The following is a 1,153,433-nucleotide window of genomic DNA, read 5'->3' on the forward strand; positions in this document are numbered from 1 at the left end:
TTAGGTCTTAAAACCTTTTACGAGTTTTTTAAATTTAATACTCACTACAGTGTTTTTAAATATGTGTTGGATTTGTGATTGGTGCAAGGGGTCTTTCTTTCACCCGTACACACACTACCTGGTGTCATGCATAAATGTGGCATCCTGAGTGCCTCCTTAGAACACCCTTAACCTGTGGAAAATTTGAAGAGAACTGAATCTACTGTCTGTAACCTGAGAAGAGCCCTGAAAGATTAGACCTGCACTCTCTTGTATCCAGAACAAATATGGAGATTCCAAGGGTCATAAAGATGACCGACTGTTCAGCCTATAGGGACAAAACAAGTTACAGGAGACTTTTCTTGCAACTGTCCAGCTGACCAGTTTCAACTAGACCTGCCCTGGAGCCTGCTGTTGGCCTTTACTTCAGTGAGTCCTGACCCCCATGTGCTGTTCCTGAGGTCCTGGAAACCTTGCCTAGGTGTTGGTGGATTTCATCTACCACCACTGAAAACCGGGGACCTTTCTGGCTCCAAGACCTCAGAAGGACAGGGACAAACCTACCAGGCTGATCTGCCCAAGATGCGTTGCATCTGGGGTGAAGATTGAGGTTTTCCCCACTCTGATCTTTATTGAGATGGCAAATCCTCATTGGCTGGACCACATGCAGAAGGTATCTAACCTTGTGGATCCCTCATCAACTACAGTCTGCAGCCTTGCCCCGCTGGAGAAATCTGAGCTACAGACCAAGGGAGAATGAAGAAATCTTGAGCGGCCAAAGGTGCAAGAAGTACCCGACTGGTGATGGACCATCCTGGTGCGTGCAATTCAAGTTTCTCCTATTTGGAGCCTTCCCACTAAATAACCAATGGCTTCACCAGGTCCTGTCTGACAGACTAATAGTCCCCTAGCTTTATAGGGTCTTTCTACTGGGCTTGGCCCATGAAATCTCCTTAGCTGCACACCTGAGGCAAGTAAAGACATGGGAGAGGTTAGGTAACCACTTACACTGCACCAGTTAACCGAAAAAGTGAAGGGCCCTTTTGCTTCTGTACAACCCTTCAAGCCAGTGGCAAGACAAGAGGACAGCCTAAGCTTCCACTTATTCCACTGCCATTATTGGTGACACCTTTTGAAAGGGTGCCTGATAGTAGTGGATCATGCATTAGATGCTGTGAAGCAGTGCCCCTGAAGATGGTGAATGAGCCTATGAGGCCAGACCCTGCTTGACATTTTCACCAAAGTAGGGTTTCCAAGGAGGTCCTTCCAGACATTAGACATTGACACAAACTTTATGTCTGCATACTCAAAAGCCATATGGAATGAGTGTGGGGTAACCTACAAGTTCTCCACACCAAATCACCCAAAACCAATGGTATTGTTGAGAAGATCAACAAGATCCTTAAAGGCATGATAGTGGACCTATCAGAGCCCAGAAGATTTAAGTTGGATATCTTTTTACCATGCCTGATATTTGCCTTCAGGGTGGTTCCACAGAAAGGAGTAGATTTCAGACGCTTTGATCTTCCTAATGGGTTCCTTGTGAGCTGTCCTGTGAGCCTTGTGAGAGAAGGGATAGCAAAAAATCACAAGGAACACAAGCAGGACATTGTGGGTTATGTATGTGACCTGAGATCATTGGACGGTCAAGTAAATGAAGAAAACTGGAGGTCAGCCAAGAGCTGAGCAAACAATAGTATGCTTAGATGCGACATTCATGAAGTACCAACCTGACCAGAGGTACTGGTGGTTACTACTCGTTATCAGGGCCCTCCAAGACAATGGGACTGGGCTCTATTTTGTACTGGAAAAGGTAGGTGTGGTTACCTATCTAGTGGACCTGGGCACCCCCAAACACTCACATTGAATTATACATGCCAGTCAACTGAAACCTCACTTTGACAGGGCTAACATGGTCATGTTGATGTTGAGAGCTGGGTGAGGTAGAAAGAGAGTGAGTCCCTTCCTGACCAGCAGTCCAACAATGAGAAAGATGGCTTAGTAGAGTTGTACTCTCTCCCACCCTAACCCAACAGCAGGAAAATTAATGTCACCAGTTTAGCAAGTTTGCTGGGCTTTTACTCCTGGTACATAAACACACCCAGTGGTGTGTATATCACATGGCATTCGGGGATGGGGACCCCAGGGCCTGAAGGAGGAATAGGTGGGTGCATGCCACCTCCACCCTGTTAAATGGAATGAGCTGCCTTCATGGCTTATGGCCCACCCTGGGGTGGGTTTGTTTTTTGTTGGTGCAGGATCCCAACTTAAAAAAAAAGAAATTGCAGCAGATTCGCTGGTCCACAATAAATTCACATTAAAATAAAATAAAAAAATGTGTTTACTGGCCCAGGGACACCTCAGCAGTCCTACAGGGTAGAATATCCCTACTCTGCCCCCATATCTTTATTAACCTTGAGTTCACAACTAGGGGCTCAGATCCTGAGACCTAAAATTGCTGCCACTGTAACTTTGTTGATGTAGCGTCATCCATTCAGAAACTCGTGGCTCAGAAGGTCCTCCAGGTGTGAAATATGCAAAGGTTATGAGCCTTAGTTTCTCAGACATTTTTTAATGTATTTACACCAAATTAAAAAAAAAAATACTTTCTGGGCCAAGGTCTAACTTTTTGCTGAATTTCTTTGTAGTTCCGTTCAGCACTTTTCACTGTTAAATTTTCTTATGGAAAAATGTTTTTAGACAGCCCCCCCATTTTTGTGCCCTCCGCTTGAACAGATTCCCCTGAAACATTCGGGGAAGGAGCAGTGGAATATTTTATCAATATTCATCAAAATGCTCAAAAGATATCATATAAATATATATATATTTTACAGGGACGTTATGGTTAGGAAATAGAATTAAAAAACATAGAAATTAATAATAAAAAAATAAAAAAAGGTTACAGGGACGTTATAGTTAGGCTTCCATTTTAATGTGCCATACTGTAGAAATTCACCTGTTATAGTTATAGTTATCTAAAGTAACTATAACTTGTGCCCATTGTTTTTTTCGGAGAATTTCTATGTTTTTTTAACGTAAAGTAATTTTCAATACCATATGTTAATCTAACCTGCGGCCAGGCCCTGCGGCCAAACTAACACCCTAACCACCCAAACCCATGCTGCGCACGGCCCTTATGCCATGAGCAGCAGGAGTTGCCCACTGCCTGTGTCTATGGGTGTGAGAATAGCTGTGAGAGGGTGTATCTGGGGGTAGGAGTTGGTGCGAGAGTGTCTGTCATGGTGTGAGAGTGGATACATCAGTGTCTTATGGGGTGCATCAGTTTCTTTATGAGTCTGTAAGTGTGTATGTGAGGGTTTCAGTGGGCCTGTGCGTGGGTACACGAGGGTCTGAGTAGGTCTGTGAGTGGGTGTGTGAGTGTCTCGGTAGGTCTGTGAGTGGGTATGTGAGTGTCTGAGTGGGCCGTGGGTTGGTGCACGAGGGTCTGACTGAGTCTGTGAGTGAGTGTATGAGTGTGAGTGGGTCTGTGAGTGGGTGCATGAGTATGAGTGGGTCTGTGAGTGGGTGCATAAGGGTCTGAGTAGGTCTGTGAGTGGATGAAAGAGAAATTGGAGAGAGAGAGAGAGAGAGAGAAAGAGAGTGAGAGAGATAGAGAGTTTTTTAGACTTTGATGGATGACATACTGAGAATGAGATATTTCTGGACAAATTGAAAGAAAACATTTATTTAACAATTAAAAAGAGTGAGATCACCTTTCAGTGAACCTTTAACTTTTACAGAAATTAAAGTAGGGAAATGACAACAGACACACCTGGATTAGAACCCTCAACTTTTAGCGTGAGGGGCTGTGAGGTTAACTATTACACCAGAGGTGACTACTTACTGTAGTTGTTGCATGGATAAACCATTGCAATGACTATCTCTCTCTCTCTCTTCCATCCCATTAGGGGATGGAAGAGAGATAGTGACAAGACCGTGGAGGAAGCCTCAAGGTCCCCGCGGTTCTAGCTGGCTCCCCACATTCTGTGGGAGCCGGCATTGCTCCCACAAGCAGGGAGCTGCTTTAAGTAGCCGCTACCTGAATGTGGAGCCAATGTTTTCATCTGTCTTCCCTACATGCATATTTGCATGCAGGGAAGGTAGATGAAAACTCCGCTTTCTCCAAGGGGGAGACTGTTTGACAGCTCGCTCTTGCAGAAAGTGGATATTCTGCCCCCAGGACATAGCAGGAGCCCGCCCTGGGGGGTGGTGGTCCCCAGGACCAGAAGTGGCTGGGTGGTCCCTCTCCAACAAGCATAGCCCTGGGGAGGTGATGGTCCCTGGGGCTGTGGAGGTGTGAAACAGACCCCTGTCAGTCTTTTTATTATAGCCCCAGAGTGATGGTGGCCCCCGAAGCTGCAGAAGGGCCACACGGCCCACCCGCACTCTATTTAAATAGAGCCCCAGGGAGGTGGTGGTCTCCGGGGCTGCCAGGGGGCTGCACAGCCCCCCTGCACTCTATTTAAATATAGCCCCTGGAGGTGGTGGTCCCCCGGGGCTGGGCGGGGGCACTCCGCCCCCCACATCCATTTTGATTTTAGCCCCAGGGAGGTGATGGTCCCTGGGGCAGGGGGGGCAGAGGACCACCCACACATAATTTTATTTGCCCCAGGGAAGCGGCAGTCCCTGGGGCAGTGAAAGGTCAAGACTTGGCCCACCAGGGAGCTACAGTTAAACAAGTGCGGGAGCCCATGCTTGTTTTTTTTTTTGTATTTTCACTGGATCCATTGATCCGCCACGAATCACGGTGACATTTAAAAAAAATGTTTTTTAGCTCTGGGGGAGCAGCACCAGAGTTAAGGGTTCAGGATAACTCTACAATGGCCCCTTCTTTATTTTTATATTTTTTTTTACACTTTTTTCTCTGACCCAGCTGATGGCACTTTCCAACATGGCTGCCAAAACTTCCTTGTTGAAGTGTTCACATCCATTCAGATCTCATCCCGAGATCGGGAGGGTTTGCAGCGCCTTTGCGTCCTTATATATACACATTTGGATTTTCTTTAATTTCTCTAAAGCTACTAAACAGATTTACACCTAATAACAACAAAAGGACTCTTTCTGGGCCAAGAGCTACCTTTCTGCCAAATTTGGTGTAATTCCATCCAGTGGTTCGGGCGCTATCGGCGTTCGAAATCCCTATGGAAAAATGAATGGGGAAAACACGTTTTGGGACCCCTCCTTTTTCTCCCCCCACCCCATATAAACTAGGTCCTAACTATACTTACCTACTTACCTAGTGGTGAATTGCCATATACATTACATGAACCTTTATGAATTTAAACTTAACTATGAACTTCATATTCAAATGTTATAATCATAAACATTAAAAAATGGTTGTAAAATCCTTGACATTGAATAAAGTATCTTCAGCAATAATTACTCGAGCCGTCTAAGACATCTGACAAGGCTGATTCCTTTAAGTTATGCCACATGACTCTCTAGGCATATTTTGTTTGCTCAAAAAAGATGTTCCCCCAGAGAAGTGCTGAATTGCTGACATAGGCTGTATAGATGGTTACTAGCAAAATGGCAATCAAAGAGCAAAATGAAAGAAGCAGAGTATAGTGTCATTTTAAAATGGTGGAATGCACTATACTGATGTGCTTAAACTGATGATGTTAATGAACAGAAGGTAAATACAGTTGGATCAAATTTGTCTAAAATATTTTTTTGTAATCTGAAATTTATTTTAGAAATAGTTCAAAAAATGTTAGAGTTGATGTACAGTGCTTATACAAAGGAAGTAAAAGCAAAATTTAAGAAATGTATCAGTGTGCAGACCATAATTTTGAAAACAAGACAAATACATAAGTAACTATTCTAAGGCACCCGTAGCATTGGTGGCATTTGCAGAGAAATTCAAAAGAATCCACAGAATCTTCTACGTTTTTCAAACGATTACCCTGATTCTCTTCCTGGCAGATCAACAGCTTTCCTTCAGAAACTAAATTCAGTGAGATGAGGAGGTATTTGAAAGTCATGTGTGAGACATCAACAAACAGTCACACCTAGACTCAAAGTGCATCTCGTAACAGTCAATTTAGTATACTTAGCCTGAAACTATATAGAGAAACCCCTCGTCTTAAGAGTGTGATTACCCAATGTAAATGTAGCTTTTTTTGGGAAACCACAAATGAAGGGCATGACTGAGAATGTTTTAAAGAAAAAAAGAAATGAGAAAATACCTGAACAGATAACCCCTGCATCATTGCTATGGAGACAGTTATGTATGTTCCATCCTTTGTTGGGACAGTCCCACAGGTGAGCTTCTTGTCCTCTGCAGAGTACATCATCTAGAAGAATGCTTCCAGTTCCTTGACCAAAAAAGGCCGCTCCAGGCGAAGACAGGACAATTCCACAGCCCAGCTGTCTGCAAACAACTTGTGAATTTGCTGTACTCCAGAAATCATCACACACGGTACCCCAGACTCCGCCATAGAAAACTTCTATTCGACCTTCACACTTCTGTCCTCCATTAACTAGGCGTAAGTCCATACTTGTAGTATCTCTGGGAACTAGAGAGACAAATACATTGCGCAATACCATAAATTACACAAGGCCTTGCAAAGCTGTAAGACATCTTATGTCTTGTTAATAATATTTGCCTGGTATCAAAAACAAAGTTATATTGAACAGTTGAGTTGTAATGAGAAACGTTTGTACATCTTGTAGTGAATTTATAGAACAATTGACAGTGCTTGGCTATTATCCATGTGCTACAGTCATTTAGTAAATAGCCTCAATAGTTCGTCAATGTGTGCTGTATGGTGGATAAAATTTATATTTTTGTCGAATTTCATAAATGCTAAGAGCATTATCAGTACAAATAACAACATCTTTTTGGAAGAGGCTTAGTATTCTACTAAAATCATCTCATTGTCTATGGTGAGTACCTTTTTGTTTTTATAATACCAACATATCTTTTATCAAATAAAAATGATGTAGGTATTCAGCTTTAAAGCTGTATCATAGATATAATGTGGTATTTCAGAAAAGTAAAGAAGTGGACATACCTTGATGGACAGAATAACCTGGGGGTAACATGAAATGGACACATGCAGACTTATATTTAAGGGAAAAGCCCTGTGTTACTTACTTAAAAAGACACACTGTACAATAAAATTAAGCAACCTGTGCAACAAAGACTTATTCCCAGATCAGTTTTACAAGAGTCCCAGATCAGCCTTACAAACTCTACTAGGTCAAGAAGACCAGCACATAATAAGACATAGGGACATTGAAGAGGTAAGTACGAAAATCCTTCTGGTAGTCCCCATTTTTGGGCAAAATTCAGATTAGGGGCCTAATTAAGAGTTTGGCGGAAATGCCCTTGTTGAAACAGCGTCACATTCCCCGGTCTCCTAGTTGGCGGTCCATCTGCTGAATTACGATGTTGGTGGGTGGGTGAACGAGAGACCACAACAGTCCCACTGCCTCCACCAACCATTCCCTGACTGGTTCGACCACAGCATGGGGACAGCAGCTGTCAGAGGGCAGTACAGACAAGGTTCCTCCCTTCCAAGTTATGAAGCACTTTTCTGCTTGGCCAACTGTGGTGGGAAGACCACCTGCTTCAAGATGGGCAGAATCGAAGGAAATGGGGCGCAAGCTCACCTATTTCCTGCTTTTCCCTACAGTCTCTGACATGGACCCCTTCCTCCAGGGCCCCCCTTCACAGCAGAAACTTGACCCTGAAACAACAACCCTGTGGGGGCCAATATACAGGTAAGAACATTTTACACTTTTCTACAAGTGACTGGACTGGGCACATATGATCCGGACTTCAGCAATGGAAAAGTGCTCATACAGGATATTTTTCCACATGTGTCATGCATATGTGTACATTTTACAATTTTTAAGTCAAAATGCACACACCTGCATCGACACTAATCGAAAAATGTTTCCTAAATTGCTGACTGCATCCTGCACCGGGTCACCGCTGTCAGAAACAACGCTGCTGGGCCGGTGGTCATATCTAAATACGGTGGGTGAAAGACCGCTGACTCTACAGTGTCATTGAGACTGCTGCCGCCAAGGAATGGCGGTGTGACCGCCAAGCTCATAATCAGGCCCGAAGTCTTATTTATTGTACCCGATGAATAACAATCCTAACAGTCATATCTGATGGGGTACAACACATTTTGCAAGCTGGAGCGAGACTGGCATATTTCAGTTCTTTGTTGTTGCACATAATGGAAGATCTATGTGGGCTTTTTTGAGAATTCAAGAACATAGCCAGAAAAAAACTGCCCAAAGAAGAAATGGTAAGAAAAATTAGATTATAATTTGAGTTTGCACAGTTGCTCAACTACTGAATGCATGGCGATCTTAAGACACATATTTTTGGATTTGCTGTTTAAAACATTGTTTGTAAATATGTGTTTGATTTGTGATAGGTTAAAGAAGACTCAGAAACATGTGTTTGGTCTGTCTTCAGGCAAAGCAATAAATGAAAATAATTTAGGGTAACTAAACATTGACATGTTTATCTACATCAGGATGCACAAGTTAGCAGAGGTAGAGGTACCAGTGGAAACATGTACGCAGTTGTTTAGGGACGAGCCAAGAGTCATCCCCACCCACTAGCTGACGCCAAGCATAAATCTAGCATCCCCAGTACCCTCCTTAGAACACTACTGGACATGAGGTAAATCAGAAGAGGATTGAATCTGCTGTCTGTAACCTGAGAAGATCCCTGAAAAGACTGGAATTGCACTCTTCTCTATCCAGGACAAATAAGTAGACTCCAAAAGTCCTAAGACTGACCTCCATTTCAAGTTACAAGGAAACAGCAAGCTACAAGAGGCCTTTCTCGCAACTGCCCAAGTGACCAATTCCAACTGAGCCTGCAATGGACCCTGGTGTTGGCCTCTACTGGAGTGACTTCTGACCTCCAAGTGCTTTTTCATGAGGTTCTGGTATCCTTGCCTGGGCCTGTGTCATGTCCATCTATGAACTCTATCTATCTACTAGCATCAATAAAAACCTTGGACTTTCTGGTGCCATAAACCGCATGGAGGACAATGGCAAATGTGTCAGGTGGATTCAACCAAGGTGGGTTGCAGCAGAAAATTCAGGTTTGCCCCTCTCTGAGCTTTTTCACAATGACAATCCTCTTCAGCTGGACCTCGTGAAAAAGATACCTGGCCTCCTGCATCCTCACTGGCTTTACCCTGCAGCCTTGTCCTGCTTCAAAAAGAGACAAAGTGTGAATCAAGAAATCTTGACTGGGCAAAGGCACTCAAAGTATGTGGCTGGCAAGGGGCCATTTTTCTGGGTGAAATTCAAGTTTCTCTTGCTCAGAGCTTTGCCACAAAAAATACAATGGATTCACCAGGACCTCATCCGATGGCATGACAGTCAACCAGTTCTATAGGACATTTCTACTGGACTTGGCCCATGAGATCCCCTTAGCTGCACACCTAGGACAAGTGACGACATGGTCAAAATTAATTAACCACTTCTACAGGCCCCAGATATCTGAGAAAGATATGGAGTTGTTTTGTTCCTGCACAACCTGTCAAGCCACTGGCAAGACAAGAGGTCAGCCCAACACCCCCTTTATCGACTGTCAGAGGTGGGGATATCTTTTGAAAGGGTGCATGGTAGTAGATAATAATGCCACTAGATAGCCTAAAGCAGTGAATATGAAGTTGATGACTGCACCTGTGCTCCTGAGGGTCCTGCATTACATTTTCATCAGGGTAGGGATCCCTAAGGAGGTTCTTCCAGACAGAGACAGAAATGTCATGTGTGCCAACCCAACTTCTTGTTTCCTTACCCAGCAGCAGAAAAAGGAATATCACCAGTTGTTTGAAAAGCTTGCTTGACATTTTTCCCTGGCACTTAAACCCACCCAGTGGTGTGTTCATGATATTGAAAGTCCAAACCAAAATCTACAGGTTGCCCGATAAAGTGAGGCCAGAATCAATGAGGGAGTAGCAAGATGATGGCTCTAGAAGTCATTGAGACTTCAGGTAGCTCTTGGTCCAGTTCCATGGTAGAGGTACCTAAGATCAGCCATCAAGGAGGGCCCCCAGAACTCAGGTTCTGTGTGGATTACAGGGGCCTTCATATAGTCATTAAAACTGATGCACAACCCAGTCTAAAACTGGATTGAGTCATATGCTGGAACTGCACTATTTTCTTTTTCCCTGGGGGATAAATAGTTGGGATTAAGTGTTTGTGTCATTTGAGTGGCAGCATAAATGTACCTTAGACCACAATATCAATATTTGGCTATTATAATTTTCTCCTTTCTTGCATGCTGATTGATGTAAAGGGGTTAAATGTGTGGCAGGCTGACGCCAGAGTGATTCATAGTGATGCAAAGGACTTTTTATTCAAAGGGTTGCAGTACTAAACAGTTGACAGGGCCATGTATTATGTGGGCCAATAAAGTTTAGGTCAGCACATGAGGTTGCCTTTGTTACAGGCTAATAGAGATTGCTCGGACACCTTGCATGAGCACACACTTTCGTTTTAAATTCTTTGCCATTTTTTTCTAGCCTTTTTTCAATCTGTGAAAATTCAGGTTTCCCCCACTATGAGTTTCTTTGCAACTGCAAATCCTCTCCATCTGGACCTCAGGTAGAAGGTATCTGGCCTCCTGGATCCCTCGCCAGCTACAACCTGCAGCCTTTTCCTGCTGATTAAATCAGAGCTACAAAAAGCGACTAAGTCCCAATTTTAAGAAAAGTGACGCTCCATTTTATGGAATGCCACTTTTCTCGCGCCCCTGTAACGCCACCTTGTGTGCGTCATATTAAACATGCGGCGCAGAATGGCTCAGGTTAGGGACAATAGCTTCAAAATTGTTGCCGCTGTTGTTGTACGTTGTAGGATTAGCACAAAAAATGTTGGTGCTAAACCTGCAAAATACATGGAGGCCCATTATAAATAATGGTGTGCCTCCTTTTAACGCCTGCTCTGTGCAGGTGTTAAAAAATGCCACAAAAAATGGTGCACTGGAATTTCATAGATTTCACTTCAGTATGTTTGTGGTCCCCCTAATGGGGAAAAGCACTCCTTGCATACATTCTGCATGGTGCAGGCATGATGTGGCAAAAGAGGATACGAAGTGGCACAATGCAAGCGTTTCGCCGCTTTGTAAATATGGCGTGGCAAATTTGGCCTCATTGAGCCACATTAGTGTCATGAAAAATGACGCTAATGTGGCAAAAAGATGCACTAGACCCACATACATTTGGGCCTAAACGTTTACTGGACAAAGGCACTAATAGCACTATAGAACTTTTCTGCTCAACTCGGCCCATGAGATGTCCTTGTCTATTGGCCCCAGATATCTGAGAAAGTAAATGAGTTACTTTGTTCCTGCACAACCATACAAGCCACTGGAAAGACAGGGTGACTGCCTAAGGCCTCATTAATCCACTGCAAGAGGTAAGGACACTTTTTGAAAGGGTGAATGATGGTAGCTGATCATGCCTGAAGCAGTGCCTCTGAGTACAATGACTGCTCCCGGGCTCCCTAAGCCCTGCTTACCATTTTCAAAGTACGGGTCCACAAAGAGGTCCTTTCAGACAGGGACAGAACTTCATCTTTACCTATTTGAAGGCCAGGGGGGATGAGTGTGGGGTAAACCTACAAGTTCCCCAGACCATACACCCCCAAATGAATAGGCGTGTTGAGAGGTACAATAAGACACTTAAAAGCATGATTAAAGACCTGTCAGAGCCCATGAGATGTAAGCTGAACGCCCTGTTACCATGCCTGCTATTTGACTACAGGGAGGTACCTAAGAAGGGAATGGGTTTCAGCCACTTTGAACTTCTTCATGAGCACCCTGTGAGTTGTGTTTTGAGTCTTGTGAGATAATAATGGGAAAACGTTTCAAGGAACCCAAGAAGGAAATAGTGGCCTATGTACTGGACCTGAGATCCTAGAATGGTTGAGTATGTGAAGAAAGCTGGAGGCCAGTCAAGATCTGATCAGACTATGGGGTGATTAGAAGGTGACATTGTTAAAGTCCCAACCTTGCTAAAAGTTGTAGGTGGTTACCATTGGCTCCCAGGGCCCTCCTAGAGAATAGGACTGGGCCCTAAATTGTAGTGGAGAAGGTACATGTGGTTACCTATCTAGCAGAGCTGGGCACCCCAGACACCCTCATTGAATGATACATGCTAACCATCCAAATCCCCACTTTGACAGGGCTGACATGACCATGTTGATTGAGGGAAAAAGAGAGTGAGTCCCTTCCAGACCTCCTGTCCCGCAATGAGAAAGCTTGCTCAGGAAAGCTTTACTTTTTTGTACTCTAACCCAACAGGACGATAAGGAAACTCATAAGTTGACTAGCAAGTTTGCTGGGTTTTTTCCCTGGCATGTAGGCAGACCAAGTGATGTGTCCATGACATCGACATTTATGACAGTTTGCCTGTCAAATTCAAAATCTACAGGTTGTCAAATAAAGTGAAGGCCAGCTTCAATGAGGAAGTAGTCAATGTGGTGTCCCTAGGTTCATTAACCCTTCCAGTAGCCCTTGGTCCAGTTCAACCCTCAAGGACGGACATTAGAACTCTGGTTCAGCAAAGAATGTAGGGTGCTTAATGCAGTTACCAAACTTGACCATCAGCCCCAACCAAACCCAACACTGGGTCTAGCTATATGGTGGAACTGCAGTGCTTTCTCTTTCCATCGGAGATAATTTGTGAAATTTTTGATTTAAGTGTTTGTGTCATGTGGGGTGTGGAATGAATTGCGCTTGGTTACTACAGTTATATCCTCTCTTACACGCTGATTGCTGTAAAGGGTTTTAATGTGTGACAAGCTGACACCAGAACACTTCACAGTGGCGGTAGAGGCTAAAGGCTTTTAATTCAAAGGATTGCAGAGCTAATCAGGCAACGTACACCAATCCATGTATTAGGTGGGCAAATAAAATTTTGGACAGCACATGAGGTTGCCCTTAACACTGGCTTCTAGACATGGTTCTGACACCTTTCTTAGGCACATACGTTTTTTTTTCTACCATATTACTTTTGTAGCCTTTTTCAATGTCTGAGTATTCATATTCAATAATGATTTATTAAAATATGCCATGCTTTTTTCATGGGGTACATCTGTGCCTCATAATAGCCTTTATTTGACTAACTGACAATCGTTCATTGTTGTAAACGGTTCCATATATAATGTTAACAAAGTAACTTTTTATTTTAGGAACACAAATCAAATGTTTTGAAATTTGGTAAGCTTATTTATTTAGGACACAAGTAATCCGTCATTATACTCAAAGTCAGAGGAATGTATCATTAGTAGTCTAAGGAAAGTCACTTTGTATTCCAAAGATGGCAACATTCAATACATTTAAAATGTACTAGTGATTACCGCTAATGTGTGGCTTTCTTTACCTGGCTGTGTGGTTGTTGATACTGGTTCTGGCGCTGTAGTTGATGTAATTACCCCTAGAAGGGAAATATAATATTTTTAATATTGTAGATACTATAGAAGCTTGTCAAACTAATGAATATGAAAATGTCAAAACATTTTGAGCATTATAGGGCTTGCCTTTGACTATGGGGAAATGTTCAGCCATCTCAGCATCCAAGGTGCAGTATTTATTAGGGTGCTTCTGAAGGGATGTGTTTGCCATAATATAACAAATTATCTTTTGTGGAAGTTAATGAACTATCTATATGTCCCCTTGGGGTTTTGTTAAGTTTGTTATATGCTTTTAACAGCAGAATGGAGAGACAATAGTGAATTTCTCTAACACAAAATACGTCAATCTGTATTCAGTCTATCAAATCAATACACACTTAGGGTTAGCCATCAGTTTCTAAAGTGAATCCAATCTGTTAATTTTCAGGTCACCTGCTTTGTGTTGTTGATATTTCTTGTTCCATTGTTCATGGCTGGGCTGTCATGATACCCCCTACATTGTAGGCACAGCTGCTTAGATCTTTCAGGCACCAAGATTTAATATTCATGCGCCATCACTTCGAAGAAAAGTTAACTGGTAGGTGATTTTGACCCTTATCTCTAATGAGTTATACTGTTTAGGCACAGTGTGGTAAGAGGCAGTTAACCTGTCAGAGAACATGTCATTTACAAGGGGTATTTGTACAATAGAGCCCTACCCTGGTTCCTAAAAACAATAGTCTCACACCATATTTGGTATTTCAAAGCTAGAGGGCCCAATGCTGCACCGCTGGCTCCCTGCAAATGACCTCATAGGAGGCAAAGAAGTCAGCAGTCATTTTTGCTTTAAAAAAAAAAAAAAATAGGGTGCCACAGTGCCAACAGATAGGATTCAATAATTTTTTTAAAACTATTTTGGGTTGCGGTGGGAGCCCCAGGGCAACCATTCCCCGCTGGCTACCTGCAAGCCAGTAAATGTCAATTTTTCAAAAATAATACTTTGGTGCCCATGTCCCCACCCAAGCACCCTACAGCATGTTTAACTTTGGGGACTACAAGGGGAGCCGCAAGACTCCACAGATCCACCAGCTCCCCTACCTCTAACAATAACGGGTGCAGGAGCCAGCATTCTTTCTACTCAGTGATGCAGTTTTCTTTTGCTTTGCTGGGGTGGCAGCAATTCTTTGTTTCCCTGCCCACAAGAGAGCTACAGAGAAAGAAAATGTGTTCCCAACCCTGAAGGAACAGCTTCCTGCTCCATCTGGGTGTCAGCACATTAAACATCCTTACATGAACTCTCATGGCCAAGGAATCTCTGGGGTCCCTGGGTCACCACACAAGAGCCGGCATCAGAGATGGGATCTCTGGGGACTTACAATAGCTGACACCCTCCCCCTTAATCTTAATTTGTGTCCCAGGTACAGGGGCCAATGGACCTTAATAAGGCTTGAGGATAGAGGCTGTGTCCCTCTTTAATTTAATAGCTGTCTGAAGAAATGAGGGCCAAACGGGCCTCAGGGAGGCATGGGTGGGCCAACACCACCTCCATCCCATAAAGTAGGATTCGCTGCTCTCGTGGCTCCTGAGACACTTTGAGGGGGCTTCATTTTTTGTTGGGGCGGGGCACAATATTTGGAAAAAAGATCTTGAAGCAGATTCATGGATCTACCACAAATTCCCAGGAAAATTTGAAAAAACATATGCTATTGGCCCGGGGACCCTTTACCAGTGCCACAGGGGTAGGTTATCTGTCTTGTGCCCCCTATATATTTTTTTTCTTAATTTCACGACTAGGGACTTTTGGGCCAATTATGAGATTGGTGGACAGGAACACCCATCTGCCAAACTCCTAACGGGATGACCGCTGCCATACTGAAGACCTTCCCACTGGCTCTATCAACTTTCCCACTAGGCTGATGGGTAGGAACCAAGTGTGCATTTTGAGTGTGCTGGGCAAGGGGACCACTGCACTGCCATGCCACAGGCATGTGCAGTGCTGGGGCCCACCTGTGGTCCCCTGCACTTGGTCTCTGCCAGCCATTTCATGGTGATAGAACTGCCATCAAAAGGCTGGCGGAGAGCAAGGTTGTAATCAGCAGGGTGGCGCTGAGCTCAGCACCTCCCTGGCTGAATACAATCTGCACCACTGTCAGCCCGTTGGGATGTGAGATCCTGGTGGGGACGGCAGTAGATTGGCGGGTCTGGTGGCCAACCTTGTAACCTGGTGGTCAGACCACCACAGCCGTGGCAGTCTGACAGCCACCACAAATATGGAGGTCCTAGGACCGCCAGACCCGTAAGCAGGCCCTTAGTCCCTGAGACTTAAAATGGCTGCTGCTATAACTTTGTTGATGTGGTGTCATCCAATCAGAATCTGGTGGCTCTGCGGGTCCTACAGGTTGTAAATATATAATGTTTTTGAGCCTTAGTTTCTCACAAATTACTGAACTGATTTAATCCAAGTCTATAAAAAAGACACCTTCTGGACCGAGTGCTAGCTTTCTGCCAAATTTGTTGTAATTGTGTTCAGCAGTTTTCACTGTTCAATTTTCCTATTGAAAAATGAATGGGAAAAAAACATTTTGGGGCTCTCCATTTTCTCGGCCAACAGTTGGCGGATCACCAAAACACTTTCCAGAAAGGAGCAGAAGTGGCTGAAATTTTTTGCTTTGGAATATTTCATGACTGTTTATCAGTTGGTGCCAAAAATATAGTTTATAAATATATATACTACGTAGTGGCAGTTGCCACTAGGTAGTAATAGTTAGGACCATGCTTCCATAGAAATAGCGTTTCTTGACTTGTCTATCTCTTTGGCACCATTTGACTAATCTTCACAAAATTTTCCCAAAAAATGTCCACAGTGATTCTTGTTGAGGACGGAAAGTTTCATGTTGATCTGTGGAGCGGGGGCTGACAAAAAGAGGGGGATCAAAAAGTTTGCGTTTCCCATGTTAATTCCCTTAGGACCTTTGAATTCAACTACAGCCCGAACTACCAGAAGGAAGTACACCAACATTAGCAGAAAGCTAGCTTTCGGTAACCAGATTGTGCCTTTGGTTATTTGGTGTAAATCCGTGCAGTAGTTTACAAGAAATGAAGGAAAATCCAAATTTGTGTACATCTAGACGCAAATAGATTGTGAATATTCACAGTTTTGCGAATGCACGCACAAATAGAAGCACTGTATTTGGCTGGCCACAACCTGACTAGAAGGTTGTGGCTGCCATTTCATATTAAAGTAGAGGGTCCCTGGGGATGAAATCTAAAATGCTGAGTAGAATAAGGGGTCAGGGTTGAGGTATCCTGACCTCAGGATTGTGATGCAGGGGCGTGCTACGGTCAAATTATGGGTTTAAAATAAATTTTCTTCACCATGCGAGATATGCACCAATATTCTCGAATATCCTCGCATATTCGAAGATATTTAACAATATGCAAAAAAAATGTAAAAACAAATTCAGACCTATTCATACACTAACTCATTCACTTATACATGCACTCGGAGACTCATGGGCCCACACACACCCCCACTCAGACCCACTCATAGAGTCACACACCCACTTTCAGACCCACTCAGACACTCACGCAAGCACTCACCCATCCCCCATCCATTGACAGGGTTTAGTGGTTAGAAGGGCTTGATTGCAGGGCCTGGCAACTGGCAAGACCCTGGGTCAACCTCAGTTGCGCACGAACATGGGCCACGCGCTTTGGAGTTTGGATTAATGTATAGTAATTAAAATTACTTTATGTAATAAAACTATGTAATTCACTGGAAAAAAACAAAGGTGTCAAAAACTATTGAAATTCAGCAGTTATAGTTAGAGTTATTTCAGTTAACTATGGCATCCTAAGGTAACTATAACTCGCGCCTTTGCCACAGCTAATTATTCGACACATTATATCATTAATTACATCTTCCATGGCATCTTTGACATTATCACTGCAACATTTGCCATAAAATTATTGATAAGAAAACTGCGCATGGTGAGAGCATGAGTTATACTCACCTTAGGGCTTGAGTGAATTCATAACGTCCCTATAACCTTTGGTTTTGTCAGTGAATATATTTTTACATATGTATATATATATATATATATATATATATATATATATATATATATATATATATATATATATATATATATATACATATATATATATATATATATATATATATATATGTATATGTATATATATAACCAAAAATGAAGAAAGAACTCTGGCTAGTTCCCAAGGTTAGGTGGAGAGTATCTCCAGTAAGGAGCATCTTGCAAACCAGCGACAGCTTAGATTTGCTCACCTCAAATGTATGTTTATCTAGAAATGTTTTTAAGCATAGGATCAGCACAGTGCTATTCATGCCGAGCTAGATAGGGACAAAGTCTTTTGCTGTTTGTACAGCAAAGTCTTTAAGCATGAGTGTCAAACTAGCAGAGCTGTAAAATGACAAAAGCCATTTACCACTCCAGGCACAATATTACAGCTTTGGACTGGTAAAATACCATCTCAGCCAACCTAGAATAAGTAAAAGCAACCCCTGACACATTGTTCCTTCTCATTAGAGCTCTTCAGAGGGGTTTAGCTTAAGCCAGACACAAGGGAGCGCCCAGTATAAGTCAAAATAAAACCCTTTTAGGGTTAGAGTGACTCATAAATTATGCAAAAAAGGAGAACTCTGAAACATTCATGAAATTGAAAAAACTAATAACATATAAAACCTTACATTCAAATCATCTGCATTTAAAAACTGATGTAAGGCTGAATCCTGTCAGAGCATGCAACAGTGTGTGAGGGCACCCCAGCACTAGCAAAGGTGTCCCCATGACCTCCAGGACCATTTTCCCAGACTTCGTGACTGCAGGGGCACCATTTTACATGTGTACTGGACATATGTACCTATGACCTATGTCCAGCTACATAATGGTAAATCCGAACATAGGCATGTTTGGTATCAAACATGTTGGAATCATACCCCAATGCTTTTGTAAGCATTGGTTGTATGATTCCATGCACTCTGGGGGCTCCTTAGAGGGGCCCTAGTATTGCCATTGCAGCCTTCTGAGGTTTTCCAGGCAGCCCCAACTGCTGCCACCTTTCAGACAGGTCTCTGCCCTCCTGTTGCTTGAGCAGCACAAGCCCAGGAAGGCAGAACAAATGATTTCCTTTGGGAGAGGTGTGTCACACTCTCTGCCTTTGGAAATAGGTGTTACAGGCTTGGGAGGGGTAGTCTCCCAAGGCCTCTGGAAATGCTTTGAAGGGCACAGATGGTGCCCTCCTTGCATAATCCAGTCTACACCGGTTCAGGGACCTCCAGTCCCTGCTCTGGTGTGAAACTGGATGAAGGAAAGGGGAGTGATCACTCCCGTGTCCATCACTACCCCAGGGGCGGTGCTCAGAGCTCCTCCAGAGGGTCCCTGTGTTTTGCCATCTTGGATTATAAGTTGGCAGGGCCCTCTCGGAACATCTGACTGGCCAGTGCCAGTAGGTGACATCAGAGCCCTCCCCTGATAGGTGCTTACCTGTGTAGCTGACCAATCCCCTTTACAGAGCTATTTAGGGTCTCTATCTTGGGTGGTTCTCTTCAGATTCGGATAGCAAGACTCCAGCAGGAATCCTCTGCATCCTTTACTTCACCTTCTCACTGATGAAACTGCATCTGGACTATCCAGGAACTCTACAAACTGAAACAAAGAAGCAATGAATACTTCTGCAACATTGTATCTTCAGCTCCTGCCAGCAACTGCAACTGTTTCCAGGTTGTGCATCCTCAGAGGACAGTCTGTCTTCAGCCTGCACCAGAAGAATAAAGGCATCTCGCTTAGAGTGAAGGAGTCACTCCTTTGCTTCAGCAGGCACCCCTGTGCAGTGACGACCGGTGGCGTGGGTCCCCTTTCCTGACGAAGTGCGTGGATCCAGCAACACAGGTGGAGGCTGAAGTGGTCCTGATGGTCCTGATGTCCAATTGTCCGACTTTTGTGGAGGTAAGAGCTTTCGCCCCTGCAAGACAGTAACCCCTATGCACTAGGTGTTTTGCAGTTGCCAAGGCTTGTTGGCATCCTTCTACAAAGTTCTTCTTGCACCATGCAGCTCTGGCCCCCAGGACTCCTTCATGCGATGCACAGCCTCCTGAATGGTTCTCCGAGGGCTTGGGATCCCTTTGTGTAGTGCTGCATGGGCCTCCTTTGGCACCTTCCTTGCCCCCCGTACTGTGGGACTCCTGTGCATGCTGCCTGGCCTTCTGAGGGCTCTCTGAGTTGCTCGAGCCCCCTCTGACTCCCCCTCCTGGGTAGAGTCCACCAGGTCCCTCCTGGTCCCAACCAGCGCCATTTTCTGCTAACCAAGAGTTTTGCGTGTGCCAAGGCTTGTTGGCAGAATCCAGCAACGCAAATCAGACTGCATTTATCCATCCGGTGTGGGACATCTTCTGCACCAACCAGGAACCACATCTGTCTTCTTGGGTGCAATACTGACTGTTGTTCCCCACTGGTGGTTCTTCTTTTGCACATTCATCCGGGTTAGCATCGGCTCCTGTTCTCCCTAGACTCTTCAGTGCTTCTTGGACTTCCTCCACATGTCTTCAGGTCCAGGAATCCATCATTGGTGTCTTGCTGTCTCTTTTGGTTGGTGCATAATCTTCTTTCTCGTGTTCTTGTGTATTCTTGGAAAGTTACTGTGATTTACTCCTGTTTTCCTGGGCTCTGAGGTGGGTTCTATTACTTACCTTTGGTGTGTTCTAATACTCCCAGCGACCCTCTACACACTACACTTGCCTAGGTGGGAAACCGACTTTCACATTCCACTTTCTTAGTATATGGTTGGTGTTCCCCCAGGCACATTTCTAACTATTGTGATTTTCACAATTTGCACTGTTTTCAAACTGTTTTTACAGCTATTTCTGCATACTACTGTATATAATTTGTGTATTACCTACCTCCCAAGGGGGTATAGTCTCCATGGTATTTTTGGCATTTGTGTTACCAAAATACTGAGTATTTTCTTTCATGTGTATGAGTACTGTGTGACTACAGTGGTATTGCATGAGATTTGCATGTCTCCTAGGCCTTGGCTGTTCATCCACACTACCCCTAGAGAGCCTGGCTTCTAGACACTGTCTACATTTCACTAATCAGGGATAACTGGACCTGGTATAAGGTGTAAGTATCTTAGGTACCCACTACAAACCAGGCCAGCCTCCTACACACACTACATGACTCTCTTGGCAGAACCCTACTAAAGTCCTTCATTTTTTGCTTGATCAAAGAGGATGCTGACCTAGAGAAGTCCTGAACTGCAGGCTGAGCCTGAATGCTTACTAGCAAAATGACAAGCACTGAGCAAAACGAAAGTTTTGAATAGAGGAATGCACATATTTAGAAGCTTAAACCTATGATAGTAATTACCAGAATGTGACTACACTTGGACCAGCTACGATTAACAATATTCTTTCTGTAATCTGAGATGTATTGTACAAATATTTCAAAGATAATGTTAGAGTTGATGTGCAGTGTTTATAAAAGGCGAGTAACAGTAATATGTGATAAATGTACTATTGAGTGACCATAAATTTGAATGAAAAGCCAAATACGTTAGTTACTGTTCTAAGACAAACATTGCATTGGCTGCACCAATAGAGAAATTTTCAAGAGCCACAAAAGCCCCACATTTTAATTAACGTTACACAGATTCTCATCCTAGCTGATCAAGTCCTCCTTTGAAATCTAAACTTAGAGAGATAAGGAGGTAGTTGGAGGACATCAGAAGCTTTGCATGGTCCCCTCAGGATGTCCAGGATGGTGGGCACCTGCCCAGTCGGACCTTAATCTCTCCTGCTCTCATCTCCTTACACTGGCTGCTGGTTAGGAAGTGGATCTTATTTAAATCCCTTGTTTTGGTTCATATGGCAGTATTTCAAGCCACCTCAGGCTATCTTGCTAGGACGTTTGTGCCCATTTCTAGAGTGCTGCTTTCAGCATCTGCTGTGCTGTCACTTGTTAACCGTGTTAAGCGGCTGAGTAAGGGTGATTAATCCTTTTCATTCCTTGCTGCTAAAACATGGTACACGCTTCCATGCAATCTTCAGATGATTCCTCTTGAGGATGCCTTCAGAAGGTGAATGAAAATTTGGCTTTTCTTTTCTAGGGATTAGGAGTTCAGTGCTTTAGTGCATTTCATTATGCTTTTAGAGCTGGGATACTCTCTGAGAAGCTGTGCGCTCTGCAAATCCCCTGCATTCATTCATGTATGGGAGTTCGACAGGTGCTCACACTGAGACTGCCAGGGTAACTGTTGATAAGTCTACTCAGCCAGAACCTAAAAAAAGAAACCCCTGCTCCTAAAATTAAGGTTAGCCAAAGTGAATTTACCTATTGTGGGAAACTACAAATGAAAGGCATGATTGGGAATGTTGTAAACAAAAAACAAAATAGAAAATACCTGAACAGATAACGCCTGCATCATTGCTGTGGAGACAGTTATGTCTGTTCCATCCTTTGTTGGGACAGTCCCACAGGTGAACTTCTTGTCCTCTGCAAAGTACATCGTCTAGAAGAATGCTTCCGATTCCCTGACCAAAAAAGGCCCCTCCAGGAGAAGCCAGGACAGTTCCACAGCCCAGCTGTCTGCAAACAACTTGTGAATTTGCTGTACTCCAGAAATCATCACACACAGTCCCCCACACTCCTTCATAGTAAACTTCAATGCGGCCTGCACACCTCTGTCCTCCATTAACCAGGCGTAAGTCCACACTTTCAGTATCTCTGGGACCTACAAGGCCAAACATAATGTACAATACTATGAGATAGAGAAGGTCATGAAAAACTGCAGATCATTTCTTTATTTTTTGGATTGCTAATCCTGGTAATGCTTGCGCAAAGATATTACCTCCCCATGCAGTTACCCCTCCCTGCCGTGATTGTGGCCCTGGTCCATGATAACTGGTCACATTCTTTACTCAGGAAGGAATGCTGTAATTGTTTTATTGCACCTAAAGAAATGTATAAAACACCACTCAGATTGATTGTGCACTGAGAGACAGTCACGAGACCCCATTTCTATCACTGCTCTCCCAGCCGTAATGTTTCATTAAAGAAACTGTTCCTGTTTTGCCAAACACCTCTTGTCTTCTGTTTTTTTAAGATAAATTCACATTTGAGCAACACCAGAAATAAGTGTCCAAAGATAAAATAAGGAAGGACAAGAAAACTATAACAGTAGATTAAACAGTTGTCCAAATATTAGATGCCTTTAGGTCTTAAAACCTTTTACGAGTTTTTTAAATTTAACAATCACTACAGTGTTTGTAAATATGTGTTGGATTTGTGATTGGTGCAAGGGGTCTTTCTTCTGGCAAAGTAATGAATGAGAGTTATTTAGGGTAACTAAAGATTGACATATTAGGATGCATGAGGTGTGGAAGGAGCCAGGAGTCACCCGTACACACACTACCTGGTGTCATGCATAAATGTGGCATCCGGAGTGCCTCCTTAGAACACCCTTAACCTGTGGAAAATTGGAAGAGAACTGAATCTGCTGTCTGTAACCTGAGAAGAGCCCTGAAAGATTGGACCTGCACTCTCTTGTATCCAGAACAAATATGGAGATTCCAAGGGTCATAAAGATGACCGACTGTTCAGCCTATAGGGACAAAACAAGTTACAGGAGACTTTTCTTGCAACTGCCCAGCTGACCAGTTTCAACTAGACCTGCCCTGCTGTTGGCCTTTACTTCAGTGAGTCCTGACCCCCATGTGCTGTTCCTGAGGTCCTGGAAACCTTGCCTAGGTGTTGGTGGATTTCATCTACCACCACTGAAAACCGGGGACCTTTCTGGCTCCAAGACCTCAGAAGGACAGGGACAAACCTACCAGGCTGATCTGCCCAAGATGCGTTGCATCTGGGGTGAAGATGGAGGTTTTCCCCACTCTGAGCTTTATTGAGATGGCAAATCCTCATTGGCTGGACCACATGCAGAAGGTATCTAACCTTGTGGATCCCTCATCAACTACAGCCTGCAGCCTTGCCCCGCTGGAGAAATCTGAGCTACAGACCAAGGGAGAATGAAGAAATCTTGAGCGGCCAAAGGTGCAAGAAGTACCCGACTGGTGATGGACCATCCTGGTGCGTGCAATTCAGGTTTCTCCCATTTGGAGCCTTCCCACTAAATAACCAATGGCTTCACCAGGTCCTGTCTGACAGACTAATAGTCCCCTAGCTTTATAGGGTCTTTCTACTGGGCTTGGCCCATGAAATCCCCTTAGCTGCACACCTGAGGCAAGTAAAGACATGGGAGAGGTTAGGTAACCACTTACACTGCACCAGTTAACTGAAAAAGTGAAGGGCCCTTTTGCTTCTGTACAACCTTTCAAGCCAGTGGCAAGACAAGAGGACAGCCTAAGCTTCCACTTATTCCACTGCCATTATTGGTGACACCTTTTGAAAGGGTGCCTGATAGTAATGGATCATGCCACTAGATGCTGTGAAGCAGTGCCCCTGAAGATGGTGAATGAGCCTATGAGGCCAGACCCTGCTTGACATTTTCACCAAAGTAGGGTTTCCAAGGAGGTCCTTCCAGACATTAGACATTGACACAAACTTTATGTCTGCATACTCAAAAGCCATATGGAATGAGTGTGGGGTAACCTACAAGTTCTCCACACCAAATCACCCAAAACCAATGGTATTGTTGAGAAGATCAACAAGATCCTTAAAGGCATGATAGTGGACCTATCAGAGCCCAGAAGATTTAAGTTGGATGTCTTTTTACCATGCCTGATATTTGCCTTCAGGGTGGTTCCACAGAAAGGAGTAGATTTCAGACGCTTTGATCTTCCTAATGGGTTCCTTGTGAGCTGTCCTGTGAGCCTTGTGAGAGAAGGGATAGGAAACAATCACAAGGAACCCGAGCAGGACATTGTGGGTCATGTATGTGACCTGAGATCATTGGACGGTCAAGTAAATGAAGAAAACTGGAGGTCAGCCAAGAGCTGAGCAAACAATAGTATGCTTAGATGCGACATTCATGAAGTACCAACCTGACCAGAGGTACTGGTGGTTACTACTCGTTCTCAGGGCCCTCCAAGACAATGGGACTGGGCTCTATTTTGTACTGGAAAAGGTAGGTGTGGTTACCTATCTAGTGGACCTGGGCACCCCCAAACACTCACATTGAATTATACATGCCAGTCAACTGAAACCTCACTTTGACAGGGCTAACATGGTCATGTTGATGTTGAGAGCTGGGTGAGGTAGAAAGAGAGTGAGTCCCTTCCTGACCAGCAGTCCCACAATGAGAAAGATGGCTTAGTAGAGTTGTACTCTCTCCCACCCTAACCCAACAGCAGGAAAATTAATGTCACCAGTTTAGCAAGTTTGCTGGGCTTTTACTCCTGGTACATAAACACACCCAGTGGTGTGTATATCACATGGCATTCGGGGATGGGGACCCCAGGGCCTGAGGGAGGAATAGGTGGGTGCATACCACCTCCACCCTGTTAAATGGAATGAGCTGCCTTCATGGCTTATGGCCCACCCTGGGGTGGGTTTGTTTTTTGTTGGTGCAGGATCCCAACTTTAAAAAAAAGAAATTGCAGCAGATTCGCTGGTCCACAATAAATTCACATTAAAATAAAATAAAAAAAATGTGTTTACTGGCCCAGGGACACCTCAGCAGTCCTACAGGGTAGAATATCCCTACTCTTCCCCCATATCTTTATTAACCTTGAGTTCACAACTAGGGGCTCAGATCCTGAGACCTAAAATTGCTGCCACTGTAACTTTGTTGATGTAGCGTCATCCATTCAGAAACTCGTGGCTCAGAAGGTCCTCCAGGTGTGAAATATGCAAAGGTTATGAGCCTTAGTTTCTCAGAAATTATTTAATGTATTTACACCAAATTAAAAAAAAAAATACTTTCTGGGCCAAGGTCTAACTTTTTGCTGAATTTCTTTGTAGTTCCGTTCAGCACTTTTCACTGTTAAATTTTCTAATGGAAAAATGTTTTTAGACAGCCCCCCCATTTTTGTGCCCTCCGCTTGAACAGATTCCCCTGAAACATTCGGGGAAGGAGCAGTGGAATATTTTATCAATATTCATCAAAATGCTCAAAAGATATCATATAAATATATATATATTTTACAGGGACGTTATGGTTAGGAAATAGAATTAAAAAACATAGAAATTAATAATAAAAAAATAAAAAAAGGTTACAGGGACGTTATAGTTAGGCTTCCATTTTAATGTGCCATACTGTAGAAATTCACCTGTTATAGTTATAGTTATCTAAAGTAACTATAACTTGTGCCCATTGTTTTTTTCGGAGAATTTCTATGTTTTTTTAACGTAAAGTAATTTTCAATACCATATGTTAATCTAACCTGCGGCCAGGCCCTGCGGCCAAACTAACACCCTAACCACCCAAACCCATGCTGCGCACGGCCCTTATGCCATGAGCAGCAGGAGTTGCCCACTGCCTGTGTCTATGGGTGTGAGAATAGCTGTGAGAGGGTGTATCTGGGGGTAGGAGTTGGTGCGAGAGTGTCTGTCATGGTGTGAGAGTGGATACATCAGTGTCTTATGGGGTGCATCAGTTTCTTTATGAGTCTGTAAGTGTGTATGTGAGGGTTTCAGTGGGCCTGTGCGTGGGTACACGAGGGTCTGAGTAGGTCTGTGAGTGGGTGTGTGAGTGTCTCGGTAGGTCTGTGAGTGGGTATGTGAGTGTCTGAGTGGGCCGTGGGTTGGTGCACGAGGGTCTGACTGAGTCTGTGAGTGAGTGTATGAGTGTGAGTGGGTCTGTGAGTGGGTGCATGAGTATGAGTGGGTCTGTGAGTGGGTGCATAAGGGTCTGAGTAGGTCTGTGAGTGGATGAAAGAGAAATTGGAGAGAGAGAGAGAGAGAGAGAAAGAGAGTGAGAGAGATAGAGAGTTTTTTAGACTTTGATGGATGACATACTGAGAATGAGATATTTCTGGACAAATTGAAAGAAAACATTTATTTAACAATTAAAAAGAGTGAGATCACCTTTCAGTGAACCTTTAACTTTTACAGAAATTAAAGTAGGGAAATGACAACAGACACACCTGGATTAGAACCCTCAACTTTTAGCGTGAGGGGCTGTGAGGTTAACTATTACACCAGAGGTGACTACTTACTGTAGTTGTTGCATGGATAAACCATTGCAATGACTATCTCTCTCTCTCTCTTCCATCCCATTAGGGGATGGAAGAGAGATAGTGACAAGACCGTGGAGGAAGCCTCAAGGTCCCCGCGGTTCTAGCTGGCTCCCCACATTCTGTGGGAGCCGGCATTGCTCCCACAAGCAGGGAGCTGCTTTAAGTAGCCGCTACCTGAATGTGGAGCCAATGTTTTCATCTGTCTTCCCTACATGCATATTTGCATGCAGGGAAGGTAGATGAAAACTCCGCTTTCTCCAAGGGGGAGACTGTTTGACAGCTCGCTCTTGCAGAAAGTGGATATTCTGCCCCCAGGACATAGCAGGAGCCCGCCCTGGGGGGTGGTGGTCCCCAGGACCAGAAGTGGCTGGGTGGTCCCTCTCCAACAAGCATAGCCCTGGGGAGGTGATGGTCCCTGGGGCTGTGGAGGTGTGAAACAGACCCCTGTCAGTCTTTTTATTATAGCCCCAGAGTGATGGTGGCCCCCGAAGCTGCAGAAGGGCCACACGGCCCACCCGCACTCTATTTAAATAGAGCCCCAGGGAGGTGGTGGTCTCCGGGGCTGCCAGGGGGCTGCACAGCCCCCCTGCACTCTATTTAAATATAGCCCCTGGAGGTGGTGGTCCCCCGGGGCTGGGCGGGGGCACTCCGCCCCCCACATCCATTTTGATTTTAGCCCCAGGGAGGTGATGGTCCCTGGGGCAGGGGGGGCAGAGGACCACCCACACATAATTTTATTTGCCCCAGGGAAGCGGCAGTCCCTGGGGCAGTGAAAGGTCAAGACTTGGCCCACCAGGGAGCTACAGTTAAACAAGTGCGGGAGCCCATGCTTGTTTTTTTTTTTGTATTTTCACTGGATCCATTGATCCGCCACGAATCACGGTGACATTTAAAAAAAATGTTTTTTAGCTCTGGGGGAGCAGCACCAGAGTTAAGGGTTCAGGATAACTCTACAATGGCCCCTTCTTTATTTTTATATTTTTTTTTACACTTTTTTCTCTGACCCAGCTGATGGCACTTTCCAACATGGCTGCCAAAACTTCCTTGTTGAAGTGTTCACATCCATTCAGATCTCATCCCGAGATCGGGAGGGTTTGCAGCGCCTTTGCGTCCTTATATATACACATTTGGATTTTCTTTAATTTCTCTAAAGCTACTAAACAGATTTACACCTAATAACAACAAAAGGACTCTTTCTGGGCCAAGAGCTACCTTTCTGCCAAATTTGGTGTAATTCCATCCAGTGGTTCGGGCGCTATCGGCGTTCGAAATCCCTATGGAAAAATGAATGGGGAAAACACGTTTTGGGACCCCTCCTTTTTCTCCCCCCACCCCATATAAACTAGGTCCTAACTATACTTACCTGCTTACCTAGTGGTGAATTGCCATATACATTACATGAACCTTTATGAATTTAAACTTAACTATGAACTTCATATTCAAATGTTATAATCATAAACATTAAAAAATGGTTGTAAAATCCTTGACATTGAATAAAGTATCTTCAGCAATAATTACTCGAGCCGTCTAAGACATCTGACAAGGCTGATTCCTTTAAGTTATGCCACATGACTCTCTAGGCATATTTTGTTTGCTCAAAAAAGATGTTCCCCCAGAGAAGTGCTGAATTGCTGACATAGGCTGTATAGATGGTTACTAGCAAAATGGCAATCAAAGAGCAAAATGAAAGAAGCAGAGTATAGTGTCATTTTAAAATGGTGGAATGCACTATACTGATGTGCTTAAACTGATGATGTTAATGAACAGAAGGTAAATACAGTTGGATCAAATTTGTCTAAAATATTTTTTTGTAATCTGAAATTTATTTTAGAAATAGTTCAAAAAATGTTAGAGTTGATGTACAGTGCTTATACAAAGGAAGTAAAAGCAAAATTTAAGAAATGTATCAGTGTGCAGACCATAATTTTGAAAACAAGACAAATACATAAGTAACTATTCTAAGGCACCCGTAGCATTGGTGGCATTTGCAGAGAAATTCAAAAGAATCCACAGAATCTTCTACGTTTTTCAAACGATTACCCTGATTCTCTTCCTGGCAGATCAACAGCTTTCCTTCAGAAACTAAATTCAGTGAGATGAGGAGGTATTTGAAAGTCATGTGTGAGACATCAACAAACAGTCACACCTAGACTCAAAGTGCATCTCGTAACAGTCAATTTAGTATACTTAGCCTGAAACTATATAGAGAAACCCCTCGTCTTAAGAGTGTGATTACCCAATGTAAATGTAGCTTTTTTTGGGAAACCACAAATGAAGGGCATGACTGAGAATGTTTTAAAGAAAAAAAGAAATGAGAAAATACCTGAACAGATAACCCCTGCATCATTGCTATGGAGACAGTTATGTATGTTCCATCCTTTGTTGGGACAGTCCCACAGGTGAGCTTCTTGTCCTCTGCAGAGTACATCATCTAGAAGAATGCTTCCAGTTCCTTGACCAAAAAAGGCCGCTCCAGGCGAAGACAGGACAATTCCACAGCCCAGCTGTCTGCAAACAACTTGTGAATTTGCTGTACTCCAGAAATCATCACACACGGTACCCCAGACTCCGCCATAGAAAACTTCTATTCGACCTTCACACTTCTGTCCTCCATTAACTAGGCGTAAGTCCATACTTGTAGTATCTCTGGGAACTAGAGAGACAAATACATTGCGCAATACCATAAATTACACAAGGCCTTGCAAAGCTGTAAGACATCTTATGTCTTGTTAATAATATTTGCCTGGTATCAAAAACAAAGTTATATTGAACAGTTGAGTTGTAATGAGAAACGTTTGTACATCTTGTAGTGAATTTATAGAACAATTGACAGTGCTTGGCTATTATCCATGTGCTACAGTCATTTAGTAAATAGCCTCAATAGTTCGTCAATGTGTGCTGTATGGTGGATAAAATTTATATTTTTGTCGAATTTCATAAATGCTAAGAGCATTATCAGTACAAATAACAACATCTTTTTGGAAGAGGCTTAGTATTCTACTAAAATCATCTCATTGCCTATGGTGAGTACCTTTTTGTTTTTATAATACCAACATATCTTTTATCAAATAAAAATGATGTAGGTATTCAGCTTTAAAGCTGTATCATAGATATAATGTGGTATTTCAGAAAAGTAAAGAAGTGGACATACCTTGATGGACAGAATAACCTGGGGGTAACATGAAATGGACACATGCAGACTTATATTTAAGGGAAAAGCCCTGTGTTACTTACTTAAAAAGACACACTGTACAATAAAATTAAGCAACCTGTGCAACAAAGACTTATTCCCAGATCAGTTTTACAAGAGTCCCAGATCAGCCTTACAAACTCTACTAGGTCAAGAAGACCAGCACATAATAAGACATAGGGACATTGAAGAGGTAAGTACGAAAATCCTTCTGGTAGTCCCCATTTTTGGGCAAAATTCAGATTAGGGGCCTAATTAAGAGTTTGGCGGAAATGCCCTTGTTGAAACAGCGTCACATTCCCCGGTCTCCTAGTTGGCGGTCCATCTGCTGAATTACGATGTTGGTGGGTGGGTGAACGAGAGACCACAACAGTCCCACTGCCTCCACCAACCATTCCCTGACTGGTTCGACCACAGCATGGGGACAGCAGCTGTCAGAGGGCAGTACAGACAAGGTTCCTCCCTTCCAAGTTATGAAGCACTTTTCTGCTTGGCCAACTGTGGTGGGAAGACCACCTGCTTCAAGATGGGCAGAATCGAAGGAAATGGGGCGCAAGCTCACCTATTTCCTGCTTTTCCCTACAGTCTCTGACATGGACCCCTTCCTCCAGGGCCCCCCTTCACAGCAGAAACTTGACCCTGAAACAACAACCCTGTGGGGGCCAATATACAGGTAAGAACATTTTACACTTTTCTACAAGTGACTGGACTGGGCACATATGATCCGGACTTCAGCAATGGAAAAGTGCTCATACAGGATATTTTTCCACATGTGTCATGCATATGTGTACATTTTACAATTTTTAAGTCAAAATGCACACACCTGCATCGACACTAATCGAAAAATGTTTCCTAAATTGCTGACTGCATCCTGCACCGGGTCACCGCTGTCAGAAACAACGCTGCTGGGCCGGTGGTCACATCTAAATACGGTGGGTGAAAGACCGCTGACTCTACAGTGTCATTGAGACTGCTGCCGCCAAGGAATGGCGGTGTGACCGCCAAGCTCATAATCAGGCCCGAAGTCTTATTTATTGTACCCGATGAATAACAATCCTAACAGTCATATCTGATGGGGTACAACACATTTTGCAAGCTGGAGCGAGACTGGCATATTTCAGTTCTTTGTTGTTGCACATAATGGAAGATCTATGTGGGCTTTTTTGAGAATTCAAGAACATAGCCAGAAAAAAACTGCCCAAAGAAGAAATGGTAAGAAAAATTAGATTATAATTTGAGTTTGCACAGTTGCTCAACTACTGAATGCATGGCGATCTTAAGACACATATTTTTGGATTTGCTGTTTAAAACATTGTTTGTAAATATGTGTTTGATTTGTGATAGGTTAAAGAAGACTCAGAAACATGTGTTTGGTCTGTCTTCAGGCAAAGCAATAAATGAAAATAATTTAGGGTAACTAAACATTGACATGTTTATCTACATCAGGATGCACAAGTTAGCAGAGGTAGAGGTACCAGTGGAAACATGTACGCAGTTGTTTAGGGACGAGCCAAGAGTCATCCCCACCCACTAGCTGACGCCAAGCATAAATCTAGCATCCCCAGTACCCTCCTTAGAACACTACTGGACATGAGGTAAATCAGAAGAGGATTGAATCTGCTGTCTGTAACCTGAGAAGATCCCTGAAAAGACTGGAATTGCACTCTTCTCTATCCAGGACAAATAAGTAGACTCCAAAAGTCCTAAGACTGACCTCCAGTTCAAGTTACAAGGAAACAGCAAGCTACAAGAGGCCTTTCTCGCAACTGCCCAAGTGACCAATTCCAACTGAGCCTGCAATGGACCCTGGTGTTGGCCTCTACTGGAGTGACTTCTGACCTCCAAGTGCTTTTTCATGAGGTTCTGGTATCCTTGCCTGGGCCTGTGTCATGTCCATCTATGAACTCTATCTATCTACTAGCATCAATAAAAACCTTGGACTTTCTGGTGCCATAAACCGCATGGAGGACAATGGCAAATGTGTCAGGTGGATTCAACCAAGGTGGGTTGCAGCAGAAAATTCAGGTTTGCCCCTCTCTGAGCTTTTTCACAATGACAATCCTCTTCAGCTGGACCTCGTGAAAAAGATACCTGGCCTCCTGCATCCTCACTGGCTTTACCCTGCAGCCTTGTCCTGCTTCAAAAAGAGACAAAGTGTGAATCAAGAAATCTTGACTGGGCAAAGGCACTCAAAGTATGTGGCTGGCAAGGGGCCATTTTTCTGGGTGAAATTCAAGTTTCTCTTGCTCAGAGCTTTGCCACAAAAAATACAATGGATTCACCAGGACCTCATCCGATGGCATGACAGTCAACCAGTTCTATAGGACATTTCTACTGGACTTGGCCCATGAGATCCCCTTAGCTGCACACCTAGGACAAGTGACGACATGGTCAAAATTAATTAACCACTTCTACAGGCCCCAGATATCTGAGAAAGATATGGAGTTGTTTTGTTCCTGCACAACCTGTCAAGCCACTGGCAAGACAAGAGGTCAGCCCAACACCCCCTTTATCGACTGTCAGAGGTGGGGATATCTTTTGAAAGGGTGCATGGTAGTAGATAATAATGCCACTAGATAGCCTAAAGCAGTGAATATGAAGTTGATGACTGCACCTGTGCTCCTGAGGGTCCTGCATTACATTTTCATCAGGGTAGGGATCCCTAAGGAGGTTCTTCCAGACAGAGACAGAAATGGCATGTGTGCCAACCCAACTTCTTGTTTCCTTACCCAGCAGCAGAAAAAGGAATATCACCAGTTGTTTGAAAAGCTTGCTTGACATTTTTCCCTGGCACTTAAACCCACCCAGTGGTGTGTTCATGATATTGAAAGTCCAAACCAAAATCTACAGGTTGCCCGATAAAGTGAGGCCAGAATCAATGAGGGAGTAGCAAGATGATGGCTCTAGAAGTCATTGAGACTTCAGGTAGCTCTTGGTCCAGTTCCATGGTAGAGGTACCTAAGATCAGCCATCAAGGAGGGCCCCCAGAACTCAGGTTCTGTGTGGATTACAGGGGCCTTCATATAGTCATTAAAACTGATGCACAACCCAGTCTAAAACTGGATTGAGTCATATGCTGGAACTGCACTATTTTCTTTTTCCCTGGGGGATAAATAGTTGGGATTAAGTGTTTGTGTCATTTGAGTGGCAGCATAAATGTACCTTAGACCACAATATCAATATTTGGCTATTATAATTTTCTCCTTTCTTGCATGCTGATTGATGTAAAGGGGTTAAATGTGTGGCAGGCTGACGCCAGAGTGATTCATAGTGATGCAAAGGACTTTTTATTCAAAGGGTTGCAGTACTAAACAGTTGACAGGGCCATGTATTATGTGGGCCAATAAAGTTTAGGTCAGCACATGAGGTTGCCTTTGTTACAGGCTAATAGAGATTGCTCGGACACCTTGCATGAGCACACACTTTCGTTTTAAATTCTTTGCCATTTTTTTCTAGCCTTTTTTCAATCTGTGAAAATTCAGGTTTCCCCCACTATGAGTTTCTTTGCAACTGCAAATCCTCTCCATCTGGACCTCAGGTAGAAGGTATCTGGCCTCCTGGATCCCTCGCCAGCTACAACCTGCAGCCTTTTCCTGCTGATTAAATCAGAGCTACAAAAAGCGACTAAGTCCCAATTTTAAGAAAAGTGACGCTCCATTTTATGGAATGCCACTTTTCTCGCGCCCCTGTAACGCCACCTTGTGTGCGTCATATTAAACATGCGGCGCAGAATGGCTCAGGTTAGGGACAATAGCTTCAAAATTGTTGCCGCTGTTGTTGTACGTTGTAGGATTAGCACAAAAAATGTTGGTGCTAAACCTGCAAAATACATGGAGGCCCATTATAAATAATGGTGTGCCTCCTTTTAACGCCTGCTCTGTGCAGGTGTTAAAAAATGCCACAAAAAATGGTGCACTGGAATTTCATAGATTTCACTTCAGTATGTTTGTGGTCCCCCTAATGGGGAAAAGCACTCCTTGCATACATTCTGCATGGTGCAGGCATGATGTGGCAAAAGAGGATACGAAGTGGCACAATGCAAGCGTTTCGCCGCTTTGTAAATATGGCGTGGCAAATTTGGCCTCATTGAGCCACATTAGTGTCATGAAAAATGACGCTAATGTGGCAAAAAGATGCACTAGACCCACATACATTTGGGCCTAAACGTTTACTGGACAAAGGCACTAATAGCACTATAGAACTTTTCTGCTCAACTCGGCCCATGAGATGTCCTTGTCTATTGGCCCCAGATATCTGAGAAAGTAAATGAGTTACTTTGTTCCTGCACAACCATACAAGCCACTGGAAAGACAGGGTGACTGCCTAAGGCCTCATTAATCCACTGCAAGAGGTAAGGACACTTTTTGAAAGGGTGAATGATGGTAGCTGATCATGCCTGAAGCAGTGCCTCTGAGCACAATGACTGCTCCCGGGCTCCCTAAGCCCTGCTTACCATTTTCAAAGTACGGGTCCACAAAGAGGTCCTTTCAGACAGGGACAGAACTTCATCTTTACCTATTTGAAGGCCAGGGGGGATGAGTGTGGGGTAAACCTACAAGTTCCCCAGACCATACACCCCCAAATGAATAGGCGTGTTGAGAGGTACAATAAGACACTTAAAAGCATGATTAAAGACCTGTCAGAGCCCATGAGATGTAAGCTGAACGCCCTGTTACCATGCCTGCTATTTGACTACAGGGAGGTACCTAAGAAGGGAATGGGTTTCAGCCACTTTGAACTTCTTCATGAGCACCCTGTGAGTTGTGTTTTGAGTCTTGTGAGATAATAATGGGAAAACGTTTCAAGGAACCCAAGAAGGAAATAGTGGCCTATGTACTGGACCTGAGATCCTAGAATGGTTGAGTATGTGAAGAAAGCTGGAGGCCAGTCAAGATCTGATCAGACTATGGGGTGATTAGAAGGTGACATTGTTAAAGTCCCAACCTTGCTAAAAGTTGTAGGTGGTTACCATTGGCTCCCAGGGCCCTCCTAGAGAATAGGACTGGGCCCTAAATTGTAGTGGAGAAGGTACATGTGGTTACCTATCTAGCAGAGCTGGGCACCCCAGACACCCTCATTGAATGATACATGCTAACCATCCAAATCCCCACTTTGACAGGGCTGACATGACCATGTTGATTGAGGGAAAAAGAGAGTGAGTCCCTTCCAGACCTCCTGTCCCGCAATGAGAAAGCTTGCTCAGGAAAGCTTTACTTTTTTGTACTCTAACCCAACAGGACGATAAGGAAACTCATAAGTTGACTAGCAAGTTTGCTGGGTTTTTTCCCTGGCATGTAGGCAGACCAAGTGATGTGTCCATGACATCGACATTTATGACAGTTTGCCTGTCAAATTCAAAATCTACAGGTTGTCAAATAAAGTGAAGGCCAGCTTCAATGAGGAAGTAGTCAATGTGGTGTCCCTAGGTTCATTAACCCTTCCAGTAGCCCTTGGTCCAGTTCAACCCTCAAGGACGGACATTAGAACTCTGGTTCAGCAAAGAATGTAGGGTGCTTAATGCAGTTACCAAACTTGACCATCAGCCCCAACCAAACCCAACACTGGGTCTAGCTATATGGTGGAACTGCAGTGCTTTCTCTTTCCATCGGAGATAATTTGTGAAATTTTTGATTTAAGTGTTTGTGTCATGTGGGGTGTGGAATGAATTGCGCTTGGTTACTACAGTTATATCCTCTCTTACACGCTGATTGCTGTAAAGGGTTTTAATGTGTGACAAGCTGACACCAGAACACTTCACAGTGGCGGTAGAGGCTAAAGGCTTTTAATTCAAAGGATTGCAGAGCTAATCAGGCAACGTACACCAATCCATGTATTAGGTGGGCAAATAAAATTTTGGACAGCACATGAGCATGAGGTTGCCCTTAACACTGGCTTCTAGACATGGTTCTGACACCTTTCTTAGGCACATACGTTTTTTTTTCTACCATATTACTTTTGTAGCCTTTTTCAATGTCTGAGTATTCATATTCAATAATTATTTATTAAAATATGCCATGCTTTTTTCATGGGGTACATCTGTGCCTCATAATAGCCTTTATTTGACTAACTGACAATCGTTCATTGTTGTAAACGGTTCCATATATAATGTTAACAAAGTAACTTTTTATTTTAGGAACACAAATCAAATGTTTTGAAATTTGGTAAGCTTATTTATTTAGGACACAAGTAATCCGTCATTATACTCAAAGTCAGAGGAATGTATCATTAGTAGTCTAAGGAAAGTCACTTTGTATTCCAAAGATGGCAACATTCAATACATTTAAAATGTACTAGTGATTACCGCTAATGTGTGGCTTTCTTTACCTGGCTGTGTGGTTGTTGATACTGGTTCTGGCGCTGTAGTTGATGTAATTACCCCTAGAAGGGAAATATAATATTTTTAATATTGTAGATACTATAGAAGCTTGTCAAACTAATGAATATGAAAATGTCAAAACATTTTGAGCATTATAGGGCTTGCCTTTGACTATGGGGAAATGTTCAGCCATCTCAGCATCCAAGGTGCAGTATTTATTAGGGTGCTTCTGAAGGGATGTGTTTGCCATAATATAACAAATTATATTTTGTGGAAGTTAATGAACTATCTATATGTCCCCTTGGGGTTTTGTTAAGTTTGTTATATGCTTTTAACAGCAGAATGGAGAGACAATAGTGAATTTCTCTAACACAAAATACGTCAATCTGTATTCAGTCTATCAAATCAATCTCATTAAAGTACACACTTAGGGTTAGCCATCAGTTTCTAAAGTGAATCCAATCTGTTAATTTTCAGGTCACCTGCTTTGTGTTGTTGATATTTCTTGTTCCATTGTTCATGGCTGGGCTGTCATGATACCCCCTACATTGTAGGCACAGCTGCTTAGATCTTTCAGGCACCAAGATTTAATATTCATGCGCCATCACTTCGAAGAAAAGTTAACTGGTAGGTGATTTTGACCCTTATCTCTAATGAGTTATACTGTTTAGGCACAGTGTGGTAAGAGGCAGTTAACCTGTCAGAGAACATTTCATTTACAAGGGGTATTTGTACAATAGAGCCCTACCCTGGTTCCTAAAAACAATAGTCTCACACCATATTTGGTATTTCAAAGCTAGAGGGCCCAATGCTGCACCGCTGGCTCCCTGCAAATGACCTCATAGGAGGCAAAGAAGTCAGCAGTCATTTTTGCTTTAAAAAAAAAAAAAAATAGGGTGCCACAGTGCCAACAGATAGGATTCAATAATTTTTTTTAAACTATTTTGGGTTGCGGTGGGAGCCCCAGGGCAACCATTCCCCGCTGGCTACCTGCAAGCCAGTAAATGTCAATTTTTCAAAAATAATACTTTGGTGCCCATGTCCCCACCCAAGCACCCTACAGCATGTTTAACTTTGGGGACTACAAGGGGAGCCGCAAGACTCCACAGATCCACCAGCTCCCCTACCTCTAACAATAACGGGTGCAGGAGCCAGCATTCTTTCTACTCAGTGATGCAGTTTTCTTTTGCTTTGCTGGGGTGGCAGCAATTCTTTGTTTCCCTGCCCACAAGAGAGCTACAGAGAAAGAAAATGTGTTCCCAACCCTGAAGGAACAGCTTCCTGCTCCATCTGGGTGTCAGCACATTAAACATCCTTACATGAACTCTCATGGCCAAGGAATCTCTGGGGTCCCTGGGTCACCACACAAGAGCCGGCATCAGAGATGGGATCTCTGGGGACATACAATAGCTGACACCCTCCCCCTTAATCTTAATTTGTGTCCCAGGTACAGGGGCCATGGGACCTTAATAAGGCTTGAGGATAGAGGCTGTGTCCCTCTTTAATTTAATAGCTGTCTGAAGAAATGAGGGCCAAACGGGCCTCAGGGAGGCATGGGTGGGCCAACACCACCTCCATCCCATAAAGTAGGATTCGCTGCTCTCGTGGCTCCTGAGACACTTTGAGGGGGCTTCATTTTTTGTTGGGGCGGGGCACAATATTTGGAAAAAAGATCTTGAAGCAGATTCATGGATCTACCACAAATTCCCAGGAAAATTTGAAAAAACATGCTATTGGCCCGGGGACCCTTTACCAGTGCCACAGGGGTAGGTTATCTGTCTTGTGCCCCCTATATATTTTTTTTCTTAATTTCACGACTAGGGACTTTTGGGCCAATTATGAGATTGGTGGACAGGAACACCCATCTGCCAAACTCCTAACGGGATGACCGCTGCCATACTGAAGACCTTCCCACTGGCTCTATCAACTTTCCCACTAGGCTGATGGGTAGGAACCAAGTGTGCATTTTGAGTGTGCTGGGCAAGGGGACCACTGCACTGCCATGCCACAGGCATGTGCAGTGCTGGGGCCCACCTGTGGTCCCCTGCACTTGGTCTCTGCCAGCCATTTCATGGTGATAGAACTGCCATCAAAAGGCTGGCGGAGAGCAAGGTTGTAATCAGCAGGGTGGCGCTGAGCTCAGCACCACCCTGGCTGAATACAATCTGCACCACTGTCAGCCCGTTGGGATGTGAGATCCTGATGGGGACGGCAGTAGATTGGCGGGTCTGGTGGCCAACCTTGTAACCTGGTGGTCAGACCACCACAGCCGTGGCAGTCTGACAGCCACCACAAATATGGAGGTCCTAGGACCGCCAGACCCGTAAGCAGGCCCTTAGTCCCTGAGACTTAAAATGGCTGCTGCTATAACTTTGTTGATGTGGTGTCATCCAATCAGAATCTGGTGGCTCTGCGGGTCCTACAGGTTGTAAATATATAATGTTTTTGAGCCTTAGTTTCTCACAAATTACTGAACTGATTTAATCCAAGTCTATAAAAAAGACACCTTCTGGACCGAGTGCTAGCTTTCTGCCAAATTTGTTGTAATTGTGTTCAGCAGTTTTCACTGTTCAATTTTCCTATTGAAAAATGAATGGGAAAAAAACATTTTGGGGCTCTCCATTTTCTCGGCCAACAGTTGGCGGATCACCAAAACACTTTCCAGAAAGGAGCAGAAGTGGCTGAAATTTTTTGCTTTGGAATATTTCATGACTGTTTATCAGTTGGTGCCAAAAATATAGTTTATAAATATATATACTACGTAGTGGCAGTTGCCACTAGGTAGTAATAGTTAGGACCATGCTTCCATAGAAATAGCGTTTCTTGACTTGTCTATCTCTTTGGCACCATTTGACTAATCTTCACAAAATTTTCCCAAAAAATGTCCACAGTGATTCTTGTTGAGGACGGAAAGTTTCATGTTGATCTGTGGAGCGGGGGCTGACAAAAAGAGGGGGATCAAAAAGTTTGCGTTTCCCATGTTAATTCCCTTAGGACCTTTGAATTCAACTACAGCCCGAACTACCAGAAGGAAGTACACCAACATTAGCAGAAAGCTAGCTTTCGGTAACCAGATTGTGCCTTTGGTTATTTGGTGTAAATCCGTGCAGTAGTTTACAAGAAATGAAGGAAAATCCAAATTTGTGTACATCTAGACGCAAATAGATTGTGAATATTCACAGTTTTGCGAATGCACGCACAAATAGAAGCACTGTATTTGGCTGGCCACAACCTGACTAGAAGGTTGTGGCTGCCATTTCATATTAAAGTAGAGGGTCCCTGGGGATGAAATCTAAAATGCTGAGTAGAATAAGGGGTCAGGGTTGAGGTATCCTGACCTCAGGATTGTGATGCAGGGGCGTGCTACGGTCAAATTATGGGTTTAAAATAAATTTTCTTCACCATGCGAGATATGCACCAATATTCTCGAATATCCTCGCATATTCGAAGATATTTAACAATATGCAAAAAAAATGTAAAAACAAATTCAGACCTATTCATACACTAACTCATTCACTTATACATGCACTCGGAGACTCATGGGCCCACACACACCCCCACTCAGACCCACTCATAGAGTCACACACCCACTTTCAGACCCACTCAGACACTCACGCAAGCACTCACCCATCCCCCATCCATTGACAGGGTTTAGTGGTTAGAAGGGCTTGATTGCAGGGCCTGGCAACTGGCAAGACCCTGGGTCAACCTCAGTTGCGCACGAACATGGGCCACGCGCTTTGGAGTTTGGATTAATGTATAGTAATTAAAATTACTTTATGTAAAAAAACTATGTAATTCACTGGAAAAAAACAAAGGTGTCAAAAACTATTGAAATTCAGCAGTTATAGTTAGAGTTATTTCAGTTAACTATGGCATCCTAAGGTAACTATAACTCGCGCCTTTGCCACAGCTAATTATTCGACACATTATATCATTAATTACATCTTCCATGGCATCTTTGACATTATCACTGCAACATTTGCCATAAAATTATTGATAAGAAAACTGCGCATGGTGAGAGCATGAGTTATACTCACCTTAGGGCTTGAGTGAATTCATAACGTCCCTATAACCTTTGGTTTTGTCAGTGAATATATTTTTACATATGTATATATATATATATATATATATATATATATATATATATACATATATATATATATATATATGTATATGTATATATATAACCAAAAATGAAGAAAGAACTCTGGCTAGTTCCCAAGGTTAGGTGGAGAGTATCTCCAGTAAGGAGCATCTTGCAAACCAGCGACAGCTTAGATTTGCTCACCTCAAATGTATGTTTATCTAGAAATGTTTTTAAGCATAGGATCAGCACAGTGCTATTCATGCCGAGCTAGATAGGGACAAAGTCTTTTGCTGTTTGTACAGCAAAGTCTTTAAGCATGAGTGTCAAACTAGCAGAGCTGTAAAATGACAAAAGCCATTTACCACTCCAGGCACAATATTACAGCTTTGGACTGGTAAAATACCATCTCAGCCAACCTAGAATAAGTAAAAGCAACCCCTGACACATTGTTCCTTCTCATTAGAGCTCTTCAGAGGGGTTTAGCTTAAGCCAGACACAAGGGAGCGCCCAGTATAAGTCAAAATAAAACCCTTTTAGGGTTAGAGTGACTCATAAATTATGCAAAAAAGGAGAACTCTGAAACCTTCATGAAATTGAAAAAACTAATAACATATAAAACCTTACATTCAAATCATCTGCATTTAAAAACTGATGTAAGGCTGAATCCTGTCAGAGCATGCAACAGTGTGTGAGGGCACCCCAGCACTAGCAAAGGTGTCCCCATGACCTCCAGGACCATTTTCCCAGACTTCGTGACTGCAGGGGCACCATTTTACATGTGTACTGGACATAGGTCACTACCTATGTCCAGCTACATAATGGTAAATCCGAACATAGGCATGTTTGGTATCAAACATGTTGGAATCATAGCCCAATGCTTTTGTAAGCATTGGTTGTATGATTCCATGCACTCTGGGGGCTCCTTAGAGGGGCCCTAGTATTGCCATTGCAGCCTTCTGAGGTTTTCCAGGCAGCCCCAACTGCTGCCACCTTTCAGACAGGTCTCTGCCCTCCTGTTGCTTGAGCAGCACAAGCCCAGGAAGGCAGAACAAATGATTTCCTTTGGGAGAGGTGTGTCACACTCTCTGCCTTTGGAAATAGGTGTTACAGGCTTGGGAGGGGTAGTCTCCCAAGGCCTCTGGAAATGCTTTGAAGGGCACAGATGGTGCCCTCCTTGCATAATCCAGTCTACACCGGTTCAGGGACCTCCAGTCCCTGCTCTGGTGTGAAACTGGATGAAGGAAAGGGGAGTGATCACTCCCGTGTCCATCACTACCCCAGGGGCGGTGCTCAGAGCTCCTCCAGAGGGTCCCTGTGTTTTGCCATCTTGGATTATAAGTTGGCAGGGCCCTCTCGGAACATCTGACTGGCCAGTGCCAGTAGGTGACATCAGAGCCCTCCCCTGATAGGTGCTTACCTGTGTAGCTGACCAATCCCCTTTACAGAGCTATTTAGGGTCTCTATCTTGGGTGGTTCTCTTCAGATTCGGATAGCAAGACTCCAGCAGGAATCCTCTGCATCCTTTACTTCACCTTCTCACTGATGAAACTGCATCTGGACTATCCAGGAACTCTACAAACTGAAACAAAGAAGCAATGAATACTTCTGCAACATTGTATCTTCAGCTCCTGCCAGCAACTGCAACTGTTTCCAGGTTGTGCATCCTCAGAGGACAGTCTGTCTTCAGCCTGCACCAGAAGAATAAAGGCATCTCGCTTAGAGTGAAGGAGTCACTCCTTTGCTTCAGCAGGCACCCCTGTGCAGTGACGACCGGTGGCGTGGGTCCCCTTTCCTGACGAAGTGCGTGGATCCAGCAACACAGGTGGAGGCTGAAGTGGTCCTGATGGTCCTGATGTCCAATTGTCCGACTTTTGTGGAGGTAAGAGCTTTCGCCCCTGCAAGACAGTAACCCCTATGCACTAGGTGTTTTGCAGTTGCCAAGGCTTGTTGGCATCCTTCTACAAAGTTCTTCTTGCACCATGCAGCTCTGGCCCCCAGGACTCCTTCATGCGATGCACAGCCTCCTGAATGGTTCTCCGAGGGCTTGGGATCCCTTTGTGTAGTGCTGCATGGGCCTCCTTTGGCACCTTCCTTGCCCCCCGTACTGTGGGACTCCTGTGCATGCTGCCTGGCCTTCTGAGGGCTCTCTGAGTTGCTCGAGCCCCCTCTGACTCCCCCTCCTGGGTAGAGTCCACCAGGTCCCTCCTGGTCCCAACCAGCGCCATTTTCTGCTAACCAAGAGTTTTGCGTGTGCCAAGGCTTGTTGGCAGAATCCAGCAACGCAAATCAGACTGCATTTATCCATCCGGTGTGGGACATCTTCTGCACCAACCAGGAACCACATCTGTCTTCTTGGGTGCAATACTGACTGTTGTTCCCCACTGGTGGTTCTTCTTTTGCACATTCATCCGGGTTAGCATCGGCTCCTGTTCTCCCTGGACTCTTCAGTGCTTCTTGGACTTCCTCCACATGTCTTCAGGTCCAGGAATCCATCATTGGTGTCTTGCTGTCTCTTTTGGTTGGTGCATAATCTTCTTTCTCGTGTTCTTGTGTATTCTTGGAAAGTTACTGTGATTTACTCCTGTTTTCCTGGGCTCTGAGGTGGGTTCTATTACTTACCTTTGGTGTGTTCTAATACTCCCAGCGACCCTCTACACACTACACTTGCCTAGGTGGGAAACCGACTTTCACATTCCACTTTCTTAGTATATGGTTGGTGTTCCCCCAGGCACATTTCTAACTATTGTGATTTTCACAATTTGCACTGTTTTCAAACTGTTTTTACAGCTATTTCTGCATACTACTGTATATAATTTGTGTATTACCTACCTCCCAAGGGGGTATAGTCTCCATGGTATTTTTGGCATTTGTGTTACCAAAATACTGAGTATTTTCTTTCATGTGTATGAGTACTGTGTGACTACAGTGGTATTGCATGAGATTTGCATGTCTCCTAGGCCTTGGCTGTTCATCCACACTACCCCTAGAGAGCCTGGCTTCTAGACACTGTCTACATTTCACTAATCAGGGATAACTGGACCTGGTATAAGGTGTAAGTATCTTAGGTACCCACTACAAACCAGGCCAGCCTCCTACACACACTACATGACTCTCTTGGCAGAACCCTACTAAAGTCCTTCATTTTTTGCTTGATCAAAGAGGATGCTGACCTAGAGAAGTCCTGAACTGCAGGCTGAGCCTGAATGCTTACTAGCAAAATGACAAGCACTGAGCAAAACGAAAGTTTTGAATAGAGGAATGCACATATTTAGAAGCTTAAACCTATGATAGTAATTACCAGAATGTGACTACATTTGGACCAGCTACGATTAACAATATTCTTTCTGTAATCTGAGATGTATTGTACAAATATTTCAAAGATAATGTTAGAGTTGATGTGCAGTGTTTATAAAAGGCGAGTAACAGTAATATGTGATAAATGTACTATTGAGTGACCATAAATTTGAATGAAAAGCCAAATACGTTAGTTACTGTTCTAAGACAAACATTGCATTGGCTGCACCAATAGAGACATTTTCAAGAGCCACAAAAGCCCCACATTTTAATTAACGTTACACAGATTCTCATCCTAGCTGATCAAGTCCTCCTTTGAAATCTAAACTTAGAGAGATAAGGAGGTAGTTGGAGGACATCAGAAGCTTTGCATGGTCCCCTCAGGATGTCCAGGATGGTGGGCACCTGCCCAGTCGGACCTTAATCTCTCCTGCTCTCATCTCCTTACACTGGCTGCTGGTTAGGAAGTGGATCTTATTTAAATCCCTTGTTTTGGTTCATATGGCAGTATTTCAAGCCACCTCAGGCTATCTTGCTAGGACGTTTGTGCCCATTTCTAGAGTGCTGCTTTCAGCATCTGCTGTGCTGTCACTTGTTAACCGTGTTAAGCGGCTGAGTAAGGGTGATTAATCCTTTTCATTCCTTGCTGCTAAAACATGGTACACGCTTCCATGCAATCTTCAGATGATTCCTCTTGAGGATGCCTTCAGAAGGTGAATGAAAATTTGGCTTTTCTTTTCTAGGGATTAGGAGTTCAGTGCTTTAGTGCATTTCATTATGCTTTTAGAGCTGGGATACTCTCTGAGAAGCTGTGCGCTCTGCAAATCCCCTGCATTCATTCATGTATGGGAGTTCGACAGGTGCTCACACTGAGACTGCCAGGGTAACTGTTGATAAGTCTACTCAGCCAGAACCTAAAAAAAGAAACCCCTGCTCCTAAAATTAAGGTTAGCCAAAGTGAATTTACCTATTGTGGGAAACTACAAATGAAAGGCATGATTGGGAATGTTGTAAACAAAAAACAAAATAGAAAATACCTGAACAGATAACGCCTGCATCATTGCTGTGGAGACAGTTATGTCTGTTCCATCCTTTGTTGGGACAGTCCCACAGGTGAACTTCTTGTCCTCTGCAAAGTACATCGTCTAGAAGAATGCTTCCGATTCCCTGACCAAAAAAGGCCCCTCCAGGAGAAGCCAGGACAGTTCCACAGCCCAGCTGTCTGCAAACAACTTGTGAATTTGCTGTACTCCAGAAATCATCACACACAGTCCCCCACACTCCTTCATAGTAAACTTCAATGCGGCCTGCACACCTCTGTCCTCCATTAACCAGGTGTAAGTCCACACTTTCAGTATCTCTGGGACCTACAAGGCCAAACATAATGTACAATACTATGAGATAGAGAAGGTCATGAAAAACTGCAGATCATTTCTTTATTTTTTGGATTGCTAATCCTGGTAATGCTTGCGCAAAGATATTACCTCCCCATGCAGTTACCCCTCCCTGCCGTGATTGTGGCCCTGGTCCATGATAACTGGTCACATTCTTTACTCAGGAAGGAATGCTGTAATTGTTTTATTGCACCTAAAGAAATGTATAAAACACCACTCAGATTGATTGTGCACTGAGAGACAGTCACGAGACCCCATTTCTATCACTGCTCTCCCAGCCGTAATGTTTCATTAAAGAAACTGTTCCTGTTTTGCCAAACACCTCTTGTCTTCTGTTTTTTTAAGATAAATTCACATTTGAGCAACACCAGAAATAAGTGTCCAAAGATAAAATAAGGAAGGACAAGAAAACTATGACAGTAGATTAAACAGTTGTCCAAATATTAGATGCCTTTAGGTCTTAAAACCTTTTACGAGTTTTTTAAATTTAACAATCACTACAGTGTTTGTAAATATGTGTTGGATTTGTGATTGGTGCAAGGGGTCTTTCTTCTGGCAAAGTAATGAATGAGAGTTATTTAGGGTAACTAAAGATTGACATATTAGGATGCATGAGGTTTGGAAGGAGCCAGGAGTCACCCGTACACACACTACCTGGTGTCATGCATAAATGTGGCATCCGGAGTGCCTCCTTAGAACACCCTTAACCTGTGGAAAATTGGAAGAGAACTGAATCTGCTGTCTGTAACCTGAGAAGAGCCCTGAAAGATTGGACCTGCACTCTCTTGTATCCAGAACAAATATGGAGATTCCAAGGGTCATAAAGATGACCGACTGTTCAGCCTATAGGGACAAAACAAGTTACAGGAGACTTTTCTTGCAACTGCCCAGCTGACCAGTTTCAACTAGACCTGCCCTGCTGTTGGCCTTTACTTCAGTGAGTCCTGACCCCCATGTGCTGTTCCTGAGGTCCTGGAAACCTTGCTTAGGTGTTGGTGGATTTCATCTACCACCACTGAAAACCGGGGACCTTTCTGGCTCCAAGACCTCGGAAGGACAGGGACAAACCTACCAGGCTGATCTGCCCAAGATGCGTTGCATCTGGGGTGAAGATGGAGGTTTTCCCCACTCTGAGCTTTATTGAGATGGCAAATCCTCATTGGCTGGACCATATGCAGAAGGTATCTAACCTTGTGGATCCCTCATCAACTACAGCCTGCAGCCTTGCCCCGCTGGAGAAATCTGAGCTACAGACCAAGGGAGAATGAAGAAATCTTGAGCGGCCAAAGGTGCAAGAAGTACCCGACTGGTGATGGACCATCCTGGTGCGTGCAATTCAGGTTTCTCCCATTTGGAGCCTTCCCACTAAATAACCAATGGCTTCACCAGGTCCTGTCTGACAGACTAATAGTCCCCTAGCTTTATAGGGTCTTTCTACTGGGCTTGGCCCATGAAATCCCCTTAGCTGCACACCTGAGGCAAGTAAAGACATGGGAGAGGTTAGGTAACCACTTACACTGCACCAGTTAACTGAAAAAGTGAAGGGCCCTTTTGCTTCTGTACAACCTTTCAAGCCAGTGGCAAGACAAGAGGACAGCCTAAGCTTCCACTTATTCCACTGCCATTATTGGTGACACCTTTTGAAAGGGTGCCTGATAGTAATGGATCATGCCACTAGATGCTGTGAAGCAGTGCCCCTGAAGATGGTGAATGAGCCTATGAGGCCAGACCCTGCTTGACATTTTCACCAAAGTAGGGTTTCCAAGGAGGTCCTTCCAGACATTAGACATTGACACAAACTTTATGTCTGCATACTCAAAAGCCATATGGAATGAGTGTGGGGTAACCTACAAGTTCTCCACACCAAATCACCCAAAACCAATGGTATTGTTGAGAAGATCAACAAGATCCTTAAAGGCATGATAGTGGACCTATCAGAGCCCAGAAGATTTAAGTTGGATGTCTTTTTACCATGCCTGATATTTGCCTTCAGGGTGGTTCCACAGAAAGGAGTAGATTTCAGACGCTTTGATCTTCCTAATGGGTTCCTTGTGAGCTGTCCTGTGAGCCTTGTGAGAGAAGGGATAGGAAAAAATCACAAGGAACCCGAGCAGGACATTGTGGGTCATGTATGTGACCTGAGATCATTGGACGGTCAAGTAAATGAAGAAAACTGGAGGTCAGCCAAGAGCTGAGCAAACAATAGTATGCGTAGATGCGACATTCATGAAGTACCAACCTGACCAGAGGTACTGGTGGTTACTACTCGTTCTCAGGGCCCTCCAAGACAATGGGACTGGGCTCTATTTTGTACTGGAAAAGGTAGGTGTGGTTACCTATCTAGTGGACCTGGGCACCCCCAAACACTCACATTGAATTATACATGCCAGTCAACTGAAACCTCACTTTGACACGGCTAACATGGTCATGTTGATGTTGAGAGCTGGGTGAGGTAGAAAGAGAGTGAGTCCCTTCCTGACCAGCAGTCCCACAATGAGAAAGATGGCTTAGTAGAGTTGTACTCTCTCCCACCCTAACCCAACAGCAGGAAAATTAATGTCACCAGTTTAGCAAGTTTGCTGGGCTTTTACTCCTGGTACATAAACACACCCAGTGGTGTGTATATCACATGGCATTCGGGGATGGGGACCCCAGGGCCTGAGGGAGGAATAGGTGGGTGCATACCACCTCCACCCTGTTAAATGGAATGAGCTGCCTTCATGGCTTATGGCCCACCCTGGGGTGGGTTTGTTTTTTGTTGGTGCAGGATCCCAACTTTAAAAAAAAGAAATTGCAGCAGATTCGCTGGTCCACAATAAATTCACATTAAAATAAAATAAAAAAATGTGTTTACTGGCCCAGGGACACCTCAGCAGTCCTACAGGGTAGAATATCCCTACTCTTCCCCCATATCTTTATTAACCTTGAGTTCACAACTAGGGGCTCAGATCCTGAGACCTAAAATTGCTGCCACTGTAACTTTGTTGATGTAGCGTCATCCATTCAGAAACTCGTGGCTCAGAAGGTCCTCCAGGTGTGAAATATGCAAAGGTTATGAGCCTTAGTTTCTCAGACATTTTTTTATGTATTTACACCAAATTAAAAAAAAAAACACTTTCTGGGCCAAGGTCTAACTTTTTGCTGAATTTCTTTGTAGTTCCGTTCAGCACTTTTCACTGTTAAATTTTCTTATGGAAAAATGTTTTTAGACAGCCCCCCCATTTTTGTGCCCTCGGCTTGAACAGATTCCCCTGAAACATTCGGGGAAGGAGCAGTGGAATATTTTATCAATATTCATCAAAATGCTCAAAAGATATCATATAAATATATATATATTTTACAGGGACGTTATAGTTAGGAAATAGAATTAAAAAACTTAGAAATTAATAATAAAAAAAAAAAAAAAGGTTACAGAGACGTTATAGTTAGGCTTCCATTTTAATGTACCATACTGTAGAAATTCACCTGTTATAGTTATAGTTATCTAAAGTAACTATAACTTGTGCCCATTGTTTTTTTCAGAGAATTTCTATGTTTTTTTAACGTAAAGTAATTTTCAATACCATATGTTAATCCAACCTGCGGCCAGGCCCTGCGGCCAAACTAACACCCTAACCACCCAAACCCATGCTGCGCACGGCCCTTATGCCATGAGCAGCAGGAGTTGCCCACTGCCTGTGTCTCTGGGTGTGAGAATAGCTGTGAGAGGGTGTATCTGGGGGTAGGAGTTGGTGCGAGAGTGTCTGTCATGGTGTGAGAGTGGATACATCATTGTCTTATGGGGTGCATCAGTTTCTTTGTGAGTCTGTGAGTGTGTATGTGAGGGTTTCAGTGGGTCTGTGAGTGGGTACACGAGGGTCTGAGTAGGTCTGTGAGTGGGTGTGTGAGTGTCTTGGCAGGTCTGTGAGTGGGTATGTGAGTGTCTGAGTGGGCCGTGGGTTGGTGCACGAGGGTCTGACTGGGTCTGTGAGTGAGTGTATGAGTGTGAGTGGGTCTGTGAGTGGGTGCATGAGTATGAGTGGGTCTGTGAGTGGGTGCATAAGGGTCTGAGTAGGTCTGTGAGTGGATGAAAGAGAAATTGGAGAGAGAGAGAGAGAGAAAGAGAGAGAGAGAGATAGAGAGTTTTTTATGCTTTGATGGATGACATACTGAGAATGAGATATTTCTGGACAAATTGAAAGAAAACATGTATTTAACAATTAAAAAGAGTGAGATCACCTTTCAGTGAACCTTTAACTTTTACAGAAATTAAAGTAGGGAAATGACAACAGACACACCTGGATTAGAACCCTCAACTTTTAGCGTGAGGGGCTGTGAGGTTAACCATTACACCACAGGTGACTACTTACTGTAGTTGTTGCATGGATAAACCATTGCAATGACTATCTCTCTCTCTCTCTTCCATCCCATTAGGGGATGGAAGAGAGAGAGTGACAAGACCGTGGAGGAAGCCTCAAGGTCCCCGCGGTTCTAGCTGGCTCCCCACATTCTGTGGGAGCCGGCATTGCTCCCACAAGCAGGGAGCTGCTTTAAGTAGCAGCTACCTGAATGTGGAGCCAATGTTTTCATCTGTCTTCTCCACATGCATATTTGCATGCAGGGAAGGTAGATGAAAACTCCGCTTTCTCCAAGGGGGAGACTGTTTGACAGCTCGCTCTTGCAGAAAGTGGGTATTGTGCCCCCAGGACATAGCAGGAGCCCGTCCTGGGGGGTGGTGGTCCCCAGGACCATAAGTGGCTGGGTGGTCCCTCTCCAACAAGCATAGCCCTGGGGAGGTGATGGTCCCTGGGGCTGTGGAGGTGTGAAACAGACCCCTATCAGTCTTTTTATTATAGCCCCAGAGTGATGGTGGCCCCCGAAGCTGCAGAAGGGCCACACGGCCCACCCGCACTCTATTTAAATAGAGCCCCAGGGAGGTGCTGGTCTCCGGGGCTGCCAGGGGGCTGCAAAGCCCCCCTGCACTCTATTTAAATATAGCCCCTGGAGGTGGTGGTCCCCCGGGGCTGGGCGGGGGCACTTCGCCCCCCACATCCATTTTGATTTTAGCCCCGGGGAGGTCATGGTCCCTGGGGCAGGGGTGGCAGAGGACCACTACACATAATTTTATTTGCCCCAGGGAAGCGGCAGTCCCTGGGGCAGTGAAAGGTCAAGAATTGGCCCACCAGGGAGCTACAGTTAAACAAGTGCGGGAGCCCATGCTTGTTTTTTTTTTGTATTTTCACTGGATCCATTGATCCTCCACGAATCACGGTGACATTCAAAAAAATGTTTTTTAGCTCCGGGGGGGCAGCACAAGAGTTAAGGGGTCAGGGTAACTCTACAATGGCCCCTTCTTTATTTTTATATTTTTTTTTACACCTTTTTCTCTGACTCAGCTGATGGCACTTTCCAACATGGCTGCCAAAACTTCCTTGTTGAAGTGTTCACATCCATTCAGATCTCATCCCAAGATCGGGAGGGTTTGCAGCTCCTTTGCGTCCTTATATATACACATTTGGATTTTCTTTAATTTCTCTAAAGCTACTACACAGATTTACACCTAATAACAACAAAAGGGCTCTTTCTGGGCCAAGAGCTACCTTTCTGCCAAATTTGGTGTAATTCCATCCAGTGGTTCGGGCGCTATCAGCGTTCGAAATCCCTATGGAAAAATGAATGGGGAAAACACGTTTTGGGACCCCTCCTTTTTCTCCCCCCCACCCCCTGACAGATCAACCTGAAACTTTCCAGACAGCAGCTGATGTGAGCCTGAAAGTTTTGGGGGAAAAGTTTGTGAATATTCATCAAGTGGCACCAAAATTATTAGCAAAACTATAAATGCGTTTTCTATATAAACTAGGTCCTAACTATACTTACCTACTTACCGAGTGGTGAATTGCAATATACATTACATGAACCTTTATGAATTTAAACTTAACTATGAACTTCATATTCAAATGGTATAATCATAAACATTAAAAAATTGTGGTAAAATCCTTGACATTGAATAAAGTATCTTCAGCAATAATTACTCGAGCCGTCTAAGACATCTGACAAGGCTGATTCCTTTAAAGTATGCCACATGACTCTCTAGGCATATTTTGTTTGCTCAAAAAAGATGTTCCCCCAGAGAAGTGCTGAATTGCTGACATAGGCTGTATAGATGGTTACTAGCAAAATGGCAATCAAAGAGCAAAATGAAAGAAGCAGAGTATAGTGTCATTTTAAAATAGTGGAATGCACTATAATGATGTGCTTAAACTGATGATGTTAATGAGCAGAAGGTGAATACATTTGGATCAAATTTGTCTAAAATATGTTTTTGTAATCTGAAATTTATTTTAGAAATAGTTCAAAACATGTTAGAGTTGATGTACAGTGCTTATACAAAGGAAGTAAAAGCAAAATTTAATAAATGTATCAGTGTGCAGACCATAATTTTGAAAACAATACAAATACATAAGTTACTATTCTAAGGCACCCGTAGCATTGGTGGCATTTGCAGAGAAATTCAAAAAAATCCACAGAATCTTCTACGTTTTTCAAACGATTACCCTGATTCTCTTCCTGGCAGCTCAACAGCTTTCCTTCAGAAACTAAATTCAGTGAGATGAGGAGGTAGTTGAAAGTCATGTGTGGGACATCAACAAACAGTCACACCGAGACTCAAAGTGCATCTCGTAACAGTCAATTTAGTATACTTAGCCTGAAACTATATAGAGAAACCCCTCGTCTTAAGAGTGTGATTACCCAATGTAAATGTAGCTTTTTTTGGGAAACCACAAATGAAGGGAATGACTGAGAATGTTTTAAAGAAAAAAAGAAATGAGAAAATACCTGAACAGATAACCCCTGCATCATTGCTATGGAGACAGTTATGTATGTTCCATCCTTTGTTGGGACAGTCCCACAGGTGAGCTTCTTGTCCTCTGCAGAGTACATCATCTAGAAGAATGCTTCCAGTTCCTTGACCAAAAAAAGCCGCTCCAGGCGAAGACAGGACAATTCCACAGCCCAGCTGTCTGCAAACAACTTGTGAATTTGCTGTACTCCAGAAATCATCACACACAGTACCCCAGACTCCGCCATAGAAAACTTCTATTCGACCTTCACACTTCTGTCCTCCATTAACCAGGCGTAAGTCCATACTTGTAGTATCTCTGGGAACTAGAGAGACAAATATATTGCGCAATACCATAAGTTAAACAAGGCCTTGCAAAGCTGTAAGACATCTTATGTCTTGTTAATAATATTTGCCTGGTATTAAAAACAAAGTTATATAGAACAGTTGAGTTGTAATGAGAAACGTTTGTACATCTTGTAGTGAATTTATAGAACAATTGACAGTGTTTGGCTATTATCCATGTGCTACAGTCATTTAGTAAATAGCCTCAATAGTTCGTCAATGTGTGCTGTATGGTGGATAAAATTTATATTTTTGTCGAATTTCATAAATGCTAAGAGCATTATCAGTACAAATAACAAAATCTTTTTGGAAGAGGCTTAGTATTCTACTAAAATCCTCTCATTGTCTATGATGAGTACCTTTTTGTTTTTATAATACCAACATATCTTTTATCAAATAAAAATGATGTAGGTATTCAGCTTTAAAGCTGTATCATAGATATAATGTGGTATTTCAGAAAAGTAAAGAAGTGGACATACCTTGATGGACAGAATAACCTGGGGGTAACATGAAATGGACACATGCAGACTTATATTTAAGGGAAAAGCCCTGTGTTACTTGCTTAAAAAAACACACTGTACAATGAAATTAAGCAACCTGTGCAACAAAGACTTATTCCCAGATCAGTTTTACAAACTCTACTAGGTCAAGAAGACCAGCACATAATAAGACATAGAGACGTTGAAGAGGTAAGCACGAAAATCGTTCTGTAGTCCCCATTTTGGAGCAAAATTCAGATTAGGGGCCTAATTAAGAGTTTGGCGGAAATGCCCTTGTTGAAACAGCGTCACATTCCCCGGTCTCCTAGTTGGCGGTCCATCCGCTGAATTACGATGTTGGTGGGTGGGTGAACGAGAGACCACGAGAGTCCCACTGCCTCCACCAACCATTCCCTGACTGGTTCGACCACAGCATGGGGAACAGCAGCTGTCAGAGGGCAGTACAGACAAGGTTCCTCCCTTCCAAGTTATGAAGCACTTTTCTGCTTGGCCAACTGTGGTGGGAAGACCACCTGCTTCAAGATGGGCAGAATCGAAGGAAATGGGGCGCAAGCTCACCTATTTCCTGCTTTTCCCTACAGTCTCTGACATGGACCCCTTCCTCCAGGGCCCCCCTTCACAGCAGAAACTTGACCCTGAAAAAACAACCCTGTGGGGGCCAATATACAGGTAAGAACATTTTACACTTTTGTACAAGTGACTGGACTGGGCACATATGGTCCGGACTTCAGCAATGGAAAAGTACTCATACAGGATATTTTTCCACAGGTGTCATGCATATGTGTACATTATACAATTTTTAAGTCAAAATGCACACACCTGCATTGACACTAATCGAAAAATGTTTCCTAAATTGCTGACTGCATCCTGCACCGGGTCACCGCTGTCAGAAACACCGCTGCTGGGCCGGCGGTCACATCTAAATACGGTGGGTGAAAGACCGCCGACTCCACAGTGTCATTGAGACTGCTGCCGCCAAGGAATGGCGGTGTGACCGCCAAGCTCATGATCAGGCCCTAAGTCTTATTTATTGTACCCGATGAATAACAATCCTAACAGTCATATCTGATGGAGTACAACACATTTTGCAAGCTGGAGCGAGACTGGCATATTTCAGTTCTTTGTTGTTGCACATAATGGAAGATCTATGTGGGCTTTTTTGAGAATTCAAGAACATAGCCAGAAAAAAACTGCCCAAAGAAGAAATGGTAAGAAAAATTAGATTATAATTTGAGTTTGCACAGTTGCTCAACTACTGAATGCATGGCGATCTTAAGACACATATTTTTGGATTTGCTGTTTAAACATTGTTTGTAAATATGTGTTTGATTTGTGATAGGTTAAAGAAGACTCAGAAACATGTGTTTGGTCTGTCTACATCAGGATGCACAAGTTAGCAGAGGTAGAGGTACCAGTGGAAACATGTACGCAGTTGTTTAGGGAGGAGCCAAGATTCATCCCCACCCACTAGCTGTTGCCAAGCATAAATCTAGCATCCCCAGTACCCTCCTTAGAACACTACTGGACATGAGGTAAATCAGAAGAGGATTGAATCTGCTGTCTGTAACCTGAGAAGATCCCTGAAAGACTGGCCTTGCACTCTTCTCTATCCAGGACAAATAAGTAGACTCCAAAAGTCCTAAGACTGACCTCCAGTTCAAGTTACAAGGACACAGCAAGCTACAAGAGGCCTTTCTCGCAACTGCCCAAGTGACCAATTCCAACTGAGCCTGCAATGGACCCTGGTGTTGGCCTCTACTGGAGTGACTTCTGACCTCCAAGTGCTTTTTCCTGAGCTTCTGGTATCCTTGCCTGGGCCTGTGTCATGTCCATCTATGAACTCTATCTACCTACTACCATCAATACAAACATTGGACTTTCAGGTGCCATAAACCTCATGGAGGACAATGGCAAATGTGTCAGGTGGTTTCAACCAAGGTGGGTTGCAGCTGAAAATTCAGGTTTGCCCCTCTCTGAGCTTTTTCACAATGACAATCCTCTTCAGCTGGACCTCGTGAAAAAGATACCTGGCCTCCTGCATCCTCACTGGCTTTACTCTGCAGCCTTGTCCTGCTTCAAAAAGAGACAAAGTGTGAATCAAGAAATCTTGACTGGGCAAAGGCACTCAAAGTATGTGGCTGGCAAGGGACCATTTTTCTGGGTGAAATTCAAGTTTCTCTTGCTCAGAGCTTTGCCACAAAAAATACAATGGATTCACCAGGGCCTCATCCGATGGCATGACAGTCAACCAGTTCTATAGGACATTTCTACTGGACTTGGCCCATGAGATCCCCTTAGCTGCACACCTAGGACAAGTGACGACATGGTCAAAATGAATTAACCACTTCTACAGGCCCCAGATATCTGAGAAAGATATGGAGTTGTTTTGTTCCTGCACAACCTGTCAAGCCACTGGCAAGACAAGAGGTCAGCCCAACACCCCCTTTATCGACTGTCAGAGGTGGGGATATCTTTTGAAAGGGTGCATGGTAGTAGATAATAATGCCACTAGATAGCCTAAAGCAATGAATATGAAGTTGACGACTGCACCTGTGCTCCTGAGGGTCCTGCATTACATTTTCATCAGGGTAGGGATCCCTAAGAAGGTTCTTCCAGACAGAGACAGAAATGTCATGTGTGCCAACCCAACTTCTTGTTTCCTTACCCAGCAGCAGAAAAAGGAATATCACCAGTTGTTTGAAAAGCTTGCTTGACATTTTTCCCCGGCACTTAAACCCACCCAGTGGTTGTTCATGATATTGAAAGTCCAAACCAAAATCTACAGGTTGCCCGATAAAGTGAGGCCAGAATCAATGAGGGAGTAGCAAGATGATGGCTCTAGAAGTCATTGAGACTTCAGGTAGCTCTTGGTCCAGTTCCATGGTAGAGGTACCTAAGATCAGCCATCAAGGAGGGCCCCCAGAACTCAGGTTCTGTGTGGATTACAGGGGCCTTCATATAGTCATTAAAACTGATGCACAACCCAGTCTAAAACTGGATTGAGTCATATGCTGGAACTGCACTATTTTCTTTTTCCCTGGGGGATAAATAGTTGGGATTAAGTGTTTGTGTCATTTGAGTGGCAGCATAAATGTACCTTAGACCACAATATCAATATTTGGCTATTATAATTTTCTCCTTTCTTGCATGCTGATTGATGTAAAGGGGTTAAATGTGTGGCAGGCTGACGCCAGAGTGATTCATAGTGATGCAAAGGACTTTTTATTCAAAGGGTTGCAGTACTAAACAGTTGACAGGGCCATGTATTATGTGGGCCAATAAAGTTTAGGTCAGCACGTGAGGTTGCCTTTGTTACAGGCTACTAGAGATTGCTCAGAACCCTTGCATGAGCACACACTTTCGTTTTAAATTCTTTGCAATTTTTTTCTAGCCTTTTTTCAATCTGTGAAAATTCAGGTTTCCCCCACTATGAGTTTCTTTGCAACTGCAAATCCTCTCCATCTGGACCTCAGGTAGAAGGTATCTGGCCTCCTGGAACCCTCGCCAGCTACAACCTGCAGCCTTTTCCTGCTGATTAAATCAGAGCTACAAAAAGCTTCTAAGTCCCAATTTTACGAAAAGTGACGCTCCATTTTATGGAATGCCACTTTTCTCGCGCCCCTGTAACGCCACCTTGTGTGTGTCATATTAAACATGCGGCGCAGAATGGCTCAGGTTAGGGACAATAGCTTCAAAATTGTTGCCGCTGTTGTTGTACGTTGCAGGATTAGCACTAAAAATGTTGGTGCTAAACCTGCAAAATACATGGAGGCCCATTATAAATAATGGTGTGCCTCCTTTTAACGCCTGCTCTGTGCAGGTGTTAAAAAATGCCACAAAAAATGGTGCACTGGAATCTCATAGATTTCACTTCACCATGTTTGTGGTCCCCCTAATGGGGAAACGCCCTCCTTGCATACATTCTGCATGGTGCAGGCATGATGTGGCAAAAGAGGATTCGAAGTGGCGCAATGCAAGCGTTTCGCCGCATTGTAAATATGGCGTGGCAAATTTGGCCTCATTGAGCCACATTAGTGTCATGAAAAATGACGCTAATGTGGCACAAAGATGCACTAGACCCACATAAATTTGGGCCCAAACGTTTACTGGACAAAGGCACTAATAGTATCTGGGTAGCAAGGGACCATCCTTTGAAGCGTAAATTCATATTTCTCCTCCTTGGGGCTTTCCCACCAAAAAAACAAGGGCTTTACCAGGACCTCATTCAATAGCAAGACACTAAAGCAGCACTATAGAACTTTTCTGCTCAACTCGGCCCATGAGATGTCCTTGTCTATTGGCCCCAGATATCTGAGAAAGTAAATGAGTTACTTTGTTCCTGCACAACCATACAAGCCACTGGAAAGACAGTGTGACTGCCTAAGGCCTCCTTAATCCACTGCAAGAGGTAAGGACACTTTTTGAAAGGGTGAATGATGGTAGCTGATCATGCCTGAAGCAGTGCCTCTGAGCACAATGACTGCTCCCGGGCTCCCTAAGCCCTGCTTACCATTTTCAAAGTACGGGTCCGCAAAGAGGTCCTTTCAGACAGGGACAGAACTTCATCTTTGCCTATTTGAAGGCAAGGGGGGATGAGTGTGGGGTAACCTTCAAGTTCCTCAGACCATACACTAATAGTATCTGGGTAGCAAGGGACCATCCTTTGATGCGTAAATTCATATTTCTCCTCCTTGGGGCTTTCCCACCAAAAAAACAAGGGCTTTACCAGGATCTCATTCAATAGCAAGACACTAAAGCAGCACTATAGAACTTTTCTGCTCAACTCGGCCCATGAGATGTCCTTGTCTATTGGCCCCAGATATCTGAGAAAGTAAATGAGTTACTTTGTTCCTGCACAACCATACAAGCCACTGGAAAGACAGGGTGACTGCCTAAGGCCTCCTTAATCCACTGCAAGAGGTATGGACACTTTTTGAAAGGGTGAATGATGGTAGCTGATCATGCCTGAAGCAGTGCCTCTGAGCACAATGACTGCTCCCGGGCTCCCTAAGCCCTGCTTACCATTTTCAAAGTACTGGTCCGCAAAGAGGTCCTTTCAGACAGGGACAGAACTTCATCTTTGCCTATTTGAAGGCCAGGGGGGATGAGTGTGGGTTAACCTACAAGTTCCCCAGACCATACACCCCCAAATGAATAGGCGTGTTGAGAGGTACAATAAGACACTTAAAAGCATGATTAAAGACCTGTCAGAGCCCATGAGATGTAAGCTGAACACCCTGTTACCATGCCTTCTATTTGCCTACAGGGAGGTACCTAAGAAGGGAATGGGTTTCAGCCACTTTGAACTTCTTCATGAGCACCCTGTGAGTTGTGTTTTGAGTCTTGTGAGATAATAATGGGAAAACGTTTCAAGGAACCCAAGAAGGAAATAGTGGCCTATGTACTGGACCTGAGATCCTAGAATGGTTGAGTATGTGAAGAAAGCTGGAGGCCAGTCAAGATCTGATCAGACTATGGGGTGATTAGAAGGTGACATTGTTAATGTCCCAACCTTGCTAAAAGTTGTAGGTGGTTACCATTGGCTCCCAGGGCCCTCCTAGAGAATAGGACTGGGCCCTAAATTGTAGTGGAGAAGGTACATGTGGTTACCTATCTAGCAGAGCTGGGCACCCCAGACACCCTCATTGAATGATACATGCTAACCATCCGAATCCCCACTTTGACAGGGCTGACATGACCATGTTGATTGAGGGAAAAAGAGAGTGAGGGGGTCATTCCAAGCTTGGCGGGCGGCGGGAGCCAGACCGCGGCAGTCATTCTGGGTTTCCCACTGGGCTGGCGGGCGACCGCCAAAAGGCCGCCCGCCAGCCCAGTGGGAAACACCCTTCCACGAGGAAGCCGGCTCCGAATGGAGCCGGCAGAGTGGAAGGGGTGCGACGGGTGCAGTAGCACCCGTCGCGAATTTCAGTGTCTGCTAAGCAGACACTGAAATTCTAAGTGGGGCCCTCTTACGGGGGCCCCTGCAGTGCCCATGCCTTTGGCATGGGCACTGCAGGGGCCCCCAGGGGCCCCACGACACCCCATACCGCCATCCTGTTCCTGGCGGCCGAAACCGCCAGGAACAGGATGGCGGTATGGGGGTCGGAATCCCCATGGCGGCGCAGCAAGCTGCGCCGCCATGGAGGATTCCCCTGGGAAGCGGAAAGCCGGCGGTACACCGCCGACTTTACGTTTCTGGCCACGGCTGTACCGCCGCGGTCAGAATGCCCAAAGGAGCACTGCCAGCCTGTTGGCGGTGCTCCCGCGGACCACGGCCCTGGCGGTTTTTACCGCCAGGGTCAGAATGACCGCCTGAGTCCCTTCCAGACCTCCTGTCCCGCAATGAGAAAGCTTGCTCAGGAAAGCTTTACTTTTTTGTACTCTATCCCAACAGGACGATAAGGAAACTCATAAGTTGACTAGCAAGTTTGCTGGGCTTTTTCCCTGGCATGTAGACAGACCAAGTGATGTGTCCATGACATCGACATTTATGACAGTTTGCCTGTCAAATTCAAAATCTACAGGCTGCCAAATAAAGTGAAGGCCAGCTTCAATGAGGAAGTAGTCAATGTGGTGTCCCTAGGTTCATTAACCCTTCCAGTAGCCCTTGGTCCAGTTCAACCCTCAAGGACGGACATTAGAACTCTGGTTCAGCAAAGAATGTAGGGTGCTTAATGCAGTTACCAAACTTGACCAACAGCCCCAACCAAACCCAACACTGGGTCTAGCTATATGGTGGAACTGCAGTGCTTTCTCTTTCCATCGGAGATAATTTGTGAAATTTTTGATTTAAGTGTTTGTGTCATGTGGGGTGTGGAATGAATTGCGCTTGGTTACTACAATTATATCCTCTCTTACACGCTGATTGCTGTAAAGGGTTTTAATGTGTGACAAGCTGACACCAGAACACTTCACAGTGGCGGTAGAGGCTAAAGGATTTTAATTCAAAGGACTGCAGAGCTAATCAGGCAACGTACACCAATCCATGTATTAGGTGGGCAAATAAAATTTTGGACAGCACATGAGGTTGCCCTTAACACTGGCTTCTAGACATGGTTCTGACACCTTTCTTAAGCACAAATCAAATGTTTTGAAATTTGGTAAGTTTATTTATTTAGGACACAAGTAATCCGTCATTATACTCAAAGTCAGAGGAATGTATCTTTAGTAGTCTAAGGAAAGTCACTTTGTATTCCAAAGATGGCAACATTCAATACATTTAAAATGTACTAGTGATTACCACTAATGTGTGGCTTTCTTTACCTGGCTGTGTGGTTGTTGATACTGGTTCTGGCGCTGTAGTTGATGTAATTACCCCTAGATGGGAAATATAATATTTTTAATATTGTAGATACTACAGAAGCTTGTCAAACTAATGAATATGAAAATGTCAAAACATTTTGAGCATTATAGGGCTTGCCTTTGACTATGGGGAAATGTTCAGCCATCTCAGCATCCAAGGTGCAGTATTTATTAGGGTGCTTCTGAAGGTATGTGTTTGCCATAATATAACAAATTATCATTTGTGGAAGTTAATGAACTAGCTATATGTCCCCTTGGGGTTTTGTTAAGTTTGTTATATGTTTTTAACAGCAGAATGGAGAGACAATAGCGAATTTCTCTAACACAAAATACGTCAATCTGTATTCAGTCTATCAAATCAATCTCATTAAAGTACACACTTAGGGTTAGCCATCAGTTTCTAAAGTGAATCCAATCTGTTAATTTTCAGGTCACCTGCTTTGTGTTGTTGATATTTCTTGTTCCATTGTTCATGGCTGGGCTGTCATGATACCCCCTACATTGTAGGCACAGCTGCTTAGATCTTTCAGGCACCAAGACTTAATATTCATGCGCCATCACTTCGAAGAAAAGTTAACTGGTAGGTGATTTTGACTCTTATCTCTAATGAGTTATACTGTTTAGGCACAGTGTGGTAAGAGGCAGTCAACCTGTCAGAGAACATTTCATTTACAAGGGGTATTTGTACAATAGAGCCCTACCCTGGTTCCTAGAAACAATAGTCTCACACCATATTTGGTATTTCAAAACTAGAGGGCCCAATGCTGCACCGCTGGCTCCCTGCAAATGACCTCATAGGCTGCAAAGAAGTCAGCAGTCATTTTTGCTTTAAAAAAATAAATAAATAGGGTGCCCCAGTGCCAACTAATAGGATTCAAGAACATTTTTTTTACTATTTTGGGTTGCGGTGGGAGCCCCAGGGCAACCATTCCCCGCTGGCTACCTGCAAGCCAGTAAATGTCAATTTTTCAAAAATAATACTTTGGTGCCCATGTCCCCACCCAAGCACCCTACAGCATGTTTAACTTTGGGGACTACAAGGGGAGCCGCAAGACTCCACAGATCCACCAGCTCCCCTACCTCTAACAATAACGGGTGCAGGAGCCAGCATTCTTTCTACTCAGTGATGCAGTTTTCTTTTGCTTTGCTGGGGTGGCAGCAATTCTTTGTTTCCCTGCCCACAAGAGAGCTACAGAGAAAGAAAATGTGTTCCCAACCCTGAAGGAACAGCTTCCTGCTCCATCTGGGTGTCAGCACATTAAACATCCTTACATGAACTCTCATGGCCAAGGAATCTCTGGGGTCCCTGGGTCACCACACAAGAGCCGGCATCAGAGATGGGATCTCTGGGGACATACAATAGCTGACACCCTCCCCCTTAATCTTAATTTGTGTCCCAGGTACAGGGGCCATGGGACCTTAATAAGGCTTGAGGATAGAGGCTGTGCCCCTCTATAATTTAATAGCTGCCTGAAGAAATGAGGGCCACCAGGGCCTCAGGGAGGCATGGGTGGGCCAACACCACCTCCATCCCATAAAGAAGGATTCGCTGCTCTCGTGGCTCCTGAGACACTTTGAGGGGGCTTCATTTTTTGTTGGGGCGGGGCACAATATTTGGAAAAAAGATATTGAAGCAGATTCATGGATCTACCACAAATTCCCATGAAAATTTGAAAAAACATATGCTATTGGCCCGGGGACCCCTTACCAGTCCCACAGGGGTAGGGTATCTGTCTTGTGCCCCCTATATATTGTTTATCTTAATTTCACGACTAGGGACTTTAGGGCCAATTATGAGATTTCTGGACAGGAACACCCATCTGCCAAACTCCTAACGGGATGACCGCTGCCATACTGAAGACGTTCCCACTGGCTCTATCAACTTTCCCACTAGGCTGATGGGTAGGAACCAAGTGTGCATTTTGAGTGTGCTGGGCAAGGGGACCACTGCACTGCCATGCCACAGGCATGTGCAGTTCTGGGGCCCACCTGTGGTCCCCTGCACATGTTCTCTGCCAGCCATTTCATGGTGATAGAACTGCCATCAAAAGGCTGGCGGAGAGCAAGGTTGTAATCAGCAGGGTGGCGCTGAGCTCAGCACCACCCTGGCTGAATACAATCTGCACCACGGTCAGCCCGTTGGGATGTGAGATCATGGTGGGGACGGCAGTAGATTGGCAGGTCTGGTGGCCAACCTTGTAACCTGGTGGTCAGACCACCACAGCCGTGGCAGTCTGACAGCCACCACAAATATGGAGGTCCTAGGACCGCCAGACCCGTAAGCAGGCCCTTAGTCCCTGAGACTTAAAATGGCTGCTGCCATAACTTTGTTGATGTGGTGTCATCCAATCAGAATCTGGTGGCTCTGCGGCTCCTACAGGTTGTAAATATATAATGTTTTTGAGCCTTAGTTTCTCAAAAATTACTGAACTGATTTAATCAAAGTCTATAAAAAAGACACCTTCCGGACCGAGTGCTAGCTTTCTGCCAAATTTGTTGTAATTGTGTTCAGCAGTTTTCACTTTTCAATTTTCCTATTGAAAAATGAATGGGAAAAAAACATTTTGGGGCTCTCCATTTTCTCGGCCAACAGTTGGTGGATCACCAAAACACTTTCCAGAAAGGAGCAGAAGTGGCTGAAATTTTTTGCTTTGGAATATTTCATGACTGTTTATCAGTTGGTGTCAAAAATATAGTTTATAAATATATATATTACGTAGTGGCAGTTGCCACTAGGTAGTAATAGTTAGGACCATGTTTCCATAGAAATAGCGTTTCTTGACTTGTCTATCTCTTTGGCACCATTTGACTAATCTTCACAAACTTTTCCCAAAAAATGTCCACAGTGATTCTTGTTGAGGACGGAAAGTTTCATGTTGATCTGTGGAGCGGGGGCTGACAAAAAGAGGGAGATCGAAAAGTTTGCGTTTCCCATGTTAATTCCCTTAGGACCTTTGAATTCAACTACAGCCCGAACTACCAGAAGGAAGTACACCAACATTAGCAGAGAGCTAGCTTTCGGTATGCAGATTGTGCCTTTGGTTATTTGGTGTAAATCCGTTCAGTAGTTTATAAGAAATGAAGGAAAATCCAAATTTGTGTACATCTAGACGCAATTAGATTGTGAATATTCACAGTTTTGTGAATGCACGCACAAATAGAAGCACTGTATTTGGCTGGCCACAACCTGACTAGAAGGTTGTGGCTGCCATTTTATATTAAAGTAGAGGGTCCCTGGGGATGAAATCTGAAATGCTGAGTAGAATAAGGGGTCAGGGTTGAGGTATCTTGACCTCAGGATTGTGATGCAGGGGCGTGCTACGGTCAAATTATGGGTTTAAAATAAATTTTCTTCACCATGCAAGATATGCCCCAATATTCTCGAATATCCTCGCATATTCGAAGATATTTGACAATATGCAAAAAAAATGTAAAAACAAATTCAGACCTATTCGTACACTAACTCATTCACTTATACATGCACTCGGAGACTCATGGGCCCACACCCCCCCCACTCAGACCCACTCATAGAGTCACACACCCACTTTCAGACCCACTCAGACACTCACGCAAGCACTCACCCATCCATTGACACGGTTTAGTGGTTAGAAGGGCTTGATTGCAGGGCCTGGCAACTGGCAAGACCCTGGGTCAACCTCAGGTGCGCACGAACATGGGCCACGCGCTTTGGAGTTTGGATTAATGTATAGTAATTAAAATTACTTTATGTAAAAAAACTATGTAATTCACTGGAAAAAAACAAAGGTGTCAAAAACTATTGAAATTCAGCAGTTATAGTTAGAGTTATTTCAGTTAACTATGGCATCCTAAGGTAACTATAACTCGCGCCTTTGCCACAGCTAATTATTCCACACATTATATCAATAATTACATCTTCCATGGCATCTTTGACATTATCACTGCAACATTTGCCATAAAATTATTGATAAGAAAACTGCGCATGGTGAGAGCATGAGTTATACTCACCTTAGGGCTTGAGTGAATTCATAACGTCCCTATAACCTTTGGTTTTGTCAGTGAATATATTTTTACATATGTATATATATATATATATATGTATATATATAAGCAAAAATGAAGAAAGAACTCTGGGTAGTTCCCAAGGTTAGGTGGAGAGTATCTCCTGTAAGGAGCATCTTGCAAACCAGCAACAGCTTAGATTTGCTCACCTCAAATGTATGTTTATCTAGAAATGTTTTTAAGCATAGGATCAGCACAGTGCTATCCATGCCGAGCTAGATAGGGACAAAGTCTTTTGCTGCTTGTGCAGCAAAGTCTTTAAGCATGAGTGTCAAACTAGCAGAGCTGTAAAATGACAAAAGCCATTTACCACTCCAGGCACAATATTACAGCTTTGGACTGGTAAAATACAATCTCAGCCAACCTAGAATAAGTAAAAGCAACGCCTGACACATTGTTTCTTCTCATTAGAGCTCTTCAGAGGGGCTTAGCTTAAGCCAGACACAAGGGAGCGCCCAGTATAAGTCAAAACAAAACCCTTTCAGGGTTAGAGTGACGCATAAATTATGCAAAAAAGGAGAACTCTGAAACCTTCATGAAATTGAAAAAACTAATAACATATAAAACCTTGCATTCAAATCATCTGCATTTAAAAACTGATGTAAGGCTGAATCCTGTCAGAGCATGCAACAGTGTGTGAGGGCACCCCAGCACTAGCAAAGGTGTCCCCATGACCTCCAGGACCATTTTCCCAGACTTCGTGACTGCAGGGGCACCATTTTACATGTGTACTGGACATAGGTCACTACCTATGTCCAGCTACATAATGGTAAATCCGAACATAGGCATGTTTGGTATCAAACATGTTGGAATCATAGCCCAATGCTTTTGTAAGCATTGGTTGTATGATTCCATGCACTCTGGGGGCTCCTTAGAGGGGCCCTAGTATTGCCATTGCAGCCTTCTGAGGTTTTCCAGGCAGCCCCAACTGCTGCAACCTTTCCGACAGGTCTCTGCCCTCCTGTTGCTTGAGCAGCACAAGCCCAGGAAGGCAGAACAAATGATTTCCTTTGGGAGAGGTGTGTCACACCCTCGGCCTTTGGAAATAGGTGTTACAGGCTTGGGAGGGGTAGTCCCCCAAGGCCTCTGGAAATGCTTTGAAGGGCACAGATGGTGCCCTCCTTGCATAATCCAGTCTACACCGGTTCAGGGACCTCCAGTCCCTGCTCTGGTGTGAAACTGGATGAAGGAAAGGGGAGTGATCACTCCCCTGTCCATCACTACCCCAGGGGCGGTGCTCAGAGCTCCTCCAGAGGGTCCCTGGGTTTTGCCATCTTGGATTACAAGTTGGCAGGGCCCTCTCGGAACATCTGAGTGGCCAGTGCCAGCAGGTGACATCAGAGCCCTCCCCTGATAGGTGCTTACCTGTGTAGCTGACCAATCCCCTTTACAGAGCTATTTAAGGTCTCTATATTGGGTGGTTCTCTTCAGATTTGGATTTCAAGACTCCAGCAGGAATCCACTGCATCCTTTACTTCACCTTCTCACTGATGAAACTGCATCTGGACTATCCAGGAACTCTACAAACTGAAACAAAGAAGCAATGAATACTTCTGCAACATTGTCTCTTCAGCTCCTGCCAGCAACTGCAACTGTTTCCAGGTGGATGGGGCTGTGTTAACCCATCCCCTTTAATTAAATGGTATCCGTGGGGGGTGGGGTCACCAAAGAGGCTTGGTGGGAGGGCTGTGTGGCTCACTCTCCTTTATTTATATATCAGGCCAGGGATGAGGCTCAGGGAGTCCACATATCTCATCCCCTATGAAATAGATTGCTCCGGCCCCCCATCCCTCAGAATCTGACCCACCCCTGTTTTTTGTTTTTTTTAAATAGTGCTAGAGCTCACACTTTAAATTTGCTTATAAACTGCAAATTTATGGTTAAAAAAAAATGTTTAAATTGTTTTTTCCCTACCGCCCCTTATATCTTTTTTAACCTTAACTTCATGATTAAGGCCTCAGTCCCTGTATCCTCAAATGGCTACTGCCACATCTTTGTTGATGGAGCAGCCAATCAGATCTGGAGCATAAAATGTACAATGTTTTTGAGCCTTAATTCCTCTAAAACTCCTGAACAGGTTTACACCAAATCACTAAGAGCACCCTTTCTGGATGCAGTTCCAGCTTTCTGCCAAACCTGGTGTATTTATGTTCAGCAATTTTTGGGTTATCACTGTTCAATTTTCTTATACAAAAATGAATAAGAAAACATGTTTAGGACCTTCCTCTTTTCAGTCCCCGATGAGAGTTAACTTCCAGGAAGGAGCTGAAGTGGATGAGCCTTTTTTTTAAAGATTCATCAAAAGGCACCAAGGTTATAAGGAATGCAAAAATGCTTTTCCAATGAAAATACAGACCTAAATATAACTACCCAGTGGGGACCGCCACCGACTAGATTATATATATTGTACATTGTTAGACCTGACAGGTTAGGGTGGTTATCCCCCGACTTTTTGCCTGCCTCCCTCCACGTTTCTGACATTGTTTTTGTTGGTTTTAGGACTTTGTGCACTTTACCACTGCTGCCCAGTCTTAAAGTGCATATGCTCTCTCCCTTAAATATAGTAACCTTGGTTCATCCACAATTGTCATCTTTGATTTGCTTATAAGCCCCTAGTAAAGTGCACTACATGTGCCCCGGGCCTGTAAATTAAATGCTACTAATGGGCCTGCAGCACTGATTGTGCTGCCCACATAATGATCCCCGTAACCATGTCTCAGGCCTGCCATTGCAAGGCCTGTGTGTACAGTTTCACTGCCACTTCGACTTGGCATTTAAAAGTACTTGCCAAGCCTTAAACTCGCCTTTTTCTACATATAAGTCACCCCTAAGGTAGGTCCTAGGTAACCCATAGGCCAGGGTGCTATATAAATAAAAGGCAGGACTTGTACATATGTGTTTTATATGTCCTGGTAGTGAAAAACTCCTAAATTAGTTTTCCACTACTGTGTGGCCTGCTCCTTTCATAGACTAGAATTAGGACTGCCCTCATATACTTTTTGAGTGGTAGAGTCTGATCTGAAAGGAGTAAACAGGGCACATTAGTATGGCCAGAATGGTGATAGAAAATCCTGCTTATTGGTGGGATTGGGTTTTATGTTACTATTTTAGAAATGCCACTTTTAGAAAATGAGCATTTCTCTGCACTTAAAACTATCTATGTCTTACAGCCTGTCTCCAATCCACGTCTGGGCTGGGCTGGTTGACAGATCCCTTATGCATTTCACCCAGACAACCACAAACACAGGACACTCAGTCACATCTGCATTCATCTGCATACTGAATAAGTCTTCCTGGGCTGGAAGGGTGGAGGGCCTGACACTTACATTTCAAAGGGCAGTGGCTTGCCCTCACACAAAGGACTGATAACCCCCCACAGGGACCCTGGCAGACAGGACTGCGCTGAAAGGGGAACTTGTGTACTTCAAAACTACTCTTTGAAGTATCCCTCACTTCAAAGGCATTTTGGGTATATAAACTGGGTCTCTGACCCCACCAACTCAGACACTTCTGGACTTCCACTTGTACTCTGTCAGAGGAACTGCCTGGCTGCCCAAAAGACTCATTGGGACTGCTTTGCTGAGAAGGACTGCTACCTGCTAGTTGCCCTGCTGCCCTGCTGGCTTCTGACTCTGCTGGAAGGACTCTGTCTTCCTCCTGAATTGCTCTCCAAGGGCTTGGATTGAACTTGCCTCCTGTTTCTGAAATCTCAGGGTCAACAAAGACTTCACCTTCTCAAGAAACTCCTTGTGTGTCAAAAATTGATGCAAAGCCACCATCGCCGCTGGGAAATCACCGCACCGCTGACCAGAATGAAGCAGCACCGACTTACTGACTGGGAATTAGAGGCAGTGCTTGCTTTGTGACGGAAAATTTGACACATCGCCTACCGGATTGATGCAGCGCCTGCCCCTTCTTCCAGCACATCAAGGATTTTCAGCACATCGTCCCTGGGTGTCAAAATATCCCTGCATCGCACCGAGAAACCAAGACTGCACGATGAAAAAATGACACAAACCCTTGGAACATAGAAAGAAATGATGCACCATCTGTGCCGCGCTGGAAAATCTGACACACCACCTTGTTTTTCCACGCATCTCCTCCTCTGCGGTCTCCATGCATTGTTTTTAGACGCATCCCATGTAGTGTGTGTAACAAAGGAACAACTGTTAATTTCTAATAATTGAGACTCTTTTAAATCTTCTAAAAGTGATATTTTAACTTGTGCTTATTGTTTTTTTTCATTTTTACCATATTTTATTCAGATAACTTATCTATTTTTTTGAACCTATGCGGTGTACCTTTGTGGTGTTATCACTTTGTTATTGTATGATTTATTGCATGTTAGAAATGGGGTCTCTGGTTGACAGTCAGGTTACCCCCTGTTCAAGCAAGGACCCTCACTCTAGTTAGGATAAAAGAGAATCACCCTCAGCTAACCCCTGCTTACCCCCTTGGTAGCTTGGCAGAGCAGTAGGCTTAACCTCAGAGTGCTGGGCGTAAAGTATTTGTACCAACACACACAGTAACTTAATGAAAACACTACAAAATGACACAACACTAGTTTAGAAAAATAGGAAATATTTATCTAGACAAAACAAGACCAAAACGACAAAAATCCAACATACACAAGTCAAGTTATGATTTTTTAAAGGTTTAAAATAAAAAGAGTCTTTAGGTAGTTGTAACACCACACTAGCGCGGCTAGCGTGAAAATGTACCTGGTTTGCGTCAAAAATAACCCCGCACGGGCGATGTGCGTCGAAAGTAACCCTGCACGGTTATATGCGTCGAAAACAGCTCGGCACGGCGAGGCGCGTCGAAAAAGCCAGCCACGCGACGGTCCGAAAGTCCCGCGGCGCTGGTTGCGATCTCTCAGCCTTCGTCAGCGATGCTGCGCGTCGTTTCTCCTGCTCCGGGCGTCGATTCTCCGGTCGCGTTTCCTGCGGCGTCGTTTCTCAGCTGCGGAACCGGCGTCGCGTCGTTTTCTCAGCCGCGATCGGATTCGCGTCGATCTTTTCTCCGCACGGCACTCGGTGCGTGTATTTTTGTCCTTAGGCTGCCAGCCTCTCCTTTCAGGGTCCCAGGAACTGGAAGGGCACCACAGAGCAGAGTAGGGGTCTCTCCAGAGACTCCAGGTGCTGGCAGGAAGAAGTCTTTGCTATCCCTGAGACTTCAACAACAGGAGGCAAGCTCTACATCAAGCCCTTGGAGATTTCTTCTTCAAGATGGAAGGCACACAAAGTCCAGTCTTTGCCCTCTTACTCTGGCAGAAGCAGCACTGCAGGAAAGCTCCACAAAGCACAGTCACAGGCAGGGCAGCACTTGTTCCTCAGCGATCAGCTCTTCTCCAGGCAGAGGTTCCTCTTGATTCCAGAAGTGTTTCTAAAGTTTGTAAGTTTGGGTGCCCTTCTTATACCCATTTTAGTCTTTGAAGTCACCTTTCTTCAAAGGGGACTCACACCTTCTTGTGAAATCCTGCCTTGCCCAGGCAAGGCCTCAGACACACACCAGGGGGCTGGAGACAGCATTGTCAGAGGCAGGCACAGTCCTTTCAGATGAGAGTGACCACTCCACCCCTCCCTCCTAGCAGAGATGGCTAATCAGGAAATGCAGATCACCCCCCAGCTCCCTTTGTGTCACTGTCTGGTGTGAGGTGAAAAACAACCCAACTGTCAAACTGACCCAGACAGGGAATCCACAAACCAGGCAGAGTCACAGAATGGTTTAAGCAAGAACATGCTCACTTTCTAAAAGTGGCATTTCCAAACGCACAATCTCAAAATCAACTTTACTAAAAGATGTATTTTTAAATTGTGAGTTCAGGGATCCCAAACTCCACATGTCCATCTACTCTCTAGGGGAATCTACACTTTAATCATATTTAAAGGTAGCCCCCATATTATCCTATGAGAGAGACAGACCTTGCAACAGTGAAAACGAAATTGGCAGTATTTCACTGTCAGGACATATAAACCACATTACTATATGTCCTACCTTATCCATACACTGCACCCTGCCCTTGGGGCTACCTAGGGCCTACCTTAGGGGTGCCTTACATGTAAGGAAAGGGAAGGTTTAGGCCTGGCAAGTGGGTACACTTGCCAAGTCGAATTTACAGTGTAAAAATACACATACAGACACTGCAGTGGCAGGTCTGAGACATGATTACAGAGCTACTTATGTGGGTGGCACAACCAGTGCTGCAGGCCCACTAGTAGCATTTGATTTACAGGCCCTGGCACCTCTAGTGCACCTTACTAGGGACTTACTAGTAATTCAAATATGCCAATCATGGATAAACCACTTACATACAATTTAAACAGGAGAGCATATGCACTTTAGCACTGGTTAGCAGTGGTAAAGTGCTCAGAGTTGAAAAGCCAACAGCAACATGTCAGAAAAAAATAGGAGGCAGGAGGCGAAAAAAGACTGGGGATGACCCTGCATAAGCAAAAGTCCAACACGACCCCCTACCAGCCTAAAGCCAGGGGAGAACAATCAATACCTTGATGTACTTCCCTGATTGGGGCGATAGAACAGGGACCCAGGCCCACAACAGCAGGGGCATGTTCCAGTTCTACGCCTTCCTGACTCCAGTTGGATCCCTCTGTCCATACTCTCAGGGCCCACTAAGCTAACCCATGGGGAACCCTTCTCCACATCTACAGACACCATCTGTGCAACACCTAACTTTACTTTGCTCACAGATGTATTGCAATGGGCAGATAGTACCACCAGGGCCAACACAGTGGTGTTGCCCACTCCACCCCCGGGGTGTGACTCTCGTCCTCCCCCCCCCAGGGGCAACTCTGTCCACCAGGACAGCAAGCCACAGTGGCCCCAGACAACTGTCAGGGATGAGAGCCCGACCTCAGGCCTCTCTAACCACTGTGACTGTGGAGAGTGGGGGGTGGTAGCCCCAGGTGCCTGGCACCCTTTGACCACTCTCTCTTCCACCAGGTCAGGGATGTTAACCTGACCCTGGTCCTCCCCTCTGGGGCTCTGTACCCTCCCTGCAGAAGCGGCACCCCCAGAGTCAAAAACTGTCAGGGTGCTTGTAGAAGCAGTCCTGCACAATTCTTCCATCAGTGCAGGGATGTTAACCTGCAACTGATCCTCCAACCTGGGGTCTGTACCTTCAGGTTGGACCAGGGCCAGGGGTGAGGCTTCCCTCCCCCTGCCCTCTCTTCTGGGGTCCTGAACCACCCAACTAGGAGCGGCCCCCCCAGAAGACAACATGGTAGGGGCACTGTTAGCAGTAGCCCCTTCCTCCAGGTCAGGGGGGACACCCTTAACCTGGCCTCCCAATCCAGGGCCTGTACCCACAGACTGGATCACTGCCTGGCAAACCAGGACTTCTTGGGGGGCATACCTACCCCCTACCAGGTCAGAGTTTACCCTCTGCACCTGGTCATCCAACCCAGGGTCACCACCCTGCGGTTGAACCACTGCCTGGCACACCAGGACTTCCTTGGGAGCACACTTACCCCCCACCAGGTCAGAGTTTACCCCCTGAACCTGATCATTCAACCCAGAGTCACCACCCTGCGGTTGAACCATTGCCTGGCACACCAGGGCTTCCAGGGGGGCACACTTACCCCCCTCAAGAGACACACTGTCCCGAAGGGCCACACAAGAGTCTGGCTGGCGCAGGTCTCCTGACCTCTGCCCATCTGACAGAGTCTGGATTCCCCCCAACCCAGAAATGGTCTCACCAAGGTCATTCATGGGGGGCTCTGCTCTCAGAGCTGACCCCTGACCCTCCAGGTTCTCCACTGGGGTCCGCAACCCCCTCTCAACCCTCGGTCTGGACTTCTGCACCCCCTCACTAGGAGTGGTACTGCCAGACACCAGAACTGGTGGGACGCTGGCTACAGCCGCCCCCCCAAGTTCTCCTGACACTGTGGGGTCTCCCTCAACAGATGGCCCTATGGTACAGGCTAGGCTCCCCTCCTGGTGTTCCCGCAGGGAACCCTCCAGGACCTGGGACCGGATCTCGGGCACCTTGGGCCTCAACCCATCCCCATTCCCTCTCCTCTGAGACTGGACATGGGGTCCCTCACCCATCCCACTACACTGGGACCTACCTGGGACACTACAATCCTTCCCTACCTCACCTGGTTGGGAACTACCTAGACCACTCCTCTCAGGAGCACCCCCAAATGCCTCTTCAGACTCTCTGGTACTCACCCAGAAGTCTGCCTCCATTGTAAGCTCCCTGGGGTCAGAGAACTCACACTCCACCTGGTGTTGGCATAGCTCTGGAAAATAAGGACTAGGCATATGCTCTCCAGCAATTACATCACTCAGCCCCTCACATGAATTAACCAAAGTACCCTTCACCCAACCATCCAGTGACTCTGCTTTGAAAAAGCACCCCACATCACCCTCCTGAGACTGGTGAGACAGTACCTGACTGTCCCTGACACTCAACCCACACTCTTCTGGGATGTTTTCACACTCCATAACCAGGACTTCTACCTGGGGGGAACCCCTCTCCCTGTCATTCTCAACTAGAGTCAGTAGAGTGTCCCTCCCACCAGTAGGAATATGACTCCCCATGCCAGTTCCCCAATCCACCTCAGGGACCCTGTGCATCACTGGAGCTACCTCATACCCCTGAACCTCCTGGCGTGTGTTAACTCCCTCCTTCAAGTAGGGCACCACCTCTCTGGGCATGTGCACTTCTGCAGCATCACTGGATATACAATTGTTGCTGCCACCATTCCAGCTGGACTCAGCCCTCATGACTTCCAGCTCTTTCAATTTAAGCTCGTAAGCATAAATCATTTTTTTAATCTCTAAGTTCCTCCTCCTTTCTTCCAGGACTAAGGCTCTCTTCTCCTCAGCCCTCTTAAGCTCTGCATCTAGCTCTTCCAGACTCCGGATTCGAGCTAGGAGCCAATCATCTCTTTCTGTTCCCTCCTCAGGGCCACTGCCCTCCTCTTTGGAGTAGTCCTCCTCCTCAGAGTAGTTATCCTCCTCAGACTCATTTGGTGGTGTTGCCTGACAACGTTTCAATTCATACTGAAACAGGGCTGACTCAAGATCCTCCCTTCTGGATTTCTTGTTCACAGCCAGTCCCCTTTCCATGCAGAATGCTTTAAGCTGCCACTTTTTATACATAAATAGGTGCCAGAAATTGACTTCCATTCTGCAAAGGCTTCACAACCAAAAAAACAAAGTCCAAAAATATTAGCAATACTTCCAGGAGGACATCAGAGAACAAAAAGCAGAATCACAAGACAAGTAGTATGTGGTCACGTAGTGGTCTGAGCTCAAAACAGTAGTGTACACTTAATCACTGTATGTCAAGTACAAATACAAGTCCAAATCCCGACCGCTGGTCACCAATGTTAGAAATGGGGTCTCTGGTTGACAGTCAGGTTACCCCCTGTTCAAGCAAGGACCCTCACTCTAGTTAGGATAAAAGAGAATCACCCTCAGCTAACCCCTGCTTACCCCCTTGGTAGCTTGGCAGAGCAGTAGGCTTAACCTCAGAGTGCTGGGCGTAAAGTATTTGTACCAACACACACAGTAACTTAATGAAAACACTACAAAATGACACAACACTAGTTTAGAAAAATAGGAAATATTTATCTAGACAAAACAAGACCAAAACGACAAAAATCCAACATACACAAGTCAAGTTATGATTTTTTAAAGGTTTAAAATAAAAAGAGTCTTTAGGTAGTTGTAACACCACACTAGCGCGGCTAGCGTGAAAATGTACCTGGTTTGCGTCAAAAATAACCCCGCACGGGCGATGTGCGTCGAAAGTAACCCTGCACGGTTATATGCGTCGAAAACAGCTCGGCACGGCGAGGCGCGTCGAAAAAGCCAGCCACGCGACGGTCCGAAAGTCCCGCGGCGCTGGTTGCGATCTCTCAGCCTTCGTCAGCGATGCTGCGCGTCGTTTCTCCTGCTCCGGGCGTCGATTCTCCGGTCGCGTTTCCTGCGGCGTCGTTTCTCAGCTGCGGAACCGGCGTCGCGTCGTTTTCTCAGCCGCGATCGGATTCGCGTCGATCTTTTCTCCGCACGGCACTCGGTGCGTGTATTTTTGTCCTTAGGCTGCCAGCCTCTCCTTTCAGGGTCCCAGGAACTGGAAGGGCACCACAGAGCAGAGTAGGGGTCTCTCCAGAGACTCCAGGTGCTGGCAGGAAGAAGTCTTTGCTATCCCTGAGACTTCAACAACAGGAGGCAAGCTCTACATCAAGCCCTTGGAGATTTCTTCTTCAAGATGGAAGGCACACAAAGTCCAGTCTTTGCCCTCTTACTCTGGCAGAAGCAGCACTGCAGGAAAGCTCCACAAAGCACAGTCACAGGCAGGGCAGCACTTGTTCCTCAGCGATCAGCTCTTCTCCAGGCAGAGGTTCCTCTTGATTCCAGAAGTGTTTCTAAAGTTTGTAAGTTTGGGTGCCCTTCTTATACCCATTTTAGTCTTTGAAGTCACCTTTCTTCAAAGGGGACTCACACCTTCTTGTGAAATCCTGCCTTGCCCAGGCAAGGCCTCAGACACACACCAGGGGGCTGGAGACAGCATTGTCAGAGGCAGGCACAGTCCTTTCAGATGAGAGTGACCACTCCACCCCTCCCTCCTAGCAGAGATGGCTAATCAGGAAATGCAGATCACCCCCCAGCTCCCTTTGTGTCACTGTCTGGTGTGAGGTGAAAAACAACCCAACTGTCAAACTGACCCAGACAGGGAATCCACAAACCAGGCAGAGTCACAGAATGGTTTAAGCAAGAACATGCTCACTTTCTAAAAGTGGCATTTCCAAACGCACAATCTCAAAATCAACTTTACTAAAAGATGTATTTTTAAATTGTGAGTTCAGGGATCCCAAACTCCACATGTCCATCTACTCTCTAGGGGAATCTACACTTTAATCATATTTAAAGGTAGCCCCCATATTATCCTATGAGAGAGACAGACCTTGCAACAGTGAAAACGAAATTGGCAGTATTTCACTGTCAGGACATATAAACCACATTACTATATGTCCTACCTTATCCATACACTGCACCCTGCCCTTGGGGCTACCTAGGGCCTACCTTAGGGGTGCCTTACATGTAAGGAAAGGGAAGGTTTAGGCCTGGCAAGTGGGTACACTTGCCAAGTCGAATTTACAGTGTAAAAATACACATACAGACACTGCAGTGGCAGGTCTGAGACATGATTACAGAGCTACTTATGTGGGTGGCACAACCAGTGCTGCAGGCCCACTAGTAGCATTTGATTTACAGGCCCTGGCACCTCTAGTGCACCTTACTAGGGACTTACTAGTAATTCAAATATGCCAATCATGGATAAACCACTTACATACAATTTAAACAGGAGAGCATATGCACTTTAGCACTGGTTAGCAGTGGTAAAGTGCTCAGAGTTGAAAAGCCAACAGCAACATGTCAGAAAAAAATAGGAGGCAGGAGGCGAAAAAAGACTGGGGATGACCCTGCATAAGCAAAAGTCCAACATTGCACAAATCCTTTACACATTGCCTTCTAAGTTAAGCTTGACTGCTCAGTGTCAAGCTACCAGAGGGTGAGCACAGGTTTAATTGGGATTGTGTTGTGACTTACCCTGACTAGGATTGTGGTCCCTATTTGGACAAGTTCTATACTTCTGCCAACTAGAAACACCATTTCTAACATACATGAACTTCAAAAATGTGAACAAACTGATTTATAAAAATTTACACACAAATGTTATAATCTTCCGTGTTTAAAAAACTGATTTAAAATCCAACAACATTGAATGAAGTATCTTCAGCAATATTCACTCATGGGAATCTAATAAGGCTGCTTCATTTATAAGCACACTGTAGGAAAGTACCCTCTGTTTGGCATGGTTATCCCCATTTTCTACCTGATGTCAGTGTGTTTGTGTTCACTGGGATCCTGCTAACAAGGACCCCAGTGATTATGCTCTCTTTCCTCTAAATGTTGTCACTGCATACTGGTGACCCAATATTGCACCCAAAATTGGCATACTGGTGCATATAAGTCCCTTGTATATGGTAGATAGGTACCCAGGACATTGGGGTTCCAGGGGATCCCTGTGGGCTGCAGCATTTTTTTTGCCACCCTTAGGGAGCCCATGCGAAGGCTTCTGCAGGACTGCCATTGCAGCCCGAGGGAGAAGGTGCATGCACCCTTTCACTGCGATTTACACTGAGCCGGTCACTTATAAGTTACCCCTATAGCAGGCCCTTCAGCCCGGATGGCAGGGGGCAGAGTACCAGTGTGTGAGGGCACCCCAGCACTAGCAAAGGTGTCCCCATGACCTCCAGGACCATTTTCCCAGACTTCGTGACTGCAGGGGCACCAGTTTACGTGTGTACTGGACATAGGTCACTACCTATGTCCAGCTACATAATGGTAACTCCGAACAGAGGCATGTTTGGTATCAAACATGTTGGAATCATACCCCAATGCTTTTGTAAGCATTGGTTGTATGATTCCATGCACTCTGGGGGCTCCTTAGAGGGGCCCTAGTATTGCCATTGCAGCCTTCTGAGGTTTTCCAGGCAGCCCCAACTGCTCCCACCTTTCAGACAGGTCTCTGCCCTCCTGTTGCTTGAGCAGCACAAGCCCAGGAAGGCAGAACAAATGATTTCCTTTGGGAGAGGTGTGTCACACCCTCTGCCTTTTGGAAATAGGTGTTACAGGCTTGGGAGGGGTAGTCTCCCAAGGCCTCTGGAAATGCTTTGAAGGGCACAGATGGTGCCCTCCTTGCATAATCCAGTCTACACCGGGTCAGGGACCTCCAGTCCCTGCTCTGGTGTGAAACTGGATGAAGGAAAGGGGAGTGATCACACCCGTGTCCATCACTACCCCAGGGGCGGTGCTCAGAGCTCCTCCAGAGGGTCCCTGTGTTTTGCCATCTTGGATTATAAGTTGGCAGGGCCCTTCTCGGAACATCTGACTGGCCAGTGCCAGGAGGTGACATCAGAGCCCTCCCCTGATAGGTGCTTACCTGTGTAGCTGACCAATCCCCTTTACAGAGCTATTTAGGGTCTCTATCTTGGGTGGTTCTCTTCAGATTCGGATTGCAAGACTCCAGCAGGAATCCTCTGCATCCTTTACTTCACCTTCTCACTGATGAAACTGCATCTGGACTATCCAGGAACTCTACAAACTGAAACAAAGAAGCAATGAATACTTCTGCAACATTGTATCTTCAGCTCCTGCCAGCAACTGCAACTGTTTCCAGGTTGTGCATCCTCAGAGGACAGTCCGTCTTCAGCCTGCACCAGAAGAATAAAGGCATCTCGCTTAGAGTGAAGGAGTCACTCCTTTGCTTCAGCAGGCACCCCTGTGCAGTGACGACCAGTGGCGTGGGTCCCCTTTCCTGACGAAGTGCGTGGATCCAGCAACACAGGTGGAGGCTGAAGTGGTCCTGATGGTCCTGATGTCCAATTGTCCAACTTTTGTGGAGGTAAGAGCTTTCGCCCCTGCAAGACAGTAACCCCTATGCACTAAGTGTTTTGCAGTTGCCAAGGCTTGTTGGCATCCTTCTACAAAGTTCTTCATGCACCATGCAGCTCTGGCCCCCAGGACTCCTTCATGCGATGCACAGCCTCCTGAATGGTTCTCCGAGGGCTTGGGATCCCTTTGTGTAGTGCTGCATGGGCCTCCTTTGGCACCTTCCTTGCCCCCGTACTGTGGGACTCCTGTGCATGCTGCCTGGCCTTCTGAGGGCTCTCTGAGTTGCTCGAGCCCCCTCTGACTCCCCCTTCTGGGTAGAGTCCACCAGGTCCCTCCTGGTCCCAGCCAGCGCCATTTTCTGCTAACCAAGAGTTTTGCGTGTGCCAAGGCTTGTTGGCAGAATCCAGCAACGCAAATCAGACTGCATTTATCCATCCGGTGTGCGACATCTTCTGCACCAACCAGGAACCACATCTGTCTTCTTGGGTGCAATACTGACTGTTGTTCCCCACTGGTGGTTCTTCTTTTGCACATTCATCCGGGTTAGCATCGGCTCCTGTTCTCCCTGGACTCTTCAGTGCTTCTTGACCTTCTTCCACATGTCTTCAGGTCCAGGAATCCATCATTGGTGTCTTGCTGTCTCTTTTGGTTGGTGCATAATCTTCTTTCTCGTGTTCTTGTGTATTCTAGGAAAGTTACTGTGATTTACTCCTGTTTTCCTGGGCTCTGAGGTGGGTTCTATTACTTACCTTTGGTGTGTTCTAATACTCCCAGCGACCCTCTATACACTACACTTGCCCAGGTGGGAAACCGACTTTCACATTCCACTTTCTTAGTATATGGTTGGTGTTCCCCCAGGCACATTTCTAACTATTGTGATTTTCACTATTTGCACTGTTTTCAAACTGTTTTTACAGCTATTTCTGCATACTACTGTATATAATTTGTGTATTAATTACCTCCTAAGGGGGTATAGTCTCCATGGTATTTTTGGCATTTGTGTCACCAAAATAATGTACCTTTATTTTTGTAACACTGAGTATTTTCTTTCATGTGTATGAGTACTGTGTGACTACAGTGGTATTGCATGAGATTTGCATGTCTCCTAGGCCTTGGCTGTTCATCCACACTACCCCTAGAGAGCCTGGCTTCTAGACACTGTCTACATTTCACTAATCAGGGATAACTGGACCTGGTATAAGGTGTAAGTATCTTAGGTACCCACTACAAACCAGGCCAGCCACCTACACACACTACATGACTCTCTTGGCAGAACCCTACTAAAGTCCTTCATTTTTTGCTTGATCAAAGAGGATGCTGACCTAGAGAAGTCCTGAACTGCAGGCTGATCCTGAATGCTTACTAGCAAAATGACAAGCACTGAGCAAAACGAAAGTTTTGAATAGTGGAATGCACATATTTAGAAGCTTAAACCTATGATAGTAATTACCAGAATGTGACTACATTTGGACCAGTTACGATTAACAATATTCTTTCTGTAATCTGAGATGTATTTTACAAATATTTCAAAGATAATGTTAGAGTTGATGTGCAGTGTTTATAAAAGGCGAGTAACAGTAATATGTGATAAATGTATCATTGAGTGACCATAAATTTGAATGAAAAGCCAAATACGTTAGTTACTGTTCTAAGACAAACATTGCATTGGCTGCACCTATAGAGAAATTTTCAAGAGCCACAAAAGCCCCACATTTTAATTAACGTTACACAGATTCTCATCCTAGCTGATCAAGTCCTCCTTTGAAATCTAAACTTAGAGAGATGAGGAGGTAGTTGGAGGACATCAGAAGCTTTGCATGGTCCCCTCAGGATGTCCAGGATGGTGGGCACCTGCCCAGTCGGACCTTAATCTCTCCTGCTCTCAACTCCTTACACTGGCTGCTGGTTTGGAAGTGGATCTTATTTAAATCCCTTGTTTTGGTTCATATGGCAGTATTTCAAGCCACCTCAGGCTATCTTGCTAGGACGTTTGTGCCCATTTCTAGAGTACTGCTTTCAGCATCTGCCGTGCTGTCACTTGTTAACCGTGTTAAGCGGCTGAGTAAGGGTGATTAATCCTTTTCATTCCTTGCTGCTAAAACATGGTACACGCTTCCATGCAATCTTCAGAGGATTCCTCTTGAGGATGCCTTCAGAAGGAGAATGAAAACTTGGCTTTTCTTTTCTAGGGATTAGGAGTTTTGTGCTTTAGTGCATTTCATTATGCTTTTAGAGCCGGGATACTCTCTTAGAAGCTGTGCGCTCTGCAAATCCCCTGCATTCATTCATGTATGGGAGTTCGACAGGTGCTCACACTGATTCTGCCAGGATAACTGTTGATAAGTCTACTCAGCCAGAACCTAAAAAAAGGAACCCCTGCTCCTAAAATTAAGGTTATCCAAAGTGAATTTACCTATTGTGGGAAACTACAAATGAAAGGCATGATTGGGAATGTTGTAAACAAAAAACAAAATAGAAAATACCTGAACAGATAACGCCTGCATCATTGCTGTGGAGACAGTTATGTTTGTTCCATCCTTTGTTGGGACAGTCCCACAGGTGAACTTCTTGTCCTCTGCAAAGTACATCGTCTAGGAGAATGCTTCCGATTCCCTGACCAAAAAAGGCCCCTCCAGGAGAAGCCAGGACAGTTCCACAGCCCAGCTGTCTGCAAACAACTTGTGAATTTGCTGTACTCCAGAAATCATCACACACAGTCCCCCACACTCCTTCATAGTAAACTTCAATGCGGCCTGCACACCTCTGTCCTCCATTAACAAGGCGTAAGTCCACACTTTCAGTATCTCTGGGACCTACAAGGCCAAACATAAAGTACAATACTATGAGATAGAGAAGGTCATGAAAAACTGCAGATCATTTCTTTATTTTTTGGATTGCTAATCCTGGTAATGCTTGCGCAAAGATATTACCTCCCCATGCAGTTACCCCTCTCTGCCGCGATTGTGGCCCTGGTCCATGATAACTGGTCACATTCTTTACTCAGGAAGGAATGCTGTAATTGTTTTATTGCACCTAAAGAAATGTATAAAACACCACTCAGATTGATTGTGCACTGAGAGACAGTCACGAGACCCCATTTCTATCACTGCTCTCCCAGCCGTAATGTTTCATTAAAGAAACTGTTCCTGTTTTGCCAAACACCTCTTGCCTTCTGTTTTTTTAATAAAAAATTCACATTTGAGCAACACCAGAAATAAGTGTCCAAAGATAAAATAAGGAAGGACAAGAAAACTATAACAGTAGATTGAACAGTTGTCCAAATATTAGATGCCTTTAGGTCTTAAAACCTTTTACGAGTTTTTTAAATTTAATAATCACTACAGTGTTTGTAAATATGTGTTGGATTTGTGATTGGTGCAAGGGGTCTTTCTTCTGGCAAAGTAATGAATGAGAGTTATTTAGGGTAACTAAAGATTGACATATTAGGATGCATGAGGTTTGGAAGGAGCCAGGAGTCACCCGCACACACACTACCTGGTGTCATGCATAAATGTGGCATCCGGAGTGCCTCCTTAGAACACCCTTAACCTGTGGAAAATTGGAAGAGAACTGAATCTGCTGTCTGTAACCTGAGAAGAGCCCTGAAAGATTGGACCTGCACTCTCTTGTATCCAGAACAAATATGGAGATTCCAAGGGTCATAAAGATGACCAACTGTTCAGCCTATAGGGACAAAACAAGTTACAGGAGACTTTTCTTGCAACTGCCCAGCTGACCAGTTTCAACTAGACCTGCCCTGGAGCCTGCTGTTGGCCTTTACTTCAGTGAGTCCTGACCCCCATGTGCTGTTCCTGAGGTCCTGGAAACCTTGCCTAGGTGTTGGTGGATTTCATCTACCACCACTGAAAACCGGGGACCTTTCTGGCTCCAAGACCTCAGAAGGACAGGGACAAACCTACCAGGCTGATCTGCCCAAGATGCGTTGCATCTGGGGTGAAGATTGAGGTTTTCCCCACTCTGAGCTTTATTGAGATGGCAAATCCTCATTGGCTGGACCACATGCAGAAGGTATCTAACCTTGTGGATCCCTCAACAACTACAGCCTGCAGCCTTCCCCGCTGGAAAAATCTGAGCTACAGACCAAGGGAGAATGAAGAAATCTTGAGCGGCCAAAGGTGCAAGAAATACCCGACTGGTGATGGACCATCCTGGTGCGTGCAATTCAGGTTTCTCCTATTTGGAGCCTTCCCACTAAATAACCAATGGCTTCACCAGGTCCTGTCTGACAGACTAATAGTCCCCTAGCTTTATAGGGTCTTTCTACTGGGCTTGGCCCATGAAATCCCCTTAGCTGCACACCTGAGGCAAGTAAAGACATGGGAGAGGTTAGGTAACCACTTACACTGCACCAGTTAACTGAAAAAGTGAAGGGCCCTTTTGCTTCTGTACAACCTTTCAAGCCAGTGGCAAGACAAGAGGGCAGCCTAAGCTTCCACTTATTCCACTGCCATTATTGGTGACACCTTTTGAAAGGGTGCCTGATAGTAGTGGATCATGCCACTAGATGCTGTGAAGCAGTGCCCCTGAAGATGGTGAATGAGCCTATGAGGCCAGACCCTGCTTGACATTTTCACCAAAGTAGGGTTTCCAAGGAGGTCCTTCCAGACATTAGACATTGACACAAACTTTATGTCTGAATACTCAAAAGCCATATGGAATGAGTGTGGGGTAACCTACAAGTTCTCCACACCAAATCACCCAAAACCAATGGTCTTGTTGAGAAGATCAACAAGATCCTTAAAGGCATGATAGTGGACCTATCAGAGCCCAGAAGATTTAAGTTGGATGTCTTTTTACCATGCCTGATATTTGCCTTCCTGGTGGTTCCACAGAAAGGAGTAGATTTCAGACGCTTTGATCTTCTTAATGGGTTCCTTGTGAGCTGTCCTGTGAGCCTTGTGAGAGAAGGGATAGGAAAAAATCACAAGGAACCCAAGCAGGACATTGTGGGTCATGTATGTGACCTGAGATCATTGGACGGTCAAGTAAATGAAGAAAACTGGAGGTCAGCCAAGAGCTGAGCAAACAATAGTATGCTTAGATGCGACATTCATGAAGTACCAACCTGACCAGAGGTACTGGTGGTTACTACTCGTTCTCAGGGCCCTCCAAGACAATGGGACTGGGCTCTATTTTGTACTGGAAAAGGTAGGTGTGGTTACCTATCTAGTGGACCTGGGCACCCCCAAACACTCACATTGAATTATACATGCCAGTCAACTGAAACCTCACTTTGACAGGGCTAACATGGTCATGTTGATGTTGAGAGCTGGGTGAGGTAGAAAGAGAGTGAGTCCCTTCCTGACCAGCAGTCCCACAATGAGAAAGATGGCTTAGTAGAGTTGTACTCTCTCCCACCCTAACCCAACAGCAGGAAAATTAATGTCACCAGTTTAGCAAGTTTGCTGGGCTTTTACTCCTGGTACATAAACACACCCAGTGGTGTGTATATCACATGGCATTTGGGGATGGGGACCCCAGGGCCTGAGGGAGGAATAGGTGGGTGCATGCCACCTCCACCCTGTTAAATGGAATGAGCTGCCTTCATGGCTTATGGGCCACCCTGGGGTGGGTTTGTTTTTTGTTGGTGCAGGATCCCAACTTTAAAAAAAAGAAATTGCAGCAGATTCGCTGGTCCACAATAAATTCACATTAAAATAAAATAAAAAAATGTGTTTACTGGCCCAGGGACACCTCAGCAGTCCTACATGGTAGAATATCCCTACTCTGCCCCCATATCTTTATTAACCTTGACTTCACAACTAGGGGCTCAGATCCTGAGACCTAAAATTGCTGCCACTGTAACTTTGTTGATGTAGCGTCATCCATTCAGAAACTCGTGGCTCAGAAGGTCCTCCAGGTGTGAAATATGCAAAGGTTATGAGCCTTAGTTTCTCAGAAATATTTTAAAGTATTTACACCAAATTAAAAAAAAAACACTTTCTGGGCCAAGGTCTAACTTTTTGCTGAATTTCTTTGTAGTTCCGTTCAGCACTTTTCACTGTTAAATTTTCTTATGGAAAAATGTTTTTAGACAGCCCCACCATTTTTGTGCCCTCGGCTTGAACAGATTCCCCTGAAACATTCGGGGAAGGAGCAGTGGAATATTTTATCAATATTCATCAAAATGCTCAAAAGATATCATATAAATATATATATATTTTACAGGGAAGTCATAGTTAGGAAATAGAATTAAAAAACATAGAAATTAATAATAATTAAAAAAAAAAGGTTACAGGGACGTTATAGTTAGGCTTCCATTTTAATGTACCATACTGTAGAAATTCACCTGTTATAGTTATCTAAAGTAACTATAACTTGTGCCCATTGTTTTTTTCAGAGAATTTCTATGTTTTTTTAACGTAAAGTAATTTTCAATACCATATGTTAATCCAACCTGCGGCCAGGCCCTGCTGCCAAACTAACACCCTAACCACCCAAACCCATGCTGCGCACGGCCCTTATGCCATGAGCAGCAGGAGTTGCCCACTGCCTGTGTCTCTGGGTGTGAGAATAGCTGTGAGAGGGTGTATCTGGGGGTAGGAGTTGGTGCGAGAGTGTCTGTCATGGTGTGAGAGTGGATACATCAGTGTCTTATGGGGTGCATCAGTTTCTTTGTGAGTCTGTGAGTGTGTATGTGAGGGTTTCAGTGGGTCTGTGAGTGGGTACACGAGGGTCTGAGTAGGTCTGTGAGTGGGTGTGTGAGTGTCTTGGTAGGTCTGTGAGTGGGTATGTGAGTGTCTGAGTGGGCCGTGGGTTGGTGCACGAGGGTCTGACTGGGTCTGTGAGTGAGTGTATGAGTGTGAGTGGGTCTGTGAGTGGTTGCATGAGTATGAGTGGGTCTGTGAGTGGGTGCATAAGGGTCTGAGTAGGTCTGTGAGTGGATGAAAGAGAAATTGGAGAGAGAGAGAGAGAAAGAGAGTGAGAGAGATAGAGAGTTTTTTAGGCTTTGATGGATGACATACTGAGAATGAGATATTTCTGGACAAATTGAAAGAAAACATGTATTTAACAATTAAAAAGAGTGAGATCACCTTTCAGTGAACCTTTAACTTTTACAGAAATTAAAGTAGGGAAATGACAACAGACACACCTGGATTAGAACCCTCAACTTTTAGCGTGAGGGGCTGTGAGGTTAACCATTACACCACAGGTGACTACTTACTGTAGTTGTTGCATGGATAAACCATTGCAATGACTATCTCTCTCTCTCTCTTCCATCCCATTAGGGGATGGAAGAGAGAGAGTGACAAGACCGTGGAGGAAGCCTCAAGGTCCCCGCGGTTCTAGCTGGCTCCCCACATTCTGTGGGAGCCGGCATTGCTCCCACAAGCAGGGAGCTGCTTTAAGTAGCAGCTACCTGAATGTGGAGCCAATGTTTTCATCTGTCTTCTCTACATGCATATTTGCATGCAGGGAAGGTAGATGAAAACTCCGCTTTCTCCAAGGGGGAGACTGTTTGACAGCTCGCTCTTGCAGAAAGTGGGTATTCTGCCCCCAGGACATAGCAGGAGCCCGCCCTGGGGGGTGGTGGTCCCCAGGACCATAAGTGGCTGGGTGGTCCCTCTCCAACAAGCATAGCCCTGGGGAGGTGATGGTCCCTGGGGCTGTGGAGGTGTGAAACAGACCCCTATCAGTCTTTTTATTATAGCCCCAGAGTGATGGTGGCCCCCGAAGCTGCAGAAGGGCCACACGGCCCACCTTCACTCTATTTAAATAGAGCCCCAGGGAGGTGGTGGTCTCCGGGGCTGCCAGGGGGCTGCACAGCCCCCCTGCACTCTATTTAAATATAGCCCCTGTGAGGTGGTGGTCCCCCGGGGCTGGGCGGGGGCACTCCGCCCCCCCACATCCATTTTGATTTTAGCCCTGGGGAGGTGATGGTCCCTGGGGCAGGGGGGGGCAGAGGACCACTACACATAATTTTATTTGCCCCAGGGAAGCGGCAGTCCCTGGGGCAGTGAAAGGTCAAGAATTGGCCCACCAGGGAGCTACAGTTAAACAAGAGCGGGAGCCCATTTTTTTTTTTTTGTATTTTCACTGGATCCATTGATCCGCCACGAATCACGGTGACATTTAAAAAAAATGTTTTTTAGCTCCGGGGGGGCAGCACCAGAGTTAAGGGGTCAGGGTAACTCTACAATGGCCCCTTCTTTATTTTTATATTTTTTTTTACACCTTTTTCTCTGACTCAGCTAATGGCACTTTCCAACATGGCTGCCAAAACTTCCTTGTTGAAGTGTTCACATCCATTCAGATCTCATCCCGAGATCGGGAGGGTTTGCAGGGCCTTTGCGTCCTTATATATACACATTTGGATTTTCTTTAATTTCTCTAAAGCTACTAAACAGATTTACACCTAATAACAACGAAAGGGCTCTTTCTGGGCCAAGAGCTACCTTTCTGCCAAATTTGGTGTAATTCCATCCAGTGGTTCGGGCGCTATCAGCGTTCGAAATCCCTATGGAAAAATGAATGGGGAAAACACGTTTTGGGACCCCTCCTTTTTCTCCCCCCCATCCATTGACAGATCTACCTGAAACTTTCCAGACAGCAGCTGATGTGAGCCTGAAAGTTTTGGGGGAAAAGTTTGTGCATATTCATCAAGTGGCACCAAAATTATTAGCAAAACAATAAATGCGTTTTCTATATAAACTAGGTCCTAACTATACTTACCTACTTACCTAGTGGTGAATTGCCATGTACATTACATGAACCTTTATGAATTTAAACTTAACTATGAACCTCATATTCAAATGTTATAATCATAAACATAAAAAAATTGTTGTAAAATCCTTGACATTGAATAAAGTATCTTCAGCAATAATTACTCGAGCCGTCTAAGACATCTGACAAGGTTGATTCCTTTAAGGTATGCCACATGACTCTCTAGGCATATTTTGTTTGCTCAAAAATGATGTTCCCCCAGAGAAGTGCTGAATTGCTGACATAGGCTGTATAGATGGTTACTAGCAAAATGGCAATCGAAGAGCAAAATGAAAGAAGCAGAGTATAGTGTCATTTTAAAATAGTCGAATGCACTATAATGATGTGCTTAAACTGATGATGTTAATGAACAGAAGGTGAATACATTTGGATCAAATTTGTCTAAAATATGTTTTTGTAATCTGAAATTTATTTTAGAAATAGTTCAAAAAATGTTAGAGTTGATGTACAGTGCTTATACAAAGGAAGTAAAAGCTAAATTTAATAAATGTATCAGTGTGCAGACCATAATTTTGAAAACAATACAAATACATAAGTTACTATTCTAAGGCACCCGTAGCATTGGTGGCATTTGCAGAGAAATTCAAAAGAATCCACAGAATCTTCTACGTTTTTCAAATGATTACCCTGATTCTCTTCCTGGCAGATCAACAGCTTTCCTTCAGAAACTAAATTCAGTGAGATGAGGAGGTAGTTGAAAGTCATGTGTGGGACATCAACAAACAGTCATACCTAGACTCAAAGTGCATCTCGTAACAGTCAATTTAGTATACTTAGCCTGAAACTATATAGAGAAACCCCTCGTCTTAAGAGTGTGATTACCCAATGTAAATGTAGCTTTTTTTGGGAAACCACAAATGAAGGGCATGACTGAGAATGTTTTAAAGAAAAAAAGAAATGAGAAAATACCTGAACAGATAACCCCTGCATCATTGCTATGGAGACAGTTATGTATGTTCCATCCTTTGTTGGGACAGTCCCACAGGTGAGCTTCTTGTCCTCTGCAGAGTACATCATCTAGAAGAATGCTTCCAGTTCCTTGACCAAAAAAGGCCGCTCCAGGCGAAGACAGGACAATTCCACAGCCCAGCTGTCTGCAAACAACTTGTGAATTTGCTGTACTCCAGAAATCATCACACACGGTACCCCAGACTCCGCCATAGAAAACTTCTATTCGACCTTCACACTTCTGTTCTCCATTAACCAGGCGTAAGTCCATACTTGTAGTATCTCTGGGAACTAGAGAGAGAAATATATTGCGCAATACCATCAGTTAAACAAGGCCTTGCAAAGCTGTAAGACAACTTGGGGTTCATTCTGACCCTGGCGGTCATTGACCGCCAGGGTCAACGACCACGAGAGCACCGCCAACAGGCTGGCGGTGCTCTCAAGGGCATTCTGACTGCGGCGGTTTGGCCGCGGTCAGAAAGGGAAAACCGGCGGTCTCCCGCCGGTTTTCCGCTGCCCTCAGGAATCCTCCATGGCGGCGCAGCTTGCTGCGCCGCCATGGGGATTCCGACACCCCATACCGCCATCCTGTTCCTGGCGGTTCGCCCGCCAGGAACAGTATGGCGGTATGGGGTGTCGTGGGGCCCCTGGGGGCCCCTGCAGTGCCCATGCCAATGGCATGGGCACTGCAGGGGCCCCCGTAAGAGGGCCCCACAAAGAATTTCAGTGTCTGCTTAGCAGACACTGAAATTTGCGACGGGTGCAACTGCACCTGTCGAACCTTCCCACTCCGCCAGCTCCATTCGGAGCCGGCTTCCTCGTGGGAAGGGGTTTCCCGCTGGGCTGGCGGGCGGCCTTCTGGCGGTCGCCCGCCAGCCCAGCGGGAAAGCCAGAATGGCCTCCGCGGTCTTTCGACCGCGGAGCGGCCATATGGCGGTTCCCTCCAGGCGGGCGGCGACTGCCGCCCGCCGGCCTCAGAATGAGGCCCCTTATGTCTTGTTAATAATATTTGCCTGGTATCAAAAACAAAGTTATATTGAACAGTTGAGTTGTAATGAGAAACGTTTGTACATCTTGTAGTGAATTTATAGAACAATTGACAGTGCTTGGCTATTATCCATGTGCTACAGTCATTTAGTAAATAGCCTCAATAGTTCGTCAATGTGTGCTGTATGGTGGATAAAATTTATATTTTTGTCGAATTTCATAAATGCTAAGAGCATTATCAGTACAAATAACAAAATCATTTTGGAAGAGGCTTAGTATTCTACTAAAATCATCTCATTGTCTATGGTGAGTACCTTTTTGTTTTTATAATACCAACATACCTTTTATCAAATCAAAATGATGTAGGTATTCAGCTTTAAAGCTGTATCATAGATATAATGTGGTATTTCAGAAAAGTAAAGAAGTGGACATACCTTGATGGACAGAATAACCTGGGGGTAACATGAAATGGACACATGCAGACTTATATTTAAGGGACAAACCCTGTGTTACTTGCTTAAAAAGACACACTGTACAATAAAATTAAGCAACCTGTTTAACAAAGAATTATTCCCAGATCAGTTTTACAAGAGTCCCAGATCAGCCTTACAAACTCTACTAGGTCAAGAAGACCAGCACATAATAAGACATAGAGACGTTGAAGAGGTAAGCACGAAAATCCTTCCGGTAGTCCCCATTTTTGAGCAAAATTCAGATTAGGGGCCTAATTAAGAGTTTGGCGGAAATGCCCTTGTTGAAACAGCGTCACATTCCCCGGTCTCCTAGTTGGCGGTCCATCCGCTGAATTACGATGTTGGTGGGTGGGTGAACAAGAGACCACGAGAGTCCCACTGCCTCCACCAACCATTCCCTGACTGGTTCGACCACAGCATGGGGAACAGCAGCTGTCAGAGGGCAGTACAGACAAGGTTCCTCCCTTCCAAGTTATGAAGCACTTTTCTGCTTGGCCAACTGTGGTGGGAAGACCACCTGCTTCAAGATGGGCAGAATCGAAGGAAATGGGGCGCCAGCTCACCTATTTCCTGCTTTTCCCTACAGTCTCTGACATGGCCCCCTTCCTCCAGGGCCCCCCTTCACAGCAGAAACTTGACCCTGAAAAAACAACCCTGTGGGGGCCAATATACAGGTAAGAACATTTTACACTTTTCTACAAGTGACTGGACTGGGCACATATGGTCCGGACTTCAGCAATGTAAAAGTACTCATACAGAATATTTTTCCACATGTGTCATGCATATGTGTACATTTTACAATTTTTAAGTCAAAATGCACACACCTGCATTGACACTAGTCGAAAAATGTTTCCTATATTGCTGACTGCATCCTGCACCGGGTCACCGCTGTCAGAAACACCGCTGGTGGGCTGGTGGTCACATCTAAATATGGTGGGTGAAAGATCGCTGACTCCACAGTGTCATTGAGACTGCTGCCGCCAAGGAATGGCGGTGTGACCGCCAAGCTTATAATCAGGCCCTAAGTCTTATTTATTGTACCCGATGAATAACAATCCTAACAGTCATATCTGATGGAGTACAACACATTTTGCAAGCTGGAGCGAGACTGGCATATTTCAGTTCTTTGTTGTAGAACATAATGGAAGATCTATGTGGGCTTTTTTGAGAATTCAAGAACATAGCCAGAAAAAAACTGCCCAAAGAAGAAATGGTAAGAAAAATTAGATTATAATTTGAGTTTGCACAGTTGCTCAACTACTAAATGCATGGCGATCTTAAGACACATATTTTTGGATTTGCTGTTTAAAACATTGTTTGTAAATATGTGTTTGATTTGTGATAGGTTAAAGAAGACTCAGAAACATGTGTTTGGTCTGTCTTCAGGCAAAGCAATGAATGAAAATAATTTAGGGTAACTAAACATTGACATGTTTATCTACATCAGGATGCACAAGTTAGCAGAGGTAGAGGTATCAGTGGAAACATGTACGCAGTTGTTTAGGGAGGAGCCAAGAGTCATCCCCACCCACTAGCTGTTGCCAAGCATAAATCTAGCATCCCCAGTAACCTCCTTAGAACACTACTGGACATGAGGTAAATCAAAAGAGGATTGAATCTGCTGTCTGTAACCTGAGAAGATCGCTGAAAGACTGGACTTGCACTCTTCTCTATCCAGGACAAATAAGTAGACTCCAAAAGTCCTAAGACTGACCTCCAGTTCAAGTTACAAGGACACAGCAAGCTACAAGAGGCCTTTCTCGCAACTGCCCAAGTGACCAATTCCAACTGAGCCTGCAATGGACCCTGGTGTTGGCCTCTACTGGAGTGACTTCTGACCTCCAAGTGATTTTTCCTGAGGTTCTAGTATCCTTGCCTGGGCCTGTGTCATGTCCATCTATGAACTCTATCTACCTACTACCATCAATAAAAACCTTGGACTTTCTGGTGCCATAAACCTCATGGAGGACAATGGCAAATGTGTCAGGTGGATTCAACCAAGGTGGGTTGCAGCTGAAAATTCAGGTTTGCCCCTCTCTGAGCTTTTTCACAATGACAATCCTCTTCAGCTGGACCTTGTGAAGAAGATACCTGGCCTCCTGCATCCTCACTGGCTTTACTCTGCAGCCTTGTCCTGCTTCAAAAAGAGACAAAGTGTGAATCAAGAAATCTTGACTGGGCAAAGGCACTCAAAGTATGTGGCTGGCAAGGGACCATTTTTCTGGGTGAAATTCAAGTTTCTCTTGCTCAGAGCTTTGCCACAAAAAATACAATGGATTCACCAGGCCATCATCCGATGGCATGACAGTCAACCAGTTCTATAGGACATTTCTACTGGACTTGGCCCATGAGGTCCCCTTAGCTGCACACCTAGGACAAGTGACGACATGGTCAAAATTAATTAACACTTCTACAGGCCCCAGATATCTGAGAAAGATATGGAGTTGTTTTGTTCCTGCACAACCTGTCAAGCCACTGGCAAGACAAGAGGTCAGCCCAACACCCCCTTTATCGACTGTCAGAGGTGGGGATATCTTTTGAAAGGGTGCATGGTAGTAGATAATAATGCCACTAGATAGCCTAAAGCAGTGAATATGAAGTTGATGACTGCACCTGTGCTCCTGAGGGTCCTGCATTACATTTTCATCAGGGTAGGGATCCCTTAGGAGGTTCTTCCAGACAGAGACAGAAATGTCATGTGTGCCAACCCAACTTCTTGTTTCCTTACCCAGCAGCAGAAAAAGGAATATCACCAGTTGTTTGAAAAGCTTGCTTGACATTTTTCCCCGGCACTTAAACCCACCCAGTGGTGTGTTCATGATATTGAAAGTCCAAATCAAAATCTACAGGTTGCCCGATAAAGTGAGGCCAGAATCAATGAGGGAGTAGCAAGATGATGGCTCTAGAAGTCATTGAGACTTCAGGTAGCTCTTGGTCCAGTTCCATGGTAGAGGTACCTAAGATCAGCCATCAAGGAGGGCCCCCAGAACTCAGGTTCTGTGTGGATTACAGGGGCCTTCATATAGTCATTAAAACTGATGCACAACCCAGTCTAAAACTGGATTGAGTCATATGCTGGAACTGCACTATTTTCTTTTTCCCTGGGGGATAAATAGTTGGGATTAAGTGTTTGTGTCATTTGAGTGGCAGCATAAATGTACCTTAGACCACAATATCAATATTTGGCTATTATAATTTTCTCCTTTCTTGCATGCTGATTGATGTAAAGGGGTTAAATGTGTGGCAGGCTGACGCCAGAGTGATTCATAGTGATGCAAAGGACTTTTTATTCAAAGGGTTGCAGTAATAAACAGTTGACAGGGCCATGTATTATGTGGGCCAATAAAGTTTAGGTCAGCACGTGAGGTTGCCTTTGTTACAGGCTACTAGAGATTGCTCGGACACCTTGCATGAGCACACACTTTCGTTTTAAATTCTTTGCCATTTTTTTCTAGCCTTTTTTCAATCTGTGAAAATTCAGGTTTCCCCCATTATGAGTTTCTTTGCAACTGCAAATCCTCTCCATCTGGACCTCAGGTAGAAGGTATCTGGCCTCCTGGAACCCTCGCCAGCTACAACCTGCAGCCTTTTCCTGCTGATTAAATCAGAGCTACAAAAAGCGACTAAGTCCCAATTTTAAGAAAAGTGACGCTCCATTTTATGGAATGCCACTTTTCTCGCGCCCCTGTAACGCCACCTTGTGTGCGTCATATTAAACATGCAGTGCAGAATGGCTCAGGTTAGGGACAATAGCTTCAAAATTGTTGCCGCAGTTGTTGTACGTTGCAGGATTAGCACTAAAAATGTTGGTGCTAAACCTGCAAAATACATGGAGGCCCATTATAAATAATGGTGTGCCCCCTTTTAACGCCTGCTCTGTGCAGGTGTTAAAAAATGCCACAAAAAATGGTGCACTGGAATCTCATAGATTTCACTTCACCATGTTTGTGGTCCCCCTAATGGGGAAACACCCTCCTTGCATACATTCTGCACGGTGCAGGCATGATGTGGCAAAAGAGGATTCGAAGTGGCGCAATGCAAGCGTTTCGCCGCTTTGTAAATATGGCGTGGCAAATTTGGCCTCATTGAGCCACATTAGTGTCATGAAAAATGACGCTAATATGGCACAAAGATGCACTAGACCCACATAAATTTGGGCCCAAACGTTTACTGGACAAAGGCACTAATAGTATCTGGGTAGCAAGGGACCATCCTTTGATGCGTAAATTCATATTTCTCCTCCTTGGGGCTTTCCCACCAAAGAAACAAGGGCTTTACCAGGACCTCATTCAATAGCAAGACACAAAAGCAGCACTATAGAACTTTTCTGCTCAACTCGGCCCATGAGATGTCCTTGTCTATGGGCCCCAGATATCTGAGAAAGTAAATGAGTTACTTTGTTCCTGCACAACCATACAAGCCACTGGAAAGACAGGGTGACTGCCTAAGGCCTCCTTAATCCACTGCAAGAGGTAAGGACACTTTTTGAAAGGGTAAATGATGGTAGCTGATCATGCCTGAAGCAGTGCCTCTGAGCACAATGACTGCTCCCGGGCTCCCTAAGCCCTGCTTACCATTTTCAAAGTACGGGTCCGCAAAGAGGTCCTTTCAGACAGGGACAGAACTTCATCTTTGCCTATTTGAAGGCCAGGGGGGATGAGTGTGGGGTAACCTACAAGTTCCCCAGACCATACACCCCCAAATGAATAGGCGTGGTGGGAGGTACAATAAGACACTTAAAAGCATGATTAAAGACCTGTCATAGCCCATGAGATGTAAGCTGAACACCCTGTTAGCATGCCTTCTATTTGCCTACAGGGAGTTACCTAAAAAGGGAATGGGTTTCAGCCACTTTGAACTTCTTCATGAGCACCCTGTGAGTTGTGTTTTGAGTCTTGTGAGATAATAATGGGAAAACGTTTTAAGGAACCCAAGAAGGAAATAGTGGCCTATGTACTGGACCTGAGATCCTAGAATGGTTGAGTATGTGAAGAAAGCTGGAGGCCAGTCAAGATCTGATCAGACTATGGGGTGATTAGAAGGTGACATTGTTAATATCCCAACCTTGCTAAAAGTTGTAGGTGGTTACCATTGGCTCCCAGGGCCCTCCTAGAGAATAGGACTGGGCCCTAAATTGTAGTGGAGAAGGTACATGTGGTTACCTATCTAGCAGAGCTGGGCACCCCAGACACCCTCATTGAATGATACATGCTAACCATCCGAATCCCCACTTTGACAGGGCTGACATGACCATGTTGATTGAGGGAAAAAGAGAGTGAGTCCCTTCCAGACCTCCTGTCCCGCAATGAGAAAGCTTGCTCAGGAAAGCTTTACTTTTTTGTACTCTAACCCAACAGGATAATAAGGAAACTCATAAGTTGACTAGCAAGTGTGCTGTGTTTTTTCCCTAGCATGTAGACAGACCAAGTGATGTGTCCATGACATCGACATTTATGACAGTTTGCCTGTCAAATTCAAAATCTACAGGCTGCCAAATAAAGTGAAGGCCAGCTTCAATGAGGAAGTAGTCAATGTGGTGTCCCTAGGTTCATTAACCCTTCCAGTAGCCCTTGGTCCAGGACATTAGAACTCTGGTTCAGCAAAGAATGTAGGGTGCTTAATGCAGTTACCAAACTTGACCATCAGCCCCAACCAAACCCAACACTGGGTCTAGCTATATGGTGGAACTGCAGTGCTTTCTCTTTCCATCGGAGATAATTTGTGAAATTTTTGATTTAAGTGTTTGTGTCATGTGGGGTGTGGAATGAATTGCTCTTGGTTACTACAATTATATCCTCTCTTACACGCTGATTGCTGTAAAGGGTTTTAATGTGTGACAAGCTGACACCAGAACACCTCATAGTGGCGGTAGAGGCTAAAGGCTTTTAATTCAAAGTACTGCAGAGCTAATCAGGCAACGTACACCAATCCATGGACAAATACAATTTTGGACAGCACATGAGGTTGCCCTTAACACTGGCTTCTAGACATGGTTCTGACACCTTTCTTAAGCACATACGTTTTTTTTTTCTACCATATTACTTTTGTAGCCTTTTTCAATGTCCGAGTATTCATATTCAATAATTATTTATTAAAATATGCCATGCTTTTTTCATGGGGTACATCTGTGCCTCATAATAGCCTTTATTTGACTAACTGACAATCGTTCATTGTTGTAAACGGTTCCATATATAATGTTAACAAAGTAACTTTTTATTTTAGGAACACAAATCAAATGTTTTGAAATTTGGTTAGCTTATTTATTTAGGACACAAGTAATCCATCATTATACTCAAAGTCAGAGGAATGTATCATTAGTAGTCTAAGGAAAGTCACTTTGTATTCCAAAGATGGCAACATTCAATACATTTAAAATGTACTAGTGATTACCACTAATGTGTGGCTTTCTTTACCTGGCTGTGTGGTTGTTGATACTGGTTCTGGCGCTGTAGTTGATGTAATTACCCCTAGAAGGGAAATATAATATTTTTTATATTGTAGATACTACAGAAGCTTGTCAAACTAATGAATATGAAAATGTCAAAACATTTTAAGCATTATAGGGCTTGCCTTTGACTATGGGGAAATGTTCAGCCATCCCAGCATCCAAGGTGCAGTATTTATTAGGGTGCTTCTGAAGGGATGTGTTTGCCATAATATAACAAATTATCTTTTGTGGAAGTTAATGAACTAGCTATATGTCCCCTTGGGGTTTTGTTAAGTTTGTTATATGCTTTTAACAGCAGAATGGAGAGACAATAGCGAATTTCTCTAACACAAAATACGTCAATCTGTATTCAGTCTATCAAATCAATCTCATTAAAGTACACACTTAGGGTTAGCCATCAGTTTCTAAAGTGAATCCAATCTGTTAATTTTCAGGTCACCTGCTTTGTGTTGTTGATATTTCTTGTTCCATTGTTCATGGCTGGGCTGTCATGATACCCCCTACATTGTAGGCACAGCTGCTTAGATCTTTCAGGCACCAAGACTTAATATTCATGCTCCATCACTTCGAAGAAAAGTTAACTGGTAGGTGATTTTGACTCTTATCTCTAATGAGTTATACTGTTTAGGCACAGTGTGGTAAGAGGCAGTCAACCTGTCAGAGAACATTTCATTTACAAGGGGTATTTGTACAATAGAGCCCTACCCTGGTTCCTAGAAACAATAGTCTCACACCATATTTGGTATTTCAAAACTACAGGGCCCAATGCTGCACCGCTGGCTCCCTGCAAATGACCTCATAGGCTGCAAAGAAGTCAACAGTCATTTTTGCTTTAAAAAAAAAAAAAATAGGGTGCCCCAGTGCCAACTGATAGGATTCAAGAACATTTTATTTACTATTTTGGGTTGCGGTGGGAGCCCCAGGGCAACCATTCCCCGCTGGCTACCTGCAAGCCAGTAAATGTCAATTTTTCAAAAATAATACTTTGGTGCCAATGTCCCCACCCAAGCACCCTACAGCATGTTTAACTTTGGGGACTACAAGGGGAGCCGCAAGACTCCACAGATCCACCAGCTCCCCTACCTCTCACAATAACGGGTGCAGGAGCCAGCATTCTTTCTACTCAGTGATGCAGTTTTCTTTTGCTTTGCTGGGGTGGCAGCAATTCTTTGTTTCCCTGCCCACAAGAGAGCTACAGAGAAAGAAAATGTGTTCCCAACCCTGAAGGAACAGCTTCCTGCTCCATCTGGGTGTCAGCACATTAAACATCCTTACATGAACTCTCATGGCCAAGGAATCTCTGGGGTCCCTGGGTCACCACACAAGAGCCGGCATCAGAGATGGGATCTCTGGGGACATAAAATAGCTGACACCCTTCCCCTTAATCTTAATTTGTGTCCCAGGTACAGGGGCCATGGGACCTTAATAAGGCTTGAGGATAGAGGCTGTGCCCCTCTATAATTTAATAGCTGTCTGAAGAAATGAGGGCCACGGGGCCTCAGGGAGGCATGGGTGGGCCAACACCACCTCCATCCCATAAAGTAGGATTCGCTGCTCTCGTGGCTCCTAAGACACTTTGAGGGGGCTTCATTTTTTGTTGGGGCGGGGCACAATATTTGGAAAAATGACATTAAAGCAGATTCATGGATCTACCACAAATTCCCATGAAAATTTGAAAAAACATATGCTATTTGCCTGGGGACCCCTTACCAGTCCCACAGGGGTAGGGTATCTGTCTTGTGCCCCCTATATATTGTTTATCTTAATTTCACGACTAGGGACTTTGGGGCCAATTATGAGATTTGTGGACAGGAACACCCATCTGCCAAACTCCTAACGGGATGACCGCTGCCATACTGAAGACCTTCCCACTGGCTCTATCAACTTTCCCACTAGGCTGATGGGTAGAAACCAAGTGTGCATTTTGAGTGTGCTGGGCAAGGGGACCACTGCACTGCCATGCCACAGGCATGTGCAGTTCTGGGGCCCACCTGTGGTCCCCTGCACTTGTTCTCTGCCAGCCATTTCATGGTGATAGAACTGCCATCAAAAGGCTGGCGGAGAGCAAGGTTGTAATCAGCAGGGTGGCGCTGAGCTCAGCACCACGCTGGCTGAATACAATCTGCACCACTGTCAGCCCGTTGGGATGTGAGATCCTGGTGGGGACAGCAGTAGATTGGCGGGTCTGGTGGCCAACCTTGTAACCTGGTGGTCAGACCACCACAGCCGTGGCAGTCTGACAGCCACCACAAATATGGAGGTCCTAGGACCACCAGACCCGTAAGCAGGCCCTTAGTCCCTGAGACTTAAAATGGCTGCTGCTATAACTTTGTTGATGTGGTGTCATCCAATCAGAATCTGGTGGCTCTGCGGGTCCTACAGGTTTGTAAATATATAACGTTTTTGAGCCTTAGTTTCTCAAAAATTACTGAACTGATTTAATCCAAGTCTATAAAAAAGACACCTTCTGGACCGAGTTCTAGCTTTCTGCCAAATTTGTTGTAATTGTGTTCAGCAGTTTTCACTGTTCAATTTTCCTATTGAAAAATGAATGGGAAAAAAACATTTTGGGGCTCTCCATTTTCTCGGCCAACAGTTGGCGGATCACCAAAACACTTTCCAGAAAGGAGCAGAAGTGGCTGAAATTTTTTGCTTTGGAATATTTCATGACTGTTTATCAGTTGGTGCCAAAACTATAGTTTATAAATATATATATTACGTAGTGGCAGTTGCCACTAGGTAGTAATAGTTAGGACCATGTTTCCATAGAAATAGCGTTTCTTGACTTGTCTATCTCTTTGGCACCATTTGACTAATCTTCACAAAATTTTCCCAAAAAATGTCCACAGTGATTCTTGTTGAGGACGGAAAGTTTCATGTTGATCTGTGGAGCGGGGGCTGACAAAAAGAGGGGGATCAAAAAGTTTGCGTTTCCCATGTTAATTCCCTTAGGACCTTTGAATTCAACTACAGCCCAAACTACCAGAAGGAAGTACACCAACATTAGCAGAGAGCTAGCTTTCGGTATGCAGATTGTGCCTTTGGATATTTAGTGTAAATCCGTTCAGTAGTTTATAAGAAATGAAGGAAAATCCAAATTTGTGTACATCTAGATGCAATTAGATTGTGAATATTCACAGTTTTGCGAATGCACGCACAAATAGAAGCACTGTATTTGGCTGGCCACAACCTGACTAGAAGGTTGTGGCTGCCATTTTATATTAAAGTAGAGGGTCCATGGGGATGAAATCTGAAATGCTGAGTAGAATAAGGGGTCAGGGTTGAGGTATCCTGACCTCAGGATTGTGATGCAGGGGCGTGCTACGGTCAAATTATGGGTTTAAAATAATTTTTCTTCACCATGCGAGATATGCACCAATATTCTCGAATATCCTCGCATATTCGAAGATATTTGACAATATGCAAAAAAAATGTAAAAACAAATTCAGACCTATTCATACACTAACTCATTCACTTATACATGCACTCGGAGACTCATGGGCCCACACACACCCCCACTCAGACCCACTCATAGAGTCACACACCCACTTTCAGACCCACTCAGACACTCACGCAAGCACTCACCCATCCATTGACAGGGTTTAGTGGTTAGAAGGGCTTGATTGCAGGGCCTGGCAACTGGCAAGACCCTGGGTCAACCTCAGTTGCGCACGAACATGGGCCACGCGCTTTGGAGTTTGGATTAATGTATAGTAATTAAAATTACTTTATGTAAAAAAACTATGTAATTCACTGGAAAAAAACAAAGGTGTCAAAAACTATTGAAATTCAGCAGTTATAGTTAGAGTTATTTCAGTAAACTATGGCTTGCATCCTAAGGTAACTATAACTCGCGCCTTTGCCACAGCTAATTATTCCACACATTATATCATTAATTACATCTTCCATGGCATCTTTGACATTATCACTGCAACATTTGCCATAAAATTATTGATAAGAAAACTGTGCATGGTGAGAGCATGAGTTATACTCACCTTAGGGCTTGAGTGTATTCATAACGTCCCTATAACCTTTGGTTTTGTCAGTGAATATATTTTTACATATGTATGTATATATATATATATATACATATACATATATATATGTATATGTATATATATAAGCAAAAATTAAGAAAGAACTCTGGGTAGTTCCCAAGGTTAGGTGGAGAGTATCTCCAGTAAGGAGCATCTTGCAAACCAGCGACACCTTAGATTTGCTCACCTCAAATGTATGTTTATCTAGAAATGTTTTTAAGCATAGGATCAGCACAGTGCTATCCATGCCGAGCTAGATAGGGCCAAAGTATTTTGCTGTTTGTACAGCAAAGTCTTTAAGCATGAGTGTCAAACTAGCAGAGCTGTAAAATGACAAAAGCCATTTACCACTCCAGGCACAATATTACAGCTTTGGACTGGTAAAATACCATCTCAGCCAACCTAGAATAAGTAAAAGCAACCCCTGATACATTGTTCCTTCTCATTAGAGCTCTTCAGAGGGGTTTAGCTTAAGCCAGAGACAAGGGAGCACCCAGTATAAGTCAAAACAAAACCCTTTCAGGGTTAGAGTGACTCATAAATTATGCAAAAAAGGAGAACTCTGAAACCTTCATGAAATTGAAAAAACTAATAACATATAAAACCTAACATTCAAATCATCTGCATTTAAAAACTGATGTAAGGCTGAATCCTGTCAGAGCATGAAACAGTGTGTGAGGGCACCCCAGCACTAGCAAAGGTGTCCCCATGACCTCCAGGACCATTTTCCCAGACTTCGTGACTGCAGGGGCACCATTTTACATGTGTACTGGACATAGGTCACTACCTATGTCCAGCTACATAATGGTAACTCCGAACATAGGCATGTTTGGTATTAAACATGTTGGAATCATACCCCAATGCTTTTGTAAGCACTGGTTGTATGATTCCATGCACTCTGGGTGCTCCTTAGAGGGGCCCTAGTATTGCCATTGCAGCCTTCTGAGGTTTTCCAGGCAGCCCCAACTGCTGCCACCTTTCAGGCAGGTCTCTGCCCTCCTGTTGCTTGAGCAGCACAAGCCCAGGAAGGCAGAACAAATGATTTCCTTTGGGAAAGGTGTGTCACACCCTCTGCCTTTGGAAATAGGTGTTACAGGCTTGGGAGGGGTAGTCTCCCAAGGCCTCTGGAAATGCTTTGAAGGGCACAGATGGTGCCCTCCTTGCATAATCCAGTCTGCACCGGTTCAGGGACCTCCAGTCCCTGCTCTGGTGTGAAACTGGATGAAGGAAAGGGGAGTGATCACTCCCCTGTCCATCACTACCCCAGGGGCGGTGCTCAGAGCTCCTCCAGAGGGTCCCTGGGTTTTGCCATCTTGGATTACAAGTTGGCAGGGCCCTCTCGGAACATCTGAGTGGCCAGTGCCAGCAGGTGACATCAGAGCCCTCCCCTGATAGGTGCTTACCTGTGTAGCTGACCAATCCCCTTTACAGAGCTATTTAGGGTCTCTATCTTGGGTGGTTCTCTTCAGATTCGGATTGCAAGACTCCAGCAGGAATCCACTGCATCCTTTACTTCACCTTCTCACTGATGAAACTGCATCTGGACTATCCAGGAACTCTACAAACTGAAACAAAGAAGCAATGAATACTTCTGCAACATTGTATCCTCAGCTCCTGCCAGCAACTGCAACTGTTTCCAGGTGGATGGGGCTGTGTTAACCCATCCCCTTTAATTAAATAGTATCTGTGGGGGATGGGGTCACCAAAGAGGCTTGGGGGGAGGGCTGTGTGGCTCCCTCTCCTTTATTTATATATCAGGCCCAGGGATGAGGCTCGGGGAGTCCACATATCTCATCCCCTATGAAATAGATTGCTCCGGCCCCCCATCCCTCAGAATCTGACCCACCCCTGTTTTTTTTTTTTTTTGTAAATAGTGCTAGAGCTCACACTTTAAATTTGCTTATAAACTGCAAATTTATGGTAAAAAAAAAATGTTTACATTGTTTTTTCCCTACCGCCCCTTATATCTTTTTTAATCTTAACTTCATGATTAAGGCCTCAGTCCCTGTATCCTCAAATGGCTACTGCCACATCTTTGTTGATGGAGCAGCCAATCAGATCTGGAGCATAAAATGTACAATGTTTTTGAGCCTTAATTCCTCTAAAACTACTGAACAGATTTACACCAAATCACTAAGAGCACCCTTTCTGGATGCAGTTCCAGCTTTCTGTCGAACCTGGTGTATTTATGTTCAGCAATTTTTGGGTTATCACTGTTCAATTTTCTTATACAAAAATGAATAGGAAAACATGTTTAGGACCTTCCTCTTTTCAGTCCCCGATGAGAGTTAACTTCCAGGAAGGAGCTGAAGTGGATGAGCCTTTTTTTTTAAGATTCATCAAAAGGCACCAAGGTTATAAGGAATCCAAAAATGCTTTTCCTATGAAAATACAGACCTAAATATAACGACCCAGTGGGGACCGCCACCGACTAGATTATATATATTGTACATTGTTAGACCTGACAGGTTAGGGTGGTTATCCCCCAACTTTTTGCCTGCCTCCCTCCACGTTTCTGACATTGTTTTTGTTGGTTTTAGGACTTTGTGCACTTTACCACTGCTGCCCAGTCTTAAAGTGCATATGCTCTCTCCCTTAAATATAGTAACATTGGTTCATCCACAATTGTCATCTTTGATTTGCTTATAAGCTCCTAGTAAAGTGCACTACATGTGCCCCAGGCCTGTAAATTAAATGCTACTAATGGGCCTGCAGCACTGATTGTGCTGCCCACATAATGATCCCCGTAACCATGTCTCAGGCCTGCCATTGCAAGGCCTGTGTGTACAGTTTCACTGCCACTTCGACTTGGCATTTAAAAGTACTTGCCAAGCCTTAAACTCGCCTTTTACTACATATAAGTCACCCCTAAGATAGGTCCTAGGTAACCCATAGGCCAGGGTGCTATATAAATAAAAGGCAGGACTTGTACATATGTGTTTTATATGTCCTGGTAGTGAAAAACTCCTAAATTAGTTTTCCACTACTGTGTGGCCTGCTCCTTTCATAGACTAGAATTAGGACTGCCCTCATATACTTTTTGAGTGGTAGAGTCTGATCTGAAAGGAGTAAACAGGGCACATTAGTATGGCCAGAATGGTGATAGAAAATCCTGCTTATTGGTGGGATTGGGTTTTATGTTACTATTTTAGAAATGCCACTTTTAGAAAATGAGCATTTCTCTGCACTTAAAACTATCTATGTCTTACAGCCTGTCTCCAATCCACGTCTGGGCTGGGCTGGTTGACAGATCCCTTATGCATTTCACCCAGACAACCACAAACACAGGACACTCAGTCACATCTGCATTCATCTGCATACTGAATGAGTCTTCCTGGGCTGGAAGGGTGGAGGGCCTGGCACTTACATTTCAAAGGGCAGTGGCTTGCCCTCACACAAAGGACTGATAACCCCCCACAGGGACCCTGGCAGACAGGACTGCGCTGAAAGGGGAACTTGTGTACTTCAAAACTACTCTTTGAAGTATCCCTCACTTCAAAGGCATTTTGGGTATATAAACTGGGTCTCTGACCCCACCAACTCAGACACTTCTGGACTTCCACTTGTACTCTGTCAGAGGAACTGCCTGGCTGCCCAAAAGACTCATTGGGACTGCTTTGCTGAGAAGGACTGCTGCCTGCTTGTTGCCCTGCTGCCCGGCTGGCTTCTGACTCTGCTGGAAGGACTCTGTCTTCCTCCTGAATTGCTCTCCAAGGGCTTGGATTGAACTTGCCTCCTGTTTCTGAAATCTCAGGGTCAACAAAGACTTCACCTTCTCAAGAAACTCCTTGTGTGTCAAAAATTGATGCAAAGCCAGCTCGCCGCTGGGAAATCACCGCACCGCTGACCAGAACGAAGCAGCACCGACTTACTGACTGGGAATTAGACGCAGTGCTTGCTTTGTGACGGAAAATTTGACACATCGCCTACCGGATTGATGCAGCGCCTACCCCTTCTTCCAGCACATCAAGGATTTTCAGTACATCGTCCCTGGGTGTCAAAATATCCCTGCATCGCAGCGAGAAACCAAGACTGCACGATGAAAAAATTACACAAACCCTTGGAACATAGAAAGAAATGATGCATCATCTGTGCCGCGCTGGAAAATCTGACATACCACCTTGTTTTTCCACGCATCTTCTCCTCTGCGGTCTCCATGCATTGTTTTTAGACGCATCCCAGGTAGTGTGTGTAACAAAGGAACAACTGTTAATTTCTAAGAATTGAGACTCTTTTAAACCTTCTAAAAGTGATATTTTAACTTGTGCTTATTGTTTTTTTTCATTTTTACCGTATTTTATTCAGATAACTTATCTATTTTTTTGAACCTATGCGGTGTATCTTTGTGGTGTTATCACTTTTTTATTGTATGATTTACTGCACAAATCCTTTACACATTGCCTTCTGAGTTAAGCTTGACTGCTCAGTGTCAAGCTACCAGAGGGTGAGCACAGGTTTAATTGGGATTGTGTTGTGACTTACCCTGACTAGGATTGTGGTCCCTATTTGGACAAGTTCTATACTTCTGCCAACTAGAAACACAATTTCTAACATACATGAACTTCAAAAACAAACTGATTTATAAAAATTTACACACAAATGTTATAATCTTCCGTGTTCAAAAACTGATTTAAAATCCAACAACATTGAATGAAGTATCTTCAGCAATATTCACTCATGGGCATCTAATAAGGCTGCTTCATTTAGAAGCACACTGTAGGAAAGTACCCTCTGTTTGGCATGGTTATCACAATTTTCTACCTGATGTCAGTGTGTTTGACTGTGTTCACTGGGATCCTGCTAACAAGGACCCCAGTGATTATGCTCTCTTTCCTCTAAATGTTGTCACTGCATACTGGTGAACCAATATTTCAACGAAAATTGGCATACTGGTGCATATAAGTCCCTTGTATATGGTAGATAGGTACCCAGGACATTGGGGTTCCAGGGGATCCCTGTGGGCTGTAGCATTTCTTTTGCCACCCTTAGGGAGCCCATGCGAAGGCTTATGCAGGACTGCCATTGCAGCCTGAGGGAGAAGGTGCATGCACCCTTTCACTGCTATTTACACTGCAGCCGGTCACTTATAAGTTACCCCTATAGCAGGCCCTTCAACCCGGAGGGCAGGGGGCAGAGTACCAGTGTGTGAGGGCACCCCAGCACTAGCAAAGGTGTCCCCATGACCTCCAGGACCATTTTCCCAGACTTCGTGACTGCAGGGGCACCATTTTACGTGTGTACTGGACATAGGTCACTACCTATGTCCAGCTACATAATGGTAACTCCGAACATAGGCATGTTTGGTATCAAACATGTTGGAATCATACCCCAATGCTTTTGTAAGCATTGGTTGTATGATTCCATGCACTCTGGGGGCTCCTTGGAGGGGCCCTACTATTGCCATTGCAGCCTTCTGAGGTTTTCCAGGCAGCCCCAACTGCTGCCACCTTTCAGACAGGTCTCTGCCCTCCTGTTGCTTGAGCAGCACAAGCCCAGGAAGGCAGAACAAATGATTTCCTTTGGGAGAGGTGTGTCACACCCTCTGCCTTTGGAAATAGGTGTTACAGGCTTGGGAGGGGTAGTCTCCCAAGAACTCTGGAAATGCTTTGAAGGGCACAGATGGTGCCCTCCTTGCATAATCCAGTCTACACCGGTTCAGGGACCTCCAGTCCCTGCTCTGGTGTGAAACTGGATGAAGGAAAGGGGAGTGATCACTCCCCTGTCCATCACTACCCCATGGGCGGTGCTCAGAGCTCCTCCAGAGGGTCCCTGGGTTTTGCCATCTTGGATTACAAGTTGGCAGGGCCCTCTCGGAACATCTGAGTGGCCAGTGCCAGCAGGTGACATCAGAGCCCTCCCCTGATAGGCGTTTACCTGTGTAGCTGACCAATCCCCTTTACAGAGCTATTTAGGGTCTCTATCTTGGGTGGTTCTCTTCAGATTCGGATTGCAAGACTCCAGCAGGAATCCTCTGCATCCTTTACTTCACCTTCTCACTGATGAAACTGCATCTGGACTATCCAGGAACTCTACAAACTGAAACAAAGAAGCAATGAATACTTCTGCAACATTGTATCTTCAGCTCCTGCCAGCAACTGCAACTGTTTCCAGGTTGTGCATCCTCAGAGGACAGTCTGTCTTCAGCCTGCACCAGAAGAATAAAGGCATCTCGCTTAGAGTGAAGGAGTCACTCCTTTGCTTCAGCAGGCACCCCTCTGCAGCGACGACCGGTGGCGTGGGTCCCCTTTCCTGACGAAGTGCGTGGATCCAGCAACACAGGTGGAGGCTGAAGTGTTCCTGATGGTCCTGATGTCCAATTGTCCAACTTTTGTGGAGGTAAGAGCTTTCGCCCCTGCAAGACAGTAACCCCTATGCACTAGGTGTTTTGCAGTTGACAAGGCTTGTTAGCATCCTTCTACAAAGTTCTTCATGCACCATGCAGCTCTGGCCCCCAGGAATCCTTCATGCGATGCACAGCCTCCTGAATGGTTCTCCGAGGGCTTGGGATCCCTTTGTGTAGTGCTGCATGGGCCTCCTTTGGCACCTTCCTTGCCCCCTGTACTGTGGGACTCCTGTGCATGCTGCCTGGCCTTCTGAGGGCTCTCTGAGTTGCTCGAGCCCCCTCTGGCTCCCCCTCCTGGGTAGAGTCCACCAGGTCCCTCCTGGTCCCAGCCAGTGCCATTTTCTGCTAACCAAGAGTTTTGCGTGTGCCAAGGCTTGTTGGCAGAATCCAGCGACGCAAATCAGACTGCATTTATCCATCCGGTGTGGGACATCTTCTGCACCAACCAGGAACCGCATCTGTCTTCTTGGGTGCAATACTGACTGTTGTTCCCCACTGGTGGTTCTTCTTTTGCACATTCATCCGGGTTAGCATGGGCTCCTGTTCTCCCTGGACTCTTCAGTGCTTCTTGGACTCCCTCCACATGTCTTCAGGTCCAGGAATCCATCATTGGTGTCTTGCTGTCTCTTTTGGTTGGTGCATAATCTTCTTTCTCGTGTTCTTGTGTATTCTAGGAAAGTTACTGTGATTTACTTCTGTTTTCCTGGGCTCTGAGGTGGGTTCTATTACTTACCTTTGGTGTGTTCTAATACTCCCAGCGACCCTCTACACACTACACTTGCCTAGGTGGGAAACCGACTTTCACATTCCACTTTCTTAGTATATGGTTGGTGTTCCCCCAGGCACATTTCTAACTATTGTGATTTTCACTATTTGCACTGTTTTCAAACTGTTTTTACAGCTGTTTCTGCATACTACTGTATATAATTTGTGTATTACTTACCTCCTAAGGGGGTATAGTCTCCATGGTATTTTTGGCATTTGTGTCACCAAAATAATGTACCTTTATTTTTGTAACACTGAGTATTTTCTTTCATGTGTTTGAGTACTGTGTGACTACAGTGGTATTGCATGAGATTTGCATGTCTCCTAGACCTTGGCTGATCATCCACACTACCCCTAGAGAGCCTGGCTTCTAGACACTGTCTACATTTCACTAATCAGGGATAACTGGACCTGGTATAAGGTGTAAGTATCTTAGGTACCCACTACAAACCAGGCCAGCCTCCTACACACACTACATGACTCTCTTGGCAGAACCCTACTAAAGTCCTTCATTTTTTGCTTGATCAAAGAGGATGCTGACCTAGAGAAGTCCTGAACTGCAGGCTGATCCTGAATGCTTACTTGCAAAATGACAAGCACTGAGCAAAACGAAAGTTTTGAATAGTGGAATGCACATATTTAGAAGCTTAAACCTATGATAGTAATTACCAGAATGTGACTACATTTGGACCAGCTACGATTAACAATATTCTTTCTGTAATCTGAGATGTATTTTACAAATATTTCAAAGAAAATGTTAGAGTTGATGTGCAGTGTTTATAAAAGGCAAGTAACAGTAATATGTGATCAATGTATCATTGAGTGACCATAAATTTGAATGAAAAGCCAAATACGTTAGTTACTGTTCTAAGACAAACATTGCATTGGCTGCACCAATAGAGAAATTTTCAAGAGCCAAAAAAGCCCCACATTTTAATTAACGTTACACAGATTCTCATCCTAGCTGATCAAGTCCTCCTTTGAAATCTAAACTTAGAGAGATGAGGAGGTAGTTGGAGGACATCCGAAGCTTTGCATGGTCCCCTCAGGATGTCCAGGATGGTGGGAACCTGCCCAGTCGGACCTTAATCTCTCCTGCTCTCAACTCCTTACACTGGCTGCTGGTTAGGAAGTGGATCTTATTTAAATCCCTTGTTTTGGTTCATATGGCAGTATTTCAAGCCACCTCAGGCTATCTTGCTAGGACGTTTGTGCCCATTTCTAGAGTGCTGCTTTCAGCATCTGCCGTGCTGTCGCTTGTTAACCGTGTTAAGCGGCTGAGTAAGGGTGATAAATCCTTTTCATTCCTTGCTGCTACAACATGATACACGCTTCCATGCAATCTTCAGAGGATTCCTCCTGAGGATGCCTTCAGAAGGAGAATGAAAACTTGGCTTTTCTTTTCTAGGGATTAGGAGTTCTGTGCTTTAGTGCATTTCATTATGCTTTTAGAGCCGGGATACTCTCTGAGAAGCTGTGCGCTCTGCAAATCCCCTGCATTCATTCATGTATGGGAGTTCGACAGGTGCTCACACTGAGACTGCCAGGGTAACTGTTGATAAGTCTACTCAGCCAGAACCTAAAAAAAGAAACCCCTGCTCCTAAAATTAAGGTTAGCCAAAGTGAATTTACCTATTGTGGGAAACTACAAATGAAAGGCATGATTGGGAATGTTGTAAACAAAAAACAAAATAGAAAATACCTGAACAGATAACGCCTGCATCATTGCTGTGGAGACAGTTATGTCTGTTCCATCCTTTGTTGGGACAGTCCCACAGGTGAACTTCTTGTCCTCTGCAAAGTACATCGTCTAGAAGAATGCTTCCGATTCCCTGACCAAAAAAGGCCCCTCCAGGAGAAGCCAGGACAGTTCCACAGCCCAGCTGTCTGCAAACAACTTGTGAATTTGCTGTACTCCAGAAATCATCACACACAGTCCCCCACACTCCTTCATAGTAAACTTCAATGCGGCCTGCACACCTCTGTCCTCCATTAACCAGGCGTAAGTCCACACTTTCAGTATCTCTGGGACCTACAAGGCCAAACATAAAGTACAATACTATGAGATAGAGAAGGTCATGAAAAACTGCAGATCATTTCTTTATTTTTTGGATTGCTAATCCTGGTAATGCTTGCGCAAAGATATTACCTCCCCATGCAGTTACCCCTCCCTGCCGTGATTGTGGCCCTGGTCCATGATAACTGGTCACATTCTTTACTCAGGAAGGAATCCTGTTATTGTTTTATTGCACCTAAAGAAATGTATAAAACACAACTCAGATTGATTGTGCACTGAGAGACAGTCACGAGATCCCATTTCTATCACTGCTCTCCCAGCCGTAATGTTTCATTAAAGAAACTGTTCCTGTTTTGCCAAACACCTCTTGTCTTCTGTTTTTTTAAGATAAATTCACATTTGAGCAACACCAGAAATAAGTGTCCAAAGATAAAATAAGGAAGGACAAGAAAACTATAACAGTAGATTGAACAGTTGTCCAAATATTAGATGCCTTTAGGTCTTAAAACCTTTTACGAGTTTTTTAAATTTAATAATCACTACAGTGTTTGTAAATATGTGTTGGATTTGTGATTGGTGCAAGGGGTCTTTCTTCTGGCAAAGTAATGAATGAGAGTTATTTAGGGTAACTAAAGATTGACATATTAGGATGCATGAGGTTTGGAAGGAGCCAGGAGTCACCCGCACACACACTACCTGGTGTCATGCATAAATGTGGCATCCTGAGTGCCTCCTTAGAACACCCTTAACCTGTGGAAAATTGGAATAGAACTGAATCTGCTGTCTGTAACCTTAGAAGAGCCCTGAAAGATTGGACCTGCACTCTCTTGTATCCAGAACAAATATGGAGATTCCAAGGGTCAAAAAGATGACAGACTGTTCAGCCTATAGGGACAAATCAAGTTACAGGAGACTTTTCTTGCAACTGCCCAGCTGACCAGTTTCAACTAGACCTGCCCTGGAGCCTGCTGTTGGCCTTTACTTCAGTGAGTCCTGACCCCCATGTGCTGTTCCTGAGGTCCTGGAAACCTTGCCTAGGTGTTGGTGGATTTCATCTACCACCACTGAAAACCGGGGACCTTTCTGGCTCCAAGACCTCAGAAGGACAGGGACAAACCTACCAGGCTGATCTGCCCAAGATGCGTTGCATCTGGGGTGAAGATTGAGGTTTTCCCCACTCTGAGCTTTATTGAGATGGCAAATCCTCATTGGCTGGACCACATGCAGAAGGTATCTAACCTTGTGGATCCCTCATCAACTACAGCCTGCAGCCTTGCCCCGCTGGAGAAATCTGAGCTACAGACCAAGGGAGAATGCAGAAATCTTGAGCGGCCAAAGGTGCAAGAAGTACCCGACTGGTGATGGACCATCCTGGTGCGTGCAACTCAAGTTTCTCCTATTTGGAGCCTTCCCACTAAATAACCAATGGCTTCACTAGGTCCTGTCTGACAGACTAATAGTCCCCTAGCTTTATAGGGTCTTTCTACTGGCCTAGCCCATGAAATCCCCTTAGCTGCACACCTGAGGCAAGTAAAGACATGGGAGAGGTTAGGTAACCACTTACACTGCACCAGTTAACTGAAAAAGTGAAGGGCCCTTTTGCTTCTGTACAACCTTTCAAGTCAGTGGCAAGACAAGAGGACAGCCTAAGCTTCCACTTATTCCACTGCCATTATTGGTGACACCTTTTGAAAGGGTGCCTGATAGTAGTGGATCATGCCACTAGATGCTGTGAAGCAGTGCCCCTGAAGATGGTGAATGAGCCTATGAGGCCAGACCCTGCTTGACATTTTCACCAAAGTAGGGTTTCCAATGAGGTCCTTCCAGACATTAGACATTGACACAAACTTTATGTCTGCATACTCAAAAGCCATATGGAATGAGTGTGGGGTAACCTACAAGTTCTCCACACCAAATCACCCAAAACCAATGGTCTTGTTGAGAAGATCAACAAGATCCTTAAAGGCATGATAGTGGACCTATCAGAGCCCAGAAGATTTAAGTTGGATGTCTTTTTACCATGCCTGATATTTGCCTTCAGGGTGGTTCCACAGAAAGGAGTAGATTTCAGACGCTTTGATCTTCCTAATGGGTTCCTTGTGAGCTGTCCTGTGAGCCTTGTGAGAGAAGGGATAGGAAAAAATCACAAGGAACCCAAGCAGGACATTGTGGGTTATGTATGTGACCTGAGATCATTGGAAGGTCAAGTAAATGAAGAAAACTGGAGGTCAGCCAAGAGCTGAGCAAACAATAGTATGCTTAGATGCGACATTCATGAAGTACCAACCTGACCAGAGGTACTGGTGGTTACTACTTGTTCTCAGGGCCCTCCAAGACAATGGGACTGGGCTCTATTTCGTACTGGAAAAGGTAGGTGTGGTTACCTATCTAGTGGACCTGGGCACCCCCAAACACTCACATTGAATTATACATGCCAGTCAACTGAAACCTCACTTTGACAGGGCTAACATGGTCATGTTGATGTTGAGAGCTGGGTGAGGTAGAAAGAGAGTGAGTCCCTTCCTGACCTGCAGTCCCACAATGAGAAAGATGACTTAGTAGAGTTGTACTCTCTCCCACCCTAACCCAACAGCAGAAAAATTAATGTCACCAGTTTAGCAAGTTTGCTGGGCTTTTACTCCTGGTAAATAAACACACCCAGTGGTGTGTATATCACATGGCATTCGGGGATGGGGACCCCAGGGCCTGAGGGAGGAATAGGTGGGTGCATGCCACCTCCACCCTGTTAAATGGAATGAGCTGCGTTCATGGCTTATGGCCCGCCCTGGGGTGGGTTTGTTTTTTGTTGGGGCAGGATCCCAATTTAAAAAAAAAGAAATTGCAGCAGATTCGCTGGTCCACAATAAATTCACATTAAAATTAAATAAAAAAATTTGTTTACTGGCCCAGGGACACCTCAGCAGTCCTACAGGGTAGAATATCCCTACTCTGCCCCCATATCTTTATTAACCTTGAGTTCACAACTAGGGGCTCAGATCCTGAGACCTAAAATTGCTGCCACTGTAGCTTTGTTGAGGTAGCGTCATCCATTCAGAAACTCGTGGCTCAGAAGGTCCTCCAGGTGTGAAATATGCAAAGGTTATGATCCTTAGTTTCTCAGAAATTATTCAATGTATTTACACCAAATTAAAAAGAAAACACTTTCTGGGCCAAGGTCTAACTTTTTGCTGAATTTCTTTGTAGTTCCGTTCAGCACTTTTCACTGTTAAATTTTCTTATGGAAAAATGTTTTTAGACAGCCCCCCATTTTTGTGCCCTCCGCTTGAACAGATTCCCCTGAAACATTCGGGGAAGGAGCAGTGGAATATTTTATCAATATTTATCAAAATGCTCAAAAGATATCATATAAATATATATATATTTTACAGGGACGTTATAGTTAGGAAATAGAATTAAAAAACATAGAAATTAATTGAAAAAAAAAAAAGGTTACAGGGACGTTATAGTTAGGCTTCCATTTTAATGTACCATACTGTAGAAATTCACCTGTTATAGTTATAGTTATCTAAAGTAACTATAACTTGTGCCCATTGTTTTTTTCAGAGAATTTCTATGTTTTTTTAACATAAAGTAATTTTCAATACCATATGTTAATCCAACCTGCGGCCAGGCCCTGCGGCCAAACTAACACCCTAACCACCCAAACCCATGCTGCGCACAGCCCTTATGCCATGAGCAGCAGGAGTTGCCCACTGCCTGTGTCTCTGGGTGTGAGAGAGTTGGTGCAAGAGTGTCTGTCATGGTGTGAGAGTGGATACATCAGTGTCTTATGGGGTGCATCAGTTTCTTTGAGAGTCTGTGAGTGTGTATGTGAGGGTTTCAGTTGGTCTGTGAGTGGGTACACGAGGGTCTGAGTAGGTCTGTGAGTGGGTGTGTGAGTGTCTCGGTAGGTCTGTGAGTGGGTATGTGAGTGTCTGAGTGGGCCGTGGGTCGGTGCACGAGAGTCTGACTGGGTCTGTGAGTGAGTGTATGAGTGTGAGTGGGTCTGTGAGTGGGTGCATGAGTATGAGTGGGTCTGTGAGTGGGTGCATAAGGGTCTGAGTAGATCTGTGAGTGGATGAAAGAGAAATTGGAGAGAGAGAGAGAGAGAGAGAGAAAGAGAGTGAGAGAGATAGAGAGTTTTTTAGGCTTTGATGGATGACATACTGAGAATGAGATATTTCTGGACAAATTGAAAGAAAACATTTATTTAACAATTAAAAAGAGTGAGATCACCTTTCAGTGAACCTTTAACTTTTACAGAAATTAAAGTAGGGAAATGACAACAGACACACCTGGATTAGAACCCTCAACTTTTAGCGTGAGGGGCTGTGAGGTTAAGCATTACACCACAGGTGACTACTTACTGTAATTGTTGCATGGATAAACCATTACAATGACTATCTCTCTCTCTCTCTTCCATCCCATTAGGGGATGGAAGAGAGAGAGTGACAAGACCGTGGAGGGAGCCTCAAGGTCCCCGCGGTTCTAGCTGGCTCCCCACATTCTGTGGGAGCCGGCATTGCTCCCACAAGCAGGGAACTGCTTTAAGTAGCAGCTACCTGAATTTGGAGCCAATGTTTTCATCTGTCTTCCCTACATGCATATTTGCATGCAGGGAAGGTAGATGAAAACTCCGCTTTCTCCAAGGGGGAGACTGTTTGACAGCTCGCTCTTGCAGAAAGTGGGTATTCTGCCCCCAGGACATAGCAGGAGCCCGCCCTGGGGGGTGGTGGTCCCCAGGACCATAAGTGGCTGGGTGGTCCCTCTCCAACAAGCATAGCCCTGGGGAGGTGATGGTCCCTGGGGCTGTGGAGGTGTGAAACAGACCCCTATCAGTCTTTTTATTATAGCCCCAGAGTGATGGTGGCCCCCGAAGCTGCAGAAGGGCCACACGGCCCACCCGCACTCTATTTAAATAGAGCCATAGGGAGGTGGTGGTCTCCGGGGCTGCCAGGGGGCTGCACAGTCCCCCTGCACTCTATTTAAATATAGCCCCTGGGAGGTGATGGTCCCCCGGGGCTGGGCGGGGGCACTCCACCCCCCATATCCATTTTGATTTTAGCCCCGGGGAGGTGATGGTCCCTGGGGCAGTGGGGGGGCAGAGGACCACCCACACATAATTTTATTTGCCCCAGGGAAACAGCAGTCCCTGGGGCAGTGAAAGGTCAAGACTTGGCCCACCAGGGAGCTACAGTTAAACAAGTGCGGGAGCCCATGCTTGTTTTTTTGGGGGGTATTTTCACTGGATCCATTGATCCGCCACGAATCACGGTGACATTTAAAAAAAATGTTTTTTAGCTCTGGGGGGGGGGGGGGCAGCACCAGAATTAAAGGGTCAGGGTAACTCTACAATGGCCCCTTCTTTATTTTTATATTTTTTTTTACACTTTTTTCTCTGACTCAGCTGATGGCACTTTCCAACATGGCTGCCAAAACTTCCTTGTTGAAGTGTTCACATCCATTCAGATCTCATCCCGAGATCGGGATGGTTTGCAGCGCCTTTGCGTCCTTATATATACACATTTGGATTTTCTTTAATTTCTCTAAAGCTACTAAACAGATTTAGACCTAATAACAACAAAAGGGCTCTTTCTGGGCCAAGAGCTACCTTTCTGCCAAATTTGGTGTAATTCCATCCAGTGGTTCTGGCGCTATCGGCGTTCGAAATCCCTGTGGAAAAATGAATGGGGAGAACACGTTTTGGGACCCCTCCTTTTTCTCCCCCCCGCCCCCTGACAGATCTACCTGAAACTTTCCAGACAGCAGCTGATGTGAGCCTGAAAGTTTTGGGGGAAAAGTTTGTGAATATTCATCAAGTGGCACCAAAATTATTAGCAAAACAATAAATGCGTTTTCTATATAAACTAGGTCCTAACTATACTTACCTACTTACCTAGTGGTGAATTGCCATATACATTCCATGAACCTTTATGAATTTAAACTTAACTATGAACCTCATATTCAAATGTTATAATCATAAACGTAAAAAAATTGTTGTAAAATCCTTGACATTGAATAAAGTATCTTCAGCAATAATTACTCGAGCCGTCTAAGACATCTGACAAGGCTGATTCCTTTAAGGTATGCCACATGACTCTCTAGGCATATTTTGTTTGCTCAAAAAAGATGTTCCCCCAGAGAAGTGCTGAATTGCTGACATAGGCTGTATAGATGGTTACTAGCAAAATGGCAATCAAAGAGCAAAATGAAAGAAGCAGAGTATAGTGTCATTTTAAAATAATGGAATGCACTATACTGATGTGCTTAAACTGATGATGTTAATGAACAGAAGGTGAATACATTTGGATCAAATTTGTCTAAAATATGTTTTTGTAATCTGAAATTTATTTTAGAAATAGTTCAAAAAATGTTAGAGTTGATGTACAGTGCTTATACAAAGGAAGTAAAAGCAAAATTTAAGAAATGTATCAGTGTGCAGACCATAATTTTGAAAACAAGACAAATACATAAGTTACTATTCTAAGGCACCCGTAGCATTGGTGGCATTTGCAGAGAAATTCAAAAGAATCCACAGAATCTTCTACGTTTTTCAAATGATTACCCTGATTCTCTTCCTGGCAGATCGACAGCTTTCCTTCAGAAACTAAATTCAGTGAGATGAGGAGGTAGTTGAAAGTCATGTGTGGGACATCAACAAACAGTCACACCTAGACTCAAAGTGCATCTCGTAACAGTCAATTTAGTATACTTAGCCTGAAACTATATAGAGAAACCCCTCGTCTTAAGAGTGTGATTACCCAATGTAAATGTAGCTTTTTTTGGGAAACCACAAATAAAGGGCATGGCTGAGAATGTTTTAAAGAAAAAAAGAAATGAGAAAATACCTGAACAGATAACCCCTGCATCATTGCTATGGAGACAGTTATGTATGTTCCATCCTTTGTTGGGACAGTCCCACAGGTGAGCTTCTTGTCCTCTGCAGAGTACATCATCTAGAAGAATGCTTCCAGTTCCTTGACCAAAAAAGGCCGCTCCAGGCGAAGACAGGACAATTCCACAACCCAGCTGTCTGCAAACAACTTGTGAATTTGCTGTACTCCAGAAATCATCACACACGGTACCCCAGACTCCGCCATAGAAAACTTCTATTCGACCGGCACACTTCTGTCCTCCATTAACCAGGCGTAAGTCCATACTTGTAGTATTTCTGGGAACTAGAGAGACAAATATATTGCGCAATACCATAAGTTAAACAAGGCCTTGCAAAGCTGTAAGACATCTTATGTCTTGTTAATATTATTTGCCTGGTATCAAAAACAAAGTTATATTGAACAGTTGAGTTGTAATGAGAAACGTTTGTATATCTTGTAGTGAATTTATAGAACAATTGACAGTGCTTGGCTATTATCCATGTGCTACAGTCATTTAGTAAATAGCCTCAATAGTTCGTCAATGTGTGCTGTATGGTGGATAAAATTTATATTTTTGTCGAATTTCATAAATGCTAAGAGCATTATCAGTACAAATAACAAAATCTTTTTGGAAGAGGCTTAGTATTCTACTAAAATCATCTCATTGCCTATGGTGAGTACCTTTTTGTTTTTATAATACCAACATATCTTTTATCAAATAAAAATGATGTAGGTATTCAGCTTTAAAGCTGTATCATAGATATAATGTGGTATTTCGGAAAAGTAAAGAAGTGGACATACCTTGATGGACAGAATAACCTGGGGGTAACATGAAATGGACACATGAAGACTTATATTTAAGGGAAAAGCCCTGTGTTACTTGCTTAAAAAGACACACTGTACAATAAAATTAAGCAACCTGTGCAACAAAGACTTATTCCCAGATCAGTTTTACAAGAGTCCCAGATCAGCCTTACAAACTTTACTAGGTCAAGAAGAGCAGCACATAATAAGACATAGAGACGTTGAAGAGGTAAGCACGAAAATCCTTCTGGTAGTCCCCATTTTTGGGCAAAATTCAGATTAGGGGCCTAATTAAGAGTTTGGCGGAAATGCCCTTGTTGAAACAGCGTCACATTCCCCGGTATCCTAGTTGGCGGTCCATCCGCTGAATTACGATTTTGGTGGGTGGGTGAACGAGAGACCACGAGAGTCCCACTGCCTCCACCAACCATTCCCTGACTGGTTCGACCACAGTATGGGGAACAGCAGCTGTCAGAGGGCAGTACAGACAAGGTTCCTCCCTTCCATGTTATGAAGCACTTTTCTGCTTGGCCAACTATGGTGGGAAGACCACCTGCTTCAAGATGGGCAGAATCGAAGGAAATGGGGCGCAAGCTCACCTATTTCCTGCTTTTCCCTACAGTCTCTGACATGGACCCCTTCCTCCAGGGCCCCCCTTCACAGCAGAAACTTGACCCTGAAAAAACAACCATGTGGGGGCCAATATACAGGTAAGAACATTTTACACTTTTCTACAAGTGACTGGACTGGGCACATATGGTCCAGACTTCAGCAATGGAAAAGTACTCATACAGGATATTTTTCCACATGTGTCATGCATATGTCTACTTTTTAAAATTTTTAAGTCAAAATGCACACACCTGCATTGACACTAATCGAAAAATGTTTCCTAAATTGCTGACTGCATCCTGCACCGGGTCACCGCTGTCAGAAACACCGCTGCTGGGCCGGCGGTCACATCTAAATACGGTGGGTGAAAGACCGCTGACTCCACAGTGTCATTGAGACTGCTGCCGCCAAGGAATGGCGGTGTGACCGCCAAGCTCATAATCAGGCCCTAAGTCTTATTTATTGTACCCGATGAATAACAATCCTAACAGTCATATCTGATGGGGTACAACACATTTTACAAGCTGGAGCGAGACTGGCATATTTAAGTTCTTTGTTGTTGCACATAATGGAAGATCTATGTGGGCTTTTTTGAGAATTCAAGAACATAGCCAGAAAAAAACTGCCCAAAGAAGAAATGGTAAGAAAAATTAGATTATAATTTGAGTTTGCACAGTTGCTCAACTACTGAATGCATGGCGATCTTAAGACACATATTTTTGGATTTGCTGTTTAAAACATTGTTTGTAAATATGTGTTTGATTTGTGATAGGTTAAAGAAGACACAGAAACATGTGTTTGGTCTGTCTTCAGGCAAAGCAATGAATGAAAATAATTTAGGGTAACTAAACATTGACATGTTTATCTACATCAGGATGCACAAGTTAGCAGAGGTAGAGGTACCAGTGGAAACATGTACGCAGTTGTTTAGGGAGGAGCCAAGAGTCATCCCCACCCACTAGCTGTTGCCAAGCATAAATCTAGCATCCCCAGTACCCTCCTTAGAACACTACTGGACATGAGGTAAATCAGAAGAGGATTGAATCTGCTGTCTGTAACCTCAGAAGATCCCTGAAAGACTGGACTTGCACTCTTCTCTATCCAGGACAAATAAGTAGACTCCAAAAATCCTAAGACTGACCTCCAGTTCAAGTTACAAGGACACAGCAAGCTACAAGAGGCCTTTCTCGCAACTGCCCAAGTGACCAATTCCAACTGAGCCTGCAATGGACCCTGGTGTTGGCCTCTACTGGAGTGACTTCTGACCTCCAAGTGCTTTTTCCTGAGGTTCTGGTATCCTTGCCTGGGCCTGTGTCATGTCCATCTATGAACTCTATCTACCTACTACCATCAATAAAAACCTTGGACTTTCTGGTGCCATAAACCTCATGGAGGACAATGGCAAATGTGTCAGGTGGATTCAACCAAGGTGGGTTGCAGCTAAAAATTCAGGTTTGCCCCTCTCTGAGCTTTTTCACAATGACAATCCTCTTCAGCTGGACCTTGTGAAGAAGATACCTGGCCTCCTGCATCCTCACTGGCTTTACCCTGCAGCCTTGTCCTGCTTCAAAAAGAGACAAAGTGTGAATCAAGAAATCTTGACTGGGCAAAGGCACTCAAAGTATGTGGCTGGCAAGGGACCATTTTTCTGGGTGAAATTCAAGTTTCTCTTGCTCAGAGCTTTGCCACAAAAAATACAATGGATTCAGCAGGACCTCATCCGATGGCATGACAGTCAACCAGTTCTATAGGACATTTATACTGGACTTGGCCCATGAGATCCCCTTAGCTGCACACCTAGGACAAGTGACGACATGGTCAAAATTAATTGACCACTTCTACAGGCCCCAGATATCTGAGAAAGATATGGAGTTGTTTTGTTCCTGCACAACCTGTCAAGCCACTGGCAAGACAAGAGGTCAGCCCAACACCCCCTTTATCGACTGTCAGAGGTGGGGATATCTTTTGAAAGGGTGCATGGTAGTAGATAATAATGCCACTATATAGCCTAAAGCAGTGAATATGAAGTTGATGACTGCACCTGTGCTCCTGAGGGTCCTGCATTACATTTTCATCAGGGTAGGGATCCCTAAGGAGGTTCTTCCAGACAGAGACAGAAATGGCATGTGTGCCAACCCAACTTCTTGTTTCCTTACCCAGCAGCAGAAAAAGGAATATCACCAGTTGTTTGAAAAGCTTGCTTGACATTTTTCCCCGGTACTTAAACCCACCCAGTGGTGTGTTAATGATATTGAAAGTCCAAATCAAAATCTACAGGTTGCCTGATAAAGTGAGGCCAGAATCAATGAGGGAGTAGCAAGATGATGGCTCTAGAAGTCATTGAGACTTCAGGTAGCTCTTGGTCCAGTTCCATGGTAGAGGTACCTAAGATCAGCCATCAAGGAGGGCCCCCAGAACTCAGGTTCTGTGTGGATTACAGAGGCCTTCATATAGTCATTAAAACTGATGCACAACCCAGTCTAAAACTGGATTGAGTCACATGCTGGAACTGCACTATTTTCTTTTTCCCTGGGGGATAAATAGTTGGGATTAAGTGTTTGTGTCATTTGAGTGGCAGCATAAATGTACCTTAGACCACAATATCAATATTTGGCTATTATAATTTTCTCCTTTCTTGCATGCTGATTGATGTAAAGGGGTTAAATGTGTGGCAGGCTGACGCCAGAGTGATTTATAGTGATGCAAAGGACTTTTTATTCAAAGGGTTGCAGTACTAAACAGTTGACAGGGCCATGTATTATGTGGGCCAATAAAGTTTAGGTCAGCACGTGAGGTTGCCTTTGTTACAGGCTACTAGAGATTGCTCGGACACCTTGCATGAGCACACACTTTCGTTTCAAATTCTTTGCCATTTTTTTCTAGCCTTTTTCAATCTGTGAAAATTGAGGTTTCCCCCACTATGAGTTTCTTTGCAACTGCAAATCCTCTCCATCTGGACCTCAGGTAGAAGGTATCTGGCCTCCTGGAACCCTCGCCAGCTACAACCTGCAGCCTTTTCCTGCTGATTAAATCAGAGCTACAAAAAGCGACTAAGTCCCAATTTTAAGAAAAGTGACGCTCCATTTTATGGAATGCCACTTTTCTCGCGCCCCTGTAACGCCACCTTGTGTGCGTCATATTAAACATGCGGCGCAGAATGGCTCAGGTTAGGGACAATAGCTTCAAAATTGTTGCCGCTGTTGTTGTACGTTGCAGGATTAGCACTAAAAATGTTGGTGCTAAACCTGCAAAATACATGGAGGCCCATTATAAGTAATGGTGTGCCTCCTTTTAACGCCTGCTCTGTGCAGGTGTTAAAAAATGCCACAAAAAATGGTGCACTGGAATCTCATAGATTTCACTTCACCATGTTTGTGGTCCCCCTAATGGGGAAACGCCCTCCTTGCATACATTCTGCATGGTGCAGGCATGATGTGGCAAAATAGGATACGAAGTGGCGCAATGCAAGCGTTTCGCCGCTTTGTAAATATGACGTGGCAAATTTGGCCTCATTGAGCCACATTAGTGTCATGAAAAATGACGCTAATGTGGCACAAAGATGCACTAGACCCACATAAATTTGGGCCCAAACGTTTACTGGACAAAGGCACTAATAGTATCTGGGTAGAAAGGGACCATCCTTTGATGCGTAAATTCATAATTCTCATCCTTGGGGCTTTCCCACCAAAAAAACAAGGGCTTTACCAGGACCTCATTCAATAGCAAGACACTAAAGCAGCACTATAGAACTTTTCTGCTCAACTCGGCCCATGAGATGTCCTTGTCTATTGGCCCCAGATATCTGAGAAAGTAAATGAGTTACTTTGTTCCTGCACAACCATACAAGCCACTGGAAAGACAGGGTGACTGCCTAAGGCCTCCTTAATCCACTGCAAGAGGTAAGGACACTTTTTGAAAGGGTGAATGATGGTAGCTGATCATGCCTGAAGCAGTGCCTCTGAGCACAATGACTGCTCTCGGGCTCCCTAAGCCCTGCTTACCATTTTCAAAGTACGGGTCCGCAAAGAGGTCCTTTCAGACAGGGACAGAACTTCATCTTTGCCTATTTGAAGGCCAGGGGGGATGAGTGTGGGGTAACCCACAAGTTCCCCAGACTATACACCCCCAAATGAATAGGCGTGTTGAGAGGTACAATAAGACACTTAAAAGCATGATTAAAGACCTGTCAGAGCCCATGAGATGTAAGCTGAACACCCTGTTACCATGCCTGCTATTTGCCTACAGGGAGGTACCTAAGAAGGGAATGGGTTTCAGCCACTTTGAACTTCTTCATGAGCACCCTGTGAGTTGTGTTTTGAGTCTTGTGAGATAATAATGGGAAAACGTTTCAAGGAACCCAAGAAGGAAATAGTGGCCTATGTACTGGACCTGAGATCCTAGAATGGTTGAGTATGTGAAGAAAGCTGGAGGCCAGTCAAGATCTTATCAGACTATGGGGTGATTAGAAGGTGACATTGTTAAAGTCCCAACCTTGCTAAAAGTTGTAGGTGGTTACCATTGGCTCCCAGGGCCCTCCTAGAGAATAGGACTGGGCCCTAAATTGTAGTGGAGAAGGTACATGTGGTTACCTATCTAGCAGAGCTGGGCACCCCAGACACCCTCATTGAATGATACATGCTAACCATCCGAATCCCCACTTTGACAGGGCTGACATGACCATGTTGATTGAGGGAAAAAGAGAGTGAGTCCCTTCCAGACCTCCTGTCCCGCAATGAGAAAGCTTGCTCAGGAAAGCTTTACTTTTTTGTACTCTAACCCAACAGGACGATAAGGAAACTCATAAGTTGACTAGCAAGTTTGCTGGGTTTTTTCCCTGGCATGTAGACAGACCAAGTGATGTGTCCATGACATCGACATTTATGACAGTTTGCCTGTCAAATTCAAAATCTACAGGCTGCCAAATAAAGTGAAGGCCAGCTTCAATGAGGAAGTAGTCAATGTGGTGTCCCTAGGTTCATTAACCCTTCCAGTAGCCCTTGGTCCAGTTCAACCCTCAAGGACGGACATTAGAACTCTGGTTCAGCAAAGAATGTAGGGTGCTTAATGCAGTTACCAAACTTGACCAACAGCCCCAACCAAACCCAACACTGGGTCTAGCTATATGGTGGAACTGCAGTGCTTTCTCTTTCCATCGGAGATAATTTGTGAAATTTTTGATTTAAGTATTTGTGTCATGTGGGGTGTGGAATGAATTGAGCTTGGTTACTACAATTATATACTCTCTTACACGCTGATTGCTGTAAAGGGTTTTAATGTGTGACAAGCGGACACCAGAACACTTCATAGTGGCGATAGAGGCTAAAGGCTTTTAATTCAAAGGACTGCAGAGCTAATCAGGCAACGTACACCAACACATGTATTAGGTGGACAAATACAATTTTGGACAGCACATGAGGTTGCCCTTAACACTGGCTTCTAGACATGGTTCTGACACCTTTCTTAAGCACATAAGTTTTTTTTTTCTACCATATTACTTTTGTAGCCTTTTTCAATGTCTGGGTATTCATATTCAATAATTATTTATTAAAATATGCCATGCTTTTTTCATGGGGTACATCTGTGCCTCATAATAGCCTTTATTTTGACTAACTGACAATCGTTCATTGTTGTAAACGGTTCCATTTATAATGTTAACAAAGTAACTTTTTATTTTAGGAACACAAATTGAATGTTTTGAAATTTGGTAACCTTATTTGTTTAGGACACAAGTAATCCATCATTATACTCAAAGTCAGAGGAATGTATCATCAGTAGTCTAAGGAAAGTCACTTTGTATTCCAAAGATGGCAACATTCAATACATTTAAAATGTACTAGTGATTACCACTAATGTGTGGCTTTCTTTACCTGGCTGTGTGGTTGTTGATACTGGTGCTGGCGCTGTAGTTGATGTAATTACCCCTAGAAGGGAAATATAATATTTTTAATATTGTAGATAGTACAGAAGCTTGTCAAACTAATGAATATGAAAATGTCAAAACATTTTGAGCATTATAGGGCTTGCCTTTGACTATGGGGAAATGTTCAGCCATCCCAGCATCCAAGGTGCAGTATTTATTAGAGTGCTTCTGAAGGGATGTGTTTGCCATAATATAACAAATAACTTTTGTGGAAGTTAATGAACTAGCAATATGTCCCCTTGGGGTTTTGTTAAGTTTGTTATATGCTTTTAACAGCAGAATGGAGAGACAATAGCGAATTTCTCTAACACAAAATACGTCAATCTGTATTCAGTCTATCAAATCAATCTCATTAAAGTACACACTTAGGGTTAGCCATCAGTTTCTAAAGTGAATCCAATCTGTTAATTTTCAGGTCACCTGCTTTGTGTTGTTGATATTTCTTGTTCCATTGTTCATGGCTGGGCTGTCATGATACCCCCTACATTGTAGGCACAGCTGCTTAGATCTTTCAGGCACCAAGACTTAATATTCATGCGCCATCACTTTGAAGAAAAGTTAACTGATAGGTGATTTTGACTCTTATCTCTAATGAGTTATACTGTTTAGGCACAGTGTGGTAAGAGGCAGTCAACCTGTCAGAGAACATTTCATTTACAAGGGGTATTTGTACAATAGAGCCCTACCCTGGTTCCTAGAAACAATAGTCTCACACCATATTTGGTATTTCAAAACTAGAGGGCCCAATGCTGCACCGCTAGCTCCCTGCAAATGACCTCATAGGCTGCAAAGAAGTCAGCAGTCATTTTTGCTTTAAAAAAATAAATAAATCGGGTGCCCCAGTGCCAACTGATAAGATTCAAGAACATTTTTTTAACTATTTTGGGTTGCGGTGGGAGCCCCAGGGCAACCATTCCCCGCTGGCTACCTGCAAGCCAGTAAATGTCAATTTTTAAAAAATAATACTTTGGTGCCTATGTCCCCACCCAAGCACCCTACAGCATGTTTAACTTTGGGGACTACAAGGGGAGCCGCAAGACTCCGCAGATCCACCAGCTCCCCCACCTCTAACAATAACGGGTGCAGGAGCCAGCATTCTTTCTACTCAGTGATGCAGTTTTCTTTTGCTTTGCTGGGGTGGCAGCAATTCTTTGTTTCCCTGCCCACAAGAGAGCTACAGAGAAAGAAAATGTGTTCCTAACCCTGAAGGAACAGCTTCCTGCTCCATCTGGATGTCAGCACATTAAACATCCTTACATGAACTCTCATGGCCAAGGAATCTCTGGGGTCCCTGGGTCCCTACGCAAGAGCCGGCATCAGAGATGGGATCTCTGGGGACATACAATGGCTGACACCTTCCCCCTTAATTTTAATTTGTGTCCCAGGTACAGGGGCCATGGGACCTTAATAAGGCTTGAGGATAGAGGCTGTGCCCCTCTATAATTTAATAGCTGTCTGAAGAAATGAGGGCCACCAGGGCCTCAGGGAGGCATGGGTGGGCCAACACCACCTCCATCCCATAAAGTAGGATTCGCTGCTCTCGTGGCTCGTGAGACACTTTGAGGGGGCTTCATTTTTTGTTGGGGCGGGGCACAATATTTGGAAAAAAGATCTTGAAACAGATTCATGGATCTACCACAAATTCCCAGGAAAATTTGAAAAAACATATGCTATTGGCCCGGGGACCCCTTACCAGTCCCACAGGGGTAGGGTATCTGTCTTGTGCCCCTATATATTGTTTATCTTAATTTCACGACTAGGGACTTTGGGGCCAATTATGAGATTGGTGGACAGGAACACCCATCTGCCAAACTCCTAACGGGATGACCGCTGCCATACTGAAGACCTTCCCACTGGCTCTATCAACATTCCCACTAGGCTGATGGGTAGGAACCAAGTGTGCATTTTGAGTGTGCTGGGCAAGGGGACCACTGCACTGCCATGCCACAGGCATGGGCAGTGCTGTGGCCCACCTGTGGTCCCCTGCACTTGTTCTCTGCCAGACATTTCATGGTGATAGAACTGCCATCAAAAGGCTGGCGGAGAGCAAGGTTGTAATCAGCAGGGTGGCGCTGAGCTCAGCACCACCCTGGCTGAATACAATCTGCACCACTGTCAGCCAGTTGGGATGTGAGATCCTGGTGGGGACGGCAGTAGATTGGCGGGTCTGGTGGCCAACTTTGTAACCTGGTGGTCAGACCACCACAGCTGTGGCAGTCTGACAGCCACCACAAATATGGAGGTCCTAGGACCGCCAGACCCGTAAGCAGGCCCTTAGTCCCTGAGACTTAAAATGGCTGCTGCTATAACTTTGTTGATGTGGTGTCATCCAATCAGAATCTGGTGGCTCTGCGGGTCCTACAGGTTTGTAAATATATAACGTTTTTGAGCCTTAGTTTCTCAAAAATTACTGAACTGATTTAATCCAAGTCTCTAAAAAAGACACCTTCTGGACCGAGTTCTAGCTTTCTGCCAAATTTGTTGTAATTGTGTTCAGCAGTTTTCACTGTTCATTTTTCCTATTGAAAAATGAATGGGAAAAAAACATTTTGGGGCTCTCCATTTTCTCGGCCAACAGTTGGCGGATCACCAAAACACTTTCCAGAAAGGAGCAGAAGTGGCTGAAATTTTTTGCTTTGGAATATTTCATGACTGTTTATCAGTTGGTGGCAAAAATATAGTTTATAAATATATATATATTACGTAGAGGCAGTTGCCACTAGGTAGTAATAGTTAGGACCATGTTTCCATAGAAATAGCGTTTCTTGACTTGTCTATCTCTTTGGCACCATTTGACTAATCTTCACAAACTTTTCCCAAAAAATGTCCACAGTGATTCTTGTTGAGGACGGAAAGTTTCATGTTGATCTGTGGAGCGGGGGCTGACAAAAAGAAAGTGATCGAAAAGTTTGTGTTTCCCATGTTAATTCCCGTAGGACCTTTGAATTCAACTACAGCCCGAACTACCAGAAGGAAGTACACCAACATTAGCAGATACTAGCTTTCGGTATGCAGATTGTGCCTTTGGTTATTTGGTGTAAATCCGTTCAGTAGTTTACAAGAAATGAAGGAAAATCCAAATTTGTGTACATCTAGACGCAATTAGATTGTGAATATTCACAGTTTTGCGAATGCACGCACAAATAGAAGCACTGTATTTGGCTAGCCACAACCTGACTAGAAGGTTGTGGCTGGCATTTTATATTAAAGTAGAGGGTCCCTGGGGATGAAATCTGAAATGCTGAGTAGAATAATGGGTCAGGGTTGAGGTATCCTGACCTCAGGATTGTGATACAGGGGCGTGCTACGGTCAAATCATGGGTTTAAAATAATTTTTCTTCACCATGCGAGATATGCATCAATATTCTCGAATATCCTCGCATATTCCAAGATATTTGACAATATGCAAAAAAAATGTAAAAACAAATTCAGATCTTTTCATACACTAACTCATTCACTTATACGTGCACTCGGAGACTCATGGGCCCACCCCCACTCAGACCCACTCATAGAGTCACACACCCACTTTCAGACCCACTCAGACACTCACGCAAGCACTCACCCATCCATTGACAGGGTTTAGTGGTTAGAAGGGCTTGATTGCAGGGCCCGGCAACTGGCAAGACCCTGGGTCAACCTCAGTTGCGCATGAACATGGGCCACATGCTTTGGAGTTTGGATTAATGTATAGTAATTAAAATTACTTTATGTAAAAAAACTATGTAATTCACTGGAAAAAACCAAAGGTGTCAAAAACTATTGAAATTCAGCAGTTATAGTTAGAGTTATTTCAGTTAACTATGGCTTGCATCCTAAGGTAACTATAACTCGCGCCTTTGCCACAGCGAATTATTCCACACATTATATCTTTAATTACATTTTCTATGGCATCTTTGACATTATCACAGCAACATTTGCCATAAAATTATTGATAAGAAAACTGCGCATGTTGAGAGCATGAGTTATACTCACCTTAGGGCTTGAGTGAATTCATAACGTCCCTATAACCTTTGGTTTTGTCAGTGAATATATTTTTACATATGTATATATATATATATATATATGTATATATATATATATATATATATATATATATATATATATATATATATATATATATGTATATATATAAGCAAAAATGAAGAAAGAACTCTGGGTAGTTCCCAAGGTTAGGTGGAGAGTATCTCCAGTAAGGAGCATCTTGCAAACCAGCGACACCTTAGATTTGCTCACCTCAAATGTATGTTTATCTAGAAATGTTTCTAGGCATAGGATCAGCACAGTGCTATTCATGCCGAGCTAGATAGGGACAAAGTATTTTGCTGTTTGTACAGCAAAGTCTTTAAGCATGAGTGTCAAACTAGCAGAGCTGTAAAATGACAAAAGCCATTTACCACTCCAGGCACAATATTACAGCTTTGGACTGGTAAAATACCATCTCAGCCAACCTAGAATAAGTAAAAGCAACCCCTGACACATTGTTCCTTCTCATTAGAGCTCTTCAGAGGGGTTTAGCTTAAGCCAGACACAAGGAAGCGCCCAGTATAAGTCAAAACAAAACCCTTTCAGGGTTAGAGTGACGCATAAATTATGCAAAAAAGGAGAACTCTGAAACCTTCATGAAATTGAAAAAACTAATAACATATAAAACCTTACATTCTAATCATCTGCATTTAAAAACTGATGTAAGGCTGAATCCTGTCAGAGCATGCAACAGTGTGTGAGGGCACCCCAGCACTAGCAAATGTGTCCCCATGACCTCCAGGACCATTTTCCCAGACTTCGTGACTGCAGGGGCATCATTTTACGTGTGTACTGGACATAGGTCACTACCTATGTCCAGCTACATAATGGTAACTCCGAACATAGGCATGTTTGGTATCAAACATGTTGGAATCATACCCCAATGCTTTTGTAAGCATTGGTTGTATGATTCCATGCACTCTGGGGGCTCCTTAGAGGGGCCCTAGTATTGCCATTGCAGCCTTCTGAGGTTTTCCAGGCAGCCCCAACTGCTGCCACCTTTCAGACAGGTCTCTGCCCTCCTGTTGCTTGAGCAGTACAAGCCCAGGAAGGCAGAACAAATGATTTCCTTTGGGAAAGGTGTGTCACACCCTCTGCCTTTGGAAATAGGTGTTACAGGCTTGGGAGGGGTAGTCTCCCAAGGCCTCTGGAAATGCTTTGAAGGGCACAGATGGTGCCCTCCTTGCATAATCCAGTCTGCACCGGTTCAGGGACCTCCAGTCCCTGCTCTGGTGTGAAACTGGATGAAGGAAAGGGGAGTGATCACTCCCCTGTCCATCACTACCCCAGGGGCGGTGCTCAGAGCTCCTCCAGAGGGTCCCTGGGTTTTGCCATCTTGGATTACAAGTTGGCAGGGCCCTCTCGGAACATCTGAGTGGCCAGTGCCAGCAGGTGACATCAGAGCCCTCCCCTGATAGGTGCTTACCTGTGTAGCTGACCAATCCCCTTTACAGAGCTATTTAGGGTCTCTATCTTGGGTGGTTCTCTTCAGATTCGGATTGCAAGACTCCAGCAGGAATCCACTGCATCCTTTACTTCACCTTCTCTTTTTTTTTTTTTTTTTTTTTTTCGGATGGAGGGGGTTACATAAGAGAAAAAAAGAGGAAGACATAATATATCCGTGCAAAGAAAGCAGAGTAAACAAAACAACGGGAGAAAGAAGACCTTAAAAAAAATACAACAGTTATATATATCACATATCGAAACAATTAACATTTTTTTTTAAACTGTATCTTGATATTCCAACCATCTAGTCAGTGGTGCTCACATTCGTTCTCCTCTATGTCTCTTCTTATGACCCTTTAACTTATAAAGACTTAATTCAGTATTATAGATGGTAAGTAATCTAGAGTGCCAACCCTCAAACGTGGGGGGTTCTTTTTTGAGCCAATCTGTAGCAATACATAAGCGGTATATTGCCATAGACAAAAATAAAAATCGCCTTATTTTATACAGTGCCGGTTCCATACTTTCAGGTGAGTCCACGACTCCCAATACTACCAGCATAACAGTAACTCGAATATTGCAATGTGTGATCATCTTAAGGAATACCTCTATCTCATTTAATATTCCCTGCAACATTGGGCATACAAAAAACATATGCGTTATCTCAGCTTCAACTTCCCCACATCGATTGCAGCTTCCAGAGGATATTCCCCACTTTTTCAGTTTTGCTGGAGTATAATATAAGTCCATCAGTGTTTTGTAATGCTGGGTTTTCAAATTAGCTGATAGAAATGTTGTCTCAGCCATGGCTAGGGATTGGTTCACCCACTCTCCAGCCACCCCCAATCGTGCAATCCATGGCTCATTCTGTTGTGCCATATTATCTACTTGTAACTCTGTTAGTAGCTTATATAGCTTACCAATCTTTGCCCCATTTTTTACAGCCTCAACTACCGGGATCTCCGACAACTGTACCCTACCGTACTTCTGAGACTGTAAAAAATTTCGTATTTGCAAAAATTTGAAAAAATGGGTCTTAGGTAAGCCAAATTGAGACTGCAACTCCGTAAATGATTTACAACCGGATTTACAATACAAGTCTCCGACTTTATTTATTCCCCTAGAACGCCAAAAATCTAGTATGGGATCCCTAAAGATATGATTTGGGATAGCTGAGAATTTCACTGGTGTATAAGCCGTAATCTTTCCCAGTCCCATACTCCGTTTTATCTGAGCCCAAACCTTAAAGGCGGACAAAAAAGGCTTAAATCTTACTTTTTTGAAGTAACTTGGTTCCTCAAATTTTGATAACCAACCACTTGCCTCCCCACCCGCCATCATAGTATAAATAGGGGTTGATTTTACTTCTTCATTACCCTTAAACCTTCCCCTTATAAGTTCATCCATATGTTGAAGACAACAGGCGTAGTAATACAGTGTAAAATTAGGGACTGACCACCCGCCTCGATCTTTGGGAAGTGTCATATACTTCATTGCCCTTCTCGTTTTTGCATATCCCCATCAAAAATTATTCCCCATCTTTTTCAATCTTTTAAGCCATTTTTTATCAACCTCAAGGGGAATAGCCCGAAATAAATATAGGATTTTTGGCAGAACCATCATTTTCAATACATTACAACGACCCTCTAGCGATAAGCGCAAATTATGCATTCGGTCTAAATCCCTCTTTATTCTATTTAATAGTGGGATAAAATTGATTTCCACCAACCGATTAACCACTGATGTAATCTTCACCCCCAAATATACTGCTTCAGATACCAATCGTCTATCTACTAGTGAAACGTGCCCAGAACATACTATTTGTGTTTTATCTGAATTCAGCTTATATCCGGAGTATCTTCCAAACTCTCTTGCCTCTATTTCTATTGCCTTAATAGCTTCCTCCGTATTGCTTGTCACTATAGCTACATCATCAGCATATGCAAAAGCCTTATATGTTTCTCCATGATATAATAGAGGTTGAATATTTTTACATTCTTCTAATCTCAGCAAGAAAGAATCAATATATAGCGCAAAGAGCAAGGGGGAGCATGGGCACCCTTGTCTAGTCCCCCTAGAGATTAAGATAATATCTGAATCCAAACCAGCAATGCTTATTCTAGCTTTTGGGGCTACATATAAAGTTTTTATAGCTGTAATATATCCGCTCCCTATACCTTTCCAGCGCATAACTTCCCATAGAAACTTCCACGATACACGATCAAATGCCTTCTCGGCATCCAAAAGTAATAATCCTAGATTTGTTTGATATAGTTCTGCAAGATCAAACATGGCTATTATTCTTCTTATATGATCTATTGTATCTCTACCCGGAATAAACCCATGTTGTTGTTTTCTAACCAGCCTGACTATCACATTTGCCAATCTACTGGCCAAAATCTTTGCATAAATCTTTCCATCTACGTTTAGCAAGGATATGGGTCTATATGAACTGGGGAACTCTGTTGATTTATCCTTTTTTTTTAGCACTATAATACTTGCACATTCCCATGATAGAGGTGCCTGACCTGCCTGTGCTATACAAAAAATGCTATGCATATCCTTTTTAATGTCTATCAGGAAGGTCTTGTAAAATTCAAGTGGTATTGCATCCGGCCCAGCAGCTTTCCCTGTTGCCAGGGAGCTTACTGCCTCAATTATCTCATCAATACAAATTGGTGCATCTAATGTAATTTGTTCTTCAGAAGAGAGCCTTACACTTTTTAATTCCCCCAGAAATTCACTAACCTCTTTTTGTAGCTGTTCAGAATACACTATATCTTCACTATACAACTCCTGATAGTAATCCTTAAAGACCTCTAGAATTCCTTCTAACTCTGTATGTTTCCGCCCATTACCATCAATTATACTCAAAACGTTCTGTTTAACTGCCTTTTGTCTGACCCGTCTAGCTAGGACTTTTCCTGTGGATTCACCATATTCATAGCACTCCAATCGGTGACTTTGATAGATGGCTGCCACTATTTTATTCAAATAAGCATTTATTTTAGCCTTAAGAATCGCCATTTGGGTCTGAGTGAGAGTAATGTCTTCTCTACCAGTAATTTTACTAGCTAATTCCCTCTCTTTTATTATTAATCTTTCTTGAAGTTCTACAATTTCCTTCCCCTAATTTTCTGTATTCCCAAACTATAGCTAAGAGTTTCACCTCTCACTGCAGCTTTAAATGAGTCCCATACCGTCCCCGGATCTGCCGTATCCCTATTAATATAAAAAAAGTGGTGAATCCACTCTTTCATATGGGATATATATCCTGGGTCAACCAACAATTTCCTATCAAATGTCCATACACGACGCGGATTAGATGGTCCCTTAATTGTTATGGAAAATATTAATGGATTATGATCTGATAAGAATCTGGGTTTGCATTCTATTTCAGCCCCATGAATTAAGTTTTGTGATACAAAAAAATAATCCAACCTTACCAATTTGGCATGTGGGAACGAGTAATAGGTATACCCTGGATCTAAAGTTTTAATATTTTCCCAGACATCTCTCAACCCATGCTCCCTTACTAACCTCCTTAGAGCTTTCCATACTTTAGGCTTTCGTCCCTGATATAAACTCTGAGTGCCCATGCTCCTACTACCTACCTCTAAGTGTATATTTAAATCGCCACAAATGATTATTGGTAAGGGCCATCCAACTAGTTCCATATTCAACGTATCCAGAGGCTCAGCCTCGTCCAAGACTGATCCATATATAGTGCAGAGGGTAAATTTAAATGTATTCACGGATAATTCTAAGAGAGCCCACCGCCCATCATTACTTGCTCGAGATCTACAAACTTGTACATTGTTATTTCTGGCAAGTATCGTCACCCCACGTGTCGATACCTCCTGTCTGGTACAAACAAGAGGCGTCAACCCAAGCTCTCGTATGAGCTCTCGCTTACTCCATGCAATGTGTGTTTCCTGCAAACAATATAAATCTGATTTAATTAGTTTAAGACCAGCTGCCACTCTTTTCCTTTTCTGAGGGCTATTTAGACCGCAAATGTTAAATGTACAAATCCTTAATCTATTTGCCATATCACTCAGTTTGATATACTAATCTCACGTCAATACTTTCTCCCTTAAAGGAACCATCTTGTTGATATTGAATCCTATACATCCTCTTCTTTTGATATGTCTTCATTAAATTGTTCTGAACGTTTCTGCCTATATTAGTACCCCACTCACTCCCCACCACCCCTCTCCCCCTCTCCCATCCTCCCACCCCTTGCACCCCAATCCTACTACCAACTACCCCCCCCACCCCCCTGCAACCCTTACCCCTACCCTTACACCCAATTTATAGAGAGTATGGGATCTCACTGTCCCTAATGATGGTAAAGCTTCCGCTCCGACCATCCCTACCCAGTGCGTGATTTTTTTTTTCTTTTTTTTTCCCTTTTTACCTTTTCTCCCTTTCTTTGCCTTTATCTCTCTCTATCTAACCCTGTTTTAGCCAACTACAAAAAATGTTCCCTTTTTTTTTTTTTTTCCTAAAGTGGGGATTAATCCTAAAAGGCTTCTTTCTTACCCCTGGCTTGACTTCTCAGGGCTTAACTCCTAACCCTCTCTACTTTACCCCCACCCCTATGCCCCAATCCAGAAAACCTATTTTAGGAAACCGGACTGTTAAGTCCACCCAAAAAGGCCCTTGCTTTCTCCTCTGTCGTGAAGTAGTGAGTCCTGTTATCCATTACTACTTTCAGTTTAGCCGGATTTAATAAAAAAACCTGTGCCCTCTTACTTTGAAGTGGCTGAATTAACTGCCGGAGCCTCCACCTTTTTTCAACAGTATTATGGCAATAGTCTGGTCTCACAAAAAACTCACATCCCTTAGCCTTACTTCTAGCATTGGGTCGAGCTCGATCGTATATAGCCTGCCTTGCCTGATAATTAAGCAAAGAAATTAATATTACTCTAGGTCTACCACTTCCTCCTTCTGAGTTTGGTCCTATTTTGCTAAAAGGAAATCGATGGGCTCTTTGAACCTCTTTGTCCCAATCCCACTGGTGTAAATCCGGAAAAGCTTCCTTAAAAAGTGCGACCATAAAGCTATGTGTGTCTGATACTTCAAGTCCTTCTGGTACACCCAGGACGCGCAAATTATTCCTCCTCATTCTGTCCTCTAAATCTGTCAATTTCCACTGAGTGTCCTCAAGTTGTTTCTCCATCACTTCTCGAGATTACTGGTGGGCTCCAGCCTCATCCTCCAGACGCGAGATCCGGGTCTCTGCTTCTTCCATCCGTGTAGTAAACTCTGAACATGTCTTGGCTACTCGACGAATTTGGATTTGCATCTTGCGGCAAGCCATTTGAGTCCTACGGCTCTCTAATTTAGATTCCTCTCGGTGTTCCATAATGCTTTGATATATGGTTTCCAGTGACACAGGATTAGCCTGTTTTTCACCATCATCATATAGAGTTAAATCATCTTTGGAATACTCCCACTGAAGCCCCTGAAGACCCTTATTGTCCAATGGGTTAGTGGAGTGCTTATTAAGTCCTACTTGCTCACTTCTCTTCCTCTGTTTTTTCCTAACGGTAGCACTCCTGCTACTCTCCTGTAATTCCATTCCCAGTGCCAAGGAGGATACCTCAGATTCAAATTCAGAAGAAGTTTTATCCGCCTCCAAATCCAGCTGCTCATTACTTGACCAACTTGAATGATCTGATAGTGAGAAAAACTTGTCTCCTTGTATTATCTCATTATCACGTAATTCCACCGGCCTCCGCTCCACCTGTGATAATGTCCTATCGCTTTGTGCGCCCTCCCTCTGCTCCCTCTGCTCCTTCTGCTCCATCTGACTCCCGGTGACTTGTAAAGTTGCCACATCAACAACATCACTCTGCCCACCTTCATACGGGGGGGGCCATCTATAGCCGCTATCTCCTCGGTTACCAGAGGATCGGCCTCCTCCACGGCGGCGGGGGGGGTATCTGTACCCCCCACCAGTATGTCCTTCCCTTTCTCAAAATACCTGTCCAGTGAAGCACTCTTGTTTTTGGAGACAACCTTCTCACCTAAGCCTTGTTTTATATCCGTACCCCCCCCCTGCCGAGCTGACAGGCTTACTCTTACCGGCTTGCCTCGTCCAGACAGAGTCACATTTTTCACTCCCTTAGGTGGCATTTTTACTTATTTTTTTTGTTTTTTGATACAAAATGCGTTATTGTAATATACGCCCAGTGTCAAATATTTGTAATAGAATAAAGAAACTCTGACCGTTTTTTGAGTCCACGTCGAAAATTGCCCCCAATTGGCACCCGTGAGCTCAGACCTGTAGTTGTCTCCAGGTAGGAACAGGAGCAGTCCAGACCGCATCCCGGGGAGGCACTTTTGCAATCCTTTTAGCCTACGTCAACAAATCCTAGTAGTTTTGCTTCTCCCAGAGAGGAAAAAAGCCCCGCAGAAAACCAGGAGCCAAGTAGCCTAAAACAATCCTCGCTTGAAGAGCAGTCCTTCAAAAAACGATACCATCCGCAATATTTCCCCTGTGCCGTCCCTCCTGACAGCCCTGGGACAGTCGTCCCCTAAAAGAGAGAAGGAGCAGGTAAAGCAACGCGAGTCAACACAATGCCGCTACAATGTCGCTAAATTGTTTCCTGTAAGCGCGGCTGCCGAAGGAGGCTCTGACCCACGGGAGAGCTGCCGCAGCACTGGGAGGTTTCCCTGGTCGGAGCAGACGATTTGCGGCTGCGTTACGCGGCCGCCATCTTGCTCTCCGTAATCACCCGTAGTGATATTTTAACTTGTGCTTATTGTTTTTTTTCATTTTTACCGTATTTTATTCAGATAACTTATCTATTTTTTTGAACCTATGCGGTGTATCTTTGTGGTGTTATCACTTTGTTATTGTATGATTTATTGCACAAATCCTTTACACATTGCCTTCTGAGTTAAACTTGACTGCTCAGTGTCAAGCTACCAGAGGGTGAGCACAGGTTTAATTGGGATTGTGTTGTGACTTACCCTGAGTAGGATTGTGGTCCCTATTTGGACAAGTTCTATACTTCTGCCAACTAGAAACACCATTTCTAACATACATGAACTTCAAAAATGTGAACAAACTGATTTATAAAAATTTACACACAAATGTTATAATCTTCTGTGTTTAAAAACTGATTTAAAATCCAACAACATTGAATGAAGTATCTTCAGCAATATTCACTCATGGGCACCTAATAAGGCTGCTTCATTTAGAAGCACACTGTAGGAAAGTAACCTCTGTTTGGCATGGTTATGCCCATTTTCTACCTGATGTCAGTGTGTTTGACTGTGTTCACTGGGATCCTGCTAACAAGGACCCCAGTGATTATGCTCTCTTTCCTCTAAATGTTGTCACTGCATACTGGTGACCCAATATTTCACCCAAAATTGGCATACTGGTGCATATAAGTCCCTTGTATATGGTAGATAGGTACCCAGGACATTGGGGTTCCAGGGGATCCCTATGGGCTGCAGCATTTCTTTTGCCACCCTTAGGGAGCCCATGCGAAGGCTTCTGCAGGACTGCCATTGCAGCCTGAGGGAGAAGGTGCATGCACCCTTTCACTGCTATTTACACTGCAGCCGGTCACTTATAAGTTACCCCTATAACAGGCCCTTCAGCCCGGAGGGCAGGGGGCAGAGTACCAGTGTGTGAGGGCACCCCAGCACTAGCAAAGGTGTCCCCATGACCTCCAGGACCATTTTCCCAGACTTCGTGACTGCAGGGGCACCATTTTATGTGTGTACTGGACATAGGTCACTACCTATGTCCAGCTACATAATGGTAACTCCGAACATAGGCGTGTTTGGTATCAAACATGTTGGAATCATACCCCAATGCTTTTGTAAGCATTGGTTGTATGATTCCATGCACTCTGGGGGCTTCTTAGAGGAGCACTAGTCTTGCCATTGCAGCCTTCTGAGGTTTTCCAGGCAGCCCCAACTGGTGCCACCTTTCAGACAGGTCTCTGCCCTCCTGTTGCTTGAGCAGCACAAGCCCAGGAAGGCAGAACAAATGATTTCCTTTGGGAGAGGTGTGTCACACCCTCTGCCTTTGGAAATAGGTGTTACAGGCTTGGGAGGGGTAGTCTCCCAAGGCCTCTGGAAATGCTTTGAAGGGCACAGATGGTGCCCTCCTTGCATAATCCAGTCTACACCGGTTCAGGGACCTCCAGTCCCTGCTCTGGTGTGAAACTGGATGAAGGAAAGGGGAGTGATCACTCCCCTGTCCATCACTACCCCAGGGGCGGTGCTCAGAGCTCCTCCAGAGGGTCCCTGGGTTTTGCCATCTTGGATTACAAGTTGGCAGGACCCTCTCGGAACATCTGAGTGGCCAGTGCCAGCAGGTGACATCAGAGCCCTCCCCTGATAGGTGCTTACCTGTGTTGCTGACCAATCCCATTTATAGAGCTATTTAGGGTCTCTATCTTGGGTGGTTCTCTTCAGATTCGGATTGCAAGACTCCAGCAGGAATCCTCTGCATCCTTTACTTCACCTTCTCACTGATGAAACTGCATCTGGACTATCCAGGAACTCTACAAACTGAAACAAAGAAGCAATGAATACTTCTGCAACATTGTATCTTCAGCTCCTGCCAGCAACTGCAACTGTTTCCAGGTTGTGCATCCTCAGAGGACAGTCTGTCTTCAGCCTGCACCAGAAGAATAAAGGCATCTCGCTTAGAGTGAAGGAGTCACTCCTTTGCTTCAGCAGGCACCCCTCTGCAGCGACGACCGGTGGCGTGGGTCCCCTTTCTTGACGAAGTGCGTGGATCCAGCAACACAGGTGGAGGCTGAAGTGGTCCTGATGGTCCTGATGTCCAATTGTCCAACTTTTGTGGAGGTAAGAGCTTTCGCCCCTGCAAGACAGTAACCCCTATGCACTAGGTGTTTTGCAGTTGCCAAGGCTTGTTAGCATCCTTCTACAAAGTTCTTCATGCACCATGCAGCTCTGGCCCCCAGGACTCCTTCATGCGATGCACAGCCTCCTGAATGGTTCTCCGAGGGCTTGGGATCTCTTTGTGTAGTGCTGCATGGGCTTCCTTTGGCACCTTCCTTGCCCCCGTACTGTGGGACTCCTGTGCATGCTGCCTGGCCTTCCGAGGGCTCTCTGAGTTGCTCGAGCCCCCTCTGACTCCCCCTCCTGGGTAGAGTCCACCAGGTCCCTCCTGGTCCCAGCCAGCGCCATTTTCTGCTAACCAAGAGTTTTGCGTGTGCCAAGGCTTGTTGGCAGAATCCAGCAACGCAAATCAGACTGCATTTATTCATCCGGTGTGGGACATCTTCTGCACCAACCAGGAACCGCATCTGTCTTCTTGGGTGCAATACTGACTGTTGTTCCCCACTGGTGGTTCTTCTTTTGCACATTCATCCGGGTTAGCATGGGCTCCTGTTCTCCCTGGACTCTTCAGTGCTTCTTGGACTTCCTCCACATGTCTTCAGGTCCAGGAATCCATCATTGGTGTCTTGCTGTCTCTTTTGGTTGGTGCATAATCTTCTTTCTCGTGTTCTTGTGTATTCTAGGAAAGTTACTGTGATTTACTCCTTTTCCTGGGCTCTGAGGTGGGTTCTATTACTTACCTTTGGTGTGTTCTAATACTCCCAGCGACCCTCTACACACTACACTTGCCTAGGTGGGAAACCGACTTTCACATTCCACTTTCTTAGTATATGGTTGGTGTTCCCCCAGGCACATTTCTAACTATTGTGATTTTCACTATTTGCACTGTTTTCAAACTGTTTTTACAGCTATTTCTGCATACTACTGTATATAATTTGAGTATTACTTACCTCCTAAGGGGGTATAGTCTCCATGGTATTTTTGGCATTTGTGTCACCAAAATAATGTACCTTTATTTTTGTAACACTGAGTATTTTCTTTCATGTGTATGAGTACTGTGTGACTACAGTGGTATTGCATGAGATTTGCATGTCTCCTAGGCCTTGGCTGTTCATCCACACTACCCCTAGAGAGCCTGGCTTCTAGACACTGTCTACATTTCACTAATCAGGGATAACTGGACCTGGTATAAGGTGTAAGTATCTTAGGTACCCACTACAAACCAGGCCAGCCTCCTACACACACTACATGACTCTCTTGGCAGAACCCTACTAAAGTCCTTCATTTTTTGCTTGATCAAAGAGGATGCTGACCTAGAGAAGTCCTGAACTGCAGGCTGATCCTGAATGCTTACTAGCAAAATGACAAGCACTGAGCAAAACGAAAGTTTTAAATGGTGGAATGCACATATTTAGAAGGTTAAACCTATGATAGTAATTACCAGAATGTGACTACATTTGGACCAGCTACGATTAACAATATTCTTTCTGTAATCTGAGATGTATTTTACAAATATTTCAAAGATAATTTTAGAGTTGATGTGAAGTGTTTATAAAAGGCAAGTAACAGTAATATGTGATAAATGTATCATTGAGTGACCATAAATTTGAATGAAAAGCCAAATACGTTAGTTACTGTTCTAAGACAAACATTGCATTGGCTGCACCAATAGAGAAATTTTCAAGAGCCAAAAAAGCCCCACATTTTAATTAACGTTACACAGATTCTCATCCTAGCTGATCAAGTCCTCCTTTGAAATCTAAACTTAGAGAGATGAGGAGGTAGTTGGAGGACATCCGAAGCTTTGCATGGTCCCCTCAGGATGTCCAGGATGGTGGGAACCTGCCCAGTCGGACCTTAATCTCTCCTGCTCTCAACTCCTTACACTGGCTGCTGGTTAGGAAGTGGATCTTATTTAAATCCCTTGTTTTGGTTCATATGGCAGTATTTCAAGCCACCTCAGGCTATCTTGCTAGGACGTTTGTGCCCATTTCTAGAGTGCTGCTTTCAGCATCTGCCGTGCTGTCGCTTGTTAACCGTGTTAAGCGGCTGAGTAAGGGTGATACATCCTTTTCATTCCTTGCTGCTAAAACATGGTACACGCTTCCATGCAATCTTCAGAGGATTCCTCTTGAGGATGCCTTCAGAAGGAGAATGAAAACTTGGCTTTTCTTTTCTAGGGATTAGGAGTTCTGTGCTTTAGTGCATTTCATTATGCTTTTAGAGCCGGGATACTCTCTGAGAAGCTGTGCGCTCTGCAAATCCCCTGCATTCATTCATGTATGGGAGTTCGACAGGTGCTCACAATGATTCTGCCAGGATAACTGTTGATAAGTCTACTCAGCCAGAACCTAAAAAAAGAAACCCCTGCTCCTAAAATTAAGGTTATCCAAAGTGAATTTACCTATTGTGGGAAACTACAAATGAAAGGCATGATTGGGAATGTTGTAAACAAAAAACAAAATAGAAAATACCTGAACAGATAACGCCTGCATCATTTCTGTGGAGACAGTTATGTTTGTTCCATCCTTTGTTGGGACAGTCCCACAGGTGAACTTCTTGTCCTCTGCAAAGTACATCGTCTAGGAGAATGCTTCCGATTCCCTGACCAAAAAAGGCCCCTCCAGGAGAAGCCAGGACAGTTCCACAGCCCAGCTGTCTGCAAACAACTTGTGAATTTGCTGTACTCCAGAAATCATCACACACAGTCCCCCACACTCCTTCATAGTAAACTTCAATGCGGCCTGCACACCTCTGTCCTCCATTAACCAGGCGTAAGTCCACACTTTCAGTATCTCTGGGACCTACAAGGCCAAACATAATGTACAATACTATGAGATAGAGAAGGTCATGAAAAACTGCAGATCATTTCTTTATTTTTTGGATTGCTAATCCTGGTAATGCTTGCGCAAAGATATTACCTCCCCATGCAGTTACCCCTCCCTGCCGCGATTGTGGCCCTGGTCCATGATAACTGGTCACATTCTTTACTCAGGAAGGAATGTTGTAATTGTTTTATTGCACCTAAGGAAATGTATAAAACCCACTCAGATTGATTGTGCACTGAGAGACAGTCACAAGACCCCATTTCTATCACTGCTCTCCCAGCCGTAATGCTTCATTAAAGAAACTGTTTCTGTTTTGCCAAACACCTCTTGCCTTCTGTTTTTTTAAGATAAATTCACATTTGAGCAACACCAGAAATAAGTGTCCAAAGATAAAATAAGGAAGGACAAGAAAACTATAACAGTAGATTGAACAGTTGTCCAAATATTAGATGCCTTTAGGTCTTAAAACCTTTTACGAGTTTTTTAAATTTAATAATCACTACAGTGTTTGTAAATATGTGTTGGATTTGTGATTGGTGCAAGGGGTCTTTCTTCTGGCAAAGTAATGAATGAGAGTTATTTAGGGTAACTAAAGATTGACATATTAGGATGCATGAGGTTTGGAAGGAGCCAGGAGTCACCCGCACACACACTACCTGGTGTCATGCATAAATGTGGCATCCTGAGTGCCTCCTTAGAACACCCTTAACCTGTGGAAAATTGGAAGAGAACTGAATCTGCTGTCTGTAACCTGAGAAGAGCCCTGAAAGATTGGACCTGCACTCTCTTGTATCCAGAACAAATATGGAGATTCCAAGGGTCATAAAGATGACCGACTGTTCAGCCTATAGGGACAAAACAAGTTACAGGAGACTTTTCTTGCAACTGCCCAGCTGACCAGTTTCAACTAGACCTGCCCTGCTGTTGGCCTTTACTTCAGTGAGTCCTGACCCCCATGTGCTGTTCCTGAGGTCCTGGAAACCTTGCCTAGGTGTTGCTGGATTTAATCTACCACCACTGAAAACCGGGGACCTTTCTGGCTCCAAGACCTCAGAAGGACAGGGACAAACCTACCAGGCTGATCTGCCCAAGATGCATTGCATCTGGGGTGAAGATTGAGGTTTTCCCCACTCTGAGCTTTATTGAGATGGCAAATCCTCATTGGCTGGACCACATGCAGAAGGTATCTAACCTTGTGGATCCCTCATCAACTACAGCCTGCAGCCTTGCCCCGCTGGAGAAATCTGAGCTACAGACCAAGGGAGAATGAAGAAATCTTGAGCGGCCAAAGGTGAAAGAAGTACCCGACTGGTGATGGACCATCCTGTTGCGTGCAATTCAAGTTTCTCCTATTTGGAGCCTTCCCACTAAATAACCAATGGCTCCACCAGGTCCTGTCTGACAGACTAATAGTCCCCTAGCTTTATAGGGTCTTTCTACTGGGCTTGGCCCATGAAATCCCCTTAGCTGCACACCTGAGGCAAGTAAAGACATGGGAGAAGTTAGGTAACCACTTACACTGCACCAGTTAACTGAAAAAGTGAAGGGCCCTTTTGCTTCTGTACAACCTTTCAAGCCAGTGGCAAGACAAGAGGACAGCCTAAGCTTCCACTTATTCAACTGCCATTATTGGTGACACCTTTTGAAAGGGTGCCTGATAGTAGTGGATCATGCCACTAGATGCTGTGAAGCAGTGCCCCTGAAGATGGTGAATGAGCCTATGAGGCCAGACCCTGCTTGACATTTTCACCAAAGTAGGGTTTCCAAGGAGGTCCTTCCAGACATTAGACATTGACACAAACTTTATGTCTGCATACTCAAAAGCCATATGGAATGAGTGTGGGGTAACCTACAAGTTCTCCACACCAAATCACCCAAAACCAATGGTCTTGTTGAGAAGATCAACAAGATCCTTAAAGGCATGATAGTGGACCTATCAGAGCCCAGAAGATTTAAGTTGGATGTCTTTTTACCATGCCTGATATTTGCCTTCAGGGTGGTTCCACAGAAAGGATTAGATCTTCCTAATGGGTTCCTTGTGAGCTGTCCTGTGAGCCTTGTGAGAGAAGTCATAGGAAAAAATCACAAGGAACCCAAGCAGGACATTGTGGGTTATGTATGTGACCTGAGATCATTGGACGGTCAAGTAAATGAAGAAAACTGGAGGTCAGCCAAGAGCTGAGCAAACAATAGTATGCTTAGATGCGACATTCATGAAGTACCAACCTGACCAGAGGTACTGGTGGTTACTACTCGTTCTCAGGGCCCTCCAAGACAATGGGACTGGGCTCTATTTTGTACTGGAAAAGGTAGGTGTGGTTACCTATCTAGTGGATCTGGGCACCCCCAAACACTCACATTGAATTATACATGCCAGTCAACTGAAACCTCAATTTGACAGGGCTAACATGGTCATGTTGATGTTGAGAGCTGGGTGAGGTAGAAAGAGAGTGAGTCCCTTCCTGACCAGCAGTCCCACAATGAGAAAGATGGCTTAGTAGAGTTGTACTCTCTCCCACCCTAACCCAACAACAGGAAAATTAATGTCACCAGTTTAGAAAGTTTGCTGGGCTTTTACTCCTGGTACATAAACACACCCAGTGGTGTGTATATCACATGGCATTCGGGGATGGGGACCCCAGGGCCTGAGGGAGGAATAGGTGGGTGCATGCCACCTCCCCCCTGTTAAATGGAATGAGCTGCCTTCATGGCTTATGGCCCACCCTGGGGTGGGTTTGTTTTTTGTTGGGGCAGGATCCCAACTTAAAAAAAAAGAAATTGCAGCAGATTCGCTGTTCCACAATAAATTCACATTAAAATAAAATAAAAAAAAATGTTTACTGGCCCAGGGACACCTCAGCAGTCCTACAGGGTAGAATATCCCTACTCTGCCCCCATATCTTTATTAACCTTGAGTTCACAACTAGGGGCTCAGATCCTGAGACCTAAAATTGCTGCCACTGTAGCTTTGTTGAGGTAGCGTCATCCATTCAGAAACTCGTGGCTCAGAAGGTCCTCCAGGTGTGAAATATGCAAAGGTTATGATCCTTAGTTTCTCAGAAATTATTCAATGTATTTACACCAAATTAAAAAGAAAACACTTTCTGGGCCAAGGTCTAACTTTTTGCTGAATTTCTTTGTAGTTCCGTTCAGCACTTTTCACTGTTAAATTTTCTTATGGAAAAATGTTTTTAGACAGCCCCCCATTTTTGTGCCCTCCGCTTGAACAGATTCCCCTGAAACATTCGGGGAAGGAGCAGTGGAATATTTTATCAATATTTATCAAAATGCTCAAAAGATATCATATAAATATATATATATTTTACAGGGACGTTATAGTTAGGAAATAGAATTAAAAAACATAGAAATTAATTGAAAAAAAAAAAAGGTTACAGGGACGTTATAGTTAGGCTTCCATTTTAATGTACCATACTGTAGAAATTCACCTGTTATAGTTATAGTTATCTAAAGTAACTATAACTTGTGCCCATTGTTTTTTTCAGATAATTTCTATGTTTTTTTAACGTAAAGTAATTTTCAATACCATATGTTAATCCAACCTGCGGCCAGGCCCTGCGACCAAACTAACACCCTAACCACCCAAACCCATGCTGCGCACGGCCCTTATGCCATGAGCAACAGGAGTTGCCCACTGCCTGTGTCTCTGGGTGTGAGAATAGCTGTGAGAGGGTGTATCTGGGGGTAGGAGTTGGTGCGAGAGTGTCTGTCATGTTGTGAGAGTGGATACATCAGTGTCTTATGGGGTGCATCAGTTTCTTTGTGAGTCTGTGAGTGTGTATGTGAGGGTTTCAGTGGGTCTGTGAGTGGGTACACGAGGGTCTGAGTAGGTCTGTGAGTGGGTGTGTGAGTGTCTCGGTAGGTCTGTGAGTGGGTATGTGAGTGTCTGAGTGGGCCGTGGGTTGGTGCACGAGGGTCTGACTGGGTCTGTGAATGAGTGTATGAGTGTGAGTGGGTCTGTGAGTGGGTGCATGAGTATGAGTGGGTCTCTGAGTGGGTGCATAAGGGTCTGAGTAGGTCTGTGAGTGGATGAAAGAGGAATTGGATAGAGAGAGAGAGAGAAAGAGAGTGAGAGAGATAGAGAGTTTTTTAGGCTTTGATGGATGACATACTGAGAATGAGATATTTCTGGACAAATTGAAAGAAAACATTTATTTAACAATTAAAAAGAGTGAGATCACCTTTCACTTTTACAGAAATTAAAGTAGGGAAATTACAACAGACACACCTGGATTAGAACCCTCAACTTTTAGCGTGAGGGGCTGTGAGGTTAACCATTACACCACAGGTGACTACTTACCGTAGTTGTTGCATGGATAAACCATTGCAATGACTATCTCTCTCTCTCTTCCATCCCATTAGGGGATGGAAGAGAGAGTGACAAGACCGTGGAGGGAGCCTCAAGGTCCCTGCGGTTCTAGCTGGTTCCCCACATTCTGTGGGAGCCGGCATTGCTCCCACAAGCAGGGAGGTGCTTTAAGTAGCAGCTACCTGAATGAGGAGCCAATGTTTTCATCTGTCTTCCCTACATGCATATTTGCATGCAGGGAAGGTAGATGAAAACTCAGCTTTCTCCAAGGGGGAGACTGTTTGACAGCTCGCTCTTGCAGAAAGTGGGTATTCTGCCCCGAGGACATAGCAGGAGCTTGCCCTGGGGGGTGGTGGTCCTGGGGCTGTGGAGGTGTGAAACAGACCTCTATCAGTCTTTTTATTATAGCCCCAGAGTGATGGTGGCCCCCGAAGCAGCAGAAGGGCTACACGGCACACCCGCACTCTATTTAAATAGAGCCCCAGGGAGGTGGTGGTCTCCGGGGCTGCTAGGGGGCTGCACAGCCGCCCTGCACTCTATTTAAATATAGCCCCTGGGAGGTGGTGGTCCCCCGGGGCTGGGCGGGGGCACTCCGCCCCCCACATCCATTTTGATTTTAGCCCCGGGGAGCTGATGGTCCCTGGGGCAGTGGGGGGCAGAGGACCACCCACACATAATTTTATTTGCCCCAGGGAAGCGGCAGTCCCTGGGGCAATGAAAGGTCAAGACTTGGCCCACCAGGGAGCTACAGTTAAACAAGTGCGGGAGCCCATGCTTGTTTTTTTTTGGGGTATTTTCACTGGATCCATTGATCCGCCACGAATCACGGTGACATTTAAAAAAAATGTTTTTTAGCTCTGGGTGGGGGCAGCACCAGAGTTAAGGGGTCAGGGTAACTCTATAATGGCCCCTTCTTTATTTTTATATTTTTTTTTACACTTTTTTCTCTGACTCAGCTGATGGCACTTTCCAACATGGCTGCCAAAACTTCCTTGTTGAAGTGTTCACATCCATTCAGATCTCATCCCGAGATCGAGAGGGTTTGCAGCGCCTTTGCATCCTTATATATACACATTTGGATTTTCTTTAATTTCTCTAAAGCTACTAAACAGATTTACACCTAATAACAACAAAAGGGCTCTTTCTGGGCCAAGAGCTACCTTTCTGCCAAATTTGGTGTAATTCCATCCAGTGGTTCTGGCTCTATCGGCATTCGAAATCCCTATGGAAAAATGAATGGGTAAAACACGTTTTGGGACCCCTCCTTTTTCTCCCCCCCGCCCCCTGACAGATCTACCTGAAACTTTCCAGACAGCAGCTGATGTGAGCCTGAAAGTTTTGGGGGAAAAGTTTGTGAATATTCATCAAGTGACACCAAAATTATTAGCAAAACAATAGATGCGTTTTCTATATAAACTAGGTCCTAACTGTACTTACCTACTTACCTAGTGGTGATTTGCCATATACATTACATGAACCTTTATGAATTTAAACTTAACTATGAACCTCATATTCAAATGTTATAATCATAAACATTAAAAAATTGTTGTAAAATCCTTGACATTGAATAAAGCAATAATTACTCGAGCCGTCTAAGACATCTGACAAGGCTGATTCCTTTAAGGTATGCCACATGACTCTCTAGGCATATTTAGTTTGCTCAAAAAAGATGTTCCCCCAGAGAAGTGCTGAATTGCTGACATAGGCTGTATAGATGGTTACTAGCAAAATGGCAATAAAAGAGCAAAATGAAAGAAGCAGAGTATAGTTTCATTTTTAAATAGTGGAATGCACTATACTGATGTGCTTAAACTGATGATGTTAATGAACAGAAGGTGAATACATTTGGATCAAATTTGTCTAAAATATGTTTTTGTAATCTGAAATTTATTTTAGAAATAGTTCAAAAAATGTTAGAGTGGATGTACAGTGCTTATACAAAGGAAGTAAAAGCAAAATTTAATAAATGTATCAGTGTGCACACCATAATTTTGAAAACAAGACAAATACATAAGTTACTATTCTAAGGCACCCGTAGCATTGGTGGCATTTGCAGAGAAATTCAAAAGAATCCACAGAATCTTCTACGTTTTTCAAACGATTACCCTGATTCTCTTCCTGGCAGATCAACAGCTTTCCTTCAGAAACTAAATTCAGTGAGATGAGGAGGTAGTTGAAAGTCATGTGTGGGACATCAACAAACAGTCACACCTAGACTCAAAGTGCATCTCGTAACAGTCAATTTAGTATACTTAGCCTGAAACTATATAGAGAAACCCCTCGTCTTAAGAGTGCGATTACCCAAAGTAAATGTAGCTTTTTTGGGGAAACCACAAATGAAGGGCATGACTGAGAATGTTTTAAAGAAAAAAAGAAATGAGAAAATACCTGAACAGATAACCCCTGCATCATTGCTATGGAGACAGTTATGTATGTTCCATCCTTTGTTGGGACAGTCCCACAGGTGAGCTTCTTGTCCTCTGCAGAGTACATCATCTAGAAGAATGCTTCCAGTTCCTTGACCAAAAAAGGCCGCTCCAGGCGAAGACAGGACAATTCCACAGCTCAGCTGTCTGCAAACAACTTGTGAATTTGCTGTACTCCAGAAATCATCACACACGGTACCCCAGACTCCGCCATAGAAAACTTCTATTCGACCGGCACACTTCTGTCCTCCATTAACCAGGCGTAAGTCCATACTTGTAGTATCTCTGGGAACTAGAGAGACAAATATATTGCGCAATACCATAAGTTAAACAAGGCCTTGCAAAGCTGTAAGACATCTTATGTCTTGTTAATAATATTTGCCTTGTATCAAAAACAAAGTTATATTGAACAGTTGAGTTGTAATAAGAAACGTTTGTACATCTTGTAGTGAATTTATAGAACAATTGACAGTGTTTGGCTATTATCCATGTGCTACAGTCATTTAGTAAATAGCCTCAATAGTTCGTCAATGTGTGCTGTATGGTGGATAAAATTTATATTTTTGTCGAATTTCATAAATGCTAAGAGCATTATCAGTACAAATAACAACATCTTTTTGGAAGAGGCTTAGTATTCTACTAAAATCATCTCATTGTCTATAGTGAGTACCTTTTTGTTTTTATAATACCAACATATCTTTTATCAAATAAAAATGATGTAGGTATTCAGCTTTAAAGCTGTATCATAGATATAATGTGGTATTTCAGAAAAGTAAAGAAGTGGACATACCTTGATGGACAGAATAACCTGGGGGTAACATGAAATGGACACATGCAGACTTATATTTAAGGGAAAAGCCCTGTGTTACTTGCTTAAAAAGACACACTGTACAATAAAATTAAGCAACCTGTGCAACAAAGACTTATTCCCAGATCAGTTTTACAAGAGTCCCAGATCAGCCTTACAAACTCTACTAGGTCAAGAAGACCAGCACATAATAAGACATAGAGACGTTGAAGAGGTAAGCACGAAAATCCTTCTGGTAGTCCCCATTTTGGGGCAAAATTCAGATTAGGGGCCTAATTAAGAGTTTGGCGGAAATGCCCTTGTTGAAACAGCGTCACATTCCCCGGTCTCCTAGTTGGCGGTCCATCCGCTGAATTACGATGTTGGTGGGTGGGTGGGTGAACGAGAGACCACGAGAGTCCCACTGCCTCCACCAACCATTCCCTGACTGGTTCGACCACAGCATGGGGAACAGCAGCTGTCAGAGGGCAGTACAGACAAGGTTCCTCCCTTCCAAGTTATGAAGCACTTTTCTGCTTGGCCAACTGTGTTGGGAAGACCACCTGCTTCAAGATGGGCAGAATCGAAGGAAATGGGGCGCAAGCTCACCTATTTCCTGCTTTTCCCTACAGTCTCTGACATGGACCCCTTCCTCCAGGGCCCCCCTTCACAGCAGAAACTTGACCCTGAAAAAACAACCCTGTGGGGGCCAATATACAGGTAAGAACATTTTACACTTTTCTACAAGTGACTGGACTGGGCACATATGGTCCAGACTTCAGCAATGGAAAAGTACTCATACAGGATATTTTTCCACATGTCATGCATAGGTGTACATTTTACAATTTTTAAGTCAAAATGCACACACCTGCATTGACACTAATCGAAAAATGTTTCCTAAATTGCTGACTGCATCCTGCACCGGGTCACCGTTGTCAGAAACACCGCTGCTGGGCCGGCGGTCACATCTAAATACGGTGGGTGAAAGACCGCTGACTCCACAGTGTCATTGAGACTGCTGCCGACAAGGAATGGCGGTGTGACTGCCAAGCTCATAATCAGGCCCGAAGTCTTATTTATTGTACCCGATGAATAACAATCCTAACAGTCATATCTGATGGGGTACAACACATTTTGCAAGCTGGATTGAGAATGGCATATTTCAGGTCTTTGTTGTTGCACATAATGGAAGATCTATGTGGGCTTTTTTGAGAATTCAAGAACATAGCCAGAAAAAAACTGCCCAAAGAAGAAATGGTAAGAAAAATTAGATTATAATTTGAGTTTGCACAGTTGCTCAACTACTGAATGCATGGCGATCTTAAGACACATATTTTTGGATTTGCTGTTTAAAACATTGTTTGTAAATATGTGTTTGATTTGTGATAGGTTAAAGAAGACTCAGAAACATGTGTTTGGTCTGTCTTCAGGCAAAGCAATGAATGAAAATAATTTAGGGTAACTAAACATTGACATGTTTATCTACATCAGGATGCACAAGTTAGCAGAGGTAGAGGTACCAGTGGAAACATGTACGCAGTTGTTTAGGGAGGAGCCAAGAGTCATCCCCACCCACTAGCTGTTGCCAAGCATAAATCTAGCATCCCCAGTACCCTCCTTAGAACACTACTGGACATGAGGTAAATCAGAAGAGGATTGAATCTGCTGTCTGTAACCTCAGAAGATCCCTGAAAGACTGGACTTGCACTCTTCTCTATCCAGGACAAATAAGTAGACTCCAAAAGTCCTAAGACTGACCTCCAGTTCAAGTTACAAGGACACAGCAAGCTACAAGAGGCCTTTCTCGCAACTGCCCAAGTGACCAATTCCAACTGAGCCTGCAATGGACCCTGGTGTTGGCCTCTACTGGAGTGACTTCTGACCTCCAAGTGCTTTTTCCTGAGGTTCTGGTATCCTTGCCTGGGCCTGTGTCATGTCCATCTATGAACTCTATCTATCTACTACCATCAATAAAAACCTTGGACTTTCTGGTGCCATAAACCTCATGGAGGACAATGGCAAATGTGTCAGGTGGATTCAACTAAGGTGGGTTGCAGCTGAAAATTCAGGTTTGCCCCTCTCTGAGCTTTTTCACAATGACAATCCTCTTCAGCTGGACCAGGTGAAGAAGATACCTGGCCTCCTGCATCCTCACTGGCTTTACCCTGCAGCCTTGTCCTGCTTCAAAAAGAGACAAAGTGTGAATCAAGAAATCTTGACTGGGCAAAGGCACTCAAAGTATGTGGCTGGCATGGGACCATTTTTCTGGGTGAAATTCAAGTTTCTCTTGCTCAGAGCTTTGCCACAAAAAATACAATGGATTCACCAGGACCTCATCCGATGGCATGACAGTCAACCAGTTCTATAGGACATTTCTACTGGACTTGGCCCATGAGATCCCCTTAGCTGCACACCTAGGACAAGTGACGACATGGTCAAAATGAATTAACCACTTCTACAGGCCCCAGATATCTGAGAAAGATATGGAGTTGTTTTGATCCTGCACAACCTGTCAAGCCACTGGCAAGACAAGAGGTCAGCCCAACACCCCCTTTATCGACTGTCAGAGGTGGGGATATCTTTTGAAAGGGTGCATGGTAGTAGATAATAATACCACTAGATAGCCTAAAGCAGTGAATATGAAGTTGATGACTGCACCTGTGCTCCTGAGGGTCCTGCATTACATTTTCATCAGGGTAGGGATCCCTAAGGAGGTTCTTCCAGACAGAGACAGAAATGTCATGTGTGCCAACCCAACTTCTTGTTTCCTTACCCAGCAGCAGAAAAAGGAATATCACCAGTTGTTTGAAAAGCTTGCTTGACATTTTTCCCCGGCACTTAAACCCACCCAGTGGTGTGTTCATGATATTGAAAGTCCAAATCAAAATCTACAGGTTGCCCGATAAAGTGAGGCCAGAATCAATGAGGGAGTAGCAAGATGATGGCTCTAGAAGTCATTGAGACTTCAGGTAGCTCTTGGTCCAGTTCCATGGTAGAGGTACCTAAGATCAGCCATCAAGGAGGGCCCCCAGAACTCAGGTTCTGTTTGGATTACAGGGGCCTTCATATAGTCATTAAAACTGATGCACAACCCAGTCTAAAACTGGATTGAGTCATATGCTGGAACTGCACTATTTTATTTTTCCCTGGGGGATAAATAGTTGGGATTAAGTGTTTGTGTCATTTGAGTGGCAGCATAAATGTACCTTAGACCACAATATCAATATTTGGCTATTATAATTTTCTCCTTTCTTGCATGCTGATTGATGTAAAGGGGTTAAATGTGTGGCAGGCTGATGCCAGAGTGATTCATAGTGATGCAAAGGACTTTTTATTCAAAGGGTTGCAGTACTAAACAGTTGACAGGGCCATGTATTATGTGGGCCAATAAAGTTTAGGTCAGCATGTGAGGTTGCCTTTGTTACAGGCTACTAGAGATTGCTCGGACACCTTGCATGAGCACACACTTTCGTTTTAAATTCTTTGCCATTTTTTTCTAGCCTTTTTCAATCTGTGAAAATTCAGGTTTCTCCCACTATGAGTTTCTTTCAACTGCAAATCCTCTCCATCTGGACCTCAGGTAGAAGGTATCTGGCCTCCTGGATCCCTCGCCAGCTACAACCTGCAGCCTTTTCCTGCTGATTAAATCAGAGCTACAAAAAGCGACTAAGTCCCAATTTTAAGAAAAGTGACGCTCCATTTTATGGAATGCCACTTTTCTTGCGCCCCTGTGACGCCACCTTGTGTGCGTCATATTAAACATGCAGCGCAGAATGGCTCAGGTTAGGGACAATAGTTTCAAAATTGTTGCCGCTGTTGTTGTACGTTGCAGGATTAGCACTAAAAATGTTGGTGCTAAACCTGCAAAATACATGGAGGCCCATTATAAATAATGGTGTGCCTCCTTTTAATGCCTGCTATGTGCAGGTGTTAAAAAATGCCACAAAAAATGGTGCACTGGAATCTCAGAGATTTCACTTCACCATGTTTGTGGTCCCCCTAATGGGGAAACGCCCTCCTTGCATACATTCTGCATGGTGCAGGCATGATGTGGCAAAAGAGGATACGAAGTGGCGCAATGCAAGCGTTTCGCCGCTTTGTAAATATGGCGTGGCAAATTTGGCCTCATTGAGCCACATTAGTGTCATGAAAAATGACGCTAATGTGGCACAAAGATGCACTAGACCCACATAAATTTGGGCCCAAACGTTTACTGGACAAAGGCACTAATAGTATCTGGGTAGCAAGGGACTATCCTTTGATGCGTAAATTCATATTTCTCCTCCTTGGGGCTTTCCCACCAAAAAAACAAGGGCTTTACCAGGACCTCATTCAATAGCAAGACACTAAAGCAGCACTATAGAACTTTTATGCTCAACTCGGCCCATGAGATGTCCTTGTCTATTGGCCCCAGATATCTGAGAAAGTAAATGAGTTACTTTGTTCCTGCACAACCATACAAGCCACTGGAAAGACAGGGTGACTGCCTAAGGCCTCCTTAATCCACTGCAAGAGGTAAGGACACTTTTTGAAAGGGTGAATGATGGTAGCTGATCATGCCTGAAGCAGTGCCTCTGAGCACAATGACTGCTCCCGGGCTCCCCAAGCCCTGCTTACCATTTTCAAAGTACGGGTCTGCAAAGAGGTCCTTTCAGACAGGGACAGAACTTCATCTTTGCCTATTTGAAGGCCAGGGGGGATGAGTGTGGGGTAACCTACAAGTTCCCCAGACCTTACACCCCCAAATGAATAGGCGTGTTGAGAGGTACAATAAGACACTTAAAAGCATGATTAAAGACCTGTCAGAGCCCATGAGATGTAAGCTGAACACCCTGTTACCATGCCTGCTATTTGCCTACAGGGAGGTACCTAATAAGGGAATGGGTTTTAGCCACTTTGAACTTCTTCATGAGCACCCTGTGAGTTGTGTTTTGAGTCTTGTGAGATAATAATGGGAAAACGTTTCAAGGAACCCAAGAAGGAAATAGTGGCCTATGTACTGGACCTGAGATCCTAGAATGGTTGAGTATGTGAAGAAAGCTGGAGGCCAGTCAACATCTGATCAGACTATGGGGTGATTAGAAGGTGACATTGTTAAAGTCCCAACCTTGCTAAAAGTTGTAGGTGGTTACCATTGGCTCCCAGGGCCCTCCTAGAGAATAGGACTGGGCCCTAAATTGTAGTGGAGAAGGTACATGTGGTTACCTATCTAGCAGAGCTGGGCACCCCAGACACCCTCATTGAATGATACATGCTAACCATCCGAATCCCCACTTTGACAGGGCTGACATGACCATGTTGATTGAGGGAAAAAGAGAGTGAGTCCCTTCCAGACCTCCTGTCCCGCAATGAGAAAGCTTGCTCAGGAAAGCTTTACTTTTTTGTACTCTAACCCAACAGGACGATAAGGAAACTCATAAGTTGACTAGCAAGTTTGCTGGGTTTTTTCCCTGGCATGTAGACAGACCAAGTGATGTGTCCATGACATCGACATTTATGACAGTTTGCCTGTCAAATTCAAAATCTACAGGCTGCCAAATAAAGTGAAGGCCAGCTTCAATGAGGAAGTAGTCAATGTGGTGTCCCTAGGTTCATTAACCCTTCCAGTAGCCCTTGGTCCAGTTCAACCCTCAAGGACAGACATTAGAGCTCTGGTTCAGCAAAGAATGTAGGGTGCTTAATGCAGTTACCAAACTTGACCATCAGCCCCAACCAAACCCAACACTGGGTCTAGCTATATGGTGGAACTGCAGTGCTTTCTCTTTCCATCGGAGATAATTTGTGAAATTCTTGATTTAAGTGTTTGTGTCATGTGGGGTGTGGAATGAATTGCGCTTGGTTACTACAATTATATCCTCTCTTACACGCTGATTGCTGTAAAGGATTTTAATGTGTGACATGCTGATACCAGAACACTTCATAGTTGTGGTAGAGGCTAAAGGCTTTTAATTCAAAGGACTGCAAAGCTAATCAGGCAACGTACACCAATCCATGTATTAGGTGGACAAATACAATTTTGGACAGCACATGAGGTTGCCCTTAACACTGGCTTCTAGACATGGTTCTGACACCTTTCTTAAGCACATAAGTTTTTTTTTCCTACCATATTACTTTTGTAGCCTTTTTCAATGTCTGAGTATTCATATTCAATAATTATTTATTAAAATATGCCATGCTTTTTTCATGGGGTACATCTGTGCCTCATAATAGCCTTTATTTGACTAACTGACAATCGTTCATTGTTGTAAACGGTTCCATATATAATGTTAACAAAGTAACTTTTTATTTTAGGAACACAAATCAAATGTTTTGAAATTTGGTAAGCTTATTTATTTAGGACACAAGTAATCCATCATTATACTCAAAGTCAGAGGAAGGTATCATTAGTAGTCTAAGGAAAGTCACTTTGTATTCCAAAGATGGCAATATTCAATACATTTAAAATGTACTAGTGATTACCACTAATGTGTGGCTTTCTTTACCTGGCTGTGTGGTTGTTGATACTGGTTCTGGCGCTGTAGTTGATGTAATTACCCCTAGAAGGGAAATATAATATTTTTAATATTGTAGATACTACAGAAGCTTGTCAAACTAATAAATATGAACATGTCAAAACATTTTGAGCATTATAGGGCTTGCCTTTGACTATGGGGAAATGTTCAGCCATCTCAGCATCCAAGGTGCAGTATTTATTAGGGTGCTTCTGAAGGGATGTGTTTACCATAATATAACAAATTATCTTTTGTGGAAGTTAATGAACTAGCTATATGTCCCCTTGGGGTTTTGTTAAGTTTGTTATATGCTTTTAACAGCAGAATGGAGAGACAATAGTGAATTTCTCTAACACAAAATACGTCAATCTGTATTCAGTCTATCAAATCAATCTCATTAAAGTACACACTTAGGGTTAGCCATCAGTTTCTAAAGTGAATCCAATCTGTTAATTTTCAGGTCACCTGCTTTGTGTTGTTGATATTTCTTGTTCCATTGTTCATGGCTGGGCTGTCATGATACCCCCTACATTGTAGGCACAGCTGCTTATATCTTTCAGGCACCAAGACTTAATATTCATGCGCCATCACTTCGAAGAAAAGTTAACTGGTAGGTGATTTTGACTCTTATCTCTAATGAGTTATACTGTTTAGGCACAGTGTGGTAAGAGTCAGTCAACCTGTCAGAGAACATTTCATTTACAAGGGGTATTTGTACAATAGAGCCCTACCCTGGTTCCTAAAAGCAATAGTCTCACACCATATTTGGTATTTCAAAACTAGAGGGCCCAATGCTGCACCGCTGGCTCCCTGCAAATGACCTCATAGGCTGCAAAGAAGTCAGCAGTCATTTTTGCTTTAAAAACAAAAAAAAACTAGGTTGCCCCAGTGCCAACTGATAGGATTCAAGAACATTTTTTTTACTATTTTGGGTTGCGGCGGGAGCCCCATGGCAACCATTCCCCGCTGGGTACCTGCAAGCCAGTAAATGTCAATTTTTCAAAAATAATACTTTGGTGCCCATGTCCCCACCCAAGCACCCTACAGCATGTTTAACTCTGGGGACTACAAGGGGAGCCGCAAGACTCCACAGATCCACCAGCTCCCCTGGCATGGGTGGCCAACACCACCTCCATCCCATAAAGTAGGATTCGCTGCTCTCGTGGCTCCTGAGACACTTTGAGGGGGCTTCATTTTTTGTTGAGGTGGGGCACAATATTTGGAAAAAAGATCTTGAAGCAGATTCATGGATCTACCACAAATTCCCAGGAAAATTTGAAAAAACATATGCTATTGGCCCGGGGACCCCTTACCAGTCCCACAGGGGTAAGGTATCTGTCTTGTGCCCCCTATATATTGTTTATCTTAATTTCACGACTAGGGACTTTGGGGCCAATTATGAGATTGGTGGACAGGACCATCCATCTGCCAAACTCCTAACGGGATGACCGCTGCCATACTGAAGACCTTCCCACTGGCTCTATCAACATTCCCACTAGGCTGATGGGTAGGAACCAAGTGTGCATTTTGAGTGTGCTGGGCAAGGGGACCACTGCACTGCCATGCCACAGGCATGTGCAGTGCTGTGGCCCACCTGTGGTCCCCTGCACTTGTTCTCTGCCAGCCATTTCATGGTGATAGAACTGCCATCAAAAGGCTGGCGGAGAGCAAGGTTGTAATCAGCAGGGTGGCGCTGAGCTCAGCACCACCCTGACTGAATACAATCTGCACCACTGTCAGCCCATTGGGATGTGAGATCCTGGTGGGGACGGCAGTAGATTGGCGGGTCTGGTGGCCAACCTTGTAACCTGGTGGTCAGACCACCACAGCCGTGGCAGTCTGACAGCCACCACAAATATGGAGGTCCTAGGACCGCCAGACCCGTAAGCAGGCCCTTAGTCCCTGAGACTTAAAATGGCTGCTGCTATAACTTTGTTGATGTGGTGTCATCCAATCAGAATCTGGTGGCTCTGCGGGTCCTACAGGTTTGTAAATATATAACGTTTTTGAGCCTTAGTTTCTCAAAAATTACTGAACTGATTTAATCCAAGTCTATAAAAAAGACACCTTCTGGACCGAGTTCTAGCTTTCTGCCAAATTTGTTGTAATTGTGTTCAGCAGTTTTCACTGTTCAATTTTCCTATTGAAAAATGAATGGGAAAAAAACATTTTGGGGCTCTCCATTTTCTTGGCCAACAGTTGGTGGATCACCAAAACACTTTCCAGAAAGGAGCAGAAGTGGCTGAAATTTTTTGCTTTGGAATATTTCATGACTGTTTATCAGTTGGTGCCAAAAATATAGTTTATAAATATATATATTAGGTAGTGGCAGTTGCCACTAGGTAGTAATAGTTAGGACCATGTTTCCATAGAAATAGCGTTTCTTGACTTGTCTATCTCTTTGGCACCATTTGACTAATCTTCACAAAATTTTCCCAAAAAATGTCCACAGTGATTCTTGTTGAGGACGGAAAGTTTCATGTTGATCTGTGGAGCGGGGGCTGACAAAAAGAGGGGGATCGAAAAGTTTGCGTTTCCCATGTTAATTCCCTTAGGACCTTTGAATTCAACTACAGCCCGAACTACCAGAAGGAAGTACACCAACATTAGCAGAAAGCTAGCTTTCGGTATGCAGATTGTGCCTTTGGTTTTTTGGTGTAAATCCATTCAGTAGTTTACAAGAAATGAAGGAAAATTCAAATTTGTGTACATCTAGACGCAATTAGATTGTGAATATTCACAGTTTTGCGAATGCACGCACAAATAGAAGCACTGTATTTGGCTGGCCACAACCTGACTAGAAGGTTGTGGCTGCCATTTTATATTAAAGTAGAGGGTCCCTGCTGATGAAATCTGAAATGCTGAGTAGAATAAGGGGTCAGGGTTGAGGTATCCTGACCTCAGGATTGTGATACAGGGGCGGTGCTACGGTCAAATTATGGGTTTAAAATTATTTTTCTTCACCATGCGAGATATTCACCAATATTCTTAACTATCCTCGCATATACGAAGATATTTGACAATATGCAAAAAAAATGTAAAAACAAATTCAGACCTATTCATACACTAACTCATTCACTTATACATGCACTCGGAGACTCATGGGCCCACACACACCCCCACTCAGACCCACTCATAGAGTCACACACCCACTTTCAGACCCACTCAGACACTCACGCAAGCACTCACCCCTCCATTGACAGGGTTTAGTGGTTAGAAGGGCTTGATTGCAGGGCCTGGCAACTGGCAAGACCCTGGGTCAACCTCAGTTGCACACGAACATGGGCCACGCGCTTTGGAGTTTGGATTAATGTATAGTAATTAAAATTACTTTATGTAAAAAAACTATGTAATTCACTGGAAAAAACCAAAGGTGTCAAAAACTATTGAAATTCAGCAGTTATAGTTAGAGTTATTTCAGTTAACTATGGCTTGCATCCTAAGGTAACTATAACTCGCGCCTTTGCCACAGCTAATTATTCCACACATTATATCATTAATTACATCTTCCATGGCATCTTTGACATTATCACTGCAACATTTGCCATAAAATTATTGATAAGAAAACTGCGCATGGTGAGAGCATGAGTTATACTCACCTTAGGGCTTGAGTGAATTCATAACGTCCCTATAACCTTTGGTGTTGTCAGTGAATATATTTTTACATATGTATATATATATATATATATTTATATATATATACACACACATATATATATATATAAAAGTATATGTATATATATAAGCAAAAATGAAGAAAGAACTCTGGGCAGTTCCCAAGGTTAGGTGGAGAGTATCTCCAGTAAGGAGCATCTTGCAAACCGGCGACACCTTAGATTTGCTCACCTCAAATGTATGTTTATCTAGAAATGTTTTTAAGCATAGGATCAGCACAGTGCTATCCATGCCGAGCTAGATAGGGACAAAGTATTTTGCTGTTTGTACAGCAAAGTCTTTAAGCATGAGTGTCAAACTAGCAGAGCTGTAAAATTACAAAAGCCATTTACCACTCCAGGCACAATATTACAGCTTTGGACTGGAAAAATACCATCTCAGCCAACCTAGAATAAGTAAAAGCAACCCCTGACACATTGGGGGTCATTCTAAGTTTGGCGGGCGGCGCTTGCCGCCCGCCAAACGGGAACCGCCAATTGGCCGCTCCGCGGTCAGAAGACCGCTGGGGCCATTCAGACTTTCCCGCTGGGCCAGCGGGCGCCCGCCAAGGGAACGCCTGCCGGCCCAGCTGGAAAGGGCCTGCAACACTGAAGCCGGCTCCGAATGGAGCCGGCGGTGTTGCAGGTGTGCGACGGGTGCAGTTGCACCTGTCGCGCTTTTCACTGTCTGCTATGCAGACAGTGAAAAGCATGCTGGGGCCCTGTGAGGGGGCCCCTGCACTGCCCATGCCAGTGGCATGGGCAGTGCATGGGCCCCCAGGGGCCCCAGGACACCCGTTCCCGCCATCCTGTTCCTGGCGGTGAAAACCGCCAGAAACAGGCTGGCGGGAAGAGGGTCGGAATCCCCATGGCGGCGCTGCTTGCAGCACCGCCATGGAGGATTCGCCCAGCCGGGGCTAATCCGGCGGGAAACCGCCGGACCCGGTTTTCCGACCGCGGCTTTACAGCCGCGGTTGGAATGGGCACTGAAGCACCGCCAGCCTGTTGGCGGTGCTTCCGTTGCCCGCGGCCCTGGCGGTCTTTGACCGCAAGGGTCAGAATCAGGGCCATTGTTCCTTCTCATTAGAGCTCTTCAGAGGGGTTTAGCTTAAGCCAGACACAAGGGAGCGCCCAGTATAAGTCAAAACAAAACCCTTTCAGGGTTAGAGTGACGCATAAATTATGCAAAAAAGGAGAACTCTCAAACCTTCATGAAATTGAAAAAACTAATAACATATAAAACCTTGCATTCAAATCATCTGCATTTAAAAACTGATGTAAGGCTGAATCCTGTCAGAGCATGCAAAATGACTTTTCAGTCATCATCCACATAATTGCAGCATGTTTATGTTTGCTGATAGTAGATGCTGCCCAAAGAAGTGCTGAATTGCTGACTAAGCCGGAACAGATGGTTACTAGCAAAATGGCAAGCAAAGACAAAAATGGATGTAGTACAGTTTAGTGTCAGTTTTAAATAGTGGAATGCACCTATTGATGTGAAACATGTGATGGTAATTAACAGAAGGTGACTACATTTGTGTCAGATGTGTTTAGAGATATTTTTGTAATATGAGATTTATTTTAAAATTAGTTGAAAGAAAATGCTAGAGCTGATGTGCAGAATTTATACAAAGGTCAGGAAAAGCAATCTTTAATCAATGTATCAGTGAGTGGAACATAATTCTGGAAACATTTTGGAAAAAAGAGACGATTACATTAGTTACTGTTACTGTTACTTAGTTACTGTTGGTGGCATTAGCAGAGCAATTCAAAAGAATCCACAGACGCGTAAACGTTTTACAAAGTATTACACCTATTCTCATCCTGGCTGATAAACAGAGTTTTCGTTCAGAAACTAATTTCAGGTAGATGAGATAGTTGGAGGTCAGGTGTGGGAGAACGACAGATACTCACTAGACTCAAAACGTATCATGTAACACTCAATAGGCCTACTCAGCCAAAACCGAAAAAGAGAAATCCCTACTCTCAAGAGTGAGACTAGCCAAGGTGAATTTAGCTATTGTGTTAAAAACTACAAAAACGGGAGTGACCGAGAATGTTATAAGTAAATAAGAAATCAGAAAGTACCTGAACAGATAACCCCTGCATCATTGCTATGGAGACAGTTATGTCTGTTCCATCCTTTGTTGGGACACTCCCACAGGTGAGCTTCTTGTCCTCTGCAGAGTACATCATCTAGAAGAATGTTTCCGATTCCCTGACCAAAAAAGGCACCTCCAGGAGAAGTCAGGACAGTTCCACAGCCAAGCTGTCTGCAAACAACTTGTGAATTTGCTGTACTCCAGAAATCATCACACACGGTCCCCCATACTTCTCCATAGTAAACTTCTATGCGGCCAGCACACCTCTGTCCTCCATTAACCAGGCGTAAGTCCACACTTGCAGAATCTCTGGGAGCTAGAGAGAAGAATGTATTGTGCAATACTATAGGTTAAAGAAGGTCATGGAACACTGCAAAAATGTTTTTATCTGGTGAATAATCATTGCCTGCCTGAAATCAAAAACAAGTTATATTGAATAATTGCATTGTAGTGAGAAACGTTTGTATGTTTTGTAGTAGTGAACAATTGACTGTGCTTGGCTGTTAGCCATGTGTTACAATCATTTAGTAAAGTTTGATCAGAGTGCAAGGGAGCCTCAATAGTTCATCAATTTGTGATGCACTGTACCAAAATTAGAATTTCATAAATACTTACAGCATTATCAATACAAATTCCAGAATCGTAATGTGGTATTCAAGAAAAGTAAAGAAGTGTAAATACCTTGATGGATACAATAATCTGGGGGTACATGAAAAGCGCACATGCAGAGTTATTACTATACTCATAGTTACTCCCATGTATAACATTCTTTAAGAGATTGTACAAGTTTAAAATGATTGTGTAAACCTGCATACTTCACTTCAAAATGTATAACAACAAATTTAAGAGAAAAGTCTTGTGTTTAGTGGTTGTAAAAGCACACTGTACACTATAATTAAGCTGCCCATGCAACAACTTCCTTCCAGGTCACTTTTAGGGGGGAGGGGGAGTTAAGCTTTACAAAATTTACCAGGGCAAAAAAATCAGTACATAATAAGACATAAGGACTTTGAGGAGGTAAGCACCAAAATCCTCATGGTAATCCCAATATCTTGGGCAATTATCAGAGTTGGGGCCAGATATAGCAACCGTTTTGCATGGCGCAAACTGCGAAATTCGCAGTTTGCACCATGCAATACGGGCATCGCAATGCACATTACCATTTTGCGAGTCGGTACCGACTCGCAAAATGGGAATGCGACTTGCAAATAGGAAGGGGTGTTCCCTTCCTATTTGCGATCCGCACCGCGATGCAGAATTGCTTTGTGACTGCGAACGCGGTCGCAAAGCAATTCGCAGTTAGCACCCATGTCAAGTGGGTGTTAACTCATTCGCAAAAGGGAAGGGGTCCCGTAGGGACCCCTTCCCCTTTGGGGATGTCTCTAGAAATATTTTTTCAGAGCAGGCAGTGGTCCAATGGACCACTGCCTACTCTGAAAAAATGAAACCAAATGGTTTCATTTTTTCTTTTGTATTGAAACTCGTTTTCCTTTAAGGAAAACGGGCTGCAATACAAAAAAAAAACTGCTCTATTAAAAAAAAAGCAGTCACAGACATGGAGGTCTGCTGTCTCCAGCAGGCCACCATGCCTGTGAGTGCAGGGAATCGCAAGGGGGTTGCAAATTGCGACCCACCTCATTAATATTAATGAGGTGGGTCTTTGCGACCCCTTTGCGATTCTCAGAAGATGTCATGGACACCATTCTGCATATGATTTTGCGAATCGCAAATTGCGAGTCGCACCGACTCGCAATTTCCAAGTCGCAAAATCATATCTTACTACATCTGGCCCTAGGTCTTTTTTATTTAATGCACCACTGAGTAACAATCCTAGCTCTGTCATATCTGATGGAGTACAACAAATATTGCAAACTGAAGCATGGGAGGTATATTTGAGTTATTGTGATCACGAAAGATCTATGTGGGCATTTGAAAATGTCCAAAGAAGAAATGGTAAGAACAATGAGATTATAACATGAGCTTGCACAGTTTCTCAAATACTGAATGCATTGAGATCTTTGGACAAAGTTCATTGGACTTACTGTTCACTACAGTGTTTGTAAATATGTTTTGGTTTTGTGATAGGTTAAAGGGGACTCAGAAAAATATTATGGTCTGTCTTCTAGCAAAGCATTTTATGAGAATTATTTAGGGCAACTGAACTTTGACATCTTCAGCTATATCAACACGCATAAGAAAGGACTGGCAGAATTACCTGTGGAAACATTTACCCTAATGGTTAGGGAGGAGTCAGGATTCATACCCACCCACTAGCTTTTGTCATGCATTAATGCAGCATCCCCAGTACTCTCCTTAGAACACTACTAGACATAAGGTAAATCAGAAGAGGACTGAGGGGGTCATTCTAACCCTGGCGGTCGGCGACCGCCAGGGCTAAAATGACGGAAGCACCGCCAACAGGCTGGCGGTGCTTCCTTGGCCATTCTGACCGCGGCGGTAAAGCGGCGGTCAGAAAAGGGCAACTGGCGGTTTCCCGCCGGTTTCCCGCCGGTTTCCCGCCGGTTTACCCCTGGCCCAGGGAATCCTCCATGGCGGCGCTGCTTGCAGCGCCGCCATGGGGATTCCGACCCCCTTATCGCCATCCTGTTCCTGGCGGTTTTCACCGCCAGGAACAGGATGGTGGTAACGGGTGTCGTGGGGCCCCTGGGGTCCCACTAAGATTTTCAGTGTCTGCAAAGCAGACACTGAAAATAGCGACGGGTGCCACCGCACCCGTCGCACCCCTTCGACTCCACCGGCTCCATTCGGAGCCGGCATCCTCGTAGAAGGGGGTTTCCCGCTGGGCCGGCGGGCAGCCTTCTGGCGGTCGCCCGCCGGCCAAGCGGGAAAGCCAGAATGGCAGCCACGGTCTTTTGACCGCGGTGCGGTCATTCGGCGGTTCCCGCCAATGTAGGAATGACCCCCTGAATCTGCTGTCTATAACCTGAGAAAACCACTTAAAGACTGGACCTGCATTATTCTCCATCTACGACACATAGGTAGACCCCAAGATTTAGAAGGCTGACCTCCAGTTCAAGCTAGAAAGACACAACAAATAGCCTTTTACCTGTCTGCTCAGCTCGTCAGTTCAAACTGAACGTGCCCTGGGCCCTGCTGTTGGCCTCCACTGGAGTGAGTTTTGACTTCCAGGTACTGTTCCTGAGGTTCTGGAATTCAAATGTCTTTTGCTCTGAGCTTTCCAACCAAAAAGCCAATGGTTACAGAGGGACCTCATCCGATGATGGCATGACAGATCACCAGCCCTTTCCACTGGATTTGGCCCATGAGATCCCTTTGACATCATACCTAGGTCTAGTGAAGACATGGCAAAAGTTAATTAACCACTTCTACTGGCCCCAGAGATCTGAGAAAATTAAGGAGTTCTTTTGCTCATGCATAACCTGCTAAGCTACTTGCAAGACAGGAGGACAGCCTAAGGCCCCCTTAATCCACTGCAAGAGGTAAGGACACTTTTCGAAAGGGCGAATGATAGTAGTATATTATACATGAAGCAGTGCAGTGCAATGACTGCACCTGTGCTCCACTGGCTCTGCATGGCATTTCCACCAAAGTAGAGCCCTGATTTATACGTTTTTTGCGCCACAATACCTCCGATTTTTTAAGCAAAACCGGCGCAAACTTACAAAATACAATTGTATTTGGTAAGTTTGCGCCGCTTTTGAATTAATAAATAACAGTAATGCGGTGCAAAAAAGTATAAATCAGGGCCTAGGTGTCTGCAAAGAGGTCCTTTCAGACAGGGACAAAAACTTCATCTTTGCCTATTTGGAGGTCATGTGGGATGAGTGTGGGGTAACTTACAGGCTCTCCACACCATACCACTCCCAAACAAATAGGCTTGTTGAGAGAGCAGAACAAGACACTTAAAAGCATGATTATAGATCTGTTGGAGCTCATGAGATGTAAGTTGAACGTTCTGTTACCATGCCTGCTATTTGCCTACAGGGAGGCACCACGGAAGGGAGTGGGTTTCAGCCACTTTGAACTTATTCATGAGCACCCTGTGAGATGTCCTTTTATTCATGTGATAGAATTAATGGGAAAACATCTCAGGCAACCCAAGCAGGAAATAGTGGACTATGTATTGGACCTGAGATCCTAGGATGGCCGAGTATATGAAGAAATCTGGAGGCCAGTCAAAAGCTGATAAAAAAATGGGGTAATTAGAAAATTACATTGTTGAAGTCCCAACCTGACCAAAGGTGTTGGTGGTTATCATTGGCTCCTCCAAGAGAATATGAAATTGTTTGATTAAGTGTCTGTGTCACGTGGAGTGCGGAATGAATCAAGTTTGGCTATTCCAGTTATATACTCTCTTGCTTGCTGATTGCTGTAAAGAGTTTTAATGCGTGGCAAGCTGGTGCCAGAGCCCTTCATAATGGCGGTAGAGGCTTTTTATTCAAATTACTGCACTGCTAAACAGGCGATGCACATCAATCCATGTGTTATGTGGGCAAATAACGTTTTGGTCACCACATGAGGTAGCCCTTGATACATGCTGCTAGTTTTTGTTCCGATACCTTTCATAAGCACACAGGTAGTTTTTTTAATGTTCTCCCATCTTACTTCGGTAGCCTTTTCCAATGCCTGAGTATTCATATTCAATAATTATTTATTAAAATAAGCCATTTTATTTCATGGGTTATATCTATGCCTAATACTTGTATTTAGTTGACTAACTGACAAAGCTGTTAATGTTGTAAACGGTTCCAAACATAATTGTTGGAAACTGCATTATTAGTAAAGGTAGGTAAATACCTACACTTAGCAATAGGCCACTAACCCCCACTATGTCCAATCAGTTCTCAATAAATTAATCCCCAGTCAACCCTTGATAGCTTGGCAATAAGCGACAAGGCTTAATTTGAGAGACAGGTGTGTAAAGCATTTAAAACACAAAACAGTAAATAAGTAAAACATAAAACATAATAAAAACCCAGCACCAATTTATAAAAATAGATTATGGCCCTCATTACAACCCTGGCGGTAAATCCCGCTTTCCGCCGTGCAGAAGACCACCAACATACTGCTGCGGCCGCGGAATTCTGTGACAGGTATTACGACCCACAGCTCGGAATCTGCCACAATACAGACACCCACACAAGTCCGCCACACCAAAGGTCAGTGATAAACTGGCGATACTAAAACCGACACCGTCACGCCAACAGGAATACGCCCACACTATCACGACCCACAAATCAACGCAGCGGTCTTTCAACCGCGGAAATCCATTGGCGGTACACACCACCGCGCTCAAAATACACAAACATTTACAAAACACAACCACATTGGACAATTCAAAATACACACACCTGATACACATACATACACCACACCCACACACCCAATCCAATATAAAGCACACACCCACATCACCCACAAACCCTTACAACCAGAAATTTTAAAGAAGGCCAGAGAGAGAGACTACCTCAAAACAACACTAGCATCCACAGACACACAACACCATCACTTACACAACATCAACACACCTCAAACAACACACACCAACACATCCCTCACACATCACAACAGACACCACCTCACACATCACCCACACCACATCATGGCACCTCAACGACACCACAGGTTCTCTGAGGAGGAGCTCAGGGTCATGGTGGAGGAAATCGTACGGGTAGAGCCACAGCTATTCGGATCACAGGTGCAGTAGACGTCCATTGCAAGGAAGATGGTGCTATGGCGCAGAATTGTCAACAGGGTTAACGCAGTGGGACAGCATCCAAGAATACGGGATGACATCTGGAAGAGATGGAACGACGGAAGGTACGTTCCGTGGTATCCAGACACCAGATTGCTGTACAGAGGACTGGCAATGGACCCCCACCTCCTTCCCCACAACTAACAACATGGGAGGAGCAAGTATCCTGAGGGCCTCGCAGGAGTAGCAGGAGGACTGGACTCTGGTAAGACATATCATACCGCCACCCTTACCCTCACACCCATCACCCCAACGACCCACAGATACCCTACTAACACAACTCACACAACCCAAAACCAAGCCCTGCATGTAACACCAATGCATGGACACCCATCACCAAAGTATGTCCAGTACAGAGACTCACTCATGCCCCAAAATCACACAAGGACCAAGTCACTAATGCAAGCACAGGAGTAGAGGGTCACACACCCATTGCACAAGATGGCACACAAAGATACAATAACTATGCATTTACACCCCAACAGGACCCCTACACAACATCACCGGACAGGAGGGGCCAGACATATCCAGTCCCTCCACAGAAGAGACCCACAGTGATGACAGCAGCTCTGCACGCCTGGATCAAGATGACCAGCCCGGCCCATCAGGGACCTCAGGACAGTCTGTTCCCCTGACACTGTCACAAACCACCACTGAACCTCCCCCCTCAGGAAACACCAGCACAGCACCCACCCAGCGGGCCCATCCCTCTGACCCCAGGACACGTCAATCAGCAGTGTGTCCACCACTACAGGGAACCCAGGCAACCCCACTAACACAGGACGATCAGAGACCTGTGGGCAGTGGGCGCACAGTTCAGGGGGACAGAGGCACAGGACAACAGGGAAGCTGGGAGGACTGCTGTGCGACGGGGGAACCCACTCTCCACGAAGCACTCTACAACATCATAGGAGCTTACCACCATTCCCAGGAGACCATGAGCACGGTACTGGCCAAGTTTCAGGAGACCCAGCAGCTGCAGGAGGAACACTACCTGGGGATCAGGGAGGACTAGAAGTCCATCAACACCACCCTGGTCACCATTGCAGGGGTGCTGGCAGACCTTCACAACACCAGGAGGGACACAGTGGCACACCAACAGGCCCCTGAAACTAACCTGGACAATGAACAGCCCTCCACCTCCGCCGGCGCTAGTGGACAGGAGGCACCGCCACAGGAACAACGGCCACCAGAACCACCCCCCCTGTGGATGGAGAACCATCCCACATACGGTCCCTGAGATCCAGGAACAAGACAGAGAACATTGCAAGACCCCCGCCAGGAAATAAGACCCCCCTGAATGTCACCCTTCTGTCCCACTTTGACACCCTGTCCACCTAAAACTGCCATTGCTCCACTTCCTATGCCCCATTGGACAATGCACCTGTGAAACAAATAGACTGGACTCTGCCATGGACATTCCTCCACCATCACCCCAGCCCATTTTAAAAACCCCTCCACTTATTTGCACAGAAATAAACACACTAGAATCACAAAACAATCTGGAGTCAGTCTGTGCTTTCACAAATGTGTAATTGCAGTATCTATGGAATATAGCAATGTCAATTTACTTGTTCACATACCAATGTAACACAGCTGTAGGCCAAAAGTAAACAAAGCAGAGGGCACAAAGTGGGACCCAGATCTGTGAAATGGAAAGTCAAAGTGACAAGTCAATGTCCATACACTGAGTGAAAATGACAGACTTATGCTAGCTCCAACAATAGTATGAGATGTGGGAAGCAGTGACATCTTCTTACCTGTGTCTCACTGGAAGTATTGCAAGATGATGTTGTTTCAGTTGTCTATATCCTCTTCTTCTGCCTCCTCTTCTTCACTGCCCACAGGCTCCACAACTGCCACAAGACCACCATCTGGCCCATCCTCCTGCAGAAAAGGCACCTGCCGTCGCAAAGCCAGGTTGTGCAGCATACAGCAGGCCACGATTATCTGGCACACCTTCTTCGGTGAGTAGTATAGGGAACCACCTTTCAGATTGAGGCAACGGAATTTGGCCTTCAGGACGCCAATGGTGTGTTCTATTATCCTCCTTGTTCGCCCATGTGCCTCATTGTAACATTCACAACAGAGTCACCTGTAAATGTCGAGAGACAATTGTTAGACACACACTAACCCTTAGGGACAACCCCATACCCAGACACCTATGTCAACTGTATTGGGACCTTGGCCTCACCTATTAGCCACACACGGTGCCTCAGGAAATGGCCCATCACATAAGGGATGCTGCTATTCCTCAAAATGTAAGAGTCATGCACAGAGCCAGGATACTTGGCATTCACATGGGAGATGTTCTGGTCTGCCAAACACACCATCTGCACATTCATCAAATGGTAGCTTTTCCGGTTTCTGTACACCTGTTCTTTCCTGTGGGGGGACAAATGCCACATGTGTACCATCATTGGCACCAATGATGTTAGGGATATATCCCAGGGCATAGAAGTCACCTTTCACTGTGGGCAAATCCTCCACCCGAGGGAAAATGATGTAGCTAAGCATGTGTTTCAGCAGGGCAGATAACACTCTGGACAACACGTTAGAGAACATTGGCTGGGACATCCTTGATGCCATGGCCACTGTTGTTTTAAAAGACCCACTGGCCAGGAAATGGAGTACAGACAGGACCTGCATTAGGGGCCATATGTACGAACACAGAATGGGCAAAACTGCTTGCTACATCTGGCCAGAGAAGGGGTATCCCTGTGGGATGGCGGATAGCTGACATCAGGTCTGGCTCCGACTGGGCACACAGTTCCTGGATTGTTGCACGATGAAGTCTGTATGTGATTATGACGTGTCTCTCTTCCATTGTCGACAGGTCCACCAGGGGTCTGTACACCGGAGGATGCCGCCATCTCATCACCTGCCCCAGCAGACGTGCCCTTGGAGGAGAACAGCTAGCAGAGAGTCATCCAACACTGAGGTATCACAATGTTTTTTATTGTAGAAACATTAGTAATCCACAATGTGCTGGTATCTGTCTGTATTCCCGGCCTAGATAGGTGTGACGCAGTTTTCATCCATCCCATGTGGCCCCCTGAAATTGCGGCTGTCTGACCTGTAAGGTGGGACAATGGGATATGAGGTAATTGCGCTGGCGTTGTACACCATCGCGGTGGGCGGTCGAAGACCGCGGTGCAATTCTGCATTGGTTAACATAGGGCCCTATGGGTCCCAAGAGCCAATGATGATGTACGCCGGCGGTGACGGTACGCACTGCCGCGGACGTGACCGCCATTTTCTGTCTGTTCACTCACTTGATACCTGACCTTCAACATGAGAGGACCTACACTGCAAGCACTGCTGTGACCTGTGTCTGGAAGCGACAATGGCTACAGTGTCTGGGGAAAGGGCCCCTGCCTTCACTTTGGAGGAGTTGGAGAAACTAGTGGATGGGGTCCTCCCAAACTGTACGGTCCTTCAGACAAACAGGTGAGTACACTGTGAGCATGGGCAATGCCTGCTTTGAGTGGTGTGGATGGAAGATACATGGAGGGGGGCTGAGGCCTGCATGTGCAGATGGTGAGTGTATGTGCGTCAGGGCATGGGTGGGAACTGATGGGCAATGAGTATGATGGTCCAGATGGGTGAGTAATTTCCTTTCCCCCTGTACCATTCCTCTAGGTCAGTGCCCACCAGAAGAAGGGTATTTGGCGTACCATCGCCAAGGACGTCCGGACCCTGGGTGTCTACCACAAACGGAGTACCCACTTCCGTAAAAGATGGGAGGACCTGTGCCGCTGGAGCAATAAGATGGCGAAGGCCCATCTGGGGATGGCCTCCCAACGTGGAAGGGGTGCCTGTCGCACCATGACCCCCCTGATGTCCTGGATCCTGGCGGTGGCCTGTCCGGAATTGGATGGCCACTTGAGGGCATCACAGCAGCCAAAAGGGGGTGAGTACACTCTCATTCAGCTCACTCTGCATGCATTACGAGGTGTCTGGGTGGGGGAGGTGGGCAGTGGGTTCCCCTAGGCCAGGGCGAACTTGGTAGGCAAGGTCCCTTGTGAGGCAGGCTATGTGGCACACCAACCCCAGTAGTGGTAAGAGCCATCTATACCTAGCAAGGCTCCTGTGACTTCCAGGTGTGCAGCAATTGGGCTTAGGCCTCGTACCCCATGGTCAGGTGAATTTTCTACGAACTGTTAGTGCATGGCGTAGTGCTGAGGGCTGCTCCCTGTGTGTTGTGCCCGCCAATGGTAGTGGTGTTGCATGCACTGAACATGTTTTTCTTCTGTCTTTCCCCCCCCTTTTTGTGGTCTCCCTGTTCTTTTGTGCAATAGCATCATCAGGTAGAGGAGCATTGGCACTGGAGCAGGAGGGAGTTTCAACCCACTTGGCCCTGGAGGGTGAAGCAACGGAGTCTGAAACCACCAGTGGGACGGAGGGCGAGGCGAGCTCCACGGCGGGGACAGGAGCATACACCAGTGACAGCGACTCCTCCTCTGATGGGAGCTCCCTGGCGGTGGCGGGCACCTCTGTGCCCACCGCATCAACAGGTATAGCCGCCACCCCCCCTACCAGCACCGCCCTCCCAGCAGCCCCTCAGCGTGTGTCCCGTGCCCGCTCACCCAGGAGGGTGGGCATCTCCTTCGCCCCAGGCACCTCAGGCCTTGCCCCAGTCAGCCCTGCTGCCCTCAGTGAGGAGGCTATTGACCTCCTGAGATCCCTCACTATTGGGCAATTTTCCATTTTGAATGCCATCCAGGGTGTTGAGAGGCATTTGCAACAAACAAATGCATACCTGGAGGGCATTCATTCTGGGCAGGCAGCCCAACAGAGAGCATTTCAGGCTCTGGCCTCAGCACTGATGGCAGCCATTGTCCCTGTGTCCAGCCTCCCCCCTCCAACCTCCTCCACCCAGACCCAATCCCCTGTACCTCAGCCTTTCCCAAGCCACACAATCAGACCAGCATGCACACTCATCAACACACAAGAGAGGACATGGCAAACATAAGCACCACACATCCCACAGGTACTCACACAAGCACCATCCCCATGCAGACACAGCAACATCCACTGACGCCACTGTGCCCCCCTCTTCCATCCCTGTCTCGTCTCCACTCACACCTGCATGCACTACATCTTCAGCCACTACCTCTATCACCAGCATGGCCATTACCACACACCGCTCACGTGCCATCACCACCCCCACTACCATGCACACGTCCCCTGTGTCCTCTCCCTGTGTGTCTGTGAGCCCTCCTCCCAAAGTACACAAACGCAGGCACACACCCACCCAACAGCCATTCACCTCACAACAGCCTCCGGCCCATGCACCTTCACCCAAATTCAGCAGACGTACACCTCCCACAACCACTACCTCTTCCTCCACTCCCAAACCCCCTCCATCTTCCCGTCCCAGTGTGTCTAAAAAACTCTTTTAGCTAACATTGACCTCTTCCCTACACCCCCGTCCTTCCCCTACGGCCAGGCTTTCCAGGTCCCAGCCCAGCACCTCAGCCACCAAATCCCCAGGCACAGTGGTGCCAGCAACTGCAGGGTCATCGAGTGCGCCACCCATCAGAGCTGCCAGTGTGCCATGTAGCGAGGGCAAGGACATTCCGCCACCTGCCAAGGTGAAAAAGGTGCCCACATCCCAGAGGGAGAAGCCGCACCTACCAGCCACCAAGGGCTCAACAAAAACAAAAGGGGATAGTGGCAAGACAACTGCGGCACCATCAAAGGTGGGTAAGGGACAAAAGCACAAGAGCAGGTCAGGAGAGAGCACGGTGTCACACCTTCTGTCCATGACCACACCAACCTGTACGGCGGCGAACACCGCAAGCTGCCCCGCCACCTGCACCGCCACCTGCACAGCCACCGGCACGTCTACAGCCTCAGCGACAATCCCCAGCCTCTTCCCCAGTGGGCAGTCATCCAAGGCTGCAGGAGACTTCCTGCTGTGTCCCTCAGCAGGTGCTGACCCATGCACCACCGCCAGCACCGCTGCCACAGACAACGCCGCAAGCACCGCCACCAGCCCCGCGACGAGCTCGGTCAGTGGCACCACCGCTGACATGGCTACCATCCCCAGTGGTCAGTAGTCTGAGGCTGGAGGAGACTTCCTGGACCAGGGCCAGCTTCCATGAGGCATGACTTCCATCACTGTTTGCACCTGCAGGTGGAATGCGAAGCTGCAGGAGTGTGGGGTATGTCACTGCCTCCATGGCATATCATGCTACCTGTACCTCGACAATCTCGTGGCACAAACACCCATGTGAGGGAATTGTACCGGCCACACTGCATGTGGAGCACTCTGGGCACCATGCCCCCTCCAGAACCAGTGGAGAGTTACATCCACTACCTCAGTCCTTGGCAGGATGAAGCACTCTGGGCACCATGCCCCCTCCAGAACCAGTGGAGATTGACATCCACTACCTCAGTCCTTGGCAGGATGAAGCACTCTGGGCACCATGCCCCCTCCAGAACCAGTGGAGATTGACATCCGCTACCTCAGTCCTTGGCAGGATGAAGCACTCGGGGCACCAGGCCCCTTCCAGAACCAGTGGAGATTGACACCAACTAACTCAGTCCTTGGCAGGATAAAGCACTCTGGGCACCATGCCCCCTCCAGAACCAGTGGAGATTGACATCCATTACCTCAGTCCTTGGCAGGATGAAGCACTCTGGGCACCAGGCCCCCTCCTGAACCAGTGGAGATTGCCATCCACTTGATAGACTGTGGCTTTGCACTCCCCAGGATAAAGCAGTGGGCAAACCACCCACTGGAGAGACTTGAGAGACTGTGGCTTTGCACTCCCCAGGATACAGCAATGGGCATGGAGCCCCCTCGTGCAGCAGTGGCGTTGTGTGTTCATCTGGCTGAGGAGCCCCCCTCCCCCTGAGGTGCCTGTATATTTTCGACCTGATGCCCCAGCAGTGTTCTCTCCATTAACAGTCAGGTATCTAGTGTGGGCTTCGCCCATGCATTTTGGGCCCAGTGGTCCACGGACAATCATTAGTACACTATCCGGACTTGTGTAGTTGGTGTACATATTCGTATATATTGAATTTAGATTTTTGACTATCAGATCTTTCATGATTACACTTGTTACAATCATTTCCTTTTGTCCTTGCGTTGTTCCAGGGGGTGAGGGGGTGTATATGTAATGTTGCTGCATGTATTTGTGTGTATGGTGTTGTGGGTGAGGGTATTGCGTATTGCATGTGTGTGTCACTCTATTTTCCCTCCCCTCTCCCCTGTGTTGTAAGTGCAGTACTCACCATGGTCTTCGACGGCGTCTGTCCTGCTCCTGATAGTGCAGGAGGAAGAGCAGCATAGGGTTCGGGCTCCATGGCGTCCTGGTTCCTCGTTGGGTGTTGAGAGGTGAGTGGTTTCCCTTCTGTGTACTGTTTCCGCTGTGCTTTTGATAGCATTGGTTCCGCCCGGAAAAGGTGGCGGATAGGCCTCTTGTAATACAGTGGTGGTACTTTGTCCTCTGCCTGTCTGTTGGCGGTTACCGCCGCGGTGTTTGTTTCTACCGCCGTGGCGGTCTGAGTGTTAAAGTGGCTGTCTATGTTGGCGGTTTCCGCCATGGTCGTGATTCAATTTTTTTTCCGCCGGCCTGTTGGCGGTATTACCGCTGCTTTAACACCGACCGCCAGGGTTGTAATGAGGGCCTATATTCTTATCTCTCAAAAGACACCACAACGATGAAAATCGGAGAAGGGGAGCCAGAGATATGAATTTTTAAAGAATTAACGTTTTTTGTGTGCATGGAAGCAACTAGTGCTCAAAGTGTTAAAAAAGGTTACACTGGACAGGGACAAAGTCCAGAGTTCAGGCCAACCACAATGTAACACTGTTACACTTATTTTCAGAAGTGTTTCTTGATACAGGAACGTGGTCCACAGCACCAGCCAAGGGTTCGGAGGCTCTGGTTTGCCTCTTGGGGTCTGGGACTACAACTCCCACAATGCACCTCTTCAACTTGTGGAGTTGCTCCAAATGTCTCCAAACTTATGGATCTTCTTCAAGAGGTCCTTTTTGGGTCCTTGAAGTGTCCACAACTTGATCAAAGATTCCGAAAGCTCTGAGTTGCTCCTTGGGAATTGGGACTACAGTTCCCAGAATGCACCTGGTCAGAATCCTGAAATGGCTACTGGACGCTGGTCAGCTGGGCTCTTCTTGCAGAACTTGATGCAGGGGACTCTGGGAAGCTCCTTTGTACCTGTAGCTTACAGAGAGTCCACTCCTGGAGTTGTAGAAGCAAGGGAAAGTCCTTTTGTTGTTGAAGCCCAAAGTGTGCAGGTGATGCAGTCCTTGTGAGTGCAGTGTCCAGGTGCAGACTAGGGGGCCAGCAGAGCAGTCCTTCTTCCCCTGTATCTTCTTCCTCAGGGATCTGAGGTGTGGGTGCAGCTCATATTTATCCTTGCTCCTGGGGTGAAAATCAGGGAGATCCAACTGTCCAATCACAAACAAGCCAATTCCCCCTTGGATGACCACTTCTTTGGAAGTGTGACAAAAATCAATCTCAGGGAGCAACATTCTTCAAAAATCCAACATGGCTGAAACCACTTTTTGGAGGTTAGATCTGGACGAGCCACCCACTGGTGTGGCTAAAAGTCCTAAACACACTCTTCTCCCTCCCTCTCACAATCTAATCGAGAGGACACCTAATTGTCTTGGGTGGCAGGGAATGGGGGTGACAAATGCCCTTCCCTGCCTTCAAAGACCAGTTTGGCTGCTCTCCCCCATCCTGTTTTAACATCTGCTTAGGTAGATCTCCTCCCCCGGGCACAACCTTTGTGTTCAGCTAAGGCCACTTCACACGTCATCAAGGCAGCCTTGCCAGGCTGCCAAAGGATGTCCAATCAGAGAAAGGCACTACAGAGCTTAAGCTGGCAACATTCACATAGAGTTTTAAAATTCTTTAACTAAACTAGTTATATTAAATCCAACAGTGGTACGTTTTGGGATTTAATATAACAATTAAATGGATACCAAAACCATGATGTCTGCCTCTTATGGGGACTTTGTTAATTAAAATAAAGTCTCCCCGTTTTAGCTCATGGAGGCCATTCACTACAATGAGGGAAAAACAAATGTAGCTATTTTACCTCACCAGGGCTTATAAAACAATTTTTATAAGCTCACTGCTAATAGTTACATGGCACCCAATCCTAGGCGCACTTAGGGCACACCTTAGGGGTGACTTATATGTCACAGTAGGTTAGTTTAAGACTTTGGAAGTACTTTTAATTCTAAAGTTGAATTTGCATATAAATGTATATTAAAAGCAAACAGCAAGGCAGGCCTGCCTTTAAAATGACACTGGGCACCTCAGTAGTGCACCTATGGGTGCATTACTGATGCTGTGGTCCTTAAACCTACATGCCCACCATATACTAGGGACTTATAGGTAGGTTGATACTGCCAATTATAATTAGCCTAATTTGCTTAATCATTTTAAACATTCACAGGCCCTGGGACTGGATAGCAGTATCCAGGGCAACATCAGAGTCAGGAAAACACCAGCAAAAAGTGAAAAATGAAAAATGGGGACATAAAGTAAGGGGACCTCTGCAATCAGTAGTTTTCTCACAGTAATGCTGAAAACGTAATTGTTTATTTTAAGAACACAAATGAAATGTTTTAAAGTTTGGTAAGCTTATTTAATTAGGACAAAAGTAATCTATAATTACACTCAACGTCAGAGAAATGCATCATCAGTAGTCTCAGGAAAGACGATTTCCAAAGATAGCTATATTAAATACATTTAAAATGTACTAGTGATTACCATTAGTGTGTGGCTTCTTTTACCTGGCTGTGTGGTTGTTGATACTGGTTCTGGCATTGAAGTTGATGTAATTACCCCTAGAAGAGAAACACAATATTTTTAATATTGTAGATATTCCAGATTCAAACATTTTGAGCATTATATGGACTGCTTTTTCAGCATCCAAGGTGCAGTATTTATTAGGGTGTTTCTGACAGGATGTGTTTGTCAAAATATAACATATTGGGGGTGATTCTCACCCTGGCGGGCGGCGGAGGCCGCCCGCCAGAGTTCCCCCCTCCAAAATACCGCTCCGCGGTCGAAAGACCGCTGAGGGTATTTTGGCTTTTGCACTGGGCTGGCGGGCGACTGCCAAAAGGCCGCCCGCCAGCCCAGTGCAAACCACCCTTCCCACGAGGACGCCGGCTCAGAATTGAGCCGGCGGAGTGGGAAGGTGCGACAGGTGCAGTGGCACCCGTCGCGTATTTCAGTGTCTGCAAAGCAGACACTGAAATACAAAGTGGGGCCCTCTTACGTGGGGCCCTCTTACGGGCATGGGCACTGCAGGGGCCCCACGACAACCCATACCGCCATCCTGTTCCTGGCGGGAAAACCGCCAGGAACAGGATGGCGGTGTGGGCTGTCAGAATCCCCATGGCGGCTCAGCGAGCTGCGCCGCCATGGAGGATTCTAATGGGCAGCGGAAAACCGGCGGGAGACCGCCGGTTTTTTCCGCATCTGACCGCGGCCAAACCGCCGCGGTCAGAATGCCCTGCGGGGCACCGCCAGCCTGTTGGCGATGCTCCCGCCAACCCTGGCCCCGGCGGTCCATGACCGCCGGGGTCAGAATGACCCCCATTATCTTTTGTGGACTTTAATGAGCTAACTATGGCCCTGATTCTTACCAGGAACAGGATGGCGGTATGGGGTGTCAGAATCCCCATGGCGGCGCAGCGAGCTGCGCCGCCATGGAGGATTCTTATGGGCAGCGGAAAACCGGCGGGAGACCGCCGGTTTTCCTCTTCTGACCGCGGCCAAAGCGCCGCGGTCAGAATGCCCTGCGGGGCACCACCAGCCTGTTGGCGGTGCTCCCGCCAACGGGTCAGAATGACCCCCTATACTGTATGTCCACTTGGGAATTCCTTAAGCTTGTTATATGCCTTTAACAACAGAATGTAGAGAAGATAGCGATTTTCACCAACACAAAAGACATCAATCTGTATACAGTCCATCAAATAATCTGATTAAAGTATACACCTGGGGTTAGCTGTCAGTTTCTAAAGTGAATCTAATCTGTTTATTTTGAGGTCACCTGCTTTGTGTTGTTGATATTTATTGATCCAACGTTCATGGCTGGGTTAACATGATACCCTCTACATTGTAGGCACACCCGCCTAGATCTGTCAGGCACCAAGAGTTAATATTCATACCCTCGTCTCTTATGAGAAATGAAAACTGGCAGGTGACTTTCACTCATATCTCTAATGAGTTATACTGTTAAGGCAGAGTGTGTGTTAAAGAGTCATTCAACCTGCCAGAGACCATGTCATCTACAGGGGATATTTGTAAAATAGAGCCCTACCATGGTTCCTGACAACAATGGTCTCACACCATAACTGGTATTTCACAACCCGAGGGCCCCTGCGGACCGCTGCCTTCCTGCAAATGGCCTCATAGGTTGTAGAGAAGTCGGCAGTCAATTTTTGCCTTTTTTTTTTAAAGAAAAAAACAGAGGCACCCCATAGCTAACTCGTAGCATTCAAGAACATAATTTTTACAGTTTTTGGCTGTGTAGGGAGCCCACGACCCCCTTGTCCCGCTGGCTGCCTGCAAGCCAAGAAATTTAAATTTCTAAAAAAATAATGCTGTGGTACACCAGTGCCCGCCAGCGGTACACCTAAAGCAAGTTCAACATTTGGGACTGCATGGGGAGCCGCAAGGCTCCACAGATCCACCAGCTCCCCTAACTGCACCAATAACAGGTGCAGCAGGAGATGGCATTGTTTCCACCTAGCTGAGGTAGTCTTCTTTTGCTTCCTCTGGGGTGGCAGCAATCCTAAGTATCCCTGTCCACGAGCTACAGGGAAAAACATTTGTGCTCCCAATCCTGAAGAAGCAGCTTTCTGCTCCAGCTGGGTGTGAGCACATTTAACTTCCTTACAATGCACTGTAATGGGCAAGGAATCTGTAGGGTCCAGGGGTGGGGGTCCCCAGGACACCATAAAAGAGGCCAGCACCGATGATATGTTTAAAGATATTTTTGTAATCTGAGATTTATTTTAGAAATAGCTCAAGGAAAATTATAGAGTTATGTACAGTATTTATACAAAGGCAAGTAAATGCAATCTTCAATAAATGTATCAGTGAGTTAAACATTATGTTAAAAAAAGACAAATACATTAGTTACTGCTCTAAGGAAGCGGAGCATTGGTGACATTTGCAGAGAAATTCAAGAGTACAAAGAAGCTTCAAAGTTTTTCAAAGCTTTACACTGATTCTTATCCTTGCTGATCAACAGAGTCTTCCTTCAGAAGGTAAATTCAGAGAGATGAGGAGGTAGTTGGAGGTCATGTGTTGGAGATTGACAGGTACTCACACCTAGACTCAAAGCACATCAACTAACAGTCAATAAGCCTACTCAGCCAGAACCTAAAAAGAGAAATCCCTACGCTTACTCTCACAAGAGAGACTAGCCAAAATGAATTTAACTCTTGTGGGACACTACAAATGAGGGAGTGACTGAGAATGTTATAAGTAAAAAACAGAAATCAGAAAATACCTGAACAGATAACCCCTGCATCATTGCTATGGAGACAGTTATGTCTGTTCCATCCTTTGTTGGGACAGTCCCACAGGTGAGCTTCTTGTCCTCTGCAGAGTACATCATCTAGAAGAATGCTTCCAATTCCCTGACCAAAAAAGGTACCTCCAGGAGAAGCCAGGACAGTTCCACAGCCCAGCTGTCTGCAAACAACTTGTGAATTTGCTGTACTCCAGAAATCATCACACACAGTCCCCCATACTCCTCCATAGTAAACTTCTATGCGGCCAGCACATCTCTGTCCTCCATTAACCAGGCGTAAATCCACACTTGCAGTATCTCTGGGAGCTAGAGAGAAGAATACATTGGGCAATACTATAAGTTAAAGAAGGTCATGGAACACTGCAAAAATGTTTTTATCTTGTGAATAATAATTGCCAAGAATCAAAAATAAGTTATGTTGAATAGTTGGATTATAGTGAGAAACTTTTGTATGTTTTGTATTAGTGAATTTATAGAACAATTGAAGGTGCTTGGCTATTAGCCATGTGTTACAATCATTTAGTAAAGTTTGAACATAGTGCAAGGGAGCCTCAATAGTTCAGCAATTTGTGTTGCACGGTGTCAAAATGATATTTCTCTTAGAATTTCATTAATACTAACAGCATTATCAATACAAATTCCAGAATTGTTTTGGAAGAGGCCTGCTATCCTACTGATATCATCTCATTGCCTATGGTTAGGATATTTGCTTTCATAATGCCAAGTATCCTTTTATCAAAGAAAAATGATTTAGGTAATCAGCTTTGAAGCTCCATCATAGATGTAATGTGGTATTCAAGAAAAGCAAAGAAGTGGAAATACCTTGATGGATAGAATAATCTGTGGGTAATATGAAAAGCACACATGCAGAGTTAATACTATATGTATAGTTACTCCCATGTACAAAATACTTAAGCAAAGTGTACACGTCTGAAATGATTGTGTAAACCTGCATAATTCACTTCAAAATGGACAGCAATAAATTTAACAGAAAAGTCTTGTGTTACGTGGTTAACAAGATACACTGTACAATAAAATTAAGCTGCTCATGCAACAAAGACTTACTCCCAGATCACTTTTTGTATGTCAAGCCTTACAAAATTTACAAGGGCAAAAAACAGTACATAATAGGCCATAAAGACTTTGACGAGGTAAGCACCGGAATTATCATGGTAGTCCCAATATCTTGGGCAATATTCAGACTATGTATTTTTTATTTATTGTACCACTTGAATAATAATCATAGCACATCTGATAGAGTACAACAAACACTGCAAACTGAAACAAGGGAGGTATATTTGAGGTATTTGTTGTTACATATAATGAAAGATCTATGTGGGCATTTGAAGTAATCAAGAACTAAAACAGTCCAAAGAAGAAATGGTAAGAAAAATTAGATTTTAACATGAGCTTGCACAGTTTCTCAAATACTGAATGCATTGAGATCTTTGGACAAATTTATTGGACTTACTGTTCCCTACAGTGTTTGTAAATATGTTTTGGATTTGTGATAGGTTAAAGGGGACTCAGAAACATATTTTGGACTGTCTTCTGGCAAAGCAATGAATGAGAATTATTAAGGGCAACTGAACATTGACATCTTTATCTATATTAGGATGCATGAGAAGGAACTGACAGAATTACCTTTGGAAACATTTACCCTATTGGTTAGGGAGGAGCCATGAGTCATCCCCACCCGCTAGCTGTTGTCAGGCATAAATGCGGCATCCTCAGTAATCTCCTTAGAACACTACTGGACATGAGGTAAATTAGATAAGGTGTGAGTCTGTGGTCTGTAACCTGAGAAGACTGCTTAAAGACTGGACCTGCACTTTTCTCTATCTAGGACAAATAAGTAGACCCCAAGATTCATAAGGCTGAACTCCAGTTCAAGCTAGTAGGACACAACAAGCTACAAGAGGCATTTCCCATGTTTGTCCACCTGACCAGATCAAACTGCACATGCCCTGGACCCTGCTGTTGTCTCTTAGTGGAGTGAGTTTTGACCCCCAACTGCTGTTCCTGAGGTTATTGAATTCAAATTTCTCTCGCTCAGATCATTCTATCCAAAAACACAATGTTTTCAGAGGCACAGTCAACCAGGTCTATAGGCTCTTTCTACTGGACGTGGCCCATGAGATTCGCTTGACTTCACACCCAGGGTAAGTGAAGACATGGTCAAAGTTAATGAACTACTTCTACATGACACAGAGATCTGAGAAAGTTAAGGAATTATTTTGCCCATGCACAACCTGTCAAGCCACTGGCAAGACAGGAGGTCAGTCTAATGCCCCCTTAATCCACTGCCAGATGTGGGGACATCTTCTGAAAGGGTGCATGGTAATATTTGATCATATCAGTAGATAGCCTGAAGCAGTGCCTCTGAAAATGATGACTGAACCTCTTCTTCTGCTTGACAGTTTCATCAAGGTAGGGTTCCCCAAGGAGGTGCTTTCAGAGACAGAAATTTCATGTGTGCCAACCCAACTTCATGCTTGCTTACCATACAGCAGAAAATGGAATTTCACCAGTTATTTGGCAAGTTCGCTACACATTTTCTCGGGTACTTAAGCAGACCAAGTGCTGTGTCCATGAAATTGACAGTCATGGTAATCTGCTTGACAAAATCAAAATCTACATGCTACCAGACAAAGTGAGGGCAGCATTAATGAGGGAGTAGGAAGATGTTGTCCTTTGAGCTCATTGAGCCTTCAAGTAGCTTTTGGTCCAAATCCATGATACTGGTACCTAAGGTCAGCCATCAAAGAGGGACCCTAGAATTCAGGGTCTGTCTGGATTACAGGGTTCTTAATAAAGGTCATTAAAACTGATGCCCGCCCTAACCCAGTCCAACACTGGAGTGAGCCATATGCTGGAATGGCACTGTTTTCTCTTTCCCTGGGGAATAAATAGTTCCGATTAAGGGTTTGCGTCATGTGGTGTGCAGCAAAGCTTGAATTCTGACCAAAATGTCATTATTTGGCTATTACAATTATCTCCTTTCTAGCAGGCTGATTGATGTAAAAGGGTTAAATGTGTGGCAAGCTGACGCCAGAACGATTTCTATTGGTGCAAAGGGCATTTTATTCAAAGGATTGCAGTGCTAAAAGGTTGACAGGGCCATGTATTTTGTTTACCAATACATTTTAGGTCCGCACATGAGGTTGCACTTGTTACAGGCTCCTAGAGATTGTTCTGACACCTTTTATAAGCACGCACTATGGTTTTAAATTATTTACCATCTTTCTTTTCTAGCCCTTTTACAATTTGTGAAAAGTCAGGTTTTCCCCACTCCGAGCTTCTTCGTAATGGCAAATGCTCACCATCTGGACCCTGTGGAGAAGGAACCTGGCCTCCTGGACCCCTGGTCAGGTACAGCCTGAATCCTTTTCCTGCTGCATAAATCAGAGCTACAAAAAGAGACTAAGGTCCTCCTTAAGAGTTCGCCCACCAAACTCTTTTGGATAGAAAACCGCCACTCCGTCTTTCTGCCCGCTGGACCTATTACGAGTTTTCAGTGGCATTTCCACCGCTGGCACAGTGGGAAAAAGGCCACAACATTGACGCTGGCTCGATTACAGCACCTGTAGTGCTTTTCAATGCCTGTTATTCAGGCAGTGAAAAGCGCAACGGGTCTGTCCATGGGGGGCCCTGCACTGCGCATGCCAAGTTGATCAAACAATGGGGTGATTAGGAGGCAACATTGTTGAAGTTTCAACCCATCCAAAAGGTTCTCATTGGCTCCTAGGGCCCTCGAAGAGAATAGGCCTGTGCCTTATATTGTACTGGAGAAGGTAGATGTGTTCATCTATTTAGCTCATCTGGGCACCACCAGACACCCCCATTGAATAATACATGCTAATCACCTGAATCCTCACTTTGACAGAGATGACATGACTATATTGGTTGAGACAGATGGGGGGAGGGAGAAGGAGAGTGAGTCCCTTCCTGACCTCCCGTCCTACAATGAGAAAGCTGGCTCAGTAAAGCTTTACTGTCTTGTACTCTGACCTAACAGGAGGATAAGGAAACTCACCAGTTGTTTGGCAAGTTTGCTAGGTTTTTTTCCCTGGCATGTAGACAGACCCAGTGCTGTATCCAGGACATTGACATTCATGAAAGTTTGCCTGTCAAAATCAAAATCTACAGGCTACTCAATAACACAAAGACCAGCAGTATTGAAGAAGTAGTCAAAGTTTTGTCCCTGGGTTCGTTAACCCTTCCAGAAGCTCTTGGTCCAGTTCCATGGTACAGGTACCTAAGGTCAACCCTCAAGAAAGGACATCAGAACTCAGGTACAGTGTAGAATACATAATGCATGTATTAGAACTGACCATCATCATAATCCAACACAACAGTGGATCATGTCATATGCTGGAACTGTAGTGTTTTCTGTTTCAAAAGGAGATAAATTGTTGAATTGTTTGATTTAAGTGTTTGTGTCATGTCGGATGCTGCATGAATTGAGTTAGATTACTACAATTATATCCTCCTTTGTACGCTGGTTATGTAAATGGTTTTACTGTGTGGCAAGCTGACACCAGAACCCTTCATAGTGGCGCTAGAGACTAGAGACGTTTTATTCAAAGAACTGCAGTGCCAAACAGGCAACTCACATCAATCCATGTATTATGTGTTCAAACAAAGTTTTGGCCAGCACATGAGGTTGCCCTTGATACTGGCTGCTAGATATTTTTCTGACACCTTCCTTAAGCACATAAATTGATTTTTTAATTTTCTACAATCTTACTTTTGTGGCCTTTTGTCAGTCTCTGAGAATTCATATTCAACATTTATACATTTATTCGTTATTTTATGCCATGCTTATTTCATGGGGTATATCTGTGCCTAAAACAAGCATTTTAATTACAAACTGACAAAGTACTTAATTATTGTAAACATTTCCAAACATAATGCTAAAAAAGTAATAGTTCATATTAAGAACACAAATCAAATGTTTTGAAGTTTGGTGAGCTCATTTATTTAGGACAAAAGTAATCTATCATTATACTCAAAGTCAAGGAAATGGATCACCAGTAGTCTCAGGAGAGGTGTTTTGTTTTCCAAGGATGGCTATATTAAATACATTTAAAAATGTACTAGTGATTACCACTAGTGTGTGGCTTCTTTTACCTGGCAGTGTGGTTGTTGATTCTGGTTGTGGCATTATAGTTGATGTAACTACTCCTAGAAGAGAAACATAACATTTTTAATATTGTATATACTCCAGATGCTTGTCAAGCTAAAGAATATCAAACTGTCAAAACATTTTGAGCAATATAGGGATTGTCTTTGACTGTGGAGAAATGTTCAGCCATCTCAGAGTGCAAGGGCGCCTCAGTAGTTCAGCAATGTGTGTTGCATGGTGCACACAATGATATTCTTCTTAGAATTTCATAAATACTAACAGCATTATTAGTACAAATTCCAGAATCATTTTGGAAGAGGCTTACTATCCTACTGAAACATCCTATTGTCTATTTTTAGGAAAGAAATGTTTTTCAAAATACCAAATGTCATTTTTATTGAATACAAATGATTTAGGTATTCAGCTTTAAAGCTGCATCATACATGTAATGTGGTATTCCACAGAGGTAAAGAAATGGAAATACCTTGATGGACAGAATAATCTGGGGTAACATGAAAACGACACATGTAAATTTATTAATATATTTAAAGTTACGCCCACGTACAAAATCTTAAGGAGATTGTACAAGTTTGAAATGAGTGTGTAAACCTGCACGCTTCACTTTAAAAAGTACAACAATAAATTTAGGATAAAGGGCCCATGTTACATGGTCAAAAAACACACTGTACAATAATATTCAGCAGCCCATGCAACAAAGACTTATTCTCGGGTCACTTTTGGCAGGTCAAGCCTTTCAAAATTTACCAGGGCAAAAAAAAACAAGTACCTAAAGGTACATAGAGATTTTAAGGAGGCAAGCACAAAAATTCTATTGGTAGTCCCAATATCTTGAGCAATAATCGCAATAATCAGACTAGGTCTTTCTTATTGTACCAGATGAAAAACAATCCTAGCTCTGATAAGGCTGATTCCGTTAGGAGCATGCAACATGACTTTCCAGGCATCACCCACATAATTTCAGAATGTTTATGCTTGTTCAAAATAGATGGTGCCCCAGGGAAGTGCGAAAATTGCAGATTTTAGCATGAACAGATGTTTACTAGCAAAATGTCAAGCAAAGACAAAAATGAATGCAGTACCTTGTAGTGTCAATTTTAAAAAGTGGCATGCATCTATTGATGTGCAACTTATGATGCTAATCAACAGAAGGTGACTACATTTGTGTTAGATATGTTTAAAGATATTTTTGTAATCTGAGATTTATTTTAGAAATAGCTCAAGGAAAATGATAGAGTTATGTACAGTATTTATACAAAGGCAAGTAAAAGCAATCTTTAATAAATGTATCAGTGAGTGAAACATAATGTTAAAAAAAGACAAATACATTAGTTACTGCTCTAAGGAAGCGGAGCATTGGTGAAATTTGCAGAGAAATTCAAGAGTACAAAGAAGCTTCAAAGTTTTTCAAAGCGTTACACTGATTCTTATCCTTGCTGATCAACAGAGTCTTCCTTCAGAAAGTAAATTCAGAGAGATGAGGAGGTATTTGGAGGTCATGTGTTGGAGATTGACAGTACTCACACCTACACTCAAAGCACATCAACTAACAGTCAATAAGCCTACTCAGCCAGAACCTAAAAAGAGAAATCCCTACTCTTACTCTCACAAGAGAGACTAGCCAATATGAATTTAACTCTTGTGGGACACTACAAATGAGGGAGTGACTGAGAATGTTATAAGTAAAAAACAGAAATCAGAAAATACCTGAACAGATAACCCCTGCATCATTGCTATGGAGACAGTTATGTCTGTTCCATCCTTTGTTGGGACAATCCCACAGGTGAGCTTCTTGTCCTCTGCAGAGTACATCATCTAGAAGAATGCTTCCAATTCCCTGACCAAAAAAGGTACCTCCAGGAGAAGCCAGGACAGTTCCACAGCCCAGCTGTCTGCAAACAACTTGTGAATTTGCTGTACTCCAGAAATCATCACACACAGTCCCCCATACTCCTCCATAGTAAACTTCTATGCGGCCAGCACATCTCTGTCCTCCATTAACCAGGCGTAAATCCACACTTGCAGTATCTCTGGGAGCTAGAGAGAAGAATACATTGTGCAATACTATAAGTTAAAGAAGGTCATGGAACACTGCAAAAATGTTTTTATCTTGTGAATAATAATTGCCAAGAATCAAAAATAAGTTATGTTGAATAGTTGGATTATAGTGAGAAACTTTTGTATGTTTTGTATTAGTGAATTTATAGAACAATTGAAGGTGCTTGGCTATTAGCCATGTGTTACAATCATTTAGTAAAGTTTGAATAGAGTGCAAGGGAGCCTCAATAGTTCAGCAATTTGTGTTGCACGGTGTCAAAATGATATTTCTGTTAGAATTTCATAAATACTAACAGCATTATCAATACAAATTCCAGAATTGTTTTGGAAGAGGCTTGCTATCCTACTGATATCATCTCATTGCCTATGGTTAGGATATTTGCTTTCATAATGCCAAGTATCCTTTTATCAAAGAAAAATTATTTAGGTAATCAGCTTTGAAGCTCCATCATAGATGTAATGTGGTATTCAAGAGAAGTAAAGAAGTGGAAATACCTTGATGGATAGAATATTCTGTGGGTAACATGAAAAGCACACATGCAGAGTCATTACTATATTTATAGTTACTCCCATGTACAAAATACTTAAGCAAAGTGTACACGTTTGAAATGATTGTGTAAACCTGCATAATTCACTTCAAAATGGACAGCAATAAATTTAAGAGAAACGTCTTGTGTTACGTGGTTAACAAGATACACTGTACAATAAAATTAAGCTGCCCATGCAACAAAGACTTACTCCCAGATCACTTTTTGTATATCAAGCCTTACAAAATTTACAAGGGCAAAAAACAGTACATAATAAGCCATAAAGACTTTGAGGAGGTAAGCACCGGAATTGTCATGGTAGTCCCAATATCTTGGGCAATATTTAGACTATGTATTTTTTATTTATTGTACTTCTTGAATAATAATCATAGCACATCTGATAGCGTACAACGGACACTGCAAACTGAAGCAAGGGAGGTATATTTGAGGTATTTGTTGTTATATATAATGAAAGATCTATGTGGGCATTTGAAGTAATCAAGAACTAAAACAGTCCAAAGAAGAAATGGTAAGAAAAATTAGATTTTAACATGAGCTTGCACAGTTTCTCAAATACTGAATGCATTGAGATCTTCGGACAAATTTATTGGACTTACTGTTCCCTACAGTGTTTGTAAATATGTTTTGGAATTTTGATAGGTTAAAGGGGACTCAGAAACATATTTTGGTCTGTCTTCTGGCAAAGCAATGAATGAGAATTATTAAGGGCAACTGAACATTGACATCTTTATCTATATTAGGATGCATGAGAAGGAACTGACAGAATTACCTTTGGAAACATTTACCCTATTGGTTAGGGAGGAGCCATGAGTCATCTCCACCCGCTAGCTGTTGTCAGGCATAAATGTGGCATCCTCAGTAATCTCCTTAGAACACTACTGGACATGAGGTAAATTAGATGAGGTGTGAGTCTGTGGTCTGTAACCTGAGAAGACTACTTAAAGACTGGGCCTGCACTTTTCTCTATCTAGGAAAAATAAGTAGACCCCAAGATTCATAAGGCTGAACTCCAGTTCAAGCTAGTAGGACACAACAAGCTACAAGAGGCATTTCCCATGTTTGTCCACCTGACCAGATCAAACTGCACATGCCCTGGACCCTGCTGTTGTCTCTTAGTGGAGTGAGTTTTGACCTCCAACTGCTGTTCCTGAGGTTATTGAATTCAAATTTCTCTCGCTCAGAGCTTTCTGTCCAAAAACACAATGGTTTCAGAGGCACAGTCAACCAGGTCTATAGGCTCTTTCTACTGTACGTGGCCCATGAGATTCCCTTGACTTCACACCCAGGGTAAGTGAAGACATGCCCAAAGTTAATGAACTACTTCTACATGACACAGAGATCTGAGAAAGTTAAGGAATTATTATTCCCATGCACAACCTGTCAAGCCACTGGCAAGACAGGAGGTCAGCCTAATGCCCCCTTAATCCCCTGCCAGATGTGGGGACATTTTCTGAAAGGGTGCATGGTATTTCTGATCATATCAGTAGATAGCCTGAAGCAGTGCCTCTGAAAATGATGACTGAACCTCTTCTTCTGAGGGCCAATCTTGGCAGTTTCATCAAGGTCGGGTTCCCCAAGGAGGTGCTTTCAGAGACAGAAATTTCATGTGTGCCAACCCAACTTCATGCTTGCTTACCAAACAGCAGAAAATGGAATGTCACCAGTTGTTTGGCAAGTTTGCTGCACATTTTCTCGGGTACTTAAGCAGACCAAGTGCTGTGTCCATGAAATTGACAGTCATGGCAATCTGCGTGACAAAATCAAAATCTACATGCTACCAGACAAAGTGAGGGCAGCATTAATGAGGGAGTAGGAATATGTTGTCCTTGGAGCTCATTAAACCTTCAAGAAGCTTTTGGTCCAAATCCATGATACTGGTACCTAAGGTCAGCCATCAAAGAGGGGACCCCAGAATTCAGGTTCTGTGTGGATTACAGGGTTCTTAATAAAGGTCATTAAAACTGATGCCCGCCCTAACCCATTCCAACACTGGATAGAGCCATATGCTGGAATGGCACTATTTTCTCTTTCCCTGGGGAATAAATAGTTCCGATTAACGGTTTGCGTCATGTGGTGTGCAGCATAGCTTGAATTCTGACCAAAATGTCAATATTTGGCTATTACAATTATCTCCTTTCTAGCAGGCTGATTGATGTAAAAGGGTTAAATGTGTGGCTAGCTGATTGCTGCAAAGGGCATTTTATTCAAAGGATTGCAGTGCTAAAAGGTTGACAGGGCCATGTATTTTGTGAACCAATAAATGTTATGTCCGCACATGAGGTTGCCCTTGTTACAGGCTCCTAGAGATTGTTCTGACACCTTTTATAAGCACGCACTATGGTTTTAAATTATTTACCATCTTTCTTTTCTAGCCCTTTTACAATTTGTGAAAATTAAGGTTTTCCCCAATCTGCGCTTCTTCCTAATGGCAAATGCTCACCATCTGGACCCTGTGGAGAAGGAACCTGGCCTCCTGGACCCCTGGCCAGGTACAGCCTGAATCATTTTCCTGCTGAAGAAATCGGAGCTACAAAAAGAGACTAAGGTCCTCCTTAAGAGGTCGCCCACAAAACTCTTTTGGATAGAAAACCGCCACTCCGGCTTTCTGCCCGCTGACCCTAATACAAGTTTTCTGTGGCATTTCCACCCGCTGGCCCAGTGGGAAACAGGCCACAACATTGACGCCGGCTCGATTGCAGCGCCCGTAGCACTTTTCAATGCCTGTAATTCAGGCAGTGAAAAGCGCAACGGTCCTATCCTTGGGGGGCAGTGCACTGCGCATGCAAAGTTGATCAAACAATGGGGTTATTAGGAGGCAACATTGTTGAAGTTCCAACCCATCCAAAAGGTTCTCATTGGCTCCTAGGGCCCTCGAAGAGAATAGGCCTGTGCCTTATATTGTACTGGAGAAGGTAGATGTGTTTATCTATTTAGCTCATCTGGGCACCACCAGCCACCCCCATTGAATAATACATGCTAATCACCTGAATCCTCACTTTGACAGAGCTGACATGACTATATTGGTTGAGACAGATGGGTGGAGGGAGAAGGAGAGTGAGTCCCTTCCTGACCTCCCGTCCTACAATGAGAAAGCTGGCTCAGTAAAGCTTTACTGTCTTGTACTCTGACCTAACAGGAGGATAAGGAAACTCACCAGTTGTTTGGCAAGTTTGCTAGGTTTTTTTCCCTGGCATGTAGACAGACCCAGTGCTTTATCCAGGACATTGACATTCATGAAAGTTTGCCTGTCAAAATCAAAATCTACAGGCTACTCAATAACACAAAGACCAGCAGTATTGAAGAAGTAGTCAAAGTTTTGTCCCTGGGTTCGTTAACCCTTCCAGAAGCCCTTGGTCCAGTTCCATGGTACAGGTACCTAAGGTCAACCCTCAAGAAAGGACATCAGAACTCAGGTACAGTGTAGAATACATAATGCATGTATTAGAACTGACCATCATCATAATCCAACACAACAGTGGATCATGTCATATGCTGGAACTGTAGTGTTTTCTGTTTCAAAAGGAGATAAATTGTTGAATTGTTTGATTTAAGTGTTTGTGTCATGTCGGATGCTGCATGAATTGAGTTAGATTACTACAATTATATCCTCCTTTGTACGCTGGTTATGTAAATGGTTTTACTGTGTGGCAAGCTGACACCAGAACCCTTCATAGTGGCGCTAGAGACTAGAGACGTTTTATTCAAAGAACTGCAGTGCCAAACAGGCAACTCACATCAATCCATGTATTATGTGTTCAAACAAAGTTTTGGCCAGCACATGAGGTTGCCCTTGATACTGGCTGCTAGATATTTTATTGACACCTTCTTTAAGCACATAAATTGATTTTTTTAATTTTCTACAATCTTACTTTTGTGGCCTTTTGTCAGTCTCTGAGTATTCATATTCAACATTTATACATTTATTCGTTATTTTATGCCATGCTTATTTCATGGGGTATATCTGTGCCTAAAACAATCATTTTAATTACAAACTGACAAAGTACTTAATTATTGTAAACATTTCCAAACATAATGCTAAAAAAGTAATAGTTCATATTAAGAACACAAATCAAATGTTTTGAAGTTTGGTGAGTTCATTTATTTAGGACAAAAGTAATCTATCATTATACTCAAAGTCAAGGAAATGGATCACCAGTAGTCTCAGGAGATGTGTTTTGTTTTCCAAGGATGGCTATATTAAATACATTTAAAAATGTACTAGTGATTACCACTAGTGTGTGGCTTCTTTTACCTGGCTGTGTGGTTGTTGATTCTGGTTGTGGCATTATAGTTGATGTAACTACTCCTAGAAGAGAAACATAACATTTTTAATATTGTATATACTCCAGATGCTTGTCAAGCTAAAGAATATCAAACTGTCAAAACATTTTGAGCATTATAGGGATTGTCTTTGACTGTGGAGAAATGTTCAGCCATCTCAGAGTGCAAGGGCGCCTCAGTAGTTCAGCAATGTGTTGCATGGTGCACACAATGATATTCTTCTTAGAATTTCATAAATACTAACAGCATTTTTAGTAGAAATTCAAGAATCATTTTGGAAGAGGCTTACTATCCTACTGAAACATCCTATTGTCTTTTTTTAGGAAAGAAATGTTTTTCAAAATACCAAATGTAATTTTTATTGAATACAAATGATTTAGGTATTCAGCTTTAAAGCTGCATCATACATGTAATGTGGTATTCCACAGAGGTAAAGAGATGGAAATACCTTGATGGACAGAATAATCTGGGGTAACATGAAAAGGACACATGTAAATTTATTACTATATTTAAAGTTACGCCCACGTACAAAATCTTAAGGAGATTGTCCAAGTTTGAAATGAGTGTGTAAACCTGCACGCTTCACTTTAAAAAGTACAACAATAAATTTAGGATAAAGGGCCCATGTTATATGGTCAAAAAACACACTTTACAATAATATTAAGCAGCCCATGCAACAAAGACTTACTCTCGGGTCACTTTTGGCAGGTCAAGCCTTTCAAAATTTACCAGGGCAAAAGAAAACAAGTACCTAAAGGTACATAGAGATTTTAAGGAGGCAAGCACCAAAATTCTATTGGTAGTCCCAATATCTTGAGCAATAATCGCAATAATCAGACTAGGTCTTTCTTATTGTACCAGATGAAAAACAATCCTAGCTCTGATAAGGCTGATTCCGTTAGGAGCATGCAACATGACTTTCCAGGCATCACCCACATAATTGCAGCATGTTTATGCTTGTTCAAAATAGATGGTGCCCCAGGGAAGTGCTGAAATTGCAGATTTGAGCATGAACAGATGTTTACTAGCAAAATGTCAAGCAAAGACAAAAATGAATGCAGTACCTTGTAGTGTCAATTTTAAAAAGTGGCATGCACCTATTGATGTGCAACTTATGATGCTAATCAACAGAAGGTGACTACATTTGTGTCAGATATGTTTAAAGATATTTTTGTAATTTGAGATTTATTTTAGAAATAGCTCAAGGAAAATGATAGAGTTATGTACAGTATTTATACAAAGGCAAGTAAAAGCAATCTTTAATAAATGTATCAGTGAGTGAAACAGAATGTTAAAAAAAGACAAATACATTAGTTACTGCTCTAAGGAAGCGGAGCATTGGTGAAATTTGCAGAGAAATTCAAGAGTACAAAGAAGCTTCAAAGTTTTTCAAAGCGTTACACTGATTCTTATCCTTGCTGATCAACAGAGTCTTCCTTCAGAAAGTAAATTCAGAGAGATGAGGAGGTATTTGGAGGTCATGTGTTGGAGATTGACAGGTACTCACACCTACACTCAAAGCACATCAACTAACAGTCAATAAGCCTACTCAGCCAGAACCTAAAAAGAGAAATCCCTACTCTTACTCTCACAAGAGAGACTAGCCAATATGAATGTAACTCTTGTGGGACACTACAAATGAGGGAGTGACTGAGAATGTTATAAGTAAAAAACAGAAATCAGAAAATACCTGAACAGATAACCCCTGCATCATTGCTATGGAGACAGTTATGTCTGTTCCATCCTTTGTTGGGACAATCCCACAGGTGAGCTTCTTGTCCTCTGCAGAGTACATCATCTAGAAGAATGCTTCCAATTCCCTGACCAAAAAAGGTACTTCCAGGAGAAGCCAGGACAGTTCCACAGCCCAGCTGTCTGCAAACAACTTGTGAATTTGCTGTACTCCAGAAATCATCACACACAGTCCCCCATACTCCTCCATAGTAAACTTCTATGCGGCCAGCACATCTCTGTCCTCCATTAACCAGGCGTAAATCCAAACTTGCAGTATCTCTGGGAGCTAGAGAGAAGAATACATTGTGCAATACTATAAGTTAAAGAAGGTCATGGAACACTGCAAAAATGTTTTTATCTTGTGAATAATAATTGCCAAGAATCAAAAATAAGTTATGTTGAATAGTTGGATTATAGTGAGAAACTTTTGTATGTGTTGTATTAGTGAATTTATAGAACAATTGAAGGTGCTTGGCTATTAGCCATGTGTTACAATCATTTAGTAAAGTTTGAATAGAGTGCAAGGGAGCCTCAATAGTTCAGCACTTTGTGTTGCATGGTGTCAAAATGATATTTCTCTTAGAATTTCATAAATACTAACAGCATTATCAATACAAATTCCAGAATTGTTTTGGAAGAGGCTTGCTATCCTACTGATATCATCTCCTTGCCTATGGTTAGGATATTTGCTTTCATAATGCCAAGTATCCTTTTATCAAAGAAAAATGATTTAGGTAATCAGCTTTGAAGCTCCATCATAGATGTAATGTGGTATTCAAGAAAAGTAAAGAAGTGGAAATACCTTGATGGATAGAGTATTCTGTGGGTAACATGAAAAGCACACATGCAGAGTCATTACTATATTGATAGTTACTCCCATGTACAAAATACTTAAGCAAAGTGTACACGTTTGAAATGATTGTGTAAACCTGCATAATTTACTTCAAAATGGACAGCAATAAATTTAAGAGAAAAGTCTTGTGTTACGTGGTTAACAAGATACACTGTACAATAAAATTAAGCTGCCCATGCAACAAAGACTTACTCCCAGATCACTTTTTGTATATCAAGCCTTACAAAATTTACAAGGGCAAAAAACAGTACATAATAGGCCATAAAGACTTTGAGGAGGTAAGCACCGGAATTGTCATGGTAGTCCCAATATCTTGGGCAATATTCAGACTATGTATTTTTTATTTATTGTACTTCTTGAATAATAATCATAGCACATCTGATAGAGTACAACACACACTGCAAACTGAAGCAAGTGAGGTATATTTGAGGTATTTGTTGTTATATATAATGAAAGATCTAAGTGGGCATTTGAAGTAATCAAGAACTAAAACAGTCCAAAGAAGAAATGGTAAGAAAAATTAGATTTTAACATGAGCTTGCACAGTTTCTCAAATACTGAATGCATTGAGATATTCGTACAAATGTATTGGACTTACTGTTCCCTACAGTGTTTGTAAATATGTTTTGGAATTTTGATAGGTTAAAGGGGACTCAGAAACATATTTTGGTCTGTCTTCTGGCAAAGCAATGAATGAGAATTATTAAGGGTAACTGAACATTGACATCCTTATCTATATTAGGATGCATGAGAAGGAACTGACATAATTACCTTTGGAAACTGGACATGAGGTAAATTAGATGAGGTGTGAGTCTGTGGTCTGTAACCTGAGAAGACTGCTTAAAGACTGGACCTGCACTTTTCTCTATCTAGGACAAATAAGTAGACCCCAAGATTCATAAGGCTGAACTCCAGTTCAAGCTAGTAGGACACAACAAGCTACAAGAGGCATTTCCCATGTTTGTCCACCTGACCAAATCAAACTGCACATGCCCTGGACCCTGCTGTTGTCTCTTAGTGGAGTGAGTTTTGACCTCCAACTGCTGTTCCTGAGGTTATTGAATTCAAATTTCTCTCGCTCAGAGCTTTCTGTCCAAAAACACAATGGTTTCAGAGGCACAGTCAACCAGATCTATAGGCTCTTTCTACTGTACGTGGCCCATGAGATTCCCTTGACTTCAAACCCAGGGTAAGTGAAGACATGCCCAAAGTTAATGAACTACTTCTACATGACACAGAGATCTGAGAAAGTTAAGGAATTATTTTGCCCATGCGCAACCTGTCAAGCCACTGGCAAGACAGGAGGTCAGCCTAATGCCCCCTTAATCCCCTGTCAGATGTGGGGACATTTTTTGAAAGGGTGCATGGTATTTTTGATCATATCAGTAGATAGCCTGAAGCAGTGCCTCTGAAAATGATGACTAAACCTCTTCTTCTGAGGGCCAATCTTGGCAGTTTCATCAAGGTCGGGTTCCCCAAGGAGGTGCTTTCAGAGACAGAAATTTCATGTGTGCCAACCCAACTTCATGCTTGCTTACCAGACAGCAGAAAATGGAATATCACGAGTTGTTTGGCAAGTTTGCTGCACATTTTCTCGGGTACTTAAGCAGACCAAGTGCTGTGTCCATGAAATTGACAGTCATGGCAATCTGCTTGACAAAATCAAAATCTACATGCTACCAGACAAAGTGAGGACAGCATTAATGAGGGAGTAGGAAGATGTTGTCCTTGGAGCTCATTGAGCCTTCAAGAAGCTTTTGCTCCAAATCCATGATACTGGTACCTAAGGTCAGCCATCAAAGAGGGACCCCAGAATTCAGGTTCTGTGTGGATTACAGGGTTCTTAATAAAGGTCATTAAAACTGATGCCCGCCCTAACCCATTCCAACACTGGATAGAGCCATATGCTGGAATAGCACTATTTTCTCTTTCCCTGGGGAATAAATAGTTCCGATTAACGGTTTGTGTCATGTGGTGTGCAGCATAGCTTGAATTCTGACCAAAATGTCAATATTTGGCTATTACAATTATCTCCTTTCTAGCAGGCTGATTGATGTAAAAGGGTTAAATGTGTGGCTAGCTGACGCCAGAACAATTCAGATTGCTGCAAAGGGCATTTTATTCAAAGGATTGCAGTGCTAAAAGGTTGACAGGGCCATGTATTTTGTGAACCAATAAATGTTATGTCCGCACATGAGGTTGCCCTTGTTACAGGCTCCTAGAGATTGTTCTGACACCTTTTATAAGCACGCACTATGGTTTTAAATTATTTACCATCTTTCTTTTCTAGCCCTTTTACAATTTGTGAAAATTCAGGTTTTCCCCACTCTGCGCTTCTTCGTAATGGCAAATTCTCACCATCTGGACCCTGTGGAGAAGGAACCTGGCCTCCTGGACCCCTGGCCAGGTACAGCCTGAATCATTTTCCTGCTGAAGAAATCAGAGCTACAAAAAGAGACTAAGGTCCTCCTTAAGAGGTCGCCCACAAAACTCTTTTGGATAGAAAACCGCCACTCCGGCTTTCTGCCCGCTGACCCTATTACAAGTTTTCTGTGGCATTTCCACCCACTGGCCCAGTGGAAAACAGGCCACAACATTGACGCCGGCTCGATTACAGCGCCCGTAGCACTTTTCAATGCCTGTAATTCAGGCAGTGAAAAGCGCAACGGTCCTGTCCTTGGGGGGCAGTGCACTGCGCATGCAAAGTTGATCAAACAATGGGGTGATTAGGAGGTGACATTGTTGAAGTTCCAACCCGTTCAAAAGGTTATCATTGGCTCTTTGGGCCCTCGAAGAGAATAGGCTTGTGCCTTATATAGTACTGAAGAAGGTAGATGTGCTTATCTATTTAGCTTATCTGGGCACCACCAGACACCCTCATTGAATGATACATGCTAATCGCCTGAATCCTCACTTTGACAGAGATAACATGACTATATTGATCGAGACAGATGGGGAGAGGGAGAAGGAGAGTGAGTCCCTTCCTGACCTCCCGTCCTACAATGAGAAATCTGGCTCAGTAAAGCTTTACTGTCTTGTACTCTGACCTAACAGGAGGATAAGGAAACTCACCAATTGTTTGGCAAGTTTGCTAGGTTTTTTTCCCTGGCATGTAGACAGACCCAGTGGTGTATCCAGGACATTGACATTCATGACACAGCACTTAAAAATACGCAAGTAAGAGCCCATTAGATGTAGGTTTGACATCCTGTTAACATGCCTGCTATTTCCCAACAGAGAGGTGTAACAGAAGGCAGTGGGTTTGGGCTGCTTCAAACTTCTTCGTGGGCAACCCATGAGAAGTCCTTTGAGTCTTGTGAGAGAATTGATGGAAAACATTTCAAGGAACCCAAGCAGGAAATAGTGAACTATGTACTGGCCCTGAAATCCTATGATGGTTGAGTAAATGAAGAAAGCTGATGGCCAGTCAAGAGCTGATCAAGCAATGGGATGATTGGAAGGTGACATTGTTGAGGTCCCAACCTGACCAAAAAGTAAAGGTGGTTATCATTGGCTCCCAGTACCCCCCAAGAGAATAGAGCTGGGTCCTTTATTGTACTGGAGAAGTTAGGCGTGGTTATCTATCTAGCAGACCTGGGTACCCCCAGGCACCCACATTGAATGATACATGCCAATCACCTGAATCCCTACTTTGACAGGGCTGACATGACCATGTTGATCATGACAGATGGGGGGAGGGAAAGCGAGACAGCGAGTCCCTCCCCCATCTCTTGTCCCACAATGACAAAGCTAGCTTAGTGAAGCTTTACTCTCTCCAAACCTGCTCCAAAAGGAGGATAAAGAAAATCACCAGATGTTTAGCAAGTTTGCTGGGCATTCTTCCTTGGTATGTAGACAGACCTAGTGGTGTGTCCATGGCATTGACATTCATGACAATTTTCCTATCAAACTTTGCAGGCTACCAAATTATGTGAAGGCAAGCATCAATGAGGAAGTAGTCAATATGTTGCACCTGTGATCATTAACCCTTCCAGTAGCCCTTGGTCCAGCTCCATGGTACAGGTACCTAAGGTCAACCCTCAAGGAAGGGCTTCAGAACTCAGATTCAGTGTGGAATACAGGGGACTTCATGCAGTTATTAGACTGACCATCACCCCAATCCAACCAAACACTGGATCATGCCATATTGAGGAACTGCAGTGTTTTCTCTTTCCTTGGGAGATAAATTGTTAAATTGTTCAATTAAAGTGTTTGCGTCATGTGGGGTACGGTCTGAATTGAGTTTGGCTATTGCAATTATATCCTCTCTTGCACGCTGATTGCTATAAAGGGTTTTAATATGAACCCTTCGTAGTGGTGCTAAAAGCTAGAGGCTTTTCATTCAATGGACTGCAGTGCTAAACAGGCGATACACATCAATCTATGTACTATGTGGGCAACTAAAGTTTTGGACAGCACATGAGGTTACCCTTGATATAGGCTGCTAGATATTGTTCTGACACCTTTATTAAGCACATACGTGTTTGGTTTTTTTTTTCTACAATTTTACTTTTGTTGCCTTTTTTCAATGTTTAGGTTTTCATATACAAAAATTATTTATTAAATTATGCCATTCTTATTTCATGGAGTATGTCTGTGCCCAATACTAGCATTTAATTGACAAACTGACAAAAGTCATTCATTGCTGTAAACAGTTCCAAACATAATGCTAAAAAAGTAATTGTTCAGTTTAAGAACATAAATATCAAATGTTTTGAAGTTAGGTAACCTAATTTATTAAGGACAAAAGTAAAGCATCATTATACTGAAAGTTAGAGAATTGCATCATCAATAGCCTCAGGAGAGGTGTTTTGTTTTCCAAAGATGGCTATATTAAATACATTTAAAATGTACTAGTGTGTACCACTAGTGTGTGGTTTCTTTTACCTGGCTGTGTGGTTGTTGGTACTGGTTGTGACATTGTAGTTGATGTGATGCCTCCTAGAAGAAAAACACAATATTTTAATATCATAGATACTCCAGATGCTTGTCAAACCAAAGAATATCAAAATGTCAAAACATTTTGAGCATTATAGGGCTTGCCTTTGACTGTGGGGAATCATTTAGCCATGCCAACAACCCAGGTGCAGTATTAAATAGAATGCTTCTGAAGGGATGTGTTTGCCATAATAAACAAATGATCTTTTGTGGAGTTTAATAAGTTAACTATATGTCCTCCCGGGATGTCCTTAAGGTTGTTATATGCTTTTGAGAGCAGAATGTAGAGACTAAATGAATTTCACCAACACAAAAGACGTCAATATGTATGGAGTCTATCTAATTAATCTAATTAAAGTACACACTTGGGGTTAGCCATCAGTTTCTAAAGTGAATCCAATCTGTTAATTTTCAGGTCACCTGCTTTATGTTGTTGTTATTTATTGATCCATTGTTCATTGCTGGGTTGTCATGATGCCCTGTACATTGTAGGCACACCTGCTTTGATCTCTCAGCGCCAAGAGTTAATATTCATACCCTACTGTCTGAGGAGAAAGGAAAGAACACTGGCAGGTAACTTTTACTCTAATATCTAACGAGTTATACTGTTTTGGCACAGTGTATTAAGAGTCAGTCAATGCGTCAGAGAACATCTCATATGCAGAGGTTATTTTTAATACAGATCCCTACCCTGGTTCCTGAAAACAATGGTTCCACACCATCATTGTCATTTTACATCTAAGGGCCCCTGCGGCCCTGCCGCCTCCCTGCATGCGACCAGGTTGACTGCAAAGAAGTTGGCAGTCATTTATTGACTTTTGTTAGAATAAAACTGGGGTGTCCTATTGCCAACTGATTGCATTCAAGGAGATTTTTTTTACTGTTTTGGGTTGTGGAAGGAGCTCCGGTGCCCCCATTCTCCCTGCAAGCCAGGAAACTGACATTTAAAAAAAAAGAATACTGTGGTGCCCCACTGCCCACTTGAGGCACACTACAGCATGCTGAATGTTGGGGACCGCAAGGGGAGCCTCAAGGCCCCTACTGACCCAATGGCTCATCTACCTGCTTAAAAAATGGGTATGGTAGGAGCCAGCATTGTTTCCACTCAGCTCAAGCAGTTTTCCTTTGCTTCCGCTGGGGTGGCAGCAATTCAAAGTTTTTCTGCCCACGAGAGAGCTGCAGTGCAAACATTCGTGCTCCCAAACCCGCAGGAGCAACTTTCTGCTCCAACTAGGTGTTAGCACATTAAACTTCCTTACATGCACTTTCATGAGCAACACATCTACGGGGTGCTGGGAATAGAGGTCCCGGGGACACCACAAAAGAGCCAGCACCAGAGATGGGGTCTCTGGGGTCGTACAACGGCTGGCACCCTCTGCCTTAATTTTAAGGTGTGACCTGGGGAACAGGAACCCTGGGAGCTAAATAAGACTGGGGGAGGGAGGCTGTGCCCCCTCTTTATTTTAACAGCTGCCAGAGGGGATAAGGACCCTAGGGCCTCAGAGAAGCATAGGTAGGCGAGCATCACCTCCACCCTACAAAATAGAATGCACTGCTCTTGCGGCTGCTGAGCCACTCTGGGTTGGCTTGTTTCTTTTGGCGCAGGAGCCCAATATTAAAAAAAAAGATTTTTCAGCAGATTTGTGGATTCACCACAAATTCTCAGGAAAATGTATAAAAACATATGGTTTAGGCCCAGGGACCCCTTAGCAATCCTAGAGAGGTAGGGTTTCACTCTTGTGCACCCCATATATTTTTAATCTTAATTTCACAACTAGGGCCCTAGTCCCCATGACCTAAAATTGCAGCTGCCATATCTTTGTTGATGTGGTGTCAACCAATCAGAATCTGGTGGCTCTTCAAGTCCTCCCCGTTGGAAATATAGAATGTTTTTGAGCCTTAGTTTCTCAAACATTATTGAACTGATTTACACCCAATCTAAAAAAAGACACTTTCTGTACAATATTTAGCTTTCTGCCAAATTTATTGGAATTCCAAACAGTTTCTCAGCCAATGCTTGATAGATCACCACAAAAATTTCCAGGAAGGAACGGAAGTGGATGAGAATTTTTGTTTTTGAATATTTTGTAAATGTTCATCAAGTGGCGCCAAAAATATAATTTATATATATATATATATATATATATATATACACCTAAAACTCCAAAGGTTACAGGGACGTTATAGGTAGGTTCGCAATTTACTCGTACAAAACCACAGAAATTCAGCAGTTATAGTTAGAGTTATTGCAACTAACTATAACCTGTGCTACTGCCAATCACAGTTTTTTCTACAATAATTTCACTGCTAATGTTTCATTTATATTTTTGATGACGTTATAGAAGTTGCCGTAAGTTCTATGATATCTGGGGTAATTAAAAGTGCATATATATATATATTTTATCTAGTGGCGATTGCCACTAGGTAGTTATAGTTAAGACCTTGATCTTATAGTAAAAGCATTTTTTGCTTTGCTAATAACTTTTTCGCTGTTTGATGAATCTTCAGCTGCAGTTGGGAAAATTTCTGATTGATCCTTCAAGCGGGGGCTGAGAAGAAGGGGAGTCCAAAATGCGTTTTCCCCATTAATTTTTCCAATGGGATTTTAAATAGTGATAGCGCCTGAACCACTGGACGGAATTGCACCAAATTTGGCAGAAAGGTAGCTCTTGGTCCAGAAATAAGCCTTTGCACTATTTGGTGTAAATCTGTTCAGTAGTTTTCAAGAAATTAAAGAAAATCCAAATTTGTATATATAGGGACGTGAAGACTTCGCAAACCTTCTCGATCTCGTGCTGACAGCACTTCAACAAGGAGGTTTTGGTAGCCATCTTGGGACTCAGTCTCAGCCGAGTTGCAAAAAAAATGTAAACAAAAAGCAAATGGGCCAGGGTGGCATCACCCTGACGCCTTAGCTCTGGTGCTGGGGTCCCAGAGGGTCACCCCCAGAGCTAAAAAGCATTTTTTTAAAAATGTTCACCGTAAGTGCTGGCTGATCCACAGATCCGGTTAAAAAAAAAAAAAAAAACAAGCGCAGGCTCCCATGCTTGCTTTAACTACAGCCCCTGGGTGGGCCAGGTCCTGGGGTCATTTATATTTTGAATGCGGTGGGGCACTCCAGTCCCCCCCACAGCTCCTCAGACCACCACCTCACTGGGGTTAATGTTTTTTAAATTGTGGGGGTCCACCTGGCCCTCCCGCAGCCCTGGGGACCGCCATGTCCTCAGGACTCTAATCAAATTAAATGCTGGGTGGTGCCTGGCCCCCCTACAGCCTTCAAGACCACCACCTCCCTGGGGTACTTTTTTCAAATTAAATGCAGGGGTCCTCTTTACCCCCCACAGTCCCGGGGACCGCCACATCCCCGGGGCACTCATTACAAATCAAATGCTGGGGGGTTGACCGGCCCCCCCGCAGCCCCGGGGACCACCACCTTCCCGGGGTACATATGCAAATCAAATGTGGGAGTTGCTCTGCCCCCCTCACAGCCTCAGGAACCACTACATCCCTGGGGCAAATATGAAAAAAGAAGGATGGGGGTTCGAAGCCCCAGGCACTGCCACCTCCCTGTGGCAAAATGCAGAGAAGGAGCGTGATCATGTAGCCCACCTTGAGGAGCCACAGATGGCCCTGGGGACCCCACCTCCCATGGCCGGCCTGCTATATCCCAGGGTTCGCACCCCTGGGACATAGCTGTCTGCTTTTGCTTGGTGGGGCGTCAAACAGCTCTCACTTTCAGAAAGTGGAGTTTTCACCTACCTTTCCTGCACACAAATATGTGTGTGGGGAAGAAAGATGAAAACATTGCTCCCACAAGCAAAGAGCGGATCTAATAAAACAGCTCTGTGCTTGGGGGAGCAATGCCGGCTCCTGCAGGATGCAGAGAGCCAGCTAGGACCACAGGAGCCTTGAGGCTTCCGCTGTGGTCCTGTCACTCTCTCTCTTTCTCCTCCATCCCATAGTAAAGTTACCTGTGGCATAATTGTTAAGGTCACAGACCTTCACACTGAAAGTTGAGGTATCTAGTCCAGGTGGGTCTGCGGTCATTTTTCTACTTTATTTTTTTTGGATGCTTCAAAAGTGTAAGATTCATAATGAAAGGTGACCTCACTCTTTTTAATTGGTGAATACATTTTTATTTTCAATTTGCCAGGAAATATCTCATTCACCAAATTCTAAAAAACTTTCTATTTCTCTCTTTCTCTCTCTCTTTGTCTCAGTTTCTCTTTTTCAATCTCTTACATCCACTCACAAGCCCACTCAGACCCTCACGTACCCACTCACAGATCTACTCAGACTCTCACACACCCACGCACAGACCCACTGAAACCCTCACGCACCCATTCACAGACCCACACAGAAACTGACACACCCACCAAGAGACTCATGCACCCACTCTCACAGCCAGACAGACCCTCTGACAGCCCCACTCGCCCTCAGAGACACCCTCTCACACCTATTATCAAACCCAGAGAGACAGCCGCGTGGGTTTGTGTGATTAGGGGTTTGGCTGCAGGGTCTGGCTGCAGGTTGTTGGATTAACGTACAGTAATGAAAATTACTTTCCAATAAAAAACATGGAAATTCACTCCAAAAACTAAGGCTCATATTTAAAAGGCTGTAGTGCCACCAGAACGTCACTTTTAGTGACGCTCCAGTGGTGCTGTGCACTGCGCCAAATTTACAAGGTGGCATTAAGCCACTTTTTGTGGCTTAACACCACCTTGAAAATATGGCCCCTTCACCTACAGCACATTGCGTGGAAGTGGAGTGCAGGGATTCCACAGCAACACCCATTGCATTTTGACACTGTCCTAGCTTTACGAGATTTCGTAAACCTGAGGCAGCGCAAAGATCTGAGGCCCCCAGGGGTGGCGTTAACATGGTGCAACAAGGAAAAATGCTTTCATTTCTCCTTGTTTTTTGCTCTTTCCATGTGTGCTGCATTCTGGAGAACACATAGACAGAGCAAATCGCCATTGAAGATTGTTTTAGTGCAGGAAGGTGTCCCTTCCTGCACAAAAACAATCTCCCCACAACGCAGACTTCCTTCCTCCATGGCTCAAGGGTGGCTGCGTTGGCGCACGGTAGCTAATTTAGTGTCACCCCAGGGAAAAACACAGGGCTGCATCATGTTCTAGTAAACATGGCGCATCCCTGTGTTTTAAAAGTGACGCAGTGTGGCGCTGCCAACTTTGGTGCAGTGGCCGCACTGCGCCACTTCTTGTAAATATGCTCCTAAAGGTTACAGGAATGTTATAATTAGGAAACAGAAATTCACTTAAGAAACATAGGTTACAGAAATGTTATAGTTAGGTTCACATTTTAAACAGACCAAACCTTTGAAATTCACCAGTTTTAGTTATAGTTATCGCAAGTAAATAAACTTGTGCCCTAAGGTAACTATAACTCACGCCCTTGCCATGCACTGCTTATTACCCCACAAATTACAGCACTCATGACCTCTTTGATAACATCATTGATAATGTCACTCTAACATCTGTAGTAAAATTATTGATCAGAAAACTGTGCATGGTGGGGGACTGAGTTTTTCAAAGCGTTACACTGATTCTTCTCCTGCCGATCAATAGACCCTTCCTTCAGAAACTAAACTCAGTAAGATGAGGAGGTAGTTGGAGGTCACGTGTGGGAGACTGACAGATATTCACACTTAGACTTAAAGCACATTACATAACAGTCAAACAGTCTACTCAGCCAGAACCTAAAAGGAGAAATCCATACTTTTAAGAGTGAGATTGGGCACGGTGAATTCAGCTATTTTGGGAAACTACTATGGAGGGCGTGACTGAGAATGTTACCAATAAAAAGGAAATCAGAAAATACCTGTGCAGATAACCCCCGCATCATTGCTATGTAGACAGTTATGTCTGTTCCATCCTTTGTTGGGACAGTCCCAAAGGTGAGCTTCCTGTCCTCTGCAGAATACATCGTCTAGAAGAATGCTTCCAGTTCCCTGACCAAAAAAGGCCCCTCCAGGAGAAGCCAGGACAGTTCCACAGCCCAGCTGTCTGCAAACAACTTGTGAATTTGCTGTACTCCAGAAATCATCACACACGGTCCCCCAGATTCCTCCATAGTAAACTTCTATGCGGCCAGCACACCTCTGTCCTCCATTAACCAGGCGTAAGTCCACACTTGCAGTATCTCTGGGACCTAGAGAGACAGAAAAATATATTGTGCATTACTACAAGGTTAAAGAAGGTCATTCAAAACTGCAAAACATAATTTTATCTTGTTAATAATTACTGTCTGGTATCAAAAGCAAAGTTAAAAGGAATAGATGGTTTATAATGAGAAAATGTAGTACATTTTGTAGTAGTGAATCTGCAGAATAATTGACTTTACTTGGCTATCAACATATGCTACAATCATTTAGTAAAGTTTGATCAGAGTGCAAGGAAGCACCAATAGTTCATCTCATGGTACATAAAATTAATGTTTTTGTCAGAATTTCATAAACACTAGGAGCATTATCAATAGAAATTCCAGAATAGTTTTGGAAGAAGCTTGTTATCCTACTAAAATCATCTCATTGTCTGTGTGAAGGACTTTTTTTTGTTTCATAATGCAAAATATACTTCGATTTAGGTATTCAGCTATAAAGGTGTATTATAGATGTAATGTGGTATTCCAGAAAAGTAAAGAAGAGAAAATACCTTGATAGACAGAATATCCATGTGGTAACGTGAAATGAACATATGCAGAGTTATTACTATGTTCTAAGTTAAGACTATGTACAAAATTCTAAAGGTGATTGTACAAACAAAATAATTTTGTAAATCAGCAAGTGTCACTTCAAAATATACAACAATATATTTAAGAGAATGCTCCTGTGCCATGTGGTTAAAAAGACACACTGTACAATACCATTATGGAGCCCATGCAAAAAAGACACACTCCCAGATCAGTTTTGGCAGGTCAAGCCTTACAAAATTTAACAGGGCCAAAAGAAGAACACACAATAGGACATAGAGACTTTGAAGAGGTAAGAAATGGTAGTTCCCATATCTTGGGCAAAATTCTGACTAGGGGCCAGATGTAGCAAAGTATTTGCACGTCGCAAACGGTGCAAATGCCTCTTTGCTATGCAGAAATGCATATTGCGAGTCGGTACCGACTCGCAATATGCATTTCCGACTCGCAAATAGGAAGGGGTGTTCCCTTCCTATTTGCGAGTCTGAGTGGTATGCAATACCATTTGCGACTGCGTACGCCGTCGCAAATGGCATCGCAGTTACCATCCACTTCAAGTGGATGGTAACACACTCGCAAATTGGAAGGGGTCCCCATGGGACCCCTTCCAGTTTGTGACTGGACCCACAAATATTTCTCCCTGCCCTGAAAAAATACCGAAACTAAAGTTTTTTTTTTTTTTTTAAGTGCAGCTCGTTTTCCTGTAAGGAAAACGGGCTACACTTAAAAAAAAAAAAACTGCTTTATTTAAAAAGCAGTCACGAACATGGAGGTCTGCTGACGACAGCAGGCCTCCATGTTTGCGAGTGCCTATACTCGCTATGGGGACGCAATTTGCGACCCACTTCATGAATATTCATGAGGTGGGTCATTGCGACCCCATAGCGAGTTGCAGTCGGTGTCTGAGACACCGTACTGCATACCAATTTGCGAGGTGCAAAGTGCGAGTCGCATGGACTCGCACTTTGCACCTCACAAATTTTAAATTTGCTACATCTGGCCCCAGGTCTTTATATTGTACCTGAGGAATAACAATTCTAGCTCTGTTATATCTGGTGGGGAGCAACAAATATAGAGAAAGTTTTTTGGGATTTACTGCTCACTACAATTTTTGTAAATATGTGTTGGATTTGTGATAGGTTAAAGTGGACCCAGAAGCATGTTTTTGTTTGTCTTCCGGCAAAGAAATGAATGAAAATCATTTATGGCAACTGAACATTGGCATGTTTAACTATATTAGCATGCATGAGTAAGGACGGGAAGTTACCTGTGGAAACATTTACCTTATTGGTTAGGGAGGAGACAGTAGTCAACCCCACACGCTAGCTGTTGTCACACATAAATGTGGCATCCCCAGGACACTCCTTAAAACACTACTGGGTATGAAGTAAATTAAAAGGACACTAAGGCGGTCATTACAACCCTGGCGGACGGTGATAAAGCGGCGGTAAGACCGCCAACAGGCCGGCGGATTTTTTTTTGCTATTACGACCGTGGCGGAAACCGCCTACAAAGACAGCCACTTTAACACTCCGACCGCCACGGCGGTACAAACAAACAGCTTGGCAGTCACCGCCAACAGACAGGCGGAGGACAATGTACCGCCCACAGTATCACAACAGGCCAATCCGCCACCTTTTCTGGGGCGGATTCACCGCGGATAAAAACACGGCGGAAACAGGAATACCGATGGAAAAACGCTCACCTCTACACACCCCACGAGGAACGAGGACGCCATGGATCCGGAACTCCAAATTCTACCTGCAATAGTCTTCCTGCTCCTCTATGAGGAGCACGAACGCTGGCGGCGAAGACCACGGTGAGTACTGCACCTACGACACAGGGGAGGGGGAGGGAAAAAACAGGGACATACACAGGCAACACCCCACCCTCACCCACTACAACACACACACTAATGCATATCAATACATCACAGTTACACCCCCCATGCCCCCCGGAAGAATGCAAAGACAATAGAAAATTAGTGTAACCATTGTAATATATTAAAAGCAAGTAGGCAGAAATGTATATATACACCATGTACAAAATATATACCAAGCATAGTAGTCCAGGTAGTGCTCTAATAAAGTCAGTGGAACACTGAGACCACACGGTATGGGCGAGGCCCACACAAGATCCCCGACCATGACGGAGAGAGCACTGCAGGGGCATCAGAGAACAACTAAACAGGCACCTCAGGGGGAGGGAAAGGGGGGGCACCTCAGCCGGTTGAGTGCACAACACCAAATCCACGAGGGGGCCACATGCCCACTGTTCCATTCCTGGGGAGTGCAAAGCCACAGTCTCTCAAGTCTCTTCAGTGGGTGGTTTGCCCACTGTTTAATCCTGGTGAGTGCAAATCCACAGTCTCTCAAGTCTCTACAGTGGGTGGTTTGCCCACTGTTCAATCCTGGGGAGTGCAAAGCCACAGTCTCTCAAGTGGATGACAGTCTCCACTGGTTCTGGAGGGGGCATGGTGCCCAGAGTGCTTCCTCCTGCTAAGTACAGAGGTAGTGGATGGCAATATCCACTGGTTCTGGAGGGGGCTTTGGGCCCAGAGTGCTTCATCCTGCTAAGGACAGAGGTAGTGGATGGCAATTTTCCACTGGTTCTGGAGGGGGCTTTGTGCCCAGAGTGCTTCATCCTACTAAGGACAGAGGTAGTGGATGGCAATATACACTGATTCTGGAGGGGGCTCTGTGCCCAGAGTGCTTCATCCTGCCAAGGACAGAGGTAGTGGATGTGATACTCCACTGGTTCTGGAGGGGGCTTTGTGCCCAGAGTGCTTCATCCTGCTAAGGACAGAGGTAGTGGATGACAGTCTCCACTGGTTCTAGAGGGGGCTGTGCCCTGTGCAGCAGTGCTTGAGACGGCGGTGCCCTGTTCAGCGGTGCTTGAGACGGCGGAGCCCTGTGCAGCGGTGCTTGAGGCGGCGGTCTCCATTGCAGGGACTCAGCTGCTGGCTGTCCTTCATGGCCCAGCGGGGCTTTTGCTGGCGGTCCTTCATGGCCCAGCGGGGCTTTTGCTGGCAGTTCTTCATGGCGCAGCAGGGCTTGTGCTGGCGGTGGCCTTCTGGGCAGCTGGGCCTGTGATGGCGGTGGCCTCCTGGGCAGCTGGGCCTGTGCTGGTGGTGGTCTCCTGGGCAGCTGGGCCTGTGCTGGCGGTCCTGTCCTGGGCAGGTGGGCTTGTGCTGGCGGTGGCCTCCTGGGCAGGTGGGCTGGTGCTGGCGGTCCTGTCCTGGGGAGCTGGGCTGGTGCTGGCGGTCCTGTCCTGGGCAGCTGGGCTGGTGCTGGCGGGCCTGTCCTGGGCAGCTGGGCTGGTGCTGGAGGTCCTGTCCTGGGCAGCTGGGCTGGTGCTGGCGGGCCTGTCTTGGGCAGGTGGGCTGGTGCTGGCGGTCCTGTCCTGGGCAGCTGGGCTAGTGCTGGCGGGCCTGTCCTGGGCAGGTGGGCTGGTGCTGGCGGTCCTGTCCTGGGCAGCTGGGCTGGTGCTGGCGGGCCTGTCCTGGGCAGGTGGGCTGGTGCTGGCGGTCCTGTCCTGGGCAGCTGGGCTTGTGCTGGCGTTCCTGTCCTAGGCAGCTGGGCTGGTGCTGGAGGTGGCCTCCTGGGCAGCAGGGATGATGGCGGTCTTCTCCGCCGTGCTGCTCTTCCCAGACTTGCCGGGTTTCTTGTGGCCCTTCCCCACCTTGGAAGGTGTCACAGCTGACTCCACACTCCCACCGGGACCCCTGGGAGCGGCTTTGGTGGCTGGAGTCTTCCCCCTCTCCCACCGGGCACTGGCCAACTTCTGATGCTTCACAGGTGGGGGTCTGTCTGTGCTGTGGCTCCGTGCCACACTGGCTCCCCTGGTGGCCGGTGCACTCCAGATTCCGGTGGCTACAGGCACCACTGGTCCCGGAAATGTTGTGGCTGAGGTGCTAGTTCGAGACCTATGAGACGGACGGGGTGGGGGAGGTGTGGGAAAGAGGTCAAGGTTGGACAGGAAAAGTTTTTTTGACACACTGGGACGGGTAGCTGGAGGCGGTTTGGGAGTGGAGGAAGAGGTGGTGGTTGTAGGAGGTGTTCGTTTGCTGACTTTGGGTGAAGGTGCATGCGCTGGAGGCTGTCATGAGGTGGATGGCTGTTGGGTGGGTGTGTGCCTGCGTTTGTGTATCTTGGGAGGTGGCATCACAGACACACTGGGAGAGGACACAGGGGACGTGTGAATGGTAGTGGGGGTGGTGACTGCACGTGAGCGGGGTGTGGTGGTGGGTGTGCTGGAGAGGGACGTAGTGGCCGTAAAGATAGTGCATGCAGGTGTGAGTGTAGACGAGACAGGGAGGGAGGAGGGAGACGAGGAGGAGGGGGACACAGTGGAGGGAGTGGATGTTGGTGTGTCTGCATGTGTGTGATGCTTGCGTGAGTGCCTGTGGGATGTGTGGTGCTTATGTTTGCCTGAGATTCCCTTGTGTGTTGACGTGTGTGCATGCTGGTCTGTAGGTGTGCTTGGTATAGGCTGAGGTACAGGGGATTGGGTCGGGGTGGAGGAAGTTGGAGGGGGGAGGCTAGACACAGGGACAATGGCTGCCATCAGTGCTGAGGCCAGAGTCTGAAAAGCTCGCTGAAGGGCCGCCTGACCAGAATGTATGCCCTCCAGGAATGCATTTGTTTGTTGCAATTGCCTTTCTACACCCTGGATGGCATTCAAAATGGTAGACTGCCCAACAGTGAGGGACCTGAGGAGGTCAATGGCCTCCTCACTGAGGGCAGCAGGGGTGACTGGGGCAGGGCCTGAGGTGCCTGGGTCGAAGGTGATGCCCACCCTCTCGGGTGAGCGGGCACGGGGCGAAGGCTGAGGGGCTGCTGGGAGGGCTGTGCTGGAAGGGGTGGTGGCGGCTGTACCTGTAGATGGGGGTGGCACAGATGTTGCCGCCACCACAAAGGAGCTCCCATCAGAGGACGAGTCCGTGCCACTGGTCTCAGCTCCTGTCCCCGCCGTGGAGCTCCCCTCGCAGTCCGTCCCAACGGTGAAGTCCGAGTCTGTAGTGTGGCCGTCCATGGCCATGTGGGATGCAGCCCCCTGGTGCTCCGGTGCCACTGCTCCTCCGCCTGATGATGCTTATGCACACAAGAACAGGGAGTCCACAAAAAGGGGGGGGGGCGACAGAAGAAAGACATGTTGAGTGCATGCATTACCGCTACCGTTGGCGGACACGACAGACACAGAAGCCCCCTGCACTACGCCGCGCTCTTGGGCTCCACTGTTCAATTCCTGGGAAATGGCCTACAAGGCTATGGACGACATCTGCACACATAGATGACACAGGGGCATGACTAGGTGTACTTGGCACTCTACAGAGGTGGGGTGGGGTGCCACATGGCCTGCCTTACGGAGGGACCTTGAATACGGAACTCGCCCTGGCCTAGGGAAACCCACAGCCCAAATCCCCCACCCAGACCCCTCCACTGCGCGCAAAGTCAGCAGAATGAGAGTGTACTCACCCCCTTGTGGCTGCTGTGATGCCCTCAAGCGCCCATCCAACTCCAGGTAGGCCACCGGCAGGATCCTGAACATCGGGGGGTCATGGTGTGACGGGCACCCCTCCCACGTTGGGAGGCCATCCCCAGCTGACCCTCCGCCGTCTTCTTGCTCCAGCGGCGAATGTCCTCCCATCTTTTCCAGCAGTGGGTGCTCCGTCTCCGCCCAGGGTCCGGACGTCCTTGGCGATGGCACGCCAAATATCTTTTTTCTGGTGGGCGCTGACCTACATGAAATGTACAGGGGGAAGAGTAAGTTATTACCAACTGCACTGTCAAAGTGATTGGCCCCCATCCCTACCCTTGCCATGTGGCACATGCATTCACCATCGTTTCATGCACGCCGCACTCTCCCCCCTTCCTTCTTACATCCAGCCTTCTGCACACAGGCATAGCCCATACATCATGCTCCCTGTGTACTTACCTGTTTGTCTGGAGGACCGTAGAGCAGCGTGTACTGGGGGAGGACCTCATCCACGAGTTTCTCCAACTCCTCCGATGTGAAGGCATGGGCCCTTTCCCCAGACACTCGAGCCATTGTCTCTTCCAGACCGAGGTCACAGCAGCACTTGCAGTGTAGGTCCTCTCCTGTCGAAGATCAGGTATCGAGTGATTCAACAGATAGAAAATGGTGGTCACGTCTGCGGCGGTGCATACCGTCACTGCTGGCGTACATCGTCATTGGCTCCTGGGACCCATAGGGTCCAATGTTAACCTATGCAGAATTGCGCCACGGTCTTCGACCGCCTACCGCGACGGTGTACAACGCCAGCGCAGTTACCTCACATCCCATTGTCCCACTTTACAGGTCAGGCAGCTGCCATTTCAAGGGCCCACATGGCTTCATTTTCAACTGTGTCACACATACCTAGGCCTAGACTCAACACACATACAGGCCACTTTTTGTGTATGAATGGTGTTCTGTGTAAACTGTGGGTACGTACCTCTGAGTTGTTTGACTCTGTGCTCTCTGTTGTCCTTCATAGGCACCGTCCGCTGGGACATGTGAGGAGATGGCGGCATCCTCCGGTGTACCGACCGTTGGTGGACCTGTCGACAATGGAGGAAAGACATGTGAATATCACATACAGGCTTGACCGTGCCACAATCCAGGAATTGTGTACCCAGTTGGAGCCAGACCTGAAGTCAGCAATCCACCATCCCACAGGAATCCCCCCTCAAGTGCAGGTGCTGTCAGTGCTCCATTTCCTTGCAAGTGGGTCATTTCAAACAACAGTGGCCATAGCATCATGGATGTGCAAGCCTATGTTTTCCAACGTGTTGTCTGCCCTTCTGAAACACATGCGGAGCTACATAGTTTTCCCTCAGGTGGAGGATTTGCCTACAGTGAAAGGTGATTTCTATGCCCTGGCACATATCCCCAACATCAAAGGTACCATTGATGGGACCCATGTGGCTTTGGTACCCCCCCACAGGAGTGAACAGGTGTACAGAAACCGGAAGAGTTATCATTCAATGAATGTACAGATGGTATATTTGGCAGACCAGTACATCTCCCATGTGAATGCCATGTTCCCTGGCTCAGTGCATGATGCCTACATCCTGCGGTATAGCAGCATCCCTTATGTGATGGGTCAACTCAAGAGGCACTGTGTGTGGCTATTAGGTGAGCACCTGGAAGCAAGACAGTGGGAATGGTTGTCCCCACAGGTTAGTGCGTGTCTAACAGTTGTCCCTCGCCATTTGCAGGTGACTCTGGTTACCCCAGTGAGGAATCCCAGGACAAGGGCAGAGGAACGCTACAATGAGGCCCATGGGTGAACTAGGAGGGTGATCGAGCGGACCTTCGGCCTCCTGAAGGCCAGGTTCCGGTGCCTCCATATGACAGGTGGATTCCTATTCTACTCACCAAAGAAGGTGTGCCAGATCATCGTGGCCTGCTGTATGCTTCACAACTTGGCTTTGCGACGACAGGTGCCTTTTCTGCAGGAGGATGGTCCAGATGCCGGTGTCGTGGCAGCTGTGGAGCCTGTGGACCTTGAAGAGGAGGAAGCAGAGGAAGAAGACATGAACAACTGGGACTCAGTGATCCAGCAATATTTCCAGTGAGACCCGGGTAAGAGTACAGACCTGCCTACTACATGTACTTATACACTACTGCCTCTCTACTGTCTTTTGTTTTCACCCAGTGTATGGTCACTGAGTTGTCACTTTCCCTTACGATTTCACAGATGTGGCTCCCAATGTGTGACATCTGCTTAGATTCCTCATGGACTAGAGCTGTGTGACATAGGTATGTTGACATTACAATTGAAAGAGCATTTTGTCACTGTAATTGCTAATCCACTATTTCGAAATCACAGACAGACTCCAGATTGTTTTGTGCTTTAAGTGTGTTTATTTAAGTGCTCAATATTGGAGGGGGTAGTCAAATGGTGAGGGGTGATGGCGGAGGAATGTCCATGGCAGAGTCCAGTCTTTTAGTCTCACAGGTGCATTGCCCATGTGGGCATAGGAAGTGGAGCTGGGGCAGTTTAAGTATGGACAGGGTGACAAAGTGGGACAGTAGGATGACAATCAGGGTGGTCTCATTTCTTGGTGGGGGTCTTGGCATCGTGCTCTGTCTTGTTCCTGGATCTCAGGGACCGTTTGCAGGGTGGTTCTCCCTCTGCAGGGGGTGGGGTGCTGGTGTGGTGGTCCTGTGGCGGGGCGTCCTGTCCACTAGCGCCGGCGGAGGTGGTGGGCAGTTCATCGTCCATGCTAGTGTCAGATGCCCCTTGTAGTGCCACAGTGTCCCTCCTGGTGTTGAGTACTTCCTTCAGCACCCCTACGATGGTGCCCAGGGTGGAATTGATGGTTCTGAGTTCCTCCCTGAAGCCCATATACTGTTCCTCCTGCAGGCGCAGGGTCTCCTGAAACTTGGCCAGTACCGTTGCCATCGTCTCCTGGGAGTGGTGGTAGGCTCCTATGATGGAGGAGAGGGCCTCGTGGAGAGTGGGTTCCCTTGCCCTGTCCGCCCCCTGTCGCACAGCAGCCCTCCCAGTTCCCCTGTGTTCCTGGGCCCCCGTCCCCTGGACCGTGTGCCTACTGCCACTGCCCCCAGGTCCCTGTTGTTGTTGGGGTGGTGGGTTAGCCTGGGTTCCCTGTAGTGGTGGACACACTGCTGATTGACGTGTCCTGGAGATGGAGGTATGGGCCCGCTTGGTGGGTGCTGTGCTGGTGTTTCCAGAGGGGGGAAGCTCTGTAGTGGCCTGTGACTGTGTGATGGGAACCGACTGTCCGATGTCCCTGATGGGCCGGGCTGGTCATCTAGATCCAGTTGGACAGAGCTGCTGTCATCACTGTGGGCCATTTCTGTTGGTGGTGTGGACATGTGTGGACCCTCCTGTCCGGTGACGTTGGGTAGGGGTCCTGCAGGGGTATAAAAGGATGTTTATTACATTTGTGTGTGGCACGGTGTGCAATGGGTGGGTGACCGTGTACCCCAGTGCTAGCATTCCTGTGTGGGACCTTATGTGATGATGGTTTAGGGGGGTGTATGGGTATGTGTAGTGGGCATGCTTTAGTGATGGGTGTCCATGCTTTGTTGTTGCATGCAGGGCTTGGTGTTGGGATTGGTGGTTTGTGATGTTGGGACATATGTGAGGAGTTGGAGTGCTGGGGGTGAGGGTGAGGGTGGGGGTATGTGCTGGCATGCAGGTAGGGTGGGGGATGTAATAGTTAAGATTTGTCTTACCAGAGCCCATTCCTCCACCTACTCCTGCGAGGCCCTCAGGATGCAGAATCGCCAAGACCTGCTCCTCCCATGTTGTTAGTTGTGGGGGAGGAGGTGGGGGTCCGCCGCCAGTCCACTGAACCGCCAGGTGGTGTCTTGAGACCACGGAACGCACCTTCCCCCGTAGGTCATTCCACCTCTTCCTGATGTCATTCCGATTTCTTGGGTGCTGTCCCACTGCGTTGACCCTGTCCACTATTCTTCGCCATAGCTCCATCTTCCTTGCAATTGAGGTGTGCTGCACCTGTCATCCGAATAGCTGTGGCTCTACCCGGACGATTTCCTCCACCATGACCCTGAGCTCCTCCTCCAAGAACCTGGGGTGTCTTTGCCGTGTCATGGGGGTGGTGTAGGTGATGTGTGGGGTGGAGTGTGGGGTGATAAGTGTGCTGAAATGTAGTGGGGTGTTGTGTGAGGTGCGTGGAAGTTCTGTGGGCGATGGTGTTGTGTGCCTGTGGATGCTGTTGTTCTTGCTGGTGCTGTCTCTCTCTGGCTTTCGTTCGTGATTTGTTGTAGTAAGGGTTTGTGGGTGATGTGGGTGTGTGTTTTATATTGTATTGGGTGTGTGGAGTGGTGTGTGTATGTGTATCAGGTGTGTGTATTTCGATTTGTCCAATGTGGCTGTGTTTTGTTAATATGTGTGTATTTTGAGCGCAGCGGTGTGTAGCGCCAATGGAATACCACGGTTGAAAGACCGCTGAGTGGATTCGTGTGTCATGATAGTGTGGGCATATTTCTGTTGGCGTGACGGTGGAGGTTTTGTTTTCACCAGTTTATCACTGACCTTTGGTGTGGCGGACTTGTGTGGGTGTCTAGATTTTGGCGTATTCAGAACTGTGGGTCATAATAGCTGTGGCGGAATTCCGCGGCGGTGTGTTGGCGGTCTTCTGCACGGCGGTAAGCGGCTTTTACCGCCAATGTTGTAATGAGGGCCTAAATCTGCTGTCTGTAACCTGAGATGACCCCTTAAAGACTGGACCTGCATTCTCTTCTATCCAGGCCAAATAAGTAACAGCAAGCTACAAGAGGCCTTTCTCGGAACTGTCCAGCTGACCAGTTCAAACTGAGTCTGCCCTGGACCCTGCTGTTGGCTTCTACTGGAGTGAGTTCTGACCTCCAAGTTCTTTTCCTGAGGTTCTGGAGTCCTGGCCTGGGCATGGCTCAAGTCCTTCTAACACCAATGAAAACCCGGGACTTGAAAACTTTCTGGCTCCATAAACCTCCTGGAGGTCAGAGACAAACCTGCCAGCTGGATTCAACCAAGGTTTTCCCCAGTCTGAGCTTTTGGACTATGGACAATTCTCTTCAGCTGGACCTCGTAGAGAAGGCACCTGGCCTTGTGGATCCCTCACAGGCTTTAGCCTGCTGCCTTGTCTTGCTGAAGAAATCCAAGCTTCAAAAAGAGACTAAGGGCCTGATTTAGATCTTGGCGGGAGTCCTGTCATCCAGCGTGATGGAGGTTCCAAGTACTCGATCAAGTTGATGGAGTTCCGACTGCCGTATTTAGATGTATTGCGGTCGAGCATTTGAATGCCGGTGTGGCGAATTCCTATGCTAGCTAACATTACTCCATCACCGTTAGGAAGGCAGGTTACTTCTGACCATATTTAGGTTTCATAGTTGTACTGGTGTTGTTCTGGAGGTGGTGTCCTGATGGAGGGTGCCCCTTGCAAGAGGTGGCCCATACCTGTGGCTATGGAATGGATGCTAGTAGCACATTCCTGAGGTACTGTGGCCACATGGGTCCACCTGCATACCACACTACACAACACACTACACAAAACACTCCAATCACACCATTTACATTTGCCATTCCAACACAACACAACAATTACCATCAAGAAAACACAATGTAATACATTGCAAAACACAGTATACACACACTATTGAAAGCACACTCACATACATCACAACCATACCAACAAATACAATGATACAATCATCTAAATAGAAACACACTTACACCCACACAAAAGCACACCTACACACATGACAACACAAGCCAAACAACCACACTCAGCTGAATATTACACACCAGCAAAACATCACACAACCAGACATCAGACCACATGCAACTGCCAAACTCACAGATACAACCACGTCACCCACTCCAGCCCCCCCTACCTAAAGCTGTCAATTCACTTACCACCCTCCTACCCTTATTCCACCTACCCAATTTTTTAGCTACCTTGCTTAGACCACTATCATGCATACTCCCACTCCTCTGAAATAAAGGCCTTCAGGTGCCTGAGATGTGCCCAATAGATGCCCCTTACTGAGGAGGAGGTTAGCCCTGGACAATAGGCAGAAGAAAAGTTAAGGGCAACCAAGCCTAGGCAAAGTACATCTACACACCATTCTCCAGACAGAGGAAATGGGGTGTTTCTAATAGGTAATGGCGCTCACAGATATGCACAATGTTTTCAACACGTAAGTGTGTGAATGCGGTGCACCTGGAAAGGGGAGAACCATCCGACTCCCCCAAAATTGCAACCCAAAGATTGACAAATATATAGACTCAAGTTCAAGTCACAAGCCTAAAATAATATACAGTCCTTGAAACGTTTTAAGAGATTCTATGCTCTTTAATTTATTCTTGGGAAGTTCTTTCTCCTCTGATGTTTCACAGTTCCAGCCAATTCTCAGCCAACACATGTTTCGTCATTTGGGAGTATCTCCATAACTTCATAAGGGCTGAAAATAGCATAAACAACTGCCATTGTAATAATATATAAATAGGTATTTTGTTATACCTTCACCTCATCAACCAGAGATTGTGCTATGTTGTGCACTTTTCTTCTTGTTAGTAGAAACCCATACACAATTGCAACCACAAAGATAATCTTGTGACAATGGGAAATCAACATAATGCTAGAGCTACAAAGTTTGCTAAACCTTATTCTGCATGATAGAGAATATACTACTGATAAATGAGAAAAGTTAATTGTGTAAAAATTACTTGTTGGATCAAAAATAGAACCAATCCAACAGAAATGAATGAGCCCGAGTGATTTCAGTTCCACAGATAGAAAATAGCATGCAGCATGTATAAACATTAATTTCATGTGCAAGTGAGACCCAAAACAGACAAGGACTGATTTAAGAGGACCTAGCGCCACCTTAGCGCTGCCACAGTGTAATTGTTTTAATGCTAAGGTGGCGCTAAAGTGGCTTTTTACATGTGCCATATTTACAAAGTGGCACAATGCACCTGGCTTAATGTATGCGAGGGGGATACTCCCTCATTAGGAGGGCCGAAAAAATGGCGCAAGGGAATCTCTCATTTTTTTCTGCGCTTTTAACGCCTGCTCAGAGCAGGTGTTAAAAGGGGGCATGCCATTGAATACAAAGGGCCCCTATGTACTTTGCAGGAGTACTGCCAACATTTTAGTGTTGCTCCTGCAGAGAACATCAATAGTGTCAGGAATTCTGACGCTATTGCCCCAAACCCTATGCCATGGTGCGCCATATTGGGTGCAGCGCCACTTTTCTTAAATCAGCCCCTCAGTTCTCAGTAGCATACTTGCCTATCACATGCGTAAGTCCTAAAATACTGATGTCTCTGTCGGTCTGCAATAATCAAAGTGTAATTCAAAATACACCATATTCTTGATGAGTACATGAGTGATCATACTGAATAAAGATAGTGCTCATGACTAAAACACGTATGTGACACTCACCGGTAATGTCTCAGTAATCAAAGTCTTCTAAAAATGTTATGTCCAGAATTATAAGCAACACCAATGCTTCAAGTCGGTGCAACATTCATAACTGTAACCTCAAAGGAAGAAATGTTGTAAAATGTGAGAAGTTAATCTTATTAAAATTATTTGCTACCCCAATGTGGTCCTAGACAAATTCCCTACCACGGACTCCAGTAGTTAATTTACTGTATGTGTCTCCAACCCGACTACATTGCAGAACTTGAGAGAGCGAGTACACTCTGTCGGTGTTCTACATGGGCACCATGTTTAGAGCGTAAATAACTAAATGCTGATAGAGACTAAACTCTTACATTGGGCTTCAGCTAGCTGCAGTATTTGAATGTGCATGAGATTCTAACAGACTAAAGTTGTTTCTAAAAATTATGTGATTGTCTGTTCAAAATTCTTCCCTCTACTGCTGAATTAAAGAAGATCCCGATCTGCATCAGAATGAGATCAATCTATTAAGTGCTCCAAAACAATAACTGTTTCATATTTTTTGGTAGTAGGAAAGATGTACCATACTATCCCTAAACAACAGACCACCAGAAGATTGGCTAATCAAAGGTTAAAATGTTTTTTTTTCAAATGGAATATTAACAATTAGTGAACACTACAGGGTTGTGAGACAGGAAGATGAGAGATATCCGATAGTGACACATATCAAAGAGTGCCCTGCATAGGGGTTGAACAAGAACTTGAGATTTTCTGCCATTCAACATGTGAAAAAAAGACCCCTGTGGGGGTAACAGAGAGTTGTATCTGTGGAGGAGAGAGTCTATCTGGATTATACAGCTAGGTAGGAGAGGGTCTTAACACTGATCAAGAATTAGAATACTTTTTAGGGAACTAGATGCATTATATATGTCTATGATTTACCTATTCTTGAACAACTTCAATAATCTCTGATTTCAGATCCATTTTATGGTATTGTATACTGTGTATTTTTCCTGTTTCCATTGTGTGAATCCAATTTTCTACTAACCGAGTACTGATAATCCTTTGTCAAACATCACTTTTTCCTGTTTTATTTTGGTCCCACACAAATGAGAGAACAGCATGTATATGACGTTGTTATATATCTGTAATTATAGCAAGTACCTATCTACATTTTCACATAAGTATAACTTGGTGCATCTATCTGTTTTAGATATTGATTATTGACAATATTATTCCTCGGACTGCTAAGTAAAACTCAATCTATGTACTTTTTAAATCACACAAATGGAGGTTCCATACGGACATCCATGAATATTTTATGGGATATTATTATTAATATAATTTTGACCAGTTCAATCTGACAATTTATGACTCGATACATGGACACATTGGTGGGCAAATAATAAAAATATTTTCATACGCTATATACTTGCAGTTCAACAGGGATAGCATGGTACATCTTTCCTACTACCACGTGAATATGAAACAGTTGTTGTTTTGGAGCACTTCGTAGTGTGATCTCTTTCTGATGCAGATCCACATCTTATTCTTTAATACAGAAGTAGAGGGTAGAATTTTGAACCAGCAAACACCTAATTCTTTGAAACAAGGGTAGTCTGTTAGATTCTGATGCTTCTCCAAATATGGCAGCTACCTGAAGCCCAATGTAAGAGTTTAGTCCGTTGTCTCTATCAGCATTTAGCTATATTCACGCTAACTATGGCGCTGGTGTAGAACGCTGACAGTGTACTCGCTCTGACATTATGCGATGTAGTCGGGTTGGAGATGAATGCAGTAAGTTCACTATTGGAGTCTGTGGTCGGAGTTTTTTCTAGGATTGCATTGGGGTAACACATCATTTTTTTTGCATTAACTTCTCATATTTTACAGTATTTCTTCCTTTGGGGGTTACATTTATGACTTTTGCGCCGACTTTGAAACATTACTGTTGCTCATAATTCTGGACATGAAACATTTTGAAGACTTTGATTACCGAGACATTATCACTGAGTGTCATATACATTTTTTACTCATGAGCACTATCTGTTGTGATTCCCTCATCCGGGTCTAGTTCTTGTGTTGTGTGGAGCCAGCTACCCCAGGGGTGCTGGCTCAATCATGTTAGGTTAAATAATGAATGTAGTCAACTGCATAGAATTGCCATTGCTAAGTTTAATCAAGGCTTGTTACTTTTTGCTGTTAATGTGCACACTTGCCAAAGCCAAGGATTGTTTATTCTGCTTTATTCTGCTCCCACGAGGCCAGTTTGTAAACACCTGAGCCTCTGCACGTTTCTCGACAGCTGCTGTTCTAGTTGCTAGGCAACTCCCTCATGCTCTTCTGTGAGCCATGTGCTGCACTTTGCTTCTTCCAGGAGAGACTATAAATAGCCTCACACAAGTCAGGCAGTGCTTGGCTTTGTTTCCTGTTTCTGCGAGTTGAGGTCAAGAGGGTCAGCCAACTCCTCAAAGCTTCTTCACGATTGCCCGGTAATCAGGGAAAGGACTAAGCTGAGGTCAAGAGCCAGCCCAGCTGGGAATTCTCCAAGGCTTTCTCGCTATTGCCAGCAACCAGGATCCAGGTCTTCTTCCAGTCAAGCTAAGTGACAAAATAAAAGGCACTCACAGGAATTTGAATGCTTTTCAAAAGCTTTTGAACTAATCCTTTGTGAATTTTAAAAAAAAGACTTTGGTGACTTTCATTTCAGAAAGAGAGATATTTAAGGTGGTTAGCAAGAATGCCTAAAAGATGTTTTGCCTTGATTATTTTTATTTTTAATCCTATTCAACCGCTTGTTGTCTTTTCATTGTGAACTGTGAAAGAAAGCGACACACCTATAACCTGCTGTAAGAATATAACCTTCATTAATGTTTGTGTGTGTGCCTCTTCTCACTAACAAAATCCCAAATTCCTACAAATCATTTTCAGCATTGATCCATACTCAACGTCAGTGATTGTCACCAAAAAGAACATGGGGCAATCATGTTTTGAAAGTCTTCTGAGCTTTATTGTTCAACCAGTGCTTATGCATATTTGCTTCTGGGAAGAAAATATTCCTGTTTTATGTGTTTTAGTTAATTTGCATGTTTAGTGAGTTCAAGAGTGATTACTTAACACAATATAAGACAGAGAGAAGTCCCAGGCAATAGTGGCACATTCCTGCCAGCCCTATGGAGTGGAGAAAAAGTACAAGGAAGTGAGATGAGTGACAGGGGATTATCTGGGGGCTTGAGTGAGTGCGTGAGCATTAGTTGCTTAGTGGGCAGCACGTCACTCATACCTGTCCCTTTCCCATATAGAACCTGACTCCTCAAAAATGCAGTGACACCGATCAGCTGCACCCTCAAGTGTAGGAGCCAGGCTGGACCAGGCAGCAGTGGTAGTATCTCTCTCACTCTCTGTCATCCATAACCCCCTCCCTTTGGGGACACCTGCTGGGATTCCCATGTTAAGATCGACAGTGCCAAGAGGTGTCCTGGGAGGTCAGGGGAACAGTCATTGCCCCTGCAGACAACCTGTTTTTCAGGTGAGTGGTTGAGCTTAAACACTATCTTTACTGAGTACTGATCAAGAATATGGTGTAATTTGAAACAGAAATTTGACTTTATAGAGATTTGATTATTGCGGACTGACATAGACATTGGTATTTGAGGAGCTACACATGTCACAGGCAAATAGACGCCTGAGAACTGTGTGTTTTGGGTCGCACTTGCACATTAAATTAATGTTTATACTTGGTGCATACTATTTTCCTTGTGTGAGACTTAAATCACCCGGGCTCATGTACTCATCAAGAATATGGTGCATTTTGAAAACAGGAATTTGATTTTACGAAGCTTTCATTATTGAGGACTGACAGTGGCATCGGTTTTTCCAGGAATAAATCAAAGAGCAAAGAATCTCTCAAAACGTTTCAAAGATTGTGTATTATTTTAGGTGTGTGCCTTGGACTTGAGTCTATATAATTGCCAAAGTATTGTACATTGAGAGAAGTAGTACATGAATGGATACTTGGGTTCAACCTTCACAAAGTATGTTTCACTTTGCACATTAGTGTTCAAGTCATTGTGTCAATGGATTGTAAGTAATGTAATAGTGAGATACATATTCTGACTGACATCCTTTACTAGAAAGAAAACATTGAAGGTTGAGACATTAACATTGCTGACAATTGTGAGGTAAATTGGGATTTGGTGCAAGTACTCATGTAGGTAAAGAATACTTACACTAACAAGAAAATATAAAAATATTGAATATCAACAAGTGTTTGCACAGGTGTGTGACATAACTTACTGACACATTTAGTGCAAACACATATGCATTACACAGGTATTCCAATGCACACGTCCCGAACTACTGTTTAGTGACAAGTCAATGTTAATGGGTAATATGGACTGCTCAGGTGTAGGGGTTTCCCCCAACATTTGCCTTGGCAGGAAGGCACTTCGTGACTGGCTTGACAGAAACACTGGCTGGAGTCCCACCGCCAGTTGCTATTTCCAATGGGACCATCAACATGGGTATAGATTTCTGGAGCAGTCGGTGGGACTCAGGCGGTCTTTCTTCCATGGTCCCACTGACGTCTAAATAAAGTCAGATGTGAAATAATGTGGCGGGTAGATTATCTGACAGAAAACCCATCTAAATCAGGCCTTAAGTGTGAATGAAGAAATCTTGAATAGGTGAAGTCACTAAAAGTATCTGACTGGTGAGGAACCACATTCAAAATTCTCTTGCTTACAGCTTTACCATCAAGAAACCAATGGCTTTACCAGACCTCATTCCATGGCATGACAGTCAACTAGCCCAAAAGGACCTTTCTACTGGACTTGACCCATGAAATCCCCTTGCTGCACACATAAGCAAAGTGAAGACATGGGCAAAGTTAGGTAACCACTTATTATGGCTTCAGATGTCTGAGAAAATTAAGGTTTGTCCTGCACAACCTGTCAAGCCACTGGCAAGACAGGAGGTCAGCCTAGGGCTCCCTTAATCCACTGCCAGAGGTGGGACATCTTTTGAAAGTCTGAAGCAGTGCCTTAAAAAATGATGACTATACCTTTGCCGCTGGGGGCCCTGCTCAGCATTATCATCAGAGTAGGGTTTCCCAAGGAGGTCCTTTCAGAGAGAGAAACTTTGTTTGCCTTCCCAGCTTCAGGTTTGCCTACCCTGCAGCAGAAAAAGGAATATCACCAGTTGTTTTACAAGTTAGTTGGACTTTTTCCCTGGCACTTAAACAGACTCAGTGGTGTGCCCATGACATTGACAGTCATGGCAGTTCGGCTGTCTCAATCAAAACCTACAGACTACCAGATAAAAAATGAGGGCCAACATTAATGAGGAAGTAGCCATGATCTTGTCCCTGGAGGTCCTTGAGCCTTCAAGTAGCCCTTGGTCCAGTTCCACGATACAGATACCGAAGGTCAACCCTCAAGAATGGACCCCAGAGCTCAGGTTCTGTGTGGATTACAGGGGCTTTAATGCAGTCAGTAAAAGTGACAATCGCCCTAACCCAGTCTAACACTAGATTGAGCTATATTCTGGAACCACACAGTTTCTTTTTTCATTGGGGATTAATAGCTTGGATTAAAAGTTTGTATCTTGTAGGGGCATAGCATAAATTGACCTCTGCCCAAAATGTTAATATTAGGCTATTACAATTATCTCCTCTTTGGCACACTGATTGATGTAAAGGGGTTTAATATGTGGCAAGATGACACCAGAACTATTCATAGTGGTGCTCAGGGCTTTTATTCAAAGGGTTGCAGTGCTAAACAGGTGACAGACATTAAACCATGTTTTTTGTGGGCAAATAAAGTTTTGGTCAGCACATGAGGTTGTCATTGTTACAGGCTTCAAGAGATTGTTCTGACATCTTTCTTAATCACACACTTTGGTTTTACATTTTCTACCTTCTATCTTTTTTAGCCCTCTTTCAGTCTTTGAAAATTCAGGTTTTCCCCACTCTGAGCATTTTTGCAATTGCAAATCCTCTTTAGCTGGACCTTGAGGAGAAGGGACCGGGCTTTCTGGAGTCCTTGCCAGCAACAGCCTGCAGCCTTGACCTGCGGAGTAATCTGTGCTAACTAAGGAAGATATCTTGACCAGGCAAATGAGCTAAAATTATGTGGCTAGCAAGGGACCCTCCTTGGGTGGGAAATTAAAATTTCTCCTATTCCATGCTTTCCCACTAAAAAAACAATGGTTTCACCAGGCCCTCATCCAATGGCATGACAGTCAACCAGCTCTATAGGACCTTTATATTGTTGTACTTGGCTTCTGAGATCCCCTTGGCTGCCTACCTAGTGCAGGTAATAACATAAACAAAGTTAGTTAACCACTTCTACTGGCCACAGATATCTGAGAAAGTGAGGGAGTTCCTTTGCTTGCTACTGTACAATCAGTCAAGCCACTGGCAAGACAAGAGGTCAGCCAAAGGGCCCCAGAGGGGAAGATACATTTTGAAAGCGTGCATGGTAGAAATAGATCATACCTAAAGTAGTTCCTCTGAGAACGATAACTTTACCTGTGCTTCCCGGGCCCTGCTTAGCATTTTCACCAGACCAGGGTCCCTTCAGATAGGAACAGAAACTTAAACTTTGCCTACTTGAAGGCCATGTGGGATGACTGTGGGGTAACATACAAGTTCTCCACACTACACTACCCCCCCAAACAAATAGACTTGTTGGGATGTTCAATGAGACCTTTAAAAAGATGATTTTAGACCTGTCAGAGCACAAGAAATCTAAGCTAGACATCCTATTACCATGCCTGCTATTTGCCTACAGGGAGTTGCAACAGAAGGAAGTGGGTTTCAGCCCCTTTGCAGTTCTTCATGGACACCCTGTGAGATGACCCTTGAGTCTTGTGAGAGAAAGGATGAGTAAATATCTCAAGAAACCTAGGCAGGACATAGTGGACAATGTACTTGACCTGTGACCATTCGGTGGTCAAGTATATGAAGAGAGCTGGAAGCCAGTCAAGAGCTGATCAAACAATGGTATGATTAGTATGTGACATTGATGAAGTACCAACCTGGCCAAAAGGTGTGGGTGGTTGCCATTAGCTCCCAGGGCCCTCCGAGACAAAAGGACTGCGCCCTATACTGTACTGAAGAAAGTAGGCATGGTTACCCATCTAGTTGACTTTGGCACCCCCATTGAAAGATACAAACCTACCACCTAAATCCTCACTTTGACAAGGCTGACATGATCATGTTGATGGTGACAGATGAGGAGAGGGAGAAAGAAAGTGAGTCCTTTCCTGACCTCCTGTCCCATAATGTGAAAGATGACGCAGTAGAGTTTTACTGTCTCCTACGCTAACCCAACAGCAGGAAATGGAATATCACCAGTTTTGAAATTTTGCTTTGATTTTTTTCCTGGCATGTAGACACTCCCAGTGATGTGTCCATGACATTGACATTCATGGCAGCTTGCCTGTCGAAATCAAAATTTACAGGCTACCCGATAAAGTGAGGGATAGTATCAATGAGGAAGTAGTCATGATGTTGTCCCGAGGGATCAATGACCATTCCAGTAGCCTTTTGTCCAGTTCCATGGTATAAGTGCCTAATTCAGTCCTCAAGAAGGGACCTCAGAACTCAGATTCTGTGTGGATTACTGGGGTCTTAATGCAGTTGTTAAAACTGACGCTCACTCAACCCAACCCAAAACTATATCAAGCCATATGTTGGAACTGCAAAGTTTTCTCTTCCCTGTGGGATAAATAGTTAAATAGTTCGATTAAAGTGTTTGTGTCATGTGGAGTGCGGCATGAATTGACTTTGGCTATTACAATTATATTCTCTCTTGCATGCTGAATGATGTAAAGGGGTTTAATGTGGGGCAAACTAACACCAGAACCCTTCATAGTGAATGTAGAGGCTTTTTATTCAAAGGGCTGCAGTGCTAAACAGGTGACACACATCAATTCATGTTTTATGTGGGCATATAAAGATTTGGTCAGCTGCTAGAGATTGTTCTGGAATCCTTCTTAAGCACACATGTTGGTTCTTTATTTTCTATCATCTTACTTTTGTAGCCCTTTTTTAGTCTGTCTGAGTGTTCATATTAAATATTTATTTATTAATGTATGTCATGTTTATTAAATGGGGTGAGTCTGAGCTTAATACTAGCATTCAATTGAAAAACTGACAAAGTCGTTCATTGTTATAAACGGTTCCAAACATAATGCTAAAACAATAATTGTTTATTCTAACAACAAAAATTAAATGCTTTGAAGTGTGGTAAGCTAGTTTATGAAGGAAAAAAGTATCTATTGTTATAATCAAAGTCAGAGAAATGCATCATCAATAGTGTCAGGAGAGGCATTTTGTATTGAAAAGATGGATATATTAAATACATATAAAATTTAGCTGGTATTACCACAAGAGTGTGGCTTCCTTTACCTGGCTGTGTGGTTGTTAATACTGGTTCTGGTATGGTAGTTGATGTAATTAACCCTAGAAGAGAAACACAATATTTTTTATATTGTCAATAGTACAGATGCTTGTCAAACTAAAGAATATCAAAATGTCAAAACAATTTGAGCATTATAGGGCTTGCATTTTACAGTGGGGACATGTGCAGTCATCTCATCATCCAAGGTACAGCATTCATTAGGGTGCTTCTGAAGGGATGTGTTTGCCACATTATAACAAATTTCCTTTTGTGGGGGGTTAATGAGTTAACTATGCATCCACACAAGGTTTCCCTAAGTGTGTTATACACTTTTAGCAGCAGAATGTAGAGACTATAGTGAATTTGATCAAAATGCAGTACTTCAATCTGTATGCAGTCTACCAAAGTAATCTGATTAAAGCATACACTTGAGGCTAGCCATCAGTTTCTAAAGTGACTCCTGTCTATTAATTTTTAGGTCACCTGCTTTGTGTTATTGATGTTTATTGATTCATTGTTTATGGCATACACTCTTAGATCTCTCAGGCCACAAGAGAAACTATTCTTACTGTTGGAAATGGTCCTTTCTGCAAGGTCATCCCCAAAGTTTTGCCTTCTCCTAATCTTCAGATCCTGTTATTGTTGGTTTTAAGACTCTGGGCACTTTATCACTGCTAAATAATCCTAAAGTGCATGTGTGTGCTTGGTCCTCTAAACATGGGATAATTGTGTGTCCCATGTTTACCTTATTTTATTTACTTATAAGAACCTAGTAAAGTGCACTATATGTGCACAGGACCTGTAAGTTAAACACTACTAGTGGACCTGCAGCACTGATTGTGACACCCACAACAGTAGCCCTTCAAACATGTCTAAGGCCTGCCACTGCAGGGCCTGTGTATGCAGTTTTAAACTGCCATTTCGACCTGCCAAGTGTACCCACTATTCAGGCCCAAACCTTCCTTTTTATTACATGTCAGTCATCCCTGAGGTATGCCCTAGTTAGTCCCAAGGGCAGGGTGGAGTTTATTTAAAAATACATGCACTTTTAAGTTTAACATGTACAGAGAGTGAATCATTCTTTAATTCATTTTTTCAGTATTGCAAGGGCAGTCTCCCATAGGGTAGGATTTAGTAGACTACCTTGAAACATCTTTGAAGTGTAATTTCTAATTCGGAAGAGAAAAGTATATGGAGTTTGGTGTCCCTGGACTCACAATTTAAAATCACAATTTATGATAAATTCTAAAGTATAAAAGTGCCAATTTTAGAAAAATTGCATTTTCTTATGCTAACCATTCTTTGCCTCTACCTTTCCCTCAATACATGTCTGGGGTAGAAAACAGCTGGGCTTTGTGCATTCCCTATAGGCAGGCACACTCAAAGGGAATTAAGTGTGACTTGATGAGCCTTAATGGACCACTATCTGTCTTGATGGGGGGCAGAGCTTAGCACTGCCTTGTGTGCACCTGACTAGACTTGTCCTGTCCACCCACAATAGGGCTTAACAACCCAATATTTTCAATCCAGCCAGTTTAGAGCCAGGAAAGGGGAGACAGGCCATCTGCACATTTCAAAGGAAGGCCTGAAAGTTTCTCCCACCTTTCAGAGCCGGGGCACCAAAATTGGACCCCAAACCCCAACAACTCAGATTCTACTGGAACCAAGGACACTCTGCCAGGAAGACTGCCACTCTGCAACTGCATTGCTGTGTTGGCATACTGTTGATGTTGTAGGAGGGACTGCCATTTTGCTACTTGCTCTGCTGTTTTGGCCTACTGCTGTTGCTGTAGGAGGGGTTGCCACTTTGCTCTTTGCTCTTTGCTCTTCTTTGTTGGCCTGAGGTTTCTGTCCTGCAATGAGAAGGACTGGACTTGTTCTCTAAGGGCCACATGTACGAGATATAGGTTTTGCGACTCGCAAATTGCGAGTCAGAGCGACTCGCAAAACCTCATGCTCAACAGTGTCAATGACACTGTTTGCGATTCGCAAGGGGGTCGCAAATGACCTACCTCATGAATATGAGGGGCCGCCCTCACAGGGATGGTGGCCTGCTGGAGACAGCAGACCACCATGTCTGTGACTGCTTTTTAATAAAAAAAATTAAATGCAGCCCGTTTTTCTTAAAGGAAAACGAGATGCATTTCAAAAACAAAAAATGAACTTTTCTTTTAATTTTTTCAGAGCTGGCAGTGGTCCATTGGACCACTGCCTGCTCTGAAAAAATGTTTTCGCTGCCATCCACGAAGGGGGCCCCTTCCCGTTTGCGAATGGGTTATCACCAGTTTGAAACTGGTGCTAACTGCGATTGTTTTGCGACCGCATTCGCTGTCACAAAACAATCATACACAGGACTGCAACTCGCAATTAGGAAGGGAACACCCCTTCCTAATTGTGACTCGCAAACCCTTTTTGCAATTCGGTAAATAGTTTAACGAATTGCAAAAATGGGTCTGTACATCACAAAGTGCATTTTGCACATCGCAAACGGCCCGATTCGCCATTTGCGATGTGCAAAATGCTACGTACTTGTGGCTCTAAGTCCTTACAACCAAGAATCTCCAAGGGATTGTTGGCTTGCCCCTGTTCATCTGCAGTCTCAGGGTCATCAAAGTCACCTGCAACAGCACCTGGACTCTACCATCCATGAGTCTACCCTGCTAAGTGGTGCCACCCCAGTCCTTGGCCCTTTGGAAGTAGTCCTAAGGTGCTCTGCCTTTTGTAGTTTTTATCGGAACTGTCCCAAAGCAATCCCAAAGCCTGCAAAGCCTCGCAGTACAGCTTGTCTGAACTGACACGGAAGACGCAAAGCCTCGCAAAACAACACTGCACAGACCGTGCAGTAGGATTTAAGGTACTGGGTTTGGCAGGCCCAAGTGGGTCCCTGTAGATGGCTCATGCTCCATCGCTATTGGCCTGAACTTGGGACTTTGTCCCGGTCCAGGGCGATCAGATAGCCCCATGTTGGCAATTTGAGCTTCTATGCACTTTTTTCACCTAAATCTTCAAAATTGCATATTTTAGGATTTCCGCATTGGATTTTTGTTGTTTTGGTCTTGTTTCAATCAGATAAATATTATCAGTTTTTTAAACTGGTGTTGAGCCTTTTTGTGGTGTCTTTCACTGTGTTACTGTAAATAAGTGTTGCACAAATACTTTACAAATTGCCTTCTAAGTTAAGCTTGCCTGCTCTGTGCCAAGCTTCCAGAAGGTGAGCACAGGTTAATTTAGGTTGTGTACCTGACTTACCTGGACTAGGAGTGTGGTCCCTACTTGGACAGGGGACATACCTCTGCTAACTTCTAACACATACTCTACCCTCTCAGGTGAAAAGAAAACAGGCAGGTGAGTATCACGCTTTGCCCCATTGGCTCCCTACAAACAGGAGCTGGTCATTTTTTTAAAATAATACTGGGGTGCCCCAGTGCCCACCCAAGGCACCCCACAGCTTGTTGTACACTCGGGACTGCAAGGGGAGCCCCAAGGTCCCCACAGAACCACTGGCTTCCCTACCTGAACCAATAATGGGTGTGGCAGGAGCCAGCATTGTTTCTACCCTGCTGGAAAAATTTTCTTTTGCTTCTGCTGGGATGGTAGCAGTCCTACGTTTCCCTGAGTGAACTATAGGGAAAGTATTTGGTGCTCTCACACTGCAGGAGCAACTTTCTGCTCCCACTGGTTGGGAGAACATTAGACTTCTTTACATGCACTCCTGTGGGCAGGGAATCTGCAGTGTTCCAGGGGTTGGGGGTCACCAGGGCACCACAAAAGAGCCAGCACCAGAGATGTGGTCTCTGGGACAATACAATGGCTTGCACCCTCCCCCTTAATTTTTATTTGTGTCCCCGGGGTCTCATTAAGGCTTGGGGAAGGAGGCAATGCCATCTGTTTAACTTAATAGGGACTGTGTTGGATGAAACCCGAGTGCTACCTTCACGCTATGGAATAGAATGTGCTGCCCTTCCTGCTCCTAGACCACCATGGGATGGGTTTGTTTTTTTGTTGGTGCCAGAGCCCAACCTTTTTAAAAACATTTTGGGGTGCATTCACTGGTTAACCACAAATTCACTGTAAAATAAAAAAAAACATATGTGTTTGACCTGGGGAACCCCCAGCAGTCTTATGGGGGTAAGGTATCCCTACTATGCCCCTCATACCTTTTTTAACCTTGATTTCACGACAAGGAACTCTGTACCTGAGACCTCAAATTACTGCTACCATATCTTTGTTGATGGGGAGCCATCCCATCAGAATCTGGTGCCTTTGTGTGTGTGTAAAATATACACATTTTTTGAGTCTTAGGTTCTCAAAAATTACTGGATGGATTTACACCAAATCACAAAAACCATGCTTTCTGGACCAATACTTAGCTTTCTGCCAAATTTTTTGCAATTCCGTTAAGCGGTTTTTGCTGTTCAATTTTCCAATGGAAAAATGAATGGGGAAAAAATCTTTTGAGACCCATTTTCTCAGCCCGCTTTAACCCCAAAACTGTCCAGGAAGGAGCAGAGGTGGATGAGACTTTTTCTAAATAGTTCGTGAATATTCATCAAATGGCGCCAAAGACTCACTCACTTCCTTTTGCATCCACTCACAGACCCACTCAGACAGTACACACCCACTCAAAGACCCAGTCAGACACTCACAGACCAAGTCACACACTATTGCACCAAACCCAATGACACTTATACATCCACTCACAGTCCCACCCAGACTGTTATGCTCCCACTCACAGACCGACTCAGACTCTCAAGTACCCACTCATAGACCCACACAGACACTCAGAAACCCACTGACAGATTCAGTCACACACTCATGCACCCAGTCATGGACCCACTCAAACTTATACACCTACTCAGAGACCAACTGAGACCCTCATGCACATGCTCACAGACCCAATCAGACCCTAATGCACCCACTCACAGACCCACACAGACACTGATGGACCCACTCTCACACCAAGACAGACAATCTCACCCCCAGATATACCCTTCCACACCTATTCTCACACCCAGAGAGACAGGCCCTGGCCAACTCCCACTGCGCACAGGCAAAGGGCCGTGTGCAGCATGGGGTTGGGTGGTTAGGGGTGTTGGCGGCAGGGCCGGGACACAGACTGCCAATCACTGCCATGCATGGCCAAAGGCCGTGTGCAGCGGTGGTTAAATAGCGTACAGTACTGAAAATTACTTTACATTAAAAAAACACAGAAAGTCACTAAAAAACAATGGTTACAGGGATGTTATAGTTAGGAAATAGAATTAAAAGAAACAAATACATTCACTTAAAAAAACTAAAGCTAAAGAACTGTTATAGCTAGGCTAACATTCCTGCATTTTCCTGTAGGGTTTTGAGACACACCTACAGTCTGAATCCCTGAAAAGAATTGCACCAAATTTGGCAGGAAGCTAGATCCTGGTGCGCAGATTAAGCCTGGTGTGATTCGGTGTCAATCCGTTCAGTAGTTTCTGAAATATTAAAGGTTACAAATTATAGATAACTAGGGATGGGGAGGATCCACAGGTCCAACGGTCCCATGCTGATATCTGATTGGCTGCCAACACTTAAACAAGAGAGTGTTGGCAACCATTTTGGGACTCAGCATCAGCCGAGTCCCACAAAAAAAGATAAAAAAAGAAAAGGGGCCTGAGCCTCTAGCCTTGGTGCAGGGATTCCCCAGGGACCCCTGCACCAGGGCTAAAAAACATTTAAAAAAGGAAACATCTTGGAAAAATCCATTGATTGGGCTGTAAATGTATTTGGTCTCCGGGTGGGCCAGTCCTGGGGGCATTAGGGTGTAAAAGAAGGAGGTGGGTGCACGGGCCCCCCTCCTAGGGCTTTCAGAAGTCCCAGGGACTGCCACCTCCCGAGGCCACATGTGTGGTAAACTGTGCGGGGGCCATGCGCCCCCCTGGCAGCCCCAGGGACTCCTACCTCACCAGGGCATATAGATTGTAAACTGTGCAGGGGCAGTGTGGCCCGCAGCCCCGAAGACTGCCACTTCACATGGGCACACAGATTATGAACTGTGAGGAGGGCACACAGCCCCTCTGCAGCCCCAGGGACCACCACCTCCCTGGGGCAATCTGTGTTAAATGTATGTGGGGCACCCGGGTAACCCTCCTTGTCCTGGAGACCGCCACCTCCCCAGTGCAATGCATAGAATGTATATCGGGTCTGTGCAGCCCCCCACCAGGCCCTGGGGATCACCACCTCCAAGGGAAAATACAATAAAAGGTCCCCTCTTGTAGCCATTTATGGCCCTGAGGACCACCACACGCCCAAGGCCAACTACTGATACTTGCTGTTGTGTAGACCCTCTGGAGGTAGCTATTTGCTTTTGCTTGGTGGGAGCTGACAGGAGTGCAGTGTCAGTTTTAAATAGTGGAATGCACATGTTGATGTGCTTAAAAATCTGATGCAAATTAACAGAAGGTGACTACATTTGGATCAGATACGTTTAAAGATATGTTTTGTAATCTGAGATTTATTTTACAAATAGTTCAAAGAAAATGTTGCAGTTGATGTACAGTGTTTATACAAAGACAAGTAAAAACAATCTTTAATAAATGTATGGGTGAGTGGCACAAGTGGGTGGTATCTTCCAACCATCCTTCTCGGCCATCCTTCCAAAGGTTCTGGACTCAATCTTCCGCCTCACACTCCACCACATCCAGCTCCCCAACACCCACCAACTGCAGCAGGAGATCAAGCAAGGTTTCTACCAAATAGCTGGGTTTCCACATGTGCTGGGTGCAATGGACTGCACCCATGTCCAACTTGTGCCACCTGCTGCAATGAAGCACCTCTATAGGAACCGCAAGCACACCCATTTCATAAATATGCAGGCCATGGTGGACCACTGTGGACTCTTCACAAACATCCTAGCCAAATATCCCAGCAGCACCCATGATACCTACATAATCCAGCACTCCATCATCAACGAGCGGTTCCAGGATGGGCAATATGGAAATGGGCCCCTTGTAGGTAAGCCACCATACGACTTATTACACAGACAACACACCAAACTTGTAGGACAAACTATAGCTACACCACACTAAACACACATGGACAGGGGAACACAAATGTACAGACAACAACACACATGCCACACAACACACTACACCACATTCATTGCACATCACACACACACATGCAGCCATATGTACATAATACAGGCACAACCTGAATGACACACCACATGAGGACAGGTGGAGCTATGTCCCCTTTGCATACAGAAGCTGGGCCCAAACTACTACAAGTGCCCACAGGTTGACAACTAAATACAGATCCCTCACAAAAAACACCTAACAAGGAATAGGTCAGCTATGTGAATGGCATTGGCCATGTCAACGTAAAGAAAGTTACATATAGGCACAGTGTTGCCATCACCAACTACATATCACCAAAACATACCAGATGTACCCATTGGGTTTGCCTTCACCTATCTGGTGCATTGTGCTGCACACATAGGAATACAACATCACCAACCATGAAAGACCATGTGTAGGGATGGACACCTCACAGTACAACTACAATCTAACCATGGAATTCCAAAACTCCCTAACATGATACCAGGGTACCAACAGGGGACTTGTTCAGCTGGACTACTGAAAATGTACTTGGAGAGGCCAGAGATGCATGTGAATGATGAGACATGGAACTTAGCAGGACTGGTCATGCGATGCAGGGCATTGCAGAAAACCACATCATTCCCTCTCCTGTCACACAGGTGTCTGAAAACTCGTGCATGCATCACAAAACATACCATACAACTGTGCCACACTTTGCCCATGATCCACATCCACATCCATATGGCAGCCAGTGATTGGCAACAACAACACTTTGCGCAAGGGAGCTTTTCCAAGAGAAAAGGGGTGGGATTCACATGCTACACACAGGGCAGAGCACCTGTGTCATGGCACACAACACACAAAATAGGTTCAAAGTCCCAGACTTCTGCAGGTCTAAGGTGAAGAGACTGAGGGCCACATGTCAGGTAAGTGGTGCAGCATCAACAACAGCACCTCTGTAATTGTGCCCCTTTGCCACACCCTACTGCCACCATGTGGGTGCCGTATACAATATACAGCGCACCATAGCGCAGAGTAGGTTCAATAGTGTCAAGATAATGGATGGCATTGATGGACTGTGTAGGAGTACTGACAACATACCTGACCATTTTGTGCACGGTACATAGGGACCCATTCAAATAAATGGTGAGCCCTCTCCTAACGCCTGCTCTGTGCAAGTGTTTAAAGTATCTGTGAAAAATCATGCCTAGGAACCTTGGAGAATCCTCTGCACCAATTTTGCTAGTACTCCTATTGTGTGAATATCCCCCTTGTACACATGATACCTGTCACTGAGTTTCGCACTGCATGTGTAGTGCCACATGGAAACATAGTGGCCTGAGTTTGGTTACACTTTTCCTTTTTTGGAATCAACTGATATTTCCTCCTAAGGCTGGTTGATTACCTGACTGTTCCCTTGTCATCAAAAAGCCAATTTCCACTTTGCATGTGTAGCATATCCATGTATGGTGCTAAAGATGCCAAGTGCAACCAAACTGACAGGGTTCCCAACATCAGTGTCATGACATCCGCCATAGTGTGCCATATGTTATACATGGCACACACATGATGGAGGTATGTGATGGTGAATATGGGATTGAAAACTGGCAAACATCTGAGTGGTTGCCTGCTTCTTCACATAGATCAACTACAAGAATCAAAGCTTTAGCGAATGGACAGTTTCCTGTACCACTATATTGTTAAAAATATGTGTCTGAAACATGGACATATGTCTGCCACCCAAATCTGTGCATATAATTGTGTGATGACTATGAACCACATATGTGAGAAACAGGTGCAGTGCATTGCTGTGCCAACATCAGCAGAACTGTGCTGTGATGGATTTTAAACACAGGCCTGCCCTGTATTTCCTGGAGTATGGGGCAGGCCTGTCTCTGCGCCTGTATCGCCACATAACTCACCAGCCAGAGTCAACCAGGCATACTTTGACCAAAGAGTGCAGGCCACATAGTAGTACCAAAACATCCATTATGTTAGATTGTAAATGTGCAGTAAGGGACGCCTACCTGCACATAAGCAAACATTCATGGCATTTGACTTCTTCTGCGTGTGCCTTCAAATGGCGCACACATAGTAGAAGCAAGAAACAAGGAGGTATTAAAGCATTCCTCACCTCTTTGCCATGCTAACACCACCCCAGGGGTGTTGTTACTCTTTTGGCACCAGCAGTCAGCACAATGTCTTGTCAATCTGGGGCAGTGTCAAAAGCTATGTATGTTACAATGGGACAGCCACTGAAACAACCATTGCATGCCCTTGCGACGCAGAATACTGTGTCATGCTGCCCCATATGTACATGGAGGCGTTACACTACAAAAAGCAGCATAACAGTTCCTTGCACATATGGTGCTTTGAAAATCACCACAAGAGCATCACAGAAAGAGACGCTCTCTGTGGCGACAGGGCCTATTTAATCTGGCCCTTTGTCTTTCAAACAGAAATGTAATGGTTGGCAGCTGTTCATTCCTAACACAACATTGACTAGCTTACTCAGCTAAACAATTGAATGTGTAACAGTTTTCCATGCTCATAAATTCTCAAAAATCACAATGTTATGTGTTCCTGTCATGTCTTGCAGGTGGACCTCCACCCTACACAACTGAAGAGGTGTCCCAGTTTGAAGACCCCGATGCAGCCAGTAAGTGTCATCTTGTGCGTCACATGTGTCATTCCGGGGTTTTTGTGTGAGAGGGTATGATGCGTGCAATGCAATGTTAAAATGGCATGTGTGACCAATAAGATAACATCATCTGAGTTTGGGTATTGACATCATGTCTGATGCAATGTTGAGGATGTAGATTAAGTTGATTGTTTCACAAGTGCCGACGTGTTCTGCTATGGAATTGTGGGTGTTGGTTAAAGGAAAGCATGCCCACATACACAGTGATGTCAGTCAAGATATGTGTCAGAGGTGCTGTTTATCTGATTGGCATGCCTGTTGCCAATATATTTGTCACAGCACATGTTACAGCACTGTGTGCCACATGTTGCTTTAATTTACTGAGGACATGGTACAAAAGATGTACATGTGTTGTGGTCTGTAGAGGGCTTATCAAGGAGACACTTGTACCACCGGTGCCTCACTACTCTTCTGAAATAAAGTGAGGCAGTGGCCATGAAAGGAGCCTTATTGTGGTGGGCATTTGAGTACACACGGAGATTTCAGCTCTGCTCCAGATGGATGTGGGACATATCTACGGTTTGTAGCAAACAAGATGTGTGCAGATTAACCTATATGATCTCCCCTCACGGTAATTGTGAGTGTGCTTCTATTGTGTGTATAGAATGTGGATAGTGAGTGTTTACCTGGTACTTAGGAGATGTAAAACATGCATGTCCACAGGTAGTTCAATAATAAGGAAAACTGTTGCTGCACTCAGTGCAGTACCTCTCTTCCTGTGCCCCTTAGGGCACCCCTACCACGAACATGTCTGCGCTGCATAAGAAATTTTGCAAACCATGCCACAGGGTAGGGTGCAATATGTACACGATCTGTAAACAATATAGATGTACTGTTCAGGCTTAGGGCAAACGACATTGGCACTAACCCTGAACTGTAGATAGAAGCTCACTGTAGGCAATGGTGTGCCCCCTTGTAACACCTGCTCTGAGCAGGTGTCAAATGAAGGAAACATAAATGATGCATTAGAATCTCTTAGAATTCCCAGTGCCATTTTTCCTGCCCCCCTACCGGGTGAATCCCACCTTCTATCCATGATGCCTGGCCAAGGCATAATTTAGCACAAGGGGGTTCAAAGTGATGGAATGCATGCTGTGCACCACTTTGTGACTGTGGCACAGGGATTTGGGACTTGTTGGACCACTTGATCCTGACAAGTATGATGATGAAAATCTGGTGCAAGGAGGCACTAGTCCAACATATTGACAATAGGTAGGAATTGAGACAATGACACTCCATAGCAGATAAGTCAACAATGGTTGAGTATAGAGAGCACATTGCCAGCTGTCACAACACTGTGGCATGATCTTAAGCACAGAACTAAGAAGGATACTGTCCATGTGGCACAGACTAGTGCTACAGGGTGGTTTCACTTGTGAATGTTATTCCTTCCACATCTTCATGCTCTGATGTGTGTGGTGTCTTTTGTGCCATGGGTGGTCCTGTTGTTGAAGTTTAGGGGGGGCACTCGCACATCAGGGGATAAAGATGTGGAATCAAAGGTCCCGGCAGCTGCCATTTGTGGCAACACCGCAGCTACATCACGGTGGTAGGCAGCCGTGTTTTCCCTGAGGGAGGACTCTTCCCGCTGTATGGACTACAGGGCATTTTGTATCACCCCCCCCAGCTTGTTATCTATCATGCTGCTGTCACTTTTGGAGGGCAATTGTTGAGGCCTCTGCCTCAAGACAGCAGCTATGACGGCCAGGGGCTGCTGGAGTCCACGTAGCTGGGAGTGGGTGCATCTGGTGGCAGCTGAATTCTCCTTATTTGGACTGAGGCACCTCCGCCCTCCCTCTATGCTGCCTGCCATGGTCTCCATCCCCACCCGCACATGCTTGGCCAGCTCCCACTAGACTCCTACCACTGTCCTCTGAAAGGTGATGTCTGGGTCCTCAGAGTCTAGGGCTGTGGCAGGGCTGGTTGGTGCTGTGTGTGGTAGTTGGGTGGTTCATATGGAAACCCTGCAACGCTGTGTGTCATCCCTGTGACTGGAGGTGGTGTCTGGAGGGAACCATCTTGGAGAGTCTCTTCATTGATGGTCGGCAGCTGGTCAAACATGTCATCTGTAAAATCCAGGACAGGCAGGTCAGCAGGAGGTAAGGCATCATCCTCTGCAATGGGATAGTGAAATGTCAATCTATGACTGTAGTGGCTGTTGACATGGATCGTCATTTACTTGCTACTGGTTGCTCAGTGACATGTTACAGACCCCAGGTTGTGGTTGTTTATTATGTGTTGCATCGTGCCATGAATGATGGCACTAGTGCAGCAAAGCACAGGTAGGTCCATTGCTTACAATGCTTGTGTAACTTTGTCATCTGCCTTTAGCTGGCCCCACACATGTGCTAGTTGGATGGCACAGTGCAAGCCTTATGGATTGTCAGCCCCATTAGTTCGTCCCTCCCTACATTAGGGATATTTCCTTGCATAAAGCATATCTGCCACAGCCATATGTTGGTGTAAGGATGTACAATATAGATCAATGCAAGCATTGTGAGAGTTTGTTAATGTAGCACAAGGGGAATGGACAGCCTGGATCGACATTGGCAACTATTTGTATGATGATACTGTTGCATTACGGACTAGTGACATTGTGCCCGTAGTGCAACATTGATGCCACGTGCGCCTGTTCTTATACATGAAGGTGTTCCTATATGCACAATGCCAACCATACCCACAACACAGGCAAACTTGTTACATGGTGAAATTGAAGCTACTTGTACTGCAGCACAAAGATGATAACAGACATGCCCCAAATGTTGCATATGTTCACTTTTGTGCCCATTCCCAAATGGTGCATGGAGGTGTGTGAGAGGGCCACCCTGTGCGGGTTGTATAGGACATGTTGCACACTGAGGCCCTTATTTTTTCAAAAGTGGTGCAGCTGCAAAATTGCTGCACTACGCTGCGCCACTTTTAAAATGCAAAGATGTGCTGTATTTACAGGAATACAGTGCACCCCTGTGTTTCCCACTGCTAAGAATTAAGCTCCCTGCACCAATGCAGGCATCCTTGCATCATAGGGGATAACTTGTTTATATGCAGGAAGGTGTCCCTTCCTGCACATAAACAATCTATTATGGTGAATGACACGAGGAGGAAGGAAAGCATTTTACCTTGTTGCGCCATCTTAACACCACCCCTCGGGTGGTGTTGACTTTAGTCACAGCCTCTGGTTAACATGTAGTCTTGGATCTGGGGCAACAACAATATGCATTGTGTGTTGCTGTGGCAGAGCCACACTGATTGCATGCCCCTTCCAGGCAAAGTTCTGCGTGTGTAGGGGCCATATTTACAAGGTGGTCTTAAGCCACTTGTGTCTATGTCAGCGTTCACAGTGCCACCAGAGCATCACTAAACGTGAGGCTCCGGTGGCGATGGGGCCTTTTGATTCTGGCCCCATGTGTCCAGATGTGACCCTTTAGCATGCATTCAGTGTGTGCTGTTCCTCACCCTTGTGCCATTTGTAAAATTCCAGATAGTCCCCACCTGCAACTTACCATGCAATTGTGGTAGTTCTTGGTATTCTACACTGTCCTGCGATTTCAGTGACCAGAACCACCAGGATGGCCATTGCCACCATCTCCTCCAGCTCATCCAGGTCCTCATAGGGTCCAGGACTTCCGCCTCCAGTCTGCAGTGCTGCCTTTCGGTTCCTGGCCAGTTTCTTCTTAGTTCAGTGCTTGCAATCATGCCAGCACGTCTTACAATCAGTGACAGTCCTCTTCACCTCTGCCACGCTGTTGACTTTATCGGCTATTGCCTGCCATATAGCCTCTCTCCTACCTATTGGCAATTTGGAGGTGACAAAGAGCTGGTGTTGGTGCTCCATCACCTCTCTGACCAAGATGTCATTCTCCTCAATGAACCAACACTTCCACTTCCTCTTCTCCTGGGTTGTACTTTACCTTATTGGGATCTCTCTGGGGTCTCTCCTGGCCTGCATTCTCCATCTTGTCTCCCAAGTTTTTTCTCTTGCTTGTGCTTTTTTTAATGGTAATGCTGTTAAATATGGCACTAACACGTTTAGCGTAAAAAAACGTGCCGCTAACCCTGCTACCGCCACTTTTGCAGCATTAGTGTAATTTTTACTTATGGCATGTCGCAAAGGTTAGCATCATTTATTTTTTACACTAAACATTCCTTAGCACCAATGTGCGTCATTTTATAAATATGGCGCACAGATGGCACTAAGGAATGGCATTAGCTGCTGGTAATGTTTTTGATGCACAACTGCGCTAGCACAGTTGTGCATCATTTTTCATAAACATGGGCCTAAATTCAGTGAGAGAAGGAGGAAGTTGTTGGTCATAGCTGGGAGATCGACAGACACGTAGACTCTGAATGCCGCAAATAACAGTTGATAAGTCTCCTCAGGCTGAACCTATAAAGAGAAACCCCTACTCTAAAGAGTGTGATTATCCAATGTAAACATAGCTATTTTGGGAAGCTACAAATAAATGGTGTGACTGAGAATGTTATAAACAAAAAAGAAATCAGAAAGTACTTGGCAGATAACACCTGCATCATTGCTGTGGAGACAGTTATGTCTGTTCCATCCTTTGTTTGGACAGTCCCACAGGTGAGCTTCTTGTCCTCTGCAGAGTACATCATCTAGAAGAATGTTTCCAGTTACTTGACCCAAAAAGGCCCCTCCAGGAGAAGCCAGGACAGTTCCACGGCCCACCTGTCCACAAACAAATTGTTAATTCGCTGTCTGTTTTGTAGTAGTGAATTTATAGATCGAGTGACAATGCTTGTCTATTAGCCATATACTGCAATAACATTCCTAGCTCTGTCATATTTGATGGAGCGCAACAAATATCACAACTTGACCTGAAACAGGCGTAATTGAGGCGTTTGTTGTTGCACATAACAAAGAATCTATGTGGGATCTTGAAGAAATTATGAAAATAGCCAGAAAGGAGTGTCCAAAGAAGAAATAGGAAATAAAATGAGTATATAACACATGATTGAAAAGTTGTTCAAATACTGGATGCCTTCAGATCTTAAACTAACGTTTTTGGACTTGCTGGTCACTAATGTTTGTAAATATGTGTTGGATTTACTAGTGCTACACGTGGACTGCGAAACGTGAGTTTGGTATGTCTTCTAGCAAGGCTATCAATGCGAATTATTTAGGGTAACTAAAAATGGACGCGTTTAGCTTTATTTGAATGCATGTGTAAGTACTGTCTGACAGAAGACTTAAAAATGTGGTTGCTTAGACCAGTGAAGTTCAAAGACGAAACTCTGTAGACATGGGGAATCTATGATAGAGACTTGGGAGGAGGAAATGGCACTTTGGGTGAGCACACAGCAGTCAGAAAAACAAACAAATGCATGCATACGCCTAGTACCACATGGACATTAGCAGTGTTGGCTTCCCGTCCACAGAACAGCTACCATAATGCAAGCAGAAGTGGAAGAGATTATCACACACACACACACACACATGCAGACATACACGCAACATGTATCACTTGAGCATCAACAGTGCAATCTTCCCCAAATACAATGAACTGCTATCCCAAAACATTCTTCCCTAATACAGATATAGTGGCCATCATGACTAAGGGGGTCATTGCGACCCTGGCGGCCGGCGGAACACTGGCGGTAATACCACCAAAAGGCTGGCAGTGTTCCACCAGTGTATTATGACTGTGGTGCATTAGCCACGGCCATACCGCCGGCCCCTCCACTATACCACGCGGCTTCCGCTTGGCGGTCATAATCCCCAACCGCCAGCCTGTCCATGGCAGTAAACACTGCCATGGAAAGGCTGGCGGTAAGGGGGACTCTTATGCCATGCACTTGGCAAGGGCAGTGCATGGACCCCCATCTCTCATTTCACTGCACCTGCTGCACATCAACATTGCCACCGGCTCTACTATGAGTTGGCTTCAATGTTGATGTGACTTTTCCGCTGGGCCAGTGGACAGAAACACTGTTTCCATCCGCTGGCCCAGCGGAAAAGTCATAACAGGGGGCCGGCCATACCGCCAGCACTGGCGGTATGTTGGCTCCTGCGGCTTTGGCGGTCTTTTTCAAAGACACCCGAAGTCGCAATGAGGGCCTAAGTGTTAGAATTTGTTTTAGACAGCCCAGGGAGAGTGAAAGACCCACACTTGTGACAGAGATCATTTGTGTGAAATGCTACAAATAAAGGACACTTTTAAGAATGTTATGCACAGTAAAAATAAACCGCATATTACCTGAACAGATAACTCCTGCATCATTAACATGGAAGCAATTATTTCTACCCCATCCTCTGTTAGGGCAGTCCCACAGATGAGCTTCTTCTCCTCTGCAGAGCACATCATCTAGAAGGATACTTCCTGTGCCTTGGCCAAAAAAGGCCCCTCCGGGTGAAGCAACAACAGTTCCACATCCCAGCTGTCTGCACACAACTTGTGAATTTGGTAAACTCCAGAAGTCATCACACACTGTCCCCCAAGATCCTCTGTAATAAACCTCAATGCGGCCAGCACACCTCTTCCCTCCATTTACCAGACGCAAATCTGGGATTTCAGTAGCTTGAGGAGCTGTAGAGACAAACATGGAATGAAAGTTTAATAAGGTTTAAAACTTTATGTAATACCACAGATACAAATGCAACAGCATATCAGTAACTTTTGCTGCTATTGCTTTGAGCTGTCAATATTCATTGCTTGATATCCATTAAAAAGTAATGTTTTGTTGTAAAGATGAAGTTTCAGAAAATTAATTTCACAAACTATGGGTGCAGTTTCATGACTCCACATCCCCTATACATATGTGTGCAGAGTTCTCTGCTCTGACTGCGTAGTCTCTGAGCGTGGAGATCTCCTCTTAAGTATAGGGAGTGTGGTGTCATAAAACTATGTGAATACTGAAAAATAGCAAAATTACTAATAAGTGTCGGTTTACCTTTGATTAAGGGCCTGATTCTAACTTTGGAGGACGGTGTTAAACCGTCCCAAAAGTGGCGGATATACCACCTACCGTATTACGAGTCCATTATATCCTATGGAACTCGTAATACGGTAGGTGGTATATCCGCCACTTTTGGGACGGTTTAACACCGTCCTCCAAAGTTAGAATCAGGCCCTAAGTTCTTTATGTTGTCCGTGAGATGGACCCTGGGAGTATTATAGTGGGGTAAAACAGACTCTGCTTTTCTTCTTTTTCAAAGACAACATGAACTGCTAGGTTTATTCTGCCTCATCACATAGGGTGACATAGCCACTTCGGCTGCTACTTCTTCTTCCCTACACTTCAGCATTGGAGTTCAGTCCCTAAACTACATTACTTTGAAAAAATGGTGTTCCTGAGTCGTTAGTACGAGACTGCAAGACAGCAGGTATCTTTAAACAGATGTATAAATGCATGGGTGAGCACGGCATTACGAATGTTTTCACATGTTACTATTTTCATTTGTTAAGTGAATTCAAATGTGAATTCTTACATCATTAATATCCACTGGGCATCCAGTTGTAAGGATATTTCTATCAGCTAGATAAATATGGAACTATATTAGCTGCAACACAGATGGAATAATCAAAACATAAATATGGGTAAATGAAGTCAAATCAATAAAAAAACATACACAATGCAACTAGTGGTCCTAACTAAAGGGCTGCCACTTTTACCAAATGTGGGGAAATGCACAGCCCTCTCGTCATCTACTGTGCTGCCTTCTCCAAGTAACACCAATGTTCAATGAATTCATCACTAAGTGGATCAAACTTGAAGACAAATACAGTTGTTGTTTATTAATGCACATTCCCATTCATTAGAGCAGAGTCATTAGCAAAAAAGTTCAATAGAATGTCCAAAACGCTCTGCTCTGTGTTTTTCAAAGTGATGCATTTATTCACACCCTGGCTGATAAACAGCCATCCTTTAATGCTAATTTCAGTGAGAAAAATGTAGCTGAAGGACACGTGGGGGTGACTTGACAGATGCTCACACCCAGAAAAACACCACCAAAAAATAGTTGACATTTCAAATTAGTCAGAACTGAGATTGTAATACCCATACACTTAATCGTGAGCCATTGCAGAATGTTGTGCATAATTTTAGAGTGAGAAACCAGGACTTTGCAGTGTCTCCCCACATTTTGCTCTCATTTTGACTACTAGATACTGGTTTCTGGACTCTGATAGTGCCTTGAGCTCTGCTAACCAGACCCAGGGCCTGTGCTCTGATAAAAAGTGCATGGTAATTAGACGGGACGTGCTCTCACACGGACTCTGCGCCCTGCGCCTCCAGCCATAGCATCAACGTTGCCGGGGGAACAGGGCTTCCCTTCCGGCTCTTCCACTTTTTCTGGGCGGCCATAAAAGAGATGAGCCCCCGCGGGCCGTGCTCTCACACGGACTCTGCGTCCTGCGCCTCCAGCCACAGCATCAACGTTGCTGGGGGAACGGGGCTTCCCTTCCGGCTATTCCACTTCTTCTGGGCGGCCATAAAAGAGACGCGGGAAACATCCTTTTTTACGAATTTTTTTTAACGAAAGTCGTGGTTAACGAAAGCGCAACAACGCTTTTTTTAACCACAACTCCGTTATTTTGTGCCTTAACTACGTAGTTCTGAACAACGAACATGCGTAGTTAAGGTACAAAGAAGGGAGTTGGCAAAGGAGGACAACACAGGTGACAAGGGGTCGACTAAGGTAAGTGGTGGGTTTAGGTTTTGGGGAGGGGGTGGGGGGTCAGGGGGTTTTAGGTTTTGGGGTGGGGTTGGGGGGGGTGGGGCATTTTCTGTTTTGGGGGGGGGGGTGGGGGTTAGGGGGTTTTAGGTTTTGGGGCAGGGTTGGGGGGTGGGGCGTTTTTGGTTTTGGGGAGGGGAGGGGGTGGAGGTTAGGGGTGTTAGAAATGGGGTTTTTGGTTGGCAGTTAGGTTGCCCTCTGTCCAAGCAAGAACCCTCACTCTAGTCAGGGTAAGTCACACACAATCCAAAATCAGCCTGTGCTCACCCTCCGGTAGCTTGGCACGAGCAGTCAGGCTTAACTTAGAAGGCAATGTGTAAAGCATTTGTGCAATAAATCATACAACACCATAGCATAACACCACAAAAATACACCACACAGTATTTAGAAAAATATATAATATTTATCTGGGTATCTTCAGGTCAAAACGATCAAAGTTGCAATATGAATTTGTAAAGATATCACTGAAAAGTGATATTAAGGGTCTTTAAGTCTTTAAAAAGCAATAAAGTGTCTTTCAAGCACAGAGTACCTGGTTTCTGGTGGGAAATCTCCTCAGAGGGCCACAGGAGAAGAGATGCGGGGAAAAAGGGGTGTGTGCGTCGATTTCCTCTCAGCACACACAGACTTGCGTCGTTCTTTTCCACGCGGGGAAGTCGGGCGTCGTTTTCCGGCGAGCAGACAGTCGCTTTTTGTGGATCGCGGGGATTACCAGATGTCCCGGGTCTGTGCGTGGATTCTCCTGCTTATTTTCCGGCTGCCCGTCGTTCTGCGGGGCTGCGCGTCGAAGTTTCGATCTCACGGTAGGCGTCGCGTCGATTTCTCCTTGGAAGTCGGGCGGCGTTGTCCTTGCGAGGCCGTGCGTCGAAATTTTGGTCTCACGGCAGGCGTCGCGTCGATTTCTCCTTGGAAGTCGGGCGGCGTTGTCCTTGCGAGGCCGTGCGTCAAAGTTTCGCACTCACGGTAGGCGTCGCGTCGATTTCTCCTGGAAAGTCGGGCGGCTTTGTCCTTGCGAGGTTGTGCGTCGAAGTCTCGATCGTCCCGAGGGCGTCGCGTCGATCAGCGTCGGTGTGCAGCGTTTTTCTCGCCGCGAAACAAGCTGTGCGTCGAAATTTTCGGCGCACGGAGCGTCCAAGTGAAAGGAAGAAGTCTTTTTGGTCCTGAGACTTCAAGGAACAGGAGGCAAGCTCTATCCAAGCCCTTGGAGAGCACTTTCACAGCCAGACAAGAGTTCAGCAAGGCAGCAGGGCAACAGCAAGACAGCAGTCCTTTGTAGAAAGCAGACAGGTGAGTCCTTTGAGCAGCCAGGCAGTTCTTCTTGGCAGGATGTAGTTTCTGGTTCAGGTTTCTTCTCCAGCAAGTGTCTGATGAGGTAGGGCAGAGGCCCTGTTTTATACTAAGTTGTGCCTTTGAAGTGGGGGTGACTTCAAAGAGTGTCTAAGAAATGCACCAAGCCCCCTTTCAGTTCAATCCTGTCTGCCAGAGTCCCAGTAGGGGGTGTGGCAGTCCTTTGTGTGAGGGCAGGCCCTCCACCCTCCCAGCCCAGGAAGACCCATTCAAAATGCAGATGTATGCAAGTGAGGCTGAGTACCCTGTGTTTGAGGTGTGTCTGAGTGAATGCACAAGGAGCTGTCAACTAAACCTAGCCAGACGTGGATTGAAGGGCACAACAAGTTTTTAGTGCAAAGAAATGCTCACTTTCTAAAAGTGGCATTTCTAGAATAGTAATATTAAATCCGACTTCACCAGTCAGCAGGATTTTATATTACCATTCTGGCCATACTAAATATGACCTTCCTGCTCCTTTCAGATCAGCAGCTGCCACTTCAACAGTGTATGAGGGCAGCCCCAATGTTAGCCTATGAAGGGAGCAGGCCTCACAGTAGTGTAAAAACGAATTAAGGAGTTTTACACTACCAGGACATATAACTACACAGGTACATGTCCTGCCTTTTACCTACACAGCACCCTGCTCTAGGGGTTACCTAGGGCACACATTAGGGATGACTTATATGTAGAAAAAGGGGAGTTCTAGGCTTGGCAAGTACTTTTAAATGCCAAGTCGAAGTGGCAGTGAAACTGCACACACAGGCCTTGCAATGGCAGGCCTGAGACAAGGTTAAGGGGCTACTGAGGTGGGTGGCACAACCAGTGCTGCAGGCCCACTAGTAGCATTTAATCTACATGCCCTAGGCACATGTAGTGCACTCTACTAGGGACTTACAGGTAAATGTCCCTGTCAAAAAGCCAGGTCCAACATGACCCCCTACCAGCCTAAAGCCAGGGGAGAACAATCACTATCCTGATGTACTTCCCTGTTTGAGGCGACAGAACAAGGACCCAGGCCCACAACAGCAGGGGCATGCTCCAGTTCTTCACCTTCCTGACTCCAATTGGATCCCTCTGTCCATACTCTCAGGGCCCACTAAGCCCATCCATGGGGAACCTTTCTCCTTTCCTGCGGATCCCATCTGTGCAGCACCTAACCTTACATTGCTCACAGATGTATCCCAGGAGCAGGATAGTACCACCAGGACCGACACCGTGGTGTTGCCCATTCTATCCCCGGGGTGTGACACTTGTCCCCTCCCCAGGGATAACTCTGTCCACCCGGACAGCAAGCCACTGTGGTTACTGACAGTTGTCAGGGATGAGAGCCAGGCCCCAGGCCTCTCAAAGCTCTCCCACCACTGTGGCTGTGGAGAGTGGGGGGCGGTAGCCCCAGGTGCTGGGCACCCTTTAACCACTCTCCCTTCCACCAGGTCAGGGATGACAGCCTGAACCTGGTCCTCCCCTCTGGGGCTCTGTACCCTCCCTCCTGGAGCGGTACCCCCAGAGTCCACCATGGTCAGGGTGCTTATAGAAGTCGCCCTGTACCATTCCTCCACCAGTGCAGGGCTGTTAACCTGCAACTGGCCCTCCAACCTGGGGTCTGTACCTTCAGGTTGGACTAGGGCCCGGGGTGAGGTTTCCCTCCCCCTGCCCTCCCTTCTGGGGTCCAGCACCCTCCAACTAGGAGTGGCCTCCTCAGAAGATAATAGGGTAGGGGCACTGTTATCAGTAGCCCCTCTCTCCAGGTCCGGGGGGACACCCTGAACCTGGTCTTCCAGCCCAGGGTCTGTACCCTCAGACTGGATCACTGCCTGGCAAACCAGGACTTTCTGGGAGGCACACCTACCCCCCACCAGGTCAGAGTTTAACCTCTGCACCTGACCATTCAACTCAGAGTCGCCACCCTGAAGTTGAACAATTGCCTGGCACGCCAGGACTTCCTGGAGGGCACACTGACCCTCCACCAGGTCAGAGTTTAACCTCTGCACCTGGCCATTCAACTCAGAGTCACCACCCTGAAGTTGAACAATTGCCTGGCACACCAGGACTTCCTGGAGGGCACACTGACCCTCCACCAGGTCAGAGTTTAACCTCTGAACTGGGCCATTCAACTCAGAGTCACCACCCTGAAGTTAAACAATTGCCTGGCGCACCAGGACTTTCTGGGAGGCACACCTACCTCCCACCAGGTCAGAGTTTAACCTCTGAGCCTGGTTCCCCAACCCAGGGTCACCACCCTGAGGTTGGACAATTGCCTGGCACAGCAGGGCTTCTTGGGAGGCACACCTACCTCCCACCAGGTCAGAGTTTAACCTCTGAACCTGGTTATCCAACCCAGAGTCAGCACTCTGAGGTTGAACAATTGCCTGGCACGCCAGGACTTTCTGGAGGGCACACTGACCCTCCACCAGGTCAGAGTTTAACCTCTGAACTGGGCCATTCAACTCAGAGTCACCACCCTGAAGTTGAACAATCGCCTGGCACGCCAGGACTTCCTGGAGGGCACACTGACCCTCCACCAGGTCAGAGTTTAACCTCTGAACCTGGTTCTCCAACCTAGGGTCACCATCCTGAGGTTGGACAACTGCCTGGTACACCAGGGCTTTCTGGGGGGCACACCTACCCCCCACCAGGTCAGAGGTTAACCTCTGAACCTGGATATCCAACCCAGAGTCACCACCCTGAGGTTGAACCATTGCCTGGCAGGCCAGGACTTTCAGGGAGGCACACCTACCTCCCACCAGGTCAGAGTTTAACCTCTGAGCCTGGTTCTCCAACCCAGGGTCACCACCCTGAGGTTGGGCAATTGCCTGGCACCCCAGGACTTTCTGGGAGGCACACCTACCTCCCACCAGGTCAGAGTTTAACCTCTGAACCTGGCCATCCAACCCAGAGTCGACACCCTGAGGTTGGACAACTGCCTGGCACGCCAGGACTTTCTGGGGGGCACATCTACCCCCCACCAGGTCAAAGTTTAACCTCTGAACCCGGTTATCCAACCCAGAGTCACCACCCTGAGGTTGAATCTTTGCCTGGCATGCCAGGACTTCCTGGGGGGCACTCTCACCCCCCACAAGGACACGCCGTCCCCAAGGGCCACACAAGAGTCTGGTTGGCGCAGGTCTCCCGACCTCTGCCCATCCGGCAGAGTCTGGGTTTCCCCCAAACCAGAAACGGTCTCACCTGGGTCATTCCTGGGGGGCTCTGCTCTCAGAGCTGACCCCTGACTTTCAAGATCCTCCACTGGGGTCTGCCACCCCCTCTCAACCCTATGTCTGGACTTCTGCACCCCCTCACTAGGAGTGGTACTGCCAGACACCAGAACTGTTGGGATGCTGTCTACAGTCATCCCCCCAAGTTCTTCTGACACTGCGGGGCTTCCCTCAAAAGGTGGCCCTACGGTACAGGTTAGGCTCTGTGACCTACCTGGGACACTACAATCCTCTCCCACCTCACTTGGTCGGGAACCACTTAGACCACTCCCTTCAGGAGCACCCCCAAATGCCTCTTCAGACTCTCTGGTACTCACCCAAAAGTCTGCCTCCACTGTAAGTTCCCTGGGGTCAGAGAACTCACACTCCACCTGGTGTTGGCGTAGCTCTGGAAAATAAGGACCCGACATATGCTCTCCAGCAATTACATCACTCTGCCCTTCACATGTATTAACCACAGTACCCTTCACCCAACCACCCAGTAACTCAACCTTGGAAAAGCACTCTACTTCACCCTCCTGAGACTGGTGAGACAGTATCTGTCTGTTCCTGACACTCAACCCAAACTCTTCTGGGATGTCTCTACACTCTATATCCAGGACGTCCACCAGGGGGGAACCCTTTTCTCTGTCACTCTCTGCTAGAGTCAGTAAAGTGTCCCTCCCCCCAGTAGGAATATGGCTCCCTGTGCCAGTTCCCCAATCCTTCTCAGGGACCCTGTGCATAACGGGAACTACCTCATACCCTTGAACTGCCTGGGGTGTGTCAACTCCCTTCTTCAAGTTGGGCACCACATCTCTGGGCTTGTGCCCTTCTTCAGTAGTACTAGATGCAAGATTTTTGCTGCCACCATCTGAACTGGACTCAGCCCTTCCGGCCTCCAGTTCCAGCTCTTTACAGCTCAGCTCTTGAGCTGCAATCTTTTCTTCTTCCAGGGCTAAGAGACTTGCTGCCTCAGCCCTTTCAAGAAACTCATGTAGCTCTTCCATCCACCGTGCTTGAGCTATGAGCCATTCATCTCTCACTGGGTCTCTTTCCTCGTCTGAGTAGTCTTCCTCCTCATGTGAGCAGTCTTCCTCCCCATGTGAGTAGTCCTCCTCCTCATCTGAGGGGTACTTAGTCATTTGGTTTCTTGCTGCCTCTCTCTCTGCCCATCTTTCTTCCCCCCAGACTATGTAGGCATGTAGCAACTCCGCCTTAGTAGATCTCCTTGCTACAGGAAGGCCCCATTTTCTGCAAAGCGTCCTTAGGTCAGCCTTAGTGAGGTGGTCAGTACGAACAAAGAATGAGTAGGTAAGCAATCCCATTCTGATAGGATCTTACCAGCAGAAACCAAAATCCAAAGTCCAAAATATCAATAGTATATCCAGGAGGACATCAGAGAACCAAAAGCAAAAAAGATGAAAAATCAAGTTGACCTTCCACTGTGGGTAGGTAGTGAAATACTTAGCTACTGTATGTCACTGCACAAACACAAGTCCTATCCCACCGCTGCCACCAATGTTAGAAATGGGGTTTTTGGTTGGCAGTTAGGTTGCCCTCTGTCCAAGCAAGAACCCTCACTCTAGTCAGGGTAAGTCACACACAATCCAAAATCAGCCTGTGCTCACCCTCCGGTAGCTTGGCACGAGCAGTCAGGCTTAACTTAGAAGGCAATGTGTAAAGCATTTGTGCAATAAATCATACAACACCATAGCACAGCACCACAAAAATACACCACACAGTATTTAGAAAAATAAATAATATTTATCTGGGTATCTTCAGGTCAAAACGATCAAAGTTGCAATATGAATTTGTAAAGATATCACTGAAAAGTGATATTAAGGGTCTTTAAGTCTTTAAAAAGCAATAAAGTGTCTTTCAAGCACAGAGTACCTGGTTTCTGGTGGGAAATCTCCTCAGAGGGCCACAGGAGAAGAGATGCGGGGAAAAAGGGGTGTGTGCGTCGATTTCCTCTCAGCACACACAGACTTGCGTCGTTCTTTTCCACGCGGGGAAGTCGGGCGTCGTTTTCCGGCGCGCAGACAGTCTCTTTTTGTGGATCGCGGGGATTACCAGATGTCCCGGGTCTGTGCGTGGATTCTCCTGCTTATTTTCCGGCTGCGCGTCGTTCTGCGGGGCTGCGCGTCGAAGTTTCGATCTCACGGTAGGCGTCGCGTCGATTTCTCCTTGGAAGTCGGGCGGCGTTGTCCTTGCGAGGCCGTGCGTCGAAATTTTGGTCTCACGGCAGGCGTCGCGTCGATTTCTCCTTGGAAGTCGGGCGGCGTTGTCCTTGCGAGGCCGTGCGTCAAAGTTTCGCACTCACGGTAGGCGTCGCGTCGATTTCTCCTGGAAAGTCGGGCGGCTTTGTCCTTGCGAGGTTGTGCGTCGAAGTCTCGATCGTCCCGAGGGCGTCGCGTCGATCAGCGTCGGTGTGCGGCGTTTTTCTCGCCGCGAAACAAGCTGTGCGTCGAAATTTTCGGCGCACGGATCGTCCAAGTGAAAGGAAGAAGTCTTTTTGGTCCTGAGACTTCAAGGAACAGGAGGCAAGCTCTATCCAAGCCCTTGGAGAGCACTTTCACAGCCAGACAAGAGTTCAGCAAGGCAGCAGGGCAACAGCAAGACAGCAGTCCTTTGTAGAAAGCAGACAGGTGAGTCCTTTGAGCAGCCAGGCAGTTCTTCTTGGCAGGATGTAGTTTCTGGTTCAGGTTTCTTCTCCAGCAAGTGTCTGATGAGGTAGGGCAGAGGCCCTGTTTTATACTAAGTTGTGCCTTTGAAGTGGGGGTGACTTCAAAGAGTGTCTAAGAAATGCACCAAACCCCCTTTCAGTTCAATCCTGTCTGCCAGAGTCCCAGTAGGGGGTGTGGCAGTCCTTTGTGTGAGGGCAGGCCCTCCACCCTCCCAGCCCAGGAAGACCCATTCAAAATGCAGATGTATGCAAGTGAGGCTGAGTACCCTGTGGTTGGGGTGTGTCTGAGTGAATGCACAAGGAGCTGTCAACTAAACCTAGCCAGACGTGGATTGAAGGGCACAACAAGTTTTTAGTGCAAAGAAATGCTCACTTTCTAAAAGTGGCATTTCTAGAATAGTAATATTAAATCCGACTTCACCAGTCAGCAGGATTTTATATTACCATTCTGGCCATACTAAATATGACCTTCCTGCTCCTTTCAGATCAGCAGCTGCCACTTCAACAGTGTATGAGGGCAGCCCCAATGTTAGCCTATGAAGGGAGCAGGCCTCACAGTAGTGTAAAAACGAATTTAGGAGTTTTACACTACCAGGACATATAACTACACAGGTACATGTCCTGCCTTTTACCTACACAGCACCCTGCTCTAGGGGTTACCTAGGGCACACATTAGGGATGACTTATATGTAGAAAAAGGGGAGTTCTAGGCTTGGCAAGTACTTTTAAATGCCAAGTCGAAGTGGCAGTGAAACTGCACACACAGGCCTTGCAATGGCAGGCCTGAGACAAGGTTAAGGGGCTACTGAGGTGGGTGGCACAACCAGTGCTGCAGGCCCACTAGTAGCATTTAATCTACATGCCCTAGGCACATGTAGTGCACTCTACTAGGGACTTACAGGTAAATTAAATAGTCAATCATGGATAAACCAATCAATAGTACAATTTACACAGAGAGCATATGCACTTTAGCACTGGTTAGCAGTGGTAAAGTGCTCAGAGGTCAAAAGCCAACAACAACAGGTCAGAAAAAATAGGAGGAAGGAGGCAAAAAGTTTGGGGATGTCCCTGTCAAAAAGCCAGGTCCAACAAGGGGGTTTTAGGTTTTGGGGTGGGGTTGGGGGTTGGGGCGTTTTTGGTTTTCGGGAGGGGTGGGGGTTAGGGGGTTTTAGGTTTTGGGGTGGGGTTGGGGGTTGGGGCGTTTTTGGTTTTGGGGAGGGGTGGGGGTTAGGGGGTTTTAGGTTTTGGGGTGGGGTTGGGGGGATGGGGTGAGGGATGTAGGGTGAATGGTGCCTATTAGTAATCCTTTTATTAGGAATGCCTTTACAACTAAATATCGTTGTTCAGGCATTCGTGGTAAAATCATTAGCAGTAAGAACAAAGTCGGTGTTCCGACCTCGTTGTTAAGGCACTAGTTGTTTTCAAAGTCGGTGTTCCGTCGTACAATCAGAGACGCGGCCCCCGCGGGACACGCTCTCACACGGACTCTGCGCCCTGCGCCTCCAGCCACAGCGTCAACATTGCCGGGGGAACAGGGTTTCCCTTCCGGCTCTTCCACTTCTTCTGGGCGGCCATAAAAGAGACGCGCCCCCCGCGGGACGTGCTCTCACACGGACTCTGCGCCCTGCGCCTCCAGCCACAGCATCAACATTGCCGGGGGACTGGGCTTCCCTTCCGGCTCTTCCACTTCTTCTGGGCGGCCATAAAAGAGACACGCCCCCTGCGGGACGCGCTCTCACACGGACTCTGCGCCCTGCGCCTCCAGCCACAGCGTCAACATTGCCGGGGGAACAGGGTTTCCCTTCCAGCTCTTCCACTTCTTCTGGGCGGCCATAAAAGAGATGAGCCCCCGCGGGACGTGCTCTCACACGGACTCTGCGCCCTGCGCCTCCAGCCACAGCATCAACGTTGCCGGGGGACGGGGCTTCCCTTCCGGCTCTTCCACTTCTTCTGGGCGGCCATAAAAGAGACGCGGGAAACATCCTTTTTTACGACTTTTTTTTTACGAAAGTCGTGGTTAACGAAAGCGCAACAATGCTTTTTTTAACCACGACTCAGTTATTTTGTGCCTTAACTACGTAGTTCTGAACAACGAACATGCGTGGTTAAGGTACAAAGAAGGGAGTTGGTGAAGGAGGACAACACAGGTGACAAGGGGTTCGTCTAAGGTAAGTGGTGGGTTTAGGTTTTGGGGAGGGGGTGGGGGGTCAGGGGGTTTTAGGTTTTGGGGTGGGGTTGGGGGGGTGGGGCGTTTTTGGTTTTGGGGAGGGCGTGGGGGTGGGGGTTAGGGGGTTTTAGGTTATGGGGCAGGGTTGGGGGGTGGGGCGTTTTTGGTTTTGGGGAGGGGAGGGGGTGGAGGTTAGGGGGTTTTAGGTTTTGGGGTGGGGTTGGGGGGTGGGGCGTTTTTGGTTTTGGGGAGGGGGTGGGGGGTTAGGGGGTTGTAGGTTTTGGGGTGGGGTTGGGGGGTGGGGCGTTTTTGGTTTTGGGGAGGGGTGGGGTTAGGGGTTTTTAGGTTTTGGGGTGGGGTTGGGGGGGTGGGGTGAGGGATGTAGGGTGAATGGTGCCTATTAGTAATGCTTTTATTAGGAATGCCTTTACAACTAAATATCGTTGTTCAGGCATTCGTGGTAAAATCATTAGTAGTAAGAACAAAGTCGGTGTTCCGACCTCGTTGTTAAGGCACTAGTTGTTTTCAAAGTCGGTGTTCCGTCGTACAATCAGAGACGCACCCCCCGCGGGACGCGCTCTCACACGGACTCTGCGCCCTGCGCCTCCAGCCACAGCGTCAACATTGCCGGGGGAACAGGGTTTCCCTTCCGGCTCTTCCACTTCTTCTGGGCGGCCATAAAAGAGACGCGCCCCCCCGCGGGACGTGCTCTCACACGGACTCTGCGCCCTGCGCCTCCAGCCACAGCATCAACGTTGCCGGGGGACAGGGCTTCCCTTCCGGCTCTTCCACTTCTTCTGGGCGGCCATAAAAGAGACACGCCCCCTGCGGGACGCGCTCTCACACGGACTCTGCGCCCTGCGCCTCCAGCCACAGCGTCAACATTGCCGGGGGAACAGGGTTTCCCTTCCAGCTCTTCCACTTCTTCTGGGCGGCCATAAAAGAGACGCGCCCCCTGCGGGACGTGCTCTCACACGGACTCTGCGCCCTGCGCCTCCAGCCACAGCATCAACGTTGCCGGGGGACGGGGCTTCCCTTCCGGCTCTTCCACTTCTGGGCGGCCATAAAATAGACGCCCCCCGCAGGACGTGCTCTCACACGGACTCTGCGCCCTGCGCCTCCAGCCACAGCGTCAACGTTGCCAGGGGAACAGGGCTTCCCTTCCGGCTCTTCCACTTCTTCTGGGCGGCCATAAAAGAGACGCGCCCCCGCGGGACGCGCTCTCACATGGGATCTGCGCCCTGCGCCTCCAGCCACAGCGTCAACGTTGCCTGGGGAACGGGGCTTCCCTTCCGGCTCTTCCACTTCTTCTGGGCGGCCATAAAAGAGACGCGCCCCCCACGGAACGCGCTCTCACATGGACTCTGCGCCCTGCGCCTCCAGCCACAGCGTCAACGTTGCCGGGGGAACGGGGCTTCCCTTCCGGCTCTTCCACTTCTTCTGGGCGGCCATAAAAGAGACGCGCCCCCCGCGGGACGTGCTCTCACACGGACTCTGCGCCCTGCGCCTCCAGCCACAGCATCAACGTTGCCGGGGGACGGGGCTTCCCTTCCGGCTCTTCCACTTCTTCTGGGCGGCCATAAAAGAGACGCCCCCCGCAGGACGTGCTCTCACACGGACTCTGCGCCCTGCGCCTCCAGCCACAGCGTCAACGTTGCCGGGGGAACAGGGCTTCCCTTCCGGCTCTTCCACTTCTTCTGGGCGGCCATAAAAGAGACGCGCCCCCGCGGGACGCGCTCTCACATGGGATCTGCGCCCTGCGCCTCCAGCCACAGCGTCAACGTTGCCTGGGGAACGGGGCTTCCCTTCCGGCTCTTCCACTTCTTCTGGGCGGCCATAAAAGAGACGCGCCCCCCACGGAACGCGCTCTCACATGGACTCTGCGCCCTGCGCCTCCAGCCACAGCGTCAACGTTGCCGGGGGAACGGGGCTTCCCTTCCGGCTCTTCCACTTCTTCTGGGCGGCCATAAAAGAGACGCGCCCCCCGCGGGACGTGCTCTCACACGGACTCTGCGCCCTGCGCCTCCAGCCACAGCATCAACGTTGCCGGGGGACGGGGCTTCCCTTCCGGCTCTTCCACTTCTTCTGGGCGGCCATAAAAGAGACGCCCCCCGCAGGACGTGCTCTCACACGGACTCTGCGCCCTGCGCCTCCAGCCACAGCGTCAACGTTGCCGGGGGAACAGGGCTTCCCTTCCGGCTCTTCCACTTCTTCTGGGCGGCCATAAAAGAGACGCGCCCCCGCGGGACGCGCTCTCACATGGGCTCTGCGCCCTGCGCCTCCAGCCACAGCGTCAACGTTGCCTGGGGAACGGGGCTTCCCTTCCGGCTCTTCCACTTCTTCTGGGCGGCCATAAAAGAGACGCGCCCCCCACGGGACGCGCTCTCACATGGACTCTGCGCCCTGCGCCTCCAGCCACAGCGTCAACATTGCCGGGGGAACGGGCTTCCCTTCCGGCTCTTCCACTTCTTCTGGGCGGCCATAAAAGAGACGCGCCCCCCGCGGGACTCGGGATGCGCCTGGGCGTGCGCCCGGGCGAAGACCGGGGGCGAAGACGGGCCCGTCTTCGCCCGTCATCGCCCGATTGAGGCCAGGACGGGGCCAGTCCCTTTGAAGGAAGTTTCTAACCTCATCTCAAGTAAGACTATTATTATCTATCTACCCTAAATTTTGGCTTTACTGTCAACTAAAACTATGGGGAAAAGGAAAGCGGTTGACCCACCGGCACCTTTGGACGATATTAAAAAACAGAAAAAGCGTCCCAGGAAACTAGCTAACAAGATCTCTCGAGGTGGCCCGAAACCACTCGATGAGATAGATCTATTATTTGAGGAGGTGGAGGCTATCCTCAATAGCGAATTAGTTACTCATGATTCTTTGCCCCAGAAGAAGTCCTCGTTCCAACCCAAAAGGATCCAAGAGTTTTTTAACAAGAGGAAGAAGGGCCAACCCGTTGACTTTGGGAAATCGATCAATAGTGCGGAAAATCTGCCTAATGCTAATGCCACTACTCACCCAACTCAACAGGGACTTGTGGCCTATAGCAGCATCACTAATTTTACACAAACTCAGGAGACATCTCACACAGAGGAAATAGAACATATACCCTTCCCATTGAGCCCCGAGATCCGGCTGGTCCCCAACTTACCATGAAGAAATCGCTACGAGCTTTTGGCCGAGGAGGGCGATCTGATTGAGGCCCATGATCATCCCACGGCCTAGACAGCTAGCGAAGCTGCCATCCTCCTTCCTACTAATGTTACCTGCTCTGAATCACCTGCTAATGAAGTTAATTTGCCTCTAATCCTCCATAGAGTAGATGAAGTTAGGAATTTGGTATTACAGCTAACCAAATTCATTCAGGGGAAAATGGCTCAATTACCGAGATGCAAATGCCAAGAGCCAGAGGCAGTTGGGGAAGGTGGAACCTTGGCGGCCAAACCAATTCCATCTAACATCAATGCACATGGGGGACCAACCAACTATTCCCAAAGTATTGGTCCTTATATGGGTGCCGCTGAGATCAATCTAATTCCCCATACAGTCAAAACTAAAAGCAAAAACACAGGATGTAATAGTAACATCTCTGACGGAACAATGGTGGCGAATGGTGGCGATGTTATTGATAGCCCCCTCGCCCCATGGAATAGCCATTTATTCAAGAGGCACAATACCACTACCAATATCCTAGCTAAGATCGACTGTCCTCCCTCCAGTACCAATAGGTTGCCCGCCAACTCCCTGACTAACAATCCAATCTTCACTATTCCCTCCCAAGGAGCATATAGCGCCACAGATATACCACTAAAACGTACAGGCCCTAGGCACGGAGGCAACACTCTTTTTTTAACCAATGTTCCGAAGCTGCCACCTAGGTCTGTTGAGGACCAAGAGTCCCGGACTAATAAGGTTATCCATTGGCTACGTTATCGACAGGAATGTCTTTCAGTCATACGTTCGAACATCCTAAAAACTGAAAGATGGAGCCCCCCCTGGGTCAAACTCTATTGTAATTTCAATTGTGTTTTGGGATAAAATCATGGCAGACCAACTCATTGATTTTGCTGCACGCGTGTGCCAGCGCAAGGGGCAAATAAGAGGAGGCATTATGTTAGTCTCCAAACTAGTTGACACAAAGCAGGCCTCTGTGTCTGGTCATATTGCCCACACCAACAGGAGGGACCCCAGGGAACAAGGTGGACTTTTGCACCATGGTTCTGCATGACTGCATTTTGCCAAGAAAGTTTCTACTGGGGACAATCTAGAGGAACCTCAAACAAATAGTTTTGATAAGATCATTACTAACGAGTCGATCAATAAGGATCCTTCCTCTATAACTTATGATATTGAAACAGATACTATTGGTTTATCCATATTGACTTGGAATTTAGCTGGCCTTGAGAGGAAACTGGACGATACAGATTGGATTACTTATATAAAGTCCCAAGATGTGTGTTTTTTCCAAGAAACCGGGGCTGAGGGTTGAACTAGTATAGACGGGTTCCTTTCCTTCAACATCCCTGCACAGCCTTCAGAGAAAGCAACAGGTCTCGCAAAAGGGGGACTTTTAATTCTTTTAAACACAAAACTCCAATGTGATTATAAGGTTTTAAAATTTGATTGCCCGGATTTGATGGGTTTACAAATTTCCTTCCAACAAAATTTTATTGTAACTCTTATCAATGTATACGCCCGATCTGTTTCACGTGGATCAGAATCACAAATTTTAACTTTACTCTCTGATTTCCTAGATACTATACAAACTAATTCTTATTTAATTATTGCTGGGGATGTAAATTGCACCTTTGAACCCTCTGTGCTCTTTAGTGATTTAACTGTGGAGGAGGACGAACAAAGGGAATGGTGACATCCCTTGCCCACGTTCTCGAGTTGCAGTCCAGCTAGCCTCACTATGTCTAAAGTTTGGCCTCAGGGCCTGTAGTGGTCGCACTCCTTCTGATCTAAACCTTGCACCTACATTTCAACGAGGTTCTCTGACTAGTGTTATTGATTACTTCCTAGTGGATGTACGACTTTGCCCGTTATTGAGAGATATGAGGGTAGACTCCAGATGCGAGAGCGATTACTATCCCCTGTTACTTACCCTCTCTGGGAATATTTTTGGTAGAACCCTGAATACGCAATACACAAGGGTCCCTTCCCCTATCTTAAACAATGCCTACACGAAGATAGGGTGGCCAAAAGTGTTGTCTAATCCTTATCTGTTACGCGAGATCTACCAAATATTTTCTGACAGTTTGTCAGTTTATGAAGATTTTGATCGTAAGGCTATTCCACTCCTTGGTATTCATGAAAATATGATTGTCAAACTCCAAAGTATATTTTACAAAAAGGTTATGGTAAGCCTGCGATGTGGGGTCTCGACCAACAATAGATGGTTCAACGATTCATGTATGAGGGCCAAGTCTGGCCTAAAAAAGGCTATTAAGGATGGGACCCCGGGGGCAATTCAACAAGCTAGATGTATGTATAAGAAGACAATTTCCCAATCTAAGAAATCCTGGGAAGATTCTATTTGGCAGGAGCTGCTGGATGCCGCAAAAACAAATAATAGCACCCTTTTCTGGGAACTGCTGACAAAACATGAGAGAGGGGATAGGTCTAATCTCAGGAACCATATTCAACCTGAATGCTGGGTGGAGCACTTCTCTCTCCTTTATGAGGGAACTACCACTCCTGGGGCTCCTGACAGTGACAATGTGGGACTAGATCCCCCCACTCTGCCAGATGCTAACCTTGCTACTTCTTCCCCCGACGGGAGTCTATATGATCCCGTGGGTTACATTTGTTTCTCTTTAGAAGAAACAGCCGACGCTATCACCTCCTTGAAACTTGGTAAAGCCCCAGGACCAGATAAAATCCCAGGCGATCTCTACAGATCCGAGCCATCCATATGGACCTGGTAAATTAACCTGTTGTCGAACAAAATCACAGAAGGAGGTCAGATTCCTGGGACTTGGAAGGGTGCCGAAATTATCCCTGTTTACAAAAAGGGTAACGCAAATCTTCCAACCAACTATAGACCAATTAGTCTAATCGATAATCTGCAAAAAATCTTCGCCAAACAACTTCTAGGTAGATTATCGACTTGGGTTATGGAACAACAGATTCTTTCACTGCTACAGGCGAGGTTTCGGCCTAAAATAAGTACGGTAGACAAGGCCTTTAGGTTGGCAGTGCTACACTGGAAATATGTAGTCCTGGCAAAGCAAACCTTATATGTAGCGTTTGTTGATTTGCGCTCCGCCTTCGATTAGGTCCCAAGAGAAAGGCTGTGGGAAGTGCTACACAAAATAGGGGTACCAGCTAATATAACCCACTTATTGAAATGCATGCATGAGGACACATACGCGCAAGTGAGGTGGGGCAATCAAGGAGAGTTGACTAACGAATTCCCCATCAAAAGGGGTGTCCGACAGGGTTGTGTGCTAGCACCATTCCTGTTCTCCCTATTTATTAACGAGGTGGCGCAAGAATTAAGGGCATGTCAGAATGATGCTCCTACTTTAGTCGACCAGAAAATCCCCATCCTCCTTTTTGCATATGACTTCCCACTCATCTCAAAAACCCCTATGGGTTTACAAATCCTTGTGGACAAATTCAATCTGTTCTGTCGGAACTCTGGTCTAGAGTTGAACTTGAATAAAACCAAATTGATGGTGCTTCGCTCTGGCCCTCAGAAGAAATGCACTATAAGGCTAGATGGCGTTATTTTGGATCAGGTTAGATCCATCGATTACCTGGGTGTGAGGCTTACCGATTCACTCCATTGGGAGGAACAGGTTAGCAAGAGTGCTGGGCTCTTGCAACATCGGACAGCATCCATATTGCGCCTTTATAGGAGCACGACGGCCAAAGCTGCATCCCCAGCAATAAAGATCTATGTGGCCAAGGCGCAAGGTGCTGCTGCCTATGGTGCAGAGATTTGGGGCATCTCTGATAGTAGTAGAATAACCAAAATTGAGAATAGCTTTGCACGGGCCCTATGTGCTTGTCCCATTAGCACCCCATGAATCCCTTTGTTTCTAGACTTGGGGCTAAAGCGAATGGCCGACCTAATTATTTTACGACCTTTGTTGTATTGGGTGAGGCTATGGATAGTCCCCGAATTGGTTGTATATAAGTCCTCACTTCTAGAATTGTTAAAATGCTCTAATTCTACCTCCATCCCATGGATCAAACACGTATCTAGCTGGCTTTGCACATTGGGAGACTTATGGGAGAATCCCCACCAACTTGAGAAGTCCCACGTAAAAGTATTGAAGGGTGCTTATTGGTCTTATATACGGAACAATTACATTTCTTACAAATGTAATGGTCGTCTAACTAATCTTTTTATTGATTTTAAATGGTACCCAGAGTTCGAACTATACCTAGATATAATACCTGACCTACTAGGCAAAGGACTGTATGCCAGATTCCGTTTTGGAACATTACCATTGATGACCTTGACGAGCAGATGGGGATCCAATACCACTTCTGACATTTGCCCTGTGTGTGGCAATTCCCCTGAAACAGTAGAACATGTTATGTTTTTTTGTCCTGCTTATTTAGTTCCAAGGTCTAAATGGATCCGTAAAATTTGCCGGGAATTGAAGATAAGAAAATGTGACCAAGCCCTGAGGATTTTAAAAAGTCACAATTCCAATGTGTCAATTTGTGCAGTAAGCAAGTTTTTAGTAGCGGCTTGGCGTATACGTAATTTTTCTTAATTGATTTTAAGTCTGGATAACCAGGGATTTTATTGATTTTATTACTTTTAGATTTGGTTCATGGTAGATTTGTATTGTTGTATTCATGATGACTGCTTATCTTTGTATTGTATTGCTTTGATGGTCTGCTGACCGAATAAAGCTGGTGTACCACAAAATTACAATTGGTACTGACAACCAACCTGTGAGTCCCTAGCATATGGTAGGGCATGTAGGATTAGAGGGCCAGTAGAGTTAATGCACTTAAGTGTGCACTGCTGTGATGCCTGCTGTCATTTTAAAGGCGGCTGCTTTTATACTTTTGTATAGGCAGGCTGAGCCAAGCTGTCTTAATGAGGTGTGAAGTGGCCTGCAGTGAGACAAAAGGACATCTGGTGGATGGAGATCTGCAAGCTGCAGAGCAAAAGGCAGGAAAGGGGTTGGGTAGCCAAACTGGTCTTCAAAGAAAGAATGACTGTTAGGATAGGGCACAGGCTCACTCCCACTTCCTTCACTCCCAGACGGATTGTACCTGAATTACCAGAGGGGCTGGAAGGGGAGTGTTAGGGAAATGTAGCCACACCAGTAGGATGGATTAGCCACATCTTAATCTCCAGGAGAAAGCTTCTCCATTTTGGTCTTTGAAGAATTAATGCTTTCTGGGACAAGAATATGTCACACTTTGGAGGAAGCTGTCATGCTTCTGGGTGTTACCCTGCACCCCATTGGTCAGTGGTAGCCCTCCCACGTGTCACCTAGGAACACTGGATAAATAAGGAAGAGTGGCCCAGCAACAGATCTGAAACTACAAGGAGAAGAAGGACTGCTCTGGTGGAAACCTGGTCTGCATCCCAAAGGACTGCACTCATAAGGACTGCACTTTCTGCACACTCTGGGCTTCACAAAAGAGGGCTTGGCCTAGCTTCTAAAGGATTGTGGAGTGGACTCCCTGTGAGTGACAGGTATAAAGGAGCTACCAAGAGTCAGCTGCATCATCTCCTACCAGAAAAGCCCAGTTGGACAGCGTTCAGTTGACTTTTAAGGATTTGACCAGGTACATTGTGAGAATTGTAGTCCCAAAGCCCCAAGGAGCAAATCAGAGATTCTAGAACCTTGGACTCGTGTTGTGGATCCCCAAAGACCCAAAAGAAACAACTGGAAAAGAAGGACTGTCCAACTGGACCCTTGGACTGCACAATAGAGGGCTGCACTCATAAGGACTGCACCTGCTGCACTCACAAAGCTTTACAACAAATGGACTTTGTCTATTTTAAAGGGGAAGGAGTGGACTCCCTGATCAGCAACAGGTAGAAGGGTTCTGGAAAGGCTACCTGCAACAACAACAACAAGCACAGCTCCAGCTGACAAGCTTGACCTGGATTTTTTAGATTCACCAAGTGCATTGTGGGAGTTGTAGTCGCGGACCCCGACATGCAAACCAGAGCTTCTGAACTCTTGCTGGTGCTGTGGACCACTTTCCTGCATCACAAAACAGTTCTGGAAATAAGTGAAAAAGTGTTACATTGCAGGCGGCTCAAACTCTTGACTTTGATCCAGTCCAGTGCAACCTTTTTAACCCTTTGAGCACTATTTGCTTCTAAGCGTTAGTTTTACTTTTAATATTTAAACATTCATATCTCTGGTTCCCTACATTGGTTATTTGTCATTTTGGTGTCATTTTACCCATAAAAATATTTCCCATATTTATAAATGGTGTTGGATATTGATTGCATGTTGTGTCTTACTTATTTAATGTATTGGTGTTTTTGAATGCTTTACACACCTGTCTCCTAAGTTAAGCCTGCCTGCTCGTTGCCAGGTACCAATGGGTGAGCAAGAGATTAATTTATTGACACCTTGACTGAACCTTATATTGTGATTGTGGCCTTATTACTAGTGGTGGATACCTACCAACCCCTACTAATGAACCTCCTTCCAACATTCAGAAATCAGAAAATACATGACCTGATAACCCCAGCAGTATTGTAATGGAGACAATTATGTATATTACATCCTTTGTCGGCACCCTTCAACAGGTGAGCTTCTTGTTCTCTGTAGAACACCCGGCGTGGAATAACGCTTCTAATTCTATATCCGAAAAATGCCCCTACACAAGAGGCCAGGGCAATTCCACTGCACAGATTTCTGCACAATACTTGTGAATTCGCTGTACTCCAGAAATCATCACACATTGTCCCCATTGTACCTCCATAAGAAATCACTGTGCTGTCTGTACAGCTTTGCCCTTCATTAACCAGTAGTAAGTAACACTGTGATTATCTTGGAGAACATGAGCAAAACATATGGGGCCCCATTTACAAATGTAATTTTACATGTGTAGATTTATTCACATATGAATTTACTACTAGACTAGGAGAAACGTTGTTACTTTTTGCAATTCACAATTTCAAAGTGTAACATTGCTCCAAGGTGAAGTCTTACATGTCTCCGTCCCTTGATGGAGCCTCCTTCACCAGAATGCTTGTTTTTTACACGATGAAAAAGGGCTCCACCCTCTATGCAAACCTATCCCACATAGATCGATTCTTAGAAATCTTTACCGGTTGCAAAAATACTTGTCTCAATTTGCAACCAGATAGTTGTACATCTGAACCTAAGTGCTGGAATTTTGAGAAATCTCTGTGCCTCAATAAAAAGCACATTTTGTAGGATTATGTCTGAGATTACATTACTGGTGGAACTGTTGTGTTGGGTTTGGGGGTACGTGGTTTAGATATGGAAACATGATAAATACAGAAAATGGTGTAGTGTAGAATTAAAAAATCAGTGTCAATGTAAATTATCATTTTTGGCTTTGTGCACTGAAGGATGTTTACAAGTCAGCAATAGTGCAAACACACACACACACATTCACACACACACTGCTTACACATGGACTTCTGAGTGGAGGCTGTGTCTAAAAGTAATCCCAGTTTGCTGGTATTCAACTTCAACACTCAATAAATCCTTGCCCAGTCAGTCCTTTTCCTTTTAGAAAGAGAAAACACTCAACTAAATACGAAGGAGGGGAAATTCACAACAAGCCTGCCTAATTCACATAATTGTGGGTATTTTGCTTTATGCTTCTTATGCAAAATTCCTCAAGCTAAGCCATTATACTCAATTAGACACTATGGGGGTTATTCTAACTTTGGAGGAGGTGTTAATCCGTCCCAAAAGTGACGGAAAAGTGACGGATTTACCACCATCCGTATTACGAGTCCATTATATCCTATGGAACTCGTAATACGGCTGGTGGTATATCCGTCACTTTACCGTCACTTTTGGGACGGATTAACACTCCTTCAAAGTTAGAATAACCCCCTATTTGTGGTAAAAACATATCACTAATGTGCAGAAACAACAGAATGAGGGTGGCTGTTGTTTGCTGTACTTTTTTATATGCATCCTTGCGTCAAAAACTGAAGCAAGGATTAATTTCCTGATTAAATATAGCATCAAATGACTGTTTTGTATTTCACATATTTATGCTCAATTTCTTATACTTTGGCTGTAATTTTGTGTAATTATGTGAAGACAAATTATGCAAATTTCACACATCAGTATTAAATATTATGCAATAAATTACAAGTATACACATCAGGTAGACTAAATTTCTTTAGTGACACCCTCATATCAACTCACACCCATAGTAGGTCCTGAACTTCATATCCACAATATCCTCTACCTATACCAGAGCAACTTAACAATATAAGGGGGAGTCATTTTAAAGAAACCAAGACTATTTCCTTTATCAGGGGCTTGCATACTCGCTCTGGGATCGGCCGGACGACTTTCCCGGCTCCACTTTTTGACACGATTTTGTGGCTTGAGGCTTATCAGGGACGCCTTCAGTCTCCATGGTCACTATTGGAGACTCCTTGCACCTTAAGTTCAGGAGACACTACCACTAACTGACTCCTCAAGAACTACACCTATTTGCCTAATCGTAGGCTCCCCAACTTTTCCTAGCTGGACGGATGATCTAGTCTTGTTGAAGTCACCTGAGTGACGAAACAAGAACGCGTCATCTGTTTTGAGGCGAACTGTGCCTCCAAATAAAGACACCTTCTCCAACGGACTTGGGACATTTACGCATTCCTTTTTCAATTTCAATGTCCTACCAGGGATACAAATCCTCTGTATTTTGATTAGATTGTACAGTGGTGTGCTGTGGTCACATTGTGTTCATCCTTTATCAGGGTGTTAAGGTGCTGTCACATTAGTGAAAGCAGCCACGTTTTAATATTATACCACCATTAAAAAATGTGGACTATAATAATATTCAAATGCATTCCACGTAATGATAAACAGTATTTTAGTAAAACATTCTGAATTTAAAAAATGTGTATCAGAGTCTTCCTTTTACTTGTATTTCTAGAATTATACTGCCACTGGAATCACAGGGCCAACCACAAGAGATTACCACGCTGCAGAACCCAAGATCAAAAGTTCAAGCTCAAGCTCAGGGAGTGCTCAAAACAGTAATAAACCTTTCCTTGGGTCATAGTTTTGATAGCCCTAGAGACATAGGGTGAGGAAGTTATAAAATTTGCTCCTAAACTATGCCCACATTGGTGGTGCCAGTGTGCTCCGAAGGGCACTACAAAACTAAAGGAAACAGGAGAAGCAAATTAGCACCCTCAAAGAGCATTAAGGGGCACGCCAAGGCAGCTTTCATAAATATGAGATGAATACCTCATGCCACTCTATTTTTCTGTAGTGGCCTTGTGTTGCCAGTTGATCTCCATTTCAGTTCCAGGAGCCCGAGACTACCAGGGACCCGGTGCTGCATAAAACACAGTCAGTCCACTCCTGCACTGCCCTGCTGGCTCCATGTACATCCAACATACTCTAATGCTGGCACAGGAGTGGCATGTGCATTATTTTTCCACATCTACGTGGGCAGGTTGTGGAGTTGCTGAGCCTCTGCCGCTCCCCACACTCGTAGGCATGAGGAGTGGGAGGTGGTGCACTGAGATGGTAAGGGCACAGAGGTGCTGAACTTGATCTCCTCTCCTGTCCCAGGGGATTGGATCCAAGGACAATATGTCCTAGCAGCAGTGTGGGGAGAGGCCCTTGAGCCAAAGGTTGGCCCCACACAAACCCCCTTCCCAGGAAACTTAAATTACAAAGATGCTTTCTCCCTGGGTTTCTGCAACCACACAGCAGAGTGGTATTCTCCCATTTTGCCTTTTACTAAGGGCAAATCTTTTTAAATCGGCATATCAAAGGCCCCATAGGGCCAATTTTGGTAATTTCTAATATCTTGCTTGTTTTTCTTCTGGTGGCCAGCCCTACTATTTTCTGCAGATCTTGTGGGGCTGGATTTTCTGGTTCCTTGCACCAGACTTCTTCTCTGCTTGGCTGATGGTCTTATTCTCCTGATGGTAGGGTCATCTTGTGCAACCTCTCTGCAGCCAGCCAGAAAAACACCCTCCCTGCTGCTCTCACCTGTCCCTAGATCCTCATGGCTTCCTGAATGGCTCCAGTGTGGTTTTTAAGTGGGGGTTGAACATTTTAGAGACCAGACATTTCTGGCCAATCCTACAATGCCATATCATCCCTCCACCCTTTTCCTAAGCTCCCTTTAAAGCATCAGTACTGCCCCTAGATGACACGCCTGCCTGATTCCAAACCACCATAGCTTCAAAGGTGAGCACCTCATGTGTTGGTTCCAAAGATCTAGGCTTCCTCCTTTGGGCCTGGGCTGTCCCAGAACAGGTGCAGTGCTAATCATTCAATGCAGATTTCCTTCCCTCTTCTTTCCGTTCCAAGGATCTGAGTCAAGCACTGTTAATCGCCCTTTTGTGTGGGAATGCTGGGGAGCAGAGTAATCAGATGGGCCCATTAGGGTGAACGAAGTCCTGCAATATGATAACGAGGCTATCCGGAGAAATATGACAAGTCCTGAAGAGGTATATGTGGGATAGTGGGGATTGCAAAATCAAACTCAGGGTGCATCAGCCATCTGCAGTAGCAGCCTTATCATAAAGGGTAGACACTGCCAGGTAACAGGCCACGTTCAGTCCAATTATTGTGAATTTACCATGAGTGAGACTCAAGTAGTAAGATTCACTCACAGTAAAAGGGCAAAAACTAGGAAGTCAAAAGCTAATTGCAGGAGAATTAAGATATTTTTGGGTGGAACTCACTTGCTACATTTGGCACACACATGCAATCTCACTCGCTCGCTTAAGCTCATTTTCATCAAAGCCATATCAGAGGTATCAATACGCTCTTTAAATGCTAAATATAATTCAATAAATATAACAAGAAAAGCATGTGAATCAGGACTGCAAGCTTCCAAAGGAAGATAACTTGTTTCACTGTCAAAACATAAAACATGTAAAATACACGTAGAAAAAGTACATGCTTCCCACAAAACAGAAAGCAGGTATCTTATTGGGACAATGACTACAAGCAAACCTAACAGACAAAACTGGCACCACATGAGTGTTAGCAGTGCAATACACTGACACACACACACACACATGCACACACACACACATGAATGCACACACACACACACACACATGTATTTAGGGTGTGTGGCCAAGCTCAGGAAGGAGTAGCATGCACTCCAGTGCTGATCTCCATTACCAACACAGAATTGCCCATAATGCAGTTGGTTGTGCCCCCCTGGCTCAATTGAATTCTACTCACTAAGTGCCTGTTTAAATCGGGCCTTTTGTCTGAAAAGGTGACAAATAGCAGCAGTTATGTAAGAACTGGAAGGCCAGGAGTGCATGTCAGAGCACTGACACCTGCACTGTGGTGCTGCTGGGGTTGACCCACTGAATAACAAGATCATCCAGACCCGGGCGAGTATGTTGATAAGATGTTGGTGTGGCCGTAGGCTGGAAATGGAGCTGCGTTGCTGTTGGAGCCTGGCTTACGAACAAAAGTGTGCTGTGTCAGGACTCTGAAGCAACACCGGTGGGGCCAATGGGTTACCAGACACTGCCTCGAAGTCAGCTATGTTTTGTGGCTGGTGCTGAAATCACAGGAGGTAGCAGAGCTGGAGATTTGCTCAGCCTGAAGGACCACAAGCTATGGGTGAACAAGCGGCTTGGGCAGCCTCAGGTCGAGCCTTCAGACAGGTGGCAGATTAGTACCCCCACGCACCTCATGCCTTGGAGTCACTGCTGAGTGACCTGGAGCAAAGGTGGAGCCCATCCCACCTTGATGTGGTAATGACTTGACCTTGGTGCCTCGTTTTGTGACTGGCACTGGTGAATCAGCTTGAGATAAAGGGATGTGGACAGCTAGTGCATGCCATGTAGTGTGACCCTCTGGGTGTGCTGGACTGACCTCCATCTTCTCCTGGCTGTCTAATCTATCTTTTTTTACCCTTAGGGCAGGATTGAATCCCACCTCGCCTCTGCATAAAAACCTAATGCTGGACTTGAAGATCGGTCACACAGATGGGTAGTGGACATTGTTTGACCCCCAAGGAACTGCATGCCTTTTTTTAATCACTGTACCCCGGAAATGGGGATCTGGCCCTTGGAGACTGAGTGTGGTATATCTGCTGTCAGATTGAGGTATGATAGGACTACTTATTGACTTTATATGAAATTGTACTCTCAGATACAGTAGTTCCTCCTGCCAACCTGCTTCTTTACTGTGTGCCCCCTTTCCTCTCACGCACATTATTATAGGTATGTGACATCACTTCATACAAAGCCATTTAAAAGTTTAGTGTTCGTCCTTCATTGGTTACAGATGCTTACAGGAAGGGTCATATTTACAAGAAAGTTGCACGTCACTAGTGATGCGCCACTTTTCCTGTGGCCCCCTTGCATCCCTTAATGCCACCATGGTAGCACCATATTTACAATACTTCACTCTATGGCCCATATTAGGGGCAATAGCATCATTTTTTGAAGCTATTGAAACGCTATACTGGATTAGTGTAAAAGAAAAATGACATAATCCAGTATAGTGTTAAGAGGCCCATTGAAATCAATGGGAGGCTCATTTTAAAAATGACGCTAGAAATGGTGCAATGAAATCTTGCAGATTCCATTGCGCCATTTTTAGTGACCTTCTAATGAGGGAATGCCCCTTTTGCATACATCATGCATATATTATGCATGATGTGGCACAAAGGGCTTACACGGTGGCGCAAACCTAGTTTGCGCCACCTTGTAGATATGGGGCTATGGTAGTGGCCCGTTAACGTCTCATTTGCAAAAATTGTGCCACAAATGTGGGGCTAAGGGGCACAAGGAACTTGTAAATCTGGCCCCAAATGTTTAACAGTTTTTACTTTTCCAAAAACAAACACCCAAAGAGGGAGATTTTTTTTTTTATTAAAAACTAACGTCCCCAATACCATGGAAATTTTGTCCCATTGTGTAGGGGGAATATTTTCATTTTACTGACAGTATACTGTCATTAATAAAAAGCCATCCGACCTCCCACTCTAAATAGGGTGAACTGTCATATCTTACCTCCGATGGCCTGTACTCACACAGGCTGGTGGAGGAGTGAATTTTACTCTATCGGTATAAACTTGGTGGTCTGCCAGACTCAAAATTGGGCAGGTGGACAGAGCATTTGCAAGACAAGGTACTTTGTCACCATTGCAAATAAGTACCCTTTCCTCCAAACTTTAAAATGGGTCTTTTGTGACAAAGGGTGACAAACAACAACAGTTACATAAAAACTGGAAGGACAGGTGGGCATGCAAAAGAACATGCTAAATACTGGAAAGAGGCATTCTGACTGTGGAAATATTTCATTATTGTTTCAAAATGTATAGGCTTTCCAATAAAAGAAGTGTAAAAATGTAAATTAGCACTTGTATAGCGCACTACTCACCCGTTAGGGTCTCAAGGTGCTGTACTCATACCGCTATGGAACCCCTCCTGGCTTTTTCCCTGTGAGGCACCCACTCCTGAGCACCCCCAGGGTGAAGCCAGGCATCCAAGCGCTGTTGGGGCTGTTCTGGAGATTAAGCAAGCTATTGCCCAGAGTTGCAGAGTGGGACCCATGAATTAGATTAGGCACCGAGGCGAGAATTATCTGGTCAAGGGGACTTGAGCCCAAGACCTGCCGAAGCGGGACTTGAACCCTGGTCTTGAGCCAGATCTCTGCTTCAGGGTCTGCCGCTCTAACCATTGAGCCACACTTCTCCACTCCAAGTGTAGTTGATTGGATTCTGTAAGTGCTTAGCCATGTCAAACAGTGGATGGGAAAACATGCAGCATGGAATGGCCTTTTGGTATTCCCCCCACATTATTAGCATGATGGTTGGTTACATTCTGGAACATTAATGAGAGAAATTCCAAATGTGGTGGTTGCCAATGGTCCTTCCTATGCGAAGGACACCTTCTCTTCATATTAAAATGAAAAACCTGATTTCTGTCTCTGACTAGTACTTTTCACCAGCATTGTTACCAGGCATCCAGTAATGAACCGATTGGTGTAACGAGTGTTTAGTTGTCACTGTTACCGATTATGCTGTAGGTGACAGTTTTGGGGTGAAACTTGCTTTGGGACACCATCGTTTGGGAGCAGAGTGAGGATAAGTTTTTCATCCTTCTGTGTGAAGAATTGTTTGTTCTCGTGTCCAGTACCCATCTGTGTGACTGATCTTCAAGTCCAGATATCTGGTTTTGCAATGAATCGGTGTGTGTGTCTTGCTTTAGTATCATATACTGTTGGAAAGTGGATTGTTAGCAAGGGTAGGTAAGTACCTACACTTCACAATAGGCCACTAACCCCCACTTAGGTCCAGTTAGGTCTCAATAAATTAATCCCCGCTCAACCCTTGGTAGCTTGGCAACAAGCGACAAGACTTAACTTGGGATACAGTTGTCTAAAGCATTTAAAAATCACAAAACAGTAAATAGGTAAAACACCAAACACAATAAAAATCCAACACCAACTTATAAAACATAGAGTGTAGTTTTATCTTCAAAATGACACCAACATAATTCAAATCAGATAAGGGGAACCTGAGATATGAATTTGTAAAGAATTAATGTTTTCTAGTGCATAGAAAGTAAAAGTGCCAATATGGTCATCTAGCCGTACTAGACCGGGGCAAAGTCAAAATTGAGGCCAACGGTGATGGAGCACTGCTTGGCTACAGCAAGCTGGAGGCTTTGGTCAAAAGCTTACCTTCGGACTAGTCTTTTTCTTGAACATTTTCTTCAGCGAGACAAAGTCATTAATTCGTTCCGACCTCCCTGGAGCCCTCTTCGCATACGCGTCGCAGGAGACCTCAGTGAAGAATTCTACCTTCAGACTTAGATGATTTTTTAGGACGGAAATCTTCATCTGGGCCAAAGCTGAATCTTGATCCAACATTCCTGCAGCCCTCCTCGGATATACTGCGCGGGTAGTCCTGGTCAACTTTGTACGTTCAGACTTTGTCACTTTTTGGGGGCTTTTTTCTTCCAACGGGGGTTGACCCGGCACAGAAGCCGATTTTGATGCAAGATTGTTGGATCACCTTTCCAGGAGCCCTCAGTGAAATCCTGGAAGTCTGGGGCTCCAGAGCTTTTGAGTGGGACAAACCTGCAAGTCAAGCCGGGTTGCGGTTGAGGTAAGCCGGATTGATTCACCACAGCAGTTCAGTCCCTTTGTGGAGATTTTTTCCAAAAGTTCCCTATACTTCTCCAAACTTCTGGATCTTCTTCCAGAAGGTCTTAGAAGGTGTTTTAGGAGTCAACAACTCACCACAAGGTTCCAGAGGCTCTGAGTTGCTTCTCGAGGGTTAGGACTCCAACTCCCAGAATGCACCTGGTTAAAATCCCAAAATAAGCACTAGCCACTGGTCAGCTGGTCAGTTCCTTCAGGTTGTGATGCAAGGGACTCTGCTTAGCTATTTTTCACTTGTAGCAAGCAGGGAGTCCCTTCTTGAACCAGTTGAAGACAGGCAAAGTCCTTTTAGCGGTGAAGAGCAAGTGTGCAGCTGGTGCAGTCCTTCACAGTGCAGTGTCCAGGTGCAGGTCAGGGGTCCAGCAGGGCAGTCCTTCTTCTTCTGATGTTGTTCCTTTTAGGGAGCTGAGGTGTGGGTGCCACTCTGCCACATTTATCCTTGCTCCTTGGGTGGAAACAGGGGTAGCGAACTGTCCAATCAAAGGCAGGCCACTACCCCTTTGGATTAAAACTTCTTGGGAAGTGTGGCAAAAATCAATGCCCAGAAGCAACATTCCTTAAAAACCCAAAATGGCAGAAACTTAATTTTGGAGGTTAGGTCTGGTTGGTCCCACCCACTGGTGTGGCTAAAAATCCTTAGTACACCCCTCTCCTGCCCTCTCCTAATCTAATCAAGAGGGCACCAGATTGTTTGGGTTTTCAGGAAATGGGGGAGGTCCTGAGCTGCTCCAAATGTCCTTCCCTCTTCTGAAGACCAGTTTGGCTGCTCTCCCCATATCCTGTTCACCATCTGCTGTGGCAGATCTCTTCCCCCGGGCTCTTCCTTTGTGTTCAGCCCAGGCTACTTCACACCTCATCAAGGCAGCCTTGCCAGGCTGCCAGAGGCTGGCCAATCAGAGAAGGGCACTACAGAGCTGAAACTGGTAACTTCTAACAATCTTTCCCTGAACTAGTTATATTAAGTCCAAACAATGGCAAGCTGTTCCATTTATTGTAACAGTCAATTTGAGACCTAACATGCCATATCTAGCTCCTATGGAGACTTTATGAATTTGAATATGGTCTCCTCATTTTAGCCTGTGGTGCCTATTCACTACAATGAGGGAAACATTAATTTGGCTATTTTTCCTCACCAGGGCTTATAAAATATATTTTGTAAGGTCCCTGCTTATAGTTACACTGCCCACAACCCTGGGGCACCTAGGGCACACCTTAGGGGTGACTTATACTAAATATAAGGTAGTTTAAGACTTTTAAAGTAATTCTAAAGTCAAATTTGCATGTAACTTTATCTTAAAAGCAGCCAGCATTTGATTAATGTATGGTTAGAGGTCAGATGGGTTTGCAGACCCTCTGAAAAGGTGCCAAAGACCCCAGGTGTCCGCGACTCACAGGTTTAGAACTGCTAAATTGTATGACAGGGTAGTCACACCACGCTCTAAGTAAAGATTATCTTTTAGGCCATCTATTCTTGCTGTTGTGTGATTTGATGATTCTTGATGATCAACAAGTGAACAATTTGTCATGCAGCAGACAATCATTGTTCATTTACTCCAAGAGCATCACTGAATTCGTCTTTTCGCACAAAATTGGTTATTATGATTGATGGAGCTTTAATATGTGGTTCAACTTTGACTTATTGATAATATTTTTGAAAGTATGTTTTACTTCAAAATAGCTGTTAAACAAAGCATAAATCTGAATGTAATTGTATGAAATGTATTGTTTTTAAGCCACTCAAGCAGATCATACAGTTAAATAAATACACGCAAAAAAGCTGAATTTTAGATTACAGTGAATTAAATGGGAAGAAAAGCTGAGTCAGAAAGGGACACACATCAGACCGTTCCTAGCAGCACCGTCAGGCAGTCCAATCAAATAATCACTGACCTGACCCTCAGCACTAAACAGTGAGGTTGATACAACCTGGACACAGAGAGAGGCATGCCAATACATCTAGAGAGAATAAAACAATGTTGTCCTGCTGGCTTGAAAAAGAGGAATACTAGACAAAGTAGAGCAGACCATTCAGGGACCATACTTTGGGGTAGTTTCCATTGGATTCCCTGGGCATCTGTTCGTCATGTGACTGAAATTGGGAGCCAGTTCAACAACACTAAAAAAGAGAGGCTCATGGTACTTGAATAAAATGATGCCCTGCCTTCATCTGTATAGAACACAGGGCAAAGCAACAATCCAGGAGAAAGAGACAGACTATGATTTGTGTCCCTTTTCTTCCAACTTTGTGCAGCCCATCAATCAAGTGACCCTGAAATCAGTCCATGGGCTGCCTGTGCTACTGAAAGGCAAGAATAACTTCACCTGATCACAGAAAGGACTTTCCTCAAGAAAGCAAAAAAAAGTACCAAGAAAAAGTAAAGCACCAATCAAAAGTCACTGCTTGTGGCTGACTAGAACCTAGACGTGATTTCAGGATAACTGCAATGGAGTGGAAGTTAAACAGACCAAGCGGTATGTCCTGGTTTTTATCTTTTGACTTAGGTGCCATGAACACAGTAATTTGAGCATGTGGATTTTGCAGTCAGTCCCTCTGTCTACCATAAGGGTCAACTCAAACCCTTGCACTAGGACAACAATATTAATGGAGACCAAAAATAAAGGGAAAATGGTTAAGGAGTGAGCGAGCGATACAATCCTGTAGGCTTGTGTTTGGAAAAGCCAGTGTGGATTTCAGGGGCACAGTGACTCAAGGCAAAGCTATGAACGTCAAGGTCTCCACCTTCAGGTAAGAGAACACAACTTACTAAAGGCTGGATACAAAAGGAAAAAAACATCTTTAAAGATGGCAGAGTGTGAGACTTACCTGGTGCAAGCAGAGAGAACACTGTAACTAGCACCTCGGTTACTGCAAGTCACACTCACGAGCTGAAATTGAAGTGCCAATGCTGCCTTTGGAGTGAGGAGGCATGGACAAGCAGACAAACAGGTAGGGAAACAAGAGGACTGAAGGGGACCAAGGCCCTCATTACAACTTTGACGGGCGGCGGAGGCCAAAGTTGCGCCGCAGGAATACCGCACCGCGGTCTGAAGACCGCGGCCGGCATTCTGAGTTTCCCGCTGGGCAGGCGGGCGGCCGCCTTAAGGCCGCCCGCCAGCCCAGCGGGAAACAACCTTCCCACGAGGACGCCGGCTCGGAATCGAGCCGGCGGAGTGGGAAGGTGCGACGGGTGCTACTGCACCCGTCGCGTATTTCACTGTCTGCTATGCAGACAGTGAAATACAAGCGGGGCCCTCTTACGGGGGCCCCTGCAGTGCCCATGCCATTGGCATGGGCACTGCAGGGGCCCCCAGGGGCCCCGCGACACCCCCTACCGCCATCCTGTTCCTGGCGGGCGAACCGCCAGGAACAGGATGGCGGTAGGGGGTGTCAGAATCCCCAAGGCGGCGCAGCATGCTGCGCCGCCTTGGAGGATTCTGACGGGCAGCGGAAAACCGGCGGGAGACCGCCGGTTTTCCTGCACTGACCGCGGCCAAAGCGCCACGGTCAGAATGCCCTAAGGGGCACCGCCAGGCTGTCGGCGGTGCTCCCGCCAACCGCGAGCCTGGCGGTCACAGACCGCCAGGCTCGTAATGAGGGCCCAAATGAGTTTGAATGCAATATGGATCTCCTGTGCGCATTTCAGGTAGCACTAAAACCGAGGAAGCATAAGGCACCATCCCTGAAAGACGCATTACTAAATCGCTCCGTTTTACATCCGGTATGGCTTTTATATTACAGGAAGCAGTACTGCTTTGCTTGATGTGCTTAGAGGGTTGATCGCCTGATTCAGTTGTTCTAGAAGGAATGTGCACTGTTCACAAGCAACTTTATAATCATCTTGAATCTTACTGATTGTGTGTGATCTTTCCTGCAGGGAATCAGCCTTATAATCCATTTTATGGGACCTGGCAATCTGTCAGTAATTTGATCATGGCAATATAGAGTCCAATCTCCCCATATCCCTCTAAATATTTGACTCAAACCTTTGCACTAGGTCAAGGGTGTTAATGAAGACACAAACGAAAAAGAAAAGAAGGTGAAGCAGGGCAGACACACACACTCATGCAAGCTGGTGTGGGAGCGTGAATTTTCTAATATGTTTATTGATGATTTTCTTACTATGATGTGTGATAAATTAACATGTAAAACAAGAGACTTTTGAAAATGTTCTGTTTTCTGTTCATAGCTGAGCAAGATTTTAACCAGATGCTGTGGTTATTTTCTATAATTCAAAGCTTTCATAAAAGTGTCTTCGAAGTTTGTGTAGATGTACTCACAGCTACCCCTAGTGGGTTGCTGCGTTATGTCTTACAAGGTCATGTTTTAACCAAGCATTGCATAAGTTGAAATGTTCTCTTGTTCAGAATGTTGCTAATATCTGGTCCTCGAGGATGGAAGTGAGTTGAAACTGTAAAAGTTTCTTCCTGAGACAAAATATTTGAAAGGGAAAGAAACAATGGAGCTACAGACGAGACAGAAGAGGAAACGCTACTTTTGAAAATGTTATAGTTAACGTAGATTTGTTATGTTTTAGGTCACCAATTTAGTTGTTGATTGGCTAAAATGAAACCATCCCGCAGATTGACCAATCAGAAGCTTATTAGGATTTGGTATTACAACTTGGGTTGAATTCTCTGGGAAGAGTGAGTTAGGAGATGTGATGAGTGCGGAGGAGAGCAGATGAGAGTTAGCAGACTTGAGTGGGTGTAGCTGTCGTTAGGCCCAAATCTTCTGATGACATAACTGATGGTGTCCCCTGACTGAAGCAAGCTATTTGCTGTTTCTACTTTTATTCTAGGTAATGTATGTCATTGTAATTTAAATTGTGTCTCTTTTGCTTTCCAGGCGCCAGCTGCAACTTATGACTTAATTGCTGCATATTAATAATATTCTTTACCATTAACTGAGTTAACGAGTTTTTCTAAATTTGTGTTACTAAATTCTTTTCACATGAAGCCCAACATGTTGATGCTAATTTGTGGTTAGTATTTTGAGCTCAGTTGATGCTGATTTAATGTATACTTTACTATTATTACCAGTTTTTGCATTATTGATTATTTTAGAGATATTTTGTTTAATTGTTTTAATCAAATTGAGATATATAACACACTTTAATCAACCGCTATTGATCTTATATGCTTATCATTTGTGTTTGAGAGTTATTTTCATGACATTAGTGTCAGAGTCACCAGATCCTCGGGGTCTGTGCACGTTCCCAACACGTCCACCACTGAACAGCTCCAAGACTCTGATAGATAAATCACAGAGACTGAGAGAGTCCAAGAGGGGAAGAGGGGATTAGGAAGGGAACAGCCTGGAAGGAGACCTGTAGTAAGAAAAAGGTTAGAACACACAATATGAAAATTATATCTCCTGAAATCAATACTAGACTATGACTCTAAGCCTAGTCACTCTGAAAACATGAACAATCTAAGAGTTAAGTTGAAAATGACTAAGTTTCAAGACGGCCAGATACCTGTAGGGGAATCAAGATGAATTAAATGAAAACTTTCTTATTCAGGTACTTTCCTTTACATGAGAATCAGAAAAAACATTCTGACTAAATTTTAAACTAGTCATATAAATCCTATTTTGAGAATGTATACTAGGATCATACAATATTGCATCTAGAAACTCTGGCCTTCTGTGTACTCTTAAAATTTTTCAACACAAATTGCGCATATTGCAGATATATATATATATATATATATAGTAAACACCATAAAAGGATTGTGCACCATGAATAACACAATATGGATTCAGGAAACAAATCACATAACTTGTTAACTCGAATATTACATAATAAATATCTTAGAATAGTAGCATACAATAAACAACATGAATTAAACTCGAGGAGAGAATCGTGCGTCTTGCCAATTCGAGTGTTACCATGTAAAAAACCAAGAAATGGTAGCACACAATGAATATCAAAGTCAAATCATCATTAATCGAATCGCGCGTCTTGCCGATTCGTAAAACACGATGTAAATGTCAAGGAATAACAGCTCACAATCAATAACAAGATCAAAGTACAATGAAGCGAATCGCACTTCTTTTGCCGATTCTTAAGCCACCATGTAAAATGTCAAGAAATGGTATGGCGCAATGAACAACAAAGTTAAATGCTCATGAAACGAGTTGTGCGTCTTGCCAATTCGTAAAACATCATATAAATGTCAAGAAATAGTAGCGCGCAATGGACAACAATGTTTAAACACCATAAAACGAATTGTGCGTCTTGCCTATTCTTAAGCCACCATGTAAATGTCAAGAAATGGTAGCGCGCAATGAATAACAAAGTCAAACCTTTATGAAATAAATCTCGCGGCTTGCCTATTTATAAACTACCATGTAAATGTCAAGAAATGGTAGCGCGTAAGTAATCTGTTACTCATTTAAGAATTTAAACCAAGAATAGTGAAATTCTAAATAACGGTGTCGGGACAGTCCAACCACCGTCTTACCGCCTGGAACAATGATCACCAATGAAGGATTAGGGCAGAAGACTGGAAGATCCAAATAGGCCGCCGGGACAGGAGCTCAGGAAGAAGCTGCTGCTCTGCACCGGTACCTCTGAATAGTGAGCACTGGGAGTTGGGCTGGCTCTCTTTTATAGAGTCTTGGCCCAGCCCAGAACCACGCCCAGGCATGTTGCAGGGAAAGTCTCTGGAAGGCCCTGGAAAGGGGCCACACCCTAACACACACTGAAAATCTGCAGCAATACATTGCAAAGGAACAGTATTTGTAAGCATATCAAAAATAAGTTTTCAGGATTGAACTCTGCAATGCAAAAGGTTAAACCACAACATATCAGCACAATGCATAAATTATTTTGTTTTGAGAGTGCTGGGTTTTTGCATTTTTGTTGCCAATAGAGCGCGTATTGCTCTGGTGTTGACAGTACTCCCCTCTCCTAGACACGCTCTAGGGCCTGGTTTGCTTGGATTAAGATGATGAAAGCGTCTCACAAGTACTGGAGCATGAACATCAGATGCGGAAACCCATGAGTTACTTTCAGGACCATAACCTTTCCATGAGATTAAGTACCATAGATTACGCCCTCTCAGTTTAGAATCCAACCCTTTCTTGACTTCATATTCTTCTTCCCCTTGTACTAGAACAGGAGCTGGATGAGGGTGGACCTTTTGGACTGCCTTTTTCAAGAGGGAAGTGTGGAACACTGGATGAATCCATAAGGATCTGGGCAATTGTAGTTTATAGGTCACCGGATTGATTTGCTGAAGGACAGTATAAGGACCTATGAATTTAGGGTTAAACATGTGCTTCTTCTTGAAGTCTATATGTTTTGTGGAAAGCCACACTTTGTCACCTGGTTGATATTGCGGTCCCTCACAATGTTTCTTGTCATAATGCATTTTATATTTTTGTTTGGCTTTTTCTAAATGCTGTTGAATCAGTTTCTGGGTTTGATGTAAATGCTGAATGGTTTCTGACACAGCTGGAGTAAGAGAACTTTCTTGAGGAATTGTGATGGGCAAGATGTCAGGATGATAGCCAAATAAACCAAAAAAGGATGTAACGCCAATAGAAGTGTGGAATGAGTTATTGTAAGCTAACTCAGATAACCAGAGCATAGATGTCCAAGAATGAAGTGCTTTTTCAGCATAGGCACGTAGGTATTGTTTCAAAGTCTGATTTAGTCTCTCCGTTTGACCATCTGTTTGAGGATGGTGACTAGTAGATAGCGTAGATGTCACTTGGAGTGTTTTACACCATGTCTTCCAGCAATTGGAGGAAAATTGTGACCCCCGATCGGAGAGGATAACCTTTGGCAGTCCATGAAAGCGAACCACTCTGTTCAGTAAAATAGTTGCCAATTCACTAGAATGGGGCAATTTTTTACAGGCGATGAAACGTCCATATTTCGTGAGACTATCTACTACCACCAGAATTACCGAATGCTGTTGAACCACTGGCAGCCCGGTAATAAAGTCTAAAGAAATGTGCTCCCATGGACGACTTGGGGTTGGAAGTGGATGTAACAACCCTTTTGGTTTCGAATGACTTGTTTTAATGCGAGCACAAACTTCACAGTTGTTTACCATTGCTTTTACATCTTTTGTTAGGGTAGGCCACCAAAAATAGCGTTGGATCAGTTCAAGAGTTTTAGGAGTACCTGCTGTAGGTATGACATGCAACCAATGAAACACTATCTTGCGAAGTTTGGTAGTGGGTACGAACAAACGAGCGTCATGAAAGGGTAAACCTTGCTTGATTGACCTTTTGGGATCTGCTTGGGTCCATGTTTGCCATTTTTCAACAGTGAAAGAGTTGCAAATTTCTTCAAAGAAATCTTCAGTTTTTATGATACATAGAACCTTGTCAGGAGCAATGATAGCTCTGGAGGCTTGAAATGCAGGCAACGTGGTAGACTCTTGACGGGACAAGGCGTCAGCCTTGCGATTATCTTTACCAGGCCGGAAGGTTACTACAAAATCAAATTCGGCAAAAAAAGTATCCAGCGTAATTGCCGAGGGGTAAAAAGTCTGGCGGAACTCATGAATTGAAGATTACGATGATCAGTATATACTGTAACAGTGTATTTGGCACCCAACAAATTATGTCTCCATTCTTTAAAGGCGTCATGAATCGCCAGAAGCTCTTTTTCAGCAATGACATAGTTCTGTTTGGCTTCGTTCAACTTCTGAGACATATTAGCTACAGGATAAAGTTGACCAGTGTCTTTATTTCGTTGTGATAAGACGGCTCCTATTGCTACATCTGAAGCATCAGCTTCCACTATGAAAGGTTGATTCGCATCAGGATGCGTCAAGACTGGGGCAGTGGAGAAAGCTTCCTTCAAAGTCGAGAAGGCTTGATCAGCTTCTTGGGACCATACAAACTTTTCTTTCTTTCTTAGTAGCTTAGTGATTGGAGCCACTGTCTGGGAGAAATGATTTATGAACCTCCGGTAAAAATTTGCAAACCCCAGGAAACATTGTACATCACGAACAGTCTTTGGGGTGGGCCAATCAAATACGGCTTTTACTTTCTTTTCTGCCATCACCATACCTTGAGGGGTAAGAATATCCCCTAAAAACTCAACTGTGGTAACATGAAACTCACACTTGGTTAGTTTGCAATATAAATGGTGTTTTCGAAGGGCTGCAAGAATTTTCTTGACATTTTTGGACATGTTTGTTTCCATTGTCTGGGTAGATCAAAATGTCATCGATGTAGACTATGGCAAATATGTCGAGGTACTCTCTAACAACGTCATTCAAGAAAAATTGAAATGCTGCTGGAGCATTACACAGACCAAAAGGTATGACGTGTATTCAAAAAGGCCATATCTTGTCTTGAACGCTGTTTTCCATTCGTCACCCTCTCTCATTCTGACCAAATGATAACCACCTCGAAGGTCAAGCTTCGTGTAGATTTTTGCTTTCTTTACTTGTTCCAAAAAGACCGGAATTAGGGGCAAAGGATATTTATTCTTGATGGTTACTTTGTTCAAACCCCTATAGTCGATGCAAGTTCGAAGTTCTCCATTAGCTTTTGGAACAAAAAACAAAGGCGAAGCTGCAGGAGACTTAGAGGGGCGAATGAAGCCATTCTCCAAAAATTGATCTAGGTATTTTCGTAAATGTTGATTTTCATATTCTGACAGGGCATATACACGACAGTTGGGAAGTATCGCACCTGGGGCTAGATCAATTTGACAGTCATAAGATCTATGAGGAGGTAGAGTCTCTGCTCCTTTCTCATCAAGTACATCTTTGTAAGATGCATACTGTTTGGGCAGCTGAATTTCTTTCTCCGCGGCAGTAGCTATGTAGGAGTTGCAAACATTTGGTACTTGAATCTTTTGGAGACATTGTTCGTTACATAGTGCAGATGAGAACACGATTTTTCGTTCTGCCCAATTGATCTCCGGATTGTGATGAGTTAACGATGGCAAGCCGAGGATAATCCCATATTGGGGAGCATGGATCACGTCAAAGATGATTTTCTCTTTATGTTTCTTTCTTTGAATCTTATCTTCACAAATCATCGACAAGGGGATAGTCTGAAGAGTTACCGGACCTCCAGTCAAGAGTTTTCCATCGACTGCCTGGATGATTTCTGGAGGTCTTCTTTTCAATACATGGGATCCCCCATGCACGAACCAATTGGACATCAACAAAATTCCCAGTAGCCCCAGAATCGACTAGAGCTTTTTTGAAATAGATCTTTTTCTTGACCTGAACTCTTATTTCCAGTTTAAGATGTCTAGATTGTGAAGGGTCCACGGTGACACCCAAGAGCAACCCTTCTCTGCATCTCGGGTGTTTTAGTTTTCCAACTCGACTGGTGCATTGGCTGCGACCTTCTGAACTGGACCTTGCTTGTTCTTTGGTTTGATTGGACAATATTTGGCAAAATGACCTTTTCGCCCACAATAAAGACATTGTCCATTTTTTCTGCGGAGGTCCTTTTCATCTTTGGTCAAAGGTCTTCTGATGGTTCCAATTTCCATCGGTTCCGGCGTTCTTTCTTTCGGAGTTCTTGAGTCTCTGTTATCATGAATGCGCCATGAATATTTTTCAATCTTTTTGCGCGTTCCTTTACGTTCTGCTAAACGATGATCAAGTCTCAAGAGAAGATTTATTAATTCTTGACAGTCTGTAGGTTGTGGATCGATTTGCGCTAAGATATCTTTTAATTCCTCTTTGAGTCCCTTGTAAAACAAGACCGCTTGTGTTTCTTCAAGCCAGGATGTTCGGCAACCAGCCGGTTAAAGTTGGCTAAATACGACGCTAGGTCTTGATTTCCTTGGCGTAAATCTAATAATTCACGATCTGCTGACTGTGTTACAGTTCTACGATCAAAAACTCTCTCAAATTCACGAACAAAATTTCTTCAGTTATACAACAATGGACTATTTCTACGCACAAGAGGAATTGCCCAAGTAGCTGCATCCCCAGACAGATATGATAACAAGAAAGCTACTTTGGACTGGGCATCGGGAAAAATATTTGGTCTGCAGGTGAAGTGTAGTTCCACTTGAACCAGGAAAGATTGCGCTTTCAAAGGGTCACCTGAGAAACGTTCTGGGGGAGCTAAAGGAATTGCAGAAGGAACATTTAGGGAAATCGGATTACTTCCAGAAGCCTGAGAAGAAGTACCTGGCCAAGACACACCTGTGGGACTTCCTTCTTCTCTACCTTATCTTGCAACTGACTCACTCTCTCTGCTAAGCTAGTTGTCAATTCTTTGGATGATACCACCTCTGCTTGGAACTGGGTGATAGCCTTGACTAACTCGTCTAGCGTGGCCATGCTGAGAACATACACAAGCCAGGAGGATAATAATTTGTGAGCTCAGTATTCTGTCGGAGTCACCAGATCCTCGGGGTCTGTGCACGTTCCCAACACGTCCACCACTGAACAGCTCCAAGACTCTGATAGATAAACCACAGAGACTGAGAGAGTCCAAGAGGGGAAGAGGGGATTAGGAAGGGAACAGCTGGGAAGGAGACCTGTAGTAAGAAAAAGGTTAGAACACACAATATGAAAAATATATCTCCTGAAATCAATACTAGACTATGACTCTAAGCCTAGTCACTCTGAAAACATGAACAATCTAAGAGTTAAGTTTAAAATGACTAAGTTTCAAGATGGCCGGATACCTGTAGGGGAATCAAGATGAACTAAATGAAAACTTTCTTATTCAGGTACTTTCCTTTACATGAGAATCAGAAAAAACATTCTGGCTAAATTTTAAACCAGTCATATAAATCCTGTTTTGAGAATGTATACTAGGATCATACAATATTGCATCTAGAAACTCTGGACTTCTGTGTACTCTTAAAATGTTTCAACACAAATTGCGCATATTGCAGAGATATATATATATATATATATATATATATATATATATAGTAAACACCATAAAAGGATTGTGCACCATGAATAACACAATATGGATTCAGGAAACAAATCACATAACTTGTCAACTCGAATATTACATAATAAATATCTTAGAATAGTAGCATACAATAAACAACATGAATTAAACTCGAGGAGAGAATCGTGCGTCTTGCCAATTCGAGTGTTACCATGTAAAATACCAAGAAATGGTAGCACACAATGAATATCAAAGTCAAATCATCATACATCGAATTGCGCGTCTTGCCGATTCGTAAAACACGATGTAAATGTCAAGGAATAACAGTTGACAATAAATAACAAGATCAAAGTACAATGAAACGAATCGCACTTCTTTTGCCGATTCTTAAGCCACCGTGTAAAATGTCAAGAAATGGTAGCGCGCAATGAACAACAAAGTTAAATGCTCATGAAACGAGTTGTGCGTCTTGCCAATTCGTAAAACATCATGTAAATGTCAAGAAATAGTAGCCCGCAATGGACAACAATGTTTAAACACCATAAAACGAATCGTGCGTCTTGCCGATTCTTAAGCCACCATGTAAATGTCAAGAAATGGTAGCGCGCAATGAATAACAAAGTCAAACCTTTATGAAATAAATCGCGCATCTTGCCTATTTGTAAACTACCATATAAATGTCAAGAAATGTTAGCACTCAAGTAATCTGTTACTCATTTTTCATCAAGAATATGAAAATATTAAATAACGGTGTTGGGACAGTCCAAACTACAGTTTGGGAAAAGTCTGGAAAAGGGATTGAAGCTGTGGGAAATTGGTTTAGCAAAGTGGGGAGAAATGTTATTATAACAATAGAAAAATGGTTGTCAATAATGGTATTTTGTTCAATTGGAATTTGGGGAACATGTAAAGTGATAAAATGTGTTAAAAGAAGAAAATTGGAAAAGAATAGAAGACATTTTGAAATACAAATGAATACATTTTACAAAGGGAAGAAAAGAAGAAAAAGAAATAATTTGAGAATGAACGAAACAAAATTTTGAAATCAATGACAATAAACAAATTTATCATGGATTGATGTGATGACATGAATAGTCTTCAGAGGAGGGATTGTGAGAGTGTGAATTTTCTAATATGTTTATTAATGATTTTCTTACTAAGATGTGTGATAAATTAACGAGTAAAACAAGTGACTTTTGAAAATGTTTGTTTTCTGTTCTTAGCTGAGCAAGATTTTAACCAGATGCTATGGTTATTTTCCATAATTCCAAGCATTGTATAAGTTGAAATGTTCTATTGTTTGAGAATGTTACTAATATCTGGTCCTCGAGGATGGAAGTGAGTTAAAACGGTAAACGTTTCTTCCTGAGACAAGATATTTGAAAGGCGATGAAACAATGAAGCTACAGACGAGACGGAAGAGGAAATGTTACTTTAGAAGAAAATATTATAGTTAGCGTAGATTTGTTATGTTTTAGGTCATCAATTTAGTTGTTGATTGGCCAAAATGAAACCACCCCGTAGATTGACCAATTATAAGCTTATCAGGATTTAGTATGACAACCTGGGTAGAATTCTCTGGGAAGACTGGGTTAGGAGCTGTGATGAGTGCAGAGGAGAGCAGATGAGAGTTAGCAGAATTGAGTGGGTGTAGTTGTCGTTAGGCCCAAATCTTCTGATGACATAACTGATGGTGTCCCCTGACTGAAGCAAGCTATTTGCTCTTTCTACTTTTCTTCTGAGTAATGTATGTCATTGTAATATAAATTGTGTCTCTTTTGCTTTCCAGGTACCAGCTGCAACTTATGACTTAATTGCTGCATATTAATAATATTCTTTACCATTAACGGAGTTGAAGAGTTTTTCTAAATTTGTGTTACTAAATTCTTTTCACATAAAGCCCAACATGTTGATGCTAATTTGTGGTTAGTGAGGGAACTCATTTTGAAATGCTCATGACATTTTGAAATCACTTGATGCTGAACTAATGTATACCTTACCATTATTTTGCATGATTGATAAGTGTGATTCTTTTGGAGATAATTTGTTTAATTGTTTTAATCAAATTGAGATATATCAGATGCTTTAATCAACCACTATTGATCTTATATGCTTATCATTTCTGTTTGAGAGTTATTTTCGTGACATTAGCATTGTTAATATAGGGAAATAAATCCATGAATTCTTCTTAATAAACTGATGTAGTTATTGACTGGAGATTTATATTATTGATTGTTATTGTCCTTCGTTAATGCTCACGTCGTTCATTGATGACATCCCCTCATCCTCTAGTGCAGAATCCACTATTCAGTGTAAATAATAGGGCTGCAGCACTGGTTTTCAGATAACATAGGGGCTCATTTACAAGAAATGATGCCAAATTGTGCTAGCGCAGTTGTGCGTCAAACATTTTACTGCCGGCTAACATCAGATTCTAATGTCATGTTGCACCATATTTACAAAACGGCGCACCATGGTGTTAGGATTTGGTTAGCAAAATAAAAATGACGCTAACCTTTGCACCTGGTTGTAAAGGAAAATTATGCTAGTGCTGCAAAACTGACATTAGGCTAATTTTCAGCCCGTATTTGATGCTAATCAGCCTAGCGTCACGTTTGCGCTAAAAGCATTAATAAAACTGTTGCAAGACGCTGTTTCAAAGGAGACATAGAAAACACCACAAAAGGCCCAGAAATAGAGACCTCAGGTCTAACCCAGGTACCAGCCAGGATATCCAGGCCGATACCCAGAAGATGAAGCAGAAGTGTAGGTTCAGTGAGGAGGAGCATTTTGATCAGAGAGGTGACACACCAAAAAACAACAGCTATTGGTCATCTCCAAATTGCCATTAGGGAAGAGATGGCAATATGGCAGTCCATAGTTGACAAAGTCAACAATGTGGCAGAGGTGAAGAGGACAGTTTTCGACTGTAAGAATTGCTGGCACAATTGCAAATGCAGAACAAAGGAGAAACTGGCCTGCAATCCCAAGGCAGCGCTGCAAAAGTGGGAGGTGGAAGTCTGGCATACCAGGAGGATCTCAATGACCTGGAGGAGATGGTGGCAGCTGTCATCCCTGAGGAGTCGTTCACAGGGGTCCAAGGACACAACAGTGCAGCACATGACGAACAACCACAGGGTAAGTCGGACTGAGGGGCAATATGGGAAATGTGTTATGTCAATAAGGGGAGGCAGCCATGTTCCTGCACCAAAATGTTCTGTATGCAGGCTACAGTCTTGGATGCTTGCATGTTTATAGTCAAACAGCAAACAGATGTCGGGGCTCAATAAGTCCCTTGCACTGCTTGTGCCTCACTTCTCCACATCTAAAAGGGAGGCACTGGCGGCATCGGGGGTTTAGATAGGAGCTCTGTAAGGTGCACTGACATACCACATCCCAGGACAAAACCAGCACCTCACTTACCAAGTTGTGTGAAGTGCTGCATCGTTGCAGCTGTACCCCACTTTGGGCCCCTTGTACAGGGCACTACCAGAACACTGTCCCATGGGAGTGCAATTCACATTGATACTTTGGTGATGCAGTGCGGCAATCTATACTCACAAGGCCGCACAAAGCCAACTTGTATGGCTTGTCATGGCTTTGGAAATATGGACACCTTTTACAAAGAACACTGTGTGAAAAACACATTCCATGGGTGTTGCTTGGGGTGCAACCATGCAACACCCATGGAAAACAATGAAACCTGACACATACCCAGATGAACATAGCAAGTAATGTGTTATATTTCTACATCACCCCAGGGGTGTTGTAAGAATAACACAACAGGGAGAAATGTCTTCAATACTCCTCTTGTGGTACAATTCCTATGCAGAATGCAGCACACAAAGGAAGATGAGAATACCCCTTGGGGTAGTTACTGTGCAGGAATGTCTCCCTTCATGCACCTAAAAGTTAATCCTCACAATGTAGGAATCCTCGCACCATGGTCCCAGGGTGTCTGCATTGGCTCTAGCCAGCATTATGAGTACCACTGCAGGTGGAGAGGACAGAAATGCACCCTATATTGCACACATGGTGCATCTCTGCCCTTGCCTGGTGGCACAGGGCAGTGCTGCAAGGTACCTGCTGCACCGCCCTGCACCACTGGCCATGGACTTGAGGTTCTTAGTGCCTCATATAGGGGGATATTACGCAGGGCAGCCCACACAACCAGCTTGCTGTGCTGCACTGTGTCATGTAGAAAGTGCAGGCATGTGTGCCATTAACCAAAATGCAAAACATACTGTACTTTTTTCCATGATAGTGTACTCACTGCTTTCTAGCACCAACACAAGCACACTTGCACCATGTTGTAGGCATTCCTGCATTGCAAGGATGGTTGTCCATGTGCTAAAAGGGACACTTTTCTGAACTTGAACACTCAGGCAGAATGCAGCACATCTTGAAACAGGAAAAATGGGTACTACAATGCAGAATCTCACTGTTGCACCACTTCAAATTCACTACTCATGTGGTTTACAGATCTGATGCATGTCCAGATAACTAATGACCTCATTATGAACTTAGAGGTAAACACCGCCGACCGACGTGGCGACGACGAACAGAAGACCGCCATTGGCAGAGAACAGAAACCAGCCAAATAATGATGCAAAAATCTGAATCGGACAAAAATCACCCTGCCACCAGTCACCGCCAGGACCATTTCAGCGGAAATACTGGATCTACCAACCTGCCACCGCCGAGCACACAAACACCCCGCCCTTCAAATAATGAAGCACAAATCACTGCGGCGGTCAGTGGAAGCCGAATGACCATTGGCGGTGCAGACCGCCACGGGCGGCAAGTGGACCCAACAGCAAGAAATTCATACATTCATACATACATAAGTTTGAAACCCACACACCTGACACACATCCACAACACTATAAAACACTCACAGAACACACACCATAATCCTTTGCAACGAAAGTAGGCCAACTAATACAGAGAACACCAGAAGCAGACACCGAACGCCACAATCCATGATACTTACACCCAACCACACAAGAGCACCCTCACCTTCATCCACACAAGACACCATTCACAACACTCACCAGGGCACCCCCCCAAACACCAATGCTTCACAGAAAGGGAGCCAAGGACCATGGTGGACGAGATCCTGAAGGTTGAGCCACAACTATTCGAGGCACAGGTCCAGCACACACCCATCGCCAGGAAGATGGAGCTATGGCAGACAATAGTCAATAGGGTCAATGCAGTGGGACATCCACGTGCCAGGGATGACATCCGCAAGAGGTGGATCGACCTGCGTGGGAAGGTCAGGTCCATGGCATACAGGCACCACATTGCAGTCCAGAAGACTGGGGGAGGACCTCTACCAACACCACCCGACTACACTGACTGGGAGGAAAAGGTACTGGCCATCCTGCACCCTGAGGGACTCACTGGACTCACTGGAGGAATGGATTCGGGTAAGTCATCTACAATTACCCCATATCCATCACACCTGGAATGCATGCACCACCCCACCCCTCCAACTACCACCAGGACCACAACCCCACCCAGGCCACAAGCACTTAATCCAGTCCCCTGAATGCACACAAACCCACATCCCTCCCCCTGTGCACAGCCACCCACCCCTGCAAGGAAACACAATGGTCTACAGCAGCCACAACGCACCTCCACATCGTAAGCAAAAAGCAATGCTAACCTCACAAAAGCATCCTGCATGGCCCCAAAGTGTGCAAGCTGCACAAAACCGCCCAGGCCTGTGCACCCAATCCAATCCTGCTAATGTAACAGACATGTTCATTCCTCCCAACAGGTACCACCACCCATGCCACCCTGACGGACAGGACAAAGAGTGGCAGTGCCCCACAGGGAGACAGAGGCATCTCCCAGGACACTGGGGATGGAACCCTGGACACTGACGATCACCCTGACCCCTCACACAGTCCTGGACTGTCGCCATCCAGCAGCCCCACCCAGGATACCACTGACACCCCTACCACCCAGCCAACAACATCAGCCCAGGGCAACCGTCCCCACACCTGTATATCCAGGCCACAGACTGGTGGAACACAAGTACAGAGGCCACAGTCACCCCTACCAACAGGCAGGAAGACGATGGCCCCAGTACAAGTGGCACCGCCAGACCTGTGCAGGGGACTCAGGGGGCTAGGCCTAGGTGCAGCATGCAGCAGGCCTCCACTATTCTACATACCTTTTCAGGCCAGGGAACTGCCAGAGATATGTAGACAATGAAATCTAGCCTTCAGGAGACCTATTGTGCGCTCTATAACCCTCCTAGTACTTCCATGGGCCTCATTGTAATTCCTCTCTGCATCTGTTCCATGATTCCTCACTGGTGTCAGGAGCCAACGCAAGTTGGGATAGCCAGAATCACCAAGAAAAAAGTGCAAAACAGGACTTTCATTGACAACCCTCAGAGGCAGACAGCCGGACTGTCTGCTATGTGGCAATAAGTGTCAGAAGCACCTACCTATGATCCACCCTCTGTCCTCTTGTAGTTGTTCCATCTTGTGTGGCACACTACTGTTCCTCAGCACAAAGGAACCATGGACTGAACCAGGGAACATGGCATTCACATGTGAGATGTACTGGTTTGCAGTACACACCAACTGAATATTCATGGAATGAAAGTTCTTCCTGTTTCTGAACACCTGTTCACTGACTCTTGGGGGGATGATAACTATGTGGGTGTCATCAATGGCACCTATCACATGTGGTATGTTGGCAAAGGCATAGAAGTCCGACTTGATGGCAGGGAGGTCAGCACTTTGGGGAAACCTCATATGGGACTGTAGGTGTGGTACAAATGCATTCAGGAATCTTGACAGTATAATGCTAAACATTGGCTGTGAAAAACCTGCACCCATGCCCACTGTCACTTGAAATTTGCTCTTGGCCAGGAAATGGAGTGCAGAGAGCACCTGCACTTCAGTAGGGATGGCATGCTGATTACGATTTGCCGGTGTCAGTGCAGGATCCAGTATTGCACAAAGTTCAAAAATAGTTGCACGAGTGAGTCTGTAATTGATAATGTCAATGTGTCCTGCCTCTGGTCATGGAAAAGGCACGTGTTGCAGGGGAAAGGGCCCCAGCCTTTACCCAAGAGGAATTGGAGAGGCTTGTGGATGGAGTCCTGCCCCTGTACGCCAAGCTCTACGGTCGGCCAGAGGTACAGGTGAGTAGGAGGATTGGGGGCCATGGATGTGTGTAGTGGTGGGTGTTGGCTGCATACATGTGTGCACTTGTGACACTGTGTGGTCCAGAGTTCCTGACATGCTGCTCATGTGTGTGCTGTTAAGCGGTTTGAAATGACCATCCCATGGTGGACGTGTTGCCCGCTGTATATGAGTGGCCAGTGTATGACCTCAGTGTTACTTTTCTGTGTGTCCCTTATAGGTAAGCGCCCACCAGAAGAGGGGACTTTGGCATGCCATCGCCAAGGAAGTGCGGACCCTGGGGGTCTACAACCGGTGGAGCACCCACTGCAGGAAGAGGTGAGAGGACCTGTCGGCCCTGGGCGAATAAGATCCGCGAGGCCCAGCTGGGGAAGTCCTCCCAACGGGGAAGGGGTGCCCGTCGGGCACTGACCCCCCTTATGCAAAGCATCCTGGCGGTGGCGTACCTGGACATGAATGGGCGCTTGAAGGCTGCACAGCAGTCATAAGGGGGTGAGTACACATACCATATTTTGGCTCCTTGATGGATGTGTGTGTGTGCATTCCTATTTATGCTGTCTAGTTGCAGGGACTATGACTGATGTCCATCTACATAATGGCCCCAGTGGGGAGTAGGGGTGTTTGGGTCAAGTCTACAATACGTCAGGTGCTTAAGTTAGTTGGGGAATGGCTGTAGAGCAGGGTTCTGGCCACTAGCCAGGGGCATAGCCATGTGTATAGCGTTAGGTGCTGCCTGTTGGAGGGTTTTCTGGGTGGGTATATGTGTGAACCACTAATGTACCTCCATTCAGCTATTCACAATTTCTCCCCATCCCTGTTCTCTTGTGTTGTCTGTGTATATCAGCATCATCTGGCGAGGGAGCTGAGGCACCGGCGAGTGGGGATTCAGCGGCCCACGGATCCTCAGAGGCAGAGTCGTCCGACGCCAAGGGGACCAGTGGGTTGGACGGCGAGGGGAGTACCATGGGGAGGCAACTACCACTGGAGACAGTGACTCTGATACCTCCTCTGATGGGAGCTCCCTGGCGGTGGCGGACCCTAGTAGGCCCACACCTACTGTGTCATCTTCCGCCACCCCTATACCATCACAGCCCTCTGAGTTGCTCCCCATCGAGTTACCCGTGCCCGCTCACCCAGAAGGGGAGGCGTCTCCTTCGCTCCAGGCACCTCCTCCCCTGCCCCAGTCAGCCCTTCTGCCCTCACGGAGGAGACTATTGACCTCCTGAGAACCATCTCTGTAGGGCAGACAACCATCATCAATGCCATCCAGGGGCTAGCATCAGAGATGCAGCAGACCAGTGCTTATCTGGATGGCATTCACAGTGCTGTGTCTGGCCTACAGAGATCTTTTCAGGCTCTGGCCTCCTCTTGGACGGCAGCCAGTGTCCCTGGTCATTCCGTCCCCCCTCCAACCACCTCTACTCCTTCCAGCACCCCACTCCCTTCACCCGTCCAAAGCACACATTCTGATACGCAGGCACACACCTCAAAACAGAAGAAGCACACTTCAGAACAAAAGCACCACACCTCCCACCACAAGCATACACACAGCCAACATACACATGCACACACACCAACATCCACTTCCCCCAGTGTGTCCTCCTCTTCCACCTCCCTGTCTGTCCCCAGTACATGCACACCCACAGACACTGCACCCTCATTCAATGTTGCTGACCCTATTCCTGCAGTCACCACAATAGCACACATCCATTCATGCACCCCAGACACCACACCTGCACTCACCACAACGACTTTAGTTGGCACATGCAGCACACTCACCAGACTTGCAGACACCCAGACAACATCCATTTACACTGGCAGCCTGTCTTATCCCACTGTGTCCACCCCCCCTCCTCCCAAGACACTCAAACGCACCAAAACACACACCCATCACACATCCGCCACACCTCAGCATACTGTCCAGTCACCTGCACCCACATCACGCACACCTACACCTCTTACGACCACTCCCTCTACCTCCACTCCCACACCTTCCTCCAGGTCCACCCCAATTGCACCTAAGAAACGTTTCCTCTCCCATGTTGACCTATTCCAACCCACTGGCCCACCCTGTCTCGTCCCTAAATGTGCTCACCTCCTTGCCCTGTCCACTCCTCCCACGTCACAGCCCGCCCCTGTCCGCCCTTCACATTCCCGTGCCCCTTCCCCAGAGAGGAAGAAGCCCCGTGCTGAACCTGGTCCATCTGCCACCCCCGATCCAAACCCACTCCCCCACCTTCCAAGGGCAAAACCAAACCCCCTCCACCTGCCAATCATAAATCCCCACCCCCACCACCCCTTGCCCCTTTTCCCTGAGGTGCCTGGATGACCCATTGTTGCCCCTATGAGGTGGAGTACCGTAGCACTTGTGAGAGTCAAGTTAAGGCCATTGTGGCCCATTGGACTTATTTTACTATGCACTAGCCATTGGCCTTCTATGCACTACTGTCGCTCAGTGAGCATAATAAAGGTTAATGTGTGGACTGTGTTGTTAGAGGCACACTCTGAAGCTGTGGTCTCTCGTTTCAATGTTTGTGAGTGTGGGGCACATGTATGTACTTTGGGCAGGTTGAATTTGCCTTGTGTCAGTTAAGTACCTCTTGCTGTGGGGTGTATGGCTTGTGCTGCTTTGAAGGGTTGTGGGATTGTTGCAGGGTCGGTGGAGTGGGGGGGTATGTAACTGTGCCCTTTCTTCCCTTGTTTCGTAGGTTGCTGTACTTACCGTCATCGTCTTCGTCAGCGGTCTCGGTCGTGAAGGTATATGGCAAGGAGCAGGGCTGGCATGATCTGCAAATCTCTCTCCATGTCTGCTTTGGCGTGTTGTGTGGGCCTCCGGTGAGTGTTTCCTTATATTTGGTTCGTTTCTGCTTGGCTTTGCGTGGCGGTGGTTCCCGCCCCGGAACTGATGGCGGTCTAGTGCTTCATTATTTGATTGGCGGGTAGGGCCTTTCTGTCGGCCTGTGGGTGGGCTCTGCCGTCGTTGTCAGCACTCCTCTCCTGGCGGTGAGTGGTTTTTAGGATGCCTGTGTTTCAGTTGGTTCATAATTTGGCAGTTCGGACCGCAAGTTTGTTACCGCTACCGCCAGCGGTGCAGTGTTTACCGCCGTGTTCATAATGAGGGCCTAAATCTGTGAATGTGTAACATTGCTTAAGGTATCTAAGGGTGTTTTGGGGGAAGAAACACACCAATACCCCTGGGACTCAACTTTAATGTAGTGTAAGGTTTGAAAAGCTTACACATTTACAAGGCCATCAACAATAACACAAGTTGGCGTATTGTGGGCTGGTAAAGTAGTGGCCTGCACACTGTGTCACTGCTGCATCAAAGTCACTGAGACTTCGGTAGTGCAGTGTGCTGGGGCTTTGGAAATGAGGCACTTACAATGCTCATTTGGAAATTCAGACTGTAAAGAGGAACAATCATGTCAACACTTCGCAGAGCTCAACATTGACTTACCCCCATTTCAGCTGCCTGTCCTGGAATTCTCCAATGATGTAGATGAGCAGCTGCAAACTATCAATGACGAGACCCTCTAGGAAATCCTGGGTGCCATACAGGTACCAACTCTGGTTGCGGGGAGGCTAAGCAGCCTTACGGGGGTTCCAGATGATCCACCCAACAGCCAACAAATACCTTGTGCCAGCTCAACCCCAGCTGTAGACTCGCAGGACCCAACATTCACATTCCAAAAAACTGCAATAGGAGTCCAGCAAGAGTTGGCAGACATGGTGCAACTGGGAATGGAGACTGTGGTGGATACCCTAGAGGCGGTCCAGAGGTGCCTCAGTCCGAAAAGGACAACTCGGCATCCACATGAGGAACCCACTCTCCACTCCATGGGCTCAAGCAGACCCTGTCCGACATCGCTGGTGTCATGAGGCAGATGCAAAGGCAAATGCCCAGCCAAAGTGGCACTAGTGTGATTGACAATGGCTGGGGGCAATGCAACAGGCCTTTATGTCCATAAGCAAAAGCTGGACTCCCTCATTATCAACTTGGGTGACTACCACCATGACGTGACTGCATTGTTGCAGACCCTGCAGTCCCTCCTTGCTGCTGTGTTGCCTCATGTGTTTCCACAGATGAGAGCTGCTGGAGACACAGCATCCACATTTTTAGCACCTGATGTGTGTGTGCCTCCCTCTACTGCAGCACCCACAACACTCCTGTCATGGGAGGTACCACATACATCAGAGGATAAAGATGTGGAAGGAATATCTTTGCAAGAAAAACTGGACAGTAGCTTTCCTCTGTGGCACATGGTGTCAACACCAGGACAGTAAGCGCTCTACGGGCAGCATAATACAGAATGACAAACCTTATGCAATGTAATAATTCATGCATTGTGTGCTGATATTGCATCCTTACTTTTTGCATTACAGGGATTTATCTTGAAATGTCATTAATGATGTTTGTAATATATTATTCATTTCCAAGCTTGTTCATTTGCAAAGCCTTTCTTGCAGCCTGGCTAGGGTGTGTCATGTGGGGCGGGGCTTGGGTCTATTTAAGGAACCCAGGCCAGCTCCACGTGCTCACTATTCAGAGGTCCCAGTGCAGAGCAGAAGCATTTTCCAGGGCTCCTGTTCCGGAGGCCTACTTGGACATTTCCTGGCCCTGTCCTCATTCTCTTGCTGATCTTCAAGCAGGGCGGTAAGGCGGAGTTCGGGAAAGACCTCGACTCCGTTTTCTAGAAACTTTTGAGTTTTTGGCTTTGTGATTTACCGTGTGTGCGGTTTACTCTTGGCACTTAACCCTTGCAGTTCGGATCGGCAGAGTGCGCAATCATTTTCAGGCATTTGAATCTTGATGGTTGAATCGGCAACAGTGAGCGCGATTCATTCTTGGCAATTAACCCTTGCAGTTTGGATCAGCAGAGTGCGCGATCATTTTCAGCCATTTGAATCTTGATGGTTGAATCGGCAACAGTGTGCTCGATTCATTCTTGGCAATTAACCCTTGCAGTTCAGATCGTCAGAGTGCGCGATCATTTCCGGGCATTTGAATCTTGATGGTTGAATTGACAACAGTGTCCGCGATTCATTCTTGGCTCAAATCGGCAGAGCGCGCGATCATTTCAGGAACTTGAGGCTTGATGCGCAGTCTGGCAATAAGGTGCCCAATTACTTCTGGGCAATTGAATCTTGTAATGTTGTTTGCAGCTAATGGCCACACATCTCTGTACATGTTATGCTGTGTAATGATGTACTCAGACTCTTAGTCAACGGCATGGGACAAGCAATGACATTGATTGGCAAACAAGCAAATGACCATTGATTTGTTGGACACTGTGGTACACATACAGATGTACTGTCCTCAGTGATACACATGCTAGTTGTCATACATGTAAGTGCAAAAGATGTGGATTTTTTTAGCTGTCAGCATTGTAATGCAGCTTTTACTCATTGATTTGACATATATCTTACAGTGAACAAATGTTGCAGCTCCTGACAAATATTTACAGTCCTTGGCATACAGTGTTGCCCTGATGCTTCATATAGTGATTCCTATCCATCTGTTTTGCTTTTGGTAGAACGGTTCAATGGCAGATATGTGTGTTTTAAGTCAAACATGTTGGAGGCAAAACAAACATTACACACCACACATTTCTGAACTTAGTGCATTGTGTCTGGTAGTTAGTGGATCAAAACAGTATTCACACAGGATGATCAGCTCTTTGGGTCTACTCATGGTTTCCCTGATATGTATTATCTTTAGAGATAGGACTGAGACATACACTCCAAGACATATTTACATGGGAATATTTAATTACTTGTTTGGCAGTCATGCCTTACTCCACATTTATTTATGTGGAGAAATGCTGGACAATTTGAGCATGTCACTGTGCACCCGCAACAATATTTTGTATTTTGGCATGATCTGCTTATTCATCCACCTCCTCTTCACAGGAAGCCTCCTGCTCCTCATCCTAGGAGGCGTTTGTGTTCACACAGATGTTGTGTAGTATGGAACCTGCTAGGATCATCTTGCACACTAATGATGGTGAATACAGCAGTCACTCACCTGATACATCCAGACAATGGAACCAGGATTTAACAGGCCAAATGTCCTCTAAATAATGGTATTCGTCCTGCTATGTGTCTGGGTATAGGCCCTCTCCTCATCTGTTTGTGGATGAGCAATAAGGGACACCACACATGGCTGAATGCCATAACCTTGGTCAGCTGAAATGTTGAAAAAAAAAAATGAATGCCAATGAATTGGTACTTTGTATTTGTAAACATCCTGTCCATGTGTGTCATGTGAATTGGTATTGTCATGTGTGTCAGGCAAGTATGACAACATGATATGTGATCCATACCAATATAGTGCAGTTTCCAGGGACTCACTCACTGTATTCAGGGTCAAATGCAGTACCTAGGCTGATAGATCATAACAATAAACGTACTGTTGTCATATTTGGATATGATTGGATGCTGTCTGATTTCCATTGATCTAATCCCTTCAATGTTTTGCCATTACATGTGTGGTGCAACAGATTTTGCAGGGGATTCTTTATTGATGGTCCAACCTAGGTTGTTGGTGACATGTCAGACATGCTTGACACAAATATATGTATGAGTTGCTGCTCCTCCTCAGATGTTGGAGATACCCTAAATTACATTTGCCCATGTCTTTGTTTGCCCCACGTTGTCCATGACATTAGACATGATGCCATCCAGACAGTGTGTCCTCACGCATCCCAAATGGGTGTCCTGATGTGACAGCTGGCATTTCCCAAACCATGCTTGCATGTCAAAATGTGTTTACATTGTGTACATATGTGAGGTATTTGTGTACAAACTGTACCCACAACACATGTATCCAGTAGATTTGGGGGTGTTAATCTGCAGTCCAGCTACACCACTTCCTGCACTGTACTATGGTGGTCATTCTGACCCTGGCGGTCTTTGACCGCCAGGGCGGAGGACCGCGGGAGCACCGCCGACAGGCCGGCGGTGCTCCAATGGGGATTCCGACCGCGGCGGTAAAGCCGCGGTCGGACCGGCACCACTGGCGGGCTCCCGCCAGTGTACCGCCGCCCCATAGAATCCTCCACGGCGGCGCAGCTTGCTGCACCGCCGCGGGGATTCTGACCCCCCCTACCGCCATCCAGATCCCGGCGGTCCGACCGCCGGGATCCGGATGGCGGTAGGGGGGGTCGCGGGGCCCCTGGGGGCCCCTGCAGTGCCCATGCCACTGGCATGGGCATTGCAGGGGCCCCCGTAAGAGGGCCCCTACATGTATTTCACTGTCTGCCGCGCAGACAGTGAAATACGCGACGGGTGCAACTGCACCCGTCGCACAGCTTCCACTCCGCCGGCTCGATTCCGAGCCGGCTTCATAGTGGAAGCCTCTTTCCCGCTGGGCTGGCGGGCGGTCTGAAGGCGACCGCCCGCCAGCCCAGCGGGAAAGTCAGAATTACCGCCGCGGTCTTTCGACCGCGGAACGGTAATCTGACGGCGGGACTTTGGCGGGCGGCCTCCGCCGCCCGCCAAGGTCAGAATGAGGGCCTATGTCTCTTGGAAGGGGAACTGGTAGACAATATTTGCAGACTCATGCAAATTTCTGGTCCATACAAGTGAAATAGCACACAAGTTGCCTAGGAAGTACACATTGACATTTGTATCAGGGGCGGTAGGTGTACCTCTTAGCTTTCAGGATATATATTGTTTATGCATAAGCACCTCCCAGCCAAGGCTGCTGCCTCAATAGCATGAAAAGCGATGTCTGTGTGTACCACTGGACTTCACACATGTGAGGTGTGGGTTATTTGAGATAGCTTTGGTCATTTGTACAGTTACATGTGACTTGACCATGGCTGGTTGCTTGTCATCTGGCACCTAGGGCCTCATTTACATGCCCCAATACACAGGGCAGCACAACACATGCTTTGCTGTGCTGCCATGCACCACTGTGATATGGTATTGTCCATTCTGAAAGCACTGGTTGATGATTGTATTTCTGAAGATTAATAAGTCATGGACGCTGCCCGGGTACTTGGCCAGCACATTGATGATTAATTTTTGATGATCCACGATGAACTGCACATTTATAGAGTGTGTGTGCTTCTGCTTGCGGTACAAATGTTCTGTTGCAGCAGGTGGTACAAGTTTCACATGGGTGCAGTCCATGGCTCCGGGGACATGTGGGAACCCATCAATTGGGTAGAAGCCCTGTTTGATTCCCTGCTGCAATTGCTGGTTATTAGGGGAAAGGATGCATTGTATTATGAGGCAGATGATTGCATTCAAAGCAGAGGGCAAGTATGCAGACAGAGAGGGCTGCAATACTCCACCCACTTGTGCTGCTGTGGTCTGGAATGTTACAGATGCAAGTAGGTAATGCACAGCCAGGAGCTTGGTCAGCGGTGAGATGTTGGTGAACTGCTTAATGGTTGGCTGCAGATGTGGTCCAATGAGGTGGAACAGTTGTATGATGAATTCCTTGTGCAGCTGGTAGAAGGTGATGTCCTCCTCCTCCCAGAGGCCAATCAGGGATGCCCGCTGGTGATAGACATACTCCCTTCTCCCATGCTGCCTCTGTGGTCTGGGAGGTGTTAACTGTGGTGGTGCTGGATGTTGTGGTGGTCTTGTTGGAGGTTATGCTATTCTCCTTGGTGTCCCAAGTTGTAAGAGGAATAGGTCCATGTTGTCCTCCAAGTTGCAAGGGTGTTTTGTGAGTGTTCTCTTTATGTATCTGTGCCTGGGAGTAATTTTAACACCTGGTCTGAACAGGCATTAAAATGTTGATGCGAGTCAGATTTCCCATGACTTTTCCTAGGTGCACATCATTTTTTGACATGCTTGTGAATACAGATCAAGCAGGCTAGCGTCATGTTTTAGGAGGGAATGCCTACCTTGCACATTATTGTCAGTATCTGACTCAGTCAGATCCAACACTAATGAAAAATGATGCTAACACAGGAAAAGTGATGCTGGAGGCCTCTAGTGCCACTTTGTAAATTTAGTGTTGATTTTGCGCCACCTGAGCGTAATAAACATTATGCTTAGGTGGCCCAAATTCCTTGTAAATTAGGCCACTATACTGCATTCCAGGAACACAGCATCTCAAGGTCGGACTATGACCGTGAAGGTTTTCACCTGCAGATGAGAGAAAACAAATTACTAAAAATTTGATACAATAGGGCAGGAATTATACATAAATGTAACAGAGACTGAAACATACTTGATGCAAGCACACAAGACACTGTCACTTGCTCCCCAGCGTACCTTGAATCCCACGCAGGAGCCGAAAATGAAATGCCCATGCTGCATAGAGTGGGAGGACACCAGTACAAGGAGGCAAACTGACAAGAAAGTAACAACGCAGGTAACCACAAACCTCGGGCACAGAAACTAAATGACAGAAAAGCACCAAACAATGGAGAAAAAAAACAAAGGTGAATGGATGGAACAAGCCACATGCAAACTATAGAGAATAGCAAAGTGTCACAATAACTTCTGTTGCCAGGTCTACATATCTGGTTTGTCACTATTTACCTAGAAGTGTGCCTGATAGTGCTGATCCTATCATGGCATGTGAGTTTTGAAATTGTAATTTTATGGGTAAAATTGCAAATTTTCCACTTTCTTTGCTCTTGTAATTTGGAGGACGAAATATTTATCCAATTTCCCATCCTCCAAACTCTTAATAATGCCATAGTCTCGGAAATAGGAATCAAGGTCCAAGACCGTAGCCAGCAAGAGTCCATCAAAATCAAGTACTTTATTATTAAGGTCAAACAGAAACCATTTGTTTTAGCTCCAAAAGCTCAAAGAGGTCATAACTGGATTTTGATGCTGCAGAGGTTGTTCATTATTAGGATATACTTGCTGACACACCCATTCAAATTTTTACTTTGGTACTTAGTTGCTTTTTTTGGAAGTCAAAATCTTCTAGAATCTGCTACTGGGCAAAGGTGGATATCTTAACTACGTGTACCCATGGAAATAGGTTTCAGAGTTACAAAAAGCTCAGAGTAGATTAAATCTGGTTTTCACGTTCCCCTAGGGTGTGACCTTTTGGGCAAATATTAGCACCCTGACGTGGTCAATCAGAGGTGAAAAAAATGACTACGTCTGACTACTGGTAAAGTATCCTTTTGTAAGAACCTAGATCCTCAGAGTAGGCTTCCAGGCGTTTGGTCTCTTCCCAGGTTGATCTCCTGCATGTTCCAGTCTTCTCTGGTTAGTTGGGCCCTCTAGGAGTCAGGAGTCCTTCTTCTATTTGTGTCCTTGATGCAGATAATCAGAAGGCCAACAATGTAACTCTTGGAGACTAGTTTGGTTTATTGGCTGAGTTCTCTTCTTCCAGCAGGAGTCATGAATCTGCAGTCCTTTTTCAGCAGGGACTTCTTTAGGTGAAATGTTCTCAAGTCTAAAATTATTGTGATGAGGTGGTTGTTTCAGTGATAGACTCATTTGGTATATTACAAAGCGCTACCCAGCTCCCACTTCCTTTTGTAGAGCTTTTTCTTTGCCTTCCTGTAAAATTATGAAGGAGTGTCTGTTGCAATATGGCAGTAGACCATGGCCAATAAGCAACACTGTCTTCAGCTCCTTGGCCACGCCCCTATTTAGATGAGGTCTCGTCCTGACTGACAGGGTCTTACTGTTTTTTTTTACCTATTGTGAGTGGAGCCACGCTGTTTGGGAAGGTCTTGGGAATGTATAGGAGACTCACTTATAGTGTAATGGTCTGTCACAGATGTTCGCCTCCCCCCCATCCACCTTTGACCCTTGACATAATTGGCTACTCCTTTCATGCCCCTTCAGGGCATTGCCACTCAGGGTGTTGTCCGCACTGGCATAATAGGAGTCTTGCTGTCCGTGACTCTGGCTGTCACAACTGTGCTACTGAGTTGTTTCACACTCATCACAGCACAATCAATATGGTTCCCATGTGGGAACCACAAAAACGGAGACAGTATGCCCATGTGAGTAGTAGCTTATAGCTATCTTCAATGATCTATAAAGGATCTGAGGATACCAGCGTTCAAGGCTTTACAACAGTATTCTTGGACGCAGAGCGTTGAGGATCTACTGCAGGATTTGAGGATTTCACTTGGCTTTCCTCCCTAATGAGGAGAGACCTTAGGGTCTACTCTTTACTGATAATCCTCTGCTTGGGCTCAGCTATTCATCTTTGTTCCTTGGCTCTCATGTCAAAATTATCTTTAAGCTTGAAGTAGGAATCATCTTCCCAGTAGTTTTCTGTTTGAGATGTGTTAGAAATGGGGTCTCTAGTTGGCAGAGGTATACAGTCTTGTCCAAGTAGGAACCACAATCCTAGTCCGGGTAAGTCACACACAATCCAAATTATCCTGTAGTCATCCTCTGGTAGCTTTGCACTGAGCAGTCAGGATTAACTTAGAAGGCAATGTGTAAAGTATTTGTGCAATAAATCATAGAGTAACACAGTGAAAACATACAAAAATACACCACACAGGTTTAGAAAAATAGATAATATTTATCGTGATAGAATAAGGTCGAAATGACAAAGATCCAATAAGCACAAGTTGAGATATCACTTTTGAATTTTTTTTAAAAGACTTAGGCCCTCATTGAGACACTGGGGGTAAATCCTGATTACCAACACACTGATGGCTGCCAACTTACCGCACGTGGTAGATATCTGTTCACCATATTATGACACACACACACCAATCTGACAGAATACAGCCACATACACAAATCCGTCAGACCAAAGATCAGTGCTAAAGTGGCAGTCCCAAAAACCACACCGTTACGCCAACAGAGCAACGCCCATTTCATTGTGACCCACAAATCACCATGGCGGATATTCAACGGCGGTAAACCATTGGCGGTACATACCGCCACGCTCACAATGGACACCCACAGACAAAACAACACCACATTGGACAATTCAAACACACATCTGACACCCATACACACACCACACCCACACACCTACACCATTATAAAACACACACCCACATAACCCACAACCGCTTACAGATGCAAATCATAGCCACCAGACTGACACCAACACCACTGCGACAACTAGAGCCACATACCACTTACACCCATGCACCCCTCACACACTCCACATCACACACCCCAACACATTACCCAACACACCCATACCAATACATATCACACAACACCCATGGCACCACAAAGACACGCCCGTTTCACTGAGGAGGAGTTAAGGGTCATGGTGGAGGAAATCATCATGGTAGAGCCACAGCTGTTTGGAGCACAGGTGCAGCAAGTATCAATAGCCAGGAAGATGGAGTTATGGTGGAGAATCGTGGGCAGGGTCAACAGTATGGGACAGCACCCAAGAACAAGGGACAACCTCAGGAAGAGGTGGAACGACCTACGGGGGAAGGTACGTTCCATAGCAGCAAGTCACCAGCTTGCTATACAGAGGACTGGCGGTGGACCCCCACCTTCTCCCCCACAACTCATAGCATGAGAGGAGCAAGTCTCGGCAATACTGCATCCTGAGGGCCTGACTGGAGTTGGAGGAGGACTGACTCTGGTAAGTCAACTTTTAACAATTAAAACACCCCATACCTGCATGCCATCATACCCTCACTTCCATCACTCCACTCCATCCCACACACTCCACCATCGCATCGCACAAATCCTGATGCCAAACCCTGCATGCTGTACCAATGCATGGACACCCCTCACAGCGCTGCATGGACACTCATCACTAAAGCATGCACAGCATAGGATCACTAACCATCCCACCATACACCAACATACACAAGTACAAGCTGGCAGGGCAACACCAACCATAGAGGAAAAGCCAGGTATGTACAATATGTCATGCACATGAAGCATAATACAACATTTACATCCCCACAGGTACCCCAGCCAATGTCACTGGAGAGGAGGTGCCATCACTATCCAGTCGCCCAACAGAAGAGGCCCACAGTGATGACAGTATCCCTGGTCTTCAGGATCTGGATGATCTACCTGGCTCATCAGGGACCACTGGACAGCCGGTCACCCAAGTCCACTCACAGACCACCACAGAGCCTCCCCCATCAGGAACCAACATCACAGCAGCCACCCAGCATCCCAAACCTCTGTCCCCTGGACACATCAATCAGCAGTGTGCCCACCTGTACAGGGACCCCAAGGTACACCGCACACACAAGACAATCGGGGACCTGGGGTCAATGGCAGTAGGCACACCGTTCAGGGGACAGAGGCACAGGCCAACAGTGACACTGGGAGGACTGCTGTGCGCCAGGGTGAGGACAGGAGCAGGGAACTGACTCTCCAGTCAGCACTCTCTGAGATCCTGGGAGCCTACCAGCATTCCCAGGACACGATGGGACAGATCCTAGACAACATGTAGGAGAACAGGCAGCTGCAGGAGGGACAGTATCAGGGGATCAGGGAGGACTTGCAGGCCATCAACAACAACACCCTGATCTCCATAGCAGAGGTGCTGGCAGACAGGGCCAACATTATGAGGGAAGCAGTGTCACACCAGCGGGCCCCTGCCACTAGCCAATCATCTGAACAGCCCTCCACTTCACTGCCACTAGTGGCCACGAGGCCCCGCCACAGGACCAACAGGCCACCAGCACCACTCCCCCTGCAGAAGGTAAACCACCCCGCAAACATTCCCTGCGATCCAGACAGAAGCCAGAGACACTTGCCAAGGCCCCCTCCAGGAAATGAGACTCTCCTGATTGTCCCCCTTGTGTCCCACTTAGTCACCTTGTCCACCTTGAACTGCCATTGCTCCCCTTCCTATGTCCCTTTGGACAATACACCTGTGCTACGAACAGACTGGACCAATACCCTGGACTTTCCTTCATCATCACCCCATCTCATTGTACTTTCCCATCTATATATTAGCACTACAATAAACACCCTTTGATAAAAATCGACTTCAAGTATGCCATTTATTTCAAATATGTATTGATTGAAACAGCTACAACCATTGCATGTGAACTGTACATAGAAATGAGCATAGAATTAATGACCTGTAGCTGGCTGTTGTGATCACACCAGGAGTATTCGTCAAATCACCGACATCTGCAAACTGAATATCCAGAGGTAACACTAAGGGGCATATTTATACTCCGTTTGCGCCGGAATTGCGTCGTTTTTTTGACGCAATTTCGACGCAAAACTAACTCCATATTTATACTTTGGCGTTAGACGCGTCTAGCGCCAAAGTCCGTGGAGTTAGCGTCATTTTTTAGCGTGGACACCTACTTTGCGTTAATTATATGCAAGGTAGGCGTTCCCGTCTAAAAAATCGACTCGAGGCATGTGCGTCGGATTTATACTCCCGGGCAAAAATCACGCCCGGGAGTGGGCGGGTCAAAAAAAATGACATACGGCTGCTTTTGCGCCGTTTTATAGCGCCTGCAAAAGGCAGGCGTTAAGGGACCTGTGGGCTCTGAAGGAGCCCAGAGGTGCCCTCCCATGCCCCCAGGGACACCCCCTGTCACCCTTGCCCACCCCAGGAGGACACCCAAGGCTGGAGGGACCCATCCCATGGACATTAAGGTAAGTTCAGGTAAGTATATATATTTTTTTTTTTGTGGCATAGGGGGGCCTGATTTGTGCCCCCCTACATGCCACTATGCCCAATGACCATGCCCAGGGGACATAAGTCCCCTGGGCATGGCCATTGGGCAAGGGGGCATGACTCCTGTCTTTGCTAAGACAGGAGTCATTTCTATGGGGGTTGGGAGTCGTAAAAAATGGCGCAAATCGGGTTGAGCGAAAAAATTGCCTCAACCTGACTTGTCCCTTTTCTTGACGCCCAAGCCCCATATCCCCCTACGCCGGCGCTGCCTGGTGTACGTCGTTTTTTTTAACGCACACCAGACGGCGCCGGCCGCTAACGCCGGCTAACGTCATTCAATAAATACGGCGCCCGCATGGCGCTTCAGAATGGCGTTAGCCGGCGCTAATTTTTTTGACGCAAAACTGCATTGGCGCAGTTTTGCGTCAAAAAGTATAAATATGGGCCCAAGGTAAGTTCAGGTAAGTATTTTTTTTTTTTTTTTTTTGTGGCATAGGGGGGCCTGATTTGTGCCCCCCTACATGCCACTATGCCCAATGACCATGCCCAGGGGACATAAGTCCCCTGGGCATGGCCATTGGGCAAGGGGGCATGACTCCTGTCTTTGCTAAGACAGGAGTCATTTCTATGGGGGTTGGGAGTCGTAAAAAATGGCGCAAATCGGGTTGAGGCGAAAAAATTGCCTCAACCTGACTTGCCCCATTTCTTGACGCCCAAGCCCCATATCCCCCTACGCCGGCGCTGCCTGGTGTACGTCGTTTTTTTTAACGCACACCAGACGGCGCCGGCGGCTAACGCCGGCTAACGTCATTCAATAAATACGGCGCCCGCATGGCGCTTCAGAATGGCGTTAGCCGGCGCTAATTTGCATTGGCGCAGTTTTGCGTCAAAAAGTATAAATATGGGCCCAAGGTAAGTTCAGGTAAGTATTTTTTTTTTTTTTTTTTTGTGGCATAGGGGGGCCTGATTTGTGCCCCCCTACATGCCACTATGCCCAATGACCATGCCCAGGGGACATAAGTCCCCTGGGCATGGCCATTGGGCAAGGGGGCATGACTCCTGTCTTTGCTAAGACAGGAGTCATTTCTATGGGGGTTGGGAGTCGTAAAAAATGGCGCAAATCGGGTTGAGGCGAAAAAATTGCCTCAACCTGACTTGCCCCATTTCTTGACGCCCAAGCCCCATATCCCCCTACGCCGGCGCTGCCTGGTGTACGTCGTTTTTTTTAACGCACACCAGACGGCGCCGGCGGCTAACGCCGGCTAACGTCATTCAATAAATACGGCGCCCGCATGGCGCTTCAGAATGGCGTTAGCCGGCGCTAATTTTTTTGATGCAAAACTGCGTTGGCGCAGTTTTGCGTCAAAAAGTATAAATATGGGCCCAAGGTAAGTTCAGGTAAGTATTTTTTTTTTTTTTTGTGGCATAGGGGGGCCTGATTTGTGCCCCCCTACATGCCACTATGCCCAATGACCAGGCCCAGGGGACATAAGTCCCCTGGGCTTGGCCATTGGGCAAGGGGGCATGACTCCTGTCTTTGCTAAGACAGGAGTCATTTCTATGGGGGTTGGGAGTCGTAAAAAATGGCGCAAATCGGGTTGAGGCGAAAAAATTGCCTCAACCTGACTTGCCCCATTTCTTGACGCCCAAGCCCCATATCCCCCTACGCCGGCGCTGCCTGGTGTACGTCGTTTTTTTTAACGCACACCAGACGGCACCGGCGGCTAACGCCGGCTAACGTCATTCAATAAATACGGCGCCCGCATGGCGCTTCAGAATGGCGTTAGCCGGCGCTAATTTTTTTTGACGCAAAACTGCGTTGGCGCAGTTTTGCGTCAAAAAGTATAAATATGGGCCTAAGTGGGCAAAGAAGTGGGAAATACCAGCATGCCAGTGCCGCACAGAATAGACCAAAGCCATTGAAATGTAAAGTTGCACTGTCTCACATGTGTGCCATTGGTAGTACTGACGGATCACAGATGTTCTGTTGTCCACATCCTCATCCTCTGCCTCCTCATCCTCACTGTCCACAAGGTCCACTGCTGCCACAGGGGCATCTCCAGTCTCCTCCTCCTGCAGAAAAGGTTCACGGTGTCTGAGGGCCAGGTTGTGCAACATGCAGCATGCCACTACTACCTGACAGACCTTCTTGGGTGAGTAGCACAGAGATCCACTTTTAGATGGGAGCACCGGAACCTGGCCAATTGGGGACACAGCTCTGTGATTGTGGTCCTGTCCACTCTGTAGGTGAGTATTATGTGCCTGTCCTCCAGTGTAGCCAAGTCCAGCAGGGGTCTGTACATGTGGGTATGTCTCCTTCCGCTGCTGCAGGTATCTAAGGGACAAAAGAGTGAGGAGGCTGTCACAAACTGAACAATGGAGCCACAACAGCAGTCCGCAATATGCAAACATGTAATGGGACAGTGTAATTTGTCAAGTATGTGACTATTCATTCTGTGACGCAGCATTAATTCATAGGCCTGTTCCCCCTTTCCGCTAAAATGGCATCCGCCGGTCCTGTGTGGAGTGACAGGTGGAAGTGAGGTAATGCTGCCGACGTTGTACGCCGTGGCGGTAGGCGGTTGCGAACCGCCGTGCAACTCCTCATTGGTTATAATTGTGCCCTCTGGGGCACCGTGGACAATGGTGATCTACGCTGGCAGTGACGGGATGCACCACCGCAGACGTGACTGCCATTTTCTATCATAGTCATCACTTGTTTCCTGACCTTCCATAGGAGAGGACCTACACTACATGTGCTGCTGTGAACTGTGTCTGGAACCTACCATGACCCGTGTGACCGGGGAAATGGCCAAAACCTTCAGTTCTGAGGAGTTGGAGCGACCAGTGGATGGGGTCCTACCCCAGTACTGACTGCTGCATGGGCCTCCAGACCAACAGGTGAGTACACTGTGGGCATGATGCATGTGGCATGAATGCATGGAGTTGTGTGTAAAGGCATCATGCAAGGGGGGTGGGTGGATGTCCTCTTGGTGGTATACACGTTGTGTGCTGGGCTATGTTGTGCCAATGGTGATGGAAACGGGTATGGTGAGCCATTTGTGTTACTGACTAGATGTTTGTCTAATGGTGTTCTCCTGTCTGTATTGCCTCTGCATTTCAGCGCCAATCTAAAGAAGGGTATATGGTGTGCCATCGCCAAGGGGGTGCAGACCCTGGGGGTCTATGGCAGGCGGAGCACCCAATGTTGCAAACAGTGGGAGGGCCTGAGACGCTGGGCACAGAAAACAGCGGAGGTCCAGCAGGGGATGGCCTCCCAACGAGGAAGGGTTGCTCGTTGGACCCTGCCCCCCCGATGGCCCGCATACTGGCCTATCCTGAGCTGGATGGGCACTTGAGGGCATCACAGCAGCCACAATGGGGTGAGTTCAGTGGCCATCATCGAAGCTCACGGCTAGAGGCAGGCGGAGCACCCAATGTCGCAAATGGTGGGAGGGCCTGAGACGCTGGGCACAGAAAACAGCGGAGGCCCAGCAGGGGATGGCCTCCCAATGAGGAAGGGTTGCTCGTTGGACCCTGCCTCCCCTGATGGCCCGCATACTGGCCTATCCTGAGCTGGATGGGCACTTGAGGGCATCACAGCAGCCACAAGGGGGTGAGTTCAGTGGCCATCATCGAAGCTCACGGCTAGAGGGTTGGTATCCGGGTGGTGGTTGTGTGTCAGTGGGTGCCCCTAGGCTAAGCCAGACATAGCAGCGTAGGTCCTCTGGTGGCTTAGGTTCTCAAGGGGAAATACTGCTTTCCTAGCTTGTTAGCATTCACTAATGGTCAGGGCTGCATGGGTCCCAGATGTGCTGCAGCTGTCAGTGTGTACCCCTCCACATTCCTTGTTGAGTATTCATTTCACTGGTAGTGCAATGCATAGTGCGTAGGCCTGTTCCTTGTGTGTGACTGTGCTGTGTACGCCATCGGTGGAGTTGGTGCAGTCATTGACCCAGTGTATCCTTTGTCTCTCTCCCCCTCTTTATTGTGTTCTCATCCTGTCCTTATGTGCATTAGCATTATCTGGCGGAGGAGCAGAGGCACCAGCGACAGATGGATCTGCATTCCACAGGACCCTGGAGGCATAGTCCACCAATGCTGAGGGCACGAGTGGGACGGAGGGCGAGGGGAGCACCATGACAGATACTGGAAGGGACAATACAGACTCAGATACCTCCTCCGATGGGAGCTCCCTGGTAGTGGCGGACACCTCTGTGACCACCCCAGCTGCAGGTACAGCCGCCACCCCTGTCCAGCACCGCCTTCCCAGCTGTCCCTCAGCGAGTTGCCCGTGCCCGCTCACCGAGGAGGGTGGGCATCTCCTTCGCCCCAGACACCTCAGGCCCTGCCACATTGAGCCCTGCTGCCCTGATTGAGGAGGCTATTGACCTCCTGAGATCCATCTATGTAGGGCAGTCAACCATTGTGAATGAAATCCAGGGGCTGGCAGCCTAGATGCAGCAATCTAATGCATCCCTTGAGGGCATTCACAGTGGATTGGCGGCCCCACAGAGATCGATCCATGCTCTGGCCTCCTCACTGAAAGCAGCCATTGCCCCTGTTTCTGCCGTCCTCCCTCCAACTTCCACTTCCCAGTCCCATTCTCCTCAACCCCAACCCATCCCAAGCACACAGGCAGACAAGCATGCACACAAGACAACACCCAAGAGTGTCACAGGGAAACACAAGCACCACACTTCATCCCACAGGGACTCACACAAACACCATCCAGTTGCAGACACAACAACATCCACTATTTCCACAGTCAACCCCTCCTCCTCCTCCACCCCCACCCAGTTACGTCCACACTCACACCTGCATGCACTACATCATCATCCACTACTAGCACCATCACCACACCAAGCAAAACACACACCTCACTGGCAGATACCTCCACAACATCCATGCACACGTCCCCTGTGTCCTCTCCCACCATGTCTGTCCCCCCTCCTAAAGTACGCAAGCACTCAGACACCCAACAGCCATCCACCTCACAACAGCATACAGCCCATGCACCTGCACCCAAATCCAGCAAACAACTCCAACAAACACTCCCTCATCCTCCTCTCCCATTACTCCTCCCTCTTTCCGCCCCAATGTCCCTAAAAAGCTTTTCCTTTCCCAGATTGACCTCTTTCATACCTCTCCCCCCGTCCTACATGTATGGGCAGGGTAGCAAGGACCCAGCAGCACCTCAGCCAAACAGTCCACGGGCCCAGTGTTAGCAGCACCTACTCGTGGTGGAAAGGATTCAAGGCCACAAATACTGAAGGGGAAGGAGCCTGCACCAGCCACAAAGAAGGGGAAGGAGCTTGCACCAGCCACAAAGAAGAGGAAGGAGCCTGTGCCAGCCACAAAGAAGGGGAAGGAGCCTGCACCAGCCACAGAGGAGGGAAAGGAGCCTGCACCAGCCACAAAGGAGGAGAAGGATCCTGCACCAGCAGCTGTCACAGAGCCCCCACACTAGCCATGGTTGTGCAGCTATCGGAGGGTGCAGGGGCTGAGCAGGAGCCTCCCACAACCACCACCACAGTGCAGCCATTGGAGGGTGCAGGATCTGAGCAGGAGCCTCCCACAACCACCTCCACACTACAGCCATCAGACGGTGCAGGGGCTGAGCAGGAGCCTCGCACAACCACCACCACAGTGCAGCCATTATCGCTGGCGGACACCACATAGTCCAGCCTCCATGGGCTGCTGTGCAGTCTGCCCCCACCAGAGCCAGTGGGCAAGTCACCCACTTGAAAGACTGTGGTCTTGCACTCCCCGGGACCAAGCACAGGGCATGTTGCCCCTTCCAGAACCGGTGGGCAAGACACCCACTTGTGAGACTGTGGCCCGCACTCCCCAGGACCAACCACAAGGCATGTTGCCCCCTCCAGAACCACTGGGCAAGACACCCACTCCAGGGACTGTGGCCTCGCACTCCCCAGGACCAAGCCTAGGGCATGTTCCCCCCTCCAGAACCACTGGGCAAGTCACCCACTTGAGAGACTGTGGCCTTGCACTCCCCAGGACGAAGCACAGGGCATGTTGCCCCCTCCAGAACCAGTGGTCTTGTTTCCACATCCGTCTGAGGTGCCCCCTCTCCCCCTGAGGTCCCTGCCTATTTGCCAACTGATGTCCCTGCAGTATTTTCTCCGTATTGGGGCAAGAATCGAGTGGGGCCTTGGACTTTGCCCTGTGGCCATGTGGGCCCTGTGAACTATGGACTGGGCAGTGTCCCTTGTTTTGTATATGTGTACATATCTATTTCATTGCCAAATCGACGTATTAATTTTGATGTTGATCTTATTACAATCACTTTAGTCAATTCCTGTTGTCCTTGCATTATTCTACCGATTATCGGGGAAAATGTGTTTTTCGTGTGCATATGGGTGTGTGTATGGTGAGTGTGTGTTGGGTGTGTGTTGTGAGTGTGTGTGTCACTCTCATTTTCCTCTCACTCTTCCTTGTGTGCTAGGTGTCTGTACGTTGGTGTTCCTAGTGGAGCATGACGTAGAAGATATTGGGAAAACTTGCAGTTCTGGTTCTATGGCGGCGTGATTTTTCCCTGTGTCTCTAATGGTGAGTCCTTTGACGTTTGTGCTCTGTTTCTGCCAGGCTTTTGATGGCATTGGTACAGCCCCGGAGAAGGTGGCAGATTAAAGGGCCAAAATATGGTAGGCGGTACTTTGTCTTCCACCTGGCTGTAGGCGGATACCGCCGTGGTGCCTGTTGTTTCCACCCTGGCGGTCGGTGTGGATAATTGGCTGTCTTTTGGAGATATCACTGCCATGGTCATAATTTGGCAGTAGTTACCGCCAGCCTGTTGGTGGTAATACCGCCACTTTATCACCGTCCACCAGGGTCATAATGAGGGCCTTAATCCTTAGAAATAAACAGTTGTCTCTTTGTTACACACAGATCCTGGAGTGCGTCAAAAATAATGACTCACGGAGACTGCAGAGGAGGAGATGCGTGGAAAAATAAGGTGTGCATTGTGTTTTCTGATGTGGCACAGATGATGTGTTGTTTCTTTCCACGCTGCAAGGGCCTTGTGTCATTTTGTGGAGCGCAGTCTAGGTTCCTCACAGCAATGAGGGGATATTTTGATGCCCAGGGACAATGAGGGAAAATCCTTGATGTGGTGGAAGAAGGCACGGACGCTGCATTGATCTGGTAGGCAATGCGTCAAATTGTCCGCCACAAGGCAGGCGCTCCGTAGAATCTTCAGTCGGGAAGTTTGGGCTGCGACGTTCCGGTCGACTGTGTGGTAATTTCTCGGTCGCAATGCTCGGTTTGCGTTGATTTGGGCAGGTGGTGCGTTGATTTTCAGTGCACAATGAATTTCCTGAAGAGATGAAGGGGGTCATTCAGACCTTGGCGGACGGCGGAGGCCGTCCGCCAAGGTACCGCCGACAAATGACCGCACCGCGGTCAAAAGACCGCGGCGGCCATTCAAACATTTCCGCTGGGCCGGCGGGCGCTCTCCAAAAGAGCGCCCGCCGGCCCAGCAGAAATGCCCCTGCAACGAGGACGCCGGCTCAGAATTGAGCCGGCGTAGTTGCAGGGGTGTGACGGGTGCAGTTGCACCCGTCGCGTATTTCAGTGTCTGCAAAGCAGACACTGAAATACTTTGTGGGGCCCTCTTACGGGGGCCCCTGCAGTGCCCATGCCATTGGCATGGGCTCTGCAGTGGCCCCCAGGGACCCCACGGCACCCCCTACCGCCATCCTGTTCATGGCGGGTTTCCCGCCATGAACAGGATGGCGGTAGGGGGTGTCTGAATCCCCATGGCGGCGGAGCGCGCTCCGCCGCCATGGAGGATTAAATGGGGCAGCGGTAAACTGGCGGGAGACCGCCGGTTTACCCTTTCTGACCGCGGCTGAACCGCCGCGGTCAGAATGCCCTTGGGAGCACCGCCAGCCTGTTGGCGGTGCTCCCGTGGTCGGTGACCCTGGCGGTCACCGGCCGCCAGGGTCAGAATGACCCCCGAAGTCTTTTTGGCCCTAAGACTTCAGAAGACAGGAGGCAAGCTAAATCCAAGCCATTGGAGGGCACTTTTGGGGAAGGCAGAGTCCTTCTCAGCAAAGTCAGAGGCCGGCAGGGCAGCAGGGCAACAGCAGGGCAGCGGTCATTCTCAGCAAAGCAGTCCAGATGAGTCCTTTGCCAGCCAAGCAGTTCCTCGTGACAGGATGCAGAAGTGTCTGAGTTGGTGGGGTCAGGGACCCAGTTTATATAGGAAAAAATGCCTTTGAAGTGAGGAAGGCTTCAGAGAGTGGTTTTGAAGTGCACAAGTTCCTCTTTCAGTCCAGTCCTGTCTGCCAGGGTCCTAGTGGGGGAATGATCAGTCTATTGTGTGAGGGCAGGCCACTGGCCTTTGTAATGTAAGAGTCATGCCCTCCACCCTTCCAGTCCAAGAAGACACATTTAGTATGCAGATGAATGCAAATGAGACTGAGGCCATCATTACAACCCTGGCGGTCGGTGTTAAAGCGGCGGTAATACTGCCAATAGGCCGGCGGTTAAAAAAATGGAATCATGGCCATGGCGGAAGCTGCCAACATAGACAGCCACTTTAACACTCCGACCGCCACGGCGGTAGAAACAAACAACGCGGCGGTAACCGGCAACAGACAGGCGGAACACAATGTACCGCCCACTGTATTACAACAGGCCTATCCGCCACCTTTTCCAGGGCGGTACCAACGCCATCAAAAGCATGGCGGAAACAGTCTTTGGAATGGAAACCACTCACCTCTCAACACCCAACGAGGAACCAGGCCTCCATGGAGCCCGAGTTACAGGTCCTGCCCATGTTGGTTTACCTCCTCTTCTACCAGGAGCAGCAAAGACACCAGCAACAACCAGAGTGAGTACTGCACCTAGCACACATGGATGGGGGTGGAAAGAGACAGTGACACACACACACACGCAACACGCAACACCCCCACCCCCACCCTCACCCACAACAACATACACACAAATACATGCAGCAACATGACATTTACACCCCGTCACCCCCTGGAAGAACGCAAGGACAAAATGAAATTATTGTAACAAGTGTAATCATCGGAAAATCAGATAGACCAAGATAACTTTAAATCATCAGTATATACAAATATGTACATCAACTACACAAGTCTGGATGGTATTGCAATCATTGTCCGTGGACCAGCGGTCCCAAAATGCATGGGCGAAGCCCACACATGATGCCTGACTCGAAACGGAGAGAACACTGCTGGGGCATCAGATCGAAAATAAACAGGCACCTCAGGGGGAGGGGGGCCACCTCAGCCGGATGAACGGACGACGCCACTGCTCCAATAGGGGGCTCCATGCCCACAGTTTGGTCCTGGGGAGTGCAAAGCCACAGTCTCTCAAGTCTCTCAAGTGGGTGGTTTGCCCACTGTTTGGTCCTGAGGAGTGCAAAGCCACAGTCTCTCAAGTCTCTCAAGTGGGTGGGTTGCCCACTGCGTTATCCTGGGGAGTGCAAAGCCACAGTCTCTCAAGTCTCACAAGTGGGTGGTTTGCCCACTGTTTGGTCCTGGGGAGTGCAAAGCCACAGTCTCTCAAGTCTCTCAAGTGGGTGGGTTGCCTACTGCGTTATCCTGGGGAGGTCAAAGCCACAGTCTCTCAAGTCTCTCAAGTGGGTGGGTTGCCCACTGCTTTATCCTGAGGAGTGCAAAGCCACAGTCTCTCAAGTCTCTCAAGTGGGTGTGTTGCCTACTGATTGGTCCTGGGGAGTGCAAGGCCACAGTTTCTCTAGTGGATGTTTTTCTCCACTGGTTCTGGAGGGGGTTTTGTGCCCAGAGTGCTTCATCCTGCCAAGAACTGTGTGAGTGGATGCTTTTCTCCACTGGTTCTGGAGGGGGCTTGGTGCCCAGAGTGCTTCATCCTGCCAAGGATTGGGGTTGTGGATGCTTTTCTCCACTGGTTCTGGAGGGGGCTTGGTGCCCAGAGTGCTTCATCCTGCCAAGGACTGTGAGAGTGGATGTTTTTCTCCACTGGTTCTGGAGGGGGCTTGGTGCCCAGAGTGCTTCATCCTGCCAAGGATTGGGGTTGTGGGTGCTTTTCTCCACTGGTTCTGGAGGGGGCTTGTTGCCCAGAGTGCTTCATCCTGCCAAGGACTGTGTGAGTGGATGTTTTTCTCCACTGATTCTGGAGCGGACTTGGTGCCCAGAGTGCTTCACATGCAGTGTGGCAGGTCACAGTCCCTCACCAGGATCTGGTACATCAGGGGGGTCATGGTGCAACGGGTACCCCTTCCATGTTGGGAGGCCATCCCCAGCTGGGCCTCCGCCGTCTTCTTGCTCCAGCGGCTCAGGTCCTCCCATCTTTTATGGCAGTGGGTGCTCCGTCTATGGTAGACCCCCAGGGTCCGCACTCCCTTGCCGATGGCACGCCAAATACCCTTCTTCTGGTGGGCGCTGACCTAGAGGAATAGTGAAGTAAAAATGGATGTTACTCCCCAGTACAGTTCTTCTCACTCATTGGCCACAAACCTCCCACCCTGGCCCAGAAAAACCTACACTCACCATCCTCCCATGCTGGCCTGTGCCCCCGTCTCTTCCATCCACGACACTCCATACAATCATGTGCCATCCACCATGCACACACTTTGCTCACCTATTTGTCTGGAGGACCGTAGAGTAGCGTGTACTGGGGAGGACCCCATCCACCAGTTTGTCCAACTCCTCCGCAGTGAAGGCAGGGACCCTTTCCCCAGACACTGTAGCCATTGTCGCTTCCAGCCACAGCAGCAGCACTTGCAGTGTAGGTCCTCTCCTGTTCAAGGTCAGGTATCAAGTGAGGGAACTGATAGAAAATGGCGGTCACGTCCACAGCGGTGCTTACCGTCACCGTCGGCGTACATCATCATTGGCTCTTGGAACCCATAGGGCCCAATGATAACCAATGCTGAATTGCGGAGCGGTCTTTGACCGCCTACCGCTAAGCTGCACAACGCCAGCGCAGTTACCTCATTTCCCCTTGTCCCTCCTTACAGGTCAGGCAGCCGCCATTTCAGGTGGCCACATGGCAGGGCAACTAACTGCGTCACAACAATTTTGACCAGGAATACAGACAGAGAAAGGCACACAAAGATTATTTCATGATTGTGCTAAACAGCCTTGTGAAACCTATATGGTGTATGACCCTCTGCTCACCTTTCCCCTCCATAGGGCACGTCCCCTGGGGCAGGTGATGAGATTGCGGCATCCTCCAGTGTACAGACCACTGGTGGACCTGTTGACAATGGAAGACAGACACATCATTATCACTTACAGACTTGATCGTACCACAATCCAGGAACTGTGTGCCCAGTTGGAGCCAGACCTGATGTCAGCTATCCGCCATCCCACAGGAATACCCCCTCTAGTGCAGGTCCTGTCAGTGCTCCATTTCCTGGCAAGTGGCTCCTTTCAAACAACAGTGGCCATGGCATCTGGATGTCACAGCCAATGTTCTCTAACGTGTTGCCCAGAGTGTTATCTACCCTCCTGAAACACATGCGAAGCTACATCGTGTTCCCTCAGGTGGAGGATTTACCCACAGTGAAAGGTGACTTCTATGCCCTGGGACATATCCCCAACATTATTGGTGCCATTGATGGTACACATGTGGCATTTGTCCCCCCGCAGGAATGAACAGGTGTACAGAAACCGGAAAAGCTACCATTCTATGAATGTGCAGATGGTGTGTTTGGCAGACCAGTACATCTCCCATGTGAATGCCAAGTATCCTGCCTCTGTGTATGATGCTTACATTTTGAGGAATAGCAGCATCCCTTATGTGATGGGACAACTCCAGAGGCACCGAGTGTGGCTAATAGGTGAGCCCAAGGTCCCTACACAGTTTAAATAGGTGTCTGGGTATGGGAGAGTCCCTAATGGTTGGAGGATGTCTAACAGTTGTCCCTCGATATTTTCAGGTGACTCTGGTTACCCCAACCTGTCATGGCTACTGACCCCAGTGAGGAATCCCAGGACAAGGGCAGAGGAAAGCTACAATGAGGCACATGGGCGAACTAGGAGGACAATAGAGCGCACATTCAGCCTCCTGAAGGCCAGATTCCAGTGCCTCCATCTGACAGGTGGCTCCCTATACTACTCACCGAAGAAGGTGTGCCAGATCATCGTGGCATGTTGTATGTTGCACAACCTGGCTTTGTGACGCCAGGTGCCTTTTCTGCAGGAGGATGGGACTGATGCTGGTCTTGTGGCAGCTGTGGAGCCTGTGGACAGTGAAGAAGAGGAGGCAGAAGAAGAATATATAGACAACCGAAACAACATCATCATGCAATACTTCCAGTGAGACACAGGTAAGAGGATGGCACTGCTTCTCACATCTCATACTACTGTAGGAAATAGCATAAATCTGCATTTTTACCTCTGTGTATGGACCCTGACATGTCACTTTGGCTTTCCATTTCACAGATCTGGGTCCCACTTTATGCCCTCTGCTATGTTTGCTGCTGCCCAACAACTGTGTAACCATGGTATGTGAACATGAACAGTGACATTGCTGTATTTCCGAAAGGTTGCAATTACACATTTGTAAAAGTACAGACTGACTCCAGATTGATTTGTGATTCAAGGGTGTTTATGTCTGTGCTAATAAGTGGAGGGGTGTGTGCAATGGGCTGGGATGATGGTGGAGGAATGTCCATGGTAGAGTTCAGTTTCTTGGTCTCACAGGTGCATTGTCCAAGGGGGGCATAGGAAGGAGAGCAATGGCAGTTTTAGGTGGACAGGATGACAAAGTGGGACAGAAGGGTGACAATCAGGAGAGTGCTATTTCCTGGCGGGGTCTTGGCAATGTTCTCTGTCTTGTTCCTGGATCTCAGGGACCGTTTGTGGGGTGGTTCTCCTTCTGCAGTGGGTGGGTGCTGGTGGCCTGTTGTTCCTGTGGCGGGGCCTCCTGCCCACTAGCGCCGGCAGAGGTGGAGGGCTGTTCATCGTCCAGGCTAGTGTCAGGGGCCCGTTTGTGTGCCACTGTGTCCCTCATGGTGTTGGCCAGGTCTGCCAGCACCCCTGCAATGGTGACCAGGGTGGTGTTGATGGACTTCAAATCCTCCCTGATCCCCAGGCAGTGTTCCTCCTGAAGCCACTGGGTGTCCTGAAACGTGGCCAGTACCATGCCCATGGTCTCCTGGGAATGGTGGTATGCTCCCATAATGATGGAGAGTGCCTCATGGAGAGTGGGTTCCATGGGCCTGCCCTCCCCCTCTCACACAGCAGTCCTCCCAGCTTCTCTGTTATCCTGTGCCTCTGTCCCCTGAACCAGGTCCCTGATTGTCTTGGGTTGGTGGGTTTGCCACTGACCCCAGGTCCCTGATTGTCTTGGGTTGGTGGGTTTGCCTAGGGTCCCTGTAGTGGTGGACACACTGCTGATTGAAGTGTCCTGGGGACAGGGGGATGGGCCCGCTGGGTGGGTGCTGTGGTGGTGTCTCCTGAGGGGGGAGGCTCTGTGGTGGCTTGTGACTGTGGCAGGGGAACCGACTGTCCAGAGGTCCTATTTTGGGCTGGGCTGGTCATCCAGATTCAGGCGTGCAGAGCTGCTGTTGTCACTGTGGGCCTCTTCTGTGGGGGGACTGGATATGTCTGGCACCTCCTGCCCAGTGACGCTGGGTATGGGTCCTGTTGGGGTGTAAATGCATAGTTATAGTATCTGTGTGTGCCATCTTGTGCATTGTGTGCGTTACCCTCTACTCCTGTGCTTGCCTTGTTGTGTTTGCCATTGTGTGATTAGTGTTTTGAGGTCTGTGTGGGTTTCTGTACTGGACATGCTTTGGCAACGGGTGTCCATTCTTTGGTGTTGCATCCAGGGCTTGGTATTGGGATGGCTGGGTTGTGATAGTGGGGCAAATGTGAGGTGTTGGAGTGATGGGGGTATGGGGGAGGTTGGGGGTATGTGATACATGCAGGTGGGCGGTGGGATATGGTAATTAAGATTTGACTTACCAGAGTCCAGTCCTCCTGCTACTCCTGCGAGACCCTCAGGATGCAGTATTGCAAAGACTTGCTCCTCCCATGTTGTTAGTTGTGGGGGAGGAGGTGGGGGTCCACTGCCAGTCCTCTGTACAGCAATCTGGTGTCTGGATACCACGGAATGCGCCTTCCCCCATAGGTCATTCCACCTCTCCCTGATGTCATCCCGTGTTCTTGGATGCTGTCCCACTGCGTTGACCCTGTCGACGATTCTCCGCCATAGCTCCATCTTCCTAGCAATGGAGGTGTGCTGCACCTGTGATCTGAAAAAGCTGTGGCTCTACCCGGATGATTTCCTCCACCATGACCCTGAGCTCCTCCTCAGAAAACCTGGGGTGTCTTTGAGGTGCCATGATGTGGTGTGGGTGATGTGTGAGGTGATGTTTGTTGTGCTGTGTGAAATGTTGTGTTGGTGTGTGTTCTTTGAGGTCCGTGGATGTTGTATGAGTGATGGTGTGGTGTGCTTGTGGATGCTGGTGTAGTGTTGGCTATTGTCTCTCTGAGCTTCTTCCCAAAAATGTTGTTGGAAGGGGTTGTGGGTAATGTAGGTGTGTGTTTTATAGTGGTGTGGGGGTGTGGTGTGTGTGTATGTGTATCAGGTGTGAGTATTTAGAATTGTCCAATGTGTGTGTATTTTGAGCGCGGCGGTGTGTACTGTCAATGGATTACCGTGGTTGAAAGACCGCTGCGTTGATTCGTGGGTCGTGATAGTGTGGGTGTATTCTTGTTGGCGTGACGGTGTGTGTTTTGGTATCGCCAGTTTATCACTGACCTTTGGTGTGGCGGACTAGTGTGGGTGTCTGTATAGTGGCGGATTACGAGATGTGGGTCGTAATACCTGTAGCGGATTTCTGCTGTGGCCACAGTATGTTGGCGGCCTTCAGCACAGCGGTAAGCGGGATTAACCGCCAAGGTTGTAATTAGGATCTGAGTGTTCTGGATTTTTGGTTGTCCTGGTGAAATGCACAAGGGACCTGACAGCCAGCACAGACCAGACATTGATTGGAGACAGGCTGTAAGGCACAGATGGATTTAAGTGCAGAGAAATGTTCACTTTCTAAGCATGATTAAGGGGCTACTTAAGTGGGTTGCACAATCAGTGCTACAGACCCACTATTAACATTTAATTTACAGGCCCTGGGCACATGGAGTGTAATTTACTAGGGATTTATACGTAAATCAAATATGCCAATTGGGGATGAACCAATGTTATCATGTTTAAGGGAAAGAGCATATGCACTTTAGCACTCGTAAAGTGGTAAAGTGCACAGAGTCCTAAAACCAGCAGAAAACTGTGTCAGAAAAGTGGAGCGAGGTAGGCAAAAAGTTGGAGGATGACCACCCTAAGGCTGTCAGGTCTAACAAGATGATTTTTCAAAAGTATTTCTGCTATGTCACCTGAAAGACTCTTCTCGCATCCTTGAAATTATTCAACACCTCCTTGTGCTATTTTCAGAGGCCTATGGTTAGTGTTACCTAGGGAGAGTTATATATCACTTGTTTGGATTGATGGACTCCTGTTAAGCCACAATACCGTCCACTGCATCTAAATACTGGGATTCTGTCATGCCCTGAAAGGTCTGCTGTAACAACTGTCTCTTGAACCTTTGCTGTTTTACATGCAGACTGTGTGCGAACCTTTGCTTTTGATCGGAGCTGGAATGGGAAAGTCCTAGACATTGTTAAGGATGTATACCCCTGTCCTGCGCGCCTAACTGTACTGTTGTCTGGATCCCTAATGCTGATTTTTTGTCATAGGCAAACATGGATCATGCTTGTGCAACATGACACAGGCTTGTCTCAGGGATTAACCAGTGCGGTGGTGGTAGCATACAGGGTAGTGATCAGCAGTAGTCAGTGGTCCTTCTTACCCTGTATCACTGGAGTGAGGCTACAGACTCACTCACCATTCTAAAAGTACAGCTGCTGTGTGCTTAACTTGTTCTTGACATACATCAGGTTGGTACAGAGTGTTCTGCAGCACACGACTCAATGCATTTCGTGAGAGATGTAGTGCTGTGCAGTGCGTATGTGAAGAAAGCATGAGCTGGGTATGTGTGTTCTTGTGTGAAGTACAATACATAAAGGGTGAAGTGTTGTGCAGTGCCCATGTTGTAAATGTGCGTGCTGGCAGTGTGTTGTTGCAAATAGTATACCATGGTACAATACAGAAAAGCTATAGTTCCGAACAGTGCATGCAGACTGAATGTGTGTGTTGAACACGTGTGCCTGTACCAGTACAAAGCATGGAGGTAACAGCGCTGGACAATTAGTATTGCTGTAGAAGTACAGTGAGTGCAAGTGTCCCTGGAATGGAACATTAGATGGAGGACCTTGGGTTCTATTTTGGGAAGCCCAGGCCTGCCAGGTGAAAACATGAGGGATAGAGAAATTCCAAAGAAAGATGTGTGTATTGCTGCATTCCTGTGAGCTGGGTTGGTCACACACTGGAGGAGAGAAGGTAGAGACTCCCAATTTACACATTAAAAAGTGTTCTTTAATTAAGTGATATATTATAAGAAAGGGACCTGTACAGATCCTAGCAAGGAGATGGGACTGATGAGGGAATCATAAACAGTAGGGGTGGGAGTCTGGGATTACCATTTTGATGCACATATCACTCTGGCTGACATACAGGTGTGAACGCTGGTCAGTATTATGAAAAAGAGAAGTGTCTACTTCAAAAGAACAAGAGCCCCAAAAAGTGACTTCAAAGACCTTGATCCTAAATTACATTTTGGTTTGGACTATAAGAACTATAAGAAGGGGAGTTTGAGACCCCAAAACATTTTCATCTGCCAAGCAGCCAAGTGGGCTGTGTGAGAAGCAGGAGCTCTGCAAGACTTCTGCCTGTCCTGTGAACAGGACGGGGGTTACAGGCCAGCCAGTTTCCCTCCTAGGTGAGGGGACATCACCCCGGAAAGCCAAGACCATCTGTCCTGGAACCTGGAGCACCAGTTCCTGTTTGCTTGCCAAGACCAGTGAGGAAGAGGAGAGCTTTGGAGGGAGTGAGGCTGAGTGGGAAGTCCTGTTGAGAAGACTGTCTGAGCGAGGTGTGAAGGTATTGCTATGCGCCGTTCTGTCATTGCCTGTGTGCTTTGTTGGTTTGGCAACTCCAATATTCCAGCAGAAGGCTGCTGTGGACTGAGCCATGAGATAGTGCTGTGCAGGACTGGGCAAAACCAAACCCTTGCTTTGCAGTGACCCTGTATGCCAGGAGGTACCACCTTTAAAGTTGCTACTGTGAAAGCGCTGAGACACATTCGCTGTGGTGGAGTCATGTGCACCAGAGGACCTGCACCAATACTATAAATTACTGCAGCAACCCCTAATGCCAGGAGGGCCTGAGGGTACCAACACTGCCAAGAAGTTTTGGGCCTTAATCTGAGGAAAAGACTGAAGCTGCGTTCAGTGGGTCAAGCCTGCACAGGGAACAAACTGCTACTGACAGGCCCCTGAGGACTGTCAAGGATGCCACGGATGATGTCACACACTTGCTGGACTACAGTCGAGAGCTGAAGAAAGGATTACCCTCATCCCCACTGGAGAAGGTTGAATTACCGCATCCTTATGAGCTGGGAGCTGCTTTCATAACTGGAGAACTCGTGCAGCGTCTCATGGGCTGCCAGTAGTCTGACTTCTCCAAGCAGTATCAGAACTTGTCTGTATTCAAGCTAAAGGCACTCAATATAACACTGAATGCTTCCATGCTGCAGGAGTGGGCAAGACTTGAACCGGGTATGTTGGTCCTCAGAGGACTCACTGCTAACAGTGCTGCATCACCATTGACACTTTGAACTAATTTCTGAATAGTCAACGGTGATGAATGGGGAATAGTCATGAACATGTTATAAGGAGAAGGATGACAGGTATTTGTCTGACAACTACTAAAACCCTAAACTAGGAGATTGTGATGTTGCCTCTGAATGCTGTTATTCTTTTGCATGTGCAGAGTTAGAAAAAAATACTTATTTTTCTTAAAAAAACAAACATTTGACTAGACATTAATATATTGTTCGTACTGTTTGCACTTTGAGTTATGAGTCATATTCACTTACCTGTATCTAGAGTCCCCCTGCAACAGAGCACTTAACTGCTCGTCCACAGCTACCACTGAGAGTCAAGTGCAGAAGAGGTACTTGACCCAGTTGCTCAGGATCCATAGGAGGTCAACCCTGGGACACCAGGAGTGAAACGTCTCAACCATCACAGTTGGGCTCAGTAGGACCTGTATGGCCTGTGGCCCTCTGAAAAGGGTTCTGACATCCACCGTCTCAAGTTGTGGAGCATTAACACCTAATGTAGGACATCAGAATAAGGCCACTCTCATGACCATTCTTTTAGCTCTAGCAAGAGACAGGTACTTTGACATTAGCGGGTTCAGTATTTATCATGGTCCATGTTAGTCATGACAGCCTTATGGTTGTCTTCCCCCAATCATTTTGCCTGTTTGCCTTACATTTTTGCTATATCTTTTTGCTGGCCTAAGTACTCAGAGCACTTTAACACTGCTGACCAGTACTAAAGTGCATGTGCTTCTCCCCTAAACATGGTAACATTAGTGTATACACAATTGGCACATTTAATTTACTTATAAGTCCCTTGTAAAGTGGTATACCATATACCCAGGGCCTGAAAAATAAATGCTACTAGTGTGCCTGCCGTACTAATTGTGCCATCCACTTCCACAGTCCTTAAACATATCTCAGGCCTACCATTGCAGAGTCTGTGTTTGCGGATTTTCTGCCACGTCGACTTTTAAAACCCCTTGCCAAGCCTTAAAAAACACCATTATTATATGTCAGTCACCCCTAAGGTAGGCCCTAGATAGTCCATAGGGCAGGGCGCCATGTAAAGAAAGAGGTAGGACATGTACTTTTAGGTTTTACATGTTCTAGTAATGGAAAGTCAATTTTCACTACTGTGAGTCCTACTCTTCTCATAGGGCAGCATTGGGAATTCCTTAATATAGCTTATTATACTTTTAATCTGTAATTCCTGATCGTAAGGGTGTAGCTTTGTCATGGTTGATATCTTTGGAATGGTAATCATAAATCTTCTTTACTGGTAAAATTGGATTTAACTATGTCGGGGATGCCACTGTTAGAAAGTAAAAAGAACAGATGATGGACGGAATGCTGAACAATGCAAACATTCACCCCCAGTCACTTTTAGAAAGTGGGCATATTTCTGTTCTTATTGCTCTGTGTGCCTTTCAGCCTGTTTCCACTACATGTCTGGGGTAGATGATAGCTACACTTTGTTCATTCCCTCTAGACAGCCACAAACACAGGCCGGTTAGGTGTGTCTGAACACTCATTTGCATTTATCTGCATTTTGATGGGCCTTTCTGTGCAGGAAATGTGGAGGGGAGCTGACACACTTGCATAGGGAAGTACCTGTCCCCACACAAAGGGCTGATTACCCCCTACTGGTGTTCTGGAGCCAGGGCTGGGGTAAAAGAAGGATGTGTGCACTTCATGGAGCTGCTTTGAGATCACCCCCACTTCAAAGGCACATTTGGGTATAAGTACTGAGGCTCTGACCCTACTGAGACAAGACACTACTGGACTTGGGAAGAACTCTACTGGAGAAAAGCCTGCTGTGCTATAAAGATTGCCACTTTGCTTGGACTGACTGAGGGATTGTTTTTCTGCTTTGCTGAGCTCCCCTGCTGCTTGCCTATCTCTGCTCTGCTGAGGGCAAAGGCTGGACCCATCTCACTTGAACCCTGAGTTTCTGAAGTCTGAAGGACACAAAAGACTTCTTGCAACTCTCCTAGTGCTGCTGAACTCTGCTGTCTGGGAGTCCTACCCTTGTCTGAGGTGACCATTCAATCCTGGGCCTCAGAAATGGGTCCTACAGCTTTTTTCTGCAAAACACAATACATCGTACCCACTGTGCTGTTCGGAACTTACGCATCACCCTTTGACCCCGGTGCAGAGGCTGATCGTTGACAGCTGAACCACAGCCTGCGCAGCCTGGCAACACCATTCTACACGGCTTGACAATGGCATATTGCCTATATTCCAACGGAGGCTGATGATTACGCAGTGACCTGACTATGTTGAAAAGATTGACACATCCGGCCCTCGATGTCAACGCTTTGTTCAAAGGTAATTTTTCAGCAGACCATGTGTAGGTTCTGTAGCCAGCCTAGGACTTTGGATTTGCACTGGTCCCCTGTGACCTCAAGTATCCTCTTGACCGCTAGGGACTTCTAAGCACTATTTTAAGTTTATGCTTACAAAATTAATATCTCGACTTCTACTGATTGGATGTTTGTTGCTGTGGTCCTGTTCTAATCCGATAAATATCCTCTATTTTTCCAAACCTGTTTGGGGTATTTTTGTGGTGTTTTCATTGTGTCACTGTATGTGCGTGTGTTGCATAAATACTTTACACATTGCATCTTAATTTAAGCCTACCTGCTCTGTGCCAAGCTACCAGATGGTTAGCACAGGTTAATTTAGAGTATGTATTTGAGTTACCCTTATTAGGACTGTGGTCTCTACTTGGAAGGGTACATACTTCTCTCAACTAGAGACCCAATTTCAAATAGTCCATCATCTAGTAGAGTAAATCTTGTATGTCTTTCATTTCTCGTAGAATGGTACCATTCACATGAAATCCAGGCATACAAACAAACTGTGTACACTTTAAATTGAGGTAAGAGCTGAGAGTAACAGTAACCTTATGCTCTGTTTAGTTTAGAAAAGTTGACACTAATGAGAGACTGCAGAAAATCCAAGAGAACCACCATCTGACAAAAGAAGGTGTGTGACTACAAGCCAACAATGTATTTTGTGTACAATCTGCCATATCCATATTCCCCTTTCACCCTTTTTGCCATCAATATTAAAAGAGACTGCTAGGTTCTATAACATTCCTGCAGCAGCACTCAAATCTACGCTCAGTAGTATGGTGAGTTGTGTCTGACACCCTGGCACCTCCAAGTAAAAGAGAGGGAATGATGAAGCTGTCCTTTGATATGCTGACCTTTCATGTTCATTCAAAGATAGCTAATCCTTGTTATGTGATCAGCAGTTAGAACCCATCTGCACTTCCTGGGCTCAAAGGCAGGCTACTGTCCTCTGAGCTAGAGTCAGTAACTCTTCCAGACAATGGTATGAAGTCTACCTTTGAAGGGGTGAGTGCAATTTAGTTTTAGGAAAGTTTTGACACAGGTTTTAAAAGGTTACTTTTCCATATACATTTTCAAAAATCCGATTCCACCATTAAATCAGATCTTACAAATACAGTAAGAAATAACTTTGAAGCATGTTTCTAGCATTTTCCCAGGTAGAGATAGAAAATTAAGATTTGACTCATATCCCGCAGAGTGAAATATCTTTTAGGTTTTAGTTCAATGTGAGAGCACATTAACCCTAATATATTGTGTGCTATATTTCTAGATGTTACCATCCTGCCCTGTGGGCCTACTAGATACACTTTCAAGGAGACAAATGAATATATAAACATAGGTACTTTTTCCTGCCATGTGTACCTGCAGTGAATTTAAATTGCAGCCAAGTCAAAGCATAAAGATGCTTCAGGCAGACATCTATTTTTTTCATATATGTGGGCATTGTAAATAAACAGTGCTGCCCACATGTGATATTTAACTTCAACTCCCCAGGTGTATTTTCTGTGCCATCTACAATGGTCTTAAAAGACAGTTAAATACACCAATTGGGTAAAAGCATTTTTACCAATTCCATTTTAGGGCTAGCGCACACACACTTTAGTACTGATTAGAGGGTCACATGGAAGAGAGTTCTAATACCAGCAAAAATTGGGTCCTGAAAAGAAGAAAAATCAGGGGTAACCATATACAAAAGTTGAATTTGCTACATGGTCCATCATACAATTCAGCAATCCTAGAAATGAAAATCTCACAGTGGTGAGGTCCTTCACTCTATAGTGGCAGAACTCAAAAGCATTTCCACATCCATTGGACAAGCAATCAGACTGGATGAGGAAAAGCTGTCCTCCTACAAATCACACTTTGGGATACTTCCCATTTCACTCTCATTTTCTCATATGATGTTGAAATCTCTTCATGATCTGTCACATAGCTCTTAAAAGTGGGAGGAACACCACTAGAATATAGAGAGACCACCACCATATAAGTACAGAATACAGAACCTTTATTTCATCCTAGGGCCAAATACACAGAGCAGACTACAGTGAACTGTCCACACAGTGATCATGCTTTGGGGACCTTGCCATACAGCTCCCTGAAGCTTTACTAGTCAAGTGACCCTGAGAGGAGTCAGTGAGCTGGGCTCAGGTCCCTGAAAAGTAAGAATCATAATACCTGAGCATCAGTTGGAAAATAGGCAGGCACCTTGGGGGGGCACCTCAGCCGGAAGCGGAAACAAGACCACTGGTTCTGGAGGGGGCAACATGCCCTGTGCTTGGTTCTGGGGAGTGATAGGCCACAGTCTCTCAAGGAGGTGACTTGCCCACTGGTTCTGGAGGAGGCAACATGGCCCGTGCTTGGTCCTGGGGAGTGATAGGCCACAGTCTCGCAGGTGGGTGTCTTGCCCACTGGTTCTGCAGGGGGCAACATGCCCTGTGCTTGGTCCTGGTGAGTGATGGGCTACAGTCTTTCAAGTGGGTGACTTGCCCACTGGTTCTGGAGGGGGCAACATGCCCATTGCTCTTGGTCCTGGTGAGTGATAGGCCACAGTCTCGCAGGTGGGTGTCTTGCCCACTGGTTCTGGAGGGGGCAACATGACCTGTGCTTGGTCCTGGTGAGTGATAGGCTACAGTGTTTCACGTGGGTGACTTGCCCACTGGTTCTGGAGGGGGTAACATGCCCTGTGCTTGGTCCTGGGGAGTGATAGGCCACAGTCTCTCAGGTGGGTGTCTTGCCCACTGGTTCTAGAGGGGACAGACCACACAGCAGCCCATGGTGGCTGATCACACAGCGTCCGCTGGCAGTGACGGCTGCACTGTAGAGGTGCTGGTGGTGGTGGTGGGTGGCTCCTGCACAGCCCCTGCACCCTCGGATGGCTGCACTGTGGTGGAGCTGGTGGTGGTGGTGGGAGGCTCCTGCACAGCCCCTGCACCCTCGGATGGCTGCACTGTGGTGGCGCTGGTGGTGGAGATGGGAGGCTCCTGCACAGCCCCGACACCCACGGATGGCTGCATTGTGGTGGCACTGGTGGTTGTTGTGGGAGGCTCCTGCACAGCCCTTGTACCCTCTGATGTCTGCACAACCAAGGTTGGTGGTAGGGGCTCCATGACAGCTGCTGGTGCAGGCTCCTTGCCCTTCTTGCCTGCTGGTGCAGGCTCCTTACCCTTTCGTGTGGCAGGTGCAGGCTCCTTCCCCTTCTTGCCTGCTGGTGCAGGCACCTTGCCCTTCTTGGCTGCTGGTGCAGGCTCCATCCCCTTTTGGATGGCAGGTGCTGGCTCCTTCCCCTTCTTACCTGTTGTTGCAGGCTCCTTGCCCTTCTTGCCTGCTGGTGCAGACTCCTTCCCCTTTCAGATAGCAGGTGCAGGCTCCTTCCCCTTCAGTATATGTGGCCTGGAATCCTTTCCACCACGAGTAGATGCAGATGGAACTGGGCCTGGGGACTGTTTGGCTGAGGTGCTTGGCTGGGTTCTTCCTACCCTGGCCATACATGCAGGATGGGGGGTAGGGGTAGGGAAGAGGTCAATGGTGGAAAGGAAAAGCTTTTTAAGGACATTGGGGTGGGAAGAGAGAGAAGTAATGGGAGTGGAGGATGAGGGAGTGGTTGTTGGAGGTGTCTGTCTGCTGGATTTGGGTGCAGGTGCATGGGCTGTATGCTCTTGTAAGGTGCATGGCTGTTGGGTGTCTGTGTGCTTGAGTTTGTGCACTTTAGGAGGGGGACAGACACAGTGGGAGAGGACTCAGGGGACGTATGAATGGCTGTTGTGGAGGTGTCTGCCAGTGAGGTGTGTGTTCTGCTTGCTGTGGTGATGATGCCGTTAGTGGATGATGATGTAGTGCATGCAGGTGTGAGTGTGGACGTAACTGGGTAGGAGATGGAGGAGGAGGAAGAGGGGGAGACAGTGGAAATAGTGGATGTTGTTGTGTCTGCAAGTGGATGGTGTTTGTGTGAGTGCCTGTGGGATGAAGTGAGGTGCTTGTGTTTGCCTGTGACACTCTTGGGTGTTGTCTTGTACGCATGCTTATCTGGCTATGTGCTTGGGATGGGTTGGGGTTGAGGAGAAAAGGACTGGGAAGTGGTAGTTGGAGGGGGGATGGTAGAAACAGGGACAATGGCTGCCATCAGAGAGGAGGGCAGAGCCTGGATCGATCTCTGTTGGGCCGCAAATCCTGTGTGAATGCCCTCCAGGAATGCATTAGATTGTTGCATCTGGGCTGCCAGCCCCTGGATGGCATTCACAATGGTTGACTGCCCTACCAAGATGGATCTTAGGAGGTCAATAGCCTCCTCACCCAGTGCAGCAGGGCTCACTGGGGCAGCGCCTGAGGTGCCTGGGGCAAAGGAGATGCCCACCCACCTGGGTAAGCGGGCACAGGCAACTCGGTGAGGGGATGCTGGGAGGGCAGTGCTGGTACAGGGGTGGTGGCTGCACCTGCAGCTGGGGTGGTCACAGAAGTGTCCGCAACACCAGGGAGCTTCCATCGGAGGAGGTATCTGAGTCTGAAATGTCCCCTCTAGTTTCCGCCATGGTGCTCCCCTCGCCCTCCGTCCCACTAGTGCCCTCAGCGTCAGTGGACTCTGCCTCCTGGGTCCTGTGGGATGCAGCTCCCTCCGTCGCCGGTGTCTCTGCTCCTCTGCCAGATTATGCTAATGCACATAAGAAAAGGATGAGAAAACAAGAAAGAGGGGGAGAGAGACAAAGGATACACTGGGTCAATGGCTGCACCAACACCACCATTGGCGTACACAGCACCCTCATACACAGGGAACAGGCCTACACACTATGCATTGCACCACCACTGATATTGCTAGCCACCAAGACATGAGGAGGGGCACACACCGCAAACTGCAGCCCACCTGGGACCCACTCAGCCCTGACCAGTAGTGAATGCTTACAAGCTATGTAGGAAGGATTATTCATTCAGAACCCTAGCCACAAGAGGACCTACGCTGCTGTCAGGCCTGGCCTGACCCACTAACACACATCCACCACCCGGATACCACCACACCAGCCATAAGTTGTAATGTTAGCCACTGTACTCACCCCCTTTTGGCTGCTGTGATGCCCTCAAGTGCCCATCTAGCTCTGGATAGGCCACCGCCAGTATGCGGGCCATCAGGGGGGTCAGCGTCCGACGGGCACCCCTTCCTCATTGGGAGGCCATCTCCAGCTCGGCATCCGCTGTCTTCCGTGCCCAGCATCTCAGGTTCTCCCACTGTTTGCGACAGTGGGTGCTCCGCCTGCCATAGACCCCCAGGGTCCACACGTCCTTGGCGATGGCATACCATATCCCCTTTTTTGATGAGTGCTGACCTGCAGAGGCAAGACAGACAGGAAGACACCATTAGACAAACAGTCCACCATACCCGTTTATAGCACTATTGGTACACACATAGCCCAGCACCCAATGTGTACCCAGCCAGGAGGACATCCCTCCCGTCTTACATGGAGCCATCCCACACATCTCCATGCATCCTTCCCACATGCATTGTGCCCAAGGTGTACTTACCTGTTGGTCTGGAGGCCCATACAGCAGTCTATACTGGGGTAGGACCCCATCCACCAGTCTCTCCAACTCCTCCGAAGTGAAGGGTGGGGCCCTTTCCCCGGTCACACCGGCCATGGTAGGTTCCAGGCACAGGTCACAGCAGCACATGCAGTGTAGGTCCTCTCCAATGGAAGGTCAGGTAGCAAGTGAGGAATCAGACAGAAAATGGCGATCACATCCGCGGCTGTGCATACCGTCACCACCGGTGTAGATCACCATTGGCCACTGTAACCCATACGGGCCAATATTATCCAAAGAGGAATCACGACCGCCTCCCAGCCACGGCACACAACGTCAGTGGAATTACCTCACTTCCACCTGTCCCTCCACACAGGACAGGCGGACGCCATTTCATGGGGGGGGCAGCCCTATGGAATCATGCTGCATCACTGGAGAAATAGGCACATACTGGACAAATCACAATGACCCATTACATGTTTACAGAATGCTAACTACTGTTGTGGCTCCAATGTTCAGTTTGCCTCCTCACTCTTGTGTCCCTTAGATACCTATCGCTGCAGATGAATAGAAGATGGAGACATACCCCCGTGTACAGACCCCTGATGGACTTGGCTACACTCGAGGACAGGCACATTATACTCACCTATACACTGGACACGGCCACACTCACAGAGCTGTATGCCCAGTTGGAACCTGACCTGATCTCCGCTATCCGTTACCCCACTGGGATCCCCCCTCTTGTGCAAGTGCTATCTGTATTCCATTTCCTGGCTATTGGTTCTTTCCAAGTGACAGTGGGCTTGGCAGCAGCAATGTCACAGCTAATGTTCTTGTGCTGACAATAGTGTTGTCTGCCTTGATAAAACACATGTGCAGCTACATTGTTTTCCTCCATGTTGAGGATCTGGCCACTTTGAAGGAGGACTTTTATGTAGTGGGACATATCCCCAACATAATTGGGGTGATTGATAGTACACAGATTGCATTTGTCCCCCCACCTAGCCAGAATGAACAGGTGTTCAGGAATCGTAAGACTTTCAACTCCATGAAAGTTCAGATGGTGTGCTTGGCGGACCAGTACATCTCCCACGTCAATGCTAAGTATCCTGGGTCAGTGCATGATGCCTTTGTCCTGAGGAATAGCAGCATGGGGAATAGCAACAAGGGCAGAAGAACGTTTTAATGAGGCACATGGGCGAACCAGAAGGATTATTTAGAGATCCCTGTGCTACTCACGCAAGAAGATCTGCCAGATAGTAGTGGCATGCTGCATGTTGCACAAACTGGCCCTCAGGCACCTTGTACCTTTTCTGCAGGTGGAGAAGACTGGAGATGCCCCTGTGGCAGCAGTAGACCCTGTGGACAATGAGGATGAGGAGGCAGAGGATAAGGATGAGGACAACAGAACATCTGTGATCCGTCAATACTTCCAATGACACACAGGTAAGACAGTGTGACTTTACATTTCAATGACTGGTTGTAATCTGTGTGGCAATGGAATGCTGATATGTCCCACTTCTATTCCCACTTACTGTTCCCTCTGGCAATTCATTTTGCAGATTTTGGTGATTTGACAAATACTCCTGGTGTGATCACTACAGCCAGCTACAGGTCATTAATCTATGCTCATTCTATGTACAGTTAATTTGCAATGTGTGTACCTGTTTAAAAAAAATACATTTTTGAAATACAGGACATACTCCAAATAGGTTTTTGTCAAAGGGTGTTTATTGAAGTGCTGACATATAGGTGGAAAGTGCAATGGGATGGGGTGATGATGGAGGAAAGTCCAGGGTATTGTTCCAGTCTGTTTGTAGCACAGGTGCATTGTACAGGGGGGCATAGGAAGGGGAGCAATGGCAGTTCAAGGTGGACAGGGTGACTGAGTGGGACACAAGGGGGACAATCAGGAGAGTCTCATTTCCTGGCGGGAGTCTTGGCATGTGTATCTGGCTTCTGTCTGGATCTCAGGGAACGTTTGCGGGGTGGTTCACCTTCTGCAGGGGGAGGGGTGCTGGTGGCCTGTGAGTCCTGTAGCGGGGCCTCCTGGCCATTAGCGGAGGTGGAAGGCTGTTCAGATGTCTGGCTAGTGGCAGGGGCCCGCTGGTGTGAGACTGCCTCCATCATAATGTTGGCCATGTCTTCCAGTACCCCTGCTATGAAGAGCAGGGTGTTGTTGATGGCATGCAAGTCCTCCCTGATCCCCTGGTACTGTCCCTCCTGCAGTCGCCTGTTCTCCTGCACGTTGTCCAGGATCTGGCCCATCATGTCCTGGGAATGTTGGTAGGCTCCCAGGATCTCGGAGAGTGCCTCCTGGAGAGTCGGTTCCCTGAGCCTGTCCTCCCCCAGGCACACAACACTCCTCCCAGTTTCCCTGTTGGCCTGTGCCTCTGTCCCCTGAACTGTGTGCCCACTGCTACTGACCCCAGGTCCCTGATTGTCCTGTGTGCGAGGTGTGGCCTGGGGTCCCTTTAGAGGTGGACACACTGCTGATTGACGTGTCCTGGGGACAGAGGTGTGGCTACGCTGGGTGGGTGCTGTGGTGTTGGATCCTGATGCTGGAGGCTCTGTGGTGGTGTGTGACTGGGCTTGGGTAACCGGCTATCCAGTGATCCCTGATGGGCCAGGTAGATCGTCCAGATCCTGAATTCCAGAGTTACTGTCATCACTGTGGACATCTTCTGTTGGGGGCCTGGATAGTGCTGGCACCTCCTCTCCGGTGACATTGGCTGGGGTACCTGTGGGGATGTAAATTATGTGTTATGGTTTTCATGTCTGTCATATTGTACATCCGTGGCTTCCCCTATATGGTTGGATTTGCCCTGCCAGTTTTCACTTTTGTTAGTGTATTGTGGGCATGTTAGTTTCCCTATGCTGTGCATGCTTTAATGATGAGTGTCCATGCAGGGCTGTGAGGGGTGTCCATGCATTGGTACAGCATGCAGGGCTTGGCATTGGGATAAGTGAGATGTGATGGTGGAGTGTGTGGGATAGGGTGGAGTGATGGGAGTGAGGGTGAGGGTATGTGATGGCATGCAGGTAGCGGGGTGATAATAGTAGAGAGTTGACTTACCAGAGTCCAGTTCTCCTCCGACTCCGGCCAGGCCCTCAGGATGCAGTATTGCCAAGACTTGCTCCTCTCATGCTGTGAGTTGTGGGAGAGGAGGTGGGGGGTCCATAACCAGTCCTCTGGATAGCGAGCTGGTATCTTGCTGCTATGGAACGTACCTTCCCCCGTAGGTCGTTCCACCTCTTCCTGATGTCATCCCTAGTTCTGGGGTGCTGTCCTACGGCGTTGACTCTGTCCACGATTCTCCACCATAGCTCCATCTTCCTGGCTATTGATATCTGCTTCACCTGTGCTCCAAATAGCTGTGGTTCTACCCTGACAATTTCCTCCACCATGACCCTTAGCTCCTCCTCTGTGAAATAGGGGTGTCTTTGTGGTGCCATGGGTGTTATGTGAGGTGTGTTGGTGAGGGTGTGTTGGGTAATGTGTTGGAGTGTGTGATGTGGAGCGCATGAGTGGTGTACAGGTGTGAGTAGTGTGTGGCTCTAGTTGTGTCAGTGGTCTTAGGGGGTGATTCTAACCCTGGCGGTCGGTGTTAAAGCGGCGGCCAACCCGCCAACAGGCTGGCGGTAAAAAATATGGGATTCTGACCCTGGCGGGAACCGCCAACACAGACAGCCACCTTAACACTCCGACCGCCACGGCGGTACAAATAAACAGCGCGACGGTCACCGCCAACAGACAGGCGGCAGACAATGTACCGCCCACACTATTCCAACTCACCAATCCGCCACCTTTTCCGGGGCGGGAGCACCGCCGATAAGAACACAGCGGAAACAGACTACGGACGGGAAAACGCTCACCACTACGCACTCCAGGAGGAAGGAGGACAGCATGGAACCCGAATTAAACATCCTACCTGCTCTCGTCTACCTTCTCATCTACCACGAGTACGAAGTCCGGAGCAGACGACAACGGTGAGTACTGCACCTATGACACACGGGAGGGGGAGGACGAAAGGTTACGGCCACACACATATGCGACCCCCCCCCCACCCCAACTACGTACTCACCAATGCAGCGCACCAAGTCACAGTGACACCACCCAAACACCCCTGAAAAATGCTAGGACATAATCATATTTGGAATAAATATTTATGTACCAAAAAGCTCCAGAAAATTAGCGTACAACCATGAAAGATATCCACAACAAAACTAATTACACACACATCAGTGTATAACTGAAGTACCAAGTCCTGCACAACCTACGATTTCAGCATGTCCGTGGGCCAAAGTCTTGCGAAACAAGGGCAAAGCCCACACAGGAGACCTGAGTCCTTTGGAGAGAACACTGCAGGGGCATCAGATGTAAAAACTACAGGCACCTCAGGGGGAAGGGAAGGGGGGGGCACCACAGCCACATGAGTCCACGACGCCAGATCCTGGGGAGTGCAAAGCCACAGTCTCTCAAGTCTCTGCAGTGGGTGGATCGCCCACTGGACCATCCTGGGGAGTGCAAAGCCACAGTCTCTCAATGTCTCTACAGTGGGTGGGCTGCCCACTGGGCCATCCTGGGGAGTGCAAAGCCACAGTCTCCCAATGTCTCTACAGTGGGTGGGCTGCCCACTGGGCCATCCTGGGGAGTGCAAAGCCACAGTCTCTCAATGTCTCTACAGTGGGTGGGCTGCCCACTGGGCCATCCTGGGGAGTGCAAAGCCACAGTCTCCCAATGTCTCTACAGTGGGTGGGCTGCCCACTGGGCCATCCTGGGGAGTGCAAAGCCACAGTCTCTCAAGTCTCTGCAGTGGGTGGATCGCCCACTGGACCATCCTGGGGAGTGCAAAGCCACAGTCTCTCAATGTCTCTACAGTGGGTGGGCTGCCCACTGGGCCATCCTGGGGAGTGCAAAGCCACAGTCTCCCAATGTCTCTACAGTGGGTGGGCTGCCCACTGGGCCATCCTGGGGAGTGCAAAGTCACAGTCTCTCAATGTCTCTACAGTGGGTGGGCTGCCCACTGGGCCATCCTGGGGAGTGCAAAGCCACAGTCTCCCAATGTCTCTACAGTGGGTGGGCTGCCCACTGGGGCCATCCTGGGGAGTGCAAAGCCACAGTCTCTCAATGTCTCTACAGTGGGTGGGCTGCCCACTGGGCCATCCTGGGGAGTGCAAAGCCACAGTCCATCAGGTGGATGACAGTCTCCACTGGTCAAGGAGGAGGCATGGTGGCACAGTGAACCATAAACGGTGCTTGCGACGGCGGTGCCCAGCGGAGCGGTGCTTGAGAGGAAGGGCCCAGCGGAGCGGTGCTTGAGAAGAAGGGCCCAGCGGAGCGGTGCTTGACAGGAAGGGCCCAGCGGAGCGGTGCTTGATAAGAAGGGCCCAGCGGAGCGGTGCTTGAGAGGAAGGGCCCAGCGGAGCGGTGCTTGAGAGGAAGGGCCCAGCGGAGCGGTGCCTGAGAAGAAGGGCCCAGCGGAGCGGTGCTTGAGAAGAAGGGCCCAGCGGAGCGGTGCTTGAGAGGAAGGGCCCAGCGGAGCGGTGCTTGAGACGGCGGGGCCCAGCGGAGCGGTGCTTGAGACGGCGGGGCCCAGCGGAGCGGTGCTTGAGAGGAAGGGCCCAGCGGAGCGGTGCCTGAGAAGAAGGGCCCAGCGGAGCGGTGCTTGAGAGGAAGGGCCCAGCGGAGCGGTGCTTGAGAAGAAGGGCCCAGCGGAGCGGTGCTTGAGAGGAAGGGCCCAGCGGAGCGGTGCTTGAGACGGCGGGGCCCAGCGGAGCGGTGCTTGAGACGGCGGGGCCCAGCGGAGCGGTGCTTGAGACGGCGGGGCCCAGCGGAGCGGTGCTTGAGAGGAAGGGCCCAGCGGAGCGGTGCCTGAGAAGAAGGGCCCAGCGGAGCGGTGCTTGAGAGGAAGGGCCCAGCGGAGCGGTGCTTGAGAAGAAGGGCCCAGCGGAGCGGTGCTTGAGAGGAAGGGCCCAGCGGAGCGGTGCTTGAGAGGAAGGGCCCAGCGGAGCGGTGCTTGAGACGGCGGGGCCCAGCGGAGCGGTGCTTGAGAGGAAGGGCCCAGCGGAGCGGTGCCTGAGAAGAAGGGCCCAGCGGAGCGGTGCTTGAGAGGAAGGGCCCAGCGGAGCGGTGCTTGAGAAGAAGGGCCCAGCGGAGCGGTGCTTGAGACGGCGGGGCCCAGCGGAGCGGTGCTTGAGAGGAAGGGCCCAGCGGAGCGGTGCTTGAGACGGCGGGGCCCTGTTCAGCGGTGCTCTTCTGCACCGCGGGCCCTGTTCAGCGGTGCTCTTCTGCACCGCGGGCCCTGTTCAGCGGTGCTCTTCTGCACCGCGGGCCCTGTTCAGCGGTGCTCTTCTGCACCGCGGGCCCTGTTCAGCGGTGCTCTTCTCCACCGCGGGCCCTGTTCAGCGGTGCCTATCTCCACGGCGGGGCCCTGTTCAGCGGTGCCTATCTCCACGGCGGGCCCTGTTCAGCGGTGCTCTTCTGCACCGCGGGCCCTGTTCAGCGGTGCTCTTCTCCACCGCGGGCCCTGTTCAGCGGTGCTCTTCTCCACCGCGGGCCCTGTTCAGCGGTGCCTATCTCCACGGCGGGCCCTGTTCAGCGGTGCTCTTCTGCACCGCGGGCCCTGTTCAGCGGTGCTCTTCTCCACTGCGGGCCCTGTTCAGCGGTGCCTATCTCCACGGCGGGGCCCTGTTCAGCGGTGCCTATCTCCACGGTGGGCCCTGTTCAGCGGTGCTCTTCTGCACCGCGGGCCCTGTTCAGCGGTGCTCTTCTCCACCGCGGGCCCTGTTCAGCGGTGCTCATCCAGCAGGTCAAGGGAGCCAGACCTGGCCTCGACTCCCTGCTCAGTCGCCCTCGGACCGTGACGTTTCTGGACCCTTCGGGGACGGACTCCTGGCCTCCTTAGTGTCCTCCTTCCCAGCTGGGATGTGGCATGTGGGGTCCACCTTCTCCGCGCTCCTGCTGCCCTTCCGCTCCTTTGATGGGGCTCTCGGGCCCTTGCCTCCCCCAGATGGTGTGGGTGGTGAAGTGGCCGCACATTGCTCCTTGGGGGCAGCCCTGTCGGTCCTCGCACGGCGGTCCTTGGTTTGGCGGGTCCTCTTGCCGGGGGGGGGCTGGACGTGTCCTTGCTGCAGCTCGATGTGTCACTGCTGGCAAAGGGTGGGCTCCAGAACCCAGGCACAACAGTGACACCCGAAGCTGGGCTGGTGGTGGCTGCGGTGCTCTTGGAACTCCTTGAAGATGGATGGGGGAGGTCATCGGGGGGAAAGAGGTTAAGGTTAGCCAGGAAAAGTTTTTTAGGGCCAAGGTAAAGGGTAGGAGGAGTGGAGATGGAAGTGGAGGTAGAGGAGGTGGTTGTAGGAGAGTCAGGTGTGCTGTCATTGGGTGAAGGTGCTGGTGCTGTAGGCTGTCGTGAGGTGGATGGCTGTTGGGTGGGTGGCTGCCTGCGTTTGTGTGTCTTGGAAGAGGGGGTGACAGACACAGTGGGAGAGGACACAGGGGACGTATACATGGCAGTGGGGGTGGTGACTGCACGAGTGTGGACTGTACTGGAGGGTGAGGTGGTGATGGAAGCACTGGCTGATGTTGGGGTGCATGCAGGTGTGAGTGTAGACGTCACAGGGAGGGAGGAGGGAGACGAGGAGGAGGGGGACACAGGGGTGGCAGTGGCTGTTGGCATGTCTGCATCTGGGTGTTGCTCGGGTGAGTGTTTGCGGGATCTGTGGTGCTTGTGTTTGGATGAGCTGCTCTTGGGTGTTGAGGTGTGTGCAGGCTGGTCTGATGGTGTGGATGGGATAGGCTGAGGAACAGGAGACAGAGACAGGCTGGAGGCAGTCAGAAGAGGGAGGCTGGAAACAGGGACAATGGCTGCCGTCAGTGCTGAGGCCAGAGCAGTGAACGCTCGTTGATGGGCAGCCTGACCCGAATGAATGCCCTCCAGGTACGCATTGCTCTGTTGCACCTCCCTTTGCACACCCTGGATGGCATTCAAAAGGGTCGTCTGCCCAACAATGAGCGTCCTTACCAGGTCAATGAGCTCCGCACTGAGGGCAGCAGGGGCAACAGGGGCAGGGGCTGAGGTGCCTGGGGCGAAGGAGACGCGCGCCTTCCTGGGCGAACTGGAACGGAGCGAAGGCTGAGGGGCTGCTGGGAGGGCGGGGCTGGTGCGCTGGGTGGCGGCTGTACCTGTAGAGGCGGGGGGCACGGATGTTGCCGCCACCCCTAGGGAGCTCCCATCCGAGGACGTGTCGCTTTCGCTGCTCTCACCAGCGGTCCCCGTCGTGGTGCTCCCCTCGCCCTCCGGATCACTGGTGCCCTCGGTGTCTGTTCCTGGGCCCACCGGGGCCTTGTGTCCTGCAGCTCCCTCGTGCTCCGATGCCATATCTCCTCCGCCTGATGATGCTAATGCACACATGCACAAGAAGATGAAGAGAAAGGGTGGGGGGAGAAAAAAGAAGACCAGGTTGAGTGCATGCAATGTCAACACCGTTGGCGGAGAGGACAGACACAGGTGCCTAATGCACTAAGCCGCGCATTCGGGGTACACTACTCAGTACTACTGACTAGGACAACAGGCCAAGAGACGTCAAACGCGCACATGGGAGATGCTGGAACTTCAATGGCTGTACTTGTCACCCTACAGAGGTGGGGGCCGGGGGCACAGGGCCATGCCTAAGGGAGAGGACTACACTACAGAAAGCGCCCTGGCCTAATGTCACCCACAGCCCTCCTCCCCCACCCAGACGCCTCCACTGTGCAGAAAGATAGGAGAATGTGCTGATACTCACCCCCTTGTGTCTGCTGTGATGTCTTAAAGCGCCCATCCAATTCAGGGTAGGCCACCGCCAGGATCCGGGACATCAGGGGGGTCATGGTGCGACTGGCACCCCTCATAGGTTGGGAGGCCATCCCCAGCAGTGTTTCTGCGGTCTTCCTTGTCCCGCGGCGGATGTCCTCCCACCTCTTGCGGCAGTGGGTGCCCCGTCTGTTGTGGACCCCCAAGGTCCGGACTTCCTTGGCGATGGCACGCCAAATGTCGATCTTCTGATGGGCGCTGACCTATTAGACATGTACAGGGTGGAAAGGAGGAACTCATCAATGACCTGCATGTTAGATGTAATTGGCCCCCCCCCACCCACTTTGCCATATGGCACATGCTCTCATCTGTCGGGCGTTGCACTCCTCATTCGCCCCCCACCCCACCAACTTACATCCACCCCAATCCACACAGGCATAGCCCATTCCATTAGCACCCGGTGTACTCACTTGTTGGTCTGGAGGACCGTAGAGTAGCGCATACTGGGGGAGGACCCCATCCACGAGCTTGTCCAACTCTTCAGACGTGAAGGCAGGGGCCCTTTCCCCAGGCGCAGCAGCCATTGTATCTTCCAGACCGAGGTCACAGCAGCACTTGCAGTATAGGTCCTCTCCTGTGGATGATCAGGTCTCGAGTGATTAAGCAGATAGAAAATGGCGGTCACGTTCACGGCGGTGCGTCCCGCGGCGGTGCGTACCGCGACCGCCGGCGCACTTCGTTATTGGCTGCTGAAACCCATAGGCTTCAATGTTAACCAATGCGGCTTTGCGCCGCGGTCTGCGACCGCCTACCGCCATGGTGTGCCCCGCCAGCGCATTGACCTCACATCCCATTGTCCCACTTCACAGGTCAGGCAGCCGCCATTTCAAGGGCCCACATGGCTTAATTTTGACTGCGACACACAGGCCTAGGCCTTGCATTGCCACACATACACGCCTTTCAACCCATTGCCATTCTTTAACTGTGCAAGCTGTCTGTACGTACCTGTGGTTTGCCTGACTCTGTGCTCCATGTTGTCCTTCCTAGGCACCGTCCGCTGGGACTTGCGATGAGAAGGAGGAATCCTCGCGTGTACCGACCGCTGGTGGACCTGTCGACAATGGAAGAACGCCATATAATACTTCGATACAGACTTGACCGTGCCACTATCCATGAACTGTGTGCCCAGCTGGAGCCAGCCCTGATGTCCCCCATCCGCCAACCCACAGGGATTCCCCCTCTGGTGCAGGTTTTGTCAGTCCTCCATTTTTTGGCCAGTGGGTCATTCCAGACCACAGTGGCCATGTCATCTGGAATGTCTCAGCCTATGTTTTCTAAGATTTTGAGCAGAGTGTTGTCTGCCCTGATGAAACTCATGCGGAGCTACATCATTTTCCCCGAGGAGGGTGACTTGCCTACAGTGAAGGGTGATTTCTATGCCCTTGGACACATCCCCAACATCATTGGTGCCATTGATGGGACCCATGTGGCTTTGGTACCCCCAAAAGACGATGAGCAGGTGTTCCGAAACAGAAAAGATTATCATTCGATGAATGTCCAGGTGGTCTGTTTGGCTGACCAGTACATCTCCCATGTAAATGCCAAGTTCCCTGGGTCAGTGCATGACGCGTATGTGATGCGAAATAGCAGCATCCCCTATGTGATGGAGCAGCTACAGAGACAACGTGTGTGGCTAATAGGTGACTCTGGTTACCCCAACCTGCCGTGGCTACTGACCCCAGTAAGGAATCCCCGGACAAGGGCATAGGAACGCTACAATGAGGCCCATGGGCGTACTAGGAGGGTGATTGAGCGAACCTTTGGACTCCTGAAGGCCAGGTTTAGGTGCCTGCATATGACTGGTGGATCCCTAATGTACTCACCAAAGAAGGTGTGCCATATCATCGTGGCCTGCTGTATGCTTCACAACCTGGCTTTGCGACGCCAGGTGCCTTTCCTGCAGGAGGATGGTCCAGATGGTGGTGTTGTGGAAGCCGTGGAGCCTGTGGAGAGTGAAGAGGAGGAAGACTCAGAGGACGACACAGACAATAGGGATAGAGTGATACAACAGTATTTCCAGTGACACCCAGGTAAGATTCACCCACGCCATTTCCCAATTGCTTCTAGCCTCCTGCATCTGTACTTTCTGTAGTTCCCCACAGATGTTTTTCAGTAATTTTTGCCTTTCCCTTCCCTTCTCAGTGCTGTCTGACTCAGTACCTGACTTCTGCTTGGTTCGCCCATGAAATACAGCGTATTGACATTGGTATGTTGTCATGACTAATTGACAGAACAGAAATTGAACAGTGATATGTAATACATTTGTTAATAAGACAGCATGACTCAAAACAGAATATTGTGCAAAATGTGATTTATTTACAGTGCTAGATATCGGTACATGTGATTCTAAGGGTGATGGGTGGGGGTGGAGGAATATCCATGGCAGAGTCCAGTTCTCAGTCTCACAGGTGCATTGTTCTTTTGCCTGGGGAAGGATGGAGCATAGGCAGTTCATGGTTGGACAGGGTGGCAATGTGGGACAGTGGGAAGAGTTCAGGGGGTATGTCCTGCTGGCGGGGGTCTTGACATCCTACTCTGTCTTTTTCTTTGGTCTCAGGCTCCTCTTACGGGGTGGTTGTTCTTCAGCAGGAGGTGGGGTTCTGGGGGGCTGTCGAGGTGTTGGGACCTCCTGTCCACTAGCGCCGGCGGAGGTGGTAGGCTGTTCCTGGTCCGGCCTAGTGACAGGGGCCCTGTGTGGTGCACCATGGTCCCGCAACGCGTCCTCTATCCTGTGGAGGGCCAGGACGATGGTCCCCATTGCGGTCCCGATGATTCTCAGCTCCTCCCTGAACCCCATGTAGCGTTCTTCCTGCTGTGCCTGGACCTCAGTGAACCTGGCCAGTACCGTCGCCATCGTTTCTTGGGAGTGGTGGTAGGCTGCCATGATGGTGGTGAGGGCCTCTTGGAGAGTGGGTTCCCTGGGCCTCTCCTCCCCCCCCTGTCGCACAGCAGCCCTCCGAGCTGCCCGGTTTCCCCCGGCCTCTGTCCCCTGGCCGGTGTGCCCGCTCCCACTGCCCCCAGGTCCCTGTTGTTGTTGGGGTGTTGGGTTAGCCTGGGTGCCCTGTAGTGGCGGACACACCGCTGATTGAGCTGTCCTAGAGACAGAGGCATGGGCCCGCTGGGTGGGAGCTGTGCTGGTGTCGGCAGAGGGGGTCGGGTCTGGTGTGGCCTGTAGCTGCCTGAGGGGAACCGACTGCCCAGAGGTCCCCGATGGTCCGGGCTGGTCATCAGGTTCACTGTCGACAGAGCTGCTATCCTCAGTGTGGGCCTGTTCCGGTGGTGGGATGGACAGTTCTGGACCCTCCTGGCTGGTGTGTTGTCGTTCGGGTCCTGCATGGGGTAAGAGAGTTTGGTTATTGTTTCTGTGTGTGCAATAGCGTGCCCTTGTTCCCCAGTGCAGGCATTCCCTTGAGGGAGGTGTTGTGAGGGTATTTAGTGGGGGGGAGGGGTTGGTGCAGTGGTCATGCATAGGTGATGGGTGCCCATGATTTGTGTTATCATGCAGGAGTTGGTGTTGGGATGGGTGGGTTGTGCTGGTGAGACATTGTCAGGGAGGATATGTGCTGGGGGGTTGGGGGTGAGGGTGGGGGTGTGGGTTGGCATGCTGGTGGGGTGGGGGGGATATAGTAGTTGAGATGGGACTTACCAGAGTCCATTCCTCCGGCTACTCCAGCGAGGCCCTGAGGATGCAGGATGTTCAAGACCTCTTGCTCCCACGATGTAAATTCGGGAGGGGTGGGTGGGGGTCCGCCGCCAGTCTTCTGGACCGCGATGTTGTGCCTGGAGACCATCGATCGGACCTTCCCCCGTAGGTCGTTCCATCTTTTGCGGATGTCCTCCCTATTCCTGGGATGCTGTCCCACCGCGTTGACCCTGTCCACGATCCGCTGCCATAGCTCCGCCTTCCTGGCTATACTGGTGTGCTGCACCTGCGAGCCGAAGAGCTGGGGTTCCACTCTTAGGATTTCCTCCACCATGACCCGGAGTTCTTGGTCCGAAAAGCGTGGGTGCCTTTGGGGTGCCATGGGGTGGTGTGGGTGAGGTGTGGGGTGGTGTATGTGATGAGGAGTATGTTGGTGTGTGGTCCTTTGTGCTACTATGTGGTGTGTGTGATGGTGTAGTGTACCTCAGTGTGTCTTGCTAGGGATTGTCTGCTGTGTCTCTCTCTCCTTCTCTCAGTAATTCTGGTCGCAGGAGTTTGTGGGTGATGTGGCTGTGTGTTTTATAGTTGGTTGATTGTGTGGGAGTGGTGTGTGTATGTGTATCAGGTGTGTGTATTTCAAATTGTCCAATGTGGCTGTGTTTTGGTGATGTGTGTGTATTCTGACCGCGGCGGTGTGTAGCGCCAATGGAATACCGCGTTTGAATGACCGCCGTGTGGATTCGTGGGTCGTAATGGCATGGGCGTATTTCTGTTGGCGTGACGGTGGAGGTTTGGTCATCTCCAGTTTATCGCTGCCCGCCGATGTGGCGGGCTGCAGTGGAGGACGGATTTTTGGAGGTTTGGCCGTTGTGGGTCAGAATGACCGTGGCGGTTGACCGCGGCCGCGGCGGTGTTATGGCGGTTTTATGACCGGCGGTAAGGGCATTTTACCGCCGAGGTCAGAATCACCCCCTTAGTGTCTCTCTGTTGGCAATGAATTGTAATCGTAAAGGGTGGTGGGTGATGTGGGTGTGTATTTTACAGTAGTGTGGGTGCGGTGTGTGTATGGGTGTCAGGTGTGTGTTGTTTGAATTGTCCAATGTGGTGTCGTTTTGTATGTGGGTGTCCATTGTGAGCGCGGCATTATGTACTGTCAATAGTTTACTGCCGTTGAATGCCCGCTGTAGTGATTTGTGGGTCATAATGTGATGGGTGTTGTTCTGCTGCCGTAATGGTGTGGGTTCTGATACCTCCAGTTTATCATTGACCTTTGGTCGGGCGGATTTGTGTATGTGCCTGAATTCTGTCGGATTGGTGTGTGTATGTCATAATTTGGTGAACGGATATCTGCCACTGCGGCGGTAAGTTGGCGGCTGTCAGTGTGGCGGTAAGCGGCATTTCCCATCAATGTCATAATGAGGGCCTTTGTTATTAGTACTATCTGGATGCCAGCATCCTGGTTAGTCTCACAGTCCTGAAATTGGTCTGTGAGTTAACTCTGTAGTACTAAAAAAGTGAGAACTATCCCAATTGGACCAAGAATCAGATCAGCTAAAGGTAAACATGTCACGTCATTATAATTTGGGATCCTTCCTCTCCATCTCCCCATAGCCCTATGTGAGATGGTCAGTGAGTCAGCCCTGCAGTCTTAAATAGTGAGGATCATGCCACCTGTTTAACATTACATGAGTTCACAGGTACCCTCAACAATATCATAGCAGATCTTTTACTAATTTGCTGAGTAAAGGAATAAACTGGTTATGCGTCACAGTGTAATACTTTGAGAGCTTTCCATTCAACTCCCTGTAGCACTGACAGTTAAATTACCTTGAAGTAGGATTATGAGCTGGCTCTATTTCCTGAAATAGTGAGGAATGTGACAATGGAATGATCCTGAACCCCACTGTGGCAGAACCCAAAGATACTAACCTAGCATCCAGAACAGCGCAAACATGTCATGTAGTGGGATTACTGTGGGATCCTTCCCATTAAGCTCCCACTAGCTTGCAGTAACATGTCTGTGTACTTGCTCTGCATGAATGCCCCTACCAGTGAAAACTGGGGCTTAGGTCACCTCATTTTAGAAACATCCCAATCTAATTTAGAGAAGAACACTAGTACGCTTTCCCATCTATGTGGCAAAGAAACATTCCTGTTGAGAGGGAGCAGGCTGCGTAGCAGCCACGCTTTCTGATCCTGCTGATCTATCTCCCACAGGTGCTGTGAACCTGAAGTTGATCCATGAGGCGGCCTCATGGCACAAGAAAGGCATGATCACACTGCATGAGCTCACATAGGGCCCTGTCCCTTGGGCATGAACAGAAGATTTTTCCCCGTTCACACTACAACAAAAAAGACTGGAAACAAAGGAGTCTGTCAGACAGCAACCATACTTTGGGAGCATTCTAATCCATCTTCCAACTACTCTGCTGATCACTGGACCCTCTTAGATCTTCCTTCCAGGTAGCCATCTCCGGTGTCATTATAAAATTCTGAAGTTGTTACCTATTAAGACTTAGCAGGTTCTTAGACTAAAACTGATGATCAAACACCATTACTCACCTACTAAAATGTGAATAAAAAAGCACCACATGATTCTTGGAAAGAGCAGAGTTACTTAAATAGTGATGTTTATAATAAATGCATTTTGAAAGGAAATACCATTCAAACAAATGTGGAACACCTATTACCTGGTAGTGTGGTTTGTGATGTTGGTGGTGGCATCGTAGGTAAAGTGATTGGCCCTAGAATAGAAAAAAAACATCAAACATATTACACATGTTTTTCTAATAATGCATAAAATGTCAAGAACATGTTGTACATCTTTAGCATGTCACTTTTACTAACAGTAACACAATTTACAACCATATCATCACTCAAGGTACTGTCCTCAGTAGTGTGCTTCAGAAGGGAGGTTGTTACCATATGACCACCATTGTTTTCTTTGATGGAAATAAGACAAATTAACTGTAGATAGATCTAGTTGTTCCAGTTTTGCAATTTACTCTAAATATCATCTTGAACATTGCTCAAAGAGCTATTTAAAAACTTTAACTAACAATAAGATTTTTTTTAATGATACTCTTTTTATTTGCAATATGTTTATCTCTGAGTACTTACTGCTAAAGACATTGCTTAAAGCATTGTCGCTATTTTAACATTTGCTTCCATCAGAAACACATGGTAATTGTCCTCCTTCCCATTTTTGCATACACAACTACTACCCGGTTGCTGCTGATTGTACCTCCCCTATACATGTGAAAAAACAGCACCAACACAGACAAATATTGTTTTCTCAGAGGTGATAGGTGGTTTATTAATAAGAATGGATGGTGGCCCTCCACAAGTGTTAAGGTCACTATCTTGTGAGGTCCAGTAAAGGTTTCAATAGTTTAAATCTGAGGACAACCAATGGAAGCTAAGGGGCAGAGAAGACAGGCTTAATGTATGAAAATGTGTACATCATTTAGAAGTAACAAAACATTCTTGTGAAAGACACAATATAATGCAAATACTACTCTAATTTATAAAAATAGAAAATAATTTAATGACCAAAATGACACCAAAATGACAATTTGATTTCTAAACTTTTTAAATAAAAATAGTGCCAACAAGCATTAAGCATCAATGTGCATTAACTGGTTATGATAGACTGGGACCCAGATGTCATTTGAGGCCAACCGCAATGGAGAGCAGGTTGAATACACAACTCAAGTTTGATCCAGTCAGAGATTTTACCTCCGGACTCAGGTGGTCATTATGAACATGGTGGTAAACACCGCTCCGTGGGCGGTGGCGGTAACTATTGCCAACAGGCTGGCGGTCTGGACCGCCATATAATGATGCACAGTAGAATCCGCCAGTGGGCCAGCCACCAACCAGCAGTATGGGAGAGCCGCCGTTGACATCGGTAGGCCTTTTCAGGGCCATTTGCAGCCCTGTTCCGCTGCAGGTATTTTGATGTCAAGGACCGCCATGTGTGCCGCGGCGGTCATCACCGCCAGGTAAAGCATGGCGGTCCCCATTGTAAGTATAGGGGGGACTGGGAGGCAACACCATAGGCACCTCCCATTCCCACATTTATCACACCTATGACTCAAACCTCGTCCCCCGCCACTAATCGCATGCCCCCACACACTTACACAGCAAATTAAACATTTTTCATTTTTACCGACATGGTTCTACAACACCCACCCAGACACCCCATTTGATCACCCAGACACCACAGATACACTCTTTGAATTCCTCCAGTGGGGCAAGGTTGCAAGCTGTAGCCAAAATGGCCTCCACAAGGCCAGGTACTTTCTCCACAAGGTCCTGCAGAAACGGATTTGCTGGTGTGGAAAAGCTCCAAGTGGGAAAAACCTGAAACTTCAGCACAGTGGCAATGCACCTTGGTGGGATCTACTTAGCAGGTTTTTTCATGTTCTCAGAAGGTCTTAGGATCCAAAAAGGTTTCTAAGTCCCAGATTTTTCAGGATGTTAGGAGGAGTACACATTGACATGGTCAATGGCCCCTGTGCCATAGGTACTGCATTCGGGGGCCAAGACTCACTCCAGCAGAAGACAACAGCCAGTTCCAGGGCAGGTCCAGATGGAACTGACCACCTGGGCTCTTCAGGCAAAGGACTCTTCCAGCTTGTTGTGGCCCTGGAGCTTAACAGATGTTCGGCCCATTGACCCTTGGAGTCCATTTCCTTGTCCTGGATACAAGTGAGAGCAGCTCCAGCATTCCAGGGCTCCTCACAGGTCTCAAACTGCAGGTGCATTCCTTCTTTTGTTCTTCAACAGGTCCAGAGTGTTCTGAGGAGAGTACTGGTAATACGACATTTGGGTGACTCACAGCTCCTCCTTAACCAATGGGATAACATTTCCCAGGGTTACCCTACCCACCTTTGCAGCAATTATTCAATGCCGTACTGTAACCACCACTTTGACCCTCTCTGCCCAAATCCTAGAAGGGGAATCCTCTCCTACACTTGTGCTGATCCTTTGTTCCTATGTCAGGGCTGGCTTGCAATCCATCAGGGAGGCTAGCAATCTGTCGGGGTCCCAGCAGGGAACTAGCTGAGAGAGACTGTACATTGGGTTTGTCTGAGGTCTCTGAAGGTAATACAAACAATAGAGCACCAAAAGGCTGGAAGGGAAACAGGACAGGAGCAGAGGACTGAAGCAGGGTGGCACAGTCTATGACTTGGGCACTGGAAGTCTGCAGGGAAAACACAAGTACACACAACAGGAATGATAGTTTGTCTGCTCCTTGTAAATGATCACTCGGTGAAGTTAAAAGATCTTACACCAAAGCAAGGAGCAGATTAAACTCACAAAGCTCTGGGAGGCACCCAGCAACACCTATGGAGAAGGTGTGTTGCGTGGTTCTTTTTGGCAAAGGCACAAGCCTTGGAATCTAATTGGCACCCTTCGAAGTAATAAAAATACAGATAACAAGACAGAACAGGGAACAGAACAAGGAACTCCAAAAACAGAAATCAGGGTCAGGAACAGGACTGGATTTCTGAGAACAAGGCTCATAAAGTTCTGCACTCTAACGAGGCAAGACAGATATATACAGACAAACAGGCACACTGAGAACAAGGCAAGGAGTCTGCATATAACAGGGCATATCAAGAAGAGTGCAGACAGGAGACTATGCATTATGGCTAACACTGGAACAGAGATGCAGGAAAACTATGGACAGAAACGGATAGTACAAATAGCCAAAAATTGGACACTGGGTTCAGAGAAAAAGGGAAACAGAATCAAGGATAAACCTGTAGTAACAACAGGAAAACAGAGCACAAGTAGGCACAACAGGAGTCAGTTGCATACCAGAGCATTCTGTGCTCAAAGAGCTGAAATACCTCAGGGCTGAGGGGAGGAGCACAAGTGCAGGAAGAAAGCCAGTGCGGTGACTTAACCAGGTGCAGGGAGGCAGGGAGCCACCAATGAAGGGAAGGCTGTATTGAGGTTTGTAGGAAGGAAGATAAAGAAACCAGGAGAAACAAGACAGGGAACAGGAAAACCTGGAATTGAGTCTGGATTGGATCAAACATAGAGACGGGCTCAGAATGCAGACATAAAGGGCTTAAAATAACTGTAGGAACCAGGAACAACTCTAGCAAACAAGAAACCGCCACCAGGACATAATCTAGGAAGGGTATGAAGACAGAGGAAAATACAAGGAGCATGATGCATCAGGACAATAGAGTGGAAAGTGAGATTGGAATACAACGTGTATCTGGCAAGGCAAGGTGTAGAGGTCTATAATCTCATATTCAGTGATAAAGGCAGGAGTACAGAGGGCCTTTGTGAGTGCTGTCCAGTGTCAGGGTGGCAGGGTGACACCCTTGGGGTGTGGTAAGGGAAATGAGCTAAACCTCCTTTGTGGTTACCTCAAATCAGTTCTGTGGTGCCGCTCCTTCCCACTGGGAATAAACCTTGTCTGACTGGAGGAAGACTGAAAGTAGCCTGGCCAGGTGTTAGGTAACATTTGCTTTTGACAAAGGAGGCCACTTTGAAGTCAATCAAATTTCTGGGCACAGCCTAAATGATCATCCATGAAGAGTAACAGAAACAATTTCCATCACCAGGCCTTTGTCTCTTCTCTGGGAGCAGCTTTCACACATCATTCAGAGCTTTGGCACTCGGGGCTGCAGCTAGAGGCAAATGCAATTATCCACCAGAGGCTGTAGGCATCAATATTTGTTTCAATTCCATCTTCACCAGTGAATTGGGCTTTTAATAAATATCACAAAGAGTCCAAGAATATCATTTCAAAGTGTATCCTAGCTGGAGATAGCATGCTTAAACTTAATAGTACATCCTAGTGTTTCTCTGAGGAACAGCCTGCTACTGTGAAAGTAGTTTTTGGATGATAGTCACTCTGAGGTCAAGTTTAATATTAATGCTCTAAATGTCCAACTTTTAAAAACCATGCACCCTGTCTTAATTTTAAATACCATGCACACTGTTGTATGGGTTATAAGACCTGATTATAGGTGACGTATTATTATTATATAAAATGAAGGTCAAATGAGCTCACTTTGTCAGGTGGAGTTGCAGTTAAACTGCTGCAGTCAGGCTCAGGAGCGGCTCCTCCATAAGTGTGGAGGAGCGTCGCCCCCCGCCGGCTGTCTCGGGCTGGCCAAACACACATGCGCCCAGGGCTCTCTCCAGCCCAGCAACAGAGTTGCTGGGCTGCAGAGAGCCTGCACAGGCTCCTAGTCTGCCTGGAAGGGCCCAGGCTGGGTGTTCCCAGCCAATCCTGCTTTGAGCAGTGTCAGTATTGGCCACAGAACAGACTGGGAGCCTCTGCCTGCATTTAAATACTATTGCTTCTCCCCCACCCCGCACGCCGCCGTGTTCCACCCCCAAGAATCCTGCAAGCCACAATTGGTCAGGCTACCATGACAGGCCTGAAGTCCTGTTGCAGGAGGCTGGCCTGGTTTCTATTGGGTACCTTGGGTACTTACACCTCTTACCAGGTCCATTTATACCTTACTAGTGAAATGTAGTAGTATTCTAACAGCTTAGGCTGATAAAGGTAGCTATAGCAGAGCAGCTTAGGCTGAACTAGGAGACATGCAAAGCTCCTGAAACACCACTTATAGTTACACAGTACTTTACACAAGTAAAGACAATTCTCAGTGTTACCAAGGTAGTTTATTTGGGTGACACAAGGCCAAAAATATCTTAGAGGCAATACTCCTTCTGGAGGTAACTAATATACACAATATATACACTAAACACCAAAATAAGGTAAGTAATTAGACATTGGATAGTGCAAACAATAGAAAATGCTATGGAATGCAATGGGAGAAAATAGGTCTAGGGGCAACACAAACCATATACTAAGAAAATGGAATGTGAATCATAAATTCCCCCCTAGACAAAGGTAGTGTGTAGAGAATTGCTGGGAGAGTAAGAATACCACAAAGGTGTGTAAAATACCTCACCCCAGAGCCCAGGAAAGTAGGAGTAAAGTACTGCAAGTTTCCTTAGGACACACTACAAGTCGTGATTAGAGTTATTGCAAGAACCAAGCAAGACTGCAAACAACAACTGGTGGATTCCTGGACCTGAAGACCTGCAAACAGAGGAGATCAAGTCCAGAAGTCAGAAGAAGTTCCAGGAAGGACAGGAGCCCTTGCCAACCTAGAAGAGGGTGCAAAGAAGAGTCCCTGGTTGGACAAAGACTGCAGAAATGCACCAAAGGAAGATGGCTGCAGGTTCCTGCATGATGCAATGGATGTCCCACAAAGAATTGTTGGATGCAGGCGAGTTTAAGTGCTGGATTTGTCAAACAAGCCTTGGTCTAAGCAAAGTCGCATTTTGCGTCTAAGTGGCGCTGCCTGGGTCCAGGACGGACCTGGGGGCCTCTACTCAGTCTGAGGAGGCAGAGGGGGCTCCCAGCACTGGAGGGAACCCACGGATGACCAGGCAGCACCCATGGAGGTCCCAGGACATGGGGACAAAGAAGGTGCAAATTGCTTTTGGTGCAACACCCCAAAAGAAGGTCCCACGCCGCCGGAGGACAACTCAGCGAGTTAAGCATCACAAGATAGAGTGCTGGGGACCTGGGCCAGGCTGTGTACAAAGGATTCTTGCAAATAGTGCACAGAGGCCTCAGGAGGTGAAGATGACATGGTGCACAGGGGTACTGTCGCAGTCAGGGAAGGCAAGCTCTTACCTCCTCCAAATTTGGACAGCAGAACCTTAGGACAGTCTGTGTCGAAGGGGTTTACCACCTGTGTTCCAAGGAGCACGCTCGTCGTTAGGAGAAGAGTCCAAGAGAACAGGTTGTTGACTTAGAAGGTGCCTGCAAGAGCAGGGAAGTGACTCCATCACTCCACTGGAGATTTAGTCAGTCCTTCTGGTGCAGGGTGAAAACAGGGAGTCCCCAGAACGTGCACACCATGGAAACTGTTGCAGTTGCTGGCTGGGGCTGAAGTTGCAGAGGAAAAGTAGCCCTTCTGGATACTTTGTTGCTGTTACAATGGTTCCTGGAGCAGTCTGCGGTCGATCCGAGGTCAGAGGATAAAGTAGTAGTTGCAGAGGTTTCCTGATGGAAATTTGCAAGCAGAATCTGAAGAGAAACCCACAGGAGAGATCCTAAATAGTCCTGAGAGGGGGATTGGCTACCTTCTCAAGTATGGACCTATCAGGAGGGGTCTCTGACATCACCTGCTGGCACTGGCCACTCAGAGGCCTCCAGAGTGTCCCCACACCTTGGAAAATAAGATGGCTGAAGGATGGGACACACTGGTGGAGCTCTGGACACCACCCATGGGGTGGTAATGGACAGGGGAGTGGTCACCCCCCTTTCCTTTGTCCAGTTTCATGCCAGAGCAGGGACTGGGGGACCCTGAACCAGTGTAGGCTGGCTTATGCAAGGGGGTCACCATCTGTGCCCTTCAAAGCAATTCCAGAGGCTGAGGGAGGCTACCCCTTACCAGCCTGCAACACCTATTTCCAAATGGAGAGGGTGTAACACTCTCCTCCCAAAGGAAATGCTTTGTTCTGCCTTCCTGGGACCGAGCTACTCAAACCACAGGAGGGCAGAACCTTCTCTGTGAGGTGGCAGCAGCTGTAGCTGCAGTGCAAGCCTCAGAGAGCTGGTTTGGCAGTACTGGGGGTCCATGGTGGAGCCCCCAGGGTACATGGAATTGGCTTCCCAATACCAGATTTGGAATGGGGGACAATTCCATGACCTCAGACACCTTACATGGCCATTTTCGGGGTTACCATTGTGAAGCTACATGTAGGTATTGACCTATATGTAGTGCACGCGTGTAATGGCATCCCGGCACTCACAAAGTATGGGGAATTGGCCCTGGACTGCATGGCGGCACCTTTGTTAGTGTAAGGGTGCCCTCACACTTAGTAACTTTGCACCTAGCCTTCATTAAATGAAGGTTAGACATATAGGTGATTTATAAGTTACTTAAGTACAGTGAAAAATGGCTGTGAAATAGTGGTGCACCATTTCACGCAGGCTGCAATGGCAGTCCTGTGAAAGAGTTTGCCTGAGCTCCTTATGGGTGGCAAAAGAAATGCTGTAGCCCATAAGGATCTCCTGGAACCCCAGTGCCCTGGGTACCTAGGTACCATATACTAGGGACGTATAAAGAGGGTGTGCCAAATGAAATTGGTAAATGAAGTCACTAGCCAATAGTGACAAATTTAAAAGCAAAGGCAGCATAAGCACTGAGTTTCTGGTTAGCAGAGCCTAAGTGACACAGTCAAGCACTACTGACAACACACACATTAGGCCACAAACTATGAGCACTAGAGTCCTGATCAGCAGGATCCCAGTGAGACAGGCAAAAACATACTAACATACAGGTAAAAATGGGGGTAACATGCCAAGAAAGATGGTACTTTCCTACACCTGTTTACACTATCACTGTAGGGGGTGCCACCATAGGTACTGCAATCCACTAGTGTCATTTAACCCGTAAGAGTCTCAAGGTGCTGAAAGGGGGGGTGGATCTGCGGTTTAGTTGAAGAGCCAGGTCTTGAGGTCCTTCCTGAAATGCAGCAGTAATGATGATTGCCTGAGGTGCAAAGGCAGGGAGTTCTAGGTCTTTGAAGCAAGGTACGAGAAGGATCTTCCTCCAGCCATGGTCTTGCGGATCCATGGGATGGTGGACAGGGCCAGTTGGGCGGAGCGGAGATGTCTGGTGGGAGTGTTGAAGGAGAGCGTTGTGGAGGGCTTTGTGGCCATGCATGAGGAGCTTAAAGGTAATTCTTTTGTTGATGGGTAGCCAGTGAAGTTCTCTCAAGTGGCCTATGAAATTGGGCATTGGATGTTCAGGATGAGTCTGGCAGAGGTGTTCTGGATGTTCTGCAGTTTCTTTAGGAGTTTCTGGGTGGTGCCGTGTGGAGTGCGTAGCTGTAGTTGAATCTGTTGCTGACGAGCTCATGGGTGACCGCTTTCCTGGATTCGGTGGGGATCCACTTGAAGATCTTATGAAGCCTGGAGGGGAGTGTGGAAGCAGGAGGATAAAGCAGGTTGATTTGGCAGTTCATTAAGAGCAAGGAGTCCAGGATGATGCTGAGGTTTTGTGCATGATCCGTGGGTGTGGGGTTCTGACTTCCGAGTGCTGCTGGGCACCAGGAGATGGAGGGGCCCAGGATGAGGACTTCGGCCTTAACTGAGTTAAGCTTGATGCAACTGACCTTCATCCAGGTGACGACTACCCTCATCCCGTTGTGGAAATTGCTCTTGGTGGCTGTGAGTTCGCCACTATTTTTCACTTTTATCTAATTTCCTGTATTTGGTTTTGTATTTTAGCTCTCTCAGATGCATATATCATTGTATTTCATCCTGATGATGAACCCCTGATTTTCTTACTTGGGTCATAACTTCCATATCTAATAATAAGTTGCACCAATAAGAGTTTGGACTCAGTGTTCATGTACAGTTTAGACCCTTTGTCAAAATAACCTTTTGCCACTTATTTCACTTGTGCTTTGGGGTCAAAATGTGTTTGTTTAGTGACTGCATCTTTATTGTATATGCTGTACTTTTCACTGCACTCAGAACTACGTTGATAATGTTCTGCTCATATTCACGTGCCTAGAAAACAATTGCTTTATAATATAAATATAAAATAAAGTATTGTATTGCTGTGTGTGGTGGGTGTCCCTTATAGTTGTAAATAAATTATGATGAACACATGCACTGCATGAATTTTAACATGAATTTTTTGGGGAAACAATTGTGGTTTTACAAATATATGCTAATGCTCTTCTCAATATTTTGGTCCAGCTGTCCTTATATATAGTTGTTGGGAGACTGCGTCAGGTGGGTTCTGATGCCTGCTCTGTGACACTGGCTTGGGTAAGCCCCCATTGTGAAATGCCCGATGTGAGTCACCAATGCTCATGACATCACAACATTTACACCAATAAATAAGAGGACTTAAGGTGCTGAATCCAAGATGGCGGCCGGATTTCCCGGCTGATCGCCACTACCGCTCTAGCCCATCTCCAGATCACACGCGGCTCCCATTCACCCGCGAAAGCCGCGGATGCCGCGGACGCTGTGCACCTGCAGCACGGACCGCTGCGGGCGCTTCACGGCTTTCTGGCGGCCCCTGCTAGGATCGGGCCGCGTCGGCAAGCACCAGAGGGCCCCGCAAGAAGATGCGAGCGCGGCGCTCACCCTAGACCCGCGCTCCTGTTCCTCTCGACCGAGCGCGACCCCCACCGTTTCTTGCCAACATTGGCTGGCTTGTGGGGTGTGTGGGATGCCCTGATGGCGCCGAGGTTAAGCAGGACCCCTCGCTCCTTGCGGGCACGGCGGAACCAAGATCCAGGAGGAACCAGAAAGGACAAAAAACTACCGGCTCCCGGATTGAAGGAGCACAGCAATCCTCAAGTGAAAGGGGCCCTGCATAGAACAACCGACATGGAAAAAGACACCAGGTACTCTGTTCCAACAATGTTTACTAGCGCGATGCGGCTTAAGCAAAGTTCCACGGAAAAGGCAGTATGTGATTCGCAATCTAACGTGCCAGGAGTCAATGATGAGCAGGTACCTGTTGCATCTACATTTCTTGAAGTATTCACTCCTATATGCAATGCAGGGGGGAGGGAGCTACCCAGTTGAGAGACTGATAGTACAAGTCCAGGAAAGAGCGGGGAGGTGGTGCCCCCCCCCCCAATGTGGTGTGAGAAATTATCTGAGCAGGAACTCAAATTTAAATCAGGGGCCTCAGGAATCGAATCCAGAGAAATGTGAAAAACAACCTTGTACGTTAAGCTGCAAGTTAAACTCGCAACAAGCTGAGGGTATGGCCAAGTCCCCAACGACATATGAGACTACCCCCCCAGCTCCAGTCCAGAGGGGGAAAGAGGCGAAACCAGTAAACATTGATCAGGGGCCATTAGATACAGCAGAAAACTTTTTTTCTCTCTCCGATCAGTCTAGAGACTCAGACTTAGACGAAGAAATCCCTTTAACAGACTCAGATATTGAGAGTAGCTCTGCAGCAAGTATCTGGGTATCCAATTACTCAACATGTAGAAGAAAATCAGTCGAGCAAACTGATGTTAGGAGTAGTTCAGGGGCCAAGCTTAGGAGAGACCCGCTTAAGCCTCAAGAGGAGGATGGTGAAATGCAGTGGGACTATACGGCCACCCAACAGGCCTTTTCGAAAAGTGATTTGGCCTGCAGTACTCTAGTACACCCTTCCATGGGTGGCCCTGCAGAGCCTCTCTCGTTGGATCTTATCTACAGGACACTGGTTCAGAATCATGAACAGGCACAGAGGGAGAGCAGGAAAATGAAAGCAGCAAACAGACAGTTACAATTATCCATTAAAAAAGTGGGCAAATCTTGCCAGGATATTGGTGCACGCATCGCCACCATGGAGACTCGAACTGAGGAGCTGGAAATCGAAGTTAAAGCAGCAACAGCACAGACGATGACACAAGGACAGCAGATCTCGGATATTCAATGGAAACTGGAAGATGAGGAAAACCGCCAGCGGCGGAATAACTTGAGGATTTTGGGTATAGCAGAGGACCTTGAGGGGCAGGACACTAGGGCCTACATAGCTTTACTTTTTAAGAAAGCATTCCCAGACCTGATTGGGTGGGATTGGGAAAAGGAGATTCAGAGAGCACACCGTTTTCCGTTAATGAGGAAAAAACAAGCCTTGACCTCTGCCGGTAGAGACCAGAGCTATCCACGGGCTATTATAGTGTATTTTGGTAATTTTTTATTGAGACAGGCTGTGTTTGAACAAGCTTGCCCCAATTCAAAGGTGACGGTGGAAGGTGTATCATTCTTTAGTAGGCCAGACTTTGCACATGCCACTGTAGAGAGACGGTGGCGACTCAGGCAGATGATTGCTCAATTCCAAGAGTTGGGGGCGGAAGCCTACTTGTTATGCCCTGCACGTCTAAAAGTTGTCTATAAAACAACTATAAGATTTTTTCTCTCAGAAATTAAAGCAGGGGAACATGTACAGCAACTGAAAACTGGTCAAGTGCAGGGGGTACGGGAGAAGGGGGGGGAAGGTTTGCCGTAAATAGCCGTTTATATGTAAATGTATGTAAATGTATGTGATACTGATTGGGGGTAGGTAAACTCCCCCCGCACTTCGCTCTCTACTCTCCCATTTTTTTTTCTTTCATGTATCTCTTTTTGGCCCTTTTTTTTTTTCTCATTGAATTGTTTATTGGTCAAGGGTTTCGATCGGGAGGGTGAAGAAGAGGGGCCGCGGGTAAGGATTGGTAATAGATGAGTGAAGGTTTTTCTACGTATGGGTGGGCTAACGGGAGCGGGACTGGCAAATACCATCTTACAGGCTCAGGAGCCTGGCGATTCCATTTGTAGGGGTGAGGGTTGGGGGCGGGTTAAAGGAGGGTGGGGGGGTCACAGGGACAAAAAGGATAATGGGACACACAGCAGGGGGAGTGGGGATAGCTCTCATCAGTGGAAAAAGGGACAGGGTGTGAAAGCAGCAAATTTGAATGGGGCATACAGGGGAGCCAGAAGGACCAACATCCATGAAAATAGGACAGTTAAGTGAAATACGTATTGCCACAGTGAATGTTTGTGGGCTCAATAATAACAAAAAACGGCAGCTTGTAGGAGAGGTTTTCAAGTCATGGAATGTCGATATTATTTGTATGCAGGAAACACATATCCCAGTTACACAAAAGCAACTAATGGAATTTTATGGTTGGAAGCTAGCGGTTTTCACACGACAATATACAACCACTAGAGGGGTCGCGATATTAACTCGGATCAGTACTTTGGTTATACATAAACAATTCGCTGATAAACTCGGCAGGCTGGTTCTGTTGGAATGTTCGGCTAAGGGGCTAAGGTTCACTCTATGTTCTATTTATGGATCCAACACAGATGATCCAGAGATACTGGATTGGCTTAATTTAGAACTTGCGACCTGGGCAACACCTATCATAATGTGTGGAGATTTCAATATACATTTAGATAATAAAGAACCCATTCAGGAACAAACACTCTACCTGGGTAGAAAGAATAAAGTTTTTAGGGCACTTCAATCATTGGCCATTAATCATGGCTTGATCGACGTCTGGCAGCTGTTTTGCCCGCAGGACTCAGGGTTCACCATTTTCTCTGCCCCGCATAAGAAATTAGTCAGGTTAGATTACTTTTTTGTGACAGCCTTTCTACAAAACCAAATAAGGATCAACAGACTTCCTAGAATCATATCAGACCATAACTCACTGGTTTTGGCTTTAGAGATTGGGAGAAGGGGCCCGCAGCATAGATCTTGGACATTTGATAGGGCACTATTAGCCGATCCAGGGTATATCCAAAAAATGAAGGAATGGATCCCAGAATTCTTTAAGATAAATCAGGACTCTGCTTCTTGCCAGACAGTTTGGGATACATTCAAAGCTGCTGTCAGAGGAGAAACCCTGAGCTATGGGTTAAGAAAGGAGAAAATACGCATGGATCAGTTAAAATTAGTTCAGACAAAGCTGGTTAAAGCAGAGCAGCGACTAGAGGAAGTGATCCGCAGCGGAGCATAGATCGCAGACATTCTGTGTGAGGGGAATATCATTAAGGCAGAAGCCACTAAGATTTTTATGGATAAGGCTGCTGCAAATTTTTTTGCATATCGCCAGAAATGCTATGAGTATAGCGGGAAAGTGGGCCAACAGCTGGCCTTAAGAATAAGACAAAAGCAGGTATTTGGGAACATTAAAAGTTTAGTGAATGAAGAGGGGTGGATGGTACACAATGGTCCAGAGATTATAGAAGTTTTTAGATGATTCTATCAAAAATTATATACCCAGGAAGAACAGCCCCAAGAAGAGGAAGGGATCAATGCTACAGGCAATGAGATATCAGATCAGTTAAGAGAGGAAGATAAGGCAGCTTTAGAAGTACCTATGACATTGGAAGAATTGGAGATAGCAACTCGCGCCTTGGCTAGCGGGAAGGTGGCAGGGGGGGATTTAATTCCACTGGAATTCTACAAAGTTTTTTTTGTGGAGATATGTAAACAGTTGCTTAATTTATTTATTGAAGTTCAAGCAGGGGCTCCTCAACCGGCTTCCTGGGGGGAGGCTAAGATAGTAGTCTTTTTGAAAAAGGACAAGGAACCCACGCAGCCTGGTTCATATCGCCCAATTTCTCTAATTAACAGCGATGCCAAAATTTATGCTAAAATACTTGCCAGTCGCCTGAGTTTGGTAATCTCAGGTTTAGTATCTCCATGGCAGCATGGCTTCATCCCGGGGAAGAGCACGGCAGACCATATAAGACGAGTCATCACGCTACTTGATGTTAGTGCAACAGCCAAGCTTCCCATGGCAGTAATCTTGCTAGATGCAGAAAAAGCTTTCGATCGGGTTCACTGGCCCTTTTTATGGTCTGTCTTGCGTAAAAATAACATTGGTCCCGGGTTTGTTAAAGCAATTCAACAGCTTTACCACAAACCAACGTCTACGATACAAGTTGCCGGGCTAAAGTCGACCTCAATCAGTATCCAGAGAGGTACGTGACAAGGGTGCCCGTGTTCACCACTGCTTTTTGCGCTATATATTGACCCCTTGATCAGGAGAATGATCAGGAATGATCGGATCATTCCAGTCTCATTGAAAGGAGGGTGTACTAAGATTTAGCATATGCAGATGACATTGCGGTGGTGACCACGGACCCCAGGACTGCTATATTGGAAATAGAGCAGGAAGCCCTGCAGTTTGGGAAAAGATCTGGCTATTTGCTGAACAAAAGTAAATGCCAAATGTTGGTGAACGACTCAATAGATTTTAAGGATGAGCGGGCGCTCACACAGGTACAATATTTAGGTGTTAAACTCACAGTAAACCTTGACGAAGTTGTGAAAATAAACATGGGCCCGATTTTAACAAAGACTAGGAAAGATCTTGCTCGCATTAACAATCTACATTTGTCACTTATGGGACTTTGCAACTTGATAAAAATGGTCTTTCTACCCAAAATACTCTATCTCTTTAGAACAATCCCCCTAGAGATTGGGCAAGACTGGTTCAAACTAATAGAGGGATTGGTTAATAGTTTCATTTGGTCCTATACAAAGCCGCGCCGGGCTTTCCACTATATGACTCTTCCTAGAGAGAAAGGGGGGTGGGCACTTCCCAACTTTAAACTTTATTATCTGGCAGCAGTGCTTCAGTATGCACAGACACTTTATGTCACAGATAGATCCGGGCAAGATACTCTCCCTTCAATATATACCCTGATTTTGGGCAAAGAAGCAGATGCAGTCTTTCTGCGGATTCTGGAACCCAGCTACTACAAAAAGATTAAATTTAAGGTAATCTATGCTGCATTTAAGGCGTGGACCCAGGTTAAGCGCAAGATAGGTATAGGACGAATCTGCTACTACACTCCCTTGTGGACTACTCCCACGTTTCCGGCGATATTTAAAGACCACTATTGTTTGAGGTGGAGTAACCGGGGTATTCATAAAGTCCGGGACCTTTTTCATTCTGGCAGCCACTTCAACTCATTTGAGGAATTGAGTGTGGAATTTGCGCTGGAAAAAACTGACTTTTTTAAATTCTTACAGATTAGAGCTTTTCTACTAACTAGTATGACCCAAGGTTGGCACATAGACAAGATTAAACTAATGGAAGTTTCACGACACCCCACTAGCTGCGGCATTAAAAACCTGTATCCGTTGCTTTTAAATACTATATTGGACTACCGGGTTTTACTTGTTAAAAAATGGGAAGGACGGGTTGTAGCTAAAGAGATAGAGGTTTGTGAATCTATGGAAATGGCACGGACTGTTTTATTGTCTGCGAGCCCGCAAGCTCAACATTTTATGGTATTGTATAATTTATATTATACACCTGCTAAGATTGCGAGCTGGGGTAAAACAATGGGAATCATGTGTCCACGATGTGGTTGCCCGAATGCAGATCTCTGTCATATGTTTTTTCAATGTGTAAAACTGGAAAGTCTGATTACCGGGATATCCGTAATATTGAAGAAAATCTTGAAACAGACTATCTATCTGACACCTCAAATGGTTTTGCTGGGAGTTGATCATTCAGTCTGTAATAGTCGAGATAGATATTTCCTGTTCATAGCAATGTCGGTATTTCGCAGTTGCATAGCATCTCTGTGGCGTGATGTAGATCCCCCACGATTTAATCAATGGTTTTCACGACTTTTATCTATGTATCACTTGGAGAATAGTCTGTATGAACTAAAAGGAGCAGCGGCCGGTAAAAGACTCACTAGAGTTTGGGCACCCTTTTCTGCATGGCTCTTGGGGCCTCGAGAATATGTTAATTAAATAAGTAATCTTATATGAGATCTTTAAAAGCAGAAACTATGACTATTGATTTAGAATAGAATGCATGTTTCCCCTTTATGACATCATTGATGTACTTACGACTTTTTTTATTTTATTTTTGTTTCTCTTCTTTTATGTTGCAAACATGTAACCCGCTGTGTGTTCTAAATAAAAAAATAAAAAATAAAAAATAAAAATAAGAGGACTTATAAACAAAACATCAGTATGTAACAACATATTTCCAAACCAAATAATGTTCAATACCCACAGTGATGTAAGTGATAATGTCAATGATTAGATACTGTATATTGGTACCAGTGATAATATTAACGATCATTTGAGTTGTCATACGTTACATGATGGGTGAGAAAATAAGCATCCCGTTTGGGGTGCCAATTAAGGTTGCATGGCCAGAACACGAGTTATGGTTCTCTCAGCTAACCAAAACTCCCCTTTTCTCTCTTTCAGCTTGACTCTCCAGTGGAAGGCTAGGCTGAAGATCCATCAGTTAAGTGAGGAATACATCGTTTTCTCCTGTTTGAATGGTCATTCTTCCCACACTCTGTTCAGACAGTCTATTTAGGATGTGTCCTGGTCTTTCAAATAAACTGTCATGACAAAGGGGTATGAAGAAGACTCAAGTCACTTTATTTTCTAACTGTTCATAATGCCAATGATTGGATGCAAGCTCTGGTTTCATAACACAAAGTACTTTTGTTTTTAAACGTCAAGCTTACAATGGAGGATATTTACATATCTTAGCATGTGTTAAAGACATGCTTCAATCAAGTCTGTAAGAGCTTTCATTCACGCATGCATTCGGTCTAATATTCGATTTTTTTTTAAACTGTTCTCACTACCCTCTCTCCAGTGCTATGAAGGGTATGACCTCCTGCAGAGCAATTTACGTTTTCAAAATGTGCCTGACTTAGGATACCATGGGCCTCTCCCAGTTCGAGACCACATCATGGTGCTTCTTTTGTTGATACCTTATTGATGCCCTGTGTCCCAGTGTGGTACCTGACCTGGCCTGTCCCTGAGCAAGAGCACATGCAGCATCTGTGTCAGGAAATCTTTTTCCACGTCTTCTTAGACTTAGGGGCTACAGTTCAGAAATAAATGTTGCCTCCTCTTCACATGGTCCCTCATACTTAACATCACTCTGTGAAACAGTGCTACCATATTTTGTCTTCTTTTGGATACTTACCTATGGGGTTTGTGGCATCATTGAAAGTAATCAATTATTGGTATTTATTTCCAGGGGTTTTACAATTATGTACATCTTGATCATAGTATGTAGGAGTCTGCAGTGCGTATTATTTACTTAGCGATATAATCACTTCAATGAGCTAGAATCATGCCAATGACAAGCCTTCAGATCTTCCTTTGCTGATGGATAGCTTTTATTACTTTGGGACCAATCCAGGGATCACAATATGGATTTTTCAAGGCACCTTAAACTATCTTGCCGCATTTCTTTACAGCGGTGCTAGCAGTTCAGTGTTTATAGTTAGATTGGTAAACCCAAAGAAGCTAATTTTGATATGCTAGTAACCGTTTGTGTCAGCTACATGACACTTAACAATTATGCATGCAACTTTTATTTGATCTCTGGGGAGATTACGACACACCTAATTCCCATACGACCTTCAAAACAAGGATGTCGCGTAACTTGCAATTGCTCTTCATGACAGTATGGAGGGTCCAGAGGGAAGTAAGAAGGGGAAGTAAGAAGGCACCGCCTAGTCTTCCCCCTGAAAACTTTGTGACATTAGAATAGGCTGGAAAGGATAGGTGGGTTCATGGTCAGGGACGGGAAGTATAGATACAATATAAGGAGTCAGGAGAGGTGGGAACAGCTTCTTCCTGACTCCTCACTGCGCTACCGGGGTGGCGTGCAAGTTTGCGGAAGTTTTGGTGGAGTGTGTTTGTTGCGGCAGCTTTTTCCTGACCATCATGTTACAGCCTCAATATGAGCAAAGCAAAACAGGCGGAGACAGTCAGGAGTGCTCGGCGCACATGGGGGTGGCAGGTTGCGCTGACCTTTCAGGCTTGGTGTCCTTGACCAGGCCTGGGTTGAGATCTGCCACCCAACAAGTGCGGCATCTGGTGACATTGCAGCCACTACTGAAGCCTGTTCCCCTCCGCAGAGCAAAGCATGAAGTAAGTGAGGCAGGGTGAGGCAGATTCACGTCACCTGTGGTGATCCTGAAGAGGACACCGAGGAGGTGGCAAAGTCTCCCTGCATTGCTCAGGCAGGCCTCATCGGAGAGTGATCTGCTTTTAAAACACGTGGAGACGTGGTCAACAGGAGAATGCATATGCACTTAAGGAGGCTGCAGGGGGGCCGGGAGAAGTCAGGCTCCTACTGCATTGGATTTTACTTCCAAGCAGGCCCCGGGGCAATGGGTCAATGGAAGAGCCTGGGAAAAACCTGTCAGGAAAGAGAAAAAAGGGGGGAAAACCATGGCACTAGTGAGGAGATGGCAGGGGCAGTGGGGCACATTTCAGGCAGGTGGAGGATGCAGGAAGGTTGGAGAGACTAGCGGGCCTGGGCCCTTCCATTGGTTCCACTGAGATCTCACACAGGCAGGAAGGGTTGGGGGGTGTTACCAGATGACAGGAGGTTGACATGGAAGCTCATATTAAAGAGCAAAGGAAGGTCATAGAAGAAACAGAGGAGCGCTGGCAACGCTTGTGCAGGGATAGAGAGGTGGCAGCAGAGCAGGGACATCAGGTGAAAAAGGTGAGGGGTTTGGCACATCTTGGGGACACTGGGGTCATGCTCGGAAACCTTATTGACAGGGGGCGATGATTGTTGATGCCTGATGAGTGCCAAGTGGGGCTCGAGGACACAAGAAATCATGTGGCTCGAGCCGGACTGTTGACAGAGAGACCTTGCCAGCAGGTGGGGCTGGGAGGCAGTTGGTGTCACCAATTGGGTACACTATGGCCCCTGGACTTTAGTCTGAAGACATATGGGGGTCTCGGCTGCTCTCCCTACACTGTTGCCTCGTTTACATAACACTTGTGTTGAAACATCCACAGTGGTAGACAGGGCTGTGCCTGTTGTGATGGGCGGTGAGGTGTCAGGTTAGACTATGAATGACATGAATGCAGGTGACGATGAGTTGGAGCTGGATTATTATGAAGGAAATGATGAGCGGGAGGAATGTGAATTGTGTGATGACTATGAGGTGAGCTTGCCAGGGGCGATGGCCTCTAAGGGCCAGATGTAGCAAAGTGTTTGCGCCTCGCAAACAGCAAAAAACGCCGTTTGCGAGGCGCAAAAGCCTCTTTGCTATGCAGAAATGCATTTTGCGAGTCGGATTCTACTCGCAAAATGCATTTCCGACTCGCAAATAGGTAGGGGTGTTCCCTTCCTATTTGCGACTCGCAATGCTATTCAATTTCATTTGCGACCGCAAAAGCGGTCGCAAATGAAATCGCAGTTACCATCCACTTGAAGTGGATGGTAACCCAGTCTCAAACGGGAAGGGATCCTGATGGACCACTGCCTGCTCTTAAAAATACTGAAACAAAAGGTTTCGTTTTTTTTTCTAAGTGCAGCTCGTTTTCCTTTAAGCAGCAGGCCACCATCCCCGTGAGTGCCCATACTCGCAATGGGGTTGCAAAATGCGACCCACCTCAATAATATTAATGAGGTGGGTCTTTGCGACCCCATTGTGAGTTGCAGAAGGTGTCTGAGACACCTTTCTGCATACCAAATTGCGAGTTGCAATTTGCGAGTCGCACGGACTCGCAAATTGCAAGTCGCAATTTGGGTTTTTCCTACATCTGGCCCTAAGTGAGGTGATGAAACGTACTTGTGTGGAAGCCTGATGTCAGTGTGTTTGACTGTGTTCACTTGGATCCTGCTAATCAGGAACCCAGTGATTATGCTCTCTATTCTCTAGATTTTGTCATTGCATACAGGTAACCCAGTATTTCACCCTAAATTGGCATACTGGTCCCCCCTTATAAGTCCCTAGTATATGGTACCTAGGTACCCAGGGCATTGGGGTTCCAGGGGATCTTTATGGGCTGCAGCATTTCTTTTGCCACCCAAAGGGAGCCAATGCAAAGGCTTCTACAGGACTGCCATTGCAGCGTGTCTGAAATGGTGCATGCACCCTTTCACTGCCATTTACACTGCACCAGGTCGCACCTAGTGGTCAGGTCACTAGAGTTAGCAAAGTTAGGGAAAGATCTCAGTTTCTGAGGGGCCCCATGGTTCCACTCCAGGTGATGACTCCATTGATAGGGATCTCAGGAAACTGAGACTGGAGGAAGCCAAGCTGAGGCTGCAACAGCAACAGCTAGCCCTAGTTAGGGAGGCCTTGGCTGTGGAAAAGGAAAGGGTGGGGTTGGGGTTAGTTCCCCATGGTGGAAACAGCAGTTTCAGGAGTTATGGAGTTAGAGAGAACATCTTTGACTCCAATAATCTGCACAAAAGTGTTCCCCCATACAAGGTGGGGAGGACAACTACAAGTGGTTTGCTGCACTTGAGAGGGCCTGTAAAGTTCAGAGGGTCGCTCAAGGGCAGTGGGCTGCTATTCTATGGTTGTCCTTTTCTAACTAGGGGAGGGATAGACTTCTCACTGTCATAGAAGAAGATGCAGAGAACTATGGTATTCTTAAAACTGCACTCTTGGATGAATTTGACTTAACCACTGAATAATACAGAATTAAGTTCTGAGAAACCAGAAAAGAGTCTTCACAAGATTGGATAGACTTTGTGGACTGTTCTGGGAATGCTTTGGAAGGTTGGTTACGTGACAGCAAAGTGTCTGACTATTAGGGCTTATATAATCTAATTTTGAGAGAGCATATTTTGAATAACTGTGGGTCTGATTGGTTACACTAATACTTGGTAGACTCAGATCTGACCTCTCCCCAATAATTGGGAAAGAAGGCAGACAAATGGGTCAAAAGAAGGGTGAGCAGGAAGGCTCATGCAGGGGTTGACAAGGACAAGAAGAAGGATGGCAAGTCACATGACAAAGGTAGGGACAAAGATAAAAACAAGTCTTCATCAGGCCCACAAAAATCCTTGGGGGGTCTAAATCCTCTTCTAACCAACAGAATAAAAAGCCTTGGTGTTATATGTGTAAAAACAAAGGCCATTGGGCAGGTGACAGTACTTGTCCAAAGAAAAACAACAAAGCTCTCACCACTACAACCCCCACTGCTTCCACTAGTGCCCCCACTAAAAGCAGTGGTGGTGGGAAAAACAACACTACAAATAGCCAGTCCAAGGGTGTAGCAGGGCTCACACTGGGTAATTTAGTGGGAGTTGGGTTAGTTAGGGAAACCACTGATGCTGTTTTAGTCTCTGATGGTGTTATTGACCTTGCCACCCTTGTTGCTTGTCCCCTTCATCATTATCACACAAAAGCTTTATTTGGTCATTAACCATCAAAGCATCACATTACATTTCCAATAAATACAGGTTTAAATCCTAAACAACCCCTAATTAAAACAGTGACTAATAAATACTTTTAAATACTACTCATATAACCCCACCAAACAATCGTCACAGGGTCCCATTTAAAAAGCAATTACGTTTATGCCACGCTGCGACTAAAAACTTACTAACTGCAAAAATTAAAACATTAGAGCAGGAACTTTTTAAAACCCTAATGCTATGTTACATTTCCTCAACCCCATCTCTCGACAGATTTTATGTATCCATTTTGACCGGTGAAAGGAATAGGCAGGGCAAAAAAACATGAAGTACTCTACTGTTCCAGGGGCACCACCACATGCTGGGCATGTATAAGCAGTAACAATTGGCCCCCATCTACATGTTAATGACTTCAAAGGCAGAGTCCCAAAGCGAAATCTTGCATATAAACCTTTCCCTAATAAATCAGGAATTATATCTAGATAGGGTTCTTATTGTGAATACCACTTAAAATCTATAAAAATGTTAGTTAGTTAGCCATAAGAATTTCGACAAATGTAATTGTTCCTAACAAAAGCCCAGTATGCAGATTTCAAAACAGTTTTGTGGGATTTCTCTAATTTGTGGGGGAATCTCCCAATAATCTCTCAACCCCAAGGTTAGAAACCAGTTGGACACATGCCTGACCCAGGGAATAGTAATAGCATTTGGTCTCTTTAATAAATTGAGTAAGGAGAACTTGTATATTTCCAATTCAGGGACAGTCCAAATCCTTACCCAATATAACAGAGGTCTTAAAGCTATTAAATCAGCTACTCGTTTTAACCCTAAATCAAGGAACATTGGGATCAGTGGTGTGCTGCGAGGGCCCACAATCAGCGCCCTCGCAAAGATGTTTTCTCCCACAGTTAATCTGTTACAATTCGAGGATCCCCATATCTCCGCACCATAGGCAGCAGCTCCCTGCGCCTTGGCCACATAGATCTTAATGGCTGGAGATACAGCTTTTATGGTCGTGCTTTTATAAAAACGTAGGATAGATGCTGCTCTGTGTTGCAGGAGCCCCACGCTTTTACTAATCTGATCCTCCCAAAGTAATTTGCTAGTTAACCTCACTCCTATATAATCAATTAAGCTAACCTTGCTCAAAGGAGCACCATCCAATTTAATGGTACAATTCTTGCTGGTGCCAGAACTAAACACCATCGTTTTGTCTTATTAAAATTCAATTCCAAGCCATAATCTCTACAAAATAAGAGTTTGTAGGTCCATAGGTGTCTTAGAAATAACAAGTGAATCATCAGCAAAGAGAAGAATGGGAATTTTCTGTGCATTCAAACAAGGGGCATCATTCTGGCAAGATGTCAGAACCTCTACCACTTCATTAATAAATAATGTGAACAAGAGCGGGGCCATCACAATAGGGATTTTTTCAGTCAGCTCGCCTTGATTACCCCATCTTACTTGCGCATAAGTGTCCTTGTGCAGGCACATAAGTAGTTGGATTATATTAACTGGGGTCCCTTCCACCCGGAGGCAGCCCTTTTGCACCTTCATCGGGGTTTAGTGGGCTCCTGCCCCCCCTGGAAACTTGCGTGACTCCTGGACTTGGTCCCCTTCCTTTGCAGGTCCTCAGGTCCAGGAATCTGTCTTCAGTGCTTTGCAGTCAGTTGTTGCCTTTGCAGAATCCCCTATCTCAACTTTACTGTCTTTCTGGGTAGTAGGGTAACTTTACTCCTACTTTTTAGGGTCTTGGGGTGGGGTATCTTGGGCACCCTTAGTGTTTTCTTACACTCCCAGTGACCCTCTACACACTACACTAGGCCTGGGGTCCATTCATGGTTTGCATTCCACTTTTGGAGTATATGGTTTGTGTTGCCCCTAGGCCTATTGTCTCCTATTGCATTCTATTGTGTTCTACAGTGTTTGCACTACTTTTCTAACTGTTTACTTCCCTGATTTGGTTTGTGTGTATATTTTGTGTATTTTACTTACCTCCTAAGGGAGCATATCCTCTGAGATACTTTTGGCATATTGTCACTAAAATAAAGTACCTTTATTTTTAGTAACTCTGAGTATTGAGTTTCTTATGATATAGTGCTATATGATATAAGTGGTATAGTAGGAGCTTTGCATGTCTCCTAGTTCAGCCTAAACTGCTCTGCTATAGCTACCTCTATCAGCCTAAGCTGATAGAACACTACTAATCTACTAATAAGGGATAACTTGACCTGGCACAAGGTGTAAGTACCATAAGGTACCCACTAAAAGCCAGGCCAGCCTCCTACATTGGTAGTGCAGCGGTGGGATAAGTACTTGTAACTACTTTACCACTTTGTCATTGCTGCTGTTCATAGGAAAAACATATACCAAATACTTCAGAATATACACGGTTAACCTAAACAGTTTAACTTTCCTTCTTTAAACTTTCTAAAAAGTTTTAGAAAAGTTTTAAAAGGTTTTGAAACGTTTGAAAAAGTTTTTCTCTTTTCTTTAAAAGTTTCTAAACTTTTTTTTCTCTCTGTCCTAAACCCTTTCTATCATGTCTGCAGTAGAACTTACTCCCACAGTTGTCCAGGCAACATATGGGAATCTAAGCTTTAAAAGTTTGAGGGGTCTCTGCATTGAAAGAGGTTCAGCCATTGGTAAGAATCCTACAAAAGATCGTCTCCTTAGCCTTCTCCTAGAAAGTGACCAGAACCAGTCTGGCCTATCCCAGGATCAGGAGGGAGAGGAGGGGGTTACCTTGCAAGACTCAGAGGAGTCCCCTGAGGATGCTGAGGAGGGTTCTTCGAAGGACCTGTCAGCTAGCAGGCCATCTAGTGACACTGGTAGTGGGAGAGGGTCACACACTAGTAGGGCACTTTTCACTCCTAAAGGCCAGGTTACTGTAGTCCAGTCAGTTAGGGACAGGTCTCACTCTGCCAATTCCCAAGTCTCCCACCCTGAGGATAACCTAATAGAAAGGGAACTCAGAAAGCTGAGGTTGGAAGAGGCCAGGCTGAAGCTTAAACAGCAGCAGCTGGCCTTAGACAGGGAATCTCTGGATGTGGAAAAGGAAAGGCAAAGGTTGAGGTTAGTTCCCCATGGTGTCAGCAGCGGTGTTTTTGATAGCAATCCTGTTAGAGAAAAACACCAAGGCTCCCACTACCACAACCCCAACTGCAACCTCTAGTGCCCCTAGTAATAGCAGTGGTGGTGGGAAGTCTTCTACGAATGGCCAATCCAAGGGTGTAGCTGGGCTCACCATTGGTAGTGTAGTTGGGGTTGGTCTTGTTAGGGAGACCACAGAGGCTGTTTTAGTCTCTGATGGTGGCATTGACTTTGCCACCGTGGTTGCTTGTCCCCTTAATATGGGTAAGTACAAGCAACTACCCCTAATTAATGGTGTTGAGGTTGAGGCCTACAGGGACACAGGAGCCAGTGTAACTATGGTTATAGAGAAACTGGTTCACCCTGATCAAAACCTACTTGGTCAGCAGTACCAAGTGACTGATGCTCACAATAACACACTTAGCCACCCCATGGCTGTTGTGAATCTCAAACAGCAGAATGGGGATGTCAGTGATAGCCATAAGGTGTATTGGGAAGACAACCTCCTGTATACTGAGTCAAGGGACCCTAAACCTGGAGCTGCCAGGAGATTGGTCATCCCTCTGCAGTACAGGGAGTTTCTTCTTACCTTGGCACATGACCTTCCTTTGGCTGGGCATTTGGGCCACAGTAAAACTTGGGACAGGCTAGTTCCTCTGTTTCACTGGCCTCATATGTCAGAGGACACCAAAGAGTTTTGTCGTTCTTGTGTGACCTGCCAAGCCAGTGGCAAGACTGGTGGCACACCAAAGGCCCCCTTAATTTCACTTCCTGTGGTTGAGGTGCCCTTTGAAAGGGTAGGGGTTGACATAGTTGGCCCCCTTGACCCTCCAACAGCTTCAGGCAATAGGTTTATCCTTGTGGTAGTGGACCATGCCACTAGGTATCCTGAAGCAATCCCCTTAAGGACCACTACAGCTCCTGCAGTGGCAAAGGCCCTCCTGGGAATCTTTTCCAGAGTGGGCTTCCCTAAGGAAGTGGTATCAGACAGAAGTAGTAACTTTATGTCTGCATACCTCAAAGCCATGTGGAAGGAGTGTGGTGGTACATACAAGTTCACACCTCCTTATCATCCACAATGAAATGGTCTGGTTGAGAGGTGTAATAAAACTCTCAAAGGTATGATAATGGGACTCCCTGAAAAACGTAGAAGGAGATGGGATGTCCTGTTACCTTGCCTCCTTTTTGCTTACAGGGAGGTACCCAAAAAGGAGTGGGCTTTAGCCCCTTTGATCTCCTCTTTGGGCACCCTGTGAGAGGTCCCCTTGCACTTGTTAAGGAGGGTTGGGAACAACCTTTAAAAGCTCCTAAACAGGACATTGTGGACTATGTGCTTGGCCTAAGATCAAGAATGGCTGAGTACATGAAAAAGGCCAGTAAAAGCCTTCAGGCCAGCCAGGAGCTGCAAAAGCAATGGCATGACCAGAAGGCTGTCCTGACCCAGTACCATCCAGGACAGAAGGTGTGGGTATTGGAGCCTGTGGCCCCAAGAACACTCCAGGACAAATGGAGTGGACCCCATCTAATTGTTGAGAAAAAGGGTGAGGTTACCTACTTGATAGACCTGGGCACTGCCAGGAGTCCCCTTAGGGTGCTCCATGTCAACCATTGGCTCAGTGGAGGGGGTAGTACTTGCAGATTGCCTTACTGCTGAGCAGAAGGACAACTGTGTAAATCTCTTAAGTCAGTTTTCTGAACTCTTCTCCCTAATATGGACTTAGGAGTGATTGAGCCTTCAGAAAGCCCATGGGCTAGCCCAGTGGTGCTTGTCCCAAAACCTCACAGTAAGGATGGTAAAAGAGAGATGAGGTTTTGTGTTGACTATAGGGGACTCAGCCAAGTAACCAAGACAGAACCCTAAACCCAGGGCAGATGACCTAATAGATACACTGGCTTCTGCCAAGTATCAAAGCACTTTTGATTTAACTGCAGGGTATTGGCAGATTAAATTATCAGGAGATTCTAAACCCAAAACTGCATTTTCAACCATTGGAGGGCACTATCAATTCACTGTGATGCCCTTTGGTCTGAAGAATGCACCTGCCACTTTTCAAAGGTTGGTGAACACAGTCCTGCAAGGGTTGAAAGCTTTTAGTGCAGCATATCTAGATGATATTGCTGTCTTCAGCTGCACCTGGGATAACCACCTGGTGGAATGTTTTGGAGGTCCTGCAAAAGCCAGGACTCACTATCAAGGCTTCAAAGAGCCAGATAGGGCAGGGGAAGGTGGTTTAACTGGGACACCTGGTAGGTAGAGAACAAATTGAACCACTACAGGGGAAGATCCAGACTATTTTAGACTCGTCTCCCCCTACAACACAGACCCAGGTCAGGGCCTTTCTTGGTCTCACTGGGTATTACAGGAGGTTCATTAGGAAATATGGCTCCATTGTTGCCCCTCTTAATGACTTCACCTCAAAAAAGATGCCTAAAAAGGTATTGTGGACAGCTAGCTGTCAGAAAGCTTTTGAGGAGCTAAGTGTACTGCACCTGTCCTAAAAAGCCCAAACTACTCAAAGAGGTTTATTGTCCAAACTGATGCTTCAACGGTAGGGGTTGGGGCTGTGCTATCACAACTAAATTTAGAGTGCCATGATCAACCTGTTGCTGTTGTTAGTAGAAGGCTGACCCCAAGAGAAAAGTGTTGGTCAGCCATAGAGAGGGAGGCCTTTGCTGTGGTCTGGGCCTTGAAGAAGTTGAGACCATACCTATTTAGGACTCACTTCACTGTTGAAACAGACCACAAACCTCTCTTATGGTTAAAACAAATGAAAGGTGAAAACCCCAAATTGTGGAGGTGGTGCATTTTCCTACAGGGAATGGACTTTACAGTGGAACATAGACTGGGAGTAACCACTCCAATGCAGATGGACTCTTCAGATATTTCCACTTAGACAATGAACATTCACCCTGGCAAGGTTAGCCTTATTGTCTCTCGTTTGGTGGGGGGGGGGGTGTAGGAAAGTACCCTCTTTTTGGCATGTTACCCCCAATTTCTGCCTGATGTCGGTGGGTTTGACTGTGTTTACTGGGATCCTGCTAACCAGGACCTAGTGATTATGCTCTCCCTCCTCTGAATTTTGTCACTGCGTACTGGTACCCCAGTATTTCACCCACAATTGGCATACTGGTTCCCCCTTATAAGTCCCTAGTATATGGTACCTAGGTACCCATGGGATTGGGGTTACAGGGGATCACTATGGGCTGCAGCAATTATTTTGCCACACATAGAAAGCCCATGCCAAAGCTTCTACAGGACTGCCATTGCAGCCTGTGTGAAAAGGTGCCTGCACCCTTTCACTGCCATTTACACTGCGCCAGGTCACTTATAAGTCACCCATTTTGCAAGCCTTCCAGCTCTGAAGGCTGGGTGCAGAGTACCTGTGTGTGAGGGCACCTTTGCAGTAGCAGAGGTGCTCCCATGAACTCCAGGACCATTTTCCCAGACTTTGTGAGTGCGGGAAGCCATTTTACACGTGCACTGGACATAGGTCACTACCTACGTACAGCTTCAGAATGGTAACTTCGAATATGGCCATGTTTGGTATCAACCACGCTGGAATCACACCCCAAGGCTTTTGCAAGCATTGCTTGAATTATTCCATGCACTCTGGGGGCTCCTTGGAGGACCCCCAGTACTGCCATTACAGTCTTCTGAGGTTTTCCAGGCAGTCCCTGCTGCTGCCACCTCATAGACAGGTTTCTGCCCTCTTGTTGCTCAAGCAGCTTGAGCCCAGGAAGGAAGGCCAAAGCATTTCCTTTGAGAGAGGGGTGTTACACCCTCTCCCTTTGGATATAGGTATTACAGGCATGGGAAGGGTAGTCTCCCAGAGCCTCTGGAAATGCTTTGAAGGGCACAGATGGTACCCTCCTTGCATAATCCAGTCTACACTGGTTCAGGGACCCCCCGTCCCTGCTCTGGAGCGAAACTGGACAAAGAAAAGGAGAGTGACCACTCCCCTGTCCACCACCACCCCAGGGGTGGTGCTCAGAGCTTCTCCTGAGGGTCCCTGGGTTTTGCCATCTTGGATTCCGAGGTGGCAGGTAACTCTGGGAGCATCTGAGTGGCCAGTGCCAGCAGGTGACCTCAGAGGCCTCCCGTGATAGGTGCTTACCTGTGTAGCTGACCAATCCCCCTTTCTGGGCTATTTAGGGTCTCTCTCTAGGGTGGTTCTTTAGATTCAGATTGCAAGACTCCAGCTGGAATCCTCTGCATCCTTTACTTCCCCTTCTTACAGAAGAACCTGCATCTGGACCCTCCAGGAACTCTACAAACTACAACAAAGAAGCAAAGATGACTTCTGCAACATTGTATCTTCAGCTTCTGACAACAACATCAACTGTTTCCAGGTTGTGTATCCTCAGAGGACAGTCAGTCTTCAGGCTGCACCTTGGAGAACAAAGGAATCTCCCTTGAAGTGAAGGAGTCACTTCCCTGCTTCAGCAGGTACCCCTCTGCAGCGACGACCGGTGGCTTGGGTCCCTTCTCCTGACAAAGTTCGTGGATCCAGCATCATGGGTGGTTGACTGAAGTGGTCCCACCGGTCCTGGCATCCAACTATCCAATGTTGGTGGAGATAAGAGCTTGCCTCCCCACGCAAGACCGTACCGCCGTGCACCACGTGTTTTGCAGTTGCCAAGACTTGTTGGCATCTTTCCACGAACTTCTTCATGCACCGTGCAGCAACGGCCCCCAGCATTCCTTCTTGCACAGCCTCCTGCATGGTTCTTGGCGGCATGGAATCCATTTGTGTAGTGCTGCATCGGCCTCCTTTTGCACCTTCTTTATCCCCATGCTGTGGGACTCCTGTGTGTGCTACCTGGTCTTCTGAGGGTTTTCCGAGTTGCTGAGAGCCCCCTCTGTCTCCACCTCCTGGGTAAAGCCCACCAGGTCCCTCCTAGTCCTGGGCAGGGCCATTTTCCGCTAACCGTGAGCTTTGCATGTGCCAAGGCTTGTTGGTGGAATCCAGCGACGCAAACCAGACTGAAATCATCCATCTGGCGTGGGACATCTTGTGCACCAACCAAGAACCTGCATCTGTCTTGTTGGGTGCAATACTAACTGTTGTTCTTCTTTTTCACATTCATCTGAAATGGGGATGGATGAGACAGTGCAGGACACCAAAGATGGTGGGGGGTCATAAGAAATGGCAGCCATACATGGGCCTTGCCATGCCCCTCGGGTCTCATGTGTTTGACAAGGCAAAGGACATAATATGGGAGCAGGAGTATGTAGAACTTTTCAAGCATTTGCATAGGGACATTCGGGCTGGCCCGGCGGCCCAGGGTACCCATTACTATGGTGAACTGGACGTCAGTGTTCTTGATTTATGCTAGCATCTATTGTGAAAAGTATGCTGACAGAGCCATTGCGTTGTTTGAGTACATAGATATTATAAGGAAAGCTCAGATGCATTTTGAGGGTTTTGTTTGGCTCAGCTACAATGAGGAGTTCGGAGCCAGGGTAAGTTTGAACCTGGACAAACAATGTAGTTATTTTGACTCAGAGTTATGGATGCAGTGGATGTCTTCTACACAATCAATGAGCTTGACCCATATGGCAGGTGGCCTCCCCATCATAATTAAGCTTTTTTGAACCCCACCCTTCTCAACAAGGGGTGGGAGGTGAGCCAAGGCCCGCAGATAACAATGCCAGGGCTTGCTGGAACTTTAACAAAGGTTTCTGCTCCAGACATCGATGCAAGTTTGAACACAAGTGTTCTGAATGTGGGGGTAGGCATCCCATTATGCAGTGCTTCCTGCTGGTCAGCCCTGCTGTACAATGGAAGGCCACTAAAGGGAGAGGTTAGCAAGGCCCTTCTTGGCAAAAAGGCTCCTACGTCAATTGGGTTGAGAGGTTTACCGCTATGGCTAGCACAATACCCAGACAGAGAGTCAGTGTTGAAATTGGAGTGGGATTTCTGGGAGGGTTTTTGGGCTGGTTACCATGTCCCCAGGGGATGGAGGTAATCTGACAAGTTGGGGTCAGCCACGGCAGCCCAGGATATAGTGGCAGTCAAGTTGAAGAAGGAACTTGTGGAAGGGAGAGTTGTAGGTCTAAGCTATGACTTGCCATTGAATGACCCCGCTGTGGGTGGTACCTAAGAAGTTGAAAGAGGAATTCTGTTTGATCCACCACCTGTCATGGCGTGAGGGTGCTTCTGTGAATGACTTTACTGCAGTCTATGACACTAAGGTGATGTATGCTTTGGTAAACAATGGTATGAGGTTGGTCAGGTGATAGGGACAAGGGGCAGCATTGTTGAAATGTGACATGAAGTTGGCATTTCGACTACTGCCATTACACCTGGATAATTTTCCTTTAATGGGCATGCAATTTTGGGATGCCATTTATTGCCCATGGGTTGTGTTATTTCTTGTGCATTGTTTGAATCATTCAGCACTTTCATACAGTGGGTATTTACTAAGCAGAGTGGGCACCAAGAGGTGTCTTATTATCAGGTTGATGTCCTCTTGGTTGGCAGGGTGGGGTCAGATGAGTGCCACAGGGCCCTGAAGCATTTTGAGTTTCTGGAGCTAGGCATTTCCTATGAAATATGCCTGGAGCAGGGTCATTTGGGGTTTTGGTTGAGAAAATCAAAGACTGATCAGACAGGAAGGGGCAAGTGGATATGGTTGCAGGAAGGGGGACGAGACGAGGCATGTCTGGTGAGCGAATGGCTCAGATTTTGGAGTTGGCCAGAGTGCAGACGAGGGGCAATGAACACATTCCACAAAGTCATAATCGCTGACAATCGCGAGAGCCATCTACCAGTGGCTCTGGTTCCCATTGTTGGGGGGGGGGTTTCTGGTACTCTGATAGTAGCTGTGAGTCCTGCCATTCCTGTAATGCAATGACCTAGAGCATACTATGTGGAGGGAGGTAGAGCTCAGGTCTCACTTGGAGATAAAGGGTTTGCCTGAGTGAGTCTGTATGAGCACACGGTCCATGGCTGCCCGGGAGGGGAGTCAAGGGTGTCTGAAGTCTGGAAGAGTGGCCCAGACAGCTGCCAAGGAGAGGGGAAGAGGTCTGGGAAACTGGTCCCATAAGTTCCCACGGTGGAGGTTTATAGGGTCCCTGAGAAGGAGGCCCCTGAGCCAACTGTGGAGGACATTGATACCCTAGGTGACGTACCTGAGCTTGCTGGATGGCAAGATGGGGGTGGGTCCACTCTTGAAGGCTTGAGGCGACAGGCCTCAGACCATGCAGCAGGTGAGCCTCTGTGGATCACCTGATATCCTATTCAATTAACCTAAGTCTTCAGGTACTGGGGCAGCACATGTGCTGGTTGTCCCCCAGTGTTACTGGGCCTTCCTACTGGGTTTGGCTCACGACATACCCCTGGCAGGATATTTAGGGCAAGACAAAACTTTTGCCATGCTTGTCACCCACTTTTATTGGCATTGAAGAAGACAGCCTCAGATACATTCTGCAGGTCCTGTCCCACATGCCAGGCCAGTGGGAAGTCAGGGAAAAATCTCAAGGCTCCCCTGATCCCACTTCCCATCATTGGCACCCCCTTTGAGAGGGTGGGCATTGACGCCATTGGTAAATTGGATCCCAATACAGCCCTAGGCAACAGGTTTATCCTGGTCGTGGTAGACCATGCCACACGCTACCAAGAGGCCGTCCCTCTGAGGATGGTGACTGCACCTGTGGTGACCAGAACTTTGATGGGGATCTTTACACGTGTGGAATTACCCAAAGAGATAATGTCTGACAGAGACACTAAACTCATATATGCATGCATGAAGTCCATGTGTAACATAAAAGTTCACCACACCCTATTACCCTCAATCCAGTGGTCTAGTTAGAGATTCAACAAGACCTTGAAGGGCATGATTGGAGGTCTACCTGGGGCCATGAGGTGCAAGTAGGACATCCTCTTGCCATGCCTTCTCTTTGCTTATAGAGAGGTGCCCCATAAGGGGGTAGGGTTTAGTCCCTTTCATCTTCTCTATGGCTACCCTGTTAGGGGGCCTTTACGCTTTGTCAGGGAGGGGTGGGAGAAAGCTCCCAGGAAACCCCACCAGGATGTGGTCATCTACGTGCTGGCCCTCCTCAACCAGATGCACCTCTTCTGGAAAAAGGCCAAAAGCAACCTTGAGCCCTGTCAAAAGGAGACGAAACGCTTGTATGACCAGAAGGCCTCTCTGGTGGAGTTTCAACTTGGTGACAAAGTATGGGTCATAGAACCAGTAGAGCACAGGGCTCTCTAGAACCGCTGGACTGGCCCCTACAAAGTAAAGGAACATAAGGGTGCTCCATGTAAATAGACTAAAGCTTCACTTTGAGAGGTCTGAAGTCAGCATGCTCCTAGTGGCAGATGAGGGTATGGAGGAGGAGAGCGAATCTCTCCCTGACCTCCTCTCTGCACAAGAAAGTGATGGGTTAGCGGAGGATGTCAACCTCTCTGACTCCTTACCAGTTACCAGTTACTGGGACAGTTTTCCTCCTTGTTTTCCCTCACCCCTGGACTCACACATCTGTGCATTCATGACATTGACACAGGAGACAGCCCCCCTGTAAAAAACAAAATTTACAGGTTGTCAGACATGGTGAAGGCCAGCATCAAGGAGGAAGTTTTCAAGATGCTAGCTTTAGGGGTAATTGAAAGCTCTAACAGTCCCTGGGCCCGCCCAGTGGTATTGGTACCCAAGGCTGCCCCACCGGGCACCAAACCAGAATGTCAGATCTGTGTGGCCTCTGAGGTCTCAATTCTGATACAAAGACTGATGCACACCCATCCCCAGAGCTGTTGAGCTAATTGGCAGGCTAGGTGCTGCCACATCACTCAGTACCATTAATTTGACATCAGGGCATTGGCAGATTGCCTTGACTGAGGGGTCAAAAGAAAGGTCAAACTTCTCAACACCAGACAGACATTACCAATTCCGGGTGATGCCCTTTGGCTAGAAGAATGCCCCTGCTACCTTCCAATGGTTGGTCAGCAGGGTCCTGGCTAGGAAAGAGGCATTCTGAAAATCTTGATTTCCACACTGGAGTGCATTTTAAGGATCATATACTCTTGCATTCATGTTTTTTAGGTATATTTGCTGTAAAGGGAGAGCAGCAGTGGGAAAAATATTTATGAAAAAGTGAGGTTCAAGGTTGGGGACACCAAAGTGAATTGGGTCTAAGGTTTGATCCAAATTAACCTATTTATGGTCTTTATCAGAGAGCAAGGTTTGTGCTGATTATCCAAAGTGTTCACAAAAAATATGCTACTTGAAAGATTTTGAGCACAGAATTAAATTGAAGGATGGTTAATTCTTGGGACTCAGGAAGTGTCACAGATGCCTCACTTAAAAAAAATTATATTAGAAGCAGAACTGAAAATAAGTTTTTAGGTCTAGATGTATTAAAAAAAAAGAATATTCTGAATGGATAGCTGCATTAATTTTGGCTAGAAAAGTGGAGCGAGGTGCTTTGCATTTGTTTGACCTTAACAGATACGTACTCTAGAATAAATGTAAAAATATTGACTGTCAGGTATTACCAGTATGACTGAACTGTTGAGAACTATTGGGGATGGTTTATACTTTAGTGTCCTCAGGTTATTACTGAATTCCATTTTCCAAAAAAGTACTTGAAGGCTGACCAAATTTGTTATGTTTTCAGGACAATGCTGAGTGCTATGTGGATCAGCACAATAACATTTTGCAGAGTATATTGGAGAGATTGAGGCAGGCAAACCTTACGCCAAAGAAGGACAAGTTGCAAGATATGGTGAATGTTGGTAATAATTTACCCATACTATCCAAGGACAGTGTAACATCAAAGATTGACCTGGTGGAGGCTGTTATAAAAACTCTGTCCCTGGAAAATAGGGAAGAGCTGACATCCTTACTAGGGTTATTGAAATGCTGTTTCAAATTCATCTATGGCTTTGCCTGTATAGTAGTTCCCTTGAGGGCTCACCTGAAGAAGAAAATGTATATAGTTTGCTCTCATAGTTGTTAAGATATCTACAAGACCCCTGTACATGGCTAATTTAACACTTCTAAACACACTACCATTATATCTGAAATTAATAGCAAAGGTCTCAAGCACCCTTATCTCAGGATGAGAGAGGAAAGAAAAAGTAATAAACCTGGCTTTAGTGGTCTTGAAGGGTGTTATGCAAAATTGGTCTGTTGCGTAACAAGAAGCAAAATCATGTATTGGGCTCTATGTTAATTAGACTTTTATCTATGACAAAATTCTATTTAAAGTGGGCACAGATAACAAACCTTTAATCCTTTCTGTTACCACTAATGGAACAGAACTAACGGCCAGATGTACAAAGGCTTTTACGCGTCGCAAACAGTGATAATCTCTGTTTGCAAGGCACAAAACCCACATCGCGATGCCCATTCCCATTTTGTGAGTCTGTAACCTGGTTACCGACTCGCAAAATGGGACTGCGAGTCGCAAATAGGAAGGGGTGTTCCCCTTCCTATTTGCAAGCTGCATCGCGATGTAGGATTGCTTTGTGACCGCGAACGCGTTCGCAAAGCAATCACAGTTTCCACCAGTGTCACACGGTGGTAACCCATTCACAAAAGAGAAGGGGTCCCCATGGGACCCCTTCCCCTTTGTGAATGGCCTTGAAAACATTTTTTCAGAGCAGGCAGTGGTCCTATGGACCACTGCCTGCTCTGAAAAAATGAAACTGAAACGTTAAATTTTTCATTTTGTAATGGATCTCGTTTTCCTTTAAGGAAAACGGGCTGCATTACAAAAAAAAAAATCTGCAGCAGGCCACCATCCCTGTGAGTGCTGCGACTCGCAAGGGGGTCGCAAATTGCGATCCACCTCATTAATATTTGCGAGTCGCAATGCCGGAATTTTGTACATCTGGCCCTAAATGCAGTAAATATTCTGGCACTAAGATCTTACATTTTTATGAATGAAATGTGCTTTTATAAAAAAACAGCAAGTGAGTAATGGTGGTTTATTTAAACGTTCTTATGTTCTGTAAATGTGACAGGAAATTGTGAAATTAGGCGCATACAAATACATTCATGATAGTTAAATGCCTTGGCTTGAGCATACAATTATTCGGTGTTAATAATACACAAAGGTTCTAGAAATTTAGCGACTGCAAGGATGCTTAGCCACCCTTTGTTAAAGGTTTTTTAAAAATGTTCAAAAAGTTCTCAAGCTCAGCCTTGCTTATTGTTAATTTTAGCAATGTTCAACAAGCTGCCTGCCTAAATCTTGTTTAATAATTATGTAAACACGCTTCAACAGGCCCTCTGATCAAACTTTATAAAAACCTTATGTATCAGGCCAGAGATTAGAGAAGAGCCTTTGCATCATCGATAATGGACAAGAAAGGCATGGCCTCAGCACCAATTTCAATCGAAGGTTGCTGTGTGGTAGGATGCCTTTACAGGAGAGTTGTAGGCTATGCCCTTATCCACGGCTTTTGACCAAGATAGTGGGCTTGCTATGCAGACAGAACAATAAGGAAATATTGTTTGGAAAACAGGTATACAAAGGTGAATCACCTTTGAAACTCAGAATTAGGCAGTTGATTTATTAATCTTCTGAAACCAGCATACCACCTAAATATAGCACAGAGGGTATTAGAACTATATACAATCCACGAACGATGCTAGAGTTTTTCCTGTTGCCCTCATTATTTATAAATTGCTTAGTAGCATGACTGTTTATTTGGTTACGATTCAGTTCATACACACTGAGTCACAATTTTAAAATAAACATAATTTGTTTCCTAGGGCCACATGTAGCAAGGCTTTTGCGCCTCGCAAACAGCGAAAATCGCTGTTTGCGAGGCGCAAAAGCCACAATGGGAATGCGAGTCGTAAATAGGAAGGGGTGTTCCCCTTCCTATTTGCGAGTCGCATCGCGATGCAGAATTGCTTTGTGACTGCGAACGTGGTCGCAAAGCAATTCACAGTTACCACCAGTGTCACACTGGTGGTAACCCATTCGCAAAAGGGAAGGCTTTGTGAATGGCCCTGAAAACATTTTTTCAGAGCAAGCAGTGGTCCTATGGACCACTGCTTGCTCTGAAAAAATTAAACTGACACGTTTCATTTTTTCGTTTGTAATGCAACTGATTTTCCTTTAAGGAAAACGGGCTGCATTACACACAAACAAAAAAACTGCCTTATTTAAAAGCAGTCACAGACATGGTGGTCTGCTGGCTCCAGCAGGCCACCATCCCTGTGAGTGCTGAGACTCGCAAGGGGGTCGCAAATTGCGACCCACCTCATTAACATTAATGAGGTGGGCCATTGTGGCCCCCTTGCGACTCGCAGATGGTGTCAGGGACACCATCCTGCATCTGGCTTTGCGACTCCCAAATTGCGAGTCGCAAAGCCGGAATTTCCTACATCTGGCCCCTAGTGCTTTCTGAGTGTCTTATTCCTTTATAAATTATGGTTTGGGTATCCTACAATTGTCTCTGACATATCTATGGGGTTGATTGCTACCAGCAACATTTTTATGCAAACATTGCTCAGTGGTTTGCGTATGGTTTGCACTCTAAATGGATTCCTGATTCGGGTCAGCAGATTGAGCCCTTGGTGCCAGAGGGTCAGAAAACCAAACCTTGCGACTTCTGGAGGATCTAGAGTCCATGGGCCGCAGGCCCTGCCTTAACCTAGATCGTTGAGTAGTTTAGATGGCACTTTAGGAAAGATGGGAAATGCCACCAACTTAGCTTACTTCAATCCCAGTCTCTAGATGGACATCATGGCGGATGCCATCCTGTTTGGACTGGGAGTCATCCTAGCCTAACATCACTAAGGAGAGGAAGGACATCGAATTGTAGCAAATGCAAGCCTAAGCCTGACTAACACAGAAAGGGATTACTCTCAACCCAAAAGAGAAAGCTTGGCAGTTGTATGGACATGCAAACTATTTCATGGTACTGACAGACTACCAAGCCCTGCTGACCATCTACAGGAATCCATGAGCAACAATGCCTCTCAGGATGGAATGCTGGGACTTGCGCCTTCATGAATACAATTGCACCTAGTACTGGTACACCATTATCCACATAGTAGGAAGAGCAGAAAATCTGTCCAACTACATGTGCAGACATTCCATTGTCTCCACAAAAAAATGGCCATCACCAGTAGAGGAGTATCTACACTTTGTGATAGACCCAACTTGGCCACCACTGGTGCCGCTAGAACCCATTACTGAGGCCACCCTCGTAGATGCCATGATCCAGGAGGTAAAAAGGCACTTAGGCTATCATAAGTGGAGACACATGGAGAAGCAGGCATTCCCAGTGGGAGTGGATTCCAAAAAAGTGGTCTTGTTCTGACATGTCGAGAAGGAGCTGTCTGTGGTGCATTGTGGGCTGCGGAAAGGAATCGTAAGTCTGGCACATGAAGTACACTGAGGTAAAGTAACAACCAAGCAAGCTCTATGAGAACAAGTCTGATTCTCCTCGCTAGACCAGATCATGGAGAGAACACTGAAAGAGGGTCATTACTGTCAGGTCATAGATCAGAGAAAACAAACATCTCTTCTACAGATGTCAGCACTTTCAGAGGTGCTAAGTTGCAGTTGAGTTCTTTGGTCCGCTGGAATCTGAAAAATGCATTATTGTCACCATGGATGGATATTCCAAATTCACTAAACTTGGCTAGAGACATACACCTGAGCTGAGGTCCGCATCCTCATCCTAGATGAAGGATCTGCAGCATGGGGAATACCAGAGGTAGTCAAGACAGACACAGTGACCTGGACTTTGTGACATTTGCAACCCACTTAAACTTAAAACATCGCAGGATCACACCACTGTGGTCCTTGGCCAATGGGATGGTGAGGAGGTTCACGGCCACCCTGGAAAGAACTGTCCAACAAGCTGAGCAAGATTGATGTGAGGTGCAGGCTGCCCTGAATGAAGTACTGAAAGCCTATCAAAATACCCCACATAGTACAACCAGGAAATATCCAGCAACCATCATGCTAGGAAGAGTGGTACACACAAGAATACCCAACAGGAAGAAAGGGGCAGTGGCACTGAATTGAGACAGAGAGCTGAAAGAACAAAAAGAAATGGGCTACACACCAAAAGGACAAGATGAAGGAATATGCAGCCCATCGTCCGAGGGCAAGCGTTTCAGATCACAGAGAAGGAGCATGGGTTCTGGTCAAACAAGAGCAGAAAAAGAAACAAGATGCCCTATATGCAAGCAAACCTCTGAGAGTCATAGCTAGAAAAGGAATCATGATCATCGCTGATGCTGATGACTGGAAAGTGACTCAAAACATATCCTGCTTCCAGTGGTACCATTGGGTAAGAGGGACGGTGGATGAAAAAGAACCAGTCAGCACCTCTGAGGAAGAAAATGAAAGGGCCAGATTGACCAAGGGACTTGTGGCTGTTAAACCCCGCCTAAGACAGTCACAGAGACAGGGAAATCACTGAAAACTGGTGCCACACATTGAAAAAATATGAGAAATGAGCCCACAGACATCTTGAAGACAAGAGGGAAAGAGAGAGCTTCCGCAAGTGAGGGCAAGCTGTACAGCTGAGAGGGAGGATCAGGGCAGGGCAGTAGGACCCTGAGGGACGGGATGACCAGTGGTCAGATGTCCACCCTGGGGAGGGGGACCAAGGACAGGAAGAGGGGGAGCAACAGGAGTAAAAGGGAGTGAGAGCCAGGCAGGAGCAGGGAGTTGACATCCTTCCATCAAGTAAACAAAATAAAGAAGTTCTCCCATCCTGCTCTGTGCCGTGTTGTCTCAATGTCTGAGGATCCAACACTGTCCACCCTCTCTGATATGATCAACTCCAGGTCCCCACTTACATATAATTGGCATATACACTCCACAAGTGTCACAGAGGTATTTCTGTATTTTTTCTCTGAATGGCAGTAGTCTGAAACACTACATTAAATGTGAAAAAAAGAAAACGGCTCAGCTACTTCCCAGCTCTTATAGAATCAGGCTAAAGTAAAATTGTAACTTAACTCCCTCATTACAACTAGATCAGAGCAAAATGTCTATCACACCAGCAAAATCTCACATAATTTTGGTAATTTCACATCCTGCTTGAACATGAAATTCCTGAAATTATGCCATGCTGTGAAGTTACCTGACATTTGTGCAAAAACAAATTAGAGCATGCACAAAAGAACAACGTGATCGACCAGAAGATGAACAGCTGCTTTCCAAAGATATACTGGGATACGCTTCACGCTAAATACAGTATCAACTGCCTGTTTTTCATGTCAAGTATTCAGGTGTACTTTTTGTAATTTCTTTTAGATTTTCTCTGATTACACAAAAGCAAATTAGGCAAACTTCACACACCCTTAATTATGACCTAGACTCAGTTTGCCCTGCTTTGGCTAAGGAGAAAGCTCCATGAGCAGGGGAAAACATGGGCAGGCAACTAGTGGTACAGTTACAAAAGATAGAAATGATGTCTGCCATTTTGGCAATTTGATCCTCTCAGGGAATCCTATTAACTCACTCAAATAATTTTCAACTCTTTTTGCTCACCTTTATGACCTTAAACACAAGCACAACTCCTGCCTGAAGAGAAGTTCATGGCAGAAATTGTACTGTTGTACCAAAGTCATCCTTTTTGCCCTGGTCACCCCCACACTTTTTGGACAGATACTGGTGGTTACTGACTCTTGGCTGTGCCCTGGATACTGCTTACCAGTCCCAGGGCCAGTGCTCTGTTTAAAGTGGATATGCAAATTCGGCTAATTATACTTGGCAGTATCAACATACCTATAAATCCCTAGTAAATGGTAGGGCATGTAGGTGTAGGAACCCAAACATAGGTGGTCCACCCACCGGTGCACTGCTGAGGTACTCAGTGTCATTTTAAAGGCAGGCCTGTCTTGCTGGCTGCTTTTAAACTAAAACGTTAAATGCAAATTCAAATTTGGAATTAAAAGTACTTCCAAAGTCTTAAACTATCTTATTTTTACATATAAGTCACCCTAAGGTGTGCCCTAAGTGCCACTAGGGCTAGATGCTATGTAACTATAAGCAGGAACCTTATAAAAAGTGTTTTTTAAACCCTGTTGAGGAAAAATAGCCAGATTTGTTTTTCCCTCACTGTAGTGAATGGGCTCCATAGACTAAAATGGGGAGACATTATTTTAAATAATAAAGTAGGAACTAGATATTTCAAGTTTGGTATCAAACTGATTGTTATAATAAATGTAACAACTTGCCATTGTTGAATTTAACATAACTAGTTCAGGGAAAGAGTTTTAGAACTCTACCTGATAGATGCCAACATCAACTCTGTAGCGCCCTCCTTTGATTGGCCAGTGTCTGACAGCCTGGCCAGACTGCCTTTACGAGGCATGAAGTGACCTGTGCTGAAGACAAAGAATGTGTCTGGGGGAGGAGAACTGCCTCAGCAAATGGGGAAAACAGGATGGGGTGAGAGCAGCCAAACTGGATTTCAAAGGAGGGAAGAACATTTGGAGCAGCTCAGAACCTCACCCATTTCCTGCAAACCCAGACAACCAGGTGCCATCTTGATTGGAATAGGAGAGGGCAGGAAAGGGGTGTGTTAAAGATGTTTAGCCACAACAGTGGGTGGACTCAGCCAGCCCTAACCTCCAAAATTCAGTTTCAACCATTTTGGATTTTTAAGAATGTTGCTCCCTGGGATTTATTTATGCCACACTTCCCAGGAAGTGGTCATCCAAGAGGGTGGTGGCCTGCCTGTAATGAGACAGTTGCCCCCCGCTTTTCACCGCAGGAGCAAGGATACATGTGGAAGAGCTGCACACACACCTCAGATGCCTAGAAAGAACAACATCGGAGGAAGAAAGACTGCCCTGCTGGACCCCTGTCCTGCACCTGGACACTGCACTCTGAAGGACTGCACCAGCTGCACACTTGGGCTTCACCACAAAAGGACTTTGTCTGGCTTCAACTGATTCAAGAAGGGACTCCCTGCTTGCTACAGGTGAAAAATAGCTAACCAGAGTCCCCTGCATCAAGGAGCAATGCAGAGCTTCTGGAACCTTGGGGAGAAGTGTGGACTCCTAAAAGACCTTCAAAGACCTTGTGGAAGAAGATCCAGAAGGTTGGAGAAGATTACTTTGGTAAAAAGCTCCATAAAGGCACCGACCAGAAGTCGTGAGTCAAGCCTGCTTACATCGACCGCAACCCGGCCTGAGTTGCAGGTTTGACCCGCTGAAAAGCTGCGGAGCCCCAGACTTCCAGTATTTCATGAGGGGCTCCTAGAAAGGCAATCCAATGATGGTGGGTCAAAATCGGCTTGCTGTGACTTGTCGTCTGACATCAGAGAGAAAAAGCTCCAAAAAAGTGACAAAGTCCGAACATAAAAAGTTGACCGGGACCTCCCACGCAGAGTTTCAAAGGAGGTCTCCTGGGATCAAGATTCAGCTTCAGCCCGGACAAAGATTTCAGTCCTGAAAAATTGTCTAAGTCTTAACATAAAATCCTTCACTGAGGTCTCCTATGATGCGCATCTGAAGAGGGCTCCAGGAAGGTCAGATCAGATTGGTGACTTCGTCCCACTGAAGAAAATCTTCAAGAAAAACATTTGACCAAGGACTCCCACTTGCTATAGTCGAGCAGGGCTCCATCGCGATTGGCCTTAAACTTTGACTTTGCCCCGGTCAAGGTGCGACCAGATAACCCGAGTGGCGCTTTCAGTTTCTATGCACTACAAAACATTCATTTGTTAAAAATCCATATCTCTGGTTCCACTTATCCGATTTTATTCATTTTGGTGTCAAATTAAAGGTAAGAACATTTCCTATTTCTATAAATTGGTTTTGGATTTTTAAACTGTTTCATGTGTTTTATGTTATTACTGTTTTGCGATATTTAAATGCTTTACACACTTTGGGCCTGATTACAACCTTGGTGGATGGGACAATCTGTCACAAAAGTGACGGCTATCCTGTCCGTCGTATTACAAGTTCCATTATATCCTATGGAACTTGTAAAATGGCGGGCGGGATATCCGTCACTTTTGTGATGTAGTAGCCCACCTGCCAAGGTCAGAATCAGGCCCTTTGTCTCCAAATTTGAGCCTTGCTGCTCGTTGCCAAGCTACCAAGGGTAGATCTGGGGTTAATTTTTTTAGATCTAACTTGACCTAGTGGGGTTAGTGGCCTAGTTGTAAGTGTAGGTACTTACCTGCCCTTACCAATAATCCACTTTCCAACAACTGTGAAGTCTGAAGGCGGAACAGGGAACATTTCTGGATGGTAGCATCACAGAAGAAGTGATAGGGAAAGTTATACATGACGAGTACTGCAAAGACATCAGGTTCCGATAATTTCCTGATTGAGTTCTATAACATTAACACATTTTGCAGTTGTTGCGCAAAGTGCTCCTTGGAACTGAACATTCAGAACACTTATACCTGGAGTTCAAATGGGCAGTCATATCACTGATTTTGAAACCCTGCAAGGAATCCCTTCAAAAGTTTTGGTATCAGTTTATTGCATTGTTGATTACCAAAATTGCAAACCTTTTGCTTGTCAATAGACCTAGGGCCTCATTACGAGTCTGGCGGTCTTAAAACCTCCAGACTTGCAGGGATGGTCAGACTGCCGCAATCCTGGTGGTCTGACCACCAAATTTCGACCCTGGCAGTCGGGCAGCCACCACTGCCATGAACATGGTTCCCGATGGGGGGCGGTGGTTGGAGTCATAGTCAGGCACTATGGTTCTGAGTTCAGCATCGCTGTGCTGATCACAAGCCCTCTTTCTGCCAGCCTTTCCATGGCGGGGACCCCCATGAAAATACTGGTGGGAAGCTAGTGCTTGGGCCCCACAGGGGGACCCCTGCACTGTCCACGACCATGTCGTGAGCAGTGCAGGCCCCCCTGCCCAGCATGCTCAGGATGCACACTGTCTGCTATGGAAGACAGTGTGTATTCCGAGGGTGCTAGGAGCACCCTCCATGCAATGGCATTGACTTCGGCTCCATGAGGAACTGAGGCCAATTCCGCTGCACTGTTTACACTGGGCTGACCAGTGGAAACCTCCAATTTCAAAGGTTTCCTCCGGTCAGCCTAGTGGAAACCTTGCAATCAGGCTGGGGGGGAACTGGCAGCTCTGCTCTACTCTTCATAGGGCTGGTGGCTGACGGTGGACCCGCCAACCTCGTAATGAGGCCCTTAGTCTGCTGATTAGCTCTCTAATGTTGGCTATGCCATCTTACTTTGTGACTGGTGGAACTCCAGGAGACAATATGAGATTGCTTTTTTATATTATTTGGGAGGTTCATGAAGACCATGATAACAAGGTGACCCTAACATTACACTGAAAAATCATTTGACTGGTTATAGTGGGAATACCCTTTCAGAGCCTTGGAATGAGTGAGTTTAGGTTTAGATGTTATAAGCAAGTTTGTTGACTATACAAGGTCTTCCCAGCCCAAATTGCCTGTGATAACTTTATTTCTCAGGTGTTCCCAGTTCGTAGAGGAACTACTATGCTTGCCTACTGTCACCCTCGTAAGTTCTCTTGGCCCTTGAACCATTGGCCACTAAGATCTGTCAAATACCTTCTGTGAAGGGCATTATCTCACCAGCAGCACCAGAAAAGTAGATTCTCTTATATGCAGATATCTTGTTGAAACTTTTGGACCCCAGAACATCCACTCCCAGTTCTATATGCTTAATAGAGCAATTTTCTCTTTTTTTCTGAGTATCATTTTAATTGTGGTAAGATTGAAGTATTGCTAGTGTCCCAAACCAGACTGCAATTGCCCCTGTTCCCATTCTTTTCACTATGTGCTGTGCGATCTACAATATTTGGATATCCTAATCAAACAAGACCTGAGAAATATGATGCACAACATCATCAAAAATTTGTTGTCAAAAACTTTGTATTACTTTTTCAAAATGGCAGCATCTACTGTTGTCCTTCTGGTTCAGGTAGGTAAACTGACAATAGTAGACACCAAGGTTTAATTATGTCTGTGAGATGCTTCCCTATCCAGTTTGATCTCCACCTTATTGGACAATGACTGTCATTAAAAAGTAAATTTGGAATGTAGCAAGGCCGAAACTTAAACCATCTAAATTGTATGTGACCATAGCAAAATGTGGCCTCCTCTTGCCACAGATGAGATCAGGCATACCGACGGTCCTACATTTTGTATCAGTTACCAACTTGTCAGAACAAGAACAAGTGTGCTCTCATTGGGAACTAATTGCTGTCTGCCAAAGGTGAGCTAGACCTGATGTATAGCAATCCCTTCAATTTGTCCCATCTTGCAAATCCCAGGTTATGTTGTGGTATGTGGATTTGTGTAGCCCAGCTTATCACCTGTGAGGGTATCCAAGTGCTGCAGCAGGACTATGGACCTGGAGGTGCTCTTAAATGAATAGCCAGTTCTTGCAGACGTTCAGAAGTGGTGTGGCAGACGTGAGGTGTAGAGGAAGTTTATTCCAGTTTTTGGCGGCAATGAAGGAGTATTCATGCCCTCCTGTCTTGCTTCTGTGGATGCAGGCAATTGGTGCGAGGGAGAGTGAGGAGGAGAGTGGATGTCTGGGGGGTTGGTAGAGGCAGAGTTGACCACTGAGGTAAGTTGGTCTTGTGCTATGGAGGGCTTTGTAGGTATGGATGAGTAGCTTGAAATGTCAATTTCTGGACAGGTAGCCAGTATAGTTTGATGAGTTAGGGAGTGATGTGAGTGGTTTGGGGGGGGGCATCTAGGATGAGTCTGGTGGCAGTGCTTTGGATGGTTTGTGTTCTCTCCGTGAGATGTTAGAGATGACTATGGAGAGTGCGTTGCTGTAGTTGAGTCTGATGGTGACGAGAACCTGGGTAACCGTGTGCCTTGTGTTTGTGGGAAGCCATTTGAAAAGCTTGCAAAGCATTCTCAGGATGTGGCAGAAAGAGGATACAAATTGATGGTGCCGATTTACTCTGGGAGGACATAGTTGTCTGCAACCTAGCTGACATTTTGAGTGGAGCCCTTCAAAAATAATTTGGTGACCTTTGAGTTGAATTTATCTTGCATCTCTCACTAGTGCATGTGGGCTAGAGTAGGGCTTTCTTCTACTCCCTTCCCACTTCTCCCAACCAAACGTATTCCAGGGTTTTGGAACTAAACTTAGGGGATGGATTTCCTTGTCGCTACAGTACTAGAAATGACACAATTTTCTCAAAACTAGTATCAGTAGCACCAGCACTTAAGAATGAGTGGCAGGAAACACCTGTGTTAGAATTTTATCATTTGTAGTCTGTAATGATACATGAGTAACACGGGCTACCCGTGTGATGGATTTCTCACCCATCGTCGCTGGGTGTCAAAGCCATCGTGACCCTGTGTGGATCTGAGGCGCCCTGTCTGGAAATCGATGCATCTCTCTCCTGTGAGGGAGAGAAATGACGCATTGCTTACCCGACTGGAAATGACACACGGCTTCACTTGCGAGTAAGAAATCAACGATTCGCAGACATTTCCTATGAACACTCGCCCGTGCAGCTTTATTTTTGATGCAAACTAGGTACTTTGTGTAAAATCAACATTTCCATTGTTTTCTATGGTGTAAGACTCTTCTTTCATATCCTGACTTCTGTATGTTGGATGTTTGTCGTTTTGGTCTTCTTTGATTGAGATAAATATTACCAGTTTTTCTATACTGGTGTGGTGTCCATTTTATAGTGTTTTCACTGTATTACTGTGTGTGTTGGTACAAATACTTTACATATTGCCTTTGAGTAAGCGTGACTACTTGTGCCAAGCTACCAAGGGGATGAGCGGGTGTTGTCTTAGGAATGTAACTCCCTTACCCTGACTAGAGTGAGGGTCCCTGTTTGGACAGAGTGCAAACTGACTGCCAACCAGAGACCCCATGTCTAACAAAAACCCTGAACAATAACCACCCCCTACCTTCCCCTGAAATGTGACTAGGACGCATTTCCCTACATTTTATCTACTTGGGACACAAAAATTTACAAGCAGGCCTGTTCCAAGCCAACTAAGGATCTTCCTGATCCTCTGAGCAAAAGAACAAGGTTGGAATCGCACAGATATAGCGAAGCATTTCAATATGCAACAATCAAAGACATAAGTTAACTGTGGAAACAGTGTATGAGAGCAAGTGACCAGAGAGCCTAAACATGATCATTTTTTACATGGGTTTGAATTGAACGCAAAATGTGTAAGGCCTATTCGCGGTAAGACTGTAAAGAGGGACCTGTCAGTATTAAACATTATAACCAGCTCAGAAATTCTCTCGTACCAACAGCACCCTTTTGATCATTTATGCTACTGGGAGCAGTGTGTCAGTACTAGATAATCATAGATAATCATAGAGTGAGAAAGGTACTTTATAAGCAATGTAACATGGTATGCAACATTATTGGACAGTAACACTGGTGGACCTTAACACTAAATTTGTTATGCGTTAAGTCATTATAACAGTCATTATATTGTTGTGATCTAGTTTGCGTACGGATGAGTCAAACATACAATTAGGATATGTTCCTTTCACAGTGCCATCACAACACCATCAGTCTGGATGGTGAGCATGAGGTTTACAAAAATGAGGTAACAAGATACCTCCACAGTGGAATCAAACAATCAACATGGAAATAGGTCATATTATCACTTCATGTTACCATATCCAATGTGAATGAAGAGTCCAGGAATGTTTGAAAGTCAGTAGGGTCCATAAAGATCATTGCTTTTCCCCTAACGATGATGATAAACATCCTGACCCACAAATACAAAGGAGATAGCATGCTCTTTTAGTGTATGACTCAGTGCTAAGAAGCCTTTTCTGAATATCATTGCCATGGAGCAGACTCCGGGTTAGCAGAGTTGGACTGTGGTTTGTCCATTGGGACTCTGTGAGCTCTCTCTATTTTAAAGTCCTTATGGAACGAGATCACAAGGGCACATGGTATCCAAGCTTTAAGAAATTCAACACAAGAGTTCAAATCACTTTCCACATTGTCACTGAGGCCGAATATCGGTAAATTGCCTCTACAGTTACAGTCCTCAAGTTCTGATATTTATATTGCAAGCATTTTTACTATATTGGCAGTTGCCTCAGGCCGTTTTTTCCCCTGATGCAGATGAGTCCTCCAACACACCAGTCTTGGATTCTGCTTCAGTTATTTCTGCCCACTAGGCTCTTGAAGTCACTGCCTAGTGCTTGTATGTCTTGGTGCATGGCATCAGTGTTAAATTTGGTGTCTTGAACTAAGTCATGTATGACCTCAAGTCTTTGCAGGATAATATCCACACTTGAACAGGACCCATTTTCAGTTTTACAGGTAGGTCCGGTAGGAGTGGTTCTGCTTTGGCCCTTTTTAATGTTGCTTTGGTTTCCTTGATGTCTCTGATGTCTTTTGCATCCCTGTGTCTGTGATCTGCCATTTTGGAGCGCCTTTGGGGTGGTGACCGTGTAAACACTACAGAAGGACAGACTCTGGGAGAAAAAAAAATGTGTTGAGTTCAAGTCATCATGGAGAAGAGCTAGTATAATATACCACATCTTAAAGTTGACACCTGCTGTTGAGGAAGTCAGATCAATACTGACAGGCACAGGTATAGAAGGTGTGTCATACGTCCTCCTTGGTAAAGGTGATGTTCAACCATCATTTTCCATTCCAGTGCAGATGGCTGTTGGGTGTCAGGCTGCTAAAGGGCACGGGGATCTGGGTTGTTACAAGTGCTGGTAAATGTGGGCCTTTGCTGTGTTGTAGGCCACGCTTAGCACCTAGGCTGAGCACCCTTATTCTAGCATTAGACCAGTAGCCAGTGCTTTTTACACTTAGACACATTTTATTCATTTCATATTTATTAGCAAAACCAGCATTTAACTTGTTTTTATAATTTAATCAGCTGCTTCTTTTTAAGAAGACATAGGTGTTCATGCTGAACATTTAGGCACATATAGTGCACTTTACCAAGGACTTATAGGTAAATTAAATATGCAAAATGGGCAGGGGCCAATGTTACCATAGTTAGGGGAGAGAGCACAAGCACTAATGCACTGGTTACCAGTGGTAATGGTGCACAGAATCCTAAAGCAGGCAAAAATGAAGTCAGAACAACAGGAGGTTAAAAGGCAAAAAGTCAGGGGGAACCACCCCAGGGATGGCAGGTCTAACAAGGACTCATTGATCATTTATTACAGCCGGCTACCCCTATACCTGGAAATATGCCACAGGGCTCCACCTTCTCAAGAAACACTCAGCAGACGCAAAGACGCTAGCCAATGATCAGCTATTTCCCTTCTACCCTATCCGGCAAAAGTCATGGAAAAGATAGTAAACAAATGCCTAACAACCCATCTCACTTGACAACCACTACCATGACTCCACTCAATCTCTATTCAGACCCAATCATAGTATGAAGTCCGTCCTCATTGCCTCCATGGACAACATCTGGATTATGTTGGGCAGAGGTGACACCGTGGCCCTCCTCCACTAGATGTTTTCTAAGCACTTGGCACCATCTCCCACCCCACCCTTATCCAAGAACTACACAAAACCAGCTCTTTTGGTTCTGTTCTTTACTGGATTTGCTCTCCCTTCAGAGAGGCCGCACTCAGTCAGTCTGTCTACCTACACCTCAGATGCTGGTAATCTCATATGTGAAGTTCCACATGGATTATCACTCAGCCCGCCATGTTCAGTGCCTACATGACCCCATTCACCAGCATCATCCATGCCCATGGAATCAACATTATATTCTACGCTGACAACACCCAGTCTATGCTCTCCCTCTTCAACAGGAGGCCAAATACCCAAACACATTTCTCTACTTGCATGATGGAAGTCGCAAGATGGATGAAAAACAAATGCCTTGAGCTCAACACAGAGACGATGTAAGTAGTAATCTTCTTCAAAGACACTTCACTCTTTAACCCCACATGGTTGCTAGCCAAACTCGGAACCAAATCCTCCCCGGATCTCCGAGCAAAGAAACAAAGAATAGTAATCAACAACTAACTCACCATGACCAGCCAAGTGAATGTAGTCTTCGAATCCAGCTTCCACACACTGAAGGTGCTCAAGAAAACCCTTCAAAGGCTCCTCAGCAATACTTGCAGAGCTGTCACTCAGCCCCATCTGCAGCAAGCTGGACTATGGAAACACACTCTATAGTGGAATCAAAGCTCAAATGATCAGAAGACTCTGGACCATTCAATGCTCAACAGCCAGACTTGCCCTCAACCTACCAATCTGCACTTGCATCACCCTGCACCTCAAAGAGCCCCACTGGCTTCAAATCCTCAAACAAGCACTTTTCAAATTCCTCCTGCACACACACAATTGGCCCCACATTCCTCAACAAGAACATAAACTTTCAGAAACCTACCAGACACCTCAACTGAGCCAGATGTCTACTCGCATACACCCCATGTGCTTTTCGAATATGCAGAACCACATCCAGCAGCTATGCCTTTTCCTATCTCATTCTTAAAGCCTGGTATGACGTGCCCATGCATTTCAGAGCCTTCTACTCAGCGGGTCATTATTTCTGCAAGAATCTGAAGACCGGGATCTTCATCTAGCCCTGACCCTCGCTCAACCCATACAGTTTCTGCTTCAGCACCATGATAGCATCCCAGGTGATGTGTGCAGTATACAAACATCACATGCCATAACATAACATATTATCAGTCTCTTAGTATTGTGGCTTTAAGTGTAGCAGTTTTATTCTTTTTACTACTTTATTTATAATCTCTTTGTATTTACGCATTAAGGTTCAGTTCAATTTTCTTTCATTTTGATTGCCTAACAATGTAGTTATTGGTAAGGTTTTGGCCATATATGGAAGACACTTTTTATGCGTGTTAAGTTATGCATGTATTTTTTTGATTGTATTTTGTTTTATATTATTATTGAATATTACTTTATTGATTGTTGGGATTTTATGTAGCAATCATTTAATGTTCTGTAACTTTGAAATTGATGTCTTGCATGTGTTTCATTTGCTCAATTGTGTTGTAGCAATTGTTGTTTTCAATATTTGTCTGCTCTTTATTGTTTCCTTTCTATATTTTTATTCCCAATATTTTAGATCTCAACACTGTTGTACTTTGAATTTAGCTTTAAGAATATTTACATTCAGATGTTTTAAATTTGTGCAAATTTTTTTTGGATCACCCTAACTTTTGAAGTTGATATTATGTCATACAGATGCTTTCTGATGAAGATTCATAGCTCTACCCGAAGACAGTGAGTGGAGAGCATCCTGAGAAGAACATTTGAAAAAAAGCCCACCACAAACAGGTTATGACGTGTGTAAATTGTGTATGATAGTTGCACCAAACAAATAAAGTACCTAGAAGCCTGCCTGTCCACTGAGAAAGGGAAGGAGTCTGCCTGGCTTTGCAGGATGAGACACTGTCCAGGAAGAGAAGCCCGGAATGTCCCCATGAATGTGGGTCATCCAGAGAAAACTGAAGATCTGAGATCGAGACGTGTGTGACCCAAACTGGAGAGGGTTCACCTGTCTCTCAAGACTGAGTCCATTCTGCTGCTGTGTCTATGGCAACCCTAGTTCCATTGGTGTGGTCGGGCTGCAAATGCCTGTTTCAGCCAGGTAGGGCTTCATATGACTATGTCCCCAGAGGAGCTGGAGGACAGGAGAGATGAGAGAAAGTTGAAACTGAAGCTGGCTGAGCTCCAATTAGGCAAGGAGGAGATGAAGATGATGTTGGCTCAGGAGCTGAGTCTGATAGAGATGGACATCAAAGCCAGGAGGGCTGAGTCCAGCCAAGATGGTGGCTGCAATTATTCAGTGCCCTCTGACAGGAAGGTCCACATACCCAAGGGTCTGGTCTGTTTTTTGTGGTTGGAGATGACATAGACAAATGGTCTGAGGCCTATTAGATTACTCTACAGATGCACATGGTCCCTGAGGAGGATTTGAGCGGTAGTCTGTGAAGGCACATTCCAAGTAAGGGGAGGGGTACTCTACTGGCTTTAAAAGGGAGATACAGGATGACGTATTCCCCCACGAAGGAGGCCCTAATCAGACAGTTTGGTCTGACCCCAGAGACGTACAGACAAAAGTTCAAGGACAGTCAGAAGCTATCCCAACAGACTAGGTGGGTTGTGTAGATGTCTTTTGCAAGACACTTGATGGTTGGGTGAAGGGCAGTGAGGTAAAAGATTACCAGGGGCTGTACAGTTTGCTTGCAAAAGAGCACCTGCTCAGTTTTTGTTTTACAGATCTGTGCCAATACCTTGTTGAGAGTAAGCAAACTGACACCAAAGAGCTCGCTAAGGAGCTGGACTGCTGGGTCAGCACCATAAGAAGGTATCCTGGGGGATTACCACAAGGGTGGGCAGTGACCTGATCACTGCACCACCATGGAACACCTTCACTTCCTGGTCCACTCTAACCACAACTTCTCCATCTGTGGCACCCTGGTGTACAGGCCACTTGGCCCCTGCCCAGCTTTCAAGATGGTGTCGTAGACATCGCTACCCCCCAGGCCCTTGTGTCAGTCAACTACCTCCTCCTCGGCAACCTGAATTTCCACCTCGAGGACCGCACTGACCCAAACACCACCGCTCTACTTGACAACCTTGCCACCCTCAGCATCAGACAGCTGGTCTCCACACCCACACACATTGTAGGACACACACTGGACCGCATCTTCACCTCAAGCAACCGGATCACCATCAAGACCATCTCCACCCCAGACTGGACCGACCACCGCTACATACACTTCACAATCACCGCTCCCAGCAGCAGCACCCGCACCTTCATGACCCCCCACAGGAAATGGAATGAAATCACCAACGAGCAACTCACCTCATAGCTTGCCAAATCCCTACCTCTCCCCTCTGACGACACCAACACAGCAGCACGCAATCTCAACACATAGATCACCGAATGTGCCAACACTCTAGCTCCTCTCCGACTGACATAGGCCAAACACGTACCTAAGAAGACCAGCTGGTTCACCACCGAACTCCAAGAATCAAAGCGTACCCGCAGATGTTTAGAGAAAAAATGGAGGAACAGCCAATCCAGCAAAGACCTCGCCTCATTCAAGCCACAACCACAGTCCACTGATGAAAAATCAAGAATGCAAGTAAGGACGCACTCCGGCAGTGTATCAACTCCTCTGCACACAACTCAAAGGAACTCTTTTCAGCCATCAATGAGTTCATAGATCTACCCTCCGAAGCCACAGCATCCCCCGTCACAGGACCTCTGCAACAAACTCACCTCCTTTTTTAATGACAAGATCCAGGACATCTACGAAAGCTTCCTGTCACCTGGCACCGGACCCTTCAACCATCCCAACCCCCCAGATCCCGCCCCCACCATTCACGACTCACCACAGTGGAAACAGTCAACATAATGAACCGCACCCACTCCGGAGCCCCCTCGCACCGCTGCCCGCACCACATGTACATCAGAGCCAGTGCATCCATCGCCCCCTAGCTTTGTAATACAATCAAAGGCTCCATCATGATAGGCTCCTTCCCTGATGACTGGAAACATGCCAAAATACGCCCTCTCTCAAGGAAACCTTCGGCCGACCCATCAGAACTAAAGAATTTCTGGCCCATCTCGCTGCTACCCTACCCCGCCAAAGACTAGAGAAATCAATAAATGCACAACTATGGAATTTCATTGAGGCCAGCAACTCTGTAGACAGCACCCAGTCCAGCTTCCGCAGCAATCTCACCACAGAGACAGCACTCCTGGCGGCTACTGACGACATCTGATTACTCCTAGACTGCAGCCACACCCCAACACTCATACTCCTCGACTTCTCAGCAGCTTTCGACAAGGTCTCCCACAGTACTCTGTGCACCAAACTCCATTACATAGGAATCCACAGAAGAGCCCTGGAATGGATCCACTCCTTCCTCTCCAGGAGAACGCAGAGGGTCAGACTCCCGCTCTACACCTCCAGACCCACAGGAGTCAACTGCGGAGTCCCCCAAGGATCCTCACTGAGTCCCACACTGTTCAACGTATACATGGCCCCTCTTGCTGCCATCGTCAGAAGCCACGGTATGAACATCGTGTCATATGCTGATGACACATAGCTCATCATTTCCCTCACCGAAGACCTGGACACAACCAAAAGGAACTTTCACGCAGGAATGGAAGCCGTCATCACCTGGATGGGAGAAAGCTGCCTCAAGCTGAACTTGACAAGACTGAGCTCACCATCTTCGGAAACATCACCTCAACTTGGGACGACACATGGTGGCCCACCTCCCTCAGCGCCCCCCCAGCGCCAACCGAGCACACCTGCAAATTAGGAATCATCCTCGACTCCTCCCTATCCATGACCTGCCAGGTAAACTCTGTCACCTCCTCCTGCTGGCATACACTCCGCAAACTCCAGAAGATCTTCAGGTGGATCCTAGCAGACTGTCGCAGGACAGTAACCCACGTCTTAGTCACAATCAAGCTCGACTACAGCAACGTCTCTACGCCGGCACCTTAACTAGGAACATCAAAAAATGCAAACGCAGTCGCCAGACTCATTCTGGACGTCTCTCACTGAGAACACATCTACCAACACATGAGGACCCTCCACTGGCTACCGGTGGAGAGGCAAATCACCTTCAAGCTTCTCACCCACATGTACAAGGCCATACACAATGCAGGACCAGGCTACCTGAACCACCGCGTCTCCATCCACACCCCTGTCAGATCCCTCCACCCTGTCCAGATGGCCCTAGCCACTGTCCCTCTCATCCGCAAAAACACCACCGGAGGACAATCTTTTACTTACGCTGCAGTGAAGAGCTGGAACAGCCTCCCCTTGCACCTCAGACAAAGCCCATGGCTCACCATCTTCAGGAAGAACCTCAAGACGTGGCTCTTTGGATGAGACCCTCCCCTCCCCCCCAGTGCCTTGACACCCTCACAGGTGAGTTGCTGTGCTTTACAAATACTGATTGATTGATTGATTGATTGATTGACCTCACCAAAATAGGGAGGGGGAGATAAAAAGAGTAAGGAATTCTCTAAATGGCCCTAACTAGTTCTGGGGGTCAGCGTTCCTTTCCCCCACTAAGAAGAAAAGGGAGTGTTTTCCTCACAGTAAGTCTGCATAGAAATCTTCTTTGAAGTGCTATGAGTGTCAGCAAGAAGGGCACTATAAAGGAGATGCCAAGTGTACCAAGCGGGCCCAACTCCCACCCATGGCAGCCACAGGGGTTGGTTAGTGTAGCGCTTGGGAAGGGTTATTGCCTGTGAGAGTTCTTTGGCGAGTGTAGAGGTTACCTTAGTGTCCCTGGGTGACAGAGATATGGTGCAGAAAACCCACATACCTGATAATACAAGGAAGTACAGTCAGTGGGTCACCATCAATGGGCAGAGGGTCGAGTCTTCAAAAGACATAGGAGCTAGCATGACAACCATCAGGTGTCATCATACCAGACAGCCCCTAATGTGTTCCACCAAGTTGTTGCTGCTGACCGTAAAAGCCATTACCCAGTAGCTGTAGTTCCCTTTGAATAGGGGGGGGGGGTCCTCTGGTCTGGTTAAGGTAGCTGTGAATCCATCCATGCCTCTGGATTATCTTTTGGGCAATGACCTGGTGCATACCATATAGAAAGGTGTGGGTGTGCCTGATCACACAGTCTATGGCAGCCCCAGAGGGTGATCAGAAGGACCTGGAGCCTGGAAGAATGACCCAGGGTCCCACCAGGAAAAGGAAGGACAAGAGGTGTGGGGAGCCTGCTCTTGAAATTCCCACGGTTCAAGAGGGGGTTGAATCTGAGGTGGAGGTCCTGATACCTACAACTGAGGAAGTGGCCAAACTGAGGAACCTGCCTTATTTGTCTACCTGGCAGTAGGAAGTGGTCCCACCAGGGAGGAGTTCTGGAAGATGCAGAAGGGGTGCCCTACTCTTGTGGGTCTTTGGCAGCAGGCTGAGGCCCAGGCAGAGGGATATGCCTCTTGCAAGCACCTGATTTAATGGGAGAAAGATCTCCTGTATAGTGAGCCAAGGCTCCTGTGCCTGGTGCAATACATGTGTTGGTGGTCCCCCAGTGCTACATGACCTTCCTGCTGGGTATGGCTTTCGATGTGCCACTGAGAGGTCATTTAAGGGAAGAAAAGACCTTTGACAGGCTTGTCATCCATTTTTTAAAAACTCAAATAAGGAAGGCCTCTACTGCATATTGCAGGTCCTATCCTAACTGTCAGGAGCGTGTCAAGTTAAGGGGGAAAAGCAAGGCCCCTGGAACATTTTCCTGTCATTAGCACCCCTTCTGAACATGTGAGCATTGACATTGTGAGGCCTCTTGTTCCCAAGACAGCCATGGGCAACAGGTTTATTCCAGTTTTGGTGAACCCTGACGCCCGATACCCAGATGCTATCCCTCTGAGTACAGTGACTGTGTCCACCATCGGCCATGGCACTGATGGGGATCGTTACCCATGTGGGTTTCCCCAAGCAAGTGGTATCTGACAGGGAAACAAACTTCATGTCTAACTACATGAAGGACATGTCAAAAAAGTGTGGGGTAACTGTCCAAGTTCTTCACTCCTTACAATCCCCAAACCAATGGGTTAGTTGAGAGATTCATTTGAACCCTCAAAGGCAAGATCACCGTCATACCCAAACCCATGAGGCAAAAGTGGGACATCCTCTTGCCATACCTGCTATTCTCTTACAGGGCAGTACTGCAGAAGTGGGTTGCTTACAGCCCCTTTGAACTCCTGTATGGGCACCATGTGGGAGGGCCCCTTGGTTTGGTAAAGGAGGGTTGGGAACAGACCTCCCCAGGATGTGATCAATTACATGCTGGCCCTCCGCCACCAGACAGCGTGCTTCAGGAAGCTCGCCCAAGAGAACCTAGAAGCGAGCCAGGAAGACCTAAAATGCTGACCAGAATGTCATTATGGTGTAGTTTCAGACTAGCCAAAAAGTGTGGGTAATGAAACCCAGTGGGCCTTGTGCTCTGCAAGCCCACTGGTCTGGAGCCTATGAGGTAAAAGAGCAGTAGAGTGATGCCACCTACTTGGTGGACCTCAAAAATCCTGGAAACCCTTTGAGGGTCCTGCATGTGAACCACCTCCAACACAATGCTGAGAGGTCTGGTTTATCATACTCCTGGTATCTGCTGATGAGATGGAAGAGGAGAGTGAACCTCCTCCTGGCCTCCCAACTTCAAAAGAGCAAGATAGGTCATTGGAGGGTGTCATCCTCTCCCCTACAGTGACCCTAGATAAGAAGAGAGATTCCCACCATTTGCTGAGGAAGTTTTGCCCTCTTTTCTCACTTACCCTAGGGCTCACTACATGATGTAACCATGATATTGACACTGGGGACGGCTCACCTATGAAAAACAAAACATACAGGTTTGGAGCTGCCAAGTTTCTCAGCACCTTTGACCCACCCTCTGGCAGATAGCCTTGACTGATGGAGCAAAAGAGAGATCTACATTTGCTGCACTAGAAGGGCATTTGAGTTCCAGGTCATGCCCTTTGGGTTAAAAAAAACGCTACTGTCCCCTTCCTTAGTTTGTTAAAGCAGGTCCTAGCTAGACTGGAAAACTATCTAGATGACATTTTGGTTTTATTTATAGGTGAGAGGGCCACCTGTGCCACCTGAAAAAGTGCTGAAGAGGGCAGGCCTAACAATCAAGGTCAGTAAGTGCCAGATAGAGCACGGTTCAATGGTCTACTTGGTTCACCAAATAGGAGGTGGCAAAGTGCAGCCCCTCCAGGCCAATTTGAAACCATTCTGGCTTAGTAACCCCACAAGACTCAGACAGAAATGAGAGCCTTCATAGGCCTCCCAGGTTGTTACAGGACATTCATCAAGGGCTGGGGCATCAATATGGCCCCCTTGACAAAGATGACTTCCAAAAAGCAGCAATGTCTGGTAGTTTGGACAGAGGCATACCAGACAGCTTTTGACACCCTGAAGGAGGCCAGTGGCACGGCACCTGTGTTCTGGGCCACAGATGTCTCCCAGGAATTTGTGGTGTAGACAGGTGCCTCAGAACATGGCATAGGGGGTGTGCTCCTACAGCTAACTGAAGATCAACCTGTTTCCTTTATTAGTAGGAGGTTACTCCTCAGGGAACAGAGATGGAATGCAATTGAAAGGGAAGCCTTTGCTGTGATCTGGCCGCTAAAGAAGCATAGGCCATCCCTGGGTTCAGACAGACCACAGACCCCTAAGATGGTTAATACAAACGAGGGGTGAGAATCCCAAACTGTTGATGTAGTTCACCTCCCTAGAGGGAATAGATTTTATGGTGGAACACCGTCCTAGAACACCGTCCTAGAACAGACAATGCCAATGCTGATGATTTTTCCAGGTTCTTCCGCCTTAGTGAAGAGAACTCCCTAGGGGTTGGGTAGCTCTCCTCACTTTCATCCTGGGGACACGTGTTAGACCTGGCATCCTTGGCATGGTTTCTTATGAATTATTGCCTTCTTGTTTTTCTGACTTCATTTTTGCTGGATTTAGGATTCTGTGCATTTTACCACTGCAAAGCAAACTAGTGCTAAAGTGCAGGTGCTCTGTACACTAAAGCATGATGATATTGACTTATCTACAATTTACATATATAATGTACTTGTAAGACCCTAGTAAAGTGTACTACATGTGCCCAGGGCCTGTAAATTAAGTGCCACTAGATGGCCTGCAGCACTGATTGTGACACCCACTGCAGAAGCCCTTCAAATATGTCTCATGCTTTTCACTGCAGAGCCTGTGTGTGCAGCATAAACTGGCATTTCGACCTGTCAAGTGCACCCACTTGACAGGCCCAAGTGTTCCTTTTTATTTCATGTCAGTCACCCTGAAGGTAGGCCCTATTTAGCCCCAGGGGCAGCATGCAGTGTGGACATGTACTTTTAAATTTAACATGTCCTGGTAGTTAAAAACTGTTACATTTGTTTTTCACTACTGCAAGACCTATCTCTCCCATGGAGGATCACACTGGGACACAGCAGGAGGCAGCCCTGGGGGGTGGTAGTCCCCAGTGCCATTATTGGCTCCTCAAATGTGGGGGGGCGCGTGGCTCCCCTCCACCATGAACTAGACCGGGGAGGGTGGGTGGGGGTCCCCAGAGCTGGGCATCCGTGATGGACCCCCTTTCTATTTTAAATTCAGCCCCAGGGAGGTGGCAGTCCCCTGGGCTGCAGGGGACCCCTCACCCCCACACATTCATTTTAATTAAAGCCCCAGGGAGGTGGCAGTCCCCAGGGCTATGGGGTGCACACCCGCCCCCTTGCATTCAATGTAATAATCGCCCCGGGGAGGTGGCGGTGCCCAGGGCTTCACCAAGCCCAAGAGGGGGGCCAATGTGCCCTCCTCCTTATTTTTGACATGCCCCAGGGACCTAGCCCACTTGGTGGCTTTATTAAAAACAATACCGGGAGCCCACGCTAGGTTTTTATTATTATTTTTGCCATGAATTTGCGATGTTGTCAGAACTTCACAGCACAATTTTTTTTAAATGTGCTTTTTTGACCTTGTGGGGCCCTCTGGGACCCCAGCACCAGACCTAAGGGGACAGAGTGTATCTACCCTGGCCCCTTTTCTTTTTTTCACTTTTTTCTGGGACTTGACTGTAGCTGAGTCCCAAGATGGTGGCCAACACTTCCTGGTTTGAAGTGTTGGCAGCCAATCAGCTGCAACTCTCTGCATGAGCTCTTATTATTTGCAAAGTCGTCAGAGATGATCCGCTGCCCTAGATATACAAATTTATTTTCCTTTTAATATCTTAAAAACTACTGAACTGATTTTCACCACATAACCAAAAGCACAATCTGTGGAACTAAATCTAGATTTCTGCCAATTTTGGTGTAATTTCATCCAGCAGTTTGGGCTGTAGTCATATTCAAAGCTCCAATAGAAATTAACATGGGAAATGCATATTTGTTTGACCACCCCACCCCCTTTTTTCTCACCCTTCGCTTAATGGATCACCCTAAAACTTCCCATGCACAACAACAATCACTGGCACAATTTTTTTTGGAACATTTCTTGAAGATTCATGCCAAAGATCCTAACTATAGCTACCCAGTGGTGACAGCCACTTGGTAATATAAATTAAGCCTGGGTGGAGCTCATGGAGTTTTACAAAAAACTCTGTGGACTTTCGCCCATGGGCTGCTAGGTCACCCCCAGTCCTAAACATACCGCTCCCACAACTTCACTCCACCAGACGTGAGTGCTCTTTCTTGACAGTATGTAAATGTTGGCCTTTTGATGAAGGTCTGGAGTCTTTGACAAGCCAGTTACCTGTAGGATACAAGATGTGTGCCACAGCACGAACGTCAAGGCATGTTCCGGGCACACATCAACTCCATCTATAGAGCTGCATTATCTTGAATGCTGTGCACACATTATTGAAGGACACTGACAATGTCATTCTGAAAAAGCTTCACCAAGGTAGCCATTGACTTACTCAGAATTTCAGTGTGGCCACTACAAATCAATACACAAGTGTTTTGCAGGAGGATGATTTCAAAACAATCAATATCATGTGATGTTTCATAACTGAAACACTGCAACTTCACAGTTAATATTAATTCAAAATGCAAAAGAAGCAATAAAACTGATGATCTGTTGATAACTGTAAAGTCTGGAGCGGCAGAGATTGTAGTTTTTTAGGTAAAGCGTAAGCGTTCGACCTCGTGTATACTTTTATTATACTTCTTTTGGCTCAAAGCATTTTCATTTATTGTTTGCAATGTCCTTTAAAAGTTCTTGCTTGCTAGTGGTCAGTTCTGCCTTTTTCTCCCTCCTTTTTCTGTTTCGGAGGAGTGACCAACTACTGTATTATTCCACTTTGGTTTCTTTATGTGTTGCTGTGAAGGACTAGTTTTGTTAATTCTTTGGTGCTCCCTTTTCACTGTGGTTGTTTTGGGTTGGTAGCTGCCTGCGTTTTATTGCAGCATTCCGTTCCTCCCATCTCCTCCCATGTGGTTTACATTTGTTTTGACTTTATTGCAGTGCTGTCCTCCTATACCTCTGGCTCCTAAAATAAGCTTATTTTACAAAAGAAACACCCGGTGAATTAGCTCACTGTTCACAAAAGCCACGATATGCCCTTTCTGGTAGAACGTAGCTAAACCTAGAAGCAATGATGTAATACTTGCTTAGCCTTGCATCGCATCTCAAGTCTCTCTCCAGGGCCCCTCCCTGCCAGCACTCATGACATAGCACACAGGGCATTGCTTATCTTCTTTATTGGGGCCATAAATCTTCTCTGGCTGCTATGCTCATTGAAATGCTAGGCAAGAATGCTTTCAAGACTTTTCATTCTGTTAAAATTGAAAATGAATATGTTTCCAGCTTTATTTTCTAATTTCTGTTCAGACGTTTACACAACACGAGGTAGTACAGTCATCTTCTTGTTCTCCTCAAGGGCTTAAGATTTCTGATGTCAGTAGCTGCCAGTGACCAGCAAAACATGGAAGGAAAAGATGAAATTATGAGACAGGGTTGACCAATTTATGTGGCAAGAAAAGTCCAGTTATTCATTTATTTTCTTACCAAAAGTCTACAGCACAAGCTGCAGCTGTAAGGCTCTTGTCGGGATAGATCAGGGCTATGCCTCACGCAGAGGAGGCAAGTTTTCAATATTTTAAGAAGTTTCTTCCCCCTTGAAAACCGAGTGCATTTTGGCCTCTTATCAAATCAGCAGCAGTATTGAGGAAGAAAGTCTCCCAGCAGTTTATTATTTATCGCTTTTTACAGCCTTTCCTCTTTTGCATTTACATATGTGTTCTGTTTAAAAAAACAAAGAAAAGACACCCTTGGGGTCTTCTGAGTCACGTGGACTAAAGAAATTGTGTCTCACTCACAGTTGCCACTGCTTCTTTGGAAGAAATGCAGAAGTTTTGGTGTGTTTGTATGTGCTGAACTTTTAAGTTAACCCCATCTGAGCAAATCTGAGGCATCCTTCTTCTAGAAGACATGCCCCTGGAAAACCCTGCTTCGATTAGGCACCTGCTAACCAGAAGTTCACCAAACCTGCAGCAGAAATCTATTTTGCATGCTTACTTGTTTATAGCAGACGTCGGGGTGAGGCTGAGTTGGGAATGTTATCAATGTAGTTTGCGTTGTGATTTGTATGCTACGAAAGCTAAACCCGAGAGAGAGAATATGTGCAGTGAATATATTAAAATACAGACAGAATATATTAAGATGCAAACGTGAAAGGCACGTCTCTGCAAGAACAGAAATATGTGTAGGTCAGTTAGAATAGAGTCACAGATGGCTTTTGAACGGCTGTAAGGAGCGGTAAGGTATAGTGCATATACCCTTGAGTATGCACTAAATAAATAATGCTATCAACAAAGTATTCAGTGACCACAGTACAAACATTTGTAGTTGTATTTCTATTTCTTAATATGCAGTTCACACTTACCTAACTTCATGTTCTCCACTAGTCATGTGGCATACTACATTATGATTATTGATACTGACTGGACAACAGTTAAGTTCACTTTTTCAGAAGTCTGTTAGTTGAACTGCATTGGGAAGGATCTGCTTTGGGAAGGACCTAGGGCCAGATGTAGGAAAGGATTTGCAACTCGCAAACGGCAAAAACTGCTGTTTGCGAGTTGCAAATCGCATTTTCCTATGCAGAAATGCATTCTGCGAGTCGGACCGACTCGCAAAATGCATTACAGAATCGCAAATAGGAAGGGGTGTTCCCTTCCTATTTGCGATTCCTAGTGGTATGCAATACCATTTGCGACCGCATATGCGGTCGCAAATGGTGTTGCAGTTACCATCCACTTCAAGTGGATGGTAACCCACTCGCAAATTGGAAGGGGTCCCAATGGGACCCCTTCCAGTTTGTGACTGGACCCAAAAAAAAATTTTCAGGGCAGGGAGTGGTCCAAGGGACATGATGTTGAATGCGAGGTTAATGTACCTGTTGCTCTCACTTTTCGTTAGATCATTTAAGTCGCCAAGTGAACACCATAAATGGCTCTTGGTGATTGCACTAGAAGATAATATTTCAGTCGTAGTTTTTCACAGATTATTTAAGTACAGTGCTACCAGCTGAAACCCTGCAACAGAGTTTGTCATACGTAAATATCAGTGTCAAGGAATCTGTTTATAGATATACATATAAATAACCCAGTGGCAGTCGCCACTAGGTAGTTAGGACCTAGTTTCTAACCTTCACGAAATTTTCCCAAAAGAATACAACGCTCACTTCAGCATCTGTCTGGAACGTTTTGGGGTGATCAATTCAGCGAAGGCATAGAAAAGGGTGGGCTCAAAATGATATTTCTGCATGCATTTTTCCATAGGGATTTTGAACAGGAATAGCACCCAAATCTTCATCCAGAAAGTTACCTTTTTAGGTCGAGTGCACAAGCTCTTTGACCTGTTGTAATCTATCTGTGGACTTTTAACCAAGTCCACTGCCCGCCCATCGCTATCACTCGTTCCTGGGCTTGTCTTTCAAAAATCCTTTGTTATCACTGTTAAATGCTTTACCTTTGTTCCTCCTTGGGGCGGTTTTGTAACCATATTGGACACTGACCCTGTTTCATGGATAATTGCACTTTTGCCAATACATTTGATTGCAAGCAAACTTATTATTTCCTTTTATGTCTCTCATTCGTGCTCATGGCTGCCGTGGTGCTTTGAATCGCCTCGCTTATGTCAGCTGTTTTACTTTTCATTTTCGATTTATGTGGCAAGAAAAGTCCATTTAGGAATTTACAACACTAATAGCTCTAACTGGAGCAAATGCGAGACCCATTGCATTACAAATGCTTATTTAGAAAGCAGCCCACTAATATAACTGACAACTTTCGTTTTGCATAATGTGAAGTATTTGAAGACGGAGCCAAGATAAAATAATAATAAACACCTTTGGCCACAAGATAGTGCTGATCCACAAACAAAAAACAAAAACCCTCCAATTGAGAGTGGGCGGGAGCGTACCTTTCGTCCTACTCCTTCTCTGCTCAAAGCATTTTTCCTGCAGTTTATGCTCTTCTTAATTGCTTTTCTTATATGAAATGCTTAATAACCTAGCCCCATGGATAATTTAAAAGTGATATGTTGCTCCGTGGGGTCTGATCAGTGGCACGGCAAGATGCTGCAGCTGGACTGAGTTCTGCCACACCCTTTCTTCACCAATCTCTACCAGCACAACACATTGCATAATCAACTCTGAAAAGCCGAAAGGGATGGGTCAGAGAGCCACAAATTGGAATCCTCTTCTGAATCTTCTGGTTAAGGGACAGAAGTAGACATAAGACACATTGTGGCCGCTTCACTAACATATTTTTTTTTGCAGGTCAAATAGCATCACTGCACAAGTGGGCAAATGTACCTACAAATGAGGGCATCTTAAACGTCAGCCTGGGTCTTGCAGTGCTAAACATACCTCATGATCTGCCAGAAATCGATCAAGGAAGGGTCCCTTCACTTTTTTTCAACCAATCTTAACCTTACCATAAGAATACTAAAAGCCTTAAAGTAGGTCTTCAACGCACCCAAATGCACCCGCTCAAACAAACATATTTATACTTTTTGACGCAAATCAGCACCAGGGCAGATTTGCGTCAAAAACTTTACCGCCGGCTAACGCCATTCCAACGTGCCAGCCGGGTGCCTTATTTATGGAATGATGTTAGCCAGCGCTGCGGCCTGGCTTGCGTCAAAATAAATTACTCAAACCAGGCAGCGGAGGCGCAGGAAAGAACGGGGGTTGTGCGTCAAAGAATGGTGCAAGTCAGGTTAGAGTCAAAAATATTGGCTCCAACCTGACCTGTGCCATTTTTTGATGCACAACCCTCATGGAAATGACTCCTGTCTTAGCAAGGACGGGAGTCATGGCCCCCTGCCCAATGGCCATGCCCAGGGGACTTCTGTCCCCTGGGCATGGCCATTGGGCACAGTGGCAGTTAGGGGGGCCCCCCTATGCCACTCTAAAAAAATAAAAAATTATACTTACCTGCACTCACCATGGATTGGTCCTCCCATCCATGGATGTCCTCCAGGGGTGGGCTAGGGTGGCAGGGGGTCCTGGGTGCAGGGGAGGGCACCTGTGGACTGCTTCCATGGTCTCCCACCATGGAAAAGAGCCTACAGGTCCCTTAACGCCTGCCCTGACCCAGGCGTTAATTTTTTACGCAAATTGGGGTTTACGTCATTTTCCAACTCCGCCTCCCAGCCGTGTGCCATTTTTGCCTAGTTGGATAAATATGGCGCATGGGTGTTTAAGTCATTTTTTGGACGGGAACGCCTACCTTGCATGTCATAAACGCAAGGCGTTTTCAGGCATCCAGAAAATGATGCACACTGATACATTTTGACGTTGGCGGGGTCTAACGTCAAAGTATAAATATGGTGCTAGGTTTGCGCCAAATTTGCATAAAAAATGACACAAATCCGGCGCAAGCAGAGTATAAATATGCCTCTTAATTCCATCTTAAAAATCCCCCCAAATGACAGTAGCGTACTGTAGGAGGCTGGCCTGGCTTATAGTGGGTACCTGATGGTACTTACACATTGTGCTAGGTCCAGTTATCTCTTATTAGTAGATTAGTAGTGTTCTAGCAGCTTAGTGTGATAGAGGTAGCTATAGCAGAGCAGTTTAGGCTGAACTAGGAGACATGCAAAGCTCCTACTATAGCACTTATATCATATAGCACTATATCATAAGAATCACAATACTCAGAGTTACTAAAAACAAAGGTACTTTATTTTAGTGACAATGTGGCAAAAATATCTCAGAGGATATACTCCCTTAGGAGGTAAGTAAAATACACAAAATATACACACAAACCAATATCAGTTAAGTAAATAGTTAGAAAAGTAGTGCAAACACTGTAGAATACAATAGGATGCAATAGGCCTACGGGCAACACAAACCATATACTAAGAAAGTGGAATGCGAACCACTTAGGGACCCCAGACCTAGTGTAGTGTGTAGAGGGTCGCCTGGAGTGTAAGAAAACACTAAGGGTGTCCAAGATAGCCCACCCCAAGACCCTGAAACGTAGGAGTAAAGTTACCCTACTTCCCCAGAAACACACTAAAGTCGTGATAGGAGATTCTGCAAGGACAACAACTGACTGCAAAGCACTGAAGACGGATTCCTGGACCTGAGGACCTGTAAAGGGAGGGGACCAAGTCCAAGAGTCACGAAAGTGTCCAGGGGGGGCAGGAGCCCACTAAATCCCGGATGAATGTGCAAAATGGCTGCCTCTGGGTGGAAGAAGCTGAGGATTCTGCAACAACAGAAAATGCCAGGAACTTCTCCTTTGCACAGAAAATGTCCCACGTTGTGCTGGAGGATGCAGAGTTTTTTCCACACAGAAGGACCGCAAGCAAGCCTTGCTAGCTGCAAAGGTCATGGTTAAAAAATATGGGTGCTGCCTGGGCCCAGGAAGGACCAGGAGGTCGCCCCTTGGAGGAGGAGACAGAGGGGGTACTCAGCAGGACAGACAGCCAATGCAGAAGCAGGCAGCACCCACAGAAGCACTTGAACTGGGGTTCAAGAAAACTGAGCACAGTGGTCATCTCAACACTACAAAGGAGGGTCCCACGAAGCCGGTGGTCAACTCAGCAAGTTGAGCAATGCAGGACGGAGTGCTGGGGACCTGGGCTGTGCTGTGTATGAAGGATTCCTTGCAAAAGTGCACAGAAGCCCTAGCAGCTCCAGATCACACAGCACACAGGATTACTGTCTGACGTGGAGAGGCAAGGGCTTACTGTCACCAAATTTGGACAGATGGACCACTGGCCTGTCGGGGTCACTTGGATCCAGCTCCTGCGTTCCAAGGACCACGCTCGTCAAGATGAGAGGGGACCCAGAGGACCGGTGATGCAGAAGTTTGGTGCCTGCATTAGCAGGCGGAAGATTCCGTCAACCCACAGGAGATTTCTTCCTGGCTTCCAGTGCAGGGTGAAGGCAGACAGCCCTCAGAGCATGCACCACCAGGAAGCAGTTGAGAAAGCTGGCAAGATTAGGCGCTACAATGTTGCTGGTAGTCGTCTTGCTACTTTGTTGCGGTTTTGCAGGCGTCCTGGAGCAGTCAGCAGTCGATCCTTGGCAGAAGTTGAAGAGGGAGATACAGAGGAACTCTGTTGAGCTCTTGCATTCGTTATCTGACGAGAAATCCACAGGAGAGAGACCCTAAATAGCCCTCAAAGGAGGATTGGCCACCTAACCAGGTAAGCACCTATCAGGAGGGGTCTCTGACATCACCTGCTGGCACTAGCCACTCAGAGGCCTCCACTGTGCCCTCATACCTCTGCATTCAAGATGGCAGAGGTCTGGTACACACTGGAGGAGCTCTGGGCACCACCCCAGGGGTGGTGATGGACAGGGGAGTTGTCACTCCCCTTTCCTTTGTCCAGTTTTGCACCAGAGTAGGGGCTGGGAGATCCCTGAACCGGTGTAGACTGGTTCATGCAAGGAGGGCACCATCTGTGCCCTTCAAAGCATTCCCAGAGGCCAGGAGAGGCTACTCCTCTCAGGCTCTTAACACCTATTTCCAAAGGGAGAGGGTGTAACACCCTCTCTCAGAGGAAATCCTTTGCACCTAACCTTCACTAGGTAAGGGTTCGACATATAGGTGACTTATAAGTTACTTAAATGCGGTGTAAAATGGCTGATAAATAACGTGGACGTTATTTCACTCAGGCTGCAGTGGTAGTCCTGTGTAAGAATTGTCTGAGCTCCCTATGGGTGGCAAAAGAAATGCTGCAACCCATAGAGATCTCCCGGAACCCCCAATACCCTGGGTACCTAGGTACCATATACTAGGGAATTATAAGGGTGTTCCAGTGTACCAATCCGAATTGGAAAAATGGTCACTAGCCTACTGTGACTATTTTAAAGACATTGATAGCATAAGCACTGAGGTTCTGGTTAGCAGAGCCTCAGTGATACAATTAGGCACCACACAGGGAACACACTCAGGCCACAAACTATGAGGACTGGGGTCCTGGCTAGCAGGATCCCAGTGAGACAGACAAAAACAAATGGACACACAAGTAAAAATGGGGGTAACATGCCAGACAAGATGGTACTTTCCTATACGTACCTGATCGCATTATACATATATCCAAGCTACCCAGCATGTAACTCGGGTCATTGTATTGTAGCCCTTTTACATGGAAGATATAAACTAAGCTCATGCCACACATACTTGCCATCCCATCCGAAAGTTCATCCTACGTATATATTTAAACCAATCTAACCCCTCCATCAGCACCTCTTTGCCACCCCACAAGTGACCCCACTTACTCAGCTGTGGTGCTGCCATTCATTGACAGTAGAACCGTCTGGCATTTGGTTCAGCTGAAATGGCCCAGGCTTCTTCTTTGGCATTTTGTTACGGCAACAGGGCATTCTCTTTCACCCGTCAAACAAGACCCATTCGCTAGAAGAAGCAATTTCCTCTACCCTCAAGTACCCTGCAGCGATGGGACAGAAAAAGTAAGGCAGCTCTTTCAATACAATTTTTGAGCCCAGCAAAGTGGCCATTCGCACAGCCTGGGTGTACCCATCCGATCTTAAGCAATTCCTGGTGCTGCACAGACGTCTTGATGAAGGAGAGAGGTGTGGTACTTCGGTTCAGACCTTGACTTTACAAAAGAGGTACTATGCCTATGTGTGCTTCTATCCCCTATGAACCAGATGGGAGATTCCTAAATATGACCCCTTCCTTCTGTCCAGAGACCTCAAACATCCAATTACCTTTACTTTTATTTAATCTCTAATCAACTTTATGTGAGAAAACAAAGGGAGGCTATAAGAAACTGAAAGTTGGTTTTACAGTGCCTGACAGGGTAAGGGTGGTGATAGGTGGATCTTAGTGGCTGTATTTCACACTAAGCTATATGTCAGGTGAGACAAAATGACCTGCCCTGAATAAGACGACCTGCTTATCCCCGACGTGCGCCAGAAGAAACCTCAATGCTGCTCCAGAAGGCATGGCCAAGCCACTTGCATGCTGGCATGTTGACAGGTTCTCCTCCTTGTCAATTGAGTGCGCTGGTAAACTTGCCTCTGCCAGCGGTTGCAAAGTTTTGCCTAACTCTGCTCTTAGAGCGGAATGGCAAAACTGTGTGAACTCTTTGGCGGAGTGCAGTTTACCACCCACCCTTAATACATATATGTATATTATGTGTATGTATGTATACGTGTGTGTCTGTGTGTGTGTATATATAAATATATATACACATATATATATATATATATATTACTTGTGCAAAAAACATAGACATTCAGCAGTTACAGCTAGAGTTCCTTCAAGTAACTATAACTCACGCCCCCAGGTAACTATAACCTGATCCCTTGCCATGCACAGTTTTTTTATCGACTGCTACTAGGTTATAGCTATATCTCTCTCTCTCTCTCTCTTTATATATATATACATATATAAAATAGATAGATAGATAGATAGATAGATAGATAGATAGATAGATAGATAGATAGATAGATAGATAGATAGATAGATAGATAGATAGATAGATAGAAAAGTCCTTCTTTTTGCCCTGGTCACCTCCAAATCTTTTGGATAGATACTGGTGGTTACTGATTCTTGGCTGTGCCCTGGGAACTGCTTACCAGTCCCAGGGCCAGTGCTCTGTCTAAAACAGATATGCAAATTAGGCTAATTATAATTGGCAGTATCAACCTACCTATAAATCCCTAGTATATGGTAGGCATGTAGGTTTAGGGACTAATAGGTAGTGCATCCATAGGTGCACTGCCGAGGTGCCCAATGTCATTTTAAAGGAAGGCCTGCCTTGCTGACTGCTTTTAAACTAAAGTTATATGCAAATTCGACTTTAGAATTAAAAGTACTTCCAAAGTCTTAAACTACCTTATTTTTACATATGAGTCACCCCTAAGGTGTGTCCTAAGTGCCCCTAGGGCTGGGTGCTATGTAACTATAAGCAGGGACCTTATATAAATTGTTTTATAAACCCTTGTGCGGTAAAATAGTCAAATTTGTTTTTCCCTCGTTGTAGTGAATGGGCTCCATTCGACTAAAATGGGGAGACTTTATTTTAATTATTAGAGTCCCAATAAGAGCCAGATATTTCGTGTTTGGTATCAAACTGATTGTTATAATAATTGCAAAAACTTGCCATTGTTGAATTTGATATTACTAGTTCACAGAAAGAGTTTTAGAGCTATTCCTGAAAGTTGCCAACTTCAGCTCTGTAGTGCCCTTCTCTGATTGGCCAGCATCTGACAGCCTGGCCAGGCTGCTTTGATGAGGTGTGAAGTGGCCTGGATTGAAGACAAAGAATGTGCCTGGGGGAGGAGATGTGTCTCAGAATGCTGGAACAGGATGGGGAGAGCAGCCAAACTGGTCTTCAAAGGAGGTATGGACATTTGGAATAGCCGAGGACTTCCCCCATTTCCTGCAAATCCGGACAACCAGGTGCCCTCTTGATTAGATTAGGAGAGGGCAGGAAAGGGGTGTGTTAAGGATTTTTAGCCACACCATTTTGGATTTCCGTCCTGAAAAATCATGTAGGTCAAACGTAGAATTCTTCACTGAGGTCTCCTGCGACGTGTATTGGAAGAGTGCTCCAGAGAGGTCAAATCGGATTGGTGTAAACTTTTGACCAAGGCCTTCTGCTTGCTGCAGCCGAGCAGGTCTCCATCACGGTTGGCCTTAAACTCTCACTTTGCCCCGCTCGAGGTGCAACCAGATATTCTGAGTGGTGTTTTTTGTTTATATGCTCTAAAAAAACATTAATTCTTAAAACAACATTTCTGTGGTTCCCCTTACCCAATTTTATTTGTTTTGGTGTCAAATTAAAGATAGAAATATTTCCTATTTTTAAAAAATGGTCTTAGATTTTTACACTGTTTTCTGTGTTTTATTTTATTATTGCTTTGTGATACTTGAATGCTTTACACATCTTTGTCTCCTAAGTTAAGTCTTGTTGCTCGTTGCCAAGTTACCAAGAGCTGAGCTGGGGTTAATTTATTGAGACTTAACTGAACCTAGTGGGGGTTAGTGGCATATTGCTAAGTGTAGGTCCTTACCTGCCCCTACCAATAATCCACTTTCCAGCCATAGAAATTCACCAGTTGTAGTTAGAGTTACCTCAAGTAACTATAACTTGTGCACTAAGGTAAATATGACTTGTGCCCTCACCATGCACAGCTACATGATCAATAATTTTACTGCAGATGTTACGGTGACTTTATCAATGATGTTATCAAAGATGTCATGAGTGACGTAATTTGCGGGGTAATTAGCAGTGCATGGTGAGGGTACGCATTGTAGTTACCTTAGGGCATATAACGTCCCTGTAACCTTTGTTTTTTTCAGTGAATTTCTATGGCCAACCAGGGGGATAGGGATAAGTAGCCGTCCTTGCACTCTGCACGACCTTCGCTTGTGAGCAGCGGAGAGTAGCACAAGAGCTGGCCTGCAGCCAGACCTTGTGGCCAACCCCCATAACCACCAAACTCCAAGTTGTGCATGGCCCTTGGGCCGTGCACAGCAGGAGTTGGTCACAGCCTCTCTGGGTGTGAGAATAGGTCAGAAAGGGTGTATCTGGGGTTGAGAGTGGTTGCGAGATTGTGGGTGAGGGAGCGTACATCAGTGTTTTAGTGGGTGTCTCAGTGCGTGCACGGGTCTGTCAGTGGGCCTGGAATTGGCTGTTGGAGAATCTGAGTGGGTCTGCGAGTCGGCGCGTAATTGCCTGAGTGGGTGTGTGAGTAGGTGCGTGAGGGTCTGACTGGGTCTGTGAGTGAGTGCATGAGGGTCTGAGTGAGTCTGTGAGTGGGTGCGTGAGTGTCTGAGTGGGTCTGTGAGTGGGTGCGTCAGGGTCTGAGTGGGTGTGTGAGTGGGAGAAAGAAATTGAGAGACAGAGAGAGAGAGAGAGAGAGAAAGAGAGGGAGATTTTTTAGCCTTTGATGTATGATACACTTAGAATGAGATATTTCTGCACAATTTGAAAAGAAAAATATATTTATCATTTAAAAAGAGTAAGATCACCTTTCCGTATGAGCCATAAACATTTGTCGATTTTTTAATAAATTCAATGAGGGAAATGACCACAAACACACCTGGTCTCAAACCCTCACTGCTCAATGGGAGGTTTGCGACCTCCACACTTGAGCTATTCAGGTTCTTTTTTTCATATATTTATTTAGCCCTTTATGTGCTATTTAGCTCTTAATGGCCTATCTGGGACTGCAGGAGCCGCCTCAAGGCCTCCCCCGTATTCCCTGAGTATATTCATTTATTTATGGTGTGACATGCCCTTATGGGCTATTTGGGACCGCGGGGGGGTGCTGCGCCTGAATATATTGTTTTCATTTATTTTGTAATATGCTCTTAGAGGCTATCTCGGACCGCAGGGGAGCCTCAAGGCCTCCCCCATGGTCCAACTGCTCCTGCAAGCAGGCAGCTGCTTTTGACGGCAGCTGTCTGGTTGCTGGAGCAATGCTTTCATCTCTGTTCCCTGCACGCACATACACCACATTTGGCAGAAAGCTAGCTCTTGGTCCAGAAGGCACCTTATTTGTAATTTAGTGTAAGCCCATTCAGTAATTTTCTAGGTATTAAATGAAAGCCAAATTTGTATATACAGGGATGGCAATCCTCCTCGGGTCCTCCTCAAATCCAGGGGAAAAGCAATGTCCTGATTGGCTGGCCACAGTTTGACAGAAATATTAACTAGTGCATTAGAAAAGCCATGGATATTCACTGTAAAAAATATAGACTACAGGGGTGTTTTCCCATACAAAACCATAGAAAGTCAGCAGTAATAGTTTTGCTTATAGTTATACTGATCTGAAGAAACTGCAAAGTAACATTATATTCTTAAATATAAGAATAACTATAACTGCTGAATTTCTATGGTTTTGCATGAATAAAACTTCAACCTAACTATAGCATCTCTGTAGCCTGTAGTTTTTTCATAAATGACATTTTTCCATCCACCTCATTAGCTAGGACTGTCTTACTGTCCTCCGAAGAGGTTTAATTAAGCCCAAACTAGGCTAGAAGTCTTCAAATTCTTTAGAAAACGTAAGCTGAGGAAACAAAGGGGGTCATTCCCCCCTCCAGAATACTGCACCGCGGTCGGAAGACCGCTGCGGTTATTCTGGGTTTCCCACTGGGCTGGCGGGCGACTGCCAAAAGGCCGCCCGCCAGCCCAGTGGGAAACACCCTTCCCACGAGGAAGCCAGCTCCGAATGGAGCCGGCGGAGTGGGAAGGTGCGACGGGTGCAGTTGCACCCGTCACGAATTTCATTGTCTGCAAAGCAGACACTGAAATTCTTTGTGGGGCCCTCTTACGGGGGCCCCTGCAGTGCCCATGCCATTGGCATGGGCACTGCAGGGGCCCCCAGGGGCCCCACGACACCACATACCGCCATCCTGTTCCTGGCGGGCGAACCGCCAGGAACAGGATGGCGGTATGGGGTGTCTGAATCCCCATGGCGGCTGGCGGTTTTCCTCTTCTGACCGCGACCAAACCGCCGCGGTCAGAATGCCCTGCGGGGCACCGCCAGCTTGTTGGCGGTGCTCCCGCCGACCCTGGCCCCGGCGGTCCTTGACCGCCGGGGTCAGAATGACCCCCAAAATCTGTTACGGTATGGTAGTATTTGTACTTCTGGAACAGTTGTGAAATACCCAACTGATATTTTAATGGAAGAGGACTTGGAAACCTTACTTATGCTACTAGGTCTATAACAAGTAAAGGAGATCACACAGAGATTCTTTACGTCTTGAACAAGTGGGGACTCCACAATACAGTGGAAGGAGCATTTCTAAACCAAAATTCTAGTATCTTCTCCAGACCTCACATGATTCAGTGGACACTTTTCATGATATTTTAATTATTGAGTTAAAAAACCACTAAGATCCAAACAACTATAGGAACAACAGCTTTCTGCAAGGGCAGTGCTGAGTGCTAGAGAATTTGACGGATGATGACACCATTGAAAGAAAACCATTGGATAAAGGGGACAACATTGTTCTTTTGACAAAAAAATATTACCAACAGGAAGCCTTGCACCAGCGAAGCAACAAGGCATGTTATGAACCCATTAAAAAATGTATACCTCAGGAGTGTTCACAACTACTATGATATGTTGGTAGTCTGAAAGGATAAGGGAATGTTGGACAGTGAAGAATATTTATTCTTAAAATGTGAATACACACAGATACGATGCCAATCTTTTACCATCTTCCCAAAATCCACAGCATGCCACTATCCCACCGGGATGCCCCATAATGTCAACAAAATCAAGCCTACTTGAACATATGTAAATTTACATTGATTATTTGTTTTCTTTTGTTTAATTGCCTAAGCCCCTATATTAGGAATCCAAAAAACGTTTGACACACGTACAAGACATTGTTTAGGAAGAGGATTTCCTTATGACTCTATAAGAATATTGATCATTCTGAAGGCATCAAAGTTGTGGATTTTTTCTTGAAAGGCAGGGTGCTGAAATATTATGAGCACAATAGGATGTTGTTACAAATTATTGAATTCTGCCTTACAGTAAAAGTTTCCTTTTTTGCAGGCCAGCTATACAAACAGATATATGGGACAGCTATGTGCACCTGCTTCTCCCCCAGTCATGCGAACCTTAGCTTGGGGTGGTTGGAGAAGCAGGTGGACTGGTCAGAAGACAATGATTTATGGACAGACAAAGTAGCCTTGTGGGTGAGATATATCAAAGATCTCCTTCTAATTTGGAAAGGGTATGTGACATCAGCAAAGGAGTATGTAGCGAGACTTAATGGTGGCACATATAATCTCTATTATACATATCAGATAAACCAACAGGAAGTCACCTTCTTATACTTAAGAGTATTTGTTGTAGCAGACAGGATATGTACATCAACATACAGGAAACTGACACCAGGCAATTCCCTGCTTCATGCATGAAGCAATCATCCACGCAAATGAAAGTGGAGCATTCCCTAAGGGGAGCTCCTCAGTATGAAACTCAAATGTACAAGGGATGAGGATTAAAATCTAGCTTCAGAGAAAACATATCCTCATGCAGCCGATATCCCTGCAGGGTTTTATTGTTTGCCAAAACCAGAGTAGATCCCATGGAAATGAAAAAGCTACTCCATGACAAACAGGTGCAAAGTGCAGTTTCTGAGTTGAGACTAATTACTGACTTCTCTGATTTCTCCAATAATGTTGCAGATACCACCCATATTATGCAAAAAAACTGGCATGTCCTTAAATTGGACAATATCTTGGGCCCAACTGTGCCCTGTTATCCATCATTTACATAGAAGAGAAGGAGTACTTCTTTGAAAGACACATTGGTAGACAGCCATTTCAGTATGCAAGTGACGACTAGGAATAAAAATCTAGGAGGCTTCTTCCCATGCACAAAATGTAAGGCCCTCAAGTTCATTCACAAAGTAAGGGAATACTTTTTCACAGGACAATTAAAATCCGTCAAAAAGGCCTACATTGTCCTGCAACACAGATCACACAGTCTATTGCTTGGCTTGCCCCTGTGGAAAACAATATATTGTTAGCACAATACATTCCACCAAACAACGTATCTTGGAACACATGCAGGCAGTGAATTACAGGAACCCCTCTTATCAGGTAGCCAGACATTATAAGCTATATCATGAGAGTAATAGAGAACTAATCAGCTTCTTTTGTCTGGATCATGTCCCTAGAGGATAATTGAATCCTGCAACTAAGACTCTTGGAATCCAAGTATATTAATAATCTACAAACTAGAGTGCCGAGGGGCCTGAGCAGTGACGAGGAGCTAGCCACACATTTGGGGGAGTGAAAATGTGGATTTGAGGTACTTAACCTCAACCAGAGCACAATTATGCCATGTACGGTGAGAATTATGAAATGATTCACAACAGCATAATCTTCTCAGAAGCATCTTATGTCACAAGATAGTATTATGATTGGCTATTCGAGGTGGAATATGTTTTATTTTATTTTTCTTTGTTGGGGAGGCGCCCCGTACGAGTAGTGGACTGAAATGAATTTTTGTTTTATAACAAAGAAATGGATTAGGATTAAATATTGTTATTTACAGAATGTTAGCCATGGTATGAAGAAAAAGTTATATTATGTGAATATTTGTATTTTACTGTTTGAAAGCACATGTCCATCTCAATTAGAATTGCAACTATACTTGGCATAGATTTGGCATGCAATAAGCCAGATGCCACCATAATGAATTGTGATAGACACAGTCCTCTTTTTGTTTTGTCACTTACGAGGGTACTAACTGCCAATTAAATGTCATCAAGTAATTTAAATCATGTCTGTTTCACTGTTTTTGCAAACATTGATGAAGGCGCATAGCGGAAGTTGTTTGTTTGCTTTTAGATAAATAAATCTTACTGTCTCAATAGGTTATGACCCTGTGAGTGCTTGTTACTTCTTTGGCACCACACACACACCCACACACACACACACATATGTATATAAACAGATGAATCCTTCAGCGATGTAACACCAAAAGGAAAAGCCACACTCAACATGTCATCATCTTTTTAAAAAACATTTATTTGGCTACGTGTTTCAACCCAAAAGGGTCTTCGTCATGGCCTAAATTTGAATATATATATATATATATTTATATATATATATATATATATATATATATATATATATATATATATTACCTAGTGGCAGTTGACACTAGGTAGTTGTAATTAGGGCCTCTTTTCCATAGATAATAACTGTAGCGCAGTTTGATGAATCTTCACAAAATTTTCGAAACTTTTACTTTGGTCAGTTCAGCTGCTGTCTTGAAAGTTTTGGGCGATCCGTCAAGCAGGGGGTGAGAAAAAGAAAAAGGGGGGCCAAAACACTTTTTCCTCATTCTACATCAATGGAATATTTCAAAATTTGAACACGACTACAGCCCGAAACACTGAACGGAATTACACCACATTTGGCAGAAAGCTAGCTCTTGGTCAACAAAGCACACTTTTTGTGATTTGGTGTAAATCCATTCAGTAGTCTCGGAGATATTTGAGTTTTTAAAATATAGATAAATAGGAAAGCAGATCCTCCGTGGGTCCGGACCTGCCGATCCCGGTCCGGATCCGTGAATCCAGAGGAAAAGCAAGGTCCTGATTGGCTGGCAGCAATCTGACCGAAAAGTGTAGCTGACATTTTGTTTGCTGCATTACCTCGGGGTGAGAAAAGAAGAATGCAAAAACACATAAGGGGTCATGACACATATATCCTGACCCCATAGGACACAGCCTTGTGGGCAAATATTTTTTGGGTCCGATCTGCGGATTCAGAGGTGGATCCACTGGTGGATCCAGAAAAAAATTGAAAAAAAGAAAAACCCACTGCATCCAACCTCATGCTTCGCACGGTCAAAGGCCATACACAGCTTCAGTTTGTGTGCATGCAGGAGGGTTTGACGCTGGACCTTGCCAACCTATGGCCAACCGCCACCACTCATGGGCTTTGGCTATGCGCGACCCTGGTTATATTTACGTCTGTGCATGATAAAAAAAACAATGAAATTCCCTGAAAAAAAGCAAAGGTTACGGGGACGGTATAGGTAGGTTCGGAATCTCCTCGCACAAAACCATATCAATTCAGCAGTTATAGTTATGGTTAACTCAAGTAACTATAACTCATATCACCTTTACCTTCGCCATGCACAGCTAATTACTCCACATATTACATCACTGATGACATCTATAGCATCACCGATATTACTGCAAAATTTGCAATAAAATTATTGATGAGAAAACTGTGCATGACGGGAGGAAGTTACATTAGGGCTCTGCTACTGATTGCTTATGAATTGTAGGTGGAAGACACGTTCATTAATGTGCAAACCATATATTAATGATACATTCTCCATTGTCCATTTCATATGAAATAAAGAAAACAAGTTTAGTTGTGGGAAGGCAGATGGGCGAAGAAAAGAGACAAGAGGAAGAGTGATTGCATAGATCAGCCAGCAAGAGCATCACCGGACACCGGTACGGTAAAGATGTTACCAATGAGAGAGACTGCCGGAGGGGTTCTCGTCCATGTACCATGGACTAGAGGTGATATTCTGTTGTTTACGAATGATTTTCCCAGGCTGAGGGAGAAGCCAATAGAGTGGTATCAGCAGACGGACAGGTTTGTGAAACTTGCGAAATGTCTTTGGGAAGACCTGAATTCTCTCTTTGAGATCATAGTTCCAGCTGATTTGTGGCTTGAGTGCAAAAGGAGCGTTGATTGGCCGACTGAGGAACCGGCAAGGGACAGAATCAATGGAGCGCCATCTCCTGAGGTGATGAAGTATTACTATAAGGTGATTGAGTTTTTGAAAACAAGAGTTTCGTCGAAGAATATTGATTGGCAAAGGATTGCATGCCTATTATGAGAGGTTGTTGAAGGCATTTAAGCACTACAGCGGTACAGAGGTTGTTGAGGCGAAGGACATGAATCACCTTGTGTTTAGGTTTGTGGAAGGGTTGAGACCTGAATTTGGCCAGATGATTAAGAGTCACTTGATTTGCTGGCAAGCAAAGCCGATTGATGAGGTGTTGCAGTATGCGAAATACTGTAGTGATGAGATTGAGTTAAAGCAGAGAATGTTGTAGGAAAAAGCAATGGTGATGCAAATTAAGGCAGCACAGTCAGGTTGTCTACAGCAGATGGTGCAACAGTTGCAAGGAAACAGGATGTTTCAGGCGTAAGTGAGAGGTAGAGGTCAAGGAGGTTTTGTGAACAGAAGTCCAGATTTGAACACTGTAGTAGTTCAAAACGATGCTCAGGGAATGAAGAAGATGTTGCCTTGTCATGCTTGCGGGGTCGTTGGACACGGGAAGCGGGAGTGCCCGATGATGGTGCAGGAGGGTGTTGTTCAACAAAGCAATGGTGTCAGTTCACTCGAAAATGTGAGAGGACCGAGACTGAGACGTCCAAATCCGAATTTCCAGAAAAAAGTGAATCTAATGCAAGGGTTTCAATCCATGCAGCAGGTGCAGATGCCGCGTATACAGCTGATGCAGTTACAACAAATGCAACAGCAGGTTCCCATGGTACCTAGACAACAAATGCAAGTTCCTTTAGTGCCAATGGAACATCAACAGGTGATGCTTCCTCAACAGGTCACAGGTCAAAGAATGAGTCGGATGAGAGTTCAGACAATGAGGAGTGTAGGCTTGCAGCATCTTTAGAGGTAGATCAGAAAGGACCCTATGTTCAGGGGAAGGTAATGCGCCACAAGGTTTCATTCTTGGTTGACACAGGAACTACACGCTCTACAGTCAGAAGCGCAGAGGTTCCTAAACTGCCCATTTCCGGGCAGACAGTTAAGGTAGTGGGAGTAGCAAACCAACTCCTGACTAACCCGATCACAGATCCGGTTCAGGTTGAGCTTGGCACTTTCCAAGGATTGCACAGATTTGTGGTTTGTGATTCAAGTCCTGTGTCCTTACTGGGAAGAGACTTACTGTGCAAGACGAGGTGTTCAATCACCTCTTCCAATGAGGGAATTGAGGTCCAGACAAACAGCGATGATGAAGGGGAGAAACAGGCTTCAGAGCCTGAAATTGAGACCACAGACGAGGAATATCCTCTGATTAATTTCTTTCCGATGTTGGCTGATGTCCCGACAGACTTGCAGGGAACAGTCCAAGAGAAGGTGTGGGACTTGACAGGGAAAGAAGTAGGACTGATAAAAGGAGTAGAGCCAGTTAAAGTCAGTGTGTGAAGCCAAATGCTGCGTTCCCCCAGATACCGCAGTATCATATGGCACAAGATGTCCTTATAAAGGTGGCGCAATTAATAGCAGATTTTGTGAAACAGGGAGTCTTGAAAGAAGTGATGAGCAGTTAATTTAATTCACCAATAATGGGACTGAGAAAGCCTTCTGGGAAGGTTCGGATTGTCCAAGATTTGAGGAAGATCAATGACATAGTGGTGAAATTCTGCCCAGTGGTGCCAAATCCAGCTGTGATTATGTTTCAGATTCCATGCGATGCAGAATGGTTCACAGTAATTGATCTGTCCCAAGCGTTCTTTTCTGTGCCTCTTCATGAGGACAGCCAATTTCTCTTCAGTTTTAATTCCTGGACAAGGTTTACAGTTGGTGCCGAATTCCTCAAGGGTTTTTGGAATCACCTTCTATATTCAATCAGATATTGAAGAAGGATTTGGAGTCATTGAAGCTGCCTTTTCAATCGACACTAGTGCAGTACATTGATGATTTGTTCATCACATCCAAAACAAGGGATGAGTTTAAGTATGATTCAATTGCCTTACTGAATCACTTGTGGAAGAACGGGCACAAGGTGTCCCCAAAGAAATTGCAATATTGTCAGAAAGAGGTGAAGTACTTGGGTCATCAAATTGAAAAAGGGTCGAGAAAGTTATCCAGGGAGAGTGACTGCACTGTTACAGATAAATCCCCCAACAACACGGAGAGATGTTAGGATGTTTCTAGGAATGGTGGGTTACTGTTGTCAGTGGATCCCGAATTTCTCAGTCATCTCCAAGCCATTGGTGAGACTTACGGTCAAAGAGGGGCCGGATGCCATAGTTTTGGGAGAGAAGGAAATGAAACTGTTTACTGAGTTAAGAGAGAGTATGTGCAGGGCTCCAGCTTTAGGTATGCCTGATTACATGAAGCCTTTTGTTCTGTTTTGTCATGAACGTGATGCATGTTCTTTGTCTGTCCTGACACAGGTCCATGGAGGTATAAACCGACCAGTAGCATATTTTTCAGCTACTTTGGACCCAGTTGCAGCAGCCTTACCGGTTTGTCTGCGTGCAGTACCAGCAGTTAGACAAAGCCTCACACAGTGTGAAGGCATAGTGATGGGACATCCTATAACAGTCATGGTCCCTCACTCAGTTGAAATCCTGTTGACCCGTACTAAAACGCAGCACATGTCAAATGCAAGATTGACTAAATATGAAACGATGATATTGGGGTCACCAAATGTAACGTTAAAAAGATGTACAGTGTTGAACCCGGCAACTTTGCTTCCTAGTGAAAATACAGAGGTTGAAAATGTGGAAGATGTAGAACATGATTGTCTTGAGGTAACAGAGATGTGCACCAAACCGAGGCCTGATATTAAAGATACCTAATTGGAAGAAAATGACCAAATTATCTTTGTCGATGGCTCATGTTTGAAAGACTCAGTAGGAGTGCTGAGAGCCGGATATGCTGTATGCACGATTTCTGGCATCCTGGAAGCGTCTTGGCTTCAAGGAGTGTATTCCGCTCAGGTAGCTGAACTGGTTGCTCTTACTGGAGTTTGCCATGTCTCTGCTCAAATGAGAATGACTATCTATACTGATAGTCGATACGGATCCGGAATTGTCCATGATTTTGGCCAATTGTGGTCACAGAGGGGTTATTTGATCTCTTCTGGTTCACCAGTGAAAGATGGTGAGAGAATTAAGGAGTTGTTGCATGTGATTCAGTTACCCCAAGAAATTGCAGTGGTGAAATGCAGTGCACACCTGAAGTCACAAGACTTTGAACTATATATTCAAATATATATCGTTTAAGGATCAATGGGAATTGTTGCCTGAAAAAGAAAATGAGATATGCACAGGTTACGCATTAAGGGTGATTGACAAACTAGAAGAATTGAGATTACTGCAGGGTCGTGCCCGCAAAGATGAGAAGCGTTCTTGGGTTAGGGGGAAAGAGACAGTGGTGAATTTGAGCCACATTAGGAGAGCTGGAGGTCCATTTAGCAGAATGCAATTGGATTTTATTGAGATGCCTGTGTGTGGAGGTTTGAGATATGCGTTGGTGGTCATGTGTATCTTTAGTCATTGGATTGAAGCGTATCCTACACGCATGAATGACAGCCTCACAGTAGCGAAGCTGCTGCTTGGAGAATTGATACCGGGTTTCAGTTTTCCGATCTCTTTAGAATCAGATAGGGGAAGTCACTTCAACAACGAGGTCGGTAGGCTACTGTGTGCAGCGTTGAACATTGAGCAGAAGCTGCATTGTAGTTACCGCCCTAAATCATCAGGGCTATTGAAACAGATGAATGGTACCCTGAAGTCGAGAATGGCGAAAATGTGTGCAGCCACAAATTTGAAATGGCCTGATGCATTGCCTTTGGTGTTAATGTCAATGAGAAATACACCTAACAAGAAAACAGGACTGTCCCCTCATGAGATTCTCATGGGTCGAGCTATGAGACTGCCCACAGTGCCTGCGAATGCTCTTGTGAATATCACAGATGATGGGTTATTGGTAAGGGCAGGTAAGTAACTACACTTAGCAATAGGCCACTAACCTTCACTAAAGTACAGTTAGGTCTCAGTAAATTAAACTTAGCTCAACCCTTGGTAGCTTGGCAACGAGCGACAAGGCTTAATTTAGGAGACAAAGTGTAAAGCATTCAAATATCACAAAACAGTAATTAAATAAAACACGGGAAACAGTTTAAAAATCCAAAATCAATTTATAAAAAATAGATTATATTTGTATCTTTAAATTGACACCAAAACGAATACAATCGGATAAGGGGAACCTGAGATATAAATTTTGAAAGAATTAATGCTTTCCAGCGCATAGAAGCAACTAGCCCTCAAAGGATTAAAAAAGGTCACACTGGAAAGGAAAAAAGTCCAGAGTTCAGGCCACCCACGAGGTAACACTGTCACACTTACTTTCAGAAGTGTTTGATTCGGGAAAGTGGTCTACAGCACCAGCCAAGGGTTCAGAGGCTCTGGTGTGCCTCTTGGGGTCTGGGACTACAAATCCCACAATGCACCTCTTCAACTTATGGAGTTGCTTCAAACGTCTCCAAACTTCTGGATCTTCTTCCAGAGGTACTTTTTGTGTCCTTGAAGTATCCACAATTTGATCCAAGGTTCCAGAAGCTCTGAGTTGCTCCTTAGTAGTTGGGACTACAATTCCCAGAATTCACCTGGTCAGAATCCTCAAACGGCCACTGGACGTTGGTCAGCTGGGCTCTACTTGCAGGACTTGATGCAGGGGACTCTGGGCAGCTCCTTTGTACCTGTAGCAAACAGTGAGTCCCTTCTTGAAGCAGTAGAAGACAGGTAAAGTCCTTTTAGTGGTGAAGCCCAAGTGTGCAGCTGGTGCAGTCCTCCAGAGTGCAGAGTCCAGGTGCAGGTCAGGGGTCCAGCAGGGCAGTCCTTCTTCTCCTGGAGTTCCTCCTTGTTGGAATCTGATAGGGATCTAAGGTGTGGGTGCAGGTCTGCCTGTTTTATCCTTGCTCCTGGGTGAAAAACAGGGGGGTCCTGGTTCTCCAATTAGGTGCAGGGTCCTTCCCCCTGTGATGAACACTTCCTGGGAAGTATGGCAAAAATCAATCCCAGGGAGCAACATTCCTCAAAAAAACATCATAGCGGAAAGTGATTTTTAGAGGTTACATCTGGCTGAGCCACAAATCCTAAACACACCCCTCTCCTGCCCTCTGCTAATCTAATCAAGGGGGCACCTAGTTGTCTGGGTTTGCAGGATGTAGGGGTGTTGCTGGATTGCTCCAAATATCCTTCTATGCCTTTGAAGACCAGTTTGGCAGCACTCCCCTTCCTGCCTCACCATCTGCTGAGGGGAGATTACCTCCCACAGGCACATCTCTTTGTGTGAAGCCAGGCCACTTCACACCTCATCAAGGCAGCCTGGCCAGGCTGCCAGAGGCTGGCCAATCGGAGCACAGCAGCAAAAACACTGCAGGGCTGAAGTTGGCAACTTTTCAGGTAAAGTTTAAAACTCTTTACCTGAACAAGTTATATTAAATCCAACAACTGGAAGTTGTGGGATTTATTATAACAATTAATTTGATACCAAACTCTTGGTATCTATTATTTAAGGGGACTTTTAAAATTAAAATAAAGTCTCCCCTTTCTAGCCTATGGAGGCCATTCACTACAATGAGGGAAAAAACAATTTGGCTGTTTTACCTCACCAGGGCTTATAAAACCCTTTTTATAAGGTCTCTGCTTATAGTTACATGGCACCCAGCCCCATGGTCACATAGGGCACACCTTAGGGGTGACTTATATGTAAAAATAAGGTAGTTTAAGACTTTGGAACTACTTTTAATTCCAAAGTCGTATTTGCATGTAACTTTAATTTAAATGCAGCCAGCAAGGCAGGCCTGCCTTTAAAATGACACTGGGCACCTCAGCAGTGCACCTATGGGGGCACTACCTATGCTGGGGTCCCTAAACCTCCATGCCGTACCATAAACTAGGGACTTATAGGTAGGTTAACTTTGCCAATTATAATTAACCTAATTTGCAGATCCACTTTACACAGAGCACTGGCCCTGGGACTGGTAAGCAGTACCCAGAGCACAGCCAAGAGTCAGCAACCACCAGTACCTGTCTAAAATTTGTGGGGGTGACCAGGGCAAAAAGGAGGGCTTTCCTACAATATGGTTTTGGACTACTGCAAGGGTCTGGCTGATGTGGTCCGCTCTTTTTCTCACCAGGTGGAAGCTACCACCCTGTCACCGATAAATGATCCAGGACACAACTTGAGAGCTGGTGACTGGCTTGTCAACAAGAAACACGTAAGGAAGACGTGTTTGGAGCCACGTTGGAAGGGACCATATCAAGTGATACTGACGACGACACTGTGAAGTGTGCGTGAATTCCGAACTGGATCCATGCCAGTCACACAAAAAAGGTGACGTGTCCAACTGATGAGGAAGTTGAGTTGTTGAAAGTACCAACAGCAGACAAGGAAGTCTCAGGGCCGGAGAGTGATCGAAGGGGAACTGAGACAGAGGGAGAGCCCGTTGAGGACGGCTTGGTCACTCCAGTAAGAGACGAAGGAGGAGAGATCTGGAGGGGTGACAGTGAGCCTATCTCAACTGAGGCTGCAGGACAGCCAAATCAGAGGGAGGTTCTCCCAGAAGTAGACGATTATGGGAATGAACTAGAGCATTTGACAGACCCAGAAGGTGAAGGAGTTGAGGTGGAAGAGAGTCGGAGTGTCGAAACTCCTCCTGAGCAGGTTGCAGGTCCATCAAGAGAAAACACCATAGAGCCAAGAGAGAGCGAAGGGTTGCCACAGGAAAGATCAAAGACCAGAGAGATACTGAAAAGAGACAAGTGGCCAGAGTTGCAAGTGAAAAGGGGAGAAGTGGTTGTCGAAGATGCAAAAGAGGAAGAAGTTTATACAACAAGGAGAAAAGATCTAAGTGAAGGAGAGTTGCAAGGTGATCACAAGTTGAAAAGAAAAAGAGTAGCAAACAGAAGGTACGCAGGTCCTGAATGGGCGTATGCAACGAAGGCTGAATGGCAACAAGAGTTCTTGGCGTTTTGCTTTGATCTAGAGATTCCAGGTCAATATTTTGGCTGAAGAGACTGAATTTGGTGTAAAGATCGAATTAAAGTTAAAAATTGAGAAAAGGGACTGAGAATTCACCGGATGAGACTTTAAAAACCTGAATTGACTTTTGAGAACTGATTTTGACAAGCTGCTGACCGGAGTTGACAAAGGATCCTGGGAGTGAAACTGTAGCTGTAAATAATTGCTGAAAGTAGATTTGCTTGTTTTGACTTTGCTGCAAGAAAAAGAAAAAAAAGAAGGAGAGAAGAAATGTATTCTGACCATCCTCTGTTGTTGTTTGAATTAACCATCCTCCACTTTCTGATTCTTTATAGATCATGGCTAACACTAGGCAGGATAATAGAGGGAGTAGGCGTTGTAAATATTTGAATGTTGGTTTGGGTTTTGTGTGTGTGATATTTATTATGGTTGTGATTGTGGGCATGACACTAATGGATAAGAGTGGAACTAACAATGCTACAATTCCTGAGACTACCACTACACTAACAGCTTGGGAGAGGTTTGAGCTGGATACGAGATATTTGCACGAGGGAACTAATGCAAAAGGGGAACTATCTACTGACGTTTTCTATCGCTTGCTGAGTGAGTATGTTGACACAATGGATGCAAAGGATTGCTTTGTGTGTACACAGATTCCTGTTTCGGTACAAGAGGGGTTACCTATCATAGCTTGCCATTAACTTATGGGATAAGTTGTAGTGTGTTACTAACAAGATTCTATAACCAGGAAGAGATTCAATACTTCTATTCAAATCATGACCTTGTGTTTTCTTATGTGCCTATAATAGAGGATTTGAGTGGGGTAGCTAGGTACTATAGTATAAAGTTAGTTAAAGGATTCTTTGAGTCGACATTGACGATTAGTACATCTTATGCATATCGCAATAATTTGACATGCTTGCTTACACTTGTAGAGACAGGCTTTTTAGACCACACGGAGGATAGAAGAAGGGTATTAAGGGGTAAATTAGAAAAAGGATTGCAGCAGCGGGCTTTTGCTAGTAGTGAAGGTTATGGTGCAATTAGGGAACAAGGAAAGCTAGCTTTAGATGCATTACACGTAGGGAAGCTTTGCATATCTAGGCGAAATCATCCTATGACAATGTATTTGTGGAATGAGTGAATGTTTCAGAGTAAATGGACGTTTATGTTAAATGGACAGGATCCAGCGATCCCAGGGATCTATTACATTTGTGGACTTAATGCTTATTACCGTCTTCCAAAGGGATGGTATGGGACATGTTATTTGGGGATAGTTTTCCCAAAGATATATCAACTTGATGATTTGAAAAGGTTTCCGAAATTGTCTGAATTACATTGTACTAGACAGAAGAGAGAGACTGCTGCTGGTGTAGTGGGAGACATATTTGGGGTGATAATTCCCTCAGTGGGAGTTATCTTGAACTCCATAAAAATTCAAAAGTTGTCTCCTATTGTGGATAGCATGTTGACAAACTTTTTAGGGGCTATACTCCTGATGGATACGGAACATACTGCGGAGAGGGCTTGCTTTAGACATTCTGTTAGCGAAAAACGGTGGAGTTTATAGGATGCTTAATGAGCATCATTGTTGCGCATATATACCGGACAATAGTAATGAGATTAGAAGTATGCTTACTAACTTGACTAGGGATAGTGCAGACTTGGAGGAATTGAAGGAACCAGGTGTTTGGGAAAAAGGTTGGAAAAGGATTTGCTTCAGTAGGAAATTGGCTTAGCAACATTTGGCATGGAATATTGTCTAAAATAGTACAGACGATATTGATCGTTATAGCTTGCCTATTTGGATTGTGGGTGGCATGTAAAATTAGCAAAAGAATAAAATTGAAGATGGCGAAAAATAATAAGATGAGGGAAGAAAAACTAAGGGAAAAATTGTATAGGGAAAAATCAAAGGGGGAGCCAATAAGGGAAGAGATTGAGTTAACAGAATTTTAGGATGTAATTTTTTTTATGGAAGGTTTTGTGTGATGACAAGAGTCATCAGAGGAGGGATTGTTGGAGTGTGTATTTTAAAACAATATTAACATGAAAAGCTTGCAATGTATTGTGATGAAGCTGCATAGAAAATGTGTTAACATAGAAAATAATGCACACGTTTGAAATGTGCCCATGGGGAGTGGCTACCAATGTATACGAAGACTAAGACTAATGAAAAGCTTGTTAATTCTGAATTATTATGCAATAATGTTTTTAATTTGTATCAGTATATCGTAATTATTAGAGTTATGTGTTAAGAGTTTGCTTTCTTAAATTAGAGAGCCTTAGCTTAGCGAGGGTCTGGGCCTAGCTGCCTGGCCTCATATTAAACTGCATTTTCTAACGTGTAATGTGCTGTTTTTCTGAAGGACACGAAGCTGTACTTTTCCAGAAGTTGTGTGGGTGTAGCAGTAGTAAATTATTTCTCATGAGAACCGACTCATTCTTATGAACTAACATGAGCATGGCCCTTTGCCCATGGGCCCTGGGGAAAGAAGGTGGCCACTTTGGGTACTACCTAGCTTTCTCAGATGATGCAGTCAAGGCCTCATTCACTAGGTTCCACTTTACATTTATTGTAATTCAGACCCATATGAAGGTGGCACTCACTAGTGGCCAGATGTATGAAATTGTGGGTTTGCGATTTCCTAATAGCGAATTTTAGATGTACAACAGTGTGTTTAACACTGTTAGCGATTCGCAGTGGGTCGCAAATGGACCTGCCTCATCAATATTCATGAGGGATGTTGCAATTTGTGACCCACTGTCGATGGGTACAATCACAATGATGGTGTTCAGCTGGAGTTAGCAGACCAACATGTCTGTTATTGCTTATTACATACAGCATTTATTTGTAATGCAGCCTGGTTTCCTCAAAGGAAAATGGGATGCATTACAAAAAGAAAACTACTTGCTCCTAAAAAAATTTTTGCAAACCCCCTTGGGGACTCCTTCCCATTTGTGAATGGGCACCATCAACATGAAGTTGGAGGTAACTGCAAATGTTTTGTGACCTCACTCCCGGTTGCAAAACATTCCTACATCCCCTGCATTTCTCTATTAGGAAGGAACATCCTTGATAGACCGCTTCCTAATACTGACTTGCAAACCTATTTTGTAATTACTGAATCGCAAAATAGCATTTGTACATCCAAAAATGCTTTTTTCTCTTTGCAAATGACCTGATTCTGCAAATCAGGACATTTGAACACAGAAAAAAACTTAGTACATCTGTCCCTAAATTCACATAGTCGTATCACATCTAAAGGGTGACATACTTAACTAGGCTTCCTTACCAAGTCCAAAATCCCAGCGTTTTAACGAATTAAACATTAACTATTCTTTGAGCCTATTTTGGGGTTCACTGGCAGGCTACTCCATTGCAAATGCAATGAAGTACCTTGTCTGGCGAACTCTCGGCCCACACTCCTTTTTTTAGAGATGAGTGGACCATAAGCTTTCTGTGGACAGAGCCCTCATTGACTCTACAGATAGAAAGCTTCCTCCATTGGCCCGGCACTGTAGGAGCCATCAAATAAAGGGCATTGTAGTTACTGCCAGGAAAAACCTGGAGGTGAGGGACAGAAAAAGAAATAATTAACACCTCGCCCTTGGTGATGAGTTTTGCGTTGTTCACAAAAAAACTCCCCAAAAGAAAACATGTTAAAACTTTGATGAACAGCCATCAAAACCAACAATGCCCATCCACCAAATGTTTTGTACAATGCAGAACCACCTTGGCAGTGGTTCCTTTCAACGTATAGTTATGACCACTGGGCCACTGGCCATCTCTAAATTTTGTGGACGGTAGCCAAACGGACAAAGTACTGTCTGTCAAATTCTAAATTGGACACTTAGGGGGTTATTCTAACTTTGGAGGAGGTGTAATCCGTCCCAAAAGTGACGGAAAAGTGACGGATTTACCACCAGCCGTATTACGAGTCCATTATATCCTATGGAACTCGTAATACGGCTGGTGGTATATCCGTCACTTTACCGTCACTTTTGGGACGGATTAACACTCCTCCAAAGTTAGAATAACCCCCTTATTGACTAGTGTTGGTCCGTGTCTATCTTTTTAAAACATGCATTGTTCTCATCCTAGATTTATAAGAATATCCGTTTTAGTAGCTATTTTGGGTTGAAACTACATATTTGAATATGTTTTGTTTCATAGGACATGGTGGAAACAGTAGATAATTTTTCACTGGTGAAATATCAAGTGACTGCACTCTTGTAATTTTCTCAAAAGAAGGGAAGGGAACAGCTATGGCCTGTCCTTTAGGGCTGAGGGCCATGCCCCTCAAGTGTTGTCCCTCCAGAAGAGTGTCTGTGAGGCTGAGCAAAGGTCAGCCTGACAGACACTCTTCATTTTTTGGTAAGGCAGCCAGGCGCTAAACAATCATTATTTTTACAGGCTCCTGGCTGCCTGACCTGAATTTTGCTAGGCTGAGGAGGTCACAGCTCCTATGGATGTGACCTCATCAACTCAAAAAAGTTCCTCAAGACCCTCCCCCTCAGTGATGAGGGATAGTGTCAATCAGTGCCTTGAACCTGGGTGCTTCATCTTTGATCCCTTAAGCGCCCATGGCTGAGTATCAACCAGTGACACATTGTCACAGAGTGGGGTGGGGTCAGCAGTCTCACTGACTACATCCCACTCTGTGACAAGGTTGGGACTGCTACCTTCCCTCACTGGCTGATCTAAGGTGAACCAATAAAGGAAGGCAGCAGTCTCAAACCTCCTAGGAGCTCCGAGGCTGACCTGCAGGTATGTGTACTTTTTTAAATGAATGTTTGGTGCACAGACACATAGGTACGTGTATGTTTGAATAGTTGGTAATGAGTGCTGTGAATGGATGTGTGTCTGTGCGGATGTATGAATGAATGAGTGTGAGTGTAAGTGTGTATGTGGGAGTGTGTGCCCTGTCCACCCTGTTTCCTCCTAACATTTCCGACCACCACTAGGACGGAACAGACACCGAGATGCCAAAGGTCTGTGCATTCTATAGATAGAGGTCAGCCTTCCTAAGTGGAGGCTGTGGTATTTCCAGCCAACTCTTAGTCCAAGACAATGGAAAGGGACGCTTTTAGCTGTAATGCTGCGTATTGGTACCAATATCCTTCTGATATCATGAACAGAAGTATATTATCTGCCAAGGTGGCTGAGCCATTCCATTGTAGCAGGCAGATCTCTGTGGTGAATGTAGCTTTCATTAACAAAGATGAATGGTAGATATGAAGCAATTAAAACACATACTGCAAAAAGAGAAGTGACTGAGCAAAACATTGAAGCAATGTACAACCTCTCTAAATAATTAGGGAACACTGTTTTCCATAGCTTTCTCCCACAGCTGTGAATAAATCAGCTACCCCCTGTCTTCCCTTAATCCTGTTTTAACTCTTTCTTTTATATTATATATCTGAAAAACTCAAAATACCTGAGCAGATAACTCCGACATCTTTACTATGATCACAGTTATTTACATTCCATCCTCTGTTGGGACAGTCCCAGAGATGAGCTTCTTGTCCTCTGCAGAGCACATCATCTAGAAGAATGCTTCCAGTACCCTGACCAAAAAAGGCTCCTCCAGGGTTAGCAATGACTGTTCCACAGCCCAGCTGTCTGCACACAATTTGTGAATTCGCTGTACTCCAGAAATCATTACACACAGTCCCCCAAGCTCCTCCGTAATAAACCTCAATGCGGCCGGCACATCTATCTGCACTGTTCATTAGACGTATGTCCAGACCTTGAGGACCTTAAGAGACAAAAAAAGTCCACTGTTTGAAGTTGCTAAAATTAATTACAGCTATACATTTTCAAATTACAACATTGAAGCATTAATATCTCAACGTTAAAGTAAAGAGTAAAGAGGTTTCACTTCAGATGTGTATATATTGTGTTAAAAGTACTAGAAACTGTTAAGCAAGTAGATAATACTCTATTGTTACCAATTAAATTTGAGGGATAACAAATAAAAATAATGTTTCAAATGTATTTTTCAGAAAAATGAACCTGAAACAACTGTTAACATTCAGTATCACTATAAGCATTCATTTTTATCCTTGGTTTTAAAAATAGACTTAGCCTTTTATTGAAAACAATGGTGGTGAGGTGGCAGATTGTGGAACTTTCCAAAAAAACTCAAAATGTTACAATATTTTGGCTGTTCTCTCTGTTCAACCCACCATCCCTAAGTACCTTTAGAAATCCTAACATGTGGGAAAAAGGGCTCAAATTTGGTCTTACATTTTATGGAAAAAAGATTAATGAAGGCTTAAGCGTTAAGTGTTCCAAACATCACAGAAAAAGCTCAGCACTGAGGTATCAGTTTTAGTGGAACATTCCACTGAAATATGTAGAGCAAACAAATCAGGAAAGTAAGACTTGGTATTATGTATGAACTAGATAAAATGGTGGAAAATCTTTATTTTCACAATTAACACTGAGTGATTGGATGAATATGAACTTGCACAAAGAGTTGTTGATGGGTGGTACACTTCTGAGCAAGCATCAATGATTACCTAGAAACGGTGTAAAACATCATGAAATTAGTAGTGAAGCTTAATCCCTTAGCTGCTGGGCCTTTCCCCCCCAGTGCTGAGCCCTTTTTTGGCTATTTGGGGTAGTTCGCGTTTAGGCCTTCATAGCTTTTTGTACACATAAGCTAACCACGCCAAATTTGCGTCCTTTTTTTCCAACATCCTAGGGATTCTAATGGTACACAGAGTTTGTGGTTTCCCCTGGAGGAGACCAAGAAAATAGCCAAAATACAAAATGGGAAAAAAGGGCTGCCGAAGAAGGCTTGTGGTTTTTGCCCTGAAAATGCCATCAACAAAGGGTTTCTGGTGCTGAAATCACTATCTTCCCACCTTTCAGGAACGGGCAGACTTGAATCAGAAAACCACATTTTTCAACACAAATTTGGCATTTTACTGGGACATACCGCATTTTTACTATTTTTGGTGCTTTCAGCCTCCTTCCAGTTAGTGACCGGAATGGGTGTGAAACCAATGCTGGATCCCGGAATGCTAAACATTTCTGAAAACTAGACAAAATTCTGAATTCAGCAAGGGGTCATTTGTGTAGATCCTGCAGAAAATAACAGCTGAAATAAAAAAATATTGAAATTGAGCTGAAAACAACAGCCATTTTTCTTTATGTTTTACTCTGTAACTTTTTCCTGCGATGTCAGATTTCCAAAAGCAATATACCGTTTTGTCTGCTGGACTCTTCTGGTTGCGGGGATATAAAGGGCTTGTAGGTTCATCAAGAAGCCTAGGTACCCAGAGCCAATAAATGAGCTGCACCCTGCAGTTGGTTTTCATTCTATACTGGGTATACAGCAATTCATTTGCTGAAATATGAAGAGTGAAAAATAGGTATCAAGAAAACCTTTGCATTTCCAAAATGGGCTAAAGATAAGGTTTTGAGGAGCAGTAGTTATTTGCATATCTCTGAATTCCGGGATGCCCATACTAGTATGTGAATTGCAGGGCATTTCTCAAATAGAAGTCTTTTTTACACACTCTCTTATATTTGGAAGAAAAATTTTTAGAGAAAGATAAGGGGCAATAACACTTGTTTTGCTATTCTATGTTCCCCCAAGTCTCCCGATAAAAATGATACCTCACTTGTGTGGGTAGGCCTAGCGCCCGCGACAGGAAATGCCCCAAAACACAACGTGGACACATCACATTTTTTGACAGAATACAGAGCTGTTTTTTGCAAAGTGCCTACCTGTAGATTTTGGCCTCTAGCTCAGTCGGCACATAAGGAAACCTACCAAACCCGTGCATTTTTTTAAACTAGAGACCTAGATAAATCCAAGAGGGGGTGACTTTTGGGGCTCTGACCAGGTTCTGTTACCCAGAATCCTTTGCAAACCTCAAAAAGTGCCTAAAAAAACAAGTTTTCCTCACATTTCGGTGACAGAAAGTTCTGGAATCTGAGAGGAGCCACACATTTCCTTCCACCCAGCGTTCCCCCAAGTCTCCCGATAAAAATGATACCTCACTTGTGTGGGTAGGCCTAGCGCCCGCGACAGGAAATGCCCCAAAACACAACTTGGACACATCAAATTTTTTGACAGAATACAGAGCTGTTTTTTGCAAAGTGCCTACCTGTAGATTTTGGACTCTAGCTCAGCCGGCACATAGGGAAACCTACCAAACCTGTGCATTTTTGAAAACTAGAGACCTAGGGGAATCCAAGATGGGGTGACTTGTGGGGCTCTGACCAGGTTCTGTTACCCAGAATCCTTTGCAAACCTCAAAATGTGGCTAAAATAACATGTTTTCCTCACATTTCGGTGACAGAAAGTTCTGGAATCTGAGAGGAGCCACAAATTTCCTTCCACCCAGCGTTCCCCCAAGTCTCCCAATAAATATGATACCTCACTTGTGTGGGTAGGCCTGGTGCCCACGACAGGAATAGATCACACAACGGTAAATGTTGGTCCTTACGTGAGGCAGCTTTTGACCCTGGGGTGATCCATTCCTGACGCAGGCACTAGGTGTAGGCACTCAAGTGGGGTAGTGTTTTTATAAGGACAGGTGAGGAGTCACTGGGTGGTAGGAATTTTGTGGATCCCAGCATATTCTGTAGTTTGTGTGACAGAAATGCGAGAAAAATAGAGTTTTTATTCAACATTTCAGCTTTGCAGGGTATTCTGGGTAAGAAAACTTTGGGGAATCCCCACAGGTCACACCTCTGTGGACTCCCCCGAATGTCTAGTTTCCAGAAATGTTTGGGTTTAGTGTGTTTCTCTATATGGCTGCCGAATCTAGGACCAAAAACACAGGTGCCTGGCTTACAAAACCAGTTTGTTTTGCCATAGATAATTTTGATGTCTCCACAATACGATTTGGGTGGTGGAATTTGGGGCTGAACTAAATTGGGGAGCTCCCAAGAGAGCACTCTCTCTCCCTCTGCTTGCCGCCGCATTCACCTGCTCTCTGGGTTGGGCTAACCCACTATTACCCAGTTGCACAAACAGCTTGCGAAGGGACAGCAGGACTGTCCTCATCACCTCCCTCATAATGTACTGGAAGAGGAGTTATCGAATGGGACTCCTCCGACTGAAAAATCACTTCCAGAGTCTGCGCCATTGTCCTATCCCTCAGATGCTGTCTCAGTATCTGATGTCTCAGTCTCTGATCCTATGTCAGAGCGGTCTGTTGCTCTAAAACACTAGCCTACAGTTACAGTCACAAAATCGATGGTGTGTGTGAGATACGTGCAACAGTAGAGGCCACCTTACCTGCGCTTCTTCCCTCAATCAGCACGTTCTTTCAAGACACTCAAAAAACACCTTGTCACATACAATCATTATTGGTGCTCCCACTTCCTCCTCCTAGGATTCCCTCATTACCACCCAGCAAAAGTGCCCTTCATCTCGCCATAGCCGCCCTCCACCCAGCACATACATTTCATTGGTATTATAGCGCAGGTAATGGCTGACTTTACTAATGTACTCAGCTATTTACATAAAATACAGATTTGCTCTTTGCAGTAGGCATTTAAACCTTCTGCGCTTCTTTATGGCACTAAAACTGCCACTAGACAAGTCTGACCCTTTTCCCTCCAGGGAACCCCACACATATTGACAAAAGTGATATATATATGACAGCCAACCACCTGAAACTCAACTCAAGCAAAACCGAAATAATCCTCTTTGGCCCACACAAAAACACCTGGGACCCCTCATGGTGGCCCACCACGCTAGGCCCTGCACCCACCCCCGCCAACCACGCACGCAACCTCGGCATCATCCTAGACTCCTCCCTCTCGATGACCCAACAAATCAACGCTCTCACCTCCTCATGCTTCAACACACTCCATATACTGAAAAAAACATTCAAATGGATCCCCACAGAGACCAGAAAAACTGTCACTCATGCACTCATCAGCAGCAGACTTGATTACGGAAACGCCCTCTATGCCGGCACCACTCTAAAACTCAAGCACAAACTACACACATCCAGAACTCAGCAGCACGACTCATCCTCGACCTCCCCGGACACGAACACATCTCTCCACACCTCAGATCCCTCCACTGGCTCCCCATTGACAAAAGGATCACCTTCAAGATCCTCATCCTCGCACACAAATCACTCCACAACACAGGCCCTGCCTACCTCAACGAGAGTCACCTTCCACACCCCTACACGAAACCTCCACTCAGCTGACCTCTCTCTCGCCTCTGTCCCCCGCATCAAACACACCACCACCGGGGGCAGATCCTTCTCCTACCTTGACCCCAAAACCTGGAACGCCCTCCCAACTCACCTTCGCAAGACCCAAAACCTACTTCTTTTCAGGAAGGGCCTCAAAACCTGGCTTTTCGAACAGTGAACCTCCCAGCCCCTTTCCCTTCCCCCGCACCCCCTCCAGCGCCTTGAGACCCTCACGGGTGAGTAGCACGCTTTATAAATCTCTTTGATTGATTGATATATATAGATCTATATATATATATATCTACATAGATATATCTATAGATATATCCATGTACATAGATATATCAACATAGATATATCTATATATATATATATCTATATTTAGTTCTATATTTTTTTAGTTGTTGTATGGTTCCTTGTGGGCCAAAATGGCCCCCAGGGAAACCCTACAACATCTAAAAAAAAAATATTGCCCCAACAGGGGGTCACCCTGCCCACGGGCGACCCCCTGTCTTTTTATTTTATTCATTTTTTTTTTTTTTCAAATAACATTTCCCCGGGGGGCACCTACCTTTTTTTTTTTTTTTTTAAATATGCCCCCGGGGGGGGGGGGGGGCGGTCCCTTTTCTGAGGGGGCTGACCACCCCAAGTGAAATCCCAGGCATCTAGTGGTGTTTCCTGGCCCCGATCGCAGCACAGCTGCGATCGGGGGCCAGGAAACACTTTCAGGAAGGCCTCGTAAGAAAGGGGAGACTCTCCCCTTTCTTACGAGGCCTTCTCGAACGTGGGGAAGGCCGTTTTCCCCATTGAAGCGGGAAGCGGCCGCAAGGCTGCTTCCTGCTTTGATTGGGAAAACACCTTTGTAACGTCAACGCACCTCGCGGTGCGCTGATGTCACAAAGGGGCGGGTGGGGGGTGGGGGGAGACACGGAAGCTTCCGTGTCTCCCGGGGAATGGAAAAAATAAAAATAAATCCTTCCTGGTGTCGGCCACTGGTCGTGACCCGCACCAGGGATGGAGTGTGGGCGTCGGCCAGTGGCCGACGCCCGCACTGAAAAGGTTAATGGTGCAAATTTGAACATACACTAGAGGTTGCTGAGTGATGGTTCACGTCTGAGCAGGCACTAAGCAATAACAAATGATGGTACAAATATGATCATGCACTAAGCATTTATGAGGAATAGCACAAATATGAATATACACAGAGAAATACTAAAACAAATAGTACAAATAGGAATCTGCGTTAGGGTAAGTGAGTGATGGGGAAAATATGGACATGCAGTCAGAATTATGTTATTTTTCTAAATAACGGTGCACATCATAATGTATTTTAAGGATTAGCAAGTGATGTAGTAAATCTGATCATATCTCTAAGAAGTAATGATTAAAAGGAAACTGAGTGGGGGTTCACATCTGGGCAGACACAAAGGTTTTTGATTGACAGTGTAAATGTCAACATGCATTCACAATGGTGCAAATCTGGACATATGCTATGGCACCAGCACAGGCATGGAATAATACAACATTGCATCTAAATGGTGAGCCAGAACTAATAAAGTTTAGAAAGCTGCTAAAATCTTGATTGATCAGCGCGTTTAAAATCTATACAATTACTGAAGAATATTGAGCATTGGTTAAATCTGAACATGCACGATAAATGTGGGGCAAATCTGAGCTTGAAGTAGGATTACTGAGCAATGGTACAAATGTGTACATTTGCATGCAGGCAAATGCGTGAGTGATGGTGAAACTCTAAGCAAGTGGTTGAAATTTCAGAGTGATTGTCTCTATCTGATGAAGGTATGATTACTGAAAGATGGTGAAAACCTGAACATGCAAAACGTGCTACTGAGTGAAAGGATCCATGCTCTAATGGCTAAGAACTGATGGCACACAGCTGTACACCCACTTAAAATTGCAGCTGTGATGGCACAAATTCGAGTATATGCCAACAGTTACTGAGTAATGGTGCAAGCCTGAGAATACTTATAGGAGTAAAGACTGATGGTATAAGCTGAACATGCTCTAAGGGTTACTATGTAATGGTGCACATTTGTGCATGCACTAAGGTATATTGAATCATGGCACAAATATGAGCATACACTAAAAACTAATAAGTGATGGTGCAAATGTAAGCATGCACTGAGAAGTACTGAGTAATGGTGCAACTCAAGATTGATGGGCAATGGAGCATATTTGAACATGCACTAATGGTTGATAAGTGATGTTGCAAATGTTCACATACAGTGAGGATTTCTGAATAAAGGGGAAATGTGAGTGGACGCTCACGATTTCTGAATGGTACTTAATATCCATGAAGGATCATTGCATCATAGCGTAATCTGACAGACACTCAAGATTTCTAAATGATACGGTATCTCTGAAATTGTATTCAGAATACATGAGTATAGTGCTAACCAAAACATACAGTGCGGAGTCATGTTCGTGATGGTAAACCGTTACAGACAATTTGTGGGTAGATATGTCAAGGACGTCATATATCTTCTGTGTTTTATAGAGGTTGTTATTAGGTATTGTTAGCTTCATGGTCACTGCAGTAACTTTTACAGCAGCTTTTACAAAATCTGTGAAGCCTCCCCAAACTCCCAGGTGACATTATCCAGTCTCCAGGCACTCCGGAACCCCGAAGCTAATACTGAAGAGACGTGAGGACAAGAAGCTGACTGAAAAAAAAACCAAGAAATAGCTGCTGCACCTTTCAAAATGTACATCGTTTAATTATTTGTGAACCAATTCCTAAGCTATTTATTTAATTGTGTCTGACTTTATTTTGTATTGACAAACAAGGATGTGTATATTGTATTTCTCCATATGTGGAATCTGATTGCACATGTCTGCCTACCGCCGTGCTGACGGCCACCAACATACTGTGACTGCGGCGATATATTGCTACGGGTATTATGACCCACACAGAGAAATCCGACACTATACAGACACCCACACAAGCCCGCCAGACCAAAGGTCAGTGATAAAGCAGCAGTACCAAATCCCACAACGTTATGCCAACAGGAATACGCCCACAGTATCAGGACCCACGAATCACTGCGGCGGTCTTTCAACCGCAGTAAACCATTGGCGTTACATACCGCTGCGCTCATAATACACACACACTTACAAAACTCCACCACATTGGACAATTCAAACTACACACACCTGACACAAATACACCCACCACACCCACACCACTACAAAACACACACCCACATTACTCACAACCCTTTTAAAGAAACAAAAGATAGCTAACAGAGAGAGAGAGACAAGCCAGGAGCACCCACTCAATCTGAGCCACAGAACACCATCACCCATACACCATCCACATACCTCACAGCACACACCACAACACATCACCCCACACATCCTCACACATACCAGTCACACCACATACATGGTACCCCAAAGACACCCCAGGTTTTCAGAGGAGGAGCTAAGGGTCATGGTGAAGGAAATCATCCGGGTAGAGCCACAGCTATTTGGATCACAGGTGCAGCAGATGTCCATTGCAAGGAAGATGGAGCTATGGCGGAGAGTCGTGGATAGGGTCAATGCCGTGGGACAGCACCCCAGAACAAGGGATGACATCATGAAGAGGTGGAACAACCTACAGGGGAAGGTGCGTTCCGTGGTTGCAAGACACCAGGTAGCCATACAGAGGACTGGCGGTGGACTCACACCTCCTCCCCCACAACTAACAACATGGGATGAGCAAGTCTTGGCAATAATGCATCCTGAGAGCCTCGCAGGAGTAGCAGGAGGATTGGACTCTGGCAAGTCAAATCTTTACTACTGTATCTCCCACCCTACCTGCATGGCATCACAAACTTATACCCCTACCATCACCCCCATCACTTCACCACCTCACAAATACCCCACTATCACAACTCACCCATCCCAATACCAAGCTCTGCATGCAACACCTATGCATGGACACCCATCACAGACCTGCATGGACACCCATCACTAAAGCATGCCCATTAGAGAGAATCACCCAGCCCACAAAATCACCACACACATAAGGCAAAGCTGACAGGGCAATCACAACCATACAGGGAAAAACACCTATGCACAAGATGGCACACGCAGATACAATAACACTGCATATACATCCCCACAGTACCGACCACTCAACGTCATCAGAGAGGAGGTGGCACCAACATCCAGTCCCCCCACAGAAGAGGCCCACGTGATGACAACAGCTCTGCACGCCAGGATCATGATGACCAACCTGGCTCATCAGGGACCTCTAGACAGTCGGGTACCCAGGCACAGTCCCATACCACCACAGACCCTCCCCCCTCAGGAAACACCAGCACATCACCCACCCAGCGGACCCATACCACTGTCCCCAGGACACGTCAATCAGCAGTGTGTCCACCACTACTGGGACCACAGGCAACCCCACAAACCCAAGACAATCAGGTACCTGGGGTCAGTGACAGTGGGCACACGGTTCAGAGGACAGATGCACAGGACAACAGGCAAGCTGGGAGGATGGCTGTGTGAAAGGGGAAGGACAGCCCCATGGAACCCACTCTCCACAAGGCACATGCAGAGATCCTGGGAGCATTCCACCATTCCCAGGAGAGCTTGGGCCAGATACTGGCCAAGTTGCAGGAGACCCAGCGGCTGCAGAAGGAACAGTACCTGGGGATCAAGGAGGACCTCAAACACATCCACACCATCCTGGTCACCATTGCAGGGGTGCTGGCTGGCATGGCCAACACCATGAGGGAGGCAGTGGCACACCAACGGTCCCCTGACACTAGCCACACACGAAGAATAGCCAGCGCTAGTGGACAGGAGGCCCCGCCACTGGAACAACAGGCCACCAGCACCCCACCCCATATGCAGAAGAACCACCCCGCAAATGGTCCCTGCGATCCAGGCAGAAGCCAGGGAACATTGCCAAGACCCCGCCTGGAAATAAGACTCTCATGATTGTCACCCTTGTGTGCAACTATGTTACCCATTCCACCTTGAACTGCCATTGCTCCCCTTCCTATGCCCCATTGGACAATGCACCTGTGATACAAAGAGACTGGACTCTGGACATTCCTCCACCATCACCCCAGCCCATTGCACACCTCCCTCAACCTCTTAGCACTTAAATAAACACCCTTGGAACAAATAAAAGTCTGGAGTTTGTCAATTGATTAAAAAATGTATTAGTTTAACAATCTGTAAACATTGCAATTCATATGTACAGTTATATATACATTGGTATGACCTGTAGTGGGCAGCAGTAAACACACCAGGAGCCAGAGTTGGGCACAGAGATCTGAAAATAGAGATGCCAAAGGGTACAGTAAGTGGCCATAGACATAGGGAAATCATGCTGCCATGTCCAACACAAAACTGCAATGTAAAGTGAAGTTATAGTGTCTTGCCTGTGTGTCACTGGAAGTACTGCTGTATGGGAGAACGTCAGTCGTCCACATCTTCAACCTCTGCCTCCTCTTCCTCACTGTCCACAGGCTCCACCGCTGCACAAGACCATCTCCAGGGTCATCCTCCTGCAGAAAAGGCACCTGGCATCTCAAGGCCAGGTTGTGCAACATGCAAAATGCAACAATGATCTGGCACACCTTCTTGGGTGAGTAGTACAGGGATCCACCAGTCAGATGGAGGCACAGGAACCTGGCCTTCAGGAGGCCAAAGGTTCTTTCAATTATCCGCTTTGTTCGCCCATGTGCCTCATTGTAACATTCATCTGCCCTTGTCCTGGCATTCCTCACTGGGGTCAGTAGCCATGAGAGGTTTGGGTAACCAGAGTCACCTGCAAATATCGAGGGATACCTGTTAGCCACACACTCACCCTTAGGGACAACCCCATACCCATACAACAATATATACTGGGTGTGGACCTTGGGCTCCCCTATTAGCCACACCCGGTGCCTCTGGAGTTGAGCCATCACATATAGGATGCGGCTGTTCCTCAAGATAAAGGCGTCATGCACAGAGTCAGGATACTTGCCATTCACATGGGAGGTGTACTGGTCCACCAAACACACCATCTGCACATTCAGAGAGTGATAGCTTTTTCTATTCCTGAATAATTGTTCATTTTTCCGGGGGGAGTACAAATGCTACATCGGTACCATCAATGGCACCAATGATGTTTGGGATATGTCCCAGGGCATAAAAGGCAGCCTTCACTGTGGCTAAATCCTCCACCTGGAAGAATACGATGTAGCTGCGCATGTGTTTCTGCACTTGTTCATTCCTCCGGGGGTGTCAAATGCTATATGTGTATCATCAGTGGCACCAATGATGTTGAGAATATGTCCCAGGGCATAGAAGTCAGCTTTCACTGTGGCCAAATCCTCCACCTGGGGGAATACGATGTAGCTGCCTGCGCATGTGTTTCAGCAGGACAGACAACACTCTGGTCAACATGATGGAGAACATTGGCTGAGACATCCCTGATGCCATGGCTACTGCTGTTTGGAAGGAACCACATGCCAGGAAATGGAGCACTGACAGGACCTGCACTAGAGGGGGGATACCTGTGGGGTGGCGGATAGCTGAAATCAGGTCTGGCTTCAATTGGGCACACAGTTCTTGGATTGTGGCCCAAACAAGTCTGTAGGTTAGGATAATGTGTCTGTCCTCCATTGTTGCCAGGTCCACCAAGGGTCTGTACACTGGAGGATGTCTCCATCTTATATTCATCCTCAGCGGTTGAAGTCTAGGGAGGAAAACGGTGAGCAGAGGGTCATATTCACACATCTATTGAAATAATGATGCATATCTTCATTTACAGAACCAGCATGTGAATCCGATTGTCAGTTGATGTGCCAATGTCTGCTGTGATGCAGTTAGGTGCCATGGCCTGTGGCCCCCTGAAATGGCGGCTGCCTGACCTGTGAGGAGGGACAAGTGGAAATGAGGTAATTCCGCTGGCGTTGTGCGCCGTTCCGGTCAGTGGTCGACGACCGTTGCGCAACTTCACATTGGTTAACATTAGGCCCTATGGGTTCCGCGTCGCCGCGGACGTGACCGCCATTTTCTCTCTGTTCACTCACTTGCTACCTGACCTTCAGCAGGAGAGGACCTACACTGCAAGTGCTGCTGTGACCTGTGTCTGGAAGCGGCAATGGTTCATGTGTCTGGGGAAAGGGCCCCTACCTTCACTTCGGAGGAGTTGGAGAGACTGGTAGATGGGGTCCTACCCCAGTACACTTTACTCTATGGTCCTCCAGACAAACGGGTGAGTACACTGTGAGCATGATGAGTGGGCCATGAATGTATGGGGTGCTGTGTGTGTAAGCCACATGTATGTGGGGGCTGCAGTGTCCTGGGCAGTGTGCTGCATGCATGGTGGTCAATGAATGTGCATTAAGGGATGGGAGGAATATGTTGGGCCATGAGTATGACAGTCTGGACAGTATGACTAATCCCTTTTCTGCTGTATTTTTCCTGCAGATCAGCACCCATCAGAAAAAGGGTATTTGGCATGCCATCACCAAGGAGGTGTGGACCCTGGGGGTCTTTGACAGGCAGAGCACCCACTGCCACAAACGGTGGGAGGACCTGCGCCGCTGGGCAAAGAAGATGGCCGAGCTGGGGCTGGCCTCTCAGCAAGGAAGGGTTTCCCTTTGTGCCCTGACCCCCCTGATGCTCTGCATCCTGGTGGTGGCCTATCTTGAGTTGGATTGGTGCTTGAGGGTATCACAGCAGCCACAAGGGGGTGAAATTCAGAATCATGACTTTGCGCGTGTTAAGGTTTTACCTGGGTGGGGATGTAGACTGTGGGTGCACCTAGGCCAGGTCGAACATGGCAGGGTAGGTCCCTTTTTGGGCAGGCTCTGAAGCACTCCATCCTCAATGGTGTTAGTGGGCATCTCCTACTGGTCAGGGCCCTGTTTGTTTCAGGTGTGCAGCTGATGGCGTTATGCTATGTACCCCATGGGCTGGTGACTATCTTTGTAACTGGTAGTGCATGGCCTAGTGCATAGGGCTGCTCCCTGTGTTTTCTGTAAGTCAACGGTAGTGTTGTAGCTGGCATTGAACAAGTGTATCCTCTGTCTCTCCCCCCCTTTTTGTTTTGTCACCCTGTCCTTGTGTGCATTAGCATCATCTGGCAGAGGAGTAGAGGCACCGACGATGGAGGGTGTTGCATCCCACATGGGCCTGGAGGCCGAATCCACCAAGAGTGAGGGCACCAGTGGGATGGAGGGTAAGGGGAGCACCACGATGGAGACAGGAGGGAACACTACAGCCAGCCACTCCTCCTCCGGTGGAAGCTCCCTGGTAGTGGCGGACACCTCTGTGCTCACCCCAACAACAGGTACAGCCGCCACCCCCCCTACCAGCACCGCCCTCCCAGCAGCCCCTCAGCGTGTTTCCTGTGTCTGCTCACCCAGGAGGGTGGGCATCTCCTTCGGCCCAGGCACCTCAGGCACTGCCACAGTCAGCCCTGCTGCCCTCAGTGAGGAGGCTATTGACCTCCTGAGATCCCTCACTGTTGGGTAGTCAACCATACTGAGTGCCATCCAGTGTGTCAAGAGGCATTTGCAACAAACAAATGCATACCTGGAGGGTATTCACTCTGGCGTGGCAGCCCAACAGAGAGCATTTCAGGCTCTGGCATCCACACTGATGGCAGCTATTGTCCCTGTATTCAGCCTCCCCATCCAACTTCCTCTACCCAGTCCCAATCCCCTCAACCCCAGCCTATCCCAAGCACACCTTCAGAATAGCATTCACCCAAATCAAAACACAGAAGTGGCTCCGGCAAACACAAGCACCACACCTCATCTCACAGGCACTCACACAAGCACCATCCCCATGCAGACACACCAACATCCACTGCCTCCACTGTGTCCCCCTCCTCCTCATCATCCACCTCCCTCCCAGTTGCGTCTCCACTCAGACCTGCATGCCCTACATCCTCATCCACTACCTCCATGACCAGCACGCCCATCACTACACACCCCTCACTGGCAGTTACCACCCCCATCCATGCACATGTCCCCTGTGTCCTCTCCCACTGTGTCTGTGACCCCTCCTCCCAAAGTACACAAACGCAAGCACACACCCACCCAACAGCCATTCACCTCCCAAACACAGCAGACTGACACTTCCTACAACCACTCCTTCTTCCTCCACTCCAAAACCTTCACCCTCTTCCCACCCCAATGTCCCTAAGAAGCTCTTCCCAGCAAACATTGACCTCTTCCCTACCCCTCCCCCCGTCCTTCACCTCGGGCCAGGGTGGCCAAAATCCAGCTGCGTACCTCAGCCACCAAATCCACGTCCGCTGTGGTGTCTGCATCTGTCAGAGGCTCAAAGGGGGCACCCGTCTACCCAGCCAGTGTGCCACCAACTCCGGCCAAGGGCAAGAACATTCCTCCACCTGGCAAGGTGAAGAAGGGGACAGAATTTAGCAAGGGGAAGGAGCCACAACCACCTAGCAAGCCCACCTCAAAGACTCCAGCTGCCGGACCCAAGGTGACATCACCATCTGCCAAGGGCAGGAAAGGGCACAAAACACCAGCCAAGGCACGTCAGCCGTCCGAGCCTGCAGGTGAAGGCCTGGTGGCTACCATCACAACCACCAGCACTGGCACCTGCACCACGGCCAGCACAGCCACCTGCACCACCGCAAGCACCGCCGCAAGCACCACTACTGTCAGCAGCAGCAGGCCCAGTGAGCAGCCGTCCAAGGCTGCAGGAGAAGGGCTGGAGCCTCCCCCCACCACTGGCAGAACCGGCACCTGCACCGCGGCCAGCACCGCCACCTGCACCGCCGCAAGCACCGCTGCAAGCACTGCCACCTGCACCGCTGATAGTAGCACCACTGCCAGCAGCAGCCGCCCCAGTGGGCAGCCGTCCGAGGCTGCAGGAGAAGGGCTGGAGCCTCCCCCACCACTGGCAGCACCACCACCAGCATCAGCACTACCAACACTGTGCAGCCATAGCCGCCGGTGGATGGACTGTAGCCCTCCCTCCATGGACTATCATGCATCCTGGTCACTGCAAATCTTGTGGCTCTGACACCCGGGTGAGGGACTGTGACTTGGCACCCCCCATGTGCTGCATCAGTGGGCCCCCAGCCCCCTCCAGAACCAGTTGAGAAAGGCATCCACTCAACCTATCCTTGGCAGGATGAAGCACACTGGGCACCAATCCCCCTCCAGAACCAGCGGAGAAAGGCATACACTCACCCTTTCCTTGGCAGGATGAAGCACACTGGGCGCAAAGCACCCTCCAGAACCAGTGGAGCATGTCACCCACTTGAGAGACTGTGGCTCTGCACTCCCCAGGACCAGGCAGTGGGCAAACCACCCACTTGAGAGACTTGAGAGACTGTGACTTTGCACTCCCTAGGACCAAGCAGTGGGCAAACCACCCACTTGAGAGACCTGAGAGACTGTGGCTTTGCACTCCCCAGGACCAAACAGTGGGCATGGATCCCCCTCCAGAGCAGTGGCGTAGTACCATCTTCCGGCTGAGGTGACCCCCTTCTCCTTCCCCCTGAGGTGCCTGTGTGTTTTCAACCTGATGCCCCTGCAGTGTTCTCTCCATTTTGAGGCAGGATTCAAGTGTAGGCTTGGCAAATGTGTTATAGCCCAATGGGCCACGGACTATTTTTATGTGGACATTGTCCCTCGTTTTGAATATATTGTATAATAATAATAATAATAGCTTTATTCGGTCTTTGAGGCCATCAAAGCATAAAAATACATAAATAGCAAGATTTAAAAAACATACAATAAAAAGATGCAGACTAGCTTGATAACTTAAAAAATATATACATAGATTAAAACATAACAAGAAAAGAATACATCCCTTTTCTTTATACCTTCTAATTTCTACATCCTAAGGTAGATAATAACATGGAATAAAATATTTATTTCAGTGAACAATGTCATATACGCCAAGCGGTCGCAAGGAACTTGCTAACCGCATGGATAAAAATCAGTCTTTAAAATCCTAATAGCTATAAAACACTGCCTCAAGCCCAGATCTCGGCAGGTTGCACGGATCCATTTTGACCTTGGGGTCGTATAAGCAGGGCAAACAAAATGAAATGCTCAATGGTTTCAGTGCAATTAAGACAAGCTGGGCAAAGATCAGTAGATGAGGACACACTCCAATTTTTGGTTAGAGATAACAGCGGGAGGCTTCCAAAGTGGAAGCGTGCATAGAGACCCTTCCCCAGTAAGTCAGGAATCCAATCAAGATATTGTTCATCCTGGGGATACCACTTAAAGTCAGTAAATAAATTGGTCTACCTGCCCTGGGATGTACAACTGACCAGGTTACATTTTATGTGGGACCAATATACTGTCTTCAAGAGGTTCTTATCAGATCTCTCCAAATTGTGTGGCTCTTCCCAAGACCTTCGTAGACCCGGAGTACGGAACCAGTTGGATACGTGCGTAACCCAGGGTATGGTGGCCGCTCCTGGCCTCCTTAGTATGTCAAGTACTGAATCTCTATATACAATAAGTTCCGGGACAGTCCAAGGGAGTCATTCTGACCCTGGCGGTCCATGACCGCCATGGCGGAGGGCGGCGGAAGCACCGCCAACAGGCTGGCGGTGCTTCCTGGGCGATTCTGACCGCAGCGGTAAAGCCGCGGTCAGAAAAGGGGAGCCGCCGGATCCCGCCGGTTTCCCGCTGGCCCAGGGTATCTGCCATGGCGGCGTTGCTTGCAGCACCGCCATGGGGATTCCGACCGCCTTCCCGCCAGCCTGTTTCTGGCAGTGTCCACTGCCAGAACCAGGATGGCGGGAACAGGGGCCGTGGGGCCCCTGGGGGCCCCTGCACCGCCCATGCCACTGGCATGGGCAGTGCAGGGGCCCCCTAACAGGGCCCCACAAAGATTTTCACTGTCTGTTTCGCCACTGCACCCGTCGCACCCCTGCAACTCCGCCGGCTCCATTCCGAGCCGGCTTCATTGTTGAAGGGGCTTTCCCGCTGGGCCGGCCGGCGGTCTTCTGGCGGTCGCCCGCCGTCCCCGCGGGAAAGCCAGAATGGCTGCCGCAGTCTTTTGACCACGGCCACGGTCAGATTGACCGCCCAAATCCTTACCCAGTATAACAAAGGTCTTAAGGCTATGAAGTCAGCTATGCGGTTAAAACCTAAGTCCAAAAACATGGGGATCAAAGGAGTACTCTGGGGACACGCAAGTAGGGCCCTGGCAAAGTTGTTTTCTCCTACTGCTAGTCTTTTGCTCTCAAAGAAGCCCCATAATTCAGCACCATAGACGGCAGCACCGTGTGCCTTTGCCAGATAGATTTTGATAGCTGGAGATACAGCTTTTAGATAAAGAATTCTTATAAAAGCGCAGGATAGCAGCCGCTCTATGCTGAAGAAGCCCCACACTTTTGCTGATTTGTTCCTCCAACTGCAAGTTACTTGAGATCCTCACACCCAAGTAGTCTATGATCTTAACTCTACTTAATAGGGCCCCATCCAGATTGATGGTGCATCTTCGACTAGAGCCGGAGGTAAACACCATAAATTTTGTTTTGTTAACATTCAGTTCCAATCCATGATCATCGCAAAAGAATCTAACCACAAGGATTTGGAGGCCCATAGGGGTCTTGGAGATAAGAAGAGAATCATCAGCATACAACAGTATTGGGATCTTCTGCTCATTCAGAGTGGGAGGGTCATTAGAATATAAGGACAGGATTTGTACCACTTTATTGATAAATAGCGTAAATAGTGTAGGAGCCGAGACACAGCCCTGGCGTACTCCCCTCCATATGGGGATCTTGTCTGTCAATTCTCCTTGGTCGCCCCACCTCACTTGTGCATATGTATTATCATGTAGCAGTTGTAATAGAAGAACTAGATTGGTGGGGACGCCCATCTGGTGTAGTGCTTCCCAAAGCTTTTCTCTGGAAACCAAATCCAAAGCAGATCTGAGGTCCACGAAGACAACATAAAGGGGTTGTTTAGCGAGGACCACATATTTCCAATACAGGAGAATCAATCTAAAGCCCTGATCTATCGTGCTAGTTTTAGAGCGAAAGGCCACTTGCAGCATAGAAAGGGCATGATGTTCTTGAACCCAGCTAGTTAACCTCTCTAGCAGTTGTTTGGCAACACAATTCTGCAAATTATCAATCAAACTAATAGGTCTGTAGTTGGCAGTGGAATTTGCATCGCCCTTTTTAAAAATGGGGATTATTTCAGCACCCTTCCAGGTGCTTGGGATTGCACCACCAGCAGTGATTCTATTTGAAATCAAATTGATATACCAGGACCAGATAGTTAATTCTGATTTATATAAATCACCTGGTATCTTATCAGGCCCAGGCGCTTTTCCAGATTTTAATGAGTTAATTGCGGTTTTGGTTTCCTCTAAGGGGAAGACAAGTGGTTCAGGGCAGTCACCCAGGCTGTCCAGCCGTAGGGTAATTGAATCATGTGCTGGAGGGTAGCCAGCTAAAGGGTTATGAGGGGCAGCATAGAGTTGGGCAAAATGATCTACCCAAATCTCAGGTTGAATATGGTTCCTTATACGCCTCCTGCCCCCTCCTTGCCCTCTAAACAATAATTCCCAAAACATCACATTATTGTTGTTTTCCGTGGCAAGAATCAAACCCTGCCATATCGAGTCTTCCCATAACTTTTTTGGTAATGTTTGAGCCTTCTTATATGATCGCCTAGCTGGTTGAATCTCTGCTAGGGAGCCTGTCTTAATAGCATCTTTTAATTCAGATTTGGCCCTGCTGCAGTCCTCATTGAACCATCCTCTGTCACCCTTGGGAAGGTCATCACCCACTTTGGCTCTAATCTTTTTATAGAAGAACCTCTGCAATCCCTTCAACATTCCTTGATGAATGTCCAAAATAAGGATGTTATCAATTTCATGTTCCTCATAGATTGTCAGCTCATCTATAAACAAGTTATAAATCCCAGCCATCAAATGCGAACTAGATAGGACCTTGGGCCAGGAGACCCTAGTATAGTTATTATTCAATAATGGAGAGGGAACCACTGTACGTTGTGTATTCAGGGTTCTCCTAAAAGCATTTCCCGTCCATAGATAGTAACAAGGGGTTGTCATCACTTTCACATCGGGATTCTACCTTCATGTCCTTTAATAGAGGCCATAACCTAACATCAAGTAAAAAATAATCTATTACGCTTGAGGACATCCCACGTTTGAAGGTAGGTACCAAATTAAAATCTGAGGGCGTACGTCCATTACAAGCCCATAGACCATACTTTAAACATAGCATAGCTAGTCGGAGGCTTACATGAGAACGAGTGCACGGGTAATTGTTCGTTAGTTGTGGGATTTCCCATGTCTCATCTTCCTCATCTGTTAATCCAGTGACCATATGGTCAGGTCCAGTTTAAATCTCCTGCTATTATTAAGTAGAATGGGGGATTTAAGGAGTCAAGAAATTCTGTCAGCTGTATCAAAGTTTGAGACTCAAGCCCCCTTGGAGCAGATCTAGCATATACATTAACAACAATAATTTTAAATTCCCGATGTAAAGTAAATTGAACTGCCATTAAATCCACAGAATCTGTTTTTAGCAAAAGATGTTCGCATTACAAATTCTTATTAATAAGCATTAGTAAGCCCCCTTTGGAACGGCCTTGAGCCACCTCCGGTAGCTGAGCTGGAATATTATATGAAAAAAACCAGTCAATAAAAATTTGCCTATCAGCCCAGGTCTCTTGGAACAAACAAATATGAAAATTATCAATAAAAGTAGCCCAGTCTGAGTCCCCCAGCTTCTTACGAAGACCAGCTACATTCCATGTTAAAATTAAAAGCTCGGGGTTGGCTAGGTCATTGCCATTAACGGGGCTGGGTTCCTCTTCCATACAATTGTCCCCAGTAATAACACCAGACCACACATACCGATTGCTATTTAGTCAATCAATAGCATCCAGGGAGTGAAAGGAGTTGTGATCCACAGAGAGTTCACATTCCAGGGCCGGGGCTAGCTCACTAGTGTTTCTTTCTGTACAAATGCAGGGTGGTTTTAAAGAAAGGTTAATGCCATCCCCTTTTTTGACCTGCAGATCACGTGTTTGGATTATGAACTCCATGAGGTGGTCCACCATAGCTTTTTTAATAAAGCAAACAGAGATATAATCATGATTTAGCCCTGGTTGACTATGTCTTCCTACCTCAAGGATATCTGAGCGAATAACCAAAAGACAATCGCATCTAAAGCGTAACCAATGGATGACCTTATTAGTTAAAGACTCATGATCCTCGAAGGAACCAGGTAGCAGTTTGGGAACATTAATCAAAAAACAGTACTGGCTCTACTTATTTGGCTCGAGTGTTGTGTCTGTCGTACCTGCAGTGGAATACCAGTCGGGGGATACCTGAACCAATGGGGATCCTATGGGGGCCAGCTGCTCCACGTAACCCACAAGGTGTAACAGCCCCCTCAAGTGCGTCTTCTGCGGGGCTGGGCCGTTTCGCAGTGTAAACACCCCCCCGGGCAGTCCAAATATTGAAAGCTCCAGTACACTTCTGGTGTAACAATGCAAATTCAGACTGATTGCTCTCAACGTGGGGCGGGAGTGAATCTATTGGAAAGGGATTCGTAACTACCCTAGGGGGAGGAATAACTGGTTTTAGTCCTGGCTTGGGCACAGTTTTTCTCCTACCCATTCCCATTCCCACCTTCTTTTTTGTTGTCTGGCAGCTACAACCACATTTTGACACCAAATTCTCTCTCATCAGCCCCATTAAAGATACAACCAAAGTCTTTACTTCGTCCACCTTTCGTTAAACAAGGTGCTAAATTGACATCCTCATGCAAAATTTGCGCACCGTCAGAAGCGAGCACATTATTTTGCTAACTAATATTCTCAATGGCATCTCCATGCAGAACATGTGTTACACAGGCAGGCGAATCTCCCTCTCCCTCCAATAGCCCAAATCGGTTAGTACATGGGATATTAGGAATCACTACAATCTCTGGGCTTAGTGGGGGGGATTAGCCATAGTACCATTGGAAGGAGAATCCGAATGGCTGAGTGGAACATCAGAAATACTGCAAGAAGTTGCTAGTGTCATATGCACAGTTTCACCCATAGGGGCAAGAGAAACCTCACTTGGAGAGGTCAAAAACGAGGAGTGTGTTGTTCGTATTTTCTTCTTCCTAATGAAGATTTCTGGTATTTTCCCCGTCCCTAGAATTTTACTCTTTTTTGTAGGTGGATGAGAATTGCTTTTCAAAATTTCATCAACCTCCTTAAATAGCAAGTCAATTTGGTCCAGAGGATTAATTCCTTTACTATTTGCGGGACATCCACGGCTTCGCGTTTTCCCATCGCAAGATACTAACAAGATACTAACAATATACAGGTCACAAATCCAGAAATAATAAAGATTGCACGGTGCACTTATTCTTGTATAAGGAAAGTAATAAGGTTTGTCAAGCCTCTGACGCTTAAAAAGAAGCCTAACACCACCCAAACGGCTTAATTATTTTAAATAGGGTGGCCAGCACTCAAAATGACGCTTTAACAGCACAAGACAAAAGGGCCCAATAACGTACCTTAGGGCCCAGAGGGGGGGCCCAGCCCAGCCTCAGACGGCCTCTGACGGGCGCAGATGCTGCCCGCGCACGTCCCGCAAGCGGGAGCGCGAGCAAACCTTTAAAGGGGCTCTCAGGCCCTGCCCCCTCTCTGGCGGTCCTCTGGATGCAAAATCACACTTCCCGCTAAGCGGGAGCGCGAGAAGTTCTTTGAAGGGGCTCTCGGGCCCTGCCCCCTCTCTGGCGGTCCTCTAGATGCAAAATCGCGCTTCCCGCGAAGCGGGAGCGCAAGAAGTTCTTTGAAGGGGCTCTCAGGCCCTGCCCCCTCTCGGGCGGTCCTCTAGGTGCAGAATATATTGTATATATTGTACATACTGTTTATTTATTTATGAACGTATTTCTCAAATTTTTTATTATTACACTCATTTGACTCCATTCCTTTTGTCCTTGCGTTATTCCTGAGAGTTACGGGGTGTATGTAATGTTGTAACATATGTTTGTGTGTATAGTGTTGGGGGTGAGGGTGGGGGTGGGGTGTTGCATGTTGCATGTGTGTGTCACTCTCTTTTTCCTCCCCCCCTCCTCTGTACTAGGTGCAGTACTCACAGTGATGGTCGTCGCCAGCGTTGGTACTCCTGGTATATGAGAAGATACACCAGCATGGGTAACACCTGTAGTTTGGGCTCCATGGCATCCTGGTTCTTCCTTGAGTGTCGAGGGGTGAGTGGTTTCCATTCAAAGTACTGTTTCTGCTGTGCTTTAGATGGCGTTGGTACCGCCCTGGAAAAGCTGGCGGATGGGCTGGTTGTAATGGGGCGGGTGGTACATTGTCTTCTGCTTGTCTGTTGGCGGTTACCGATGCAATGTTTGTTGCTACCGCCGTGGCTGTCGGAGTGTTAAAGTGGCGGTATGTGTTGGCGGTTTCGGCAGTGGTCATGATTCCATTTTTGTACCAATTTAATAAAGCCCAAACGACTTTGTCAACCAATATCCATCATCTCTCAGGCCAAAAACAGTGTTAACTAGCTAATATGTACAAAAAGTGCCTTTTCCTTATTAAGGCCCCAGGGATATCGACTATTGAGCCGAATAATGTACTCAGATTCCAACTGTCTCAGTTTCCTCTCTATCGCCACCCCTTGGTGTACATGGCACCCTATCTATTCCAAAAAATGTAATTTTGTTTATCATTCCTGCATGCTCCAAATTGCAATGACGAGCCACCGGGTAAGTCACATCATTATTTGTGATGGCTCGCCAATGTTCCAGAATCTGTTTCTTTATTGGAAAGATAGTACTGCCCACATATTGTAGCCCACATGGGCAAACAATCACATAAATTGCAAAGTCCGAATTGCACCTAAGGATTTTTTGGAGTCTCTCTTTTTTCCCTGTTGGTAACGCATAGGCCCATATTTATACTTTTTGATGCAAACCAGCGCCATTTTACATTTACATTCCTATGCGCCAGGCGGGTGCCTTATTTAAGGATTGACATTAGCCGGAGCTGCGGGCTGGTCAGAGTAAAAAAAAATGACTCTAACCAGGCAGCGCCAGCGTAGGGAAAAATCGGGGTTGTGCGTCAAAAAATGGTACAAGTCCGGTTAGTGTAAAAAATCATGACTCTAACCGGACTTGAGCCATTTTTGGCCATGATGAAGACACTTTTGTGTTGAAACGCGTTGCCATTTTAGGATTACTTACATATTTTTTCTTTGTGTATCAGTTTGCTCTTTGGAACAATATAATATTTTGTTCAAATAAAGCTTCATGCTTGAGGAGTGGACATTTGGGGTGCGACTCTCTATTTTTCTGCTGTTTAATGAAGTGGCAGAAATCTTCTTTGCATACATATATATATATATATATATATATATATATATATATAAAAAACGAGATGTCCTCAATGAAAGCGCGCTCCCAACTGGTTAAAATGAGGGTTTTTGAAAACAAAGCCAGCAACTCACGGTGAGTCCTTGAAGCATTTTCATTCTTTCTGGCCTTTAGAAATAAAGTCATCTCTGATCTCTGGACACGTGTTTCAGGGTTGATCCCATCATCAGCAGAGAAAATGTAAAAAGTATTCCACCCTTGTGGGTGCAGCCAGTGCTGGATGTAATTCAGACTCTCTTTAAGAGCACCGAGTGCGAGGCTCTTCAGCTAGTTTGATTAATTGCAGGCACCTGATGAATCCATTAAAATACCAGTCCTGCCCCTGTGGGCCTCTGTAATGGCAAGTGCACACTGGTTATAGTAGTCCTGCAAAGTCGTATTCCCCCAGTGGGTTGCTGGAGCCAAGCACGAAAAAATGAAAAACAAAGTGCATAACCTATGTAGGCAAGTTCACAGTAAAATTGTCGGTTTTGCTAAAAATATCCCAACCATGTTGTTCAAATGTGACCATGAATCTAGTCACAACGACCTGCTCCGATGTGCAGTGGGCGCTTTCCCGGCTGGAGAAGCCGGTTATAAACAGCAAAAACAAGATGTCCTCAATGAAAGCGCGCTCCCAACTGGTTATAATGAGGGTTTTTGAAAACAAAGCCAGCAACTCACGGTGAGTCCTTGAAGCATTTTCATTCTTTCTGGCCTTTAGAAATAAAGTCATCTCTGATCTCTGGACACGTGTTTCAGGGTTGATCCCATCATCAGCAGAGAAAATGTAAAAAGTATTCCACCCTCGTGGGTGCAGCCAGTGCTGGATGTAATTCAGACTCTCTTTAAGAGCACCGAGTGCGAGGCTCTTCAGCTAGTTTGATTAATTGCAGGCACCTGATGAATCCATTAAAATACCAGTCCTGCCCCTGTGGGCCTCTGTAATGGCAAGTGCACACTGGTTATAGTAGTCCTGCAAAGTCGTATTCCCCCAGTGGGTTGCTAGAGCCAAGCACGAAAAAATGAAAAACAAAGTGCATAACCTATGTAGGCAAGTTCACAGTAAAATTGTCGGTTTTGCTAAAAATATCCCAACCATGTTGTTCAAATGTGACCATGAATCTAGTCACAACGACCTGCTCCGATGTGCAGTGGGCGCTTTCCCGGCTGGACAAGCCGGTTATAAACAGCAAAAACGAGATGTCCTCAAAGAAAGCGTGCTCCCAACTGGTTATAATGAGGGTTTTTGAAAACAAAGCCAGTAACTCACGGTGAGTCCTTGAAGCATTTTCATTCTTTCTGGCCTTTAGAAATAAAGTCATCTCTGATCTCTGGACACGTGTTTCAGGGTTGATCCCATCATCAGCAGAGAAAATGTAAAAAGTATTCCACCCTCGTGGGTGCAGCCAGTCCTGGATGTAATTCAGACTCTCTTTAAGAGCACCGAGTGCGAGGCTCTTCAGCTAATTTGATTAATTGCAGGCACCTGATGAATCCATTAAAATACCAGTCCTGCCCCTGTGGGCCTCTGTAATGGCAAGTGCACACTGGTTATAGTAGTCCTGCAAAGTCGTATTCCCCCAGTGGGTTGCTAGAGCCAAGCACGAAAAAATGAAAAACAAAGTGCATAACCTATGTAGGCAAGTTCACAGTAAAATTGTCGGTTTTGCTAAAAATATCCCAACCATGTTGTTCAAATGTGACCATGAATCTAGTCACAACGACCTGCTCCGATGTGCAGTGGGCGCTTTCCCGGCTGGACAAGCCGGTTATAAACAGCAAAAACGAGATGTCCTCAAAGAAAGCGTGCTCCCAACTGGTTATAATGAGGGTTTTTGAAAACAAAGCCAGCAACTCAAGGTGAGTCCTTGAAGCATTTTCATTCTTTCTGGCCTTTAGAAATAAAGTCATCTCTGGACACGTGTTTCAGGGTTGATCCCATCATCAGCAGAGAAAATGTAAAAAGTATTCCACCACCGTGGGTGCAGCCAGTGCTGGATGTAATTCAGACTCTCTTTAAGAGCACCGAGTGCGAGGCTCTTCAGCTAGTTTGATTAATTGCAGGCACCTGATGAATCCATTAAAATACCAGTCCTGCCCCTGTGGGCCTCTGTAATGGCAAGTGCACACTGGTTATAGTAGTCCTGCAAAGTCGTATTCCCCCAGTGGGTTGCTAGAGCCAAGCACGAAAAAATGAAAAACAAAGTGCATAACCTATGTAGGCAAGTTCACAGTAAAATTGTCGGTTTTGCTAAAAATATCCCAACCATGTTGTTCAAATGTGACCATGAATCTAGTCACAATGACCTGCTCCGATGTGCAGTGGGTGCTCTTAAAGAGAGTCTGAATTACATCCCGCACTGGCTGCACCCACGAGGGTGGAATACTTTTTACATTTTCTCTGCTGATGATGGGATCAACCCTGAAACACGTGTCCAGAGATCAGAGTTGACTTTATTTCTAAGGGCCAGAAAGAATGAAAATGCTTCAAGGACTCACCTTGAGTTGCTGGCTTTGTTTTCAAAAACCCTTATTATAACCAGTTGGGAGCGCGCTTTCATTGAGGACATCTCGTTTTTGCTGTTTATAACCGGCTTGTCCAGCCGGGAAAGCGCCCACTGCACATCGGAGCAGGTCGTTGTGACTAGATTCATGGTCACATTTGAACAACATGGTTGGGATATTTTTAGCAAAACCGACAATTTTACTGTGAACTTGCCTACATAGGTTATGCACTTTGTTTTTCATTTTTTCGTGCATGGCTCTAGCAACCCACTGGGGGAATACGACTTTGCAGGACTACTATAACCAGTGTGCACTTGCCATTACAGAGGCCCACAGGGGCAGGACTGGTATTTTAATGGATTCATCAGGTGCCTGCAATTAATCAAACTAGCTGAAGAGCCTCGCACTCGGTGCTTTTAAAGAGAGTCTGAAATACATCCAGCACTGGCTGCACCCACGAGGGTGGAATACTTTTTACATTTTCTCTGCTGATGATGGGATCAACCCTGAAACACGTGTCCAGAGTTCAGAGATGACTTTATTTCTAAGGGCCAGAAAGAATGAAAATGCTTCAAGGACTCACCGTGAGTTGCTGGCTTTGTTTTCAAAAACCCTTATTATAACCAGTTGGGAGCGCGCTTTCATTGAGGACATCTCGTTTTTGCTATATATATATATATTACCTACTGCCATCTCCACTAGGTAGTTATGGTTAGGGCCATGTTTCCATAGAAAAAGCATTTTCTGACTTGCCTATATCTTTGTCACCATTTGACGAATCTTCACAAAATATGTAAGAGCAAATACATTTGTATATCTCTGGCCACGAATATTTTGGGAAATTCTCAAATTTTCATCAATACATGTGCAACAAGAAGCGTTGCAATTGATTAGACTGCAGCCTGACTAGAAAGTTGCGACCACCATTTTATTTCACGTGACACGGTCCCCGTGGGTGAAAATTCTGATTGAAAGTGGCATGAGGAAACAGGGTGAAGGCACCCTGACCCCAGAGGTGTGATATAGGGGTTGTTTTAGAGGCAAATATAAGTTTAATAAGTTTCAAATCATTTAGCATTACGGTGTGTGATATTCGTGAAAATTAGCAATTTTTCATGAATTTCTGTGAATTATTTGCAAACTTTTCATGATTATGGAAAAATTTGAAAGAAAAAACACAGACTCATTCATACACACATTAATTCACTCATATATGCACTCAGAGGCTCAGGCACCCACTCACACACCCATTCAGACACTCATGCACCCACTCAAATCTGCTCATAGACTCAGACACTCACTTTCACACCCACTCAGACACTCATGCACCCACTCAAATCCACTCATGGACTCACACACTCACTTTCAGACCCACTCAGACGCACACACCCACTCACACATCCACTGACAGAGACAGGCCCTGTGGGCAACCTGCACTGTGTATGGCCAAAAGCCATGCGTGACGTGAGATTGGGCTGTTATAAGGGCTTGGATGCAAGGACAGGCCTTGAGAACAAACACCGCCGTGCACGGCCAAAGTCCGTGGACAGGGGGGGTGGAATAACGTGTAGGAATTAAAATTAATTTACATTAAAAAAAAAACATAGCAATGTCCTGAAAAAAACAAAGGTTGCAGGGACATTATAGTTAGGTTCTGAATTTACTGGTACAAAACCATCGAAATTCAGCAGTTATACTTAGAGTACTTTCAAGTGCACAAAGGTAACTATAACTTGATACTTCACCATGCACAGCTAATTACTCCACATATTATGTCATTGATGAGATCTTGTATAGATCTTTTGATATCACTGCAACATTTGCAATAATATTATTGATAAGAAAACTGTGCATGGCAAGGGCATGTGTTATAGTTACCTTAGGGCTCAAGTTCTAGTTACTTAAAAGAACTCTGGCTATAACTGCTGAATTTCTAAGGTTTTGTACGGGTAAATTCCTAACTATAACATCCCGTAACCTTTGTTTTTTTCAGTGAATATATGTAATATATATATATAGTCACTACGTAGTTATAGTTATGACCTAGTTACTATATAAAAAGTGTTTTTTTACTTGCCTATATCTTTGGCACCCATTGGCGAATCTTCACAAAACCTTACAAAACAATTTGCCAGTCTGACAGCTTTCTAACAGCAGGACCTGTCAACCTGTCAAACAAGATGGCGCCTTAGTAAGACGCAGACACGGCAAACAAGTGTAGTTTTTCTATTCTGGATCAACAATTAGTATATGGACCATATGCAACATTATGTGCTGCTTTATTTGACTATTACAAAGACCATACACAACATGATGTGCTGCTTCATTTGAATATTACAATGCCTTGAGGAAGCCCTAGGTGGACTCAACATAGAGGGCGAAACACGTGTCGGCTGTTCTTTGGTCCACAATCTCCAATTTTCCTGAATATTTTGGAATCAATTAATAAAGGCTGCACTCAGTCTGTAACTTGTCAAGTCTTTTCTTACAACTTCATAAAAACTCTCCTACAAAATAATTTATGAACTATACGGCTACTTGACTACTGAAAAGACTGCATTAAGAATTATTCTCTTTAAAGCATAACTTATGTCGGTTCTCATTCTCAACAAGTTCTGGACTTTTACTCTCCGAGGGGGAATCCGGTCCATACACCCTGTTTGAGTTCCCACCACTGAATTCTTAAACTCTTATGGGGCATTTACAAAGGAAGGTAATCTGGACCTTCACTTTCTAGGGTTAAACCTGTCAAACAGGTTCTGCTGTCAAAAAGAAGACTTTTCATGAAACATTTGCTCCAGCCAGCACGCAGCTACTACTTAAAGCAGCTGCCTTCGTGCTGGAGCAATGGGACCGCGGGAGATGCCTTGAGGCTCCTCCCACGGTCCCAGATAGACTGTTAAGGGGAGATAATAAAAAACATTTTAGAAAATCCTGGGACTGTGGGGGAGGCCGTGAGGCTTCTCCCCTGCAGTCCCAGATAGTCCATTGTGGGCTAAAAAAAGAAATAGCTTAAATCTGAAGGTCATAAACCTTCACATTGAGCATTGAGCGTTCAAATCCAGGTGTGCCCCTGGTTGTTTACCTTCTTTATTTTTTAATTTTATTTCAATGTTTCGGGCTCATACTGAAAAGTGAGCTTAATGTTTTAAAATGACAAACTTTTTTTTCAAATTGCACAGAAATATCTTGTTTTAAGTATATCATACATCAAGGCACAGTCCCACACACACTGATGCACCCACTAAAACACTGATGTATGCACTCTTACACCCAGACACACACTGTCACAGCCACTCTCACCCCCTGATACACTCTCTCACACCTGTTCTCACACCCAGAGAGGCTGTGGCCTTCTCTTGCCATGCACAGCATGGGGTTGGGTGTTTGGGGGTCTGGCTGCAGGGTCTGGCTGCAGGCCAGGTCTTGAGGACTACCTCTGCAGCGCATGGGCGAAGGCTGTGCACTGTGCAAGATTGGGTGCTTATAGGAGGGTTGGGCTCAGGGTATGGTCACAGGCCAGGCTCTGCGGGCAACTGCCACCGCACACAGCCTTTGGTTGGATCAATGTATAGTGGTGAAAAACACTATACATTTAAAAAAACATAGAAATTTACTGAAAAAAACAAAGGGCATGTTCATCAGCCCCTAGCGCCACCTTGCATCTCAATTGCATCATTTTTTTAAGCTAATGTGGACCAACGAGACCAGAATCCTTGCGCCACATTTACCAAGTGGCTCAATGCATGCATTATACCACTTTGTAACCCTTTGCACTACATTATGCCTGCACCAGCACCATTTTTTACAGTGCTTAGAGCAGGGGGTTCCATTATTTTTAATGGGCCCCTATGTACTCTGCAGAAGTAGCACCAATATTTTGGCGCTATTCCTGCAAAGTACATCAATAGCGTCTTGAAAAATGATACTATTGCCCCTAACCTGCACCACTGTGCCCCAGATTTTAAATATGGCACACACATGGTGGCAGTAGGGGGGCAGAAAAGGGCGCAAGAAAATCGATGATGCACACAATGCAGTGCCACTTTTCTTAAATATGCCCCCAAAGGTTACAGGAACGTTATAGTTAGGCTCACATTTTAATTTTAAACGTACAAACCATAGAAATTCACCAATTACAGTTAGATTATAGTTACCTCAAGTAACTTTAACTCGTACCCTGAGGTAACTATAGCTTGCGCCTTCGCCATGCTCTACTAACTACTCCACAAATTTCTGCACTCATGACATCTTTGATAACATCATTGATAATATCAATGTAATATATGTAGTAAAAATGTTGACAAAAAAACTGTGCATGGCAGGCCCACTCCATCGTTGCCCTCCTGCTTAGCCTATGCACTTAGCTAGCTACATCTACCCTCCTTGCCCCTGCCTTCCAAGTTATAGTTTCCTTGGGGCAAAAGTTATACTTACTTGGAATAACTCTAACAGCTAAATTGCTATGGTTTGTTGCGTGCAAAATCGTAACCTAACCATAATGTCACTGTAACCTTTATTCAGTAAATTCCTAAGGTTTTCTTTTTTAAAATTCCCTAATTATAACTTCGCTATAAGCTTTGTTTTTTAAGTGAATTTCCAGGGTTTTGTTAACATTAAGTAACATGCCCATTGTAGAGCACATTGTGCTGCCCCCACACAAGCTGGCTGCTCCTGCCCCCGCTTTCCAACTATTGTCCAAGTCCATGCCCCTGCTCCCTCAATAGTGCCCTCTGTGGCCGTTGGTCTTCCACTAGCCTTCCTACCTACCCTGAACAGTTAGCTTGCTGTCCCATCCACCTCCTCTGTACCTTCTGTTGTCCGAGTCCATGTACCAGCCCCCTCCCTTCTGCCCTGCATGGTCTGCTGTGCTGCCACTGCCCTCCATTTAGCTTGATGTCCCTCCCCACTCCTCCTGCCCTTCAATGCCCAGTTCTATCCCTCATCATTGCCCTCCTGTTCAGCCTGTGTGCTAAGCTTGATGCCCATACTTCCTTGTCCCTGCACTCTGATTTTTGTGTGCTTGCCCTTGCTCCCTCCTTTGTCCTTACCATGTTTAATGGACCTGCCACTGCCCCTCCAATCTACTATGAATGTTCTGTTGAGCTGGTGCTGTCCCTCCCACCTGGCTTACATGGTCAGAGGACTGTTGCCTGCCCCTGCCTCCTCCACCGTGTCTGTCCAAGTTCCCTGCCCCTATCTCCTCCTTCCTGTCCTCCAATGTCCATTTTGCTGCCATTCCCTTCTGCACTCCATGCTCTTTTGTGCTGCAACTGCTCCTCCTGCCTACCACAGTGGTCTGTTTTGAAGCTCCTTCTCTGCCCTCTCTTGCCTGTGTCCAGCCTCTACCCATCACTTCTGTCCTCCATGGTCCTTTGTGCATGGCTGTGCCTTCTCCCTATTGCCCACCATGGCCGCTGTGCTGCCACTAACCCTCTGGCTTGCCATGGATGGCCTTTTGATCTGCCACAGCCCCTCCCACCTGTCCTGTGTGGTCAGGTTGCTGCTCCTCACCCCCTCCTACCTTTTCTCCATTGTCTGTGTGTATGCCATTATAGTCTCACTGTTGCACTCCATGCTGTGTTGTGTGTCCAGAGCCCACCCCGTCTGCCTTCCATGGTCAGCTTGCTGCTCCAGCCCTACCCCCTTACCCCCCTGCCCTCCGTTTTCCATGTGCAAACCCCTATCTGCTTCTTCCTGCCTTGTCTGGTCCATTGTTGTGCCACTGATCCCTCCCTGCTGCCCTACAGGGTCTGCTTTGCTGCAACCGCCCTGTAGGAAAGTAGCCTCTTTCTAGCATGGTTACCCCAGCTTTTGGCCTGTTTGTGAGTGTGTGTCAGTGTGTTTTTAATGTGTCACTGGGATCCTGCTAGCCAGCACCCCAGTGCTCATAGATAAAAACCCATATATCAGTGTGTTTTTTGCCTGTCTCACTGGGATCCTGCTAGCTAGGACCCCAGTGCTCATAGTTTGTGGCCTAATGCATAAGCCTGTGTAGTGCCTAACTCTGTCAGTGACTACATTTACCAATTTCAATTGGCACACTGGACCCCCCTTATAAATCCCTAGTATATGGTACCTAGGTACTCAGGGCATTGGGGTTCCAGGAGATCCATATGGGCTGCAGCATTTCTTTTGTCACTAATAAGGAGCTCAGACAAACCCTTGCAAAGGCCTGCCATTGCAGCCTGCATGAAATAACGCGTCATTTCACAGCCATTTTCACTGCACTTAAGTAACTTATAAATCACATATATGTCTAACCTTCACTTGCTGAAGGTTAGGTGCAAAGTTACTAAGTGTGAGGGCACCCTTGCACTAGCAAAAGTGCCCCCACATAGTTCAGGGCCATTTCCCCAGACTTTGTGAGTGCGGGGATGCCATTACACGCATGCACTACAATACCTATATGTAGCTTCACAATGGTAACTCCGAATACGGCCATGTAACATGTCTAAGATCCTGGAATTGTTCCCCCATTCCAAATTTGGTATTGGGGAGCCAATTCCATGCATCCTGGGGGCACCACCATGGACCCCCAGTACTTCCAAACCAGCTGTCTGAGGCTTGCACTGCAGCTACAGCTGCTGCCATCTCACAGACAAGGTTTTGCCCTCCTGGGGTCAGGGCAGCCCAGTCCTAGGAATGCAGAACAAAGCATTTCCTCTGAGAGCAGGGTGTTACACCCTCTCCCTTTGGAAATAGGCGTTACAGGTTGGGGAGGGGTAGCCTCCCCCAGCCTCTGGGAATGCTTTGAAGGGCACAGATGGTGCCCTCCTTGCATAAACCAGTTTTCACCAGTTCAGGGACCCCTTCTCCCCTGCTCTGGCGGGAAACTGGACAAAGGAAAGGGGAGTGACCACTCCCCCGTCCATCACCACCCCAGGGTTGGTGCCCAGGGCTCCTCCAGTGTGTCCCAGACTTCGGCCATCTTGATTTGCAAGGTGTGGGAGCACTCTGGAGGGCTCTGAGTGGCCAGTGCCAGCAGGTGACATCAGAGCCCCCTCCTGATAGGTCCATACCTGATAAGGTAGCCAATCCCCTTCTCAGGGCTATTTAGGGTCTCTCCTCTGGGTTCTCTTCAGATTTTGCTTGCAAGTTTCCTTCAGGAATCCTCTGCAACAACTTCAGACTCTTCTGACCTTGGATCAACCACAGCCTGCTCCAAAAAACACTGTAACTGCAAAAGAGTGTCTACAAGAGACACTTTTCTTCAGCAACCTCAGCTCCAAGTCAGCAACTGCAACAGTTTCCATGGTGTGCATGCTCCGGGGACTCCCTGTCTTCATCCTGCACCAGAAGGACCGAAGAAATCTCCCATGGAGTGACAGAGTCACTCCCCTGCTCCAAGCAGGCACCTTCCAAGGCGACGGCCGGCACCCTGGGATTCCTCTCACGGCGACGAGCGTGCACAGAGGGTGGACATCATCGACATAGACTGTCCTGAGGTCCTGCTGATACAATTTGGAGGATGTAAGACCTTGCGTTCGCTGAGAACGACGGTACCCCTGTGTATTGTGTCTTCTTAGCCTCCTGAGGTATCTGTGTACTCTTTGCAAAATTCCTTCAGCACAGCCTGGCCCAGGTCCCCAGCACTCCACCCTGCAATGCTGAACTCGCTGAGTTGTTCTCCGGCGGCGTGGGACATTCTTTTGTTGTGCTGCATCAACTGCATTTTGCACCTCTTTCGAACCTAGATCCTGCAGCTTCTGGGGATGCTGGCTGGCATCCTAAGGACTCTCTAAAGTGCTGAGAGACCCCTTTTTGTCCTCACACAGAGTTGAGGCCCCAGGTCCCTCCTGAGTCCATCCAGCGCCATTTTGATGAAACATGCACTTTTGTCGTAACCAAGGCTTGTGGCGCCTTCCAACACGGAATCTTGTCTGCAACGATCTTCACACCGTGGGACATCTTTTGCATCATGGAGCAATCCACTGGCATCTTCCTAGGGTGCATTTCTGCAGTCTTCTACTAACTGGTTACTCTTCTTTTGCACCCTCTTCTGGTTTGGCTGCTGCAAAATCCCAAAAACGAGGTGCAGTGTGTCCTATGGAAACTTGCAGTACTTTACTCCTGCTTTTCTGGGCTCTGGGTGGGGTAATTTACTTACCTTCACTGTATTTTTACTCTTCCAGCGATTCTGCACACACCACACTTGTCTAGGAGGGAATTCATAATTCACATTCCACTTTTTTAGTGTATGGTTTGTGTTGCCTCTAGACCTATTTTCTCCCATTGCATTCTAAAGGATTTCCTACTGTTTGCATTTTTCTATGACTATTTATTTACTTGTCTAATTTTGGTGTCTAGTGTATATATTGTGTATAATACTTACCTCCAGAAGGAGTATTGTCTCTAAGATATTGTTGGTACTGTGTCACCCAAATAAATACCTTTATTTTTGGTAACACTGAGTATTGTCTTTACTTGTGTATAAGTACTGTGTAAAACTAAGTGGTATTGCATGAACTTTGTATGGCTCCTAGTTCAGCCTAAGCTGCTCTTTTATAGCTACCTCTATCAGCCTAAGCTGCTAGAACGCTACTACTTCACTAATAAGGGAAAACTGGACCTGATATAAGGTGTAAGTACCCAGGGTACCCACTATAAACCAGGCCAGCCTCCTACATGCCTCCTGTCTGTCTGGCATGGTCAGCTTGCTGCCCCTGCCTCTTTCACCTCTGCTCTCTGTTGTCCATGTGCATGGCCCTATCCCCTTCCTATTAATTTTCATGGTCCGTTGTGGTGCACTGCCATCCTGCTTGCCCAGTGTGGTGTATTGTGCTGCTGCAACCCCTGTCACCTGCTCTCTAAGGTCAGTGTTGTGCCCTTGCCCATTTCCCTCCTGTCCTCTGTTTCCCAGCTCCATGTCCCTACCCTATTCCTCCTGCTCTCAGTGTTTTATTGTACCATACTTGCCAAATTTTTTAACTTAGTACGAAGGAGATTTTGAAAAAAAAATCTGGGGAATTGATTTCCCTATTGACTTACATTGAACAATAGATTTTAGGCAGGAGATATATAAAATAAAGCCTTTTGGGGCTTAAACACATTGGGAATCTCCTGCCTGAATTGGGTATCTTAGCGTATATATTTGTAATGTCACTGCCTCTTCCTTCTGCCCTCAATGGTCTGTTTTATTGCCACAGTCTCTCTTGCATGTCCTGTATTGTTGGATTGTTGTCCCTTTCCCCTTTCCCTTGTCCTCCATGGTCCCTTGTGCTGCCACTGCCCCTCCTGCCTGCCCAGCATGGTCAATTTGTTGCCTCAGCACCCTCCTCACTGTCCTCAGTTATTTGAGTCCATGCCCCTGACATCTGCTTTGCCATGGTACTTCAATGACCAACTAGATAGCTAATATTGTTTATTTATTACAAAAGTGTGGCACGTCTGACGCCATCTTGATGTAATTAAAACTGTAATATCTAAAGCATTTTCTTTAGGAATTATAAGAATGGGAGGGATTTATTCCCATAAAAAGTATGGTTAATGCACTAAATATCTAAACAAAGGGCATATTTTCTGAGTTCTCAAATAGCCACACAGCACTTTTAAATTATTTGCTATCTTGATTTTTTAGCCAGTTGATGACTTGATTATTTGTTGAACTTAGGGGAGGGAATGTGGTGTTATGGCCATAGCTGCAGACTTTGCAAATGGGGAACCAGGTTCGAGCTTCAGTGTCAGCTTGACACCCTGTGATTTTCGGCAAATCACTTAATTTCCCCATACGTGAGCCCAAAAGGAATGTGTTCATGTGTAATGTAAATGATGCCCATGTAAAGCACTCCAATACCTTCGGGTGAAGTCTGCGCTATATAAAACTGCAAAAAAAACAAATTAAGGCCCTCATTATGACATTGGTGGTAAATCCCGCTTACCGCCATGCCAACTGCCGGCAACATAACGCCGCCGCCGCAGACAACCGACAACCATATTATGACACACCAATCTGTCACTATACAGACACATACACAAGTCCGCCAGCCCAAAGGTCAGTGATAAACTGGCCGTATCCAAACCCACATCGTTATGCCAGCAGAACGGTGCCCACAACATTATGACCCACAAATCACTAAGGTGGACATTCAATGGCGGTAAACCATTGGCGGTGCATACCGCTGCCTCAAAATACACACACAATAACAAAACAACACCACATTGGACAATTAAAACTACACACACCTGACACCCATACACACACCACACCCACACACCCACACCTCTATAAAACACACACCCCCATTGCCCACAACCCTTTACGAATACAACTGCCACAAGATAGACACCACAACCACAGACAAGACCAGAGACACCCACGCACCTCACAACACACGCCCCAACACATCACCCTACTCACCCTCACCCACACCACTCACAACACACCCATGGCACCACAATGACACCCCAGATTATCTGAGGAGGAGCTGAGGGTCACGGTGGAGGATATCCTCTGTGTAGAGCCTCAGCTATTTGGATCACAGGTGCAGCAGATATCCATTGCTAGGACGACAGGGTCAACACCGTGGGACAGCACCCCAGAACTAGGGATGACATCAGGAAGAGGTGGAACGGCCTAAAGAGGAGGGTCGCAGTACAGAGGACCCTCACCTCCTCCCCCACAACTAACAACATGGGAGGAGCAATTCTTGGCAATCGTGCATCCTGAGGGCCTGGCAGGAGTAGGAGGAGGACTGAACTCTGGTAAGTCAACTCTATACTACTATCACCACCCCTTACCTGCATGGTATCACATACCCTCGCCCTCATCCTAACTCCCATCACTCTACCAATTCCCACACACACCACCATCACATCACACTTATCCCAATGCCAAGCCCTGCATGCAACACCAATGCATGGACACCCCTCACAGACCTGCATGGACACCTATCACCACTGCATGCACACTAGAGACAATCACCTAGCCCTCCAAATAACAGTTCACTCAAGGCAAAGCTGCCAGATCAATAACAACCATAGAGGGCAACTGTAGGAGGCTGGACTGGCTTGTAGTGAGTACCAAGGGGTACTTACACCTTGCACCAGGCCCAGGTATCCCTTATTAGTGTATAGGTTGTCTAGCAGCTTAGGCTGATAGATAATGGTAGCTTAGCAGAGCAGCTTAGGCTGAACTAGGAGACGAGTGCAGGTCCTACAGTACCACTAGTGTCATATGCACAATATCATAAGAAAACACAATACACAGATATACTAAAAATAAAGGTACTTTATTTTTATGACAATATGCCAAAAGTATCTCAGTGAGTACCCTCAGTATGAGGATAGCAAATATACACAAGATATATGTACACAATACCAAAAATATGCAGTATAGTATTAGAAAACAGTGCAAACAGTGTATAGTTACAATAGGATGCAATGGGGACATATAGGGATAGGGGCAACACAAACCATATACTCCAAAAGTGGAATGCGAACCACGAATGGACCCCAAACCTATGTGACCTTGTAGAGGGTCGCTGGGACTGTAAGAAAACAGTTAGGGTTAGAAAAATAGCCCACCCCAAGACCCTGAAAAGTGAGTGCAAAGTGCACTAAAGTTCCCCAAAGGACATAGAAGTCGTGATAGGGGAATTCTGCAGGAAAAACACAAATCAGCAATGCAACAACGATGGATTTCCAAATGAGGGTACCTGTGGAACAAGGGGACCAAGTCCAAAAGTCACAAGCAAGTCGGAGATGGGCAGATGCCCAGGAAATGCCAGCTGTGGGTGCAAAGAAGCTGCTACTGGACAGTAGAAGCTGAGGATTCTGAAGGAACGACAAGGGCTAGAAACTTCCCCTTTGGAGGATGGATCTCCCACGCCGTGGAGAGTTGTACAGATGTGTTTTCCTGAAGAAAGACCACAAACAAGCCTTGCTAGCTGCAAGTCGTGTGGTTAGCATTTTTGGATGCTGCTGTGGCCCAGGAGGGACCAGGATGTCGCCAATTGCGTCAGGGGACAGAGGGGTTGCCCAGCAAGACAAGGAGCCCTCTCAGAAGCAGGCAGCACCCACAGAAGTGCCAGAACAGGCACTACAAAGAGGAGTGAAATGGTGCTCACCCAAAGTTGCACAAAGGAGTCCCACGCCGCCGGAGGACAACTCAGGAGGTCATGCAATGCAGGTTAGAGTGCCGTGGACCCAGGCTTGGCTGTGCACAAAGGATTTCCACCGGAAGTGCACAGAGGCTGGAGTAGCTGCAAAAGTTGTGGTTCCGAGCAATGCAGTCTGGCGTGGGGAGGCAAGGACTTACCTCCACCAAATTTGGACTGAAGAGTCACTGGACTGTGGGAGTCACTTGGACAGAGTTGCTTGATTCAAGGGACCTCGCTCGTCGTGCTGTGAGGAGACCCAGGGTACCGGTGATGCAGTTCTTTGGTGCCTGCGGTAGCAGGGGGAAGATTCCGTCAACCCACGGGAGATTTCTTCTGAGCTTCTAGTGCAGAGAGGAGGCAGACTACCCCCACAGCATGCACCACCAGGAAAACAGTCGAGAAGGTGGCAGGATCAGCGTTACAGAGTTGCAGTAGTCGTCTTCGCTACTTTGTTGCAGTTTTGCAGGCTTCCAGCGCGGTCAGAAGTCGATTTCTTGGCAGAAAGTGAAGAGAGAGATGCAGAGGAACTCGGATGAGCTCTTGCATTCGTTATCTAAGGAAATCCCCAAAGCAGAGACCCTAAATAGCCAGAAAAGAGGGTTTGGCTACTTAGGAGAGAAGATAGGCTAGCAACACCTGAAGGAGCCTATCAGAATGAGTCTCTGACGTCACCTGCTGGCCCTGGCCACTCAGAGCAGTCCAGTGTGCCAGCAGCACCTCTGTTTCCAAGATGGCAGAGGTCTGGAGCACACTGGAGGAGCTCTGGGCACCTCCACTGGGAGGTGCAGGTCAGGGGAGTGGTCACTCCCCTTTCCTTTGTCCAGTTTCGCGCCAGAGCAGGGCTGAGGGGTCCCTGAACCGGTGTAGACTGGCTTATGCAGAAATGGGCACCATCTGTGCACATGAAAGCATTTCCAGAGGCTGGGGTAGGCTACTCCTCCCCAGCCCTGACACCTTTTTCCAAAGGGAGAGGGTGTAACACCCTCTCTCTGAGGAAGTCCTTTGTTCTGCCATCCTGGGCCAAGCCTGGCTGGACCCCAGGAGGGCAGAAACCTGTCTGAGGGGTTGGCAGCAGCAGCAGCTGCAGTGAAACCCCGGGAAAGGTAGTTTGGCAGTACCCAGGTCTGAGCTACAGACCCGTGGGATCATGGGATTGTGCCAATAATGCCAGGATGGCATAGAGGGGGCAATTCCATGATCATAGACATGTTACATGGCCATATTCGGAGTTACCATTGTGAAGCTACACATAGGTATTGACCTATGTGTAGTGCACGCGTGTAATGGTGTCCCCGCACTCACAAAGTCCGGGGAATTTGCCCTGAACAATGTGGGGGCACCTTGGCTAGTGCCAGGGTGCCCACACACTAAGTAACTTTGCACCTAACCTTTACCAGGTAAAGGTTAGACATATAGGTGACTTATAAGTTACATAAGTGCAGTGGTAAATGGCTGTGAAATAACGTGGACATTATTTCACTCAGGCTGCAGTGGCAGGCCTGTGTAAGAATTGTCAGAGCTCCCTATGGGTGGCAAAAGAAATGCTGCAGCCCATAGGGATCTCCTGGAACCCCAATACCATATACTAGGGAATTATAAGGGTGTTCCAGTATGCCAATGTAAATTGGTGAAATTGGTCACTAGCCTGTTAGTGACAATTTGAAAGAAATGAGAGAGCATAACCACTGAGATTCTGGATAGCAGAGCCTCAGTGAGACAGTTAGTCATAACACAGGTAACACATTCAGGGCACACTTATGAGCACTGGGGCCCGGGCTGGCAGGGTCCCAGTGACACATACAACTAAAACAACATTTATACAGTGAAAAATGGAGGTAACATGCCAGGCAAGATGGTACTTTCCTACAGCAACACACTCATGCACAATATGTCACACGCAGAAATAATAACACTGCAATTACATCCCCACAGGTATCCCAGCCAATGTCACAGCAGAAGAGGTGCCAGCAACATCCAGTCCCCCCCCAGAAGAAGTCCACAGTGATGACAAGAGCTCTGGTCGCATGGATCTGGATGACTAACCTTGCCCATCAGGGACCTCTGGACAGTCGGTTACCCAGGCACAGTCACACACCACCACAGAGACTCCCCCATCAGGAAACACCACCACATCACCCACCCAGCGGGCCCATACCTCTGTCCCCAGGACACGTCAATCAGCAGTGTGTCCACCACTACAGGGACCCCAGGGCACACCACAAACCCACGACAATCAGGGACCTGGAGTCAGTGGACAAACCGTTCAGGGGACAGAGGCACAGGACAACAGCGAAATTGGGAGGACTGCTGTACGACAGGGGGAGGACAAGCCCAGGGAACTGACCCTCCAGGAGACACTCAGTGAGATCCTGGGAGCATACCAATATTCTCAGGATATGCTGGGCCAGATCGTGGCCAAGTTGCAGGAGAACATGCGGCTGCAGGTGGGACAGTACCTGGGGATCAGGGAGGACTTGAAGGACATCAACACCACCCTAGTCTCCATTGCAGGGGTGCTGGCAGACATGGCCAACACCATAAGGGAGGCAGTGGCCACCACCAGGCCCCTGACACTAGCCAAACCGCTGAACATCCCTCCACCCCCACTGCTGCTAGTGGACAGGAGGCCCCGCCACAGGAACAACAGGCCACTAGCACCCCTCCCCCTGCAGACGGAGAACAACCCGCAAACTTTCCCTGCGATCGAGGCAGAAGCCAGAGACTGTTGCCAAGACCCCGCCAGGAAATAAGACTCTCCTGATTGTTACCCTCGTGTCCCACTCTCTCACTGTGTCCACCTTGAACTGCCATTGCTCCCCTTCCTATGCCCCCCTGGACAATGCACCTGTGCTACCAATAAACTAGACTCTACCATGGGCTTTCCTCTATCATCACCCCAGCCCATTGCACTTCCCTTTCTGCTTCTTGGCACCTAAATAAACACCCTTTGGAAGAAAAAAAACAAGTATGGAGAGTGTCAAATGATTCAAGTATGTATTCATTTAACAAGGTTTAAACATTTCAATTCAACTGTAGAGTAATGTTTAAATTGGAAAGACCTGTAGTTGGCAGCACTGAACACACCAGGAGCAATAGTGGGGCACCAACATCTGCAAAAAGAGATGTCAAAGGGTACAGTGAGTGGGCATAGAAGTAGGAATACACAGCCTGCCAGTGACACTGTCACACATCAAACCGTCAATTATATGTATATCAACACTGTCTTACCTGTGTCTCATTGTAAGTATTGGCGTATAATTGCACTTCTGTTGTCCTCATCCTCATCCTCTGCCTCCTCAGCTTCACTGTCCACAGGATCCACTGCTGCCACACGGCCATCTCCAGCCTCCATCTCCTGCAGAAAAGACACCTGGCGATGCAAGACAAGATTGTGCAACATACAGCGTGCCATGATGATCTGGCAGACCTTCTTGGGTGAGTAACACAGGGATCCACCTGTTAGATGGAGGCAATGAAACCTGGCCTTTAGGAGGCTGAATGTCCTCTCTATAATCCTTCTATTTCACCCATGTACCTCATTGTAACGTTCCCCAGCCCTTGTCCTGGGATTCCTCACAGGGGTCAGTAGCCATGATAGGTTGGGGTAACCAGAGTCACCTACAAATATCGAGGGACAACTGTTAGCCACACACTAACCTTTAGGGCACACACCATACCCATACACCAACATCTACTGTTTCGGGACCAGGGCTCACCTATTAGCCACACCCTGTGCCTCTGGAGTTGGGACATCACATTTGGGTTGCTGCTATTACTCAGGATAACAGCATCATGCACAGACCCAGGATACTTTGCATTTACGTGGGAGATGTACTGGTCTACCAGGCACACCATCTGCACATCCATGGAGTGAAAGCTCTTTCGATTTCTGAACACCCGTTCATTTCGCCGGGGGAGGGGGGAGGGACAAATGCAAAATGTGTTCCATCAATAGCACCAATAATGCTGGGGATATGTCCCATTGCATAGAAGTCAACTTTCACTGTGGCCAAATCCTCCACCTGGGGGAAAACAATGTAGCTGCACATGTGTTTAATCAGGGCAGACAACACTCTGGTCAGCAGGTTTGAGAAAATTGGCTGTGACATTCCTGCTGCCAAGCACACTGTCACTTGGAAAGAGCCAGTTGCCAGAAAATAGAGCACTGATAGGACTTGCACAAGAGGGGGATCCCAGTGAGGTGACTGATAGCAGAGGTTAGGTCAGGCTCCAATTGGGCACACAGCTCTGTGATTGTGGCCCTGTCAAGTCTATAGGTGAGGATAATGTGCCTGTCCTCCATTGTTGCCAAGTACACCAGCGGCCTGCACACAGGGGGTGTCTCTATCTCGTATACATCCTCAGCGGTTCCAATCTAGGGGGTAAAGGGGTGAGCAGCTGGTCATTATCTCTACATTCCAAACACTACAGTTCAATGCATATTGTGATTGTAACATTATTTTGTTTGAGATGTCCAAATGGTGCACTTGTGTACTGTGACACAGTTACGATCCATGGCCTGCACCCCCCCTGTAATGGCGTTCACCTGTTCTGTATGAGGGACAGGTGGAAATTGGGTAATTCTGCTGACATTGTGTGGTGTTGCCGGAGGTGGACGGTAACCGCCGTGCAACTCCTCATTGGTTATCATTGGGCCCTATGGGGTACAGAGGCAAATGGTGATGTACGCCGGCGGTGACGGTACGCACCGCCGCGGACATGACCGCCATTTTCTATCTGTTCAATCACTTGCTGCCTGACCTTCAACAGGAGAGGACCTACACTGCAAGTGCTGCTGTGACTTGTGTCTGGAACTGACCATGGCTCATATCACTGGGGAAAGGGCATCTGCCTTCACCTCAGCAGAGTTGGAGAGACTAGTGGATGAGGTCCTACCCCAGTACTGTCTGCTGTATGAGCCTCCAGACCAACAAGTGAGTACACTGTGAGCACGATGCATGGGACATGAATGCATGGAGTGCTGTGTGTGATGGCCTCATGTGGGGGGGGTTGGTAGATGGGCCCTGGGCAGCGTACAGCATGTATGCTGGGCCATGTCTGTGTTAATGGGGATGGGAAGGGGTATGATGGGCAAAGAGTGTCACAGGCAGGACGGTGTGACTAATACCTTTCCCTGTGTCTATTTCCCTGCAGGTCAGCGGCCATCAAAAGAAGGATATATGGTGTTCCAAGGACGTGCGGACCCTGGGGGTCTGCGGCAGGCGGAGCACCCACTATCGCAAATGGTGGGAGGACCTGAGACGCTGGGCATGGAAGATGGCGGAGCCCACCTGGGGATGGCCTCCCTACAAGGAAGGAGTGCCCATTAAACCCTAACCCCTCTGATGGCCCGCATACTGGTGGTGACCTATCCGGAGCTAGAGTGGTGCTTGGGGCATCACAGCAGCAACAAGGGGGTGAGTACAGTGCCCATCATTACAACATATGCCTGAAGGGGTGGTATCCGGTTGCGGGGTGTGGGCCCTGTGGGATCCCTCAGGCCAGTCCTGGCATTGAAGGGTAGGTCTCCTGTAGGGAAGGGTTCTTATGTGAAAGTACACCTACCAAGCTAGTAGGCATCCACTACTGGGCAGGGGTCTGTGGGTCTCAGGCATGATGCAATTTGTGTTAGGTGTCCCTATCCATGGGCTGGTGACTAGCATTGTGACTGGTAGTGCATTGCCTAGTGCATAGGGCTGTTCTCTGTGTGTGAGTGTACTCCAACGGTGGTGTTGTTGGCACCAATGACCAAGTGTATCCTTTGTCTCTTCCCCCCTGTTTTTGTTTTGTCACCCTAACCTTATGTGCATTAGCATCATCTGGTGGAGGAGCAGGGGCACCGGCGATGGAGGGAGCTGCATCCCACAGGACCCAGGAGGCCGAATCCACTGACGGTGAGGGCACCAGCGGGACAGAGGGTGAGGGGAGCACCACGGCGGAGACAGGAGGGGACAGTTCTGACACAGATACCTCCTCCGATGGAAGATCCCTGGTGGTGGCGGACACCTCTGTGCCCACCCCAGCTACAGGTACAGCTACCACCCCCGTACCAGCAATGCCCTCCCAGCAGCCCCTCAGTGAGTTTCCCGTGCCCGCTCACCCAGGAGGGTGGGCATCTCCTTTCCCCCTAGGCACCTCAGGCCCTGCCCCAGTTAGCCCTGCTGCCCTGAGTGAGGAGGCTATTGACCTCCTGCGATCCATCTCTGTTGGGCAGTCAACCATTGTGAATGCCATCCAGGGACTAGCAGCCCAAATACAACAGACAAATTCATTCCTGGAAGGCATTCACACTGGCTTGGCGTCCCAACATAGATCAAACCAGGCTGTGGCCTCCTCTCTGTCGACAGCCATTGTCCCTGTTTCCACCCTCCCCCTCCAACTTCCTCTTCCCAATCCCATCTCCCTGAACCCCAACCTAACCCAAGCACACAGTCAGACCAGCATGCACCCAGAACAACACACAAGAGTGGACATGGCAAACACAAGCACCACACTTCATCCCACAGGCACTCACACCAACACCATCCAGGAGCAGACATACCAACATCCACTGCCTCCACTGTGGCCCCCTCCTCCTCGTCGTCCACCTCCCTTCCAGTTGCGTCTCCACTCACACCTGCATGCACTACATCCTCATCCTCTACCACCATCACCAGCACACCTATCAGTACACGCCCCTCGCTGGCAGTCACCCCCCCCACATCCATGCACACGTCCCCTGTGTCCTCTCCCACTGTGTCTGTGCCCCCTCTTCCCAAAGTACACAAACGCAAGCACTCAGACACCCAACAGCCAACCACCTCACAACAGCATCCAGCGCATGCACCTGCACCCAAACACAGCAGACCAACACCTCCTACAACCACTCCCTCTTCCTCCACTCCCAAACCATCTCCCTCTTCCCGCCCCAATGTTCCTAAGAAGCTTTTTCTCACCAACATTGACCTCTTCCCCACCCCTCTCCCCACGTCCCTCATGTCAGGCCAGGGTGGTCAATACCCAGGCAAGCACCTCAGCCACCCAGTCCACGGGCAAAGTAGTGTTCACAGATACTCCAGAAGGGAGAGGATCCTGGGCACCAGGCAGCCAAACTGAAAGGGTGCCTGCACCTAGAGCTGCAAGGAAGGGCAAGGAGGCACCCCCAGCTGCTAAGGGGAAGGGCAAGGAAGCACCCCCAGCTGCTAAAGGGAAGGGGAAGGAGGCACCCCAGCTGCCAAAAGGAAGGGCAAGGAGCAATCCCCAGCTGCTGCCAAGAGGATCAAGGGGCCATCCCCAGCTGCTAGCAGGAAGGGCAAGGGGCCTGCACCAGCAGGTAGATAGGACAAGAGGCCTGGTGCTGGGACTCAGTCGGAGCCCCCACCACCAAGCATGGTGGTGCAGCTGTCTGAGGCTGCAGGGGAAGGGCTTGAGCCTCCCCCACCACTGCCAGCACCGCTACTAGCACCACTGCCAGCAGCAGCAGCCCCAGTGGGCAGCCGTCCGAGGCTACAGGGGAAGCGCTGGAGCCTCCACCCACCACTGCCAGCACCTCCACCAGCACTGCCACCAGCACTGCCACCAGCACTGCCACTAGCACCACTGCCAGCAGCAGCAGCCCCGGTGGGTAGCCATCCAAGGCTGCAGGGGAAGGGCTGGAGCCTCTCCCCACCACCACCACCAGCACCGCCAGCAGCACCACTGCTGGCAGCAACAGCCTCAGTGGGCAGTCGTCCGAGGCTGCAGGGGAAGGGCTGGAGCCTCCCCCAACCACTACTAGCACCGCAACCAGCGCCACCACCAGCGCCACCACCAGCACCACTGCCAGCAGCAGCAGCCCCAGTGGGCAGCCGTCTGAGGCTGTAGGGAAGGGCTGGAGCCTCCCCCCACCACTGCCAGCACCGCCACCAGCAACACTGCCAGCAGCAGCTACCCCAGTGGGCAGCTGTCCGAGGCTGCAGGGGAAGGGCTGGAGCCTCCCCACACCACTGCCAGCTCCACTATTAACAGCACCTCTGCCACCACTAAGCAGCCGTCACGCCGACGGACAGAGTGTAGTCCTGCGTCCATGGGCTGTTGTGTGGGCTGGCCCGTGCAAGTCCTGTGGGTCTGACACCCAGGTGAGAGCCTGTGACCTTGCACTCCCCAAGATCTGTATCACAGGGCACAATGCCCCCTCCAGAACCAGGGGAAGAAGCCACCCACTCACCCCATCCTCCACAGGATGAAGCTCACTGTGCACAATGCACCCTCCAGAACCAATGGAAGAAGTCACCTACGTGAGAGACTGTGGCCTTGCACTCCCCAGAACCAAGCACAGGGCATGTTGTCCCCTTCAGAGCATGTGGGCAAGTCACCCGCTTGAGAGACTGTGGCCTTGCACTCCCCAGGCCAGAGCAAAGGGCATGTTGCCCCCTCCAGGACCAGTGGCGTTTTACCATCTTCCGGCTGAGGTGCCCCCCCCATTCCCTGTCCCCCTGAGGTGCCTGGCTATTTTCGACCTGATGCTCCTGCAGTGTTCTCTCTGTGTTGTTGCAGGAGTAAGGTGGGGCCTTGGACTATGTGTTGCGGCCCTGTGGTCGACGGACATTGAGGACTGGGCAGTGTCCCCACATTTGTAAATATTTATACGCTTTTTGATTTGGATGTAAGTGTTTATACAATTTTATCTTATGACACTCACTTTAATCAATTCCTTTTGTCCTTGCATTATTCATGAGGGGTACTGTTATGTAATGTTACTGCATCTGTTTGTGTGTGGGGGGTGGGGGTGTTGCATGTGTGTGTGTCACTCTCTTTTTCCTCCTCCCCTCTCCTGTGTGCTAGGCAACAGTACTCACCGTAGTCGTCTTCGCCGGCGTTGGTGTCCGTAATGGAGCAGAAGGTAGAAGAGCATGAGGAACACAAGCAACTCGAGCTCCATGGCATTGTGGTTCTTCCCTGAGTCTCCACAGGTTAGTCCTTTGACTTCTGAAATCTGTTTCCGCCAGACTTTTGATGACGTTGGTACTGCCCCAGAAAAGGTGGTGGATTGGTGTCTCATAATACAGTGGGCGGAACATTGTCGTCCACCTGGCTGTAGGCAGTTACCGCTGTGGTGCCTGTTGATTTCGCCCTTGTGGTCGGTGTGTTAAAGTGGCTGCCTGTCTGAGTGGTTTCTGCCGTTGTCATAGTTTCATATTTATTACCGCCGGCCTGTTGGTGGTATTACCGCCACTTCATCACCGACCGCCAGGGTTCACACTTCTGTCATTGGGCTATTGTAGAAAAGTACTATCATTCTTGCCATGTTACCCCCATTTTCTGCCTGATTGTCAGTGTGTTTTGACTGTGTCACTGGGATCCTGCTAGTCAGGACCCCAGTGCTTTTGGTTTGTGGCCTGCTTGTAAGTGTACTTGCACTGTTTTCTAAATTGTCATTAGAGTCCTGCTAATCAGAACACCAGTGCTCATGCTCTCTCTGTTTCTAAATTAGTCACTATAGTCTAGTGACTCCATATTTCACTCCAGATTGGCATACTGGACACCCCTTATACGTCCCTAGTATATGGCACCTAGGTACCCAGGGCATTGGGGTTCCAGGAGATCCTTATGGGCTGCAGCATTTCTTTTGCCACCCATAAGGAGCTCATACAAACACTTCTTCAGGATTGCCATTGCAGCCTGAGTGAAATAGTGTGAGCACTATTTCACAGCCATTTTCACTGCACCAGGTACATTATAAGTCACCTACATATCTAACCTTCAGACCCTGAAGGTTAGGTGCATAGTACCTGTGTGTGAGGGCACCCCTGCACTAGCAAAGGTCCCTCCATGTCATCCAGTCCCATTTTTCCAGACTTCGTGAGTATGGGCACGTCATTATAAGTGTGCATTACATATGGGTCAATACATATATGTAGCTTCACAATTGTACCCAGAATATGGCCATGTGAGGTGTCTAATAACTGGGAATTGTACCCCAATGCTGATTCCAGTATTGGCTGCACAATCCCTTGCACTCTGGTGGCTCCACCAAGGCCTCCCAGTACTGCCATACCAGCCTTTTGAAGTTTCCACTGCAGCCCCAGCTGCTGTCACCTCACAGACAGGCGTCTGCCCTCCCGGGGCTTGAGCAGCTCAATCACAGAAAGGCAGAACAAAGCATTTCCTTTAGGAGAGGGGTGTTACACCCTCTCCCTTTGGAAATAGGTGTTACAGCCATGGGAGGGGTATCCTCCCAGGGCCTCTGGAAATGCTTTGAAGGGCACAGATGGTGCCCTCTTTGAATAATCCAGTCTACACCAGTTCAAGTATCCCCAGTCCCTGCTCTGGCGTGAAACTGGACAAAGGAATGGGGAGTGACCACTCCCCTGTCCATCACCACCCCATGGGTGGTGCCCAGAGCTCCTCCAGAGTGTCCCTGGGTTTTACCATCTTGTTTTCAGGATGGTCAGGGAGCTCTGGGAACATCTGAGTGGCCAGTGCCAGCAGGTGACGTCAGAGACCCCTCCTGATAGGTGCTTACCTGGTTAGGTGACCAATCCCCCCCTCAGAGCTATTTAGGGTCTCTCCTCTGGGTGTTTCCTCAGATTCAGATTGAAAGACTCCAGCAGGACTCCTCTGCATCCTTCGCTTCACCTTCTACCATCGGATCAACCACAGAACTGCTCCAGGAACTCTAAAACTTGTAACAAAGTATCCAAGATGGCTACTGCAACTCTGTAACTCCAGCTCCTGCCAGCAACTGCAACAGTTTCCAGGTCGTACACACTCTGAGGACTGCCTGTCTTCATCCTACACCAGAAGGACCAAAGGAATCTCAGTGGAGTGATGGAGTCACTTCCCTGCTTCAGCAGGCACTTCTCTGCAGCAACGACAGGTACTCTGGGTCCCCTCTCTTGATGACAAGCGTTGATCCTGAAACACAGGTAGTGGACCAAACCGACCCCGACTGTCCAAAGGTCCAACTGTCCAAATTTGCTGGAGTTAAGAGCTTGCCTCCCCGTACCAGACAGTACCCCTGTGCACCGTGTGTTTTGCAGCTCTAAGGGCTTCTGTGTGCTTCTCTAAGAAATCCTTCATGAACAGCCTACCCCAGCACTCTGTCCTGTGACACTCAGCTCACTGAGTTGTTCTCCGCTAGCGTGGGATCCTTTTGTGCAATGCTGCGATGACCACAATTTACAACTTTTTTGTCCCCGCGTCCTGGGACTCCTATGGGTGCTGCCTTGTCTTCTGAGGGCTCTCTGAAGTGCTGAAAACCCCTTCTGTCTCCTCAGTATGAGTTGAAACCTCCAGGTCCCTCCGGGGGTCTGGCAGCACCTTTTCCTGCCAAATGCATCTCTTGCGTGAACCAAGGCTTGTTGGTGGAGTCCAACTACAAAAACCAACCTGCATTCATCTCTTCGATGTGGGACATCTCTTGCACCAAGCAGGAACCCACAGCTGTCTTCTTTGGTGCATCTCTGACTTTTTCTTCTAACTGGTGGTTTCACTTTTGCACCTTCATCCGGGTTAGCAGGAGCTCCTGTTCTTCCTGGACTCTTCAGCTGTTCTTGGACTTGGTCTCCTCTCTCCACAGGTCTTCAGGTCCAGGAATCCATTGTTGGTGTCTTGCAGTCTTGCTTGGTTTTTGCATTATTCTTTATCAAGACTTCTAGTGTGTTCCGATGAAATTTGCTGTACTTTACTCCTGTCTTCCTGGGCTCTGAGGTGGGGTACTTTACTTACTTCTGGTGTTTTCTGGTGTTTTTGTAACACTCCCAGTGTCCATCTACACATTACTATTGCCTAGGTGGGAAACCAACATTTTCATTCCACTATTTTTGTATATGGTTTGTGTTCCCCCAGGTCCATTGTAACCTATCGTGAGTTTCACTATTTGCACTATTTTATGACTGTTTACTTACCTGATTTTGGTTACTAGTGTATATTTGGTGTATAGTACTTACCACCATGGGAGTATAGCCTATAAGATATATTTGGCATTGTGTCACTGAAATAAAGTACGTTTATTTTCTGGTAACACTGAGTATTGTCTTTTATGTGTGTTAGTACTGTGTCACTACAGTGGTATTGCAAGAGCTTTGCATGTCTCCTAGTTCAGCCTTGGCTGCTCTGCCTACAGCTACCTCTAGACAGCCTGGCTTCTAGACACTGACTACATTTCACTAATAAGGGATAACTGGACCTGGTATAAGGTGATAATACCTATGTTACCCACTACAAACCAGGCCAGCCTCCCACAGCTATACATAGACTACATTTGAGTGATATTTGTCCATCATTTGTGCTCTTATTTCTCTGGTGGCCATCTTTGGAGATTTCTTTGTTATAAATCTCACTAATCACCTCATTTCCTGCAGTATCCTCAGTAGAAAATGCTTTCAGCTTTCCACTTCAATTCCATCAAGATGGCAGTCAGATGTGCCACACTTTTTGCATACATTCAGAATGTGCATGTTTCATTCAAAATCCCAGAATGTTTTCTTGCAATAGAAGAGGAAGATCTCTGAGAACTCCCTTAAAACATGTCCTAATTTTCCTTTCTACAGCAGTACCCATAATTTCCATGACAAAATGAAACCCCTCCTTTTGTTGCTTTCTAAATTAAATGTTTTAAGTTTTACCAGTTTGATTCAATCAAGACGGCTTCAAGTTTGCCACACTTTTGTCATAAGTAAGACAGGTAGTGCTGTAATCATTTAGAATACTCTTAAAGGCTGCAGTAGAACACAAGGGAATTAACTGACAGGCTGCTCCTGCTGAAGTACAACAGGAAGATATTGGAGGACTCCAGTGGCAGCTACAGCAAACCTCAAGGGGATGGGGTGGGTAGGGGAATAAAATAAATAATTTAAAAAACATACCTTTTGCCATTGCTACTTCCTGCTGCATCACTCCTCTTCCCTCAATGGTGTCCCAAAAGTCCCTGGGGTACCAGCACAGGTGTCCCAGCAATCCAAGTGCTGCTTTTATGCTAAAACTAGCATTAAAGCAGTATCAGGATTGGTCTGAGCGGCTTGGACTGCCACTCAGATACAACCATGGGATCTTTAGAGTTTCTCCAGCCCAGCTGTTTAACACTGCCAGGCTGGAGAAACCTAAATGTGCATGTGTGTTTGGCCGGCCTCAGATGGCCGGCCAAATACACAAGCACACTTAGGTGCACTCTCTTTTCCTCCTCCTCCACCTCCCACCTCCCGTGGCCCAGCCCACCCCTCCCTCCACATGCTGCTGGCTGAGCCAGCAAGTAAAAGATAAAACGATAATGATATATCGTATTATCTTTTAGCTCATCACTTAGCAAGGGGAGCGACACTCCTTTTCCATTGTGAAGTAGCTGCCTCTGGAGGACTCACTTAAAACATGTCCTAATTTTTCTTTCTACACCACTTACTATAATTTCTATGATAGAATGAACTCTCTCATTTTGTTCATTTCTAAATTAAATATTTTACATTTCACCAGTTTGATTCAATCAAGATTGCTTTAGGTGAGCCACACTTTTGTCATAAGTAAGACTGTTAGTGCTCTAGTAGAACACAAGGGCATTAACTGACAGGGGGCAAGCATTGTTGGGGCCTGGGGGCTGTGAAACTTGTTGGACTACAGTACCCAGGAGCCCTTGCCCTCAGAGGCCACATACCATCATTCTTCACGCCCAGAGGCTAATTTAAGCACAGCTGTTGCCTGCTGCACAAGTACGCGTTGTTGGGGCCTGGGGCTGTGGAACCCTTGCCCTCAGAGGCTGCCCACCATCAATCTTTGCTCCCGGAGGAGAATTTAAGCACAGCTGTTGGCCTGCTGCATGGGATGCACATGGGATGTGCCCTTGGCCCGTGCATGGGCAAAGACTGGGCCAAGAGCAGGCCAATCTGTGCCCATCCACGCCTAGACGAGGCTGGGCCCTCCCTCTTGGCCTGGCAACAGATCATTGGAGCAGGTAAGAATGACATTTGGGACGCTGACTTTAAGACTGTAGCTGTTTTGGGCAAAAGGAAGGCGAGTGCTGTTACAGGGAAAAAGAGGGCTTCTGTTTCTATTGCCTCTTACTTAGCTGCTGCTATGAGTGCTTAGGTGACGGAATTGTATTGGTGGAAGAAAGGATGGGGCAGTGAAAGAATTCATTCCCACTTCATCTAATGTGGCAAATGGCCATGGTGCCCATTCAGACGGCACTGGAGTTCTGACCGACAATGCCCAGAGAGGTACCAGGGATGAGACTAGGACCAGTACAATACGACGTACCAACTGTTGTGTGAGTAACGAAGAGGAGGGAATTGTAACTGATACACTGGCTCACCAAGTGATGCCTTCCTCAGATAAAAATGCAATGTCTGACTATAGCGTCTCTCCTTCCACCAAAAGGAAGAAAGCAGGCTTGCGTCCTGCACGTGCTGTTCCTGCTGCTGCCAAACTTGGAAACAAGATTTCTGAATCTGGAAAGACCTTAAATGTGATGGACTGTGTTCAAACTATAGGCCAATGCGAATCTAATATCGCTACGAGAGCACCAATGGGGGTTACTGCTGATTTAGTGGGAGCTCTATCGAAAGTATTGGAACCAGTGCCAGGTTTGACCATGTCTATAGGAGTAAACTCTGGGAGATGTTGATAAATTCAGGATCAGGAACAGTGCACTTAATTGCGTAGATGCATACTAATGTCAGAGCAAAGGTTAGGTATGGTCGTAATGGGGAGTGACCTCCTATATAAAGATTGGGAAGTAGGTTAGACAGGGCTGTGTGTTGGCCCCCTTTCCTTTTTAGCTTTTACATTAATGGCCTGGAGGATTTTCTAAAGGTTGATTCTGATCCTCCTAAGATAGGGACACGTCAGCAGCCTATGTTATTATATGCTGATGAATGTGTCCTTATGGCACAAACTGACATGGGAATCCAGAAACTGATAGATAACTTTGCCAATTTCATGGGTAAACACGAATAAGGTGAAATTGTATGTAATGATGACCAAAAAGCAGAATTCCATCTTTCATATTAGGGATACCCGACTTTCTCCTATTTAGGGGTACCCTTTGATAATAGCAGTGTATTGGTTCCTATAAAAACGGTTCAGCCAATGCAGCAAAAGTAGGCAGTTGTATCGCTGTAAAGGTTTGCTTCCAGAATTGGATCTTTACAACATGATGCATTTAAAATTATTTACAAAGCTAGGCCAATCCAAATAGTCACAATGCGCAGGAGTGTGAGGAGTGGGGGGTATACGGACATGGGTTCATTTCAGGTTATAGAGGATATAATTAAACTGGCCCCTGTAGTACTATGGTTGTTAGTCTGGGCAAGAACGGAAGCAGCTTTGACTCAATCTCTGATTCAAAACTGTTTGACCCTCGATGGGATTAACAACAGTAAATGGCTCATGTTAGAAAAATGCCTCCTTGTGTTGACTGATCCAATCTATTTACTAAGCCCCATGCAACCACCCCAAACATAAACTACTTCTTTGCCCCGGGGAGGTGGCGGTACGCGCCTGACCCCACTCAATCATTTAAAAAATGCCCCTGGGACGTGGTCCACCTGGTGGCTTAAAATGGATGAAACACAGAAGCCTGCTCTTTAAAAAAAAAAAAAAAACATTTACACTGGATCTGCAGATCTGCTGTGAATCGCAGCAAAACATTTAAAGTAAAATACCTTTTAGACCTGGGGGTCTCTCTGAGACCCCACCACCAAAACTAAAGGGTCAGGGTGTCTGCACCCTGGGCCCTTTTCTTAATTTTCAAATTTTTTTCTGGGACTCGGCTGCCGAGTCCCAAGATGGCTGTCAACACTTCCTGGTTGAAGTGTTGGTAGCCAATCAGATCTCAGCACAAGATTGGGAGAGTTACGAATCCTTCACGTCCCGATATATGCAAATGTGTTTTCTCCTTACTTTCTCATAAACCATCAAACACATTTCCACCAAAACAAAAAAGGTCCCTTTCTGGACCAGGACCTACCTTTCTGCCAAATTTGGTGTAATTCCATCCAATAGTTTTGGCACTATTGCTGTGTAAAATCCCTATGGAAAAATGAATGGGGAAAAAGTGTTTTGAGACCCCCCTTTCTCAGCTCTTCCTGGAGGGATCACCCCAAAACGTTGTGCCCAAAATGACTGGCAGTTTTTGGAAAGTTTTGTGAAGCTTCATCATGCGGCACAAAGGGTATAGGCAAGTAAAAAATGCTTTTTATATAGAACCGTGTCCTAACTATAACTCACTTGTGGAGGTCGCCACTAGGTAGTTGTTAGAAAGTGGATTATTGGTAAGGGCAGTAAGGACCTACACTTAGCAAGAGGCCACTAACCCCCACTAGCTCCTGTGAAGTCTCATTAAATTAATCCCCACTCAACCCTTGGTAGCTTGGCAATGAGTGATAAGGCTTAATTTAGGAGACATGTGTAAAGCATAAATCATGAAACAGTAAATAAATAAAACACAAAACACAATGAAAATTCAACACCAATTTATAAGAAATAGAGTATATTTTTATCTTTAAAATGACACCAAAACTATTTAAATTAGATAAGGGGAACCAGAGATATGATTTTTTTAAAGAATTTATGTTTTCTAGCACTTATAAACTAAAGGTGCAAATCTGGTCATCTGGTTGCACTAGTCCGAGGCAAAGTCAAAGTTTGAGGCTGACTACAATGGAGCCCTGCTCAACTACAGCAAGCGGGAGGCCCCAGTCAAAGGTTTACCTTTGGACTGAGTCTTTTTCTTGAAGATTTTCTTCAGTAACTAATCCGATCTGACCTCCGTGGAGCCCTCTTCGGATACGTGTCGCATCAGACTTTGGTGAAGAATTCTACCTATGAAAATGCTGCGTGGGAAGTCAAGTTCAACCTTTTACGTTCAGACTTTGTCACTTTTTTTGAGCTTTTTCCCTCAGACGGGGGTCGTCCCTCAACAGTAAGTCAATTTAAAAGTAAGGTAATTGAATCACCTTTGCAGGAGCCCCCTGTGAAATCCTGGAAGTCTGGGGCTACAGAGTTTTTTAGTGGAACAATCCTGCAAGTCAGGCCGGGACACAGTTGAGGTAAGCCAGATTGGCTCACCACAGCAGGTCGTCCCCTTAGGGAGCTTTTTTTCCAAAAGTTCTCCAAACATCTCCAAATTTCTGGATCTTCTTCCAGAAGGTCTTTGAAAGTCCTTCAGGAGCTCATAACTCAACCCCAGGTTCCAGAAGCTGTGAGTTGCTCCTTGAGGGTTAGGTTTCCAAATCTCAGAATGCACCTAGTTCAAAGCCAAAAATGACCACTAGCCACTGGTCAGCTGGCGAGTTCCTTCAGGTTTTGATGCAGGGGACTCTGTTTAGCTATTTGTCACTTGTGGCGAGCAGGAAATCCCTTCTTGAATCAGTTGAAGCCAGGCAAAGTCCTTCCAGTGGTGAAGCCCAAGTGTGCAGCTGGTGCAGGCCTTCAGAGTGCAGTGTCCAGGTGCAGGTCATGGGTCCAGCAGGGCAGTCCTTCTCCTTCTGATATTGTTCCTTGTAGGAGTCTGGGGTGTGTGTGTAGCTCTGCTAGATTTATCATGGCTCCTGCGGTAAAAAGCAGGTGGGGCAACTGTCAATCACAGGCAGGCAACTACCCTCTTGGATGACCACTTCCTGGGAAGTGAGGCAAAAATCAATCTCAGGGAGCAACATTCTTTAAAAATCCAAAATGCCAGAACCTGAATTATGGAGGCTAGGTCTGGCTGAACCCACCCACTGGTGTAACAAATTTCCTTAACACACCCCTCTACTGCCCTCTCCTAATCTAATCAAGAGGGCCCGTCATTGTCTGGGTTTGCAGTAATTGGGGGAGGTCTAGAGCTGCCCTAAATGTCCTTTCCTGCTTTGAAGACCAGTTTGGCTGCTCTCCCACCATCCTGTCACAGCATCTGCTGAGGCGGATCTCCTCCCCAGGCACTTTCTTTGTGTTCAGCCCAGGCCACTTCACACCTCATCAAGGCAGCCTGGCCAGGCTTCCGTGGCTGACCAATCAGAGAACGGCACTTCAGAGCTGAAACTGGTAACTTTTAGGAAGAGTTCTAAAACTCTTTCCCTGAACTAGTTTTATTAAATCCAACAATGGCAAGTTGTTGCATCTATTATAACAATTAGTTTGAGACCACACTTAACATATCTAACTCCTTTATAGACTTTAATAATTAAAATAAAGTCTCCCCATTTAAGCCTATGGAGCCTATTTAAAGTCCAAAAATGTGGCTCCTTTTCCTCACCAGGGCTTACATAACATATTTTATAGGTCCCTGCTTATAGTTACATTGCACCCAACCCTGGGAGCACATACTTATAGGGAAAAATAAGGTAGTTCAAGACTTAGGTAGTAATTTTAGGGGCATATTTATACTCTGTGTGTGCCAAATGTGCGTCAAAAAGTTTGAGGCACATTCAGCGCAAACCTTGCCCCATATTTATACAATAAAGGCCAACCCTGCGAACGTCAACATTCTTTGTGTGCGTCATTTTCTGGGTGTGGGAAACCGCCTTGCGTTAATGACATGCAAGGTAGGCATTCCCCAACCAAAAAATGACTCTAAGGCCTGTGCGCCTTATTTATACTCCTGTGTCATTTTGACGCACAGGAGGTGGCGGGCCTTAAAAAACGGCGCACAGCCTGATGTGCGCTATTTTTAACGCCTGGGTGAGGGCAGGTGTTAAGGGACATGTGGGCCCACTTCCATGGTCTCTGACCATGGAAGCAGTCCAGAGGTGCCCTTCCCTGTCCCCAGGGACACCCCCTACCACCCTCGCCCACCCCTGGAGGACACCCATGGATGGGGGGACCCATCCCAGGTAAGTACAGGTAAGTATAATTTTTTTTAAGTGGCATAGGGGGGCCTTACTTGGGCCCCCCTACATGCCACTGTGCCCAATGGACCTGGGCATGGCCATTGGGCAAGGGGGCATGACTCCAGTCTTTGCTAAGACACAACCCCTATTTTTCCCTACGCCGGCGCTGCCTGGTTTGAGTCATTTTTTTTACTCTGACCAGCCGGCAGCGCTAACGTCATTCCTTAAATAATGCGCCTGCCTGGCACGTAGGAATGGCGTTAGCCGGCGTTACATTTTTTTAAGCAAGCCAGCGCTGGTTTGCGTAAAAAAGTATAAATATGGGCCTTTATTCCAAAGTTGAACTTGCATGTTACTTTAATTTAAAAGCAGTCAGCAAGTCCGTCCTGTCTTTAAAGTGACCCTGGGCACCTCAGCATTGTACCTATGGGGGCACTACTTATGCTGGGGTCCCGAAACCTACATGCCCTACTATATGCTAGGGACTTATAGGTACTGCCAATTATGATTAGCCCAGTTTGCATACTCAATTTAATCAGAGCGTAGGCCCTGGGACTGGTTAGCAGTACCCAGGGCACCCTCAGATTCAGAAAAACACCTGCAAAAAGTGAAAAATGGGGGCAAAATTTAGGGGACTTCTGCAGTCAGCCCAGTTTTCTCACAGTAGTTATAGTTAGGACCATTTTTTTTCATAGATGGAGTGTTTTTTTTGTTTTGCCAATAACTTTGGTGGTGTTTGATAAATCTTTACGAATTTTTCAAAACTCATACTTTGGTCAGTTCAGCTGTTGTCTTGAAAGTTTTGGGGTGTTCCATCAAGCGGCGGCTGAGAAAAAGGGGGGTCCCAAAACACTTTACCCCCTTTCTACATCAATGGGATTTTTCAAATTTTAGAACACGACTACAGCCCAAACCACCAAATGGAATTACACCAAATTTGGCAGAAAGCTAGCGCTTGGTCCGAAAAACACTTTTTCTCTTTTTCTGAGAAATTAGAGTTTAAAAAATATAGATATATAGGGCCACGGATCCTCGGCAAATTGGATTCACAAATCTGGATTCGGATCTGCAGAAAAGGAGGAAAACCAAGGCCCTGATTGCCTGGCTGCAACCTTACAGAAAAGTTAAGTCTGCCATTTCATTTGTCGCATTGCCCGAGGGTGGGAATACATGAGCGCTAAAACACATATGGGGTCAGGATACAGGTATCCTGACCCCATAGGACACATAGAGGGTTCCAGGGACCCGTTGCGGGCAAAAAAGTGCCCAAATATTTTTTTTGGTCCGATCTGCACGTAGACAGGTGGATCCAGAGACAAATTAAAAAGAAAACAACACCCACTGCATCCAACCAAAGGCTGTGCGCCACTTGGATTGGAGTGCATGCAGGAAAATTGGCCACCGGACCTGGTTATAGGTGCTGGTTATACTTACGTGTCTGTGTGCCAAAACAAATATAGAAATTCACTGAAAAAAAAGAAAGGTTACAGGGAAGTTATAGTTAGGTTCTGTATTTCCTCACACAACACCATAGAAATTCAGCAGTTATAGTTAAGCTTAACTCAACTAACTATAACTCACGCCCTAAGGTAACTATAAGTAGCACCCCTGCCATGCACAGTTTTCTCATCAATAATTTTATTACAAATGTTACAGTAATAATACCAATGATTCCATAAAAGAGGTCATCAATGATGTAATATGTGGAGTAATTAGCTCTGCATGACAAAGGGGCAAGTTATAGGTACTTGAGTTAACCATAACTATAACTGCTGAATTTCTATAGTTTTGCCTTTGATTTTTTAAGTCAAAATATATATATATATTTCTCTCAAAAAATCAAAGGCTATACTTTGTGCCTCCGCCATACACAGTTTTTACTTCAATAATATGGGCACTGCTAATGTTTCACTGATATTTCTATTGACGTTATAAAAGTTGGCATGAGTGCTGTAATATCTGGGGTGACTAGCAGTGCATGGTGAGGGCGCGAGTTATTGTTATCTTAGGACACAAGTTATAGTTACTTGAAATAACTCTAACTGTAACTGCTGACTTTCTATGATTCAACCTCCCTGTTGTTTGTATTAGTGTTATCTTTATAGCTAAACAAGAGACTTCAAGCTCCATGTGTCCTGCATGTTCCAACCTGGTTCTGCCCTGCTTCTCTCTTAGTCTCCAGGTATTCTCTATAATTTAACCCATTCTCTAGACAGCCTTTATCCCTTCAAATAGCATGTACCCCAATTAGGTTGCCTTATCCTGAAATCAGCTATTGTCCTTGATGGATTGTCCCAAACTTGATAGATTCTTGACATTTGTCCGTCCACTCTAAATAGAGTGGGCAGACAAATGGCAAAACCTTTGATGCCCCTTACTTTGTTGAGCCTTCGGATGTGTGTGTCAGCAGCACAGATGGAGTAGTCTCCACCATCAAAATGCTCTAGGTCTGTCTAATATTAAATGAGTCAAACAGACCTTCAATGAGGTGGAGAGGGTACTCTGTAACCATTACAACCGAGTGTCCTCTCCTCCAAATTATAAATCGGATCCTAAGACTTCTCCATGTCTGTATGTTTTACAGCGCTGCATATGTTCTATATAGTTGACCTAAGAAGATGTACATGGTAATAGTCACCAAAATAATAAGGAATGGTTCCGACCTAGTACAGTGCAAGTTAGAATTGAATTATGGCATGGTGCATATAAGCCAACAATGGAGTGTGTTTCCTAAAACAAGCAGCCACTATGCCCTGCTCCTTGTACTTACCAGACCTAGGATATGTTTTTTTATAGAATCCGCACCAAAATGCTAATCATATGGCATGCTTTCTCACTTCATCATTGGGTCCTAACCAGATGAGGTACTCACCATCAGGTGGAATCAACCTCACAGTAGATGGGAGCACTTTCATGTTCTCTATATTCTTGGTGGGGTTTGGAGGCAGAAAATATCTTCAGGGAATCCTTAACAAACTCTTTCATAAAATGGGCCCTGTGATGTGGTTAAAACCATAACGTGACACAAAGAGGAATTTACTGAGTCACTTTCTATTCAAGGTTGACATATTTCATCTGCTTTGCACGATGCACAGATTACCCAACAATACTATACAGAGTGAGTTGAACGAAACTGGAGATTATCCACTTCAAGAATGCTAATAAAGGAGAAGGAACACAGAAACATAATTACTTTTGTATTGGAATAAGGGAAGTTTGAGCAATGAAACATGTACACTACACTACACACTCTAAAATGGTGAGATCTCTAACCTTAGAGATACAATCATCTATAAGTCAGAATACGTGACCTAGTGTGACTTAAAGCCCCTGTACCAGCTAGTGTTCAAAATATCCTGCAAGAATCTCATCATCCAAGTGTATTCACACGGTATATCACTCATCCACACACAAGGAGCATAAACACATGAATGTAAACATTCTGTCTTCTAGTTGGATGGGTACATGCATGGCAATAGAGATCCAGGCATCATCGGAGCAAATGCCAGGGTGTGCTAGGATCAAAGGTCACACACTTTAAAAAAATGGGAGAGATAGCACCACATTACTAGCAGAAAAGAATAAAATACCAGCAAATTATCCTTAGGTCAGGATGGTTACTTACTGCACCAGTGCTCAGTGGAGACATCCCAACTTAGCTCTGTGGACTGCATCTTCTAAATGTGGTTGAAAAGCACCAGAAGCCAGTCCTTAAATAGTTCAGTCTGTGCTCTGATGATCAGTTCTACCTGGAATCATTTGAGAAATATGTCATAGGTTTAACTGCTAACTGTATTCATGTTTCTGTCCGTATTTCTAAGTTCAGGGCAGCTGTGTCATTTTGTGAACCAGTAAATTGTGATGAGGACCACAAGGCCTTCAGCCAGCTTATGAAGCATGTGTACCAGGAGGAAGATGCCATTGATGATGAACCTTTTTAACATGAGAAGAGTTAGGTGGAGGCAGGGTTGATCTGAGCATCCTTTTTGATTAAGGTGCACAGGGTTTGTGTTGCAGAAAGGGTTCCATGCACCGTGGCTAGCTCAAAAAGCAAAGTAACAGTCTATGAGGAGGTATTTTTGACCATGTGAATAAAGCAAAGTGCTTAAAGCACAGGAGTGACGTCTTCATGGTTTCAAGGATGTGGTAGAAGTCTTAAATCTGTATTCTAAATAGGTTGTAGTCTAGATAAAGAGAATGGAACCCCAAAGCAAAGTACAATCACATAATCTACCCCATAGAGTAATAAACGGATGATAGCCTGAACACTATGTGGGAACCAGGGTATGGGATGATGAGCTGCATGGGTCTCATGCAGCAGAAGTTAATTTTGGTAACCTGGATAAACAATGTAGAAAAGAGCATCTGGAGTCTATAATCACCCCAGTGGTTCTTCATCTTTCTTGCAGCAGTTGGCAGATGTCCCATTTCTTTGGCTATTTTGCACTTGGGTGCAGTGCTGTAACAAAACTTGATGGACCCCCTGCAAGGTAACTGGAGGAGGTGCTCTCCCCCCTGGACCCAGTCAAGGGGCTGCTGGCCAATGCCAATGTACTGCGCTGAGAGCGGGCCCCCTGGGACTCAGGCTCCCCTCCACCGCAAGGGTGGTGGAGGGGAGCCTCCACCCAAGCAGTTACACCACTGCTTGGGTACCCACTACCCAAGCAGTTACACCACTGCTTGGGTAGTGCTTGGACTAAGTTTCATCAGTAATTGATATCTGTTGGTTGAGTGCTGGTAAAAAAGAGCTGATGGCAGAGGAATCTAGGGACAGATGTATATCCACTTCATTTTTCTAGTCTCTAATTACGAATTTTTGAGAGTCGCAATTAGAGACTAGCAAAATGAAATGTTGAAATTTGTCTCAGACACATTTACGAATCCTAATAGGGTCATAAAGACCTACCTCATCAATATTCATGAGGTAGATAGCAATTTGCGACACCATTGGAAAAGTCCACACTCACAGGGATGGTGGCCTGCTGGGGACAGCAGACCATCATGTCTGTGTCTGCTTTTGAATAAAGCATTTTATTTTAAATGCAGCCCATTTTCCTTAAAGGAAAATTAGATGCATTTCAAACAAAAAATGAAGTTTTCTTTTGATTTTTTCCAGAATTAAAGATTTTTTCCAGTCGCAAACGACCTAATGGAATGTTTACGACTGGAAAAATGCTTTGTATATCTGGCCCTTGGGTTTGAATGCTTCTTTGAATTTAAATTAAAAAGGGGACGGCTACTATTCTTTCCGAACTGCATGCAGAGGCACGCAGTTTTTCCTAACTTTTTTGCCGAGAAGTGACATTCTATTATGTCTGTTCCTGAGACATTTCTATCTTGAACATTACTACTGAGTCCCAGTGCTTTCCTGACTGAACAGATGTCCAATTGACGAAGACTGTTGCAGCTTGCTGAACCATACTGAGGCAAGGCAAAAGACTATGGGGGTCATTCCGACGGGCCGGGGACGGAGGAAGCACCGCCAACAGGCTGGTGGTGCTTCAGGGGCAATTCGCCGCGGTCAGAAAAGGGAAACCGGCGGTTTCCCACCGGTTTTCCCCTGCCCCAGGGAATCCTCCACGGCAGCGCTGCAAGCAGCGCCGCCATGGGGATTCCGACCCCCTTCCCGCCATCCTGTTTCTGGCGGTTTTCACCGCCAGAAACAGGATGGCGGGAACGGGTGTCGTGGGGCCCCTGGGGGCCCCTGCAGTGCCCATGCCACTGGCATGGGCACTGCAGGGGCCCCCTAACAGGGCCCCATTAAGATTTTCAGTGTCTGCAAAGCAGACACTGAAAATCGCGACGGGTGCAACTGCACCCGTCGCACACCAGCAACTCCGCCGGCTCCATTCGGAGCCGGCTTCATCGTTGCTGGGGCTTTCCCGCTGGGCGGGCGGCCTTTTGGCGGTCGCCCGCCAGCCCAGCGGGAAAGTCAAAATGACCGCCGCGTTCATTTGACCGCGGTACGGTCTTTTGGCGGTCACCGCCTGGCGGGCAGCACCCGCCGCCCGCCGGGTTAGGAATGACCCCCTATGTTACTGATTGCCATGTCTATTTGCTTTTGTCTTTAGGTACCAACCTCTAATTTTGCCATAGTTAGATGTTTTTCCAAATTTGTGTTGACTTAATTGTTTTGCATGAAGCCCAAACATGCTATTATATCCAAAAGGTTAGTTAGGATACTCACTGAGAATGCTTGTTAAATATTAAGAACAGTTGAGGTATTCTTTTTGCTGAGGCTAAATGTATGCTATTTCTACTGCGCAGTTATTCTTGCTATTGGTTTGTACTGTAACTGGAATGTGTGGTGATCCATACTTTGATTAAATTGAGATTCTTTAGAATATTCGGTCAACCATCATTGTTTCTGTGTGTGTACCTTTTGGTTTTGAGACTAAGGGCCAGATGTAGCAAACGTTTGCGAGTCGCAAATGGCCCGAATCGCAATTTGCGACCCCGCAAAATCGGAAATGGGATGCAAAAATCCCATTTCCGACTCGCAAAATGCAACGTGAGCCATCACCGACTTGCAAAAATAGCGACCCCATTTTGCGACCCGCAAATAGGAAGTCGCAATTTGCGAGTCGCAAACCATATGCAATAGCCACTCGCAAATTGCGACTAGTCGCAAAAAGCCCATTTTGCACTTCCAATTTACCACTAACTCAGAGCAGGCGGTAACCATTACCAAAGTATAAAAGGAGACCCAGAAGGCATCTGGGTTACTCAAGATGGCGGAGATATATGTGATAGGAATGAGGAGGAGAGCCCACGCCGCACAGCAGAGGAGGAGGTGGAGCCAGAGACAGGAGAAGATATACAGAACCAGGCAGACACTTTTCCAACAAACTGAGGAGGAGATTTATGATAAATATAGACTCAGCAGTGCAGCTATACTAGATTTAATAGAATTAATCAAACCACAGCTACAACGCCAGACTCTGCGCGGCTGCACCATCCCTACGCATGTGCAAGTGCTTTGCTCACTGCACCTCTTGGCCTCGGGTAGCTATCAGGGGGTCATTGCCGTGGCAGGTGGGGTATCCCAAAGTTCACTCTCACAATTCTTCAGGGCATTCCTAGATGCCTTTCTCACACACATGTCCAGATACATATACCTACCCAGGAATGAGGCAGAAATCAACAGCACCAAGTTGGAATTCTACAGGATTGCCAACTTCCCCCATGTCATAGGGTGTGTAGACGGGACACATATACAAATATGCCCTCCTGCAAATCTGGAATATCTGTTCCGCAATAGGAAGTGTACCCACTCACTCAACATCCAGGTGGTATGTGATGCCCATTATGTTATCACTGACATGGTTGCCAAATTCCCAGGGAGTACACATGACTCTTACATTTTCAGGCACAGTGGGATACACCAACGCCTAGAACGTGGGGAGTTTGGAGACAGACATTTCTTAGGTATTGCTGAATACACCCTGAAGCCATACACACAGGTCAATGTGTAACCCATCTATGCCCAGCTAACATTGTACATTTTGTGCCACACAGGTGACAGTGCATATGCACTGTGACCATGGATCCTTACCCCGTACTTAACACCCAGCAATGTGACAGAGAGGCGATACAACAGTGCACATAAGAGGACCAGAAATATCATAGAACAGACCTTTGGACTGCTGAAAGCTAGATTCAGATGCCTCCACAGAAGTGGAGGTGCCCTCCAGTATATCCCAATAACAGCATTCAAGATTGTTGTTGCACGCGCTATCCTGCACAACATTGCCACCAGGCGTGGGCTACCTCTCACCCCAGAAGACCCAGATTCGGAGGATGAAGAGCAAGAGCTACCACATCGCCATCATGGGGATAGAAGCATTGCAAATGAAGGCAGACTGAGATGGGAACACATTGCAAACCAATACTTTGGAAGGTACGTGCTAACTGTCACACACAAAGAGTCCAGGTGTGAAGTGGAACTAACAAGTGTTTTAATTTGTGCAACAAAAAATTAACTATATACAATGACAACAGTTCAGGGGCTGTAACAGTCCTCCTGGCATGAGGACACATTGACCTCATGTGCCCCAACCCCAGGACAGTGTGGAGCTCATATCCGACGCCGGCCTCGGCCAGAATGGCTGGTACCCGGGGTGTCAGCAGTGCCCTGCCTTGCGCTTCCACTGCGCAACACACTGGTGTCACTGGCAGAGACACTGCTGAGGGTGGATCCCTCCTCGCTGTCTTGCGGCGTGTCAGCCGCGTCGCTGGCCACCTGCTGTGTCTCCATAATATCGACAGCGTGGCTGAGACGGCCCAGTCCACGTGTCACATCACTGGCAAAGTGGCCCATGTCAACTTGGAGGCTGACCGTGCGCCTAGAAAGGCCAGTAGTGTTCACAGCCAGCCTGACTATTGATGCAGACATGCGGTCCAGCCGGTTAAGTAGCTGCCTGTCACGACGCTGTGCACCCTCTGTCTCAGTTAGGAGTCCGGCCACAAGTTGTCTCATAGAGAGTGCAAGGTCGCCCACATGTGTGTTCATTTGTTGCAACTCCGTGTGTACAAGCTGCATGCGTCTGCCTTGGTTTCGCTCCATGTGCTGCAATGCCCCTGTAATTCTCCTAATCTCCTGTGTTTGCAGGCGCTGACCCCATAGGAGTGCGGCCTCAGCACGTGACATGGAGGCGTCCCCTGACTCTGCCTGCCGCTCTGATGTTACATTTACATGTCGCCTGCGACGCAGTGGAGGCTCCGTGTCTTCTACAGTGGCACTGTGGCTGGGACCACGTGCTGGATCACACACCAGTATGGAAACTGGTGTATCATGAGGGGACTGAGGGTTGATGGTGCAGGTCTCAGTGGTGGCTGGTCCTGATTCATCTGTTAGCTGCTGGCTGACCAGTGGCCCCTGGATGCTTTGGCTGGTGTGGTTGTCTTGTGGGAGACCTGTGGGACATAGGGAACACACTGTCAGTATCTACTATCTGTTATATGCTTCCTAATAAACTGTTGCCTATCAACTGCCTACTTGACTACATTGCCCATAATGCACCATTCTGGTAGTTGCTACTCTGAAATGGAGCTATTTTGGTTGTGCATGCTACTGTGTACAAGGTGGGTGGGGGTATGGCATAATTGAGGGTACATGCATGTCTCATGGTAGTCACCGGTTGATGGTCATGGCTCTGATGTATCCAGATCTCCCATCCCGCACACTGCCTCTGGCTCCAGGGTCTCCTCAACTCTTTCCTCCAGGGGTGTGGGTGGTGGTATTGTGGACGGTCCCCCTCCAGTGCCCCTCATCTCCCGGAGCCGCTCTGCCACCCTCTCCTTGGTCCGGGAGCGCAGGTCATACCACCTTTTTTGAGTTCTTCGATACTCCGGTGGCTGACACCCAGGGAGTTCCCTTTGTCTTGGATGTCCATCCATATTTTTCTCTTTTCCACCTCTGGCATGGTGAGAGCTGCCCTCCCAAATAGTTGGTCATGGTACTGGCAGGACTCCTCTGTCAGCACCTCCAGCTCTTTCTCTGCAAATTTAAGTTTGCGCTTCCTTGGTGTCTCAGCCATGGTAGCTGCTGTTCCCTCTGTTTGCAGCTCTGCTGTTAAAATGGGTGTGGTCCTCCCTCCTCCCAGGTGTATTTGTAAACTTCCTGGCTGTGATGTCATCATCATGAGCCAGGAAGTGTTTTCCAGAGTGTTCTGCAGCACCTGCATTAAATTTGCAGCACAGTCGCAATTTGCGACACCCACTCGCAAATTGTGTCTTCGTTTTTAGCGCGGTTGCAAAAAGCGACCTCGCAAACAGCAGACTCGCAATCTGCGGTGCGACTTCATTTGCAAGTCGCAAATTGAAGTTGCGTTTTCTTCTTGGATACCATTTAGCGAGTCGGAAATTGCGAGTCGCTACGACTCGCAATTTCCAACTCACAAAATTTTTCCTACCTACATCTGGCCCTAAGGCGGTCATTACAACATTGGCAGTAAAAGCTGCTTACCGCCGTGCAGAAGACCACCAACACACCGCCGCAGCCACGGAATTCTGCCACAGATACTATGACCCACAGCACGGAACCCGACAAAATTCAGACACCCACACAAGTCCGCTACACCAAAGGTCAGTGATAAACTGGCGAAAACAAAACCTCCACTGTCACGCCAACAGAAATACGCCCACACTATCATAACCAACGAAACCACGCGGCGGTCTTTCAACCGCGGTATTCCATTGGCAGTACACACTGCTGCGCTTAAAAAACACTCATATACAAAACACAGCCACATTGGACAAATCAAAATACACACACCTGATACACACACCAATACACACACCCAATACAATATAAAACACACACCCACGTCACCCAGAAACCCCTATGACCACAATTACTGAGAGAAGGCCAGAGAGAGAAACCACCATCAACAATACTAGCATCCACCGGCACACAACACCATCACCCACATAACTTCTACGCACCTCACACTACACACCACTACTTATCAGCACACTTATCACCCACACACCACCCCACACATCACCTACACCACCCCATGGCACGGCAAAGACACCCCAGGTTCTCGGAGGAGGAACTCAGGGTCATGGTGGAGGAAATCGTCCGGGTATAGCCACAGCTATTCGGAGCACAGGTGCAGCACACCTCCAGTGCAAGGAAGATGGAGCTATGGCGAAGAATAGTGGACAGGGTCAACGCAGTGGGACAGCACCCAAGAAAGGACATCAGGAAGAGGTGGAACGACCTACGGGGGAAGGTGCGTTCTGTGGTATCAAGACACCACCTTGCGGTTCAGCGGACTGGCGGCGGACCCCCATCTCCTCCCCAACAACTAACAACATGGGAGGAGCAGGTCTTGGCGATTCTGCATCCTGAGGGCCTCGCAGGAATAGGTGGAGGAATGGACTCTGGTAAGTCAAATCTTAACCATTACATCCCCCACCCTACCGGCATGCCAGCACATACCCCCACCCGCACCCTCACCCCATTGCTCTAACTCCTCACAAATGTCCAAACATCACAAACCACACATCCCAAACCCAAGCCCTGCATGCAACAACAAAGCATAGACAGCCATCACTAAAGCATGCCCACTGCACATACCCATACACCCCCCTAAACCACCATCACACAAGGTCCCACACAGGAATGCAAGCACTGGGGTACACGGTCACCCACCCATTGCACACCATGGCAAACACAGATGTAATAAACATCCTTTCATACCCCTGCAGGACCCCTACCCAACGTCACCGGACAGGAGGGTCCACACATGTCCACACCACCAACAGAAGAGGCCCACAGTGATGACAGCACCTCTGTCCAACTGGATATAGATGACCAGCCCAGCCCATCGGGGACCTCGGGACAGTCGGTTCCCCTCACCCAGTCACAGCCCACCACAGACCTTCCCCCCTCTGGAAACACCAGCACAGCACCCACCCAGCGGGCCCATACCTCCGTCTACAGGACAGGTCAATCAGCAGTGTGTCTACCACTACAGGGAACCCAGGCTAACCCACCACCCCCACAACAACAGGGACCTGGGGGCAGTGGCAGTGGGCACACGGTCCGGGGGGTGGAGACCCAGGAACACAGGGGAACTGGGAGGGCTGCTGTGTGACAGGGGGCGGACAGGCCCAGTGAACCCACTCTCCACGAGGCCCTCTCCAACATCATGGGAGCCTACCACCACACCCAGGAGACGATGGCAACAGTACTGGCCAAGTTTCAGGAGACCCAGCGCCTGCAGGAGGAACAGTATGTGGGCTTCAGGGAGGAACTCAGAGCCATCAATTCCACCCTGGGCATCATCGTAGGGGTGCTGAAGGAAGTACTCAACACCAGGAGGGACACTGTGGCACTACAAGGGGCCCCTGACACTAGCCTGGACGATGAACTGCCCACCACCTCCGCCGGCGCTAGTGGATAGGAGGCACCGCCACAGGACCACCACACCAGCACCCCACCCCCTGCAGAGGGAGAACCACCTCGCAAAAAGTCGCTGAGATCCAGGACAAAGACAGAGAACGATGCCAAGACCCCTGCCAAGAAATGAGACCACCCTGAATGTCATCCTATTGTCCCACTTTGTCACCCTGTCCATCCTTAAACTGCCCCAGCTCCACTTCTTATCCCCATTAGGGCAATGCACCTGTGGGACTTATAGACTGGACTCTGCCATGGACATTCCTCCGCCATCACCCCTCACCATTTTGCTACCCCCTCCAATATTGAACACTAAAATAAACACCCTTAAATCACACAACAATAAGGAGTCAGTCTGTGATCTGGGAATACTGAATTTAGCAATTACTGTGGCAAAAAGCTCTTTCATTTGTAATGTCAACATACCTATGTCACACAGCTGTAGTCCATGAGGAATCAAAGCAGATGTCACACATTGTGACCCACATCTGTGAAATCGTAAGAGAAAGTGACAACTCAATGACCATACACTGGGTGAAAACGACAGACAGTTGAGAGGTAGTAGTGTTAAAGTACATGTAGTAGGCAGGTTTGTATTCTTACCTGTGTTTCACTGGAAATATTGCTAGATCACTGAGTCCCTGTTGTCCATGTCTTCTTCTTCTGCTTCCTCATCTTCACTGTCCACAGGCTCCACAGCTGCAACAACACCGACATCTGGACCATCCTCCTGCAGAAAAGGCACCTGTCGTCGCAAAGCCAAGTTGTGAAGCATACAGCTGGCCATGATGATCTGGCACACCTTCTTTGGTGAGTAGAATAGGGAACCACCTGTCATGTGGAGGCACCTGAACCTGGCCTTCAGGAGGCCGAAGGTCCGCTCAATCACCCTCCTAGTTTGTCCATGGGCCTCATTCTAGCGTGCCTCTGCCATTGTCCTGGGATTCCTCACTGGGGTCAGTAGCCATGACAGGTTGGGGTAACCAGAGTCACCTGCAAATGGCGAGGGACAACTGTTAGACACACACTAACCTGTAGGGATATCCCCAGACCCAGACAACCATTCCCACTGTCTTGCTTTCAGGTGCTCACCTAATAGCCACACATCACATAAGGGATGCTGCTATTCCGCAGGATGTAAGCGTCATGCACTGAGCCAGGGAACTTGGCATTCACATGGGAGATGTACTGGTCAGCCAAACATACCATCTGTACATTTATAGAATGATAACTCTTCTGGTTTCTGTACACCTGTTCACTCCTGTGGGGGGGGGACCAAAGCCACATGTGTCCCATCAATGGCACCTATGATGTTGGGGATATGTCCCAGGGCATAGAAATCACCTTTCACTGTAGGCAACTCCTCCACCTGAGGGAAAACGATGTAGCTCCGCATGTGTTTCAGCAGGGCAGACAACACTCTGGACAACACGTTGGAAAACATAGGCTAGGACATACCTGAGGCTTTGGCCACTGTTGTTTGAAATGACCCACTTGCAAGGAATTGGAGCACTGACAGCACCTGCACTTGAGGGGGGATTGCTGTGGGATGGCGGATAGCTGACATCAGGTCTGGCTCCAACTGGGTACACAGTTCCTGGATTGTGGCACGGTCAAGCCTGTAGGTGATGATCACATGTCTTTCCTCCATTGTCGACAGGTCCACCAACGGTCGGTACACCGGAGGATGCCGCCATCTCCTCACATGTCCCAGCGGATGGTGCCTATGAAGGACAACAGCGAGCACAGAGTCAAACAACTCAGAGGTGCGTACCCACAGCTTACACAGAACACCAATCATAATCAAAAAAGTGCCCTGTATGTGTGTTGAGTCTAGGCCTAGGTATGTGTGACGCAGTTAAAAATGAAGCCATGTGGGCCCCTGAAATGGCGGCTGCCTGACCTGTAAATTGGGACAATGGGATGTGAGGTAACTGTGCTGGCGTTGTACACCGTCGCGGTAGGCGGTCGAAGACCACGGCGCAATGCTGCATTGGTTAACATTGGACCCTATGGGTCCCAGGAGCCAATGACGATGTACGCCGGCGGTGATGGTACGCACTGCCACGGACGTGACCGCCATTTTCTATCTGTTCAATCACTCGATACCTAATCTTCAACAGGAGAGGACCTACACTGCAAGTGCTGCTGTGACCTCGGTCTGGAAGAGACAATGGCTCGAGTGTCTGGGGAAAGGGCCCCTGCCTTCACATCGGAGGAGTTGGAGAAACTCGTGGATGGGGTCCTCCCCCAGTACACACTACTCTACGGTCCACCAGACAAACAGGTAAGTACACTGGGAGCATGCTCTGTGGGCTATGCATGTGTGGAGAGGGGTGGATGTAAGAAAGAAGGGGGGGAGTGCGGCATGCATGAAACGACGGTGAGTGCATGTGCCACATGGCAAGGGTAGGGATGGGGGCCAATGACTGTGACAGTGCAGTTGGTAATAAGTTTCTCTTCCCCCTGTACAAATCATGTAGGTCAGCGCCCACCAGAAAAAAGATATTTGGCGTGCCATCGCCAAGGACGTCCTGACCCTGGGGGTCTACCACAGACAGAGCACCCACTGCCGGAAAAGATGGGAGGACATTCGCCGCTGGAGCAAGAAGACAGCGGAGGCTGAGCTAGGTATGGCCTCCTAACGTGGGAGGGGTGCCCATCACACCATGACTCCCCTGATGTTCAGGATCCTGGCGGTGGCATACCCGGAGTTGGATGGGCGCTTGAGGGCATCACAGCAGCCACAAGGGGGTGAGTACACTCTCATCCTGCTGATTTTGTGCCCAGTGGAGGGGTCTGGGTGGGGGAGGTGGACTGTGGGTTTCCCTAGGCCAAGGCGAGTTCCGTACGCAAGGTCCCTCCGTAAGGCAGGCCATGTGGCACCCCACCCCACCTCCATAGAGTGCCAAGTACACCTAGTCATGCCCCTGTGTCATCCATGTGTGCAGATGACATCCATAGCCTAGTAGGCCATTTCCCAGGAATTGAACAGTGGAGCCCAAGAGTGCGGCGTAGTGCAGGGGGCTTCTGTGTCTGTCGTGTCCGCCAACGGTAGCGGTAATGCATGCACTCAACATGTCTTTGTTCTGTCATCGTCCCCCTTTTTGTGGTCTCCCTGTTCTTGTGTGCATAAGCGTCATCAGGCGGAGGGGCAGTGGCACCGGAGCACAAGGGGGCTGCATCCCACATGGCCATGGAGGGCCACACTACAGACTCAGACTTCACCAGTGGGACGGAGGGCGAGGGGAGCTCCACGGCGGGGACAGGAGCTGGGACCAGCGACACAGACTCGTCCTCTGATGGGAGCTCCCTTGTGGTGGCGGCAACATCTGTGGCCCCCCCATCTAAAGGTACCCCCCCTACCAGCACCGCCATCCCAGCAGCTCCTCAGTCTTTGCCCCGTGCCCGCTCACCCGGGAGGGTGGGCATCACCTTCGCCCCAGGCACCTCAGGCCCTGCCCCAGTCACCCCTGGTGCCCTCAGTGAGAAGGCCATTGACCTCCTCAGGTCCCTCACTGTTGGGCAGTCTACCATTTCGAATGCCATCCAGGGTGTCGAAAGGCAGTTGCAACAAACCAATGCATTCCTGTAGGGCATTCTTTCTGATCAGGCGGCCCTTCAGCGAGCTTTTCAGACTCTGGCCTCAGCACTGATGGCAGCCATTGTCCCTGTGTCTAGCCTCCCCCCTCCAACTTCCCCCACCCAGACCCAATCCCCTGTACCCCACCCTATCCCAAGCACACCTCTAGACCAGCATGCACACATGTCAACACACACGGGAAGCTCAGGCAAACATAAGCACCACACATCCCACAGGCACTCATGCAAGCATCACACACATGCAGACACACCAACATCCACTGCCTCCACTGTGTCCCCCTCCTCCTCGTCTCCCTCGTCCCTCCCAGTCTCGTCTCCACTCACACCTGCATGCACTACACCTACAGCCACTATTGCCATCACCAGCAAACCCACCACCACACCCTGCTCACGTGCAGTCACCACCCCCACTACCATTCACACGTCCCGTGTGTCCTTTCCCAGTGTGTCTGTGACGTAACCTCCCAAGATACACAAATGCAGGCACACACCCACCCAACAGCCATCCACCTCACGACAGCCTCCAGTGCATGCACCTTCACCCAAAGTCAGCAAACTAACACCTCCTACAACCACAACCTCTTCCTCCACTCCCAAACCCCCTCCTGCTACCCGTCCCAGTGTCTCCCAAAAACCTTTCCTGTCCAACCTTGACCTCTTTCCCACACCTCCCCCACCCCGTCCACCTCCTAGGTCCCGAACTTGTACCTCAGCCACAACATCTCCGGCACCAGTGGTGCCTGTAGTCACCGTAATATGGAGTGGCTCGGCCACCAGGGCAGCCAGTGTGGCACGGAGCCACATCACAGACAGTACCACACCTGTGAAACATCAGAAGTTGGCCAGTGCCCAGCGGGAGAGGGGGAAGACTCCATCCACCAAAGCCGCTCACAGGGGTCCCGGTGGGAGTGTGGAGTCAGCTGCGACACCTTCCAAGGTGGGGAAGGGCCGCAGGAAAGTCTGGGAAGAGCAGCATGGCGGAGAAGACCGCCATCATCCCCGCTGCCCAGGAGGCCACAGCCATCATCCCCGCTGACCAGGAGGCCACAGCCATCATCCCCGCTGGGCTAGAGAGAACTGCCAGCACAAGCCCCGCTGGACTAGGGCGGACCGCCAGCACAAGCCCCGCTGGGACAGAGAGGTCCGCCAGCACAAGCCCCGCTGGGACAGAGAGGACCGGCAGCACAAGCCCCGCTGGGCTAGAGAGGACCGCCAGCACAAGCCTCGCTGGGCTAGAGAGGACCGCCAGCACAAGCCCCGCTGGGACAGAGAGGACCGCCAGCACAAGCCCCGCTTGGACAGAGATGACCACCAGCACAAGCCCCGTTGGGACAGAGAGGACCACCAGCAGCTGAGTCACTGCACTGCTGAACAGGGCACCGCTGTCTCAAGCACCGCTTAACAGGGCACCGCCGCCTCAAGCACTGCTGAACAGGGCACCACCGCCTCAAGCACCGCTGAACAGGGCACCGCCGCCTCAAGCACTGCTGAACAGGGCACCGCTGTCTCAACCACCGCTGAACAGGGCACCGCTGTCTCAAGCACCGCTGAACAGGGCACCGCCATCTCAAGCACCGCTGAACAGGGTACCGCCGCCTGAAGCAACGCTGAACAGGGCACCGCCGCCTCAAGCACCGTTGAACAGGGCACCGCCATCTCAAGCACCGCTGAACAGGGCACCGCCACCTCAAGCAACGCTGGCCCATGAGCGCCAAGGGCACTGACGCTATTGAGTCCGTCACGGGCAGAATGAAGCACTCTGGACACCATGCCCCCTTCAGAACCAGTGAAGAGAATACATCCACTACCTCTGTCCTTAGCAGGATGAAGCACTCTGGGCACCATGCCCCCTCCAGAACCAGTGGGGACTGTTATCCACTTGAGAGACTGTGGCTTTGCACTCCCCAGGATATGACATTGGGCAACCCACCCACTGTAGAGACTTGATAGACTGTGGCTTTGCACTCCCCAGGATTTGGCAGTGGGCAACCCACCCACTGTAGAGACTTGAGAGACTGTGGCTTTGCACTCCCCAGGATATGGCAGTGGGCAACCCACCCACTTGGGAGACTTGAGAGACTGTGGCTTTGCACTCCCCAGGATTGAACAGTGGGCAACCCACCCACTGTAGAGACTTGAGAGACTGTGGCTTTGCACTCCCCAGGATTGAACAGTGGGCAACCCACTCACTGCATAGACTTGAGAGACTGTGGCTTTGCACTCCCCAGGATATGGCAGTGGGCATGTGGCCCTCTCGTGGATTTGGCGTTGTGCACTCAACCTGCTGAGGTTCCCCCCTTTCCCTCCCCCTGAGGTACCTGTTTTCTTTCTCTCTGATGCCCCTGCAGTGTTCTCTCCGTCATGGTCGGGGATCTTGTGTGGGCCTCGTCCATACTGTGTGGGCCCAGTGTTCCACGGACTTAATTGGAGCACTACCTGGACTACTATGCTTGGTGTATATTTTGTTAATGGTGTATTTATATATATTTGTGCGTACTTGATTTTAATATATTACAATGGTTCCACTAATTTCCTTTTGTCTTTGCATTCTTCCGGGGGGTTTGGGGGTGTGACTATCATGTATTAATATGTATTAGTGTGTGTTGTAGTGGGTGAAGGTAGGGGTGGGGGTGTTGTGTGTGTGTGTCCCTGTTTTTTGCCTCCCCCCTCCCCTGTGTCGTAGGTGCAGTACTCACCGTGGACTTCGCAGCCAGCGTTCGTGCTCCTGGTAGAGGAGCAGGAAGACTATTGCAGGGAGAATTTGGAGTTCTGGATCCATGGTGGCCTAGTTCCTCATGGGGTGTGTAGAGGTGAGCGCTTTCCCTTCGGAATCCTGTTTCTGCCGTGTTTTTATCCGCGGTGAATCCGCCCCGGAAAAGGTGGCTGATTGGCCTGTTGTGATACTGTGGGCGGTACTTTGTCCTCCATCTGTCTGTTGGCGGTGACCGCCAAGCTGTTTGTTTGTACCGCCGTGGCAGTCGGAGTGCTAAAGTGGCTGTCTTTGTTGGCGGTTTCCGCCACAGTCGTAATTGCTAAATTTTTACAGCTGGCCTGTTGGCGGTCTTACCGCTGCTTTAACACCGACCACCAGGGTTGTAATGACCACCTAAGTTATGTGATATTAGCTTTGTTAATATAGGGAAATAAACATTCTAACTTTTACATAAAGGTGTGGTTATTCATGGCCAAAGGGGTCATGGTGTGTGGAGATTACTGATTCCCAAGATTACTGATTGGTATTGTTATTGTTATTGACTGGTATCGAAACTGAGTCTTATGGTGGGAACTGCTCTAAGCACAGTCAAAAGGTCCATCAAACCTATAACACGTCCCCTTATAAAGTAACAATAAGAAACCAAATAAGGTCAGATGCGCTAACACCACCTCCTCTTCTTATAGTGATGACATTTTTTTAATCAGCAAAAAAGGGATTTGTTTAGACGGGTTTGTTTACTGTGTCATAGCAATGTACACTGAAATCAGTATAAATAGCAAGGAGGAGAAAATGTGTTCCCAAACCAATACATTTCTCTTATCTTTTGCTTGCCACATCAATAAATGAAATGTAACACTGCTGAGTGACCTAGTTCACAAAGTTCTACATTCATAAGTATGTGTATGATATTTTACTAGAACAAGCCTAGCCAATAGATTGCAGAATACTGTACTAAGATATATATACAGCCAAGAAGTGATAGGAGAGAGGTGCTGTCTGGGAGCCGATGTGCATAGTTTCAGCATTTAGTTGGAGCGGCTGTAAGCAGTCCTGGTGGATATGGAAATTTTGTTCCAGATCCCAGTGCTCAGATGGAAAGGGATTGCTCCCTTTCCTTTTTACACTTTTTAGATTCCATGTTTATGGTGTCTTCACTGGGGGTATTCCCTGAGCCAGTGATGATGGTGATTTTGTCTACAAGATAAGCAAGAGTGCTGGTTGTGATAGTTTTGTAAATGCAGCTAGTTTTGAAGGTGATGAATGCATGGGAGGAGAGCCAATGGAGTTCCATCAGGATGAGGGTGTTGTTAATATATTCCTTGAAGCTCTGGATGAGATGTGCAGCAACATTTGTAATGACAATGGGATGGGGCCATGAAGCGGGGTTCCCACCATCTAAATTAAAGAATACAAGGGCATGAACATCAGTTCTGAAGTCTCCTTCTGGGATAATTAGTTTCACTTTCTCCAGACAGGAGAAATGTTAGCAGACCTTTTGTATTCTGGCAATATGTACCTTGACTGTGAGGCTTTACCTAGGGTGATTCCAAGTGACTTGCTTGTTTTTGAAAGTTGGGGTAAAAAGCAATCATGTTTAATTTCATTGAGTCAGAAGTGTACTATTTCTTGCTTTTTGTTCTTGATAAATAACAGGAATTTTGTCCTTGTGGTTGAGCTTTATATAGTCTCTGAACATTCAGGTTCAGGTGAAATGAAATCTGTTTTTGATGTCTGGAGCATAAACTTTCCAGTAGACTTCAGTATTGTTGGCATAAAGGTGAATGTTAATGCTGGTTTTCTCTGCGTAGAGTACCAAGTGGCTTCTTATAGTGGCTGAAGGTGATTGGGACTGTAAGGAATTCTTGGGAACTCTGCAGAGACTGAGAAGATTGTGGGAATTGAAGGTGTCAATGGGAATAAACTGGTTTTAGATAAAAGGTTAAAAGACGAACCAGTGAAGAACTTTGTCAATAAATCCCATTTGATGTTCCAGGTTGTGGAATAGTGTGAGATGGGAGACTATTTCAAAGATAGCTGATATATCTAAACATAGCAGGAGGCAGGCGTCTCTATGGCCTGCCTATACTCTGTGTCTACCCAGAATTAAAACACAACATTATTCTACATAATATATTCAATGAGTATTCAGAGCTATTATCAATTTATTAGTAAGGTCATTGTAATATTAATATGTTCTGTGATTCAAATTGTATTCATAAAGTGCACTTTCATAAATGCACACTTCTATTAGATTGGACCGAAGAACAATCAAACACTTCCCTATTTAAATATGAACTGAGTGACTCACTTTCTGAAAACGATACCACACTTTCTTTAGGCTGTGTCCTACAGGTGAGTCAAAGACAGGGATGCATTCACCCTGCTTCTAAGATTATGGAAATAAGATGTGTTGTTTTCTATTCCCTCTCTTTTGTTGTGAACAACATTTTAGAACTCTTTAACCAAATTTTTCTTCTATACTTGAGTATTTTGTTTACACATTTAACAAATATTTTGTATATTTTATATTTTAACACACTATGCTGATTGCTTTCATGTTTACCTTGTGCACTGAGATTTGTCTGTGGCACATCTAGGTCCCTAAATAAAGTTTTTGAATGAAAATAATTTGACATTGACTGCATGGGTCAGTTAAGTCTGGAGAAGCTTCATTTAGGTATCTCAATTGTTACTGTAACCTGACACTTTGGGCCTGACTATGACATTGGCGATCCGAGGACCGCCAATGCCATGGCAGCTGTTGGACCGCATCGGTTGTGGTGGATCTGACTGCCACAATACAATGTTGCCAGGCAGACCCACCAACCTCCCGCTGTCCCGACCAGAATCACAGATCCTGACGGGTTGATGGCAGTGCAGGTTGCAATCAGCCAGAATGTCGCTGAAGTCAGCGTCACCCTGCTGATTACAACCTTGTTCTCAGCCAGCCGTTTCATGTTGGTTTAACCACCATGAAAAGGCTGTTGAAGAACAAGTTCAGGGGGCCACAGTGGGGCCCCTGCACTCCCCATGCCCCTGCCCATAGCATGGGCAGTGCAGGGGTCCACCAGCCCAGTACCCTAAAAATGCACACTCCCTCTATCCAGACAGTGCACATTTCTAGGGTGCTGGTTCTCCCTGCATGCAGCAGCATTGCCGCCAGCTCTATTATGGCCCAGCAACAATACTGCCACCACTTTCCCGCTGAGCTGACCGGCAGAAGATTTGTTTTCCACCAGTCAGCCTAGCAGGAAAGTCATAATGGGGCCGGTGGGGTGGTCACTCCATTGGGAGTTTGGCGGACAGGTTTTTTATTCGGTCCGCCAAACTCATAATAGGGACAATTGTCCTGAGGAAGACCTTGTGGGTCCTGTGTACTACTCTGACACTGGGAGACGGAAACAATGAAACATGGACCACTACCAGTTATTTGGAATGAACTTTTAAACAGGTCTACATGAAAAGGACTCTGAGCGAGGTTACAAAAATCCTTGTGGTTATGTAAAGTGGTTGCCATGCTGCTAGAGGTCACAAATTGAACCTAAGGGATTTTTTTAGCAGCAGACCATTACAATAACTTGGTATTTCTTTCAAATTAATACACGTTTTTTTTATCTGCTTGAAGTAATGACGTGAGTGTGCACAATGTTATGATATGGTGTAGGATTTCCACTCCACTCACAAATGGGAGGCTAGGTATACACACACTTTAGCTCCTCACTGTTCTAGAAGATTAGGTAGATGAGCATACAGGTTCTGATGAAATGCCAATTGTTTGTTTTTTGGACACACTTAAGCATGAAACATGTTGACCAGTAGCTAATATTCATGCACAGTTACTTGATCTTACACAAGAGTAAAAGCCCTTGCACTTAAGAGACTTGGACCATTATGGCCCTCATTACAACACTGGCGGTAAATGCCGCCTACCGCAGTGCTAACGGCCGCAAAGATACTGTGACCGTTGCGGTATACCGCTATAGGTATTATGACCCACACATAGAAATATGCCACTATACAGACACACACACAAGTCCGCCAGACCAAAGGTCAGTGATAAAGTGTCTGTACTAAAACCCACACCATTACGCTAACAGAAATGCGGCCACAGTATCAGGACCCTCGAATCACCATGGAGGTCTTTCAACCACAGTAAACCATTGGCGGTACACACCACTGCGCTCAAAATACACACACACTAACAAAACTACACTACATTGGACAATTCAAAGTATACACACCTGACACACATCCACACACCACCTCCACACACCCAGACCACTATAAAACACACATTCACATTACCCACAACCCTTTCAACGAAAAAAAAAGATTGCCAACTGAGAGAGAGACAAGCCAGGAGCACCCATTCAATCTGAGCCACAGAACACCAACACCCATACACCATCCACGCACCTCACAGCACACACCCCAACACAGCACCCCACACACCCTCACACATACCACTCACAGCACATCCATGGCACCCCAAAGACACTCCAGGTTTTGAGAGGAGGAGCTAAGGGTCATGGTGGAGGAAATCATCCTGGTAGAGCCACAGCTATTCGGATCACAGGTGCAGCAGACGGCCATTGCAAGGAAGACGGACCTATGGTGGAGAGTCGTGGACAGGGTCAACGCCGTGGGACAGCACCCCAGAACAAGAGATGACGGAAGAGGTGGAATGACCTACGGGGGAAGGTGCATTCTGTGATTGCAAGACACCAGGAAGCTGTACAGAGGACAGGCGGTGGACCCCCACCTCCTCCCCCACAACTAACAACATGGGAGGAGCAAGTCCTGGTGATCATCCATCCTGAGGGCCTCGCAGGAGTAGCAGGAGGACTGGACTCTGGTAAGTCAAATCTTTACTATTATATTCCCCACCCTACCTGCATGCCATCACAAACTCCTACCCCTACCTTCACCCCTATCACTCCACCTCCTCACATATACCCCACTATCACAATTCACCCATCACAAAACCAAGCCCCGCATGCCACACCAATGCATGGACACCCATCACAGACCTGCATAGACACCCATCACTAAAGCATGCACATTATAGAGAATCACCTAGCCCACAAAATCATAACTCACACAAGGCAAAGCTGGCAGGGCAATCACAACCATACAGGGAAACACACCCATGCACAAGATGGCACATGCAGATACAATAACACTGCATTTACATCCCCACAGGACCCCCACTCAGCGTCATCAGGGAGGAGGTGCCACCAACATCCAGTCCCCCCACAGAAGAGGCCCACATTACTGACAGCAGCTCTGCACGCTTGGATCACGATGACTAACCTCTGTCCCCAGGACACGTCAATCAGCAGCGTGTCCACCACTACAGGGACCCCAGGCAACCACCACAAACCCAAGACAATCAGGGACCTGGGGTCAGTGGCAGTGGGCACACGGTTCTGGGGACAGAGGCACAGGACAACAGGAAAACTGGGAGGTCTGCAGTGCTCCGGGGGAGGACAGGCCCAGGGAACCCACGCTCCATGAGGCACTTGCAGGGATCCTGGGAGCATACCAACATTCCCAGGAGACCTTGGGCCAGAGACTGGCCAAGTTGCAGGAGACCCAGAGGCTGCAGGAGGGACAGTACCTGGGGATCAGGGAGGACCTCAAACACATCCACACCATCCTGGTCACCATTGCAGGAGTGCTGGCTGACATGGCCAAAACCATGAAGGAGGCAGTGGCAGACCAACGGGTGCCTGACACTAGCCACACCGATGAACAGCCCTCCACCTCCGCCGGCGCTAGTGGACAGGAAGCCCCGCCACAGGACTAACAGGCCACCAGCACCCCACCCTCTGCAGAAGGAGAACCACCACACAAAAGGTCCTGCGATCCAGGCAGAAGTCAGGGAACATTGCCAAGACCCCCACCAGCAAATAGGACTCCCCTGAATGTCACCCTGGTATCCCACTCTGTCACCTTGTCCACCTTGAACTTACATTGCGCCACTTCCTATGCCCCTGGGACAATGCACCTGTGATGCAAAGAGACTGGACTCTATCTGGACATTCCTCTACCATCACCCCAGCCCATTGCACATCCCCCGCCACCTCTTAGCACTTAAATAAACACCCTTGGAACAAATACAACTATGGAGTCTGTCAATTGATTGAATTCTGTATTAGTTCAACAAGCTGTAAACATTTCAAATCATATGTGCAGTAATATATACATTGGTATGACCTGCAGTTGCAAGCACTAAACACACCAGGAGCCAGAGTGGGCCACAGAGATCTGAAAATAGAGATGCCAAAGGGTACAGTAAGTTGCCATAGACATAGGGAAATCAGGCTGCCATGTCTAACACAAAACTGCAATATAAAGTGAAGTTACAGTGTCTTACATGTGTGCCACTGGAAGTACTGTTGTATGAGTGAGCTTCTGTTGTCCACATCTTCTTCCTCTGCCTCCTCTTCCTCACTGTCCACAGGCTCCACTGCTGCCACAAGACCATCTCCAGGCTCATCTTCCTGCAGGAAAGGCACCGGGCATCTCAAGGCCAGGTTTTGCAACATGCAACATGCAACGATGATCTGGCACACCTTCTTGGGTGAGTAGTACAGGGACCCACCTGTCAGACGGAGGCACCGGAACCTGGCCTTCAGGAGGCCAAATGTTCTTTCAAGGATCCTTCTTGTTCGCCTATGTGCCTCATTGTAAAGTTCCTCTGCCCTTGTCCTGGGATTCCTCACTGGGGTCAGTAGCCATGAGAGGTTGGGGTAACCAGAGTCGCCTGCAAATATTCAAGGGATACCTGTTAGACATACACTCACCCTTAGGGACAACCCCACACACATATACCTACATCAACTGGGTGGGGACCATGGGCTTACATATTAGCCACACCCGGTGTCTCTGGAGTTGAGACATCACATATGGAATACTGCTATTCCTCAAGATAAAGGAATCATGCCCAGAGACCGGAAACTTGGCATTCACATGGGAGATGTACTGGTCCACCAAACACACCATCTGCACATTCAGAGAGTGAAAGCTTTTTCTGTTCCTGAACACTTGTTCATTCCTCCAGGGGGGAGGGTGTGTGAAATGCTATATGTGTATCATCAATGGCACCAATGATGTTGGGAGTATGTCCCAGGGCATAGAAGTCAGCTTTCACTGTGGCCAAATCCTCCACCTGGGGGAATACGATGTATCTGCCTGCGCATGTGTTTCAGCAGGGCAGACGACACTCTGGTCAACATGTTTGAGAACATAGGCTGTGACATCCCTGATGCCATGGCCACTGTCGCTTGGAAGGAACCACTTGCCAGGAAATGGAGCACTGACAGGAACTGCACTAGAGGGGGGATACCTATGGGCTGGCGGATAGCTGAAATTAGGTCTGGCTCCAATTGGACACACAGTTCTTGGATTGTGGCCCTATCAAGTCTGTAGGTTACGATAATGTCTGTCCTCCATTGTCGCCAGGTCCACCAGGGGTCCACCAGGGGTCTGTACATGGGAGGATGTCTCCATCTCATATTCCTCCTCAGCAGTTGAAGTCTAGGGAGAAAAACGGTGAGCAGAGGGACATATTCACACATCTATTGAATTAATGATGCTTCTCTTCCTTTACAGAAACAATATGTGAATTCGAGAGTCAGTTGATGTGCCAATGTCTGCTGTGACGCAGTTAGGTGCCATGCCCTGTGCCCTCCTGAAATGGCGGCTGCCTGACCTCTGTGGAGAGACAAGTGGAAATGAGGTGATTCCGCTGGAGTTGTGTGCCATAGCGGTTGGCGGTCGATGATCACCGTGCAACTTCGCATTGGTTATCATTGGGCTCTATGGGTTCCAGGAGCCAATGGCGATGTACGCCGGCGGTGACGGTATGCACCGCCGCGGATGTGACTGCCATTTTATATCTGTTCACTCACTTGCTACCTGACCTTCAACAGGAGAGGACCTACACTGCAGGTGCTGCTGTGACCTGTGTCTGGAAGCAAAAATGGCTCAAGTGTCTGGGGAAAGGGCGCCTGCCTTCCCTTCGGAGGAGTGGATGGGGCCCTACCCCAGTACACTTTACTCTATGGTCCTGCAGACAAACAGGTGAGTACACTGTTAGCGTAATGCGTGGGCCATGAATGTATGGAGTGCTGTGTGTGTCAACCTCATGAAGGGGGGGGCTGAGGGGACCTGGATGTATGGTGGTCAATGTCTGTGTGTAAGGGAATGGGTGGGAGTATAGTAGGTCATGAATATGACGGTCCGGATGGTATGACTAATCCTTTTTCTGCTGTCTTTTCCTTGCAGGTCAGCGCCTTCAGAAAAGGGTATTTGGCATGCCATCGCCAAGGAGGTACAGGCCCTGGGGGTCTTTGACAGGCGGAGCACCCACTGCTGCAAACGGTGGGAGGACCTGCGCTGCTGGGCAAGGAAGACAGCATAGGCCCAGCTGGGGCTGGCATCCCAACGAGGAAGGGGTTCCCTATCTGGAGTTGAATGGGCGCTTGAAGGCATCACAGCAGCCACAAGGAGTTGAGTACAGATTCAGATTCCTGACTTTGCGTGTGGTAAGGTTTTACCTGGGTGGGGGATGTGGGCTGTGGGTGCCCCTAGGCCAGGAGCGAACATGGCAGTGTAGGTTTCTTGTTGGTCAGATTCTGAAGCACTCCAACCCCAATAGTGTTAGTGCCCATCTACTACTGGGCAGGGTCCTGTGGGTTTCAGGTATGCAGCTAATGGCTTTAGGCATTGTACCCCATGGGCTGGTGACTAGCTGTGTAACTGATAGTGTTTGGCCTAGTACATAGGGCTGCTCCCTGTGTGTTGTGTACACCAACGGTAGTGGTGTTGCTGGAATTGACCAAGTGTATCCTCTGTCTCTCCCCGCCTTTTTGTCACCCTGTCCTTGTGTGCATTAGCATCATCTGGCGGAGGAGCAGAGGCACCGGAGTGAGCTGCATCCCACATGGGCCTGGAGGCCGAATCCACCAACGGTGAGGGCACCAGTGGGACGGAGGGCGAGGGGAGCACCATGACGGAGACAGGAGGGGACACTACAGACGGTGACTCCTCCTCTGATGGAAGCTCCCTGGCGGTGGCGGACACCGCTGTGCCCACCCCAACAACAGGTACAACCGCCACCCCTGTACCAGCACTGCCCTCCCAGCAGCCCCTCAGCGTGTTTCCCGTGCCCGCTCACCCAGAAGGGTGGGCATCTCCTTCGCCCCAGGCACCTCAGGCCCTGCCCCAGTCAGTCATGCTACCCTCAGTAAGGAGGCTATTGACCTCCTGAGATCCCTCACTGTTGGGCAGTGAACCATACTGAATGCCATGCAGGGTGTCGAGAGGCATTTGCAACAAACAAATGCATACCTGGAGGGCATTCACTCTGGCGTGATCGCCTAACAGAGAGCATTTCAGGCTCTGGCCTCTGCATTGATGGCAGCCATTGTCCCTGTCTCCGGCCTCTCTCCTCCAACTTCCTCTACCCAGTCCCAATCCCCTCAACCCCAGCCTATCCCAAGCACACCTTCAGACCAGCAATCACCCAAATCAACACACAGAAGTCGCTCCGGCAAACACAGGCCCCACACTTCATCTGACAGGTACTCACACAGGCACCATCCCCATGCAGAAACACCAACATCCACTGCCTCCACTGTGTCCCCCTCCTCCTCATCATCCACCTCCCTCCCAGTAGTGTCTCCACTCACACCTGCATGCACTACATCCTCATACACAACCTTCATCACCAGCACGCCTATCACTACACACCCCTCACTGGCAGTCACAACCCCTACATCCATGCACATGTCCCCTGTGTCTTCTCCCACTGTGTCTGTGACCCCTCCTCCCAAAGTATACAAACGCAAACACACACCCTCTCAACAGCCATCCACCTCACAACAGCATCTAGCTCATGCACCTGTACCCAAACACAGCAGACTGACACCTCCTATAACCACTTCCTCTTCCTCCACTCCCAAACCTTCACCCTTTTCCTGCCCCAATGTCCCTGAGAAGCTTTTCCTAGCCAACATTGACCTGTTCCCTATCCCTCCTCCCCCCGTTCTTCACCTCGGGCAGGGTAGCCAGAACCCAGCCCAGCACCTCAGCTACCAAGTCCACGTCCGCTGTGGTTTCTGCAGCTGTCAGAGGCTGTAAGGGGGCACCCGTCATGCCAGCCAGTGTGCCACCAACCCCTGCCATGGCCAAGAAGATTCCGTCACCTGGCAAGGTCATGAAGGGGACAGCATCCAGCAAGGAGAAGGAGCCACAACCACCCAGCAAGGCCATGTCAAAGACCCCAGCTGGCAGACCCAAGGTGACACCAACATCTGCCAAGGGCAGGAAGGAGCACAGAACACCAGCCAAGGCTCTTCAGCTGTCCGAGCCTGCAGGTGAAGGCCTGGTGGCTACCAGCACAACCGCCAGCACCGCCACCTGCACCGTGGCCAGCACCACCACCTGCACCACCGCAAGCACCGGCACCTGCACCGCCGCCAGCACCACTACTGTCAGCAGCATCAGCCCCAGTGGGCAGCTGTCCGAGGCTGCAGGAGAAGGGCTGGAGCCTCCACTCACCACTGGCAGCACCGGCACCTGCACCGCGGGCAGCACCAGCACCGCAGCAAGCACCGCCGCAAGCACCGCCACGTGCACCGCTGAAAGTAGCACTACTGTCAGCAGCAGCAGCCCAAGTGGGCAACTGTCTGAGGCTGCAAGGGAAGGGCTGGAGCCCCCCCTAACAAATGGCAGCACCGGCAACTGCACCGCGGCCAGCACCGACACCAGCACCACTGCAAGCAAGGCCACCAGCACCCCTGACAGTAGCACCACTGCCAGCAGCAGCAGCCCCAGTTGGCAGGCATCCAAGGCTGCAGGGGAACGGCTGGAGCCTCCCCCCACCACTGGCAGCACCCCCACCAGCACCGGCACTACCACCACTGCAGCCATAGCCTCGGATGGACTGTAGTCCTGCCTCCATGGAGTATCATGCATCCTGGCCACTGCAAATCTCGTGGCTCTGACACACAGGTGAACGGCTGTGACCTGGCACCCCCCAAGTGCTGCATCACTGGGCACGTAGCCCCCTCCAGAACCAGTGGAAGAAGGCATCCACTCACCCTATCTTTGGCAGGATGAAGCACACTAGGCACAAAGCCCCCTCCAGAACCAGTGGAAGAAGGCATCCACTCACCCTATCCTTGGCAGGATGGAGCGCACTGGGCACAAAGCCCCCTCCAGAACCAGTGGAAGTAGGGCATCCACTCACCCTATCCTTGGCAGGATGAAGCATACTGGGCACAAAGCCCCCTCCAGAACCAGTGTAAGTACCACCCACTTGAGAGACTGTGGCTTTCCACTCCCCAGGAGCAAGCAGTGGGCAAACCACCCACTTGAGAGACTGTGGCCTTGCACTCCCCAGGAGCAAGCAGTGGGCAAACCACCCACTTGAGAGACTGTGGCCTTGTACTCCCCAGGACAAAGCAGTGGGCATGGAGACCCCTCCAGGAGTAGTGGCGTTGTCCCATCTTCCGGTTGAGGTGCACCCCCTTTCCCCGTCCCCCTGAGGTGCCTGTGTGTTTTCGAACTGATGCCCCTGCATTGTTATCTCCATATTGAGGAAGGAGTCAAGTGTGGGCTTGACCTATGTGTTGTGGCCCAATGGGCCACAGACATTTTGAATGGACATTGTCCCGCCTTTTGTAAATATTGTATATTTTGTAAATACTGTTTTTGAGTTCTAAACATATTTATAACTATTTCTAATATAATACTTATTTGACTCAATTCCTTTTGTCCTTGCGTTATTCCTGAGGGTTACAGCGTGTATATGTAATGTTATTGCATCTGTTTGTGTGTATGGATTTGGGGGTGAGGGTGGGGGTGGGGGGGTTTGCGTGTTGCATGTGTGTGTCACTCTCTTTTTCCTCCCCCTTCCCCTGTGTGCTAGGTGCAGTACTCACTGTGGTCGTCGTCGCCGGCGTTGGTACTCCTGACATATGAGCAGATACACCAGCATGGGAAAGACGTGAAGCTCGGGCTCCGTGGTTCCTGCTTCTTCTTTGAGTGTCGAGAGGAGAGTTGATTCCCTTCAGAACACTGTTTCCGCCGTGCTTTTTATGGCGTTGGTACCGTCCCAGAAAAGGTGGTGGATCGGCCTTTCATAATGCAGTGGGCGGTACATTGTCTTCTGCCTGGCTGTTGGCGGTTACCACTGCGGTGCTTGTTGCTACATCCGTGGCGGTCGGAGTGTTAAAGTGGCTGTCTGTGTTGGCGGTTTCCACCGTGGTCATGATTCCATTTTTTTTTACTGCCAGCCTGTTGGCGGTGTTACTGCCGCTTTACCACCGACCTCCAGGGTTGCAATGAGGGCCTATATCCCAGAGCCTCTGACTCTGTTTTTATTTCAAAACAGACTTGAAACCTTTTTCACTCCAACGTGGGAAAAACGACTTTAACTCACCAGGGCTTATAAAACATATTTTATAAGGTCCCTGATTAAAGTTACACTGAACCCAAACCTAGGGGCACCTAGGGCACACCTTAGGCGTGACTTAGATGTAAAAATAAGGTAGTTTAAGACTTTGAAAGTACTTTTAATTCCAAAGTCGAATTTGCATGGAACTTTAATTTAAAAGCAGCCAGCAAGCCAGGCCTGCCTTTAAAATGTCCCTGGGCACCTCAGCAGTGTAGGTATGGGGGCTGTACCTATGCTGGAGTCCCTAACCCTACATGCCCTACCGTATACTAGGGACTTATAGGTAGGCTGGTACTGCCAATTATAATTAGCCTAATTGGCATACTCATTTTAATCAGAGCACAGACCCTGGGACTAGTTAGCAGTACCCAGGGTACCATCAAAGTCAGGAAAACACCGGCAAAAAGTAAAAAATGGGGTCAAAAACGTAGGGGGCTTCTGCAATCAGCCCAGTTGTCTCACCGTATTTATAGTTAGGACCATATTTTCTGCAGATGGAGCGTTTTTTTTTGTTTTGACAATAACTTTGGTGCTGTTTGGTAAATCTTCATGAAATTTTCAAAACTCATACTTTGATCAGTTCAGCTACCGTCTTAAAAGTTTTAGGTTGATCCATCAACCGTGAAAAATGGTGGTCCCAAAACACTTTTCCCCATTCTACATAATTGGGATTTTTCAAACTTTTCAACACGACTACAGCCCAAACTACTGAACGGACATACTCCAAATTTGACAGAAAGCTAGTGCTTGGTCCATAAAGCACACTTTTTCTCTTTTTCTGAGATATTTGAGTTAAAAAAATTAAATAATGATATAAAGGGCCACGGATCCTTCACGAATTTGGATTCACAAATCTGGATTCAGACCTGCACTTAAGGAGGAAAGCAAGGCCCTGATTGCCTGGCCACAACCTGATAGAAACGTTGAGTCCTCCAATTTGTTTGTTGCATTCCCCGGGGGTGGGAATAGATAAGTGCTAGAACACATAGGGGGTCAGGATACAGGTATCCTGACCCCATAGAACACATAGAGGGACAAGTGACCCCTCAAGGGCAAAAAATTGCCCAAGTCTTTTTTTGGTCCGAGCCATAGATCTGGATTTCCATGGTTGGATCCGTGGATCCAGAGAAGAATGAAAAAAAAAAAAAACACCTACTGCATCCAACCAAACGCCGTGCGCAGCTTTGGTTTGAGGGCATGCAGGAAAGTTGGGTGGTGAGCCTGGCCATAGGTGTTTGTCATATTTACATGTATGCGTGCTAAAAAAAAAATCACTGAAAAAATCAAAGGTTACAGGGAAGGTATAGTTTCCTCACACAAAACCATAGAAATTAAGCAGTTATAGTTATGGTTAACTCAAGTAACTACAACTCACTCCCTAAGGTAACTATAATTTGCACACCTGCCATGCAGAGTTTTCTCTTTAATAATATTATTGCAAATTTTACAGTAATAATACCAATGATGACATAAAAGATGCCACCAATTATGTAATATGTGGAGTAATTAGCTGTGCATGGCGAAGGCGCAAGTTATAGTTACTTGAGTTAACCATAACTATAACTGCTGAATTTCTATGGTTTTGCCTTTGATTTTTTTATGTCAATATACATATATATATATATATACATATATATATATATTCTCTTAAAAATCAAAGGCAAAACCATAGAAATTCTGCAGTTATAGTTAGAGTTATTTCAAGTAACTATAACTAGTACCCTAAGGTAACTATAACTTGCGCCTCCACCATACACAGTTTTTTCTTCAATAATTTGAAGACTTCTAAGGCCAGATGTATCAAGCTTTTTTGCATTCGCAAACGGTGAGAATTGCAACATTCGGCCATTTGCAAATGCAGAAATGCCTTTTGCAATGTATGAAAGGCATTTGCAGTGAAATTTTAAGGAATCGCTAAAATGGCGATTCCTTAAAATTGCGACCCCATTTAGAGAATCGCAAATTGCGACTCTCTAAATTGGAAATCGCAAATAGAGAATTCCTATTTGCGATTTGGAAAGAACAGGTATCAAGCATTTACTAAATGTGAATTGGGCATTTAGAAAATGCAATTACTAATTAAATTTGGTGGTAACCATGTGCAAATTTTAAAAATGAATTATAAATGTATTTTTAAAATTGACATGTAGTGCACACATGCCCTTAAGGCATGTGTGTGCTTCACATGTCCTTAAAAATGTTTTGGGGTGCAGCAGATGGGGCCCTAGGCCCCCAGCACCCTGGGATTAGCATTTCCTAATTTGAGAATTCCTAACTGGAATTCGCAATTTGGGAAATGCAAAAACATTCACAGCTACAGACCCATAGGTGCGAATAGGGTCAGATTCTCTATTTGCGATTCAGTAATAGAATTTGTGAATTTCAAGAAATCGCTATTACTGAATCACAAAACTCATACATACCACTTTGCATTTCTTAAATAGAGTTTTCTTAAAATTTGCTATTTAAGAAATGCAATTCGGCTTCTTGATACATCTGGCTCCTAATGTTTTACTGTTATTTTTATTGACGTTATAAAAGTTGTCATGAGTACTGTAATATCTATGGTGACTAGCAGTGCATGGTGAGGGCGCAAGTTATGGTTACCTTAGGACATGAGTTATAGTTACTTAAAATAACTCTAACTACAACTGCTGATTGTCTATGGTTCAACCTTCCTGTTGTTTGTATTTGTGTTGTCTTTATAGTTAATCCGGACACTTCAAGTCCATATGTCTTGCCTGTTCCAACCTGGTTCTGGCCTGTTTCTCTTCCAGCCTCCAGGTATTCTCTATAATTTAACCCATTCTCTAGACAGCCTTTATCCCGTCAAAGAGCCAGCACCCTAATTGTGTTGCCTTGTCGTGAAATCAGACTTGATGGATTGTCCCAAACTAGATAGGTTCCCGTCATTTGATCATCCACTCTAAATAGGGTGGGCAGACAAATTGCAAAACCTTTGATGCCCCTCAGTTTGTTGGGCCTATGAATGTGTGTGTCGGCAGCAGAGATGGAGTAGTCTCCACCATCGAAATGCTCTATGTCTGTCTGACCTTAAGTGAGTCAGACAGAACTTCAATGAGGTGGAGTGGGTACTCTGTCACCATTGCAACTGAGTGCCCTCTCCTCCAAACTATAAACTGAAACCTAAGTCTTCTCCATATCTGTATATTTTATAGCGCTCGTATAGTTGACCTAAGAAGATGTATATGTCAATAGTCACCAAAATAATAAGGAATGGTTCCGACTTAGAACAGTGCAAGTCAGAATTGCATTATGGTATGGTGCATATAAGCCAACAATGGAGTGTGTCTCCTAAAACAAGCAGTCATTAAGTCCTGCTTTTTTCAGTACTTACCAGATACATAAAATGTTTTGTTATAGAATCCTCACCCAAATGCTAATCATATGGCATGCTTCCTCACTTCCTCATGGGGTCCTAGCCTGGTGAGGTACTCACCATCAGGTGGGATCACCCTCACAAGAGTTGGGAGCACTTTGATGGTCTCTATATTCTTGGTGGGGTTTTTTGGGCAGAAGAGGTTAAACATATCTCCAGGGAATCCTAAACCAATTCTTTAAGGGGCCCTGTGATATGGTTAAAACCATAACATGACACAAAGAGGAATTTACTGAGTCATTATGTCTATACATGGTTGACATATTTAATCTGCTTTGCACAATGCACAGATTACCCAACTGTACTATACAGTGTGAGTTGATCGAAACTGGAGATTATACACTTTAAGGATTTTAATAAAGGAGAAGGAACAGAGCCACAGAATTGCTTCTGTATTGGAGTATGGGTAGCTTAAACAATTAAACCTGTGCACTGCACTACACACTCTGAGATCTCTATCCTATGAGATACAATCATCTATAAGCCAGAATACGTGACCTAGTGTGACTTAATGTACCTGTAACAGTTAGTGTTCACAATACCATGCAGGAGCCTCATTATCCAAGTGTATTGACACAGTGCATCACACATCCACACACAAGGAGAGTAAACACATAAATGTAAAGATTGCGACTTCTAGTTGGAGGGGTACATGCGTGGCAACAGAGGTCATCCAGGCATCATAGGAGCAAAAACCAGGGTGTGCTAGGATCAAAGGTCACACACTGTAAAAACATGGGAGAGATAAAGAAGAAAGAAAGCCCAACAAATGGTCCTTGGGTCAGGAGGATTACTTACTGCACCAGTGCTCAGCGTGGACATCCGAACCTAGCTCTGGGGACTGCATCTCCTAAATGTGGTTGAAAAGCACCTCAATCTAGTCCTTAAATAGTGCAATATGTGCTCTCATGATCAGTTCTACCTGGAATCATTTGACAAAAATGCCCCCCAGGCTGTGTGAATCACGGTGGCCATCTTATCATAGGTTTAACTGCTAACTGTATTCATGTTCTTGTCCATATTTTCAAGTTCAGGTGCAGCATTAATTGCTACTGATAGATAAAGTTCATTGCCCAATTCTCCCAAACTTAACACAGAGATGGATCACTAATAGCGATTGCCAAAATGCAGAGGGGAAAGCCATATTTATACATGCAAACAAGAAGGCACTGTTTAAGGTTAGACTGCTGTATTTACTGGAATAATGAGTGGGAATGCAGCAGCCATCTTGAAATTCTAGGCAAACCAAACGTTGTGCCAGATCTTGATCAGGAAGCAGGAGTTTAGGCTTCTCTGTGATTAAGTCACAGATATACAAGCTTTCAATTGCAACAAAAATAGAGTTCATGACAGTTTCTTTTTCAGATTTGATCAGGAGATTTTATGTGGCGGTTCTATTTGACACGTTTGGAAGCTGGACTAAAGAAGCTTTAGCAGGATAGCACTGAAATGTTGTAGGAATGAATGCCACTTGTAGCCAATTAGACTGTGAGCAGGCTGGTAGGGCAGCTGTGTCATTTTGTGAACCAGTAAATTGTGATGAGGACCACAAGGCCTCCAGCCAGCACATTAAGCATGTGTACTAGAAGGGAGGTGGCATTGATGATGAACCTTTTCCACATAGGAAGAGATAAGTGGAGGCACGGTTGATCTGAGCATCATTTTCCATGCACTGTGGCTAGCTCAAAAAGCAAAGTAGCAGTCTTTGAGGAGGTACTTTTGACCATGGGAATAAACTAAAGTGCTTAAAGCACAGGAGTGATGTGATCATGAATTTGGTAGAAGTCTTAAATCTGTGATCTAAATAGGTTGTAGTCTGCATAAAAAGAAAGGACCCCCAAAGCAAAGTACAATTACATAAACTAGCCTATTGAGTAATAAAGGGATGATAGCCTGAACACTATGTGGAAACCAGGGTATGGGATGATGAGCTGCATGGTTCTCATGCAGCAGAAGTTAATTTTGCTAACCTGTGAAACAATGTAGAAAAAAACATCTGGAGTCTATAATCACCCCAGGGGTTATTCATCTTGCTTGCAGCTGTTGGCAGATGTCTCATTTCTTTGGGTATTTTGCACTCGGGTGCAGTGGTGTAACAAAACTTGACGGACCCCTGCAAAGTACCCGGAGGGGGCGCCCTCCACCCTGGACCTAGTCAGGGGCTTGCTGGCTATGCACAATGTACTGTGCTGAGAGGGGGCCCCTAAAGCTCGGGGCACCTCTGCACCGCGAGGGCTGAGGGGGCCTTTGTTACGCCAGTGCTTTGCTGGTGCATTATAGGAGGCTGGCCTGGCTTATAGTGGGTACCAAGGGGTACTTACACTCTGTACCAGGTCCAGTTATTCCTTATTAGTGTAGAAGAGGTGTTTCTAGCAGCTTAGGCTGATAGAAGGTAGCTATAGCAGAGCAGCTTAGGCTGAACTAGGAGACATGCAAAGCTCCTACTATACCACTGGTGTCATATGCACAATATAATAAGAAAACACAATACACAGATATACTAAAAATAAAGGTACTTTATTTTTATGACAGTATGCCAAAAGTATCTCAGTGAGTACCCTCAGTATGAGGATGCCAAATATACACAAGATATATGTACACAATACCAAAAATATGCAGTAATAGCAAAAGGAAGTAATGCAAGCAGTGTAAAGTTACAATAGATTGCAATAGGGGCAACACAAACCATACACTCCAAAAGTGGAATGCGAACCACGAATGGACCCCAAACATATGTGAGCTTGTAGAGGGTCGCTGGGACTGTAAGAAAACAGTGAGGGTTAGAAAAATAGCCCACCCCAAGACCCTGTAAGGTAGGTGTAAAGTGCACCTACAACCCCCAGAGAGCACAGAAGTCGTGATAGGGGGATTCTGCTAGGAAAACCAACACCAGCAATGCAACAACAGTGGATTTCCAGAACTGAGTACCTGTAAGACAAGGGGACCAAGTCCAAGAGTTGCGACAGTGTCGAGAGTGGGCAGGAGCCCAGGAAATACCAGCTGAGGGTGCAAGGAAGCTGCCACCGGATGGAAGAAGCTTGGTGTTTTGCAAGAACGAAGAGGACTAGGAACTTCCCCTTTGGAGGATGGATGTCCCACATCGTGAAGAAGCTTGCAGAGGTGTGCCCATGCAGAAAGACCACAAACAAGCCTTGCTAGCTGCAAGGGTCACGGGTAGGGTTTTTGGATGCTGCTGTGGCCCAGGAGGGACCAGTATGTCGCCACTTGGATGAGGAGACAGAGGGGGCGCCCAGCAAGTCAGGGAGCCCTCACAGAAGCAGGCAGCACCCACAGAAGTACCGGAACAGGCACTTAGAAGAGGAGTGAACTGGAGTCCACCCGAAGTCACAAAAGGGAGTCCCACAACGCCGGAGGACAACTCAGAAGGTTGTGCACTGCAGGTTAGAGTGTCAGGGACCAAGGCTTGGCTGTGCACAAAGTAAATCCTGGAAGAGTGCACAGGAGGCGGAGCAGCTGCTAATCATGCGATAGCCAGCAATGCAGTCTAGCGTGGGAAGGCAAGGACTTACCTCCACCAAACTTGGACTAAAGAGTTACTGGACTGTGGCAGTCACTTGGACAGAGTTGCTGAGTTCCAGGGACCACGCTCGTCGTGCTGAGAGGGGACCCAGAGGACAGGTGATGCAGTCTTTTGTTGCCTGCGGTTAAAGGGGGAAGATTCCGTCGACCCACGGGAGATTTCTTCAGAGCTCCTTGTGCAAGAAGGTGGCAGGCTACCCCCAGAGCATGCAGCACCAGGAAACAGGCGAGAAAGCCGGCAGAATGAAGCGATACAAGGTTTCAGTAGTCGTCTTTGCTACTTTGTTGCGGTTTTGCAGGCGTCCTGAGCAGTCAGCGGTCGATCCTTTGGCAGAAGGTGAAGAGGGAGATGCAGAGGAACTCTGGTGAGCTCTTGCATTTGGTATCTGAAGAATTCCCCAAAGCAGAGACCCTAAATAGCCAGAAAAGGAGGTTTGGCTACCTTGGAACGAGGATAGGGTAGTAAGAAAGGTAAGAGCCTATCAGAAGGTGTCTCTGACGTCACCTGCTAGCCCTGGCCACTCAGAGCAGTCCAGTGTGCCAGCACACCTCAGAATCCAAGATGGCAGAGGTCTGGGGCACACTGGAGGAGCTCTGGGCACCTCCCCTGGGAGGTGCAGGTCAGGGGAGTGGTCACTCCCCTTTCCTTTTTCCAGTTTCACGCCAGAGCAGGGCTGGGGGATCCCTGAACCGATGTAGACTGGCTTATGCAGAGATGGGCACCATCTGTGCCCATCAAAGCATTTCCAGAGGCTGGGGGAGGCTACTCCTCCCCAGCCCTGACACCTTTTTCCAAAGGGAGAGGGTGTAACACCCTCTCTCTGAGGAAGTCCTTTGTTCTGCCTTCCTGGGCCAGGTCTGGCTGGACCCCAGGAGGGCAGAAACCTGTCTGAGGGGTTGGCAGCAGCTGCAGTGAAACCCCCGGAAAGGCAGTTTGGCAGTACCCGGGTTCTGTGCTAGAGACCCGGGGGATCATGGAATTGTCTCCTGGGGTGACAATTCCATGATCTTTGACATGTTACATGGCCATGTTCGGAGTTACCATTGTGACGCTATACATAGGTAGTGACCTATGTATAGTGCACGCGTGTATTGGTGTCCCCGCACTCACAAAGTCTGGGGAATTTGCCCTGAATGATGTGGGGGCACCTTGGCTAGTGCCAGGGTGCCCACACACTAAGTAACTTTGCACCCAACCTTCACCAGGTGAAGGTTAGACATATAGGTGACTTATAAGTTACTTAAGTGCAGTGGTAAATGGCTGTGAAATAACATGGACGTTATTTCACTCAGGCTACACTGGCAGGCCTGTGTAAGAATTGTCAGATCTCCCTATGGGTGGCAAAATAAATGCCGCAGCCCATAGGGATCTCCTAGAACCCCAATACCCTGGGTACCTCAGTACCATATACTAGAGAATTTTAAGGGTGTTCCAGTATGCCAATGTGAATTGGTGAAATTGGTCACTAGCCTGTTAGTGACAATTTGGAAAGCAGAGAGAGCATAACCACTGAGGTTCTGGTTAGCAGAGCCTCAGTGAGACAGTTAGTCATCACACAGGCAACACATACAGGGCACACTTATGAGCACTGGGGCCCTGGCTGGCAGGGTCCCAGTGACACATGCACTAAAACAACATATATACAGTGAAATATGGGGGTAACATGCCAGGCAAGATGGTACTTTCCTACATGCATGGGCTAGGTGTTGTCAGTAATTGATATCTGTTGGTCGAGTGCTGGTAAACAAGAGCTGACAGCAGAGGAATCTAGGGTCAGATGTATGTCCATATCATTTTGCTAGAATCTCACTATGACTTGTTGTGAGTCGCAATTAGTGACTTGCATAATAACATGTACAAATTTGTCTCAGATACACTCAGAGATTTCCAATGGGGTCACAAAGACTTACCTCATGAACATTCATGAGGTAGGTAGCAATTTGCGACCCCATTGGGGAATGCCTCACTCATAGGGATGTACAGCAGACCACCATGTCTGTGTTTGCTTTTAAATAAATCTTTTTTTTTTTTTAATGCTGCCTGTTTTCCATAAAGGAAAATGGGATTCATTTCAAACAAAAACATGAAAAGTTTTCTTGTCACTTTTTCAGGGTAGGCAGTGGTCAGTGAGGCCACTACCTATTCTGAAAAAAGATTTACCCTTTCATTCACAAAGGGTTAGGGTTCAAGTTGGTGGTAACTGCAAATGGTTTGCGACCGCATTCACGGTCATACATGCCAGTGCAATTAGGTATTAGGAAGGGATACCCTAAACACACTGCTTTTAATACCTAATTGCAAATTGTGATTTGGTACAAAAGCTACTGAGTCACATTTTGCTTTGGTACTAAGAAAAATATTTTTTACGGCTGCAAAAGGCCCAATGCTTGCAACCGGAAAAATGCTGTGTACATCTGGCCCTTAGATCTGGATGCTTTTTTGAGTTTAAGGATTATTTCGGTCTTATCAGGGCAGCTTTTGCATAAGACATTACATGGATAGATGTTATTGAACCCCAAAATCCACAATGAAAGGCGAAAACAGGAAAGGAGGGAAAGCAGGAAAGGAGGGAGGCTAATTACTTGATATCGCCTTGTAATATATGATGCAATCCAGTGCAGTCTCCCTTTTACATTATAGCAACCATGCCTTTACCTACCCTCTCATGTGGGGACAGTCAGTAAATAAAAAGTAATGCTGACTGAAAGAAAGACAGTTTAAAGCACATGCTATCATGACCCAATAATACAAGTAATGCATCTGACCCTAATGCATTTTATTTTTAAATCAAATAAGCATAAAATAATTAGTGATTCCCTTGAAAGTGAAGGGAGTCTGCATTCTGTCAACAGAGGTTGACTTTTAAAACTAAACTGTGCAATACATACGAATAATTTGACAAGGACATTTGTTTAAAGGAAAGGGATTTGTTTAGAAGGGTTTGTTTACTGTGTCATAGCAATGTTTGCTAAAATCAGTAGAAACAGCAAGGAGGAGAGAGTCCCACGTAGTTGGTATGTAAAATGTGTTCCCATACTAAGATATTGCTCTTATATTTTGCTTCCCATATCAAAAACTGAGAAGTAACACTGCCGACTGACTTAGTTCGCAAAGTTCTACATTCGTAAGAATGTGTATGATATTTGACTAGAACAAGCCTACCCAAAAGATTGCAGAGCATTGTACCAGGTCATATATACAATTAAGAAGTGATAGGAGAGAGAGGTGCTGTCCGGGAGCGGATGTACATGGTTTCTGCATTGGGTTGGAGTGGCTTTGGGCAGTCCTGGGGGATATGGAAATGTTGTTCGACATCCCAGGTGCACAGGTGGAAAGGGATTGCTCCGTTTTCTTTTTACACTTTTTAGGTTCCATTGTTTTGGTGTCTTCACTGGAGGTATTCCGTTAGCCAGTGCGGATGGTGATCTTGTCCACAAGATAAGCAGGAGTGCTGGTTGTGATACTTTTGTAAATATAGCTGGTTTTGAAGACGATGCATACGTGGCAGGAGAGCCAATGGAGTTCCATCAGGATGAGTGTGTTGTTATTATATTCCTTGAAGCTCTGGATGAGAGATGTGCAGCAACATTTGAAATGCCAATGGGATGGGGCCATGAAACGTGGGTTACCATCATCTACATGAAAGAACACAAGGACATGAACATCAGTTCTGAAGTCTCCTTCTGGGATAAATAGTTTCACTTTCTTTAGACAGGAGAGATGTCACCAGACATTTTTGTTCTGGCAATATATACCTTGAGTGAGTGTGAGGCTTTATCTAGGATGATTCCAAGTGACTTGCGCTTTCTTGAAAGTTGGGGTCAAAAGCAATCATGTTTAATTTCATTGAGTCAGGAGTGTACTATTTCTAGCTTCTTGTTCGTGATAAATAACAGGAATTTTATATTTGTGGTTGAGCTTTACGTGTTCTCTGAACACGCAGGTCTAGATAAGTGCAGTCTGCTTTTGATGTCTGGAGAATACACTTTCCAGTAGACTTCAGTATTGTTGGCATAATGGGTGAATGTTAATGCTGGTTTCCATGCGTAGAGTACTAAGTGGCTTCTTAAAGTGGCTGAAGGTGATTGGGACAGTAAGGAATTTAGGGTAACTCTGCAGAGACTGAGAAGACTGTGGACCTTGGAGGTGGCAATGGGAATAAACTGGTTTTGGATAAAAGGTTAAAAGAGGAACCACTGAAGAACGTTGCCAATAAATCCCATTTGAGGCTCCAGGGTGGCTGTGGATAAGGGTGAGGTGGCAGACTATTTCAAAGATACCTGAGAGGTCTAAACATAGCAGGAGGCAGGTGTCCCTATGGCCTGCAATACTCTGTGTCTACCCAGAATAAAAATACAGCATTATTCTATATAATATATTCAATGAGTATTCAGAGCTATGATCCATTCATCACTATTGCCATTGTAATATAAATATGTTCTATAATTCAAATTGTATTCATAAACTGCCCTTTCATAAATGCACACTTCTATTAGATTCGACCTAACAATCTATCACTTCCCTATTTAAGTATGAACTGAGTGACTCACTTCCTCACAGCGATGACCACGCTCTATTAAGGCTGTTTCCAACAGGTGAGTCAAAGACAGAGATGCATTCTCCCTCCTCCTCAGGTTAATCGAAATAAGCTGTGTTGTTTTGTATTCCCTCGCTTTTGTTCTGGACAACGCTTTTAGATCTCTTTAACTTAAGCTTTCTTCTAGACCTGTGTATTTTGTCAATTGTATTATTTAACAAATATTTTAAGTATTTAAACAAACATTTTGTATATTTTATATTTTAACACACTATGCGAATTGCCTTCATGTTTACCTTGTGCACTGGGATTTGCCTGCGGCACATCTAGGTCCCTCATTAAAGTTCTTGGTTGAAAAGATGTTGACATTTACTGCATGGGTCAGTTAAGTCTGGAGAAGCTTCAACTAGGTGTCTCAACTGTTACTGTAACCTGACACGTTGGCCCTGGCTATGACCGGCAATGCCATAGTGGCTGTTGGGCCCCCCTGTTTGTGGCAGTCTGACCTCCCCATTACGAGGATGGCAGACAGAGCTGCAATCTCCCGCCGTCCCCACCAGGATCACAGATCCTGATGGGCTGATGTCAGTGCAGGCTGCAATCAGCCAAACCACCATGGGCAGTGCAGGGGTCCCACTGCCCAGCACCTTCGAAATGGGCACTGTTGTGCAAGGCTGCCTGCATTGCAGATATGATTGTTTATTGTTTATTGTTTATTGTTATGGCACCCCTTCCTGCCCATAAACAATCATTAATGTTCAGTTTCTTACCTGTGATCTTCATTACCCCAATTAGGAATCCTCCTCATCACAGTCTTAATAAACAAGCTTTGAACCTCACTGACAACAGTAGCACAGAAGTTGCTTCTTAATTTTTACACACTCTTTGTTTTATATATCATATCCATTCCCCTCACCTCCTCCTATATGTTCCCAAGCAGTGCCTACCAAGGAGCAAACAGGAGGGAGGGAGGGAAGAGGACTGGGACGAGGAGGATCCCTATTCGAGGTAATGAAGATTACCAGTAAGTAACTGAATATTAGCCTCTCATGTGATCCTCATTGCCCCAGTTCTAACAAACGAGGAAGTAACCAAGCAGAAATAAATAAGCAAGCTCCAAAAAATCCAGGATCCGATAAGCCCCAGTGTTTACCATAGGACCAGAGGGTAGATTGTTTCTGGGAAGAGTGAATTTCCTGAGCCACTTCTGAGGAACACCCCAACCGAAACAAGCCTACCCATTCAATAGCCAGGCCGTCAGACACAACTGTGACATCAACTGGCAAGAGGACGTGAAGGGGAGAGGAACTACAAGGAAGAATCTGAAACTGGCCTCTGGCCAGAGTGTGAAGTAGAGATAACCAATGGTGGCAGGGCCAGTAAGGGGCAATGAGAATCACAATCATCTGTTCCATCTGGATCTTCTGCAGCACCTTCGGCAAGAGAGGAATCAGAGGAAATGCATACAACAACCCCTGAGGCCAAGGAATTGAGACACCACCCAAGACGGCACCCCAGACCCACTCGATGGCATCAGTCATCAAAAGAATTGGGGAAGGGAGCTGAAACAGAACCACTCTTTCCAGATGGTCCCTGACCAACCACCATAACAGAGCATGGAAAACCTGAGCTGAGAGAGGAATCAAGACTGTGTAATCCCTGGAACTGGGAGCCCATTACCTGCGAATGTGAATCACAATTGGCTTCAAATGAAACCTTGCCCAAGGAACCACTGCAGTGGAAGCTACCAACAGTCATTGCACCCTCAACTAATCTCTTGCAGAACAGTGAGAGTGAGAAAGCAAGTCCGTCACACCCCCTTAGAGACACTGGATTCTGGCCTTCTGAAGAAAAACCACCCCCAGTTGAGTGTCTAGGGGAGCAGCAATGAACATCTTCAACTAAGTCTTCAGAAGGTTCACCAGCAGATTGAAGTCATCCAAGGCCCTGAGCACTTGATCTACATCCCGTTGAGTTATCAAAAGAGATGGAGTAGTCAATAACCAGTCATCCAAATACAGATACAGCACAATAACTTGTAAATGCAAAAAAGCAGCAAAAGGGGCCAACATCTTTGTGAAGACTCTGAGCGAGGTTGCCAGTCCAAAAGGAAGGACCTGAAATTGAAAATGCTGTCTGAAGACCATGAATCACATGAATGATTGACTCTCTACATGAACCAACATGTGAAAATAGGCATTTTGTAGGCCCAGTGTCGCTAGATATTCCCCATTCATGAGGACAGGAATGACTGATTGGAGGAACACCATCCAAAAATGTTTGACCAATATGAACTTGTTCAGAGAATGGAGATTGAGAATGGGCCAAAAAGACCTATCTGATTTTGGAACCAAAAACAGAGTTGATTAAAACCCCAAACTCTGTTGAGCGGCCAGCACTAGAACAATCGCCTGTTTCTTTAGGAGTATGTCAATCCCCACCTGAAGACTCTGGATCTGACTGGGATCCTCTGGAGAAGGAATAGACCTCGAAACGAAGAGGGATGAGAACAGCCCTTGAATGTCATCCAATTGTCATGTTCTACTACAGAAAGGGCTCACTCTTCTGTCACAGCCTGTGTCCACTTTGGAAGAAAGTCTCTAAGGTGACCACCCACTGTCATATAGTCATTTGGACTGTTGAGTGACGTAGCATTGGAGGTCGAGGGTTGGGATTTATTATAGAAGATGACCCCCCCAACCACTGGCCTGACCTTGAAAGGGATAGCAGTCATTGCCCTACAAAACCCCCTTACAGACCCCAAACTGGTTCTTGTCTGTCACTGGTTTAAAAGACCGTAAGATCTTCTTTTCCTCTGTTGCTTTTTCAACCATCTCATTGAATCCTGTACCAAATAACTTTTAACCCAAAAATGGTAATTTACAACCCAAAGAGTGTTGACCAGCGTCCAACTTTCAGGACTTCAACCATAATGACCTCTGACCTGCAATGGAAGCAGCAGACATCTCAGCCCAAAGACCATCAAAGACCGCATCAGAATAAATCTGTGGCAACAGCTCCATGTGTGCAAACAGATCAGAGGGGTCATCCGGAGCCTGGAGTCAAAATACAGCAGACATAGAACGAGGAACAAACAGGGAGAAATAATGTTATTTCTCCCCATTACACCATTATATGCCACCCCTGAGGTGGTGTAGGAATTTGACGCATTCCCAGACTTGTAAACCTGGGAAAGCGTTAGATTCCATCAAATTCCATGGATGTTGCATGGTAACACCCATGGGATGCTTCTTTCAAGCAGTGTAATGATGAAAGGGTCCATATTTGCAAGGCTATGAAAAGCCACTCAAGCTGGCATTGCGTGGATGGTAAATATGGGCTGGCACACTAAGCCACCAGAGCATCAAACAAAATGATGCTCTAGTGGAGCAGTGTGCTGCTAAATCCTCGTAGATGAGGCCCTGTGTTTTTAGTTAGAATTTTAGGGATTCTGAGTTTTGAGTATAAGTAGGTATGATACTACACTTGATGGTCAGAGCATTCCATAATGTTTTTACTGCAATATTTATTATGTATATCAAACATATTTCCAAATTCAAACTGTGCTTCTATGCTGTAGGATAGTGGAATGTTATGTGGTGTAGGGGTTAGTCCACACTATGTAATACCCTCACAATACCCCAAACCTGGTCCTTGGATTCACGTTAGTAATTCCCTTGCTCAGTCCTGGAAGTGTGGAAAAGAGCAGTCAGGCTTCACTTAGAGGAACATGAGTTAAGCATTTTAGAGTACCAACCAGGGGGATAAGTAAGTGACACGACTCACAAGAAGTCCAATACCAATTTATAAACATAGAATTTATTTTTTATATTAATTTAGATGAGCAGATTTGCATAAGTATACCTTGAGTAATGGATTTTAGAATCAAAATTAAATTACAGCACAAATGGCATTTTAAAGTTGCATTGAAGTCAATGTAGAAAAACTACTAGTGACAAAAATCCACTTAGAAGTTGAGTTACGTGGAACCCTTGCAGGGTTTTGCGGGTCCTAGGATTAGGGCACAATGGTGTGTTCAGTTTTACCTGGCCTGTGGCATCTGGGTGCAGAGTTGTCCTGGTTGTCCGTGAGGCAAAGCGGGAAACATGCTGGTACTGATTTGACCACTTACCCAACGTTGCAGAAAAGGAGATGCAAAAACTCAGCTGTGGCTAGTTTGGTGCTGTTGGATGCAGGTTAAACTGTGTGCCCTGCAGTTGTAGTGAAGGTAGTGGGGGGTTAGTTACTGGACTGGCAACCAACAAGCCGTGGCAGCAGTTAAGGTGCTGAAAAGCTTTGGGAACTTCACAAGGTCCATGGGAGTGACATAACGGCCTGAAACTTTGGCGCAGGTGAGACAACTCTTAGAAGACACTAGACGGCCTGGATTTGGGTGAATCCATGGAAAACCCAATGGCCGGTGAATCTTCGGATCCTGTGAATGTTTTTACCTGTAGTTTGCAGAGGCTAAGGCCACTAGTCCAAGGAAGACTGAGGGTGCTTCTGGCGTCCACAGGGTTCCCTTTGGTTGGGGCGCTGTTTTTTAGCCAATGATGAGGGTCATTCATGCAGTCTGTTTGCCTCAGGGACAAAGTATCCCTCTTTTGCTTTGCTGCAGTGGGCAGAGTCCAGTTGTCAGTGACACAGGGCTTCTGTTGGTCCTTCTTCAAAGTTTGTTGATCACATCTGAGGTCCTGTTGTCAGGGGTGTCCCTTAAATTCTAAATTTAGTGGAGTTAGGGGTGTGGTGGCTAATAGGTAGTGAGCTTCTAGAGCTATTCTGCCCCTGAGGTGACCACATCTGGTGGGTTGGGTCACATTTTGCTACCCAGAATCACTAAGATGGCAGAAATCAAAATTTAGTGCACATTCAAGGCTGCTTATCCTGGAGGTGAGATCAGCCTTCTGAGGGTGTGTATTGTCCTGCACATCTAATTTCCCACCTGACCACAAGCAAATGTGCCTGGGGGCAGAGCTGGTTCCTCTTTTGAGAGACAGCACAGATTGCTATCAGGGGCAGTGAAGCCTTTGGAGCTCACCGCCCAGATATGCCTATTCACTAGCTCATTTGGGAAGTAGGAGGTGTGACCTCCTTCCTGCCTCAGCCTTTGTCTCTGTCCCACACTACCTGGCAGGAGGTCAGAACCCTGTCTTAGTGGCAGCAGGTTATAGGAAAAGCAAAGACTGACCGTCCAGAGCACAAAGAAGTTGGGGCAAATAGGTGGTTAACCTCTAAGGTGCCACCTGGGTACAAATTCATGTCAGGTGAGAGAAGGCACATTGTATGACACCAAATTTGACATATCTAGGCAGTACCATTATGGAGCTAGCAATCCGGGTCTGCCCGGGTGCAAGCCCCATGCCATCCTATGGGCCGGCTATCACTTATAATGTACTTTAATGGTAAAGACACTATAGAGACATATAAGCTGTGCTCACATGCATGCACCTTAAATATAATGCACCCTGCCTCCCGGGCTGAAGAGGCTTTCCTTAGGGCTGTCTGACTTAAATGTAAGGCAGTGCATTGGAATGTGCTTCTCATGGTAAGGGCACAGTCAAACTTGATCAGTTTGCGTCTGCAATGGCAGGCCTGCTATCAATAGATTGCATAGGTCACTCAGGGTGGCACAAACGTGTGCTGCAGCCCCAGGACCCCTTTACCGCCTATGCCCGAGGTCCCCTGGGTACCATTTACTAAGGACTTATAAGGGGGTATGGCTTTTTCCAATCATAGAATTACCAAGTCAACAAATCAGTTTAGGGAGGGAGCATGTGCACTGAGGCCTGGTTAGCAGGCCCCAGTGCACTAACAGAGTCATAACCATCAGCATTGGGGCAAAATGTGGGGGGGGTGACCATACACAAAGGGACACTTTCCTATATGACCCCCCAGATGAAAGGGATGAGCAACTAACCTACACCCTGGTAGTTCTCATTGTCTAAGTGAAAGAACCTGGAAAGGCCATCTGCATTTGCATCTTCAGTCCTTGGTCTGTGTTCCACTGTAAAGTCCATACCCTGTAGGGAAATAAACCACCACAACAGGTTGGGGTCTTCCCCTCTCATCTGCATCAGCAATCTGGAGGGTCTGTGCTCTGTTTGAACCTTGAAGTGAGTCCCAAACAAGTATGGTCTCAGGTTCTTCAGGTACCAAACTACAGCAACGGCTTACCTCTCAATGGCACTCCAATTCTTCTCTCTAGGGAGGAGTTGCCTGCTGATATGTGCAACTTATTGATCCTGACCCTCATCATTTGTTTGTGCTAACACTGCCCCAATTCTATGTTCACAAGTTTCTGGTTGGGTAATGAACTATTTGGCATAGTCAGGTGCTTTGAGAACAGGTACTGAGCACATAGCCTATTTCAAGGTGTCAAAGGCCTTTTGGTATCATGTGGTCCAGATGATCTTCTTAGGTGGCTTTTTGGAGGTAGGTTCAGTAAGTGGGGCCAAAATGGTCCCATAATTCTTCATAGACCTCCTATAGTTCCCACTCAAGCCAAAGAAGGCCCTGACTTTAGTTTATGTTTTAAGAGGCTCCCAGTCCAGAATAGTCTGAATCTTGGGTTGGAGAGGCTGTACTTGACCTTCACCTACAAGCTCGCCCAGGTGCACAACAGAACTCTGCCCTATCTGGCACTTACTGGCCTTGATAGTTAAGGCCTGCCTGCTGCAAGGCTTGTAATGCTTCCTTCGGGTGGATCATGTGATCCCCCCAGGTGGAGCTAAAAACAACAATATCATCTAGGTTTGCTGCACTAAAGTCTTCCAGGCGACAAAAAGCTTTGGGAACTTCACATGGTCTGGGTGAGTGACATAGTGGTCTGAAACTTCAGGGCAGGAGAGACCACAAATTGTAAAAGACACTGGACCACATAGATTAGTCCAAGGGAGACTAAGGGTGCTTCTGGCATCCACAGGGGTCTCTCTGGTCTGGGGTGCAATGTATTTTCCAAGGAGGAGGGCAGTTCCCAGTTAGTTGCCTCATGGATAGAGTATCCCCTTTTGCTTTGGTGCAGTGGGCAACGTCCAGTTGTCAGTGACACAGGGCTCCTCTTGGTCCTTTGTTGAAGTTAGTCAATCATATCTGAAGTTCTGGTGTCAGGGGTGTTCCTTAATTCCTGGCCTTAAGAGAGTTAGCAGTGTGGAGACTAGTGGCCATCAGGCAGATATCTCCTACATCTAATCTGCCACTGATGTCACCTCATAGGGTGGGGTGGGACACATTTAGCTACCCAGAAATCAAAATTTAGTGCACAGACCAGGCAGCTCACCCTAGAGGTCTGGTCCGTCTGGTGGGCGAGTGCACTGTACTATATATCTAATTTTCCGCCTCACCATGAGCAAATGTGCCTGGGGGAGGGGGCAGGGATGTTTTCTCCTCTGGGGACAGCACAGATGACCATCACGGGTGTTGAAGTCTTTGAAGCTCACTGCCCTGATGTGCCTATTTACTAGCCCAGTTGGGGGCCGGACATGTGACCTCCTTCCTGCCTCAGCCTTTGTCTCTGACTCCTGGGAGTGTACACACTACTTGGCAGGACATCAAAACACTGTCTTGGCAGCAGTAGGCACAGGAAGAGAGCGGGAGGACCAGCAGGAGCACAAAGAAATTAGGGCAAACAGGTGGGTAACCTCTAAAGTGACAGCTGGGTACATGTCAGCAGTTCCCTGACACCAGATTCATGCCAGGTGAGAGAAGGCACATTGTCTGACACTAAACTTGACATATCTAGGTGGTACCATAATGGAGTTGGCAACCCCGGTCTGCCCAGCTGCAAGTCCCATGTTAACCTATGGGCCAGCTATCACTGATAGTGTACTTTAATGGTAAAGACTCTATAGAGACACTTATGCTTGTGCTTACATAATGAACCCTGTCTTTTGGGCTGCTGAGGCCTTCTTCAGGGTAGTTTACTTATCTATAAGGCAGTGCATTGGACTGTGCCACTCATGGTGAGGTTCAGTCGAACTCAAGCAGTTTGCACTGCTCCTGAAGTCCACAATGGCATGCCTGTTATCAGTAGATTGCATGGGTCACTCAAGGTGGGCACAAGTTTTTACTCTGTGACTTATAAGGGGGTAAAGCCATTTCCAATCAGAGAACTTCCAAGTTGACAAATCAATTTAGGGAGAGAGAATGAACACTGGGACCTGGTTAGCAGGCTCCAGTTCACTAACAGAGTAATAACCATCAGTGTTGGGGATAACACATGGAGTTTAACCATACACAAAGGGGTATTTTCCTATATATGTGAGCACCCAGTGTCTGGAATTTAAACATATGTATGAGAAATTAAGAAAGGTGAAAAAAGGCCTGATTGCTAAGAAAGAAGAGGAGGAAATTACACTTGCCCAGGGAACTAGAAAGAGGAATCAATTCAGGAAAAAGTACTAAAGGAAACTCTTGTGAGAAAGAGCCTCTTTTGACATTTTTAGGCCTTTTTTCAGTTATTTGAAATGGTTTCAAAATTGTTAGTGCCCAGCACCCCTGCTAACCAGTTTACTTGGGCCAAATCTCTTTCCCAAAACTGTTGGGAACACCTTAAGCTGCCAATCTAAGTTCCTAGTAAATGGTACTTAGGTACCCAGGGCATGAGGTACTGAGAGTAGGCCTCTGACAGCAGCAGCCCAGGTGGTGCCACCATCAGGGACATATGCATCATAGTGCTCCCAGCACTGTCATTGCAAGCTGAGTGTCCTGGTGCAATCCTAAAATGCAGAACTTACATGGCACACATCCTCTGTGACCTGTCCACTACTTTCTGCAGGCAATATCAGTAAGCAACCCTCTGGCCGGCCTTTCATTCCTAAGGCAGGGTGTACTATGATGCATGTGTAGGCTTAGATGCATGAGCAATATGTCCCTACTGTGTCTTTGTCAAACTTGAGACATAGTAAGTGAACAGAGCATCTATTTTAAATGCATGTGATGGGTACTGGTCAGTAAGAGTTTTACAGCTACATGTTGGCCACTCTGAACCCTGGGTTGTTTGGTATCCAAAGTGGTACAAGTACTGGAATTATTGCAAAAGGTACCCAGGGGTCACCTGGCCAGTCACAACCAGCTTGCCACCACCAGACAAGATTCTGGAACCCTAGGGTGAGAGCCTTTGCTTTCTGGATTCAGAAAACAAAACCCATCCTGGGCAGAGGTGTTACACCTCTTCCTCCACGAATGTGCACTGCCCTGTCAGAGCTTCAAAGGGCTTGCCACACTTGAAACTTGACCCCCAGCCCTGCTGCTTGTATCAGGTGGCTGCCCCCATTGCAAACCTCCACTTTTGGTGAGAGCAACAATGGGAAAATGCACAAACGACATGAGGAGTGGCCACCACCAGCCCACACCATCCCTAATGTGTTTCATGTGAGGTGACCCCTCCATTTTATTTTCTTCCATCTTGCATGATAGGAAAATAGCCAATCATGGATAGTAAAGTGATCTCTGCCACAGGTAGTGGTCACATGGTGTGTGTAGCCACCAAAAGGCAGATGGCCCATTGGTCACTACTAGGAACTCCCCTAAATGCCCACTAAATGCAGAGTTTAGTGGGCACTCCTAGACCTACAGATCAGATTCCAAGGACTCAAGAGGCCAGCAACAAAGAAAACCCAAGGCTCGAGAACTTCAATCCTGCTGCACAAACAAAAAGGCACCAAACCCTACCTGCTGCAACCAGGACTTGACATTTGCCAGCTAGGGATTGCATAGACATCGGACAGACTCTACAAAACCCCAGAGGACCTCCACCCTTCTACAAAATCACCAAAGATCTCACTCTAGAGTGAAGGCATCACTTCCTGCAACAAAGAAGCAAAGACCAGTGAACTCCAATTCTCTGACCGGTCACTGACACAGAATCAGACCCAGCAGCCAGACCTAATTCTACCCAATGGCCTCAGAGGGCAAAGCCTGCAAGAATGCCAAGCTTGGTGGCACTGAATCCTCCAGTGGCTGAACCATGCAATAGCCCGAGGTACTGGACCCCCAATGTCAGACACCCAGAAGAAAAGTCCACTCCAAAATCTCTGAGGACCAGAAGCAAGCTCTGGTTGAGTGACTTCAGGTCACATAGCCTCCCCGAGTGGTCCTGCTGACCTGCAATCCACCATCAAAGTGACCTGCTTCCTGGTTCCAAGGGTGCCTTTGTGCACAGCTCTTGGCTCACCTATCTGCTTGTCAGGTTTACAAACCCAGATATGGCCCAGTAAAAAACTTCTGAGTTAATCATTTGCCTTTCCAGGGACCAACGCTTGTTTACAGAGACCAATGCTTGTTTGCACATACCAATGTTTGTTGGAACTAATGCTTGTTAGAGACCAATGTTTGTTTGGGAACACGTGTTGCAAAAGCCTCCAGCATCCCTATGATTCAGACTGGGTGTGGCTCCCTATAACTCAGACTGGGTGTGGCTGGATGCAGCAGTTATTTGAACCACACCGGGCCTGAGTGAATTGCTTGTTGTAAAGGTCATAGCCTGCAGAGAAGGAATCTCTGCTGCTCTGCTTTTGATCTTCATGTTCTGTTCTGTCCAGCATCTTGGAGGCCACTTGTGGAAGAAGATGAGACAGAGGGAATTAACACCTAAAAAGGCGGTTCCGTGCTGCATTTATTGCTAAAACTTGATACTTGCTGACTTGAAACTTGATAGGTGAATGTTTCAGGATGCAATGCACCTAAAAGGGCACATCTTTGGGTTTTAAGATCATTGGGATGTCCGTTGCTTGTCATGCTATAACACGTATTGTAGCTGCTTGCATTATACCACAGAAAGGAGCTTCTATTGAACAGTTAATATGACAATTATATACCGTGAATACATTTATTATCGCTGAGTTTAATGTGGTATTACTATTGTTGTTAGCGATACGGCCGACTGTGAATACAGTTATTATCGCTGAGTTCAAAGTGGCATATGCATTATTTCAAATTGTTGCTGGTGATGTAGAACATTCTGTGTTTGGCTATAAATGGAAGTTGAAGCTTATCTTTGCCATGTGAAAATTATGCTGTAATGTAACAGTGATAAACTGGTTGTTCATGAAGTTAAACGCTATTCATTAACCCTATGTTAATAATACAACATAAAACGTGATCCTTGATATTATTCCTATGTTTTCAGTGTGATTTAAACTCTGAATTGCATTCTTTGCAATACTAGCACAGTACAATGATTAACCCATGAATAGCTGAAGAATCTAATTCCCTGAGAGATTGTTTTTTATAAATGTCTGAGTCCAGTGAGTCAGCATCTTGGGAAATCTCATCAAAGTGAAACATGCAAGATATCCACTGGACATCAAGGAACACCTAGGTAGGCTTAATTGAGGTGGCGAGGGACTAATCTGGGATCACAGCGGGAGCAGGTATAGACAGTTTAGGAGGTTTAAGGCTCTTTTTTAATTACAGGTAATCCACATTGTTTCAGAAAATTCCTAGCGAGAGGGAGAGTCATCAAAAGCGGGAAAGGGGACCCCAACACATACATCTAGCTTCCACATCATAGTTTAACAGTAGAGTATACATGGGTTATGAGATATTAGTTATTTGACTGATGTGCAATTTATCATAGGAAGGGCCTACTCTTCAAGAACCATCACTAGGCATCCGGATCCAGCCTTGTGACATCAGTGTCTCTCGCCTTCTCTCATCCACCCCATTTTATCTGGGACATTGCGGTACCAATCATGTGTATTTAAGTGGGAGGCACACAAAGTTTAGGTGGAATTGGGAACAAGCAGCAAACTGGGTCAACATTGTATCTCCACAGGACAAACTTGTTAGTGCTTGACCACACAGCAAGCCCACATTTAAATTCCCACCCAGACACAATGGAGACTCAAGAGGTTTCCCTAGCTGATTTGGCACACATGCTAGGGAGTATGGAACGTGAAACCCAGGTGTTGTCACAGTGGTTAGATGCACTTCAGCCCACGCTTGCAGCCGACATGCCTCTTTGAAGTAAACCTGCTTCTTTGGAGCAAGGCCAGAACTATTTCAAGTGGGGCTGCTTGAGAACAATCACCAAATAATGCCTCAGTAATTCAGGTCACTACACCATTTCCGGTACCATTAGCTCCCCCAGAGCCCTAGGTAGGGGATCATGCTTGCTATATTTTTACATCAATGACACCTTCATTTTTTATGTTGACCAACCTCTTTTCCCGATGAGCAGTCTAAAGTGGTATTGTCTCGTATTTGCCCAGCACTGCTACTTCATGGTCTATTCCGTTAGTGGAACAGGATGATCCGTTATTGTATGACTATCAAGCCTTGAAAACAGGAATAACAAAATGGCTTGATAAGCATACATTTACTCAAGCAGTAGAGTTGGAACTGCACAATCTAAAGCACGGTAATAGGAATTTGTTGACATACATAACTGCCTTTAACAGACTAGTGGCTGAAGCTGATTGGCCAACAGAGAAGAGGAGGTCCTTGTTTTGTAGAGGGTCAAAAGATAAACGTAAGGATCTTTTAACTGAAGTAGTTAATCCACCCAGCTCTTGCAAAGAGCTAATTGAATTAGTGATCAAATTGGATTACCGGTTGTCAGAGAGATGGAGTGACAAGGGTCGCACTGGCCACAGATTGTTGGTGATTAGAGTTAAGAAACAAAACACTAACAAAGGCACTAATGAAGGGGAACCGGTGAAATTCAGTACTGTTAGAGGTGCACTTACTAAATAAGAATGATAGGAAAGACCTGACCAAAAGTTGTGTACGTATTGTGGAAAAAAAGGTAACTATTTGAAGGATTGTACTGTTAAGCCAAAGAAACAGTCCGTAGGGGCCGAAAGCTCTGGAAATGAAAGTTTGAGGCAAACTAGAACACAGGACTACTGTGGAGTCTAGTTTTCTGGGTATGAAAAGACCAGAAGTCTCCCACTTTTTGTCTCAAATTAGCTCCCAGAAAGATTTCCATCACTTATATATGTATCTGCACAGACGGAATGGCTATCTTCAGACCTTCCAGTTCTACTCAATCTCCTGGTAGATTCAGGGGCCTTTGGGAATTTCAGGAATAATGCCTTTGCAAAACAATTTGGGATACCATTTCTGCCTTAAACTAGTACAAAGGTAGTTAGAACTATTGGAGGTAGCCCTTTGGCGTCAGGCCACCGTTACCAAACCTGCTTGTGAGTTAACAATGTGCTTATACACCAATCATCATGAAATCAGACAATTCAATTTGATATGTGCCCCATGATTCAAAGTAATATTAGGAATTCCATGGCTACAAAAATATAATTTCACCATAAACTGGGTTACACAAAGTGTTACCTTGCAGTCTCATTTCTGTAAAGACCACTGTTGGGCAGAGGCCCTACCAGATAAAGGTATTGCTTTAAGCCCAAATAATGCAGAAAAGGAGAACATGAGTTACCTTCAGTATACCAAGATTTTGCAGATTACTTTGATAAAGGGAAGACATTATATTGCCAAAGCATCGTCCCTTTGACTGTTGGATTGATTTACAACCAGGTTCAAAAATTCCTTGTAGTAGAATTTACACTGTAACAGAAAGGGAAAATTTACATTTGCGTCAATACTTAGATGAGATGCTGGCCAAGGGTTTTATAAGACCCTCTAGGTCCCCAGCTTCATTGTCACTATTTTTCATTCCTGAGAACGGAGGGGAACTTTGGGTTTGTATTGATTATAGAGCCCTGAACAAGATTACGAGCAAAAACAGTTATCCATTACATATGATTTCAACCTGTATCGATCAAGTAAAAAATGCACACATATACACAAAATTGGATTTGCGAGGGGCATACCATCTTGTGAGAGTCCGGGAGGGTGAGGAGGCTTTCAGGACCAAATTTGGTTTATATGAGTACCTCGTCATGCCTTTCAGACTCTACAATGCCCCTGCTGCCTTCCAATTCATCAATGAGGCACTACTTGATTATATTGCTCAGTGTGATCTATTCAAACTCCTACAAAGAACATGTGGCTCATTTCAAGGCCCTTTTACAAGCCTTGTGACAAAATTATCTCTTGGCTAAACTAGAAAAGTGTAGTTTCCATGGTCAAGAAGTAGAATTCCTCGGGTATATCTTAACTACAAACCGGGTACAAATGGACTCCAGGAAGGATGAAGCCATTGCTCAGTGGAAGGCTTCACAAAGTGTCAAAGAAGTACAAGGCTTCCTAGGGTTTGCCAACTTCTATAGATATTTTGTTGATCTCTTTTCCACCATTGTAGCTCCCATCACAAAGTTACTTTATAAAGATATAAAGTTTCAGTGGAGAGAAAAGGCAGATAAGGCTTTTTATTAAATTGAAAGTCAAGTTTAGTACCACCCACATCTTTTATCATAGAAAAGACCAGCTCTTCAAGAACCATCACTACGCGTCCGGATCCAGCCCTGCGACTCCAGTGTCTCTCTCCTTCTCTCATCCATCCCCTTTCCCCCCGGACATTGAATGCCAATCAGGTTTATTTAAGTGGAAAGTATGAAAAGGTTAGGTGGAATTGGGAACAAGCAGCTTGGTCAACATTGTGTCTCCGGGGGACAAACAGGTTAGTGCTTGACACTGCTCTGCACCTGGCCTCCTGGAACCTGCACCTGAGTACCAGCTATGCTCTAAGGATCCCCCACCCCTTGCAACCTCTACACTCTGAGGGAACCTACGGGACTCACCTTGAAGTCCGCCTGTGCAGTGCTTTTCCAAGTCCTGCACAAGCTCCATGGATGTTTCAGCAGCTGCTCCAGCCGGAACTGGGAGCTGCCCAAGCTTCCCTGGCAGGTCTACAGGACATCTTGATGGCCTTTACCAAGGAAAGGAGACATTGATAAATGCATTGCATGATTTTATATGCAGTTTAGAAGTTTTCTTCTGTTGATTCCTGTGGTGTGTAATTACACAAAAAAGACTATTTTTGCTATCCTTTGAAAAATCATAAATTAGAAAAGTACTTACCCGATATTGATGATTTTGGACTTCAACATTTGATAAAAACAAACATGAAGTATTTTTGTAAATTCATCTTGAATTATTCTTTTGAGTGTGTGTTCACATTATAGATACTGTGAGTACAACAAATGCTTAGAACTTCTCAAAGATTGGCCTCACTTCTCGAACAAACTACCATAAATATTAGAGCATTAGGTTGTCCAGTTTTTAGCTCTGTAAACCAAGGTGGGGTTGCTTGGACTCTCTGCACAGTGGACATCATTTTTGTACACAATATAGAGAGCCAGCCTCCTACAATTCTAGAGCTTGAAAAGGCAATCCTAGATTAGGATACTTCGGCAGATTCCAAACAAGCCCTAGAAAATCTTGAAAGAACAATTTCAGATTTTCAAAAATTTGAACACCAAAAGAAATCAACTAAAGTCTCTAGAGATATAAAAAATTACACCAAAGAGAAGACCTACCCTTATCTATTAGACAAATACTTTACTACTACATCACAGGGTCCACAGAGAAACTACACAGACTCATGGGGCAGATTGAAAAAACAACTCTTGGTCCCCTTTTCGGAATCTTTTGCTGAGTCAGAGAATTCCAGTCCAGGAGCAGGTCTGAGTACATCAGCACAAGCACAGCAAACACCTTATTTTTTAGCAAGAACTGTCAGAACAGGAGTACAGAGGGAGAGACAGGAACAAGAACTTCTTCCCCCTTGGAAAACATCAAATGAGACAGAGGTTAATACTAGTGTGTCAAATACGTTTTCATTATCCTAATGAGGCTACTGGATTTGGACGGCAGAATCACATAGGTTGTGGGGTACTAAGTACAATTCAACACCATCTGACTCCTGTCGGCCTCACCTGGATATTTTCTGGCTAACTAGCAGTGCCTCATCTCTGCCCAAAACCAGGGATGATTGTGGCAACCAGCGCATGACAAGAAAGACTTCGCAGGGGAATCGTGGCTGATCAGATGTCACCACTTTCTCTCAGTTACATTAGTCTCACATAAGCAAAGACAAACCGAGGCAGAATTTAGTTCAATAAGGGTTTATTAAAGTAACTGCATCTTGGATAAAATGGCATGTATTGCAATAACTGGGGTGATAAAATGCACTAAAAGTGAAAGGGTGACAAGGAGTGTGAAACACAAAAACAGTCCCACCATACTGTCACTAGGAGTGATGTATTTCTTTCCTACCTAAGCTACGTTAGAGCACAGCATAATAAGCCCTAATCCGCCCTTTAGGTTTCCCCACTGGGAAGACATCATCCCTCATATCTGAGCAAGGAAGCCTGTAGTCTAGAGAGACACCATCCTCATCTAGGCCAGGGATCCGGTAGTCTAAGCAAGCAACTGTAGCGAAGGTAATTAGCAATCAGCATGTAGTCGTGGTCATCTGGTTGGAATCTCTCTCTAACGTATAAGGGACAAAGGAGCGTTTTTATAATAAAACTGTTGATATTCTAAGAAAAGGTCCCCAGGTAGGATATGTATGTTTCTGTGAATGTTGGAGTCACAGCGTACCACTGCATCCTGAGGAAAGCACAAAGTGCAATGCTAAGAACGTGATGCTTTCCTAGGCGAAGAAACAAATAGATAAGAGAAAATAAAGCAACACCACAAATGTGGTTAATACTAGAAAATAAAGCAATGCTGAATAAAATGTAACTGGGCTAAAGTGCACAATGGCAGGCCTGGTTTGCTAAAATAATGGGGGTTATTACAACTTTGGAGGAGGTGTTAATCTGTCCCAAATGTGACGGATATACCACCAGCCGTATTACGAGTTCCATCGGATATAATGGACTCGTAATATGGCTGGTGGAATATTCGTCACTTTACCCTCACTTTTGGGACGGATTAACACATCCTCCAAAGTTGTAATAACCCCCAATGTGTCTAAAATATGGCTAAAATAGCTATACAACAAGTGTTGGCCCTACCACTAACCATTCAACCTATTGACATATCGACCTATCCCACTAAGATACCAATCTTTAACCTCTCACAACACCACAGCAATAGAAACATCCCTATTAAGTAAAGTTCTCTCTTTTGTCATCACTGAAAAACCAGATGCGTTCACAACCTATGCTGACATTTTACGATTTACAAAATAATGAAATACTTTTTCTTGAATAAGGAAAAAATGCTGAAGCAATGCACCCCTGATTTGCGCCCAAAATCGACCTTCCAACCTTCTTCCAACTTGATGCCCTCTTAAATCACCAGCTTTGAAAAGCTGGTTGTGGGAAAGCTGGGCTGATTGCAGAAACCCCCACACTTTTGTGCCCCCATTTTTCACTCATACTAGTGTTTGTCTGACTCTTATGGTACCTTGGGCACTGCTAAACAATCTCCGGGCCTGTGCTCTGATTAAATTTCTATAGGCACATTAGGCTAATTATAATTGGATGTACCAACCTACCTACAAGTCCCTAATATATGTACGTGCAAGGGCCCCAGCATAGATTGTACATCCATAGGTGCACTGCTGTGGTGCCCAGTGTCATGTTTATAGCAGGCTGCTTTTAAGTTAAAGTTAACTCCAAATTCGAATTTCTTATTAAAGGTACTTACAAACACCTGAACCACCTTATTTTTACATAAATGTCACCCCTAAGTATGCTCTAAATGTCCCCAGAGTTGGGTGCAGTGTAACTATAAGCAGGGACTTTATAAAAGATGTATTATAGGCCCTGGTGAGGGGAAATAGTCAGATTTGTTTTTCCCCATTGTAATGGGCTAACATGGGGGATACTTTATTTTTAAAATAATAAAATCTCATTTTCCATAAAAAGGAGCAACATATAGCAAGTCTGGTACCAAATTAAAAGTTATAATAAATCCAAAATCTTGCCACCGTTAAATTCAATATAACCTGAACAGGGAAAGAGTTTAAGACCTCCTCTTAAAGTTACCAACTTCAGCCCTGTAATGCCCTTCTCTGTTTGGTCAGCCTATGGCAGCCTGAGCCAGGCTGCCTTAGTGAGGTGTGAAGTGGCCTGGGCTCAAACAAAGGAAGCATCTGGTGGGAGGACAGCAGCCAAACTAGACTTCAAAGGAGGGAAGATCATCTGGGACACCAACAGAACCTCCCCCATTTCTGGCAGCCCCTGGCAACTAGGTGCCCCCTGATTATATCAAGAGAGGGATGGAAAGGGGGCTGTGAAGGGGAACTTAGCCACACCAGTGGGTGAACTCAGCCAAAACTAAACTCTAAGATTGAATTTTTGCCACCTTGGATTTTGGAGGAATGTTGATACCTGGGACTGATTTTTGCCACACTTTCCAGGAAGTTGTCACTCAAGACGGTGGTGGCCTGCACATGATTGCACAGGAGCCCCCTCCTGCTTGCCACCCCAGGAGCAAGGATAAATATGGCAGAGCTGCACCCAACCTCAAATCCCTACAAGGAACAAAACAAGAACTGCCCTGCTGGACCCCCAGCCTGCATCTAGACATTGCACTTAGAAGGACTGCACCAGCTGCACACTTTGGGCTTTCTCAAGAAAATGATTTTGCCTGGCTTCTACTACTCCAAGAAGGTACTCTCTGTAAGCAACAGGTAGAAAAGATCTTATCAGAGTCCCCTGCAGCAAGACCTGTGAAAATAACCAGTTGACCAATGACCAGTGGTCATTTAAGTATTTTAACAGGGTACATTCTGGGAGCCAAAGCCTAACCCCCAAGGAGCAGCTCAGAGCTTCTGGAACCTTTGGGTGAGTTGTGGACACTCAAAGGACCTCAAAAGTACTTTCGCTACGAAGACCGAGAAGTTAGAAGATTGGAGCAACTTTGGAAAAAAGCTCAATAAGTGGATTGACCCGACGAAATTGACTAAGTGTGAAGATAAAACTTCAATCGAGGCCTCCCGCTCAGTGTAGTCGAGCAGGGCACCATCACGGACACCCTGAACTTTTGACTTTTTCCAGGTCGAGTGCGACCAAATGTACACAGTGGCTCTTTTGATTTCTAAGTGCTAAAAAACATTGAATCTTTCAAAAATCATATCTCCAGTTCCCTTTATTGGATTTTTGTCCTTTTGGTGTAATTTAAAAAAATAAAAATATAGGCCCTCATTATGACCTTGGCGGGCGGTGACCGCCGGGCGGGCGCCAATGCAGCTGCACTCCCGCCGCGGTCATTATGAGATCCCCGCTGGGCTGGCGGGCAGAAACCTGGTTTCTGCCCGCCGGCCCAGCGGGGATCTCGGCCTGCAACACAGGAGCCGGCGGTGTTGCGGCCGTGCGACGGGTGCGGTTGCACCCGTCGTGCTTTCACTGTCTTGCATAGCAGACAGTGAAAAGCTGCATGGGGCCCCATCAGGGGGCCCCTGCACTGCCCATGTCAGTGGCATGGACAGTGCAGGGGCAACCTGGGGCCCCGCGACTCCCCATACCGCCAAACTTTTCCTGGCGGTTCAAACCATCAGGAAAAGGCTGGCGGTCGGGGACTCTTAATCCCCTGGACACAGGCGGATTATCACCGCCGGGGCAAATGTGGCAGGAAACCGTCGTCTTGGATACCCAAGATTGCACCGCCAGCCTGTTGGCGGTGCAATCGCCAACCGCCAGGGTTGTAATGACTCCCATAATCTATTTTTATTATTTGATTGGAGGATTTTTATTGTGCCATTAGCCTTGAGTACATGCAGCGCTGCCCTGGGGGATTACAACCACCAGGAACAATGTGGCGGAAAACCGCCGGTCCCGGTGGTGCGACCGCCTCACTTCCGCCGCGTTCGTAGTTCCCGAGTTTATACCGCCAGCCTGTTGGTGGTACAAACTCCAGAATAATGAGGCCCTAAATGTGAAGGCACCCTTGCACTAGCAAAGGTGCCCCCACATTGTTCAGGGCCATTTCCCCAGACTTTGTGAGTGCAGGGATGCCAATACACGTGTGCACTACATATAGGTCAATACCTATATGTAGCTTGACCATGGTAACCCCGAATATGGGCATGCAACCTGTCTAAGATCATGGAATTGTCTCCCCATTCCAAATCTGATATTGGGGAGCCAATTCCATGCATCCAGGGGGCTCCACCATGGACCCCGAGTACTGCCAAACCAGCTCTCGGAGGCTTGCACTGCAGCTACAGCTACAGCTGCTGCCACCTCACAGACAGGGTTCTATCCCCCCCCCCGGGGTCTGGGCAACCCAGTCCCAAGAAGGAAGAACAAAGCATTTCCTCTAAGAGCAGGGTGTTACACCCTCTCCCTTTGGAAATAGGTGTTACAGACTGGGGAGGGGTAGCCTTCCCCAGCCTCTGGAAATGCTTTGAAGGGCACAGATGGTGCCCTCCTTGCATAAACCAGTCTACACCGGTTCAGGGACCCTTTCTCCCCTGCTCTGGCGGGAAACTGGACAAAGGAAAGGGGAGTGACCACTTCCCTGTCCATTACCACCCCAGAGTTGGTGCCCAGAGCTCCTTCAGTGTGTCCCACACTTCAGCCATCTTGCTTTGCAAGGTGTAGGGGCCCTCTGGAGGGCTCTGAGTGGCCAGTGCCAGCAGGTGAAGTCAGAGACCCTTCCTGATAGGCCCATACTTGATAAGGTAGCTAATCCCCCTCTCAGGGCTATTTAGGGTCTCTCCTGTGGGTTCTCTTCAGATTTAGTATATGGTTTGTATTGTACCTAGACCTATTTTCTCCCATTGCATTCTATAGGATCTCCTACTGTTTGCATTGTCCTATGACTATTTACTTGTCTAATTTTGGTGTCTAGTGTATCTTATTGTGTATAATACTTACCTCCAGAAGGAGTATTGCCTCTAAGATATTTTTGGTACTGTGTCACCCAAATAAATACCTTTATTTTTGGTAACACTGAGTATTGTCTTTACTTGTGTATAAGTACTGTGTAACTAAAAGTGGTATTGCATGAGCTTTGCATGTCTTCTAGTTCAGCCTAAGCTGCTCTGCTATAGCTACCTCTATCAGCCTAATCTGCTAGAACACTACTACATTAACTAACAAGGGATAACTGGAGCTGGTGTAAGGTGTAAGTACCCAAGGTGCTCACTACAAACCAGGCCAGCCTCCTACAATCATCAGTTTAGCTGACAGTTGTTTCCTGAATAGGTCGGCGTTGCAAGGCCAGAGTCGTAAGAATTTTAGGATAATATTAACATCCCATAATTGCGTATATTTTGGTTGTGGAGGATTAGCCAAACAGATTCCTCTCATCACCCTAATTACCAGAGGATGTTCTCCTACCGGCGTGCCTTCTAAGAATGTGTGGCCTGCCAAAATGGCTGACCAATAATTATTGACCGAGAAGTAGCTGAAACCTTCAGAAGCCATCTCTGCTAGGAAATTGACTATAGAAGTAATGGAGGACCCCAAGGGTTCCAGACTCTGTGTGTTGCACCAACTGAGCCATTGATGCCAAGCCGAAGCATAACGTTTGTGAGTGGAATTCGATCATGATGCAGAAATTAAGGCAACAGATTGTTCCAAAAGCTCTGGCAGATACAGCGTTGCCAGAAATGCGCCAGGCCATGAGTTGCAGTCTGTTCTGATCCGGAAGAGGATGGAACACATCTGCCGGATCTAACAAGAGTTCTGGAATCAAGGGAATGAGAACTGGGAGATCCCTGGACATCTCCAGAAGGATAGGAAACCAGGTTGAGCCCCCCCAAAAAGGAGAAATCAATATCAACTCTGCCCTCTGATGTAGGGTCTGAGTTGTGACTGTCTGTATCATTATGAAGGGAGGAAAGGCATATAGAAGAGGTCCCTTCACTACTGGAGGAAAGCATCCATAGCTAGAGCCATGGGATCTGTTTCCAAGAGAAAAAACAAGGGAGTTGGTAAGTAAGACGAGATGCAAAGAAATCTATTTGACATCGGCCCCATCTTAGTTGAAGGGCTTGGAACACTGAATGGTGGAGTTTCCACTCACTGGGGTCTCTGAGATATCTGGAGTTCCAGTCTGCTACTGTGTTAAGTTGACCCTGAAGGTACTCTGCTGTCAACTAAATCTGATTCTTGAAGGCAATAATGCCATAGGGATTTTGCTATTTCCGCTGGTACTCGCGATCTTGTCCCGCCTAGCTTGTTGACATAACAGACCACTGAAATGCTGTCCATATGTAAAGGAACCCAACAATTTGAGCATGGAGCCAATGCTTTTATGGCAAGGGAGCCTGCTAACAGCTCTAAGCAATTTATGTAAAGAAGGGACTCTTCTCGTGACCAGCGGCCTCCTGTGGAGAGGGAATTGCACCTTGCTCCCCAGCCTTACTTGCTGGCGTTCGACTCTAATATGACGTCCGGACAAGAGCCGAAGATAGCTCTACCATTCCACACTGAAATGTGGTCCAGCGGCCATTGGAGTTCGCTTTGAGTCTCTGGGGTGGGATCGATAAGCTCTGTGTAAGATAGGCCTTTATGGAGATGAAGGATCTTTAGACGTTGAAGTGCCCTGTAATAAAGAGGTGCTGGAAAGATTGCCTGTATAGAAGATGCTAGCAGGCCTACTATCCTGGCTAGGACCCTGAGGGGGATTTTGTCCTTGAGGAGGGTGAACCTGATCACCTTCTGGATTGAGTGTAATTTCCGGATTGGAAGTGAGAGGGAGAGGAAGAGGAGACGATCTGGAAACCCAGAAATTCTATCTGACAAGACGGTGTCAGAGTCGATTTCCTTGAATTGATCAGAAAACCCAGATCTTGGAGTAAGCAAATGGTCCATTCTAGATGTTGTACCAGTGTCTGGGCATCCTGGGCCATGAGCAAAATGTCGTCCAAGCAGAGTATCATCTGAACTCTTTTTGAAAGTAGGTGCTCCGCCACTGGACGCATATCATTGGTGAAGCACCCAGGAGCGGAAGAAAGACCGAAAGGGAGAACCTTGAAATGGAATCATTGACCCTCCCAACTGAATTGAAGGAACCTCCTGTGGAGAGGAAAAATTGGAATTGTGAGATAGGCATCTTTGAGGTCCAAATGAACCATCCAGTCGCCTTCCATGAGAATGTCTCTGAAAAGATGGATCCCCTCCATCGTGAAGTGGCGATAGAGGATCCAGCTGTTAAACTCTTTCAGGTTGATTACTAAGTGAGACCCTCAGTCTCTTTTGTTTATCATAAAGATGTTGCTGCAAAACCCTGAGGAATCTGGCCGGACTGGAGCAATTACATTTTTGATCAATAACTGGTGTATCTCCTGCTGGATAAATGCCTGACTGGGAAGAATTGAGTGACTTTGGTAGGGTTACTGTAGTAAAGTATCATCTTGCCTGGCATGTTACCCCCATTTTTACATGTATGTCAGTTTGTTTTTGCCTGTCTCACTAGGATCCTGCTAGCCAGGACCCCAGTGCTCATAGTTTGCGGCCTTAATGTGTGTACCTATGTAGTGACTAACTGTGTCACCGAGGCTCTGCTAATCAGAACCTCAGTGCAAATGCTCTCTCTGGTTTTAAATTTGTCACTATAGGCTAGTGACCACTCTTAACAATTTCAATTGGCACACTGAACACCGTTATAATTCCGTAGTATATGGTACCTAGGTACCCAGGGTATTGGGGTTCCAGGAGATCCCTATGGGCTGTAGCATTTCTTTTGCCACCCATAGGGAGCTCAGACAAACCTTTACACATGACTGCCACTGCAGCCTGAGTGAAATAATACACGTTATTTCACAGCCATTTTCACTGCACTTTAGTAAATTATAAGTCACCTATATGTCTAACCTTCACTTGCTGGAGGTTAGGCACAAAGTTACTAATTGTGAGGGCACCCTTGCACGAGCAAAGGTGCCCCCACATAGTTCAGGGCCATTTCCCCGGACTTTGTGAGTGCGGGGATTCCATTACATGCGTACACTACATATAGGTCAATACCTATATGTAGCTTCACAATGGTAACTCTGAATATGGCCATGTAACATGTCTAAGATCATGGGATTGTCCCCCCATGACAAATCATGTATTGGGGTGCCAATTCCATGCATCCCTGGGGCTCCACTATGGACCCCGGGTACTGTCAAACCAGCTCTCTGGGGTTTTCTCTGCAGCCACCGCTGCTGCCACCCCACAGACTGTGTTCTGCCCTCCTGGGGTCTGGGCATCCCAGTCCCAGGAAGGCAGAACAAAGAATTTCCTCTGAGAGAGGGTGTTACACCCTCTCCCTTTGGAAATAGGTGTTAAAGGCTGGGGAGGGGTAGCCTCTCCCAGCCTCTGGAAATGCTTTGCATAAGCCAGGCTACACCGATTTAGGGAACCCCCAGTCCCTGTTCTGCCACGAAACTGGATAAAGGAAAGGGGAGTGACCACCCCCATGTCCATCACCACCCTAGGGGTGGTGCCCAGAGCTCCTCCAGTGTGTCCCAGATCTCTGCCATCTTGGATCCAGAGGTGTGAGGGCACTCTGGAGGCCTCTGAGTGGCCAGTGCCAGCACGTGATGTCAGAGACCCCTCCTGATAGGTGCTTACCTGACTAGGTGGCCAATCCTCCTCTGAGGGCTATTTAGGGTCTCTCCAGTGGGCTTTTCCTCAGATAACGACTTGCAAGAATTCACCAGAGTTCCTCTGCACCTCTCTCTTCGACTTCTGCCAAGGATCGACCACTGACTGCTCTCTGACGCCTGCAAAACTGCAACAAAGTAGTAAGAAGACTACCAGTGACATTGTAGCGCCTAATCCTGCCGGCTTTCTCGACTGTTTCCTGGTGGTGCATGCTTTGGGGGCTGCCTGCCTTCGTCCTGCACTGGAAGCCACTGTGGGTCAACTGAATCTTCCCCCTACTTCAGAAGGCACCAAACTTCAGTGTCACCGGTACTCTGGGACCCCTCTCATCCTGGCGAGCGTGGCCCCTGGAACACAAGTGGTGGACCCAAGTGACCAAGACTGTCCAGCGGTCCAGCTGTTCAAATTTGGAGAAGGTACGTCCTTGCCTCCCCTCTCCAGACAGTAATCCTGTGCACCGTGTGAACTGCAGCTACAAGGGATTCTGTGCACATTTCCACAAAATCCTGCATGTGCAGCCAAGCCTAAGTCCCAGAACTCTGTCCTGCGATGCTCAGCTCCCTGAGTTGATCTCTGGCTTCGTGGGACCCTCTTTTGAAGTGTTGAGATGACCGCCATGTTCAGACTTCTTGAACCCATGTTCAAGGACTTCTGTGGGTGCTACCTGCTTGTGCATGGGCTCTCTACGTTGCTGATGGCCCCCTCTGTCTCCTTTCCTAAGTGGCAACATACTGGTTATTCCTGGGTCCTGGCAACACCCTTTTTCTTCAACTGTGACTCTTGCAGCTAGCAAGGTTTGTTTGTGGTATTTGCCAAGGAAACAACTCTGCATCCTCCAGCACTCCGTGGGACATCTTCTGCACAAAGGAAAGGTTCCTAGCATCTTTCGTTGTTGCGGAATCTTCAGCTTCTTCCATCCAGAGGCAGCCATTTTACACCATCATCCAGGGTTTAGTGGGCTCCTGCCTCCCACGGACACTTTCGCGACTCTTGGACTTAGTCCCCTTCCTTTGCAGGTCCTCAGTTTCAGGAATCTGTCTTCAGTGGTTTGCAGTCTTTTGTGGTCTTTGCAAAATCCTCTATCACAACTTTAGAGTGTTTCTGGGGAAATAGTAGTAATTTACTCCTACTTTCCAGGATCTTGGGGTGGGGTATCTTGGACACCCTTAGTGTTTTCTTACACTCCCAGTGACCCTCTACACACTCCAGTAGCCTAGGGGTCCATTCATGGTTCGCATCCCACTTTCTTAGTATATGGTTTGTGTTGCCCGAGGCCTATTGCATCCTATTATATTCTAAAGTGTTTGCACTACTTTCTGACTGTGTTACTTACCTGATTTTGGTTTGTGTGTATATTGTGCTTACCTCCTAAGGGAGTGTATCCTCTGAGATATTTTTACCACATTGTCACTAAAATAAATGACCTTTATTTTTAGTAACTCTGAGTATTGTCTTTCTAATGATACAGTACCTATATGATATAAATGGTATAGTAGGAGCTTTGCATGTCTCCTAGTTCAGCCTAAGCTGTTCTGCTATAGTTACATCTATCAGCCTAAGCTGCTACAACACTACTAATCTACTAATAAGGGATAACTGGACCTGGCACAAGGTGTAAGCACCATTACTACCCACAATAAGCCAGGCCAGCCTCCTACAGTTACCCACAGAGGAACCCCAAAAAATTCCAAATGGAAGCCTGCCACTGTCTCTAGAACCCATGTTTCTAAGGTCAGTAGTGCCCAGTTGTGGAGAAAAAATCTGGTTCTGTCCCCCAATTTCACAGTTGAAGGGGAGATCAAACTTACCTTGCAAATTGGGGCTAGTGTTGTAGTTATTCTGGTAGCCGCCTCCTGACGCGCGTGCGACTTGCCAGTGACCTGGCAGGGTAAAAGGTGTCTCTGGATTGAGATTGATATGCTCTGACCACAGGGGCGTACCCTGGTTGAGAGCTGCGAGTGGTGGAGTGGCCAGACAGATGCCCTCTACTTCTGCTGGCCCTTGCAAAAAGGCTGTTTCGGAACACCTTGTTCATGGATGTCTGGGCCTTGTCGAGAGCCGTAAACATGTGGACAAACTTACCCAAGTCCTTGACAAACTTGTCTCCAAAAAGAAGACGATTGGCTAGAGGTCCCAGCTCAGTGTTAGCAAGATCCTCTAATTTGGGATCTATAGGCAACAAAATTTACCTTCTCCGCTCTATTGATATGGCGCATTTGCATTACCGAGAATGCATAAAGCATGCTGAGCCCAATATGCAAGGATATCAGGGTCTATGGCAGAGCCGGTCTCTTTTGCGTGAACCACCAAATCTAAGATCTTGCATATTCAGCCTGCAAGGTCGAAGACTTTGTCCTGACAGGACCTCCAAGATCTTTTGAATCCCTTCTTTGGGTCCTTCGTAGAGTGTTTTATAAAAGTAGTTAGATTAGAGTCCAATAAAGGAGTCATGGCCAGCTTGTCAGGGATATCAGGTCGAGGGCATTCTGACCGAAGGCGGTTTCTAACGTCTAGGGCCTTCTGTAGTCGCGTATAGCCGTAGTCAGTTACTGGGGGAAAGGGAGTCGAGTCTGAGGAACTGGGGTGGATAATTGCATCTGGATCAAAGTTAAGGGATGCCATGGGGTCTACATTGTCAAAGGGGGGCAGATCTTCGGATGAATGGCAATGACGTTTTTGTGGCTGTGAGTCGTCGTCCGATTCGGACCTAATGGAATATGAGTTGTCTGTGGCTTCATCAGGGGAAGGAAAAAAGAGGGCCTGGCCGCTGTTGGAGGGTTGCGCTGAGTCCTGGTTGTCCGCTGTCTATGACTGAGAAAGTCAGGCCTGGGCACCTGCGAAAGGCCATTCAGGGCCCTGAGGACATCTTTCCCCCTTACATGTCCTTACACGTAGTGATAAGCATGGGGTTGGGCGGTCCATAGGGTGGGCCATCAGGGCATACCTCTTGAGCTGTAGAGCCATCAGTTGTAGGGCAGCAGTCAAGGCCTTATTAACCGATTGTGCAACTGAAGCATATAGGGCATGTACGATGTCCTCTGCAAGGAGTAGGTCCTCCCCTTCTTGGGAGAAAGAGGCATCTTCGTGGCTCTGCCTGTCACTCATTTTTGTGTTTCTCAGTCCTGAATCAAGAGAAAAAAGTGGGGTTTTGCTTTGTACAGCAAGTATTATAGGGGGAGAAATCCCAGACAAAAAATAGGCTGTACTTGAAAGGTACACTTAACAGGTAGAGAAGCTCCTGCTTCTAAACCCTTTAATTCTGGTATTCAGTCTATTTACCCTCAGGAAAAAATTCCTGTTGTAGCCTGATAACAGCTCTGGCACACGGGCATGAGCGGAACGCTCTGCTCTACTGCACACAGCATGTGGAAGATGCCTTTAACCTGCTGACTCAAGTGGCGTAGGTTCGCTTTCCAGAATTCGAATCTGGAAACTGACCAGCGATGGGAAGCGAGCCAAGAAGAGGACTACCGTCCTCAAGTCTTCCGACGTGGTCCCCTGTGCCTCCCCGCACCCCCACTGTCACCGCCGGAGTGAAGAGGCTTGCCTGTGTACCCGCCGCTGTTACTCCAGTCAGCATCAATTGAAGAGATCGTTCCTGAATATCAAGGGTGTTCCAATGCACCACACGTCTATGGAAAATAAATTAGCTAGGGGTAACAAATACACTAACTGAATAGTACAGCGCCGCCTAGAGTAAGCGCGTCAGCTCTAGGGTGACCACCCGTCCGGAAATTTCACGGACTGTCCGTAATTTCGTCCTGCTGTCCGTTGTCCGTGATGAAAGCTTTAACGGACTGCATTTGTCCGTAATTTTAGCCTTTCACCTAAAGGGTAACGGAGGCAGGGTGAAACTACGGGCAGAGGAGTTTCCCCAGCCGGGCTGGAAGGCAGGGGGTCTCCTGTGCTCTGAGGGAGGGAGGGGCAGACAGATAAGAAAAGGCCTTCTTGCCAGGGGGTCTCCATCCCTAAAGACATGCAAATGTGGTCAACTGGTAAATCTGCAAATACAAAGGGGCTTGAAAACCTGCATTGACTTTACTAAAAGGACTCACTTGAAGTTTTCTGGTGGCAAAGATATTTCTTTCAGAGAGGTATTGTAATGGTGTTCCAAGGTGAGCTGTGGAGTGTGTGGTTTAATGGAGTGTTATACATTTTTCTATCACTAGGTATAAACTGTATTTTATTCAAATCTGTATTTGAGAAGCACTTTTTTTTAATTTAACCAAAATGTATTTGCGCATTTTGTAGCAGCCTTTATTATGATGTAATTGTATTTTTCACAGTTCTTTCAGGTACCTCGGTACCTCATAGTACTAACAAACATTGCAAAGCCAATAGGTCTCATCTACGAAAGAATTATTGGCTTTGCTAATGTGTTTTAGCCATTAGCCATGTTATACACCAGAGTAGCTGCTGTTCAGCATGGCTTAAAGCTAGTGGCATATGGGTGTGGAGTGGAGTAGAGTAGCATAGGAGCAGTGGCGTAGAGCCCAGTGGTGCAAAGTACAGGGCAGTGGGGTACCTTGCAGTTGTTTTGAGTGCGTTAGCGTAGAGTGCAGTGGTTTAGAGTGCAGTGGCATGGGACACAGTAGAGTGGCATAGAGTGCAGTGGAGTAGAGTGGCATACAATAGAGTAGCAGAGAGAGCAGTAGTGTAGAGTGGTGCAGTGGCATAGATTGCAGAGTAGACTCACACTGCAGGGAGTGCAGTGGTGTACTGTAGAGTGGTGCAGAGTAGGGCAAAGTGCTGTAGAGTGGAGTGATGCAGAACAGAGTGGCATAGAGTTCAGTGGCATAGAATGCAGTAGTACATAGTACATTGGTGTATGGTACGGTGGTGGAGAGTGCAACACTGCAGAGTAGAGTGTCAGTGCAGTGATGTAGAGTGGAGTAGAGTGGCACAGAGCACTGCGTAGAGTGCAGTGGTACAGAGTAGAGGGCAGTGGCGTACAGTGCAGTTATTTAGAGTGCCATTGGCGCAGAGTGCAGTGAGACTACAGACAAGTTATGGGTACATCACATCCTGTCATTAAGTGTGAGACTGTCACCCACATCATCTGCCCTGCCTCTTTAAAAAAAAATAGGTTGAAAGTCCATGGGCGGTTGGGGTAAGCCAGATGTTTTTGTTCAATTTGTTTAAACTAGCATAAGGTTAATTACCTTAATGTTTCCCAAACTGTTTGCCAGGGGTTTTGAAATGTTCAGAAACATAATCAAAATGTTGCTGTTACTTTCTCTTCAGGAAAGATCGGGTAGATTTGGGTAGGGGTGATGGCCTTGCCGTGAAGGGCATTAATTTACTACTGAACAAGAACGTAATGTGACACCTGAATGTAGCACACCAGGAGGCAATCACAAAAGGTCCACAGTGAATAAATAGTGCTATGTTAAAAAAGAGTAAATAAATGCACTGACAACATACTGAGGCATGGCCTCTCTTGCGTGTGTCTGTAAAACTGACGTTTGTTCTTGAATTTTTGTCCTGAATTTTGACCCTTTGTCCTGAATTTTTGTCCTGAATTTTGACCCTTTGTCCTGAATTTTTTACAGCCCTGTCCAGAATATGCCTCATTGCCAGGTGGTCACCCTAGTCAGCTCATGAGTTCAAAAGTGTGCAAATACTGTTGGAAAAATGTGAAGACATTTCCGATGCAGCAGCAAAGAAAGAGGAAGAGTCATGGTGGTTGCCGTGTTTCTATTACTGTGTATGCTGTGATTGGCACTGAGACTGTGATGTCATATTGTTGGGTGATGTCATATTGTTGGGAAATGTAATTTTTTTTCGAAAGTTTGATTTTATTGGCTTTTGTGAGTTTGACAGTAATAAACAGCAAAGAAAGAGAAGCATAATCCAAAGCTTCCGGTCCTGACTTAGAATGGAATCACTCCATTGAACCCATGGAGTCAGATTCGTAATCGAACTCCAGAACTATAGCCGACTGCTTGCTCTGTAACGATGTGTACTGCATGCTATTCACTGGCCCTCACTAACTCGCTAGGCTGTTTGGTCATGGGAACATATATTATTAGGTTAGTGTTTCTCAATCTTGGGCACCTGCTTTGTTGGTGATCCCAAGTCTGCATTCACTAAATTGCTGCCTTCCTTTTCAGCAACAGTACCTAGCAGCCCTTGAGGGTCTGCCGTGGCTACCCCGAGTTTGTCCTTTCCTGGTCGTACGGCTGTCCATGACTTCAGTGTTACCATTGAATTGAACTGATGGAGTGAGAATTCTTTCACGTTGCTTAAGATGGGAATTACCTATTTTGCTCGCTACGGCTCTGATATAATTATACCATTTAACCATAACACCATCGGGCAATTTGCCATTGTGAATAACTCCCACCAGTTGGGGACCAAGATTCCCTTTCTAGCATCCACCGACATGCCCTCGCTCTCCCACTGTTTACGTGAACCACCAGAGAGCCAGTTTTGACAATTATTTAGGTGACATAATCAACCAATGTTGTTTACTACGTTCAGGTATTTTAATTTAGTTATTAATAATGTGTATTATTCGCTGTGAGTAATTCACTGCTCCCTTTGTCCAAACGGGATGATTTACACACCCTCTTCCCAGTTCTGAAAAGGGTGTTTTTTCCTGGATTAACTCCTTCTAGCTCCCTAGGTAATGGTTTACATGTACCGATAGACAGCAAGTTCTGACAATTGTTTAGGCAACATAATGAACCAATGTTGTTTACTATGCTCGGGCGATTTGATTTATTTATTGATGTGTATTTATTTGCTTTGAGTAATCCAATTTACCCTTGTCCAATGGGGCCAATTTACATGCCCTCATCCTCCTTCCAGTTCTGAAGTGGGTATTTTTTTTCCTCAATTGATTTTTCTTTTAGCTTCAGAGGCAAGTGTAAATTCTTCTCCTTCTTTCTTAGCTCCCAAGCCCTTTTTTCAAATTTCTTTGATTCTTTGATTTCTTTGATTCTTATACAGATGTTTATAAATTCCAGATACTGGGTGCTCACTCCCTATCCCGATGATGACCTTACATTGCCAGAGGTAGAAACGCCATCAACATTAAAACTTATATAGGTGGTCATTACAACCCTGGCGGTCGGTTTTAAAGAGGCAGTAAAACCGCCAACAGGCCGGCGGAAAAAAAATGGATTTAAGACCGTGGCGGAAACTGCCAACACAGACAGCCACTTTACCACTCCGACCGCCACGGTGGAACAAACAAACACCGCGGCAGTAACCACCAACAGACAGGCGAAGACAATGTACTGCCCACATTATTACAAGCCACCAATCTGCCACCTCTTCCGGGGCGGATACACCGCAAAGAAAAACACGGCGGAAACAGGACTTGGAAGGGAAAACGCTCACCTCTACACATCCCACGAGGAACCAGGACGCCATAGAACCGGAACTTCAGATTCTTCCAGCCCTTATCTTCCTGCTCCTCTACCAGGAGCACGAACGCCGGAGGGAAAGACCACAGTGAGTACTGCACCTATGACACAGGGGAGGGGTGCGGGAAAAAACAGTAACACACACACGCAACATGCAACAACCCCACCCCCACCCTCACCCACAACAACACACACACTAATACATCATGATACATCACAGTTACACCCCCCAACCTCCCATGGAAGAATGCAAGGACAAAAGGAAATGAGTCGAATGATTGTAATATATACAACTACAGTAATAAAAAATATATACATATATTAAGATATTCACACTATAAACAAATATATACACCAAGAATCCAAGTCCAAGGTATTCCACTATCTTAGTCCGTGGACCATTGGGCCCAAAAGGCATGGGCGTGGCCCACACTCAATACCCGAACAAGATGAAGAGAACACTGCTGGGGCATCAGATAGAAATAAAACAGGCACCACAGGGGGAATGTAAGGGAAGGGGGGGCACCTCAGCCGGATGTGTGCACGACGCCAGATACACGAGGGGGCTCCATGCCCACTGTTCAATCCTGGGGAGTGCAGAGGCACAGTCTCTCAAGTCTCTACAGTGGGTGGGTTGCCCACTGCTATATCCTGGGGAGTGCAAAGCCACAGTCTTTCAAGTCTCTACAGTGGGTGGGTTTCCCACTGCTATATCATGGGGAGTGCAAAGCCACAGTCTCTCAAGTGGATGACATTCTCCACTGGTTTCTGGAGGGGGCTTTCTGCCCAGAGTGCTTCATCCTGCCAAGGACTGGGGTAGTGGATGCTGTTCTTCACTGGTTCTGGAGGGGGATTTGTGCCCAGAGTGCTTCATCCTGCCAAGGACTGAGGTAGTGGATGTGATACTCCACTGGTTCTGGAGGGGGCTTTGTGCCCGGAGTGCTTCATCCTGCCAAGGACTGGGGTAGTGGTTGCTGTTCTCCACTGGTTCTGGAGGGGGCTTTGTGCCCAGAGTGCTTCATCCTGCCAAGGACTGGATGCTGTTCTCCACTGGTTCTGGAGGGGGCTTTGTGCCCAGAGTGCTTCCTCCTGCCAAGGACTGAATGTGATACTCCATTGGTTCTGGAGGGGGCTTTGTGCCCAGAGTGCTTCATCCTGCCAAGGACTGGGGTAGTGGATACTGTTCTCCACTGGTTCTGGAGGGGGCTTTGTGCCACGAGTGCTTTATCCTGCCAAGGACTGGGGTAGTGGATGTGATACTCCACTGGTTCTGGAGGGGGATTTGTGCCCAGAGTGCTTCATCCTGCCAAGGACTGGGGTAGTGGATGCTGTTCTCCACTGGTTCTGGAGGGGGCTTTGTGCCCAGAGTGCTTCATCCTGCCAAGGACTGGGGTAGTGGATGTGATACTCCACTGGTTCTGGAGGGGGCTTTGTGCCCAGAGTGCTTCATCCTGCCACGGACTGGGGTAGTGGTTGCTGTTCTCCACTGGTTCTGGAGGGGGATTTGTGGCCAGAGTGCTTCATCCTGCCCGTGGCGGCCTCAGTAGGGTCAGAATCATTAGCGCTCACTGGCCTGCGGTGCTGCTGGCGGCGGTGTCCTGGGCAGCGGGGATGGTGGCGGGTGGTGTCCAGTTCAGCGGTGCTGCTGGCGGTGGTGTCCTGGGCCGCGCTGCTGCTGGCGGTGGTGTCCTGGGCAGCGGGGCTGGTGGCGGCGGTGTCCTGGACAGCGGTGCTGCTGGCGGCGGTGTCCTGGGCAGTGGGGCTGGTGGCGGTCTTGTCCGCCGTGCAGATCTTCCCAGACTTGCCGGTTTTACAGTGCCTCTTCCCCACCTTGGATGGTGGCGCAGCTGTCGCCACACCCCCAACTGCACCCCTAGGAGCGGCTTTGTTGACTGATTTCTTTCCCCTCTCCTGCCGGGCACTGGCCAACTTTTTATGATTTACAGGTGGGGGACTGTCCGTGCTCTGGCTCCTTGCCACACTGCCTGCCCTGCTGCCTGGCGCACTCCAGAAGCCGGTTACTACTGGCACCACTGGTCCCGCAGATGTTGTGGCTGAGGTGCTGGGTTTGGACCTGGAGAGCCGGGCCCTAGGAGACTGAAGGGGTGGGGGAGGTGAGAGAAAGAGGTCAAGGTTGGACAGGAAAAGTTTCTTAGCAACACTGGGATGGGTAGATGGAGGGGGTTTGGGAGTGGAGGAAGAGGTAGTGGTTGTAGGAGGTGTACTTTTGGTGACTTTGGGTGAAGGTGCATGGGCTGGAGGCTGTCGTGAGGTGGATGGCTGTTGGGTGGGTGTGTGGCTGCGTTTGTGTACCTTGGGAGGTGGCCTCACAGACACTGGGAGAGGACACAGGGGATGTGTGAATGGTAGTGGGGGTGGTGAGCGGGGTGTGGTGGTGGGTGTGCTGATGATGGAGGTAGTGGCTGAGGATGTAGTGCATGCAGGTGTGAGTGGAGACGAGACAAGGAGGGAGGAGGGAGATGAGGAGGAGGGGGACACAGTGGAGGCAGTGGATGTTGGTGTGTCTGCATGTGTGTGATGCTTGCATGAGTGCCTGTGGGATGTGTGGTGCTTATGTTTGCCAGAGCTTCCCTTGTGTGTTGAGGTGTGTGCATGCTGGTCTGATGGTGTGCTTGGGATAGGCTGAGGTACAGGGGTTTGGGTCTGGGGGGAGGAAGTTGGAGGTGGGAGGCTAGAGGCGGGGACAATAGCTGCGATCAGTGCTGAGGCCAGAGTCTGAAAAGCTCGCTGATGGGCTGCCTGACCAGAGTGAATGCCCTCCAGGTATGCATTGGTTTGTTGCAACTCCCTCTCTACATCCTGGATGGCATTCAAAATGGTGACTGCCCAACAGTGAGGGACCTGAGGAGGTCAATGGCCTCCTCACTGAGGGCAGCGGGGTGACAGGGGCAGGGGCTGAGGTGCCTGGGGCGAAGGAGATGCCCACCCTCCTGGGTGAGAGGGCACGGGGCAAACTCTGAGAGGCTGCTGGGAGGGCGGTGCTGGTGGGGGGGTGGCGGCCGTACCTTTAGATGCGGGAGGCACAGATGGGCCCGCCACCGCAAGGGAGCTCCCATCAGAGGAGGAGTCCGTATCGCTGGTGTCAGCTCCTGTCCCCGCCATGGAGCTCCCCTCGCCCTCCGTCCCACTGGTAAATTCAGACTCCGTAGTGTCGCCCTCCAGGGCCATGTGGGATGCAGCTCCATCCTGGTCCCGTGCCACTGCACCTCTGCCTGATGATGCTAATGCACACAAGAACAGGGAGACCACAAAAAGGGGGGGGGGACAGAAGAAAGACATGTTGAGTGCATGCAATACCGCTACCGTTGGCGGACACTACAGACACAGAAGCCCCCTGCACTACGCCGCGCACTTGGAGTTCCCTATTCAATCCCAGGGAAATGGGTTACAAGGCTATGCCCGATTGCTGCACACATGGATGTCTCAGGAGTCTGACTAGGTGTAGTTGGCACTGTACACAGGTGGGGTGGGGTGCCACAGGGCCTGCCTTGAGAGGGGTCCTTGTCAACTAAACTCGCCCTGGCCCAGGGGAACCCACAGCCCACCTGCCCCACCCAGACACCTCCAATGCGCGCTGAATCAGCAGAATGACAGTGTACTCACCCCCTTGTGGCTGCTTTGATGCCCTCAAGCACCCATCCAACTCCGGATACGCCACCGCCAGGATCCTGAACATCAGGGGGGTCATGGTGCGACGGGCACCCCTCCCACGTTGGGAGGCCATCCCCAGCTGGGCCTCTGCCGTCTTTTTGCTCCAGTGGCGAACGTCCTCCCATCTTTTCTGGCAGTGGGTGCTCCATCTGTGGTAGTCCCCCAGGGTCTGGACTTCCTTGGCGATGGCACGCCAAATGTCCTTCTTCTGATGGGCGCTACAGGAATAGTACAGGGGAAAAAGAGAAGTTATTACCGTCCGCACCGTCACAGTCATTGGCCCGCATCCCTACCCTTGCCATGACGCACATGCACTCACCGTCGTTTCATGCACGCCTCATTCTCACCCCCCCATCTTTCATCCACACCACTCCACACTGGCATTGCCAATACTGCATGCTCACAGTGTACTTACCTGTTTGTCTGGAGGACCTTAGAGTAGCGTGTAGTGGGGGAGGACCCCATCCATGAGTTTCTCCAACTCCTCCGTGCTGAAGGCAGGGGCCCTTTCCCCAGACACACGAGGCATTGTCTCTTCCAGACTGAGGTCACAGCAGCACTTGCAGTGTAGGTCCTCTCAAGTCGAAGATCAGGTATCAAGTGATTGAACAGAGAGAAAATGGCGGTCACGTCCACGGCAGTGCGTACCGTCACTGCCGGCGTACATCGTCATTGGCTCCTGGGATCCATAGGGTCCAATGTTAACCAATGCAGGATTGCGCCACGGTCTTCGACCGCCTACCACGACGGTGTACAACGCTAGTGCAGTTACCTCATATCCCATTGTCCCACTGTACAGGTCAGGCAGCCGCCATTTCATGGGCCCACATGGCATTATTTTGGACTGCGTCACACATATCTATGCCTTGCCTAAACACTCATACAGGGATATGTCGATTTGCTAATATTTCTGAGAATGCTGTGTTTATGTACCTCAGAGTTGGTTGACTCTCTGCTCGCTGTTCTCCTCCATAGGCACTGTCCTCTGGGGCACGTGAGGAGATGGCGGCATCCTCCGGTGTACAAACTGCTGGTGGACCTGTCGACAATGGAGGAGTGACATGTGATCGTCACCTACAGACTTGATCGTGCCACAGTCCAAGAACTGTGTGCCTAGTTGGAGCCAGACCTGATGTCAGCTATCTGCCATCCCACAGGAATGCCCCCTCAAGTGCAGGTGCTTTCAGTACTCCATTTCCTAGCAAGAGGGTCATTTCAAACTACAGTGGCCATTGCATCAGGGATGTTCCATCCTATGTTTTCCAACGTGTTGTCCAGAGTGTTGTCTGCCCTGCTGAAACACACGCGGAGCTACATCGTTTTCCCTCAGGTGGAGGATTTGCCTACAGTGAAAGGTGATTTCTATGCCCTGGGACATATCCCCAACATCATAAGTGCCATTGATGGGACACATGTGGCCTTGGTCCCCCCCGCAGGAGTGAACTGGTGTACAGAAACCGGAAGAGTTACAATTCGATGAATGTGCAGATGGTGTGTTTGGCAGACCAGTACATCTCCCATGTGAACGCCAAATTCCCTGGCTCAGCGCATGACGCTTACATTTTGAGAAATAGCAGCATCACTTATGTGATAGGGCAACTCCAGAGGCACTGTGTGTGGCTATTAGGTGAGGACATGGGCCCTATAAAGTGTAACTAGGTGTCTGGGTCAGGGGTTGCCCCTAAGGGTTAGTTTGTGTCTAACAGTTGTCCCTCGACATTTGCAGGTGACTCTGGCTACCTCAACCTGGCATGGCTACTGACCCCTGTAAGAAATCCCAGGACAAGGGCAGAGGAACGCTACAATGAGGCCCATGGGCGAACTAGGAGGGTTATAGAGAGGACCTTCTGCCTCCTGAAGGCCAGGTTCTGGTGCCTCCATATGACAGGTGGTTCCCTATTCTTCTCACCAAAGAAGGTTTGCCAAATCCTCGTGGCCTGCTGTATGCTTCACAACTTGGCTTTGCGACGACAGGTGCATTTTCTGCAGGAGGATGGTCCAGATGGAGGTGTTGTGGCAGCTGTGGAGCCTGTGGACAGTGAAGACGAGGAAGCAGAAGAAGAGAACATAGACAACAGGAACACGGTGATCCTGCAATACTTTCAGTGAGACACAGGTAAGAAGACAACACAGCCTGCTACATCTGATTTAATTCTACTACCTCTCATCTGTCTGTCATTTTCACCCAGTGTATGGTCACTGAGTTGTCACTTTCCCTTACGATTTCACAGATGTGGGTCCCACAGTGTGACATCTGCTTTGTTTCCGCATGGACTAGTGCTGTGTGGCATAGGTATGTTGACATTACATTTGATATAACATTTTGCCACTGTTATTGCAAATACACATTTTCGAAAGCACAGACTGACTCCAGATTGTTTTTTGATTTAAGAGTGTTTACTTAAGTGCTCAATAGTGGAGGGGGTTGTAAAATGGTCAGGGGTGATGGTGGAGGAATGTCCATGGCAGAGTCCAGTCTATTAGTCTCACAAGTGCATTGTCCAAAAGGGGGAGCTGGGGCAGTTTAAGTATGGACAGGGTGACAAAGTAGGACAGAAGGATGACAATCAGGGTGGTCTCATTTCTTGGTGGGGGTCTTTGCATTGTTCTCTGTCTTTGTCCTGGATCTCAGGGACCGTTTGCCGGGTGGTTCTCCATCTGCAGGTGGTGGGGTGCTGGTGTGGTGGTCCTGTGGCGGTGCCTCCTGTCCACTAGCGCCGGCAGAGGTGGTGGGCAGTTCATCATCCAGGCTAGTGTCAGGGGCCCCTTGTTGTGCCACAATGTCCCTCCTGGTGTTGACGAGTTCCTTCAGCACCCCTACAATGGTGCCCAGGGTGGAATTGATGGATTTGAGTTCCTCCCTGAAGCCCAAATACTGTTCCTCCTGCAGCCGCTGGGTCTCCTGAAACTTGGCCAGTACCGTTGCCATTGTCTCCTGGGAATGGTGGTAGGCTCCAATGATGTTGGAGAGGGCCTCGTGGAGAGTGGGTTTCCTGGGCCTGTCCTCCCCCTGTTGCACAGCAGCCCTCCCAGTTCCCCTGTGTTCCTGGGCCTCTGTCCCCTGAACCGTGTGCCCACTACCACTTCCCCCAGGTCCCTGGTGTTGTTGGGGTGGGTGGTTATCCTGGGTTCCCTGTAGTGGTGGACACACTGCTGATTGACGTGTCCTGGGGACAGAGGTATGGGCCCACTGGATGGGTGCTGCGCTGGTGTTTCCAGAGGGGGCAAGCTCTGTAGTGGCCTGTGCCAGTGTGAGGGGAACCGACTGTCCCGAGGTCCCAGATGGGCCGGGCTGGTAATCTAGATCCAGTTGGACAGAGCTGCTGTCATCACTGTGGGCCTCTTCTGTGAGTGGAGTAGACATATCTGGACCCTCGTGTCCGGTGACGTTGGGTAGGGGTCCTGCAGAGGTGTAAAGGCATGATTATTGCATCTGTGTGTGCCATGGTGTGCAATGGGTGGGTGACAGTGTACCCAAGTGCTTACATTCCTTTGTAGGACCTTGTGTGATGATGGTTTAAGGGGGTGTATGGGTATGTGTAGTGGCCATGCATTGGTGATGGGTGTCCATGCTTTGGTGTTACATGCAGGGTTTGAGTTTGGGATGTGTGGTTTGTGATATTGGGACATACATGAGTAGTTGGAGTGATGGGGGTGCGGACGAGGGTGGGGGTATGTGATAGCATGCAGGTGGGTAGGGGATGTAATACTTAAGATTTGACTTACCAGAGTCTATTCCTCCAGCTACTCCTGCGAGGCCCTCAGGATGCAGTATAGCCAAGACCTGCTCCTCCCATGTTTTTAGTTGTGGGGGAGGAGGTGGGGGTCCGCCGCCAGTCCTCTGAACTGCAATCTGGTGTCTTGAGACCACGGAACGCACCTTCCCCCGTAGGTCGTTCCACCTCTTCCTGATGTCATTCTGTGTTCTAGGATGCTGTCCCACTGCGTTAACCCTGTCCACGATTCTTCGCCATAGCTCCATCTTCCTAGCTATGGTGGTGTGCTGCACCTGTGATCTCAATAGCTGTGGTTCTACCTGGATGATTTCCTCCACCATGACCCTGAGCTCCTCCTCAGAGAACGTGGGGTGTCTTTGCGGTGCCATGGGGTGGTGTGGGTGATGTGTGGGGTGGTGTGTTGTAATGTGTGGGGTGATATTTAGATGTGTGTTGTGTGAGTGATGGTGTTGAGTGCCTGTGGATGCTAGTTTGTAGATGGTGGTGTCTCTCTCTGGCCCTCAGTCGCAGTTGTGGTTGTAAGTGTTTGTGGGTGATGTGGGTGATGTGGGTGTGTATTTTATATGGTATTGGATGTGTGAGAGTGGTGTGTGTATGTGTATCAGGTGTGTGTATTTGGAATTGTCCAATGTGGTTGTGTTTTGTAAGAGTGTGTGTATTTTGAGTGCGGAGGTGTGTACCGCCAATGGAATACCGCGGTTGAAAGACCACCGCGTGGATTCGTGGGTCATGATAGTGTGATCGTATTCCTGTTGACGTGACAGTGGAGGCTTTGTTATCGCCAGTTTATCACTGACTTTTGGTGTGGTGGACTTGTGTGGGTGTCTGGATTTTGGAGGATTCCGAGCTGTGGGTCATAATGACTGTGCGGAATTCTGTGGCCACGGTGGTGTGTTGGCGGTCTTCTGCACGGCGGTAAGCAGCTTTTACCGCCAATGTTGTAATGACCCCCATAGACTGTTTAGATTGTGTAAAATAACTTTTAAGTCATATGTCTTTTTATGTGTTATGTATGCATCCCTTTTCCACCTAAGTGTGAGCACTGGAGCTTTACTGTAATAACTGAAATCAAGATTAAAGTTTGGAAAGTATGCAATGAATAAATTGATTAATTTTTATTGAGGCAGTTGTCTTTCTTGACTCTGTTAGATTTGTAGTACACTCTTAATACATTCATGCTTTCAGCTCATATCTAACACAAGTTGGGTACTGTTTTTATTGGGAAGAGTGTGAAGTGCTGGGTGGTAGAGATTTTGTGGATCCCCGTGCATTCTACAACTTTCATCACAGAAATGAGAACAAAATGGATGATTATAGACACGAGATTTTCAGGGCATTCTGGGGAAGAAAACAGAGTGGGATTCATGTAAGTCACATTACCCTAGATGCTGATTTGTTCTAGTTTACAGAAATGTCTGGGTTTAGTAAATTTCCCTGGGTGGAGGGTTAGCCCGAGCCAAAATACTGTTGCTAGCCACATCGCAAACATGGCCTAAGGTGCTCTGCTCAACTACATAAAGTGAGTGCTGTTTTTTAGAAGTAGTGTGAGAATGCTAAGTGGTAGGAATCTTTGTTGATTCCTACAAGAGCTTTCTGTCAACAAAATGTGTGGAAAATGTATGATTTTAGCCAAGGTTTGAGGGTTTTCAGGGCATTCTAAGTGGGAAAACAGAGTGGGGTCCACACAAGTTAAACAATCTTGTTTTTTCTTAGTGGTTTAGTTTTCAGAATTGTCTGGAATTAGCACGTTTTCTTCTGTGGTGGCTGAGCCCCACGCCCAAATACAATTGTTTCCCACATCACTAAAATGGACTCAGATTTAATGGCAAAAATAAAAGTGCACTCAAATTGGACTCCTTGTTTTCAAACCGTATTGCTTGTTGATTGATTTTATGCAGTGCTGCATGCACTAAAGGAGCATTCTCCATCATAGAGTACGCTAATGTAATCCAATAACCTCTTCTCTGAAAGTGGGTAAGCCCTTTAGTGTTCTGTTTCTGTGCTATTTTAGGACCTTAAGTGGCGTCCTTGTAATACAACAAATCCTCTTCCCAAATATTGTTCCTAAACAACTTTCAGCAAAAGATGTTATGTTTTATTAGAAGTGGTAATGGACATGGCTCTGGACATCCCAAAACATTGGAGGCACTACATTTCTCATATTACTTCTTCCTGACAGTGCTGTTAATATCGTCTTTGATGGAGCAGTCCATTCACCTAATTTTCCAGGGATCTGAAAGTTATGCCACTTCAAACCATCAATACAAATAAAACAACATGAATGGTGGTAAGAGCAGCGTGACAACTAAAAATCATCATTTGAAGTCAATGGAGTAAGGTTTGAAAAAGATAAAATGCTTGATTACTGCACACACACATGCTTTGATGAGAAGATGACCTGGTGGCATAAGCAGCTAATAGCGAGACCATATTAAGCCAGAACTCTGGAACAATTATTTGTTTTACCATAACTTCAGGAGGTGATACCTTGAATCATCTATTAAAGCTGTGGAAGCAAAAACAATTCCCCCAGAACCCTATGGGGAGGAAATATGAGGATAAAGAACAGTAAAGAACCCACAAGTAGTAGTAAATAAACTCCTCCAACGGATGCTACATCTAGGGCCTGGAACCCGATGATGGCTCTAAAGGGCGAACTGAGGCCCTCAATATTTTGAAAGACCGCCGAAGCAGCAGGCACCATCATACCACCAGTGCTGGCGGTATGATTGCCGCCATATTAGGACTTTTCTGCTGGGCCAGCGGATGAAAACAGCATTTCCATCTGCTGGCCCAGTGGAAAACTCTCCACAACATTGAAGCCGGCTTGTAATCGAGCTGGCAGCAATGTTGAGGTGCGTCTGGTGCAGCAGCACCCGTCGCTCATTTCACTGCCCGTAATTCGTGAAATGCGCGATGGGCTGTGCATGGAGGCCCCAGCACTGCCCATGCCAAGTACATGGGCAGTGCAGGGGCCCCCCACCCCCCCATTTTGCCAGCCTTTCCATGGCGGTGTTTACCACCATGGAAAGGCTGGCAGATGGGGTCTCATAATCCCAGCGCTGCCCTGGAGGATTACAACCACCGGGACCGCCAGGCTGCAGGCTGGCTGCAGCCTGGCGGTTTCGGTAGTATGACCGTGGCGGATCAGCCAGGGTTATAATGGGGCAGTCGGACTGCTCTGTCTGCTGCGGTCCAACCGCCATCGTGAGGCTGGTGGTCTTCAGACCGCCAGCCTCGTAATGAGGGCCTGAGTCTTTTGGGCATCGAATCAGCTTTTCTAATTAAATCTACATTGTACTTGGCTAGGCTGTGAACAAATAAGCTCTTGTTTCTCAATAAAGCTGGTCTCTTGTGTTTGTTTAGCAATGCAGGGACAACTCAAGCTCTTATGGCTGGCCCACGTCGCCATGATCTTGTGGTGAATCCTAGTTTGTTTTAGCGGGATAACAGGAGTTAGCTTAGCCGTAGGCTTGTAAACTCGTGCCCCCGTCACCCAGTGACTTTTAACCTACTTAGCTTGCTCTGTCTTAGTCCATTTAATTATTTATTTCCTTTAAGATGGCGGCCTTGTTTATAGTTAGGCCACTTGTTATGGGTTCTATTATCAGTGTCACTGGGCCAAGGCGTCAAGATCAAGCACAAAAGACAAACATACAGTAGGCATTCACACTTAGAGATTTTCCCTCTCTATACTTTCTACGGATTGTTGATATTAATTGCCATCCCAAGCATGCCTGTTATCTATTGTTATGAATAACACTTATGTCAGGGGACCTGTAAATCTGTATAAATACAACACACTTTTAGACAGATAATGAGAGGGATTCCGACCAGAGGGCATTGCCACCATCGCTGATACCGATGCTAAAGTCATCTTGACGCTGACCCAGTCTTCGTGTCCCTGCGGAGTCTGAGATAGAGACCTCATTCCAAGGTAACGAGGGTTGGGGGCTCCTCTCATGGACACGGCTTTGGCAGATTAGGTTTAAAGAACCCAGCTCTCCTTTTATAGGTAGGAGGTTAGACTTACTCTCCTTAGGGTATTAGGGCTTATTCCATTTCTTTTACATATACATATATTTCTTTCATATATTGCATAATGGTGGGGTCTTTATAACAATGACTCTCCTCTTCACAATACTGTTGCTTGGTATATTCATTATCCTAATCATTGCAGTTCATGCAACTTATCGCAAATTGCAGTTATGTTGAATAAAAACTATTATAAATTCACTGCATCTGTGTTCTTGCCTTTGTTTGTATGAGACATAATAAATCTGTGAGAAAAGGGTAATTTCCGTTTAACCACGACAACCCTGAGAGATCTTACTTTGAGTCCATGCATAAGCGACTGCTACAAATCACCTTTTACTATTGTGTTTCTGGTGAGGTACTGCTAGTAAGCTGGTAAGGTTTGGACAACAGTTACAACTAGTTGTAGGAAGGAACTTAGGGGGTCATTCTGACCCTGGCGGTCATTGACCGCCAGGGCCAACGACCGCGGGAGCACCGCCAACAGGCTGGCGGTGCTCCCAAGGGCATTCTGACCGCGGCGGTACAGCCGCGGTCAGAAACGGAAAAGCGGCGGTGTACCGCCGGTTTTCCGCTGCCCTGGGGAATCCTCCATGGCGGCGCAGCTTGCTGCGCCGCCATGGGATTCCGACCCCCATACCGCCATCCTGTTCCTGGCGGTTTTGGCCACCAGGAACAGGATGGAGGTAAGGGGTGTCGTGGGGCCCCTGGGGGCCCCTGCAGTGCCCATGCCAATGGCATGGGCACTGCAGGGGCCCCCATAACAGGGCCCCACCTTGATTTTCAGTGTCTGCCATGCAGTCACTGAAAATCGCGACGGGTGCTACTGCACCCGTCGCACCCCTTCCACTCCGCCGGCTCCATTCGGAGCCGGCATCCTCATGGAAGGGTGTTTCCCGCTGGGCTGGCGGGCGGCCTTCTGGCGGTCGCCCGCCAGCCCAGCGGGAAACCCAGTATACCCGCGGCGGTCTTTTGACCGCGCAGCGGTATTCTGGCGGCTCTCACCGGCCCTGCGGTTACCACGGCCGGCGGGAGTCAGAATGACCCCCTTAGTCACCTACAAACGAAAGTACTGTCATCCTGAGACCAGCAGTCTTGCTCAGAGCAAGAGTCCAAACTACGACATGGCGCCACCAACGATGGTGTTTAGGCACTAATTTACGGATACCCTGACTATCACTGTCTCACAGACAACAGGTACCCTCAGTACCATTATACGGAGACGTCCGTGGTCTTTGGGAGAATCCTCCTCAGCCGAATGGGTAACCCCTAATTAGGCTGTAGGTTGTTCGAGCTCGAACTCACAAAAGGAAAAAACTTCCCCTATTTTGGTGTTCCGTTTCTCTAAACAACTATGGCTAATACCATAGACATTCCTGCAAATGCTAGACATGCACTTACACAACATTTATTGGCGCATGGCCTTACAGAAGAGGGCGGAGAGGTTATTTTGATTATAGAAGCAACTGAAGCATACCAAACTGAAACATTTTACTGTTGGGTTGCCTTTCCTGGGGCTGACCAACGAACGCACACATTTCACACATATGACATTGCGGACGTTCCAGTACGATATGAAGCATACCAGTATCATGAAATATCGCTCACATATCAAGAGCATCAAAACTGGTTTGAAGGCGCCCTACCACATGTATTACGACGAGTGAGGCTAGGTCCTTTAAGTAATGAAGGGCCTACATGGCCCATGTTTGCCACATATACACTTCACCCGGACATACAGAATATGCTGGTTGTAGATTTAAGAATATTATATAATGAATTAGTGGCATTATATAGACGACTAGTTCAGTTCGTAATGCGAACATTGAACACTACACCAGCGCGTCCAGCACCGCCAGCCGCTGGGGGATATCAATTGGCTACTGGGATTAATCCACAAACAGTACATACCATCATGGGTAAAGTGCCCTCGGAACGGGAAAAAATACCGTTCTGGATTGCTCAGAAAACAAATCAGCTAGAAGCTGTGTTCCCCCATACGGGCCACAGGAAAAACATAGATTGCTCACTATGTGCTTGCCATTTGGGATGGTTTCCTCGGTGGATGATTGTGCCACTTGGGGTACAGTCTTCGCTGCCGTTTATACTACCACACATGGGACCCCTACACTTGCCAATTTACCTGAAGAGTTAAAACAAATACAAAATGAGCATGGGGCTGCACCGGCCCTGGATCTGGGGATGAAATTAATGCGTAACTTTGACGCTGTCTCCTCGATAATATTAAGTAATATTAAAGGGGAAGCAGTAGCACTGGCAATACGCCAACGTCTCCGAGAAACTCCACATGTGGAACAGGAGAGGCAGCTACCGAAAATAATATCAGATACCTGTACTAGTATAGGACGGGATGGATTGGGGGCCAAGCCTAAAAAATTGGACATACCAAGTACTACCCATAAGGAAGGTACAAAGCAAGCACAAGAGGGCTGTAAGAAGTGCTGGGACAAACAAAAAGATTTCAAAGACAGGAGAAATAAAAGAGCTGATTCTCCACATCCGGAGTACTCCGAAAGGAGGTATAATCTCAGAAATAGGGATAACATTAGAACTCCAGACAGATATACTGATTCACGTCCTTCTCGTTCCTTTCAGGACGCACCGGATAGATGTAGCGAGAGAGGGGGCCGACAAGATCGACGTCCAGAATACGTGAAAGAAAAGAAAGACTCACCGCAGTCTACCATTAAAAAAGAAGAAAAGACTGCTCAACAAAAGCCACAATTTAAAAAGAAGAAAGTGGCAGCACTGACTATTAAAAATGCCAGTAATATTGAGAACGCTGTTGAGGAACAAGAGGTGGGCAGTGACTCTGTTGGACAGCGCGGCAGAGGTCACGATATGTCGCCAGAGTCTGAAAGATCATCTGAATGCGACAGCAACTAGCGATTACATCGCAGTTGAAACGGCGGATGGCCGCGTTCTCCCGCCTGATCGGGTTTATGATTTAACAATTCAAATAGAGGGAGACGTGGAACGAATTATTAGTGTAATATTCTGGGATGAACTAACAAGTGATATCCTGTTGGCCGAGAGAGATTGGCCACCTGAACATGTCCGCAAGCTCCTGCATGGGGAAGATGTCATTTTGCCTTCTTTCTCCGATCTTGTTCCAGAGGCTGACAAAAAAGTTTATGCTGCTGAATGGGCTTTAGCGCAGGCACCTGCATTATACCGTAATCATGTAGGTTGGGACAAGGACTCTCCTTGTCATGTTATTCCCGTCCGATCTACACCTCACCCGCAGCCGCAATACCCTGTTAAACATGAAGCGAAAGCTCCGGTGACGGAGATACTGTCACAACTTGAATACCAGGGAGTAATAGAGCCCTGTACATCGGCAATGAATAATCCGCTATTTCCCGTTGCGAAACCTGATCATTCATATAGAATAGTGGTGGATTACAGACACTTGAATAGTCATACACGTACATTTGCTATACAAAATTCGCACAGCACAGCGCTGATTAATAATATAGTGCGTAAAAAATACAAAACTACTTTGGATATCTCAAATGGATTTTTCTGCCAGAATTTAGCACATGAAAGTAGGGACTTAAGTGCATTCTCCTTAGGCTCTCAGAAACGCTTTTGTCGTTTACCACAAGGCTATAAAAACAGCCCATGGCTGTTTTCGGCCCGTGTAACATCAATATTGCAGGAGCTAGATCCCGAGGCATTGTCGTATGTAGACGATATCTATCTCACAGATGATACCCTTGAAATTCATCTTGCAAGAGTCGATCGGATAATTGTGGGATTTGCTGCCTTCGGATATAAATTTAATTTTAGGAAAAGCAAGATAGCTTATCTTAGTGTATTGTTCCTGGGATATGAACTATCAAATGAGGGAACGAGCCTGGCCCCGCACTTTCTAGAAAAATTTGCTCAGCTACAGCCTCCAAACACGCTTAAGAAATGACAGTCATTACTGGGTTTCTTTAATTTTGGCAGAACCTACATTCCAGATTATGCTGAACGCATCAAACCACTATATGACCTAATACAACCAAATTTTTCTAGCAGGCGATGGACAATTGAACACACACACATCCTTAGGGATATTCAACGTGACATGCTGGAAGCTAGACACTTATTCACACGTGATAACAAAACAAACTTGGTCATCAGAGTAATAGCTGGTGCCCTTGGATTTACATATGTCACCTTTAATGAGGGTGACACAGTGCCTATTGCATACAAATCACATTTATACTCCAATGCAGAGAAACGTTTTGCTCCTACTGAAAAAATTCTGACAGCAGTTCAGATGGCCGTCATAAAGGAGAGACCGCTTGCCCAGGGGAAACGCATAATTGTTGTCTCCCCTGTGCCGGCCTTAGAGGCTGTCACTAAAGCAAGCGTTCCAAACGCTAAAGCATTACATCCACGCTGGATTCAATGGGCAACGTCTCTGACCGCCACTGATGTTGATTATGTGTTTGATCCAAGACTTCAGACACAAGAATTTCTCCAGTATGAACAGGAGTACCCCGCTCCCATACACATATTGCCAATTGACAGTTATGATACGATCATTTATACTGACGGTTCGGCACAACCGGCTGTGGGTACTAAACATCAATACTCAGCAGCTTGCGCAGCTGTGTGCGGGACAATGGAAGACGGGGTTTTCCATCCTCATAATACCTACACTCAGACCTTAGGGGACTGCACAGCCCAGTAGGCCGAGCTTAAGGCTCTACTTCTAGCGCTCAAACATTCAGAGCCAGGAACACTGACATTAATTGTCTGTGATTCATATTACTGCGTCCAGTCGTACAATGAATACCTCAATCATTGGAAACTGAACGAGTTTAGAGATTCTAAAGGGAACACCATTAAACACAAAATGTTGTGGGGAAGGGTGGCTGATCTTAAGGATAAGCTGCCATGTGTCCATGTAGTTCATACATTGGGGCACCAGCGTGTAGGAATACATGTTGCCGGTAATACATTGGCTGATGAGGCGGCCAAAGCAACAGTAGCTACGGCTTCTGTAGCTGCAGTGACTCGTTCTCGGACGAGGTTGGATAATAAAATATTGCTTGCCGTTAAAGCATCGGTTGCAGGCAAGACCCTTCTGAAAGGATACCCTACGAAATATACCTATCATGTCAGTGCACAGAATGTTGCTTTTGCAACAATTCCTGATGTTGGTGATCGAGTGATCCCAAATGAAGACCAAAGATTGGAGCTGATTACAGCTGCACATGAGGGTGTCGCTTCTGCACATGCTGTATACAGGCCACTATCACCATTTTACAACAACGATACTGGTGGCCTGGTCTATGCAGACGGACTAAACAGTATGTCCTTTGCTGTGACATTTGTCAGCAAATTAAGGGTTCTAATATCAAACGCCCTCCGCAGACATCTCTCTTAGTGTCAGACAAGCCACTTCATTGTGTGTACCTGGATCATTGTGGTCCCTTACAACCTGATGGTGCATACAAATACATTTTAGTGGCTGTTGATTCCTGTTCTAGATTCCTGTGGGTATGGCCACAGCGGTCGGCTGACGCCCGGACTGTTATAAAAGATTTGCTGATCTCTATCGGTACATATGCGGTTGCAGCATTCCATTCGGACCAGGGCCCTGCATTTGCCTCTAAGGCTTTCAGGGACACCATGAGGACGATGGGTGTTGAACTCCATTACTCCTCACCATACCATCCAGAGGGAAATTCGGTTGTGGAGAGGCGGAATCGTGATCTAAAGCAGTCCTTAACAGCTCGAGTTTTAGGTTCAGGCCGCAGTTGGTTACATCACCTATATGGGGTCCAGAGAGCACTGAATAATCTGCCAAGACGGTCCTTGGGGGGTAAGTCTCCATATGAGGTTCTCTTTGGGACACCTATGTATGTCCCCGATCTTGATGCCCCTGGTATGGTGGCAGCAGAAACACCATTTGACATAAAAGAACGTCTCGCTGTTTTACAGGAGCTTCAACAATTCTGTGATGAGAAATCATCTGCAAGTGCTGCCACCTTGGGAATAAGGGACTTGGTGAAAACTTCGACTGGCTGGATTCCTAACGTTGGGGATCTGGTTCGTGAGAAGATTGCTGTGAAAAAAGAGTTTGGTCCGTCATACAGAGCACCTGTACCGGTCTTGGGAATAAAAGGCACCAGGACTGTCATCCTTCCACCATTGTCTGGTTCTAAATCAAACAGGTTCATCTCCATTGATGACATCAAATTACACCATGTGGCCAATTCTTCACAGTAGACCAGGAGGTCCCTTGGGTAGTTCCCGATCCCCTCTCACTACCCAACAGGACATCCCTCTACATAGTAGGATGACTATCGCTACTACTGATTATGCAACTATGTCAGCTGCTGTTCCGGACACTTCCTCGACCATGGGGAGGGCAGAAAATGAACTTTTGTTGGTTCCAGTAACAACTTCAGAGAACCCCCCGATTCAGGATTTGGCTGTATTTTACACGAACACTTCCACCACTAATAACGTTGTCTATCAAGAACTTCCAACAACAGTGGATGGGAATTTGATGGGTCCTGTATTTGCGGAGACTTCCTCTGGCTATTTTGTAGACATTGATGATTTTTCTTCAGATTCATCCTCAACTGTGACTGACACACTTTCGAGAGGTAGCAAATTCTATCGATGGCTTCAAAAGAACTATTTGATATATCCTTGGAACTATCTCTGGTTCTGTTTGACATTTATTGCATTATTTTTTTGGATTGGTTTTGTGACTGTTTTCTTTTTACTTATTAATGGTCACTATATCGCTGACCGCTCCTCTGTGGAGCCTGTTGATGTAATTTTGACACCACACCATTCATCACATAAGGTCCGACGTGATTTGTCCCCTGTCAATATTACAGCTATTCCGATTCCTGGTGGAATTGTATGGGACAAAGTTCAGTTCGATATATACGGGCCCACAGAGATAATTCAAATACCATACGTGTTCAAGATTTCTATGTCTGATGTTATTACACCTAATGTTGTTTCTGATGATTGGGATGTCCAAACAGTTGATTCGATGCTGACTGAAATGAAGGACTACTCCGCTTTTGGAAGTGATGATGTATATGATTACTCAATGAATTATGGGGAAATGTTCTGCTATAACAATTGGGGACATCACTACCTACACCGTGCAACTAGATATAGGGCTCTCTTTAACTACACCCAATGGGAACACTGTTCTACGCCGCAGGTGGGGAGTCCAAAGTTTTACAGTGACAAATTCACATACTTTTCTGGGCATGATACAAAGAATGCTGAATCGTATTACTTTAAATTACCTCCAGCGCAATTTAGGAAACTTTTGTTAACAGATACAAAATTGATTTATTCAGATCCCTTTGTTTCCCGACTATCAATTGAGGGTTACGAATATTGGAAGAACACTGTCGATTTGAAGAGTGTATGGGGAACACAAGATTGGCAAATACAGGGTAGGGAGGCTTTGTTTCGCGCTTGCTTAATTCCTGTGCAAATGATTTTTTTAAATGGTACTGTGGAGCAGACATCATGTCTGGGGTTAGCAAAAATTAAAGATCTAAACACGCCCAATATCCCTACTCCGACAAAATTGAGAGATTGGCAACACTTTCTTAATATTTCAGAGGATAGGCTAGATGCATTGGTTAAGGCTGGTGCTTATAATTCTTCACTTTCCCGTCCCGGGGGATGGTGGTATGGCCCACCGACACTGATGAATGTCAGAAGTGTTTTTGAACTCATCAGGGGTTTTTTCCATTCATAGGCCAGACCCTCGCTTTCTATCGGGTCAACATAGTGGTATAATAACAACATACAGTGTGGGTAAGCTGTGCCAGCAATGGGTGCAGACAAACACTTTAACAGCGGTGAAACAACACTTGAACACTCTTTCTGACAGCATAGATCTACAAGATTTCCTATTAGGTCCTAAGAAACAACGTTCAAAACGGTTTTTATATGCTATGTATAATGAAATTTGGAAGCTTTCTCAAATTGAGGCTGCTGCACGTTTAAGGCAACTTGATAAGGAAAATTTGGAAAAAAGATTGGCTGTTGTCGACAATGGCATGAACACGCTATCGAATCGGATTTATTCACTGTCGAATATAGTGTCATCTGCTATTGATATCACTCAGACTGATTTATCTTGGTTATATCATGGGCAAACACAGCTGCGTTCCATCATGCAGCTGGGTTGGGCATTACAGACACTGAGAAGTGGCCACATTCCATGGAAATATATTAATGGAAGTGAACTGTTCGCTGCTTTTAATTTTTCCAGGGAACAAGAGACAATGGCTAAAAGGGAGGCTCGTTTCATCTTGCTTCAAGTAGAGAAATTAGATAAGTTGCCCTTCACGGTTGAAGAAAGTCCTTCAACTATTTGGCTCTTACACGGCATAATTAATTTACCGTTTTCGACCTTTCGTTTCACAAGCTGCCTAAAACATCTTGCAGTGGGACGATATGAACGGCTAGGAGATAGCTTTATTAAGGAAGAGTGGGAGTTGCCCTTTGAGTATCGATGTCTGAACGGTGAACAGGAGGTCTTTCTTAGCGGAAGTGAATGTGAGACTACTGTTCGTCATTCCATGATATGCAAACAGGTGTCTCTTCACGGTCTTTGCAATGCAGGGGTCGCGAATTTGGCCTGTTTTCTGAAGGGTACTCCCGTCCCCTTGATTCGTTCAGTGTTTCATGTACTTTCCAATGGAAGTTATGTTCTACTGAGCGATGACAGCTGTTGCGGCTTACGACCTGGAATTGCCTACGCAATCTCAGTCACGAAGGTCGTTTCGTGTTGTGGCCATGTTTTGTTTCCCCCCACACGAGAGATACAAGTATCAGAAATGTGGCCCCACATTGATACTATTAATGTGAACTATGACAAGTTGAGCAGACTGAAGGCGCTATTGTTTCAAAAACAGGTCGCCTTGACATCAGCAAAAGAGACGTATGCTCTCCAGATTGCGAGATCATCAGCCGAGATACAATCGCTTTTAAATACCGATTTCACCAAACACTTTGGAGAGTTGGTATCCAGAATATTCAATGCTTCGAGCACTACTGGGATTGTTCATTTCTTTAAGGCTGTCGGGTCTGGTTTTGTGTCCATCTTCCAGACTGTCTTCGGAGTCATCCCATCAGCCATCCATTCTCTCTTTTACAGTGTGTTTGGTGGCTTTCCAATTATTTTGGCTTTAATTGGCGGACTACTACTGCTATTTTTTCTGATTCGCGGTGGTTGTTTTTTTCCAGCGACACAGAGCAATGGAGCCACTCCCGTCAACACCGCTGTGCCGTGAACGCATGGTTCGGATCTTCGGTACACCTTTGCTGGTGGAACTAGAATTTGACTGGTCATTGTCATTCCGGCCTCTACTATGGTGTGTACAACCGGTGTTCTGCTGCATATGGTGTCTCTTTGAACATCTGCCTATGGTCTGTCTTGCTGTAGCACCTACATCTCCTGTGGACCAAGAACTGCTGATGTCCCCAATGAGGGTTCATACACGGTCATGCCCCTTGACACTACGGTTGCTCCGCGAGGCCACCTATGAGCCATCTGTTATACAATCTAACATGGATGAGGACGCTGCAGCAAGTGTCGATACACCGATGAATATGGCTCACTTTTGCTCTGTGGATCCGTTTGTCCGTCCAGCTCTCAATTTCACATCAGACGATGTTGACTCTTTTTTAAGATCGTTGAATGGTGACTTCGATGACATTCTTCAAGATCCTGCGTATAGCACATAATTTGATCAAATTTGCTTACCAGTTCCCGGTTCCAAAATTTGCAATTATATTAAACGTTTGATTTACTTGTCATGGTCGATATTAAAATATCTATTTGTTAATTGGCTTTTTTAGTTCAGTAGCAGCTTTTTTAGCATTTTGGATTTCTTTCCCTTCATCATACCTGTTACGGCAATGGGGAGGGTGTGGTGAATCCTAGTTTGTTTTAGCGGGATAACAGGAGTTAGCTTAGCCGTAGGCTTGTAAACTCGTGCCCCCGTCACCCAGTGACTTTTAACCTACTTAGCTTGCTCTGTCTTAGTCCATTTAATTATTTATTTCCTTTAAGATGGCGGCCTTGTTTATAGTTAGGCCACTTGTTATGGGTTCTATTATCAGTGTCACTGCGCCAAGGCGTCAAGATCAAGCACAAAAGACAAACATACAGTAGGCATTCACACTTAGGGATTTTCCCTCTCTATACTTTCGAGGGATTGTTGATATTAATTGCCGTCCCAAGCATGCCTGTTATCTATTGTTATGAATAACACTTATGTCAGGGGACCTTGTAAATCTGTATAAATACAACACACTTTTAGACAGATAATCAGAGGGATTCCGACCAGAGGGCATCGCCACCATCGCTGATACAGATGCTAAAGTCATCTTGACGCTGACCCAGTCTTCGTGTCCCTGCGGAGTCTGAGATAGAGACCTCATTCCAAGGTAACAAGGGTTGGGGGCTCCTCTCATGGACACGGCTTTGGCAGATTAGGTTTAAAGAACCCAGCTCTCCTTTTATAGGTAGGAGGTTAGACTTACTCTCCTTAGGGTATTAGGGCTTCTTCCATTTCTTTTACATATACATATATTTCTTGAATATATTGCATAATGGTGGGGGTCTTTATAACAATGACTCTCCTCTTCACAATACTGTTGCTTGGTATATTCATTATCCTAATCATTGCAGTTCATGCAACTTATCGCAAATTGCAGTTATGTTGAATAAAAACTATTATAACTTCACTGCATCTGTGTTATTGCCTTTGTTTGTATGAGACATAATAAATCTGTGAGAAAAGGGTAATTTCCGTTTAACCACGACAACCCTGAGAGATCTTACTTTGAGTCCATGCGTAAGCGACTGCTACAAATCACCTTTTACTATTGTGTTTCTGGTGAGGTACTGCTAGTAAGCCGGTAAGGTTTGGACAACAGTTACAACTAGTTGTAGGAAGGAACTTAGTCACCTACAAACGAAAGTACTGTCTTCCTGAGACCAGCAGTCTTGCTCAGAGCAAGAGTCCAAACTACGACAATCTTAGAGTACATAGGATGTATAGAATTCTAGACCAATCCAATTTAAATGTCCTCTAAGTGCGTCATGGTCATGAAGACGCTTAGCACTGCATATTTAAGGACCTAGGGGGCACAGTTGGTAAGCCTCCTACTTCAGTCACATTTTTTATGTGAGCCCTTGTTATCATTTGAACCATACCTAAGTCCCTATTCCTGGACGGAAAACAGATGTTATATTTAAAATTGAGAATTGGAACCTTGCCAGCCCTGTCAGGAGCCTGTTTTGCACGTTTTGCTCTTATGTTAACACATAGTTGAACTACAAAGGGAAATTCTTCAGTCTCTATTCAGTCACACAATATCAGATATGCCGAGTGGCATCGTTGTTATATCTCAGTTCAGATATGAAATGTGTGTAAAGAAAGTGACCCTTCACATATTTCATAACCAGATATTGAATAGATGGCATGTCTGCTGACTACCGGGACAAACACAAGAGTGGAAGGGACATTGATTGGCCTAATTCTGAATTGGGGGAAACGTATTTTGAGATTCTTATATGTATTTTGTTTTAAGCTTCTGTTAAGTCATGATTTTTACTTTTTGTAGGGCTTTGGGGTGAAACAAGATATTTAAAAAGGTGAAACAAGGGGCCTCATTTACAAGACCTGTGGCGCAGGGAGGAGCAGCACGTGTCTTGCCGCCACGCTGGGAGAGGGCAGAAATGTGCTGTATCCACAGGATACAGTGCATTTCTGTTGTCTCCCCTTCCACTGGTGCACAAATTGCTGCCTAGCACCAAACACAGGCACCCTTGCATCATGGTGCAGGGATGGCTGGGCTGTAGGGATGATTATTTTGTGCAGGAAGGATAACCTTCCTGCACAAAAACAATCACAAGAGGTGTTTTCTTTCTTTCTGTGTGTGCTGCAAAATGCACCACACATAGAAATTGGAAAAAATGGTGCAAAATAAAGATATTGCTCCCCGTTGTGTCATTCTTTTTCATAGTAATCTGATGCATTCCCCGACTTGTAAATCTGGGAATGCGTCAGATTCTTTCCTGTTCCATGGGTGTTGGTAGGAACACCCCAAGCAACACCCATGGAACCCCTTCTTTTCATGCAGTGTTATGCGTGTATGGGGTCCATACTTACAAGACCATGACAAGGTGGCTTTGCATGGCTTTGTAAATATGGGCTGGCACACTGTGCCACTAGAGCGTCAAAGAAAATAATGCTCTGGTGGCACAGTGTGCTGCTAGGGCGTCGTAAATGAGGCCCCCTACTTCTAGATCAGAGAGCATTCATCCCCATCAAATTACGATTATATCCTCATAAAAACAAAACAAAAACCATACTAGGAATGGAAGATTGTGTTTAAAAGGGAATTTTGGAATACATAACAAAGTTCTAAGAAGAATGAATGTTTTCTGTCTCAGGATCCAATTATCAGGTTGTGATGTTGATAATGTTGTACTCGTGCCAACCACCCCTAAAATAAATGTTTAATATTGTTCTCAGTGTTCCAGCATTTTCTAAAAAGAAATATAATAGCTTAAAGGATTCCTCATGGTGTAAATAGAGAATATTGATTATTTGAAGCTACCTATGATTGCTGACACTTACCCTGTTCTTCCTTCTGAAATTTCTTGAATCAGGAAGGTGATTTTTGAGAATGGTTTATTGTAACCATCCACCCATGTGAGCTTTGTGCCTGTCAGATTTCTGTAAGCTGAAGAAAATATCTCCTCCGAGATGTCAAATGACTAAAATAGCATGAGCACCTGAAAGGTCTGTGTAATTTCAGAAAGAATGTCACTGTCAGACTATGCTGGACTTGGCCACAGATAAAACTCTGTTGTTGCAGTGGAGTATTAATAACATGCACTGCATCGGACATGTGTGTGACAATGTGGAAGTTGCAGCCCATTATTTCAAAATATGCTTGAGTTATCTAACTACCCACCACAACACTGGCTCAAACTCACTTGCTGTCGGTAACATGGGGAATGTATTACGAAATTAGTTAACAACTCCATTTGGTTCCCTTTTTGACCCTCTAGTTAAGGGGCCTGTCCTATTAGGTTCTGTATCTTTATAGAAATATTTGCTATCCAATGAATGAGCACAAAGTCCTCTATAATTTAATGTATAATTCCACTGTTTGAGACTTTCTCTCTGGATCCTGTGAGGTACGTTAAACCTGAAAGAGAGCTTTCCTGTCAGACGACTTCCCTTATTAGACATGTATACCCCAAAGTATAACTTCAATGTGGGAGTCCTGAGTATGTATGGGATTTATAACCTCAGGCATAGGCCTCCAAAGGCAGGAGCTTTTGATATATGTGTAACCAGATGGATAGTTTTGTTTGATACCTTAGCCTACACGATCTCTGGTACCTGTGTGATTTATAACACTTTGTATTTTCTTTGTTCTAGCATAACATATCTGTGCCAGTTGTCAGCAATATGATGAGAGAAGTTTCTGACCTAGAACAGTGTGGGTCAGAAGTGCATTGCGGTATGGTGTAACCAGCACTTGAACAAGACTTAGGAGTCTAGGCTTCCCTGTGATTGTCATGCATGTACAGAATGTCTGTTTCAATAACATGGGCGTTAAAGACTCCTTCTTTCTCAGACGCGGTGGGAGGAGTTTCTGGGGTGGTGGTATTTCATACAGGTTTGGAAGCTGGACTTAAGAGACAAAGTTGTAGGGATGAATTGAAATTCTGTGGCAGGACCAGAGGTAAGGATGAGGCTGTCTCTCTTTGCTTTTTATTAGCCAGCAGCCTTTAACAACATGGAAGAACATCAACATTATTATAAAACTACAAGTCCCATGAATCCTTAAGAAGCAGTCCTCCAGTCCACAAACAGTATCTCCATTTAAGATCTCCTCTGAACGTTTCTTCCTCTGCTTTCTTCGCTGCTACAATAGCCGCAAGATAAGTGGATAATATTTATGGGGTCCCACCCTCCTCCTTGGCAGCCCTCACTCACTCGATGTACCTCAAAGGTTTTTCTACAACTGCGTAATGGGTCTGAGTTCCCAATGGTCCAACATTACCAGGAACAACAACACACATCAGAAGATCTCAGATGGCAAGTAATTGAGAAGGTTGTTCCGTCCCCTGGAGGTGGTGATAATACATTGAGTTTACAAAGACTGGAATGTAAATGGATAGATGAGTGTGATTTTATAAGGAAAGCTTTGAACACCAGGGAAGGCTGTAGAAAGTATATTACGTTATTGAATTAATCACTTTTTCAAACTATTGTAACGTTGTACTTTATACAAAGATATGTTTCTCTGTTGCTTATTCTTTAACTATATCTGGAGCTCTATATGTATCATTATTGTATTTTTTCCAACACCTGACACTGCTTTCCATCATAAGCCGGACTGGTATATCATTCTTTAGTTACTTAGACAATATGATTTGGCTGCCACATGAATAACAATAAGTCGTGCCTCTAATGTCACTACTTCATAAGTCATTCTTTAATCCAGAGACAGTAGTGGATTGGTTGTTTACGTCTGGTGTTTTATACATTGGTCACCTTGTGTTTAGCTAAAGTGTGTTAACCAGTTCTCACGAGCTATTGGCATACAGGGCTCTATTTTTGTATGGAACATTCCTTCTCACGACTGTTTCTCTCTAATTCTGCTTTTTCATATTGAGTCAGACATCACAATAAGTAGCAGTCAGCTTACCCACTCTGTTGGGTCAATATTGTTTATGCATAGCAGTATTGTTAATGTTTTAAACACAGGGAGCAGTGTCCATCCTTTTACGAGTTTTGTATTTTTAATGCTAGGCAATGCTGTAGGCGTTATTGATAATCCGTGTAGTACTGCCTCTCGATTAGCTCAATGAACTCAGGCTATACTTCTGAGTCTTGGCCTCTAGGGTTTGATTCCTAGTATGGAAAATGTGTGTATATTTATAGACATTCATAAAAAAAAGTTTTTTCAGTTCTTCAATATGTGCTCACTAATATATGTATAAAGTTCTCAGCCTCCTCCCTCCTTCCTTGGATATAATTCATTTATAGCCCCTATTTACCTAACCGCACACTGACTGGAATGTGCGTAGCTCGTAGATTTTGTTCAGCTGTGACGAAATTGCCCTCAGGCGAGTGAAAATGTCACCCTTGCTCCCATCAGTGTTTGAATAAGGAGAAGAGCCACAATGCTTTTCCTCATTTCCCTGATTGGGAGGTGTTGGAGTGTAACTTTATAATCAATATTAACATAAAAAGCTTGAAATATAATGTATAATGAAGCCACATAGAAAATGTGTTAGAAGAAAAATAATGTACATGTTTGAAATGTGCCCACGGGGAGTGGCCACCAATGTAAACGATGATTAATGAAACTGACTAATAATGAATTAACAGTGTACTAATGTATGATTTTGTATTAGCATTAAGAGTTCTGTATTAGGGTTATGTTAAATTACTCACTAGACCTTAGTTAGCAAGGGTCTGGGCCTAACTGTCTGGTCTCATATTAACTGTGTTTTCTAACGTGCGATGTGTTGCTTTCCTGAAAGACACAAATCTGTACTTTTCCAGAAGCTAGAGATATGTGTGTAGCCGTAGTAAATTCTTTCTCATGGGACCCGACTTGCTCAAGGAGACGTTCTTGCCGAATGCAACAGTGTAATTCGCAACAGGTGCAAGGTCGCCTGGACTAGGGGAAGACAATGGAACTACTTAACTTTTCTTACCTGACATTCCATCCGTTGAAGACGTCAATCACAGGAGCCAATCAACTGTATGAGAACTGTCTTAGGTGATAATTCTAGTAAGGTGCGGATGGATTATTGGACAGAGATAACGATGCACCAAATATTGCCCAATGGGAAATTAGAGACTTGTTCGACAACTTTGATATAACGGCGTGACCTGAAGAGAAATCAGCCATTACGGAGCTATTCTTCGCCATTCTTCATCACTCTTTGCCATTCTGAGATACTTTGGCCCATATTTATACTTTTTTTGCGCTGCATTTGCGTTGTTTTTTGACACAAAAACGGCGCAAGCTTACAAAATACAATGGTATTGTGTAAGTTTGAGCCGCTTTTGCATAAAAAACAACGCAAATGCGGCGCTAAAAAAGTATAAATATGGGCCTTTGTCTTTAGCTGTCTTATACTTTAAACCATCCTCATCCCACCCCTTGCCTGATATGCACTTCTCCTCCTTATGAGGGAAGAGTTTTCTTGCTATGCTCTACTGAGACTTACCTGCCTGCCCTGGCTGATGGCGAATCGACTGATGTCCTGAGGACAAAGACTGATCCTGCATGCTGACTCATTCGGATGGGTAACTATCTGATGATAAATTGTAATTGTCTGTTTGCCTTTTGTTTCTAGGTACCAACTGCTCTTTTGATAGAGGCCATAGCTAGATGTTTTCAAAATTCATGTTGCTGAATTTTTTTGCATGAAGCCCAACATGCTGATGCTAATTAGGGGTTAGTTAAGGAGTTCACTAATATCCAATGCAAATAGACAAATGACTGAATTCTTGCTTTGTTGAATAATGTACTAATGATTCTCTGCTAAAGTTGATTCATGTTAACGTCATGCTTTGTTCTAATGTTCATGACCTATGCTTGGATAAAGTCTTCCTCGAGTTGCCAAGTTATAGTGGTATTGATGTGCTTATTGATATTGCGACTAATGAATATGATACTAGGGTGTAACTAATAGGGAATAAATATCCTAAACCTTACTAGATTTGTGTGGTTATTCATGGCTGAAAGGTCATGGGGTGTTTGATTCTTATTAAATGTTATTGATTAATTTGATTCATTAGTGTTGGACCTGGCTTTTTGACAGGGTCAACCCCAAACTTTTTGCCTCCTTCCCCCTATTTTGTCTGACCTGTTGTTGTTGGCTTTTGACCTCTGGGCACTTTACCACTGCTAACCAGTGCTAAAGTGCATATGCTCTCTGTGTAAATTGTACTATTGATTGGTTTATCCATGATTGGCTATTTAATTTACTTATACGTCCCTAGTAGAGTGCAGTATATGTGCCTAGGGCCTGTAGATTAAATGCTAGTAGTGGGCCTGCAGCACTGGTTGTGCCACCCACTTCAGTAGCCCCTTAACCTTGTCTCAGGCCTGCCATTGCAAGACCTGTGTGTGCAGTTTCACTGCCACTTCGACTTGGCATTTAAAAGTACTTGCCAAGCCTAGAACTCCCCTTTTTCTACATATAAGTCACCCCTAATGTGTGCCCTAGGTAGCCCCTGGATCAGGGTGCTGTGTGGGTAAAAGGCAGGACATGTACCTGTGTAGTTATATGTTCTGGTAGTGTAAAACTCCTAAATTTGTTTTTACAATACTGTGAGGCCTGCCCCCTTCATAGGATAACATTGGGGCTGCCCTGATAAACTGTTGAAGTGGCAGCTGCTGATCTGAAAGGAGCAGGAAGGTCATATTTAGTATGGCCCGAATGGTAATGGCCTGCTGCGTTTCTGAACTCTTGTCTGGCTGTAAAAGTGCTCTCCAAAGGCTTGGATAGAGCTTTCCTCCTGTTCCCTGAAGTCTCAGGACAAAAAAGACTTCTCTTTTTCACTTGGATGCTTCGTGCACCGAAATGTTCGATGCACAGCTTGTTCCGCGGTGAGAAAAAATGCCGCACACCGACGCTGATCGACGCAACGCCTTCGGGACGACCGGAACTTCGGTGCACGGCCTCGCAAGGACTACGCCGTCCGACTTTCAGAGGAGAAATCGACGCAACGCCTGCCGTGAGAGCGAAACTTCGACACACAGCCCCGCAGAATGACGCGCAGCCAGAAAACAAGCAGGAGAATCCACGCACAGACCCGGGACATCTGGTAATCCCCGTGACCCATAGAAAGAGACTGTCCGCGTGCCGAAAAATGACGCATGACTTCCCCGCGTGAAAAATAACGACGCAAGTCTGTGTGTGCTGGGGAGAAATCAACGCACACACCATTTTTCCACGTATCTCTTCTTCTGCTGCCCTTTGCGGAGATTTTCCACCAGAAACCAGGTACTTTGTGCTTGAAAGAGACTTTGTTTGCTTTTTAAAGACTTAAGACACTTTATATCACTTTTTAGTGATATCTTTACAAATTCATATTGCAGCTTTGATCGTTTTGACCTGCAAATACCCAGATAAATATTAGATATTTTCTAAACACCGTGTGGTGTATTTTTGTGGTGTTATATTATGGTATTGCACAAATGCTTTACACATTGCCTTCTAAGTTAAGCCTGACTGCTCGTGCCAAGCTACCAGAGGGTGGGCACAGGCTGATTTTGGATTGTGTGTGACTTACCCTGCCTAGAGTGAGAGTTCTTGCTTGGACAGAGGGCAACCTGACTGCCAACCAAAAACCCAATTTCTAACAATTAGTTATTGTGAATATTGATGAGATTATTGATCTATTGATTGAAATACTAAACGGATATCTCGTTCTGGGAAGTCTCCAAACGTGGTCAAAAGATTCATTGGCCTAAAACGAGTCCCCTTGTAAGTTAAATTACCAAGGTTTGGACGCGTTATCAGTTCTGGTAGCAGAGGACGGTTACGGCCCTTTGGGGCCCTAGGATGGGGGACCATTGTTTGAAAATGTTTTGAGATAATGCAAATTGGAGAGATGATGTGCCCCTAAGTCCATAATGGCTTTCCCGGAATCTCTGAGCTTGCCGAAGTGAGTTGGGTATGTTCTTGGCGTTCTAGTGATAGTGTGAATGACGTAGGGTTTGCGCTTGCACAGCTTATGCATACTGCAGCTGAATTGTGAGGTTTGTGAGAAATTTTAGGTCAGATGATGATTTAGTAGGAGTGTGCGTACTCCGCAGTATGAGAGTAGGGAAGTCGGTGAACTTCATGTGAGTGTGGCACTTTGTGCTAAACAATTGTCCACATGGTTGTTGGTGATGTACGGACCCTGCATGGTCTAAGACTCCAGAGGATATTGATGGTTTATGTTGTAATTTGCACGGTTTAATAGGTCAATAGGGTGTGGTTGACAAGTCAAGTTTGAGTCAAAGTGAGTGAATGAAATCTTCATTGGAGATTTGGTGAGTTCTAAAGTGCACTAGGACAACCCATTGACAAGTTGAGAGTAGAATTTGCGGGTCAAATTTTGCTTGCGAGTGCGGGATCTGATAAGGAGAGAGTAGCGGCCGAGGCTAAGCAAAATCTCTGTAAAGTTCTGAAGCAATTGTGTTACCCTTCCTGCAGTAAACCGTCAAATTTGAGTTTGTTAGTGGTCGCAATACATTGCATTAGTTTTGTGCAAATAGAGAGTGAGGAAGACAAGCCGCAAGACTTTGTCAGCCGCAGTGTGTGAGTGTGACATCATTGGAGCCACGCTGGGATAGGTCAGTTAGTAAGAAGGGACGTGCACGAATTGGCAGCCGTCCAAGAGAGGCAATTGGTTGAGAAGGTGGGCAAAGAGAGTTCTGGGAATTAAAGTCACTTTCTGATTCAATTGTTAACAAAATAAAAGACGCAAAAATGAACTTTTTCAAGGCTCTAAGGAGCTCTTTGAGGGGAAATGTGTACATTACCACTAGTGTGGGGGAGCCTACACTGCCAGAGGATATTCCGGCTTATGCCGTAATGGAGGAGAGGGGAGTCGCGCCATGTCTTTGGCTAAAGCAATGGTGCAAAATGACAGAGAAAGAAGGGTTTTTGGCGTTTCCAGAGCACGGAACGTTCAATATAGTGATTTTGGAAAATTAGCGGAGGGTGTTATATGAGCATAAGCCACCCACGAGGCCAGCACAGTTTGAGGCATTAGCAATTTGGGAACTGATGGCCATATGACAACGGCAACAGAAGTTTGAGAGGAGGATGAGGAAAGCAGAGAATACATTAGCAGAATCTAGGTGCGAAAGCGCACAGAGGGTTTGGAGAAGAGAAATAGTAGAGGGAGTTAGGATGTTTCCAGCAATAACTCAAGAAGGCGGAACCCAAGGATGGAAAGCCACTTGTAAGACGGATAAGGGTTCTAGCAAAGAAAAGGAGACTAAGAAGTTCTGGGCAGAGGCAGATGACTCAGATGATGATGAGTTCCTTCATCAGTTGCTACATGATCGACCACTGCCGTATGCCTTAGATGATAATAGACCAAGTACTAGTGCAGGTCCTCTAAACTCGACGCAGAACCAGGGGACAACAAACACGTACTGGTTAATACTGTTGCCACACCAGTTCCGATACAGAATAGTGTTAGTGTGTCTACTGCCCCAGAGATGCAGACACAACTGCAGCCACCACCGGTTCAGAGACTTTACCCTGATGTTCCAGTACTAGAGGCTACTACGAATTTGATGGCGCCAACAGATCCGGCATATACGAGACCAAAGCTAATACAGATTGAGCCAACTCCACTTTTACTGCCTCAGGCACAGCAACAGATGGTTCCGAATTACACCTCAGTCACAGGCTTGCAGTTAGCCACAGCACCGATAATGAATCAGAACATGGGAGCTAATGCTCCACAGGTTTTGGGAAGCAGGCAGTCGCCAGCCGCCAGATCATTACCTATCACAGTTGGTCCACCAGTGCCATTATATGCACAGGTGAGGCCTAGTGTATGCGATCAGGGAGTAATGACCCAAGAGGTGACAAGAGGATGGTTCATAGAGAGCCCTCAAGGCAATTGACAGATCTAGATCCCTGTTAGACTTTAGTCCGATTGGGGTTCCTCCAGATACCATGAGACAGTCAGGTTTGGGGCTGCTGACTCCGTAGATCTCAAGTGCGAATGTACCGCAAACTATGATAATGCAGGCTGGAGATATCTCATTGCAAGGCTTAACTGCGCAACAACTGAATGAGTGGTTAGTGGTTAGACAAGTTAAATTCACCACAGACCACTCCTGCGACAGCAGAGCGGTCGGAGAAAGAGGAGTACCTGAATTTTGTGAGGTTGGGCATGGAAGCAGCTGAACTAGTTGAAGGAAGCATGGGCGTGAACAGGCTAGAGTCATATACTGAAACAGAATTGAGGTATCTGTGCCCAAAGATAACTAAAGAAGTGAGCAAGGTGCACCAGAAATTGGCAAACCTGGTAGATAAATACGGCATAGACTTAGACAATACTAAACATCTGAAGAGGAGTTACAGGTTAGATTTTGAGCCTAAGGATTTTGATCACATGAGGTCTACTCGGATGAAGGCACACCTTAAAGAAATACTGCAGAGTGCACAAGTTTGGGGAGCCTTAGAGAAGTGAGAAGGCAGATGGGCAAAGAAAAGAGATAAAAGGAAAAGTGATTGCCCGGAGCAGCAGCAGGCGAAACCAGGGCCGGATACCGGTACAATAAAGATGTTACCCATGAGAGAGACGGCTGGAAGGGTTCTTGTCCATATACCATGATCGAGAGGTGACATTCTGTCATTCACGAATGACTTTCCCAGGCTGAGGGAGAAGCCAATAGAGTGGTACCAGCAGACAGATAGGTTTGTGAAGCTTGTGAAGTGTCTTTGGGAAGACCTGAATACCCTGTTTAAGATTATAGTTCCAGCTGACTTGTGGCTTGAGTGCAAGAGAAATGTGGAATTTGCCAACAGCGGAACCGGCAAGGGACAGAGCCACAGGAGTACCGTCTCCTGAGGTTATGAGGTACTACTATAAGGTGATTGAGTTCTTGAAGCAGAAGGTGCCGCCGCAAAATATTGAATGGCAAAAGATTGATCAAACGGCACAAGAGGCCAAAGAGTCGATACATGCCTACTATGAGAGGTTGTTGAAGGCGTTCAAGCACTCCAGTGGTACAGAGGTCATAGAGGCGAAGGACATGAATCACCTTGTGTTCAGGTTTGTTGAAGGGTTGAGACCCGAGATTAGTCAGATGATTAAGAATCATTTGATCTGTTGGCAAGTGAAGCCGATTGATGAGGTGTTGCAGTATGCGAAATACTGTAGTAACGAAATTGAGTTGAAGCAGAGAAAGTTAAAGGAGAAGGTGATGGTAATGCAAATTAAGGCAGCACAAGCAGCTATGCAGGGAAATGGTTTACAGCAGATGGTGCAACAGTTGCAAGGAAACGGGATGTTTCAGGCGCAAGTGAGAGGCAGAGGTCGAGGAGGTTTTGTGAACCGTGGTCCAGATTTGAATAAGGTAGTGGTACAAAATGATGTGCAGGGGATGAAGAAGGTGTTACCCTGTCATGCTTGCGGGGGCGTTGGACATTGGAAGCGGGAGGGTGTTGTTCAACAAAGCAATGATGTCAATGCATTCCAAAATGTTAAAGGGACAAGAGTGAGAGGTCAAAATCCGAACTTTCCGAATAACATGGTTCAGATGCAGGGTCCTCAACTCATGCAACAAGTGCAGATGCCACGTGTACAACCAGTGCAGATGCAGCAAGTGCAACAGCAGGTTCCTTTGGTACCTAGACAGCAAAGGCAGTCGCCCTTAGCACCAATGGGACAGCAACAGGTGTTGCTTCCTCAACAGGTCACAGCTCATTCAAGGAATGAGTCAAAATAACGCAGTACAACAGCTCCCATTGTGTGGTGAGAATCGAATAAACGATGAATGGTCGGATGACAGTTCAGATGGCAAAGCGTGTAGGCTTGCAGCATCCCTAGAAGTAGATCAAAGAGGGCCCTATGTGCAAGGGAAGGTAATGGGTTACAAAGTCTCATTTTTGGTTGACACAGGAGCTACACGCTCTACAGTCAGAAGTGCAGAGGTTCCGAAGTTGCCTCTTTCAGGACATACAGTTAAGGTAGTAGGAGTGGGGAATCAGCTCTTGACTAACCCGATCACTGATCTGGTTCAGGCTGAGATTGGCACCTTTCAGGGGTTGCACAGGTTCGTAGTTTGTGATTTGAGTCCCGTGTCCATACTGGGAAGAGACTTACTGTGCAAGAGAAGATGTTCTATCACCTGTTCCAATAAGGGAATTGAAGTGCAGACAAACAGTGATGATGAAGAGGATGATGGTCAAATTTCAGATCCTGAAACGGAGACGACAGATGAGGAGTATCCTCTGGTTAACTTCTTCCCAATGTTCACAGTGACTGATTTGCCAGCAGACTTGCAGGGCACAGTCAGAGAGAAAGTGTGGGACTTGACAGGAAAGGATGTGGGACTGATGAAAGGAGTAGAACCAGTCAAAGTTAGTGTGAAGCCGAATGCTGTGTTCCCCCAAGTACCGCAGTACCGTATGGCGCAAGATGTCCTTATACAGGTAACACCGATAATTGCAGACTTTGTGAAGCAAGGAGTTTTGAAAGAAGTGATGAACAGTCCATGTATTTCACCAATAATGGGTCAGAGAAAGCCTTGTGGGAAAGTTTGAATTGTCCAAGACTTGAGAAAGATTAACGACATAGTGGTGAAATGTTGCCCAGTGGTGCCAAATCCAGCTGTGATCATGTTCCAGGTTCCATGCGATGCAGAGTGGTTCACAGTAGTAGATTTGTCCCAAGCGTTCTTTTTTGTGCCTCTTCATGAGGACAGCCAATTTCTTTTTAGTTTCAAATTCTTGGTCAAGGTCTACAGTTGGTGTCGAGATCCTCAAGGGTTTTTGGAATCACCTTCCATCTTCAATCAGATACTGAAGAAGGATTTGGAGTCATTGGAATTACCTTTTCAATCAACTCTAGTGCAGTACATTGACGATTTGTTGATTGCATCCAAAACCAGAGATGAATGCAAGTACGATTAGATTGCCTTACTGAACCACTTGGGAAAGAATGGGCATAAGGTGTCCCCCAAGAAGCTGCAGTATTGTCAGAAAGAGGGGAAATACTTAGGTCATGTAATTGAGAAAGGGTCGAGGAAGTTATCCAGGGAAAGAGTGACTGCCGTATTGCAGATGAATCCCCCTCCAACACGGAGAGACGTTAGGATGTTTCTGGGAATGGTGGGATACTGTTGCCAGTGGATACCGAATTTCTCTGTCATCTCCAAGCCATTGGTCAGACTGACGGTTAAGGATGGGCCAGATGTCCTAACACTGACAGAAAAGGAAATTAAGGCGTTTGCTGAGCTGAGGGAGTGTATGTGCAGGGCTCCAGCTTTACGTAAGCCTGATTACACGAAGCCTTTTGATCTGTTTTGTCATGAACGTGATGCATGCTCTTTGTCTGTCTTGACATAGGTCCATGGAGGTGCAAACCGACCAGATGCATATTTTTCAGCTACTTTGTAACCAGTTGCAGCAGCCCTACCGGGTTGTCTGCGTGCAGTAGCAGCAGTTGGTCAAAGCCTTGCACAATGTGAAGGCATAGTAATGGGACATCCTTTAACAGTTATCGTCCCACACTCAGTTGAGATCTTGTTAACCCGTACCAAAACGCAACACATGACAAATGCAGGACAGACAAAATATGAAACGATCATATTGGGGTCACCAAATGTAACGTTGAAAAGATGTATAGTGCTGAACCCGGCAACTTTGCTTCCAAATGAAAACACAGAAGTTGAGGATGCTGATGATGTAGAACATGATTGTCTAGAGGTAACAGAAATGTGCACCAAACCGAGACCTGATATTAAAGATAACCAATTGGAAGAAAATGACAAAATTATCTTTGTTGATGGTTCATGCTTGAGAGACTCAGTAGGAGTGCTCAGAGTCGGATATGCTGTATGTGCAATCACTGGTATCCTGGAAGGGTTTTGGCTTGAGAGAGTATATTCTGCTGAAGTGGCAGAATTGGTTGCTCTTACTAGAGCTTGCCATGCTGCTGCCGAATTTAGAGTAACTATCTATACTGATAGCAGAGACGGATTTGGAATTGTTCATGATTTTGGACAGCTATGGTCACAGAAGGGTTTTCTGACCTCTTCTGGTTCTCCAGTGAAAAATGGTGAAAGAATTAAGGAATTGTTGCACGCGATTCAGTTACCTCATTAAATTGCCATGGTAAAATGCAGCGCTCATCTGAAATCACAAGACTTTGTGTCAATGGGAAACGGATATGCGGATCAAGTCAAAAGGTTTTGTGCATTGAACTGTATATCTTTCAAGGATCAGTGGGAATTGTTACCTGAAACAGAAAATGAGACATACACAGATTACACATTAAGGGTGGTTGACACATTGGAGGAATTGAAATTGTTGTAGGGACGTGCCAGCAGAGATGAGAAACGTTCTTGGGTTAGGATGCAATGTGTACAAAGACCAGATGATTTGGGGGTTTCAGACGAGGGGAAAATAGTTTTGCCGAACAGTCTACTGTCACAGTTTGCAAGGTTTTACCATGGGCAAGCACATATTGGGAGAGATGCTATGATCAGGTTGTTCAAAATCGACTGGTTTAACCCAAAGTTCAGACAAGCCGCAGACGTGATTTGTCACAGGTGCATCATCTGTCAGCAGGTAAATGCGGGGAAAGGGACAGTGGTGAATTTGAGCCACATTGGGAGAGCAGGAGGTCCATTTAGCAGAATGCAATTGGACTTTATTGAGATGCCTGTGTGTGGGGGTCTGAGATTAGTGTTGGTGATTGTGTGTATCTTTAGTCACTGGATTGAAGCTTACCCTACATGCAGAAATGACAGTCTCACAGTAGCGAAGCTGTTGCTTAGGGAATTGATTCCACGTTTCGGGTTTCCGATCTCTTTAGAATCAGGTAGAGGAAGTCACTTCAACAATGAGGTGGTTAAGCTATTGTGTGCAGCATTGAACATTGAGCAGAAGTTGCATTGTAGTTACCGCCCTGAAGCATCAGGAGTAGTGGAGCAGATGAATGGTACCCAGAAGTCGAGAATGGCAAAAATGTGTGCAGCTACAAATTTGAAATGGCCTGATGCATGGCCTTTGGTGTTAATGTCAATGAGAAACACGCCCAACAAGAAAACAGGACTGTCTCCTCACGATATTCTCATAGGCCGAGCTATGAGACTGCCCGCAGTGCCTGCAAATGGTCTTGTGAATATCACGGATGATATGGTGTTGGACTACTGCAAGGGTCTGGCTGACGTGGTCCACTCTTTCTCTCACCAGGTGGAGACCACCACACTGCCACCGATAAGTGATCCAGGTCACAACCTGAAAGCTAGCGACTGGGTTGTCATCAAGAAACATGTGAGGAAGTCGTGTTTGTAACCACGTTAGAAGGGGCCATATCAAGTAATACTAACAACTACTACTGCTGTGAAATGTTCATGAATTCCAAACTGGATTCATGCCAGTCACGCGAAAAATGTGACGTGTCCAACTGATGAGGAAATCGAGTTGGAGAGTAATCAAAGGTGGACTGAGACATAAGGAGGGCCCGTTGAGGACGGCCTAGTCACTCCAATAAGAGACGAAGGAGAAGAGACCCAGAGGGGTGACGGTGAGCCTATCTCAACTGAGGCGTCAGGAAGACCGAGTCAGAAGGAGGTTCTCCCAGAAGCAGACACATACGGACAATAATTTGAACCCCTGACAGACCCAGAAGGCGAAGGAGTTGAGGCGGAAGAGAGTCAGAGTGTCCAGACTCCTCCTGAGCAAATTGCAGGTCCATCAAGAGAAAACACCAGAGAGTCAGAGGAGGGCGACGAGCTGTCACAAGGAAGATCAAAGACCAGATAGACACTGAAAGGAGATAAGTGGTCAGAATTGCAAGTGACAAAAGAAGGAGTGGTTGTTGATGATGCGATAGAGGAAGAAGCTGATACAACCAGGAAAGAAGATCTGAGTGAAGAAGAGTTGCAAGGTGATCGCAAGTTGAAAAGAAAGAGGGTAGCAAACAGAAGGTACGCAGGTCCTGAATGGGCATATGCAACGTCAGCTGAGTGGCAACAGGAGTTCTTGGCGTTCTGTTTTGATCAAGAAGTTCCAGGTCAGTACATTGGCACCTGAGTCTGGCCATATACAGAGATTGTGTTGATGCGAAAAATGAGCTGGAGAAAACGGAGAAAAGAGACTGATAAATTACCGGATGTGACACTGTTAACCTGAATTGACTTTTGAGAACTGATTTTGACAAGCTGCCCGGAATTGACAAGGATCCTGGGAGTGAATGCGAGAGCTGTAAATCATTGCTGAAGAAAGACTTTTGCTTGCTTTAACTTGCTAGAAAAAATAAAATCCTTAACCATCCTCTGTTGGGTGTTGTTTGAACTTATAATACTTCGCTTTCTGATTCTTTACAGATCATGGCTAACACTAGAGATGATAATAGGGGAAGTAGGCATTGTAAATGTTTGGGAGTTGGTTTGGGTGTTGTGTGTGTGATATTCATTATAGTTCTGATTGTGGGAATGCCATTGGTGGATAAGAGTGAAACTAACAATGCTACAATTCCTGAGACCGCTGCTACACTAACAGCTTGGGAGAGGTTTGAGCAGGACACAAGATATTTGCATGAGGGAACTAACACAAAAGGGGAACTATCAACTAATGTTTTCTATCGCTTGCTGAGTGAGTATGTTGACACTATGGATGCGAAAGATATTTATGTGTGTACACAAATTCCTGTTTCAGTGCAAGAGGAAGTTAACTACCATAGTTTGCCTTTGCCGTATGGGATAAGCTGTAGTTTGTTACTAACACGATTCTATAACTAGCAAGAGATTCATTACTTTTATTCAAATAACGACCTTGTGTTTTCTTATGTGCCTATCATAGAGGACTTAAATTGTGTTGCAAAATACTATAACATAAAATTAGTTAAGGGGTTCTTTGAAGCGACATTAACAATTAGTACATCCTATGCACACTGCAATAATCTGACATGTTTGCTTACACCTGTAGAGAAAAGCTTTCTAGATCACACGGAAGATAGAAGGAGGGCATTGAAGGGGAAATTGGAGAAAGGCTTGCAACAGCGAGCTTTTGTAAATAGTGAGAGCTATAATGCAATTAGGGAACAAGGGAAATTAGCTTTAGATGCACTACATGTAGGCAAGCTTTGCATAACGCGACCAAAGTCATATTATGACAATGTGTTTGTGGGAACGAGTAAATGTAAGCATGTGTTTTTGTTTCAAAGTAAATGGACGTTCATGTTAAATGGACAGGATCCAGCGATCCCTGGGATCTATTATCTATGTGGACTTATTGCTTATTACCGTCTTCCAAAGGAATGGTGTGGGACATGGTATTTGGGGATAGTTTTCCCAAAGATATATCAATTAGAGGACTTGAAAAAGTTTCAGAAGTTGTCTGAATTACATCGTACTAGACAAAGGAGAGAGACTGCTGCTGGTGTGGTAGGAGACATATTTGGGGCAATTATTCCTTCAGTGGGAGTTATTTTGAATTCTATAAAGATTCGAAAGTTGTTTACTATTGCGGATAACATGCTGAAAAATATCACAGGGGCTATACTCCTGATGGATACTGAACTTGCTGCGGAGAGGGCTATGACTCTTCAAAACAGGCTTGCTTTAGACATTCTTTTAGTGAAAAATGACAGAGTTTGTAAAATGCTTAATGAGCTACATTGTTGTGCCTTTATACCTGATAATAGTAATGAGATTAGAAGTATGCTTACTAACCTAACAAGAGATAGTACATATTTGAAGGAGCTGAAAGAACCTGGAGTTTGGGAAAAGGTTGGAAAGAGACTTGCTAAAGTGGGAAGTTAGTTTAGTAATATTTGGCATGGGATATTGGGAAAAATAATACAGGGAATATTGATTGTTTTAGCTTGCTTATTTGTCTTATGGCTGTCATGCAAAATTAGTAAAAGGATTACATTGAAAATGGCGAAAAATAATAAGAGGCTGGAAGAAAAGAAAAGGGAGAAAATGTTCAGAGCAAAATTAAAAGGGGCAAAGTTAAGAGAAGAAATTGAGATGAGAGAATTCTAAGATGCAAATTGTAAAGAAAGGGTTTGTGTGATGACAAGAGTCATCAGAGGAGGGATTGTTGGAGTGTAACTTTATAATCAATATTAATATGAAAAGCTTGCAATATAATGTATAATGAAGCCACATAGAAAATGTGTTAGAAGAAAAATAATGTACGTGTTTGAAATGTTCCCATGGGGAGTGGCCACCAATGTAAATGATGATTAATGAAACTGACTAATAATGAATTACTAATTTATGATTTTGTATTAGCATTCAGAGTTATGTATTAGGGTTATGTTAAATTACTCACTAGGCCTTAGTTAGCAAGGGTCTGGGCCTAGCTGCCTGGTCTCATATTAACTGTGTTTTCTAACATGCGATGTGCTGCTTTCCTGAAGGACACAAAGCTGTACTTTTCCAGAAGCTAGAGATATGTGTGTAGCCGTAGTAAATTCTTTCTCATGGGACCCGACTTGCTCAAGGAGATATTCTTGCCGAATGCAAGAGTGTAATTCGCAACAGGTGCAAGGTCGCCGGACTAGGGGAAGACAATGGAACTACTGACTGGATTGACAAGTGTAACTTTTCTTACCTGACATTCCATTCGTTGAAGACGTCAATCACAGGAGCCAATCAACTGCATGAGAACTGTCTTAGGTGATAATTCTAGTAAGGTGTGCAATGGATTATTGGACAGAGATAACGATGCACCAAATATTGCCCAATGGGAAACTAGAGACTTGTTGGACAACTTTGATATAACGGCGTGACCTGAAGACAAATCAGCCATTTCGGAGCTATTCTTCGCCGTTCTTCATCACCCTTTGCCATTCTGAGATACTTTGTCTTTAGCTGTCTTATACTTTAAACCATCCTCATCCCACCCCTTGCCTGATATGCACTTCTCCTCCTTATGAGGGAAGAGTTTTCTTGCTAAGCTCTACTGAAACCTACCTGCCTGCCCTGGCTGATGGCGAATCAACTGATGTCCTGAGGACAAAGACTGATCCTGCATGCTGACTCATTCGGATGGGTAACTATCTGATGATAAATTGTAATTGTCTGTTTGCCTTTTGTTTCTAGGTACCAACTGCTCTTTTGATAGAGGCCATAGTTAGATGTTTTCCAAATTCATGTTGCTGAATTGTTTTGCATGAAGCCCAACATGCTGATGCTAATTAGGGGTTAGTTAAGGAGTTCACTAATATCGGATGCAAATAGACAAATGACTGAATTCTTGCTTTGTTAAATAATGTACTAATGATACTCTGCTAAAGTTGATTCATGTTAACGTCGTGCTTTGTTCTAATGTTCATGACCTACGCTTTGATAAAGTCTTCCTCGAGTTGCCAAGTTATAGTGGTATTGATGTGCTTATTGATATTGCGACTAATGAATATGATACTAGAGTGTAACTAAAAGGGAATAAATATCCTAAACCTTACTAGATTTGTGTGGTTATTCATGGCTGAAAGGTCATGGGGTGTTTGATTCTTATTAAATGTTATTGATTAATTTGATTCATTAGTTATTTTGAATATTGATGAGGTTAATGATCTATTGATTGAAATGCTAAACGGATATCTCATTCTGGGAAGTCTCCAAACGTGGTCAAAAGAATCATTGGCCTTTGAGTCCTCTTATAAGTTAAATTACCAAGGTTTGGACGCGTTATCAGAGGCACAGCTAGCAAAGCGGAACCCATTTCAGTTATGGAGGGGACACATTTTTAAGCAAAAGGTAACGAGCCTCCTGAGCCCTCTTCAATGTATTCCTTCCTGTTTTAAAAAAAAAAAAACTTCTAAGTATTTGGCTGATACTTGGCTTTCTGGTCATTGCATGCTAATTGAGAACTAAATAGAAACTGACATAATATTAAAGCATTTGGGTAAGCATTGCCACAGTGTGAGAAAGACTCTCTTCCATTTTGTATATATACATATCTGTCCTGATTATAGCTATATATATTTTTTCAGACGTTTTTGGTACAAAGCCAAAATGTGGTCATGTATCCATTTTTAATTAAGATTCTAAGGACAACCTTTCCAAATTTCCAATTTGTTTTTTTATTTTCCACGATATTCATGGCACTGCTTTAATTCTACATTTCTTTTCATATTAGTTCCCCAGGTCACTGTTTGTCCTGATGAGACCCTGGTACCCTTCTTTAGAGATGAAACATCGTTGACAATTTAAAAAGACAGGCTTTACCATTTATGTTTTTAATGAACAAAATGTACTCTATGGATAAATGTTTTGGGATTTTTAAATAGGCTGTTTTTGTAAGATACACCAGAGATTGGAGGAAGACCAGCAATTTCTAGATTGTTTGCTTGTTCTTTATTAAGCGGTGTTCTTATGTCACTTGGGGTGCACCTTTCTTTCACTATTATGTTTATTTATCACAAGATAGATAGTTCATGCCATGATAATGCTTTACAGTAATAAAAATAACGTTTTGCTATATAGTTGCATACTGGTTGTAGTGTATCTATCCAAGAAACTTACAACAGAGACTTACTACAGATTATTAACTGCTCATATGTTAACAGTTGACTGATTTAGTCAGTGTGCAAAAATGTATGCCTAAAACATAAAAATATTTTCAAATGAGTTTCATGTGAGTGTGTGCCTCATTAATAACTGTACACAGCAGTTCACATGACCATTCTGGGTAGCTCTTGGTATTGTTTTTTTGTTGAGTCCCCTTTAGCCATGGATGACGAGGGTGGTGGGGAATCCATTAGGTCTTGGCGACCGTCCACTTTTTCTTCCTCCTTATCAGAGGAGTTTAAGCTGAACCAGGACCAGGTAGCCCCACATTTGGATATACTGGACCTGGATAAGATATTGCACCCATGCTCTACGCAGTGGTCCCCGACCCCAAAAGTGGCATCATATGCGGTGAGTCACCTAAGGAAGGCATTGGATAAGGAGGTGTGGAATTGCCCATGGGCATAATGTCCCAGTCCCTCACTGGATGGGAAGGTTGCCCTCACCCAGGATATCGATGCCAAGATGGCCACCATTTTGGCAAAATTTGTGAAGGACATCAAAAAAGGGATAGATCAGTTCTGGCTCTCATGCCAGGACAAATTGTTACATATTGCCGGCCCCTTAACAAAAATATTAGACATGGGAGAAGATGCCAGGGCTTCAGGCACCCTTATTTCCCACGAGGCCTTATCCTGCTATGTTCAATGAGCCTTAATTTTTTGGGGGAACACAAATTGTGCTATCTTCACCAAGAGGTTTCGATCTCTTTTAATCTAGATCAACCCCAAGCACTTTCAATTCCCTATATAAAATGCAGAAGACATCCTTTAGAGGAATTTTCATGCCCTGTGTTTTTGCCAGCGCCAATCATGTTAGGGGGTGCTCAACCTGCCTGGTCACATACCAAGCCCTCCAATGGACCGGGACTACGATGAGGGCAGTGGCATGACTCAACCTATTTTGGGAACTTCTATCCACCAGAGGCTACCCATGCCAGAGAGGCTCCAGAGAAGGCTCCAGGAACGGTGCCTTCACTGTCTTTTCCAAAGGAGGGTTCCCTGCAGGGTTCAAACTGTTGGGCAGGCTGGCTACTTTTGTTTACAGTTGGGATCTCTCCTAGTTCAGGTGCATGGGTGCTTCAGACGGTAAAAGGTTTCCACATAGAGTTTTATGGCTCCCCTTTTCAGGTTCAGTGGCCAAGCCTCACCACAAATGACACTGTGGGACACAGAGATCTCACAACTCTTGGAGAAAGGGGTGTTTGTCTTAACTTGGCTACATCCTTTCGGGTTCCTCGGCAATCTCTTCCTGGTGGAAAAGAGGGACGGAGGACAATGTCCAGTGATAAACCATTTGAAGGAGTTCAACAAATGGTTGATTTTCTGCCACATCAAAATGAAAGGGATTTGTCTCCTCAGGGATCTCCTACAGGTGAACGACTGGATGGTGCATCTGGATTTAAAGGATATCTATCTCACAATTCCCTTCTTTCCTCCCTACAGATGTTTCCTTCAATTTCAGTGGAGAGGTCAAATTTTCGAGTGCACTTTTCTCTCTTTTGGTCTATCCTCCGCTCTGTGGTGTTTCACCAACATCTTCAGGCTCAGGGGACCAGAATGCTTGTTTATCTAGATGACATTTTGATATTATGCAAGTGCCCAAAGAGGTTATTGGGATATCTTCAAGAGACCATCTCCCTACTGGAATCACTCAGGTTTGTGATCAACAAGAAGAAATGTTCCCTTATACCTTCCCAGACTCTTTAATTTGTGGGTTTTGTTGTGCACTGGGTCCAGGCCATGTTGAGGCTGCCCTTACGGAATTTAACCAAGATCAAATACGAGCTGAGAAGGACTCTGGCCAAACCCAATACATCCATGAGACAAATTGCATGTATAGTGGGACATCTAGCCTCATCCTTTCAGGCTATATTCCCGGGCCCCCTGCACAATCGTGCCCTTCAAAGACTCAAGATTTCTCACCTTCAGAAGGTTCTTACATACTCTCAATTGGTTCCACTCTCAGAAGAGGGCAAGGAGGAACTAAGATGGTGGACATCTCACATGGACATTTGGAATGGGCAGGCCATTTTTTACTCCCAACCAGACCTGATCATCGAATCAGATGCCATTGGCTTGATTTGGAGGGCCTGCTACAGGGACTACTTCACAGGAGGAAACAGGTCATCCGCAGAAAAATGTCTCCATGTAAATTACTTGGAACTCATGGTGGTGTCCTTTGCAATGAAATGTTGGACCATGGTCCAATACTGAGGCCTCCTAAAGATGGACAATATAGCAGCACCTCAGAGAAAAGAAATTGAAGACCCTTTTGGATTTGGCCCATGACTTTTGCTCGTATTGCCTGGGCAATCAGATCTCAGTGACGACGGAACACCTACCGGGGAAGTCAAACCAAGTGGCAGATTACAACTCTCAACACTGGTGGGATGTCAGCCAAAGGCATCTACACCGGTGAGTGTTTCAGGAGATACAATCTCTATGGGGCCCAGTCACAATGGATCTATTTGCCTTGTGACTGGATCACCAGCTAGACAGATATTGCAGTTGGAAACCAGATCCCTCGGCAACAGTGAAGGACACATTTCCCCAAGACTGGAGCCTGGAGAAGGGGTATGCCTTTCCCCCTTTTGCCATGATCATGATGCTGTCAGCTAAATTTCGAAGGCAGTTCTGATGGAACTTTCTTGGTATTCTCCAATCTGTCTTCCCTCTTTCTGGCTCTCCTTCAAGATCCCCTAGGGAATATCCACCACCTATTGCTGGAAGCTCTCTCCACCTCATGGCCTGGAGGATTACATGGGATGCTGAAAAATCCAGTGCATTTCGTGACAGGCTGCATCTCTTCTGGCAAAATCATGGGCAGACAGTACCACCAAGCGATACCACTCAGCTTCGACTAGATGGCTGAGCTAGTATTGTCAATAGCACCTTCATCCGGATGGCCTAGCCTATAGATCCATCAATAGTTTTTGTTCTGTCATTTCCGCATGCCACATCCTGTTGGATGGTTGCTTCTCAGAGGTATCATGTTGTCCCTCCCTCTGGGCCCTAGGTACTCTACTCTTTGGGATGTAAACAAAGTGTTACATTTATTCAGATCTTGGTTGGCCAACAAGTATTCGTCAGGGAAACAGATGTCAGCAAAGTTGGCTACCCTGCTGTGCCTTGTGTCTTGCCGTCAGGTATATGACCTAAGTGTATTAGATGTAACAGATAGGGTATTCACTTCAGCGTGGGTGATGTTTAACATCTCCAGGCAGACAAAGTGTAACTCTGGAATTATCTTTTATCCAATGTTTCCTCCGACTCCAATGTTATGTGTTGTCAGAGTCCTGAAGGCTTATGAATCCATGACAGAGGACTTCCACCCTCTGGGAGAGTGTCAATTATTATTTGCTCTCACTAAACCTCATAAGGTGGCATCCCTTCCCATCACTGCATGATGGGTCAGGTGGGTCATGCAGTAGGCTGGAATTGACACCTGGTGTTTGGAGCCCACTCCATGAGAGGGGACAGGGCCTCAAAGGCCTTCTCTTGGCGTGCCAGAGTAGAGGATATCCTTAACTCTGTGGACTGATCCTCTGTCTCTACCGTTAAACGATTTTATTTTTAATCAGTCCCAAATCTGGCAACATTGGTAGTAGAAAAGCTTTAAACCAGCCTAATTCTCGCCTCCTGTCGTGCTATAGAACGAAAAATGTCCTAGCTATTGTAACAGAAAGTTTAAATTCTATTAGGGACACGGAGGATAGGAATAGTTCCGTCCCTGAGTCAGGCCTCTAACCTGAACAATTCAGGGATTTGGCTTCTCAGTTTGTTCACTTGGGACCTTGAGTTAAATGCAAGTACACATTACTTTAGGGGGATTAACTCTAAAGGGTTTAAGTTTTGTGGGTGAAATACTGGGTTACCAGAATGCAGTGACATAATTTAGAGGAGAGGGAGCATAATCACTGGGGTCCTGGTTAGCAGGATCCCAGAGAACACAGACAAGCACGCTGACATAAGGCAGAAAATGGGGCTAATCATGGGAGAAAGAGGGTATTTTCCTACACAACCCCCAGCAAGGTTCAATCAGGCTAACCTTGTCCAGATGAGCCTTCATTGTCTAAGTGGAAATATCTGTAGAGTCCATCTGCATTGTAGTGCTTACTCCCAGGTTTATGTTCCACTGTAAAGTCCATCCCCTTTAGAGAAATGGATCACCTCAACAATTTAGGGTTTTCTCCTTTCATTTGCTTGACCCATAAGAGAGGTTTATGGTCTGTCTGAACTATGAAGTGAGTCCCAAAGAGGTATGGTTTCAACTTCTTGAAGGCCCAGACCACAGCAAAGGCCTCCCTCTCTATGGCTGACCAACACTTTTCTCTAGGGGTCAACCTTCTGCTGATAAAAGCTACAGGTTGATCCTGGCACTCTGTATTCAGTTGTGATAACACTGCCCCAGCCCCTAAATCTGAAGCATCAGTCTGAACTATAAAGTTCTTGGAGTAGTTTGGGCTTTCTAAGACAGGTGCAGTGCCTGCTTTAGCTCCTCAAAAGCTTTCTGACAGCTAGCTGTCCATAATACCTTCTTAGGCATTTTCTTAGAGGTGAGGTCATTAAAAGAGGCAAACATGGAGCCATAATTCTTAATGAACCTCTGTAATACCCAGTGAAACCAAGAAAGGCTCTGACCTGGGTTTGGGTTGTAGGGGAAGCCCAGTCTAAAATAGTCTGGATATTCCCCTGTAGTGGTTCAATCTGCTTGCCACCTACTAGGTGTCCCAGATAAACCACCTTCCCCTGCCCTATCTGGCACTTTGAGGCCTTGATAGTGAGGCCTGCCTTTTGCAGGGCCTCGATAACTTTCCACATGTGGACCAGGTGGTCATCCCAGGTAGAGCTGAAGACAGCGATATCATCTAGATATGCTGCACTAAAAGCTTCCAGAACTTGGAGGACTGTGTTCACCAACCTCTGAAAAGTGGAATGTGCATTCTTCAAACCAAAGGACAAAACAGTAAACTGATAATGCCCTCCAGTGATACAGAAACCTGTCTTTGGTTTAGCATCTTCTGGTAGTTTGATCTGCCAATGCCCTGCAGTCAAATCAAAAGTGCTGAGATACTTGGCAGATGCCAGTGTATCAATAAGCTCATCTGTGCTGCATATAGGATGAGCATCAGTCTTTGTGACTGTGTTGAGCCCTCTGTAACATACACAGAACCTCATCTCCATTTCCAATTCTGAGAGTGAGGTTTGGGTACAAGCACCACTGGGCTGGCCCAGGGGCTATCGGAGTGCTCAATCACTCCTAAGTCAAGCATTTTCTGAACCTCAGATTTAATGCAGTTTCCAACATGGTCGGGCCGTCAATACATCTTACTTTTGACAGATAAATTGTCTCCGGTATCAATGGGGTGCTCACACCAAGTAGTCTGACCAGGTGTCAGAGAAAAGAGTTAAAAAAACTGACCCAAAAGGTTCCGGCAGTCCTCCTTCTGAACTTCAGAAAGGCAGTCTGCTAAGATAACTCCTTCCACTGAGCCATCAGCTGCAGTGTTGGAGAAGAGATCAGTCAGAGGGTCACTCTCTTCTTTCTGTCTCTCATCAGTGTCCATGAGCAGGGTTAAGTAAGTCTTGTCATAAGAGGCTTCAGACGGTTCACATGAAGTACTCTAAAAAGACTTCTAGGAGTGCCTAGGTCAACTAAATAAGTGACCTCGCCCTTCCTTTCCACTATGATGTGTGGTCCACTCCATTTGTCCTGGTGTGTTCTGGGTGCCACAGGCTCCAGTACCCACTCCTTCTGTCCTAGTTGGTACACTGTCAGGACAGCTGTCTGGTCATGCCATTGTTTCTGTAACTCTCAGCTTGCCTGAAGGTTTTTAGTGGACTTTATCATGTACTCAGCATTCTTGATCTAAGGCCAAGCACATAATCCACTATCTCTTGGTTAGGGGGCTTCAAGGGTTGTTCCCACCCCTGTTTCACAAGAGCTAAAGGACCCCTAACAGGGTGACCAAGGAGGAGTTCAAAGGGGCTATGGACCACTTCTTTCTGGGGTACCACCCTATAAGCAAAAAGGAGGAATGGTAAAAGGACATCCCATCTCCTTCTCAGTTTTTCAGAGAGTCCCATAATCAAACCTTTGAGGGTTTTGTTAAACCTCTCAACCAACCCATTTGTTTGGGGGTGATAAGGTGAGGTGAACTTGTAGGTTACACCACACTATTTCCACATTGCTTTCAGGTATGCAGACATGAAGTTGCTACCTCAGTCTGATATCACTTCTTTTGGACACCCACCCTTGAAAAGATTCCCAGGCGGGGTTTGGCCACTGCAGGAGCTGTAGTGGTTCTCAGAGGTATTGCTTCTGGTTATCTAGTGGCATGGTCCACTACCACTAAAATTAACCTATTGCCAGAAGCAGTAGGAGGGCCAAGGGGGCCAACAATGTCAACTTTTACCCTTTCAAATGGCACCCCAACCATTGGCAATGGGACCAAGGGGGCCTTTTGGCTTGGCAAGTGACACAGGAGCGACAAAACTCCTTTGTCTCTTCTGACAAGTGAGGCCAGTGAAAGTGAGAGACCAGTCTGTCCCAGGTCTTACTTTGCCCCAGATGTCCAGCAAGGGGAATTTTATGAGCTAAGGTCAACAGAAATTCTCTATACTGCAAGGGAGTGACCAGTCTCCTGGTGGCACCAAGTTTTGGGTTCCTTGCCTCAGTGTATAAGAGATTGTTTTCCCAATACACCCTATGGGTGTTACTCACAACCACTGCCTCTTGTTTGACAGCTTGCTGTCTAAAAACCCTCAAGTTTGGGACAGGTCTGCTGAGCCACACGTATCTTCTCCCTGGCGGGCCCCACTGCACCCAAAAGCTCATCTGTGTCAAATTGTAGCTCCTCGGGTATAGTTTTGTCCAGGGAGTTGACTCCTCCTCCTCCTCCTCAAAGGGGGAATCATCAGTGGAGGGAGGGATAGTGGATCATTTCTTACCCTTTCTACCCCTACTTTTAGGAAGCTCATAGTCTATTGTTCCAGGATCCAAGTTTCCCTGTCCTCTTTGCTCCTTGGCCTGGGCCCATGTCAAAGCAAAGAAATGCCCAGGAATTTCCAGCATGGCAGTATGGCCCTCCAAGTCCACTTCAGCCCAAGCTGAAGAATCCAAGTTATTTCCTAGTGGATATTCTACAGTTAGGTCTGGGGATACCACAACTTCCTTTGAGCCAGTAATCCCCCCCCCCCCAGTTGAGATAAACAACAGCCATGGGGTGGCTTACAGTTCTGCAGTGCTGTTATGAGTAGGTGTTGCTTAGGGGCCACCATTTTTTCGGTCACCATTGTGACACTGGCACCTGTGTCCCTGGAGGCCCCATCCTGAACGCCATTTATTACGCGTTGTTGCTTGTACTTATCCATCTTAAGGGGACAAGTACAAAAGTGGAAAGGTCAATGCCACCATCAGAGACTAAAACAGCCTCAGTGGTTTCCCTAACTTAACCAACCCCACTAGACTTCCCAGAGTGAGCCCTGCCTCACCCTTGGATTGGCTATTGGTAGAGTTATGTTTCCCACAACCACTGCTATTGCTAGGAGCACACATTGAAGCAGTGGGGGTTGTGAGCATGGGAGCCTTGGAGTTTTTCTTTGGACAAGTACTATCACCTGCCCAATGGCCTTTGTTCTTACACATATAACACCAAGGCTTTTTATTCTGATGGTTGGAAGAGGATTTAGACCCACCCCCAGAGGACTTATGTGGGCCTGATGAAGACTCTGTGTTTTTATCTTTGTCCCCACCCTGGTTATGAGATTTATCATCCTTCTGCTTGTCCTTGTCACCCCCTGTATGAGTGTTTCTGCTCACCCTTGTTTTGACCAATTTGTCTGTCTTCTTTCCCAACTCTTGGGGAGAGGTCAGATCTGAGTCTACCAATTATTGGTGCAACAAGTCAGACACACAGTTATTCAAAATATGCTCTCGGAAAATTAGATTGATTAAGCTCTCATAATCAGAAACTTTGCTGCCATGTAACCAGCATTCTAAAGCCTTAACAGAACAGCCCACAAAGTTCTGGTTTCTCTGAACTTAATCCTGTATTGTTCAGTGGTTAAGCCAAATCCATCCAAGAGTGTAGTTTTAAGAATACCATAGTTGTCTGAGTCTACTTCCCTGACAGCGAGAAGTCTATCCCTCCCGTTGTCAGAAAAAGACAACCATAGAATAGCAGGTAACTGCCTTTGAGGGACCCTCTGAACTTTGCAGCCCCTCTCAAGTACAGCAAACCACTTGTAAATGTCATCCCTCAACTTGCACGGGGGACAATTCTATGCAGGTTTCTAAAATCAATGGTGTCCTCCCTGATCCCATAACTCATGAAACTGCTGCTGCTGCCACCATGGGGTACTATCTCCAACCTTTGTTTTTCCCTTCCCACAGCCAGCCAAGGCCTCCCTATGTAGGGCTAACTGCTGCTCCTGCAGCCTCAGCCTGGCCTCGTACAGTCTCAGTTTCCTGAGCTCCCTATCTATGGAGTCATCACTTGGAGTTGAACCACGGGATCCCTCAGACACTGAGGTGATATGGGAATTGGGCAGAGGTAGACCTTTCCCTAACTTTTGTGATCCTAGTGACTTGACCTCTGCGTGTGAAGGGAGCCCTATCTGAATGGCTACCCCCCCCCACTACCAGCTGCACTGCTGAGTCTAATAGGTGAAAGGTCTTTGGAAGAGCCCTCCTCTGAACCTGAAGGATGATTTTCTGAGTCTAAGGGGTTAGAGTCTCCCTCTACTGACCCCTCCTCCTGGCTATCAGCATGTTTATGATCACCCTGAAGGAGAAGGCTCAAAAGAAAATTCTTATTGTGGTTCTTCCCTGCATCTAGTTTTCTGTCTGAGCAAAACCCCTTCAACTCTTTGAAGGTCATGCCCTCATAAGGAGCACCTGTGACCTCAGAGCTCAGCCCAGCAGTAGACATGATGTGAGCGTGTGTTAGTGTAGGAAGCCTAACCTACCTAACCTCTAGTCTCTTGGAAAGGAAAACAAGAGACTAGAACCCTATACTAGGTATATATGTATAGCTCTAGGTATAGAGTATTATTTCCTGTGGAAAGCACTGGTGACAGAGTGATAAGGCTATTGCAATTACTTATCCCACTGATGCACTACCAATGTAGGAGGCTGGCCTGGTTTGTAGTGGGTACCTAAGGTACTTAACCTTATACCAGGTCCAGTTATCCCTTATTAGTGAAATGTAGACAGTATCTAGAAGCCGAGCTCTCTAGGGGTAGTGTGGATGAGCAGCCAAGGCCTAACTAGGAAACATGCAAAGCTCATGAAATACCACTGTAGTCACACACTACTCACATGCATTAAAGAAAATGTTCAGTGTTACAAAAAAAAAGGTATCTTATTTTGGTAAAACAAATGCCACAAATACCATAGGCACCGTAGACAGTATACTGCCTTAGGAGGTAGGTAATACAACAATTATATACACTAGTATGCAGAAATAGCTCTAAAAACGGCTAGAAAACAGTGCAAATAGTAAAAATCACAATAGTTAGAAATGGGCCTAGGGAAAACACAAACCATATACTAAGAAAGTGGAATGCAGAAGTCGGTTTCCCACCTGGGTAAGTGTAGTGAGTAGAGGGTCACTGGGAGTGTTAGAAAACATCAAAGGAAAGTAATAGAACCCACCCCAGAGCCCAGGAAAGCAGGAGTAAATCACAGTAACTTTCCTAGAACACACAAGAACATGAGAAAGAAAATATTGCAAGAACCAGAAGAGACTGCAGGACACCAATGATGGATTCCTGGACCTGAAGACCTGTGTAAGAAGGGGACCAAGTCCAAAAAGCACAGAAGAGTCCAGGAAGAACAGGAGCCCCTGATAACCTGGATGAAGGTGCAAAAGAAGGATCACGGGTGAAGAAGAACAGTCGGTACTGCACCCAAGAGGACGGATGCAGGTTCCTGGTTGGAGCAGATGATGTCCCACACCGGATGGATGATTGCAGTCTGGTTTGCACCATTGGATTCCGCCAACAAGCCATGGCACACATAAAGCTTGAGGTTAGCGGAAAATGGCATTGCCAGGGACCAAGAGGGACCTGGTGGACTCTACCCAGGTGGGGGACTCAGAGGGGGCTTTCAGCAACTCAGAGAGCCCTCAGAAGACCAGGCGGCATGCACAAGAGTCCCACAGCATGGGGACAAAGGAGGTGCAAAAGGAGGCTCCTGTAGCACTACAACAAAGGGTCCCATGTTGCCAGAGAACCACTCAGGAAGCTGTGCATCATAGGATAGAGCACTGGTGGCCGGAGCTACACGGTGCATGAAGAACTTTGTGGAAGGATGCCAACAAGCCTTGGAAACTGCAAAACACATAGTGCACAGGAGTACTGTCTTTTGTGGGGAATCAAGCTCTTACCGTCACCAAAGTTGGACTGTTGAACTTCAGGACCATCAGGACCACTTCAGTCAAGCACTGGTTATTCTGCATCCACACAACTTGTCAGGAGAGGGGACCCACGCTACTGGTCGTCGTTGCAGAGGGGTGCCTGCTGAAGCACGGGAGTGACTCCTTCACTCCAAGGGAGATTCCTTCATTCTCCTGGTGCAGGCTGAAGACAGGCTGCCCTCTGAGGAGGCACAATCTGGAAACAGTTGCAGTTGATGGCAGGACCTGAAGATACAAAGTTGCAGAAGTCGTCTTTGCATCTTTGTTGGAGTTTGTAGAGTTCCTGGAGGGTTCAGATGCAGTTTCTTCCGTGAGAAGGTGAAGTAAAGGATGCAGAGGGTTCCTGCTGGAGTCTTGCAATACGAATCTGAACAAGCACTCAAGAGAGAGACCCTAACTAGCCCTGGAAGGAGGATTGGTCAGCTACACAGGTAAGCACCTATCAGTGGAGGGCTCTGACATCACCTGCTGGCACTGGCCACTCAGATGCTCCCAGAGTTCCCTGCCAACTTGGAATCCAAGATGGACAAACCCAGGGACCCTCTGGGGGAGCTCTGAGCACCACCCCTGGGGTAGTGATGGACAGGGGAGTAGTCACTCCCCTTTCCTTTGTCCAGTTTCGTGTCAGAGCAGAGACTGGCAGTTCGTGAACCGGTGTAGACTGGATTATGCAAGGAGGGCACCATCGGTGCCCTTCAAAGCATTTCCAGAGGCTGGGAGAGGCTACCCCTCCAAAGCCTATAACACCTATTTCCGAAGAGAGAGGGTGTAACGCCCCTCTCCCAAAGAAAATCCTTTGTTCTGTCTTCTTGGGCTTGAGCTGCTCAAGCAACAGGAGGGCAGAAACCTGTCTGAGAGGTGGCAGCAGCTGGGGCTGCCTGGAAAAACTCAGAAGTCGGGAATGGCAATACTGGGGGTCCTCTAAGGAGCCCCCAGAGTGCATAGAGTCATACAACCAATGCTTGCAAAAGGATTAGGGTATGCTTCCAACATGTTTGATACCAAACATGCCTATGTTCGGAGTTACAATTATGTAGCTGGACATAGGTATTCACCTATGTCCAGTACACGTGAAAAATGGCGTCCTAGCAATCACGAATTCAGAGTGCATGGAATCATACAACCAATGCTTTCAATAGCATTGGGGTATAATTCTAACCTGTTTGATACCAGACATGCCTATGTTCAGAGTTACCATCATGTAGCTGGACGTAAATAGTGAACTATGTCCAGTACACACGTAAAATGATGTCTCCGCACTCACAAGGTCTGGGAAAATGGTCCTGGAGGTTGTGGGGGCACCTCTGCTAGTGCAGGGGTGCCCTCACACACAGGTACTCTGCATCCTGCCCTCAGGGCTGGAGGGCCTGCTCTAGGGGTGACTTATAAGTGACCTGGTGTAGAGTAAATGGCAGTGAAAGGGTGCATGTACTTTTTCACACAGGCAGTAATGGCAGTCCTATAGAAGCCTTTGTATGGGCTCCTTATGGGGGCAGAAGAAATGCTGCAGTCCATAGGGATCCGCTGGAACCAATGCACCATATACTAGCGACTAATAAGGGGGCACCTGTATGCCAATTTTGGGGTAAATACTGGGTTACCAGTATGCAGTGACAAAATTTGGAGGAGAGAGAGCATAATCACTGGGGTCCTGGTTACCAGGATCCCAGTGAACACAGGTAAGCACACTGACATCATGCAGAAAATAGGGGTAACCATGGCAAAAAGAGGGTACTTTCCTACAGAGTCACAGATTGGTTTAAGCAAGAAAATGCCCACTTTCTAAAAGTGGCATTTTCCAACATGCAATTTGGAAACCAACTTTAACAAAAGATGTATTTTAAAATTGTGAGTTCAGAGACCCCAAAAAGGACTGCACTTAAAAGTTATTTAAAGGTAGCCCCCATGTTAACCTACGAGAGAGATAGGCCTTGCAACAGAGGACACTGAATTTGACAGTATTTCACTGTTAGAACATGTAAAGCACATCAATGCATGTCCCACCTTTAACATACACTACACCCTGCCCCTGGGGCAACCTAGGGCCTACCTTAGGGTTGTCTTACAAGTACAAAAAGGGAGGATTTGGGCCTGGGAAGTCAGTACATTTGCCAGGTCAAATTGGCAGTGCAAGACTGCACCCACAGACACTGCAGTGGCATGTCTATGTTTACAGGGCTACTCATGTGAGTGGTACAATCAGTGCTGCAGGCCCACTAATAGCATTTGATTTACAGTCCCTGGCTACCTCCTGTACACTTTACTAGGGACTTACTAGGAAATCAAATACGCCAATCATTGAAAAACCAATTACACATACAATTTAAACAGGGAGCACTTGCACTTCAGCACTGGTCAGCAGTGGTAAAGTGCATAGAATACCAAAAACAGCAAAAACAAAGTCCAGCACACAGTTAAAACATGGGACACAGAGGCAAAAAAGATAGGGGAGAAAACGCCAAGAATGCCAGGTCTAACAAGGACTAACACTAGTGGATGTTCAAATTTGCAGCATTAATCTTTACTCTCAAATTCATATTCACTTTTGCACCATTTTAAGTAACTCATAGTGCATGCTTAGACTTGCACCAGCACTCAGTATCTCCTAGCGCATATAATGCTTTGTGCCATCATTCAGGAATCCTGCAGGTTCAGATTCACCTGACTACTCCCTATTACCTGTGAAAAATAACCATTCCTATCTTTTCATCTAGTTCACTCATAGCATTGACTCTTGCTTTCATGTTATTTGCTTTACACATTTGGGTAAAATGTCTCGTTACTCCGCAGTCCCCACAGATTCAGACAACATGACAGTTTTCAACACTAGTCTTACGTTTTAATGATCTACATCTGTAATAAGCATTCACTAAAGAAATTTCCTATTGGCCAAATCGTTTAGATTAAATTCCTCTACTTCCTACGATAACCCCTTAACTGTTGAACCTTCCCATCTCTCGTGGTGAGCATTTGTTTTTACGTTTGGGACACTTTACACTGAAGCATACATCATCTTTTTTTCCACTGAAGGTCAGACCAAATTTTCATCCCTTTCCCCACATTTTAGGATTTCTAAAATGCCTCAGGACAACCAAACCAGGAGCAAAATGACTGCCGTATTTTCCCTCCCAGGTGCCAATTCTGACCTCTAACCTCCCCAGTAGGGAAAATATCAAAACTGATTGTATGCTTCCTGGGGAAGATGGGGTGCCAACTCATGTTGGGGGGCTGATGACCAAAATATAAACATCCCTGGCATTCAGTGATTATTCAGGCTCATGGATCGATGCATGCCCATGAGCCACAAGCATGAATTACTTTGAGGGAGGAATAGCTTTAAACTAGATAATCTCCCTTTTCCAGTTATACTCCTCACGGTTAGATATTCAACAAAGTGATGCCATTGATGGGAGACTAGGTAGTGGGGACTTATTTAAAAGCTGCTCTGTATCAAAAACCTTAAAGATTTAAATTGGAGCAAGCCTCCAGAGCAAGTACTGGTGGCTCCCCCTCTCAAACCTCAGTGGATGAACCAGAAGGAGAGCGTTGGATGTTAACAGTTTTTCCACCACACAATGAAGGTCAAATCTTTTAATTCTTACTTCATATGTAGAACATACTGCGCATGTGGTCCTCTGTGCTTTTATTGAGTTTGCTTGACTTTTCCACATGAAATAGCTATGCTATTTGCAATTGCAATTGCTTCAGAAATTGATCAGCTCTTACACATTAGAAGTTTCTGCAGAAGGGCACGGCTGGAGAAATACTCAATACCTTCCTTCAAATGGGGTCCCAAATCAAAATGTCACTTTGTTTGCAGATGGTCATTATGACAACAATTTAACCAGTTTATCTATGTATACATGTGACAAGACCTTAGCTCAGATCCCTATTGGTCCATCCATCATCCTTGGAGAGTGTGTAAGGTGAAATCTCTACATATGAACAAGCAGTAGGTCATGACTGCCAGATATGTGTCATTTGGCACTTGATGGGAAGCATATTTAGCTTCACATTATTTTGTCTCTCATTATTTATTCATATATTTATTTGTTAATGTGTTAACATTTATATTAGCATTTCTAAAGTTACAATAAACATGCCAAGAGAGCATATCAGATAAAGAGATTTATTCTAGGCCAGAGTACACTAACTAGGACAGGACAGAAACATGCAGTCAGAACAGGAACACGGTATACAAGATTAGGAATCTGCATGTGTGAAACAAGGCTGGGTGTGTGCAGACTGAACTAGGAACAAAGCAAATACTAGAACCAAGAGGCAAGATAAACCAGAGACAGATAACTGACACAAATAACTAATCTGAACAGGAACATGGAATAAAACATATATGAAAGCATTAATAAAAAGGCAAGCCTGGAATATTTTAGCTGGATCAAACAGAGTGCAAAGAGACATAAAAGCAAGGTCAGGTGTCGGACTTACCAAGCAGAAATAGCAGGATGTTGAAGGGAGGATCACAGGTGCAGAGAAAGCTAGGTTCAAGGAATGAGAACACCACCAAAGAAGAGAAGGCAGAACTGGGACTTGGGAAGTGAAAGAGCATAAATACCAGGAGGCACAAGGTAGGACAGCGGAAAGCAAGGTATGGAGTATTGGTCAGAGCCAAGAGAGGGAAAGTTCAGAACAAATATATATTTACTGAGTTTGGGGGCTGTAGCAATGATTCACCTCCAGCTTCAATATGTGCACGTGGAGAGACACACAGCGACCTCTAGTGCACATGGCAAGCTGGTCAGAGAGAGGCATCACCCCGACCCAACATGCACACTTGGGTCCTAACTCTGACGGTGTAAGTCTGTCAATAATATTGTTAAACCACACCTCCTCAGGCCCGCACTGGCTTCTCCAGGAGTCATGACTCCCCTCAGGCCTCAGTACTGCAACAGGCCATGCCAGGCAGAACAATAGATAACACTTAAATAATGTATTAGTAGTCAACTGAATTCACGTTTAATTGTGAAGTAATTGTAATTATAATTGGGGAGCCAGCGGGGGCCACAATATCAGCAGGGCAATGCCTTAATTCCCTAATGGAGGCACTGCCCCTTTTTAAATGAAGGCTGAGATAGACTTTGATGAATGGCATGCATTGGTATGATCTTGGTGAGCCCAAACATCCATTGTGAAAGATGAAACAAGGCATGGGTTGAGGGAGGGATGTTACTTGATATCCCTTTGTAATGGCTAATATTCTTGGGTGGGGACAGTCAATAATTAAAAAGTAATTCTGACTTCCTGAACAGAAAGTCTGAAGCACATGTTACTTTCATAACGTATTTAATTTTCAACCAGATATGTTTAAATAAAAGTAATTTGTCTAACCTTAATCCATTTCGATTGTTAATCAAATAAGCATGACATATTTAGTGATTCCCTTGAAAGTCACTAGAATGGGGAGTGGTGTTTTAAAACTAAACTGTGGAATATATTGAGACCAAGGATTAAAAATGTGAGGTTCCGGTTACCTGGTTTTGTCGGCAATAATGTTGTACTTACTCCAATCACCCCTGAAATATAAGAAAAAAAGTTGATGGTATTATGCACAGTGCACTTTGATTTTCTAAGAAGCAATCAAATCAAACAGTTTATAAAATTTCTTGCAGTTTGACACATGCATGTTACTAGCGCTAATCCTTCTGCCATAGGAATATTTATGCTGTCACCTGCTATGCTCATAACTATGAGATTTGTTAATTCAAAAATGTGATTTATTTTGAATGGTCTGGTTGCTCTGTCCTAGAAAGCTTTATTGACATGAATAGAATCAGCCAGGAGGAGGGAGACTTACATAGTCTATATGTAAAATGTGTGCCCATTCTATAATGTTTTTCTTACTTTTTGTTTACTGTATCAATAAATAGGTCATAGCACTGCATAGTGATCCAGTTGACAAGTACATACGTAATTAAGTCCGTATATGGCATTAGTATAGCGCACACCTAGCCAAAAGACAACAGACTATTGTACATGGTGATAGGCAAGCATACAGTCAACAAGTGATAGGTGAAGTACCTGCGTTCTGGGAGCAGAAGTATACAATTACAGCATTGGGATGAGTGTGGCTCTTCATCATTTTCCTAAACTGTAGTAGTGTTTGGGTGGCCCTGATGTTTATGGGATGTGGTTTCAGAGCCGGAATGTACAAGTACAAAAGGCCTGCTCCCTTTCTTTTTAACCCTTCGTAGGCTCCAGCTTGGTGGCTTTTTGGCTGTGGGAGTGCTGAGAGACACTAGAGATGGTGAGTTGGCCTAAAGTTAAGCAGGAGTGCTGTTTGTGACGGTTGCTAAATGATGCAGATGGTATTGAATATGGTGCATGCTGGAAAGGAAAGCCAATGGATTTCCACTAGGATGGGGTGATTTGATCATATTCCTTTAAGCCCTGGTTGAGACGTGCAGCAGCTTCAAGGGTGTGCATAATGGGAAACAATGTGGGGTGTGGGAAATCATGGAGGAGAGAATTACCACCATCCAGATGCAAGAGTATGAGGGCTTGAACATCAGTTCTGAAGTTTCTTTTTTTCAATAAGTAGGTTCACTTCTTTAGAAGAGAGAGAGGCAGGATTGGTCGTTTATGCTGGGTATGTACCTTGAGTGTAAAGTTAGGATCCACATTGAATCCAAGTGGGCTGAGATTCTCTGAAAGTTGGGCTCTGAACCTATTGAAGTTCATATCATTGTGTCAGTATTGCACCATTTCTTGCTTGCTGTTCTTGGCAAATAGCAGGAATTTTGTATTGGTAGGGTTGAGTTTCAGGTAGGCATTGTATATCCAAGTTTAGAGAAAGCGCAGACATAGTTTGATATCTGGAGCAGGCAGAGTTTGACTTCTGCATTTTCATGCATTTTGATGTTATCTGTGACTAGAGCCCCAAGGGGCTACTTGTAGAGGCTGATGGTAGTAAGGTACAATATGGAACCCAGGGGTACTCTGCAAGAGATAGGAAGCTTTTAGGACATGGAGGTGGCCATGTGAATAAACTAGCATTGGTTGAAAATTTAGGAGAATCAGTGAAGAACATTGTCAGTGAGTCCCATTTGAGACTCCAATGTGTGTATGAGAGTAGAATGGTTGACTGTGCCGAAGGTAGGTGAGATGCCTAGTAATAGCAGGAGACCGGTTTCTCTATTGTCTGAAGAAACTTTGTTTCTTTCCAGAGTAGAAAAACAACTTTATTCTACCTAATATATACAATTAGTTTTCAGCTGTATTACGCATTTATTTTTATGACCCTCTCAGTGTTTTACCAATACGTTCTGTGATTCAAATTGTATTCACAAAATGCAACATAATAAATATACAATTGTGTTTGAGTTGACCTAACAACAAGCACTCGCTTTCCCATTTAAATTCCACCTGAGAGTCTCTCTTCCTGACATTGATGACCACACTTTGTTCAAGCTGTGTCCTTTAAGCGGGTGAAATACTGGGACATAGCTGCACTGCTCCCAGAGGTGGTTGGGCTGTTTTCATTTACTGGATGTTTGATATCATCATTCTTGTAGATTTAAATTGAGCATTCAGGTGGTTTTCTTAACCAAGTATACCACTTTCTCTTTACTTATTGAGGTTCAGCTATTTTTGGATGCTAGACCCTCAGTTCTAGATTATTGTTTGTTATATGCCTTCCTATTGACATTTATAGGCCAGATCTATGACCGTGAGTTTTGCGACTCTCAATTTGTAACTCATTTGGGAGGCGCAAATTGTGAATCGCAAAACCAAATGCACAACAGTTGTAACTCACACTGTTTGCGATTCCCAATGGGGTCGCAAATGACCTACCTCATCAATATTCAAGAGGTCAATTGCACTCACAGAGATGGTGGCCTGCTGCATTTGTTTGCTATTTTTGGTAATTTGCATTTTATATACTACCCAAGATTTAGAAAACCAGTTGAACTCTTTTTTCTAGTTATACGTAGATAGTCTTCAGAAGGAACCACAATCCAGGAATAAAAATCATCTTTAAAGTTTCAAAATTTTAGCAACAAGGTCCCAACTGCAGCAAGTAAGCATAATAATTGCCTAGCAAACACTCTCGGGACCATGAGCAACTTCACTCTGTGAGCGCAATATGGCCCCCGTTATTTCTAATTCTTGTGAGAGTATTGTGCTTCATGGGATACGTAGTTTCCCTTTTCGTAATGCAGGTGTCTTTCACAGTTCAGAGATGTGTCACATCTTTCCAAGGCAATGCACAATCTGTGTAAATAGAACCAGCCTTTCCTGCTTCTCAAGGCAAATATTGTCATGCAGCTCAGAGTATCACACCTTAGAGCAAAACCAGCCAAGGAGATAGTTGCAGTCACAGATCATGACAATCAGGTAAGTAAAGAGCAAAACAAAGTTGACTATTTTCACAAGCAGACAGACCTCTCCAGACTCCGCCTCAAGACCACCACTCTTTTTTGTAAATCAGTTGGAGGTGCTTCACCACATGTCTAGGCCTTACTATGGGTTTTAAGTTGCCTCCGAAATTAATTTAGAGTCTAAGAACTGGTTAGCAGGTTACATTAGGCCTGTACTCCCTGATATCAGGCTCTCTAAAGTATATTGGAGACCATGGTTAACAAATGAAAGTGAAAGAAAATAAAAATGAGGTATTGGTTACAATAATAAGGCTGGTAGAGATTTGAAATATGTTGAACTGAACCAGACCCAAGGTGCTCAAACTGTAACATACATTTATTAAATAATACATACCAACAGTATTCAACTCTCATCTTGGAAGAGGATATCCTTGGAGAGTATTTTTTTGATGATCACTGAGATCACCAACACCATACTCTGATATATCCAGAGCAGATGACAAATTCTAGATGATTTAAAGTGTGTTGTTTTCATTTTTGTTTGATGTTTCATGGTTTTTGTTCAGTCTTTTTGGGGTTATTTGTATACACTGAAATTGTCTTTTTATATGTTCAGACTATTTCCATGGCCCCTAAACAAATTTGTATATCAGAATTGGGATATATTTTCTAAACTTTAACGTTCATTAATGTCTTGGTTGTGACAATGTTTCCTTGATGAAAGTTGAGACTGCTGGAAAAGAACGGATATTGTCACATGTCTAACATGGGAACATTGACCTCTGATTAATGTTTTTTACTTCAGTAGTGGTGGGATGTGGAGTGTCATATGTGGCCTCTCTAATGTCAAACATATGGGACTGAATATTGAGATTGTGATGAAGAAAACCCATTTGCCAGTCAAGCACTTTTGTAGAGACTTCACAAATTCCCCAGATTATATCTGTATGCCAAGGCTGCTTGCTTGGTAGATATTGTGCCGTCATAGATTAACGATATATTTGAGGAAGCAACTCATTTGATAAGTTGATGGAACATTATAAACCAGACTGTCCACAGCAACACTTACCAGATAAGAGGAATTCCCAGGAAGACAAGCAGAACCTGGAACTCTAACTTTTACTGACTTAAGGTTAAGGTTCATTATTGACTATTTTGTGGCGATTGCTGAAACAGAACTGGATCAAAAGTTAAAGGTGGTCCAGACTGAAGGCTGTGAATGGCCTAGGATACTGGACTACATTAAAATGATGTTTAACTATACTAGTTGTGTCCCCCCCCCATTTTAGGTACATCCATTAGTGTTATCTCCTTCCAGTTGTACTGCACAAACTGCAGGTGAGAGAATGAAGAGTACCAGAGAGTTGTTCATCTAAAAATATAATTCAAGCAATGTGGGGGCTATTCACAAGGGTGAACTCATGGGTGAGTTCGTCTACATGTGTACATTTACTTTTACATTTCTGGTGACTATATTACTTTAGGCCAATGGTCCTCAAACTTTTGACTTGTATGAATCTTCATTTAATCATTTCTGGATTTCCATGACCTCCATTGAATCGTTATCGGACTATGGGGAAACTCACTGAGTCATTATTTGAAGCTAAGGGCCCTGGCCTAATCAATTTTAATGATTTGAACCGCAAACCAATAGACAAAAATACAAACACAAGCATTCAGCTAACAAATGAAATTATGAAATATTGTATTTAATTCACAATAGAAAAAACAGCATTTTAATATCAGTGGGAAGGTTAGAGATTTTTTAAATTCAACTGAGGCCATCCTTTGTGGATATTATATTCTGTTTGATGCATTTGCACTGTATCCACAAATCAATTTGAGGATACCAACCTAACTTTTAGCCTGCAATTACAAAACTTCTTCACATATACAGAACATTTAAAAATGTTCAATGTTACTTCCCTTCAGCACATTTGTCTATCTATTATTATCTAACTTTTCATTTAGTCACAGACTTCCTTAGTAGGTATTGTGGACCTCCAGGGGTCCCTTGACCACAGGTTAAGGAACACTGCTTCAAGCTATTCACCAGTGTATGTTTACTGCAAACTGTAAGCTTACTTGTCTCAACTGTCTGAACTTATGGGGTGAAAACTAATTTACAAGTGTAATCTTACTACTATTACCTTTTCACATTTCAGCGGATATCTCAGGCACCAAGGCAGGGAAAAGTTCAAATGTTTATTGAAGTTTAAAAAAAATGTGTGCAAATACATTTGCATGACAAAAATTCACGTACATTATTTTTAAATATTTATATGTAGAACAAAATAAAAAAAGTGCTACAGCACTATTAACTCAAGTTCAAATTAAATAATTATTTTTAATTTATTAAATTTCATTCAACATTTTTTTTGTAAAACTGAAATAGAAAAATCTAACCTAAGGTAAAACAAATATGCTTATTTTTTTCATTGTAAAAAATATTTGACTTTTTTTTTAAATACAGTTAATTAATTGTATTGCTTTTTAAATTAAAAGTTACACCAATTTGTATATTTAAACTGTGTTATTTAATATACTTTATGATAAATTGCTGACTACATGTTATTCATAAGTGATTAGTTTAACATTCAATTACACATACGTATATTTAAAAAAATTAGTTCCTATGGGGTTTTATTTTAAACCCTTTTCTTCATAATTTTCTATGGGAGGGTTTTACAGTATCAATAGATGGCCATGCAGTGTGCTTGAACTTCTACTGTTATGGGTCCATTTTGGTAGTAATTGTAGAAGTACAGCTTGTAAATAACAATGGGCTTACTGTTTTGTGATTAGGTGGATGTCCCTCCTTAAACCCATCCCTTGTTCTTCCCAAATCAGACTGTGCTTCTCCTTTTCCCCACCCCTTAGTTGTAAGTATTGCCTGTTTTTCAGCAAAAGTGGTGCCACCCCAGTCCTTGACCCTTGAAAGAGGATCCAAAGGTGCGATGCCAGCCAACTTGTTGTTCCAGCAGAACTGCAGCAGCATGACACATTGCATTGCTAGACTTCACATCGGAACAACTGTGTCATGTATCACTGATGCAGGAATTTGCACCACAGCTTAAAGGCCTTGGAGACCCTGCTGCATGAAGCATTTCCATGTAGGACATCAGATCACCACAACAGCTCTTTGGATTCACTGTTGTGTGATGCATCTCCCCACACAGACCTTGCATTGCTACCACATCTCCTCAGCACTGCTGCTGCACGGTGCATAGCCACATAAGGAGCACCTCACATTTCCTCTGTTGCACTACACAGCCTTGATGCTGGAATTCACAATGCTCTGATACCAGGATACTTCTGTTCAAAGGGCCTAACTTGGTCCTTTACCCGGCCAAACTCCATCACAGTCAGCCTGAACTTGTGACTTTCTACTGGTATGTCACAACCAGATAAAAACAGTTGGCGCTTTGTACTTCTAGGCACTATTTTGTACCTAAACGTTGCATATCCCCAGTTCTACTGCTTGGATTTTTGTCCTTGTAGTCTCAAGTCATGTATATCATTTTACTCTATTTTTATAGAGCGCTGTGGGATTTTTCATGAGTTGTGTTTTCACTTTACTATTGTTTCAAGCTCTGCATAAATACTTTACACATTGCCTCTTAAATTCAGCCTTACTGCTTTGTGCCTAGCTCCCAGCGGATTAAGCACAGGTTAATTTGGGTTTTACTTGTGACTTTACTCTGACAGAAATTGTGGCTGCTGCTTGAGGAGGGCTTCATAAGACTCAAGCAGTAGCCCAATTTCTACTACCTCTCAAGAGTTACACCAACAGTGATAAGCTAAAGAAACAGGGAGCTGTCATATGTAAAGTTGGGAAGTGAATTTCCTAGATCTCTAGTACAGATAGCCGCTAAATGAAGATGCAATCAGCTAAGGCATCAGGAGTGTCCCTTGATCATTGAGATGCAGTATTGAACAGATCCTACATCTTACTATTAGTTATTAAGAGTTGATACCAGTGCAATGAACTGAAGTATTGAGCAGTTGAACCAGTTTCTGCTAGGACCTCTTGGTTCATCAATGGAAACCAGTGGCGTAACAAAGGCCCCTGCAGTACCTGCGGTGTGGACGGGTCCAACCTCTGTGGGCCCCCTCACCAAAGCACCCTGGCCTGAGAACTGATGAGGGAGTGTGGAGGGGGCCCCTCCATGTTCTTTGCAAGGGGGCCCTCTCCAGCTTTGTTTTGCCATTGATGGAAACTTGACTGAAGCAGCCAAAATATCCATAATATATGTGCAACAAATAGCCAAACTCTGCCATTAGGTACTTGGGCACTCCCAAAACTGTTTGTGAGTTCCTAAAAAATTGCATATTCACTCACACATAGGAATACTTTTTGGCCCTCATTACAACCTTGGTTGGCGGCAGAGGCCGCCCGCCAGGCGGCCACCAATGCGGGCGCTCTCCCGCAGGGTCTATTATGAGCTCCCTGCTGGACCGGTGGGTGGAAACCTGGTTTCCGTCCGCCAGCCCAGCGGGGATCTCGGCTGCAACACGGGAGCCGGCTCCAGATGGAGCCGGCGGTGCTGCGGCTGTGCGACGGGTGCAGGTGCACCCGTTGCGCTTTTCACTGTCTGCATAGCAGACAGTGAAAAGCTCCATGGTGCCCTGGCAGGGGGCCCCTCCACAGGGGCCCCAGGGGCCCCATGACTCCCCTTTCCACCAGACTTTTCATGGCGGTTCTTACCACCATGAAAGGCTGGCGTGAGGGGGACTCGTAATCCCCTGGGCAGCGCTGCCCTGGGTGGTTTCAAACCGCCAGGACCAATGTGGCAGGAAACCGTTGGTCCCGGCGGTGCGACCACGGCGTTTCCGCCGTGGTCGTAACTCCCCTGGAAGCACCGACAGCCTGTTGGCGGTGCTTCCTCCAAAACAGGGTTGTAATGACCCCCTTAGTGTTTGAAAGACATCCTTTTCACAATGTAATTGCCCAAATAGTTTTCTGTTTCAGAATCACATTGGGCCAAATTCTCAAACATCGATGTGTGTGTTATATGCAGTTAGATTTCTGTATGAAAAATATTTTCTTACATGAGCACTCCTATGTAGAACCGTCACACTTTTCTGGAATTATTGACAGATGGCCACATGTACTTCACAAAATCCCAGGCTTTGCAACCGCAAAACTCATTTTTGATGTATACTGACCCCGTTCTGTGACTCAGAAACGTTTTTGCAAATCACAAAATGAGGTTTCTGACTACAATTTGGTGGAGGCTTGTAAAAAGAGTTCATTCATAGTTGAATGATGGTACGGTATGTAGCAATGTATGCAACCATAATTTCAATCTCAAACCATTCATCAGTTACCAACTACCAAGTGGGGTGATAACTAACTTGGAAAGAGATGAACTCTCCTTTGAACTCATGCAATTTTTTGGATTGAGGGTGGGAGCTTTGGGAGGAGTTGACAGTACTCCCAGAGGCCATTGCCTTCTCTTACTGAATGTTTCCAAATTGACAATGTTTTATTCCAAAGCAGCCACTGTTTCCTAATAAATTTGGGATGCTATAAAAAAAGATTTCCATGTTGAATTGCTATCAAAGGGAAGGCAGTCTGCTGTTCCGTACAGGTCACAATGCTCGTGATTGCAGTCAATCTAATGGTGTTTGCAAATTGTGAGCTGACTAATGTAGGTTATTTAGGTGGGGTTTTTTGTTAACCCCAATAAATCCTTATTTTGAGAACATATCTATATATACATAAGTACGCAGACATCAGAACCCTCCTTAAGAAACCCTCCTTTGATCCAAGCTAATTTAAAAATTATCAACCAACCTCTCTGCTTCTTTACCCTGCCATAGAACTTGAGAAGGTCATTAACCAGCAGCTCAGGGGGTACCTGGAAAAAACAACTTGCTTGCTGTCTCCAATCAGGATTCCAGACCAACCACAGTATGGATACCCCACTGATCACAGCTACAGATGACATCAGAACCCTTCTCAACCACAGGGAGATTGCAGCCCTGATCGTCCTACACCACTCAGCTGCATTCAAATCCATATCCCACCACAACCTCCCCAACAGACAATACATTGGCATTCAGGGGAAGGCCCTCAAGTGGATCACCTCCTTCCATACAGAATGTATGCAGAGCTTCCGGCTGCCTCCCTTCACCTCTGAACCCAAGAACATCTGTGGCATACCCCCAGGATTATTCCTCAGCCCTACTTTGTTCAACACTTACATGACCCACCTCGCGAACATCATCAGATCCCATGGTTTCAACACTATATCCTATGCAGATGACACACAACTCATCCTCTCACTCACCAAAGACCCCACTATCACCAGAAACAATTTCTGCGATGCATGACCAGTGTCGCCAAATGGATTAGAGCTAGTTGCCTCAAACTCAACTTTGACAAGACAGAACTGCTGACGTTCAAGAGACCACAGCGGGTAGCCTTTGGAGCTCAGACCTATACCCGCTTGTTACGGGGTGCGTTAGGTGATATGAAGGACTCTGAGACTCGAGTATGTGCAGGTGATAATTTATTTAAGAGCTCTTTACAATATTAAATTGGTGTCTTGGTGCGTTTCTCTTCTGTAATGTCTCTCTTGTTGTTCCTCCCAGGTTCCCTTCTTGACCAGCGATGATTCCCTGGTGGACTCCCAAGTGTACCGGAAAAAAGGAACGAAAGGGAAGGTAAGTCAGGGTGTATGAATAGCTCTTTCTTAAGAGTGAGACTGGAAGAGAGAGCGAGGGGGAGAAAGAGAGAGAGAGAGAGAGAGGGAGAGAGAGAGAACCGGTTGTGTGTGAAAATGGAGGAAATCAGGTGCAGTTCACTCAAACACTCTTCTGTGCTCCCCAAGAAGTGTCTTGTATCTCCAAACTTCCTAACGCCTAAATTATGGTTTAGTGCTCGTTTTCCTGTCCTTCCTGGACCTCTCGTTTGCCCCAGCCACTCCCCTCTCAAGTCCTCTCAGCTGTTCCCCTCTCAACTCTTCCCACGCTCCTCCCCTCCGTCCCCGTTTTCGGTATTTCTTTTACTCAGTTCTTTAAACAAGGACCGTACCTTGTTCAGCCACACCCCTCCTGGGACGTGATGGTGAGTGTGCGTCTCCTCGCTGCTGTCTTTCCTCACAGGACCCGTTTTCTTGGTGGGAACGTCAGAGTTCCCAGCCCTTCCTTCTCTGTGTTGTCCTCGGGCGTCCGTCTGTTCCTCGATTCTCCTGGCGTCTTCCTTCGCATCCTCACTCTCCTCCTCCTCCTCACGGAGTCTGTCGTTCACCTTTACCATGTCCGGAACCCGGAAATCCGGGTGCATGGCGCAGGGGTCCGCCCCCTTGCTGCCATGGGAACGGCAGACGCTTCCTCCGACGTCACGTACAGCTCCAGTCGGAGGAGTCCATAGCCGCGTTAGCCGATAACCTGCTACACCGCTCAAACAGACCACGCGTGCAAGATCGGCATCATCGTCGACAGTGATCTTACCATGAAGCAGCAAATCAATAGAGTCACCTCCTCCTGCTTCCACACCATCTGCATGCTCCACAGAATATTCAGATGGATCCCAGTAAACATCAGAAAGACTGTCACTCAGATCCTCGTCACCTGTTGCCTCGACTATGGCAACACACTCTACTCCAGCATCTCCACCCTACTCCTGAAAAGTCTCCAGACCATAGAGAACACTGCAGCCAGATTCAACCTGGACCTCCCAAATGAACCCACATCACACAACCTCAGAATCCTCCACTGGCTCGCCATCCAGAAGGAATGCCAGTTCAAGATCCTGACGCAAACCTACAAAGCCTTAAACGATCAAAGAATGGCTTACATCAACCTCCGACTGTGTGAAAAAAGGCCTCTTTTTGACATGGTGAGCCCCCACTTTTTGCCTTATGTTTGATGTAGCCTAAAGGTTGCAGTGTCCAGGGCCCCTCCTAACTAGGTTCCCTGGGCCTGAGCTCTTTCCCTAAAACTGTTGTGATGCATTGGCACTATTGGATACACCCTTAACTACCACTATAAGTCCCTAGTAAATGGGTACCTATGTGCTCAGGGTATGGGGTACTATGGGTAGGCTTCTGAGGGTAGGAGCACTGATTGTGCCACCCTTTAAGTCCATGAATCCAGATGCACCCAGCACTGCCATTGCAGGCTGAGTGTCCTGGTGCATACCTAAAACACAAACTCGACATGGCACACTGCCTGTATGCCCAGTCCACCTTACACTGCATTTACTATTGGTATGACAACTTTCTGCCATGCCTTACAGCCCTAAGGCATGGTGCTCCATATTATATGTGAGGGCATAGCTGCATGAGCAATATGACCTCACTGTGTCCTTGCCAAACCTAAGACACAGTGAGTGAACAGAGCAGCCATTTTAATACATGGGCTGGACACTGATCAAACATGAGTTTCCCAGCTACATTGGTCATTCTGAACCTGAGTTGTTTGATATCAAACAACTCATAATGATAAATCCAAACTGCTAAGGTGTTGCCAGTGAGGTGGACCCTCCATTTCATTTTCCTCCATCTTCAATGGAAGGAAAATAGGCAATTAGGTTTATTAATTTTACCATTCCCACAGGAAGTGGTCACTATAGTTGGTGTAGCCACCCAAAGGTAAGTGCCCCATTGGACACTACCAGGTTCTCCGTAAAATGCCCACTAAATTCAGTATTTAGTAGGTATCCCTCAAACAAGAAATCAGATTGAAAGGACACAAAGAAGACCAGCACCAGGAAGAACCAAGGCACGAGAACTATAGACGTGCTGCACAAAGAGAAGTTGCCAAACCCTGCCTGCTGCACCCAGGACCTGACAATTGCTGCTGCCGAGAAGCTGGACACTGGACTGACCTTAAGAAACCCAGAGGACCTCCAGGCTTCACCAATTGCCCAAGAACTCCCTCCAGAGTGGAGGTATCACTCTGCAAAAAAACAAGAACCAGCAACACAATGAGGGTCACTTCACTGACCGGCTAATATCTTCTGAACTAGAGCTGCAGCTGGACCTGGCAGAACACTGATGACCACCAGGATAAACCCCCCAAGTGTGAAGAGTTTAGTTTCACTTCGCCCTCCAGTGGCTGAGTCTTGCCAAAATCCTGGGTAGAGGTCAGCTGACATCAGACAACAGGAAAACCAGCTCCCCCAGAGCTGAAGAAGGATCAGGATGAAGCCCCAGTTGAGGAATTCAGGAAAACCCTGGAGCTCCCACCAGAGCGCCCCCGTTTTCCTTTAAGCGATGGACAAAGAGACCTACTTCCAGATCCAAAGGGCACCTTTGCGCACAGCCTCTGCCTCACCATTTCGCTCGTCACCCAGCTGCCCTGTGCCCTGCAACAAAGAACCAACTGTGCCCCAAGGGTCCTTTACCCCTTGCAACCTCAACATTCCAAGGAGACCCCAAAGAACTACCTTTAACTTGACCAGAGCAGATCTTTTTCAAGTGGTCCCACTCAGTGGCCCTGCACCACCTCCCAGAGACATTTCACCACTGCTCCCGCCAGAACCAGGACCTGCCCGAACTCCTCCAGCTGGTACAGGGTACCCACTGACGACCTCGACCAACGCGCAAAAGCAAAACTTGGTAAAACAACTTTGTGATTTACTGTGAATTGTTCCTATTGATTCTTGTGGTGCGTATTTACGCGCAGAAAGACTGCATTTATTCATACTTAAACAATTCATATCTTAAAAAGTAAGTAACCAATTTTGATAATCTTGGTCTTAAAATTTATATGAAAATGTAAAGTATTTTTATAAATTGGATTCGAGTTATTCCTTCGAATGTGTGAGTTGCATGATTGATACTGTGAGTACAACAAATGCTTTGCACTTCTCTAAGATTAGCCTAACTGCTCAACCAAGCTACATCAGAAATTAGACCATAAGATGATCTCATTTTTACCTCTGGAAGCAAATGTGTGGTTGCATGAACCCCCTGCACAATGTGCCTAGTTTTGCACACTACTTAGAGGGCCAGCCTCCTACAGACTGAAATTCCATCAACCCACCAGACTTCTGTGTTCCACCTCCCTAACTCTTGTACACACCTCCTGCATCCGTCACAGCTGTGGCTGTTCCTTCTCCTACATTGCTGCCAAGACCTGTAAAAACCTTTTTGACTAAGACCTCACACCCCAGAGCCCAGATAAGCCCCGGGGTGACATTGCTGTGCTCTAAAAATACTGATTGATTGGCAGGTACTGCACAAAATAAAATGGTGTTGCACACTTTCTGGTCACGTTTTCTGTGTAGGAAGTTAGTACATCTAGCCCAATATTCTTTGCGAATACCTACAAAGTCAAATATTTGTTCCAAATACAAGTAACCATAACAAAATATTCTTTCCACATTTGACTGTGGAAATAACTTTCCCAACTAGCATTAACTCAATTCTCAAATATTGTTTGCATAATTACAATGAAGGTGGATAACAATATGACATGTTAGGGGTGTTCCTTCCAAACTGAAAGGTGGTATTGTATGTAGCAATGGTTTGCAACTACAGATCTAGTCACAAGCTGTTGATCAGATACTGACTCCCAAGAGGGGATGTAACTGATTTATAAAGGGAAAAGTCCCAATGTAAGTTATTTGGGATTCAGGGTGGCAGCTTTTGGGTAATTTGGCATTATCACAGTGGCCACTGCCTGCTCTCACTGATGTTTTTCAAATGGAATGTGTTATTTCCCAATGCGGTCCCTGTTTTCTTAAGGAGTTAGAGATGCTTTAAAAAATGTGTATTCCAGTTTGGAATGTTATTACATGGATGTAATTTGCAGATCACCATCCCTTTGATTGTAGCCAATCACAAGGGGGTTTGCGAATTGTAACCTTACTAATGCAACTTAATTGTGGAGGTTGTTCTGTGAACACCTGCCATTTCTTATTTGGAGAACCAACCTATGCATACACTGGCTAGTTAACAAAATAAAATGCTGCTCATAGACTGATGGTGGTAACTTTCTGATCACTTTTTGCGAGGAGGAGGTAAGTACATCAGGCCCAATATTCTTTGTGAATTCCTAAAAAGTCATAAATATGCCCCAAATACAGGAGTAATCATATATATTGAAAAACATACTTTACACAATTGTTCAAACAACAATTTGCGCTCAATTCTCAATTGATTTTGTGTACTTAATTGCAACCAAGATGGACAACAATGTCAATATTAAGGTAAAATGGTGTCTCTGATTCATAGAATCTTCATTGACGTGACTGAACTCTTAAAAATTACATTCATTCATCTCAAAAGTCTGCCTGAAGGTGACATTTTAATATGAGCAACTTTCCACAATTTGACTGGAACTCACTTTTTTACAGAACACATCATTAAACACTAACATGCTCATATTTCTGGACAGTCATCAACACATAGGTGGTCATTACAACCCTGGCGTTGGGTGTTTAAGCAGCGGTAAGACCGCCAACAGGCCGGCGGGAAAAAAAATGGAATTACGACCGTGGCGGAAACCGCCAACAAAGACAGCCACTTTAACACTCCGACCGCCACGGCGGTACAAACAAACAGCATGGCGGTCACCGCCAACAGACAGGCGTAGGACAATGTACTGCCCACAGTATCACAACCTACAAATCCGCAACCTTTTCCGGGGCGGATTCACCGCGAACAAAAACACAGTGGAAACAGGACTACGAAGGGAAAACGCTCACCTCTACACACCCCACGAGGAACCAGGACGCCATGGAACCAGAGGTGCAAATTTTCCCTGACCTGATCTTCTTGCTCCTCTACCAGGAGCACGAATGCCGGCGGTGAAGACCACGGTGAGTACTGCACCTACGACACAGGGGGGGGGAAACAGTGACATACACATGCAACACGCAACACCCTCACCCGCACCCTCACCCACTACAACACACACACTAATACATATTGAAACATCACAGTTACACCCCTTAAACCCCCCCAGAGGAATGCAAAGACAAAAGGAAATGAGTGTAACCATTGTAATATATTAAAATCCAGTACGCAAAATATATATACACTATTAACAAATATATACACCAAGAATAGTAGTCCAGGTATTTCCCCATTGAAGTCCATGGAACACTAGGCCCACACAGCATGGGCGAGCCCCACACTCATTACCCGAACATGACGGAGAGAACACTGCAGGGGCATCAGATAGCAATAAAACAGGCACCTGCGGGGGAAGGGAAAGTGGGGGCACCTCAGCCGGTTGAGTGCACAACGCCAAATCCATGAGGGGGCCACATGCTTACTGTTCAATCCTGGGGAGTGCAAAGCCATAGTCTCTCAAGTCTCTACAGTGGGTGGTTTGCCCACTGTTCAATCCTGGGGAGTGCAAAGCTACAGTCTCACAAGTCTTTTCAGTGGGTGGGTTGCCCACTGCTGCATCCTGAGGAGTGCAAAGCCACAGTCTCTCAAGTCTCTACAGTGGGTGGGTTGCCCACTGTTCAATCCAGGGGAGTGTAAAGCCACAGTCTCACAAGTGGATAACATTCTCCACTGGTTTCTGGTGGGGGCTTTGTGCCCAGAGTGCTTCATCCTGCCAAGGACTGAGGTAGTGGATGCCTTTCTCCACTGGTTCTGGAGGGAGCTTTGTGCCCAGAGTGCTTCATCCTGCCAAGGACTGAGGTAGTGGATGTAAATCTCCTCTGGTTCTGGAGGGGGCTTTGTGCCCAGAGTGCTTCATCCTGCCAAGGACTGAGGTAGTGGATGCCTTTCTCCAATGGTTCTGGAGGGCGCTTTGTTCCCAGAGTGCTTCATCCTGCTCGTGGCGGACACAGTAGCGTCAGTGCCCTTGGCGCTCATGGGCGAGTGGTGCTTGTGGTGGCGGTGTCCTGTTCAGCGGTGCTTGTGGTGGTGGTGTCCTTGGCAGCGGTGCTTGTGGCGGCGGTGTCCTGTTCAGCGGTGCTTGTGGCGGCGGGGTCCTTGGCAGCGACTCAGCAGCTGGGGGTCCTTTCGGGCCCAGCGGGGCTGGTGATGGCGGTCCTTTCTGGCCCAGCGGGGCTGGTGATAGCGGTCCTTTCTGGCCTAGTGGTGCTGGCGGTCCTTTCTGGCCCAGTGGTGCTGGTGCTGGCGGTCCTTTCTGGCCCAGCGGGGCTGATGGCGGTCCTGTCTGGCCCAGCGGTGCTGATGCTGGTGGTCCTTTCTGGCCCAGCGGGGCTGGTGATGGCGGACCTGTCTGGCCCAGCGTTGCTGGTGCTGGCGGTCCTTTCTGGCCCAGCAGTGCTGGTGCTGGCGGTCCTGTCTGGCCCAGCGGGGCTGATGGCTGTCCTGTCTGGTCCAGCGGGGCTGATGGCGGTCCTGTCTGGCCCAGCGGGGCTGATGGCGCTCCTGTCTGGTGCAGCAGGGCTGATGGCGGTGGCCCCCTGGGCAGTGGGGATGATGACGGTGGCCTCCTGGGCAGCAGGGATGATGGCGGTGGCCTCCTGGGCAGCGGGAATGATGGCGGTCTTCTCCGCCGTGCTGCTCTTCCCAGACTTGCTGAGTTTCTTGTGCCCCTTCCCCACCTTGGAAGGTGTCGCAGCGGACTCCACACTTCCACCTGTACCCCTGGGAGCGGCTTTGGTGGCTGGAGTCTTCCCCCTCTCCTGCTGGGAATGGCCAACCTTTGATGCTTAACAGGTGGGGGACTGTCCGTGCTGTGGCTCCTTGCCACACTGGCTGCCCTGCTGCCTGGTGCACTCCAGAATCCGGTGACTACTGGCACCACTGGTCCCGGAGATGTTGTGGATGAGGTGCTAGGTTGGGAACTGGAGAGTCGGGCCCTAGGAGACTGACGGGGTGTGGGAGGTGAGGGAAAGAGGTCAAGGGTGGACAGGAAAAGTTTCTTGGGAACACTGGGATGGGTAGCTGGAGGGGGTTTGGGAGTGGAGGAAGAGGATGTGGTTTTAGGAGGTGTTCGTTTGGTGACTTTGGGTGAAAGTGCATGTGCTGGAGGATGTCGTGAGGTGGATGGCTGTTGGGCGGGTGTGTGCCTGCGTTTGTGTATCTTGGGAGGAGGTGTCACAGACACACTGGGTGAGGACACAGGGGACTTGTGAATGGTAGTTAGGGTGGTGACTGCATGTGAGCGGGGTGTGGTGGTGTGTGTGCTGGTGATGGAAGTAGTGGCTGTAGATGAAGTGCATCCAGATGTGAGTGGAGACGAGACTGGGAGGGAGGAGGGACACGAGGAGGAGGGGGACACAGTGGAGGCAGTAGATGTTGGTGTGTCTGCATGTGTGTGATGCTTGCGTGAGTGCCTGTGGGATATGTGGTGCTTATGTTTGCAAGAGCTTCCCTTGTGTGTTGACGTGTGTGCATGCTGGTCTGATGGTGTGCTTGGGGTAGGCTGAGGTACAGGGGTGTGGGTCTGGGTGGAGGTAGTTGGAGGGGGGAGGCTAGAGACAGGGACAATAGCTGCCATCAGTGCTGAGGCCAGAGTCTGAAAAGCTCGCTGAAGGGCTGCCTGACCAGAATGAATGCCCTCCAGGAATGCATTTGTTTGTTGCAACTGCCTCTCTACACTCTGGATGGCATTCAAAATGGTAGACTGCCCAACAGTGAGGGACCTGAGGAGGTCAATGGCCTCCTCACTGAGGGCAGCAGGGGTGACTGGGGCAGGGCCTGTGGTGCCTGGGCCGAAGGTGATGCCCACCCTCCTGGGTGAGCGGCCACGGGGCAAAGGCTGAGGGGCTGCTAGGAGGGCGGTGCTGGTAGGGGGATGGCGGCTGTACCTGTAGATGCGAGGGGCACAGATGTGGCCGCCACCACAAGGGAGCTCCCATCAGAGGACGAGTCCATATCACTGGTCTCAGCTCAGGTCCCCGCCGTGGAGCTCCCCTCGCCCTCCGTCCCACTGGTGAATTCCGAGTCCGTAGCCTCGCCCTCCAGGGCCATGTGGGATGCAGCTCCCTCCTGCTCCGGTGCCACTGCTCCTCCGCCTGATGATGCTAATACACACAAGAACAGGGAGACCACAGAAAGAGGGGTGACGACAGAAGAAAGACATGTTGAGTGCATGCATTACCGCTACCGTTGGCGGACACGACAGACACAGAAGCCCCCTGCACTACGGCGCACACTTGGGGTCCACTGTTCAATCCCTGGGACATGGCCTACAAGGCTATGGCTGACATCTGCACACATGGATGCCACAGGAGCCTGACTAGGCATAGTTGACACTGTACACAGGTGGGGTGGGGTGGGGTGCCACAGGGTCTGCCAGAAGAAGGGGACCTAACTAGCACACTCTCCCTGGCCTAGGGAAACCCACTGCCCACCTCCCCCACCCAGACACCTCCACTGCGCAATAAATCAGCTGAATGGGAGTGTACTCACCCCCTTGTGGCTGCTGTGATGCCCTCAGGTGCCCATCCAACTACGGGTACCCCACCGCCAGGATCCTGAACATCAGGGGGGTCATGGTGCGACGGGCACCCCTCCTACGTTGGGAGGCCATCCCCAGCTGGGCCTCCGCCGTCTTCTTGCTCCAGCGGCGAATGTCCTCCCATCTCTTACGGCAGTGGGTGCTCTGTCTGTGATAGACCCCCAGGATCCGGAAGTCCTTGGCGATGGCACGCCAAACATCCTTCTTCTGGTGGGCGCTGACCTACATGAATTGTACAGGGGAAAAAGAAAAGTTATTACCTACTGCACCGTCACAATCATTGTCCCCCATCCCTACCCTTGCCATGTGGCACATGCACTCTCCGTTGTTTCATGCACGCCTTAACCGCCCCCCCCCATCTTTCATCCACCCCACTCCACACAGGCATAGCCCATACAGCATGCTCCCAGTGTACTTACCTGTTTGTCTGGAGGACCGTAGAGTAGCTTGTACTGGGGAAGGACCCCATCCACGAGTTTCTCCATCTCCACCGATGTGAAGGCAGGGGCCCTTTCCCCAGACGCACGAGCCATTGTCTCTTCCAGACTGAGGTCACAGCAGCACTTGAAGTGTAGGTCCTCTCCTGTCGAAGGTATCGAGTGTTTGAACAGATAGAAAAACGCAGTCACGTCTGCAGCAGTGCGTACAATCACCTCCGGTGTACATTGTCATTGGCTCCTGGGACCTTTAGGGTCCAATGTCAACCAATGCAGAATTGCGCCGCGATCTTTGACCGCCTCCAGTGACAATGTACAACGCCATTGCAGTTACCTCACATCCCATTGTCCCACTTTACAGGTCAGGCAGCCGCCATTTCAGGGGCCCACATGGCTTAATTTTTAACTGCGTCACACATACCTAGGCCTTGCCTTAACACTCATACATGCTAATTTCGAATTATGATTCATGTTCTGTGTAAGCTGTGTGTACGTACCTCTGTGTTGGTTGACTCAGTGCTTGCTGTTGTCCTTCATAGGCACCGTCCGCTGGGACATGTGAGGAGATGGCGGCATCCTCCGGTGTACAGACCACTGGTGGACCTGTCGACAATGGAGGAAAGACATGTGATCATCACCAACAGTCTTGATCGTACCACAATCCTGGAAATGTGTGCCCAGTTGGAGCCAGGCCTGATGTCAGCTATCCGCCATCCCACAGGAATCCCCCCTCTAGTGCAGGTGCTGTCAGTACTCCATTTCCTTGCAAGTGGGTCATTTCAAACAACAGTGGCCATAGCATCAGGGATGTCCCAGCCTATGTTTTCCAACATGTTGTCCAGAGTGTTGTCTGCCCTGCTGAAACAGAAATGCGGAGCTACATCGTTTTCCCTCAGGTGGAGGATTTGCCTGCAGTGAAAGGTGATTTCTATGCCCTGGGACATATCCCCAACATCATAGGTGCCATTGATGGGACACTTGTGGCTTTGGTACCCCCGCAGGAGTGAACAGGTGTACAGAAACCAGAAGAGTTACCATTCCATGAATGTGCAGATGGTATGTTTGGCATCCTGCGGAATAGCAGCATCCCTTATGTGATGGGGCAACTCCAGTGGCACCGTGTGTGGCTATTAGGTGAGCACCTGGAAGCAAGTCAGTGGGAATGTTTAGGTGCGTCTGGGGATATCCCAAAGGTTAGTGTGTGTCTAACAGTTGTCCGTCGCCATTTGCAGGTGACTCTGGTTTCCACAATCTGTCATGGCTACTGACCCCAGTGAGGAATCCCAGGACAAGGGCAGAGGAACGCTACAATGAGGCCCATGGGCGAACTCGGCGGATTACAGAGCGGACCTTCGGCCTCCTGAAGGCCAGGTTCAGGTGCCTCTATATGACAGGTGGATCCCTATTCTACTCACCAAAGAAGGTGTGCCAGATCATCGTGGCCTGCTGTATGCTTCACAACTTAGCTTTGCGACAACAGGTTCCTTTTCTGCGGGAGGATGGTCCAGATGGAGGTGTTGTGGCAGCTGTGGAGCCTGTGGACAGTGAAGACGAGGCAGCAGAAGAAGAGGATATCGACAACAGGAACTCTGTGATCCTGCAATGCTTCCAGTGAGACACAGGTAACAATACAAATCTGCCTACTACATGTACTTTAAAACTACTACCTCTCTACTCTACTGTCTGTCGTTTTCACCCAGTGTATGGTCACTGAGTTGTCACTTTCCCTTACGATTTCACAGATGTGGGTCCCACTGTGTGACATCTGCTTTGTTTCCTCATGGACTAGAGCTGTGTGACATAGGTATGTTGACATTACAATTGAAAGAGCATTTTGACACTGTAATTGCTAATACATTAATTCGAAATCACGGACAGAAACCAGAAGAGTTACCATTCCATGAATGTGCAGATGGTGTGTTTGGCATCCTGCGGAATAGCAGCATCCCTTATGTGATGGGGCAACTCCAGTGGCACCGTGTGTGGCTATTAGGTGAGCACCTGGAAGCAAGTCAGTGGGAATGTTTAGGTGGGTCTGGGGATATCCCAAAGGTTAGTGTGTGTCTAACAGTTGTCCGTCGCCATTTGCAGGTGACTCTGGTTTCCACAACCTGTCATGGCTACTGACCCCAGTGAGGAATCCCAGGACAAGGGCAGAGGAACGCTACAATGAGGCCCATGGGCGAACTCGGCGGATTACAGAGCGGACCTTCGGCCTCCTGAAGGCCAGGTTCAGGTGCCTCCATATGACAGGTGGATCCCTATTCTACTCACCAAAGAGGGTGTGCCAGATCATCGTGGCCTGCTGTATGCTTCAAAACTTAGCTTTGCGACAACAGGTTCCTTTTCTGCGGGAGGATGGTCCAGATGGAGGTGTTGTGGTAGCTGTGGAGCCTGTGGACAGTGAAGACGAGGCAGCAGAAGAAGAGGACATCGACAACAGGAACTCTGTGATCCTGCAATGCTTCCAGTGAGACACAGGTAACAATACAAATCTGCCTACTACATGTACTTTAAAACTACTACCTCTCTACTCTACTGTCTGTCGTTTTCACCCAGTGTATGGTCACTGAGTTGTCACTTTCCCTTACGATTTCACAGATGTGGGTCCCACTGTGTGACATCTGCTTTGTTTCCTCATGGACTAGAGCTGTGTGACATAGGTATGTTGACATTACAATTGAAAGAGCAGTTTGACACTGTAATTGCTAATACATTAATTCGAAATCACGGACAGACTCCAGATTGTTTTGTGCTTTAAGGGTGTTTATTTAAGTGCTCAATATTGGAGGGTGCTGTAAAATTGTGAGGGGTGATGGTGGAGGAATGTCCATGGCAGAGTCCAGTTTATTAGTCTCACAGGTGCATTGCCCAAATGGGCATAGGAAGTGGAGCTGGGGCAGTTTGAGGATGGACAGGGTGACAAGGTGGGACAAAAGGATGACATTCAGGGAGGTCTTGTTTCTTGGCGGGGGTCATGGCATTGTTCTCTGTCTTTGTCCTGGATCTCAGGGACCTTTTGCGGGGTGGTTCTCCCTCTGCAGGGGGTGGGGTGCTGGTGTGGTGGTCCTGTGGCGGTGCCACAGCACCGACGGAGGTGATGGGCAGTTCATCGTCCAGGTTAGTATCATGGGCCCCTTGTTGTGCCACAGTGTCCCTTCTGGTGTTGAGGACTTCCTTCAGAACCCCTACGATGGTGCCCAGGGTAGAATTGATGGATCTGAGTTCCTCCCTGAAACCCAAATACTGTTCCTCCTGCAGCCGCTGGGTCTCCTGAAACTTGGCCAGCACCGTTGCCATTGTCTCCTGGGAATGGTGGTAGGCTCCCATGAGGTTGGAGAGGGCCTCGTGGAGAGTGGGTTCCCTGGGCCTGTCCTCCCCCTGTCGCACAGCAGCCATCCAAGTTCCCCTGTGTTCCTGGGCCTCCGTCCCCTCGACAGTGTGCCCACTGCCACCGCCCCCAGGCCCTTGTTGTTGTTGGGGTGGTGGGTCAGCCTGGGTTCCCTGTAGTGGTGGACACACTGCTGCTTGACATGTCGTGGGGACAGAGGTATGGGCCCGCTGTGTGGGTGCTGTGCTGGTGTTTCCAGAGGGGGGAAGCTCTGTGGTAGCCTGTGCCAGTGTGAGGGGAACCGACTGTCCCGAAGTCCCAGATGGGCCGGGCTGGTCATCTAGATCCAGTTGGACAGAGCTGCTGTCATCACTGTGGGCCTCTTCTGTTGGTGGTGTGGACATGTGTGGACCCTCCTGCCCGGTGACGTTGGGTAGGGGTCCTGCAGGGGTATAAAAGGATGTTTATTGCATCTGTGTGTGCCATGGTGTGCAATGGGTGGGTGACTGTGTACCCCATTGCTTGCATTCCTGTGTGGGACCTTGTGTGATGGTGGTTTAGGGGGTGTATGGGTATGTGCAGTGGCCATGCACTGGTGATGGGTGTCCATGCTTTGTTGTTGCATGCAGGGCTTGGTGTTGGGATGTATGGTTTGTGATATTGGGACATTTGTGAGGAGTTGGAGTGATGGGGTGAGGGCGACAGTGGGGGTATGTGATAGCATGCAGGTAGGGTGGGGGATGTAATAGTTAAGAATTGACTTACCAGAGTCCATTCCGCCATCTACTCCTGCGAGGCCCTCAGGATGCAGAATCGCCAAGACTTGCTCCTCCCATGTTGTTAGTTGTGGGGGAGGAGGTGGGGGTCCGCTGCCAGTCCGCTGAACCGCAAGGTGGTGTCTTGATACCACAGAACGCACCTTCCCCCGTAGGTCATTCCACCTCTTCCTGATGTCATCCCTATTTCTTGGGTGCTGTCTCACTGCGTTGACCCTGTCCACTATTCTTCGCCATAGTTCCATCTTCCTAGCTATGGAGGTGTGCTGCACCTGTGCTCCTAATAGCTGTGGCTCTACCCGGATGATTTCCTCCACTGTGACCGTGAGCTCCTCCTCAGAGAACCTGGGGTGTCTTTGCCGTGCCATGGGGTGGTGTGGGTGATGTGTGGGGTGGTGTGTGTTGTGATAAGTGGGGTGATATTTAGTGGTGTGTTGCGTGAGGTGCGTGGAGGTTATGTGGGTGATGGTATTATGTGCCTGTGGATTCTTGGTAGTAGTTTGTAGTGTCTCTCTCTGGCCTTCTTTCTGTATTGTGGTCGTAGGGGTTTGTGGGTGTGTGTTTTATATTGTATTGGGTGTGTGGGAGTGGTGTGTGTATGTGTATCAGGTTTGTGTATTTCGATTTGTCCAATGTAGTTGTGTTTTGTAAATAGGGTGTATTTTGAGCGCGCCGGTGCGTACCGCCAATGGAATACCGCAGTTGAAAGACCGCTGCGTGGATTCGTGGGTCGTGATAGTGTGGGCGTATTTCTGTTGGCGTGACGGTGGAGGTTTTGTTTTCGCCAGTTTATCACTGACCTTTGGTGTGGCGGACTTCTGTGGGTGTCTCAATTTTGGTGGATCCAGAGCAATGGGTCGTAATTGCTGTGGCAGAATTCCGCGGTCGCGGCGGTGTGTTGGCGGTCTTCTGCATGACGGCTTTTACCGCCAATGTTGTAATGAGGGCCATAGTTTCCCACAACAAAAACTTTCAGAAATTAACTTCTGTCAAGGGGAGGTGTAAATAAATCTTTGGAAGGCAATTCGAAACCACAACATTGAACAGATATGAGAACATTTGAGAGGGTGTGTTGACTGGGAGAAATATTTTCCCTTTATATGAATACATTTTATGAAAATATCTCCCTTAGGAAGTATTATTCTTGGATTACAGTTCCCCTGCAAAACTGTACACATCTTATCTTTCCATATGTTAAAATATTTATTGCATTTGACACTTAAGGTAATCTGCAGCAGTGACAAATTTGCAGGAGCACTCCAGTCTTCCTAAATACTCAAAAATTTGCTGCACTGATGAGGGTAACACAATAGGAGAGCATCACTAGTATTTTTTCTTTAAATATATTATGTTACTTGGCCTCAATGGGCCACATGTATGAAGAATGTTTGCCGTCGCAAATGGCCTGATGCTTTTCCAAATGTACAATCACCGAAAACTGCTATTCTCCAGAATCAAAGTTTGAGTGTGGAAATCGCTATTTGCAAGGGGCGTGTTTCGGGCATCCCCTCAAAATAGTGATTTTCAGTGTCATGTATCAAGATTTTGCAACCTAAATGTGGTCTAAAAATATTGATATTGTACCACCATCTCAAAGTTGGTGGTAATGGATTTGCAAATTGGAAGAATTCCCCTTTGTGAATGTTTGAAAAACATTTTTAAGAGCAGCAAGTGGTTCCACAGACCACTCCCTGCTCTTAAAAATGAAACTTCAAAGTTTAATTATTTTATTTTTAAACACATCTTGTTTCCCTTGAAGTAAAATGGGCTGTGATAAAAACAATTGCTTTATTGAAAAGCAATCACAGACATTTTGGTCTACTGACCATAGCAAGCCACCACCCCTTTGATGGCACCAATTCCTAATGCGTCGCAAGTTGTGACCTACCTCATGAATATTCATGAGGTAAGTCAATCTGCTACCCACTAGTAGTCGCAAGTATGAAACAAAAAAAATCACACATAAGGAATAACGATTTACAAATAGCAATTAGGATAAAATAGCTATTTGCAAAACTCTAATCCTTCTCTTTGTGCATCTGGCCCAATGTTACTTCATTTTTGTGAAATGAAGAGGGTGCATGCAGACACTCTCCATTTTCTTAGTTGAACTTTTATGGATTTTATGTTTGGAATGCCAGGAGATATGATACTGTACTTGACGCAGGGCATTATGTAGGCGGTCATTATGACCCTGGCGACTTTTTGACTGCCACGGTTAACGTGGCGGTATCACCTGAGACAGGCTGCCGGTGATGACCGTCAAATTATGACCATGGTGGAGATTCCTCCCATAGACAGCCAATGTACTACCCCAATCGCCAGTACGGTGGGAACACCAAACACGGCGGTAGCCACCTACAGGCAGGAGGAACTCAAGGATGCGCCCACCATATTATGACATAGCACAACACCACCATTTCTGGGGCACTGGCAACGACACCAAAAGCCTGGCCTAAACACATCATTTGAAAGGAGACACTCACCTCCAGGGACACACAGGAGTCCGCGGCCGCCATGGAACCAGAACTGCAAGTCTTCCCAATGCCTAACCCGCCATGGCTGTCCTGGAGCACAAACGTCGACGAAGACAATGACGGTGAGTGCAACCGCCTAGCACACAAGGGAAGAAGGGGGGAGAGTGACACACATGCACAACACACACCATATACCCAGCAAACAACCAGCACCAAATGCAGATGAAAATAACAGTAACAGAACCCCCTAGAAAGAAACCCAGGACACATACACATTTCCAACCACTGAATTCCTGTTGTATGAATATGTAAAATGCGAAACAAGCTCAACTGCAGAAATGAATACATGCAGGCCCAAATGCCAGTCCAACGTTACAAATACCCACAGGGCAAAGTCCAAGCCCCAACCTGACTCCTGACAACAATTGGACTCCACTGTTCTGGGGCAACATGTTGGATATGGGTGGGCACCTCAGGGGGTGGGTGGGTTGAGGGGGCACTCATTGGGAGGGGGCTTCCTACCAACTGGTTCTGGCGGGGGCTGCCTGCCCACTCGTTCTGGAGGGGGCTTCCTACACACTGGTTCTGTTGGGGCCTTCCTGCCAACTGGTTTTGGAGGGGGCTGCCTGCCCACTGGTTGTTGATGGTGCTCTGGTTCCGAGTGGGGGCTCCTTGGCCATGGTTTCAAGTGGGCCTCCTTGGCCTGGTATTTGGGTGTGGCTTCCTTTGCCTTGGATTTTTGTTAGGTCTCCTTGGCCTGCCCATACTGGGGTAGGGCCCTGTCCACGAGGCACTCCAACTCCTCTAACGTGAAGGCTGGGGCCCTTTCCCCTGTTGCACAAGCCATGGCAGGTTCCTGACACAGGTCACAGCAGCACACGCAGTGGAGATGTCGTCCTGTGGAAAGTCATGAATCAAGTGAAGTGGTAAAAAGGAAATGGTGATCACATCTGCAGCGGTGAACACTGTCACAGCCGGCGTTGATCATCATTGGTTCCCATGCTCCATTGAGTGCCAAGTTAGACAACGAGGAATTGCACAGTGGTGCAGACCGCCTTCCGCCGTGACGCGAATGCCAGAGGAATGAGGTCACCTCTACCTGTCCATGAATACAGGACAGGCGGGTGCTATTTTCTAATGCTAGTACACATGTACAGATTAATAAGTGCCTCATTGTAGTCGAATGTACTCACATTTCCACTGTCCAACATACAAGCATGCTCTGTGCGCACTGCTGTAGTGTGTTCATGGTTCATGTTGTCACTCCTTTCTTACATTTGGGTCCCTTAGGTACCAACCACTGTGGAGGAATAGGAGGAGGCACACACCGGTGTACAGAACCTTTGTGGACCTGGCTACACCGGAGGACCGGCACATCATACTCACCTATCGTCTGGACAGGGCCACAATCAGAGTTGTGTGAACAACTGGAGCCTGATCTGCTACCTGCTATTTGTAGTAAAACAGCATTCCCCCCTCTTGTGAAGGTACTCTAAGTGCTCCATTTCCTGGCAACTGTTTATTTCTAGGTGACAGTGGCTTGGATGCAGGGATGTCACAGCCAATGTTCTCTATTGTGCTTGCAAGGGTTTTGTCTGCCTTGCTCAAGCACGTGCAGCTACTTTGCATTCCCCCAGGTAGAGGAATTGCCCACTGTGAAGGCTGGATTCTATGCAATGGGACATATACCACATGTTATTGGGGCCATTGACAGGACCCATATTGCCCTAGTCCCCCCCCCAGGGCCAATGATCAAGTGTATAGGAATCTGAAGAGTTTCCACTCACTCAGTGTCCAGAAGGTGTGCCTGGCTGACTAGTACTACTCCATGTCACTGCCAAGTATTCAGCGTCGGTACATGATGCCTTTGTCCTGAGGAATAGCAGTGTTCCACAGCTGATGGCACAACTACAGAGGCACAGTGTGGCTAATAAGTGAGCCTGAGTCCCCACCTAATGTATGTGAGTGTATGCCTTGAGGAGTCATAGCCCATGCCATTGTGCAGGGCTAATGTGTGTCTCTTACGTCTTACAGGTGATTCGGCTACCCAAACCTGTCATGGCTCATGACCCCTGTTATGAATCCAAGAACAGGGCCTGAAAATAGGTACAATTATGCTCACGGTCTCCTGAAGGCTAGGTTCACGTGCCTCCATCAGACAGGTGGATCCATATGCTACTTCCCTGAGCCTGGGAAGGTTTGCAGATTTGTTGTTGTGTGTTGCATGTTGCACAATTTGGCCCTCAGACAGCATGTACCCCATCTGCAGGAGGAGGGGGTGACAATGCAGCTGTGGCAGCAGTGGACACTGAGGACAGTGCAGAGGAGGAGGATGTGGACAACAGGTCATATTTGATCCAGCAGTACTTCTAATGACACTCAGGTAAGACTGTTGAACTACACATTTCTACATTTCAGTGTTGTACTGTGACTGCAGCATAATGCAAGTCATTCTTTTTGCATCCCACCTGACTGTCACCTATGCCTTCCCTTATTGCAGATGTTGGTGTTGTTCCAACAGTGTACTGCTGTGATGTGTACAGACTGCTGAGACACATTTTTTGGATGGATCAACAATTTACTGGACATTTACACAGGATCATGCAGTTCATTACAGTTCATTACATTGTACATTACCTGCAGATAAAGCACCATTACTCAAATTGAGTCCAAGGGTGTTTAATGAAAATGGTTCTATAATGGGAAGTGCAATAGAGTGGGGTGATGGTTGGGACTAGTCCAGTGTAGTGGACCAGTCTGTTTGTAGCACAGGTCCAGTGTCCAAGCGGCCATAGGAAGGAGGGCAATGGCAGTTCAAAGTAGACAAGGTGACACAGTGGAACACAAGGGGGACATTCAGGAGGGACTCATTTCCAGGCTGTGGTCTTTGTCTTACCAAGTGTATCTGGTGCCTGTTTGGGTCGCAGGGAACGTTTGCGGGGTGGTTCACCTTCTGCAGGGGGAGTGGTGCTGGTGGCCTGTGGGTCATGTGGCAGGGCCTCCTGTCCACTAGCTGCAGCAGATGTTGAGGGCTGGTCAGTAGACTGGCTAGTGGAGGAGCCCACTGGTGTGATGTGTACTCCCTCATGATGTTAGCAATATCACCCAGCACCCCTGCAATATAGACCATGGTGGTATTTATGGCCTGCAATTCATTCTTGATCTCCTGGTGGTGTTCCTCCTGCAGCCGCTGGTTCTCCTGCATGATGTCTATCACCTGACCCTTCTTTCCTGGGATCTTTGGTAAGCTCCCAGGGCATTAGTGAGTGCCTCCTGGATAATTGTTCCCTGGGCCTGTCCTCCCCCTGGCGCACAGCTGTCCCTGGCCCCCTGTGCCTGTATCCCCTGAACAGTGTGTCGACTGCCACTGACTCCAGGACCCTCATTGTCTTGCCTGTGAGGTGTGGACTGGGGTCCCTGTACAGGTGGGCACACTGTTGATTGACATGTCCTGGGGACAGAGGTCTGGGGATGTTGGGTGGCTACTGTGGTGTTGGAACCTGAGGGAGGATGCTCTGTGGTGGACTGGGTGTGGGCTGGGGTAGCCGACTGACCAGTGGTCCCTGATAGGCCAGGTAGTTCATCCAGATCCAGAACTCTAGAGTTGCTGTCATCACTGGGGGCATCTTCTGGTGGGGGTCTGTATAGCCGTGGCACCTCCTTGGTGCTGAGATTGTCTGGGGCACCTGTGGGGATGTAAGTGGTGTTTTATGCTATATGTCTGTGACATATTCTGCATCCTTAGCTTCCCCTATTTGTTGCTGTTGCCCTGCCACCTTTTTTTGTGTATGGTGATGTATTGTGAGATTATCTCTCCTTGCTGTGCATGCATTGGTGGTGGGTGTACACGCAGGAATGGGAGGAATGTACATGCAGTGCTTGGCATTTAGGTTTGTTAATTGTGGTGGTGCACTGTATGGGATGGAGTGGAGTGATGGGTGTCAGGGTGAGGGGTGGTAGTGGCATGCAGGTATGGGGGGTTGATAGGTAGTAAATGTTGAGTCCAGTCCTCTGGCAATTTCAGTGAGTCCCTCAGGATGCAGTGTTGCCAAGACTTTTTCCTCCCATGCTGTCAGCTGTAGGGGAGAAGGTGGGGGCCCACCACCAAGTCTCTGGATTGCAAGCTGGGGCCTTGCTGCTATGGAACTCACCATCCCCCGTAGGTCGTTCCACCTCTTTTTGATGTTGTCCCTTGTCCGTGGATGCTGTCCCACGGCATTCACCCTGTCCACGATCCTCTGCCATAGCTCCATCTTCCTGGCAATGGATATATGCTGGATCTGTACTCCACACAGCTGTGGCGCTACCCTAACTATTTCTTCAACCATGACCTGCAACTCCTCATCAGTGAAATGGGGGTGGCTTTGTGGGGACATGGGTGTTGTGTGGTGGGTGTGTTGTGCAGAGGGTTCTGGGTAATGTGGTAGGGTGTGGGGTATGTGGTGCTTGACAGAATGAAAGGGTTGTTGTGGTGTGTGTGTGAAGTTGTCTTTGTGATTTGCGAGGCTAGCAATTGTGGTCTTTTCGTGTTTGCAAAGGATTGTGGGTGATGTGGGTGTGTGTTTTATAGTGCTGTTGGTGGGTGTGTGGGGTGGGTGTATTTGTGTCAGGTGCGGGTTTTTTGTTCTGGCCAATGTTGTCTTGTTTTGTCTTTTGGTGGCTATATCTGCTGCAACGGTGTTCGCCGCCAATGGTTTACCATCATTGGATGTCCGCTGTGGTAATTGGTGGGTCTTTATTTGGAGGGTGTTGCATTGGTGGGCTAACGGTATGGGTGGTAGTACCAACAGTTTATCACGTTCAGTGGGTCTCGAGGATTTGTGGTTGTGGCTGTTTTCTGTTGATTTTGTATGTATGTGTCATAATGTGACGGAAGGATGTCTGCCTCTACGACGTTATGCTGGCGGCAGTCAACACAACGGTATCCGGTATTTACCGCCAAGGTTATAATGAGGCCAGAGTCCTATACTATATTTTATTGCAATTGTTGTTATTTATATCAAACATAATGCCACATTCAAAGAAATAAGCAAAATATTAAAAAAATTACATAAAGCACATGAATAATGTAAAACTAGTATTATAGAAATAGTGGGCCACTCATACACAATCTCTCCACTATTGTATGGTTATTTTATATTAGTTATATTAGTGGAGAGATAAGATCACCTTAGTCTCAACAATCAGCAATCATTAAACACATATTCAACATTAAGAATAATGAAAGGAAACATTAAAGTGTACCTGAACAGATAACCCCTGCATCATCAATATGGCCACAGTTATTTATGTTCCATCCTCTGTTGGGACAGTCCCACAGGTAAGCTTCTTGCCCTCTGCAGAGCACATCATCCAAAACAATGTTTCCAGTGCCCTGACCAAAAAAAGCACCTCCTGGAGAAGCAACAACAGTTCCACAGTTTAGTTGTCTGCACACAACTTGTGAGTTCATCAAACTCCAGAAATCACTACACACAGTGCCCCAGGCTCCTCCATAGTAAACTTCAATGCGGCCAGCACATCTCTGCCCTCCATTAACCAGACGTAAGTCCAGATTTTGTGAAGCTAAAACGATAAAAATTAATATTGACTGTTAGCAAAATGGTAATCTCAATCAAAACTGTTAAATATGCATGCTATGCACTGGTCTCGATCAATGACATCATGGGCTTTGTGCCCGCTTAATGAAATCATATGAATTCACATGACATGACCTTTCACACCAATGATAAAATCAGAAGTCATAATTTATAGGTTTTACAAAGTAACAAAATTTAATAAAGTAAATAGAAAACAATTTTAGTTACTAATCACATATTAACTTGGACACTGCTGCAGTATTCCTGGGTGCAGCAGTTATTCGGTTATTCATATGCCCATTTGTAGTCATATGTCAGATATAACCTCGTAGGCCCAAGTACAGCCTAAAATGGATATTCTAGCCTCCTTCCCACTGCCAGGAGCCAATGAGTCTTCTAGGACTGAATGTTTATTCGCTATAGAGCTGGTAGTTCTGATCAGTGACAAAATACCTTAAGCCCCATCGACCTTGCGCTTCCTGCATTTCCTGCCTCATGCTTTCGTGAATTTAGAAGCTGGTCGTTAAGGGCCTGTCCTGTGCATCCTCACTAGAGTAGGAGGCTTTATGTCAAATGGATCATTGTGTCCCAAGCAGAGGGGCCATTGTCTGCAGGGATCCTGACATGTTAAACTAAGGCACAATAGGGATTTGTGAGCTCAGTAAGCTTTCACTTCAGCTTCAGCGCCACCTTCCTGCAGTGGCATGGATGGGTCAACTTAGGTAGCTTTTGTTCCCTGTGTCTTGTCATAGGGTTGCATGCCATAATATCAAGAAGAGAAATAATTAAATACAATAATATTGTAGCATTAATATTTAGAAACAAAGGGGCACCCAAGTGCCTGGCTGTAAAATGGGCTTCCCTCAGTGATGCTTCTTGTGCTGGAAACACAATCTGTGTTGATCATTGTCACACTGAACCAAAGATTATTCCTAGCCCAGGGGAATGAAGGCTGAACTCCCCAGGAATAATTGCAGATTTGCAGAATGACCCAAAATGTTTGTGATGGTATGCGGTGAGGGCTGGCAGAGTCTCTGGGGCTTTCAAAGCTGGTGGCTTTGAGAATGATGTGACAATGCAGACCCAGGCCTGGAGCAGCTGTTTGGCAAAAGCATTCTTTGCTGCAAATCCTGGGAATGTGTGCCCCAGCTGAGTGCTCAAATGATTGAGACTAGGTAGCATACTCATTTGGCAGTATTGCAGCACTCTCAAGATGAGGTCAGATGCACACTGGGCCCATACTCCTGCAAGCATTCTATGTTGGAGTTGGGGGCAGCACATCCACCCAGGAACTATTTACATCCAGTGAGTGAATTGTAGGGATGGGCCCCCCTTCTTGAGGTCCCCAGCACCTCAATGTTACACACTCAATCTTGTACCTGAAAGGAGTGGGGCACAGCATGAGAGAAGCAGCCAAATGGGTGCTGTGCCCTGTATGAATAGAGGGTGCACAGAGCTGCAACAGAAACTAAACATCAAACTGAATTACACAGTATACCTCAATGGGCACAGCTTGAGTCCTGCTGTATGACGGCCAGTGCTGCGCGCATGTGACACAGTGTGCAGTGGTGTACCTTTATATCTTGATTCCCTTACTTTTACTGAGCTGATTCTGTGGACCCTAGACAGTTCCTAGGTGGGGGGAACAGACAGCACCAGAGTGGGAGATTGCTAAGAGATTGTGGAATGGCCATGTGTATACTGTAATCAATATAGAGCCTCTTAAGGTGCTGATAGGATTTATGCAATACATGTCATCCGCAGCATGTGATGAGCCCCCTGAAGTATAGTGCAATATTCTAGCATTGGAAAAAATAGAACCTATCTCACTGAATTTAATGAGGTGGCTGAGCAGGAGTTGACACACTTACACAAGCATGCCAGAGTGAGTGTTTACAGAGAGGGTGAAAGACTGGGCAGGACTCTCACTGCAGTTGCATACCACCCTTGAATGGTGAGATGCTACATGACGCTGACCACATATTATTAAAAACACCAAAACTCTGGGTCTTGATCATAAGGCAAAAGGTTATTGTGCACAGCATAACCCACCTATGAAAATATATTCCTTTAAAGGACAGTTTCCCTCACCCACCATAGGTGGTATGCTTCGTCAAAGGTAACCTCCTCGAATTGTGATGCCTAATCACAATGTGGAATCCAACCACCTCACTAAGAGCGGGAGCACAATGGATGTTTTCTAGAGGTATGCTAAATATCCTATGAAGAGCTATAAGCAAGAGGGTAAGCAGAGCATGATAAAAAGAAAGAAAAACGTAGAGTGATCAAAACTGGCTGATATAAAACAACTCTTAATTCATGTGTCTCTGGGTCAGGATTAAAAACAGGGCACTGCAGGAAAAATTCAACCTTCTAAAGTGTGTTAACAAAGTAGGTCAACATTTTTCAGCTTATGACCCTCAAAAGAAATGAAGCGGCCTTTATCAGTGCCTATAATGTTAATGTTTCTGCTCAATACATGTGCTCAAAAGAAAATTTTAAATGTTGATACAAAACTGTCTAGTGGTCCCCTGAAAATTTAAGGGAGGAATCTACTGGCAGACACCCGTAGTCACCAGTGGATTCCTTTCTTGAAATTTTGGTGTGTTTAATAATATGTTGTTGAGGAGTCAACTCTTGTGGATCTTTAACTCCCCTCTTGCCCTCCTTTTGTGTTTTGAGTGCTGACCACATATTAGCCAAATTTACTGCACACTTTACTAATCTATACACATCCCGGGTATCCTCATCTGTTAGCGATTTTCACTCATACTAAGATCTTATTGCACTGGACTGCCTCACTGAAGCATGTCAGCAGTTCCTTGAAGCACCCATTATATCGGAGGAGTTGACTGATATTATTACCAGTATGCCTACTGGTAAAGCCCCAGGTAATTATGGACTCCCTAGGAAGTTGTGTAAAGCATTTAATTCCTTGCATGCACCAATACTACTACAGATGTATAATGAGACTCTAACATCAGGTGCCCTCCTTTCCTCACTCAGGGACACAATACTCATACACTAATAAATCCAGACTAACTCCCAATACAATCCGACTCTTGCGGGTCACTCCAACTGATTAAGATTGATGCAAAGATAATGTCAAAGCTCTTGGTGAGCAGACTAATGTTATTTCTGCCTGACCTTGTCTTACCAGGCCAGACTGGGTTCATCCCCAATCCTCCTGCAATCTAAGATTTCCTAGATGCAACCAAGGCCATTGATGAAAGCCCTTGACTGGGAGTTCCTACTTTCTGTATTAGGCAGGTGGGATTCCCACTAAGCTTAGTGGCCTGGGTCTGCTTGTTATGTACAACACCAACAGATTTAGGGGGTGATTCCAACCCTGGCGGTCGGTGATAAAGCGGCGGCCAACCCGCCAACAGGCAGGCGGTCAAAAAAATGGAATTCTGACCCTGGCAGGAACCGCCAACACAGCCCGCCACTTTAACACTCCGACCGTCACGGCGGGACAGACAAACAGGTTGGCGGTCACCGCCAACAGGCAGGCGGCAGACAATGTAGCGCCCACCCTATCACAACTCACCAATCCGCCACCTTTTCCGGGGCGGGAGCCCCGCCGATAAAAACACGGCGGAAACAGACTACGAACGGGAAAACGCTCACCGATACACACTCCACGAGGAAGGAGGACAGCATGGAACCCGAATTAAACATCCTACCAGCTATTGTCTACCTGCTCATCTACCACGAGTACGAATGCCGGCGCAGACGACAACGATGAGTACTGCACCTACGACACAGGGGAGGGGGGAGGAGAAAAGGTTACGGGCACACACATACGGGACACACCCACCCCCCCAACCCCCCTCCCAAATCCCTACACACCAATGCAGAGCAACAAGTCAGAGTGACACCCCCCAAACCCCCCGGAATAATGCAAAGACATAATTAAAATGATCTTTAAAATTTATGTATAAAATAGGTTCATCGAAGTCATGGTAAATATGCAATATGAAATATACAAAATAAAGAATGAACATAGTGAAAATTATAAACATAGGCAATAAGTCCTGCACAGTCAGTTAAATTTCCATAGTCCGTGGGCCAATGTGTACAAACACATGGGCAAAGCCCACACAGGAGACTGGATACCATTGGAGAGAACACTGCAGGGGCATCAGATGATAAAACTACAGGCACCTCAGGGGGAAGGGAAGGGGGGGCACCTCAGCCACATGAGTCCACGACGCCAGATCCACGAGGGACCTCCATGCCCACTGTACCATCCTGGGGAGTGCAAAGCCACAGTCTCTCAAGTCTCTACAGTGGGTGGGTTGCCCACTGTATCATCCTGGGGAGTGCAAAGCCACAGTCCATCAGATGGATAACCGACTCCACTGGTATTGGAGGAGGCATGGTGCCCAGAGTGCTTCGTGAACACCTGCTCGACACAGAACCGGCACTGTCAATGGGCCAGCGGTGCTTGAGACGGCGTTGCCCAGCGGAGCGGTGCTTGAGACGGCGGGGCCCAGCGGAGCGGTGCTTGAGACGGCGGGGCCCAGCGGAGCGGTGCTTGACAGGAAGGGCCCAGCGGAGCGGTGCTTGACAAGAAGGGCCCAGCGGAGCGGTGCTTGAGACGGCGGGGCCCAGCGGAGCGGTGCTTGACAGGAAGGGCCCAGCGGAGCGGTGCTTGAGACGGCGGGGCCCAGCGGAGTGGTGCTTGACAGGAAGGGCCCAGCGGAGCGGTGCTTGACAGGAAGGGCCCAGCGGAGCGGTGCTTGAGACGGCGGGGCCCAGCGGAGCGGTGCTTGACAGGAAGGGCCCAGCGGAGCAGTGCTTGACAGGAAGGGCCCAGCAGAGCGGTGCTTGAGACGGCGGGGCCCAGCGGAGCGGTGCTTGACAGGAAGGGCCCAGCGGAGCGGTGCTTGAGACGGCGGGGCCCAGCGGAGCGGTGCTTGACAGGAAGGGCCCAGCGGAGCGGTGCTTGACAGAAAGGGCCCAGCGGAGCGGTGCTTGAGACGGTGGGGCCCTGTTCAGTGGTGCCTGTCTTGGCGGGGCCCTGTTCAGCGGTGCTTCTCACGGCGGGGCCCTGTTCAGCGGTGCTTCTCACGGCAGGCCCTGTTCAGCGGTGCTTCTCACGGCGGGGCCCTGTTCAGCGGTGCTTCTCACGGCGGGGCCCTGTTCAGCGGTGCTTCTCACGGCGGGGCCCTGTTCAGCGGTGCTTCTCACGGCGGGGCCCTGTTCAGCGGTGCTTCTCACGGCGGGCCTGTTCAGCGGTGCTTCTCACGGCTGGGCCCTGTTCAGCGGTGCCTGTCTTGGCGGGGCCTGTTCAGCGGTGCTTGTCCTGTCTTTCAAGGGAGCCAGACCTGGCCAAGACTCCCCGCTTAGTCGCCTTGCGGTTGCGGGGCCCTCCTGTGATGGAGTCTTGGGCCCATGGGTGTCGTCCGTCACACCCGGAATGGGGCTGGTGGGGCCCTCCTGGTCAGCGCGCCTGCTGCATGACTTCTCCGCCAGGCTGCCCTTGCCCTCCTTTGCTGAAGCTCTCTGGCCCTTGCCTCCCTTTGATGATGTGGCAGGTGACGGGGCAAGGCTACTGTGCTTGGTGGCAGCCGTCTCAGGCTTCTCGCGCCGGCCCTTAGTTTTTTTTGTCCTCTTCCCAGGGGGTGGGCTGGCTGTCCCCTTGCTGCTGGCCGATGTCCCTGCCCTAGGAGCTGGTGGACTCCAATAGCCCTGCACTATGGTCATACTAGATGCAGGGCTGGTGGTGGCTGAGGTGCTCTTTGGACTCTTACCAGATGGAGGGGGTGGGTCAGGTGATGCAAAGAGGTTAATTTTGGAGAGGAAAAGTTTTTTAGGAGCAATGGGAAGGGTAGGTGCAGTGGGTATGGGAGTGGAGGAAGAGGATGTGGTTGTAGGAGAGTCAAGTGTGCTGTCTTTGGGTGCAGGTGCTTGTGACGGAGGCTGTCGTGAGGTGGATGGCTGTTGGGTGGGTGGCTGCCTGCGTTTGTGTGTTTTGGAAGAGGGGGTGACAGACACACTGGGAGAGGACACAGGGGACGTGTAAATGGCAGTGGGGGTGGTGACTGCACGTGTGCGGACTGTACTGGAGGGTGTGCTGGTGATGGAAGTACTGGCTGATGGTGGTGTGCATGCAGGTGTGAGTGGAGACGTCACAGGGAGGGAGGAGGGAGACGAGGAGGAGGGGTACACAGAGGTGGTAGTGACTGTTGCCATGTCTGCATCTGGATGTTGCTTGGGTGAATGCTTGTGGGATCTGTGGTGCTTATGTCTGGATGAGCTGCCCTTGGGTGTTGAGGTGTGTGCAGGCTGGTCTGATGGTGTGGATGGGATAGGCTGAGGAACAGGAGACTGGGACTGGGTGGAGGCAGTTAGAAGAGGGAGGCTGGAGACAGTGACAATAGCTGCTGTCAGTGCTGAGGCCAGAGCGTTGAACGATCGCTGATGGGCAGCCTGACCCAAATGAATGCCCTCCAGGTATGCATTGCTCCGATGCACCTCCCTTTGTACACCCTGGATGGCATTCAAAAGGGTAGACTGCCCAACAATGATGGTCTGGAGGAGGTCAATGACCTCCTCACTGAGGGCAGCAGGGGTAACTGGGGCAGGGCCTGAGGTGCCTGGGGCGAAGGAGATGGCCGGCTTCCTGGCCGAGCGAGCACGGAGCGAAGGCTGAGGGGCTGCTGGAAGGGCGGGGCTGGTGCGCTGGGTGGCGGCTGTACCTGTTGTGGCGGTGGGCACGGATGTTGCCGCCACCGCAAGGGAGCTCCCTTCCGAGGACGTGTCGGTGTCGCTGACGTCTCCACGGGTCCCCGTTGTGGAGTTCCCCTCGCCCTCCGTCTCACTGGTGTACTCAGAGTCTGTTGCATGGCCCTCTGGGGCCATGTGAGATGCAGCTCCCTCGTACGCCGATGCCACTTCTCCTCCGCCTGATGATGCTAATGCACACATGCACAGGAAGAAAAAGAAAATGGGTGGGGGGGAGAAATGAAGACAGGTTGAGTGCATGCATTGGCAACACCGTTGTCGGAGAGGACAGACACAGAAACCCCCAGCACTACGCTGCGCAATCGGGGTACACTACTCAGTTCTTGTGACTAGGCCTACAGGTATATGGACGACAAATGCACACATGGGTGATGCAGGACCATGGATAGCTGTACTTGGCACCCTACAGAGGTGGGGGGCGGGGGCACAGGGCCGTGCCTAACGGAGGGGACTAGCCTACAGAAAGCGCCCTGGCCTAGAGTTACCCACAGCCCTCCTCCCCAACCCAGACACCTCCACTGCGCGCAAAGATAGCAGAATGTGCTGATACTCACCCCCTTGTGTCTGCTGTGATGTCCTCACGCGCCCATCCAAATCGGGGTAGGCCACCGCCAGGATCCGGGACATCAGGGGGGGTCAATTGGCGGCTGGCACCCCTCCTACGTTGGGAGGCCATGCCCAGCAGAGACTCGGCGGTCTTTCTGGTCCCGCGGCGGATGTCCTCCCATCTCTTTCGGCAGTGGGTGCCCCGTCTGTTGTGGACCCCCAGGTCCCGGACATCCTTGGCGATGGCACGCCAAATGTCGATCTTCTGATGGGCGCTAACCTATTTGACATGTACAGGGTGGGAAAGGAAATATCATCACTTTTCTGCATGGTCGATGTGAGTGGCCTCCCCTCCCCAACCTTGCCATGTGGCACATGCTCTCATCTGTCGTGCGTTGCACTCCTCATTCGCTCCCCTCCCCACCATCTTACATCCACCCCACTCAACACAGGCATAGCCCATTCAACGTGCACCCTGTGAAGGCAGGGGCCCTTTCCCCAGTCGCAGCAGCCATTGTATCTCCCAGACCGAGGTCACAGCAGCACTTGCAGTATAGGTCCTCTCATGTGGACGATCAGGTCTCGAGTGATTAATCAGATAGAAAATGGCGGTCACGCCCGCGGCGGTGCGTACCACGGCGGTGCGTACCGCGACCGCCGGCGCACATCGTCATTGGCTCCTGAAACCCATAGGGTGCAATGTTAACCAATGCGGCTTAGCACTGCGGTCTTCGACCGCCTACCGCCACGGTGTGCCACGCCAGCGCATTGACCTCACATCCCACTGTCACACTTCACAGGTCAGGCAGCCGCCATTTCAAGGGCCCACATGGCATAATTTCAACTGCGTCACACAGGCCTAGGCCGTGCATTGCCACTCATACAAGCCTTTCAATGCATTGCGATTCTTTTACTGTGCAAGCTGTGTGAACGAACCTGTGGTTTGCTTGACTTTCTGCTCCATGTTGTCCTTCCTAGGCACCGTCCGCTGGGACTTGCGAGGAGAAGGATTAATCCTCCCGTGTACCGACCGCTGGTGGACCTGTCGACAATGGAAGAACGACATATTATACTTAGATACAGGCTTGACAGAGCCACTATACATGAACTGTGTGCCCAGCTGGAGCCAGACCTGATGTCACCCATCCGCCAACCCACAGGGATTCCCCCTCTGGTGCAGGTTCTGTCAGTACTCCATTTTTTGGCAAGTGAGTCTTTTCAGACAACAGTGGCCATGTCATCAGGGATGTCTCAGCCTATGTTTTCTAAGGTTTTGTCCAGAGTGTTGTCTGCCCTGATGAAATACATGCGGAGCTACATTGTTTTCCCTGAGGTGGATGATTTGGCTACAGTGAAGGGTGATTTCTATGCCCTTAGACATATCCCCAACATCATTGGTGCAATTGATGGGACCCATGTGGCTTTGGTTCCCCCCAAAGAAAGTGAGCAGGTGTACAGAAACAGAAAAAGTTATCATTCTATGAATGTCCAGGTGGTCTGTTTGGCTGACCAGTACATCTTCCATGTAAATGCCAAGTTCCCTGGGTCAGTGCATGACGCGTATGTTATGCGAAATAGCAGCATCCCTTATGTGATGGAACAGCTACAGAGAAACCGTGTGTGGTTATTAGGTGACTCTCGTTACCCCAACCTCTCCTGGCTATTGACCCCAGTGAGGAATCCCCGGACCAGGGCAGAGGAACGGTACAATGAGGCCCATGGGCGAACTAGGAGGATCATAGAAAGGACCTTCGGCCTCCTGAAAGCCAGGTTTAGGTGCCTGCATATGACAGGTGGATCCCTAATGTACTCACCAAAGAAGGTGTGCCATATCATCGTGGCCTGCTGTATGCTTCACAATCTTGCTTTGCGACGCCAGGTGCCTTTTCTGCAGGAGGATGGTCCAGATGGTGGTGTTGTAGCAGCTGTGGAGCCTGTGGAGAGGGAAGAGGAGGAAGACGACGGGGACGACACGGACAACAGGGATACAGTCATACAACAATAATTTCAGTAGCACACAGGTAAGAATCACCCACGCCATTTCACATTTACTTAAGGCCTCCTGCGTCTCTACTGTCTGTGTTTCCCCCCAGTTCCTTTTAACAGAATTGTGACTTTCCCTTCCCTTTTCAGAGCTGTATGACCCACTGCATGACTTCTGCTTTGTTTGCCCATGGACTAAAGCTTATTGACATTGGTATGTTGTCATCACAATGTAACTGAACATAATTGCACCGTTATGTGTAATACATTTGTGAAAAATACAAGCATACTCCTGTTATTTTAAGTGCAATAAGTGATTTATTTCAAGTGCTACATATAGGTACATGATTGTAAAACGGTGATGGGTGGGGGTGGAGTAATGTCCATGGCAGAGTCCAGTTCTCAGTTTCACAGGTGCATTGTCCATATGCCTGTGGAAGGATGGAGCAGGGGCAGTTTAAGGTTGGACAGGGTGACAATGTGGGACAGTGGGATGACATCAGGGGGTATCTTATGCTGGCGGGGGTCTTGGCATCCTACTCTGTCTTCTTGTGAGATCTCAAGTTCCGCTTGCGGGGTGGTTGTTCTTCAGCAGGAGGTGGGGTTCTGGTGGCCTGTCGTTGTGTGGGGGCCTCCTGTCCACTAGCGCCGGCGGAGGTGGTAGGCTGTTCCTGGTCCAGGCTAGTGACAGGGGCCCTTTGGGGTGCCACATGGTCCCGCAATGTGGTGACTATCTGGTTAAGGGCCAGGACAATGGTCCCCATTGCTGAACCAATGTTCCTCAGTTCCTCTCTGAACCCCATGTACCGTTCCTCCTGCTGTGCCTGGATCTCCTGGAACCTGGCCAGTACCGTCGCCATCGTCTCTTGGGAGTGGTGGTATGCTCCCATGATGGTGGTGAGGGCCTCTTGGAGAGTGGGTTCCCTGGGCCTGTCCCCCCCCTGTCGCACAGCAGCCCTCCCAGTTCCCCTGTGTTCCTGGGCCTCTGTCCCCTGGACGGTGTGCCCACTACCACTGCCCCCAGGTCCCTGTTGTTGTTGGGGTGGTTGTTCAACCTGGGTGCCCTGTAGTGGCGGACACACCGCTGATTGACGTGTCCTGGAGACAGAGGCATGGGCCCGCTGGGTAGGAGCTGTGCTGGTGTTCCCAGAGGGGGTTAGGTCTGCTGTAGCCTGTGGCTGTGTGTGGGGAACCGACTGTCCAGAGGTCCCCGATGGGCCAGGCTGGTCATCTAGGTCCAGGGAGACAGAGCTGCTGTCATCGCTGGGGGCCTCTTCTGGGGGTGGGATGGACATCTCTGGACCCTCCGTGGCGGTGTGGTGGCGTTCGGGTCCTGCAGGGTATAAGGGTATGGTTATTGCTTCTGTGTGTGGCATTTCGTGTGATGGGTGGGTGTCCGTGTACCCAAGTGCAGGCATTCCCTTGTGGTGGCTTTTGTGAGGGTGGCTTGTGGGGGTGATGTGTGTGTGCAGTGGGCATGCTTTGGTGATGGGTGTCCATGCTTTGTGGTTGCATGCAGGGCTTGGTGTTGGGATGGGTGGGTTGTGATGGTGAGACATTTGCAAGGAGTTGGTGTGATGGGGGTGGGGGTGAGGGTGGGGGTATGTGCTGGCATGCAGGTGGGGTGGGGGTGGGAAGTAGTAGTTAAGAATTGACTTACCAGAGTCCATTCCTCCGCCTACTCCTGCGAGGCCCTCAGGATGCAGGATGTGCAAGACTTCCTCCTCCCATGCTGTAAATTCTGGGGGAGTAGGTGGGGGTCCGCCGCCAGTCTTCTGCACCGCGATGTTGTGCCTTGATACCATGGAACGCACCTTCCCCCGTAGGTCGTTCCATCGCTTCCTGATATCCTCCCGATTGCGTGGATGCTGTCCCACCGCGTTGACCCTGTCGACTATCCTTTGCCATAGCTCCATCTTCCTAGCAATTGTGGTGTGCTGCACCTGTGCCCCGAATAGCTGGGGCTCTACACAAACTATTTCCTCCACCATGACACTGAGTTCTGCGTCAGAGAACCTGGGGTGTCTTTGGGGTGCCATGGGGTGGTGTGGATGAGGTGAGGGAAGTTGTATGTGTTGTGGAGTGTAATGTGTGTGGTGGTGTATGGTGTTTTGTGCGTGGTAATTGTGTGGGTGATGTTGTGATTTGCCTCTGTGTGATGGTCTACTCTAAGCAGTGCTGTCTCTCTCTGTCCTTGATTCGCAATTGTGGTCGTAGGGGTTTGTGGGTGATGTGGGTGTGTGTTTTATATTGTATTGGGTGTGTGGGAGTGGTGTGTATATGTGTCTCAGGTGTGTGTGTTTCAAATTGTCCAATGTGGTTGTGTTTTGTAAGGGTGTGTGTATTTTGAGCGCGGCGGTCCAATGGAATACCGCGGTTGAAAGACCGCTGCGTGGATTCGTGGGTCGGAATGGCATGGGCGTATTTCTGTTGGTGTGGCGGTGGAGGTTTGGTCATCGCCATTTTTTCGCTGACCTTTGGTGTGGCGGACTTTTGTGGATGTCGGGTTTTTTGAGGTTTTCAAGTGGTGGGTCAGAATGACCGTGGCGGTTTACCGCGACCGCGGCGGTGTTATGGCGGTCTTCTGACCCGCGGTAAGCGCCTTTTACCGCCGAGGTCAGAATGACCCCCTTACTCTAAACAGGCTCCTTTCAGATCTCATCAACATCAAAAGGAGCAGCCGTTAACATTGCCCATTTTTACCATCACTCTATGCCCTTTTCTCAAAGCCACTGGCATGTGTAATTGAGCATTCCACCAAGAGAGGCTTAAATTGCATGGCCTGCTATCCCATTACTTCTGTATACGTCAATGACAACACTTTATTCTTGCATAATCTTTCTCGCAATCTTAGTCCTGTTGACGTGGAATTTATAGCCTTCCCCTTTCTCTAAGAAGCAAGATTGCTCTGTGGAAAATTATCATCCTGTTACAGTGTTCTACATATTCTATAATATCCCTGCCTCCTTGAACACACACTTTTTTAAGGGTTTTAGATCCCATATGATGACACTTGCATGGGCAGAAGTACCTCTCAGAACCAACTAGGGAACGTTAACCTTACTAAACGAGCAAGAAGGGTTTGTGCACCTGACTTTGAACTGTACTATAATTGTGCACAAGTACATTTTGCCTGTTACTGGGTACACAACACAGTAAATGGCCCACTTGGATGTTGAACAAGCTGTTGCAAACCCAACAGACTTTGCCTCTTTGAGCGGTCACTCCTGTCCCTCTACCCACAGCTACATCGACATTAGCCTGGATGCGGCTTGGCCTAGAATGGAATTAGGATAAAACTATCATGGCCAATCCTGTTTGCCCCTGAGCAGTCATCCCCTTAGCCAGCTCACTATTGAAAGATCTCCTCTCCATAGGCTATGAAGTTGAGCGCGGTCAAAACTTGGGGATTTATTCCCAAAATTCTGGATTATTTAATAGCTTTCACATTGTGGATAATGAGGGTTTCTCCACTGTAGATAACTTTATGTATTTTTGGCTTCAGGCTTAGTGAAAAGCTAGCTGTCAATTATGTCCTCAGGATCCTAAGACCTGGAAAGCATTGTCCTTAATAATTACCTTCCCATCAAACAAACATAGAGTTACTAGACTCTATAATATTGTACAAACACAGGCTCTTCAAATCTGGTTAGGGCTAAATTATGATGTGAGATGGATCTAGAATAAGCTATCCTTGTTAACAATTGGCTCTACTGTTGTAGTCATATAAGATACTTGGCTCCATATGGCAATTTGAGGGTAATTAATTTCAAATTTCTACACCAAACATATTGTACAGCCCTTAAATCCATTAAGTTACAATTATCAACTAATGCCAATTGTATGCGATGCCTTGCTCCCAATGCTGATGTCATCCATTTAGCAGGGAATTGCTCAATGATTAGTAACTATTTGTATAAAGTTTTTTTAGCACAGTACCCCCGTGATGAAGGTGAACATAACACCACCATCTATGCTTCCCTTACTAGAGTGCACTATTCAGATGCTGTGGGGTGTACATCCATTTGTTTCCATTGTCAGGATTCCACCACATTTCCCTTAGGAGACACTCATGAGGGTTCTGAGTGGTTCATATGTTACATCAAAATATAATAGAACTCTTTCCAATTCCTGGTATTTCCAGTCCCAAATTACATGTGAGTCCAGGCTTCTGTACCACCTCCTTTATGCATCACAGGTCCTGTAGTCCTTTCTGACCCTGTGCACTGCCCCTTCATGCCATGGTGGCAGTGCTCAATTCACTCTCTTAATTCCTGGACCCAACAGACTTTTTGACCCTTATATATCTTTGTTCTGGACATTCACTCTCTTGGCTCTTAGCAATAATCTGTTCCTTCCTTTCCTGTGTCCTGGCCTGTGCCACCTGATTTTACTGCTCTTTCCCTTTCCAAGTCCAAGTTCTGCATTCCCTTCATTGGTGGTTTCCTGATTCCTTGGCCCTGACTCTCTCTGCACCTGTGCTTCTCCCTTCACCCTCCCGTGCAGCGGCTCACATCTGACCTTGCTGTTGAGTCTCGTTGCACTGTTTGATTTATAATATATTCCAGGCTTTCCTTTTTATTTCTGCTTTCATAGATGTTTTATTCCTTGTTCCTGTTCTGATTAGTTATTTGTGTCAACTTTTTGTCTTCAGTTTATTCTGTCTCTGGGTTCCAGTATTTGCTTGGCTCCTATTTCTGTCTGCACACATCAAGCCCTGTCTCACACATACAAATTCCCAGTCTTGTATTCCATGTTCCTGTTCTGACTGCATATTCCCGTTATACTTAGTGCACTCTGCTGGGAATTCATTTCAATATATGTTATGCTCTCTTGGCATGTTTATTGTAACTTTTGAATTGCTAAAATAAACTTTAAAAAATAATCAAATAAAAATATGAATAACTAATGCAAACAAAATGATATGATGGTAAATATGCATCACATCATGTGCCAAAATGAAAATTAAAAGAAACAGCGCTAGAAAGCAAAGGTTAGCTCTGGGACAAATGCCTGGCATTTATGCCATAATGCTTGTTCATATGTAGAGATTTCACCTTACACACTCTCCAATTATGATGTCTGGATCAGGTGAGGAACTGAGCTAAGGTCATGTCACATGTATACATAGACAGACTTCTTAAATAGTTGTCATAATCACTATCCTCAAATATAAAGTGACACTTTCATTGGGGACCGTATTTGTATGAAGGTATTGTGTAATTTCTCTAGCCTTGACCCTCTGCAGAAACGTATAATTTGTAAGACTGATCAATTTCTGAAGCTATTTCAATTGCAAACAGCAGAGATATTTCCGAGGGAAAGCCAAGGGAACTCAACAAAGCACAGACGACCAAATAAAATTTGTGCAGTATGTTCTACATAAGAAGTAGGAAATAAAGGACTTGGCCTATATTGTGTGGTGGAAAAACTGTTAACATCCATCACACTCCTTCTGAAGTGTGTTGGATGTGAACAGTTCATACATTGGATGGAGAGGGGAGCCTCCAGTACTTGCACTTGAGGTGTGCTCCAATTTAAATCTTTAAGGTTGCTGATGCAGAGTGGCTTCTGCATCAGTCCCCACTATCTAGTATTCCATCAATGATGTCACTTTGTGGGGTATCTAACCATGGAGGGCTATAGCTGGTAAGGGGAAATTCAGTTGTCAAGAGCTATGCCACTCTCAAAGTGATTCCTGCTTGTGGATCATCCATGAGAATGAATCACCATTAAATGCAAGAGATGTTTTTTTGGGGCATTGGACCACCAAAATCAATTGACACCCCCTCTTTTCCAGGGAGCATATACTCAGTTTGAATATTTTCCTTTTCTGAGAGGAGAGGGGAGGCACAATTGGCACCTGATGGATTAGAAAACATGGCAGTCATTTTATTCTGGTCTGGGTGAGCCTGCCCACAGACATGTTAGAAATTTTAAAATGTGGGGGAAAAAATGTGGTATGATCTTTAGTGGAAAATCATTATGATGTACACTTAAGTGTGAAGTACCCTAAACATCAAAAGAAAAAAAGAAGCTCAGCATTGAGAGATTGGGAATGTTCAACAGTGAAAGGGTTATCTCACAAATTAGAGGAGTTTCACCTAAAAGATTTAAGGCCTGATTTAGATGTTGGCGGATGGAATACTCTGTCCATCATATTATAATCCTCATAGGATATCGTGGGGTCATAATACAGCGGAAAACATCTAAATCGGGCCCTTAATTAAGAGGGGATTTCTTCAGTGGATGCTTATTACAGATGTGGATGCTTAAAATGCAAGACGAGTGTTGAAAGCTATTCTGCTGTCAAAATCAGTGGGAAATTAGGAGTAATGAGTCATTTTGCTCAAATGTATAAAGCAAATAACAGGAAAATAAGAGTGAATGCTATGAATATGAACCCCATGAAATAGTAAAAATTGAAAGTTGTTTAGTTCTCCCAAACAGAACAGAGTAATCGGGTGACTCTGAACCTGCGCTTAGGATTCCTGAACAATGGCCCAATGTTACTGAGTGCTGGTACAAATCTCAGCATGCACTATGGGTTACCTAATATAGAGCAAATTTGAATATGAATTTAAGAGTAAAGACTAATGGTGCAAAGTTAAAACTACAATAGTGCTAGATCTGACATCTTTGGCGTGGATGTTTTGCCTTCCAACCTCCCGTTTCTGCTGACATCTTTTTTGCTGGCCTTAGGATCGTGCACTTTACAAATGCTAACCATTGCTATTGTGCTTGTGCTCTCTCCTCAAAACGTATTAGATTGGCCTGCACCCAATTGGTATGTTTAATTTATGTCTAATTCACTATTAAAGTGCCAGTACCTGTGCCTGTAAATTAAATGCTACCAGTGGGCCTGAAGCACTGATTGTGCCACTCACTTAAGGAACACTTTAAGAATGTCTCAGGCCTGCCATTTCAGCTTCTGTGTGCGCAGTTTAAACTGCTGTTTCAACATGGCACAGTAAGCCTTTTGCCAGGTTCAAACCTTCCTTTTTAATACACATAAGTAGGGTAGGTCCTGGATAGCCTAAATAACAAGGTACTATATATATTAAAAAAGGGCATGTACTTTTACATTTTATATGTCTCAGTAATGAAAAACAATCACATTTCCTTTGTACTACGGCAAGGCTTACCTCTCATGTAGGACAACATTGGAGTTACCTTATTACATGTTATAGGTGTAATTTTGACATGAAACAGGTAACCAGTTCATATGTGGTGTCTCTGGATTTGTAATGAAAAATCCTACCTTATTGTGAAGTTTAATTTTAAATTGCACTTTTGAAAATGCCACCTTTAAAAATATGTCATTGTCCTACCTCAGGATTTGGTGCCTCCAGCCTGTACCTGGGTCACATGGCTGGGTGTCATTGACAGTTAGGCTTTATGTATTCCTCCTAGACAGCCACTCCCAACGGGGACCTTAGGTGTGACTGGATGGACAATCAGTTGCAGGATGGGAGGGAGAAGCTGGGCCCAGCCCTATTTATACTTTAATAGGCGGTGTCTTGCCTCCCCGCAAATCAAATCAAATCATTAACATTTATAAAGCGCGCTACTCACCCGTGCGGGTCTCAAGGCGCTAGGGGGGAAAGGGGGGGTTATCGCTGCTCGAACAGCCAAGTCTTTAGGAGTCTCCGGAAAGCGGAGTGGTCCTGGGTGGTCCTGAGGCTGGTGGGGAGGGAGTTCCAGGTCTTGGCCGCCAGGAAGGAGAAAGATCTCCCACCCGCCGTGGAGCGGCGGGTGCGAGGGACGGCAGCAAGTGCGAGGCCAGCGGAGCGGAGGGGGCGGGTGGGGACGTAGAAGCTGAGGCGTCTGTTGAGGTATTCCGGTCCCTTGTTGTGGAGGGCTTTGTGTGCGTGGGTGAGAAGACGGAAGGTGATCCTTTTGCTGACTGGGAGCCAATGCAGGTGTCTCAGGTGTGCGGAGATGTGGCTGTTGAGGGGTACGTCGAGGATGAGGCGGGCCGAGGCGTTTTGGATGCGTTGCAGGCGGTTTTGGAGTTTGGCGGTGGTCCCGGCGTAGAGGGTGTTGCCGTAGTCCAGGCGACTCGTGACAAGGGCGTGGGTCACGGTTTTTCTGGTGTCGGCGGGGATCCAGCGGAAGATCTTGCGGAGCATGCGGAGAGTGAGGAAGCAGGCGGAGGACACGGCGTTGACTTGCTTGGTCATGGTGAGAAGAGGGTCCAAGATGAAGCCGAGGTTGCGGGCGTGGTCTGCGGGGGTCGGTGCGGTGCCGAGGGCCGTGGGCCACCAGGAGTCGTCCCAGGCGGACGGGGTGTTGCCGAGGATGAGGACTTCCGTTTTTTCAGAGTTCAGCTTTAGGCGGCTGAGCCTCATCCAATCTGCGACGTCCTTCATACCCTCTTGTAGGTTGGTCTTGGCGCTGGCGGGGTCCTTGGTGAGGGAGAGTACAAGTTGGGTGTCGTCGGCGTAGGAGGTGATGATGATGTCGTGCTTGCGTACGATGTCGGCGAGGGGGCTCATGTAGACATTGAAGAGTGTCGGGCTGAGCGATGAGCCTTGAGGTACGCCGCAGATGATCTTGGTGGGTTCTGAGCGAAACGGAGGGAGGTAAACTCTTTGGGAGCGGTTAGCGAGGAAGGAGGCGATCCAGTCCAGGGCCTGGCCTTGGATCCCGGTGGAGCGTAGGCGGGTGATTAGGGTGCGGTGACAGACGGTGTCAAAGGCAGCCGAGAGGTCGAGGAGAATGAGGGCGACTGTTTCACCGTTGTCCATCAGGGTTCTGATGTCGTCTGTGACTGAGATGAGGGCGGTTTCCGTGCTGTGGTTGGTTCGGAATCCGGTTTGTGAAGGGTCGAGCAGGTTGTTGTCTTCCAGGAAGGTGGTCAGCTGTTTGTTGACGGTCTTTTCTATTACCTTGGCTGGGAAAGGTAGAAGAGAGATGGGGCGGAAGTTTTTCAGGTCGCTTGGGTCAGCCGTAGGTTTCTTTAGTAGGGCGTTGACTTCAGCGTGCTTCCAGCATTCGGGGAAGGTAGCAGAAGAAAAAGAAGAGTTGATGACGGTCTGGAGGTGCGGGGCGATGATGTCGTCGGCTTTGTTAAAGATGAAGTGCGGGCAGGGGTCCGAAGGGGCGCCGGAGTGGATAGAGTTCATGATGGATTTGGTTTCTTCCGTGTTGATGTGGGTCCAGTTGTTGAGGGTGATGTCCGGGGAAGCGGGTTCAGTGGTGTATGGTTGGGTCTGGTGTCCGAAGCTGTCGTGGAGGTCGCTGATCTTGCGATGGAAGAAAGTGGCGAGGGATTCGCACAAATCCTGTGAGGGCGTGACGGCGTTGGCGCTGGCGCTGGGGTTGGAGAACTCTTTGACGATGCTGAAGAGTTCTCTGCTGTTGTGGCTGTTTTTGTCTAGTCTGTCGGTGAAAAAGTTCCTTTTGGCAGTGCGGATCAGGTGGTGGTGTTCGCGTGTAGCGTTCTTGAGGGCGGTCATGTTGTCAGCGGTGTCGTCCTTGCGCCAGGCCTTCTCAAGGGCACGACAAGTTTTCTTTGATTCTTTGAGGGTGTCAGAGAACCAGAGAGGTTTTTTGGTGTTGGTCTGTCGATGCGTGCGTTTGAGGGGAGCAAGGTTGTCAGCGCAGTTGGAGATCCAGTTTGTGAGGTTGAGAGCTGCGTCGTTGGGGTCGGTGGTGAGGGTGGGTTGGTTGGCGGCGAGAGCGGAGAAGAGTTGCTCTTCAGGGATCTTGTTCCACTGTCGACGAGGGATGGGTTGAGTGCGGAGGCGGCAAATGGCTACATAACCCCTGTAATCAGTCTGGAGCCAGGCCCAGGAAAGCAGAATACCTGTGTACTTCAAAGGCATGCCTCTAAAAGCTTCTCCCTACTTCAAAGGCACAACTTGATACAGGTACTAGACTTCCGATGCCAACTCTTCAGTACACTTCTGGACCTTTGGATTCTCTGACAGGAAGAAAAAATGCTGTGCTGCTGAAAGGACTGGCACTCTGCTGGACTGCCGCTATGAAGAACTGCTGCCCTGCTTTTACAAACCTGCTACCCTCTTGTCTGAGTGAAAAGGAAGGCACCTGGATCTCATGAAAGCAGAACCCGAATTGACTCCAAAGGCTTGTTTGTTGGCCTCCTGATCTGAAACCTCAGGGACACAACAGGCTCCCAACAACCTTGCTACTGCACCTGGACTTTGACATCTGTAGGTCTACCCTACCAAGTGGTGCCAACCTAGTCCTTGATCATTGGAAGTGGGCTTAAGGGGTTTTGTCACCCTCTGTGGACGTAGGGAAATGCATTTACTCTCCTGGCACTGGAAACCCGAGCAGAACCGACGAATCAATGCTGTTGCATGGACTGGACCCATTTTAAATAAATGTATCACCTGCGCAGTGCCATCTGAACTACCTCTGTACAATGCATCTTCAGAGCATGCTCTTGCATCCCTTGTCGACCGCAGCCTCGATGACAGCAGTGGACTCTGCTTCACAGCCTTGGAGCTCCTCCAAACGGATGCATCGCCCCAGCTGTGCACTGCATCCTCAACATCGGACTTCACATCACAAGCCCCGTCAACGAGATCCTCAATGATTACACAGACCTGTGCATCACAGCCTTATTGCCTCTTGGAACCAATGTATCACTTCAGTTGTGTGATGCATCTTTGGAGTGGATCATTGCAATTCTCTGCACATCAGGATTTAAGGTGCTTTGTTCAGAGGACCCAACTAGGTCGCTGTAGCTTGCCCACGCTCCATCATGGTTAACTTGAACTTGTGACTTTGTTCTGGTCTGGTCCGTCCAGATGTTCACAGTTGCCTCTTTCTGCTTTTTGGCTCTATTTTCACTAAAATCTATAAAAAATCTAAATTCAATTGTTTTCTTCAAGAAAGTCACAAAGTCCCATTCTGAATGGGGACTTAGAAAAAATTTCAACTTTTTTCATCGACAAAGTGAAACAATGCAAATTTCTACTTTTTTAGTCCCAAAAGTGAAAAAATCTAATTTCAATTTTTTTCTTCAAAAAAGTGACAAAGTCCCATTGTGAGTGGGCACTTAGAAAACATTTCAACTTTTTTCATCCAAAAAGTGAAAATATCCAAATTTCATCTTTTTTTATTCCCAAAAGTGAAAAAATCTAATTTAATTTTTTTTCTTTAAAAAAGTGACAAAGTCCCATTCTGAGTGGGCATTTAGAAACAATTTCAACTTTTTTCATCCAAAAAGTGAAAACATTTTAATTTCATCTTTTTTATTCCCAAAAGTGAAAAAATCAAATGTCATCTTTTTTAGTCCCAAAAGTGAAACAAATGCAAATTCAAATTTTTTCTTCAGAAAATTGACAAACTCCCATTCTGGGTGGGGACTTATCAAAAATGTCAACCTTTTACATCCAAAAAGTGAAAGAATCCAAGTTTCATCTTTTTAGTCCCAAAAGTGAAAAAAATCTAATTTCTATTTTTTTCTTCAAAAAAGTGACAAGTCCCATATCTTCATTTCTCCTCATTGGATTTTTATTTTTCTGTCTTGTTTTATTTAATAATGAAAGTTCATTTTTCTTGGTGTGTTATCCTTTTTGTGTGGTGTTTTTGCTTTATTACAGTTTGAAGTGTTGCACAAATACTTTACACATTGACTCTAAGTTAAGCCTGGCTACTCTGTGCCAGGCTACCAGAGTTATGAGCACAGGTTAATTAGGTTTGGCTTGTGCCTCCCCTTGCCAAAGATTGTGATTGAAGCTTGATCAGGGCTCACACCCCAGTCAACTGCGACCCAATTTCGTACAAATGAGGGTTAACAAGTGATGTGTGCAAATATAAACATGCAGTAAATATTTCTGAATGACTGTGCAAATCTAGGTGAGCAATCAAGTTTCCCGAGCAATGGGGTGTATCATAATGTCCATTGAGGTTTACTAAGTGATGAGGTGAATCTCAACATATCACTGACCAATACTTACATAAAGGTTAATTCTGAACTTGCACGTCTGAGAGAATGGTAATCTCTGTAGGTGCACTAAGGATAACTGGGTAAAAGTACACATTTCAACATGTGAGCAGACACTTAAGGTTTCTGAGTGAGGGTTTACATTTGAACAAGCATTTGGGATTAATGAGAAATGGTGCAAATCTGAACATGCACTATGGCAACAGCAAACACGTAGATTAATCGAACTCTGTATCTATGTGGTGAGCCACAACTGATAACGTTGCGAAAGCCACATAAATCTTGGCTTTTCAGACAGATAAATATCTGGTTATTTACTGAAGATAAGTGAGTAATGGTTTAGTTTAAAAATACACAATTATATGAGGGACAAATTTCAACATGAAGAAGGGTTAGTGAGCGATGGTACAAATGTGTAAATATTCATATGGGCAAATGCTGTGAATGATAGTGGAACTCTAAGCAAGCAAACTGAACATTAATATATGAATAATGAATAATAGTGCAAAACTGAACATGCCATAAGTGCTACTGAGTGGCAGGATAAATCTGAACCTGCTCTAAGGATTAATGACTGATAGCACAAATCTGTACATGCACTGGCCGCTACAGCTATGAAAGAACAATTCTGAGCACACACTAATAATTGACGAGCAACGGTGCAAATCTGAGCATATGTTTAGGAGTAAACATTCTTTAAGGGTTACTGAGTTATGGTGCACATTTGTGCATGCAGTAACGTATAATGAATCATGGCACAAATGTATGCATGTACTAATGATTGATGAGTGATGGTGCAAATATAAACATGCAGTGAAAAGTACTGAGTGATGGTGCAAATTAGAACATGCTTTAATGAATAATGAGCAATGGGGCAAATGTGAGCATGCACTAATGGTAAAGATGTGATGGTGCACAGGTGTTGCGGGGAAAATTGTATGATTTGATAAAGGGCTGAAGTAGATGTTTAAAAAGGCGACAAATGTGTGTTCTTAGTGAAGCTCAGCAGGCATACAGAAATGTAATAACTGGCACGGATGGAGGGTAATTACTTGATATCTTTTCGAAATATGTGAAGTGATCCAGTGCAGTGTCCCTTATATACCATACCAGCCATGCTCGGACCCCAGTAATCCAGTCATTAAAAAACGGAATGCTGATTGAAGAAACAGAGTCTGAAGCACATGGTACGTTGACAAAATGTTTACACTTTCACCTGATATTTCTAATAAATGTAATGTGTCTGACCCTAAAGCATTTTAATTTTAAATCGAATAAGCATACCAAGCAAAGGTTAAAACAATGTCATGTTCCTGTTACCTGGTTTTGTTGTTGATAATGTTGTACTTGTTCCAATTACCCCTGAAATGTAACAATAACATTTAGTGTTGTTATACATTTGGTGCATTGATTTTCTAAGAAGAATTCAAACCACATGATTTACAAGATGTCACACAGTTTGAAGCATGCGTGTTGATAGCCATACTGACACTTCCTCTGCTCATGCCCTTGAGAATTGTTTATTAGGAAAGACAGTTTTTTAGAATGGTGTGTTTACTTTGTCCTAGCAGGCTTTGTTGAAATGAATGAAATTACCAAGGCTGAGAGAACTCTCTGTAGTCCATATATAAAATGTGTGCTCAATCTAATAGATTTCTATAATCATTTGCTTACCATACCAATAAAAGGACTGTAGCACTGCCGATTGATATGTTTCTGAAATATCTATTAATATAAGTATGTGTATGGTAATCCTTTAGTGCAAAACTAGCCAAAAGGCAACAGAGTATTGTTGAGGGTCAAAGGCACGCATACAGTAAACAAGTGATAGGAAAGGTAGCTCGGTTCTGGGATCAAAGGTGTAGCCACTAGAAATAGCATACTTGTCCACAAGATAGGCAGGAATGCAACTTGTCATGGTTTTGTTAGTAAAACAGCTAGTTTTGAAGATGGTGCATTCTGGCAAGGAAAGCCAATGAAGCTCCATGAGGATGGGAGGGTGATGTGGTCACATTCTTTCAGGCCCTGGATGAGATATACAGTAGTGCTGAGGAATCCCTTTCACTGGGGGCAATGCGGGGTTTGGGAGGCATGGAGCAGGCTTTACCACCATTGACATGCAAGAGCAGAAGGACTTGAGCATCATTTTTGAAGTCTGTCTCTGGAATAAATAGTTTCACTTTCTTGAGAAGAGTGGGGTGGAACCAGGCCTTTTTTCTGACAACCTGTCCCTTGAATGTGAGTTTCGTACCCATGGTGAATCCAAGTGACAGCAAGCTACATACAGTTGAGTGATGATTGTACTATTTCTTACTCATTGGTTTTATCAAATAACATGAATTGTGTCTTGGTGGTTGTAGGAGGATGGGTTGGTGTGAGGGGGGTACTTGTGGTACATACACATTATACCAGGTCCAGATATCCCTTATTAGTGTGATGTAGGCAGTGTGTAGAAGCCAGGCTCTCTAGAGGTAGCTGTGGATGAGCAGGCAAGGCTTATCTAGGAGGCATGTAAAGCTCATGCAATACCACTGTAGTCACACAGTACTTACACACATGAAAGAAAACAATCAGGCCCTCATTATGACTTTGGTGGTCTTCTCGGAAGACCGCCAAAGCTGCGGGCGCCAGAAGACCGCCAGTGCTGGTAGTCTTCCGACAACCATATTATGAGTACTGCAGGATTTCCGCCTCAATTGGGGCAGAAATCCTGCAGTAGTTGTGCTGGCGGTCGGAGGCGCTGGGGCAGTTCTGCCTCCGGCCCCACCTTACCAGTATGACTCCACCAGCTGTATTATGTGCAATAATATGGCCTGGTGGTGCCCTGCTGCTGGGGCGCTGCTGCAGTGGAAACACCTGTTCCTGTTCCCTGCTGGACGACCTTCTCCCCGGACCAGGTAAGGTGAAATTCCCTTCACCGGTAGCCTTTCCGCCATGGTTTTTGAGGCGATGCTACAACTGCAGAAACCGTGGCGGGCAGGCAGCTCCTAGTACCGCTAGTGGTCGTCTGTGGACTGCCGGGTTGGAGAAAACCATCTCTGGCCCGGTGGCTCCGACACCCATGTCGGTATGAGTGGAGATATGGCGGGTTGGCAAAGGCAAACCTGCCACACTCATAATGTGGCAGTCTTCACCACCAGCCTGTTGGCGGTGGGACCTCCGCATTTACCCTGGCGGTCAGAAGACCACCAGGGTCATAATGCGGGCCTCAGTGTTACAAAGTAAAGGTACTTTATTTTGCTGACACAAATACCAAAAATACCATAGAGGCTATACTACCTTAGGAGGAAAGTAATACACAAATTATATACAGTAGTATGCAGAAATAGGCATAACAATAGTAAGAAAACAGTGCAATATAGTGAAATCACAATAGAGAATAATGGTTCTAGGGGGAGCACAAACCATATACTAAAAAAATGGAATGCAAGAGTCGCTCCCCCACCTAGGTAAGTGTAGTGTATAGAGGGGCGCTGGGAGTACTAGGAGAGCCCAAAGGTAAGTACCACAACCCTCCCCAGCAACCAGGAAATCTCTGTAAATTTCCTAGAATACACACGGAGAAGAGAAGAACAATAATGCAAAACCCAGAAGAAACTTCAAGACACCAACAGTACATTCTTGGACCAGAGGACCTGTGGAATAGGGAAGCCCAACAAGCACAGCAGAGTCCAGGAATGGCAGGAGCCCCTATGCAAGAGATGAGACGATGGTGATGAAGGAAAGTCAACACTGCACCCAAGAAGACGGGGTCGAGTTCCTGAAGGATGCAAGTGATGTCCCACGCTGGGAGGAAGATTGCAGTTGGGATTGCGTCTTCACATTCAGGAAGCTGTGTGTTGCAGGAAGGAGTGCCGGGTGCTGGATCTTCAAGATGCCTGTAAATCCCTTGGAGAGGATGCCAACAAGCCTTGGCAGCTGCAAATTACGGGGGCCATGAGCATACTGTCCTGCGTGGGAAGGCAAGGGCTTACCTCTACCCAAGTTGGGCAACTGGAAGAGAGGATCATTGGGACCACTTCAGTCCACCACTTGTGTTGCAGGATCCAAGCAGCTCAGAAGGAGTGGGGATCCACTCTGCCAGACTTCATTGCAGTTGGTGCGTGCAGATGCATGGGAGTGACTCCTTCACTTCAAAGGAGATTCCTTCTTCTTTCTTGTGGAGGCTGAAGACGGGCTTTCCTCAGAGGATGTACGACTGGGGAAATGTTGCAGTTGCTGGAAGGAGCCATGGATACAATGTTGCAGGCTGAGTCTTGCTTCCTTGTTGCAGATTGTCAGGTCCTGGAGCATCCAAATGCAGTTTCTTCAGTCAGAAGTCGAAGTGGAGGTTGCAGGGGAATCCTGCTGGAGTCATACAAGCGAAATCCAAGTAACCACCCAAAGGAGAGATCCTAAATAGCCCTGAAAGGGGGATTAGTCACCTACCTGGGTGACCACCTATCAGGAGGGGGTTCTTATGCCACCTGCCTGTAGTGGTCACTCAGATACTCACAGAGTTCCCTGCCAACCTTGAATCCAAGATGGCAAAACCCAAGGACCCTCTGGAGGAGCTCTGAGCACCACCCCTGGGGTGGTGATGGACAGGGGAGTAGTCACTCCCCTTTCCTTGGTTCCAGTTTCATGCCAGATCAGGGACTGGGGGTCCCTAAACTGGTGCAGACTGGTTTATGCAAGGAGGGCTCCAAATGTGCCCTTCAGAGGATTAACAGTGGCTTGCGGAGGCTTCCCCTCCCAAGCCTATAACACCTATTTCCAATGGGAGAGAGTGTAACACCCCTCTCCCAAAGGAAATCCTTTATTCTACCTTCCTGGGCTTGAGCTGCTTAAGCAACAGTAGGGCAGAAACCTGTCTGGGAAGTGGCAGCAGCTTGGGCTGCCAGGAAACCCTCCGAAGGCTGTAATGGCAATAATGGGGGTCCTCTAAGGAGCCCCCAGAGTGCATAGAGTCATACAACCAATGCTTGCAAAAGGATTAGGGTATGCTTCCAACATGTTTGATACCAAACATGCCTATGTTCGGAGTTACAATTATGTAGCTGGACATAGGTATTGACCTATGTCCAGTACACGTGAAAAATGGCGTCCTAGCAATCACGAATTCTGGGAAAATGTGCCTGCAGCTCATGGGGCACCTCAGCTAGTACAGGGGTGCCCGCACACACAGGTACTTTGCACCCTGACTTCTGGGCTAGAAGGCCTGCCATAGGGGTGACTTATAAGTGACATGGTGCCGTGAAAGGGTGCTTGCACCTTTTCACTCAGGCTGCAATGGCAGTCCTGTAGAACCCTTTGCTTGGGTTGCCTATGGGTGACAAAATATATTCTGCAGCCCATAGGGATCCTCTGGAACCCCAATGCCATGGGCACCTAGGTACCATATACTAGGGACTTATAATGGGGCACCAGTGTGCCAATTGTGGGATGAAATACAGAGATTTGGGAGAGAGAGCATAATCACTGGGGTCCTGGTTAGCAGGATCCCAGTGAACACAGTGAAACTTACTGACATGACGCAGAAAAAGGGGGGAACCATACCAAGAAAGAGGGTACTTTCCTACAGTGGTGTTGCGCTTCCGTTAGGCACTGTGGACCCTGGTCTAGAAAAGGTGCAAGCGGAGGTTGATGTCTGGAGCAGAAGAAACCTTCAAGAAGACTTTAGTATTGTCTGCATAATGGTGAATTGTTATAGTATTATCCTTGAATAGAGCCCCAAAATGCTCTTTGTGAAAGTCTAAAATGATAGGGTACATTATGGAACACAAGAGAACTTTGAAGGTGCTGGAGAACTTTTGGGACCTAAAAATGTTTCTTAAAATAAGAGAGGGTTGTTATTAACTTTGCTTTGTGAGGACTGTGGTGTTAGAGTGGCTTGGGGAGATGCTTCAGAAGGCTTTAAGACATTCATTTTGTAGGAGTTCTGTGACATTGCCAATGGTTTATGTATAAAGGTTATGTAGTTAGTTGACTAAATGTTTTGCACCAGTGTGAGCTTGAAGAAATCAAAGCTCAACTATGGTGATGAAGCACTCGGAGCACGGTGGCTCACAAGAGAAATACTTCACAGATTAACTTTGTGGAAGCTGGAGTTAATAAAAGGGTTTTTGTGAAAAGCTGACTTTTTAGTTTGGGTGGTTGGTAGATCATCAAAAGTAATAACATTATCAGGAAGTGGGGTTGAGAGCACATTTCCTCATTTCCCAGCACGGTTTGCCCATTTGCATCCGGGTAAATGCAGTTCACAGTCAGTGTTTACTTGGAAATTATCTGTACTTTTTCACAAAAGTTGGTGCAGACATTGCTGTATATCTCGAGACACGTGTTTCTGGGGTTAGCCCTTCATCAGTAGAGAGAAGTGAACAAAGTAAATTCATCTGGGGTTGCTGGCAATGGTGCCAAAATCCTCTCAGGTCAAGTACCACTCACAGGCACCCAGGTGCATCTCCAAAGCTCGTCAGCTCACTGGCTCAAGGGAGCCTTTTAAACAGGAAGGGGGGTTGGGAGCACACTGCCTCACATCCCAGCAGAGTTCGCCCCTTTGCATCCTGGTAAATGCAGTTTACAGTTAGCGCTTGCTTGAAAATTTTCTGTAGTTTTTCACCAAAGTTGGTGCAGACATTGCTGTATATGTCTAGACACGTGTTTCTGGGTTTAGCCCTTCATCATTAGAGAGTAGTGAACAAAGAATATTGCTCCCGACCCCCCTTCCAGTTCAAAAGGCTCCCTTGAGCCAGTGAGCTGACAAGCTTGGCAGATTCACCTGTGTGCCAGTGAGTGGTACTTGACCTGAGAGGATTTTGGCAGCATTTCCAGCAACCCCAGATGAATTTTCTTTGTTCACTACTCTCTACTGATGAAGGGCTAAACCCAAAAACATGTGTCTAGGTATATACAGTAATGTTTCCACCAACTTTGGTGAGAAACTACAGATAATGTCCAAGTAAGCGCTAACTGTGAACTGCATTAACCAGGATGCAAAGGGGTGAACTGTGCTGGGATGTGAAGCAGTGCGCTCCAAACCCCCTTCCTCTTTAAAAGGCTCCTTGAGCTAGTGAGCTGATGAGCTTTGGAGATGCACCTGTGTGCCTGTGAGTGATACTTGACCTGAGGGGATCTGGGCAGCATTTCCAGCAACCCCAGATGCTTTTTCTTTGTTCTCTACTCTCTACTGACGAAGGGCTAAACCTAGAAACACGTCTAGAGATATACAGCAATGTCTGCACCAACTTTTGTGAAAAACTACAGATAATTTCCAAGTAAGTGCTGTGAACTGCATTTACCAGGATGCAAAGAGGTGAACTGTGCTGGGATATTTTGGAGTGTGTTCTTTTGAAAGCAATATTAATATGAAGCTTGCAATAAATTGTGTGATGAAGCTGCATAGAAAATGTGTTAACATAGAAAATAATGCACACGTTTGAAATGTGCCCATGGGGAGTGGTCACCAATGAATACGAAGACTAATGAAAAGGCTTGTTAAGTCTGAATTATTATGCAATAATGTTTGAAATTGTATTAGTATATCATAATTAGGGTTATGTGTTAAGAATTTGCTTCATTAATTTAGCGAGGGCTTGGGCCTAGCTGCCTGGCCTCATATTGAATTGCCTTTTCTAACGTGTAGTGTGCTGTTTTTCTAAATTCTATTGTTTTCTTCAAGAAAGTCACAAAGTCCCATTCTGATTAGGCACTTAGAAAAAATTTCAACTTTTTTCATCCAAAAAGAGAAAAAAATCAAAATTTCATCTTTTTTAGTCCCAAAAGTGAAAAAAAACTAATAGCTTTTTTTTTTCTTCAAAAAAGTGACAAAGTCCAATTCTGAGTGGGCACTTAGAAAAAATTTCAACTTTTTTCATCCAAAAAGTGAAAAAATTTACATTTCATCTTTTTTAGTCCCAAAAGTGAAAAAAACAAATTTCATCTTTTTTAGTCCCAAAAGTGAAAAAAATGCAAATTCAAATTTTTTCTTCTAGAAACTGACAAAGTCCCAATCTGGGTGGGGACTTAGAAAACATTTTAACTTTTTTCATCCAAAAAGTGAAAAAATCTGAATTTCATCTTTTTTAGTCCCAAAAGTGAAAAAATCAAATTTCAAGTTTTTCCTTAAAAAAAGGGACAAGGTCCCATATCTTCATTTCTACTCATTGTATTTTTTTTGTCTTGTTTTATTTAATAACGAAAGATCATTTTTCTAGGTGTGTTATCCTTTTTGTGTGGTGTTTTTGCTTTATTACAGTTTGACGTGTTGCACAAATACTTTACACATTGACTTTAAGTTAAGCCTGGCTACTCTGTGCCAAGCTACCAGAGTTATGAGCACAGGATAAGTATGGCTGGCTTGTGCCTCCTCTTGCCAAGGATTGTGATTGCTGCTTGGTCAGGGCTCACACCCCAGTCAACTGCGACCCAATTTCTTACAAATGAGGGTTAATGAGTGATGTGTGCAAATATAAACATGCAGTAAACATTTCTGAATGACTGTGCAAATCTAGGTGAGCAATCAAGTTTCCCGAGCAATGGGGTGTATCATAATATCTATTGAGGTTTACTAAGTGATGAGGTGAATCTCAACATATCTCTGACCAGTACTTAGATAAAGGTTAATTCTGAACTTGCACTTCTGAGAGAATGGTGATCTCTGTAGGTGCACTAAGGATAACTGGGTAAAAGTACACATTTCCATATGTTTTAAGGATTATTGAGCAATGGTGTAAGTCTCAGGGTATATGAAATAAGAATGACTAATGCAGTCAAGATTTCTCAGTGAGTGGTACTTCACATATGAGCAGACACTTAAGGTTTCTGAGTGAGGGTTTACATTTGAACAAGCATTTGGGATTAATGAGAAATGGTGCAAATCTGAACATGCACTATGGCAACAGCAAACACGTAGATTAATCGAACTCTGTATCTATGTGGTGAGCCACAACTGATAACGTTGCGAAAGCCACATAAATCTTGGCTTTTCAGACAGATAAATATCTGGTTATTTATTGAAGATAAGTGAGTAATGGTTTAGTTTAAAAATACACAATTATATGAGGGACAAATTTCAACTTGAAGAAGGGTTAGTGAGCGATGGTACAAATGTGTAAATATTCATATAGGCAAATGCTGTGAATGATAGTGGAACTCTAAGCAAGCAAACTGAACATTAATATATGAATAATGAATAATAGTGCAAAACTGAACATGCCATAAGTGCTACTGAGTGGCAGGATAAATCTGAACCTGCTCTAAGGATTAATGACTGATAGCACAAATCTGTACATGCACTGGCCGCTACAGCTATGATAGAACAATTCTGAGCACACACTAATAATTGACGAGCAACGGTGCAAATCTGAGCATATGTTTAGGAGTAAACATTCTTTAAGGGTTACTGAGTTATGGTGCACATTTGTGCATGCAGTAACGTATAATGAATCATGGCACAAATGTATGCATGTACTAATGATTGATGAGTGATGGTGCAAATATAAACATGCAGTGAAAAGTACTGAGTGATGGTGCAAATTAGAACATGCTTTAATGAATAATGAGCAATGGGGCAAATGTGAGCATGCACTAATGGTAAAGATGCGATGGTGCACAGGTGTTGCGGGGAAAATTGTATGATTTGATAAAGGGCTGAAGTAGATGTTTAAAAAGGCGACAAATGTGTGTTCTTAGTGAAGCTCAGCAGCCATACAGAAATGTAATAACTGGCACGGATGGAGGGTAATTACTTGATATCTTTTCGAAATATGTGAAGTGATCCAGTGCAGTGTCCCTTATATACCATACCAGCCATGCTCGGACCCCAGTAATCCAGTCATTAAAAAACGGAATTCTGATTGAAGAAACAGAGTCTGAAGCACATGGTACGTTGACAAAATGTTTACACTTTCACCTGATATTTCTAATAAATGTAATGTGTCTGACCCTAAAGCATTTTAATCTTAAATCGAATAAGCATACCAGGCAAAGGTTAAAACAATGTCATGTTCCTGTTACCTGGTTTTGTTGTTGATAATGTTGTACTTGTTCCAATTACCCCTGAAATGTAACAATAACATTTACTGTTGTTATACATTTGGTGCATTGATTTTCTAAGAAGTATTCAAACCACATGATTTACAAGATGTCACACAGTTTGAAGCATGCGTGTTGATAGCCATACTGACACTTCCTCTGCTCATGCCCTTGAGAATTGTTTATTAGGAAAGACAGTTTTTTAGAATGGTGTGTTTACTTTGTCCTAGCAGGCTTTGTTGAAATGAATGAAATTACCAAGGCTGAGAGAACTCTCTGTAGTCCATATATAAAATGTGTGCTCAATCCAATAGATTTCTATAATCATTTGCTTACATACCAATAAAAGGACTGTAGCACTGCCGATTGATATGTTTCTGAAATATCTATTAATATAAGTATGTGTATGGTAATCCTTTAGTGCAAAACTAGCCAAAAGGCAACAGAGTATTGTTGAGGGTCAAAGGCACGCATACAGTAAACAAGTGATAGGAAAGGTAGCTCGGTTCTGGGATCAAAGGTGTAGCCACTAGAAATAGCATACTTGTCCACAAGATAGGCAGGAATGCAACTTGTCATGGTTTTGTTAGTAAAACAGCTAGTTTTGAAGATGGTGCATTCTGGCAAGGAAAGCCAATGAAGCTCCATGAGGATGGGAGGGTGATGTGGTCACATTCTTTCAGGCCCTGGATGAGATATACAGTAGTGCTGAGGAATCCCTTTCACTGGGGGCAATGCGGGGTTTGGGAGGCATGGAGCAGGCTTTACCACCATTGACATGCAAGAGCAGAAGGACTTGAGCATCATTTTTGAAGTCTGTCTCTGGAATAAATAGTTTCACTTTCTTGAGAAGAGTGGGGTGGAACCAGGCCTTTTTTCTGACAACCTGTCCCTTGAATGTGAGTTTCGTACCCATGGTGAATCCAAGTGACAGCAAGCTACATACAGTTGAGTGATGATTGTACTATTTCTTACTCATTGTTTTTATCAAATAACATGAATTGTGTCTTGGTGGTTGTAGGAGGATGGGTTGGTGTGAGGGGGGTACTTGTGGTACATACACATTATACCAGGTCCAGATATCCCTTATTAGTGTGATGTAGGCAGTGTGTAGAAGCCAGGCTCTCTAGAGGTAGCTGTGGATGAGCAGGCAAGGCTTATCTAGGAGGCATGTAAAGCTCATGCAATACCACTGTAGTCACACAGTACTTACACACATGAAAGAAAACAATCAGGCCCTCATTATGACTTTGGTGGTCTTCTCGGAAGACCGCCAAAGCTGCGGGCGCCAGAAGACCGCCAGTGCTGGTAGTCTTCCGACAACCATATTATGAGTACTGCAGGATTTCCGCCTCAATTGGGGCAGAAATCCTGCAGTAGTTGTGCTGGCGGTCGGAGGCGCTGGGGCAGTTCTGCCTCCGGCCCCACCTTACCAGTATGACTCCACCAGCTGTATTATATTATATGGCCTGGTGGTGCCCTGCTGCTGGGGCGCTGCTGCAGTGGAAACACCTGTTCCTGTTCCCTGCTGGACGACCTTCTCCCCGGACCAGGTAAGGTGAAATTCCCTTCACCGGTAGCCTTTCCGCCATGGTTTTTGAGGCGATGCTACAACTGCAGAAACCGTGGCGGGCAGGCAGCTCCTAGTACCGCTAGTGGTCGTCTGTGGACTGCCGGGTTGGAGAAAACCATCTCTGGCCCGGTGGCTCCGACACCCATGTCGGTATGAGTGGAGATATGGCGGGTTGGCAAAGGCAAACCTGCCACACTCATAATGTGGCAGTCTTCACCACCAGCCTGTTGGCGGTGGGACCTCCGCATTTACCCTGGCGGTCAGAAGACCACCAGGGTCATAATGCGGGCCTCAGTGTTACAAAGTAAAGGTACTTTATTTTGCTGACACAAATACCAAAAATACCATAGAGGCTATACTACCTTAGGAGGAAAGTAATACACAAATTATATACAGTAGTATGCAGAAATAGGCATAACAATAGTAAGAAAACAGTGCAATATAGTGAAATCACAATAGAGAATAATGGTTCTAGGGGGAGCACAAACCATATACTAAAAAAATGGAATGCAAGAGTCGCTCCCCCACCTAGGTAAGTGTAGTGTATAGAGGGGCGCTGGGAGTACTAGGAGAGCCCAAAGGTAAGTACCACAACCCTCCCCAGCAACCAGGAAATCTCTGTAAATTTCCTAGAATACACACGGAGAAGAGAAGAACAATAATGCAAAACCCAGAAGAAACTTCAAGACACCAACAGTACATTCTTGGACCAGAGGACCTGTGGAATAGGGGAACCAAGCCCAACAAGCACAGCAGAGTCCAGGAATGGCAGGAGCCCCTATGCAAGAGATGAGACGATGGTGATGAAGGAAAGTCAACACTGCACCCAAGAAGACGGGGTCGAGTTCCTGAAGGATGCAAGTGATGTCCCACGCTGGGAGGAAGATTGCAGTTGGGATTGCATCTTCACATTCAGGAAGCTGTGTGTTGCAGGAAGGAGTGCCGGGTGCTGGATCTTCAAGATGCCTGTAAATCCCTTGGAGAGGATGCCAACAAGCCTTGGCAGCTGCAAATTACGGGGGCCATGAGCATACTGTCCTGCGTGGGAAGGCAAGGGCTTACCTCTACCCAAGTTGGGCAACTGGAAGAGAGGATCATTGGGACCACTTCAGTCCACCACTTGTGTTGCAGGATCCAAGCAGCTCAGAAGGAGTGGGGATCCACTCTGCCAGACTTCATTGCAGTTGGTGCGTGCAGATGCATGGGAGTGACTCCTTCACTTCAAAGGAGATTCCTTCTTCTTTCTTGTGGAGGCTGAAGACGGGCTTTCCTCAGAGGATGTACGACTGGGGAAATGTTGCAGTTGCTGGAAGGAGCCATGGATACAATGTTGCAGGCTGAGTCTTGCTTCCTTGTTGCAGATTGTCAGGTCCTGGAGCATCCAAATGCAGTTTCTTCAGTCAGAAGTCGAAGTGGAGGTTGCAGGGGAATCCTGCTGGAGTCATACAAGCGAAATCCAAGTAACCACCCAAAGGAGAGATCCTAAATAGCCCTGAAAGGGGGATTAGTCACCTACCTGGGTGACCACCTATCAGGAGGGGGTTCTTATGCCACCTGCCTGTAGTGGTCACTCAGATACTCACAGAGTTCCCTGCCAACCTTGAATCCAAGATGGCAAAACCCAAGGACCCTCTGGAGGAGCTCTGAGCACCACCCCTGGGGTGGTGATGGACAAGGGAGTAGTCACTCCCCTTTCCTTGGTTCCAGTTTCATGCCAGATCAGGGACTGGGGGTCCCTAAACTGGTGCAGACTAGTTTATGCAAGGAGGGCTCCAAATGTGCCCTTCAGAGGATTAACAGTGGCTTGCGGAGGCTACCCCTCCCAAGCCTATAACACCTATTTCCAATGGGAGAGAGTGTAACACCCCTCTCCCAAAGGAAATCCTTTATTCTACCTTCCTGGGCTTGAGCTGCTTAAGCAACAGTAGGGCAGAAACCTGTCTGGGAAGTGGCAGCAGCTTGGGCTGCCAGGAAACCCTCCGAAGGCTGTAATGGCAATAATGGGGGTCCTCTAAGGAGCCCCCAGAGTGCATAGAGTCATACAACCAATGCTTGCAAAAGGATTAGGGTATGCTTCCAACATGTTTGATACCAAACATGCCTATGTTCGGAGTTACAATTATGTAGCTGGACATAGGTATTGACCTATGTCCAGTACACGTGAAAAATGGCGTCCTAGCAATCACGAATTCTGGGAAAATGTGCCTGCAGCTCATGGGGCACCTCAGCTAGTACAGGGGTGCCCGCACACACAGGTACTTTGCACCCTGACTTCTGGGCTAGAAGGCCTGCCATAGGGGTGACTTATAAGTGACATGGTGCCGTGAAAGGGTGCTTGCACCTTTTCACTCAGGCTGCAATGGCAGTCCTGTAGAACCCTTTGCTTGGGTTGCCTATGGGTGACAAAATATATTCTGCAGCCCATAGGGATCCTCTGGAACCCCAATGCCATGGGCACCTAGGTACCATATACTAGGGACTTATAATGGGGCACCAGTGTGCCAATTGTGGGATGAAATACAGAGATTTGGGAGAGAGAGCATAATCACTGGGGTCCTGGTTAGCAGGATCCCAGTGAACACAGTGAAACTTACTGACATGACGCAGAAAAAGGGGGGAACCATACCAAGAAAGAGGGTACTTTCCTACAGTGGTGTTGCGCTTCCGTTAGGCACTGTGGACCCTGGTCTAGAAAAGGTGCAAGCGGAGGTTGATGTCTGGAGCAGAAGAAACCTTCAAGAAGACTTTAGTATTGTCTGCATAATGGTGAATTGTTATAGTATTATCCTTGAATAGAGCCCCAAAATGCTCTTTGTGAAAGTCTAAAATGATAGGGTACATTATGGAACACAAGAGAACTTTGAAGGTGCTGGAGAACTTTTGGGACCTAAAAATGTTTCTTAAAATAAGAGAGGGTTGTTATTAACTTTGCTTTGTGAGGACTGTGGTGTTAGAGTGGCTTGGGGAGATGCTTCAGAAGGCTTTAAGACATTCATTTTGTAGGAGTTCTGTGACATTGCCAATGGTTTATGTATAAAGGTTATGTAGTTAGTTGACTAAATGTTTTGCACCAGTGTGAGCTTGAAGAAATCAAAGCTCAACTATGGTGATGAAGCACTCGGAGCACGGTGGCTCACAAGAGAAATACTTCACAGATTAACTTTGTGGAAGCTGGAGTTAATAAAAGGGTTTTTGTGAAAAGCTGACTTTTTAGTTTGGGTGGTTGGTAGATCATCAAAAGTAATAACATTATCAGGAAGTGGGGTTGAGAGCACATTTCCTCATTTCCCAGCACGGTTTGCCCATTTGCATCCGGGTAAATGCAGTTCACAGTCAGTGTTTACTTGGAAATTATCTGTACTTTTTCACAAAAGTTGGTGCAGACATTGCTGTATATCTCGAGACACGTGTTTCTGGGGTTAGCCCTTCATCAGTAGAGAGAAGTGAACAAAGTAAATTCATCTGGGGTTGCTGGCAATGGTGCCAAAATCCTCTCAGGTCAAGTACCACTCACAGGCACCCAGGTGCATCTCCAAAGCTCGTCAGCTCACTGGCTCAAGGGAGCCTTTTAAACAGGAAGGGGGGTTGGGAGCACACTGCCTCACATCCCAGCAGAGTTCGCCCCTTTGCATCCTGGTAAATGCAGTTTACAGTTAGCGCTTGCTTGAAAATTTTCTGTAGTTTTTCACCAAAGTTGGTGCAGACATTGCTGTATATGTCTAGACACGTGTTTCTGGGTTTAGCCCTTCATCATTAGAGAGTAGTGAACAAAGAATATTGCTCCCGACCCCCCTTCCAGTTCAAAAGGCTCCCTTGAGCCAGTGAGCTGACAAGCTTGGGAGATTCACCTGTGTGCCAGTGAGTGGTACTTGACCTGAGAGGATTTTGGCAGCATTTCCAGCAACCCCAGATGAATTTTCTTTGTTCACTACTCTCTACTGATGAAGGGCTAAACCCAAAAACATGTGTCTAGGTATATACAGTAATGTTTCCACCAACTTTGGTGAGAAACTACAGATAATGTCCAAGTAAGCGCTAACTGTGAACTGCATTAACCAGGATGCAAAGGGGTGAACTGTGCTGGGATGTGAAGCAGTGCGCTCCAAACCCCCTTCCTCTTTAAAAGGCTCCTTGATCTAGTGAGCTGATGAGCTTTGGAGATGCACCTGTGTGCCTGTGAGTGATACTTGACCTGAGGGGATCTGGGCAGCATTTCCAGCAACCCCAGATGCTTTTTCTTTGTTCTCTACTCTCTACTGACGAAGGGCTAAACCTAGAAACACGTCTAGAGATATACAGCAATGTCTGCACCAACTTTTGTGAAAAACTACAGATAATTTCCAAGTAAGTGCTGTGAACTGCATTTACCAGGATGCAAAGAGGTGAACTGTGCTGGGATATTTTGGAGTGTGTTCTTTTGAAAGCAATATTAATATGAAGCTTGCAATAAATTGTGTGATGAAGCTGCATAGAAAATGTGTTAACATAGAAAATAATGCACACGTTTGAAATGTGCCCATGGGGAGTGGTCACCAATGAATACGAAGACTAATGAAAAGGCTTGTTAAGTCTGAATTATTATGCAATAATGTTTGAAATTGTATTAGTATATCATAATTAGGGTTATGTGTTAAGAATTTGCTTCATTAATTTAGCGAGGGCTTGGGCCTAGCTGCCTGGCCTCATATTGAATTGCCTTTTCTAACGTGTAGTGTGCTGTTTTTCTAAATTCTATTGTTTTCTTCAAGAAAGTCACAAAGTCCCATTCTGATTAGGCACTTAGAAAAAATTTCAACTTTTTTCATCCAAAAAGTGAAAAAAATCAAAATTTCATCTTTTTTAGTCCCAAAAGTGAAAAAAAACTAATAGCTTTTTTTTTTCTTCAAAAAAGTGACAAAGTCCAATTCTGAGTGGGCACTTAGAAAAAATTTCAACTTTTTTCATCCAAAAAGTGAAAAAATTTAAATTTAATCTTTTTTAGTCCCAAAAGTGAAAAAAACAAATTTCATCTTTTTTAGTCCCAAAAGTGAAAAAAATGCAAATTCAAATTTTTTCTTCTAGAAACTGACAAAGTCCCAATCTGGGTGGGGACTTAGAAAACATTTTAACTTTTTTCATCCAAAAAGTGAAAAAATCTGAATTTCATCTTTTTTAGTCCCAAAAGTGAAAAAATCAAATTTCAAGTTTTTCCTTAAAAAAAGGGACAAGGTCCCATATCTTCATTTCTACTCATTGTATTTTTTTTGTCTTGTTTTATTTAATAACGAAAGATCATTTTTCTTGGTGTGTTATCCTTTTTGTGTGGTGTTTTTGCTTTATTACAGTTTGACGTGTTGCACAAATACTTTACACATTGACTTTAAGTTAAGCCTGGCTACTCTGTGCCAAGCTACCAGAGTTATGAGCACAGGATAAGTAGGGCTGGCTTGTGCCTCCTCTTGCCAAGGATTGTGATTGCTGCTTGGTCAGGGCTCACACCCCAGTCAACTACGACCCAATTTCTTACAAATGAGGGTTAATGAGTGATGTGTGCAAATATAAACATGCAGTAAAGATTTCTGAATGACTGTGCAAATCTAGGTGAGCAATCAAGTTTCCCGAGCAATGGGGTGTATCATAATATCTATTGAGGTTTACTAAGTGATGAGGTGAATCTCAACATATCACTGACCAGTACTTAGATAAAGGTTAATTCTGAACTTGCACTTCTGAGAGAATGGTAATCTCTGTAGGTGCACTAAGGATAACTGGGTAAAAGTACACATTTCCATATGTTTTAAGGATTATTGAGCAATGGTGTAAGTCTCAGGGTATATGAAATAAGAATGACTAATGCAGTCAAGATTTCTCAGTGAGTGGTACTTCACATATGAGCAGACACTTAAGGTTTCTGAGTGAGGGTTTACATTTGAACAAGCATTTGGGATTAATGAGAAATGGTGCAAATCTGAACATGCACTATGGCAACAGCAAACACGTAGATTAATCGAACTCTGTATCTATGTGGTGAGCCACAACTAATAACGTTGCGAAAGCCACATAAATCTTGGCTTTTCAGACAGATAAATATCTGGTTATTTACTGAAGATAAGTGAGTAATGGTTTAGTTTAAAAATACACAATTATATGAGGGACAAATTTCAACATGAAGAAGGGTTAGTGAGCGATGGTACAAATGTGTAAATATTCATATGGGCAAATGCTGTGAATGATAGTGGAACTCTAAGCAAGCAAACTGAACATTAATATATGAATAATGAATAATTGTGCAAAACTGAACATGCCATAAGTGCTACTGAGTGGCAGGATAAATCTGAACCTGCTCTAAGGATTAATGACTGATAGCACAAATCTGTACATGCACTGGCCGCTACAGCTATGATAGAACAATTCTGAGCACACACTAATAATTGACGAGCAACGGTGCAAATCTGAGCATATGTTTAGGAGTAAACATTCTTTAAGGGTTACTGAGTTATGGTGCACATTTGTGCATGCAGTAACGTATAATGAATCATGGCACAAATGTATGCATGTACTAATGATTGATGAGTGATGGTGCAAATATAAACATGCAGTGAAAAGTACTGAGTGATGGTGCAAATTAGAACATGCTTTAATGAATAATGAGCAATGGGGCAAATGTGAGCATGCACTAATGGTAAAGATGCGATGGTGCACAGGTGTTGCGGGGAAAATTGTATGATTTGATAAAGGGCTGAAGTAGATGTTTAAAAAGGCGACAAATGTGTGTTCTTAGTGAAGCTCAGCAGCCATACAGAAATGTAATAACTGGCACGGATGGAGGGTAATTACTTGATATCTTTTCGAAATATGTGAAGTGATCCAGTGCAGTGTCCCTTATATACCATACCAGCCATGCTCGGACCCCAGTAATCCAGTCATTAAAAAACGGAATTCTGATTGAAGAAACAGAGTCTGAAGCACATGGTACGTTGACAAAATGTTTACACTTTCACCTGATATTTCTAATAAATGTAATGTGTCTGACCCTAAAGCATTTTAATCTTAAATCGAATAAGCATACCAGGCAAAGGTTAAAACAATGTCATGTTCCTGTTACCTGGTTTTGTTGTTGATAATGTTGTACTTGTTCCAATTACCCCTGAAATGTAACAATAACATTTACTGTTGTTATACATTTGGTGCATTGATTTTCTAAGAAGTATTCAAACCACATGATTTACAAGATGTCACACAGTTTGAAGCATGCGTGTTGATAGCCATACTGACACTTCCTCTGCTCATGCCCTTGAGAATTGTTTATTAGGAAAGACAGTTTTTTAGAATGGTGTGTTTACTTTGTCCTAGCAGGCTTTGTTGAAATGAATGAAATTACCAAGGCTGAGAGAACTCTCTGTAGTCCATATATAAAATGTGTGCTCAATCTAATAGATTTCTATAATCATTTGCTTACCATACCAATAAAAGGACTGTAGCACTGCCGATTGATATGTTTCTGAAATATCTATTAATATAAGTATGTGTATGGTAATCCTTTAGTGCAAAACTAGCCAAAAGGCAACAGAGTATTGTTGAGGGTCAAAGGCATGCATACAGTAAACAAGTGATAGGAAAGGTAGCTCGGTTCTGGGATCAAAGGTGTAGCCACTAGAAATAGCATACTTGTCCACAAGATAGGCAGGAATGCAACTTGTCATGGTTTTGTTAGTAAAACAGCTAGTTTTGAAGATGGTGCATTCTGGCAAGGAAAGCCAATGAAGCTCCATGAGGATGGGAGGGTGATGTGGTCACATTCTTTCAGGCCCTGGATGAGATATACAGTAGTGCTGAGGAATCCCTTTCACTGGGGGCAATGCGGGGTTTGGGAGGCATGGAGCAGGCTTTACCACCATTGACATGCAAGAGCAGAAGGACTTGAGCATCATTTTTGAAGTCTGTCTCTGGAATAAATAGTTTCACTTTCTTGAGAAGAGTGGGGTGGAACCAGGCCTTTTTTCTGACAACCTGTCCCTTGAATGTGAGTTTCGTACCCATGGTGAATCCAAGTGACAGCAAGCTACATACAGTTGAGTGATGATTGTACTATTTCTTACTCATTGTTTTTATCAAATAACATGAATTGTGTCTTGGTGGTTGTAGGAGGATGGGTTGGTGTGAGGGGGGTACTTGTGGTACATACACATTATACCAGGTCCAGATATCCCTTATTAGTGTGATGTAGGCAGTGTGTAGAAGCCAGGCTCTCTAGAGGTAGCTGTGGATGAGCAGGCAAGGCTTATCTAGGAGGCATGTAAAGCTCATGCAATACCACTGTAGTCACACAGTACTTACACACATGAAAGAAAACAATCAGGCCCTCATTATGACTTTGGTGGTCTTCTCGGAAGACCGCCAAAGCTGCGGGCGCCAGAAGACCGCCAGTGCTGGTAGTCTTCCGACAACCATATTATGAGTACTGCAGGATTTCCGCCTCAATTGGGGCAGAAATCCTGCAGTAGTTGTGCTGGCGGTCGGAGGCGCTGGGGCAGTTCTGCCTCCGGCCCCACCTTACCAGTATGACTCCACCAGCTGTATTATGTGCAATAATATGGCCTGGTGGTGCCCTGCTGCTGGGGCGCTGCTGCAGTGGAAACACCTGTTCCTGTTCCCTGCTGGACGACCTTCTCCCCGGACCAGGTAAGGTGAAATTCCCTTCACCGGTAGCCTTTCCGCCATGGTTTTTGAGGCGATGCTACAACTGCAGAAACCGTGGCGGGCAGGCAGCTCCTAGTACCGCTAGTGGTCGTCTGTGGACTGCCGGGTTGGAGAAAACCATCTCTGGCCCGGTGGCTCCGACACCCATGTCGGTATGAGTGGAGATATGGCGGGTTGGCAAAGGCAAACCTGCCACACTCATAATGTGGCAGTCTTCACCACCAGCCTGTTGGCGGTGGGACCTCCGCATTTACCCTGGCGGTCAGAAGACCACCAGGGTCATAATGCGGGCCTCAGTGTTACAAAGTAAAGGTACTTTATTTTGCTGACACAAATACCAAAAATACCATAGAGGCTATACTACCTTAGGAGGAAAGTAATACACAAATTATATACAGTAGTATGCAGAAATAGGCATAACAATAGTAAGAAAACAGTGCAATATAGTGAAATCACAATAGAGAATAATGGTTCTAGGGGGAGCACAAACCATATACTAAAAAAATGGAATGCAAGAGTCGCTCCCCCACCTAGGTAAGTGTAGTGTATAGAGGGGCGCTGGGAGTACTAGGAGAGCCCAAAGGTAAGTACCACAACCCTCCCCAGCAACCAGGAAATCTCTGTAAATTTCCTAGAATACACACGGAGAAGAGAAGAACAATAATGCAAAACCCAGAAGAAACTTCAAGACACCAACAGTACATTCTTGGACCAGAGGACCTGTGGAATAGGGGAACCAAGCCCAACAAGCACAGCAGAGTCCAGGAATGGCAGGAGCCCCTATGCAAGAGATGAGACGATGGTGATGAAGGAAAGTCAACACTGCACCCAAGAAGACGGGGTCGAGTTCCTGAAGGATGCAAGTGATGTCCCACGCTGGGCATAAGATTGCAGTTGGGATTGCGTCTTCACATTCAGGAAGCTGTGTGTTGCAGGAAGGAGTGCCGGGTGCTGGATCTTCAAGATGCCTGTAAATCCCTTGGAGAGGATGCCAACAAGCCTTGGCAGCTTCAAATTACGGGGGCCATGAGCATACTGTCCTGCGTGGGAAGGCAAGGGCTTACCTCTACCCAAGTTGGGCAACTGGAAGAGAGGATCATTAGGACCACTTCAGTCCACCACTTGTGTTGCAGGATCCAAGCAGCTCAGAAGGAGTGGGGATCCACTCTGCCAGACTTCATTGCAGTTGGTGCGTGCAGATGCATGGGAGTGACTCCTTCACTTCAAAGGAGATTCCTTCTTCTTTCTTGTGGAGGCTGAAGACGGGCTTTCCTCAGAGGATGTACGACTGGGGAAATGTTGCAGTTGCTGGAAGGAGCCATGGATACAATGGTGCAGGCTGAGTCTTGCTTCCTTGTTGCAGATTGTCAGGTCCTGGAGCATCCAAATGCAGTTTCTTCAGTCAGAAGTCGAAGTGGAGGTTGCAGGGGAATCCTGCTGGAGTCATACAAGCGAAATCCAAGTAACCACCCAAAGGAGACATCCTAAATAGCCCTGAAAGGGGGATTAGTCACCTACCTGGGTGACCACCTATCAGGAGGGGGTTCTTATGCCACCTGCCTGTAGTGGTCACTCAGATACTCACAGAGTTCCCTGCCAACCTTGAATCCAAGATGGCAAAACCCAAGGACCCTCTGGAGGAGCTCTGAGCACCACCCCTGGGGTGGTGATGGACAGGGGAGTAGTCACTCCCCTTTCCTTGGTTCCAGTTTCATGCCAGATCAGGGACTGGGGGTCCCTAAACTGGTGCAGACTGGTTTATGCAAGGAGGGCTCCAAATGTGCCCTTCAGAGGATTAACAGTGGCTTGCGGAGGCTACCCCTCCCAAGCCTATAACACCTATTTCCAATGGGAGAGAGTGTAACACCCCTCTCCCAAAGGAAATCCTTTATTCTACCTTCCTGGGCTTGAGCTGCTTAAGCAACAGTAGGGCAGAAACCTGTCTGGGAAGTGGCAGCAGCTTGGGCTGCCAGGAAACCCTCCGAAGGCTGTAATGGCAATAATGGGGGTCCTCTAAGGAGCCCCCAGAGTGCATAGAGTCATACAACCAATGCTTGCAAAAGGATTAGGGTATGCTTCCAACATGTTTGATACCAAACATGCCTATGTTCGGAGTTACAATTATGTAGCTGGACATAGGTATTGACCTATGTCCAGTACACGTGAAAAATGGCGTCCTAGCAATCACGAATTCTGGGAAAATGTGCCTGCAGCTCATGGGGCACCTCAGCTAGTACAGGGGTGCCCGCACACACAGGTACTTTGCACCCTGACTTCTGGGCTAGAAGGCCTGCCATAGGGGTGACTTATAAGTGACATGGTGCCGTGAAAGGGTGCTTGCACCTTTTCACTCAGGCTGCAATGGCAGTCCTGTAGAACCCTTTGCTTGGGTTGCCTATGGGTGACAAAATATATTCTGCAGCCCATAGGGATCCTCTGGAACCCCAATGCCATGGGCACCTAGGTACCATATACTAGGGACTTATAATGGGGCACCAGTGTGCCAATTGTGGGATGAAATACAGAGATTTGGGAGAGAGAGCATAATCACTGGGGTCCTGGTTAGCAGGATCCCAGTGAACACAGTGAAACTTACTGACATGACGCAGAAAAAGGGGGGAACCATACCAAGAAAGAGGGTACTTTCCTACAGTGGTGTTGCGCTTCCGTTAGGCACTGTGGACCCTGGTCTAGAAAAGGTGCAAGCGGAGGTTGATGTCTGGAGCAGAAGAAACCTTCAAGAAGACTTTAGTATTGTCTGCATAATGGTGAATTGTTATAGTATTATCCTTGAATAGAGCCCCAAAATGCTCTTTGTGAAAGTCTAAAATGATAGGGTACATTATGGAACACAAGAGAACTTTGAAGGTGCTGGAGAACTTTTGGGACCTAAAAATGTTTCTTAAAATAAGAGAGGGTTGTTATTAACTTTGCTTTGTGAGGACTGTGGTGTTAGAGTGGCTTGGGGAGATGCTTCAGAAGGCTTTAAGACATTCATTTTGTAGGAGTTCTGTGACATTGCCAATGGTTTATGTATAAAGGTTATGTAGTTAGTTGACTAAATGTTTTGCACCAGTGTGAGCTTGAAGAAATCAAAGCTCAACTATGGTGATGAAGCACTCGGAGCACGGTGGCTCACAAGAGAAATACTTCACAGATTAACTTTGTGGAAGCTGGAGTTAATAAAAGGGTTTTTGTGAAAAGCTGACTTTTTAGTTTGGGTGGTTGGTAGATCATCAAAAGTAATAACATTATCAGGAAGTGGGGTTGAGAGCACATTTCCTCATTTCCCAGCACGGTTTGCCCATTTGCATCCGGGTAAATGCAGTTCACAGTCAGTGTTTACTTGGAAATTATCTGTACTTTTTCACAAAAGTTGGTGCAGACATTGCTGTATATCTCGAGACACGTGTTTCTGCGGTTAGCCCTTCATCAGTAGAGAGAAGTGAACAAAGTAAATTCATCTGGGGTTGCTGGCAATGGTGCCAAAATCCTCTCAGGTCAAGTACCACTCACAGGCACCCAGGTGCATCTCCAAAGCTCGTCAGCTCACTGGCTCAAGGGAGCCTTTTAAACAGGAAGGGGGGTTGGGAGCACACTGCCTCACATCCCAGCAGAGTTCGCCCCTTTGCATCCTGGTAAATGCAGTTTACAGTTAGCGCTTGCTTGAAAATTTTCTGTAGTTTTTCACCAAAGTTGGTGCAGACATTGCTGTATATGTCTAGACACGTGTTTCTGGGTTTAGCCCTTCATCATTAGAGAGTAGTGAACAAAGAATATTGCTCCCGACCCCCCTTCCAGTTCAAAAGGCTCCCTTGAGCCAGTGAGCTGACAAGCTTGGGAGATTCACCTGTGTGCCAGTGAGTGGTACTTGACCTGAGAGGATTTTGGCAGCATTTCCAGCAACCCCAGATGAATTTTCTTTGTTCACTACTCTCTACTGATGAAGGGCTAAACCCAAAAACATGTGTCTAGGTATATACAGTAATGTTTCCACCAACTTTGGTGAGAAACTACAGATAATGTCCAAGTAAGCGCTAACTGTGAACTGCATTAACCAGGATGCAAAGGGGTGAACTGTGCTGGGATGTGAAGCAGTGCGCTCCAAACCCCCTTCCTCTTTAAAAGGCTCCTTGAGCTAGTGAGCTGATGAGCTTTGGAGATGCACCTGTGTGCCTGTGAGTGATACTTGACCTGAGGGGATCTGGGCAGCATTTCCAGCAACCCCAGATGCTTTTTCTTTGTTCTCTACTCTCTACTGACGAAGGGCTAAACCTAGAAACACGTCTAGAGATATACAGCAATGTCTGCACCAACTTTTGTGAAAAACTACAGATAATTTCCAAGTAAGTGCTGTGAACTGCATTTACCAGGATGCAAAGAGGTGAACTTTGCTGGGATATTTTGGAGTGTGTTCTTTTGAAAGCAATATTAATATGAAGCTTGCAATAAATTGTGTGATGAAGCTGCATAGAAAATGTGTTAACATAGAAAATAATGCACACGTTTGAAATGTGCCCATGGGGAGTGGTCACCAATGAATACGAAGACTAATGAAAAGGCTTGTTAAGTCTGAATTATTATGCAATAATGTTTGAAATTGTATTAGTATATCATAATTAGGGTTATGTGTTAAGAATTTGCTTCATTAATTTAGCGAGGGCTTGGGCCTAGCTGCCTGGCCTCATATTGAATTGCCTTTTCTAACGTGTAGTGTGCTGTTTTTCTAAATTCTATTGTTTTCTTCAAGAAAGTCACAAAGTCCCATTCTGATTAGGCACTTAGAAAAAATTTCAACTTTTTTCATCCAAAAAGTGAAAAAAATCAAAATTTCATCTTTTTTAGTCCCAAAAGTGAAAAAAAACTAATAGCTTTTTTTTTTCTTCAAAAAAGTGACAAAGTCCCATTCTGAGTGGGCACTTAGAAAAAATTTCAACTTTTTTCATCCAAAAAGTGAAAAAATTGAAATTTCATCTTTTTTAGTCCCAAAAGTGAAAAAAACTAATTTCATCTTTTTTAGTCCCAAAAGTGAAAAAAATGCAAATTCAAATTTTTTCTTCTAGAAACTGACAAAGTCCCAATCTGGGTGGGGACTTAGAAAACATTTTAACTTTTTTCATCCAAAAAGTGAAAAAATCTGAATTTCATCTTTTTTAGTCCCAAAAGTGAAAAAATCAAATTTCAAGTTTTTCCTTAAAAAAAGGGACAAGGTCCCATATCTTCATTTCTACTCATTGTATTTTTTTTGTCTTGTTTTATTTAATAACGAAAGATCATTTTTCTTGGTATGTTATCCTTTTTGTGTGGTGTTTTTGCTTTATTACAGTTTGACGTGTTGCACAAATACTTTACACATTGACTTTAAGTTAAGCCTGGCTACTCTGTGCCAGGCTACCAGAGTTATGAGCACAGGATAAGTAGGGTTGGCTTGTGCCTCCTCTTGCCAAGGATTGTGATTGCTGCTTGGTCAGGGCTCACACCCCAGTCAACTGCGACCCAATTTCTTACAAATGAGGGTTAATGAGTGATGTGTGCAAATATAAACATGCAGTAAAGATTTCTGAATGACTGTGCAAATCTAGGTGAGCAATCAAGTTTCCCGAGCAATGGGGTGTATCATAATATCTATTGAGGTTTACTAAGTGATGAGGTGAATCTCAACATATCACTGACCAGTACTTAGATAAAGGTTAATTCTGAACTTGCACTTCTGAGAGAATGGTAATCTCTGTAGGTGCACTAAGGATAACTGGGTAAAAGTACACATTTCCATATGTTTTAAGGATTATTGAGCAATGGTGTAAGTCTCAGGGTATATGAAATAAGAATGACTAATGCAGTCAAGATTTCTCAGTGAGTGGTACTTCACATATGAGCAGACACTTAAGGTTTCTGAGTGAGGGTTTACATTTGAACAAGCATTTGGGATTAATGAGAAATGGTGCAAATCTGAACATGCACTATGGCAACAGCAAACACGTAGATTAATCGAACTCTGTATCTATGTGGTGAGCCACAACTGATAACGTTGCGAAAGCCACATAAATCTTGGCTTTTCAGACAGATAAATATCTGGTTATTTACTGAAGATAAGTGAGTAATGGTTTAGTTTAAAAATACACAATTATATGAGGGACAAATTTCAACATGAAGAAGGGTTAGTGAGCGATGGTACAAATGTGTAAATATTCATATAGGCAAATGCTGTGAATGATAGTGGAACTCTAAGCAAGCAAACTGAACATTAATATATGAATAATGAATAATTGTGCAAAACTGAACATGCCATAAGTGCTACTGAGTGGCAGGATAAATCTGAACCTGCTCTAAGGATTAATGACTGATAGCACAAATCTGTACATGCACTGGCCGCTACAGCTATGATAGAACAATTCTGAGCACACACTAATAATTGACGAGCAACGGTGCAAATCTGAGCATATGTTTAGGAGTAAACATTCTTTAAGGGTTACTGAGTTATGGTGCACATTTGTGCACGCAGTAACGTATAATGAATCATGGCACAAATGTATGCATGTACTAATGATTGATGAGTGATGGTGCAAATATAAACATGCAGTGAAAAGTACTGAGTGATGGTGCAAATTAGAACATGCTTTAATGAATAATGAGCAATGGGGCAAATGTGAGCATGCACTAATGGTAAAGATGTGATGGTGCACAGGTGTTGCGGGGAAAATTGTATGATTTGATAAAGGGCTGAAGTAGATGTTTAAAAAGGCGACAAATGTGTGTTCTTAGTGAAGCTCAGCAGCCATACAGAAATGTAATAACTGGCACGGATGGAGGGTAATTACTTGATATCTTTTCGAAATATGTGAAGTGATCCAGTGCAGTGTCCCTTATATACCATACCAGCCATGCTCGGACCCCAGTAATCCAGTCATTAAAAAACGGAATGCTGATTGAAGAAACAGAGTCTGAAGCACATGGTACGTTGACAAAATGTTTACACTTTCACCTGATATTTCTAATAAATGTAATGTGTCTGACCCTAAAGCATTTTAATCTTAAATCGAATAAGCATACCAAGCAAAGGTTAAAACAATGTCATGTTCCTGTTACCTGGTTTTGTTGTTGATAATGTTGTACTTGTTCCAATTACCCCTGAAATGTAACAATAACATTTAGTGTTGTTATACATTTGGTGCATTGATTTTCTAAGAAGTATTCAAACCACATGATTTACAAGATGTCACACAGTTTGAAGCATGCGTGTTGATAGCCATACTGACACTTCCTCTGCTCATGCCCTTGAGAATTGTTTATTAGGAAAGACAGTTTTTTAGAATGGTGTGTTTACTTTGTCCTAGCAGGCTTTGTTGAAATGAATGAAATTACCAAGGCTGAGAGAACTCTCTGTAGTCCATATATAAAATGTGTGCTCAATCTAATAGATTTCTATAATCATTTGCTTACCATACCAATAAAAGGACTGTAGCACTGCCGATTGATATGTTTCTGAAATATCTATTAATATAAGTATGTGTATGGTAATCCTTTAGTGCAAAACTAGCCAAAAGGCAACAGAGTATTGTTGAGGGTCAAAGGCACGCATACAGTAAACAAGTGATAGGAAAGGTAGCTCGGTTCTGGGATCAAAGGTGTAGCCACTAGAAATAACATACTTGTCCACAAGATAGGCAGGAATGCAACTTGTCATGGTTTTGTTAGTAAAACAGCTAGTTTTGAAGATGGTGCATTCTGGCAAGGAAAGCCAATGAAGCTCCATGAGGATGGGAGGGTGATGTGGTCACATTCTTTCAGGCCCTGGATGAGATATACAGTAGTGCTGAGGAATCCCTTTCACTGGGGGCAATGCGGGGTTTGGGAGGCATGGAGCAGGCTTTACCACCATTGACATGCAAGAGCAGAAGGAATTGAGCATCATTTTTGAAGTCTGTCTCTGGAATAAATAGTTTCACTTTCTTGAGAAGAGTGGGGTGGAACCAGGCCTTTTTTCTGACAACCTGTCCCTTGAATGTGAGTTTCGTACCCATGGTGAATCCAAGTGACAGCAAGCTACATACAGTTGAGTGATGATTGTACTATTTCTTTCTCATTGTTTTTATCAAATAACATGAATTGTGTCTTGGTGGTTGTAGGAGGATGGGTTGGTGTGAGGGGGGTACTTGTGGTACATACACATTATACCAGGTCCAGATATCCCTTATTAGTGTGATGTAGGCAGTGTGTAGAAGCCAGGCTCTCTAGAGGTAGCTGTGGATGAGCAGGCAAGGCTTATCTAGGAGGCATGTAAAGCTCATGCAATACCACTGTAGTCACACAGTACTTACACACATGAAAGAAAACAATCAGGCCCTCATTATGACTTTGGTGGTCTTCTCGGAAGACCGCCAAAGCTGCGGGCGCCAGAAGACCGCCAGTGCTGGTAGTCTTCCGACAACCATATTATGAGTACTGCAGGATTTCCGCCTCAATTGGGGCAGAAATCCTGCAGTAGTTGTGCTGGTGGTCGGAGGCGCTGGGGCAGTTCTGCCTCCGGCCCCACCTTACCAGTATGACTCCACCAGCTGTATTATGTGCAATAATATGGCCTGGTGGTGCCCTGCTGCTGGGGCGCTGCTGCAGTGGAAACACCTGTTCCTGTTCCCTGCTGGACGACCTTCTCCCCGGACCAGGTAAGGTGAAATTCCCTTCACCGGTAGCCTTTCCGCCATGGTTTTTGAGGCGATGCTACAACTGCAGAAACCGTGGCGGGCAGGCAGCTCCTAGTACCGCTAGTGGTCGTCTGTGGACTGCCGGGTTGGAGAAAACCATCTCTGGCCCGGTGGCTCCGACACCCATGTCGGTATGAGTGGAGATATGGCGGGTTGACAAAGGCAAACCTGCCACACTCATAATGTGGCAGTCTTCACCACCAGCCTGTTGGCGGTGGGACCTCCGCATTTACCCTGGCGGTCAGAAGACCACCAGGGTCATAATGCGGGCCTCAGTGTTACAAAGTAAAGGTACTTTATTTTGCTGACACAAATACCAAAAATACCATAGAGGCTATACTACCTTAGGAGGAAAGTAATACACAAATTATATACAGTAGTATGCAGAAATAGGCATAACAATAGTAAGAAAACAGTGCAATATAGTGAAATCACAATAGAGAATAATGGTTCTAGGGGGAGCACAAACCATATACTAAAAAAATGGAATGCAAGAGTCGCTCCCCCACCTAGGTAAGTGTAGTGTATAGAGGGGCGCTGGGAGTACTAGGAGAGCCCAAAGGTAAGTACCACAACCCTCCCCAGCAACCAGGAAATCTCTGTAAATTTCCTAGAATACACACGGAGAAGAGAAGAACAATAATGCAAAACCCAGAAGAAACTTCAAGACACCAACAGTACATTCTTGGACCAGAGGACCTGTGGAATAGGGGAACCAAGCCCAACAAGCACAGCAGAGTCCAGGAATGGCAGGAGCCCCTATGCAAGAGATGAGACGATGGTGATGAAGGAAAGTCAACACTGCACCCAAGAAGACGGGGTCGAGTTCCTGAAGGATGCAAGTGATGTCCCACGCTGGGAGGAAGATTGCAGTTGGGATTGCGTCTTCACATTCAGGAAGCTGTGTGTTGCAGGAAGGAGTGCCGGGTGCTGGATCTTCAAGATGCCTGTAAATCCCTTGGAGAGGATGCCAACAAGCCTTGGCAGCTGCAAATTACGGGGGCCATGAGCATACTGTCCTGCATGGGAAGGCAAGGGCTTACCTCTACCCAAGTTGGGCAACTGGAAGAGAGGATCATTGAGACCACTTCAGTCCACCACTTGTGTTGCAGGATCCAAGCAGCTCAGAAGGAGTGGGGATCCACTCTGCCAGACTTCATTGCAGTTGGTGCGTGCAGATGCATGGGAGTGACTCCTTCACTTCAAAGGAGATTCCTTCTTCTTTCTTGTGGAGGCTGAAGACGGGCTTTCCTCAGAGGATGTACGACTGGGGAAATGTTGCAGTTGCTGGAAGGAGCCATGGATACAATGTTGCAGGCTGAGTCTTGCTTCCTTGTTGCAGATTGTCAGGTCCTGGAGCATCCAAATGCAGTTTCTTCAGTCAGAAGTCGAAGTGGAGGTTGCAGGGGAATCCTGCTGGAGTCATACAAGCGAAATCCAAGTAACCACCCAAAGGAGAGATCCTAAATAGCCCTGAAAGGGGGATTAGTCACCTACCTGGGTGACCACCTATCAGGAGGGGGTTCTTATGCCACCTGCCTGTAGTGGTCACTCAGATACTCACAGAGTTCCCTGCCAACCTTGAATCCAAGATGGCAAAACCCAAGGACCCTCTGGAGGAGCTCTGAGCACCACCCCTGGGGTGGTGATGGACAGGGGAGTAGTCACTCCCCTTTCCTTGGTTCCAGTTTCATGCCAGATCAGGGACTGGGGGTCCCTAAACTGGTGCAGACTGGTTTATGCAAGGAGGGCTCCAAATGTGCCCTTCAGAGGATTAACAGTGGCTTGCGGAGGCTACCCCTCCCAAGCCTATAACACCTATTTCAAATGGGAGAGAGTGTAACACCCCTCTCCCAAAGGAAATCCTTTATTCTACCTTCCTGGGCTTGAGCTGCTTAAGCAACAGTAGGGCAGAAACCTGTCTGGGAAGTGGCAGCAGCTTGGGCTGCCAGGAAACCCTCCGAAGGCTGTAATGGCAATAATGGGGGTCCTCTAAGGAGCCCCCAGAGTGCATAGAGTCATACAACCAATGCTTGCAAAAGGATTAGGGTATGCTTCCAACATGTTTGATACCAAACATGCCTATGTTCGGAGTTACAATTATGTAGCTGGACATAGGTATTGACCTATGTCCAGTACACGTGAAAAATGGCGTCCTAGCAATCACGAATTCTGGGAAAATGTGCCTGCAGCTCATGGGGCACCTCAGCTAGTACAGGGGTGCCCGCACACACAGGTACTTTGCACCCTGACTTCTGGGCTAGAAGGCCTGCCATAGGGGTGACTTATAAGTGACATGGTGCCGTGAAAGGGTGCTTGCACCTTTTCACTCAGGCTGCAATGGCAGTCCTGTAGAACCCTTTGCTTGGGTTGCCTATGGGTGACAAAATATATTCTGCAGCCCATAGGGATCCTCTGGAACCCCAATGCCATGGGCACCTAGGTACCATATACTAGGGACTTATAATGGGGCACCAGTGTGCCAATTGTGGGATGAAATACAGAGATTTGGGAGAGAGAGCATAATCACTGGGGTCCTGGTTAGCAGGATCCCAGTGAACACAGTGAAACTTACTGACATGACGCAGAAAAAGGGGGGAACCATACCAAGAAAGAGGGTACTTTCCTACAGTGGTGTTGCGCTTCCGTTAGGCACTGTGGACCCTGGTCTAGAAAAGGTGCAAGCGGAGGTTGATGTCTGGAGCAGAAGAAACCTTCAAGAAGACTTTAGTATTGTCTGCATAATGGTGAATTGTTATAGTATTATCCTTGAATAGAGCCCCAAAATGCTCTTTGTGAAAGTCTAAAATGATAGGGTACATTATGGAACACAAGAGAACTTTGAAGGTGCTGGAGAACTTTTGGGACCTAAAAATGTTTCTTAAAATAAGAGAGGGTTGTTATTAACTTTGCTTTGTGAGGACTGTGGTGTTAGAGTGGCTTGGGGAGATGCTTCAGAAGGCTTTAAGACATTCATTTTGTAGGAGTTCTGTGACATTGCCAATGGTTTATGTATAAAGGTTATGTAGTTAGTTGACTAAATGTTTTGCACCAGTGTGAGCTTGAAGAAATCAAAGCTCAACTATGGTGATGAAGCACTCGGAGCACGGTGGCTCACAAGAGAAATACTTCACAGATTAACTTTGTGGAAGCTGGAGTTAATAAAAGGGTTTTTGTGAAAAGCTGACTTTTTAGTTTGGGTGGTTGGTAGATCATCAAAAGTAATAACATTATCAGGAAGTGGGGTTGAGAGCACATTTCCTCATTTCCCAGCACGGTTTGCCCATTTGCATCCGGGTAAATGCAGTTCACAGTCAGTGTTTACTTGGAAATTATCTGTACTTTTTCACAAAAGTTGGTGCAGACATTGCTGTATATCTCGAGACACGTGTTTCTGCGGTTAGCCCTTCATCAGTAGAGAGAAGTGAACAAAGTAAATTCATCTGGGGTTGCTGGCAATGGTGCCAAAATCCTCTCAGGTCAAGTACCACTCACAGGCACCCAGGTGCATCTCCAAAGCTCGTCAGCTCACTGGCTCAAGGGAGCCTTTTAAACAGGAAGGGGGGTTGGGAGCACACTGCCTCACATCCCAGCAGAGTTCGCCCCTTTGCATCCTGGTAAATGCAGTTTACAGTTAGCGCTTGCTTGAAAATTTTCTGTAGTTTTTCACCAAAGTTGGTGCAGACATTGCTGTATATGTCTAGACACGTGTTTCTGGGTTTAGCCCTTCATCATTAGAGAGTAGTGAACAAAGAATATTGCTCCCGACCCCCCTTCCAGTTCAAAAGGCTCCCTTGAGCCAGTGAGCTGACAAGCTTGGGAGATTCACCTGTGTGCCAGTGAGTGGTACTTGACCTGAGAGGATTTTGGCAGCATTTCCAGCAACCCCAGATGAATTTTCTTTGTTCACTACTCTCTACTGATGAAGGGCTAAACCCAAAAACATGTGTCTAGGTATATACAGTAATGTTTCCACCAACTTTGGTGAGAAACTACAGATAATGTCCAAGTAAGCGCTAACTGTGAACTGCATTAACCAGGATGCAAAGGGGTGAACTGTGCTGGGATGTGAAGCAGTGCGCTCCAAACCCCCTTCCTCTTTAAAAGGCTCCTTGAGCTAGTGAGCTGATGAGCTTTGGAGATGCACCTGTGTGCCTGTGAGTGATACTTGACCTGAGGGGATCTGGGCAGCATTTCCAGCAACCCCAGATGCTTTTTCTTTGTTCTCTACTCTCTACTGACGAAGGGCTAAACCTAGAAACACGTCTAGAGATATACAGCAATGTCTGCACCAACTTTTGTGAAAAACTACAGATAATTTCCAAGTAAGTGCTGTGAACTGCATTTACCAGGATGCAAAGAGGTGAACTTTGCTGGGATATTTTGGAGTGTGTTCTTTTGAAAGCAATATTAATATGAAGCTTGCAATAAATTGTGTGATGAAGCTGCATAGAAAATGTGTTAACATAGAAAATAATGCACACGTTTGAAATGTGCCCATGGGGAGTGGTCACCAATGAATACGAAGACTAATGAAAAGGCTTGTTAAGTCTGAATTATTATGCAATAATGTTTGAAATTGTATTAGTATATCATAATTAGGGTTATGTGTTAAGAATTTGCTTCATTAATTTAGCGAGGGCTTGGGCCTAGCTGCCTGGCCTCATATTGAATTGCCTTTTCTAACGTGTAGTGTGCTGTTTTTCTAAATTCTATTGTTTTCTTCAAGAAAGTCACAAAGTCCCATTCTGATTAGGCACTTAGAAAAAATTTCAACTTTTTTCATCCAAAAAGTGAAAAAAATCAAAATTTCATCTTTTTTAGTCCCAAAAGTGAAAAAAAACTAATAGCTTTTTTTTTTCTTCAAAAAAGTGACAAAGTCCCATTCTGAGTGGGCACTTAGAAAAAATTTCAACTTTTTTCATCCAAAAAGTGAAAAAATTGAAATTTCATCTTTTTTAGTCCCAAAAGTGAAAAAAACTAATTTCATCTTTTTTAGTCCCAAAAGTGAAAAAAATGCAAATTCAAATTTTTTCTTCTAGAAACTGACAAAGTCCCAATCTGGGTGGGGACTTAGAAAACATTTTAACTTTTTTCATCCAAAAAGTGAAAAAATCTGAATTTCATCTTTTTTAGTCCCAAAAGTGAAAAAATCAAATTTCAAGTTTTTCCTTAAAAAAAGGGACAAGGTCCCATATCTTCATTTCTACTCATTGTATTTTTTTTGTCTTGTTTTATTTAATAACGAAAGATCATTTTTCTAGGTGTGTTATCCTTTTTGTGTGGTGTTTTTGCTTTATTACAGTTTGACGTGTTGCACAAATACTTTACACATTGACTTTAAGTTAAGCCTGGCTACTCTGTGCCAAGCTACCAGAGTTATGAGCACAGGATAAGTAGGGCTGGCTTGTGCCTCCTCTTGCCAAGGATTGTGATTGCTGCTTGGTCAGGGCTCACACCCCAGTCAACTGCGACCCAATTTCTTACAAATGAGGGTTAATGAGTGATGTGTGCAAATATAAACATGCAGTAAACATTTCTGAATGACTGTGCAAATCTAGGTGAGCAATCAAGTTTCCCGAGCAATGGGGTGTATCATAATATCTATTGAGGTTTACTAAGTGATGAGGTGAATCTCAACATATCTCTGACCAGTACTTAGATAAAGGTTAATTCTGAACTTGCACTTCTGAGAGAATGGTGATCTCTGTAGGTGCACTAAGGATAACTGGGTAAAAGTACACATTTCCATATGTTTTAAGGATTATTGAGCAATGGTGTAAGTCTCAGGGTATATGAAATAAGAATGACTAATGCAGTCAAGATTTCTCAGTGAGTGGTACTTCACATATGAGCAGACACTTAAGGTTTCTGAGTGAGGGTTTACATTTGAACAAGCATTTGGGATTAATGAGAAATGGTGCAAATCTGAACATGCACTATGGCAACAGCAAACACGTAGATTAATCGAACTCTGTATCTATGTGGTGAGCCACAACTGATAACGTTGCGAAAGCCACATAAATCTTGGCTTTTCAGACAGATAAATATCTGGTTATTTATTGAAGATAAGTGAGTAATGGTTTAGTTTAAAAATACACAATTATATGAGGGACAAATTTCAACTTGAAGAAGGGTTAGTGAGCGATGGTACAAATGTGTAAATATTCATATAGGCAAATGCTGTGAATGATAGTGGAACTCTAAGCAAGCAAACTGAACATTAATATATGAATAATGAATAATAGTGCAAAACTGAACATGCCATAAGTGCTACTGAGTGGCAGGATAAATCTGAACCTGCTCTAAGGATTAATGACTGATAGCACAAATCTGTACATGCACTGGCCGCTACAGCTATGATAGAACAATTCTGAGCACACACTAATAATTGACGAGCAACGGTGCAAATCTGAGCATATGTTTAGGAGTAAACATTCTTTAAGGGTTACTGAGTTATGGTGCACATTTGTGCACGCAGTAACGTATAATGAATCATGGCACAAATGTATGCATGTACTAATGATTGATGAGTGATGGTGCAAATATAAACATGCAGTGAAAAGTACTGAGTGATGGTGCAAATTAGAACATGCTTTAATGAATAATGAGCAATGGGGCAAATGTGAGCATGCACTAATGGTAAAGATGCGATGGTGCACAGGTGTTGCGGGGAAAATTGTATGATTTGATAAAGGGCTGAAGTAGATGTTTAAAAAGGCGACAAATGTGTGTTCTTAGTGAAGCTCAGCAGCCATACAGAAATGTAATAACTGGCACGGATGGAGGGTAATTACTTGATATCTTTTCGAAATATGTGAAGTGATCCAGTGCAGTGTCCCTTATATACCATACCAGCCATGCTCGGACCCCAGTAATCCAGTCATTAAAAAACGGAATTCTGATTGAAGAAACAGAGTCTGAAGCACATGGTACGTTGACAAAATGTTTACACTTTCACCTGATATTTCTAATAAATGTAATGTGTCTGACCCTAAAGCATTTTAATCTTAAATCGAATAAGCATACCAGGCAAAGGTTAAAACAATGTCATGTTCCTGTTACCTGGTTTTGTTGTTGATAATGTTGTACTTGTTCCAATTACCCCTGAAATGTAACAATAACATTTACTGTTGTTATACATTTGGTGCATTGATTTTCTAAGAAGTATTCAAACCACATGATTTACAAGATGTCACACAGTTTGAAGCATGCGTGTTGATAGCCATACTGACACTTCCTCTGCTCATGCCCTTGAGAATTGTTTATTAGGAAAGACAGTTTTTTAGAATGGTGTGTTTACTTTGTCCTAGCAGGCTTTGTTGAAATGAATGAAATTACCAAGGCTGAGAGAACTCTCTGTAGTCCATATATAAAATGTGTGCTCAATCCAATAGATTTCTATAATCATTTGCTTACATACCAATAAAAGGACTGTAGCACTGCCGATTGATATGTTTCTGAAATATCTATTAATATAAGTATGTGTATGGTAATCCTTTAGTGCAAAACTAGCCAAAAGGCAACAGAGTATTGTTGAGGGTCAAAGGCACGCATACAGTAAACAAGTGATAGGAAAGGTAGCTCGGTTCTGGGATCAAAGGTGTAGCCACTAGAAATAGCATACTTGTCCACAAGATAGGCAGGAATGCAACTTGTCATGGTTTTGTTAGTAAAACAGCTAGTTTTGAAGATGGTGCATTCTGGCAAGGAAAGCCAATGAAGCTCCATGAGGATGGGAGGGTGATGTGGTCACATTCTTTCAGGCCCTGGATGAGATATACAGTAGTGCTGAGGAATCCCTTTCACTGGGGGCAATGCGGGGTTTGGGAGGCATGGAGCAGGCTTTACCACCATTGACATGCAAGAGCAGAAGGACTTGAGCATCATTTTTGAAGTCTGTCTCTGGAATAAATAGTTTCACTTTCTTGAGAAGAGTGGGGTGGAACCAGGCCTTTTTTCTGACAACCTGTCCCTTGAATGTGAGTTTCGTACCCATGGTGAATCCAAGTGACAGCAAGCTACATACAGTTGAGTGATGATTGTACTATTTCTTACTCATTGTTTTTATCAAATAACATGAATTGTGTCTTGGTGGTTGTAGGAGGATGGGTTGGTGTGAGGGGGGTACTTGTGGTACATACACATTATACCAGGTCCAGATATCCCTTATTAGTGTGATGTAGGCAGTGTGTAGAAGCCAGGCTCTCTAGAGGTAGCTGTGGATGAGCAGGCAAGGCTTATCTAGGAGGCATGTAAAGCTCATGCAATACCACTGTAGTCACACAGTACTTACACACATGAAAGAAAACAATCAGGCCCTCATTATGACTTTGGTGGTCTTCTCGGAAGACCGCCAAAGCTGCGGGCGCCAGAAGACCGCCAGTGCTGGTAGTCTTCCGACAACCATATTATGAGTACTGCAGGATTTCCGCCTCAATTGGGGCAGAAATCCTGCAGTAGTTGTGCTGGCGGTCGGAGGCGCTGGGGCAGTTCTGCCTCCGGCCCCACCTTACCAGTATGACTCCACCAGCTGTATTATATTATATGGCCTGGTGGTGCCCTGCTGCTGGGGCGCTGCTGCAGTGGAAACACCTGTTCCTGTTCCCTGCTGGACGACCTTCTCCCCGGACCAGGTAAGGTGAAATTCCCTTCACCGGTAGCCTTTCCGCCATGGTTTTTGAGGCGATGCTACAACTGCAGAAACCGTGGCGGGCAGGCAGCTCCTAGTACCGCTAGTGGTCGTCTGTGGACTGCCGGGTTGGAGAAAACCATCTCTGGCCCGGTGGCTCCGACACCCATGTCGGTATGAGTGGAGATATGGCGGGTTGGCAAAGGCAAACCTGCCACACTCATAATGTGGCAGTCTTCACCACCAGCCTGTTGGCGGTGGGACCTCCGCATTTACCCTGGCGGTCAGAAGACCACCAGGGTCATAATGCGGGCCTCAGTGTTACAAAGTAAAGGTACTTTATTTTGCTGACACAAATACCAAAAATACCATAGAGGCTATACTACCTTAGGAGGAAAGTAATACACAAATTATATACAGTAGTATGCAGAAATAGGCATAACAATAGTAAGAAAACAGTGCAATATAGTGAAATCACAATAGAGAATAATGGTTCTAGGGGGAGCACAAACCATATACTAAAAAAATGGAATGCAAGAGTCGCTCCCCCACCTAGGTAAGTGTAGTGTATAGAGGGGCGCTGGGAGTACTAGGAGAGCCCAAAGGTAAGTACCACAACCCTCCCCAGCAACCAGGAAATCTCTGTAAATTTCCTAGAATACACACGGAGAAGAGAAGAACAATAATGCAAAACCCAGAAGAAACTTCAAGACACCAACAGTACATTCTTGGACCAGAGGACCTGTGGAATAGGGGAACCAAGCCCAACAAGCACAGCAGAGTCCAGGAATGGCAGGAGCCCCTATGCAAGAGATGAGACGATGGTGATGAAGGAAAGTCAACACTGCACCCAAGAAGACGGGGTCGAGTTCCTGAAGGATGCAAGTGATGTCCCACGCTGGGAGGAAGATTGCAGTTGGGATTGCATCTTCACATTCAGGAAGCTGTGTGTTGCAGGAAGGAGTGCCGGGTGCTGGATCTTCAAGATGCCTGTAAATCCCTTGGAGAGGATGCCAACAAGCCTTGGCAGCTGCAAATTACGGGGGCCATGAGCATACTGTCCTGCGTGGGAAGGCAAGGGCTTACCTCTACCCAAGTTGGGCAACTGGAAGAGAGGATCATTGGGACCACTTCAGTCCACCACTTGTGTTGCAGGATCCAAGCAGCTCAGAAGGAGTGGGGATCCACTCTGCCAGACTTCATTGCAGTTGGTGCGTGCAGATGCATGGGAGTGACTCCTTCACTTCAAAGGAGATTCCTTCTTCTTTCTTGTGGAGGCTGAAGACGGGCTTTCCTCAGAGGATGTACGACTGGGGAAATGTTGCAGTTGCTGGAAGGAGCCATGGATACAATGGTGCAGGCTGAGTCTTGCTTCCTTGTTGCAGATTGTCAGGTCCTGGAGCATCCAAATGCAGTTTCTTCAGTCAGAAGTCGAAGTGGAGGTTGCAGGGGAATCCTGCTGGAGTCATACAAGCGAAATCCAAGTAACCACCCAAAGGAGAGATCCTAAATAGCCCTGAAAGGGGGATTAGTCACCTACCTGGGTGACCACCTATCAGGAGGGGGTTCTTATGCCACCTGCCTGTAGTGGTCACTCAGATACTCACAGAGTTCCCTGCCAACCTTGAATCCAAGATGGCAAAACCCAAGGACCCTCTGGAGGAGCTCTGAGCACCACCCCTGGGGTGGTGATGGACAAGGGAGTAGTCACTCCCCTTTCCTTGGTTCCAGTTTCATGCCAGATCAGGGACTGGGGGTCCCTAAACTGGTGCAGACTAGTTTATGCAAGGAGGGCTCCAAATGTGCCCTTCAGAGGATTAACAGTGGCTTGCGGAGGCTACCCCTCCCAAGCCTATAACACCTATTTCCAATGGGAGAGAGTGTAACACCCCTCTCCCAAAGGAAATCCTTTATTCTACCTTCCTGGGCTTGAGCTGCTTAAGCAACAGTAGGGCAGAAACCTGTCTGGGAAGTGGCAGCAGCTTGGGCTGCCAGGAAACCCTCCGAAGGCTGTAATGGCAATAATGGGGGTCCTCTAAGGAGCCCCCAGAGTGCATAGAGTCATACAACCAATGCTTGCAAAAGGATTAGGGTATGCTTCCAACATGTTTGATACCAAACATGCCTATGTTCGGAGTTACAATTATGTAGCTGGACATAGGTATTGACCTATGTCCAGTACACGTGAAAAATGGCGTCCTAGCAATCACAAATTCTGGGAAAATGTGCCTGCAGCTCATGGGGCACCTCAGCTAGTACAGGGGTGCCCGCACACACAGGTACTTTGCACCCTGACTTCTGGGCTAGAAGGCCTGCCATAGGGGTGACTTATAAGTGACATGGTGCCGTGAAAGGGTGCTTGCACCTTTTCACTCAGGCTGCAATGGCAGTCCTGTAGAACCCTTTGCTTGGGTTGCCTATGGGTGACAAAATATATTCTGCAGCCCATAGGGATCCTCTGGAACCCCAATGCCATGGGCACCTAGGTACCATATACTAGGGACTTATAATGGGGCACCAGTGTGCCAATTGTGGGATGAAATACAGAGATTTGGGAGAGAGAGCATAATCACTGGGGTCCTGGTTAGCAGGATCCCAGTGAACACAGTGAAACTTACTGACATGACGCAGAAAAAGGGGGGAACCATACCAAGAAAGAGGGTACTTTCCTACAGTGGTGTTGCGCTTCCGTTAGGCACTGTGGACCCTGGTCTAGAAAAGGTGCAAGCGGAGGTTGATGTCTGGAGCAGAAGAAACCTTCAAGAAGACTTTAGTATTGTCTGCATAATGGTGAATTGTTATAGTATTATCCTTGAATAGAGCCCCAAAATGCTCTTTGTGAAAGTCTAAAATGATAGGGTACATTATGGAACACAAGAGAACTTTGAAGGTGCTGGAGAACTTTTGGGACCTAAAAATGTTTCTTAAAATAAGAGAGGGTTGTTATTAACTTTGCTTTGTGAGGACTGTGGTGTTAGAGTGGCTTGGGGAGATGCTTCAGAAGGCTTTAAGACATTCATTTTGTAGGAGTTCTGTGACATTGCCAATGGTTTATGTATAAAGGTTATGTAGTTAGTTGACTAAATGTTTTGCACCAGTGTGAGCTTGAAGAAATCAAAGCTCAACTATGGTGATGAAGCACTCGGAGCACGGTGGCTCACAAGAGAAATACTTCACAGATTAACTTTGTGGAAGCTGGAGTTAATAAAAGGGTTTTTGTGAAAAGCTGACTTTTTAGTTTGGGTGGTTGGTAGATCATCAAAAGTAATAACATTATCAGGAAGTGGGGTTGAGAGCACATTTCCTCATTTCCCAGCACGGTTTGCCCATTTGCATCCGGGTAAATGCAGTTCACAGTCAGTGTTTACTTGGAAATTATCTGTACTTTTTCACAAAAGTTGGTGCAGACATTGCTGTATATCTCGAGACACGTGTTTCTGCGGTTAGCCCTTCATCAGTAGAGAGAAGTGAACAAAGTAAATTCATCTGGGGTTGCTGGCAATGGTGCCAAAATCCTCTCAGGTCAAGTACCACTCACAGGCACCCAGGTGCATCTCCAAAGCTCGTCAGCTCACTGGCTCAAGGGAGCCTTTTAAACAGGAAGGGGGGTTGGGAGCACACTGCCTCACATCCCAGCAGAGTTCGCCCCTTTGCATCCTGGTAAATGCAGTTTACAGTTAGCGCTTGCTTGAAAATTTTCTGTAGTTTTTCACCAAAGTTGGTGCAGACATTGCTGTATATGTCTAGACACGTGTTTCTGGGTTTAGCCCTTCATCATTAGAGAGTAGTGAACAAAGAATATTGCTCCCGACCCCCCTTCCAGTTCAAAAGGCTCCCTTGAGCCAGTGAGCTGACAAGCTTGGGAGATTCACCTGTGTGCCAGTGAGTGGTACTTGACCTGAGAGGATTTTGGCAGCATTTCCAGCAACCCCAGATGAATTTTCTTTGTTCACTACTCTCTACTGATGAAGGGCTAAACCCAAAAACATGTGTCTAGGTATATACAGTAATGTTTCCACCAACTTTGGTGAGAAACTACAGATAATGTCCAAGTAAGCGCTAACTGTGAACTGCATTAACCAGGATGCAAAGGGGTGAACTGTGCTGGGATGTGAAGCAGTGCGCTCCAAACCCCCTTCCTCTTTAAAAGGCTCCTTGAGCTAGTGAGCTGATGAGCTTTGGAGATGCACCTGTGTGCCTGTGAGTGATACTTGACCTGAGGGGATCTGGGCAGCATTTCCAGCAACCCCAGATGCTTTTTCTTTGTTCTCTACTCTCTACTGACGAAGGGCTAAACCTAGAAACACGTCTAGAGATATACAGCAATGTCTGCACCAACTTTTGTGAAAAACTACAGATAATTTCCAAGTAAGTGCTGTGAACTGCATTTACCAGGATGCAAAGAGGTGAACTTTGCTGGGATATTTTGGAGTGTGTTCTTTTGAAAGCAATATTAATATGAAGCTTGCAATAAATTGTGTGATGAAGCTGCATAGAAAATGTGTTAACATAGAAAATAATGCACACGTTTGAAATGTGCCCATGGGGAGTGGTCACCAATGAATACGAAGACTAATGAAAAGGCTTGTTAAGTCTGAATTATTATGCAATAATGTTTGAAATTGTATTAGTATATCATAATTAGGGTTATGTGTTAAGAATTTGCTTCATTAATTTAGCGAGGGCTTGGGCCTAGCTGCCTGGCCTCATATTGAATTGCCTTTTCTAACGTGTAGTGTGCTGTTTTTCTAAATTCTATTGTTTTCTTCAAGAAAGTCACAAAGTCCCATTCTGATTAGGCACTTAGAAAAAATTTCAACTTTTTTCATCCAAAAAGTGAAAAAAATCAAAATTTCATCTTTTTTAGTCCCAAAAGTGAAAAAAAACTAATAGCTTTTTTTTTTCTTCAAAAAAGTGACAAAGTCCCATTCTGAGTGGGCACTTAGAAAAAATTTCAACTTTTTTCATCCAAAAAGTGAAACAATTGAAATTTCATCTTTTTTAGTCCCAAAAGTGAAAAAAACTAATTTCATCTTTTTTAGTCCCAAAAGTGAAAAAAATGCAAATTCAAATTTTTTCTTCTAGAAACTGACAAAGTCCCAATCTGGGTGGGGACTTAGAAAACATTTTAACTTTTTTCATCCAAAAAGTGAAAAAATCTGAATTTCATCTTTTTTAGTCCCAAAAGTGAAAAAATCAAATTTCAAGTTTTTCCTTAAAAAAAGGGACAAGGTCCCATATCTTCATTTCTACTCATTGTATTTTTTTTGTCTTGTTTTATTTAATAATGAAAGATCATTTTTCTTGGTATGTTATCCTTTTTGTGTGGTGTTTTTGCTTTATTACAGTTTGACGTGTTGCACAAATACTTTACACATTGACTTTAAGTTAAGCCTGGCTACTCTGTGCCAGGCTACCAGAGTTATGAGCACAGGATAAGTAGGGTTGGCTTGTGCCTCCTCTTGCCAAGGATTGTGATTGCTGCTTGGTCAGGGCTCACACCCCAGTCAACTGCGACCCAATTTCTTACAAATGAGGGTTAATGAGTGATGTGTGCAAATATAAACATGCAGTAAAGATTTCTGAATGACTGTGCAAATCTAGGTGAGCAATCAAGTTTCCCGAGCAATGGGGTGTATCATAATATCTATTGAGGTTTACTAAGTGATGAGGTGAATCTCAACATATCACTGACCAGTACTTAGATAAAGGTTAATTCTGAACTTGCACTTCTGAGAGAATGGTAATCTCTGTAGGTGCACTAAGGATAACTGGGTAAAAGTACACATTTCCATATGTTTTAAGGATTATTGAGCAATGGTGTAAGTCTCAGGGTATATGAAATAAGAATGACTAATGCAGTCAAGATTTCTCAGTGAGTGGTACTTCACATATGAGCAGACACTTAAGGTTTCTGAGTGAGGGTTTACATTTGAACAAGCATTTGGGATTAATGAGAAATGGTGCAAATCTGAACATGCACTATGGCAACAGCAAACACGTAGATTAATCGAACTCTGTATCTATGTGGTGAGCCACAACTGATAACGTTGCGAAAGCCACATAAATCTTGGCTTTTCAGACAGATAAATATCTGGTTATTTACTGAAGATAAGTGAGTAATGGTTTAGTTTAAAAATACACAATTATATGAGGGACAAATTTCAACATGAAGAAGGGTTAGTGAGCGATGGTACAAATGTGTAAATATTCATATAGGCAAATGCTGTGAATGATAGTGGAACTCTAAGCAAGCAAACTGAACATTAATATATGAATAATGAATAATTGTGCAAAACTGAACATGCCATAAGTGCTACTGAGTGGCAGGATAAATCTGAACCTGCTCTAAGGATTAATGACTGATAGCACAAATCTGTACATGCACTGGCCGCTACAGCTATGATAGAACAATTCTGAGCACACACTAATAATTGACGAGCAACGGTGCAAATCTGAGCATATGTTTAGGAGTAAACATTCTTTAAGGGTTACTGAGTTATGGTGCACATTTGTGCACGCAGTAACGTATAATGAATCATGGCACAAATGTATGCATGTACTAATGATTGATGAGTGATGGTGCAAATATAAACATGCAGTGAAAAGTACTGAGTGATGGTGCAAATTAGAACATGCTTTAATGAATAATGAGCAATGGGGCAAATGTGAGCATGCACTAATGGTAAAGATGTGATGGTGCACAGGTGTTGCGGGGAAAATTGTATGATTTGATAAAGGGCTGAAGTAGATGTTTAAAAAGGCGACAAATGTGTGTTCTTAGTGAAGCTCAGCAGCCATACAGAAATGTAATAACTGGCACGGATGGAGGGTAATTACTTGATATCTTTTCGAAATATGTGAAGTGATCCAGTGCAGTGTCCCTTATATACCATACCAGCCATGCTGGGACCCCAGTAATCCAGTCATTAAAAAACGGAATGCTGATTGAAGAAACAGAGTCTGAAGCACATGGTACGTTGACAAAATGTTTACACTTTCACCTGATATTTCTAATAAATGTAATGTGTCTGACCCTAAAGCATTTTAATCTTAAATCGAATAAGCATACCAAGCAAAGGTTAAAACAATGTCATGTTCCTGTTACCTGGTTTTGTTGTTGATAATGTTGTACTTGTTCCAATTACCCCTGAAATGTAACAATAACATTTAGTGTTGTTATACATTTGGTGCATTGATTTTCTAAGAAGTATTCAAACCACATGATTTAGATGTCACACAGTTTGAAGCATGCGTGTTGATAGCCATACTGACACTTCCTCTGCTCATGCCCTTGAGAATTGTTTATTAGGAAAGACAGTTTTTTAGAATGGTGTGTTTACTTTGTCCTAGCAGGCTTTGTTGAAATGAATGAAATTACCAAGGCTGAGAGAACTCTCTGTAGTCCATATATAAAATGTGTGCTCAATCTAATAGATTTCTATAATCATTTGCTTACCATACCAATAAAAGGACTGTAGCACTGCCGATTGATATGTTTCTGAAATATCTATTAATATAAGTATGTGTATGGTAATCCTTTAGTGCAAAACTAGCCAAAAGGCAACAGAGTATTGTTGAGGGTCAAAGGCACGCATACAGTAAACAAGTGATAGGAAAGGTAGCTCGGTTCTGGGATCAAAGGTGTAGCCACTAGAAATAGCATACTTGTCCACAAGATAGGCAGGAATGCAACTTGTCATGGTTTTGTTAGTAAAACAGCTAGTTTTGAAGATGGTGCATTCTGGCAAGGAAAGCCAATGAAGCTCCATGAGGATGGGAGGGTGATGTGGTCACATTCTTTCAGGCCCTGGATGAGATATACAGTAGTGCTGAGGAATCCCTTTCACTGGGGGCAATGCGGGGTTTGGGAGGCATGGAGCAGGCGTTACCACCATTGACATGCAAGAGCAGAAGGAATTGAGCATCATTTTTGAAGTCTGTCTCTGGAATAAATAGTTTCACTTTCTTGAGAAGAGTGGGGTGGAACCAGGCCTTTTTTATGACAACCTGTCCCTTGAATGTGAGTTTCGTACCCATGGTGAATCCAAGTGACAGCAAGCTACATACAGTTGAGTGATGATTGTACTATTTCTTACTCATTGTTTTTATCAAATAACATGAATTGTGTCTTGGTGGTTGTAGGAGGATGGGTTGGTGTGAGGGGGGTACTTGTGGTACATACACATTATACCAGGTCCAGATATCCCTTATTAGTGTGATGTAGGCGGTGTGTAGAAGCCAGGCTCTCTAGAGGTAGCTGTGGATGAGCAGGCAAGGCTTATCTAGGAGGCATGTAAAGCTCATGCAATACCACTGTAGTCACACAGTACTTACACACATGAAAGAAAACAATCAGGCCCTCATTATGACTTTGGTGGTCTTCTCGGAAGACCGCCAAAGCTGAGGGGGCCAGAAAACCGCCAGTGCTGGTAGTCTTCCGACAACCATATTATGAGTACTGCAGGATTTCCGCCTCAATTGGGGCAGAAATCCTGCAGTAGTTGTGCTGGTGGTCGGAGGCGCTGGGGCAGTTCTGCCTCCGGCCCCACCTTACCAGTATGACTCCACCAGCTGTATTATGTGCAATAATATGGCCTGGTGGTGCCCTGCTGCTGGAGCGCTGCTGCAGTGGAACCACCTGTTCCTGTTCCCTGCTGGACGACCTTCTCCCCGGACCAGGTAAGGTGAAATTCCCTTCACCAGTAGCCTTTCCGCCATGGTTTTTGAGGCGATGCTACAACTGCAGAAACCGTGGCGGGCAGGCAGCTCCTAGTACCGCTAGTGGTCTTCTGTGGACTGCCGGGTTGGAGAAAACCATCTCTGGCCCGGTGGCTCCGACACCCATGTCGGTATGAGTGGAGATATGGCGGGTTGGCAAAGGCAAACCTGCCACACTCATAATGTGGCAGTCTTCACCACCAGCCTGTTGGCGGTGGGACCTCCGCATTTACCCTGGCGGTCAGAAGACCACCAGGGTCATAATGCGGGCCTCAGTGTTACAAAGTAAAGGTACTTTATTTTGCTGACACAAATACCAAAAATACCATAGAGGCTATACTACCTTAGGAGGAAAGTAATACACAAATTATATACAGTAGTATGCAGAAATAGGCATAACAATAGTAAGAATACAGTGCAATATAGTGAAATCACAATAGAGAATAATGGTTCTAGGGGGAGCACAAACCATATACTAAAAAAATGGAATGCAAGAGTCGCTCCCCCACCTAGGTAAGTGTAGTGTATAGAGGGGCGCTGGGAGTACTAGGAGAGCCCAAAGGTAAGTACCACAACCCTCCCCAGCAACCAGGAAATCTCTGTAAATTTCCTAGAATACACACGGAGAAGAGAAGAACAATAATGCAAAACCCAGAAGAAACTTCAAGACACCAACAGTACATTCTTGGACCAGAGGACCTGTGGAATAGGGGAACCAAGCCCAACAAGCACAGCAGAGTCCAGGAATGGCAGGAGCCCCTATGCAAGAGATGAGACGATGGTGATGAAGGAAAGTCAACACTGCACCCAAGAAGACGGGGTCGAGTTCCTGAAGGATGCAAGTGATGTCCCACGCTGGGAGGAAGATTGCAGTTGGGATTGCGTCTTCACATTCAGGAAGCTGTGTGTTGCAGGAAGGAGTGCCGGGTGCTGGATCTTCAAGATGCCTGTAAATCCCTTGGAGAGGATGCCAACAAGCCTTGGCAGCTGCAAATTACGGGGGACATGAGCATACTGTCCTGCGTGGGAAGGCAAGGGCTTACCTCTACCCAAGTTGGGCAACTGGAAGAGAGGATCATTGGGACCACTTCAGTCCACCACTTGTGTTGCAGGATCCAAGCAGCTCAGAAGGAGTGGGGATCCACTCTGCCAGTCGTCATTGCAGTTGGTGCGTGCAGATGCATGGGAGTGACTCCTTCACTTCAAAGGAGATTCCTTCTTCTTTCTTGTGGAGGCTGAAGACGGGCTTTCCTCAGAGGATGTACGACTGGGGAAATGTTGCAGTTGCTGGAAGGAGCCATGGATACAATGTTGCAGGCTGAGTCTTGCTTCCTTGTTGCAGATTGTCAGGTCCTGGAGCATCCAAATGCAGTTTCTTCAGTCAGAAGTCGAAGTGGAGGTTGCAGGGGAATCCTGCTGGAGTCATACAAGCAAAATCCAAGTAACCACCCAAAGGAGAGATCCTAAATAGCCCTGAAAGGGGGATTAGTCACCTACCTGGGTGACCACCTATCAGGAGGGGGTTCTTATGCCACCTGCCTGTAGTGGTCACTCAGATACTCACAGAGTTCCCTGCTAACCTTGAATCCAAGATGGCAAAACCCAAGGACCCTCTGGAGGAGCTCTGAGCACCACCCCTGGGGTGGTGATGGACAGGGGAGTAGTCACTCCCCTTTCCTTGGTTCCAGTTTCATGCCAGATCAGGGACTGGGGGTCCCTAAACTGGTGCAGACTGGTTTATGCAAGGAGGGCTCCAAATGTGCCCTTCAGAGGATTAACAGTGGCTTGCGGAGGCTACCCCTCCCAAGCCTATAACACCCATTTCCAATGGGAGAGAGTGTAACACCCCTCTCCCAAAGGAAATCCTTTATTCTACCTTCCTGGGCTTGAGCTGCTTAAGCAACAGTAGGGCAGAAACCTGTCTGGGAAGTGGCAGCAGCTTGGGCTGCCAGGAAACTCTCCGAAGGCTGTAATGGCAATAATGGGGGTCCTCTAAGGAGCCCCCAGAGTGCATAGAGTCATACAACCAATGCTTGCAAAAGGATTAGGGTATGCTTCCAACATGTTTGATACCAAACATGCCTATGTTCGGAGTTACAATTATGTAGCTGGACATAGGTATTGACCTATGTCCAGTACACGTGAAAAATCGCGTCCTAGCAATCACGAATTCTGGGAAAATGTGCCTGCAGCTCATGGGGCACCTCAGCTAGTACAGGGGTGCCCGCACACACAGGTACTTTGCACCCTGACTTCTGGGCTAGAAGGCCTGCCATAGGGGTGACTTATAAGTGACATGGTGCCGTGAAAGGGTGCTTGCACCTTTTCACTCAGGCTGCAATGGCAGTCCTGTAGAACCCTTTGCTTGGGTTGCCTATGGGTGACAAAATATATTCTGCAGCCCATAGGGATCCTCTGGAACCCCAATGCCATGGGCACCTAGGTACCATATACTAGGGACTTATAATGGGGCACCAGTGTGCCAATTGTGGGATGAAATACAGAGATTTGGGAGAGGGAGCATAATCACTGGGGTCCTGGTTAGCAGGATCCCAGTGAACACAGTGAAACTTACTGACATGACGCAGAAAAAGGGGGGAACCATACCAAGAAAGAGGGTACTTTCCTACAGTAGTGTTGCGCTTCCGTTAGGCACTGTGGACCCTGGTCTAGAAAAGGTGCAAGCGGAGGTTGATGTCTGGAGCAGAAGAAACCTTCAAGAAGACTTTAGTATTGTCTGCATAATGGTGAATTGTTATAGTATTATCCTTGAATAGAGCCCCAAAATGCTCCTTGTGAAAGTCTAAAATGATAGGGTACATTATGGAACACAAGAGAACTTTGAAGGTGCTGGAGAACTTTTGGGACCTAAAAATGTTTCTTAAGATAAGAGAGGGTTGTTATTAACTTTGCTTTGTGAGGACTGTGGTGTTAGAGTGGCTTGGGGAGATGCTTCAGAAGGCTTTAAGACATTCATTTTGTAGGAGTTCTGTGACATTGCCAATGGTTTATGTATAAAGGTTATGTAGTTAGTTGACTAAATGTTTTGCACCAGTGTGAGCTTGAAGAAATGAAAGCTCAACTATGGTGATGAAGCACTCGGAGCACGGTGGCTCACAAGAGAAATACTTCACAGATTAACTTTGCGGAAGCTGGAGTTAATAAAAGGGTTTTTGTGAAAAGCTGACTTTTTAGTTTGGGTGGTTAGTAGATCATCAAAAGTAATAACATTATCAGGAAGTGGGGTTGAGAGCACATTTCCTCATTTCCCAGCACGGTTTGCCCATTTGCATCCGGGTAAATGCAGTTCACAGTCAGTGTTTACTTGGAAATTATCTGTACTTTTTCACAAAAGTTGGTGCAGACATTGCTGTATATCTCGAGACACGTGTTTCTGGGGTTAGCCCTTCATCAGTAGAGAGAAGTGAACAAAGTAAATTCATCTGGGGTTGCTGGAAATGGTGCCAAAATCCTCTCAGGTCAAGTACCACTCACAGGCACCCAGGTGCATCTCCAAAGCTCGTCAGCTCACTGGCTCAAGGGAGCCTTTTAAACAGGAAGGGGGGTTGGGAGCACACTGCCTCACATCCCAGCAGAGTTTTCCCCTTTGCATCCTGGTAAATGCAGTTTACAGTTAGCGCTTGCTTGAAAATTATCTGTAGTTTTTCACCAAAGTTGGTGCAGACATTGCTGTATATGTCTAGACACGTGTTTCTGGGTTTAGCCCTTCATCAGTAGAGAGTAGTGAACAAAGAAAATTGCTCCCGACCCCCCTTCCTGTTCAAAAGGCTCCCTTGAGCCAGTGAGCTGACAAGCTTGGGAGATTCACCTGTGTGCCTGTGAGTGGTACTTGACCTGAGAGGATTTTGGCAGCATTTCCAGCAACCCCATATTAATTTTCTTTGTTCAGTACTCTCTAATGATGAAGGGATAAAAGCAGAAACACATGTCTAGAGATATACAGTGATGTCTGCACCAAGTTTGATGAAAAACTACAGATAATTTCCAAGTAAGCGCTAACTGTGAACTGCATTTACCAGGATGCAAAGGGGCGAACTGTGCTGGGATGTGAGACAGTGTGCTCCCAACCCCCCTTCCTGTTTAAAAGGCTCCCATGGGCCAGTGAGCTGACAAGCATTGGAGATGCACCTGTGTGCCTGTGAGTGGCACTTGACCTGAGAGGATTTTGGCAGCATTTCCAGCAACCCCAGATGAATTTTCTTTGTTCACTACTCCATACTGATGAAGGGCTAAATCCAGAAACATGTGTCTAGGGATATACAGCAATGTCTGCACTAACTTTGGTGAAACACTACAGATAATTTCCAAGTAAGCACTAACTGTGAACTGCATTTACCAGGATGCAAAGGGGGGTACTGTGCTGGGGTGGGAGGCATTGTGCTCCCAACCCCTTCTTCCTGTTTAAAAGGCTCCCTTGAGCCAATGAGCTGATGAACTTTGGAGATGCACTTGTGTGCCTGTGAGTGGTTCTTGGCTTGAGAGGATTTTGGCAGTATTTCCAAAAACCCCAGATGAATTTTCTTTGTTCACTACTCTCTACTGATGAAGGGCTAAACCCAAAAACATGTGTATAGGGATATACAGTAATGTCTCCACCAACTTTGGTGAAAAACTACAGATAATGTCCAAGGAAGCGCTAACTGTGAACTGCATTAACCAGGATGCAAAGAGTGAACTGTGCTGGGATGTAAGGCAGTGCGCTCCAAAGCCACCTTCCTGTTTAAAAGGCTCCCTTGAGCTAGTGAGCTGACGAGCTTTGGAGATGCCCCTGTGTGCCTGTGAGTGATACTTGACCTGAGAGGATCTTGGCAGCATTTCCAGCAACCCCAAATGATTTTTCTTTGTTCTCTACTCTCTACTCACGAAGGGCTAAACCTAGAAACACGTCTAGAGATATACAGCAATGTCTGCACCAACTTTGGTGAAAAACTGCAGATAATTTCCAAGTAAGCGCTGTAAACTGCATTTACCAGGATGCAAAGAGGTGAGCTGTGCTGGGATATTTTGGAGTGTGTTCTTTTGAAAGCAATATTAATACGAAGCTTGCAATATATTGTGTGATGTAGCTGCATAGAAAACCCGTTAACCTAGAAAATAATGCACGCGTTTGAAATGTGCCCACGGGGAGTGGTCACCAATGTATACGAAGACTAATGAAAAGGCTTGTTAAGTCTGAATTATTATGCAATAATGTTTGAAATTGTATTAGTATATCATAATTAGGGTAATGTGTTAAGAATTTGCTTCATTAATTTAGCAAGGGCTTGGGCCTAGCTGTCTAGCCTCATATTGAATTGCATTTTCTAACGTGTAGTGTGCTGCTTTTCCTGAAGGACACAAAGCTATACTTTTCCAGGAGCTATATGTGTGTGTAGCTGTGGTAAATTCTTTCTCATGAGAACCGGCTTGCTCAAGACGATTTTCTTGCTAGATGCAACAGTGTAATTTGTAACAGGTGCAAGGTTACCTCTCCTAGGAGAAGACAATGAAGACACTGACTGGAACGCAAAGTTTAACATTTTCTACCTGACATTCCAACTGTTGAAGACATCAATAACGTGGACCAATCCGTGATGTGGGAACTGTGAACTGTGGAAAATTCTAGCAGGTGCTTACCGAATTATTGGTCAGAGATAATGATGCACCAAAATGTTATCCAATGAGGAATTAGGGAATAGTTAGACAATTTTGATTTAACGGTGTGACCCGAGGAAAAATGGGAACTTTTTACTTTGACTTCTACCATTTGCCATTTGCCATTCCTTTTGCTATGAGACTTTTGCTAGAGTGACCTTTGCTAGTTTCCATATGTTAGTTTATTTATCCTGTAACTTTAAACCATCCTCTACCCTATTCTTGCCTGATGCTAACTTCTCCTCCATCTGAGGGAAGTAATCATTCCTTAACTATGCTATCTTGTGATTTTGCACCGTCCTATCTCTGCTGTTGGTGAATCGGCTGATGTCCTGAGGACGAAGACTGACGCTGCTTGCTGATCTGTTGGATTGGTAACTATCTGATGCAAATTGTGATTGTCTGTTTGCCTTTTCTTTCTAAGTACCAACTGCTATTTTGATAGAGGCCTTAGTTTAGATGTTTTCCAAATTCGTGTCGCAATATTATGCAATTCCATTTGCGATGCGAAAGCGGTCGCAAATGGACTCGCAGTTACCATCCACTAGAAGTGGATGGTAACCCAGTCGCAAACGGGAAGGGGTCCCCATAGGACCCCTTCCCCTTTGCGACTGGACCCAAAAATAATTTTTCAGAGCAGGCAGTGGTCCAATGGACCACTACCTGCCCTGAAAAATACCGAAACAAAAGGTTTTGGTTTATTTTTCAAAGTGAAGCTCGTTTTCCTTTAAGGAAAACGGGTTGCACTTTGAAAAAAAAAACTGCTTTATTTAAAAGCAGTCACAGACATGGAGGTCTGCTTTTCCCAGCAGGCCTCCATCCCCGTGAGTGCCCTGAGTCGCTATGGGGTCACAAATTGCGACCCACCTCATTAATATTAATGAGGTGGGTCTTTGCGACCCCATAGCGACTCGCAGAAGGTGTCTGAGACACCTTTCTGCATCCCAAATTGCAACTTGCAATTTGCGAGTCGCAGGGACTCGCAAATTGCAAGTCGCAATTTGAGACTTTCCTACATCTGGCCCTAAATGTTTTGCATGAAGCCCAACATGCTAATGCTAATTTGAGGTTAGTTAAGGTGTTCACTAATACCTTGTGCAAATAGACAAATGATTGAGATCTTGATTTGTTGGTTCATGTACTAATGAGATGCTGCTAAGTTGATTCAGATAAATAGTGCCTAAATATTGAATGAATATAGCCTATGCATTGATTGAGTTGTGCTCTGATTGCAAATTGGTAGTGTTTTCTGATGGGTTTATTGCTATTGAGATTAATAGACATGATATTAGATTGTAACTAATAGGGAAATAAATATCCTAACACACAATTAAACTGGCATGGCTATTCATGACTGATAGAGCATGGTGAGTTCAAGTTTGATTATTATTGATTATTCATTGATTAGTGATTGTCATTATTGATTATTTATTGATATTATTTGGTTTATGATCATTAAGGAAAATACTTCGTACTGGGAAGTCTCCAAACATGGTCCAAAGGTTTGTCGACCTAGACGCGTCTCCTTGTAAGTTTATTTATTAAGGCTCCGACGCACTAACAGATGTGAGGCAGTGGCTCCCAACCCCTCTTCCTGTTTAAAAGCCTCCCTTGAGCCAGTGACCTGATGATCTTTGTAGGTGCACCTGTGTGCCTGTGAGTGGTACTTGACCTGAGACGATTTTGGCAGCATTTCCAGCATCCCCAAATGAATTTTCTTTGTTCTCTACTCTCTACTGATGAAGGGCTAAACCTAGAAACACGCCTAGAGATATACAGCAATGTCTGCACCAACTTTGGTTAAAAACTACAGATAATGTTTTAAGTAAGCGCTAACTGTGAACTGCATTTACCAGTATGCAAAGGGGTGAACTGTGCTGGGATGTGAGACAGTGTGCTCCCAACCCCCCTTCTTGTTTAAAAGGCTCTCTTGAGCCAGTGAGCTGACATGCTTTGGAGCTGCAACTGTGTGCCTGTAAGTGGTACTTGACCTGAGAGGATTTTGGCAGCATTTCCCGCAACCACAGATTAATTTTCTTTGTTCACTACTCTACTGATGAAGGGCTAAATGCAATAACCCGTGTCTGGAGATATACAGCAATGTGTGCACCAACTTTGGTGAAAAACTAAGCGCTGACTGTGAACTGCATTTTCCAGGATGCAAAGAGGCAAAGGTGCAAACTGTGCTGAGATGTGAGGCAGTGTGCTCCCAACCACACTTCCTGTTTAAAAGGCTCCCTTGAGCCAATAAGCTGACGAGCTTTAGAGATGCACCTGTGTGCCTGTGAGTGGTTCTTGACATGGGAGGATTTTTGCAACATTTCAAGCAACCCCAGATGAATTTTCTTGGTTCACTACTCTCTACTGATGAAGAGCTAAACCCAGAAACATGTGTCTAGATTTATACAGCAATGTCTGGACCAACGTTGGGGAAAAATTACAGATAATTTCCAAATAAGCACTAACTGTGAACTGCATTGACCAGGATGCAAAGGGGCGAACTGTGCTGGCATGTGAGCCAGTGTGCTCGCAACCCCCCTCCTTGTTTGAAAGGCTGCCTTGAGCCAGTGAGCTGACGAGCTTTGGAGATGCACCTGTGTGCCTGTGAGTGGTACTTGACCTGGGAGGATTTTGGCAGCATTTCCAGCATCCCCAGATTAATTTTCATTGTTCTCTACTCTCTACTGATAAAGGGCTAAACCTAGAAACACGTCTAGAGATATACAGCAATGTCTGCACCAACTTTGGTGAAAAACTACAGATAATTTCCAAGTAAATGCTAACTGTGAACTGCATTTACCAGGATGCAAAGGGGAAAACTGTCCTGGAACGTGAGGCAGTGTGCTCCCAACCCCCCTTCCTGTTTAAAAGGCTCCTTTGAGCGAGTGAGCTGACAAGCTTTGGAGATGCACCTGTGTGCCTGTGAGTGGTAATTGACCTAAGAGGAATTTGGCAGCTTTTCCAGCATCCCCCAATTAATTTTCTTTGTTCTCTGCTCTCTACTGATGAAGAGCTAAACCTAGAAACACGTCTAGAGATATACAGCAATGTCTGCATCAACTTTGGTGAACAACTACAGATAATTTCCAAGTAAGTGCTAACTGTGAATTGCAATTACCAGGTTCCAAAGGGGCAAATTGTGCTGGAATGTGAGGCAGTGTGCTCCCAACCCCCCTTCCTGTTTAACAGGCTCCCTTGAGCCAGAGAGCAGACAAGCTTTGGAGATGCACCTGTGTGCCTGTGAGTGGTACTTGACCTGAGAGGATTTTGGCAGCATTTCCAGCATCCCCCAATGAATTTTCTTTCTTCTTTACTCTCTACTGATGAAGAGCTAAACCTAGAAACATGTCTAGAGATATACAGCAATGTCTGCACCAACTTTGGTGAACAACTACAGATAATATCAAGTAACCGCTAACTGTGAACTGCATTGACCAGGATGCAGAGGGGCAAACTGTGCTGGGATGTGAGGCAGTGTGCTCCCAACCCCCCTACCTGTCTAAAAGGCTCCTTTGAGCTAGTGAGCTGATGCGCTTTGGAGACACACCTGTGTGCCTGTGAGTGGTACTTGACCTGAGAGGATTTTGGCAGCATTTCCAGCATCCCCAGATGAATTTTCTTTGTTCACTACTCTCTACTGATGAAGGGCTAAACCTAGAAACACGTCCAGAGATATACAACAATGTTTGGACCAACTTTGGTGAAAAATTACAGATAATTTCCAAATAAGCACTAACTGTTAACTGCATTAACCAGGTTGCAAAGGGGCGAACTGTGCTGGAATGTGAGTCAGTGTGCCCCCAACCCCCCTTCCTGTTTAACAGGCCCCCTTGAGCCAGTGAGCTGACAAGCTTTGGAGATGCACCTGTGTGCCTGTGAGTGGTACTTGACCCAAGAGGATTTTTTGGCAGCATTTCCATCAACCCCAGATGAATTTTCTTTGTTCATTAATCTCCACTGATGAAGGGCTAAACCCAGAAACACAGGTTTAGAGATATACAGCCATGTATGCACCAACGTTGGTGAAAAAATACAGATAATTTCTCATTAAGCGCTAATTGTGAACTGCATTTACCAGTTTTTCAAAGGAGTGATCTGTGCTGGTATGTGAGGCAATGTGCTGCCAACCCCCCTTCCTGTTTAAAAGGCTCCCTTGAGCCAGTGAGCTGATGAGCTTTGGAGATGCACCTATGTGCCTGTGAGTGGTGCTTGACCTGAGAGGATTTTTGCAGCATTTCCATCAACCCCAGTTTAATTTTCTTTGTTTATTACTCTCTAGTGTTGAAGGGCTAAACCCAGGAATACGTGTCTAGAGATGTACAGCAATGTCTGCACCAACTTTGGTGAAAAACTACAGATAATTTCCAAATAAGCCTTAACTGTGAACTGCATTTACCAGGATGCAAAGGGGCAAACTGTGCTGGGATGTGAGGCAGTGTGCTCCCAACCCTCCTTCCTGTTTAAACAGCTTCCTTGAGCCAGTGAGCTGACGAGCTTTGGAGATGCCCCTGTGTGCCTGTGAGTGGTACTTGACCTGAGAGGATTTTTGCAGCATTTCCAGCAACCCCAGATAAATTCTCTTTGTTCACTACTCTCTACTGATGAAGGGCTAAACCCTGAAACACGTGTCTAGAGATACACAGCAATGTCTGCACCAACCTTGGTGAAAAACTACAGAAAAATTCCAAGTAAGCCTTAACTGTGAACTGCATTTACCAGGATGCAAAGGGGCGAACTGTGCTGGGATATGAGGCAGTGTGCTCCCAACCCCCTTCCTGTTTAAAAGGCTCCCTTGATCCAGTTAGCTGACAAGCTTTGGAGATGCACCTGTCTGACTGTGAGTGGTACTTGACCTGAGAGGATTTTGTCAGCATTTCCAGCAGCCTTAGATGAAGTTTCTTTTTTCACTACTCTCTACTGATGAAGGACTAAACCCAGAAACACGTGTCTAGAGATATACGGCAATGTCTGCACCAAATTTGGTGAAAAACTACAGATAATTATCCACTAAGCGATGAATGTGAACTGCATTTACCAGGATGCAAAGGTGTGAACTGTGCTGGGATGTGAGGCAGTGTGCTCCCAACTCCCACTTCCTGTTAAAAAAAGGCTCCCTTGAGCCTGTGAGCTGACAAGCTTTGGAAATGCACCTGTGTGCCTGTGAGTAGTTCTTGACCTGAGAGGATTTTGGCAGCATTTCCGGCAAGCCCAGATGATTTTTTTTTGTTCGCTACTCTCTACTGAAGAAGGGCTAAATGCAGAAACACGTGTCTAGAGATATACAGCAATGTCTGCACCAACTTTGGTGAAAAACTACAGATCATTTCCAAATAAGCACTAACTGTGAACTGCATTGACCAGGATGCAAAGGGGTAAACTGTGCTGGGATGTGATAACGCGTCAGAACATTGATAAGTAAACTTACAAGGAGACACGTCTAGGCCAATGAACATTTTGACCACATTTGGAGACTTCCCAGAACGAGATATCTTTTGGCATCACAATCAATAGGTCAATAACCCCATCAATATTCACAATATCTAATCGATCAATCTAATCGATAACATTTAATATAGATCAATACAACGAATGCACCATGACCTTTCAGCCATGAATAACCACAACAAAACTAGTAAGTGTTAGGATTTTATTCCCTATTAGTTACAACCTAATGTCATATTTATTTGTTTCAATATCAACAAGCACGTTAAACCCACTATAACTTGGCAATCAGAGCAAAACTTAATCAAAGCATAGATCATGAACATTTAGAATGAAATGCGACATTAATATGAATCAACTTTAGCAGAGTATCATTAGTACATTATTCAACAAAGCAAGAATTCAGTCATTTGTCTATTTGCATCCGATATTTGTGAACTTCTTAACTACCTTCGGATTAGCATCAGCATGTTGGGCTTCATGCAAAACAATTTGGCAAACACAAATTTGGAAAAACATATGACTATGGCCTCTATCAAAAAAGCAGTTGGTACCTAGAAAGAAAAGGCAAATAGACAATTAAAGTTATCATCAGATAGTTACCCCTCCAACGTATCAGCAATCAGCGCCATTCTTCGTCCTCAGGACATCAGTTGATTCGCCATCAGCAAAGATAGGACAAGGCAATGTCTCAGTATGGCATAATTAAAGAATAAGGCTCTTCCCTCATAAGGAGGAGAAGTAAGTATAAGGCAAGGAATGAGATGAGGATGGTTTAAAGTATCAGGCGGTTAAAGGCAAAGTCTCTCCGAGTGGCAAAGGTTGGTGAAGAAGAATGGCAAAGAATGTCTCTATAATGTCTGGCTTCTCTTCGAGTCATGCAAATTTGTTAAAACTGACGAACAAGCCCTAAATTCCCCATTGGATCAATTTTGGTGCATCATTATCTCTGTCCAATAATTCTTCACACACCTTACTAGAATTTTTACCTAACACAGTTCTCATGCCGTCGATTGGCTCCTGTGATTGACGTCTTCATCAGGTATAATGTCAGGTAAGAAAAGTTACACTTTACGCTCCACTCAGTAGTTCCATTGTCTTCTCCTTGTCCAGGAGGCCTTGAACCTGTTGCGAATTACACTGTTGTATTTGGCAAGAATGTCTCCTTGAGCAAGTCGGGTCCCATGAGAAAGAATTGACTACGTCTACACACACATCTCTAGCTTCTGGAAAAGTACAGCTTAGTGTCCTTCAGTAAAACAGCACATTGCACGTTAGAAAAACACAGTTAATATGAGACCAGGCAGCTAGGCCCAGACCTTCGCTAACTAAGGCCTAGTGATTCATTTAACAAGACCTAATACATAACTCTTATTGCTAATACAAAGGCATACATTAGTGCATTATTAATTCACCATTAATCAGTTTCATTAATCATAATATACATTGGTGGCCACTCACCGTGGGCACATTTCAAACGCGTACATTATTTTCTATGTTAACACATTTTCTATGCAGCTTGATTACAGAATATATTGCAAGCTTTTCATGTTAATATTAAATTTAAAGGTCACACTCCAACAATCCCTCCTCTGATGACTCTTGTCATCGCACAAACATTTTCGCTCACAATTTGCACCCTAAAATTCCCTCATTTCAATTTCCTCTCTCAATAGTTCCCCTTGTGATTTTGCCCTGAACAATTTTTCCCTTTGATTTTCTTCCCTCCTCTTATTATTTTTCGCCATTTTCAATTTAATTATTTTACTAATTTTGCATGACAGCCATAATCCAAATAAGCAAGCTATAACAATCAAAATTCCCTGAATTATTTTCGCCAATATCCCATGCCAAATACTACTAAACCAATTGCCCACTTTAGCAAGTCCTTTTCCAGCCTTTTCCCAAACTCCTGGCTCTTTCAATTCCTTCAAATCTGTACTATCCCTAGTTAAGTTGGTAAGCATACTTCCAATCTCGTTACTATTGTCAGATATATATGCACAACAATGACGCTCATTAAGCATTTTACAGACTCCGCCATTTTTCGCTAAAAGAATGTCTAAAGCAAGTCTATTTTGAAGAGTCATAGCCCTCTCCGCAGCAAGTTCAGTATCCATCAGGAGTATAGCCCCTGTAAAATTTGTCAGCATGTTATCCACAATAGTAGACAACTTTTGAATCTTTATAGAGTTTAAGATAACTCCAACTGAAGGAATTATCGCCCCAAATATGTCTCCTACTACACCAGCAGCAGTCTCTCTCTTCTGTCTATTTCAATGTAATTCAGACAACTTCGGAAACCTTTTGAGATCATCCAGTTGATATATCTTTGGGAAATCTATCCCCAAATAACATGTCCCATACCATCCCTTTGGAAGGTGGTAATAAGCATTAAGTCCACATATATAATAGATCCCATGGATCGCTGGATCCTGTCCATTTAACATCAACGTCCACTTACTCTGAAACAAAAACACATGCTTACATTCACTCATTCCCACAAACACATTGTCATAATATGACTTTGATTGCGTTATGCAAAGCTTCCCTATGTGTAGTGAGTCTAAAGCTAATTTGCCTTGTACCCTAATTGTACTATAGCTCTCACTTCTAGGAAAAGCTCGCTGCTGCAATCCTTTCTCCAATTTTCCTTTCCATGCCCTTCTTCTATCTTCCGTGTGTTCTACAAAGCTTTTCTCTACAGTTGTAAGCAAACATGTCAAATTATTGCGGTGTGCATAAGATGTACTAATTGTTAGTGTCGCCTCAAAGAACCCCCTTAACTAATTTGATGCTATAGTACTTAGCCACACTACTCAAATCTTCTATGATAGGCACATAAGAAAACACAAGATCATGATTGGAGTAAAAATACTGAATCCCTTCCTGGTTATAGAATCTTGTTAGTAGTAGATTACAGCTTATCCCATATGTTAAACGCAAACCATGATAGGTAACCCAAAACAGGAATCTGTGTACACACATAGCAATCTTTCGCATCCATTGTGTCAACATACTCACTCAGCGAGCGACAGAAAACATTAGTTGATAATTCCCCTTTAGCATAAGTTCCCTCATACAAATACTTTGTAGCTTGCTCAAAACTTTCACAAGCTGTTAGTGCAATGGCGGTCTCAGGAATTATAGCATTGTTAGTTCCACTCTTATCCACCAATGGTATTCCCACAATCAGAACTATGATGAATATCGCACATATAACACCCAAACCAACACCCAAGCATTTGCAATGCCTACTTCCCCTATTATCCTCTCTAGTGTTAGCCATGATCTGTAAAGAATCAGAAAGTGAATTATTATTAGTTCAAACAACAACCAACGGAGGATCGTTGAAACTTATTATTATATATATATTTTTCCCAGCAAGTTTAAGCTAGCAAAAGTTTTTCTTCAGCAATTATTTACAGCTTTCACATTCATTCCCAGGATCCTTGTCAATTCAGGTTAGCAGCTTGTCAAAATCAGTTTTTCAAAAGTCAATTCAGGTTAACAGTGTCTCATCCTGTAAGTTATCAGTCTCTTTTCTTAATTTTCTTTAACTCAATTTTTCATTCCAATACAGTCTCTCTGGCCAGACTCAGGTACCAAAGTACTGACCTGGGACCACTCGATCAAACCAGAACGCCAAGAATTCTTGTTGCCATTCAGCTGACGATGCATATGCCCATTCGGGACCTGCGTATCTTCTATTTGCTACTCTCTTTCTTTTCAACTTGCGATCGCCTTGCAACTCTCCTTTACTCAGATCTTCTCTCCTTGTTGTATCGACCTCTTCTTCTATTGCATCTTCAACAACCACTTTTCCCTTTTTCACTTGCAGATCTGGCCACTTATCTCCTTTCAGTGTCTCTTTGACCTTTTGCCTCTCCTGATGCAGTCCTTCGCCCTCCTCTGACTCTATGGTGTTTTCTCTTGATGGACCTGCAATTCGCTCAGGAGGAGTTTGTACACTCTGACTCTCTTCCGCCTCAACTCCTTCACCTTCTGGGTCTGTCAGGGGCTCTAGCTCATGTCCATATTCATCTGCTTCTGGGAGAACCTCCTTCTGACTCGGCTCTCCTGGCGCCTCAGTTGAGATAGGCTCACCGTCACCCCTCTGGGTCTCGTCTCCTTCGTCTCCTACTGGAGTGACCAAGCCGTCCTCAACGGGCTCTCCTTCAGTCTCAGTTCCCCTTCGATCACTCTCCGGCCCTGAGACTTCCTTCTCTGTTGTTGGTACCTTCAGCACCTCAACTTCCTCATCAATTGGACACGTCACCTTTTTCGTGTGACTGGCATGGGTCCAGTTGGGAATTCCCACACGCTTCACAGCAGTAGTAGTCGTTAGTATTGCTTGAAATGGCCCCTTCCAACGTGGCTCCAAACACAACTTCCTCACGTATTTCTTGATGACAACCCATTCACCAACTTTCAGGTTGTGACCTGGATCATTAATAGTGGCAGTGTGGTAGCCAGACCCTTGCAGTAGTCCAACACTAGATCATCCATGATATTCACAAGAGCATTTGCAGGCACTTTGGGCAGTCTCATAGCTCGGCCTATGAGAATTTCATGAGGAGACAGTCCTGTTTTCTTGTTGGGCATATTTCTCGTTGACATTAACACCAAAGGCAATGCATCGGGCCATTTCAAATTCGTGGCTGCACACATATTTGCCATTCTCAACTTCAGGGTACCATTCATTTGCTCCACTAGTCCTGATGCTTCAGGGCGGTAACTACAATGCAACTTGTGTTCAATGTTTAATGCTGCATACAATAGCTTAACCACCTCGTTGTTGAAGTGACTTCCTCTATCTGATTCTAAAGAGATCAGAAACCCGAAACGTGGTATCAATTCCCTATGCAGCAGCATTGCTACTGTGAGACTATCATTCCTACGTGTGGGGTAAGCTTCAATCCAGTGGCTAAAGATACACACAATCACCAACACGTACCTCAAACCTCCACACACAGGCATTTCAATAAAATCCAACTGCATTCTGCTAAATGGACCTCCTGCTCTCCCAATGTGGCTCAAATTTACCACGGTCCCTTTCCCTGCATTTATCTGTTGACAGATGATACATCTGTGACAGATCACTTCTGCAGCTTGTCTGAACTTTGGGTTAAACCAGTCAATTCCGAACAACCTGATCATGGCATCTCTCCCAATATGTGCTTGACCATGGTAAAACCTTGCAAACTCTGACAGGAGACTGTTCGGCAAAACCATTTTCCCCTCACCTGAGACCCATAAGTCATCTGGTCTTTGTACACATTGCATCTTAACCCAAGAACGTTTCTCATCTTTGCTGGCACGTCCTTACAACAATCTCAATTCCTCCAATGTGTCAACCACCCTTAATGCGTAACCTGTGCATGTCTCATTTTGTGTTTCGGGTAACAATTCCCACTGATCCTTAAACGATATACAGTTCAATGCGCAAAACCTTGCGACTTGATCCTCAAATCCATTTCCTATTGAAACAAAGTCTTGTGATTTCAAATGAGCACTGCACTTCACCACAGCAATTTCATGAGGTAACTGAATCGAGTGCAACAACTCCTTAATTCTTTCACCATTTTTCACTGGCGAACCAGAAGAGGTCAGGAAACCCCTCTGTGACTATAGCTGGCCAAAATCATGAACAATTCCAAATCCGTATCTCCTGTCTGTATAGATAGTCACTCTCAACTGGGCAGCAGCATGGTAAGCTCTAGTAAGAGCAACCAATTCTGCCACTTGGGCAGAATATTCTCTCAAGCCAAGACACTTCCAGGACACCAGAGATATCAGGACTCTCAGCACTCCTACTGAGTCTCTTAAACATGAGCCATCGACAAAGAAAATTCTGTTATTTTCTTCCAATTGGGTATCTTTAATATCAGGTCTTGGTTTGGTGCACATTTTTGTTACCTCAAGACAATCCTGTTCTACATCTTCAGCATTTTCAACTTTTGTGTTTTCATTTGGAAGCAACGTTGCCAGGTTCAGCACTGTACATCTTTTCAACGTAACATTTTGTGACCTCAATATAATCATTTCATATTTCGTCAGTCTTGTATTTGTCATGTGTTGCGTTTTTGTTCGGGTTAGCAAGATCTCAGTGTGGGACCATGACAGTTAAAGGATGTCCCATCACTATGCCTTCACACTGCGCATGGCTCTGACCAACTGCTGCCACTGCATGCAGACAACCTGGTAAGGCTGCTGCAACTGGGTCCAAAGTAGCTGAAAAATATGCTACTGGTCGGTTTACACCTCCATGGACCTGTGTCAGGACAGACAAAGAACATGCATCACGTTCATGACAAAACAGAACGAAAGGCTTTGTGTAATTAGGCATACCTAGAGCTGGAGCCCTGCACATGCTCTCCCTTAGCTCAGTGAACACCTTCATTTACTTTTCTTATAGTGTTATGACATCTGGCCCATCTTTAATCGTCAGTCTCACCAATGGTTTGGAGATGACTGAGAAATTTGGGATCCACTGACGACAGTTGCCCACCATTCCCAGAAACATCCTAACATCTCTCTGTGTCGTTGGGGGATTCATCTGTAACAGGGCAGTCACACTTTCTCTGGACAACTTCCTTGACCCTTTCTCAATTTGATGACCCAAATACTTCACCTCCTTCTGGCAGTATTGAAGCTTCTTTGGGGACACTTTGTGCCCGTTCTTTCCCAAGTGGTGAAATAAGGCAATTGAATCGTACTTGCAGTCATCCCTCGTTTTGGATGCAATCAACAGATCATCAATGTACTGCACTAGAGTCGATTGAAAAGGCAATTCTAATGACTTGAAGTCCTTCTTCAATATCTGATTGAAGATGGAAGGTGATTCCCAAAACCCTTGAGGAATTCAACACCAATTGTAAACCTTATCCAGGAATTTGAAACTGGAAAGAAATTGGCTGTCCTCATGAAGAGGCACAGAAAAGAACGCTTGGGACAAATCAACTACTGTGAACCACTCTGCATCACATGGAACTTGAAATATAATCACAGCTGGATTTGGCACTACTGGGCAACATTTCACCACTATGTCATTAATCTTTTTCAGGTCTTGGACAATTAAAACTTTCCCACAAGGCTTTATCAGTCCCATTATCAGTGAATTATATGGACTGCTCATCACTTTCTTCAAGACTCCCTGTTTCACAAAATCTGTTATTAATTGTGCCACCTTTATAAGGACATCTTGCGCCATGTGGTACTGCGGTACCTGGGGGAACACAGCATTTGGCTTCACATTGACTTTGACTGGTTCCACTCCTCTTATCAGTCCTACTTCTTTCCCTGTCAAGTCCCACACTTTCTCTTTGACTGTCCCCTGCAGATCTGCTGGCAGATCAGTCACCGTGAACATTGGGAAGAAATTAATCAGAGGATACTTCTCATCTGTCGTCTCCGTTTCAGGCTCTGAAACCTGCTCCTCATCTCCTTCATTATCACTGTTTGTCTGAACCTCAATTCCCTCATTGGAACAGGTGATCGAGCACCTTGTCTTGCACAGTAAGGGCCAGATGTATGAAGCTTTTTGCATGACGCAAACAGCAAAATTTGCTGTTTGCGCCATGCAAAAAGAACATCACAATGCTCATTACCCATTTTGCGAGTCGGTTACCTGGTTACCAACTCCCAAAATGGGAATGCGACTCGCAAAGAGGAAGGGGTGCCCCCCTTCCTATTTGCAATTCGCATAGCGGTGTAGAATTGCTTTGTGACTGTGAATGCGGTCGCAAAGCAATTCGCGGTTAGCACCGATTTCAAATGGGTGCTAACCCATTCGCAAAAGGGAAGGGGTCCCTATGGGACCCCTTCTCCTTTGTGAATGGCCGTGAAAACATTGTTTCAGAGCAGGCAGTGGTCCTATGAACCACTGCCTGCTCTGAAAAAATGAAACACAAACGTTTAATTTTTTTCGTTTGTGTTGCAACTCGTTTTCCTTTAAGGAAAACGGGCTGCAATACAAAAAAAAAACAGCTTTATTGAAAAGCAGTCACAGACATGGTGGTCTGCTTTCTCCAGCAGGCCACCATCCCTTTGAGTGCTGCGAATCAGAAGGGGGTCGCAAATTGCGACCTACCTTATTAATATTAATGAGGTGGGTCTTTGCGTCCCCCTTGCGATTCGCAGATGGTGTCAGGGACACCATCCTGCATCCGGGTTTGCAACTCGCAAATTGCGAGTCAGTCAGACTCGCGATTTGCGAGTTGCAAATTCGGTCTTTACTACGTCTGGCCCTAAGTCTCTTCCCAGTAGGGACACAAGACTCGAATCGCAAATTACAAATCTGTGCAATCCCGGAAAGGTACCAAGCTCAACCTTAACTGGATCCGTGATCTGGTTAGTCAGGAGTTGATTTGCCACTCCTACCACCTTGACTGTGCGTCCCGAGAGAGGCTGTTTCAGAACTTCTGCACTTCTGACTGCTCCTGTGTCAACCAAGAATGAAACCTTGTGACCCATCACTTTCCCTTGCACATAGGGTTCTCTTTGATCTACCTCTAAGGATGCCACAAGCCTACACTCCTCACTGTCTGAACTTTCATCCGACCATTCATCATTTATTCCATTCTGAACAGGCAATGGGAACTGTTGCACTATGTTATTTTGACTCATTCTTTGACCTGTGACCTGTTGAGGAAGCATCACCTGTTGCTGTTCCATTGGTGCTAAGGGCAACTGCATTTGCTGTCTAGGTACCATAGGAGCCTGCTGTTGCATTTGCTGCATCTGCATCGGTTGTACATGTGTCATTTGCACCTGTTGCATGGGTTGGAGACCCTATATCTGAACCATGTTATTCTGAAAGTTCGGATTAGGACCTCTCAACCTTGGCCCTTTGACATTTTGAAATGCACTGACATCATTGCTTTGTTGAACAACACCCTCCTGCACCATCATCGGGCACTCCCATTTCCAGTGTCCGACGCACCCGCAAGCATGACAAGGTAACACCTTCTTCATCCCCTGCACTTCATTTTGAACTACTACGGTATTTAAATCTGGACCAAGGTTCACAAAACCTCCTCGACCTCTGCCTCTTACTTGCGCCTGAAACATCCCGTTTCCCTGTGGCTGTTGCACCATCTGTTGTACGCAACCTCCCTGTATCCCTGACTGTGCTGCCTTAATTTGCATCACCATCACCATCACCTTCTCCTTCAGCTTTCTCTGCTTCAACTCAGTTTCGTCACTACAGTACTTCGCATACTGCAACACCTCATCAATCGGCTTCGCTTGCCAGCAAATCAAGTGATTCTTAATCATCTGACTAATCTCATGTCTCAATCCCTCAACAAATCTGAACACAAGGTGATTCATGTCCTTTACCTCTATAACCTCTGTACCGCTGTAGTGCTTGAACGCCTTCAACAACCTCTCATAGAAGGCATGTATCGACTACTTGGCCTCCTGCGCCGTTCGATCAATCTTTTGCCAATCAATATTTTGCAGCAAAACCCTTTGTTTCAGTAACTCAATCACCTTATAGTAGTACTTCATTACCTCGGGAGACAGTGCTCCCGTGACTCTGTCCCTTGCCAGTTCCGCAGCTGGCCAATCCACACATCTCTGGCACTCAAGCCACAGATCAGCTGGGACTATAATCTCAAAGAGAGTATTCAGGTCCTCCCAGAGACATTTCACAAGCTTCACAAACCTGTCCGTCTGCTGATACCACTCTATCGGCTTCTCCCTCAGCCTGGGGAAGTCATTTGTGAATGACAGAATATCACCTCTGGTCCATGATACATGGACAAGAACCTCTCTGCCCGTTTCTCTCATTGGTAACATCTTTATTGTACCGTATCCAGAAACGGCTCTCGTCTGCTGCTCTATGCCGTCACTCATCCTTTTGTCTCTTTTCTTTGCCCATCTGCCTTCCCATTTCTCTAAGGCTCCCCAAACTTGTGCACTCTGCAGTATTTCTTTAAGATGTGCCTTCATTCCAGTGGACCTCATGTGTTCAAAATCCTTAGATTTAAAGTCTAACCTGTAACTTCTCTTCAGATGTTTAGTGTTGTCTGAGTATATGCCGTATTTATCTGCCAGGTTCGCCAACCTCTGGTGCACTCTGCTCATTTCTTTAGTTATCTTTGGGCAAAAATACCTCAATTCTGCGTCAGTATATGACTCTAGCCTGTTTACTCCCATGCTCCCTTCAACTAGTTCATTTGCCTCCATGCCCAACCTTACAAAATTCAGGTACTCTTCTCTTCCCGACTGCTCTGCTGTTGCAGGAGTGGTCTGTGGTGAATTTAACTTGTCTAACCATTAATTCAGTTGTTGCCCAGTCAAACCTTGCAAGGAGATAATCCCAGCCTGCATCATCGGTGTTTGCGGTACATTCGCACTTCAGATCTGCGGTGTTAACAGTCCCAAACCTGATTTTCTCATGGTATTTGGAGGAGCCCCAATCGGACTAAAGTAAAAACAAAGATCTAGGTCTTTCGAATGTCGGCTCCACTGGAGCCATCCCTTCAGAGCTCCCTACGAACCCTCCTCTTGTCACTTCTTTGGTCATTACTCCCTGATCACATACACTAGGCTTCGCCTGCGCATACAATGGTTCTGGTGGACCAAATGTAATGGGCAAGGATATGGTGGCTGGTGTCTGCCTGTTTCCCAAAACCTGTGGAGCATTAACTCCCATATTCTGTTTCACTATTGGTGTCATGGCTGACTGCGGTCCTGTGACTGAAGTTTAATTCGGAATTATTTGTTGCTGTGCCTGGGGCAGTAAAAGTGGAGTTGGCTCAGTCTGTACCAGCTTTGGTCTCGTATATGCCGGCTCTGAGAGCACCATCAAATTCGTAGTAGTCTCTAGTACTGGGACCTCAGGGTAAAGTCTCTGAACCTGTGGTGGCTGTAGCTGATGTTGCATCTCTGGAGCGGTGGACACACTGACACTATTCTGCACCGGAACTGGTGTTGCAACAGTATTAACCTGTACTGTGTTTGTTGTCCCCTGGTTTTGTGTCGAATTTATAGGGCCTGCACTAGTACTTGGTCTATTGTCATCTAGGGCATATGGCAGTGGTCGGTCATTTAACAACTAATTAAGAAACTCACCATCATCTGAGTCATCTGACTCTGTCCAGGACTTCTTAGTCCCCTTTTCTTTGCTAGCATCCGTGTCAATTTTACAAATGGCTTTCCCTCCTTGGGCTTCACCTTCCTGAGTTATTGCTGGAAACATCCTAACTCCGTCTATTGTTTCTCTCCTCCAAACCCTCTGTGCACTATCCCACCTAGCCTCCGCAAGTGTCTTCCTCTGCTTTCCTCATTCTCCTCTCAAATTTCTGCTGCTGTCGTCATATTGCCATCAGTTCCAAAATTGCTAGTGCCTCAAACTGTGCTGGCCTCGTAGGTGGCTTTAGCTCATTTAACACCCTCCACAGATTTTCCCAAAATCCTCATTTTGAACGTTCTGTGCGGTGGAAACGCAAAACACCCTTCTTTCTCTGGCACTTTGCACCCTTGCTTTAGCCAAAGACATGGCGCGACTCCCCTCCCCCTCCATTACGGCATAAGCCGGTGTATCCTCTGGCGGTGTAGGCTCCCCTACACTCGTGGTAATGTACTCATCTCCCCTCAAAGCGCTCTTTAATCTTCATTTTTGCGTCTTTTATTTTGTTAACAATCAAATCAGGAAGTGACTTTAATTCCCAGAACTCTCTTCGCTCACCTTCTCAACCAATTGCCTCTCACGGACGGCTGCCAATCTGTGCGCGACCTTTCTCACTAACCGACCTATCCCAGCACGGCTCCAATGACGTCACACTCACACACACACTATCAAAACTCAAATTTGCCGGTTTACTACAGGAAAGGGTAACACAATCGCTTCAGAACTTTACAGAGATTTTGCTTAGCCTCTGCGCTACTCTCTCCTTCTCAGATCCCACATTTGCAAGCAAAATTTGACCCGCAAATTCTACTCTCGACTTGTTATTGGGTTGTCTTAGTGCACTTTAGAACTCACCAGCTCTCCATCGAAGTTTTCATTCACTCACTTTGACTCAAACTCGACTAGTCAACCACGCCTGATTGACCTATTGAACCGCACAAATTTCAACATAAACCAAGTGTCTCATACACTTATCAGTATACTCTGGAGTCTTAGACCACGCAGGGTCCGTACATCACGAACAACCACGCAGACAATTTTGAGCACAAAACGCCACACTCACATGAAGTTCGCCGGCTTCCCTACTTTCATACTGTGGGTACACACACTCCTATTAAAACAACGTTATTTGGCCTAAGATCCTCACAGACTTCCCAATTCACCTGCGGTATGCATAAGCTGGACAAGTGCAAAAACCCTATTTCATTCACACTATCACTATAACGCTGCGAACATACCCAACTCACTTCCGCAAGCTCCGAGATTCCGGGGAAAACATTTGGGACTTAGAGGCACATCATTTCTCCAAATTGCATCATTTAAAAAAAAAATCAAACAGTGGTTCCTCATACTGGGGCCCCAAAGGGCCAAACCATCTACCTCTGCTACCAAAACTGATAACGCGTCAGAACCTTGATTAGTAAACTTACAAGGAGACACGTCTAGGCCAATGAAGCTTTTGACCACGTTTGGAGACTTCCCAGAACGAGATATCTTTTGGCATCACAATCAATAGACCAATAACTCCATCAATATTCACAATAACTAATCGATCAATCTAATCAATAACATTTAATATAGATCAATACAACAAACGCACCATGACCTTTCACCCATGAATAACAACAACAAATCTAGTAAGTGTTAGGATTTTATTCCCTAGTAGTTATAACCTAATATCATATTTAATTGTTTCAATATCAACAAGCACGTTAAACCCACTATAACATGGCATTCAGAGCAAAACGTAATCGTCTAGAGATATACAGCAATGTCTGCACCAACTTTGGTGAAAAACTACAGATAATTTCCAAGTAAGCGCTAACTGTGAACTGCATTTACCAGGATGCACAGGGGCGAACTGTGCTGGGATGTGAGGCAGTGTGCTCCCAACCCCCCTCGCTGTTTTAAAGGCAAGGCACCCTTGAGCCAGTGACCTGATGAGCTTTGGAGGTGCACCTGTGTGCCTGTGAGTGGTACTTGACCTGAGACGATCTTGACAGCATTTCCAGCATCCCCAAATTAATTTTCTTTGTTCTCTACTCTCTACTGATGAAGGGCTAAACCTAGAAACAGGTCTAGAGATATACAGCAATGTCTTCACCAACTTTGGTTAAAAACTACAGATAATGTAAAGTGAGCACTAACTGTGAACTGCATTTACCAGTATGCAAAGGGGCAAACTGTGCTGGGATGTGATACAGTGTGCTCCCAACCGCCCTTGCTGTTTAAAAGGCTCACTTGAGCCAGTGAGCTGACATGCTTTGGAGCTGCAACTGTGTGCCTGTAAGTGGTACTTGACCTGAGAGGATTTTGGCAGCCTTTCCCGCAACCGCAGATTAATTTTCTTTGTTCACTACTCTCTACTGATGAAGGGCTAAATGCAATACCCCGTGTCTAGAGATATACAGCAATGTCTGCACCAACTTTGGTAAAAAACGACAGATAATTTCCAAGTAAGCGCTGACTGTGAACTGCATTTTCCAGGATCCAAAGGGGCAAAGGTGCGAACTGTGCTGAGATGTGAGGCAGTGTGCTCCCAACCCCCCTCCTGTTTAAAAGGCTCCCTTGAGCCAATGAGTTGACGTGCTTTGGAGATGCACTTGTGTGCCTGTGAGTGGTACTCGACCTGCGAGGATTTTGGCAGCATTTCCAACAACCCCAGATGAATTTTCTTTGTTCACTACTCTCTACTGATGAAGGGTTAACCCCAGAAACACGTGTCTAGAGATAAACAGCAATGTCTGGACCAACTTTGGTGAAAAACTACAGATAATTTCCAAGTAAGCACTAACTGCGAACTGCATGTGCCAGGATGCAAAGGGGTGAACTGTGCTGGGATGAGAGGCAGTGTGCTCCCAACACCCCTTCCTGTTTAAAAGGCTCCCTTGAGCCAGTGAGCTGAAGAGCTTTGGAGATGCACCTGTGTGCCTATGACTAGTACTTTCCTGAGAGGATTTTGGCAGCATTTCCAGCATCCCCTGATGAATGTTCTTTGTTCTCGACTCTCAACTGATGAAGAGTTAAACCAAGAAACACGTCTAGAGATATACAGCAATGTCTGCACCAACTTTGGTGAAAACCTACAGATAATTTACAAGTAAGTGCTAACTGTGAATTGCATTTACCAGGTTGCAAAGGGGCAAACTGTGCTGGAATGTGAGGCAGTGTGCTCCCAACCCCCCTTCCTGTTTAACAGGCTCCCTTGAGCCAGTGAGCTGACAAGCTTTGGAGATGCACCTGTGTGCATGTGAGTGGTACTTGACCTGACAGGATTTTTGTAGCATTTCCAGCAACCCCAGTTTAATTTTCTTTGTTTACTACTCTCTACTGTTGAAGGGCTAAATCCAGAAACACGTGTCTAGAGATATACAGCAATGTCTGCACCAACTTTGGCGAAAAACTATGGATAATTTCCAATTGAGTGCTAACTGTGAACCGCATTTACCAGGATGCAAAGGGGCAAACTGTGCTGGGATGTGAGGCAGTGTGCTCCCAACCCCTCTTCCTGTTTAAAAGGCTCCCATGAGCCAGCGAGCTGACGAGCTTTGGAGATGCACCTGTGTGCCTTTGAGTTGTACTTGACCTGAGATGATTTTGGCAGCATTTCCAGCAACCCCAGAAGAATTGTATTTGTTCACTACTCTCTACTGAGGAAGGTCTAAACTCAGAAACACTTGTCTAGAAATATACACCAATATCTGCTCCAACTTTAGTTAAAAACTACAGATTATTTCCAAGTAAGCGCTAACTGTGAACTGCATTTAGCAGGATCTAAAGGGGCGAACTGTGCTGGGATGTGAGGCAGTGTGCTCCCAACCCCGCCCCCTTCTTACCAGGCCAGGGCAGAAGAATCTGCTCCGCTCACTGAGTTTTTTTAATTTGGGCACTTTGAGCTACATGGAGTAGTGCAAAGGACACAAATTCTGCGCTTCTGGCATGGAGTAGTTTTTCACCGGATGCACGAGTAAAGATTTGCTTTTGCCGCTTGTGAGGAAGTGCCACAATACTCTTGGCCCACTAACAAATGTGTGTGAGACTTTGCATTCACTTGCACTGTTTCCAGCTGCGATAGCGGCCAAAACAGTGCCACTTGTGAGTTAAAACATATCTTGAGTAGATTTTCTACTTTAGATACATCTAAATCTAGTGTAAAAGAGTTAAAGAGGCTTTTGAGTGGATTTTCTGCTTCAGTGGACTTTTCAAGTTGTTTTTTAATGTGAGAAGCCTTTTATTTTTTTTTAAAGAGGAAGAAAGTGCCAGAGACTCCAAACACCTGTTCCTGTCCAGCAGGCTCCTCCCAGTGCTTTGTCCATTTCCTAGTTATTTTTCAGTTCGGTTTTGAGGTGGAAGGATCACTCTCTCTTGTCTCCTGGATATACCTTTGTATTGAAGGACATTGCTTTTGTGATATCACACAAGTAAGTTAAAAAACTATTGTATAAGTGTGTAGCTTGTTTGATTGAGCATGCACCATTATTTCTTTTTACTTTAATTTGATTTCAAAATTGTATATTGGTAAGTTTCCTTGAGTTTAAGTTGGGACCTAGTTATTTATTTTGCATTTCATTGATGTTTCATCTTTTGTGAAGGAAAATTGTCGCACAGCTTTCCTGCATGTGTGTTACGTTTGCAAAATGCATTTATTTTACTATGTGGCCTAGACTTCCAGAGGGCTTTCTAGCCAGTAGACCCAGTACTAATAGTCAGCAGTGCATGAAATAAATGGTCCAGTGGTATCTGATTTTAAAACTTAATTTAGGGCAGGGATGACATTGGATTAAATTAAAAAGCTAGCTATTGTTGGCAGTTGATTTTGTTTTTGCTAAATGTATATGTTGCTGGGTGATATTTGATGGCATAAGAAGATGTTTGCTGTTGTAGAATATTTATACCTCAATGTTCACGTTTTGCATTGCTAAATTAATGTTAGTGTTTTCTTCAGTATTACTACCACTCCTGTTTTTTTCTGACCAGTGTGTGTGTTTGTCATTGTCCACCAATTGTCTTTGATCTCCATGCCGTGTGGCCAGGGGCTATTTTGTGTAGTCTATGTCCATAGGCTTGCATGTGTTCTTTATTTTCCTTGCCTCCCTGTTCCTAGTAGTTGTTTGACCATGTGACTGGCAGCCATTTTGTGCATCCAGCAAATATGTTTTTGCTATAGGCTTGCATGTGCCCTTCTTCCCATGCCTCCTTGCTCCTTGTTGTTGTTGTTTGACCATGTGGCTGATGGACATTTTGTGCATCCATCCAGTGTGCCTTTGTCATAGGCTTGCATGTGTTCATTTTTACCCTTGCCTCTTGTTCCTTGTTGTTGTTGGTTGACAATGTGGTTGGCAGCCATTTTGTGTTTCCACCCATTGTGAATTTGCCATAGGCTTGAATGTGTTCTTTGTTCCCCATGCCACCTTGTTGTTGTTATTTGACTGTGTGGGTGGGGCCCATTTTGTGCATCCAGTCAGTGTGCCTTTGTCATTGGTGTGCTTTTAGGTGCACAAGAGAAGAGATGTCACATCACCCACAATACTGCCAAAGGGAAAGGACTGTACACTGATTTCAGTCCTCCAATCTCTTCAGCTTGTCAGCTTAGTGCCACTGTCAACTGAGAGCTTTACAATGACCCCAGAGAAAGTTGCTACCAGGAAAGTGGTCAGTGGGAAGAAGTAGCTTTCCACCAGTGGTGTGCCGACCTCAACGTTTTTTGGGAGATGTGTACCTGCTGCATCAGCCCCTGTGGAGGAACCTTTTTAGCAGTACTCCCATATCAATAGCACCACCCCACCCTATGCCAAAGACCATGTCTGTCAAAGAGGCAGCCACTGCAAACATGGCAATGTCGATGAGCAGTGTAGCTAAAGTTTATTTGTCTCTTTTGCAAAGTAGTACCCAATCATTTCAGGAGATAGAGCAAAGTGGACATCAGCTGCAGACAGCAATAGTAGAGGTGGAGCAAAACAGGAGGTCAAGCTTCCTGCCGAGCAAGAACCTCCTCTTTTAGAATCAATGGCTCCCAGATCTCCAGCAAAAAAAAGGAAGGGTACTACTCCACTATCTTCTCCAAGCACAACTACCAGTGACGATAATAGAGACATGAAGTGGACCTTGCTAGAGTCCAGCAGACACCAGGAGGGTGATGGCCACGAGCCAGTCACTGTGGAAGCCGGCACAGAGGAGTCCAACATTGGTATCCAACCAGCTTTGAAGGATGTGGCACAGGTAGCACCACCAGCTCCCATATTTGTAAGGCCTTAGCTGAGAACTGCACCAACCCTTATCTTGCTAGAAGTATGTACTTCAGAAAGGCAATTGACACACCCACCTACCTCCAATTCTTCTGCAGGCATTGGCCCAATAAGAAAGTATTTCTCCCCAGTTTGTAACTTTTTTACAATAATTAAACAGGAGGAGAACATTGTAAAATGCTCCATTTGCCACACAAGTGTTTGTTGAGATAAGCCTGGTTCCCATTATGGTACTAAAGGCCAGACAACCCATATGAAAAAACGTCACGCAATCCTGTGGGAGGAGCACATTAAAAACGTGGTCTTGCTGGTGAAGGTGAGGAGAGCTAGAAAACATTAGCTACAGTGAGTCAAATGATGGTGGACGGTGAGAAAGAAGAAGGTGACATCCTCATGCAAAGCAGCCATGTCCCCAGCAGTACCCCAGAATCTACCACTCCAGTGACATCACAATGGCATAAGATGACTGAGAGTCAATGAGAAATAATTAAACTGTTTATGGTGGCAGTGGCACACTCAGTCCGTGAAGTAGAGTTCATCCTCAAACTCAGGTGGTTCACCCAGAAGTTGGCAAGCTAACACACTTGATTATGACCAATCATCCTCTTTCTCCTCCTCCTCTGCAGTTCCCGTAATGATGTAATCAGGTGGTATAAAATGCTGGTTTCTTTTGGTCATGGTTAATTGCTCCACATTTTGAAGCAAGAGACTTGTTCTTCTCACGCTAGCTACTGCACCAGCTGCACTGAACACACAATCAGCAGACACACTGGCTACAAGATAGCCAGGTATTTTACTGCCAGCCTGCTGAGCTGTGGCCGTTGGCACATCTTTCCATACCAATATGCCAAACAGGAGGGGATGCAATTGGGAAAGGCAACATCTTATACATCCTCCAACAAATATCCAAAATAAATGTCTAGTGCCAAAATGCCATTCTAAAACTCCCACCCTCTCCACCCACAACAACTTCCTCCCTCCAAGAACAAAATTAAAAGAGGGCTAAAAGTGGACATTTCCAAGGAGGGTCTCAACACATTTCATGTGGCCTTCGAGGTGTGCCAACTAATGGCTTATGCAGCACACAACAATGATACAGCTGGTCTGAAAAGGGTTGGCACAGCAAAAGGATGAGCAGTTCCAGGCTGGCAATGATGCTGGTGTGGCCTGGAGGCTGGAGGCAAATTGGTTGGCTGGTAGAACTGGGCCCAGGTCTAGAAGAAGGGGCATGTGCTGAGCTCGCCTTATTCACCAGCTGCTGGTAATGTTGCCTGGTTGCCTCCAGCCTCTGCCACTGGAGCTGGGCTGTAATCTCCTGTGGGGTCATTGGTGGAGGTGGACAAGCAGAAGCTAAATAATTTCTTTTTTTTAAAGACAAATTGTAAAGGACATTCTGTGCAAACACTTTTTGTGGCACAGCATAAGTACATTGCTGCTAATCCCCTAGGGCCATTGACATTTTTTATATGATGATTATGAATGTCAATCACAGCGAAGGACATGATTGATGATTGATTATGTCTCAGAAAACCACTGACTAGCTGAAAGGAGGTAGCAAAAAAAATTTGTTTTTTCTGGTAAAGGATTTTATAAAAAAATAAACAGACACTTTGGCGGTCATTCCAACCCTGGCGGTCAATGACCGCCGGCTTGGAGGACCGCGGGAGCACCGCCGACAGGCCGGCGGTGCTCCCAAGGGCATTCCGACCGCGGCGGTAAAGTCGCGGTCGGACCGGCAACACTGGTGGTCTCCCGCCAGTGTACCGCCGCCCTTTGGAATCCTCCAAGGCGGCGCAGCTAGCTGCGCCGCCGAGGGGATTCCGACCCCCCCTACCGCCATCCAGTTCCCGGCGGTCCGCCCGCCGGGAACCGGATGGCGGTAGGGGGGGTCGCGGGGCCCCTGGGGGCCCCTGCAGTGCCCATGCCACAGGCATGGGCACTGCAGGGGCCCCCGTAAGAGGGCCCCTACAAGTATTTCACTGTCTGCTTGGCAGACAGGGAAATACGCGACGGGTGCAACAGCACCCGTCGCACCTTCCCACTCCGCCGGCTCGATTACGAGCCGGCATCCTCGTGGGAAGGGAGTTTTTCCCTGGGCTGGCGGGCGGTCTTTTGGCGACCGCCCGCCAGCCCAGGGAAAAACTTAGAATACCCTCCGCGGTCTTTCGGAGGGGGGAAGTCTGGCGGGCGGCCTCCGCCGCCCGCCAGACTTGGAATGGAAAAAATGAAAAAATATTTTTTTAATGAGTGAAGCATCATCTACTATGGAGTACAAGTATTCTATTCTTGTTGAGCTAGATGATGACTGGACGTGTGCTACTCTCTGTAGTCTGCAGCTGGGGCAGCTGCAATGGACAAAAATTATCTTTGAATCCAATGGTACTGCTCTTCTCCAAATACTTTTCAATTGTACCTGATTACAAGAGGCAGGTGATGATCATGGGGGTCATTACAACATTGGCGGTAAAAGCTGCTTACCGCCGTGCAGAAGACCGCCAACACACTGCCGCGGCAGCGGAATTCCGCCACGGTCATTATGACCCACTGCTCAGAATCCACCAAAATTCAGACACCCACACAAGTCCGCCTCACCAAAGGTCAGTGATAAACTGGCGAAAACAAAACCTCCACCGTCACGCCAACAGAAATACGCCCACACTATCACGACACACGAATCCACGCGGCGGTCTTTCAACCGCGGTATTCCATTGGCGGTACACACCGCCGCACTCAAAACACACACACATTTACAAAACGCCACCACATTGGACAATTCAAAATACACACACCTGATACACTTACACATACCACTCCCACACACCCATTACAATATAAAACACACACCAACAAACCCCTACGACAAAATTACTTAGAGAAGGCCAGAGAGAGAACCTACAAACAACTACCAAGCACCCACAGGCACGCAATACCATCACCCACATAACTTCCACGCACCTCACACAACACACCACTAAATATCACCCCACTTATCACTACACACACCACCCCCCACATCACCCACATCACCCCATGGCACGGCAAAGACACCCCAGGTTCTCTGAGGAGGAGCTCAGGGTCATGGTGGAGGAAATCGCCCGAGAAGAGCCACAGCTATTCGGATCACAGGTGCAGCACACCTCCATAGCTAGGAAGATGGAGCTATGGCACAGAATAGTGGACAGGGTTAACACAGTGGGACACCACCCACGAAATAAGAATGACATCAGGAAGAGGTGGAACGACCTACGGGGGAAGGTGTGTTCCGTGGTTTCAAGACACCACCTTGCGGTTCAGCGGATTGGCGGCAGACCCCCACCTCCTCCCCCACAACTAACAACATGGGAGGAGCAAGTCTTGGCGATTCTGCATCCTGAGGGCCTCGCAGGAATAGATGGAGGAATGGACTCTGGTAAGTCAAATCTTAACTATTGCATCCCCCCACCCTACCTGCATGCTATCACATACCCCTACTCTCACCCTCACCCCCATCACTCCAACTCCTCACAAATGTCCCAACATCACAAACCACACATCCTAACACCAAGCCCTGCATGCAACAACAAAGCATGGACACCCATCGCCAAAGCATGGCCACTGCACATACCCATACACCCCCCTAAACCACCATCACACAAGGACCCACACAGGAATGCAAGCACTGGGGTACACGGTCACCCACATATTGCACACCATGGCACACACAGATGTAATAAACATCCTTTTATACCCCTGCAGGACCCCTACCCAACGTCACCAGACAGGAGGGTCCACACATGTCCACACCACCAACAGAAGAGGCCCACAGTGATGACAGCACCTCTGTCCAACTGGATCTAGATGACCAGCCCGGCCCATCGGGGATCTCTGGACAGTTGGTTCCCCTGACACAGTCACAGGCCACCACAGAGCTTCCCCCTTCTGGCACAGCACAGCCCATACCTCTGTCCCCAGGACACGTCAATCAGCAGTGTGTCCACCACTACAGGGAACCCAGGCCAACCCACCACCCCAACAACAACAGGGACCTGGGGGGCAGTGGCAGTGGGCACACGGTCCAGTGGACGGAGGCCCAGGAACACAGGGGAACTGGGAGGGCTGCTGTGCGACAGGGGGAGGACAGGCCAAGGGAACCCACTGTCCACGAAGCCCTCTCCAACATCATGGGAGCCTATCACCATTCCCAGGAGACGATGGCAACAGTACTGGCCAAGTTTCAGGAGACCCAGCGTCTGCAGGAGGAACAGTATTTGGGATTCAGGGTGGAACTCAGATCCATCAATTCCACCCTGGGCACCCTCGTAGGGGTGCTGAAGGAAGTCCTCAACACCAGGAGGGACACTGTGGCACAACAAGGGGCCCCTGACGCTAGGCTGGACGATGACCTGCCCACCACCTCCGCCGGCGCTAGTGGACAGGAGGCACCGCACCAGCACCCCACCCCCTGCAAAGGGAGAACCACCTCGCAAACGGTCCCTGAGATCCAGGACAAAGACAGAGAACGATACCAAGACCCCCGCCAAGAAAGGAGACCACCCTGAATGTCATCCTTCTGTCCCACTTTGTGACCCTGTCCATCCTTAAACTGCCCCAGCTCACTTCCTATGCCCATTTGGGGAATGCACCTGTGAGACTAATAGGCTGGACTCTGCCATGGACATTCCTCCACCATCACCCCTCACCATTTAACAACCCCCTCCAATCTTGAGCACATAAATAAACACCCTTAAAGCACAAAACAATCTGGAGTATGTCTGTGATTTTGAAATAGTGTATTAGCAATTACAGTGACAAAATGCTCTTTCAAATGTAATGTCAACATTCCTATGTCACACAGCTCTAGTCCATGAGGAAACAAAGCAGATGTCACACAGTGGGACCCACATCGTAAGGGAAAGTGAAAACTCAGTGACCATACACTGGGTGAAAACGACAGACAGTAGAGAGGTAGTAGTGTTAAAGTACATGTAGTAGGTAGGTTTGTATTCTTACCTGTGTATCACTGGAAATATTTCAGGATAACCGAGTTCTTCTTCTGCTTCCTCGTCTTCACTGTCCACAGGCTTCACAGCTGCCACAACACCGCCATCGGGACCATCCTCCAGCAGAAAAGGCACCTGTTGTCGCAAAGCTAAGTTGTGAAGCATACAGCAGGCCACGATGATCTGGCACAACTTCTTTGGTGAGTAGAATAGGGATCCACCTGTCATATGGAGGCACCTGAACCTGGCCTTCAGGAGGCCGAAGGTCCGCTCTATAATCCGCCGAGTTCGCCCATGGGCCTCATTGTAGCGTTCCTCTGCCCTTGTCCTGGGATTCCTCACTGGGGTCAGTAGCCATGACAGGTTGGGGTAACCAGAGTCACCTGCAAATGGCGAGGGCAACTGTTAGACACAAACTTACCTGTAGGGATATCCCCAGACCCAGACAACCAATCGCACTGACTTGCTTCCAGGTGCTCACCTAATAGCCACACACACACACAGTGCCTCTGGAGTTGACCCATCACATAAGGGATGCTGCTATTCCGCAGGATGTAAGCGTCATGCACTGAGCCAGGGAATTTGGCATTCACATGGGAGATGTACTGGTCTGCCAAACACACCATCTGCACATTCATGGAATGATAACTCTCGGTTTCTGTACACCTGTTCACTCCTGCGGGGGTACCAAAGCCACATGTGTCCCATCAATGGCACCTATGATGTTGGGGATATGTCCCAGAGCATAGAAATCCCCTTTCACTGTAGGCAAATCCTCCACCTGAGGGAAAACGATGTTGCTCCGCATGTGTTTCAGCAGCACAGACATCACTCTGGACAACATGTTGGAAAGCATAGGCTGGGACATCCCTGATGCTATGGCCACTGTTTGAAATTACCCACTTGCAAGGAAATGGAGTACTGACATCACCTGCGCTAGAGGGGGGATTACTGTGGGATGGTGAATAGCTGACATCAGGTCTGGCTCCAGCTGGGCACCCAGTTCCAGGATTGTGGCACCATCAAGCCTGTAGGTGATGATCACATGTCTTTCCTCCATTGTCGACAGGTCCACCAGCGGTCTGTACACCGGAGGATGCCGCCATCTCCTCACATGTCCCAGCGGACGGTGTCTATGAAGGACAGCAGCAAGCACAGAGTCAAGCAACTCAGAGGTACGTACCCACAGCTTACACAGAACACGAATAATATTCCGAAATTTGGCCTGTATGAGTGTTGAGGCAAGGCCTAGGTATGTGTGACGCAGTGAAAAATTAAGCCATGTGGGCCCCTGAAATGGCGGCTGCCTTACCTATAAAGTGGGACAATGGGATGTGAGGTAACTGCGCTGGCGTTGTACATCGTTGTGGTAGGCGGTCGAAGACCACGGCGCAATTCTGCATTGGTTGACATCGGACCCTAAGGGTCCCAGGAGCCAATGATGATGTACGCCGGCGGACGTGACTGCATTTTCTATCTGTTCAATCACTCGATACCTGATCTTCGACAGGAGAGGACCTACACTTCAAGTGCTGCTGTGACCTCAGTCTGGAAGAGACAATGGCTTGTGCGTCTGGGGAAAGGGCCCCTGCCTTCACATCAGTGGAGTTGGAGAAACTCGTGGATGGGGTCCTCCCCCAGTACAAGCTACTCTACGGTCCTCCAGACAAACAGGTAAGTACACTGGGAGCATGCTGTATGGGCTATGCCTGTGTGGAGTGGGGTGGATGAAAGATGGGGGGGGAGATTGAGGCGTGCATGAAACGACAGTGAGTGAATGTGCCACATGGCAACGGTAGGGAAGGGGGCCAATGACTGTGACGGTGTGGACGGTTATATCTTCTCCTTTTCCCCTGTACTATTCCTGTAGGTCAGCGCCCACCAGAAGAAGGATATTTGGCGTGCCATCGCCAAGGAAGTCCGGACCCTGGGGGTCTACCACAGACGGAGCACCCACTGCCGTAAAAGATGGGAGGACATTCGCCACTGGAGCAAGAAGACGGAGCAAGAAGACGGCGGAGACCCAGCTGGGGATGGCCTCCCAATGTGGGAGGGGTGCCCGTCGCACCATGACCCCCCTGATGTTCAGGATCCTGGCAGTGGCGAACCCGGAGTTGGCTGGGCGCTTGAGGGTATCACAGCAGCCACAAGGGGGTGAGTACACTCTCATTCTGCTGATTTTGCACGCAGTGGAGGTGTCTGGGTGGGGGAGGTGGGCTGTGGGTTTTCCTAGGCCAGGGCGAGTGTGCTAGTTAGGTCCCCTGGCAGACCCTGTGGCACCCCACCCCACCTGTGTACAGTGCCAACTACACCTAGTCAGGCTCCTGTGACATCCATGTGTGCAGATGTCGGCCATAGCCTTGTAGGCCATGTCCCAGGGATTGAACAGTGGACCCCAAGTGCGCGGCGTAGTGCAGGGGGCTTCTGTGTCTGTCGTGTCTGCCAATGGTAGCGGTAATGCATGCACTCAACACGTCTTTCTTCTGTCGTTCCCCCCCTTTTCGTGGTCTCCCTGTTCCTGTGTGCATTAGCATCCTTAGGCGGAGGAGCAGTGGCACCGGAGCAGCAGGGAGCTGCATCCCACATGGCCCTGGAGGGCGAGACTACGGACTCGGAATTCGCCAGTGGGACGAGGGCGAGGGGAGCTCCACGGCAGGGACAGGAGCTGACACCAGTGATACGGACTCATCCTCTGATGGGAGCTCCCTTGTGGTGGTGGCCACATCTGTGCCCCCTCATCTACAGGTACAGCCGCCACCCCCCCTACCAGCACTGCCCTCCCAGCAGCCCCTCAGCCTTTGCCCCGTGCCCGCTCACCCAGGAGGGTGGGCATCACCTTCGCCCCAGGCACCTTAGGCCCTGCCCTAGTCACCCCTGCTGCCCTCAGTGAGGAGGCCATTGACCTCCTCAGGTCCCTCACTGTTGGGTAGTCTACCATTTTGAGTGCCATCCAGGGTGTAGAAAGGCAGTTGCAACAAACAAATGCATTCCTGGAGGGCATTCATTCCGGTCAGGCGGCCCTTCAGCGAGCTTTTCAGACTCTGGACTGCACTAATGGCAGCTATTGTCCCTGTCTCTAGCCTACCCCCTCCAACTACCTCCACCCAGACCCAATCCCCTGTACCTCAGCCTATCTCAAGCACACCTTCAGACCAGCATGCACGCACGTCAACACACAAGGGAAGCTCTGGCAAACATAAGCATCACACATCCCACAGGCACTCATGCAAGCATCACACACATGCAGACACACCAACATCAACTGCCTCCACTGTGTCCCCCTCCTCCTCGTCTCCCTCCTCCCTCCCTCCCAGTCTCGTCTACACTCACACCTGCATGCACTGCATCTACAGCCACTACTTCCATCAACAGCACACCCACCACCACACCCCGCTCACATGCAGTCACCACCCCCACTACCATTCACACGTCCCCTGTGTCCTTGTGTCTGTGATGCCACCTCCCAAGATACACAAACGCAGCCACACACCCACCCAACAGCCATCCACCTCACGACAGCCTACAGCACATGCACCTTCACCCAAACAAACACCTCCTACAACCACAACCTCTTCCTCCACTCCCAAACCCCCTCAAGCTACCCGTCCCAGTGTTCCCAAGAAACTTTTCCTGTCCACCCTTGACCTCTTTCCATCACCTCCCCCACCCCATCAGTCTCCTAAGGCCCGACTCTACAGGTCCCAACCTAGCACCTCAGCCACAACATCTCCGGGACCAGTGTTGCCGGTAGTCACCGGAATCTGGAGTGCACCGGGCAGCAGGGCAGCCAGTGTGGCACAGAGCCACAGCACGGACAGTCCCCCACCTGTCAAGTATCAAAAGTTGGCCAGTGCCCGGCGGGAGAGGGGGAAGATTCCAGCCACCAAAGCCGCTCCCAGGGGTACAGGTGGGAGTGTGGAGTCAGCTGTGACACCTTCCAAGGTGGGGAAGTGGCAAAAGAAACTCAGCAAGGGTGGGAAGAGCAGCACAGCGGAGAAGACCGCCATCATAACCGCTGCCCAGGAGGCCACCGCCATCATCCCCGCTGCCCAGGAGGCCACCGCCAGCATCAGCCCTGCTGCCCAAGAGGCCACCGCCATCATCCCCGCTGCCCAGGAGGCCACCGCCATCACCAGCCCAGCTGCCCAGGACGGGACCGCCAGCACCAGCCCAGCTGCCCAGGACAGGACCGCCAGCACCAGCCCCGCTGGGCCATAAAGGACTGCCAGCACCAGCCCTGCTGGGCCATAAAGGACCGCCAGCACCAGCCCCGCTGGGCCAGACAGGACCGCCAGCAGTTAAGTCACTGCCAAAGACCCCGCCGCCACAAGCACTGCTGAACAGGACACTGCCGCCACAAGCACCGCTGCCAAGGACACCGCCACCACAAGCACCGCTGAACAGGACACAGCCACCGCAAGCACCGCTGGCCCATGAGCACCCAGGGCACTGACGCTACTGAGTCTGTCACAAGCAGGATGAAGCACTCTGGGCACAAGGCCCCCTCCAGAACCAGTGGAGAGATACATCCACTACCTCAGTCCTTGGCAGGATGAAGCACTCTGGGCACAAGGCCCCCTCCAGAACCATTGGAGAGATACATCCACTACCTCAGTCCTTGGCAGGATGAAGCACTCTGGGCACAAGGCCTCCTCCAGAACCAGTGGATAGATACATCCACTACCTCAGTCTTTGGCAGGATGAAGCACTCTGGGCACAAGGCCCCCTCCAGAACCAGTGGATAGATACATCCACTACCTCAGTCTTTGGCAGGATGAAGCACTCTGGGCACAAGATCTCCTCCAGAACCAATGGAGTATCTCATCCACTACCTCAGTCCTTGGCAGGATGAAGCACTCTGGGCACCAGGCCCCCTCCAGAACCAGTGGAGACTGTTATCCACTTGAGAGACTGTGGCTTTGCACTCCCCAGGATGGAACAGTGGGCAACCCACCCACTGCAGAGACTTGAGAGACTGTGGCTTTGCACTCCCCAGGATTGAACAGTGGGCAACCCACCCACTGTAGAGACTTGAGAGACTGTGGCTTTGCACTCCCCAGGATTTAAAAGTGGGCAACCCACCCACTGTAGAGACTTGTGAGACTGTGGCTTTGCACTCCCCAGGATGGAACAGTGGGCAACCCACCCACTGTAGAGACTTGAGAGACTGTGGCTTTGCACTCCCCAGGATTGAACAGTAGGCAACCCACCCACTGTAGAGACTTGAGAGACTGTGGCTTTGCACTCCCCAGGATGGAACAGTGGGAAATCCACCCACTGTAGAGACTTGAGAGACTGTGGCTTTGCACTCCCCAGGATTGAACAGTGGGCAACCCACCCACTGTAGAGACTTGAGAGACTGTGGCTTTGCACTCCCCAGGATTGAACAGTGGGCATGTGGCCCCCTCGTGGATTTGGCGTCATGCACTCAACTGACTGAGGCGCCCCTCCTTCCCCCTGAGGTGCCTGTTTTATTGCTATCTGATGCCCCTGCAGTGTTCTCTCATGTTCGGGGATTGAGTGTGGGCCTCGCCCATACCGTGTGGGCCCAGTTTTCCACAGACTTCAATGGAGCACTACCTGGACTACTATTCTTGGTGTATATATTTGTTTATGGTGTATATATATTTTTTGCGTACTGGATTTTAATATATTACAATGGTTACACTCATTTCCTTTTGTCTTAGCATTCTTCCTGGGGTTTGGCGGGTGTAACTGTAATGTATCATGGTGTATTAGTGTGTGTGTTGTAGTGGGTGAGGGTGGGGGTGTTGCATGTGTGTGTCCCTGTTTTTTCCCTCCCCCCTCCCCTGTGTCATAGGTGCAGTACTCAACGTGGTCTTCACCGCCGGCGTTCATGCTCCTGGTAGAGGAGCAAGAAGATAAGGGCTGCCAGGATCTGGAGCTCGGGTTCCATGGCATCCTGATTCCTCGTGGGGTGTGAAGAGGTGAGCGTTTTCCCTTTGAAGTCCTGTTTCCGCCGTGATTTTGTTCGCGGTGAATCTGCCCCGGAAAAGGTGGCAGATTGGTAGGTTGTGATACTGTGGGCGGTACATTGTCCTCCGCCTGTCTGTTGGCGGTGACCGCCATGCTGTTTGTTTGTACCGCCATAGCGGTCGGAGTGTTAAAGTGGCTGTCTATGTTGGTGGTTTCCGCCACTGTCGTAATTCCATTTTTTTTTGCCGCCGGCCTGTTGGCGGTCTTACCGCCTCTTTAACACCGACCGCCATGGTTGTATTGACCCCCCTATATGTTACACATGTCATGTACAACTTGTGGACAGTAAATATCCTGTCTGACGTAAGTAAACAGTGGGAAAAAAGATACACTGCAGTACAGGGGGAGGAAGTATATGTATATCAGGGAAAAGGAACTAAATGTATGTAGTTACTTTCCCTGTACTGCAGTGAATCATTTTTCCCATTGTCTACTTATGCCACACATGATATGAGCAACATCTCCTCAAAACCAGTTCTGGCAGAAGTTCCTCTTCCATTGGGATTGGTGCCTGGCTGGTTAGAGGTACAAGAGAGGGGGAAGGCCAATGATTAGCTACATCTCCCTGTCAGAGGGTAGACCTCTTTAAAGATATTTTAGTTCATAGGCAGTACCTTGATGGTCATCCTGTGATAGGGTCAGAACACCTTCACATGTCTTTGTCTCAGATCTGGGAGTGAGTTCACACATCATTAAGGAGCTATTTATCTCATTGCTATCAGTTGGCAGCACACAGGTAGAAAGTTTTTTCTGAACAATATTTAGCACAAGTCCAATGTTGCCAATGAATTGAGTTTGTGATCAAAAAATTTGAAAGTCCTAGGCAGAGGTAACATTATTTATTTTTAATATTAACTCCTAATGTTTCGGATGGAACAGTTAACCGAGCTAGAAGGAAAATAGCTTCTAGGGCCCTGTCACTGGAAGGTCATGCTTAACATCAATGTTTATTTGTCCTGACTTTACAAAGGTCACTAAATCCACTTAAGCTATGGCCACATTTAAAAGAAACAAAAGAGGATTTATTCGCCACAACTGTAAACAAATGGCCAATTTGATTGAAAATAATCCTGCTGCATACTGAAGAATTTAGAATTGAGATGTGCAGTCAGCTATCACTGCAAATCCTTATTTTATCAGTTTGATAAAACAAGTGTTCAAGAGCCAGCCTACGGCTCTGGGCTCCCAAATGAGTCAATCAACTGAGTATTGTTGGATTTAACATTTTTAAGTAGTCCATTAGAGGCCCCACAATAACACTGAACTAGGAAGCAATGTTTTGAGTGTTAAATGTTGATTATAAAGAAAGACAACTTTATAAACCAATCTCACCTAATATACAGATTTCCACTTTAAAGCTACAGAAGAGAAGAAATAGAACATGACATTTCTAAATTGACACCGTTCATGAGGTTATACTAAGGAAATCAGTTGTAGACTTTGAAGAGTAGGAAACATTACTCTTTGAAGTATTCCAATTGCAGCAATGGTTCAGAAGCAGGTTTTAAACTAAAAGTATTTACATTTAGCTGTGTTCTGTTTTTAAACTTTCCTGAGCAATTAAAGACTTGCTGGATTACGATTTCCTATTACATCACTCAGTAAAGTACCTGCTTCTGAGGTTTCTTGCAGAAGCAGGAAACAATCCTTTTTTCTTGTGTGTAAAAGACACAGTGTACCAACAGCGTCTCATGGTCATGCTTTAGAACACGAGGAGGTTTTTGAAAGCTAAGGTTTCAGATGAGATGCAAGATTATCAAGTAAATGGTGATTTGACATCTCACACCTTGAAACATTCCTTTTCACCTGACGGTTTAATCCCTTTGATGCAGTGGATGACCCATGGATGTCCTCTGTGCTGCATCCGCTAAGTGGAACACATTAACCACATGGAGGACAGCGGTAAAGCTTCACTGCTCTCACTGGAGGCTTTCCTTGATTTATCAGTGTGTGCTGCATTTCAATGATAATTATGATCTAGACGATGGCGATAGTAAGAAATTGGGTTATTGGATGAGGGCTAGAAGACAACAACAGCAATCCTTGTCAGGTTGAACCACAAAAGTCACCAAACTAACCTATGATTAACCCTTTGGTAGCTTTGAACAAAGCAGTCAGCCTTAACTGTGAGGGAATATGGAAAGCATTTATGCAGCACACAAATAGCAATAAAGTTAAATCACAACATAGGAAACATTCAAGCCAATTTAGAAAAAAGGATAAAATTGTAAAAAATAAAATGATAATGCAATTACAAAAATTCAGTCAATCGAACCAGAGATTTGCAATTTTAAACTTTTAGGTGGGTACTCTCAGTCATCTGGTGTGCCAAACCAGAGGAAAGTCACACGTTCAGGCTGACAACCATGGAGTGCGAGCCAGATACACGCACCAGGTTAGTCCTAGTGAAAAAAGTTCCCTTCTCAAAGTGTGGTGCAAAGAGTCCAGAACTTTAATATTTCTCGATGTCTTGTAGAGGAGAGTACTCTAATGTCAGCCAAGGGTCCACAACCTCGGGAGGCACACTTTGGGGATCAAGGTCTCAATCTAGCAGAGGCCGGCCAGGCTCAGCAGGTCTATTTGGAGGTCCAGACAAGTACATATGCAACAGGTCAGCTGGGCAGTTGCGGGGAGTCCTCTGGAGCTTTTTGTGTCCTTTAGCTCAGAATGGGTGGTCGGACAACTGACCCTTGGAGTTATTAAGGTATCCAGAGATGAAGGAAGCAAATCGGAGAGTAGGGCAGGCCTTAAGCAGCAAAGCATGCCTCTAGGGAGAAAGGCAAGTCCCCAACTGCAGGACACTCTTATGAAAAAGAAGGCGGGCCTTTAACAGCAGGGCAGTTCTCTGAGGAACAAGGCGAGCCTCAAGCAGCAAGGTAGTCCTATGTGAAACAAAACAGTCCTTATGTAATGTCCTCAGGTTCACAAGTATGTTGAAGAGTGGCTTAGGAGGTCCAATATTTATTCTTATTAAATGTAATAAGGTTGCCCAATGTTACCCAATGGGAGAGATAGGCCTCACAGTAGTGAAAAACAAACTTATGGGTTTTTCACTACCGGGACATGTAGAAATTAAAAACACATGACCTACTTTTAAAATATGCATCCTGCCCTATGGTTTTTTTTAGAACACACTTTAGGGGTAACATATGTTTTAAAAAGGAAGGTTTAGGTCATGCAAGGGATTTATTTTGCAAGGAAAAATGGCAGTTTTAATCTGCACTACAGGCTGCAATGGCAGGCCTGAGACATGCTTTAAGATTCTACTTATGTGGGTGGCACAATGAGTGCTGCAGGTCCACTAGTAGCATTTAATTTAGAGGCCCATGGTACATTAAGTATAATTTACTAGGGTGTTACAAATAAATTAAATGTACCAATCAGGTGTAAGACAGTTTTTACCTTCTTTTAGTCAGAATGCATAATCACTTTACCATTCGTTGGCAGGGAAAAGGTGTACAGAGTTCTAATGATAACGAAATCTGTTTCAGCAAATGAAGGCAAACATCTGGTGGAGACCCTGCAAAAATGACCAGGTCCAATAATAGGTTGTTGAAAATTTGGCCTGCTGTGGAACATTTGTCTGCCAAGTTTCTAGAGATTTATTCTCTTGGAAAGAATATACAAGTTGACTTGCCTTTGATCTTGTACAAAGGATAACTGCTGTTCAGGCAATACATACTTCATTTAAGACCTCAATACGGCATCAAAATGTTCATGTTGTATGAGAGCTCTCCTGGTTATGGGTACACTCAGAGTATACACAGGGAAGGTCTCCAAAATATATTCTGCAGGTTTTCCTTCCACTTTAGGTGGTAGTGAAAAGATCATATGGGAACTTGCCCAATCTCTCCTTCATAACGGTCATAACCTTCATGTAGACCTCCATATAGGAGTGCAGTTGTTTAGTGAACTGTACAAAGTTGGCCATGGGTCCTAAGGTACCATAAGACAGCACCACAGCTGATTTCCTCTGGAACTTGTTTGCAGGAAGCTCCCAAAAGGCCAAAGCAGTGTGGTGCTATCAGAAATCCCCAAGGTGCCTCCTGCGTTATCTGTCAGCATCCCCAGGGATTAGGGTTAAATCATATCTCTGTTCTTGGTTAAACCTTCATGCTTCCATGTAAACATAATGTGCTGTGTTACAGAATTGGTTGTACCAATGCTTGTTTTACCAATGCTTGTTTGCTAATGTGGGCAGGTGTAGACATGTGCTTCTAATTGGGTGTGGTGTAGACATATGCTTCTAATTGGGGGTGGTGACTCATCCACATGTTGAAACTCAACTGCTTTCCTGATTGGCAATAAATAGCAGAGTAAAGCATGCCTCCCTGCTTGGCTTTGTTTTGCTTCCTGATCTCAGCATCTGATTTGGCAGTCCAGCCCGTGCTGTTATCCTCGTATTCAGGACTTTTGAGGAAATTCTTTTCTTTGTTCTTGTACCAGCTGACACCAGGCATTCCTCCAGTACTCCGGAAAAGACTGCAGCTAAGTGACTAGTATTCTCCAGGGAATTTGTTCTTTGAGCGCAGCGCTTTCCTAGAACAGCTGGTGTATTTCAGACCTCATTGCAGAGTGCTTATCTTGAAGAGACAAATGCATTTCTTAACATTCTACATTATTATTGTAGTTACTTGCCCAAATGTGCTTGAGGAAATCTGCTTGAGCTCAAGTACTACAAAAAGTGACAGAGCAATTTTAAAAGAGCATTTACGTGACTTTTTTTCTCTAATAGCATAAATCTTGGATTTAAATTGTGTCTTTCATGCCTGTGCTTCAGGTTTGAGGAATTTGCTTTTGAAGGGTTTTACACACACAAAGGGAAACCAAACCAAACTGTGCAACCCTAACTGTTTAAACCCAGAGTGGACATTTGTATTTCTTGTATTGTTTTTGTTCCTTTTAGTTTAACCCTATGCATGCAGGAAAGGTATATGTGATATAATTAATGCCCTTGTTTGTCTTTCTTGTGCATGATAAGTGCAACCACAGTTCTAATTGTAGTGTGCAACAGTGAATCTCTGTGAAGCTAGCCATAGTGTTGCAGTACTTATTGTTATGGTACTCAGTTTGGGTTTTTGGTAAGTGATAGTAATTGTGCCATCAGTTATTATTATCCAAGAAAAGTGCTGGAGCATCCCGGTGTTCCTCTACCGCTCCCATCCCCATATCAGAAAGAGAGATTCAGTTTCAAGGAAGTTGAATGCACTAACTCTACTATCACTCTGTCAACAACAACCTGCCCCCGAAGATACAGGGTGCCTGGCTGGACTTGCAAGATGTGGCAGTGTTTTGTCTCTTTCTCTTCCACTCCTCCTTTCCTTTTGGGACACCTGATGGGGTTTCTGTGTCCACCAGGAAGTGCCGAGAGGTGTTCCAGGAGGTTGGGGTCATACCATTGCCCCTGCAGACATCCTGTTTTTTAGGTGAGTGGCTCCATCTCAACATAAAGCGAAGCCGCAACATACAGGGCTGCCTGGGCGATGGATTCCTCAATAGGTACTTTCAAAGGTTTAGTACAGGCTTTACCAGCTGATCAGTATGCTCCATCTTTATTAGATTGAACTAGAGCCCTAGCGGGATTACAGAAGGAAGTTCTTTCCTTCAAGCAATAGAACCTGGAGTTGCACACTGAACTACAGGGATATAAACCACAAGACACCCCCTGGGCAGGAGTCAAACTAAAACAAAGATCTCCAGTACTACAGGCCCCTCGGTTTGACCCATCTAATCATGTTCCTAGACCCGATTCATGCCCAACGACTTCGACCACACAACCCATGCAGGTAATGGTCACAGCACCAACCCCTGTGCCCTTAGCTCCTCCAGAAAGGTTTTTGGGAGATATTACCAAGTTCAACATTTTTCTTAACCAGTGCCAGCCACAGTTTTTGTGTCGGGCAGCTGCATTCCCCAAAGATGCTGCAAAGATAGGTTTTAATATCTCTTATTTGGGAGACAAAGCAGCTAATTGGTCTATTCCGCTGATGGAGCGCAGTGACCCTATACTGTATGATTTCAACCGGTTCAAGGAAGCCTTGCGGAAATTGTTCACCAAACACCTCTTCGTGCAAGCCAGTGACAATGAGTTGCTGAATTTGCACCAGAGAAACATGGATTTACTGTCCTATATCAGCTCTTTCAAATTGGTGGGTGGCAGAGACTGAGTGGCCCGAGGAGAAGAGGACCTTCCTCTTCTATCGTGGCCTTTGGAATGATCTCAAGGGTGTTCTAGCCCAAATTGTGGAACTTCCTTCGGAGTGTTCTGAGTTCATTGACCTGGTGGTACGACTGGATCACCGTTTGAGTGAATATAAGAAAGAAAAATTCCAGGGTGATACACGCTTAGTGGTACTCAAAACTGATAAAAGGGAGTCCACCATTCCCACTCATGACACACCTGAGCAAATGCAAATTGGCAGTGTGCGGGGCCCACTATCTAAGGAAGAGAAAGAACGTAGGAGAAAATTGAAACTGTGTTCATACGGCGGTAAGGCAGGGCATTTTGCTTGGGAATGTCCTAACAATCCTACTGCTCAAAGAAAGCCATCGGAGCGGTAACAGGGCCTGTATTCTCTCTTCTTGACCAGGCGGAAAACTAACTGGCTCAATAACTTTTAAGACCATTTAATCGAGCGCTACTTTTAATATGGGCTCACATTTTCTGGCCAATACCACCAGTCCAGTACCTCGACATCTAACTCTTATTGTGAGGTTAGTGTTGTCCCCTCAGGTTCGTAAGGTCATTCCCAAATTGCTTGACTCTGGGACTACTGGAAACTTTTTAGACTTGGGTTTGGCTAAAACCCTAACTATCAGGACTGTCAGAAAAGACGTCCCTGAACCAGTCCAATCCGTGGATGGTTCAGAATGTTCCTCCCGGCTTATAGTTTATCAAACAACACCCTTGTCCATGCTTTGTGCAAACAACCATACAGAACAAATTGAGTTTGACCTCATAGACATCCCAGTATTTGGAGCCATTTTGGGGAGACCCTGGCTTAAGTTACACAATCCCAAAATTGAATGGGCCGCAAGGACAGTGACATTAGACTCTAAACATTGCTGGCACTCCTATTACCAAGACAAACCATTACTAGTGACACCATTGCATTGTGGGTCCACACATAGTACGGCTATCAAGCCGGACGACGGCTGGCCATTCCTTCACTGTATAAAGACTTCCATGATGTCTTTAGTGAACAGAAGGCCACCCAGCTGCTGCCACATAGGTCATACGATTGTCGTATAGACTTGATTCCAGGGGCAACGCTACCATGTAGTAGGGTGTATGCTCTTTCTGAGCTTGAGAATCGATACCTGCAAGACTACCTGGATGATCTATTGGCTAAGGGTTTCATTCGTCATTCAAAATCACCAGTATCGTCGTCTTTGTTCTTCGTGCCCAAGAAGAATTGCGAGCTGCGCGCCTGTATAGATTATCGCGCAGTGCACAAAGTGACCACAAAAAATTGGTATCCACTTCCGTTGATCCCGGTACTTTTAGATCAGGTACGGCAGTCGACCATTTATACTAAACTCGACCTCCGGGGCGCCTACCACTTGATCCGAGTGATAAAGGGGGATGAGTAGAAGTCGGCGTTTCAAACTACATTCAGTCTCTGAGTACACAGTGATGCCCTTCGGGTTGTGTAATGCTCCTGCAGCGGTCCAATTTTTCATCAATGAAGTGCTGCAGGAGTTTCTGGATATCTGTGTAGTGGTATACATAGATTACATTTTGATCTATTCGTCTTCCACTGAGAAACATGTAGGGCATGTAAGAGTGGTTTTACAACGGCTTTGTGAGCATCATCTCTTCACCAAGCTGGAAAAATGTGTTTTTCATGCTACAACTGTAGAATTCCTGGGATATGTGATCACTCCAGATGGAATTTCCATGGATAGGTCCAAGGTACAGGGCAGCCTGGATTGGGTAGCCCCAAGATCCATCAAGGAAGTGCAGCAGTTTTTGGGCTTAGCAAATTTTTATCGGAGATTTATACCCCACTTTTCTACCGTGGTATCTCCCATAACTCATCTCCTACGAAAGGGGGTTAAGTTCCTCTGGGATGCAGAAGCTGAGAAAGCCTTCCAACATCTCCACCCATTCTCCATCATCCCGACCCGACTCAGCCATTTTTCGTGGAAGCAGATGCTTCCCAAATGGCAGTGGGTGGTGTCTTGTCCCAACGAGATCCTGAGTCTGGGGATTTCCATCCAGTAGCTTACTTCTCAAAGAAGTTGCTACCCGCAGAGAAAAATTACACAGTGGCTGAGCGGCAACTTCTGGCCATCAAGCTTGCCTTCCAGGAATGGTGTCACTACCTACTAGGAGCTAGACACACCGTAACTATTTACACAGATCACAGTAACATACAGGGGCATATTTATACTCTGTTTGCGCCGGATTTATGTCGTTTTTTTTGCTGCAATTCCGACGCAAAACTAACTCCATATTTATACTTTGGCGTTAGACGCGTCTAGCGCCAAAGTCCATGGAGTTTGCGTCATTTTTTAGCGTGGACACCTACTTTGCGTTAATGAGATGCAAGGTAGGCGTTCCCGTCTAAAAAATTGACTCCGAGGCATGTGCGCCGTATTTACACTCCCGGGCAAAATTCACGCCCGGGAGTGGGCGGGTCAAAAAAAATGACGTACGGCCGCTTTTGCGCCGTTTTTTAGCACTTGGACAAGGCAGGCGTTAAGGGACCTGTGGGCTCGGAAGGAGCCCAGAGGTGCCCTCCCATGCCCCCAGGGACACCCCCTGTCACCCTTGCCCACCCCAGGAGGACACCGAAGGCTGGAGGGACCCATCCCAGGGACATTAAGGTAAGTTCCGGTAAGTATTTTTTTTTTCTTTTTGTGGCATAGGGGGGCCTGATTTGTGCCCCCCTACATGCCACTATGCCCAATGACCATGCCCAGGGGACAGAAGTCCCCTGGGCATGGCCATTGGGCAAGGGGGCATGACTCCTGTCTTTGCTAAGACAGGAGTCATTTCTATGGGGGTTGGGAGTCGAAAAAAATGGCGCAAATCGGGTTGAGGCGAAAAATTTGCCTTAGCCTGACTTGCCCCATTTTTTGACGCCCAAGCTCCATATCCCCCTACGCCGGCGCTGCCTGGTGTACGTCGTTTTTTTCCACGCACACCAGGCAGCGCCGGCGGCTAACGCCGGTTAACGTCATTGATTAAAAACGGCGCCCGCATGGCGCTTCAGAATGGCGTTAGCTGGCGCTAATTTTTTTGACGCAAAACTGCGTTAGCGCAGTTTTGCGTCAAAAAGTATAAATATGTCCCACAGTTTTTTAAGCATCCACGGCCCTGACACCTTGTAAATTATTCTGGCTTCTATTCTTTAATAAGTTTGGCTTCGTAATCACCTATAGACCCGGTACTACACAACAAAAGGCAGACACGTTGTCTAGGATGGGTTTCTCCTCTGATGTTGCGCTAGAACAAGTCAGAAGCATTATACCCCCAGAAAAAATCATGGCTGTGTGCACTTCCCAAGAGTTCCCTCAGAAAATATGGGTAGCCCAACACAAGGTTCCCTGTTCAACTGATGTGTATGTCTATACCATGCTGATCAGTTGTATGTCCCTACCAAAGAATTACAGGATACAGTGTTACATTGGGGACATGATTCTGTCCTCGCATGTCACCCGGGTGAGAAAAATATATTAGATCTCTGTCAAAGATGGTTTTGATGGCCCACACTTTTGCGGGATGTCAGAAGGTACGTCCAGACTTGTTCCACCTGTGTTCTGGCTAAAACCCCAAATACTCCAGCAACAGGATTGTTACTTCCCATGCCAATTCCGGTGACCCCATGGCATACCATAAGTATGGATTTTATTTCGGATCTCCCAGCTTCCAGTGGACACACTGTCATATGGGTGGTTGTAGATTACCTAACTAAAATAGCTCATTTTGTTCCATTAAGAAGCTTCTCTACGGCTTACAAGCTCTCTGATTTGTTTGTCCAACACATTGTACGGCTTCATGGGTTGCCCACCACAATTGTTTCCAATTGTGCCCCCCAATTTATATCACAGTTTTGGCGTAGCTTCTGTTCCTCTGTCAGTATGGAAGTCCGCTTGTCCTCTGCATGTCATCCACAAACGGATGGGCAGACAGAACGTGCCATACAATCGCTGGAGCAAATCCTGAGATGCTACATTGACACATGGTCTACTGAGTGGGATAAGGCTTTACCTCTTGTTGAATTTGTATATAACAACAGTGTGCACATGGCTACAGGAGTATCCCCATTTTACTGTTTGTTTGGTCTGCACCCAAGAATGCTACCTATAACTGGGTCCCAAACATCCCATCAGTACAGAAACAGCATAAAGAGTTACAGGAGATTCAAAAACAAGTACAGCACCATTTAAAACTCTACCAAGCTTGAGTAAAAAAAACAAGCACACAAAAGAAGGAGTCCTGCTCCCTCTTATCAAATAGGAGATCAGGTGTGGCTCTCATCGAAAAATCTCCATTTTGCACGATCCAGAAAATGAAATACCCGATTTTTAGGTCCCTTTCCTATTGCCAGAATCATCAATCCTGTGGTAGTAGTACTGACATTGCCAGATGATTTCAAGGTACACCCCGTGTTTCATGTGTCGTTACTCCATCCCTATTACCCTGATACCTGCCTCACCACCTCCCCCGGTAAAAGTACACAGGCAATGGGAATTTGAAGTCGCCAAAATTCTTGACTCCAGGTGCATCCATGGTGTTCTACACTATTTATTGGCTTGGAAAGACTATGGCCTCATTACAACATTGGCAGTAAATCCCGCTTACCGCTTTGCAGAAGACCGCCAACACACCACTGCGGCGGCGGAATTCTGCTACAGCTATTACGACCCACAGGCCGGAATCCGCCAAAATCCAGACACCTGCACAAGTCCGCCACACCAAAGGTCAGTGATAAACTGGTGATAACAAAACCTCCACCATCACTCCAACAGGAATACGCCCACACTATCATGACCCACAAATCAATGCGCCGGTCTTTCAACCGCGGTATTCCATTGGCGGTACACACCGCCGCGCTCAAAATACACACACATATACAAAACACAACCACAATGGACAATTCGAAATACACACACCTGATACACATACACACACCACTCCCACATACTCAATACAATATAAAACACACACCCACATCACCCACAAAATCCTACGACAAAAATTGAGAAAGAAGCACACAGAGATACACCACCATCAACAATACTAGCATCCACAGGCACACAACACCATCACTCATACAACATCCACGTACCTCAGACAACACACACAAACACATCCCCTCACACATCACAACACACACCACCCCACACATCACCCACACCACACCATGGCACCGCAAAGACACCCCAGGGTCATGGTGGAGGAAATTGTCCGGGTAGAGCCACATCTATTCGGATCACAGGTGCAGCACACCTCCATAGCTAGGAAGATGGAGCTATGATGCAGAATCGTAGACAGGGTCAACACAGTGGGACAGCATCCAAGAACACAGTATGACATCAAGAAGAGGTGGAACGACCTATGGGGGAAGGTGCGTTCCGTGGTCTCAAGACACCAGATTGCAGTACAGAGGACTGGCGGCAGACCCACACCTCCTCCCCCACAACTAACAACATGGGAGGAGCAGGTCTTAGCTATACTGCATCCTGAGGGCCTCGCAGGAGTAGCAGGAGGAATGGACTCTGGTAAGTCAAATCTTAACTATTACATCCCCCCCCACCTGCATGCTATCACATACCCCATTCTCACCCTCACCCCCATCACTCCAACACCTCACATATGCCCCACTATAAAAACCCACACATCCCAATACCAAGCCCTGCATGCAACAACAAAGCATGGACACCCATCACCAAAGCATGTCCACTACAGATACCCACACAGATCCCAAAACCAACTATCACACAAGGTCCTACACAAGAATGCAAGCACTGGAGTACAGGGTCACCCACCCATTGCATAATATGGCACACACACATGCAATAATCATGCTTTTACACCCCTGTGGGACCCCTACCCAACGTCACTGGACAGGAGGTTCCAGACATGTCCACTTCCCCCACAGAAGAGGCCTACAGTGATGACAGCAGCTCTGTCCAACTGGATCAAGATGACCAGCCTGGCCCATCTGGGACCTCGGGACAGTTGGTTCCCCTGACACTGGCACATGCCACCACAGAGCCTCCCCCTCAGGAAACACCAGCACAGCACCCACCCAGCGGACCCATCCCTCTGTCCCCAGGACACGTCAAGCAGCAGTGTGTCCACCACTACAGGGAACCCAGGCAAACCCACCACCCCAAGAACATGAGGGACCTGGGGGCAGTGGCAGTGGGCACATGGTTCAGGGGACAGAGGAACAGGAAAACAGGGGAACTGAGAGGACTGCTGTGCGACAGGGGGAGGACAGGCCCAGGGAACCCACTCTCAACAAGGCCCTCTCCAACATCATGGGTGCGTACCATCATTCCTAGGAGACGATGGCAACGGTACTGGACAAATTTCAGGAGACCCAGCGGCTGCAGGATGAACAGTTTGGGGATCAGGGAGGAACTCAAGTCCATCAACACTACCCTGGTCACCATTGTAGGGGTGCTGCAGGACCTTGTGAACACCAGGAGGGACACTGTGGCACAACAAGGGGCCCCTGACACTAGCCTGGATGATGAACAGCCCACCACCTCTGCTGGCGCTAGTGGACAGGAGGCACTGCCACAGGACCACAACACCAGCACCACACCCCCTGCAGATGGAGAACCACCCCACATACGGTCCCTGAGATCTAGGACAAAGACAGAGAACAATGCCAAGACCCCCGCCAGGAAATTAGACCACCCTGAATGTCATCCTTCTGTCCCACTTTGTCACCCTGTCCATCCATCAACTGCCCTAGCTTCACTTCCTATGCCCCTTTGGACAATGCACCTGTAAAAAAAATAGACTGGACTCTGCCATGGACAATCCTCCACCATCACCCCTGCCCATTTTACAACCCCCTCGCCTAAGTTGCACTGAAATAAACACCCTTGAATCACAAAACAATCTGGAGTCAGTCTGTGCTTTCACAAATGTGTATTTGCAATAACTAAGGAAAATAGCAATGTCGATTGTATTGTCAACATACCTATATCACACAGCTCTAGTCCATGAGGTAATTTAGCAGAGGTCACACAGTGGGACCCACATCTGTGAAATGGAAAGGCAAAGTGACAAGTCAGGGTCCATGCACTGGGTGAAAGTGACAGACATATGATAGGTCTAACAATTGTATGAGATGTGTGAGCCAGTGACATCTTCTTACCTGTGTCTCACTGGAAGTATTGCTGGATAACGTTGTTTCTGTTGTCGATATCCTCTTCTTCTGCCTCCTCTTCTTCACTGTCCACAGGCTCCACAGCTGCCACAAGACCTCCTTCTGGACCATCCTCCTGCAGAAAAGGCACCTGTCGTCGCAAAGCCAAGTTGTGCAGCATACAGCAGGCCACTATGATCTGGCACACCTTCTTTGGTGAGCAGTAGAGAGAACCACCTGTCATATGGGGGCACCGGAACCTGGCCTTCAGGAGGCCGAAGGTCCTTTCAATCACTCTCCTAGTTCGCCCATGTGCCTCATTGTAGCTTTCCTCTGCCCTTGTCCTGGGATTTCTCACTGGGGTCAGCAGCCAAGACAGGTTGGGGTACCCACAGTCACCTAACCCTTAGGGACAACCCCAGACCCAGACAACTATTCACATGGTATGGGGTCCTTGTCCTCACCTATTAGCTACACATAGTGCCTCTGGAGTTGCCCCATCACATAAGGGATGCTGCTATTCCTCAAAATGTAAGAGTCATGCACTGAGCCTGGAAACTTGGCATTCACATGGGAGATGTACTGGTCGGCCAAACACACCATCTGCACATTCATAGGATTGTAGCTCTTCCAGTTTCTGTACACCTGTTCACTCTGCGGGGGGTACCAAGGCCACATGTGTCCCATCAATGGCCCCTATGATGTTGGGGATATGTCCCAGGGCATAGAAGTCACCTTTCACTGTGGGCAAATCCTCCACCTGAGGGAAAACAATGTAGCTGCACATGTTTTTCAGCAGGGCAGACAACACTCTGGACAACACATTTGAGAACATTGGCTGGGACATCACTGATGCTATGGCCACTGTAGTTTGAAAAGACCCACTTGCCAGGAAATGGAGTACTGACAGGACCTGCACTAGAGGGGGGATTTCTGTGGGATGGTGGATAGCTGACATCAGGTCTGGCTCCAACTGGGCACAAAGTTCATGGATTGTTGCACAATCAAGTCTGTAAGTAACTATTACGTGTCTCTCTTCCATTGTCGACAGGTCCACCAGCAGTCTGTACACCGGAGGATGCTGCCATCTCCTCACCTGCCCCAGCGGACGTGCCCTATGGATGAGAACAGCGAGCAGAGAGTCAGCCAACACTGAGGTATTAAAAAATTAATTATTGCACACATTTGTCAATCCGCAATGTGCCTGTCACTGTGTGTATGCAAGGCCTAGATAGGTGTGACGCATTTAAAAATAATGCCATGTGGCCCCCTGAAATGGCGGCTGCCTGACCTGTAAGGTGGGACAAGGGGATATGAGGTAACTGCGCTGGCGTTGTACACCGTCGCTGGAGGCGGTCAAAGACCGCGGCGCAATCCTGCATTGATTGACATTGGACCCTATGGGTCCCAGGAGCCAATGACGATGTACGCCGGCGGTGACGGTACGCACCGCTGCAGACGTGACCACCATTTTCTGTCTGTTCACTCACTTGATACCTGACCTTCAACAGGAGAGGTCCTACACTGCAAGTGCTGCTGTAACCTCAGTCTGGAAGCGACGATGGCTCATGTGTCTGGGGAAAGGGCCCCTGCCTTCACTTCGGAGGAGTTGGAGAAGTTAGTGGATGGGGTCCTCCCCCAGTACATGCTACTCTACGGTCCTCCAGGCAAACAGGTGAGTACACTGAGAGCATGCTGTATGGGCAATGCCTGTTTGGAGTGGTGTGGATGGAAGATACAGGGGGACTGAGGCCTGCATGAGCGGACGGTGAGTGTATGGGCGTCAGGGCAAGGGTAGGAACGTGGGTCAATGACTGTGACGGTGCGAACGGTTAAAGATTGTCCTTTTCCCCTGTACTATTCCTCTAGGTCAGCGCCCACCAGAAGAAGGATATTTGGCGTGCCTTCAGCAAGGACGTCTGGACCCTGGGGGTCCACCACAGACGGAGCACCCACTGCTGTAAAAGATAAGAGGACATTCGCCGCTAGAGCAAGAAGACAGCGCAGGCCTAGCTGGGGATGGCCTCCCAACGTGGGAGGGGTGCACCATGACCCCCCTGATGTTCCAGATCCTGGCAGTGGCCTATCCGGAGTTGGATGGGCACTTGAGGGCATCACAGCAGCCACAAGGGGGTGAGTACGGTCACATCCATTTGACTCTGTGCGCATTACGAGGTGTCTGGGTGGGGGAGGTGGGCTGTGGGTTCCCCTAGTCAGGCTCCTGTGACTTCCATGTGTGCAGCAATCGGGCATAGGCCTTGTACCCCATGTCCCTGTGATTAATTAGGGAACTCTAAGTGCATGGCGTAGTGCAGAGGGCTGCTGTGTCTGTAGTGTCGGCCAACGGTAGTGGTATTGCATGCACTGAACATGTCTTTCTTCTGTCTTCCCCCCCCTTTTTGTGGTCTCCCTGTTCTTGGGTGCATTAGCATCATCAGGCGGAGGAGCAGTGGCACCGGAGCAGGAGGGAGCTGCATCCTGCATGGCCCTGGAGGGCAAGACAATGGAGTCTGAAGCCACCAGTGGGACAGAGGGCGTTGGGAGCTCCACGGCGGGGACAGGAGGTGACATCAGCGACAGCGACTCTTCCTCTGATGGGAGCTCCCTTGCAGTGGCGGGCCCCTCTGTGCCCCCGCATCAACAAGTACAGCCGCCACCCCCCCTATCATCACCGCCCTCCCAGCAGCCCCTCAGCGTGTGTCCCGTGGCTGCTCACACAGGAGGGTGGGCATCTCCTTTGCCCAAGGCACCTCAGGCCCCGCCCCAGGCAGCCCTGCTGCCGTCAGTGAGGAGGCTATTGACCTCCTGAGATCCCTCACTGTTGGGCAGACTACCATTCTGAATGCCATCCAGGGTGTAGAGAGGCATTTGCAACAAACAAATGCATACCTGGAGGGCATTCATTCTGGCCAGGCAGCCCAACAGAGAGAATTTCAGGCTCTGGTCTCAGCACTGATGGCAGCCATTGTCCCTGTGTCCAGCCTCCCCCTCCAACTTCCTCCACCCAGACCCAATCCCCTGTACCTCAGCCTATCCCAAGCACACCATCAGACCAGCATGCACACACCTCAACATACAAGGGTGGCTCTGGCAAACATAAGCACCACACATCCTACAGGCACTCACACAAGCATCATACCCATGCACACATACCAACATCCACAGCCTCCACTGTGTCCCCCTCCTCCACGTCTCCCTCCTCCTTCCCTGTCTCATCTCCACTCACACCTGCATGCACTACATCTTCAGCCACTACCTCCATCACCAGCACGCCCATCACCACACACCGCTCACGTGCACCCACCACCCCCACTACCATTCACACATCCCCTGTGTCCTCTACCAGTGTGTCTGTGAGCGCTCCTCTCAAACTACACAAACGCAGCCACACACCCACCCAACAGCCATCCACCTCACAACAGCCTCCAGCCCATGCACCTTCACCCAAAGTCAGCAAACGTACACCTTCTACAACCACTACCTCTTCCTCCACTACCAAACCCCCTCCAGCTACCCGTCCCAGTGTGTCTAGAAAGCTTTTCCTGTCTAATATTGACCTCTTCCCTACACCTCCCTCCGTCCATCCCCTAGGGCCCGCCTTTCCAGGTCCCAATCCAGCACCTCAGCCACCACATCACCGGGCACAGTGATGCCAGCAACTGCGGGCTTTTGGAGTGCACCAAGCAACAGGGCTGCCAGTGTTCCACGGAGCGAAGGCAAGGACATTCCGACACCTCCAAAAGTAAAAAAGTTGCCCACATCCTGGAGGGAGAAGGTGAAAACACCTGCCACCAAGGGCTCCTGCAAAACAAAAGTGGATAGTGGCAAGACAGCTGTGCCACCATCCAAGGTGGGGAAGGGCAGAAAATCAAGGGCAGGTCCACGTTGACGCCAACCTGCATGGCAGACAAGAACGCCACCAGCACTGCCGACACAAAGACCGCCAGCAGCACCGCAGTCACTGTGCCCGCCACCAGTACCGTTGCCACAAAGACTGCCCCCAGCACCACTGCCACAGAGCCCGCCGCCAGCACCGATGCCACTGACACCGCCGCCAGCAGCCCCGCGACTTCCTGAGCCAGTGGCACCACCACAGACATGGCTGCCATCCCCAGTGGTCAGTTGTGTGAGGCTGGTGGTCAGTTCCAGGAGCCTGGGCAGCTTGCATGTTGCACCACCGTCAGTGGAGTATGACATCCACTAGCTCTGTCCTTGGCAGGATGAAGCACTCTGGGCACAAAGCCCCCTCCAGAACCGGTAGAGAAAGGCATCCACTACCTCAGCCCTTGGCAGGATGAAGCACTCTGGGCACAAAGCCCCCTCGAGAACCAGTGGAGTATCACATCCACTACCTCAGTCCTTGGCAGGATGAAGCACTCTGGGCAAAAAGCCTTCTCCAGAACCAGTGGAGAAATGCATCCACTACCTCAGTCCTTGGCAGGGTGAAGCACTATAGGCACAAAGCCCCCTTCAGAACCAGTGGAGTATCAAATCAACTACCTCAGTCCTTGGCAGGCTGAAGCACTCTGGCACCAAGCCCCCTCCAGAGCCAGTGGAGTATCACATCCACTACCTCAGTCCTTGCAGGATGAAGCACTCTGGGCACAAAGCCCCCTCCAGAACCAGTGAAGTATCACATCCACTACCTCAGTCATTGGCAGGATGAAGCACTCTGGGCACAAAGCCCCCCCCCCAGAACCAGTGGATAAAGGCATCCACTACATCAGTCCTCGGCAGGATGAAGCACTCTGGGCACAAAGCCCCTCCAGAACCAGGGGAGTATCACATCCATTACCTCAGTCCTTGGCATGATGAAGCACTCTGGGCACAAAGCCCCCTCCAGAACCAGTGGAGAAAGGCATCCACTACCTCAGTCCTTGGAAGGATGAAGCACTCTGGGCACAAAGCCCCCTCCAGAACCAGTGGAGAGATACATCCACTTGTGAGACTGTGGCTTTGCATTTCCGAGGATAGAGCAGTGGGCAAGCCACCCACTTGAGAGACTAGAGAGGCTGTGGCTTTGCACTCCCAAGGATAGAGCAGTGGGCAACCCACCCACTAGAGAGACTTGAGAGACTGTGGCTGTGCACTCCCCAGGATAAGGCAGTGGGCAACCCACCAATTTGAGAGACTTGAGAGACTGTGGCTTTGCACTCCCCAGGATAGAGCACTGGGCAACCCACCCACTTGAGAGACTTGAAAGACTGTGGCTTTGCACTCCACAGGATAGAGCAGTGGGCAACCCACCCACTTGAGAGACTTGAGAGACTGTGGCTTTGCACTCCCCAGGATAGAGCAGTAGGCAACCCACCCACTTGAGAGACTTGAGAGACTGTGGCTTTGCACTCCCCAGGATTAAGCAGTGGGCGACCCACCCACTTGTGAGACTTGAGAGACTTTGGATTTGCACTCCCCAGGATAAAGCAGTGGGCGACCCAGCCACTTGTGAGACTTGAGCGACAGTGGGTTTGCACTCCCCAGGATAGAGCAGTGGGCGACCCAGCCACTTGAGAGACTTGAGCGACTGTGGCTTTGCCTTCCCCAGGATAGAGCAGTGGGCAACCCAGCCACTTGAGAGACTTGAAAGACTGTGGCTTTGCACTCCCCAGGATAGAGCAGTGGGCAACCCACCCCCTTGAGAGTCTTAAGAGACTGTGGCTTTGCACTCCCCAGGACAGAGCAGTGGGCAACCCACCCACTTGAGAGACTTGAGAGACTGTGGCTTTGCACTCCCCAGGACAGAGCAGTGGCCAACCCACCCACTTGAGAGACTTGAGAGACTGTTGCTTTGCACTCCCCAGGACAAAGCAGTGGGCAACCCACCCACTTGAGGGACTTGAGAGACTGTGGCTTTGCACTCCCCAGGACAGATCAGTGGGCAACCCACTCACTTGAGAGACTTTAGAGACTGTGGCTTTGCACTCCCCAGGACAGATCAGTGGGCAACCCACCCACTTGAGAGACTTGAGAGACTGTTGCTTTGCACTCCCCAGGACAAAGCAGTGGGAAACCCACCCACTTGAGGGACTTGAGAGACTGTGGCTTTGCACTCCCCAGGACAGATCATTGGGCAACCCACTCCCTTGAGAGACTTTAGAGACTGTGGCTTTGCACTCCCCAGAACAGATCAGTGGGCAACCCACCCACTTGAGAGACTTGAGAGACTGTGGCTTTGCACTCCCCAGGATAAAGCAGTGGCCACCCACCCACTTGTGAGACTTGAGAGACGGTGGCTTTGCACTCCCCAGGATAAAGCAGTGGGCAACCCACCCACTTGTGAGACTTGAGAGACTGTGGATTTGCACTCCCCAGGATAAAGCAGTGGGCAACTCACCCACTTGTGAGACTTGAGAGACTGTGGCTTGGCACTCCTCAGGATAAAACAGTGGTCAACCCACCCACTTGTGAGACTTGAGAGACTGTGGCTTGGCACTCCCCAGGATAGAGCACTGGGCAACCCATCCACTTGAGAGACTTGAGAGACTGTGGCTTTGCACTCCCCAGGATAGAGCAGTGGGCAACCCACCCACTTGAGAGACTTGAGAGACTGTGGCTTTGCACTCCCCAGGATAGAGCAGTGGGCAACCCACCCACTTGAGAGACTTGAGAGACTGTGGCTTTGCACTCCCCAGGATAGAGCAGTGGGCAACCCACCCACTTGAGAGACTTGAGAGACTGTGGCTTTGCACTCCCCAGGATAAAGCAGTGGGCAACCCACCCACTTGTGAGACTTGAGAGACTGTGGCTTTGCACTCCCCAGGATAAAGCAGTGGGCAACCCAGCCACTTGTGAGACTTGAGCGACAGTGGGTTTGCACTCCCCAGGATAGAGCAGTGGGCAACCCAGCCACTTGAGAGACTTGAGCGACTGTGGCTTTGCACTCCCCAGGATAAAGCAGTGGGCAACTCACCCACTTGTGAGACTTGAGAGACTGTGGCTTGGCCCTCCTCAGGATAAAACAGTGGTCAACCCACCCACTTGTGAGACTTGAGAGACTGTGGCTTGGCACTCCCCAGGATAGAGCACTGGGCAACCCATACACTTGAGAGACTGTGGCTTTGCACTCCCCAGGATAGAGCAGTGGGCAACCCACCCACTTGAGAGACTTGAGAGACTGTGGCTTTGCACTCCCCAGGATAGAGCAGTGGGCAACCCACCCACTTGAGAGACTTGAGAGACTGTGGCTTTGCACTCCCCAGGATAGAGCAGTGGGCAACCCACCCACTTGAGAGACTTGAGAGACTGTGGCTTTGCACTCCCCAGGATAAAGCAGTGGGCAACCCACCCACTTGTGAGACTTGAGAGACTGTGGCTTTGCACTCCTCAGGATAAAGCAGTGGGCAACCCAGCCACTTGTGAGACTTGAGCGACAGTGGGTTTGCACTCCCAGGATAGAGCAGTGGACAACCCAGCCATTTGAGAGACTTGAGCGACTGTGGCTTTGCACTCCCCAGGATAGAGCATTGGTCAACCCACCCACTTGAGAGACTTGAGAAACTGTGGCTTTGTACTCCCCAGGATAGAGCAGTGGGCAACCCACCCACTTGAGAGACTTGAGAGACTGTGGCTTTGCACTCCCCAGGACAGAGCAGTGGCCAACCCACCCACTTGTGAGACTTGAGAGACTGTGGCTTTGCTCTCCCCAGGACAGAGCAGTGGCCCACCCACCCACTTGTGAGACTTGAGAGACTGTGGCTTTGCCCTCCCCAGGACAGAGCAGTGGGCAACCCACCCACTTGAGAGACTTGAGAGAATGTGGCTTTGCCCTCCCCAGGACAGAGCAGTGGGCAACCCACCCACTTGAGAGACTTGAGAGACTGTGGCTTTGCACTCCCCAGGACAAAGCAGTGGGCAACCCACCCACTTGAGGGACTTGAGAGACTGTGGCTTTGCACTCCCCAGGACAGATCAGTGGGCAACCCACTCACTTGAGAGACTTTAGAGACTGTGGCTTTGCACTCCCCAGGACAGATCAGTGGGCAACCTACCAACTTGAGAGACTTGAGAGACTGTGGCTTTGCACTCCCCAGGATAAAGCAGTGGGCCACCCACCCACTTGTGAGACTTGAGAGACGGTGGCTTTGCACTCCCCAGGATTAAGCAGTGGGCAACCCACCCACTTGTGAGACTTGAGCGACTGTGGCTTTGCACTCCCCAGGATAGAGCAGTGGGCAACCCACCCACCTGAGGGACTTGAGAGACTATGGCTTTGCAATCCCCAGGATAGAGCAGTGGGCAACCCACCCACTTGAGAGACTTGAGAGACTGTGGCTTTGCACTCCCAAGGATAGAGCAGTGGGCAAGCCACCCACTTGAGAGACTTGAGAGACTGTTGCTTTGCACTCCGCAGGACAAGGCAGTGGGCAACCCACCCACTTGAGAGACTTGAGAGACTGTGGCTTTGCACTCCCCGGGATAGAGCAGTTGGCAACCCACCCACTTGTGAGACTTGAGAGACTGTGGCTTTACACTCCCCAGGACAGAGCAGTGGGCAACCCACCCACTTGAGAGACTTGAGAGACTGTGGCTTTGCACTCCCCAGGACAGAGCAGTGGGCTACCCACCCACTTAAGAGACATGAGAGACTGTGGCTTTGCACTTCCTAGGACAAAGCAGTGGGCAACCCATCCACTTATGAGACTTTAGAGACTGTGGCTTGGCACTCCCCAGGATAAAGCAGTGGGCAACCCACCCACTTGAGAGACTTGAGAGACTGTGGCTTTGCACACCCCAGGATACAGCAGTGGGCATGGGCCCCCTCGTGGAGTTGGTGTCGTGCACTCATCCGGCTGAGGTGCCCCCCATTCCCTTCCCCCTGATGTGCCTGTTTCATTTCGATCTGATGCCCCTGCAGTGTTCTCTCCGCTTGGAGTCTGGTATCGAGTGTGGGCCTCGCCTATGCATTTTGGGCCCAGTGGTCCACGGACTATGAATGGTGCACTATCTGGACTTGTGTAGTTGGTGTACATAATTGTTCATACTGTATTTCAAGTTTTGACTAATGGAGTTTTATTTATTATAATCATTCAACGCATTTCCTTTTGTCCTTGCATTCTTCCAGGGGCGGTAGGGAGGTGTAAATGTGATGTTGCAGCATGTTTTTGTGTTTGTTGTTGTGGGTGAGGGTGGAGTTGGGGGTGTTGTGTGTTGCATGTGTGTGTCACTCTCTTTTCCCTCCCCCCTCCCCTGTGTTGTAGGTGCAGTACTCACCGTGTTCGTCGCCGCCGTCTTTCATGCTCCTGGTAGAGGAGCAGGAATACCATTGCAGGGAGTATTTGGGGTTCTGACTCTATGGCGTCCTGGTTCCTCGTGGAATGTGTAGAGGTGAGTGTTTTCCCTTCCAAGTCCTGTTTCTGCTGTTTTTTTGTTCGCGTTGGTTCCGCCCCGGAAAAGGTGGGGGATTGGCCTCTCATAATAGTGTGGGTGGTACATTGTCTTCCGCCTGTCTTTTGGCGGTCACCCGCCCTAGTGTTTGTTTCCACCGCCGTGGCAGTCGGAGTGTTAAAGTGGTTGTCTATGTTGGCGGTTTCCGCCATGGCCGTGATTCCATGTTTTTTACCGCCAGCCTGTTGGCAGTCTTACCGCCGCTTTAACACAGACCACCAGGGTTGTAATGAACACCTATGTAAGTTTTAATGTTGATGACGTTTCTACCTCTGGCAATGTAAGGTCATCATCGGGATAGGGGCCTATGTGCCTGAGGACAATTCCTGGGAACCCACGCCCACAGTTCATGCTGGTCTTACTGAACAATCCCATCTCCTGCACCCTTCCAAGCCCCGTCCTTTGAGAGTGTCCTTGGTGGGGAGGACTGTCAGGAATCCCCAAGGTGCCTTCTGCGTTATCTGTCAGCATCCCCAGGGATTAGGGTTAAATCATATCTCTGTTCTTGGTTAAAGCTTCATGTTTCTAAGTAAACATAATTTGCTGTGTTACACAATTGGTTTTATCAATGCTTGTTTTACCAATGCCTGTTGGCTAATGTGATCCAGTGTAGACATGTGCATCTAATTGGGTGTGGTGTAGACATGTGCTTCCAATTGGGTGTGGTGACTCATCCACATGTGGAAACTCAACTGCTTTCCTGATTGGCTATAAATAGCAGAGTGAAGCATGCCTCCCTGCTTGGCTTTGTTTTGCTTCCTGATCTCATCATCTGATTTGGCAGTCCAGCCCCTGCTGTCATCCTCGTATTCAGGACTTTTGAGCAATTCTTTTCTTCGTTCCTGTACCAGCTGACACCAGGCATTCCTCCAGCACTCCGGAAAAGACTGCAGCTAAGTGACAAGTATTCTCCAGGGAGTTTGTTCTTTGAGCGCCGTGCTTTCCTAGACCAGCTGGTGTATTTCAGACCTCGTATTTTGGCAGAGTGCTTATCTTGAAGAGACAAATACATTTCTGAACATTCTACATTATTATTGTAGTTACTTGCCTAAATGTGCTTAAGGAAATCTGCTTGAGCTCAAGTACCACAAAAAGTGACAGTGCAATTTTAAAAGAGCGTTTACGTGACTTTTCTTTCTCTAATAGCATAACTCTTGGATTTAAATTGTGTCATTCATGCCTGTGTTTCAGGATTGAGGAATTTGCTTTTGAAGGGTTTTTTACACACACAGAGAAACCAAATCAAACTGTGCCACCCTAACCGTTTAAACCCAGAGTGGACATTTGTATTTCTTGGATTGTTTTTGTTCCTTTTAGTTTAACCCTATGCATGCAGGAAAGTTATATGTGATATAATGAATGCCCTTGTTTGTCTTTCTTGTGCATGATAAGTGCAACCAAAGTTCTAATTGTAGTGTGCAACAGTGAATCTCTGTGAAGCCAGCCATAGTGTTGCTGTACTTATTGTTATGGTACTCAGTTTGAGTTTTTGGTAATGCAGTGATAGTAATTGTGCCAACAGTTATTATTATCCAAGAAAAGTGGTGGAGCATCCCGGTGTTCTTCTACCGCTCCTGTGCCCACATCAGAAAGAGTGATTCAGTTTCAAGGAAATTGAGTGCACTAACTCTACTATCACTCTGTCAACAATGACCTGCCCCTCCGAAGATACAGGGTGTCTGGTTGGACTGACAAGACGTGGCAGTGTTTTGTCTCTTTCTCTTCCACTCCCCCTTTCCTTTTGGGACACCTGCCGGAGTTTATGTGTCCACCAGGAAGTGCCAAGTGGTGTTCAAGGAGGTCGGGGGCATACCATCACCCCTGCAGACATCCTGATTTTCAGGTGAGTGGCCCCGTCTCAACAGGTGCATTGTAGTGAAATTCTCAGACAGGCAGAAAGTATTTGTGCTCCCTACACTGGACAACAAGAGCACAGTTCTGGGACATTGGTAGAAGTCTACAAGCCCACCAGTATATGTGAATATAACAAATACACTGGTGGAAAAAAAGGACTAAGGGGCTCATTACGACTTTGGCGGGCGGCGGAGGCTGCCTGCCAAAGACCTGCTTCGGTATGACCTCCTATGCGCCCGTCCCTCTGCGGGCCCAATTAAGAGTTTCCTGCTGGGCTGGCGGGCTGAAACAGCATTTCAGCCTCCCCGCCTAGCAGGAAACCCACCACAACATTGAAGCCAGCTTGTAATTGAGCTGGTGGCAATGTTGCAGTGCATCAGGTGAGACAGCACCCATCACGCTTTTCACTGCCCATAATCCGGGTAGTGAAAAGCGCACTGGGGCTTTCCATGGGGCCCCCGGCACGGCCCATCCCACCAGCCCCTTTTGCACCAGCCTTTAGCTCTGCCCTGGTAGATTACGAACGCTGAGACCACTAGGCCGTCGACTGGAGGCAACCTGGTGGTGCAGTTGGCACCACCACAGTCATAATGTGATGGTCGGACTGCCACTATGGCGGTGGTCTGACTGCCACCACAAGTCTGTCGGTCTCCACACCACCACACTTGTAATGAGGGCCTAAGTTCTTGAACCATTTAATAGGAGTTGAAAAACTTGAATAAGGAGTTGGCTACTCCACTGATTTGATTGGCAATATATAATGCATCTGTTTTCTCTCTGCAGACCACCACAGGAAGACATTCAATTGTCTGCTATTGAAAGCTTTACTGCTGTAGAAGCAGTTCCTCTGCTTTGTGTTGTGGAGGACATTGCAGTGCTGCAGATTCTGACCTCATTCCTGTGACAGGGAAAAAGATTCACCAATATTGAAAAGGTGTGTTTGGCAAGGGAAGAGATGATTCATGAATCAAAGGGACTAAATAGTCAATGAACCTAATGGTATATCAAATGATTTAAACAGCAACACCTTACTCGAGAATAAAAATATTAATCTTAGCCGATACTACACAACAAACCCCAGTGGTCAATTACAAAATTCCATGCAGTGCAATTTGTCTCCAGTGCCAAAATCAAACATTACAGTAAACCAAACAATCTTAGAAAAAAGGGCTGATATTCCATAGTACAGTACGAAAACATCATTGTTTGCTACTAGGAAGTGTTGATGGTGTTTCTTTAGCTAAGATACTAGGGTCTCATCAGGACTATGAATTAAGGGGACTTCCTAGATAAATAAATGTAAAAAATAGGTAAGTATGGTGTCTGAAGGGATACGGCTAACTATAATAAATGTAAGACAAGGCACTACTGATAGTCCCTGAATAACAGGGCAAAAAAGTGAAAAATCATGCAGAGTAGTCAACATGTACACTAAATTGTATAAATGAAAAACGGAAGTACTCACTCCAGACTTGGGCCTGTATTGATAAAAAGTATGATAAGCAGAATTTGTGAATAAATATAAAAATAATACATAACATGACTTAAATGTCATAATGGTGCCCCTAATTCACCCTGGAAGTGAACGCCATTGCACAAAACAAGGTTCAGTGGGTTAGAAGTACAAGCACTAAGGGCCTGATTTATGAAAAGTTAGCGTCGCCTTAGCGTCATTTTTTTATGCAAAAGTGATGCAAACTTACAGAATATAATTATATTTTGTAAGTTTGCACCGCTTTTACGTCACAAAATGATACTAAAGCGGTGCTAAGTTTTCAGAAATCAGGCCCTATCTGCTAAAAACTTGTTGGTACATATAAACATTGCAAAACAATCACTTCCTTCTCTCAAACTTTCACATAGCTTTGAGGGAAGACTGGCCCCAATCTTCCGGTGGAAATCCTGTAAATTCAAGGCCCTTTGAGAAGATAATACTCTGAAACCGTGGTGGATAGCAGAATGCCACCATCACTGTCAACGTCAGCGCAATTGTTTCATTGGGTGCATTTTGAAAGACAACACAGTTTTTGCACCATGGATATACAGCCAATGGAACCAGTGGTGGCTGGTGATATTTTGAAAGTGGAGGGGCAGAAAACTTCAGAGTGTCCTGGGGGGAGCAAGCGTAGTAAGCAAGTCTGACCATACTAAGAGGGGTTTGGGGGGTGCGTTCCAGAGAAAATTTTGAAAAAATTGTGGACAAATGGTACATGTTCAAGCAAACTTGAGAAAGGAAGAACGTTAATAAAGCAATTGTGAAAGTGTAGTTATGACCTCAATAAAGAGATTTCATTTGATAGTGACATTGGTAGCTTTAGTTACATCATCTCCAGAGCACAGTTTAAAGCCAAATCTGGGGAAAACTACCAAGACTTGTATGGGGATCTGGTTTGCATCAACACCCAAGCATGTAAAAATGCCACTTAAACTGCCTTTACACACAAAACATGCTGCATAATGAGCTGTTTTCATGCTACAGAATTTATTCACCCATGCAACAGAATTTCCTCCTGTAAAGCGACTTATTTACATTATCTTGGTTAAAAAGATGGCAATTAGGTCTTTGGTCACAGAAAATGTACTTTGACATAACATACCATAGATATAAGAAATACAATCTGAGAATAATTCAGTAGACATCCTCTAATGGTAATATGTTGAGGAAGAGGTCAGTGAGTTAGAGTCTGGTTTATTATTTGTTAGTCCAGACAGAAAGGTGCTCTTTAATGGATTCCCCTGTCTCTGTAGCCCCTGCCTGCTTCTGATTTGCCATTTTAGATCTGTTGGTCAACAGAATATGCCATGCAGGCCAGGGTCAGGCTGAGAACCGAAAGACGCCCTACCAAATTATGTCTGATCAGTCCCTATAAGGTGCATAGTGATCAAGCCTGACCACTACAATGGTGTTTGGGGGGCTCTCCCACCCACGTAAATGTGTTTCAAAAATGGCAAAAACTGCATTCTACCACACATTTTTCATTATATTCAGTTGAATTCATTTTTAAAGCATACAGTGCACCAGTATACAGCAGTCTTTGTTGGGACTACTCAATGATTCCTCCACCATTGCCTTCTAACAGTGCCCCCCATCTGTCCATAGCCCCTCTCTCACACATATTTCATTTGTTTTATAATCCTCTCTTACCAGAGGCAATGAATCATATGTGTGTAAATCAGTTTATTAAGTTACATAGACAAAGGGAACTACAAGGTGAAGGACTCACATAGCAACCATGCTTGTAGGCATTTTTTAAGAGTGCTTGTTCTTTGGAAGCATAACCTCTGGATTCAGAATGTAACACAGTGGTTAGGACTGACTTTAGTAAAGACAATTTATTCCTACCTAAACAAACCCTTTGTAGGAAGTTGTCTCTGTATGTGCTATTTCAAAGTAAGGAATAGCATGCACAGAGTCCAAGGGTTCCCCTTAGAGGTAAAATAGTGGTAAAAATAGATAATACTAATGCTCTATTTTGTGGTAGTGTGGTCGAGCAATAGGCTTATCCAAGGAGTAGTGTTAAGCATTTGTTGTACATACACATAGACAATAAATGAGGTACACACACTCAGAGACAAATCCAGCCAATAGGTTTTGTTATAGAAAAATATCTTTTCTTAGTTTATTTTAAGAACCACAGGTTCAAATTCTACATGTAATATCTCATTCGAAAGGTATTGCAGGTAAGTACTTTAGGAACTTCAAATCATCAAAATTGCATGTATACTTTTCAAGTTATTCACAAATAGCTGTTTTAAAAGTGGACACAGTGCAATTTTCACAGTTCCTAGGGGAGGTAAGTATTTGTTAGATTAACCAGGTAAGTAAGGCACTTACAGGGCTTAGTTCGTGGTCCAAGGTAGCCCACCGTTGGGGGTTCAGAGCAACCCCAAAGTCACCCCACCAGCAGCTCAGGGCCGGTCAGGTGCAGAGTTCAAAGTGGTGCCCAAAACACATAGGCTAGAATGGAGAGAAGGGGGTGCCCCGGTTCCGGTCTGCTTGCAGGTAAGTACCCGCGTCTTCGGAGGGCAGACCAGGGGGGTTTTGTAGGGCACCGGGGGGGACACCAGCCCACACAGAAATTTCACCCTCAGCAGCGCGGGGGCGGCCGGGTGCAGTGTAGAAACAAGCGTCGGGTTCGCAATGTTAGTCTATGAGAGATCTCGGGATCTCTTCAGCGCTGCAGGCAGGCAAGGGGGGGGGTTCCTCGGGGAAACCTCCACTTGGTCAAGGGAGAGGGACTCCTGGGGGTCACTCCTCCAGTGAAAGTCCGGTCCTTCAGGTCCTGGGGGCTGCGGGTGCAGGGTCTCTCCCAGGTGTCGGGACTTGGGACTCAGAGAGTCGCGGTCAGGGGAAGCCTCGGGATTCCCTCTGCAGGCGGCGCTGTGGGGGCTCAGGGGGGACAGGTTTTTGTACTCACAGTCTTAGAGTAGTCCTGGGGTCCCTCCTGAGGTGTTGGACCGCCACCAGCCGAGTCGGGGTCGCCGGGTGCAGTGTTGCAAGTCTCACGCTTCTTGCGGGGAGCTTGCAGGGTTCTTTAAAGTTGCTGGAAAAAAAGTTGCAGCTTTTCTTGGAGCAGGTCCGCTGTCCTCGGGAGTTTCTTGTCTTTTCGAAGCAGGGGCAGTCCTCAGAGGATGTCGAGGTCGCTGGTCCCTTTGGAAGGCGTCGCTGGAGCAGGATCTTTGGAAGGCAGGAGACAGGCCGGTGAGTTTCTGGAGCCAAGGCAGTTGTCGTCTTCTGGTCTTCCTCTGCAGGGGTTTTCAGCTAGGCAGTCCTTCTTCTTGTAGTTGCAGGAATCTAATTTTCTAGGGTTCAGGGTAGCCCTTAAATACTAAATTTAAGGGCGTGTTTAGGTCTGGGGGGTTAGTAGCCAATGGCTACTAGCCCTGAGGGTGGGTACACCCTCTTTGTGCCTCCTCCCAAGGGGAGGGGGTCACAATCCTAACCCTATTGGGGGAATCCTCCATCTGCAAGATGGAGGATTTTTAAAAGTTAGAGTCACTTCAGCTCAGGACACCTTAGGGGCTGTCCTGACTGGCCAGTGACTCCTCCTTGTTTTTCTCATTATTTTCTCCGGCCTTGCCGCCAAAAGTGGGGCCTGGCCGGAGGGGGCGGGCAACTCCACTAGCTGGAGTGTCCTGCTGGGTTGGCACAAAGGAGGTGAGCCTTTGAGGCTCACCGCCAGGTGTGACAATTCCTGCCTGGGGGAGGTGTTAGCATCTCCACCCAGTGCAGGCTTTGTTACTGGCCTCAGAGTGACAAAGGCACTCTCCCCATGGGGCCAGCAACATGTCTCGGTTTGTGGCAGGCTGCTAAAACTAGTCAGCCTACACAGATAGTCGGTTAAGTTTCAGGGGGCACCTCTAAGGTGCCCTCTGTGGTGTATTTTACAATAAAATGTACACTGGCATCAGTGTGCATTTATTGTGCTGAGAAGTTTGATACCAAACTTCACAGTTTTCAGTGTAGCCATTATGGTGCTGTGGAGTTCGTGTTTGACAGACTCCCAGACCATATACTCTTATGGCTACCCTGCACTTACAATGTCTAAGGTTTTGTTTAGACACTGTAGGGGTACCATGCTCATGCACTGGTACCCTCACCTATGGTATAGTGCACCCTGCCTTAGGGCTGTAAGGCCTGCTAGAGGGGTATCTTACCTATACTGCATAGGCAGTGAGAGGCTGGCATGGCACCCTGAGGGGAGTGCCATGTCGACTTACTCGTTTTGTCCTCACTAGCACACACAAGCTGGCAAGCAGTGTGTCTGTGCTGAGTGAGAGGTCTCCAGGGTGGCATAAGACATGCTGCAGCCCTTAGAGACCTTCCTTGGCATCAGGGCCCTTGGTACTAGAAGTACCAGTTACAAGGGACTTATCTGAATGCCAGGGTGTGCCAATTGTGGATACAATGGTACATTTTAGGTGAAGGAACACTGGTGCTGGGGCCTGGTTAGCAGGGTCCCAGCACACTTCTCAGTCAAGTCAGCATCAGTATCAGGCAAAAAGTGGGGGGTAACTGCAACAGGGAGCCATTTCTTTACACAAGCCCCCCCCAGCCCACAGGCCAGGAGACTCAGCCCAAGCTGGGAGAGTCTTCCTAGTCTGTCAGGCGAGGAAGAGTAGGAGAAATAGGCTGGTTAGTTGCAGGGCCTACTCTGCCTTACATCCTTCTGTTCAGGTCATTCCCTTTGGGGAACTGACCTACTTCCACAGTGATAGGACCTAGTCTGAATTGCCTCTTGTCTGCCTCTTCAATGTCTCCACCCATTCTTTCTATTTTGGTCTTAGAGGTATCCACCTTTGCTGACCTTATCTTGGCCAGGGTTACCCCTAGTTTACCCAGAGAGTTTACCCAGAGCTGGAGTAACCCCACCATGACCAATAGGGTCAGGGGGCCTAACTTGCTATTTGGCATGGGGTCAGACCACCATGCTAAGGATAGTGCAGCCATAAAGGCTAACACCCAGCAGAGGCCACTGACAGCTGTCAGTGCCCAGAACCACACCTTTAGCTCTTCACCTAAAAGGGAAGGGGCTAAGTTACAGGCCTCTTTGGGTTCAGGTTGCCTGTCTGCTGTATTAGAGTGGGGGGTTACCACATCTTGTAGTAAACACCCTTCTTCCACTCTTTCTTCTGTTAGCTGAGGAGCCACCCACTCAGGTTTAACAGTTGCCTGTCTAGCCAGGACTTCTTGTGGGTCAGGTTGGACTTTATCAGGGCCATTTTTGGAGTTCTCCCCTACTGGAGCAGAATCTCCTTGGCTTGCTGTAACCTTGGCTAAAGGTTGTCCACCCTTCCTACTCTGTTTTCTTTTCTTCTTCTTCTGGGGCCTGCTTGCATTTACTGCAGAGGCAGGACTTCCAGAATCCTTGGGAGAGGACTGGCACTGGACCAGTTCCTCTCTTGGGCTCTGACTAACCTCTGGGTAGTCATTTCCAAGGAGACAATCAAGGGGGAGGTCTGTACTGACTACTACCCTTCTCCAGCTAAGAGTGCCACCCACTTCTATGGGCACTAAAGCCACAGGCCTCTTAGTGACCCTGTCTAGGCTAACTCTTACCCTGGCAGTCTCACCTGGGATGTACTGGTTTGAGAGCACCAGCCTGTCATGCACAATAGTGTGACTGGCACAAGTGTCTCTCAGGGCAGTGGTTGGGATTCCATTCACCAGTAGGTGGTGGAAGTGTCTACTTCCCTCTGGAATCTCCAACTCACCTGTTGGGCCCTGTTTCCAGTTGAAGGCTATGAAGACCTCCTCATCTGAGGAGTCATCTCCCATGGCTACACTGGTTACCCCTGGAATTTTGTTCTGGGGTTTGTTTTTGGGACAAGAAGTGTCCTTGGTGTGGTGCCCAGACTGTTTGCAGTTGTGGCACCATGCCTTAGTGGCATCCCAGTTCTTACCCTGGTACCCACCTTTGTTTTGGGTTGTGTCTTGGGGCCCACCCACCTGTTCTGGTTTTTGGGGGCCTACAGAGGACTCTTTTTCTTTGTTTCTAGTGTCACCCACTTTCTCCTGGGGAGTTTTTGTAACCCCTTTCTTTTGGTCACCCCCAGTGGAAGTTTTGGTTACCCTAGTCTTGACCCAGTGGTCTGCCTTCTTTCCCAATTCTTGGGGAGAAATTGGACCTAGGTCTACCAGATACTGATGCAACTTTTCATTGAAGCAGTTACTTAAAATGTGTTCTTTCATAAACAAATTATAAAGCCCAACATAGTCACACACTTCATTTCCAGTTAACCAACCATCTAGTGTTTTTACTGAGTAGTCTACAAAATCAACCCAGGTCTGGCTCGAGGATTTTTGAGCCCCCCTGAATCTAATTCTATACTCCTCAGTGGAGAATCCAAAGCCCTCAATCAGGGTACCCTTCATGAGGTCATAAGATTCTGCATCTTTTCCAGAGAGTGTGAGGAGTCTATCCCTACACTTTCCAGTGAACATTTCCCAAAGGAGAGCACCCCAGTGAGATCTGTTTACTTTTCTGGTTACACAAGCCCTCTCAAAAGCTGTGAACCATTTGGTGATGTCATCACCATCTTCATATTTTGTTACAATCCCTTTGGGGATTTTTAGGATGTCAGGAGAATCTCTGACCCTATTTAAGTTGCTGCCACCATCGATGGGACCTAGGCCCATCTCTTTTCTTTCCCTTTCTATGGCTAGGAGCTGATTTTCCAAAGCCAATCTTTTGACCATCCTGGCTAACAGGGGGTCATCTTCACTGAGAGCATCCTCAGTGATTTCAGAAATGCTGGACCCTCCTGTGAGGGAAGCAACATTTATGACTATCATTTTTGGAGACAGGGCTTGAGAGGCCCTGGTCTCCCTATTTAGGACTGGAAGGGGGGAATTGCCCTCCAAGTCACTAATTTCTTCCTCTGTGAAGTCATCCTCAGAGGGGTTGGCTTTTTCAAACTCTGCCAACAGCTCCTGGAGCTGAATTTTGGTAGGTCTGGAGCCAATGGTTATTTTCTTTATATTACAGAGAGACCTTAGCTCCCTCATCTTAAGATGGAGGTAAGGTGTGGTGTCGAGTTCCACCACATTCATCTCTGTATCAGACATTATTTTGCTAAGAGTTGGAAGACTTTTTAAAGAATCTAAAACTGTTTCTAGAATCTAATTTCAAACTTTTAACAAACTTTTAAGCTCTAAAAGACAATGCTAAACAGGGACTTAACACACAAGGCCCTAGCAGGACTTTTAAGAATTTAGAAAAATTTCAAATTGCAAAAATGAATTTCTAATGACAATTTTGGAATTTGTCGTGTGATCAGGTATTGGCTGAGTAGTCCAGCAAATGCAAAGTCTTGTACCCCACCGCTGATCCACCAATGTAGGAAGTTGTCTCTGTATGTGCTATTTCAAAGTAAGGAATAGCATGCACAGAGTCCAAGGGTTCCCCTTAGAGGTAAAATAGTGGTAAAAATAGATAATACTAATGCTCTATTTTGTGGTAGTGTGGTCGAGCAATAGGCTTATCCAAGGAGTAGTGTTAAGCATTTGTTGTACATACACATAGACAATAAATGAGGTACACACACTCAGAGACAAATCCAGCCAATAGGTTTTGTTATAGAAAAATATCTTTTCTTAGTTTATTTTAAGAACCACAGGTTCAAATTCTACATGTAATATCTCATTCGAAAGGTATTGCAGGTAAGTACTTTAGGAACTTCAAATCATCAAAATTGCATGTATACTTTTCAAGTTATTCACAAATAGCTGTTTTAAAAGTGGACACTTAGTGCAATTTTCACAGTTCCTAGGGGAGGTAAGTATTTGTTAGATTAACCAGGTAAGTAAGGCACTTACAGGGCTTAGTTCGTGGTCCAAGGTAGCCCACCGTTGGGGGTTCAGAGCAACCCCAAAGTCACCCCACCAGCAGCTCAGGGCCGGTCAGGTGCAGAGTTCAAAGTGGTGCCCAAAACACATAGGCTAGAATGGAGAGAAGGGGGTGCCCCGGTTCCGGTCTGCTTGCAGGTAAGTACCCGTGTCTTCGGAGGGCAGACCAGGGGGGTTTTGTAGGGCACCGGGGGGGACACCAGCCCACACAGAAATTTCACCCTCAGCAGCGCGGGGGCGGCCGGGTGCAGTGTAGAAACAAGCGTCGGGTTCGCAATGTTAGTCTATGAGAGATCTCGGGATCTCTTCAGCGCTGCAGGCAGGCAAGGGGGGGGGTTCCTCGGGGAAACCTCCACTTGGTCAAGGGAGAGGGACTCCTGGGGGTCACTCCTCCAGTGAAAGTCCGGTCCTTCAGGTCCTGGGGGCTGCGGGTGCAGGGTCTCTCCCAGGTGTCGGGACTTGGGACTCAGAGAGTCGCGGTCAGGGGAAGCCTCGGGATTCCCTCTGCAGGCGGCGCTGTGGGGGCTCAGGGGGGACAGGTTTTTGTACTCACAGTCTTAGAGTAGTCCTGGGGTCCCTCCTGAGGTGTTGGACCGCCACCAGCCGAGTCGGGGTCGCCGGGTGCAGTGTTGCAAGTCTCACGCTTCTTGCGGGGAGCTTGCAGGGTTCTTTAAAGTTGCTGGAAACAAAGTTGCAGCTTTTCTTGGAGCAGGTCCGCTGTCCTCGGGAGTTTCTTGTCTTTTCGAAGCAGGGGCAGTCCTCAGAGGATGTCGAGGTCGCTGGTCCCTTTGGAAGGCGTCGCTGGAGCAGGATCTTTGGAAGGCAGGAGACAGGCCGGTGAGTTTCTGGAGCCAAGGCAGTTGTCGTCTTCTGGTCTTCCTCTGCAGGGGTTTTCAGCTAGGCAGTCCTTCTTCTTGTAGTTGCAGGAATCTAATTTTCTAGGGTTCAGGGTAGCCCTTAAATACTAAATTTAAGGGCGTGTTTAGGTCTGGGGGGTTAGTAGCCAATGGCTACTAGCCCTGAGGGTGGGTACACCCTCTTTGTGCCTCCTCCCAAGGGGAGGGGGTCACAATCCTAACCCTATTGGGGGAATCCTCCATCTGCAAGATGGAGGATTTCTAAAAGTTAGAGTCACTTCAGCTCAGGACACCTTAGGGGCTGTCCTGACTGGCCAGTGACTCCTCCTTGTTTTTCTCATTATTTTCTCCGGCCTTGCCGCCAAAAGTGGGGCCTGGCCGGAGGGGGCGGGCAACTCCACTAGCTGGAGTGTCCTGCTGGGTTGGCACAAAGGAGGTGAGCCTTTGAGGCTCACCGCCAGGTGTGACAATTCCTGCCTGGGGGAGGTGTTAGCATCTCCACCCAGTGCAGGCTTTGTTACTGGCCTCAGAGTGACAAAGGCACTCTCCCCATGGGGCCAGCAACATGTCTCGGTTTGTGGCAGGCTGCTAAAACTAGTCAGCCTACACAGATAGTCGGTTAAGTTTCAGGGGGCACCTCTAAGGTGCCCTCTGTGGTGTATTTTACAATAAAATGTACACTGGCATCAGTGTGCATTTATTGTGCTGAGAAGTTTGATACCAAACTTCACAGTTTTCAGTGTAGCCATTATGGTGCTGTGGAGTTCGTGTTTGACAGACTCCCAGACCATATACTCTTATGGCTACCCTGCACTTACAATGTCTAAGGTTTTGTTTAGACACTGTAGGGGTACCATGCTCATGCACTGGTACCCTCACCTATGGTATAGTGCACCCTGCCTTAGGGCTGTAAGGCCTGCTAGAGGGGTGTCTTACCTATACTGCATAGGCAGTGAGAGGCTGGCATGGCACCCTGAGGGGAGTGCCATGTCGACTTACTCGTTTTGTCCTCACTAGCACACACAAGCTGGCAAGCAGTGTGTCTGTGCTGAGTGAGAGGTCTCCAGGGTGGCATAAGACATGCTGCAGCCCTTAGAGACCTTCCTTGGCATCAGGGCCCTTGGTACTAGAAGTACCAGTTACAAGGGACTTATCTGAATGCCAGGGTGTGCCAATTGTGGATACAATGGTACATTTTAGGTGAAGGAACACTGGTGCTGGGGCCTGGTTAGCAGGGTCCCAGCACACTTCTCAGTCAAGTCAGCATCAGTATCAGGCAAAAAGTGGGGGGTAACTGCAACAGGGAGCCATTTCTTTACACCCTTTTTAGCAAAATTAGGATAATCAAAGACTGGAAGAAAACATACGTTTCGAACTTGAACTGTGCAGTTTGTATGCAACTTTTTGATGGCCGTTCGTAGCTCAATGGACTAGATTATAATTGTAACTGAACTGTACAGTAAAAAAAGGATATCTGTGACTGTTGGAAATGGCTTTTCTGCAGGGTGACCCCCAAACTTTTTGACTTCCTCCTTCTCTTTTTTTGACCTCATTTTTGCTGGCTTTAGGACTCAAGGCACTTTACCACTGCTAATCAGTGCTAAGGTGCATATGCTCTGTCCTTAAAACATGGTGACATTGGCTAATACCGAATTGGCTTATTTAATTTACTTGTAAGTCCCTAGTCAAGTGCACTACATGTGCCCAGGGCCTGTAAATAAAATGCTACTAGTGGGCTGCAGCACTGATTGTGCCATCCACATAAGTAGCCCCCTAACCATGTCTCAGGCCTGCCTCTGCAGTGCCTGTATGTGCAGTGTCACTGCCAATTCAACTTGGCATTTAAAAGTACTTGCCAAGCCTAAACATCCCCTTTTCTACATATATGTCACCCCTAAGGTAGGCACTAGGTAAGCCATAGAGCAGGGTGCTGTGCAGACCAAAGGCAGGACATGTACCTGTGTAGTTTACCTATCCTGGTAGGGTAAACATCCTATATTCGTTTTACACTGCTGTGAGGGCTGCTCCTTTCATAGGCTAACATCAGGGGTACCCTTATATACTGTTTGAGTGGTAGCTTCTGATCTGAATGGAGTAACAAGATTATATTTAGTATGGCCAGAATGGTAATACAAAATCCTGCTGACTGGTGAAATTGGATTTAATATTACTATTTTAGAAATGCCACTTTTAGAAAGTGAATATTTCTCTGCACTTAAATCCTTCTGTGCCTTACAATCCAAGTCTGGCTAGGTTTAGTTGACAGCTCCCTTGTGCATTCACTCAGACAAACCCCAAACACAGGATGCTCAGTCACACTTGCACACATCTGCATACTGAATGGGTCTTCCTGGGCTGGGAGGGTGGAGGGCCTTACACTTGTCAAAGGACGGTAGCCTGACCTCACACAAAGGACTGCCACACCCCCTACTGGGACCCTGGCAGACAGGATAGAACTGAAAGGGGACCTTGTGCACGTCTAAGCCACTCTTTGAAGTCTCCCCCACTTCAAAGGCACATTTGAGATTTGGGTATTTAAGCAGGATCTCTGACCCTACCAACTTAGACACTTCTGAAGTTAGACACTTCTACTTCAGACACTTTTGGACAAGATACCTCTGGAGAAGACTCCCTGAACCAGAACCTGCAACCTGCCAAGAAGAACTGCCTAGCTGCCCAAAGGACTCACCTGACTGCTTTTCTGCAAAGGACTGCTGCCCTGCTGTTGCCCTGCTGCCTTTCTGTCTTCTGGCTGTGCTGAGAAGTGCTCTCCAGGGGCTTGGATAGAACATTCCTCCTTTTCCCTTAAGTCTCAGGAACAAAAAGACTTCATCTCAGCAAAAGAACTCCTTGTGCGTCGAAAATCTACGCACAGCCTGCAAGAAACAATGCACAGCCTGCCTCGGTAGGGCATTACCTTGATCTAGATGCAAGAACACAAGGGCTTGAACATCCGTTCTGAAGTTTCTGTCTGCAATAAGTAGTTTCACTACTTTAGAGGAGAAAAAGGCAGCACCGTGCACTTATACTGGCTATGTACCTGGAGTGTGAGGTTGGGATCCAGAGTGAATACAAGTGACATTGCATTCTTTGAAAGGTGGGCTCGGAAAGTATCAAAGCTCATATTGTTGTGTCAGTATTGCACTATTTACTGCTTGCTGTTCTTGGCAAATAGCAGGAATTATGTCTTGGTGGGGTTGAATTTCAGGTAGGCATTGTATATCTGGGTCTAGAAAAAGTTGAGGCAGAGTTTGATGCCTGGAGCAGGAAGTGCTTGATGTCTGCATTTTCATGCTGTTATCTGTGAGTAGAGCCCAAAGGGGCTCTTGGTGGAGGCTGATGATATTAGGGTATAAATATGGGACCCAGGGGGACTCTGCAAGTGATAGCAGACCTTTAGATCATGAATGCGGCCATGAAATAAACTGGCATCAGATGAAATGTTAGGAGAATTTGTGAAGACCATTGCCAGTAAGTACCATTTGAGACTCCGTTGTGGATGAGGGTAGGATGGCTGACTGTGTTGAAAGTAGCTGAGAGGTCTAGTAATGGCAGAAGGCTATTGTCTGAAGAAACTTTGAGCCTTATTACGAGTGTGGCAGTCTACAGACTGCCACACTCATGGTGGCGGTCTGGACTGCCGCCCGTGCAGTGGTCCGCCTGCCTCATTACAACTCTGGCAGTCGAACTGCCAGGGAACCGCCAGCTCCACCAGGATCTTGGATCCCGACGGTCTGGTGGTGACAGAGTCCTGGGGATTATGACCTTGTTCTCCGCCAGCGGTTTCAAGTCGGTAGCACTACCATGAAAAGGCTGGCAGAGAACAGGTGCAGGGGGCCACAGGGATCCGTGCACTGCCCATGCATTTAGCATGGGCAGTGCAGGGGTCCCCTGCCCAGCACCATCACAATGTTCACTGTCTGCTTTACAGAGAGTGAGCATTGCAGGTGTGCTGGTGCCCCCTGCTCGCTACAGCATTGCTGCTGGGTTGATTGCGAGCTGGAGACAATGCTATTGCCTGTTTCCCACTAGGTCACCGGGCAAACTTAGGTTTCCACCCGCTGACCTAGCAGGAAACTCATAATAGTTTTGGTGGGGAGGTCACCGCATACATGATGGCAACCGTGTCGGGATTTAGGCAGACAGAGTTTTCCATCAGCCAAACTCATAATGAGGCCCTTTGTGTCTTTGTAGAGCTAAAAAACTATTTTATACTCTTTAATGTATGCAATTAGACATATGGGACCGGAAATCCACATTGTGGCAAAGAAAAAACATTTGCCAGTCAAGCACCTTTGTAGAGAGTTCCTAGACTCCCTAGATTATACCTGGATGCCAAGGCTGCTTGCTTGGTAGATAATGTGTGGTCTTATCCAATGATATTTATGAGGAAGTAACTCATTTGTTGTGGTGAGGGAGCATTATAAGCCAAACTGTCCACAGCAACACCTACTAGATAAAAGGAATTCCCATGTAAAAGAGAGGAATCTGACACTGTACTTTAACGTTTACTGACTCAAGATGGAGGTCTATTACTAACTTTTTTGCAGTGATTGCTGAAACAGAAACTGGTATCTAGAGCTAAATGTGGTCCAGATTGAAGGCTGTGGATGGCCTAGGATACTGGACTACATTAAAGTGGTGTGAACCAATGCTAGCTTGTGACTCTCCCTCTTTAGCTATAGCCGTAGGTGTTAACTCTTACCAGCTATACTGCACAAACTGCAGGTGAGAGACTGAAAAGTACCAGAAAGTTGTTTATCTAAAATACAGTTCAATCAATATGTGGGTTATTCACAAAGGCAAACACATGTGTGAGTAGGTATACATGTGTAAATTTACTTTTACACTTCTGGTAAGTGTATTACTTTAGGCAAGTGATCTTCAAACTTTTGACTTGTGTGGACCTCCACTTAATCATAACTGGATTTCTGGGACCTTCACTGAGTCATTAGTGGAATATGGGGAAACTCACGGAGTCATTACTGGAAGCTGAGAGTACTGGCCTAATCAATTTTGATGATGTGAACGCCAAAACGATGAACATAAATACACACAGAAGCATTCAGCAAACAATAGAAATGATTAACTATTGTATTTAATTCGCAAATAGAAAAACCCACATTTTTTAATTATTGTTAAGGGTGGAGCTTTTTAAATTCAACTGAGGCCATCCATTCTGCATATTATATTCTGTTTGATACATTTGCACTGCACCCACAAATCAGTCTAAGGATACCAACATAATTTGTAGCCTATAATTTCTTCACATATACAGAACATTAACACATTTTCAAAGTTGCTTCATTTCTACACATTTTTTAATCTATTATTATTATCATTATCTAATTTTTTACTCCCTGAGTAGGAATCGTGGACCTCCCGGGGTCCCCAAACTGCAGATTATGAACCGCTGATTCAAGGTATTCAACATTTATGAGTGTAAGTTTACTACAAACTGTAAGCCTACTTGTCTCTACCCCCTGAAATCATGGGGCGGAACTTAATTTTTCCTTCTAGATGGAAATCTCAGGCACCAGGGCATGGGAAAGTTTAAAAGTTTATTGATGTTTGAAAAAATAGTACAAATAAGTTTTTAAGACAAACATTCACATAAATTATTTTTGAATATTTACTTTACATGCTGAACAAAAAAAATAGTGTTATAGCATTAATACCTTAAGTTCAAATTAAATAATGATTTTTAATTCATTGAATTCTATTCAAAGTATTTTTCTTAAAGTTAAAATAAAAATTCCAATCTAAGGTAAAAATAATGATACGTATTTATTTCAATGTAAAACATATTTAAAGATTTGTTTAGAATAAATTTAAATAATGTAATTCTTTTTCAGTTAAAGTTACATTACTTTTTATATTTAAAGTGTTATTAACATATTTTATAATAAATTACTGACTATATTTTAATTTTATTTAACATTAGTTCCTATGGGATTTTATTTTAAATCATTACCTCCATAATTTTCTGTAGGAGGGTTTTGCAATATCAATGGTTGGCCTTGCGTGGTGCCAGACTTTCTACTGTTTTGGGTCCGTTTTAGCTGCAGTACTGTAGGTTTGCACTTAATGAATACCAATAAGCTCACTCTGTTGTGGGTTGGTGCACATCCCTCCTTAAACCCATCCCTTCCTTAATCCAACCGTAATTCTCCCTTGCCCCACCCCTAAGTTGTAAATATTGCCCATTTTCCAGAAACAATAGTGCCATTGCAGTCCTGGTCCCCTTGGAAGTGGCCCAAAGGTGCTCTGCCAGCCCACCGGTTGTCCCAGCAGAACAGACGCAGCATAAGACATGCATTCCAAGACTTTGCATAAGAACACCAACATGATGCTTTCTTTACCCATGAATTTGCTGCGCCGCTCCTGCATAAAGCATCTTCACTCAGGACATCGCATCACCACCACAGCTCCTGGGAACTGCCACTGTGTGGTGCATCTCCCAACATAGACCTCATCACCACTGCATTGCCTCAGAACCACCACTGCACAATGCATCACAATATAAAGACCTCCTCTCATTGCCGCTGCTGTATGGCACATGCTTGATTTGGGATGTCGCATTTTTCCACCACCAGGATATAAGATACTAAGGGGCACATTTACTTACAATTTTTCCTGTAGCAAATGCCCGATTCACTGAATTGGACCGTTTGCAACAGGAAAAAAACATTTTGGTATGTACATAGCCAATTTTGCGATTCGGTAATCTATTTACCGAATCGCAAAATAGGTTTGCGAGTCGCAATTAGGAAGGGCCGTTCCCTTCCTAATTGCGAGTCGCAGCACAATGTAGCATTGTTTTGCGACCATGAATGCGGCCACAAAACAATCGCAGTTAGCACCAGTTTCAAACTGGTGCTAACCCATTCACAAAATATCTTTTCAAAGCAGGCAGTGGTCCCACGGACCACTGGCTGCTCTGAAAAATTGACTAGAACATTTTTCATTTTTGTTTTTGAAATGTACCTCATTTTCCTTTAAGGAAAACGGGATGCATTAAAACAAATATGCTTTATTTAAAAGCAGTCTCTCACATGGTGGTCTGCTGTCTCCAGCAGGCGAATATCCCTATGAGGGCAGCCATTCCCAATGAGGTCGCAAATTGCGACCTACTTCATGAATTTTCATGAGGTAGGTCATTTGCGACCCCACTGGGAATCGCAAACAGTGTAAAGTACACTGTTGTACATCCGGTTTTGCAACTCGTAGTTTGCGAGTTGCAAAACTGGATCTTTGTACATGTGGCCCTAAAAGTCTAACTTGGTTCTGTATCTGGAACGAAGTTCATCACAGTTGGCCTGAACTCCAGCGCGACCAGATAGGCACAGTTGATGCTTTGTGCTTCTCGGCACTATTTTTTACCTAAAAGTTGCATAACTCCAGTTCAATTGTTTTTTTTTGTCATTTTGGTCTCAAATAATATATTAAAGTTTACTCCATTTTTATAAAGTGATGTGGGATTTTTCATGTGTTGTATTTCCACTTTATTATTGTTTGAAGTGCTGCAGAAATACTTTACACCTTAACTCTAAGTTAAGTGCAACTGCTTTGTGCCGAGCTCCCAAAGGGTTACGCACAGTTTAATTTGGGGTTTACTTGTGACTTCACCCAGTCAGGAACTGTGGTTGCTGCTCGAGAAAGGATTCACGCCACTCAACCAGTAACTCGATTTCTACTTCCTCTCCAGTGTTACACCCACAGTGGCAAGCTACATAAACAGGCAGTTGTTATATGTAGAGTTGGGAAATTAATTGCCTACATCTGTACTACAGACAAGGGCTAAATGATGATGCAATCAGCTAAAGCATCAGAAGTGTAACTTGATAATTGAGACTCAGTATTAAACAGATCCTACATCTTACTAATAGTTAGCTAAGGATTGAGACCAGTACAAAGGACTAAAGTGTTGAAAGATGTCACAATTTGATGTGAGACGTAACTCAGCTCCTACAAGGCAAAAACAATCTGTCCACCAAAGCTGAACCAGTTTCTGCTAGGAATTATTTGTTCATCAATGGAAACTCGACTAAAGCAGCCAAAATATCTTTGGTGTATGAGCAACAACTAGCCAAAATGGGCCACTAAATAGTAGGGCACTCCCAGAATTGTTTGTGAATTCCTTAAACGTTGCATATTCACTACACACATAGGAGAAATTTTTGTGTTTGAGAGTCATCTTTTTTACAACTTAATTACCCAAATACTTATTTTTACAACCTCTTGTGGGCCAATTTCTCAAACATTAATGCATATGTTAAGTGCAGTTAGATTTTTATATGAAAAATATTTACTTACCTGAGTACTCCTAGAATGCAGGATGATCACATTTTTCTAGAGTTAGTGACAAATGACCATGTATACTAAGGGTTTTGCAGGTTCAATCCCTAAAATTCATAAATTCCCAGACTTGGCAACCGCAAAACCCCTTTTTCATGTGTACCAACCCTGTTTTGTGAATCAGAAACGTTTTCCAGAATCGGGAAATTATGCTTCAGACCACAATGTGAAAGAGGCATTTAAGAAGAATTCATTCCAATTTGAATGAAGGTATGGAATAAAGCAATGGTATGCAACCATAATTCTAGCCTCACACCATTGATCAGTTATCAACTACCCAGCAGGGTGGTAACTAACTTGAAAAGAGACAAGCTGCCCTTTGAACTCATTCATTTTTAGTATTCAAGGTGGCACCTTAGTTAACAGTAGTCCAGGACACCACTGCCTTGTCTTTACTGACAGTTTCCAAATAGACAACATTTTATTCCAAAGCAACCACGGTTTCCATGTAATTTGGGCTGCTATGAAAAAGTAATCCCTGTTGAATTACTATCAAAGGGAGGCCAGTCTGCTGTTTCATACAGGTCAAAATGCCTGTGATAATAGCCAATCAAATGGTGTTGCAAATTGTGAGCTGACTAATATATATTAGTTAGGGGGGGGTTCTGTGAACCTAAGGGATTCATTAATTTGAGAACGTATTTATACATACAGTGGTCACTGCGCAAAATAAAATACTGGCAGCAAAAACGTTGTACACGCTTTCTGAACACCTTTTCTGAGTAAGAGGTTAGCACATCTGGCCCAATAGTCTGTGAATACTTAAAAAGTCATGTATTTGCTCTGAATGCAGGCGCAACCATAGAAAAATATCCTTTCCACATTATGATTGTGGAACTAATTTTCCAAACTAGCATTGGCTCAATTGTCAATTTTGTTTGACCTAGTTGCAGTGAAGGTGGACAACAATGGGACAGGTTAGGGGTGCTCCTTCCAAATTGATAGTTGGTATTGTATGTAGCAATGGTTTGCAAGCACAGTTATAGTCATGGGCAATTGATCAAAGACTGACTTTCAAGTGGGGTGTAACTGATTTGTAAAGGGAACAGGGTCCTGATTTATATTCTATGGGATTCAGGGTGGTAGCTTTGGGGTGATTTGGCATTATTTCAGTGGGAACTGGATGATCTCACTGATGTTTTCCAAAGGGAATTCGTTATTTTCCAATGTGGTCCTCTTTAAGGATTCGGGGTGCTTTAAAAAACTTGTTTTCCGGTTTGGAATGTTATCACATAGATGGAGGTCTTCTGTCCTTTGCAGGTCACCATCCCTAGGATTGCAGCCAGTCATAAGGGGGTTGAAAATCGTAACCTTACTAATGCAAATGTATTGGGGAGGTTGTTTTGTGAAGCCCTGCAAGTTCTTATTTTGAGAATCAACCTATTCATACACTGGCCAGTCCACAAAAACAAATTCCTGTGGCAGACGGTTGGTAGAGACTTTCTGATCACTTTTTGCAAAGAGGGGGAGAATAACTCAGGTTGTATGTTCTTTGTGAATTCGTAAAAAGTCAGAAATGTGTCCCAAATACAGAGTAATCATAACAATTGAAAAATATAGTTTACACAAGTGGGTTGCAACCTTTTGACTTCAGTGGACCCCACTTTATCATTACTGGAAGTTGGAGACCCCTCTGAATCATAATTTGAATCCAGGGACCCCTAACCAAGTAACTACTGAAAGCTGGGACCCTAATCTGTTAATATTATGTATTTTCTAAGCAGTTGCAGACCCCCTAAGGCAGTTTCACAGACCCCCAGAGGTCCCCGGACCACAGGTTGTGAACCACTGCTTTATACAATTTTGTAAACTAGAACTGGGCTCGATTCTCAAATGCTTTTTGTGTACAAACTAGAACTGGGCTCAATTCTTAAATGTTGTTGTGTACTTAATTGCAACAAACATGGACAGCAATGTCAATTGTGAGGTAAAAATGAAATCTCTGATTCATAGAATCCAAATTGATATGAATGTACATTTGTGACTGACATTTACTCATCACAAAATTCTGCCTGTAAGGTGAAATTTCAATGTGAGAAACTTTCCACAATTTGACTGGAACTGACTTTCTTTGCATACTCACATTGGGCCCAATTCTCACATATATTTGTCTACCTAGTTGCACCACATGTGAAAAACAATGTCAATTGTGGGCGAAAAATGGGAACTCTGGTTTATAAAATCGGGAATGATGTTAATGTATTAATTTATTTTTAATACAATTCTGCTTTAAGATAAAATTCAGCATTAGCAAATCTAGTACTAGTGGTAGTTTTCTGAGCATTCCTTGGTGGAGCATGGCATCACCAGAAAACATCATTAAACACCAACAAGCTTATATTTCTTGATAGTCATCAACAATCAACACATGGTTTCCCACCACAAAAACATTCATAAATAAACCTCTGTCAAGAGGCGGTGTAAATTCATTTTTAGAAGGCAATTTGAAATGACCCCATTCAAAGAGATATGAGTGCATTGGAAAGTGCGTCTTTAAGGGGAGAATTATTTTCCCTGTATTTGAAAAAAAAAATTACAAAAATATCTCCTATACAAAGTAACATTCTCGGATGACAGTTCCACCTGCAAAACTATACACATCTTATATTCGCATACGTGAAAAATATTTAGTGTATTTAACATTTAAGAGAACCTGCGTCAGTGACTGATTTGCAGGAGCATTCCAGACTTCATAAAAGTTGCTCCATTGATAGGTGTAATGAAACAGGAGATCATCGCTAGTAGATTTTCTGTTAATTAAATTTTGTGAATTGTGCTCAATGGGATATATGTGCAAAACATTTTTGCCATCGCTCACACAGCCTGATTTCCAAAATGGGTCTGTTTGTGATGGCAAAAAAGCTTTTCCAAATGTACAATCTCCCAAACTGCGATTCTCCAGAATCTCAGCTTGGGTGTAGAGATGGCTATTTCAAAGGGGTTTCTTTAGTGCGTCCCTTCCAAATAGCAATTTTCATTGCTATGCATCAAGATTTTGCAACCGAAATGCTGTCGCAAATTGGAAAGAGTCCCCAGGAGACCCCTTCCCCTTTCTGAATGTTAGAAAAACATGTCCTAAGAGCAGGCAGTGGTCCCATGGACCACTGCCTACTCTTAAAAAAGAAACTTCAAAGTTTGATTGTTTTCTTTTTAAACACATCCCGTTTTCCCCAACAGGCCACAATCCCTGTCATGGAAGCAATTCCTATTTTGCTGCAATTGCAATCTACTTCATTAATATTCATAAGGAAGGTCGATTTGTATCCAACTAGTAATCGCGAGCATGAAACAAAAAGTTTCATACGTAAGGTATAGCCATTTCCAAATAGCGATTTGAATAAAATCGTATTTGGAAATCGCTATTCCTTTTCTTTGTACATCTGGCCGGATGCTTTTTTTGTGAAATGAGGAACATGCATGTAGACACTCTGTTTTCTTAGTTGAAATGTTAGGGATATTAAGTTTTGAATACAAGTAGGTGTGATACTGTACTTGATGCAGGGCATCCTATAGTCCTACACCATATTATATTCCATTGTTTATTATTTATAACAAATATAATGCCACATTCAAACTCAAAACAAACTTCAGAAAATAACAAATTATGAAAATACAAGTAACATAAAACACATGCGTAACGTTGAAGGCAGTAAAACTAGTATCATATAAATGATGGCCACTCATACATAATCTTTCCACTAGTGTATGTTAGTGGAGAGAAGAGATCACTTTAGTCTCAACAATCAGTTGTCTTTAAACATGTATTCAAAATTAATAGTAATGAAAGTAAAGGTTAAAGTGTACCTGAACAGATAACCCCTGCATCATCAGTATGGCCACAATTATTTATGTTCCAGCCTCTGTTGGGACAGTCCCAAAGGTAAGCTTCTTGCCCTTTGCAGAGCACATCATCCAAAACAATATTTCCAGTGCCCTGACCAAAAAAAGCCCCTCCTGGAAAAGTGACAACAGTTCCACAGTTTAGTTGTCTGCACACAACTTGTGAGTTCATCGGACTCCAGAAGTCACTACACACAGTACCCCAGGCTCCTCCATAGTAAACTTCAATGCGGCCAGCACATCTCTGCCCTCCATTAACCAGACGTAAGTCCAACTTTTGTGAAGCTAAAACGATAAAAATGAATTGTGACTGTTAGCAAAAAAGGTTATCTCATGTGAAACTGTTGAATATTCATGCTGTGCACTGGTATTGCTTCTGCAAATTGCCTAAAGCAGTGACAAAGACATCGTGGACCGTGCGCCTGCTTAATGAAATCATATGATTTCTCATCACATGACCTTTAACACCAATGATGCCATCAGAAGTCATAAATTATATGCTTCACAAAATAGCAAAATTATTAAAGTAAATAAAAAACAATTCTAGTTACTAATCACATATTCATTTAAACACAGCTACAATATGCCTGTGTGCAGACGTCATTGGGCCACTGACATGCCCATTTGTAGTCATAAGTCAGAGATAGCCTCATAGGCCCATAAAAAGCTTAACATTTACATTCTAGCCACCTTCCCATTGCCAGGAGTCAATGAGTCCTTTAGGACTGAATACGTCCAGGTCACTATGGGGCTGGTAGTGCAGATCATAGATAAGAAATTTTAAACCAATTCACCTTGCACTTCCTTCACCTCCTACTTCATGTTCTTGTTTATTTAGAGGCAGGTCATTAAGGGTCTGACCTGGGCATCCCTACCAGAGTAGAAGGCCATAGGTTAAATGGATCATTGTGTCCCAAGCAGAGGGGCCAACATCTGTCGGGATCCTGTTGTGTTAGACTATGGCACAATAGGGAAGTGTGAGCTCAGTAAGCTTTCACTTCAGCCTCAGTGCACCTTCTTGTGGTGGCATGGATACATCCACTTGAATAGCTTTTGTTCCCTGTGTCTTGTCAAGGATTTCATACCACACTATCAAGAAGAGAAAGAGTTTGATACAAAAATATTGTAGCATTAATAAGAAACAAAGGGGAACCTGAGTGCCTGGCTCTAGGATGGCCTCACCGCGATGACACTTCTTGTGCTGGGAAAACAATCCACTGAATCCCAGCCAGAGTGGACCAAATATTTTCACTCTCCCAGGGAAATGAAGGCTGAACTCCTCAGGAATATTTTGTGCATTTCTAGATTGACCGAAAATAATGGTGATGGTATGCACTGAGGGCTGACGGAGTCTCTGGGGCCTTGCAAGGCAAGATGATAGCTTTGAGATAGATGTGACTGCGATAGCCAGGCCTGGAGCAGCTGTTTGGCAAAAACGTTCTTTGGTGCAAACCCTGGGCATGTGTGCCAAAATTGGGTGCTCAAGTGAAGGAGACGTGGTGGACTGGGTAGTACAATCATTGTTGGAGTATTACAGAACTCCTGTGGTGATGAGGCAAGGGTGCTGGACCAATACTTCCCTTGGGCATCCCTTGTTGGCACATCCCTCCTATGAACTATTTACACCCAGTGAGAGAATTGTGGGGATCGGCCCCCCTGATTGAGCTTCCTAGCATCCAGTCACTGCTGGGGGGGGTGGGATGCACTCGAACTTGCACCTGAAAGGGTGGAGCATGGCCTGAGAGAAGGAGCCAAGTGGGTGCTGTGCCCTGTATATAAAGAGAATATTTTAAAATAAAACGGGCAAACCCAGTAACCCTGGGACATGGGTACGAAATACTCTGAGAATAAAGACGGTCCCCGGGGAGAAGTGTAGCCCTTGACTTCCTCAGCAGTGGTCAATTAACTAAAACCCTCCACATCAGAAAGGTTTGTTAAGTATCTCATACATTTTATTAAACAAAGATATTCAAAGGATTGTTAGATTCAAATCAACCTACAATTAAACATTGTAAGGTGCTCTTCACAGTGCAGGTGAATAAAATGAAATTAAAGTACACAAGTGCTATTTACAAGACAATGGTGGTCACTACAACCCTGGCGGTCGGTGTTAAAGCGGCGGTAAGACCGCCAACAGGCCGGCGGTGAAAAATTTGCAATTACGACCGTGGCGGAAACCGCCAACAAAGACAGCCACTTTAACACTCCGACCGCCATGGCGGTACAAACAAACAGCGCAGCGGTCACCGCCAGCAGACAGGCAGAAGACAATGTACCGCCCACACTATTATGACAGGCCAATCCGCCACCTTTTTTGGGGCGGATTCACCGCTGATAAAAACACGGCGGAAACAGGAATCCCGAAGGGAAAACGCTCACCTCTACACACCCCACAAGGAACGAGGACGCCATGGACCCGGAACTCCAAATTCTCCCTGCAATAGTCTTCCTGCTCCTTTACCAGGAGCACGAACGCCGGCGGTGAAGACCACAGTGAGTACTGCACCTACGACACAGGGGAGGCAAAAAACAGGGACACACACACGCAACACCCTCACCCACTACAACACACACACTAATGCGTATCAATACATCACAGTTACACCCCCCAAACCCCCCAAAAGAATGCAAAGACAACAGAAAATGAGTGTAACCATTGTAATATATTAAAAGCAAGTAGGCAGAAATATATATATATATATACACCATGTACATATTATATACCAAGCATAGTAGTCCAGGTAGTGCACTAAGAAAGTCCGTGGAACACTGGGACCACACGGTATGGGCGAGGCCAACACAAGATCCCCGATCATGACGGAGAAAACACTGCAGGGGCATCAGAGAGCAACTAAACAGGCACCTCAGGGGGAGGGAAACGGGGGGCACCTCAGCCGCTTGAGTGCACAACGCCAAATCCACGAGGGGGCCACATGCCCACTGTTCAATCCTGGGGAGTGCAAAGCCACAGTCTCTCAAGTCTCTACAGTGGGTGGGTTGCCCACTGCCATATCCTGTGGAGTGCAAAGCCACAGTCTCTCAAGTCTCTACAGTGGGTGGGTTGCCCACTGCCATATCCTTGGGAGTGCAAAGCCACAGTCTCTCAAGTCTCTACAGTGGGTGGTTTGCCCACTGCCATATCCTGGGGAGTGCAAAGCCACAGTCTCTCAAGTCTCTACAGTGGGTGGTTTGCCCACTGCCATATCCTGGGGAGTGCAAAGCCACAATCTCTCATGTCTCTACAGTGGGTGGGTTGCCCACTGCCATATCTTGGGGAGTGCAAAGCCACAGTCTCACAAGTGGATGACAGTCTCCACTGGGTCTGGAGGGGGCATGGTGCCCAGAGTGCTTCATCCTGCCAAGGATTGGGGTAGTGGATGCTTTTCTCCACTGGTTCTGGAGGGGGCATGGTGTCCAGAGTGATTCATCCTGCCAAGGATTGGGGTAGTGGATGCTTTTCTTCACTGGTTCTGGAGGGGGCTTGGTGCCCAGAGTGCTTCATCCTGCCAAGGATTGGGGTAGTGGATGCTTTTCTCCACTGGTTCTGGAGGGGGCTTGGTGCCCAGAATGCTTCATCCTGCCAAGGATTGGGGTAGTGGATGCTTTTCTCCACTGGTTCTGGAGGGGGCATGGTACCCAGAGTGCTTCATCCTGCCAAGGATTGGGGTATTGGATGCTTTTCTCCACTGGGTCTGGAGGGGGCATGGTGCCCAGAGTGCTTCATCCTGCCAAGGATTGGGGTAGTGGATGCTTTTCTCCACTGGCTCTGGAGGGGGAATGGTGCCCAGAGTGCTTCATCCTGCCAAGGATTGGGGTAGTGGATGCTTTTCTCCACTGGTTCTGGAGGGGGCTTGGTGCCCATAGTGCTTCATCCTGCCAAGGATTGGGGTAGTGGATGCTTTTCTCCACTGGTTCTGGAGGGGGCTAGGTGCCTAGAGTGCATCATTCACCCCGTGACAGACTCAGTTGCGTCAGTGCCCTTGCCACTCATGGGCCAGCGGTGCCCTGTTCAGCGGTGGTTGAGATGGCGGTGCCCTGTGCAGCGGTGCTTGAGACGGCGGTGCCCTGTGCAGCAGTGCTTCAGATGGCGGTGCCCTGTTCAGCGGTGCTTGAGATGTCGGTGCCCTGTTCAGTGGTGCCTGAGATGGCGGTGCCCTGTATGGCTGTGCTTGAGATGGCGGTCTCCATTGCAGGTTCTCAGCTGCTGGCGGTCCTTCATGGCCCAGCTGGGCTTTTGCTGACGGTCCTTCATGGCCCAGCGGGGCTTTTGCTGGCGTTCCTTCATGGCCCAGCGGGGATTTTGCTGGCGGTCCTTCATGGCCCAGCGGGGCTTTTGCTGGCGGTCCTTCATGGCCCAGCGGGGCTTTTGCTGGCGGTCCTTCATGGCCCAGAGGGGGTTTTGCTGGCGATCCTTCAAGGTCCAGCGGGGCTAGTGCTGGCCTCCTGGGCAGGTGGGCTGGTGCTGGCGGTGGCCTTCTGGGCAGCTGGGCTGGTGCTGGCGGTGGCCTCCTGGGCAGCTGTGCTGGTGCTGGCCTCCTGGGCAGCTGTGCTGGTGCTGGCGGTGGCCTCCTGGGCAGCTGTGCTGGTGCTGGCGGTGGCCTCCTGGGCGGCTGGGCTAATGCTGGCGGTCCTGTCCTGGGCAGCTGGGATTGTGCTGGAGGTGGACTCCTGGGCACCGGGGATGATGGCGATCTTCTCCGCCTTTCTGCTCTTCCCAGACTTGCCGGGCTTCTTGTGGCCCTTCCCCACCTTGGAAGGTGTCACAGCTGACTCCACACTCCCACCAGGACCCCTGGGAGTGGCTTTGGTGGCTGGAGTCTTCCCCTCTCCCGCCGGGCACTGGCCAACTTCTGATGCTTCACAGGTGGGGGACTGTCTGTGCTGTGGCTCCGTGCCACACTGGCTGCCCTGGTGGCCGGTGCACTCCAGATTCCGGTGATTACAGGCACCAGTAGTCCCAGAGATGTTGTGGCTGAGATGCTAGTTCGGGACCTGTGAGACGGACGGGGTGGGGGAGGTGTGGGAAAGAGGTCAAGGTTGGACAGGAAAACATTTTGGGACACACTGGGATGGGTAGCTGGAGAGGGTTTGGGAGTGGAGGAAGAGGTGGTGGTTGTTGGAGGTGTTCGTTTGGTGACTTTGGGTGGAGGTGCATGCGCTGGAGGCTGTCGTGAGGTGGATGGCTGTTGGGTGGGTGTGTGCCTGCGTTTGTGTATCTTGGGAGGGGGCGTCACAGACACACTGGGAGAGGACACAGAGGACGTGTGGATGGTAGTGGGGGTGGTGACTGCATGTGAGCGGGGTGTGGTGGTGGGAGTGCTGGAGAGGGACATAGTGGCTGTAGAGGTAGTGCATGCAGGTGTGAGTGTAGACGAGACTGGGAGGGAGGAGGGAGACGAGGAGGAGGGGGACAAAGTGGAGGCAGTGGATGTTGTTGTGTCTGCATGTGTGTGATGCTTGCGTGAGTGCCTGTGGGATGTGTGGTGCTTATGTTTGCCTGAGCTTCCCTTGTGTGTTGACCCATGTGCATGTTGCTCTGTAGGTGTGCTTGGGATAGGCTGAGGTACAGGGGATTGGGTCGGGGTGGAGGAAGTTGGAAGGGGGAGGCTAGAGACGGGGACAATGGCTGCCATCAGTGCTGAGGCCAGAGTCTGAAAAGCTCGCTGAAGGGCCGCCTGACCAGAATGAATGACCTCCAGGAATGCATTGGTTTGTTGCAACTGCCTCTCTACACCCTGGATGACATTCAAAATGGTAGACTGCCCAACAGTGAGAGACCTGAGGAGGTCAATGGCCTCCTCGCTGAGGGCAGCAGGGGTGACTGGGGCAGGGCCTGAGGTGCCTGGGGCGAAGGTGATGCCCACCCTCCTGGGTGAGCGGGCACGGGGCAAAGGCTGAGGGGCTTCTGGGAGGGCGGTGCTGGTAGGGGGGGTGGCGGCTGTACCTGTAGATGCGGGGGCACAGATGTTGCCGCCACCACAAGGGAGCTCCCATCAGAGGACGAGTCCGTGTCGCTGGTGTCAGCTCCTGTCCCCGCCGTGGAGCTCCCCTAGCCCTCCGTCGCACTGGTGAACTCTGAGTCCGTAGTATCACCCTCAAGGGCCATGTGGGATGCAGCTCCCTCCTGCTCCGGTGCCACTGCTCCTCCGCCTGATGATGCAAATGCACACAAGAACAGGGAGACCACAAAAAAAGGGGGGGAAGACAGAAGAAAGACAAGTTGAGTGCATGCATTACCGCTACCGTTGGCGGACACAACAGACACAGAATCCCCCTGCACTATGCCGCGCTCTTGGGCTCCACTGTTCAATTCCTGGGAAATGGCCTTCAAGGCTATGGACGGCATCTGCACACATAGATGACACAGGGGCATGACTAGGTGTACTGGGCACTCTACAGAGGTGGGGTGGTGTGCGAGATGGCCTGCCTTACGGAGGGGCCTTGCCTACAGAACTCGCCCTGGCCTAGGGAAACCCACAGCCCACCTCCCCCACCCAGACACCTCCACTGCGCGCAAAGTCACCAGAATGAGAGTGTACTCACCCCCTTGTGGGTGCTGTGATGCCCTCAAGCGCCCATCCAACTCCGGGTAGGCCACCACTAGGATCCTGAACATCAGCGGGGTCATGGTGCGATGGACACCCCTCCCACATTGGGAGGCCATCCCCAGCTGAGCCTCCGCCATCTTCTTGCTCCAGCGGCGAATGTCCTCCCATCTTTTCCGGCAGTGGGTGCTCCGTCTGTGGTAGACCCACAGGGTTCGGACGTCCCTGGCGATGGCACGCCAAATATCTTTTTTCTGGTGGGCGCTGACCTACATGAAATGTACAGGGGAAAAAGAGAAGTTATTACCAGCTGCACCGTCAAAGAGATTGGCCCCCATTCCTCCCCTTGCAATGTGGCACATGCATTCACCGTCTTTCATGCACGCAGCACTCTCCCCCCTTCCTTCTTACATCCAGCTCTCTCCACACAGGCATAGCCCATACAACATGATCCTTGTGTACTTACCTGTTTGTCTGGAGGACTGTAGAGTAGCATGTACTGGGGGAGGACCCCATCCACAAGCTTCTCCAACTCCTCCGATGTGAAGGCAGGGGCCCTTTCCCCAGACACTCGAGCCATTGTCTCTTCCAGACCGAGGTCACGGCAGCACTTGCAGTGTTGGTCCTCTCCTGTCGAAGATCAGGTATTGAGTGATTGAACAGATAGAAAATGGCAGTCACGTCCGCGGCGGTGCGTACCGTCACCGCCGGCGTACATCGTCATTGGCTCCTGGGACCCATAGGGTACAATGTTAACCAATGCAGCATTGCGCTGCGGTCTTCGACTGCCTACCGCGACGATGTAGAACGCCAGCGCAGTTACCTCACATCTCATTGTCCCACTTTACAGGTCAGGCAGCCGCCATTTCAGGGGCCCACATTGCTTCATTTCCAACTGCGTCACACATACCTAGGCCTAGACTCAACACACAATCAGGCCACCTTTTGTGTATGATTGGTGTTCTGGGTAAACTGTGGGTACGTACCTCTGAGTTGTTTCACTCTGTGCTCGCTGTTGTCCTTCATAGGCACCGTCTGCTGGGACTTGTGAGAAGATGGCAGCATCCTCCGGTGTACCGACCGTTGGTGGACCTGTCGACAATGGAAGAGCGACATGTGATTATCACATACAGGCTGGACCTTGCCACAATCCAGGAACTGTGTACCCAGTTGGAGCCAGACCTGTTGTCAGCAATCTGCCATCCCACAGGAATCCCCCCTGAAATGCAGGTGCTGTCAGTGCTCCATTTCCTTGCAAGTGGGTCATTTCAAACAACAGTGGCCATAGCATCAGGGATGTCCCAGCCTATGTTTTCCAACGTGTTGTCCAGAGTATTGTCTGCCCTTCTGAAACACATGCGGAGCTACATCGTTTTCCCTCAGGTGGAGGATTTGCCTACAGTGAAAGGTGATTTCTATGCCCTGGGACACATCCCCAACATCATAGGTGCCACTGATGGGACCCATGTGGCTTTGGTCCCCCCCCACAGGAGTGAACAGGTGTACAGAAACCGGAAGAGTTATCATTCTATGAATGTACAGATGGTATGTTTGGCAGACCAGTACATCTCCCATGTGAATGCCAAGTTCCCTGGCTCAGTGCATGACACCTACATCCAGCGGAATAGCAGTATCCCTTATGTGATGGGTCAACTCCAGAGGCACCGCGTGTGGCTGTTAGGTGAGCACCTGGAGGCAAGTCAGTGGGAATGGTTGTCTGGGTCTGGGGATATCCCTCCAGGTTAGTGCGTGTCTAACAGTTGCCCCTTAGCATTTGCAGGTGACTCTGGTTACCCCAACCTGTCATGGCTACTGACCCCAGTGAGGAATCCCAGGACAAGGGCTGAGGAACGCTACAATGGGGCCCATGGGCGAAGTAGGAGGGTGATCGAGCGGACCTTCGGCCTCCTGAAGGCCAGGTTCAGGTGCCTCCATATGACAGGTGGATCCCTATTCTACTCACCAAACAAGGTGTGCCAGATCATCGTGGCCTGCTGTATGCTTCACAACTTGGCTTTGCGACGACAGGTGCCTTTTCTGCAGGAGGATGATCCAGATGGCGGTGTTGTTGCAGCTGTGGAGCCTGTGGACAGTGAAGACGAGGAAGCAGAGGAAAAAGACATGAACAACAGGGACTCAGTGATCCAGCAATATTTCCAGTGAGGCAGGTTGGTAAGAGTACAGACCTGCCTACTACATGTACTTTAACACTACTACCTCTCTACTGTCTGTCGTTTTCACCCATTGTATGGTCACTGAGTTGTCACTTTCCCTTACGATTTCACAGATGTGGGTCCCACTGTGTGACATCTGCTTAGATTCCTCATGGACTTGAGCTGTGTGACATAGGTATGTTGACATCATAATTGAAAGAGCATTTTGTCACTGCAATTGATAATACACTATTTCGAAATCACAGACAGACTCCAGATAGTTTCGTGCTTTAAGTGTGTTTATTTTAGTGCTCAATATTGGAGGGGGTAGTGAAATGGTGAGGGGTGATGGTGGAGGAATGTCCATGGCAGAGTCCAGTCTATTAGTCTCACAGGTGCATTGCCCAAATGGGCATTGGAAGTGGAGCTGGGGCAGTTTAAGGATGGACAGGGTGACAAAGTGGGACAGTAAGATGACAATCAGGGTGGTCTCATTTCTTGGCGGGTGTCTTGGCATTGTGCTCTGTCTTTGTTCTGGATCTCAGGGACCGTTTGCGGGGTGGTTCTCCCTCTGCAGGGGGTGGGGTGCTGGTATGGTGGTCCTGTGGCGGGGCCTCCTGTCCACTAGCGCCGACGGAGGTGGTGGGCAGTTCATCGTCCATGCTAGTGTCAGGGCCCCCTTGTAGTGCCACAGTGTCCCTCCTGGTGTTGAGTACTTCCTTCAGCACTCCTACGATGGTGCCCAGGGTGGAGCTGATGGTTCTGAGTTCCTCCCTGAAGCCCAAATACTGTTCCTCCTGCAGGCGCTGGGTCTCCTGAAACTTGGCCAGTACCGTTGCCATCGTCTCCTGGGAGTGGTGGTAGGCTCCCATGATGGAGGAGAGGGCCTCATGGAGAGTGGTTTCCCTTGGCCTGTCCGCCTCCTGTCGCACAGCAGCCCTGCCAGTTCCCCTGTGTTCCTGGGCCTCCGTCCCCTGGACCGTGTGCCCACTACCACTGCCCCCAGGTCCCTTTTGTTGTTGGGGTGGTGGGTTATCCTGGGTTCCCTGCAGTGGTGGACACCAGCTGATTGACGTGTCTTGGGGACGGAGGTATGGGCCCGCTGGGTGGGTGCTGTGCTGGTCTTTTCCAGAGGGGGGACGGTCTGTGGTAGCCTGTGCCAGTGTGAGGGGAACCGACTGTCCCGAGGTCCCCCATGGGCCGGGCTGGTCATCTAGATCCAGTTGGACAGAGATGCTGTCATCACTGTGGGCCTCTTCTGTTGGTGGTGTGGACATGTGTGGACCCTCCTGTCCGGTGACACTGGGCAGGGGTCCTGCAGGGGTATAAAAGGATGGTTATTACATCTTTGTGTGTCATGGTGTGCAATGGGTGGGTGAGCGTGTACCTCAGTGCTTGCATTCCTGTGTGGCTCCTTGTGTGATGATGGTTTAGGGGGTTGTCTGGGTATGTGCAGTGGGCATGCTTTAGTGATCGTTGTCCATGCTTTGTTGTTGCATGCAGGGCTTGGTGTTGGGATGGGTGGTTTGTGATGTTGGGACATATGTGAGGAGTTGGGGTGCTGGGGGTGAGGGTGAGGGTGGGGGTATGTGATAGCATGCAGTTAGGGTGGGGGATGTAATAATTAAGATTTGTCTTCCAGAGTCCATTCCTCCAGCTACCCCTGCGAGGTCCTCAGGATGCAGAATCGCCAAGACCTGCTCTTCCCATGTTGTTAGTTGTGGGGGAGGAGGTGGGGTATGCCGCCAATCCGCTGAACCGCCTGGTGGCGTCTTGAGACCACGGAACGCACCTTCCCTGTAGGGCGTTCCAGCTCTTCCTGATGTCTTCCCGATTTCTTGGGTGCTGTCCCACTGCATTGACCCTGTCCACTATTCTTTGCCATAGCTCCATCTTCCTTGCAATTGAGGTGTACTGCACCTGTGCTGCGAATAGCTGTGGCTCTACCTGGACAATTTCCTCCACCATGACCCTAAGCTCCTCCTCCGAGAACCTGGGGTGTCTTTGCCGTGCCATGGGGTGGTGTAGGTGATGTGTGGGGTGATAAGTGTGCTGATATGTAGTGGGGTGTTGTGTGAGGTGCGTGGAAGTTCTGTGGGGGATGGTGTTGTGTGCCTGTGGATGCTGTTGTTCTTGCTTGTGGTGTCTCTCTCTGGCCTTCTTTCGGAATTTGTGGTTGTGGGGGTTTGTGGGTGATGTGAGTGTGTGTTTTATATTGTAATGGGTGTGTGGGAGTGGTGTGTGTATGTGTAGCAGGTGTGTGTATTTCGAATTATCCAATGTGGTAGTGTTTTGTAAGAGTGTGTGTATTTTGAGCGCAGCAGTGTGTACTGCCAATGGAATACCACGGTTGAAAGACCACCACGTGGATTCGTGTGTCGCAATAGTGTGGGCGTATTTCTGTTGGCGTGACGGTGTCGGTTTTGTTTTCGCCAGTTTATCACTGACCTTTGGTGTGGCGGACTTGTGTGGGTGTCTGAATTTTGGCGGATTCCGAAATGTGGGTCATAATAGCTGTGGCAGAATTCCGCGGCCGCGGCGGTGTGTTGGCGATCTTCTGCATGGCGGTAAGCGGCTTTTACCGCCAATGTTGTAATGACCATCAATATGTACAAATGTGGCTAAAAATCATGTAGTCTTCTATGCAACACCCCTGATGCAGGTGTCTACAATCCACTATAAGTTTAAAGACATGGGGTTGACTTGTGTCTCGCCTTGACAAGGATTGAGGTTGCTCCTTGATCAGTGCTGACACCCCACTCAACTAAGAACCCAATTTCTTACAACTGTGGGTTACTGAGTGCTGGATGATATATAAACATGCAGTCAGGATTTCTGAATGACTCAAAAACTAAGTAGGCATTCAAGTGTTCTGAGGAATGGTGTATATCATAATATCCATTAGGTTTACTAAGTGATGGGGTAAATCTGAACATACCATTGACAAGTACTTAGATAAAGGTTAAATCTAAACTTGCACTTCTAAGAGAATGTTAAGCTATGTAGGTGCACTATTGATAACTGGGTAAAAGTATGAATCTGAACATGCTTTAAGGATTGAGCAATGGTGTAAGTCTCAAGGTGTGTGAAATATAAATGACTGATACACTCTAGATTCCCCAGTGATTGATGGTTCACATCTGAGAATACAGCCAAGATTTCTGAATGAGGATGTACATTTGAACAAGCATTTAGGATTAATGAGAAATCTGCATATCTGAACATCCCCTATTGCAGCAGAAAACACATGGAATAATCAAACTCTTTATCTATGTGGTGAGCCACAAATGATAAAGTTTAGAAAGCTGCAGAAATCTTAATTTTTCAAACAGCTATAAATCTTAGTATTCACTGAATATCAGTGAGTAAGTGAGTGGTTGTACTGTCATTTGATAAGTTTTGTTTTGACCAATGACTTTGTGTTTCACCACTGCGCATATTAGTTGCTCAATGTTCACCAGTAGCACATGGTATGTTTTGTTCAGTTGAGCCGCCTATGGGCTTTGACATGGCATTAGCCATTACTCTCTGTATTCAGTTTAGCCGCCTATGGGCTTTGACATTGCATTAGTCATTAGAGTGTGCTGTGTGGTCCCCCTTCCGGTGTGTGCGTGTGGGGTCGGGGAAGGGACCGAATCCCCAACCTGAACCTGGCTGAGTAAAGTGCCAGCACCATGGATCCATTTTGCGCAAACTGCGCCTTCAGTTCAAGTTCAACTTGTTTGATTGCATTCTTCCACTGGAACTAAGCTGTGATTTTTTTTTTTTCTTCCCTCTCATATGGAACTCTGACTTTTGCTTATCTTCCAGCAAACCTTTCAGATGGACCGTGCACCTTTACATGAGCAGAACTCATGCCACATCAAATTGCTAACACTGTTGAATTAGAGACTCATTCAGAGTATAAAAATTGCCCAGTCTTTTCTATGTAGATGTATCTGATGTGAAAGGTTATGAAATCAATGTGTTAATTCACTTCTATTGCTTTACAGGGATTGTTTTGATCATTCAAATCTGACTTGCTGATAATGTTTTTTTTTTGTGCTGATGTTTTTTGTTTTTTGTTTTTGTTTGAAACAAGAGATATGTGAAACAAAAATTCATTGGTCAAAGGGCGGAATGTACTGCCATTTGATAAGTTTTGTTTTGACCAATGACTTTGTGTTTCACCACTGCGCATATTAGTTGCTCAATGTTCACCAGTAGCACATGGTATGTTTTGTTCAGTTGAGCCGCCTATGGGCTTTGACATGGCATTAGCCATTACTTTCTGTATTCAGTTTAGCCGCCTATGGGCTTTGACATTGCATTAGTCATTACATTCTGTATTCTGCCTATTGGCTTTGACATGGCATTAGCCATTGCTTTCTGTATTCAGTTTAGCCACCTATGGGCTTTGACATTGCATTAGTCATTACATTCTGTATTCTGCCTATTGGCTTTGACATGCTGTATCCAGTCTAGCCGCCTATTGGCTTTGACATTGCATTCCTATTGGCTTTGACATGATGTATTCAGCTCCGCTGCCTATTGGCTTTGACATGATATCATATATTACATTTTATATTCAGCTCAGCTGCCTATTGGCTTTGACATGATATTATACATTGCATTTTGTATTCAGCTCAGCTGCCTATGGGCTTTGACATGATATAAGACATTGCATTTTGTATTCAGCTTAGATGCTTATTGGCTTTGACATGACACTAGACATTGCATTTGATACTTAGGTTAGCTGCCTATTGCCTTTAACGTGGAGTTAGATCTTGCAGTTGAGAATCCAAGCTGTATTTTTCCAAGCTGTGTTTTTGCACCAGAGAACCAAGATGTTTTTCTCACAGTAGACTAGACATGATAAGAGAGAGTACATGGGTGTTGTTTTCTTCGCTTGAGCTTGGGAACAGGAGTAGTCTTGGAGACCTGGCCAGTCTCCAAAAGGCTTGCTCAGTTTCCCAGGTCTGAGAGGAGGGGGCACACCTTTGTAACGAATGTAACAGGCTGCAGAGGGTCAGATTCGAATCTGCCGGACCTCGTGCTGGAGCTTGGCGCCAGCTGCCAGCAATCCCGTGTGGGTAGATGAATCTCTTTCTCGCGGCTGACAGGGGTCATCAGCTTGCAGACCTTAGAAAGATGAAGCTGTAGATAGTTTCCCACACGGTGAAGTATTTGTTTTGCTTTGCATTCAATATCTTATAAATATAACCTGCTGTGTATATTGCAAACTGATATATTTTGTTTGATTAACGCGGACTTGAAAGCTACTAATTCGTCATACATAAAAATTGGGGTTGGGGAAGAATTAACAACAATAAAAGTCTTCTTTGACCTCAGAAGTGCATTTCTGGTGTGTTATGTTAGTGCTTAGAAACTAGATAAGAGAAAAAGCACTACAGTGGTTAATTTGAAAATTCACGAATATAAGAGGGGCAAAGTTGAACATGAAGTAGGGTTACTGAGCAATTGTACAAATGTCCATGTAGGTAAATGCTGTGAGAGATAGTTAAACTCTAAGCAAACAGTTGAGATTTCAGAGTGATTGTGTCTAACTGAACACTAATCTATGATTAATGAATGAGAGCAAAACTGAACATGCCATAAGCGCTACTGAGTGACAGGATAGGTCTGAACCTCCTCTATAAGGATTAATGACTGATAGCACAATAATAATTACTGAGCAAAGGTGAGTAAATATGATTTAAGGTTTACTGAATAATGGTGCACATTTGTGCATTAACTAACATATAATGAATCATAGCACAAATATGAGCATGCACTAAATATTGATGAGTGATGATGCAGATAGAAACATGCAGTGAAAAGTACAGTGACAGTAAAAATCAGAACATGCTTTAAGGGTTAATGGACAATGGGGAAAAAATGAGCATGCACTTATGGTAAAGAAGTGATGGTGCAAATGTGGGCATTCAGTCCGAATGTCTAAATAATAGGGCAAATCTAATTGGACACACAATTTCTTAATGGCTGCGTATATCTAGTGTGCTTGAAGGATTGCTGTGTGATTGGGTAAATCTGAACATAGGCTTGAGATTTCTAAATTATAGTATATCTGAGCTTGTGCTCAAGATACCTCAGGGATGGTGATAATCATAACACACAGTTCAGATTCATATTTGTGATGGATTGTGGACAATTTTCTGAGAGGATATGTGGAAGCTAGTAATGGTTGTTATTCAGGATTGCTGACTCCAGGCTACTATAGTCAACCGTGACAGCAACTGTTAAAAAACCTATCTAGGTCCTCTGCACTTCCACCTGACATTGTCACATCCCCAGGCTCGGACCACTAGACCAAAAACTGAAGCTGACGTATATGCTGTACCTTTCCAAATCTACACTGTTTGAATACATCTGTACCAATTATTTTTTCATTGTCATATATTTTCATTGGGACACGTTACTTTTTATTGACAAAAATGACTGTAATTTTTTTTGCATATCTCTTATTGCATCGTAGAAGTCTAGAATCTAAAATAGTTACAGGTTCTACAGTCTGCCAACCATATCATGTTACAGGATGGGGGAAATTAATAATTTAAAAAATGATGCTGATCAAATAAAAAGTACGTGTAAATCTTCCATTAGTTACACAGAATGTTTATAATTTGACATACCACTTTACATTAGATTTGTCTGTAGTGACTCTTTGGTAATGGTAGTTAAAATAAAGTTACTGCATTGAAAGTTAAAGATACAGTGTCAGGTGCAAATTACCTGGTGGAGTTGTTGATAATGTAGTAGTCGCCCCAATGACCCCTAAAATAAAATAACACAAATGATTGATATTATCCTCAGTGTCCAAGCATTTCCTAAAACACCTGGAATACAATGGCTCCAAAGACTCCAAAAGATGTAAATGGTGCATGGTGATAATTTGAAGCCTCTTGCAATTATTAACATTTTTCTTCCTAATGAAATTTGTTAATTCAAGAATGGGGCATTTTCACAATGGTTTATTCTTAACTTTCATCTTATGCCTGATTAAAACATATACTTGACATACTCTTTCAGTTGCTAACAGTAGGTCTTTAAAACATATATAGAAAATCAATATACAAGAGTTTCTCTTTTAGTTGTAAAATGCTGGTCTCACTCGTCTGCATATTTTTGATAGCTTACAAGATGCAGATTTTCAGGCTGAAACTTTGTGGGCAGTTGGTAGGAGTGAAAGTAAGATACTTACCTGTAGTACATGCAGGAAGAAATAATAAGCAAGAAATAAATTAACACAATAATATTCTTTTTTGGGTGGAAAGATACATTAATAATTAATGTTTGTGTGTCAACACATTAATGTGTCCGGAGGTAAAGTGGACGGAAAGCAAGAGCAATATATTTAGTTTAATGTAACATTCTAGTTTTCTAAATTAGTTTTATATCAAATGTTCTGTATCTTAAAATGTCACAATATTTGCTGTATAACATGTATTGTTCAGTTTTTTTTTTAAAGGCTGGAGCTTTTGGCAGGATCTCTCTATTTCTTTTTGCTTGGATCCTGGGATCCCTGCTGAGCTGCACTACGCTTTATTATTTAGAGACATTTTGTTTTTCTAGATCATCATTAATGGTAAATCTACTCAAATATTTGCACATTTGTTTATTTTGATTTTTAGTTCTTTTGACTGCAATCTGACTCACCAAACTTGCATCGGGCAAGCGTCTCACTGGTGATTTGTTTACCTTAATATCAAATGTGTGCAAAAGGAGCACAATTATGGCCTCTTCACTCACTCAGTGTCATTTTCTCATGCAGAACTCTTGTTACATATTCTGAATGAATGAAATTGTTTCATTAATTTTAAACTGGATTGTGTATTGTCTCTTTGGACAATTTATATACCAGAAAATACAACTGATTTTATGTTTTACATTATTTGTGCCAGCTATATTGCCAAAGTAACTTAAACTAAATTCACTAAATAAATCTAAAAATAAAGAGACAGATGAGTATTTGTTTTTGCTAAATTATATTTAGTATGTTTTTCAATTCACCTCACCTGCAGATTAACCCACTTTGACACCTGTTGGGTCTCTGTAACTTGAAATAAAGATCTGCTCCAAGATGTCAAATGACTGTGATAGCATGAACAACTGAAAGGGGTGTGCAATCTGAAAAACAGTTTTACTGTCAAAGCTAGAGTTGGCCAAAGGTAGAGTAGAACATTTTCCTAAAGAAGCTACAATGTGGGTAATTGTTGCTGCTGCACAGTAATAATTCCACATGCACTATAAACCACACCTGTGTAAAAATGTTGTGCCTGCAGCCCATTATTTAAAAATAAGCTTGTGTTATCTCACTACCCACCACAACCCAGGCTCTAACTTATTTGCTCTTAAAACCCTTAGCTGCCAGGCCTTTTCCCCCTCAGATGACAGGCCTTTTTTGGCTATTTGGAGTAGTTCACACTTAGGCCCTCATAACGTTTTGTCCACATAAGCTACCCACGCCAAATTTGCGTCCTTTTTTTCCTACATCCTAGGGATTCTGGAGGCACCCAGTGTTTGTGGGTTCCCTTGAAGGAGGCCAAAAAATTAGCCAAAACACAGCGAAAATTTCATTTTTTTTCAAAAAATGGGGAAAAAAGGACTGCAGAAGAAAACTTGTGGGTTTTTTTCCCTGAAAATGGCATCAACAAAGCGTTTGTAGTGCTAAAATCACCATCTTCTCAGCTTTCAGGAACAGGCGGACTTTTAATCAGAAAACCACTTTTTTTAACACAATTTTGGCATTTTACTGGGTCATACCCCATTTTTACTACTATTATGTGCTTTCAGCCTCCTTCCAGTTAGTAACAGAAATGGGTGTGAAAACAATGCTGGATCCCAGATAGCTAAACATTTCTGGAAAGTAGACTAGATTTTGAATTCAGTAAGGGGTCATTTGTGTAGATCCTACAAGGTTTTCCTACATACAATGACAGCTGATATAAAGAAATATTGGAATTGAGATGAAAAAACAGCCATTTGTCTCCATGTTTTACTCTGTAACTTTTTCCTGTGTTGCCAGATTTTTTAAAGCAATATACCCTTAATAATGGTACCTCACTTGTGTGGGTAGGCCTAGTGCCCGTGACAGGAAATGCCCCAAAACACAACGCGGACACATCACATTTTCCCAAAGAAAACAGAGTTGTTTTTTGCAAAGTGCCTAGCTTTGGATTTTGGCCTCTAGCTTAGCCAGCTCCTAGGAAAACCTACCAAACCTGTGCATTTTTTTTAAAAAGACCCCTATGGGAATCCAAGATGAGTGACTTGTGGGGCTCGCACAAGGTTCTGTTACCCAGAATCCTTTGCATACCTCAACATTTGGCTAAAAAAAGCACTTTTTCCTCACATTTCGGTGACAGAAAGTTCTGGAATCTGAGAGAAGCCACAAATTTCTATCACACAGAGTTTCCCCATGTCTTCTGATAAAAACGGCACCTCACTTGTGTAGGTAGGCCTAGTGCTCGCAAAAAGAAATGCCCCAAAACACTATCTGGACACATCAAAATTATCAAATACTAAACTACCTGTTTTTGTGCGGGGAAGCACCTGCGTCTTTGGTCCTGGACTCAGTGGCAATATAGGGAAAACTACCAAACCAAAACATTTCTGAAAACTAGGCACCCGAGAGAGTCCAGGGAGGTGTGACTTGCTTGGATCCCCAGTGTTTTCTTACCCAGAATCCTCAATAAAGCTCAAATTTAGCAAAACAATCACATTTTCCCACATGTTTGTGTGGGATCACCACACCGCGAACAATTACCTACCACCCAACGTTCGCCTCATTATCCCGGTAAAAATGATACCTCACTTGTGTAGCTGGGCAAAGTGCCTGTGACAGAGAAGAGCCAAAAACCTGTTGAAATTGAGGGGGAACCAAAGTGGATCCAAAAGGGCAGTTTGAAAAAACATACTTTTAGGCTGACAAGTGGGGCAGATTTTTTTTGGGTATAGATGCAACAATGCTGGGTGATAAGAATTATTTGCATTCCTGCAGATTTTGGAAGGTTGCATCAGAAAAATGTGGGAAAAATATGCCATATGACAATACCCTCTCCAAGATAGTGTCCAAAATCGTTGTACTTAAATTGAAAATCGGGATATCATCTAATCCCACCAATATTGATTAAATCTTGGTTGTAGAAAATGAGGAGGCTGCTTTGTATATACAAATCTGTTCCCTCGATTGTAGCGAGGTCTGGACCTGTAATTGTTCCTTTTTTTTGGAACATTCAGATACTTTGGCCAAGAAATTCTCATCAAGAGGTTACCTCACAAAAGTGCTAACGGACTCTTTGAAAAGAGCAATATATTATGACCGTCAATCCATGTTCCAAAGAAGTAGTTAAAAGATCAATGAAAGGTTAATATGTGCTTTTCGTCATTCAAACATAAATGAGAAAATCAGGTGTATTATTAATTTACAATGGTATTTCCTTAATGTCAGGTCAGATGCGGAACCATTAGAGAAACCTATTTTTGCTTTTAAAAAGAACAGCAATTTGAGAAACATTCTAGTCAAGTCAAGAATGAATATTCATAGGGAATTCAAACAAAAGTCTATTTCAGGTCTGGAACCGATTACTGGCAATCACAAATGTGGAGACTGTCTAGCTTGCAGGGGAGCTATAGTTTCAAATAGAATCATGAGTAATAACAAGCCCATTGATTTACAAGTGATGTCAAACTGTAGATCAAAGAATGTGGTATATCTGATTTGTTTTGCCTATGTAACATGGGATATGTCGGTGAAACATCAAGAGCGTTCAGAACTAGGTATTATGAACATAGATCGTCCTTGAAGACCCACAAACAAAATGCTCCTCTAGTCGACCATTGGACAGAATATAATCACAAAGAGGATGACATCAGATGGACGATATTGGATAAGATTGTCCCTAAAAGTGGTTATGATACAGAGAAGGCAAGAAAAAAGCGTGATTTTTTTGGATTTTCTATTTGGATACATTCCGTAAGGGATTGAATGAGGAAATACTTTGGCAGAATACCCTATAGGAGGGTTCAACTGAACCACTTTATTTTTTCGATATGGATTTGGGGTATCTTGAATGCTCGTCCTTTGAAATGCCATAGAGGCAATATATTTGCCTTTGTATTCTTAAAGATAATCTTTATGATTTCTTTCAATCACCACTTGATTTGCAATGAATTAGGTTGCTGCTATCAGAGGTATAAGATTTTTCCTTTCAATTAGGGCGACACCGTTTTGGTGAGTGTTAGCCTTGATACTCGAATAGTCCTTCCTCTATGTTTGGCTTTCTTCTGCAGCATGATTCTCGAGCTGCTATAAGATAGTCGGTTTAGCGAACACCCGCTGTTTCATAATGTACTTTATTCGGATAGTGGTAGATTCGATCACCTTTTCATCATTGGGTGAGTTCTATAACTCAGAAATGTACTTTTTGTAGTTTTTTATTACAGAACTCAGGCACCGCAATTTACGCTGTGCCCAGCGTAGATGACTCGATGTTTAACCAGCTTGTGAATTTGTGTTTGTTTTGATTTTTGAGCACAGTCTTTAACCTCAGGGTGCCAGCTATTTCATCAATATGATGAACAGTTTCAAAGCAGTTCTCTGACTGTGCAGGCTCGTACGAACTCACATGATTCTGGGTTACGGGGATTTGTTAACTTTATCGTAAGCATGCATGATTTTGATGCGACTTACGCATCCCATTTTCTCTATGGGCCTTTTAACCATTAGTCACGTTCTGTTGGCAAAGTCTGTTGCGATTAGTTTAATGTAAAGGTGGACCATGATTAGTTTTTCTGTTAAGTGTTTTTTACCATTTTTTGGCCCTAGGTAGGTAATATTTATCACTTTGTTATAGAGTGACGAAGGAGTATATATTAAACACAATTCTGAAGGGAGAAACCCCACCAGGTATGATAAATCAGCTTGTTATTTGCGTTTCGTTTGTGGCATATATGTGTTCACTTTGGGTGGTTTATATATTTTCTGTCCCTTTGAGGGGGTTCATATGCCTATTTTGGTGTCAGTATTTATTTTTTGTTTTTATTTGGTATTGATCACACGGTTGATGGTTTAGTAGTCTAATCTTTATTCTGTTTTATTTCTTTCATTCTATTTTCTTTGGTTTCTTAGTATGTGAGGGTAGGGGTATTCACACCTACTTATTCTTTATCTTGGTCATCATTAGAAGATATTGAATTATTTGATTATTGTGATATACAACACAGCTGTTACACAGATGTTGATATTATTGATAAATATATTCTTTGTATATTGTTTTTAATTTAGATGAATTATTTTGTCTTTGGTGCTTTTTCTATGTATAAATGCCTTGAGGAAGGTGGCTGTGAGATTATAAATACATAAGAAAGTCTAAATCCACCGAAACGCACGCTGGCAATGGAGTACCAAAGTTGGCAACAGAGTACCAAAGTTTCATAGATCTAATGACGGATCATCACACTCGGACCATTTGGGGAATAGACAGCATTGTGACCTTGCGCTGTCTTTAAGAACCAGCAAGCTTTTGACCGTTAAAGAACTCTTTAACAAGACTCGTATGGAAAATGTATTATATGCAGAGACTTTTTAGATTTCTTTTGAAGATTTATAAAACATAGGCAGAATATAAATATATGTAAGTTGGTGGATAAGATATACAAAATTGCTATATATGTATTAGTTTATTGAATTTTCATGTAGATACATGGTATTATATTGATGACATTATTTGTGTTAAAATTGAATATTTGTTGTTTGTCTGTTTAAGATTTAGTTATAGTGTGTTTGTTTTTTATATATTTTGTTATATGTTATTTTGATTGCCGTCTGTGTAAGTTTATGTTGTGTTGCTATTTACATATATATTGTTAGGTTTGGCTTTATTTGATATAGTATTAAAGGTAGTTGTCTCATGTTTGAGTTGGATTTCATTTGTATATCTTTTTCTTTTGTTAATTAGATAGCTGAGTAATTTTCTTTATTATTTTGCATTTGTTTCCCTGATTTTCTCTCCTTATCATTTCAGGGACCCCTTTTGTGTGTTATTTCCTTTACAATATGGCAGACCATGGCGGTCGGTAGGACGATAGTGTCCTAGTTGCTAGTGCAGCAAAGCACAGGGAGGCCCACTTATTAAAATGGGTGTGTCATTTTAACGCCTGCCCTGAGCAGGGATTAAAAATGGTGGTAAAAATGGCACAGTGAAATGTAAATTTCACAGTGCCATTTTTTCAGGCCTCCCAGCATCAGAACACCCCCCTTTCAAACATTATGCCTGGCGCAGGCATAATGTGGCGCAAGGGATCACAAAGTGGCGGGATGTAAGCATTGCACCACTTTGTAAATATGGCGTGACAAGAAAGGCTTCCTTAATACCGCCTCAGTATAAGGCGGACCTAGGACAGAGCAAGGTGGCGCTAGGGTCTTGTAAATATGCCCCACAGTTCTCTGTGATTTGAAGGATAATTCTGTATTTTGAGACTTTGGGCCTGATTATGAGTTTGGCGGTCCATGGACTGCCATTGTGGTGGTGGCTTTTGGACTGCCATCGGCTTTGCGGTCGGGCCACCGTATTACAACATTGGTGGTCCCATTAAGGAAAGACCACCGTGGTCCTGCCAGCACTGCCAGGCTGAGCAGACTGCTGCAGTGACAAATTATGATGTCGCTCACCGACAACATGACTGTGGCAGTCCAACCACCATTTCCCAGCTGGCGGAAATGGAGAGCATAAAGAAAGCAACTCACCTCAAGCAGGGTTACATGTCTTGTGCTGCAATGGAACCCATCACACACGTCCTGCCGCTGTTTCTGCTCATCAATGGAGCCCAAAATCCACACCGCCATTGACGCAACTGACGGTAAGACAAAAAAACTATCTGTGGGATGAAGCTCAAAAATAGATTATGGTGCTGTCATCCACATGATATGGGGCATATGCTGCGGGTACACAGCATTGAGTTCACAGTCGGAGTCATTCATAATGAATGACACATACACAGCAATCAAATGCCCTCTTTTGGCAGGTCACTGACACTGCACTGCAACACTCCACAAAAACCCACGTCTGCTCATTTTAGGTACAGCTACAGTGAAGTATGCAGAACATTGTGTCGCACAACAACAACATTAAACCTACCAATTCAGCTGATACCCTCACATTCCTCATTGTCATCTGATTGAAGATACATATGTATGGATGTGCCATGAAACACAAATACCCCTTCCATTAAACATCTCTGTAATAGACCCACACATCACCCACATTGCAACACAATGTAATGTCACAATATTTTATGAAACATATATCCAAAGCTCACAATGCAAATAATACCTGAACATAGGTATGGGGGCATAAGGAGCACTCATGGAAGGATGCTGCCCTGGGACACATTACACTTTTCACATTCCCTAAAACAACATTCGTACAGGAACTGGCCTTTTCGGTATCTCAAGGACAACCAATAGTAAAGACAAGTGACTTGCCAATTTGCAAAATGTGTAATTGCAAGTCAAGGAAGTAAATACAGCAGCAACAACATGGGCCATACATCTAGAAGAAGTAGCTGCAAGGAAAACAGTCATCAAAATGGGCACATACTCAGTCAAAAGCAAAGGAAGATAGCACAACTGAACACCCTCCATGTGGGGACAAACACAACTCTAGCTTCCACACATGAGATGAATGTGCAATCCATATTAGGAGGACAATTCTAACATCATACATGCTGACATGACCAACACAAGATAAAATGCTTTTCATGGCAAACTGAACACAAGACAATGACACCCCAATTGGATTAACACCCACATATCTATACTGTGAAATCTACCTTGGTCCTGGGTGACTCCAGCACTGCCCAGAAAGACAGATTTTGCAAAAAACAGCCAATGGATCACCAATCAAAGTGAAACACACACAACTGTACACATACAATATAAGTTATCCAGAAACAACAAAAAGGTAGAAACGTACTGGAAGTACAAATGTGTACCCAACAAAGCAACAACTTGGGTTTATTTGAATCAAAACAATTAATGATTAAAGGCCAATTGACCAGTCCATAACAAAGTCCATGCGCAGTACTGTGCCCAACCTTGACTCCAATCACTGCCAGGAAACCTCCACAGGAAGGGGCACCAAGTGGACAGGCAGGCACCTCAGGGATACTTCTTGGGTGGGGGCATTATATTTGGAATGGGTAGGTTTGGGAGGGGGGTCTTTTTCTTTAGAGGGGTGTGCTTCTTCATTGCGGTAGAGGGGTATGGGGACAGGAGAGGAATTAGATGTAGAAAGTATGGGTTGGAATGTGGGTGGGAGCCTCTTCAGTTTGGTAGGCGGTTGAGCAAACAGGGGAAAGGAAAAGCTCTAAAAGGAAACTCTCCTTGGCAGAACAGTTAGGGGCATCAGAAAGGGTTGAGGATTTGGACGTGGAGGGAATAGTGGCCTTGTCTGTGGGTGTAGATGCCTTGGTTGTGTGCATGTGTGAGGTAAGCTTGTGTTTGGATGGTGTCTGCTGCATGTGTGTGGGGGTGTTTGCATGTCTTGGGGGCTATTGTGGTAGAGGTGCTCGGTGATGTGGGAGTGGTGGAAGTGTGTGTGTCTGTTGGGGTGGTGTCTGTGGGTTTGGTGGATGATATAGATGTGGCTGTGTGTATTGGGGTTGTGTCTGTGGGTACGATGAATTTGGTGGATGTGTCTGTTGGGGTGGTGTCTTGGAGTATGGTGTCTGAGGTGTGTGGGTCCGTGAGTTGTGAGCTGTTGTCCAGGTGTATGGCCAGTGTGGTGGATGTGTCACTGGCTATTGTAGTGGTGTCTGTGGGTATGGTGGTGTGGTAAGTGTGGCAGTGGGGGTGGGAGGTATCTGATGAAATGCTACCTGATGTGATGTCTGTAGGTGACTGTTGGGTGTCTGTGTGCTGGTTTGCTTGTGGTATTTGTGTCTATATGTGCTGCTTGTGTGTGCTGACGTGGGTGCGTACAGATGTGACTGCGTGCTTGGGACAGGAAGGGGAATAGGGAATTTGGATTGGGAAGAAGGAGGTGGAGGGGGTAGGAATGTGGGGATGGCTGGCTACCATCAGTGAGGAGGCCAGGCCCTGAAAAGACTACAGAGATCTACACCAGGCATGTCATAATGAATGCCTTTCAGGTTTGCATTTGTCTGCTGATGTTTGCTCGTCAACCCCTGGATGGCATTCACAATGGCAGTCTGCCCCACAGAGATACTCCTCAGGAGGTCAACAGCCTCTTCACTCAGGGTGGCGTGGGTGATAGGGGCTGAGGGTGAGGTGCCTTGGGCGAAAGAGACACCCACCTTCTTGGTGGAGATAGAACTGGGGGTGATGGACAAGGGTGGAACAGAAGCCTCTCTTAATGGGTCCCCAACCACTAGGGAGTGACCACTGGAGGTAGAATCAGAAGCTGAAAATGTTGATCCTGTGTCCTCCTTGTCACTCCCCTCACTCACTGGGTCACTGGGTCCCTCCTTATCAGTTGTGTCATGACTGGAGGTACTATGGCCAGATGCTTCCCCACTTGGAACCGCCCTGTCTCCTTCACTTTCCTAGGATGATGCTGCAAATACAAAGAGAAATGGGGTCACTACATATTCCTGATCAAACTTGAACAACAACCATGATTAACAAACATTATCTGCACATCAAGTAGGCCCCAGCAACAAACTACATCAAAATGGCTCATACATGTACCACACCATATGCATGCATGACACATGAACTATCCACAGTTGCCCACAGGATAATCTAAATCTCAGACAACTCCAATTACATGGATGAAGTTGTGCAATCACAGTAACCACTGAACAAGTAGGAGACGTCATCACCTTCATTGCTTTGCGTTATAGAGCATACCTCAGTTATCTGTTGTCAGACAATAGTAGAGCAATGCCAAGTTCATTCCCACGGATCACACACAAGGTCAGGCATACATCTGTCTGGCATATACACAATGACACAACAATAAGAAATGATGCCCCAAAATCTTGGCATGCTGCTGACAGCAGTAGAGAAGCTTGAAGAAGGTGACCTGGAAATACTCATGTCACACTGGAAACATATTAACAATGCACACTTCACCATGCATAAATTGTCCTAATAGAGTCATGGAGGTAGTACTAGTGTTACTCAGATATACAACACATTTGGCATGGAAATGTACACTGTAGACAAAATGGGCAAATTGTCAAGGAGATATGTATCAAAATCCACAACACAAGAAATCAATCAGCCCCAGGGATATCATCTCTACTGTGTTGAGCCCCTTACAATGGCATACTCTGATTGCATCAATAGAAGCCATTAGTCCTCTGTATTTTGCAAAGGCCCTGGGATTCTCAAATACATGTAGTAGGCCCTCAAAATGTTGCCCAATGCTACTTCCCTACCTCTGTGTTGGTCCGACAAACCCAGATGTCCAAGGATGAATGGTTGTACCTAACTACATATGATTTCCACATAACTACAAGTCACTCCATGGTGCATGCCAACAGTCAGATAATGAACCTTCCCCATTTCATGTGTGCAGAGTACACTTCTACATGATGCTACATCAATGGCATAGAAATGAACATTGTGGGTAAAACTGTAGTCCTACCTGTCATGTCCCTCATTGCTACTGCATTTGTACATGCCACATGACATACTATGATGGTTGAAGATATGTGTGAGCCACCAATAAATAATGACACACTCCTGTCCATGGCACCACCTGAAATGTAGCTCCATTACAAATGTCCAAGACCAAACATAGGTTGTCATGCACATATATGTGAGGGAATTCAAAAATGATCCAATGAACACAGGTAGACCATGCGTGAAACATCAGTTTACACATTTTGTCAGAAGAGAAAGGGACGTATATTAACTTGTACCCACAAGGAATATTGGCAACAGTGATGGTACATAAATCATGTCAATGGACATTCCCTACTCACCAAGGGAAAGTATTGATCTGTAGCTGCACCTGAAGAACAATGTATGCTCCTTCACATGTATGATGGCCACCTTCACATGACAGAAAGTAGCGAGGCACCAGCACTCATCACACACTGAAGACAAGTGGACTCACTTGACCAGACACATGGATGAGGACAGTGATCCATCACTTTTATTTCTTTGGGCTGTAACACTGAGGAGTAAGTGGTGTGTTGTTTGGAATTTAGACCCACTACAACAACAAGCATTACTTCATTGAGCAATGTACCCAGCCATGTATTGTCCCTGGAGAACAATTTCATGGTGGAGTGTACTTGGTTGTGTACAAAGTCCCTGGATTAATAGTAAAGGCACATCAGTATGCACCAAATACCATCCCTACACATACAGCTACTCATCTTATGTGTCACACATGGTCCACCCCCAATCATCAGGGGGAGATGGCAGGACCTAACACATCAACTTGGCAGGAATATACCCTGTTCTCGCCCCTTTGTGGCTGCTGTGCTCCCCTCAAATGCCCATCGAGTTCCAGGTAGGCCATACCAGAATGAGGGCCATTAGGGGCGGTCAGGCTCTGATGTGCACCCCGTCCACATTGGCAGGACACCCCCAGCTAGACCGCCATGATCTTCCGGGCCCAGTGTCTTAGGTCCTCCAACCTCTTCTGACAGTGGGTGCTCTGCCAGCTAAGGACCCTTAGGGTCCAGGACCTCCTGGGCAATGGCTCTCTGAATCCCCTTCTTCTGATGGGTGTTGACCTATACAGATGCAAGAGACAAATCAAACTATACCAATCACAAGCTTTTGTACAAATGGTTGTGTCACACACATGTCAAAAATACCAAGCACAAAATTGCCAATTTGACAACACACCACAAGCGTAAAGCAAAAATGCCTATAATTACAGGGACATGACTACACACTTTTTGAGACATCTGCAGACTAACCCATACTGCTGCTCACAGCGAACAACAGGGGTCCTCAAACAGGTGGCCAGTTCACTGTCCCTCAAACACTGTTGGGGCGGGACTATAGTTTGAAAAAAAAATATGAACAAATTCCTATGCGCACTGCACATATTTTATTTTTAGTGCACAAAAAGCAAGAGAAGCAGTGTAATGAAGAACGATTTTAATCAACATAAACGTATTTCAATGGGAAGTATGGGCCTGCTTTTGGCTAATGAGATGGTCAATATCCGGTTCCATATTTGTCACTGCTAGTCGTAGGAAGTGATGCAAATGTTCATCAGTTAGTCTGGATCTGTTTGGAGATTTCAGATGTTTCATTCGGGAAAAAGTCTGTTCACAGATATAGGTGCTGCCAAAGATGGTTGCAATTTTGAGTGCATCGTTCCTGAGATTAAGATATGTCTCAGAGGGAAGAGATGCATAGAAATTAGTAAGGCTGCTTGATTTGAATGCTTCTTTCAGAGAGTCACAGTTCTGTAGTTCGGCCAATTCCATTTGGTAAATTGGATCAAAACTTCAATGTCAACAGAAAATGAGTTCCAGAAAAGCTGTATGTCCTGTTAATGGAAATCTAATTTGAAACTCCTTTTGCACATTTCTAGTAAATCCACACACGTTTTGTATGGGTATGCAACTACTGTTTTTTCCGCCAACAGGTTTTGAGTGGTGGGGAGATGGCTGAAGTTTTCCTCCTTCACTTGTTTAATGAGGAGGTCTAATTTTACTTGAAATGCTTTCACATGTGAATGCATATCACAAATGAGCCTCACCTTTCCTTATAGTTGAATATTGAAACTGTTGAGTAGTTCTGTTATATCTGTCAGAAAGGCAAGGTGCCATTTCCATTCTGCATCTTTGAGCTCTGGTACTTCTTTGTTTTTTGAAAGCATAAAATCATAAACCTGTGGAAGTAAGTCATAAAAACCTTTCAAAACTCTACCTTGACTCAGCCAATGGACCTCTGTGTGGTACAGAATATCTTCATAGGCAACATTTAGCTCAGACAGAAATTCCTGAAACTGTCTGTGGTTTAGTGCATGCGCTCTACTGATGTTAACACAAGATACCACAATTTTCATGACAACGTCTAACTTCAGTGATTTACAACACAGTGCTTGTTGGTGGATGAGGCAGTGTACGGCTATTGGATGTGAAGGGTTGTATGTGTCTATCTCTTTCTTAATGCATGCAACCACTCCTTTCATAGACCCCACCGTGCTAGGTTGTCACACTGGCTAGTTTAGCCCAGTCCAGCTCCAAATCATTCACAGTTTAGCAATCATTTTCATAGATATCCTCTCCTGTTGTTGCTCCTTTGATGCTTTTCAGTGCAGCAAGCACCTCTGTGACTTCAAAATAATCATTTGTCCCATAAATGAAAATTAGAAGTTGTGCAGAATCACGAACATCATTGCTTTTGTCGAGTGCCAATGAAAAATAGCAAAGTTTTTTTGAAGAGTTTTGCATCTGCAGATGCACATTTTCCACCATTTCTTCATTTCTTTGTGTAATTGTAGGTCCTGAAAGACTCACTGTACTAAATAAATCAGCCTTCCCTGGACACATCTCTTTGGCAACAGAAAGAAGGCATTCTTTAACAAATTCTCCCTCCACGAATGGTCTGCCAAAGCGCACTATGAGCTTGGCAACTTGAAAACTTGCTCAAATGATGACATATTTAGCTGCTTTCGCTTCACAAAAGTATGTTGCTTAGTTGTCAATCCATTTTTCAGTTTTAATATGTTATCTTTTTTCACTTGCCTGACCAAACAATCATATTCATCTTTATGTTGAGTTTCAGAGTGTTGATGCAAATTGTATTCCTTGAACACAGACACTAAATTCTGGCATATTAGACAAACAGCTCTTTCTTTGTACTGCGTGAAAAATTAATCGTAAGTCCACTGTTCTTTGAATACCCTGCACTCAGAGTCAATTTTTCTTTTTGTTGATATAATGATTTCCTACTGATTGAAAATTGCTATTAGTAAAATACCAATAAATACACAGCTACAAAAACAATATACCAGCAATAATGACCAAACAAAAAATGTCAGCGCTCAGCAGTAACGCAAATGGTCAGCGCTCAGCAGTAATGCACAAGCTCACTCACTAGCAGGCACACACACGCACACACACACAAGCTCACTCACTAGCAGACACACACACACAAGCTCATTCACCAGCAGGCACACACACACACACACACAAGCTCACTCTCCAGCAGGCACACACACACACAAGCTCATTCACTAGCAGACACACACACAGGCTCTCTCACTAGCAGCCACTTATAACAGATGTAGGTGAAAGGTGACCCAAGTATGCTAACTAATAAATTGATCATAGCAATTTCAGTTTTGTGCTGATAATCATCCCCCTGGGAACTGGAAGTACGAACTGCGCCTCGGAAATGCCTTAATTCTGAGAGGCCCTTGTGTCCCTATATGTATGACCTATATATATTCTGGATAGGACCAAGGCACTTGAGACCATTCAGCAAGGCTTATAAATAATTTTCAATAATTTGTAAAGAATTACCCCACACACCCCCTGGGTGTCATGCTTCATCCCTGTCCTAGCTTGCTTGCCAAAGAAGCCTCTAATAGTGGACAAGCTTCCCACGTTCACAGGAAGTACTTATGGATGGAGGGTGAGGAATTGGATCCAGTTAATGCAAAATACATCAAACATACAGTAAACATCAACATTTGTGTTGTGCCCAATTATTGCGAACACACTTGTGGCAATTGATTTTGCTGGATGCAATTGATATATACATACACATACTGACATACATACATACACATACCCATACATACCCATACATACACATACATACAGATACATTAATACACACAGACAGACATGCACATACTGACATACATACTGACACACATACAAACACATACATACAGACATACATACAGATACAGACATACATACAAATACATACATACTAACATACATGCATATGCACACAGCTAATTTTCTTACCTTTTTTGTTTTTTGCAGGAGGGTGGCTGTGGCTCATGGAAGTTAGCATGGCTCTCATGTCTTCGCAGCTTGTCTCTTCCTTCCCGCGCGGAGGGAGCTGGGAGGAAGTGTCCGTCTGTCACTTCCTCCCAGCATTACCTTGGGCCTGCAGTTTTTAATGGGGCCCGGTCGTGCTATGCAGCAGTGCTGACTGAGCCCCAGACAAGCAAAGGCTTGTCTCTTCCCTCCTGCGCGAAGGGAGCTGGGAGGAGGTGACCGGCCATCACTTCCTCCCAGCTTTAGGGTCTGCAATTTTTAATGGGGCCCGGTCGCGCTAGGCCACAGCGCTGACCAGGCCCCAGACAAGCAAAGGCTTATCTCTACCCTCCTGCGCGGAGGGACCTGGGAGGAAGTGACTTCCATTACCTTGCAGCTGCAATTTTTTTAAGGGGCCCGGTCGTACTGACCAGGCCTCTGAAGCAAAGGCTCATCTGGTGGCTGGGAGTTCAGGACCCTGGCTGGACAGATCCAGGACCTTGGTGGGCCGGATTCGGCCCGCTGGCCGTAGTTTGAGGACCCATGGTGTAAATGGTGCATGGTGACAATTTGAAGCCTAATACAATTGCAAGCACATTCTTCCTAGTCAGATTTGTTAATTCAAGAATGGGAGATTGTCACAATGGTTTATTTTTACCTTCCACCGTGTGCCTGATTAAACATATACTTGGCATTCTTTTTCAGTTGCTAACAATAGGTCTTTAAAACATACACAACAAATCAATGTACAAGAGTTTCTGTCTCTGTAGTTCAGAAAAGTAACATAAATCCATTTCCAAATGCTGGTCTTGCTTGTCTGCATCATTTTCATAGCTTACAAGGTGTATCTTTTTAAGGCTGAATCTCTGCACCCGGTTGGTAGTATTGAAAGTCTTAGGGATAGGTTTTCTCTTGTGCAAGCGTTTGAGGTCAGTGTAACCTTAGGGATAGTATTCTTTGAGACTTTAGTCTATGAAATGTGTTACCCTAGTCCTTTCCATGGGTGTATGATTGATAGCACTTCCATATAGGAAGCCTAAGTAGACGTCTGTGCTAATGGTCACCAAACTGATGCTGAATAGTTCTGACATAGAACAATGTAGGTCAGGATTACGTTGTGGTATGGTGAAGCCAGGTTTTGAGCATGAAGCAGGAGTCTGTGATTAAGTCCTGGGTATATGGCTAACTATTGCAACACAATGAGAGTTAAAGACAGATTATTTCTCAGGAGTGGTTGGGGGAGCATCTGGGGTAGATACATGTTTCAAAGCTGGACTGAAGAAGCTTCACCAGGATAACACTGCAAAGTTGTAGGGTTAAATGGCACTTGAAGCTAAATAAATTGTGAGCAGACTGGCAAAGCAGATGTGTTATTATGTGACTCTGTAAATTGTTATGAGAACTATAAGTCCTTTAGCCACCAGCTTACCCAGCTACACTAAGAAGGTTGTGCTACTGATTTTGGAATTTTTCGAACCTGGGAAGAGTCAGGTGGTGGTGCCAGTCTTCATCAGAGAGCCCTTTTTTTGTTGTTATGCACAGGGTTTGTCCTGCAGAGAGAAATCTCTGGCACAATGGATGGCTTGATATGAATTGTAATTGAAGATGTACACCTGACCATGGGGAGAAAATAAAGGCCCTCATTACGGCTTTGGTGGTCTTTTGCACAAACCGCCAAAGCCACGGGCACCAGAAGACCGACCGTCATATCACGAGTACTGAGAGATTTCTGCCACAATTTGGGCTGAAATCCATCAGTAGTCGAGCTGGCGGTAGGAGGTGCAGGGGCGGTTCCACCACTAGCCACGCCCCGCCAAACAGACTCCACCTGCCGTATGATGAGCAGTAATATGGCCTGGCAGTGTCCTGAAGGTGGGGCGCTGCTGGCGGTGAAAGCGCCTGTTCACGTTCCCTGTCGGACGACCTCCTCCCGGACAAGTAAGTCAATCATCAGACAGGGGAGGTGGGTGGGAGGGAGTTTGTAAGTATTTTTGAGTGCGTGTGTGCATGCATGTGTGTATGGGGGTATGAATGCATGTATAATTGTTACAGTGACTGCATGTTTGAATGTCTGTGTGAATGCATGTATGGATGCATGTGAGTGAATGCGTGTATGTCAGTGTGTGTGAATGAGGGGTACGTGTGAGTATGTGTGTGCATGTATGTGTATGCTGGGGGTAGGAGGGTCTAGTATGGAACAGGGGAGGTGGGAAAGGGGGTCTCGAATGAAAGAAGGGTGGGGGAGGGTGGTCTGCAATGGAAGGGGTGGGGTTTTCTAGAATGGAAGGGGGTGGTTGGGGTGTTAAGATTCCAGGAGTGTGTGGGTGTCATCTACTGGTGACAGGCATGCAAATTCCTGTCACAGGAAGCCTTCCTGCCCGGGATTTCATGGTGGTGGTACCATCACAAAATCCCTGGCGGGAAGGGGACTTGTGATACCACCAGGGGTCTTTTGTGGAACAAGGGCTTCAGAGATGCTTATCTCCTGGCCTGCGGTCCGCACGTCCTGGCGGTAGGAACTGGATAGTGGCTGTTTGGCACAGGCCAAACCGCCACGCTCGTAATCTGGCAGTCTTTACCGCCGGCCCGTCGGCGGTGGGGCCGCCACCGTGAGTCTGTAGACCGCCAGACTCGTAATGAGGTCCAAAGTGTCTTAAGGGTGTGAGTGGTATGGTCATGGCTTCAAAGATGTGGTAGAAGTCTTAAATCCATGTTCTACATAGCTGTAGACAACAGACTGGGTTTCTTTATGAGTGGCCTGTCTTGAGAGCTTCTGGAAAGATACCATGAGTGAGAAAGTCATTGACAATGATGAATGGGGAAGAGAGAGGCTTCCTAGGGAGAGATTTGATGAAGGCCTACAGTGAAACATTATCTTCATAAGAAGTGTTTTGAGAGAGTTAAGTAGGACAGCAAGATCTGCAAGAGATACATCTGTGAAGGATGACAATTCAAGAATTCTACAAGAAGGGAAAGGTATAAAAGGAGAAGAAGGCATTTTCCATGTTAATTCATCTATTTTTTGTCACTAATGAAGAGATCCATGGCATTGCACTATTCTGTGGGATAGAAAGGTAAGGCAGTGTTTTATTGTCTTGAAGATCATTCTGTTGTTTCTGGCTTTTTTTATGGTGGTTGAGGATGGGGGTGGTGAGAAGATCAAATAACTCATCAATTAAGTCTCTGTTCTGCCTGGGAGGTCTGTAGATCAGATGGAAGGTAGTGGCCTTTTTTACAGAGAGTGTGAAGTAACTTGTCTATGGTGAAAGAACAGAAAAACGTATGGGTGACAGTTAGGCCTCCTCCATTTTAGTGTACACGGTTTACATGATGAATGTTCTAGCCTGTAGTAAAATAGAGGTTTAAGATATACAAGGATGTAGAGATGAACCATGATTTTGTAATGAAGTTTGTGATTGGTGATAATTATTACAATGGAGTACTGCGTTAATGAGCAAGAGTCAGAATGTGAGATAGCAGTAAAATCCTCTTCATAGGAAAACCACAGTGAAACCATCTTCACCTTTTGAATCGTTGCCATTTGACCTTTGTTCTTTTAATTTTTTTGGATTTTAAAATTGTGTAGATTATGTGTGATGTGAATTGAGCTATTGTTGTAAGCCGTTCTGGTCTTCTTGTAAATTTCTCTATATTTAGTTTTCTTAGGAGCATAATTTGTAGGGGTTTGTGAACAATTCCACCCCGCTGGAGGAGTTGGCAAGGTTTGCCCAACTCTGCGCTCCACACAGAGCGCAGACTTCTAAAACACTCATCGTATCAACGCAGAGCGGAGATTTTCTCTCTGGTTGCTCTCCAACAATAAGTTGGTGAGCGCAAGTGAGAGAACTTGCTAAGTTGGCGAGTGCGAGCAATATTTCTGAATGTGGGCGGTCGCCCCATGCTGCTGCCCACTCACTTTGAGAAAGCTGCTGCTTGTGTTGAGGAAGCTGCTGCTTGAATAGAAAATCTACTTGAGTGGCAGAAAGAAGTTAGCACTGTCTTGGCGCTACGCATGAAGCAGTTTGCACTGCTTATATAGACCAGGAGAAACTCCTGATGCTGAAAATCAGTGCGAGCAGCATAACTTACCGAAACTCTGCCACTTGCAGAACTCCGCGTATCGTGGTGGAGTTTTTTCAGGACTTTGCAGAGTTCCGCATAGGAGAACTTTGCTCATGTCTATTAATTTTCTATGTTACGTTAATGGGTTTATCAATTTCTCCATGTCTCAATTTGCCTGACCCCTATTGTGTGTACATACTTGTCCTTGATGATGATAATTGCAAACAGTACTTGTTTTAATTGAGGACTGTGTAAGTGTGAGGTTGGTTTATATGTTTGAACTCCTTAATCAGCATGCTTATGGGTGTCATGTTAATGTAGCTAGAAATAGAAATGATCACAATGCAGAATCACGTGGGGTTCCAGATGTCCCATATTATTGGCAATTTTCAGTTGTCAATAAATAATTAGGATAATGTGTCATTGAATTAGAAAGATGACGATTTATTGGCTGCCCTTGTGTAGTTTTTGAATCTCCTTATACTCTAGCATAACACTGATAAATCCATCAATACTACATTTTCTTGTGTATAAAAAATATTCAAAACCCTAAGGCTCCAAAGCATTTAATAAGACCATTACGTTTCCCTCAAATGTAAACCTTTCTCCTTCCAAATCTCACAGATGCTCATTAAGCATAACTTTCCACTGTGTAGATGATTATTAGCTGTACTATGATCCAGGTAATTCCAAGGGCCACTATGCCTGCTTTTGATCTATCTGTGTGTGGGAGGGAATTTCAACTCAGTTGTTTCCTTAATCATGATGCACAATTAGAAAAAGACGTTTGAACAGAATTTATTACAAACCCTTTGTGGGTACTTTTTGATTTTGATGCCCATTGTTGACCTTATGCTTCTCAATGCTTAATTTTAGGTTGTTTGACACTAAATGGCTCATGCACACATTTGTTTTGTAAGGTGTTGATAGTTTTGCCAACAATGTTGTTTGTATTCGGTACTGAGTCGTCACGTTAGCTTTGAAAGATTTCATAGAAACTGTGTAGAGTGGGGAGTCAGTAAGCAGCCTTATTTTACTCTCCTATTAGCTGATATGTTTCTTGATGTTTTCATACCCTTCTTCATGTAGATTCATAAAGCTACATGAGGTTTAAAGTTAACAGAGACTGGTTAATACCCGCCCTTTACTGTACCCTTTGTGTCTAAAGCTTTGGAAAAGTCTAAGGCCCTTATTTGATAAAGATAGTGTGGCCGCTTGAGCAAGCATGTGGGCCTTTTAAATGGCTAGTAAATTGATGCTGTCTTTTGTGGGTGTGTTGCTTCACGCAAGATCACGCAAGATCTTCTGCAAACCTTTAATAAATAAGGCTATAAGATGGCGGCAACTATTGACCAATGGTTTATGTATATACTTTACATATTTAGATGACTGAATGTTTTTCAACGGTGTGAGCTGGAAGAAATTAAAGCTCTTAGAAGCACTCAGAGCAGGTGGGCTTACCAGTGAAATACTTCACTGGTTACCTTTGCAGAAGAGGGAGTTAATCAAAGGGTCTATGTGGGAAAGTAAATTATTAGTTTGGGTGGTTGGTAATCTATCAGAAGTAATAACATCACTAATTTTGTTGATCCACTAAAGGCTACAGAATTGTAAAGAAAAAGTTCAATCCCTGGTAACTATGGCACAGACCAGACACACTTAACTTAAGAAAATATGCAAAGTATTTAAAAGTACCAGAAAAGTTAAGAATTCAACAAAATAATGAAATAAACTACAAATTCCAATTTATAAAAATAGAGATTATTTTAATAAACAAAATGAAATGACAAAAAAACAACAAAGGGAACCTCAGTTATGCATTGTAATTTTTTTTAAATAAGAATAACGCAAAAACAAAAAAGCACAAAGCGCCAATGGCATGCAACTGGTTGTACTTGACTGAGACAAGGGTAAGCTTTGAGGAGAACTGACATGGAGCTTGAGTCAGATAAAAGAACCAGGTGGGTCACAGTTGGCAGTTACCTTCAACAAAGAAAATTTTCAAAAAGGCTGCAGACTGGATCCGGAGATGTGCTCATCGATGACTAATTGAAGAAGGACCTTGTCTCGGTGAAGCCATCGACGATGGAAAGAAAAAAGGTTAGAGTGGGAAAAGTCAGGCGTATGTACCCAGGAATTCATTGACTTTGATCGGATGCTGCTCAGAGATGGTCCTGGTAAAGATTTCTATCATCTGACATTTTTGTAGGTCTACTGTTGGATTTGATGCTGTAGAGAAGAATGTAGCTGGTGCTGCAACAAAGTCAGGTCAACCAGAGATGCACCCTTGCCAGATCAGCTTGGCAGTTTGGTACTGATTTTCTGTTAGTTCACCAGTAAAACAATCTTGAAAACACCTTGAAAAGTACCATGTTATAGGATAAGACAGGGCTATTAAACTCCAGGACCTCAGGAGCAGCACTTGGGGGTCAGGACTTACTCCAACAGAAGCCACTAAAGCTTCAGTTTAAACTGGTCGTCTGGGCTTCTTGCTGTTTTTGTGTCCCTGTAGCTTAAAAGGAGTTCAGCCAAATGACCCTTGGAGTCTACCTCCTAGTCCTGCGCACAAGTCAGAACAGGTCCAGCCCTTAGGGTTCTCGTCATGTCTCAATGGTAGTCTTTCTTCTGTCTTCCACTGGCCCAGTAGTGTTCTCAAAAGGGTGCCCAGGGGTGTCACAATGGCCTGACCCTCGCTTGTGGATGGAAGTGCCTCCTGGCTGTTCCTTAATCATAAGGGTAATGCTACCCACTTTTGCAGCAGTTCCTGTGTGCCTTACTGCAAACAAATCCTTGAGTGTCACTCTCTACCTAAAACGAAAATTTCAGATACTTTTCTACCTTCTGCGTAGCCCTTGTGCCCAACCTAGCGGGGTGACCGAGGAAATGAGAAACCAGTTCTGGTGGCAGTGTCTCTCCCATTGGGATTGGTACCTGGCTGGTTGCAGGGACAAAAGAGGGGAAAGGCAAAGTGTTAGCTACATCTGCCTGTGAGAGAGTAGGCCTCTTTGAAGATAATTTAGTTCATGGGCACTGCCTCGATGGCTATCCTGTTAGAGGACCAGGACACCTTCCCACACCCAAGCCCTTTGCCTCAGCTCTGGGAGCAAGTTCACACCTCATCAAGGAGCTATTGATCTCCTTGCTGTCAACTGGAAGCTCATGCAAATGGACTTATAGAAGCTTTAGGCAGGTGAACAGTGAGTGTTAAAAATTGTTTTTGTAAATTGTTTATCACAAACACGATGCTGCCAATGAATTGGGCTTTTGATAAATATTTTTGAAAGCCCTAGGCAGAGATAACATTATTTATTTTATCATTAACTCAATGCATCCCTGTGGAATAGTTAACTGTGGTACAATGAAAATAGCTTTTAGGGCCCTGTCACTGTAAGGGCATATTTAACATAAAAGTTTTACTTGTCCCACTTTTAAGTACCATGCACCTTGCTTTATGGCCAATTAAGGCTTACTTAGGGGTGACCCATTAATATTTAAAAGGAGGGTTTAGAATTGTCAAATGGGTTATTTTGACAGATCAATTTTCAGTTTAAACCGGCACAGCCTTGCAACTGTTGGCAAGCCTGTAGATATGTTTTGTCTTGTCACTTTAATGGTGGCAGAATATCCACGGCAGTCCATTAGTGACATTAAACTTACAGGCCCTGGGTACACTTTGTGATATAATCTCATGACTGGGTAAGTTAAATATGCCAATTTGGAGTATGGCTGAATTTGATCTGGGTTAGGGGTCACAGGCTATGTAATGAGGCCTGTTTGGCAGAGACCCAGGGCAGAGAGTCAAAAACCAGCACCATCAGTGTGATTGTACAAAAAGACATGTTTCCCTATACTAAAAGGGAAACAAATGACCCAGTGTCAGCAATGATGACAGGGTGCACAGAAGAACAGCTGTGGTTCCTCTTCTCTGAAGAGTAAGAGTGTGTGTGGGTACAGAGGTGGTGCAGGAATTCCAGTTCTGTCTGGAATGCTGATATGTGCTCCTGAAAATGGTAACCAAAAACATTACTTAGCTTTCACAGTATTGTTGGATTTAAACATGTTAAGCAGTCCATTAGAGGACCCCCATTACCAGTAAACTAGGAAGCATAGCTTTGGGTGCAAATATTCATTATAAATTCCACTTTAAAGTGATGGAAGAGGAGGAAATAAACATGACTTTCCTGAAGTGACATTGTTTGCTCTTTGAATTATTCCAATTGCAGCGGGGCTCATAAATCAGATTTTAAACTAAACGTATAGCAATTTGCCTACATTGCCTTACAAACCCTCCATTCTGTTTCTAAAATTTCCAGAACAATAAAAGACAAGCTGGATTATGATTTCCCATTCCATCACTCAGTAACGTAACAGCTACCGAGGTTTTTGCTAAAGCAGGAAACCAAGAAGACATATCTAATGCTGTTGTTATAGGATCATGGTGGTGAATGTTCCCTTTGTGTGCAACAGACACGCAATACCAAGAACCTCTCATGGTCATGCTTTAGCACACAAGGAGGACTCAGACAGCTAATGTTGCAAATCAGATGCAAGCTTATCAAGTAAATGGTGATTTGACATCTCACAAATCAAAGCAGTCCTCTTCACCTGGCACTTTAATGCCTTTTCTGCAGTGAATAATCCATTGACGTCCTCTGTGCTGCCTCCGTAGTACAGACGATGTCAATGGGTTATTCAAATGGGGGACATTGGTGAAGCTTCACTGCTCCCAATGGAGACTTCCCTGCATTCAGGCTTCTGTTAGGGCTGATGCAAAATCACCTCTGCATCAGTCAACACCACTTTCAACGGATGGTATTAGAAGGAGCAGCTAAGATGAGTTATGTGCATTTCCAGATGGTTTTCTCCACTTAGACACCACCTCAGTGTTTGACAGAGGCATCGCTTGAAAGCTGAGAGTCACACCTTCCAAGCCTATCTCAAACCAATCTCTGCTCATGGATATTGGATGCAGCACAATCCATGAGCAGGAATCCACTGCACACCAGGGATAATATGTGAGTGCTAGTGATTTAAATATTACTAGTGGGCCACTAGCATTTATTATGATATCAACTTAAGTAGCCCCTTAAAACATATCTCAGACCTGCCGTTGCAGCCTGTGTGGAGTTTTAACTGCCAATTTGGCCTTGAAAAATAAACTTGAAGCTCCCTTTTTAGTTCATGTGCCACCTCTAATGTAGGCCCTAAACAGCTTAAAAGTCAGGGATAATTGTATTTAAAAAGTTGGACATGTACTTTTAGTTTTTTATGTCCTGGTATTGAAAAACTCACAAATTTGTTTCACTACTAGGAAGCTTACCCCTCCCATAGGATAACATCGCTTTACCTTTCTACATTTAACATTTGTTTGGGAGCAAGTAGGAATTTCATATTTAGTGGCTAAGGAAATGTAATTTAAAACCCTCTGTGGTGGTAAAGTTGGCTTTTAAGTTAAAAGTCAGAAAATGCCTCTTTCAGAAAGTTGCCATTTTATTGTCCTAACCATTTGGTGTCTACAGCGTGTTACTGGGTCATATAGTTCACAGTTGGCCTTTGTCTATTCCTCCCAGACAGTCACAAAAATGGGGGACTGGATGTTTGTAGGATGGGTCATCCTGACAGGATGGGAGGGTTGGAACTGTGCACAGCCCTACTTGCACTTCAAAGGAACTGTCCCAGCATACAATAAAGAACTTCACACTAGCCTTTTTTGACTCCAGAAATCCTGGTACCAGGGCAAGGAGGCAGGAAATTTCAGGAACGTCTGTGGGGGCAAAACTCTGGAGGATTCTTCCACTTTAAAGCTGGCACATGGTATAACAAATTTCTGTCAAAAAGTGCTCAGTGTACTGAAAGGAGTTTGGGACCTATCTGCTTTCTAATCTGCCCAAGGTGCATCTCCATTAGCCTGACTTTGTGGCAGCTCCCTCTTTGTTCTTCTCCATTGCAACAAATCATGTTCAGCGGGTACCTGCAGTAGAAGTATCCAGCCTAATGGAGCCCTTGTTTGCTACAACCCACAGCTTTATCATACTGAGAATGTTCGACTTCTAAAGAAAGAGACTAAGGGCCTGATTTAGATATTGGCGGTTGGCCCTTCGATTGTAAACCCGCCTGCCGCTGCGACTACCTTCCCACCCAATTTTGATGTTGGTGGTCCCACAGATGAAAGAATGCATTTCATTCAAAGCACTGTGTCAGTCGAGAAACATTGGGTGCGTTGATGGCAGGAAAGGGAAAAGGGGAAGCTGGCAGGACTGCAGCCAGCTTTCCTGCTGTTCAGATTTAGATGTGCCTTAATGCCAAGGAAAAAGTGTTGGTCTGACTGCCACTTCTTAGTTGGTGGATTGTGGGACACAGGGGGAGAAAACTCACCCTTTTACCTTTCCCCCATCTTTGACTGACCATGACTAGACAACACTTGCCCTCACTGCGGCCACCAACCCACGGAAAAAACACAACCCCACCGTCAAAAGGTAGGACTGCCGCAATGTCAGTGTACATTGGGTGGGCGCCATGCAGGAGGTGGGAGGCGAGCCCCAGAAATATTTTTAATCACAGTGATATGCATATGTGAGGTACACGAGTGGGACAAATATGGGGGACACATGGGTACACAACACATATCACACACATACACAACTGTCACTATGGTGCTGGTATTCATTAACAAATTAATGCTTCACACCACAATGACGGTTGACTCAAAACTGTTAACTGTGTCTATGTGTGCACAAGGCCAGTGGACCTGTGCCTATCATATTGTGCTGTGAGTTGTGTGTTGGCGTCAGTTTGTGTGTTTGGGATGTGATTGGCAGGGTGATGTGTGGGTGTGTGTGCTAGTGTAGCTGAGTGTGTTGTTGTATTGTTTGTTGTGTTTGTGTGGGGTGTGTGCAGTATCAATGGTGTGTGTATATTGTGCCATGGATGTGTGTCAATGTGTGTTTTCAGCATGTATGAGTTGTGTGGTGTTTGGCTGGCAATGGGTAAATGTATGTATGTGTTATATTATTGGTAGTGCGGGGGACACCTATTGATAAGGCACAGTGGTGTGTGTGTCACTTACCTCCATTCCATAACTGCTGCCATTGTATGAATTCCATTGAGTCCCGTTGCCATCTCCCGCTGTCAGCGAACCACTGCCAATACACGCCAGCAGCACTGTAACATCAAAATATGGCGGGCGGAACACCGCCATTTTGACAGTCTTCTCCGGCCCACTGCTGACGTGGCTTGCAGTACTAACATAGAAATGTTCACAACTTCGTTCAGTGGCATCCCCAATAACGATGCCTCCTCATCCGACACCACCGTCTGCTGTGCCCTGCTGTACTTTACATTCCCAGACATTTTTCTACTAAAACTTCTTCAAAGTCTGAAGGTAAGTGAAGACCGGGTCAAATCCACTCTGTGTATCTGAACCACACTCCATCGGGGTCAGCCATAAATTTTGACTTAGCCCCAGTCTCAAATAACTAGGTGTCCAGGGTTGGTGCTTTGATCTTTTAGGTGTTATTTTTCACACTGATCAGTCCCCAGGGAAGAAAAAACATTGCTGCATTTTTATGCCTGGTGCTTTTGCCACTCCTTGTGCACATGCAGTGGAGTGGTGGGTGAGCTCCCTTCTCATGGGTTGCTTTTCCCTTCCCAGATAAAAGTCTATGATTGCCCTTTCCAAGGAAGGGAAAACATTTCTTGTGCACTACTGCCTTGGTGTTTTTAGGTGCCTCAACTCCCTGGGCAGCAGTGGCACCCACTTCAGCCACTAACTCGTTACTGTGCCTATAACATTTAGGCCCACATTAAAACCCTGGCGATAAAAGCTGCCTACCACCATTCTGACAGCTGCCAACATACCGTGACTGCGGTGGTATTCCGCTATGGGTATTATGACCCACACTGAGAAATCCGCCACTATACAGACACCCACACAAGTCCGCCACAACAAAGGTCAGTGATAGATTGGCGATGGCAAAACCCACACCGTTATACCAACAGGAATACGCCCACAGTATCACGACCCACAAATCAACGTGACGGTCTATCAACCACAGTAAACCATTGGCGGTACACACCAATGTGCTCAAAATATACACACACTTACAAAACTACACCACATTGGACAATTCAAATGACACATACCTGACACACATACGCATACCACACCCACACACTCACACTACTATAAAACACCCACCCACAATACCCACAACCTCTTACAACGAAAAAAAAGATAGCTAACTAAGAGAGACAAGGCAGGAGCACCCACCCAATCAGAGGCACAGAACACAATCACCCATACACCATTCACGCACAACACACCATACACAACACATCACCCCACACATCACCCCACACATCCTCAAACATGTCATTCACACCACATCCATGGCACTCCAAAGGCACCCCAGGTTTTCTGAGGAGGAGCTAAGGGTCATGGTGGTGGAAATCATCCGGATAGAGCCACAGCTATTCAGATCACAGGTGTAGCAGACGTCCATTGCAAGGAAGATGGAGCTATGGCGGAGAATAGTGGACAGGGTCAACACCGTGGGACAGCACCCAAGAACCAGGGATGACATCAGGAAGAGGTGGAATGACCTACGGGGGAAGGTGCATTCAGTGGTATCAAGACACCAGATTGCTATACAGAGGACTGGCGGTGGACCCCCACCACCTCCATCACAACTAACAACATGGGAGGAGCAAGTCTTGGCTATCATGCATCCTGAGGGCCTCGCAGGAGTAGCAGGAGGACTGGATTCTGGTAAGTCAAATCTTAGCTACCTTATCCCCCCTACCCTACCTGCATGCCATCACAAACTCCTACCTCTACCCTCACCCCGTCACTCCAACACCTCATAAATACCCCAATAGCACAACCTACCCATCCCAATACCAAGCCCTGCATGCAACAACAATACATGGACATCACTCACAGACCTGCATGGGAAGCCATCACCCCAGCATGCCCAGTAGAGAGACTCACCCAGCCAACAAAATCACCATGCACACAAGGCCAAGCCGACAGGCAAATCACAATCATCCCGGGAAACACACCCATACACAAGATGGCACACGCAGATGGATTGACAATGCATTTGCATCCCAACAGGACCCCTACCCAACGTCCCAGTAGACGAGGTGCCAGCTACATCCAGTCCCCCCCAAAAAAGCACGCCTGGATCAGGATGAACAACCTGGCCCATCAGGGACCTCTGGACAGTCGGTTACCTTGCCACAGTCCCAAACCACCACAGAGCCTCCCCCTTCCGGAAACACCAGCAGAGCACCCACCCAGCGGGCCCATGCCACTGTCCCCAGGACACGTCAATCAGCAGTGTGTCCACCATTACAGGGACCCAAAGCAACCCCAAAAACCCAGGACGATCAGGGACCTGGGGTCAGTGGCAGTGGGCACACGGTTCAGGTGACAGAGGCACAGGACAACAGGGAAGCTGGGAGGACTGCTGTGCGACAGGGGGAGGACAGGCCCAGGGAACCCACTCTCCACGAGGCACTTTCAAACATCCTGGGAGCATACCACCATTCCCAGGAGACCATGGGCCCATACTGGCCAAGCTGCAAGAGACCCAGCGGCTGCACGAGGGACAGTACCTGGGGATCAGGGAGGACTTGACCAAAATCTACACTATCCTGGTCACCATTGCAGGGGTGCTGGCCGATATGGGCAAGACCATGAGGGAGGCAGTGGCACAACAAAGGGCGCCTGACACTAGCCATACCGAGGAATAGCCTTCCACCTCTGCCGGCTCTAGTGGACAGGAGGCACTGCCACAGGACCAACAGGCCACCTGCACCACACCCCCTGCAGAAGGAGAACCGCCCCCCCCCCCCCAAATGGTCCCTGCGATCCAGGCAGAAGACAGAGAACATTGCCAAGACCCCTGCCAGGAAAGAAGACTCTCCTGATAGTCATCCTTCTGTCCCACTCAGTTCCCTGTCCACCTTGAACTGCCATTGCTCCCCATCCTGTGCCCCCTTGGACATGCACCTGTGATACCAAGAGAGTGGACTCTACCATGGACTTTCCTCCACCATCACCCCAGCCCATTGCACATACCCCTATACTTGTTAGCACCTAAATAAACACCCTTGAAACAAATACCAATCTGGAGTCAGTGTAATCAATCTCAAATGTATTAGTACAACATTCTCAAAGCATTGCAACGTATATGTACAGTGAAATATACTACAGGATGACCTTTGGTGGGCAGCAGTACATATAGCAGGAGCCAGAATGGGGCACACAGTTCTGAAAATAGAGAATCCAAAGGGAACAGTCAGTGGCCATAGACATAGGGTAAGAGGCTGCCATGTTCAATGTCCAACAGATTACGGAAATGTTAAGTGGAGTTACAGTCTCTTACCTGTGTGTCACTGGAAGTACTGCTGTATTATGTTTGTTCTGTTGTTAACATCTTCTTCCTCTGCCTCCTCTTCATCACTGTCCACAGGCTCCACCGCTGCCACAAGACCATCTCCAGACTCATCCTCTTGCAGAAAAGGCACCTGGTGTCTCAAGGCCAGGTTGTGCAACATACAGCATGCCACGATGATCTGGCACACCTTCTTGGGTGAGTAGTACAGGGATCCACGAGTCAGATGGAGGCACTGGAACCTGGCCTTCAGTAGGCCGAAGGTTCTCTCAATTATCCTCCTTGTACGCCCATGCGCCTCATTGTAACGTTCCTCTGCCCTTGTCCTGGGATTCCTCACTGGGGTCAGTAGCCATGACAGGTTGGGATAACCAGAGTCACCTGTAAATATCAAGGGACAGCTGTTAGACACACACTAACCCTTAGGGACAACCCCATGCCCTGACACCTACTTATACTGGGTGGGGAACTTGGGCTCACCTATTAGCCACACCCGGTGGTTTTGGAGTTGTCCGATCTCATATGGGATGCTGCTATTCCTCAAAATATAGGCGTCATGCACAGAGCCAGGATATTTGGCATTCACATGACAGATGTACTAGTCTGCCAAACACACCATCTGCACATTCATCAAGTGATAGCTTTTTCTATTCCTGTAAACCTTTTCATTTCTCCGGGGGGGGGGGGGGGGGGGCAAATGCCACATGTGTACCATCAATGGTACCTATGATGTTGGGGATATGTCCCAGGGCATAAAAGTCAGCTTTCACTGTGGCCAAATCCTCCACCTGGGGGAATACAATGTAGCTGCGCAAGGGTTTCAGCAGGGCAGACAACACTCTGGTCAACACATTGGAGAACATTGGCTGAGACATCCCTGATGTCATGGCTACTGTAGTTTGAAAGGAATCACTTGCCAGGAAATGGAGCACTGACATGACCTGCACTAGAGGGGGGATTCCTGTGGGCTGGCGGATAGCTGACGTCAGGTCTGGCTCCAATTGGGCTTACAGTTCTTAGATTGGGGCAGGATCAAGTCTTTATGTGATGATAATGTGTCTGTCCTCCATTGTCGACAGGTCCACCAGGAGTCTGTACACCGGAGGATACTGCAATCTCATAATCGGCCTCAGAGGTTGTAGCCTATGGAGGAGAACGGTGAGCAGATGGTCATATTTCAACATAGATTGCATTAATATTGCTGAATTTACATCACAGAAGCAGTATGTGAAGTCGAGAGTCAGATGATGTGCCTATGTCTGCTGTGACGCAGTTAGGTGCCATGCCATGTGCCCCCCTGACCTGTGAGGAGGGACAAGTGGAAATGAGGTAAGTGCATCAGCATTGTGCGCTGTCGCAGTAGGCAGTCGGTGACCGCCATGCAACTGCGCATTGGTTATCATTGGGCCCAATGGGTTCCATGAGCCAATGGCGATGTATGCCGGCCGGGTCGGTACGCACCGCCGCGGACGTCGCTGACATTTTCTATCTCTTCACTCACTTGCTACCTGACCTTTAACAGGAGAGGACCTACACTGCAAGTGCTGCTGTGACCTGAGTCTGGAAGCGACAATGGCTCATATGTCTTGGGAAAGGGCCCTTGCCTTCACTGCGGAGGAGTTGGAGAAACTGGTGGATGGGGTCCTGCCCCAGTACACATTACTCTACGGTCCTTCAGACAAACAGGTGAGTGCACTGTGTGCATGATGTCTGGGCAATGCATGTTTGGAGTGGAGTGGATGTAAGCCACATGTTGGGGGGTGCTGATGCGTCCTGGCCTGAGTGCTGCATGAAAGGTGGTCAGTGTATGTGCTTAAGGGCATGGGTGGGAACTGGTGGGCAATGGGTATGCCGGTCTGGACGTGTGAGTGATTTCCTTTTCTGCTGTCTTTTCCCTCCAGGTCAGCGCCCACCCGAAAAAGGGTATTTGGCGTGCCATCGGCAAGGAGGTGCGGACCCTGGGGGTCTATCACAGGCAGAGCACCCACTGCCACAAGAGATGGGAGGACCTGCGCTGCTGGACCAAGAAAACGGTGGAGGCCCAGCTGGGGCTGGCCTCTCAACATGGAAGGGGTGCCCGTCGCCCCATGACCCCTCTGATGTTCCACATCCTGGCAGTGGCCTCTCCGGAGTTGGATGGGCACTTGAGTGCATCACAGCAGCCACAAGGGGGTGAGTACAGATTCAGAAAGCTGACTTTGCGCGCTTTAGGAGGTAGCTGGGTGGGGGATGTGGGCTGTGGGTGCCCCTAGGCCAGGGCGAACATGTGCAGGCTCTGGCGCACTCCTACCCCAATGGTGTAAGTGGCCATCTACTACTGGGCAGGGTTCTGTGGGTGTCAGGTGTGCAGATGCTGGCATTAGGCATTGTACACCATGGCCTGGTGACTATCTTAGTGACTGGTTGGCCATGGCCTAGTGCATAGGGCAGCTCACTGTGTGTTGTGTACGCCAACGGTAGTGTGTTGCTGGCATTGACCAAGTGTATCCTTTGTCTCTCCCCCCCTTTTTGTTTTGTCGCCCTGTCCTTGTGTGCATTAGCATCATCTGGCGGAGAAGCAGAGGCACCAGTGGGACGGAGGGCGAGGGGAGCACCACGACAGGGACAGGAGGGGAGACTACTGACAGCGACTCCTCCTCAGTTGGAAGCTTCCTGGTGGTGGCGGACACTTCTGTGCCAACCCCAACAACAGGTACAGCTGCCACCCCCCCTACCAGCACCGCTCTCCCAGCAGTCCCTCAGCGTGTTTTCCGTGCCCGCTCACACAGGAGGGTGTGCATCTAATTCGCCCCAGGCACCATAGGCCCTGCCCCAGTCAGCCCTGCCGCCCTCAGTGAGGAGGCTATTGACCTCTTGAGATCCCTCTCTGTTCGGCAGCCAATCATACTGAATACTATCCAGGGTGTAGCAGGGCATTTGCAACAAACAAATGCATACCTGGAGGGCATTCATTCTGGCGTGGCAGCCAAACAGAGAGCATTTCAGGCTCTGGCCTCAACACTGATGGCATCCTTTGTCCCTGTGTCCAGCCTCCCCCCTCCAACTTCCACTACCCAGACCCAATCCCTTTTACCTCAGCCTATCCCAAGTACACCTTCAGACCAGCATGCACCCAAATAACCACACAAAAGTGGCTCAGGCAAACATAAGCACCACTCTTCATCTCAAAGGAACTCACACAAGCACCATGCCCGTGCAAACACACCAACATCCACTGACTCCACTGTGTCTCCCTCCCAGTATTGTCTCCACTCACGTCTGCATGTACTACATCTTCATCCACTACCTCCATCACCAGCACGCACATCACTACACACCCCTCACTGGCAGGCACCACCCCAACAACCATGCACACATCCCCTGTGTCCTCTCTCGGTGTGTCTGTGACCCCTCCTCCCAAAGTACACAAACGCAAGCACCCACCCACCCAACAGTCATCCACCTCACAACAGCATCCAACCCATGCACCTTCACCCAAACTCAGCAGAAGTACACCTCCTACAACCACTCCATCTTCCTCCACTCCCAAACGCTCTCCATCTTCCCGTCACAGTGTGTCAAAAAAACCTTTCCTGGCTAATGTTGACCTCTTCCCTTCCTCTCCCACCCCCGTCCTTCCCCTCGGGCTAGGGTGTCCACATCCCAGGCCAGCACCTCAGCCACCAAGTCGGCGTCCGCTGTGGTACCTGCAAGTCCCAGAGGATTAAAGGGGGCCCTCGTACCACCACCAGCCAAGATGAAGAAGGGGCCAGCATGCAGCATGGGCAAGAAGGACGACCCACCTTGCACAAAACTCAAGCTGCCAGTGCCAAGGTCCCAGCAGCATCAACCAAGGTGGAGAAGGGGAAGAAAACCCAAGGCAAGGCACTTCAGGCCTCGGAGGTTCCAGGTGAGAGACTCCTGCCCACCATCATTACCGACAGCCCTGCAACCTGTACTGTGGAAAGCACCGCCACCTTCCCCGCCACCTGCACCACCCCCTGCGCCGCCACCTGCACCGTCCCCTGCACCGCCCCCTGCACCGCTGCTGCCACACCAACTGTGAGCAGAATCATCCCCAGTGGGCAGCCGTCCGATGCTACAGGAGACGGCCTGGTGTTTCCCTTCACCACTACCAGCACCTGAACCACAGCCAGCACCGTAAGCATTCCCGCCGCAGACCCCGCCGCAAGCACCGCCACCTGCACTGCCATCAACACCGCCACATGCCCAGCCGGTGCCACTACAAGTGTGAGCAGCATCATCCCCAGTGGGCAGGCGTCCGAGGCTGCAGGAGATTGCCAGGACCGTCCCACCACCACTTGAAGCACCCCCACGAGCACCAGCAACACCACCAGTTTGCAGCCTTAGTCGCCGCAGGATGGAGTGTGGCTCTGCCTCCATGGGGTATCATGCTACCTGTTCCCTGAAAATCTTGTGCCTCAGACACCAAGGTGATCGAATTTGAACTGCCACAGCCCAAGTGCAGCATCACTGGGCACAATGCCTCCTTCAGAACCAGTGGAGAAATGCATCCACTCCCCCTATCCTTGGCAGGTTGAAGCCCACTGGGAACCATGCCCCCTCCAGAACCAGTGGAGAAATGCATCCACTAACCCCCCTCCTTGGCAGGATGAAGCACACTGGGCACAAAGCCCCCTCCAGAACCAGTAGAGAAAGGCATCCACTTACCCTATCCTTGGCAGGATGAAGAACACTGGGCACCATGCCCCCTCCAGGACCAGTGGAAGAAGCCATCTACTACAGAGACTGTGGCTTTGCACTCCCCATGACCAAGCAGTGGGCAAACCACCCACTTGAGAGACTGTGGCTTTGCACTCCCCAGGACATCGCTGTGGGCATGTAGCCCCCTCCAGGTCCAGTGGCGTAGTACCATCTTCCGGCTGAGGTGCCCCCCCTTTCCCCTGAGGTGCCTGTGTTTTTTTGACCTGATGCCCCTGCAGTGTTCTCTCCGTTTTGAGGCAAGAGTCAAGTGTGGGCTTCGCCCATGATTTTTTGGCCCAGTGGGCCATGGACATTTGCAAAGGACAGTGTACGGCCTTCTGGACATATTGTAAATATTTGTTTATATTGTATATACTGTTTTTCTAAACATTTACTATGTCTGCCTATTTCTAATATATCACTGATTGGACTCTATGGCCCTCATTCTGACCTTGGCGGGCGGCGGAGGCCGCCCGCCAAAGTCCCGCCGTCAGATTACCGTTCCGCGGTCGAAAGACCGCGGCGGTAATTCTGACTTTCCCGCTGGGCTGGCGGGCGGTCGCCTTCAGACCGCCCGCCAGCCCAGCGGGAAAGAGGCTTCCACGATGAAGCCGGCTCGGAATCGAGCCGGCGGAGTGGAAGCTGTGCGACGGGTGCAGTTGCACCCGTCGCGTATTTCACTGTCTGCGCAGCAGACAGTGAAATACATGTAGGGGCCCTCTTACGGGGGCCCCTGCAATGCCCATGCCAGTGGCATGGGCACTGCAGGGGCCCCCAGGGGCCCCGCGACCCCCCCTACCGCCATCCGGATCCCGGCGGTCCGACCGCCGGGATCTGGATGGCGGTAGGGGGGGTCGGAATCCCCGCGGCGGTGCAGCAAGCTGCGCCGCCGTGGAGGATTCAATGGGGCGGCGGTACACTGGCGGGAGCCCGCCAGTGGTGCCGGTCCGACCGCGGCTTTACCGCCGCGGTCGGAATCCCCATTGGAGCACCGCCGGCCTGTCGGCGGTGCTCCCGCGGTCCTCCGCCCTGGCGGTCAAAGACCGCCAGGGTCAGAATGACCACCTATTTCTTTTGTCCTTGCGTTCTTCCAGGGGGTAACGGGGTGTAAATGTAATGTTGGTGCATGTGTTTGTGTGTATGGTGTTGGGGGTGAGGGTGGGGGTGTTGCATGTTGAGTGTGTGTGTCACTCTCTTTTTCCTCCCCCGTCCCCTTTGTGCTAGGTGCAGTACTCACCGTGGTCGTCACCGCCCCCTTTGATAACCGTCGTGTATAAGAAGATACTCCAGCATGGGGAGGACCTGCAGCTCAGGCTCCATGGCATCCTGGTTCTTCATTTCTTGTCGAGAGGTGAGTGGATTCCTTTCAAAGTCCTGTTTCCGCCTAGCTTTTGATGGCGTTGGTACCGCTCCGGAAAAGCTGGCGGATTGGCGGGTTGTGATAGGGTGGGCGGTACATTGTCTTCTGCCTGTCTGTTGGCGGTTCCTGCCATGGTGTTAGTTGCTACCGCCGTGGCGATTGAAGTGTTAAAGTGGCTGCCTATGTTGGCAGGTTCCGCCCCGGTCGTGATTCCATTTTTTTTACCGACGGCCTGTTGGTGGTATTACCGCAGCTTTAACACCGACCGCCAGGGTTGTAATGAGGGCCTTAATGTCTACCTAGAAGAGCCCACATCATTTGCAGTGGAGGAAGACAACTTACACTAGTGATCAGTTATTCAATTGATGGGTGATCGTGAGTAGTGTGTGGCGCTACCTGTCAATTGTCCACTTATATCTAGTGATCCCAATGGTGCACTTAAAAGAAGTTCACCCTTAACTCCTTCTGCTCAGTGATCATAAATCACTGATGACAACATTATTATAAATAAGGCACACATCCAATGAAAAGTCCACTTGAAGTCAGTTTTCTTGTCTTTTATTCTTTGAATCTTGAGTTTCAGCCATAAGTCCCAATCGTCACTTGCCAATTGCCACCAACACGTGTTTCGTCAGGGGTGTACCCTGTGACTTTGTCAGGGCTGCAATTACATATATATGACAAATTGTCAACAATTTTCATGACATAATGTCTTCGTTAACATACAATTGAGTACACCTCTTGTGCAAAGAGTCGGATACTAATATAGTTGATGATTTACACCAAGTAGCCCAGTAATAATTAAGCTATATAAATTACAAAGCAAGAGGCAAATTATTGTGTTATTTGTAACTGCCACAAAAAAGAAAAAAGAGTAGGTACTTAGAGAATTATGTGCAAAAGCAGTGTTCAAGTGCAACCATTAGAGTGTGTCCTCTCAGAGTTGATTTTTCTCATGATCAATTTATAGTGTTCATATTTTATCGGGTTCTTAGCCCAAAAGTATCCCAATGTGCAAGCATACACACGTGCAGTCCTGGCAACAATTCTGTGTCTAGTGAGTTTAGAGCTCAGGGAGTCGTCCCTTCACCAAAATGAAATACCTGTAGATTCCTCTTAGGGACTCTTCCGTATATTTCCTTATCCCCTTAAGTATCTGGTTACGTTAGCTCCTCTAGTTCGAACCAATGTGAGCAATCCATTGTTCAGTTTAGTGATATTGTGGTGTGTAACCTTCTAATCTGTAAACAAACCATGTAATATAAAACTCCCCCTGTTGGAATTCAGTATAATTATTGTTTTGCAAGAAACCTTACACCATAGGTCTGATTATTATGACGTGCACGCATGATGCAGTGTCAATATATTCAGTGACACCGTATGTCCAAAAGTGTCCCTCTAAGCCAAGAGTCTGGTTGTACTAGCATAAGCGCATAGCGCACTATTAGTATATTAGATGATACAATAAATACCCAAATTTATCTGTTACCCAAAGTAAAATTCAAATTATCAGTAAATGTTTACTCAATTTTCGTTAAATTATCGTGAGCTCTGCTGGCCCCTCAATCCTTAAATAAGGCATGCCGCCTTAAGCAAAGGTTAAGAAACCGACTTGTGCCCCAAATACCGGCATGTCGGCAAATCTTCAAACCGCTAGCGGTTAACCCACGTTAGAGTGCATGGCTGTCCCGGTCTAGTCTATTATTCTGTTATTATAGTGTTGCCTCTAGTTCCCATCTCATGGTGCCTAATAAGTATTTAAGTTGTATACAACGCCGCGCCAAGTTTGAATTTTAAAAACTGAGTCTCCTCACCTGATTAAAACGTCTGGTCACTACCGTGAGTACGCTCCCTGTGATATCTTTATGTCCGTTTTCTCTTTTGCCTCTATATATAATCATTCATGGATATCAAAATTGGGACTATATTATGGTCGGAAGAACGTCGTAGTTCCAGTGTCTCTGAAAAAGGTATCCCTGTTTTACAAGCCACAACGGTAGCATACTGTTTATTCATAATGTGGTTCCATTGCTGAATATTGGTGGGGTGATAAATCTACAAAGTTCCACATGTGAATACTTACACATTAGTTTGCATTTGATTTTTAACTTTACTCCATTCTCTGAAGCCGACTAGTATTTGTATATCATGACATCCCCCTTAGAGATGTTCCATGATACAAGTACTAATATCCCTAATGCTTGACAGCTATATTACGTTCATAAGCTCAACACTTAGGGTTGATTATGCACATACATATCATATTAAATATCATATTTAACAGATTGTCATTATGTTCCTAAGAAATATTCAAGTTCCAAGTCAGTGTTGAGACCCTTTTCTACCACCGGCAATTTGATTATCCACAGAGACTCCCTTCTCCTTAAATTAAGTTCTCTATTGCCTCCCCTAGGATCAGCACGTACATGTTCAATGCCAAAGAATCTTAGATTTTCATTCACATTTTGTTTTTCACACAATTTTAAATGTTGCACAATAGGGTACCTTTCGTCCTCCTGTTTGATAGCCCTCATATGTTCCCCAATTCTGACTTTCAAGGGACGAATCGTGCTCCCCACATACATGCGCTCATATTTGCATAATATTACATAGACCACAAACGATGGCCCACATGTGATATTTGATTGCATTTTGAAATGATGACCATCATAATCAGTAAAATACTTCTTTGCATGCCAAGCCCAATTGCAGACCCCACATTGTCCACACTTAAAAAATCTCCTACTCCGTTCTGTTAACCAGTTGTCTCTACTTCCATAGTTTGGGTAGCTAGCACATAGAAAGTTTATTAGTGATCTCCCTTTGCGGTATGCTATTTCTGGTCTGCTTGTTATACAATCTGCTAATGTCTCATCCTGCCTTAAAATGTTCTAATTGCGGCTCATTATCCTCCTCAACATATTAGAGGACTCTGTGAAGTCAGTAACCATATTACTTCTGTCCCGATGTCTATCCTTAGTTCCCCGAGATAGTAAAGTCTCATCCCTACTTACTAGTCTGGCTTTTAGTTTGGCTCTCTCAATCACCTGAGTGTGGTAGCCTCTTTTTGCAAAATGTTGTCCCATATTATGTATACATGTATCAAAGTCCTCAGTTCTGCTACAGTTCCGTCTTGCTCTTATCATCTCCCTATATGGGATTGCATGTATCTGATGTTTGGGATGTGCACTCGAGGCATGTAGTATAGCATTGCACAAGGTCAGTTTTCTGTATAGTTTACTGTGGATCTTTTTATCCAGAATAAACAATTCCACATCCAGGAATTCTATTCTATCCATACTGTGCTGGTGAGTAAATTTGATATTGGCCTCATTAGCATTGAGGTAGTTATAGAATTCCTCCAATTGTTCCGCAGTACCCCTCCATATCATGAGACAGTCATCTATATATCTCCCCCAATACAAAATGTACGTCTGCCATGTTGCTGCCCTTGGTCCCCAGATCCACTTTTCCTCGAACCATCCCATGAAGAGATTTGCATACATATCACATGTGGGCCATCGTTTGTGGTCTATGTAATATTATGCAAATGTGAGCGCATGTATGTGGGGAGCACGATTCGTCCCTTGAAAGTCAGAATTGGGGAACATATGAGGGCTATCAAACAGGAGGACGAAAGGTACCCTATTGTGCAACATTTAAAATTGTGTGAAAAAAAAATGCGAATAAAAATCTAAGATTCTTTGACATTGAACACGTACGTGCTGACCCTAGGGGAGGCAATATAGAACTTAATTTAAGGAGAAGGGAGTCTCTGTGGATTATCAAATTGCGGGCGGTAGAAAAGGGTCTCAACACTGACTCAGAACTTGAATATTTCTAAGGAACATAATGACAATCTGTTAAATATGATATTTAATATGATATGTATGTGTATAATCAACCCTAGTATTGATCTTATGAACGTAATATAGCTGTCAAGCATTAGGGATATTAGTACTTGTATCATGGAACATCTCTAAGGGGGAAGTCATGATATACAAATACTAGTCGGCTTCAGAGAATGGAGTAAAGTTGAGTACCAAATGCAAAATAATGTGCAAGTATACACATGTGGAACTTTGTAGATTTATCACCCCACTAATATTCAGCAATGGAACCACATTATGAACAAACAGTATGCCACTGTTGTGGCTTGTAAAACAGTGATACCTTTTTCAGAGACACTGGAACCACGACGTTCTTCCGACTATAATATAGTCCCAATTTTGATATCCATGAATGGCTGACTATATACAGAGGCAAAAGAGAAAACGGACATAAAGATATCACAGGGAGCGTACTCGCGGTAATGACAAGACACGTTAATCAGGAGAGGAGACTCAGTTTTTAAAATTAAAATTTGGCGCGCCGTTGTATACAACTTAAATACTTATTAGGCACCATGAGATGGGGACTAGAGGCAACACTATAATAACAGAATAATAGACTAGACCGGGAGAACCATGCACTCTAACGTGGGTTAACCGCTAGCAGTTTGAAGATTTGCCAACATGCCGGTATTTGGGGCACGTGTCGATTTCTTAACCTTTGCTTAACGCTGCATGCCTTATATAAAGATTGAGGGGCCAGCAGAGCCCACAATAATTTAACGAGAATTGAGTAAACATTTACTGATAATTTTAATTTTACTTTGGGTAACAGATAAATGGGGGTATTCATAATATCATATAATATACTGATAGTGCGCTACTCGCTTATGCTAGTACAACCAGACTCTTGGCTTAGAGGGACACTTTTGGACATACGGTGTCACCAAATATATTGACACTGCATCATGCGTGCACGTCATAATGATCAGACCTATGGTGTAAGTTTTCTTGCGAAACAATAATTATACTGAATTCCAACAGGGGGAGTTTTATATTACATGGTTTGTTTACCATGGTTGTGTTATTAGAAGGTTACATGCCACAATATCATTAAACTGAACAACGGATTGCTCACATTGGTTCAAACTAGAGGAGCTAACGTAACCAGATACTTAAGGGGATAAGGAAATATACGGAAGAGTCCCTAAGAGGAATCTACAGGTATTTCATTTGGGTGAAGGGACAACTCCTTGAGCTCTAAACTCACAGAATTGTTGCCAGGACTGCACATGTGCATGCTTGCACATTGGGATACTTTTGGGCTAAGAACCCGATAAAATATGAACGCTATAAATCGATCATGAGAAAAATCAACTCTGAGAGAACACAGTCTTATCTATATTAATGATCAGTTATTCAGGCATTCATATTTTTCTATGGCCAGGGGATTTAGGAGATTGTAGTGGGTGGGCAGAAAAAATTGCCCTGTTGACTGATGAGCAGAAGCAAAATGTGCATGGCTGAATAAATGAACAGTGGCAGAGGTGGATATAGCCATTGACCCATGATGTATGCCTCACATGGCAGAATTACCATGTGGATGGCATATTAACTGATAAATTGAGGAAATGTGCACACCCACTTCTCCAATGAAACAAGTTGTGCTGGGTCGAAGTTAACCGTCAATGACACAAGAACTGATCAGTGCCTGACATCGACCGATACACTGTCCTATGCTGGGGTGATGAGAAGCAAAGTGGCACATGGTGCACATGGCTAAATTCATTGTGAGTCATCCGCATTCTGCTTTTTCATAAGGAACATGTCTTGTAATGAAGGTTCTCCTGGCATTGGAGATAATTGTAACATAATGTGTATTTGTCTTATTGTCTGTGTTGAAACAATAATTATTTGCTAGATCTTTGGAGAAGTTTTTTGTATCAGATAATTGTGAATTTTGGGACAATTGATGTACCACACTTTACTACACTCTCACAGCATTGCATTACATTCTTTTATTTCACAGCACAAACCCTCACCTCCCAAACACAGACATATCAAATTGAACATTTTAGTTAGAAAACAGAAATGGAGTATTGTTTCGATGGGTGCTTCTAAGGCAGCAACTTAAATAACAAAGGAGATCTCTGATGCAGGGTCTGAGAGTGGGACAGCATCAGAGGAAATAATTTTTCAGTGCCAGTCCCTTCCGGTGATGACTTTTCTTCCAGTGATTCAGAGAACCATGTCTTTGGTTATCTTGATTTTCCTTTACAAGCACTAACTGTGTAGCGAAAAGCTAGCGGTAGACCAAAGTAGTTTTGCTGGAGCAAAGAGGCTCTCTCATGCCTCACTTTTGAGCACAACTGTGGACTCCCACTTCACTAGGGAAGCTTAAAATATTCTTGGCTAATTGTGAAGATGGGAATAGCCCACAAACTAATGGTAAAGTCCTACTGGTTCACTCATGCTGTTTGGATAACACCCTGTTTTGCACCAGTAATGAGCAGGGGCAGGTTTTTGATTTCTCAGTATATGCTACATTTCAATGACATTTCTTGTGCATTGACTTAGGCCCCCCTAGACAATGACAGGTGTAAGAAATCAGGTTATTGGATGATGGCTAGAATCCTCATTCAAACAACAACCACAATACTTGTCAGGGTGAACCATGAAAGTCACAAAATTAACCTGTGTTTAGCCTTCTGGTAGTTTGGTATAAAGCAGTTAGGCTCAACTGTGAGGGAATTTTTGATAGTGTTTATGCAGCACACAAACAGTAGTAAAATAAAAGCACAACACAGGAAAAATCCCAAACCAATTTAGGAAAATAGGGTAACATTGTAATTAATAAAATGATAACAAAACAACAAAAACCAGAGAGATGCATTTTTAAAGTTTTAGGTAGGTACTTCCAGTTATCTGGTAGCACTAGACCAGGGGAAAGCCCCAAGTTCAAGCCAACCACAATGGAGTGCGGGCTGGAAACAGGGACCAGGTTTGTCCTGTTGAAAATGTTACCTTCTCAAAATCTGGCACGAAGAGTCCAGATCTTCAATATTTCTCCTTGTCTTGTAGAAGAGCATACTCTTATTTAAGCCAAGGGTCCAGGACCTGAGGAGGCACATTTTGAGGATCAATGACTCAGTCTAACAGTGGACAGCAGGAATCAGGCAGGTCCATGTGCAGCAGGTCAGGTTGGCCCTTGCAGGAAGGCCTTTGGAGACTGTTATGTCCCTGAGCTCAGAACAGGAGGTCAGACAACTGACCCTTGGAGTCACTAAGGTAACCAGGAATGAAAGGAGAAGTTCCAGTTTTACTTTGAAGAGAGCAGGTCAGGCGTTAAGCAGTAAGGCAGTCCTCTGAGGAGCAAGGTAAGTCTCAGGCCGGAGGACACTCATCTGAAAAACAAGGCAGTCCTGAAGCAGCAGGGCAGTTCTCTGAGGAACATGGGAAAGCTCAAGCAGCAGGGCAGTCTTTATGTAATTTTAGGGTGAACCATGAAAGTCACAAAATTAACCTGTGTTTAGCCTTCTGGTAGTTTGGCATAAAGCAGTTAGGCTCAACTGTGAGGGAATTTTTGATAGTGTTTATGCAGCACACAAACAGTAGTAAAGTAAAAGTACAACACAGGAAAAATCCCAAACCAATTTAGAAAAAAAGGGTAACATTTGAATTAATAAAATGATAACAAAACAACAAAAAACAGAGAGCTGCATTTTTAAAGTTTTAGGTAGGTACTTCCTGTTATCTGGTAGCACTACACCAGGGGAAAGCCCCAAGTTAAAGCCAACCACAATGGAGTGCAGGCTTGAAACAGGGACCATGCTTGTCCTGTTGAAAATGTTACCTTCTCAAAATTTGTCATGAAGAGTCCAGATCTTCAATATTTCTCCTTGTCTTGTAGAAGAGCATACTCTTATTCGAGCCAAGGGTCCAGGACCTGAAGAGGCACATTTTGAGGATCAATGACTCAGTCTAACAGTGGGCAGCAGGAATCAGGCAGGTCCATGTGCAGCAGGTCAGGTGGGCCCCTGCAGGAAGGCCTTTGGAGACTGTTATGTCCCTGAGCTCAGAACAGGAGGTCAGACAACTGACCCTTGGAGTCCCTAGGGTAACCAGGAATGAAAGGAGAATGTCCAGTTTTACTTTGAAGAGAGCAGGTCAGGCGTTAAGCAGTAAGGCAGTCCTCTGAGGAGCGAGGTAAGTCTCAGGCTGGAGGACACTCATCTGAAAAACAAGGCAGTCCTGAAGCAGCAGGGCAGTTCTCTGAGGAACATGGGAAAGCTCAAGCAGCAGGGCAGTCCTTATATAATTTTCTCAGGTCCACAAGTACAGCCAAGAATAGCTTAGAAAGTCCAGTATTTATAACTGGTGTGATCCTTTAAATTGGGGGAATTTTCAAAGCTACCCCCCATCTGCTTCTAGAAAGTTTTTTCCTTCCCTAACAAGGCTCCAAGAAGTCTGTGGTGACGAAAGACTAGTGTTAGATTCCTTTGTGTGTGCTGGAGTGAATACCTTTAAAATCTAAGTGGGGCAGGGAACAGCTCTGCCCCCAACCATCCTGCCAGTACCGAGCCCCACTTTGTCTGACTGGGAGGAAAAGATAAAGGCCAAGTTAAATATAGTCATGTGACTCATGACACTGGCAGCAGGCACCAAATGGTCAGAACAAGCTAATACCTACTTTCCAAAGTGGCATTTTCAGAAACCAGGCTCTCCCATAAAATAGTGCTTTAAATTACAATTAATTTCGAGAATTTGCATTGATATCTGTTCCCAATTGTAAATTGCCTCTTATTAAATGTAATAATGTTACTGTGGTGATCTTGCACAGTCTATATTCCATGCTGTACATGAAATGTGGAATGAGAGATCCTCGAAGGGATTCCAGAGGGGACAGTTGTAGAAAGCAGTCGCCTTTTGGCACTTTTCAAAAGAAAAGGATGCCTTTTTGGTCGGTGAAAACATACTTCTGAGTATTGAAGGTGTTGTAACTTTTCAGGATGAAATACTGATCGCTGGTGAGGATGAACATACCCACGTTGGAACAATGAATAAAGTGTTACAAAGATTACATAATTATGGTATAGTAGCAAATGTAAAAAGATATGAGTTTGCTAAATCCAGCATAGAGTACTTCGGTCATGTTATCCCAAAAGATGGGGTTAAACCAAGAGCAGGTTTGGTAGAAGCGATTGTTAGTGCACCTGAACCAAAAACAAAAGACAATGTTGCATCTTTTCTGGGTTTATGTGAACTTTATTCAAAATTCATTGGGAATTTTTCTGCTAAACCAGCAAACTTACGGGAACTCATCAAGAAAACTAGAGAATTTGTGTGAGATGCAAAATCATAGGAAGAATTTAAATCACTTAAAAATGACATAGTTGTGGCAGACATTTTAAAGCCAATTGTTCCTATTGAACCTTGCACTATTATAGCAGATGCTAGTAACAATGGTTTGGGGGCAACCTTATCCCAAGAAGACAAAAACAATTGCAAACAAACTACAGGGTTTGCACCTCGTTCTTTGAGAGTCAACGAAAACGTTTTTTCCGTGATTGTAAAAGAGTTACTGGCTTGCTGTTGGGCTGTTGAGCAACTCAAGAACTACATTTGGAGGAGAAGGTTTAGACTCAAGACTTATCACAAACCGTTAGTGAACATCCTTAGTAGAGAAGTTATCAAAGAACACACTCTGAGAATTGCTAGATTGAGTTTAAACCTACTACAGTATGATTTAAAAATAGAGTATATTCCAGGTGGGCCAGGGCTGATTATTTGTCTTGTTCACCAATCAATTTGGTCAAGAAAATAGAGTTGGTGGATGAAGGCGATGAAGAGTATTTGATTGCGGTTGTAGATGTGTGTGATGGGAACACTTTTATGGAGACTGAGTGGGACGAAGAATTGTTAAAGGATGAAGCTATGGTATGTATAAAGAACTATTTTACCCATGGTTGGCCAAGGAAGGTTCTCTGCCAATAAATTTACAAGCCTACAGTAAAGTTTCCTACAAATTATTGGTAGAGAACAATGGTATTTTGATGAAGAACCATAAATTAATTCCACCCAGAGGCTTAAGAGATAAGGACATTATGATTGGTCATCAAGGAGATTTAGGACAAACCATTACTAAGAGAAAGATAAGAGAGTGTTATTGTGGCCAGGTATGGATATTGATAAAGTTGTGTGTGTGAGGAATTGTGTGATCTGTGCAAACAGTGACAAAGTGTTGAAAACTCAGCCAACACCTTTAACACCAAGTATTTTGCTGGCGGGACCCTCGATTAAACTGGTCATTGATTTTATTGGTCCCTATAGCACCCTAGCAAGAAGATCTAGATTTGCGTTTGTGGTGGTGGACTATTATAGCAAATTGTGGGAAGTAGAGTTTATGGAGGAACCCAATACAAATGTGGTTACTATAAGTTTAAAGAGATTATTTGCCAGGGAAGAAGTCCCTAAAGAATTAGTGTCTGACAATGGGGTACAGTTTATCTCTAGAGAAATGAAAGAATTTTTGGGAAAATATGCTATTCAACACAAGCGGGTGGCTCATTATTATCCTCAAGGAAATGGTCTTGTTAAAAAATGAATTGCACACTGGTTGAATGTATACAATGGGCAAATCAAAATAAAACAGAAGTAAATGAAGCAGTGGAGGACGTGTTGTGGTTACATCGTTCCTCTCCAAATGCGGTTTTTGGTGAAAGTCCGTTTGAAATGATGAGAGATCATGTTTCAGCCTCTAAGCTGTGTCCTGCTTGGTTGAGAGAAGTTAAGACCAAAGCTAATTAAGCTAAGTCTTTAGATGACATCAATAGACCTCATGTTCAGAAGTTTCAGAATAAAATGAAAGACGACTATGATACAAAACACAATGCATGGGTAGAAAGAACCAAATTTAATGTAAGTGATTGGATACGAGTAAAAGATCCCACTCATATGCCTAAGGGATTGTCCAAATTTAGAGGTCCAAAGAGAGTAGACGCTGTTCCCAAAAACGCAGTACCCATCAAAGGTCACGAATGGTGGAATAAAAACAGAATAGTGAAAATTAAGGGAGATTATGATGGTGGCACTAGGGGATGATCTCACGTTGTTATTGAAGAGCCAAGTGGGATTAAAAATCACAGTGAACAAAACTAAAAAAACACACCTGCTTTGAAAGCAAACAACGAAGAACTATTAAGACAGAGAAGTAAGAGGATTATAAAAAAAACTGCTAGATATTGTGATTAAGCTTTTACTTATGCATTTAGAAAAACATTTATATTCAGTTAGTATCATTTTATATGGAGAAGGACAGTGTGGTGATCTCATACATTCTACATTCTCTGCTCTGCATGGAATGTGGAATGAGAGATCCTCATGGGTATTCCAGAGGGGACAGTTGTAGAGAGCAGTCAGTGTGGTCAATGACTGTGGCCAATAAAGATCCAAATTCATTGAACTGATCATCAGTGTTCATTCTCATTTATATCACCATAATTACCCAGTGATTTCCAATGGGAGAGATAGGCTTCACAGCAGTGAAAAACAAACAAATGGGGTTTTCACTACCAAGACATGTAGAACTTAAAAACACATGTTCTACTTTTTAACTATAATATGCCCTCCCCTGAGGGATTTTCAGGGCTTACCTTAGAAGTGACACATGTTAAAAAGGAAGGTTTAGGACGCAAAAACGGTTTCTTTTGTCAGGTCAAATGGCAGCTTAAGTCTGCACTACAGGTTGCAGTGGCAGGCATGAGACATGTTTTAACAGGCTGCTTAAGTGGCAGGTACAAGGAGTGCAGCAGGTTCACTAGTACCATTTAATGCACAGGCCCAGAGTACATTACCCTCCTACATCTGGGCAGTCAGGGAACATTTCCCTTAGGGCTGGGCATATTTTTTGCCTTTGTGAAATGAATGTGGCCGTCATGCTCGGTGTTTGTCTGGGTGATTGATGGCATGTGAGCTCGGGTGAACACTGTGTTAGTCTTCTCTTTGATAAGACTACTTAGCAGACTTTTGACATCGCCAATTACTAGGTTTATCACTGCAGTGTTCTTCTCAAAACATGAGATCCATTTCCCCACCCAACAAAGGTGGCAAATTGATTCTTAGCCCTTCTTTATCCATCTGAGACATTGACACATACATAGTCCCTGGCATTCCCTTCTGCATTAGTGGGTATATTTTGGCTGTGGGTAGCTCCATTGGTATCTCTGTAACACAGGGGTCCTCAAACTACGGCCCGCTGACCGGATCCGGCCCGCCAAGGTCCTGGACCCAGCCTGCCAAGGTCCTGAACCCCCCCGCCACCAGATGAGCCTTTGTTTCAGGGGCCTGGTCAGCGCAACTGAGCCCCTTTAAAAAATTTCAGCCACAAGGTAATGGGAGTAAGTGACGGCGTTCACTTCCTCCCAGGTCCCTCTGCACGGGAGGGAAGAGACAAGCCTTTGCTTGTCTGGGGCCCGGTCAGCGCTGTGGCATATAGCGTACCCAGACCCCATTAAAAAAAATGCAGGCCCAAGATAATGCTGGGAGGAAGTGATGGCCGGTCACGTCCTCCCAGCTCCCTCCGCGCAGGAGGTAAGAGACAATCCTTTGCTTGTCTGGGGCCAGGTCAGCGCTTTTAAAAAAATTGCAGGCCCAAGGTGCTGGGTCACGGCTGGTCACTTCCTCCCAGCTCCCTCCGTGCAGGAGGGAAGAGACAAGCTGCGAGGACAGGAGACCTACGCTGACTTCCATGAGCCACCCTCCTGCAAAAAAAAAAGGTAAGAAAAATTTGCTGTGTGCATATGCATGTATGTTAGTATGTATGTATATGTATGTATGCCAGTATGTATGTATGTATGTATCTGTATGTATGTATGTGTTTGTATGTATGTCAGTATGTATGTCAGTATGTGTATGTATATGTCTGTTTGTCAATATTAATTGCATCCAGCAAAATAAATTGCCACAAGTGTGTTCGCAATAATTGGGCATAACACAAATGTTGATGCTTAATGTATGTTTGTTGCATTTTGCATTAACTGGATCCCATTTCCCACCCTCCATCAATAAGTGCTTCCTATGAATGTAGGAAGCTTGTCCACTATTAGAGGCTTCTTTGGCAAGCAAGCTAGGACAGTGATGAAGCATGACACCCAGGGGGTGTGTGGGGTCACACTTTACAAATTATTGGAAATTATTTATAAACCTCGCTGAGTGCTCTCAAGTGCCTTGGTCCTAACCAGAATATATATAGGTCATACATATAGGGACACAAGGGCCTCCCAGAATTAGGGCATTTCCGAGGCATGGTTCGTACTTCCAGTTCCCAGGGGGATGATTATCAGCTCAGTCTTCTTGGCTCTAAACTGAAATTGCTATGATCAATTTAATAGTTAGCATACTTGGGCCACCTTTCACCTTCACCTGTGATAAGTGCCTGCTAGTGAGAGAGCTTGTGTGTGTGTGTTTTTCTGCTAGTGAATGAGCTTGTGTGTGTGTGCCTGCTAGTGAGTGAGCTTGTGTGTGTGTGTGCCTGCTAGTGAATGAGCTTGTGCTGTGTGTGTTTTTGTTTAGTCATTATTGCTGGCATACTATTTTTGTAGCTGCGTATTTCTTGGTATTTTACTAATAGCAATTTTCAATCCCTAGGAAATCATTATGTCAACAAAAAGAAAAATTGACTCTCAGTGCAGGGTATTCAACGAACAGTAAACTTACGATTACTTTTTAACACAGTACAAAGAAAGAGCTGTTTGTCTAATATGCCAGAATTTAGTGTCTGTGTTCAAGGAATACAATTTGCGTCGACACTATGAAACTCAACAGAAAGATAAATATGATTGTTTGGTCAGACAAGTGAGAAAAGATAAAATATTAAAACTGAAAAATGGATTTACAACTCAGCAACATACTTTTGTGAAGCAAAAGCAGCTAAACATGTCATCATTGCGAGCAAGTTTTCAAATTTCCAAGCTCATAGCGCGCACTGGCAGACCATTCGTAGAGGGAGAATTTGATAAAGAATGCCTTCTTTCTGTTGCCAAAGAGATGTGTCCAGAGAAGGCTGATTTATTTAGTACAGTGAGTCTTTCAGGACCTACAATTACACAAAGGATTGAAGAAATGGGGGAAAATTTGCATCTGCATTTGCAAAACTCCTCAAAAAAACTTTGCTATTTTTCATTGGCCCTCGATGAAAGCAATGATCTTAGTGATTCTGCACAACTTCTAATTTTCATTCGTGGGACAAATGATTATTTGGAAATCACAGAGGAGCTTGCTGCACTGAAAAGCATCAAAGGAACAATACCGGGAGAGGATATCTGTGAAAACGTTTGCCAAATTGTGAATAATTTGGAGCTGGATTGGGCTAAACTAGCCAGTGTAACAACTGATGGTGCTCCTAACATGGTGGGTTCTATGAAAGGAGTGGTTGCATGCTTTAAGAAAGAGATGGACAAACACAACCATTCACATACAATAGCCATACACTGCCTCATTCACCAACAAGCACTGTGTTGTAAATCACTGAAGTTGGACTCTGTCATGAAAATTGTGGTATCTTGTGTTAACTTCATTTGAGCGCATGCACTAAACCACAAACAGTTGCAGGAATTTCTGTCTGAGCTAAATGTTGCCGATGAAGATATTCTGTACCACACAGAGGTCCGCTGGCTGAGTCGAGATAGAGTTTTGAAAAGTTTTTATGACTTAATTCCACAGGTTTCTGATTTTATGCTTTCAAAAAATCAAAGAAGTACCAGAGCTCAAAGATGCAGAATGTAAATGGCACCTTGCCTTTTTGACAGATATAACAGAGCTACTCAACAGTTTCAATATTCACCTTCAAGGAAAGGGGAAGCTCATCTGTGATATGCATTCACATGTGAAAGCATTTTAAGTAAAATTAGACCTCCTCATTAAACAAGTGAAGGAGGAAAGCTTCTGCCATCTCCCCACCACTCAAAACCTGTTGGTGGAAAAACCAGCAGTTGCATTCCCAAACAAAACATGTGTGGATTTACTAGGAATGTTGCAAAAGGAGTTTCAAATTAGATTTAAATAGCTTCATCTCCATGAACAGGCCATGCAGCTTTTCAAGAACCTATTTTCTGTTAACATTCAAGTTGTTGATCCGATTTACCAAATGGAATTGGCCGAACTACAGAATTGTGACTCTCTGAAAGAAGCATTCAAATCAAGCAGCCTTACTAATTTCTATGCATCTCTCCCCTCTGAGACATATCTTTATCTCAGGAACCATGCACTCAAAACTGCAACCATCTTTGGCAGCACCTATATCTGTGAACAGACTTTTTCCCAAATGAAACATCTGAAATCTCCAACCAGATCCAGACTAACTGATGAACACTTGCATCCCTTGCTACTACCAGCACTGACAAATCTGGAACCGGATATTGACCATCTCATTAGCCAAAATCAGACTCAAACTTCCCATTGAAATAAGTTTATGTTGATTAAAATTGTTCTTCAGTGCATTGTTTCTCCTGCTTTACAAATAAAATATGTGCAGTGTGCATAGGAATTTGTTCATATTATTTTTTTTCAAACTATAGTCCGGCCCCCAACAGTGTCTGAGGGACAGTGAACTGGGCCCATAGTTATAAAGTTTGAGGATCCCTGCTCTAACATAACGTTCCCATCCTGCATGTAGGGGAAGTTCCACTTGGGCATCTGTGCCAGATGCAGTTTTCTGCAATGGCCATGTCCTCTGGTTCGAAGGATCCCTCTTCTGGCCATGATCTATCGTACTGGTCTCTTCCCTCGGTCCAGCGGGCTAGCAGACAACAAAATGGTAATGGAAAGATCTTGCTGCCTTCTTTGCAGGCCACTATCTTTTTTGGGGTCAGTTTGCCTGTCCTGTAAGTTCGGAAGAAGCAGCAGGCATCCTTATCACTGCTCTCCTCCTGTCTACGCAAAGGTACAATATTGGTTCTCCTGCGTCTAAGTTGAGTTGCACAAGGCTACCTTGGTCTCTTATTTCCTGGTCAGCCCCTCTCCTATGTTGACAATCTGGTGAGGCTTGGATCCCAGCCAAAACCCTCTCCTCTAGTTCTATGTCGAACACTTCCCCCGGACAGTGCGCTGTACACCCCTGTGCTCTTCAGGAGAAGGGTGCACCACTGTACTCTCTCATTGTGCTTCCACGGGGCAAGCTTTCTCTCTCCTCAGTTTGCACCTTTCCTCTCAATCCAACATAGGTTGCCTTCCTTGTTCTGAGCTATGCACTGTTCATTTTGCTTTTGGATTTGCCCTCAAACTTGTTTCCTGTTGTTTCTTTGGCAACCTGAGTAAGCCCTGTGGCTCCCCCCTCATGGATGGATCCCGGGGGACTGGGACACCTTTTCTCACACCCGCTAGTTGTGTCACTGTCCAGAACCACTATGAATCTCCCTGTCCCTCAAGTGTGTTGACTGGAACCGGTGGGAGTGCCTGTTCTCTGTGCCACTGAAGTTGAATGGGGGGTCAAACTTCGGGGAGCTCTGACACTGGACATTGGTGGTGCTAGGGTTGTTTGGTCCTGCTGGCCTGTTAGACGATCATGCCTGGACCTGACAGTTCGTTGTTCTGTAGGGTACCCTTCGGCTTCCTTGATGGGCAGATTGGTATAACCTAATGATGGTGTAGCAGGCATCGGTAAGAGCAACTCCATTCCTGCATATGGCAGGGGAGGTTCGGAATCCTTGCTTGCTGTCTGTGGTTTATGTTTCTCATTCTGGGCCTCCTTGGTCCCAGCGGTCACCCTGTATCACAGCCAGGGGACAAGCATAGCATCTGTGTCACACCCAGCAGTCCCAGTGAAAAACAACATTCCCTTTTGCTAGCATGGTGACTTTCAAAAAAAGTGACCTCTGCAGGAACGCCTCTGAGACCTTCCTGCGACTACTCAGTTCGGACACATCAAATACTTAACATGCCAGATTTCTGTCAGTGGCAAGGCACTCAGGTTAAATTGTTACGCTTTTCCTAATTTACCATACGGCTTCAGAACGGACCGCTGTCCTGCGGATTCAGCAGAACTTCCAATCAATTGCAGCATCTGCTCACCTTTCTTGTTGCGTGAATGTGAATCCGTTTGGGTGGGGTCCCCTTCTATGGCTGTAGTCGGGTCTGAGGAGCCAATCAGCTCCTATCTAGCTCACCAAAATGTGGCTCGAATGTGAATTTTCCTTGAAAAATCTAAAGGCAAAAGACATTTGGCAAAACTTGAACAGTTTGTTTAATTAAACATTACGGCTGGGAGAACAGTTACAGAAACCGGGTCTGAGGACTGTCTTAAAGTACGGTGTTTTATTCATTGCTCTGAGTAACATAAAACGATTGAAACATTCCTTTTTTGGTCAAGAATGTGAGCAGTTGTCTTGGAGTCGTAAATAAGGTCTGGATAACAAATGCAGGTGGGTCTCGATCTTGCGTGGACATAATGACGGGCAGGAGGTAATGTTGGAGTGTAGTTATTATAAACAAAATTAACATGAAATGTTTGCAAATTAATGCCTAATGAAATTGTATTGCTGTGCTTTTACTAAACGCTTGTTTGAAATGTGCCCATGGGGAGTGGCAATCAATGTATACGGTGATTAAATGAAATTGACTAATGATGAATTATTAAAGTACTAATGTATGATTTTGTACTAGCATCAAGAGTTGTATGTTAAGATGTCGCAAAAAATTAATAACTAGGCCTTAGTTAGCATGAGTCGGGCCTAACTGCCGGACTCATATTAAATGAGTTTTTCTAACGTGCAATGTGCTGACTTGCTGAAGGAAATGTAGCCGTATTTTTCCAGAACTAGAAGATGTGTGTAACCGTAGTAAATTCTTTCCCGTGAGACTCGACTTGCTCAAGGAGACATTCTTGCCGAACGCAACAGTGTAAACTTGCAACAGGTACAAGGTTGCCTGAACTGGTAAAGACAATGGAACTACTGACTGAGCCTGAGAGAATAAAAAAAAATTCTACCTTACATTCTACCCGTTGGAGACGTCAATTACTGGAGCCAATAAACTACATGAGAACTGTTCTAAAGTGACAATCCTAATGAGGTACATTGGACGGAGATAATGATGCACCAAATGTTACCCAACTGGAAATTAGGGGACTGTACAACAAGATTGATATAACCCTGTGACACGAGGAGAAATCAACCATTACATGCCTTTTTGCTATCACCTAGACACTTTGTCACTCTGACTTTGCTGTTTGACTCTTCAAACCATCCTTACCTTTGATTTGCCCGTTTCATACTTTTCCTCCTTATGAGGGAAGTGTCCCGTATTGCCTGTCTTGCTGAAATTTGCTGTGTTTCCTGGCTGATGGCGAATCAACTGATGTCCTGAGGACGAAGACTGACTCTGTATGCTGACCCATTACGGAGGGTAACTATATGATAATGAAATTGTAATTGTCTGTTTGCCTTTCCTTTCTAGGTACCAACTGCTTCTTTGATAGAGACCATAGTTTAGATGTTTTCTAAATTTGTGTTGCTAAAATGTTTGTGAAGCCCAACATGCTAATGCTAATTCGAGGTTAGTTAAGGAGTTCACTAAAACGGACGCAAATAGACAAATGACTGAATCAATGCTTTGTTGAATAATGCGCTAATTATGCTCTGCTAAAGTTAATCCATGTTGCCGTCATGTTTTGTTCTAATGTTTATGATCTTTGCCTTGATGAAATCTTATTTGAGTTGCCATATTGTGACATTGTTGATGTGTTTTCTGGTTATGAGACTAATAAACTTGCTAGTAGAGTGTAACCAATAGGGAATAAATATCATAAATCTTACTAAATTTTGTGTGGTCATTCATGACTGAAAGGTCATGGGGTGTTTTGGGTTTCTTAATGTCATTAACTAATTTGATTGATTTGTTATTGTGAATATTGATGAGATTATTGATCTATTGATTGACATGCTGATTAGTTATCTCGTCCTAAGGTGTCTTCAATCAGGGTCAAAAGATTCATTGGCCTAAAACGAGTCCCTGAATAAGTAAATTACCGAGAAAGGGATGCGTTATCAGTTCTGGTAGCAGAGGACGGTTTAGGCCCTTTGGGGCCCTTGGACGAGGGACCATTGTTTTAGAAGTGTTTTCGAAATAATGTAAATTGGAGAGATGATGTGCCCCTAAGCCCCAAATTACTTTCCCGGAATCTCGGAGCTTGCCGAAGTGAGTTGGGTATGTTCTCGGCATTCTGGTGATGGTATGAGTGAAGTAGTAATTGCGCTTGCTCAGCTTATGCATACCGCAGGTGAATTGTGAAGTCTGCGAGAATTTTTAGGCCAGGTAATGTTTTAGTAGGAGTAGGCGTACTCCACAGTATGAGAGTAGGGAAGTCGGCGAACTTCATGTGAGTGTGGCGCTTTGTGCTCAAAAATTGTCCACGTGGTTGTTGGTAATGTACAGACCCGACGTGGAATAGGACTCTGGAGTATATTGATAAGTGTATGAGACACTTGGTTTATATTGTACTTTGCGCGGTTTAATAGGTCAATCGGGCGTGGTTGACGAGTCGAGTTTGAGTCAAAGCGTGTGAGTGAAACCTTCGATGGAGATTTGGTAAGTTCTAAAGTGCACTAGGACAAACCATTGACAAGTCGAGAGTGAAATTTGCGGGTCAAATTTTGCTTGCGAGTGCGGGATCTGAGAAGGAGAGAGTAACAGCCGAGGCTTCAAGTGAAATCTCTGTAAAGTTCTAAAGCGATTGAGTTACCCTTCCTGTAGTAAACCAGCAAATTTGAGTTTGCTGTTAAGGTGCTGCCAATATATTGCATTAGTTTTGTGTGGATTTAGAGAGAGGAAGACAAGCCGCAAGACTTTGTCAGCCGCAGTGTGTGTGAGTGTGACGTCATTAGAGCTGCGCTGGGATAGGTCAGCTAGTGAGAAGGGTCGCGCACGGATTGGCAGCCGTCCATGAGAGGCAATTGGTTGAGAAGGTAGGCGAAGAGTGTTCTGGGAACTAAAGTCACTTCCTGATTCGATTCTGAACAAAATAAAAGACTCAAAAATGAAGTTTTTCAAGGCTTTAAAGAGTGCTTTGAGGGGAGATGCGTATAGTACAGCGAGTGTGGGGGAGCCTACGCCGCCAGAGGAACTCCGGCTTATGCGTAATGGAGAAGAAGCGAGTCACGCCATGTCTTTGGCTAAAGCAATGGTGCAAATTAACAGAGAAAGATGGGTTTCTAGAGAATGGAACCTTTAACATAGGGGTTCTAGAGAATTTGAGGAAAGCGCTAAATGAGCAAAAGCCGCCTCCGAGACCAGCTCAGTTTGAGGCTTTAGCGATTTGGGATTTAATGGCCATACGACAGAGGCAACAGAAATTCGAGAGGAGAATGAGGAAAGCAGAAAAGACTCTAGCGAAGGCTAGATGGGATAGTGAGACTAAGATGTGGAGTAGGGAAATCATAGAAGGAGTTAGGATGTTTCCGGCAATAACCCAAGAGGCTGAAACACAGGGAAGAAAGGCCACTTGTAAAACAGACAAGGGCTCTAACAAGCAAAAGGAGACTCAGAAGTCTTGGGTAGATGCAGACGATTCGGATGATGATGAGTTTCTCAATCAGTTGTTACATGATCGACCACCACCTTATGCCATAAATGACAATAGGTCCTGTAAGTTCGCCACAGAATCAGGGGATCTACTTCAGTCACTGGACCGCAATCAGTTACAGCACCTATGATGAATCAAGCTATGGGAGTCAATGCTCCACCGAGATTAGGGGGTGGACAGTCACCAGCTGCTATATCTTTGCCAATTACCGTTGGTCCGCCAGTACAGCTGTATGCGCAGGCGAAGCCTAGTGTGTGTGACCAAGGAGTAATGACTCAAGAGGTGATGAGAGGAGGGTTCTCAGGAAACTCCCAAGGGATAACACCGGGAGAACAGACAGCCGAAAGGTCTAGATCCTTGTTGGACTTCAGTCCAATTGGGGTTCCGTTAGAAACCTTGAGACAAGCAGGTTTGGGTCTACAAACTCCACAGGTATTGAGTACAAATACGTTGCAAACCCCGATGGTGCAGGCTGGAAATATCTCATTGCAAGGTTTAAATGCGCAACAGTTGAATGAATGGTTAGACAAGCTTAACACTCCACAGACTACTCCTGCAACAGCAGAGTGGTCAGAGAGAGGGGAATACCTGAATTATGTGAGGTTGGGAGTGTCAACAGCTGAGCTAGTAGAAAGGAGCATGGGAGTGAACAGGTTAGAATCATACACTGAAGCTGAATTAAGATATCTGTGCCCGAAAATAACCAAAGAAGTGAGTAAGGTACACCAGAGGTTAGCGAATTTGGCAGACAAATACGGCATAGACTTAGACCATACTAAACATCTGAAGAGGAGTTATAAGTTAGGCTTCGAACCTAAAGATTTTGATCATATGAGATCCACTGGGATGAAGGCACACCTCAAAGAGATACTACAGAGTGCTCAAGTCAGGGGAGCATTAGAGAAGTGGGAAGGTAGATGGGCGAAGAAGAGAGATAAGAGGAAAAGTGACTGCCTGGAACAGCAGCAGGTTAAAGCTGTGCCAGACACGGGAACCATAAAGATGTTACCGATGAGAGAGACAGCTGGAGGGGTTCTAGTTCATGTACCATGGTCTAGAGGTGACATTTTGTCATTCACAAATGATTATCCCAGGTTGAGGGAAAAGCCAATAGAGTGGTATCAGCAAACGGATAGGTTTGTGAAGCTTGCAAAGTAACTCTGGGAAGACTTGAACACAATGTTTGAGATTATAGTTCCAGCCGATTTGTGGCTTATGCAAGAGGAGTGTGGATTGGCTGACTATGGAACCGGCAAGGGATAGGGTTACAGGAGCACCGTCTCCTGAGGTGATGAAATACTACCATAAGGTGATTGAATTTTTTCAGCAGAAAGTGTCGCCGAAAGTTACTGATTGGCAGAAAATTGATTGAACGGCACAAGAAGGCAAAGAGTCGATACATGCTTACTATGAGAGGTTGTTAAAGGCGTTCCAGCACTACAGTGGCACAGAGGTCATAGAACCAATAGACATGAATCATCTTGTGTTCAGGTTCATTGAAGGATTAAGACCAGAGATTAGTCAGATGATTAAGAATCATTTGATCTGTTGGCAAGTGAAGCCGATTGATGAGGTATTGCAGTACACAAAATACTGTAGTGATGAGATTGAGTTGAAGCAGCGAAAGCTGAAAGAGAAGGTGATGGTGATGCAAATTAAAGCAGCTCAAGCAGGGATGCAGGGGAATGGAGTGCAGCAGATGGTGCAGCAACCGCAAGGAAACAGAATGTTTCAGCCGCAAACAAGAGGCAGAGGTCGAGGAGGTTTTGTGAACCGTGGTCCAGATTTGAATACTGTTTTGGTTCAAAATTACATGCAAGGGATAAAAAGATGTCACCATGCCATGCGTGCGGGGGTGTGGGACACTGGAAGCAGGAATGTCCAATGATGGTGCAGGATGGTGTTGTTCAACAAAACAATGGTGTCGGTGCATTTCAACATACGAGGGATCCAAGAATGAGGGGTCCAAACCCGAACTTCCAAAATAACATGGTTCAGATGCAGGATCTTCATCCCATGCAACAAATGGAAATGCTACGTGTTCAACCGGTGCAGGTGCAAAAAGCACACCAGCAGATTCCCATGGTACCTAGACAGCAAATGCAGTTGCCTTTAGCTCCGATGGGACAGCAACAGGTGATGCTTCCTCAACAGGTCACAGGTCAAACAATGAGTCAAAATAATGCAGTACAACAGTTCCCATTGCGTGTTGAGAATGGAATAAACGATGAATGGTCGGATGACTGTTCAGATAGTGAGGAGTGCAGGCTTGCAGGGTCCCTAGAAGTAGATCAGAGGGGCCCTTATGTGCAAGGAAAGGTAATGGGTCACAAGGTTTCATTCCTGGTTGACACAGGAGCTACACGCTCTACAGTCAGAAGTGCAGAGGTTCCGAAATTGCCGCTTTCAGGGCATATTATAAAGGTGGTAGGAGTAGGAAATAAGCTCCTGACTAATCCAATTACAGATCCGGTCCAAGTCGAGATTGGTACCTTTCAGGGATTACATAGGTGTGTAGTCTGTGATTCAAGTCCTGTGTCCCTACTGGGGAGAGACTTGCTGTGCAACACAAGGTGTTCAAACACCTGTTCCAATGAGGGAATTGAGGTGCAGACAAACAGTGATGATGAAGGGGACGATGGCCAGATCTCAGAACCAGAGACGGAGACCACAGATGAGGAGTACCCTTTGATAAGCTTTTTCCCGATGTTCACAGTGACCGATTTGCCAACCGAATTACGGGGAACAGTCACAGAGAAGGTGTGGGTCTTGACAGGAAAGGAAGTGGGACTGATAAAAGGAGTAGAACCAGTCAAAGTAGATGTGAAGTCAAATGTCGTGTTTCCCCAGGTACTGCAGTACCAAATGGCACAAGATGTCCTCATACAGGTGATGTCCTCATACAGGTGATGCAGATAATTGCGGACTTTGTGAAGCAAGGGGTCTTAAAAGAAGTGATGAGCAGCCCATGTAATTCACCAATAATGGGATTGAGAAAGTCTTGTGGGAAAGTTCGAATTGTCCAAGACCTGAGAAAGATTAATGAGATAGTGGTAAAATGCTGCCCCATAGTGCCAAATCCAGCTGTGATCATGTTCTAGGTTCCATGTGATACAGAGTGGTTCACAGTCGTGGACCTGTCTCAAGCGTTCTTTCTGTGCCTCTTCATGAGGACAGCCAATTTCTCTTCAGTTTCAAATTCCTGGACCAGGTTTACAGTTGGTGTCCAATTCCTCAAGGGTTTTCAGAACCGCCTTCCATCTTCAATCAGATATTGAAGAAGGATTTAGAGTCATTGGAATTGCCTTTTAATTTGATTCTAGTACAGTACATTGATGATTTGTTTATTCCATCCAAAACAAAAGATGATTGCAGGTATGATACTATTGCCTTACTGAATCATTTGGGAAAGAACAGACATAAAGGCCCTCATTACAACATTTGCTGTAAAAGCCGCTTACCGCCGTGCAGAAGACTGCCAACACACTGCCCCGGCAGCGGAATTTCACCACAGCCATTATGACCCACAGCTCGGAATCCGCCAAAATCTAGACACCCACACACGTCCTCCACACCAAAGGTCAGTGATAAACTTGCGATAACAAAACCTCCACTGTCACGCAACAGGAATACGCCCACACTCTCACGACCCACGAATCCACGCAGTGGTCTTACAACCGCGGTATTTCATTGGCTGTACACACCGCCGCGCTCAAAATACACACACACTTACAAAACACTACCACATTGGACAATTCAAAATACACACACCTGATACACATACACACACCACTCCCACACACCCAATACACAATAAAACACACACCCACATCACCCACAAACCCCTACGACAGCAATTGCGAAAGAAGGCCAGAGAGAGACACCACCAGAAAGAACAATAGCATCCACAGGCACTCAACACCATCACTCACACAACATCCACGCACCTTACACAACACACCTCTAAATATCACCCCACACATCACAACACACACCACCCCACACATCACCCACAACACCCCATGGCACTCAAAGACACCCCAGGTTTTCTGAGGAGGAGCTCAGGGTCATGGTGGAGGAAATCATCCGGGTAGAGCCACAGCTATTCGGATCACAGGTACAGCACACCAACATAGCTAGGAAGATGGAGCTATGGCGCAGAATCTTGGACAGGGTCAACGCAGTGGGACAGCACCCAACTAGGGATGACATCAGGAAGAGGTGGAACGATCTACAGGGGAAGGTACGTTCCGTGGTCTCAAGACACCAGATTGTGGTTTAGAGGACTGGCGGCAGAGCCCCACCTCCTCCCCCAGAACTCAAAACATGGGAGGAGCAGGTCTTGGCTATACTGCATCCTGAGGGCCACGCAGAAGTAGCTGGAGGAATGGACTCTGGTAAGTCAAACCTTTAACTACTTCATCCCCCACCCACCTGGATGCTATCACACACCCCCACTCTCACCCTCAACCCCATCACTCCAACTCCTCACACATGTCCCACTATCACAAACCACACATCCCAAACCCAAGTCCTGCATGTAACACCAAAGCATGGATACCCATCACCAAAGCATGTCCACTGCACATACCCATACACCCCCCTAAACCATTATCAAAGAAGGTCCCACACAAGAATGGAAGCACTGGGGTACAGGGTGACCCACCCATTGCACACCATGGCACACACAGATGCAATAATCATGCCTTTATACCCCTGCAGGACCCCTACCCAACGTCTCCGGACAGGAGGGTCCAGACATGTCTACTCCAACCACAGAAGAGGCCCACAGTGATGACAGCAGCTCGGTCCAGCTGGATCTAGATGACCAGCCCGGCCCATCTGGGACCTCGGGACAGTTGGTTCCCTTCACACTGGCACAGGCCACTACAGAGCTTCCCCCCTCTGGAAACACCAGCACAGCACTCCCCCCCCAGCTGGCCCATACCTCTGTCCCCAGGACACGTCAATCAGCATTGTGTCCACGACTACAGGGAACCCAGGCTAACCCACCACCCCAACACCAGGGACCTGGGGCAGTGGAAGTGGGCACACGGTTCAGGGGACAAAGGCACAGGAAAACAGGGGAACTGGGAGGGCTGCTGTGCGACAGGGGGAGAACAGGCCCAGGGAACCCACTCTCCACGAGGCCCTCTCCAACATCATGGGAGCTTACCACCATTCCCAGGAGACAAGGGCAACGGTACCGGCCAAGTTTCAGGAGACCCAGTGGCTGCAGGAGGAACATTATTTGGGGTTCAGGGAGGAACTCAAATCCATCAATTCCACCCTGGGCACCATTGTAGGGGTGCTGAAGGAACTCATCAACACCAGGAGGGACACTATGGCACAACAAGGGGCCCCTGACACTAGCCTGGACGATGAACTGCCCACCACCTCTGCTGGCGCTAGTGGACAGGAGGCACCGCCACAGGACCATAACACCAGCACCCCACCCCCTGCAGATGGAGAACCACCACGCAAGCGGTCCCTGAGATCCAGGACAAGGACAGAACAATGCCAAGACCCCCACCATAAATTAGACCACCCTGACTGTCATCCTTCTGTCCCACTTTGTCACCCTGTCCATACTTAAACTGCCCTAGCTCCACTTCCTATGCCCCTTTGGACAATGCACCTGTGAGACTAATAGACTGGACTCTGCCATGGACATTCCTCCACCATCACCCCGAACCATTTTAAAACCACCTCCACCATTTAGCACTTAAATAAACACCCTTAAATCACAAAACAATCTGGAGTCAGTCTGTGCTTTCGAAAATGTGTATTAGCAATAACTGTGGCAAATTGCTATATCCAATGTAATGTCAACATACCTATGCCACACAGCTCTAGTCCATGCGGAAACAAAGCAGAGGTCACACAGTGGGACCCACATCTGTGAATTTGAAAGGGAAAGTGACAACTGAGTGTCCATACATTGGGTGAAAATGACAGACAGATGAGAGGTAGAAAAATTAAATCAGATGTAGCAGGCAGTGTTGTCTTCTTACCTGTGTCTCACTGGAAGTATTGCTGGATCACTGTGTTCCTGTTGTCTATGTCCTCTTCTTCTGCTTCCTCGTCTTCACTGTCCACAGGCTCCACAGCTGCCACAACACCTCCATCTGGAACATCCTCCTGCAGAAAACGCACCTGTCGTCGCAAAGCCAAGTTGTGAAGCATACAGCAGGCCACGATGATCTGGCACACCTTCTTTGGTGAGTAGAATAGGGAACCACCTGTCATATGGAGGCACCAGAACCTGGCCTTCAGGAGGTCGAAGGTTCTCTCTATAATCCTCCTAGTCTGCCCATGGGCCTCATTGTAGAGTTCCTCTGCCCTTGTCCTGGGATTCCTCACTGAGGTAAGTAGCCATGACAGGTTGGGGTAACCAGAGTCACCTGCAAATGGCGAGGGACAACTGTTAGACACACACAAACTCTTAGGGACATCCCCATACCCAGACACCTAGTCACACTGTATTGGGTGCATGTCCTCACCTAATAACCACACACAGTGCCTCTGGAGTTGCCCCATCACATAAGGGATGCTGCTATTCCGCAGAATGTAAGCGTCATGCACTGAGCCAGGAAATTTGGCATTTACATGGGAGATGCACATTCATAGAATGGTAACTTTTCCGGTTTCTGTACACCTGTTCACTCCTGCGTGGGGGGACCAAGGCCACATGTGTGCCATCAATGGCACCAATGATGTTGGGGATATGTCCCAGGGCATAGAAGTCACCTTTCTCTGTAGGCAAATCCTCCACCTGAGGGAAAACGATGTAGCTGCGCATGTGTTTCAGCATGGCAGATAACACTCTGGACAACACGTTGGAGAACATAGGCTGTGTCATCCCTGATGCTATGGCCACTGTTGTTTGAAAAGACCCACTTGCTAGGAAATGGAGTACTGACAGCACCTGCACTAGAGGGGGGATTCCTGTGGGATGGCGGATAGCTGGCATCAGGTCAGGCTCCAACTGGGCACACAGTTCCTGGATTGTGGTACGATCAAGTCTGTAGGTGATAATTACATGTCGCTCCTCCATTGTCGACAGGTCCACCAGCGGTCTGAGGATGACGCCATCTCCTCACCTGCCCCAGCGGATGTGCTCTATGGAGGAGAACAGCGAGCAGAAAGCCAACCAACACTGAGGTAGGTAAACACAACTTTATCAGAAAATGTTTGAAAATCGACATATGGCTGTATTAGTGTTTAAGCAAGGCCTAGATATGTGTGACGCAGTCAAAATTAATGCCATATGGCCCCCTGAAATGGCGGCTGCCTGACCTGCAATGTGGGACAAGGGGATTTGAGGTAACTGCGCTGGCATTGTACACCGTCGTGGTAGGCAGTCGAAGACCGCGGGGCAATCCTACATTGGTTGACATTGGACCCTATGGGTCCCAGGAGCCAATGACGATGTACGCCGGTGGTGACGGTACGCATTTTCTCTCTGTTCAATCACTTGATACCTGATCTTCGACAGGAGAGGACCTACACTGTAAGTGCTGCTGTGACCTCAGTCTGGAAGAGACAATAGCTTGTGTGTCTGGGGAAAGGGCCCCTGCCTTCAGCACGGAGGAGTTGGAGAAACTAGTGGATGGGGTCCTCCCCAGTACACGCTACTCTACGGTCCTCCAGACAAACAGGTGAGTACACTGTCAGCATGCTGTACGGGCAATGCCTGTTTGGAGTGGTGTTGATGAAAGATAGGGGGGGGAGAATGAGGCGTGCATGATACGACCGAGAGTGCATGTGTGTCATGGCAAGGGTAGGGATGTGGGCCAATGACTGTAACGGTGCGGACGGTTATATCTTCTCCTTTTTCCCTGTATATTCCTGTAGGTCAGCGCCCACCAAAAGAAGGATATTTGACGTGCCATCGCCAAGGATGTCCAGACCCTGTGGGTCCACCACAGGCGGAGCACCCACTGCCGTAAAATATGGGAGGACATTCACGGCTGGAGCAAGAAGACGGTGGAGGCCCAGCTGGGGATGGCCTCCCAATGTGGGAGGGGTGCCCATCACACCATGACCCCCCTGATGTTCCAGATCCTGGCGGTGGCGTATCCGGAGTTGGATGGGCACTTGAGGGCATCACAGCAGCCACAAGGGGGTGAGTACACTCTCATTCAGCTGACTCTGCGCACATTGTTGGTGTCTGGGTGGGGGAGGTGGGCTGTGGGTTCCCCTAGGCCAGGGCGAGTTTAGTAGGCTAGGTCCCGTCTTAAGGCAGGCCCTGTGGCACCCCACCCCACCTGTGTTCAGAGCCAACTACACCTAGTCAGGCTCCTGTGACTTCCATGTGTGCAGCAATCGGGCATAGGCCTTGTAACCCATATCCCTGTGATTAACTAGGGAACTCTAAGTGCATGGCTTAGTGCAGGGGGCTTCTGTGTCTGTAGTGTACGCCAACGGTAGCGGTATTGGATGCACTCAACATGTCTTTCTTCTGTCTTTCCCCTCTTTTTGTGGTCTCCCTGTTCTTGTGTGCATTAGCATCATCAGGCGGAGGAGCAGTGCCACCGGAGCAGGAGGGAGCTGCATCCCACATGGCCCTGGAGTCAGAAGCCACCAGTGGGACGGAGGGCGAGGGGAGCTCCATGGCGGGGACAGGAGCAGAGACCAGTGCCACTGACTCCTCCTCTGATGGGAGGTCCCTTGCGGTGGCGGGCCCCTCTGTTCCCCCCGCATCTACAGGTACAGCCGCCACCCCCTACCAGCACCACCCTCTCAGCAGCCCCTCAGCGTGTGCCCCGTGGCCGCTCACCCAGGAGGGTGGGCATCTCCTTTGCCCCAGGCACCTCAGCCCCTGCCCCAGTCAGCCCAGCTGCCCTCAGTGAGGAGGCCATTGTCCTCCTCAGCTCCCTCACTGTTGGGCAGTCTTCCATTTTGAATGCCATCAAGGGTGTAGGGAGGCATTTGCAACAGACCAATGCATACCTGGAGGGCATTTATTCTGGTCAGGCAGCCCAACAGCGAGCTTTTCAGACTCTGGCCTCAGCAATGATGGCAGCCACTGTGCCTGTCTCTAGCCTCCCCCCTCCAACTTCCTCCACCCAGACCCAAACCCCTGAACCTCAGCCTATCCCAAGCACACCATCAGACCAGCATGCACACACCTCAACACACAAGGGAAGCTCAGGCAAACATAAGCACCACACATGCAACAGGCACTCACGCAAGCATCATACCCATGCAGATATACCAACAGCCACTGCCTCAACTGTGTCCCCCTCCTCCTCGTCTCCCTCCTCCCTCCCAGTCTCATCTCCACTCACACCTGCATGAACTACATTGTCAGCCACTACCTCCATCACCAGCACACCCACCACCACACCCCACTCACGTGCACTAACCACCCCCACTACCATTCACACATCCCCTGTGTCCTCTCCCAGTGTTTCTGTGAGCCCACCTCCCAAAGTACACAAACGTAGCCACACATCCACCCAACAGCCATCCACCTCACGACATCCCCCAGCCCATGCACCTTCACCCAAAGTCACAAAATGTACACCTCCGACAACCACTACCTCTTCCTCCACTCCCAAACCCCCTCCATCTACCCATCCCAGTGTGTCCAGAAAACTTTTCCTGTCCAACCTTGACCTCTTCCCCTCACCTCCCCCACCCCTTCAGTCTCCTAGGGCCCGCCTTTCCAGGTCCCAACCCAGCACCTCAGCACAACATCTGCGAGAACAGTGGTGCCAGTATTAACCGGCTTCTGGAGTGCACCAGGCAGCAGGACAGCCAGTGTGCCAAGGAACCAGACCACGGACAGTCCCCCACCTCAAAAGCACAAAAAGCTGGCCAGTGCCCGGCGGGAGAGAGGCAAAACATCTTCCACCAAAGCCTCTCCCAGGGGTACAGTTGGGAGTGTGAAGACAGCTGCGCCACCATCCAAGGTGGGGAAGGGGCACAGTAAAACAGGCAAGTCTGCGAAAACCTGCACGGCGGACAAGACTGCCACCAGCACTGCTGAACAGGACACCGCCACCAGCAGCACCGCTGAACAGGACACCGCCGCAACAAGCACCGCTGCCAAGGATACCGCCGCCACTAGCAACGCTGAACAGGACACCGTCGCCACTAGCACTGCTGAACAGGACACCGCTGCAACAAGCACCGCTGCCAAGGACACCGCTGTCACCAGTACCGCTGAACAGGACACCGCCGCAACAAGCACCGCAGGCCAGTGAGTGCCAAAGCGTCCGACGCAACTGAGGCTGCCACGAGCAGGATGAAGCACTCTGGGCACAAAGTCCCCTCCAGAACCAGTGGAGATTTACATCCACTACCTCTGTCCTTGGCAGGATGAAGCACTCTGGGCACAAAGCCCCCTCCAGAACCAGTGGAGATTTACATCCACTACCTCTGTCCTTGGCAGGATGAAGCACTCTGGGCACAAAGCCCCCTCTAGAACCAGTGGAGTATCACATCCACTACCTCTGTCCTTGGCAGGATGAAGCACTCTGGGCACAAAGCCCCCTCCAGAACCAGTGGAGATTTACATCCACTACCTCTGTCCTTGGCAGGATGAAGCACTCTGGGCACAAAGCCCCCTCCAGAACCAGTGGAGATTTACATCCACTACCTCTGTCCTTGGCAAGATGAAGAACTCTGGGCACAAGGCCCCCTCCAGAACCAGTGGAGATTGACATCCACTTGAGGGACTGTGGCTGTGCACTCCCCAGGATAAAGCAGTGGGCAAACCACCCACTGGAGAGACTTGAGAAACTGTGGCTTTGCACTCCCCAGGATAAAGCAGTGGGCATGGAGCCCCCTTGTGGATTTGGCGTCGTGCACTCATCCGGCTGAGGTTCCCCCCCTTCCCTTCCCCCTGAGGTGCCTGTTGTATTTCTATCTGATGCCCCAGCAGTGTTCTCTCCGTTTTGATCGGGTATTGAGTATGGGCCTCGCCCGTGCATTTTGGGCCCAGTGGTCCATGGACTATGATGGTGGAATACCTTGGACTTGTATTCTTGGTGTATATATTTGTTTCTAGTGTAAATATATTTATATGTATACATTTTTGATTACTGTATTTGAATAGATTACAAACGCTCGACTCATTTCCTTTTGTCCTTGCATTCTTCCAGGGGGGGTTTGGGGTTGTTAATGTAATGTATCAACATGTACTTGTGTGTGTGTTGTAGTGGGTGAGGGTGGGAGTGTTGTGTGTTGCGTGTGTGTGTCACTCTTTTTTCCCTCCCCCCTCTCCTGTGTCGTAGGTGCAGTACTCACCGTGGTCTTCGCCGCCGTCTTTGTTGTTCTTTGTAGAGAAGCAGGAAGATAAAGGCTGGGAGTATCCGGAGCTCGGGTTCCATGGCGTCCTGAATCCTCGTGGGGTGTGTAGAGGTGAGTGTTTTCCATTCCAAGTCCTGTTTCCGCCGTGTTTTTGTTTGCAGTGAATCTGCCCCGGAAAAGGTGGCGAATTGGCCTGTTGTAATACAGTGGGTGGAACCTTGTCTTCTGCCTGTCTCTTGGCGGTTACCACTGCAGTGTTTGTTTGTACCGCCTTGGCGGTTGGAGTGTTAAAGTGGCTGTCTATGTTGGCGGTTTCCGCCACGATCGTGATTCAAATTTTTTTACCGCCGGCCTGTTGCCGGTTTTACCGCCGCTTTACCACCGACCGCCAGGGTTGTAATGAGTGCCAAAGTGTCCCCAAAGAAGTTGCAGTACTGTCAGAAAGAGGTGAAGTACTTAGGCCACCTGATTGAGAAGGGGTCAAGGAGAAAATCCGAAGAAAGAGTGACAGCCATATTACAGATGAGTCCCCCGACATCCAAGAGAGACGTTATGATATTTTTGGGAATGGTGGGCTACTGTCGCCAGTGGATTCCCAACTTCTCAATTATGTCTAAGCCTTTGGTGAGGTTGACTGTCAAGGAGGTTAAGGATGGCCCGGATACCCTAACTATGTCTGAGAAAGAGAAGAGGGCATTCATTGAACTGAGAGAGTGCACGTGTAGGGCTCCAGCTTTAGGTATGCCTGACTACACAAAGCCTTTTGTACTGTTTTGTCATGAACGTGATGCTTGTTCTTTGTCTGTCCTGACACAGGTCCATGGAGGTGCAAACCGCCCAGTAGCATATATTTCAGCTACTTTGGACCCAGTCGCAGCAGCCTTACTCGGTTGTCTTTGTGCGGTTGCAGCAGTTGGTCAAAGCCTCACTCAATGTGAAGTTATAGTGATGGGACATCCCTTAACAGTAATGGTCCCACACTCAGTCCAAATACTACTCACCCGAACCAAGACGCAGCACATGACAAATGTTCGTCTAACAAAATATGAAACGATTATACTGGGGCCACCTAATGTGTCACTAAAGCGCTGTACTGTGTTAAATCCGGCAACTTTGCTTCCCAATGAGAATACAGGTGTTGATAATGCTGAGGAAGTAGAACATGATTGTCTTGAGGTAACAGAACTGTGCACCAAACCGAGACCCGACATTAAGGATACTCAATTGGAAGAAAATGATTACATTATGTTTGTTGATGGTTCATGCCTGGGGGACTCATGCCGGTGTACAATCACCAGTATCCTGGAAGCATCTTGGCTCGAGAGAGTGTATTCTGCTCAAGTGGCTGAATTGGTTGCTCTTACTAGGGCATGCCATGCCGCTGACAAACTAAAAGTGACTATCTATACTGACAGCAGATACGGATTTGGAATTGTCCATGATTTTGGCCAGTTATGGTCATAGAGGGGTTTCATGACCTCTTCTGGTTCTCCAGTGAAAAATGGTGAAAGAATTAAGGAGTTGTTGCATGCGATTCAGTTACCTCTTGAAATTGCCTGTGGTAAAATGCAGCGCCCATGTGAAATCACAAGACTTTGTGTCAATGGGAAACGGATATGCAGATCAAGTCGCAAGGTTTTGTGCATTGAACTGTATATCGTTCAAAGATCAGTGGGAATTGTTACCTGAAACTGAAAATGAGACATGCACAGGTTACGCATTGAGGTTGGTTGACACAATGGAAGAATTAAAATTGTTGCAGGGACATGCCAGCTGAGAAGAGAAACGTTCTTGGCTTAAAATGCAATGTGTACAAAGACCTGATGATTTGTGGGTTTCAGATGAGGGGAAAATTGTTTTGCCCAACAGTCTCTTGTCACAGTTTGCAAGGTTTTACCATGGCCAAGCACATATTGGGAGAGACGCCATGATCAGGTTGCTCAAAATCGTTTGGTTCAATCCAAAATTCAGACAAGCTGCAGAAGAAATCTGTCACAGGTGTATCATCTGTCAGCAGATGAATGCGGGGAAAGGGACCGTGGTGAATTTGAGCCACATTGGGAGAGCTGGAGGTCCATTTAGCCGGATGCAGATGGATTTTATCGAGATGCCTGTGTGTGGAGGTTTGAGACATGTGTTGGTGATTGTGTGTATCTTTAATCATTGGATTGAAGTATACCCTACACGTAGAAATGACAGCCTCACAGTAGCGAAATTGCTGCTTAGGGAATTGATACCATGTTTCGGGTTCCCGATCTCTTTAGAATCAGATAGAGGAAGTTACTTCAACAATGAGGTGGTTAAGCTATTGTGTGCAGCATTGAACAGAAGTTGCATTGTAGTTACCTCCCTGAAGCATCAGGACTAGTGGAACAAATGAATGGTACCCTAAAGTTGAGAATGGCAAAAATGTGTGCAGCCACGAATTTGAAATGGCCCGATGCATTGCCTTTGGTGTTAATGTCAATGAGAAATACGCCCAACAAGAAAACAGGACTGTCTCCTCATGAAGTTCTCATAGGCCGAGCTATGAGACTGCCGGCAGTGCCTGCAAATGCTCTTGTGAATATCACGGATGATATGGTGTTGGACTACTGCAAGGGTCTGGCTGACGTGGTCCGCTCTTTCTCTCACCAGGTGGAAGCTACCACACTGCCGCCGATAAATGATCCAGGTGACAACCTGAAAGTTGGTGACTGGGTTGTCATCAAGAAACATGTGAGGAAGTCGTGTTTGGAGCCACGTTGGAAGGGGCCGATACTGACAACTACTACTGCTGTGAAATGTGCGGGAATTCCAAACTGGATACATGCCAGTCACACAAAGAATGTGACGTGTCCAACTGATGAGGAAATTGAGTTGTCGAAATTAACAGCTACAGAAAAGGAAGTCTCAGCGCTGGAGAGTAATCAAAGGGGAACTGAGTCTGAAGGAGAGCCCGTTGAGGACCGCTTGGTCACTCAAACAGCAAACAGGATCCAGAAGGGTGACGGTGAGCCTACCTCAACTGAGGCACCAGGAGGACCGACCCAAAGAGAGGTTCTCCCAGAAGCAGACGGATACAGGTTTGAAGTTTAACCCCTGACAGACCCGGAAGGCGAAGGAGTTGAGGCAGAAGGAAGTCAAAGTGTTCAGACTCCTCCCGAGCCACTTGCAGATCCATCAACAGAAAACACCATAGCACATGAGGAGGGCATTTAACAGCAACCTGAAAAGCAGAAGGGTAAAAGAACACTGAGAGGGGATAAGTGGCCAGAATTGCAAACTGAAAAAGGGAAAGTGGTCATCAATGAAACAATAGAGGAAGAGGTCGATACCACAAGGAAAGAAGAACTGAGTGAAGGAGAATTGCAGGGTTACCGCAAGTTGAAAAGAAATAGAATAGCAAACAGAAGACACGCAGGTCCTGAATGGGCTTATGCAACGTCAGCTGAGTGGCAACAATAGTTCTTGGCATTCTGTTTTGATAGAGACGTTCCAGGCCAATATTATGGTACTTGAAGTTGGAGACAAATAAGAGAGACTGTGTTAAGCTGAAATTGAATAAAGTGAAAACCTGAGAAAAGAGATTGATAAATTACCGGATGTGACACTGTTAACCTGAATTGACTTTGAGAACCGATTATGACAAGCTGCTAACTGGATTAACAAAAGACCCTGGGAGTGAATGAGAAAGCTGTAAATACCTGCTGAAAAAAGACTTTTGCATAAGCTTTGCTGAGAAAAGAGTTATTAACCATCCTCCTATTAGTTGATTACGTTTGTAGTACTTTACTTTCTGATTCTTTGCAGATCATGCCTAGGTCAGGAGATGACGTTGAGGGGAATAAAAGCTGTAAATATTTGGGTATTGCTTTGGGTGTTATGTGTGTGATATTCATTATAGCCTTGTTTGTGGAATTGCGTTTGGTGGATGAGAGTGAAGCTAATAATGCTACAGTTTCTGAGACTGCTACACTAACACCGTGGGATAGGTTTGAGCAAGATACAAAGTACTTGCATGACCTAACTATTACAAAAGGGGAGCTGTCTACTAATGTTTTCTATAGCTTGTTGAGTGAGTATGTTGACACTATGGATGCGAAGGCTTGTTATGTGTGTACACAAATTCCTCTTTCAGTCCAAGAGGGAGTTACATATCACAGCTTGCCATTAACATACAGGATTGGTTGTAGTTTGCTACTAACGTGTTTCTATAAACAAGAAGAAGTGCAATATTTTTATTCGATCTACAACTTAGTGTTCTTTTATGTGCCTATCATAGAAGATTTTAATAGTGTGGCTAAGTATTATGCTATAAAGCTGATTAAGGGTTTCTTCGAGCCTAGAATGACAATTAGTACTTCATATGCGCACCGCAATAATTTGACATGATTGCTTACATCTGTAGAAAGGAGCTTTCTAGATCACACTGAAGATAGAAGGAGGGTTTTAAAGGTGAAATTAGAAAAGGGCTTGCAGCAACGATCATTCCTTAGTAATAGTAATAATGGGGTTAGGGAACAAGGGAAGCTAGCATTAGATGCGAAACATGTAGGTAGGTTTTGCATAACGTGACCAAAGTCATATTATGACAATGTGTTTGTGGGAACGAGTGAATGTAGGCATGTGTTTTTGTTTCAGAATAAATAGACTTTCATGCAAAATGGAATGGATCAAGGGATCCCAGGGGTTTATTACATTTGTGGACTCAGTGCTTATTACCGTCTTCCAAAGGGATGGTATGGGACATATTATTTGGGAATAGTTTTTCCAAAGATCTATCAACTAGATGATTTAAGGAAGTTTCCGAAAGTGACAGAATTACTTTGTGCTAGAAAAAAGAGAGAAACTTCTGCTGGTGTAGTAGGAGACATATTTGGAGCAATAATTCCTTCAATGGGAGTAGTTTTGAACTCCATAAAGATTCTAAAGTTGTCTACTATTGTGGATAACATGCTGACAAACTTCACAGGGGCCATTCTCCTGATGGATACTGAACTTGCTGCGGAGAGGGCTATGGCTCCTCAAAATAGGCTTGCTTTAGATATTCTTTTAGCGAAAAGTGGTGGAGTCTGTAAGATGCTTAATGAGCGCCACAGTTGTGCCTACATACTGGATAACAGTAATGAGATTAGAAGTATGCTTACTAACCCAACAAGAGATAGTGCAGATTTGAAGGAACTGAAAGAACCAGGAGTCTGGGAAAAGGTTGGAGATAGATTTCCGCGTGTGGGAAGTCGGTTCAGTGGTCTTTGGCATGGGTTCTTGGGAAAATGAATACAGGGAATAGTAATTGTTTTGGCTTGTTTATTTGGACTATAGGTACTGAGAAAAAGTTTGCGAAAGAGGTATAGCAAAATGGGCAAAAAATAAAGCGAGGAGGAAAGAAAGGAAAAGGGAGAAAATGTTCAGAGCACAATATGAAAAGACGAAGCAGAAAGAGGAAATAGAAATGAAGGAATTGAAAAGGTAAAGAATTGTTAAGGAATGGATTTGCGTGATGACAAGTGTCATCAGAGGAGGGATTGTTGGAGTGTAGTTATTATAATCAAAATTAACATGAAATTAATGCCTAATGATGCCGCATAGAAATTGTATTGCTGTGCTTTTACTGAAAGCGTGTTTGAAACGTGCCCAGGAGGAGCGGCCACCAATGTATGTGGTGATTAAATGAAATTGACTAATGATTAATTATTAATGTATTAATGTATGATTTTGTACTAGCATCAAGAGTTGTATGTTAAGATGTGGCTAAAAATTAATAAGTAGGCCTTAGTTAGCATGAGTCGGGGCCTAACTGCCGGACTCATATTAAATGAGTTTTTCTAACGTGCAATGTGCTGACTTGTTGAAGGACATGTAGCCGTACTTTTCCAGAACTAGAAGATGTGTGTAACCGTAGTAAATTCTTTCTCATGAGACTCAACTTGCTCAAGGAGACATTCTTGCCGAACGCAACAGTGTAAACTTGCAACAGGTACAAGGTCGCCTGAACTGGTAAAGACAATGGAACTACTGACTCAGCCTGAGAGAATAAAACAATTTGTACCTGACATTCTACCCGTTGGAGACATCAATTACCGGAGCCAATAAACTACGTGAGAACTGTTCTTAAGTGACAATCCTAATGAGGTGACTACCTGATTATTGGACAAATATAATGATGCACCAAATGTTACCCAATTGGAAATTAGGGGACTGTACAACAAGATTGATATAACCCAGTGACACAGATAGAAATCAGCCATTATGTGCCTTTTTGCCATCACCTAGCAACTTTGTCACTCTGACTTTGCTGTTTGACTCTTCAATCCATCCTTACCTTTGTCTTGCCCGTTTCATACTTTTCCTCCTTATGAGGGAAGTGTCCCGTATTGCCTGTCTTGCTGAACGTTGCTGTGTTTCCTGGCTGATGGCGAATCAACTGATGTCCTGAGGACGAAGACTGGCTCTGTATGCTGACCCATTACGGAGGGTAACTATATGATAATTAAATTGTAATTGTCTGTTTGCTTTTCCTTTCTAGGTACCAACTGTTTCTTTGATAGAGACCATAGTTTAGATATTTTCTAAATTTGTGTTGCTAAATTGTTTTTGCATGAAGCCCAACATGCTAATGCTAATTCGAGGTTAGTTAAGGAGTTCACTAAAACAGACGCAAATAGACAAATGACTGAATCGATGCTTTGTTGAATAATGCGTTAATGATACTCTGCTAAAGTTAATCCATGTTGACGTTGTGTTTTGTTCTAATGTTTATGATCTTTGCCTTGATGAACTCTTATTCGAGTTGCCATATTGTGACATTGTTGATGTGTTTTCTGGTTATGAGACTAATAAACTTGCTAGTAGAATGTAACCAATAGGGAATAAATATCATAAATCTTACTAAATTTTGTGTGATCATTCATGACTGAAAGGTCATGGGGTGTTTTGGGTTTCTTAATGTCATTAACTAATTTGATTGATTTGTTATTGTGAATATTGATGAGGTTATTGATCTACTGATTGACATGCTGATTAGTTATCTCGTCCTAAGGTGTCTTCAATCAGGGTCAAAAGATTCATTGGCCTAAAACGAGTCCCTGAATAAGTAAATTACCTACGAAGGGACGCGTTATCAGTAACATGTCCATATGTGCACCCTGAAAGGTGCGTGATCACTGCCTGTTGCTGTGCATACTGGGTTCTGACTGGCTACATGTTCCTAACTCTAACTACAAGCGGCATCTGACTTTATTGTGTTTTGGGAATGTTCGCACCCCACTGACCATGTGTGCTTTACTGGGGCCAGTGTCCTGGGACCATTGTGGCATCACTATGCCTATCTGTGGGACTGATCTAATTTTCTGTTCATGTGTTTGTTTACCCACTCTGTGCTGCCCCACCTGTGACCTGTCAATTAGTAACCTCAATGCCTACGTCTCACAGCCTGTCTGTCCACATACGTTTGAGTCGGGTTGATGGAGAGCTCATGACGGGTGAATTCGACAATAGTGATGTGATTTCATCTTTATATGTGAACGTATCATGGAGCACATCTACATAAATTTTTCCAATATTAACAGTTCTTGGGTCAGAGAAAGTTTACTTCGACATAACATACTACAGATATAGGAAATACAAGCTGAGAATAAGTCAGTGGGAGATCCTCTAATGTGGAGGAAGGGGTCAGTGAGTTAGTGTCTGGTTTATTATTTGTTAGTCCAGGCAGGAAGGTGCTTTTTAAAGGATGTCCCTGTCACTGTAGCTCCTGCCTGCTTCTGATTTGCCATTTTTAGATCTGTTGGCCACCAGTGTACTTAATGAAGGACAGGGCCGGACTAGGATCCCAAAGAGGCCCTTGCAAATTATATCAGACCAGGCCCCATATGGTGCATAGCGAGCAAGCCTGACTACTGCAATGGAGCCTCGGGGGTTCTCTCACCCAAGAAAATGTAGGAAAAATGTGGCAAAATGATACATTCTTCAACACATAATCAATTGTATTACTTTTTAAAGCATATTAAATGATGATATCACAGTGCATCAGGATACGGCAATCTTTATTGGGACTCTTCAATGATTCCTTCACTATCACCCTCTAATAGTGGCTCTCATCTCACCATACCCCCTCTCTCACATGTATTTCATTTGTTTTATAGCACCTTTCTTACAAGTGTAGAGTGTTGGAGCACTTTACATCACACGTAAATACAATGAATCATACATGTGTAAATCAGTGTATTATGTTACATAGACAAAGGGAACTAGAAGGTGTAGGATTCACATGACATCCATACTGGTATGATTTCTTTTTAGAGTGACTGTTCTGTCGAAGCGTAAACTCAGGATTCAAAAAGTAACGCAGTGGTTAGAATTGACCTACTAATAACAATTTATTTCTATCGAAACAAACCCTTTTAGGAAAGTTAGGAAAATAACGGACTGGGAAAAAGCATAACTTTCTCACCTGTAACATGCAGTGTGCATGCAGCTTTTTGATAGCAGTTCATAGCTGACTGTGCTAGATTATGACTGCAACTTACGAACTGCACAGTAACAAAAGTATCTCTGTGACAAAAGCAGTAATCCACTGAGCATTGCAAATAAAATATGGTTCTATGATCTCCATACTATATGTTCTTTGCAGCAGACATATTAAACCTCTGTGCTATCTTAGATGAGTCAACACTGCCACGAGACAAAACTCTGATTGCTCTCCAACAGGTACATTAATCACCAGAGTTATCTTGGTACTTGTATTGTTGCCTGAGAAATGTTGGACATAAAAGGAACTCTGCAGTGCTTTTAAAACTTCAGCACTGCTACAAAACCATCCCCCTAAACCCTTTCAGCCTCCTGGGGAAAATTCTTATACACGGCATGGCCAGCCCACCATTGATGCAGGGTCTAAAGCAGTGAACATTATGATTCATGTTAAATGTTAGGCAAAAAGAAAATTCTCCTTTGGAGAACATTGAGAAGAGTCAGTGCACCTAATGCAGTGCTGCCAACTTAATGATCTGTTGCAAGGAGTAAATTAAGGCAACAATTGGCAGGATACTAAAAGCTACTAGAGCGAAACCTCAGATCAACCTGGAAGGAACTTTTCAAAATATGCACAATCTCATATGCTGGCCCAACTGCAAAATGGAGTAACCTCTGACATTATTGAAGATTTTAAACAAAAGGGCCCTCTGCCGGTGCACACCTCCATTCTGCATTTACCTATTACTTTCAATTAATAGCTCAAACCAGTGAATACATTCAATGAGATAAGGTACAGCGCCATTCTGATATGGGAAATTGGTATGAAAAGCAAGTTGCATCCATTCTTCATCCCCGAGGTATTCAGCCTGCACAGCAAAGAGAGGTTATGTTCCTGGCCCAGTGTACGTTCATCATGGGTTGAGACTAGGCCTGGGAAGAGTTCACGGAGTTGCGCTATGCGGAGATCTGCGAAGTGCCCAAAAAACTCTGAAACGTTCTGCAAGCAGCAGAGTGCATTAAGTTGTGCAGTTGCCACTGATTTTTAGCGCCAGGTGTTTGTCCCGCACTGAAAAATCAGTGCGAATAGCTCCCTGCACAGCACAAGGGGGCCCTGCTTCCTTTCTGGCACTCAAGTTGATTTCCTACTCAAGAGGCAGCTACCTCAACGCTAATGGAAGGTTTCTCAATGTGATCGGTCACAACCATCTGCAACCGATCGCGCTGAAAAATCTTGCTGGTAGGTGGTCTTGAGTACGATTTTCCTTGCTCAAGCTTGCCAACTCACCATTGATGAGTGTGAGCGAGGAAAAACTCCACTCCACTCCACTTTTTTGGAAGTCCGTGCTCTAAACGCGAGCAGAGCGGAGTTCACTGCCCACCCCTAGTAGAGACAACATTGTTTTGTAATCATTGTTGTTTCAAGTTTAAACAACTATGATTAAAAAATAATGTTGCATTTGATTCTATTTTTGGGAAATGCCCTATGTCAAGAGGAAATTCGCCCAGGCCAGAACAGCAGTGAGTGACATTATTTCAATCAATCAAAAAAATGTATAGAGCGCGCTACTCACAAAGTGAGGGTCTCAAGGCGCTGGGGGGTGGATCAAAATAGGGGGGGGCAGGGAGGGTCACTGTTCGAACAGCCATGTCTTGAGGCTCTTTCTGATATATTTATATTGATATAGATATATTTAATATATTTATATACGCTGTAACGTGTAAGCCAGAGAGAATCACTGTTACTTTGTCCTAGTAGTTTGATTAGTTTCCTGCAAACCACAGACTTACCTGTGTGGAAGGAAGCATGAAGCATCTCCTTTCATTCAGATCAATGCCTGTGGCCTGTCTTTCTTTGTGCTGCCCAGAAAAGAGAGAGACAGCCTCCTCCCACCCTGTACCATACCACTTCTCTAAGCCAATCAAGACACTGCTACTGCTGTTACAGCAGCACCTAGATTAGCTGGGGCAGACAACCTGAATGTTCATTACTGAGCCTGGGGACTGCAGCTATGAGCAACCCCTGGCTACAGTATGTGCATGTGGAGAGACTCAGAGCGGCCTCTAGAGCACATGTCAGGCTGAACAGACAGAGGCAGCAGTCTAACCCGAAATGCAAACTTTTGTCTGAACTCTGTCAATAATTTTGATGAACCCCAACCCCTCAGGCCTGCCCTGGCTTTTCCAGGAAACAGGACCAACTTCAGGGCTTGATATTGCAAACGTGAACACTTAAACACTGCTTTAGTGGTCAACTCAGTTCACATTTAATTGGTGGGGCCCGGGCCACCAAAATATAATTGGGGCAATACCCCAGTGCCATAATAGACCTACTGCCCCTTTTTAAATGAGGGCTAAGATAGATGGTGATAAATGGGAAGCAATGGTGTGATCTTGGTGACCCAAATATTCATTCTAACACATAAAAACAATAATGGAGGGAGGGAAGTAATTACTTGATATCTCTTTGTAATATATGAGATGATCCAGTGGTGTATCCCGTATATATCAATGCTACCCTGTTCTCATCTTCTTGGATGGGGACAGTTAATAATTAAATAGTAATGTTGACTGCATGAAAAGAAAGTCTGAAGTACATGTTATGTTCACAAAATATTTCCTTTTTGACCAGATATGTTTAAACAAATATATCATTTCTGACCTTAATCCAAATCAATAATAAATCAAATAAGCATAAAATATTTAATGATTCCCTTGAAAGTTACTATTACTAGCCTCACAAGTCTGATAATAGAAAATGGTATTTTAAACTAAACTATGAAACAAATATGAATGTTTTGAGACAAAGGATTAAAAATGTCAGGTTTCAGTTACCTGGTTTTGTTGACAATAATGTTGTACTTATTCCACTTACACCTGAAACATAAAAACTAAATTTTATGTTACTATACACACTCTACTTTGATTTTCTAAGATGCATTCAAATCAAATGGGTTACATGATTTCATGCAGTATGACACATGCATGTTGATAGCCATAATATTTCTGCAATAGGAATATTTCTGCTGTCACCTGCTCTGTTCATGCCTATGCCATTTGTTAATTCATTAATCTAATTTCTTTAGAATAGTTTGTTTACTCAAAATGAATAGACTTAGCAAGGAGGAGGGAAGCCTAGATAGACCATATACAAAATGCATGCCCATTCTAAAAGATTTCTCTTACCTTTTGTTTACTGTATCAATAAATAGGCCATAGCACTGCAGAGTGATCCAGTTGACAAATACAGATGTATTTGAGTACGTATATGGTATTTGTATGGTGCAAACCTAACCAAAAGGCAGCACAATGTTGTACAACATGAAAGGAAAGTGAACAGTCAACAAGTGATAGATAAGGCAGCTTGGTTCTACGAGCAGAAGTGTTTGAATACAGCATTGTAATGGAGTGTGCTTATTCAACATTTTCTTAAATCGCAGTAGTGTTTGGGTGGTTTTGATGGATACAGGGATGTGGTTTCAGAACCTGGTTGTACAAGTTCCAAAGGCCTGCTTCCTTTCTTTTTAACACTTCTTAGGCTCTAGTCTGATGGTTTCCTGGCTATGGGACTACTGAGAGACAGTGGAGCTGATGAGCTGGTCTACAAGATAAGCATGAGTGCCGTTTGTGATGGTTTCTATATGATGCAGCAGGTATTTAAGATTGTGCATGCTGGCAAGGAGAGCCAATGAATTTCCACTAGGATGGGGGAGACTTAAACATGTTCCTTTAAGACATGGTCAAGACATGCAGCATGGTCTAGGATGCCGATAAGAAGAAAGAATATGGGGTGTTGGAAATCATGGAGCAGGGCCACCATCCAGATGCAAGAGTACAAGAGCTTGAAGATCAGTTCTGAAGTATATTTCTGCAATAAGTAATTTCACTTTTTTAGAAGAGAGAGAGGCAGCACCAGTCCCTTATGCTGGATATGTACCTTGAGTGTGAGGTTGGGATCCAGATTGAATCCAAGTGACATAGCATTCTTTGAAAGTTGGGCTCCGAATCTATCAAAGTTCAAATTGTTGTATCAGTATTGCACTAGTTCCTGTTCTTGGAAAATAGCAGGAATTCTGTCTTGGTGGGGTTCAGTTTCAGTTAGTCATTGTATATCCAGGTCTAGAAAAAGTGCAGGCAGAGTTTGATGGCTGGAGCAGGCAGTGTTTGATGTCTGCATTGTGGTGCATTTTTTATGCTGCTACCTGTGAGTAGAGCTCCAAGGGGCTCCTTGTAGATGCTGATGATAGTAGGGTATAATATGGAGTCCAGGGGGACCCTGGGAGTGATATGAAGCTCTTGGGACTTTGAGGTGACCATGGGAACAAACTGGCAGCGGTTAAAAAATTAGGAGAATCAATGAAGGCTATTGTCAATGAGTCCCATTTGAGACTCCAGTGTATTGATGAGGGTACGATGGTTGACTGTATTGAAGGTAGCTGAGAGGTCTAGTAATAGCAGGAGGCCAGTGTCCCTATTATAGGAAGGACATTTGTGTTTTTGTTGAGCTAAGAAACAATTTTATTCTCCTTATTATATGTAATTAGATATATGGGACTGGATATCCTGACTGTGACGAAGGAAAAGCCATTTGCAAGTAAAGCACCTTTGTAGAGACTTCCCAAACTCCCCAGCTTATATCTGGATGCCAAGGCTGCTTGCTTGGAAGAAAATGTGCGGTCATAGATAAGTGAAATTTTTGAGGAAGTACTATAAGCCAGACTCTCCACAGCAACACCTACTAAATAAGAGGAATTCCCAGGTAGAAGAGCGGAATCTGAAACTGTACTTTACCTTTTACTGACTCAGGGTAGAAGTCCATTATTGACATTTTTGTAGAGATTGCTGAAACAATAACTGGTATCTAGAGCTAAATGGGGTAAACGGGGCAAATTTTGAAGGCTGTGAAAGGCCTAGGTTAATGGGCTACATTAAAATAGTGTTAACCAGTGCTGGTTTGTGTCTCCCCTACTTTAGGTATATCCATAGGTGTTAGCTCCTGCAGGTCAGAGTCTGAAAAATACCAGAAAGCTATTTATCTAAAAATATAAATTCAATAATTCAAGTAACATGGGGAATAATCACATAGGTAAACTCAAATGTGAGTAAATCTACATGTGTAAATTTACTTTTACACATCTGGTAAATGTATTACTCTAGGCCAGTTGTCCTTAAACGTTTGAATTCTGTGGACCTCCACTTAATCATTACTGGATTTCCCCAGACCTCCACTGAATCATTATTGGGGAGACTCACTGAGCCATTACTGGAAGATAAGAGCCCTGGCCTAATCAATTTAGATGATATGAACTGCAAAACGATAGACATAAATACAGATACAAGCATTCTTCAAACAAATTCAATTATGGAATGTTGTATTTAATTCATAAATAGACAAAATCAACATTTTAATATTAGTGGGAAGGTTGGATGTTTTTTAAATTCAACTGAGCCATCCATTGTGCCCTATATTCTGTTTGATGTATTTCCAATACACCCACAATTCAATCAGAGGATACCAACCTACTTTGTAGCCTCCAGTTACAACTTTCTTTGCATATTCAGATCATTAAAACATGTTTGATGTTACTTCATTTCTACACATTTTAATGTATTATTATAATAATGATTATTATTATCTTTTTCAAGCAGCAACAGACTCCGAGTAGGAGTCACGGCCCTCCAGTGGTCTCTAAACCGCAGATTAAGAAACACTGCTTCAAGCTATTCACCGTTTATGAGTGTAAGTTTACTACAAACTGTAAGCTTATTTGTCTCCACGCCCTGAACGCATGGGGTGGAACCTAATTTACAAGCATAATATTACTACTAGTAACTTTTCACTTCTCGACTGAGATCTCAGCCTCTAGGGCATGGAAAAGGTAAAATGTTTATTGAAGTTGAAGTTTAAAAAAATTAGTTCAAATCCTTTTTAATGACAAATATTCACATAAATTATTTTTAAATATTTAATTTACATGTACAACGAAATATAATAGTGATATAGCACTATTAATTTGAAATCAAATTAAATAATTATTTTTAATTTATTAAATTTCATTCACATTTTTATTCTAAAAACATAAATAAAATTCCAACCCAAAGTAAAAACATTATACTTATTTATTATGTTGTAAAAAAATATGTAAAGCTTTATTTAGAATGAATTTTAATAATGTCATTATATTTAATTAAAGTTATATTCCATTCACATTTTTATTCTAAAAACATAAATAAAATTCCAACCCACAGTAAAAAAATTATACTTATTTATTATGTTGTAATAAGTATGTAAAGCTTCATTTAGATGGAATTTAAATAATGTCATTATCTTTAATTAAAGTTATATTCATTTTTATGTTTGAAAAGTGTTATTACCATATTTCATAATAAGTTACTGATTATATTTTATTAATAAATTATTCATTTAGTATTCAGTTAAACTGACGTATATGTTTTAAAAGTTAATTTAATTTAACAATAAATACTACAGAGTTTCATGTTAAATCCCTGCCTCCATAATTTTCTATGGGAGGATTTTACAGTATCAATAGATGGCCATGTGTGGTGCTGGACTTGCTCCTGTGTTGGGTCCACTTGGGATACAATAACTGTAGATGTGCAGTTTGGTGCAGAACAATGAGATTACTCTTTTGTGGGTGGGTGCATGTCCCTCCCTTAAAACATCCCTTCCTTAATTCCACTATAATTCTCTCTTTCCCCACCCCCCAGTATTCTTTTTGCATGAATTTATGCTGCTGTTCAAGGCCCCTTGGAACAGCTGCTGCTTGAAGCATCTCCACGCAGGACATTGCATCACCACCATAGCTCTTTGGAACGGCCGCTATATGGTGCATCTCCCCACAAAGACCTTGCATCACCACTGCATCTCCTCAGAACCGCTGCTGCGTGAAGCATCTCCACACAAGGACTTTGCATCACTCTGCAACCAGGATTTAAGGTACTTTTATTCAGAGGATCTAACTTGGTCCCTGTAGCCAGCCCGAACTCCATCACAGTCAGCCTGAACTTGTGACTTTGTTCTAGTCCAGCGCAACCAGTTAAACAAAGTTGGCGCTTTGTACTTTTACGTACTATTTTATATCTAATAGTTGCATATCTCCTGCTTAACTGCTTGGGGTTTTGTCATTTAGGTCTCAAATAATATATTAGATTTTACTGTATTTTTTCTAAAGTGCTGTGGAATTTTTCATGTGTGGTGTTTTCACTTTGTTATTATTTGAAGTGCTGCATAAATATCTTTCACATTTCCTCTACGTTAAGCCTAACTGCTTTGTGCCTAGCTCCCAGATGGCTAAGCACAGGTTAATTTGGGGTTTACTTGTGACTTCACCCTGACAGGAATTGTGGTTACTGTTTGAGAATGGTTTCACACTGTTCAACCTATAATCCGATTTCTACTTCTTCTCCAATGTTACACCTACAGTGTCAAGCTAAATAAACAGGAAGCTGTTATGTGTACAGTTGGGGAGTGAATTGCCTAGATCTCTACTACAGACAGGGGCTGATGGAAAATGCAATCAGCTAAGACATCAGAAGTGTAACTTGCTAATTAAGACTCAGTATTAAACAGATTCTACATCACACTATTAGTTACATAAGGATTGATACCAGTGAAAGAAACTGAAGTGCTCAGCTGCTAGGGGAAATTTGATGTGAGATATAACTGAGCTCCTACAAGGCAAAAACAATCCATCTAACAACGTTGAACCAGTTTCCGCTGGTTCCTGGTTTATCCATGGAAACTTGACTAAAGCATTCAAAATATCTTTGGTATATGTATACTACTAGCCGAAATCTACAAATAAGTACTTGGGCACTCCCAGATTTGTATGTTAATTCCTAAAACGTTGCAGATTCACTCCACAAGTAGGAGGAATTTTAGTGTTTTAAAGTCATCCTTTTCACAACTTAATTACCCAAATACTTTTTTTTACAAAATCACAGTGGATCTAAATCTCATAAATTGGTCATATGCAGTGCAGTTAGATTTCTGTATGACAAATATTTACTTACATCAGTACTTCCAGAATGCAGCACTTTTACATTTTCATAGAATTAATGACAGCCACATGTACTAAGAGTTTTGCAGTTGCAAACTCTGAGATTCACAAAATCCCAGGCTTGGCAACCGCAAAAACACTTTTTCATGTTTAGCGACCCCGTTTTGTGCCTCAGAAATTTTTTCTGAATCACAAAATGAGGTTTCTGACCACAGTATGAAAGGGGCATGTCAGAAGAGTTAATTCCAAATTGAATGAAGGTATGCTATGTAGCAAGGGTATGCAATCATAATTCCAGACTCAAACCATTGATCTATTACCAACTACCAAGGGGGCCTGGTAACTAACTTGGAAGGAAATTCCCTTTGTTGATTGAAGGTGGCAGCTTTGAGGGGAGTTAACACCAGTTCAGAAGGCCACTGCCTACTCTTTACTTAAGTTTTCCAAATTGTCAACCTTTTATTCCAAAACAGCCACTGTTTCTATGAAATTTATGCTGCTTTAAAAGAGTATCCTATGTGGAAATGCTATCAAAGTAAAGGTGGTCTGCTATTCTGTACAAGTCACAATGCTTGTGGTTGTTGCTGCCATATTGGTGATGCAGAAGTTATCAATCTAATGGTGTTGCAAATTGTGAGCTGAATAATGTATATTAGTTGTGTGGGACTTTTTGTGAATCTCAGTGACTCCTTATTTTGAGAACAGATCTATACGTACATAGGTCACTGTGCAAAATAAAATACTGGCAGTAAAAACTTTGTGCACACTTTCTGATCACCTTTTCTGAGTAGCTTAAAGCATCTAGCCCAGTATTGTTTGTGAACACCTAAAAGTCATACCTGTGATCCAAAAACAAGAGTAACCATAACAAAATTTCCTTTCCTCAATTTGATTGTGGAACTAACTTTCCAAACTAGCATTGGCTCAATTCTCAAATATTTTTGTATAAAATTGCAATGAAGGAGGGTAACAATGGGACACAATAGGGGTGCATATAGCAATCGTCTGTAACCACATTTCAGTCACAAACCATTGATCAAATGCTGACTCCTAAGTGGGGTTGTAACTGATTTGCAAAAGGAACATGGTCCTGATGTATCTTCTATGGGATTCGTGGTAGCAGCTTTGGGATGATTTTTCTTTAGTCTAGTGGCCACTGCCTGCTCTCACTGATGTTTTCCAAAGGGAATGTGTTATTTCCCAATGCGGCCCCTGTTTCCTTAACCGGTTTGGTGCCATGGACTCAATGGTTAAGTCCATGGCTGCGCCCGTGTGGCGCCATGGACGTAACCATTACGTCCATATACCGGCCCTCGGGGGAAGTGCCAGCGCTCCCCCCAGGGGCCACCTCCCACCCCCCCAAGTCAGGGCTGGAAGGAGAATCGCTTTCCCTTCCACCCCGACCCCTCAAGTGACGTCTGATGACGTCAGCACTCAAGAGCGTGCTTACCTCATCAGAGGTCACCTTCCATCACGCTGGAAGCATTCAGAAATGCTTAGAATTTCTCTTCCGCTTGGGAGGAGGGGGCCAGAAGAGACATGAATCCTTTCATGTCTCTGCAAGCATTTCTGCTGCCCGATCGCGATGACATCAGGCAGCAGAAATGCCCACTAGACACCAGGGAATTTTTGTTTTTTTGATAACGGAGATAAGGGGAGTGGCCCCTTGGGCAAGGGCACTCCCCAGGGGGGGCAAATCATTTCCAGGCCATATCGGGCCTACTATAATTAGGCTGATCTGCCCCCGGTGGGGCAGAAAACCCCCTAGAAACCAGGGATTTTTTTTTCTTTCTTTTAAGTTTAGGGAGTGACCCCTTCAGCAAGGGTCGCTCCCGGGGGGGCCAAATTATTTCTAGGCCGTTTCTGCCCCCCCTGCGGGCAGAAACCACTAGACACCAGGAATTTTTTTGGGGGGGAAATTAACATAAGGGAAGCGGCCCCTTGGGCAAGGGCCGCTCCCCAGGGGGTCAAATCATTTTTAGGCCATTTCTGCCCCCCCTGGGGGAAGATCGGCCTAATATAATTAGGCTAACCTGCCGCCGGGGGGGAAGAAACCTATAGACCCCAGGGATTGGTGTGTGTGTATATGTGTGTCTTGTTTGGGGGGCTGCCCTTAGGCAAGGGTTACTCCCCATGGGGGCACATTACTGTTGGCCATATCTGCCCCCCCTTGGTAACAGATCGGCCTATTTTTGGAAGGCCCATCTGCCCTCAAGGGGGGCAGAAAGCCCACCAGAGACCAGCGAAGATTATTTTTCAAAATAAGAGGGTGGAGGTATGGCCATACCCCCACCCCAAATAAATGTGGCCAAAGTTGTTCTGCCCACCAGTGGGCAGATGGGGCAATTTCCCCCCATCCACACCCCGGGGGCCAGAAAGTCTACTAGATGGCATGGAATTTTAAAAAAACAAAAAATAGTGGGGTGGTGGCTACCAACCAGTATGGGGCTGGTTATGCCTCCACCCCAACTGCGGGGGGTAGCAGTCTTTCAGATCTCCCCCCGCACATTAAAACATTTTATCCCACGGCAAGCCAGAAGACATTTGATTATTTTGGGTTTTGGTGTTACATTTGGGCCATGAGAGCTTGGTAACGCTCAAAATCGTCCAACTTGGAATGGTGAGGGCTCACTTTTTTTACTTTGGGACGCTGCCATGTAGAAAGATCCACAAGACCCAGACACATCTGAAAACTAAACATCTGGTTGATTCCAGGTTGGTGTGCTTCACATGCGCCCCTCACCATTTTCTTACCCACAATGCCCTTCAAACCTCCAACTTTGCTGAAAATCACACATTTTTCCCACATTTTTGTGATGGAACCTTCCGGAATCTGCAGGAATCCACAAAATTCCTACCACCCAACATTGTCCCATCTATACCGATAATAATTCTGCTGCACTTGTCAGCCTAAAAATGTATTTTTTCAAACTGCCCTTTTGGACCCGCTTTGATTCCCCCTCAATTTCAACACGTTTTTGGCTCTTCCTTGTCACAGGCACTTGGCCCACCTACACAAGTGAGGATTCATTTTTACTGGGAGACTGAGGGGAACGTTGTGTGGTAGGAAATTTGTCCCAGTGCAGTGATCCCACACAGAAATGTGGAAAAAAGTGATTTTTTAGCTAAAGTTGAGGTTTGCTGAGGATTCTGGGTAAGAAGTCATTGGGGGATCCACGCAAGTCACACCTATCTGAACTCCCTCGGTGTCTAGTTTTCAGAAATGTCTGGGTCTGGTAGGTTTTCCTATATTGCTGCTGAGCCCAGGACCAAAAACGGAGGATGCCCGCGCTCTCCCAAAAACAGGTAGTTTAGTATTTGATAATTTGAATGTGTCCAGATAGTGTTTTGGGGCTTTTCCTGTCACGGGCACTAGGCCTACTCACACAAATGAGGTATAATTTTTATCGGGAGACTAGGGGAAACGCTAGATGAAAGGATTCCAGAACTTTCTGTCACCGAAATGAGAGGAAAAAGTGTTTTTTTAGCCAAATTTTGAAGTTTGCAAAGGATTCTGGGTAACGGAACCTGGTGAGAGCCCCACAAGTCACCCCATATTGGAATCCCCTTAGGTGTCTAGTTTACAAAAATGCACAGGTTTGGTAGGTTTCCCTAGGTGCCGGCTGAACTAGAGGCCAAAATCCACAGGTAAGCACTTTGCAAAAAACACCTCTGTTTTCTTTGGGAAAATGTGATGTGTCCAGGTTGTGTTGTGGGGCATTTCCTGTCGCTGGCACTAGGCCTACCCACACAAGTGAGGTATAATTTTTATCGGGAGACTCGCAGGAACGCTGGGTGGAAGGACATTTGTGGCTCCTCTCAGATTCCAGAACTTTCTGTCACCGAAATATGAGGATAAAGTGTTTTTTTTAGCCACATTTTGAGGTTTGCAAAGGATTGTGTGTAACAAAACCTGGTGAGAGTCTAGTTTTTAAAAATGCACAGGCTTACTAGGTTTCCCTAGGTGCCGGCTGAGCTAGAGGCCAAAATCTACATCTAGGCACTTTTCAAAAAACAGATTTAAATGCAAAAAAGTGATGTGTCCATGTTGCGTTATCTGTCGCGAGCATCAGGCCTACCCACGCATGTGAGGTACCATTTTTATCGAGAAACTTGGGGGAACACAGAATAGCAAAACTAGTGTTATTGTCCCTTGTCTTTCTCTTCATTTTTTCCTTCCAAATGCAAGACAGTGCGTAAAAAAGACGTGTAATTGAGAAATTCCCTGTAATTCACATGCTAGTATGGTCACCCTGGAATTCAGAGATGTGAAAATAACCACTGCTTCTCAACACCTTATCTTGTGCCCATTTTGGAAATACAGAGGATTTCTTGATACCTATTTTTTACTCTTTATATTTCAGCAAATGAATTGCTGTATGCCCGGTATAGAATGAAAACCCATTGCAAAGTGCAGCTCACTTATTGGCTCTGGGTACCTAGGGTTCTTGATAAACCTACAAGCCCTATATATTCCTGCAATCAGAGGAGTCCAGCAGACGTAATGATATATTGCTTTCAAAAATCTGACATTGCAGGAAAAAGTTACAGAGTAAGATGTAGAGAAGAATGGCTGTTTTTTTCAGCTCAATTTCAATATTTTTTCAATACAGTTGTTATTTTCTGCAGGGAACCCTTGTAGGATCTACACAAATTACCCATTGCTGAATTTAGAATTTTGTCTACTTTTCTGAAATATTTAGGTTTCTGGGATCCAGCATTGGTTTCACACCCATTTCTGTCAATGACTGGAAGGAGGCTGAAAGCACAAAAAATCATAAAAAATGGGTATTGTCCCAGTAAAATGGCAACATTGTGTTGAAAAATTGGGTTTTTTGATTCAAGTCTGCCTGTTCCTGAAAGTTGGGAAGCTGGTGATTTTAGCACCGCAAACCCTTTGTTGATGCAATTTTCAGGGAAAAAAAACACAAGCCTTCTTCTGCAGCCCTTTTTTCCCATTTTCTTGAGAAAAAGAACATTTTCACTGTATTTTGGCTAATTTCTTGGTCTCCTTGAGGGGAACCCACAAAGTCTGGGTACCTCTAGAATTCCTAGGATGTTGGAAAAAAAGGACGCAAATTTTTGTGTGGGTAGCTTATGTGGACAAAAAGTTATGAGGGTCCAAGTACGAACTGCCCCAAATAGCCAAAAAAAGGCTTGGCACCTGAGTGGGAAAAGGCCTGGCAGCGAAGGGGTTAAGGAATTTGGGATGCCTTAAAAAACTTGTTTTCCGGTTTGGAATGTTATCACATGGATGGTGGTCTGCTGTCACCTGCAGGTTACCGTCCCTCTGATTGTAGCTGATCACAAGGAGGTTTCAAATTATAACCTTACTAATGTAAATTTAATGGAGAGGTTGTTCTGTTAACCCCTGTGATTTCTTATTTTGAGACCCAATCTATTCATACACAGACAGCATCACAAAAAATGCTGGTGGTAGATTGTTGGTGGAGACTTTCTAATCACATTTTGGAAGGAGGAGGTAAGTACACCAAGTCCAATATTCTTTTTGAATTCCTAGAAAGTTGGAAATGTGCCACAAATACAGGAGTAATCATAGTAATTGAAAAATATTCTTTACACAAATTTACAAACTAGAATTGGGCTTACTTCTCAAATGTTGTGTACAAACCAGAAGTTGGTCTGAATTCTCATATTTTGTTTGTACTTAATTGCAACTAAGATGGACAGTAATGTCAATTGTGAGGTAGAAATTGTTTCTCTGATTCATAGAATCCGAATTGACGTCATTGAACACTTGTAAATGACACGTATTCATCACAATACTCTGCCAATTGTGAGGGAAAGATACTATCTCTGGTTTATAAAATCTGGAACGGTGTTAATGTATTCATTCATGTTTTCATACAATTCAGCTTTTAAGGTCAAATTCAGCATTAGCACTTCGATTACTGGCTCCACCAGAAAACATCATTAAACACCAGCAAGCTCATTTTTCTGGACTGTCGTCAACAATCAACACAGTTTCCCACCACAAAAACATTCGTAAATGAACTTCCGTCTCTGGGAGGTGTAAATTCATTTTGAGAAGGCAATTTGAATTGACCACATTCAAAGAGATATGAGCCCATTGCAAAGGGCATCTTTAAGAGGAGAAATATGTTCCCGGAATGTGAAAAATTGTTACAAAAATATCTCCTTTACAAAGTAATATTTTTGGATTACATTTCCACCTGCAAAACTATACACATCTCATGTTTCCAAACGTAAAAAAATGTATTGCATTTGACACTTAAGGGAATCTGCAGCAGTGACCGATTTGCAGGAAGACTCCAGACTTCATAAAAACTCCGAAATTTGCTACATTTATAAGGGTAAAGCAAAAGGAGAGCATCACTAGCAGTTTTCCTGTTAATTATACTATGTGACTTGTGCTCTATTGGACAAACTTACAAAGAATTTTATCATTGCAAATGACCTGATTTCCAAAATCTGGCCGTTTGCGGCAGCAAAAATACTTTTCCAAATGTCCAATCACCCAAACTGCGATTCTCCAGAATCTCAGTTTGAGTGTAGAGATCGCTATTTGGAAGAAGCTTGTTTGGAGTGTCCTTTTGAAATAGCGATTTTCAGTGTTATGTATCAAGGTTTTGCAAACGAAATGTGGTTGTTAAACTTTGACATTTTACCACCAACTCAAAGTTAGTGGTAGTGCATTCGAAGACATCCTCATGAGATCCTTCCCCTTTGTGAATTAAATAAAACATTTTTAAGAGCAGAAATTTTAATTGTTTTCTTTTTAAAAGCATTCTGTTTTCCTCTAGGGGAAACGGACTGCATTTTTAAAAAAAAACATTGTTTTTTTTAAAACAATCACAGACAATGTGGTCTGCTGACCCCAGCATGTCACCATCCCTGTGATGGCAGCGATTCCTAATTGGTTGATAATTGTGACCTGACTTAATAATATTCATGAGGTAAGTCGATTGTAACCCACTAGTAATCGCACGCATGAAACAAAAAGTTTCATACATAAGGAATATCCATTTCCAAATAACAATTTGGATAAAATTGTATTTGGAAATTGCTATTCTCTTTGTATATCTGGCAGGATGTTACTTCATTTTTGTGAAATGGAGAATGTGCATGTAGACCCTCTTTGATTTCTTAGTTTAAATTTTAGGGATATTAAGCTTTGAATACAAGTAGGTGTGATACTGTACTTGATGCAGGGCATTATGTAGTCCTATACTACATTTTAATGCATTGATTATTACTTATATCAAACATAATGTCACATTCAAACCGCACTTTACTGTGCAGTACAAGAAAAAAGCAAGTTGTAAAAATACAATTAACATAAAGCACATGAATAACGTTGAAGATAGTAAAACTGGTATCATGGAAATAGTGGTTCACTCATGCACAATCTCTCCATTAGTTTATGGTTATTGTAGTTTAGTGGAGAGAATAGATCACCTTAGTCAAAATAATCAGCTATCTTTAAACACATATCCAAAATTAATAGCAATAAAAGGAAAGGTTAAAGTGTACCTGAACAAATAACTCCTGCATCATCAATATGGCCACAGTTATTTATGTTCCAGCCTCTGTTGGGACAGTCCCAAAGATAATCTTCTTGCCCTCTGCAGAGCACATCATCCAAAACAATGATTCCAGTACCCTGACCAAAAAAGGCCCCTCCTGGAGAAGCGACAACAGTTCCACAGTTTAGTTGTCTGCACACAACCTGTGAGTTCATCAAACTCCAGAAATCACTACAGACTGTCCCCCAGGCTCCTCCATAGTAAACTTCAATGCGGCCAGCACATCTCTGCCCTCCATTAACCAGACGTAAGTCCAATTTTTGTGAAGCTAAAATGACAAAAAATAATTTTGACTGTTAGCAAAAAGGTAATCTCATGCAAAACTTAAATATGCATGCTAAGCACCAGTATTGGTTCTATAAATTGCCTGAGGCAGTGACAAAGACATCATGGGCTTTATGCTCAATTAGTGACATCACAGGATTTCACATTGCATGACCTTTAACACCAATGATAAATTATAGGCTTCCCAAAATAGCTAAATGTACTAATGTAAATGAAAATCAATTCTAGTTACTAATTGCATATTAAATGAAACACTGCCACAATATGCCTGGATGCAGCACTCATTCTTCCCCTCCTAAGTCCATCTATAGTCATATGTCAAATATAGCCTCACAGGCCCAAGAACAGATTAAAATTGACATTTTAGCCACCTTTACACTGCCAGGAGACAATGAGTTTTGTAGGACTAAATAGTTCCAGTTTGCTAAAGGGCTGGTAGTGCAGATCAGAGATAAGAAAAGTTAAGCTCACTCACCTTGCACTTTCTGCTTCTCCTGCCTCGTGTTCTTGTGCATTCAGAGGTCGGTCACTAATGGTCTGTCCTGTGCATCCCAACTAGAGCAGAAGGCCATAGATTAGATAGAACATTGAGTCCCAAGCAGAGGGCCATCATCTGAAGGGATCCTGTCATGTTAGACTAAGTCACAATAGGGATTTGTGAGCTCAGTAAGCTTTCACTTCTGCCTCAACACTGCCTTAGTGTGGTGACATGGATAGGTTCACTTGGGTAGTTTTTGTTCCCTGTGTCTTGTCATAGGGTTTCATGGCACAATATCAAGAAGAGAAACAGTCTAATACAAAAATATTGTAGAATTAAAGAGAAACAGAGGGGGGGCCTGAGTTCCTGTCTCTAAGATGGCCTCCCCTCTGTGACGCTTCTTGTGCTGGGAACACAATCCGCTTTAATCATGCCCACAGTGGACCAAATATTATCACTCTCCCATGGGAATGAAGGCTGAACACCCCAGGAACAATTTGCACATTTGCAGATTGACCCAAAATGTCTGCAATTGTATGTGCTAAGGGCTGACAGAGTCTCTGGGGTCTTCCAAGATGGTGGCTTTGAGACTGATGTGACAGTGCAGTGCCAGGGCCTAGAGCAGCTCTTTGGCAAAAGCATTCTTTGGTGCAAACCCTGATAATTTGTGCCAAATCTGGGTGCTCAAATGAAGGAGACCCGGTGCACTAGGTAGTACAATCATTGTTGGAGTATTGAAGCACTCCTGTGGTGAGGAGAGATGGGCGCTGGACCCATGCTCCCACTGGCATCACTTGTTGGAGTGGGGCAGCCCGTAGCACATCCCCCAAGGAACTATTTACACCCAATTAGTGATTTGTGGGTATGACCCCCCCACTCATGCTCCCCAGCATCTACACACTGCAGGGGCACATTTGATCCTTCACCTGAAAGGGTGGGATGCAGCCTGAGAGAGGGGGCCAAGTGGGAGCTGTACCCGGTATGTATAGAGGGCACACAGAGCTGCAGCAACAACTGACCATCAAACTGAATTGCACTGCATACCTCAGTGGGTACAGCATGAGGCCTGCTGCAAGACGGCCACATGCATGTGACACAGTGTGCTGTAGTGTACCTTTCTACCTTGATTCCCAAACATTTACTGAGCTAATTCTTTGGACCCTAGACAATTCCTGTGGGGAGCTGACTGCAGTATAGGCACCAGAGTGGAGACCTAATTGATGTGGCGACTGTTTCCATCCAGTCTTACAAGTTCTTCTTGGCCAATATGGGGTTTTCAGTGAGGGAGATGATCAGCTGGGTGTCATTGGCGTAGGAGATGATGTTCAGTCTGCAGTTTCTGACGACAGGGGTGAGAGGAACAGTAAGGGACTCAACGAGGATCCTTGGGGTACTCCTCAGCTGATCTCGGTATGTTCTGACAGGTGTGGCGTGAGTCTGACTCTCTGTATTCTGCCTGTCAGGAAGGACTATATCCACCAAAGGGCCTTGCTGCATATACCAAAGTGGAGTATGGTGCATAGGGTGCACTAAGGAGAATTGGGCAAAACTACAAATCTGAACATGCTTTAAGGGCTATTGAGCAATGGTGTAAGACTCAAGGTGTATGAAAAATGAATGACCAATGCAGTGAGTGGTGGTTCACATCTGAGCAGACACTGAAGGTTTCTGAGTGAGGGTGTGCATTTGGACATGCATTTAGGATTAATGAGAAATTATGCAAATCTGACCATGCACTATGGCAGCAGTAAACAAGTGGAAGGATCAACCTCTGCATCTGTGTGGTGAGCCACAACTGATAAAGTTTAGAAAGCCTAAAAAATCTTGGTTTTTCAGACAGCTAAAAATCTGGGTATTTACTGAAGAAAAGAAAGTAATGGTTTAATGTAAAAATGCATAATTGGGGGGCGTGAACATGATGGAGGCAGAGATGGAAGTGCTTCATGACCGATCCGCCCTCTCTGCAGCTATAGAGATACTTAGCGCCCCAACATCCTCGCTCGCCCTTGAGCATCTGGACCTCTGATGACCTGCTGCCACCTCAACAGCGCTTGACTGCCTGTCGCATCCCCGTTCAGAGTGCCTCGCCCGGGATGGAAGCTCTCCGCAGCCACACAGACAACTAACATGGCAGGCTTGCCGTGCTGAGATGGCACAAATGATCGTGCTCTAGGCCTTGGCGCTCGCTTCTCCTCTGGACTTTCCTCACCCCAAAACAGACTCCATCTGCTGGGTGAGAGGCCAGCAGCAGCATTGGGGACTGGACCAACCCCACTAACCTGATGCCGATACCTTTGTTGTGGTTACATGCCCTGTGCCTCAGCGCTCTCTCCTGGGAGTGCACAGTGGGTTACACATAGGTCCCCGCTGTTGGCGAACTTGTGGATGCGGATGTGGATGCGCTGCACCACCAGGCTACAGACCACCACTGGTGGGGTTCAGACTACTGAAGGACCACATCAGCTCCCAGCCGGATGACTTCATCAAGGCCCTGCCTCCCTTTGCCGGTGCCCTGGCCCTTCAGTCAGCGAGTATAACTGCATATCCCAGGTAGGAGGCCTGGATGCCCATGTTGTAACCCGCAGCTGTGTCTGCCACCTCAGGGGCCCCCCTAAGCCACTACCCTCAATGACTGAGGATACACCTCCTGACAGCCTCAGTTGCTTGAGGAACCCCATGCAGCAACATCAGGAAAAGCGAAGCTCACGGGTTGGTTGTGGCCCTATCGCACCTCCAACGAACGGACAGCTGCAGTTGCCCCTGCCCTCCTGGGCAGTTCCATTGGGGTGTGGGTCTGGTCTGCCCACTATGGACTTCAACAATGCTGGAGTTGCACTGTCCCACCTCTAACAGGGAGTAGACTGACCACCACACTGATGCTTCTCCTGCCTTCTTGACTGCTGGACACATTGGGCCTCCTGCACCTGGCGAAGCCTCGAACCAAGCTTAGAAGCCCCAGATCATAAGCTCCACAAACTCATCCTCTCCTGTGCCGAAGAGCGTACCACCCACTCACTGGGCCATACCTGAAGTTATGGGTGCACCAGGATGCCCTTCTCTCAACAGGAATGTGGTCCCTTGGGGTCTTCTGATATGGCAGCTGCCAGGGCCGAAAAAGATTGTACTCTCAAGGATATGCTTACAAGGCCCACAGGGTCCTCAGACGAGGGCAAGCCTCCACCCTGGTGCACTGAATCTCCTCCAGCCAATGATGACCAAGAGGGACCAGTGACTAGGTCTTTCATGGAGACCCTCTTCTCTTCCCTTCGACATGACTTCAATGCAGTGAAGAAGGACCTATCGGCAGACCTAAAAGACATGCAGCACAGCCTGGAAGAAATTGCGACAGGGTATCTGCCATGGAGGGCCGCAAAGCTGGATTCGATTAGGAGGTGGAAATGACTCCATCAGGAGGTTCTCCACTTGAAGGAGAAACACGTTGAACTGCAGGCCCACGAGGAGGAACTGGAGAACAGCTCCAGGTGGAATAACATGACAATCAGGGACTTCCCATCACGGGTCGAGGGAACGGACCTTAGAGAACACATTGGAGCCCTGTTTCACCACATTTTGAGATCCTCAGATGACATAGACATCAAGCTGGACTGGGTACATCGAGTGGGCCCCACCAGACCACATAACTCACCACCCGCCGATATCCTGACGTGTGTGCATGACTTCCAATTGAAAGAAACCATCCTCCGCAAGGAGGCCAGGGAGACTCACTCACTACAATTTAGGGGTCATTTCTCCATGTTGTAGCAAGATCTTGTGGCCATAACACTTCAAAAATGGTGGGAGTTCCGCCCATCACAGTTCATCTCTGACAGGCAGGTATCTCCTACTCCTGGGGCTATCCCTTTTGACTCATCTTCCAACACAATGGCAAACTACTCTAACTTCTTTCCCTTACTGAGGCCTGTAGCCTTCTGGGCATAGCTGATACTGCACCTAATGACAGCCCTGATCAGTCTGTAGCCAAGAAGAAACATAGGGTCTCGCGCTGGCATAAGGTTGAGAGGAATTGAGCCAGCAACAAGCCAGATACTGCAACAGTAGCTGAGGAATGCCAATCAGTGCTCCAAACCCTGGCAGCAGACACTGATTGATCGAGGGTCCAACTAGAAGGGGACTATCCCTCCCGGTCTTACTACGCTTGTGGGTCTCAGGGCAGGCGAGAACTGAGGATTCCATGCACCAAGAACTCAAAACACTCTCAGACCTCTTGTTGACTCGATCACACCAGATGACAACCATTATCAATGGACTTTTTCCAAACTGTTACTTTAGGTTTATTGTTATTACCTTTTTTATATTTCATGAGTACTGTTCCTCTGCTACACATGGGGACAACCTACAACCTCTGGGCTTGGTAGGAGGTGGGTCAGCAAGCAGGTCCCAGTGCTCTAGACATGCTCATTTCCAGGTCAGACCCTGGCAAGCTTTTACAGATATCTGGCGTACCCTCCACCCCACCACAAGGGATTTCACATACACCTGCATTGACTACTTCCTCCCTACCCCTGCATTCTACAAACTCATTAGTGATTCCACTATCAAGCCTAGATCTCTCTCAGACCAGGCCCCCCTTTAGTTTTACCCTACAGTTAAAAAACTCACATACCACTCCTTCCACCTGGTGCCTGAGAGACTCTTTGCTTCAGCGCCCCACAACTGTAACCCCTATTTGGAAAACTATCTCTGACTTCCTGCAAATCAATGACTCTGAGCAGTTCGCCCTGACATCATTATGGGAGGCTATGATGCTGGTTGTCAGAGGACAGCTCATCGCTCTCTCGGCATATGAGAATCAACTCCAGAAGGAAACGCCAAAAAAGCTTGAACAGAAGGTCACTGAGCTTGAAGTGATTCACAAATGCACCAGAGCCGCCCCCCATATCGAGAGAGGTCCTTAGTCCTCCTTAAGCGCTTAAACTTAGACAGGGCAGAATATTCCCTTGTCTGCCTCATGCACAATTGCTCTCTGGGGGGCAATCACAGCAGTAAACTGCTAGCTCATCACCTAGTGACCAAAAGAGGCTGCCTTTTGGTTGCACCTCCCATTTGAGTGGGCCCCATCACACATCCTACCTGGGGATTCAATTGGCTAGCTCTCTCCCCGCCACTGTCTCTCTCAACTACAGTTCCCTGGCTTAGCAAGTCAAGGTGGACATCAACTCCTGGGAGTGCCTGGGGATTTCCTACTTTGTCCAGATAGCGGCCATCAAGATGACCACCCTCCTGTGTGTTCTCTACCTCTTCCAAGCTATACCACTGACCCCAGAAAGGCTCTTCAGTGTATGCAAGCTGATATCAACCAACTTATTTGGGGGGGTAAGAAGCCATGCCTTGTAAGGCCTGTAATCTACTGCCTTATTTGAGAGGGAGACTTCCCTCCAGCAACACTACCAGGCCTCACAACTTTGGTTCCTTGTCAAATGGAGTAGGCCCCAAACGGAGAAACAATGGTGATTTATGAACCAGGTGGTGTCCCACTCCCATGTTTGGAAGGAGCCGTAGCTCCCCAAAAAGCACAAAGCATAGGGACCTTACTCCTACCCGGCAACAGGTGCCATCTTCCAGGTGTGGGACACTGTGGCGGTAAAGGTGGGTCTAACGAGCTTCCCTTTCCCAATGACTCCAATTCTCATTACCCCAAAGTGGCAGGAGGGAGGTTGCAAGCGCATCGGTTGCCTGTTCAGCCCCCAGGGGATAATCCCCTTTCAACGTCTCAAGAAAGACTATGGCTTGAAAGAAACAGAAAGAATTCGGTACCTCTAGGTTTGCCCCTGGGTGCTCCACCCTTCCATGAGACCCCTTGTGGGGAGAGCACTAACACCCTTTGAGAAATGACTAATCCAGAAGAAGGCAGACTGACGCCTTATCTCTGAGCTATACACTCTCCGATCAAATGCCAAAGTTCCCCCCAGCATGCCAGGACAGAATCCTTGGGAGACAGAGCTAGACTGGGTCTTATCTATCTAGTTTGGGCCAATATCTAGTACAGAGAATAAACAACAGATGATGGATAGAATGCAGAGCAAATCAAACATTCACCCCAAGTCACAGATCTGGGTTTAATCCATCAGTGTTTTTGCTTGCCATGCCATTCCAGTTTAGACCCAGCCATATGCTAATCAGTCTTGACCCTGTTCCACATTCTGTCCATCATTTGTGTTTGCTTTTGTTGCCATGAGTGCGCTGGGTATGCCCAGACATGGGTCCTGGGCCCACTGTGCCACTGGATTCAAGCTAGCCTGGCTGATGAAGGGTGATACCCTGAAACTGGTCCCAGAATGCTTGTTTCCGGTACAGGGAGGACCTGGCCAGGCAGTTCGGGGTTGACTGTTCCCATGGGGAACAGGGTCAAGACATATTTGCATATGGCTGGTTCCAAAATGGGGTGGCATGGTGAGCAAAAGAATTAATGGATTAAACCCAGATCTGTGACTGGGGGTGAATGTTTGATTGGTTCCACATTCCGTCCATTATTTGTGTTTGTTTGCTGTTGTTGCCATAAGTGCGCTGGGTATGCGCAGATGTGGGTCCCATGCTCACTGCGCCACTGGAAGCAAGCTGGCCTGGTTGATGAAGGATGATACCTTGAAACCGGACCCAGGATGCTTGTCTCTGGTCCAGGGAGGGCCTGGCCTGGCAGTTAGGGCTGGACTGTTACCATGGGGAACAGGGTCAAGACTGATTTGCATATGACAGGTTCCAAACTGGGGTGGCATGGTGAGCAAAATAATTGATGGATTCAACCCAGATCTGTTACTGGGGGTGAATGTTTGATTGGTTCCACATTCTGTCTATCATTTGTGTTTGTTTGTTTTTGTTGCCATAGTACACAGCATTGCACTCAAAGCACAACACCTTCAGCACTAAGAAAGCATATAAGATTCCATTGTATTAGTTCTTAATCCCGGCCCAGCTGGGAACCTAGAATCCCAAAAGTTCCACAGAGTGCTGATGATGTTGTGGCACTACGGGCATCTTCCTTCACTTGCTCTGCCACTGCCCCAGAAATACACTCTTTGGGACGCACATGCTGGTTGACATTTTGCAACCACTGTCCTGGCGCACACAGTCCTGGAGCTACCCAAACCTCTAATGTTCCCATTATGCTCCCATTGGGGCAAGCAAATGGCCCTAGCCTTAGGAGCGGCACACCAGGTGATACTTGCCATCTGGGGCACCGACAGAATCCCTCAGCATCACTCTTAGCTGCATAATCTGTGTGAGATTTTAGGCACAGTACAGCTATTGATAGCCCTGGACCAGCGACTAGACCAATACACCTCTTATTGGGCCCCCTTCATACTTATTCTATCGACTGAGTTCAAAGAATTAACCTGTCCTTCCTATCTCAAACTATTACGTGTGATCCCCCCACCGGAACGACAAATAACACTAATATGTAACACTATGGCCCTCATTCTGACCCTGGCGGGAGGGCCGCGGAAGCACCGCCAACAGGCTGGCGGTGCTTCATGGGCCATTCTGACCGCGGCGGTAAAGCCGCGGTCAGAAAAGGGCAACCGGCGGTTTCCCGCCGGTTTACCCCTGGCCCAAGGAATCCTCCATGGCGGCGCTGCGTGCAGCACCGCCATGAGGATTCTGACCCCCTTCCCGCCATCCTGGTCCTGGTAGTAAAAACCGCCAGGAACAGGATGGCGGGAACAGGTGTCGTGGGGCGCCTGGGGGCCCCTGCACTGCCCATGCCAGTGGCATGGGCAGTGCAGGGGCCCCCTCACAGGGCCCCATAATGAATTTCAGTGTCTGCCTAGCAGACACTGAAAATCGCGACGGGTGCCACTGCACCCGTCGCACCCCAGCAACTCCGCCGGCTCCATTCGGAGCCGGCTTCATCGTTGCTGGTCTTTCCCGCTGGGCCGGCGGGCGGCCTTTTAGCGGTCGCCCGCCGGCCCAGCAGGAAAGCCGAAATGGCGGGCGACGACCGCCGCCCGCCGCGGTTGGAATGACCGCCTATGACTTTCCTCTGATGCTGCTGACCCCCTGCATTGTAGGCAACCAGCAGTGTATGATTTAAACTTGCTGTGGATTAATAAACAAAATTGATCTATAAACATGCATAATCATATGCAGGACAAATTTGAACAGGAAGTAGGGTTACTGAGCAAAGGCACAAATGTGTACTTTTACATGTAGTCCTGGCCCCTTGTTATACCGCCAGAAAAAGATTGTTGTCCAGAGAGTTTCATTTTTTAATTGTGTTTTTGTATTATTAGAGAAGTAATTTAGCTTGGGTAGATATTGCTAATCCGAGGGCAATTTTTGCTGGAGGACATTTTTAAAAATGGCAGATGTGTTGCAGTGATGAGTATTTCAGGAACCATGAGACCTATATACTTAATTCCGTTGTGAAAACATAGGTTTTGGGGGTCAAATGGTCTTATAGATCTGAAAATAACTCTTCAGAGCAATCCTTCTGCCATTTTCCAAAGGTGGCTCTATAATGATCTGTTTTAGCCATCGCATTGGTAATTTATTTTATTTTGTTTTTGCTTCAGGTTTTCAGTTGATTCAAATTCGTAAACATGCACAAAGCAGGTGGTAGCAAAAGATCTTTAACTCCTGACAGAGTGTTGCAACTACAAAATCTGAGGACTCCTTCAACAAATAAAAATGTGTCATATGCCAAACTAATCCAAAAGAAAAGCTAATATCAACTGCGGCTGGGCAGAAGAGAGTTTGAGATGCTGCAGAAATATGACAAGACGAAGTTCACAAAAGATTGAAACTGATGGGTGAAGAGGATGAAATATTTGATCATTGTAACAACAAGTGTTAGACGTTGTATACAGTGGGAAATAAAGCCTGGATAATATTGTTAAACATATAGCAGAAACCAGTGAATCACAACCAGAATCCGAGTCTTCTGAGAAAAGCGACAACAACCAAGCCCAATACCCATCCACTTAGAAGATCATTGGCTATGCCTCATCCACCTCCAACAACTGATCAGAAAGCAGAGGAATTTCAATATGTTATCTGTGGTTTAGCCACAACAAGGGCCAAAGATATTAATGAAAGAACAAAGTACAGAGTATGTGGGTCTCAAAGGGCAAACATGTTTTCATCTGCAGCCAGTTACTTCCAAGATGACGTTTTCAGTCAAGTTGCTGATCTAGACAGTGAGGTGAATGTATTTGCACTGGATCCCTATGCCCACCCGAACAGCATGCGTTCATATATTCCAAAATACGAATGTACAATGAGCTTCTAGCAGCAAGGTAACTGCCAGCGTTCAGTTAAGTTTGCACTCTTTGAAGAAGCAAATGAAGTTTTAAAACTACTCTTCAGTGCTGGCTATGGGTTCACACTCAGTGAGATCAGAGAAGTAATGCTCAACATTAATGAAGCTGGATTGATACATAATAATGAAGACTCTTGACTGGTTCTTGCTGCCAAAATAGGATCACAGGATACAGTAAATTCAGCTGGAACTATTTTAAGAAACGCCCTGAAAGATTTAGATTTTGGACTTAATGACACATTTTGTGATGGCCCAGAACTCCGCAAATCATGGGAGTCAACAAGAATGCCTGATGTTGTCAACATTTTTTACACTGTTGTTTTATATCAGCAAGGCAAAACTGTCACAAACTAAAGTTCTTGAGTACAGAACAGAAGCCGACAACATTGATGATGGCTTTGAACATAAGCAGGCAAAAGTGAAAGACAATCCCATGAAACGTGAAAGTGCAAAAGTATCGAGTTATAATGACATAGTATGGAGCAGGAACTCGTTAGTAGCTCATGCTGTAAAATCTTGTGAATCTGACAACCCACTCCTTCTAAGTCACTTTACCAGGAAAGGATTTACAATTTCTGCTCTTGATAATTTTGATTTTGATTTTGAAGACAGCCATTATACTGCCATTGTACTTTGAAACTGTACCAATGATGCAGCTGCTTGAAAACAAACTGTATCAGCTGCAGGCATAAACAAATAGAGCTGTAAACGTATAACTAAACTGCCTTTCCAACATGTGCAAAATCACTGTAAGACATCAACACATCCCAGTCTACCAGAAAGTTTCAAAGTGGCAGAGGACATGGATCTTCTTCTGCCTGATGTTGCGGTCCACAAAGCTGATTTAACCGAATTTATCATATCGCTTATTCGGTGTGGACTGAAGAATAAAGAAAAGACAGTTCCTCTGCGGACTGGAATTCGAGCTCTGATCTCCCAGAATACCGTCCCACTGAAGAAGTTTGGGTTTTAACCAGTAATACCATACCCAGTCACAAAGTAAACAACAGTATACACAGCTCTAAAAAATTTCCATGTTGTGCGTGCTCAGCTTGAAGACCAGCCGATCCTGGCAATTTTCTGCGATGAATGTGTTTTCCAAGTTATAGTTGACATTTATATGCGCAATACAGTAGAATTTGATGATCTTTATCCAATGATGGGTGTTTCCAACATGACAAAGGTTGCGTTGTGGTGTGCAGGAAGTTATCTCAGTGGATGTGGCATGGAAAATGCACTTATTGAGGCTGACATCTTTGGAAGCAAAATTGTTCAGTCAGTATTGAGCGTAACTCATTATGGGGGTCATTCCAACATTGGCGGTAAAAGCCGCTTTCCGCTGTCAGAAGACCGCCAACATACCGCCGCGGCCACGGCAAACCGCCAAAATACAGACATCCAAAAAAGTCCGCCACACCAAAGGCCAGCGAGAAACTGGCGATGACCAAACCTCCACCGTCACGGCAACAGAAATACGCCCACACTATCACGACCCACGAATCCACGCGGCGGTCTTTCAACCGCGGTAATCCATTGGTGGTACACACCGCCACGCTCAAAATACACACACACTTACAAAACACACCCACATTGGACAATTCAACATACACGCACCTGATACACATACAAACACCACTCCCACACACCCAACACAATATAAAACACACACCCACATCACCCACAAACCCCCACTCCTACAGAATCAGGACCACGCACTGAGAAAAAGAGAACTGAGCACCCAGACGCGCATTTTACTTTCACCCAGCAATATTTCTTGGCACTTCTAACAACACACCAATACACATCACCACACAATCCACCCCACACATCACCCACACCACCCCATGGCACCGCAAAGACACCCCAGGTTCTCCGAGGATGAACTCAGGGTCATGGTGGAGGAAATTGTACGGGTAGAGCCACAGCTCTTCGGGACACAGGTGCAGCACACCACCATTGCCAGGAAGATGGGGCTATGGAGCAGAATAGTCGATAGGGTCAACGCTGTGGGACAGCACCCAAGAAATAGGAATGACATCAGGAAGCGGTGGAACGACCTACGGGGGAAGATGCGTTCAATGGTATCCAGGCACAACATCGTGGTGCAGCAGACTGGCGGCGGGCCCCCACCTCCTCCCCCAGAATTTACAACATGGGAGGAGCAAGTCTTGGTGATCCTGCATCCTGAGGGCCTCGCAGGAGTATCTGGAGGAATGGACTCTGGTAAGTCAAATCATCACTACTTCATCCCCCCCACCAGCATACCAACTCATACCCCCACCCTCACCCTCACCCCATCACATCCTGCTCCTTGCAAATGTCTCACCATCACAGCCCACCCATCCCAGCACCAATCCCTGCATGCGACCACAAATCATGGACACCCATCACCAAAGCATGCCCACTGCACATACCCATCCCCCACTAAATCACCGTCACAAAAGCCCCCACACGGGAATGCCAGCACTGGGGTACAAGGGCACCCACCTATTACACGCTATGGCACACACAAATGCAATAACCAGACTTTTATACCCCTGCAGGACCCGAACGCCACGTCACCGCGCAGGAGGGTCCACAAATGTCCACTCCACCCCCAGAAGAGGCCCACAGTGAGGACAGCACCTCTGTCGACCTGGATCTAGATGACCAGCCCGGCCCATCGGGGACCTCGGGACAGTCGGTTCCCCTCAGACAGCCATAGGCCATAGCAGACCTTCCCCCCTCTGGGAACATCAGCACAGCACCCACCCAGCGGGCCCATCCCTCAGTCCCCAGGACACGTCAATCAGCGGTGTGTCCAGCACTACAGGGAACCCAGGTTAACCCACCACCCCAAAAACAACAGGGACCTGGGGGCAGTGGTAGTGGGCACACGGTCCAGGGGACAGAGGCCCAGGGAAACAGGGGAACTGGGAGGGCTGCTGTGCGACAGGGGGGGGACAGGCCAAAGGAACCCACTCTCCATGAGGCCCTCTCCTCCATCATGGGAGCCTACCACCACTCCCAAGAGACAATGGCGACAGTCCTGGGCAGGTTTCAGGAGATCCAGCTTCTGCAGGAGGACCAGTATTTGGGGTTCAGGGAGGAACTACGAAACATCAGTTCCGCCCTGGCCACCATTGTAGGGGCTCTGAATCAGGTAGTCACCACATTGCGGGACACTGTGGCAGGACAAAGGGCCCCTGACACTAGCATGGACCAAGAACTGCCTACCACCTCTGCCGGCGCTAGTGGACAGGAGGCCCAGCCACAGGACCAACAGGCCACCAGCACCCCACCCCCTGCAGAAGGAGAACCACCCCGCAAGCGGGCCCTGAGATCCAGGAAGAATACAGAGTAAGATGCCAAGACCGCCGCCAGGAAAGGATACCTCCCTGATTGTCATCCCACTGTCCCACATTGACACCCTGTCCATTCTTATACTGCCCATGCTCCACTTTCCACAGGCATTTGGACAATGCACCTGTGATACTAATAGTCTGGACTCTGCCATGGACAATCCTCCACCATCACCCCTCACCGATTTGCAATCACCCACCAATATAGAGTACTGAAATAAACACAGTTATTGCACAAAACAATCAGAAGTCTGGCTGTGATATTGTACTAATGTATTAGACATTACCGTCCCAAAATGCATATTTACATTGTGATGCCAACATACCACTGTCACACAGCTGTAGTCCATGGGGAAACAAAGCAGATGTCACGCAGTATTGCCCACATCTCTGAAATTGGAAGGGAAAGTCACAACTCAGTTACCATACACTGGGGGAAAAGGTCAGACAGTAGAGAGGTAGTAGGGGTTAAGTATATGTAATATGCCGGGTTGGAATCTTACCTGTGTGTCATTGAAAATACTGCTGTATTACTGTGTTCCTGTTGTCTATGTCGTCCTCTTCGGCTTCCTCGTCTTCACTCTCCACAGGCTCCACAGCTGCTACAACACCACCATCTGGACCATCCTCCTGCAGAAAAGACACCTGGCGTCGCAAAGCCAAGTTGTGAAGCATACAGCAGGCCACGATGATCTGGCACACCTTCTTTGGTGAGTACAATAGGGATCCACCTGTCATATGGAGGCACCTGAACCTGGCCTTCAGGAGGCCGAAGGTCCGCTCGATCACCCTCCTAGTTCTCCCATGGGCCTCATTGTACCGTTCCTCTGCCCTTGTCCGGGGATTCCTCACTGGGGTCAGTAGCCATGACAGGTTGGGGTAACCAGAGTCACCAATTAGCCACACACGGTGCCTCTGGAGTTGACCCATCACGTAAGGGATGCTGCTATTCCGCATGATGTACGCGTCATGCACTGAGGCAGGGAACTTGGCATTAACATGGGAGATGTACTTGTCTGCCAAACACACCATCTGTACATTCATCGAATGATAACTCTTTCTGTTTCTGTACACTTGTTCGCTCCTGCTGGGGGGTACTAAAGCCACATGGGTCCCATCAATGGCACCTATGATGTTGGGGATATGTCCAAGGGCATAGAAATCACCTTTCACTGTAGGCAAATCCCCCACCTCAGGGAAAACAATGTAGCTCCGCATGTGTTTCAGAAGGGCAGACAACACTCTGGACAACACCTTGGAAAACATAGGCTTCGACATCCCTGATGATATGGCCACTGTTGTTTGAAATGACCCACTTGCAAAGAAATGGAGTACTGACAGCACCTGCACTAGAGGTGGGATCCCTGTGGGTTGGCGGATGGGTGACATCAGGTCTGGCTCCAGCTGGGCACACAGTTCATGAATAGTGGCTTGGTCAAGCCTGTATGTCAGTATGACATGTCTTTCCTCCATTGTCGACAGGTCTACCAGCGGTCTGTACACGGGAAGATTCCTCCATCTCCTCGCATGTCCCAGCGGACGGTGCCTATGAAGGACAACAGCGAGCACAGAGTCAATCAACCCACAGGTACGTAACCACAGTTTGCACAAAACACGATTCCCAATGCATTGAATGGTTTGTATGAGTGTTGATGCAAGGCCTAGGTATGTGTGACGCAGTTAAAAGTAAGCCATGTGGGCCCTTGAAATGGCGGCTGCCTGACCTGTGAAGTGTGACAATGGGATGTGAGGTAAATGCGCTGGCGTGGCACACCGTGGCGGTAGGCGGTCGAAGACCGCGGCGCAAAGCAGCATTGGTTAACATTGAACCCTATGGGTCTCAGGAGCCAATGACGATGTGCGCGGAGGGTCGCGGTACGCACCGCCGCGGGCGTGACCGCCATTTTCTATCTGCTTAAACACTCGATACCTGATCTTCGACAGGAGAGGACCTACACTGCAAGTGCTGCTGTGACCTCGGTCTGGAAGAGACAATGGCTCATGCGACTGGGGAAAGGGCCCCTGCCTTCACTGCCCAGGAATTGGAGAAACTCGTGGATGGGGTCCTCCCCCAGTATGCGCTACTCTACGGTCCTCCAGACCAACAGGTAAGTACACTGGGACCATGCTTTGTGGCCAATGCCTGTGTTGAGTCGGGTGGATGAAAGATGGTGGGCAGGGGAGCGAATTAGGCATGCATCAAACGACGGATGACAGGATGTGCCACATGGCAAGGGTAGGGATGGGGGGCCACTCACATTGAGGGTGCAGAAGGTGATGACTCTTTTTCTCCCCCTGTACATTTCACATAGGTCAGCGCCCACCAGAAGATAGACATTTGGCGTGCCATCGCCAAGGACGTCCGGGCCCTGGGGGTCCACCACAGACGGGGCACCCACTGCCGGAAGAGATGGGAGGACATCCGACGCTGGAGCAGGAAGACGGCGGAGGCTCAGCTGGGGATGGCCTCCCAACGTGGGAGGGGTGCCAGTCGGACTTTGACCCCCCTGATATCCCGGATCCTGGCAGAGGCCTACCCCGATTTGGATGGGCACGTGAGGACATCACAGCAGACACAAGGGGGTGAGTACACTCTCATTCTGGTGACTTTGTGCGCAGTGGAGGTGTCTGGGTGGGGGAGGAGGGCTGTGGGTATCCCTAGGCCAGGGCGATTTCTGTAGGCTAGGCCCCTCCGTAAGGCATGGCCCTGTGCCCCCGCCCCCCACCTCTGTAGGGTGCCAAGTACAACTATTCATGGCCCTGTGTCATCTATGTGTGCAGATGTCGTCCATAGGCTTGTAGGCCATGTCACACGGATTTAGTAGTGGACCCCAAGTGCGCGACGTAGTGCAGGGGGCTTCTGTGTCTGTCCTCTCCGCCAACGGTGTCGCCAATGCATGCACTCAACATGTCTTTATTTTCTCCCTCCCCCCTTTTTTGGGGTCTTCCTGTTCATGTGTGCATTAGCATCATCAGGCGGAAGAGAAGTGGCATCGGAGCACGAGGGAGCTGCATCCCACATGGCCCTGGAGGGCCATGCAACGGATTCCGAATACACCAGTGGGACGGAGGGCGAGGGGAGCTCCACAGCGGGGACTCGGGCAGACATAAGTGAGACGGATTCGTCTTCTGAAGGGAGCTCCCCTGTGGTGGTGGCAACATCCGTGCCCCCCGCAACAACAGGTACAGCCGCCACCCAGCGCACCAGCACCGCCCTCCCAGCAGCCCCTCAGCGTTTGCCCCGTGCCCATTCACTCAGGAAGGTGGGCCTCTCCTTTGCCCCAGGCACCTCAGGCCCTGCCCCAGTCACCCCTGCTGCCCTCAGTGAGGAGATCATTGACCTCCTCAGGACGCTCACTGTTGGGCAGTCTACCATTTTGAATGCCATCCAGGGTGTCGAAAGAGAGGTGCACCAGAGTAATTCATACCTGGAGGGCATTCATTCTGGTCAGGCTGCCCTTCAGCGATCGTTCAACACTCTGGCCTTAGCACTGATGGTAGCAGTTGTCCCTGTCTCTAGCCTCCCCCCTCAACTTCCTCTACCCATACCTTATCACCTGTACCTCTGCCTATCCCAGACACACCATCAGACCAGCCTGCACACACCTCAACACCCAAGGGAAGCTCATCCACACATAAGCACCACACATCACACAAGCATTCACACAAGCAACATCCACATACAGACATACCAACACCCACTGCCTCCACTGTGTCCCCCTCCTCCCCGTCTCCCTCCTCCCTCCCTGTGACGTCTCCACTCACACCTGCATGCACAACATTTTCAACCACAACGTCCATCACCAGCACACACACCAGAACCCCCCGCACACGTGCAGTCACCACCCCACTACCATTTACACGTCCCCTGTGTCCTCTCCCAGTGTGTCTGTCACCCCCTCTTCCAAGATACACAAACGCAGGCAGCCACCCACCCAACAGCCATCCACCTCACGACAGCCTCCAGCCCAAGCACCTGCACCCAAAGGCACCAGACTTAAGACTCCTACAACCACAACCTCTTCCTCCACTCCCATACCCACTACACCTACCCGTCCCACTGGTCCTAAAATGCTATTCCTGTCCAAACTTAACCTCTTTTCTACAACTCCCCCATCCCGTCCACCTCATAGGACTCCAGTCAGCACCTCAGCCACCACAAAACCAGGCCCTGTGATGACAGGCTGCTATGGACTGTGGAGTCCCCCACCCTCAAGGGCAGCCAGTTCAGTACGGAGCCAAGGCACGGGCAGCCCACCCCCGGAGAAACACCCGAAGATAGTCAGCGGCCAGCGGGAGAGGGTGAAAACACCAGGCACTAAAATCCCTACCATGGCTCCGGCACGAAGTGTGGAGACAGGTGGCACACCGCCCAAGGTGGGGAAGGGCCACAGGCGAACAGGGAAGGCTGGGAAGGGCAGCACGCCCGAGGAGACCGCTATCAGCCCAGCTGGCCAGGAGGGCCCCGCCAGCCCCATCCCAGGTGGGCAGGAGGACACCAACAGGCCCGGTACTGCAGACCAGGAAGGCCCCAGCAGCCACCCGACAGATGGGCAGGAAGGCCCCGCCAGCCACAGGACAGGTGGCAAATGACCTGCACGCCATGGCCGGATCCGCTGAACTGGGCACCGCCGTCTCAAGCACCGCTGAACTGGGCACCGCCGTCTCAAGCATCGCTGAACTGGGCACCGCCGTCTCAAGCACCGCTGAACTGGGCCCTTCATCTAAAGCACCGCTGAACTGGGCACCGCCGTCTCAAGCACCGCTGAACTGGGCCCTTCATCTCAAGCACCGCTGAACTGGGCACCGCCGTCTCAAGCACCGCTGAACTGGGCCCTTCATCTCAAGCACCGCTGAACTGGGCACCGCTGTCTCAAGCACCGCTGAACTGGGCACCGCCGTCTCAAGCACCGATGAACTGGGCCCTTCATCTCAAGCACCGCTGAACTGTGCACCGCCGTCTCAAGCACCGCTGAACTGGGCCCTTCATCTCAAGCACCGCTGAACTGGGCACCGCCGTCTCAAGCACCGCTGAACTGGGCACCGCCGTCTCAAGCACCGCTGAACTGGGCCCTTCATCTCAAGCACCGCTGAACTAGGCCCTTCATCTCAAGCACCGCTGAACTGGGCACCGTCGTCTCAAGCACCGCTGAACTGGGCCCTTCATATCAAGCACTGCTGAACTGGGCCCTTCATCTCAAGCACCGCTGAACTGGGCCCTTCATCTCAAGCACCGCTGAACTGGGCACCGCCGTCTCAAGCACCGCTGAACTGGGCACCGCCGTCTCAGGCACCGCTGAACTGGGCACCGCCGTCTCAAGCCCCGCTGAACTGGGCACCGCCATCTCTGGCCCATTAGCGGCAGGGGCAGGCCTGCATCTGTGTCGGGCAGGGCTGCACGAAGCACTCTGGGCACCAGTCCCCCTCCAGAACCAGTGGAGACTGTCATCCACTTGAGAGACTGTGGCTTTGCACTCCCTAGGATGGCAAAGTGGGCAACCCGCCCACTGCAGAGACTTGAGAGACTGTGGCTTTGCACTCCCCAGGATGGCACAGTGGGCAACCCACCCACTGTAGAGACTTGAGAGACTGTGGCTTTGCACTCCCCAGGATGGCACAGTGGGCAACCCACCCACTGCAGAGACTTAAGAGACTGTGGCTTTGCACTCCCCAGGATGGCACAGTGGGCAACCCACCCACTGTAGAGACTTGAGAGACTGTGGCTTTGCACTCCCCAGGATGGCACAGTGGGCAACCCACCCACTGTAGAGACTTGAGAGACTGTGGCTTTGCACTCCCCAGGATAGAACAGTGGCCATGGAGGCCCCTCATGGATCTGGCGTTGTGCACTCATCTGGCTGAGGTGCCCCCCCTTCCCTTCCTCCTGAGGTGGCTGTAGTTTTCCTATCTGATGCCCCTGCAGTGTTCTCTCCGTTGGAGTCAGGTATCCTGTGTGGGCTTTGCCCATGTGATTTGGGTCCAGTGGTCCACGGACAATGCCTGCTACAATGCTCTGACTTGTACATATATGTATATAAGTGTTTTTGATGTGTAGATATATATGTATATATAATTCATCCAGTAATACAATATATTCCAATGTTTAGAATCATTTCCTTTTGTCTTTGCATTCTTTCGGGGGGGTTTGGGGGGGGTAACTGTGATGTATTACTGTGCATTGATGTGTGTGTTGTAGTGGGTGAGGGTGGGGGTGGGTGTGTCGCGTATGTGTGTCCCCGTAATATTTTCTCCTCCCCCCTCCCCTGTGTAGTAGGTGCAGTACTCACCGTTGTCTTCTGCGCCGGCGTTCGTGCTCCTGGTAGAGGAGCAGGAAGACAATCGCTGGGAGGATGTGGAGTTCGGGTTCCATGCTGTCCAGATTCCTCGTGGGGTGTATGGAGGTGAGCGTTTTCCGTTTGAAATGGCTGTTTCCGCCGTGTTTTTATCAGCGGGGCTACCACCCCGGAAAAGGTGGAGGATTGGTGTGTTGTGATAGGGTGGGCGGTACATTGACTCCCGCCTGTCTGTTGGCGGTGACCGCCGCGCTGTTTGCTTGTCCCACCGTGGCGGGCAGTGTGTTGATGTGGCGGTCTCTGTTGGCGGTTTCCGCCAGGGTCGGAATTCCATTTTTTTTACCGCCAGCCTGTTGGCGGTTTAGTCGCAGGTTTAACACTGACCGCCAGGGTTGGAATGACCACCTATGTTTGTTCATTAGAAGGTATGCACATCATATCTAAGGCTATAGAAACATTGTGTGGAAATGCTTTCTGGAACAAGAATTACAAATTAAATTTTGCAAATCTTATCCCAGAAGTGAGCATTGAGCTCAAAATCAGAAAACCTTAAAACCAACTTTTTAGAGTTTGTCAATAAATGTGAAGAAAAATTTGAACTTTGCAAGTACTGGGGAGATGTTTTACACATGATAGTTCTAGTGAAAAACTTGGTACATGCTGATCTGGAAGGTGATTGGGAGTTGCACGTGAAGACTGTGGAGTCACTGATTACTGTGTTTCTTGAATCTGATTGCATAAACTACCTGCGATTTGGGTCCTGGTATTTGGATTGAGTGAAGAAGCTAGAGGTCGAAAAACTATACCTCTACAGAAAATTAATATAAAGACATTTTATAGTGAAAGACATAGAGGGAAGGTTCAATGCTGAGACTCCAGATGTGAAACTGGAACAAATGATCCAGAGATCACAGGAAAGCTGAAGTCCTCTCTATTTGCAAAGTTTTTAGAGAGATGACAAGTTCAAAATTAATGGACCTTTGTGAAACTGTTCCTCACCACAAACTTGTGGGAAAGAGACGGGAACGTTTTAATAAACATGTTGACAGCATTTTTCATTTCATGCAGCACCACGGAAACCCCCTTGAAGGGACTGATCCTGTGCGACTACACTACTTCATGACCAAACAATATGTGGATAACGATATAAAGACATGTCTACTATATGTCCTGAAACATGGATCAAAACAGAACTGAAGCAGGAGAGATCTGTATTGAAAGGGAAAAAGCTGTTTGACATAATCACTTCAGCTAAACATCCATGCTTTAATTGACATAGTAAGTTTTGTCCAACCAGCCACTACAAAACAGTATACAAATAAACAACTTTCGCAAACACATAGAGAGATGGATGTAGCAAAAGAAAGGGGTAAATTTATCAAAGACATTCTGTCGTATGACCTTCTTCCAATAAACACAATTTTTGATGGTGATGCTGCAACACAATCAGTGAAGCACAAACTTGTACAAGCACATGAAAAAAAAACTTTCACCTGAAGAATTTCAATTCAAAAAGATGTCCTCATTGAAAACTGTTGTAGTTGTGGACTATATGTTACAATTGCGGATGGTCAAGATTTCATCCATGCAAAGCTTCGTAGAGGTCAGACTGTTCTACAGATATCAAAGTTAGTGTGCACCTTGCAAGAACTGCACAGTCTTTGACAGTTATCTTGAACTATTTGTCAAAGAATGTGTGGGAATCAAACAAATGTCTACAAGTAGAACAATTATCCTTGCCTGCATCAAAAATACGACCTGTACCTGTGCAACTTGTTATATTCTAGTCATCAACATCAACCAAGATACATATTGAGATGTTAACTCACCAAAATATTGCTGATGGTTGTTGCAAGTGGAATGATTGTGAATGAGGAGTTGATACTTGCAGAAAGATATTGAAAAGGTACAGGCCATATTGTTCAAGAACTTGACAGCAAATTGAAGGAAGCAGAACTTCGTGTTGTGCCTTATTTTAAGTGGGCTGTTTGAAATGGTTGCAATCAAGTCATTGCACTGTCAAATGACACAGATGTTATTGCTGTGCTATTTCAATTTGTTGAAATGTTCATATGTAAAGGTTTGTCAGAGTTATGCGTACGTCATAGAGCAGGCGGGAAAAGACACTTAATCCTGCTTCATGTTCTGTACAAGAAACTTGACCAGATATACCCAGTGTGCCTCTCAAGGCACATATTCTTAAGGGTGATGACAGTATGAGAAAAAATAGAGCAAATCTTTAGGCTTTAACTGCTGAACCTGTGAAGTTTCTAAAAGGATTTGCTGAGACAGAAGAAGGATGTGACTTTAAAGATGTAGAAAAATACCTAGTGCATGTGAAGAAAACAAATTCTGACTGTCACTCATTTGATGATCTTCGGTACAGTGAGTTCAAGAGATCAGTCCCACTAAGTGACCTTCCATCAACGTCATATTCTGTGCATGGACACATTAAAAGAACGTTCTACTTGATCAGAAGATGTATAAATGTATTGGATCTTGCATATGTAAAGAAAGATCCGTGTGAGTTTGGTTGGGAAGATATTGATGAGATACTAAAAACTACAAAAAGTCTTTTCTCACTGAACTTACATGTATTTGCAAAACTTGTGCTACAAAAAGATGTCTTTGTTGATATGCTTTTCTCAAATGTTCAACATTCTGCAAATGTACCACAACCAATTGCTGAAACAAATAAATAGAGTGAACTATGAAAATTTTTCTAAAACAGGAGTGATAAACATTTTTTTATAACAAGATCATAAACATTGTGTGGTGTATACATAAAAATATTAAAACCCTTCTTATCTATTTAATTTCTATATTTGCCTCTTCCTCCTCTTTTATAGCTGCCATTTTGGGAAATTGTGGAATGGTTGCTTTGAGGAGTTATTTTCTGTCTCTGTAAGACTATTTGAACCACAAAGTCTATGTTTTGACTCCAAAATGAAGTATAAGGTCTCATGGTTCCTGAAATATTGCATCACTGCAATGCATACACAGTTTTTAAAAATGTTGTCCAGAAAAATTTGGCTTGGATCAGCAATGTCTCCCAAAGCTAAATTATTCTCTAATCATTCAAAAATACAAATCATATATGAAAATCCCAGGACAAATTTTTTTTTACAGAGGTATATCAGGGGTCTGGGTTTAATGTAGGGAAATGCTGTGAGCAATGGCGAAACTCTAAACAAGCAGTTTAGATTTCAGAATGATTGTTTGTAACTGAACACTAATTTATGATTAATGAAATTGAACATGCCATAAGTGTTACTGAGAGTTAGGATAAATCTGAACCTGCTCTAAGGATTAATGACTGATAGTACACAGCTGTACATGCACTATCCGCTGCAGCTATGATGGCACAAATCTAAGCACACACTAAAGACTGATGTTGCAAATATATACATGCAGTGAAAGTACTGAGTGATGGTGCAAATCAAACCATGCTTTAAGGGTTAACGAGTAATGGGGAAAATGTGAACATGCACTAAGGGTAAAGAAGTATTGGTGCTTTTGCGGACATTCTGTCAGAATTTCTAAGTAATAAGGCAAATCTAATTGGACACACAATTTATGAATGGTGGTGCTTATCTAATATGCTTTAAGGATTACTTTGTGATTGGGTAAATATGAAGATAGACTTGAAATTTCCAAATTATGGTATTTAAGAACTTCTACTTAGGATAACTGAGTGATGGTACTAATCATAACACACAGTTCAGATTAAAATGTATCATGGCTTGTAAACAGTTTTGTGAGAGGATATGTGCCAAGCGAGTCACAAGGTGATTTTGACAGTATTCTACAAAGGCTGTCTTCAAGGGGCTGTAGCCACTCATGCCAGCAGCTGTTACAACACATATTGTTAGACCTGGCATCCTTGGCGTGGTCACTCATACCTTTTTTGCCTCTACTTCCCATGTTTTGACTGTGTGCTAGACTTTTCTTTTTGCTGTTTTTGTTACTCTGGGCACTTTACCACTGCTGACCAGAGCTAAAGTGCAAGTGCTCCCTGTATAAAGTGTATGTATAATTGGATTTTCCATGATTGCCACATATGTTTTACTAGTAAGTCCCTAGTAAAGTGCACTAGAGGTGCCCAGGGCCTGCAAATCAAATGCTACTAGTGGGCCTGCAGCACTGGTTGTGCCACCCACATGAGTAGCCCTATACACATGGCTCAGACCTGCTACTGTGCAGGTTTGACCTGCCAATTCAACCTGGCAAGTTTACCCACTTGCCAGGACTAAACCTTACCTTTTCATATGTGTAAGGCACCCTTAAGGTAGGCCCTAGGTAGCCCTATGGGCAGGGTGCAGTGTATGTTAAAGGTGGGGCATGTACTGATGTCTGTTACATGTCCTAACAGTGAAATTCTGCTTCATTCAGTTTTCACTACTGCAATGCCTATCTCTCTTATAGGTTAACATGGAGACTGCCTTTAAAAATCTCTTAAGTACATTTTCCCTTTGGGAGCAGAGAGAGATTGGAGTTTGCGGTCTCTGAACTCACAATTCAAAAATACGTCTTTTGGTAAAGTTGTTTTCAAATTGTCTGTTTGAAAATGCCACTTTTAGAAAGTGGCATTTCCTTGTGTAAATCATTCTGTGACTCTGCCTGCTTGTGTATTCCCTGTCTTGGTCAGATTGACAGTTGGGCTGTTTGTGAATCCCCTTTAGACAGTGACAAAAAGGGATCTTGGGTGTAACCTTCATATCCTGATGGGCCATCTGGGCTGGAGTGAAGGGAGGAGTGGTCACTTATACCTGAATGGGCTGTGCCTGCCCTCAAACAATGCAGTCTCCCACTCTCTGGTGTGTGTCTGGGGCCAGGCCCTGGGCAAGGCTAGATCTTGTGAACAACAGAGACTTTCCTTTGATGTTTGCCTACTTCAAAGGCAGAAAGGGATGTAAGCAGTGGACCCAAAGCCCCATAGGATCCTCTGCCAAGGAGAAGAGCTGAAGAGCTGGAGGAGGAGTACTGCCCCTTTGCCTGTAACTGTGCTTTGAGGGTTGGCTTGCAGTTGCCGTTTCTGCCTGAAAGAGGACAAAGACTTGACTTTGTTGTATATTCCTGCTTGTGAAGTGTCTAAAAGAGTTTGGGTTGAGCTTTCTTCCTGTTTTGAGATCTCAGTGTCATCAGTCTTCCTCTGCCAGCACCTGGACTCTCTGCTGAGACTCCTTCCTTGCCAAGTGGTGCCCTATGCAGTCCCTAGGCCCCTGAAAGGTGAATCTGGTAGAAAAAGGTCTGAAATCCATGCACAGGAAGCCGTGCATTGAACATTTCGACACCCCACCTGCAACACGGCTGTAAAAATAACACACCACTGTAGGAGGCTGGCCTGGTATGTGGTGGGTACCTATGGTACTTACACCTTATACCAGGTGCAGGTATCCTTATTAGTGTAGTGTAGTGTAGTCAGCGTCTAGAAGCCAGGCTCTTGAGAGGTAATTGTGGATGAACAGCCAAGGCTTATCTAGGAGACATGCAAAGCTCATGCAATATCACTGTAGTCACACTTAGTACTTACACACATGAAAGAAAACACTTAGGCCCTCATTACAACCCTGGCGGACGGTGGAAAAAGGGTTGTAAGACCGCAAACAGGCCAGTGGTCATTACCGCCCCATTATGACATTGGTGGTTTGGCATATGCCAAACCGCCAATGTCCCACACCGTCCGCCACGGCGGTAACGACCCCCAGGCTGGAGACAACGGCCGTCACTAGACCTCCGGCGGTATCAGGACCCCGCATACCGCCATGGATTTTGTGGGGTTTTCTACCGCCACGAAATCCATGGTGGTATGTACCATCAGTGCCAGGGAATTCATTCCCTGGCACTGTGGGGTCTCCCCCTTCGCTCTCCCACTCCGCTGAGTCCTCCCCCAACTCCCACGACCCCCCTACCACCGCTTAAAGGTAGTAGGACCCCCCTCCACCCCCACACCCCCCTACATGCACGCTCACACCACTCACACACATAGTAATGCACATACATACACGTTACATTTCCCTTACACACATTACACCCCTGCACGCATACACACACTCACACAACCCCTCTACACACGCACATGCACACCCCCCATGCACGCACACACCACACAACCCCCCCCAACCTCCCCTCCCCTAATAGATGATCACCTTACCTGTTCGGGTGATCCTCCGGGAGGGAACGGGATCCATGGGGGCAGCTCCATCGTCAGCACTGCGTCACCATTACACCGCCACGCCGACTACTGGGTCGTATTACAGTGGGCGGTGTTCTGATGATGTGGCTGTGATGGTGGAGCAGCCTCCACTTCAAAGCCGACCGCCAGTATGGCTGCTGGCGGCTCTCCGTCCAAGAAAGGGCGGAGGGATGCCAGTAGTCATAATATGGTTGGTGGTCTTGAGCCCGGCAGAACCTCTGCGGTCTTGAAATGAGGGCCATAGTGTTACAAAAATAAAGGTACTTTATTTTGGTGACACAAATATCAAAAATACCATAGAGGCTATACTCCCTTAGGAGGTAAGTAATACACAAATTATATACACTAGTATGCAGAAATAGGCATAAAAACAGTTACAAAACAGTGCAATTAGTGAAAATCACAATAGGAAGAAGTGGCCTTATGGAGAGCACAAACCATATACTAAAAAAATGGAATCCGAAAGTTGGTCCCCCACCTAGGAAAGCTCAAAGGTAAGAACCACAACCCATCCCAGCGACCAGGAAAGCAGAAGTAAATCACTCTAAATTCCCTAGAACACACACCAGAAGAGAAGAAGAAGAATGCAAAACCCAGAAGTGACTGCAAGACACCAACAGTGGATTCCTGGATAAGAGGACATGTGGAAGAAGAGAAGGGGACCAAGTCCAAGAAGCACAGCAGAGTCCAGGAAGGGCAGGAGCCGCAACCCACCAGGCTAAAGGTGCAAGAAGTGAGTCGAAGGTGAAAAAGGAGAGTCAGTACTACACCCAGGAAGATGAAGTCAAGTTCCTGGAGGATGCAGGTGATGTCCCACACTGGAAGGAGGATTTCAGTCCCATTTGCGCTTTGGATTCTGTTAACAAGTCTTGGCACATGCAAAACGCATGCTCAGCAGAAAGTGGAGCTGCCAGGGATCAGGAAGGACTCTACCCAGGAGGAAGATTCGTAGGGGTCCCTTAGCAACAGAGAGAGCCCACAGGAGCCCAGGCAGCACCCATAGGAGTCCCACAGGACAGGGACACAAAAGTTGCAGAAGAGGCCCACGTAGCACTATGGAGAAGGCTCCCATGCTGCCGGAGAACCACTCAGGGAGCTGTGCGTCACAGGTTGAAGTGCTGGGTGATGGAGCTTCAGGACGCCTGAAGATCTTGTGGAAAAGATGCCAACAAGCCTTGGCAGCTGCAAAGGATGCAGTGCATTGGGGTACTGTCCTGTGTGGGCAGACAAAGGCTTACCTCCACCCAAGTTGGACAGCTGGAAGAGAGGAGCGTTGGACCACTCCAGTCCACCACCTGTGATGCAGGATCCACGCAGCTCAGCAGGAGATGGGAACACAGAATATTTATGTTTTGACCTACTGCTTTACGTTAAAATCGTCTGTAGCCACTGTTTTGTGATGGTAGTTAAAAAAATCAAGTAGCCAGTTACTGCATTGTAAGTTACAGATCTAAGGTTCAGGATACAGGGAATGAAGGGCAATATTTTAAAAGGGAATCTTAGAAAACATAGCAAATGTCTGAGAACAATGACTGTTTACAGAGTCAGGTGCAAATTACCTGGTGGCATGGTTGATGATGTTGTTGTCGCCCCAATCAACCCTAAAATAAAATAATAACAATGTTTATTATTATTCTCAGTGTACCAGCATTTCCTAAAACACCTGAAATATAAAGGCTTAAAAGATTCTACATGGTGTAAATGGTACATGGTGATAATTTGAAGCCTCTTACAATTGCTAGCTCTTATCCTGTTCTTCCTAATAAGATTTGGTGATTCAAGAGTGGCACATTTTCACACTGGTATATTGTTACCTTCCACATTGTGCCAGATTAAAACATATACTTGACATATTTTTTCAGCTGCTAACAGTAGGCCTTTAAAACACGCACAACAAATCAATGTACAAACGTTTCTATCTGTGTAGAACCGTAAAATAACATAAATTTGTTTCCAAATGCTGTTCTTGCTCGTCTGTATCCTTTTCATAGTTTACAAGATGTAGCTTTAAGGCTGAAACTCTAAGGCGGTTGGTAGGAGTGAAAGTTAAGTTGCTTGCCCATGGTACATGCAGGAAGAAATTATATTCAAGAAATGAATTAACACAGATAGTCTGATTCGGGTGAAAAGGTACATCAATAATGATTGTTTGCGTGTTCAACAATACATGTGTCCTGACGGAAAGTTGATGGAAAGCAAGAGGAATATGTTTAGTTTGACGTAACATTCTAGTTTCTTCAATTAGTTGGCGTCAAATGCTCTGGGGCATATTTATACTCCGTTTGCGCCAAATTTGCGTCGTTTTTTTAGACGCAAATTCGACGCAAAACTAACTCCATATTTATACTTTGGCGTTAGACGCGTCTAGCGCCAAAGTTCATGGAGTTAGCATCATTTTTTGGCGTGAACACCTTCCTTGCGTTAATGAGATGCAAGGTAGGCGTTCCCGTCTAAAAAAATGACTCCCAGGCATGTGCGTGGTATTTATACTCCCGGGCAAAAATGACGCCCGGGAGTGGGCGGGGCAAAAAACCCCGCATTTGCGCCTGCATTTAACGCCTGGGTCAGGACAGGCGTTAAGGGACCTGTGGGCTCAGAATGAGCCCAGAGGTGCCCTCCCCTGCCCCCAGGGACACCCCCTGCCACCCTTGCCCACCCCAGGAGGACACCCAAGGATGGAGGGACCCACCCCAGGGACATTAAGGTAAGTTCAGGTAAGTATATATATATATTTTTTTTTGTGGCATAGGGGGGCCTGATTTGTGCCCCCCTACATGCCACTATGCCCAATGACCATGCCCAGGGGACATAAATCCCCTGGGCATGGCCATTGGGCAAGGGGGCATGACTCCTGTCTTTGCTAAGACAGGAGTCATGTTAATGGGGGATGGGCGTCGTAAAAAAATGGCGCAAATCAGGTTGAGGCGATTTTTTTGACTCAATCTGACTTGGCCCATTTTGAGACGCCCATACGCCATTTTCCCCTACGCCGGCGCTGCCTGGTGTACGTGTTTTTTTTTCACGCACACCAGGCAGCGCCGGTCGGCTAACGTCTATAAATACGGCGCCCGCATGGCGCTACAGAATGGCGTAGCCGGCGCTAATTTTTTTGACTTAGCGCAGTTTAGCGTCAAAAAGTATAAATACAGGCCTCTGTATTTTAAAATGTCGCAATATTTTCAGTGTAACGTTTATAGTTCAGATCATCATAAGAAGGGTTGAGCTTTAGTCGGGAGCTCTCTATTTATGTTTGCTTTGATCCATGCTTTATTATTTGGAGAAATTATGTTTTCCTAGATCATTATTAATGATAAATCTACTTATGTATTTGCACATTAATTTATTTTGCTTTGGAGTTCTATTGACTGCAAGATTACTTATCACACTTACATTGACAAGCGTTCCACTACTGATTTTTTAGCTTAAGGTTAAAATTGTACAATAGGAGCACAATTATGGCCTCTTTACCTCTGAGCACTCAATGTCATTTTCTCAGGCAGGACTCTTTTTACTTATTGTGAATGACACAGTTATTTGTTTCGGTACTTAAGCTGGATTGTGTATTGCTTCTTTCAACAATTTATTAATCAGAGTATAAACTGATTTACTGTATATTATTTGTGTTTGCTATATTGCCAAAGTAGCTTTAACTGAATTAACTGACTAAATCTAACAATAAAGAGGCAAATTAGTGTTTATTTTAATAAATTATATTTAGCGCGTTTTTAAATCACCTCACCTGCGGATCAGCACTTTCTAATACCAGGTAAACGTTGACAACTGTAAGATCTCTGTAACATAAACTAAACATTTGGTCCAAGATGCCAAACAACTGGAACATCTTGAACATATGAAAAGTGTTTGGAATCTGAGAAACAGTTTCACTGTCAAAGCTGGACTTGGCCATATTTAAAGTAGAAAATTGTCCTGAAGGCAGCTACAATGTGGGCGATTTTTGCTGCTTCACAGTAATAATGATACTTGCGCTGTAGACAACACCGGTGTAAAAATGTGGTGCAGGCAGCCCATTATTTCAAAATATCTTTGCGTTATCTCACTTCCCACCACAACCCAGGTTCTGACTTGTTTGCTTTTTAAGGACTGCATTTTGTTCCTTTTCTGACCCTAGGTTTAAGTGCCCGATCTGTAAAACCAAAGCGGAATATTTGCTGTCCAAAGATCTCTGTGATTTGAAGGATACTTCTATATTTTGAGACTATGGGCCTGATTTAGATGTTGACGAAGGGGAATACTCCATCACACATGTGACGGATTTCCAGTCTGCCATATTATGAACCCATTATATCCTATTGGGATTGTAATGCGGTGTATGGGATATCCGCTATGTTTGTGACAAAGGATTTCCTCTGCTGACATCTAAATCAGGCCCTATGTCTCTGAATCCTTTAAAATGTGTGTAACCCGTAAGAGAGCTCTCCTGTCAGAAGAGTTTCAATGTTATATGTGCATAACCCTAGGGATAATGTTAATGCCTAAGTAATGAGTCTGTATGTGATTTATAACCTGAGTGATAGGTCTGTTGTAGGACGTGCAAGCTTTAGAGGTCTGTGTAACTTGATGGATAATTTGATTTGAGAACCAATGAAATACGTAACCTGAGTCTTTTTCATGGGTGTGTGATTTATAGCACTTCCATATAGGGAACCTAAGCAGATGTCTGTGTCAGCAGTCACCAAAATGAAGCTGAATGGTTCTGACATAGAACAATGTAGTTAAGGGTTGCATTATGGTATGGTATTGCCAGGTTTTGAGCAGTAAGCCAGAATCTAAGATTCTCTGTGATTAACTCATAGGTGTATGGCTAGCTATTGCAACAGAATAAGAGCTAATGACAGCTGCTTTCTCAGATGTTGTTGGGAGAGTTTCTGGGGTGGATATATGTTTCACAGCTGGACTATAGAGGCTTCACAGTGCAAAGCTGTAGGGGTGATTGGAACTTGAAACCAAATAAGCTGTGAGAAAACTGGCAGAGCAGCTGTATAATTTTGTGAACCTGTAAATTGTAGTGAGGACCATAAGGCTTTCTGCCAGCAGCTTAACCATTTGCACTGAGAAGGAAGTGCCAATGGTGTTCTACTTTTTAACCTGGAAATTGTTAAATGGTGGTGCCAGTCTTCTTCTGAGAATCCTTTTTTGTTCTCAGTCACATGGTTTGTGCTGCACAAAAAGTTCCCCGTCACCGTAGATTGCTCGATATGATTTGTAGCAGGTAATTGAAGAGGTACAGTTGATCACAGGGAGAAAGTAAAGTGCTTAAAGGGCATGAGTGTTGTGATCAAGGCTTCAAAGATGTGGTAGAAGCCTTAAAACCATGTTCTATATAGCTGTAGACTACATAACAAAGATGAAAAATCAAAGCATAGTCAATTAACATAACCTAGCCGGTAGGTACATAAGTGTGAACAACCTGAACCCTGTGGGGGAATCACAGTATGGGAAGATGTGTTGTATGGTTCTCATGTAGCCTGTTTACACAGTGGGGTATAGAGCAACTGAAGTCTATAATCATCCCAAGGTTGAAACTATCTTGCTTGGAGAGGTGGCCCCTGGTCATTGTGTACTTGGGTGGTGAATGGTCTGGTCTCTGCAAGTAAGTGACATACATTGCTCCAGTGCTAGTAAACAGCCGAGGACAGATGAATCTGTATCTGAATGCTTCTTTGAGTTTGAGTATTATCTAGGGCTTGCCAGACCAGCTTTTGCAGAATATTGCATGATTTGATGAAGGGCTGAGATAGATTTTTATAAAAGGGGAACAAAGGTGTGATGTTGGTGAAGCTCAACAGCTATTCTGAAAGGTAAAAACTAGCATGGAGGAAAGGAATTACTTGATATATTTTTGTGATATATAAGGTGTTCCAGTGCAGCATCCCTTATACACCATACCAACCATGCCCTCACTTTATCAAGTGAGGACACCTAGTAATTAAAAAGGAATTCTGAATGAATTACCAAAGTCTGAAGCACATGCTACATTCACAAACTATTTAAAATCTGATGTGATATTTGTAATAAATGTAATGTGTCTGACCATTATACATTTTGTCCTAAATCAAATATACATGAAATGTTAAGGGATCCAATGATATTTAATATCATTAGCCTCAGGATTCATTGAACGCTGGTTGGTGTTTTAAAACTAAACTGTGTAATAATTATGTACATTATGAGAAAAAGGTTAAAAAAATGTCATGTTACCTGGTTTTGTTGTTGATGATGTTGTACTTGTTCCAATTACCCCTGAAATGTAACAGTAACAATTTATGTTATTATACACAGTGTGCTTCCATTTTCTATGAAGCGTTAAAACCAAATGAGTTACAACACTTTACACAGTGTGATGCATGCATGTTGACAGCCATATTTTTCCTGCAATAGGAATATCAATACTGCCACATCCTCTGCTCATGACTACGAGGGAAAGAGATTTTTTAGAATTGTGTATTTACTGTGTCTTAGCAGGCATTGTTGAAATAAATGAAACGAGCATTTTTATTCATCTTTAAATAAGAATATTGCAAAAACAAAAAAAATCACAAAACGCCAACAGCAGGCAACTGGTTGTGCTAGACTGGAACAGCGATGGAGCTTGAGTCAGATAAAGGGACCAGGTGGTTCCCAGTTGGGAAGTTACCTTCACACTATAAGCATTTTCAAAAAGGCTGCAGACTGGATCCAGAGATGGGTTCATCGATGATGGGTTGAAAAAAGATATGGGCCCTCATTATGAGTCTGGCGGTTTATGGACACCAGACTCACGGTGGCGGGCGGACCGCCGTCGTAGCGGCAGTCCGCCCACCATATTATGATCGTGGTGGAGCCGCCACGATCAAAACACCGCCACCGTCAGGCTGCCGCCACCAGGCAACCTGGTGCTCTCAGCATTTAAAATCCAACAGGGCAGCACTGCAAGTCCCATTCCGCCAGCCTTTCCATGGTGCCATGGAAAGGCTATTGGAATGGGGGACTTGGGGGTTCCCTGTGGGCCCCTGCACTGTCCAATCACTTGGCATGTGCAGTGCAGGGGCTCCCATGCACAGCCCTGTCGCACATTTCACAGCCCAAATTATGGGCAGTGAAATGCGAGATGAGTGCTGCTGCACCCGCCGCGCCACATTGGCAGCCGGCGTCAATGTAAAGGCCCTGTTTCCCACTGGGATACCTACTGGGCCAGCTGCTGGGCTGGCAGGTAGCCCAGCGGGAAACTTATTATAGGGCCGGCGGGGACTTGACCGCACTGGGGGACAAGTGGCACAATGAGTTCGGCGGGCGGCACCGAACTCATAACGACCCTCACGGTCTTCGTGAAGCCATTGATGACAGCAGGAAAATCTCAGAGTGGAAAAAGTCCAGGAATTCATTGACATTGATCAGATGTTGCTCGGTGACGGTCCTCATAAAGATTCCTCTCTTCTGACTTTTCTTTTAGGTAGTTGGATTCCTTTAGTGGTGCAGGGTTGCAGGCTGCAGTCAAATAGGGCCCGACTTAATCAGATGCCAGTTTCATTGCGCATGCTGTTGGATTTGTTGTTGCGGAAAGGAACATAACAGGTGCTACAGCGAAGTCAGGTCAACCACAGATGCACCCTCAGCAGATTAGCTTGGCTGGGTGGTACCGGTCTTCTGTCAGCTCTCCAGCCAATACATCTTGTAAACACTTTGAAAAAGTCTCATGGTTTAGGGTTAGGCTGGAGGATTAATCCCGGACATCAGTCAAGGGTTCCAAAACCTCAAGAGCAGCACTTGGGTGTCAGGACCTACTCCAACAGAAGCCAATGGAATGGTCCAGGGCAGCCTCAGTTGAAACTGATCAGCTAGGCTGATAAAGGATTATGGGCTTCTTGCAACTTTTGTGTCTCTGTAGCTTAAAAGGAGCTCAGCTAACTGACCCTTGAAGTCTACTTCCTAGCCCTGGGTACAAGTGGGAGTAGGTCCAGCCCTTGGGGTTCTCCTCACATCTCAACAGCAGGTGCATTATTTCTTCTGTTTTTCTTCAGGTCCAGTAGTATTTTCAAAAGCGTGCCTGGTGTGTCACATTGGCCCAGCCCTAGTCTGCATGTGGAAGTGACTCCTGACTTTTCCCTAACCAACAGGGGTAAAACTACCCATTTGTATAGCAGTTCCTGTGTGCCTTACTGCAAATAATCCCTGAGTGTCACTTTCTACATAAAACCAAGATGTGAGAACATTTCTTTTCTTTTGCATAGTTCCTGTGCCCACCCTAGAGGCATGGCCACGGAAATGAGCAACACCTCCTCAAATCCAGCATTTGCAGCAGTTCCTCTCCCATTGGGACTGGTACCTTGCTGGTTAGAGGGACAAAAGAGGGGAAAGGCCCAGTGTTACCTGCATCTGCCTGTGAGAGGGTAGTTTTTAAAAAAAACAATTTAGTTCATAGACACTGCCCAGATGATCATCCTCACCACACCAAAGCCCTTTTTCTCAGCTCTGGGAGCAAGTTCACACCTCATCCAGGAGCTATTTATTTCCCTTCTGCCAGTTGGACGCTCATGCAAGTGGGCTTTTAGAGGCTTTAAACAGGTAAACAGTGACTTTTAGTAATTTTTGTAAAATATTTCGCACAAATCCAACATTGTAAACGAATTGGGCTTGTTATAAATACATTTGAAAGTCCCAGGCAAAGATAAAATTATTTATTTTAATATTAACTCCTAATGCTTTCCAAGGGAAACAGTTGACGGTGCTACAACAATAATACTTTTAGGGCCCTGTAAGAACATGTTTAACATCAAAATTTTACTTATCCTACTTTTAAATGTTGTGCATCTTGTCTTATGGTCAATTAAGGCTTACTTAGGGGTGACTAATAATATTCAAAGAGAGGTTTACAATTGTCCCCTTTAGAAAGGGGTTATTTTGACAGATCAGCTTTCCAGTTTAAACCTGCACAGCCTGGCAACTGGTGGCAGGCCTGTAGACATGTTTTGTCTTGTCACTTTAGTGGTGGCAGAATATGTGCTGTGGTCAAGTAGTGATATTAAACTTACTATGTCCTGGGTAGACTTTGTACAATATACTAGGGACTTCTAGGTAATCTAAATATGCCAATAGGAGTATAGCGAGAGCTCATGTGCTGGGGCCTGGTTGCAGAGACCCAGAACAGAGAGTCAAAGAAACAGCAACATCTGCTCAACTTAATGGGAGTGATTGTACAAAAATATATATTTCCCTGACGGGAAACAGACCACCAAGTTTAGGCAATGGTGACAGGATGCGCAGGAGAACAGCTGTGTTGCCTGTTGTCTGAGGAGTATGATAGGCAACAGGGTATTTGGGGATATGGAAGTGCTGCAGGAATTACAGTTCCACTGTCTGGAATGCTGATTTACGCTTCTCAAATTGGGAACCAAAGGGTTGCTGTGCCAACCTCAACAGTCTTATTGAGAGAGGAGGTGACCCCAACCCTGATAACATCTCTTAGGCTGCGACCTTCCTTCTATGACCCAGATAATAAAATAAGTTTTGACTTTAAAAAGGTCACTAAATCCACTTAAGCTATGGCCATATTTAAAAGGAACAAAAGATGACTTCTTCAGCATAACAGTAAACTACGGCCATTCTGATTAAAAATAATCCTGCAACATACAGAAGAATTCAGCATTAAGGTATGCAGTTAGCTAGCACTGCTAATCCTTATTTAATGGGCTTGATAAACCAAATGTTTGAGAACCAGTGTCCGACTTTGGACTCCCAAGTAAATCAATCATTTTAAGAAGTAGAACAGAAAAAATACTTCCTATTGAATTACCTTTTTTTTCATAATATCGTTGGATTCAAACACTTTAGGTAGTCCATTAGAGGCCCTAGATTTACAGTGAACTAGGAAAAACTGTTGTGTGCCAGATGCTGATTATAAGGAAAAATAACTTTATAAAGCAATGTCACCTAGTATACAGATTTCCACTTTAAAACTATGGAAGAAGAGGAAATGAACATGACTTTTCTAAACTGATACTGTTCATGCAGTTGTACTAGGGAAAGCAGTTGTATGCTTTGAAGGATAGGAAATGTTACTCTGTAAAGTATGACAATTACAGAAATGACTCACAAAGCAGGTTTTAAACTAAAGGTATTTGCATTTTGCTGTATTGCTGGATGCACCACAATCCATGACCTGGGATCCACTAGACACCAGGCATAATATTTTTTAGTGGGGGTTGAATGCTTGGGCATGATAGACACCTCCTGGGTAACTACGAGCCTCCCCCCTTTCCAGAGATGCCTTGCTGAAACAGATCCCAACTTGTGGATCATGACTGAACCATGAGCAGGGATTCCACTAGACATCAAGCATGTCTTGTTGTGCTGGGAGGTTAGCCCCCGAAACATGGTTGACTCCCCTTGTTAGACCTGACAGCCTTAGGGTGGCCTTTCCCCAAACCTTTTGCCTTCTCCCTCCCTATGCTGCTGAAATTGGTTTTGTTGGTCTAACACCATGTACTATATCACTGCTAATTAGTGCTACAGTGGTTGTGCTCACTCCCTAAAACATGGTAAAACTGCTTACAGTTGAATGGCTATTGAATTTATTTACAAACCCCTATTAAAGTTGTATATCATATACCATATATCCAGGGCTAATGATCTAAATGTTACTAGTGGGCCTGTAAAACTTGCTGTGGCACCAATGTAAGTAGCCCTTAAAACATATCACAGACTTGCCATTGAAGCCTGCATGGAGTTTTAAACTGCTGATTCGACCTGGAAAAACAAACCACTTGTTAAACTTAAAACTCCCTTTGTAATACATATCTCATCCCTAAGGTAGGCTCTAAACAGCTTATAGGTCAGGGACCATTGTTGTTAAAATGTGGGACATGTACTTTTAAGCTCTGTTTGCCCTGGTAGTGAAAAGTGAGAAACATACAAATTTGTTTTTCCACTACTGCAAGGCCTGCCTCTCCCACAGGACAACACTGTGTTACCTTACTACATTTAATATTTCATAAGATATGTTAGTGTCTAATGAAATGTAATTTTAAACCCTCTTTAGTGGTAATGTTGGCTCTTGAGTTACAATGCTGAAACTACTAGTTTTAGGAAGCCACTATTTTATTTTTATTGCCCTAACCATTTGGTGCCTGCAGGATGTTCCTGGGTCACATGGCTAGGTGTAGTTTGCAGTTGGCTTGTGTGTATTCCTCCCAGACAATCACAAAAATGTGGGACTGGGCGTTGGTAGAATGGGTCATCCAGGCAAGATGGAAGGGTCTGAATGGTACACAGTCCCACTTGTACTACAAAGGAAGTGGCTCAGCACCCGAAAAATAGATCTTCACTCTAGCCTTTGTGACTACAGACATCCGGGAACTAGGGCAGGGCGGCAGGACATTTCAGATACTTCTGTTGGGGTGAAACTCCAGAAGTTTCTTCCACTTCAAAGCTGGCATAAGGTATAAAAGTAGGAGCCTCAAACCCATTCTTCAGTTTACCTCTGGACCCATAAAGAAATACCCGTCTGACTGTGGCTTGCTGCGTACTTCAGAAGACTCCCCTGCTGCACCAAGAGTACTGCCCTTCTCTCTGAAGCCTGCCTTACGAGGACTGGCTTCCTGCTTGAGAACTGGTTTTCTGCTTGATCCCATGACTAACAGAGTGACTTCAAGGGCTAGTTGTCTGGCCTCCAAATCAAGAACTCAGGGACAGAAAAGGCTGCAACCTTATTCAATTTGAACCTGGACCCAGCCTGAGTAAGTCCTGATTCTCTCAATTGTGTCTCTCTTGTCCCAGACCCTTGAGGTGATGCTGAAGGTTCCCAGACAGCCAAAAGAAAAACTTGAGATTTAGAAAATTTTGTGTCAAAAGATGCTCTGAGAACCGTGAGGAAACTGGGATCTATATGCTCGCCACTCTGCCCAAGGTGTATCTCCATCAGCCTGACTTTGTGGTAGCTCCTGCTTTTGTCTACTCTGCAGCCACTAATCCTGGTCAGTGGGTCCCTGCAAAAGAGGTATGCAGCCTTGTGGAGCCCTCATTTGCAACAGCCCATAGCTGTGTCCCATTGAAGATGTTCAACTTCTAAAGAAAGAGACTATGGGAGTCATTATGACCCAGTGGTCAGTGCTAATATGGCGGTAGTACTGCCAACAGGCTGGCGGTACATACTGCCACATTATGACATTGGCGGGTTGGCTGGGTGGGTGGGCCTCTTACCTGTCACTGGTAGGAGTCCTACCCACCCCTAACACTCCACAGATGACCCCCACCACACTCCATCCACGCTTCCCCCTTTTAGTCCCCCTCATACAGGCACCCTCGCAGACACCACACATTCACATAGGCATACACGCATTCATACATGCATGCATCCATTCATTCATGCACACTTCGTACACACATTCATACTGACACGCAGACACGCATTCACATTTCCATTCATACACGCATTCTCACACATGCACACACACGCAAACCATACGCAAACCATACTACACAAACATTTGCATTCACACGCACACTCACACATTCATGCACACCGCCCCACACACACACATCACCCCCCCACCACCCTCCCCTGTCAGAAACCCAACTTACCGGCATCCAGGGGGTCTTCCGGCAGGGGACGGGATGGGGCACTGTTACCGTGAGCAGCGCCTGCCAGCAGAACACCCCCGGGCTGCATTATGTGTCATAATACGGCTGGTGGCAATCTACTGGCGTGGCACTGCTGGTGGTAGCAGTGCTACCTTAACACCGTCCGCCAGTATGGCCACAGCCCGATTTCTGCCCTTCTTGTGTTGGAAATCCATCTGTGGCCATAATTTGGAGGATGGATGTTAGCCACGGCGACGTTTTTTTGGCAGCCGTCACTGCAGCGGTAGGTGGCATTTACTGCTAATGTCATAATGAGGACCTAAGTCTTGCATTTTCACCACAACTTCTTCTAGTGGCTCCCCAATAGCGATGCCTCCTCCTTGGACACCACTGCCTGCCCTGCCCTCCTGAACTTCACATTCCCAGGGATTTTTCTACCAAAAATTATTCAAAGTCCAAAGGTAAGCGAAGACTGGGTCCAATCGACTCTGTATCCAAACCACCCTCCATCGTGGTCAGCCATAAGTTTTGACTTTGCCCCAGCCTCACAAGACTAGGGCCCTCATTGCAACCTTGGCGGAAAATCCTGCTTACCGCTGTGCTGACGGCCGTCAAGATACCGTGGCCGCTGCGGAAACCCACTACAGGTATTACGACCCACATCTCGTAATCTGCCACAATACGGACACCCACACAAGTCTGCCACACCAAAGGTCAGTGTTAAACTAGCGATAGCAAAATCCACACCGTTACGCCAACAGGAATACGCCCACACTATCAGAACCCACGAATCATCGCGGCGGTCGTTCAACCGCGGTAATCCGCCGCGCTCCAAATACACACACATTTACAAAACACAACCACATTGGACAATTCGAAATACACACACCTGATACACATACACACACCATACCCACACAGCCACACCACTATAAAATACACACCCACATTACCCACAACCCCTTACAACAATCTTTTTGGGAAGAAGCAGGGAGAGAGATAGAGAATAGCAAACAGAACACCAACATCCACAGGCACACAACACCATCACATATACAACATCCACACACCTCAAAGAACACACAGCAGCACAGCACATCACACAGCACAACAAACATCACCTCACACTACATTATAGCACCTCAAAGACACCCCCGGTTTTCTGAGGAGGAGCTCAGGGTCATGGTGGAGGAAATCCTCCGGGTAGAGCCACAGCTATTCGGATCACAGGTGCAGCAGACGTCCATTGCAAGGAAGATGGAGCTATGGCAGAGAATTGTCGAAAGGGTCAACGCAGTGGGACAGCATCCAAGAACAAGGGGTGACATCAGGAAGAGGTGGAACGACCTACGGGGGAATGTGCGTTCCGTGGTATCCAGACACCAGGTAGCCGTACAGAGGACTGGCTGTGGACCACCACCTCCTCCCCCACAACTAACAACATGGGAGGAGCAAGTCTTGGTGATCATGCATCCTGAGGGCCTCGCAGGAGTAGCAGGAGGACTGGACTCTGGTAAGGCAAATATTTATTACTCCCCCCACCCTACCTGCATGCCATCACAAACTACTACCCCTACCCTCACCCTCATCACCCCAAAACCTCACAGATACCCAACTATCACAACCCACACATCCCAAAACCAAGCCCTGCATGTAACACCAATGCATGGACACCTATCACAGACCTGCATGGACACCCATCACCAAAGCATGTCCAGTAGAGAGACTCACCCAGGCCACAAAATCACCAATCACATAAGGCCAGAGACAATGAAGCAAGCACAGGATTAGAGTGTAACTCACCCATTGCACAAGATGGCACACACAGATACAATAACTATGCATTTACACCCGAACAGGACCCCTACCCAACATCACCGGACAGAAGGTTCCGGACATATCCAGTCCCCCCACAGGAGAGGCCCACAGTGACAACAGCAGGTCTGCATGCCTGGATCAAGATGACCAGCTCAGCCCATCAGGGACCTCTGGACAGTCGGTTCCCCTGCCACAGTCACAAACCACCACTGAACCTCCCCCCTCAGGAAACACCACCCCAGCACCCACCCAGCTGGCACTTGTCACTGTCTTCAGGATACGTCAATCAGCAGTGTGTCCACCACTACATGAACCCCAGGCAAACCCACTAACCCAAGACAATCAGGGACCTGGGGTCAGTGGCAGTGGACACACGGTTCAAGGGACAGAGGCAAAGGATAATAGGGAAACTGGGAGGACTGCTGTGCGATAGGGGGAGGACAGGCCCAGGCAAACCACTCTCCAAGAGACATTCTCAAACATCATGGGAGCATACCACCATTCCCAGGAGACCATGGGCACGGTACTGGCCAAGTTTCAGGAGACCCAGCGGCTGCAGGAGGAACAGTACCTGGGGATCAGGGAGGACTTGAAGTCCATTAACACCACCCTGGTCACCACTGCAGGGTTGCTGGCAGACATGGCCAACACCATCAGGGACACAGTGGCACACCAATGGGCCCCTGACACTAGCCTGAACGATGAACAGCCCTCCACCTCCGCCAGAGCTAGTGGACAGGAGGTCCCGCCACAGGGCCAACAGGCCACCAGCACCCCACCCCCTGTAGAAGGAGAAGCACCCAGCAAATGGTCCCTGAGATCCAGGAACAAGACTGAGAACATTGCCAAGACCCCCGCCAGGAAATAAGACTCTCCTGATTGTCATCCTTCTGTCCCACTATGTCACTCTGACAACCTTGAACTGCCCTAACTCCACTTCCTATGCCCCCTTGGACAATGAACCTGTGATACCAATAGACTGGACTCCACCATGGACATTCCTCCACCATAACCACAACCCATTGAACAGCCCCTTCACTTATTAGCACAGAAATAAACACCCTTGAATCACAAATCAATCTGGAGTCAGTCTGTACTTTTACAAATGTGTTATTGCAACCCTTCTTGAAAAATTGCAATGCCAATGTTCATTTTCACATACCAATGTTCGACAGTTGTTGGGCAGCAGTAAACATAGCAGAAGGCAGAAAGTGGTAACCAGATGTGTGAAATGGAAAGCCAAAGTGAACTGTCAGGGTCCATACACAGAGGTAAAAGGGCAGAATCATGCAATGTCCTACTGTAGTCTGATTCTAGAGAAGCAGTGCCAGTCTCTTACCTGTGTCTCACTGGAAGTATTGCATGATGATGTTGTTTTGGTTGTCTACATCTTCTTCTTCTGCCTCCTCTTCCTCACTGTCCACAGGCTCCACAGCTGCCACAAGACCAACATCAGGCCCATCCTCCTGCACAAAAGGCACCTGGTGTTGCAAAACCAGGTTGTGCAACATAAAGCATGCCACGAGGATCTGGCACACCTTCTTCTGTGAGTAGTATAGGGAGCCACCTGTCAGATGGAGGCACTGGGACCTGGCCTTCAGGAGGCCGAAAGTGACCTCTATTATCCTCCTAGCTCGCCCATGTACCCCATTGTAGCATTCCTCTGCCCTGGGATTACTCACTGGGGTCAGAAGCCATGACAGATTGGGGTAACCAGAGTCACCTGCAAGTATCTGTAAGATACACAGCAACCCTTAGGGACTCTCCCATACCTGGACACCTATTCAAGCAGTGTGGGGACCTTGGGATCACCTATTAGCCACACACGGTGCCTCTGGAGTTGCCCCATCACATAAGGGATGCTGCTATTCCTCAAAATGTAAGTGTCATTCACTGAGCCAGGATACTTGGCATTCAGATGGGAGATGTACTGGTCTGCCAAACACACCATCTGCACATTCATGGAATGGTAGCTTTTGCGGTTTCTGTACACCTGTTCATTCCTGCGTGGTGGGACAAATGCCACATGTGTACCATCAATGGCACCAATGATGTTGGGGATATGTCCCAGGGCATAGAAGTCACCTTTCACTGTGGTCAAATCCTCCACCTGGGGGAAAACGATGTAGCTGTGCATGTGTTTCAGCAGGGCAGACAACACTCTGGACAACACTTTAGAGAACATTGGCTGTGACATCCCTGATGCCATGGCCACTGTTGTTTAAAATGACCCACTGCCCAGGAAATGGAGTACTGACAGGACCTGCATTAGAGGGGGTATTCCTGTGGGATGGGGGATTGCTGACATCAGGCCAGGCTCAAACTGGGCACACAGTTCCTGGATTGTGGCACGATCAAGTCTGTAGGTGATAATGATGTGTCTGTCTTCCATTGTCAACAGGTCCACCAGGGGTCTGTACACCGGAGGATGACGCCATCTCATCAGCTGCCCCAGCGGACGTGCCTTATGGAGGAGAAGGGTGAGCAGAGGGTCATACACCTCTGACATGATTTAGGTCAAGAGCTCGCCCCCCACGTCCGCAGCACCACCCTGCTGTCTCGTGCCCCTGACCCCCGCCCACGCTGCTGCTAGCGTGTTCGAGGCCCGTGTGCCACTTTTCGCCGTCCTGTAAGTGTTTGTTCTATTTTTTCAGCGCCTCGCCTCCTTGCGCTTTTGCCCCGTTGTGCCCCTTCTGACTGCTGTACCCCGATTGCAATTTGTGCCATAATTGTATTTGGTGACTGTTTGTAAAGTTTTCCTTACTGTTTGTGCCTTGCATTTTTCCTGGTTATTTCGCCCCTTGGGCGCTCCCCCTCGCTCCCCCTTGCCGATCTCCCCTTGCCGCTGCCTCCCTGCGGCCCCGCCCCCCTCGCACCCCCATTCGCCGCTCCCTCCCGCCTCCCGCCTCCCAGCTGCTCCTCCCTCCCCCCTCCCTTCTTAATGGCTGGCGCTGCGCATCCGCGCAGCGGGCGCGCCGCTGGCGTGCCGGAGGCGCGCCAGAGGCAAGCCCGTCTGCGCCCGTCCGCGCCTGGACTGCGCCCAGCACCCAGCGCCACCCCCCCTGGTCCTCACGCCCCCGCGCCACCAGCCTTCGCTACTCAGCCAGCAAACTCCACACACTCAACCTGGCTCCTCGACTGCCTGCTGCCAAGCCACCCCGAAGCACACCAAAGGACCTTTCTCCTGCCACAACTGCAACTTCACCTGAAACAGAACAACGAAGCCTGCAACAACCAACACAAACCACCTGCAATGCATCCTCCTTAACACACGCTCCGCACGAAAGCACGCCATCGAGCTCGGGGACCTGCTCGACACCACCGCCCCAGATGTAGCCTTCCTAACCGAAACCTGGTGGAACGACTCCTCGGCCCCGGACATCGCCATCGCCATCCCTGACGGCTACAAGATCACCAGAAGAGTCGCACCAACGGAAACGGCGGAGGAATAGCCTTCGCCCACGGACAACACCCTCAAGACAGCCGAACACCTCCACTTCCAGATCCACACGGACCCCAACACTACCCTCAGAGGAACCCTCATATACCGTCCTCCAGGACCAAGAGCCCCCTTCCGCGACACCATCTCCGACCTCGCAAGCACCCACGCCCTCGCCTCTTCAGACTACATCCTCCTGGGAGACCTCAACTTCCACCTGGAGAACAACAATGACGCCAACACCGCATCACTGACCACCAACCTCTCCAACCTCGGACTCCGTCAACTGGTCAACACACCCACCCACATCGCCGGACACACCCTTGACCCACTCTTCACTGCAAGCAACCACATCTCATTCAGCCACACCTCCGAACTCCACTGGACCGACCACCACTACGTCCATTTTACCTTCAAGAAAAACACCGAACACCACCGCACCCCACTACCGCCTCACTGCCGCTGGGAAAAATCACCGAAGACCAACTAGCCAGCACCCTCGCCAAAAACCCACCACCCGACCCCACCGTCAACCAAGAAAAGAAAAAAACAGCCTGGTTCACAGACGTACTGACCACCTCCAAACGCACCTGCCAGAAACTCAAGAAAAAATGGATCCTCGAGCGAACACCCAACAACCTTGCTACCCTCAAGGAAGCCAACCGCGAACACCACCAACTGATCCGACTCGCCAAACGCTCCCACTTCACAGAACACCTTAACAACAACGCACACGACTGCAAGGAACTCTTCTGCATCGTGAAGGAGCTCTCCAACCCCAACGCCAGCGTCAACGACGTCCCACCATCCCAGAAACTCTGCGACGATCTCTCCACCTTCTTCTACCAGAAAATCGCAGCCATCCACGACAGCTTCAACACCGCACCTCCGCCTGACCCCACCCCCAACAACTCCTCCCACGCCGACCGCCTCACCACCTGGACCCACGTAGACGACGCCGAAACCCTAAAGACCATGAACTCCATCCACTCAGGATCTCCCTCAGACTCCTGCCCACATCACGTCTTCAACAAAGCCGACGTCACCATCGGCCCCAAACTCCGCAAGATCATCAACCTTTCCTTCAACACCGCTACCTTCCCGGACAGCTGGAAACATGCAGAAATCCAACCCCTCCTCAAGAAACCTAAGGCTGACCTCAACGATCTCAAAAACTTCCGACCGATCTCCCTCCTCCCTTTCCCAGCGAAAGTCATCGAGAAGATCGTCAACGCACAGCTCTCCCACTACCTTGAAGACAACTCCATCCTAGACCCTTCCCAATCCGGTTTCAGATGCAACCACAGCACAGAGACTGCACTCCTCGCCGCCACAGATGACATCAGACAACAAATGGACAACGGCGAAACTTCAGCCCTCATCCTCCTAGACCTCTCCGCTGCCTTCGACACGGTCTGCCACCGCACCCTACTAAATCGCCTCCACGAAGCCGGTATCCAAGACAAAGCCCTCAACTGGATCTCCTCTTTTCTCTCCAGAACCCAGAGAGTCCGACTCTCACCCTTCCGCTCCGAAGCCACCAACCTCATCTGCGGCGTCCCCCAAGGCTCCTCTCTAAGCCCAACGCTGTTCAACGTCTACATGGCCCCCCTCACACAACTGGCCCGTCAGCACAACCTCAGCATCCTCTCCTACGCCGAAGACACCCAGCTCGTCCTCTCCCTGACCAAAGATCCTCACACCACCAAAGCCAACCTCCACGAGGGACTGAAATCCATCGCCGAGTGGATGAGCAACAGCCGCCTGAAACTAAACTCCGACAAGACGGAAGTCCTCATCCTCGGCTGCTCCCCCTCGGCCTGGAACGACTCTGCCACGCACGAAACCTCGGCTTCATCCTCGACTCCGCTCTCACCATGTCCAAACAGGTCAACGCAGTCTCCTCCTCCTGTTTCAACACCCTCCGCATGCTCCGCAGAATCTTCAAGTGGATTCCAACAGGAACCAGAAAGACGGTGACCCAAGCCCTCGTCAGTAGCAGACTCGACTATGGCAACGCACTCTACACAGGCATCCCAACTAAAGACATCCAACAACTCCAACGCATCCAGAACGCATCCGCCCGCCTGATCCTCGACATACCCCGCCGATGTCATATCTCCCACCACCTGAAGGACCTCCACTGGCTCCCCGTAGACAAGAGGATCACCTTTAAACTCCTCACCCACGCACACAAGGCACTACACGACACCGGACCCACCTACCTGAACACCAGACTCAACTTCTACGTTCCCTCACGCCAACTACGCTCTGCCAACCTCGCCCTCGCCATCGTCCCCCGAATCCAGCGCAAGACCTCTGGCGGCAGATCCTTCTCCTACCTCGCCGCCAAGACCTGGAACTCACTCCCGACCTCACTACGCCAGACCCAGGACCTCCTCACCTTCAGCAGACTCCTCAAGACATGGCTCTTCGAACGATAGCAGCTACCCCCCCTCCCCCTAGTGCCTCAAAACCCTGACGGGTACATAGCGCGCTTTATAAATCTAATGATTGATTGATTGATTGATACACCACATAGATTTCACAAGGGTGTTTAGAAAAACTGTGATGTAATTGGTGTACGGCGCTGTCTGTCCGTATTCTTGCACAAAAGTGATGTGATGCAGTTACTTGGCCTGCCATGTGGCCCCATGAAATGGCGGCTTCCTGACCTGTAAGGAGGGACAAGGGGAAATGAGGTAACTGCGGTGGCGTTTTGCAGCATCGTGGTAGGCGGATGAAGACCGCAGCGCAATTCAGCTTTGGTTATCATTGGACCCTATGGGTTCCTGGAGCCAATGACGATGTACGCCGGCGGTGACGGTACGCACCGCCGTGGATGTAACTCCCATATTCTATCTGTTCACTCACTTGATACCTGACCTTCAACAGGAGAGGACCTACACTGCAAGTGCTGCTATGACCTGAGTCTGGAAATGACAATGGCTACAATGTCTGGGGAAAGGGCTCCTGCCTTCACCGCAGAGGAGTTGGACAACCTGGTGACTGAGGTCCTCCCACAGTACACCCTACTCTACGGTCCTCCAGACAAACAGGTAAGTACACTGTGAGCATGATGGAAGGGACATGAATGTATGAAGTGGCATGGATGGAAGATACGGGGGGCAGAGGCCAGCATGTGAGGATGGTCAGTGTATGTGTTTCTGTGCCAGGGTGGGAAGTTGTGGCCAATGATTAAGAAGAACCAGACGGGGGAGTAAATACCATCCTTACTTCACTTTTCCTCTAGGTAAGCGCCCACCAGAAGAAGGATATTTGGCGTGCCATCGCCAAGGAAGTGCGGACCCTGGGGGCCTATCATAGAAGACCGCTGCGCCGCTGGACCAAGAAGACGGCAGAGGCCCAGCTGGGGATGGCCTCCCAACGTGGAAGGGGTGCCCGTCGCACCATGACCCCCCTGATGTACCAGATCCTGGCAGTGGCAGATTCTGAGTTTAATGGGCGCTTGAGGTCATCACAGCAGCCACAAGAAGGTGAGTACAGTCTCATTCAGCTGACTCTGCTCACTTAATGAGGTGTCTGAGTGGGGGAAGTGGGCTGTGCGTTCCCCTAGGTCAGGGCAAACGTGCCAGGGTTGGTCCATAGTTAGGCAGCCTCTGTGGCACTCCAACCCCTCAAAGTGGTATTGGCCATCTACACCTAGTCAGGCTCCTGTGCGTTCCAGGTGTGCATCAAATGGGTCTAGGCACAGCCCCCATGGGCATGTGATTTTCCCCTGAACTGTTAGGTCATGGCCTAGTGCATAGAACTTCTCCCTGTGTGTTGTGTCCGCCAGCGGTCGTGTTGTTGCAGGCATTGACCATGTGTCTCTTCTGTCTTTCCTCCCCTATTTTTTGTCACCCTGTCCTTGTTTGCATTAGCATCATCTGCGGAGGAGCATTGGCACCGGAGCAGGAGGGAGCTGCAACCCACATGGCCGAGGAGGGCGAATTTACAGAGTCTGAAGGCACCAGTGGGACGGAGGTTGAGGGGAGCTCCACGACGGGGACAGGAGGATATACCAGCGACAAAGACTCCTCCTCTGATGGGAGCTCCCTTGCGGTGGCGTGCCCCTCTGTGCCCACCGCATCACAAGGTACAGCCGCCACCCCCTCCACCAGCACTGCCCTCCCAGCATCCCCTCAGCGTGTTTCCTATGCCCGCTCACCCAGGAGGGTGGGCATCTCCTTCACCCCAGGCACCTCAGGCCCAGCCCCAGTTAGCCCTGCTGCCCTCAGTGAGGAGGCTATTGACCTCCTGAGATACTTCGCTGTTGGACAATCTACCATTTTGAATGCCATCCAGGGTGTCGAGAGGCATTTGCGGCAAACAAATGCATACCTGGAGGGCATTCATTTTGGCGTGGCAGCCCAACAGAGAGCAATTTCAGGCTCTGGCCTCAGAACTGATGGCAGCCATTGTCCCTGTGTCCAGCCTCACCCCTCCAACTTCCACTACCCTGACCCAATCCCCTGTACCTCAGCCTATCCCAAGCACACCATCGGACCAGCATGCACACTCATCAACACACAAGAGTGGACATGGCAAACATAAGCACCACACATCCCACAGGCACTCACACAAGCACCATACCCATGCAGATACACCAACATCCATTGCCTCCACTGTGTCCCCCTCCTCTACTTCCTCTGCCTCCCTCCCAGTCTCGTCTCCATTCACACCTGCATGCACTATATCCTCAGCCACTGCCTCCATCACCAGCACGCCCATCACCACACACACCGCTTACGTGCAATCACCACCCCCACTACCATGCACACGTCCCCTGTGTCCTCTCCTAGTGTGTCTGTGAGCTCTCCTCCCAAACTACACAAATGCCAGCACACACCCACTCAACAGCCATCCACCTCACAACAGCCTCCAGCCCATGCACCTTCACCCAAATTCAGCATACGTACACCTCCTACAACCACTACCTCTTCCTCCACTCCCAAACCCCCTCCATCTTCCAGTGCCAGTGTGTCTAAAAAACCTTTCCTCACTAACATTGACCTCTTCCCAACACCTCCCTCCCGTCCTACCCCTAGGGCCAGGATGTCCAGATCCCAGCCCAGCACTTCAGCCACGAAATCATCGAGCACTGTGGTCCCTGCAAGTACAGTCAAATCACGGGCGGCACACATCAGGGCTTCCAGTGTGCCACCTAGTGAGGCAAAGGATCACCCTATTCTGTCACCTGCCAAGGTGAAAAAGGGGCCCACATGCTGTAGAGAAAAGCCACACAAACCACCCAGCAAGGCCTCCTCCAGGACAAAAGCGGGCAGTGCCAAGGTCCCAGCAGCAACTTCCAAGGTGGGGAAGGGACACAGGGCTAAAGGGGAAGTCACCTCAGGGCACGGATCCTCTGGGTGAGGGACTGGTGTCACCCCTTCTGCACGACAGAACAGTAACCTGTACGGCGGTGGCCACCACCACAACTACCATCACCTGCACCGCCACCTGCACCGCCACCTGCACGTCTGCTGCCTCTGCTACAGTCCCCAGCATAATCCCCAGTGGGCAGCCATCCGAGGCTGCAAGAGACGTCCTGCTGTCTCCCTCCACAGGTGCTGACACATGCACCACCGGCAGCACCACCTGCAGCATCTCCGCCGCAGACACTGCCGCACCCACCGCCACCTGCCCCGCGACGTGCTCTGACAGTGCCACCACAGCCGAGATCAACATCATCCCCAGTGTGCAGTCGTCCGAGGCTGCAGGAGACGTCCTGGAACCTGCACACACTAAATGAGGCACCACAACCAGCACTGGCAGTAACATCAGTTGGTAGGCAAAGTCGCCGCAGGGTGGAGTGTGTTTCTGCCCCATCGAGTATCATGCTACCTGTTCCCAGAAATTATTGTGGCTCTGACACCAATGTGAGGGAATGGGAACTGCTACACAGCATGTGCAGCACTCTGGCCACCATGGGTCCTCCAGAACCAGTGGAGAAAGACATCCACTACCCCAGTCCTTGGCAGGATGAAGCACTCTGGGCACTAAGCCCCCTCCAGAACCAGTTGAGAAAGACATCTACTACCCCAGTCCTTGGCAGAATGAAGCACTCTGGGCACTAAGCCCCCTCCAGAACCAGTGGAGAAAAGCATCCACTACCCCAGTCCTTGGCAGGATGAAACACTCTGGGCACTAAGCCCCCTCCAGAACCAGTGGAGAAAGACATCCACTACCCCAGTCCTTGGTACGATGAAGCACTCTGGGCACTAAGTCCACTCCAGAACAAGTGGAGAAAAGCATCCACTACCCCAGTCCTTGGCAGGATGCAGCACTCTGGCCACCATGGCCCCTCCAGAACCAGTGGAACATGTCACCCACTTGAGACATTGTGCCTTTGCACTCCCCAGGACCAAGCAGTGGGCAAACCACCCACTTAAGAGACTTTAGAGACTGTGGCTTTGTATTCCCCAGGACCAAGCAGTGGACAAACCACCCACTTGAGAGACTTAAGATACTGTGGCTTTGTACTCCCCAAGACCAAGCAGTGGGCACGAAGCCCCCTCCTGGTGCAGTGGTGTCGTTCCATCGTCCGGCTGAGGTGCCCCCCCTCCCCTTCCCCTGAGGTGCCTGTTTTTTTCAAACTGATGCCCCAGCAGTGTTATCTCCGTTTTCAGGCAGATGTCATGTGTGGGCTTCGTCCCATGCATTTTGGGACCACTGGTCCCTGGACATTGAATGGAACACTTTCTGGACTTGTGTAGTTGCTGTACATATTTGTATATATTGATCCCTTACAGACATGTTACCCTATGTGGATTTTTGCAGATTACACTAGTTACAATCATTTCATTTGGTCCTTGCGTTCTTCCAAAGGATTAGGGGGTGTATATTTAATGTTCTTGCATGTATTTGTGTGCATGCTGTTGTGGGTGCGGGTGGGGGTGTTGCGTGTGTCACTCTCTTTTTTCTCCCCCACTTCCCTGTGTGCTAGGTGCAGTACTCACCTTGGTCGTCGCCGCCATCTTTGATGTTCCTGGTAGAAGAGGAGGTAAACCAACATTGGTAACACCTGAAGTTCGGGCTCCATAGCATCCTGGTTCCTTGTTGGGTGTTGAGAGGTGAGTGGTTTCGGTTCCAAAGACTGTTTCCGCTGTTCTTTTGATGGCGTTGGTACTGCCCCGGAAAAGCTGGTGGATTGGTGCCTTGTAATACAGTGGGAGGTACATTGTCTCTCACCTGTCTGTTGGCGGTTACCGCTGCAGTGTTTGTTTCTACCGCCGTGGCGGTCAGAGTATTAAAGTGGCTGTCTGTGTTGGTGGTTTCCACCATGGTCGTGATTCAATTTTGTTTTCCGCTGGCCTGTTGGCGGTATTACTGCCGCTTTAACACCGACCGCCAGGGTTGTAATGAGGGCCTAGATGTCCACAGTTGGTGATCTTTTAGGCATTATTTTTCACGCTAATCGGTTCCCCATGGAAGGAAAAACATTGATGCCTTTTTGTGCCTGGTATTTTTGCCACTCCTCAGGCACACTCTTTGAAGTGGGATGGGGTGGGTCAGCTTCCTTCTCATGGTTTGTTTTTCCCTTGCCAGATGAAAGTCTGCTATTGCTCCTCCCAAGGAAGGGAAAACATTTATTTTGTACTGCTGCCTTGGTGTTTTTATGTACCTCCACCACCATAGGTGGCAGTGTCACATCATTTCAGCCACTAACTAGTTGCTGTGCCTTTAACATTTAATTTCTACCCAGCACAGCTTACATCACAGGCAGTGATGGAGCCAACTTCCATTAGGGATCAGTTATTCAGACATTCATATTTTGCTATGGCCACAGGATTTAGGAGGTTGTGGTGGGTGGGCAGAAATATTGCCCTATGGAGTGGTGAGCTGACGCAAAATGTGTATGGTTAAATAATTGAACAGTGGCTGAGGTGGACTTAGCCACTGACCCATGATGAATGCCTTGTGCGGCAGAATAACCAAGATGATGGCATAATAACCAATAAATAGCTGAAGTGTGCACACCCACTTCTCCTATGATACATGTTGTGCTGGTTGACAGTTGAATGTGAATGGTACATGAACTGATCAGTGCCTGGCGTAGGCCAATGCACTGCCCTACGCTGGGGTGGGTGGAAGCAGAGGGGCACATGGTGCAAATGGCTAATTTCATTGTGTCATCTGCATTCTACTCTTTCACACGGAACATGTTTTGCAAAGAGGTTTCATCTGGCATTGAGGATAAGTAAAATATAAAGTGTATTTGTCTTATTGTCTGTGTTGAAGCAAGAATGTTTTTTTTTGTTTTGTTTTTGTCAGTGCTAGATCTTTGGAGAAGTTATTTGTATTGGATAAGTGGAACTTTGGAACAGTTGTTGTGATCACACTTTACTACACTCTCAAAGCATCCCAGTACACACCCTCACTTCCAAAACACAGATCTATCAAATTCATTTCTATGATTGCCTCTGCATGCATTCTACCTAGGCTAGAATGTTTTAGTTCCAAGACCGAAATGTAGTGGAGGCTGGTGCATGGGGGTGCTAGAGCTCTGTCCCTATTATCCCAGAAGGGGCATGAAGAGAAGCTGTGTCCAACAGATTAGAGTGGCAGAAAATGTAAACACCTGAACTGACAAATCAATTTGGTTCTATTCCGGTGATTACTTTTCAGTGACCGTGTACTGACTTCACAAAGTGTGCATGTCAGAAGCCCAAGCAAGGGGGTCAATAGGTTTGTGATTGTGTGAGGGGTGCTTCATGCTGCAGCCCTTTCTCACATTTACAATTCCATAGACATTGCTTTGTTCAGAGCAGCTTGTGTAAAGGTAGGGTCCAGCTTGCGCAGTGACTCATTTTGGGCAAAGCTGCCCCATGTCATATGAGAAGGCTGGATAAAGTGTGGAAATGAAGGGTCAACCCCAGTCCCATCCTGGCTACTGATAGGGTGTCAGCAAGGTTTTTGTGCTAGTTGCAAAGAACAATTGTGTGGAAGACTTGTAATGGAAGGGATTCATCCTTTAAAAGAGTGGGATTAAATCCACCCAAAAAAACAAGAGCTCACACTTTTAAGCTGTAAGTTAATGAGAGAGGGTGTGGAAAAGGTTTTACAGTGGGTGTGGATATCAGAGGGAGATGGAGAGTGTGTGATGCTTTCTACTTAAAACTGCATGTTTGTCCTCAGAAGGATGAAAGGCAACTTCATTCTACAACTGGCAATCCCAAAAAGTTTTGTTGGCATTCCCCTCAACCCATATGGTATCTTTAGTTTACCAAAGATTTATGCACATACACTTGCTGGTCCGTAAAATCGTTTCACTCACAGATCAGTTCTAGAGACATGGGTGCTCATTATGACCCTGGTGGTAAAATCCGCTTACCGCCGTGGTGACTGCCGCCAACATACCACCACGGAGGCGACCATCCCTCCACCAGATTATGAGCACTGTCTGACTTCTGCCACAATAAGGATGGAAATCCAGCAGTGTTCATGCTGGTGGACGGTGGTGTCCAGCACCGCCCCACCAGTAGAAAACTGCTAGCCATATTTTGACCTGAAATACGGCCTGGCGGTGTTCTGCTGATGGGGCACTGCTGGCGGTAGCAGTGCCCCTTCCTGTTCCCTGCAGAACAACCACCTCACCGGACAAGGTAAGTCTGGTGCCCTTGAGGGGAGGGGGTACAGGGTTGGGGGTGTTGTGTGTCGTTTCTGAGTGTGTGCATTAATATGTGAGTGGGTGTGTGAATGCGTCTGTGTGTGTTGTTGTCTATGCATGGTTGTATGCGTGTGAGCGAATGCGTGTCAGAATGGTGAATTGAGTGTGTGTCTGCATGTCAATGTGTTTGTGTGTAAGAATGTATGTGAGTATGTCTGGAGGTATTACTGAATGAATGCGTCTGCCAGTTTATGAGTGAATGCATGTCTGCCATTGTGTGTATGAATGTGTGTCTGCCATTATCTGAGTGAATGCATGTCTGCCAGTGTATGAGTGAATGCATGTCGGCCAGTGTACGTGAATGGGTGTATACGTAGTGCATGCGGATGTCTGTGTGCGTGTATGCGGGGTGGTGGTGTGTGTTTGACTCAGGGGTGGGGGGGTTAATGTGTGTATCAGAGGGGGTGGGGGTTTGGATGGAGGGGTGGTCATGGAGGTCAGGTGTTTGTTGGGGGGTGGGGGAATTCCCTGTCACCGGTAGGGCCTACCACATTTGTTTCATGCCATTGCTAACGCCACGGAAACCATGGCAGCAGGTTGGCTCATAATGCGGCAGTAATCTGTGGGCCACCGGGTCGGGGATACACATCTCTGGCCCGGCTGCTCATACCGGCGGTGGTACCACTCATAATGTGGCAATATGCACCGCCAGCCTGTTGGTGGTAATACCGCCACATTAAAATGAGGGTCATGGTCTTTTTATTTTTTCAACCATGCATCAGACTGACTGTGCCTTTTGTGCTGCTCGAAATTTGGAAAGATATAACACATTTCAATATTACATTAAATTGCTTTGCTGCCCTTTCAATGATGACTGTATGAAGAAAAAAGAGATAAGGCAAAACATAATGTTAAACAATACACACCACAGTTACTGCAACTCCAATTTAGCAGGAATTCCAGTAGCGGACATTTAGCATTTAAACAATCCCCAAGCTTTTTACTTTTAATATTATTTACAAAGGGAAGTTCAAAAGAAATACCACTGCTGTTTGTGCTTAAGGAGATCTGACTGAAAAAAACAAGAGGGCGTATTATCTAAATATCACTCATAGACGTGCAAAGTGCATGCTACTACTTCCCTCTCTTGTCAAGTGCCTTCTTTCTACTCTGGGTTTAGCGCTGGTTTCATACAGTGAAAAGTATTTCTTTTTAGGTCTGGGCTCTAGACAATGCATATGTGCTTTCTCAAACTGAGAGATGCTTTATCTACATAATGGGCTTCAGTCCGCTCATAGCCTTCATATTTGCTGACACCATTGTTGCTTCATTTTGCAGTATCCCCATTCATCAACGGCATGCATATGTCATGCCTTTTCCACTGCTTTGCCCTTCCTGGGAGCACTGGTCAACTACAGTTTACTTATGCAGCAGCCATTTTATAGCCATTCTTTAGTAAAGATGTCGCAAGCACAGGACAGTTAAACCTTTGAAGATTTAGGTGGTCATTATGACTTTGGCAGACTTCCTTGAAGACCACCAAAGCCACCGGCCCCAGAAGACCACCCCCCATGATATTAAGGATACTGCTGGATTTCTGCCACATTGTTTTGTGGAAATCCAGCAGTAGTCATGCTGCCAGGTGGATGCGGTGGGGTGGTTCTACCACCAGCGCCGCCCCGCCAGTAGGACACCGCCTGCCATATTATGAGCAATAATACGGCCTGGCGGTGTCCTACTGGCGGGGCGCTGCCGGAGGTGGAAGCGCCCGTTCCCTGCCGGATGACATCCTCCCCGGACCAGGTAAGTTGATTGTCCAACAGGGGAGGAGGGTGTTGTGTGTGCATGTGTGAGTGTGTGTTGTCTGCGTGTGTGCATGAATGTGTGTATGCGTGGTTGTATGCGTGTCTGAATGTAGAAGTGAGTGCATATGCATGTAAGTGTGTATGCATGTGTGTATGCGAGTATGAGTGTTCTGGTGAAAGCGTGTTTGTCTGCGTGTGAGTATGTGTGTTTGGATGGGTGTGAGCATGCAAGGTTGAATGCGTGTATGAGTGCTGAGGTGAATGCAAGTATGGGTACGTGTGAGTGAATACGTACATGTAAGTGTAGGTGAATGAGTGTATGCGTGGTGCGTGTTGGTGTCTGTGTACATGTGCATGTATGCAGGGAAGGGGTGGGGTGCACTGCATCTGGAGGAGGTGGGGGTTGGAGGAGGAGGGGCTTTGTCTGGGGGAGGGGGGTGGTGGTTTAGTGCTTGCTGGAGGGTTAGGGGCGTCGTCTATTGATGACAAGGAAGAAATTATTTGTCACTGGTAGCCTTTCCACCAGGGTTTTGTGTGGCGGTGCTACCGCTGTGGAAACACTGGTGGAAAGGTGGCACCTAATACCGCTGGCAGTATTCTGTGGACCACCAGGTCGGAGATGTACATCTCTGGCCCAGCGGCTCTGGCCGGTCTGGCAGCATGAGTGGAGATGTGACAGGTTGGCAGAGGCCAACCTGCCACACTCATAATGTGGCAGTCTTCTCCACCAGCCTGTCAGGAGACGTCAAGGGTCATAATGACCACCTTAATGTGGAGAATTCAGGATACAGACAGAGCCCAGAAGACACCACCAGTAACCAACCGCTTCTCAGGCTGCCTCGCTGTCTCACAATTACAGAATATTCCAATGTCATAACAGAAATCAATACACAAGCAAAGCTCCCCAGACTTCTTCTTGGTCAAAACAATGGGCGAAAACCAAAGAGTAGCATCAACTGGTTCAATGATACCATCCTTTTGCATTTGAGAATGAATGCAAGATAAATCACTTCTAATACTAAAGGGAACGTTGCGTAATTTGCTTTAACGGGGTTACAACCTTCTTTCACCTTAACTACATGCACAGAATCTTTGATTTCACCTACTTTATCTGCAAATACTTTTGAAGAATCAGAAAGCCAATGAACCATTTCATTGACAGTGCCCAACACTGTGGTTTTCTTCTAAAGTTACAGGATGTTTCCTCCCAGGTTTTATTATTATACCAAAATACACTTGATGCCACCACCTAAGCACATTGATTTCCTTCCTAGCCACATAAACGTTTCCTTTGATATATTTGGAGGAAAAACCAACTTCAGCCCAAACATAACCCTCCAAATCTATTCTACTCCCCTTAAAGGCTGTGGTAATTACATCAGGAGGTAATAACACTTGATCACTCTACATCTCATTGAACTTGGTGATATCAATAATGGTGATTCTTGCTCCAGAGTCACCAGCATCAAAATGTCATGATTATTAATGGTAAAACCAACTAACGGATCACAATAACAATGTAATTCCTCCATAGAGTCAAGATTTTGCACAACACGGACGGTAGTCCAGTTAGAAAACTGTGGCTTTTGAACAATCCCTGGATGTTTACCCCCTCTACACACTTTGCTAAAATTACCCATCTTGTTACATTTCTAATATTCTTGTGGCATGGCAGGGCAATTCTTAAACCTGGACATGTGAAAACCTGAACCACATCTAAATCAAACAGATTTGCTCGCCCCTTTAGATGTCTGTGCACCTCCTGACTGTGATTGAAACATACAGTTAACCTGTTGTACCGTGCTAGGGCCTTGATTGACTACTGCTAACTGTGGAATGCCATTATCAAACAATTTTGCATCCTCCCTAGATGAATCTCTGCTCTCAGAAATATCAACCGCTTCATCTAATGTGGGGATCTTACAAGCTAATAAACGTTGTTGGATTTTCTTAGAACTGCATTGCGCTACTAATTGGTATCTTATTAATTGTGATGTAAAATTATCAAAATCACAATAAGAAGCTAGTACTTTCAATGCTGTAACAAACGAAGCAATAGATTCAGAAGGTGCTTGTACTTGTGTAAAAAAATTATGTCTGTGTGTTACAAGGTTATCTTTACCGTCAAAATGAGAGTCTAACTGCTTAACCACACTTTGATTCTCATCTAATTCCTTGTTTTAACTAGGATTAACCTCAGGTAAATGATCACAAATATTCTGACCTTCAACACCTAAATAATAGTATAATAGATTCCTTTTTCTATCAGGTTTACATTTCTGAACATCAATTGCCCCTAAGTAAGCATTAAACGATCTGATCCAAAAATGCCATTTCAATGGCGGTTCTTCCAGGTTCTTGCAAAAAACGGAGCTGGTGGGGAAACAGATTGCATCATAATGTGGATAAAAGAAAATGAGAAAAAACAATGAAAATGTTTTAAAAAAATTGTTATAGTAGTGAGCACAACACTTTTTTAAGCGTGTCAATCGCAACTGAAGAAATCCAGATTGACACTCGTTGACTCAGAAGTTAACTCTTTACAACTTGGCAGAATTTTTTTTTTAAAGCGTACCAATTGCTGATTTAGTGTAAAAGATTGACACTTTACTATCCAAACTGAAAGCATGCCAATTGCTGATTTGATTAAATAAATTGACACCTTAGTCATTGAAAGTCAATAGATGTTGAGCAGGATGTGAGAGAACAGGGCTGATTGCAGAGGCCCCCTAACTTTTTGCCCCCCTTTTCCACATTTTGTTGGTGTTTTCCTGACTCTGATGGTGCCCTGGGTACTGCTAACCAGTCCCAGGGCCTGTGCTCTGTATAAAATCAGTATGCAATTAGGCTAATTATAATTGGTCAAGTCAACCTACCTATAAGTCCCTAGTATATAGTACGGCATGCAGGTTCAGGGACCCGAGCAGCACTGCTGAGGTGCCCAGTGTCATTTTGAAGGCAGGCCTGACTTGCTGGCTGCTTTTAAATTAAAGTTATATGCAAATTCAACTTTGGAATTAAAAGTAGTTCCAAAGTCTTAAACAACCTTATTTTTACATATAAGTCACCCCTAAGGTGTGTCCTGTGTGCCCCTAGGGCTGGGTGCCACGTAACTATAAGCAGGGACCTTATAAAAATAGTTTTATAAGCCCTGGTGAGGTAAAAACAGCCAAATTCGTTTTTCCCTCATTGTAGTGAATGGCCTCCATAGGCTAGAATGGGGAGACTTTATTTTAAGTTTAAAAGTCCCCTTAAGTAACAGATACCAGAAGTTTGGTATCAAATTAATTGTTATAATAAATCCCACAACTTCCAGTTTTTGGATTTAATACAACTTGTTCAGGGAAAGAGTTTCAAACTTTACCTGAAAAGTTGGCAACTTCAGCCCTGCAGTGTTTCTGCTGCTGTGGTCTGATTGCCAGCCTCCTGCAGCCTGGCCAGGCTGCCTTGATGAGGTGTGAAGTGGCCTGCCTTCACTCAAAGAGATGTGCCTGTGGGAGGAGATCTCCCCTCAGCAGATGGTGAGGCAGGAAGGGGGAGGGCTGCCAAACTGGTCTTCAACGACAGAGAAGTACATTTGGAGCAACCCAGCAACACCCCCTCATCCTGCAAACCCAGACAATTAGGTGTCCCCTTGATTAGATTAGGAGAGGGAAGGAGAGGGGTGTGTTTAGGATTTTTAGCCACACCAGTGGGTGGGCTCAGCCAGAAGTAAACTCCAAAAATCACTTTCAGCCATGATGGACTTTTGAGGAATGTTGCTCCCTGGGATTGATTTTTGCCACACTTCCCAGGAAGTGGTCATCATAGGGGGAAGGACCCTGCACCTGATTGGAGAACCAGGACCCCCCTGTTTTTCACCCAGGAGCAGCGATAAAACTGGCAGACTTGTACCCACACCTCAGTTCCCTACTAGATCCCTACCAGGAAGAACTACAGAAGAAGAAGGACTGCCCTGCTGGACCCCTGGCCTGCACCTGGACCGTGCACTCTGAAGGACTGAACCAGCCGCACACTTGGGCTTCACCACAAGAAGGACTATGCCTGGCTTCAACTCGTTGAAGGAGGGACTCCCTGTTTGCTACAGATGAAAAATTGCTAACCAGAGTCCCCTGCACCAACTCCTGAAGAAAACAACCAGCTGACCACTGTCCAGTGGCCAAAAAGTAGTTTGCGCCAGGTGCATTCTGGGAGTTGTAGTCCACACTCCCAAGGATCATCTCAAAGCTTCTGGGACCTTGGGGTGAGCTGTGGGCCCCAAAAGAACCTTAAAGGAACAACTGGAAGAAGATACAGAAGTTTGGAGGACGTTAGAGAACTTTTAGAAAAAAGCTCCATAGATGGACCGACCCACCGCGGCAACTCTAGCCTGCTTGCCTCAACCGTGACCCAGCCTGATTTGCAGGTTCGTCCAGGTGAAGAAACTCTCCAAAAAAGAGACTAAGGCCCTCATTACAACCCTGGCGGTCGGTGTTAAAGTGGCAGAAACCGCCAACATAGAGAGCCACTTTTACACTCCGACCTCCACGGCAGTACAAACAAACAGCGTAAATATATATACACTATTAACAAATATATACACCAAGAATTCAAGTCCATGTACTGCACCTACATAGTCCGTGGACCACTGGGCCCAAAATGCATGGGCGAGGCTCACACAAGATACCAGATCAAAACGGAGAGAACACTGCAGGGGCATCAGATCGAAATAAAACAGGCACCTCAGGGGGAAGGGATCTGGGGGCACCTCAGCAGGATGAGTGCACGACGTCAGCTCCACGACGGGGCACCATGCCTATTGATGAATCCTGGGGAGTGCAAAGCCACAGTCTCTCAAGTCTCTTCAGTGGGTGGTTTGCCCACTGCTTTATCCTGGGTAGTGCAAAGCCACAGTCTCTCAAGTCTCTCAAGTGGGTGGTTTGCCCGCTGCTTTATCCTGGAGAGTGCAAAGCCACAGTCTCTCAAGTCTCTCAAGTGGGTGGTTTGCCCGCTGCTTTATCCTGAGGAGTGCAAAGCCACAGTCTCTCAAATCTCTCCAGTGGGTGGCTTGCCCAATGCTTTATCCTGGGGAGTGCAAAGTCACAGTCTCTCAAGTCTCTCAAGTGGGTGGTTTGCCCACTGATTTATCCTGGGGAGTGCAAAGCCACAGTCTCTCAAGTCTCTCCAGTGGGTGGTTTGCCCACTGCTTTATCCTGGGGAGTGCAAAGCCACAGTCTCTCAAGTCACTCCAGTAGGTGGTTTGCCCACTGCTGCATCATGGGGAGTGCAAAGCCACAGTCTCTCAAGTCTTTACAGTGGGTGGTTTGCCCACTGCTTTATCCTGGGGAGTGCAAAGCCACAGTCTTTCAAGTCACTCCAGTGGGTGGTTTGCCCACTGCTGCATCCTGGGGTGTGTAAAGCCACAGTCTCTCAAGTGGATAACAGTTCTCCACTGGTTCTGGAGGGGGCTTTGTGCCCAGAGTGCTTCATCCTGCCAAGGACTGAGGTAGTGGATGTGACACTCCACTGACGGTGGGTGGCTCAGTGACCATGCTGCTGGCGGATGTGTCCTGGGCAGCGGTGCTTGTGGTGGCGGTGTCCTGGGAAGCGGTGCTGGTGGTGGCGGTGTCCTGGGCAGCGGTGCTGGTGGCGGCGGTCTCCTGGGCAGCGGTGCTGGTGGCGGTGGTGTCCTGGGCAGCGGTGCTGGTGGCGGCGGTATCGCTGGGCAGCGATGCTGGTGGCGGCGGTGTCCTGGGCAGTGGTGCTGGTGGCGGCGGTGCATGTGGCGGTGCATGTGGCGGTGCTGGTGGCGGTCTTATCCGCCGTGCAGGTTGGCAGCGACTTCCATTTCATTCTCTGCCCCTTCCCCACCTTGGATGGTGGCGCAGCTGTCTTGCCACTCCCAACTGTAGTCCTGGGAGATCCCTTGGTGGCAGGTGATTTGCCCTTCCCCCTCCTGGCTGTGGCCAACTTCTTATGTTTCTGAGGCAGGGGACTGTCTTTGGCCTCGCTCCTTGGCACACTGGTTGCCCTGCTGCTTGGCACACTCCAGAAGCCGGTTACTGCTGGCACCACTGTTCCTGGTGATGTGGTGGCTGCGGTGCTGGGTTTGGACCTGGAAAGGCGTGCCCTAGGGGACGGAAGAGGTGGGGGAGGTGTAGGGAAGAGGTCAACACTTAAGAGGAAAACATTTTTTGACACACTGGGACGGGTAGATGGAGGCGGTTTGGGAGTGGAGGAAGAGGTAGTGGTTTAAGAGGTGTTCGTTTGCTGACTTTGGGTGAAGGTGCATGGGCTATAGGCTGTCGTGAGGTGGATGGCTGTTGGGTGGGTGTGTGACTGCGTTTGTGTAGTTTGGGAGGTGGGCTCACAGACACACTGGTAGAGGACACAGAGGATGTGTGAATGGTAGTGGGGGTGGTGAGTGCACGTGAGCGGTGTGTGGTGATGGGCGTGCTGGTGATAGACGTAGTGGCTGAAGATGTAGTGCATGCAGGTGTGAGTGGAGACGTGACAGGGAGGGAGGAGTGAGACGAGGAGAAGGGGGACACAGTGGAGGGAGTGGATGTTGGTATGTGTGCATGGGTATGATGCTTGTGTGAGTGCCTGTGGGATGTGTGGTGCTTATGTTTGCCAGAACTACTCTTGTGTGTTGAAGTGTGTGCATGCTGGTCTGATGGTATGCTTGGGATAGGCTGAGGTACCGGGGATTGAGGCTGGGTGGAGGAAGTTGGAGGGGGGAGGCTGGACACAGGGGCGATGGCTGCCATCAGTGCTGAGGCCAGAGTCAGAAAAGCTCGCTGTTGGGCTGCCTGACCAGAATGAATGCCCTCCAGGTATGCATTCGTCTGTTGCAACTGCCTCTCTACACCCTGGATGGCATTCAGAATGGTAGACTGCCCAACAGTGAGGGATCTGAGGAGGTCAATGGCCTCCTCACTGAGGGCAGCTAGGCTGACAGGGGCAGGGGATGAGGTGCCTGGGGCGAAGGTGATGCCCACCCTCCTTGGTGAGCAGCCATGGGGCACACGCTGAGGGGCTGCAGGGAGGGCGCTGCTGGTAGGGGGGTGGCAGCTTTACTTGTAGATGCGGTGGGCACAGCGGGACCTGCCACCGCAAGGGAGCTCCCATCATAGGAGGAGTCGGTGTTGCTGGTCTCAGCTCCTGTCCCTGCCATGGAGCTCCCCTCGCTCTCCGTCCCACTGGTGAATTCGGAGTCGTAGTGTCGCCCTCCAGGGCCATGTGGGATACAGCTCCTTCCTGCTCCGGTGGCACTGCTTCTCCGCGTGATGAGGCTAATGCACACAAGAACAGGGAGACCACAAAAAGGGGGAGAAAGAAAGTAGAAAGACATATTCAATGCATGCAATACCGCTACCGTTGGCACTACAGACACAGCAGCTCTCTGCACTACGCCATGCACTTAGAGTTCCCTAATTAATCACAGGGCCATGGGGTACAAGGCCTATGCCCGATTGCTGCACACATGGAAGTCACAGGAGCCTGACTTGGGGGTAGATGGCTCTTAACACTGGTGGGGTGGCATGCCACATGGCCTGCCTTACGAAGGGACCTTACCTACAAAACTCGCCCTGGCCTAGGGGTACCCACAGCCCTCCTCCCCCACCCAGACACCTTCCATGCGCGCTGAATCAGATGAATGTGACTATACTCACCCCTTGTGGCTGCTGCGATGCCCTCAAGCCCATTCCAACTCCAGATATGCCATCGCCAGGATCCGGAACATCAGGGGGTCATGCTGCGATGGGCACCCCTCCCACATTGGGAGGCGATCCCCAGCTAGGCCACCACCGTCTTCTTGCTCCAACTGCAAATGTCCTCCCATCTTTTACGGCAGTGGGTGCTCCGTCTGTGGTGGACCCCCAGGGTCCAGACTTCCTTGGCGATGGAACAGCAGCACTTGCAGTGTCAGTCCTCTCCTGTCGAAGATCAGGCATCAAGTGAGTGAACAGAGAGAAAATGGTGGTACGTCCGCCGCGGTGCGTACCGTCACCGCCGGCGTACATCGTCATTGGCTCCTGGGACCCATAGGGTCCAATGTTATCCAATGCAGGATTGCGCCGCAGTCTTCGACCGCCTACCACAACGGTGTATAACGCCAGCGCTGTTACCTCATATCCCCTTGTCCCATCTTTCAGGCCAGGCAGCCACCATTTCAGGGGGGCCACATGGCATTAATAATAGCTGCGTCACACATATCTAGGCCTGGAATATATACTAAGACAGGCACATAGCGGATTGACGAATGTGTGAAATAAAGTTGCTTATTTCGTACCCCAGTGTTGGCTCAACCTCTGCTTGCTGTTCTCATCCATAGAGCACGTCCGCTGGGGCAGGAGAGGAGATGGCGGCACCCTCCGGTGTACAGACCGCTGGTGGAGCTGTCAACAATATAAGCGTGACATGTAAATGTCACCTACAGACTTGACCGTGCCACAATTCATGAACTGTGTGCCCAGTTGGAGCCAGACCTTATGTCAGCTATCCGCCATCCCACAGGTATCCCCCCTCTAGTGCAGGTCCTGTCAGCACTCCATTTCCTGGCAAGTGGGTCTTTTCAAACTACAGTGGCCATAGCATCAGGGATGTCCCAGCCTATGTTCTCCAACGTGGTGGCCAGAGTGTTGTCTGCCCTGCTGAAACACATGCGTAGCTACATCGTTTTCCCTCAGGTGAAGGATTTGCCTACAGTGAAAGGTGACTTCTATGTTTTGGGACATATCCCCAACATCATAGGTGTCATTGACGGGACACATGTGGCCTTGGTACCCCCCCGCAGGAGTGAACAGGTGTACAGAAACCAGAAGAGTTACCATTCGATGAATGTGCAGATGGTGCATTTGGCCGACAAATACATCTCCCATGTGAATGCCAAGTTTCCTTGCTCAGTGCATGACGCTTACATTCTGAGGAATAGCAGCATCTCTTATGTGATGGGGCAACTCCAGAAGCACCATTTATGGCTATTAGGTGAGGACATGGACCCTATACAGTGTGAATATTTGTCTGGGTCTGGGGTTGTCCCTAAGGGTTAGTGTGTGTCTAACAGTTGTCCCTCGACATTTGCAGGTGACTCTGGCAACCCCAAACTGTCATGGCTACTGACCCCAGTGAGGAATCCCAGGACAAGGGCAGAGGAACAGTACAATGAGGCGAACTAGGAGGGTTATAGAGAGGACCTTCGGCCTCCTGAAGGCCAGGTTCAGGTGCCTCCATATGACAGGTGGTTTCCTATTCAACTCACCAAAGAAGGTGTGCCAGATCATCGTGGCCTGCTGTATGCTGCACAACTTGGCTTTGCGACAACAGGTACCTGTTCTGCAGGAGGATGGTCCTGAAGGAGATGTTGTGGCTGCTGTGGAGCCTGTGGACAGTCAAGAAGAGGAGGCAGAAGAAGAGGATATCCACAACAGGAAACACCGTAATTCATCAATACTTCCAGTGAGACACAGGTAAGAAGAAATCACTGCCGCCTACATCTGATACACTTGTTCTACCTCTCATCTGTCTGTCACTTTCACCCAGTGTATGGACCCTGATTTGTCACTTTCCCTTTCAATGTGACATAGGTATGTTGACAGTACAATGGACATTGCTATTTCCCTCAGTTATTGCAAATACACATTTGTGAAAGCACAGACTGACTATTTAAGGGTGTTTATTTAAGTGCTAAATAGTGGATGGGGTTGTAAAATGGTCAGGAGTGATGGTGGAGGAATGTCCATGGCAAAGTCCAGTCTATTAGTCTCACAGGTGCATTGTCCAAAGGGGCCTAGGAAGTGGAGCTGTGGCAGTTTAAGAATGGACAGGGTGACAAAGTGGGACAGAAGGATGACAATCAGGGTGGTCTCATTTCTTGGCGGGGGTCTTGGCATTGTTCTGTGTCTTTGTCCTGGATCTCAGGGATCGCTTGCGGGGTGGTTCTCCATATGCAGGGGGTGGGGTGGTGGTGTTGTGGTCCTGTGGCGGTGCCTCCTGTCCACTAGTGTAGTGAATCCTAGTTTGTTTTAATGGGAAAACAGGAGTTAGCTTAGCCGTAGGCTTGTAAACTCGTGCCCCCGTCACCCAGCGACTTTTAGCCTACTTAGCCTGCTCTGTCTTAGTCCATTTAATTATTTATTTCCGTTAAAGATGGCGGCCTTGTTTATAGATAGGCCACTTGTTATGGGTTCTATTATCAGTGTCACTGCGCCAAGGCATCAAGATCAAGCACGAAAGACAAACATACAGTAGGCATTCACACTTAGGGATTTTCCCTCTCTATACTTTTGAGGGATTGTTGATATTAATTGCCGTCCCAAGCATGCCTGTTATCTATTGTTATGAATAACACTTATGTCAGGGGACCTTGTAGATCTGTATAAATACAACACACTTTTAGACAGATAATCAGAGGGATTCCGACCAGAGGGCATCGCCACCATCGCTGATACCAATGCTGCAGTCATCTTGACGCTGACCCAGTCTTTGTGTCCCTGCGGAGTCTGAGATAGAGACCTCATTCCAAGGTAACGAGGGTTGGGGGCTCCTCTCATGGACACGGCTTTGGCAGATTAGGTTTAAGGAACCCAGCTCTCCTTTTAGGTAGGAGGTTAGACCTATTCTCCTTAGGGTATTAGAGCTTACTCCATCGGATACATATACATATATTTCTTTCATATATTGCACAATGGTGGAGGTCTTTATAACAATGACTCTCTTCTTCACAATACTGTTGCTTGGTATATTCATTATCCTAATCATTGCAGTTCATGCAACTTATCACAAATTGCAGTTATGTTGAATAAAAACTATTATAACTTCACTGCATCTGTGTTGTTGCCTTTGTTTGTATGAGACATAATAAATCTGTGAGAAAAGGGTAATTTCCGTTTAACCACGACAACCCTGAGAGATCTTACTTTGAGTCCATGCGTAAGCGACTGCTACAAATCACCTTTTACTATTGTGTTTCTGGTGAGGTACTGCTAGTAAGCCGGTAAGGTTTGGACAACAGTTACAACTAGTTGTAGGAAGAAACTTAGGTGGTCATTCTAACCCTGGCGGTAAAAACCGCCAGGGCGAATGACCGCGGTAGCACCGCCAACAGGCTGGCAGTGCACCGCTGGGCATTCTGACCGCGGCGGTTCAGCCGCGGCCAGAAACGGAAAGTCGGCGGTGTACCGCCGACTTTCCGCTGCCCTTGAGAATCCTCCATGGCGGCGGAGCGCGCTCCGCCGCCATGGGGATTCTGACACCCCCTACCGCCATCCTGTTCCTGGTGGGTCTCCCGCCAGGAACAGGATGGCGGTAGGTGGTGCCGCGGGGCCCCTGGGGGCCCTTGCAGTGCCCATGCCAATGGCATGGGCACTGCAGGGGCCCCCGTAAGAGGGCCCCAAAAAGAATTTCAGTGTCTGCCTAGCCGACACTGAAATTCACGACGGGTGCTACTGCACCCGTCGCACTCCAGCAACTCCGCCGGCTCCATTCGGAGCCGGCTTCATCGTTGCTGGGTCTTTCCCGCTGTGCTGGCGGGCGGCCTTTTGGCGGTCGCCCGCCAGCACAGCAGGAAAGCCAGAATGGCCGCCGCGGTCTTGTGACCGCGGTGCGGTCATTTGGCGGTAACCGCATGGCGGGCGGCGAGCACCGCCCGCCGCGGTTAGAATCACCGCCTTAGTCACCTACAAACGAAAGTACTGTCATCCGGAGACCAGCAGTCTTGCTCAGAGCAAGAGTCCAAACTACGACACTAGCGCCGGCGGAGGTGGTGGGCAGTTCATCGTCCAGGCTAGTGTCAGGGGCCCCTTGTTGTGCCACAGTGTCCCTCCTGGTGTTCACGAGTTCCTTCAGCACCCCAACAATGGTGCCCAGGGTGGTATTGATGGATTTGAGTTCTTCCCTGAACCCCAAATACTGTTCCTCCTGCAGCCGCTGGATCTCCTGAAACTTGGCCAGTACCGTTGCCATCGTCTCCTGGGAATGGTGGTAGGCACCCATGATGTTGGAGAGGGCCTCGTGGAGAGTGGGTTCCCTGGGCCTGTCCTCCCCCTGTCGCACAGCAGCCCTCTCAGTTCCCCTGTGTTCCTGGGCCTCTGTCCCCTGAACCGTGTGCCCACTACCACTGCCCCCAGCTCCCTGCTGTTCTTGGGATGGGGGGGGTTAGCCTGGGTTCCCTGTAGTGGAGGACACACTGCTGCTTGACGTGTCCTGGGGACAGAGGTATGGGCCCGCTGGGTGGGTGCTGTGCTGGTGTTTCCTGAGGGGGGAGGCTCTGTTGTGGCTTGTGCCAGTGTGAGGGGAACCGACTGTCCCGAGGACCCAGATTGGCCATGCTGGTCATCTTGATCCAGTTGGACAGAGCTGCTGTCATCACTGTGGGCCTCTTCTGTGGGTGGAGTGGACATGTCTGGAACCTCCTGTGCGGTGACGTTGGGTTGTGGTCCTGCAGGGGTGTAAAGGCATGATTATTGCATCTGTGTGTGCCATGGTGTGCAATGGGTGGGTGACCCTGTTCCCCAGTGCTTGCACTCCTGTGTAGGACCATGTGTGCTAATTGTTTAGGGGTCTGTGTGGGTATGTGTAGTGGCCATGCTTTGGTGATGGGTGTCCATGCTTTGTTGTTGCATGCAGGGCTTGGTGTAGGGATGTGTGGTTTGTGCTAGTGGGACATATGTGAGGAGTTGGAGTGATGGGGGTGAGGGCGAGGGTGGGGGTATGTGATAACATGCAGGTAGGGTGGGGAATGAAGTAGTTAAAGATTTGACTTACCAGAGTCCATTCCTCCAGCTACTCCTGCAAGGCCCTCAGGATGCAGTATAGCCAAGACCCGCTCCTCCCATGTTGTTAGTTGTGGGTGAGGAGGTGGGGGTCCGCCGCCAGTCCTCTGAAAAGCAATGTGGTGTCTTGAGACCACGGAACGCACCTTCCCCGGTAGGTCGTTCCACCTCTTTCTGATGTCATCCCTAGTTCTTGGGTGCTGTCCCACTGCGTTGACCCTGTCTGCGCCATAGCTCCATCTTCCTAGCTTTGGTGGTGTGCTGCACCTGTGATCCGAAAAGCTGTGGCTCTACCCGGATGATTTCCTCCACCGTGACCCTGAGCTCCTCCTCTGAAAACCTGGGGTGTCTTTGCGGTGCCATGGGGTGGTGTGGGTGATGTGTGAGGTGGTGTGTGTTGTGATGTTTGGGGTGATGTTTAGGGGGGTGTGGTGTTTTGTGCGTGGATGTGTATGTGTGATGGTGTTGTGTGACTCTGCATTCTGGTGTTGTCTTTGCTGTGCTGTCTCTCTAGCCTTCGTCTACATTTTTGGTAGTAAGGGTTTGTGGGTGATGTGGGCGAGTGTTTTATATTGTATTGGGTGTGTGTATGTGTATCAGGTGTGTGTATTTCGAATTGTCCAATGTGGTAGTATTTTGTAAATGTGTGTGTATTTTGAGCGCTGCGATGTGTACTGCCAATGGTTTACTGCGGTTGAAAAACCGCCACGTGGATTCGTGGGTCGTAATAGTGTGACCGTATTCCTGTTGGTATGACGGTGGAGGTTTTGTTATCGCCAGTTTATCACTGACCTTTGGTGTGGCGGACTTGTATGGGTGTCTGGATTTTGGCGGATTCCAAGCTGTGGGTCGTAATAGCTCTGGCGGAATTCCGTGGCCGCGGCGGTGCGTTGGCGGTCTTCTGCACGGCGGTAAGCACCATTTACCGCCAATGTTGTAATGACCCCCTAAGTTCGAATGTAGGAAGTTGACCGGGACCTCCCAGCCAGCGTATCCGAGGAGGGCTCCAAGGACGTCGGATCAAGATCGGATCAAGATCCAGGTTTGCCTCGGTCAAAGTATTTTCACCTAAAAAAAATTACTAAGTCCGAAGGTAAAAATCTCCACCGAGGGTTCCTGCGACGCGTATCCGAAGAAGAGTTCCAGGAGGTCGGATTGTACTGGCAGGTTCGTCCTACTGAAGAAAATCTTCAGAAAAACTACTAAGTCCGAAGGTAAACTTTTGACCAAGGCCTCCCGCGGGCTTTAGCCGAGCCGGGCTCCATCACGGTTGGCCTTAATCTTTGACTTTGCCCCGGTCGAGGTGCAACCAGATGACCAGATTGGTGCTTTTTGTTTCTAGGTGCTAGAAAACAATAATGCTTTAAAAATTCAAATCTCCGGTTCCCCTTATCCGATTTTATTCGTTTTTGTGTAATTTTAAAGATAATAATATAATCTATTTTTATAAATTGATTTGGGATTTTTAAACTGTTTCCTGTGTTTTATTTAATTAATGTTTTGTGATATTTGAATGCTTCACGCTTTGTCTGCTAAGTTAAGCCTTGTCGCTCGTTGACAAGCTACCTAGGGTTGAGCTGGGTTTAATTTACTGAGACCTAACTGGACCTAAGTGGAGGTTAGTGGCCTATTGCTAAGTGTAGGTACTTACCTGCCCTTACCAATAACCCTTTTTCCAACACAGGATAACTGTGAACAGACACACAGCAGCAAGTGGCGCTGTAGTATAACAGATAGAACAGATTCTGATTCAAAATACTTCTGAAAAATATCTTTGTCAGCAACTACACATGTAGCAGATGAACACACTCTTGAGCACTTCAAATGCGGAATGAGATAATCGCCACTGCATTGTGTGATATGAATCAACAATGGCTCAGTGTGTGAAAGTGCTGAAGTACAAGTCACACTTAAGGGCCTCATTCCAAGAGAGCTCACAATACCAAAATAACTGCTCTTACTGCAGAAAATAAAATAAGAAATAATGCAGTTACCATGGGTGAGTGCTCTCCTTATAGACACTACCCAAATCTCCGAAAATACACGAGTTCCTGTCCATTAACACTGTCTACTGGGCTCAGGAAACGTCAGACAAAGAAAATTCCTAGTCTCTAATCAGGGTTCCATACTGCTCCTCATAGCCAAATTGAAGTGGAGAATTCAGGATACAGAAAGAGCCCAGAAGACACCACCAGTACGCAACCACTTCTCAGGCTGTCTCGCTATCTCACTGTTACAGAACATTCATATGGCATAACAGAGCCTAGATAACAACAACACTCTATGAAATAATGGCACAATTCCCATCAACCTAATTACATACAAACCAGTTATACCACATATTGTTTCTGGACTACTTGTTTATTGTGGTTTCAGTAGGTCATGAGTCTCCAAACAAATTGGGAGTGCTATTGTTCCTGTCACTTGTTTATTTTGATTTCAATGGGTGACTGGTCTCACCACACATTAGGAGTGCTGCTATTCCTGTTGCTCGGTTTGTTTCATAGGGCTGCTTTCTTGTGTGTGTAGGCTTTGATGTTTAACATTGCCCTTTGTGTTTTATGAGCTGCACCATTGCGCCTGCCCTCTGTTTATGCCTCTCTGCCCATCTTCTGCTTGTTTCTTGCTCGTGTTTGTGCCTTTCTACTTGTTTCCTGCCCTCTGTTTCTGCCTGTCTGGTCCTTTCTTGCTCTTTTTTATTCCTTTCTGCTCATTATCTGCTCGTTTCTTGCCCCCTGTTTCTGCCTTTCTGCTAATTTCTTGCCCTCTGTTTGTGCCTCTATGCCTGTTTCTTGCCCTCAGTTTGTGCCTCTCTTCCTATTTCCTGCCCTCGGTTTGTGCCTTTCTGCTCATTTCTTGTCCTCTGTTTGTGCCTCTCTGCCCATTTTCTGCCCATTTCTTGCCCTCTGTTTGTGCCTCTCTGCCCATTTTCTGCTTGTTTCTTGCGCTCTGTTTCTGCGTTGCTGCTCCTTTCTTGCCCTCTGTTGGTGCCTTTCTGCTCGTTCCTTGCTCTCTTTTTGTGCCTCTCTACTCAATTCTTGCCCTCTGTTTCTTCCTCTCTGCCCATTTTCTGATCATTTCTCACCCTTTGTTTCTGACTTTCTGCTCATTTCTTGCACTCTGTGCCTTTCTGTTGGTTTCTTGCCCTTTGTCTGTGCCTCTCTGTCTGTTTATTGCCCTCTGCTTGTGCCTCTCTGGTAATTTTGTGTCCTCTGTTTGTGCTTCTCTGCCCATTTTTGGCTCCTTTCTTGCCCTTTGTTTGTGGGCTGCTGGTTTCTCACACCCCCGCGCACCCTCCGTTCACCACCCCATTTTCAAAGGCAATACCTTGCCCATTCTAGAGACGTATTGGCTTTGCCAATGCTTGTCCTATTTGTGCTGGTTTAGAATAATCTCCATGCTGCAACCATTGAGGAGACACTTTTCCCAGCTTAATGAAGACTTTTTTACAAATTGATTTAAAGTGTGCAGTACCTAGAGACCCTTCCTAGAGTATAGTATGATATAAATTAATATAGTCAGTTTATATTCCAATATTGCAATGAGGGGGAACTTTAAGAAATGTTAGCGGTGCTTAAAGGTTCCCACAGCTTACATTTTTGGTCTCAATGACGTGGCGTGAGAGATAGATGTATTGTGTGTTTAGAATATCCTCTATGATATACATGGAGGTTAAAGTAAAGATACAGAGTACAGAATACCCTATATGATAGAAGTCACTTTACCAAGCAGATACATTTATTATGTAGATGGAATATCCTGATGTTCAGAGAAAGGCCAAGTCAGAGATGGGTGCAATGTGTAGACTATCCTGTATGAAGGAGATGACAGGGCCTCTGAAGCGACATGTTGTGTGTCAATAACATCCTGATCCTGCACGAAAAAGACCCTTGCAGCAACAGTCAGAGTGCACAATAGTCTATATGTTAGAAAGGACCAGGTAGTTAGGCACATTGTCAGATTAGCCTACATAATGGTTATTGAGGCCCAGGCAGAACTTCAGTGTCCCACATAATCGAGATTGTGGCCAAGGCAGATATACATTTTGTGTGTCTGCTGTATATGTTTTGAGATTCCTTGGTGAAAGCTCAGCAGGTTGTATGTTATATAGGACAATAAAAGTTGTATTGATTGGTCATTGACATCACTACCTTCTCTCACGTCATAGACGTAGAACAAAGTAAGTGACAGCAGAAGAAAACCGACAATAGGTCTATGCATTTGAGTGTCTTCTTCATCTATGCCCCGTTCACTTAAAGAAGTGTAGAGCAGTGTAGAGTCACATATGGCAATAGAAAGTAAACTGTGTCTACTTTAATATATTCATATGAGAATCTATAATCTTTTTGTGAAGGTGTTATATGTGTGCTTAGCTTTAATAACAGTTGTTTAAAAGGCCAAGCATGATTTTGTGAAGCAACATAGGGTAATTTTACAGCAGAGGCAGAGTGGTCTATGGGCAAATTAATTTGGTTTGCAATAGGCCTCTGTTTCTGAAAAGTAGGGTGAAATCTGAAAGACAATGGAGAGGCTGAACGCCAATGATAGTCAAGCATATTATCTGAATGCACACAAGAAAAGGGGGATGGTCATGCCTTTAGGCATGTCCCTGGGAAGGACTGAAGACCAGTCAGTGTGGAAAACTAAGATTGTTGTTACTGGACTCTAAAACTGCCAATGCTGAAAAAGCCTTTCCTTGTGGGCCAGCTAGTGTGTTCAGTCTGAATCTTATTCCTACCTTGAAAGCTCACTGTCAAACAGCCACCACCTTATTAATCTTGCACTGAAGCTCCATGTAAAGTATCAACCTGAAGACACAGCTAGTGGCATAATGTAAAATTATAGGGCCACCCTACAGAATGTGCAGAAAGGCACTGAGTCTTCCATATCTCATAGATATTCATTGGCCTTGGGCTAATGAGGGCCCCCTTATTGGTTGGGGGGCTCCTGATGGGCTGGAGGCCGCCTTGCACTGCAGAGTCTGCAGGGCACTGTATTATGCCCCTGGACACATCTTCCAGGAACCAGGCACCGGCCACTGCATCTTTCATGTCTCTTACACCATACACCAACTAACTTTTTATATATCACTACTTCTGTCTGAGGCCGAAGAAAGTACATCCAGTGTAAGCCTGTTTCATCTTTTAAGCTCTATGTAGTCAAGTTGTTACACTGCTGCATGATCCTGTAAGATCTAGCTAACGTTTGACTCTTAGGCAAGTGACTCCAAATACTGATAAAATGCAACAGAGAGCTGATCTCGGTCTAAGATAATCAATGACTTATTAGCGTGACAGGTAGCTTCTAGGCATGGAAGTAGAGCGTAATTTAACTGTCATATAGTGTTCTTTAAAGAGATGTGTCTTTAGCTTATTTTAAAGATAGAGCAGGGTCCGGCTGTCCTCAATGGTGTCAGAATGCTATTGCAGATCTTGGGTGCATCGATGTAGAAGGCCTAATGTCTTGTTTTTTTTCCCCTTTTTTGCACTTCTTCATTTCCGGGACAATGGTGTCCTAGTGACAGGTGCGCCAAGAACCACCGGAGCTGATTGCCCATGTTATTCACATAGCCAAAGGTTGCTGGCCACAATGGCATTGTAGGTAAAACTGCTGGTTTTGAAGCTAGTGCAGGCAGCACAGGGGCCAATGGAGTCTTCATGGTGAAGTGGATGTGAGAGATTTGTATAACCTTTAATTTCTTCTCCCTGTTCCATCCAAGTAGAAAATTAGGTTTTAATTATGGTTAAAAATAAAGAAAGATGCTGTGTACATTTTGAAAAGTTGCGTGCCATGTAATTACTAGATAGTTTTAACTACATGTAATGCATATAGCGCTTCAGTCAAAGTTATCTAGTTGAGGGCAAAGTTTGCCTCACACAGTATAAAAATGTTAGAATAATGCATTCAAAACCTCTGGATTTTTAACAAATGTATAGTAAAATTGTGCTGTGTAATCAATTATTAGACCCTGATGCTTAAATATTTTATCAGTGGCACAACCCACTCAAACTGCCCTAAAAAGTCATGAGCTCTCTTGCTTCACTCTCTCCATACTGTTTAAGGTAGGTGTTTATGCCCCACCACTTTGAAATTTCACCAGCCGCCCTAGCAGAAATGGAGTCTTGTTGGATGAGTGCTTTTGAGGCCCCAAATTAAATATCAGAGGAAGGCTCTGAGGCAAGTTCTGAGACTGGGCCTGTATCAGCAGGAGTACTTTTCCAGTCAGAGTTCCTTTCGATGAGTTCTCTTCTTCCAGTGATTCAGATGAGCATGGCACTGGTAGTGTTGATGTCCCTTCACGAAAACAAAATGTGCAGCGAAGAGTGAGTGATGGGACAGACCAATGTAGAAGTTGGCAGATGCAGTCAAGCACTAGCAGAGCGCTCATTTGTCAGGCTCCTAATTTAGTTCAGCCAGTTACTCCCCCATTCAGTGTAGATCCGGAGGTAAGGTCAATTCAGCACTTTTTTGCCTATTGGATACTTCCATCTTTTCCTGGATACAGAAATCCTTGAGGAAATCATTGAGCAAATTAATTTGTGTGGTGAATAGATTCTGGGGGAGCAATGGAGGCTCGCTGGGGCCTCACTTTAGAACATATCTGTGGACTCCGACTTTACTTAGGAAGCGCAAAAATATTCTGGGCTAACTCTGAAGATGGGAATAGTCCACAAACCAACAGATGAATCCTGGTCTACTCACATGGTTTGGGTAACACCCTGTTTTTCACCACTCATGAGCAGAGTCAGGATTGTAATTTATCATTGTATGCTATTGTGACGGATCGCTGTTTCGGCAGGCTGAAACTGTCTCTGCCTCTCCCGAGGTGGAAGAGCATGAACTCTTGGCCAATCCCATTGCTCTGCTCAAAATAAGGGAGGGATCAGGAGGAATTGTGGTCCAGTGTATATCCTCCAAATGGAAACATCAAAAATTAGCAATACACTGTTCCAACCATGTAAAACAGAAAGCAGTGACCGGGGTCCTAAATTCTAGGAGCAAGAGGCCTCACACACCCATAGGGTGTCATGCTTCATCATAGGCACTGCTCCTCGTCAGACCGGCGCTGCAATGTCTGACGGGCACCACCCCTGGTGGGGAGGCTCTTTGCCGGAGATCTTTTTATGTGGTGGTGCCGTGACCCCAAAGGTAATTGAAGTGTCAACGGAGATCAGAAAAGAATGTGGTTTAAAATTGACTCTCAAAACCGCCACTGAGACAGTGGATTTTATTAGACCAGATGGACGGTGAGGGCCAAGGTTAAAAATACAATCAGAAGAGTGAATGAAGAAATTAAGATCAATCACTCTTATAGTGAAAAAAATATGTATCAAAGAGAGGAGTCTGGGAATTCTCCAAAGTCTACCCTCTCATGGGTCAACATGTTTCGCATCCTGGTGGTCCGAACGGATCCAGTGATGCTTCATCAGGACCTTATGTGACTATGTGTATCTCCTGAATAATAAGGGCCACATATATTTCCAAACAAGGTATACAAGTTACTATAAGCCCGCAATTAGCTGGGGGGAGTAACAATCACTTACATGAATATGGAACCAACAGTTCCTAACTCGTGCCCGTCCTAAACTTGAAGACGAGCATCCTAGGAATACACAGACCAATGGTCCAGCGCTAAATGACGTTTTTTACAGCTGCTCTGGCCAGGCGGTAACCTACCCCAGTCCGTGGTTCCCGAAGGGTGTGTGAGGCCTCTTGCTCCTAGAATTTAGGACCCCGGTCACTACTTTCTGTTTTACATGGTTGGAACAGTGTATTGCTAATTTTTGACAATCCCATTGCTCTTCTGGGTGTAGAAGGGCTTGGAGCAGGCGGCGCACACTTTCTGCCGGGATAAAAGGGAGGACCCTGGAATGGACGGGAGCGATGGAGAAGAAAGCAGGAAGGAGGAGCATTACTGGCGGCGATCAAGATGTCCTGAAGACGGAAGAACAACAGGAAGAGTTGCCCGTCAAATCCGAGGTGCGGGATGCGCCCTGTGCAAGTCCCAGCCACGCTTGATGGAAAGCGTGGCCAGCACAGGTGCGTGGGATACGCCAGGGGAGGGGAGGCAACAGTAAAAGGGTGGTGAGGGAAGGGCGCAAAACACCTAAAGAAAACCCGAGAGAAAAGTCAGTGAGGACGTTTGATGTAGTGCACATTTCCATACATTTTTTTTGCCTTCACATATACTGGGCTTGGATACGGTGAGAGACACAAATCCCAGGAGAGGGGACCTCAGTTCCTGATAAGTTATGTATATTACCAGGCAACCCAGCAGATTAAGGGCTCAGGGCAGAGAAGCAGGAAACGTGAGGGGCGCGCGACATTCAGAGAAGCCAGGAAACAGTCCTAGTGTAAGCCTACGGAAAGAAAGGCCAGGAGAGGGGGTAAAGGAAGGGAAAATTCAGAAAGCTAAAGAAAGGAAAACCCAAGTGACCCACAAAAAAGCAACAAGCAAAGAGAGAAGAGAAAGAGGAGATCAACAGAACAGGGCACAGGAAAGGAGAAGAAGGGACAGACAGAGATCCAGAAAAGATGGAGAAAAAGAAAGAACAGGAAGAGAAGAGAGAAGAACGATAGGAAAGAAATAGGAGCCTTGTCACATATCAGAAACACTTACCTGTGTTTTTTCTCCTTCTTGTTTCCCCATGCGCCTCCTGGGAGCCCGGTAGCGAGACAACGGAGTGAAGATTAAAGAAACATTCAAGCCCCATGTGGATGATCTGAACTGTATGAGACTTAAATAGACAACCAAATAAAAATCCTTTTGCACCACTTCCGCTGACTACTTGTCCTCATTGCGCCAGCCTGTCACAGTTAGATTACAGTGACAATTTTGATGCATTATACCAGGACCACCCAGATGGTGACAGCTGTAAGAATCTGGGTTATTGGATGGAGGCTAGAAGCCCCACTCAAACAACAACCCCAGTCATAGTCAGGGTGAACCACAAAAGTCACTAAATTAACCTGTGTTTAACCCTCTGATAGTTTGACACAAAGCAGTCAGTCTTAACTCTCAGGGAATGTGTAAAGTATTTCTGCAGCACGCAAGCAGTGATAAAGTGAACAAAAACATAGGAAAAGTCCCAAACCAATTTTAAAAAATAGGGTAAAGTTTTAATAAATAAAATGATAATAAAACAACACAAATTCAATCAGTCAAACCAGAGATACGCAATTTTAAAGATTTAGGTAGGTACTCTCAGTCATCTGGTTGTGCTAGACCAGAGGAAAGTCAGACATTCAGGCAGATGGCAGTGCAGCGCAGGCCAGATTTAGGGAACTGGTTAGTCCTGTTTTAAAATCCGGTGAGAAAAGTTCAGAACTTCAATGCTTCTCCGTGTCTTGTTAAGTAGTGTACTCTTATGCCAGCCAAGGGTCCACGACCTGGGGAGGCACATTTTGGGGAGCAAGGACTCAATCTTACAGAGGCGACAAGGGTTCATGGAGGTCCATTTGCAGGTCCAGGCAGGTCCATGTGCAGCAAGTCAGCTGAGCAGTTGCAGCGAGGCCTCTGGAGCTTGTTGTGACCCTGTAGGTGGTCGGACAACTGACCCTTGGAGTCACTAAGGGAGCTAGAGATGAAGGGAGCAGGTCCAGTTTTACTTTGAAGAGAGCAGGGCATGCCTTAAGCAGCCAGGCAGTCCCCTAGGGAGCTGGGCAGGCCTCAAGCAGCAGAACACTCTTCTGGAAAACAATGCAGGCATCAATCAGCAGGACAGTTCGCTGAGAAACATGGCAAACCTCAAGCAGAAGGGCTGTCCTCTGGAAAACAAGGCAGGCCTCAAGAAGTAGGGTAGTCCTCTGGGGCACAAGGCAGTCCTTCTGCAATGTCCTTAGGCCCACATGTGTACTGATGAATGGCTTAGGAGGTTTAATATTTCGACCTGGTGCCATCCTTTGAAGTAGGGGAGTTTTCGAGGTTAGTCCTACATCTGTTTCTAGAAAGATTTTAACTTTCCCTACTGAGGCTCCAAGAAGTCTAGAGTGACAAACGACTAGTGTCGGGTTCCTTTGTGTGTGATGGAGGGAATATCTTTAAAATCTAAGTGGGGCAGGAAACAGCTCCACGCCCAACCATCTTGCCAGTGTGGGTTATCCAAATGTACAGAGCCCTACTTTGTCTCACTGGGAGGAATACACAAAGATCAACTGCCAAATTAATTATTGTCATGTAACTCATGACGCAGGCAGCAGGTACTAAATGGTTAAGAAAAGAAAATGCCAATTTTCTAAAAGTGGCATTTTCTGAAAGTGACCTGAAATCCGAAAAGAGTGTTTTAAATTACAATTAATTTGAGTCCAGACTTGGCATCGCTATATGCCCCCAATCAAACGCTAGCACTTTCAAATGTAATAGGTTACTTAATGTTTTCTGATGGGAGAGATAGGCCTCTCATTAGTGAATAAAAAACAAATTTGTTTTTCACTTCCAGGACATGGAGAACTTAAAACACATGTTCCACGTTTTAAATATAATGTGTTTCAAAAAGGAAGGTTTAGGCCACACAAACAGTTTACTTTGCCAGGTCAAATGGCAGCTTAAATATGAACTACAGCCTATGGTGGCAGACCTGACACATGTTTTTAAGGGGCTACTTAAGTGGGTGGCACAATGAGCGCTGCAGGTCCACTAGTAGCATTTAATTTACAGACTCATAGTACATTTGGTATCATTTACTAGGGTCTTACTAGTAAATTATTTTACCATGTTTTAGTGACACAGCACAATCACTTTAGCACTGGTTGGAAGGGAAAAGTGCACAGAGTTCTTATGCCAACAAAATGCTTTGAGCAACTGAAGGCAAATATCTGGTGGTGACCCTACAAAATTGTCCAGGTCCAACAACAGATTATTCCAAATTTGGCCTGTCGTGGAACATTTGTCTGCCAAGTCCCTAGAGATGTATTCTCTTGAAAATAATATAAAAGTTGACTTGCCTTTGATTTTGTACAAATGATGACTGCTATTTAGGCAGTAAATACCTAATTAAAGCTCTTAACAATACATCAAGATGTACATTTTGTACGAGAGCTCTACTGGGTATGTGTACAGTTTTAGAATATACACAGGGAAAGGTTTCCCAATATATTCTGTAGGTGGTCCTTTCACATTAGGAGGTAGTGAGTAGATGATATGGGAACTTGTCCATTCTCTCCCTCATAAGGGTCATAACCTTCATGCAGATAACTTCTACATAGGAGTACAGCTGTTTAATGAACTGTACAAACATGGCCCTGGGATTTGGTGTACCAAAAAATAGCATCACATCCAATTCCCTCAAGAGCTTTTTTACAGGAAGCTCCAAAAAACGTCAAAACAATGTGTTGCAATGCAATGAACTACGCACTGTAAAAGTCTCAGGCAGGAAGTATTTGTGTTCACTAAACTTCACAGTGAGAGCATTTATCTTGTTACAGTTGGGGGACAGTTGGCAGAAGTCCAGAAGCCCACATGTATATTGAATACAAATACAGTACGCTACTGGATAAAAACTACCAAGTTCATCAGCCATATAATGGGAGTTGTGAAACTTGCAAATTGTAAAGACGTTAGCTACTCCAGTGATTCAGTTGGCAACATATAATGCAGATGTAGACCACCAGAGGAAGACTTTCAGTTGTCTGCTATTGAAAGCTTTACTGCAGTAGAAGCAGTACCCTCTGCTTTGTATATTGTGGAGGGCAGTGCAATGCTGCAGGATCAGCTCTCTCCTGACTCCATTGATGTGACGGAAAAAAAAGTCACTGATATTGCCAAAGTAGAGTGTGTGCTCGGCAAAGAGAGAGATAATTCATGAATAAGAGGTACTAAATATTCCATGAACCTAATAGTACATCAAATGATTCACACAGCAACACTTTACTTGCAAATAAAAATATTTATCTTAGCAGATACTACATAACAAACTCACGGGTTGAATTACAAAATTCCACACAGTGCAATTTGTTCCCACTACCAAAGCCAAACATTACATTAATCCAACCAATCATAAACAAAGAGATGATGAATGAATAACAAACAACTCAAAAGGTTCTACAGATATTCGATAGCACAATATTAAAGTGCCCTTGTTTGTTTGTTCCTAGGAAGACTTGATGATGCTTCTCTAGCTCAGATACGAGGGTCTTATCAGGACTAGAGATGAACAGGACGTCCTATAAAACAAATGTAAAAAATAGGTAAGTATGGTGTCTGAAGTGATACGGCTAACTATAACATATGTAAGATAGGGTGTTACCGGATAGTCACTGAAAAAGAGGGCTAAGAAGTACAAACCCATGCAGAGTAGCTAACATGCAAACCCAACTGTTTAAATGAAAAAGGTAAGTACTCATTCATGACTTGGGCCTGTGTTGATTAAAAGTATGATAAGCAGAATTAGTGAATAAGGATAACGATAATTCTTAAGACGACCTAAATGTTAAAATGCTCCCTGCAATTCACCTCTCGGAGTGAACCCCTTCACATAGAACAAGCTGCAATGTGTTATAAGTACAAGTGCTATGTGCTGAAACCTTGTTGATATGTATAAACGCCGCAAAACAGTCACTTCCTGGTCTCATACTACCCTGGGGGGAAGGGTTGCCCTCATACACAGCTAGATACCCTTTAAAAACAAGGCCCTACGAGAAGATACTACTCTGATACCATGGTGGGCAGCAGAATGCCATTATCACTGTCAAAGCCAGCACACACACGCTCACTGGGCTACTTTTTGATCGATAACACAAAGTTGAGGCTTGGACATAGAATGTGTTGCAAGCCCCTACACCACAGATATATAGCTAAAGGATGATCTGCAACTATCGATCTGTTGTGTGAATCTTTAAATGATAAATATAAAATGCAATTGTGAAAGTTATAGGGAACTAGGAAACAATGTTAAGTACAGTTGTCTAAAGTGAGGACATTAGGATTAATCAATCAGGTGCATATGCTGTTAATGTTGGCACAAAATTAGACCCAGTGAATGTCAGGACCTTTACCGTACACATTTAAATGATTATAGTGTTCAAAATCACAGTGCACCTGAGGAGAAAGTTCATAATGTTTGTATATACAAATCAATATGGATCAACGATTAAAAGAGTCTCACAATAATCAATCAATTCATATATACACTCACAAAATTAAAAATGGAGATTTCAACAGGCTCCAACAGAAATGTATTAATATTCATGAAATCTAGAAACAACCTTCATTTTTCAAGTGAATTTAGTCCTTCTCTAATGGAATCACACTTACTGATTGACTTACATTCAAGTTGTTGTAGGATAAGGGATAAGTGTCATCCTCTTGCAGTTACTTGTCATCTAATGTCATCCACTATATGTCATAATTTGTCCATGTCCTGACAATGAGACACATCTAAATTCATTTATTTTATTATAACAAGGCTTCTTCTCACATAGATTATCACTTGATTGCTGTATTAAACTTAATTAGTAATAATATCAGTTTGGAGCAGATGGAGAAATAATTCTTTCACTCATACTTCTCTTTAATGGGAAAATCAAAATTCAAGTTATTATTCTGAAAATGCCACTTTTAGAAAGTTAGCATTTTTCTTCCTAATCCAAATGTGAATTGCTTCCAGTGTTCAGAGTCACATTACTGAGAATGGCCCTCTTGTGGTGTAGTGTGTACTCCCTTCAGAGAAGGGGACAGGAGGCCTTTGTTTGTGGGTTAGAGTGCTCCTCTACTGCCTCTGTGGCTGTACTCAGCCCTTACTGAGATTCAATGAGGAGTCTGAGGTCTGTGCTCACCCTCGTTCTGATTTTTTAACCTGCCTACTCTATCGCTGGAAAATGCTGCTCACACCTAAGTCTGCCTCCACGTTGTCCCCTTAGACAGACTGGAGCCAAATCTCCAAAGGGGAGAAGATTAGGCAAAGGAGCATCCTTTACACACAGGCTGGCTCTGGGTATAAAAGTGGTACCCTCAGACTCTCCCATCAGATCACTCCTAGACCTGTGGAAGATTCATCAGAAGTACTGCCCTGCTGTCTGAAGAAAGAACACTGGACTTGCCTGTGTTAAACACAGGGTTCCCAGAAGTGACTCCAAGGATCCGTTGGCTGATATCCTGTTTTAGCTACAAGAACATAACAAGCTTCCAAAGGTCTTCCCTGCAATTGTCCAGCTGTCCAGCACCAACTGATCCTGCCTGAGCCCTGCCGCTACCCTTTGCTGGAATGAGTCCTGATCCCCCTGAGGTGCCCAACAATGTCCTGGACGGACCCTTGACTGGCATTAGACTGTACTCCTCCTCCTTCAAATGTCAGATACAAGTGAAAACCCAGAGGTTTTGTCTTTTCGAAACCAAGAGCGGACTCCATGCCTCAGCACCGATTGCAGCATCTCCTGCTAAAATGAAGTTCCAACACTGACCTGCTCTTCACATTAAGAGACTGCCCACACCTCCTACAAATTCAAAGCTTCAGTAGTGACCTGCTCCTCGTGCAGACAGTGACTTCCTAATGGCCCTTGCCAATGCATATCTCCAGCTGAGGATCATCACTTGGATCGAGAGAAGGTAAACTCTTCACTGGGTTTAACCTGGTTCCTATATCTGACCTGCGCACCATTGCAGCAGACTGAACTTTGTTCCAGTCTAGAATTATAATATAACCGCAAGTGGCACTTTATGCTTTTCGATGCTATTTTCGAGTGCAAATGTTAAAATGTATAACTCTGGTTCTACTTTTTAGATTTTTATTATTTTGGTGTCATTTTATTTATTAAAATGTACTTATGTTTCTAAATTGGTCTGAGTGTTTTGTGTTTTCATTTTATTCCTGTTTGAGTGCTGGATATATAATATCCACATTGCCTGTTAGCCTACTTTTGTGACAAGCTACCAGAGGGTGAAGCACAGGGTTATTTAGTAACTCTTTTGGTTCACGCTGATAAAGATTGTGTTTATTACTGGAATGGGCTCTCAACACTCTCAACTGATAACCCAATTTCTTACAATACATATTGTTTCACTCTTTATATTTTGCCATATGAATTACTCTGTGCTTGGTGCAGCTCAGTTACTTCCTCTGGGTACCTTGGGTGCTTGGAGAGCCTACAAACCCTAAACACCAGACAATCAGAGGGGTGTAGTGGATGTAACAGTACATTGCTTTTGTATATTGGTCATTGTGACAAGAAGTGACATGAGTGTTTTTATTACTCATTTTCAATTATTTTTTGTTTCAATAGCTTCTTTGGGAAAACTTTGGGGGAGCTACACAACTGACCCCATTTGTTTTACAAAATGTATAGCTTTCTGGCATCATCCAGAGGTTTCCATAATCAAACTGGAATTTGGTTGAAAGCACAAAAGGTAGGCAACATGGGCTACCTCTTAAAAAAATGTCAAAACTGTTGTTGCAAAATGTTTTATACAGGCTCTGCTTGTCCCTGAAATCTGAGACAATGGTGATTTTAGCACAGCAAAAGTGTCATTGATGCCATATTTAGGAAAAAACACACACATTTTGGGGAGCACTTTTTTCCATTTTCCCCCAAAAACACCAATTTAGCTATCATTTTGCAATTTTCGCAGTCCCTTCGAAAGTGTATCCTCATACCCTAGGTACTTTCAGATGATGTTTGTAAAAAAGGATACAAATTTGGTGTGGATATCTTATGCGAAAAAAGTGTTAAGGAGGCGTAAGTCAAAGCACCCCAAATAGCAATTAAGGGTTCATCCATAGGGGTGGAAAGCCTCAGCAGCTAAGGGATTATCATGTTGCATCTTCTAAAAGGAGCACCCCTGATATAGAGGAAGATACCGACTGAATAAGCCCAAGGATGGGAGTAAAGGCTGAGCAGGCCATTGGTCAGGGATCTCTGCTGTCTTCCCATAAAAACAGTAGAAAAAAAGAAATGACTTGGCTGTCTTAACAGCCCGCCTAGACACAAAGACAAAGAATTATGCTGAAATGTCATACTTTCACAAGCTTTTGAAAAACATAGATTTAAAACAACAATTAAATGCATCAAAACAATGGTGCATGTTAATCTGACATGCCTTTAAATCTTTTCCTAGCCATTTAAAAAGGAATAGAGCCGTATGCAAACGTCTGCTTTAGTAGAACTAATGGCTGCCAGGTTGGGCTTCAGATAATGATGATCCCTCCACCCGGGCCATCAGGCAATGGTCACATGTGAGTGGGTGCAGTTCCCAGAGGGTTGCAAACATTGCAGCTTGCCCGATAAATTGGCAAAATAAAGAAAAGAATGATGAGGAACGTGCACAGACATTTTCATTTGTTTAAAGTGAAAGTGGAACAAGCACGAGTGTTGCTATTCAAGAAAGGTTGTTTCATTTCACAGGTTCACAGTACTGCAGACGTGCAGAAATTATCACCCTATGCACAACAACAAAAATACAAGCATGCAATCTATGCATTTTATTTTTTGCAAACACATGCAATATGTGCACTATGTAAAACAAGCACTTGCAATGCAATGGGTCTCGTGTTTGCTCGAGTTAAAGCTATTCGTGTTTTATTCTCCTAACCAGACTTTTCTTGCCACATAAACTGAAAAGTAAAACAGTTTCACATAAGTGAGCCCACAGTCACCAGGAAGCATGACAGCGACACACAAAAGGAAACAGAAGTTCACTCGCAGTGAAACGTATCGGCAAAAGTGCAATTATCCATGTAACTGGCAAAAAGTGCAATTAGCCATGTAACCGGTGAAAGTGCAGTTAGCCATGTAACTGGCAAAAGTAAAATATCCATGTAACAGGGTCGATGTCATGCAAAGTGCGCTACTACTGCTAAGCGAGATCGTGCTGCCTACGAAATAAAGAAAAAAAGGTGCAGAAACCATACTGAAAACATGGAGCCTCGTATGTTTTCAGTAGTTGGCTGGTGCACTGGAGGAGGGTAAACCTCGGAAAAGGCATGGCGTAGGCACATCTTCCACTAATGAAATTAAGTGAATTGTAAAAGGCAAGTAAAATAAAGGAGCAGTTCACAAACTGCGCTATACCAGCCTTTGCACTGGAGTGCACTCCTTTTTAGGCGGTTGGTACCACATAAAAAGACACAATACCATCACTCACAGTGCAAGAAAGCCTATGGATGAAGTAGTGTAAGTGGGGTCACCACAGTCCCTTTGGTATCACACTATAGAGAAAAACAAAATAAGCTAAGCAGATCACTGAATGAAGAGGATTCACTGAAAACCCCTGTATCTAGATATGTATGTGCGTTTATTATATTTAAAAAAAAAACTTGAGGCTGGTGAGAGAGAGCATGTTTTATTAATAAATTAGTGGCATGGAAGTAGCATATGGCAGCTAATAAATCTGCATCTTCAAAGGCCTAATGAGGAAAATTACATAGAAATAAAATGTGCCTGCTTAAATTATAGTGGGCCATGTGGCCACCATTCCTATTGTGCATCACATTTTAACACCAGTGTATGCATTTTATTAAATAAAAGTGTTAATATGAACTAATGTTAGGAATTTTCCTGAATATGAAGATTAATAATTGAAGTGCTAAAAAGAATATGAATTAATCATATTTGTTTAAATTAACTTTTATCATAGACGTATATGCAGAAAAATAAAGGCATGTTTAAATTAGTTCTAACATGTCATCAATAATGCTTGCAATTAAATAACTTGCTTTGCATATGTGAATTGTCAGGTGTGCAATAGGTTTATTAATGTATTAAATGTATTACTGTGTATTCAGGCTTCCTAATTTGGCTAGGCCTGAAGATGTAATATATTTTGCTGCAGTGATGGACAATCACTTGTTTATTCTGTCCCCTCTAACCTGAATGTTTCCCTACCTTGCTAATGTAATGTTGAATGTTCAATTGTATTGCAGGAGAGGACCTTGGTTCAAATTTAGTCAATGTTGCAGAATTTGTTTCAACTGTTGAATCAGGTATGATGCTCACAGATTTCATGAGAAAGAATATTAGTTTAGTTTATTGAGGGCTGAGAGAAAGGAACTGCTAGTAACAAATTATTAAAAAACATAATATGTTGGTGGAATTACATGTAGTCACCATATAAACAATGGACTATAGCTGAGAAACTATCTGAAAGTTGCAAACTTGGTAGTGCCATCTGTAGTGATTGGCTGCTGAATCTGACATCCAAAATGTGCCCACCTGGAGGACCAATCAAATGGATGTTTGTCATTCTAATTAGTGAGAAACTTGGAGTTTGGGGTTCAGTTCTTGCTATCTCTTGTCAAGGTCAGTTTTCATAGAGATTCCCTCATGCCTTTAAACTGTCTGAACTCTGTCCACTTCTGTCTTAAGTCTGCTCTCTCACACTTCTCTTCTTTCAGTCTCCTGATGAGTTTTCTCATCATAGTCATAATTGTCCAAATGTGGTTTCAGTACTAATATGCCCAAATAGTTCTGAAATAATGATTTGTACTATGTACAGCCCGTGCTCTGCACCATCCTGATGCTGCTATCAAATGACGGCAGAAGAAGGTGACCGTCCCTGTGGAATCATCCTGAATGCTGTCCCATGAGGAGAGGTACAACTAAATGTTTTTTTATTTCCTTTTTAGCCTTTTCACTTACAACAGCATAAGTTTTAGAGTTAGCTGCCCTAGTTAGATGAATTCTCCAAATTATTTTTGTCTTTCTTTTATTTCTGCTTTTGGCCGCATGTGTTAGATCGTTTCCACACATGCTAGCCCTAACTCTGGTTAGTGATAAGGATGGCCCAGCTCTAAAATTGTATTTTGATGATTTACTGATGTCACCATTATCTGCTATGAAATCCTGTAATAATGTTCATATTGTATTGTTGCTAATCTATATCATTCTCTTGGAGTGTTTAACAGTATTGATATTTAGTAGACTGAATCTTTTCAGACTTTTGGTCAGCCTATGTTTTTCATGTATGTCTATTATTTAGTTTTGCACACCATTTATGTGACATTGATCATGGGATTGTAATAAAGCTTTCAAACCTCATTCAGTTTAGAGTTTTGATTTAGTGTTGAATTGATCATGGTGTCTAATATTGCTTATAGTTTCATGTCAATCATTTGTGATTGTATGATTCCTTCAGCTAGTCCAAAGATTTAGTCAACCTCTGAGGGTGAGAATTAGTGATGTTATCTCACCTGAGTGCTCGTGGTTGTTGAGATTAGAAAGTTTCTGGAGCCCCAGCACTCCAGCACTGGTGACTCAGCTAGAGCTGTTTCCAGGCCAGATTGATTGTTCACAAGATGGAGGAGCATTCTCTCAACGCATCTTTGTCAATTTGTCATTTATTGTGGTCCAAAGACCCACCCAATTTGTTTGCCCCACTTTAGCCCTTTTTGTAGAAGCAGCTGGGTTATAATCTGCATCTGGGACCTCAAACCTGTTGATGTTTGAGGTTTGGGCCAGACTACATCTTTCTACTTGTGGATTTAAATCTCTGGGTTCCTTATTACACTGACCGTCACTATTTCCGACAGCAGAGTTGTTTTTCTCGCACTGCACCTCGGGCCAAATCTCAACTTGTATGCATTATTGGATTTTGCTTCGGCCAGTGTGGGTTTCAGATGTAATGGTTTATTATTAGTGTGGTTGATAGTGTGATGTAGGCTACATGATATTTGTGTGCAGGCGTGGATCAAAATATGCTTCTATTTAGGGCTTTGGACTGCATTGCAGGCTGATGTCTCACCAATCCATGCTTCTTTGCCATGTTTCAGTACTTTCTGGGGGGATCTCTCAACTGGTTCTGCTACCTTGATGCAAAAAATGTCCTGTGACTAAAGCCAGTGATGTACTGGTGAGGTTGAGGTGTCTGTTTACCTTTGCCAGGTGCTGATGTAACCATCAGTAAGCATTTGTCCCTCTAGTCAGCTAGACACCAACCCCAGTGGGAAAGGAGCTTCCTCAGAACCGATTTTGAGTGACCACAGAGGAAGGGTTGCTCATGTCCCTGGCTATCCCTCTAAGTGGACACAGGAGCTCTGCACAGGAGGAAAAAAGGTTTATTTTATGGTTTTGCTATGTGTGCCCTAAGTGGCCAGGGTATCCCCAGGCGTGGGTCACTTGCTCACTGCACCACTGGATTCAAGCTAGTCTGGCTGATGAGTGGTGATACCCCGAAACCGGCCCTAGTATGTTTGTTTCCAGTCTAAGGAGGACCTGGCTTGGCAGTTTGATCTGTTCCCATGGGGAGCATGGTCAAGACTGATTTGCATATGGCTGGGTCCAAACTGGGGTGAAGTGTCGAGCAAAATGACAATGGATTAAACCCAGATCTGTGACTGGGGGTGAGTCTTTGAAAAGTTTCAATACTCTGTACATCATTTTATTTTGTGGTGATGCTATGTGCACCCTAAGTGGCCAGGGTGTATCCAGATGTGGGTCCCTAGATCCCTGCACCACTGGATTCAAGCGAGTCTGGCTGATGAGGGGTGATACCACAAAATTAGTCCCAGGATGCTTGTTGCCAATCTAGGGAGAACCTGGCTTGGCAGTTCTGGCTGGACTGTTCCCATGGGGAGCAGGGTCAAGACTGATTTGCATATGTCTGGGTCCAACCTGGGGTAGAGTGGCGAGCAAAATAACAATGGATTAAACCCAGATCTGTGACTGGGGTGACTGTTTGAAAAGTTTCAACACTCCATCCATCATTCTATTTTATGGTATTGCTATGAAAAACGGTTCTTCCGAGTTGGATTTAGGAAGCGATGAGCATTTGGAATTATTTTGGGAGTAGGACAGTAGGGTACATATGAACTGCTGCCAACTTGGGTAGGAGACCCCTTTGAAGTTTTTCCCTATTGGTTAGGAAGGGCCTAAGAGTAACTTCCACCGAAAGGCTAGTGCCAGGCCTGAATGTGGCACCACTGGGCACCCTCTTCAGAACACAACTGGACATGTGGAAAACAAAAGAAGGAGTGCACTGGCTGTTCAGAACTGTAAGGAGACCTGAAGGGCTGAACCTGCTCCACTTTTAACCAGAATAAAGAGATAGACTCAAGGTGTCAGTTGGCTGACTTTTCAAACTATAGTGACACAACAAACTGCTAGAAGCCCATTTCCCTTCCAACTGGACCTCCCCTAGACCCTGCTGGGCCCTTCTGCTGGAGTGAGTCTTAACCCCTGTGTGCTGTTCTCGAAGTCTTGTTGCCCTTGGCTTTATCAAACATCTAAATGTATACAAAGATACCCAAGCACTCAAATAGTATTACAAAAGTAATTGTCGGTTCGAAGAGTAAGGATTCTTAGATGATAAGTCCAATCAAGTGAGTTTATTGAAACATGGAAGATGCATATATTATCAAAATAAAAGCTGACACGTGTTTTGTCACCATCCATGACTTTTTCAAGGCTGTAAATGTACATACAATATTAATCACAAACCATACACAGGGATAATGGCAAATGGAAAATTAAAGTTTTAAAAGCGACAGGGTCACAAAATGATAGGAAAAGGTAAAAGAAAGGGAAAAAGCCCTCCACCAACGTTTGTCAAAAAAGAGAAAATTGCATAAATGAAAAACACAGAGCATTCCCTGCACCTGCATTTAACAAGCAGTTTAAAGAGTTGCTGTATAACCAAACACAATATTACAATGTATTCAAACAAAAGTATATGTAAGAAAGTGTAAAAACCATTACCGTTGTGCATGAGAATGCCCAAACTCCAAGGAAGCCCTGTAAATGTGGTATTCACAAACAATACAGAAAGCCCCTTAGGTGTGACAGTCACTAAATGATGCATGGTATACTGCCTTAAAAGTATATAAAAGTACAAATAGCATTAAAAGATTTGAAAAGGTTGATTCACAGTCAAGATTTCAAGTCTATAAGAGAAGGAAAGGTGTTCGACTTAGCATACTTGGAGTGGTCTACCCTAACTTTTTGCCTCTGTTTCCCAGGTTGTCGATGTGTGCTGGACTCTGTTTTTGCTGTTTTTCATACTCTGGGCACTTTACCACTGCTATCCAGTGCTAAAGTGCAAGTGCTTCTATGTAAAATGTATGTGTAATTGGCTTTCCATGATATTTGATTTTCAAGAAAGTCCCTAGTATAGTGCACTAGAGGTGCCCAGGGCCTATAAATCAAATGCTACTAGTGTGCCAGCAATACCGCTTGTGCCACGCACATTACTAGCCCTGTAAGCATGGCTCAGACCTGCCACTGCAGTGTCTGTGTTTGTAGTGTTTAACTGCCAATTTGACTTGGAAGGTATGCCCACTTGCCAGGCCTAAACCTTCCTTCTTACATATATGTGAGAAGGTAGCCTCTTTCTAGCCTTGTTACCCCCACTTTTGGCCTGTTTGTGAGTGTATGTCAGGGTGTTTGTCACTGTTTTCACTGTCTCACTGGGATCCTGATAGCCAGGCCTCAGTGCTCATAGTGAAAACACCATGTTTTCAGTATGGTTGTTATGTGTCACTGGGATCCTGCTGGTCAGGACCCCAGTGCTCATAGGTTTGTGGCCTATATGTATGTGTCACTGGGACCCTGTCACACAGGGCCCCAGTGCTCATAGGTGTGCATGTGTATGTTCCCTGTGTGGTGCCTAACTGTCTCACTGAGGCTCTGCTAACCAGAACCTCAGTGGTTATGCTCTCTCATTACTTTTAAATTGTCACTAACAGGCTAGTGACCAATTTTTACCAATTTACATTGGCTTACTGGAACACCCTTATAATTCCCTAGTATATGGTACTGAGGTACCCAGGGTATTGGGGTTCCAGGAGATCCCTATGGGCTGCAGCATTTCTTTTGCCACCCATAGGGAGCTCTGACAATTCTTACACAGGCCTGCCACTGCAGCCTGAGTGAAATAACGTCCACGTTATTTCACAGCCATTTTACACTGCACTTAAGTAACTTATAAGTCACCTATATGTCTAACCTTTACCTGGTAAAGGTTAGGTGCAAAGTTACTTAGTGTGTGGGCACCCTGGCACTAGCCAAGGTGCCCCCACATTGTTCAGAGCCAATTCACTGAACTTTGTGAGTGCGGGGACACCATTACACGCGTGCACTACATATAGGTCACTACCTATATGTAGCTTCACCATGGTAACTCCGAATATGGCCATGTAACATGTCTATGATCATGGAATTGCCCCCTCTATGCCATCCTGGCATTGTTGGTACAATTCCATGATCCCAGTGGTCTGTAGCACAGACCCTGGTACTGCCAGACTGCCCTTCCTGGGGTTTCTCTGCAGCTGCTGCTGCTGCCAACCCCTCAGACAGGCAGCTGCCCTCCTGGGGTCCAGCCAGGCCTGGCCCAGGATGGCAGAACAAAGAACTTCCTCTGAGAGAGGGTGTGACACCCTCTCCCTTTGGAAAATGGTGTGAAGGCAGGGGAGGAGTAGCCTCCCCCAGCCTCTGGAAATGCTTTGTTGGGCACAGATGTGCCCAATTCTGCATAAGCCAGTCTACACCGGTTCAGGGACCCCTTAGCCCCTGCTCTGGCGCGAAACTGGACAAAGGAAAGGGGAGTGACCACTCCCCTGACCTGCACCTCCCCTGGGAGGTGTCCAGAGCTCCTCCAGTGTGCTCCAGACCTCTGCCATCTTGGAAACAGAGGTGCTGCTGGCACACTGGACTGCTCTGAGTGGCCAGTGCCACCAGGTGACGTCAGAGACTCCTGCTGATAGGCTCCTTCAGGTGTTAGTAGCCTTTCCTCTCTCCTAGGTAGCCAAACCCTCTTTTCTGGCTATTTAGGGTCTCTGTCTCTGGGGAAACTTTAGATAACGAATGCATGAGCTCAGCTGAGTTCCTCTGCATCTCCCTCTTCACCTTCTGATAAGGAATCGACCACTGACCGCGCTGGAAGCCTGCAAACCTGCAACATAGTAGCAAAGACGACTACTGCAACTCTGTAACGCTGATCCTGCCGCCTTCTCGACTGTTTTCCTGCTTGTGCATGCTGTGGGGGTAGTCTGCCTCCTCTCTGCACCAGAAGCTCCGAAGAAATCTCCCGTGGGTCGACGGAATCTTCCCCCTGCAACCGCAGGCACCAAAAAGCTGCATTACTGGTCCCTTGGGTCTCCTCTCAGCACGACGAGCGAGGTCCCTCGAATCCAGCGACACCGTCCAAGTGACCCCCACAGTCCAGTGACTCTTCAGCCCAAGTTTGGTGGAGGTAAGTCCTTGCCTCACCTCGCTGGGCTGCATTGCTGGGAACCGCGACTTTGCAGGTACTCCGGCCCCTGTGCACTTCCGGCAGAAATCCTTCGTGCACAGCCAAGCCTGGGTCCACGGCACTCTAACCTGCATTGCACGACTTTCTAAGTTGGTCTCCGGCGACGTGGGACTCCTTTGTGCAACTTCGGCGAGCACCGTTTCACGCATCCTCGTAGTGCCTGTTTCTGGCACTTCTCCGGGTGCTACCTGCTTCAGTGAGGGCTCTTTGTCTTGCTCGACGTCCCCTCTCTTTGCAGGTCCAATTTGCGACCTCCTGGTCCCTCCTGGACCCCAGCAGCGTCCAAAAACGCCAAACGCACGATTTGCGTGTAGCAAGGCTTGTTGGCGTCCATCCGGCGGGAAAACACTTTTGCACGACTCTCCAAGGCGTGGGGGATCCATCCTCCAAAGGGGAAGTCTCTAGCCCTTGTCGTTCCTGCAGTATTCACAGTTCTTCAGCCTAGTAAGAGCTTCTTTGCACCAACCGCTGGCATTTCTTGGGCATCTGCCCATCTCCGAGCTGCTTGTGACTTTTGGACTTGGTCCCCTTGTTCCACAGGTACCCTCAGTCAGGAATCCATCGTTGTTGCATTACTGATTTGTGTTTTCCTTGCATTTTCCCTCTAACACGACTATTTTGTCCTTAGGGGAACTTTAGTGCACTTTGCACTCACTTTTCAGGGTCTTGGGGAGGGTTATTTTTCTAACTCTCACTATTTTCTAATAGTCCCAGCGACCCTCTACAAGGTCACATAGGTTTGGGGTCCATTCGTGGTTCGCATTCCACTTCTGGAGTATATGGTTTGTGTTGCCCCTATCCCTATGTTTCCCCATTGCATCCTATTGTAACTATACATTGTTTGCACTGTTTTCTAAGACTATACTGCATATTTTTGCTATTGTGTATATATATCTTGTGTATATTTCCTATCCTCTCACTGAGGGTACACTCTAAGATACTTTGGCATATTGTCATAAAAATAAAGTACCTTTATTTTTAGTATAACTGTGTATTGTGTTTTCTTATGATATTGTGCATATGACACTAAGTGGTACTGTAGTAGCTTCACACGTCTCCTAGTTCAGCCTAAGCTGCTCTGCTAAGCTACCATTATCTATCAGCCTAAGCTGCTAGACACCCTATACACTAATAAGGGATAACTGGGCCTGGTGCAAGGTGCAAGTACCCCTTGGTACTCACTACAAGCCAGTCCAGCCTCCTACATTGGTTGTGCAGTGGTGGGATAAGTGCTTGAGACTACTTACCACTCTTGTCATTGTACTTTTCATAAGAGAAAAATATACAAAACAAGGTCAGTGTATATACACATAGCCAAAAAGTTTTGCATTTCCTCTTTTCACTCTTTTCTAAGTGCTGAAAAGTACTTCTAAAACTTTCAAAAAGTTCTTAAAAGTTTAAAAAGTTTTTTTTCTGTCTTTCCAAAAAGTTCTGAAAACTTTTTTCTCTTTTTCTATCACTTTAACTCTCTCTAAAAAATGTCTGGCACAGGAAAAAATGTTGAACTGTCCAAACTTGCATATGATCACCTTAGCTGGAAAGGAGCAAGGAGTCTCTGCATAGAGAGAGGTTTGAGTGTAGGGAAGAATCCTTCCTTAGAACTGTTAATTAATATGCTTAGAGTACAGGATAAGGCCATAAGTGCAAAATCTGTAGAAAAAGTAGCTAATGGTTCTCAATCTGATCCAGGGACTCCCCCAGGAAAAGGTTCAGGAAAGAAACTTCTCAGCCTGCCCATTACTAGACAGTCTAGCATAGTTGGTACAGAGGTTGAATCACATCATACTAATGGTGTGCTCTCACATTATACTGGTAGCCAAGCTGTTAGGGTGCCCTCTGTAAGGGACAGGTCTCCTTCTGTTCATTCCCATCATACCTCTGTATCTAGAAATGTCCCTCCCACCCACCCTGATGACAGATTGTTAGAAAGGGAGCTCAATAGATTGAGAGTGGAACAAACCAGACTGAAGCTCAAGAAGCAACAGCTGGATTTGGATAGACAGTGTTTAGAAATAGAGAGGGAAAGACAGAAGTTGGGTTTAGATACCCATGGTGGCAGCAGCAGTATTCCCCATAGTCATCCTGCAAAAGAGCATGATTCCAGGAATCTGCACAAGATAGTTCCCCCTTATAAGGAGGGGGATGACATTAACAAGTGGTTTGCTGCACTTGAGAGGGCCTGTGCTGTACAGGATGTCCCTCAAAAGCAGTGGGCTGCTATCCTATGGCTATCATTTAGTGGAAAAGGTAGGGATAGGCTCCTTACAGTGAAAGAAAATGATGCCAATAATTTCCAAGTTCTTAAGAATGCACTCCTGGATGGTTATGGCTTAACCACTGAACAGTACAGGATAAAGTTCAGAGAGACCAAAAAGGAGTCTTCACAAGACTGGGTTGATTTCATTGACCATTCAGTGAAGGCCTTGGAGGGGTGGTTACATGGCAGTAAAGTTACTGATTATGAAAGCCTGTATAACACAATCCTGAGAGAGCATATACTTAATAATTGTGTGTCTGATTTGTTGCACCAGTACCTGGTAGACTCTGATCTGACCTCTCCCCAAGAATTGGGAAAGAAGGCAGACAAATGGGTCAGAACAAGGGTGAACAGAAAAGTTCATACAGGGGGTGACAAAGATGGCAATAAGAAGAAAGATGGTGAAAAATCTCAAGATAAGCATGGGGATAAGGGTAAAACCAAAGATCCCACTTCAAATCTTAAACACTCTTCAGAGGGTGGGGATAAAACAAATTCTTCCTCTTCTTCCCAACCTGCACACATTAAAAAGCCTTGGTGCTTTGTGTGTAAAAACAGAGGCCATAGGCCAGGGGATAAGTCCTGTCCAGGTAAACCCCCTGAGCCTACCACCACTAATACATCAAGCTCTAGTGCCCCTAGCAGTAGTGGTACTAGTGGTGGGACTGCTGGCAACAGTCAAGCAAAGGGTGTAGTTGGGTTCACTTATGGGTCCATAGTGGAAACTGATGTAATCAGTCCCAAGACAGTTTCTGTCACACCTAGTGGCATTGGCCTTGCCACACTGGCTGCTTGTCCCCTTACAATGGATAAGTACAGGCAGACAGTTTCAATAAATGGTGTTGAGGCCTTGGCCTACAGGGACACAGGTGCCAGTTTCACTTTGGTGACTGAAAACCTAGTGCCTCCTGAACAACACATCATTGGACAACAGTATAAGATTATTGATGTCCATAACTCCACTAAGTTTCTTCCCTTAGCTATAATTCAGTTTAGTTGGGGTGGAGTTACTGGCCCTAAGCAGGTGGTGGTATCACCTAGCTTACCTGTAGACTGTCTCTTAGGTAATGACCTAGAGGCCTCAGGTTGGGCTGATGTAGAGTTTTATGCCCATGCAGCCATGCTGGGCATCCCTGAGGAATTGTTCCCTCTCATTTCAAGTGAAATGAAAAAGCAAAGGAGAGAAGGCCTGAAAACTCAGGATCCCTCTCCATCAACAGGTAAAAAGGGTATCACAGTATCCCCTAACCACCCTACCATTCAGGATACTATTCCTGTGGTGGGAGAAACCTCTCCTGGGGTGGCACCTGTTCCAAGGGAATCATCAGTTGGCAAAACTGTACTCCCTGAGGTGGAAGTACCTCTCTGTGGGATAACTAACATTGGTGAGAAAAAGAGCACCATTTTAGTTAACATGGAGCATCCCTCCAACCCTCCCAGAGAAACTTTAGTGCAGAAACCCTGCACTACCTCACAACACTTAGGACAGCATCCCTGCCCTAGTGTGGAGCTCATAGGACAGCATCCCTGCCCTGCTCCAACTCAAGAGAAACAGCATCCCTGTTCTCTCTTCCAGCCAGATGGACAAAGTTTTTGCCCAGCTATGGCTTTATTGAGACAGCATCCCTGTCTGGCATTTCCATCACTACAAATAGGTTCAGTGGACAATTCCCACTGCTCTAAACTAAAACTTACTGATAGAAACTCTGAAAATACATCTTCACATTGTTGCTTAGCTAAAAAACTTCAAACAGGGTGGTTTACATCCCCACAGGGAAGTAACCATATAGTGGGTGATAAAGGGAGTAACCAGTTTATTGCAGAGCTACTCTCTACTTATCACCACTTAGACAATAAAGTCTCAACTGGCCAAGGTTAGCCTTATTGTCCTTCGTTTGGGGGGGGGTTGTGTGAGAAGGTAGCCTCTTTCTAGCCTTGTTACCCCCACTTTTGGCCTGTTTGTGAGTGTATGTCAGGGTGTTTGTCACTGTTTTCACTGTCTCACTGGGATCCTGATAGCCAGGCCTCGGTGCTCATAGTGAAAACACCATGTTTTCAGTATGGTTGTTATGTGTCACTGGGATCCTGCTGGTCAGGACCCAGTGCTCATAGGTTTGTGGCCTATATGTATGTGTCACTGGGACCCTGTCACACAGGGCCCCAGTGCTCATAGGTGTGCATGTGTATGTTCCCTGTGTGGTGCCTAACTGTCTCACTGAGGCTCTGCTAACCAGAACCTCAGTGGTTATGCTCTCTCATTACTTTTAAATTGTCACTAACAGGCTAGTGACCAATTTTTACCAATTTACATTGGCTTACTGAAACACCCTTATAATTCCCTAGTATATGGTACTGAGGTACCCAGGGTATTGGGGTTCCAGGAGATCCCTATGGGCTGCAGCATTTCTTTTGCCACCCATAGGGAGCTCTGACAATTCTTACACAGGCCTGCCACTGCAGCCTGAGTGAAATAACGTCCACGTTATTTCACAGCCATTTTACACTGCACTTAAGTAACTTATAAGTCACCTATATGTCTAACCTTTACCTGGTAAAGGTTGGGTGCAAAGTTACTTAGTGTGTGGGCACCCTGGCACTAGCCAAGGTGCCCCCACATTGTTCAGAGCCAATTCACTGAACTTTGTGAGTGCGGGGACACCATTACACGCGTGCACTACATATAGGTCACTACCTATATGTAGCTTCACCATGGTAACTCCGAATATGGCCATGTAACATGTCTATGATCATGGAATTGCCCCCTCTATGCCATCCTGGCATTGTTGGTACAATTCCATGATCCCAGTGGTCTGTAGCACAGACCCTGGTACTGCCAGACTGCCCTTCCTGGGGTTTCTCTGCAGCTGCTGCTGCTGCCAACCCCTCAGACAGGCAGCTGCCCTCCTGGGGTCCAGCCAGGCCTGGCCCAGGATGGCAGAACAAAGAACTTCCTCTGAGAGAGGGTGTGACACCCTCTCCCTTTGGAAAATGGTGTGAAGGCAGGGGAGGAGTAGCCTCCCCCAGCCTCTGGAAATGCTTTGTTGGGCACAGATGTGCCCAATTCTGCATAAGCCAGTCTACACCGGTTCAGGGACCCCTTAGCCCCTGCTCTGGCGCGAAACTGGACAAAGGAAAGGGGAGTGACCACTCCCCTGACCTGCACCTCCCCTGGGAGGTGTCCAGAGCTCCTCCAGTGTGCTCCAGACCTCTGCCATCTTGGAAACAGAGGTGCTGCTGGCACACTGGACTGCTCTGAGTGGCCAGTGCCACCAGGTGACGTCAGAGACTCCTGCTGATAGGCTCCTTCAGGTGTAAGTAGCCTTTCCTCTCTCCTAGGTAGCCAAACCCTCTTTTCTGGCTATTTAGGGTCTCTGTCTCTGGGGAAACTTTAGATAACGAATGCATGAGCTCAGCCGAGTTCCTCTGCATCTCCCTCTTCACCTTCTGATAAGGAATCGACCGCTGACCGCGCTGGAAGCCTGCAAACCTGCAACATAGTAGCAAAGACGACTACTGCAACTCTGTAACGCTGATCCTGCCGCCTTCTCGACTATTTTCCTGCTTGTGCATGCTGTGGGGGTAGTCTGCCTCCTCTCTGCACCAGAAGCTCCGAAGAAATCTCCCGTGGGTTGACGGAATCTTCCCCCTGCAACCGCAGGCACCAAAAAGCTGCATTACCGGTCCCTTGGGTCTCCTCTCAGCACGACGAGCGAGGTCCCTCGAATCCAGCAACACCTTCCAAGTGACCCCCACAGTCCAGTGACTCTTCAGCCCAAGTTTGGTGGAGGTAAGTCCTTGCCTCACCTCGCTGGGCTGCATTGCTGGGAACCGCGACTTTGCAGCTACTCCGGCCCCTGTGCACTTCCGGCGGAAATCCTTTGTGCACAGCCAAGCCTGGGTCCACGGCACTCTAACCTGCATTGCACGACTTTCTAAGTTGGTCTCCGGCGACGTGGGACTCCTTTGTGCAACTTCGGCGAGCACCGTTTCACGCATCCTTGTAGTGCCTGTTTCTGGCACTTCTCCGGGTGCTACCTGCTTCAGTGAGGGCTCTTTGTCTTGCTCGACGTCCCCTCTCTTTGCAGGTCCAATTTGCGACCTCCTGGTCCCTCCTGGGCCCCAGCAGCGTCCAAAAACGCCAAACGCACGATTTGCGTGTAGCAAGGCTTGTTGGCGTCCATCCGGCGGGAAAACACTTCTGCACGACTCTCCAAGGCGTGGGGGATCCATCCTCCAAAGGGGAAGTCTCTAGCCCTTGTCGTTCCTGCAGTATTCACAGTTCTTCAGCCTAGTAAGAGCTTCTTTGCACCAACCGCTGGCATTTCTTGGGCATCTGCCCATCTCCGAGCTGCTTGTGACTTTTGGACTTGGTCCCCTTGTTCCACAGGTACCCTCAGTCAGGAATCCATCGTTGTTGCATTACTGATTTGTGTTTTCCTTGCATTTTCCCTCTAACACGACTATTTTGTCCTTAGGGGAACTTTAGTGCACTTTGCACTCACTTTTCAGGGTCTTGGGGAGGGTTATTTTTCTAACTCTCACTATTTTCTAATAGTCCCAGCGACCCTCTACAAGGTCACATAGGTTTGGTGTCCATTCGTGGTTCGCATTCCACTTCTGGAGTATATGGTTTGTGTTGCCCCTATCCCTATGTTTCACCATTGCATCCTATTGTAACTATACATTGTTTGCACTGTTTTCTAAGACTATACTGCATATTTTTGCTATTGTGTATATATATCTTGTGTATATTTCCTATCCTCTCACTGAGGGTACACTCTAAGATACTTTGGCATATTGTCATAAAAATAAAGTACCTTTATTTTTAGTATAACTGTGTATTGTGTTTTCTTATGATATTGTGCATATGACACTAAGTGGTACTGTAGTAGCTTCACACGTCTCCTAGTTCAGCCTAAGCTGCTCTGCTAAGCTACCATTATCTATCAGCCTAAGCTGCTAGACACCCTATACACTAATAAGGGATAACTGGGCCTGGTGCAAGGTGCAAGTACCCCTTGGTACTCACTACAAGCCAGTCCAGCCTCCTACAATATAAGACACCCCTAAGGTAGGCTCTAAGTAGTCCCATGTGCAGGGTACAGTGAATGTTTAAGGTAGGACATATACTAATGTGTTTTACATGACATGACAGTGAAATACTGCCAAATCCGGTTTTCGCTGTGCAAGACCTATCTTTTTTATAGGTTAACATGGGTGTTGCCTTTAAATATTAATAAAGTACAGATTCCCTTTGGGGGCAGATAGAAATGTGGAGTTTAGGGTCTCTGAACTCACAATTCAAAAATACATCTTTTAGTAAAGTTTGTTTTTGGATTGTGTGTTTAAAAATCCCACTTTTAGAAAGTAGGCATTTTCTTGTTCAAACCATTCTGTGACTCTGCCTTTTTGTGGATTCCCTGTGTGGATCAGTTTGACAGTTGAGCTGTTTGCACCTCTTCTCTAGACAGTGACACAAAGGGAGCTGGGGTGTAGCCTGCATATCCTGATGAGCCATCTTTGCTGGGAGGGAGGGAAGGAGTGGTCACTCACACCTGAAAGGGCTGTGCCTGCCCTCACACAGTGCAATCCCCAACCCCCTGGTGTGTGTCTGGATCCTGGCCTGGGCAAGACAGGATCTCACAAACGAGAGAGACTTTCCTTTGAAGTTTGCCTACTTCAAAGGGAGAAAGGGGTATAAGTAGTAGACCTAAACCCCCTGAAGATTAGATCACTTATGGAATCAAGAGGAACCTCTGCCAAGGGGAAGAACTGAAGAGCTGAGGAGAAGTGCTGCCCCTGCCTGTGACTGTTCTTTGTTGGCTATCCTGCAGTTGCTGCTTCTGCCTGAGAAAGGGGACAAAGACTGGACTTTGTTGTGCATTCCTGCTTGAGAAGAATCTCCAAGGGCTTGAACTGAGCTTGTCTCCTGTTGTTTAAGTCTCAGGGCCATCAAAGCCCCTCCCATCACCTTGACTCTCTGCGGATAATTTTGCCCTGCCAAGTGGTGCCCTATCCAGACCCTGGACCCTTGAGAGGTGAAGATGGCAGCCAATAACTGAAAATCTACGCACAGAACGCTGTGCAGGTAAATTTACGATGCACCTTCCACGACGTGGCTGAAAAATGATGCGCTGCCGGATTTGTGGGCGAAATCGACACTCCACCTGCATCGCAGCTGGGAGATCGACGTATAGTGGTTGGAGAAACAATGCACAACACACGCTTACAGAGGCTGATAACGACACAAACCCTATGCAGCGTGTTTTTTTAACACAGTGCAACTGGATTTTCTACGCATCGTCTCTGGGCATTCAAGTCAACCAGAATAAGCACGGAACTGTGGTGCCCCACCTGGAAATCGACTCAACGCTTTCTTGTGAGGGAGAAAAATGATGTATCGCCGATCGGACTTGAGAAGGAAATGACGCACAGCCTCACCTGCGAGTAAGGAATCAATGCATCGCTGACTTTTCAGACGCAAGCTCGCCCGTACGGCTTTATTTTTTTGATGCTAACAAAGTACTTAGTGTAACAACAGCATTTTCACTGTTTTCTAAGGATTAAGACTCTTATTCTTTCAAATATTCATATCGACTTGTGTATGCTGGATTTTTGTCATTTTGGTCTTGTTTTGTTTAGATAAATATTAACTATTTTTCTAAACTTGTGTTGTGTTATTATGTAGTGGTTCACTGTATTACTGTGTGGGTTGGTACAAATACTTTACACATTGCTTCTGAAGTTAGGCCTGCCTGCTCGTGCCAAGCTGCCAAGGGGGTAAGCAGGGGTTAACTGAGTGTGATTCTCCTTTGTCCGGACTAGAGTGAGGGTCCTTGCTTGGACAAGGGGTAACCTAACACCCAACCACATACCCCATTTCTAACATTGGTGATCAGCAGTGAGGATTTGAAGTTGTATTTGTACATGTGATACGGTGATTGATCGTACACTACTGTTTTCAGTGCAGACCAATACGTGACCACATGCAGCTTGTCTGTGCTTTTTCTCTTTTGGGTTTTTTCCCTACTTCCATATTTTTGCTGATCTTTTATCGACTTTTGAACTTCATTGGGAACTCTTTTTCTGCTGTAGAACTCTGCACTTTTGTTGATTCGTCATCATGTCTCAATCTTGAGATGTATCAGCTGGAGCTGCTTTTAACTTAGGGAAACTAGAGAGCTACACAGTTGTTCAGTTAAAGTAGTTATGCAAGAATTCTGCCTGTCCCATTAAGGGCTCCACCAGGAAGGAGGAGCTGCAAAAGGCACGGAGGGCCTGGGTGACAGACAATGAAGCTGAGAGGCACACAGAGGAGGAGGAACAGGATGAGGTTGAGGAGGTGCAACCCATACACAATGGTATAGTGGGTGGGTCTGTTATGTCCAGGGAGAGAGTTTCCAGGGCAGGTATCAGTGAGTCATGCAAGGTTCTGACTCCTGAAGAGCTAAAGGACAGACAGGCAGAGAAGGCTCACCAGTTGGAGTTTAAAAAGATGAGGATGGCCATAGAAGAGAAAAGAATACTGCTGGCTCATGAGCTCAGCTTGAGGGAGCTGGATCAGAGGAGCCAGTCTAGTAGGGATGGTGGCAGCAATATCATAGTCAGCCTGAGAGGAGGGTGCACATTCCTAAATACCTTGTGGAGGATTACAAAAGGGAGGATGACATATTCTTGTGGTTCAAGGGGTATGAGTCTACTCTCCAAATGAATCTGGTCCCTGAAGCTCATTGGGGGTGGGTCTGTGGAAGCACTTTGTGGTAAAGGGGAGGCATACTCTGACATCCTTAGGGGATCCTCAGGGGCTCACTTACTCCATCATGAAGGACACCCTACTCATAAGATATGGTATCACCCCTGAGTAGTATAAGTATAAATTTAGGTCCTATGAGAAAAAGGAATACCAAACATGGATGGAATGTGTTGAATCTTTTTGCAGGTCACTGGAGGGTTGGGTGAAGGGCAGTAAGGTGACAACATATGAAGGGCTTTAAAATTGAATTGCTTGGGACCCCTTTACAGTTTATATATTCCAGATCTGCACCAGCACCTGATTGACAGCAAGCTGGCTGATCCGAGGAAGCTTGCACAGGAAGCAGACTGCTGGGGAGCACCATAGTCCAGAAGAGGTTTGGGGGAGACCAAGCCAAGGCTGGGCTGAGTCCCTCTCAGAAGAAAGGGGGGTAAGGGTAAACGGGGGGAGTTCACAAAAGGGCCCAAAACTATTTCCCAGGGTAAGGATTCCCAGCCCCCCAGTGAAAAGAAACCATGGTTCTCCAAAGGGAAACCTGTGGAGAGAAGTCCCCCCGCAAGTGTTATGCATGTAACCAGGTGGGTCATGTGAGGGGGGATCCCAAATGTCCCAAGGGTACACAGGCACCCACTGGTGCTCAGTCAAAGGGTTTGGCCAGTGTAGCGCTTGGGGAGGAGTTGGTTCCAGGTGGGTGGGAGCCAGCTGAGATGACCCTTGTCTCACTAGGGGACAGTGAGATGGTCCAGAGAACCCTAGTGCCTGAGAACACTAAAAAGTACAGGCAGTGGGTGACCATTAATGGACAGAGAGTGGATGCTCTGAGAGACAGATGAGCCAGTGTGACTACAGTGAGGAGTCATCTGGTGTCTGAAGAGCAGATAGATCCCCGTGTACTTCACCAAGTAGTTGCAGTGGGCAACTCAGAGTGCCTGTGCAGAGTGGCGCAGGTTCCCTTTGAATGGGTGAGGTCTCAGGTCCCTTGAAGGTAGCTCTGAGTCCAACCATGCCTGTGGATTATTTGCTTGGCAATGACCTGGAGGATTCCCCTTGAAAGTGGTGGAACCCAGGTCACACTTGGAGATGTTTGGTCTGCCTGGGTGGGTATGCGTTTCCACAAGGTTACTGGCAGGCCTTCAGGCTGGTCAGGAGCCCCTGAAGCCTGAAACAGTAGCCCGGGGGACCGCCAAAAATAGAAAGGGCAAGGGGCGTAGGAAACTGGCCGCAGAAGTTCCCACGGTCTGGGAGAAGGCAGAGCCTGAGGGTGATGCCCCAGAGCCTACAGGGAAACAGGCGGCTGAACTGGGGAGGTCCACGAGCTGTCACAGTGGCAGCAGGAAAGAAGAACCATCAGGGAGGCATTCTGTGAGGCAAAGAGGACTTGTCGTACTCTAGTGGGTTTGCAGCAGCAGGCTGCAGACCTGGAGGCTGGCAAGTAGCCAGGATCTCACCTGATTCACTGGGAGGACGGCCGCCTCTATAATGAGCTTAAGGTTGCTGAGCCTGGGTCAGCCCATGTGCTGTTGGTACCCCAGTGCTTCGGAGCCTTCCCACTGGGTCTGGCTCATGACGTGCCTTTAGCTGGAAAACTGGGGCAGGACAAGTCCTTAGAACGGCTTTTCACCCACTTTTATTGGCCCCTAATGCGCAAGCACTCAGATGCTCATTGCAGGTTTTGTCAGACTTGTCAAACAAGTGGCAAGAATGGGGTAAAATGTAAGTCTCCCCTCCAACCTTTTCCAGTGGTAAGTACCCCCTTTGAAAGGGTTGGTATTGACACTGTGGGGCCTCTGGATCCCAAGACAGCCATTGGCAACAGGTTCATCCTGATCTTGGTGGACCATGCCACCCGGTACCCAGAAGCCATTCCTCTGAGGTCAATCACTTCCCCTCTGGTGGGTCCTGCGTTGATGGGGGGTTTTATCCGCAAGGGGATCCCCAAGGAAGTGGTATCTGATAGGGGTGCCAACTTCATATGTACTTATATGAAGTCTCTGTGGCAGGAGTGTGGGGTAACGTATAACTTCACCACTCCTTACCACCTCCAAAGCAATGGTCTGGTTGAAAGATTCAACCGCACTGTAAAAGGAATGATCATAGGCCTGTCAGAGCCCTTGAGGTGGAAGTGGGACATCCTCTTGCCATGCCTTCACCTACAGGGAGGTACCTCAAAAAGGGCTTGGATTTAGTCCTTTTGAGTTATTATATGGCCACCCTGTCAGGGGAACTTTGAGTCTGGTGAAGAAGGGCTTAGAAAAAGCCCCCAGTAAACCTCCACAGGATGTGTTTAGTTATATTCTGGCCTTCAGGAACCAGACTCTCGCACAAGAAAACCTGAAGCAAGCCAGGCAGATATGGAATGGTGGTATGACTAGAATACCACTATGGTTGAGTTTCAGCCTGGGCAAAAAGTATGGGTAATGGCACCAGTGGAGCCTAAGGTGCTCCAGGACAAGTGGGCTGGGCCATTTGAGGTGGTGGAGCACAAGAGCGAAGTCACCTACCTGGTGGACTTGCAGACTCCCAGGAACCCCTTGAATTTCTTGCATGTGAACTGTCTCAAGCCACAATTTGAGTGGACTGAATTGTCCATGCTCCTAGCGACAGATAATGGGTTGGAGGAAGAGAGTGAGCTTCTTCCTGACCTCCTGTCTGTTGGAGAGAAAGATTGGTTCGTGGAGGGAGTGAACCTCTCCCCTTCCCTGACCTCAGAACAACAGAGGGACTGTCGCCAGGTATTGGGTCCGTTTGCCTCCCTGTTCTATCTGATCCCAGAGGTCACACACTTGTGTACACATGATGTGGACACTGGGGACAGTCCACCCATTAAACAGAAGGTTTACAGGGTGACTGATAAGGTCAGGGCTAACATCAAAGGTGAGGTGTCTAAGATGTTATCACTAGGGGTGATTGAGTTTTCTAGCAGTTCTTACGTCAGTCCTGTGGTCTTGGTCCCAATGGCTGCTGCTCCTGGTGCCACCCCAGAACTCCGGTTCTGTGCAGACTACAGAGGTCTCAATGTAGTGACTAAAACTGACGCACACTCCATTCCTCGAGCTGATGAGCTCACTGATCGGTTGGGAGATGTCCAATACCTCAGCACATTTGATTTGACATCTGGGTACTGGCAGCTTGCCCTAACTGAGGGGGCCAAGGAGAGGTCAGCCTTTTCTACCCCAGATGGACACTTCCAGTTTAAAGTGATGCCATTTGGGGTCAAAAATGCCCTGCCACATTGCAGAGGTTGGTCAACCAGGTGTTTACTAGGCTGGATGACTTCAGCGCAGCATACCTGGATGACATTGCAGTGTTAAATTCCACTTGGGAGTAACACTTGCAGAACCTCTGCAGAGTGTTGAAGGCCCTGCAAAAGGCAGGCCTCACTATTAAGGCAAGCAAGTGCCAAATAGGGCAGGGTTCAGGGGTGTATTTGGGACACCAGGTAGGGGGTGACCAATTAGCAACCCTTCAGCTAAAAACTTACACCATTCTGGCTTGGCAGCCTCCCAAGACGCAGACTGAGGTAAGAGCCTTTTAAGGCCTCACTGGCTATTACCGGAGGTTTGTCAAGGGACATGGTATCCACTGTTGCACCCTTGAATGAGTTGACTTCCAAGAAGCAACCAAAGAAGTTGATCTGGACTGAGGCTTGCCAGACCGCTTTTGATGCCCTGAAGGCTGCCATGTGCACAGCACCTGTGCTGAAGGAACCTGACTACTCCAAGGAGTTTGTTGTACCCGAGAGCATGGTATAGGAGCAGTACTCTCACAGCTTAATAAAGAGGGCCTAGTTCAACCTGTAGCCTTCATTAGTAGGAGGTTACTTCCAAGGGTATGTAGGTGGAGTGCAATAGAATGTGAAGCTTTTGCTGTGGACAGGACGCTGAAGAAGCTAAGACCCTACTTGTTTGGGACTCACTTCCGGGCTCAGACCGACCTCAGATGGTTAATGCAGATGAGGGGTGAGAATCCTAAATTGTTGAGGTGGTCCATTTCCCTACAGGGGATGGTCTTTACGGTGGAACACCGCCCTGGCACAGAACACACCAATCTGATGGTCTGTCCAGATTCTTCTACCTTAGTGATGAGATCCCCCATGAGGTTGGCTAGTTGCTCCCCACTTACAGCTGGGCGGGGCACGTGTTAGACTTGGCATCCTTGGCCTGGTCTCCCCTAACTTTTTGCTTCCCACATTGTTGATGTGTGCTGGACTCCGTTTTTGCTGTTTTCGATACTCTGAGCACTTTATCACTGCTATCCAACACTAAAGTGTAAGTGCTCCTATGTAAAATGTATGTGTAATTGGCTTTCCATGATTGGCATATTTGATTTACTAGTAAGCCACTAGTACAGTGCACTAGAGGTGCCCAGGGCCTGCAAATCAAATGCTACTAGTAGGCCAGCAGGACTGGGTGTGCCACCCACATTAGTAGCCCTGTAAGCATTGCTCTGACCTGCTGCTGCAGTGTCTGTGTTTGCAGTTTTTAACTGCCAATTCGACTTGGCAAGTGTACCCACTTGCCGAGCTTAAACCTTCCCTTTTCTTACATATAAGATACCCCTAAGTTAGGCCCTAAGTAGCCCCATGTGCAGTGTGTAGTGTACGTTTAAGGTATGACATATACTAATGTGTTTTATATGTCATGACAGTGAAATACTGCTAAATTTGGGTTTCACTGTGCAAGGCCTATCACTCTCAAAGGTTAACATGGGGCCTGAATTAAAATATTATTAAAGTACAGATTCCCTTTGGGAGCATATAGAAATATGGTACTTAGGGTCTCTGAACTCACAATATATATTGTAATAAAGATTGGTTTTGGATTGTGTGTTTGAAAATGCCACTTTTAGAAAGTAGGCATTTTCTTGCTTAAACCATTCTGTGACTCTGCCTTTTTGTGGATTTCCTGTATGGCTCAGTTTGACAGCTGGGCCATTTGCACCTCTCCTCTAGACAGTGACACAAAGGGAGCTGGGGTGTAGCCTGCATATCCTGATGAGCCATCTGTGTTCACTCACACTTGAAAGGGCTGTGCCTGCCCTCACAAAATGCAGTCTTCAACCCCCTGGTGTGTGTCTGGGTCCTGGCCTGGGCAAGGCAGGATCTTACAAACAAAAGAGACTTTCCTTTGAAGTTTGCCTACTTCAAAGGGAGAAAGGGGTACAACTAGTGGACCCAAAACCCCTGAAGATTAGATCACTTCTGGAATCAAGTGGAACCTCTGCCAAGTAGAAGAGCTGAAGTGCTGCCTCTTCCTGTGACTGTGCTGTGTTGGGCTATCCTGCAGTTGCTGCTTCTGCCTGTGAAAGGGGACAAAGACTGGACTTAGTTGTGCATTCCAGCTTGAGAAGAATCTCCAACGGCTTGAACTAAGCTTGCCTCCTGTTGTTAAAGATTCAGGCCCATCAAAGACTTCCCTTGCCAGCACGTGGACTCTCTGCTGAGACTCCTGCCCTGCCAAGTGGTGCTCTATCCAGCCCCTATGCCCTTGAGAGGAGAAGCTAGCAGCCAAGAACTGAAAATCTACGCACAGAACGTCATGCGGGGAAATTTATAAGGCACCTTCCACAATGCGGCTGACAAGCGACACAACGCAGCTGGAGAAATGACATGCTTACGGAGGCTGATAACAACGCAAACCCCACGCAGCGTGTTTTTTTAACACTGTGTGACCAGATTTACAACGTATCATCCCTGTGCGTCCAAGTCACCCCGACTCTGCAAGCATCCGATGTGCCCCGTCTGGAAACCAACGCATCTCTCGATTGCAAAGGAGAAAAACAACGCATCGCCGACCCGACCGGAGAAGGAAACTATGCTACTTGTGTGTAAGGAATCAACGCATCACTAACTTTTCTGATGCAAGCTTGTGGTTTTATTTTTGACACTATCTAGGTACTTTGTGTAACAACAGCATTCTCACTGTTTTCTGATGATTAAGGGCCAAATGTAGCAAAGGGTTTTTTCCCATTCTGTGTCAATGGGAAAATGTGTTCATACACATGGTCCTAAGACTCTTATTATTTTGAAAATTCATATCTTGACTTGTGTATTTTGGATTTTTGTGAGTTTGGTCTTGTTTTGTTTAGAAAAACATTACCTATTTTTCTAAACTTGTGTTGTGTCATTTTGTAGTGATTCACTGTATTACTTTGTGGGTTGGTACAAATACTTTACACATTGCTTCTGAAGTTAGGCCTGCCTGTTCGTGCCAAGCTACCAATGGGGTGAGCGGGGGATAACTGAGTGTGATTCTCCTTTACCCTGACTAGAGTGAGGGTCCTTGCTTGGACACGGGGTAACCTGACTGCCAACCAAAGTCCCCATTTCTAACAAAAGGTATATAAATTGTGTGATTGATTATGAATAATCCACAAGAAAACAAAGGTCACAGTAACTCATTAGTGGGACCAACCTGAAGTTATGAAGAAAACTCATTAAACTCATCAGGGAAAAATCATCTGTGACTGGGCCTGTATAGTAGGTGTTTTTGGATAGTATAGGTAAGTTGAACGATGGCCAAGCTATAGAAGTAATAATCAGCTAGCTTAAAAGCATTGAAAGCCAGTAGGCTAAACAATATAATTAGGAACACCTACCTAAAGTCCATCTTCCAATTACATGTGGTCCTGGGTAACACAAGGAAAGTCAGTGATGAGACCCTCATAAGGTTCTACCTTAACTAAGGTAATATGAATTCATTAGTTTATAAAGAAGCCATTATAGATTGTTAAATTCATGTATCACTGAAAGAGGAACAAAAAAACACGCCCTACGTGCAAAGACTATGAAAGTGTGTGGCCACCCTGGAGAGAACAATTATGAAAGAAGTGCCTGAATCCAATGTTATTTGGCATAAGATTGACAATCTATATGGGCTTCTTTTTAAACTAATGAATTCCATTTCCCTAGATTGAACTTCTTATTCTATGGATTTACAATTACTTTTGAAATACTATTTGAGTGCTCGGGTATCTTTGTGTACTCTAGTATATAGTGGACCTATTGGACCATTGCTGTGTGTGCCTTGTTAGTAGGGCATGTGATATCTGTCAAACACCACTCTAATCAGCTGTGCTCTTTGTTTAAATTATCCACATTTACTTTTGTTCAACAGGAGGTGTGATTTATATACCAGTACTACCTTTCTGTGTATGTATTGCTTTATTAAAGTGTATTCCTTCTAACATCCTTAGAACTGTGGGACATTTTGCCAACTTTTTGCTCTGAGAACAGGCCTGGGACTGGGACCAACCTTTCAAGTCAATTCCCTGAAGATGCGTCGGCGCTGGGCCTGGGTTCCCCAACACTGTGACACCAGTATTGTAGGAAAGTACCATCTTGCCTGGCATGTTACCCCCATTTTTCACTGTATATATGTTGTTTTAGTTGTATGTGTCACTGGGACCCTGCCAGCCAGGGCCCCAGTGCTCATAAGTGTGCCTGACTGTGTTACCTGTGTTATGACTAACTGTCTCACTGAGGCTCTGCTATCCAGAACCTCAGTGGTTATGCTCTCTCATGTCTTTCCAAATTGTCACTAACAGGCTAGTGACCAATTTTACCAATTCACATTGGCATACTGGAACACCCTTATAGTTCCCTAGTATATGGTACTGAGGTACCCAGAGTAATTGGGTTCCACGAGATCCATATGGGCTGCAACATTTCTTTTGCCACCCATAGGGAGCTCTGACAATTCTTACACAGGCCTGCCACTGCAGCCTGAGTGAAATAACATACATGTTATTTCACAGCCATTTACCACTGCACTTAAGTAACTTATAAGTCACCTATATGTCTAACCTTTACCTGGTAAAGGTTAGGTGCAAAGTTACTTAGTGTGTGGGTACCCTGGCACTAGCCAAGGTGCCCCCACATTGTTCAGGACAAATTCCCCGGACTTTGTGAGTGTGGGGACACCATTACACGCGTGCACTAAACATAGGTCACTACCTATGTGTAGCTTCACAATGGTAACTCCGAATATGGCCATGTAACATGTCTAAGATCATGGAATTGCCCCCTCTATGCCATCCTGGCAGTGTTGGTACAATCCCATGATCCCACGGGTCTGTAGCACAGACCCTGGTACTGCCAAACTGCCTTTTCAGGGATTTCACTGCAGCTGCTGCTGCTGCCAACCTCTCAGACAGGTTTCTGCCCTCCTGGGGTCCAGCCAGGCCTGGCCCAGGATGGCAGAACAAAGGACTTCCTCAGAGAGAGGGTGTTACACCCTCTCCCTTTGGAAAAAGGTGTTAAGGCAGGGGAGGAGTAGCCTCCCCCAGCCTCTGGAAATGCTTTCATGGGCACACATGGTGCCCATTTCTGCATAAGCCAGTCTACACCGGTTCAGGGACCCCTTAGCCCTGCTCTGGCGCGAAACTGGACAAAGGAAAGGGGAGTGACCACTCCCCTGACCTGCACCTCCCCTGGGAGGTGCCCAGAGCTCCTCCAGTGTGCTCCAGACCTCTGCCATCTTGGAAACAGAGGTGCTGCTGGCACACTGGACTGCTCTGAGTGGCCAGGGCCAGCAGGTGACATCAGAGACTCCTTCTGATAGGCTCCTTCAGGTGTTGCTAGTCTATCCTCTCTCCTGAGTAGCCAAACCCTCTTTTCTGGCTATTTAGGGTCTCTGCTTTGGGGAATTCCTTAGATAACGAATGCAAGAGCTCATCAGAGTTCTTCTGCATCTCTGTCTTCACCTTCTACCAAGGAATCGACTGCTGACCGCGCTGGAAGCCTGCAAAACTGCAACAAAGTAGCAAAGACGACTACTGCAACTCTGTAACGCTGATCCTGCCGCCTTCTCGACTGTTTTCCTGGTGGTGCATGCTGTGGGGGTAGTCTGCCTCCTCTCTGCACTATAAGCTCCAAAGAAATCTCCCGTGGGTCGACGGAATCGTCCCCCTGCAACCGCAGGCACCAAAGAACTGCATCACCGGTCCCCTGGGTCTCCTCTCAGCACAACGAGCGAGGTCACTTGAATCCAGCAACTGTGTCCAAGTGACTCCCACAGTCCAGTAACTCTTCAGTCCAAGTTTGGTGGAGATAAGTCTTTGCCTCCCCACGCCAGACTGCATTGCTGGGAACCGCGACTTTTGCAGCTATTCCGGCCTCTGTGCACTTCCGGCGGAAATCCTTTGTGCACAGCCAAGCCTGGGTCCACGGCACTCTAACCTGCATTGCACGACTTTCTAAGTGGCCCTCCGGCGACGTGGGACTCCTTTGTGCAACTTCGGGTGAGCACCATTTCACTCCTCTTTGTAGTGCCTGTTCTGGCACTTCTGCAGCTGCTGCCTGCTTCTGAGAGGGCTCCTTGTCTTGCTCGACGCCCCCTCTGTCCCCAGACGCAATTGGCGACATCCTTGTCCCTCCTGGGCCACAGCAGCATCCAAAAACCCTAACGGCACGATTTGCAGCTAGCAAGGCTTGTTGGCAGTCTTTCGGCAGGAAAACACTTTTGCACAACTCTCCACGGCGTGGGGGATCCATCCTCCAAAGGGCAAGTCTCTAGCCCTTGTCGTTCCTACAGAATCCTCAGCTTCTACTGTCCAGTAGCAGCTTCTTTGCACCCACAACTGGCATTTCCTGGGCATCTGCCCATCTCCGACTTGCTTGTGACTTTTGGACTTGGTCCCCTTATTCCACAGGTACCCTCAACTGGAAATCCATCGTTGTTGCTTTCCTGGTTTGTGTCTTTCCTGCAGAATTCCCCTATCACGACTTCTGTGCTCTTTGGGGAACTTTAGTGCACTTTGCACTCACTTTTCAGGGTCTTGGGGTGGGCTATTTTTCTAACCCTTACTATTTTCTAATAGTCCCAGCGACCCTCTACAAGGTCACATAGGTTTGGGGTCCATTCGTGATTCGCATTCCACTTTTGGAGTATATGGTTTGTGTTGCCCCATCCCTAAGTGCTCCCTTTGCATCCTATTGTAACTATACATTGTTTGCACTGTTTTCAATTGCTATACTGCATATTTTTGGTATTGTGTACATATATCTTGTGTATATTTTGCTATCCTCATACTGAGGGTACTCACTGAGATACTTTGGCATATTGTCATAAAAATAAAGTACCTTTATTTTTAGTATATCTGTGTATTGTGTTTTCTTATGATATTGTGCAAGTGACACAAGTGGTATTGTAGGAGCTTCACTCGTCTCCTAGTTCAGCCTAAGCTGCTCTGCTAAGCTACCATTATCTATCAGCCTATGCTGCTAGGCACCCTATACACTAATAAGGGATACCTGGGCCTGTTGCAAGGTGTAAGTACCCCTTGGTACTCACTACAAGCCAGTCTAGCCTCCTACATTGGTTGTGCAGCGGTGGGATAAGTACTTTGCAACTACTTACCACTTTTGTCACTGTACTTTTCATAAGAGAAAAATATACAAAACAAGTTCAGTGTATGTACACCTAACCAAAAAGTTTTGCATTTCCTCTTTTCACTCTTTTCTAAGTGCTGAAAAGTACCTCTAAACTTTCTTAAAAAGTTGTAAAAGTTTTTTTTCTGTCTTTTCAAAAGTTCTGAAAAACATTTTCTCACTTTTTCTGTCACTTTAACACTTTCTAAAATGTCTGGTACAGGCCAAACTGTTGATCTGTCCAAACTTGCTTATGATCACCTTAGCTGGAAAGGAGCAAGGAGTCTCTGCATAGAAAGAGGTTTGAGTGTAGGGAAGAATCCCCCCAGAGAATTGTTGGTTAACATGCTTATAGAACAGGATAAGGCCAAAAGGGCCCACTCTGTTGAAAAAGTAGCTAATGGTTCCCAATCTGATCCAGGGACTCCCCTAGAAAAAGAATCAGGAAAGAAACTTCCTAGCCTGCCCATTACTAGACAGCCTAGCATAGTTGGTACTGATGTAGAGTCTCACCATACTGATAGTGTTGTCTCATATCATAGCAAGAGTATTCCTTCTCACCATAGTAGAAGTGATGTTTCTGTTAACCAAGCTGTTAGGATGCCTTCTGTAAGGGATGGGTCTCCTTCTGTTCATTCTCACCATACCTCTGTTTCAAGGCATGTCCCTCCCACCCACCCTGATGACAGATTGTTAGAAAGGGAGCTCAATACATTGAGAGTGGAACAAACCAGACTGAAGCTCAAGAAGCGACAGCTGGATTTGGATAGACAGTGCTTAGAAGTGGAGAGAGAAAGGCAGAAATTGGGTTTAGAAACCCATGGTGGCAGCAGGAGTATTCCCAATAGTCATCCTGCAAAAGAGCATGATTCCAGGAATCTGCACAAGATAGTTCCCCCTTATAAGGAGGGGGGTGATATTAACAAGTGGTTTGCTGCACTTGAGAGGGCCTGTGTTGTACAGGATGTCCCTCAAAGGCAGTGGGCTGCTATCCTATGGCTATCATTTAGTGGAAAGGGTAGGGATAGGCTCCTTACTGTTAAAGAAAGTGATGCCAATAATTTTACAGTTCTTAAGAATGCACTCCTGGATGGTTATGGCTTAACCACTGAACAGTACAGGATGAAGTTCAGAGAGACCAAAAAGGAGTCTTCACAAGACTGGGTTGATTTTGTTGACCATTCAGTGAAGGCCTTGGAGGGGTGGTTACATGGCAGTAAAGTTACTGATTATGAAAGCCTGTATAACTTGATCCTGAGAGAGCATATTCTTAATAATTGTGTGCCTGATTTGTTGCACCAGTACTTGGTGGACTCTGATCTGACCTCTCCCCAAGAATTGGGAAAGAAGGCAGACAAATGGGTCAGAACAAGGGTGAACAGAAAAGTTCATACAGGGGGTGACAAAGATGGCAATAAGAAGAAGGATGGTAAGTCTTCTGACAAGGGTGGGGACAAATCTAAAAATGAGTCTTCATCAGGTCGACAAAAACACTCTGGTGGGGGTGGTGGACCCAAATCCTCTTCCAATCAAAACAAAGAGAAGAAACCATGGTGCTATGTATGTAAAATAAAAGGCCATTGGACAACAGATCCCAGTTGTCCAAAGAAAAGCACCAAGCCTCCTACCACTACAACCCCTACTGCTACACCTAGTGTCCCTACTAATAGCAGTGGTGGTGGGAGCAAACCTACTAATAACCAATCTAAGAGAGTAGCTGGGCTCACCTTTGGTAACTTAGTTGGGGTTGGTCTGATTAGGGAGACCACAGAGGCTGTGTTAGTCTCTGAGGGGGCTATTGATTTAGCCACCTTGGTTGCTTGTCCCCTTAACATGGATAAGTACAAGCAACTACCCCTAATAAATGGTGTTGAGGTTCAGGCCTACAGGGACACTGGTGCCAGTGTTACAATGGTAATAGAGAAACTGGTCCACCCTGAACAACACCTACTTGGTCACCGGTACCAAGTAACCAATGCTCATAACAACACCCTTAGCCACCCCATGGCTGTTGTGAATCTCAACTGGGGGGGGGTTACTGGCCCAAAGAAAGTTGTGGTTGCCTCAGATTTACCTGTATATTGTCTATTAGGGAATGATTTAGAGACATCAGCTTGGGCAGAAGTGGAGTTGGAGGCTCATGCAGCAATGCTGGGCATTCCAGGGCATATTTTTGCTTTAACCAGGGCTCAGGCCAAAAAGCAAAAAGGACAGGGTGACTTGGATCCTGGAACAAAGGACCAAGTGCTCCCTAAAGCTAGGGCTAGTAGAAGTAAATCACTACCTACTATACCTCCCTCTACAGTGGATTCTACTTCTGAGGAAGAAGAATTTCCAATCTGTGCAGAACCTACACCAGAGGAGCTGGAAGCAGACACTGCTGAGCTTTTGGGTGAAGGGGAGCCTGCCAGGGAGGAGCTGAGTGTGGCACAGCAGACCTGTCCCACACTAGAGGGTCTAAGACAGCAATCTGTCAAACAAGCAAATGGGGATGTCAGTGACTCTCACAGAGTTTACTGGGAGGACAACCTCTTGTACACTGAAGCAAGTGATCCAAAACCTGGAGCTGCCAGGAGATTAGTGATTCCTCAGGAGTACAGAAAGTTCCTCCTAACTCTTGCTCACGACATTCCCCTTGCTGGACATTTGGGGCAAATGAAAACTTGGGACAGGCTTGTTCCCTTGTTTCATTGGCCTAGAATGTCTGAGGACACAAAAGATTTTTGTAAGTCCTGTGAAACCTGTCAAGCCAGTGGCAAGACAGGTGGCACCCCAAAGGCACCCCTTATTCCACTACCTGTGGTTGGGGTTCCCTTTGAAAGGGTAGAGGTTGACATAGTTGGCCCCCTTGACCCTCCTACTGCTCCAGGCAATAGGTTTATCTTGGTGGTAGTGGACCATGCCACCAGATATCCTGAAGCAATTCCTCTAAGGACCACTTCAGCTCCTGCAGTGGCAAAGGCCCTCCTGGGAATCTTTTCCAGGGTGGGCTTCCCAAAAGAGGTGGTATCAGACAGGGGAAGCAATTTCATGTCTGCTTACTTAAAGGCCATGTGGAATGAGTGTGGGGTGACATACAAGTTCACTACACCCTATCATCCACAAAGAAATGGACTGGTAGAGAGATTTAACAAAACTCTCAAAGGCATGATTATGGGACTCCCTGAAAAACTCTGCAGGAGATGGGATATCCTTCTACCATGCCTCCTTTTTGCTTACAGGGAGGTACCCCAGAAAGGAGTGGGCTTCAGCCCCTTTGAACTTCTTTTTGGTCACCCTGTAAGAGGTCCCCTAACACTTGTTAAGGAGGGTTGGGAACAACCTTTAAAAGCTCCAAAGCAAGACATAGTGGACTATGTACTTAGCCTTAGATCAAGGATGGCTGAGTACATGAAAAAGGCCAGTAAAAACCTTCAGGCCAGCCAAGAGCTCCAAAAGCAATGGCATGACCAGAAGGCTGTTTTGGTTCAGTACCAACCAGGGCAGAAAGTGTGGGTCTTGGAGCCTGTGGCCCCAAGAGCACTCCAAGATAAATGGAGTGGACCCCACACAATTGTTGAGAAAAAGGGTGAAGTCACCTACTTAGTTGACTTAGGCACTGCCAGGAGTCCCCTTAGGGTGCTCCATGTCAATCGCCTGAAACCCTACTATGACAGGGCTGATCTCACCCTGCTCATGGCAACTGATGACGGACAGGAAGAAGACAGTGATCCTCTACCTGATCTCTTCTCTTCCACAGAACAAGATGCTCTAGTGGAAGGTGTTGTACTGGCAGATTGTCTTACTGCTGAGCAGAAAGACCACTGCATAAATCTCCTGAGTCAGTTTTCTGAACTCTTCTCTACTGTGCCAGGTACCACTTCTTGGTGTGAGCACACTATAGATACTGGAGACAGCTTGCCTGTCAAAAGTAAGATCTATAGGCAGCCTGACCATGTCAGAGACTGCATAAAGCAAGAGGTGCAGAAAATGTTAAAACTGGGAGTGGTTGAGCACTCTGAAAGTCCATGGGCTTCTCCTGTGGTGCTTGTACCAAAACTTCATTCCAAAGATGGAAAGAAGGAAATGCGGTTTTGTGTAGACTACAGAGGTCTCAACCAGGTAACCAAAACTGATGCTCACCCTATACCCAGGGCAGATGAGCTCATAGATACACTGGCATCTGCCAAGTATCTAAGCACTTTTGATTTGACTGCAGGGTATTGGCAGATCAAATTATCAGAAGATGCTAAACCTAAAACTGCATTTTCAACCATTGGAGGACATTACCAGTTCACAGTAATGCCTTTTGGATTGAAAAATGCACCTGCCACTTTTCAAAGGTTGGTGAACACAGTCCTGCAAGGGCTGGAAGCTTTCAGTGCAGCATATTTGGACGATATAGCTGTCTTTAGCTCCAGCTGGGATGATCACCTGGTCCACCTATGGAAAGTTTTAGAGGCCCTGCAAAAGGCAGGCCTCACTATCAAGGCTTCAAAGTGCCAGATAGGGCAGTGAAAAGGTGGTTTATCTGGGACACCTGGTTGGTGGGGAACAGATTGCACGACTTCAGGGGAAAATCCAAACAATTATTGATTGGGTTCCCCCTACTACTCAGACTCAGGTGAGAGCCTTTTTAGGCCTCACTGGGTACTACAGGAGGTTCATCAAGAACTATGGCTCCATTGCAGCCCCTCTTAATGACCTCACATCCAAGAAAATGCCTAAGAAGGTATTATGGACAGCAAACTGTCAGAAAGCTTTTGAGGAGCTGAAGCAGGCCATGTGCTCTGCACCTGTCCTGAAAAGCCCTTGTTACTCTAAAAAATTCTATGTCCAAACTGATGCATCTGAATTAGGAGTAAGGGCAGTCCTATCACAACTTAATTCTGAGGGCCAGGATCAACCTGTTGCTTTTATTAGTAGGAGGTTGACCCCTAGAGAAAAGCGTTGGTCTGCCATTGAGAGGGAGGCCTTTGCTGTGGTCTGGGCACTGAAGAAGTTGAGGCCATACCTGTTTGGCACTCACTTCATTGTTCAGACAGACCACAAACCTCTACTTTGGCTAAAACAAATGAAAGGTGAAAATCCTAAATTGTTGAGGTGGTCCATATCCCTACAGGGAATGGACTATACAGTGGAACATAGACCTGGGAGTACCCACTCCAATGCAGATGGACTCTCCAGATATTTCCACTTAGACAATAAAGACCCATCAGGTAATGACTAGTCTTATTGTCCTTCGTTTGGGGGGGGGGGGGGGAGGTTGTGTAGGAAAGTACCATCTTGCCTGGCATGTTACCCCCATTTTTCACTGTATATATGTTGTTTTAGTTGTATGTGTCACTGGGACCCTGCCAGCCAGGGCCCCAGTGCTCATAAGTGTGCCTGACTGTGTTACCTGTGTTATGACTAACTGTCTCACTGAGGTTCTGCTATCCAGAACCTCAGTGGTTATGCTCTCTCATTTCTTTCCAAATTGTCACTAACAGGCTAGTGACCAATTTTACCAATTCACATTGGCATACTGGAACACCCTTATAATTCCCTAGTATATGGTACTGAGGTACCCAGGGTATTGGGGTTCCAGGAGATCCCTATGGGCTGCAGCATTTCTTTTGCCACCCATAGGGAGCTCTGACAATTCTTACACAGGCTTGCCACTGCAGCCTGAGTGAAATAATGTCCACGTTATTTCACAGCCATTTACCACTGCACTTAAGTAACTTATAAGTCACCTATATGTCTAACCTTTACCTGGTAAAGGTTAGGTGCAAAGTTACTTAGTGTGTGGGCACCCTGGCACTGGCCAAGGTGCCCCCACATTGTTCAGGACAAATTCCCCTGACTTTGTGAGTGCGGGGACACCATTACACGCGTGCACTACACATAGGTCACTACCTATGTGTAGCTTCACAATGGTATCTCCGAATATGGCCATGTAACATGTCTAAGATCATGGAATTGCCCCCTCTATGCCATCCTGGCAGTGTTGGTACAATCCCATAATCCCACGGGTCTGTAGCACAGACCCTGGTACTGCCAAACTGCCTTTTCAGGGGTTTCACTGCAGCTGCTGCTGCCAACCCCTCAGACAGGTTTCTGCCCTCCTGGGGTCCAGCCAGGCCTGGCCCAGGATGGCAGAACAAGGACTTCCTCAGAGAGAGGGTGTTACACCCTCTCCCTTTGGAAAAAGGGGTTAAGGCAGGGGAGGAGTAGCCTCCCCCAGCCTCTGGAAATGCTTTCATGGGCACACATGGTGCCCATTTCTGCATAAGCCAGTCTACACCGGTTCAGGGACCCCCTTAGCCCTGCTCTGGCGTGAAACTGGACAAAGGAAAGGGGAGTGACCACTCCCCTGACCTGCACCTCCCCTGGGAGGTGCCCAGAGCTCCTCCAGTGTGCTCCAGACCTCTGCCATCTTGGAAACAGAGGTGCTGCTGGCACACTGGACTGCTCTGAGTGGCCAGGGCCAGCAGGTGACGTCAGAGACTCCTTCTGATAGGCTCCTTCAGGTGTTGCTAGCCTATCCTCTCTCCTAAGTAGCCAAACCCTCTTTTCTGGCTATTTAGGGTCTCTGCTTTGGGGAATTCCTTAGATAACGAATGCAAGAGCTCATCAGGGTTCCTCTGCATCTCTCTCTTCACATTCTGCCAAGGAATCGACTGCTGACCGCGCTGGAAGCCTGCAAAACTGCAACAAAGTAGCAAAGACGACTACTGCAACTCTGTAACGCTGATCCTGCCGCCTTCTCGACTGTTTTCCTGGTGGTGCATGCTGTGGGGGTAGTCTGCCTCCTCTCTGCACTGGAAGCTCCGAAGAAATCTCCCGTGGGTCGATGGAATCGTCCCCCTGCAACCGAAGGCACCAAAGAACTGCATCACCGGTCCCGTGGGTCTCCTCTCAGCACGACGAGCGAGGTCCCTTGAATCCAGCAACTGTGTCCAAGTGACTCCCACAGTCCAGTGACTCTTCAGTCCAAGTTTGGTGGAGGTAAGTCCTTGCCTCCCCATGCCAGACTGCATTGCTGGGAACCACAACTTTTGCAGCTACTCCGGCCTCTGTGCACTTCCGGTGGAAATCCTTTGTGCACAGCCAAGCACTCTAACCTGCATTGCACGACTTTCTAAGTGGCCCTCTGGCGACGTGGGACTCCTTTGTGCAACTTTGGGTGAGCACCGTTTCACTCCTCTTCGTAGTGCCTGTTCTGGCACTTCTGCGGGTGCTGCCTGCTTCTGAGAGAGCTCCTTGTCTTGCTCGATGCCCCCTCTGTCCTCAGACGCAATTGGCGACATCCTGGTCCCTCCTGGGCTACAGCAGCATCCAAAAACCCTAACCGCACGATTTGCAGCTAGCAAGGCTTGTTGGTGGTCTTTTGGCGGGAAAACACTTCTGCACGACATTCCACGGGGAAGTCTCTAGCCCTTGTTGTTCCTGCAGAATCCTCAGCTTCTACTGTCCAGTAGAAGCTTCTTTGCACCCACAGCTGGCATTTCCTGGGCATCTGCCCATCTCCGACTTGCTTGTGACTTTTGGACTTGGACCCCTTGTTCCACAGGTACCCTCGACTGGAAATCCATCGTTGTTGCATTGCTGGTTTGTGTCTTTCCTGCAGAATTCCCCTATCACGACTTCTATGTCCTTTGGGGAACTTTAGTGCACTTTGCACTCACTTTTCAGGGTCTTGGGGTGGGCTGTTTTTCTAACCCTTACTATTTTCTAATAGTCCCAGCGACCCTCTATAAGGTCACATAGGTTTGGGGTCCATTCGTGATTCGCATTCCACTTTTGGAGTATATGGTTTGTGTTGCCCCTATCCCTATGTGCTCCCTTTGCATCCTATTGTAACTATACATTGTTTGCACTGTTTTCTATTGCTATACTGCATATTTTTGGTATTGTGAACATATATCTTGTGTATATTTCCTATCCTCATACTGAGGGTACTCACTGAGATACTTTGGCATATTGTCATAAAAATAAAGTACCTTTATTTTTAGTATATCTGTGTATTGTGTTTTCTTATGATATTGTGCAAGTGACACTAGTGGTACTGTAGGAGCTTCACTTGTCTCCTAGTTCAGCCTAAGCTGCTCTGCTAAGCTACCATTATCTATCAGCCTAAGCTGCTAGACACCCTATACACTAATAAGGGATACCTGGGCCTGGTGCAAGGTGTAAGTACCCCTTGGTACTCACTACAAGCCAGTCCAGCCTCCTACAAGTATCCATTGATGTCAAACCAGCATTGACTACGACCTGCAGCCTTGCCCTGCTGCAGAAATCCGAGCTCCAACAAAAATTCTAGACATCAGAATCACTCACTGGCAAAGTCGACAAAGGCACTGGTGTATCATCTAGTGTCCAGGAAGTGCAAAATCAGAACATTTCTCTGAAACCTTTCTGCCAAACCAACAGCTTTACATACACCTTGACGCTGGAATCCATTGACGCTAATCCATTGCTGATGTCAGCCTGCTGCCTGGACCCACAGTGGACTTTTGACTTCCAAGAAAGTTTTCAAGTACGAATGTAGAATTTCCAACCAGGGTGATGTTGATGTCTGTATGTGACCCACGCTCCATTGAGGTTGGCCATAAATCACTCCTACGTACCAGTCAAGCGCAACTAGATGTCTGGTGTGGTCCCTTCTTGCTTTTTGATGCTATTTTCATTTAATACTTTAAAAATTCACAACTCTGGTTTCCATGATTGTATTTTCTTCGTTCTGGTTTTAAAGTACTGCTGTGTTTTGACTTTTTATTTGCTGGGATACTTTTAAATACTGTACTCATTTTCTTAAATTAGGACTGTGCTCTGTGCCATAGCTATCAGGGGTTGAGCTTTGTTCTTTCTGAATTACTCAAACCATTAATTAGACCTAGCAAAGATAGTGACCATATTACTTGTAGTGAACTACCATCCACCCCAATTAATACTCTAATTCCTCACAGTAGTGAGTTAGGAGAAATTAAAATAGTGCACTTCCTTTTTGGCGCTTGCTGTTTTAAGTGACTTTTCTATAAGCTGACTACAAATGAATTCCATTTTAAAGGACATTTAGCCAAGTTTGTGTAATTCTGATCAAATGGAACCAAGGGTAGAATTATGAGAATATGGCCCCTATTATAACATTGGCTGTAAATGCCGCCTACCGCCGCAGCCACGGCCACCAAAAGACTGTCGCCGCAGCTACCATCCGTTCGCCAAATTATGACCACAGACGGAATTCTGGCACAAGAAGGGAGGAAATCCATCCCTAGCCATACTGGCGGATGGTGGTATGGTGGCGCTGCTACCACCAGCAGCGCCACGCGAGTAGACTGCTGCCAGCCGTATTGTGAAAATTAATATGGCCTGGCAGTGTTCTGCTGGCGGGCGCTGCTGATGGTGGCAACGCCCCGTCCCCTGCCGGAAGACCCCCTGGATACAGGTAAGTCGAGTTTCCGACAGGGAAGAGCAGTGTTGGTTGTGTGTGTGGGGGTGTGTGCATGTATGTGTGTGAGTGTGTGCGTGAATGCGAGTGTGTGTTTAGTGTTGTTTGCGTTCGTGCGTGTATGCATGTGTGTGAGTGCGTGTATGAATGGTAATGAGAATGCGTGTCTACGTGTAAGTGTGGATGTGTGTGCGGATGTGTGCATGAATGAATAAATGCATGCATGTGTGTCTGTGTGAATGAGTGTGTGTCTGTGTGTGTGTGTATGGGGGAGGTTGGAAGGGAGGGGAAGCGTGGATGAAGCAAGGTGGGGGCGTCTGGGCTGTGTTGGTGGGCCTCCTATCAGTGACAGGGAAGGAATTCCCTGTCACTGATAGGGCCTACGGACATGGTTTTTGTGGCGTTATGAACGCCAGGGAAACCATGGCGGTAGGCAGGGCCATAATACCGCTGGAGGCACAATAGCAGCTGCCAGGCTGGAGATGGTTATCTCCATCCCGGCCATTGCTACCGCCATGGCTGTCGGAGTGGTACATTGGCGGGTTGGCTTGAGCCATCCCGCCAATGTCATAATGTGGCGGTAAGTACCGGCAGCCTGTTGTCAGTACTACTGCCACATTATCTCCGACCGCCGGGGTCATAATGACCCCCTATGTGTCTTAGGCATGATATAAAGCATGTTTGGATTTTTTAGACCACATGTAGAAGATCCGTTTTAATGAAAACACAATGAATCTAAAACTTTAGGGTAGTCTGTTGAAATTTATAGCATGTGACGCTTGCATAGCAAATTGTCAAAGAAAGCAATCTAATGCGCTAGAGCCAGTCTGTGGAGTTGGGTGAATGCATAGGTGAGCTCCATAGTGAGGAGTGACATTTACACGATTACTAAATTATAGGATCATGTTTGGATTTAGACGTCTCGTGAATATGAAGGAATCAAACATGAGTCAAGGCTAGAACTTGCCCCAGTGTAGTTTCTGTAAGGTGAATGACGAGGTATTGTCACTATACAGAGTTGACATTTTTGGTGTATACTGTGTGTCCTGGTTTACTGTATCAGATGCTGACGAATGCACTAGCATCAGTTTAAAACTATAGATAGGATTCTACGTCACAACAGCATAATTAGATATGAACCTCAGATGTTCATGGACACGTGTACCGGAACTAACCAAGCGCTTCTTTTCTGCTTGAGAAGCTCTGCAGCGCTTTCAATAAATGACATACTAGTGGAACAGTTCACTAAGTATACACAATCATACTGTTCACTACCGCAACACACGCACATTTTTGTTACTATCTAATTTTTACGTCTCTCTTCGATCAACTCTATTCGCTCAATTTAAAGTCCTTGTTATTATTTTATAGCAAATGGCACTGACATTGTCACGTTTCCGTGTAAGTGAGCCATTGGTAATATTCTTAGAAGAAATAACAAGGTACCTGAACAGATGACCCCAGCATCATTACGATGAAGACAGTTATGAATATTCCAGCCTCTGTTGGTACAGTCCCAAAGATGGGCTTCTTTTCCTCTACAGAGCACATCATCTAAAACAATACTTCCAGTGCCCTGGCCGAAAAAGGCCCCTCCCGGAGAAGCAACGACTGTTCCACAGCCCAGCTGTCTGCACACAACTTCGGAATTCGCAGAGCTCCAGAAATCATCACATACGGTCCCCCAAGCGCCGCCGTAGTAAACCTCAATGCGACCAGAACAATTCTGTCCTCCATTAACCAGGCGTAAGCCAAAATTCTGAGAACCTAGGAGGATGAAAATCAAGTTTTGCGGTTAGCAAACAATGCATGAATAACACCCTAACATCAAACTGCACTAAACACTAAATATAACAGCAGATAAAAGGCTATTTTAGGCACAACCCAGTATACTGTCATGGCATAGCAGGAGTGCTGCTGTATTTCATTACTTGTTTCCGGTCAATGGTGTGCACACCTTGTGATTTGGCCCTTAGTGGTTACACTCTAAGGGTCAGATTTATAGAAAGTGGCATTGCACAGAGTGCAGCGCGACTTTCCCTGCGCCCCTTAGCATCCGCTTACTGCCCCCATGAGTGTGCCGTATTTAAAATATGCCGCACTATGGCGCAGGGTAGAGGGCAATAGCGTAATTTTTCATGACGTTATTGATGTACTCTGCAGGAGCGCCAAAATATTGGCCTCATTCTCTTGAGCAGGCGTTCGAGGTGCTGTAAAAAATGCCGTAAGGAAATCTCAGAGATTTCCTTACACCTTTTTTCTGGCTCCCCTAATGGGGGAACGCCCCCTTTATATACATCATGCCTGGTGCAGGCATAATGTAGTGCAAAGGGTTACAGAGTAGCGTAATGCATGCATTGCCCCACCCTGTAAATAAGGTGCAGGGATTTCGGCCTTGTTGGGCCACATTAATGTAAAAAACAATGACGTTAATGTGGCTCAAGGTGGCGCTAGGGCATTATAAAAATGCCCCTAAGTAGCTCGGGATGAGACAAGTGCAAGCCAAAGAAAGTGAGCAGTGCTTTACCCCTGCCTCGGTTTCTGGCCTTGGCACTGCCCTAGGGATTTCTGAACCACACCTGCAATGGGCCTCAAGTTTGTATATGGGAATGACAAGTAGAGAAGTGCCCATCCCAGAATGTCAATAGGTTATGTGAAGTGCTAAGTAAATACGAATTTCTATTTTCTGCCTAAACCGATGGTGACATAAAAACAAGAACATTATTTGTAAACACTGCAAAGCAAACAAGCATTTGCAATGCAATAGGTCTCGCGTTTGCTTGAGTTAGAGCTATTGGTGTTGTAAATAAATAACTGGACATTTCTTGCCACATAAATTGGGTCACCCTGTTCATAATTTGGCGTTTCCTACCACATAGTTCCATTGGCCCTGCATATAACTAAAGCTCTTCCATTTACCTTCTTCCTCTATCTGCAGCAAAAAATGAAAATGTTGCCATTTTGCATCCTAATTGAAATCTGCCATGCTTATTCAAATAGAATACCACTTTCACCCCCCCTCCATCTGAGTTGCTGGCTGGCTAACACAATTCCCAATCCCCAAAAAAGACACAAAACATGAGGAGTAAAAAGAGAAGTAAACTAAAGGGGTCGCCCAAACATTTCAAGAGTGTTCAAACAGTCAGAGTGTAATACGAATGTTAAGTTGGCCTGAATCATGGTCATAATTGCACTGAGGAGAGATTAATAAAATATATACAATTATCATATGAACCTAATAAAAACCTTTTTCAGAAATAAACCTTTGGCATTCGATCGCAAACTATAAATTAAGCACTGCAAGCTAAAGGGGTTATAAGTGATTGTACATATATAAAAAATGCCTGAGATGGCTTTAGAATAATGGTGCCTCAGTATTCACATTGAACTGCAACAGCTGCGTGTTGAAAAAGAAAGCTCTAGGCACCTGTACGTGATTAACAAATTAAGCTCTAGGTGAGCTAAAGGAGATAAAAGTGGCTGTACATTTATAAAAAATGCTTTGGATGGCTTTAGAATAACGGTGCTTTAGTGCAATGCAAAGAAAAGCTTTAGTCACAGGCATGTTATTATTTACAAATTAAGCATTGCGAGAATGAGCTGAAGGGTTAAAAGTGCTGTACATATATCACAAATGGCTGGCTGGGATGGCATTCAACTCATGGTGCCTCACTATTCACATTGAACTGCAAACACCGCGCGTTGAAAGGAAAGCTTTAGGCAACCTCCACTTGATTATTTACAAACTGAGTACTGCTTTAAAGAGGTTAAAAGTGGCTGTACATATATTAAAAATGCCCAAGATAGCTTTAGAATAACGCTGCCTCGGGATTTACATTGAACTGCAGAAGCTGCACGTTGCAAAGGAAAGCTTTGGGCACCGGCAGATGACTGTTTACAAATTAAGCACTGCGAGCTAAAGGGGTTGAAAGTGGCTGTAAATATATTAAAAATGGCTGAAATGGCTTTAGAATCATGGTACCTCGCTATTCACATTGAACTGCAACATCTGCTCATTGGAAAGGAAAGCTTTAGCCACTGCCGCTTGTTTATTCATAAATTATGCACTGTGCTAAAGGGGTTAGATGTGGCTGTATATATATATATATATGTATATATATATATATATATATATATAAAATGCCTGAGATGTCTTAAGAATAATGCTGCTTCAATATTCACATTTCACTGCAGCAACAGCTTGTTGCACAGGAAAGCTTTGGGCAATTTTCAAATTAGGCACTGCAAGATTGAGCTAAAGCGGTTAAAGTGGCTGTACATATATATATTAAAAATGCCTCAGATGGCTTCAGAGTACGGGTGCCTTAGTATTCTCCTTGAACTGCAACAGCCGCGCCACGCAAAGGAAAGCTTTAGGCAAATGGCACATGATTATTTACAAATTAAGCACTGCGCTAAACGGGTTAAAAGTGGCTCGACATGTATTGAAAATGTCTGAGATGGCTTTAGAATAACACTGCCTGAGTATTCACATTGAACTGTAGCAACAGCGAGTTGCACAGTAAAGATTTAGGCACAGCACTTGGTTGTTTACACAATAAGCACTGCAAACTGAAGGGGTTAAAAGTGGCTGTACATATATTAAAAATGCACAAGATGGCTTTAGAAAAATGGTGCCTCAGTATTCACATTGAACTGCAAAAGCCACGCATTGTAAAGGAAAGGAAAGCTTTAGGCACCAGCATGTGATTATTTACAAACTAAACACTCCGCTAAAGGGCCTAAAATTGGCTGTACACTTATAAAAAATAAACAAGATGGCTTTAGAATAATGGTGTATTCACATTGAACACATTAGTATTCACATTGAACTGCAACAGCCGTGTGTTTCAAAGGAAAGCTTTAGGCATCGACACGTGATTATTTGCAAATTAAGCACTGCACTTAAGGGGTTAAAAGTGGCTATACATGTATTAAGAATGCCTGAGATGGCTTTAGAATAGCGCTGCTTCAATATTCACATTGAACTGCAGCAGCAGCGCGCTGCAAAGGAAAGCTTTATTCACCTGCACATGATTATTTTCAAATTAGGCACCGCAAGATTGAGCTCAAGGGGTTTAACGTGGCTGTACATATATACAAAAATGGCTGAGATGGCTTTAGAATACTGGTGCCTTAGTATTCGCATTGAACTTCAACAGCAGCGCATTGCAAAGCAAAACTTTAGGTACCGGCATGTGATTATCTACAAATTAAGCACTGCGCTAAAGGGGTTAAAAATGTCTCGAAAGGTATTTAAAATGTCTGTGATGGCTTTAGAATAACACTGCCTCAGAATTCACATTGAATGTAGCAACATCAAGTTGCAAATGAAAGATGCAGGCACCAGCACTTGGTTGATTACACAATAAGCACTGCGAGCTAAAGGGGTTAGAAGTGGCTGTACATCTATTGAAAATGCACAAGATGGCTTTAGAATAATGGTGCCTCAGCATTCACATTGAACTGCAACAGCTGTGAGTTGCAAAGGAAAGCTAAAGTCACCAGCACATCATTATTTACAAATTAAGCAACCCGCTAAGGGTTTAAAAGTGGCTGTACATTTATTAAAAATGCCCGAGATGACTTTAGAATAATGGTGCCTCAGTATTCACATTAAACTGCAAAAAACACGCATTGTAAAGGAAAGGAAAGGTTTAGGCACCAGCATGTGATTATTTACAAATTAAGTACTCTGCTAAAGGGCTTAAAAGTGGCTGTACATATATTAAAAATGCCTGAGGTGGTTTTAGAATAATGGTGCCTTAGTATTCACGTTGAACTGCAACAGCTGCATGTTGCAAAGGAAAGCTTTAGGCACCAGCACATGATTATTTGCAAATTAAGCACTGCTCTAAAGGGGTTAAAAGTGTCTATACATATATTAAAAATGTGGAGATGGCTTTTGAATAACGCTGCCTCAGTATTCACATTGAACTGTAGCAACCACGAGTTGCGAAGGAAAGCTTTAGGCACCAGCACTTGGTTGTTTACAAACTAAGCACTGCCAGCTAAAGGAGTTAAAAGTGGCTGTACACATATTTAAATTGCAAGCAACCTTTTGTGTGTTTATCAGCTTATTTTGTCACTACGCAGCTCCGTTTACCATATAAACACACAAAAAGTAGTTTTTTAAAATACATTTACACACAACTGCGACATAAACAAACAACCTTGACATTAACAAAAAAACAAACACTTCCTAAAAACAATGTTTTAAAAAAAAAAACATGAGCAAAGACACACAGGCAATCATATGCTTTTAAAAATACATTTATGTCCATCTGTGACAGAAACAACAGAAACCACAAATAAACAATTGAAGTAAACTGGTCGGCATGCAAATAGCTCCAATACTGCTAAGCTTGATCGTGCTGTGTAGGGGATAAAAAGAAAAAGTAATCCAAAAACCATGCTGAAAACATGGAGCTGCATATGTTTTCAGTAGTTCACCAGTGCTCTCATGGAGGGCAAAACACCAGAAAAGGCATGACGTTTGCATGCCTTTTGCAAATGAAATCAAGAGGATTTTAAAAGGCAAGCCCGCAAACAAATGGAAGTGATAGCTGTGACATGGGCATGGATGACAATATATATGCAGCTGCAAACTGACAACTAGGGGGGCAGAGAGTAGATCACACTGTAATTTAGTCTCTCCTACCTTTGAGCAGTTCAAACGATGTTTGCCTGGCTAGCTTCATGAACCTTAATTATGTGACCGGCCCAAAAAAATGCCTATTGCAGTCGTCATCTATGCTTATTAATAGAGTGTTAGTTATGTGGGTGGGGAGAAGGAGGGGTATTTTGTACTTGGTATCTTGTTGCTGTGGTAGTAGTAGAGTAGAAAACGTCATGCTCATAGCGGTTTGAAAAGAACAAACACTGAGGCTTCCTTGTCAGAGGGTGTTAATATGTCAGGAGGGAACAGGATGGAGCCAGACTTTGGGGCTGTGGTGAAAGGGAAAAGAAGTACTTTGCTATTGGGTGGGTTTAGCATTTATGAAGATCAATCACATGGTGCATATCTAATATGCTCTTAAAGATGCTGCATTTACAAATGGGTGGAATAGAACAGTAGATTTAGCTGGCTACAAAAAAATTGACAGAAGCATAAAAAAGAAATTATGTCACCTAGAACAGTCCTATAAAAGGAAAAGAGAATGGTTGCCAGTACTGAACGCTGGCGCATATTAACTTTTGAGTGCCAGGTGAAGAAAAAAGAGGCTGTGTTAGAGCTATTAGCATTGTAACTCCTAACCAAACTTTACTTGCCACATAAACTAATAATTAAAAATAAAACAGTTTCACATATGCGAGCCGATAGTCGCCATGAGCGTGAAGGAGACACAGAAAAGGGAACAGAAGTTCGCTTGCAGTGAAATTTATCGGCAAAAGTGCAATTATCCATGTTACCGGCAAAAATGCAATTATCCATGTAACCAGCAAAAGTGCAATTATCCATGTAATAGGGTTGATGTCATGCAAAACGATTGACTTCTGCCCAGCGAGATCAGGCTGCGCAGGAAATGAAAAGATAAAGTAGTCCGGAAACCAGCTGAAAACATGGAGCCTGGTATGTTTTGAGTAGTTTACCTGTGTGCTCGAGTAGGGCAAACACTGGAAAAAGCATGACAAATGTATGTCTTTCACAAATGGAATCAATCGATTTTTAAAAGGCACGCCAACAAACTAATGAAAGTGATGGCATGACATGGGCATGGTTAGAAGCCCACAGAGAGACTGCAACATGGTCCTAAGCGGTGCAATTATCCATGTAACCAGCAAAAGTGCAATTATCCATGTAACAGGGTTGATGTCATGCAAAGCGATTGACTTCTGCCCAGCGAGATTGCACTGCACCGGAAATGAAGAGATAAAGTAGTCCAGAAACCAGATGAAAACACAGAGCCTAGCATGTTTTCAGTAGTTTACCGGTGCACTTGAGGAAGACTAAACACTGGAAAAGCATGACGTGTGCATGCCTTTCACAAAAAAAAATGGATTGATTTTTAAAAGGCAAGCTCACAAACTAATAAAAGTGACGGGTGTCACTTGGGCGTGGTTAGAAGCCCACAGAGAGATTACAACATGGTCCAGAGAGCTTGCGCTCACTCAACCCTGAAGGCAACTTACTTGATTATCTCCCCATACAAGCAGGCAGAAATCACACTGAGTGTAAATAACGTACTTTCCTTGTGGAGCTAAAGAATTGGTTTAGTGAGGCTTGAGGCCTCAGTACAGCTTTAGCCACTAACAAAAGCAAATGCTGTGCTCCCTACTCAGCATTCCATAGCTATGTATAGTGTGTGTTGGATGCTGTCTAGCCTGATGGGTAGTTACGCTGCAGGACACCTGATTAAAGATATATATTGGTGCAAAATTAGTTATTGCAGACTAGAGAAGAAAACTTTGGACCTCACTCTCTGAATGGTGTTGTCAAAACTAGTCTCATTCTTAACACGTGGCTCCCTCCAAACAAAGCATAAATATAACCAATTGCCTTTGAGGTGTGCACAAAAAGTCCACATTTGATGTTGGTAAAGAAAGAAACTGAGAATATGGACGCAAAGATACACTTGTTCAGATCAACACACACGTGAAATGTTAAAGGTCCAATTTTGTTGCCATGGAATGCGCATCTTTTTTGGTTGAGAAAATCTGGAGAATTTTCCTTAAACTGCATACCAGTAAAGCTTTTTCACTTAATTGCACTCATACACTTATTAAAATCTGTAGGAGGCTGGCCTGGCTATTAGTGGGTACCTGATGGTACATCCACCTTGTGCCAGGCCCAGTTATCCCTTATTAGTAGATTAGTAGTGTTCTAGCAGTTTAGGCTGATAGAGATAGCCATAGCAGAGCAGCTTAGGCTGAACTACGAGACATGCAAAGCTCCTACTATACCAATTATAGCATATAGCACTATATCATAAGAATAACAATACTCAGAGTTAAGTTACTTATAAGTCACCTATATGTCTAACCCTCACTTGGTGAAGGTTAGGTGCAAAGTTACTTAGTGTATGGGCACACTGGCACTAGCCAAGGTGCCCCCACATTGTTCAGGGCAATTTCCTCGGACTTTGTGAGTGTGGGGACACCATTACAGGCGTGAACTACATATAGGTCAATAGCTATGTGTAGCTTCACAATGGTAACTCAGAACATAGCCATGTACCATGTCTAAGATCATAGAATTGTCCCCCCAACCCCAATCTGGAATTGGGGTGACAATCCCATGCATCCCGGGGGCTCCAGCATGGACCCGGGGCACTGCCAAACTAGCTCTCTGGGGTTTTCTCTGCAGCTACCGCTGCTGCCAACCCTCAGACAAGTTTCTGCCCCCCTGGGGCCTGGGCAGCCCAGTCACAGGAAGGCAGAACAAAGGATTTTCTCTGAGAGAGTGTGTTACACCCTCTCCCTTTGGAAATAGTTGTTAAGGGCCTGAGAGGAATAGCCTTTCCTGGCCTCTGGAAATGCTTTGAAGGGCACAGATGGTGCCCTCCTTGCATAAACCAGTCTATACCAGTTCAGGGATCCCCACCCCCTCCTCTGGAATGAAACTGGACAAAGGAAAGGGGAGTGACCACTCCCCTGTCCATCACCACCCCAGGGGTGGTGCCCAGAGCTCCTTCAGTGTGTCCCAGACCTCTGCCATCTTGAATCCAGAGGTGTGAGGGCACAATAGAGGCCTCTGAGAGCCCAGGGCCAGCAGGTGACGTCAAAGACTCCTCTGAGGGCTATTTAGGGTCTCTCCTGTGGGTTTCTCTTCATATAACGAATGCAAGAGCTCACCAGAGTTTCTCTGCATCTCCCTCTCCAACTTCTGCCAAGGATCGACTGCTGACTGCTCCAGGATGCCTGTAAAACCGCAACAAAGTAGCAAGACGACTACCAGAAACATTGTAGCGCCTAATCCTGCGGCTTTCTTGACTGTTTCCTGGTGGTGCATGCTCTGAGGGCTGTATGCCTTCACCCTGCACTGGAAGCCAGAAAGAAATCTCTGTGGGTCGACGGAATGTTCTCCCTGCTGCCGCAGGCACCAAACTTCTGCACATTTGTAAGGAGTCCTTTGAGCACAGCATAGCCCAGGTCCGCCGCACTCCGTCTTGCATTTCTCAACTCGCTGAGTTGACCACCGGCTTTGTGGGACCCTCATTTGTTGTGTTGAGATAACCACCATGCTCAGATTTCCTGAACGCCTGTTCAAGTGCTTCTGTGGGTGCTGCCTGCTTCTGTGTGGGCTCTCTCTGTTGCTGAGCACCCCCTCTGTCTCCTTCTCCAAGGGGCAACCTCCTGGTCCTTCCTGGGCCCAGGCAGCACCCATTTTCTTCAACAATGACCTTTGCAGCTAGCAAGGCTTGTTTGCATTTTGTCTGCATGGAAACAACTCTGCATCCTCCAGCTCGCCGTGGGACATCTTCTGTGCAAAGGAGAAGTTCCTGGGACATCTTCTGTGCAAAGGAGAAGTTCCTGGCATCTTTCATTGTTGCAGAATCTTCAGCTTCTTCCACCCAGAGGCAGCCCTTTTGCACCTTCATCTGGGGTTTTGTGGGCTCCTGCCCCCCCCGGACACTTGCATGACTTTTGGACTTAGTCCGGTTCCTTTACAGGTCCTCAGGTCCAGGAATCCATCTTTACTGCTTTGCAGTCAGTTGTTGTCCTTGCAGAATCTCCTATCACGACTTTAGTGTGTTTCTGGGGAAGTAGGGTAACTTTACTTCTACTTTTCAGGGTCTTGGGGGGTATCTTGGACACCCTTAGTGTTTTCTTACACTCCCAGTGACCCTCTACACACTACACTAGGGCTGAGGTACATTCGTGGTTGGCATTCTACTTTTGGAGTATATGGTTTGTGTTGCCCCTAGGCCTATTGTCTCCTATTGCATTCTATTGTGTTCTACAGTGTTTACACTACTTTTCTAACTGTTTACTTACCTGATTTTGGTTTATTTGTATATTTTGTGTATTTTACTTACCTCCTAAGGGAGTATATCCTCTGAGATATTTCTGACACATTGTCACTAAAATAAAGTACCTTTATTTTTCGTAACTCTGAGTATTGTGTTTTATTGTAATATAGTGCTATATGATATCAGTGGTATAGTAGGAGCTTTGCATGTCTCCTAGTTCAGCTTAAGCTGCTCTGCTATAGCTACCTCTATCGGCCTAAGCTGCTAGAACATTACTAATCCACTAAATAGGGATAACTGGACCTCGCACAAGGTGTAAGTATCATCAGGTGCCCGCTATAAGCCAGGCCAGCCTCCTGCATTGGTGGTGCAGCGGTGGGATAAGTACTTGTAACTGCTTTACCACTTTGTCATTTGTGCTTTTCATAAGAAAAACATATACCAAATACTTCAGAATATACACAGTACCCTAAACAGTTTAACTTTCCTTCTCTAAAACTTTCTAAAAGGTTTCTGAAAAGTTTCTGAAAACTTTCAAAAGTTTTCAAAAGTTTGAAAAAGTTTTTCTCTGTTCCTTAAAAAGTTCTAAAAACTTTTGTCTCTTTCTGTCCTAAACCTTTTCTGTCATGCCTGTAATAGAGCTTACTCCCACCATTGTCCAGGCAACATATGGGAATCTAAACTTTAAAAGTTTGAGGGGTCTCTGCATTGAAAGAGGTTTAGCAATTGGTAAGAATCCTACAAAAGATCTTCTCCTTAGCCTTCTATTAGAAAGTGACCAGAACCAGTCTGGCCCATCCCAGGATCAGGAGATAGAGGGTGGGGGAAGGGGGTACCCAGCAAGACTCAGAGGAGTCCCCTGACGATGCTAGGGAGGGTTCTTCCAAGGACCTGTCAGCTAACAGTCCATCTAGTGACACTGGTAGTGGGAGGGGGTCACACACTAGTAGGGCACCTTTCACTCCGAAAGGCCAGGTTACTAGAGTCCAGCCAGTTAGGGACAGGTCTCTCTCTGCCAATTACCACATTTCTTCTGTGTCTCACAATTGCCAAGCCTCCCACCCTGAGGATAACTTAATGGAAAGGGAACTCAGAAAGCTGAGGTTGGAAGAGGCCAGGCTGAAGCTTAAACAGCAGCAGCTGGCCTTAGACAGGGAATCTCTTGATGTGGAAAGGGAAAGGCAGAGGTTGGGGTTAGTTCCCCATCATGGCAGCAGCAGTGTTTTTCATAGCAATCCTGTTAGAGAGCAAGACTCCAGAAACCTGCATACGATAACAAGTGGTTTGCTACACTTGAAACGGCCTGTTTGGTACCGTTGGTCCCTCAAAGGCAGCGGGCTGCTATCTTGTGGCTATATTTCATTGCTAAGGGTAGGGATAGGCACCTTACTGTCAGAGAAAGTAATGCTAATAACTACAAAGTTTTGAAGGATACACTCTTGGATGGATTTGGCTTAACCACTGAACAATACAGGATTAAGTTCAGAGACACCAGAAAAGAGTCCTCTCAAGACTGGACAGACTTTGTAGGCTGTTCAGTTAAGGCCTTGGAGGGTTGGTTACATGGCTGTAAGGTGACTGACTATGAAAGCCTGTATAATCTAATCCTGAGAGAGCATATTCTGAGGGTGGGGGGGGGGGTACCCAGCAATTGTGTGTCTGATTTGTTGCACCAGTACTTGGTGGACTCAGATCTGACCTCTCCCCAAGAGTTGGGAAAGAAGGCAGACAAATGGGTCAGAACAAGAGTGAACAGAAAAGTTCATACAGGGGGTGACAAGGATGCAAGAAGAAGGATGGTAAGTCTTCTGACAAGACAAGGGTGGGGACAAAGATAAAAAACATTCTGAGTCTTCATCAGGCCCACAAAAATCCTCTGGGGGTGGTAGGTCCAAATCCTCTTCTCACAATCAGAAAAAGCCATGGTGTTATTAATGTAAAGTAAAAGGCCATTGGGCAAGTGATGCCACTTGTCCAAAGAAAAACACCAAGGCTCCCACTACCACAACCCCAGCTGCAACCTCCAGTGCCCCTAGAAATAGCAGTGGTGGTGGGAAGTCTACTACAAATAGCCAATCCAAGGGTGTAGCTGGGGTCACTACTTGCAGTGTAGTGAGGGTTGGTCTTGTTAGGGAGACCACAGAGGCTGTTTTAGTCTCTGATGGTGGCATTGACTTTGTCACCTTGTTTGCTTGTCCCCTTAATATGGGTAAGTACATGCAACTACCCCTAATTATTGGTGTTGAGGCTGGGGCCTACAGGGAAACAGGAGCCAGTGTAACTATGGTTATAGAGAAACTGGTTCACCCTGCTCAACACCTACTTGGTCAGCAGTACCAAGTGACTGATGCTCACAATAATACACTTAGCCACCCCATGGCTGTTGTGAATCTCAACTGGTGGGGGGGGGGTGTTACTGGTCCAAAGAAAGTTGTGGTAGCCACTGAATTACCTGTAGATTGCCTACTAGGCAATGATTTGGAGACATCAGCTTGGGCTGAAGTTGAGTTGGAGGCTCATGCAGCATTCCTGGGCATAATTTTGCTTTGACAAGGGCTCAGGCCGAAAAGCAAAAAGGACAGGGAAACTTGGATCCTGGAACAATGGACCAAGTGCCCCCAAAAGCTAGGGGTAGGAAGGGTAAATCCTTGCCCACTATCCCTCCCTCACCAGAAGATTCCCCTTTTGAGGAAGAGGAATCCTCTCCCTGTGCAGAACCTACACCAGATGAGCTGGCAGAAGACACTGCTGAGCTTTTGGGTGCAGGGGGGCCTGCTAGGGAAGAGCTGAGTGTGGCACAGCAGACCTGTCCCACACTAGAGGGTTTCTGACACTAAGCTGTCTAACAACAGAACGGGGATGTCAGTGATAGCCATAAGCTGTATTGGGAAGACAACCTCCTGTATACTGAATCAAGGGACCCTAAACCGGGAGCTGCCAGGAGATTGGTCATCCCTTTGCAGTACAGGGAGTCCCTTCTTACCTAGGTACATGACATTCCTTTCGATGGGCATTTGGGCCAAAGTAAAACTTCCCCTATTCACTGGCCTCATATGTCAGAGAACACTAACGAGTTTTGTTGCCCTTGTGTGCCCTGCCAAGCCAGTGGCAAGACTAGTGGCACTCCAAAGGCCCCCTTAATTCCACTTCCAGTGGTCGGGGTGCCCTTTGAAAGGATAGGGGTTGACATAGTTGTCCCCCTTGACCCTCCAACAGCTTCAGGCAATAGGTTTACCCTTGTGGTAGTGGACCATGCCACTATGTATCCTGAAGCTATCCCCTTAAGGACCACTAGAAGCTCCTGCATCTTTTCCAGGGTGGGCTTCCCTAAGGAAGTGGTGTCAGACAGATGTAGTAACTTTATGTCTGCATACCTCAAAGCAATGTGGAAGAGTTGTGGTGTAACATACAAGTTCACTACTCCTTATCATCCACAAACAAATGGTCTGGTTGAGAGGTTTAATAAAAATCTCAAGGGTATGATAATGGGACTCCCTAAAAAAAATCAGAAGGAAATGGGATGTCCTGTTACCTTGCCTCCTTTTTGCTTAAAGGGAGGTACCTCAAAAAGGAGTGGGCTTTAGCTCCTTTGAACTCCTCTTTGGGCACCCTGTGGGAGGTCCCCTTGCATTTGTTAAGGAGGGTTGGAACAACCTTTAAAAGCTCCTAACCAGGACATTGTGGATTATGTACTTGGCCTAAGATCAAGAATGGCTGAGTACATGAAAAAGGCCAGTAAAAACCTTCAGGCCAGCCAGGATCCGCAAAAGCAATGGCATGACCAGAAGGCTGTTCTGACCCAGTACACCAAGAACAGAAGGTGTGGGTAGTGGAGCATGTGGCCCCCAAAGCACTCCAGGACAAATGGAGTGGACCCCATCTAATTGTAGAGAAAAAGGGTGAGATTACCTACTTGGTAGACCTGGGCACTGCCAGGGGTCCCCTTAGGGTGATCCATGTCAACCGCCTAAAACCCTACTATGACAGTGCTGATCTCACCCTGCTCATGGCAACTGATGAGGGACAGGAAGAAGAGGGTGACCCTCTCCCTGATCTCTTCTCCACCACTGAAGCTGATGGCTTAGTGGAGGGAGTAGTACTTGCAGTACTTGCAGATTGTCTTACTGCAGAGCAGAATGACAACTGTGTAACTCTCTTAAGTCAGTTTTCTGAACTTTTCTCACTGATAGCAGGTACCTCTACTTGGTGTGAGCATACAATCAATACTGGAGACAGTTTACCTGTCAAAAGTAAGATTTATAGGCAGCCTGACCATGTCAGGGACTGAATAAAACAAGAGGTTCAGAAAATGGTAGACTTAGGAGTGATTGAGCCTTCAGAAAGCCCATGGGCTAGCCCAGTGGTGCTTGTTCTAAAACCTCACTGTAAGGATGGTAAAAGACAGATGAGGTTTTGTGTTGACTATAGAGGGCTCAATCAAGTAACCAAGACAGATGCTCACCCTATAACCAGGGCAGATGAGCTCATAGATACACTGGCTTCTGCCAAGTATCTAAGCACTTTTGATTTGACTGCAGGGTATTGACAGCTTAAATTATCAGAAGACTGCATTTTCAACCATTAGAGGGCACTATAAATTCACTGTGATGCCCTTTGGTCTGGAGAATGCACCTGCACTTTGGTGAACACAGTCCTGCAAGGGTTGGAAGCTTTTAGTTCAACATATCTGGATGATGTAGCTGTCTTTAGCTCCACATGGGATGATCACCTGGTCCACCTGTGGAAAGTTTTGGAGGCCCTGCAAAAGTCAGGCCTCACTATCAAGGCCTCAAAGTGTCAGATAGGGCAGGGGAAAGTGGTTTATCTGGGCCACCTGGTAGGTGGAGAACGGATTGCACCACTGTAGGGGAAGAGTCAGACCATTATGGAATGGGCTCCCCCTACAACTCAAACCCTGGTGAGAGCCTTTCTTGGCCTCACAGGGTATTATAGGAGGTTTATTAAGAATTATGGCTCCACTGTAGCTCCTCTTAATGACCTCACTAGTAACAAGATGCCTAAAATGGTATTGTGGACAGCTAGCTGTCAAAAAGCTCAAACAGGCCATGTGCTCTGCACCTGTCCTAAAAAGCCCTTGCTACTCCAAAAAGTTCATAGTCCAGACTGATGCTTCTGAAATAGGGGTTGGGGCAGTGCTATCACAGCTTAATACTGTGGGCCAGGATCAACCTGTTACTTTTATCAGCAGGAGGTTGACCCCTAGAGAAAAGTGTTGGTCTGCCATAGAGAGGGAGGCCTTTGCTGTGGTCTGGGCACTGAAGAAGTCGAGGCCATACCTGTTTGGCTCTCACTTCATAGTTCAGACTGACCACAGGCCTCTCAGATGGCAACAACAAACGAAAAGTGAAAACCCCAAACTGCTTAGGTGGTCCATTTCCCTACAGGGGATGGACTTTCAAGTGGAACACGGACCTGGGACTGTCCATGCCAATGCAGATGGCCTCTCCATGTTCTTCCACTTAGATGATGAAGATTTACGAGGGAAAGGGTAGTCTCATCTTCTTTTGTTTGGGAGGGTAGTGTTAGAGAGGGCCTCTTTTTAACATGGTTATCCCCCAATTTTTTGCCTGATGTTGATGTGTCCTAGACATTGTAGTGCCCATGGCCCCTGCTAACTAGATTCCCTGGGCCAGAGCTCTTTCCTTAAATCTGTTGTGATTCATTGGCACAATTGGATACACCCTTAGCTACCACTATAAGTCCCTAGTAAGTGGGCACCTATGTGCCCAGGGCATGGCTTAATAGGGGTAGGCCCCTGAGGGCTGCAGCACTGATTGTGCCACCCTCTAGGGCCGTGCATCCAGATGCAGCCAGCACTGCCAATGCAGGCTGAATGTTCTGGTGCAAACCTAAAACTCAAACTCAACATGGCATGCTGTCTGTGTACCTGTCCACCATACACTGCATTTACTATGGGTAAGACACCCCTCTGGCAGGCCTTATAGCCCTAAGGCAGGGTGTTCCATATTGTGTGTGAGGGCATAGCTGCATGAGCAATATGCCCTAACTGTGTCCTGGGAAAACCTGGGACATAGGGAGTGAACAGAGCAGCCATTTTAATACATGTGTGGTACTGGGTTTTCCAGCTACATGGCCGCTCTAAACCCTGTGTTGTTTGGTATAAAACAACTCAGAATGATACATCCAAACTGGTGCCAGTCTTGGATTTATCCCTAAATGTACCCAGGGGCCACCTTAGAGGTTCCCCCTGCAAAAGCTAACAATCCTAGCATGGTTGCTGACTGGCCCTATCCAGCTGCCACCTCCAGACGGCCAATATACAAACCATGGGGGAGAGCCCTGCCTCTTTGGTTTGTAAGACAATAACCTTCCTGGGTGAAGGCGCTAACACCCCCTCCCTAAGGAATGTACACTGTCCTGGCGGTAAGCTTCAAAGGGTTTAACGCTACTGAAACTCGACCCCCAAGCCTGCTGTTAGCAGCAGCTGGTATCCCCCTTTGCAAACCCCCACGGAGCAAAGGCGGGAAACTTAACAACAGTAGGAGGAGTGGCTTCACCTGATATGCACCACACCTAAGTGTTGCTGCCTTTTCATTTTCTGTGGGAGTTGTTTTTTTTTTAATGCAGAGAACATAGCCAATAAGGATTAGGGAAGTGACCCTTCTCACAGGAAGTGGTCACTATAGTGGGTGTAGCCACCCAAGGGTAAGTGTCCCATTGGAAACTACCAGGTTTTCCCTAAAACACCCACTAAATTCAGTATTTAGTGGGCATCACTAAACCAAGATTTTGGGTTCAAAAGGACAAAGAAGACTAGCACCAAAGAAGATCCAAAACAAAAGAACAAAACCCTGCCTGCTGCACCCAGGACCCGACAATCACCGCTGTAGAGGATCTGGAAACAGGGCTGACCTCAAGAAACCCAGAGGACCTCGAGGCTTCAACAATCGCCCAAGATCTCCCTTCTGAGTGGAGGTGCCACTCTGCAAACCAAAAAAGACCAACAGGCCAGTGAGGGTCACTTCACTGACAGGCCAATATCTACTGAACCAGAAGTTACAGCCAGACCCAACAAAACACCAATGGCCATCAGGACAAACCCTACAAATGTGTCAAGTTTGGTGGTCTTGCACCCTCCAGTGGCTGAGTCATGCCAATACTGCAGATACTAGTCAGTGGATGTCAGACACCAAGAAAACCAGCTCCCCAAGAGCTTCCCCCGTTGTCCTGTAAGCCACCTTCAAAGTGTCTCACCACCAGTTCCAAGGGCCTCTGTTGCACACAGCTCCTGGATCAACAACAAGCCCTGCACCTGGCCACCCAGTGCCCTGCAATGAGGAACGAGCTGTGCCCACATGGACCCACACCCCACTGTGAGATTTTTGTATGCATTTTTTAAAGTAACTGCCTGTTGATTCCTATGGTGCGTAATTATGCTCAGAAAGACCGCATGTATTAAAACTTCAAAATGTCATAACTTCAAAAGTACTTAACCAATTGTAATGATCTTGGTCTTAAAATGTATATGCAAATTTGAAGTATTTTTGTAAATTGGTCTTGAGTTGTTCCTTTGAGTGTATATAGTACATGATTGACACTGTGAGTACAACAAATGTTTTGTACTTCTACAAGATTAGCCTAACTGCGTGACCAAGCTACTTCACAAATTAGAGCATTAGGTGATCTACTTTTTACTTCTGGGAACCGACGTTCCCTGGACCCCCTACACAGTATGTCTTGTTTGTACACTACATGGAGGGCCAGCCTCTTACACCAAGATTAAACACTTTCATCTTCTACAATAGAGCATAAATGGTGAAAAGGCAATGGAACCCAAGCTCAGGCTTAGGAACTAAGAACTTGCTAACTATAATGAGCCAAGTTAATAAAGATATTGCCACCCTACTGGTATTTGTCTTTTGTGAGGTTATCAGGAAACCTTTATCCAAAGTGTTTACTTTATCACTCCTCACTGGCTAGATTACTCTCCTGAAGTCACAGGATACCTAGTTTAAATCTCATAAGGTGTTTGTTGTCTGATAGATCTTCATTCTGGCCATTTTCACCCCCAAACCTTTTTTCCTCCTAGGGCTATTGTGAACCTTTCTGCTATTAAGCAAGCATAATTGACAGGGCTGAACTTGAACCCCATTGAGCATTGCTCTGTTGTTGCAGAATGGTGAAAGTCTGACATGCATATATTACCTTATGCTGACTGCTGCTGATGTTATGTTGCCCCTTTAAATTGTATTTAATGTGGGATGGTGGGCACAAATTTCACTGTGCTTCGTATTTTTTGCTTAATGCATTGTTGTTTTGCAAGATGATGAAATAGTAAATCTCTGTGGATTTGGGTTCCAAACTCTACAACAGTGACATTTTCTCTACCCTGGACCACAAATGTGGGGAGTTTTCAAGTTTGTGGAGAAGGACAGAAGTTGGCAAGATGTTAACACTACAAAAGCTGCCTGTATAAGAAAGAAATGCAACTAAAGTAATAAGTACATACAGATAATACCATGGACAAACCTCATAATTATGTTTAAGCTACATATAAAGCTTATAAACTTTGATGCAGGTTGTATAGGTGATGCTGAAGAATTTAGAGGAAACTCATCAATGTTGGCAAAGTAACCAGAAGCAGTCTGTGCAAAAACTGGAGCCGGTGCAGGTAGTATAGGGAACTGGTAGATGTATCCATTAGTGGCTTGTTATAAACAATTCCATCCATTTGCATTGCATTTAAATAGTGTAAATTTAAAATCTGGACATTTCATGTTGATGACATGGTGACAAGAATCAACAAAAGGTCATTCTCCACCCTCCCTAACTCAGATAAATAATTTCAGGATTGTTTAGTGCTTGAAGAGGTAACTCCTGGATGGTAGTGCGAGGGGTATAGGAACTATTCAGGAGACCTCGTTGTAGGAGGCTATACTGGCTTGTAGTGAGTACCAAGGGGTACTTACACCTTGCACCAGGCCCAGGTATCCCTTATTAGTGTATAGGGGTGTCTAGCAGCTTAGGCTGATAGATAATGGTAGCTTAGCAGAGCAGCTTAGGCTGAACTAGGAGACGAGTGAAGCTCCTATAGTACCACTAGTGTCACTTGCACAATATCATAAGAAAACACAATACACAGATATACTAAAAATAAAGGTACTTTATTTTTATGACAATATGCCAAAGTATCTCAGTGAGTACCCTCAGTATGAGGATAGCAAATATACACAAGATATATGTACACAATACCAACAATATGCAGTATAGTATTAGAAAACAGTGCAAACAATGTATAGTTACAATAGGATGCAATGGGGACACATAGGGATAGGGGCAACACAAACCATATACTCCAAAAGTGGAATGCGAACCACGAATGGACCCCAAACCTATGTGACCTTGTAGAGGGTCGCTGGGACTGTAAGAAAACAGTGAGGGTTAGAAAAATAGCCCACCCCAAGACCCTGAAAAGTGAGTGCAAAGTGCACTGAAGTTCCCCAAAGAGCACAGAAGTCGTGATAGGGGAATTCTGCAGGAAAGACCAACACTAGCGATGCAACAACAATGGATTTCCAGACTAGAGTACCTGTGGAACCAGGGGACCAAGTCCAAGAGTCACGATCAAGTCGAGAGTGGGCAGATGCCCAGGAAATGCCAGCTGTGGGTGCAAAGAAGCTGCTACTAGGCAGCAGAAGCTGAGGATTCTGCAGGAACGACAAGGGCTAGAAACTTCCCCTTTGGAGGATGGATGTCCCACGTCGTGGGGAGTCGTGCAGAAGTGTTTTCCTGAAGAAAGACTGCCAACAAGCCTTGCTAGCTGCAAATCATGTGGTTAGGGTTTTTTGGGTGCTGCTGTGGCCCAGGAGGGACCAGGATGTCGCCAATTGTGTCAGGGGACAGAGGGGGCATCCAGCAAGACAAGGAGCCCTCTCAGAAGCAGGCACCACCCGCAGAAGTGCCAGAACAGGCACTACAAAGAGGAGTGAAATGGTGCTCACCCGAAGTTGCACAAAGGAGTCCCACGCCACGGGAGGACAACTTAGGAGGTCGTGCAATGCAGGTTAGAGTGCCGTAGACCCAGGCTTGGCTGTGCACAAAGGATTTCCGCCGGAAGTGCACAGAGGCCGGAGTAGCTGCAAAAGATGCGGTTCCCAGCAATGCAGTCTGGCGTGGGGAGGCAAGGACTTACCTCCACCAAACTTGGACTGAAGAGTCACTGGACTGTAGGAGTCACTTGGACAGAGTTGCTGGATTCAAGGGACCTCGCTCGTCATGCTGAGAGGAGACCCAGGGGACCAGTGATGCAGTTCTTTGGTGCCTGCGGTAGCAGGGGGAAGATTCCGTCGACCCATCGGAGATTTCTTCGGAGCTTCTAGTGCAGAGAGGAGGCAGACTACCCCCACAGCATGCACCACCTGGAAAACAGTCGAGAAGGCGGCAGGATCAGCGTTACAGAGTTGCAGTAGTCGTCTTCGCTACTTTGTTCCAGTTTTGCAGGCTTCCAGCGTGGTCAGCAGTCGATTCCTTGGCAGAAGGTGAAGAGAGAGATGCAGAGGAACTCTGATGAGCTCTTGCATTCGTTATCTCAGGAATTCCCCAAAGCAGAGACCCTAAATAGCCAGAAAAGAGGGTTTGGCTACTTAGGAGAGAGGATAGGCTAGCAACACCTGAAGGGGCCTATCAGAAGGAGTCTCTGACGTCACCTGCTGGCCCTGGCCACTCAGAGCAGTCCAGTGTGCCAGCAGCACCTCTGTTTCCAAGATGGCAGAGGTCTGGAGCACACTGAGGAGCTCTGGGCACCTCCCAGGGGAGGTGCAGGTCAGGGGAGTGGTCACTCCCCTTTCCTTTGTCCAGTTTCGTGCCAGAGCAGGGCTGAGGGGTCCCTGAACCGGTGTAAACTGGCTTATGCAGAAATGGGCACCATCTGTGCCCATGAAAGCATTTCCAGAGGCTGGGGGAGGCTACTCCCCCCCTGCCTTAACACCTTTTTCCAAAGGGAGAGGGTGTAACACCCTCTCTCTGAGGAAGTCCTTTGTTCTGCCTTCCTGGGCCAAGCCTGGCTGGACCCCAGGAGGGCAGAAACCTGTCTGAGGGGTTGGCAGCAGCAGCAGCTGCAGTGAAACCCCTGAAAAGGCAGTTTGGCAGTACCCGGGTCTGTGCTACAGACCCGTGGGATCATGGGATTGTGCCAACAATGCCAGGATGGCATAGAGGGGGCAATTCCATGATCTTAGACATGTTACATGGCCATATTCGGAGTTACCATTGTGAAGCTACACATAGGTAGTGACCTATGTGTAGTGCATGCGTGTAATGGTGTCCCCGTACTCACAAAGTCCGGGGAATTTGCCCTGAACTATGTGGGGACACCTTGGCTAGTGCCAGGGTGCCCACACACTAAGTAACTTTGCACCTAACCTTTACCAGGTAAAGGGTAGACATATAGGTGACTTATAAGTTACTTAAGTGCAGTGGTAAATGGCTGTGAAATAACGTGGACGTTATTTCACTCAGGCTGCAGTGGCAGGCCTGTGTAAGAATTGTCAGAGCTCTCTATGGGTGGCAAAAGAATTGCTGCAGCCCATAGGGATCTCCTGAAACCCCAATACCCTGGGTACCTCAGTACCATATACTAGGGAATTATAAGGGTGTTCCAGTATGCCAATGTGAATTGGTGAAATTGGTCACTAGCCTGTTAGTGACAATTTGGAAAGAAATGAGGGAGCATAACCACTGAGGTTCTTGATAGCAGAACCTCAGTGAGACAGTTAGTCATAACACAGGTAACACATTCAGGGCACACTTATGAGCACTGGGGCCCTGGCTGGCAGGGTCCCAGTGACACATACAACTAAAACAACATATATACAGTGAAAAATGGGGGTAACATGCCAGGCAAGATGATACTTTCCTACACAACCCCCCCCAAACGAAGGACAATAAGACTAGTCATTACCTGATGGGTCTTCATTGTCTAAGTGGAAATATCTGGAGAGTCCATCTGCATTGGAGTGGGTACTCCCAGGTCTATGTTCCACTGTATAGTCCATTCCCTGTAGGGATATGGACCACCTCAACAATTTAGGATTTTCACCTTTCATTTGTTTTAGCCAAAGTAGAGGTTTGTGGTCTGTCTGAACAATGAAGTGAGTGCCAAACAGGTATGGCCTCAACTTCTTCAGTGCCCAGACCACAGCAAAGGCCTCCCTATCTATGGCAGACCAACGCTTTTCTCTAGGGGTCAACCTCCTGCTGATAAAAGCAACAGGTTGATCCTGGCCCTCAGAATTAAGTTGTGATAAGACTGCCCCTCTCCCTAATTCAGATGCATCAGTTTGGACAATGAATTTCTTGGAGTAACAGTGGCTTTTCAGGACAGGTGCAGAGCACATGGCCTGCTTCAGCTCCTCAAAAGCTTTCTGACAGTTTGCTGTCCATAATACCTTCTTAGGCATTTTCTTTGAAGTGAGGTCATTAAGAGGGGCTGCAATGGAGCCATAGTTCTTTATGAACCTCCTATAGTACCCAGTGAGGCCTAAAAAGGCTCTCACTTGAGTCTGAGTAGTAGGGGGAACCCAATCTATTATAGTTTTGATTTTCCCCTGAAGTGGTGCAATCTGTTCTCCACCAACCAGGTGTCCCAGATAAACCACCTTCCCCTGCCCTACCTGGCACTTTGAAGCCTTGATAGTGAGGCTTGCCTTTTGCAGGGCCTCTAAAACTTTCCATAGGTGGACCAGGTGACCATCCCAGCTGGACCTAAAGACAGCTATATCATCTAGATATGCTGCACTAAAAGCTTCCAGCCCTTGCAGGACTGTGTTCACCAACCTCTGAAAAGTGGCAGGTGCATTTTTCAATCCAAAAGGCATTACTGTGAATTGGTAATGGTCTCCAATGGTTGAAAATGCAGTTTTTGCTTTTGCATCTTCTGATAATTTGATCTGCCAGTACCCTGCAGTCAAGTCAAAAGTGCTTAGATACTTGGCAGATGCCATTGTAGCTATTAGCTCATCTGCCCTGGGTATAGGGTGAGCATCAGTTTTAGTTACTTGGTTGAGACCTCTGTAGTCTACACAAAACCACATTTCCTTCTTTCCATCCTTGGAATGAGGTTTTGGTACAAGTACCACAGGAGAGGCCCATGGACTTTCAGAGTGCTCAACCACTCCCAGTTCAAGAATTTTTTGCACTTCTTGCTTTATGCAGTCTCTGACATGGTCAGGCTGCCTATAGATCTTACTTTTGACAGGCAAGCTGTCTCCAGTATCTATAGTGTGCTCACACCAAGAAGTGGTACCTGGCACAGTAGAGAAGAGTTCAGAAAACTGACCTAGGAGATTTATGCAGTGGTCTTTCTGCTCAGCAGTAAGACAATCTGCCAGTACAACACCTTCCACTAGAGCATCTTGTTCTGTGGAAGAGAAGAGATCAGGGAGAGGATCACTCTCTTCTTCCTGTCCCTCATCAGTTGCCATGAGCAGGGTGAGATGAGCCCTGTCATAGTAGAGTTTCAGGCGATTGACATGGAGCACCCTAAGGGGACTCCTGGCAGTGCCTAAGTCAACTAAGTAGGTGACTTCACCCTTCTTCTCAACAATTATGTGGGGTCCACTCCATTTATCTTGGAGTGCTCTTGGGGCCACAGGCTCCAAGACCCACACTTTCTGCCCTGGTTGGTACTGAACCAAAACAGCCTTCTGGTCATGCCATTGCTTTTGGAGCTCTTGGCTGGCCTGAAGGTTTTTACTGGCCTTTTTCATGTACTCAGCCATCCTTGATCTAAGGCTAAGTACATAGTCCACTATGTCTTGCTTTGGAGCTTTTAAAGGTTGTTCCCAACCCTCCTTAACAAGTGTTAGAGGACCTCTCACAGGGTGACCAAATAGGAGTTCAAAGGGGTTGAAGCCCACTCCTTTCTGGGGTACCTCCCTGTAAGGAAAAAGGAGGCATGGTAACAGGATATCCCATCTCCTGCGGAGTTTTTCAGGGAGTCCCATAATCATGCCTTTGAGAGTTTTGTTAAATCTCTCGACCAGTCCATTTGTTTGTGGATGATAGGGTGTAGTGAACTTGTATGTCACACCACACTCCTTCCACATGGCCTTTAAGTAAGCAGACATGAAATTGCTTCCCCTGTCTGATACCACCTCTTTTGGGAAGCCCATCCTGGGAAAGATTCCCAGGAGGGCCTTTGCCACTGCAGGAGCTGTAGTGGTCCTTAGAGGAATTGCTTCAGGATATCTGGTGGCATGGTCCACTACCACCAAGATAAACCTATTGCCTGAAGCAGTAGGAGGGTCAAGGGGGCCAACTATGTCAACCCCTACCCTTTCAAAGGGAACCACAGGCAGTGGAATAAGGGGTGCCTTTGGAGTGCCACCTGTCTTGCCACTGTCTTGACAGGTTTCACAGGACTTACAAAATTCCTTTGTGTCCTCTGACATTCTAGGCCAATGAAACAGGGGAACCAGCCTGTCCCAAGTTTTCATTTGCCCCAAATGTCCAGCTAAGGGAATGTCGTGGGCTAGAGTTAGGAGGAACTTTCTGTACTCCTGAGTAATCACCAATCTCCTGGCAGCTCCAGGTTTTGGATCCCTTGCTTCAGTGTACAAGAGGTTGTCCTCCCAGTAAACTCTGTGAGAGTCACTGATATCCCCATTTGCTTGTTTGGTAGCTTGCTGTCTTAGACCCTCTAGTGTGGGACAGGTCTGTTGTGCCACACTCAGCTCCTCCCTGGCAGGCCCCCCTTCACCCAAAAGCTCAGCAGTGTCTGCTTCCAGCTCCTCTGGTGTAGGTTCTGCACAGGGTGGAAATTCTTCTTCCTCAGAAGTTGAATCCACTGTAGAGGGAGGGATAGTAGGTAGTGATTTACTTCTACTAGCCCTAGCTTTAGGGAGCACTTGGTCCATTCTTCCAGGATCCAAGTCACCCTGTCCTTTTTGCTTTTTGGCCTGAGCCCTGGTCAAAGCAAACATATGCCCTGGAATGCCCAGCATTGCTGCATGAGCCTCCAACTCCACTTCTGCCCAAGCTGATGTCTCTAAATCATTTCCTAATAGACAGTCTACAGGTAAATCTGAGGCAACCACAACTTTCTTTGGGCCAGTAACCCCGCCCAGTTGAGATTCACAACAGCCATGGGGTGGCTAAGGGTGTTGTTATGAGCATCGGTTACTTGGTACTGGTGACCAAGTAGGTGTTGTTCAGGGTGGACCAGTTTCTCTATTACCATTGTAACACTGGCACCTGTGTCCCTGTAGGCCTGAACCTCAACACCATTTATTAGGGGTAGTTGCTTGTACTTATCTATGTTAAGGGGACAAGCAACCAAGGTGGCTAAATCAATAGCCCCCTCAGAGACTAACACAGCCTCTGTGGTCTCCCTAATCAGACCAACCCCAACTAAGTTACCAATAGTGAGCCCAGCTACTCCTTTGGATTGGCTATTAGTAGGTTTGCTCCCACCACCACTGCTATTAGTAGGGACACTAGGTGTAGCAGTAGGGGTTGTAGTGGTAGGAGGCTTGGTGCTTTTCTTTGGACAACTGGGATCTGTTGTCCAATGGCCTTTTATTTTACATAAATAGCACCATGGTTTCTTTTCTTTGTTTTGATTAGAAGAGGATTTGGGCCCACCACCCCCACCAGAGTGTTTTTGTGGGCCTGATGAAGACTCATTTTTAGATTTGTCCCCACCCTTTTCAGAAGACTTACCATCCTTCTTCTTATTGCCATCTTTGTCACCCCCTGTATGAACGTTTCTGTTCACCCTTGTTCTGACCCATTTGTCTGCCTTCTTTCCCAATTCTTGGGGAGAGGTCTGATCAGAGTCCACCAGGTACTGGTGCAACAAATCAGACACACAATTATTAAGAATATGCTCTCTCAGGATTAAGTTATATAGGCTTTCATAATCAGTAACTTTACTGCCATGTAACCACCCCTCCAAGACCTTCACTGAATGGTCAACAAAGTCTACCCAGTCTTGTGAAGACTCCTTTTTGGTCTCTCTGAACTTCATCCTGTACTGTTCAGAGGTTAAGCCATAACCATCCAGGAGTGCATTCTTAAGAACTGTAAAATTATTGGCATCACTTTCTTTCACAGTAAGGAGCCTATCCCTACCCTTTCCACTAAATGATAGCCATAGGATAGCAGCCCACTGCCTTTGAGGGACATACTGTACAACACAGGCCCTCTCAAGTGCAGCAAACCACTTGTTAATGTCATCCCCCTCCTTATAAGGGGGAACTATCTTATGCAGATTCCTAGAATCATGCTCTCTTGCAGGATGACTATAGGGGAATACTGCTGCTGCCACCATGGGTTTCTAACCCAATCTTCTGTCTTTCTCTTTCTATCTCTAAGGACTGCCTATCTAAATCCAGCTGTTGCTTCTTGAGCTTCAGCCTGGATTCCTCCACTCTCAATCTATTGAGCTCAGTTTCTAACACTCTGTCATCAGGGTGGGTGGGAGGGACATGCCTTGAAACAGAAGTATGGTGAGAATGAACAGAAGGAGACCTGTCCCTAACAGATGGCACCCTAACAGCTTGACTAACAGAAACAGAACTTCTACTATGATGAGAAGGAATACTCTTACTGTGGTGTGAGACCACACTATCTGTATGATGTGACTCTACATCAGTGCCAGCTGTGCTAGGTTGTCTGCTAATGGGCAGGCTAGGAAGTTTCCCTTCTAAATCATTTGCTAGGGGTGCCCCAGGATCAGATTGGGAACCATCAGCTAACTTTTCAACAGAAGTGCCACCTCTGGCCTTATCCTGTTCAACAAGCATGTTAACCAACAGTTCTCTAGGGGGATTCTTCCCTACACTTAAACCTCTTTCTATGCAGAGACGCCTTGCTCCTTTCCAGCTAAGGTGATCATAAGCAAGTTTGCACAGATCAACAGTTTGGCCTGTGCCAGACATTTTAGAAAAGTGTTTAAGTGATAGAAAAAGTGAGAAAATGTTTTTCAGAACTTTTTGAAAGACAGAAAAAAAATGTTTTAAAACTTTTAAAGAACTTTTTAGAAAAGTTTAGAAGTACTTTTCAGCACTTTAGCAAGGAAGTGAAAGGAGAAAAGCAAAACTTTTTGGTTAGGTGTACATAGAATGAACTTGTTTTGTATATTTTTCTCTTATGAAAAGTACAGTGACAAAAGTGGTAAGTAGTTGCAAAGTACTTATCCCACCGCTGCACAACCAATGTAGGAGGCTGGACTGGCTTGTAGTGAGTACCAAGGGGTACTTACACCTTGCACCAGGCCCAGGTATCCCTTATTAGTGTATAGGGGTGTCTAGCAGCTTAGGCTGATAGATAATGGTAGCTTAGCAGAGCAGCTTAGGCTGAACTAGGAGACAAGTGAAGCTCCTACAGTACCACTAGTGTCACTTGCACAATATCATAAGAAAACACAATACACAGATATACTAAAAATAAAGGTACTTTATTTTTATGACAATATGCCAAAGTATCTCAGTGAGTACCCTCAGTATGAGGATAGCAAATATACACAAGATATATGTACACAATACCAACAAATATGCAGTATAGTATCAGAAAACAGTGCAAACAATGTATAGTTACAATAGGATGCAATGGGGACACATAGGGATAGGGGCAACACAAACCATATACTCCAAAAGTGGAATGCGAACCACGAATGGACCCCAAACCTATGTGACCTTGTAGAGGGTCGCTGGGACTGTAAGAAAACAGTGAGGGTTAGAAAAATAGCCCACCCCAAGACCCTGAAAAGTGAGTGCAAAGTGCACTGAAGTTCCCCAAAGAGCACAGAAGTCGTGATAGGGGAATTCTGCAGGAAAGACCAACACCAGCAATGCAACAATGATGTATTTCCAGACTAGAGTACCTGTGGAACAAGGGGACCAAGTCCAAGAGTCACGATCAAGTCGAGAGTGGGCAGATGCCCAGGAAATGCCAGCTGTGGGTGCAAAGAAGCTGCTACTAGGCAGTAGAAGCTGAAGATTCTGCAGGAACGACAAGGGCTAGAAACTTCCCCTTTGGAGGATGGATGTACCACGTCGTGAAGAGTCATGCAAAAGTGTTTTCCTGAAGAAAGACTGCCAACAAGCCTTGCTAGCTGCAAATCGTGCGGTTAAGGTTTTTTGGGTGCTGCTGTGGCCCAGGAGGGACCAGGATGTCGCCAATTGCGTCAGGGGACAGAGGGGGTGCCCAAATCAAATCAAATCAAATCATTAACATTTATAAAGCGCGCTACTCACCCGTGCGGGTCTCAAGGCGCTAGGGGGGAAAGGGGGGGTTATCGCTGCTCGAATAGCCAAGTCTTTAGGAGTCTCCAGAAAGCGGAGTGGTCCTGGGTGGTCCTGAGGCTGGTGGGGAGGGAGTTCCAGGTCTTGGCCGCCAGGAAGGAGAAAGATCTCCCACCCGCCGTGGAGCGGCGGGTGCGAGGGACGGCAGCAAGTGCGAGGCCAGCGGAGCGGAGGGGGCGGGTGGGGACGTAGAAGCTGAGGCGTCTGTTGAGGTATTCCGGTCCCTTGTTGTGGAGGGCTTTGTGTGCGTGGGTGAGAAGACGGAAGGTGATCCTTTTGCTGACTGGGAGCCAATGCAGGTGTCTCAGGTGTGCGGAGATGTGGCTGTTGCGGGGTACGTCGAGGATGAGGCGGGCCGAGGCGTTTTGGATGCGTTGCAGGCGGTTTTGGAGTTTGGCGGTGGTCCCGGCGTAGAGGGTGTTGCAGTAGTCCAGGCGACTCGTGACAAGGGCGTGGGTCACGGTTTTTCTGGTGTCGGCGGGGATCCAGCGGAAGATCTTGCGGAGCATGCGGAGAGTGAGGAAGCAGGCGGAGGACACGGCGTTGACTTGCTTGGTCATGGTGAGAAGAGGGTCCAAGATGAAGCCGAGGTTGCGGGCGTGGTCTGCGGGGGTCGGTGCAGTGCCGAGGGCCGTGGGCCACCAGGAGTCGTCCCAGGCGGACAGGGTGTTGCCGAGGATGAGGACTTCCGTTTTTTCAGAGTTCAGCTTTAGGCGGCTGAGCCTCATCCAATCTGCGACGTCCTTCATACCCTCTTGTAGGTTGGTCTTGGCGCTGGCGGGGTCCTTGGTGAGGGAGAGTACAAGTTGGGTGTCGTCGGCGTAGGAGGTGATGATGATGTCGTGCTTGCGTACGATGTCGGCGAGGGGGCTCATGTAGACATTGAAGAGTGTCGGGCTGAGCGATGAGCCTTGAGGTACGCCGCAGATGATCTTGGTGGGTTCTGAGCGAAACGGAGGGAGGTAAACTCTTTGGGAGCGGTTAGCGAGGAAGGAGGCGATCCAGTCCAGGGCCTGGCCTTGGATCCCGGTGGAGCGTAGGCGGGTGATTAGGGTGCGGTGACAGACGGTGTCAAAGGCAGCCGAGAGGTCGAGGAGAATGAGGGCGACTGTTTCACCGTTGTCCATCAGGGTTCTGATGTCGTCTGTGACTGAGATGAGGGCGGTTTCCGTGCTGTGGTTGGTTCGGAATCCGGTTTGTGAAGGGTCGAGCAGGTTGTTGTCTTCCAGGAAGGTGGTCAGCTGTTTGTTGACGGTCTTTTCTATTACCTTGGCTGGGAAAGGTAGAAGAGAGATGGGGCGGAAGTTTTTCAGGTCGCTTGGGTCAGCCGTAGGTTTCTTTAGTAGGGCGTTGACTTCAGCGTGCTTCCAGCATTCGGGGAAGGTAGCAGAAGAAAAAGAAGAGTTGATGACGGTCTCGAGGTGCGGGGCGATGATGTCGTCGGCTTTGTTAAAGATGAAGTGCGGGCAGGGGTCCGAAGGGGCACCGGAGTGGATAGAGTTCATGATGGATTTGGTTTCTTCCGTGTTGATGTGGGTCCAGTTGTTGAGGGTGATGTCCGGGGAAGCGGGTTCAGTGGTGTATGGTTGGGTCTGGTGTCCGAAGCTGTCGTGGAGGTCGCTGATCTTGCGATGGAAGAAAGTGGCGAGGGATTCGCACAAATCCTGTGAGGGCGTGACGGCGTTGGCGCTGGCGCTGGGGTTGGAGAACTCTTTGACGATGCTGAAGAGTTCTCTGCTGTTGTGGCTGTTTTTGTCTAGTCTGTCGGTGAAAAAGTTCCTTTTGGCAGTGCGGATCAGGTGGTGGTGTTCGCGTGTAGCGTTCTTGAGGGCGGTCATGTTGTCAGCGGTGTGGTCCTTGCGCCAGGCCTTCTCAAGGGCACGACAAGTTTTCTTTGATTCTTTGAGGGTGTCAGAGAACCAGAGAGGTTTTTTGGTGTTGGTCTGTCGATGCGTGCGTTTGAGGGGAGCAAGGTTGTCAGCGCAGTTGGAGATCCAGTTTGTGAGGTTGAGAGCTGCGTCGTTGGGGTCGGTGGTGAGGGTGGGTTGGTTGGCGGCGAGAGCGGAGAAGAGTTGCTCTTCAGGGATCTTGTTCCACTGTCGATGAGGGATGGGTTGAGTGCGGAGGTGGGAGGTCTCGCGTCGGAATGTGAAGTGGACGCAGCTGTGGTCGGTCCAGTGTAGGGCAGAGGTGTGGCTGAAGAAGACGTGTTTGCTGGCGGAGAAGATAGGGTCGAGCGTGTGTCCGGCGATGTGGGTGGCGGTGTTCACCAGTTGTTTGAGGCCGAGGTTGGCGAGGTTGTCGAGCAGGGTGGTGGTGTTGGGGTCGTTGTTTTGTTCCAGATGGAAGTTGAGGTCGCCTAGGAGGATGTAGTCCGGTGAGGCGAGGGCATGCGGGGAGATGAAGTCGGCGATGGCGTCGCTGAAAGAGGCGCGAGGTCCGGGAGGACGGTAGACGAGGGATCCTCTGAGGGTGGTCCTTGGGTCGGTGCGAATCTGAAAATGCAGGTGTTCAGCGGCGAGGGGGGGTCTTCGGTGGAGGTGGTGACGCTGATGGAGTCTTTGAAGATGATGGCGACACCTCCTCCTACTTGGTTGGTGCGGTCTTTTCTGGAGATCTTGTAGCCTTCGGGGATGGCGGTAGCGATGTCTGGAGCAGAGGAGGCGTTCATCCATGTCTCCGTGATGAAGGCGACGTCCGGGGCTGTGGAGTCCAGGAGGTCCCAAAGTTCAACGGCGTGCTTGTGGACGGAACAAGCGTTGATCAGGATGCACTTGAGGTGGTTGATGGCGCGTGGGCTTGTGGTCGTGGTAGTTGCGTGGTGGAAGATGCGTTTGCAGGAGTTGCAGGCGAAGGGTCCATGGGTGCGTTTGGGGTGAGCTAGGAAGCAAGACAAGAAGCCCTCTCAGAAGCAGGCAGCACCCCCAGAACAGGCACTACAAAGAGGAGTGAAATGGTGCTCACCCGAAGTTGCACAAAGGAGTCCCACGCCGCGGGAGGACAACTTAGGAGGTTGTGCAATGCAGGTTAGAGTGCCGTGGACCCAGGCTTGGCTGAGCACAAAGGATTTTCACCGGAAGTGCACAGAGGCCGGAGTAGCTGAAAAAGATGCGGTTCTAGCAATGCAGTCTGGCGTGGGGAGGCAAGGACTTACCTCCACCAAACTTGGACTGAAGAGTCACTGGACTGTGGGAGTAACTTGGACAGAGTTGCTGGATTCAAGGGACCTCGCTTGTCGTGCTGAGAGGAGACCCAGGGGACCGGTGATGCAGTTCTTTGGTGCCTGCGGTAGCAGGGGGAAGATTCCGTCGACCCACAGGAGATTTTTTCAGAGCTTCTAGTGCAGAGAGGAGGCAGACTACCCCCACAGCATGCACCACCAGGAAAACAGTCGAGAAGGCGGCAGGATCAGCGTTACAGAGTTGCAGTAGTCGTCTTCGCTACTTTGTTGCAGTTTTGCAGGCTTCCAGCGTGGTCAGCAGTCGATTCCTTGGCAGAAGGTGAAGAGAGAGATGCAGAGGAACTCTGATGAGCTCTTCCATTCGTTATCTCAGGAATTCCCCAAAGCAGAGACCCTAAACAGCCAGAAAAGACGGTTTGGCTACTTAAGAGAGGATAGGCTAGCAACACCTGAAGGAGCCTATCAGAAGGAGTCTCTGACGTCACCTGCTGGCCCTGGCCAGTCAGAGCAGTCCAGTGTGCCTGCAGCACCTCTGTTTCCAAGATGGCAGAGGTCTGGAGCACACTGGAGGAGCTCTGGGCACCTCCCAGGGGAGGTGCAGGTCAGGGGAGTGGTCACTCACCTTTCCTTTGTCCAGTTTCGCGCCAGAGCAGGGCTGAGGGGTCCCTGAACCAGTGTAGACTGGCTTATGCAGAAATGGGCACCATCTGTGCCCATGAAAGCATTTCCAGAGGCTGGGGGAGGCTACTCCTCCCCTGCCTTAACACCTTTTTCCAAAGGGAGAGGGTGTAACACCCTCTCTCTGAGGAAGTCCTTTGTTCTGCCTTCCTGGGCCAAGCCTGGGTCTGAGGGGTTGGCAGCAGCAGCAGCTGCAGTGAAACCCCTGAAAAGGCAGTTTGGCAGTACCCGGGTCTGTGCTACAGACCCGTGGGATCATGGGATTGTGCCAACAATGCCAGGATGGCATAGAGGGGGCAATTCCATGATCTTAGACATGTTACATGGCCATATTCGGAGTTACCATTGAGAAGCTACACATAGGTAGTGACCTATGTGTAGTGCACACGTGTAATGGTGTCCCCGCACTCACAACGTCCGGGGAATTCGCCCTGAACTATGTGGGGGCACCTTGGCTAGTGCCAGGGTGCCCACACACTAAGTAACTTTGCACCTAACCTTTACCAGGTAAAGGTTAGACATATAGGTGACTTATAAGTTACTTAAGTGCAGTGGTAAATGGCTGTGAAATAACGTGTAAGAATTGTCAGAGCTCCCTATGGGTGGCAAAAGAATTGCTGCAGCCCATAGGGATCTCCTGGAACCCCAATACCCTGGGTACCTCAGTACCATATACTAGGGAATTATAAGGGTGTTCCAGTATGCCAATGTGAATTGGTGAAATTGGTCACTAGCCTGTTAGTGACAATTTGGAAAGAAATGAGGGAGCATAACCACTGAGGTTCTGGATAGCAGAGCCTCAGTGAGACAGTTAGTCATAACACTGGTAACACATTCAGGGCACACTTATGAGCACTGGGGCCCTGGCTGGCAGGGTCCCAGTGACACATACAACTAAAACAACATATATACAGTGAAAAATGGGCATGCAAGATGGTACTTCCCTACACTCGTGGTCTACTGTGCAGGATTGGCCACATAGTGCAGTTTGACATTGTCAGTTGATACAAAGTGGTTTTCTTTAGAACCAGGCAGCAGTGGTAGTATGACAGTTCTTGTACTCCCAGTACTGGAACCAGTGCGCTGTAGGATTGGCCAAACCCCTTCTTCACAGGTTACTTTTGATGAACGAGATCCCATACTTTAGGAATCCAGCCTGTGATTGGTGGCAAATCCCTCATTACCTAAGTAGTGACATCTGCAGAAACATTTTCGTTATAGAACTGTTCCTAATTCCTGTAAGAAAGTGACACATTCATTTTAGTCAAACTGTGTTTCTTCCGCCACTGCGCCAGGGCCATCAAGATCTGGGATATAGATAGATATCCCAAACAGGACTACAGAAGGGGTACATCCTCCCAAAGACCTTCTGGGCTGATTATTTAGTGCTCTCTGGACTCCATACAGGTGATGTAGTCAACTTTGACCTAAACTTAACACTCTAGCTGTTAAGGAATGCTTTAAGTCTTGGTTTTTCCGCTCCACAATCGAATTTCCCTCTGGATGATAAGGAGACGAGAAATGAACTTAAATACCCATCATTGCCATGGTGTCTCTGAATGCCCTGGAGGCAAAAGCAGGGGAATGGCCCAAGTGGAGTGCTGCAACTGTCCAGATGAAAACTTTCAAATCTTTAATAACAGTTTGTGCATCAGCCGATTGTCGTGGTCACACACATAGAAATCTGGAGCATGAATCAACAGTGGCTCGAATAGATTTATATGGACTATCTGGTTGTAAGGCACCACAGTGGTCCAGGTACACACATTGCACTGGTTTGTTGGAAACCATGAGGAGTGTCTGCTGTGGGCCTTTAATGGGGAATACTTTAATTTGTTGGCAAATGCACAACTAAGGAAATACTGCTTGATCCGTTTGTGTAGACCTGCACTGGTTTGTTGGAAACAAAGAGGATTGACTGCTGTGGGCTTTTAATGGGGAACACTTTAATTTGTTGGCAAATGCACAACTTAGGACAGACTGCTCGGTCTGTTTGTATAGACCAGGCTACCAAGAGTGTTTTTGTAGAAAGAAGAAGGTAGCAGCCACACCAACACGGGCAGAAGCAACCACTTCATGTGCTGCTTTCATGAGATCTAATCTCTGGTCTTAGTTGGCGATCACGTGATCACCCACCCCTGGTATTGTTGCAAAGGCAATCTTTTGGGCAATTAAGTGAAAGCAATATTTTGCAGGATATGCTTTTGGTAATGGCTTGCCATCAGCCGAAGCATTCACGGCAGCCAATGTTTCATCATCCAGCCTGGTATGGGAACAAGTTATTGCAGAAACAGAAGCTGTAGCTACTGCAGATTTGACTGCTTAGTCAGCCAAAGTGTTTAAGACAACGTGTATTCCAACACAGTGATGACCCAATGTATGTACTACATGAGTCCGTGGAAGCTTGTCTTTAAGATCTGCTGCTTGTGTTTTATGGTGTTTCCTTTGGAGTCTCTCAACCCATTTAGGTGCCAGTAGTGTAAATATTCATTAGAGGACTGGACACAGTAGTACAAATCATACACAAAGCAGAACATTCAGGATATGTGTGTTCCAGTGCCACAATTAGAGTCTTAAGCTCAGCAAGTTGTGCTGTGCAGTCCCCTAGGGTCTGCATGTAGGTTTGTTGAGGCTGGAATTGACCATCTCCCATTATCCTGCAAAGAGCTGAGCAAGCTGTGGAGTATTGGTATTTGGTACCTACAACCTACAGCTGGTTGAGCTGAGCCATCTTTGTAAATGATGATTTGATATTGATTAAGAGGCAAAATGTTGGTGGACATGGGGTAGTCTAGTTCATACAAGATAATCAACATCAGTGGCTGTTAGACCTGGCATCCTTGGCGTGGTCTCCCCTAACTTCTTTGCCTATACTTCCCAGGTTGTTGCTGTGTGCTCGACTCTGTTTTTGCTGTTTTTGTTACTCTGGGCACTTTACCACTGCTGACCAGTGCTTAAGTGCAAGTGCTCCCTATGTGAAATTGTATGTGTAATTGGCTTTTCAATGATTGGCATATCTGATTTACTAGTAGGTGCCCAGGGTCTGTAAATCAAATACTACTAGTGGGCCTGCACCACTGATTGTGCCACCCACATGAGTAAGAGGCACCTTTAACATACACTGCACTCTGCCCCTGGGGCTACCTAGGGCCGACCTTAGGGGTGCCTTACATGTATAAAAAGGAAAGGTTTGGCAAGTGGATACACTTGAAAAGTCGAATTGGTGGTTTAAAACTGCACACACAGACACTGTAATGGCAGGTCTGAGCTTGTTTACAGGGCTACTCCTGTGGGTGGCACAACCAGTGCTGCAGGCCCACTAGTAGCATTTGGTTTACAGGCCCTGGCATCTCTAGTGCACTTTACGAGGGACTTACTAGTAAACCAAATATGCCAATCATGGATAAAACAATTACATACACATTTTGTAAAGGAGCACTTGCACTTTAGCACTGGTTAGCAGTGGTAAAGTGCCCAGAGTAACACAAACAGTAAAATCAGAGTCCAGCACACATCAACAACCTGGGGAACAGAGGCAAAAAGTTAAGGGAGACCACGCCAAGGATGAAAAGTCTAACAAGTACCATAACAATAAGTACTGCAACACTAGGGCTGGCTTCATAGAGATTCACTGTTGCACACTACAATTAGAACTGTGGTTGCACTTATCAAGCACAATAAAGATAAACAAAGGCATTCATTATATCACGTATAACTTTCCTGCATGCATAGGGTTAAACTAAAAGGAACAAAAACAATCCAAGAAATGCAAATGAACACTCTGGGTTTAAACAGTTAGGGTGGCACAGTTTGATTTGGTTTCACTGTGTTTGTAAAAAACCCTTCAAAAGCAAGTTCCTCAAACCTGACACACAGGCATGACTGACACAATTTAAAACCAAGAAGTATGCTATTAGAGAAAGGAAAGTCACGTAAACACCCTTTTAAAATTGCACTGTCACTTTCTGCAGTACTTGAGGTCAAGCAGATTTCCTGGAGCACATGTAGGAAAGTAACTACAATAATAATGTAGAATGTTCAGAAATGCATTTGTCTCTTAAGTACTTTGCCAAAATACGAGGTCTGAAATACACCAGCTGTTCTAGGAAAGCACGGTGCTCAATGAACAAACTCCCTGGAGAATACTAGTCACTTAGCTGCAGTCTTTTCCAGAATGCTGGAGGAATGCCTGGTGTCAGCTGGTACAGGAACAAAGAAAAGAATTACCTCAAAAGTCCTGAATACGAGGATGACAGCTGGGGCTGGACTGCCAAATCAGATGCTGAGATCAGGAAGCAAAACAAAGCCAAGCAGGGAGGCATGCTTCATTCTGCTATTTATAGCCAATCAGGAAAGCAGTTGAGTTTCCACATGTGGATGAATCACCACACCCAATTAGAAGCAAATGTCTACACCACACCCAATTAGAAGCACGTCTACACCTGCTCACATTAGCAAACAAGCATTGGTAAAAACAAGTATTGATAAAACCAGTTGTGTAACAAAGCACATTATGTTTATTTAGAAACATAAAGGTTTAACCAAGAACAGAGATATGATTTAACCCTAATCCCTGGGGATGCTGACAGATAACACAGGAGGCACCTTAGGGATTCCTGATAGGTGCCAGGCTTTTTCCCTCTCTTGATAGATTGTATCCTAAGAGTAGGACACTTAGAAAAGCAAGTTTTATTTTCTTGAAATTGAATTTGTAGCCCTGTGCGGAGAATCACAAAACGATTAGATCCACCCTGGCCAAATGTGTGTTGAGATCATCATCCGTCAGATAAATGTCATCAACATAAGATGTCTCAGGATCAATATCATGTAATATTGATGTCACGGGCTGAGAATAACCCAGCACTGTTCATATACCCTTGAGGGAGTCTACAAAATCTTCTTTGAGAGCTAAGAGCTAAGAAGGCACTTAAATCCCTGCTTTCAGGTACTAGACCTTGGCAGAAAAAAACATTGGAAATATCCAAGGTTGTTTTGTAATTTTTGCTCACTATGTTGTTGAGAGGTACTATGTGGATTTTGTATTGCAAAAATGCATGTGTGACTGTTGAAGTGTCTGTAATCGAAGACTGTTCTGTATGAATGATCCGGCTTCCCTATGGGAAACAAAGGGTTATTCATAAGAGATACACTGGGTTCAATTTCCCTCTGGTACTCGAGTTGTGAGAGAATTTCCCTCACTGGTGCTTTAGCCTCATGTATAATGGGATATTGATGTTGGATTTGTTGAGATCCCTGGACCTTATTGGTATAACATGGTAAGTGGAATCCCTATCCCATCCCACATGGTTGGGGTACAGTGCTGCTGCTTGCGCAATGCCCAATCTGTGGCATAAGGTTATTTTACTGCATCTGGAACAAGGACTGAGAAAGAAGGCAAAATTACTTCTTCACATTGTGGGAGCTTATGGACAAATTCAGGGATCCAATCTGCTAATAATATGCTGTAACTTATTGTTAATCTCCCCCGGAAGATCACTTCATTGGTATGCTCAATGTCTCCCTCAATCTGAATTTTTAATTTAGAAACCTTATAGGTGAAGAGATGTGCCTGTCCACATTTTCGACTTCAAGAAAGTTGTTAAGTGGTGTCAGAACCAGAAGTTCTAGAAGAGTCTGGTGAACTATTGTGACCTCTCTCTGCGCTGTCTAGCACAGTCACTGCCAAAGTCCTGTTCTCAATATGTGAGGCATGTTCTGCCAAAATTGTTGCAACCCTTTTCTTTCTTAACTAGAAATTTCGTCATGGAAGTTTCTCTTTCTTTTTTACCGAAACCTCAGATGAGCCTTGTGACTCCTTTTGTGGTTTCACATTCTTGTTTCGGTGATCTGACCACCCTTCCTCTATCACTGCCTTTGTTGGGTGAGTGTTAAAAGAGTGTCAGTATATTGATACCTGTCAGGAGATTTTGAATTTTCACTATTTCTAAAGTTGTAACGGTTCTCTGAGGTCTCCAAGTGCGGAGAATATCCTCTGTGCTTTTGTTTATTTTTATTATTTTTCTGTTTATCCAGAATTTTTTAGAACCCTCTTGTGCTTGTTTGGTACCATCCTTACAGGATTTTCCATGTAATTGTGCCTGGTCTGGCTCCCAGACAATCCCGACCTATACTGGTATAAATCTTGGCAATAATCTTAGACAGCTTGCATTCCTGTTGAGGAGTGTTTTCCGGAGCTGGTGATGTACTGCCAAAGCTACTGCTTTCCACTTAATATTGCTTAACATAGTTGAAGGTGCTGTGGCAAAATTGCCTATTAATTGCATCCCCAGTCTGGAGCTGAGGTTGCCCCCTGTTCATCTTGTATTTGTTTTAAAACATCTGGAAGATTCGCAAGTGGTGGTTTATGGTGTGTGGTACTGTAAATTGAAGCATATGCTGCACCCCAAATGGCGCAGTTATCTATTGTGGGAACCAACCGAAAGGGTAAGCACATTGTGAGAAATCTATATTTGTCTTGGGGTCCTGTATGCAGAAACAGTGCTTCCAGCACATTTATTTTTTGTGCGAGCCAAAACAGATTTTCTTCACATTTGGTGGGTACCTTACCCATTGTTGAATGCACAGTTGCGGTATTTATCCCAGTTGTGGCCAATGCAGCCCTCACTGGGGCAGTATTTAAAGTCTGCATTACAAATTGTGTTAAGCGTCTATATATATCTACTAAACTATTACATTAGCTGTGTATATCCGCTACTGGCATATTTGCTACATTTGGATATGCAGCTAATTCTTGCCATGTAGGTCCTTCATTACTTAAGGGACCTGATCTAGCATTTTGTACACCATGTGGTGGGGTGCCATCGAACTAATTTTGATGTTCTTGATAAGAGAGTGGTATTTCTAAATATGCATAAGCTCTGTATTGTGCGAGTGTGTTTGCTAATGTCTATTTGTAAAAAAAGTGCATATTTCCATCTGCTGCTGGAAAGCTGACCCAAGAATAGAATATTTCTGTTCTCTACGCATTACGTGCCTCTAAATTGAATGTAGCATCCCCACATTTTTCAGTGAGTCCATCAGCTAATAGATGTTGTGTGAGATGTTGTCTCATATTTACTGGAACTGCTACCCGTTGAGGGTCCGCCATATTGTAGAAAGGCAAGTTCAGAGATAGAAAGACCAATAAGGTGGAATCCTTTTAAGTTTCAAGCTTCAACAACCTGCAGTCTAAGATAGGTACTACCTATTTAGCTGAGGAGGATATTTCCCTCATACTGTGGATACTATGGATGTCTCCAGATAAAGTAATTAGGGTGTCTTTAGCATGTTATTGTGCATAGCCTTGAGCAGGGCACAGAATGAAATGTTGTGCAAAGGAACTGACAACAATGCTTTCACAGAAAGGCAGATGATTAGAATATAAAAACAATCCTTTTGAAAAGCAAGATGTGCTAAAATATAATAAAATGAATAAACTAATGAAAGGCTGCAGGCCTGAAGCTAAAATAAAGCAGCCCAATCTAGGCACTAAGAGGAACCCACAACAGTACCTAGCTCTCGTGTGTGGTGAATCAATAAAAAAGACAAACTCATCAAAAAATGTGGCAGGAGTAGTGAAGTCGTATAAATGCAGTTTACTATTCACAATTCAGACACTATGCTTGAGCTACGTTTCATTCATTAAAAGGAGTGGTTGACAACCTTTTGTAGCACATTCAATTTAAGCACATTGAGCTACCACAGACTTGTCAGGCAGCCAGTACTGTTAACACTTCATTGCACCCTTTTTAAGACTTTATGAACTGGCATCGGAGTCTGGCACAAGCAGACATTTTCAGCATCAATCCATGGTAAAATAGATCAAATTATCTTTTCATGTGCTATTATGATCCGCTTGTGTTCCAAGGAACGTTTGGCAACAGAATTATTGTCAGCAGAAGATGCGTTGCAGGACTGTTCAAACTTATATCACAAGAGCAGATCATGGCTAGTTTGACTTCTGAGTTGCAAAGGCTTTCAATGCGCTGTTACCAATCACATCCCATCTTCCACTTTTGTTCCTCAAGTGTCGGACTTTGAAGACAGTGGTGATGATAATAATGACAGAGAAAATGTTCTCACTCATGGTTTCAATATCACCTGATAAAAATATTGCGTCCTAAATAAATGTTTACAAAATGATTATCCCTTTGGAGTTTATAAAAGAAAATCTGAACCAGATGGAGTGATATTCTAATGAATGAAAATAATGCCACAGTACGTCAGACAATACTTTTGTTAAAGATATTTGTTAGAAATTGGGTATCTAGTTGCCAGAGGTATGCACCCTGTCCACATAGGGACCACAGTCATAGTCAGGGTATGTTAGATACACTACCTAAATCAACCTGTGCTCACCCTCTAGTAGCTTGGCACATAGCAGTCAGATTTAACTTGAAAGGCAATGTGTAAATTATTTGTGCAATACTTAAATTACAGTAATGCAGTGGAAACTCCACAAAAAGACTACACACCAGTTTATAAAACAAAGAATATTTTTATGAAAAAACAAGATAAAATGACAAAAATCCAATAAGTGGAAGTGGGGATTTGAATTTTTAAAGAATAACTGCAATGTAGTCCTTAGAAGTCAATCGCGCTTAAGAGACACTTGAGGTCACCCTAGACCTGGGAAAAGACAAAGTTCAGGCCAACAATGATTGAGGGCACTCTGGCTACAGGACCTACATAGGGCCGGCTGAAAAGTACTTTGGATGGAGGGTCAAAGTTGTAGGTAGTCTTTGGTGACTCTGAGCCTTCAGAACAGAAGGCAAGCCAGCAAGGCCTTGGAGTCACTTGGGTTCTTAAGAGGATGTAGAGGGATAAGTCCAATCCGTCTCACCTCCAGCAAGAGGCAGCAGGCCAACACAGTAAAGTAGTTCAGCACAGTGGCATTCCCTTCTGGCAGCACAACAGTCCTTCTTCTAGGCAGAATGTCCTCAGATCCAGATGTGTACTGATTTGGTAGGGTTTGGGGTCTAGTATTTATACCCACCTGTGCCTTTGAAGTGAGGTAAAATTCCAAAAGATGCCCTTGAAGCGTACAAGGTCCCTGTCCTTCCTTCCCTGGCTCCAGACTGTGTACAGGGGATTATGCAGCTTTTTGTGTGTGTATAGGCACTGCCCTATTCAAGTGCAAATGTGAGCTCCTCCCCCTCATCTAGGCCAGGAGGGCCCATCAACCTGGTGATGGGCCATTAGGATGCAAATGTCACACTCCGGCTTCCTTTTTTGTGTGATTGTCTAGAGGGAACGTACAAAGCCCAGCTTTCACCCACCCTAGACGTTTATTCAGAGACAGGCAGAGGCAACAATATAGGAAAATAGTAACTTTCAAAAAGTGGCATTTTCAGGCTTATAATTTAAAATCTGACTTCACAATAAGTTGTGATTTTAAATTGTGAGCCAAGAGACACCAAACTCAAAATGTCTATATTTTCCCAACTGGGAGTTACACTTAAAGACTGTTTGAGGCAATCCTAATATTAACCCATGGGGGAGATAGGCCTTGCAGTACTGAAAAACAAAATTAACAGTTTTTCGATACCAGGACATATTAAACTTAAAAGTGTACATTCAACTTTATAAATCCACTGCCATCTACCCATGGGACCAGCTAGGGTCTACCTTGGGAGTGAGTTACATGCAATCAAAAGGAAGGTTTGAGCCTGCAGGTAAGTGCATTTTCCAGGTCTTACTAGCAGTATACAATTGCACACGCAGGCTCTGCATTGGCAGACCTGAGGGATATTTAAAGGACTACTGTAGTGGGTGGCATAATCAGTGCTGCAGGTCCACTAGTATTTGTATAGCACAACAAAGATAGCCCTTTCCTTAAAGAACCCGGGCCATAAAGTAATTTATAGAAACAGTGTTTCTTATCAATTGATATCTGTATGCAAAATGTAAAGTAGCACAATTGTAATAATACTGTTCTGTATGACTACCAAAAGGGAGCCACTCTTCAACTGAAAAAATCACAACCCCTCTACCAATATAACAAAAGTTACATTTACATGACAAATCATAGGTGTCAGAACATAAAAGTGAACAAGGCATCCAAACTAACACTGAAACCACAATTGTAGAGTCACTAATCATATTAACGAGCCCATCCAGGAGTGACTCCTTTTGCTTCTATTAGGTCCAGTAACTGCAATTATTTTTTGACTTACTACTGTTTAGTCCTACTTATGAGAAATAAGTATTATACATTAAGTACGAGTCCATCTGAGAGTATGCTGATTGTCTCAACTGTGTTCAGTACTTGCATCTAGACACTGACTTATTGCTGTGTGATTCAAGGTGTTATAAATATGTGATTATCTCACAGTTTGAAGTCCCTAAAAAGTTCACTATATATTTTTTCATATTTATCTTTTGATTCACGGTGTATTTGTTAAGTATTTGGAATATAATATCAGTGTCATGAAAATCTCCATTTTGCACCACTTGTGCCTCTTTCAGTCCAATCCTCAGCTGCCCCTTCCAGGTATCATCAATTGGCTGCAAGCTGTTATATTTGCGTTCTCATCATTTATGCTATTATGTGTTTCTATCAATGGTTTCTTTTCCTATAAAAAACAGTCTTTTCTATTCATAAATTTTGGGTTCCCTGGGGTGGTGCATCTTGTGCTTGCATGCCTTTAACAATACTTTTTTCCCCTCTCACAATCACTCCACCGGGGCCTTTCTCCAACAGTTTAATTCATTCCTTGAAGGTTAGCGGTACTACACCTTTTTGTGAGGTAAACCATGCCCCCTTCTGGCTTCCATATTCCAGTGGTGAGTTGTAGGCCTCAGCTTGAATGCCTGTCCCTATCTATCTCCAGATGGACGCTGCTTGTCTGCAAGCTTCTACACCTAAGCAGCCCGGCCTATTCTTTGCCATCATGCCTATCACCATATTTATTTACTTGGCTGCCTGGCCTTAGATGTATCTCTTCATTAGATTGGTCCCTACCCTTTATTTATTGGCTAACCACAAGATTAACATTTATACTTGCCGCTTCCAGGCTTAGTTCTTTGTTCATTTTACTCTTACTTGGAGGCCCATATTCAGAACACCATTACACTGAGCAATAATGGTAAGCCGCCCTTACAAATTTAATTGTGTATTCACTTTCAAGGTTCCCCTCCATTGTTGTTGACTATTATTGTTTGATTGATTATACAGCGACTATATTGTCCCTTCATCAAGCAATTCTTGTCTTGTTGTATAGTATTGTGAACCTACCTTGGCGACATTCCCTCAGGGATAAGCTGCCATCTCTAATTTCATGAGTGGCATGTGGGGTGCGGAAGCGGCAAGGTGGTAAGTGGGGGTGTGGGGTGGGGGTAGAGGGGAAATAAACATTACAGTTATTAAATAAAAAAAAACACTACCCTTTTCCTCCTCTGCTGCGCCGTGCCACTCCTCTGCTGCTGGAAGACACAAGCCCCCAGCCTGCCCTGCAGCCAATCCTGATGCTGCTCAGAGCAGCATCAGGATTGGCTGAGAGCGCCCTGGCTGGCAGGCTCTCTCCAGCCCAACAACAAAAAAGGATGATGGACAGAGTGCTGAACAATGCAAACACTCACCCCCAGTCACACATCTGGGTTTTATCCATCGTTCTTTTGCTGACCATGCAACCCCAGTTTTCACCCAGCCATATGCAAATCGGTCTTTACCTTGTTCCTCATGGGAACAGTCCAGCCCAATCTGCCAGGCCCGGTCCTCCCTGGACCGGAAACAAGCATCCTGGGACCGGATTCAGGGTATCACCCTTCATCAGCCAGGCTAGCTTGAATCACGAGGCGGCCGGTCAAACACACATGTGCTCTGAGGGGGAGTGCTGTGCACTCCCCCTCACTGCTCATCACCCCTGTGGTCCCACCCCTTTAAAAGATAACTATAATAAACAAAGTTTTTTATTGTTTTCTTTTAAAGGTTTTGCAGCTGCCGCTGCTGGCGGGGGCAACGCTCCACCATACTAATGGAGGAGCCGCCCCTGTCTAATTTATTCTTGGTTTCACTCTTATTCTGATCTCTGGTATTTTGCTATTACTAATCTATTGTTTTGGAATTATACGCAGTGCCATGGCCCCCTTGTAAGTGCATATTTGAGTATACACTGTTGATGATTTCACATGGGTATTAGTTTCTTACTATCAGATAGGTGTTCTTCACCGCTCGAAGTGCATGGATTCTTTATTCTTTTTTGTATTAGATGAATTCAATTTTTAACCCCGCCTATACCCGGTATCTTTGTTATAAGTGCCCCATTCAAATGTTGGTCTGGATGAGACCCCCTCATCTTTCAGGGGGTTGAAACACCGGTGACTGTACTTAAGTGAACCTAAAATTGTAACCCTTTGCATTAATTGGGTTATATATATGAACCATTGCTTGTTTTAGGTCACTTTATCTAAACTTTGGGAAACCTGATTATTTAATATACTGCATGATCATGATTTGGGAATTATTTATTTTTGTTTGTAGGTTCTGTGTTATTTTGGATACCATGTTCACTGTTATATACTAACATTCTTATGATTTGTCATGTAAATATAATTATTATTATATTGATAGAGGGGTTATGTTTCTTCATTTGAAATGTGGCTCTCTTTCAGTAGTCCTACAGTACAGGATTATTATAATTGTGCTACCTTATATTTAGTATGCAGATATAATTTGATAAGAACCACAGTTCCTAAAAAAAATAGCACGTCTACTAGTATCATTTAATTTACAGACCCTGGGCACATATAGTGCACTTCACTAGGGATTTGCAAGTATATTAAATATGCAAATTGTGAATAAGCTAATATCACCATGTATTAGAGTACAGAGCATCTGCACTTTAGCACTGGCTAGCAGTGGTAAAGTGCACAGACTACTGAGGCTAGCAAAAATGAATTCAGAAAAACAGGAGGTCAGAAGGAAAAAAGTTAGGGGAAACCAAGCCAAGGATGACATGTTTAACCCCTTCTGTGCCCAGGACGTAATGGTTACGTCCTGAGGCACAGTTCTAGTATGCCCAGGACGTAACCATTACGTCCTGGGCACAGAGCCCAGTGCCCAGAGGGAGCGCTAGCGCTCCCTCTGTGGTTCCCCCCTAACCCCCCAAGGCAGTGATGGAAGAGGAAGCCCACCCCTGACCCCCCCACCCCCTTTGACGTCAGCTTGCGATCGCGCTCTGATTGTCACAAGGCCTCCTCCCATGGTGCTGGAAGCTCAGCTTCCAGTGCGATCGGAAGAGAAATGCTTTGCATTTCTCTCCCGATCACGTGGAGGAGGCCGGAGAGGCTTCAAAGGGAAGGAAAGGAATTTCCTTCCCTTTGAAGTCTCTCTCAGCGTTTTAGCAGCCGGATTGCAAGCAATCCGGCTGCTTAAAGACCCACTAGACACCAGGGATTTAATTTTTTTAAGGGAATTGGCATAAGGGAGCAACCCCTTGGGCAAGGGTCGCTCCCAGGGGGGACTTTTTTTTTTAAGGCCTTTTCTGCCCCGAGGGGGTGGGGGGGGGGGGCAGAAACCTCAGGCACCAGGGATCATTTTTTTTAAGTTTTGTTTTAGTTTTTTTGAGGTGGGGAGCGACCCCTTAGGCAAGGGTCGCTCCCCTAGGGGGCAAATTATATTTAGGCCATTTCTGCCCCCCTTGGCGGCAGATTGGCCTATTTTTATGAGGCCAATCTGCCCCCAAGGGGGGCAGAAACCACTAGACAGCAGGGAGTTTTTTTTTCTTAGCGTATTTCACGCATGGGGAGCGACCCCTTAGGCAAGGGTTGCTCCCCTGGGGGGAAAATATATTTTAGGCCATTTCTGCCCCCCGGGGTCAGATCAGCCTATTTTAATTAGGCCGATCTGCCCCCAAGGGGGGCAAAAACCACTAGGCACTGGGAATTTTTTGTTGTTGTTTTACAGATGGGGAGCAACCCCTTAGGCAAGGGTCGCTCCCCTGGAGGGGGAAATTGTATTTAGGCCATTTCTGCCCCCTTTGGAGGCAGATCAGGCGATTTTAGGTCAATCTGCCCCAAGGGGGGCAGAAACCACTAGGCACCGGGGATCTTTTTTTTTGTGCCAACGTCACACAAGGGGAGCGACCCCATAGGCAAGGGTCGCTCCCCGGGGAGGTGGGGGGACGGGGGCAAATTTATTTTAGGCCATTTCTGCTCCCCCTGGGGGCAGATTGGCCTATTGTTATTAGGCCGATCTGCCCCCCAGCGGGGGCAGAAAACTCTAGGCGCCAGGGCATATTTTTTTTTGTGTTTATTTTTTGTTTGTTTGTTTTTTTAGAGATGGGGAACAACCGATTAGGCAAGGGTCGCTCCCCTGGGGGGCAAATTGTATTCAGACCATTTCTGCCCCCCTTGGGGGCAGATCAGTGGATTTTTGGTCAATCTGCCCCCAATGGGGGCAGAAACCACTAGGCACCGGGGAACTTTTTTTTTTAGCCAATGTCACGCAGGGGGAGCGACCCCATAGGCAAGGGTCGCTCCCCGGCGGGGTTGGGGGGGCAAATTTATTTTAGGCCATTTCTGCCCCCCTGGGGCCGGCTGAGCTAGGGGCCAAAATCCACAGGTAGGCACTTTGCAAAAAACACCTCTGTTTTCTGTGAAAAAATGAGATGTGTCCACATTGTGTTTTGGGCCATTTCCTTTCATGGGCGCTAGGCTTACCCACACAAGTGAGGTACCATTTTTATCAGAAGACTTGGGGGAACGCTGGGTGGAAGGAAATTTGTGGTTCCTCTCAGATTCCAGAACTTTCTGTCACCGAAATGAGAGGAAAAAGGGTTTTTTGGGCCAAATTTTGAGGTTTGCAAAGGATTCTGGGTAACAGAACCTGGTCAGAGCCCCACAAGTCACCCCATCTTGGATTCCCCTAGGTGTCTAGTTTTCAAAAATGCACTGGTTTGCTAGGTTTCTCCAGGTGCCGGCTGCGCTAGATGCCAAAATCCACAGGTAGGCACTGTGTAAAAAACACCTCTGTATTCTGTGAAAAAATGTGATGTGTCCACGTTGTGTTTTGGGCCATTTCCTTTCGTGGGCGCTAGGCCTACCAGCAAAAGTGAGGTACCATTTTTATCGGGAGACTTGGGGGAACGCTGGGTGGAAGGAAATTTTGGCTCCTCTTAGACTCCAGAACTTTCTGTCACCGAAATGAGAGGAAAAAGTGTTTTTCTGGTCAAATTTTGAGGTTTGCACAGGATTCTGGGTAACAGAACCTGGTCAGAGCCCCACATGTCACCCCATTTTGGATTCCCCTAGGTGTCTAGTTTTCAAAAATGTGCTGGTTTGCTAGGCTTCCCTAGGTGCCGGCTGAGCTAGAGGCCAAAATCCACAAGTAGGCACTTTGCAAAAAACACCTCTGTTTTCTGTGAAAAAATTTGATGTGTCCGAGTTGTGTTTTGAGCCATTTCCTTTCGTGGGCGCTAGTACTACCCTCACAAGTGAGGTACCATTTTTATCGGGAGACTTGGGGGAACACAGAATAGCAAAACCAGTGTTATTGCCCCTTGCCTTTCTCTACATTTTCCTTCCAAATGTAAGGCAGTGTGTAAAAAAGACGTCTATTTGAGAAATGCCCTGTAATTCACATGCTAGTATGGGCACCCCGGAATTCAGAGAAGTGCAAATAACCACTGCTTCTCAAAAACTTATCCTGTGGCCATTTTGGAAATACAAAGGTTTTCTTGATACCTATTTTTCACTTTCTAGATTTCAGCAAATAAATTGCTGTTTATCCGGAATAGAATAAAAACCCATTGCAAGGTGCAGCTCATTTATTGGCTCTGGGTACCTAAAGTTCTTGATGAACCTACAAGCCCTATATATCCCTGCAACCAGAAGAGTCCAGCTGACATAACGGTATATTGCTTTAAACAATCTGACATCACAGAAAAAAGTTACAGAGTAAAACGTGGAGAAAAATAGCTGTTTTTTTCACCTCAGTTTCAATATTTGTTTATTTCAGCTGTTAATTTCTGTAGGAAACACTTGTAGGATGTACACAAATGACGCCTTGCTGAATTCAGAATTTTGTCTACTTTTCAGAAATGTTTAGCTGTCTGGGATCCAGCATTGGTTTCTCACCCATTTCGGTCACTAACTGGAATGAGGATGAAAGCACAAAAAATAGTAAAAATTGGGTATGTCCCAGTAAAATGTCAAAATTGTAATGAGAAATTGGGGTTTCCAATTCAAATCTGCCTGTTCCTGAAAGCTGGGAAGATGGTGATCTTGCCACCGCAAACTCTTTGTTGTTGCCATTTTCAGGGAAAAAAAACACGAGCTGCCTTCTGCAGCCCTTTTTTCCCATTTAAAAATAAAATAAAAATGTTCACTGTATTTTGCCTAATTTCTTGGTCTCCTTCAGGGGAACCCACAAAGTCTGGGTATCCCTAAGATGTTGGAAAAAAAGGACGCACATTTGGCGTGGGTAGCTTATGAGAACAAAAAGTTATGAGGGCCTAAGCGCGAACTGCCCCAAATAGCCAAAAAAAGGCTCGGCACAGGAGGGGTAAAAGGCCTGGCAGTGAAGGGGTTAACAATATCTAAGATACAGCCCTTTTGAAACCAGGTCCAATCTCACTGACACGCAATAGAGGGAGGAACAAGCATACTGTCAAACACTAACATCATAACTTTAGGAAGTAGATGCTGACCCATGTAGCCTCTGAATCAAGATCTCAGAGATCACAGCATGCTAGTGTAAGACCCTCAGCCAATGAAAGAAACATCAATTCAGTATTTCTCAACACTGATACTCTCTGGACCTACAGCTCCTATGAGATCAGCAGAACACCAGTGCCATGTCCCTTCTCTTTCTGACAGAAGATGACCTGAACAGAGGACTTTGTTATGTTTGTCTGTATTGTATTTTTGTGGCAGAATAGTTGCATTGTGTGTCATGGGAAGAGCTACCTAAGGGAAGATTAGGCCAGCTTTCTCTCTTAGGACCATATGAAGTGGCACAAAAGTGTAATAAGAACAACACACACAACAACCATATGTGAGCCAGCTAACATTCAACAACACGATGAAATGCGACCATACCAGATCAAAATAAACTTTCTCCGAGCAAGGAAGTCTATATAGCCACAATAGTATAATCCACACTCGAACATGGAACATTCAGCTAAATGTGTGACACGGAAGCCTCTACAAACAATCTTAGCATTTTAAGAGATACCTTTGGAGCCATTGTAGACTATGTGGCATATTTAGGGGCATATTTATACTGTTTGTGCCGTATGTGCGTCAAAAATTTTGACGCACAATCGGCGCAAACCCTGCCCCATATTTATACTTTGACGTCCGACCCTGCGGGCGTCAAAATTCCACCATGTGCGTCATTTTTTGGAAGGGGGAACCAGCCTTGCGTTAATTATATGCAAGGTAGGCGTTCCCTTCCAAAAAATGACTTTAAGGCCTGTGCCCCATATTTATACTATGACGTCATTTTGACGCACAGGAGGGGGTGGGCCTTAAAAAACGACGCACAGCCTGATGGGCGCCGTTTTTTAACGCCTGGGTCAGGGCAGGCGTTAAGGGACCTGTGGGTGTCGGCCTAATAACAATAGGCCAATCTGCCCCCAGGGACACCCCCTGCCACCCTTGCCCACCCCATGAGGACACCCAAGGATGGAGGGACCCATCCCAGGGAAGTAAAGGTAAGTTTGGGTAAGTATTTTTTTCTGATTTTTTTTGTGGCATAGGGGGGCCTGATTTGGGCCCCCCTACATGCCACTATGCCCAGTGACCATGCCCAGGGGACATAAGTCCCCTGGGCAGGGCCATTGGGCATGGCGCATGACTCCTGTCTTTGCTATGACAGGAGTCATGTCAATGGAGGTTGGGTGTAAAAAAAAATGGCGCAAATCCGGTTTGAGGCCTGAATTTTGCCTCAGACCTGACTTGCCCCATTTTTTGACGCACAACCCCCATTTTCCCATACGCCGGCGCTGCCTGGTGTGTCATTTTTTTTGACGCACACCAATCCGCAGCGCCGGCTAACGTCATTCTATAAATAAGGCGCCCGCATGTTGCGTTTGAATGGCGTTAGCCGGCGGTAAAATTTTTGACACACAACTGCGTTGGCGCAGTTGTGCGTCAAAAAGTATAAATATGGGCCTATGTTTTACTCATGCAAATCAATTTATAATACTGGCTGTAAACCGTCTGCGATGGACGTTTGTGGAAAATAATATTTTTGGAGAGCTAAAGTCAAAAATAGTTTTGGAGAGCTGAAGTAAATCTTTACTCTCCACTTGAAGCTTCACAGCAAACATTACCTTTCATGCAAGGCTGCATGAGCAAATTGTATTGCCAAAGTGTAGACACTGGGCAGGTCAGAGACTTTGGATTTCCATTTCTCTAGGTACATGTGGAGCAGTGGGGGGATCACATTCTACAAGGATTGAATAGTGCACTGAGTCACTTTTCTCCTCCAGGGAGATTTTGCACCAATCATATCTTGTACTCCAGAATGTCATTTTGCGAAAGTTAAAGAGCCAAAGAGGTATGGGACAACATGGGGATGAATTTTACAGCTTGGCACTGCTCAGGCTCTACAGCTAATGATTTATTTCCTATCCTGCTTTATTCACATCTGTGGTCAATATGATATAGAATCATGTGGTCAATGTGATCTACAAGTTAATTTTACTGCCATTTGTTTGTAAAAGAAAGGGGTGTTAGACCCGTCATTCTTAGGGTTTTCTTCTGCCAAACCTGTTATCTTCCACTTCCATTTTTCTACACTCATTTTTCTGGCCTGAGGACTCTGCACACCTTACCTCTGCTAACCAGTGCTAAAGTGCATGTGTTCCCTCCTTAAAACATAGTAGCATTGTCTGATCCCCGAATGACATATTGAATTCACTTGTAGGACCCTAGTGAAGTGAGACTAGATCTGTTCAGAACCTGTAAATTAAATGCTGCTAGTAGGCATGCAGCAATGTTTAGGCAACCCACTTAAGTATCACTTAGAACATGTCTAAAGCCTGCCATTGCTTAGCCCGCGTCTGCAGTTCAACTAATGTCAATAGTATTTCATGTGTATTTTATTGACTATTTATGTGATTCTAAATCTTGTAGTTGAAGCAGAACTGTTCTTTTAACACCAAAGTTATATCTGTTGTTCTTATGTTGATATTTAGGCATCCATATAGCGAAAGATTGGATTTTAACTGGTCCAGGAGGAACATTTTTAGAAGTTTACCCTGTAATAGCATCCATTACTTTTTGCATCTGCATAGCCACATTTAGCGTAGGTGTTTGCTGTTTAAAGTCCAAGACAACTCCATCTCAATAATAAGGAACATAAAACTAGATTATAAAGAAATAGAAGCCTTGTTTCTTATGAGCAAAGAAAGGAGCAGATCCAACCATTAACACGGTCATATGTGGCACATTCCAGTGTAGTTCAAGAAACTTTTCTTACCAGCAATAGCAGTTTGGCCACATTGGCCTTCTGCACTCTTTCCAATTTCCAATATACACACCAAACTATTATATTTAGAACAAATATCTGACTTCAAGAGACACTACTTTCATGACCACTTTTAGAGAAAAGGCATGCCTGGGCTTCAATTTCTCACAGCAATTCCTCATAGTTCCCAATATCCCGGAGAAATGGAGATGGCTTCTAGATGCGGGGTTATGATGTATGTTGGAAATGATACATCTTTTGGATGGTAATCCCCAGATGACTGTATTCACTATCCTAGTTTTGCTGAACCAGTTTTGTCGGCATTAGGACTCTGCACCCTGCTAACAAGTGGTAAGGTGTTTGTGCTTTTCCTTCCGAACATAGTAAAAGCGGCATACACCTAATTGGTACATTTAATTATAAGTCCCGAGTATATGGCATTATGTGTGCCTCGGTCCTGTAAATTACATGCTCAAGTGGACTGCAGCACTCGTGCCACCAGCTAAAGTAGCACTGCAAAGCATGTTTACAGGCCCCCACTTCCAGTCTGTGTGTGCGCAGTTTAAAACTGCCATTTCGACCTGGTAAATAAAACTTTTGCCAGTCTGACACCTTCTTTTCTAATACATATGTCACACTATGGTAGGCTCTAATAACTCATAGAGCAGAGTGCATGGGACATAAAAAATAGGAAATATATATTTCATGTTTTTCATTTCCTGGCAGTGAAAAACCTCCAAAGTCGTTTCACGGTGGCAATGCTGGCCTTTTATAGAGTAACACTGGTTTACTTTATTACAGTTGATAAGTGCTATATTCAGATGGGGAACATCTAGTGGGATACTTTTTCCACTCGTTTTAATCATAATTTATAATTGTCTTTAGTTGTAAAGTTGGGTTTTACATTATTATTTTGGAAATGCTACTTTTTTGAAAGTTGGCATTTCCCTGTCATTGTCTTGAAAGAGAGCCATTAATTAAGCCAATGTATGTTGAAATAGACCTGAAAGCGAGTCATTAATGAAGTCAATGTAGGTTGAAATAATTCTGAAACCAAGAAATTTGCCAAAACGAAATTGTAACAGTTGACTGTTCATACTGTCGTGATTCAAGAATGAATGTTGCCTAAAATATCAAACTAAGTAGTTATTTTGGTCCTTTCAATTTCTCAAAATCTACAATTCTGTCTGGTCAATGGGGAGCAGAGGTGTTCTGTGTCGAAATTCATTTTGGAGGTGTGTGGGGGGACAGTGTGTGATGACAACTGAGGGACGATGGCTACACACGTCGTGTAGAGACACCTTAACTGTGACCCTGCTCTTCATGCTCCCAGAAGTGATTTCTTTGGTGAAGGTATTTGGAGCATTTTACTGGATGACGTTAATGGCAGTGAACAGGAAGCTTACCTGTAGAATTGGGCCAGCAGTGGGTGAAATATGCATGACTGTGGTTAGAAGGAAGATGCTGGAGTTGCCAGTTCTACCAGCCAATCAGTTCTGCCCTAGCCATGAAATAATGAAAGGCATTACTTGCGCTGGTGCTGAGTGGCTTATTCTTACATAGCAAGTTGGCGCTGGACACCTTATCTAGAGTGGAGAATCCGAGGGCTGTCTTGCTTTTCAGCTGAACTGATTGGATTTCTTTTGTCTTTGTGTCATTTTATTTATTAAAATATCGTCTTGTTTTCTAAAATGGTTTCGGATTCTTCTTGTGTTGTTTCTTCACATTATTACTGTTTGAGGGCTGCATACATATTTTACACATCGCCTCAAAGTTAAACCTTAAATTATGCCCAGCTACCAGAGGGTTAAGCACAGGTTTATTTAGTGACTTTAGTGGTCCACCCTTAAAAAAATTGTGATTATTCATTGACGTGGGCTGTCCCTTTCAAAAATAAACAATTTCATTCAATGCGCATATGCAATAAGTACAGTTTTTATGTGTTAAATGTAGAACTAAATTGGGTTCATAGAGAGCAGCTTCCTCCTTCCTATATACATGGTCAGATGAAGTTATTTCCTCTTGTGTGAAGGCCCCCAGAGAAAACTATTATATCACTCCGCATGAGGTAGTTGTATAACAAATGAGAAAATTATTATATCACTCCTAATGAGGTAGTTGCAAAACAAATCTTACCCACATCTTCCTACATGTGCATAACCCAGTTTGCCACTGCCAGATGCAAGAGTAGATGAGAAGAAGGCTGGTGGAACTGGTGGTACAGACTGTCACTGGTGCTAAGGTGGTGCCATGTTACAGGAAGGCCCAGATTATCACTGACAAAGCACTCTGTGGACTTGCCTGACTTTGGGCCCTGAGACCACCTCCATTACTTCCTCTTCTACTGTAAATACTCTGAAGCAGATTATTGAAGGAAATTGTGTTATTGGTTCAGGGGGGCAAAACGATACTCAGCAGCAAACACATTTTCTGTCAGGGTGAAGCACAAGCAAGCCCAAAATTAACCTGTTCTTAATCCTCTGATAGCTTGGCTTGGCATAAGCAATCAGGTTAACTTTGTGGCAATGTTTAAAGCATTGTGGAACATTTCAAACAGTAATAAAGTAAAATCACAACAAAAGAACAATCCCACACCAACTTTCCAAAAAAAGAGTAAAACCTATTAAATTATTTGAGACCAAAACAACCATACTCTGATCAGTAGAACAGGAGATATGCAATTTCAACATTTTAAGTAAAAACAATGCAGAAAAGCACAAAGATCACGCTGGACAGGGAGAAAGTCACAAGTTCAGGCTGACCACGATGAAGTGCGGCCTGATACAGGGACCAAGTTAGGCCTGCTGACAAAGTACCTTAAATCCTGATTTGCAGAGTGTTGCGATGCCCCGCGTTGAGGATGCGTCACAATGTAGTGGTTCTGAAAAGGGAGTGGGACTGCGATGTGAAGCCATGTATGTGGATGTCACTGATAAGGGTTTTGCAATGCGACATGCTGCATTGAAGTTCCATCACGCACTGATGACTCAGTACAAGCTGCGAGGCTGAGATGTGAAGTCTTGGTCCATCATTGACGATGCTGTCAATGAGGGGCTTGTGATGTGAGGGCCTGTGCTGAGGATGCATCATGCAGCACCAGTTCCAAAGAGACTGCTGGCTGTAATGCGAGGGCCAGCATCAGGGATGCTGCCGCATTTCCAAAGTGGAGCTGCGAGGAGCTGCATCAGGCTGTGTCAGTTCTGCACACAGGATCACAGCTGGGCTGGCAGTGCACCTTGAGGCCCAATCCCAAGGGTACGGGGCTGGGGTGTCACCACCTGGTGTGTAGGACTCACAGCAGACCAGGTCAGGTGATGGGTTCAATGTGATTGGTACCTTTTCTGTCCCTGAGGTTATGATCTAGAGTCCGGCCAACTAACCCTTGGAGTCACTCTTGTGATCCTGGGTTCCAGAGCCAGGTTTAGTCCTTTCACTCGGGCTGCAGGCCAACAGAGTAGCAGTCCTTCTTGTAGAGCAGCACCCCAGTCTAAGTCTTCCACAGGTCAAGGGGTGTACTGAAGAGTTGGGTCTGAGGGTCCATTATTTATATCTGGTGCTCACTTTGAAGTAGGATACGTTTATAGAGGTTCCCATCTCAGAGGTGCTTGTAATTTCCTGCCTCCCTGCCCTGTCCCCAGCTTGCCCGGGGTCACACAAGAGCAGTGTTAAACCCTTTGTGAGTGTTCTCATGCAGAGCCATTGTGCACCACATGTGCAAGTGTGGTGGGGGGCAGCTCCTCCCCCTCATTAAGTTATAGATGGTCCATCCTGCCAACGCCCAATCCTGCTTTGACCTACTGTCTAGGAGCAATACACAAAGACCAACTGCCAGCTACACCCAGTCATATGATCCAGGATACAGGCTGCAGGCACCAAATGGGAAGTTGACAATAAAATGTCAACTTTCTCAAAGTGGCATCTCCAGGATTGGAACTTAAAATCTGACTTTACCATCAAAGAGGGGTTTAAATTACAATTATTTAGGCTTGCTCCCCATCGAAAGTTAGCACGAATTAAATATAATAAGGAAATGTTATATTATCTTATGGGAGAAGTAGGCCTTGCAGTAGTGAAAAACAAAATGAAGAGTTTTTCACTTTCAGAGCATGTAAATGCTAGAAGTACATGTCTAACTGTTTAAATGTTCTGCACCCTGCCCTTTGGTCTGTTTAGGGCCTACCCTAGGAGGGATGCATATGGATTAAAAAATATGGTTTAGGCCTGGGAAAAGGTTTATTTTGCCTGGTAGAAATGGCAGTTTAAACTGCACACTCCGGCTGCAGTGACAGGCCTGAGACATGTTTAAAAGGCTACTTAAGTGGTTGGCACAATCAGTGCTGCAGGCCTAATGGTAGCATTTACAAGCCGTAGACGCTCACACCTCCACTGCACTAGGGACTTACAAATAAATTAAATGTGCCAATTGGGTGTAAGCCAAGTACTTTAGCACTAGTTAGCAGTGGTAATGGGCACACAGTCCTAAAAGCCAACACAAACGGGTTGAGAAAAAAGCCTGCAACAGCCAAGTCCAACTACTATTATCGCTGGAAAATTATAATTAAGGAGGGAGTAGCCTAGGCATGCTTCTTCTGTTTGCAATGTCTACCCCCTTGTTTTCCAGTATCACTTTTGTATTTAATTATTAAGATTAATAATAAGCTGCTCTCTAGAAGAAACATAATTAGTAGATTTGTTATGCAGTTTTTTGTAAATAAAGGCATCTAGTTATTTTCAGATTTTGCTTTCCGACTCATTACAATTATAATTAATGTGCTAGCAGTATATAATCGATTAACACAAGAAACATTGAATACACAGCTGGCAATAAATACACTTCCTGCCGGTGCCGGCCGGTGTGTTCATCATCTTCACAATGGGCATTTCCATTGATCTTGCCCGTATCAGGGAGACAAGAGATACCACTTCCTCCCTTCCCCACGCCAGAAAAATGGTGCAGACACCTTATCAGAGAAGCCCTTGTCCTAATAATGCTGGCGTCTTGGTCCCCACACAGCTGATGCAAACAATGTGAGACCTGCGCAGCTTCAAGTTGAACTCCTGGCCATTCTCTGGTTTCCTGTACCTAACTCATGACCACAAAGATGCTGCCATAGTTGTCTATGCCCCTCACCCATCAGGAACCACTGGGAGGAAGAGGGGCAGAGTCATCTGGGAATCTCCACTAAACCAACTGGTGTTGCCCTTATTTAGCTTTGCCCAACTACAAAGTGAGAGGATCTACTTTTTGGTGAATTCCTCTTCCTTCCTTTAGCATCTCCCCACAAAAACCAACAGATTTCTGCTTGTTCCAACGCAACGTTTCACTGTTCATCCTTACAAGGTGACTAGTAGTAGGCATAAAGGAGGTAACATGACACAGTGGGCACCCTGTCCCGATGGCCCCAGGGGAGTCTTTAGTGAGGAAAGACAAACGATGATGGAGACATAGACCTTTCTCGACATCTCTGCTGTAAAAGGGACTTACAAAATGAGATTTTATTTTAGGAGTATAGACGGTAGCATTCATATTTTCTGTGATCCTAACATGTAGCTTCAGCCTAAGACTCGGCCTAACCATATATCTAGAGATAATCCAAAACCTAAGCTTAACATTTTTAAACCTATACCCAGGGCAAATGCCTTCAGCACAAGCAGACATTAAAGAAGTGTCATTCATGTACCCAGAGAACAAAAGCAACACAAGAGAGGTCTGAGAAAGTGATTGCGCTTTTTCTAAGGAGGTCAATAGGTACGTTTGGAACTTTCATTCTATCCTGCATGCCACCTTCCCAATAAGGCGCTGAACAGGGAACATATGTACAGTAGTAAGGAATGACAGACAAAGGAGGGTTGGAGGCAGAAGCATGTTGTCCGGACAATGTGTGCCTAGAGAATATCACAACACAATGTACTGCCACTCTGCTGCTCAGACCAAGATATTGTACAGAACAGTAGGGAAGGCCATGTCCTCAGAGATCAAAGAGCGGAAAATAATTACTTGTTAATGAATAGTGTCTATATTGTTTGTAGATTCAGCACTCTCCTTTGCTCAACCATGCGCAGCGCTGGGCACCTAGCCACCACAGCGAACAATCAAGCCAAGAGCCAAGCATACAAATAATTAGCCATGAAATGATGCTAAACGTGAATGAGACGTATGTTTTGTTAGCTAATGATCCACAGAGAATAACCAGAAACAATGGACGGAGCACAGCCTTTCAACATTAGGTACTGATGTGTGCAATCTCCGAAAGAACGACGCTGTTCCTCACTGCAAACCAGCAAAGAGATGGCTGCCAAGCATAAACCCAAGTCCTGATTGTCAATAAGGTAAAGAGCACTTGCATACTCATAGGGATTTGAATACATAACATCAAGGTACTTTTTTGCCTATATACTCCATGGGAGCAGGGATCCGGCCACCATGGGATGACCTAACCTGCCTACTTCTAACTACAAAGAGTATCACATGCCTCTTTCCAAGTGCAGAGAGACCTGCCACGAGTTTGTTGGCTCCTACATTTTGTAGGAGAGCAACTACCTATCACCAAAACATGCAGTTCTCTTCCTACTTCGACGAGGAACCTTGCATAAAAAGAAATAATTCTCTTACCTTTTACCAGGGAAGAAGGTGACTGTTACCAAAGCATGACGCCATTTGTGGTATCCAAATGAGATAGATGCATGTCCCACATTTCCAAAAGGTGTACTTTACCTGCCTGCTCCTAATGAGGAAGGACTCTCTGACTAAGGCACCTATCGGTCGATGGTCTTTTGATGCAAAATTAAGATTGTTGTGTGCCTGTTTCCAGACAGAATAATGACATACATCCATGAAGGTTATTATGTGCCTATAACCAGAGCACAAGGTGAAGATGCCGTAAAGTATCTAAGTTAATTGCCAGATTCAAGGTTAGAATGTGTCTATCACCCCTAGGCATGTCCCTTGCGTTTTAGAGATTGTACATGCCTGTTATGAGGATTACAGTTTTCAGACTCCTATCTCTGTCTCCATCGTTATATATACAGACAGGGTTTCCTCTAAGTACCATGTGGGAGAAGGGCTCTCCTGATAAATTATGTTTAACAAAGAAGCTTCAGGGGGAGCAAGACAGGAGGCTACCACCCTACCCACATTTACTTCTTTCCCATTTATCCATCTCAGTCCAGTGGTGTAATACACAATGATGGGATCCATTTGAAAAAAATATCAGTACATTTTCATTTAGGCTATGCAACACATGCACATGTATTTGTTAGGTGCCCCTCTAAAAAAGTAGGTTATTGATTGAGGGTGGGTAGAAAACACATTAAGACAACAACCACAATCCTTGTCAGCAGAACCACAAAAGTCACTAAGTTAAGTTGTGCTCAACCATCTGGTATCTTGGCACAAAGCAGTCAGTCTTAACTTAGGGGCAATGCATAAAGTATCTAGGGCACACACAAACAGTATTAAATGGGAAACAAAACAAGAATAATCCCACATCAATTTAAAAAACGAGAGCACATTTTAATAAATAAAATGATAGTATAACGATAAAATTCCAAACAGTAGAACCTGAGATATTTAATTTCAAATGTTTAAGTGAACCTAGCAATTAAAAGCACAAAGCACCACTGAAGGTCATGTAGTCGCGCTAGACCAGGGAAAGTCACAATTCAGGATTACAGCAATAGAGCACAAGTCAGATACTGGAACCAAGCTAGTCCCACTGAAGAGTTTCCTTCAGAGTCTGTTGTAAAGAGCTCTGCTTGCTGTGGAGGAAGCAGCGATGAACAGGTAGAGCATCACAGATAGCCGTTGCTATAATGCAACAAGCAGACTTGGTGTCGCAGGCTGTTGTTGCTGTAGTGCAAAGAGCTGGTTGGGTGTCGTGGACAGATGTTGCTGTAGCTTCACTTTGACAGTCACCACATGCTATCATTGCTGTAGCACGAAGTGCAGCTCTCATAGGGCCCACTGTTGCTAGTGGTCGATGTAGCATGAAAAGCAGGTTTCACAAGAACTTCATGTTGGTGATCATTGTGTTAGCCAGAGTCTCATGCAGACAGGCAAGATTGTAGTTGTGAGGAGTCCAAACTTCAGGATTTTTACCTTTTCTTGCAGAAAATCATACACTAACGGCAGCTAATGGCCCGGGAACTGGGGATGCACCTCTTGGGGATCAGTAACTCACTATTGCAGAGACCAGCAGGCATGTACAGTTACAGGTCTAGAAAGGCCCAGTTGCAGGGAAGCCTCTGAAAGTTCACACATGAGGTCATACAACTAACTCTTCGACTCACTCTCGGTTAGCCTGGGATGAAGATAAGCAAATCCAGTTTTCCTTCTCAGACAGCAAGACAGTCCTTAGCAGTCGGGCAGCCTTGTGGCAGCAGCGTAGCCCTTCTGTAAGTTTCCCAGGTCAAGGAGTGTTCTGAAGAGTGGCTTTAAAGGTCAAAATTTTATACATGGTCCAAGCCTTTCTTTGAAGGGAAACCCTGTTCTACCCTCACTTCCGGTTCTGGAAATGTTTTTCCCTCCCTCTGTCAAGGTTTAAAACTGTTTGGGGGCGATAAAAGATAGGCAGACCTGGTGTCAGATTTATTTGTGTGTTCGGGTGGCAAAGCACTCTGAAGTATACATGAGGCTAGATATAGCTCTTCCCCCACCCATCCTGCCCACACCCAAATCCCCTTTGTGTCCCTGTCTGGAAGAAATACACAAACCTCAACAGCAGAGTTGTTCACAGTCATGTGACCAAGACATTGGCAAAAGGCACAAGGGGTTGGGGCCAGAAAATGCCAACTTTCTAAAACTGGCATTTTCAAAATTGTGACTTAAACTCAAAATCCAACTTCACCGTTAAAGAGGATTTTAAATTAGAATTAATTTGAGGGCAAACAGTATATCGCTGCATGCTCCACTCTAATAATTATCACTGAATATGCATACTAAGGTAACCCAGTCAATGAGAGAGAAAGACATTACAACAGAGAATAATGACTTGAGGTGTTTTTTCACTGCCAAGACAGGTAAAATGTAAGTAGACACATATTACTTTTTAAAAACTAAGCACCCTGCCCTATGAGCCTTTAGGGCATACAATAGTGGTGACTTGTATGTATTAAAAACTAGAGGTTTAGGCCTGGTGAAAGGTTTGTTTTGCCAGTTTGACATGGTAGTTTAAAACTGCACTACAGGCTTTAGGGTCAAGGCTGCAGTATGGTTTGAAAGGCTACTTATGTAGGTGGCACAATGAGTGCTGCAGGCCCACTAGTAGCATTACATTTACAGGCCCTGGGTAAATGTAGTATCATCTGGTGGGATCTTATAAGTGAACTAAAATGTATCAATCAGATGGATGCCAATTGTACCATGTTTTAGGGAGAGAGCACAAGCACTCCACCATTGGTTAGCAAGGAAAACATGCATGAAGCCTTAATGCCAACAAAAAACGGGTTAGGCAACAGAATACAAAAATCTTGGAGTAAAAGAGCCAGGTCCATGAGGCCTCCATGCCACCTTATCTCTCAATTGTGCAGTAATTCACCCAATCTTTTGCAGCCATGTTTCATTAATAGATTCCTCACTAAGTCAAAAAGCAGACTCCTCAATTTCAGGAGTACAAATTCCATCCATGCCTTTTTTCCAAGGATATCAAACTCCTAATCTGTATCTATATTTTCTATTTAAATGTGAAAGTTGCCATACAATTTCCTGAGGAGGACTGTACAATAAAATATAACATAATAAATAACACACTGCAGAATATAAATACAGTCTCAGATCAATTACAGTATTACACTTAAGGCACAAAGTAAAGAAAATACAAAGCACCCACCTGCAGCCTAAAAGATGTCACAGAACATAAAATACCACAAGGCAGATTTAGAAAAGTGCAAATAGATCTTTGCACTACTCTGTGTTACTTTGCATCATGGGGTGCTCTATGGATGTCCCATGGACTATCCATTTCAACAGCATATGGGTTTTCATCCAAAAGCCCTATCTATCAACATTTATAGACAGGACTTTGAGCCCAAATATACACATGCTTGAGGCAGATGCAAAGTAGGAGAAAGGGTCACACAAAGTGAAAAAAGTTTCAAAGAATTTCTTAGGATCATATTTTCTATCTAAATTGTACCTTTCCAGTACAAAATCTATGCTAGACATCATCCAAACACATTTGCACTATGGTGCAAAGGTTTGTGCATGGCGTTAGGCACCCTGAAAGTACACCAGCATGTGGGGAGAGAGCAGAGCTTCATATCCTGCTAAAATTGATCTGCCCTGCACTACATCTCACGCAATGCAGTGCAGCAACTTTGGTTGATGTTCTGCTCTGAATTGCATGAAATTTTAGTAAATCTGCCCACAGAAATCTAGAAGATGTACTTCATGTCCGAGAGTGCTGTGATGACACAGGGGTGTATTTTATTCATGAATATTCTAGACTCTGCTGATAATAGTCAGTTTCCTATTTACAGACTATGGCCCAGATTTATGAAAAAGTGGGGCATCAGCTCTGATGCGCCACTTTTTCTTCACCCCATTACCAGCATATAATTACATCATGGGTGCGCCGTATTTAACAAACGGCGCACAATGGTGGTAGTTCGAACAATAGTGTCAACATTTTTGACACTATGGTGGCACTTTGCTACACTAGCATCACAACTTTTGGATGCTAGTGTAGCAAAGTGCAAGGAGGCCTATTGATTTAACTTGGTACATCATTTTAACGCCTGCTCTGAGCAGGCATTAATAATGACAGAAAATAATGGTGCAGTGAAGTGTTCTAAATTTCACTGCGCCATTTTTTTTGACCTCCTAGCACCGGAATGCCCCCCTTGCATACATTATGGCTGGTGCAGGCATAATGTGGCTCAAGGTGTTACAAATTGACACAATGCATGCATTACGCCACTTTGTAAATATTGTATGGGGGAAATGAAACCTTAACGCCATGTTTGCGTAAAAAAATGATGCAAATGTGGCGCAAGATGACACTAGCAGCTTTTTAAATCTGGCTCTATGTGTCCATGTAAATCACCAGGTATCCCCTTTTCTCTCCAGAAAAAAACAGCATTATTATATTTCCTCACATTGTGCTTCAATGCAATTCTTTGCAGTCATTACAATGATCCATGTTTTTATACATTCTTCTCTTTTGGCTTCAGTGCAGGTGCTTACACTTATTCCACTCTCTTTGGAACTCTTCAAAAGCCACCCACTCCGAAGAAGCCTTATTTTAGGTCAAATCTAAGTTTACATCACATGTGCACCAGCTCCTCCCTGCTCTATAACAAACACTTGTCAGTCAATCTCTACTCCACTCTAAAAAGTAATAATCCTAGCACCAGTCTCCTCTGAACATTCACGATCCTTTTGGAACGTTGTCCTAAATATCCTCAAGACCCTCACAAATCAACTCTACACAAAACATCAAATCTGTTTTCACTTCACACAGAAGAACATGTTCAAAGCACTCACTATCCTAACTCCTCTGAAATCCATGAATGACACAAACCAGATTTTTCTTCATTTATACCGAGTACCCAGCAGCCTCTCCTTCACCACAGAAAATATCCTTAAGATTCCACTGCACATACACACTTCATTCATCCTACCTCCCTTTCCTCACAGATGATGGTCTCCGGTAGACCCCCATGTCAAAGATAACACTTGTTAAGTCTGCTCCCAACCAATGTGACAACTCTGCAGCCCGTCATTGCCACAATCAGCATCAGAAGCATCTAATTGCACAAAGCACTCACCAGCCTCCCCTAAATTCCACCCTAGATACATGCCAATCATCCTTTCTTTTACTCACTCAGGATAATCACTAGCCTCGTGTAATGAGACAGAGAACAATGACAAACCTCCACTATCTCCCACGCAGTACAGTAGCTTCTACTTGATCCACACACAACACTCCCCGCTTCCTATCAATTGAGACAAAGCACTCAAAGACCTACCACCACACATAGAACAAGGACTGGTATGACTTTGCCATCCATGGGATCCTCAGCAGCACCCCCTTCAACCATTCAGGATATGTATACAGCCTCTGCGTTGCCTGCCTCTCAACAAGCTCATTACATCCCTCATAGAATACTCACAAGGTTCCCCTGAGACAGCCACACCAGACCTTTTGCTCCTACCCAGTAGTCAATAAAGGACACAGATGACCCACTTCCATGTTCACACCTGACATTCTTTCTGAAATCCTTCAACCCATTCAGTTTCTTGCCTCCTTTCAACCACAGGAAAGCTACCAACTCTCTTTTTCCCCACTCTAGGCATTAACTAGCCTACGCTACAATACATGTCAGGCTGTAAATAATGTCACTTCAACATACACTAGAGCAGAGTGCCTTGGCTTGATTCTATGAAACGTGCAAAAGTATGTTGGGAGATTTCCTTACTCCTTGAACACACTGTTTACTCTTTTTGGGAATTCACAAATCTTAAGAAGGGAACACCTGTGCATTTGTTCTCAATAATTAACAATATAAAATGTCGGCATCGCTGGAGGCAAAACGCCAAAAGAGGAAGTTTCCATAGCTTCTTCTAGATCATGTAAAAGTCCCTTTCAAGTTGTCCTGTTTAAACTAAATCATAAACAGTGCTTAAAATTTTCAAAAAACATGGGGTCTGATTTAGATATTGGCGGACGAGTTACTCAGTAACAACGGTGACGGATATCCTGTCCGCCAATATCTAAATCCAATAGGATATAATGGGATTTAGATATTGCCGGGCTGGATATGCGTCACCTTGATGAAGTAACTCATCCGGCAATATCTAAGTGAGGCCCATAGTTTCCTCTTCGACACCCATACTGGGATTTAAAACGGTCTAACTGTTACGCTTTTTCTGATCCACTATAATTAAAATGTAATTGAATGTTAAATATCACAACACATTTCCCAAGGTGCCTCTGAAGTGCACTAACCATTGAACATCCTCTGTTGCTGCTTTAACATCTGGGCCCAAGTCAGGCAAGTTTGGTGGCACGAGTGGGGCTTGCTGAATATATGTAGCCTGAATAAAGCAGGAAAGAGAGCGCAGAGTTAAGCGCAGGGCCGGTTCTCCTTTAAGGACTTCAGGGCTACCAAAAGTGAATACCCTATTATTCAGGCTGCGTACATTAAACAACTGCCATCCAGCAGCTGCCCAAGGCAGCTTGTTGTTACACTGTTTGATGGTTGGCACGGGTGCACAACATCGCCTCCACCAGCCATCAACAAGATTATCCAGGGATGGTGAAAACCCCAGCCCTGGCCTCAGGCCCTGGAATGCTTCAGTAACTCCCCATCTGTGATGTTTAAAGCATCAGAGGTAAAGGTAGCCACGGGCGCACAAGGCTTAAGCTCTGCAATGTTCGTTGCTACATGCCAAACAGCCAGGCACCCCACCCTTTCCCCTCTTGTCACAGAATGGGGAAAGGGTGGGGTGAAATAGCAGCCACTGAAGCTTCAAATCCGCGACTGCGCATGTTCAAAGTTTCAATTACACCATCGCCTCACTGAGAAAAGGAGGTGCTGGCGCCTTGAATATCTTCCTGACTTAACAGGTAAAATGATCACCCTAGGGGTGAGTGACCGGGTGTCACTGGTTATAAATGTGCCCTTGTGTCAGAGCTAAATGTAACTGAAGACCTGGTACTGAAGCTCGTGCACTATTGCGCTTCTCATTTCGTGTACTCTCTATCTCCTCTCCTGTTTTGTGGACATTTCGGATCTCTGTTCACTTTAGGTGTAGTAATGACATCATTATGTAGGGATTTCCTTTTTACAATGTTCCATTCCCTTGATGAGAAGCAGTGCCGTATTGCTAACTGACGTCTATGAAATATAAACATTTTCGGGTGTTGCAGGTTGAAACCCTATGTGTTAGACTCCACATCATGAGATCTACACCCAGCCTATTAGAGTGAACATTTTTCCTTCAAATAGGAGCCTGTTACTGCATGTGACATGCTGCGGCAGTTTGCGGACTGCGAGTGCCTTTTTTATGAGACAGCAGCAGGGGCGGCTCCTCCGTTTGGGCGGAGGAGCGTTGCCCCCCAGCAGCGGCAGGATCAGAAAACGATCATAAACTTGTTTATGATCGTTTTCTGGTAAAAGTGGTGGGGCCACACGGGTGACGAGGAGTGAGGGGGAGTGCTGAGCACTCCCCCTCAGAGCACATGTGTGTTTGGCAGTCCGTCTCGGCCGGCCAAACACACATGCGCACAGGGCTCTCTCCAGCCCAGCAACACAGTTTCTGGGCTGGAGAGAGCCTGAAAAAGCTCCCAGTCTGCCATTTTCCACCCTGGCTGGGCGCTCCCAGCCAATCCAGATGCTGCTCTGAGCAGAGTCCGGATTGGCCGCATGGCAGGCTGGGAGCCTGTGCCTGCAGCATCCGGTGACGAAGGAGAGGAGTGGCGGCGAGAGAAGGTAAGTGGTTGCTTTTTTAATTCAATTAAATAAATGTTTATTCCCTCCTCCCTCCCCCCCTGCGTGCGCCGCCCCAAAGTAAAATCCCAATCCCCAGAATTCAACATGCTTTTAGATAAAGATACAGTACTGGTTAAAAGTGTAGCATGTGACATGAGGGCATGTGGCAATTGTGTACCAGAAACATTAAACCTGCTCAAGTGCATCATTCGCTAAATGAGAAGAACTGAAAAAAAGTGTGCTTTAGTAGATTAGTGGCATTCACATTAACTAAAGGTAGTCCCTTGCTACTGCATAACGTCTACTGGCGGCTTCTTAGAAACAGCAGCAAGTAGATGCCATCATTCACAAACAAACCTTACCTTATGTTCAACGCTGCATCCTGCCATTAGCTGAGGGCAGACGTTCACAAGCCATCTGCCAGGGAGTTTGAATTATGGGCTTGTGCTATTGCAGGAAGGCCATTTTGACAAGGCGGATGGCAGCAGTGATAACTATTAGCCACATGGCTGCCATAGATCTACTTGCAATACAGAAGATACCTGGGTATTTTACATGTGAAATGCATATTTGTGGTCATAGTTTGAAAAGGCAAGTGCAGACATCTAATTTTGCTAGACAAATTTAACACAAAAACTCAGTGAGTTGAAACTTCACTGCTTACTTCCGGTGTGACAGGAGGTCATGATTTGGAATCAACATAAGGCCCAAACAGCATTTTATCAGCCTTAGTTCAGTACACATTGAGTATTCATTTGGTATTAGTAACTTCCATTATTTACAGCGCTCATGTGGATCAGGGCTTGCTTGAGGCAGTACTTCGCAGCTGTTTCTGCCCCACCTCTTTAAATTTCACCAGCCACCATTGGTTAAGCGGATGCTAGCATCTTTAAAATACAGACCGGTAGCAAAGACAGTTAAACAAAATGTACATCCCTGCTGCATAGGTAATTTTTTCAACAGTGAGCAGCCATTCCTGTATTTTACGAACGTCTAGAATTAGTCGCCTTTAGTCCTTCATATTTAGCACTGCCACTGCTTTGATGGCCAAACATACCTATAGCAGTAGGAAATGGGAAAGTCTAAACTATGAACAATATAAACAATTAAATCTAGAATGTGCTTGACCACAAGCATCACTTGGTAAACCAGTTCCAATTTCCATTCTTACTCCTACCTCACACTTCCTTCTCTGTCTCCACATTTATTCTATCAGAGGCATCCTAGTCTCTTACACACCCTACCTGAACCAGGGATCAGTACCGCAACTGCCAGCACGGCTAACATGCATGAGCGCTGGACGTCCATCCTGGCCACAGCCTGTAGGACAAGAAGGCCTACTTATACCACTGAGGCAGCCAGGAGAGATGGAGCGCTCCTCTTCAAACAACCTCCTTTAGTGGGACATGGTGACCTAGAGCGCGATTTACAAAGCTAGGAGGGCACAAAGCCAGCTCAAAAGTAAATGTGATGTACAGATTACTCCCCTTCATTGTCTTAAATGTGCTTTGAGAAAGTGGCGACCTTGAGTTTGTTTTATGGAACAGTCATGCCGACTGCTCATATTTGCCCTTTATTTATTACTTGCCACTTTATAGTTGCCATTTATTCCAAACTCAGTAGTGCCTACAGGAAAAGAAGGCTGTCTGCCTTGCTGGGACCAGCGAGATGCATAAAACACACAGCAGAAATTCCTGAACCCACAAAGGGACTTGGCAGCTATACTCGCAATTCCAATGTGTAATGATCTTGCTGTTATGAAACTTTCCTTAAGATGATAAGGTTATTCGGTCAGATAGCACAGAAATTGTCCGAATAAAGCTCAGCCACTGATAATCACTCTCAACCTGCATTTCCAGTCCATTGTTTTTTTTTTTTTTAGATTAAATGCACCATTACAAAGAGGAACCAGTACTATGGAGATCAGGTATGGCTCCATCTCACAAGGAACAATTCAGATCGGATTGACAGTCCAGGGTCACTTTGAAAAGGATCAGCAACCTCGACTAGCTCCAGCCTTTTGGTCTCATCAGTGAGGTGCAGCTTGAATTTTAGTAGAAATAGAGCACTAGGACGATATTTGGGTATACTCTACATATTTAGGGAAATAGCCTCAAAAATCACAAAAGGGGTAGATGGAATGAGATAATTAATATCAGACACGTAATCACTTATGAGGAGAGTTGATGGCTGTTTGAGTTGGCTTGTTTCTGTTAGAGAAAGACCAAATCTGATCAGCATTTGATTGTTCCGTTTGGAGTGGCACAGTGAGCAAAGCAATGATGGACTGTAATGAGACCCAGAGTGAATAACGCTTCAGTCATAGATGTAGATTTGCTGAGAGCCCAGACTTTCCCCAAATCTCTCTGGAGGTAATGACCACTCAAATACCTCAGAAGAAGAGGGAAAAAAAGAAGGGAGAGAGAAAGCACAGGAGTCCTTGCTTTTGCAGGTCATTGTTGGTAGTAGGTGGAACGGCATCTACTAGAAGCTTAGCGCACTGGCTTTCTTTCCGGTGGTGTGTGGAGTGAATTCTAAATGAATAGGAGAAAGAAGACAGGTCTGTAGATAGGTATTATTCAAATATGTCAGATGAAGTGAGACATTAGCCTCTACACAGCTGGCATGCACACCGAAATCCCAGAGAGGATTGGACCAGAGGGCGGAAAGGCTGAAGGAAAGCTCTATTACTTGAAAAACACTTGCTTCAAGCAGACACAATTTCGTCTGGTATATGTGTCTTTGAAATATCCAATTTAAAAGAATTCCGAATTGGCGCAAATCAATAGCTGCCCCTTCGACAATATCTAGAAGTTGTATTTTCCATATATGAGGCCATATTCTATAGGACCGATAAGCGAATCCACGGTCCAGCAAAACAATATACATCTCAAAAGCACATTTTATCATTGCTTTACCATTCCAAGATGCAGATTTTGTTTAAAACATATGCTGGTCATCTTGGGATCTTACCAAGACAGCGTAGGTTGCAATTCGTAGACTTATTTTTCATGGCAAGATGACAAACACATTGGCATTTGAATATCGCCAATCTTGGAATGGTAAACTAATAAAAAAAGTAAGGACAAAACCATTCTAAGGTGGTCACATTTAATAGCAGTGCCTATTGCCTGTGCCAATGCCTTGGTGAGTATCACTTATATGCTAGCTAGCAACTTGGATCGGTGACTTAAATATACAATTGTCACAGTTATTCGTGGCCATTTGCAGGTCACTAATGGAAATCCTACACACCTTTCATTCTCCCATATTTGGTAAACTGATTATCATAGGGTAAAAGTAATACCTTTTAATAATTGCAGCACTTGTCAACGCTGGAAGGAAGCTCTGCACAGTAATGCTATTATTGACAGTGCATGCATATGTAGGCCCAAAGAGAACTTCTTGTGGATGAGAGTGCCCCAGTGCTTAATTTGTGCTTGATGTTTCCGGTGCTGAGCACCTGCACTTATTTTTGAGGGCCGGGGCTTATTCTTTTGCCTCAAGCATTTGCTGCAAGCAAAAGACACATATGGGAAAGACGAAGGAAAAGAAAAACGAAAAAGTGTCACAAAGGGAGAAAGTAGAAATCTGCTACAGTGAGCAGAAGGAGTAGGGAGTGGCTGTAAATGGATTAAAGAGGCCCAAGATGGCTTTAAGATTACACTGCCTCAGTACGCCGTGTTCGCACATTTAATTGCAGCAGCCGCGTGTTTAAAAGGAAGGCTTTGGGCACTTGCACATTTCTATGTACAAATTAAGCACTGGAGTGCCAATTATAAACATGCCCAACTAAGGATCAATTAGTGTTTGCAATGTGTGAATGTGTGTTGGTGCCCTACTGAAAATCTGTGGGCTTGAGTGGATTTCTGTACGAAGGTCAATGCGTGTATTGTAATAGGAGTGTGTATTTCTATGTGCCTTTGTTAGTGTGTCTTTGTGAGAACGACTATGAGTGAGCATCTGTGTGTGTGCTAGCGGATGCATATTTGTGCTTTTGACCATACGTGTGCCTCTGTGGATATGTTTGATTCAGCATGTGGTGCTAGTCACGTTAAATCAGTGTGCAAGCACAAATGTACACGAAATGTTAGAGTCGGTATAAGGGATTGCTGCAATGTATTACTGAGTAGAAACACGTGTATCTTCAGGCATGTGATAGAGAGCTAGGAGTGTTAAGTGTGTGTTAAAAGAAATGCTCAAATGAGAATAGATAGTGTGTATGTGCAAATGAGGAAGTGTGAGAGTAAGGGTGTGAACTAGTGTGAGATTTGTGAGCTAATAACGAAAGTGAGCAAGAGACTGTTTGAGTCAATGTGTGTGTGTTTTACAGTTGGCAAACAAAAGTGCGCCGGAGGTAGGGGAGAGAAAAATATGTGTCACATCTTTGTACATAGGGCACATTTTTTCTTTCTCCCTTTGACCCAAGGCAGCGCAGCAACTTTGGCTTTGCGTTGCACTACCTTGCGTCACATAACAGTAAATCTGGGCCTACGCTTCAAGGCATCAGACCTTATGCAGAAATATAAAATGCTTTGGATTTTTCTGAACTGGTGTCCCTTCTCGAAATAACTATTGCTTACGGACAGGATCTGTGATGTAAGGAAAAATTGCAGGAATAAGGGAAGAAAACAGTTACATGACAAAGAATGAATCATTATTTTTGCCCTGTTAAAATTACATTGAAATAGGAAAGAATTATTTTCACACTGGCATAACAAGCCCTCTTCCGGTCCACCACTCTACCATCTGGACAACATTTTCACTTCTATAGTACCTGATAAATATCTACACCAATCAACAGCTAAAAGATGATCAACAAACCTTTGCAGAATGTATATTGCTGCACTGCAACAAGTGTGTAGTTTTTATTTGCTAGTCTTTGAGCTAGAATAAAAAAAATGCAAACTATGCCTCAAATGGTGGATTATGTGGCAACGGTGTAAAAGTTATGTGAAAAGTGCAGAGGCAGCAGAATCACATAATCCCAGTGGCCCAATCTATTAAAATGCAAAGTGACAAAACCGTTTGTAGTGTCACAAATGGAAGCAGGCCATAATAAACAGTCAGCACTGGAAAACAACTGACAATGGATGCAAGTCCCCCAATCTGGTGCATAGTAGGCTGAAGTCAAATTTATACCATGCTCGTTGTTTATTGTAGGACCACACTGTATGGCATGCTGGACTGGGGATAGAGGCACAGAGGTGTCATTCACAGTGGTGCATGAATTTTCATTACTTGTGGATTGGAGTACCGGCCATTAATATGCAGACTGAGTACTTGTTTGCAACTGGAACCCAATTGATGAATTATAATATTGACCCAGAAATTCCCCATAACATTTGACACTGTACTTTGAGTGCCCTGATGAAGTTCACAGGAGGTGAACAAAACGTGTTGGCTGTCTCGTTTTTTTAAATCAAAGGAAATAAAGATTGAGTTGAGATGCATTTCATCTGGATTGGACCTTTCTTCTAATGAATCGTGGTTTTACAGTGCCCTGCCACTTATAGAGACTGAAATGTTCCTTTTGTCAGCATTATCAACATTGTTGAAAATGGTCCTTTCTGCAGGGTCATCCCCAAACCTTCTGTCTTCCTCCAACACCTTTTTGCTGAATTTGTTTTTGTTGGACTTATGGCTCTGTACACTTTACCACTACTAACCAGAGCTATAGTGCTTGTGCTCTCTGCTTAAAACATGGTAACATTGGCTTATACCCAATTTGCACATTTAATTTACCTGTACGTCCCTGGTAAAGTGGCACTAGATGTCACCAGGGCCTGTAAATGAAATGCTACTAGTGAGCCTGCAGCACTGATTGTGACACACATATAGGTAGCCCTCTAAACGTGTTGAGGGCCTGCCATTGTAGAGCCTGTGTGCACACTTTAAACTGCCACTTCACCATGACAAAATAAACCTTTTTTCAGGCAAAAATCTTCCTTTTGAATACATACGAGTCACCCCTAAAGTAGGCCATAAACTGCCCAAAGGGCAGGGTGCAGTGTATTTACATCCACTTTTAAGTTTTACATGTCCTGGTAGTGAAAAACTCTTAAATTCGTTTTTCACTACTGCAAGGCATATGTCTTCTAAAGAAGAACTTTGGAGTTGCCTTATTACATTTTATGTGTATTTTTCAAATGGAAAGTGATAACATGTTCATGGTTGGCGCCTCTAACTTATGGTGAAGTCAGATTTTAAATTGCAATTCTGAAAATGCCACTTTTAGAAAGTTTAAATTTTCTTGCCTTAGCCATTTGGTGCCTGAATCATCCAGTCTCTGGCCACATGATTGGGTGTAGTTGGCAGTTGGGCTTTGTGTATTCCTCCTACACAGCCACACACAATTGGAGCTTAGGTGTGACTGGATGTGCGGTCACTGGCAGGATGGAAGGGAGGAGCTGGGCTCAGCCTCACTTACACCTGAATAGGCTGTGTTCTGTCGCCACACAAAGGGCTACACACCTCCTGTAGGTAGTCTGGAGCCAGGGCCAGGAAGGCAGAGCATCTGTGCACTTCAAATGCATGCCTCTAGAAGCTTCTCCCCACTTAAACGGCACAACTATGCATAAAAGAAGGACCTCAGACACCACCATGTCAGTATACTTCTGGACCTGTGGATACTCCACTAGGGAGGACTGCTGGATGCTGAAAGGACTTTCACTCTGCTGAACTGCAGCTCTAAAGGAACTGCTGCCCTGATGTGCTAACCTGCAGCCCCCTTGCCTGAGAAAGAAGAACTGGACCTGCAACTCACCTTGAACCCAGGACCATAGAGTGACTCAAAAGGGTAGTCTGCTGTTCGCCTAATCTGAGCCTCTGGGACATAAAATGTTCCCCAACAGCTCCTGGACCTGTCTTCAGAGAGTTCCTAACTCTCAAATAGAGTCTCTCAGGTCCTAGACCCCTGGTATGGCTCTGGAGCTCTTAGATTCAAGCTGTTGGGCTCTCAATAACTGCAAATGGGCTAGTTTGCAGCAGAACTTTGCTGCTCGCACCAAACTTCAGTGTGACCTGCTGCAAGCCTTCTCTTCACCCAGCAACATTGTCCCTCTGCTGGGACCACCAATGTGAAGGTCTAGCCCTCCCCTCTGCAATGCCCGGCCTGCTCTATGCACCACTTTGACTTGTGCACCTGACACTGATGTTGCACCTGGCAACCTCCTTCCAAGAGAGCAGAACTTTTGCCATAAAACTTGAGAAGGTAACTCTTCAGCTGGACTAATCTGAAACTGTATCTGATCCCTGCTGAATCGCAACCAGATACCTACAGTTGGCACTTTCTGCTTTTCAGCTCTATATTGCAGTTTCTTCTTTAAAAAAATCATAAATTCCAGTTCAACTGATCAGATTTTTGGCTCTTTGGTATCAAATGACTTATTAAAATTTACTTCATTTTTTAAATTGGTTTGAATTTTTTCCTGTTTTATATTTTCACTGTATTAATGTTTGTGTGCTACATACATACTTTTCTCACTGTCAGTGAGTTAAGCCTTACTGCTTTTTGAGCCAAGCTCTCTAGGGTCAAGCGCAAGTTAATTTAGTGACTTTTGTAGATCACTCTGTAAGGGATTGTGGCTGTTGCTTGACGAGAGCTCAAACCCCAGTTCCCCAACAACCCAATTTCACACTCACATAATTCATGAAAGTCTTATTATGCAAAATCTGTTAATTTGTTTCTATTTTGTTGGACACAACGTTTTGCATTAATTTTACACAGCGCAGAGTCGATGGAGAAGAAAATATTAATTTTGTCTTCAGATTTTCTTCAGCCTGCATGTTATGCAACTTTTTTATTCAAGGCATCAAACTAGCCACTGTTAATTTGTCTAATTTTCATGAAAGGTGTGTATATACTGAAATACAATTTCATTGTGCCTAGTGGATATGATTCGTTTTAAGGGACCATAAGCCAGGATAGCACAATGTTGATACTAAGGGAAAGTTATTCGGGCACATAGAGGTTTCCACTTTCAATAAATAAATTAGTATTTTCGAGGTTACATTGTCTGGTAATGGAAACAGTATGTCTGGAGGAGAGCACTTCTTCAAACCAACCGTAGAGTCCACAGAGCAACTGATTGGTTTGCAAACATGACATTTGTCTACACATGCTAATATGTGGGACTGCATAAGAATAGGATTTGGAAAAAATAAGTATGAGCAATTCGTTTTCTCGTAAACTAGGATTGAAGTCTGTGTCTGATGCAGGATACTTTAAATTTGAAAACAAATAGAATCAACATCTTTGCGCTGAATAGTATTGACATTTACAGCGGATCCCATCACATCTGAAAAGATGTTTGACATTAGGAAATTAACTTAGAAATAGACTATGAAATAGGCTCAAATATCGAAGGCAACCAAGCTTCCTAATAAATGTTCAGCACCTACACTATTTAGCAGAAAGTAGTTATAGACCGTTGTTACTATGTACTCCAGCTAAAAGACTGTGCAAGGAGTAAGTCAACGTTCAGCAGAAAAGAAGAATTTATTTTCTCAGGAGCTCCCACTTGGCTATTTACACCTCTATCCAGTATGAATGCTTTCTGCCAGCATGGAGTCAGCATCACACCTACCTTGCTCCTCCCCCTCCCTTCCAGCAACAAGTATTTGTTTCACAAAAGGATTTTGGCACCGGAACTGTGCGGTAAACCAAAGTCGGGGAAAACTGAAACATTCTTATAGTACTTTCTTAGTAAACAACGTAGTGTACACTTCCATGGTGCTTATGAAAATTAAAGCACAGCAGCAAATAGTTGGGTAACTGACAACACAGGCCTTGGACTCCCACCACTCAGCACAGGTCCTGGACTCCCACCCAGAACATATCACAGGGCCTGAACTCACAACTGGGTCTACAAAACAGGCCCTGGATTTCTACCCCAGCACACAACAAAGCACCTGTACCTGCCCCAACTAGCACACAACACAGCCCACTGAACAAAATGCAGGCTCTGAACTACCACCCTAGGCAAACAAGGCCGGCCCGGAACTGTTTCCCAGCTCACCTTCTGGTACACGACACAGTCCCCGATTCCAATCTCTTGCCCATGACAAAAAACCACTGGATTCATGCCCCTGAAATATGGGTTCTTGGCTCCCACATCGGAGGTACAACAAAGGCTATGAACTCCCATGTGTTGGCACATAAAACAGGCCCTGGACTTCCATCCCTCGGTACACAACTCAAGCCCCGGATTCTCAACCCAGCAAACAACAGAGGCCCTGAATGAGTAAATAACATGTAGGCACCTGATATTTAAAATTCTCTCACCTTATTTGCTCCTTATAGACTTTCAAATAGATTCCCCTGACATCAGTAACCCACCTTCTCACTTCTTACCATGGTCATTCGCCTGCAACAGTTCATCAGCTCGCATTTTGAATCCCCTGTAGTAGGTCTCTAACAGCTTCCTTCATCTTAAATTGTTCACTTACTGCACCACCTGCCCTAAACCGCTCTTCCATTTGACACTTTGCCACAAGCTCAGCTTCTTGCACCTTAGTCACTTGCCTCAAACACCCATTTACTTGTAGCTTCTCTTGCACTCGATTACTCGCCTAGAGAGACTTTATTTATAGTACCATAACATTCCATTGTGCTTCCTTCGCCACAAATCTACCACTTTCCCTATAGTTTGTCACCTATCCCAACTTTTCTTATCGTCCTAATCTTGCAAGCACACATCTATTTATTTACATTTTCAGTGCTTCTAATTTTCCAGCCACTTACATCTTTCCTTACTGAAGCTGGTTTGCATACAAACACTATGCCACTCATAGCCTACCACATCCACTCATCTAAAGACCATCATTCACAGCTTCTTCTCCCTTTAGTCATTATACTACTGATACCAAAAACCTCACTCAGTACATTTCCCTCAACGGTTCGCTTATTGATGCTTAACCATTTTCTCCCAAATTTGTTCATCCTCAATATTTGCCCCAGAGTCACTGAACGCCCATAGCTTCCCCCACCCTTAGCCATTCACCTGCAAACGCTCTGTCACTCATGAGGTGACCATCTATAGACACTCTGCCCCCTTGCTCTCAATTGTTCACCTTTTGCCATTTTACTTATTGCTTGGTACAACATGTTCTTATGGTTCCTCATAAAACAAAACGTATGCTGCTACAGCTGAAGCTGAAGCAGCAACCTCTGTTAAGCCTTGGAGCAGCAAAACATTTGGGAAGACCCTACCATCCAGTGGAGGGAGAGAATTGAAGTTAAGCTTCTGTGCAGTCATGCAAGACTGTTAGACAAGATGCTGTGTGTGTGTCAGTGTTTCATGATCGAGACTTCAGAGAGAAGGCCCTATGAACAAGCCAAGGCCTTACGTCACAAAGGGCTGAGTGGCATCAGACAGGAAGAGCACTTCACGTACCGCTCCTGACTGCAGTCTCCGTGTAGGGTGCTTCTCCAGTGGCTGCAATTTAGAACAAAATGAATGCACTTAAAAATGTGTTTTTGTAGGAAACTTGCTTTCGTTTTCATGTACTACAAAATGAAGTACTTTTTCTTAAATAACAGTGACAAGACAAGAGAAAGGCCAATGAGTAGGCAAAGATATGACGTAATTACAGGCCGAATGGTACAGTGAAGGGAAGAGCATAATGAATGTCCTGTTTCCTGACACATACGTATGTTTTTTTAAAAGGGAGCAGAATGTATGCCGTACACTGAAGGGACCTACTTTGTGCATGAAAGTGCTCATCGTGAAAGGGCAAAATGCAGTGACTGAAAGTGAAGTTAAGCAATAACACATGTGGGCTGAACCATTGCCCCATGGGATATGCTGTAGTAAGTGGCCCAAAATGGGAATGACACAACAACAAACCAATGGATGAAGAGGTCTGAGTGAAAACCCCTTCAAGTGAGCAATATATATATATATATCTATACATCTGGCGTGCTCTTTCATGTTGGTGCAGGTGTGAGGAATGGACCATTTCCTCTCATAAATCCAAAAACAAACAGTTGCAATCAACTTCACCACCGCACTCCAGGAGGAAGTTATTTCTTTTTTATTGTAGTAAAGATTAAATTACCATCCTTTACCACCGACGCGTTTCAACCTACTGGTCTTGATCAGTCCTATCTCCATGTCCCCTATTTTTAGTGTCTCTCCTATGACCCCTATTAGTGCATTGTGGGACATGTAGTCTATTAAAAATAAATTAAATGTTGTACATTAAAAACCAAGCTCCCCACCACCACAAAACGTACCCAACGCTACACAAATTGCCTAAATTAACCCCTTCGCTGCCAGGCCTTTTCCCCCTCCTGTGCCAGGCCTTTTTTTGCCTATTTGGGGCAGTTCGCGCTTAGGCCCTCATAACTTTTTGTCCACATAAGCTAACCAAGTCAAATTTGCGTCCTTTTTTTCCAACATCATAGGGATTCTAGAGGTACCCAGACTTCGTGGGTTCCGTTGAAGGAGGCCAAGAAATTGGCCAAAATACAGTGAGAATTTCGTTTTTTAAAAAAAAAATTGAAAAAGTGGCTACAGAAGAAGGCTTGTGGATTTCCCCCTGAAAATGGCATCAACAAAGGGTTTGCAGTGCTAAACTCAGCAGCTTCCTAGCTTTCAGGAACAGGCAGACTTGAATCAGAAAACCCAATTTTTCAACACAATTTTGGCATTTTACTGGGGCATACCCCATTTTTGCAATTTTTTGTGCTTTCAGCCTCCTTCCAGTCAGTGACAGGAATGGGCATGAAACCAATGCTGGATCCCAGAAACCTAACCATTTCTGAAAAGTAGACAAAATTCTGAATTCAGCAAGGGGTCATTTGTGTAGATCCTACAAGGGTTTCCTACAGAAAATAACAGCTGAAAAAGCAAAATATTGAAATTGAGGTGAAAAAACCATCAATTTTTCTCTACGTTTTACTCTGTAACTTTTCCCTGCAATGTCAGATTATGGAAAGCAATATACTGTTACGTCTGCTGGACTCCTCTGGTTGCGGGGATATATAGGGCTTGTAGGTTCATCAAGAACCCGAGGAACCCAGAGCCAATAAATGAGCTGCACCCTGCAGTGCGTTTTCATTCTATACCGGGTATACAGCAATTCATTTGCTGAAATATAAAGAGTAAAAAATTGCTATCAAGAAAACCTTTGCATTTCCAAAAAGGGCACAAGATAAGGTGCTGAGGAGCAGTGGTTATTTGCACATCTCTGAATTCCGGGGTGACCATACTAGCATGTGAATTATAGGGAATTTCTCAAATAGATGTCTTTTTTACACACTCTCCTATATTTGGAAGGAAAAAATGTAGAGAAAGACAAGGGGCAATAGCACTTGTTTTGCTAATCTATGTTCCCCCAAGTCTCCCGATAAAAATGATACCTCACTTGTGTGGGTAGGCCTAGCGCCCGCGACAGGAAACGCCCCAAAACACAACGTGGACACATCCCATTTTTTTTAAAGAAAACAGAGGTTTTTTTTGCAAAGTGCCTACCTGCAGATTTTGGCCTCTAGCTCAGCCAGCACCTAGGGAAACCTAACAAACCTGTGCATTTCTGAAAACTAGAGACCTAGGGGAATCCAAGGAGGGGTGACTTGCGGGGCTCGGACCAGGTTCTGTTACCCAGAATCCTTTGCAAACCTCAAAATTTGGCTAAAAAAACACATATTCCTCACATTTCTGTGGCAGAAAGTTCTGGAATCTGAGAGCAGCCACAAATTTCCTTCCACCCAGCGTTGCCCCAAGTCTCCCGATAAAAATGCTACCTCACTTGTGTGGGTAGGCCTAGCGCCGGCGACAGGAAACACCCCAAAGCGCAACGTGGACACATCCAAAATTTTGGAAGAAAACAGAGGTGTTTTTTGCGAAGTGCCTACCTGTAGATTTTGGCCTCTATCTCAGCCGGCACCTAGGGAAACCTACCAAACCTGTGCATTTCTGAAAACTAGAGACCTAGGGGAATCCAAGATGGGGTGACTTGCGGGGCTCGGACCAGGTTCTGTTACCCAGAATCCTTTGCAAACCTCAAAATTTGGCTAAAAAAACACATGTTCCTCACATTTCTGTGGCAGAAAGTTCTGGAATCTGGGAGGAGCCACAAATTTCCTGCCACCCAGCGTTCCCCCAAGTCTCCCGATAAAAATGATACCTCACTTGTGTGGGTAGGCCTAGCGCCCGCGACAGGAAACACCCCAAAGCGCAACGTGGACACATCCAAAATTTTGGAAGAAAACAGAGATGTTTTTTGCGAAGTGCCTACCTGTAGATTTTGGCCTCTAGCTCAGCCGGCACCTAGGGAAACTTACCAAACCTGTGCATTTCTGAAAACTAGAGACCTAGGGGAATCCAAGATGGGGTGACTTGCGGGGCTCGGACCAGGTTCTGTTACCCAGAATCCTTTGCAAACCTCAAAATTTGGCTAAAAAAACACATGTTCCTCACATTTCTGTGGCAGAAAGTTCTGGAATCTGGGAGGAGCCACAAATTTCCTTCCACCCAGCGTTCCCCCAAGTCTCTCGATAAAAATGGTACCTCACTTGTGTGGGTAGGCCTAGCGCCGGCGACAGGAAACACCCCAAAGCGCAACGTGGACACATCCAAAATTTTGGAAGAAAACAGAGGTGTTTTTTGCGAAGTGCCTACCTGTAGATTTTGGCCTCTAGCTCAGCCGGCACCTAGGGAAACCTACCAAACCTGTGCATTTCTGAAAACTAGAGACCTAGGGGAATCCAAGATGGGGTGACTTGCGGGGCTCGGACCAGGTTCTGTTACCCAGAATCCTTTGCAAACCTCAAAATGTGGCTAAAAAAACACATGTTCCTCACATTTCTGTGGCAGAAAGTTCTGGAATCTGGGAGGAGCCACAAATTTCCTTCCACCCAGCGTTCCCCCAAGTCTCTCGATAAAAATGGTACCTCACTTGTGTGGGTAGGCCTAGCGCCCGCGACAGGAAACACCCCAAAGCGCAACGTGGACACATCCAAAATTTTGGAAGAAAACAGAGGTGTTTTTTGCGAAGTGCCTACCTGTAGATTTTGGCCTCTAGCTCAGCCGGCACCTAGGGAAACCTACCAAACCTGTGCATTTCTGCAAACTAGAGACCTAGGGGATTCCAAGATGGGGTGACTTGCGGGGCTCGGACCAGGTTCTGTTGCCCAGAATCCTTTGCAAACCTCAAAATTTGGCTAAAAAAACACATGTTCCTCACATTTCTGTGGTAGAAAGTTCTGGAATCTGGGAGGAGCCACAAATTTCCTTCCAGCCAGCGCTCCCCCAAGTCTCCCGATAAAAATGGTACCTCACTTGTGTGGGTAGGCCTAGCGCCGGCGACAGGAAACACCCCAAAGCGCAACATGGACACATCCAAAATTTTGGAAGAAAACAGAGGTGTTTTTTGCGAAGTGCCTACCTGTAGATTTTGGCCTCTAGCTCAGCCGGCACCTAGGGAAACCTGCCAAACCTGTGCATTTCTGAAAACTAGAGACCTAGGGGAATCCAAGATGGGGTGACTTGTGGGGCTCGGACCAGGTTCTGTTACCCAGAATCCTTTGCAAACCTCAAAATTTGGCTAAAAAAACACATGTTCCTCATATTTCTGTGGCAGAAAGTTCTGGAATCTGAGAGGAGCCACAAATTTCCTTCCACCCAGCGTTCCCCCAAGTCTCCCGATAAAAATGATACCTCACTTGTGTGGGTAGGCCTAGCGCCGGCGACAGGAAACACCCCAAAGCGCAACGTGGACACATCCAAAATTTTGGAAGAAAACAGAGGTGTTTTTTGCGAAGTGCCTACCTGTAGATTTTGGCCTCTAGCTCAGCCGGCACCTAGGGAAACCTACCAAACCTGTGCATTTCTGAAATCTAGAGACCTAGGGGAATCCAAGATGGGGTGACTTGTGGGGCTCGGACCAGATTCTGTTACCCAGAATCCTTTGCAAACCTCAAAATTTGGCTAATAAAACACATGTTCCTCACATTTCAGTGGCAGAAAGTTCTGGAATCTGAGAGGAGCCACACATTTCCTTCCACCCAGCATTCCCCTAAGTCTCTCGATAAAAATGGTACCTCACTTCTGTGGGTAGGCCTAGCACCCACAAAAGGAAATGGCCCAAAACACAACGTGGACAGAACATATTTTTTCACAGAAAACAGAGGTGTTTTTTGCAAAGTGCCTACCTGTGGAGTTTGGCCTCTAGCTCAGCCGGGCCAGGGAGGGGGGGGCAGAAATGCCCTAAAATAAATTTGACCTCCCAAGACCCCCCTGCCCCTGCCCGGGAACAACCCCTGCCTACGGGGTCGCTCCCCCTGCATGACATTGGCGCCAAAAAACAAATCCCAGGTGCCTAGTGGTTTCTGCCCCCTTGGGGGCAGATTGACCTAAAATTGGCCAATCTGCCCCCAAGGGGGGCAGTAATGGCCTAAATACAATTTGCCCCCCCAGGGGAGCGACCCTTGCCTGATGGGTCGCTCCCCATCTCGAAAAAAAAAAAAAAAAAAAAAACACAAAAAAAAAATTTGCCCTGGTGCCCTGAGGGTTCTGCCCCCCCCGGGGGCAGTTCGGCCTAATAATAGGCCGATCTGCCCCGAGGGGGGGCAGAAATGGCCTAAAATAAATTTGCCCCCCCAGTCCCCACCCCCCCCCGGGAGCGACCCTTGCCTACGGGGCCGCTCCCCCTGCATGACATTGGTGCCAAAAAACAAATCCCAGGTGCCTAGTGGTTTCTGCCCCCTTGGGGGCACATTGACCTAAAATTGACCAATCTGCCCCCAAGGGGGGCAGAAATGGCCTACATACAATTTGCCCCCCAGGGGAGCGACCCTTGCCTGATGGGTCGCTCCCCATCTCGAAAAAAACAAACAAACAAAAAAAAAACACAACAAAAAAATTTGCCCTGGTGCCCTGAGGGTTCTGCCCCCCCCCGGGGGCAGTTCGGCCTAATAATAGGCCGAACTGCCCCCATGGGGGGCAGAAATGGCCTAAAATAAATTTGCCCCCCCAGCCCCACCCCCGCCCCCGGGAGCGACCCTTGCCTACGGGGTCGCTCCCCCTGCGTGACATTGGCGCCAAAAAACAAATCCCAGGTGCCTAGTGGTTTCTGCTCCCTTGGGGCAGATTGACCTAAAATCGGCCAATCAGCCCCAAGGGGGGCAGTAATGGCCTAAATACAATTTGCCCCCCAAGGGGAGCGACCCTTGCCTGATGGGTCGCTCCCCATCTCTAAAAAACAAACAAACAAAAAATAAATAAAAAAATTTGCCCTGGTGCCTAGAGGGTTCTGCCCCCCCCGGGGGCAGTTCGGCCTAATAATAGGCCGATCTGCCCCCCGGGGGGCAGAAATGGCCTAAAATAAATTTGCCCCCCCAATCCCCCCCCCCGGGAGCGACCCTTGCCTACGAGGTCGCTTCCCCTGCGTGACACTGGCGCCAAAAAACAAATCCCCGGTGCCTAGTGGTTTCTGCCCCCTTGGGGGCAGATTCACCTAAAATCGGCCAATCTGCCCCCAGGGGGGCAGAAATGGTCTAAATACAATTTGCCCCCCAGGGGAGCGACCCTTGCCTGATGGGTCGCTCCCCATCTCTAAAAAAAGAAACAACAAAAAAAAAAAACACAAAAAAAAAAATTGCCCTGGCGCCTAGAGGGTTCTGCCCCCCCCTGGGGGCAGTTCGGCCTAATAATAGGCCGATCTGTCCCCAGGGGGGGCAGAAATGGCCTAAAATAAATTTGCCCCCCCCCCGGAGCGACCCTTGCCTACGGGGTCGCTCCCCCTGCGTGACATTGGCGCCAAAAAACAAATCCCAGGCGCCTAGTGGTTTCTGCCCCCTTGGGGGCAGATTGACCTAAAATCGTCCAATCTGCCCCCAGGGGGGCAGAAATGGCCTAAATACAATTTGCCCCCCAGGGGAGCGACCCTTGCCTGATGGGTCGCTCCCCATCTTTAAAAAAAGAAACAACAAAAAAAAAAACACAAAAAAAAAATTGCCCTGGCGCCTAGAGGTTTCTGCCCCCCCGGAGGCAGAAATGGCCTAAAATAAATTGCCCTCCCCCCCAGGGAGCGACCCTTGCCTAAGGGGTCGCTCCCTTTGCGTGAAATTCACGCAAAGAAAAACTCCCTGGTGTCTAGTGGTTTCTACCCCCCTTGGGGGCAGATTGGCCTCATCAAAATAGGCCAATCTGCCCCCAAGGGGGGCAGAAATGGCCAAAATATAATTTCCCCCTAAGGGGAGCGACCCTTGTCTAAGGGGTCGCTCCCCACCAAAAAAAAAAAAAAATGAAACATAAAAAAAAAAAAAAAAAAAAATGGTCACTGGTTCCTAGAGGTTTCTGCCCCCCCTGGGGGCAGATCGGCCTAATAGTAGGCCGATCTGCCCCCAGGGGGGGCAGAAAAGCCCTTCCCGAAAATATGCCCCCCCTGGGAGCGACCCTTGCCCAAGGGGTCGCTCCCTTTTGTCAATAACAATTAAAAAAATAAAATAATCCCTGGTGTCTAGTGGTTTCTACCCCCCTTGGGGGCAGATTGGCCTCATCAAAATAGGCCAATCTGCCCCCAAGGGGGGGCAGAAATGGCCAAAATATAATTTTCCCCCAAGGGGAGCGACCCTTGCCTAAGGGGTCGCTCCCCACCAAAAAAAAAAAAAAAATGAAACATAAAAACAAATAAAAAAAAAAATGGTCCCTGGTGCCTAGAGGTTTCTGCCCCCAGGGGGGGGCAGAAAAGGCCTTCCCAAAAATATGCCCCCCCTGGGAGCGACCCTTGCCCAAGGGGTCGCTCCCTTTTGTCAATAACAGAAAGAAAAAAAAAATCCCTGGTGTCTAGTGGGGTTTCAAAAGCCGGATTGCAAGCAATCCGGCTTTTGAAACCCTCGGAGGGACTTCAAAGGGAAGGAAATACTTTTCCTTCCCTTTGAAGCCCCTCCGGGCCTCCCAGTGATTGAAAGAGAAATGCTTTTGCATTTCTTTTTCAATCGCGCTGGAAGCAGAGCTTCCAGCGCGACTAGGGAGGCCCCTGTGACAAATCAGCGCGCGCTCGCGCGCTGACGTCACAGGGGGCGGCGGGGGAGGTCGGGGTGGAAGGGGAAGGTCTTCCCCTTCCATCCCCGACTTGGGGGGGAGGGGGGGTTCACAGGGGGGCGCGCTAGCGCGCCCCCAAGTTCCTTTGTGCCATGGACGAGATGATCTCGTCCAAGGCACAGGGGAACTGTAGCCTTAGACGAGATCATCTCGTCCAAGGCACAGAACCGGTTAATATGTGCAAAAGAATATCACTATTCACAACAATCATTATGTCCATTTCCATTCTTTTGGAACTATTAACCTTACTTAATGCAATTACCTCTGTGATTCCTATATATACCTGATAATAGATTAGAGCATTTATCTATTATTGTTTTCATACTTTCTCATATACATCCTAAATTTACCTCATTTTCTCCTTGATATTTATCTATAAATGTCCTCTATCCCCACATCCACAGGTAATCTTATCAAATAACTGTTAGCAAGAGCGTTATATATCCTCAACCTACAGATGAAAATGCAGTTCTTCATCCCCATTCAGACCCCTCGGGCTTTTGGTTTTGAGCTGTATTATATACCGTGACTCCAAACGTCTCAGTTGTAACTCTCTATCTCCTCCCCTTTCATTGCTATCTACACTCGCAATACCAAAAAATCTCATGTCTGTCCATTTGGCTCCATCATGAGTCATAAGGTGTTTTGTAATAGCATAAGTTGTATCCTTATTTTGCATGGCTCTAATGTGTTCCAAAATGCGTTTTTTTCATGGACAAATTGTACTGCCCACATAACGCAGACCACATGTGCATTGAATCACATATACCACATAATTGGAATTACATGTGATCTTTTTGTTGATAATCATCTTGCTACCACCAGAGTCCTCAAATTCCACTACGTTAATCCCAATGTGGTATGCTTTGCACTTCTTACAACAAACAAAACCAATTGTTTGGCTCGAGAGCCAGTTTGACTGTTCTTTGATCTGAAAGTGACTGTTAACCAAAAGGTCCATGTAGAGATGGTACTTTTTTATAGGTAACCATAGGTTTTTCCCCAACCAACTTTCCCACCTCTGGGTCCTTTCTTATAATGTCCCAATATTTTCTCAGAATTTTTTAGATTAAATGGCTCTCCTTTGTGTATGTCATTACCAATCTGATTGTTATATCTTCCTGAGGTTTTTTCATCATTGTTTTGTTCAATATATTATCTCTGGTTGGAGCTCTTGCTTTTAGTTCCCCAGCTCTAATATCTTTGTATTTATATTTTCTTTGAAGAAATCCCTGTCTCGTCTAAGTGAATTTTTGTTCCATTTCACTTTCCGTGGATCAGTTACGTTTTATCCTGACAAATTCTCCATAAGATATACTCTTTTTCAAAGACATTGGATGGAAGCTCTCTCCATGCAAGATGCTGTTAGTCGAAGTTTCCTTCCGAAATAGAGTTGTCTGAATCCGATTGTTCTCTACACATACCATCACATCCAAAAACTGGATCGGTTCTTTACTTATATTATATGTGAATTGGAGGCCCATTTCATTTTTATTTAGTTTTTCAGAGTATTGCAGGAATTCATTTTCTGTCCCATTCCAAATGATGAAGAGATCATCTATAAATCTTAACCAGATCATAGCTTTCTCTGCTAGTTTCTCATTCTCACCTCCCCAGGCTATCTGTTTCTCCCACAAGCCCAAGGTCAAGTTGGCGTAACTCGGTGAGAAGGAAATGCCCATCGCTGTCCAGCGGATTTGGGCAAAGATTTGAAGATTGAATAGGAATATATTATTGTTCAGACACAATTCTATCATCTTCAACAGCATTTCAGAGTGTTTCAACTGACTGATGTCATGTTGTTGTAAAAAGTATTGCACTGCTTTCAATCCAATCTCGTGGTCAATAGATGTATAGAGAGACACCACTTCAATAGTAACCAATTTATAGCCTTCTTCCCATCCAGTGTCAGCAAGAATCCTCAGGAAATCACCAGTATCCTAGATAGAAGAACTCAGATTTTGTACTAACGGTGCCAGAAAGTAATCCACATAAGTAGAAATATTTTCATACAGTGCTCCACAACTCGAGACAATTGGACGCCCTGTTTTTTTTTTTAGGCTCTTATGTATCTTCGGGAGGAAGTATATTGTAGGAAGTGTCGGATTTTCATTTCTAAGGAATGTTTTTTCATCATCATTTAACAAACCAGCCTCATACCATGAGTCCAGATATCTATTCAACTCAAAGATCAAATCATTTATGGGGTTTCTTTGCAGTTTAAGATAGTGATTTTTATCATTTAATTGACAGTATGCCTCCTGCATGTACTGTTGCTTCTCCATAATCACTATGTTCCCACCTTTGTCTGCTGGTTTGATTTCCAAGTTGTTATTCTCCATGAGTGCCTTCAGTGCTTGCCATTCTCGTATAGTGATATTTTCACTTTTCTTATTCTTGATCTTAACCATCTTATCAAGATCCTCGATTACCAAATCATGGAATGTATCCATTCTATTACCTGGTGAATAAGTTGGACAGAATTTAGATCTGGGCTTAAAGTCTGTACGACAGTGTTTAGATGTTTCAATCCGCAGCTCCTCCAATATCTGTGTCTCTGTGAGCTGATCGTCTTCAAGATTGTGCATTAAATCAAATGCAGTTTTAATATCTGATTTTTGTTGAATGGTTAGACTGGGGCTAGTCACACCCCCATCATTATTGGTCACTTTTTTAGGTGCACTCTTTGCAAAGAATTTAGCCAATTTTAGTTTGCGCAAATATTTATATAAATCCACTCTAGTTTCTACATAGTCATAATGTTTTTCAGGACAGAACGTTATATATATATATATATATATATATATATACACACCTAACGTGAACAAAGGATGAGACACACCAGTGTCTTTCTCAATCCAATTGTACACAAGTGGGCTGTGATTCCCAATTTTTACATATCCATTTCCCCTTTCATTGGTTAATTTAGATGTTACTATTACCAACACGTTCACGTTCTTCTGCTTTCTAAGTAAAAATACCTAATTCCTTTCAGTTGCTTTTTTGTGTATTGCGTCACAATATTTCCGATGCAAATTAACATAGAAATGTATGTTTTGTGACCGCCACCCTTTTTTTCCCCTCAGAACTCCCCCCCCCCAAGATGTTCAAGAAAGGAACTGACCTTGATGAGCATTTTGTTTGTGAAGACTGTTCAAACTTTGCCAAAGTAACTATACATTGCTCCCTTGTCATGCACTGCTAATTACCTAACATATTATATCACTCAAACCATGATTGGCTGAGATGGGGTACACTTTCTACTGTTGTGGGATGCTCTGGCTGTAGTAAAGTTAGAGGTGTAATTTGGAATAACAATGGGCTTACTCTTTTTTATTTGGGTCTTTCTATTTGCACATCCCTACTTAAATCTCTCCTTAAATATCCCTAAAATCCTCGTTAGGGTAAGTATTTTCCATTTTCCAGCTACTCCCTCTTGTGCCTCACACAATTACTAGCTAAATGTATGCCAACATGTGAGAAGATCTCCGCCATCATGGCGAGTAAGCTGCACTGAAAAGATAGGAGAGTAAGATGTCTCTGCTCATAGGTTTGTGTATAGCTTTTGGTAGTATGTGAGTTGTACTCCATGCACAAAAAATATAGTTTGTGTTTAGGCTCCTTCAAGGTCTTGAAATTAGGGATTCAGATATAACAGCCCCCTATTGTATTCTTGTTTTTGCATTCAAAATGACAAAGCACGCTTCCGGCTCTCATTATGATTTGGCTAGTACTGGGTGTGACATTTAGTGCACCTAATAAATACAACAGCGTTATTTATTGGGTGCATTAAATAGCACCTATAATGATTTTTTCCTAACCATGTCAAAAAGTATGGAGATTTTGGGGTTTACCGCACAAAACTCTGCATGTACTGGTATTTGACAGGCATTTTTCCCCATATATCTTTCAGCATGTTTGACCTGCCAAAGTTTGTCTATGGGTTGTGATTCTATTGTGATATGTGTAGTAACACGAATTTCTGCACATGTCAGAATTTAACTCCAACTGGTGATTAAGGCCTCAGTCTTTAGCATGAGTTTTTCTTCCATGACATTAACAGGGACCCTTATTCTCTTTTGTTTTCTTAACTACTTCATGGGAAGGGAACTATTGTGCCATCTGCAACTGCTTGTTGTGTTCCTTCCCAGAGTAAAACTATATTTCTGCACCAATGCCACTGCTGATGACACCCAGGCAAATGTCTCCAGGGTGGTGATCCACCTAAACATGAAATAGCATTTGGAAATCTAGTGAAACAATCTTGTGTGTAACTATAGTCATTGTCCATGCTAACAAGATGTTAGTTACGCTTATGCCTCTGATGGGCATTCAGATCACCCAACTTGTCACAGGGACTGAATGATGCAGGTCATCTGAGGATCACTCTGTTCAAAATAGCACTCAATTGAGGTCTTCTTCTCCCTATTTCACACAGTATGAACTTGGGCAAACTACTTTCAACATTTCAACCCTGGTGAGAAAACCAACTAGCTTTCATGAATGTCTTTTAAAAAGAGATCCTTTAACTGACTGGGTGTCATATGGCTTTTGCACTGAATGATTTGGATTACTTAGTGAATTGGTCTATTGCAGTGGTTTCCAAGCTTTTGACTTCTGTGGACCCCCGCTTTATCATTACTAGAACCTGGGGACCCCAGTGAATATTTATTGGAATCCATGGACACTCCACTGAGTTATTACTGAAAGCTGGGGACCCAATCTGTTAAGATTATGTAATTTTCTAATTAGTCACAGACCCACTGAGGAGGCCCCACAGACCCCCAGGGGTCCCCAGGCCACAGGTTGGGAACCACTGGTCTATTGTAATGAGGGTGTTCTCTATGGCATGTCAGTTGCTAACAACAATAGATCTATGTGGGCCTGGTCCATGAACACACTCTGTTGCACCTATTGCTTCTGCTTCTTTAGTGGTTTCTGGTGATAACGCATGTGCAGTTCATACAGTGTCTCTCTATGTCAGTTGCTATACGAGCCCAAAGAGCTTTTTCATAACCTGTTCAAGATTGTTACAAACATCAAGGTGAAGGACCCTATACAAATGCCTCTCGAGTCACCTGCATAAAACTAGCAAGACCTGGGCTACTGCTCACTTTCACGGTCAGCCAAGCATGGACGGCGAACTGACTATTCTGTCCTCTGGAATGACCTTCTATGTATGCATGCATTAGAACATCTGCGTTTGGGGGGCATTTTAGGATTATCTGGTTTCCCTTTTAACATATTTATGTAGCTCTACCAAACTTCAGGGTCCTAGGTTTCTGAGCACTCCAGTAAGCATTCTTTATAAAATAGCACTGATTGAATAACCTAAGAAAGCAGTTTTACTTACAACAACACAATATATAAGAACGTCAGTTGAAATATGTCTCCACATATGGTGCAGTGGTCCTCCGTCTTGCCAATATATGTACGTGAAACACCCAAATCAAACATGCTACTTATAACATATGCCATGCTTTCATTTCTTACTGCTCTTTCCTATGTTTAATGTTCAATGTAATCTAAATTAGGTGTCTGCAATATAGATGACAGTTGCTTGGGTGTTTTGTGTACCAAAAGAGCATGTTGGTCACAGTCACGATTTACAGTTGGCTCGCACCTTCTTGACCCTTGGCCGAATCTGCCTTACAAATGAATGACCACTGGTGAGGTTTTGTCCAGAACGTGATTTTGAAGCTGGTAAGGTTTAATATGTGTGAGAGTTTTACATTTTACAAACCTAAGGGGCTAGTCACATTCTGCCTTTTTGAAGAGAAGGTTGCTCTGGCCAGTGCTTGGAGCACTGGCCTTTCTGGGTGTCTTCATTGTCTTCACATACAGCTCATTGAGGCCTCTTGCCCCAGTTCGACCCCCATAGGGACACAGGATTCCTTCCTGGTCTAGCACCTTCCTGCTCTGTGTTGGGAAGGTGGCTTTGGTCGCTGCCTGAAACCCTGGCCCAGGCAGAGGGGCCAGCTCAGGGCATTCATGTTGGCTTCACTGACCACTCACTGCGGCTTCTTTAAGCTGGTCGGCCCAACGCAGCCAGTGTCTGGATCTGGGGTCCAGGCCCCAGGCATCCTCACAGGCTTTACTGATCTCTCACTGGTGCTGCTTAGAGCTGGTCTGCTCAGAGAAGCTGGTGTCTGAATCCCTGGCCATGGCACCATATATTCACAGATGCTTCAAGGAGCTTCCATTGCAGTGTTGCATGCGCAGGTCACTTCCCTGGGCTGGCGGCATGCTGCCATGGGTAGGGAAGATAGCTCCAGCCTGTGCCTGGATCCTAAACAGGGTAGAAGGTGAGATTCCAGCCAGTGAGATTCAAGGAACCCCCTACTGTAGTCTCTTTGAAGCAGTCAGTGTGAAGCAGCTTGTGCCTGGAGCCTTGGAGCTGGGAACCAAGTGCCAAACATTCAAACGAGTTTCTTGGACCTCCCACTGCACTGCAGTCTTTTTTTAGTGTGACACACCAGAGGAGTACACTACTACACCCTGGACTGGTGGTCCCTAGCCCTAAGTAAGAAAGATGGCTCTGTGGAGGGGCAGGAGCCATCAACCAAGAGGATGTGGACCCATGCATTCTTGTGTGCTGCATGGACCTCACACAATGGTTTTATCTGAGCTTGTCACCCCAGAGGAACAAGAGACTCCTCACCCTGGGAACAAGAGACTCCTTCCTGGGTAGTGAGGGTGACTCATGGCTAGTGGGTCTGGAGCCCCTACCCAGGGGCGCAGGGCCCCAGGCATTCATGCGCACTTCACAGATCTCCCTTCTTTGAGCTTGTCATCACAGATGGCTGGTACTTGGACCCGAGCTTTGGGGTCTTTGAGTTTGCTGGCCTGAAGCAGCTGGTACCTGGATCCTGGACCCCTGGCTTGGAGGACAAGTTGCCAGGCATTTGCACTTGCTTCAGGGAGCTCCCACTTAAGTCTTTCCTGAGCTTGATGCCTCTCTTCTTTGGTAGCACCTTGCCTTGGATAGTTAAGATCACTCTGCATAGGGCCTGAGACCTTGTTCTGGGAGAGTTTAGGTACTAGGCAGATAGGAATGCTTCAAAGACCTCTCATTGAGCTTTTCTAGCTTGTTGAAACCCCAGCAGCTGGTGCCTGGATTCACGCCCAGGGATCAGACCCAAGCATTTGTGTAGCTCCCACTGTAGTCTTGTCTCACCTCGACACTCTAGAGAAGCACCAGGCTCCCTGGTAATTTGACACCATTCCCTGAGAAGGGATAAAAGCTCTGCCAGGTGCTAGACTCTAGTAATCACACAGGCTTTGTAGAGCTCTCACTGGAGCTTGTTCAAGTGGGTCACACCCTATCCACTGCTGAGACTGCCTGCACAGTCACTTGGCCCTGGATGCCAAGAGTACTATTCACTTTCCTGGACGCAAAGCACCAAGGAACCAGTGGAGTGACACATTAGAGACAGATGTGACCTCCAGCTCTCTGACCATCTGGTCCACAAGCTGCCAACCACACAGGCCTGACCAGCTGTTGGTCAGATAGCCTAGGTCAGCTAGGTAGGCCAGGCACATTGGGGCTGCCGAACAGAGTGCCTGTCTTCCTCCTGTCTCTCATGCAGCTATAGGTGGGTGACCATTGCAAATGTAGTCTGTGGCTCTTGGTGACTGATCACACAGCTCAGTCTGAATGTGACTTCTGCGACCAGCTCTTCTGATGGGGCTCCTCCTTCCTGAGAGTTGACCTCTTAGGGCTTGGCCAGGACCATCACAGGGGGCTCTGCTCTCTCGGACACCTTAAGATCAGACCCTGTTCACCTGTTACAAGATCACTGGTCCTTATGTGGAAATACAGTGTCAGCACCCTTGTCCTCATTGTTGTGGGGACAGCAGGTTCCTTGACAGCTCCAAGAATGAAACCCCAGGGCACCTGGCTATGTGCCTTGTGTTACTATCTGGAGTATCCTGCTACTTCTTCCGAGATCTGCGTTTGACGTCCTTTCCGCCAACATGGCTGGGATGGCACTCTATCTCTGGGGATGTGTGTTTGACTCATGATCAGGCTTCAGACTCTGATGTGAGAAACAGAATGCTGTGCAGTGGTCCCTGCATGAAAGAGGCTCATTCATTGCCTGGGGGCTCATGTGCCCGGGGATTTGTGCAGCTCTCTATTCTTCTGCATCTATGACCTCATATAAAATGTGACAACCCAGTTGTTGGAAAATGGGTTATTGGTAAGGGCAGGTAGGTACCTACACCTAGCAACAAGGCTCTAACCTCCACCTAGGTACAGTTAGGTCTCAGTAAATTAATCCCAGCTCAACCCTTGGTAGCTTGGCAACGAGCGTCAAGGCTTAACTTAGGAGACAGTGTGTAAAGCATTCAAATATCACAAAACAGTAATCAAATAAAACACAGGAAACAGTTTAAAAATCCAAAACCAATTTATAAAAATAGTTTATATTTTTATCTTTAAAATGACACAAAAACGATTAAAATCGGTTCAGGGGAACCGGAGATATGAATTTTTAAAGAATTATTATTTTTCTAGCGCTTAGAAACAAAAAGCGCCAATCGGGTCATCTGGTTGCACCAGGACCGGGGCAAAGTCAAAGTTTCAGGCCGACCGCGATGGAGCCCTGCTCGGCTACAAGTCGCGGGAGGCCTCGGTTAAAAAGTTACCTTCTGACTTAGTCTTTATTTTGAAGATTTTCTTCACCGGGACGAACCTGCCAGTTGAATCCGACCTCCTGGAGCCCTTGTCCGGATACGTGATGTGGGTTTCCTCAGTGGTGATTTTTACCTTCGGACTTAGTCGTTTTTGTTAGATGAAAATCCTTCGACCGGGGTAAACCTGGATCTTGATCCGACGTCCGTGGAGCCCTTCTCGGATACGATGGCTGGGAGGTCCCGGTCAACTTTTTACCTTCGGACTTAGTCTCTTTTTCGGATGTTTTTCTTTACCGGGACGAACCACGAAGTCAGGCCGGGTCGCGGTTGAGGCAAGCCGGCTAGAATTTCCACGGCGGGTCGGTCCCTCTCTGGAGCTTTTTTACAAAATTTGTCAAATCTTCTCCAAACTTCTGGGGCTTCACCCAGATGTTCTTTTAAGGTTCTTTTGGGGTCCACAGCTCACCCCAAGGGTGCAGAAGTTCTGTGATGGTCCTTGGGGGGTGCGGACTTCAACTCCCAGAATGCACCTGGCGCAAACTCCTTTTTGGCCACTGGACTGTGGTCAGGTGGTCACTTTTTCAGGAGTTGGTGCAGGGGACTCTGGATAGCAATTTTTCACCTGTAGCAAACAGGGAGTCCCTCCTTGAACCAGTTGAAGCCAGGCAAAGTCCTTCTTGTGGTGAAGCCCAAGTGTGCAGCTGGTGCAGTCCTTCTGAGTGCAGGGTCCAGGTGCAGGCCAGGGGTCCAGCAGGGCAGTCCTTCTTCTCCTTAAGTTCTTTCTTCTTGAAATTTGGTGGGGATCTGAGGTGTGGGTGCAGGTCTGCCAGTTTTATCCTTGCTCCTGGGTGAAAAGCAGGGGGGCCCTGGTTCTCCAATCAGGGACAGGGTCGTCCCCCTGTGATGACCACTTCCTGGGAAGTGTGGCAAAAATCCATCCCAGAAGGCAACAGTCTCTAAAACTCCAACATGGATGAATCTGATTTTTGGAGGTTACATCTGGCTGAGCCCACCCACTGGTGTGGCTAAAAATTATAAACACACCCCTCTCCTGCCCTCTCCTAATCTATTCAAGGGAGCACCTAATTGTCTGGGGTTGCAGGATGTGGGGGTGTTGCTGGGTGCTGCAAATGTCCTTCTCTGCCTTTGAAGACCAGTTTGGCAGCCCTCCCCCTTCCTGCCTCACCATCTGCTGAGGGGAGATTCTCTCCCCCAAGCACATTCCTTTGTGTGAAGCCAGGCCACTTCACACCTCATCAAGGCAGCCTGGCAGAAGCTGCTGCAGGCTGGCCAATCAGAGCACAGCAGCAAAAACAATGCAGAGCTGAAATTGGCAACTTTTTAGGTAAAGTCTAAACTTTTTACCTGAACAAGTTATATTAAATCCAACAACTGGAAGTTGTGGGATTTATTACAACAATTAATTTGATACCAAATTCTTGGTATGTAACATTTAAGGAGACTTTAAAATTTAAAATAAAGTCTGCCCATTCTAGCCTATGAAGGCCATTTACTTCAATGAGGGAAAAACGAATGTGGCTGTTTTTACCTCACCAGGGCTTATAAATCTATTTTTATAAAGTCCCTGCTTATAGTTACATGGCACCCAGCCCTAGGGGCACATAGGGCACACCTTAGGGGTGACTTATATGTAAAAATAAGGTAGTTTAAGACTTTGGAAGTACCTTTAATTCCAAAGTCGAATTTGCATATAACTTTAATTTAAAAGCAGCCAGCAAGGCAGGCTTGCTTTTAAAATGACCCTGGGCACCTCAGCAGTGCACCTAGGTGTGCACCACCTATGCTGTGGTCCCTAAACCTACATGCCCTACCATATACTAGGGACTTATAGGTAGGTTAACTTAGCCAATTATAATTAGCCTAATTTGCATATCCATTTTACACAGAGCACAGGCCCTGGGACTGGTTAGCAGTACCCAGGGCACCATCAAAGTCAGGAAAACACCAGCAAAAAGAGGAAAATGGGGGCAAAAAGTTATGGGGCCTCTGCAATCAGCCCTGTTTTCTCACACCAGTCAATCTAAGCATATTAAAAAATGGAGGAAAACAAACTTACCAGGTGTTTACCAGGACTGGGGAAGCTCTCTCTGGCAGTGGATGAAGGAAATATGGCCAACAACAGTCTTACTCCCAGATGTTGCTCAGGAGACCTAAGTTCTTGTGATCGAGGCTCACTCTGTATATGGCGTTACCTGGTGCAGTAAGATCAGGTCTTTCCAGAGTGAGATGGATTTTTGGCTCGCATTGGGCTGCATTCCTAAGTAAACTAAGCCTAAATAAATAAGGGTGTGAAACTGATGGTCAACAAGTGTTGTAAGAGAAAGTCAAAAAGACCTTTAAAGAGTGCACTTAAGAGTGTGAAACCATCAAGGCGCAAATGGGTGGGGTCTGACCCTGGAGGATTAAACCCGTTAGGAATATGTGTCACCTGGGAGGACAGATCCCTTCTGTTGGACCTCGACATTGGCCCATCTGGGCCCCATATGTCATATTTTCAACAACAAGGTATGTTGTTGTTAAACCCGATACCCTTTGCTAGTAGTCCACCAACAACTTTGGCTTCACCTATCCTGTGTTGCTGAATTCATTTGTGGTGAATTTAGAACTCTGTGTGCTTTATCACTGCTAATCAGTGTTAAAGTACTTGTGCTCTCTTTCTAAAACCTGGTACAATTGGCTTACACGTGATTGGTACATGTTTGAACTGGCCTCTTTTGGTGTGGTTTCCCTTGATTTTTTGCTTTCGGACCTCCTGTTTTGCCTGGGTGCTGAACTATGTGCACTTTTCACTGCTGACCAGTGCTAAAGTGCATGTGCTTTGTGTCTAAAATATCATACATTGAGTCTTGCGATGATTGCCATACTTTATTTACTGGTAATCCCCTAGTAAGGTGCCCTATGTATTCCCAGGGCCTGTAAATCAAATGCTACTAGTGGGTCTACAGCACTAATTGTGTCACACACTACAGTATCCTTTCAAATAAGACTCAGGCCTGCCACTGCAGAGCCTCTGTGTGCAGTTTCAAACTGCCATTTCAACCTGGCAAAAGGGCCCCCTTACCAGGCCCAAACCTTTCTTTTAATACATATACGTCACTTCTAAGGTAGGCTCTGGTTAGCCCCAAGGTCAGGGTGAAGTATATTTAAAAAGTTGGACATGTACCTTTAGGTTTAACATATTGACCTATATGTAGTTCACGTGTGTAATGGTGTCCCTATACTCACAAAGTCTGGGGAAATTGCCCTGAACAATGTGGGGGCACCTTGGCTAGTCTCAGGGTGCACTCACACTTAGTAACTTTGCACCTAACCTTCACTAAGTGAGGGTTAGACATATAGGTGACTTATTAGTTACTTAAGTGCAGTGGACGTTAATTCACTCAGGCTGCAGTGGCAGTCCTGTGTAATATTGGTCTGAGCTCCCTATGGGTGGCAAAATAAATGCTGCAGTCCATAGGGGTCTCCTGGAACCCCAATACCCAGGGTACCCAGGCACCATATACTAGGGAATTATAAAGGTGTTCTAGTGTGCCAATCAGAATTTGTGAAAATGGTCACTAGCCTGCAGTGACAATTTAAAAAGCAGAGTGAGCATAAACACTGAGGTTCTGATTAGCAGAGCCTCAGTGATACAGTTAGGCACCACACAGGGAACACATACAGACCACAAACTATGAGCACTGGTGTCCTGGCTAGTAGGATCCCAGTGACACATATCAAACATACTGACAATTAGGGTTTCCACTATGAGCACTGGGGTCCTGGCTAGCAGGATCTCAGTAAGACATAAAAATACCCTGACATATACTCACAAACAGGCCAAAAGTGGGGGTTACAAGGCTAGAAAGAGGCTATCTTCCTATAGGAAAGTCTAGAAGTTTCTCTCACTTCAAAGCTGGCACCAACTTTGAATATTGGACCCATGCACCAACTCTTCAGATCACTTCTGGATCTGTGGAATTCACAGAACAAGGACTGCTCTGCTGCCCTGCTGCTGGAAGGGCTGCATGCTCCTGTATTGCTTGAAGGGCTGCCCTGCTGCCTGAGGAAGGAAGACTGGACCTGCTCCTTGAACCCAGAACCTCCAGAGTGACTCCAAGGGACAGCTGGCTGGCCTCCTGTTTGGGCTACAGGGACATAACAAGCTCCAGAGATCTTCACTGTATCTGCCCAGCTGCTCAGACACAACTAGGCCTGCTTGTGCCCTGCTCTTGGCCTCTGCTTGAGTGATTCCTGATCCTCAAGAGGTACCCCCCCAAATCATAGACACTTGAGTGGGAGTGTTCTCTTCCTGGCCCTACTGTGGGTTCCCTCAGACGTGATACAGTTTGACACAGGACCTTGCATCTCAGCACCCTTCCTGATCTGTGGCATTGAAACAGATGTTGAGTGACAAATCTTGACACAGGACCTCAAACTGCAGCATCTTGCAGCTCCTGCTCAGCAGCCCCATCAAAACTGAATCAGCACTATACAACTCAATTCAGCACCTCGTAGCTCCTGATTGGCGGCCCCATCAGAAGCGATGCAACTTGATGCCGCACAATGCTGGACCTTGCATCTCAGACCAAGTACAACTAGGTAAATTGCCCAGAAGGACAACCTCGATCCTGTACCTGGCCCATGCTCCATCATGGTTTGCTTGCACTTGTCTCTTTGTTCCAGCCTGGTGCCACCAGGTGACCCAATTTGGCACTTTGACCCTTCTTTGATCTACTTTAACCTATAAAACTCCATGTTTCCAGTTCTACTGATTTGATTTTTATCTTTCTGGTATCATCTTATCAATTGAAAAATACTCTGTTTTTGTAGATTGGTGTGGGAATATTCTTGTGTTGTGTTTTCCACTTTCTTATTGTTTGAGTGATGCATAGATACTTTACACATTGATTCAAATTTAAGCCTGACTGCTTTTCTTCCAAGCTAAACTACCTGCCACAGATAAAGGTCAATTTGATTTGTTCTCTTTTTGCTGCAATTTGTCTGCTTGACATTCTTTAATCAGTATCCTATACAACATGTCTCAGGCTGGGTCTCAAGGAGGAGCTGGAGAGTTTGACCTAACAAAGCTGAGGCATACACTATCAGCCAGCTGGAAGGGTTCTTCCTGGGGATGGGAGTACCTACCCGGGAGCCTCTAAGAAGGGGGAGTTCCAAGAGGCACAGAGGGCCCAAGCAGAAGCCCATTCACAAGAGCATGTGGAGTTGGGAGAGCAAGTGGATGGCTCTCCTGAGGATTTGCAAACAGTTGTGGGGGATGAAACCCCTGAATTTGTGTGCCCTGCTACACCAGGGAGCAGTGTCTCAAGTCACGGCCTGACCGCAGAGAAAAAGAGAGAGGAGAGAGCATTCAGGCTGCAGTTGCCAAGATTAAAAATGGAGGCAGAGGAGAGAAAGGCTGAAAGAAAAGCTGAAAGAGAAGCCAAACAAGCTGAGGCTGAAAGGACCTTTGCTGAAAAGTAGCTCATCTTGGCTCATGAACTGAATCTGAAAGAGCTGGAGCTCATGTCTAGGCAGTCTGAGTCCAGCAGTGATGGTGGCAGCATACACACAGGACCTGCTGGAGACAAAAAAGTTTGTATACCCAAGGTTGTGGGGCCAAGGTATGTGGTGGAGGAGAAAATTGATAAGTAGTTTTCTGCATACAAAGTTGCACTAAGGGCTCATGGGGTTCCTGAAGAGCAATGAGAGACGGGCTTGCGGAAACACGTGCCAATACTTGGGAGGGACACACTTCTCACATTAGAAGCTAAAGACCAGAACACGTACACATTCATGAAAGCAATTTTAATTGCCAAGTTTGGACTGACCCTTGAAAAGTATCACCAGCAATTCAGGGACAGTATCAAGCTCTCCAACAAACCTTGAGTAGACTTCTTTGATTCTTCTAGTAAGGCACTGAATGGCTGGGTGTGGGGCAGTAAAGAAATTGATTATGTGGGTTTGTACAATTTGATCCTGAGAGAGCGTATGGTCAATAGTTGCTTTACAGAGTTGCGGCAGCACCTAGTTGACAGTAAGCTGACTGATCCCAGGAAGCTTGCTGAGGAGGCGGACCTCTGGGCTAGCACCAGAGGGTCCAAAAAGGTTTCTGGTGGGGACACCTACAAAGGTGGTCGGGGTTCCCAACAGAAGAAAGAGTGGGGGAATTATTTTTTAAAGAAGGAGTTCTCTAAAGTTCTCAAAATAATTCCTCAGGGAATAGTGGTAACCAGTCCCAGTCTGATTCCATAGAGGAAAGGGTTAATTGAACATAAGACAGGGAGGTTTGTATCCCAATGTGCAGGGTGCTTTAAGTATGGTCACTCTAAGGGTGACTCCAAGTGTCCCAAGAGGGCACAGCCCCCCACTAGAGGGTAGACACCTGGGTTGGCTAGTGTAGCGCTCTGGTAGAAGGTAGTCCCAGTTAATTTTGGGAAACAGATAGAAGTAACCCTAGTGTCCCTGGCGGATGCAGAGATTGTGCCAAAAGCCCATGTGCCTCCAAATACTTCCAAGTATAGGCAGTGGGTCACCATTAATGGGCAACAGGTGGAGGCTCTGAGTGACACAGAGCCAGCATGACTACTGTCAAGGGTCAGCTTGTGCCAGCAGAGCAGGTCCTACCAAACACATTCCACCAAGTTGTAGTCGCCAACAATCGAGGGAGCCACCTACCAGTAACTCTGTTTCCCTTTGAGTGGAGGGGGTCTCTGGTACTCTGAAAGTAGCTGTGAGTCCTGCCATGCCTGTGGATTGTCTGTTAGGCAATGACCTTGAGAGTACTACCTGGAAGAAGGTACAGCTGAGGGTTCACCTGGAGATGTTAGGTTTGCCTGAGTGAGTCTGCATGGCCACAAGATCCATGGCTGCGTGGGAGGGGAGTCAAGGGTGTCTGGAGCCTGGACGAATGGCCCAGACAGCTGCCAAGGAGAGAGGCAATTGGCATGGGAAACTGGTCCCAGACGTTCCCGCAGTGGTTGATGGGGTTCTTGAGGAAGAGGCCCTTGAGCCAACCAGGGAGGACACTGGTGCCCTAGGCAACCTACCTGAACTTGCTGGCTGGCAAGTTGAGTGTGGGCCAACCAGGGAAGAATTCTGCAAGGTGCAGAAAGAGTGTCCCACTCTTGAGGGCCCGAGGGAGCAGGCTTCAGCCCAAGCAACAGGCGAAGGCTCTGGTGATCACTTTATTGATTGGGAGAATTATCTCCTTTACAGTGAGCCTGAAGTACTTGAGGCTGGGGCAGCACGTGTGCTGGTGGTCCCCCAGTGTTACCAGGCTTTCCTACTCGGCCTGGCTCACAACATCCCCCAGCAGGACATTTAGGGCAAGACAAGACCTTCGCCAGGCTTGTCACCCACTTTTATTGGCCCCAAATGTGGATGGCCTCAGATGCAGTCTGTAGGTACTGTCCAGGCCAGTGGGAAGACAGGGAAAAGGCTCAAGGCCCCCCTGATCCCTCTCCCCGTCATTGGCACCCCCTTTGAAAGGGTGGGCATCGACCTCATTGCTCCCCAAAACCGCCCTCAGCAACAGGTTTATCCTGGTTTTGGTGGACCATGCCACCTGCTACCCAGAGTCAACCCCTCTGAGGATGGTGACTGCCCCGGTGGTGACCAGAACTCTGATGGAGATCTTTACCTGTTTGGTATTCCCAAAGGAGATTGTGTCTGAAAGAGGCACAAACTTCATGTCTGCATACATGAAGTCCATGTGGGATGTGTGTGGGGTGACCTACAAGTTCACCAAACCCTTTCATACTAAATCCAGTGGACTTGTCGAGAGGTTCAACAAGACCATGAAAGGCATGATCATAGGCCTACCTGAGGCCATGAGGCGTAAGTGGGACATCCTCTTGCCATGCCTTCTCTTTGCTTATAGAGAGGTACCCCAGAAGAGGGTACAGTTCCGTTCCTTTGAACTTCTCTATGGGTACCCTGTCAGGGGCCCCTTAAGCATTGTAAAGGAGGGGTGGGAGAAAGCTTCCATGAAACGCTCCCAGGATGTGGTCAGCTACATGCTGGCCCTCCACAACCAGATGCACCACTTCTGGAAAAAGGCCAAGAGCAACCTCAAAGCCAGTCAAGAGGTCATGAAACGCTGGTATGACCAGAAGGTCACCCTGGTGGAGTTTCAGCCTGGTGACAAAGTTTGGTTAATGGAGCCAGTAGAGCCTAGAGTTCTCCAGGACCACTAGACTGGCCCATTTGAGTTAAAGGAGCGGAAAGGGGAGGCCACTTACTTAGTGGACCTCCAGACCCTTAGGAACCTCCTAAGGGTGCCCAACTTGAATAGACTTAAGCCTCATTTTGAGAGGACTGAAGTGAGTATGCTTCTGGTGACAGATGAGGTTATAGAGAAGGAGAGTGAACCTCTCTCCGACCTCTTCTCTGCCAAAGAAGGTGATGGGTCAGTGGAGGGTGTCAATCTCTTTGACTCCTTGACCCTGGACCAGCAAGGGGACTGCTATCAGCCACTGGAGCATTACTCCTCTGTGTTTTCCCTCACCCCTGGACTCACGCACTTCTGTGTTCATGACATTGATACAGGAGACAGGCCCCCTGTAAAGAATAACATTTACAGGTTGTCAGACAGGGTGAAGGCCAACATAAATGATGAAGGTGCCAAGTTGCTGACTCTGGGGGTTACTGAGAAGTCCAGCAGTTCCTAGTCCAACTCAGTGGTGCTGATACCCAAGGCTGCCGCACCCGGTGCCAAGCCAGAACATAGGTTCTGCGTGGGTTTTCTTGGTCTCAATTCAGTCACCAAGGCCGATGCTCACCCCATCCCCGAAGCTGATGAGCTCCTTGACAGGCTAGGTGCTGCCAAATTCCTAAGTACTTTTGATTTGACATCAGGGTACTGACAGATCGTCTTGAATGAGGGGGCCAAAGAGAGATCAGGTAATGCCCTTTGGTTTGTAGAATGCCCCCGCTACCTTTCAATGGTTGGTTAACGGGGTCCTGGCTAGAAAGGATGCCTTCTGCGCCCCCTATCTAGACGACAATGCGATCTACAGTTCCAGCTGGGAGGAACACCTGCTCCATCTCGAAGAGGTTCTCCAGGCCCCCGCAACAGGCAGGCCTGAAAATCAAGGCAAGTAAGTGCCAGATTGGACAAAGTTCCGTGGTGGGACACCTAGTAGGTGGTGGCAAGGTGCAGCCCCTCCCGGACAATATTGAGACAATCACAGCCTGGCAACCACATTGAACCCAAATAGAAGTGAGAGCATTTCTAGGCCTCACTGGATACTAGCGTAGGTTTGTTAAGGGTTATGGCACCACACTGGTCCCCTTAAAATAACTCACTTCCAAAAGCATCCTAGGTTGGTGAATTGGACAGAGGCTTGTCAGAAAGCCTTTGTGTCCCTGAAGGAAGCCATGTACATGGAAGCCGTGCTCAGGGCCCCTGACTACTCCAAAGAATTTATTGGGCAGACAGATGCTTCAGAGCATGGCATAGGGGCAGTTCCAGCACAGCTGAATGAGGAGGGCCTATACCAAACAGCAGCCTTTATTAGTGGAAGGCTATTACAGGAGGAAAGGAGGAGGAGTGCCACTGAAAGAGAAGCATTTGTTGTGGTCTGCTCAGTGAAGAAGTTGAGACTATACCTATTTGGGACTCACTTCCGGGTTCAGACAGACCACAGGCCTCTCAAATGGCTCATGCCGATAAGGGGTGAAAATCCTAAACTCTTGAGGTGATCGATTTCCCTACAGGGGATGGACTTTACGGTTGAGCATTGCCTGGGGACTGACGCCGCCAATGCTTATGGTCTCTCCAGATTCTTCTGCCTTAGTGATGAGAGCTCCCAGGGGGTTGGGTAGCTCTCCCTACATTCAGCTGGTGGGGGGCACATGTTAGACCTGACAGTCTTAGGGTGGTCATCCCCCAACTTTTTGCCCGCCTCCCTCCACTTTTCTGAAACAGTTTTTGTTGATTTTAGGACTCTGCACACTTGGCATATTTGATTTACTTATAAGTCCCTAATAAAGTGCACTACATGTTCCCAGGGCCTTAAATTAAATGCTGCTAGTGGGCCTGCAGCACTGATTGTGCCACCCACCTAAGTAGGCCCTTAACTATGTCTCAGACCTCCCATTGCAAGGCATGTGTGTGCAGTTTCACTGCCACTTCGACTTGGCTTATAAAAGTACTTGCCAAGCCTTAAATGCCCCCTTTTTATTTTACATATGTCACCCATATGGTGGGCCCTAGGTAACCCATTGGTCAGGGTTCAACGTAGGTAAAAGGCAGGACATGTACCTATGTGTTTTATATATCCTGGTAGTGAAAAACCCCTACATTTGTTTTCCACTTCTGTGAGGCCTGCTCCTTCCGTAGATTAGCATTAGGACTGACCTCATCTACTTTTTGAGTGGTACATTCTGATCTGAAAGGAGTAACCATGTCTTATTTAGTATGGCCAGAATGGTAATAAAAAATCCTGCTTATTTGTGAGGTTGGATTTTATATTACTATTTTAGAAATGCCAATACTGGGACCCTGGCAGACAGGGCTGCACTGAAAGGGGAACTTGTGCACTTTACAATCACTCTTTGAAGTCTCCCCCACTTCAAAGGCATTTTGGGGTATATAAACTGGGTCTCTGACCCCACCAACCCAGAAACGTTTGGACCTACACCCATAGCAGGCTGGCCTTCTATGTTGTATGCAAATCTAGGCACACTGTGCAGGAGGTCCAGGCAACCACACTTTGGTTTTCAGAGGTAACAATCAGATCACCTAATGCTCCAATTTTTTAGGTAGCTGGTCGAGCAGTTAGGCTAATCCAGGAGATGTGGTAAGAAGTGTTGTACTCACAATATCAATCATGCACCAGACACACTCAATAAATAACTCACAACCAGAATTTATAAAAATACTTCTGATTTTTATATAATTTTTAAGACCAAAATGGCTAAGATACATTAAGTACTTTTTGAGCTAAGATTTTTCAAAGTTTTAATAAAATTAGTCTTTCTGTTCGTAACTACGCATCTTAGGAATCAATGGAAGACCACCTGTAAAAATGCATATAAAATCACACATTCAAAGTACCAGTCTCTTTTTTTGCAGGATGGTCGTTAAGGATGATGAGCACACTGTGCCAACTGGACAGCCTCGGGTGTCTCCCAGTTATGACAGGAGCAGACCTGGAAAGTCTCTTGGCACAGGAACAGGGCCACTTGGAGGGGCCACCTAGTAAAAGAGCTGGTTTGCTGTAGTCCGATGTGCACTGACCAGTACCTGGGGTATTGGCACAACTCGGCCATGGGAGGGCACAGTGCCACCAAAGTTGCCACACTTGTAGGTCACATCTGGGCTGTCGTTAGTGTGTTGTCAGGTCTGGCTGCGACTTTCGGTTGCGGAGATATCAGCCAGTCAGTGAATTGACCCTCATCGGTTTACTGGTTCTTGCTGGTTTTTCTTGGTTCTTCAGTGGTGCCTCCACTCCGGAGGGAGATCTTTGGCTATTTGCAAAGCCTGGAGGTCCTCTGGGTCTTTTGAGGTTGGTCCAGCAGTCAGCTCCCCTGCAGCGGTGATTGTCAGGACTCTGGTGCAACAAGCAGGGGTCTCGGAGCCACTTCTGATGCAGGTCGTCTGTTCTCGTGCTGTTGGGTTCTTTCGTACTGTGTTCTTTTCTTCCTGATGAATCGGATTTCTTGGTCTAGGGAGCCCACTAAATACTGAATTTAGAGGGCGTTTTAGGAGGAACCTGGTAGTGTCCAATGGGACACTTACCCTTGGGTGGCTACACCCAAGACAGTGAACACTTCCTGTGGGAAGGGTCATTACCCTAAACCTCATTGGCTATTTTCCTGCCATCCAACATGGAAGAAAATGAAATGGAGGGTTCACTTCGCCTGCAAGCCCCTGGGGGTGGTGCATGCTCAGTGAGACCCCTCCTCCTACCCTTTGTGTGGTTTCCCACCTTTGCTCCAGCCAAAAGTGGGGGTTGGCAAAGGGGGAAGCCATCTGCTGCTAGCAGCAGGACGGGGGGCTTGAGTTTCAAGGGCAGTAGCACTTTGAAGCTCAGCACCAGGGGAATGCACATTGCTGAGGGAGTGGGTGTTAGCTTCTCCACCCAGGAACGGCATTGTCTCACAAATCGGAGAGACAGGGCTGTCCCCCAAGGTTTGTGTAGTGGCTGTCGGGAGGTGGCATGCTGGATGGAACCAGTCAGCAACCATGCCAGTTAGGTTAGCGTTTGCAGGGGCACCTCTATGATGACCCCTGGGTACATTTAGGGATAAATCCAAACCTGGTACAAGTTTGGATTTATCATCCTGAGTTGATTGATACCAAACAACCCAGGGTGCACAGTGGCCATCATGAAGCTGGGGAACTCATGTTTGACCAATGGCCAGAACATGTACTTAAAATGGCTGCTCTGTTCACTCACTATGTCCCAGGCTTGGCAAGGGCACAGTGGGGGCATACTGCTCATGCAGCTATGCCCTCACATATAGTATGGTGCACCCTGCCTTAGGGCTGGAAGGCCTGCTATAGGGGTGACTTACCCTACCCATAACATATGCAGTGTAGGGTGGACAGGGCACACATGGCAGTGTTGGGTGAATTTGGGTGCAGGGCCCTAGAGGGTGGCACAATTAGTGCTGCTGCCATCAGGGGCCTACCCCTAATGTCCCATTCCCTGAGTACAGGTGTACCAATTTACAAGGGATTTAAGTGATATTTAAGAGCGTATCCAATTGTGCCAAGCATCACAACAGATTTAAGGAATGAGCTCTGGCCCAGGGAACCTGGTTAGCAGGGGCCCCGGGCACTACAACTTCTAGGACCCTTCAACATCAGGCAAAAAGTGGGGGGCTAACCATCCAAAAATAGGCCCCCTCTCACAATACCTGCAACCTGTCAAGAGGAACTGCCTGGCTGCCCAAAGAACTTATCTGGACTTCTTTGCTGAGAAGGACTACTGCCCTGCTGCCCTGCTGGCTTCTGACTGTGCTGAGAAGGACTCTGTCCTCCACAAAGGTGCTCTCAAAGGGCTTGGATTGAGCTTGCATCCTGTTCTGGGGTCTCAGGAACAGCAAAGACCTCTTCTGCTAGCTTTTTGCTAGTACATCGACTTCAGCGACTTCAGGATGACTTCAACGATGCCTGCAACGCCTCAGCCTGCTCCCACTCTGTGGACCTCACTGCACAACTCTGGCCTGAAACGCAAGTCCAACATCACTGCGACTCCGTTACTGTCACCCAGGGTCATCACGATGCTGAAAAGTCGACCCATCAATTCCTGACTAACCAGAACCAGCGACCCCGCCGGGTCACAAAGAATCAACACATCGGGGACGGCGACGCAGCATATCCCTCGCATCCGAAAGAACTGACACCTCACCTCCAGTGCGGAACCGATGCCTCATCTCCTCGGACGCCGCAAAGGACTGACACCGCACCAACTCCAGCGATACTGACTACGTGCGATGTCATTACTATTCGTTTTCCAAAGGTACTGTACTTGGGGACCATGTGACTCTGTGACCGGCGCCGGTGGTGTCAAATTGTTGGGAACGAATCCATCAATGACGCCGTGATAGCCCCAGTTGGAGCTATTGTGTTTCTAGGTGCTTTAGTTGGATTTAATCTTTCAAAATTCATAACTCTGCTTGCGTACATTGGATTGTCATTGTTTTGACCTTATTTTATTCAGATAAATATTATCCATTTTTCTAAACCTTTGTGGTGTGTTTTTTGTAGTGTTTACACTGTGTTACTGGATAATTTATTGCACAAATACTTTACACATTGACTTCTAAGTTAAGCCTGGCTGCTCAGTGCCAAGCTACCAGAGAGTGGGCACAGGATAATTTGTATTGTGTGTGACTTGCCCTGACCAAGGTTGTTGTCCCTATTTGGACTAGGGTATATACCTCTGCAAACTAGAGATCCCATTTCTAACACATAGGATTAAGCACAAGGTAATTTAATGACATTTTGTGGTTCACCCTCATGAGGGTTGTGGTTGCTGCGTGAGAAGGGATTCCCAATTTCACATCAAATCTGGATTCATAGAGTGCAACTACTCACCAGTAAGGGTCTCAAGGCGCTGAGGGGGTCTGTCCTCTGTGCTTCAATAAAACAGCCAGGTTTTAAGGTCCTTCCTGAATTGAGGTAACGAAGGTGACTGCGTGAGGTGCAGGGGCAAGGTGTTCCAGGTCTTTGCTGTGAGGTAGGCGAAGGATCTTCCGAGGTCTTCCGTATGCGGGGTACGGTGACGAGTGCCTGTTGAGCGGAGCGAGAGGTCTGGTGGGGGAGTAGAAGTTGATGGGGTGGTTGAGGTAGATGGGTCCTAGGTTGTGGAGGGCTTTCTATGAATGGACGATGGGGTTGAAGTTGGTCCTCTTCTCGACAAGAAGCCAGTAGAGGTATCTTAGTTGATTGGTGATGTTTTCGCAGCGGGGAACATCCAGGATGAGTCTGGCGAAGGCGTTTTGGATGTGCTGTAGTTTCTTTAGGTTCTTCTGGGCATTGGCGGCGGTGAGGGTGTTGCCATTGTCAAGTCTGCTGGTAACCAGGGCATGAGTTACAGTTCTGCGGCAGTCCTTTGGGATCCATTTGTAGATCTTCCGGAGAAGTCAGTGTGTGAAAACAGAAGATTGCAACTGGGTTGACTTGGCGGGTCATGGTGAGTGATCAATCCAGGATGAAACCAAGGCTGCATACCTGGTTTGTTGGAGTGGAAGGGGTGCCAAGGGTGGCTGACCAACAGGAGTACTCCCAGGCTGATGTGGAGGGTCCCAGGATGAGGATCTCGGTCTTGTCAGAGTTGAGCTTGAGGCAGATGTCCTTCATCCAGGCAGCAACGGCCTCCATCCCATCGTGGAAATTCTTCTTGGCAGATGTTAGGTTTTTGGTCAGTGATATGATCAGCTGGGTGTTGTCTGCATAGGAAACGATGTTCAGCCCGTGGTTCCTGACGATGGATGCGAGCTGGGCCATGTAGCTGTTGAAGAGTGTGAGGCTTAGGGAGGAGCCTTGTGGTGCTGATCTCCATAGGATCTGACAAGTAAGGCAGGAGTCTGACTCTCTGTTCTACCGCACAGGAAGGAGAATATGCAATGTAGGGACTTTCAGCAGATACCAGCTGTGTGTAGCCTGGAGCAGAGGGTGTAGTGCGAAACCATGTTGAAGGCGGCCAATAGGTCCAGTAGGATGAGGGCTGCTGTATGGGCGTGGTCGGGGAGCTAGCAGATGTCATCTGTGGAGGCTAGGAGGGCTGTCTCCATGCTGTGGTTGCTCCTGAAACCTGACTGGAAGATGTCCAGGATGTTGTTGTCCTTGATGTGCTCAAGGAGCTGTGTGTTGATGGCCGTTTTAATGACCGTGGTGTGGAAAGGCAGCAGAGAGATGGGGCGGTAGTTCTTGAGGTCCAGGGGGTTGGCTGTGGATTTAATCAGGAGCAATAACCCAATTTTTCACTGTTGTGTTCAGCTCAAGGTTGGCAGGCAAGGCTTCAGGGTGGCAGGTGGCTCTCTGCTCCAGCAATTATTATTACAGCCTCCTGGCAGCAGCTTCACTTTGTCCCTGTGGCAGAGGGAGATGGACCATCTCTGCATCTAAAACTGGCAACCACCTTAGTCCCTCTCAGGCACCGGGGGGCAGGAATAGTGAATGGTGCTTACTGATCAAGGGGAGGCTGTCATCTAGACTGAAATATTTCACAGTCATCTGGAGAGGAGTCCCATGCTATGTTTCAGGGGTCTGTGGCGATATTGTTAAGCTACCTGCCATAGCATAAAATCCAGATCAAGAAGTCACACAAGTTTGCAAGTTGGAAGATTGATTACAATTCAGTGGCAAAATAAAGGTAACAAGTGATGCATGTAGACTGGTACACCACCAAGCTGTCTCACTTGATCTGTAAAGTAGAAGAAGCATGAGCTTGTGTGATAACATTCAAAAGATGCTGCACTATACATTGGGAGAGTGATGCCAGGAGGAAACTCTGTTGAAAGCTCATAGCAATCTTGAAATGCAAATCAATCATCCAATGAGTGTATAGGGGCAAAAGACTAATAAGATAGCTGGTTCCTTATGAAGTTTTTCCTCTATTTTTATTTGATAACAAATTATAAGAGGTCTGGGGACTGGAGACTATTCTCAAACTTTAAATTGTTATTACACCTGACTTACTGGCATTTAGCTGGGCATCTAGTGCCTAGTATGACCCTTTTGGTAAACATAACTAAAGCTATGAGAGGATTTAAAAACTAGGTTAAACGCTTTAATTCTAACACTAACCAGAGCCACAAAACGGTGTTGATTTATGTAAATGGAAGGTCAGAGGCAATGGAAGTCAGGATCTGATAAAGAGTGTGCAACAACTCACCTACCAAATACAAGTCCTGAAAGTGCATATTGGTGGAGCATCATGCACATACCTGGCTATTGCTGGCAGCCATATGGCTAAGCTGAAATGAGTAGGAAGGCTGCTACAGTGTCCTTAGAAGCTCTAGTCGAGGGCCCTGTTGAAACTACAATATATGCAATTATTGGTGGTAGAAGAAATATTCAAATGAGAACTTTGAAATACAATTTGGAAAAAGGTTCCATCTACATAACAGTTGAACATGGTCAGTAGGTTCTAAGAGATGGGGGGGCACCATTTGGAACGGATAAGCGATGGCATCAGTTACCCGTGGCTGATCAAAAATGAGCTGGGCTCAAATCACATACCCAGAGTGACAGAGATGGGTGTCCTTATGACGTCCAGTACAGTAGAGTAATGTGCATGATCCTGGAGAAGCCAAAAGGAGTCCAACAAAAAGTTATCTTTTGTTTCTGAAAGGTAAGGCACCCTGAAATAGGTTCACCAAGAGAGACGGGACTGAGCCTTGAAGAGCATTGCAGTTCTGTAGCCTCAGATAAGCTGTTACTAAGCTTTTAAAATAAAGGGCAAATGGTATAATTCCCAAGCCAGAATGTACCCATACCCACATCAAGTCTCCAATTATAACAGATGTCCTGACCCTCATACTTATACAGGAGCAGAATGTCAACTCAATTCACCCTAAACTCGGAGTAGAAGCCACCAGCTGAACATCAAATAGTCAACCCCTGTAATATGTAGAGGGAAAGGTTTAGGGAAAGGATTCACTAAGAGGTTCACAGTTGCCAACAGTCTCTTTTGGCAGGTCTATTTTTAACTTTCTCATATGTGTCCATTCTTCAGATTGAACAGAATCACATACACACTGAATCTATGTTGTTTGCCCAGATGAGAGTTCAAAGGGCAGTCTTGCAAATCTTGCAGCTTCGTCTTTAGAACATTTTGTTCCTTTCTGGAACCTCAGATACATCTTTCAGAACCTCAACCAGATTGCAACACAAGTTCAAGGCCAAGATTGAGAGGCCTTTCAACAGTCCCCCTCAATTACAACATTTTAATCAGTAAAGACATAGAAAAAAATCTGTGCTCTTTTCTCACAAGGAATGGCCCTTAACCAATGCTCAGTCAAGGTACCTGGTCTGTACCGACCTCTTCAAGGCTCTTTTCATACCTGAAAGAAGCAAATTCTATTCTTAGTCTTTACTATACCATTGTACTATAGCTGGCGACTTTTCCTACCTGTGTTTCTGTCCTTGGAGTGGCTGTTATTGCACTAGAACACCCCAGCTCTGTAAAGCAATTATCACCATCCAGAATCTTCAATAACCGACAGTGAGAAAGGGTGGAGTTTCCTTACATAAACTCAACCCCCCAAGAGGGTACCATATCTCATAGGTTTTAACTCTCAAAAATATGGTCCTTCAGTCTGGAACTCAGGTTCATCTGAGTTCACTTCAAAAGCATTGCAGGGCATCTTTTGGTGCAACGCTGTTGAGTTCTTTGATGCATGAGACCACAAAGATGTCTCTCCACATAATTATCCCAATGACATGGACATTTGCGACACAGCAGGAAGGCCCCATCTGCCATTCCAGGAATCAGTCTGTGTGGCAGAGGGAGCCATCCCCTTCAGGGAGGGTGTCTACATGCAAGTTGGTGATTTCTGGTAGACACTCCTGTGAATAAAGGGGCACAGACCCTTGTGTGTAGACTCCTCACTACAGTATCTGGTATATTCGAACGGTCATAGTTGGACTCTTGCTCTAGGCAAGACTGTTGGTTAAAGGATGACAGTACTTATGTTTGTAGGTGACTATGTCTATCCTACAACAGGTCGCAAATGTAGTCCCAACCCTTCCGGCTCACTAGCAGTACCTCACCAAAAACCCAAACAGTTAAAGGTGATTTGTGGCAGCCTTTACGCATGGACTCAAGAATATGACATCTCAGGGAGTGTCGTGGTTGAACGGACATTACCCCTTTCTCACAGATACATCATGTCTCAACCAAACACAGGCAATAACAAAGATGCAGTAAGGTTTCAATAGTTTTTATTTAGCACAATCTGCAATCTGCTGTAAAATGCGTGGGCTGCAATGATTAGGATAATTAACAGTGCAAGAGAGAATTTAAAAAACAAGAGTCATGATTATAAAGACCCCCACAACATAGAAAGACACAGAGGGGGTCATTCTGACCCTGGCGGCCGGTGGCCGCCAGGGCCACCGACCACGGGAGCACCGCCAACAGGCTGGCGGTGCTCCCACGAGCATTCTGACCGCGGCGGTTCAGCCGCGGTCAGAAGCGGAAAGTCGGCGGTCTCCCGCCGACTTTCCGCTGCTCGGGGGAATCCTCCATGGCGGCGGGATTCTGACACCCCCTACCGCCATCCTGTTCATGGCGGGAAACCCGCCATGAACAGGATGGTGGTAGGGGGTGCCGCGGGGCCCCTGGGGGCCCCTGCAGTGCCCAGGCTAATGGCATGGGCACTGCAGGGGCCCCCGTAAGAGGGCCCCGCAAAGTATTTCAGTGTCTGCTTTGCAGACACTGAAATAAGCGACGGGTGCAACTGCACCCGTCGCACCCCTGCAACTACGCCGGCTAAATTCTGAGCCGGCGTCCTCGTTGCAGGGGCATTTCTGCTGGGCCGGCGGGCGCTCTTTCGGAGAGCGCCCGCCGGCCCAGCGGAAATGTTTAAATGGCCGCTGCGGTCTTTTGACCGCGGTGCGGTCATTTCACGGCGGTACCTTGGCGGACGGCCTCCGCCGTCCAAGGTTAAAATCACCCCCAGAGTGTATAATATGTCCTATTACCCTATTCTGATGGGCCTAACCTTCTACTTAAAGGAGAGCTGTGTATGTTAAACCTAATCTGCCAATGCCTTGTCCCTGAGGAGAACAGCCCCCAGCCCTCGTTACCTTGGAATGAGGTCTCTAACTCAGACTCCGTAGGAACACGAAGTCCGGGTCAGCATCAAGGCAAGGTACAGCATCGATAGCAGCGATGGTATCTGGTCAGAATCCCTCTGATTATCTGTTTAAAGTGCGGTGTATTTATACAGATCTACTTGGACCCCTGACGTGGGTTTTTCCCAAATAATAGATAACACAGCATGCTTGGGATGGTAATTAATATAAACAATTCCCTCAAAAGCATGAAGAGGGAAAATACCTAATAGGAACACAGACAGTTTGTTTGTCTTTGTCGCTTGATTTGACACTTTAGCGCGGTGGCACTGATAACATTAACTTACACAAATGACCTCACTATAAACAAGGCAGCCATCTTAAAAGAATTAATTAAATAAATGGGCTAAGACAGAGCAAGCTAAGTAGGTTAAAAGTCACCAGGTGACAGGGGCACGAGTCTGCAAGCCAAAGGCTAAGCTAACTCCTGTTATCCCATTAAAACAAACTAGGATTCACTACAGAACAATGTTGTTAAAGGTAATTGTCAAGTCAGATCCATAATTTTTGGATAAGGACTGGCTCTATTCTCTGGATCATTTAGGCTAGGGTAGGGTGACTAGAGTTTTAAAGGCAAAAACTGGGACATTTCACAAAAATAGGGCTACAATTTTACTTCAACCGAGCAAACAGAATGATAGCGCTCATCAGCTTAGAATTACAGAGCGGCACTGAAAACATAAATGTAATGCACGTTTTCAGGCCAGAATAAAGCCTGTTATTAAAATGCTTCCTGATAACACCTGCTAACTAAATCTGCTTTAGAAAACTAAAAAAAGCACTGCCCACCGTTTTCTGGTGACTCTCTCTAAAAATCAGGACATGATCTAAATTTCCTAAAATCTGCCAGGACAGCTGGCCAAAAACCGGGACTGTCCTGGCAAATCCGGGACACCTGGTACTGCTAGGGTGCACAGCATGGCTGAGCATGCCCCATGGCTGGATATGACATTGTCATCTGGGGCATTGATGACCATGGACTTAAGCTGGGTCGTTCCTCTGGATTGCCACAACCCATTGGTTGCCTCTCATTGTGCCTCTCTTTGGGGTGCAGGGCCGATTTTCTGCCTCAGCTGGCACCTAGCAGCTGACTTAGAACTAGTGTAGAAAAGGTAAGTCTGACTGCTTCATAAGACAAAAGCATTGCGGATGATAGATTTAGGTTTTGTTGCAGTGTGATTTCTGTCCATGGTTCTGAATTTAAAAACAAAGAAATTAAATGAACCACTCACTCATAGGAAACATAATCTGGCTTCAAACTGTCATGAGATAGGTTATTTTTACTCTACTAATGATGTGTTGATGCACTAGTGATCCTGCTAAGTAGAAGAAGAGAAAAAAGGTCAGCTATTTATGCTTGGTTTACAATCCAGTGGGGTGAAGCTACCATCTATGGGATTATTCCTGAATGACAATAAGTAAACATTTTCCCAAGCCATAATGACACTTGTGGAGCTTTGATAGGCATTGAACAGCTGGATTCTGTGCCTGTGCTTGGGACTGGAGGGTAGACAAAAGAGGGATGTTTCCATTGCTTCTAGTGCATAGCATGTTAGTGGCACACACGGGCTAAATATTTTGTAGAACTACCTGAGTCTGGGTCATGGCACATAGGAAGAACAGCAACTATGTAACTGCAATCTAATGAAAGCTCAGAGGAGCTAAGCTCTTTGAATGCGCATTGCCCACTGTCACTCTGAACAGTCAGGAGAGGCGGGGTACTGGTTAATGAGAGGCCTCCTTCACATGCCATATGTTGGATTCTGGGTTAGGGGGACATGTCCCTTGCAGATCAGCATGACAACTCGATGGCCCAAACAGGAAATAGCAGAATCATCAGAAGGCAAGTTGGTCTGTGGCACTTGGATCTTAGGTCTTCAGATTAGCTGTGCCAGTGGAACTGGGCATTCTGGTCAGCAGCTGCAATGATACTGGGCTATCGGGTCACCAGCTGGCCTGGTCTATCTAGTTATAACTGTCCAGGGCTATCTAGTCTATGACTGGACAGGGCAATCTTGTTGACAGTTGTTGGATTGGCAACTGGTGGACCAGATAGTCTGAGGGCCTGCTCTGAGTCTGAAATATATCCAACTTACCTTTCCTCCAGGGTTCCAAAAGTTCCGCTTTGTGGGGGATTAATATTTGAAGAAAAATGTCTTCCTAAATAAGCACAATGGGTGCAGGAAATGTAGCCTTCTTCTGCTAACTGTACCTGCATTCAAGGAAGGCAGATAGCATCCCTGGAAATACAGAGTTGGCCTACTGAGCTGGTAGTCCCAGGAGGGGACAGGGTGTGAACCATTAGAACAAGCCCAATTAGAAGTCCATGAAACCTCCCCTACCCAGGCTGGGTGTTACAAGACCAGGAAAAAGTATTGTATTATTCTGGGGCACTGAGCTTAGACGAGACCATAGTGGCAGCCCTTTGAAGCCATGCAACTGCCAAGGTCCTGGTCCTCTGGGTCAGGGCTCCCAGCAGCGGCTCTTCTGGGCTGGCCAGCTCTAAGAAGCCCCAGTATGAGGTCCATGAAACTCATATGAAAGCTTGAGGCCAGCATGTCAGGCATGTATGTGTGCCTTTGGCCATCTGATTGAGCTCGGGTGGAGTGTGTGCATACA

The 1,153,433-nt window shown here is 46.1% G+C and overlaps 3 protein-coding genes across 3 annotated transcripts; all 3 read right to left on the reverse strand.

The window, feature by feature from the left end:
• Positions 1–9,055: 9,055 nt before the first annotated feature.
• On the reverse strand, positions 9,056–87,223 carry LOC138301682 (deleted in malignant brain tumors 1 protein-like). The gene is made up of 7 exons (XM_069242197.1): positions 86,914–87,223; positions 79,743–80,072; positions 51,634–51,963; positions 44,461–44,790; positions 28,857–29,186; positions 21,802–22,131; positions 9,056–9,168 (listed from the first exon to the last, which is right to left on the reverse strand). Exons 1-7 carry the CDS (start codon positions 87,221–87,223, stop codon positions 9,056–9,058), a joined length of 2,073 nt encoding a protein of 690 aa, XP_069098298.1.
• A 3,210-nt stretch (positions 87,224–90,433) lies between these two features.
• LOC138301683 (deleted in malignant brain tumors 1 protein-like) lies at positions 90,434–179,124 on the reverse strand. The gene is made up of 9 exons (XM_069242198.1): positions 179,079–179,124; positions 177,411–177,740; positions 159,141–159,470; positions 146,084–146,413; positions 139,015–139,344; positions 133,037–133,567; positions 114,871–115,200; positions 107,708–108,037; positions 90,434–90,546 (listed from the first exon to the last, which is right to left on the reverse strand). The coding sequence occupies exons 1-9, from the start codon at positions 179,122–179,124 to the stop codon at positions 90,434–90,436; spliced, it is 2,670 nt and encodes an 889-aa protein (XP_069098299.1).
• Positions 179,125–179,529: 405 nt separating this feature from the next.
• LOC138301684 (deleted in malignant brain tumors 1 protein-like) lies at positions 179,530–810,072 on the reverse strand. Its single transcript, XM_069242199.1, has 17 exons — positions 810,057–810,072; positions 809,146–809,466; positions 723,596–723,626; positions 663,293–663,306; positions 654,881–655,201; positions 468,329–468,340; positions 435,271–435,582; positions 377,707–377,715; positions 364,430–364,458; positions 340,638–340,645; positions 240,994–241,271; positions 225,010–225,063; positions 202,837–203,166; positions 191,158–191,478; positions 184,362–184,608; positions 182,568–182,621; positions 179,530–179,632 (listed from the first exon to the last, which is right to left on the reverse strand). Exons 1-17 carry the CDS (start codon positions 810,070–810,072, stop codon positions 179,530–179,532), a joined length of 2,460 nt encoding a protein of 819 aa, XP_069098300.1.
• Positions 810,073–1,153,433: the final 343,361 nt, after the last annotated feature.

The sequence above is a fragment of the Pleurodeles waltl genome, chromosome 6 (genome assembly GCF_031143425.1).
Source record: "Pleurodeles waltl isolate 20211129_DDA chromosome 6, aPleWal1.hap1.20221129, whole genome shotgun sequence".
Classification (NCBI taxonomy): Eukaryota; Metazoa; Chordata; class Amphibia; order Caudata; family Salamandridae; genus Pleurodeles; species Pleurodeles waltl.

Coding starts and splice junctions, on each gene's coding strand:
- LOC138301683 (XM_069242198.1), bottom strand. CDS start 179,124: ATGACTCATGGCTCCTCCCTAACCAATAGGGTAAATGTTTCCAAAG. Junction 159,471..177,410: donor TGCAGGGGTTATCTGTTCAG/GTATTTTCTGAT, acceptor TCTTCTCTCTAG/CTCCCAGAGATTCTGCAAGT. Junction 90,547..107,707: donor TGCAGGCGTTATCTGTTCAG/GTATTTTCTATT, acceptor TTTTTGAAGCAG/GACAAGGCTGCAGAGTAAAG.
- LOC138301684 (XM_069242199.1), bottom strand. Junction 203,167..225,009: donor ATTAACAACCACACAGCCAG/GTAAAGGAAGCC, acceptor CTGTCTCTCTAG/GTCCCAGAGATACTGCAAGT. Junction 191,479..202,836: donor TGCGGGGGTTATCTGCACAG/GTATTTTCTGAT, acceptor TAGCTCCCAGAG/ATACTGCAAGTTTGGATTTA.
- LOC138301682 (XM_069242197.1), bottom strand. CDS start 87,223: ATGGACTTACGCCTGGTTAATGGAGAACAGAAGTGTGAAGGTCGAATA. Junction 22,132..28,856: donor TGCAGGGGTTATCTGTTCAG/GTATTTTCTCAT, acceptor TTGGCCTTGTAG/GTCCCAGAGATACTGAAAGT. Junction 9,169..21,801: donor TGCAGGCGTTATCTGTTCAG/GTATTTTCTATT, acceptor TTTTTGAAGCAG/GACAAGGCTGCAGGGTAAAG.